The 985,831-nt window shown below is 45.6% G+C and overlaps 8 protein-coding genes and 1 long non-coding RNA gene across 15 annotated transcripts; 6 read left to right on the plus strand and 3 right to left on the minus strand.

Moving 5' to 3' along the window:
- Window positions 1–193,559: 193,559 nt before the first annotated feature.
- PRDM11 (PR/SET domain 11) lies at window positions 193,560–599,225 on the plus strand. Of its 4 annotated transcripts, none has more exons than XR_012646015.1 (8): window positions 193,560–193,754; window positions 216,182–216,300; window positions 216,672–216,775; window positions 217,935–218,197; window positions 219,475–219,542; window positions 224,459–224,871; window positions 226,944–228,486; window positions 599,174–599,225. XR_012646015.1 is itself a non-coding variant. In XM_074997542.1 (8 exons), the coding sequence occupies exons 2-8, from the start codon at window positions 216,185–216,187 to the stop codon at window positions 247,770–247,772; spliced, it is 3,555 nt and encodes a 1,184-aa protein (XP_074853643.1). In that variant the 5' UTR covers window positions 193,560–193,754; window positions 216,182–216,184; the 3' UTR covers window positions 247,773–254,760. The 4 variants fall into 4 exon arrangements, 3 of the variants coding, with proteins under 3 accessions (XP_074853643.1, XP_074853645.1, XP_074853644.1); XM_074997542.1 differs by lacking the exons at window positions 224,459–224,871; window positions 226,944–228,486; window positions 599,174–599,225 and adding exons at window positions 240,535–240,722; window positions 243,792–244,442; window positions 245,608–254,760; XM_074997544.1 differs by lacking the exon at window positions 599,174–599,225 and having other exon boundaries at window positions 226,944–231,443.
- SYT13 (synaptotagmin 13) lies at window positions 267,466–288,770 on the minus strand. 2 transcript variants are annotated; one of them, XM_074998957.1, is made up of 6 exons: window positions 288,573–288,770; window positions 281,743–281,965; window positions 280,478–280,618; window positions 277,526–277,839; window positions 269,038–269,167; window positions 267,466–267,770 (listed from the first exon to the last, which is right to left on the minus strand). In XM_074998957.1, exons 1-6 carry the CDS (start codon window positions 288,753–288,755, stop codon window positions 267,466–267,468), a joined length of 1,296 nt encoding a protein of 431 aa, XP_074855058.1. In that variant the 5' UTR covers window positions 288,756–288,770. The 2 variants fall into 2 exon arrangements, with proteins under 2 accessions (XP_074855058.1, XP_074855059.1); XM_074998958.1 differs by having other exon boundaries at window positions 280,478–280,612; window positions 288,573–288,755.
- LOC142015118 (astacin-like metalloendopeptidase) lies at window positions 324,138–336,481 on the plus strand. The gene is made up of 11 exons (XM_074998536.1): window positions 324,138–324,194; window positions 324,445–324,469; window positions 326,601–326,666; window positions 328,795–328,863; window positions 329,714–329,854; window positions 330,473–330,590; window positions 331,420–331,598; window positions 331,726–331,810; window positions 333,358–333,485; window positions 335,615–335,730; window positions 336,203–336,481. Exons 1-11 carry the CDS (start codon window positions 324,138–324,140, stop codon window positions 336,479–336,481), a joined length of 1,263 nt encoding a protein of 420 aa, XP_074854637.1.
- Window positions 346,792–388,534, minus strand: LOC142015119 (embryonic protein UVS.2-like). The gene is made up of 21 exons (XM_074998537.1): window positions 388,466–388,534; window positions 388,213–388,237; window positions 386,722–386,784; window positions 385,688–385,828; window positions 383,445–383,562; window positions 382,389–382,567; window positions 381,093–381,174; window positions 380,357–380,484; window positions 378,790–378,905; window positions 378,360–378,582; window positions 377,885–378,003; window positions 375,478–375,729; window positions 362,659–362,683; window positions 361,051–361,188; window positions 358,809–358,926; window positions 358,354–358,532; window positions 353,739–353,820; window positions 351,544–351,671; window positions 351,150–351,265; window positions 348,649–348,874; window positions 346,792–346,991 (listed from the first exon to the last, which is right to left on the minus strand). The coding sequence occupies exons 1-21, from the start codon at window positions 388,532–388,534 to the stop codon at window positions 346,792–346,794; spliced, it is 2,727 nt and encodes a 908-aa protein (XP_074854638.1).
- LOC142014649 (transmembrane protein 263-like) lies at window positions 404,070–752,970 on the plus strand. Of its 2 annotated transcripts, XM_074997546.1 has the most exons (4): window positions 404,154–404,164; window positions 435,822–435,912; window positions 499,576–499,631; window positions 752,403–752,970. In XM_074997546.1, exons 3-4 carry the CDS (start codon window positions 499,607–499,609, stop codon window positions 752,687–752,689), a joined length of 312 nt encoding a protein of 103 aa, XP_074853647.1. In that variant the 5' UTR covers window positions 404,154–404,164; window positions 435,822–435,912; window positions 499,576–499,606; the 3' UTR covers window positions 752,690–752,970. The 2 variants fall into 2 exon arrangements, with proteins under 2 accessions (XP_074853646.1, XP_074853647.1); XM_074997545.1 differs by lacking the exon at window positions 499,576–499,631 and having other exon boundaries at window positions 404,070–404,164.
- A 6,198-nt stretch (window positions 752,971–759,168) lies between these two features.
- On the minus strand, window positions 759,169–773,720 carry CHST1 (carbohydrate sulfotransferase 1). The gene is made up of 2 exons (XM_074998959.1): window positions 773,267–773,720; window positions 759,169–761,025 (listed from the first exon to the last, which is right to left on the minus strand). Exon 2 carries the CDS (start codon window positions 760,979–760,981, stop codon window positions 759,722–759,724), a length of 1,260 nt encoding a protein of 419 aa, XP_074855060.1. The 5' UTR covers window positions 760,982–761,025; window positions 773,267–773,720; the 3' UTR covers window positions 759,169–759,721.
- Window positions 773,721–773,936: 216 nt separating this feature from the next.
- On the plus strand, window positions 773,937–881,437 carry LOC142014121 (uncharacterized). Its single transcript, XR_012645871.1, has 4 exons — window positions 773,937–774,013; window positions 781,956–782,101; window positions 878,547–878,638; window positions 881,412–881,437. It is a non-coding gene; the product is annotated as an uncharacterized LOC142014121 (long non-coding RNA).
- An 8,123-nt stretch (window positions 881,438–889,560) lies between these two features.
- On the plus strand, window positions 889,561–933,070 carry SLC35C1 (solute carrier family 35 member C1). 2 transcript variants are annotated; one of them, XM_074998962.1, is made up of 3 exons: window positions 889,561–889,611; window positions 929,140–929,678; window positions 930,394–933,070. In XM_074998962.1, exons 2-3 carry the CDS (start codon window positions 929,171–929,173, stop codon window positions 930,951–930,953), a joined length of 1,068 nt encoding a protein of 355 aa, XP_074855063.1. In that variant the 5' UTR covers window positions 889,561–889,611; window positions 929,140–929,170; the 3' UTR covers window positions 930,954–933,070. The 2 variants fall into 2 exon arrangements, with proteins under 2 accessions (XP_074855063.1, XP_074855062.1); XM_074998961.1 differs by lacking the exon at window positions 889,561–889,611 and adding an exon at window positions 926,940–928,829.
- A 1,601-nt stretch (window positions 933,071–934,671) lies between these two features.
- On the plus strand, window positions 934,672–972,016 carry CRY2 (cryptochrome circadian regulator 2). Its single transcript, XM_074997547.1, has 12 exons — window positions 934,672–935,000; window positions 942,087–942,195; window positions 948,656–948,798; window positions 953,962–954,146; window positions 962,058–962,146; window positions 963,357–963,497; window positions 964,056–964,367; window positions 966,105–966,256; window positions 966,419–966,621; window positions 967,134–967,223; window positions 967,734–967,875; window positions 969,937–972,016. The coding sequence occupies exons 1-11, from the start codon at window positions 934,687–934,689 to the stop codon at window positions 967,871–967,873; spliced, it is 1,878 nt and encodes a 625-aa protein (XP_074853648.1). The 5' UTR covers window positions 934,672–934,686; the 3' UTR covers window positions 967,874–967,875; window positions 969,937–972,016.
- Window positions 972,017–985,831: the final 13,815 nt, after the last annotated feature.

Raw genomic sequence — 985,831 nt, forward strand, 5'->3', positions numbered from 1 at the left:
CTTAAGGCTGTTTTTCTAATGTACCACAATCCTGCACAGCAAAAACCTTGTCACCCTCCACAAGGACCTCATTCCCGGTTTGCAAATCCTCCCGTTATTCCAGTCCTGGTCACCTTCCTACAACTCTCCTGATGAATCTTATTTCTGACTTGTAGCAGTTATTGCTATTCTAGTCTTGAGTGAAGACTGGAAAGTCAAGCAGCTTTTACTGATTTATTAACGCTTGGTAATTATGATAACTATTAGCTCAGTTGAGACTACCAAATTCATTGCATTTGCAGTCCAAACAAGATACAAGTCAAGGGCTCCAGACTAGTAAGTAACCCACTGTTCCCATTTCCTTCACCCATTCATTAATGTACAAGCTATTTGTATGGAAGGTCACACATCATAGATTATTTAATGTTAGATAAACCAAATGAACAAGAAGAACTGCATCAAAGAGGGGAGGGACAAAGAATATGGTATCTAATCAACATGAAAGTAAATAATTTGTTGGGAATAACATAATTTGCCTCTTTGCTCATCCTTTGATCCCGCCTACAAAATCTACCAGTGAGTTAAAGTTGTATTTATGCATTTCTCTACAAAGTCTGTCAGCTTCAAATGTGGACTAAATGAAAATGCCTTTCAGATGGTCTCAGGAATCCACATAATTTAAAAAAACGGGGGGGAAGTTAGCTCCTTTTAGGGGTTGTGATTCTCTCTTTTTTTTACTTTTGAACCCTGTTGTCAAAATTAAACGTTATTAAAAAGAATCCCACACAATTGTTTCAGTGGAATTCAGGCAGGTGAAAATAGCTGGACTGACCACCCCAGAGACTGCAGCCCCACCCCCAGAACAAATGGAGCATGGGCAGTAACTGGGCACACTTTCCCTTTTGAACCACTACCAATAATCCTAAAATCTGTCTGGCTGGAAGACTCCCGTTATCATATCCAGTAATGGGGATGTTTGGGGATCTAGTCCAGTGCTTTTTAATTCCACTGCAATTAGATTAGAGGAGATTGGGGTGGGGGGGACAAAATGGGGAAATGATAAAAGGCATTCAAACATTAGGGGCAGTTACCAGGTCTGCTTAGGGTTCAGCAGAAAACTCAACTTTCTATAGCCAGTTCAGTCATGGAGGTCCCTTCTGAGATTCAAACAAGGGGACGTCATTATTCCAAATGAGCTGGTGGATTTTGTGATTTGTAGATTTGCTCACAGGGAATTGGACTTGAACTCATTTCACATAGGTTAAGGTTAGTTGGAACACGGAATTTGTAGTCTGTGGAAACTAACACTTTGACTTTTTTAAAAAATTCTAAATAGAAACAAAAATCCAAAACTTGCCATGGAAAAAATGCCAGAAAAAGTAAGGTTAGAGCCATCAAAATATTTCATTTCGATGGAGTCAGAACATCAGAGTGTAATACAAAACACTGTCTATCAAATGCTAAAATTAAAATATAGAAGCCAAAACAAAATGAACCATTTTCATCTTATTGGAAGAAAATGTTTTGACATTATCTAGACAAAATAAATTTATATTTTTATCACAAATTTAACTTAAATCCACATTCTGGGAAAGCATTTTGATTGCTCTAGGCTCCTATGGACCTATCTCTCTTTAAAAATGCTATTTAGGTACTTTTGAAAATATTGTTCCTGTAGTGGATCTAATAGGTCAACTCCACTACAGGGTGAGAAAAATCCACACCCTGTGTGACCTAGTTAAGTCAACCCTCAGTGTAGGTAGCATTAAGTTAAAGGAAGAATTCTTCCATCAACTCAACTACCACCTCCTCAAGCAGTGGGTTAACCACAGCACTAGGGTGAACCTCTCATGTTGCTACAGTGAATATCTACACTGAAGCGCTAGAGCAGTGCATCTGCAGTGCTGTGGCTGTAATGCAGAAACATTTCTTGTGAAGACATAGCCAGAGTCAAAAGTCGCCTGCTGTTACTAGTAATCTGAATCATCCAATCCTTCCCTACCTAATTCTGCATGAAACCAAGCTCAGAGGAGAACCACGGATTGCATCAACATGGTTCAATCTTTAAACGTGTCACACACCCAGGCTGAGTTATGCAATGTTTAGTCTCAAAGGTGACATACTCATAGGAGGTTTCTCCTGGCAAAAGTGGCCTTTTGTTGGGAAGAGCCATGGAGCATCTACATGCAAAATGCACTTTGTCAACAGTTCGTTGACAAACCCCAGCACATCTGCCAGCAGCGTTTTACCTCTCCCCGTTCAGGTATAACACCTCTCTTGACAGCGTTCTGTGACAAAACAGCTGTGTAGATGCTCCGGGGTCCTTTTGCCGATAGACAGGGCTTCTGGTTCACTGGGCAGCCCCATTTGCAGAGCTTCTGGTCAGCCATTCTGTCAAGAGAGGGCTGCTCTCTGTCGACAGAGTGGATTGCTCTTTCAATCTGCTTTTATATGTAGATGCAACCTGTTGATAGAAGTTTCGCTGGGAAATCCCTTCCGACAATGACAGAAACTTCTCAGGTAGATGTAGTCAGAGGCATCATCTACACTGAAAAAATGGTGTGTAATTTACATAAAAACTTACCGACCAGAGAATGGCTGATACATTACAAATATCTCCACCAGACATTTCATTTAATGTAACAGCAGCAAAGGGTCTTGTGGTGCCTTATAGACTATCAGAAAAGTTTCGAGCATGAGCTTTTGTGAGCAAAGACTCACTTCATCAGATGCTGTGTTTATCCCTAGGTCCACATATAGCAGCATAGTAAATTGCCTTCAGGAAAATTGTCCTATGATTTCTGTCCTGATACAACTGTGTTATGCAGTAGTTTGTGGAAGTGACCAAATAAGTGTCTACACCATGGATAGTTATGAAACGATCAATGATAAAACTGTGTAAGTTAGTTCACTAGTCTTTTCCATCTGCATAGTAGTGTCATGTTATAAGCCAGTAGTATTTAGACTTGCTCACAGCAAGATTAATTAGTACATGCACCTTTACAACATTTGTATCACATTTGTGTGACTAGGGGCAAACTGTGTGATTTATTATTACTCTCCAGTATAAAAGAGACCATATGCCTTTCTGAGTTATCTGCTCACTGTTCCCCTGGGAATGTCATCAGATTCATTAACTCAGACAAAGGAGATGAAAGAATAAAACAACCTCCGAACTGTGGGCCTGAGTCAAGGAGAGGGTGGAGGTGTTGAAAACAATGATGGAGAAGAAGGAAAGTGGAGAGCACTTGGGAGAGAAGATGTGGATTTTGGGTCTGGCTTATGAGGGGACTTTAGAGAGACAGGCTAGGATCATGGGCTGAATGAAAAGAGGCTGCTGATCAAAGCTGGGGAGGGAGTTGGTGTGATTCCTCGTCACAGAGATGGCAGTTAAAGCCATATAAAAGGGTGAGATTGCCAAGAGGTATAAAATAGTGAAAGACCAGAAAGCCAAAAGAGGTGGCCCTGGTGGACAGCCACACATGGTGGGAAAAGGGAGTACCAGCAAAAGAGACACAGAAAGAACAACCAGAAAGGCAGAGAGTAGAATGTAACTAAAGCCCACAGATAAGATTTCCAGAAGAGAGAGAATGATTAATAGCATGAAACGCAGCAGAAAGGTTTCAACAAATGCCTAGCCCTCCAAGGAGCTACACTGTGCACCTGCCCACTGATGAATCTTTTAATTACCATCACCATCTGGGTCTAAGAGGTTACCCCCTCCCCCCCACAAACCATATGTTCTGCTGGAGTGGTTTCAGAACCGCTACAACAAAGATCTGGCTGAGGAGATTCTAGCACTGGAGAAAGGCAGAATAAACCCAGTTGGAGAAAAAACATATTTCCCTTTTGTTTGTAGAGGCTTTGATCAAGCATATGGCAGATACCTTATTTATACAATTCTTGGGTTACGTGCAAAACTGGCCTGATTTCAGATCACCAGAAAGTATATCTTATTAAACATGTTTCTGAAATGTGTCAAGGAGATTACAGTAAAAGGATCTGTTATGTGTAATATTTAAGATGTAAAAAGGTATGTCCCTAGAGGAGATAGCTAAGGAGCCTAAACATCAGATATTAATCACTTTTAGACCACATATAGAATAAACAACACTGAGGCAGAGCATATAGTACCACCTGATTTTTCAAGAGCTTAAATTATTTCTTTTGATGCATTAGGAATGTTAATTGATTAGAAGCATAAACTATATTCCACTAGGCAGGACTACCTTATGGCTATGGTTACACTAGTGAGTTTTGCGCAGAGCATCTACACAACAAATCCATTTTGTCAACAGAAGCTGTTGACAAAAAAGCTGCACAGACACTCTACAGGGCCCCTTTGTCAACAGAGCAGATCAAAAGCTCTATCCGCTTTTATGTGTAGACACAATCTGTTGACAAAAGTTTTGTCAGAACATCTCTTCCGACAGTAACTTCTGTAGACAGATTGCTGTAGTGTAACCATAGCCTATGTGTTGATATGTACACAGTGGATGTCAGCTGGCCTCTGAGAAAAAGTTCAATATACCAGATGGCTAATACAGTGCTGTAAGGAATCTGTATAATGCCCTAACATGTTGGGCCCCCTGTTCTTGACTTAATTATAACTTATTAGAATTAATAAGAAACCACACCAGACACAAACAGTAAGAGCTCCTACTGAGGAGCGCCAAGATTTCTGGAAAATGAGACAAAAGGAGAAAAACTAATAAACATTGTATAAATCAATCAGTTTTCCCATCAACACCTCCCACATTGCCAGCCAGCCATCTCCCCAGGTCCCTGAGTCCTCAGAATGTAGCCCTGGTGCTCTTTTTAGAGCATACCTACGCAGATAGCAGTTCTGAGGAATCTGCATTGGTCCTAGCCGTTCCAGAGAAATCTGTCTGGAGTGCAGGCAGTAGATGGGGAATGGTCTGAACTCACAGTAAGGATCCAAATATAATGGTAACAGCAAATAGAACCTTTCTTACATAAACACACTGGTATTCTGGTGTTCTGTGCTGGGCATTTGAGCCTACTCGGGCTGTTCTTCCATTCAGGATTCCCTGATTCTGACCGGTTGACTTGTCAACAAGATAGCTGTTGCAGACCCATGACCTCTGATATTCACAGAAGTTGCCATGGTGCAGCTGGATGCCAGTGGGACATCCTGGAATCACGCTCAGCAATCCATAGCAGGAAACTCACCTCAATCCCTGACAGCATTTGAAACAGCATAGGTTGTTTCAAAACTCTTTCCTTCAGTCTCAGTAGAGCTTCCGTGGGCTGTAGCAGAGGTCAGATCAAGGGATAGGTACTTCTTTCTGTGGAAGATGCTCTTTCCCATCACCTCCACTGGCCCCCTGACCAAATCATTCTTTCACCTCTGCTGGCCACCTTTTCGATTCTGAATCCAAAGTGCCCACTTGATTTTCAAAACCCCACAATGGATTCCTCCTTTCTGACTTGACATCCGCCCCTTCCTCTGGCCACTTTCTTCATGCCTCAGACTGGGGCCTCCTTTTATCACACTCTTCGTAGCCAAAGGTCACTAGTTCGCCCCATGCTGTTTGAGCCTTCCTATGTCTTTTTATAACATACTGAATCACTCGCTTTCTAATTCTAGGCCTGTCGCTCCCCATTTCTCCCCTCAGGGAAACATTTTGTGATTATTTTTGTTGGCAGTTTATTTGTCTGTAGTCCCCCAGTTCCCCATTTGGGGGCACAGAGAAGAAACAGATATTTTTGTCTGTGAGAACAAGTGATGACACAGTCTCTCCTCAACAGAGCTGGGATTGGTGGTGATATAACACACCACCCCGCTGAGCCTCTTAGCGCAGTCGCTGTAATTTGAAGGCGAGGCATGTCCCAGTTCCTGTAAGCTTTGTACTACAGTAATGTATCTACATACGACTGCACTGTCCTTGCTTGGCCCAGAGATTCCTAGCTGTTTAGGAGTCAAGGAGTGGCTTTTGGAGCCAGAGGCCCCTGGTTCAGTCCCCACAGGTGAGCCATAATGGAGCATTGTCATAATAACTGACGCCCATACAAGAATTGGTACAGGAGATAACACTCTGCCCTTTTCTTGAACCTTCCATTCTGAGTATCACAAAGTGCTTAATAAATATTACATGATGCTCAGAACCCCACAATGACGCAAGCAAATCTGCATTGTACAAATGGAGAAACTGAGGTACAGGGAAGTGAGGTGATTTGTCTCAGATCACAGCATGCATACGAATGGCACATCTGGGAACAGATCCAGGGGTTGCTAATTCTCTCTCATCTTCCCTAACTGCTTGGCAGCAGCTCCCCTATCTGTGATAGCAGTGTGGTCAGAAGCTGTTCAATATACTGACAAACTCTCCTCCTCACTTTCCTCATCATTCACATTTTAATGGAACGGGCCATTCTGTTAATTACTTAAGAATATGCGTGTTACTGAAAAAAAACTTTTGCAATGCTATTCAAAGGGAAACAGCCGAGCTGTCTTTTATATTCAAATTCGGCACATTAACACGTGGTTTGAACCGGGATAGGAATTTTCTGAGTCACTATAGGGGCTCGCCTGCATACTTGCCTTAATCTAATTCTTGACCTTCCCCCCGACCCCTCCACTCTCTGATTTACTCACCTTGATCATTTTTTTCTGATTTGTCCTCCTTGATTACTGTTTTTGGTTCTCTGTGCCTTAAATATTGAGTCTGTTCTGGTCCGGCTATGGTCTGAAGAAGTGGGTCTGTCCCATGAAAGCTCACCCAATAAATTATTTTGCTAGTATTTAAAGTGCTACTTGACTGCTTTTTATTTTGATAGTATATAGACTAGCACAGCTCCCTCTGTATTCCTTTCATGCAGTAACTGTTCTGAGGAAGTCCATGAATGTTCCAAGTTGGTGGGGCTGCTCCTGCTGCTCTGAGCTCTGGCTCCAGTAGCAGTCAGGCTCTGGTAAATGGTCTTCTCCACATCCTGGAGAAAAGCTTGAAAAGGATACTTAGAGCAGCTGCATGGACAGAGAGCTGGGTGCTCAGCAACCAATGCGCACCCCTGCTAAAAAAACCCAATGAAAACAGATGCTTGCACATGTATTGAGCAACGCCTTCAGAGGAGAGGTCTGTGCCTTTGCAGTATAATTATTCCTAGCTACTTTAAAGAGCAGCAGATATCCTATGATGCCTTTTTGTAACTTGCATAATGACTGTGCTAAGGCACTACATCCGATACTGGTATTATACTCACACCTGGTATTAGTTTTGAATTGTACCTGTGTCAGAGGAGTAGCCCAGTTAGTCTGTATCTTTTAAAACAACAACTAGTCTTGTGGCACCTTACAGACTAACAGATATTTTGGAACATAAGCTTTTGTGGGCAAAGACCCGCTTCATCACTCATGCATCTGACAAAGCGGGTCTTTTCCCATGAAGGCTTATGTTCCAAAATATCTGTTAGTCTGTAAGGTGCCACAGGACTTCTTGTTGTATTATACCTGGAGTGTGATTCTTTGCTGTCCTATATTTATACTTCCCTGTGATTAGACCTGCTCCAGGCAGCCTTGTGTGGAATTTGTAATGGAGTCAGCTCAGGTGATTGTGTAAAGATCTGCATAATTGCTGAATATCAGCTTTGTTCAAGTCCATTTCAGTGCCACTCCAGAGCTACATCTGGCTGGATTTTTGCATTTCCAGTTTGCTCTGTAGCATCTCACAGCATGTGGTTGAGACACACAATAGTCCAAGTCTGGGATTACCTCTGCAGCCATGTGTGAAAGAGTGCAAGAGGGATGGGGGAGGCAAGCACTTCCAAGGAGTCCCCTTCCACAGCTGTGCCTTTGGGGGTTTCTACTGGAGCCCACAGCATTTCATAGGAGTTTTAAGGAAATGCTGTTTTGCAAGTGATTCAGGAAATAAGCTGTCTGGTTTGATTTTCATTTACTGAGAAAGGCGGAGGGGGACAGGAGGGGGATGCACAGATTCCCTTCTCTGATTGCTGTTTGAGTTTCTGCGCACAGCCCTATGATCCATAGGGGGTGGACTCCAGCTTCGAGGGAACTGCGACATGGAGGGGAGGTGCAGTGAAACCTGGGGGAGTTGCTGCCCACATTTCTGAAGTCTCTTCTCTAACCCTGTGCCCTGCAGCACCCTCCCACTGCTTACTGCACCTTCCCCCACGCTGATGGGAACAGTCATTGTGATGGGTGGGGCGGCTTTCCAGAAGGGAGACAGAGAAGTTGTAAGAAACGAGGAAAACGGGAAAATCCCCTGACAGAACCTTCATCAGAGGCAGGTCACAAGCAGGGCTAGAGGTAGGACTTTCCACACACCATAGGGACCATGGGGATAATGCTGAGAACTCCTTGTAAAATCTCCATCATTGGAGATATTTAAGAACAGGTTAGATAAATATCTAAAAGGGATGATATAGATGGAGCTCGGGCCTGCCATGAGTGCAGAGAATTCTACCTGACCTCTTGAGATCCCTTCCAGGTCTAATATTCTATGATTCAAGGACTCTATTCCTTGCCCAGCTGGAAGGGTGTGAATAATACCAAGAAGCCCAAGCAATAGATTTTACTCTAACAAAGCAACAACACAAACAGATAGACCTAACTTCCAATCCACACTCCTCTAATCTGAGTGAGGAAAAAGGCATAAGAACCCTTGCTCTCAGATCCCTTCCTCCACACCCACTGTGCCAGGTGTTTCATCCCAAGGCTGCTATGCATTCCATCCCACGTTGCAGTGGAATTATTACTGATTTGGTGTTTGCCTCCTTGCCTCTGTGTCACATGCAAACGCTGCCTGCTAACATTCAGCTCCAGGGTTGTTTTTTAACATCCATGTGTGGGTCTGAGGTGTGAGTTCAAAGCAGTTGCTTTCGAATCACACATTTAAGAAGCTCCCGCCAACCTGCCACAATCTGATTATGGCCTTGCTGCTGCTAAACTCTTTGGCCTCCCTTCCTGCTTCCCCATCCTTACTCCATTTGGTCTGCTTCAATATCTCCACTCCCTTGGCTACTTTCTTTGCTGCAGGACAAAGATTCCCTAATGTCTGTAAATCCCTTTGAAGAGGGAAGGTGCTCTGTTGACTCCATGCAGAGCAGGAGCTGAAGTGGCTTTTGTACTGGCAGGTACAAGGTCACTTACACATGCCCCTCCTAAGACCCTATTTTCAGTTGCTTCTGTGTTCCTCATCTTTCAGCTTACAGAGTGACATTCCTGGGCCAAATTTCTATTGGAAGATGACGTGATTTCTCTTGGATTGATTCGTTCGCAGAAGGTTCAGTTAAAAGGGTGGATTGTTGGGCCCTTTCATTCCTCCTTTGCTGGATCATGAGCACATCTGTTCTCCTCAAAATTGTGGCTTGGGGTGTGGTATGGTGCTACAGTGCTCTGTTCCATGTGGAGTCTTCCAACTGGCTGTGCTGACATCTCCCTTTTCAAGGTGCCCTTTCAGCATGTCTTTGAAGTACTTTTGCTACCCTCCATCAGTCCTTCTTCCCTGACTTCACTGAGAGAAGAACACTTGTTTTGGAAGCTGAGTCTCAGGCCCACGTACACAGTGGCGAAGCCCAACGGAGTGGATGTTTTGTGACCTGCACTTCTACACTGCTGATAGCTGCAGAGAGAATGCTGATGTTCATGTGTTGGTCTTCACTGCTGATGCCGAGAATCCTCCTGAAGCAGCATGGCTGGAACTCTTTGAGATGTCATCTGTAGGTGACACAGGTCTCACACTCATAGAGAAAGATGAGGATGACAAATGCCTTGTAAACCAAGATCTCGGTTCCTATTTGCAGATCCCTATCACTGAAGACTCATTTGAATAGTCCTCTAAAGGATGTGCTGGCGCAGCGGACCCTGCATGTGATTTCTGTGTCATTGCTGGCTGTTGGGGCTGCCGAGCTAAGGTAAATGGCTCATATTTTCCATGGATTCTCTTCTAAGCGTGGAGCTAAGGAAGGCCATTATGTGCGTAGGTATTCATTCTTGTGGTTCTTGTACTACAATCATATCTGACCACCTTGCAGCAGTGCATTAAGAGACATGACCAACATTTGTCATGTGTGGTTTGCACTCTCTCTCACACACAGTGTACCTACATAAGTGCTGAAAACTTGACAGCAGTTGCCCAGGGAATGAAACAAGCAGAATCCTCGCCTCACTGTGCATCTTGTGATGTGCACAGCAATTAAAGGAATATGGCTGTGAACCTTGTAAGGGGTGAAAAGGAACACATTAGGATTCTGTTGCATTTTGTAATGTGCATAGGCTACAGATGCACTCTGATGCACCTTAAGAGTAGCTTTACAGGTTCACAGGGGTAGGGTTTCTTGCTGCAGACTTCCAAGGGAGAATGAAACAGAGGATTTCATTGGTCTCTAGCTGAATAACGCAGCACTTTGGCTTATGCACGCACTGTTACCAGTGTTTGGCTTACCAGCGCATCTCCAAATTTCTTTTATGTTTTTCATTTTTTCTTTCCTTTTTCCTTTTGAATAAAAAAAAACCTGGAAATTCCATTCAAGAATCTTTAAGAGAATGCCACAAACTCATAGTTAAGTGCTCAGACATCAAGAGATGCAAATACTAAATGTAACGCATAACTCTGTTTCCTTGTGAGAACACTGCATGACAGCCCAGACATGCTATTTCTGAAATACAATACATTATTTATTAATAATGCTTATTACCATAGTGACTAAAGGCCCACCAAGAAAGGGCCCCCACTGTGCTAGAAGTTATACTCAATTTTTTCTGCAACCTTAAATACACTTGAGTAGCATTTGTAGTACTGCATACTAGTCTGTATATGCCTGAGAGAATCTGTGTACGTACTTTATATGAGAAGTATAATCAGTCATAGATAATGTAACAGATTAAGTATAATATGAAAGCGTAATAATGCAAATTGCTTGGCATATATAGGCCACCTAATTTTGCAGCTCAATTATATTTACTGTTAATTGCTTCATCCCATGAATCGCACGTAGGGTCAACTGTGCTGCTGTGCAAAACAAGAAATGCCTAGTACATAGTTGCTCCTGAAGAAGGCCCCGCTGCAAGAATAACAGCAGCTATAGCAGCCCCCTCAGCTCAAGCAGCAATTGTTCGGGTGACTAAAATACAAAGAAGGGAAAGGAGAACTAATTTATCATGCAAGCATTTTGCCCTTCAGGAGATACAAGATTAAAGATAAAATCTGTTTGAAAAGATGGAGGACTAAACGGTGAGTTCTCACAGTGTAAACAATTAAATAGTGGGATCCTCCAGGGATTTCCGATGGGACCAGTGCTTTTCAATGCATTCATACACGGTGTGGAAAAAGGTTGAAGAGCGGGCTGGCAAAGTTTGCAAGTGATACAAAACTACATAAGATAGTTGAGTCCAAAGCAGACTTAAAAGAGTTACGAAAGGGATCTCAATAAACTGGGTGAGTGGGCAAGAAAATGACAGATGAAATTCAGTGTTGATAAATGCAAAGTAATGCACATTGGAAAACACAAACCCGCCCACAGATACAAAACATGGGTCCAAATTAGCTGTTACTGTTCAAAAAAGAGATCTTGGTGTCACCATGAGTAGCTCTCTGAAAACACCTGCTCAATGTGCACTGACAGTCAAAAATACTAATGAAATGTTAGGAACAATTGGGGAAGGGATAGACAAAAAAACAAAAGACACCAAAATACCACTATATTAAATCCACACCTTGAATTCTGTGTGCAGTTCTGGTCACCTGTGTTCCTTGTAAGCTGAGCACCCAGGCAGTCTCCCAGGAGAGATTCAGGTGCCGCCCAGCTAACCAGCAGAGCATGCACAGCCACCCACAATGGGCAGCATCTGTGTCTATTGGTGGTGAACATCCTCACATGCATTGGTGCAGAACAGAATTTATTCCACACATGGATGGAAAAAATTAGAGGAAAGACCACTGGTCACCCCATTTCATAAACAATGTATTAGAACTGGGACAAGTTCAAAGGGCCATAGAACGATTAGTGGTATGGAAGAGCTTTCATATAAGAAGTTGAAAAACTGTGATGGTTCGACTTTAGAAAATAAATGAATAAAGGAGGGATATAATAGAGGTCTACCAAATAATGAACGGTGTGGAGAAAGAGAATAATGAAATGTTATTTCTATCTTCACATAAGAAAAGAACGCGCGGTACACAGTGAAATTATTAAGCAGCGGGTTTAAAGCAAAGTAAGGTGTTTCTCCACAGTATGCACAGACACTCTGGGAAATTTATTGCCAGGGGATGTTGTGAAAGCAAAAATCATAAATGGATTCAAAAAAGAGTTAGATAAACTCATAGTAGATAGGTCCATCGAGCGCTATTAACCAAGATGGTCACAAACCAATGCTCTGGGTGTTGTTAAACATTTGGATCTCAGAACTCGGAGGAGGTTTCAGGGAAAGGTCACCAGCCACTCTTGGAAGGAAAGGTAATGGGATCAGTGGAGCATTGGTCTGAGTGATTTAGCATGGCCAGTCCGATGTTCTTTGGGCTGGAGTTGGGGAATAATGGATTTTCCTGTTCACGAGGAATTCTGGAAAAAAATACTGAGGTCAAACTAAAAACAATTTTTTTCAAAACTTTTGGTGAATTAAAAAGTTAAAAAAGGCTTGGGTCAAATAAAATGTTTTGTTCAGCTTTTCAGCATTTCTAAAGGTCTTTCCATTGTTATTTTTGTAATACAATTAAGGAAATTTTGAAACAAACACAGTTTTCACCCAAAACACCAATATGTTTCTGTTATTTAGGACTTATGAAGGGGCAGGGTTTGGCCAGAACAATTTGGTAAAATCATCTCAAATTTTGAAAAACTAACAATATTACTCCCTCTGCATTTTTCACCGGAAAAAATATTAATAAATAAAAAAAAAAACTTTGGCCAGTACATAGCCCCCTGATCCACTCAGGGCCTGCTGATGACAAGACTGACAATACAGCTTGTGAAGCAAAGAAGCTCCTGGCCCTCAGCCACAGTTCTAGGCAGCTTTCCTGCTGGCCCCAAGGCCTTCCACCTTGTTCAAACATTCACACTCCCACATGAAATCAGGACATGCATGCACCATCCACAGATCGCATCAAGATAATAACATTTTATTTAATAGAAACATAGAATTAAATAATAAGCAATGAACAAAATTGGAGTCACTTAAGCTGCTGCAAAATGGGAAAGGACAAGAATTACTCATTAGGATCAACATTTTTACAGCTGACTAAATAAAAGTGCTATTTAGTGCTCTTCATACTGCTGGGATCCTGCAGGTTCTCCTTCTCTGCTCCTGTCTGAAAACAAAGCTACAGCATGCTGCTTAGAGACAGACTTCTGTACAGTTATTAAAAATATCAACACTGCGTAAAGAAAATATGATTCCAGAAAAGATGTGTCATATTATCAGGAGGTGCTGCATCATTGCCCAGTACTTCCCTTTGCAGCCTGTCTGTGTCCTACTAAGCATTTTGGACACACAGGTGATTGAAGAGATACAGCCCCCACCTCGCTTGTGGGGACCTAGAGCAGGAGAAGTTTTGGGCTTTGGTAGTGTTCTGCTGGAGAAGCAGAATTGTCAGTAAACATTAGAGAGCAGATTCTCTGAGGCGCAGTCCCTTTGCACAGCTGAGAATTCCCTTACCAGGGTAGGTGGAATCTTTCAGCTGTCACGAAGCCAGCAGCTGGTTTCTACGTCAGTCCCATTTCCATACTGTAGGCTGGATACATATGGGCCATGGCCACACTAGCCCCTCCTGTGGTAAGATCTTGGCAGAGAAAGAGGGGACCAGCAGGAAGCCAACTACAGCTCTCTGATGTCTGAACTGTCCCAACGTCAGTTTGATGTACATTAGAGATATGAAGCTGTTCTAACTTATCTGGCTAAATCCCTCTGCCTTGTGGTGGCAATAGACAGAGCACCCCAAACTACTCCATGGCCATGGCCGCACTCGCCCCGCCTTTCGGAAGGGCTATGGTCATGTGGCACTTCGGAATATGCTAATGAGGTGTTGCCATGAATATGCAGCACCTCATGAGCAGGATGGTGGCTGCGCACGCTCCGAAACTGCAGGTTTCGAAATGCACACCGCCCGTGGAGCTGGGGCCCTTTCGAAACAGGCCCCTCATTTTGAAAGCCCCATCTTCCCATCTGTTTTTGGGAAGAAAGGGTTTTCGAAATCAGGGGGTCCTTTTGAAAAGCCCCTGGCTACATGGGCAGTGTGTGTTTCAAAGTGCTCTTGGCCACCATTGCACTAATGAGGCGCTGCATATTCATAGCGGTGCCTCATTAGCATATTCTGAAGTGCCACATTACCATAGCCCTTCCAAAAGGAGGGGCTAGTGTGGCCACAGTCATGGATTAGTGCAGGGTGCTCTGTCAGTTGCAACCACATGGCAACTTAGCCTGCGGTTGACCATGAGCCAGATAGCTTAAGTTAGAACAGCTTCACGTCGCTAATGTACATCAAACTGAGGTTGGGACAGTTTAGACATCAGAGAGCTGTAGTTGGCTTCCTGCTGGTCCCCTCTTTCTCTGCCAAGATCTTACCACAGGACAACATCTGCCCTAGTGCATGTAATCGTAATCCACGGTATTAACAAAGCATACCTTATCCAGAGATTTCAAAGGTGGAGAAATATCATTATCCCAAGATAACCAATGGAGGAAATGGTTGCTTTCTTTGCTACCAGACCTGGGATGTATACTCATCATAGGATTTCCAGCATTAACCCTACCCAAAATTCACACAGCAGGACCTTTACAGCACCCACCTGCCATCTGGGACCTCCACAGCCTTCATCGTCTTCAGCTCTCTGATAATATATTAGTGCATATGCAACATACTTGATTAGAGTATTGTATCCTTGTAACACTCGCAGCATTAACTGCTACTAGCTCATGGAAATAATTCTTTGGTGTAAGTGGTATGTACTTTGCAAAAGGTCCTACAGTGAAATTCTGCTAAGGTTGTATCTTGGGGATCATTACACATAGCAGTATAGAAGATGAAAGCATTCAGCACCTTTCTGAACTGGGCCATAAAGGTATTTCAGTTTGGGATGACTACGTTGACCATAATCTCAGCAGGGTTCAAGTGCTCCTGTTGCCTTTTAGCTTTATAAATACAGTGCTTTTCTGGTACATTTTTGTATGTATATTTTTAAATGGCATGAAATGACTTTGCCAACTCCCATATTTTCCAGCATGTTGAGTTCTGTTCTTGGTGTATTTTGCCAATCTACTAAACATGTTTTCATTCCCACTAGGGTAAATAAAAGACTTTCTGCATCTGGCTTCTTCATGTCTCTGGGTGCTCTGACAGCCACTCTCAGATGAAGTGCATTGCTTATTCCAAGTGAAACTATTCCAATATCCCAGTTTCCTTCATAGGAAGCAAGAAGAAACTATAGTCTCTCTGGTGACAAATGGGAAAGAGATACTTAAAGGGAAAGGAGCCTTTAATTTAGGCTGTAAGTTTAGGTTTATTTTAGGGAAAAAAGGGGTTCGGAAAGGCAAATACAAACATTAATAAAAACAGAAATAGATTCTACAACTTTCCCCTAAGAATTGTCAGCAAAAACAGGGTTTTTTTTTGACTCTTCTTGACTTAAACACCACTTTGCTCTAATGTTGGCAAACCAAAGCAAGTTGAATCAAGACTAAAAAGTGAACAGAATAGTCAATAGAAAGAGAGGTCGATCATTTTAGCTCCAGACTCCAGGCAAAATAAATCCCCTATTGCAGGGGCCAGTTTAAGGCCTAGGCATTAGTGAAGGTTTTAGGACCAAGGTGGGAACTTCAATGGCCCCATAGGGCTTGCACTGACTCTTCGCACAGGAGTGAATTTCAGCCTGAGTAAAAGACAAAAATATACAAATTGCGTAAATAGGAAAACTTGCATATACTTTGTAATAGTCTAATGTGTTATTTGTGACAAGAGACAAGGACATTTTAAGATACAAGACACAAATCCTGAGCTTGTGTAAATGTGCTGATTTACTGCAGCTGAGGAGCTGGCCTCTAGGCTCTCTGTATAGGATACCATGCATGTTATCCAGACAGCATCACTTTATGCTCCTGATGTTGACTACCACAGTCACAATGATTGTCAAGTAGGACTCAGGTTTATAAAGGAGGGTTTTGGGGATTTGCCATTGCCATTGAATTAACTTTTAGGATCAGGTGAGTTTACCCTTTCTGTTCAGATCTCTGCAATCACAAGACCCATTGGGAACACTGGGTCCTTGTTGCTTCCTGTTTTCTTCTACTGTCTCCTTTAGACTGGGCTTGTTTGTTTGCTTTGGTTTGTTTTTTCCTGATAAAACCCCCAAAGTTTTCACACAGCCAAGCAGGCTAATTCCAGATGTAACCCTTCTGTTAACGCCAGATGCCCGCCAGAAGGGCCGGGTTCAACTCTTGTGGGGTTTTCCTGTCAAGGACACAACCAACCGGCTCGAGCCCCCACCCAGTGGCCTGGGACAATTTCACCCCCGTGCTGGGTGCCTGTAAGGCGGTTCTCCGCCCCCTCGTAAGCACAGAGTCTGAGATAGAAATGGCTTGTTTAATGACCATAACCTACCACAAGGTTACAGCAACAGATGCAGTATATCTCAGCACAGAAGAGACAAAACCCCTTTTACCCAGATACCATCCCCATATGCAGTAGAACCCAGTCTCTTGCTGGGGCTCTTGGCCCTTTTCCACACACACACAGTTACAGGGTGTACCCTCTGCGGTGCAGTCCCAAACCCAAAGCCTGCAGATACATCACCAGGGCAATACTGGCTGTCCACTTGTCTGTAGCCTCCCCTTACCGTCACCAGCCGTCTGCCAGTCGCCGTTGTCCGCCGCCGCTCCTACCGGCCGCCCGCCGCCGCTCCTACCAGCCGCCCGCCGTCATCTGCCGCCGCTCCTACTAGCTGCCCACCGGTCGCCATCGTCTACCGCCGCTCCTACCGGCCGCCTGCTGGTCCTGCTGTTGTCCGCCGGTCCTAACCCCACTGCTTGGGACTCCCTTAAGGCAGAACCCAGTGATTTCAGCTCTGTGTGGCCTCAGCTGCGACTCTGTGATTGCAGCTCTTGGTATCTCTAGTGTGGGGTTTCACAAACACCCTAGTATCCAGCTCTATCTTTTAACAGGTGGGGAGGGTTAGTCAAGACAGGCTTATGGCCAAGGCCAAGGCCAAGGCCAAGGCCAAGGCCAAGGCCAAGGCCAAGGCCAAGGCCAAGGCCAAGGCCAAGGCCAAGGCCAAGGCACTCAGCAAGCTGGCTCAACCAGTACCCTCCCCTCTCTCTCACAATGCTTTAAACCAGGGAGCCCTGTGTAATCAATGTCTTACACAGCTAAGGCGACTGCCCTGTCCCCCACAACAACCCAGAGCGTTGGTGAGATCTCACAACTCCCGCATTAAGTGTCAGCTTAAATTGTGATTTTACAACTACATGTTTACAATAGACCAAATCTCATGGCTTACTTGCTACCCATTAGGCTTTGCCTGAAAAGGTATCACACATGCACACCTTTTGCATTCTCATGCAGATGACCTCTGGGAGACTCATTCCTCCCAGCCTTCAGCAGCACTGCATTCCTTCTGCCACATTCCCTACATCCTCCCCGCAGCTGAGAATTTGACGTCCCGGCAAAACACTGTTTTGCTTATAACTTCCACATGAATTCCCCTCTAATGGCCTGAGAAAGCTCACTATGGCTTCTACAAGTCTGTGTACCAGATGTATTACATCCTTCCCAACTACTCCAGGTGCCTCATAAGTTAGTCTGTTTATGCGCTTTATGGCTCTATCTCGCCTATTGAGGATGGGGATAACAGGGGCAGGGTCCTCCTCTGGCAGCAGGGGCAAGGGGCATCCACCCGCGGACTCCCCCTCCACCCGCGTTGGTCCTTGTGTCTCTTGCTCACAGACTGGGATATCCTGGACAAAAATGTCTCCGTCAGCTAATGGGGGTGTATCTGCACATGCCTGGTTCTCCTCCAAACTGTCGGCAGTTGGGGCAGGTTTATCATCCCAGACTAGTCTTGTTGTGAAAGGAGGGTCCCCAGGCCGGGGCCTAAACACTTCTGCTCTGGGATTCAGTGCCAAAGGTGTTGCCCTTTCCCCAGGTTCCTGCAATAGACTCTGGGATCTGGTTCCCACTCTAGGGTGTTCCATGGGAATCTCATTCTCTTCAGAATCACTCTCGAAGGTGCTGTATAAGGGAAGATCATCTTCACTGCACCCACTGCCTGTGTTGGGTAATGGATGTGACCTTGCACCTGGTCGTATATCATAGTCCATCTCTGCAGATGCACCAACCAACTCTCCCACAGGCAGTAGGAGATTCCTATGTACGGTCTTCATTGGCCCTGATCCGCTCTCAGGTTTAATCTTGTAAACAGGTAGGTCCTTAAGTCTTTCCACCACCAGGTAGGGTGTTGCCTTCCATCTATCGGCAATCTTGTGTTTACCAGCAACCCCTAGATTCCGCAGGAGAACTCGGTCCCCAGGTTGGAGCTCCTGAGGGCGCACTCTTGCATCATACCGGTGTTTGTTACGATCTGTGTTCCTGTGGGCAGCTGCCGTAGCCAAACGGTAGGCATCCCGCAGCTTTTCCTTTAGTCGGGAAACATACTGCAAATGTGTCTCATAGCCTTCCCCATCCCCTGACACCCCGAAACACAAGTCTATTGGTAGTCTGGGCTCTCGTCCAAACATTAGCAAATATGGGGTGGTTCCCGTAGCATCATTCTTTGTGGCATTGTAGGCATGCACCAAAAAAGCAACATGTTGACTCCAGGCCGCTTTCTGCTCCGGGCGCAATGTCCCCAGCATATCCAATAAGGTTCGGTTAAACCGTTCTGGCTGAGGGTCCCCTTGCGGGTGGTAAGGGGTTGTCCTGGACTTCTTTATTCCTGCCACTCTTAGCACCTCCTTTAAGAGTTGACTTTCAAAGTCTCGCCCTTGGTCAGAGTGTATCCGAGTTGGGAGTCCAAACACTGAGAAGTACTTTTCCCACAATACTCATGCCACAGTGGTGGCTTTCTGGTCCCGTGTGGGGTAGGCCTGAGCGTATCCGGTAAAGTGATCAGTTACCACTAAGATGTTTCCAATATTCTTCCTATCCAGCTCCAGAGACAAGAAGTCAATGCATACCAGTTCCAAGGGTTTGCTGGTCGTGATGCTCTGCAGATAGGCTGCTTTAGTGGGCAGAGTTTTGCGTTGAACACATCGAGCACACGTCTCACATTTCCTGCGTACATCCTCAGCCATCCGGGGCCAATAGAACCTATTACGGAGAAGCTCAAGTGTTCTTTCCATACCCAAATGTCCGAAATCATCATGCAGAGCCCTCATGGCCAGAACCCTGTACTCGGTCGGTAGTACCAGTTGTGTTTGTCGATTTTGCAATGGATCTACGGTGACCCGGTGCAGCACGCCTTGTATCAGTCTCAGTTTGTTCCACTCCCTTAGTAGTATTTTACTTCCCGGAGTGGAGGGAACAATGGTTCGAGGATCTTGCCCCTCTCTTTTTGCGAGTAGGGTGTCACGGATGTCGGCATCTTGCAACTGGGCTTTTTGCCAGTCCGCTGCATTAAGCTTAGGCAATGGCGATTGATCCAACGCAATATAGTTCACAGAGGCCGACGGCACACTCTCGGGTGGTAAACCTAGAGTTTCAGCAATGCAACTCTCAGGGGCCTGGGGCTTGTGATAACTTCCATTGCAAATGGCTCTTATTCCATCTAGAGGAATCTCAGCAATCTCTAGTGGCTGTGGGCGTCGTGACAATGCATCAGCGTCAATGTTGCTTCTGCCCGATCGGTACTGTAGGCTGAACTCGTAGCTGGCCAAGGCAGCCACCCATCTCTGCCCAGTGGCGTCCAGCTTAGCATTTGTCAATACATATGTCAATGGATTGTTGTCTGTCCATACTTGGAACTTAGCACCATATAGGTAGTCACGAAACTTCTCAGTGACGGCCCACTTCAAGGTCAAGAACTCCAGCTTGTGGATCGGGTAACGGGTCTCACTGTCAGACAATCCTCGGCTAGCGAAGGCCACAGGCCTATGTTTGCCGTCCACGTCTTGGTATAACACCGCCCCTAACCCTTCCAAACTGGCATCCGTATGCAAGATAAAGGGTTTGTTTGGGTCAGCAAACACAAGGACTGAAGCATGAGTTAGGCAGTTAATGATCTCTCGGAAAGCTTTCTCACACCTCTCATCCCATTGTGATCCAAAAGGCTCTAGAGGGCCACGGCACTTCTGCCCTGGCAGTCTTGAGGGCCCCTCCTTACCCTTGGTCTTAGCCTTGCTCTTGTTGAGCGGGTATCCACGAGTGAGATCATTCAAAGGCTTGATAATGGACGCATAATGTTCCACAAATCTACGGTAATATCCACAAAATCCAAGAAAGGTTTTAAGCTCTCGGTAATTGTTGGGACGTGGCCATGTGACCAGTGCCTCTATTTTGTCTGGATCAGTACTCACACCTTCCTGGGACACAATGTGACCCACATACTTCACCAATGCTCTACAAAACTGGCATTTGTCAATAGAAAGTTTCAACCCATAGGCCTCCAACCGGTCGAGGACCTTAAGAAGTCTTTCTTCATGCTCCTCCAATGTTCTTCCGAATACGATCAGGTCATCCAAGTAAACCAAGACTTGCAGTAGGTTCATGTCTCCTACAACTTTCTCCATAAGATGCTGGAATGTGGCTGGTGCCCCAGAAATCCCTTGCGGCATGCGTTCGAACTGGTAGAACCCTAATGGGCAGATGAAGGCTGTCTTCTCTTTATCTTCTTCCCCCAAAGGAATCTGATAGTATCCACTTCGAAGGTCTAAAACTGAGAACCACTGGCTTCCTAGCAGGCAGTCTAAGGCATCTTGGATCCGAGGCATAGTGTACTGGTCAGTCACCGTACGGCTGTTTAGGGTGCGATAATCAATACACATCCGGATTTTTCCACTCTTTTTATGGACCACAACAATGGGTGAAGCATATGGGCTGTGGGACTCTGTAATGATGTCATTCTCTGCCAGCTCTTGAAGATGCTGTCGCACATCTTCCACCTCAGAAAGGGCGATCTTCCTAGATCTCTCCCAGAAGGGTCGAGAATCATGCAGCCTGCTGTTATGTTCAACCCCTTTTGCACATCCCACTCATGCAGTGAGAATACCTTTGTTCTCTTGCAAAGCTTTTCCCTTAACCGCGTCTTCCATTCCTCAGACAGTGGTGAATCTCCAAAGTCGAAATTTTCTGGATCTATCGTTGGGGCCGGAGTACCACACTGGGGCTTTACCACTGCATCCGGCTCAAAAAGGTCTGCTATCTTTTGCCCTTGCTTTACAACAATATCACGACTCGTCTCATTAGCGATTAGTATAGTCACCTCTTCCTGGGCTTCAGCGGGTAAGGCTATAACTCCACTGGGAACCAGCACTCCTTCAGGAAGGCCTCCATCAGCTGGTTGCTCTACCATAGCTAGAGTCCCTCCGCTGCTCTTTAGCCAGGTACTCCTAGTGAGCACCTCTTGCTCTGTCCTTGCAGGCACTACTATGGGAGTTGTGCCCGCATACCTCAGGGTACCCATTGGTAGTTCAGGCAACTCCTGTTTAGAATCCTCAAATTTTTTGTAGGCTTCAGCACAAAGTGCATGAATCATCAGGGTGCTCAGGTATTGGTCCCCGGCCCGTCGTCTGCAATATTCTGCCAGTACTTTAAAGAGACTGGAGTTGGTCCCTATGAGCACCGACACATCAGAGATCCCCTTGGGGTCAGGGCATATTAAGGCAACTGTGTCCACCTCCTCTCTTACCCCCGCCACATCTTCTGGGAACTCTAGGTGCACGATGATATACCCCGCATAGGGGTATTCATTCAGGCTGAGTCCACACAGGCCGAGACCTGTCAATGGCTGGATAGGCAGGTGCCCAAGCCTTTGTTGATAGAATGACTGGAATATGATCGTCACTTGAGACCCTGTATCAAGGACGGCTGTACATTCCACCCCTTCTATTTTCACATTGACTTCTGCTCTAGGTCCTATTAGTCCTCGTGGGAAAGCCGTGGGTCTCTCTTCTCGGGGAGCCCTCACTTCCCGAGGGTGTGGGTGGCTCGTTTCCCAGACCCTGTAGCCATTTCCCGACTTTTCCCAGGTGGCCCTCAGCTTTTGGTACACCAGTGTTGGATTTTCCTTATTTCGACATTTTGCTGCAGTGTGTCCTTCCTGACCACATTTGTAGCAGAAGAAGGATCCTATACTTGGCCGGCCTGCAGAAGTAGCTGTCCTGAGCCCAGTCTTATGGACCGCTGCTGCTAGCTGTTCACCACTCCCTGGTGCCCGGGCTGAACCTACAGCACCCCTCAGTTCGTCCACCTGCACCATCAGGTCTTGCACTCTTTGGGCAAGCTCCTCTCCACGGTTCACCATCAATGTTTTGGGGAGTTGCGAGGTGATGAGCTTTCATGGGACAGACCCACTTCTTCAGATCTGGAGAATAATTCATAACTAAGAGGAAAAGAACTGATAGGAAAAACTGCTGGAAAAAAGAAAAGAGAAAAAAAACCTGATGAATCAGCTGGATGTGGGGAAGGAAGGGGTAGGGGAGAGGAAAAAAATCTTGGGAAGTGCCTATTACGTTACATGGGATGCCTGCCATCACTGTGAATATCAAAGGTGGGGAAATTGTTCTCCTAGTAATGTGTAAGATAATTGATATCTTTGTTGAGTCCTTGGTAATAGGTATCCAATTCAGATGTCTCCCTTTGTAATCTGGTGTTAAATCTGGTGTAATATCTGAGACTATTTAGACATTCAAATGTCAGAATAAGGAATGTTGAAGAAAAAGTTGCAGTGTAGACATAGCCAGAAAGAGTCCAGGGAAGACCAACAGGAAATCAGGATGAGGTATTGTAAGAAGGCAATACACATAGCACTGAGTAAAAGGCATCAGTGGAGGTGAGGTGTGTGGACATGAATAGAGCCATATAAAGTGATAGGAGGAAACAAGAGATCTAGAGTCAGATTATTATTGTTTCTTCTTCTTCTATCCTGTTAAGCTCCAACTAGTCTTATCTGTATAGAAAGGTCCAGGCGGCAGGGACCTGATAATCACACAAAGGTAATTTAGAGGCAAAGAGTTTGCAGCAAAATGGGGAGAGGCATACAGTGAACTTTCTTCCCGATACACTCATCTGATCCCTCTTTTTTCCCCGTTTGGTTCTTGATACCATAGTTAGCAGCCAGCGCCCTCAATGAAAACCTTTGTACAAAAACAGGCCATTAGGACTGCTCCTTTGATAAAAAGGGCCTGCAGAGCGTCTACACATGTTTTCCTTTGACTGAAGCTTTTGAAAGGGGGCGCTCCTCCTGAAATGGGAAAGGAAGAGCAATTTCTGAAGGAGTGCCTCATTCTTTCAATTTAGTTTTGAAAGCCTACTTTTTGTGTGTAGATGCTCCATGGGATATTTTGAAAGAGCTCTCTTCTTCTGAAAAAATCTTCTGAAAGAACTTGCTAGTGTAGACGCAGCCCTTGTTTCATATTTATTAACATATGTCCAATTTTTTCCTCATTATGGACCCAAAGTTCCTGGTCTCAGAGGTGTGGCTGTGTAGTCTGTATCTTTGCAAAACAAAGCAAGCAGTCCTGTAGCACCTTAAAGACTAACTGTTTTCTTTATTAGCTTTCATAGGAAAGACCCATTTCTTCAGATTCTGGAGCAGAACTGAGAGGAAAAAGCTAAGAGAAAATGGAGAAATCAGCTATATATATATAAATATATATATATGATTCCTCAGCTTTCTCTCTGTTTTTTTTCTCACTTCTGTTCCAGAATCTGAAGAAGTGGGTCTTTCCCACAAAGGCTCATTACCAAATAAATAATATTGCTAATCTTTAAGGTGCTTGCTTTGTTTTTCATATTTCCTGGTGCTTTTGAAAAGCCATGACTATGTTTGCAGGTAGCAAACACAAGCCAAGAAAGATTAAACTAAATGATAGGGAAAACATCTGAGTAGTATGTTACAAGAGGCCTGATGTGGAATTTCCAGTTTGACTGCTTTTCCTGGCCAACATTTTCCTGACAATTGAATCCTGTTGCCGTGGTCTGGCCTGAACCTGCAGAAATCCTAAGAAGAGAAGATGAATGCTTGGAAGATTCCACTACTCAGAAGGAACTCTGAATCTCAGCATCACAGCTCAAATTTAATTGGGTCTACCTCTGGCTTTGAATGCCACCTTTTCATTCTATCTGCAGAGGCAAGCTAGAAATAGGTCTCATGTTTGCAGGCTATAGGACTGGAGGGAAATGCCTGCTCCTCATATTTGTCTGGCCTTAGGTCGGTCATAGCACTGTGGTAAACTTGGATCATACAGTTGCATGCAGGCCCAGTGACAGGGAGGTGCAAAGGGGGCAGTTGTCCTGGGGCCATGCCCTTCAGGCCCTCTTTGAAACACCACAATAGCATTGTGCACTGCTCCATGCTCAGCTCTGAGGGAACATCGGGTAGGGCAACGGCTGACTTCCTGAAGCCCCACCCCTTCTGTCCTTGGCCCTGCTTCTTATGGGCTAGGGAGCCCAGACACACTCCCACCTTGCCCCTGGGCCCACAATGGTTGTTGGCCCCTCTGGCTGCATTGGACATTGAGGCAGGTCAGGCAAGGATCCGTGTGTGTAATTTGCATGAAACTAATGCTTAGGCAAAAATTGCCAACAATTTCTTCACATTTTTGCCTTACAGCCTTATCATGTTGCCTGTCAGTCTCGGTGGGAGTAGCTAGAAGTATTTTGAGGTACCCATATGACTCGAGAGTGTCTTCCCTTTTCTTATCTTCAATTCAGATGTCAAACCCTTTGGGAGGCAGATCTGAGTTCACCTTCAGTACACACGCCCTAGTAATATCAGAGTTGTTTCTCCAAACAGCTTTAAGGGTATTTCTCTGGCCCCCAGAGAGGAGGGTGAAACTAGGTAGTCAAGGAGACAACAGACATAACATTAAAAGAGGCATCAGTGAGCTATAAGAACACCTTGGTTGCATTTTAGAGAAATTCAATTAATGTGCTTCAGCTGTAGCTCTGAGGAAAAGACAAACTGCAGAAAATGAGATGGCCATACGTTCTAAAGAGCCTGCTAATTGGGGAGTTCATAAACCAACTGCTATGGCTGGGGATGTAATTACACAGTTTATCACAGGCTTGCAGTGCTGTCCCTTTCAGAAACAAGATCTGGCTTTTATGAGCCTCTAATGCAGACCTTTCTCCATTGACACTGACCCCACAGGCCAAGGCATCTTCTACTCTCGAGGACAGTGATTGCCCTGGGGTCCTCTTCCTCAGTCTAGATTCTGTTTTTCTCTATCTTTTCCTCACAGAGCACACAGCAAAGAGTGATTTCTGCCTTGGGCAGCATTCATTCTTCACAATGTTTCCTATGGATTGACTGTCATCTTCAGGGTTGCGTGGGACAGTGCACAAGCACATGGGTAATATTCACTCTGTGCATATACAATATTTTCAAAACTACCACCTCAGCTATTCCCAGCCACTCTTGAGTAGGACAGGATTGGATGTAATCATACAAGCCATTAATCTGTTTCAGGAATTAACATGAGACTATAGATTCAACAGCAGGAATCCAGGCACGCAAAGTGTTTCATTAACATAGAGGTCACTGCTAAGGGCAGCTCATGCAAAATATTTCTTCTGGAATAGAAAGTCAAGTTCATAGGTGCTGGAAGTAGAGGTGCAGGAGGTGCTCCAGCACCCCTCCCGGCTTGAAGTAGTTTCCATTATATGCAGGGTTTACAGTTTTGTTTAATGGCTTTCAGCACCCCCAGTATAAAAATTGTTCCAGCACCCCTGGCCAAGTTTGATAAAGAGCACAGTTGCCTACAAGATACATGACTGGATGTACATAAATCTCTGAATTCTAAACTTAATTGGATCATTTTGCAGTTTGGTTCTCTCCTGCTGTGTTTCAGCCCATGTTTGTATCACCCACACATATGGTGCTGGTTGAATTTACACCAGAGCTTCTCAAGCTTCCTTGCATGACAACCTGCTTCTGACAACAAGAATGCCTATAAAACCCCGGGAGGGTGAACAGGAGCCCGAGCCCACACAATTTCCGACATCCCAAGGGTTTCAGCCTACGTAACCAGAGTCCCGCTGGGCAGTGGGCTCAGTCTTAGGCTTTGATTCTGGGCCCCAGAAAAGCCTAGGCGATCCCATTAAATGGAAGTCACAACCCACTTTGGGTTCCAGACTTTCAGTTTGAGAAGCACTGATTTACACCAATGAAGTAACCAATGAATAGGATAGTGAGATGTTTCTTTTACTTATTGAACAAAAAAGTCTCAAGAAACTCTTAAAGTTCTTGACTGGGCTCCAACTGGCAGCAACCATCTCTGCCTGAAGACACAGGGTAGCATTGCTAAATACGCCAAAGGTATATTTACGCTAGATAAAAACAATGTCTTTAACATGGGTGAGCTGCTAGCTGTTAAAAGGCCTACTGTGGACATGGCAAGCTGCATGCACATTTCATGTATGTTGGTTGAAGTAAACCAAGTTGTGCCAAATGCATGCACGTTGGAGGTGTGGGCAGGGAGAAGAGAAGAGGAGGACACCTGAGATGGAAAGTCAGGGGAGCAGACAGCTCAGCACACTCCTCCACAGTCAGAAGTCCTGTGATGGGCAGGATATTCCGGCTGAATGGGTCTAAACAGCCAAGCAAGGGAGCCACCACCACAGAGGCACTCTCTTAGATGCTCAGACTGGGCAACTGGGTAAAAACAATCTGAAAAAGGAAGACTTCACAGCAAGACCTGTAACAAAGGCTAGTAAGCAATATGGTAATAGAGTTCAGGCACACCGAGAAGGTGGAGCTTTGGAAAAAGGGGCTTTCCCTGAACATGAGAAGCAAACAAGAAGACACACTCCCTGGAAAGAAAACAAGAGAGAAGGCTGGGTTCCAAGAGCTCCTTGGGTTTCTTAGAGAAGGAATGTTGGGTCTGAGTGTTCCCCTTCTCCCTGATCCGTAACTCGTGAGGCAAGACCAATTCTTTTAGCTTGTCGTGAAACATAAGAGTGGATGAGTAACTGTGCATGTAGACAGAGTGCTGTTTTTGAAAGCTCTTTCTTTAGTGCTGTGTTTCATTTGCTAATAAACAGGCTATATATCTGTTCCCAGACTCCGAAAAGGAACAGCTTACAGATTTCCAATCAGGCCTTCACAGTGATAAGCAGTTGGAATAGACGCCAGTCTAAGAGGGGGAAAATTGAGACATTTCACCCCCAAAGACAGATAAGGGTATGAGGCCTGTCCCCTGCCAGATGCACTCAGAATAGAAAGAATCATTCCAGTAACACAAGAGTTCCTCTCTCAGGCTGACTCCTTACTAGGCTGACCAAACAGCAAATTAAAAAATTAGGATGGGAGGGATGGTAGCCATAGGAGCCTATTTAAAACAAAGCCCTGAATAGCAGGTCTGTCCCTATAAAATCGGAACATCTGGTCACTTTAACCTTTACCAGCTAATGTACGTTAACTTACAGATTGCCTTTTCCATGCAAGGGTTTTAACACATGCCCATTAATGTGTTTGCTGACATGTTAAAATACCTTTTTATCACAGTGCAAACCAGGTCTAATGGACTTTGTACAGCACAAGCTCTATGGAAAGTCAGCTTTTTCCAACAGTAGTGGGATGTGTGCTTCTGAGTCAAGTCAGTGCTCTTGCAAATTCCACCTAGATTTCTCATTATTTAAACAGGAGCAGATCAGTGGATTACTTGGCAGGGCAGTGGTCTGCAGAGCACAGTCTGAGAACCACAAGCCCAGCTTTTTGAAGACAATTGATGAAAGGTCTCTTATTCTGTAAGTTGCCATGAACACATTGGAGTTATTGCTTGGCTATTGATATCATGGAAGATGCAGTACTAGTTCAGCCAGGCAAGATGCCATGTATTTGGGGGCAGTGGGGGGAGGAGGAAGAGGAGCTGAAGAAAGGAAGGGGCAGCCACCCATGCATATATTTTCGCAGCAGTCATCATTAGTACTTTTCCCTCATGGCACATAGGAAGCCTGGTAGAGGCAAACCTGCCCCTAGAGGAACTAGAGAGCTCAGCAGAGCTAGCAACTCCACCCACCAGAGAAAGCGGCATTGGGCAGGTCTTGTGATAGGAGAATTTCCCTCCCATCACTTTGCATCTCATTTATCTCCCTTATATACTGCCACAGAAGCTTTTAGTGAGCAGAACTGAGGCTGGAATGGTATTTTTTGCCATCTGGCCCCCACTTTCGGCTTTCCCTGACATAAAATGGACAAATCCCTTCTGTGTGCTCTCCCCATCCCAGCAGTTCACACAGGCTGACTTGCACAGCTCCAGGGATCTTCCTGGTGATGTCACGGCGACACACACACACACACCCTGTTCACACCATTGACCCTGTTAAGAAAGGTGATGGTTTTGCTTTCTAAGTTTCGGCAAGGATTCCTAATTTTGAATGCTGACCCAGATTACTCCCTCTAACTTCCCATTCACTTCTTAAAACAATAGTTCTCAACCAGGGGTCTCTCTGGGGTAGGGTGAGTGTACGCAGAGGTCTTCCAGGGGATACATCACCTCATCTAGATATTTAGCAATTTGTCAGTACTAGTTTGCTGGGGCACTTTTGTATTTTGATGTCTGATTTTATAAGCAAGGTTTTTTTGGTTTGTTTGTTTTATTTTGTTTTGTTTTGTTTTGTTTTAAATGAGATGAAACCTGGGGGTATGCAAGGCAAATTAGACTCCTGAAAGAGGTGCAGTGTCATCTAGAAAGGTGGCGTACCAGTGCTTTACACTGCCATCTCTAGCAGGTAAACTAGAAAAAAAGAGGATTGGTCTCTTTGTATGGGAGGAGCTGGAGCAGCATATAACCTCAGAGAGCCTCCTCAGCTCTGCATGCTTTAGTCATGTTGGCTGATGGGGTCTCCATCTCTTCACAGTACTTGGTCCATTGCTCCCATGTTCAACTAACAATGCCTTGGAGTTCCTATTCTACATCGGTTTTCACGGAGGAGCATTTATCCTGAAAAGGGTGATGCCAGCCAGGTATCTTTACCATTCAGAGGTCTGACAACAACCTTCTGGTTATAGTCAAGTATTTTAATCCCTCTAGCACATGCATAGGCACGCACACACTTTCTTTCATCCCCCTCCAATGCCCACATCAGAGGTCTGATCTAGGCTAATTTGCACACGTAGGTGTGTTACTGTAGGGCTGCTCTTCACAACAGGGCTGTAATCTGCCATGCTGCTTTGTTATTTTCAAGTTGCTCCTGAGTGCTGGGCAGCACACAACTGTTTGTTATTGCATAGTTTCTCCTTAGCCTTGAGGCTCTGGATGGTGATTTGTGACTGTAAGGTTGTGAGGGAGTCCAGGGCTGAATAGGCTACTTTGTTACTAGAGGGCTGATCAAAGGGGGGGGGGCCCTGTGGGAGCCCTAAGTAGGAATATCTGCCCCCCGGCCCCAAAACTTACTACATAGCACATTAGGGCCCCTTTGAGCTGCTTGGAGCCCTAAACAATTGCTTCGGCTGCTTATGCCTAGCACCGGCTCTGGAATGATCTCAAGAGCTGGGCTCTGACCAGTGGTTCATGTAGAAGGGCTGTTTCTGAGCAGCAGGGCAGCGCCTGGGCAAATATCCACAGCAATAGCAATAAAGTTTTGTATAAAAGAAGCAAATCAATCATATCCTAAAACCTGACTAACGTAATCCTAGCAAACCTATGCCCAGCGGGTAAGCCTGCCACCGAGTGCATTCCGAACACAGCAGTAAATTACTTACTGGTGAATGAATAAAACTAGGAGGAATCACAGGAGATTTTCTATATGCTTTTTGCAATAATAGGCATTACCTTAATCTCAGCCTGGAAAGAAAAACACCCCACTTTGTGGCCATCAAGATTTTTAGCAGCTTCTGTTTGTGACGTGACTAAGGCAAACAGAATGGGGAGCGTATCAGCCATGGTTTGATAGATTCAGGAGTGGCTTCACTCTGCATTCTTTGAAATCATTGGCGGGGCAGAGAGTGATGATCACTGAGCATTTCTGAACTCCCACCGGCCCCCGGCCCACCCTCATTCCCACACTCAACTCTAGTCAACAAAAACAGCTTTTCTTTCGAACCAGTTTTGACAGCCCAGGTAACAGCAATACTTGGGCTTCCACAATTGCATCAGTTGCCTCCCCTTTGAACTGAACTGAATTTCTCCACAGGTTTAGTTTGCGGAAGTGCCGTGTGATAAGCACCTGTCTGTAGACGGATCCGTTTTCTTGTCATGCTCAGCAATATTCAATGGCCCAGGTCAGCATTCCTCACAAAAGTAGAACGAGCTTCTGCCTGTGCTCCAGCCCGCCCTCCCCAGCCACAGCAGGTCAAGCTGTTCCCCCGCCACAGCGTCACTGAGCATCTGCTCCTCTGAGCACCAGGCCTGCTCTAGAGCCTGGCAGAACCAGCAGCCTTCCCAAGCACTATGCCAGCCCCAGGTCCAGGCCAAGCCACTGGGCCCCTGAGCACCAGTGGTCCCAGCCTCCAGCCTTCTTGAGCATCAGCTCCTCCCCCCTGAAAGTCCTGCTCCACCCTGCTGAACTGCTGGCCCCAGCGGTGCTGGGCTGAGCCACCCTTGCCACCTCTCCACACTATGCTTACTCCCCAGGAGGAGGGGCATATTGAGCAGCGGAGGCCTTTTGGGGCTGGGGAATAGAAGGCAGAAGGCCATGAGGTTCTCAGGAAATAGGAGGCACCATTTCCCAGTGTCCAGAGGCAGGCTGGTGGCAGCACAAGGGAAGACATTACCTTCCCTGATCGAAGATACCCACCACTCATGAAGAATACAGTCTTATTTATTGGGTTTGATATTAAACAAACTCCACCCATTTCATGAGGTATTAATTTCCTTCTATTCATTGCGTGGAGTATGAGTCATGGCTTGGGGCACGAGAAGCTGAAGCCTGGCCTCCGCTCCAGAGGTGCCATGGACGTAAGTTACGCAACTTCAGCTATGCGAAAAGCATAACTGAATTCAGTGTGCATAGATCTATTTGCGGTGGTGCCTTCTCTGCATTGCTTTGGCTGGAGATGCTCCCCCATTGATTTCCCCTTGTGCCTCTCATTCTGGTGGAGGAGCAGAGTCAACAGGAGAGCAATCGGCAGTGAATTCATCCCCTCTGTAGTAGAGGTGGCAAAGCAACCCATGCTGGATCCATTGTTTTTGTTGATCCAACCAGCAGTGTAGACATACCCTAGGTCTAGTCAGGAAAATGGTACCAAGGAAAAGTTTATAGCAAGGTGGAGGGAAAGGCCCTGGAAGAAAGAACAGGTGCCAGATAGGAGGCTGATACAGGGAGGCTGGACATCAGACAGATGGGTGAAACAGGGAACAGGGTGACAGCTGGGAGAGTGTTAGTGGCAGGCAGACTGGTCAGGGAATGAAAGTTTCATACTGAAGGAGAGGTACTGGTCAACACCCATGAGGAGGCTGAGCCTTGGTGGTAGTTGTAGGTGATATGCATCAGGCAGTTAGCAGGTACTAGCTGGAATGGAAATGAGGATAAAGGCAGGTGAGAGGCCAGCGCTGAATCATTAGGATAAAATTCTTTGACTGTATTCTAGCTGATTCCCATCTACATCTCTGGAGCTGTGTCTACACGTGCACGCTACTTCGAAGTAGCGGCTCTAACTTCGAAATAGCGCCCGTCGCGGCTACACGCGTCGGGCGCTATTTCGAAGTTAACTTCGACGTTAGGCGGCGAGACGTCGAAGTCACTAACCTCATGAGGGGATCGGAATAGCGCCCTACTTCGACGTTCAACGTCGAAGTAGGGACCGTGTAGACGATCTGCATCCCGCAACGTCGAAATTGCTGGGTCCTCCATGGCGGCCATCAGCTGGGGGGTTGAGAGATGCTCTCTCTCCAGCCCCTGCGGGGCTCTATGGTCACCGTGTGCAGCAGCCCTTAGCCCAGGGCTTCTGGCTGCTTCTGCGGCAGCTGGGGATCCATGCTGCAGGCACAGGGTCTGCAACCAGTTGTCAGCTCTGTGGATCTTGTGTTGTTTAGTGCAACTGTGTCTGGGAGGGGCCCTTTAAGGGAGCGGCTTGCTGTTGAGTCCGCCCTGTGACCCTGTCTGCAGCTGTGCCTGGCACCCTTATTTCGATGTGTGCTACTTTGGCGTGTAGACGTACCCTCGCAGCGCCTATTTCGATGTGGTGCCACGCAACGTCGATGTTGAACATCGACGTTGCCAGCCCTGGAGGACATGTAGACGCTATTCATCGAAATAGCCTATTTCGATGTTGGCTTCACGTGTAGACGTAGCCTGGGAGTCCTTCCACTCACTGCGATGGGAATTGGTCAGGTCTTAGAGTCTTCACTGCATATTGTTAATTTAGTGTGTGCTGGAAGGGGTTATTCTCTAACAATGTTTCCAATTACTGCTAGTGAGAAACAGATTTAAGGCACTTAACTGAAGTCTATTGAGCTGACATGGACCAGCTTCATTAAATGATTTAAATAAATTGCCCCTCAAAGGAGGAAGGGAGACAGGTGGAGGCCAACCTGCCCCCAGAGAAAAAGATCTGGGCAAGAGTCTATGAGAAGCCTGGCTAATGAGTTTGAGCACTGTCTCCAGAAGGTGGACTGAGGGTGTTGTCAAGGGGTCTAGGGTGCTTTTGCTGCATGCTGCACCCAATGGCCTTGTGATATCTTATTCTGCACAGGGAGATTTTTCTCTCTCCATTCTGCCAAGGGATGTGAAAGCAGCTAGTATTTTATCCCACAACCAGAAATGAATACCGCAGCTGCAAGAGCACCACCCACCCCCTTCTGTCTGGAATAAAAGGCTCGATTAAAAGAAGGGAGGCTCCATGAAGCAGACAAATTATATTACAGAGAAAGAGAGATTCAAGCTTCTCATGTTTGGTGCCAGTTCCTTTATGGACTGTTCATTTATTTAATCCTGAAACCTCTGAGGCTGGTTCACTGACTCAGCTGGTGTTAACCCTAGAATCTCTGGTGCTTGTTCACTGAATGAGTCAATGTTAACTCAGTATACTCTCTGGTGCTTCTACTTTGCATAGGTCAGGATTAACTCTACAATGTCTGGTGCTAGCTCAGCAGTAAAGCGGGGTTAACCCTATAGTCTCCATGGCTAGGAAAGTATCAGAGTGGAACCCGTGTTAGTCTGTATCTGCAAAAACAGTGAGATGTCCTGTGGCATATTAAGGTCTAATAGACTTATTTGTGTCATAAGCTTTCATGGGCAAAGACCCACTTCATCAGATGCAGAGAATGCAAATTACATCAGCAGTGCAGTGAAATCAAAAATGAAATGTATTATCACAAATTGGTAAACTCCATCTCTCCCGCTGGATGCTGGATTTGATGTGGCAGTCAAATTATGTGTCCCTCATTTATAGCTACTTGAATCTCTCCTGGAGAAATTACAGGCCAGATGGGATAAAGCAGGAAAAATCAGTCCCAGGCAGAATGATGCAGTAGTAGAGAATGGGAATACCAGTGTTCCCTCTAATTTTTAACATCCATGGGCAGAATAAATTTTGTTATGTGCACCAAGGCATGTGTGGATGTGTTCCACCAATAGAAACACACACTGCCCGCTGTGAGTGGCCGTGGGCACTCTGTTAATCAGCTGGGTGGCACCTGAATTTGTCCTGGTCATCAGCTCAAGAGCTCAGCTTATAGGGAATACTGTGACAAGGCCCCTCTTTCCTTTCCACTGTGACTCAAAATTGGGTTCTTTGGGGATCTGTTTTAAAGACTCTTTGCTTTCTGAGCTTCTTTTGCTGGGAACTGAAAGGAGATAATGTATCACCTGGTTTTTTCAGTTATATCATCACTGCAGAATGGAGTCTCAGACAATGTGTAAAGATTGATTCGATCACTCACTGGACATTGTATTTCTGTAGATGAAAGATGGAAAGGGCTGAAAGGATAAAGGATGGATGTCTGAAAGCCGTATGATGTCCCACGTTTCAGAGTGAGGAATGTATGGGGATATTATTATGCTGAGGAGGTTTAGAAAATGAGCACCCTCCCAACCCAGAAATTACATGACAATAGTTAGAGATTAAAAGGCAAGTAAACTAAAAACAACAGAGGAGTCAAAATGAAAATGAGCAGTCAAATGTGGTTTCTAAGACGCATATATTGACAAATTTTATCAAAAATAAATAGAATGAGGCAAGGCTGAAACATAACTCTGTACTGAAAGTAGGAAAAGTTTCACATTTAAAATTTATAAAAACAACAAGCAAGGATTAAAACCTAGGTAACAATAAAAGTAGGCATTTCCACAGAACAATAACCTCAATAAAAATTAATAGCAATTAACAACAGGCAGGAGATGGCACAAGGTGAGAGACACAGAGAGTAAAAAGGTTCCTAATTCCTTAGTTAAAAAGAACAAGGTGTATGCTTAACGTTCTTCTGGACTAGGCTGTGAAAGCACTGCTCTCTTGTTTTACTCTCTTTGGTGAACAGCTGCTCAAACAAGGAGTCCTACTGAACTCAGTGTATGGGTAACTGCCCAGCAATGTGAAGAAAGGCATCTCAAAGTATCCCTCTGCTTGCATGCTGTGTCTGTTTACTGGCATTCTGCATTGGCATGGGTAGGGAGGGCTGTAGCTGTTATTTTTGTATTGTGAGCTCTCCAGGGCAGAGTTTGTCTCTTCTTACTCCTCTGTGCAACATCTAGTACATTTTGGACACCACTGTACCATAAATTGATGATGAAGATGATTGATGTTGGCCTCTTAATTTGCCCTCTTTTCTGGAATTTGTTATTGTGTATGCTATTAATATAGTTTCATGTTATGTAGTTACGTACCTGTATACAACATGGTCAGATTATGGCTTTATTGAAATGTGTGCAGACCTATAGTAAAAAGATTGAAATCAAAGAAGATACTTGGAGTTATAACCTGTGTACATGAGAGTACAATTCTTAACCCTCAACCCCACCGGGCCTTAGATTTCATGAAGGAGACTACTGAGACAGAAACTAGGCTCTGCATTGTCCTTCTGCGAACTGGCAAGACGGTCTGACACACAAGCATGTATCTATCTAAATATATGACAGCAAATAAAAATAAAATTCAAACAACCTACTCTTTTCCACACACACACACACACACACACACACACACACACACAAAAGTTAGAGGATGTAAACAGGACTGGCTGATCATGGCTGTTTGTGATCTGCATGAATCAATGATGCCTAGGAGTCTGTGATTCATTGGTTTACCATTGCATCTTGCATCACCAGGCAGGAAGGCTGTGACTCATCAGTCTGTTGCCTTGCATTTGACCCGTACACACACAGAAAACCAGTCATTTTGCTTTCTGTCTACATGATTGATAATCCTCCACCTGTTATATGCTGCCTGCACCAGAGATGAAACAAAGCTTAACACAAGTGACCTGGATGTATCCCCAAACTACAATTGGGAGGCAGTGGGAGTGGGACTACTAATAGAAACGAAGTGGGTTCTAAAAGCTGCCTCTTCAGAGCATAGGGCTCCGAAGGCAGAGATCATGTTCTGTTTTGCTTTGTTTTGTTCTTTGCTTTCCTCATCAATGCAGAACATGGGTCATTTGCGGGTTTGAACTAGAGTAAATGGTGGATTCCCTGAGACTTGAAATCTTTAAATGATGATTTGAGGACTTCAGTAACTCAATCAGAGGTTATGGGTGCATTACAAGAGTGAGTGGGTGAGGTCCTATGAACAGAAGATCAGCCTAGGTGATCATGATGGTCTCTTCTGGCCACTAAGCCTAAGAATGGATTTGGGTGATCATATTGTACTCTGTTGTTGCTTCAGCTCAGGTAAACACACTGTACGTGAGATGGAAGAGTTACAGGATTAATACCAGATATGGGTCCAAGCCAAAACCCTGGTTTTGAGCAAATATAAACTTCTAAAATATTTAGCTCTTGAGCCAAACCTTGTTTTGACTCAGCCTGCAGTCCTTGTGGAAATAATGCAAATGTACTGAGCCCTTCCTGGAAGCCTAAAGTCACATACTAGGTAAATCAGTGACTAGGTGAGGGGTAGGAGACATCAGACTCAGATAGTCAGTGGGCACTCAAATTGCAATTATGTTCCTAGCTGGACCATATATTTGCATTTGCACATATGCTGGTATAAGGGATGAACCTATCCAGTAAGAAACTATTTCACATGCTGAATGCAAGACTAGGAAAAAACTTGACTAGGGGATGCAATCTAGTACACTAAGCATGGGAGTCAGGAATTCCTAATTCCACCTCTGAAATTGCATTTCTTTGTGACCTTGCAACAAAGCTAGTTAACACGTCTAAAACATATGGAAGGTAATAACTGAGAAATATTATTACAAATACTATTCAGTAATTTCCTGTTTAATTTTACAAATGTATCCTCAACAGAACTAAGCAACAATGACAATTTCATTTTAATGAATATATTTTGGTATATAATTGCAAATACAGGTTGAATCTCCCTAGTCTCACACTCTCCGAGTCAGCAGTATCCATCGTTTGGCATGATTTAAGTTATCTAGATGTGCTCTTGTCATGGGTGTGGCCAAGTTTCGTGTGGTCTCATAAAGCTTGTTTACAGCCACCAGTCCTAGCTCTCAGTGTTCTGTGCCATTATTTAGCTCCAATCTATCTCTAATTGTCTTCTAAGAGCCCAATAAACAGTGGAAGGCCATGTCTACACTTATTCAAAACTTTGCAATGGCCATGCTAATGGCCAAATCGAAGGATACTAATGAGGCACTGAAATGCATATTCAGCGTCTCATTAGCATGTCGCTGGCTGTGGCACTTCGAAAGGGCTGCAATTCACTCGCCCACGGCTCGTCTACAGGGGGTCCTTTTCGAAAGGACCCTGCAAACATCAAAATCCCCTTATTTCTATCAGCTGATTAAAACCTAGGTAGCAATAAAAGTAGGCATTTCCACAGAGAAATAACCTCAATAAAAATTAATAGGAATTAACAACAGACAGGCATGGCACCAGGTGAGAGACACAGAGAGTAAAAAGGTTCCTAATGCCTTAGTTAAAATGAACAAGGGGTACGCTTAACGTTCTTCTGGACTAGGCTGTGAAAGCACTGTTCTCCATTTTACTCTCTTTGGTGAACAGCTGCTCAAACAAGGAGTCCTACTGAACTCAGTGTATGGGTAACTGCCCACCAATGTGAAGAAAGGCTTCTCAGCATAGCCCTCAGCTTGCATGTTGTGTCTGTTTACTGGCATTCTGCATTGGCATGGGAGGAGGGTTCAGCTGATAGGAATAAAGGGATTTTGATGTTGGCAGGGTCCTTTTGAAAAGGACCCCCAGGTAGACAAGCTGCTGGTGAGCAAACTGCGGCACTATTGAAGTACCGCGGCCGGCGGCACGCTAATAAGGCACTGAATATGCATGTCAGCGCCTCATTAGTATTCTTTGATTTGGCCATTAGCATGGCCATTTCGAAGTTTTGAGAATGTGCAGACTTAGCCGAAGTGTTGGTAATGCTGCTAGACAGCACGGACCTGCCATGGTTTGGCAAATTCTCTGATTCAGCACCAGTCAGGTCCTAAGGGTGCTGGATTTGAGAGGGTCAACCTGTAACTACAATATAATTATGCTTTGCACTTGGAATATTTCAGCTAAGGATCTGAAAGAGCTTTACTAACAAATGCTAATCACTTATACTTCACACACACACCTCTCATAGAGCTGGAAGGGAGTTCAGGAGGTCATTGAGTCCAGTTCCCTGTCCTCTTGGCAGGACCAAGTACCATCCCCTGCATTTTTTTTAAATCTATTTGCTCCTGATCCCTAAATGGCCTACCTCAAGGGCTGAACTCACAACCCTGGGTTTAGCAGGCCTGCGCTCAAACCACTGAGCTTTCCCTCCCTGTGTATGATTACCCCCATTTTACAGATGGGGAAACTGACACAAGACTGGTCACAGGACTTATTCAGGGCTATATAGACAGTCTATGGCTAAGCTGAGCTGAGCTGCTGACTCCTTTTAAGCCTAAAAACTGGGAACAAAACTCTACTGCAAATTCCATCCTGACTGAACACTGATAAGTGACATGGCCCCACTTGGCCAATATGGCCAGAACCTGTAGGATGATCAGTTTCTAGATGTTCGTAATCGCCATTCACATAGTCTTGACAATGCCATTTGCACTGTGGGGTTATTGTTGGTTTGTTTGGGGTTTTTTTGTTTTTGTTTTTATTTTTTTTAATATACCTAGGTTCATGCCATGCTCTCACTGAAGACAATGGAAGTTTTGTCCAGCATCAGGCACTGTTTATCTTCAGATGCTAAAACTGAAAGGAAGCCAAGAGGGAGAAGCCCTTCTTATATGCGGTTATTACCACCTGTTTAAATGATTTAACCTACTGCATACTTAAATAAAGAGAGGTGTAATGTCTGTGATGAACTTTCTAAGCACAGTAAAGAAATTGCACAGTACAAAAGCAGAGCCATTACGGTGCTCACTCAGAGACCTCAATTCCCATTGTCTTCAGCAGGAGCCTGAGATACTCAGCACTCCGAGATGTCCAGAATATCACAGAACTGGGACGAACACTGCTGGCACTGTGCTGCTGTCATATACAGATGGCACTGTACTATGTAACCCTGAACATAGGCATGTTTGGAGCACTGATTGCTCTTATTTCTATCTTTTCAATCTGTTTTACATTAGGATTTTCTATAGCTCCCTGGCACTGTAATAATTGTGTGGTGAACATGTCTCTGAGGACCCTGACAGACTTCATGGAATCTTCTCCTGCCTTAGCAAAGGAGGTTTCACTCTGGATACTTTTCCGTACTCTTTCTGGTTTTGGCGTAACACCTTTTTTAGAGGGACATCTTGCCACATGCGCTGGATTTCTGCATGATGAGAATCATTGTTGGAAGACACCAGGTGGTTTCCAAATGTAAAGGGATTTCAGGAATTTAATAAAGGGATTTATATTGGATATTTTTCTTAACTGCACTGAGGGAATCTCTATGTCGAACTGCTGTAGGAACACACTGTTTTCATAATTTAATATAACCCTGGATCCTGGCACAATGCAGATGGAAAGAAAAATGCTCTGGCTTACACCTCTGCTGCTTGCTTCTGCCTGGAGTTCAGAGACTGATCATTGCTTTGAACTACTAGTCCCACCCTCTATAAGAACTCCTCCCGTCCCAATCACACTGAATGCATTACACATGGAGCAGCTGTGGCACCTCAGGGCTCACGAGGGACTTCTAAAACACCCATCATAATGAGGTGAGCATGTGGCAGAGTTTCAGTAGGCTTTGCAAAAACATCTGATGCCATTTGAAACCCATTCTGTTATGTAGCACACAGCTGGTGCGTGTCTCTTTGCTCTTCCTTTGATACTAGGGAAATTTATTTGACAAATTGGGAAGTGCATTGCTGGGATGCTAGCCCATTCCTCTTGTGCATTCCACCTACCTGATGTCATGACCCTCTATTTGAAACCTCGTAAGTGGTTGCCATGGAAGTGATTACTATGTCACAGGCAGAGGAGTAAGGGACTCGGGATAGGAATAACGAGCAGGAGCAGATAACTGAGCTGAGAAATGTGAATCCTGTTTTCATGAACATGCCTCAGTAATAAAGAGCACTGGGGAGGCACATAGGAAACATACTGAACTGTGACTATATGGAGTGATTTTTGCAAAATCCCATATGGCTTAACAGTCTGATCTCAGTGACAGCCCATCTGGAACCAAGGAAGTCCAATGGCCCAGATTAGAGGAGAATATGTCCCATCACATCCATTGTGAATCTACTCTATCATTAATATTCATTCTTTCCCCATCCTCCTTTGTAAGGTTCTGTGAGCTCTCCAGGGGATCAAGATTCATGCACGAGAAGAAAAGAGGCTTGTCCCAAGGCCGCAGAGGAGGGTGAGGTTTGGAGAAAAACAAACTGTTGAAGTAACAAAGGCTGGTGGGGCTTATGAAAGCTGGACCTGGATATCTTGCTTGGCAAAAATTCAACTGTGCTGTGCCCAAAGGGGTCATCCAGCAGGCCTGCCTGGTCCTCCATGACTCATGAGACATGGGGGTGCTGGAAAGGAAGGATGTAGTTTAATTGCTCTCCCTGGGATGCACTCCAGTCGTTTGAAAATTCTAGTCCAGCTTCTCTTGACTTGGCTTCATGAGCACTGGGGCACTCTGATGCCTAGTTTCAAATGTGCATGAACAATATCAAGTACTGCTATCCCAAACCAGATGCACAGTCCCCTCATCCAACATTGACTGCACTGAGGAACAGATCCATCCCAAACATGGAAAGGAAGTATAATTAGATGGGGCCAAGTAGATTTCTCTTATCTGTGGCTGCCATGATCCTATGAATAACTGATCAGTGTCATACATTGTGGTGGTGGGGAGCTAATGCTTTCCCCAGTCGCTGAACTACACAAAGCATATCCTTTTCTATGGCTGGACTTGTGGTTAAGGAACAGGACTGGGACTCGGGAGACTGGATAAAATTACCAGCTATATCACAAGCTTCCTGTGACGCTTAGGTCAAGTCCCTTCTTGTGACTTACCCTCAAGTTTTCCATGTGTAGAATGAAAATACTAATGAGTACCTACCTACCTTCTAAGATGATCATGACCTAGAGCTGGTTAAATATTTTTTCCTGGAAAATTAAAAAAAAATGTATCCTGCGTGTTTAAAAAAAAATAGTTGTTTTTTTCAGGAACAATCAGAAAATGTCTATCAAAATGCGAAATCCAGAACACTGAGCTCTCTGTAGTATGAGGATAAAACCACTTGTGTTGGTGTGGTACTCAGACACTAGAGTAATGAGGGACATGGGAGTAACTAGAATTCAATGGCAAAAGGTGCTGAGCACATTGGTCCTGGTCTGGTAAAGCACTTACATGTGTACTCAACTTTAAGCATTGACTGAGGGAACAATGGGACTGCCTCTAGGACTGATGTTACAAGGGTTTGAGTGTTCTACCTTCTACGACTGAATCCGTAGGGAATGACAGAGGCCTCCCAGATTTCCCCCATGTCCAACTGCAGCTTCAGAGGGGAGCCAGAGTGGTCCTTTTCAGCACTTAACTTGCTGTGTATTGGGTGCAGAGTGAAGCCTTCTGTACTATGGGCTCCAATCAATCTAACCCAGTTATCTGCAGGAGCAATTAAGCGAGACCTATGGTGCACAGTTAGTGTTTGGTGCCTCCATCCTGACCATTTTCTCTGAGTCTGCAACAGTAAATTATTAGTATATCATTTTTTGCCATTAACGTTGTGGCAAAGCTGCTTTTTTTTTTCCTCTTTAGTTCATTTCCTGTCTTCTTAAAAGGCTTTAGCCTAGCAATTAATGAAATAACAAACAACAGGGGCCTTCACTGCACTCAGCACCCAGCCTATCACCACAGGACACCCATGTTCTGGCATATAAACAGCTGCCAGCTTCCCTTCCCCTGGCAGCAGGAGATCCAGAGGGCTTGGGGGAGGGGGAGAGTCTATATTTTGCTCTCTAGTGTATGCTGGAACATTTCAGAAGCTTTTAATTACCCAGCCAGCAGCTGAAATGAAGAACTTTCTAATGCAGTGGATGGTGCTGTGAAATGTGCAGTATAATGGAATCTGTATAATGGTATCCAGGGGACTCAGACAATCCCTTCTGTTTCTTTCTTACATGCGCATGTTCTTGGGAAGCAAGAGAAAAAAAAAAAACAATAGGTTTTTCAGGCCTTTGAATGACTTGGGTGGACAAGTCCAGCTACATAATTCAGGATAAGCAAGAGGACACTAAGCTTATTCTATTTACTGGTCAGACAAACATGACCTAGCTTAGAGATACTATCCAGGAAGATTAGACCTTGACTACTATTTCACTTACTCTCTGTGGAACCTTGGACAACTCTTGTCACCTCTGTGTGCCCCAGTGTACCCTGTCATTCAGTTGGTATAATACCTTCTTCTCAGGGGGGTTATGAAGCTTAAATTGTGAAAGAACATGGAAGCCTACTTGCAAAGTTTCATTAGTGCTAGGTGCATTAATGTCACTGGATGATGAGGACAATGACTTTTTTATTATTAGCGTTACAAAATCAGTCCAAGCTGTTCATAATTATTGTAGCTAAAGAAGAACAAACAGCATCAATTGGGAGCTTGAGGGGAAACTGAAGAGCAATGAATGAGACTGTTTGCTTTGTAATTTCTGTCTTTGTGACTCCTCAGGAGATCTGGGTACAAGATTTAGTTAGGAGGCTGGACTTGATGACGTCCTGAGGTCCCTTCCAGCCCTAGGATTCTATGAGTGTATGAGCCATATGCATAACATGAGGACAGCTGAGCTCATAGGCAGTGTTACATCTATAGCGACACTCCTGTATCATATGAGGCAAGCCGGTAACTGAATCAAACAGGGATCCTTGGCCATGACCTGGGTTGCTCAGTGAATTTGATGTTTCCTTTTAACTCCCACTTCTTTGCTGTAATTGCTAGTCCTACAGTCTGAGAGGTAATGGTCCCGGAAATGATCTCTGAGCCCATGTTCATCCAGAGGTGCAGGATTCTCTGCTACAGTGAACCTTTCTACATGTTTTCACTAATCAGCCCATTAACGTCTCCAATAACTGAGCCTCCTCTCAAGCATAACGTTTTATGGTCAATGTTACCTCGTATGGGGAATGTTTTCCTGACTGTACCGCCTGTAGGGCCTCTTTTTATTGGACTATTAGATATCAAATGTGTTTTCACTGGGGACCCACAGAGAATCTTAGGCCCATGTCTCCACATCTCCCTCTTTTTCACAAATGGCATCCCACTCTGTCCCTTCTGTGATAAGGTTAGCCTCACTCCTGGGCTCCAGGCCTCTGTTTAGTCCACTAGCCCCACAGCCAGGATGCTGTTGGCCTTCTTGAGATGGGGGCAGGGGAGATGGTGGCCTAGGGGGAACCCAGGCCCCACCCACTCATTCCAGGTTCCAGCCCAGGAACCCTCTGTGGCTGCTAGTGGTGAGGAAAGGCTCCTGTCATCATGAACACCACAGCTCTTTCCTGGGCCACTTCCCCAGATGAGTCCTCCCTGCTGCCCCACACCTCTCCCAGGTAGGGGTAGGGGCAGCAGCAGCAGCAGCAGCATGTTCTCCCTGTGGGTTGGGCTCCTCCTGCATGATCAGCCTGCTGTAGTCCTACACCAAGTCTCAGGGCCTCCTGGGCAGGGGTCTTAGCCCCTTTGGCGTGGCGTGGCGTGGCGTGGCGTTCTCCTCTAGAAAAACCCCTTTTGCTTCTCTCCTCTTGCTTTCTCTCCTCTCCCCCCATCCTACTGGGCAAAAGGTTCTTTTAAAAGCCGGCTTACATGGGACCAGCTGGCCCCAGTTGACCCCGGGCAGCTTCCTCCCCAGCTGCTCACACTCTGCTTGTTTGCCAGACCTGCTTTTCTCTTTTTTACTCACCCCCTCCCAGCCTTACCTTGTCACACTTCATTGAGCCAGCTAAGGCTACCCAGTCACTGCCAAAGCACCATATATGGTGCCCACTTAGCCATGCACCAGGAAGCACAAACCCATAAACCCCACTCCAGCTACTCCATCTTGTCATCTACAGCCCCAGTCTATGTTCATTAGAGAATGACTTGAAGCAAAACCTCAAATGTGCCTGAACCAATTAGTTTTATCTCTCTCCAATAGACTGGCTGAAAATCCTGGCTCTGAATGATATTAAATTTCAGTAATTGAAAGTGGGTTCTATAGATTCAAAATTTCCACAAAATCTAGAGTGGATAGGATCATTGTGTGAATCATCTCATTAAAGAGATAGATTTGAGATGAGAACCTATATCTTTCCGAAGTACTAACCCAATGTTTCTAGTGTTAATGATGCCATCAGAGACTGCAGAAAGTTTTCAGTGGGTGTTATTTTCTTTTAAAGAAATGTGAAGTTATAACCTTTCCCTTTCAATGATGTTCAGGCTTATGAGACCCATTTTGTGTGGTTAACTACATACTAAATAACACTGATTCATCTAGAGGTTATCCTTGATACAAGTCAGTCTCATTCTCTTGTTTTCTGTCATGTTTAACTAATTGGAATTGATGAAAAATAGAAAGCACAAGCTGACGACTGTAAATAAAATGAGGAAGTTGAGTCAGAGCCCCTCTACAAGTCAGTGGAAACAAGCCAGATAAATCCCTGATTATGACAGGCAGGGGAGGTTGATAGGCCCTGGCTGCTTCAGTGTTGGTGATGAGGCCAATGGAGCAGAAGATTGATTTAACAGCGTCCCACTGGGTATCTTCACTAACTTGCCCATGGGCTGAGTGGGGGAATCTCTCAGCCAAGTTCTCTGGTATGATGAAAACAGCAGGTTTGTCCTGCAGTTGAGCTGAGAATGGGTAGATGGATAGAAAGAAGGACAAGAATGGCAATGAAATGGCCTTCATCCTGTAAGGAGCTAATCATTAAAAAATGAACAAAATACTCCTTTCCTCCCCCTACAAAATGACTGGTATGTAACAAGGAGCCATGAATGAATTGGTTTTGTCTCTAGGACAAAGATTTCCTTTGACAGGGCAAATGGCTTCATAAATATTTTGTAAAGCCTACAACTGTGTAACCTGGGCAAGTAGCCCGTCCCTTTTCCTGGTATTCCAGGGTGTATTGCCAGGAGCAGTAGCCACCATGTTTGGCTGGTTCTCCCTTTTAGCTGGGAGATTGTTTAGGGCATTAAAAGGGTATTTCTTCTTCAGAAGAAACCACGTGATGGGGCATTTTTAATCAAGTGGAGGCAACAGCCCACTTGGAACTAAAGCAAAATTCCATCATCATTTTAAACCAAAGAAATGACCAGTGGCCAATTTGGCACAGTCTATACAAACTTTCATGTGTGCAAGGAGGAGGTATTGTTGCCTGGAAACTGGCCAAATCCTGTACAGTCTGTTCACAATAGTGTGAACATCTCTGGCCATTCACAGGCTCATTTCTTTGCTCTGTAATAAAACATGCAAATCTTTTCTCACCCTCAAGATAACTGAATTTCTTTACCACTCTGTTTTTTTTCCTGTTTTCAATGATCTTCGGGGGAGTGGGGGAGAAGTCTTCTGACAGCAGCTGCTATTACTAGCATTAACTTGTAACAAGTGTGTAACCAGTAAATAGATCCAAGCTGGCTAATTGGTGTTATTTCTGTAAGTCTCCACACAAAATGCTTGCCATGATCTTCCTTTTCTGAATGAATACAGCTAGAGACATGTGGGTTTCGGATGAACAACTGCACATTGATTCAAATCCAATTTATATCAAATAGACTTCAGGTTTAGTTGTGTTTTTCCATCTTCTTTCAGATATTGGTATCCAGCCTGGTACTTCAGCATCAACTCATTAAAAGGGTATTCTCTTGGGGATCGGTTTTATTCCTGTTATCCTCTTACTTTTCTCATCCTTGATTGCATCAGGCTAAAGGCTACTGTCAGACATAAAGCGCTAGGCTGCAGGGGTTGGTAGTCTGAATCTATTGAATATGCACAGAAACCAAATATTTCAAACGTAAGGAAATCTGTAAATAACCCAAAATGCCCAGTTCTCCCCTGTCTTTTACGGTAGGTGTGAAATGCTGTTATTGGTTTCATACTATTTTACCCTCACTCTGAATTGATGCGAATGATAATACAAAGTGCAAGGCGCTGTGGAATCAGGACCAAAGACTTCAACTAAGCATAGAGCAGTTCCCAGCTGGCTCCTCTGATGTGTCGGATTAGACAGTTTTAAGACTTATTTGTATCAATAGTTCCCTTGGTCACTTGTTTGAATTCAGATGAGCAGGTTTTCCCTTTAAATCTTCAACCAGTGGCGCTTTGGTCCTTTTGTGTCTATTTTAACTTGCTCAGCTGGATTTCTGTACTCTGCTGGAGCTGCTGATTGCTGAGACCTATATGGAATATGAGCTGCTGCTTGGGATCTTTTGCCTCATATAAAAGTGTAGGTATTCCCGAACGCTGTGATTGCAAACATGCTATTTGCCTTGCAACAACAAGAGTCAGAGGCAAAATAGGATATTATGTATCATTTTGTCTGCCTTTGTGTTCTGAAGAACAGTAACAGAGAGGTAGCTGTGTTAGTCTGTATTCTAACAAAACAAAACAGCTGTCATGAAGCACTTTAGAGATTAACAAAATGATTTATTAGGGCTGTGTCTACACTTGGCGAAAATTTTGAAAGAGCCACGCTAATGGCCAAATCGGGGAACACTAATGAGGCACTGAAATGAATATTCAGTGCCTCATTAGCATGCTGCTGGCCACGGCGCTTTGAAAGTGGCGCATTTCAACCACGTGCAGATTGTCTACACAGGGCCCTTTTGGAAAGGACCCCACAAACGTCGAAATTCCCTTATTCCCAGGACCCCCTAAATGTTGAATTTCCTTTACTCCTATCAGCTGATAGGGCTAAGGGGATTTCAAAGTTTGCAGGGTCCTTTCGAAAAGGGCCCTGTGTAGATAAGCCATGCATGGTTGAAATGCGGCACTGCCAGCGGCATGCTCGTGAGGCACTGAATATTCATTTCAGTGCCTCATTAGTATTCTCCAGTTTGGCCATTAGCATGGCCCTTTCGAAATTCTGGCCAAGTGTAGACGTAGCCTAGATCTGAAGAAGTGGGTCTGTCCCATGAAAGCTCATCACCTAATAAGTCATTTTGTCAGTCTTTAAAGTGCAACATGACTATGGCCTAAAGAGGTTCATTTTGATGAGTACATGGGGCTATCTTGACTATCATTCCCTAATGGTGGGTTTTGTTATTGTTTGCTTTTGTTGCAGAAGGGATTGGGTGGTCAAATTTCAGCACATTATCCCTTTTCAGTTACTGTAGATAAGAAAAGTAGTCTGTTTTTAGCACTCTGGCTGATAGCTGTTCCAGCCTCTGCAGGTAAGAGTCCTGCTTTGGCAAAAAGCTGGATTGAGTGGTCTCACAGTTTTTTCCCCCTTCCTGAACTGTTTGGATTCTTGCATATTGACCTGCTACTGATTCTTTCGGAATTGTTTTTTCATATAGTAGTTGTCTGCATTGGAAGTTGTCTACTTATCTTGTGTGCCTCTTAGCCACGGTTAGATATTTTAAGCCAGGTTTTAATGATCTATCAAATAATTCTTTTGCATTGTTAAATGAACTGCTGCTGTATTTGTCTTCCATACATTCCATAGAGTAAGATGCAAAAATAGAGGTTTATGAAACATATTATATAATCAAGATAGTCCATATTGTAAAGAAAAGAATTTGTTACTAGACTAACAAATCTTGGCTTCAGACAAGACCCAAAGTATTGGATTGGGGTCCGACATGACCCTAGGATGCCAAAACCAGACCCCTGAATCTTTAGCTTTGAAAACATAGACCTCACCTACTTGAGCTAAGTTCTGTCTGCACCAGGTGGAGGCTTCTGCTCCATACTACACATCCAAACCACGCCAATGTCATCCAAAAGATGTGCAGAGCCTGTTGTCACATCGGCTTACAATCTTGCACTGTCTACATTGGAGTCACATATGTGTGTGTATGTGTAAGTGGTTTAACAGAGCTTCATGTCCCTTTTGTAATGGTGTGAACACCCTAGCAAGGAATCCTGGCAACAGTTGGGAAAAGATACAGAAACACTTTAAAAACAAAAGGCAAAGAAGGGCAACAATAAATAAACAAATAGCTTTGGCAAGAAAGAATGACATGAATAGAGACAGGGAAAGCTAGAGTTATACAATCTGCTAAAGAGACGGGTTGGGAGATGTAGAGGGAAACATGATAGAATTCACAATTCTAAGGAAGGGTAGAAGGGAAAACAGTACCATTGAGATAATGGATTTCAGAAAGGCAGATTTTGGTAAACTCAGACAGCTGGTAGGTAAGGTCCCACGGGAAGCTAAACTGAGGGGAAAAACAGCTGAGGAGAGTTGGAAGTTTTTCAAAGGGACATTATTAAGGGCCCAAAAGCAAGCTATCCCGCTGCGTAGGAAAGATAGAAAACATGGCAAAAGACTGCCTTGGCTTAACCAGGAGGTCTTGCATGATCTCAAAATAAAAAAGGAATCGTATAAGAAATGGAAACTAGGACAAATTACAAAGGACGAATATAGGCAAACAACACGAGCATGCAGGAGCAGGATTAGAAAGGCTAAGGCACAAAATGAGCTCAAACTAGCTACAAGCGTAAAGGGAAACAAGAAGGCTTTTTACAAATACATTGGTAACAAGAGGAAGACCAAGGAGAGGGTAGGGCCATTGGTCAGTGAGGAGGGAGAAACAGTAACAGGAAATTTGGAAATGGCAGAGATGTTTAATGATTTCTTTGTTTCGGTCTTCACTGAGAAATCTGAAGGAATGCCTGACATAGAGAATGCTAGTGAAAAAGGGGTAGGTTAGAAGTTGAAATAAGAAAAGAACAAACTAAAATTTACTTAGAAAAATTAGATGTCTGCAAATCACCAGGGCCTGATGACATGCATCCTAGAATCCTCAAGGAGCTGATAGTAGAGGTATCTGAGCCTTTAGCAATCATTTTTGGAAAATCATGGGAGACGGGAGAGATTCCAGAAGACTGGAAAAGGGCAAATATAGTACCCATTTATAAAAAGGGGAACAAGAATAACCCGGGAAGCTACAGGCCAGTCAGCTTAACTTCTGTGCCAGGAAAGATAATGGAGCAGGTAATTAAAGAAATGATCTGCAAGCGATTGGAAGGTGGTAAGGTGATAGGGAACAGCCAGCATGGTTTTGTTAAAAACAGATCATGTCAAACCAATCTAATAGCTTTCTTTGATAGAATAACAAGCCTTGTGGATAAGGGAGAAGCGGTGGATGTGATATGCCTAGACTTCAGTAAAGCATTTGACATGGTCTCACATAATATATTTATCAATAAATTACGCAAATACAACTTAGATGGGGCTACTATAAGGTGGGTGAACAACTGTCTGGATAACCATACCCAGAGAGTAGTTATTAATGGTTTTCAATCCTGCTGGAAAAGTATAACTAGTGGGGTTCCGCAGGGGTCTGTTTTAGGACCGGTTCTGTTCAATATCTTCATTAACGATTTAGATATTGACATAGAAAGTACACTTATTAAGTTTGCAGAGGATACCAAGCTGGGAGGGGTTGCAACTTCTTTGGAGGATAGGGTCATCATTCAAAAGCATCTGGATAAACTGGAGAAATGGGCTGAGGTAAACAGGATGAAGTTTAATAAGGACAAATGCAAAGTGCTCCACTTAGGAAGGAACAATCAGTGTCACACATACAGAATGGGAAAGGACTGCCTAGGAATGAATACAGCAGAAAGGGATCTAGGGGTTATAGTGGACCACAAGCTAAATATGAGTCAACAGTGTGATGCTGTTGCAAAGAAAGCAAACATGATTCTAGGATGCATTAATAGGTGTGTTGTGAAAAAGACACGAGAAGTCATTCTCCCGCTCTACTCTGCGCTGGTTAGGCCTCAGCTGAAGTATTGTGTCCAGTTCTGGGCACCGCAGTTCAGGAAGGATGTGGAGAAATTGGAGATGGTCCAGAGGAGAGCAAAAAGAATGATCTAAGGTCTAGAGAACATGACCTATGAAGGAAGGCTGAGAGAATTGGGCTTGTTTAGTTTGGAAAAGAGAAGATTGAGGGGGGACATGATAGCAGTTTTCAGGTATCTAAAAGGGTGTCATAAGGCAGAGGGAGGGAACTTGTTCTTCCTTGCCTCTGAGGATAGAACAAGAGGCAATGGACTTAAATTGCAGCAGGGGAGGTTCAGGTTGGACATTAGGAAAAAGTTCCTAACTGTCAGGGTGATCGAACACTGGAACGAATTGCCAAGGGAGGTAGTAGAATCTCCATCACTGGAGCTATTTAAGAAGAGGTTAGATAGATGGCTTTCAGGGATGGTCTAGAAAGTGCTTGGTCCTGCCATGAGGGCAGGGGGCTGGACTTGATGGCCTCTCGAGGTCCCTTCCAGTCCTACTCTTCTGTGATTCTATGATCACAGTATATATACAACACAAGAACACTAGAAACGAAAGGAAGGGAGTTAGTGGTAGCTGAAGATGACAGAAGGACGAGGAGACAAGGCCTGCAGCTAATGGGGAGGGAGAAAGAATTTCAGGTAGATGAGAAGAGCAAACTTTTAGCAGTAAAAAAACAGAAAAGCAGTCAAGCAGCACTTTAAAGACTAACAAAATAATTTATTAGGCAAATTATTTTATTAGTCTTTAAAGTGCTACTTGACTGCTTTTTTGTTTTGTTAGCATATAGACTAGCACGGCTTTCTCTCTGTTACTTTTGAGCAGTAAGAATAACTGGGAAGTGGAACAGGCTTCTTGAAGTAGGTAATGAGGACCACAGTATCACAGAGATCTTGTGTGTAAGGAGCACATCTACTTACTGTGCTCATCTCTCTGGTACCTGAGCAATGGAGATTCAGGAACAGATAAGGCATGCATGGCCATTATGTTGAAAGGAGCGCTGCAGATTTCACAGAACGCAACTAGATGAGGCAAATGACCTCTTCTGACTGGACTATCTAGAAGCAAAGCAAGCTGCAATGCCTCTGTCACAGCCACCTGATGGGGAGAAGCAAAGGAGACGGTCTCCTTCTTTACAGCAGCTCAGAACTTGTGACCGTCTTTAACAATAAGAGGAGGAGTAACGATTGCTTGTGTAAGGAATGTGGAAGCAATAATTTGACAAGTGTGTTCTTCACAGATCACTTATGGAAATGGGAAGAGTTTCACCATGTTTATATGTAGATAGTTGCTTTATTTACAAGACCTGCTGAGTAGCAGATGAAGCAGCGGTGTTTTGCCTATTGTAAACAACTTGTCGTAAAGTCACAGTTTATGTTATCACCCAGTGCAGGAATTGTGGAACATAACCAATGCTTGAAATTATTGTGGGAATACAGGGCAGTCACCATCACTGTGTAAGATGTGAATCACACAGCTGAGCACTGTGGAACAGAAGGCACGGAGTGAGGGCAGACGGGGGTATTGGTAAAACTAGCTGGAAGCCTTCTGGCCCTGCAGCCATAAGTCTGGTTTGACTGGTCCTTCCTCTCACTGTCAAAGACAGAACAAAACCTTAGACTGATGGTGGGGTCTGAGAGAATCTGCCCTGGTGGATACTAGTCACAGACAGGTAGCCGTGTTAGTCTGTATCTTCACAAAATGCAAAATTAAATTATTTTGTTAGCCTTTAAAGTGCTATAGGATGGCTTTTTTGTCCTGGTGGATACTGAGATTCTTGTGACTAGGCCCAGATCTGAAGCCACTGAGATCTGAAATCACTGAAAGTTGCAATCACTGGCAGCTGAAGCTACTGAAAGCTGAAATGACAAGGTTTTGCCTAGGGTCAAAGTCAAAGCAGCAAGCAAGTGACCAGCAAGCGGTGGCCAGCGGAGAGCAGCAGGCAAGCGTCTGGCAAGGGGTGGCCAGCAAGTGATTTTGCCCCTGTGTGGCAAGAGTCTCCATGCTGATGTACCTGTGAACTCTGGGTTCATATGGCCCAGACCACACTGCGAGTGGAGAGTTGAGGTGGAGGTACACTCTACGACTGTGCCCAGGCTACAGATCTCTCAGTAGAACATTCTGTCTATATCCCTGTACACCTTTTTCCACGAGGAAGAAGGGATGTCTCAACAGAGGGTTTTTTCCCAACATTTGGCCCCATGTAGATGGGCCAAATGTTAGAAAAGACTCGCCCAACAGAACTGTCAGCCAAATATATGCAAAATCATATGCAGGGACTAGGCTCAGCAGACTCCGGGGTAGTGCCTCGCTTAATGGGGGTTTCCTTTCCTTTGTTTGGGAATACTGCAAGTATCTGATGTAAACTTATGTTAGGCTACTGTTATTAATCAAGCTGTTTCTATCTCAAACTCTGTGCTTGCAAGACAGGAAGAACTCCCTTTACGGGCATCCAGCAGGTAGGATGAGATTGTCTCAAGTTACTGGGTGGGGGCTCGAGCCAGTTTGGTTGCATTATTGATGGAACACCCTAGTAATTGAACCTGGCCCTTTTGGCAGTCACCTGGCCTTAATAGAAGGGTTGCACTTATTTTCCTTGTATTCCCAGAAACAGTCCAAGGCTAACTCCTGACTGCCCCAGACTAGCAGACTAAGCCCATTCTGTGAGGGGGAAGGCCCTAACAATGCCTGAAGTAGTGGAATGCTTGAAGGGATCAGGAGGCAATCAACTGTGCCTGTACACTGGCCAATTCCATTGCACTCACACCAGGTGTTGCCAGGTAGTATATGCTGCAGCTGAGCAGGCCACTCCAATGCCCCTGGTAGCATCCCACTGTTCTAGGCTTCCATAGGCAGAGTGCCACCCAGCTGCAGGGACGGCTTCTCACCTCCAGGGTGCTGCTCTGAAACCTCATTGCAGCCTGGGGTGCACATGAGCTCTGCCAGGCTTCCCTGCGTTTTCTCAGTGGTGACCTTGGCTATACAATCTCATTGATACAGGACATTCATTCTTTCCTTGACAGCATGACAGAGCCCTGCTTACCCGCGTGCCAGCAATGGTTAGTGGGGCCCCAGCATAAACGAAATGCAGCTCTGGGCAGCTCGCTTCACTTTTCATGATTTTGGCAACTTGTGCTCCCCAGTCACTTGCATGGATTAACCAGAGGCACAAGGAACAATCCTCTCTAATTTAATTCTGCCTGGAAAGAGAACCTAGTTTCCCTTGAATAAACCCAAGTGTTACTGTCCATGCAACCTCTTGACATTCTGCCTAGAAAAGGCCAATCTGTCCATCAGCTGTCTGTAGCATCGCTGGGGGACCTTATCATGGTGTGACAGGGCACAGAAGTCACAAAAAACTCATTGTTGTTGGGAACAGGCTGTCTCGTTCACTGCCGCCCCTGGGCAAATGAATGTGCTGCAACATGACTAACCTCAAGCTTCTCTCTCCCTAATAACCACCATGCGGAAGACTGCAGAGCATTTGTAGCTGTAAAACTGCCATTCAGAGCCTGTTCCATTCGTTACAGTGGGACCAAGAGCCTTCCCAGCTGGACAACTTTCAGCCAAATTATGATGATTGTTTATTATTTGTATAATAACCCTGCTCACCTTACTGACACCAATCCTTTGAGGGAGTTGGCCCTAAGAGTATCAACCAGAGTCATTGGCATAAATGCCACATGCTACTAAAAACACTCTCCTGTCTTTTTTAGTGGACTAACTGGATCAATAGTTCTCTAGTTTATATTTTTACTGCGTCTCAATATAGGCTCCTGCAGATACCTGAGCAATTACAGTAGGTACATGTACAAGCACCCAGCACCAGGGTTCATTCGAACTGTTTCCATCCATCGACGGAATAAATTTTGTTATGTGCACCAATGTATTGTGGATGTGCACCACCAACACAAACACCAGCTGCCCACGGTGGGTGGCTGTGGGTGCTCTGATAATCAGCTGGGCAGCACCTGAATCTCTCTTGTGCGTCCGCTCAAGCGTTCAGCTTACAGTGAACACTGCCCAGTTGTGTTTCTTAACGGACCAAAATAAACAGTTCACTTCCAAAATGAAATGAGTGGCATTGCAGTGCATTCCTCCCTTCTCTATTTGGCTCGAGCTAAAGCCCACAGAAATTGGTAGAGGGGCCCCATTCATTTCTGTGGCCTCTGGTCAGGCCCATAGTGTATTGCAGACTTTTTCCTCTCTTATGGACACTAACTTTACCAATCAGCTGTCCATCACGTTCTGTACTAAACAGGGAAAACATTTTCACTGGTGTTTCAGTCAGGCTGCATTATTAATAGACCTTTTTCACAGTGTGAGATATTTTCTGGCAAAGTCTGGCTGCATACCAAGCAGGCCATTTACTTGTGCTCTGCTCTCTGACACCATGGCGGCATCAATCACTGTCATTTTTATACATCTCCTGATCCCTGCAAAAATATCCCTGGAACATGAGTTATTGGGAGCACCAAAGTAATACCTATCCCTGTAGCAAGTCTAGAGAAGTCAAAGAGAAAACTCCACACAGTAATAGCTGGAGAACTTGGCCCTGTAATGCATGCAAAATGGAGTTTGTGGATTTTAATGTTTATCTGGAAGAAAACAATTTACCCACTGTGGCTAATTCTCTGCTTGAGTCACCAACACCAAGTTTTTAAGTTTCATTTTGTTCCAGTGGGGTAAAATCCCACTTTCTCTCATTTTGAGGTTTTTGTTTTTAATTGGGCTCATTTTAGGACGTCTCAATCTAATCTGAAGAAGTGGGATCTTACCCACAAAAGCTTATTACTTAATAAATAGATTTGTTAGTCTTTAAAGTGCTACAGGAATGCTTGTTTTTCCTGACAGCAATGTGAATTTACACAACTTCAAAGCTAGAATTTACATTGCTGGGTAACTTCTCTGTGGCTTTGAGCTGAGGTTTGCAGACACTGAAACTCCTGAGGATTAGGTTCTATTACCACCACCAATGTACACACATCAGGAAATGACACCTTTCACACAGTGCTTTGCTCGGCATCACTGAGCGGAGAATGTGTGCTGAAGCTGCACTTAATGAGCGTGATCTTTGAGTCATCTCACTTGTAAGTTTTCCTATTCTGAGGTGAGAGAGATAATGAACCATTTACAGACCTACTATTAAAAGATGCACTGATTTCCCCTAGTAGACCCAGTCACACTCCTGATTGTGTATTTTGTTCTCCTGAGAATTAAAGTCTGGCCAGCAGCCACATCAATGCAAAATAGACCATGAACAGATAGCTGCTATTTCCCTTTTGTCGAACAGTAACAAAATTAATGGGGAGTTGCAAGAGGCAACAAATTATGCACAATCCTTGGATGAGAATGTTTAGACCTGTCCTCAGAATTATGCTCCCATAGCAATGCTGAGGCTTTAAGAAGGATCCAGCCCTACCTGTAACACACTTTGTTTATTTTCTTCAGCTGCAGGTGAGATAAGTTACATGGCAGGCAGGCCAAGTGGCTAGAATCAGAGGCTTGGGGCGGAGATGAAACAGAAGCCTCCAGAAAGCTGACGGAAGAGATGTACGTGAAGCAGGGCTGGCTACAGCTTTAACAACTACACAGTGCCAGGAAGAATGTCTGTGGAATCCCTCAATGTGGAGGTTATTTGGGGCCTGAGGAGGCACAGGAAACATTATATTTATAAATACTTAATAAATGGGACTCCCAGGACATGGAAGTATTATATTAAGTAATTTAGCCTGTGAACAAGTTATTGGGGTAATAAGAAGAATGGAGGGCTGTGGAGCTGACACACCACACTATGCCAGGGATTGTGCCTTGCTGAGATATACTGTTTGTTTGCAGCTGTATTTTGATATAGAGAAATAACTTCAAAATTCTGCAGCAACTTCCTCTCTTCTAGGATTCCAAAGAGCTTTCCAAATATTAGTGAACTAAAGATTCCAATACTCTTATGAAACTGATTGGTACTATTGTCCTTGTTACCCAGATGGGGCAGGGAGGCTTTCATTACGGCTGGGTCTACACGTGGCCCTTCCTTTCGAAAGGGGCATGTTAATGAGCAGGTTCGAGAGATGCTAATGAGGCTCTGCAATGAATATGCAGTGTCTTATTAACATAATGGCAGCCGCGGTGATTCGAAAGTGCGGCTTTTCGAATCGTGCGCCGCCTGTGGAGACAGGACCTTCTGACAGGAACCCCCAGTTTTCCAAAGCCCCTCTTCCGATCACCAGATAGGACGAAGAGCTTTCGAAAACTGGCGGGAGGTCCTTTCGGAAGGTCCCATCTCCATGGGCGGTGCGCGATTCGAACAGCTGCACTTTCAAATAGCCACGGCCCACATTATGCTAATGAGGGTCTGGATATTCATTGCAGAGCCTTATTAGCATCTTTCGAACCCGCTCATTAACGTGCCCCTTTCGAAAGGAAGGGCCACGTGTAGACACAGGTTACTTGTCCACAGTCACAGAGCAGGTCAGACGAGAACCCAGGAGTCTTCTATGCTCACCACAGACAATACTGTGGCACCTTATAGACTAACAGAAAAGTTTTGAGCATGAGCTTTCGTGAGCACAGACTCACTTCATCAGATGCTGGTCTTGGAAATCTGCAGGGCCAGGTACATAAGGTGCCACAGGACCCTTCGTTGCTGTTACAGATCCAGACTAACACGGCTACCCCTCCGATACTTGACACCATGCAAGGCACTGCATTTAGCCGTATGGAATGGAAATCTATCAACCTCACAGGGAAGCTTGCACAAACTCAGACAGACATCATTTTTCTCTCCAAATGCAAACAAATGGACATCATACCAAACGGACTAAAGGTGAAAAATCCTTTGCAATCTACATACTGCACAGACTACAGTGAGAGATTATGCCATACACTCTCAAAGAAACTGAGGAACCACCTAATCAGCATCCTGTACAACAAACAGGAGAACATCAAAAAAAGAGCTCTCAAATCTGGAGTCTTTCATAAAAAACCAAACTTCAACACAAACTTCCACACCGCTGAACTTTACTAAAATAAGACAGGAGATTTACATTAGACACTTCACTACTCTACAGAGGAAAAAGGACTGCAAGCTGTCTAAACTCCTGCCTGCCACACAGAGCCACAGCAGTGGTACCACTAACTCAGCCAGCAATATCGTCAATCTGTCCAGCACACACTCAGCTCAGCAGAAGAGTCTGCTCTTTCTCGGGGACTCTCTTTTTGCCCCACCACCCGCACAAACATAATACAGTTCTGTGGTGATCTGGAAGCCTACTTTCGCCATCTCAGACTCAAAGAATACTTTCAACACAACACTGACTAGCACACCGTTACACAGACACCCTCCTAGCAGCACAAGAATAACAACTCCATGTGGACTTCTCCTGAAGGTAGAAATAATAGTCTGGACCTATACATAGAATGCTTCCACCGATGCACACAGGCAGAAATTCTGGAGAGACAGCATCGTTTGCCTCACAACCTCAGTCACGCGGAACGCAATGCCATCCACAGCCTCAGAAACAACCCTGACATTATAATCAAAGAGGCAGATAAAGGAGGAGCTACTGTCATCATGAACAGGTCTGACTACCAGAAGGAGGCTTCCAGAGAACTCTCCAATACCAAATTTTACAGGCTACTTTCCTCAGATCCCACCGAGGAATACACCAAGAAACTACACCATCTGCTCAGGACACTCCCTACACAAGCACAAGAACAGATTTATACCAACACACCTCTAGACCCCCGTCCGGGGCTATTCTACCTACTACCCAAGATCCACAAACCTGGAAATCCTGGATGCCCCATCATCTCGGGCATTGGCATTCTCACTGAAGGACTGTCTGGTTATGTGGACTCTCTCCTCAGACCCTATGCCACCAGCACTCCCAGCTATTTCCGAGACATCACTGACTTCCTGAGAAAACTGCGATATATTGATGACCTACCAGAAAACGCTATCTTAGCCACCATGGAGGTAGAGGCTCTCTATACCAACATCCCACACAAAGATGGAATAAATGCTGTCCGGAACAGTATCCCTGATGATGCTACAGCACATCTGATGGCTGAGCTCTGTAGCTTTATCCTCACACACAACTATTTCAGATTTGGTGACGATATATACCTTCAAATCAGCAGCACAGCTATGGGTACCCGCATGGCCCCTCAATATGCCAATATTTTCATGGCTGACCTGGAACAGCGCTTCCTTAGCTCTCGTCCACTAACACCCTGTCTCTGCTTACGCTACATTGATGACATCTTCATCATCTGAACCCATGGGAAGGAGACTCTGGAGGAATTCCACTGGAACTTCAACAACTTTCACCCCAACATCAACCTCAGCCTGGAACAGTCCACACAGGAGATCCACTTCCTGGACACCACGGTGCTAATGCACGATGGCCACATCAATACCACCCTGTACCATAAACCCACTGACCGCTACACCTACCTTCATGCCTCTAGCTTCCATCCCAGACACACCACACGATCCATTGTCTATAGCCAAGCACTAAGATATAACCGCATTTGCTCCAACCCCTCTGACAGAGACAAACACATACAGGATCTCTACCAAGCATTCGTGAAACTGCAATACCCACCTGAGGAAGTGAAAAAACAGATCAACAGAGCCAGATGTGTGCCACGAAGTCTCTTACTACAGGACAAGCCCAAGAGAGAAACCAACAGAACACCACTAGCCATCACCTACAGTCCTCAGCTAAAACTTCTACAGCGCACCATCAGGGATTTACAACCCATCCTGGACAATGATCCCGCACTGTCACAGGCCTTGGGAGGCAGACCAGTCCTTGCCCACAGACAACCTGCCAACCTGAAGCAAATCCTAACTGGCAACTATACACTGCACCTCAGTCACTCTAACTCAGGGACCCATCCATGCAACAAACCTCATTGCCAGCTCTGCCCACATATCTACACCAGAAACACCATTGCAGGACCTCACCAGATCAGCCACACCATCGTGGGTTCAGCCAGCTGCACATCTACCAATATAATTTATGCCATCATGTGCCAGCAATGCCCATCTGCTATATACATCGGACAAACTGGACAGTCTCTATGTAAAAGAATAAACGCACACAAATCAGATATCAGAAATGGCAATATACAAAAACCCGTAGGAGAGCACTTCAATCTCCCAGGCCACACAGTAGCAGACTTAAAAGTAGCTATCCTACAGCAAAGAAATTTCAGGATCAGACTCCAAAGAGAAATTTCTGAGCTACAATTCACCTGCAAATTCAATGCCCTCAGCTCAGGCTTAAACAAAGACTGTGAATGGCTGGCTAAATACAAAAGCAGCTTCCCCTCCCGTGGTGTTCACACCTCCAGATAACTGCTGGTAGTAAGCCTCACCCTTGCTGACTGAGCTAACCTTGTTATCCCCACCCTTGCTCTGGCTTATTTATACCTGGCCCTGCAGATTTCCAAGACCAGCATCTGATGAAGTGAGTCTGTGCTCATGAAAGCTCATGCTCAAAACTTTTCTGTTAGTCTATAAGGTGCCACAGGACCCTTTGTTGCTGTTACAGATCCAGACTAACACAGCTACCCATCTGATACTTTTCACCACAAGTATACAACATAAGATGTAATTGAGCCCAAAGTGATGTGCTCTGCCATTATTATTTTCTGCATGCTTAAAGCCAAAGAACAGCTTAAAGCCTGAACCTGGTCATCACCCTAAAGTTCAGGAGACTTTTAAAAGATCCGTGATACATCACAATGTGCCACAGGGATCATTTCTTCATGCTGAAGAATTCTTACAGGAGTGAATCACTGAGTGAGCTCTTCTCAGCTGCTCCATGAGGCACTAGGGCTCAACGTATTAAGCAGAATGGCTATGTCTACACTAGCCCAAAACTTCGAAATGGCCATGCAAATGGCCATTTCGAAGTTTACTAATGAAGCGCTGAAATACATATTCAGCGCCTCATTAGCATGTGGGCTGCCGTGGCACTTTGAAATTGACGCGGCTCGCTGCCACGTGGCTTGTCCAGACGGGGCTCCTTTTCGAAAGGACCCCCAGCTACTTCGAAGTCCCCTTATTCCCATCTGCTCATAGGAATAAGGGGACTTCGAAGTAGGTGGGGTCCTTTCGAAAAGGAGCCCCGTCCGGATGAGTCGTGCGGTGGTGAGCCACGTCAATTTTGAAGTGCCGCGGCCGTCCGCTTGCTAATGAGGCGCAGAATATGTATTTCAGCGCCTCATTAGGAAACTTCCAAATGGCCATTTGCATAGCCATTTCGAAGTTTTTGGCTAGTGTAGACACAGCCAATATCATGTGAAAAAGCAAATCCCGTGGCAAGAAATAAGGGCACCTGTTATTAGTACCACAGGCATGATGCAGAGCTCTCCTTGAAGGTGAAATTCATTTCTGTGCAGATGATCAGCACGGGCTTCACTTTTGTCCTGTCTGCTTGCCCTTTGCACCAAGTTGAATTTCTGCTCTGAGGCTACAGCTACACTGCAGCCTTATTTCAAGATAAGATACTCGAAACAGCTCTTCCAAAATACTGCATTTTGAAATACCACAACTACATACAAAAATGTAGCAACCAGATTTTCAAACTAGCATTTCTGGGCTGTGTCTACACGAGCCCCAAACTTCGAAATGGCCACGCAAATGGCCATTTCGAAGTTTACTAATGAAGTGCTGAAATGCATATTCCGTGCTTCATTAGCATGCAGGCGGCCGCGGCACTTCGAAATTGACGTGCCTCGCTGCCACGTGTCTCATCCCGACGGGGCTCCTTTTCGAAAGGACCTCGCCTACTTCGAAGTCCCCTTATTCCCATCAGTTCATGGGAATATGCATTTCAGCACTTCATTAGTAAACTTCGAAATGGCCATTTGCATGGCCATTTCGAAGTTTGGGGCTCATGTAGACGTAGCCCTGGATACATAACACTATTTTGAAATAGTGCCATTGGAGCCCATTAGGGCTTATTTCCAAATAGCACAAATCCGTGTCTTATTAGCACCAATTTTGAAACAGCAATTTTAAAATAGGCGTTATTCCTCCTGCATTGAGTGTTGTGTCTACACTGAGGCATAGTGCCAGCAGCTTGATGTAAATGAGTGGCCAAGAAAATGCAAATAGATTGTCATTTGCATATTCATGTGGTAATTTGCATATTTGTGTAAGATTGCCCTGTCGGCAGAGGCTGCTGCTGGCAGAAAACAAGCAGTGTAGACATGGTTCTGCTGGCAAAAGCCCCCTTTGTCGGCAGCCCTTTATGCTTGATTTTTTCAAGGGTTTTTTTGCTAGCAGAACAAAGTCTACATGGCTTGTTGGTGGTCTTGTGCAAATATGCAAATTAGTCATGTAAATATGCAAATGAGCACCCCTTTGAATTTTTGAGACTGCTCATTATTCATCAAGCTGCCAGCACTATGGCTCAGTGCAGACACAACCAAGGGTTACCAATTTTGAAATGGTATGCCCACTATTTTGATTTTATATCAAAATAGCACTTGCATAGTCTAGACACTAGCAAAGTTATTTCAAAATAATGGCTGTTATTTTGAAATAGCTCTGTAGTGTAGCTGTAGCCTGAGAAAATAACCGTCTCTATTGTGTTTTTGCTAACAATGTTTGCATGTCCATTCTGGCCAGAGGCTGCAACTCTGATCTGGCAAAGGGCACAAAGGGTGCGTCTACACTTGCATTCCTCTTTTGAAAGAAGCATGCAAATGAGGTAAATCGAAAATGCAAATGAGGTATAAATTTGCATATCTGCACCTCATTTGCATATTCTAATTTCAAAAGAGCTTCTTTCGGAAGAAGAAAGCCAGTGTAGATGCTGCTCTTTTGAAAGTAAACCCCATCTTCGAAAGAATCCTTCTTCCCTTTATTTAATGGGAAGAAGGCTTCTTTCAAAGATGGTGTTTACTTTCGAAAAAGTAGCGTCTACGCTGGCTTTCTTCTTTCAAAAGAAGCTCTTTTGAAATTAGAACATGCAAATGGTGTGCCAAATATGCAAATATGTGCCTTATTTGCATTTTTGATTTACCTCATTTGCATGCCTCTTTCAAAAGAGGAATGCAAATGTAGACGCACCCAAAATGTGGGACTGAATGTTTAATAGTGGTTTCATGGTTTATTTTATTTAGATCAAATTCCTTTCATGCAAGGACTCAGTGCTCGTGTATTTTCCCCCTTTTGCATGTATCCCTGTGAAGAATGGATTTTCTGAATTATTGCTCTGTTTCCAAAGAGAGATTTTATTTGCCCCTTTGGCCTGTAATCAGATTTTCACTGAATCCATTGTACTTTCCTTCAAGGCCTTGGTTAGGAAGTCCCAGGAGTAATTCGCTATGCTAGTGATACATGCAGGTAAAGCTGAAAAGGTGCCAAGGAACAGTTCAACAAGCACATATTGTCCTCTACCTTTCATTTACCTCTCAATAACTGAGCAACATTTTCTGAAGAAGTATGTATAATATAGACCCAGGGCAGCTGATTTCTGGCAGTATATTTGTCTTTGCAAGTGATGAGAGAAGGGTGAGAATATGATTAATGCCACAGGGGAATGTCCATCATATATTATATGTGTATGAGGTATTCAGAGCTTTGTTTTCCTCCCACTTTTCAGATTGTTCTGAGCAGCAGTTCAGGAGAATGGGAAGTGCCTGGCTGATTTTTGGAGGACTACAATGTATTTGGAATGTGCTGTTAGAGTTATGGTGAATGGGGCTTGTAATGACTGTGTTAAATAATGTGCTAAGGCAATAGGAAAAACTATCATAGCTTGTATAGGGGCAAATCATGTTTTTTTATCTTACTAGAATTCTTTGAAAGCATTTAACTAAGAGACAATAAAGGGGAATTTGTGGGTGTTGTTCTCTTCAACTGAAGCATAGACACTTGGGACATGGGACCCGGGAGGGATCTCCTGGGTAGATCCAGTCCCTTGCTGTCACAGGCAAACCTGTCATTTAATCCTGCTTGTAAAATAATCAAGCTTCATCTTAGAACTAGTGAGGCTATTTCTGCCTGCTACTGCCACTGGAAGGCTCTTACCAGTGCTTTTTTCCCAGAAGAAAAGGTGCCAGAACTCAAGTCTGATTCCTCATAGGGGTTAGGGTGTTCACTGTTAATGAAAATACACGTAAACCCTTGTTTTAATGGACTAATCAGGGGGATGGAGTGTCTGTTAAAGCTGAAAGTCCATTAAATAGAGGGTTTATTGCCCACCCACCCCTGCCAGGTTCCCCCAGCCCAATTCCCGCCCCCCCAAATGCCCATGACTCACCAAAGTAGCCACTACTGCTGGAGAAGCCACCAGAGCCCACTGCCACTGGAGCAGCCACTGGAGCCTGACACTGCATGGCTGGGGGAACTCTGCTGCAGCTGGGACTGCCCCAATATGCCCTTTATATTTTCATACAAAACGCAAAGTTAACCTGTGGAACTACTTGCTGGAGAATGTAGTGAATAAGAAGGCTATAGTACAGTTTAAAAAAGAGCTAGATAAATTGATGGGGGATAGGTCCATCAATGGCTATTAGCCAGGATGGGCATGGCCAGTGTCCCTGGCCTCTGTTTACAAGAGGCTGGAAATGGGTGACAGGGAATTGATCACTTGATGTTTACCTGTTCTGTTCATTCCCCTGGGGTACCTGGCCTCGGCCACTGTCAGATGACAGGATACCGGGCTTGGTGGACCTATGGTCTGACCCAGTATGGCTGTTCTTCTGTTCCTGGCTGGAGCTGCCCTGCTGCATGCAGCTGGAAAAATGGTGCTAGAACTCTGTTCCAGTGCATTCCACCACAAAAAAAGCCCTGGCTGTTACAGGCCCTCATTCCTGTGATGGTCTGAAACCTTCTTCCAATGTCCAGCCTACATTTAATCATTATCAGTTTATACCCATCGGTCCTTATGCCAACATTGTCCTTAAAAAGCTCTTCTCCCACCATGATGTTTACCCCTTGTTGTATTTTATAGGATTTGTACTATTACTCCAGTCTTCTAGAACACATGGTTTTTCCTGTATAATTATCCAGTCCTTCTCTGTATGGATGGTACCTCCTTATTTTGTGTCATTAGCAAATTTCATGAGCACACTCTTGCTTTTTGTGCCAGTCATTACTGCACATGTTAAAAATGACAAGCAGTCCTGTGGCACCTTATAGACTAACAGATATTTTTATCTGTTAGTCTATAAGGTGCCACAGGACTTCTTGTTATTTTTGAAGATACAGACTAACTCGGCTACCTCTCTGATACACATTAAAAATGGTATCTGTCCAGACCAATCCATGAGGACCTCCTCTAGTAACCACTCTCCTGCTTGACTTTTCTCCCTTCATCACAATGTGCTGTTGTCTCCACTACGTAGTTAGTTTCTTACAAATGTTAAGATTTGTGTACCATTTCCTTGGCTTAAAAAATCATGTATTTTATCAAAGAAAGATATGTTAGTCCAACACAATCCAGCTTTGATAAAACCATGTTACATTTCATCCCATTTACTCCATGTCTAATTATTTTTCCTCCATTTTTTTTTCTAACTTTTTGTATACTGTTGAGGTCAGATTAATGGGTCTGTGTTTGCTCAGGTCACATATTTCCCTGTATAGGTACCACATTTGCTCCTCTCCACTCATAGGGAATCCCCTTCTTCACCCCAGTCTCATGAATTTGTTGTTATTGCTACTGGACTTGCAATATTATGAATCAAGTTTTCCAGTGTCCTGGGATGGAGATTATCTGGTCCCCCCAAATTTGACCACCCAAAGAGCTTTGAGTTGTCCTTCTTTCTCAGATGTTAAAACTGTCAGATCCATATACTCATTCCCAGCACCCTCTTGCCTTTGCCCCAGTTTCTACATTACTATCGTTTCTGAAGACTGAGGCAAAGTATTCATACAATTTGTGGACCATCTCTGTCTTACCCATAATCTATTTTCTACCCCCATCTTTGTTGCACAATGGTACCACATCTTCTCTTCTTCTTTATATGGCTAAAACTATGATGATCATAATATAAATAGAGGAGAGGAGCAGAGATTGACCAGTGTGAACCACAACAGTGCAAGGTTCCCTAACTCCACCCTGTCAATATCCCATAGCTCTTGCCTGGATATACTACCACATGCAATGAGATGGCATTTCTGATGAGACTTTCGGATGAGACTGCTAACAAGGAGGCCAATATGTGGACATATGGACACTAAAAACTGGACTGAAATAACACCTATCACTCAGGCTACTGAACAGCTACTGGGATCCAAAAGCATTTGGTAACATTTTACCTATTCTGTTCTATTTTATTCACCTTCTGACACCATACTCATCACTGTGAAATTTGTGAGACACAACCCAGGATGGGCTTGATTCTGTTTTTCCCCTACCTTGATCATGAAATTGCAGTCAACCACCACAGTTCATAAAATGTGGTTATTCTTGTTATGAATAATACATTTATCAGTATATTAAATCCTATGTTCTCTAATAGGGGCATTAAGTGTGTGTGTAAGAGAGAGAGAGAATCTATGTAGCTGGAAGATTTGTCTTTGATATGATGTGCTCAGTTGTACAAAAATAATTTTGTTAGTGCATTAGCCAAACCTGATTCCTAACAGATCAACAGAACCTAGAAGTCCAGAGTACTGGAGCTGCAAAATTACTTAACTATTCTTGTTCAGCACTGTGCTGTGCCATCCTTTGTTCCATTCTGCTGTTCATATTATTTCTTGCCATTCGAAAACATGAAAAGAGAGTGTAAACTCACCTATTTTGGGGATCATGACCGTAACTATAAATATGGGCAATACGAGGAGTGAAATGTTCTGTCTTTCAGCAATTCCCTGTGAGTAGGATTAGACCTGCTATTAGCAGAAGACACCTAACCCCGATTGGTTATGCCATTTCATATGATCATCCAGGCTGTTACTTATATCATATGAAACCAGTGGCCAACAACTGGTTTTTTTGTCATCTGTGGTGGCAAACAGCAGGATTACAATATACCACTGAACTAACTTAACTGAACAGCGTACCCTGCCGACAGCCTATATCAACCTCTAAAGTTCTTAGCCACAAAAATTAAAATACAACGCCATCTCTGGCAGTAGTTAAGGCTAGTAGCAGCCCTTTGAAGATGCAAGATGCTAGACAAGTGCTAAGTATTACTATTAACCTGTAATAGAATTAGTGTATCAAACAGCGTGTGCATCTGTTCTCTGAATTACAATACAAACACTGGACTTCATTCATTCCTGCCATAAGGAGACACTAATGAGAATTGTGCTCACCTTTTGCAAATATGAATTTGGCTCCCATATACATACAAAATATATACAATTAGTGCGCTTATTAAACTTTGGAACAAACTATTAAGAGAAGTGATGGATTCTGCATCTCCTGAATTATTCAAATCTAGCCTGGGTACCTTTCTGGAGGATACACCCTAGGTAAGCATGAATTATTGGACTCATTGCAAGAGTAAATAGATGAAATTATATGACCTGTGTTATGCTGGAAGGCAAACTAGATGATCTAATGATCCCTTCTGGTATTAATGGCAAATTGCATTCAATAATACTATTTGACATGACAAGCTTCTTTGCATTTGACTTCAAGGTATTTTTCACCATATCTATTAAACCTCATGAATTTGGTAAGAGTCTCCCTTTGCTTTGCACAGTCCTCCTTTAACTAGTATGCAAAATGTGACCTCTCCTTGCAGAGCTCTGGGGATGTCCAACTTATTATTTCTTCACTTTTGGATAAGGTTTTTAGCCACCTCTAGTCCAAAAATTAGCATTTGACCAAGCAAAACAAAAAAGCAGTCAAGTAGCACTTTCAAGACTAACAAAATAATTTATTAGGTGAGCTTTCGTGGGACAGACCCACTTCTTCAGACCATAGCCAGACCAGAATAGACTCAATATTTAAGGCATAGAGAACCAAAAACAGTAATCAAGGAGGACAAATCAGAAAAAAATGATCAAGGTGAGCAAATCAGAGAGCAGAGGGGCGGGGTGTGGGCGTGTCAAGAATTAGATTAAGCCAAGTATGCAAAAGAGCCCCTAAAATGTCCCAGAAAATTTGCATCCCGGTTCAAACCACATGTTAATGTGTCGAATTTGAATATGAAAGAGAGTTCAGCAGTTTCTCTTTCCAAAGCAGACCGAAAATTCTTCTTCAATAAAACGCAAACTCTTAAGTCATTTACAGAATGGCTCACTCCATTAAAATATAGACTAACTGGTTTGTGGATCAGAAATGTTTTGATGTCTGTTTTGTGCCGATTAACTCTTTGTCTGAGAGAGTTACTCTCTGTTACTTTTGACCTAGGTGTGATGCTACATGAGAGTGGGTTATGTTTTCTGTTTATTCATTTTTTGATCTTCTCTTATTTTTGCATTTTCTCTTATTTTTGAAGTTTCATGTTCTTCTCTATATTCTGATTACATGGGGAGGAGGGAGGAAGCAAAATTCTGGGTTTTATCAAATTCTGGTTTGAATCCTTCTTATTGTGTCTCTGGATGTTCTCATTCCATATATTAATATTCTCTCCTCATTGGTCTTCTGCTAAGCTCTTGGCTTCCATATCATGTGGCAATGAATGTCACAGGCTAATTGTACATTGCATGAAGGAAACAATTGACTTTTATCCATTTTGCATCTTCTTCCTGTGATCCATTGAATGTCCCCTTGTTCTTGTATTATGAGACATGCGAAGAGAATAATTTACTTTCTCCAGTCCATGCACTATTTCACATAATGCTACCATGTCCCCTTTTATTAATCTTCTCGCTGAGAAGACAGTCAGAGTCTTTTCGATCTCTTTTCTATTCAAGTTTTTTTCATGCTTCTAATCATTCACATTGTGCATCTCTAAACTAGATGTATTCATGCTATGCTGTTTTTCTGATGGCAATCAGAACTGGAGCCAGTATTCCTAGTGGAGGCACACAGTTGATTTATATTATCATGGCATTACATTTTCAGTATCAGTCTCCATCCTATTACCCATCATTCTCCATCCTATTCTTTGCACATGTTGTTTATTTTACTGCTGATGCATGTTGAGCTGAGATCTTTATTGAGCTGTTGCCCACAATGATGGTCAAGAATCTCTTCTGGGTTGTGGCAATTAATTTAGAATCCAGTAGTGAAACTGGGTAGAAAATTTTTCTTTTCAGGGTGCCTTATTTTGCCTTTGTTTGTCACAATAGATGCATTTCCTTGTTAAAAGTGGGCCCCAGACATCAGTCCCCTGCAATAGCATGGGTTCAATTAACCAATTTCCTAATGAATAATTTTGACAGTAATTGTCTGAGCTGGTTATATCAATATTGTAATTTCGTCTAATGCTTTTGTAGCCATTCTAAAATTCCCTGATGCATTTGATATGAGGCCTAGCTATGTATAATTAAGGATGCATTCAATATTTATGACAGTAATAATTTTTTTTTGTTTTGTTTCCAACTTGGTATTTAGGATTTCTGTGTTGCAGAGTGTTTTAGACACAAACATACAAAGAATATATACCGGGTCTATTATATAATCCCTCTGGCTTCCTTACAACCCCTATTTTGAGGCAATGAAAAAAGATATTTTATTGTATCTCTGTGATCATGTCTATAGTGTAGCAAACAGAGTAAGCTCTTGAGCATTTGCTGCTCTGAATAAACTGGGAAATCTTTGTTCTTCCCAATGTGCAGTGGCTTTTGCAACTTTAAGGGCTGATCTCTACTGTTAAGACAAGGCAAAATTGATCTCTCTGGGCTCAGCCATCAACCCCTGTACTCCATGCTATTGCCTGCAGTAAGGGACATCAGCATGAGCCCAGAGGCCCAAACTACACTAGGCCCGGAGCTCTCCTGTGTATAGGAGTTTGTAAAGTGGGAGTGGCTGGTCTATCTGTATAGGGGGCCTCAAAGGCCGTTTCTACACAGGCCACTTTCTTCGAAAGTGGCATGGTAATACATGGCCCGAAATATGCTAATGAGGTGCGGATGCAAATTCCCCATGCCTCATTAGCATATGGTCATGTGATTTGGAGTCCAGAAGACTGTTCTTCTGGACTCCAAAACACCGTGTAGAAGTGTGGCCACAGGGGAGCTTCCCAAAGGAAGTCCTGCTTCTGGAGGCCCCTTATTCCCAAAAATTTTTGGGAAGAAGGGCCTCCGGAAGAAGGACTTCCTTCCGGAAGACCCCCCGGGGGGGCCACGCTTCTAAATGGCATTTTGGAGTCCAGAAGAATGGTCTTCTGGACTCCAAATCACGTGACTGTATGCTAATGAGGTACGGGGAAGTTGCACCCATGCCTCATTTGCATATTTTGGGCCGTGTATTACCATGCCACTTTCGAAGAAAGTGGCCTGTGTAGAAACGGCCAGAGTGAAACCTGGACTGTGGAACTGCTGAGCCCTTCAAACCCACCATCCAGAGCTGCCCCCCTCACCCTGTGATGCTAGGTAACAAAGGTGATTCTGATATGCCGATTTTCTAGCTAATAGCATACCTAGAATTGTGTATCAGAAATCAACTTTCTATACTAGTGTAGATCAAGCCTAAGGATGAATCTACACTTGCTTGATGATTGACCATAGTGCGATCGATCTTCTGGAGTTTGATTTTGCTGCATGTGTTAAGATGTAGCAAAAATCTATCTTTCTGGGCTCAGCCCTCGACTCTGGTATTCCATGCTATTCTGTAGAGTAAGAGATGTTGAAGCAAGCCCAAAAAGTCCCAATCTGCAACAGGTAGGAAAGTTAATTCTGATACATCAATTCTAGCTATGCTAATGGTGTAGCTAGAATTGCATATCTGAAACAGCTTTCTACCCAAGTGTAGATTTAGCCTAAGTGACTGCTGTGTGGTGCAACCAGCAATTCTCACAGGAAGGGGAAAGCCTGGCAATTGACACTGGTAACGCAAAGTGAGGGTAACAGAGAGGTAGCTGTGTTAGTCTGTACTCCAACAAAACAGAACAGCAGAAATGCAGCAATTTAAAGACTAACAAAATGATTTATTTGGTGATGAGCTTTTGTGGGACAGACCCACTTCTTCAGATCAATTGCATTTCCAATATAGACTGACATTTTAAGTACAGAGGACCAAAAAAAAAACTGCAATAAAAACTGACAAGTCAAAAAGGACTGAAGAAGTGGGGGTGAGAAGAGTCGGGATGTTAAGTGTCCTGCTCTGTGATGTCTGATGTCTCCACTGCATATGTGTGCTCTCTGGGACGTCTCTGGAATGACTGTTGGGTTCCCTTTAAAGGGCCATGAGTACAGCTGGCTGTGCCTTTGTTACAGCTGAAAGGTTGGCCACGGGCGTCTCCCAGCCTCACAACATATTTCAGAAATACATACAGTAGTTTCTCATAACTTCACATGCAGTGAGAATACAGGATATTACTGTTCAACAGATCAAGACTTTGTACGAAATATATCACAATTATATGCCAAAATCAAATAAGGCAGTTCCAGGATACTACTTTTAGGCAGGGAATGTTACACTATCTGTTTGCTTTTCCCCGCTAAGGTGAAATGATTCAGGTTGCCCGGGAAGAAGGCAGTCGTGGTGGCACGGGCCAAAGTGAATTCTTTGAAGCTGCACTTTGCTGGAAAATCTCTGTCCCACAGGGAGACTTTTTTTTAACATTACCTGCCATTTGATACCTTTCTAAAGGCCAAAACATGGCTCTTCGAGAGCTTTTGAATGGGCCCAGCAATGGCTCTTCTCAAAGGTGGAAAATCATGTGTTAGTGGGTAAGGCGAGGCAATCAGCAGAACTTCGTTCTGAATCCAGTTCTGCCATTGACCTGATGTGTGAATTTGAGCAAACCACTTCATTTCCAGGCCCATATTTGAAGGCAGGGGGGTGCATTTGTACCCTTCCCAATGGGCTGTGTGCAGGGCTGTCCCAAGGGGGTGGTGGCGCCCCAGCTCCTGACTGCCCCACGTCTGCTCTGCCCCCCACCCTGACTCCTAGCCCCCTCCCAGACCAGCCTGGCCAGGGATTACCTGGGGCAGAAGGTGGGTAGCGGACAGCAGTAGCAGATGTAGGACGTCACCTCTCTACAGCCTCCCTCCCCTCACTCACCATGTGGTGCTCTACTGGACACTCCTGGCTGCTAGGCGCTGCTCCTCCACACATGGTACGTGAGTTGGGGTCTTGCAGGAGGAGGTTCAGGATGAGCTGGGGTGTGGAGTGATGTGGTGTTTGGGCTGAGTGGTGAGAGGGTGTCAGGCTGAGTGGGTAAGGGGGGGCCTTAACACTGAGCAGGGGAGGACTGGGGTGTTCAAGTGGAGTGGAGGGGGATGTTGGGGCCTTTGCGGGGGTGCTCAGGCTGAGTGGAGGGGGTGTTTGGGCCGAGTGGAAGGGGAGAATTGGGGCTTGGGGGGTGTTCAGGCTGAGTTGGGGAAGGGAGGGGTGGTCAGGCTGAGCAGGTCAGTGCTTGGGCTGGCGGAGCTCGCAAACAGGGAGTGGCTGTTTCCCAGAACCAGCAGCCCAGCCCCAGAGGCAGGTAAAATAATTCAGCCCCTGGGTTGCCCCCTCCCACATACACAATGTCCCCTATCTCCCATTCCCAGCCCCCGGCCCATCTCCTGCACCCCCTCCCACCCCAACACCCTGCCCTGAGCCCTTCATGAAGCCTGATGTCTTGCTCTGGGCTCCTCAAATGCCCCAACCCTTACTCCTGAACCTCTGACATCTCCAGCACCCTACCCTAACTTCGCACCCCCAGAAACTGCAACCCCATGCCCAGAGACCCTTGTGCACCCCAACCCTGCCTCCTGCACCCCACATCTCCAGCCCAATCCCCAGAGCCTCTCTCAGGCCATCCCATATTTTTTATGGAATATTTCTAATTGACTTGTAGCTTTGATAGCATCTTAAAGCTGAGCAACGTGTGGAAAATATGCATTCTAGTGTATTCACTACCTTGAGTTAGAAAGAATGATAAGAGAGCAGCGTTCATTTTCTCCTTATTTGATTTCATACTGCATATACATCATAAGCATTGCTACTTGTTAATTCTCTCTCCTCTTAATATATTTTCTTCCAAACCTGTAAACTGTTTACACTACATATTTACATCTGGGTTTTTTATTTGTTCTGGTGGTGAAGATTCACACACTACCTCAGCATTGGTGTTGCACGCAAGACATTTTAACCCACCCAAAAGAAAATTCCATCGATCTAAGGATGGGAAATCTTAGAGGGAACACTGCTGCTCTGCCCTGCGTGCCGTCAGGAGAGCCCCGGAGCATGCATGGGGTTGGGGGCAGCTAAGGCAGCCCCCGGGTGCGTGGCAGCTAGGACCCTGGCATACAGGGCTGGTAGAAGCAGGGATGTGAGCGTGGTAGGGCAGCAGGGCCCCTGGTGCACACAGGCATGGCCACGGGCAGCAGGGATGCTGTGGGAAAGGGGCAGGGCCAGATTAGCTGGTGGGAGAGTGGGGGTGGTGGTTCAGGGACCTCTGGAGAGCCAGGGCCTGTTGTGTGTAAGGGGTGGTCCACATTTACAAAAAAAGTACACACACCTCAAAATTCCTGCCTAAGGGCCCAATCTCCCCCCGCCCTGCCATCTGTCTTATCTATTTACACTGCAAGTTCTTCAGGGTACAGTCCTCTCATACTATGTGTGTGTGCATAGTGCCTAGCACAATGGGAGCCTGGCCTTGTCCTATTGTAATGCAAATAGTTCAGAGAAGGAGTGGATTCTACAGTAGAGCTGGAGGATTCATCCCAACCCAGCCTTTGGTTTGGTACAGAAATTTTTACAAGGGGTCCCTTCTGCCCACTCTGCTTGTCATCCATATGTATACCAGGGATCATTCAGCTCCACGTTAACGTTGCTGCCTTTAATTTCTATAGTTTAGAAATTCTTTTCCCCTTGGGCAACCACTACTTAACCGCCCCCTCACTCCTCCTTCATAAAATTATAACTCCAAAGTTAAGCGGGAGTCTTCTCTTACCCCCAAGGTATAATTAGAATTTTAATTGAATTTCTCAAGATGTATGTACATACAGTAAGCTGCTCACCCTCCCTCCCCCTCTTTAATCCAAATGACAATTATGAAAGCCTCCCCTTCCCCTTTTCCTGCACTTGCTGCTCTTTTAGTTGGGCAAGGACATGCCTTTTCCTTTTCCTCTTATTGTGCTGGAGACTGTAAATGAGTCTGGCTGAGGAGACAGCAATCTGCTTCTAAATCCACTCTCTGGATTTCTGCATCCTGCACAAGCCAAGAGAAGATCCCTCACTACTCAGGGGGGCAGAGGCAATGGAAAAAATCGGTAATAAAGAGTGCAGCAGTCACCATGTCCTTCACACACGTCAGACCCAATAGTAGGCATAATTTTCAGATTTTCCACAGACGACAGAAAGCTCATGCTTGCGATGACTGTAGAGCTTACGTTACAGTGGTGTCTATTTCTTATTAGACACTGACATTTTGAAGCAGGGGGAGGATAATATCCATGTCTCCTGGTTTTGTTTGGATTTTCCTGCCAATGACACCAGTGTCATGAGATTGCTAGTGTAGGACTGGATGGCTCAAGGGATTACCAATGACATATGTTTAGGTTACTGGGATAAAGACTGAAGCCTGTCATCCTTTCTTGGCCCCTTTGAAGTGGTTTACGTGAGTGCACCCCAGTTCCTAATGACAAGAAAAGCACACCCGCAAACCTCCCATCATAAGGGGCACTAAACTGGGCACAGTTTCAACAGGGAAGCCAAGGGCAGAATGGGCATGGGGACTATATTTTACATATCTTCTCTAGCTTTGGTGCCCGCAGGACAGGATTTACTCCTGGAGGAATTCTGTGCCAAAAAAAATAAAAATTCTCCAAACAATATTTTTAAAATTGCAAAATTCTGTGTATTTTATTTTTCCAAATTAAATGATGTAATCATTTCATTTGCTATTATTTTGGTAATTTATTTCAGAAGTTCTGTCATCAACTGTATCTGTAATAGTACAGACAACAAAAAAGATCCAGGCTTTTTTTGATGAATATCCCTTACACAGCATATAAATACATAAGTTTGAGTAATAGTTCATTTTAAGCGCAATACAGAAATGTATTTCCCAAACCCCTCAAAAATAGCACAAAGGCTTGGAGGATTGGGGGTAATAGAAAAGCTGAGGGAGAAAGGAAGTAATTGCTCAGCACCTCAGAATAAAGCAGGAAGCTCCTGTATGCACATCTACCCCGGTGCCCATGTGGCCCTGCACTCCCACTTTGCCTCTGCCCTGGTCTGTCTCTACCCACTAGCTCGTCAGAACTCTAGTCTGTGGTCCACCCCACAAGTACCTCTGTGTGCCTCACACTGTCTGGTCCCCCTCAATGCCTCATGCCTCCTGACCTGGCCTAGGGGGAAGGATGATATGAGGAATGTAACTTCTTCTCTTCCTGATCCTACAGCTGGTGCTGCTCCCACCCAGGAGTGCTGCTCACTGTACTGGTGTCACAACAGCCCCTGGTGGTGAAGTGAACTTTTGCCCTTCTCCAGCAGGGTATATTTTCTGTGGAGAAAATAAAAATTCTGGGGAGGGTATGAATTCTGTGTATGTGCTGTGGCACAGAATTCCCCCAGGAGTAGGGGTTGGGACATGCCTGGAGGGCAGTGGGGGAAGGAAAGGTCGCGTGGGTGCTAGGTTGCAATGCAATTTGCTTGTGGATAACCAGGGGACTTAGGCCTCCAGCTGTACAAATACAGCACCAAGCTAACATGCAGGGCTGGGAGTCGTCCTAGCAGTCTCTAGAAGTTTTGGTGCCCTATGTCAGATGATGAGATCTTATAAAAAATCATTGTTCCATACATAAAAGCAAAGAGAACAAGGAATGTGACAAAGCCCATTGAAATGTAAACCAGCAGAAGAAAATAAACCAGGAGGAAAGGATAACCTGCCAGCAACCCCAAACCTAATGAAAAAGCATCCGAGATGACCTGCTAGGAGAGACCAACACAACTGCACAGCCAGGTCCACACGGTCACCTTCTCAATTTTGGACTGCTCCCCAAACGTAGTGTATGTCCATGTCCCGCAAGCATTGCTTCAGCCCACTGAGGTGGGTGCACCCAGTCCTCAGGCCACTATTCCATTCACATCTGGCAAACATCAGCTTAAAACAGCAGCATAAACATTGCAGATTGAGGAATGTAATGGAAAGTGCAATGAATGGAACGCCCAGCCAGCATGCAACCAATAACAATGAAGGAAAGTGAGTGAGAACCTGGTGTGGCTGAAAGGGTAGCTTTGTTGTCTATTGCCGGAAGAGGCACTCATTCCTCTCAGGCTTCCAGTTTCAGCTAAGTGTGAATTTAGCTGTATCATATGCAAACCTTAGAATGTACCAAAAACTACCCCATTGCACTTGAACTAGAAGCATGGTAAGGAGCAACTGTTAGGAGATCCATACATGTTGTTGTGGTTAGAACCCAGACTCAAACTTTTGAGGGACTATATTGACTTAGTAGCTACCTCCAGGAGTTGACAATCAAGCTGTGTAAAATGGATAAACTGACTTCACCTACTGAGGGAAGGGGAATCTTTCTGGGCTCTCTAAGCAACTGAGCAGGAGGGAAGAAGATTGTAGAAGCTCTTTCTAAGTGTGATCAACCTTTCCTCCTGGAAATTCTTGCCTCAAGGCCATTATTTAACATTCCCTGTTTAAATTCATCTTTGCCTAAAGTTTTACCTTTGGATTAATATGGGCTCTGATGTCATGCACTAAGTTGTTTGTTATAGCTAACTTCCCCAGGGGTTTCTGAGGATTTCCTGTTGGCTTGGATCCTGCCTCACTGTTTTGGTTGTTCTGTATGTTTTTCTTTTACAGCCTGGGCCTACATTGGGTAGAAGAGCCTGTTTGCCCATTCGTAGGAAAGGAAAGTTGTAAGGAGTTAGAGGAGGAAGCCATTACAAACATGATATGCTATTATTTAACGCCTCATGTCTTTAAAAGCACTTCACTGACTCTGTGACTGATCTCCATCTTGTGTTTCTACCCAGCTTTGTATACAACTCATCTTCTCTTTTATTTGGCATTCTGAGCATGTTTCATATACCCCTTACTGTGCCAACTTACATAATTTCTTCATTTATCTCACTGTTTACATCCTCCACATACATTTCTAAGTACCTTGGTGTGGCTTGTGACATTTTCCTTCAGTGATGTCACCTGGATATTGGATCACATTACCTCCTAGACAGGATATAACATTTTCAAGGCCTTACCTCCCATATTGCTACAGGTTCCAGAAAGATTTTGCGGCAAGTTTAAAAATCCTGAAATCTTGGGAAGATTCCAGACTCAGGACTTTTGAACAATGAGAGAAGAGAGAAGCTCTAAGATTCCAATTTCTATTTAAACAAGAGCTAGCAGAAAAACAGCAACTTTCATCCTTTCTTGATCAAAATTTGAATATTTTGGTTCAACCAATTTTACTGCTCTCTAGTTTAAATTGAACCTGGATCAGGCTGGATCAGGCCTTTCGGGGTTTAATGGGTACTATCTGTAGGATATCCATGCAGTGCAGTCATGTGTAATAATACTGTATCCTAACATCAGAATTCTTCTCTTCCAAATCTCTAAAACATCTTAGTTCACACAGCCAGGTCCTTGGTGGTCTCACCAGTTACTAAGGTCAGGTTCACATTATAAATGTACATAGGTAGAAGTACGCTGCCCAGGGATGTGAAAAATCCATAGTCCTAACTGATGTAGCTCTACTGTCCTAACAGTGCTCTGTGTAAATAGTGCTATATAAATGGTCAGGCATAGCTACCATGTCTCACAGAGGTGGGGTACCTATACTGCCAGAGCGGTAATCCCAGCAGCACACATAGTGCCTTCACTGAAGCACTGCAGCAATTTCCTGTGGACCTGCCCTCAGAGTGAGGAAGCCAGGAGATGCTGTAGTTTCATCACTCTTCATGGCCATCGGCCTCCTCCATAATAAAGCACACCACCCCACCACCACCCTGACAGCTTCTTGAGGGATTTAATTATTCTTTCTGTTCTAGTTCCCGTGGAGACATACAGCTTGGTTTACAGGGAACTTGCAATACCATTGATGGGCACAATACAGTTTCTAAATTAACTCTAAGTATAGCCTTTCCCACCTGACTAAACTGAATGGTGTTAGGCTTTGCCTATATTTGCAATATGGAAATGCTGCTGCCCTTTAAGGTAACAGTGTGGTTGCAGTGCCAGCTGGGAGAGAGTCCTCCCAGCACATTAGGAAAACCACCTCCGCTACAGGCACAGATCCCAGCATTAGGAGCCTGTCTACACTGGCAGGGCACTACACTGCAACTTGCTGCACTCACAGGTGTGTGTGTGTTTGTGTATGATTTGTCACATCCCCGAGGGAGAAAGCCTCAGTGCATTTACTTGCCAGTTTATAAAAGCTCTTAGAGAGACAGGCTGCCTGCTAACTAGCTGTGTTCCTCTCCAGCCTCGTTCAGAAAGACTGCTTTCTGTTTACTCAAAGAATCACTTCCCTGTATCTTTCTATTATTGCTAATCAAAACAGTATCCGGCTGTCTGATCCCTAGTCCTTCGCTGATGCATGATGAGTAAGTGGATCTACATCTAAACAACATGTTTTTCTGGCCTGTGGGTTTAATTACATAAAGCCAATAAATGTAAGAACAATGCTGGGAGAGTGTGGAACAGCTTTGCAAGACGTTAATCACTTTTGCTTGTGTATTTAAATATTTGATGTAAGGTGGATTTTATGGCTCGTGAATTGTACCAAATTCACAGCCCAGGAGATTGGCATCCTCTTTTTCAGAGAGCAGTTGCAGGAGAGAACCCGTCCCATTGTTCTCGCAGTGCATCTGGATCCCCTGGAAGGGAAGGACCCTTGAAGGAATGAGGCATTGTCTATGTTTTCATTCATTCATTAGCCCTTGAGCTGAGCATGCCAGCAAGTGGTCTGTGAAGTGACACATGTGCTGGTGGGGTGGGAACTTGTAGCGTGGACCATTGCTCATTACATGCAGATCCACAGGTTCATCACACATCAGCCAGCAAACAGTGATCAGACAGTCTGATACTACTTTGACAATAGCCTTTTTCACTTAAAATTTCCCTCTGTTGCTCTACCACTGGTGCAGCTGCACTTGTGTGTCAGTAGCAGGAATGCTAGTGTTATCAGAATAATGCCCTTTTAATCACAGTGGTATTATCCCACCAGGCCTAGATGATCTGATGGCAGAAACATCAATAGTCATGAACATGGACTCAGGTTTAGGACTGGAGATCTTTATGAACACTTGGTGCCCATGATTCTACTGCCAGCCCAGGATATAAGAGGATGTGCCCACAGTGATGGCAGAGGCTACAGTCAGCAACTTGGCATTGCTGAAGGAAGCTTGTGTGAACCTCTATTTGGCTAGCTCTAATTCATTTCTGTGTCCTTCTCGTCGAAGCTCTAATGCTGTCAGCTTGCTTCAAGCTCAAAGGCATCTCTGTAGTTTTCCTTCCATTAGGAAGCCCTGTCTGGAACGGCTCTGAAACAGACATTAATAATACAAGCCTTTAATGATGCACAGTGGAAGTGGGGCAAGGGAGAGGTGTACACAAAGGAGAGGGAAATGGGGCAGCCCTTGCAGGGTCTGAGATTCAGGAGCAGTTCCTTCTCTCCTGCACAGCTGGGGAGAGATCAGAGCATAAAAGGGGGTGACTGAAGCCTAGCTCAGTGCTCCACAACAACTGGGAAATACACATGCACTCAAGTGGATTTTACCATCAAATTAGATCAGAACACCAGCTTCAGGTCAGAGAGGGAAACCAGGCAAAACAGAAGACATGCACTGAGGCACAATGAAAGCACACTGCATCTCAGTGTGAAACTCATTCATCATGCTCTGTAAAGCTACAAATGTCATCACATTAAGACAGATTTGATTTTTTTTTCCTTTCTCTAATAGTTTGGCTGGGATCATGGACTGCTTGATACACATGTGCCCAAAAGGTTCCTGGAGGAGATTGTTTAATCAGAGAAGCCAAAAGGAGTTTGTTGAGAAGGAAACAAATTAATATCCATTTTCACACAAATGAGCCATGTATGGTGGAAGCTTGCTTTGCAGCTGTCCAGGAGCGAGGCAGGAAAAGGCCACAAACACATAACGTATCAGAAGAAAATTTGGGTGATGATCTGATGTATCAGTGACAGAAGCTGTCATAGCAGGATGATATCTTACCCATGCCTTTGTGCGTTCTTTTAGCCAGAGCAACAAATCAGCCCCAAGAGAGTATCCATCACATTATTACAACAGAATCTTGTCCTTGGTATTGCAGCCCCATTTCACCCTGAAGTGCAAGTTATCCCAGAGGTTCGCTGCTCTCAGGGGAATTCTTGAAGCAGACACGGTGGCTTATCCTCCTCTTACTCCTCCCTTATTTCCATTTCCTGAGGCTAGGATTGTAGTTTTCTGCTCCACTCTCTTGACAGTTGACTCTGAGAACTTCCAGCTTTTTCCTTCTTTCTCCAGGTCTCCAAAAAAAAGGTAGTATTAATTGTGCCTCAGCCAGGTGAGGTGTCAGTGTGCAGAAAAGAGTTACTCTTGCCAAGTATCAAGTCATGAACTCCTGGCAACAGGGACGTTGGGAATCATTTGGCTCGGATATATGCCAGCTACATCATTTGGCTCAGATACATACCACCTTGATCATGCAGAAAGAGATGCCTTTGCAGACTGTGCTGATGTAGCTGCTCATCATGCAGATGGCAAGATGGGCAAACATAGACCCAGAAAGCAGCTCCGAATACTACATGGGTACCACAGAGGGAGCATGTTGCACAAGGTTGAAGGGGTGTGGATTTTAGCTAAGGGGTTCCTCTGGGTATTCTGACAACATGAAACTACTTATGCAAGTTAGTCAGTCTACGAAGTTATTCGTATTGGAGGAATAGGGTCATTTCCCTGACAGGACAGGTGAAAGGTAGCAGAGTCACAGTCCAAGAGGCTATTCATGTGGTACTCAAGCCAAGCTTGAAGCACGAATTGCTGGAAATCTCATGAGATCCCATTTTGACATAGGATTTTCGAAGCGGTCTTTCAAACCCAAGAGACACAGAGAAAATGCGAGAAAATGTATTGCAGGGAGGAGAATACAGCTTTGTCAAGGAGAAAAATTTAATGAAACCTGATATAGTTTCTTCATCTCTAATTTCCATAATTTTGTGATGCTGGAGATGCATTTCTGAACTAAATCCCAAGCTTTTTGTGGCTTTCTCTATCACTAGATGTACTAGTGATAGTGACACATACCATGTTCCATAATTCATAATTGACAAGATGAATTATAGGGGTGTTTATCCTGGTTCTGAAGGAATAGGTATTAGGAAATGCTGGAGGTGAGACAACAGAAGTGACAATCTAATGCATTGGGAGAAGAGACTTGATCCACAAGAGAAAGAACAGACGACTAGATACACCCGTGGATTGATTCAGTACAGCATATGTCTGAATTATGTAACTGCATGGACCAGTAACATGATCTTCTCTTTCAAGCTGTTTTGAGATATAATTAATTCCTGCTTTAAGGAAACGTTTTTACAGTGCGGAGAGAGGAGTAACATGCAACCGAGCTGTGCAGAGTGCTGCATATGTAGCCAAGCACCTTCATTTTTGTCCTTTCCCCTCTGATTTGAGAACAGCCCACAAATGCAAACTTTAATTAAACACCTTTTCCTTTGCTGCAGTTGCCCAAATTTCTGCTGTAATCTACAGGTTGGACCTCTCTAGTTCAGAACTCTCAATCGGCAAACCTTGTAATCTGGAGTGATTTTAGTTAGCCAGTTATCATGGGTGTGGCCAAGATTCCTGTGGTCCCATAAAGTTTATTTACAGCCACCAGTCCTGGCTTTCAGTGTTCTGTGCTCTTATGTAGCTCTAATTTAACCCTAAATGTCTTCTAAGAACCCAGTGAGCAGTGGAAGTGTTGATAATGCTGCTAGAAAATATTGACCTCCCGCCATGTGGAACTGGTCAAGTCTCAGGGGTGCCGGATGACAGAAGTTCAACCTGTAGTAGATGCTGCTGCAGTGAATTAACTGAAACTGTATGCCCCACATATGATTCCTTCCACTATAGTGAAGGACAGTGACGAGTTGTTTAAAATCCATCAGCCACACTATATTTAGCGGTTTTATGATTAAAGATTGTCGTGGAAGAACAAATTGTGTCATTCACCAGAACACCAGAATACTCCCTCCCACAAAAGAAGCATTTCAAACAATGGAGCTATAACAAGCACCATTATTGTATAAACTGCAAACAATCAGATCCCATCCTACCATTAGAAAGAACAATAGTGCTAAATGACATAAAGCTAAGTAACAAGACCATACACTGCATCACCTACTCTAGGAGTCAGCAGCCCCCAGCACAGGTGCCAAGAGTGGCACGGGAGCTGATTTTCATCAGCACTTGAGGCAGGAGCTCAGCCCTGCCCCTCGTCCCCAGTGCAGCCAGGACCTTGTTCAAAGCCATGCTGCCTTCAGAAAAGACCAACTAATGCCACCAACCACCACCTAAAGGGTAAAGCTCTCTGTCTTTATGTATGTATTAATGAAGCTGTTGTAAGCAGGACTATTAGTGACTTTAAAAAGTATCACTCAGAACATACACAGAGGTCAAAGGGTCAAATATCAGCACTCTGTCTTGGAAAGGTTGCTGACCCCTGACCTACTCATTAAGTCACTTCCATGGAGGCTGCATGTCCACCCCTGCTGCCACAAATGACTGCTCTTGAATTACTGCCTGTGGCTCTTCAGAGCATAACTACTAAGGCCCTGTCTGTGTTAGAGAAACTGGTGATTCTAAGGGCTTGTCTACACTTGAAAGACACTGCATTGTAACTTTCCTGCTCGGGGTGTAGACAGCTACACTGTCACATTGGGCAGTGCTTTTGTGTTCTGAGTGTAGACACAGCCTAAGAGACCATTGAGAACACTTGTAAAGTGCCGTATGTGAGACTTTCAAAGCACTCTGCTTTGGGCTCACTGTTGGAATTTATATCAGTGAGGGTGATCCCATCCTTTGTGCTCCAGCTGACATACAATCAAAACAGAGGTGCTTCTTCAACTGGCTCCATATGGAGCCATGGAACTGTTTGTTCCACAGTTTTTTCCATCTAGCTCAAAAAGCATCACTTTGGTTGTTTAGTGTAGAACCAAACCCAGCCTCAGAATCTCCTCCTTTCTGCACACAGTGGATCACTGGTTTTATAACCCCATTGAGGACAATCAATGTAGGGAGTTTCTGGCTTAACAAGTCTGATCTTTATTATTATTTTGTATAGAGGAAGTATGATCCATTGATTCCAACACTAGCTAGAAACATAAGTGTGACAGTACGTGCCCTGATGTGCACCCCTTTTGCAAGACTATGGTAAATTTTGCACAAAGTATGTCTTGTGAGGTATCATTTGGAATCTCATAATTTGCTGGTCATTATTGTCCTGGTACAATATGCATGATGACATTGTGTGCAAAGGCATACGCTTCTGTTCTACAACATTTCTGAGACCTAGTCCAAGTTCAGAAAAGCAGGCACAAACCAGTTCCTCAAAGACAAAAGGCAAGCTGACACCTCAGCTAGGTGTCAATGAGGTCAGAAGGACTACCTCCTGGTTTGCGCAGCCATGCTTTGGCAGGAAAAAGGGTGTGAGCCAGACACTTACATCTTGGCAAAGGCACAGCTGGAAGTTCCTGTTCCCAGGCTTTCTGCTGACAGTGCTCTGGTGGGAGATAATTCTCCAAGAGGAGGAAAAGGATAAAAATGAGGCACAGAGGTCCCAAATCTCTCTCACACCTCATTTCTACTCAAGACAGCAACACCGCTTGAAAAACAAAGGAAGTGTCACTGAAGTGAGGGAGGGGTCCTGGCTGAGAGGAATTCAGCCAGACAGCTGTAAGCATGTGGCAAGAGAAACCTTGTTTGCTTTGAGTTCATTTCACTTAAGTTAGCTATTAATTCATGTTTTATCTTTTTATTTCTTTGTAATTTCACCCGGGTGGGCTTGGGAAGGGATTCTTCCCTCTCTGGATCAGTGGAGCCACTCTGCCTCACTACACAGTCGCGTATGGGGAATCAGTCTTAACCACACTAGTCCCAGGGCTCGGGCCTGTGATTAGTCCAAGCAGACAGACAGGCCCATGCCCCAGCCCTCTCAGGGCAGGGCCACAAACAGTTCCTACAGAGTAGGGAGAGACCCTGGCTTAGGGCAGGGCAGCAAAGGGTTCACAGTAGTCTGGGCCCTGGTGCAGGGCAGAGCAGTAAAGGGCTGGGCCTCCTAGCAGGGCAGAGGGCCAACAAACACAGGTGTGCACCTACAATAGTGAGAGGGAGAGGCTGCTACTCAGAGATTAGCAGGGGAAAGGGGAACAGGCCCACCCACTGCACTGCACCCCAACCCAGAGCCCTATTAGCAGCAGAGCAGTCTGCCAAGGGGGTCAGCCACGACCCAAACCACAACACACTGGCTCAGCTATCACTGGGCCACTTCCAAACTCCTGCTTGGGTCACAGCACACTGGGCACCAGGTTAGGTTCCTCCATGTCTGGGTAGAGTGGAGTGTTGGTCCGAGCTTGTACTGCCTCCTCAGTGAGGTTTCACTGTGGGCCTGGCAGTGTGGGCCAGCATCAACTTCTTGCAGGTGTGTGTCAGCCTCCCAGCCTGGGGACTCAGAACCAGCTCAGGCTCCTCCAATAGGTGGGGCTCAGCTGAGCTCCTGGGCTCAGCCTTTATATTTCCTATCCCACCCCACTCCCTCCCCCGGCTTCCACCCAGGTGATGGGCAGGTGTGGGGTTCTGCCCACCAGGGCTCAGAAAGAGGTTCTTCTCCCTCCGGGGCAGTGAAGGGCCAATCCACCTTACTACAGTAACCCATTCAGACTTTTATGCCTCATTACTTATAATCACTTAAAATTTATATTTCTATAGTTAATAAATGTTTGTTGTTTTATCTAAGCTAGTGTGTTTATACTGACATATTAAGGGAACTCCCTTTGGGATAACAAGTTTTAGGCATATCATTTTCTATTAATGAAATGATGGACCGTATGTGAGCTTGTGTTCTCCGAGAAGGGACTGGGCATTACAAGACACATTTCTGGGGACACATCTGGGCCTGGGAATTTGCTGGTGTTATTCAATATAACTCAGGAGTGTCTGGCTAAGAGCACCCATATAACTCATCTGGAGAGTAATTTGCATGTTGCTTACATGCTATATGTGAGTAGGACAATAGAGGTTACTCTCACAGCAAAGCAATGTAAAAACCACACCAGGTTGGAGAATTGAAGGGACACAGCTGTAAACAATTTAGGACAGGGATCTGCAACCTGTGGCTCCAGAGGCACATGTGGCTCTTTGCAATTATAATGTCAGGAGCCACAAATAAATGCTTAAAGAAAAAAAAACAAAAACAAAATAACACCCTCCTGGTTATTTTTGACAAATGGTAAACATCTAAAAGCCCCCAAAATGAACAACTCATAGCTAAATAGCAAATTATATGTGATCTTGAAATGTAGGATTACTCCCCCTGGCATCCTCCAGAGAGTGAGAAGGTTCAGGAATGAAAATCAGGAAGACAGTGGTACAAACACACATGTAATGTGTGGGGAAATAAAATATGTATGAAGTTTGTGAATGTCTTGCAGTAAGCATATATCACATTACAAATCATTGTGCGTGTACTGTTCTTAAAGTAGGGGTTACAAAGAGTGTGGTTTGATGTTATTTATAAAGGACCATCTTGTATTCACATACATTGCAGCTCTTGAATAACAGAGTTTTTTATCGAATTGGAAAATTTGGCTCTTCTTGCTATTTTGGTTGCTGAACCCTTATCTAGACTATTTTTGGCCCCAGTGGGTTCAAGCTTCTCTGCAGAACTTCCTCTGTGATCTTGGGCAAGTCACTAGCTTCTCTGTGTCTCAGTTTACAATTTGTAAAGTAGCACATTGCTACTTCACAGGCGATCTGTGAGGAGAAACACATTGAATACGGGGAAGCTCTTAGATACTATTATAATGGAGACCATTTAAGTACCTCTGCTAGCTGATTAACTGTGCGGTCGGTTTCGTAAAGAAAACAAAATAAGGAGTAAAAGAGACACAGAGGAGCTAGGGTACACTTATGATCCATACCTGACTTGCCATTTCCCATTTTCTTTTCTCCACGCTCTGGTTTTCCACCTTGTGCTTCAGGTGTCCTTAGGTTATTTTGGAAACAGCTTTTCTCCTATTTGCCATTATGCTGCTAATGTACATTTGCTACATCTTTACATCTCTTACAATTTGTTGTATATTTAAAATTTGTTAATCTTCCGTCAACCGATAAATGTTTATTTTGTCCTTGAAAGTGCTATTTTTGTCTCCTTCTTACCAGTCTGTCTATAAAACTCCTAGGAGCCGGGAAATAACATTTCCTTCCTATCCAATTGCTTTCCAGCTCTATTTGCTTGGCTTGTGTTCTGACCACAACAGAAACCAACTTGGCGGTGTTTGCTTTACTCATTTGTTTGTGAAGTGATACCACAATGGCATGTGGTACCGTGAGGTGGGATCTCTGTTTCCCTGCAGACAGCATTAGTAATCAGCTATTTAGGGAATTATTAAGAAAACTTCTTCTTCCTCCTGGAGATCCCTCTTTCTGAAAGACTCCCATTGATTAGTAATCACACGCATTTTAAAAATCGTAGTTCTTTCAGAGGCTGGGATCAAAGGGCTGTCTAGTGACTGTGAAATCTATTTGCTGCTCTGTATGTTTATACATCATAAAGATCTGCTGCTGCTGCTGCTGCTGCTGCTGCTGCTGCTCGATCTCCTCAATGTGCTTTTAGATTCTTAATATTCTCAACGTGTGAGATGCTTACGCTTTCTTTCATAATTTTTCTTGCCACCCACCAAATAAAACTCAAGAATATGGTGCTCTGAACTTGCTGACTCTTCAGAGCCATCTGAAGACTGTGTGCACACTTTGTTACTGTACATGAAGATAGAAAGGACTAGACATGTGCTCCGAGCACATCTTTCCTTCCACCCCTTCCGCTTTGTCCTCAAGCAATCCTGTCTCTTCCTGAAGAATTGCAATGAAGGGGGAAATAGCAGATTTAGGCAATTTTCATTTTTTAACCCTAATACAAAATTAAGTTCTTCTTTCTAATAACCTATTTCTTTTTATCATTCAGCCCCTGAGATATATTATTCGGCGCCCTGTCTCTCTCCCTAGGAGGGCAGCACTAGATTCGGGAATAGGACAATTATATCAGTGTGATCTAGAGACAGCACTAGACTCCTTTCTTCAGCTTTCTTTCTCCTTCATGCCAGATGATGTCATTTACAGTACAAACATGGTCAGTGTGTTGTCAGCGTCAGTCAAAGTCAACGTGCAGAAGGCAGAGAAGAGCCCATAAATTAGAAGCGGCAAGACAAATTGGCAGATGACATTAAGTTCTGTTCAGGTACTAAGCACCTGAAAGGTATATGCTGGGACAGTGGACAACACACTCAATTTTTTCCTTGGAATATTGTTGATTTTGCCCAGGGCTTTGCCATAACCTGCCGTCTGGCCATGCACGACGAGGAGAAGGTATGTCCTCAGGGACTCACATGATCATCCCCTTGTGACATTGCCTGATGACAGGGTTCTGTTATGGTGCAGTGGTGTGGTGATGATGTGCTGATCTGGGATGATGTTACATCACAAACAGAAATTTATAATGGGTGCTCTTCAATCTAGCAGACAAAGGTATAACGAGATCTAATGGCTGAAAGTTTACACTGAACTCAGTCAGCCTAGAAATAAGGTGCACATGTTACCAGCGAGAGCAATTTATCAGAGGTTGTACAGGATTATCCATTACCAGCAATTATGAAATCAAGGATAGATGCTGATGTAAAAGATTTTCTCTGGTTCAAGACAGGAATTAACTTGGGAAGGTTGGACAAAATGGTCACAATGGTCCCTTTCAGCTTTAGAATGTATAGAAAAATGATGAAAACCCCTAGAGTCTTAAATCCACTCTCTCCCTACAACATGAGCTTAATGTAGCTAATGATCTAGGCACACATTGCAACTATGCCAACTACTGTGCCTCACTCCTGACCTGAAGAAAGCACTGTGGGGAGCGAGAGGATGTTACAATTCAGTCTCCATGACACTCAGCCTCTGACTTCTTGGGCAAAACTGCGCAGAAGTTGCCATGTAGTGCCAGTCGTGAGTATGGTTTTTGTCACAGAGGGACCAGGCCATTAGGAACTGAACTGACAAGCCCCAGCTTACGGTGACATAGGTCACTAAACAGGCACCAGAGGCAATAGTTTTGGTCACTGTCCTGAGCCCTCTGATACAACATTCCAGCTGAGTGCCAAGTAACTTTATTGAACTTTACTGGATCTGAGAACCTTTTGACACTGTGGAAAGGAAAAGCTGAACACTCAATAGGGCTGGCAGTGGGACCAGCAGGTTTCTTGAAAATCTGGGTCTATTTTGTCTGCTGAAGCCATCTGGAAGACTTTTTCAGTCACTATGTTTTTTTCATTCCTTTTTATAGCTCCTGAGAAATGATCTAATCAGGAGTATTGCCCAGCTTTGGGACTTATTTCAGGGCAGCTATCCAGTATGGCATGTCCCTACGCTTTCAAAGAGGAGCTTAGGGAAATTTCCTGCTTCAATAGGCATGCCGAGTGCTTGTTTACTAGGGTGATAATATTCAAAGGCTGTGAGGGTTAATAACGAGACAGAGAGCAGCTTTGGATGGCTCTTACCTCTTCAGCTGACCAGCAGTCCTGTTTATTCCTCCCTTTCTAGATCTTCATTTTGTATTCCTTATCCTTGACATAACCTTTTTCTGCCTTGCCAGTTTGTAATTTGTGGACATTATCTTCATTTCTTTCTCTGAGCAGCCTGTGTCTCTTCTGTTTGCTGCTAGAGAAACCCCTGCAGTCTGGGTTACTTCAGGGACTCTCAAACTCTGGGTTTGGACCCCAAGTCTGTCATAACCCCATTTCAATGGGGTCACCAAGATTAGTGTTAGATTTGCTTGGATGCAGGGCTGAAGCCTGATTCCCACTAGCACAGCCTTCGTCTTCTGCTCTGGGCAGTGGGGCTAAGTTACATGCCCTCTGCCTGGGGCAAAAACTCTCCTGCCCAACAAACACATCCCATGATTGGACGGTTCTGGCTAGTCACCCAGGCCTTGTGTTTCAGGGGACACAGGGCCTGAGTGGTGCAGGGGCCAGCAGCTGTACCACTGGTCCTGCTCTGTTCCACCAGCTCCTGGTGTCACTCTGGAGAGGACGGATGGAGTTTTGGGGGTGGGGTGGAGCAGGACCAGGGAGAGAGAAGCATCAGAGAAGGGGCAGAGTAGGAATGGGGCAGGAAGAGGCAGGGTGGAGAGGGCTCAGCTGCTCACAGCAGAGGGACGTAGGCAGGCTGAAACTTTATTCAGTCTTCCATCCTGGTAGTAATTTTTGTTGTCAGAAAGGGGTCAGTGCAATGGAGTATGGGAAACACCAGGTCACTTCATTTAAGAGAGTCTCCAGGCAGAGGGGAGATTTATTGGCGCTCATTATGTTACAACATCCTCTGCAACTTAACCATCAGAAAACCAAGCAGCACAATGCGAATTGGATTGCAACCACAAAACTGTGTTTGAAAATAGAAACATCTTGGATCACTAACAGATATGGAATTCAAACCAAGGATTCCCCTCCGAAATGATCGCATATTTGTCTGTCTTATAAAACAAAACAAGCAGTCCTGTAGCACCTTAAAGACTAGCAATTTTCTTTATTAGGTAAAGAGCTAATTTATTAAGTAATGAGCTTTCATGGGAAAGACCCACTTCTACAGTTTCTGGAGCGAACTAAGTTAGTTTGTTAGTTTTTAAGGTGCTGTAGGACTGCTTGCTTTGTTTTGCGGAGATACAGACGAACACGGCTACCCCCTGAGACTGCCTTTTTTACAGTCAGCCTTCATTTATGCTCATATCCCTCACAATCCACGGGCTATATTGATTGACATAGTCGTAGAGCAAAAAATTATGTGTAATTGGTTTAGCAATATAATAGTGGCTGTCTAGAGCCTGTTAGAACTTACTGCATGACAATATCAGGTATTAAAAGGGGCTGAGGTTCCTTTAACTGTCTAGCTGACAGATCCACTTATAGATCTTGTGTTTCTGTTTTCTCTCACATGGACGACATTTTGTTGTGTGCAAAGTCAGCTTTCATCTTGTTTAAGATGTCCTTTCCCCACTCCTCATCCCTTCTTTGATGATCTCTTCAACAGCATGCTAAAACTTGCCCTTTCTCTGGATGGCTAGAGTGAAGGATGTTTTTGGAGATTGTTTTAGTGACTAGGTGGCAGGAGTGCCTAGGCTTCTAAATTACAAAGCAAAAAGGGACCATTTTGAGCATCCAGGCTGACTGTTTGCATTGCATAGCATACTACTGCTGGGTTTTGGGGCACATTTTTTGGGTATATTGCTTAAAATCAGGCCACATACAGCCCAGGCTGTGCTCTCGCTGAGGCAAACCAAACCAGCCACAAAAGTACCTCTGCCAGCCCCACTGGCCAGCCAGAAGCCACACAAGCAAAGAAAGGTTCTCCAATTGCTGCTAATGCCCACAGCCAGCAACCCCATACACACAGGTGAGAGGTTATGAAAACCTATTTCATCAAATCCACTCAGATTCTCCAGGGCCCCAAAGGGTCCAGCCACATTCCCAGGTCTCGGACCTTACCCAAAACAGCATGGGTAATCTGTTTTTGGGTGAGATTCTTTCGAAAGAAAAAAAGCAGAGTAGATGGGGCTCTTTCGAAAATAAACCCTGTCTTTTAAAGAACACTTCTTCCTGAAACAAAAGAGATTATGCAAATGAAGCATGAGATATGTAAACCATTGCCTCATCTGCATTTTCAATTTTCCTCATTTGCATTCCTCTTTCGAAAGAGGAATGCAAGTGTAGACACAGCCTTGCTGTTTAGTCCATCATCCTGGCTTGGAAGGTGACCATACCTCCTGTTATATACCCTTAGCTCTAAAACTTTTCTAGTATAGCAATAGAGCCAATATCTATAACTCTACCTACAAACATTGCACAGACATACAGGTAGCATAAACAGATTATGGGCATTACCAGCTTTCATTTGACTCCTCACTTGGCCTACTTGGTCCAAGATTTGGTGCCACTATATACAGTGGTGACAGAAATGGCTTTCGTAAGTAACTTAAAAATCCAGTAACCTCACACATAGGTCATAGGACTATCCTAAGTAAATTCCTGCTTGTACTAGAGTTTTATGCCCACTCTCACCAAACTACAAAGCTCAAACATCTCATCTCCCCCTTGATCCTGGACTTCTCTTGCTGAGTAATAGAGAGTTCTGAAATCACTTCTGTGCCTTATTCTAGATGCTGACCCTGCCCAGCGGACACGTAAATTCCGTTCTGGTCATTCTTCCTCCAAAAACAGAACCAAAGTCCATTTCAGCGGGACAGAGAAATCCAGATCCTCCTCCCCCAGGCACCATGTCTAGACACCATTCTCACATAACACACAAATTTAGATTTGGTTATTACTACAGCTGGTCAAAAAAAGGTAGACAGGTATCAGGAAAGTTCCAAAATTCTCATTTTTTTTAAACAAAATGCCCAAATGTTTCAGTTTTCAGTTTTTGGTTTTCAGTTTTTTTCATATTTGGGGATTTTTTCCTTTTCTTGCACTCCTGAAAGATGAAAGATGGGGATAAAACATGTAATTTTTTAATTTTGAAAAGTGGGAAAAGAGTGAATTTTCAGTTTTCGGAGGGGATTCATCTGAAAATCAGAGAACTGGAAAAAATGAAAAAAATTCAGTCAAAAATTATCTTTTATAAAATGTCTATTCAGGAATGGTTTTGAACTAAAGACTTTGACCAACTCCAGTTATTGCCTTCCATCATACAATGGACATGGAGGACCTAACCAGCCTGAATCTTGGCCTGTCCCCCCTTGGCTCAAGCCTGGTAGACATTTGGTTTTTAGACCAATTTCACTATTTTAATGAGGGACATTGATTTTTAACTGAAATAGTTAAATCAGGAACATCCCATGTATGGAGGCACTTGTACCAACATAAAAGTGCCTTACATTGCTGCTAGATAGAAGCTCACGGTTGTAATAAGTAGAGTGTGAAAAACCCAAATGCCTAGGACATAAAAACTGGACAGTAATAGACAATATGTCCCTATGATAACTGAAGCTGGTGGTACTTTCAGCCATCCTTGTAGCTCTTTCCATTGCTTCACAATGACTCAAGGGAAGTTGCAGGCTTCAAAGTGACAGACAGACAGTGACAAAAGTTCCAGGAATAAATTTCCTCAGCACATATGCGTCAATATGGCTATACTTGCGTCCGTACAGATGGGCATTATTGTCTTATCTGTACTATTGTCATATAGCCAGAGCTGAAGCAGAACAAGCACTGCATGTATATCAGATCTAAACTGGCTCATCTAAGGCAGTCAGAGGGAAAAGAGTCTTGTACTCACATGAGAGGGAGTCTGAATTCGCCTTTGCTTTTAACTATTTTGCTTTTGTGATTGAAATTTCTTTCATTGCACAATTCACACTTCTCTCTGCAGAATGTTCTTTCAGAGAATAAATAGCCTCTCTTCCTTCACTGCGGAGAGCCCTATGCTGTACTTAGTCAACACAGCACTTTGAAAAGGGGGAATTAAATGAATCTTTGTGCATCAGATATCCTGTAGATTATTTTTAATGAAAAGAAATGTGGAGAAAAGCTCGTTCTAAGGTTCCCAATGCCACACAAATTCTCTGCAAAATGGAGTTAGCCATTTGCCTAGCAGCCTCTGAGTGGGGTGTCAGTGCTGTGGGTAGGCACACCAGTATATTGACAAGGTCAAGGCACCATGTGGGCAAATTTGATCAGAGGGTGCTAAAACCAAGACACTGAGAGACAACATTGGATAACTTTGTGGTTGCAGGAAATTACAGGACCAAATGGCTTATTCACAGTTATACAGACTTAGGGCTTTTATGATGAAGGTTAGCATCTGTAGTGAAACTAGTTGGGTATCTTTATTAGAGATCTCAGTCTTCATTCTTCAGACACAAATGGATCTCCACTCTGTATCATGAAAAAACATCCATCTTCCCTTTTAAGATAGTATTCCCCAGTCTTGTTCATTGAGGATGTGGGTTACTTTCTCCTCAAGCAGGATGGCCGAGAGAATTGCCAATCTCCTGGTCAAGTTGAAGTTGGGCCCATCTCAATGTCCCTAGAAAAGCTCAGGTTGAAGTGTCAGGGCTGGTGCTAGCCACCTCCCCAATAGCCCTTCAGGACTGTCCAGAATGTACCACCTGGGACTCTGGCTGCTGCCTCCCCTGGTCCCTCCCCTCAAGCTTCTGATATTGGTCACTGTCATCAGTGGGGTACTGGATTACGAAGGCTGTGGGCTTGTCCTTGAGTGGAAAGGAGGTAGAATAGAGGTAGGGAGGTGATTGGTGGAGTATCAGACACAGAGGTCCAGAAAAAGGAAGGCCAAGGTGTCACAGCCCTCCATCTTTTGAAGTAGGGGATGATTTGGAAATGAGAGCTGTGTGGACAGTTCAGTGAAGCCAGGGACTCTCCACCTGCCCTGGACTCTGCCTTCTAGCTTGGCTGAGGGATGGGCTGGCGCATTGCTCTCCTCTGGTATGGCAGGGTACCAGACTGGATGAATCCTTGATTTGTTTCATTTTGGCATGTCCTTTTTTGCTGTGAAATTCAAACCCATGTAAAATGCCTACAGAGGGTTATAAGTATCAGAGGGGTAGCCAAGTTAGTCTATATCTTCAAAAACAACAAGAAGTCCTGTGGCACCTTGTAGACTAATAGATATTTTAGAGCATAAGCTTTTGTGGAAAAAAGACCTGCTTCATCAGATGCATGAGTGAGGGGTTCAGAGGAGGGTTTAAATATATGGGGTCATAAAAAGTGGGGAGTCTCAGTCAAGGGCAGGGCTAGAGTTGACAAGGTCTGTTCAGTCACAGAGGATGTGGCCCATTATCTGCAGTTAATGTGCAGTTGTGAACATCAAGAGAGGAGAAATGAGGTCAGTTCAGCCAAGGAGGATGTGGCCCATTATTAGTAGCTAATGTGGAGGTGTGAACATCAAGAGCTGAGAAACTGCTTTTGTAATTGGCCAGCCACTCCCATTCTCTGTTCAATCCTTGGTGGATGGTGTCAAATTTGCAAGTGAATTACAGCTTTGCAGTTTCTCTTTAGAGTTTATTTTTGAAGTTGTTGTTGTTGTTGTTGTAGGACTGCTACTTTTAAATCTGTTACTGAGCATCCAGGGAGACTGAAATGTTCTCCTACAAGTTTTTGTATGTTACCATTCCTGATGTTTGATTTGTCTCCATTTATTCTTTTACGCAGAGACTGTTCAATTTGGCCAACGTATATGGAAGTGGGGCATTGCTGGCACATGAGGACATATATTATATTAGTAGACGTGCAGGTGAAAGAGCTCCTGATGGTGTGGTTGATGTGGTTAGGTCATATGATGATATCACGGGAGTAGATATGTGCACAGAGCGGGCACCCAGGTTTGTTGCAGGGATTGCTTCCAGGTTTAGAGTTACTGTGGTGTGATCTATAGTTGTTGGTGAGAATTTGCTTAAGGTTGGCAGGCTGTCTGTAGGCGAGGACTGGCCTGCCTCCCAAGGTCTGTGAGAGTGAAGGATTGTTGTCCAGGCTGGGCTGTAGATCACTGAAGATGTACTGGAGAGGCTTTAGCTTGGGGCTGCAGGTGATGGCCAGTGGTTTCCTTGTTTTGTTGTTTTCCTTGTTGTGCCTGTCTTATAGCAGGTGGCTTCTGGTTACACGTCTGGCTCTGTAAAACTGTTTCTTCACTTCCTTTGGTGGGTATTGTAGTTTCAGGAGAAGTTGGTAGAGGTCTTGTAGATGGTTGTCTCTGTCTGAGGGATTGGAGAAAATGCAGTTGTACCTTAGTGCTTGGCTGTATACAATGGATCATGTAGTGTGCCCTAGATGGAAGCTGGATGCATGTCGGTAAGCATAGTGGTCCACAGGTTTCCTGTATAGGGTGGCGTTTATGGGACCATCACTTATTTGCACAGTAGTGCCCAGGAAGTGGATCTCTTGTGTGGACTGGTCCAGGCTGAGGTTGATGGTGGGGTGGAAACTGTTGAAATCACGGTGGACCTCTTCGAGAACCTCTTTCCCATGGGTCCAGATGATGACGATGGCATCAATGCAGCGCAAGCAGAGGAGGGTGGTAGGGGATGAAAGCTGAGGAAGCATTGTTCCAAGTCAGCCATAAAAATGTTGGCCTACTGTGGGGCCATGCAGGTGCCCATAGCAGTGCCACTGATTTGAAGGTACAAATTGTCCTCTAATCTGAAATAGTCATGGGTGAGGACAAAGTCACAAAGTTCTGCCACCATTTGTGTCTCAGCCTCATCAGGGATAATGTTCCTAACAACTTGAAGTCCATCTTCATGTGGGATATTGGTGTAAAGGGCCTCTACATCCATGGTGGCCAGGGTGGTGTTTTCAGGAAGGTCACCAATGAATTGTAGTTTCCTAAGGAAGTGGGTGGTATCTCAAAGAAAGCTGGGAGCACTGGGAGCATACAGTCTGAGTAGAAAGTCCACATATCCAGGCAATCTTGTATTGAGAGTGCCACTGCCTGAGATGATGGGCCTCTGGGATTCCCAGGTTTATGGATCTTGGGCAGTAGATAGAATAAACTTGGTTGCAGTTCTAGGGGTGTGTCTGTGTAGATTTGTTCCTGTGTTTTTGTAGGGAGAGTCTGGAGCAGATGCTGTAGTTTTTTTGTGTACTCCTCAGTGGGATCATGGGAGAGTGGCTTGTAGAATGTGATATTGGAGAGTTGAATGGCAGCCTCCTTTTGGTAGTCTGTCCTATTCATGATGACAACAGCACCTCCTTTGTCAGCCTCTTGGATGATAATGTCAGAGCTGTTTCTGAGGCTATTGATGGCATTGCATTCTGCATGGCTGAGGTTATGGGGTAAGCGATGCTACTTTTCTACAATTTCTGCCTGTGCACCTTGGTGGAAGCATTCTATGTATAGGTTACAAAGGGTTATTTTCACTCACTGATTGTTACAAGCTATCAAGCGTCTATGTCCAAAGCAGAACACAGGACGAGACATGCTGGGGTTGGCATCAAGGCAGGACATTTCAACACGTCATTGTGGAAATATTCTCTGGACATTCTGATCAGGTTAAAGAACATGGAAGGAGGTGTGGCAGGTTGGCTGGATGCATCAAGAATAGTGTGGGCCTCATGTCAGCAAAGCCAAAGGTTCTGTGTGAGCAGAGCTGGCTGAATTATTCACAGTGAACAATCTGCTCCACAAACACAACCCCCTTTTCTGTTCGCAAGTTAGCCGGGAACAGACTTTGGTTTGTATCTGTTTCATCATCATTTGAAGTTATTCACTGACAAGCTTCAGTACAAATCTTCAGTGATACAACTGTGCCATTGCAGTGCCTCAGAGTGGACAGAAGTGCTGATGGAGCGTGCTCTGGCCCAGCATAAGTAATCCCCATCCGTGAGAGGCAGCAGCTGTGGCTAGTAGCTGCTAGGCTGTAGTGGTGGCTTTTCCATACCTTGAGCGATGTAGATGGGTTGACCTGACTTTTTAGTGTAGATCTGCTCTTGGCGTAAACTTCTCCTTCCTTTTCCCCACACCTGCAGCACGGTCCAGAGCCCAACCTCTTCATTTCAGCTGCCTTTCTCCACTCTTTTCTCTGCCTCTCCAGTGACACTAACCCAGCTGGTTCACAGTCGGTAGCCCCGGCTCACTTGCCCCATCTGTAAAGTCACCAGGTGCTCTGATTTCTCTTGGATGAACCTTCAGTCTTCTAATGTCTCACGAAATGCAACAAATCCCACTTTAAGTGCCATCTGTGACGGTCTCATTCAGGTTCAGCCAAGCCAGGAAGAGTGTGGGAATAGTGATCAGGTTCAGACATTTCAAAGATGGCTTGTTGCTACAGCCAGGAGGTCAACTTCAGTCACACTGGCTGTAGTAAAAAACTGGGGCTGTCAGAACAGGGTAACACATCTTCCACCCCAATCTCCAGACCCTGAATCTCCTTTTTTATTGAGTTTTCCTTGTATACCTGCATGGAAGGACATGAGTTCCCCGCATGAGTGAGAGAAGGGGGAAAAAGAAGTGGTAGATAGACACCTTTGCAAGACCAGTGCACAATCTTAGGCTACGTCTACACGTGAAGCCTACATCGAAGTAGCCTATTTCGATGTGGCGACATTGAAATAGGCTATTTCGATGAATAACGTCTACACGTCCTCCAGGGCTGGCAACGTCGATGTTCAACATCGACGTTGCGCAGCACCACATCGAAATAGAAGCAGCGAGGGAACGTCTACACACCACAGTAGCACACATCGAAATAAGGGTGCCAGGCACAGCTGCAGACAGGGTCACACGGTGGACTCAACAGCCAGCTGCTCCCTTAAAGGGCCCCTCCCAGACACACTTGCACTAAACACCACAAGATCCACAGAGCCGACAACGAGTTGCAGACCCTGTGCATGCAGCATGAATCCCCCGCTGCAGCAGCAGCAGCCAGAAGCCCTGGGCTAAGGGCTGCTGCACACGGTGACCATAGAGCCCCGCACGGGCTGGAGAGACAGCGTCTCTCAACCCCCCAGCTGATGGCTGCCATGGAGGACCCCACAATTTCGACGTTGCGGGACGCGGATCGTCTACACGGTCCCTACTTCGACGTTGAACGTCGAAGTAGGGCGCTATTCCGATCCCCTCATGAGGTTAGCGACTTCGACGTCTCGCCGCCTAACGTCGAAGTTAACTTCGAAATAGCGCCTGACGCGTGTAGCCACGACGGGCGCTATTTCGAAGTTAGTGCCGCTACTTCGAAGTAGCATGCACGTGTAGACACAGCTTTAGTGTGGTTAAAGTTACAGACTTGTAATGTAATAGTTAATAATACTGAAAATTTACACAGGTGACATTAGGCTTCAGAGTTAACTACACATTGAGATCGCATGGGACCACTCTCACTTTTGGGAGCTACTAAACCAAATTCAACCCTGATAGAGCTCCTTGAAATCAGTGAGCTAACAACTACAGGTTGAACCTCTCTAATCCAGCAACCTCAGGACCTGACTGGTGCTGGCTGAGAGAATTTGCTGGGCCAAGGGAGGTCGGTATTGTCTAGCAGCATTACCAACACTTCCATTGCTTACTGAGCACTTAGAAGTCATTTGGAGGTAAATTACAGCTAAATAACACCACAGAACATGGAGAGCCAGGACTGGTGGCTGGAAACAAACTTTCAGGGACCATGGGAAACCTGGACACACCCATGATAAGTGGTCATCTGGCTAACTAAAATCATGCCAGATTATGGATGTTGCTGTCTGAGAGCGTTCCGGATTAGAGAGGTTCACCCTGTACAGCCTAATTTGACCGCTTCCAGTTTCTTCTTTGCAACTATAAAATCTATATAGGTGGATTTGTTTTGCTTTTTCCCCTAAAATGAGAGTTTACACTTTTCAGAAACTGAAGGGACCAGTACAGAAATGCTGTTGTGGTGTCTTAACACATACCTCCTCTTTTCAATTTTTATTTTCATGCACTTGTTTGCTTCCAGATAGATAGGCTTCAGAATGCTTTAACAACTAACAGTGGCCCCTCTGAGGAATCTGTCTCTGGTTGTTTAGAGTAGGTGCCTTGTTGATGGATCTCATTTCCTCTTGAATAACCAGATTGTCGTTGCCATCTGTTGGCTGGCCACTAACAGAGATCTTGAGCAGTGTTCCCTATCTGGCAGAGAGTGGGGTGTGTGTGTGTGTACAAGCATCCTGCATATCCTCAGATTCAAACCAGAGCCCTTGCAGTCTGTAGGCAGAACAGAAGTACTGCTGGGTAAGACTGATGGCAGTCTCTTCCTGGCTCAACAGAATGGCTGTGGCCACACTTGCCCCTCCTATGGTAAAGTGGCACTTCGGAATATGCTAATGAGGCGCTGCTATGACTATGCAATTCCTCATTAGCATAATGGCAGCCACGCATGCTTCGAAGCTGCCAGTTTTGAAACGCATGCCACCCGTCTAGCCAGGGGCCTTTTGAAAGGACCCCCTGATTTCGAAAGCCCCTTCTTCCCAAAACCAGATGGGAAGAAGGGGCTTTCGTAATCAGGGGGTCCTTTCGAAAGGACCCCCAGCTACACAGGCAGCGTGCATTTTGAAGCCAGCAGTTTCAAAGCATGCCCAGCTGCCATTTTGCTAATGAGGAGCTGCATATTCATAGCAGTGTCTCATTAGCATATTCCGAAGTGCTACATTATCATAGCCACTCTGAAAGGAGGGGCTAGTGTGGCCACAGCCAATCAGTGCTGAGTTCATTTGATCTTCATACCACTCTTGCCTCACCTCAAAAGCCCCCTAACCCAAAGTTTATATGCAGAGGGACAATAAGCAATTCCAGAAAGACAAAAAAGGGACACAGAATTAGCCATGTTCCAAGGTCAGGCAGACACTCAGCTTGTCTAGGTGATCACAGTGGCTGATGACAATTCTGGGTAATTGCCCAGTGTCATGGCTTTGTGGGGAGGCAGCCATGTTGTGTATAACAGCAGGCTACATGGTTGCAGGCACCCTAGTGAGCACAGGAAGGGCTGATGTAAACTCCTGCCTATCTGGAAAAAAAAATCATCCCAAATGCAGCAATCCCTAAAACCACTCACTATGCAAAAGCAAATAGTTCCCTTGGCATGTGGTCTTAGCAGCGCATGTTGAGTAACTCCAGAGGTTCTTGCTACATTATTGATCCTCTGTGTAGTGTGGGTTTTGGTAGGGATGGGCCAATCAAGTCTGCTTCAGATTCAAAACAGCCTGACAGTTTTTATTTAGTGTTTGAGCACCTGCTTCAGCCAGAAAGATCTGCAAAAGCCCACCTCAGTTATAGTTCTCTGTATTGCTGGTTAGGGAGCACTAGAGATTTGGGAGAGCTGGGCTTGTTCTCAGGGGATCTCAGTCATCCCATTTTCAAAACCCAGAATATTCTAGGATCATCTTTAATGGAAGCAATGTGACTTCAAGTGCAGGCTCTCTACTTCCAACTTTACTGATTGTGTCCATGCAGCATAAGAAAGCAGACACGGACAGCACAAGAGAAAGAAACAAAATAAATGAGCATGTGGCTTCTGAATTAGGGGATGAGGACTTAGAAATGTCTGGTCAAAGGAGGGGGAATTACTATGTCCCAGGTAATGGGAGATCCTTGAATCAGAGCTGCAAGGGTTGGATTTTTGGGTCCAGTAAGTGTGCTCACATGGTGCAAAGTCAGTTTAAACCATCTGGAGAATTCTGTGAATTTCCCGGTCTGTAGGGAATCTGCACTGGTATAAAACTGGCAGAGGCAGATTTGCCATCTCTGATGGTGTCGTCGCATCATCCCACCCAGTGTAAAGGTGGGAGAGGGCTTAACAAATGGTAGTGTGGTGGAGTAAGGCTCCACACTCCAGATTCGTCATTCTCAGAATGTCACTATGGGATCTTCTGTGGCTGGCTTAAGCTAAAAGTCCCCACCCCACAGCTTTAATTTATGTTGTCGTCAGACAACTGAAAATCGAGGAACTTTGATTGGTTCACTATCAGGTCTCCACTCCCCACTGCACCAGAGTCCCACTCAGGCAGTGGAAAACTGAGAACTGAGACTTCATTTTGAGGGAGATGCAAGTACTATGGTAGTTTCCTGCAATATCTAGACAGATCTCATTGAACTTAAATATCTAAGAAGCTCATTGTACCAACAGTTCAAATGTTTGTGTTATTGTAGGGGTATACGTGACATGACTGAAGTCAAACTTTGGGAAGTACTCTAAGGTTCAAGAGACCCTTTGCACAGTGTGCTGGCCAAAGTTACATGGGATTCAGAGGAAATCTTTGGGAGGAAGAAAAGCCTTTTAAAGCTGTGCCTTAAGTAAAAAGCCCATTACCTGCTGATTACCTCTTACATGAGGGTCAGACCAGAGTCCCAGACTAGAATAAAAGAGTGATTCACGCATGGGGGTCCTTCTTTGGAGCTATGACTGTTGCAAACTTTAAAAATCCCTGAGTGAGGGCTGGACATCTATTCCCTATCCAGAGACCTTGTTAGAGTTGGAATAATCTCTGGGAAGCGGTTCTGTTCTGTTACATTGTGCTTTCTCTGTAATGTTTTTTACCTTAAGAATAAAGGTACTTGCTTAGAAGGAGCTGTGTGGTAACTTTAGGGCAACCATATCTCCCTGTTCCAAATATGGGACAGGGAGATATGCAGTGAGGGGTGTCTCCTCCCAGGTCCGTCAAGCCCTGGAGAGCCAGGAAGGCGGTGGCAGCTGCCAGGGCTCCTCAGGAGCGCAGCAGCTGCCAGATCTCCCTGAGAGCCCTGGAGAAGCAGCAGCTTCTGGTAATCCCCAGGATCCCAGGGAAGTGGAAGCTGCCTGTGCTCCCCCAAGGCTTGGGGAAGTGACTTCCACCAGCAGCAGTGCCTGGGCAGCTGCTGGCAGAAAAAGTTGAGGGGTGGGAGGAGGGTCCAAATACTGGACAATTCGTCCCTTTTAAAAAAATAAGTCAGGACACCTTTTTGGCATCCAAAATATGGGACCATACTGCCCAATTCGGGACAAATGGTCACCCTAGGTATCTTAACCCTGTGTAATTATAGTGTTCACAGTTGATGAAGCAGGTCAGTGTCTGTGTTTTGCTTAAGCAGTCTAGCTTGCTCAGGAATAACACAATATAAGGGGAACCATGCAGTCTGGAAAAAGCCTGCTAAGCAGGGAGAGAGACATGGGACTCCATCCAAGAGTGAGACTAGCTGGGAAGCTGGAAGCCTGAGAGTGGATGTCAAAGGTGGTCTACAGAGGAAGGAACATGGAACTGTGCTGTGTCCTGGACCATGACAGAGGAATCAGTTTAGCTGCTGAAACTGTATGAACATTCACACAGGGCTGTAAACTTTCATGAAGACCTCTCTGAGACCCAGATGAAGCCTGAGATGTATTCTTTAAGAGGAAGGAGAAGCTGTAATTTCTACAGTTGTTCCAAAGTCCTTGTCAGATGGTCTCCTCAGGACATCACACAGAAACGTGCAGACACATCTGAACTAGAGTTTGCTTTTTGCTTCCTTCTGACAACAGGATGAGCTTTTAGGGCCTGAGTAAGGCAGGAAGTTGGACTAAATGAGCATAGTGCTTTTCACTTTTGAATCTCACTTGCACGAGTACTTCTCAGATAGAAATGACACCTCATTCCAGCTGAGGCATACCTTCTTAGCATAGCAGGTGCCTGCATTTCAATGCCTGGCAGCAGGAGGCAGTAGTCCACAGTGCAGAATCATTCGGACTTGGTTTTGACCTTGGAAATCTGTCTGTCTTAATCACCCTCATCCATGCCCTTTACTTTCCTGTGGTTCCTAGAGATGGGGACAGGTACATTTTTAAAAATCTCCTGATATCTTACTTCCCATTTCTGAAAATTACTGTACAGTCTGGGTCAATGTCCCGATATGGAACCTGCCACAAGGCAGTCCTGCCCTCAGTACATTTCACCATCAGACCACAGCACAATAAGCATACCCATTTCCGTTCACTTCACTGAGTCCTCAAAAATAGTCCAAACAGTCATAATGCAAATGGTACTAGAAGGGGCTGGGGTTCATTATTGTAGAAGTCTCACAGGTAAAATTCACTAAACAAGCACAGCCTCTCCTTAGAAGGCCCTTTAATATTTTACTATGGGCTTTGCTTGTTTTATCTTTGGATTCTCTAGCGCTTTACAAAGGAGGTGAAGGATTGTAATTAACCTCAGTTTGCAGTATGGATAAACTGAGGTGCAGGAAGGTTGAAGTGACTTGCACAGTAAGACCATACTGAAGCCAAAAGTTGAACCCAGATTGCCTTAGTCCCATTCCATTCCCTGCCACAAACCCTTCATTATATCCCCTTATTTGAGGCTGAGTCTACCCTAGAAAGATACTTTGAAATAATTATGTGGTGTACTGACCTGGGGCAAACCTTTGCTCTTGGTTCCAAGTTAGAGAATAAACACTTTAGACTGTTGCTTATTATATACCCATCCATCAATCAGCAAAGGAGTCCTGATCTCAGCTTGGCCTTTTAGAGCTAAGCACATATGCTACCTATAACCTCCCATGAACAGAGCTGGAACCACACAGTTATAAGAGGCAGCTGCAGAGGAGACAGGGACCACTTTAAAAAGAGGAGAGAAATGACAGAACAAGCAGGAAACTAGCCATCCCTCCCTGGCCTGGAGCTTTGTGACCGTGCATGGCTCTCTTGTTAGCAGGCACACAGCAGGGCCAAAGCCTCTGCTACTGTACTCAAGTATTAGCTGCCTTGATGCAAGAGTCTGAAGCTGATTTGCCACATAATGTTCCTTTGCAAATTATGCCAACAAAGAAGCAATGCTATACACCCAGATTACAGACTCTAGGTAGGTCTACGCAGCAAAGTTATTTTGAAATAACAGCTGTTGTTTCTAAAGGAATTTGCTGTGTAGACCTACCCTCAGTCTGTCTCACAATGAACGCTTTCCAGAAAGGCCTGATTAGAGTGAACCTTGTTCAATAATTTTTTCATTACCGACCCTGCATAAAAATAACCTTTATTTCTCCAGCCACAGGGCAACAAGAAAGGAAAGGAGAAAAATGAGTTGTTAGTGTTGTGAAAACACCAAGGGTGCATGTATTTATGGGGGGAGGGGTATTGTATGAGAACTTCTTTCCTCAGCAGGGCTATTGAGATATTCTGAAATACACTGATGAAAAGTATTTGAGTAATACAACATAGTTTGTATACGTGATTCCTGTTTCAAGAGACTTCTGTGAAGAAAATAAGAGAAATTGATGCCTCCCAGCCTTTGAGTAATGCAAGCTCTTATAACCCAGAGAAAATGGCTCTGATCCAGTTTACTTGACGAACTAGAAAATTCACAGCTTTTCCTAAAATTAATCACAAGTCATTTGGAATGAAATGACAATCTGCCCCAGATTAATGAGTTCCTGCCAACATGGAGACAGCAATATAAGCACACAAACTCTCACACACATGCACACAGAATAGGAATAGAGGTATAAAGACATGCATCAACTCATGCAGATACCCTCTGTAGCTAAATACAAATACATACTGCAGATGGGTGGATAGGTTCAAATCCTTGTCCCCACAGGATTTCCCCTTGCACAGGGGGATGTTCAGTTTGTATAAAGCTCTTGAAGCTGCATCAACCAGCGGCCCCTTAGCCTCTCATCCCTTACCTCAAGGAGACAGATGCAGAATGACTGGAGCATACTTCATGTCAGCAATCCCCACCAGGAAAAAAACTGTAAGAGGTCGCTACTAGCTGGTGTCATTTGCTTGCTGTCTTTACTCCCACCTGAGCTCAAACCAGTCCCAGACTGATCACAGGGTCAGGATCAGGAGGAGGTAGTGGAAAGCTAATTTCACTCCCTCACGCTCGCTCGCTCTCAGGTCCTGTCCCAAGCCTGGTGTGGTGAATGCAAAGATCTGACTCATCGGCCAGAGATTGAAGGAGGTTATGTTACATCGGTGATTAATTCGTCCCCCTGAAATAAACATTCAGAAATTCAGACAATATTTTTTCAAATTTCACCTTTCTACATGTGCAGGAGTCCATGTGGATCAATCATTTTTAACAGCACTGGCTCTATTTAAAAGAAAGGTAGTAAAATATTACCTTGAAAGATGTTGGATTAGCTATTTGTTCACATTTCTCCTCTTCTGTTTGTCTAGATGCTTTGTGCGGTTCAGCACCAAGACCCCCGGGGCTTGTGCCTGGCTCTGGGTGTGAAGAGTGGGCTAGTGCTTATAGAAGTTCTTTTTTAGGTACGAGGTCTAAATCCTGGCACATTCATTGCAAACAGCAATGTGTCTGAGTGGATGAAATTCAGGTGTGCCATTATAGAGATCTGGTCCCTATTCTCAGCTTCTCCAGCAGCGGCTTCATGAAACCTTTCAGCTACCAGGGTGTGAGGTTTACCCACTTCCACGATTATCTTTGTTTAGGTCGGGTGGCTCACACTTAATTTATCTTAGGGATAGCGGCAATCCTCAAATCCTCTTAGTGGATCAGCAGGAACCACCTTCTGGCAGGGGTCCCGGGGCAGTGGGGAGGGATCTACATGTGCTACCCCGACCCCTGCAACATCTCTGGCCTTTCTACTGCCCATGGGCGATTACAACCCGCCTCCCTCCTTCTTGGAGCCCCATCTGCTACTACCAACAGCATAGCAGACTAGAGCAGCTTCCCCATGATTCCCGTCACCATGGTGAATGCAGAATGGCCTGACCCTTGCTGGTTCCCTGCACCAGGCCCCCTGGTAATCACTGAGGCCACATCCCTGAGGGGATGGAGGAGAGAGGATAGAATAGGGGCTGGGCTTGGGGGAAGGGTACAGACACACACTCACAGGGCCATAGGGATTCGCGTACCAACAGCCATGTGTGGGCCAGCTTATGGAACTGCTCAGGCCATAGATGGCCTGGAGCCACGAGTTTGAGACTCCCGGTCCAGACTAAAGCCTTGCCACAATTTGTGGTCTGCAATGCTGGCTTCAATGACCAGGGGAGCGAGGTGACAGAAAGCGAGGAGACTGATTTGACTACAACTTGAAATGTCCAACAGAAGGAGAGTCACCTGAGAGTGTGAACAAACCCTGTTCCCATAGCAGTACTAACACCTTTGGCCATGCTAGTGCAGGCACAAGGGAAGTATCATAAAAGTGTCACAAAGTCAAAGAAGAAAAGTGGCAGAGGAGGAAGAAAGGCTTTGGTGGTGGAACACTTTGAATAGTGGGGATGCTGAAAGCCAGCTCCCTTACCGCATGCGCCCCAATCCACCCAGAGCAGAGCTGTGTCTCCAGGCTGGGGGAGGCAGGGACTGGGCAAGGGAAAGAGGGCTGAGGCTGGGGCCACAGCTGGTGGTAGGTGCAGGGCCAGCAGCCAGTACCCCACATAAAACTTGGGGGTGCTGCAGTTCCCCCCTGCACCCCAACTCCTATGTTTTCAGGCTTCTGAGAGGGCATTCCAGACTATGGGAAGCTAACAGCAAAATTAGAAAGTATTAAAACAAGGGCTAGAGGGTCCCTTCAAAGTCATATATCTACTTTTAATAAACATATTTCCTCTTTATGACAATGCTGGGTTAGCATGTGAACCTAATTTCATATGTAAGATGGGACCACAAGGAAGCACTTGAAATGCCCAGGGAGTTTCCTGATGATTTGATAGTGAGTGGAAGAGCCTCCCATTAGGATGAATTGTCTATGAACTCTCAATGAAACAGCGAGGCGGGGGGAGGTGCAACTCTCCTCCCTGCCCCCCACTCCCTTTTCTCTCTGTCTTTCTCAAGGGCATTAGAACCATATTTCAGCAAACAATACTTCAGAGACAGTCACACACAGCCCTTGTGCAAAGGCAGAACAACAATGTGTCAGCTGTATGTCTTCCATGTCGTACTGTGGGGCCTCCCATTCAGAACGGTGGGCCAGGGATTTTCCATAAGGGATGTGTGTTTAGTCTCTGGGAGAGCAAAGGCGGAACATAGGCAGTGCCACACCAGCATATATCAACCATCCTTCTGGCTTGGGATCCTGTCATATCAGATGTTTCCAACAATTCTGTAACTGGTGTAATAGTTTGGTGGGGAGAGAGGGAAGGGAAGGGAAGAGGCCCTTTATTTCTCAACACTGGATAATGATAAGCTTATGTTCCCATGCTTTTTGCCTTTCAGTAAATATGACTAATGAGCTACTCGGCACAAATCCAATTTGTCACACTTCACACATCAGAATAATTCACCCAGAAATAGAAAGTGGCTAACCTTTACTAGAGACATTTCCCTACCAGAAGAGGCTTATTTTTTCTATGTAACATACTTCACCTCAATTTATGTACTAAAATCAGAAACAGCTTTGTGTCAAGCCATGATCTACTTCCTTCTCAGAGACCTCAGAACCATCTCTCTTCTGCCAGATCCAGCTGCCAGGCTTCAAACCAGGGACATTACAGATGGAAATGTCATCTTGGCCATTACTACACAGGGTTGTTCCCCTCAGGCAGTGGAGCTCGGGCTCTGTTTTCAGACTCAGATCTTCTTATTAAAAGTTTCTAATTTTGTCTGGCCTTACTGTGTTTGTTTTAATACTTTTAAAGCATGTTCTGAGTGAACACTGTTGGCCTTGGAGACTGAAGTCCCCTAGTGAACTGGCATGGCCTGGGAAGCACCATGGCCTCTCCCTCTTGCCTGGACTATTGAGGCAGTTCAGTATTTGCGGCCCATTCTCAGCTGAGACAGCCAACCAGGGAAATGATTAGTGCCAATAGCAGTGTGGACATTCATACAGAAAAGTATCTGGATTGAGACCACCAGCTCCTTTCCCACAGATCACTGACCGCCATCAAGTGGTAAAGATTTTCCGGTGGAAGCAGCCAGTGAATTGTAAAAGAGAGCCAGTTTTCCCTTCCCCCAATCTCTTGAACAAGAGTTTTAAAGCATATATTCACTACAGTAGTATGCAAGCCCTTTTGCTAGACAAGGCTAAATTTCTCCACATGGGCTACGTCTACACATGAAGCCTACATCGAAATAGGCTATTTCAATGAATAACGTCTACACGTCCTCCAGGGCTGGCAACGTCGATGTTCAACTTCGACGTTGCGCAGCACCACATCGAAATAGGCGCTGCGAGGGAACGTCTACATGCCAAAGTAGCACACATCGAAATAAGGGTGCCAGGCACAGCTGCAGACAGGGTCACAGGGCGGACTCAACAGCAAGCCGCTCCCTTAAAGGGCCCCTCCCAGACACAGTTGCACTAAACAACACAAAATACACAGAGCTGACAACTGGTTGCAGACCCTGTGCCTGCAGCATGGATCCCCAGCTGCCACAGCAGCAGCCAAAAGCCCTGGGCTAAGGGCTGCTGCCCACGGTGACCATAGAGCCCCGCAGGGACTCGAGAGAGAGCGTCTCTCAACCCCTCAGCTGATGGTCGCCATGGCGGACCCCGCTATTTCGAAGTTGCGGGACGCGCAACGACTACACGGTCCCTACTTTGACATTGAATGTCGAAGTAGGGCGCTATTCCTATCCCCTCATGGGGTTAGCAACTTCGACATCTCGCCGCCTAAAGTCGAAGTTAACTTCGAAATAGCGCCCGGCGTGTGTAGCCGTGACGGGCGCTGTTTCGAAGTTAGTGCCACTACTTCAAAGTAGCGTGCACGTGTAGACACGGCTATGGAGTAACTAAATGGTTTTCATATTAATGTAGTTGTTCCACACCTAGAGGCACATGGAAACCTTGCAGTGTTCTGCTATGTTTACTTCAGATGAAAAGCTGCCCATTTTTCAACTGCTGAATAAAGCCCCAGGCTTGATTCTATCCCACTTTGCACCACTGCACAGGAGATGTAAAATGCTATTGTTCTGGTTAGATAGCACGTTATACCCTCTCTGAATAGATGTAAATGATATTGCAAGGTGCAAAGCAGTGAAGAATCTGATACTTTCAGTGCTCACTTTGTAAAGAATTGTATACCATGCTTAGCATTCTACACTGAACTCACGCCTTCTGCCTGCAGGACTTCTGACATCTCTGTCTTTAAATGTCAAATGATGATTTATCTACTGCTTAAACAAAGTTTTAGTTCCAGTGTTTTGTAAAGCACAGTGAGAGATACATGACTAGCACTATAGAAATCGTTATTGCGTTGCACCGCATTGACTTGCATCTTATGTGGGGGGAGTATCTTGTGCTCTGCAGTCTTGAATTGCACTGCGATTTCTTGTAACCAAGTGCATATGAATTACGAATGGAATCCTTTGATGGGAAAAGCATGGTTTTGTATCCATTTAAAGTCTCGCTGAATACTATATCGTAATGTAAGGCTTTTTCCACTTTTTCCACTGATAAGCCACTTTTGCAAATACAAAGAGCAAGTCAAATTGGTTTCCCTTATATCTTCTGATGTTTCTTTTGTTTGTTCCAGTTCTAAACCTGGCTCCAGGTGATTGTGGAGATCACAGTTACAGGGCACTCGTAGCTCCGACATACTGTGGGATATGCTCGCTGTGGACAATACCAACCTTCCAGTGACATGCAGGAGGCACCTTTATGTTCCTCCAACATGCTCCTGAAGCCTTTAAAGACAAACACATACCCAAGAGTGATGCAAACAGAGGCCAGGCCTATTTACTGCACCCAGGACCCTGATAAGGGCTGGGAAATGTTAATTGATTCAATTATCAAGCCAGCCAATATTCCTTTCATAAAAGGGACTGACAGGTGCTGAGTCACTCTCATCTTAGTCAACATCCCCAACCCTGCCCCCTCCAGTCAGGGAGCACTAAATATCAATTCATTAAGGCACTGCATGGACAACACACATGTCACGAACATGTGTATCACAAAGGCCTGCTTCCGCTTGCAGACTGGCACAGACAAGGGAGCCTTCTCCAGGATAGTATCAGATAGGAGAGATGCTTCTCCAGGATAATTACTGCAGTCTGTCCGAGTGCAGAGTTTGCCTATGTCATTATTCAATGCAGGATCAGGTTCACACACAGATCCCCCTGCCCTTTGATTGCCTCTTTGATGGAAACCAGAGTTGCCACATTTCCTACCTGATGCAAAGAGTACAACGGTTAATGGGAAGCCAGTGAGGAACTGGGCAGCAAATAAAATTAGAAGGATGTCTTTGTCTTTTCAAGGGTTACATTTGATTAGTTATTTGCATGCTGCATTTCTCTGTGTCTTTACCAATAATATTGTGACTGCATTAGCAGATCAATCCATTCTTAACTGAACCAAAGCAGCAACCAGTGGGTGTTTCCATCTGTGGGTGTAATAAATTCTGTTTTGTCCCGATGTGCACCACCAATAGAAACCCATGCTGCTGGCTGTGATTGATCTGCTGATCAGCCAGCGGCCGGGGGACCTGACTCTCTCCTGGGCAACCACCCAAGCACTCAGCTTACAGGGAACACTGGTTGCAGGGCCATTGGGGCACCAATCTAGTTTCTGACACAATTCCTGGAAACAAGGCATTCTGGGGAGAGTTTAAGGACAAATTAGTGCACTACGGGTGCGTCTACATTATCTGGCTACTTCGAAGTAGCTGTCACAACGTTGAAATAGCACGCGTCGCATCTACACGTGCTGTGCGCTATTTCGACGTTGAAATCAAGGTTAGGCGGCGAGATGTCGAAATCGCTGTTCCTATCCGAAGATGGGAATAGTGCCCTCCTTCGACGTTCAACATCGAAGTAGGGCGTGTGTAGACGATCTGCATCCTGCTACATCAAAATAGCGGGGTCCTCCATGGTGGGCATCAGCTGAGGGGTTGAGAGACACTCTGTCCAGCCCCTGCAGGGCTCTATGGTTGCCGCGTGCAGCAGCCCTTAGCCCAGGGCTTCTGGCTGCTGCTGCTGCTCCTGCAGCAGCTGGGGGTCCATGCTGTGTGCACGGGGTCTGCAACCGGTCGTCAGCTCTGTGGACCTTGTGCTGTGCAGGCCGAGTGTGTCTGGGAGGGGGCCTTTAAGGGAGTGGCTTGCTCTTGCTCCAGAAGGGCTAGTCCAGCCTTTGACCCTGTCCACAGGCTTTGCTGGCCCCTTATTTCGACGGAGAGTGCTTGTGTGTGTGGACGCTCTGCATTTCCTTACGGGGCAGCTCCTTTCAATGTTCCCCATCGCTACTTCAACATTGAATATCAACGGCACCAGCCCTAGAGGATGTGTAGGCAATACGTGTCGAAGTAGCCTATTTCAATGTTCTCACTTCGAAATAGGCTACTTCGACGTGGTGTGCTAGTGTAGACATAGCCTATAGGACATTAGCAGGAGGACTATTATGCCAACAATGTTCAGTTACATTGGCACTGACTAGCACAGACTCAAGTGCCATTTAGTCCTGATGAAAGTGAGTCTAATTCAAATAGCATTTGGTTTACACAAGTGCGATATGGAATCTGAACACCTTCGTGCACAGACATGAGGAGTTCTACAAGCACGTTAGGAGGAACAAATGGCTCAGAGTGAAAAAGTACTTCAATATAGACAAGACCTCAAAGCAATTGGATACAGTAAGTTTGCCTGGCACAAGGTAATTGGTTACAACAAATGGTGGATGGGAAGGAAAAGCAATTTCTCACATGAGCAATGTCCCTCCATTCTTTTCCCCCCCATATGTAGATTTTTTTTCTCCATGCAGAATAGTTCTTATATGCAACAAGAAGTACAAATGTGCGCTGCCAGCAGAGATAAAAATTTAGCTATGGGCATTCTGCTAATCTGCTGAACAGTGGTTGAATCTCTCTTGAGCAGCCGCATGAGTGCATAGCTTACAGGGAACACGGCCCACTAGGGAAAGAACCATAAAACTCTGTTGCTGTAAAGCAGAGTGAAGGACATTGGCTGGGTGAGATACTGTGAGTTTAAGGTTCAAAAAAGAACTAGATAAATTTATAGAAGATGGGTCCCTCAGTGACTATTATCCAGGATGGGCAGAGATGGTGTCCCTGGCCTCTGCTTACTGTAAGCTGGGAATAGGTGGCCAGGTCTGAATCACTCTATGATTACCTGTTCTGTTCTTTCCCCCTGGGGTATCTAGCATTGGCCTCTGCACTGTCGGAAGACAGGATACCAGGCTAAATGGACCTGACTCAGTATGGGCTTTCTTACAACTCTCCAGATTATTGTTCTTTATTAGTGATTAGGGAAGCTCACAATGCTGAGGCATGTTTCAGAGAGGCACTCAAAAGCATGGATGCTTTTCCAACAATAAGATGAGCCCCAACAAATCAGCACACCTCCAGCTCCCTTTCCCATTAAGGGAGCCAGCATCTCTGAAAGGTGGGTCATTTTTCCTTTGGTGCTTAAAAATTAGGAAACTAACCCAAATTCAAATATCTTGTACATGGTGCCTATGACTATTCACCGATATTTTACATCATGCCTTGGTAATGACACTTCCTGGGATGACTTCACCCCAGGGGAGTGGTTTCTTGTGCTGCAGGTGTCCTTCCTACAACCCTGTCCACAAGGAGCAATATTTCCAGGAATAACCAAATCCCAAGAATATGCTAGAGACTGGGCTTCCAGGCATCTGGTATTTTGGTACCATTTGAGAAGAGAGATAAGGAACCCAGGGCAAGAGCAGAGGGAAATGCCTGTCCTATTAATACTTATAAGCCAAAGTTAATAGTTGTTTTGGAACAATCCATGGAATCTCTTATTCAATTTGTCTTGTCTAATAAAAGGATGGTATGTAAAAGGTAGATAAGGGGGGACTTGTTTACTGCATTGTATCTCATGTTTTTGTGATCCCCACCTCAGAAGCTGATTGCTGCTGATTCAGGGACAGGGATTAGCATTCCACGCTGACAGTATGCGCCAACGTTCAGCAGGAGAAAAGTGACATTTGGATGTGAGATGTTCTATTAACCTATTTCTGATGGTTTTAAAGTCTGTGACATTTCCTGCATCTAAGTCAGCCTTCCCTCACCCCAGTGATTACACAGCAACTAATTGGTCCTAATACAGATTAGCCAGTGGGTAGGTGAGGTGCTGCTGAGGGCTCAGTGGAGGCCCAACTTGAATGTGCCTAGCACCACCCCTTCCATCTTCTGAAAAAATAATGCATCATTATTTAATAATAACAACACTGACAAAGTGTCCATCACCTTGGTCTGGGCATCTTGCATAGCTAATGAACAATGGTTATTAATTGTGTCAGACAAACTCTGTCCTTGGCCTTGCTCACCTTCTGCAAAGATAGAACTTGCCCAGCTAAGCAACCATACAAATGAAAAATGAATTGTTTGTTTCATAGTTACCCCCTCCATGTGGTTAAAAATGAGGTCTGATGGAGGAACTGCTCTTGAGAACCTGAGCATCAGCTGCCATGAGTTCCACACAGGAAATTAACAGGAGAAGCAGCCATCTGTTTGCACATACCCACCAGCTGCTTGATGATCTAAGAAGGGTGACCTTTGAGACAGCAGGGATCTCAAGATCATGGGCAGTGGGTGACTTGGGGGTGGGTAGAGGAAAACCACCAACCCTGCTCCTTCCAGCCAAGGCTCTGCCCCAGCCACCCAAGGCCCCTGTGGGTGCCAGGTTCCCACCACTGTAGGGTCAGGCCATGCCCTCAGTCCCCCAGAGCACAGGAGGGCCCCAGTCTTTTCTGAAGTACAGGAGGCTGGCCAGCACCACCTAGTCCCTGATGATGGGTGGCCTATGGCCCCTCTGCCCTGGAGCATAGGCGACAAATGACCCCAGCCTCCCTGACTCCAGGAGGGTGATTGGCACAGCCCCAGTCTTGGCAGGGCTGAAGCCCAAGCAGCCCCAGTCAGCCATGCTGAATAGGTGGCAGCATGTGGGCAGGGCCAGCAGGGCAGTTTGGGAAAGCATTGCCTTCCCCTGCCTCTTCTACCGGTGCCCATTCTCAAGATCATTCATGTCTTTAATAGTTAATCAGCACCTTGACCTGCACTTAGAAGTAAATTGGTAGTTCAAAGCTTACTGAGGCAATGTGCTTATATCTTCTTGGCCAACTTCCCCTAAAAAGTGGGCAATCCAGTTGTGCATTAGTTGAAACTTCTGGGTGGCCTTCATAGGTAGTTCTAAGTGTGAGAAGTACGGTTCACTGCAGTACTTCCTAACTCACAGCTACCCCATTCACTGGGCACTTCTCTCCATCACTCACATCCTGTCATGGACTGCAAGTTTGCTACACAACATCCAGGTTTGAGATAAGCTTATGCTTAATCCTCCATTTTCCAGGAAAGTTTTGCCTCCTTGACCTCCCACAGCGTGCAGTGTAGGATGAAATAAGAGGGTTTTTTGTTTTCTTTTTTTTTCCAAATCTATCAGAACAGAAAATGCCAATCAAATGAAGTTCAGTTCCAAAGTTCCAAACCCAGGCCCAGCCCGTACCCTGGTGTTTTGGAATCAGCTACACACCTCAGGGCTTTGACATGGCTGGCCTCGAACATGTTTCTCAGCTGTGTCTTTTGCCCAACAATATTTTTAGTTTTTCAGGTGCCCGCTGCATGCTCCGCACCATCTGTCTCAGAAGACTGTGGCTAGGTCAACACTAAGAGGTAAAATCGATTTGAAATGTGCAAATCCAGCTACAAGAATTGCATCGTTGGAATTGACTTATTTAAAATTGATTTTTTGTGCCATCCACACATCCTGAAATCCTGCTGTTTGGACAGTGTCAAAAATCAAAACTATCAAGTTAACTTCCATTACTTCAGGTGTACCAGGGTCGATGTACCAGGTGGCACCACGACAGTTCAATTTAGTGCCTCTCATGGGTGCACTAAATCAAACCATGGAGGATCAGCCGCCAGCAAGGCTATCTTCCCCATGAGACCAAGTATCAAAGGGGTAGCTGTGTTAGTCTGGATCTGTAACAGCAGCAAAGGGTCCTGTGGCACCTTATAGACTAACAGAAAAGTTTTGAGCATGAGCTTTTGTCTATAAGGTGCCACAGGGCCCTTCATTGCTGTTCCCCATGAGAGTAGACGTACCCTCAGATAATCAACTCCTCTACATTCCCAGCTCCACAAAGCACAATGATCCCAGCTGATTTTCCTCCCACTGTGGGTGCAAGTGCTACCCAGAGTGGCCCAACAGCCACAGAGGTATAACTGGTTTGGCAGTGGAAAGGAAGCCACCTACCCCCTTTCTGCCTCAACCCTCTTTCAGCACTCAGGTGATGCGATATTCTATAGGCATACATCACTCCTGCTATCAAAACGAAAAGCAGTCAAGTAGCGCTTTAAAGACTAGCAAAATAATTTATTAGGTGAGCTTTCGTGGGACAGACCCACTTCTTCAGACCATAGCCATACCTGAACAAACTCAATATTTAAGGCACAGAGAACCAAAAACAGTGATCAAGGAGGACAAATCAGAAAAAGATAATCAAGGTGAGCAAATCAGAGAGTGGAGTGGTGCGGGGGGGAAGGTCAATAATTAGATTAAGCCAAGTATGCAGACAAGCCCCTATAGTGACTCAGAAAGTCCCCCTCCCCCGGCACTCTCTGATTTGCTCACCTTCATCATTCTTTTCTGATTTGTCCTCCTTGATCACTGTTTTTGGTTCTCTGTGCCTTAAATGTTGAGTCTGTTCAGGTATGGCTATGGTCTGAAGAAGTGGGTCTGTCCCACAAAAGCTCACCTAATAAATTATTTTGCTAGTCTTTAAAGTGCTACTTGACTGCTTTTTGTTTTGATAGCGTATAGACTAGCACGGCTCCCTCTCTGTTACTTATCACTCCTGCTGAGTGTGTGGTGTTAGATGCAAGAAACCTCTGCCACAGCCATAGTCACAGCCGTAACCTTTTACCATTATTCCCATACTGAGAGTGCCTCAGTGTGGGACTCTTCCTGCTCACTTTCTGCTTCTGGAGCATTTGCCTACACCTGGCACTGCTGAGTTTGAATGCTCCCCCCCTCAAAGTAATATATTTATACAAGTTAATACAGCTACTCTAATAGTTCTGTACCAAGGCATTATATTCCCCATGGGTCCAGCAGGGTATACGCCAATTGAACTAAATACCTTCATAAAAGAAAGGAGTTAAAGAAACGTAAGCCCCAGCAGCTGATCATTGTGAGCAGTTGGAGCATGGCAGCTCTAAAACAGCAGCATTAATCATTAGAGTGCCAGCCAGCTCCATCGAGAAATGGTTTCTGCTGCTGCAGATGAATAACATTAGTAATATATCTAATTTCAAACAAAGCTGTGAAGTCTGGTAGCGACTGAGAAGGAAACACAATTGAAGTCAAGCATCACTTAACACCTCATTTTTTAGCAAGACCACCTCATCTGTTTCTCACTAGCTGGACAGGGAGTGTAGTCCATCTCATTTATCTCTGCAAGATCACATGGACCACTCCATTGACATCAGAGGAGTTGCATTTGCTTAAATCAGGGGTGACTATAATGGGTGCTGGGCTTTCAGCCCAGGTCTCAGCTTTTTATGTTGGTATAAGCTTTTCTTTGGGCTTGTGACTGCAGCAGCCAAGCCTTTCGCATACATTAATGTATGAGGTCTCACAGCCCTCTTGTGATGCATCATCCTTACTGGAAACGAGAAAGAACTGAGAAGTGACTTACCCAAGTCACACAGGAAATTTTACGGCAGATCTGGGAACAGAACCCAGATCTCCTAACTATTGCCATGCTGGCCATCATTCCCTTGCTCTCAACAGGAATGCTGAATAGAAATTACAGAGTGGTGATGATGGTGTTGCTTTGTGGAGCATTTTTAAAGTGAAATAAAGAGAAACCGGCAAGTTAATTTTAAATACATCCATGGGTTATTGTCCTAGACTGGCCCATGGCTGGGATGAATGTGCTCTGATCTTCTCCTAGCTCTTGGATCACTACACCCAAGGTACTATGAAGGAGAGAAGAAGAAACACATTTAGATACTCTGTATAATTCAAACAGAAGTTATGGGTCTGATGCAGAATTTATTGGGGGAGGATCAGTCTGCCATATTAAGCAGGAGGTGATACTAGGGTCTGGTCTAGAGTAACAAGGTAAGTTGATCTGACTTATATTGACCTGGCTTATATCAATCTACAATAGTGTCTACATTTCTCGGGGAGGTGGAGTACAGAAGCTGACAGGAGAGCGCTCTGCCATCAACTCGTGTCTTCCCCAGAACCACTAAATTGATGCCTCTGCATCGATTGGCAATAGTCCCTTCTGTTCTTAAAATGTATGTATATGTAAATAGAGATGATAGAACCATGTATGTATTACTGAAATGCAGAAGCATATGAGAAGGAATTGTTTCAGATCAATCCTTTGCATGTCGCATTTATACAAGTCCAATTGTTTCAAGAAGAGAGAGGCCAGGGGAAAACAATAAAATAGCACAAAGCAATAGTGGCCAACACTATAGGGATCTAGACACAAATGAGTGGTTAAAGAATCAATGGGCCAAAGCCCACTACCATCACTCTGTTCTTACTCTGGCAAAACTGGGATTGAGTTCATGGAGATTTATGCCTGAGGAAGTCGTGTGTAATGACCTCAGAACAAGCTCCCATAGAAATCAGAGAGACAAAACAGTCATGAAGGCCCAGGTTGTCCATCTCCACCAACTATTGCAAAGTTATTTGGTACAGCTGGTGCTCCAGGGTTTTGTTCATGCGTTGGAAGGCAGCTCCACAGCCTGATAGTATTCACTGACAGGAAGTGTTTGTTTCCTGCTATACAGCCTAAATTTGAGTTGGCTTCGTTTCATCCCATTGCTCCAAGTTCTACCCTCACTGGACCCCTTTGAACAGCAGCCTCTCCCTTTTTGGAGCTCACGCACTTTAGATCCCTTTTTGGAGCTCACGCACTTTAGGAGCTTGCATCATGATACTTCTCCCTTAACCACCATAACAACCAAGCTGTGCTTACTTAGCACTTTTAATCTTTCTTGTAAGTCATCCCAACCAGCCTTTAATCATTTCTGTAACTCTGCTTCAACTCAGTGGAGAGCATCTGTTTATAATGTTTTCTAGACCTGATGTGAAATCTCTCTTTGTGCGTATATATGTATCTTAGAAGCTTGTGTCTGCCCATCTGCCTGCCTATGAGTCCATTTATTCAAAAACTCCTAAACAGTAAAAGCTAGGACCACCATGCAGCTTCCTCTTAGCATGACTACAAGCAAAGTCAGGAACTGATTGTGTCAGGTTTGGTTATGCTGAGGGCAACACTGGGTAAGTCTACTAGTGTAATAATAGTTTTTAAAGCAAGTTTTTTAAGTAATTTTCATTAGAAAAATACCTTTACTTAAGACTCTTCAGTAATGTAGGACTGAGCCATCATAATTCTCTCCCTTTTTGTACAAATTACAGTGGTGTCTCAGTTTCATTGGCACCACAAGGAAACATTTGCTAAGCATATTCTGAGATGGATTTTAAACCAATGAGTAAATTCCCTTTCTTTATGTCTTTTAATAACAACTAGACTGGCTTTTCCCTCTGAATTTATGGTACTATGCCCTGGTCTCTGTCCATGAGGAGGCATGGGGTCCTGTGCTGTGGTCTCTTGGAACTGAGGAATAGTAAAACAATGTCCAGGAGAAAAATGACACTACTGCACTCTCGGTATTAGTCCACATGGTGAAATGTATTTCTACTGCAGATATCACTCTATGGCTACGTCTACACGTGCAGCCAACATCGAAATAGCTTATTTCGATGAGTAACGTCTACACGTCCTCCAGGGCCAGCAACGTCGATGTTCAACTTCGACGTTGCTCAGCCCAACATCGAAATAGGCGCAGCGAGGGAACGTCTACACGTCAAAGTAGCACACATCGAAATAGGGATGCCAGGCACAGCTGCAGACAGGGTCACAGGGCGGACTCAACAGCCAGCCGCTCCCTTAAAGGGCCCCTCCCAGACACAGTTGCACTAAACAACACAAGATACACAGAGCTGACAACTGGTTGCAGACCCTGTGCCTGCAGCATAGATCCCCAGCTGCCGCAGAAGCAGCCAGAAGCCCTGGGCTAAGGGCTGCTGCCCACGGTGACCATAGAGCCCCGCAGGGGCTGGAGAGAGAGCATCTCTCAACCCCCCAGCTGATGGCCGCCATGGAGGACCCAGCAATTTCGACGTTGCGGGACGCGGATCGTCTACACGGTCCCTACTTCGACGTTGAACGTCGAAGTAGGGCGCTATTCCTATCTCCTCATGAGGTTAGCGACTTCGACGTCTCGCCGCCTAACGTCGAAGTTAACTTCGAAATAGCGCCCGACGCGTGTAGACACGACGGGCGCTATTTCGAAGTTGGTGCCACTACTTCAAAGTAGCGTGCACGTGTAGACGCAGCTTATGCTGCTCTTCCTTTCTAGAAGAGAGCTGAGTAGGAAGGGGAGAAGGACCTTGCTCTTCTAAATCTCCCTCCAGCCCTCCATGCTAGTGACTTGCTGGATGATTTTTCAAGGATTGCTCTAACTGCTTAGATGACATGCGAAATAGGGGACTGTGGGGAGAGGCAGAGACCACCAACATGCGGGTCTTGCACTATATTTAAGTGTATTCTGGAATCACTTATCTCAGTCTACAGAGTTACCAACAGGCGCTCTGCAGGCTAGGACTGCAGGTCCATGTAGGAAGGGTGGAAGACAGGATAGGAAAACAAAGGAGTGCCAGTCATCATGACAGAAGGACGTCACATCTTATCATCAGTTAATCATCCTCCTTGTCCTCTGTGCACGCGGGTATAAAAAGGTAGCACCTGTCTCTGAGGGCCACAAGAAGACAATGACCTCCAACGGTGCAAAAGCCATAGAAAAAGAAACAAGCCAAGCCAGCTCCTGACACCTCCATCTCCCAGATTCTGCTGGGCCTGATTTGAACACCTCCTTCCATCTCCCTCACCCATCCATTTCATTTTATCTCGGAAAATGCTAAAATAAAGCCAAGCCGGCTGGCTCTGCCAACTCTCTTTGATTAACAATTTGGCTGCTGCATCCATTCTGGCATTAATGAGCCTCTTTTGCGCAAAGCCCAGCTACCCTGTCTTGTAAATTATGCAAACGCCTTGGTTAACTGTCCCTTTTACTTCTGATCATTCGTTATCAGATTAATTTTCCTTCCAGCCACGATTAGGATTTGTAAAACTCCTCTCTTGTGCTGCTGAGGGTGCTCTGGGCCTCTGAGGCAAAGGTAGAAAATGGGTCTTCCCTCAATCTCTCCTTAATTCGGGTGCAGTCGTACAAATGCCTCTGTAGTTATTACTCATTATCAGAGCACCTCTGTGCAAAGGACAGCACCAGCATCGACGGCTAATTAGAACATACTTATCCCTAGAAAGCACGGTGAAGAGGAAGCAGCAGGCCTCATGCATATGCAGCGCTGATCGGTAGAAGAGTGTCCTAGTGGAGCACGAGGCCTGGGGACCCCACCCTCAGTGCCCCAGGCACAAGGTAACTACCACGGCACAGGCCCCACCTTTGTTCCACCCCACCACTGCCTGCCCACTTGCCAGAGCCCCATCCATCAGCAACCTGAGCTGGAGGGGGAGTAACTGGGGGGCCTGGTCAGCTCCCCGCCACACTCAATGCAGCAGTGGGAACCGGCGCACCCGGCAGCCTGCTCCTCTCTGCCCCACCCAGCTGCCCTCTCCCAGCCCATGGAGCCAGGGCGTTCTGCTTCCTGCTGGCATACTGAAGCTAAGTGCCGCTGACTAGGAGAGGACGGGCAGGGGGGCAGAGCAGAGTGGCACAGGCTGCCACGTGCTCCAGCTCTCACTGCCATGGTAGAGGAGGGAGGTGACTGCTGCTGCTACCCAGTGTCAGGCCCCTCCCACAAGATAATCACCCAGGCCACCTTGGGACCCATTCATCAGATGGCTGAGGCAGCCACTGTGGGGCCTCCCAGAGCATGGGGCCCAGGGCCACCACCCTGAACCATCCGCTGGATGGGATGTTGCTGATTATGACAGATATTGCAACCCCAGGCAATATATTTGGACGCCAAACTCTATTAAGTGTCACTGGCTACGTCTACACATGAAGCCAACATCAAAATAGCTTATTTCGATGTGGCGACATCGAAATAGGCTATTTCGATGAATAACGTCTACACGTCCTCCAGGGCTGGCAACGTCGATGTTCAACTTCGACGTTGCGCGGCACCACATCGAAATAGGCGCTGCGAGGGAACGTCTACACGCCACAGTAGCACACATCGAAATAAGGGTGCCAGGCGCAGCTGCAGACAGGGTCACAGGGCGGACTCAACATCCAGCCGCTCCCTTAAAGGGCCCCTCCCAGACACAGTTGCACTAAACAACACAAGATCCACAGAGCCAACAACTGGTTGCAGACCCTGTGCCTGCAGCATAGATCCCCAGCTGCCACAGCAGCAGCCAGAAGCCCTGGGCTAAGGGCTGCTGCCCACGGTGACCATAGAGCCCCGCAGGGGCTCGAGAGAGAGCGTCTCTCAACCCCACAGCTGATGGCCGCCATGGAGGACCCGGCAATTTCGACGTTGCGGGACGCGGATCGTCTACACGGTCCCTACTTCGACGTTGAACGTCGAAGTAGGGCGCTATTCCGATCCCCTCATGGGGTTAGCGACTTCGACGTCTCGCCGCCTAACGTTGAAGTTAACTTCGAAATAGCGCCCGACGCGTGTAGCCGCGACGGGCGCTATTTTGAAGTTAGTGCCCCTACTTCGAAGTAGCGTGCACATGTAGACACAGCTACTGTGAGCCAGGGATCATGTGCAACTTAGACAGGATTCAAAAACAGCAGAAGGTGATTAAAGGCCTCCAAAAAGGTACCACCCCCAGGGGAGACTTGCGTATATTGGTTCAAACTGGGTTTTCCAAAGTCCTACAAACATAGAAAGGGCTTTTGATGTGAGAAGACTGTATCTGAACTGACTCTTGGCCTTTCTGATGCAACACATGGACAGAACTTTCCCTCCTAGGTGTCTCCAACTCTTCTGCAAGGGTTGGAAAGACTTTGGCCTACAAGGGACTCACATGACGTAAGCAACTCCTGGTAGGGTTAGTGTGTGTTTAAATCAGTTGGTTGTTTCATTAGGTTGTCTCTGTAACTTTTTTCAGGTAAGAATAAATGGGATTGTTTAGAAGAAGCTGTGTGGTAGCCTGTAGCTGCTAGGAGGCCCTGACCACTGACTCAGGAGAGAGAGCAAATATGCAGGCGCTGGCCATTACACAGTGTACCGCAGGGAACTGGGCAACTTTAAAACCACAGAAAGAAAGCAGTGGCACGAGGGACCTTCCCAAAGACCAGTGACAGCTGAAGACCTGATTGCACATTCCTGGAGTAGACCATGGCAGGCAGGAGATACAGGTCCAATTACCCTGCAACTGTGATGCTGGGCACCAAAGAGAAAACAGCCTGTTCTAACCATTCACAAATGTCAAAATATAAAAGTTTAAAATGAGTCATAAAAGCCCCATGAAACCACCCAGGCTGCAATATAATGTCTTTTCATCACTAACAGGTTCCTCACGAATGAATGCTTGTAAAACATTCTTGCCCAATGGGGCTTCCTGGATTTGATGGTCTCCTCTGATTGCCTGCTTTGATCTGAGGACTCTTTCCACCTTCCCCTCCTGCCTTAGGTACTCCCACACAAACACGTCTTTTCTCTGTTTCCAGTATTCTGAGGATCTACTCTGGCCTCTTGATATTGCTCCAGCAGCACAGCAGGACGTAAAAGGCTATGGTTAAGCTTGTGGATTTTGCTGGCAAACCCCTGGTTTTGTAGACAAAACTAGTGGAGCGTCCACACACAAAATGGGATTTGTCAACAGTATCTTAGCAAAACCCAGCACATTCACCGATGACCTTCTGCCTCTCCCAGGTGAGGAAGAGTGTCTTTTGTCGACAGGTTCTGTCAACAACAAAGCTGTGTGGATGCTCTCAGCGGCCTTCTCTCAACAGACAGGGCATCCAGAACAATGGGCCACTCTGTCAACAGATCGGGGCACTCTTCCAATTGGCTTTTGGGTGTGGCCACACTCTGACAGAAGTCTTGTTAGGAAATCTCTTCTGAAGGTGACTTGTGTTGTAGTCACTGTAGTGTACCCATAGCCAAAGAGAATTACATGGCCCCCGGAGAAATTCTCCCAGTGCAGGAGTAGTTTAGAGCCACCATATGTGGCCCAGCACATACCACATCCCTCACTGCCCTAGTGCTCCATGGGGAGTGTTGGGAGTGGGATATGCAGTAGCCACAGCACTCTGCTGAGAGGCATAGCAGAGATTCTTTTATGTCCACTCATGTTTTTCTTGGTTGAAAAGGTATTCAGATACCATGCTAATGGGCACAGTACAGTATAGGAACTTGAATTGCATTGAAGAACTCCTTCTGCTACTATGACATAGCCTAGAAAAGTCCATGGAGCGTCTTTCCTAGAGTGTAGGTAACAGCTGCAGTGGAATCAATCACTGGGGCCCCCTTGGTCTGCCACCCAGTGTGCTGATCATGTCACTGTGTCCACATAACTACCCACTGAGGCACCCCATCACCCTGTTCTGCTGGGTCAGAAACTCAGAATCTCCCAGCCAAGGTACTGAGTTCGGGTAACAGCCCCAGGACAGCAACACAAATGCTGAACCAACTAAGCTCTGAAAGGGCTCAGCTATAGGGCCATTGACTGCACCCAAGAACACAGCCCCCAAAAGGACCAAAACCCCAAACAAATCTTACTATGTATAAAAGTTTTACACAGGAAAGTTCACAAGACCATCTCCCTTTATCAATGAAAGAGAGATACTCATAATAGTTGTGCCTGCCTCCCCAGTTACAATTATTTTCATGGGCATTGATAACAAACAGAAGGTTTCTAGTGAGCATAAAAAGGATTTAAGTGATTACAAGTGAAATCAGACAGATCAAAGTAAGTTATTAAGCCAAAATAAACAAAACAAACCAGTGTGACAGGGTAAGGCCGGTAGGGGGCAAGTATAAGATGGAAAAGCAGGGTTGGCAAACAAGCAGAGTGGGAGCAGCTGGAAGGAAGTTGCCCTGGGTCAATTGGGGCCAGCTGGTCCCTCTTAAGACTGCCTTTAAAAATCCCTTTGCCCAGTGAGAGAGGAGGGTAACTGGGGAGAGTATAGGAGGTAAGTGGAGAGAAGGAAGGGGAGTTTTCTGGAAACAGCCAGGGGGGGAGGAGTACTCAGCAGCAAAGGGCTAAAGCTCCTATCCAGGCGGCCCTGAGATGCGGCGTGAGGCTGGAACACACTGATCATACACAGGGAACCATTCCAGTAGCGGGAAATGCGCTGCTGCTTCCGCTGCCGCTGCCACTGCCACCACCTGGAGGAGGTACAGGTGGGGGTGGGGGGAAATAAGCTGGGGAAGTGGCCCAGGGAGAACAGCTGTGGTGTCCGTGGCGAGGGGAGCCCTTCCACACCAGTAGCAGCCATGGGTTCCCTGGGCTGAAACCTGGAACAAGTGGGTGGGGCCTGGCTTCCCCCCAGATCACCATCTCACCCTGCCCACCTGTCTCAAGAATGGCAACGGCTACCTGGCCATGGGGCTAGTGGACTGAACAGAGGCCTGGAGCCCAGGAATGAGGCTAGCCTTACCACACCAGCTAATTCTAATAAAGAGAGAAACTTGTTACATGCAAAGTCTTACCCTAAAATTTGTTCTAATCATCTCTTTCATAAGCTAGGCGGCCTCCTAGCTTGGGCTCAGTCCTTCCCCAGTTCAGTCTTAGATGTTTCCTTTAGTTTCCAGAGTTTCCCTTTTTGGTGGTAAGTGGGAGTATCCTGCAATCTGGTGCTACTGCTGTTGTTTGGTTCCCCCATTTAGGTCCCTGTTGCCTGAGGCAGGAATGCCTTTTGTTCAGTCCCAACTTTTCTCACCTAGAGTAGAAAAGTACCAGATCCAAAATGGGCTACAGCATCAGGTGGCTAAATATCTTTGTAGGACCAACCACACTTTGGGCTTACAAGAAAAACAAACCCAATTACAGATCATTGTCTTGAGCAGTAGGCCATTATGTCTCCAGAGTATTACTAATGACCCTCATTAATACATCTAGAATTATAAACAGGCCCACACTTTATATTTCTATCTTCACATACAAGAAAAATGCATACATATTATGTATAGAATATACACATTCTGCAGATTGTAACTTTAAAAATGGTGTTACATGATGCATTGTATTAAAGTGTCTTCAAGTTATGCATATTCATATGCAAATTTTCATAAAGCATTTGGGGGAATGACACCACCTATTATTCTTGTTACATTTGTATTAATGATAGAATGTACACGGTCCTGAAAATATACCAGGGTAAAACAGCAGACACTATGCCCCAAGGAGCACCTGATGTAATTGAGGCAAATGCAACACACAGGATAAAAAGTGAGACATGAATAATTTTAGCAATTATTTTGGGGAATTTCCACGGCTATAGATGTTGGCAATGGTCCCTTCTGGCCATGGAATCTATTAATCTTCAGTGTTGTAGAAACCTCACTGTGAAGATGAGAATGCTTCATAGAAGAATGGTCCACTGAAGGATTTGAAGGATGGTGTTTGGTGCAGATGGAGTTGGGAGCTGTTGGGGGTGCAGAGCCCCGAGCCTCACGGGCCAGATCAGGCAAGCTAGGGCTGGATCCAGACTGTGGGGTCTGCCGAGCGGGGGCAGGAAGTAAGGGGTGCAGCACCACTGCTACTGTCCCATTCCCCCAGCCGGGGAAATGGAAGGGGGAGCAGTAATGGCCCCAGCAGCACTGCGCAGAGGCTTCATCCCACTGCTCTGATTGGCCAGAATTTTAGCAACTCAGAAGAGGGGAGGGTGGTGCCTGGGAGCAGAGGTGGGGGACTCAGATCTGGGTGCATCAGGGGGTAAGCAGGTTAGCTTCATCCCTCTCCTACACCCCCTTCCTGCTCAGTTCCCCACCTGCAGCCCAGATCACTCACCCTGAGCCCACTCCTGCACCTTCCCTCCTGCCCAGACCCCAGAGCCCTACCCCTCACTACATTTAGGAACCACTTCCCACTTCTGCAGCCCGCAACTGATGTGTCTATGAGTCAGTGGTCCCTAAGCCAAAAAAGGTTCCCCACACCTGCTGTAAAAGGATAGAGGAAGGCAGCACAGAGATTCAGGAGGATGACCAGCATGCCCTGAGAGGGGGAAGGAAGATAACTCAGCCTCCATTAGAAAGCAAATAGTCGCCTCCATAGCTGAGAGAAAGAGAAACTAGATTAAAATCATTACTAATGGAGCAAATTGCTTCTTTATCTTTCAGATCTTCCACCCTTTGCCCCATAAACAAAGAGCAAATGAGCTTGGAGGGTGGCCAAGATGTTTTTCTTTTGTGCTGTTGGCAGAGGGAGAAGTTGCAGAGGGAAGAAATAAGGAAATGAACAAAATGCTAATAGACTCTTTGATGTGAAAGCTGCTTTTGTCTGCCAGCATAATGAATGTGTATGTCCAGCATGGTGCTGCCCTTTGATGGCTAATTACCACAGTGTTTGGACAGCACTTGAAATATTCAGATGCTCCTAAATGTTTTACACTTTGAGCCCAGATCTCTACACTGTTCATCCTTAGAACTTGAAACTGACAGAAAGAAATAACAGAGCTCTTTGAGTTCAGAGCCATGGGACACTGACTGTGCTTGGAGTGAAGGTAGAATTGGGCTGGAGGATGCCGTACTTCAGAACTTGAGGGGCTTCAGCAGGAATTAGGGAGGAGACAGGTTTACAGGTCAGGTCTGAGGTGCACTAGCAGGTGTTATTGAAGTGTGGGTTGCTTATCTCTGGGGAGAGGGCCTGTACAGGCCACATGTGTTGCCATCACCCGTAAGTCAGTCAGTGCTTGTTACATGGATGGTGCGCCCATTGGTGGTAGCTGTTTATCGGAAGTGAAAGCCACACACTTATGGGGACATTTTCACAGCAGGTACAAGCCCCCATGCTGCTGTGCAAAGGCACCCAAGTCATCTCTGTTGTCTTTCCATGGATGTAAAAGACATCCTTGGTCACTTATGCAACAGATCACAGTGCCTGGGGAAACCTGCTATCACCACACTTGCTCAGTGTGCTTTGTTTTTGTTTTCCAGTAATGTGTTTTCCATGTGATTTTGATATATGACCATTAGGAATTGGGAAAGCTTTCTAGAGCCAACAAGTTGCACTCAGGCTGGACAGTGTGCCTGGGACCAACCACAGAGAATTTGCACAAGACTGTCACTGGCTTCTGCTCTGCTGTTAAGTATATATGCCCAGCTGACTCCTTGCATTGCAAGACTGCTGTGCATACTCTGAGTTAATACCACACTGGTATAGTGCTACCCTCAAACTGGCCCCATACCACATGATGCCAGAATACGCTCATGTTGCTAAACTCATACCAATCTGATGTTGCAGTGCCAAATCGCCAGGGCTCTAGAGAGCCATTACCACGATTTATCCAGGCTGCTGTGATTATCTAGAACCAGTGCCATGTTGTGCTGAACTACCAGGCTTAAGCCAAGCTAATACTGTGCTCTGCCAGATTGAGGGGCTTCCTCAGAGTCCAAACCCCTCCAAGACAGGATCCTGGGCAAATTCAGAGGTGAAAGGAGGCTGTATTGAGTTGATGAGTTTTTCCAGAGAAGGAAGTATGATTTGCCAAGTTGCTGGGGTTATGCAGAACCAATACCACATGGCACCAAGATGCTGTTATTCCAGAACCAGCCCTGTGTGTCATAGGGCTGCTCTGTAAATTCAGAGCTGGAATTTCAGGATTCCTAGAGAATTCTTTAATAGGCAATACACAATGGGGAATGCACTGTTGACGTGTGAGACAAACATTCTGAATAATTTCAAATCAAAACTGCTAGCGAATTTGCATCAGGAGGTTCTGTCAGAGTTTATACTTCACTTCCCTGATCGCCTGAACTCTGGCGGTCACAACAGCATCTCATCTCTACCTAGAGAACAGAGTCAATGAGAGGGATTCGAAGCACACAGCCTACATACAAATGAGAAGTTCAGGCAGTTCTCCTGGGGATATAACCCAACAAGCCACATGCATGTCTGCTTATTTGAGAAATGTATTTGGTTCATCCCATTTCAAAGGTATGGAACAGTTTTTCATCTCCAGCTGCTGCAGCCATTAGTATTTTCTTATGTGGGTGGAATGTGTCCCGAAGAAAGGTCAGAGACTCCATTATCAAAGGAGATGGATTATCATATTCCAAAGCTGTCAGGGTCTCCAGTACAGCCCACCCCCTCACAGCTTGTACTGCTGTGTGTGGGTGGAGAAATTCCTTCACTTATTCTTAACTCTCTTATGGCCAAAAGAACAGAGTCAGTCGGAGGGAATCTTGCCTCTGAATGGGTTTATTTGATTGAACAAAGTCTCTCAGAACAGGGTGATGGACAGGAAAGGGCTTTTTTAAGGTGTCTGTAAAATAAGTCATCACAGACCTTCCTGGGCTATCTTAAAGGTTAGTCCCGTTAACTACAGTCTTCTCCCTAGCTCATAGCTATTAGACACAGTCAAGTCCATTCAGTCCACCTCCCAGCCAGGGAAGGATTTGTTTTTCCCCTGTAGTACATTTTCTAATATGTGCTTCAGTAATATTTGACTGTCTCAAGTAGTGAGGATACCACCGCTTCCCAGGGGTGATTATTCCCCAGTCTAACACAGATTTGATTCTACCTATCCTTACAGCCTCCAGTTTTGGAGAGTGGATAGCTTTTCTTTATCAACTGGAGCTGTTCTTGCATGTTCCTCAGGCATTAAGCCCTGTTCATATACTGGTAATAATACTAAGATCCATCATATATTAAGTTTCATTCATACAGACTTAAAGTGCTTCATAGAGCCTACCATGTAAGTGAACTCACACTCTAAAGTAACAAGCATTCTTAGCTCTTATGCAGCATTTTTCATCTGTAGATCTCAAAGCATTTTTCAAAGGAGGACAAGTATTGCTAACCCCATTTAAAGATTTGGGAAACTGAGGCACGGAGAGGTGAAAGGGACTTTCTTAAGGTCACACAGCAGGGTATTGGCAGAGCGAGGAATAGACTGCAGATCTGCTTACTCCCTCTCACCTGCATTGCCACTAAACCATGCTACCCCAAGCAAACCAAAGACGCATTTGGTGGACTGAGATTGCATTTGTTTTTCCTTAGTTCCCTGGGGAGTGGTAGTAACCTGGCTCACTGCCTTTGCCCCAGCTGTGGTTTCCACTATCATCACAAATACCTTCCACCCCTTTCCCTTACACTTCCAAACTCGCTGAACCAGCCAGTATGTCAAGTTCTCTCCTCCAGCTCAAGCTCAGAAGACTCCCAGATCTGTCCAAGAGCTGAGCCCACTGTTTGCACAAGGCTGATCATTAGGGATAAGAAGAGCAGGGAGCAATGAATGTGGCTAATTTCATGTAATTATGGATACTAATCCTCCTCTTATTCTCTGTGTGCGTCTGTTTATAGGGCAATTACACAGTAGATAGGCTGCAATTAGAGTGATTTTCTCTGAGGGGGCTGCACTTCTACCACTGAGAGCTGAACTGGTGGACTCCAAATGGGAACTCCACCTCCTCCTTTCGTTGGTGTTCCCCTGGCACCAAGTTCTGCCTCAGGTGTGACTCTGAGAACTCAAGGGGTTTTTCACAAGCTTGTTCCTTTTGTCACCTTTACTGCTCACCTCTTTCCCTGTAACACGTCCTCTGACACTGTGTTTCCCCCCTTCTCTTTGTGAGTATGCATATCAATTTGCTTTTCAAAAGGTTTTACGTTGTACCCATTCCGTGTAGTACAAGAAATGGAAACAACATGCAATAGAAGCAAATAAAAGTATCTGTCACTAAGGATCTCCAAAGGGTCAAACCTATGTGTCAGTTTTCATAGCTGGTGCATGAAGAGCCAGCGCTAGAGTGGAACGGACACGTTAGAAGATTTTTAATAGGAGAAAGCATTTTTCATCTCTGATTGTGACTCCAGCCCTGGCTGTGAGTAGCTGAGTGTTATTGCTTCCTGTTGGTGGTTGGTGCTAGTTGAAATGAGTTACTGGTCTTGGTCCAATTCCCACTGGAACAAGGGTCCATGGTACAGAGCTGCATCTGTCCTGTAGTCTCAGAGAAGCAGATGACTGAACTACCCTACTAGTCCTGCCCGAGAGAGGAGATCTGCCAGGCAAATAAAACATTTGTACAGCACTTGGCACAACAGATCCCAACTTGGCTGTGGCCTCTAGATGCTGCTGCAGTATATGGAAAATAATAACAAAGTTGGCAAAAGGTGTCAAGGGCGAAGCTGTCTCTAGCTCTGTGTGGCTGTTCCTGCTCAGTGATTAAACTGGCTTTATTCCCCAGGACGGTCAATCCAGCACTTTTCACCACAACCGACTTAATATATAATGAAGTTAAGACAGTAAATAAAAAGTCTCCACTACCGGTCACTGAAGAAATACCACTTTGGGCATTGTTCTAAGCTGCTTGTGGGCTGCCCAACTGCTAGCTGCTGAGGTGGCTGAAACAGCCCCCTTGGTCTGCTCTCAGAATCGACGAGGCCACAAAAACTCAGGCCTGGCTTCTAGTCTGCCTCCAGGAACAAAAACTGCCCGCTATGCTATGACTGTCGAATCTTCACGGCTGCTGCTGAAATGAGAAGCAGAGGAGATAGAGCTGGATTGATTTTCACTGGATAGGTTGAGTTCTGGTTGCAGGAGTTTACAACCTCTTTCCCCAGCTTGTTTCTAACAGAAATGCTAATGGGAAAATGCTGAGAAATGGGAGGGAGACTGAGCTGTGGAGCCTTTCACATCTATGGCACCAGTTTGAAGTTGGCACTACATAGTAGTATCTGAGCACCATTAGAGGCTGGTCTACGAAATGAGTATGGGTGGATTCAGTTGAGCTCTTCAAGGCTCTTCATGACTACCACTGCCAAAACTAGTTAGCCTATTGTAGGCAGATGAAACAGGGAAATCAAAGCTCGAAAGGGCATTTAGACAGATACCTGCACCATCCTTAGAGAAAATTTATGCCCTTAGAGAAAATTTTCAAGGGCAGGGCTGAGCTATACAGGTAGGGAGTGGCATATATGTAGGAAGCTGGCTTTGTATTTCCTTTCTTGGCCCAGCCCTCCAGGCAAACTTTAATATTTAGGCCTGCTGGTTTCACACCTTTCAGCTGTGCACAAACTTTTAATTTATTATAAGTGTGTCTGTCTATTTATTATCAGCCTTTCCTCCTTTCCTCCCCTGACCTGCAGGATTTACTACTAGAGCATTCTCCACAGGCTACAGAGCGGGTGCAGCAACTGTGATTGGAGTAGGACAGTGCTGTTCCCACTCCACAACATGGCACTTCCAGTGACTTCTACTTCTGATACATTCAGGCTGTAGGAAGACACTTGGAAGGCAGAATGCAATTCCTAACAGTATGGTGGCCATTCGTTGGCAACATAAAATGGAGGAAAAAAACAAATCCCTTGCTTAGCAGTACTTCAGGATTTCCCTGTGATTATTGGTGTCCCTGTCCACCGCTGTCACAGACTGCTGAGTTATCACTGTCCCCCATAGGGCCTCAGAACAAGTCCCAGATGAGGCAGCACTCTCCTAGTTTGATCCAAAGGCAGAAATATGTATCTGACATAGTTCACCTGAAACTTTCAGGATATCCTATCCCACCTCTGAAGAAGATCTGGATCGGTGCCCATTAGGAAAAGTTTCTGGACAGGATCATATACTTGTGAGTGAGAGCGATGGACTGGAATCCCAGTGAAAAAGCTCCTTCTGGCTCCACGCTTTAAGATTCCCTCTTTGTTATCCCCAAAGAATTTGGGTAGCCCCAGGCATCTCCGCAGCCCTGCCACTGCATTCAGGGCCAAAGTATTCAATTACGCACTTTGAAGGAATCCAAGCTAACTATAAACGGAAGAACAAGTAAGCGGTGAGCACCACTTTAGTAATTTAAACCACCTTCGTTGTGGAACTAAAACTGTGTGGCTGGTGGGAAAAAAAAACCAGTAAAACTTAACCAAACCAGATGGCATGAGGTGAAATCCTCACACACACACACACATGCGCGCGCGCAGTCAGTGACTATGTCTGCATGTGGCGATAGGTAGGCTGATTCCCAGCTCATGTAGACATAATTGCACTAGCTCCCATAGAACTAGCATGCAAAAAATAACAGTGTGGCTGTGATGGTACGAGCAGCAGAGAGCAGCAGCACAGACTAGCTGCCGTGAGTCCACAGAGTCCAAGCAGGGAGCTTTGCACTTGCTACTGCCACCGTTACTGCCACTACTATTTTAGCAAGGTAGCTCCATGAAAGCTATTGCTAGTATGTCTACATTGGCTGGGAATGACACCCTAGCTCCAGCAATAGACATAGCCATTTACTGCAGTGGAAGCAGAATTTCACCCTGAGAATGCAGCCTTGGAATAGTCTGTAATAGGCTTTGAGTCATTCTCAATGTGAGGTAGTTACCCATGAAGTGGGTCAGTCAGTGAGTACATGGATTGGTAGGAAAATTGAAAAGCCTTGTTCAGTTCCACCTAACCTATGTCACAGCTACTGAGGATTGTTTTCTACACTCTATTTTTCAAGCCTAAAATGTTCAAAAGTGACTGGTGAGTTTAGACACCTTGATTTTTAGATGGGCAACTTGAGAAACTCGAGAGGTGCTGAAAGCCATGCTCTGAAAATCAGATCCCTTCAGGATGCCTGAAGCTGTGCATCCAAACACTGAGTTATCCAAAAATCACTAGTCAATTTAGAAAAGCTTGGCTCAAGTGCTTTGCCAGGCACGGTTTGAAGTATCTCATGTGGATATGGGATGACCCTGCACTTTTGCAGGACACAGTCTGTACAACACTATGGCTTTTTTTGTATTTGTATAAGCTTGTTGTAAACCAGTCTTTGTGGCACGGAAGGTTGCCACCCTAGTGTTTCTTCTTTGGAATTATTCTTTAAAATCTGGTAAGGGGTTTGGTGGCCTCAGCCCAGTCACTGTTAACATCTGTCCACATTGCCCACCTCAGAAGGTTCCACACAGCTGGAAGTTTCCACTCACATTGTTGCTTATATGAAAGGACACGGAATGTGGAGAATGATGCGGAACCATGAAACTGCTTTTGGTGACCACCTTGTTGATTCAGTCCTCTTCCTACATTGCAGCTATGCCTTCATTTCCCAAGGCCAGGTTTATTTACAATACTCAGTAGCTGGTGCTGATCTTTCAAAGCCACGTGCTGCAGAAGCAGAAATATCCTGAAGGCATGTTGTAGCCGAGTTAAAAAAAGACTTTGAAAAGGAAATCACCACAGAATTAAAACTGGGATGCTGTGTGGGATATAGTGATAGAGATGCTTTCCTTTACTTTATTGAGACCCTCCAACTTATTTCACATACAACCCTCAAACAGACATCTGACCAGAGCAACTTTCAGAAGTTTCTCACCTGTAGCAAGAAAGGAACCAGTAGCCTAGAGGTGAAAGACTCTGTGGTTCATGTTTGAAGCTGCTATATTTATTTATTATGTGTATACCAGTACTGGCCAAATGTGCTGGAAGCTATCCAGAAATGCAGCACAGCCTAAAGAGCATACATGCTAAGAAAAAGTACTTCAGAAGCATACCTGTGAGTGTTTATTCTACTAAAGCCAATGACTGCTCTTCAACAGTACCCCAGTCCCTCTTGTCCGCTTCCCACAAATATTTGTACAAGTGTACTTAAGCTCACAAAAATATATTTGGAGACAAAAAATGTTGCATGAGTATTTGTGCTGGAGATAGTTACATTGTCAGCCTGAAATCTTTTTGTTTGTGTGGGAGTCATCCTATCTGGGAAGAAAAGCAATATCAAGTGGCATTGGTAAGCAATCACATAGCACAAATAAAAAAGATTTAAAACAAAAATTGCAGTGAATAGATGAGGTTCATCCCACAGGAAAAATACGTGCATGTAAGCCATTTATCAAATAATTTTTACCGTCACAAACATCTCAGTCATGGGTAATTCACAAATTGAAAAAGAAACTGAATTATCCAATAAACCATTCTTTAGAAGTGGTTCACTCAGCTGCCAATACGCCCGGCCGCCTGAGCCAACTAAGCCAAGATTTCCACTAGTTTGAATGTTGCTGTCAGGATCATAGACTCACAGAACTGGAAGCAACCTCTAAAGATCATCAGATCCAGTCCCTTGCACTCATGGCAGGACCAAGCACCATCTAGACCAGGACCAGAATGATGGCAGTCCACCAACATCCAGGGGAAGTAGTTGAGACCAAAGCCCTGGGTCAGAGCCAGGGATCATTCAGAAGCCAAATGCCAGAGCCAGTGGCTGAGCCAGAGATACGGGTAGGAAGAGGAGGTAGGGGTCAGAGCCTTAGGAGCGAAGGATGGAGATGAGCAGCCACTCAAGTGGATGCAAGAGGCTAGGCAGGCAAAGGAAAGCCTGGGGAGAAGCATAGTACTGGCATACAACATTGACTGCTCTGGGATAAGCTGAAGCTTAGATCTTCTTAGCTGCACCAGTCAGGAAATTCCATCAATCAGATAGGCTACGCCCAGTGTGCTGCTAGAAGTCTGAAGCTGCTCAGCTGGCTCCCTGACTGTCTCCATTTTGGGGTGTGTGACTTAAGACCTCTTAAGTGGAGCTTGATTTTTCAGCAAGCACTGGACACCCACTATCTGAAAATTACCTCCAATGAAGGTCTTTCAGTTGGTTTCACACTTTCCTCTCACGTCTGACCCTAATGAAGGCGAACAACAGCAAGCAGCATCCTGGTTACCAATCTTGGTGTTGGGTAGAGGAATCCCCTCTCCCTAAATGGAGCCCTGAGTGGCAAGATGCTTGGGGCTGGGGCAGTCCTAGACTGGTGAAAGGGTGTATCTCCAGCCAGCCCCATTCACCTACCTGGCAGTTTAGCACAGTAGCCTGAAGGAAACTCCGGGAGCCCAGATGGGAGGACACTACACCACCTCCTGTAGCCAAGTACCCTGGTTAGCTCCTTCTTCGTCGAGTGATTCACTATCTTACTTTTACCCTCGTATATTTATACATGCAGCTTCTATGCCTCCATGTGAAACACAAATAGTTAAGGGGCTAAGTAGCCGCTGTCACACCCTCACAGTATATAGCCACATAAATGCTGACCCAAATGTTTGCATTCTGATTTTGAATTGCTTTTTAAAAATGGGCCTTGGAAGTTTCCTGAAAGAGATTGGACTCTTGGCACCTGGCCGTTCGAGCTATCACTTCCGGACTGGAATGGCTAAGTGATAATTACTAGCAGCAAAAAGAATGGAACAGAGAACACTGGGTTCTGTCCTTTCTATTGTAGGTAATTATTACCCAGTTCATTTCAGGGACTTGTGCTCCCTCCAATTAGCTTTGCCTCTCTAATCTGCTGCTCATGTGGGGATGGAAAGCTTCATATGTAACAACATTTACCTTTTAGCTAAAAAGCCTTCCTTTAAAACTAACACATTTCAGCTGCCTTTAGACATAAGTTTAATAAATATTTAAATTCGGGAAGGACTTTGCACTCCCAGCACTTAGTCTTTTAAAATCATGTTGCTGTCCCGGTGCTCCCCACATGAATAGCTGATGGCAAAATGCCTTGTCTCCTTCACCTGCTTCTCTGATTCCCAGCTGTATTCTGCCTTGTTTTTCACACAGCCTTTCAAAGAGAAATGCAAAAACAACCAGCTGCTAGATATTTATGAAAGATTAGCTTTTCAATTAAAGCAAAAATGAAACTCTGCTTTTGCAATGTAGTTACTGCGTGCTTGGCCTAGTACTGGATTTCTTGGCAGATGAAGCACATTAGGTGTTCCATTAAGACCCATTGGTCTCCTACTAGCTTAATAACTATACATAATAAGCTAAGGAAGTTTAGAACAAGCTGTAGGTTTAGAACTCTCCACTGAGTAGGAGTGAGTCTTTGGGCTTGACTACACTGGGGGTTTTCTTCCATTAAAACCCCTTGCTTCCATAAGAAAACCCCTTGCATCCACACAGCTGAGCCTGTCATTCAGAAATAACAAGGCATTTAACTTGAAGTAATAACTCCACCAAAACAGACAACTTCTGCAGACTCTCTCCCTTTCAGTTCCATGATTGGGTCAGTGTGTACAAAGCAGAGCTAATTCCAACTTAATTGTCCTCCTGGGAGTCATCCCATTCTGTTCAGTATTCACTCTAGGCAACTCTGCTACCTTTTTCCCAAGTGTCCAGAAGTTTCTCTCCCTCTTTGCTCCAGGGCTACCCCCAGAAGCTTGCACAGCAATGAGAGCCCTGCAGCCTGGCCCTGGCTCAGCAGAGCTCCTGGGCTCTGGTCCACCCCTGCCCCGCCTGGTCACCACAGGGTTGTAGTGGGTTCCTCACTGGCCCAGAGCACCTGGGGCTGCAGCGGGGACTCCTAGCTGGCCCTGTACATGGAGCTCCAGCCTTGACTGGGACACTGTGGGGCTGCAGAGGGAGCATCCTTACTGAATAAAGAACAGAATGAAAAGTGGCAGTGGGTGATGTAAAGGTCTTTCGGAGGAGACATTCTAACGTGTCATTCTCATCATGATAACAAGGTGGTTATCTACGCAGGCTTGGTCCTAGGTAGAAGTACCTTGGTGGTTATGTGGCTGTGACTTATTACTGCAAGTTCGCATTTCCCTGCATTCTCTATTTTGTTCAGCACATTTTAGCCTGCGCTTACTCTGGGCATGAGCCTCATTCTCAATGCTCAAAGCACCTTCAAGAATTACCTGCTCACTCATAACCAAGTAAGCCCAAGTAAGAAGAGCAGGAAGGAATGGGATGATGTTCAGAAATGGGAAATTTGACTAGCGCTTCCAGGAAAACTTGCTACTGATGCAATCTCTGAGACCTGGAGAAATTATAAAAGTCCCCCAGGTCTAGCCATTAAAAACAGGACTGGGAAAAGCACTAATAAAAGTACTGTCAGGCCGGGTCCTGGGGCCAATGTAAGAAGGTCTTCCTGTCTATATCTAACATGGTTTTAGGACTATTGCTGTGGGCTTAGGAGAGCACAGATGTCTCTGTCAGGGATAGAAGAGATGGAGTTTTGACAGTGACATATGGTTTCTTGAGTCCCAGTGGAAGAAGGTGGTACTGCTGCCCTGCTTTGCACTCAATCCCCCTTTGCTGAGAGAACCATATCAGGTGTGGGGGGTGCTCAGTGGTTTGAGCATTGGCCTGCTAAACCCAGGGTTGTGAGCTCAAACCTTCAGGAGGCCACTTAGGGATTAGGGCAAATAGATGTCTGGGATGGTGCTTGGTCCTGCCCAGAGGGTAGGGGACTGGACTAGATGACTTTCTGAGGTCCCTTCCAGTTCTAGGAGATATGTATCTCTAATTATTCATTTATTTTATTTCAACCAGAGCTAAGCAGGGAGGGTAACAGATCAACAATTAGGAAGTGTGGTTATGTGAATGTAGTCTATCCTATATCTATAGAAAGTTCTCACATCTCCTTTTCACAGGGGTGTAGGACTGTGTCAGGCAAGAATTCATAGGGATGATTTAAAACCAAGAAGTGACTCCCCTAAATTCTCAATGGAACAAGGGAATGAAGATAAGTCCTCCATAACATATTCTGCCATGTTGCTAGGTGGTAGAAGCTGCTGTGAAACAGGGCATGGGTGGGATAGCAAATAGTTGTTTAATTTTGATTATGCACTTCAACAGCTCCTTTCATCTGAACATTACTGAACACTTCAGAATAATGTGTTAATGAAACCTTGTACATCCCTGTGGCGTGGTGGTTTCTATTATGATTCTTATTTCACAGATGGTGAAACTGCAGCACAGAGGCAAGTCAGAGCTGTTAGAGACAAGGCTGAAAATCAGGAATTTTGGGTTCCATGGCCAGTTCTACCACTGACTTTCTGTATGATCTCTGGGGAAGTCACTGATCCTGACTGACACTACCTCATTATACCCCTCTGTAAAACACCAATCATACCTCCCTACCTATCTCTATGGAGACTGTGAGTTTTCCCTAGCTGATGCTTCTAAAGCATTTTTAGGTATCTTATGAAAAGTGCTGTGTAGCTGAAGATGGGTATTTATGAGGTACATGATGTGCTGGAGCTTATATGTTGTGTCCCTGTGGAGTCAGTGACAGAAGCCAGGAATCTGGATTCCCATGCTCAAACTCCTGTGCTCTTCGAGGCTGTGTTCTCTGTGTCGATTAGGAAACTATTGATGTTTGATTCCAAAAGCATTGCTTGCAGATGTGATTTTAACTAAGAGAACTTCCTTCAGATTTCCTCACGTGCATGTCTCCTTTGTATCTGTGGGTATGTCTACATAGTAATTAGACACCCATGGTTGGCCCATGCCAGCTGACTCAAGCTCATGAGTCTCAGGTTGGCAGGGCTCTTCTATAGTGAATTAGAGGTTTGGGCTCAGGCTGGATCCTGGGCTCTAGGCCCTGTGAACTGGAAAGGTTCCAGCACTCAACCTGAGCTGAAACTTCTACATCGCAGTTACACAGCCCTTGAGTCAAAGCCCCACGAGAGCCAGTCAGCCAGCAGGGGGCAGCCAGAAGTGTCTACTTGCAGTGTAGACATACTCAGAGAGGCCAGGGGACTAACTAGACAGTTCCCTCCTTATGGGTATGTCTGGGTCACACCCACAACACAGTAGCCTCCATCTTCTCCAGTCCAGAAATTCTTCCAGCCCTTTTGTGGCCAACTTATCTTTCAAAGCCAAGAACAGGAACTGAAAAGATTCCTAAGTTAAAAATGGGATGTAGAGTTCAAGTCAAATGCTGCTTTCAGCTACAGCGGCTCAAAAAACCTTTCATTTGCAGAGTTGCCCTTGCCATTGTGGTCCCAGGAGATTAGGGTATGTTTACACACCAAAGGCAGAAGCCTGCAAAGCAATGAAAGAGACCAGCAGCCTTAGCCTGCTAACCTGAATTGGTTGTCACAGGCCAGCTGCAGGTATTTTCTTGCTGTATAGACATTCCCATACAGACAGGGTGCATGAGGGAATTTCTTGTGATGGACCAGCTTCTGTTGGTGGAAGAGACATGCTTTTGAGTTTACACAGAACTCTCCTTCAGGCCTTTGTAAAGTACTCAGAGTATGACAGCTAAATAGAAGATGGAGCAGATTGTACAACATAAGCAGTTACCATAGTGCAAGGGGCCATTCCTGGTGAAGTGGCCCTGCCCAGATAGTTGGAAATCAGGTTCCCTAATCCCTATCAGTTTTGTTTTCAGCTATCCAGGATACACGCTTTTTTTTTAAGTCTAGAAACGGCCTACTTTTATATTCAGAGACCCTGAATTTGAATTCAGAGATGCTTCTTCAGCTGGCAGCCTACAACAGGCACATGCCCAGAACATCATCTTGAAGAGAAGTTTTAGAATGTGGGTCTCAGGGTAGAAATTGTTTGTGCTATTTGGATTCTGTTAGTTTTATTTCAGAGCCATTCTTGCTGCTATTGTGTGTTGTAGACAAGGGTCTCTAATTATATACTAGTACCACAGTTTTATAAATAGCATCAATTGTTCTAGTGGGACACACTAATCTGAATTGGCTCTTGCTCAGTGTATTGAATTGCCTGTCCCCATCCACAGTGTTCCATATACACTGAAGAGATTTTCCAAAAATACAATTCCAGTTGGATGCTTTTTGGTCTACAAAATAGGACATAAGAACATAAGAACATAAGAATGGCCATACTGGGTCAGACCAAAGGTCCATCAAGCCCAGCATCCCATCTGCCGACGGTGGCCAATGCCAGGTGCCCCAGAGAAGGAGAACAGAAGACAAGTGATTTATCTCCTGCCATCCATCTCCTGCCCTTGTTATGAAGGCTAGGGCACCATACTTTATCCCTGGCTAATAGCCATTTATGGACCTGACCTGCAAAAATTTATCAAGCTCTTTTTTAAACCCTAATAGAGTCCTGGCCTTCACAGCCTCCTCGGGCAAGGAGTTCCACAGGTTGACTGTGCGCTGTGTGAAGAAAAATTTCCTTTTATTAGTTTTGAACCTACTACCCATCAATTTCATTTGGTGTCCCCTAGTTCTTGTATTATGGGAAAAGGTAAATAATTTTTCTATATTCACTTTCTCCACACCATTCATGATTTTATATACCTCTATCATATCGCCCCTCAATCGCCTCTTTTCCAAACTGAAAAGTCCCAGTCTCTCTAGCCTCTCCCCATATGGGACACTGAACTCTGCTCATGGCTGTGCCTTTAACCCGCTGTGTGACCTTGCACAAGTTACTTCACATCTCTGTGTCTCTGTGTTCCTCATCCCTGCTCCCACGCCTCCTCCATCCCTTCTCTCCCCAGCCCATATTACTCTTTGTCTGCCTGGCCTATGCAGTTCTTAAGCTCTTTGGGTTTGTGACTGTCTTGTGTATGTACAATGCCCAGCACAATGGGCTCCAATCTTAGATGGAATCTGTACACATTGCTGTAATAAAAATCATGAGGATGATGCTGATTTAAAATAGTCCATGATTTCAAAGAGGAAAACATATACCCAGTTTGTGCATTCCTGGGCCATGTGTCTACACACAAAACAGCGGATCAAAATATCAATCCACTCTTTGGATAGAGTACATCCACACAGCCCCCACTCTTCCAAAAGAACGGGCCAGGGATTGAAAAATCTGGCACCATGGGGACTGCTCTATCGAAAGAAGGGCCCATGGAGCATTTACACGCACTTTTTTTTTCAAAGGAAAGCTTCGAAAGGAGGTGCTCTTCTTGACCCAGGAGCAAAACAGGTCTTCTGGAAGAAAAGCTGCTTCTTGTATGTGAACACTCCATGTGTTCTTTCGAAAAAGGGCCTGTTTTTCTGAAAGACCTTGCTAGTGTAGATGAGGCCTTATTGTATGTATGCAAACAGGGAGCTGTATATGCCATCCCTAATTTCCTTGATAGGTTCAAATGTGAGCCTGAGGTAAGAGCTGGGCAGGTAGGAGACACACCCTCAGCCAGCAGAGGAAAGGGGGAGTCCTTGCACTGCTCAGCAGTAGGCCTGGACAATTGATTAATGGAGCTGGCAGACTGAAAGCAAGTTCTGACAGATTGTTGAGGATGACAGCTGGAAAGCCAGGCTTTGGGGATGGAAGCTGGAATAGGTGAGGCAGGGGAGATCTGGGTGGGGTAGTGAGCAGAGGCCAACCCAAGGGAACAGTTCAAGTCAGAAGACAGCCGTGGTGCCCACACACAAGCTACATTGTTGCTTCACTCTTGTGTTTGGTGGCTTCTATTTGCAACATTTGCATGCTCAAGCATGACACCAGGACCAGGCTTCCAACAGCTCATTAGCAAAGAGTTTAGTGTAGAAACCCTGGCAGATCCCTATGAGCAGCTGGCTATACTGAGAGACCCAGGCTGTACCCTGCTATTACATGGCGAGCAAACATAGTATTACTGAAGAGATAAAGAGCTCCTAGTCCTTGGCACTGAGTGCAGTCAGGTTTCAGAACTGAGATGTTTCATCCATCAAGAGAGCTGTTCTTCTCACCAAGGGACGTGGTGGCATGGGAGACAGAAAGTGGAATAGCAAGGCTCCTGATTGTTTAATTGCTTTGGGTTTCTCTCTAATGCCAATCCCTTTCACAATACTAGATATAGCTTAGAGACAGATAGACGCTCAGGGAGCACAGCTGGCCTGAGGGCTCCAGCGCTAGCAATATTAACCACAGTCTTCTCACTAGTCCCACAGCTGTCTGGGTGGGAGGAACCCACAGTCAGCATTATTTCAAAGCCCCAGAGCTCTGTCCTCTGAATGTACTCTGTGTGTTGACTGAGGGTATGCCCTGCCCCACAAGCCCCTGGAAGGAGATTGTGTAAAAGCCCACGATGCCTCCATAGAGACACAATATGTGCCTCTGGCTGAAAAATACATACCTGTCTGGGTGCTCCCCCATCCCTATAGCTCTATATGGCCCCAACCCTGTAGCATGTAGATGCCAGCATCTGACTGTTCATATAGGCAGGAGTTACCCATGTCTGGGACACTGTGGGCAGCTGGCAGGACATTGCACCGTAGGCCAGGGCTATGTCTCTAAAACTGTGTGCAGGTGGAAGCCATTTGGCTCAAGGGCATATCTCATGCCCCGGTGGGAAGGACATTCTTCCAGAACAGCTCAGCAGAATGACTGAGCTGGCATGAAAGCCAAGAAGGTCTTGGTATAGCAGAAGATACACACATTTTGATGGATGTATTTATATGGCAGCAAGGAAATTGCAGAGATGAAATCTCAGGCTCACTCCATTTCTGAACTAGCACTTTTCAGAATAACTGATTAATGGGCTGCTCGGCTGGTCCATATAACTCCTCCTGGAGTGTATATTTAATTGTTCAATATACTTTAACTCTCACTGGTTCCTGCATTATCCACTAATCCCAGTACTGAAGCTGCCAGCCTTCCAGAGCAGTCATTTCATTAAATGAATTTCTTTTCTCTGATTACCTCTCTATACAATTAGTACTTTTTCTGCAAATCATGGATCCTTCTGCCACCACAATACCTAGAGCAATGAATAAGCTTCGTCTGATAGCAGCGGTGGTAGACCGAGTCTGAAGAAAGGGATATCATTGCTTCACATGCTTCCCCGCTGTCAATGGCCCTTCAGGCTGCAGGTCCCTTTTCCTCTCCTCCCATCACTGCACTGCATCAGTTGCCATCGCTCTCCTTTGCACAAGATTTGGCACACTGTATACCAGATTGGATCAGTTCCTACTGGCCCCACCTCTTCCGGGGAAGGCCAAAGATTTAAATCATAATATCATAAAGATAGAGATGGGAAAGATTTGTTGGATCCATGCGTCCATTCTACAATGAGCACGGGGAGACATTTTGATGAATTTTCCCCCTTCCTCTTTTCTCTCCCCGCAACCCCCACTGAGGTGGAAAAAGGAGAGTGAGACTCAGGCTGCATGGCAGCCCTATCCCTGGCCTGGCAATGGAAGGATAATGCATTCTCATCAGCGTGACAGCTCCGCGTGTGGGAGGGATTCACACCTTCTCAGACATGCTGGGGGTTGTGGGGGAGGGGAGATCCTTTTCTGTTCAACTCTAAAAAAGCCAAACATTTTCATGTCAATTCCTTTAAATGAATAAATACACGTAACCCTTTCTGGCCAGCACAGTTTTGTGCTCGGACTGCCTGGTCTCCACACATACAGCCAATGCCCCAATGTTACTATCAGCAGCACCACCCCATTTTTTTCTCACCACCTGCTACTCTTCATGCTTTCCCCCAGGCTGGCCCCTGCTTGGAAGTGAGCGCTCTGTGCCGGGTGCCAGATCCCCACATGCAGACCTGCTAATCGATGTCAGCCACTTGGCCTCCACTCCCCAACAGGATGGTAATGCGGTATAGAATGTTGGGTCAGTATAATCTAGACAGGCACTCTAATAAGGGTGACATACACATATCCAATGCAAGCCTAGGGCTCTCTTGAAGCTTCCAGGCAGTCTCATCACAGGTGTGTGGCATGTGTTGTAGGCACTGAACATGAGCTACACCTGTGGCTTGGCAGCTTTCAGAGCACGCCAGTTGCACCAGTTCCTGGGGATCATGGGTCCCATCTGCAACTGTTATTCTGAAATCAAAACTTTTGGTTTAGAAGTGATATTTTCAAGTGCTGTCAAATCCACAGGAACCGATTTGAGATTAGAAGTATCGTCAATGAAATTAGCATTAATTAAAACAGAGGGGAGTTTAAAGTGCTTGGCCGTGCTGTGAGGGCAGGGGACTGGACTTGATGACTTCTTGAGGTCCTTTCCACTTTTAGCATTCTATGATTCTAAAAACATTTGTAAGTAATGAGGTTAGCATTATTGTGCTTCTTTACCATTTCCTGAACAGTGGGACTGAATGAGCAATGAAAGGGCTTCAGCTCTCTCTCCCCAAACTTCCCCATGTCCACACCCCTCATTTCTGTCTCTCCATCTAAAAATGTCTGCAGTGTGCAGGGGCTGGGAATTAATATGCCCAGATCTGAGAAGGAGCGGGGAGCTAAAAATAAGCATCTTACTCCTGGCAACAGGAATATATTGCAAAGGCCAGAGTGAGGAGCTGGAAAGAGACACGTTTGGTGCAAGCAATAGAAACCCTGGGATGGGGATTAGAAGGGCCACTCAGGTGAATGGAGCAGCTCACCCCTCAGAGACGCTGTTTCCTGCTGTATTCATCTCCAAGGGTGTTCTTATTCACCAGGGAACATCTCATTTAAATGAACAGGCAAACTTCTTTGAGCCTCCGCTGCTGCAGGAGAATGTTTGGAGCCCCTTTCCTGTGCTCTAAAATGATCTACACCTGAAGCTTAAGTCAACATAGCTACTTTTGGGAGGCTGCGAAATTTTTGCATCCTGGGCATTACGGATAGGCTCAACCCAATCCCTGGTGTATAGGTGGCTAAGTGAAATTGGAACATTCCACTGTCAACCTATCTATCTTCTCTTGGAAAAGTAGAATACCTACATCAATGGAAAAACTAAATCCACCAGCAGAGGAAGCATGTACCCTAGATACTCCAGTGGCAAAGCTGTAGTACAGACATACCCCAAGCCCATACCCTCCTGTCCTTTCCTGCCTGCTGCCTGTATATGTGTGTCTCACAGCACTACCACCTTTCCACTGCCCCACAGGCTCTCCTAGCTGGCCATGGCCATGGCATGGCCAACTGATGGACGCAGTTGGACGGAGGAGGTTTTAAAGCAGCAATGGTATGGCGGGGGTGAGGCTCAGAGACTATCAGGGCTATGGGTGTGTTCAGAGCAATGGGCATGATGGGGAGAAGGTTGAATACGTTACAGCAGTGTCTGAATAGTGGTGGGGAAATCTAAGCTGTGAGGAGAAACATGGAGATGCTGGAACAGAGCAAGGGAAGAGCGGGATGAAGAAGAGGGATGCCAGAGCTGTATAAGGAATGATGACCAGGTGGGGGTGGGCTTCATCTCTGTCTCCAATTTAGGCCCATATGCATGCCTCCCACGTCTGTCCCTCATTTAAAAATGTCCCCACTGAATGCACACGAGTCCCTGCATTCATCATGCATCCCCTCCCCAGCCTGCAGATACCATGCTGATACCTGCTTCTCTGTAGAGTGGTGGGCTGTGGAGGGAGAACCAGGCTGCTTTGGGTAAGAAGAAACATGAGATGAGGTGATGGTGCAGGGGCAGTGAAGGAGCTAATATGCAGCCAGTGCGTTTTGTGGCTGGGATACTCACTGGCTAAGGCCCCAGTGGCAGTGGCAGAGGGAGATTAGTTGAGATACAGGGTAATACCGAGATATTTTTGAACCAAGGAAATTAAATGTGTAAAAACTTGCCTGGTGCTGCCTTGTGCCCATCCATAATGCGGGGAGGGGCTAACCTGAAGCCTCAGAAAACCCGGAATTGTTAAGCAAAGGTACACACCTCCCCTCCAATACAACCTTAACACTGGCCTCTTTGAGTGATGCTCCAGCACATGGGTAACAAACACAGTAGTACTCTGCCCATAAAGGTGCCACTCAATACTCCGAGGCTACGTCTACACTACAGAAAGCTGTCGACAGAAGTCAATCTTGGAAGAGATCTACCAGCAAAACTCTTGCTGACAGATTGCATCTACAAATAAAACCAGATTGAAAGAGCAATCCTCTCTATCGACAGAGAGCAGCCAAACTATCCCGCCCTCTCTCAACGGAACAGCTTCCAGGAAGCTCTGCAAACAAGGCTTCCTGATAAGCCAGCAGCCCTGTCTGTCGACAAAAGGGCCCCCGAGTGTATACATTGCACTTTTGTGGACAGAGCTCTGTCGACACAAGCGTTATTCCTCAATGCAGAGAGCGATAACAGTGTTGGGGAAAGTGCTCTGTTTTGTTGAGATTGTTGACAAAATGCCTTTTGTGTGTAGATGCTCCCTGATTGTGTTGACAAACTCTGTAGCGTAGACAGGGCCTGAGACAGCACAAATGAGCTGTGGAGGACCCAGGCATTCTGCTCAGAGTTCTCTATATTGTGCCTGCTGGTGAGCGCTTCAAGGCAGGCAGACACTTCCTCTTGCGCTGAGCATGCTTTGCCTGCTGTAAAGTGTCAGGGAGAGATACAATGCGGTATCACACTCAGAGCTCAGCCAGCCCATTGTCTTAGCACCAGCTGTGCCCTTTGGCTTCATGTGTTGAGGCAGTCAGCAATGTGTTTCCAACCAGATTTCTGCCCTTATTGTGAGGCATGAGGTTTGCAGTCTTCTCCCACCAGCTGGGATGCCAGGGACGAGCCAGGAGCCTTCCTGTAATGGTCATTCTCCAGGCTTCCTGTTCAACCCTTCTTCCTGTGGTCTGCAATAGTCCATTGATTCAAAGCCCTGCTGAAGTCTCAGTCAATAAACTGTTTGCTGCACGTGCTGCAATTTGTTACTGGTGGTGTTGGGGAAAAAAATGTCATCCTCTGGCAGGCTGCTTGAGGTTTTAAATTGATCACAGATACCCCAGACCATGTGAAGGGATGAACTGCATTGCTCAGTGTGAGTTGCTGATAAGGAGATAATTGAACCTGAGGTTTTTTCTGTTCTTCTGTGGCAGCAAGCAAGGGGAAGACTAGCCTGAGGCTATCTTATGACCAGATTGGAGGGGCTGGCCATACAACTTCCACAGTCCAAGGGGGAATTCTAGCTGAGTTCCTCTGGGACAAGCACATTTTGGAGCTCTGATAATTTTTCCAAGGGCAGCCATGGGGTGGAGATCTAGCAATGGGCTCTAAACTAGTATAATACAGTCCCTGCTTTGCAGGCTGCTAACCAGGTATATAAGGAGTAGGTTCCTTGCACAGGCTTCCTACTTAACCCCTGCACCCAAAGGCCCATTCGTCTTCCGGGCCTGAGTCTGAGTGACGGCGGGAGATGCTAAGGGATGTGCTCTACGTAGGGTTGTTATAGGGATGGATAGAGGAGCTAGTTTGGGGTAGACTAAAGTTCTTTCATCTTTCCTGCTGAACTAAATCAAGCCTACATCTGCAGTCATTGTTGTGGAGGGATAATATGCTCCGTTTTGCTAATGTTTTACCTGTCTCAGAATTTCCAGCCCCTGGCCAGGGCCAGAAGCATGGTTGTTTAGGGAGAGGCTGTTCATGCAGTATTCATCACCCAGCAGGAAGTACCAGAAGAGCCTTTCCTTGGAGAAGCTTCTCGTGAATCCAGTGTTGCAGCCCCACTGGTCTGAGACAGCCCAGTGAAGGTTCTGAGACATCTCCTCTGAACAGCAGTCTGGGTTAGTCCTTGTTCAGCCCTTACCAGTTGTAGGACTGATGCTTCCCCCAGGCACCAACCTGACTGAGAACAGCTGAGTGAGTCTGGTGAGCATGCTTATGTGGCTGTCCTTGCCTCAGCTCATATCCCTGCCCATGGAAGGGAGAACATTGCAGAATTGACAGCAAGATGTCATTCAACCTGCAGTCTCAATACTTGGATGTCATTTTTACACTCACATTTGGAGCAATATGGGCCTGCCCTGAACTGTCTGTGTTGATGGCAGACAAAGCAACATACACAAGCCACTCTGGCTTCCAGGCTTGTGGCTGTGGTTTTTCCTCCCACCTTTCAGAAGTAGTTCCCCTGACCACCTTGTATCTCTTTGTATGGCTTTGCGCTCCCGAGCTGTGTCTACACGTGCACGCTACTTCGAAGTAGCGGCACTAACTTCGAAATAGCGCCCATCGCGGCTACACGCGTCGGGCGCTATTTCGAAGTTAACTTCAACATTAGGCGGCGAGACGTCGAAGTCGCTAACCTCATGAGGGGATCGGAATAGCGCCCTACTTCGACGTTGAACGTCGAAGTAGGGACCGTGTAGACGATCCGCGTCCCGCAACGTCGAAATTGCTGGGTCCTCCATGGCGGCCATCAGCTGGGGGGTTGAGAGATGCTCTCTCTCCAGCCCCTGCGGGGCTCTATGGTCACCGTGTGCAGCAGCCCTTAGCCCAGGGCTTCTGGCAGCTTCTGCGGCAGCTGGGAATCCATGCTGCAGGCACAGGGTCTGCAACCAGTTGTCAGCTCTGTGTATCTTGTGTTGTTTAGTGCAACTGTGTCTGGGAGGGGCCCTTTAAGGGAGCGGCTTGCTGTTGAGTCCTCCCTGTGACCCTGTCTGCAGCTGTGCCTGGCACCCTTATTTCGATGTGTGCTACTTTGGCGTGTAGACGTACCCTCGCAGCGCCTATTTCGATGTGGTGCCACGCAACGTCGAAGTTGAACATCGACGTTGCCAGCCCTGGAGGACGTGTAGACGTTATTCATCGAAATAGCCTATTTCGATGTTGCTACATCGAAGTTGGCTTCAAGTGTAGACGTAGCCCCGATGACTCAAATCTCTTCACTAGTGGAAAGGAGCACCCGTGTTACCAATATTTACCTTCCCTGCTCACCTCCATTTGCCTCCTCTACCCAGAGGTCATCTTCTCACATAAACAGCTCTGCCTCATCTTTCATACTGAACCACGTTTATAGAGCGACAACCCTCAGCTGACTCACAGTGCTACAACCAGCTGCACCATTCAGGCCCTTCACAAAACCAGTCTCTGCCAGGATGCCAAAAAGAAATAACTGAATGAATCAAGGCTCAGCTGAGGAGCAGATTGGATAGCTGGCTCTTTATTGGCTTACAAATTGCAAATGTAACCACGCATATGGATACTGTGAAAATCTTCCTGTCCAGCTGACCTATCTTCTTCTATCCATCTTCCTCTCCAACCCCATTCATGCCTCACCTTAACTTGAAAGTTCTTTAGGGCAGGGATTGTGTCTTTCTCTGTTTGGACAGCAGCCAACACGACAGGTTCTACTGTAAATGGTTAATTGCTTACACCCAGCTGAACAGCTCACTGCATTGCTTGTGATGTCATTTTTCTCCAGAAGGTATTATACCCCAAATTCCCTTTCTCACCTATATATGCAGAAGAAAAAAGTGCAGGGAGCAGAACATACCTCTGTATATTGCCTTCATCGACCTGACCAAGGCATTTGACCTCGTCAGCAGAAAAGGTCTGTTCGCGATTCTGGCTAAGATCAGCTGTCCCCCAACTCTGCTCAGCATTATTAGGGCCTTCCATGAAGGCATGAAGGGGACCGTCATATACGATGGATCCACATCCGAACCCTTTGAGATTCTCAGCGGAGTGAAGCAGGGTTGTGTGCTGGCTCCAACACCGTTTGGCATCGTCTTTGCAGTTTTGCTCAAATACGCCTTCAGAACTGCTACAGAGGGCATCTTTCTCCACACCAGAACGGACGGCAACCTCTTCAAACTGTCGAGGCTTAGAGCAAAGACCAGGGTGCTTACGAAGCATCTAAGGGAGTTCCTTTTTGCTGATGATGCAGCTATTGCTGCTCACACTCAGCAGGAACTGCAGTCACTCATAACTCGCTTTGCAGATGCATGTATGGAATTTGGCCTCACAATCAGCTTAAAGAAGACCCAGGTGATGGGCCAAAACATGGGTAACGAGCCATCTATCAGTGTGTTAGACTACGAACTGGAAGTCGTCCATGAGTTCGTGTACCTAGGCTCAACGATCTCGGACAACTTGTCACTTGATAGCGAGATCAATAAGCGCATTGGAAAAGCTGCCACAACATTCTCCAGGCTGACGAAGAGAGTATGGGCGAACAATAAGCTCACTGTACACACCAAGGTGCAGGTCTATACAGCCTGTGTTTTGAGCACATTGCTGTAAGCCAGTGAAACATGGACTTTGCGCTCAAAACAAGAGCAGCAGCTCAACACATTCCACATGCGCTGCCTTAGGCGCATACTCGGTATCTCATGGCAGGACAAGGTCCCCAATAGCGCAGTGCTTGAGAGGGCAGGCACCGCCTCCATGTTCACCCTTCTCAAAAGGAGGCGTATGGGCTGGCTGGGCCATGTCTCACGCATGACGAATGGCCGCATACCACAGGACCTCCTCTTCGGCGAACTGGCATCTGGAAAGAGGCCGAAAGGGCGACCTAAATTGCGCTACAAGGACACGTGCAAGCGTGACCTCAGTGCTCTCTCTATCAGTGTGAACACCTGGCATTCGCTCACCTCAGACAGGCATGCCTGGAAACAGGGAGTGAAGGAAGCTCTTGATATGTATGAAACTACCTTGGTGAAGGAAGCGGAAGACAGGAGAGCCCTCAGGAAGATCCGTGCCCGTGATACCAGAGCGACATCTGCCTACTGCTGCTCAGAGTGCGGAAAGGACTGCCACTCCCAGACTGGATTGCACAGCCACAGAAGACGCTGCTTGAATCAGTCCAACTGGGGCGCAAACCCATGATCCCTTGGGATTGAAGGATGCCTACTACTACTACTATGCAGAAGAAAACCCCAACATGCCCAGAAGAGGTCTACACAGTGAAGCAGAAAGTTATGCTTTCTAGTAAGTTATCATGAAAAGCATGGATGTTTGGTTTCCAAGGGAAGACAGAGAAAGGTTAACTTCTCTCTGGTGTGCTCCCTCACTTCTGGTGTCAGAACTACATGCAAATCTTCCCCAGCTCACTGCAGCTTTAGTCCATTTAAGCATAACCTGCACTCACATCCCCCCAGTGCCCTGAAATACCTGATAAGTGCATCTTATGGAAGCACAGAGCTGCTTTGCCTACTCTTTCCAAGAACAGACTTTGAGCAACCATGCGTAGCTGTGTTCTGGTTAATCACTTACAATGCCTGCTTTAGAAAGTTATGCAAACACTGGAAAAGCGCTTATCAAATAGCAACTCCCCACCGGTGACTTCTGTAGTTCCACTTTATGTAGACAAAGCCAGATTCCTTCTGCAGTTTGCAACCCAGGAAGCTGGGCTTCCAAAGTACTAGTCTCCCTGGTCAGCTGTATAAAGAAGTATCAAGATTCCTCTCTGTCCATGCTTTAGAGATGGGGTCCCACCCGGACCGGGTCCGCTTTTCTTGTGTAGTTGTTCCATTCCTGACACTCATGTTGCAGCAGAGGTGAGATCTTTGACACAAGGAATCACAATATCTTGATGCGAGGTTAAGTTCATAATTTCACCCAGTCTCTTCCATCAGACATTCACTCACATACCACGCCATTTAAAGGGTCACTAGAGGCACTACCCAATGTCTAGTTTTGAAGGGGGAACATAGCTTATGATACGGATACTGGCCAGAAGTGCTCATTGTTGTTGCGTGCATCATAGGTAATTGTTGCACCTCACAGAAGCCTATTTTTTGCCAATGAATGATCTGCCTAAACCAGAAACCACCCAGAGGGACATCTCACTGCTGCATCCAATAGCTTTTCAGGCACAAGGTTTCTGCCTGTTCCCACCCAGGAAGCCAATAGTCCTCTCTGATAAATTAAAGCAGATTCACAAACTAATTATAAGCAATAGAGACCTTGTTTGCAGAGAATGAAATGGATAAAATGGACATTGTTAAAATGAGATATCCCATTGCTGATAACTCTTCTAATCACATGGTTATCTACTATAACCTCAATGATCCAAACTTATAACACAATGATTACAAAAAGGCAATGAGGCATTTTATAGCAGTGAGCACAAGGTGGGACTGATGTGTGGGATAAGAAACCTTGACAGAGCAGTCAGGAACAGATCTCATTGCTGGGAATGTTACCGTTTTTCATAAGCATTTTGCCGAACAATTTTCAGCCATCATTTCTTGGCAGCCGTTTGCTTTAGCTCTTCGCTGTGATGGTTCATGTATGACCAGCCAGTTAAAATGAAAGGTGGGGTTTCAGCTCCCTGAATGGATCGCTGAACTTTCTAAAACAGGGGTTAAGGCCCCTAGCACAGGTGCCAAGAGTGGCATGTGAGCCAGTTTTCTTCGGCACATGAAGCAGGTACTCAGCCCGGCCCCTCCTCCCCACATGCAGCTGGGAGCTTGCTCAAAGCAGAGCTGCCAATGGACTAACAAAAGACCAGTTAATGCTGCCAACCACCCCCTAAATTGTAAAGCTCTTCATTTTAATTGATTTATTAATGAAGCTGTTGTAAGTAGCACTACTAGCTGTTGTAAATAGCATTACTAATGACGTATCACGGGCACTCATTCTGTACACAGAGTTCAAAAGGTCAAATTTTGGCACTCAGTAATGACTAGCAGCAGAGGTGAATATTCAAGCTCAGATCTGATATACCTTTTCAGACAGGTAATGATTCGTGCTGAGCTGTGTGAAACCTAAAGGAGTTTTTGAACATTTTTTTACCAAACTGAGCTCAAAGGTAAAGCTACTTGCAATGTTTTGGAATTTCCAAATATCAATGCTTTTTGGTGAAAAATGAATAATTTTCAGCAATTTTCAACAAACCTTATTCCAAAGTTTGTTTAACATCACTAGAGGGAAAGTGTTTTCATACTCATCTGTCGCAAAAGCTTCCCCCAATTCCAGTTCTTTCTATATTTGTGGGTGTGTTTCAACATTATGTAGGGGATAGGAAGGCATGAAGGGGGACTCCAACTAGGCAATAAGAGTTTTGGATTCTGTGCAGATTTCCAGTATAACCACATAGGTCAGGACACATTCAGGAGTCAGAGAAACATCTGCTTTTTTTAAGAAGTCACTTGTTCTCATATTATCCTGAAGCCTCACAACATAGTCACGCTGATGCAAGGTGAGTTCTGTAGAGACTGGGGCATGTAATCATATGCACAGATGATGGGAGGCCATTTAGAGGTGACCCTTTTAGAAGCAGATGCCTGGAACAATAGGCAGTTTCCTGTTACAAGGAGCTAGTATGCTCCTAGGATCTAATATGCCTCAGAAGCTTCTCTGGAAGGAAAGACCACCTGAGTTTCCAATGGCAACATATTAACTTTTAATTACATGCAGCAAGAGCACCAGATGCCCTTTCTAACACTAGTGAAAGATCAGGCTGGAGAAAGAGCAACATGTCATCACTCCGTTTCTCCTCTGGCGTTTCTCCGCTTTTACATCACACTTTGGTCTGACTCTGTCTCTGGGGTCAGCTCCTCAGCCCTGCCCTTCTTTCCCTGTGCTAGCAAGGGTTGGGGTTCAGCCAGTTCAGCCAGCTAGAGAAGAATGCAGAGCCTCTCCACACTCATTAGCAGCCCAAGCTGGCATGCCTTAGAGCAGGGGCTCCCAAGCAGTGGTAGATGTATGATACTGCACCCCCATATTTTTATGGAGGGATTATTTTGAATTTGAATATGCATAACTCAAACATCTTTATGCAAAATGGGTAAAGTAACCTATCATGCAAGACTTTATAATCCCCTGAATGTGTGTATATGCTACCTGTTTGCATGTATCCTTCTTTTATGTGAAGCCACAAATATAAAGTGAAAGTCTGTGTATTAATCTAGGTCTTCCAGTGAAAACCATTAGTGGTATTTCAGGAGCTTAATGGCCTGGTGCTCAAGGCAATGAGCTGTGAATAGACTTGTTTCCCCTGTGAGCCTGCATTGCGCATGGTCCTATAAAGACATATGACCATGCCACCTGGTGCTGCAATCCAGCTTGAATTTTGTACTTTCACATGGAGGTGGGGGAAATTAACAAAGACTTCCCACCACAGGAAAATTCTATTTAAGGGATGGGAAGCAAATGATGATGGTCTTCAGCTAGCTTTACAGACTCTCCCCATCATGAGAGGATTCATGAAAGCACCTGGAAATATAAGTACTCTAACAATGGGGATGCTGGACTCAGGTCAGAAGGAGCAGCTCTGTTCTAAATAGACTTCACATGGAATGAGAATTAGGGTGAGAAACTATGATTTGTAACAATTTCTCTTAGGGCTCATCGACACTAACCCCCTCCTTCGAAAGGGGCATGTAAACGAGCCCAATCGGTGAATAGCAATGAGGTGCTGCGCTGCATTTGCAGCACCTCATTAGCATAATTATCACCGCACAAACTTCAGAGTAGCACTTTCCTTACTCCCAGAACAGTGGCTGGCTGCAATCTGAGCCTCTTCCCAGAAGAGTGGAATCCCAGTGCAGTTGATGTAGCATTACAAGCATCCAATGAGCCCTGTTTGGGAGAGGGCTGGAGCTGCTGAGCCGCAAGTGGCTTCCTGAAGCTGAAGCTGTTTGATGCCCAGGGAAAGTCTTCCACTTCCATCCCAGGCACCGGTTCCCACTCCTCTCTGACCCCTTCCCCAGTCCTTACACACAGAGACCTGTCCCAGAGCCCATTGGCACTTGTTGGACCTCCGTCCCTCCAGCCCCATATCCTCTAATCCTCCCTTCCATGCATCTCTGCTGCAGCCAAGCTCCTTCCTAATTTCCCCATTCAGAGCTCCACCAACAATTGCACCATTAGCAAGGCCTGGGTATTCCAGGACATGGTTCAGGCCTTGGCTCCACACAAGGCATTTGTGTGTGCTCAGAAATCCTCAGCCTGCTTCAGCCTGCTCGTCTGGCTACTTTGGTGCCACTTGTTTCAGTTTGCACGATTGCACACGAAGTTGAGTATTTGTGATTCTTACTGTGAATTCAGCTACAGATAAGTGGCTAACGAGGGGTAGCTTCAAAAGAAAAATGAAAAAAAAAAAAAAAAACGCACCAAAGGCCTCTTGATGGAATACGCAGTACAGTGAATCAGACCTACCTGAAAAAAAAAGGAAGCGATTTCAGGCACTGCTGGTCTACTTCTCGCTACAAGAAACAAACAACATAAAATAGTTAGATGGTGTGATCCCAGCTGCGTATCAGAGGGATTTACTTTACATAATGGAAAAAAAGCCAAGCTGTGTTTCAGAGGATTATTTGCTAGGGACTCTTATCCAACCATGCAGTGAGACCTTCCCTGCTTCAGCATCTCCTTAATGCACAGTACATCTCTTTAAGCGCTGAACCACTTGACTTTAAAGAAGAAACCCAAATGAACTGAAAGCCTGAAAAATAAATGAACAAACAAAACAATGCAGCAGCTCTTGCACTAGCCTTAATGTGAAGGCCCTAGAATTGTCACATAACTGGTAAGCCTGATGACTGCTCAGCATGGGAAACCTCAAACAGTTGATGAGGCTCATAGGTTAACCAGAAGCAAAATATATTGTGGTGTTGATTCTTCAATCTAAAGCCGGGAAACTGCTTGATACCATTTTCTTTATCTAACAACAGGGTGTCAAGAAGAATCTGAGACCTGGTTTCGCAAGTAAAAGAGAAGCTCATAGAAAATGCAGAGTAAGCTCTTTCATGAAAGTCCTGACAGCACAAATTTTGCTCAGCTGCTTACAGCTGTAAGGGTTGAATAGGAGCTGACAGTTCAAGACAAGTTCTTGTTTTGGAAGGGTCTATCAAGATGCACAAAGGCAGAGGGAATTTTTGACCAGCTGACTGAGCTTATTGCAGCGAATTGTGTAGAGTTGGACAAAGCTGAGCTGGTGTTTGCTCTGACAGAACACAAGCAATGAGCAGAAAATTTGGAGGGGTTTTGGCAAAAAATTAAGTGGCAGTGGCACCTAATGCTCCATTCTCTTGCTGCAGTATTCGTTTCAAGGCACTAGTTCAAAACAAAAAAGAAGCCTATCAATTTAAAAGGCATTTGGATCAGCCAATAGAGGTGGCCTGTTCTATTAAAGCACACGCATGGAACTCAGGCTTGGTTTCCATTTTGTGGAACGAAACAGGAAATGATCAGTGTTCCCTCTACTCTTTTCCACCATTTGTGGATTTTTGCCGTCCATGTGTAGAATAAATTCTTATATGCATTGAGGCATGTGCGCCACCAATAGAAACACAAAGCCCCCTGTGGGCACTGTGCCATTTGAGTCTCTCCTGAGCACACCACAGACAAGTGCACAGCTTACAGGGAACACTGGAAATGATCACTGAGAATCTCTCCATGTAAAAGTACGATGGTGACCGTGTGGTACAGGAGAACCATTTGTTGTGGGCCAATGGCAGCTCCCCATCCTCAGACTTTGCCCCCACCACTGACTTTTCATAGGTCTGCATGCTCCATTATGTGTCCTAAATTCTCCCTGACTTTGCATGGTGTGATAAAATCACGTATTGCATCCTATGTGCTGACACAGCTTTGCCCCACCCCCGTATTTTGTTGAGTTATGCCCCTGATGTGGGAAGGTGTTGACCTGTGTCTTTGAACAGCTGTTCTGAGGTACAAGTTTTCCTTGGTGATTTTAGTTTTGACAGTGCTGATTGCTTTGCGGATGAGCAATAGTTGTCAAGATTAGCCTGTTTCTCTGATTTGTTCACACTTCTCAGTGAACTGAATGCCAGTTTTCAGCAACTGACAACCAAACCCTTCAATGTTCTTGACAAAACAAGGGCTATAATAAAGAAACGGTAGTTTGTTGCTCAGAAAGAAGAAGAGAGAAATTGCCAATCACTCCCAACCTCAGAAAGCTTTCCTCACAGAAAATGAATTGAAAGTTCATCTTGATCTCATTGCTGACATAAAAGAACATTGCCTGAATTTGATTCCCAGTTTTAATGAACACTTCCCCACCAAATTAGAATTGTCTCAAGGACCTATTTTCAGTAGAAGAAGACACTCTGCCAAATGATGACTTTTCAGCAAAGGGAGGAGGAAGAAATAATTGAACTGTTATTCGAGGGTGAAATGAAGTTTGAACTGGACAAAATGCAGCTCAGTGACTTTTGATTAAGGAAAGAGGAGTTTAGCTTGATACCCGATGGAGCTTTGAAATGTTTTGTGCCCTTCAGCATTACCTATTTCTGCTGATTTTCCTGCCTTGATCATGGTTAAAAACAAATGAAATCACAGAAATATTAAGGGACATGAGGATGTCATCTAGTCTGCCCACCTCTCCTCCTCCGCCCCATATTGAGGAAGAATTAAATATACCTAGATCAGGAGTCAGCAACCTTTCTGAGGCAGAGTGCTGAAATTTGACCTTTTGACTTCTACGCATGGCTGAGTGCCAGTGATACCTTTTTAAAGTCACAAATAGCCCTACTTACAACAGCTTCATTAATACGTAAATTAAGATGCAGAGCTTTACGGTTTAGGTGGTGGCTGGAAGCATTAGCTGGTCTTTTGTTAATCCACAGGCAGCCTGGCTTTGAGCAAGCTCCCAGCTGCATGGGGGAGGATGAGAGGGGACTGAGCTCCTGACTGAGATGCCGATGAAAATCAGCTCACGTGCCACTCTTGGAACCCATGCCAAGGTTGCTGACCCTTGACCTAGATCATATGAGACAGGCGTTTGTCTAATCTGTTCTTAAAAATCTCCAGTGATGGAGATAACCTCTCTAGGTCACCTGTTTCAGGGCTTAAATGTCCTCATAGTTAGAAAGCTTTTTGTTTGTTTGTTTGTTTTTTCTAACAGGTAACATAAATCCCCCTTGATGCAGACTAAGACTATTACTTTTTGCCTTGCCGTGGTGAACATGGAGAACAATTGATCAAGGATAAACCTCAGTGCAGACCTGGACTGGCTCTAGCTCCCCCATAACTCACCTGACCTAAAGCAGCTGTGTTCTGGGGAGCAAACTCACCTTTCTTATTACTGGACTGTTTTAGTTTTCTCTGAGAGCTGTTCAAAATGCTTTGTCTTGCTCTTGATTTCAATTTTGTAAAAAGATAAGCATAGCAAACTTTGCCTCATATCCTACAATAATTAGATAAGAATTAGCAGGATCTTCAAATTTAAATTTGACAAGTTAGAGAAACGAGTGATGTAGTTCAGGACACAGCAAAATATATCAGAACATAATTTAGGACATAGAATTACTTCTTGCAATTTGAGTAACAGGAAAAGCTTTAATAATAATGGTCACTTCATTGTGTTCTTTTTTATTCACGGTTTAAACCCCTGCAGTTTTAAAAACAATGTTATATTCAAACAATTTAGGCATTTATTTTACTTTGGAATTTAGAAATGCCTGTTGAAACCGTCAAGTGTACATGAAAAGGAGAGATTTGAATGGGGCATTTCAAATTTCAATTTCTTATGATGCTGGCACAGGTTAAACCTCTCTAGTCTGGCACCTCAGGACCTGACTGGTGCCAGACAAGAGAATTTGCCAAACCGCAGGAGAGCAATATTGTCTAGCAGCATTACCAACACTTGCACTGATTACTGGGCTCTTAGAAGATCTCCAGGGGTAAATTAGAGCTAAATAGCAGCACAAAACACTGAGAGCCAGGACTGGTGGCTGTAAACAAACTTTATGGCACCACAGGAAACTTGGCCATGCCCAGGGTAAGGGGTCATTTGGCAAACTAAAATCTTGCCAGATGAGAGAGTGCCAGACTAGAGAGGATCAACTTGTGCATGAGGTAATGATTGTGGGTCATGTCTGTCTTAGTGCATATGCTACCATGGGCCTCACAACGTGGAGCATCCCCTGCTCCTCAGTCCATTTTTTTCCTGTATCAGTTTTCTCCAATTGGTTTGCCTCAAACCCTAGGTACAAGATCCGGATATTCAGCCCCACAGTTCTGACAGGGCATCTGGAGATGGTGTTTCCTTTCAATCTCATTTCTAGTTTGCTGGCTGAGTGGGGATCTGTACCTGGGTCCGTTAAACACAGTTCCCTCTAGGTTATTATTCGCTAGACAGGGAGGAGGATGGCCGATTAGCAGCATTCACTTAGCAGAGGGAGAGGAGAGAATTGTGGAAGGGGGCAAAGTGATAAGATTTTAAGGGCAGGTAAAAGTTTTCAATGACTTCATTACTTGAAGCTACTCCTGTGGGAGTGTCACAGCGTGACTGACACCTTTAAGTGAAGGAGCTCCAGCTGGCATTGGTCAGAATAGATGCCCCCAGTAAGGCCAATTAAGAAAATGGGACAGCCAAAGGTGATAAAGGAGGTTTTGGAGGATGGCGGAAAAAGGGCTTGCTGGCTGACCTTCCCAAGCTGCAGGGCTGAAGGCAAGACAACAGTAAAGCAGTCCAGGGAGTTGCCTACTGACTTCCAAGCTGGAGTTGAGGGTGGGCAAGGGCTGAATGATGGGAAGCTGCAGAGGGGAAGTAACTCCGAGGCCTCGATGCTGGTGAGCTGGAGCCAGAGCCCTGGAGAGGTCAAAGGGCCAGGAGAATGGTGAAAGGACCCACTTGCTGACCTGCCTGAGATAAGAGGCTGACAGAACAGGGAGAGTTACAGATACTTCCCTGGTAAGGATGCTCCCACCAAAGGGACTGTGAGGGTTTGTGCTGAGAAGAGTGGGGTTAAATTCCAGCTGGAAGGGCTGGGGGAGGGGGCAAAGTGATAAGATTTTAAGGGCTCTATGCACTGGATGTAATCAATGGGCTATATGTTGGGAATTGTGTTATGCAGTGCACACCCCCTCAAAATATCAGACAATCGAGTACTTCCAGGAATGGTGTAGGCCTATCCCTGCCTGGGTGACCTAGCCAGCATGGCCTGCGGTGGAGCCTGTGTGCGGGGTCATGTTGGCAGAGCAATGCACTCTTTAAAATAGCATCTTCCTTGGGTGCTACTGGGGAAACCCGTGTCTGTTGTTGTCCAGTGCAGGATCGGGACAAACAGCAGAAAAGGAGGGCTATTGGAATTGATACTAGTTATTAGTGAAACGAGGCAGCCCAGTTGGGGCGTTCTCAGGGGCCTGAGAGGAGAACTGGGGTGGCAAGCTTGGCAGTAGGGCACCAGCTCCAAGAGGTGCTCAGGGAAGAGAGAGACTCGCTCACAGGAACACATGAGGAGGTTAAAGCATAGTGTACTGTTGTGGGGCAAGAGGGCAGATTATGGATAGCCTAGTAATGGAGTGGCAGATATTCAGATTAATAGAGAGTATGGAGAGTGAAGCCAGGGCAGTATATAACTCATCCTGTGTCATTTCCTGCTGCCCCCATCCCTCCCACTTCTAATAAACACCTCCTTATTGTTTGATTGAATTGTCTATTTTTCTGCAAATATCAAAAGCCTGGGCTAACCCTCTGACATCCCAACAACAATACAAGTGCCTTTGATCCCATTTCCCTGAGCCATATCAGGAGCACTGACTGTCCGAGCAGCAGTGAGATCTGTCTGCCATTCCTTCCGACTACAGAGGGAAGTTTTATTTCCACTCCACCTAACTGTGCTGGGACTTGCCCAGTGAGCCTGTATCTGTGAGGACAGATGGATGCATGCACACACACACACACACACGCGTTCATCCTCCTTCCACTCTGCTGCTGGAAAACAGCAGACACTATTTCTCAGTGAGTCACTGATGCAGACACTCCATGTGGTAAAGTGGATGCCAGTGCACACAGAAAGGAAAGCCGGCAAGAGCAGAGAATTGCTAGACATGGAGAAGCATCTTGGGATGGTTATTAAATGATACTGGATAGATGTGTAAGCACAGGCTCAGCAGGGTTCTATTTAGCTTGATTAGCAGCCTGATTCTTTTTTTTCCCCAAATATCCTCCTGAAACTGCTAATCAATGCCTGCCCAGCACAGAATGAAATACCGCTGCCACCACTGACAATCATTCAAGTATGCTGAGCACCTACAAAAACACTAGATCAGATATGTTAAGGAACATTCTTCAAAGGCTTATTCCATTAACAACCTCATCCCTCAGCTGGAGAAGGTGCAGCCTTGTCACCTAGTCCAAAAGCCATGTTCCCAGCCAGTGGGAGAGTGTGGGTGGCTCTAAAGCAAAGCATCCATCCTGTGAAAGGTGCAAACACCACTTTCCATACGGGGACCCCGGGGGAACCTCAGCTTTTGATTTCTGAAGGAAAGCTTTTCAGGGAAGTTGGAATGTTATATAGGCTTAACCTCCCTAGTCTGGGACTCTCTGGTCTGGCAACATCCGTGGTCTAGCAGGACTGTGGATGTTGCTGGATCAGGGAGCTCCAGCCGCAGAAGCTACGAGGGGCTGGGGGCTCAGCTAGTCTGGCAGGGAGCCCCACTTGTTGGAAGCAGAAGTGCCACTGGCCCTGGGCAGGAAGCCCCAGCCGTCAGGGGCAAGGAGACCTGGCAGCCTGGAGTGCGGAGCTACGTGTGGCCCTGAGCAGGGAGCCCCAGCAGTTAGGGGCACAGATCCATCACTGGCTGCAGGCAGGGAGTTATTGGGCAGCAAGGAGCCCCGCTGGCTGGAGCAGGTGGCCCAGAGAGGCCTGATGTCCCAGTCCAGCAAACTCCCTCACAGAGGAAGGCTCAGGTCCCGAGGGTGCCAGATCAGGGAAGTGCAACCTGTACTCCTACATAGAATTCTATGAAAGATTGGTTGACATGAGACTGGGCTGGAAATAGCTCATTCAAGCCCCTCCTCAAAAGCAGTCCTGCTGCCATACCATTCTGGTTCCCTCAAACTGCACGCTCAGGCTGCAGCCAGCCCTGGTTGAAAATCACAGATTCTAGCCATGGCAAAACTCTCATAGGTTCCCTTCTGATCCATCTCCCTGGGTCACACTGAGGCAGGGGAGCAGGGGGAGATTGTCTCCTGCTGCATATTTTTCTAGTGCTGTCTCTAGTCTAATTTGCAATAGCAACAGGGCTTCCATCCTTACCCCAAGAGACTATCCTGCAGCCAAGAGGTTTTTCCTAAATGTCCCTCTTCTTAATTTCTATCTATCATCCTTAGCTATAGATCCCCTCTACTCAGCTAAATGCTTGCACTTTCTCCCTGTGTTGTTACATCCCTGCTTAGTCATCACTCAGACAACCCCTTTAGTGCTCTCGCTTTTCATCTCGCCTCTTAAGTCCATCCCTGAAATGTTTTTGTACCTTTTCTCTGAACTCGCTCCAATTTGTCCATATCTTTCCAGTAATGAGGTGCCCAGCACTGAATAAAGTGGATGAGCTTCTCCTTCCATCTACATGAGGGTAGCTCTGTTAACTTCAAGGAGTTACTCCTGATTTGCCCCAGTGCGAGTGAGAGGAGGCTCTGTCCCAGTACTTTGTATGTGATGGCAACAGGGAGATATTGAATCGAGAGGAACTGGTTAATTATCCCAATGTTGGTGGGGATATTTTTGAGCTGCTGACAGCTGCCTGGGTCAATACAGCATGTAACTAACCAACCCTGTGATTAAAAAGATGAAAAGAAAAGGAGTTGATATGGGAAAGAAATCCTTTCTAAAACAGATGCAATTCTGATGTTTATGTGTGATCAGTACAAGAAGCTAGCTGGGGGCTGCGGGGTGGGGTGAGGTGGAGGGAGGGTAGCATATGTTGCATGTGTTCCCTGGAGTGCACACGCATGCACGCGCACACACATACACACACACAGTTGCACCTATGGGCACAAGAAACAAAGGTTTTGGAGGCACAATCAATGTACATGCATGTACATGCTTCCCCCGATGAGCTGCTTGTTAATTACTTCTGTTATTCACTCAAGTGAACCCCACAGCTGGGTAAATTCAGGAGACTGCTCAGGATTCTGGGATGAACAGCCTCAGTGCGTATGTGCTGGGAGATTAATCCAGCTACTGCAAGAAAAAATACAGTTCAGCCTCTAAAGGACAGACAACAGCAATGGGGTAAACCCATAATGAGATGGTAAATATCAATGATGGGCTATCAGAAGAAACAGTAACAGAGACAGCACGTGAGTTAGGAATGAAAAAACACACATGCATGCATTTGGGTACTGGCGTGACAGTGAAAATGAGGCAGTGGGAGCTCAGAGTGCCAGGGAAAGGGAGCTTACAGGCCTAGCGCATAGGGCAGCTGAAAGGCACAGTGGAAGCGGGGCTCTGTGCAGCACAGAGGATTCAGAAATGTGTTGTGAGGGGTCTCCAGTTCCTACAACATTCAGGCACTAGCTTGTTGCTTCTGCCCTGGTGAGTTCCACACCTGAAATGAGTGAATTTTCAATACCACTGGGGGTCCAACCAGTGAGACCGAACCATGAATTGAACCCAAGTGTCAGTGTGCGTGAGGCTAGTATATACTCCCTCTCTTGACCACACATATCAACCTGAAGCATATTATCATTGACACAGGAAGTACACGGTAGCCTCTGTGTAGTGTGTGAGGGACTGAGGCCTCTCTTTGCATTAAGAGGCTTTTCCTGACAGTGGAACCCTGTGTTTCACTCAGCCTCTCCCTAACATTAATGTCTCACGACCACTTACATGTTGGTCGATTAACGTGAGGGGTAACTATGTTCAGTGTTGCCATCTGGATTCATTTCCATTTCAACAGGAGGTAGTTCCTCCCATCTGCCACTCCACTCCGAAACAATGCCCAGGCTGCTGAGAGGATGTGCTGCCAGCTGCCTGCCTGACAAAGGAAAATGACAGGGCCATTTCCATGTGTATGAGAGTCTCAGCCTGTCCCCCGGCTCTCCCCCACACACACACTGGGCAACAGTGCGATGGTTCACTCCACTAACCCTAAAAGAACAAGAGCAAAGGGTTTGAGGGAAGAGTTGGAGGCATTTATAGTTGCAGAGAACGTTCCGCTCTCTCCACCTCTCAGCCTGGTAACGGCTAGGCACAGTTAACCATAAGTATTTGTCACTGAAAACCATGAGCTTTTCCGGTCTCACCAGCTAAGCAGAGGGGGACAGAGACAGCACTGATTATATAATACAGAAATGGCTGTAGGTGTCTGAGCAGGGAACATTCCTTCTACTGGCCCAATGCATGGTGGGGTGATAGTGTGCTGGACGTTTTGTCTTCCTGGTTAACTAGGAAAACTAGAGTTGAGATTTTCACTGGAGTCCAGGAGATTTAGCCACACATCTTGCAGTAGTTTTAATGGAGGATGCTGGGGCACATGCACGTTACACAAAGTGTATACCATTGGCAGGGATGCCAGTTAGGAAGTAAGGTAAGGCTGCCCACAGAGGCAGGCAATCTACTCCGGGCCCCATGTTTGCAAAGGCCAACAAACCAACTGGCACTTGGACCTGGGTCACAGCACCACTCAGGTTTGGCCTGGTGACCTTTGCTGGAGGGGCAGCTGAGCCAAACCAGACCAGCACTGCAATCCCACATACCCATCCAGAATGCCACACACTGAAATTTGGCCTGGCAGATCCCCTGTCACAAGGGAAGAGTCATCACTCTACCCCCAAGTGATGCTGTGAACCCATGTGCCAGGTTGCAATGCCCAGAGCAAGAAGCTGGGCTCAGCCCCACAGAGCCCAGGTGCAGGTACACTTGCTCTTGCAGGGTGAGTGTAGTTCAGTTGCATGTACCATGGGGAAAATGTCTAGAGGTGCCTGTGGGAAGATATCTAACTCCCTGCACTGCTTTGAATGTCTCAAGAAAGGTCTTGACCAATGAGTCATCAAGGAGCTCATGGATTTATTTTTCAAGCATTAGCTTCCTGGCAGGAGTCCAGCTCAAGGAATTGCATTCTGCTGCCATGTATACTTTCAACTGCATACTGGATTTGTACTCACTTTCTGTTCTCAGCTGTAGGTTAATTCTGTTGTGTGCTATTAAATTGTTGCTGCGTGCTAATCCAGGGAGCTTGCATGTTAGTTGCCACTGACAAAATAAATTCCTATAAATCCTTTACCTTCATCTCAGTGGGTTGAGACTTATTTAATTAAGGCTCAATTGTGCAACCCTCATTCATGCTGGTGACCTGTGTTTGCACACATATTCCTGTTGGAGTCAGTGAGACTGCTTTTGAAGGTAAGATTGGCACAGCAGAGCCCGCAGTGAATAAAGCACTCAGAGACCCCTTGGGTTGAAAGGGAAAGGCAAAGCACATGGATAGTATCGCTGCTGCTATTATCTCCATCAGTTGCTGTCTGCCTGCTTCCCAGCATCCCTGCTACTTTCAGCACCACAGACAGCAGTACATCTCTCCTTCCTCCCTCCCCCACCCCCATTCTGAAGCAAGGACCCACCCAGCACATGAATGTCCAAATTATACCAGCACTAAGCCCTCTTACTTCTCATGAGAGCAAGTCAAACCACATATGATCTGTGCGTGCATTCCTGAAATGGGCCCACCTCTGCTGAGACAGCCCATCTCTGCTGTGCTCAGGTGAACTTCCTGGGCAATCTTTTAAGGTTTGCCCAGGTTTAGTTCCCCTCCCCGATGCACAATATGTGGTTACTCTTAGCCTAGGGTATAAGTACAATATGGCTCTTGATCATGGAATGCCAAGCTCTTTTTAAAATCCAGCCACCATGTTCGAGCCGATGACTAGAAGTGTCATTTCAGGAATGAAAATGGGAGCGCAAAGTTGTGTCAACTTGTAGAACATTACATGTGAGTATGTTATCTCCTGCAAAGTTGAGGGAGTACAGGACTTAGACCTGTAAAAAGTTTGGGGGAGAAACTGCCCCTTGGCCTTCAGCAAATGACACCCCTATTATGACCCTCCTGTGAATGGAACTGAACAGTTAGATCACATGAGAAAAGCATTTCTTTGTATTAGTTTCCATTTGAATCAGCTACAAATGTCGATGAATGACTCTTGGGGAGGGAGGAAGAAACTATTCCCTTTTTGTGATCCCCAGTTGCAGTAATGGAGCATGAGGGTACACTACCCCCTTGGTGGGCAGAGCTGAACCTGCCCTGCAAGTGACAGAGGCTATGTCTACACCACAGCATAAATACTATTTTAAGGCACTTAGTTCACTTTTAAATCGTGACTGTTCGCACAGCAAATCCCATTATTTTGATATTAGGGGGTGCTACATCTGATATTCTCACTCTGACAACCCGAGTGGGATTAACAGGAAATTCAAATGAAAGGTTCAGATTAATGGTAACATGGAAACAGCTTCCGTTTCAACCAGTTTTACTGGCCTCCAGAGGAGTCCCACATGTTTCCCACAATACCACTGTGAGATCAATGGGGATAGGTTCCCACAATGCACTGCTGCAACAGTCTATCTTTGGCTGGGAATGAGCAGCACCACATGGAGTTCCTAAAATGGTAAGTGAATCCTGCTTGTGGGGGAGCACACGGGGGGTGGAGGGGTTAAGCCTGGCCATGGCGGGGAAGCACAGGGGGGATGGGGGTTAAGCTTGGGTCTAGGGGGTTCAGGGGGTTAAACCTAGGTGCATGGGTAGGCTGGGGGTTTAAGCCTGGTCATGGGTTGGTGCTGCACAGGGGGTGGGGATCGGGGGTTAAGTCTGGGCATGGGTTGGGGCCATGGGTTAATCCTGGGCACAGGTTGATGCCAGCTGGTGGTGGAGGTGGGGGGTGAAGTCTGGGCATGGGTTGGGGCAGTGGGTTAATCCTAGGCATGGGTTGCGGGGGTGGGGGTTAATCCTGGGTGCATTTTGGGGTTGTTGGAATAAAGTCTGAATACTGTATGTGAAGCAACAAAGGTTTATTACAACCAGCTGGCGGAGCAATTCTGAACTTGGTTGAGTTTCAGAGTGCACTGACAGGCATCAAGTTGTGATTGGTTATATAGAGATCTGATAGGCAGAGGAAAGGATAGGAGCAGACAGTAAGGAAATGAGCATAATCAATGAATAATCCATGTGAATTAACAAACAATCGGGGAGTTACAAAGAGTTTCCGTGTGCAGTTTACAGAACATTTTATCTACAAACAACAAGTCCTTTGAAGAGTGCAGTCCCCAACATCGATGTATAAAGTGATATCTCGTCTGTAATACGCTGATGTGTAGAGCAGTGATGTCTCGTCTGGCATCCTGATGTAATCTTCGCACGGATACGATCATTCGTGTTATTGCTACAGAATCCAAGCAAGTGGGCAATGCACAATCAAAGCAGAAGTTACTGAAAGAATCATGTCAGTCACTCTTTAACTATAGTCCAAGTACCCTCCCCACAGGGTCCCTTCCTGGAATGTGGCTGCTTAGGGACTTATTTACATCAACTGGCATGCCCTCCCCAGGTAACTGGGGCTGGGGGGACTTGCCAGACTCCATTTTGGAACAGTGGTTCTTAGCAAATATCATGGCCTACTTCAGAATTTTACCTTATATGGTTGCGTGGGGTTAATCCTGGGCATGGGTTGGTGCCACATGGGGGTGGGGACAGGGGGTTAAGCTTGGGTGCGGGTTGGGGCTACGCAGGGTTAATCCTGAGTGTGGGTTGGGGCCACGTGGTGTGGGACATGGCGGGGTAAGCCAGGTTCGGGGGGGAGGCTGGTTAAAACTCGGTATGGGTTGGGTGCCGATATGGGGTTAATCCTGGATGCAGGCTGGGGCCATGTGGGGGAAGCGGCGGTTAATTCTGGGCTCAGGTTGGGTCAGGGGGTTAATCCAGGGCACGGAAAGGGGGGCCAGGGGTTACTCCTGGGTGCAGCTTGTGCCGTGCAGGTGGTTAAGCCTGGGTGTGGGGATGGGGTGGGGGTTAAGCCTGTGTGCGAGGAATTCACTCCTCCGTCACCACCACCACAACCACCACCACCCACAACAACTTACTTGCTTTAAAGTGCCAGGAACATCACTGATTAATTGTGAACACTTAAAATCAGTAACATTTTTAACTGGGCCCAATTGCTCCCTTTTCCCTTAATTGTTGTTAGTAAGGCGATGAAATAAAATCCATGAAAACATCAAGGGTTCACAGTTAAAAGAAAATCACAAAAAGGAAAACTAGCAAATGTTAGAGATTAAACAGCAGCATTATTTAAGGCACGTTGTAAACACTGTTGTATTAATATGAAAGGGATTGAAGGGAATTATTACAGTACAAAAATATCTACTTCAATATTTTGGCACAAGTGGTGAGTGAGGGGTGACTGAATCCAGCCTAAGCTCTGCTTTCATTGCGTCTGCTGATTTACACTTTGAATTTCATTTCAGTATTCCATGTTACGGGCTACTGCCTGGAAGAAAAAAGGTTGTGCTGTCGTATTCCTTGCATGCAAATCAGTTACACAGTACAGGTAAAAACAATGCGCACAGCCAGCCTTCTGCTGACCTTAAACCGAGTCCCAAAGACAGGATCTGGTTCCTTCTTAGCATATCCACATTTGTTATTATGGTTCAGCAGGATTGTGATATGTTGCACAAACAGCAACAACATATGTGGTGGCAGGCTAAATACTGGTGCCACAATTCTTGGCATGGTGGAAAGCCTACAAGCAGTTTTTAATATGTAATAATTTTGTGTATTGACTTCATTAAATAACAGCTCTTGAAAAATCCCCAAGCAATTAGTTTCACAGGCTCATCAAGCATTGTGTGAAAAAATACTACCTTTTGCTTGTTTTGAAGCTGCTGCCTGTAAATTACACTGGGGCTACGTCTACACGTGCAGCCAACATCGAAATAGCTTATTTCGATGTTGCGACATCGAAATAGTCTATTTCGATGAATAACATCTACATGTCCTCCAGGGCCGGCAACGTCGATGTTCAACTTCGACGTTGCTCAGCCCAACATCGAAATAGGCGCAGCGAGGGAACGTCTACACGTCAAAGTAGCACACATCGAAATAGGGATGCCAGGCACAGCCGCAGACAGGGTCACAGGGCGGACTCAACAGCAAGCCGCTCCCTTAAAGGGCCCCTCCCAGACACAGTTGCACTAAACAACACAAGATCCACAGAGCTGACAACTGGTTGCAGACCCTGTGCCTGCAGCATAGATCCCCAGCTGCCGCAGAAGCAGCCAGAAGCCCTGGGCTAAGGGCTGCTGCCCACGGTGACCATAGAGCCCCGCAGGGGCTGGAGAGAGAGCATCTCTCAACCCCCCAGCTGATGGCCGCCATGGAGGACCCAGCAATTTCGACGTTGCGGGACGCGGATCGTCTACACGGTCCCTACTTCGACGTTGAACGTCAAAGTAGGGCGCTATTCCTATCTCCTCATGAGGTTAGCGACTTCGACGTCTCGCCGCCTAACGTCGAAGTTAACTTCAAAATAGCGCCCGACGCATGTAGACGTGACGGGCGCTATTTCGAAGTTGGTGCTGCTACTTCGAAGTAGCGTGCACGTGTAGACGCAGCCTGGGTGACCCTTAATTCTTGTGCTATGTGAAGGAGTAAATAAAATGTTCTTATTCATTTTCTCCATTATTTTCCCACCTCTCATGACTTTATAGGCCTGTACCACATCCCTTCTGAGTTGTCTCTTTTCCAGGAGGCAAAGTTCCAATACTTTTAATCTCTTCTCAAATGTAAGCTGTTCCATTTTCTTAACCACTTTTGTTGCCCTTTTCCATACCTTTTCCAGTTATAATAAGCAGGCCACCAGAAATGTGACCTGTTCTATGGTGTGATTCACTTTGCTGGTAGAGTGTCTGTGTTTGGTGAAGGCATTTTTAAATGTGTGAAGATGCATGTTGCAGACTGTCTCTAAAGAGCATATTCACTGATAACTGAAGGCCTGGCTGTGTTCAGCAGATGAGTTGTTGGGCTGGGGTGGTTACAGGGTCTGTGAAGGTCAGTGTGTTGATTCATGAGTTTTTTCTATCTAGTTGTCTGTAGGATCACACTGTTGAAGCTGTTGGTGATGTACAGGAAGTTAATGCTGGCATGGAAGTGTTCTAAAGAGAGTTTGCTGGCTGGCTGGCAGTGGTCCCTCTAATATTTTAAACTGGATGAGGTTTGGGGATGTGTGGGGTGGGTGGCCAGGGGGTTAAGCCTGGGAGTGAGTTGGGGTCATGTGGGCGGGGGGACATGCCTGGGTGTGGGTTGGGGCCATGTGGGGGGTGGTATTTAAGCTGCAGGGGAGGGGGCAGTTTGAGGCTTGAGTTCTGCCACTTTCTTTCCTAGAAAAAAAGCACTGAGGATACTCAAATTCAAATTTATAAAGCCCGGTGTTAAACTGGCATGTATTAAATTCAATTTCTTATCTCATAGTGTAGACGTAGCCAGATTGGGGCAGGAAGTATAAAAGGAAGCCTCTGCAGCTCAGTTAGATTGGAGCCAACAGTGGAGACAGCACCCAGGAGCTGAACCTGTACCTGGCAGTTCCCTCCGCCCTGGAGGAGGCGGACCCAGACGAGGAGTTGCCAGGAATACGGTTGGCTGTATACCCTGAGAAGCCTGAAGACCGTCAGGTGCCAGAGGTACCAAATCCCAGGGAAGTAGGAAGTGGCCTGGAGCAGCTGACTTCTGGCCAGCTATAGGGCTGACGGTGTCTAAGTGGGTATATTGTGGCTGCCTACCCACTGACCCAGTGCCAGACCATGCTGTCACAGCTCTGGGTTGGGACGCAGTGGAGTACAGTGGGCCTGCCTCACGCTGCTACCCCAACCCCAGGGTGACTGACTCCTCCCGCTAGGCCAGGAGGCTTGTGTTCTGTCACAGCAGACTTCCTGATGGATGCTCAAAGCTCGTTGGAGCCCATTACGCTGTGTGGGCACTCACTCCCACCTGCGTGTTGAGACTGTGTCTGTTTGGTGGCTGCCTGAGTCCCAAGCCCAGGCTAAAGCCTGCTCCCTGACTTGCCCCATCCAAAGGGCTAGAGCTTACTGACTCAGAATATCTGATGACTGACAGGGCCAGGATGCTTAGTCTACAGTTGGTTGCTAGTCCCAGCACAGCTGGAGGGTGAAGGGCTCAAGACTGTTGATGGCTGTCAGCCCTAGGGACAACTAGACACCTAGCTAGAGAATCTGTCAGTTGCTTCCCTGCCCAAGGGCTAAGACAAGGACCCCCGGCTACTCTTGTGTGTTTGCCTCTGTCAAACAGGACAAGTTCTAGCCTGCTTGCAGCTCGGTCCCGTTGGTGCAACCCCAGGCCGAGGCCTACACCTCAATACAACAAGGCAGTGCGGCCTCCTTCCTGACTGCAGGGCGAGGGAGTGCTCCAGCTTCCTCTTTTTGAACGATTCAGACTGAACTTTAGAGCTCTGTCTCGTTTTCATGCTAAAGAATCCCACATTTTACAACTGTAACAAATCCAGGGCCACAAAGGACTCCTCTAGGTTCGTTCTGCTTCACAGCAGCAGCAACTCACCTCCTCCTGCTCCAAAAGCACAGGCACCTGCCACTTCATTGAAAGGAAAATATCCTTTAACTGCCATCAGCAGTCTATGACGGGGTGAGTAAAACAGGGCCCGATCCTGCCAAATCCATCCCACCACCATCCCACAGCCCAGCTGGGAGCCTCAGGCAGACCCCCTGCCTGCTACACCTCTGAGCGACGCTCAAAGCAGCCAGTCGTTGGGACCATGTTTGTCCCTGTGTGCTGCATGTTTCTGGGTAGGGGGGTACTTCATACACTGCCATGCCCCGCAGCACAAACTCGCAGCTCCCATTGGCTGGAAACCAGTGTGTGGAGGGCCCCCTGCAAAAGATGAACAGAGCACAGAGAGCACATGGCCCCCACAGCCAGCCACTATGAGCGGTGTGCAAGGGTGCGGCAGGCAGGGAGCCTGCCTGAGTCTCTTGCTGGGCTGCTGGTTTGGAGTAAATAAGCATCTCCCAGACAGATCCTGCACCTGGTACCCCACCTGCTCCCTCACTCCAACACCCTGCCCTAGGCCACAACCCCTCCTGCAACTCTGCCTCAGGTCACAACCCAAACGTCCACTCCCACACCCCCTTCTATATCCCGCACCTCAATCCACTCCCCTCTCAACCCTCTCCTGCCCTAGGTCACAACCCAACCTCCTGCACCTCCTCTATCCTCCTGCCCCTGGGCACAACCCTCTCCCAGGCCCTGCACTCCCTGCTGGCAGGCCCACTGAGGGCAGGGGAGTAATGGGGACAGTTGTCCTAGGACCCAGCAATTCAAAAGGTCCCAGGTCCCCCGCTGCCACTGCTCCAATTGCCACTGGAGCACTGCACACCTTTCTGTGGGTGAATGAGGGCTGGCTGGGGGTGAGGGGAGAAGTGGCTTGGCATTGCGCACAGAGCACTAAGGGTTGCGGGGGCACAGCATGCTTCAGGCAGTGCTGGGAGCTGGCTGCCCCAGCCCCACCTCTTCCACCTGAGGTCCTGCCCCTTTTGGGAGCATGAAGCTGACTCTCCATGCCTTTACCAGGGGTCTGCCAACTCTGTTAGCTCTTACATCCTGTACCCCAAACTCTGCTTCATGTCACAACCACCTCCTTCACCCAAACTCCCTCCCAGACCCCAAACCCTATCTTGCACCCCAGTCTCCTACCCTGAGCTACCTTCTGCACCCAACCTCCATCTCAGACTCTGAACCCCTTTCTGCATGCCAGTCCCCTACCCTGAACTGTCTTCTGCCCCAGCCTCCATCCCAGACCCTGCACCTCCCCCATTAATATCATGGAAGAGTGCAGCCCTTGACCACTTACCAAATTCTTGGAATGCCCCTCCAACATAAAATATTATTGCCCACCCCAGTTTATGGTACATAAAGGCTCCGTTCTGATTCTATTAGGTGTAGTACACATGTGGTCGTGTACATGCATGCATGCAGACACGGCACGTTAGAAAGGATGGTCATGTAGCATGTGACCTATGACTCAGTAAACTGGGAGCAATTAACAGTTTAATCGTTTAATCTTGTTCAGCCTCCGTTCTGCATCTGTACTTCGCAGCTTCACAGGAGGATATATAAATTAATGCATTTAATGTGTGCAAGGAGCTCAGATTCTGGAGAGATGGAGAGCCATAAAAGTAGACAGAAAGATAGCCAGTTCATTGTACAACCTCTCAGCAGCTGAATCTTCTCTTCAGACTCGCAAGTGTCTTCATTGCCATCGCCTGGACATTCATCAGCATTGCTAACCATCTCACAGCTCCCCTTTGAAATCCGCCTATGAGTGATACTGTGCTTGTCTTTGTTCTCCACCCTTTATAAACCAAGCCATGTTCAATGCTACTGCCTCATCTGAATCAAGCAAGGCTGTAACTACACTACATGATGAAGTTGATTTTAAGGCAGTTAGCTCGATTTTACCATGTCACTGTTTTCACTGTGAACACCATTAGGTCAATTTTAGGGACCACTAAGACTGATATATTTACACCCACGAAGCAAGTCAGCATAGTGTCCTGTTCAAATTTAAAAGCTTGGATTAATGCGAGTGTGGAAACAAATGTCAATTATTTACATCGACTTTATTGGCCTCCAGAGGTGTCCCGTATGTATTCCACAAAGCCCCACGGTTGTCCGTTCTGGCCACTTCCATCTCTGCTGCTCTCTGGGTGTGCAGGAAGCCTGGGAAATTGAAGTTTACAAGCATGACCCCCATAGCCTAGCCCCCATGGGCTTCCTGGTGCTGAATTCAAATTCGCATGCTTCCTGTTACCCACTTCCTGCACACCTCGAGAGCAGCAGAGATGAAAGCGGCCAGAGTGGACAACCATGGGGCATTGTGGAATACGTATGGGACACCTCTGGAGGCCAATAAAGCCAGTGTAAATAACTGCTGTTTGTTTCCACACTAGCATTAATCTGACCTTCTAAATTCGAACTTCGGGCTATGCTGACTCACTCTGTACGTGTTATAATACCAATCTTAGCGCTCCCTAAAATCAGCCTAATGGCATTCACAGTGGAGACCGTGACATTGTAAAATTGAGCTAATTGCCTTAAAAACAACTTCAGGATGTAGCCAGAGTGATCTTTGAGATATATTCTCTTAATATACTAAATGAACCATTAAAGCTGGAGCTGCTATCCAGGATCTGAAATTGCATTCTGTATTACCCTAAAGTCACAGAGGCTGCTTCCAATTTCTTTCATATGCAGCAATGTCACAGGACTTCTGGAGTCCCTGATTTAGGACAGTGGCCTCACTAACTCCTGCACTTCTGATTCCTCCACCAAACATACAGAGTGACAGGCTCATTACTTCAATGAATCTCTTCCTGCCTTTTTGAGAGAGAAAAATGTGCTAAAAATGGGAGAAATTCCAAATGATGTTAATGCTCCATGACACTGACAAAGAGAGTGGCAGGTCCTGGAGGCTGGCTAAATTTTTCCCAAGAAAGAGAAAAATTTTAGCTGTCTCATTTTCTCTCTGATAGTGGTTTAATAAGGGACAGGTGTCACAAGAGCTTTTCATTCTTTTTTTATTTTTTGCAGTGAGCTCTGACCTTGGTCTTCTAACTTGAAAATTAATTTTCCACACCAGGGGGTCTATAATGGGATAGGCTCTTCTCAATTCCATCTGCCTATCTCCCCCGCTCCCAGGGACAAATGAATCTCTTTGCTTTGAATCTAGATCATATGTAAGCCAAGACAAAGAGGACATCCATTTGTTTGCTTCATCTGTTTACTCTTTGCCTTATTTGGGCTCAAATGTGTGAGATATTACTGTTGCTGGGAACCAGGAGAGAAGGTGAGTTGATTTGAACTTATCACTGTCAGACCCAGGTGCACGAACCCATCAGAGTTGAGGAAATGGAAATAAAAGTAGTTTTAATATCTCTACCCAGCATGTCCTCATGGCTTGCTCTTGTATCAGGCAGGCGTGTACTGTAATGCTGCTGCCTTTCTTCAGAATCCATGTATAGCTACAGTGCCAAAAACAAGGTAAAAACAAAAACATGGCAGTGAGTTTCAGAGCCTAGGTTTACAGATGTGGGTTCATAGGGGCTGATGCAAAAAATAGTTAGAACCCACATAGAAAACCTACACTACTATTTTTAGCCCCATAGCATGAGCCCAAGTCTGTAGACCATGGCTCTGAGGTTCACTGCCATAGTTGTCTGTTTGTCTGTGTGCTCAGAAGTGAAAAGCTAAAGCTCATGATCCACTGCTCCAACCAGACACTTTATCCTTTCATCGTACCCAATGTGGAGTTCAATACTAGACTTCAGTCTGGAAGATAAAGATGAGTCACTGATATTGAAATGAGGGACTCCCAAGTTACAAATGATGACCTGGTTATATTCATTAGGAGTGAATTCAGCATGAACATAATCAGTGAATATATATACTTGGGGATTTAAAGTAGACAATTTCTCAAAGCTAAAAATAATTATGAGCAACACTGATTGCGAGGAGGAAAAATTGGAAATTATTTAAGAAAATTTTATTAGATGCTCCAAAAGCCATAATTCCTCGCTTATGAAAGATGACATTTAAGAGGGGACAGGAAAGCCATCCTGGTTAAGAAAAGGCAGAAAAACAATTTTAAAATAGAAATATATACAACAAAGGGAGAAAAGGGTGGCTCATGGTGATAAAGAAATGCAGATAACTGGTAAAGGAAGCAAAAGGTATAGAAAGTGAATCTATGGGTCATCAGTGTTCAGGAAAAAAACTGATTTTTTTTTTAAATATATATATCGAAAACAAAAGGAAATATAAACCATGTTATAGGTCCATTGTTAGATGGAGGTGGTATTATCGATAATTCACAATAAGTAGAAGGGTTCAATAAATATTTATGTTCTATACCAATATCATTTGAGGATCAAATACTTTCCATTTAAATATTGATTAAGGAGGATGTAAAGCATCATCTCTGAAAGAGAAATATTTTTAAATCTGCAGGTCCAGGTGATGCTCAAAAAGTTTTAAAGAGTTGGTTGAGGAACTTTTCAGATCATTAATGATAAATTTTACTGAATTTTGGCCAACCTGAGAAGTCCCAGAAGCCTGAAAGAAAGACTATTGTGATAAGCTGCGTCTACACGTGCACGCTACTTCGAAGTAGCAGCACCAACTTCGAAATAGCGCCCGTTGCGTCTACACGCGTCGGGCGCTATTTCGAAGTTAACGTCGACGTTAGGCGGCGAGACGTCGAAGTCGCTAACCTCATGAGGAGATAGGAATAGCGCCCTACTTCGACGTTCAACGTCGAAGTAGGGACCGTGTAGATGATCCGCGTCCCGCAACGTCGAAATTGCTGGGTCCTCCATGGCGGCCATCAGCTGGGGGGTTGAGAGATGCTCTCTCTCCAGCCCCTGCGGGGCTCTATGGTCACCGTGGGCAGCAGCCCTTAGCCCAGGGCTTCTGGCTGCTTCTGCGGCAGCTGGGGATCTATGCTGCAGGCACAGGGTCTGCAACCAGTTGTCAGCTCTGTGGATCTTGTGTTGTGTAGTGCAACTGTGTCTGGGAGGGGCCCTTTAAGGGAGCGGCTTGCTGTTGAGTCCGCCCTGTGACCCTGTCTGCAGCTGTGCCTGGCATCCCTATTTCGATGTGTGCTACTTTGACGTGTAGACGTTCCCTCGCTGCGCCTATTTCGATGTTGGGCTGAGCAACGTCGAAGTTGAACATCAACGTTGCCGGCCCTGGAGGACGTGTAGACGTTATTCATCGAAATAGACTATTTCGATGTCGCAACATCGAAATAAGCTATTTCGATGTTGGCTGCACGTGTAGACGTAGCCATAAAAATATAAACAATGCAACATAGGTAATTATAGGCTCATTACCCTGACATCAGTCCGGAACAAAATAAAGTTACAGCCAATAAGGAACACATAGTTCTTGCCAATCAGCCGGGTTTCACAAGCAGTAAATCTTGTTAACTAAAGCTAATAATATTATTTGATGAGTCTACAGAGTTGTATGACAAAGGTAACTGTTAACAGTTATCGGCTACGTCTACATGTGAAGCCTACATCGAAGTAGTCTATTTCGATGTTGCGACATCGAAATAGGAATAGCGTCTACACGTCCTCCAGGGCCGGCAACGTCGATGTTCAACTTCGACGTTGCGCAGCCCAACATTGAAATAGGCGCAGCGAGGGAACGTCTACACGCCAAAGTAGCACACATCGAAATAGGGATGCCAGGCACAGCTGCAGACAGGGTCACAGGGCGGACTAGCGCTTCCGGGACAACAGCTAGCCGCTCCCTTAAAGGGCCCCTCCCAGACACACTCAGCCTGCACAGCACGCGGTCTGAGGAGCCATAGGCACACAGACCTCGGGCGACGCAGTCATGGACCCCCAGCAGCAGCAGCAGCAGCAGCAGCAGCAGCTAGAGGTCCACCCAGCCCTCCCGGCAGCAGCAGGGCTTGCCCTGACCCATGCCATGTGGGAGGCAGCTGAGCACCTCCTTGCCCCAGGGGAGGAGATGCCCCCAGGGCAGCAGGGCTCAACCCCTACCCCTGCAGCACCCCGCTCCACCCCCCGCTTCACACGCCGGCGGCTGTGGAGCTACCCCACCAGCACTGACTGGTGGGAGCGGCTGGTGCTTGGGGAGTGGGACGACGACCACTGGCTCAGGAACTTCAGGATGACCCGGCAGACATTCCTGGAGCTTTGCCAGTGGCTCACCCCCGCACTCAGGCACCAGGACACTGCCATGCGGCGTGCCCTCACGGTGCAGAAACGGGTCGGCATCGCTGTCTGGAAGCTGGCCACTCCGGACAGCTACCGATCCATGGGCCAGCAGTTTGGTGTCGGAAAGGCCACCGTCAGGGCTGTCTTCATGGAGGTAAGCGAACCCACAGGGGGAGGCCAGGGCAGGGCAGGGGGGCCAGAGCAGGGCAGGGCAGGGCAGGGGGGCCAGAGCAGGGGGGCGAGAGCAGGGCAGGGGGGCCAGAGCAGGGCAGGGCAGGGCAGGGCAGGGGGGCCAGGGCAGGGCAGGGCAGGGCAGGGCAGGGCAGGGCCACGCACACCCTGCTCACCCCTCATTGGTGCTGTCCCATGCGCTTTCTCTGCAGGTTGTGCATGCCATCAACGCCATGCTCCTGCACAGGCTCGTGAAGCTGGGGGACCCAGATGCCACCATCGCCGCCTTTGCCACCCTGGGCTTCCCCAACTGCTTCGGGGCTCTGGATGGGACTCACATCCCCATCCGCGCCCCGCATCACAGTGGCGGACGATACCTCAATCGCAAGGGCTACCATTCTGTCGTCCTGCAGGCCTTGGTGGACAGCCTGGGACGTTTCCAGGACGTTTACGTGGGCTGGCCTGGCAGCACCCACGATGCCCGGGTTTTCCGGAACTCGGGCCTGTGCCGCCGGCTGGAGGCGGGGACCTACATCCCCCAGCGGGAGATCCCTCTGGGGGACACCACCATGCCCTTCTGCGTCATCGCAGATGCGGCCTACCCCCTCCGGCCATGGCTCATGCACCCCTACACGGGCCATCTCTCCGCTAGCCAGGAGCGCTTCAAAGAGCGCCTGAACTGTGCGCGCCAGGTGGTGGAGCGCTCATTTGGCCGCCTGAAGGGACGCTGGAGATGTCTCCTGACCCGCCTGGATGCAGGCCCCAACAACATCCCCCAGATTGTGGGTGCCTGCTGCGCCCTGCACAATTTGGTAGAGAGCAAGGGGGAGACCTTTCTGCAGGGCTCGGCTGCGGAGGCCGGCAGGGCACATGTCCAGCTACCTGCTGCCCCCAGTCGGCAGGTGGACCCCGAGGGGACCCGGGTCCGGGAGGCCCTGCGGGCCCACTTCGATGAACAGGCCGCGGGGTGAACTCTGCCCAGGCCCCCTACTGCCCGCCCCTTCCTCCCCCACACTCCTGCCCCAGCGCCCACACCATAGAGCACCCCCCCCCCCCACTTGTCCTGGACAAATGACAGCACGCACTTGTGGCTGAACGTAAATTTTTTTTTTTCTTGCCGAACCTTTTTTTTTTTGGGTGTAAATAAATATGTGAACCACAAACAGAAAACTAGGTACAAACGTTCAACAAAAGCAATATGTACAAAAATAAAACAATCCAAAGAAACAACTGTGTGCCATAAATAATAAAAAGAAAACCACGGAGGAGAAAGGGGAGAACTATTTACATGGGGGGACGGGGCAAACGGGGGGACCAAAAAAACAGGGTCCAACTATATACAAGGGGGGGGGCCACATCCCGGGCCCCTCACCCCTATAGCCCGGCACTGGGCGTGGCCGGCCGGGAGCCCCACCGCGCTCGCAGCCTGGTCCATGGCTGGGTGGGAGCGGGCTAGACCGGAAGGTATGGGGGCCGGCGAGTGTCAGGTGGCTCCAGGGGTCCCTCGGCGCTCTGGCCCTCGTGGGTGGGTGGCGGGGCGACGGCGGACGGGTCGGCGACGGGCGGAGCAGCTGGTGGTGGGGCTGCAGGAGCGGGCAGAGCGGGCGATGGGTCGGCCGGCGCGGCATGGGGGGCCAGGTAGTCCACCAGGCGGTTAAATGTCTGCATATAGGCCCCCCATGCCTCCTGGCGCCAGGCCAGCGCCCGCTCCTGCAGCTGGAGGTGCTGCTCCGCGACCTCCAGCTGCCCATGGAGGATGGCCAGCAGCTGGGGGTCCGTCGCCGGCGGCAGTTGGAGGCGCGGGGTCCGCCGTCTAGCCCGCCGCGGGGCCGGTCGGTCCTCGGCCGAGGGGCTGCCCTGGAGCGAGGGTCCCAGAGGGCTCTCCGGGACGACTGACGCCTCGCCGGCGCTCTCTTCCGGTCCTTCGGATGGTGCAGGTGCAGGTGCAGGACACAGGAGAGGAGTGGGGGAAGAAGAATGGAGACAGGCGTTAGTGTGGGCCCTGAGCCGTGGCCTTTGTCCCCCCAGCCCTGTGCTGCAGGTTCCCCATCCCCGTCCCCGGGAGATCCTGCTGTGATGGATGGGGTTCAGGGGTCCCCCTGCACTGCACCCCGTCCCATGGTGGGAGCGACTCTCACTTCACCCCGCAGGGTCTGACAGCAGGAGAGGTTTCTTAGGCCACAGATGGCCAGTTTCTGGCAGGAGTGACAGCACCAGCTGTCGGAAGAGACAGTCCTTCCAACCCGTCGTGGGGAGAAGACCCCAAGGGGGGCCCCTCTGGGATGCAGCTTTCCCACTCCTCAGGCTGGCTGCCTACCAGCTCTCCCTTCCCCTAGCCTCTACCTGTGGCCCCCGCCCTCGCCCCCCAATTCCAAGCCAGCTTGGCTCCTCCCTCCTGTTTGTTCAGGGCAGAGGTGTCACCTGCCAGCTGTAGCGCCAGGATCCTCCTTTGGCCCTGGGAGCTCTTCGGCTCTTGTGGCTCATATGTAGCCTGAGTCTCCCTTTGGCACTCCCCCAACTCCATCACATGCTGCTGCTGCGGGGTGTCCCACCCCCTCCTCCCGGGGGCCCCTCAAGGTTCCGCTCCCCCCTGGCCCGGGGATGGGGCATGGCACTGTCATGCGGGGTGGGGGGGGGCAGGGGCTGATGGCTGCAGTGCTGTGAGGGCCATGGCCCTGGTGTCCTTGGGGCCATGGCCATGTGAGCATGTGGGGGGCCCTGGACACATCTCTCTTACCCCCGCCCCTCAAGCCCAGGGGTGTCCACCAGAGAGGGGTACCTACCTGTCGGTCCACTCCCACGGTCCGGAGATCCCCGGGGGTCGGAGGCCCTGCTGCTGCTCCGGGATGGCAGGAGGAGGATCTGCAGGCTGGATTCTGCGGAGGAGGAGCCCCCCTCCTCCTCCTCCTCCTCCTCCTCCTCCTCCTCCTGCCGCGATGTCCCGGGGATGGCCTCCGGGGGGAGCCCCCGGGGTGCGGGGCTTGCCTCCGGGGTGGACTCCGGCTGCAGGGCCTGCTGGGGCTCGTCAGCCGAGGTGTCAAGGGTGGCCGGAGGGGAGGAGGTGTGCCGGGAGCCCAGGATGTCCCTGAGCTCCCTGTAAAAGGGGCAAGTGACGGAGGCGGCCCCAGATCGGCTGGCCGCATCCCGGGCCCGGGCGTAACCCTGCCGCAGCTCCTTCACCTTACTCCTAACGTGCTCAGGAGTGCAGGCAGGGTGACCCCGGGCAGCCAGGCCGTCGGCCAGCCGAGCGAACGCATCCGCGTTCCGCCTCTTGCTCCCCATTACCTGGAGCACCTCCTCCTCGCTCCAGAGCCCCAGCAGGTCCCGCAGCTCGGCCTCCGTCCAGGAGGGGCCCCGCTGCCGCTTCCCAGCCTGGCTGGCCCTCTGGCTGGGCTGGCTGCCCTGGCTCCCCTTGGGGGTGGTCCCCTGGGGGCGCTGGGGGGGCTGCCGGGCAGCCATCGCAACTCTCAGGGGCTGAGGGTGGTGCAGGCTGGCCGCGTGTGCAGGCTGCAGCCTGCACGTTCCCTCAGCTTCCTGCAGAGGCAGGGAGGGGGAGGGGACCTTTAAGGGGCCGCTCCACGCGGCCACCAGTGAGCTGAGGGGCTGGAGAGAGCGTCTCTCAACCCCCCAGCTGATGGCCGCCATGGAGGACCCAGCAATTTCGACGTTGCGGGACGCGGATCGTCTACACTGTCCCTACTTCGACGTTGAACGTCGAAGTAGGGTGCTATTCCTATCCCCTCATGAGGTTAGGGACTTCGACGTCTCACCGCCTAATGTCGAAGTTAACTTCGAAATAGCGCCCGACGCGTGTAGCCGCGACGGGCGCTATTTCAAAGTTAGTGCCGCTACTTCGAAGTAGCGTGCACATGTAGACACAGCTATCCTTTGAATTGTAGGCTTCAAGTTTTCATTATCTGTGACAAAAGCTAAACAGTGCATGTTAAAATTCATCGTCTCTATTGCCTAGAAATGGAATGACCAAAAACCTGTATTCAAATACCCTGGGAGCTGTGAAAAGTTTGGTTACACATCTGCACTTCCAGGTGGGGGCTTATTCTGGGTTCTGAAATCAGCTGGTTCTCAAGGCACGACCTCTTAATATTTGTACCTTTTCCCATCACACTTACTGATCTCTGGTCCTTCACCGACTCCAGTCACTATGTCTAATTTTTTTCCCTTTTCCTCTGGGATCTTTCCCCCTTCTTTCGTTCATGCTACACCTTCTTCTGTCTGGAACACATTCCTGGACCTGATTCGCAACCATCTGTCCCATATCTTCATTCAAGTTCCTTCACAAGGCCCACTTCTGCCTCAAGAGCTGTAACCCATTAGTCAACTAGCCCATCTGTTGAGTTGTGAAAAGGAAAAAAAGCCCTACTTTCATTATTGCATCATGCTGGGAAAAAGCCCTTTCTGAGTATCCACATCAATTTCTTGTGCAGTTGTCACTTGAAAAGGCTGCACGTACTGTAGATGTACAGAAATGTTCTTCTGTGCTTGTATTCTCATCCATGTCAAAAGCGGTGATCTTGACCAGATGACAACATTTTCAGACACCACAGAGGGATGCAGGTTGCGTTGTTCTGGTTGAATCTCTATGAGAAGAGAACCCTTGTGCTCCTTGTTTAGATACTCTGATTCTTGCTCTTTTCACACTTTATATTACCATCCTAACTTTGTCAGAGGACATATCTACACAGCAAAGTTATTTAGAAATGGCAATCATTATTTCGAAATAACTTTGCAAGAGTCGGCACAACACAGCTGCTATTTTGAACTAATTTCAAAATAGCGGTTGGCTTATTTTGAAAGAGGCAAACCTCATTCCATGAGGAATAACACCTATTCAAAATAGCTATTTCAAAAAAGGAGCTATGTAGACAGGAAATAGTGTCTGTTTTGAAATAAGCTAAAAGTCCTGTGGCTCGATTTCAAAATAGGCTCCATTGTGTGCAGACACTCTATTTTGAAATAGCTAAGGGCTATTTCTAAATGCATTCGGTGTGTCGCAGCATTATTCTGAAATAAGCTATTCCAGAAAATCTCTTCCAAAATAACTTATTTTGAAATAAAAACAAAAAAGCAGTCAAGTAGCACTTTAAAGACGAACAAAATAATTTATTAGGTGATGAGCTTTCGTGGGACAGACTCACTTCTTCAGACCATAGCCATAACAGAACAGACTCAATATTTAAGGCACAGAGAACCAAATATAGGAATCAAAGTTGACAAATCAGAAAAAAATTATCAAGGAGAGCAAATCAGAGAGTAGAGGGCCGGGGGAGTGGGGGAGTCAAGAATTAGAGTAAGCCAAGTATGCAAAAGAGCTCCGATAATGACCCAGAAAATTCACATCACGGTTCTAATGCTGCTGTATAGACATACCCAGAAAGAAATCAATGGAAGCATAAAAGTGGTGAGGCAGTTATTTTCAACTAAAGGCCTCCTATGCCCCTTAGTGGAGAAACAGTGCAATGATAATGCTCCAGATGCTACCAGGTCATAACCTTTGGCTCACGACCAAGAGGAAAATAAACCAAGCAAAGTAAATGATGGGTCTGTACTTCCAGTGGATGGGGGCCTTCACTGTGAATGCATCACAAAGGGTCTTATAAAATAGCATGAACAAGGCATTGCCATGCTTTCCCATATGACATACAATATGTATTTTTAGATTTTAAAGCTGGAAGAGATCATTTACGATCTACTCTGACCTTCTGCATAATACAGGTGCCGGAGTTTCACCACACAGTTCTGCATAGAGAATAGAGTAACTTGTAGTTCTGTGAGAGCACATCTTTTAGTAATCCATCCAATCTTGCTTTGTAGGATTTGCATGTCATACATGACAATGTATTATCAAATGATTATAGATGTCGCCAGTTTCAAAGACAGGGTTTCCACAATTGAAGAGAGACATGGGTTCTTGGTTCATGTACTCGTGGGTTATTTAAAGCAGAGTGTCTTAAACTTTTAAAGACCATGGAACACCAAACAATAATATTTTTATGGGGAACACCCATGAAAATTTTCTTCAAAAAAATTGCTGTCAGACCCAAACAAACAAAACAAACAACAATGTACACAGCAAAAACAAAATGAATTAATTCAATCAGGTATTATAGCAATGAAGAAGTAACATTTTTTTGGTTTTAATGACAGAAAGTATATACCATTCATGTATTTTTCCAAGTGTGAGTTGTTCACGGAACACCAGTGTTCTGCACAACATTGTTTAAGAAACACCAATTTAGCGTGTATGTGAGGATATCACTTAGCTCTCAGTGTCATGTGGCTACTCAGATTTTCTTCACCTGGTTCTATGTTCCTTTGGTCCCCAGCAGCACCTAATGCCCTCCTCTTCTCCCTTGACCGCTTCTTTTCATTCTGGCTAAGTCTACACTAGCCCCAGAACTTTGAAAGGGGCATGATAATAAACCTAATCAAAAGATGTTAATGAGGCACTGCCATGAATATGCAGTGCCTCATTAGCATAATGGCAGCCACGGCACTTCGAAAGTGCCGTTTTCGAATGCGAGTGGCACATCTACATTGGGGCCTTTTCAAAAGGACCCCACACACTTCGAAATCCCCTTTTTCCTATAACCAAATAGGGGCTAGTGTAGACATAGCCTCTATGCCCTGTTCCTCCCTCCCACCACTTCTCTCGTGTCTGTAATCTGTCCTAGCCCTTCTACAGTCTCTAAACTTTACTCTCTCTAAACACTCCCGTCCCATCTTCAATTTGATACCTTCCTTGACATACACTAAACTGGATTTGGCCTGTTGAGTAGAGCAGAGGAAGTTCCTTGACTGGTCTGGCCTTTGGGAGGATTTATAATTCATCAGTGACCATATCTGTAAAAAGGAGGGTCTAATCAACTGTGGGAAGAATATACTCTGATACTACAGTGATAGGGGCATCATGTAAGTACTGAGGTGGATAAATCATAGACTCATAGACAAGTAAGGCTGAAAGGGACTTTGACAAGTCATACAGTCCAGACCTCTGTGCTGAAGCAGGACAAGTATATGTTGACTATCCATGACCTGTTGAGAAGGGTTCCACAGTCTACCTTGGAAGCCTAGACCAATGTTCTAACTAACCTTATAGAGAATTTTTTTTTCCTATTATCTAACTTAGAACTCCCTTGCTGCAGATCCAGCCCATTACTCCTTCTCCTACCTTCTGTGGACACGGAGAACAACTGATCACCATCCTCTTTGTAACAGCCCTTAATTACCTGTAGACTGTTTTCATGTCCACCTCAGTCTTCAGTTCTCAGGACTAAACCTGTCAAGTTTTTTTTTTAACCTTTCTTCATAAGTCACGTTTTGTTAACCTTTTTATTTTTTTCTTCACTTTTGTAGCTCTCCTGTGGACTCTTTCCAGTTTCTCCACATCTTTCCTGAAGTGTGGTGCCCAGAACTGGACATGGTATTCCAACAAGAGTCCTCATGAGTCCTGGGCAAAGCAGGGCAGTTACTTCCTGTATCATAAGTACAGCCCTCCAGTTACTAAAACCCAGAATGACATTGTTGATTCATATTCAATTTAAGAACCACTAAACCACCCAGCTGCTTTTCAATAGTACTACTACCTACCTCCATTTGTAATTGTGCACTTGATCTTTCCTTCCTAAGTGTAATATGTTGCACTTATGTCTATTGAATTTCTTCTTGTTCATGGCCATAAACTGATTGCACTAGTGTTTTGAGGCACTTTCTAAAACTTGAATGTAGCATAGTTCTCCTGTCTAGTTGTTTTCCATTTGGTAAACATGATTCTGACTGTTTGTGATTTAATCTATGCTCCTAATGGCACATAACAGGGGTGACCTTTCAAAATTTTACTACCTCCTGGATGCTTTTCTATTTGTAGCGATGGAAACAAAGTAGCACAAAGGGAATTGTTAACAAAGTTCTGTTCCCACTGCAACAGTACAAAACTACTTTCAATCTACATCTTGCCTAAACAGTGGCTAATTAATTGTTTAATGTTGCTTTACTTTTTATTCGTGCTTTTGCAATGTTAAAAGCAGCAGCTTGGTTTTGGTAGTACAAATACATCAAATTTTAAAGACCAAGAACGTTCTACAAATAATCAGTAGATTTTTCACCCTTTTCAGGTCCATACATAAACAAAACATATACCCCAAATTTATATGAACAGGACTAAAGAGGAAGAGAGTACAAGTTGAACCTCTCTAGTTTGGCACCCTCAGGGCCTGACCAGTGCTGAACCAGAAAATTGCTGAACCATGGGAGGTCAATATTGTCTCACAGCATTACCAACACTTTCACTGCTTAGTGGACTCTTAGAAGACATTTAGGGGTATATTAGAGCTAAGTAACAGTATAGAACATTTATATCCAGGACTGGTGGCTGGAAACAAACGTTATAGGACCACAGGAAACTTGGTCATAGCCATGCTAAGAGGACATCTGGCTAATTAAAATCATGCTGGAGTAGAGATGTTGCTGGATCAACCTGAGGTTCAACCTGTACATCTAAATACATCTAAATCTGAATAGGAGGGGAAAGTACATAAAATGTGATGATTCACAACCCTGGCTACAAGCAAACATTAATCCAAAAAGGCAAATATTTAAATTCCTCTTCTAGTAAATGTTTCAAGTCAGCAAATCCTGACAGTCCTCAGCGGGAGGTTGCGTCTGAGGTATTTGGTAATATAGTATGTTCCTTACATATCATAATACATATGTGCTAAAGATAAAACATGTTTTGTAGTACAGAAGAAGAACCAAACACCCCAAACACTACCAGAGATCTAGATTTTTTCTTTCCACTGCTCTGCACAGATACACAAAGGAAAAAGAGAGATTTGTTATACATAGCTTGAAACAAACAAACAAAAATCCACCCTGTTCCTGTAATTTACTTTTGGTCCAACACTGTGCTGAGCATGGGGCAATATGGAAGACTGATGTTTTACAGCAGCTTCTTTGGCACAGTTATCTATGCCAAATGCTTCCAGTTATGAAAGTTTCCTGGATTCCCAGGCACGCTAATGGCATGTTCAGGTGAGATGATTGTCCACTCAACCTATTGGCTCACTAACCAAACAGAAGCATGGAGTGTATTATGAATCATGTCATATAGAAGCTAGAGATGATAAAAACTGTGTTAGACTGTCCTGCCCTCTTCCCATCAGCCAGTATTGTGCTTCCTTCACAAACAGGAAAGCACGCCAAAACCAAACAAGTGAGAGGAGAATATATAAGCCTCAGTGAGTATTAATCCTCATAGTCATAAGAAGATATTCTGGAGATGGGCAAAGGCCCTACAACTGAGACTTTAAAAGGCAACTGTTACTTTTCCAAGGATTTTTTCCTCTTTCTCTCTGGGTATGACTCTACTTATGGCAAGATCAATGAGCTGACGGTCAATCTTCCTGGATTGGATTTAGCACGCCTAGCGGGGATGCATTAAATTGTACTGTCAGGGCACTGCCAGCAACCTCAGTATTCATGACAGTCATGAGGAGTAAGGGAAGTTGATAGGAGAGGTTCTCTTGCTGACCTCCAACTGTGCGGATTGTGGTAAAAATTAATTTAAGTTGGTGCCAGTTATGCAATTCTTGTAGCTGGATTTGCATATCTAGATTCAATTTTTCTGCAGTGTAGACAAGGTCTCTGTCTGTCTGTCTCTCCCTTTCTCTCTCAGACACATGCACACACTCACAACAGGTTCAGCCTCCCTTTGCTTTCCATGTTTTTCTCTAAGCCCTACCCACCATGCTGCGTTCTAGGAACGCTCTTTGCTCGCTATTCCCCTGTTTTGCATGCCTGCACCTTCCCTGTGTGCCATCCATGTACAACTGTAACAACACAAATATCCGTGGGGGCAACTGGGATCATTATATCCCACTAGAGTGCCTGGAATTCTGTGGATGCTCAGTTTGATTCCTGCAAACGTTGAATTTAAGCAAAGATGATCCTTCCCTCAAGACCTCATTTAAAACACACTCCCAGCCCAGCATGGGCACATTTGAAGAAAGCAACAGAGAGATCCTTGGGGAAATGAGACGTGCACAGTGAACCCGTCACACACGGACACACCTGGAGAGGAAGTAGGAGCCTGATAACACAGAAACCAAAATTTTGCTTATTAAAAATCGCAAGATGATCAAATCTGAGGCAGAGATCAAATCAGTCCCCTGGATCCAACTATCCCCCAGCTTTTGGAGTGTTTCACATCAGGTCTGAATGCTGAGGCTTGAGGCCCTCCAGTGAAAATGAAATTAGGCAATCTATACAAAGCATTAAGGAAGAAATCTCTGACCACCAGGGTGTCTTCCTCCTGGCAGAACAGTTGCTCCAGATATCTAGGACATAGCCCTAGATATCTGGAGTGGAGTGAAAAAGGGATTGTTTATGCAAGAATTCACACTCATTAGGCCAGATCCTTACGTTAACGTAGTTCTTGCTAGACCCATTCCTGGCCAATGCAGTAGGCAGGGATAAGCTGTGCTGTAAACCCAGGAGGTCCCAGAGCTGTCTTATGCAAATCACATTTAAACGAAGTTTTCCAAGCCCTACTCCTACAACTGGAAGGCTTTTGTACTTGTGTAACCCACACACCTAGGGGAGTGGTTCACTGTACCATGTAGAGGCACCTAGATCACTTACACAGAGAAAGAATGAGTCTCCTCTACGGCCTTAGTTGAGAGCCAGCTGGCTTTTAGCTCAAACTGTAGAGCAGGGATCAGCAACCTTTTCAAGGTGGAACGATGAAATTTGACCTTTTGACCTCTATGTACGGTCCAAGTGCCAGGGATACTTTTTAAACTCACTAATTGTTCTAATTACAACAGCCTCATTAATACATACATTAAGTTGCAGAGATTTTGTGTTTAGGTGGTGGTTGGGAGCATTAGATGATCTTTCGTTAATCCACAGGTGGCATGGCTTTGAGCAAGCTCCTGGCTTCATGAGGAGGAGGGGCAGGGTTGAGCTCCTGCCTCATATGCCCATGAAAATCAGCTCCCAGGCCACTCTTGGCACATGTCTCATGGGTTGCTGACCCCCTGCTGTAGAGGCTCCTGTATTAAGCTCCAGAGGTCTCAGGTTTGAGACCACCTATGGGTAGTTACACCTGCACAGAAACCAATTGACTTGAATGGAGGTTCACCTATGTGGATCCATTTGCAAGAGAGAGGTCACAGTCTAAAATCTAACACAGATAGGGCCTCTGTAGCCCAACAAAATATGCGGAGTTTAAATGCTAGAGGACAGCATACATTTAAAAGGGCAAAGTCAATTTGAAATTTAATCAGTTTTAAAAAGAGGCCAAAATAGTTGCAGGTCCTGCTCCTGCCACTGACTGTAGTTTTGTGGTCACATTTACTTCTTTGTTGTCACTATGATAAAAGACTGAGATGTACAGTGGGAATTGCCCAACAGACTATATGGAAGAAACAACAAAAACGGGTGTATACAATGTGCTATCAAATGCACAAAGTAAACTGAAAACATTTTGCTTTGATTTTAAGGGATTATTTATTAAAAGTTCGGAAAAAAAGGTTCAGACAAATATAGAATTCGGTCAGTGTTCCCACTTTAAAAAAAAGCACAAAACCCATGCACATATGAGGAGCCTTTACTGAATACACTATGTACTCTAAAGCAGGTGTACCCCTTCTCCATGGAAACAATCTTCAAAAGAAAAACTATTTGTCTCAAGTATGTACAAAATGTTGACTTTTTTCGTGCTGAAGTATTAAAGGTGAACTCTCTTTTTTTTAAAAAAAATGTCATGAATAGTTCAAAAAATGCTATCAACGTGGCTGTTGAAAACATGATCATAATTTTTCGTCGACCAAACACCCTAGTGAGAAAACCCCTCTTTAGAATCTAGGAAGAAAATCTGAAAAATGGGTCTTACCCATGAAAGCTCATTACCCAATAAATATATGTTAGTTTTTAAGTTGCCACCAGACGCTTGTTTTTTGTAAAGCTACAGACTAACACCACTGCCCCTCTGCCTCCAGAGTCTCTCTTGGGAATCGTGAAGCTATGCTGCCCCTGTGTGGAGGAAGTGCATTCACATGGCTTTACAACATAATAGACTTATGATGATAGACCAATCAAATCAACTCTGCATTTGACTCACACCTGCAAGGGCAGGACATTTGAAGCTCACCTAGTTGCAATCTCTCTGGAGTGTACCAGCAGCAAGCAGTTAAGTCAAGGGGTAAGTAAAAAGGTGTTAATGTCTGGAGTGTCCATGACATGTAGTCATTCCAGAACGTCACAATAAAGAATCGTAACACATTTTTGTACATTCCTCAAATGAACCACCAGCTAAAATTTACTCATCGTAAACTCAGCTAAAAAGAAGTGCTAGTATGAGCAGTAATTCAAACAATACAAGTTCCCCAATTTCTGTGAAGGTAGATCTCAGTATTGCTGCCAACAGCTTGCCTATACCAGAAGCTGCAACCACACAGGAGATGGTGGATGGGCCTTTCCAGCTAACAGACTACAGTTCTCGTACAAGGGACTTCAGGATAAAAAAAGTCATGTGATCATGTAAGTTTAGCTGGTTTAAAAAGCGGCTTTGGCTGCACTAGGTAAAGGGATGTGCTGAGCTGGGCAATAATTCAAGCACCATGTCAGCAAGTCCAACTTCCTTCATTCACGTAAGGGTAAATCCCATGATACCCACAACAATTTGCCTCAGTCAGAGACTGCAGCCACACAAGAGCTGCTGGGACAGCCTTTCCAGCTAAAGGACTATCACTTTCCTACCTGGGGCTTTTGTGACAGTAAATTTCACCCAATCATTTCAGCCCACTTGCTTTGAAGAAATGGCCCTGGCCATACTATATAAAGGGAAGTGATCATGATCTTTGCTTTACTTCTTCAAAAGCAACTGAGAATAGACTCATCACTGAGAAGCATGACTTTATTTTTGTTAGGGGTGGCTTTTCAAACTGGTGAAAAGGTTCAGAAAAGTTTAGGGAGATGAAATATCACATTTTCACACAAGAAGCGGTGAAAAAGATTGCCTGGCTCAGTTGTATACCCATTACTGCTCTTCCGTCAGATTGTGTTGCCAAAGAACAAAACACTGCAATAAATGTGTTACAGCTTTTTTTTTTTTGAGTCCATCAGGTTCTTTGGTTGTCAGGGATTGCCTTAAAGAAGCCACAAAAATAGGGATGGAGGCCGATGGCAGCTAATGTTAGAAAAGACACACACTGAACCAACTGCTAGAGACTGGCTACACAGACATGACAACTGGATGTCTGACACAATCCACAATGAGATTACTGAATGTTTTGCTCATGCAATTCAACAGAAAATAGTGTCCAAAATCCTAGAAAGTCCATTTTTGGGCTTACTGCAGATTGAACTATGGATATAAGTACTTGTGAACAGTTTTCATGTAGCCTGCAGTTTACAGATAAAATAGTTTTCTGGGTTTTTACAATGCACCAGATTTCGATTGAATCTTCCTCTGAAACACCTGCAGGGTTATTGTTTTGATGGTGCAAGCAACATGTCTGGTCAGTTCTTGAGTGTGCAAGAACAAATTAAAGAAAATGTCCTGATTCACTGTTTGCTCACTGTAATAAATCATTCACTGGATCTTGTTCTTCAAGAGGTAGAACAGGAAGTATGTCTTGTGGCACATACACTAAACTTTGTTCAGGAAATGTCTGTTCTTATTCACGAATCTGCAAAAAGTAATTACATATATGAGTCTGTAGTTGGCTGTGGTGAAGCAATGTGCAGACAGTATGTTCCTAGAATGGCAATCTCCTGGGTTTGTTCCACTTAAACTGTTCTTCTGGAGACCTTGCTAACCCGTCAGTGTGACTGCAGTGTTAGAAGTGAAATACAAGCAAAGATTAGCTGGGCTTTCCAAACAAGCTAAAAATGCAAGAACATGCTTTGCGTTACCATGCTACAAGGTATCACAGAGGTAGCTGTGTTAGTCTGTATCTTCAAGAACAACAAGAAGTCCCGTGGCACCTTATAGACTAACGGATATTTCGGAGCATAAGCTTTTGTGGGCAAAGACCCACTTCATCAGATGCATGAGACATCTGATGCATGATGCATGTTACAAAGCTGTATTTGGACCCTGTGCTACATTAGCCAAAGGCCTTCAGTGTTAATGCAAGTACACTTGGATATGTAAAATTATTAACAGAACAAACACGTACTAAAACAGGATGCCACGGTTCAAAATGAATTACTGTGTGGCCAAGAATTAGCTAAAGATTCCACAGCCTAAAACTAGGGTCAGCAAAACACCAGCTTGCTACTGACACACTACTGTAACAGAAGGTGTGTCTGAAACAAATGAAATGGTGTGAAGGAAAGAATTTTTGAAGCCCTGGATGTGGTAAAGGCTGAACTACAGCAATGTTTCAACCAGGATGGAAGGAAAACTACAGTATTCAGGGAGAAATTTCTTATTGATACAGCACGGAGAAAGATAAACTTTGCAGATTTCAAGACAAACTCTCAACTTCATCTTCCACCACAATTTCATAATCTAAATTTTACAGTGCTGAGTGATTTCACCGAGAAGTCATTCAACACCGTTCTGGAGATTGCAGCATTTTTTGGAACTCTGCAGCCCCAAACAAGGGAAATCCTTAAAGAAACTGAAAATGTTATTTAACTTGGGCTTTGTTTACCAGTGTCAGTCGCTGGATCAGAGCAATCTTTTTCTACCCTCTGTCGCCTGAAAACTTGGATAGGTAGCACAATGACCCGGAAATGACTGACGTACCTTGCCCTAATGAATGTGCACATTGACATTTTGGATACATTAGATGTCCATTTCCTCATGAAACAATTCATTAGCATGACACCCAAAGCCAAGTCCATCTTTAGTGCATTCTGACGGCCCCCCTACAATGTCCCTCTGTGTCTCGTTCTCTTTTTACACAAAGCCAGTTTTACTTCCAGTGATTTAAATGAGTAATATATGCTGCTTTCCTTCAAACTCATATTAAGCATGTTATAAACAATGTACTTAAAGAATTTAAATATGTAGATGTAAGTGAACTGTGACGTTGGCTTCATATTTTTAACATGCTTCAACATAATGCATTAATTTCCCTCATACATATCCGACAGCAGAGGTGTCCATTCTGTTGAACATTCCCCCCACACAGTTTTTGGGAGAGGCAGGGCATGCATGGCTAGGGCCAGTGGGCCCCCAGCAGCAGGGCAGGGAGAGAGCACTATCCAGATTGGCTCCTTGCCCCAGCCCAGCTGCAGGCCCTGGATTCCAGTCCGAGGGCTCTGCTCCGCCTGGTCCCTCAGGCATGGAAAGCACCAGCTAAAGGACCCTGGCTCAGAGTCAGAGAAGTCAGGGCTCTGGCTCTGCTCCCAGTCCCAGGGTCCCAGCAGCAGCAGGACCTTCCTGGGTTACTGCACCTGCGGCTCCGCACTTGGGCTGGCTGTCATCAGCACTACACCAGCCCCGCTGCTAGGCCCCACTTCCAGCAGCTCAGCAGCTCCTCCTGGCCACATCCATGCCCATGGTCCCTGCTGCCACCAACCTCGTGCTGGGGCGGGGAGCTCTGGTCCTCCTGGCCCTGTGCCAGGCGTCTGAACAGTGGGGTCTGCTCACAGCTCCTTCCTCTGCTCCCCTCACAGCTTCTGGCTGTTATCAGTTCCACATCTGGTAGCTCAGCTCCTCCTGGCCCTGTGCCAGCTGCTGGGGCTCCCATATGCAGAGCCTCAGGGCAGTGTGGGGCCAGGAGGAGGTCAGCTTCCAAGGGCAAAGCCAGGAGCAGAGACCCTGCATGGTGTGGGTCTCGCGGTAGCCAGAAACCCACATGCAGAGCCCCTGTGAGGAGCCACGAGAAGCTGAGCTGTCGAATGCAGGGCCAGGAGCAGAGTCGCTGGGTACAGGCCAAGGAGCAGTGTTCCTGCCTGAGCACGCCAAGCACAGACTCTACTCCTGGCCTTGCACCTGATAGTTCAGCTCCTTCTGGCCCTGCATCCTGTCCCTGGGCTCTCCTCACAGCTCCTTCTCTGAAAGCCTTCTCTGGGGCTTCCAGCTGCGACTGGCCATGTTCCTGGCACCTCTCGGTTCCTCTTGGCCCTGCATCCAGGGCTTCACATTTGCCTCCCCCCACCCAGCCGCAGCCCCACTCCTGACCCCAGCTCAGGGTCAGTGGGGATGGGGTAGAAGAACATTACCTGGATAGGACTGGGGGGAGACAAAAAGTTCCATCAGCACCCCAATGGAAAAAATCTTCCCACACCCCTGCAAACTGCCAAATATTGTGTATGTGCTCGTGCTCTCTCTCTCTCTCGCTCTCTCTCTCTCACACACACACACACACACACAAATTGCAAGCCAGGGGCCATCTACAGTGGGATTTATTTCGGAAGATGTGGACAGTTTGTGGTATTTCTTTCCCAGGATTGTTTATGAAACTGTCCTGAAGTTATTTAATGTTCATCAGAAACTAGTGATGAAACTATACAGGGGAATTGCCCTCCATGCAGCAGCATCTTCCTGAATGGCTAGAAATAGGGAACACAAAGCATACCCACCATTGGGGGACCACAAAGTGATTTACATTTAGACTGCAGTACAGCAATTTGATCTACACGAGCCTTGTTTGTACATTAAGCTTTTTGAAACTCAGTTGATTGGCTGTCTGGCAGTATAATCAGGAGGCAATCTTTTATACCTCACAGCAACATATTGGGGCCTGGTAAATTCCCACTGAAATCGGAGGAGTGCAAAGCATACAGAATTGGGCCTTTAGTTTTGCTAGAATATTATTTCCTTTTCCCACACATTTTGTTTCTCAACTCAGCTCATCCTTTTTTCCAACTCAAATCTGGGGATATTCCATAAAGGAAAAGAATCAGGACAGCAAAAAGGGAGGTGATGCCAGTGTTTATATCGTCGTCATAGTCCTGTTCTCATACAAGCCTGCGGTCAACCCAGGAATTGGAAAACTAATCATCTATCCTTCCCTTCATCCTCAGTGTGTCCAACTTGGCATAGTGTCTAGGCAGTTTGCATTGGTTAGTTTAAAATGTAATGTCTGCAGACAGTTTTAGATGGAATTTTGATTTTGTTGGCAAAATGATGCATCACTTGATTATTAAATATGCTTATTTCTTTCATCATATTCTTAATTTGTATGCACATCTTTGTTATATTTCAAATCCTATCAGCTTTGAACACCCATTATGCAATGCAATTTCACCACAAAGCTCATTTTTCCAAGCTGAAGAATATTCCAAAGATTCGTGAAGGAATATATGTACCTATCCCAGACTTGCTGAGTCTTGCTAGGTGCAGGAAGGTGACTCACTTTTGGATTCATCTTAAAGCCATTTACAAATACTACTTTCTTGCCACAAAGGATTTTCCTGCATGTTTCATTTAAAAATCACCTTTTTTCCAGACAGCTGGCTTAATAGCTACAGGACCAGACAGTATATGCGCCACTTTCAGGAATATTTCCACCCTAAGGGGTAGTTTTCTTTGACCGCCCAAAGTGGCTTTCCACCAACTTGTCTTCCACAGCACTAAACAGGACTCAGAGGCAAATACTTATACGTGTAAATAACTTTGCATGTGTAAGGACCTCCCGTTGTAAAATCAATGGCTTAATGCTCCACGTGCAAAAAGTCCCAGTGACTTTAGTAAGCACTCAGGGCCCCTTTTGTCAAAGGCACCTCTGATAAGCCTCTGCAGGACCAGCACCAAATCCCACCAAGCGTCACGAATGCCGGGAAAACGTCCCCCTTTTCCTGAAACACGTTACTATTTCAAACGGTCACTGATCTAAGACGCCTATCCCCGAGAAAGTCACGTGCGACTGGAAACATTTTTAGAAGGCAAAAGTGGGCTGAGTGTACAAGACAGCAGAGCTCAGGGCAGTAAATGAAACGCGGAGCCAGCAGCGAAGAAAAAGCCGCCAGGGAGCAGGGGAAAAACCCCTCAGTGACTTCGTTTTGCAATGTTGATTCTTTTCCCAGAGTTGCTTTGTTTCGCCCCCACCACTGGGTGCCTTTAACCCTTGTCAAGTCTTCCTCCTTGTTCCAGCTCCGCTGCCAATTCCGGCTGACAGTGCGGGCTCGGGGAGGGGCCGGAGGGGCAATTCGGGCCGGGGATCGGAGGCCGGAGCGAGCACAGAGGCACTGGCAGGTCCCCGCGTCCCGGGCCCGGCCGGCTGCGCCACCCTCCCCCGGTTCGGGGGGTCCCCGGGCTCGGCCCCCGAACGCCCCTCTCTTCCGTTCTCCATGTCATTTCCTGTGCTAATAAGATGGTGGTCACGGCCGGGAGGGAGGGAGCCGCCGCCGAGCCCGGCCCGGCCCCGGGACCCGTCCTCGCCTGGGACTAGCGAGCCGGGCTGGCCGGGCCGGCGGGCAGGGAGGGGGCAGCGAGCCGGGGGCCCCCGGGCGGAGCGGCTCCCCCCACGCCAAGGCGGGGCCCCCGAGCCCGAAGCGCCGAGGTGAGTCAGCCCCTTTGGTAGCCAAGGTGGCCACGAAAATGGCTGCGGAGCGCGGGGGCGGAGGGGGCGGGCAGCGGGCCGGGTCCGCGCGGAGCCGGGGCTCCTTGCGGCGGGGCGCTGGGGGAAGGAGTCCGCCCCCACCCACCAGCCCGCCCGGGGTCCGCGGGCACCCAGGTAGGGGGCCTCGCCTCCCCCGCCCCTTCCCTTCCCTGGGCGCTGGGCTAGGCCCCCTCCTCTCCCGCCCGCTTCGCTGTTGCCTTTTTTCTTCCCCGCCCCTTCCTCCCCAAGTTGTACATTGTATCCGGTGAGTGACGCGGCAGCGGGCCAATGGGCAGGGGGGGGAGGGCTGCGAGCTCTCGAGATTGGAACGCGGGGGCGGGGCCGTGGGGCCGCTAAAGGAGACGTGGGGGAGTGGGAAGGAGCCAGGGAATGCGCGGTGGTGGTGGGTGTGGGTGACGGTAACTGTAACTGTGTTGCGGGTGTAATTGATGGGGGGAGAATGCTGGCTGGGAGGGGCGTATGTTGGACGAGGGGTGTATTAAACTCTTCAACTGCTGTAGTGAGTAGCCGAACTGCTCTAGTTAATTTCCGTTCAGGTTCTCTTACTCTGCCTCTCTAGTATATTCCCCTAGTTGTAACTCAGAATGCTACTGCTGGGTTATCTGTGCACGGTACTGGCTTGATCAGGACTTCTCTGTGCCCAACCTGACTACTCCCGAGATTCTGAGTAGTTCCGCACGTTGCCAGCATTTCTCAGCTGGACTCCTCAGCTTCTGCAGAGTGGAAGATTTCATTGGAAAAAGTACAACTAGCACTGTGGAAGGAAACCTCTGAACGTCAGCAAGGGCTAGCCTAGCACTAGAAAGTGCAGCTATCTTGACGTAGCAAATTCTGAGAGGCTTGCAGTTTTTCCATTTGAGTAAAAAGTGGCTGATTCTGAAACCTAAAGATGTCAGCAGTAATGGCACCATTAGCAAAAGCTTTGTTTTAACAAAAGCTTAAAGCTGGTTTGGAATTATAAAGGAGGAGTGTATAGTATACCGACCATCATGTCTTTGTCCCCAAAATGACTCCTGTTGCAAGAAGGTAACACAGAGAAAATCTCAAATAACTCCAGTTTTTGTGGAGTTATATGTATTGTTCCCTAAGCATTCAAACAACCACTGCAAATCTCAGATATTTTACATATGACGATTCATCCAGCAACTGGCCATACTACTTACTATTGATCTTTTTTTATACTTCTGCATAAACTATTTGCCACTTACAAAACAGACATGTGGCTTGTGTGATTAACTGCACATCATGCATAGACCAAATTAGCTGTTCACAAATACCCTATAGTCTGAAACTTGTTCTCATAAATGACTGGTCAGATACATCCAGATAACATATTGGTAGAAATCAGAGTTTCATTAAGAATTATTTGAGGCCAGAAAAAGTGTGAAATCTTCAGCAATAAAGTAGTTGCAGTGAATGATTTAAGAAGACCTGGCTAGCTAGCTACAACCTTTTATACTGCCTGTTAGTGGGATGCCTAGATTTAACACTTGCAAGTAATTTATATTTTTAAAACATTTCAGGAAGTAAGCCTCACTACCCCACATGATCAGTAGTTAATTAAGTACTGTCCTCCTATAGGTGGAACAGTTTCAGAGTGAAGTCACTAATTCAAGATGTTGCAGCAAATCAGCAGCAGAACCAGAACTAGAATTTGTCAGATCCTGACTCCAAGTTCAGTCTGTTGCATTCTGTTTTATCCATATATGTATATTTAAAAAATTGAAGTTATTTAAACAATGGTGGTGAGCCAAAACACAGGGTAAAAATTTTTGAATATTGCATGCAGGAAGAGCGTCTTGAAGTCAGAATTGAAAGGTTTGCAATATTGGTTAGGAGTAAAAGGTTTTTTGGGGTGTTGAAAGTGGATGAGAGCAAACAGAGCAGCTGCATTTATACTAGCAAGTTCTTTTGAAAGATTTTTCGAAAGAAGGGGGCTCTTTCGAAAGAGCCCATAGAACATCAACACGCAAAAAGTGTTCTTTTGAAAGTGTAGCGAAAGATTGCAGTGCTCCTTTCAAAATCACTCTTCCTTTCCCATTTCAGGAAGAGCTCCCTCTTTCGAAAGAAAACGTGTAGATGCTCCGCAGGCTCTTGTTTCGAAAGAGCAGTCCTCATGGTGCCTGATTTTTTTGATCCCTGGCCCGTTCTTTCAGAAGAGCAGAGGCTATGTGGACACTGTCTACAGAAAGAGCAGATCACTCTTTTGATCCACATTTTTGTGTGTGGGTGCACTCTTTCGAAAGAAGCTCTTTCGGAAGAGATCTTCCAGGAGAACTTATTTTGAAAGATCTCTGTGGTGTAGACATGGCCAGCAACGTACAGTTGAACCTTTCTAGTCCAGAACTCCCTCATCCAGCAACATCCATAAACCAGCATGATTTTAGTTAGCTAGATGGCCACTTATCATGGGTGTGGCCAAGTTTCCTGTGGGCCCAGAAAATTTGTTTACAGCCACCAGTCCTGGCTCTCAGTGTTCTGCGTTGGTATTTAGCACTAATTTATGCCTACATGTCTTCTAAGAGCCCAGTAAGCAGTAGAAGAGTTGATAATGCTTCTAGACGATATTGACCTTCAGTGGTTCAGCAAATTCTCTTGTATGGTACCAATCAGGTCCTGGTCTGGAGTGGTGCAACCTGTAGTACAATGTAACATGGTTTTATATAACAGCTGTATTTTGAAATGATTTAAACACCATCCATAATAAGTGAACAATTAACTGACTCTTGCTATGAGATTTCAGAGTTATGCTGTTTTCTGGACAGATGAAACATCAACTTTTGTTAATATCATCATCGTCAATAACCGTGGGCTCAGCGCCTGTTGGTATCTGATGCCTCTTTCACTATTTCCGTCCATCTTTCCCTATCCAGTGTGGAGTGGCTTAGTTTCTGTAGACGAGCTCCACACCAATCTACTACATCATCTATCCATTCTCTGTGGGGTCTGCCTCTGGTATTCGAACCATCCATTATGCCGAATACTAGGGTCTTGATTTTTCGTTCGTCATTCTTTCTGCAAATATGTCCAAATAGTTGTAGCTTCCGTATTATAACCTTCTGCAGCAGGGTCTCTTTCGGCTGTATCTTCCTAAATAATTCCTCGTTGGTGACCTTCTGCATCCATCCTATTCTCAGAATCTTTCTGTAACAACTTTAGAACGCCAATATTCTTCTTTTCAGATCTTTTATCACCCATGTCTCACATCTGTACAACATGCTGCTGAGTACATGTTTTTAAGACACTCAGATTCATTCTTAAGCTAATTGCTTTGCTTTTCCAGATCTTATCCATCACCTTCAAACTCGCTCTTGGTTTCGCTATTCTAGTCACTATTTCCTCCTTGCAGTCCAGATCATACGTTATGTTGCTCCCCAGATATGTGAACTTCTCTACATTTTATAGTTCAATACCATCGACTCTGATCTTCCTTCCTATTTCCTTATCTCCAAATACCATTGTTTTTGTTTTATCGATATAGGTTTGCTAAAACCTAACTCTATGCAGAGTACATTTCATTGAGAGGAACTGAAACTTCCAGGGATCTACTTAGGTAAAAAACAACAAGATCTGCATTTTCCCTGAGTCTCTGCATATTCATTCAACTTGCATTAACATTAGTAAGATTCATATTGTCTGGTTTTAAAATTAAAACTGAGAAACACTCTTCTCTGCTCCAGGTCTCACACAGAGTGGAAATGGAAAAGTTGTCTCAGTGCTTTGCTGAAGTAGTTACTTACCATGTGGAAAACTTTCACCTTCTTTGTTTGAACTGAATTCATATTGTTTGATATGAGCAATGAAATTGCTTTTTATTTTTGTTATTGAATCGTTGGGGCTTCGGGAAACCCTCAAAGAGGGAGGAACATGGCATTTCAGGTTGGGAGGAAATCCTTTTCCAGGTATTCCAGATGGGGATGGGAGATAAGTGTGTCAAACTGTGGTAGAACTCTGGCATGTTGAATTAGGAAAGTTGTAGTTCAGCCTATACGCAAAACTGTCAAGCCCTGCATTCCCTTCTCTTTTCAATGACTAGAAATTTATATAAATTGAAGAGACTGAAAAAAATGACTTTTAAAAAACAACCCCCAAAACCTGATTAAAGCACACTGTTGTTCTTCTGGCACGATGAGTTCATATAATGTTTTATATTAGGTGTAGAATGCATAAAATATTGGGCCCTGCTTCAAACAGCGTATAATTTAAGTATGCAATCGTGCAAAGCAGCTTATGAGAAATAAAGAACAATTGCACCTACTACTAGAATTGCTAGAAGTTAAGAGCACTTGACTTCTGATTGGCAGAATTGGATCCTAAATATAATTTTGGTGTTTAGTGAAATGTTACAAGGCAATGAGAGCAGGGAGGGAAGTGGCTCTATTTTTAAGCTCTCTAATGATATCAAATTATATATAATTTTTTAATTGAAGATAATGATTTGAAACAAAAGATAAGCTGTATGTTTATTTTCAGGCAAAGAACATGTCTACCTAACTCACTCTACTGTCCTACAAACAACAGCCCTGAAATATTGTTCACACATACGTATACCAAGCACAATATTGGCTTGACATTTTATGGGTTGCTCTTCATCTTTCTGGTTCAGAGTAACATTAAGCTGCCCTAAGACTGACAACAATCGCATGCTTTTTGGATAGTTCAGTGAGGTGGATTTTGATGACAGTAACTTTTGTACTGAAAACTAGTTTTAAGAAAACTTGTTCTCCTGCAGTTAATTACTTTATATTGCTTGCCATTTAAAGTAGTTATGGAAGATTTTCTTGTTAAGGTTTTTACTTTTATCCCCAGCAATAAAATGATGGAACTCCCTAAAATCTTCTCCAAAAGATTTGCCTGAAGAAACTAAATATAGCCCCAAATGCACCAAGTGAGGGGGTGCCTTTACTGAACACACTGGAAAAATTATTACATTCACAAGAGAAGCCAAAATAAGCCCAAAGGCATTTCGCTGAATTTGTTGTGCAGCTCTTTGAAATCTCAAGGAGTTGGTAGTCCTTTACGTTTGTTTGCCAGTTGTCTAGATATAATGCTTTCCCAGTGCAAAGCTGTAATTTTCTTGTCTCAGATACTTGTCCTTTGTTTAACATAAAGCACGGTGAGTAAGGTTCTTCTGATACTAGACACAGTGTCTGTTGTAAATGTAGTGGTTGCATTCAGCAAATGCCATTATCAGGCAAACCACAGAAACTTGACTGAACAGTAATATTTAGTACACTAGTGCCCCTTCATTTCACTAAGCTCTTTTCAGATACAAAATCAGGAAATATGTCTGACCCAAAGTGCTCACTAGCTGAATCAACCTGACGGACAAGGGTTTGGTGGAGAAATGGAGTTATAGCTACAGTAAATTGCCTAACCTGTGTTAGATCTGGTATGGAACACAAGTCATCTGACTCCCAGTCCAGTGCCCCATCTACTAGACTGTGCTGCCTTTGGTTAGGCTATTTAGCTTTCATGCATCAAATCCGTATCTTCCCTCCTCATTGTATTTATGTTTGCATCACATTCCACCAAAAGGGGCGCTAACTAGTTTTTACTTGAAAAATGAGGGGGTTACCTCGCTGCACTGGCTTTTGGAACGAGAAGCATAAGATTTCATGGACCAAGGCCTTCTGCACAGGAGGTTGCAGTATCCACCTTACCACTGATCTTTTTCCTAGTGATAGGGCAAGTGGGTGCACATTCCACAGGCTTTGGCTCTCTTCCCCGTTTTCTCTCTGCTTTTGAAGGCTTCCCTTTTCCCCCAAGTGGAAAGGTTCCTTCTGTATTGGTGGTCCTTTTAAAACTGCCAAGTACAGTACAGCGTTGTGTTTTTAGGAGTCCCTCTTGGTTGCGTTCATGGAGGGAAGGTTTGGGGCTGGTCACTTGATTCCACTGCCTAGATTAGAAAGAAGGGCAGAGAGGAGAACACACTGGGAGAATCTTCAGAATAGGAGAACCCCCAGAGAGTAACCACACTGCAGACTGCAAAGGCCAAATAACATAGAAAAGCATTGCGTGTGGCCGCTGGTGGGAAAGGCTAAGAACAGAGGTGGATGAAATAATAACAGGAAGAAAGAAGTTCTCCAAGGCAGGGAGCAATATGTTTTATTTGTTCTGCAGATTACCTGTTTCATGTTGAGAACTGTATTAATCATAAGAAAGATTGGGAAGATGAGTGTGGGAAAAGAAAAGGTAGTAATTCTGGGGTGCTGCATGTGCAAATATCTGTCATTTGGAAATGCTTTGTATATAATGTGGATTAACGAAAATGGATCTCTGAACAGGTCTCACACTTCAGACTGCTCATTAAGTGATTTGGGCTACAGCCAGAGGCAGTTTGGGTGAAAGAAGGTACTGGAGCTTCTTCCAAAATCCAAAGTTCTTTTGGCCAAAACAGTGAGGCTGTGCAGAATGTACATGCTTAAACTTTTGCCATGAGGCTTCAAAGTCAACACTTCTTTGAGAGGAATGAGGCCCATAGATACTAAGGCCAAAAGGAACCATCATGATCTTCTAGTCTGACTCCTGCACACTGCAAGCCACAGAACCTCACTTACCCTCTCCCATAATATGCCCATAGCCTCTGGTTGAGTAAGAACAGAAATCATGATTTAAAGACGTCAAGTTACAGAGAATCCAGCTCTTACAGTACTTCAAACCAGCAACTCCTGCTGCAGAGGAAGGCAAAAATCCTAAGGGCTCTGACAGTCCGACTCGTCAGACTTCTCGGAAATAAAGCTTAGAAGCTTTGCTTCCAAAAGTCAACATTCCAACTGTTTCACATTCAAAATATTTGCTTTGTATTCAAAATGTGACAAAATTTTTTTGAATGAAAGCTAAAATCTTTAAAAATGTATAGTCTCCAAAGAAATGTCAATAGAGTGCTCCACAAGCTCTCACTGCAGTGCCACCTGTAAGTCACAAATTACCTGTTGTTTTTATAATGTGCTCATTTCAAGGATATCTAGGGGCACACATCACATTTAAGCATACGTCTCACAAAAGGCGTGCTTACGCCAGAGCTGGGGGAGGTGCAATTCACATTTCAGTTTAGATCTAAGGCTAGCTCTGCTTAAGCTACTCTGTTAAAAATAGGTTAGCTGCCTCAGCAAAATCCACCTGATCACTTGGATGCCGATGTGGGCAGTCTCCACTTCTGTTCCTGTGTTCACACCACTATTTTTCATGCACTAGCTTGAGCTGAACTAGAATGTATGGGGCCATGTGAGCTGGGAATGATACTTCCTTGCATACCCAAAACGACTAATTTCTCCACTCCTCTCTCATTGTGCTGCTCTTTCTTAGATGGCAATTTTACTTTAATTGTCTGCTTGCATCAGCAATACAGTCCTGTCATTCTACAGCTGCTGTTAGGCAAACCGCAACATGACCCTTATGATGATTCTTATTTATAAAGTCAGTTTATACAGTGTGCCTGACAAAAAATGTTGTAGGCGTTTATCTTCTTCATAAAAACAGATCAGTACAGAAATTAAAGTTGGTGCAATGTTAACCTACAGAACCAAGATCTTCCCTGCCTCGTTAAAATCGTTGGTTAAAAGACAACAGAGGCCTGGAAATGGATTGCCTTGAAGGCCAGTGGATTGAAGTTGTGCTGGACCAAGATGGGAAGCAAACTTGATAACAAGAGTCCTCTAATAAGTGTATACTGTCCATTTCCCCTCCCTTCTCTAGTACCTGGGTGTGATTGTATAACATGGAGAGAGAAACAGGTCTCTTGAGGTATGTTTCTATAGCAAAGAAAAACCTTCAGGTGGCCTGTGTCAGTTGGCTCAGACTCATAGCTGCAAAGCCATTTTGCTGATGTGTAGACTCCAGACTCAGTCTGGAGCCAAAATTCTGGGACCATCCATCACTCAGGGTCCTTGTTCCCAGGCACCAGCCCAAGCCTAGTTGCCTACACAGCAGCAAACCAGCCTCACAAGCCCGAGTCAGCTCGTATGGATGTCTAGTTGCTGTCATCCCTTATGATACACAGGACGCAAATTATCAGAGGCATTATCAATTAAACCAGTAGTTTGAATTACACCTCACATTTAACAGAAAGTCAATGTAGTTCACAGAGCATATAGCAGTCCCCTGGGTAATATACCCACCTGACAAAGTGGAGAACTGTATTCTACATTAGCTGAAGCTCTACAGTCTTGATAATTGGAGTAGTTGTTGTAGCCACTACGTTTTGACCACTTAGGTGCTAAATAATGTGCCAGATATATCGCGTATGAAGTGCTGATGCCCCAGATGGATTGGAAATCAGGACTGAAATAGAAAGCCATGCTGTCATTACTCAGGGGCAGTGCCAGAAGCATGGAAAGGGAGCCCAACATGGGTACAGCAGGAGATACTGTGGGTCAAAAATAATCTGCACTGGCAAAGATGAGTGCCTGTTGTTTTGTGAAGCCTGATTCTGGGTAAGCCCTATGAGTGGCTGAGCTTCAAAATTAAGTGCCAAGGTCGATGAAGACTCTTATGTATGTAACTAAGGGTGATGCATGAGCTGGTGATAATATATGAGCTAATGGTGTAAAACACCATCATACTTAGATGTTTTTCTAAATTCCCACTGAAAACCACAGATATTGCTAGTGCAATACATCTATTATGTATTTGAGAGAATGCATCCATCTGTCTGTCTGTTCAAGAACTCCTCTTACATAGTCAGAGCTAGGATCACCAAATTTGGTATACAGTTTCCTCTCATCAAAACTTAAAGCTAGGTAAGGATTTGGTTGCTTCCCATAAAACCATACAGAAAAGAGGCAGAGTTAGTAAACAGGTGAAAGATGCTGGCTGGGTCATCTGCCCAGCCCCCCACCTCCTTGGTCCCCCGGTCTCAGACAGCTCCATCCTTGAGCCTCCCACTGCCCAAGTGCCTTTAAGAGAGGGTAGTGGGAGGGCCGCAGTTCCCACCACCAAAATCATCTGCAGACATTTGCTGACTGTTCCCCTTCATCAGAAAGCAAGTGGAAAGTGCACAATTTAATTCATGCCTCGCTCTGACTGGGGAGCACAGGGTGCATATGAACCTGGCCCTGCCCAGCCGGAAGACATGCATCTCTCCCCGGTCTGTGCCTGTTGGAGCTGGAGAGACCATAGACAGGTGCTTCTCACCTGGTCTCAAGCTGCTGTAGTGAGAGAGGGCTCTGGTAGTCATCTCCCCAGAGCTGCCTGCACATTGAACCTTTTATCGCCAGCTGTACCCCAGAGCAATGATTTAAGTGAACCATGTGTATTTTCATTTTATTTTCCAAAAAACCAAAAATGAATCAAGTTAAAGACGTGAGCAACATTGGGTAAATCTTTTAGTACAAAGTAAAGGAGAGTGAACTATTTGTTACCACTCCTATATGAATTCATAAGCCAGGTCACAGAAGTGTGTTTAGGACGCTGCACTCGTGAATAATAAACAGGAGTGTTACAGACCTGAAACTTTACAAGTTCATGATGAGTCCTATTTCTGTGATCACTCACTCAAGGTCAGTAATTGAAGTGATTGTTGCTAAGGTTCATCAAATGTTCCCATGCTGACAATTTAAGCCAACAGCTGAAACAATGTATAGCAAACATTCTCTTTCAGTACAATGGGACTTTATTTTCATCCTCTTTCATACGAGCTGCATCTTAAACATTAAATACAATTGCAGAATTAAATAATACGTAATAAGACAGGAATTGAGAGGAATGTGCAAGGAAAAAAATGTTCTCAGTTGCAATTATTTTAAAGATGAAACATCTAAAATTCTTTGTACTTTTCACTCTGGGTACCCAAAATGCTTGTTTGATTGCTGATTTCTCTTTTGCACCCTGTCTGTGCAGCCTAGCTCCTTATTGTAACCTGTAATTTTGAATCTACTTAGGTACTTTGTGCTCCTTATTGTAGCCTGCTCTTTTATTTGAAGGAGGCAATATATTGCCTATTAGGTACTGGGATAGATGTTAGACATATCTGAAGTTAGTGGTTGGACTTTTAACCCATCACAAGAAACAGTGAGTGAATTCTGTCCGTACACATACAAACTTGGCCTCAGCAGAGATCAATATTGGTGATTGCTTCTACTCACTCATCATAATACATTATCATTACATGTGCACACACACACATTAGAGACTGCAAATATACTTGTCTCATCAGAGCTTGAAAAATCCACATGCCTAGGCAAGTAAGAAGCTTCCCTCAACAGGTACCATTACCTTCTGCAGGATGTAAGCTTTCAGTTCTAAAACTATTTTTTATCACTTAAAGTTATAAAGAAAATCTTTAAATGCAAACAGCATGGAACCCAGTGCACTGATATCTGCCTGTATTTTGATGGAGCCCAGGCTTCTGCTGCTTGTAAATTGGAAGAGAAGAAGGTGTGGCTGTACGAAAGTAGCTTTCATAATCCTGGCTCATAGGCAAAGTTCTTGGAGGAGTGGGAACTTCATGAATTCTTCAAGCTCTGGGTAATGCTTAGCCCTCCAGAGCCATCATTCCGATATGTTTCAGTAGCCTTACATGTGTGGCATTCTGCCTTATTTCATGAGAAATCTATTCTGGTCTGAATAGTTGGTCTGAGGAGAAACTTATAGGATTCCAGTGCTGTAGAGTCTGCCCAATATGGTGTAGTTGCAGGGGCTGTGCTCCCTCTATTCTGTATACCCCGAGGCTGTAACTATTTGTTGGGTGACTTTCTCTGTTAGCACCAGTGCTTTTTTTGTGCCAGTACGTGCTGCTACTGAGTACGGGGACCTCGGCAGCCCCAGGGGATTAGCTTGGAGGGTTGGGGCAGGGAGCTGGCTGAATATTGGCTCTTCTTTTCTCCTACAAAAAAGGCACCAGTTAGCACCAAGTAAATCAATGCTGGTATTTACTGGTGTTTCTGTGGACTTTGCTGATGGTTGTGGAGGAGGATTATTCTGTAGCCATGGGTCTGAAAGTCTTTTCTGAGAGTTACTGGATATGCCGATCTATCTTGTGCTTTTCTGTGGTCAGTGGGGTGGTCTATGTTTCTAAAGAATTGGAAGGTTTTTCATTAACTGGTATGAATTGATGAAGTCCATTGAGTCTTTTCTTGTTTGAACTTGTGTATTTTCTTAAGATTTGTCCATGTTGTAAAGGACCTGCATAAACTGCTTGCTTTGGGGATGGGCTGCAGCCTCAGAAGTGTGCTATAAGGCAGGGGTGCACGGAGTGTGGGGTGGGACCCCTTAAGGGGGCATGAAATTAAGTAAGGGGGCACAGCATGACCAGCTGCTGGGTCTCAGTCTCATCCAGCTCATTAAACATCTTGAAATATGTTGCTGTTTTTATGTGTGTGTATTCACATTTCTATACCAATTAATGAAGCTTTTACATTCTACAGACTGTACTTATGTTCTTACACATGCTAAAAGGGTTTTTTTTTTTTTTTTCATATGAACATAACCACAATTTCCACTGATTTGGGTTAGACACGTTGGGGCTTGAGGGGGGAGGACAGGTTTTGCTAATTGCAGGGAGAAAAAGTAGGGTCCGATATAAAAAGTTTGCTCACCCCTGTTATAAAAGACTATAACTTCTCTGCAGGAGACTCTGCAATGAAAGTAACTGAGTTAGGGAATGCGGTACTCAAACTTCTCCTTTCTCTATATAGAAGGGCATGTGCACATAGAATTATTACATTGATGAATTCAGCACACGGATATCTGATTTCTTGGCAGATTAGATCTCAGGAGTAGCTGGACTGCAGCCTACGCTGAGGAAAAGGCGGTCAAAATGACCTACTCTCAGGCAACATTGGTGCAAGCTGTGTAACATGAACCCCTTAACCAGCAGGCATATTTAGCAGCTCTGAATAATGTCTTGTTGTACTGTGAGATCTTATCTTCCTAATGGCCTGCAAGGAGGTACAAATAAGGAAGAATAAATATGATTCTTGCTTTGGTTTCCATTGCATTTTATAGAACAGTTTATTTGCTCTTGTTATGAACTGGTGCTATTGTTATGCTTTTAAAGAGTTGAGTCAGTTTGTTAGAACATGAGAAATTCATGGCAAATACGTCTGGCATTTCAGTTTTGCTCCCCAGTTCTAAAATTGCACCTCCTCCACTCATAAGGAGAGCCAAGCTAGAGTCTCATCTACGCTGTGAAATTGGGTTGTTTTAACTACATAGGCTGGGGTGAGAAAATCCATCCCTGAGTGGAGTAGTAAAGCTGACCTATGTCTCCATATATAACAGCTAGTTTGACAGAAAAATTCTTCTATCGATCTAGCTACCCTCTCTCTAGAAAATGGATTATGTATGCCAACACAAGAATCCCTCCCATTAACATAGGTAATGTCTACACTGAAGAACTACAGCTGTGGTTTTGTAGCATTTTAAGTGTAGACAGGCCCTGATTGTCTGGAAACGAGGCAGCTGCATGATATTTAACATTCAGTAATACAGTGGGTATTAATGTAAAGAGCCCATCCAGTGTCATCATCCTAGAAGTCGTATATAAAAAAGTTCTGTTCGGTCCTACCCAGTCAATATCGCTGGTGCCAGGAGTGTTACTCAATATTTGTGTTAGAGTAGCAACCAGAAGACTGAATTGGATTGGGAACCTGCTGTATGAGGAACTGTATGAACAAAAGTAGAAATGAACAAATGACTGCAATCTGTTCCAAGTGACTGGAGGATAGCTAATGTGATACCAGTTTTTAAAAATGCCCTTGAGGTGATCCCAGCAATTACAGGCTGGTAAGCTTGACTTCGATACTGGGCAAACGGGCTGAAACCACAGCAAAGAATAATAAAATAAACTTTCCTGTCTGGCATTCCATCATCTGGATCTCTCAAATAACAAGCATTTTAACCATAAGTAAATTTTAGTTTGTTTTCTGTAAGTACAGTATAGTGAAAGTAAATACAGTATGTTTACAGTGTACAATACTAGTGTTGGTATATAAACTACTGTGCATTCATTTTTGCTTGTTTGTTAATATCTAATCTTGTTTTTCTTTAGTGTTATGCATTGCTAGGTATACCTCTCTGTTATCCAGAAAATTTGAATATCCAGCAATCTCCCAGTGCTGGGGCTACCGGGTATAAAGGAGTTTACTGTATTATCAGACATATGGATGAATGTAATATGTTAAGGAAGAGTCAACATGTTTTTTTGTAAAGAGAAATTATGCCTCACCAATCTACTAGACTTCTTTAAAGGGCAGGTGAGGTGGGGTAAACAAGCATGTGGACAGAGGCAATCCAGTGGATATAGTGTACTTACATTTCCAGAAAGCTTTTCATGAGTGACCTCATCAAGGGCTCTTAATCAAAGTAAGCTGCCAGGGGATAAGAGGGAGGGTCCTCTTATGGACTGGTTACTAGTTAAAAGGTAGGAAGCAACGGGTGGGTATAAATGGTCAGGTTTCAGAATTGAGAGAGGTAAATAGTGGTAACCACCAATGGTCTGTTCTGGGACCAGATCTGTTCAACTTATTCATAATGATCTAGAAAAAAGGTTAAATGGTGAGGTGGCAAAATTTGCAGATGATACATAATTACTCAAGATAATGTGCCCACATTTTGAATACAGCATGTAGATGTAGTCTCCTCATCGCAATATATATGTACATATTACATAATGTGGGCATATTACCTTCACAGACAAGGTCAGCTCTCAGACTGATGCACTGGGTAGCAGATTACGACAAGGAGACGATCAGTGAAAATAATGGGTTACGTGAAAAGAATGGGTTAAGTTAGAATGGCTGGACATGCACATGGGGTCAGTTCAAATGTAGCTGAGGGTGCACAGAGAGTTAGCTGATGTGATTGTAGAGTCATTGGCCATTATCACTGAAAACTTGGGGCAAGGGGGAGACGGTCATGGAGAAAAGGAATATGACCTCTATGAAATGAGATAATATGCCCACAATATGCCCATATAGGTATATATATATTGTGATGAGGAGACTACATCTACATGCTGTATTCAAAATGTGGGCACATTATCTAATTTCATAGAGGTCATGTTCCTTTTCTCCATGACCTTCCCCCCCCTTGCCCCAAGTTTTCAGTGATAATGGCCAATGACTCTACAATCACATCAGCTAACTCTCTGTGCACCCTCAGCTGCATTTGAACTGACCCCATCTGCATGTCCAGCCATTCGGACTTAACCCATTCTTTTCACTAATCATCTCCTTGTCGTAATCTGCTACCCAGTGCATCAGTCTGAGAGCTGACTTTGTCTGTGAAGACACAGGCAAAAAAAGCATTGAGTGCTTCGAGTTTTTCCAGATCATCTGTCACTAGGCTGTCTTCCCCATTCTCTAAGCATCCCACTTTCCCTGACCTTCTTGTTAATATACCTGCACAAACCCTTCTTGTTATCCTTCATATTCCTTGGTAGCTGCAACTAGTCCTGGATAGTGGGCTAAGCAGACCTTTGATCTAACCCATTGTGGTTGTTCGTATGTTCTTAAGTAGAAATGGTTTCTGCTGCAAACAGCTTAAAATCTGAGAATTGTTTCCTACTGTATACTTTTGTGTGTTTGAGAATGGGCCTTCTCTGTATCTCTGTGTCTAGTGATATAAGTAACTTCACAGCTGTAGATGGTTATGTAAATAGCATGAGATCTTTCCCTGCCCTCTACCTTTTAATATGAAATGCTTGAGGTTGTCATAGATAAATAATATAGCCTACCTCAGGGGTCAGCAACCAAAATAGCAAGAAGAGCCATTTTTTCCCAATTCAGCAAAAAACTCAATAATTCAAGAACCACAATGCATGTGAATACAAGACGGTCCTCAATAAATAACATCAAACCACACTTTTGCAACCCCTATTTTAAGCACAGTGCACACACAATGCTTTGTAATGTGATACATGTTTATTGCAGGATGTTCACAAACTTTTTACATATTCTATTTCCTCACACTTAGCATGTGTTTATACCGCTATCTTCCTGACTTTCACTCCCGAACCTTCTCTCTCTCTCTCTCTCTCTCTCTCTCTCTCTGGAGGGTGCTAGGGGGAGTTATCCAATATTGTGAGATCACATATTGTTTGCTATTTAGATATGAGTTGTTCATTTTTGGGCTTTGCAATGTTCACTGCTTATCAAAAATAATCAGGAGTGCTTTCTATTTTTTTTAACTTTGCAATTATATCATCAGGAGCTACAAAGAAGTCTTTAAAGAATGGCATGTGGGTCTGGAGTTGCAGTTTGCAGACCCCTGGTATACCCATAGAGACGTGATTTCGCATCTGATTTAGATCATGAATGGAAGCTAGTTTTGTGGTCTCTACTTAGTCAGACATGGTCTTCTCTCTAAGGCAGCTGCAGGAGAAGTGCAGGGAGCAGAGGAAGCCACTCTACACAGCCTTCATCGACCTGACCAAGGCCTTTGACTTGGTCAGCAGGGATGGTCTGTTCAAACTGCTCCACAAGATAGGCTGTCCTCCTTGGTTACTCAAGATGATCCACTCGTTCCACGAAGACATGAGAGGAACCATCCAATATGACGGTGCATTATTGGATGCTTTCAGAATCAGGAGCGGTGTCAAACAAGGATGCGTGCTTGCTCTGACATTGTTCGGGATCTTCTTCTCACTCCTCCTGAAGCATGCCTTTGGATCTTCAGCAGAGGGTATCTTGCTGCACACAAGATTTGATGGGAAACTGTTTAATCTTGCAGGGCTGAAAGCTAAGTCTAAGGTGCGGGAAGTCCTCATCAGAGACATGCTGTTCGCAGACGATGCTGCTGTAGTGTCTCACACAGAAGACCAGCTTCAAAAACTGCTGGATCAGTTCTCCAAAGCGTGCAAGGACTTTGGGCTTACCATCAGCCTAAAGAAGACAAACGTACTCTGTCAGGATGTTGCTGAATCCCCATCAATCAGCATTGACAACTATATGTTAGAGGTCGTCCACGAGTTCGTTTACCTCGGGTCCACCATCACTGACACCCTGTCGTTGGACACTGAGTGAAATAGGAGGATCGGAAAAGCGGCCACAACTCTGTCCAGACTCAGCAAGAGAGTGTGGAATAACAACAAGCTGTACACTCACACCAAAATGCAAGTCTACAGAGCCTGCATCCTCAGCACCCTCCTTTATGGTAGCGAGACTTGGACCCCGTATGCCCGCCAGGAAAAGAGGCTGAACGTCTTCCACTTGCGCTGCCTCAGGCACATCCTTGGAATATCATGGAAGGACAGAGTGACCAGCACCGCTGTCCTCGAGCAAGCTGGAATCCCAACCATGCACACCCTCCTCAGGCAGCGTCGGCTCCGCTGGCTTGGCCACGTCCACAAGATGAATGATGGAAGGATTCCAAAAGACATCCTGTATGGTGAGCTAGCCTCTGGCTAAAGACCTCCCGGATGCCCCCAGTTGCGCTACAAAGATGTCTGCAAGAGAGACATCCGAGAGGTAGACATCGAGCTGGACAACTGGGAAGAACTAGCAGATGACCGCAGCAGATGGAGGCAGGGGTTACACAAGGGCCTTCAGAAGGGAGAGATGAGGATCAGACAGCTAGCAGAGGAGAAGCGAGCGCACAGAAAGCACACTAAGGACTTGCCAGACACCCACCACATCTGCAAGAGATGCAGCAAGGACTGTCACTCTCGTGTGGGTCTTAATGGTCACAGTAGACGCTGTAAATGAAGTCCTCAATGGAAACTATAAAGGGTACGATCCATAGTCTGTGCAGACTGAAGGATGCCTACTTAGTCCCTGGGGGACATTTGCCCATGTGGCAAACCTCCAGACAGTACGACAAGATTATCAATCTACTTAAGAAAAAACTAAGACTAAAGAAATAGGGCAGGTCAGGGTAATGTATATTCTTAGAATTGTGTGAGATCCCAGGAGGGATATAGATGGGGAGGCTGCACTGAATTGCATTGTTAGAGCTGTAAGATGCAGAAAGGTGAAGTGATTAAGCTCCCTCTGTGGGAAGTTTGCACAGAGCCTACCAGTGCTTCACCTGTCTGTCACCCATTCTCTGTCCATCCATCAGCACTCAATGTCCACCTAAGTAAGGGAAAAGAAAATATTACAGGGAAAGTAAGGAATGGCTTGTAGTTCTAGAAACACCAAGAGTGAAAGGCCAGCTTGTTATGAGACTGATATACTCTTCAGGGGGACTAATACACATGGAACTGTGATCACTGACTGGCTGTTCTTCTGATGGGCATGGAGGTTGAGATGCCAGGTGGTGCTCGTAGTGCTGCCAGTTCTGCCCATGACGGTTGAGCAATATGAATTATCTCTGTGCCTTCTAGCTAATTCTTTCCTGTTTGATTTTTCATGAATCACTTCCCATCTCTGTGGGTCAGAAATTAAAATGGCACCTCACCAGCTGGGATAGCCACATCTGCTATTCAAAATGCCATCTCTGGGGTCTGCTTCCTGCCCACATTCTTTCTTTTTGGGTAGATGTTGAAATACATCAACAACGGGTGTCAGGATAGCCTGCAGAAGCGTACACTGAGTGAATGTTTAGAACCTACATGAAAATGGTTTGAAATGCATTAGAGATTTCTTCTGGGGAGGCAGAAAGTAGTCTGGTCCAGGTCTATACCAGATTGGGTGTCATATGACAGGGTCCCAGATTCACAGCTAGTTTGGCAAAACCTGATGGAACCTTGAGGACTTGATAGTACACTGTAAAGTATTGAGGTGTTCACCCTTTCACCATAACACCAGTGTAAGAGTCAAAATCAGAGAAATCCATTACTCTAGCCCAAAGTACCTGTTCCATGCAGTCGTGATTCTGGCCTCTGCCTCTCCTGTCCTGCCTTTCCAAAAAAACATACACACAAACCCCATAGGTGAGAACACTGTTGATGCTCAGGAACTTCGAGCCTTGGCCATGATTCATCACTGTTCTGGGGGTCAGGGGAGATGTCAGGAGAAAACTTTTAGTTACTACCAAAATGTGAAACCCATTCTGAAGACCTTAAGTTCTATGAGTGAGAACAGCTTGGATTTACCAGGATTAAAATTAGCAAGTGTTACAGGAGGAATGTGGAACAGTTGGCATCATTATTGAAAGGACATTGTAAACACTGGTAGGGCCAGATTTTCAAGTGAGCTCAGCCCATTGGATGTCAGTTCTTCAGAAAATCTGGCCCCTTACAGACACCAAACATAAGTTTCCTTTGGCTATTTATGTATATATTGCCATCTCCAAGGGCTGCAATATACATATAATTAGGTAGCAGGAACAAAAGAGGGATATGTTATTTTTTAGGAATTTGTAAAACTAGAAATGACATTTCATAGTACAGATTGAACCTCTCTTGTCTGGCATCCTCCAGACCTGATAGATGACAAAAAGAGAATTTGCTGGACCACAGAAGTCAATATTGTCTAACACATTACCAACACGTCCACTGCTTATTGGGCTCTTGGAAGACATTTAGGGGTAAATTACAGATAAATAACAGCACCGGACACTGAGAGCCAGGGCTGGTGGCTGTAAACAAACTTCATGGGACTACAGGAAACTTGGTCGTCCAGCTTCTCAAGAGCACCAGGAGCTCCCTTGAATTGTGGCCGGAGGGCGGGCGGTGGCAGCACCAGCACCCAAACTCTGGCCCTACTGTGCCTTTTCTGCTTCGGTGTCACTCTCACTCCACCACCCCTGAAGCTTACCCCTGCTCTCTCCTCTTCACCTCTCCATTGGTGCTTGCCTTTCAGGCAGGTAAAGAGTGGGGAGGGCATAGCCCTTCCCACTTTGAAAGGGGATGGGGCCATGGTTCCACTGTTCCAGCACCCCTGCTGAGCCAGGGTGTGGTCAAGCTATCTCAGGACAATGTGAGCTCTTTTGAGGAAAGGTTATTCATACCTTAATAAATGCATGAGAGGAGATTAGTGTGTATGGGGGAGGGTGTCATGCACAGAGTACTAATGCTTGTGGTTGGGGTTTTAATTTAATACTAGAAGGACAAAAATTGTAAACCTCACTTCTGTCACCTGTAACAAGTGGCCCTCTTCTATCTAAAGAACATACTAGGGATGTTTGCCTGGAATTCTGTGGTCTACATCCCCCGAGTGCACTTTCAATCACTGACTTCTCTAGAGGGCCTGCATTAACTGTGTGCCTAACTGATGAAAAGTAAGTAAATGTCCATAAAATGTCACAATAACCTGTTATTTAAAATTGATTTTAAAAATTCCAAAGAGGAGACAAGAAACTAAACTGACTGAAACAAAGGATTTTCTGATATTTTCCAAAGACTGTATTAAATTCATAATTGGTAAAAAAGCACAGTACAAGCTTTGTTATCCGGCATGTGTGGGGAATGGGCAGAGACCCAAGAACAGGTGTTTGAAAGGGATAAATAAAATCCTAAGCAAAGCATTAGTTCTAAAGTGCCACAGTCCTACAGCGCAACAAGAACTACAGAGAGAAGCTTCAGAAAGAGGCGGAGGAGCAGCCTGGATGCAAAGCAAGCAGTCCACAACATTGGCTATTAGAGCCCTGCCAGACGCAGAGAGGGTCTATGCTCAGGCAGAGAAGGAGACACTGGCGGTGCTCTTTGGAAAAGAACAATTTTGCCATTTGGACAAAGTGGCTGTGCAGTCTGATCACAACCCATTGGGAAGCAGCATGCAGAAAGTAAGATGCTGCTGCGTGCACCCAAGTGACTGCAGCATGTTACCGAGGGCTGGTGTACAGCATGAAATAGAAAGCTGGCTTTCCTCTGTTTTCATGTCACACGTTCATTATTGTCCTGGATCTGAGAATTCCTCATGGAAGGAGGTCCCTTCCAGCCCTATGATTCTATGAAAAAGAGACTGTTCCTGCAGCCAAATGTCTGCTCCATGCATCAGGCAGTCTGAAATTCCCACCTACCCCCCGCGCCCCCCCCCCCCCCAAAAAAAAAAAAAAGAGCTTTGGAGTTGTAGGTATTAAAACTGAAAGCCCTGCTCTCAGGGCTTCCTCTTGAATACAATCGGTGAAAAGACAAGTTGGATGTCTGCCCCAGTGCCAACATCAGCACATGCCTCCCCTAAGGGAGGCTTTGTAGGAAAGAGTTTCCCTGCTTCCTCCCCTTGAGTTCAGCTTTTTTCTTTTTTCTCTGATGCACTTTTAAAGCAAGGTCTCTGGGGAATATCTCTTTTCTTTCTCTGTTGAAAGCCTCTCTCTGCTGCCCAAGTACCTACGGCTGGTGGTTAGAATTCTTTCCCCCTCTTGTGGATGTGCAGACAAGAGTCATGAGGCCCAAGAGGTACCCAGGCCCCTTGAAGGCAGTCATTTGCAACATCTTGCTTTTCCTGGAATTAGCTCACAGGTCTTGAAAGAATTTCTGTGTTTTGTTGGCTAGGGATTGGTAATGTTTTATAAAGAAACAGACATGTCAGTGCCCAGTGATGCATGTGTGCATTATAATAACACTTACATAGCAGCTTCACCTTCAAAGTCCATTGAGTATTGACTGGTGAAGTCTCAGTACTAATCAATGATTCCTCCAGTTTAGACTGACAGGTAGGAAACTGAAGCTGAGAAATGATGGCTTCCTCAAAGTCACAAAGAATGCCTGCTAAAGCAAAGAATACTCTTCTGTGTTTGTAATGCAGCACCGCTCACGGACCCCAATCCTAATGCAGAATCCCCCTGTCCTGTGTTATGGACAAGGGTTTACTATCTAAGAATCCAGAACTTAATTTAGAATATGACCCAGGAGTTTTGTTTCCAATTCTGTGCTGAAACCACTGGTCCTAGGTGGGCCCTTCTGAAAGAAGGGTTCTGATGGACAACTGAGTGTTCTGTGTGCAGATATCCGATGTAATGGAGCCCTGTTCTGTGCTACGGTTAGGTCAACAGGAGGCATCTTAGACTGATCTAAGTATGTCAGTCTACACTCTCCAGCCTTGTCCTGTGCATGTTAAGTGCCCCACTACGCTGACATTATCTTCACCTTGAGAGGCGTTGGGCTTACGTTGGTGTACTTAGGGTGACACAGCGGCTATGTACACACTGTTACTTACATCGGCTGTTGGATGACCTATCAGTTTTATGGCTGTGCTGGAGCCTGTCTCCCCAGCAGAGCTGCCGCGTCTCCTCTCATACCGGGCCTGCTACCAAACTCCAAACTTGTGCTGCCCCCTGGCGTCCCAGCTCCCCCAAGCTCAGACTTTTCCTCCCTCCTTCTCCCACAGACTCCCAGCTGCCTGCAGGGAGCATGGTAGCCAACTAGAGGCTGGGTGTGAATCTGCCCTCTGGAGGTGAGAAGTCAAAGGAGCTGCCATTTAAGATTGTAGTGTAGGCATGCCCTGTGTGTGGCATGAGTGTGATATCAATAAGTGACCTAAAAGAATCGCTCTGTTGGATCACAACTGAGTTCTGTCTAGTCCAGCCTCCTTTCTCTGATGGTCATCGGCACGAGATGTGTGAGAGGAAGCTGTAAGAACCTTGCAGTACCCATATGTGAGGTAATATCCCTAACCCCAAGCTAGGCAGTGTCCTGATCCCTAATAGTTACGAACGGGCAGAAGCCCTGGAGCCTGAAGTTTAACATCCCTTCTAAAATTTCGTTAACCTCTATACTATTATAAAAGGAGAGCTGTCTGTCTGCTGTCCGTCCTGCTAGTTAATTATAATAACTGAATAGTCTTGAGCTTGATATGTATGTTCTGCATCTTTCAAAATCTTCCTCAGTGGGATCCTATGACAACAGGATGTGTGAAAAAAGCATTTGAATTAGCCACCTCTTGACTAGTCCTTTTATTCTTGTGCTGAGACAGGGGAGCAGCATTTTAATTCAACCAGCCTAGTTCCAGGAAAGATAGTGATTGATCACAAAGGGCAGAGAGATAAGTGACTGCTAGGCATGCTGTTCTCGTGGATTCTTACATGCCTTTGGGCACTGAGAACTTATGACTTTGTGTCATAATGCCCAATGAACATGAGGATTTCAGTGAGGCCATATCCTCACTCCACCCTCTGTGTCACACTGGGATATGGTATAGTCATGCACCTAGACAAGTCATGGCTCATTGCTGACCTATAGATGTCTGTTTCTAAGAATTATTTAAAGACAAGTCTTTGGTTATATAATCATACTCTCTACTCCTGTCTTCTATTCCATGATCTCAAAGCATGTAACCCTGTATTAGCTTTCTTTTTCTGCATATTTGGCTGTGTATAATTCTCCTGCCTTGCATTCTTATTTCCAGTGCCTCATGTTACTCCCTATGTCTTGTACCTAGGTCTCACCTGCAAAGGAATTGCTATTGCCTTTTGGTCTGAGAGGGGATTTTTGTTTTGTGCCGCAGATAGGTGTTTCTAGTGGCTGGATATTTAAATCAGGGGGAATATGGTGACTTCTCCACCATTCATTTCTCTCTCTGTCCCTTCTTTTCATTCTCTTGCAGAACATGAGTGAAAACCTGAAGGACTGTTTGATCCAGACCCACGCTTCTTTAGGGGAGATGGTGACAATAAAGACTGAGGCCTGCTCTCCATGCCGAGACCAAGAGTATGGACAACCTTGGTAAGATATGATCTCTGCCTAATGTGTTCCCTCATCCCCTCTTCATCTTAGCCAGAGGTTTATGATGAGTTTGATTGATGGTGCTCCCCTTGAGTGTGCCTGACCCATGGCAGGACTGGAGTGAGGGAGCTTTGTGATCTGTGGCAGAAATGGTTGTTTTCTGCCAGAAGTTCCCAGGTGATATAAGCATTAGACATATGAGGTCATCAGAGTGCCCTGACACCAGGTATCAGCGGTTTATATAGCAAAATCAAGCTTGACGCTTTTCGCTTGGGAAACAAGGTGTGGCTGTTCACATGCCTTTTGTCTCATGGTCTGTTCTCCAACATATCATACTCTTAGTTTTTTATTCTCTTGCTGTCTCTCCCCAGCTCTGGGAGGGGTGACTCTCAGTCCATGGAAGTGGAGCCTAAGAAACTGAAAGGGAAACGGGATTTGATCGTGACCAAGAGCTTTCAGCAAGTTGATTTCTGGTGTAAGTGTCTTATCAGAGGGAATAGACACCTCCACCTCGCTAGATGTTTCTGCATTTCCCAATCCCCCTGCTTCTCCCTGGATAGAAAAGGAGTGCCTGGGACATAGGTGTCCTGCAAATCCTTCACTTTAGTTAAACTCCTGAGAACACTGAAATAGTTGTTGGTGAAACTGTCAGGAAGGGATTTGTGACAGTCAGTCTCCAAAGTTCTGTGTATGTAGTGAGCTGAGTGGAGGAACGAATGTGAAACGTTCTAGGGGTTCTGACACACAAGGATTGGATAACCATGGAGTTGACACGGCAACTCAACAGATATTTAGGGGGCTAGATTTAGGAGTTTTGGGACCATTGTTCACAAGCAAGTGAGCATCTCATGGGTCACTCCTCTGTTCTTTCTCCGTCTCCTGGGAGGCAAAAGTGGCATGGCACGTACTAGCACTTCCTGGGTATGGTTGGCCTCTTGAGGAAGCCACAGTCCCTTCCTGCCATGGGACAAGTATATGATGCTGTCTGTCACTGAGGCATACAAGAAAGGCAGTGGGATTATGTTAGCAAGGGTATTTATTGGATACATACAGTGGGTCAGATACCCAATGAGCCAATGGGTGCTGCCGCTGAGAGCTGGTAGTTTAAAGAAGTGAGACAGCACAAAACCTGTAGGATACTGGCCTGTATGTTGACATGAGGGTAAAATGCTTGGCAAGCTGCTTGGCAGGAAGGCCGTGACATGGGAGGAGCCCCAAAAAGAGCCATTGGCAGAGAGCTTAGGGAGAGAAGGTGTGTGGGAAGATACCTTGGTGGGAGTAAAATTGTGTAAATCCTGAACTAGATGGAGGATTAACACGAAGCAGAAAGTGAGCGGAACCTAGTGAAGGGCTTGAGGTGGTAGGGAGACATGGCTAGAGCAGGAGGAGAAGAAAGAGTGCGTGTGAACCCATTTCTGCCCCCTGCTGAATGGAGGCAGAACAACCACTGTGTTGTGGGCCCTGTATTGCTGTAAGATCATTGTTTTCCTCAGTGGTCAGGTTCTTTGCTTTTGGAATAGGAGAATCTGAGTTCTGTCCATGGTGTGGGTTGTCTACGTTAATAATTGCATTCAGATGTTGGCATTTTTGGAAGTGTAAGTTTCAGTTCACAAGCAAATTCCTGTTTCTTCCAGTTTGTGAGTCCTGCCAGGAGTATTTTGTGGATGAATGCCCAAACCATGGTCCCCCCGTGTTTGTATCAGACACTCCGGTACCCGTTGGGATCCCTGACCGGGCAGCACTGACCATCCCGCCTGGCATGGAGGTGGTAAAAGAACCCAGTGGGGAGAATGATGTACGCTGTGTGAATGAAGTTATCCCCAAAGGCCATATATTTGGTCCATATGAGGGGCAGATCTCCAGCCAGGACAAATCAGCAGGATTCTTCTCATGGCTGGTGAGTGTCATCACTGCTTCCCAATTGTGATGATCCAAGCGCACAGACTCGAGCTATGAATTATAGAATGGTGCTACTAGCTCTGCTAGTAGAGTGGCTACCCTCCGTAGATCCAGATCCACTTACTCCATTATTTTGGGGGGAGATACAGATTAGAGAAGGGAGCTAGGAGTCAGAATTCCTGGATTGTATTCTCAGATCAAGGAGGCAGCATGATATGGTGCAGGACTTCTCAACTGATGGGTCAAAACCCATAAGTGGGCCGCAAAAGGGTGCCCATCGATTGAGAAAGCATCAAAGTTCCATAGTCACTGGAACTTGGAAGGCAGGCAGGCAGGACGGACAGACAGATGGACTAGCTTACTCCCTCTCCCCTGCCTCTTGCTGGTCTCTCCTCAGTGTATCTTCCTCTACCATCAGGGTTGTGAAGGATCACTTCTGGAGATTAGAGAGTAGTGTCCATGGCCTCTTGAAGCAACACTTCCCCCTCTCCTGAAGCAGAGCATTGTGAAGTGATAAGGAGGGAGAAACCCACCAATCAGGCTTCAGCAGTCCCCACGTCCACTAAATGTGGCATCCACCAAGAACAGCTCCACTATCACATACAGTCTTCAGCATTAAATGCCATCTTGCTATTCTCCTCCCCACCACCAACCCCTGCCTCCGGCCCAGCCCCTTTCAGACATAAAGAAGCCACAGGGTGAATTTGGAGTTGTGAATGTGAAATGTTTGAGAACTGCTCATGCATGGTTAAAGCATAGAACTGGGAACCAGGACACCCAGGTTCTGCTCACAGCGCTGCTACTGATAAGCTTTCTGACCTTGACCAAGACCCTTAGTGACTATGACCCAAAGCCCTTATCTGTGTGCCTCAGTCTAGCTATCTATAAAGTGGGGATACAGCTCCATTCTGAGAGAGAAGGGGAAGAAAAAAAAGGGGGATTCAGTCCCTGGTATCTTAGCTGAGACTGTCAAAAATTGCACAAAATAGTCCCAACTGCAGTGACAGTTCTGTGATATGAATATATGTACATTGTGCAATGGACTGATATGATCAAACTCACTTCAGAGCAGGCCCTGCAGACGGGTACCTTGTAGGAGCAAGTTAGACCCCCTACTAGTCCAGGGTAATTTTGAAGCCAGGACCTAGAAGGGAAACCCTTTATATCCCAGCATCTCCTGCCCTGGAAATATGCCCGAGAGGTGAAAGGTTCTGTGTGCCCCGATTACCTCTGAGCCAGCTAGTCTTCCTGTTACTTTTATTTTTTATTTTACAGATCGTCGATAAGAACAACCGCTACAAGTCGATAGATGGGACAGATGAAACCAAAGCAAATTGGATGAGGTGAGTCCAGCTCTCTTCTGACTTCACTGGAAGGGGTTTCTGATCCTGAAAAAAGGCAGGATATGCTTCTGATCCCTCTTATAAAAGAGGCCCTTTTTTAAAAGGTTTAACTCTCTGGTTCTTCTATGATCAACTCTGGTGAGAGTCCTCTGCTGCCAAATTGCATGATCGGATATAACAGAGGGAGGTGTGTACGGGGAATGGCTCTTCCTTGTGATAAGCAACCACAGTCAAAATAGTGAACAGATATATGCTTCCCCCTTTTTTCAAACATTAACAAATTTCACTTGAGTTTTCTTTGATTTTTTCCCCCTGCCAGTTTACTTTCCAGTGTTTGCAGATAATCTTCAATTAAATATTTTGTATTGATTTTTCTCCTTTCCAATTTTCCAAGCCTTTAGAGACACACTCATTTTCCTTATGTTTCTAATGGAGAAAAATCTGCTATGACACTCTTCTGTTTGCCTTCTTGTTTGTGTCACTAGTAGGACTGATTATATAGGTACCAGATTTATTATTGAACTCGATTGGCTGGGTGGTTACATAGCATCAGAACACAGAGCAGTGTAGGTTTTTCAGAGTTCTTTACACCAGTATTGATGTACTGTTTGCAGCCCCCTGTGACATTGTAAACAGATAGCAAGTATGTTGTACCCACTTTGAAACAATTCCATAGAAGTGAAGTGACTTGCTCAAGGCCACAGAGGTATCAGTGGCAGAGCTGACAGGTGGTCTGAGAACTAGTGAGTTTTTTGCTACTTTTGTGATCTTATAAATCAGTCACACTGCCTTCCATAGTGGATTTCTGAAGAGCTAAATAGTTCGTGTCAGGAAGACACTTCATACAAGATCAAAACAGCTTTGGGGTTAATTGGATTGTTGGCCTAAATGAACAGGTCCCTTATTAGCTTCACCAAGGAAAAAAGTACACTGAAATGCGTGAGATGACACTACAAAGGCAGCCAATCCAGCCTATACTCTGGTACTGCTCTTCCTTTTTGGCTGCTTGCATGAATGGAGGGTGTCTTGACACTTGTATCCAGGAGGGATGTTCAGCCAATGAGATAAGAAAGGCTGGAATTCTTAAAAATGCCATGTGGTCTTTCATGTGTGAGAAACTTTTACTCCAATAGGGCTGCTGTCTAGCCTGTAGATATGTAATTCATGGTAAAGAGACGGGGTAGGAGGAAGAATGGAGGGCTATTTGGATGTAGGTCTTACAGTAGAGATTTCCAGGGTCAGAAACTGTAGAGAGATTTTTCCTGTATTTGTTACCTCTTCTTGTAACCCAATCAGGGACAAAAGTGAGAGTAGAGAAACTTTGATCCTATGAAATGAGGTCCTGTTGTGATAACTTCCTCCTAGATTTGACTTGCATGGCCCTATCACTACAGATTTCATATTGGTCCTGTCCAGGAGCAGTTACCAACATAGTGTCATAGAACAGAATGACCTCACATATAAACCTTTTCATATACCAGTATTTGCCTTGGTTATGTCCTGAGGGAATGGCCAAACCATTCTGTTCAGCCTAGTAGAGAGAATAGATTATAAAAGATTGGATGGACAGAATAGGAAACAACTATGGAGACAAAGTGCAAGAGGGTCACCAGCCTCCATTTGGGGTTGTTTAATGGGTACCCAAGGCGGGTCACACAGGAAGTCTGACTGAACTCCACAGGTGAAATCTCTTCTTTCTAAATATGGCTTGTAAAAAGTGCTTCCCATAAGAGTAATATGGGGACTATGACTGTGTTCATACTAACAAATATTGGGTTATTAGAAAGGTATGACAGGGCAAGATTTTGTGTGTTCAGAAATTTTCAGGTAGGCAGGAGACTGAATGCCTAACTTTAGCATCTTACACTTCATGGATATCATCTCTCCCCAAAGCTACACTTCTTGGAATGCTGTAGCAGTACTTGAAAAAATAAGTGGCTGTGTGCTTGCCATTGCAAAACATTCCCTCTGAGAACAAAGTGTATCTGCTCACTGGGACGGGATTGTATGTGCACCAAAGATTGAGCAGATTCACCATTGTGTTGTGTTATGTGTCATTGTATGTGTGTTTGACCCTTCAAATCTGACCATCTTTATACTCCTAATGATGGAATTTGGCACCTTCCAGTGCTTACTCTTTGGGGAATCCAGATCCTCTTTAACTAAGGCTGTGGATAAGCAGAAAGGAAGACCACAAGACAAGGTGATGAAGAGCTGTCTGTTGCATTTTTCCTGTAATTCATGCTTCTTCTCTGAGAAGCTCTTGGAGCTGGGCTGCATGTTGAGATGAGCACTGATCCAAGTCACTGTGACAGACTCCTCTTCACATAAAGGGGTTGTTGTCCCTAATACTGTGACAAACTTAGTGGTTTTGTTTGCTGGGATTTGAGTGAATCATGGTCTCAGTCTCACTTCACATAGGGACTGGGTTGGAACAAATGGCCTGACTCAAATCAAACCTCAGTCAAAATCACTATGTCACCTCTGGCTTTAGTGACAAAACCCATAAATCTACCCTAAACCTGCATCTTGCAAGAGCTCGCTTAAAACCCAGAACTAGTCCCATGGTACTGAATTACTTTTGGGATGTGGAGGAGACATTTCATACCTTTCAGTGTCCCTTTGTCATAAGGGATGAGGCAGGGGATATGTATGGAAAATGGAACTGCTTTTGAAATAGCGCAGGGAGCCTTTAACTCACCATTTTCCTTACTGGTAGTTGATGAAAGAAAGCATCTAGAGTTGTAACAGTGTCTAAGGGGTTTATCACCAGGTCTTATATGTAAGTTTCCTGGAATTCCTGTGGCAGATCACAATTTCCAAGTTGTTGCTAGTAAAGGGCACTCGAATTCTGCAAAATGTATTCCCTGGTCCAAATCCTTACCCTTGGAATAGAGCATCTCGTTTTTCTCACCACATGGGCACATGTGCATGGAGAGGTCTTTGTGTTTGCTTTTAGTTTTGCATTGTTGGTGCAACTCCTTGGGAACATTTTCCTCCCAGGCTTCTGATGAAGCTGGGAGGGGTTTGAGATAGTGCTATCTTCTTGTCTTCTGCCCTTTAGGCATGGCCAGGGACGAACAGCTGGTTTCAGTGCCCCTGCTCATTTAATTTAATTTGGGATGCATACTCTCATTTCAGTTTGCTCTCAGTGTGTGGGGCCTGAGAGTTCTTATGGGTCCCTCTGTTTCAGCGGATTGCTGCAATGGAGCCACAAGCTCCCTGAAAGCCACACTCCAAGGCCATTGTACATTTGCCCCCCAGAAGCTGTGCAGAGCATGGGTGGCTTTGTGTGTAGAAGAGTGCTGTATATGGCACATTTTAGCAACTCTCAAATACGCCTTTGCAACTGAAAGTGAAGGTCATATGGCTTTAAGCTGTCTCTGGGGCCTTGCTCCTTCTGAGATGAGGAGTGAATTCAAAACTATGGATGGGCTGTTATGTCTCTTGTGGGAAGGGCATGGCAACACCTTACACTTCATTCTGCATGGGCCAAAACACTTGAAAGTCAAAGCCTTCTCCTTCCAATCACACAGTGGCCGTGTCTACACGTGCCCCAAACTTCGAAATGGCCATGCAAATGGCCATTTCGAAGTTTACTAATGAAGCGCTGAAATGCATATTCAGTGCTTCATTAGCATGCGGGCGGCAGCGGCGCTTCGAAATTGACGCGGGTTGCCGCCGCGCGGCGCGTCCAGACGGGGCTCCTTTTCGAAAGGACGCCACCTACTTCGAAGTCCCCTTATTCCCATGAGCTCATGGGAATAAGGGGACTTCGAAGTAGGCGGGGCCCTTTCGAAAAGGAGCCCCATCTGGACGCGCCGCACGGCGGCAACCCGCCTCAATTTCGAAGCGCCGCTGCCGCCCGCATGCTAATGAAGCGCTGAATATGCATTTCAGCGCTTCATTAGTAAACTTCGAAATGGCCATTTGCATGGCCATTTCGAAGTTTGGGGCACGTGTAGACGTAGAGTAAGTGGCAAAACTAGGGGCCTGAAGGATTTCCAACAGGCAAAACACAGGTTTTAATACCAACTCAAAACTCAGCTACCAAGAACCTGGGATATCACTATGCTGTACAAGCCTTTCCCAAGCCCAGGCAAACCAGGGCTGCTGGAAACCTGACACTTGTTGGCTTCACAAGGTTTTCTCTTAAAACAAGGCCAGACTCACCAGTTTGGGTATGGCTTTGGTTTTTGGTGTTTAGGTACTCCTGAACTGTAAAATGAAAGGAGAACTACTCAGGAAGTGTACTGAGTAGCTCTTTGTTGTAGTTCTCTGAAATACAGTATTCCTTAACCACAATGAAGAAAAAACTTTCATTTAAAGTTAAAAAAAATTGCCATTATTTAGTTCTTAAATTTAAAAAGAGTATTTATATGGTAACCTGTGGATAAGATTTCAGTGAATTTTAATAGTTAACGGAAATTGAGTCTGCATTGTGAATCATTTAGAACACACAATAAGATCTGACATAGGTTATTAAGGTTTTCGTAATGGTTCCATTTTTAAGTTAACATTATTTCACAAGATGGCTAATGGACTTCTGAAAATTCTCTCAAAACACAAGATACTATAATTTGGGCAAGGATATGATGAAATGTTCAGCCATAAGAACAGTTTTGAATCCTTGCTTTCAACTCAACCTTAATTGTGGAGCTCAAACTAGCACCTCGATAATCCCAGTTTCAAATTTGAAAGGTATCTTTTTAGAACAAAATGGTCACCATTTTCTGTCTCAGCTGAGGAATACCTGAAGCTTGTTTTGGGTGTGGGCGGAATTGGTCCCCACCAGCTCCTCTTGCTGGAGATCAGCCCCAGTGCAGCACTGGCCATGTGGTTGGATCTGGGGTGGGTTGGTACTTGGCACTGATTTCTTTTTACCCAATTATGCTTTGTGGGATGTTCAACCCAAGGAATATGACTGAACGAAAGAGGAAGCCCAAGTTTTCCAAGGAAGAGCTGGACATTCTGGTCACTGAGGTGACCCGGAACGAAGCCATGCTGTTTGGGAGGGAGACAATGCGTCTATCCCATGCTGACAGGGACAAGATCTGGGAAGGCATAGCCAGGAAAATCACATCAGTCAGCCAGGTGCCCAGGTCTGTAAAAGACATTAAACACAGATGGGACGACATGAAGAGAAGGACCAAGGACAAACTGGCATTCATGCAGAGGTCCCTCTCCAGCCCTGGCAGCACGGGGCGGCCCTCGGCCATCGTCCTGACCGCCCACGAGAGAGCCATCGAGTCGACGCTACATTCGTCACACCAGATGCACGGCTTCCGGAGAGCGGCTCTGGACGTGGTTGACAGCCCATCAACAAGCTGTAAGTATCTCTGCATTAACCTGTCTGTTTTATGTTCACATATCTCAGTTTGGACCCCATGATGTCATTTGTATATGATACATCATGTTGTATTGCCTTCGTGCTCACCATAGTGTTGGTAGCTACTAGGTCTATGTTGATCATGGTGAAGTGTGATGGAAGGAAGCTTCCCATATCCCAAATTAATATTGTCTTCTGCATCCCCTTCTCCCAGTCTTTTGGCCTGTTGTCTCTCCCCTTCCTATGACTGGACAGTGATAGGGTTCTGCGGTTTTAAGGGGTGGACAGCAGCTATCAAAGCCTTATCCAAACCACAGATATTGGAAGCTAGATGCAATTACTTCCAGTCAATGGAAAGGCAGTTTGAAGGATTCAGTCAGGTTACCAAATATGCATCCCAGTAGGGAGGAGACTTGGAGAAGCTTTGCACCAGTTCCCATTACTAATGTATCCGCTGCACTGTAACCAGCTTCCATGAGGTCCTCTTTTTGTGGTGACCACTGGTGCCTGTGCTCAGGCTATTGCAGGCTTCTTAGCAGGTGGTTGGAATGTTCAGTGCAAGTCATAGCAATAGGAAGGGAAGGGCGAAGAGTTTTTTCTTTCCTGATACAGAAGAGGGATTCTGGGTTTTTTTGGTTACTTTTCTTGTAGTGGAACTCACTAACTCCCTCCATTGCTGTAGATCTAAGATCCTTTCCACTCTGTGTTGGTTTGGTTGGATTTGTTTTTTTGCCTTTACTTATGAATTTTCCTGTTTGGATGTAGAACTTGCTTTGCTCTATGCCTTTGGACGTCAGCAATAGGGAAGGAAAGGGCATCAGTTATTCTGGAAATTGGACTAAGTATATTTCTACTTCTGGAGTTCTCTCCCCTATGTTGTGTCTCTTAGTTAGTACTCTACCAGTTAATGTTAATAGAAATGCAAGGACAGACTTCCACTAACACTGGCAAAGTGCCACTCAGTGAGGGTACGTCTACACTTCAAAGAAAAATGCATAATGCCAAGTTGCAGAGCCTGGGTTTAGTGACTTGGGGCCAAAAGTAGCAGTGTAGATATTCCCACTTGAGCTGGAGTCTGGGATCTGAAACATTGTGATGTGACATAAACTCTCTTTTTTTTCCTTTGCAAGGTAGACATACCCTTTGACAGCTCCCTGCTCCTACCTTTGAAAATCAGTAATCTGTCTTTCAGAATCAGGAGGGAACTGTGCGCATTTGTGTGGGGCTTGTAGAATTTATCATCCAGAGAGTCACTTCTGAATGTGTGAAGTGTTTTTCAAAATAGTCAACATATCTTTGTGAGGATGTCAGTAGCTAGCTAGATATAAGGCATTATCCTTTATATTTGACATATGTATGCCCATGAACAGGGTTGTCACTAGATTTTTATTGCAATCAGTGTTATTACATTAAGTGGGGTTTTCTTTGTGTGGCTTTTTCCTCCCTACATCAGTCTAAAAAACCTACTTAATCTGGAGTCCTGGTGTTTTAAAGCAGCATTACCAAACTACATCCCTTGGCACCAAACCAAAAATATTGCAGTGCAGTTCAGATTTGGTAAGGACTAGGTGCCATGATATAGCTGTCTGTAGAAAACATAATGTAAACTATAGTACATGACCAGATGTTTGTCATCAGATATCTGTACATCTCTGGTGAGTTTTGAGACACTAGCCTGAAGGCCCGGTGCTATAATATACCCAGAACATACACATTTCTTACTTAGCCAGGCTTTTGGAGAAGGTAGGTCATCACAGTTATTTAAAATTATTTTAATTTCTGGTAACAAATCCTGACCCCTGTGGATATACTGGTATGTTCTCAAGTTGGATCCCTCCTCAGTTCCTTCACCCTCAATGCCTGAATCACAACATTTGTTGCTCAGGTGCTAATATTTGCCTTACATGAGCAGACATGTTTAAATTATGCAATGAAAGTCATATCTAGAGGCTTGTCTCTCTCATGCTGGGACAGTGAAGAGAGAGCTTTTCAGTTGTTTTAAGATCTGCTAAAATAAGTAATTGGAGAGAAAGTTTTGCCATAATAATTTGCACTTCTTGTTCTGTTTAAAGCTGATGAAGATGAGGAGATGCCAGGCCCCTCACGGGAGCACCACTTCTCATCGCTGCAGAGGGATGGTAAAGAAGCCAGCCAGCTCTCTGGGCCTCCTCTCCTCTGCACTTCTTCTTCATCTGATCAGTCCGAAGCTACCAACCAAAGGCAGGAAATGCAGCACTTATCCCCACATATCCAGCCAACCTACAAACCCCCTCGCCCACGCACCAGGAGCCCACCCATTTCTAGCTTCGATCAGCAGCTACTCCATTCCCACACCCAGCAGACAGACCTGTTCAGGCAGTTCTGCCAGGAGCTGGTGGCTATCCACAGAGACATGGCGGACAGCATGCACGTAATTGGTCAGAGGATGGCTGACCTGACTGGGCAAGTCAGCCAGATGTGCCAGACCCTGACAGAAATCCATGATGGGATCCAGGCTTTTCATAGGGTGCAAGACCCTAATGCCACCCTAAGGACTGTCCTGCAGGCACCTTACTCAAGGAGCACATCTGAGCCCCATGCAGAGTCCAACCAAAGCCCCCCAAAGCAAACTGCTCCTGCGCGGACTACCAGGTCACAAAAGAGAAAACATCATTTTTAATCTGCTTCATGTTAATAAAAGAAGGGGGGCCCATCCTGAGCTGTCTCAAATTCACAGGGCGTCCACCCAAGGATCAATATGACATGGGAAAGAGCAGCAGCAGAACCCCAGCCCCTTGCCTACAAAGCAGTATAAGTTATGGCAGCTGAGGAGTAGGCCAGGCCTTATGGACTGACAAACAGGTGTCTGAAACCTTTCAGAACCTGGAATGCAGGGCAGTTAAATCTCAACTCTTTTTGTCTTGTAGCTATTTCAAACCATCAGGGCCCTCTGTGCTTAAGTGCTCTAGCAGCTGGGAGATGCCATTATACTGATTTCTCTTATCTCCGGATGCCTGTGAAGCATTGATGGGGCAGCGTATTTACAAAGCTTCTTTAAAATCCAAACCACAAAATACCCCAGCCTCTGTCCTCCCACCATTATCCTGCAAATTGGCGTATGTACTTTGCAGATTCTTAAGTAAGTGATGTATAAATTATTGCTTTAAAGAGTGTAGTTGCTCATTAGTTTATCTTTGCGCTCCACAATAATGGGAGACCAGGTCTTATTGTAAGCCTCATAGGCAGTTTTGGGAATGGGGATATAAAAGGGCAAATACTCAGATGGGGAGAAGGTAGCGGCAGATACAATCTCCCCCACCCGACACACACACACACACACACACACACACACACACACACACACACACACACACACACACACACACACACACACACTGCAGCTTGGATGCAAGCACTGTTTGGTACAGTATCGGAGGGGTAGCCGTGTTAGTCTGGATCTGTAACAGCAACGAAGGGTCCTGTGCTAGACCAGCGTCAGGTGCTAGACCAGCATCTGATGAAGTGAGCCTGTGCTCACGAAAGCTCATGCTCAAAACTTTTCTGTTAGTCTATAAGGTGCCACAGGACCCTTCGTTGCTGTTTGGTACAGGGCAGGGTTCTTCCTGCCGACTGAGAGTAGGAAAAGAAGTAATCAGCTTAATTTGCAGCAAAGACCATTTAGCTTAGATGTTAGGGAAAACTTGTTAACTAAGGATAATTAGGGACCTGCACAGGAGTCCAAGGAGGTTGCAGAATCTCCATCACTGGAGGTTTTTAAGAAAAGGTTGGCTGAACACCTGTCCAGAGTGGCCTAGGTATACTTAATCCTTCCTTAGCATGGAAAGGTGACAAGATGACCCTCCCTTCCAGCCTACATTTCTGTGATTCTATAATACCCTCAATGAGTGGTGTTGCACTTACCCATAACGCTCTAATCTTTTCCATGCATGTATGGAATATTTGTAAGCATACCAAAACATGTGCACCACCAATAGAAAGAAAAAACCTAGCTGTGGGCACACAGCTAATTAGCTGGGCAGTATTAGAATCACTTCTGAGTGGCCATAAAAGCGCACCGCTTGTAGAGAACATTGCCCAGAACCATGCAATATTTCACATACTTGGCAAGGTTTAATACATCTATGTTCTTGAGTGTATCTAATACCCTGTCTCCACTTCCCAGTCATGGTTAAACATGACTAGTTTTCTGTAATATCATTGTAGCCAAACAGGGTTGCACCATGTTCTTTTTTGGCATGTTCTAATCTCTGTTCATTTTGTACACCCAAAAATCTGCTAGTTCTCTACAGAAACGAGAATAGAAGTAGTGCCTGATCTTGATCTCATGTACGCTATTTTTATATCGGTGTAATTCTGTTGACTTCAGTGGCATTATTCACACTCTGTATGCTGGGCATAATGTGTGGCAAGGTCTCTGCTCTGAAGAACTTACAAACTAAATTTCCTGAGACATATCTAAGCTAAAGCTTAAAACACTCCGTTGCTGTCCAGACAAGAGACCACCATGTTTCGGCATATTAAACTTCATTGTTGCCATAGGCTCCATCTGCCTTTACATGTACAATTCTGGTTTTGAAACTAGCTTTTAATAGCCTCGTCTGACCTGGCTACAACACACATTGTTGAATTGAGTCTGTACAGTATCTTTTTTTAGAACACAACTGTCTGTTGTCCAGGTTTATGCAACCTTAATTGTCACACCACCTCTTCTAACACTAGAAAAATCTGGGCAGTTCTCCCTGTGTGCCAAGAGGGCCTTCATGCAGAGCAGTACCAGCAGCTTGTGAGCCCTTGCTCTCTGGGATGTTTTGCTGATCATAGAGCAGGGTAACAGAAGAATTACCAAACGGGAGCCCAAACACAGTTGGCCTGGGGGTGGGGGGTGGAGAGGAGGTCCACATCTACATACAAGTGTTGTTACCTGATTGCACAGCGTTCTCATCCTAGATCTCAGGAAATAGTGACACGGATTTAGCTGCCATATTTAGTAATCAAGCACTAACCATGTTGTGTATGTGACCACATATCTGGTTCATAGACAGACCCTTGTCACAAGCTAATTGCAAATTCAGCTAAAAATGGTATAGGCAGAGCCTTAGTGGACTCAGACAGCACAGTATGTGACATCTTAGGGAGTGTTTTCTTCTTTCAACTGTTTTCCATTTGCCTTCTAAAATATACTGTGATAATTTCCTAAACTACTTTACTTCAGTGTTACTGCAGTGGTTGAGCCATTCCTGCTGTGTATATTTTTTATGTGACTGCCCTAATACAACTAGGTTAAATTTTAACAATTGGAGAAAGGGTTCTCTCTAGTTCAAGAAACCCCAAGTCTGATAAGGAGAAACCCCACTTTCTCCCAGGGATTAAACAGCTGTGGATTCTCATAGAGGAGTTTTCTCAGAACAGGGCAATGCTCTCTTTCCTTCCTAGTAGTTTGCATTTTGCTTCCATCGCAATATTTGTACTCTGTAAAAGAATCTTCATTTTTTTTTCTTTGTTTGTTGTTTGTTTTGGTTTTTTTGTGGGGAAGAGGGATGTCTTTGATCTTGGTAGAGGTTGGAGAAACTTGTCCAATGTGGCTGGCTCATGGAGAAACTGAGTAATAGCAAGTGTTTTAAAGCTTATATAAGTAAATATGGTGCTATTGCTGAATATTATTAGTAATGTTCTTATTTTATATTTATTATGATATTTGGTCCATGCTGCTGTCTTGTTGATATATCTTCAAGATTAGTCCCCCTTTATTATATTGTCCTTGGGGAGCTGTCATGGGAACTCTCAGACTAGACAATGGAGGCCTTAATCTTTGCATCTGACAAGCATCCACAGTTCCCAGTGACTCTTATGGTAGTTATGGGTATTCAGAACCTCTTAGGATTAAACCCTTAATATACAGAAGCACTTCAAGAGTGTTGGCCAGCAGAGCTGGTCCTCTGAAGGTCCTGAGTAAGAATGTTTTTAGGGGCTCTCCTTCACCCGCTCCCTAAAAGTACTAACTGCATTATTTCTGCAAACCAAAAAATATGCCAATACAATACATACTAACATGCTACTTAAAATCACCACATTAAATAACATGTATTTTGGGGTAAAACAAAATGGGGGGGTGGGTCTTGAATTTCTTGGGGGTCCTAAGAATTTGCTTAGTCTGTTTATGACTGGTGCCACCACTGAAGATCCTGTTGTCTAGTCTACTAATGGGACAACATTAGGGTGTTGAGGATTGGTGACAAGAAAGGACCACATATTATAAAATTCAGTTATGAGATTATGCTGTATCCCTGAATTTCCTCTGTGGGGTATTACAGAAGGGGCCCCATTCTTTGTGATAATTGCTTACCCTCTGTAGACCTGCAGTGGTGGAATGGTTGTTTTATACTGTCTTGCAAAGGGCGCTTCCTCCTGTGCACGTCACACTGACTGGTGATTGGCGCCTGACAAATGAAGTGCCCATGTCGAAGCATATTGCTGTGCTTATGCCAGAATTTCCATTTCTTGTATATGCTGGAAAAATATTTCTTTAAAAGTATTTTTGTTAAGATTGCAATAAATATATAACACTTTTAACACACGTGCGTGTTGGGTCATTTGTTCTTCCCAATCCATCTCTGCCGCCACATCCATGTGCTATCTGACATTCCCAGACATCCCAGGGCTGCCAAGTGTCACAAACCCAGGTCGACCCAGACCTTTTGGGAGCCCTGTTGCTTATGGCTGGACTTCAGGCAGGTATTTCCTGTGATCAGCTAGAATGGGGGCAGCAAGCTGCTGTTCTTCCTCCTGAGTGCTGGCTCTGCTGTGGCACTTGGCTTCTGGCAGACAAGTGACTTCTCTCTTCCCTCCCCTCAGCTCCTACTGGCACCAGACCAGCCTGGAGCCCCCAGGAAGGAGACAGTGCAGGTAAAAGGGTGGAGTCAAAAATTAGAATTAGGGAGGCTGACATTTGGAGAGGCAGAATGACTGAGGCTCCATCTGAACAAGCTTCTTACTGGGCTTCCCAGCTGTCCCCCAGTGCACAAACCCTGCCAGCATGTGGCTTGTTGCTCTCTCCAGTACTTGACTCTCCACCGGGTCCCCCTTGTTCTCCCCAAATCCCCCTTGCTTTTGAAGTGTGAGAGAAATAGCTACACCAAGCAACCCTTACCAGGGAGGCCCTTACAGAAAATTGACAGCTCGGAGTCCCAAGTCAGTTTTGAGAGAGAAGCAAGTTAAGGGGCATACAGAACAGTGGTCATCTATTAAATGGAAAGCACATACCGCAAGGCTAGCCTCTACACAGCTAGTGTCACTGCTGCTGCCTGGTTTCCTCTCTGACAGCTCTAAGGGATCCAGGCAATACGCACCAACAAGAGTGAAAGGCTTCCCCGTGTCTCTGAGCAGTGTAATATCGGAACAGTGCAAGGACCTGGCATTGCACAGCATCTGACTAGACTGGGCAAAGTCCTTGGCAGCATTTGAAGAGGGGTTTGCTGTGACTTTATACTTTAGCCTGTCTGTCCCAGACAATGGAGCATCTGAGAGACTTTATCACCAATGGGAGAGATATAATTCATTATTTTCACTTCACTTGGTAATCTGCATGTACTTCTTCAAAAGCCAAAACCATTATAGATTAATGGGTTTGACTGAATTGTTTGTCCACAGTCATCAGAATCTCTCTGAGAAACAAAACCCTAAGGTCTTGTCTAAATATAGAAGTTATACCATTGTAACTAAGGCTATGTCTTGACTAGAATTACCACAGTGCCACACTGCACCCAACAGTGTCAACACTTACTACGGTGACAAGAGTTTTCCCATAACTGGAGCTAATCCACCTCTTTAAGAGGTAGTATCTAGGTCAACAGTGGGGGTTAGGTTGGCTCAGCTGTCACGTGGGGGGAGGAGTATTTGGGGGGGAGAGTGGATTTTCACATCCCTAAGCAATGGAGCTGGGTCAACCTAACTTTTCAGTGGAGACCTGATACAGTTAAATTGCTGCAACCCCCTCACGTAGACAGTCTTAAATTGGCTTGAGCATCTTAGGCAGTCTACGCCTAAAACATTCATTGATCTAATTACATCAGCACAGAGATGTGAAAAAATAACACCCAAAAGAATTGTAGTTAAGCTAACTTAAGCCTTGCTGGAGGCATCACTAAACAGATGGAAGAGTTCTGCCAACCTAGCTACTGCCTCGCTACAGCAATGGAAAAGCCCCTGCCTCTGCTCTCGCAGATGTCTACATTGTGCTGCTAAAGCAGCAAAACTGCAGCATCATAGCTGTGCTACTGCAATGTAAAGGTAGCCTTATACTGGTTTTAAGAAGATTCAATGCTGTTAAAAGAAAATCTTGAACAAATCCAGAAATTCCTGCACAAGGAAGTTGTACTGATCCTAACTACACCAGTTCCCAAACAGGTTGAATTACAGCAGTGTAATTTGTACATGTAGATCAGACCTGAGACACTGGCTAATGCTAAGCGTTTAACAGCTAGGAACTAGCCATTTTCCAGAGCTGGCAAGGGCAACTGTCTGATAGGAACAGGGAAGCTTTTGGCTGCTGGAAAATTGGCTTGGGTGAGGTCTTCTGAGAAAATGTAGCCAGGAATTCTCTGGTGATAGAAATGTTGGAATGGAAGAGCGTGCAAAAGATTATCTAGTTTAGTCCCACGCACTGAGGAAGAACTGAGTATTATCTAGACCATCCCTAAAAGGTTTTTGTCTAACTTTTTCTCCAAAACCTCCAATGATGGAGGTTTCATAACCTCCCTCGGCAATTTGTTCCAAGGCTTGGCCGTGTCTACACTTAGAGGAATCTTCAAAATAGCCATGCTAATGGCCAGTTTGAAGAATACTAATGAGACACTGAATGCACATTCAGTGCCTCATTAGCATGCCACCGGCGGGAGCGAAAAGCGGCAATTTTGAAGTGCCATGGCCGTCGGCATGCTGATGAGGTGCTGAATTTGCATTTCAGTGCCTCATTAGTATTCTTTGAAATGGCCATTATCATGGCTATTTCGAAGATTTCTCTTAAGCGTAGACATAGCCTTTATCTGCCGTGATAGCTGGGAAGTTTTTCCTAATATATAATCTAAATCTCTGGTTCTGGTCCAGTTCTCAGTTGATGAGAAGACAATTTATCAACTTCCTCTTTATAGTAGCCTTCTATATACTTGATTGTTAACATGCCTCTTCTCCTGACAAAACAAACCCGATTTATTATTCTTTCCTCATAGATCATATTTTCTCGACATGTAATCTTTTTTGTTGCACTCTGCTGGACTTTTTCTAATTTGTCCACATTTTTCCCAAAGTGTGGTACCCAGAACTCCAGTTGAGGCTTTATCAGTACAGGAGCAGAGTGGTAGTATTACTTCTCATATCTTTCATTCAGCACGCTCCTGATGCTTTCCAGAATGATGTTTGGTTGTTGTTTTTGCAACAATATTCCACTGTTGAGTCTCATTTAGTTTGTATCCACTATAAGCCTCAGACCGTTTTCTGATGTACTCCTTCCTGGGCAGTCATTTCACATTTTGTATTTATGCAATTGATTATACCAGTCTAAGTATAATGCTTTGCATGTGTTCTTATTGAACTTCATCCTATTTATTTAAGACTGTTTCTCCATCATTTTGAATTCTAATTTTGTCCTCCAAAATGCTTCTAAGCTCTTCCAGCTTGATACCATCTGCAAACTTTGTAACAGTACTCTCTATGCCATTATCCAAACCATTGATGATAATATTGAATAGAATCAAACCCAGGACAGATCCCTGCAGGACCTCACTGGATATGTCCTTCCAGCTTAACTGTGAGCCATTGATAAATGCTGAGGATGGTTTTCCAAATAACTGCACCCAACTTGTAGTAGATTCTGTAAGGCTACATTTCCATAGTTTGCTTATGAAGAAGATCGTATGAGAGACTATCAAATGCCTTACCAAAGTCAGGATGTAGCTCATCTTCTGCTTTCCCCCTATCCACAAGGCTTGTTATTCTGTCAAAGAAGGGTATTACAGGTTGAACCTCTCTAGTCCGGTACCCTCGGGACCTTACCAAGGTTGAATGAGAGAGTTTGCCAAACCACTGGAGGTCAGTATTGTCTAGCAGCATTCCCAACACTTCTACTCTTCACTGGGCTCTTAGAAGATATTTAGAGGTAAATTAAAGCTAAATAACAGCATAGAACACTGAGGCTGTGTCTACAGTAGCCCAAAACTTCGAAATGGCCATGCAAATGGCCATTTCGAAGTTTACTAGTGAAGCTCTGAAATACATATTCAGCGCCTCATTAGAATGCTGGCAGCCGCGGCACTTCGAAATTGTCGCGGCTTACTGCTGCACAGGTCGTCCAGACGGGGCTCCTTTTTGAAAGGATCCCGGCAACTTCGAAATCCCCTTATTCCTATCTGCCAAAGTTACTGGGGTCCTTTTGAAACGGAGCCCCATCTGGACGAGCCATGCAGCGCTGAGCCGTGTCAATATCTAAGTTCCGCGGCTGCCACCATTCGAATGAGGCACTGAATATGTATTTCAGTGCTTCATTAGTAAACTTCGAAATGGCCATTTGCATGGTCTTTTCGAAGTTTTGGGCTAGTGTAGACACAGCCTGAAGGTGCGTCTACGCTTGCATTCCTCTTTCGAAAAAGGTATGCAAATGAGGCAAATTGAAAATACAAATGAGATACAAATTTGCGTATTTGGCACCTCATTTGCATATTCTAATTTTGAAAGAGCTTCTTTCAAAAGAGGAAAGCCAGTGTAGATGCTGCTCTTTCAAAAGTAAACACATCTTCAAAAGAATCCTTCTTCCCTTTATTTAATGGAAAGAAGGATTCTTTCAAAGATGGGATTTACTTTCAAAAGTGCAGCGTCCACACTGGCTTTGTTCTTTCAAAAGAAGCTCCTTTGAAATTAGAATATGGAAATGAGGTGCAGAATATGCAAATTTGTGTGTCATTTGCATTTTCAATTTACCTCATTTGCATACCTCTTTCAAAAGAGGAATTCAAGTGTAGACACACCCTGATAGCCACAAATGGTGGCTATAAACAAGCTTTATGGAACCACAGAAAATTTCAACCACATCCATGATAAATGGACATCCAGCTAACTAAAATCATGCCAGACCACAGATGTTGCTGGACAAGAGAGTACCAAACTAAAGAGGCTCAACCTGTAGGTTGGTTTGACATGATGTACTCTTGACAAACTCATGTTGACTGTGACTTGCTAATTGTTTGATTATTTGCTCTTTTATTTTTCTGGAAATCTGCCTTGCCAGTTAAACATGCTGCCAGTTCCAGTGACTTTCTTTTCTCCCCTATTGCAAGCATAATTCCCACTTCAAGCATTCAAGGGGTCATTCAGTGACAGTGTAATGTTAAATTGGGAAAAGAAAATACTTCTTTGCATAATACATAATAAATCTATGGCACTAACTGCCACAGGATAATTGGCTAAACGTTCAGTTATAAGGATGAGAACATCCGCATTTAAATGACATTGGACAAATATAAGGGATACAAAGCCTCCTGCTGTAGGGTAGAAACCAGCCACTAACTGCTGGGGTTGGGAAGGAGTTTACCTATGGGCAGATTATCCCAGAACTGTCCATTATGGGGTTTCTTGCTCCTTCCTCTGCAGAATCAAGTACTGGCCACTGTCAGACAAACGGAGATAGATCCGCCACTGGTTAGATCCACAATAGCGTTTTCTGTATTTCTCCGTAATTTGTGTATTTTTCTGTAATTTATGCACACACGCATGCACACACACACTGATAGTTCCCTATGTGTTGAAAGGTTAGGAAATGACAGGCAGAATATGTTGTATTGGAAGCTGTGGCTGGGAAGAAACAGTGTGCAGCCAGCACTGTACCTAGCTGGGGAAGCCAGGCTGGCAAAATTCAAATGGATGGGAATCATAACATGGGAATTGAGGGTCTTCCATTTTATCTTAGGATCAAGCATAGTAAGTAGCATCACAAGAAAACATGGCTTGTTCTTGTGTAAGCTGAGAGAAGATGTTAACAGTTCTGTCACACACAAAGCTGAACCTGACTGAATTCTCAAAATCTCACATAACAAATCTAATTATTGGGCACATCCCAGATTATCCTGCTCTATGAGGTATTATAAATATATCCTATACATATGTCCTTTAAATATATCGGTGCTACTGGGTTTAACTGTGCACATTCTGTAAAGTATGAATGCCTTAGTGGACCATGTTAAGTTACGAGAAGTGATCATGTGTAGAGGAGGAGGCTGATCTCAAGGTTTCTGCTGAAAGAGGACACTGGGGATAAAGAGTAGCTGGAGAATCAGGCCTTAACTGGCACTGGAAGGTATCCTGTGACTTTGCTTGTGCTGGGGCAAACATTCCCAGCACTTACTTATGCATCTTAGGTTGCGGGCCTGGCAAGAGTGGGGATTGCGCAGGACCCAGAGCTCTGGCCACTGTTGCAGCCGAAGTAGCAGCAGCTGGAGTTCTGCGCCCCTTTGAAATGCTACGGAGCATTGTGCTGCCTCTCCACATGTGGCTCAGAAGGAGCGTGGAGTGGGTCAAAGCTGACTGTCCACAGCCCCACCCCTTCCACCTTTGGCCCCATCCTCCCACAAGGGGCAGGGAGCCAGGGCCTCCTCCCATCTTGCCCCTCGGCCAACAGCAGTTGTCAGAAGTGCCGTTCGGTGGACTAACCACTGAACAGGTCATAGCAAAGTAGCATGTCTCCTGGTTGCTCTAGGTATTGCTTTTTGAATGCCTGAATAGGTCAACACAAAAGCGACAGCCGATGTACAAACACAATCTTCCAGTGGCTACATTGCTATGAACGAGGGCTCACTTTTTCTGACATTTTTATAGGGGGTAGTTTAAAAAAAAATCTCATAAGCTATTTGCGGTATTTTACAGGTGGGAATGATAAAGTTGGCTGTATGCATAATTAGTGATGGCTATAGACCATTCTGGGTAATGTGTGTTGCATGATAGTACATAAGTCATGGCTGATTATAGTCAAATGAGCAGTTAACACTAAAACCAGAGCTAATTGAAGCTCATGCTGCCTGATGCTTTGCAAACCTGTTTCATGTATTTGCAAAACTTAATTGAGTATATGAACTTCCTTTTCCTTACAATTTTGTGTGTGGAAGAGAAAGAGAGAGTGTGTATTCAAGGAAAAAGAGGCTCATTTTCCTATCCAGAGATGCATACAAAGCACAACAGTAGGAGACTATAGGAGGCATATCCTGCTCTCCCATGCTGACATTGGGGGCATTGTGACATGGAGCCTTTGATGCTGAAGAGGAGTAAAAAAGGTCTTTAGAGGATTGGGTTGTAATTCAAATAATCTGGACAAACTGGAGAAAATGCCTGAGGTAAACAGGATGAAATTCAATGAGGACAAATGCAGAATGCTCCACTTCGGGAGGAGCAATCAGTTTCACACATACAAAATGGGAAGTGACTGTCTAACAAGGAGTACTACAGAAAGGGATCTAGGGATCATAGTGGACCACAAGCTAAATATGAGTTAATAGTGTGACACTGTTGCAGAAAAAACAAGCATGATTCTGGGATGCATTAACAGGAGTGTCGTAAGCACATGAGAAGTCATTCTTCCGCTCTTATCTGCGCTGATTAGGTCTCAGCTGGAATATTGTGTCCAATTCTAAGCAGCATATTTCACGAAAGATGTGGAGAAATTGGAGAAAGTCTAGAGAAGAGCAACAAAAATTATTGAAAGTCTAGAAAACATGGCCTTTGAGGGAAGAGTGGAATAAGTGGATTTGTTTAGTTTGGAAAAGAGAAGACTGAGAGGAGACATGACAACAGCTTTCAAGTACCTAAAAGAGCATTATGAAGAGGAGGGAGAAGAATTGTTCTCCTTAACCTCTGATGATAGGACAAGAAGCAATGGGCTTAACTGGCAGCAGGGGAGGTTTAGGTTGGACATCAGGTAAAACTTTTTAAACTGTCAGGATGGTTAAGCACTGGAATAAATTTCCTCAGAAGGATGTAGAATCTCACTCATACAGAATATTTAAGACCAGGCTAGATAAACATTGTCAGAGGCGATCTAGTACCACGGTGTCCAACCAATTGCAGTGGCTATTGCTATAGTGAACTAGTCACATTATTTTGAAAATATATTTATTGTTCAAGCCAACTAGCCACAGTCAACCAGCCAAATAATCACGTGGCTAGTGGCTAGCATGTTGGACACCACAGATCTAGACAGCACTTGGTCCTGCCATGAGGGCAGGGGACTGGACTAGATGACCTCTTGAGGTCCCTTGCAGTTTTAGTGTTCTATGATTCTATGAAAAAGGGGAGAAGATGTTTAAATTTATGTCATCATAAGAGAGCAGGATATGTCTCATATGTGTGTGTGGTTTTTTTTCAAATAGCCTTAACCAGCTTTATATGCGTAATATTAGGTTCTGCTTCCAGTCAAAATGACTATGAAAAGGTGGTTAAGCATCAAAGCATAGAATCCTTATGGCTGAGGATGTCTTTCTTCCCTCTTCCTTCTAGACGAAGAGGAGGCAATCAGCTTCAACGTTACATTTCTGCCTCTAAATCTGTATATTATCAGGAAGCGTGTAGAGGATTGTGCTGACAGACTTGCTGGGTCTCTGGGCCCTGGGAGAGCGACAGCTCAGCACTACTGGAAGGGGCAGGGCTTCAGGCGTGGTGTGGTAGGCTGGGGCCAACCTTCCCCACCAGCCTTTTAGCACCACTCAGCACTCTAGCAGCTATTTAAAGAGCCCAGAGGCACCTCAGTGGGCCTAACATTGGCTGAGTCCAAGTCAGTGGGCCTAAGATTGGCTGAGTAACAAGATTAATTTCCATGTTCCCACTGAGCTGAAATTTGGCTTCTCAAGAACAAGGAAAAAACTCATTACTGAACTTTTTTTTTTTTCCATCGGGAGCCATTAGCATTAGTTAGTGTGTTATTTTAATTCAAGCATTTAGAGATCATCTAGACTGTATTTTTTGTACTGGTTAGCACAACTGCAAAAGCCACCAATGAAGGTGACCTCTCAGTTCCAAATGTTTGGCTTGTGCGCTCATTATAAGCCAACGGGATCCTTTCCCCTTTGAGTACCTGGGTACTGCTTAACCAGCAAGGGAGAGGCTAAGAAATATGGCTTATATTGAAGGGTCAAATGATGTTTGAGAAGTTGTCAGATGGATTGGTGGGAGGCCAAACGGTTCTGTCACTTCCAGGAATGAGAGGGATTCCTGAGCTGAAGCAGGGTGTAGTAGAGTCCAAGAGGTCAGCAAGTCTGTTTTACACACTTTAGGCAAGACAAATGTCAAAGGAGAGTGTGTGCATCATAAGTTCTGGCACTGATAGTCCTTCAGATGGAATATATATTGTTACAGCAGTAGAAGTAGTAGCCTTTCTTCCCAGGCAGAAACAGCTATCATGGACCCAACAAACTATATAATAATCCTTTGGTGTCACTGTTCATGCCTTAGTGTCTATAAATTTGCATATAATTTTTCTTGATTCCATGCTATCCAATCTTGCTGTTTTTGTGGCTGTCTTGAAGGTCATTCTGACAGGACTGTGGCTATGTCTCAGTTGACTTTGGTAATAAAAGTAGGAGGCACGCTTCCACTGAAGTTTGTGATTCAAGTCTCCCTTACCCTCACCCTCAGGTATGTGGTCATATCTCGAGAAGAGAGGGAGCAGAACCTGATGGCCTTTCAGCACAGTGAGAGGATTTACTTCCGAGCCTGTCGGGACATTCGACCTGGGGAGAAGTTGAGAGTCTGGTACAGCGAGGACTATATGAAGCGTCTGCATAGTATGTCTCAGGAGACCATCAACAGAAACCTCACACGAGGTGAGTTTCTTCTTTCCTATCATTTTTTTTTTCTTTCTGTGATCAAACTTTGTGCACCAGATGGATCTGATCAAAGGTACCGTATGAATTAATAACACTCAAACTGTATGCAGCATTTTGAAGTTTTGTAACAAAAGCGCACTGAGTGCAGAGTCCCTCTTGCCTGGTTCCATGGGATAGATACATGAGTTTTTAAAAGCCCCACATGTTGTGGAGGAAAGAATCATGGAGGGGAATTTTCAGTTTGTGTACTGTAAGAAGCTGAAACAAAATACTGGGACCTTAGAGCTTGCCCTCTACACGACTCTCCGTTCTGTAGGCTGCCGAGTTGGTAGCTCCACTGAAGACCCTACATTCCAAAATTAGAAGGAGCCATTGTGACCTGGGTGGTTCAGTGCATATGTGAAAGGGATGTTTGCTTGGTGCGGTTTCTATGTGGTGGATTTCCTAACATAATTTTGCTCTTTCTTCAGTGATTTAATTTGGGAATATCACAGCGTTGCTTAAAGACTCCTCAGACACTCAGCTCTACGTGCCTTGTAATGCATATGGCAGGCTTTGTATTTAGCAGTGGAATCAGGTTGTTTTTTCCTTGGATTACTATTGTTGTCTTATTGCAGGAATAATCATACTGGAACAAATCCATTGGTCCTTTGGGCCAGCATTCAGTTGCTAATAAGGGAGATTTAGAGGACGACAAAACAAAAATCCCCCACAAATATCTTATGTACCTGATTGTCTGCAGATTGGTATGACACAAAAAGGATCACAAGAACTTCATTGCAAGCCCAGCCACCAAACATCAGGGCCTCTGAGAGGCAGCCAACCAAAATACAATTTTATAATTAAACATATTATTGCACAGCTGCTGCCTTGACTTGGTAAAAGGTGTCTTCTGTTAAAACATGCGTAGAACAGGACCTCCTGGAATATCTGTTTAATCTGTCACCCTGGTTTTTTGCATTGTCACTGATATATCATATTTCCAACATTTGGTGCACTTATTCCATGAACAATTATATAAATCATTGTGTTGTAAACAGGTTTAAGGGGAGTTGCTTTATACCACATGTGCACCAGTTGCTCAGATATTCTGAAATTTTCAGAAGATACTAAATGGAAAAAATACGTCCTTGGTATCTTGCATGTCAGCTGAAAGTTAAGTGGTATGCCCCAATTCTGGTCTGTGCCTGGAGGCCCATGACACAGGTTCTGGAAATCAATAAGCTTGCCCCACAAACATCACACTTGCATTTAAACCTCGGATTCGTATGAATTCAGGGATTAAATCACCATGCACATTAGGCCAGAGAAAAGCTATGAGTTCAGTTAAGAACTAAGTCTGCATTTCACCAGGACCAACAATGTCCTGCTGCATGATCTTGTTATAGAAGAAACTGAGATGGTTAAGAAGTCCTACCTGCAGGTATTTCTGGGAGCCAGTTGCCCTCTGAAGTAGGCTCAGTATTGCAGAATAGAAGTGGAACATACTGAGCATGACTTGCAGGTTTCCTTTTTGAATTCCCAGATTTAACAGCATCTGCTCTGAAGGCGGCTCTGGAAGGTGCTTCACCTTGCTGATCTGTAGAAAACAGAAGTGTGTTAAATGATATTCTGTTTAGAAGCATAGCGTAAGCATACAGACACCTCTACATACAGCCTGCTAAGTAAAAAGATGGACATTGTTAAGTCCCAAAAAGTAACAGAGCCGCTATTAGTTTCCATTTTGTTTTAACCAAGTTTTAGCCATCATTTTGAATTTCCTGGCTTTAAGCCCTATTACATAAGAGGGTTTTTTTCATGTGATTTAATATCTTGACATGAGGCTGAACCATTTATTTAATTTTAAAAACGTAAGATCAGTCTTAAGTCACTTCCTTTCCTTGTGGTTGCAGTTCTCCATGAAAGGGAAAAAATAATATAAAAAATTCAAGCACTTAGCCACTGCCTGGTGAAATGTGCTGAAACACAGGCTTTTGTTTTGGTTCATACAAGATGGCAACTGGGGATAGAACCCTGACCTAACAACTCAACATGAAATTGGTTGTCCAGTTCAGCCCTCCACATAGTGCAATGGCCAGAGAGTTTAGAGTCTTGCATCTTTTCTGTGTTCTTAGCACTGCTGTCCTCAGACCTTAGTAAGTCCTACACTCTTACTTATGAAAGCATGATGAACATGTTTTAAAAAACAAAAAATCGGCATACATAAAGCAACATCTTGTCTGAGAAGCCACCAATGCTTGAAGTTATTTACAAGATAGAAGACAGATGGAAATTGAACCAAACCTGTCATCCTTTGAATATCCAGGTAAGGAAAACTGGCTATTCACTTTATTTTAAGCAATTAATCATTTGTATAAAGTTGATTTTATCTTTTAATTTTGAATAGTAGCCACATTGTTAGAATCCATTGGGACAAGATAGCTGCTCCAAGCTTGGAAAGCATTCACCAGTCCTAGCTGAGTTGGCAACATGTACCAGGGGGATTAAGACTGCAACTCTTTGATCCCTTTATGCTCTTTTCTGGAGGAGCCTCCAAACTGAAACAGAACGAAGTGGCTTCCAAGCTTTTTGTTATGAAATGGGCAGACTCAATGGATCCAATGAAACTCTGAATCTCAAGTTTTGTGTGTTGTTTATCTGATACCTTTTACCAAGTCAAAGTAGTTACTGTACTTCCAGAAGGGCAATAGATATTTGGGCACAGGGTCCTGGGTTCCACTGTAATCAGTAAATCACTGTGCAGTCTCATTCCAGCACAGGTCAGTTATATCTGTTACATTCATCTGCCTGCCTACAGTTTTTCTTCTCTTAAAAAATATATGGGTCCTATTTCTGCATATCTATCTAGATACTGTCTCTCCATTTTTAAGGCTTGCCCAGTAATAGAGTTCCTCTTCTACTGAATCTCGGTTTCCACTGAATTCTACTAGTATCCTTATTTGTAATAAAATATACAAATATGCAGGGATTCAGCCTACTTTTTTTTTCTTTTCAGTTTTAATTTTGGCTTGAGGAAAGTTGCATACTTCTCTTTGATGATCCCCACCCCCTCACTTCCCTTTCTAGGCGATAAAAAATTACAGAGGGAAAAGTCAGAAAGGAATGTGGAAAACCAAGAAGATATGAGAGGCCCCCTCCAGCTCACCACTTTAAAGCCAGGCAAGAGCCCCTACAAGCGTAGCTGTGACGAGGGGGATTCCCACACCCAGATGAAGAAAAAGAAGATAGATCTCATATTCAAAGATGTCCTGGAAGCTTCCCTAGAGTCAGCAAAGCGTCAAGAGCACCAGCTAACTACAAGCACACAGCATTCCATCAGAAAACCATCCAAACACAAGACCGAAGATGTTTATGAAAGATGTGGAGCCGCTATTCGGCATAGCTCACCAAATTTCAGAAGAAACCAAAATGAAGGTGAATGGAAGGTCCCCCATGGTTCCTCTTATGGTGCAGCCAAAGAGATGGGCCTTCTGGAAGATGAAGATGAAGAGCCTCTGTCGTTCAAGGCAGACAGCCCAACTGAACTATCACTAGCATCATCTCAAGGCAACTCACATGAAATCCCTACAACTTCCTTCTGTCCCAACTGCATTAGGTTGAAGAAGAAGATCCGTGAGCTGCAGGCTGAACTAGACATGTTGAGGTCTGGCAAGTTACCTGAGCCACCTCTGGTACCACCTCAGGTACCCGAGCTCCAAGAGTTGTCTGACCCCACAGGTAAGCCATGCAGAATTAGAATGTTCTTCAAACCCCACTTAAGGAGAGTACTGGAGTTACTGTCTGCTATGTATGTCTAAAATGTTTTACCCTGAATGTTCTGAGGAAGGCCTTGTTTCGTGGATGCCTGCTGACTAGGTTTTGCTGGGGGCATAAGCAGATGCTGTGAGTAGACTAGGAAAACATGGTTTGGGGAAGATGGCTTAATGATGACATGCACTATTTGTTTTGATTGTAATCAATACACTGTCAATAAAAAAAAAAGGAATTACATTGCAGCTGGTTTGTTTGCTGTATTCTTGACATATTCTTTTTTTTCAGCAGAAGCACCGAGAAGCTCTGCCTGAAAGTCTGAATGACTTGAAATGCTGAGTCTCAAATATACCAGCTCACTGCATGTGTCTAAAGTGTAATGAGTTCTTGGCCTCCTTTGGAAGCACTCATTGTTCACTCTGTTGCCTCAGTGCAAGCATGTGTTTCTTTCTGAAGATATGTTAAATTTTCCTCCAGGAACTTAATGACTTTCTCTCCCAAAGCAGTATGTGGTATACATTATGCATTGTGCTAGTGGTCAAAATTTCATACCTGTTTTGTTTTTTTTGTCCAAAGTGGGCTGATGTGTAAAATTTAGATGAGATTTGTGTTGATTTTTCTTTCAAAAATTATATTCAGTGGAACAAACTCCCTGACTGGAATGCAACCAATGAAGTGTAGAATTTGAGCCAAATGAAATTAATGGGTAGTGGGTTCAAAACTAATAAAAGAAAATTTTTCTTCACACAGCGCACAGTCAACCTGTAGAACTCCTTGCCAGAGGAGGCTGTGAAGGCCAGCACTCTAACAGAGTTAAAAAAGAGCTTGATAAATTTTTGGAGGTTAGGTCCATAAATGGCTATTAGCCAAGGGTAAAGTATGGTGCCCCTAGCCTTTAGTCAAAGGCTGGAGACAGATGGCAGGAGACAAATCGCTTGATCATTGTCTTCGGTTCACCTCCTCTGGGGCATCTGGCACTGGCCGTTGTCGGCAGACAGGATGCTGGGCTGGATGGGCCTTTGGTCTGACCCAGTATGGCCATTCTTATGTTCTTATGTTCTTAATATTCTGTTATCTTTTGAATGTTTGCCGCATCTGTGAACTTGTAAATATCTTTTCTTTTTCTTTTAAGCTTCTGAAAGCATCATCTCTGTTCCCACACTCATGGAGGATGATGACCAGGAGGTGGACTCTGCAGATGAATCCGTTTCCAATGACATGATAGCTGCTACAGACGAGCCTTCAAAGATGTCTTCTGCAACTGGCAGGAGGATTCGACGCTTCAAGCAAGAGTGGCTTAAAAAGTTCTGGTTTCTGCGATACTCCCCTACGTTGAATGAAATGTGGTGCCACGTGTGCAGGCAGTACACGGTGCAATCCTCTCGGACTTCAGCCTTCATCATTGGCTCTAAGCAGTTCAAGATACACACTATAAAACTTCATAGCCAGAGCAACCTCCACAAGAAGTGCCTGCAGCTCTACAAGCTCAGGATGCATCCAGAGAAGACAGAAGAGATGTGCCGAAATATGACCCTGCTCTTCAACACAGCCTATCACTTGGCTCTGGAGGGCAGGCCCTACTTTGACTTTAGGCCTCTTGCAGAACTACTGAGAAAGTGTGAACTCAAAGTGGTGGATCAGTACATGAATGAGGGAGACTGCCAAATCCTAATCCACCATATCGCCCGGGCTCTGCGAGAGGATCTGGTAGAACGAATCAGGCAGTCTCCCTTTCTCAGCATCATTCTGGATGGGCAGAGTGATGATTTGCTTGCCGACACAGTAGCGGTTTACGTTCAATACACGAGCAGCGATGGACCTCCAGCAACTGAATTCCTGTCTCTTCAAGAGCTGGGCTTTTGTACCACAGATAGTTACCTCCAAGCATTAGACAGGGCTTTCTCCAGTTTGGGGATAAGATTGCAGGATGAGAAACCAACTATTGGCTTGGGAGTAGATGGTGCTAACATCACTGCCAGCCTGCGAGCCAACTTGTTCATGACAATCAGAAAGACTCTGCCTTGGTTGCTTTGCTTGCCCTTTATGGTACACAGGCCCCATTTGGAAATTCTGGATGCAATCAGTGGGAAAGAGCTTCCATGTCTGGAGGAGCTAGAAAACAACTTGAAGCAGTTGCTTAGCTTTTATCGTTACTCTCCCAGGCTGATGTGTGAGCTGAGAGTCACTGCTGCCACTCTTTGCGAAGAGACAGAGTTCTTGGGAGACATCCGAGCAGTGAAGTGGATCATAGGGGAGCAAAATGTCCTCAATGCACTGATCAAGGATTACCTGGAAGTTGTGGCCCATCTCAAAGATGTCAGTGGTCAGACCCAAAGGGCAGATGCTTCCGCCATTGCCTTGGCTCTCTTGCAGTTCCTTATGGACTATCAGTCAATTAAACTGATCTACTTCTTGCTGGATGTGATTGCTGTGCTTTCGCGCCTCGCTTACATCTTCCAAGGCGAATACCTCCTTGTGTCACAAGTAGATGACAAAATCGAGGAGGCTATCCAGGAGATAAGCAGGCTGGCAGACTCGCCTGGAGAGTACTTGCAGGAATTTGAGGAGAACTTCCGGGAAAGCTTTAATGGTGTTGCTGTGAAAAACCTACGTGTGGCTGAAGCCAAATTCCAGTCAATCAGAGAAAAGATATGCCAGAAGACCCAGGTAATCCTGGCTCAAAGGTTTGATTCCCGTAGCCGGACATTTGTGAAAGCATGTCAGGTGTTTGATCTTGCAACTTGGCCCAGGAACACTGAGGAGCTCATGAACTATGGAAAAGAGGATATGGTACAAATATTTGAGCACCTGGAAGCTGTTCCATCATTTTCAAGAGAAGTTTGCCGAGAAGGTATGGACACCAGAGGGAGTTTGCTGATGGAATGGAGAGAACTCAAGGTGGATTATTATACCAAAAATGGTTTTAAAGACTTAATCAGTCACATTTGTAAATACAAACAAAGATTCCCACTTTTAAATAAAATAGTTCAGATCCTCAAAGTCCTTCCCACCTCAACAGCCTGCTGTGAGAAGGGGCGCAACGCCCTGCAGAGAGTGCGCAAAAACAATCGCTCTCGGCTCACTCTGGAACAGCTCAGTGATCTTTTGACAATTGCTGTTAATGGGCCACCCATTGCCAACTTTGATGCCAAGAGGGCACTAGATAGTTGGTTTGAGGAGAAGTCAGGCAATAGTTTTGCACTGTCAGCAGAAATGCTGAGCAGGATGTCCTCCCTTGATCAGAAGCCGATGCTGCAGAGCATGGACCACAGCTCTGAGTTTTACCCTGATATTTAGGAAGGAATGCTTCAAATTCCAAAAGCTGTTGAATGATTTTTTTTAGTCTATACTTTAAACTTTGATATATTATATAAAATATATATATATTATATATATATAAAAAAACTCACACTGAAAATTAAAACTTAAGGCAATGTGCGTCTGATAGGAGCTAAGTGGAATTTTAAGAAAGAGACGATATTTGCAATTTACTGATGTCTCCAAACATGGCAGCTGCAGCGTAGGTGGCAACATTTCATTTGTCAGAGGCATGTGCTGGGGCCATACTCTACATGTTCAAACCTAACAGTCAATCTATAAGCTACGTGACAGGTCTCTGTCAACCTCCTCCTCACAGTTGTTTCCTTTGTGTGTCTCTGTGTGTCAGGGATGGGGGGGAGGGAGTGCCCCCTGCCTGTTTTGTTGTTGTTTAGTCTAGTTATTGAGCCATTTGAGCCCTTTATTAATGACTGTCTGATTTCCAATAGAGCGATTTGTGCATGTTTTTTGGGAATCCCTCCCCAGCTCCCCAACTTCACTTTGATTTCTTGTTTGGAAGTAGAAGCATTACTCACTTATTCAGTGTTGGCATTCCCCCTCCCACTCACTATCCCCCTCCCACTCACTATCCCCCATCTTAAAAATAAATGTGTCAGCTAAACTGTGATGCCCCGGCCTGAGTCCTCCCCACTGGTGGGCTGTGGAGTAAGGCAAAACATTCAGCTCCCCTTGTGATAACCTCATTACTGATCGGACATATTATAACATTATGTGTGGACTATAATTTTTTGCATTTATATTTTTATATTGTAGGAGATTAAAAAAACTATACAATTGTTCATTCAAAACCAGGGCTGCTGTGGAAGTGAGACACCCAATGAGTGAAGACCCATCGGAGGGTGGAGCTTTTAGGGGCTTAAAAATTATATTCTAATTTACATTATTTATAGTCTGTCTTTATAATCATAGATCGTTGTGGGTTTGGTTTTATTTTATAGAATGAATGAAAAACACCTGCTTTAATTCCATGGCAGGGAATATCAATGCAAGATGTCTATCTTAGGTTATCATCGTGTGATGATGTCTTTTTAAAAGGTTCACATAGTCTCCTGTGATCAAGGTGACAAGTTTCACATCATGGCAGAATGGTGACAAAAGGAAGAAGAATTCGGTACTTCTTCATGGGAAATATTTTGCCCTTCCATGAAAGGGTGTGAATTCCAGCAGCAACCTGGAAGTAGCACTTTCACCTTGAATCACAAATGAGAGATTTTTTTAACAGACTCACACATTCACACAATACCGCTTCAGGTCAGAAAAGAAAAAAAAAAGGGTGCAAAAACTCCCCAGATGCTAGTGCCTCACCTTGCTGATGTGACCTGGGCAGCGCCAGTCTGACCAGAGCATCGCGGGAGTTGAGACTGTGTTGTCCAGAAGAACCAGGCTGGCGTGTTTCCAGTTCCCAGAGTGACACATCTTGTGCCACACTGCGTTGTTTGGAAACATGATGGTGGTGTCAGCAACACTGAACCTTTCCTTTTCACTGCTACCCTACACCCTTGGTCTTGGTGCTAAGATATCTCTAGAACCGTTGCTGCTAGTTGATAGTTTCATTTATATATAAATATATATAAATATATATATATAAAAATTATTTTATTTTTAAAACTTTTTTTGTTTTCAATGGTGATGTAGCATGTTTTAAACTGATCTCTCTTGGAGTCACTTCTACTGCCAGGGTTTGCTCACTGTCTTCCCCAACCAAACATGCACCTCTGCCTGAATCCCACCGTGCTCTCCAAACTAATCTGCGCTGAACAGCAGCACACAGGTTCAAGTGGAGACGTGGCTGAGCCACGGCATTCCAGCTCAGCTCTGAAGCCCCAGGGAAATGGCAGAACTTGTCTGTCTGGTAGGTTTGAAAGTGTATCCCATCAACCCATAGGTTACCCTTTGTGGGGTGCACAGAGGAGAGGAGTTGGATACTTTGTGAAGCACTAATTGTGATGACTCACCATATTCCTTGCTTTTATGCTGCCACACATGCTATATAGCAAGCATGTTTAGCTGGTGACTTTTGAAAGGGTTAAAATAGACACCCCCACCCAGCCTCTGAATTCAAATAATGGTAAGTGGGAGGGAAGCAATACAGTCTGCAGCACTTAACCCCTTCTTTCCTGCCCCTGCCATTCTCCATACTGTATTGGAATGAGTGTGCTTGTGCAGATGTGCCAGAGCAAACTTCTTAGGTAATGTTCATGCAGTGTAAATCCAAATCCCCAATAAGAACCAGGAACTGGAATGTTTCCCCCTCGAAATCAGCAAGTGAGTCAGGTTTTGACCTTATTCCATATCAGCACTGGGGAAGGCAATATACTACCTGGCAAGTAAACAGTAGTAATAAACTGCTGAGATCCCTTTCCGTCCCGACAAAGCCTTACCTCAGGATGACCCATCTTCCCAAATGAGCAAAGCTCTAGACCAGAGGCCCAGTGGAATTGTGCAGACTCAAAGAGCTCATTGCTTGGGCCTCAGAGCAGAAGCTCTTGCTAGCGATCCAAGGTGTTCCAGCCCCTGCTGGTCTGGGAATTCAAAAAAGAAAAAACTTGCTCGTTGCACAGTCACAATACCATCATGTCCATTTCCTCCTGACAGCTGTTCTGCCACCTTTCTGAATTAAAATTTGAACAGATAAAAATTGAAGTCCCCAAAGGAATCACTGTGCCACTCCTGAACTCTGAGGTAGAGCTAGACAATGTGAACCAGGATGCTACTACAGCAGGGCCCTGGGCATGCAGCAGGGGATTTCTCTTTCTTACGACACACAGATATCCAGGAAATCTGCAGCGAAGTGAACAGTCACAGTAGAAGCTGTGCTCGATACAGACTGTTCTGAGCGTGTGAGAGACTTGAAAGACCACTTCCCCTCTCCCCAATTTGTGCTCACAGTAGGAACTTGGAAAAATCTGTGTAGTCTGTTTGCAATAGAATTAAGTTAACTGATGGCCCTGTTACAAACTGGAGTGGCAAATTCCATGGCAGTCTTTCTGGAAAGTGGTGCTCGTAATCCATCCCCAAAAGAGTTTTCAAATAGTAGCACTTACCTGCTTCTTGTTCAAGCCAATGTGCAAGCCCCAGAAAGCCAGTTTACAACCTCAATCCTGAGTGTCCTTACTTTCCAACACTACAAAAACGTAGCAAGATAAGTGCCACCAGAGACTGGCTCAAAAATGACTCTGGTGACTAACACCTTTTTGTTTTCAAATTCAGTTGGTCATCAATGACACTCTCATGACAAGTGGTCAATGGCAGAATGAAATATGCATAGGGTTGTTTTCTCTTCAGGCTGTCTGCAAAGCTGGAGGACTTATCTTGCAAAAAATGTCCCTCTTGGGTGTCAGTGAGATGAGCGATCCTCCCAGTGACTGGATCTACTGTTTTTTGTTAACTGGAAAAGCAAGAGATGCCTAGTAGTTAGCTGTGGCAAGCAACGAGCATTGAGTCAATAACCAGCAGAACCGCACTTTCCGAGATTTTTCATTGGCATCTTTTTAAAACAGACAGTTTCTCAAAGAGACTGAATGTGGTGGATTGTAGTGGTGACTGAGGGACAGCAGAGGGGGCCAGTTCACAACATTGGTTGGGAACGGTGTAGCCATAGCTGCATCCCATCCCATACTGCCGTTCATGTATCTGATAGGGTAGATGTAGACATCTTGGACAGATTCCTCCAGAGGCAGGGAAATTCATGGGATCAGGTTTAAATTATTTCCCTCCCATTACATTTTAACCAAGAGACAATTGTTTTGAATGAGTTGCTCGTGGAATCCTAAACATTTTTTTAAGAACAAAGAACGTAGAGGTTTGTTAATCCTCAAATAAATTTTGCCTTTTTTTCATTTCCATCTTCTTTAAGGCAGCTGATCATGAATAACATGCACTTCTCCAGACCCTGGGTTTTATAGACCTTTGGTTTTTTGGTTGCCAAAATCCTACCCTCTTTTTTTTCTCAGGCTCATCTATTCCTTTACCCTGCGTGTTGGCAGGCATCCACTAAGCGCGTGGATTTTTTTTCTACAGACCTTGCCAGGGGCTGCCTGAAATCTAGGCCTCCTGGCGGCTAAGCTGAATGGAACAGGGACAAGCCTAAAGGCCCAGAAAACCAAAGCTCTTCCTGTTCTAGCAAAAGTGCAAGGATTACATATGTATTCTACCAGGATCACACACCAAATATGCAAGAACGTCCTTAAGATGGCATTGTCCTGTAACGTTCTTTGCATTGAACCCTGGCATGCAGGTGTATTCCTTGCATGTTTGGTGGTGTGGGTTCTCAGATGCTTTTCAGTTTCTAAATAGTTTTCTATCACTCGATGCAAACTCAGCCAGTTCATCACTGGGGTTCTTGGAAGTTACATTTCTTGTTTAACTTGTTGTTATTTGCTTGGCCAATGGACGGTTTGCTTGGCAAACATGCAGTAACATCTGCTGTATCCAGGTTCCTCTCTCAGCCACATAAGAAGAGGTCATAAAAGTAAAGAAATGGTACGTTGATTCCCCAACCATTGTACTGTCAATCCAGTAATGCCTATGCAATTCCTGTCTCCCCTGGAGACATGTATAATGTGTGTGCATGTAAGCTAGTGTATGTATACGGTTCCTATGCATACAGTCTATATATTGTATATACGCACATCCCAGTACATTTTCACACAGCGTAAGAAATAAAAATCACATGCCTATATATCTATAAATAAAATCCTATATATTTATATATTTCTATGTTTTCAATAGATATAAACATATAATATAGATATAGAGTCAGTTGCCCTTGTAGAAACTTGGCCCTACTTTCTAATGAGAGATACGTAACACAGAAGACTGAGGACTTCAGTACAGCTTTAACCTTATACTGAGGGGGTGTATATTGTACGTGTAGGGACTTTGCTGTGGTTAGAACAGGGTTTCTTCCTGGTATGTTAAATAAGGTTCTCAATAATGCCTGTGGAGTTGTACTATTGGGACTGTGTCTTGGTGATGGAGAAAGGTAAATGCCCTTGTCTTCTTTTGGATAAGCATACCGTATCTTCTCCTGTGTGGTCACATTTGGGCTGATACATGTCTCACTCCTTTATGCACTTTTCTCTGTCTTCATGGACAGGTTTGATGACTAAGGGTCTGAATGCAGTGAAGATGTGGCTTTCTGCATCAGCTGGTTGGCCTTCTTTGGTGGCTACTGACATGCAGTGAGTGGGAACTAGTCCAGCACAGTACAGTAGAATTGATTTACAGGTAGTGTATTTCACACACAACATCAATCAATGTTTTAGAGACGGGATTGGGATAAAACGAGTGAGAGTGAACATAGAGTGGGTGCAATTCTTGTGTAGCCATAGATGGAAGGAGTGATGTGTAGAGAAGGAGCACAACAAAATAAAATAGACCATGAGTTAGGGGTGGTAAAGATGTGTGTGTTCATACTGAACTGGGAATCACACCTGCAGTCCTACAAAATGGAGCCATTAGGTCACTTCCCTTACAGTGGACCCAATGAAAGCAACTGCAGTGATGTTTCTTGGTGACTCCTTGGTTTCAGCAAGAGCAGCTACTTCTCTGTGGTTAACTAGCCTGACCAATGACCTAGATGATTCTCGGAGGAGAAGGGAATGAGTTGGCTAAATGACGGACACTGTAAATGCCACATGGTGGACACTTACGCCAACAAACACGGCATGTTGACATTACTGAGTTAAGCTATTCATGGGGCTCAGCCCCTCCCCCCTTCCCTTGACATGAAAACTAAGATAAATATTTTTATATGAATGGCAGTTCCAGCTTGAGGACTTCTTGGTGGGTCCAGACCACAGCATCCATGGATTGACATTTGTGAAGTGTGTACTGATGTCTGCACCTTTTGCCCCTCTTCCTCTCTCCACGCAACATCCCAGGTGTGGACAGAGCTGTGTGCATTACACCAACCAGAGCAGCTTTCGTTTTGGATGGTAGAGGTTCATGGCTGCTCCTCCCCAAAGGGACCTGTTGTAACTTCAGAGGAGGGAAATGGAGATTTGGCTTTCCAGCTGCAGAATCAGCCTAGTAACCACTTAACTTTTTATCTTTGTTTTAATTTTGTAGGGAGGAGGGAGAGTTCAGTGCATTTTAGTCCTCACTATTGAGTGATGAGTTACACTGGTACTGCATTAGCAGATGCTGTGCAGACTTCACCCCATGCAACCTCAACCCCCTGCTCTTCTGGGCCTCTGTCTTCACACAACTCTGCTAATATGCCTCAGTCGCAAACCTGCCTTTCCTGGGTCTCCCTGAACTATGACTGCCAGTTGTGACCCAGTAACCACATACAGCAGAGAGAAGCTATATCAGTTCGACATGAACCTCATGGATAGTTTTCCCACTCCCTGCCCTCTGAAAAAGGCAGACATTACATTCAGTTAGCAAACCAACCCACAGTCAACATGCTTCCAATAGAATATTTCCTCCTGGCATTGAATCCTTTATACACTGCACCTCATGTACAGAATGCTTACTGGGCTGTGTGGGGTACCATGTTCCATGTGTTGTACTGAATTGTGATTGGAGGGCTATTATGCTTCCTTCCATTCAGGCAACTTCAGAGGCTCATCAGCCATTTTACACAGTACATTTTTGTTTAACTTTTTACAGAAAACAAAGTCTCTACCTTCACACACACACACACACCCCTCACCCCTCAAAGCACAACCCTGCTGAACTGTTTGTTTCAACCACATACACACATGCAAAATAAGAGAAAAAATATCTAGAAGTCTATTATTACATATGTATTAATATGTTAATATCACACTTTCAGAGAACATTAAAATGTTATTACTTTGCAGACTATGCTTTATAGTACCTGTGTGAGAGGACCTAGGACACTGGATACGAATAGAGCTATGTTGATATACCATGATATGTACACGACAACTTTCCTTTTGTCATATTATCCTTGTAATGTAAGATGATTGTTAATAAAAACATTTAAATTTATCAGGTTGGGTTAGTTTCTCTTTCTTTTTATTAAAGCCTAGATCTTAGCCAAAGACTTTAAAGAATCTAATTTCTTAAAGAGAGGGACAACCAAATTGCCCCTAAAAAGGCCTGTTTTGGCAGCTTGCTAGGAAAGCACCAATAATTTGCATCCAGTTAGTTGCTTCTAGAGGATGGTCAGCAAAGATGCTCCTCTTATGCCCCTGCATCACTTCAGCTATTACACAGTCTCTCATTATATCGAGTGTTCCTGCCTTCCAACCTGTCTGCTACAGTTGTCTAAATTGTGAGGCTTTTGCATCAGTCACTGTGGTTCTTTTTCTGCAAGTTATAGTACCCAGCTCAGCTGTCTCCATACACACAAAATGATGGCTGGATTTGGCTCGCAAAACAGAATCCCATTTTGGACTCTCCATGCTTCCAAAGTAGGGGAGACGAAACTTACCCACCCTCAAACAAAGTTTTGTTTTATTTCAGGATTCTCCTTTTAAGTTGGTGTGTATTTTTGGCGTGAAGTTTTTGTTAAGCCTAGTGTACACACAAAGCTGTAGGGAGTGAACTAAAGTTATGATTATAAACCAGTTAAACGGAGCGACTTGGTGTGTGGACATTCATATAGTTTAAAATAAAATAACCAGGCACATTTTTAAATCAAGACAGGTGTTTCCACCCAGATGTTTGTAATGGGTTAACTTAAATCACTTTTAAAAGTAAGTACAAAGTAACGCACATTGAAGGAAATGGTTGCTAGTACTCTTGCATGTTTCTGGTACTGAATAGCTGTAACACAAGGCAAGTCTACAATACAAAATTAAGTTGACCTACATTTCACCAATGTACAGTCATGCTGTAACTGGATTTACACTTACACATCCACAATGTGCTTCTTTTGTTGGTGGTGCACCTCCTCTCCTGAAGCACTAGCACTGACTTAACTGGGCATTGTGTGACAATTTCTGAAAGTCAGCCACTGTTGTTGTAAGCACAGCAATGTGTACACTGACATTGCATTGATGTAACTATATTGACATCAGTACTACACCCTACGAAGAGGTGACATTCTTAGGTCAGTGTAGTGGGCAGGTTATATCGGAGGGAGCTATGTTTGCATGTAGATGCTTACAGAATTAGGCTGAATTAAGCTGCCTCTTATTGACCTAACTCTATAAGAGAGGACCAGGGCCAAGTAAAAGCCCTAGGTATCATTCATAGAATCATAGAATAGTAGGACTGGAAGGGACCTCGAGAGGCCATCGAGTCCAGCCCCCTGCCCCCACGGCAGGACCAAGCACTTTCTAGACCATCCCTGAAAGCCATCTGTCTAACCTCTTCTTAAATATCTCCAGTGATGGAGATTCTACCACCTCCCTTGGCAATTCGTTCCAGTGTTTGATCACCCTGACAGTTAGGAACTTTTTCCTAATGTCCAACCTGAACCTCCCCTGCTGCAAATTAAGTCCATTGCCTCTTGTTCTATCCTCAGAGGCAAGGAAGAACAAGTTCCCTCCCTCTGCCTTATGACACCCTTTTAGATACCTGAAAACTGCTATCATGTCCCCCCTCAGTCCTCTCTTTTCCAAACTAAACAAGCCCAATTCTCTCAGTCTTCCTTCATAGGTCATGTTCTCTAGACTTTTGATCATTCTCGTTGCTCTCCTCTGGACCCTCTCCAATTTCTCCACATCCTTCCTGAACTGCGGTGCCCAGAACGAGACACAATACTCCAGCTGAGGCCTAACCAGAGCAGAGTAGAGCGGGAGAATGACTTCTCGTGTTTTGTTCACAACACACCTGTTTATGCATCCTAGAATCATGTTTGCTTTTTTTGCAACAGCATCACACTGTTGACTCATATTTAGCTTGTGGTCCACTGTAACCCCTAGATCCCTTTCTGCTGTACTCATTCCTAGGCAGTCCTTTACCATTCTGTACGTGTGACACTGATTGTTCCTTCCTAAGTGGAGCACTTTGTATTTGTCCTTATTAAACTTCATCCTGTTTACCTCAGCCCATTTCTCCAGTTTATCCAGATCCTTTTGAATTATGACCCTATCCTCCAAAGAAGTTGCAGCCCCTCCCGGCTTGATATCATCTGCAAACTTAATAAGTGTACTTTCTACGTCATTGTGAAGAGTTTAACAAAACAGACAGCAAAAAGGTCCATGAAGATCAGTCTGAAAATTATAACGCCACTATATAAATCAATGATACATCCTCACCCATGTTGCATTCTGTTCTGATCACCCTGTCTCACGATATCTTTGAAAAAGTCGACAGATGGACAGTGTCCGTGGTCTGCTCAGATTTCTTTACAAGGAGAGGTTGAAAAGATTGGAACTATTTATTTTTGTGAGTGAACAAATAATGATTGTATAAAAAGTAATTACATGGAGCAGGTAATTCGTGCATGTGTATTTACCCTTCTACTCTAAGAAAAAAATGGTGCTCAAAAAACAGCTGCTAGGTCCTAGATTAGATGAACTGCTGCCCTGATTACTTTGGACCTGTTTTCTTTCTGAATATTTGTCTAAGGCTCTGTCTACGCTCCAGAGCCTATATTGGCATTGCTATTTTGGTGTAGTTTTGCTGACATAACCTCTTAGCATAGCTGCAGCTTACATCATCAGAATGAGTATTTCCACCCATGTAGGAACACCACCACCCTGAACAAAGTTAGCTGGATGGAAGATAGACACGTTCTTCTGTTGACATAGTTATGCCCGCAAAGTTGAGGTTGGCATAGCTGTGTTAGCCAGAGGGTAGTTTTTAACTACTTCTGACTGTGACATAGTTGTGCTGACTTCAATTTTAAGCATAGAACAGGACCAGCTTCTTACTCCCTGTGACTCAGCATCCCAGTGGATAGTATTGCTAGAGAAAGGGCACCTACATGTCTGTAACACTGCCTCCATGAGGATACCTTTCCAAATGGACACCCAGCTCCCTTTAGAGTTTGGGGATTATCTTTTAAAGCATATCTGTGCTTGCACCTTGCTCTTTTTAGGGGGCAGAGGGTCGGGTTTTATTTCTTCTTTTAGTCCGAATGAATCATTTTGAATTATCCTGTCATCCTCCTGAGAGCTTCACGTCCTGCTCAGCACGGAACTGACTACAAAGTCTGATATGCAGCATATGTGCCCAGAGTGAGCCTGGCTCACACTGTGCCCCCACAACAGCTGCCATCAGAGGGTCAACGTTCTTTGAGAGGAATTTCTCTTGAAGGAGCAAGAACAGGGATACTCTTTCCCTGCTGATAGCACTCTATCAGCTCAAAAGCTTCCCCACAGTACTTATATAGTACTTGGTATTTGCAAAGCTCTACCTATGTGGCAGGGCCAGGGTGGAGGGCCCCCTCAGAGGGAGCCCAAACAAGCAGAAGGGCCTGCAGTACAATCACAGGCAGCTGGGCAGGAGATGGCTCAGCCTAACTGGGGCCAGCTGACTCCATGACTGGGCTAATAAGAGGCCTTTATAAACCCTTTACAGGAGGAAGTGGGGGAGAATGTAAGAGGCGAGTGGAGAGAGGCGAGCAGACCAGAGTAGTGAGAGAAAGCAGGCTGGAGAGGAGCAGAAGAAAGGAACAGGAACAGGAACACCAGAAATTGCAAAGGGAGAGTGAAGAGTTGCAGCAGATTGAGAGAGGAACTCGTTACAGCTGCAGCCTGGAGAAGGTACCAGGGGGAATTATCTGGGGGAAGTGGCCCGGGGGAACAGCTGCTGCACCAAGGGCGAAGGGAGTCAGTCCTTCCCACTAGCAGTCACATAGTGGCCCTGGGCTGGAACCCAGCATGAGTGAGCGGGGGCTGGGTTCCTCCCAGACCACCCCTCACCCCAGTGAGGGCAACTGGGCCCTTAAGTGGGTTCTGTGGACTGACTAGAGGCCAGAGGCCCAGGAATAAGATGGACTTTGTCACACTACCTAATTAAATAAATGCCAACATCCTGAAAAGTGGCTGCTAGTTTTGAGTGCCTCAGTTTTAGGCTGTTGCAAGAGACATTTTGGAGCCTGATTTTCAGAGGTGAGTATTGCCCCTCCTCAGTGCTAATTCAAGCCAATGGGAGTTGCAGCTGCTGAACACCTGTGAGAATCAGGGTCAACAATGTCTCCAGCTTGACAATCAGAATCAGAAACATCCAATATCAGTGGCTACTTTAGAATAATTTGGCAGAGACTTGTTCAAGGCCACCTACCATCCACGCTGGTTTTACATTAATTTGACCTTCTCTGGACGCTTTTGTCCTAGGCAGCTCAAAGGCTTTCTGTAAACATTAATTGAGCCACTCCAACACCTCTTTGAGGTAGGTGTTTACCACTATGTTACAAATGGGAAAACAAAGACATGGAGAGATTTGACCAAGGTCATATGAGAGGTCAGTGGCAGGGGAAGCATGAAACCTGGTCTACACTGTGTTATTTTCTTAATGTGAAAGTAGTGGCATCCAAACTAGCACTACGCTCCACCTCAACCCAAGCTGATTAAACCAAGGTGTGAATACAAGTACAGCCTCTGAAATAAATTAGTGCGTTGTTGTTCCCAGCAGCCAGCTGTCTGCGGCACACTAAATCACTGTCACAGCAAGCTGTAATAAGGTTCCATCTTGAGAGCTCAGGCCGATTACCGAGTAGGCCGTTGAGGCAGAGTACAGGAGATGAGACAACATGAAGGGAAATTTGGTGGTTACCTGCTCTGTGAATAAAGAGAATTGTCAGCCTCAAGTGATGCTGATTTTAATGCTTTTAAATTAATGCTTTTAATAAGCACCAAACTTCCACAGAAAGAGGAAAAACAAACACAATTGGTTGTAATAGTTCCATTAGCATTGAAGACACTTGCACGCTCTCTCCTGTCTCGGCTGGTGTCATTATCACTCTCCATCAAGAGGGCTGCAGCTTGTGGGAGGCTCTGAAATGTTGGTATTTAGCACTGAAAACTTAACCCAGAAAAGCAAACACTCAGCTTCTCCCTGGTGAGGAATATTAGACATGCCCACAAGGCCTGCTGCACTGCCATACTGAGGGAGAGAGGTCAGCTGACCAGTTACCCCAGGGTGGCTGTCAGCACTTAACTTCCTCTTTTAATGTAGTAGGCAAAATGACTGGAATAGTGTGTGCCTACGGGTTAACGCTTTTCTTTCAGCTCTTCTTTCTTTCGTTTAATAGCCCTAGATTTCCCCAGACACCCCACTTGTTAATTGCCTTTTGATGTGACTATACATTGCCTTAAATTCAGCAGGGCACCTCAGGACAGGCTCGGTACGGTCTGCATTGATGTGTCTGATTCAATGTTAGCGGCTGAGGCAGAGAAGGAAGGAGCTGTGGTGTGACTTTCCTATTAATGAAGCAGATTGGTTTCTATGGAGATGCCTTGCTCTCTTATCAGTTGCCATCTTCCCTCCGCACCCCCCTCCCCTTCACCCAGGTGTCTCAGGCAAGCAGTGGCTGTAGCAAAGATTTTGCCAGCTGCCACACTCCAACCCCAACATACAACTGTATGCAGTGACCCAGCCTCAGGGAGCTCAATAAACAGGTCCCTCACCAAGGGTGTTAAATTGCAAGAGCACCACAGCCTTCATGAGCTCTGCCATGTGCTGGTCTCCTTATGGAATACAGAGCCGTGGGCGAGCGGTGGGAGCAGCAGATGCCAGTTTTTTGCAGACAGAAAAGTTGCCACCTGAATTGTGCTGCAATCCAGTTATGGGAAGCAGGGAGTGTCTAAAAATAGCAAAGATCTGACAGAAAATCAAAGGCAACAGGCTGCTGTCGAACAGAATGTGGTGACTCACTAGACTTACTTTTCATCCCTTTGAATCCCTGGGCTGTAAGCCCATTTTAGTCCAAATGAGAGAGGGGGAAAAAAAAAGTTTGCTGGCCTCAGATGGATGGTTGTCCATATGCCTTTCAGTTGCCTCATACATCTGAGTGATTGGGACGCTCAGCAGACAGGTGGCCTTCACAAAAGCGGTGAGAGAGGGATATAGCAGATTGGGACTGAAGTGATTCTGGACATGGCATCCTGTGGAGTGCTGCAAGACAGGGTTGAGGGGCAAGCTGGGAACAGAGGTGTGTGCATGAGGGGTGTGATATTGCCGGGGATGGTACAGGTCCTGGGATGGGCAGAGGTGCATTGACAGAGCCGTGGAAGATGCCAAAAGACTGAAATGGCAGTGATTGCTTCAGAGACAGGATAAGGTGAGCCAGTACAGCTGCACCAGAAATCCTGAGATTGGCATATCTGACAGGCTGCAGCCAGGTCTGGGTTGTAGTGTACTAGTAGATCCAAATACACTATGCTATTTCCCATGGTTCAAAACTATCTTAATCAGAATTAGGTTTCTACTGTTTTTCAAGCTGCACAGCCTCTCCCACTGTCTCTCACAAAGCTATTTCCTTGGCTCTCTGGCTTTTCTTCGCCTGTGACAACTCATGCTAGTTTCAGCCTTGAACACTCATCCTACGGGGCTGAGTCAGAATTAAAGCTGTGTCTGTCTCTCGTCCTTTTGTCTCTCGTCTCTCTTGTCTCTGCTCTCCCCTTCTGAGGCACAAAGGACCCCTCTTGTGTGCTGAAGAACTTTGGTATTTCTCTGACATGCTAATGTTTCTGAAGCAGCCAGCACAGAAGGGATTAGAAATGGAAACAGGCCCATACCTGAATTTGAAAGAGAAGATTTTTCATGAGAAAAGCAATGCCCCTAAGCCCATATACCTTAGGGCATTCCAACTGGAATCCCCAGATCCAAATTCACCTTTATAGTTTTGATTCAGAGTCAGATCCAAATACCACGGTCTAATTTCCAAATTCCATCCATTCATCCCTTCCAACATTATTCCAACTTCACATACAAAATTATGAGATCTAAATTAGCTGTTACCATGCATGAAAGAGATCTTGGAGTCGTCATGGATAGTTTTCTGAAAATGACCATCAAAAAACTAACAAAATGTTAGGAACTACTAGGAAAGAGGGAGACAATAAGATAGAAAATATCAAAATGTACCTATATAAATCCAAGGCATGCCCATGGCTCGAATACTGCATGCAGGGCTGTTCATCCCACCTCAAAAAAGATCTATTATATGTGGAAAAGGTACAGAGGTGGATGACAAATGATGAAGGGTCTGGAACAGCTGCCATATGAGGAGAAACTAAGAAGCCCAGGACTGTCCATCAGCTTTAAAAAGAGCTGACTGAGGTGAGGGAAAGGAAGACATGACAGATGCCCATACTATAATGAATAGTCTAGCAAACATGAATAGAAAAAATTTCTTTACCCCTTCACGTAACACAAGAATGAGGGGTTACCCAATGGAACTAACTCTCAGCAGTACTTCAGAAAGTACTTCACACAGCACGCAGGGCACCAGTAGAATTCATTGCCAGGGGATACTGTGAAGGCCAAAAGCATACCTGAGTTAAAAAAAGAGTTAGGCCCATCAATACTTAATAGGTAAGATGTCAGGGATGTAAATCCAGGAGCTGAGTGTACTTAAACCTCTGACTCCCAGAAGTTGGGACTGGATGCTTCACACAGTAATTCCCTATTCTGCCCACTGGAACATTTGGCCCTGGCCACTTGTGGAAAAAGAGAAGACTGGGCTAGAAGACCACGGGAGTGATCCAAAATGGCTGTTCTTACCACTACAGCTTCAAGAAAGTCTCTCCAGGCCCTGCTTTTACATATTCTAGAACAAAAACAAGGCAGGAACCTTCCTGTGCTTGGCAAAATGGTGACACTGAACTCTGCCTCATCCCACAGCATAACCTTATCCCAGCTACGTACTCCATGGTACAGCTCAAGATGTTTTCACTGGCTCCCCACAAAAATCTTATGTTTGATTTGCAAGTTTGTAGCACAAGGGACTTATCCAGCCAAAATAAGAAGTCACAGTGTGGCATTATTTATTTACTATCAAAGATTTACATTTGTGTTGTAACATCAGACACATCATTGGCAGGCCTCATGCTTTCTTTTTGTGCTTTGAACTGTGAGTACCATGTAGACAACCAATCAGTGACACGGGTTGAGAACCAGGAAAGATTGGTCATTCATGTTGGAAAGTCACCTATCACCATTTGTCTTTGCTGTTTGCTATTCTTTACTTTTGAGACTTTCCAATTAAAAGAGCAATGTAAGTGCTAAGTTTTATTTTCTATTGCTCATCGCTCATTTCTTCTTTTTTTTAAGAGACCCAAATTCATTCCTGATTGAGCTAAGCTTCACATGTAACATGTTCCATCCCAGCTCTCTAATTAGATCTAAACAAACTTAAACTGACCTTCACAAAAGTGCAAGGAATGAGTCGAAGGCCAGATCAGTTCAGGGCCCTTGATAAATTTGTCGCAGTTCTCATAAAAATCACTGTGAACTCTGGCCTCCCTTACTGATGTGGACTACCCTATTTTTCAGCTCATTATTGAATCACATAGGAATCATGCATTCACTGGTGAAAAATAATGGACAACTTGTACTACGCAGTACACACTGGCAAAATAATGATTATTCACATTATGAAGTGGAGGTGAGTCCAGTATGCAGTGCAGCCGGACTTTATAGGAATCAAGTAATGCTGGCTGCAACTGTGAGAACTGACTTTTCTGTGTATTATTTAATTATAAATGAGGAGCTTGGTCTGGAATCTCAGATCTGAAGCCCAGGCAAACACTGGGAACACTTGACTTCAGGCCTTTCAGGTCTTGGGATTATCTCTCCAATGGAGACAATCTGCAACTTTTTCCATTTTGGGAGAAGAAATTTTGTATCTGGTTCCTGGTGATGGGTTATAATATACACATCTCTAGCTACTTTTATCTGAGTCTTTCCAAACACTGATCCGGATTCTTCGCTCGTTCACATTGGTACAAGTCTATTGACTTTAATGGAGCTCCTCTGCAATGAGTGAAAACATAGCTGAATCCATCAATTTACAGAGCCTCATGCTGACTCTGGTGAGGATATACAGCGATCACTTCATTCTTTACAGAAATTCAGCCCCCTTGCCCAGGAAACACAGTAAGCAACCTACTTTAGGACAGGAAGTAAGGAAAAAGTATATTCCCTATTGAAATTGCAGGGGCAGTTTCGGGAGGTCTGGCTAAAACTGCCACATCATTAGAAATGGGCTAGGAGACCAAATATAACACTGACTCTTACAATACATAGCACAGAAACATCAATAGCCAACAATGTTGTATAACTGTCCTCTCTTATTACCTGACTAGTACATTGATTCGGTGCTAACTCAGAGAAAGTGGCTATCCACACAGCTGGGACACAGACCTCTACACCTACAGTACATATTGCAATGGAAAAACTATCTTTTTACATACCAGTCTCAAGTCAGATACTGTAGTCCCAAAACCCTATTCATGGGAAACATACATGACAAATGGAATTAGGAAGAAGTTGCCCTTCCAGTGAAGTTGCCTCTCCTCCATGTTGCCCCACCATGTCCACAGCTTGACTTCTCTCTTCATTATAACACACACTAGCAATTAGTTTAATTCACGTTCTTGAATTGTGATCAGTAACTTGACGATCTGGCATTCTAGCCACAGAAGCCTCTGGCTGTTTGGGATCACCAGTGCCAGCCAACTATCATAACACCATGAAGAAATAACACATCATAAAAATAAGACAGATTAAAAGCATTCAGAAAAGACTCAATAGTAAAATGAGTTTGCACAGTTAAAAAAAAAAACCCTAACAAGATGTTCCATATCTAAAGTAAGTCTAAAGCCAACTTTAGCTTTATCATTACTATAAGTTAACATTTTTTATAGTTAGTTAATTCTATATATATAGATAGAGATATTATATTATAATTAAAAACAGTGTAAAATAGAGATGCTCAATGTATGGAGTAAGATTCACCCACAGGCAGTCTCTTATTTCAATCAAGTCCATACTTATTATTTTGATTAATAAATATTCACTCTTACCATACAGCTAGTTGCACATGACTAAAATTTATTTAGGGTTGCTAAAAGCCACTGAAAACATGAAAGCATCTAGATCCCTTATTGGAATGCCATTATGGATTGCACCATATAAATTGGAATGACCAACAGTGTGGCTAATACAATATTTAGCTATGGTTTATCTTTTATCATCTCCATGAGTCACAATTATGTTTTTCATCTATCTTGTTCAGAATTGAGGCGCTTGTTTATTAGATAAGCAACAATCTTCCATAGTCAAGGGAATGAACTGTGAGTAATACGAGTTTAATGTGATTAAATCTTATCAAATGTAGTCGAAATTAGGTAATTGCTAATTAATACACATGCTTTGGCTTTCGTAGTTTTACTCAAATTAAAGATGGATCAGTTTGATCCTTGGTAGAGTTAAAGGGAAAGCACTGTAATTTTTAGTCTCATGCGTCCTACTCTTTCACAATGCAGAACTATTGGTAGGTTGATTGTAACGTTAGCCCCTTGAATGCTTTGTTCCCATGCATGTCTCTTTTTGCATTGGGGGTGGCTGCTCTTAGGGGCATGGCAACATCTGTCAATGAAACCTCTTCTGTATCTCAAGACAGGGAAAGGGGAGTAAAGAATTACACTTAAGCATTATCAAAGCTCAACAGGACAAGAGAAAGTAATAGATGATGGTGAGTTAGTGGGGTAGTGAAGAGAAAGTTACCCAGTCTTAGGCTGCTCATCTAAGTAATAAGGTAAATAATATTTCAATAGAGCACCTCAGCATCGAACCTAAACTGGTGGTGAAACATTCCCATGTAATTTACTCAGTCTCACCTGCTTCCTGGAACATAATCAGAATATCCCATACCTGCCTACCTCAGAAAATTAGACTATTTCTAAGTAAGTAGAGGGATTTGTAGCAAGTCCCTGGCACTAACCAGATGGCGCACTGTCCGTCATTTGCTGCCCTGTGTCAATGACTTGCACGTGAGAGACTGGGATGAGGGCTCCCCCGTCACTTTTCACATACAGATTTCCGGTAAGGGATCTAGATGCTTTCATGTTTTCAATGGCTTTTAGCAACCCTAAATCCAAACTATCAAAGACTCCAGCAACAAAAGAACAGGAAGGAATCCAGACACAGGGGGGTTGGCAGTGCTTACTTCAAAGAGGCTGGATATGTACAGAAAATTCTTAGTAGAATAACTCGGCTTCTCTCTCTCTCCATTTTTCTCTCTGTTCTTTGTGTCCCTCTACTCTCTTTTTCTGCTTCTGTCTCATTATATCTTCACCAAACTCCTCTCTCTTTCATATTTCCTCTTAATCTGTTGCAGGAGTTGGTTTGTTTTTGAACTCTGTGTTCCTTACAACCACATAAAGCAATATGGAATATGTTAAGTGGTGAAATGGACACAGCCAGTTTGCTGTTTTAGCAACCACCCCAATTTTTGTTGTCATATCAGAAGCAGCTGCTTCAGCACGCAGGTGAAATCAACTGCAATCAAGGAATAAAAGCCAACTGATCTCAAGGCCAGGATGGTGGCAGGGTTTTTAAAAGCCATCTCAGTCAGGGAAGGAGAGGGGAGAGTAAGAGAGAAGGTGGATGAGATAAAAAAAAATAGTGTATGTTTTAGAACCTCTAATGCTATGAGGTCAAACCACACAGCTAGCTCAGTTGCCGCCACTCAAGAAGCTTGGCTCTCCCATTCTGAGATGGGAGAAGGGAATGTAGATACCAGGCTCAAAACTCAGGCTAAGAGGTGTTCAAAAAATCTCATGTTTTTTAAAAAAAGACCTACAGAGGAAGTGGGGGGTTATGCCCCTTTTCCCCACTTTATATTAATAGAAAAATGCTTCTTTTTCATAGCTCCCTCCTTTTCATCTATCTCAAGGGTTGATTTATTTTGGAACTTAATCTTAGAAATGTCAAGCTGTGCTCCCGTTTTGTTGATGGTCTTTGTTGCAGAGCTAGAAACAGATTTTTCCACCATTACTTGAAGAGCAGGAGGTGTGACATATTTACCAAAGAGAGCTTTTCTTCTAAACTGTCTCAGAAAGGTACCTGTGTTAGTCTGTAGCTTCTAAAGAAACTTCTAAATAGGTCGTCAAGGGCTTGATTTTTAACCAATAAATAAAAAGAAAGTAGATTTTTACACTATGAATAAAACTCACATCCCCTCTGAGTTAATCAGGTTTGCACTTTAAGATATGCTGCTCCCCCTTCTAGCTCTCCACTCATCCAAAAAGTCTTCCAGGGAAAGCAGGGGAGGTAATACCTGAACACATAAAATGAAAAGTAAGCATAAAACTAGCTAAATAAATAAAAATGAAGCCTTCTTTCTCCATCATAAAGCTGTAAATAAGAGTGCACACCTGTTTTTTTCCCTTTTCAGTTCAACTTTGAATATAACACTTACAAGGGCCTATCTGACAATCCCCTTTTATTTTCACCAGGGGCTTTTCCGTGTCAGAGGCTTGTCCTTGTAGAAATTAGAAGCCTGTTGGGGTTATGCTTTCCATCCCTAGGAGAGAATTTAGGAATTCTCCCCTACAATCTATGTTCCAGGTCTTTGCCTGGTTTAGCTGCAGAGCGCTCCTGTGGCAGGAAACTTGAAAAAGACGGTCTGTAACAGCGTGTTGTGATTGATTGTTTTGTGAATGGATGCGGTTCACATTCCTGTAAGGTGAAATAATTGGCCTTACTCCTCCTGCCTCAGAGACATCCCATTATGAAACGCAGATGACTGGTCGTGGCAGCAACTGCATGGCTACATATGAAGTTGGTGCCACATGGCTATCTGCCTCCTGGGGTTCCTCAGCATCTCTTCCCAGTGGCTCTTCTCTGTGCCTGTGGCATGCAGGCCCAGGCTGCACTTGCCCAGTGATTGGCTTTGCCCAAAGCCATCTTGGCTTAGCATTTCTAGTTCCACGCTGGACACACGAAGCAGCTCATGGGGCACTTCAAACATGATCATCTCATTCCAGACAGGGTTGATCTTGTGTTTTGCACGCTTGGTCTGCTTCTTCTTCAGTTTCCGAGCCTGGTGCTTCAGGGTCACCTTGACAGAGACATCTGCATGGGCAAGAAAAGAAAGACACCAAAGTGATGAGCACAGGTCAGGCATATTGTCACCAAAAAAGAATCAGAACTAATGACAGTGGACCAAAGGAAAAGCATATGAGAAATTTGTACTTGTTTTTTCTCCTCTTAAAAATTGTTCATTTTTCTTATTCTGGTTTTCTCTTTAACCCCATTTTTCAGTCTAAGCTGCCCAGGCAGTTGTTATAAAATAGCAACAACATGTCAGCCTGAGATTGGCATCTGGTTCTAGAACACTCCCTTGAAGCTCAGGGAAGTTTGAATCCAAAGATTTTGTGTACCCTGAGATAAATGTTTAAGCAAGAGAGAGAGTTTGGGACCCTGATCTGGGACTGGATTCTGAACACCTCCAATATTTGGGCTTTCCATCCAGTACTCCAGCTACAAAAGCAATGGGTTCCATTTCCCTACATAGAAATAACTTGTAAATGGAAGAGGAAACTGCTGAATTCTCCAGTGAATTATTTTGCCAGAGTGGACACAGCCGTCACATGCCGGAAGAATGCTGTGGATTCCTCCATCAACCTATGCATCCCAAGAGGCAAGAAGAATTCACAGCTCTGGCCTTTGCCTCCCTTCTACCACCTGGCTGTAGAGGACTTACAGGTGCATACTTCCAGAGACTCTCCCGTGCTCTCCAGAAGGGGATGTTGTGGGAAGTTCTGCAGTATGGAGGCTGAAGCAGGGTGAGTTAACACAACCTCAGGTGTGCAGGTTAGAGGGAAGTCTTGGAAGACCATAGCTAGCTCCCTTTCCCTGCCCTGCTCCTTGAAGGTCTTCAGATGGGTCAGGGTAAGACAGAATCATCATGCACAAGCAGAATTCCCCCTTTCACAGGAAAGTGTGGCTAAGCAGTCTGAAAGCTTAGCGCAGTACTTAGAAATAGAGTGCTAGGGCTGCTGGCTCTTGCTGAACTTTCCTCTGCTTCACCCTGGCCTGGCCTGGCCTGAATCCACCCCACAAAATGCATTCTTTGCCACCATTGGTTTCCAGCTGTCAGTAGACCATTAACAGTCATAGAATGATACAATCAGAATGAGTAAGTGAATATATGACCATGTGCTGTGTACCTAGGATGATAAATATGATAACCTTAATTATGTAAAAGTTGTCTAGATATGGGAACAAGGCAAATAAGATTAGATTGTGACTATCTTGACACACAGTAAATCAGATCACCCTGGTTCCATTGTATCCCACAGAAAATAGCACAATTCCCCTATTGCTGTTCCTCACTCACCTTTTCCTAGGAGGTCTTTCAGCTGCTTGGAATGGAGGTTCTTGGCTTTTATGAGCACCACGAGCAGGCGGTTTGCTGCTGGCAGGTAGCTGATGGAGAGGAGTATCTCCCCATAACCTGCATCTGGCTCCTAGAAATCAAGAAGAAAAGCAGAAAAGAAAAGAAAAACTTGAAATCCTCTCCAACACCACTGAGCAAGGTGGGGACAAAGATCAGTGATAAGCTCTTAAACAAAACAAGTCACATTGTCTCTGGCTCCCAGCCCTATTACAGGAGGATCCCCAGTTAGACTAGTTGGGGTCTGCTGCAACCAGGCAGAGAGTAGATTCTTGGACTGAACTCAGCTGAAAGGAAGTTCATAGTAGCGCTCTCTTCTCTGTGTGGGTTAACTCTCATTGCTTCTGGGAAAAAAACAAACAACTGTTTCTAACAGCAGCTTTCCATGGGGCATTTACTCCAGAGAATGGCACATCGGGATGTAACTTATCTATCATGCAGGGCAAATACCAGGAAGATTTAAATAGAGAAATTTAGCTGTCTCCTTCACCTGTATCATCCTGCAGCTGCCCCCTCAGCTGTCTCTTACTTTGATTATTTCCTTTGGCCATTTATTCCTTATATCAGCTACTCTTTGGCTACATCTACACGAGAGAGTTTTTTGCTGACAAAACTGGTGTTTTGTTAACAAAACTCGCAGACCATCCGCACTAAAATGCATTCTGTCATCATACTGTTGATAGAAAGTAGCACTTTTATGGACAGCCTTCTGCCTTCCCCCATGAAGCAGAACACCTTTCTTGGCAGAATCTGTCCACAAAATAGCCATGTGGATGCTCTGGGGCCCCTCTGTCAACAGATAGGGCTTCAAGGTCACTGGGCAGCCCTGTCTGCCATGCTTCCAGTTGGCCATTTTGTCAAGAGAGTGGCCGGGCAGTCCAGCTGCTCTCTGTCAATGGAGCAGGCTGAAAGAGTGATCCGCTTTTGTGTGGTGGCTGCAGTCTGTTGACAAGTTTTGTTGGAGGAGATCTTCTGACAGTAACTTCTGTTGACAGATCGCTGTAGTGTAGACATAGCCTTGGTACAAGAAAATTCTGTTTAAATTTAAGTCCTGGCTCTATATGCAATCCAGATGTTTTATTCCCAAGAAAAAAGAAGTAAATGTTTACAACACTAATATACACTCATGTGGAATGAACCAGAGCTAGTCACCTGATCTTCACAGTAAAAATAAATAAATATCCCCAAATCTGTGAGTGAGTCCCTCTGTTTTCACAATTTCCAGTTCCTTTGAGGCAGCTTCTCCGAATGATCAGACTTTCACTTTACAAAGTCACCGTTCTCTTCTGTATTCCTTTTTTGCCTTGAGTGATTTGCTTCTTAGCCCCCCCTGACTGGACCTGCCCTTGTAGCCAGAACCAAGAGAAAAATAATCACACTAGTGACAACTGCCCTTTCCTTTGGCGGGCACTAAGAAACAGAGAATGTGTGTGCACACAGAGCTATGAGAGAAGCAAAGGGGAAGTAATGATTCACTTAAGTCAGTAGCACCAGCATGTGATAGAAACCTCCCATTTAATGTGAGCTAAACTGGCCAGAAAGGTCATTAAAAGCTAGCATTCAACTGAGTGAATTCCCCCGAGAGTCTTTAAGAGCGAGCTCCCTTATCCAGGATATCTTTGAGCCTTCCTTTCTCAATTCTAAGTAAGCTATTAATATTTCAGATGAAGTCTTCTGCTTGCTAGCTGCTCTGGATGTGAACAGACATTCATTAACAGATTAACTCTCAAGAAAAGGTTTCTATCATAACTATCTGATTGGAATGATTCATGCAGAAGCAAGCCAAGAAATCATTACCAGTGAAACTCCAAACTCAGAATAAGCATAGTTAGCTTTTGTAAATTTTTTTCATGAACTCTGATAAGGTACATCGGCAGCACTAAATACCTTGTACTTGACCATTGTCAAAAAAAACAAACAAACAAAAAAAACACCCTGGCCCATATCTAAACTAATTTAAAGAGAGGCCGTTACAGATCGCATCCTGAGATCTATCAATGGTTAACTATTTGAGGCTACATCTACACTATGAAATAAAGTCAAATTTATTAAAGTTGATTTTGTAACACTAGATTTTACAAAGTCAAAGTTGAGTGTCTGCAACCACTCACACAGTCGACTTTGTATGTCCCCACTAAATTGCCATGCAGTGCATTGTGGGCACCTATTCCAAAGTTCCTTCAGTCCCATTGCATTCTGGGCTTTTTTGCAGATGAATTATGGGAGAACAATGATCTGCAAGTGTGTGTTGGCGTGTGGTGTCATCTTCCCAAACTGCATCTGAGAAGAAGACATCACCCTCCTTCCCCTCCCATTGAATTCAAACGGCCATTTTTCAGAAGGAAAAGTAGGAAATCCCAGGTGAAAGAAAACCAAATGGGTGGACTTCAGAAGGGCCGTGTCTACACGAGCCCCAAACTTCGAAATGGCCATGCAAATGGCCATTTTGAAGTTTACTAATGAAGTGCTGAAATGCATATTCAGCGCTTCATTAGCATGCGGGCAGCAGTGGCACTTCGAAATTGATGCTCCTCGCCGCTGCACGTCTCGTCCCGACAGGGCTCCTTTTCGAAAGGACCCCGCCTACTTCGAAGTCCCCTTATTCCCATGAGCTCAAAAAGGAGCCCCGTTGGGACGAGCCGCGCAGCGGCAAGCCGCATCAATTTCGAAGTGCCGTGGCCGCCCGCATGCTAATGAAGCGCTGAATATGCATTTCAGCGCTTCATTAGTAAACTTCAAAATGGCCATTTGCATGGCCATTTCGAAGTTTGGCGCTCATGTAGACGTAGCCAAGGTGAAGCACCCTTAGCAAATGTGCTCTGGGAGCACCCAGCTGACTGAACCATAACAAGCACCCAGCGGTCGATCGCTGTTTACTGTGTCAACTGGTTGCTCAACTCCTCTCCCATGATGCCCATCCAACTTGGGAAGGAAGGAAAAGTAGGGAGGGAATCACAAGATGAAACACCCAAATGACCAGGGGCAGCACCCAGCTGACTGTCCCATGTACCAAGGTGGAACAAACTAGCTCCATGAGACTAGGAAAAGAGCTGTGGGAGTACTCAGCTGACTGCCATGTAATTCTCAAGCAAAGCAGGAAAGAAGGACAAGTAGGGAAACCCAGCAGAAAGAAAAACAGTGACCCTTAAAAATAAGGGAGCTGACTGTGCCATGTCAACAAGTCACTCAGCAGCTCCCCACCCCGCAGTGAAAATACAGCAAACAGGCCACTGCTGAGACTGTCTCTCCCGAACCACACACTTTAGGAGGGAGAGTACTGGAGAAGGAGTCGGCCCCACAAAAATCTCAGCTGGCAGGGGCCTAAGTGGGAAGCCAGCTCCAAAAAGGCATGCTGGCCTCTGTGGGGCTAGCCCTGCCCCCCGTCCCCAGTAACCTGTTGACATTTTTCACTCAGTTTTGTGCTTAGGTGGGCAGAGCCAGCCCTGAAAATAGTTGCCACCTGGAGTCGGCTCCCACAACGAAACCCAGCTGACAAGGGTCAGCTGAGGGAACAGCTGACATGGTTCATCTATAGATGCCTAGACAGGGGATGAGCCCCTGAAATATTTGCCACTGAGGGAGCCACCCCCACCCCAGTGCATGTTGCGTCTCAGGGGCCAGCCAGCCCCTGAAAATATCTGCCACTGGGGAAGCCCGACCCCCGGTACTTGGTGAAGTCTGGAGAATGTGAAGTGCACAAGCCTTCACCCTACACAGGTCAGGACATGCTGCTGTCTTGAAACATGGTCTGCACTGCCCACTGACACATGGTGTGGTGTGGGGGGGGGGCTAGCCACGTGGTATGGTGGGGTGGGGGCTAGCCCACCAGCCCCATGGCAACTGTGGGGGAAGGGGAGGGCTTCCCTTTACAAATGCAAAGTGCGGAAAAGAAGTTTATCAGCCTCTCCTGCTGTATCCTGTGCAGGGAAGAAACCTTCCCCCTTTGCAAGGCAGCACATGCGGCTGCCTGATGTGCGGCTGCCTGGTCCCAACAGCCAAGTTGCCAAATGAAGTGGTGGGACAGGTGCTACCCCACCAGCCAACATGAGATCCTGGCTCTCTGATGGCTCCACACTGGGGCTCTCTTTCATGGTTAGATGTGATCACCACACTGATCAGAAAGAAATGAATTCAAATTGCCAGGCTTCTTGTTTCCTACTTCTGGCACACCTGGAAAGCAGGGGAGGTGAAAGTGGACAGAATGTAGACATTCTGGGCATTGTGGGATGCCTCTGGAGGCTAATAAAATCTATTTAAAGTGACGGCATTTCCACACTAGCATTAATTCAATTGCTTAAATTTAAACTTCGTGTTAGGCCAAGTCGGAGGGTCAAGGCAAGATAGTCAGACTTAGCAACCATTAAAATCGACCTAATGGTATTTGCAGTGAACACAGTCTCATTGCAGAATCGAGCAAAGTGTCTTAAAATCAACTTTATGCTGGAGTGTAGACATAGCGTTATTGTAACATACACCAACATTTTTTTTCTTCCCAGTGTGATCAAAAGTAGCCAACATGGATTCACAAGTGGCAAGTCCTGACTGACCAATCTGATTAGCTTCTATGACAAGGTAACAGGCTCTGTGGACATGGGGAAGTCAGTGGATTTGATACATCTAGACCTCAGCAAAGCTTTTGATACGGTCTCCCACAACATTCTTGTCCATTAGTTAAGGAAATATTGATTGGATCCTTGGACTATAAGATGGATAGAAAGCTGGCTTGATGGTTGGGCCCAATGGGTAGTGGCCAATTTCAAGTGGAGTGATGCAAGGCTTGATTCTGTGGTCGGTGTTGTTCAACATCTTTATTAATGACCTGGAGGAGGGACTGGATTGCACCTTCAGCCAGTCTGCAGATGACACAAAACTAGGGGGGGAGAGAGAATCCAGAGTGACTTGGATAAATTGGAGGACTGGGCCAAAAGAAATTTGATGTGGTTCAACAAGAAGTGTAGAGTCCTGCACCTGGGGCGGAAGAATCCCAAGCATTGCTATAGGCTAGGGACCAACTGGCTCATCAGCAGTACGATGGAAAGGGACCTAGGGTTTATGGTGCATGAAAGGCTGGATTTGAGTAAACAGTGTGCCCTTGTAGCCAAGAAGGCTAACAGCATACTAGGGTGCATTAGGAGGGGCATTTCAAGCAGATCTAGAGAAGTAGTTGTTCCCCTCTATTCAGCACTGGTGAGGCCACATCTGGAATATTGTGTCCAGTTGTGGGGCCCCCAGTATAAAAAGGATGTGGATGTGCTGGAGCAGGTTCAGTGGAGGGCAACAAAAATGATTAAGGGGCTGGAGCACAAGACCTATGAGGATAGGCTGAGGGATTTGGGCTTGTTTAGCTTACAGAAAAGAAGACTGAGGCGTGATTTAATAGCAGCCTTCAACTTCCTGAAGGGGAGCTCTAAAGAGGAGGGTGAGAAACTGTTCTCAGTAGTGTCAGATGGCAGAACAAGGCGTAATGGTCTGAAGTTGACGAAGGAGAGGTGTACATTAGATATTAGGAAAAACTACTTCACCAGGAGGGTGGTGAAGCATTGGAATGCGTTGCCTAGAGAGGTGGTGGATTCTCCATCCCTCAAGGTTTTTAAGTCCCAGCTTGACAAAGTCCTGGCTGGGATGACTTAGTGGGGGTTGATCCTGCTTGAAGAAGGGGACTGGACTAGATGACCTCCTGAGGTCCCTTCCAGCCCTTTGATTCTGTATATGCAGTCAATGACTTGCTCTGAAGCCTTGAGGACTGACTATTTGGTTATCCAAGTATTTTATACAAAGTAGAATAATTTCAGCAGAAGAGACTGAGAAAGTACTATCCCAGAATACCCTACAGCCCTATGATTAGGACATTCTCTCCAAATGAGTGAGACTCGTTTTCAAATCTCTGCGCTAATGACACCCCAACGTTTTCTGAATCTAGTTCTTCATTTCATTTGGCTTTTTTTTTTTATGTTACCAGGTACTGGAAAATGAAATGAAATAATTTTTGAGGTTAAATGAAATATTTTGTTCAATAGGAAAGGAAACTTTGGTTGACTTTTTGGATTCATCAAAATTCTTCTGAATGTTTGGATTTGGTTCAGGCAGAGCCATTTATTTTTAATTTTTCACAACTGACAGCAAACAAAAAAAGCCCAGTTATTTCCTGGACACTAATAACCACCCACCCCATCATATTGTGAGGTTTAGTCCGTTAATAAAACATGTGAAAGGAGTTATGGAAGTAGAGCATATTACACTACTGCGAGTGGGAGGAGGACGCAACTAGCAGTGCCAGCGTTTGCAGCTTTCACATATTGCTCTGAGCCCACAGAAGTACTTCCCACATTTCCGAAGAGCAGTGACACTACCTGGGCAGTTGTGAGCTCCCCTTTCCATGCTCATATTTGTGCAAGAGAATTCCAGAGAGAGTGGGTTTGACATGTTTGCAGCTCATGACTTTTCAAGGAAATTTCAAACGTTAAGCAAAGCCCAGCAACATTGTTCTTAGCCGTTTGCCGACAAAAATAGCTCCTGTTGCTCTTTGATCAGCTCTTTCTTGCTCCCTCCTGCCCTGCTTCTCAATTAATGATTCATGAGTTGTGTTTAAGCTGGCTATGTACTGATTGGCTTGCCCAGGTCCCCGCTGACGCACATACTGCTTTCACTGCACATCTTTCAACTCAAACTAGGACAGTGTTCGTAGCTACTGTTAATGTTAACCTACTCCTCTCAGGTTAGAAAAGGAATCAGTTTTGCCTTGTCAAGTGAATGGCTATAAAAGAAGAACATGGCAAAGGGAACAATATGTCTAGGGCTCTGCCATCCTGAAGATGTATTGGTGTCTCCCAACTGCCATATAGAGGGAATGTCTTGGTACCAACAGCTGTTGGAGCAAATTTTGGCCTTGTCTACATGGAAAAATGCTTTTTCAGTATGGCCTAAAATGTGAATTTATACCAATGGAGTTATATTGATCTATTCTGCTGTGTAAACCTTTTTAGTTCAGATAGAGGTGTGTCCTTTGGAGGGGTGGAGGTTAGCTTATGTTCCTGGAGGGAGGATTAAGTTAAACTAAAAAATTCACTCTTATACTGGAACAAATGTGTCCAGGGGAAGGTTGGGGGAGGGGCATCAATACCAATATAAACTTTCCCTGTAGCCAGTCCATTAAATTGGTCCAACCCATACCTTTATTCCTATGGTGCACCTGTATATCTCAATGTTTTCCATAGGGTTTGACACTGTAGTACCTGAGTGATGCCCAGGTAGGTTAGCACAGTTGGAAATTGGTGATCTGGGGATGCAGATTCCAAGTTCTGACTCCAGAAATGTCAGCGTGTAGCCCCCGGGTAGCACAAGGCCAAATGATTCTTTACTCAGTGTTCAACAACACTCTCAACAATGCCTGTCTCTTGCTGTATTGTTTGCTCTGTCCACTACCCTGGCTCTGACTACCTGATGGACTTTCACCACCCTGTCTCTGTTTGATGCTGGTCCTCTGTAGTTACTGTTAAAAAATTGATTAGGGCTAAAAATTAATTCGTTCCTCACAAACACTAAGGCTTTGTCTACACTGGGCAAAGTAAGTTGACTGCAGATATGTAATTCTAGCTATGGCAGTTGCACAGCTAGAATCGATGTATCTGCGCTCGGCTTACTTGGCTGTCCCTACTGAAGAAGATCTCCCATCAACCTCCCTTACTGCTCACATCTCACGAGGAGTACCGGGGCCGACTGCATCTGCAGACACATGTCCTTACCAGACACATAAAATCAAATCCCAGGAGATCTACCCTGAGCTGGTTGATCTTCCAGGCTAGTGTAGACGTAGCCTGAGACATAACAGTTCTGCCTAGATTAATGCAAGGGAGAGGCAGATGTATATGTTTCCAGTGTTTAGCTCTCCATTGATGCATTTCAGTTCTGACTTACAGCACTCTCCATATTCCATTCCTCACCTCACCCTCACCACAGCTCTGCAATGCTTCTCCAGCTGGATGTCTGTAGGATATCTTTGTAATTCAGCCAGTATGCAGTAGGTCACTCATGACCTACCCCACTCCTAGCTATTCCAGTTCAGAACTCCCACACAGCACAGCCAGTGAATCATCTCTGCAACAGCCTCAAGACATTGATGCTGACTGTTGGAGGTCAGTAATTATCATGTAATGCAAGGAGCAAGAGAGGTTATGTTGATGCTGTAAGCTATAGAGTTAGGAACAGAGTTGGGGCACTTTGATTATTTGCTGAAACTGTCAGATCTTGCACAGTCCTGATTATCTCTTATTGTCTCCGTTGAGGAGGCCCAACACCCACTCAGAATCTGGCCTGGTGTAAGTGTAGATCTGGTTATTACATGCTCATTGAAATACAGTCCTATTGAAATAAGTTGCTCTAACTTCAGAAACTATCATATTGCCTGAGCTGCTGCTAGGAATTGACACAATACCTTCTTAGGGGTCTTCATTTTCTCCCACTGGACCATTCTGCAGGGTTCCCCCACATTAGCCAGGCTCAGTTTAATTTCCCCAACAATGCTGTGCCTCGAGAACTTGTCACAATTCCTCAAGGTAAGAATCAGCATCCCTTCAAGCATCTCCTCCTCGACTAACGGGAACAGCAGAGCTTCTTCCCAGATAACATGGTGCACTTTCTTCTTCAGCACCGTCTGGGCCTCTGTGGTGCCAGACTTGCTCACCAAAGTGCCCAGGATGTAGCAATCACAGCCAACATCTTGGTCCCCTACCATGCTTCCATGCATAGCTGTAGGACAAGGAAAGGGAAGGTTGCATTAAAAGAAACATCCTATCACAAGAGTTAGGTATGCATAAGCAGAAGGCTATGGGGTCTTTTCCTATGTCACAGTAGTCATAAAATGAAATGGACTGCAACAGCCATCCAATATGGTGCTGAAACCTGCTCTTCGTTCTAACTAGCACTGGAGAAACCAAAATCGTGGGCCCAGTATTTATTTTCCTTCAACGTGTCCAAGAATATTTTTGTCCTTGTCCTTCAGCAACTGCACAAATGTATTTTTATTGTCTGACAGACTTTGCATCGCATCTAAGTAAACATGCATCATTCAAGGGCACTGACCTAATAGCCCAAGAAGACACAACATGTGATATTTGGAGGGGGTGGGATTTTAATTTTCCATCAGAAAAAGAGCCTCATAAAAATTGCATTAAAGGTGTTTGGTCCATCACAGAAAGTAGATATGCATGAGGCCACAACACACCTGGTCCATCCCCCAGGACCAGTACACTATGTCCCTAATGTTCATTCCCAGAGTTTTGGTCCTGCCTTCTTCAAATGGCTTCTTTGGGAGATCATTTCACAGTCTAATTCAGTGGTGGGCAACCTGTGGCCCACTGGGACTCCACCCGCAGCTCACAGACCCCCTAGCTTCTCCCGTCCCCCACGTGCCTCTCCTGCACCAGAGCCCCACACTTACCAGCTCCTCTCCCACCCTCTCAGCACTTTCAGAGTGCTACAAAATGCCTGATTCATGCTCTGACCCCCACTCCTCCCTTGTCCTCCCAGAGCTGGAGGCTCAGGTGATTCACGCACTCTGAAATTGCTAGGAGGGAGATGGAGGAGCTGGTGAGTATGGGGCTCTGGAGCCTTGGTGCAGGAGAGGCACGTGGGGGAGGGGAGAAGCTAGGGGGTCTGTGGGCTGCAGGTGGAGGAGAGGCATATGGAAACGGACAGAGGGCACACAGACAACAGGTGGAACCCCAGCGGGTGCTTCTGTGGCCCACTGAAGTGAAGAAGGGCCACTCACACAGACCACCTGCTATTCATGGGTTGCCCATCCCTTGTATAACAGCTCTCAGTGTTAAGGTTTCCCTCCTAATACTTAGCCCTGCATTTTCCTATTCTTTCTTTTACCCCAAGGCTGAAAGAGTGAAAATGAAAATATGTCCAAAACCAATAACATTGTATATAATCAATGAACACTAACAAACGAACCTACCACCCCTCCAGACCGAGGGCTGCAACTTCGCCCCTCAGCTGGGTAATATAACAACAAGCCTTTGTGTGATGGCAAAAGTCAGTCGGCATGTCTGACGGTGGAGAGATGCTATTCTGCCCTCTGGCTCAGCGGCCATGAACAAGCAAGTCTTTCATACCCTGGAGGCCCCTCTGTCTCATTAGGAGAGAAGAGGGCCTGCTGAGCTGACAAGGAGAGGACAACATGTGGGCTTGCTTGGGTAGGTGATGGCTGGGTGGATTTGGGGTGAACTCAAACTATCTGTAAATTATTCATTCATCTCTGCTTTTCACTCCCTGGAGGAATGTGACCGGCAAGGAGAGAGTTAACAGTGTCCTGGCTCTGACTAAGGAGGCTCCCTGCTCCCACAACTGCCTGGCCTTAGTGAGATTGCCAGAGAGCCCTGCCACAGGGCTAGGCTCAGCTGGAGGGAGTTACCTTAAGAGGTATGTAAGAGGAATGTGATTTGAACATCTCTGCCTCCATCTTTGCCTGAGTCAGCGTTTGTTATGTGTCATGTCAGACTGACACTGCTTCTGATAGTCTAGCAGTGGGAAGCTTTGTTGATTTTCCTCTCACTCGAACCATAAATCCGTGAGCTGGTTGGTCCTTCATCTGGATTTGCTTTTCAGGGCCAAACAGAAGGGCTAACACCCTCCACCCCCAAAATTATTTTGTTGGAGGAGGAAGGGGATGTGGAGCCTGTCATCTCATTGGAAACATCTCCTTAGAAGAAGAGTGAGGATCTTCATTCTCATCCTTATCCACCCACCACTAATACAGATAGATTAGAACAAACTCTTTCAGATTCCCTCAGATTGCCTTTGAGCCACACACACTGCTGCTCCAATGGCTAAGCCGTGTCTTTTCAAACAGTGAAATCTCTTGGCTATTCTAGTTTGAAAGCCTCCTAGCCAATAAAATGTCGCTCCGTTCTGTGGGGTCATGTCGATGACTATGTGGGAGAGGAAATACTCTTAGGGCTTGTCTACACTGCCACCTTCCTTCGAAGGAAGGGCGGTAATTCAGGTGTTGCGTGTCGGTGCATATGCAGCACTTCATTAAGCAAATTCCTCCCTGAGGCAACTTCGAAGTTTTAAAAATTTTGAGGAGTAAAGGGACTTGGAAGTTGCCCAGGCACTTGGAAGTACCGGCGGGTGAGCCACGGCTAGACGCGTGCCAGTACTTCGAAGTTTAAAACTTCGAAGCTGCCGCGGGGGGGAGTTTGCTTAATGAAGTGCTGTGTATTCACCCCAGCACTTCATTAGTAAACTCCCAACGCCCTAATCACCATCCTTCCTTTGAGCAAAGGTGGTAGTGTAGACAAGCCCTTACAGTAGAAGGCATTTTGTGTCTTTCAAATAAAGTGTTGTTGATATAAAGTAGGCAGGGTGGGGAGCCACTTACCTTCAAGAAAGGCCACACATAGCTCAGCTTTCTGTCGATCATAGCCAAGGGAATAGCGGAGTTCAGGGACCTGGTTGCAGCTGGCTGCTTTCTCAGGGTTCAGGTGCTCTGTGACACACACATCCTTTACTGCACCTGGAACTGAAGTACTGTTAACTTAATTCCCACAGTGCCTGACTAGGTAGAAAGGGATGAGACTGGAAGGTTGTGAGACTGTTTCTGTTGGCCCAGTTTTGGAAGGGGGTGTGTATCAGATTATTGCCTCGAGAAAAGCAACAAGCAGACTGAGAAGGAAGCCACCATATTTCATTGTCAGACACTTGCATCTGCAGTATCAGTTTGGCTCAAGTCCCAGAAGGGCAGAAAAGGTAAGGAGTTGGGAGTTAGTCCCCCAAGCAAATGCCAGTTAGAATCAAAATCAGTGTGACATGGAGGAAGTGCACAGTTCTCATTTTATTTTAATAATGCTCAGCTTATGAGATCAGGCACAGCAGGGAAGCCAGAGCCCTTGCGGAGGAGGTAATGCACAGAGGTTACAACACTGATCCACGCATCTCTGCTGCCAACCTGTGTGCAGCTGCCTGGCTTTAGCAGTACACTCCTATTGCCTTTCCTTTGATGCTTTAGGGTGGAATTTAACTGCTCACTGCCTCCTCCTTTTCAGTTGAGGAGGTTTTGGGATAGCAGCCCTCTGCCCAGAACGAGAGAGAGAAATGGTCAACCACTGCCAAATTAAAAATGAATCATTATATAAACCATGCACTAAGTGCATTTTGCCCACTGGAAAATCCCCAGGAAGAATGTATTAATGTAACAGCCGCCAGGATCAATTGCACTGTTACAAAGGCAGCTCAGGAGGTAAAATCAATATAGGCACAGACCCATCACAAGCATGAAATGATGTCAGATGAAAGCAGTCAATATTAGACTCTCTCTAAGGTCAGAGGAGTCTGGATTTCAAACTATTCAGGGCTCCTGCTCCATCTCTCCTATATCTTGACCAACCACATTTAAAATGATGGTGGCCCAAACAAGCCTCAGGTGGCTTGTAAACTGAGCACATTTCTGCTGGAATCATTGAGAGAGAGGAACTATGGAGCCGCCCCCCCACAACCTCCAGTCATTTTTACACCTATCATTCTGATTATAACTGCATTTTCATCCTGTGTACTAGTTCTATGTTGCTTATCAAACACCTGGGAACTGGAAGAATGGTCACTGATGTGGAGAGGAAAAGGCTCCATTGGACGTGGAATTTCTCTTACCGTTCTGTGGGAGAACGAATAACTCCTCATTGACTTGGATCTTCATTCTGTTCTGATCCAGAAATTCATGTTTTCCTCCAGCTGGCTCATCAGTTGTCTTCAAGGCATAACCCACAAAGTTAACAATTTCTGGGACAGTCACAGCTGGCTTTGGACCATAGATGTTGGGAAACTTCAGGAGAGTCCGAGGCTGGATGGGTTCAGTAGTCTTCTTAACGCTGAACTAAAATAAAAATCTCTTTTGTTACTCTTTATTTGTTAGACCAGTGGTAGTCAGCTGTGGATCATGACCCCTTTTAATGAGGTTTTCATTTCAGCTGGGTCCCAGGGCCAAAGTGAAGCCTGAGGGCTTCAGCTCTGAATGGCAAGGCTCAGGTTATACGCCTTCTGCACGGAGTTGAAGCCCTTCAGCTTTGCACCCTCACCCAGGCGGCGGGGCTCAGGTTTTGGTTTTGCCCCCGGTCCTGCAGGCTCAGGCTCCTGTACCTGTACATCTACTAATTTATGCCATCACATACCAGCAATACTCCTCTGCCATGTACATTGGACAAAATGGACTGTCTCTACACAAAAGAATAAATGGATACAAATTCCATAAAAAAACAGCAGGGGAGCACTTTAACTTCCCTGAACTCAGAGTTACAGACTTGCAATTTGCCATTCTGAGGCAAAAATTCTTCAAAAACAGACAAACATGAAACCACTTAGTTGGAATTCATATGCAAATGTGACACCTTCAGAATGGGTCTGAATAGCTCCCTCAATACAATAATTTCCCTTTCAGACACTCTCACCTCATCACTGTGAGCCACAACCATCCTGATTTCATTAGCACTGAGGTTACACTCCCACTCATTAGCACTGAGGAGACACTCTGTATCCCTGCCTTTCTTTCACTTCAAGCATCAGAGGAAGTGGGCTGTATCCCCCAAAAGCTTACACCCTAGTAAATTTGTTCGTCTTTAAGGTTGCCACCAGACTCCTTGTTGTTTTTCTGGTAACAGACAAACACGACTGCCTCTCTGAAACCTTTCCCATTTGTTGTTTATTCTCCCTTCATGGTAGCAAAAAGGTCCCTACTTTATATGTCTAACAGTAAAAATTCCTTGATTATATGGACTGACATTTTTGTCTGATAGATCAGAGTTTGTTTTACAGTTTCAGAACCATGCTGGTTGAAAAGAAACAACATGGGGTAGAAGAATAATGCAACAAGCACAACAATGAACTCAGAGCTTTGGGGCTGCTGCTTTTGTTTACCTCACATAGGAACCCTTCCCTGAGCATGAGAGGCAGGTGAAAAATCTATCAGTGGACATTGAATTCCACCCCCACCTCCACTGAAAATATAAAGACCAGCTATGTGGAATTTTAATCACTCTGTGTGAAGATATTTGGCTTTGTCCCTGGGGAAAACAGACTGGGTAGGAGCTAGCCCAACTCTCATCAATGTGCATTAGTGTTTGGAAAGCATTTTAAAGCACCGTGTGTGAAAGGTGCTGGAGAAATAGAAAATACGGTTGTCATCATGCTGTGGTGGAAGGATCTCATCTCCCATTAATTGCCAAGCTGTTTCATTTCACATTTAGATTGTGAGTGGGAGCAAGACGATAGCCTTAATTCTAATTAATGTTTTTCCATTTGTTGGATTCATATTAATAATGAATGTGGGCTGTGCCATGGGGAGAAGCAGTCTCCTGACTTAGGGCCTGTCACTCCCAGATTTCATGCCCTTAGGGAATATTCTGCTTCCTCAAAGACCAGCACAGTGGAACAAAAAGAACAGTATTGTATTTTGGTTTTTAACCACATTCAGCATGCAGTGGCCACAGGATGACAGTGTTAAAGCCATTAGCAAAGGAAGAGACCTAATGGGTGGGTGATTCTATCTCCCCAGGTAGCCAGAGCAAGATTGTTCACTATACTATTATCATTGCTTTCTCCACTCTAGTTTTATGATCTCTGGTGTATAATCTTGGAAAGAAATTCATCCCTATGCTGAGGACCCAGCCATGGCAGGGATTTACACAGAGTAAGGCCAAAAGGAGGGAGGGGGATTTCACCCTTAAAGATAGAAACAGCACTTTGACATACTCAAACTTGAAATAGCAAGTTCAAATCCCAGCATGGTCCGTTCAGACTTTCTTCTTTCTAAAGCAAATGAACTGTGTTTGGTGCAGTAGGCAGAAGTCTTTGGGCAATATCTGGAAAAACAAGGTCCTAGTTGCTCTGCACAGACATGAAACATGCCATGCCCTGGAAGTTATGGCTGCTGTCTCATCCTCCTTCACTGTTATACAAAGGGGATATTGCAATAACTACCCCCCGGGTGCTGCCCTCCTCACCAGAGTTGGCTGAGTTTCCGTGGTCTGGTACATCTGTACCACATGAAGTAGTTGAGGCCCTTTTGAGGTAAAAGATGCTATACAAATATGAAGTATTGTTATTACCATTGCTTTCCTTGCTTGCTAAAGCCAGGCACATAGGCAAGCCTTCAGCAGATAACTGTCAGCTCCCCTGGGTTTACATAATATGTTCATCTGTCTGCTCCACAGCACTAGAGATGGGACATATGCAAACCAGGGGGGACCAGTCCAACCCCTCCTCCAACTGCAGCTGCGTCTGTTTGTTGTTCATGCTGTCAGTTCTGTTGCCGGAGTGCTGGCAGCTGATACTCTTACTGAGCATTTCCCGTGGCAAGTCCCTTTTCCAGATCAAACTACAGCAGCTAAATTTTAGATAAAACAAAGAGCGAGAGTGTTCAATCAGTCCTGTAGAAAATGTATGAAATGAGAAAGACCAAGTTAGCCAGGGCGCTGCTCTTGACCCTTGGGTGTCCCTTCTTGCCATTCTGAAAGTACTCGATTATTTTCTTGGCTGATCTTGTATCTGACTCATAAGCAACACAAGTTTGTGGTTGTAACTGTGGCTCATGCTCTGAGACTTTTTTAAAGTGACAATATAAAATCCACGTAGTTTTACTTGTTCTGTCATTATAGCTTCACGTTTGGACAAGGCCAAATTTTATTTCCAGGTGCCTTTCAGAATCTGTGGTGTTTTCTGTATAGTAAACATAGGTCTTGTCTACACAGCACTGACAAAGTGACTGGAGGGGTGTGATTTGTAGACTGCTGTAATGTGTTGTGCTCTGTCTCACGCAGACCCTGCAGGTATGGCCAGGAAGTATCCAATCTGGAGTATTGTGTCCAGTTCTGGACCCCCTCTGGGATAGAAAGGATGTGGGTGCATTGGAGAGAGTCCAGAGGAGGGCAACAAAAATGATTGGGGGATGGAGCACATGACCTATGAGGAGAGGCTGAAGGATTTGGGATTATTTAGTTTGCCAAAGAGAAGAGTGAGGGGTAGATTTGACAGCACCCTCCAGCTTCCTGACGCGGGGTTCTAAAGAGGATGGATAGAGGCTGTTCTCAGTAATGACAGATGGCAGAACAAGGAGCAATGGTCTGAGGTTACAGTGGGGGAAGTCTAGGTTGGATATTAGGAAAAACCATTTCACCAGAAGGATGGTGAAGCACTGAAATAGGTTACCTAGAGAGGTGGTGGAATCTCCATCCCTAGAGGTTTATAAATTCCAGCATGCCAAAGTCCTGAATGGAGTGATTTAGTTGGGAGTGGTCCCACTTTGAGCAGGGGGCTGGACTAGATGACCTCCTGAGGTCTCTTCCAGTCCTAGGATTCTATGATTCTGTGTTGATGTAGTCCCATTGTAAACAACATGAGATCTATGTTACAGCAAACATCACAACGTGGGGACACTATAGTCTAGCTTCTTCTCACTTTGTCATCTCTGTGTCTCAGAATCTCCTCATATTGACAAGCCTCAATAATTAAGTGTTCCAAGCACTGACTAGGACATATAGGCTGTGTCTACACTACCACCTTCCTTCAAAGGAAGGATGGTAATGAGGCTGTTCAGAGTTTACTAATGAAGTGCTGCCGTGCACAGGCAGCACTTCATTAAGCAAATCCCGCCCCACCCCCACCGTGGCAACTCTGAAGTTTTAAACTTCGAAGTACCGGCATGCGTCTAGCCACGGCTCACCTGCCGGTAATTCGAAGTGCCGGGGCATCTTCAAAGTCCCCTTACTCCCCAGAGATGCCCCGGCACTTTGAAGTACCAGAGGGTGCGCCATGTCTAGACTTGTGCCAGTACTTTGAAGTTTAAAACTTCGGAGTTGCCATGGGGAGCACGGCAGCACTTCATAAGTAAACTCAGAACAGCCTCATTACCATCCTTCCAGCTTTCTGTTAGTGGATTCCCCCCCCCTCACTAACCCACTCAAAAGAGAAAGAACTGTTGATAATAACAGACACAGATCATGTACAGCAGTTCACAGACATAAAACTAGATTTGTGATTCATCTTTGAAACAAATATGCAGCACTTTTAAATCCAGGACATAGTAAGGAATTCATGTTCCTGGAAATAGGTTCCTTTTAGTTTGGAAAGAACCGGCAAACATATGGAATATGGAAACTAGGGACATTTTGCTCCTTCAGAGACCGAATGCTCTGTTCATCTTGCAGACACCATCTTTCTGGAATTCTTGCAAAATACATGTGCGATTTCAAAGGCAGCAGGTCTAAAATATTAACCATGATAACTTAACATGATGAAAACACTGTTATCCTGAAGCACTAGAAGGAGACAAATTGTACTAAGAGCTGGATGAATAATTGAACAAGATAGTGGTCACATGCTATATTAAAATATTGCATGCTTTGTTAAATGAATAAATAGTATAGGATCCTGAACCTATGAGGTCTAAGCACCCTAAGTACAGTGTGACTTTAGAGAGAGAGCAGAATGCTTAGCAATTTGCAAGATGGGGCCATGAGGGAGAAACTGCTGAAATGTATTAACATTTTCCAAAGGCTTTTCATAAAGTCTTTCTCACAGCACTATTCAACACAGTTGGTAACTGCAAGGGTGAAATCATAGGAAGGATTAAAAATTGATTCAGAGCTAAAAAAGAAAAAGTAGTTAGAAAAGAAATTGTTCCTGTGGGAAGAAGTTGCTCATGGAGCGTTCTGTGGATCATGCTGCTCAATATATTGACGCCTGGGAAACAGCTGAAAGTTGATGCGCAATAAAGGTCTGGAATGAAATCTTTCAAAATGGCCTTGCAGTGTGGACACCCAACTCCCATTCATTTTCTCAGTCTTGTTGAATAGTATTGTCTCATAAACTAGCAAAATCAATTGTCAATATTCTATTAGGTTAACCCAAGTTAGTGAGAAATCTAAGACCTAAGCTCAGCATGGGCATCAACTCAACACCCAGTGGCAGCTCAAAAGGATCAAACATATTATTGAAACTCTTCTGATACCACTATATGTGTACAGCACAAATGTTATAGTCAGCTCTGAGACACAAGGTGGGTGAGGTAGCCTCTTCCAATTGATTGCCTGTTGTTTGTCAAAGAGACAAGCTTTCAAGCTACCCGGAGCCCAGATGACTTACGAAGAGCTCTGTGTAGTTTGAAAGCTTGTTTCTTTCACCAAAAGAAGTCAGTCTCTCTAACATCCTGGGGCTAACATGGCTACAGCGCTGTGAATAATCAGCTTTGGCCATCTTGTCTCAAAACAACTGCAGCTGAAATATGATGGGACCGGGACTACCTACTTTGGGAAGAAAAAGAGCATCCATTATAGAGGGACTGAGTATGCACTACTGAATGGCACAGAGAAAGTCAATTTGGGCTCCTGGGGGAGTTTTCAACAATGCAAAAATAATAGGGCAGTGCATGTAATTTAACGGCAAATGAATAAAGACTTTGTTATACAGTGTATCATCTGCCTTTGTAGCTAGTTGATGTAGCATATGTTTAGGGCAAATGAAGGCTTAGTAAGAATAAAACAACAACATTAGACCTGTGTAAATGAAAATAGCACCTACAGCAAGATGAGCTAGGGTAAAACTTTCAGTGACCATCAGGCTTCGTGTTTTAGACCTGAGGTCATAATCAGCCAAGGAAAAAAGTTTTAAAAAGCAATTCCTCTCAAGGTACAGCACTGAGTATTCCATTAACAGATACAGTACCAGCCACTGACAGAACACAGGAGTAAATGGACCACCAGTCTGTTCCAACCCACCATTCCTTCCTGCTCTGACTGAATCCTTTGAGCAATTAAGGCAGATCACCGGGGCTGTCTAGGATTTGCAGGACTTCAAAACCTCGGTTATAGTAAGTGTAAAGGAAAAGAAAAAGCACATCAAAGTAGGTGTGATGAGAGGGTAGCCTCTCCACAGTAAAGGTTGTTACTAGATTTATATTGTAAGACTGATTTTTATCACGTCTTAAGTGTCCTAAAACTTAATCTTTTCACATGTAGAGGAAGACTGTTTGTGTAATACACCAGCTGTTTCCATAGAAGCCTGTCCACTATACTGCAGTAGCCATAGATGGATGTGTGTGCCCAGAGAGAGAGAGAGTGTTTGTAAAAAATTCCAATACTATTGATATTCTGCTCCAACTCTGCACACAGCTATTTTTTTACTGCACCTTAATAGTGTCCGGATTTCTGTTCTAGCCAAGTGATTTCCCTTGTGACCTAGCCTGACAATTCACGTAGAATTTCAAATCTTCTCTTCTGTGTTATCTCTTTAAAATGACTGCTGACTGTGGTGCTTTTTAGCATTTTGCAGGTCTCCTGAGTTTCCCCTCCCCCACTGAAAGCTTGCTATATCCTGAATCCTGCAAACAACTAGGATGTCATAAATCACCCACACAGTCTGGCATGGAATTGGCATTCCTGCCAGCTACACTTACAGAGAAGTGGCTGAGTAAATTAGAGAAGGTGGTTTACCTGCTGGACTGGCTGAAGCATACTGGACTTAGCATTTTCAGTGTCCAGGTCTTGGTCCGTTTCTGAGAGTCCTTTCCTAGGTGTCCTGCATTTACACAAGCAGGTAAGACCGAAGAGGGCAAGGATGCTAGTTGCAGTCCCCAAGGTAGCACCCAGAGCTATAACTGGGACAGACAACACCATTGTCTCAAGCTGCACAGATGTTCCCCAAGAATCGTGTGAGTCTTCCTCTCAAGCCGTATGTATCTCATTCATTCCCTTTCAGAGTTTAGCCTATTTTCATTCTCTTTGAATGAATCTCTACGATAGCGGGGAAAGGAAGTGACTCTGAAAAGAGAACTAAATTATCCCCGATTTGCCAGGCAATGAGGCACACTCTCCACCCGGCTGATGGAGTTTGTGGTTTTAAGCTCCTGGCCAGGCAGAGAAAAGCAGAAGTAGTAGTGGCTGTGGTGCCTGCAGTCCCTTTAAAACCACAAGCAGGCAGTTTTCATTGAAGCTTGTTCTCCAGCTCCACAGGGAAAAGTGTGATGTGTGATACAGGGAAGACGTCAGCAGAAGGGGCTGGGCCCTGCAGGCCAACCCCCAGAGTGTACTCCAAGTGTTGGATCGGCTCTTTAGCAGGGCTGGGGGCTGGGCTTTTAGTTCGCTAGAGGGGGGTGGGATTGGGGTTATTTACTTACTGTATGGGCTGATAAAAGGTGCCAGCCTGACAGCCCTAGAGAGTGGCACAAGAATACTCTATAGTAAGGGCAAAGGTGCTTTGTGCAGGAGACAGAATGTTCTGCGGTGCCAGGACCCAAGGGCCATCGCAAACCTCAGCACCTTCCTCTCCAAGTGCAAGCGCGTTTGTCTGAGCTGCTGTCTGGAACATAAACATACCCATCCTGTTCATATGCTGTGTAAAAAACAAAACAAAACCCTTCACTGCACACACTTCCCCCTCTGAGAGGAGGAGGAGGAGGAGGGAACAAACAAAACGTGACAGCTGTGTGGTCACATTGCTTAATGCCCTACTGGAAGGCTCTCAGGTGTGCAGTGACACACATGTGTGACACAGGAAGCCAAACAGGCCAGAAAATAATAGACTAGAATGTGGCTAGCGGTGGCAGTAGCATAAGCTAATGCTTCCTCTACTGCCTTGGCAGCATCCCTCATCCCTCCTTTGTGGGATGAAAGGGCAATTAATTTTCAATGGCCTGCTCAGTCCATGCTCCCTCTCTGCAAAGATTGCCATAAAGAGGGAAAATTAATGCCCTCCCTGAGGGTGTTTTGGATACAGTGGACATCTGTCCCTGCAGGGACTGGACTCAGATCAAACTTGGCCCTGTACAAATTGATAAAACTTTAACAATGTTGAAATCCCAGAATTCTGTGCAAAGGAGAATTTAAGCTATTCTTCAAATCCACCAGCAGAGTAATTCTGCGGGATGCCAGCAAGGACAATCAAGAAAAAGCAACTTGAAATAGAAACTTAGTAATCCCCATTAGGCTTTTAAAGTTTTTTTTTTAAACACCTTTCATACAAGCACCACCGACAACCTGATAAAACTTTTAACAATCCACCAAAGAAGCAAGGCTGGGGAAAAACAGAGCAGTTTTCCAAATGGTATTTTGATAATATACTTTTCTGTGATATTTGCTGTAAGTTCTTGTGGGGAGAACAAAAGACCCTTGACTCTCCCCATAATACCATGAAAGGTACATGATCACATTTTTAATTGAAATTGTCTTTCAGCAGCCCTCTGCTGGGAAAAAAATAATGCAAAAAGCTGGACCCCTACAGTACATAAAGCCATATAAGGAATTGTGTTCAGAGGTTTCAGAATTGCACATGTGCACATGTGTACATAATGCTGCAGATGCATAATTTCATTGCGGCCTCTGCACAAGAAGCATTTGTTTCCTTTGACATCAAATGGGAAAATTAGTTGTTAAACGACATCAGAACAGGATTGCAACTGGCTTATTGTCCTGACAATGGGCACCCTGTTATCCTTCAGCAAGGTGGCTGCCTTTGGAAAGAGGATCAAGTGACATAGAAAATGTTTCAGCAGAATTTCTGCACTTTAAATCAAGATTTTCCAAGCAGCCTCGGGCCCTAAGACACATCTCCCAGCTGTTCTGCTTGTAAACCCTCTGGAGCCAGTGTCACACAATTTTGGACTGTAACAGGTTCCTTAGGTCCTCCTAGGAGATACCATGAGATGGCAATTTATGGCAGATTTCTATTGTTTCAGCTTCTTCTCCTGAGTAAAATTTCTTGTACCAGTAGGCCCTCCAGAAAGCAAAGATCAGCACACGCTCTGGGCAGTGATTTGTATCCCTTTATCTGACAGCGTAGAACAGAGACGTTCTTAAAAACGCAGATTAACAACCTCTGAATATCAGAGAAGAAATTTTATAAATGACATCACTCCATAATTATACACAGTGGCTGTGGCTACACTAGCCCCCGCCTTTCGAAAGGGGTATGCTAATAAGCCACTTCAGCAGATGCTAATGAGGCAATGCCATGAATATGCAGCATCTCATTAGCATAATGGCGGCAGCGTGTGTTTTGAAAATGTTCCTTTCAAAATGCAAGCCACCCATGTAGATGAGGGCCTTTCGAAAGGACCCTCCAGATTTCAAAATCCCCTTCTTCCCAAAACTAAATGGGAAGAAGGAGCTTTCGAAGTCCAGGGGTCCTTTCAAAAGGCTCCTGTCTACACAAGCAGCATGTGTTTCGAAAGCGTCACTTTTGAAAAGTGCGCGGCTACCATTATGCTAATGAGGTGCTGCATCTGCTGAAGAAGTGACTCTAGTGTAGCCACAGCCAATATGGCTCAGTCCTCTGTCCTGGAAGCTAATGCAGGCTCACAAGCTCACTGGCCCCTTTACATGAAGCAGATTCAGCTCTGCTGTGCTAATACAAATGTCACCAGTTTTGACAGTAAAGAGGGTGGGACATCACCTGGGCTTTACAGGATCCAGGAAGATTAGAGAAAGATGAGACTGTCCCTGAAGGAAGCCAAGTGAGGTTTCTGGTAAAAGGCTAAAAAGGGCTGAGGACAGCAAAGGGAGTTGCTAGGTGATTTCCAATTTGATGAGCCAGAGCTGAGGGCTGAACAGAAGGTAGCAGGGCTTCACTGCTGATGTTTCCATGCTGGAAGGCTCAGGGCCAGGGGAACAGTGAAAGGCTCCAGCTGATGATCTATCAAAGTCAATAAGTTAATATAACAGAGGTGGGAAGAAATGTGATAGATGCACACTTTAGGCTGCATCCACACCAGCAAGTTCTTTTGGAAAATCAGGCTCTTTTTCGAAAGAACAGATAGAGCATCTACACACAAAATGCGCTCTTTTTGTATGAAATTGAAAGAATGCGGCTCTTCTTCCAGAAGCCCTTTTCTGCTCCTGGATCAGGAAGAATGTCTCCTTTTAAAAGCTTCTTTTGAAAAAAAGCACGTGAATGCTCCGCGGGCCCTTTTTTGAAAAAAGCAAGCCTCGTGGCACCAGATTTTTCAATCCCTGCCCTGTTCTTTCAAAAGAGCAGATCGCTCTTTTGATCCGCCTTTTTTGTGTGTGTGGATGCACTCTTTCAAAAGAAGGTCTTCCAGAAGATCATCTTCTGAAAGACCGCTGTAGTATAGACACAGTCTTAGTGAAGCTGAACTTCCAGTAGAGGGACTGAGGGTGTGTGTGCTTGCTGGGAAAAGCTGGGTTATAAAGCAGCTCCAGGAACTGGGGTGGCCATCCTGGCAGAAAGACAAGAGAAGAGCAGACAAGAGCCCACATATAGTGGACGATGCTGGAGTGCAGTATGCACTATATTGACAGATGAGATATCATCTGATTTCAAGACCATTTGTGCAGCGAGTGACAAAAAGACCATGCATTGGAACTTTGGCTATGGATTATTTGCTCAATGTTTTTGTTATAACTCAGCCATAAGGAGGCAAAAGAGCATGTGTTATAGTCCTTAGGAGCCTGAGAAAGGAAGTGAGATAGGAAGGCTCGTGTTTGGATACCCAGCCACAAGACAGCGCAAGGAGAGAGGAGGGATAGCTCACCAGGATGCAAAATTGTGATTGATTGCCTTAGCTGATTTTTTTTTCTCAGTGACTGAGGATAGGGATGAGAGACCAGATGGCTGTGAACTACCACATTTCAATTCCAATCAACGCTCTGAAAACAATGACTCATTGCTATAGTTGATAAGAACATAAGAATGGCCATACTGGGTCAGACCAAAGGTCCATCCAGCCCAGTATCCTGTCTGCCGACAGTGGCCAATGCCAGGTGCCCCAGAGAAGGAGAACAGAAGACAATGATCAAGTGATTTATCTCCTGCCATCCATCTCCTGCCCTTGTACTGAAGGCTAGGGCACCATACTTTACCCCTGGCTAATAGCCATTTATGGACCTAACCTGCAAAACTTTATCGAGCTCTTTTTTAAACCCTAATAGAGTCCTGGCCTTCACAGCCTCCTCCGGCAAGGAGTTCCACAGGTTAACTGTGCGCTGTGTGAAGAAAAATTTCCTTTTTTTAGTTTTGAACCTACTACCCATCAATTTCATTTGGTGTCCCCTAGTTCTTGTATTATGGGAAAAGGTAAATAATTTTTCTATATTCACTTTCTCCACACCATTCATGATTTTATATACCTCTATCATATCGCCCCTCAATCTCCTCTTTTCCAGACTGAAAAGTCCCAGTCTCTCTAGCCTCTCCTCATATGGGACCCGTTCCAAACCGCTAATCATCTTAGTTGCCCTTTTCTGAACCTTTTCTAATGCCAATATATCTTTTTTGAGGTGAGGAGACCACATCTGCACACAGTACTCAAGATGTGGGTGTACCATAGTTTTATATAGGGGAAGTATGATATCTTTTGTCTTATTATCTATCCCTTTTTTAATAATTCCTAACATCCTATTTGCTTTACTAACTGCCACTGCACACTGCGTGGATGTCTTCAGAGAACTATCCACTATAACTCCAAGATCCCTTTCCTGATCTGTCGTAGCTAAATTTGACCCCATCATGTTGTACGTGTAATTTGGGTTATTTTTTCCAACGTGCATTACCTGACACTTACCCACATTAAATTTCATTTGCCATTTTGCTGCCCAATCACTCAGTTTGCTGAGATCTTTTTGTAGTTCTTCACAATCCCTTTTGGTTTTGACTGTCCTGAACAACTTGGTGTCATCTGCAAACTTTACCACCTCACTGCTTACCTCATTTTCGAGATCATTGATGAACAAGTTGAACAGGATCGGTCCCAGGACTGACCCCTGGGGAACACCACTAGTTACCCCCCTCCATTGTGAAAATTTACCATTTATTCCAACCCTTTGCCTTCTGTCTTTTAACCAATTCCCGATCCATGAAAGGATCTTTCCTCCTATCCCATGACTGCCTAATTTACATAAAAGCCTTTGGTGTGGGACCGTGTCAAAGGCTTTCTGGAAATCTAGGTATATTATGTCCACTGGGTGCCCCTTGTCCGCATGTTTATTAACCCCTTCAAAGAATTCTAATAGATTAGTTAGACATGACTTCCCTCTGCAGAAACCATGCTGACTTTTGCCCAACAATTCGTGCTCTTCTACGTCCCTTGCAATTTTATTCTTTACTATTGTTTCTACTAATTTGCCTGGTACTGATGTTAAACTTATTAGTCTATAATTGCCAGGGTCTCCTCTAGAGACTTTTTTAAATATTGGTGTTATATTGGCCGTCTTCCAGCCATTGGGTACCGAAGCGGATTTAAAGGATAGGTTACAAACCACTGTTGTTAACTCCGCAATTTCACATTTGAGTTCTTTCAGAACCCTTGGGTGAATACCATCTGGTCCTGGAGACTTGTTACTATTCAGCTTATCAATTAACTCCAAAACCTCCTCTAATGTCACTTCAATCTGGGAGAGTTCCTCAGATTTGTCACCTAAAAAGGCTGGCTCAGATTTAGGAACCTCTGTAACATCCTCAGCCGTGAAGACTGAAGCAAAGAAATCATTTAATTGCTCCGCAATGGCACTGTCTTCCTTGATCGCTCCTTTTATATCTTTATCGTCCAAGGGCCCCACTGCTTTTTTAGCAGGCTTCCAGCTTCTAATGTATTTAAAAAACATTTTACTATCATTTTTTGAATTTTTGGCTAGCTGTTCCTCAAAATCTTTTTTGGCTTTTCTTACTACATTATGACACTTAATTTGGGAGTGTTTATGTTCCTTTCTATTTTCCTCACTAGGATTTGACTTCCACTTTTTAAAAGCTGCCCTTTTCTCTCTCATTGCCTTTTTAACATGGCTGTTAAGCCATGGTGGTTCTTTGTTAGGTCTCTTACTGTGTTTTTTTATTTGGGGTATACATTTAAGTTGGGCATCTAGTATAGTGTCTTTAAACAGTTTCCATGCAGCTTCCAGGGATTTTAGTTTAGTTACTCTACCTTTTAGTTTCTGTTTAACTAGCTTCCTCATTTTAGTGTAATTCCCCTTTTTGAAATTAAATGCCAGAGTGTTTGACCGCTGCGGTGTTCTTCCCAACACAGGAATATTAAAAGTTGTTATATTGTGGTCACTATTTCCAAGCGGTCCAATAACAGTTACCTCTTGGACCAGATCCTGCGTTCCAGTCAGGACTAGATCGAGAATTGACTCTCCCCTTGTGGGTTCCTGTACTAGCTGCTCCAAGAAGCAGTCATTTAAGGCATCAAGAAATTTAATCTCTGAATCCCGTCCTGAGGTGACATGCACCCAATCAATATGGGGATAATTGAAATCTCCTATTATTACTGTGTTTTTTATTGTGATAGCCTTTCTAATCTCCCTTAACATTTCAGCATCACTGTCACTGTCCTGGTTAGGTGGTTGGTAATATATTCCTAATGCCATATTCATATTAGAGGAATGAATTGTTATCCATAATGATTCTATAGAACATTTTGATTCCTTTAGGATTTTTGTTTCATTTGATTCTATATTATCCTTCACATATAGTACCACTCCACCACCCACACGACCTGTTCTGTCTTTCCAATATAATTTATATCCCGGTATGATAGTCTCCCACTGGTTGTCCTCATTCCACCATGTTTCTGTGATGCCTATTATGTCAACTTCCTCCTTTGATATGAGGTACTCCAGTTCACCCATCTTATTAGACAGACTCCTAGCATTTGTGTAAAAGCACGTTAAAAAACTACCACTATTTATATGTCCGCCTTTCACAGACGCGTTGGATTTTTTTATATGTGATTGTTTCACGTCTGATCTTGCCCATATATTATTTCCCACGTTCCCTATCTGACTAACTTCTAGGGAATCCCTATCTATGGAGCCTTGTGTAAGAGAAGTCTCCGTCCGATCCAGGTGCTCCCCCGCACCAATCGGCTTTCCCCCACCTCTTAGTTTAAAAACTGCTCTACGACCTTTTTAATGTTTAATGCCAGCAGTCTGGATCCACCTTGATTTAGGTGGAGCCCATCATTCCTGTATAGGCTCCCCCTACCCCAAAAGTGTCCCCAGTTCCTAATAAATCTAAACCCCTCTTCCCTGCACCATCATCTCATCCACGCATTGAGACTCTGAAGTTCTGCCTGTCTATCTGGCCCTGCGCATGGAACTGGAAGCATTTCAGAGAATGCCACCATAGATGTTCTGGATTTCAGTCTCTTTCCTAGTAACCTAAATTTGGCCTCCAGAACATCTCTTCTACCCTTCCCCATGTCATTGGTACTGACATGTACCACGACCACTGGCTCCTCCCCAGCACTGCCCATAAGTCTGTCTACATACCTTGAGAGATCCGCAACCTTTGCACCAGGCAGGCAAGTCACCATATGGTTCTCCTGGTCATCACAAACCCAACTATCTATATTTCTAATGATCGAATCCCCCACTACTAAAACCTGCTTCTTCCTAACAGCTGGTGCTCCCTCCCCCGGAGAAGTATCCTCGGCGCGAGAGGATACCATAGCACCCTCTGGAAGGAGGGTCCCAACTATGGGATGGTTTCCCTCTGCTCCCATTGACTGCTCTCCTTCCCTGAGCCTTTCATCCTCCGTAACAGCATCAGGACTGTCAGATTGGAGGTGGGATAGCCCTACTATGTCCCGGAAAGTCTCATCAACAAACACCTCTGCCTTCCTTAGCTCCTCCAGTTCAGCCACCCTGGCCTCCAAAGCACGCACTCGGTCCCTGAGGGCCAGGAGCTCCTTGCATCGAGCGCATACATATGCCACCCACCCACAGGGTAGGTAGTCATACATATTGCACTCGACACAATAAACAGGATAGCCCCCACTCTGCTGCTGGGCTTCTGCCTCCATTTCCTACTCTAATTATATATGAGGGTTTAATTAAATGTTTCAGATAGAGGTTGTTATAAAGGATTTAAGTTTAAGGGCAATAGAAGTCACTGGCTCCCTCCAAGCTCCCCCTCTAAACTCTCCTCTCAAAACTCCCTCCTGTTAGCACTCGCCCCGTTCGCAAGCACCCGGTCCACCATCAGCTGTTGAAATCAAAGGGAAGCCACAAGAAGGAAGAATGTAAAAGCAAAAGGCATTTGAAAGGTCATAAGGAGCAATCAACAGAAGTTCCATCAGCTCTGCATTAATTTTCAGATGTTACTGATTCCATCAGTCTTGAAATCCAGATAGAGCCAAACAAGGAGAAGAGATTCCACCAGAACAGAAGTAAATCCAAGTCTGGTCAGCATGAAAAAAATGCCCTGAACTACAAAAGAACTGCCACAAGCCAGTTTAAAGAGATTGAAAAGAACAGGGCCACCAGTAAGAGCCAGGCAACCCCCAGAAAACAGCTGTTAGTGCATAACGTAAGTTTTCTGTTATGAACGGGCATAGACAAACACAGCATAGATAAAGAGAAGCTTCATTTTGACTAGACCATTCATACTCCATCTACTAGCTTCCTCATTCTCCTAAGAGATTGATCACAGACAGTGGAAGTTTTAAGAGTTATCTGTATAGGTGCAAGATGAAAAAGGATAAGCAAGGCAGAGAAAGTAAGGGACTACTACTACTACTACTAATTAACCCTTGTACTCTATGTGGAGCATAGATCATCTACAAGTCTCCTCCACTTCACTCTGTCTTGAGACAAAACTTCTAGTTGACTCCAGGAGTACCCCAGCTGTTGTCCTTCAATCTCAGTAGACCTTCTCCACTTTGTTTGAGGTCTTCCCCTTTTGTGTTTTCCTTGCAGGTTCCATATGAGAACTTGACAGGCTATGCTGGATGATGGTTTTCTGAGCACGTGGCCTAGCCATCCCCACTTTCTCCTGATTTCAATGTCAATTGGCTTTTGTCCTGCTTTGTTCCAAAGCTCCTCATTTGTGATGAAGTCTTGTCATTTGATGTGAAGGATGTACCTCAGGCATCTGTTTATGCTGTAGCTTGTGATTTGAAGACTTTTTAGTGCTCCAGTTCTCACATCCATACAAGAGCACATGTTTCACGTTTGTGTAGAAGATCAGCAGTTTGGTCCCCACAGATATTATTTATGAACGCTGTGTGGGTCGGAGGGTCTTGAATGCAGCTATTGCTTTCCCTATCCTCGCACTGATAGCCTGTCTGTTCCCTCTGCCCATAATACTCCCCAAGTAGGTGCACTGCCCCACATCTTCCAGGTTATCCGCGTCAAACCAGTGTGATGGCAGTGTTGTTGGACTGGTTGATCCTCATTGTCTTGCTCTTTCCCTTGTTAATGCTTAGTCCAGTCATTAAGACAGTTTTGTCTAGTGCTGTGACCTTTTCTTCCGTGCTTTCATGTTGGTGTGAAAGGAGGGTGACATCATCAGCAAAGTCAATGTCCCCTAGCTTTTTGAAAAGTGTCCACTGAATACTTCGTTGATGTGCATCTATTGTCTTGTTCATAATCCAGTCCACTGTGATCAAGAGCAGGAAAGGTGACAATAGGCACCCTTGTTGCATTCCAGACAGAATGCTGAAGGCAAGGGTAGCCTCTGTGGATAGCACATGATAAAAGACAAAACATAGACGCTGGACAACAATTGCTGCCACAGAATTCCAGTTTGCTCTTTCAAGCTTTTCCAGTGATGCTTTGAGACATCCTGCCCAGCAAGCAGTGTCTCTTCTAGAAGAACCTTCTCTGAATGAAAGGAACTAGCTGCTTGCTAGTGCAACAGAGGCAAAGCATTAGAGTGCTTTCATATACTCTAATAGCTGCGTTGTATTGGTGATATTTTGTTCCCTCTCATAAATGCCACCTACTCTGTTCATTGGAAGCAATCTGCTCAGGATCTTGACAGCATTAACTGTGCACTAGTAACCACAATATATGAGTTCCCTAAATCCCTCAGTAACAGAAAGAGATTACACCTATGCCCATGTGAAACAGCACAGGAAGTCACTTCTGTTGGCCCACCCTATTAGCAGGGGTTGGAATACTGTAGGGGAGATGCTGAGCCATTGTGGCAGGTGGACTTGGGACTGGCTCCTCAAACAGAAGGAACTAAGGGCTGGAGGATGATCCCAGGAAACCTCTTGAAACAGTCAACTTGGGGAGAATACTTAAGCTAAGGTGTGTATTTTAGTTGCCTTGCTATTGAATTAACAATGCAGCTGAATCCCACAGAGGGGATAAGGCTGAAAAGGAACATAGCATACAGGTGAAATGGAAAGTGTCTGAATAATTACTCATCAAAATGTCAGTTTAAGACACATATTCACACTGCTCCCATTAATTGCACAGGGGATATTACTTAAAGAGGAATTCCCAGGAAATTGTGTCTGTTATACTGTTATCCATGTCAAGGAGTAGAATTACAGAAATGTAGCCCTGGTCAGGACTTCAGGATGCAAAAAGCCCAGTCTCCTGCACTAAGCCAGAATGATGTAGCCTAAGCCATGCCTGGCAGTATTTGTCCAGCCAGTTCTAAAACACCTCCACTGACAGGGATTCCACACTTTCCCATGAAAGCCTAGTGCAGAACTTAATTACCCCTATAGTTGGAATGTTTTTCCTCATATCTAACTTACATCTGCCTTTCAGTACTTTAAATCCATTAGTTCTTGTCCTAACCTCAGAGGACATGGAAAACAACTGGTCAGTGTCCTCTTTATAATATCCCTTAGTATATTTAAAGACTGTTATTAGGTCTCCCCTATCATTTCTTTTCTAAAAAGTAAACATTTCCAATTTTTTTATGTGATTCAAGGCTTTAGTATTCTAGGAGGAATTCCGTGACTGACTAAACTAAAATGTGGTGTTGTGAGCATCTTTCAGTTTTGGCATTACAAGGTTCTGCTTCTTCATAATGCAATGCCTTTGTGTCTTAAGCTTTCCCTCTTGCAACTCTCAGCTAGTAATTCTTTATGTGTATGGGGTTTTTGGATTGAATGTGAATGTATTATTATTGTTACCTGTTAAAGGACAGAAATTGGCTGTCAGTCCCAAGCTAGAAGAAAAGTATCCGAGGAGTGTTGTTTTTGACAGGCTAGTAAGTCACAAATTCTGACCTGCAAATATTGGCTGCCCTAACAAACTATTACTTTTTCATGGGTCCTACAAGAAATTGTCTGGCTGATAAGAGAGAAGTTAAAGGTATAGCTTAACACATTTCTTCAATACCAAACAAAATCTCAAAATGCATAACAGGTTTGTGTTTATGGTGAGCCTTCTGCCTAGGCCTTTATACATCGATTATCTTCTGAGACGGAAGGCTCTTTGGGACAGGGATGGGTGTAAACAGGGCCCAATGCATTGTGAGCACCGCTAGACTACTAGAGATCGTTGAAATATTGAAATGGTTTTGGACTATTTAGACGTAAGAGCCAATCCTGCAGTCTCTGCACACTGCCATAGAGCCAAAAGGAGAAGTAGGAGTGAAGGGAAGATGACTTCTGCTCCCTAATCTTTGTCAGAATCACTGAGATATAACAGCGTAAAATGAATAGATTTAAGACAGAAGCAAAGAGGGAGCTTCAAAAATTAAGCACAGCTGCAGAGATCAGTTCCAAGAAAAAGGCTTCAGGCCTGGTAGGTCCTTGAGGCCAATTCTGCTGATAGAAAATGGTCCAACACAATTAAATCCCATGGAGTTGCACTGATCTGCACCAGCAGAGTATGCAGCTCTTTCATTTGTATATGGAATGGCAAGGGATGAATAAGATTTAGTGCGTGAATGTAAATGTAAACAATGTATGGCTTATTTTATCTAAATAAAACTTAAATTAGCCTTTCCTCAGACAAGGAAGTCCTCAGTTTGGGACTCTAAGATTAAAATTCATAGGATGTGACTGTTTCTGGGAGAGACTATATGACTCATTAGCTCCTGCATAGACTTAGGGAACACCTGAAATTTCCTGGTTAGAGGCAGTTTCTTCATTCCCTTCCTCTCTCCCCCTCTCCAGTGGTCTCACTGATTTCATGTCAGCCACCTGAATCTCATATTTAAAACAAAGTAAACAGCCTGGCTGCTTTGCTGCTGCTGCTTCCACCTGTCACGGCACTGTTCATCCCCGAAAACCACTTGAAGCAAAGTGACCAGATGTCCTGATTTTATAGGGACAGTCCCAGTATTTGGAGCTTTTTTTTTATTTAGGTGCCTGTGATGTTAGTGGATTTTTACAATCATTACACAACCATTTTTGTGACCCCTGTGTTAAGCTTGCACTAAATCTTGTGCCAAGTGGGCCAAGTGAGGTGTCTACTGAAAGCTGGTAATTCACTGAATCTGTTTGTGCTACTTGTATATCTATACTATCTTTGTATGTAGAGTATAGATATTGGCTTTATATCTGTATTAGAAAGGTCTTAGTTAAGGATCACAACGGCAGGCATGGTCTCCTCCAGCCGGGATGAGGGACTAAAACTAAGACCCAGATGTCAAATCCACATTTCAGGAATTTGGGGTTTGTGATCTGGGATGCAGCCAATGGCTGAGTGTCACAACAGGCCACCTGGTCAGGTGCTCCTCCATTGCCTACGTGTTCATCCATTGCCTACATGGAGAAGAAGAAGGGGTTTTCCCCTTCACAGGGAAAATCTACAAAGATGTCCCTGGCAGTGACCATCTTATTCTTCAGTCCTCATGAATTAAGCATGCGTGGACTGGGGAGGTGGGGTGGACATCCCTCAGAAGGATGTATTTTCAGAGACCCTCAAGAATAGCAGCCTGTGTCAATAGCTTTAATTGATGTATGTAATGTACCACTTTAACAATTTTTCTCTCTCATCCTGTACTTTCTTTCTTTCTTACTAAACCTTTAGATTTTAGATTCTAAAGGATTGGCTCAGAGTTCTGTTTGGGGTAAGATCTAAGTAGATAATGACCTGGGAATGTGGCTAGACCCTTTCGGACCTGGAAGAATCTGTGTGGATTTGGTGAAATAGGTTTTCTTAACCTCCCACCTGAGTGAGGAGCGTTTCTGGTTTGGGCATTAGGAACAGCTGGAGAATCTGTGGATTTGTTTGTGTGGCTTCTGGCTGGCCAGTGGGGCAGGCAGAAATATTTTTCTGGCTGGCTTGGTTTGTCTTATTGAGAAGGAAATCCCAGCCTGAGCCATAAGTGGCCTGATTGTAAGCCATTTGCCCAGGGCAGGTTCTCTCAACTTGGCCCAGAACCCCTTTTAATATTACAATGCCTGTTACCCCTCACCCTGCACATTTGCTGTCTGGTCACCCTACTGCTAAGTACCTGCTAAGATCTCAAATGTTCCCCAGAGACAATGGATCTGTAAGAAGTGGGCTTAGAGCCATTCCATTTTTGAGCTGATCAAGTGAGTATAAACTAGGAATGATGTGATTTGTGTGCCAGGTATGGAGGCTGATGCTTTAGCAGTGACTGTAGCCATCGGAGTTGACATGAATTGTTTTTTAAATGACCAAAATATTTCCATATCAACAGAGAGTTTCTGACACCAAGCCGGTGTATGATAAAGTCAGCTGTTTATTGTTTCTGTATAACAGCATTAATACAAAAGGCAAATTAAAAAAAAATCACCGTTCTACTGAAAGCAACAAAAAAGGCATTTGTGTTTGCACAGGAGTCAGCCAAGCCTTAAAAGATTTCTTTATAGCATAAAGGTAGAGCAGGAAAGTAACTCCCACGCTTGACTGAACTGCTTCATGAGGCAATCTCAGCCCAGCAGAGGCACAAATTCCCAAAAGACAAGTCACCCAGGGCTCGGAGAAGAGCTGAGTGAAAGTCGAGAAAACATACTTGTTGCAAAAGCTTCTCATGGCCCCATTTCAAGAAAGCAATTAAGCAGGTGTTTAACCCCATCCCAATTTATCGTGACAATTAAAGTTAAACACATACTTGAAGTAGTTTCCTGAATTGGAGTTCATTTCAGTGTGCATACTTGGGCACAGAGGGGATTTGTTTTTCCACCAAATTTTACTAAATTGGTGTTTAGGCTTTGGAAGCCTGGGAACAGCCACATGTTTGAATGTTGTTGCTGTTGTTTTTCTCCAAAGCTACCAATATCTTTACTCAAAAAACAACTCAGTTGTACTGCCAAATATCCCCATTTCACTTGAGAATCAGCCTTTATTGCCTAGGTTTTTAAAAATGTCTTTTTAGTAAAAAGGTCCTCTTATCAAGTGGAAAAAAAATTAAATGAATTTTTCCTGCATATTTTTGATCATTGTCTTTTCTAATAAAAATGAAGTCAATTTCATTATGAATGTTTTGCATGCCCAGATCACAGAGGGTACTTAAAAATAACAAGACTGTTAATTTTGAACCTGATCACTTCCAATAGAGTAAAAGGCATTTTTGTTATTAGCAAAATATGATTAACAGATATAATTTATTTCCCCAACTAGAAGTATGCGCAGGAAGACAAAGCATTTTTGATCAAATTCACACAAACACCTCCTTTTTTTGATCAAACTGAACATAAACAGCTGTGTCTACACTTGCATTCCTCTTTTTGGAAGAGATTCTTTCATGAGAAAAAAAGCAGTGTAGATGGGTCTCTTTCGAAAATAAACCCCATCCTCGAAAATAGGAAGAAGGGTTCTTTCGAAGATGGGGTTTATGTAAACCAGTGCCTAATCTGCATTTTCAATTTCCCTCATTTGCATTCCTCATTTGAAAGAGGTATGCAAGTGTAGACATAGCCAAAGTTTTTTGTGCATATAAATCCTAATAGTCATATAAAGAACTGAGTGTACAAAATAACATATGCAGATGGTTTTCACACTCAGAACAGGAATGGGGGAGATTGAAGCTTCTTGGAAAATATGTCCCAGATAGTAACAAGCGTTAAGACAACAAGAGGTCCTGTGGCACCTTATAGACTAACAGATTTTTTGGAGCATAAGCTTTCTTGGGCAAAGACCTGCCCCTGAAAGTTTATGCTCCAAAATATCTGTTAGTCTATCAGGTTCCACAGGACTTGTTGTTTTTGAAGATACAGACTAAGTTACCCTTTGAAGCTTTAAAACAGATTGTTTCTTTTCTCCTTTACCTTCTTAAATCACACTATTTTCAAAACCTGAAAAGGTGTGGAAATTATACTGTTACTCTTCTAGGGTATATCAGCTATAAGATATTGCCACCCAGAGGTGATAAGCAGTATTTTTCTTACAGTTTACGCTGATAGTTAAACACACACCTCACAGAACAGGAAGGGACCTTGGGAGGTCACTGAGTCCAGTCCCCTGCCCTCATGACAGGACCAAGCACCATCCATCTTTTTTTTTTTAAATCTATTTGTCCCAGATCCCTAAATGGCCCCCTCAGGAGTTGAACTCACAGCTGAATATTGATTAATATTATTATGCATACAAAGCTATAGATGTACATGTTTCTGTACAAATACCTAAGAACATGAGAAAGCTAGATACACTTTTGTAAAATTGCATCTAAAAAGATATTAAAAGAATGTTAAGGTTTGAAAAACAAAATCACACATTCCAGAGTTATCATGCTCCTGAATTTAAGATTGCCTGAGAAATCTTAATTCAGCCCCCTTGTGACTATGTATTTGATGCAGGCTTTAATTACATGTTCACGTACAATATGTTCTACAGGCACCCTGCGTTATTTGGTGCACAGGATGGACCTGCTCTAGGGATGTATCTGTGTTTTGCAGTAAAGAAGCCTGTTGACAGTAGTTACAGCTGGCATTTTTATAGAAGTTAGAAGGTGTGAAGTCAATGAGGGAGGCAACATTGGGAAGGGAAAGGCTGTTTTCCTGCCTAAGGAGGCTCAATTCTGCTTTGGATAACTGGATTATTCCCCTAACTCTACTGTACAGTCCCTGTGTGACGTTAGACAAATCACAGATGGCTACTGAGGCACCCAAAAAATTAGGTCCAATCTTGAGGCCTGGAGCTTGATTTTCAGAAAGACTGAGCACTCATACCTGTAACCAAAGTCGATGGGGAGCTGTATTTTGAACATATAGGCCATGTCTACACTAGCGCAAAACTTCAAAATGGCCATGCACATGGCCATTTCAAAGTTAACTAATGAAGCGCTGAAATACATATTCAGCGCTTCATTAGCATGTGGGAGGCCGCAGCACTTCGAAATTGACGCAGCTCTCCGCCGCACAGCTCGTCCCGACGGGGCTCCTTTTCGAAAGGACCCCGCCTACTTCGAAGTCCATTTATTCCTATGAGCAGATGGGAATAAGGGGACTTCGAAGTAGGCGGGGTGCTTTCGAAAATGAACCCCGTCGGGACGAGCCACACGGCGGCAAGGAGCGTCAATTTTGAAGTGTCGCGGCCACCCGCATGCTAATGAAGCGCTGAATATGTATTTCAGCGCTTCATTAGTAAACTTCGAAATGGCCATTTGCGTGGCCATTTCGAAGTTTGGGGCTAGTGTAGACGTAGCCCTTATCTCGCAGGGCTGTTCTAAAAATAAATTCATTATTGTTTGTGAATCATCACACACAGTGCTTTTTTTTATGCTGATACTTGCTGGTACAGCAGCCCCAGCCACAGGAGTGGCTGGGGAGTGGGGGCGGGGTGCTAGTTGAGCATCAGCTTCTCTTTTTCTTTCTTTTTTTCTCTCCCAAAAGAGCACTGACCACAGAAAACTCCATGGAGAAATTAATAATTCTGTATTCAGAGCATAGTGGAATCCTGGGGCAGCATCCCTTCCTGGCCTCCTCATCCCAATCTCCTCCCTCAGACACACACTCCCAGCTCCATATCCCAGGCTTCTTACCCAGCCAATTCCAGTTTCACCACTCCCAGCTCCCTGTCCTCCTGCCCTCCCTCCACTATTCATTCCTACTATTGTTTCCTCAGTCCCCCAAACCCCACCCTGCTTCTAGCCCAATCTATGATTTTTGTCCCTGCTCTCTACGCCACCCTCAGGTACAGATTGGGCACTCTTTACATTTTGGTTTTCCAGCTTCCCCTCCTTGTTCTGCCTGCATGTCAGCAGGGAGAACATGGGGAGCAGAGGACAGACCATCTTCCTGCGCTCAGTTTCCAGGTCACTGCACCAGCAGCCCCCCTGCAGCCAGGAGGAGCGATTTCTGAGAAAGGCCTCATACTCTTTGCATGCGCTGCCCTGAAGGGAATATGCTTAGTGCAGAGAGAACCTTTGGAGAATTTAGCAGTCAGACCATAACAAACCTCTACTGAGCATGTGCAAAAGGGGATTTTTTTTTCAAAGGTTTCATAAGCTGACCAGTTTCACCAGGATAGCAAAATGCACACCCTTGGCACCAATGCAATCCCTCCATTTCACCCTACTCCACTCCACTCTCACCCTACTGCACGCCAAACATGAAGTCTTTGCTCCAAAACACAGAAGGGCTGGAGTTTCCCAGCTGATTATATGCTTGTAAAATAGGCAACGTATCCTTCCCTAACCTTATTCCCAGAAATGACTGAACATTTTTTCATGATTTTTAACACAAATAAAATCAGCCAGAGGCAGACACCCATCAGGAAAAAAAAAACAACAATCCAAATAGTTATAGATAGCAAAGTTATAAACAAATGAAAATAGACTCTTATAAAGGCAAGTGTTGGGTCAACTTAACAATAGGGAGCACTGCCAGCTCCACCAATAATATTTCCAAATACAACCCCGTAATGGAATTCTACTTCTCATGAGTGTTACTGATCAACATTGCACCAATGTTTTTAGGGGGAGCACCCCCACCCCAGTACAACGGTGTTATCTGTCTTGCCTAGGCTAAGCCACAGCCAGCTAGTTCTCATCCAAATCTCAAGTTCATCAGGCCAGTGGTTCTCAAACTTTTTGGGCTCCTGATTCATTTAAAACCTGCATGGGCTGTCGTGACCCAGTAAATATCATTATTGCAATAAACATCTGGGTTACTCAAACTTGTTATGGCATGCAGGGTGTATTTAGTACTTACTGCATAATGTGTATAACACCATGTATGTTATACACATTATGCAGTAAGTACTAAATACTCCATGCATATCATAGCAGCACCTCCAGTCCGGGAGAACTGGCTGGGCTCAGCTTCCTGCTCCAATCAGGGTGACCACCCAGATTACAGAGCTGCTCAGACGTGGCCAGGCCAACTTTGTTGGGAGCAGCACCATGGCACGCTCTGGCAACGCATTTTTGGGTGGTTCTCCCTTGGTTGAGATTTAGGCAGTGTGGGATTTATTCTGCTGCTTTGGCTGCTAGTTGATATGGAGATGCAGAGCTGGCTCCATCTCAGCCCATGCCTCCTCACTAGCCCTCCCTGCAGCTGCACTTTGGGCAGGCAGCATTGCCCTCTACGGGGCTGCCTTCATCATTTCCCTCTCTCCTCGGAAGCACGGCCTCTCAGAGGTGCTTCAGGAAGGCAGACTGCTCTCTCTCAGAAGGGGAGCAAGGTTTTGGGATGGGGAGAGGGACAGGAAGAATGATCAGTCTCTACCTTTTTCACCAAAGGGGAGGAGGAAGTAGAAAGCGCCCGGCATCTCAAGGAAGCTCTGCTCCCTCCTCTTCCCTCCTTTCTTCTAGAAGTGTCAGTCTGATGCCCCTGTCCCCCACTCCCCTCAATCTTCTCCCCTGGCCTTAGACTACAACACCAGATATGGAAAGGAGGTGAATGGCACACTGCTGGGACTGCCCCCCCACACTCCTCCCACCACATCTGGGAGGGAGTGAAGCTCCTTCATAGGAGGAACAGAAGTGTGCTGGGGCAGGTTGCATTATTGCTGGGTGGATGAAACTGGTGTGGGCAGATGTGGGGCTGTGGGGACAAAAAAGGAATTGATTTGGATCTGGGAGGGTAAAGTTTGCTCTCGGAGCTGGGGTGCAGCTTTCAGCGATGCAGTGGTGCGGTGACCAATGCCATACTGTTCACTGTAAACTGTAAACACCAATTCTCATGCATGGGGGAGGGGAAGGACAGTAGATGATCAAAAAAACAAGACACCTCTGACAATATTATTTAGTCTTGAGTTTAAAGTCACTGAAGCGCTCTCCATATTCATTCTTGTCACCCAGTCTTCTTTTCCCATGGTCTGTTCTCTGCCTGTATTTATGCTTCCAATTTTCGCATTGAAGTCACCCACCAAAATCAAGATCCAAGTTGTTCACAATGGTGTCTTGACAGAGTCCTTCAGCATACTCTCAGGAGTGCAACAAGAGTGCCTGTTGTCACATTTCCCATTCTTGGTCACAATGGACTGGATTATGAGTAGGACAACAGATGGCCATCAACAGGGCATTCAATGGGCACTTTTCAAACAGCTAGGGGACATTGATTTTGCTGACAATGTCATCCTCCTTTCACACCAGCATAAAAGCATGAAAGAAAAGGTCTCAACACTAGGCAGAACTGTCTCAGGGACTGGACTGATCATTAACAAGACCAAGACACTAAGGATCAACCAGTCCAACAACACCACCATAACACTGGGAGGGGATGACCTAGGAGATGTGAGGCAGTTCACCTAGTTGGGGAGTATTATGGGAAGAGACAGAGGAACAGACAAGGATAGGGAAAGCAACAGCTGCATTCAAGACTCTCCATCTCATATGGAGCTCACAAATAATAGCTGCAAAGATTAAATGTGAAGTGTGTGCTCTTGTACAGATGTGAGACCTGGCATACTAAAAAGTCTTCAAATCATAAGCTACAGTCATTCATAAACAGATTATGATATGGTCAGTCTTGTTGCTGAGCCACAGGCCCTCTATTCAGTCTACTGGCCCCGCCATAGGAACCTCTTTACCCTTGCTGGGGCAGAGGGGTGGTTTGTGGGGAACCCAGTCCCCATCCACTTGTTCCAAGTTCTGGCCCAGGGACCCTGTGTATGGCTGCTACCAGAGAGTACTGACTCCTTTCACCCTTGCCCCTGATGCTCTTCTCCCTGGGCTACTTCCCCAGACAACCCCACCAGTATCTCCTTCAGGTAGTGGCGGCAGCAGCAGGTCCCCTTCCTTGATTGGCTCCACCAGCTGATCAGTTCTCCTCAGTACCTAGTTGGGTCTCAGGGTTCCCCGGACTGTTGCTGAGGCTCTTCTCCTCCTCTACTGTCTGCTGTTCCTGTGAATCTCCTTCCCTCACCTCACTCTCCTCCTACACTCCCCTCAATCACTTCTCACACTTTCCTGTCTGCCCTGTGTGGGAAGGAGTTTATAAAGGTAGCCCTGAGTGGGATCAGCTGGCCCTAATTGATTTAGGACAGCCTACTCCTCAGCTGCTCCCTCTCTGATTGTCAGCTCCAACTCTGCCCTGTTTTGACTCTTGTATTTCCCCATTGGTCTCCCCCTGCCACAAGATGCTTGAGGTACGTACTTTGCATCAAACGGCAAGACTTTGTCACAAATGAGGAGCTTTGGAACACAGCTGGACAAGAACTGCTTGATGTTCAAATCAAGGGAAGAAAGTGGGGGTGGCTAGGTCACACACTCAGAAAACCGTCATCCAGCATAGTCCAGCAAGCTCTCACGTGGAACCTGCAAGGCAAATGCAAAAAAAGCAAGACCTTGGACGATGTGGAGAAGATCTACTGTGAATGAAGGACAACAACTGGTGTACTCCTGGAGTCCGCTAGAAGTTTCTTCTCAAGACAGCACGAAGTGGAGGAGACTTGTAGATGACCTATGCTCCACTTGGAGTATAAGGGTTTAAGTCAAGTAAGTCAAATTTGCGTATATAAAAAGGAAATGTGTATGGGTTGACTACGCTCTGTAATGTTCCTTGGCTCCTTCTCTTTCTTTCCTTGCTTCCTCTAAGTCTTGGTCACACTGTCACATTGATACAAGACCTCTGTGACTTGGGAAAGAGCTGGCAGGAAATTGCTCAGGTGAAATTTATATCTGGCCTATGTATTTATAGTGCATCAGTCATCAGATTATTAATTCCCCACTTGCCTGAGCCCAGGGCTTTGTTCCAGAGGATCTGAGAGAAAGATGAGAGAAAATATGAATGGGATAAGAAGAAGGAGGTAGGACACAAGGCTGAAGAAAGAGGACCCAGAACTTTCTAATGTATTGTGAGGTCAGAAATGTCCTTGCTACTTTTGTGTCTTGGAAACAATTTCTGTCTGACCTGTAAGGCTGCTTCTGCTACTGGAATGTTTGCAATGTTCTGTACAGCCCAGCTCCTGCACACACATTCCAATAAAACCAGCTCATACACAGGATCATGTATGCAGACATTCCAGACAAAAGGCAATATAAGCACTATTCCACAAAAATAGTCTCCTCAGGAATCAGCCCACCTGCAACAGGCTCTTCTCCACGTTCCGGTCCATGGATGCATGGAGGTAGAGATGGCATGCGAATGAGGACCACAAAGGGTCCACTATTTGTCCTGTCTCCCTTGTGACTCTAATGTAACTGACAGAGTTCTGCTGGAATACTCCAGACCAGGACTTTGTTGTATTAACTGCTGAAATAAACACACACTATCTTTAACCTTTCACATCTAGGTCACAGTTCAGATCTGTTCCAAGCCAACACATACTTGTTTCAGTGAGATGGTTGTTTGATGACCTGTGTGAAATGTGCTAGTGCATTGCAGGTAGTTCCTGAGTTGACACGTGTCCATATAATAAAACACTTAAGTACATGCTGTGACCCATACTGGCAGCCTCAGCAAAGAAGCCTACGACTGAGCCCTTGTCTACACTATAGGGTTGGGCTGATGCAAGGCAGCTTACATCGACCTAACTCCATGAGCATCTAAACTAAAATTTTGCCCCCATTGACATAAAATCACCCGTTACACCACTTTAATAAAATCCACCTTTATGAGAGGCGTAATGGCAATATCAATGTTCTTAGGTCTATGCGGTGTCAGTGTGGACACTATATTGCTTCCTTCCTCTGGTACTGGCTTTAAGAAACTGTCCCACAAAGTCACATGCTGACAGTTCAATTGGTGCAAGCACTACTGGTGAGGATACACTGGGATCAAAGAACAGACACAGTCAAGGAATGTAATTACTGCAGCACCTTTATGTCAATGTAACTTAGGTTGACTCAATTTTGCATGGTAAATAGTCTCAAAGGGGTAGCCGTGTTAGTCTGTAACTTCACAAACAACAAGCAGTCCTGTAGCACCTTAAACACGAACACATTTGTTAGGCAATGAGCTAATTATGTCATAATTTTTTTAGTCTTTTGGGTGCTACAGACTGCTTGCTAATTTTGTTGTGTAGATGTGCCCTGCATGGTCCTAGAAGTCCCCTCAGCACCATGGCAAGGCATTTTGGTGGGATCTAGGTGTCTATGAGGAGCTTGTCCTACATTGCCACTGTTCAGTAGAGAAACAGATTTTATTCTATAGTCCAGTCTACGTACATGTTTAGATCACACTCCTCACTTCACATTTGAGTGCCTTACAGTAGTACACTAAGCAATGTGACTTCACATTCCAGCTACATCTGCACTACAGCAATCTTTCAAAAGAAGCTCTTCCGGAATATCTCTTCCAGAAGAGCTCATTTCAAAAAAGTGCATCCACACACAAAAAAGTGGATCAAAAGAGTGATCTGCTCTTTTGAAAGAAAGCACCTACACAGCCCCCCACTCTGTCAAAAGAACCGACCAGGGATGGAAAAGTCAGGTGCCATGAGGACTGCTCTTTCGAAAGAAGGGCCCTGCAGAGCATCCACATGAGGGTTTTTTTTTTTTTCGAAAGAAGCTTTTGAAAGAAGGCACTGCTCCTGAAATGGGAAAGGAAGAGCAATTTAGAAAGAAGCACCATGTTCTTTCAATTTAATTTCAAAAGAACACTTTTTGTGTGTAGATGTTCTGTGGGATCTTTCGAAACGGGCCCTTCTTTTGAAAAATCTTTCAGAAGAACTTGCTAGCATAGATGCAGCCTCCATATGTTGTTTGTTCTCATGTCCTCTCCCTAAAGGAAGAAGCATGAGGAGTGAAGTTCTTATTTTGGTAGGATCGTGGGTTGTTTTTTTTGTTTTGGTTTAGGTTATTTTTCTTTTTGTTAAATATACCTGTGATGTGTTCATATTAGGGAAGGCAAAGGCAAAGAAACATGACTTGCACAAACAGTAGAAAGTGGTGAGATTTCTGTTTGTCCATCATGCCCATGGACTATTGTCCACACTTTCAGATTCCTCTGTCTCCCACACAGATGAGCTTTACTTTTATTGTTGAGAGTTTCATTGTGTCAGAGGCACAAAGCTGTAGACCATGGTTTTGTCATGAAGCTTTAGATGGTCTTTTATCTTCCCAGGATATCTTTGAAAGTAAGAGTAAGACCGTGAAATTGATTCCAACTTCTCTGACATGCTGGTGTAGACAGAAGAGGACAGACATGGGGTTTACTGTGTTGCTGAGGAGACACTTGGCAGCATTGTTCATTACTAGGAATTTTCTAAGTGCTTCAGGTTTTGTGATCAAGTATATCACATTGATATAGTCCAGCTGAGAGCTAACAAAGGCATGAATAATTGAGGCCAAGTCTTCATCTGCGAGGATGGGAAGGAGTCAATCAGAGATAGTAGAACACATTATTAAGGACCTTTGCAATGTGAGATCTCAGTGTCAGCAAGCAATCCAAGAGTAACCCTACACTATGGACCAGTTGCAGGTATGAACTTTCAATCAAAGTTTGATAGTTTGATTGATTGTGGTGTGGTCAGATGTAATGAAAGATGGGTAGAGCAGAGTATTATCTGTATATTGATGGCACTTTAGTCATTGTCATCAAACTAGTTCCCCTATTGGCTTCATATAGCTGTTGAAAAAGACCAACGAACTGGTCCTTCTGCAAATCTGCTAGGGAGGGCTCTAGTTGTGGAGGTCCTGCTTGCCATTACCACTCTTTGGGCGTATGCCTCCAAGAAGGACTCAGAGCATTTTAGCACATTATCCTGGACCACTTCTACCTCTTTCAGGTTAGACAGCAGTGTCTCATTGTCAACAGTGTTGAACACCACAGAGCAGTCCAAGAAGATAAAGACTGTCCTCTCAAGAGGAATGACTGTCCTCTGAGGAGGAGATCCTTCATCAGTGCCATTAATGCAATTTCAGTTCCGTGTCCTGGCCTAAATCCAAATTGTGCCAGACCTAGCATCATGGCTTTAGTTAGATGATCTTGTAGTCAGTCTTCGGCTGGCTTTTCTATGATCTTGGTTGGTTTGCTGACAGTTTGGCTAAGACTAAAATATCCAGGATTTCTTCAGTCTCCAAGGCACTTCAATGTTCAGTTCTGCCAATGCAAGACTATTCCTTAACATGAAATTCACTTAGATATGCACAATTTAAAAGAGGTACTCCAAAATGTATCCCTCCTGTTAGCATTGGTGATCAAAGTCAAAACAAATTCAGCTGTAGATATTACCCATGTAATTCTGTGAGGAACAGTTTCCAACACCTCTCAAAGTTGAATCCACACCTTGACTCACACTCCATGTTTGAACTAGAATTAAAAAAAATAAAAATAAAAAAATAAAACCCTCCTTTACTCCAGTGTGCTCTCTTCTGCCCCCTGTGGTCTTGTCACCTGTGAAGGTCTTAGACTATGTCTAAACTACAGGCTGTACAGTAGTACTACAGAAATGCTATAGCTATGTTGCACTGTAGTAGCAACAATGGAGTATTCAAGGGTTTTTTTTTCCATCTATGTAGGTAATTCACCTCCTCACATTCTAATAGGGCACTCAAGCCCATACAGCCTCATCTTTGACCCATCCATCTCTCTACACTACGGCTGTGGCCACACTTGGCCAAAACTCCAAAATGGCCATTAGCCTCATTAGCATTATTCTTCTCAGGGATTTCAAAAAGTCCGGGGTCCTTTTGAAAATGACCCCAGGATAGCCTCGCCGAGCTGCGCACCTTTGAGAGCTATCCTAATGCTATTGAAGCGCTGAATATTCAATTCAATATTAGTAATTTGCATGGCCATTTCAAAGTTTTGGCCAAGTGTGGCCACAGCCTACATGTCTAGGCCAGGTATAAAAATTCCACTGCTTTTTGTACCATAACATTTCCAGATTCCGATCTTTTCTTGCTGCCCAAACTGCCAAACTCCAGGGAAGGGCTCATTCTGCTTATCACACAGGAACTTGTGAGGAAGATCAGGAGGCCTGTACACAAAAACTGAACTCTAAATTTGTGTCTTTAGAAGGGAAAGGTCCTTTGCTCTTTCAGAGTTAGAATTAAAGTCTAACCTTTCACCCAAATTGGGTCAGAGTCTGTGAATTGTGTGTTAAAATGCTGTTCAAAGTTGAGGCATGGAGCAGAAAAATACAAAAGGGAAAGTTCACCACTTGTCTGTGGAACAGGAACAGTTGTGTAACCTTAAAGGAAAGGTACTTGACTCTGTGGATGACTGGGTGAATGTGAGTGATTGTTGCCTAGAATTTCACTTCCACCTCTTTTGCTAGTTTTGCACAGAAGTGGGCATAGAATCAAATGAGACACAAATGCCATTATATGGTTAAAAGCAGAGGCTGTAACTTTATTGAAAGCTATTTCTTAGCTGGGATAACCATGCCATACTTTCTAGCAAGGTTGTTCCAGTGCAGGTCTCAAAAGGCTCCAGTGGCCCCAGTGCATTGTAAACTTGAGGTGCCCATACTATACTCGGGGCTGGAACCCTGACTGGAAGCCTGAATCCTCTCTCTCTCTCTCTCCCCACTAGCTTTATCCATGTTGCAGGCAGGAGACATGAGATGAGGGTAGCTAAAAGCTGCATGAGACATGGAGACAAACCTATTACCATACTACACCCAGGGTCAGTGCCCAAGCAAGCTAATGGGCTCCTGAGACTTCAGTGGGAGCAACCCACCAAGCACACTGGAACCTACCAGAGTAGTGACAATGGTAACCTAATCCTTCCCAAACTAGACCTCCTAGATGCCAGGTGGAAGGTGAAAAGCGCCACATGACAGCCATTTTCACCATGTGGGAAAAGCTCCTTCTGATCCCAAAATTGGTGATCAGCCAAGACCTCCAGCATTGCAACTACATTAAAGAAGGGAAGGGTGAGGCTGAAAGTGGGGAGCCCAACATGGCTAGCCTGCCCAGGCAATAAATCATAACACTGCTCATGCTACACCTTCAGCTGTAAGTCAACCAGCCACACTACCAGCAGCAGTGGGCCCAGATGTAGCATGTGATCCCCTTCCTTCCCTTCCCCACACCCCATGCCACAAGGGAGGAAGGAGGAGAGCACATGCCATATACTGTAAGTAAGGGAGAAGAGTGGAAAGGAAAGGAAAGGGGGCATATGGAACATTCTCTTTGCTGTTCCCACTTGAGACCCCCCAAGTGGCCTTGCAGGGAAGGTGTGGAAGCACTTATGAGTAGAGTTCTCAACTGCTCTCAGACTCATCACTGCTGACTAGCAGGGAGAGCACTACTGTGGCGTTTTGGGGGCTCAAAAGACATCCTGTGCAAATATTGACCTCTGGGGGCTTTGCATGCTTGGATTTCTCTTTTCCTTTTTTTTTTTTTTTTTTTTTTTTTTTTTTTAATACAGGGACACCCTTACTTCAGCCTTGTGACAATTGTCTCCTAACTTCTGCAGGTGACTGGTAGTGAGTACGTGCAGGAAGGTGTGTGGAATTTACCTGGAAATGAGGCCCAATTAACAGTTTCTAAAAACAACCTGAGACACACTTCCTGTGTGACCTTGGCCAAATCACCCAGTTTTTCTTTGCTTGGCCTCCCTGCTGTAAGAGGAAGATAAGCAAGCATACTTTTCTGCCAAAGGGTGTGTGTGAGAGGCCAAAAGCTTAAATGTTTCTGAGGCTTACAGAAACTGTGAGAGCAAAGCCATACAACTGTAAAGACTGTAACAACAAGAGGCTTCCTTTTTTTATTTATTGAAGAGTCATTGGTTCTAAGTGAGTAAAGGGTAAAGGAGAATTTCATATAAAATATTTTAAAAATTAATTAGGGAATACAGGTGTGGATTTTTGGGATTATTTATAGCTGGTTTTGTTACTGTTGTTGTATAAATTGTCCTTTAACAACGAGGGGCTGATAACATTGGACATCCAGACCAAACACACAGATCTATCGCAGGTGTGCTCTGTGTAGGCAGGTAAATTTTTGAACTGAGCTCTTTTGTAGACACAGAAAATATCTAATTTGAATCTACTCAAAATAAGCTACGCAATTTGCAAAGCACAAATTGCATAGCTTATTTCAAGCTTACTGCATTGTCTAGATGTAGCCTAGCTGTCCAGTGAACATCAGAGAGGATGTAAAGTTCAACTTCGGAGCAGAGCCTGATCTGAACTTCCACAAGGTTTGCCGCATGTTTTTGTCATGGACCTTTTTTACCATCTACCACTGCATTTAATACATGATACACCACTTTGCCTATGTGTGACAAAGGTGAGAAGGAACTATTGTGATATAAACCCTGCTCAGTAAAACAGAAGAGATTATTCTGGGGACTCAAACAAGGTCAGGAGCAAGGAGGAGAGCTGTCCAAGCTGCTTTCCCTGAAGGCATAAAGGAAATTGCAAATTGACTTCTGAGTATAGAAAGCAGAACAGGGTGCTAACATAATACAGTGATATAAATCACCATGATGCTCACATCGATGGCATAAAATGCCAGCAGTGAAATATAACAAAAGTAAAAACTGCTTGTCAGTGGGAGGTTCCCACTGAGATATTGCAAAATCTTACAAAGAGTAGCAGGCCAGGGCAGCATAATTAGGAGAACTCCAGACAAGAACATCACAGCAGGTCTACCACAAAGAAATGTCAGGAACGTGGCAAAGAGGCCCAACATGAAATCTGTCATTAGAGGTGTCTAGACACCAACCAAAATGAACTTACCTGCCGAAGGGCAAAACCCAAACATAACCCAGTATGACTCTCAGAACTTATTGCAAACAGTGCTGAATATCCAAGGTGAATGGTATGATCTGTAAGGCAATTAACTTTTGATAGAGGACTGCAAGGTACAAATGCATTGAGAAAGCTAGCTGCCTTGAGGAGGCTACATTCCAGGAAATATGTGACCATAGCTGACATGATGGACAGCAGTCTGAGAATCATATGGGAAGTCCAAGATAGAAGATTAGAATAGCTTGAAAGTAGAGTAAGCTGCCATCTCAGGAAGACAGGCTACCAACAAAACTCAAGGCCAGGCTCAAAAGTCTGGCTCAAAATCAGGGGTGTCTGAATTCCAAGATTGCATATGCACCTTCCCAAGTCTACTGCTAAGAGTACTGATGTCCCACAAAACATGTTAGGGAAGTAGAAATAGGATTCCTCTGAAAGGGATAACTGTGTGCTCTTGGACAGGGAGAAGTACAGTTGTCCTGGAACTTAATAAAGATTAAGACTGATAAGAAGTGGTGCTAAAAAGGCTTAGTTGACAGAATCTGGGAAACCAGGAGGATAGAGATGTTAAAAGAATCCTGGGAATGGCCACATTGATCCAGGTACATATATAGCATTCTGAACTCATTTCAGGGAAACAAGGGTCCTCCCATTTGCATAGGACTGTATTCCAGAAAAATCACATCAAATTAGGGCTCAAAAACAAGGTAACTTAACACTGGAAATCACAGATGCCATCATTCTAGATTTGGATATGCAGTGCACGGCCAAATTCTGTTCACTTTATATGTGTGAATTGTCTCAGGAACTATTACTGTTGTCATGATGTATGATATACATCATGCAAAAATATGAACAACTTATTTATTTTATATCTCATGACAACAGTGTGCCTTCTGACATTGGATGTTCTTAGAGACTCTAAGAGGTTATATAAATTCATTAAAATTAAGGGAAAGATGAAAGAAAATTTAAGTATGTTACTTAATATGAAAGGAGAGCAAATAACATATGATACAAAGAAATCTGAGGTATTTAATGCCTTTTTTTGCTGTAGTCTTCACTGAAAAGGTTAATTGTGACCAGATGTTTAACATAATACAAACAACAAGGCTGGGGGGGTGGGGCGGAAAACACAGGCCAGACCAGCGAAAGAACAGATCAAAGCCTATTTAGGTTAGTTTCATATATTTGAGCCAGCAGGACTTGATTAAATTCACCCTGGAATACTCATGGAAATAGCAAAAGCAATCTTGGAACCATTCTTCATTTTATTGCAGAATTCATGGAGGATGGGTGAGGTCCCAGAGAACTGGAGAAGAGCAAACATAATCCTAGTCTTTAAAAAACGGAAGTAAGGATGACCCAGGGAATTACAGACTCGTCCTTCTAACTATGGAACCTGGAAAGATATAGGAACAAATTATTAAACTATCAGTTTGCAAGCACGTAGAAGATAATAAAGTGTTAAGTACTAGCCAACATGGATTTGTCAAGAAGAAAACATGTCAAATCAATGTTACTTCTCTTTTGACAGGGTAAACAGGCTAGCAGATTTGGGGACACAATAGATATGACATAACTTTAACAATGCTTTTGATACACTCCCACATGACAATGACATAAGCAAACTAGGGAAATATGAAATTACTAGAAGATGAGTGCACAGCTTGTTGAAAAGCTGTATTTAAGAGTAATTATCAATGGTTCATTTCAGAGCGGAAGGACTTAGCAAGTGAGAGTGCCACAAAATCTTTCCTGGGTCTGGTGCTATTCAGTATTTCCATTAATGATATGAATGACAGAGTGCAGCGCACACACGAGAAAAAGCCAGATATTACTCGAGGAGGTATTAGTAAGAGGGTTGCACATACGGCATGGAAAGTAATTGTTTAACTCTATTCAGCATTTAGTAAGGACTCAGCATGTGTCCAGTTTGGGACCCCAGACTTTAAAGAAAGATGTTGACAAACTGGAAAGAATTCAGAGGGCATCAACAAAAATGATGGAAGGTGTAGAAAACCTGGCCTATGAGGAAAGGTTGAAAGAATTTATACGAATCTTCTAATATGTGAAATGTTCTAAAGAAGAGCTGCATCATTTTTTTTCTATGCCTGCTCAGAATAGGACAAGAAGTAAATAGGTTAGGTTGCATCAAGGAAAATTTAGATTAGACGTTAGGAGGTATAAGGGTAAGTATAGATGAGCACTTGAATAGGTTACCAGTGGAGGATATATAATCTGCTTCATTGGAGATCTGCAAGAACAGGTTAGACAAATACATGTCAGGAATTGTCTAAGTATACTGAATCCTGCCTTAGCATGTACAGTGGAAGGTTTTGCCTCATAGATTACACAGCAATATATGGCTGGAAGAGACCTCAAGGGTTCACTGAGACAGTTTCCCCCACCCCATCTGCCATGCTAAGGGAAAAGAGTTCCACAGTGGCAGGCCCTCAACCAAGAAAGCACTCCTTGGCCTGACTGGAGCTGGGCCTTAAGTCCTACTTTCTTTCATGTACCCAGGACCTAGGCTGTGAGGTCTTTGTATGCTAATGTTGGTAACAAGCGGAGTTAACTCAGGACACAGGCTCTGATGCTCATGCCCCGTAAAGCAAGCACACACCCATCTTTCAGCCCCCAAACTGAAAAAATCAAAAGAACTGTCAGTGTGGTTAATATCTCTGGCACAATCAGAAAATACCAGCCAGGGCAGAATAACCCCTGTTCCAAGAAGAGGAGAACACGCAGGAGAACTGGGTGACACTGAATGAAATGTCAGAAGCAAGGTGGAGATGAGAGAGTTCCCTGTTATTATACATGTGGTAGCACTACAAGCATGATATAATGACAGGCCTCCATTAGGAGGGCAGGACGCTAAACACAGCTTCAGGCACCTGCTCTCAGTTTAGCCTGTCACACAGATTCTTTTGCAGACAGCTAAACTCAGAATTGACTTGAGGGCCAAATACATTGCTTAAAACCTGTGTTGGTCTTTTTTCGCCTAAAGGCTACAGACACATCAGATAACTTCTGCTGATATCGGTGAGGAATCTGTCCTTTCATTCAGGAAAAGATTGTGAGAATTAGAAGTTCATTACCTCCTCATGTCTCCTTGGCAGGACTTAGAACTATAGCTGGTTTGGGGAATTTTTCATCAACTTTTTTTTATGTTGGTACAATCAAAACAGTTCACGGGATAGGGTCAGTGTCAATGTAAATGTTTGGGAATGTTTCTTGGATCCAGGATGTAGTTCTGCTCAAAAAGTGAGAGACCCCAGAATAGTCCAGTGGATAAAGGAAACCTAGGTTTAGACCTGTGCTCTGAACCAAGCAGAGCAGGTACGGAAACCTGCCTCTCCAGCCTGCTAAGTCAGTATCCTGTCAACCATAAACCCACTCTTTCTGGCCCAATAAATAGTTGATTGTGTATATAGTTAAACAGCTCCAAGAGGCATGACTGGGAGAGCCCTGTCAAGAAATAAGCAATAGCTTCATAATGCAGGCAGTCAGGTCTGATATGGGAGACCCAGGTGAGTGACCTAACCATTGGGCTTTCTCTCTCTCCCTGGTTTCTGTACAGTCTTTTGAATGATCTTGCCTTTGTCCCGTGCAGACCAGGACATTTTTTTGAGAATTTTAATTTTTTTTCACATAACAGGAAAGCCATTTCCCACCCAGCTTGCGTTAGCACCAAGCTACATGGTTTAGTTCCTTACTGCTGTCATATTGGTGGAAAACTGGCTAAGACACTGTACATGAAAGATCACAATAAAGGGCAGATGCCAAGTATTGGGAGGTGTCCCACTGAAGCCAGAGAGCTGGGTTATGGCTGGTCATTAATGTTATGGGCATGAGAATAAATGAAGTATACAGGTGATTCTAAACAGGGAACAGCTGTGAACACAAGAGAGGAGAGGAAGAGACTCCAAGGAAGCCTAAAAATATTGGCCACGTAGGTAGGAAATAAAATAAGACGCAGTCTGGAGAAATGAAGATAGCGTGCCTGCAGAAAAGCAAGTCTAAACCCGTGTTCCCTCTTATCTTTTCCACCCCATGTGCAGAATATTTTTCTACCTGCACCAAGGCATGTGCAAATGTACACCACCAACAGAAACACAAACCTAACTGTGGGTGTTCTGCTAATCCCCTAGGTGGCATTTGAACCTCTCCTGAGTGGCCACACAAGTGCACAGCTCACAGGCAACACTGGCCTAAACCACAAGTCTCAGTGGGAGAAAGGCACCCAAAGAGACAGAACTGCTGGCAGGGAGGGTAGGCAGCAAATTAGTGTTGAGTTGGCAATGCTATATGGCTGTGAAAAGGCCAGTTCAATCTGAGTTCTGCATAAGCAGATGTCTCTGAGCTGGGACAGGAATAATCATCCCTCTCTGTATAACTTTGGTACAACCATATGTGAACTATCATTCCATTAGCAACTGCTGCTTTTCAGCCAGGCATGCTGAACCCCAAGTTGATTCGTGCAAAGTGATGCCTCCACTGCAGCCCTTCATCAGGGACACTGGTGCGGGAGGGCAGCAGGAAGGCATGCCAGAGACTGTACACGAACCCTGCTGGTGGAGACTGCACAGTAATTTGCTGCATCCGGATGTCATGACACTTTGGGAGTCATTGTGAGAAAAGCAACAAAATGAGCCAAGAGCCAGTGAATTGTGGTGAGCCCTCCAGAGCTAGGTATGTCTAGGCTGGCTCAGAAATGAGCGGGCAGGACAGGGCACTGAACCTGGGGTCGATGTCATTCGGTGTGATACCCTCTGTTCTGTTCCCTGCACAAAAGCTGGAATTAGTGGGATGAAACTAAGAAATGGAGAGAGAGCTTCAGGACAAACTCGCTGATACCAGCATATATCTCCCCCCTCCCACCCCCAAATAGTTTCCCCACTTGCACAAGGTAGAACCCCCAACACTTTGGACATTTAAAACCAGGCATCAAACACTTGAAAATGCACTCCACAGAACAAAAGTGAACAGCCCATTAGAGGTAGTCTGCAAGATCTTCTAGGCCTTCCTTGCTAGCTCTAATTTCTGCGAGTCTCCGATTTTAGTTAAACTTCTCTGATACCTTTGTTCAGTCAAGCTGAAGTGAACTTTACCCATGTCTTATGCACACTGATAATTTGCTTTTACATTTTAAAGTAGGGACTGTCATACTGAAGGGTGCTTACCCTGTTCCCTGTTCTTTACAATGTGGCATTAGGCCTATCCAATTTACAATCCAGTGTCTGGTATATCCCTCTTGCTAAAATGCTGGAACAGGATGTAGCCTAACCAATGATTTCATAGGCTTTGTCTACACTACAGCAGCCCTTCAAAAGAAGTTCTTTTGGAAGATCTCTCCTGGAAAAACTTCTTTTGAAAGATCACAACCACACGCAAAAAAAGTGGTTTGAAAAATTGATCTGCCCTTTCAATAGAGAGCGGCCACACCCTGGCCGCTCTTTGAAAAGAATGGGCAAGGAAACACCACAGATAAAAAAATCCAGTGCCATGGAGGACTTTTCTTTTGAAAAAGGGCCCCCCAGGGCATCTACACATGTTTTTTCTGAAAAGATCTTTCAGAAGAAGGCACTCTTCCTCATCTGGGAACAGAAGAGGGCTGCCAGAAAAAGTGTCGTGTTCTTCTAATTTAATCTCAAAAGAGTGTGTTTTATGTGTAAACACTCTGTGGGACTTTTTGAAAGAGCTCTGGCTTTTTTGAAAAAAACTCGCTTGTGCAGATGTAGCCATAGGGTTCATACTTCTATGCAACTGCACCAGCAGAAGCAGTTAGCTTCCCCTATACCGCCCCCTCCAGGACTGAGGCAAAAGAATTTAGTACCCAAGGCCCTTTCAGTCCATGGTTTCACTTTGCAATAGGCAGGACATTTCTCCAGTAAGCACAAGACAACTAACACTATCACTTCATTTCCTGTAGCATTTCACTGCCACAACGCACCTATTCTGAGCTGAACTGGTAACCTGCAGATAAAAAGCTGTATGGGCCACTACTGCTCCCCTGAGCAATCCAACTCATTAGAATGGAATTGCTTCTAATGTCAAGATTATTGTAAGGCCCTTTTAGATTCCTTGACATGATAAGGTATGAACAAAAATATAAGTTGCTGTGTTTTGGGTTTTAAATTTACCCTGAGGTCCTCCAACCATTTGTCACAATCTAAAGAGAATGTATGTTATGTCTCTCTGTGTTTTCTCTCTTTTGATGTATCTTTGTTTTCCTTCTCTGTGGTCACGGTGATATGCTTGGAAAATGGATTCTTGAAAGCACAAAACAGCCATAGATCATAGACTGCAGAGTTCCCCAGCACCTCAGTCACTGGGTAATGATTGGTTAGATGAACAGGTTCCAGTTCTCTTGCTGAGATGTTTCTTTCCAGCCACAGCTGTTTCTCCTCCTTTACCACCAGCAACTCTTACCATCTCTGCACTCCAGTCCTCTGATATCCACCTCTTTATACCTGCCAACAGTAAGATCAGTCCCTACTAGTTGCACTGGGAACAACCCCTAAAGTAAGCGTTGTTCTTTCTATCTCCTCTCTGACTCCTGGCCACAGAATCTCCTGGGGAACATAACAACTGGAAGGCTAGCAACTAAGTGTGCCCATCAGGAAGCTGTGGAGATCCAGAAAAGACAGAAAACCCTGAGGTGGTAAGAAACAAGATATTCTGTGTATAGGTTAGTAAGCAGGGGGTGTAAAGGATTTGTTTAGAAGAATAAACCACTAGGAAAGGAGTAGATATAGACATCCTCACTAGGCAGTGATTGCTGCATGCTCCAAAATGACTATACAGGGAGGATCATGACAACACATGATGCTTCACTTAACACAAAGGAAAACAGAATCCCTACTCCTAACAACTTACCATCTAAACTCCAAGAAATACACTGCATGGGTCAGCTGTTCAGGTGTGGAGACATTACTGGTGGCATCAGCATAGGAGGCTTCAGAGAAGGAGTGAGATTTGAGGAAGGATTTGATAAAAGCAGAGAGAAGGCACATGGCACTGAAAGAGTGGTCTGCTCCAAGCATAGAGAACAGCATGAATGAGGGGAGCAAGAGGGGAGGTCTGGAGGCATACAGGAAGTGAGAGACAGTGATGACTGCGACAGGCAGCCAATAAGATAGCATCAGAACTTGACTGGAGTGAGTTGACTTCTCTGACTACCAAAAAAAAAATGGTTTGCTTGCTATCTTTTGAGTTTCTCATTGGCTGGTTAGTTTTGCAGTCCTGGCAGAGCAGGCTCTGCTAGTATATCTAGCAGCGGTGCTCCCGATCTGCGACAGATAGTGAGCATCATAGATAAGCTGTCAGAACTTGAGACCGGACCTGAAGATGCTCCTACTCTTTATTGCACCTCTCCTTTATTCAACTCTAGGCTTCCCTATTCAGGTGAGACCCATTCCACTAAACCCTTCTATTTACTGTATCTGATCTCTGCTTCTTTGACTGATGGATGAGCTCTCTCTTTCAATACATCCCAACTGTGTTTCTAAAAGAAACATACTTATTTCTGATGTTATTTTATATCAGTGTTTGAAATTACATCTTCCATTTGCTCTTATTTTGCTGTTGTTGCTGGATTTGATTTTTTGAGTTAACATGCAAAAAAAAAGAAAACTAAAGTATATTGGTTTTACAGGAGCAGAATGGACATGATGATGCAAGTAAGTAGGATTTATACAATAATTTAAACATAAAAACTTTCCAGAAATTGCTCACCACTTACTGAAATAAGGGTATATAAAACAAGAATCTTGTAGCCAGATCCTCAGGTGGAGTCATTTGGTATAGCCCCACCAAAGTCAACAGAATTACACCCATTTACACCAGCTGAGGCTCCTAGTCTTGGTAAGATATTTATCCATGAATAAATGTCCCATTAAATTATACTTATCTGGTTTTCCAGGAAGAGTTTGGCTTTCTTCTCAATTTCCCATCTAACTCATAGGGGCACCAGTGAACCGCCAGAGAACAATAAAACTTTATATTGTAGAGAATTAACCCTATAAACACTGTACTGAGCTAAATAATAAATAAACAGCAGCAGAAAGAGAAATTAAGAGGTGCAGGACAAAGGAGGAAAGAAGTGTTCAGATGAAATCTGAGAAGAGATGAAGGCACAAATGCAAAGACATACAGCAGCACTGTTCAGGTGACTGGAGTGGCATTGAAGAATTCACGTGGCCCCACTGTAGTGAAAAATGAGGAAAATTTTAAGAAGGTCAGTGCTGCATGTATAGCGGGAAGTGAGTGGAAGAGAAATGGAGAGATTGTGTCAACTAGAGAAAGCTTAAGGGTTTATACACAGAGAGAGCAATTTTGCATTAGATCCTGGAATGGATAGGGAGCCACAAGAGTTATTTGGGGGTGGTGTGTGCCTATGTCTCTATATCCATGTGACTGTACACGGCTGCAGACATGTACCCATACATTGTACATGTGGATGAATGAAGATTTGGGAGATAGAGAGGCCATAGAGAAATGAATTGCAAAAGGCCCCAGGAAGAGGAAATGAAGGCAAAGCTTTCTGTAGGGGTACAGTGGAGGCATTTGCAAATGGATAACATTGTACAGCTTGTATGTACATACAGAGAGAGAGCACACTTTTCAGCAGTAGATTTCAGAGTGCTTCACAATCTTTTTTCAAAATTTACTCATTCTCACAACAGCCCTGGGAGGAAGGCGAGTGCTGGCATCCCCCTTTTTATAGATAGAGAAATAAGCCACAGAGAGCCTAAGGGACTTGCCCAAGGTCACATTTGGTAGAGTGTGGTTCAGAAGGGAATTGAACCCAAGTCTCACAAGTCCTAGGCTGTAGCCACAGGACCATACAATTATAGGAAACAAACAGTGGTAAAGACTCATTCAGGGCACCAGAAGAAACAGAGGGAATCTAGTGAAAAGCTCTTAGGAAAGATCCATGGAAACAGATGGAACTCAAAGTAGGACTTACGTGCAAAGAGAAACTGCAACGCCTGTGATGAGTGATCCCAAAGGAAGAAGTGCTAAAAAGGATTTGTGTGAGATATTCAGAACTGTTATATGGCTAACGAAAAGTGACTAGTCCCTCCTTTGTTCTGTGTTTCATAGTGTGAGAACAAAGAGACACTTTGCAAAATTAGAGGTCAGTAAACTTGGAGTCAACTGAGGGACACAATCCATTGAGTATTCAGCTGTTGCAGCTCACATCTGTATTGGGTCCTTGATGGAAATATTATGGGGCTACTGAATTTCAAAAAGCATGTTAAGTTTTAATTAACCTTTCTTACAGTTAAGGTGTTACAAAGGAAACTTTGGACTGCATCATTCTATTCCATGCCATCCCTGCTGATACCCAAAGCCCACACTGTTAGGCATGATGTAGCAGATGCATTCTGAGGCTTCTACCTGCAGACAACCTAATACCTGGAGTCCAAATGATTGTAGCATAGAAAGGAGAAAGCAGTTAAAAGGAATCTTTCCTTCTACATGCACACAGGGGGCAAGTGTTATCTGTCTGATAGTCCTTGAGAGTTTGTGCTCAAGCCTGCTGTGAGAACAGTCCCAGAGAGGAGCAAAGCATGTCTGGGAGGGATGGGACTTCCTGGTGAACCCCAAAGAGGCACCAGTCAAGGTCTTAGGCTTTTCCTTTCTCCCTCAAGAGACGCACTGACATTCTGATGTATGGAGCATGAGAACAGACAGATAAGCATGTGGAGAGTGTGCCCCTTAGCATGGGTTGAGCTAAGGGGTGAAGTTACCAAGGCTGGGTAGTTTACCTTACTAAGGTCTTAACATCCATGTTTCCTCTTGTAGATTTTACTGCTTATCCTACAATGACTGATGTGACCCCTTCTAGTGACATTTTACAGTTCACTCAAGGTAAACAATGTAAAAATAGGAGCCCAGTAACTTCCAGTCCTCTCAAAGTTACTATGTCTAGCTCTTCTAAATCCAGTCATGCTAAAATATATGTCTAAGATAAAGCAATGCAAATCCAGTGTCTTGTTTACTCTGACTGTAAATCACAAGCATTTTACTGTGAGATTTAGAGCACTGCTCTGCTTTGTCTCTATATTTGCTTGTTTACTAGAGTGCCCTATTGCAGGCATGTTTCCCAGCATGCAAAGTTAATGTGCTCTGCATGGGTTAAGCTTGAGTGTGGCTGTTCTTATGCAGATGCAAAAGAAAACATTTATCTTTTGGGATCTGGGCTATTGTGTTTCTTATTCTTCCCTAAAATTTGTCCTGAACTCCCTGAAGTGAACCAGGAGAGGGCTGCCCATGCATCCTACTTTTTCACAGAGAGTGATGGAGCTGGCCACCCTTATGAACTTGTTGGTGTTGTAATCTGAAATTGCAGTGCATCAGCCTTGAAAGCACAATATGTACTAGCGCTCTGTTTGTAACGGATGCTTCTAGCATTTTAAAGAATTCTTGTGGAGATCCTCAAAATCACCCAGAGAACCTTTACAACAAGGAAAAAAATGTAACAACTTGGAAGTGATTTGGAACTAAATACTCTGTTATAGCCCCCTATTCTCCAGAACCCTGTGTAAAATTTCAGCAAGATTTAATAGCATTGTCTCTTTCCACAGACTACAGCTTCACTGGAGAGACAGAAAGAAAAGGGTTTGGTTTTACAAGGATTTTACAAGCCAACCAATGAGAAAAATTTTAAAATGCAACAATACGATAAGATCTAGTTTTTCATCTGTGTATCCCACACTCAGTTAGGCTAAGGAAAAAGGGAACCACAAATGCCATACAAAAACTGTGTCCTTTCTATTCTGATTTTCAAGCCAGATCATCTAAATAGGGCTTCAGGCTCATTCAGATACTAAATTCAGCATGTAGGCACTTAATATTGGCAGTAACATGCCAGCACAGGTGCACAAACAAAAAATGTGGTCCTCTTGTTTAGATGTCCAGGCTTCAAATTTCAGTCTGCTACCTTTAAACAACAGACGTCGATAAACCAGATTACATATTAGGGTAAAATCTTGGCCACTCTCCCTTTCATTCTAACAGTTCCCATTGTGTTCCTCACCTCAGCAGGCATTCAGTGTACAAAAGGCAGTGGAAGCATGACAACTCACTCTGTAAGGGAGACAAGTAGTTAAAAATCTCGGCAGAGGGGGGCTGCACCCTTTGAATGCCCCAGACCTGCTCTGCCAGAGCTCTGTCTGTGATGGGGCTGAAGGAAGCAATCTAGCCCTTGGCAAGGAGTTCAAGATGTAGGGCCAGATAACAAATGTTTTTAGGTGTCTAAAGCTGCAAACTGATGCCTAGGTCGATTTTTAAAGCACCTAAAGGAATTAGACACTTGACTGATTAATAGATTCCTCCCATGTTTAATGATATTTCATATGTTGCTGAATCAGTTCAAGCCATCTCCAAAATTTGCTGCCCTTGAAAAAATTTTCAGGTTGCACTGAACTTTTAGGCCCAAAGGATCAGAAGTAACTGAAGTTTGCTACAGATAAATCTGATTTCAGAGGAGTTACATTCATATAAAACTGGTATAAGAAAGGGTAAAATCAGATCCAAAGGCTCTATGGAATTTGTTCCCTGTGAAAGGAATTTTTACTGTAGTTTTAACAATTCATTACATAAGAGGACAGAGACATCTATTCCATTGTCCCTATGTTTGTGTAACAATACTCATGTCAATCCATTTGGCATGAGTTGTTCAATCCTGATTCAGTGGAGCCAAAGATCTGTTCCTTCAAGGATGGTGGTTAAAAATAGACTGATTTTTAAAATTGTGTTAAATAATAAGTAATCAAAGCACTTCTGGGGGTTGGGGTCCACAAGATTTTGTTCTTCTGAACAGAATAAGTCCATGGCTTTTGTGCCACGCCACCTCATAAATTTCTTTTGGGCCTGATTCTGATTTCAAACACATTTCATACATCAAATGAAATAAACAGAGTAACTTCAATGTTAAAAGCAGGACTCCATATATGTGTTGGGAAGGCCAAACTGATATCCTTGCATTTCCGTGCAGAAGCCGAGCTGGTTACACTGAGGGACTCGCAGGAAGATGTTTTTAACCGAATTTTGAAAGCTAATGCAGGTAATGACTTCAAAGTTATATAAGTATCTTGGATGTCCTTTTTCTGCTGTCTTTTACAGCAATTGCAAATAACAAACATTTCTCTGGTCTTATGAATGTGAAGAGCTCAGACAAACTTAGAGACAAGGCACATACTCTTCACTTATCAGTTGTTAAATCTGCAAAGGCACGTCAGTCTGTCCAGTTGTGCCCGGCACGTCTGGTGTTGAAAGCTATATGTATTCTGGAGACATGTGATCTACGGAGACAGATTAATAATGGCTTCAGCCACAATTTTGAATGTCTTTGTACTCCTTGGATTTAGAAAAATATCTTTGAATATTTAACTCATTGGTTAATTGTCTTGAACGCCAACATCTTGTAAATAGCCATGGGTCTTTGAGCATGATAAGATGTCAGAATGTGTGCTCACAGATGGGATATTTGGTGGCTGATCAGACCTACTCGTCCCCATTTCAACCTCTTTTTTGGGTCTTCTGAGTGCTTTTGGATCGTTCTGTTAGTTTTCTTCTCATATTCTCTGCTCCTCCCTTTTTTCCCCTTCCAGCGGTCCTTTGGAAATGACTTTACTCCAGCACATAGAAAATGTCTCTCAGTGTCTTTGCTATCTCTCTCTCCATACATTCTTCACTCTGTCCATTCCTGAATCCTCCTTTCCTACCCGCTTTTTGCTCTCTCTTTGGAATTTTGAATGTTGAAATGTTGGCATTCTGAAGGTAGCACAAACCTCTCTCTGTCAATTCTCATCATCCCTCCCTAACTAAACTATAACCAACAGAGCCAGAACTTCCCATCAGTGCAAACAACCCTCACAGCTTTTCATATCACATTCCTCTTTGCCTCTGCACAGACAGCACCGAGCGCTTGCGTGAAGGTGACCTGGTTATGAAAAGGAGCCGAAGTGCTATTGGCTGTTCAGATCGGTCATGCTTTTGGACCCAGTCCAGTGATGGACTTATTCGTATCCCGTATGCCATCTCCCCTGACTACGGTGATTTGCATTTCTATGTTTTTTATTACTTGTGGTTGAAATTTTACTTACATTTCCAGTGCAAACTTAGCCATAGGGATAGTGCAAATATTTGATGCAACATGGGCCTAGTTCACTTATGACACACGTACATCGACAAGCCATACATTACTGTGAGACTAGTGGGGGAAGAGGGCAAATTGTCTCAAGGTGATTGCACCTATCCAGCTGACTATTCTGTAGAGAGCCATGAGCTATTATTATTATATGCACGTTATAAGAGATGTGTCTATTGCATCACCCTGTGGAAGCATTCATTATATTTTGGAATCGTACATGGCAAAGAGTTTCCCATAATATCAGACAGTAGCTGCACCATCCCCATATTTACCAACAGCCGCATCCTTAATCTAAGACAAGAAACTCACAAACTAGCCTGCTGTCCACACTCATTTCAGGACAAGTCCTGAATACAAAAAAGAGCCTTGCGCTATGCCATTAAAGCTGATAGGATGAAATTCAGCACAAGATCAATGTGCCACTTAAATCTCTCATACATGTCATTTTTAGCGTACGTTGACTTCTGTGCTTCAAATAATTGGTTTTGTGTGACAAGTAATTTAACTCTTCCTTCCCCAGATGAGAAACAAAGAGAGAGGATTAGCGAAGCCATGGCAGAGTTTGAAACTCTAACTTGTATCGATTTTGTGAATCGCACCACTGAATTGGACTATCTATATATTAAGTCAGGGAAAGGGTAAGTCCCTCTGACACTGACTCTTATTAAAAATGTTATGTTCTATCCCAGTTTTCATATCTTTGCATCTTAAATCTCAAGAGGATGTAGAGGGGAAAGTGAAACAGATTTATCTGAGAAACTCCACACCATTTGAACATGCAAAGTATCATGATCAGTGTAATGCAATGAGAAGCAACCTCATGAACTGACCAAATGCAGACTAAACACAACTCACAAACCCAGCAAAAGCAGCACTGAGATAGAAATTGCAATCCCACCTTCTGCTGCTGTGTCTGGGCATTGTAACACACACTTGAGCACAATACACAGCAAGTTGCTATGATCATTGATTTGCATCCATTCTAATATAGTAAGAAAGACTTAGTAGTCTAAGCCAGGGCATAGTAGGCTGTTAAGGCCAAAAATCCGGCCTAGGGAAGTGTACTGTGCAGTATCCCTGTGATACAAAATGCCTTCAAGTTTGCTCATCCTCTAACAGAAGCTTTACAGTAGATGAACTTTACAGTAGTTTTAGAAAATTCATGTTTCTAAAGAATTGTGGGTGAAATTCACCCTGTGCAGGAGGTCCACACACTGCATGTTGAGGTCTCTGCACCACTTAAGGGTTTATGTGGAACTTAAGTGTCGCCTAGGTCTGGCACTGTCCTTCAGCATTGGGGTGAGTCTCGCCTAGCATATGCCTCTGCTATCACAAGAGACGAAAGAGAATGGTCTTTCAGTCCTTCAACAAACTGTGTTTTGAAATTCTCTGTACAGCCCCCAAAGCTGTTTGAAAGCAAACTTTATATGGGTCTTCTTCTCTTTTGGTGTTTAATGTCATTCTCAGCTGCTGGTCCCACTATGGAAAGATTGGAGGTGGCCAGATTGTGTCTGTGATGAAGCAAGGCTGTCTGTGGAAAGGAGTGATTCAGCATGAGCTGAACCATGCACTGGGCTTTCTACATGAACAGGCTCGAAGTGACAGAGACAATTACATAAAGATCATGTGGGAGAACATCAGAGCTGGTAGGTACACTGCAAATTCTTTTAGTGCAGAGACTGGATTAATTAATGTCTTATAGTTCCTATCTAGTCCTAGTTCCTGGAAAAGAGGGGAAAATTGGTACATCTAAGTGTGATGTGTTTATAACAGGTAATGAAGACAACTTTAAGAAAGACGAGAACTCCAACAACCTGGGCCTTCAATATGATTATTTCTCAGTGATGCACTATAGCTCGTAAGTTGGAATGTGGGATTTCTTTTCTTGAAAACAAATAAACATCAAATCTCTTCTTGAAACTTAGGAGACGCAATTATCCTTTAAAATGATCAACTTTAAATTTTTTCTGAGGAAAATAGGAATGGTTGTGATTCAGTTCAGACAGACCCTTTCTGCAAGATAAGTTCATTATCCTTTATCTCCCCATTAATTTTTTTTGAAAGTGAGGTAAGGGCTCTTTCATTCTTACTCTCCTTACATGACATTTGGATCAAATTTATACAAAATATGTTTTGACAGTGCTGTTGTTTGCTCTTGTATCTGAAAGTCTCAAGGTAGAAGCTTCAGAGCTGAACGCCCAACTTGGCATGGCTGAGGTCATTGATTATTAGGCCTCAACCATGAATAGGTGCATGTATTATCTGTTGGTAAGAGTAATGTGTTATGGAAATCGATGCACACAAATAGGCTTGCGGTACTGTTATGAGCAGTACTACATACTTCTCTGCTTTCCAATACCATGTTGTATAGACTATCTCCATAGGTACCCATGTAGACCTCATCCCCATACTATCTGAACACTACCAAGTTACATATGACAGCTCTTTCTATTGCTTCGTTCTCAGCCACCAAGAAGCAGACTTAGAGAACTTTGTCATGGTGGGTGCAAGTGGTTGGTATGGCTTTGGGGAACTGTTTTGTTTTAGCGAATCCCAAGAGCAGTGGAAAGCTTGAACGAAGGGTTGAGTAAACATTTAGCTCTCAGTGTGGTGATGTTAGTGGTCATTCTAATACTATGTGGTCATGAGGTTTGTAGACTTAAGGCTGGCTCCTGGGAAACTTCTCTCTTTCATCACTCCTTTTAGTTTTGGTGCCCCCATGGAATACGGATCTTGCAGGAAATCATAATCTTGGTGGGATGTGCAGCTTCCAAGATGTGTAGGACCAGTTCCATTCAAGGCTTTGAAAATCAGCACCTTGACCCTGAATTGGTCTCTGTGTTAAGTCCTCGGTAGTACAGGGGTTCTCCGAGTCCAGTCTGATGGCCTTAAAGGGACACATCATTTCTCAGGTCTTATAGGCTGCTGCCAACTCAAGTTTGGCCTCAAATTTAGATTTTTGAAAAAATTTTCTTTACAACTAAGAAAAGTGAGTCATGATTCCCCTCCTCCATTCTGACACACAGCACAAACTATTTTCCTTCAACAGAAACTATGTATCGCTTAAGCTAATGTGCACTTTAAAGTATAATTATTGGGCCAAACTCATCCCAAGGGTAATTCCTAAATTCCTAAGTATGCTTTAAATGGTGGCTAGGCAAAACTTGTGCTGGGGCTCTACATAACGATGAATGTCAGCCTAACAGAGAATTGGAAGAATACCATGGTCTTATTATGCATTGCTGCTCCAGATGGAGTGGCTGGTCAGAAGAATTACACAATTGTAATGTGGGACAGGAGTACGTTAGGTACAAGTATTATTACTGGTGTAAGGCATATGGGTTGTAAAATTAAATACTTTAAAAAATCACTAGATTTCAAACACGAGTCTTCATGTTTCTGCAGAAATGCTTTCTCTAACACACCTGGGAAAGCAACGATTGTACCAATTCCTGATGCCTCTGTACCTGTTGGGCAGAGACATGGACTGAGCAACCTGGATGTGGCCAAAATCAACAAGCTGTATAACTGCAGTAAGTGCATTGCATCCATCCACTCATCTTCTGTGCACAGCCCTCACGGAGACGGTAGGGTAGCCCTGCAAAGAGATGCTGCATCTGGAACATGTGAAATTGCTATATGAAATGGGTGGTTGTGTGCATTGAGAACACGTGGCATTCAGAGACTTAATCTGGAAACCAAAGATGAAGACTGGGACACATCTTGATTACACAATACATGATTTGTTCCCAAATTCAGCCATGGTGTAAGTGGGTGTCGTTCCAGGGAAGTGCTCTGAATTTGGCCCACACATCCTTTCTGTTGTGTGCTTCTTTTCAGTCATTCGACTTCTGTGGAGCTCAAAAACACTGATAAGAATAGGGTGATTATCCATCCCATATTAGTCGGAATGGTCCAGTATTTGGGATGTCAAAAAGGCATCCCTACTTATTTCTTAAAAGAGACTCATCGTCCCATATTTGGGCTCTCCCCTTGCTGACCTTTTCTGCCAGCAGCCGTGCAGGTGAAGCTGCTGGTGGGAATCACTCCCCTGAGCCTCTGGGATGTTGGGGGAGGGTGGGCAGCTGCTGGCAGCTGCTGTTTCCCCAGGGCTTGGGGAGCACTGGGGGCTGCAGATTCCCCAGGGCTCGGGGTGTGCCAGCAGCTGCCACTTCCCCGGGGCTCCAAGGGAGCACTGGGGGCTGCTACTGCTCTGGGGCTCCAGGGGACCACTGGGGGCTGCTGCTTCTCTGGGGCTCCCTGTGAGTACAGCGGCTGCTGCTTCCCTAAGGAGTACTGGGGGCTGCCACTTCCCCGGGGCTCAGGGAGGGCTGGTGACTGCTGCCTCCTTCCTAGCTCCCCAGAACTTGGTGGAGCCAGGAGGAGCTGTCCCTCCACCTCCCATGTCTCCCTGTCCCATATTTGGGACAGGGAGATGTGGTCGCCCTATATAAGAACTTCAAAGAATCTGTTACCACACTAGTCTCTGACCTCAGCCTCTCTGATCTGGAACAGTTAGTGAGAGCTTATCCATCATGAAAACACATATTTTTAAACACTTAGGCTACAGTTACACTACAGCACTCTGTTGACGGAATTCACTGTCGGAAGAGATTTTACGACAAAACTTCTGTTGACAGAGTGTGGCCACACACAAAAGCCAACTGGAAAAGCACTCCGTTCTGTCGACCGAGTGGCCAAACTGCCCGGCTGCTCTCTTAACAAAACAGGCACCCGGAAGCACAGCAGACAGGGTTGCCCATTGTTCTGTATGCCCTGTCCACAGAAGGCCCTCCAGAGCATCCACACAGCCTTTTTGTTGACAGAACCTGTTGACAGCAGTGTTATGCCTCATGGTTGAGAGGCAGAATGCTGCCGGTGAAAGTGCTGGGCTTTGTCAACAAACTGTTGACAAAAGCCTTTTATGTCTGCACCTACCACCAGTTTTGTTGGCAAAACCGGGAGTTTGTCAGCAAAACTCGATAGTGTAACCGTAGCCCTAGAGTTTAATTAACTGTTTTTTAAAAATAATACTTGACTCTTTAATTTTAATTACCAGAGAAGAAAAAATCCCTCCAATGCAAAATACAAAAACAAATTCTAAGTCTCAAAGGAAAGCTGAAAGAATAGGAAATTTCCTTTTGAGAGGAAAACACTCTGCTGATTCCTCCTAAGCACAAAAGCTAACTAATAACCCTTTAACTTAAATACCATAGTGTCATCTCATTTTTCTTTAAATATACTAATATGGCTTGACTTTCCCCATCACCAGCGTAAACCCATTCAGCCCATTTGCTATTCCCTCTATAAAATTACACCTTCTCTCATTCATCTTATATGTTTAAAAACAACAACAACTTCAACTTACGTCCCTTTGCTCTGTTCTGGACTTATAAAAAGCTGATGCTTTCCCCTTGTGCTATGTACTTGCCATTTCAATATAGATACTTATGAATGATCTGAAAATTAGAATTACCCATCTCTTCATTTAGTAGACTGAGTTTTAATTGCCACATATGTGCTGAGACTTTGACATCAGTGTTGACAGATGACAATGTGGAGAACATTTGATTCTAGCCAGAGCACATTTATACCTGATTTGAATGTAGAAGGGTCTGTAATCTGATTCTGGTGCAATCTGATTCTGTTTTTTTTCTGTCAGATCGCTGCAGCATCATCCTCGATAGCCCATCTGGGTCCCTGAGCTCTGAAAGCTTTCCATCAAATTACTCAGGCAGTGCTACCTGTTTCTCTCTCATTCGGATCCCATCCAAACAGGTAATTACAGGGACCTGATAGCTTTTACATGGAAGTGAATTGATGTCTGTCTGATTATGCATTTTGCTTTGCTTGCTACAGTCCATTTGCCAGATAAAAGCATGGTATAAATTTCAAATTAAGTTCCTTTCTTGGAATATGCAGCTGATATAACAGGGATTTTCTATCTCTAATTTATAATATTCAACTTCAGATTCTAAAACTAGGACTGGGAAAAGACAGGAGTAGTTCTGATGTTGGAAAACTTCGTTGGTTGAACCTTAATTCTGCAAAAACGGTGGAATGCCAATTCCCATGTACAGCCTATTTTATCTGAACCCTGAAAGTTCAAGGCCTGGGAGGGAGGAGATGCTGGATAACCAGTTCCAATTCTAGTCCATGTCTGGTTTGATTTACTCTGTTCTAAAGGAATCTCCCTGGAATGAACCAGGCTGGTGGGTAGTAAAAGCCTTGTTTTCCTCTTCTTTTTCAGGTTTCTCTACAGTTTGATGCCTTTAGTCTGCAGTCCTCCCCAGACTGCAAAACTGACTATGTTAAAATATATGACGGGGTAAGCCAGTCTTCTATGGTTCTATTGGACAAGACCTGTGGGACACAGAGTATCCCAACAGTAACAGCTTCCGGCAAAACTATGCTTGTGGAGTTTGTCAGTAGTGGCACTGATGCAGCCATGGGCTTCAAGGCCTCCTACACCTCTGTTAGGTCCAAGTACAGGAAGAATGACAGCGAATCAGATGCAAACAATGCGTAATCAAAAGTCTTTTAGGTTTAGCATCATCCCCATCTTGCTTTGCTGACACAACAGATCTGGCTTGTTATGATTCTGTAATGAATTTCAATAGAGGGAGCACAGTCACTAATGCTAGCAAGGTCATCAGTGTGATGTGGTTCCCAGACTGTACAGTTGGAATCATCTCTCTAAGATTTATGACACAGCAAATTTCTTTTTGTGAGTTGAATAAAGCATGTGTCCGCTGGAGTACGATCAGATGAGTTTTACCACAACAGATCACAGTTGAACATTAAGTAAAATGTGGATCAGGTTTGCGTAAAAGATTGCTCAGGGCAGGATTTTCGAAAACACTCTGCTGCCCTACCTCTGCTCCCATTGATTCAGCGGGTAAAACTCACTTCATTGACTTCAGTGGGCGCCAAGGACAATGAAGAGTGTTTTAAGATTTGCACCCTCCTAATTAAAACTGTATTATATTCGTTAGCCCAGTGAAGAGGATCAAAAATGTGTTAAATAAAGGCACAATAATACAGTTTGTCTTATATATTATATTAAAACACAAGATATATCATTATTATGTATAAAAACACAGCTCTTCTGTAACAGATTTGACTCACAAGCCTACAATTCAGAGGGATCTCTGGAAGAGAGGCAGATTACTAGGGTTGGATTCTGCTGCTCCTGTGTCAATGATGTTTCTGGACATGTATGGACAGGAAAGTATGCCAGATTCATGTGTCCTTTTAAGGGATTACTTATAAACTACTCTGTAAAACAGAGCACAGTCAGGCACTCCAGTTCTCACATAGCTCACAGAAACCAATGGTCACACTGAAAGCATTGCAAACTAAATACTCTCTCCTTTATTAAACAGTAAAGACACCACTGTCACCTGGGAAGATCAGCATAGCCTCAGAAAGGGATTCATTTTGTGAACATCTAAATTATGCTTTTCCTATTTTGCTTCCTTTTCTCGATACAATCAAAAGGAAATTTTAATTCTGTTATGAATCAATCTCTAGTTTCTATAGCAAGGGTGCTCCCTGATTCAAGTATATATGGGAATTCTCTGTACCCTATATCACCCCCTCATGCATCACATAATATCAGCCCTCAACATGGGCATATAAAGTGATTGTTAGCACAGTTAAGTTATTATCTCTCTTTATTTAACTAATCATAAAATCTTCATTTAAAAAACCCTCTCTCTTTCTCATACTCTTTGTTTTGGGCACCGTGACAGGGTGAGGCCAGGGGAGCAACTTACAAGGGGAAAAACCACTCCAAAAAGCAGAAACAGCCCTGGCGATCAGGCAGAGTGGGAGCAGCAGGGGAAGAAGGCTATAAATCAGTTAGGGCCAGCTGGTCTCACCTGAAGCTGCCATGGGATTTTTAAACCCCTCCTTCCTTCCTACTGCTGCCACTGCCCACTGGGGGTGGGGAGAGAGTGTAAGGAGGAGGCTGGAGAGAAGGTTGAAACAGGCAAGGAGACCATGGTAAGGGTAAATAACAGCAGCAGCAGAAACAGCAGAGAAGGTGAACAGCTGTCCCAGGGAGTGTTTGTAGCTTCCTGCTCCTGGTGACCTCAGGGCTCAGCTGAAGGCTGAGGAGACTGAATACTCAGCTTGATTAAACCAGGGGATTCTGACCCACTGGCCTTTGAGTCTAGGGACTGAAGCCAGAACCCTGGCAAGGGCACCTGGGCCCCATGCTGTGGGACTGTGGGCTGAGCAGAGGCCTGGCAGCAACACTGACCCTGCCACAGCACACATTACATTAATCTGTAGTTTGGGTTCTGTGGTGTTCTAATAAACCTCTTTTCATCTCTGTGCTTTGGATAACTATTGGGGTTTTTACAATAGAGAAGGTGTCTGTAAATCCAGAGTTAAGAGGTTGGGGCTCATTATATGCCTGATTTGAATCTCTCTACCTTCAACATTTAATAGGAACTATCTCTTCCTATTACCGTTTTTGTGCTCCTTACAGAGTGTACGCAGCACTTCAGCCTCATGCTCACATCCTGTGAAACAGTGTAGAAAGGACACTTTTATGTGTAGAACAGCCCCAGAATGTATTATTCCTATCCTCTCTTGGATGGAATCAGAACTGCTCTATGGGGGTTGTCCTAGTTTTGGGGTAACTGCACTTGCATTGCCCACTCCCTGGTCTCTTCAAGTTGTTCCTAGTCAGGTCTTTGGTTCTCGCAACCATATGTCTGTGGGCAGAGACCCTTATTATTTTCCCTTCTGCCCCGGGGTTTTAAGGCTGCCAGCTCCCTGTCATACAGCGTGATATCCCCAGCAAGGCAGCCTGTCTAATGGCCAGCATCTGTGTGTTGTTGTCTCTCCCCAAGGCAGTGCTAAGGTTGCCAGTTTTCTGGATCAGACACCATTTGCAGCAATGGCATCCAGTCCAGCCAGCTGGGAAAGTTTGTGACCCAAGGCAGTGAGGAGGGCATCACAGCAGCTACAGACTCCTTCTCAGTAAGCCTATTTATTCCTGTGCTGAATGTATTACAGAGAAAACATAATAGATGCACCACATGGCTTTACACACATACTAACCATTCCAGGAGTCACCCACCAGTTGCAGGGGGCCAAAGTCTTTCCAACACTTCCACAAATGTTGGGGACCCAGGGACAGAAAGGCTTGTCCTCCTGCTGAATCAGAAGACTCTTGGTTTAAATGAAATAGTTTTATACCAAAACCCCTTTCTTTGTCTGTTGGTCTCTTAATAAATCTAGTTTGAACTTGTACGTGCAAACCATCCCAGCAGGTGGTATCTTTTTGGAGGTGTTTGCAAACATAAGTAATACACCTTAGCCACCCCTTCACTGTTTTTAGTTCCTGGAGGAGTTGTGAAAAAATTGCATACAATCTCCGGTCCACAGTGATACACAAACTAAATACAACAGGATCTCAAAAGATATTTCATAGGGTTGTGTGATAAACCCCAACACTGCTATACCTACAGAAAATCCTAATACAAAAGTACAAGCTACTCAAGTATGATGCTTCACAGCAATCAGCAGACAATCTTAGCCAGGATTTGTAGTTTTCAGGTGAAAAACAGAACAAGAATGCCCTTTAACCAGAAAAGTCAAGACAAGATATTGTTTGTGGTGCTGCAAGCAATTTCCAGTTTGTCCATAGATGAACAAACCAAAACATGCACACCCAACCTCACAAATTCTTTTCTATTTTCTTGTTAAACTACCCCACAGTCACCTCACAAGGGTGCTGGAGAACATTTACTGTATCATGAGATTTGCGAATGACATGTTATGAAAAATGTCTGGTTAGCCCCAGGGCCTCATACTCTTGGAAAAACTGAGACCTTGATTTGTTGCTGCTTTGCACCTTGGGGGAGTCCTCATCTGTTTTACACTCAATTTGCACAAATGTAAATAATAAAACAAAGCCATTTCTGAATGTTAAGTCAGACTCTGAGTAGACATACTGGTTGACCCTGACTGTAATGTTTAATAAGAACTTAGTAGCTTGTTAGGAGAGAAGGCCCTGAACTTGTTTATTGACAGGTCACACACTCATCTCAGTCTGAGTCTGCTCAAGCCTGTGGAAACATATAGACCCAGGTTCTGAGGACTGTCTGTGACACTTAGGGGATTCTGTATGTGCAATCTGTTAATTCTGTTTGATACTGGGAGCTTGTGATGAGGTGTGTCTCCCACACAGGCTCTGAAGGAGTTAACTGGCATTGGAGAGCTAACTTAGGGCACCTGCTTCCACCTGGAGGGTGGGCCAGCTCCAATTTAAGATGCATCCCAACTGAGTAGCTTGGAGGAAAGAAATCTGAAACAGAAAGGAGGCACTCAGGGAGAAGAGCTTTGCAATAGAGCCAGGAGAAATGTACAGTGGGGAAGGGGAAAATTGTTCTTGGGCAGAGAACTCACGTAAGAGATCAGGAAAGACAGACCATCAGACCAGGTGTTCATGGTGTGGCACAGACTCCAGAGGTGAGCCCTAGCACCAGGAACTGTGGTGGTAAAATGTAGGAAGCAGTCAACCGAGGCATAGAGCCCTGGGGAAATTTAAGAAGGATGAAAGCTCCTGCTTCAGGAGCTCATAAGTTGTTTAATTTCATGTTTTCACTTGTTATTGTTGCAAGACTCTAAAGTGGAGAGATTGGCAGGCATCTGGAGAGCCTGTGGAGCCAGGAAAGTTAGATTATGAAGCTCTGGAACAAGGTGTGTACGAAGAAACCTTGGACTCAGAGTCAGGATGAGGGAGCTGAATAGGGGAGGTCTGTCACTGATGTGGCCAGAGGCCTGTTAACGATTTGGTGACCATCTGTCCCATTTTTGGTGGGAAGGTCCTGACTTGTTTTATAAAAGGGACTAATTGTGCCATATTTGCTGCACAGGCGCAGCTGCCTGACGGACAGCATATACTGTATGGCAGTACATGCTCTCCAACAGAGGAGCCAGCAGGTTAGCTACTTTCCCCTTCCCTGAGGCTTGGAGGAGGGGGAGTGCCCAGCTCTGTCTCTGCTGCTTCCCTGAGGCTCGGGGGAAGGTGGAGGGAGTGCCTGGGATGCTCCATCCAGGTCGCTTCCATGACGATCGGAGAAGGGGGAGGGGGAGCGTCCCCCCATCCCGTATGTGGCCATGGGAGATATGATCATCCTAGTTAAGGGAGGCTATTGGCTAGAGGTGCTAAATGAGGATGTCCTGCCCAAGAAGAAGGGCTAGGCCAGTGGTGAGGTCACTCTCTTACAGAAGAGTAAACTGAGATACCTGATTTTGATAGTAATTCTAATACATCTTGGAATGCTCGGGGGAAAAAGATGGCCAAAACTATGCTAATTTCTAATACTAGTATTACTAATATTCAAAAACAGCAAGTGACTTTACCAGAGTAACTACAGGCTGATTACCCAAACATCAGTCCTGAACAAAATAATGGAAATGCTGGTTAGGATTTCTGTTAATAAAGAAATGAGTTTAATTATAATCCTGTCAATAATGGCTTGATGGAAAATAGGTCTTGTCAAACTAAAGCAACTTTTGCTTTTGGTGAGATTACAAGTGTGGTTGTAGATGTAATATACGTAGAATTTTGTAGGCCATTGCATTTAATACTGAATGACATTCTGCCTCAAAGCTTAGCCCTCAATAATATCAACAGATCACAAGTGAAATAGCTCAGGAATTGGCTAACAGGTCTCAAAGTAGTTGTCAATGGGAAATCATCATTGAAAAGAGGTGGTCCTAGTGTTGTGCTGCAGGGATTGAGAGTAGCCTGACATCACTTTACATTTACTACAATGACCTGGAAGTAAATATAAAATTACTGCTGGTAAAATATGCCGTCAACTCAAATTGACTAAATGCTAAATAATGATGGGGAGAGGCCAGTCACGCAGAGGAAGCTAGACCTGTTGGCAATTTGAGTCCAAGAGCCGTCCCATGCATGGGATGGGTTGAAGTGGCCACCTCAGGACCCAAGCAACTGCCTTAACCATCCTGTGGGTAGGACCCAGGGGCTTACATGGGGGTCTGATGCAGCACAGGTTGAATCTTCCACACTTACAACCATCCCCAGGCAGCCCATTCCAGTGCTTTAATTTATGTGCATTAACTTCATACCTTTAGCCAATTTGCCTTAACTTTCTGGTCTGCCCTCGTGTAGGCTGTAAGTCAAAACTGGCTTCTCTCTCTCTCTTTTTAATTATTGGGAGGAGCATTGTGCCTTGGGAAAAACAAATACTTGTGGACTATCTGGTGATAAAACACAGGCACTTTGGTTTACCTCACAGTAAAACCAGGCAAGGTCAGTGCTATGCTCAGGGTTTGACGTCACCTAGTTTGCCTTGTGGTAAAACTTAGGGGCTTTTGCCTTTACTACACTTTTACTTAGATAGCTCATATACCTTAGTTAACCTGAGGTGAAAAATACAAGCTTTCAGGAATAAAGACAAGGCCAAAAGGAGACCACAGCATGGATAAGTAGAATTTTGTTACATTCTCTGTTCAAGGTGCAATCCAAGGAAGCAGTCATGCAATATGGGGAGAATTTACAGCTCCTAGAAAGTCAGCTCTGATAAGAGCTGAGCATGTATGGTATCTACATAGTATTCCTAAGATCCACTTCTCTGTACCTCCTCTCCTCAGGGAAATGTCAGTTCCACATGTCTGAAAAAATATGTTGCAGGCAAATGGTAATGAGCCAGATGAATTTGACTCCTTCTAGACACTCGTTTCTTCTTGGCATGGGCGAAGATGATTTTCCTTGAGTTCTCTTCATGTTGGCATAACTGCAATTACAGAACATTTGCTGCTGTAGCATCTGTCAACATGAGGGCCCAGTGGGGCCAACAGGTGCCATGGGCCCTGGGGTGAGGTGGAAGTGGGGTCTGGCTCCGTGCCCGCCGAGGAGAGAAGGGGTAGGGCCCAGAACAGTCAGGTGTCAGTGGTACTGGGCTGTGGTACTTTCCACCACCCACCCACCCTCTACCGCACAGCCCAGTGCAGCCAAAGTAGCAGTGACAGTGGCCAGAGTGCCAGGTCCCTTTATAACTCCAGGTCTGGGGGCAACTACCCACACCCTGTCAGCTGGCCTGCAAGGACCTGTATATACAGAGTTGAGGTACAGAATGTTGGTGCTATATGCTATGCTACAGAAGTCCAAGTTCAAGGTCTGGTTCATTTCCTTAATCCTATGCCAGCAGATCCTGAAAGCACTATAGACACAATGTACTTACATGCGCCTCCTCAAAGATAATAAAATACTTAACCCATTGGAATGAATGGGAATTAGGCAGCTAAAAGTGTTTGAGAATCTGAGCTGTAATAGGCTTTGGATCACGCACTGAACTCGCTGGGCTCCCTTTGACTTTGAACAGGTTTTAGATTAGGATTTAGTTATTAGAAGTTGGAACCTATAAATCACCCTGTGAGGTCTCTCTTGCTAGGTGCAAAAGGGCTCCCTGAAAGCCCAGTCAGAGTGTACCATGTGCATCTATAATGTTTAGAAACTATGTTAGAGTAAAACACATCTGCAAATAAGGGCTGCGTCTACACGTGCACGCTACTTCGAAGTAGCGGCAGTAACTTCGAAATAGCGCCCGTCACGTCTACACGTGTTGGGCGCTATTTCGAAGTTGAAATCGACGTTAGGCGGCGAGACGTCGAAGTCGCTAACCCCATGAGGGGATGGGAATAGCGCCCTACTTCGATGTTCAACATCGAAGTAGGGACGTGTAGACGATCCGCGTCCCGCAACATCGAAATAGCGGGGTCCTCCATGGCGGCCATCAGCTGGGGGGTTGAGAGATACTCTCTCTCCAGCCCTTGCGGGGCTCTGTGGTCACCGTGGGCAGCAGCCCTTAGCCCAGGGCTTCTGGCTGCTACTGCTGCTGCAGCTGGGGGTCCGTGCTGCATATACAGGGTCTGCAACTAGTTGTTGGCTCTGTGTATCTTGCACTGTTTAATGAAAGTGTGTCTGGGAGGGGCCCTTTAAGGGAGCGACTTGCTGTTGAGTCCGCCCCGTGACCCTGTCTGCAGCTGTGCCTGGCTCCCTTATTTCGATGTGTGCTACTTTGGCGTGTAGACGTTCCCTCGCTGTGCCTATTTCGATGTTGGGCTGAGCAACGTCGAAGTTGAACATCGACGTTGCCAGCCCTGGAGGACGTGTAGACGTTATTCATCGAAATAGCCTATTTCGATGTCGCAACATCGAAATAAGCTATTTCGAAGTTGGGTGCACGTGTAGACGTAGCCAAGGTGTGTTTTAGACGTATGCAAACAGTCAAAAGAGCTGTGGGACTTTAAAGACCTTGGATCAGCCATAATCTAACGCTGTAGTCCTTAATCTCACATCCTTCTCACCCATAATGTTTGTCATCATCCTTCTGATATTTCATCTCCAGGGATAGCTTTTCAGCAGAACTTGGTTTCCATGTAAACACCTATATAATGGCCCTAGTTTCATAAGTTTTCCATGCAGAGAAATGCCCACTGAGACACTTAGGATCAGATTTTCAATAGACCCCAGTACCTATCATGCTAAATTCTGGAAAATGTTGTCATTTATTTTTTGAAACCAAATTAGAACTGCTCTCTTTTGAAAATATGTCCCATACGTTTAAGTTATACCCTTTTTTAATCCCAGTGGCAATGGTCAGTTTGTAATTACAGCTATGTCTACACTAGAACAATCTGTTGACAGAAGTTACTGTTGGAAGATATCTTCCAACAAAACATCTCTTGACAGATTGCAACCAGATGGCAAAGCTTATCAAAAAAAAAAAAAGCAATCCATTCTGTCAACAGAGAGTGGCCAGGCTGCCTGGCCACTCTCTTGATAGAACAGCTAACTGGAAGCACAGCAAACAAGACTGCCCGGAGAGCCGGAAGCCCTGTCTGTTGACAGAGGGCCCCCCGGAGCGTCCACACGTTTTTTTGTTGACAGATTCTGTCGAGAAAAGCTTTCTACCTTGTAGGGCAGAGGCAGAAGTCTGTCAACAAAAGTGCTGCGTTCTGTCAATTTATTGTTGACAGAATGCATTTTTAGTGCGGACACGCCTTGAGTTTTGTTGACAAAATGCTCTAGTGTAGCTGTAGCTTACATGATTATTTCCGAGAACCTTTAAATCCTTGGCCTCAGGTCCTCAAAAATATTTAGCCATGTGCCTAACTACCTTTTGATGACCTGGGACTAAGATCAGGGATGTTGTCCTTGTTTGTCTGTGAATCTCATCGCATGCTTACACAGCAGTATATTAATAACTTAGACTAGAACAAACTGGTCTCACATTTCTATCAACATAAAATCTCACCAACCCTCCCTAAATTTTTGCAATTAGACTTACCAAAGGTGTAGTTCAGCATGAATCCTGGAAACACCCAAGCAATGTCGCTGTGAAATTCTACCAGCACAAAGTTCTCAGAGGAAGTAAAGTCTGCTATCTGCATTGTCCCACAGTATGGGCCAACAGCTGGAGATGTGGGTCGGCTCCCATCATGAATAAGCAGGTAGTCATACTTACATTCATCAGCATCTTCCAGCTCAAAGGAGACCATTGTCAGAGAGATCTATAGAAAATACATACACACACTTACACACACACACACACACAAACTGGTGGCATGTTATACCCCTTTGCTTACTGTTCATCTTGTCTAGTTAGATAGGAAATTTTTCAGGGCATAGATCATCTGCTACCATTTGTATGGTGCCCCTGATGGATAAGGCCTTGATCTTGGCTGGCCCTTAAGTGTTACTGTCATGTAAATTATTATTATAAAGTTGTTTTAACACAAAAAGCATTTGGTTGGGAGGGTGGCAGACACTAGTGAGTCATCTGGATAGTTTCCTATCTTGAGGAAGGATTAAATTTGACTCTTTTTGGCAGTAAGGCACCATACAGTTTTGAATATCTCTTGGAGCAAATATTCAAAATACCAATATAGCATTTCAGCTGCTAGGCTCCCACTGATTTTGGTGGGCATTTTATCACCCAAGCTATACCTACAGTTCAAGCTGGGAGTGTGATTCTTCTTCTCCCACCCCCATATTTGCACTAGCAGTAGTAGAGGAAAAGTGTAGCTGTTCCTAACATACACCCACCCCGTAACCAGCACATATGTACTCAACACAGTTAAGACATTATCTAGGCTACTGCAGTGATGTTGTTCTTCATGCTCACACTACCTCAATGAGAGCTATTGCAAATCTGTGCATGGGAGCAGGGGGAATGACATCCATAATTCATAATGTAGACATAGCCCCAGAGATAGATTCAGCTCAAAATAATCACCTATGAGACGATGTCCCCATCATTTAGTTTAGATTCAAGGCTAACATCTTTTTTTAAAACTATCACACAATGTCCTATGGCACCTCCTGAAATCTTTATTGTAAGGGCTTAGGTTGGATTTACCTGGTGCATAGCAGGTAATTTCATTCTTTGAGTAGCTGATGTTGCTTCTCAGAATATGCTAGAACAGTTGGTATTTTGTACTGTAAAGGGAAGCAGTCAGAAGGCTTTGCGGGAACCCGCATAATAACCCTTCTGCACCTCACCTTGCAATCTGCAGGAGCAGTGATGATCCAGAAGCAGTCCTGATTTTTGGGGTATTTGTTGGGGTAGTTTGGGGAGGTGATCACCCCACTTGCGTCTGTCAAAGTGCTTCCACATTTCACTGAGAGGAACAGAAACCACAAAGATAGTGTTGATGCACAGGTTGTGAACAGGAAGAAAGGTGCATATGGATGTCCTTTTGTATTCTATTTTCAAGCCAAGCAAAAATGCATTTATTTAAAGTCTCCTACTCATTTTATTTCTATAGCCAGCGTCTGTGCTTCTAATTGTACTGACAGCGCTTGGAGTATGTTGCTGGACTTAGAGGAGAGGGGGAAACTGCAGTTGAAGGCTGCATAAAGATCTGAATGTTAAGAAACTTGGGTGAAGAAACAAGAAGGTCGTCTCCACCCCGATCTCCCCTGACACATTCCCAAGCCCATCCCCACATTTTTCCATTGTGTTTTGCACTTCTGCTCTCTGCTGTTTGAAGAAACAAATAAGACACATTTCTACTTATAAAGCCCCCTCCCCATTCAATCCCTGGCTGAATTCCTGATGGATCTGAGACCAGGCTGGTGGTCGTCAGACATCAATAGTAATTTAGTCCCAGAAATGTGGCTGAAATAATTTATTATATATTTGTATAGACAGTAAAAAGAAATGAGCTTTCAGGAACACTTATTTGAGGTAGAGTTGTTAATAATTTTGTGTGAAGTGGCAGTGCAGATTTAGCCGCAAGAAGGTAGCTAAGGTGTTAGATGCCGGGTAAAATTTACTTTTGAAAATTGTACATTGTATCATAGCCCTAGAGCAAGTAAGTGACAAAAATAGGAGGGAACAAACTGTTGATTACAGCAGTGACTATACTAAGGGGGAGGAGTGTTTGTGAAAAGTCGGACATTGAGAAGTCCTCCATTACTTTCCCCATAAAAAGCAAAGTTAGCTTTTGGAGTTGAAGTAATAATAGTAATTGTCTTACGTGTATTTAGGGCCTTTCATTCCAAAGCACTTTCTAATGACAAAGAAACGAATGCTACCAAGTAGTTTATTCTCCCACTGTTTTCTCCTGCCCCAAATGCAATAACCTCTCGAGTGAAGCTGTGAGGGTCCTACCCACATAGCAATAGTAGACAAGCTTTGCAGTCAGGAAGTAAAAAATTATCTGAGACAATGGAAGGTACAGGAAAAGTTTAAGGAGACAGCTTGCAATTACTTCCTCTGAACCGTGCCAAGGTGCTGGGCTTAGGATCCTCTTTTAGGTAAAGAGCCACGGGACCTTCAAAAACCACACATGGCCAGGACCTTGGTTTTACATCTGATGGGAAAGATCTCTCCTCTACAGCACAGTGCCTTCTATCCTCACACTGGATTTCTGGTTCAGCACTGACATGGGGTCAGATAGCCACTTGCTGAAGCACCTAAACCATGTTCCGCTGCACCTGGATCTTTCTTAGGGGGTCTTTCCCATCCAACTACTGAAGGACTCTATCCTGCTTAGTTTGTGTGGTCAGCCCATGCCTCCCATGGGAGTAAGTGCAGATAAGTTAACTTTCACCAACATAGTTAATGATAGGCCTGAAACCTGTAGACACAAGTAATCCTCTTTTCTCCTTGTCTGCCCCCCATATTATTTAAAATACGCCCCCCCATAGGCCCTCTACTTTCTACCTTGTCATCTGTGAGATGTAACATTGCACAGATGTCCAGATGCTAGCAGAGTGGTCTCTGGCTACTTTTCACTCTGTGGCTAGCAGCTCCTACTGCTCATTTAGCTTTATTTTAAAAAGTAGCTGTAAAGGCCTCACTAGCCCGACAAGGCTTATCTGGCCTCCAAAAGAATGAGGAGGGTCTAAGAGCTCTTGGTGTGAATACCATCCTGCTCCTGGCCTACAAGGTTCCTAGTTTTCATTTTTTTAACTCTTTCCTAGCTTCACAAGCTGCTGGCTTTGAATAGTTTGTATGAACGGTGAGGGAGAAAACACAGGGGGTGGGGAAAAGGTTTCACCACCAAAAATTCCAGCTGGGGAAAGCAGGGAGAACACATTTTGCAAAAGTCCACACAAAATGTTCAGTTCTGCATACGCTAAGCAAAAATTAGAAATTTCACCAAGTTCTGTAAAGGAAGTGCGATTCATACCTTGATTGTAGGAGGCTTGGAAACCTTGTGCTGAAGTAGCCTCATCGCTCACAAATTCTACAAGCATCGCATTTCTAGAAGCCACCAATGAGGGTACTGGCCCCATGCCACACATCTTGTCCAGTAAGGTGCCAGAATTCTTGCTGCTTCCATCATAAATTTTGATGTAGTCAGAGGTACAGGCAGGGGAAGACTGAAGATCAAAAGTGTGAAACTGCAGGAAAACCTGAAGAAGGACCAAAACATAAAACCCTTTAAATCTACCCAGGTTCCGACTCTTTTTCATTCTTACTTGACCCTAAGCTACATGTCCTATCTGTTTGTGGATTTCAGTGGGAATCTGTTTTTCAAAGAGGATCTTGGCTGTATTCCTGGACTCCTTATTCTGGTCTTCCTCAGGAGAGCTCCCCTTTTCCTCTTCTTTCCTGTCAGCAGGAAACCTGCCTCCATCTCCCCTCCTTACACTTTCTTCACCGTTCCCTCTCTTCAGTGGTGCCTCTTCCAGCTCTCTAGTTCCCCCTACCGATCTTCAGTGATGACATCACCATAAATACCATCCTGCTCCTCGCCTACCTTTCATTAGTTGCCAGCCAGCTCTGCCCAGCTCTTCACCTTGCCCGTGCTGCTTCATTGCCTACTCACTTGTCCCCAGTTATCCCTCTACATGCTACATGCACTTGAAGCTTCCTGACTTCACAAGAACAGCAGGACCTAGCATAGAAAACCAGGCAATGAGGGACTGAACTCACATGAGAATCCCATCCAGCTTTCACCCCGTCTCCTAGCCACCAGAGATCGTCTCCTCTTCCTTCAGTGGCCATAGGAAAATCCTGGTAAATCCTGGGGGTTTTCGTGCTGGTACTTGCTGGTACTGAGTACCAGCACCTCGGCAGCCCCAGCCATGGGATTGGCTGGGAGCCAGTGGGGAGAAGCTGAGCTCTTTTCTTTTAACAAAGAAGGCACTGAGTAAGTCTTTGCACCTAGTACCTGATTCAGAGCTCCTTTACACTGGTGCAAATCAGAGTAATTCCATTGACATCAATGGAGTTGCAAATATAAAACTGACCTATATGAGAGCAGTCTATGGCTACGTCTACACGTGAAGCCTACATCGAAGTAGCCTATTTCGATGTCGCCACATCGAAATAGGCTATTTCGATGAATAACGTCTACACGTCCTCCAGGGCTGGCAACGTCGATGTTCAACATCGACGTTGCGCAGCACCACATCGAAATAGGCGCAGCGAGGGAACGTCTACACGCCACAGTAGCACACATCGAAATAAGGGTGCCAGGCACAGCTGCAGACAGGGTCACACGGCGGACTCAACAGCCAGCTGCTCCCTTAAAGGGCCCCTCCCAGACACACTTGCACTAAACACCACAAGATCCACAGAGCCGACAACGAGTTGCAGACCCTGTGCATGCAGCATGAATCCCCCGCTGCAGCAGCAGCAGCCAGAAGCCCTGGGCTAAGGGCTGCTGCACACAGTGACCATAGAGCCCCGCACGGGCTGGAGAGACAGCGTCTCTCAACCCCCCAGCTGATGGCTGCCATGGAGGACCCCGCAATTTCGACGTTGCGGGACGCGGATTGTCTACACGGTCCCTACTTCGACGTTGAACGTCGAAGTAGGGCGCTATTCCGATCCCCTCATGAGGTTAGCGACTTCGACGTCTCGCCGCCTAACGTCGAAGTTAACTTCGAAATAGCGCCCGACGCATGTAGCCACGACGGGCGCTATTTCGAAGTTAGTGCCGCTACTTCAAAGTAGTGTGCACGTGTAGACACAGCTTATGACTCCAAAAGGGTTATGTTGTAAACCAGTACATTGGAAAGTGACATATTATCTCATAGATGTTAAGGTCCAAAGGAATCATTAGACCATCTAGTCTGACCACAAGTATAATAAAGGCCATTAAATATCATCCAGTTACTCAGGCAGTGAGCTATGGCATATCTTCTGGAAAGATATCCAGTCTTGCTAGAAAAACTTCAAGAGATGGAGAATCCATCGCTTCCCTTGTAGTCTGTTCTGGTAGTTAATCACTACTCACACAGTTAAATAAATAATACACGTGTCGAACCTCTCTAATCTGGAGCTCTCTCATCTGGCAACATCTGTAATCTGGCATGATTTTTAGTTAGCTGGATGAACACTTATCATGGGTGTGGCCAAGTGTCCCGTGGCCTTTAAAGTTTGTTTACTGCCACCAGTCCTGGCTCTCAGTATTCTGTGCGGTTATTTACCTGTAATTTTCCCCTACATGTCTTCTAAAAGCCCAATAAACAGAAGAAGTGCTGGTAATATGACAGATAATACTAACCTCTTGGGGTGCGGCAAGCTCTCTTGTTTGGCACCAGTCAGGTCCTGAGGGTGCTAGACAAGAGAGGTTCAACCTGTATAATATTCTTAAAATGAACATATACAATAGCAGTCTGATAAACAATGCCATGTATTAACACCTCTGCAAACCTCCTTTTCCCCAACAAAAATCACCTTATGCTGTGGGACACGAATGAGCCACAGACAGTTGCTGTTGTCTGGGTATGAGGATGGGTAATTGGCAGACGAGAAGGTGCCATTAGGTTTATGCAGCACGGTGCTACAGCAATCTGAAGAACAAAAGAAAACAGCTGTAAAGAAAAGGAAAGGTGCAGAGAAATCCTGTTCAAGGGAAAAGCCAGCCACAGCAATCTCCAGCCACTAATGGCTGTCAAATTGACAAAGGAGAAATTAATTGTCGTGTTCACAAATGTGTCACTGCTCTTCTAAAAGCATTACATAACGGTAAGCAAAACAATGGAGCTAGTAGAATAACCTAGAAGGAAGTTAACAGCTATCATAAAGTTTGTTAGTTAAGATTACAGTACGTGGGGTTTGGAGCACTTACTGCAGCTATAGAGCTTGTTGATTTTAGCCACATCAAGGTTACTCAGTCCTTCTCTCTGGCCAATGACTACAGAGGGGTTGGGAATTGGTATAATTGTTGCTTTTCCAGAGGTGTTAGTGAAGTCATGGCTGTAAAAGCAGAAGAAACCATATCTCAGTCAAATCCCCCTTTAAGTGCTGCATTTGTTTGATTGCAGAAAACATTCTAACATCTGCCAACTATTTTCAAGAGATGAAATAACGAGGTAAGGGTAAGCAAAGAGCATTCACGGGTATCTCAGGAGGGATGCTGAGACAGCAGCTTTGTGTCCTGCAACAGTAGAAGAGGAGCATGTGATGTTTGAAGGATGACTCCTCCAAGCCTTTCATTACACGATGAACTCTGTGTCTCAACCAGAGTGCTCTGAAGAGCAAGGTTACTGTGAAAGCTCCTGATTCCTTGAATATTTGAAACTGCTACTTGCTGTCTCCTGCCTCCAGCTCAACAAGATTTCTTTATTTTAATTACTGGTTTGCTTTGGGAAAATGCTCAGAAATTTGCTGCCTGTTAGTGGAAATGGGGCAAGGTGCCTGCCACAAGCTGTAGAATTAAGCCATGAACCAAGACAACAGGCAATTTTCTCAAAGTCATACACAATGTCCTCAGGATGTATCAGGAGAATTCCTTGTCTTACTGCTGCATAAGTGAATTAATGATCTCATTAATAGCCCAGGCCCAAGAATGCTGGAGACACTGGCTTAGAGAGGAAAGACTTGGAAGTGCCAGACCTGAAGTTATGGCCATATAAAGCCTCTACTGTGAGATATCACAGTTCAGGCCACAAGCACTGGTATTCCCCCACATCGGTCCACCAAGGGCACCCACTCTGCTCCCCAGCTGTCGCCTTCCCTTATATCAGTCTTCTAAGCAGGCTGCACATTTCCCTGTCCTATGTACTTCCCAGAGCAGACAGGCTGCCTAATGAAACCTGCTTGTTTTGTGTTCAGAGACAGATGAGAGATAACAATTGCTACTGTTATAAGGTACCCCACAGCACTTCCCATGCAAGACTGCTTTATTCTTAAGGCATTACAGAGAAAACACTAAAAAACAAAATAAAAAAATCCAATAAGCATGGCAATAAGTTTACCAGAGTTCAACCTAATATGGATTCTAGCAGAAGTAGTCCTTCATCCTCCATCTCAAAGGCTCCTGTGGTTACCTGTGCACCACAGCTCCAGCTCAGAACAAGCACACACAGTCATACATGGCCAGAGGAAGCCCAGTCCTTCGAACCCTACTCTGGGGCCCTCTCTGCACCAGGTTGGTTGGGTGGATCATGAAGAAGATTGAGTCAGTCCAAACCCAGGTTATTCATCCCAAAGTCCCTTCTTTGTCTGTTGGAGACTGAAGAATCCAGTTTGACGTGACCTATGCAAATATGTCCAGAAAGTAGCTTCAAAGATTGACTTTGGAGGGTGAAAATCAGTGCTCCCGGCACCCTGTTACTTCCTAGAAAATCCACTTCACATGGTTTATGCCAAAACAGCCTTTTGAAATTCCACATAATCCCACCATTAATTCACGGAAATCCAAAGTAAAACCAAAGCTGTAAAACTTGATCCAATAAGATTTAAGTTAATTCAACAAACTTAATTTGGTTCATTACCTGACATTATCAATCTGCCATATAAGGCATGAATGTAGTGGGAAGAAAAGGTACTCCACCATCTTTCTCTTTGAGCCTTTTTCCCTTTGCCAGGACTGAATCAGAAAGCAGGTACAGATTCTCTTCGTCCTGAGTGCTCTCTCATTGCTAAGATGGAGGTACACGTTTCAGCTTGGGGAGCTGTACTCTGCATGATAAAACTAGTGTGCTAAACTTAGTGTAGTTGCAGCAATGGGAGTGGGGCAGGGGAGTCTAGCCACTCCAAGAGAGTGCCTGGACTCACAGGCAGGCACTCGCTCAGGGCAGCTAGCCTTCTAGTAGCACTCACTGCTATAGCTATACTTCTCTTTTACTGCGCTAGCTTGATCAACGGCATCACAGGTATGTCCTCCGGAACTAGAATTTACACCTTCAGCTCACAGAACATATACCTTAAATGCAGAGCAAGAACCATTCCTTGTGAAGAGCAATTCTATCACCCTGCGTTCAAACAGGAGATCCGAGTTCTGTCTGAGTCTAAGAAAGGAAGTTCTGGATTCCAACTTACGTGCCATAGTGCATCACTGAGGAATAGTCGTAGGGAAGGCCCAGGTTATTGGAATTTATTTTCCCAAAGTTCCCTTGTTCACCTACAAAGTACGAGAGCAGCATCTCAGCCACCAAAATCAGGACCAGAAAAAATTATTAAAATGATACGGCATTTCTCACAGACCTGTTTGAACACTTTAACTTTAGCTACTCCCATTGGATATTACCCTGAGCGTGGGCCTGACGCAAAACCCACCGAAGCCTGCTTGAGTCTTTGTCAACTTCAGTGGGTTTTGACTCCATTCCTAAAAGCCATGTAAGGACTTTAACATTTGATCTACTTGAAGCGTGGACCCAGTTTCACCCTGTGATTTGCATGCATTTGTCTGTCTGTCTTAACTGTTTTGTAGGGTATATTTCACTAGAATCTGAATGTCAATGACTTCACTGAGACCTGCATCTCTGCTTCCAACAACAGTGTTAGACCAGGTCCACATTAGACATTAAAGTCAATCGTAGATACACAAGTCTAGCTATGGAAATTGTGTAACAAGAATCCATTCATCTACAATCAACTTACGTGGTTGTCCTCACAGACGGAGGTTCATGGCAGAAACTGTCCCATCAACCTCCCTTAGTCCTTGCACTATTGAGAAGTACACAGATTGACTGGCGACCCTGATAGTTTGATTTTGTGTGTCCCTACCAGTTGCTAAATCGAACCCCTGAAGATCGACACTTACTGCGTCGATCTTCCAGTTAGTGAAGACATACCCTTAGTTTCCATAATTGTATCTACTGCCTGTGAGGGAAATGTGGCTGACTAACGAGGCTGAGCGCTGGGCAGCTGTGTGTAAGGAGGGCTATGGTACTGTTCTGTGCAATTTTGGCCTTCCCCTTTGTGCAGCAGCAGTAATGCCTTAGCTATTGCCAAAGAAGCCTTCGAACTGCAGCAGGGAGATAGTTTGCCCTGGAGTTGTGCAACACAGAGAGACCCTGGTCATCGGCAAATGGGATTGAACTTGAGATCTCTGGAGCTTAGTTAATGAGCCTTTGTTGAAAGTGATGTAACCCTTAGCTAAGCCTGTAGAGCAACTCAGTAGCTCTAACAGGTCTTGGTGCCTCTAAATGAGATGGAGCACTGCACCCAGGAGGTGTATGAGTTATACACTTCTCCTAGCTGAGGAAACAGATCCCAAGTGTCAGAGGCTTCCCAGTTGGTATCACAGATGAGCCCTTTTTGTAACGCCTACAGACCCTGGTCTTCTGCAGGAGGGATTGAACCTGGGACACCTGGAGATTAGTGTATGAGCCTCTAGGGCATAAGCTAACAGCATCATGACTCTTAGTGAAGATTGGAAAGCACAGTGGCTACACTACCACCAGAGGGTACAGAACTCTGACCATACCGAGGAGGTGTGTGAGTTACAGCTGCACTAAAGAATACCTTAAAAGCCAGAGGCTGAAATCTTTATTCAGGTTCTGTTCAGCCCTTACTCAGGTGCGTTTTCATTGACTTCACTCCCAAACTGCACACACTCAATAGCTGACGTAAAAGCACAGGATAAGATTGTAGTGAAAATGTTCCTTCTAGCTATCTAAGGTAATTATATCCTGCCCTCCTTACTGTAATATCTGAGACCATCACAATCTGTAATGTATTTATCCTGACCGCGCCTTTGAGAGATAGGAAAGGACTCTTGCTCACATTTTACTTGCGAGGAATTAAGGCAAAAAAAGATGAAGTGACCTGACAAGCACACAGGAAGTCTGAGGCAGAGCAGGGAGATCTCCTAAATCCTTGATTTAATGTCCGAACCACTGGGCCAGCCTTCCTTTCTTCTTCACCCTTTGACATGACTCTCTCTGTTAATGTTACTAATGGCTGGCAAAGCAGGAACCATTTGGACAAGTCCCTCAGATTGGATAAAATCATAGAACACTAGAACAGGAAGGGACTTTGAGAGATCATTGAATCCAGATGCCTGTACTTGCAGCAGGACCAAGCCCTGTCTATCATCCCTGATAAGTGTCTGTCTAACCTGCTTTTAAATATCTCCAGTGATGGAGATTCCACAACCTCCCTAGGCAATTTATTCCAATGTTTAACTATCATGACAGGATGTTTTTCCTAATGTCCCATCTAATCCTGCCTTGTGCAGTTTAAGCTCATTGCTTCTTGTCCTATCCTCAGAAGAACAAATTTTCTTCCTCCTCCTTGTAACACTCTTTTAGGTACTTGTAAACTGCTATCATGTCCCATCTTAGTCTTCACTTTTCTAAACTAATCAAGCTCAATTCGTTCAGTCTTCCCCCATAGCTCATGTTCTCTAGACCTTTAATCATTCTTGTTGCTCTTCTCTGGACCTTCTCCAATCTCTCCACGTTTCTTGAAATGTGGTGTCCAAAACTGGACACAATTCTCCAGATGTTTATCATAAATTCACTTCTAGGTATCTGAATCTCTTGAGTCTCAGTGTGCAAAACTGGGCCAGAGCAATTGTAGGAAAAGCCAGTCTATTAACTTAGCATTTTTGCTCCCAGTCCACTCCAGAACTATGGAACACAGGGAGAGATCCAATAATGAACAATAGATGGGATGAGGGAGGGAAAAAAAAAAACAAAGTATTTTTTTCATAGCTCAAAAAATTTATTTGGGGTTTGGGGAAAGGGTGACATTCGTTCTTATCACCAGGCCCATGTATTGTTTCATAATAATTTCCCTCTGCCCCAGAAGCCAGGAGGAGGGAAGGGAAAATTGATTGTAGTTTACTATGATTTTTTTTCCCCTCGCTGAAGTCCTCTTTTATTAACCAGCAGATACGAAAGGGCTTGAGCATCAATGGTTTATATCAATGTTTCCCAAATGGTGTTCCGCAGAACCCTGGTGTACCATAAAGTGAAAATAAGGGTTCTGCAAGAAAATTCCATTACAATAATTGACTCCTCTGGGGCTCTCTGTCCTGCCACCACCGATACAGTAGAATTAATATAATTGGTTTGATGGCCAGCAGGATTACAGGAGAGATTCAGCTGTTAAACCAACTGAATTTAGTTCCATTATTTCAGCGGTGGCAGGACAGGGAGCTGCAGAGAGCCCCTCGCTCGCATTGCTACCCAGTGGGCATGGCTCGGCTCAGCCCTAACAACAGAACATCGCCATGCCATCCTTTCTTCCCCTGGGCATATGTGGCCACCCAGCGTAGGCTCCCCAGCCAACACCACGGATGAATTAATTCCAGGGACCAGTTTGGGGCTGAGACGGGTTAATTATTGGGAATTTGGGGGGTGGGTTTGGGACTCAGAGGGGTTAAGCCTGGGGATGGCGGGGGCAGGTTTGCAGGATGGGGCGTAAAGCTTGGGATCTGTGTTCAGCAATGCGTTTAAGCATGTGATTAAAGTTAAGTACACGCTAGCTGAAGTACTTGGCTGAACTGGAGCCCAGAATCTAAACATATAAGCAAAAAGAGCTAAAATAGGAGTTCAGGCCTAAAAAGCAGAACAGAACTTTATACTGAAAAAGGACTTAGAAAAATAAACCAAGTTTGAAGCATCTAAGTGGACAGCAACAAAACAGCAGGCAATATGTTGTCAAAACAAAGAATTGGGATGACTTCCAAGGTGAACTGTAGGGTTAAATAAGCAGTATTGAAATACTGGTTAAAAATAGGATGTGGGAGAGCTGAGAAATTGCAAAAAGATCTCAGGCATGATCCTGTGCAATTGAAGTCAATGGGAATTTTGCTTTAGACATCCATTGGAAATGGGTAGCCCCTTTTTCCTGAGTTCGTCTTTAGGTCTGGGAAGGGTATGGGCCTCGAAAGCTTGTCTCTCATACCAACAGAAGTTGGCCCAATAAAATATATTACTTCCCCTTGTCTCTCTAATACCACAGGATTGCCTTTGACACTGCATATTAACTCCTTCTTTATCATTTTTACGGCACAAAGAAGAATTTTAAAATAACTAACTAACTATAAAGACCAGTGAAGCCAGCTGCTTTTATTTCTCACTGTCTCTGGGGAAACTCCAGGGTTAAATCCTTTTTGCTGGCCTTGTCCTCTTCACAGTGTGCAGGTTAGTTGGCCTTTCATTGAGCCTCATTTCTGATCTCATCTGTGTTGGTGTAAATTAGAAATAAATGCATTTAAGTCAATGGGGTCACACCAGAGTGAAATGGGTGTAAATTAGATCAGAGCGATGTCCACTGTCTTTGGTAAAACTTCAGATTTTTATTTTCGTCTCTGGGTTACCTTCTCTTTATATTTCACAGTAAAGGACCACAGAAACTTCTGCCATTATGCAAATAGCAAATAATTATAATGTATTATGAGAGACATCTGAGATCTAAGCACAAAACTATGCAATTGAAATTTACTCAGGTTTATGTGGGAATGGCTGAAAAATTGAGGTTCAAACTGTTTTAGGGTATGGGGAAGCAAATGTGATCATGTCCTACTCAGAAGGAAAGGAACAGATATTTCAACATGTGTGTAAGAAGGAAGAATCAAATCACACATTTGCTGAAGTTACTTGTCAGTATTAGGGATTCTGTTCTGCAGAAAAATTTTGACAACTAAAAGAATTATTACTATCACCATCACCAGCATCACACACCACACCCTCAGTCCTACCTGCCTGAATGTATTCCCACTGGATCTTAACATGGTCATCCCGATCACTTCGGGCTTGTTCATGTAAAAAGCCCAGTGCATGGTTCAATTCATGCTGAATAGCTCCTTTACTCATGCAGCCAGTTTTCATCAGGGTCACCTGCTGCATACCTCCAATCTTTCCAAAGTGAGACCAACAGCTGAAAGGAACATGCAGCCAATAACCAAAGATGTCACATATGACAAGCTAAAGCCCCACAACTGAAAAGTAATATAATCAACTAACAGTGTAAACAAAAAAAGAGAAAAAGGAAAAATTGTATAAGGGCTGGCAACTCATTCTCTTAATCTCAGCCTCATGGAGTTTACCAGCCAGGATTATTTAAATCCCGGTCAAGCAGAAAAGAAAGAAAACAAAAGAATATGTTGGGAAATTATCCATGCTTCCAGTCACAGTAAGGACTGATTAAACTGACCTCTCCCCAGGTACAACGCTTATGTAGTTGGTTTCTGTTGTGCGATTTATAAACTGGACACAAGTTAGGGTAGTGAACTCCTGCATGGCTTCAGCAATCCAAGTCCTCTCTTCCACAGCTAGGAAGAAAAGGAGAAATACACAAAAATGGTATTTTGTTCATTACATGGCATGTGACAAATGAGTCCATTCCACTAAATTGCTGTGCCAAATTGTTATTTTTCTCTCAAAGAAATCAAAATGGATAGGAGTGCAGAAGGTTAAGAGATCTTCAAATTGATCAGCCTTCCAAGGTTAGCAATAATAAATATACTTAGTCTTTATGTATTTTACCATGCATGATGAAAGTACTATCCAGGCAATGAAGGTAGGTAGGCTGGTGTTATCTCCATTAGTCAGAGAGAGAAAGTAAAACAGAGAGATTAAGGCTAAAATAGTCAGTCTTGGGTGTATAAAGTTAGACAGCTGACTCTATATTTAGGCACCTAAATAAAAGCAGATTGTTTATTACAGATATTGAACACCTCCAGCGCCATTAAAATCACATGGAACAGGAGGTGTTGAGTAATTCGGAAAATCAAAGCACAATTACTCAGTGCCTAAATATATCTTTAAGTGCTTGACTATACTGGAAAGTTGGCTTTTAGTTGACCCCCTCAATTACAGCCCATTTTTCATAATTTTTCCCACAATACTGTGCCTCAGGTTCTCTGTCTTGAACATTACAGTAAATAACCCTTACCTATCCACAGGGATGTTGTAAAACTGAATTAATTACTGGGCACAGCCATGCCTCTGCCCCTTGGCTCAAGAGTTGGTTCTGCAAGTCCAGGGATATGCAAGTAGGAAAGGGATAAGGAAGGAACAGGACAGTTGTAGGAATAAGTTCATGTATTTTGTCCATATTCCCTCCCTCCCCCAATGGTACCACAATGATTCCCAGAAAAAGATAACCCGGACCATGCCTCTTCCCATGATATTGAGAGTAACTATTTCAGAGGGGTTCCCTGAGGAAGTCACTGGTGCTTCCAGCCCAGGCAGTGCAGCTACAGAGGAATCAATCTGCACAGGAGCAGGGTGGTATAAGACAGAGCTTCTGTAAATATCTTCCAGATTAAGACACCAATTCTGCAACCTGCTCCACAGGGCCAGTGATTGATCCCCCGATCCAAGCAAAACAAGCAGGAAGAGATCTCTCCAGGGAAAATCTCACAGAGGTTTCCTTGGTCTTTTCCTCTTTTGCACCATTTTCATTGGGAGAGAACAAACATGTTTTATTGTTAGCATGGCTGTTTTTGAGACCCTTCCATGAAAACAAGTATGTGAGTAGAAAATATTTATTACTAAAGATAATAATATAGGAATACAAATAGATTCACTGAAGTAACAGATGAGATGCATTATTTGTTCCATAGCTGTTAAATGTCAGTAAATATAGACTGTCACATAAATACCAATGGATTCATATGTAATTAAATGCTGCCAATACTGTTAACCACACCTTTAAATAGCCACTTTACTAATAGTGTTTTAGCCAAACTGTTCTGGGAAGGCTAATAATCATTAAGGCTGCCTTGGGTTAAAACCACTCATCACGTTATACAGGGATTTCATGAAATAATCTTCTTGATTTGACATTAAGATGCCTACTACAGTAAACTCTTGTTCATCCAGTATTTGATCCGCTGGAACTCTCAGATAACTGGCATAATGCCGGCAAACCCTGAGCCATTACATGGTTTCCCCACCCTTTTTTTTCCAGACAGTCCAGGGTGGTGCGGAAGCCCCCTCAGGCTGAGCGGGTTTGTTGGTAGCTCTCCACTCGAAGCTGCCAGGCAAGTCCCACTGCACTCTGGCTGCTCCTTCCAGCACCAGCTGGGCAGCTCACAGGTCCCTGGTGTCTAGGTTGGCTGCATGGTTGCAGTCAGAGGCTCCTTGCGCTGCACAGCAATGTGCGAGCCCCACTAGCAGCTCCTCATGCCACACTGCAACCTCTGAGCCCTGCCAGTGTCTCCCGCCATCGCCACCAAAAGGTAAACGGGGCAACTGTTGGGGAGAACCAGCACTGGGGGATGGGAGGAGTGGAACTTTCTTATGGGAGGACACTGACCCCTCCCTGCTCCTCACCACAGCTACTCTTGATTAAGTGGGATATTTGCATATCTGGCTACCTCCTGGTCTTGGGGTTTCTGGATATGAAAGAGTTTGCTGCAGTTTCCCAGGTACCTTTATCAGTGACTTACAAAACTCTGTAGAAACATTAATCGGGATGTTAACAAGCCCATCGTGGGACTTGGGCCAGAAGCAGCTGTTGTCACAGTTCATGGCACTACGTTTTCTTCGCAGGAGAATGTCACCCTCATACAGAGTTGTATCAGACTCTGGGTAGATGAAGAAAAAAAAAAAACATGATTTTTCAAAGGCACAAATGGGTATTTGGCAGCCTACTCCCAATGAGTTTCAGCGTGTGTTAGGCACCTGCATGCTAGAAAATATCCCCTGAGGGAGAGGCATTTTCTAATAATGTGCAAAAGGATTAGTAAATGTATTTTAGTGGAAAATAAACCATGATGTGCTGGGACAGGTCAGGGCTTCCTGAGTCCCAGTGAAGAAAATATAGTAGCTTGCAGGCCACTGAACTCTTTTAATCAATGACATTCTGTCATCTGACTGACAGCTTATACGGGTCCTTCAGGATGGAAGTAGCTTTACAAATGTACGGTATTGCTCTCCTCCATGGGTACTTGCAGAGTGACAGAAAAGTCATAACTGACATCCAGAAATTTTGTTAGCCTGTCTGAAACGCATGTCTGTCTCTAAGGGGATTATTCAGTGTGTGCCCCTAATTAGTGTCCAGGTTAACTTATGAAGTATCATATGATATCATAGTTTGCTCTCCAGTTCTGTCTTCCAGATCTCTCCTGCCCTTCCTATCACGTGTATCTCATGGACAATAACTATTGGTTATTGTGCCATACATGTGCAGTTTTGTGCATGCAGACAATGTCATGCAGGAAAGAAGTGACAGCCAACAGGAAACAGCACAGGTGAATGAGGGACCCCCAACTGTGGGGAGTGGGTGGAGAAGAAGGAAGGCACAAGCAACTAAATTCAGCTCTGGCATAAGCAGGCATATCTCCAACCTCTGAGGAAGGGAGCTGAGCTTGCTTACGTTAAGACAGAATCTAGCCCATTGCTAGAGAGACAGGAAGGGGATCACTTATGTAAAAGGGATGAAGAAATTCTGTCCTCTTCTTATACTGTTGTATTTATTAGCAAAATAGCATACCTTGTGGTAATTACTCAGTAATGAATGACTTCTTTATCACACCAACATAAATTATCATGTTCATGCGAGTGTCAAAGAGACGACTGGATTTGTTTTCAGGGCCCACCAGTAGTGTTGGCACAGAAGATTACTTTTGAAGAGAGAAAAATAAAATCATGGCCAAATTTTTCAAGACTGAGTTCATAAAACTGGACTGAAATTGTACTATTGGCCTAGCCTGCAGAGGTCTTGGGTAACCACATCTCCTATTGAAGTCAATGGGATCTGCAGGTATGATGAAACAGCTTAGAAATTCTCCACAATTGCTTTTTTTTAGAAACCTAAGTATGGATTAGAAGGCATCCATGCCTGAAAATTTCAGTCTGTGCACTCTCTTCTCCTCCCACGTACAGCACTGTAAAGCAGAGAGAGCTCTTTTGAAGTGATAGAAGTTATGCTAGTATAAAACTTGTGTAACCAAGTGAAAAATCAGGCCTGAAGTACTTAAGTGTATGAAATAAAGAGGAGAACCTTATCCCTAAGAACCCCAACGATTCTGCAGAATAGTTACAATCAAACTCACCTTTGTCATTATTTCTTGTGGCTACCTGCAAAAGGAAAGGAAATCTTTTAGTATGTACACATGTCACCAAAAGAAAACGGTTATCAGGTAGAATCACAATCAACTGTGCTCTGCTGAGATATTCTAACATCTTCAGACAGACAGGTTGATTAGCGTAAATGCAATGTCTAAACCGCTGTGGCAGTATTGAACATACCTGGACAGGTTTACCTAGTGCAAAGCTAAAGAAAAACACGAGAAGGGCTGACAGTGGAATACGGTTCATCTTCAAATTTCTGAGCAAGTCCTCTATGTTCAGGAGCTCTGGTTCCCAAGCCCCTCTCCAGTTTTCTTGAAAGATGTTTTTATAAGAAAGCTGCTGTTTTGAATAAGTGGACCCAAGTTAGAAAACATGATTTATTTTTACAAAATAAACAAGCTGCATAAATTCCCAATAGAGTTGTATGGTTTCAGTTCATACTTATTTATCTTTAGGAAATAGAGGAAGTGGTGCAATAAGAAAGAAAATAAAATAAGCTTTAGATGACTTAAGTTTAACTCTGTAAGGATCCCATGAGCTGCTGTGGTATTCTGGCATCCCCTGTGCAGGGTCTGGGAGTCTCCACAGTGAGTACAGCAGGGAAGATGGGCATTTCTACCTCCCCAGGAAAACTCAATTGGAGCCACACAGTCAGGGAGAGGACCGAACCATGGGAGTCCAGAGTCTCTGTATGAATAGCCCAAAACTCCAGAAAATGCTCAAGGTCTTTTAGTTTTAAGCATCATATGCATGATTTCTTCTGCACTGGGCCCATTTCCACCTCTGACTTGCCCTTCTGAGAAGAATTGCAAAGAAGCACTTTGAGGGGAATCTCATATTGGTTTCCTTTCTCTTAGCAGCTTATTTCCAGGCAGGCGAATGATCTGGCCCTGCCAGGCAAACTCCCACTGAAGTGAGGACAAATCTAGATACTTTACTGTTTGTGAATTTTCTGAAGCTGTTTGACATCATCCTTTTAAACTGATTAAAATATCATTAACCCTGTCTGAACATTTCTGTGATCTGTAAGGTTATCTTTGCTAAGGTTAAAGTGCAACACTGAGGGGATGACACAAAGAAGCCACAGTTGAAGACACCTACCCAGATGTAAGCACTCCTCAGTTTGCTGGTGAACCTCCCAAGAGGATATAAAGCCCAGTGTCACCCTTCACATGGTCTGTTGCAGATCAAACTCAGAAACCACATTTCCACAGCTGCACATCATAAAATGACTTCAGGACCCAGTGGCAAAAGTTACTAAATTCTGAAAACATGGGAAACAAAAGACCGCCATGTGGAGTGTGAATGTGGGTCGCTCATCTCTATATGCATCAAAGAGACCCGGAGGGGACCTTTGAAGTTCTGCCATGGAATTTTCCATCATCATTCTGTGGAATGCAGTTCATAACCCTTTATTGGCTACAGTTGCAGACCATGGGTCTGATTCATCCCTGAAGTCAAGGAAGTCACATCATGAATTAATTTGATTGGTTCATGGCTACAAAGTATCAGACATATCTTCAGGCTAATCAGTGACCCGAAGTCTTATGTCACCTGCTCCTCTAGAACAGCACAGATAAGCATCTCTCAGAAGTGAATTTCTTTCTGGTACCATCTGTTTGTCTGCAGCAATCTGCTTTAATATTCTGGCTTAATGATTTTAAGGCCTGGGTTTCATTACAGACCCAGGCAATACGGCTGCACAACTGTAGGTTAGCTTACAACCTCTTTCCTTCCTTATATCGGAAAGACAGAACAGGTCGTGCGGGTGGCGGAGTGGTACTATATGTGAAGGATAATATAGAATCAAATGAAGTAAAAATCCTAAAGGAATCAAAATGTTCCATAGAATCATTATGGATAACAATTCATTTCTCTAATATGAATATGGCATTAGGAATATATTACCGACCACCTAACCAGGACAGTGATAGTGATGCTGAAATGTTAAGGGAGATTAGAGAGGCTATCAAAATAAAAAACACAGTAATAATAGGAGATTTCAATTATCCCCATATTGATTGGGTGCATGTCACCTCAGGACGGGATTCAGAGATTAAATTTCTTGATGCCTTAAATGACTGCTTCTTGGAGCAGCTAGTACAGGAACCCACAAGGGGAGAGTCGGTTCTCGATCTAGTCTTAACTGGAACGCAGGATCTGGTCCAAGAGGTAACTGTTACTGGACCGCTTGGAAATAGTGACCACAATATAATAACTTTTAATATTCCTGTGTTGGGAAGAACACCGCAGCGGTCAAACACTCTGGCATTTAATTTCAAAAAGGGGAATTACACTAAAATGAGGAAGCTAGTTAAACAGAAACTAAAAGGTAGAGTAATTAAACTAAAATCCCTGGAAGCTGCATGGAAACTGTTTAAAGACACCATACTAGAGGCCCAACTTAAATGTATACCCCAAATAAAAAAACACAGTAAGAGACCTAACAAAGAACCACCATGGCTAAACAGCCATGTTAAAAAGGCAGTGAGAGAGAAAAGGGCAGCTTTTAAAAAGTGGAAGTCAAATCCTAGTGAGGAAAATAGAAAGGAACATAAACACTCCCAAATTAACTGTCATAATGTAGTAAGAAAAGCCAAAAAAGAGTTTGAGGAACAGCTAGCCAAAAATTCAAAAAACAATAGTAAAATGTTTTTTAAATACATTAGAAGCAGGAAGCCTGCTAAAAAAGCAGTGGGGCCCTTGGATGATAAAGATATAAAAGGAGCGATCAAGGAAGACAGTGCCATTGCGGAGCGATTAAATGATTTCTTTGCTTCAGTCTTCACGGCTGAAGATGTTACAGAGGTTCCTAAATCTGAGCCAGCCTTTTTAGGCGACAAATCTGAGGAACTCACTCAGATTGAAGTGACATTAGAGGAGGTTTTGGAATTAATTGATAAGCTGAATAGTAACAAGTCTCCAGGACCAGACGGTATTCACCCAAGGGTTCTGAAAGAACTCAAATGTGAAATTGCGGAGTTATTAACAGTGGTTTGTAACCTATCCTTTAAATCCACTTTGGTACCAAATGACTGGAAGACGGCCAATATAACACCAATATTTAAAAAAGGCTCTAGAGGAGATCCTGGCAATTATAGACCGATAAGTTTAACATCAGTACCAGGTAAATTAGTAGAAACACTAGTAAAGAGTAAAATTGCAAGGCACATAGAAGAGCACGAATTGTTGGGCAAAAGTCAGCATGGTTTCTGCAGAGGGAAGTCGTGTCTGTCTAATCTATTAGAATTCTTTGAAGGGGTTAATAAACATGCGGACAAGGGGCACCCAGTGGACATAATATACCTAGATTTCCAGAAAGCCTTTGACACGGTCCCACACCAAAGGCTTTTATGTAAATTAGGTGGTCATGGGATAGGAGGAAAGGTCCTTTCATGGATCGGAAATTGGTTAAAAGACAGAAAACAAAGGGTTGGAATAAATGGTAAATTTTCACAATGGAAGGGGGTAACTAGTGGTGTTCCCCAGGGCTCAGTCCTGGGACCGATCCTGTTCAACTTGTTCATCAATGATCTAGAAAATGAGGTAAGCAGTGAGGTGGCAAAGTTTGCAGATGACACCAAGTTGTTCAGGACAGTCAAAAGCAAAAGGGATTGTGAAGAACTACAAGGAGATCTCAGCAAACTGAGTGATTGGGCAGCAAAATGGCAAATGAAATTTAATGTGGGTAAGTGTAAGGTAATGCATGTTGGAAAAAATAACCCAAATTACACGTACTACATGATGGGGTCAAATTTAGCTACGACAGATCAGGAAAGGGATCTTGGAGTTATAGTGGATAGTTCTCTGAAGACATCCACGCAGTGTGCAGCGGCAGTTAGTAAGGCAAATAGGATGTTAGGAATTATTAAAAAAGGGATCGATAATAAGACAAAAGATATCATACTTCCCCTATATAAAACTATGGTACGCCCACATCTCGAGTACTGCGTGCAGATGTGGTCTCCTCACCTCAAAAAAGATATATTGGCATTAGAAAAGGTTCAGAAAAGGGCGACTAAGATGATTAGGGGCTTGGAAAGGGTCCCATATGGGGAGAGGCTAGAGAGACTGGGACTTTTCAGTTTGGAAAAGAGGCGATTGAGGGGCGATATGATAGAGGTATATAAAATCATGAATGGTGTGGAGAAAGTGAATATAGAAAAATTATTTACCTTTTCCCATAATACAAGAACTAGGGGACACCAAATGAAATTGATGGGTAGTAGGTTCAAAACTAATAAAAGGAAATTTTTCTTCACACAGCGCACAGTCAACCTGTGGAACTCCTTGCCCGAGGAGGCTGTGAAGGCCAGGACTCTATTAGGGTTTAAAAAAGAGCTTGATAAATTTTTGCAGGTCAGGTCCATAAATGGCTATTAGCCAGGGATAAAGTATGGTGCCCTAGCCTTCATAACAAGGGCAGGAGATGGATGGCAGGAGATAAATCACTTGTCTTCTGTTCTCCTTCTCTGGGGCACCTGGCATTGGCCACCGTCGGCAGATGGGATGCTGGGCTTGATGGACCTTTGGTCTGACCCAGTATGGCCATTCTTATGTTCTTATGTTCTTATGTTCTTATGTTCCCTCCCTCTCTTTTCTCTCATCTCTACTGCTCAATGACTTTTTTTAAGCCATCTAGTCCTTCGTCTGATGTATTATCATTGTTCCTTCTTTGTAACTCTGATGTGATATTAGAGTTAGACTTGCTATATTATGTAAAATATTGGATTTTTATTTGTCCTTATAAAACTGGAATCACTTTATTTCCTCTCCCATTTAGACTTGTTCAGCTGTGAGCAGGGGTCTGTAGGACTTCAGCGCACATTTTGGAAGGAGAAAGTCAGAGCCTACACGTGTTCATAGATCTGAGACAAAGATCTGAACGCTTAGGCTTTGTCTACACAAAAGATTTCCAGATTGGCTCCTGATAGGAAATGAGTGAAGACCCACCACTTTCTTAGAGTTGCGCCAACTTTACCAACTGGACAAAACAGATGCCATTTGTGACAATGGCACCTGTTCTGTTCTGTTCTGTTCTGTTCTGTCATGAAACTGCCTCTTTTCAGCCTCCCTTCTTCCACCCACAGCACCTTGAGGTTTGAACAAGTTATTGCAGGCAACCAACATGGGGTTAGCTCAGCTAGGAGCTCTGCTAGTGGCAATAGTTGCACCAGGAATTTGGGTTTTAAGTTCCTGGAATAATCATTAGGGAAGTTCTCCAGTGAAACATCAAAATAAACAACTGCAAAACAAATATCAACCAGTAGCTTGTGTGAGATCCCAGTCCACACCCTTAAACAGTTTTCATTTCTTCCTTCTCATGTCAAGCCAGATCCCAAAATTCTTATTTCTCCAAGTCTGAAGCAGAAACATAGGGTGCCTGTATTGGTCCAACTTTAAAAAAGGCAGATGCTGCCGGTGCCCTCTTTGGATAAGTGTCTTACAATTCCCATTGGCTTCCATGAAAATTGTGCATGTATATTTTGCCCCCAGTTTTCCAAATTAATGATTTGTGTACCATGTAAGCATATACCATTTGTGAAATGGCCACAAAAACACTTCGCCAAATATCAGGTTCATCTGCCTCTGAAATTCCTGGTGACACCTAGATGCTTCCCTGGGAAATAGTCAATATTATGATACAGAAACAAAGACTAGGGGCTCATCTACACTAGCCCCTTCCTTTGAAGGGGGCATGTCATTCTTCCACTCTACTCTGCGTTGGTTAGGCGTCAGCTGGAGTATTGTGTCCAGTTCTGGGCACTGCAGTTCAAGAAAGACATGGAGAAATTAGAGATGGTCCAGAAAAGAGCGACAAGAATGATTAAAGGGCTAGAGAACGTGACCTATGAAGAAAGTCTGAAAGAATTGGGCTTGTTTAGTTTGGAAAAGAGAAGATTGAGGGGGGACATGATAGCAATTTTCAGGTATCTAAAAGGGTGTCATAAGGAGGAAGGAGAAAACTTGTTCTTTTTGGCCTCTGAGGATAGAACAAGAGGCAATGGACTTCAACTGCAGCAAGGGAGGTTTAGGTTGGACATTAGGAAAAAGTTCCTAACTGTCAGGGTGGTCAAACACTGGAATAAATTGCAAAGGGAGGTGGTAGAATCTCCATCACTGGAGATATTTAAGAACAGGTTAGATAGATGTCTATCAGGGATGGTTTAGACAGTACTTGGTCCTGCCATGAGGGCAGGGGTCTGGACTCAATGGCCTCTCGAGGTCCCTTCCAGTCCTAGTATTCTATGTAAACAAGCCAGATCGATGAATAGCAATGATGCGTTGTGCTGCATATGCAGTACCTCTTTAGCCTAATTCTCACCGTGAGAACATCAAAGTTGGTAACATCGAAGCACCGGCAAGCTGTGTAGCAGTGAGCACTTTGAAGTTCCCTTACTCCCAAAAAGTTTTGGGAGTAGACGTAGCATGTGGGAACCAACCTGCTCTTGCCTGATCTTGGGTATTACCTTTCAGAGCTACAGTCCCACATGGGTCTCTTCTTGACCTGCATGTGGCTGAGGGTGATGGATGTGCCCTGATTAAGGTGCTACGTGTGTACCTACCCTCCCATGACTTCTCCATTTACAGTGTGTTTAACTTCCACTTTCCAATCCACACAGCCCCAGGTAACCTCACCAAGGGCAGTGGGGAAGAGGGAGCAACTGGCTGAAGCTTGGCAATGGCAAGTAAAAGCTCACTCTAATCAGCAGAAAGGGATGGCAGCATTTGCCATAGTGGGGCCCCTCACATATGTGATGAGTTGTATGTGCCTCCCCTGGAGGAGCAAGGCTACCACTCCCCACCAGACATTCCCTTGGCTTGGCAAGCCCTGCTTGGCATACCAGGGCAGCTGACTAGGCTCCATCCTGGCCAGCCTGGGGTGGGACTCCCAGCAGACTAGGAGGCATACCCAATATGCCTCCTCAGCTGCCCTCCTCTCCCATCACCTGTTTGCAAAAGGCTCTTGGAGACACTGTGGCTTCATAGCCCAGCACCAATGGTGCCGCAGAATACATGCACTTCCTCTCCGCTCCAAGGGCAGCCTAGAGCACGTCTGGCAGAGCACAGTACTCCCAGCCAGGTCACACGCACTCCCAGCACAGCAGGGCAAGTTATACCACACTTTGGAAAACTACAGAGTGGAGCAAACTTGGCACGTAGAGCTGACCCCTGCTTGCACCCATGGGCCACTCTCCCCCTGCATCTCCTGAGCCAGCCAGCAGCTTCCCTCCCAGCTCCTCCAGGGATTCCCTGCTCCCAGCACAGCCCCACTCTGCCCCAAGAGCCTGGTCAGGGCAGCACAGCCTCTTGCTCTCCCTGCCATGGGGAGGCAGTCTGACAATGCCCCAGATTTTTAGGCACCCCACACAGCCACGTATGCGGCACATATCTAAGGATGGCCCTGCTCCAGAACTAAAAATGAAATTCAGAGAGAAACCACCAACCACAGCAGATTCCACAGGCTGTGTCACAAAACTAACTAAACTCCTCTGTGGCCTTCTCAGAACATGCTATTCTTCTTTCTTATCTCCAGCCATCTTATCCTGCCGGTGGTTGCCCTAGCTGGCTCTTCATCAGACAGCTGGCAGGCCACCTCTAACTTAACTCCGCTCTGCAGCATCTCCTGGGGGAGGAAGCAGACACTCACCATACCTTCCTGTAGCAGCGACACCAGAAAATCCCTCCACAGATCCCTCTCTACTCCCATTCCTTAAATGCTGTGCTAAGTGTCTCTCTGGAGCTCATGGGGATGTAGGGAAAACCACAAAGGGCAGCCCGCAGCTCTTTGCAAATGGTGCAGGAGGGATTTTGGCGATGCCCCAATGATTGGCCTTTCTTCCCAAGTTGGCAAAAACACGGTGGGCTAACAGACTGCCCAGGGAATTCCAAAATGAGGGCGTGAGGACTTTGCATGGCAGATGACTCGTGGTAATGGGAGTGCCAGAGACTTGTTAGAGGTGATTGTGGGAAGGAAGTTCATGCCGTAAATCAGCTGGTTTCGAAAGATCTCCCCAGTCAGGTGAAACATACCTGCCTTTATTTCTCTGCTGTAACTGGAAATTTCCAGAGGCTCACTGAGCCTTGCACTTCTCCAACAGGAATGTTCCTCATGGAAAATTGAGGCAGGTGATTTTTACCTTGTTTGTAGTACTGTTATCAGTAACATGCACATCTCTAGGTTAAAGTTGTTTTATTATTTTTAATAGCCTGCTGCAAACTCTTAATGCTTTGTGATGGGGGAAGTTTTTAGCAGCTGGCGGCACATGGAGAATTTTTCTGAAGGCATGTCTTGGTGGCTTCTGCACATTGGCCTCCATGGGATGGATCAGGTGGGACTCATCTGCCTTTATGTCCTCTGATTCTGTCCTTCTACAATATTCAGGTTCCAAACGATAGGTTCAAACTCCACGTCACCGTGTTTCTTAGTTGTATTAACATATACTCTTCATGCACATTGCAGCTGAAAACATGATCTGCAGGTGCACTCTAGTGGCTCCCTGTGTGATCTGTTACTAGTGTTTGCAGGAAAATGTAAGGGACCTCCCACAATTCGAGGGTGATGTTTCCCACCCATGTGATCCAGTGCCGCCTGTTATGAGGAAGTACAGTATCTGCTTCATACAGAAAGACCTCTGCATTGAGAACAATTTGAACCCTGTGCAGAACCAGGATGCATTGTGTAATGTCTGTGTCTCAGATCCATCGCAGATTCCTCCTTCCTCCTCTTTCACCAGAAACTTCAGGCCAGGCAACCTTCTAATTCCCTTTACAAACTCATTTACCCAATGGACACATTCCCTGTTCTGCTTGTGTCCACAGCCCCTCAACTCCCACACTCCTCCGTCCAGCTGATATAAGACTTTGCTTCAGTCACAGTTTGAATCTCGAGCCTTTCAGCTACCAGGAAGGGGGCCGATTTGCTTGAGCAGGAGCAGTACTGGGGAGGCTCAGCCAGGGGAGCAGAGAGAGTTCCACAGGGCTTCACCTGCCACATACTGGAGAGCTGTTTTGGGAGAATGGATTGGGTGAACATCGGGGGGGAAGGGAACTTGAGAGTGAACCTGTGACTCAGCCTTTCTCAAGATTGGGAAGGGAAGCAGCTTACTGCACCCTAGATGGTTGCACTCTGTTGCCCTGTTCCTGGGGAGGGAGTATTCCCTTCCACAAGCCCCATTGTATGCTGTGGGGTACAGGCCTGCATGGGCAAACCACCAGGGGTTATTTGACTTTCTGTACAGACGTAAGAGTGACTAGCATAAATGAGTTACTGTAAAATTCACTTTTATTCAGCCAGCCAAGAGCCATATGATCCTCCAGCTAAACTTTAGGGGTCTGCACCTACCCCTGCTTCCATTGAAGTTTGTGGGAATTTTGCCATTGACTCCCACCTGAGCAAGATCAGACTTTTGGGCAAGAGGTTTTCATGAGATGTAGCTCAGCAGATGGTGGAATGTGTAATAAAAAACAGGCAACGACACTTTCTTCAATGGAACCAAATATTTCTGAGGTTTCCAACTCGGTTCTGGGGCACTTTTCTGGTGCCAAGTGTATGCATTTCCTGTCAAGATAGGGAGCCCTTCTGTCCTGTCAGAACTGAACACTCTTGTCTTCCCACCAAGGACTCGTGGGAAACAAAGGTGACATTATTGTGATCAGAGTAGCTGCAGAGGTGGAGCGGGGCTGGTGGAGACAGATGTGGGTGGGAGGCCCCTGCAGTGGAAAGAGGAACAGGCCTGGAGCAAGCTCAGGTGTGTCTACTTGTGTTGCAGGCACACTTCCTGACTGCTGTGTAGACATACCCTCAGTCAGTCTCGGTCCTGGCATGTAAATTGCAATCTCTTTAGTTATTCTGTTTTCTAACTGAGGGGCATGAGGAGCTCTCTGGCACTCGCACACCAGGACTCTCTTAAATCCACCCATAAAATGAACTGAACTGCAGTCTAGTGAAGTGACACAAGCTGTCAGTACCCAAGCTGATCACCAGCTAAGATCAGGAAGGAATGCCTCCCCCTGGTACACAGAGCTGTACAATTAGATGGACAAGGGAGCTTTTATGTCTTCTGAAACCCAAAACCCTGGCCGCTAGAGTAGCACGTACTACCCGACTAAACAGATCACTGCTTCGGCTCAGTGTGGCATGACCTTTGTTCCACTCTTTATTCATATTTAAAACAATAGAGCTACTAATAAAAGAAAGCTTATTCCAGGCTCTAGCAGTCCTGACATCAGTAAGAGCATAATAAAATCCCAGCAGTGTTCAGCTGTCCTTGCAATGGGAATGCCTTTTCAGGCCTTCCTAGTAGAAAGAATGCCTTCAGCCTTCTCTCAAACCCTGCTCAAAAAGATGGCTTTTGTAGCATGCCCTGAAGGTCACCAAGTGTGGGCTATTTTGGAGCAAGCGAGTAAACAATTTCCAGAGACTTGGAGCCTTCACAGAGAAGGAGGGAGGGAGAGAGATCTAGCTCAGGCTCCACTTCTGAGCCCAGCTGTGACAGGGTAGCTCAGGGAAAGAGATGATCCCTTAAGCAAGCTGCTTCCAGACTATACAGGGCTTTACAAGGCGTAATCAACACCTTGAACCCTATGCAAAGACTAATGGGCAATCAGTGCAGAATCCAGAGTCCTGCTTTCGTGTGATCGCAGCAGTGTCCTGCTCAATAAGCGAACCCCTCTGGTTTCCACTAGCTGGATGTTAGGCGCGTTGCGTTAGCTGAAGCTGGCTAGCAAGAAAAGTTGAAAGAAAACCTGACACTCTATAGATCCCAGTACTCTATTACAAATGCATATTGCTATATGGCCCAGAAATGGGTGTTGCACATATTTTTCCAAGTACAAATGTTACAAACCGCAAATATATAAATGACAGTTTCCACTTTGAGATGGAGCCACACGAGACATCTGCCTACGTCATCAGAATGTACAGCTGGAGCAGGCATCTCTCAAGATGAAACTGCAGAAATAAAAGGAACATGCATCATTTCTATTTGTACGCAGGGATGTCATATACTTATGTAAGGTGACCATATTTCTAATGCCAAATACTGGACACCAGGCAGAGATAGTCATATTTTAGCAAGTTCACTGATAATCAATCAAAACTATGCAGAATAAAGGTTCAAATTTACTTCAAGCTGACGGAGCCCCTCTTAAAATTACTGCATGGTATTTTTACTGCATTTTTTTATTTACCTTCTTATCTTTAAGGCTTCAGTGTTCACACAGGGAGAGGTGACGTGCACACTCCCATACACCTTTCTCACATGGGTGGTGGTGATGAACAGACTCGAACCTCCTTGCCTGTGCTTTCCACCATCCATGCCAGGTGGGGTCCCCAGGACGGAGCCACCTCTCCTAGTATCTGGCACTGCCTCTTCCTGAGACAACGTGTGTGGTGGGGGTAGGTTAGGGGGATATGCAGGTCACATGTCCTCCTCCCCAGATTTATGCCGGGGTTCAGGCCAGAATGTGGCCAGAGCAGCTTCTCTGCATTATGTGGGCAGGAAGACAGAAGAGCAGCTTTCAGCCCTGAGGGGTTGGGATGAAGGGGAGAGTTGGCCCAAGTCTTTGCAGAGCTCATCTCATCTCCCATCCCAACACACACCACTCCACTGTGGTTGGAAGCAGCTTGTCCCTTCCTGCCTACGCAGTACCAAAGGCAGCTTATGCCCTCAGGCTGGTGCTGGCCATTGACATACCAGCTGGCTATTGGCTTCCGCATGGGCAGAAAGCAGTGAAGTCATGTGGATGCATTGTCCACCAGGGCCCAGGGAACCGGACTGCAAGGACTTGTGTGAAACCAGCTGGAGAGGTGGCTCAGCAGAGGAGGATCTTTGGGGTATGAAGCAATCCTCTGCTCCCTGGGGGCAGGACGCAGCTTGGGGGAAGGATGGGTGAAGAGGATGCTAAGCTCCTGCCGAAAGGGCTGCTGTGGAGCCTGCCCAGTCAGGGCATGAACAGGGCTCGAAATGGCTCCAGTGCTTAGCTGAGGGGCAGCAAGTCTTCCCCATGCCAGGGCTGGCACATGCAGGGCTTGGTTCCTGGCCAGTGCCCCAGGCCAGAGGGTCTTGGGCTATCCTGAAGCACCGGCCCAGCCAGAGGCAGTGGGGGAAGGAAAGAGCCTGCTGACTAGGCTGTCAGTTAGCTGACCACTCCAACCAGGGGCTGGCTCTCCGCAACACTGGGAGTGGAACATATCCTGCTGGGGGCATAGGTTGAAGTAGTGGGAGGGAGAGGAGGGAAGGGGGCAGCAGAGGAGATATGTAACCAGATGCCACGTGGTGCTCGCCCACACTCACCAGCCACAACAGGTTGCAGTGAGTGCCAGCCAGAAATGAGATGAGGGGGAAGGCCCTGCTGGACGAGAACTGGCACACAGCGGGGGCTGCACTGACAGACCAGCGGTAGAAGCAGCCAGACCCATGTATTGCAGCTTTGCCCTGTCACCAGCCTTGCACACCCTCCCCAGTGTCAGTGACTAGATTCCCTCACTCGCCTCTGGTGGGCAGGCAGCTGGCAAGCAGGCAGCTGGCCAGCAGCAGAAACCATCAGTACCAATGGGGAGGAGACAGAAAATACAGGACAATTTGCCTTTTTTTAGGAAAAAGTTGGGACACCTAAAGGAAGACCTAAATATGGGACATCTGGTCATCCTATAAACACCTCCTGCTCCCACTGAAGCAGGGGAAGCCTCACGTTAGGCTCTCGACTTTGAAAACTTTGTGTTATTTAACACAGTGAGTCAGCTGCAGAGTGGGACTCTGCTGGCCCCTGGATTCAGGCTCAGATTACTAAATTACGCCACATTCCTTACTGTCTCCATACTTACTGAATGAGTATTCAGTCTGGAACCCAGAGTACTGCCGGATGGAGTCACTGTGGAACTCAACAAGCAGTGAGTTCCCAGAGGAGATGAACCCTGGAACTAGGTCATTCGCACAGTATTTACCCTTCAAAGGGGCTGCGGTTGTGCCTCCATCATAAATAACCAGGTAGTCATGTTGGCATTGGAAAGAATCCTCCAGATGGAAGGACTGTATCTTCAGTGATATCTGCCAGGGGGAGACAAGCAAAGCAGACATCTCCACTACTTTGTCAGTGCATCATTTCTGTGAATCATGCCATCATTAATGACAGGCTGTTGGGATTTTATGGGATGGGTTAGTGTGCCAGAAATCATTCAATAAATATATGAGGCAAACTGTCTGCAGGAGTCAGGTGGTGAGTTATCCAATAAAATGCTGTTTAGGCAGGACCTTAACACTTGTACAGCGCCTGGCACAATGTGGGCACTATTGGAAATAACATCAACACTGCTTTGATAGTCCCTTTCATCTGAAACTATACAAAAGGGATCCCTCACACTCATCATTAATGGTGCACCACAGCAACTGCTTTCCACTACGCAGCCAATAGGAAAGGAGGGCAAATCCCTATGCAATGGGGAAGATAGGTGAGTAAAATGTAATTACTCAGGTGGAAATGTGGATAGGTCACCAGCACTCTCCTGATGTGCACTGGCTAAAACCTGTGGGGTTTTTAACTCCACAGGACCATCCACTTTCTAGGAATTTGGGTGGCAGCTAGGGGGTGCTGTGTTAGTGTGGCGGAATGAGGTGCCACAGAAGCATGAGAAGGTTCATTCAGCAGTGGGGGTGAATGAGCCGAGTGAAAGAGATCCAGGAGCTAGTTTCACATGGTTGTCATAGAGTCATAGGATACTAGAACTGGAAGGGACCTCAAGAGGTCATCAGGTCCAGTCCCCTGCCCTCACAGAAGGCCCAAGCACCATCTAAATCATCCCTGTTAGTTATGTTTCTAACCTGTTCTGAAATATCTCCAATGATGTAGCTTCTACAGCAACTGTAGGCAATGTCTTCCAGTTCTCAACCACCCTGACAGTTAGGAAATGTTTTCTAATGTCCAAAATAAACCTCCTGGACTGTGATTTAAGCCCACTTAAGCCCATTTCTTGGCTTAGAGCTCTCCAGAGGCATATGCTTGTTTTCAAGGTTCTAAGGCCTAGCAGTCCAAATATTATAAAATGTGCCATGGGGGTCTATAGTGCTCACAGGAGGTCTGGGCCTCAATGTTAAATCTCTCTGAAAGGTGGTATCCTCAGCCACAAAGCACTGCAAACACCATGCTGCGGCAAGGGGTCAGCTCTGATTCAGAGGAGAGAGCTCCATATTGAATCACCAGCACCACTTCCTGCATTTTCCTGAGTTTTCCTTGTAGGTTTCCTGTTCAAGTATTGTTGAGGCTCAGCATTCACTTGATGGGCTCACAGTGAACAGCGGTAAGGCTGGATGTTAATGTATCCCCTTATGAGAACATAAGAACAATCTTGCTAGGTCAATCAAAGGTCTATCTAGCCCAGTAGCCTGTCTTCTGACAGTTGCCAGTCCCAGATGTTTCAGAGGGCATGAACAGAACAGGGCAATTTACCAAGTGACCCATCACCTGTCATACATTCCCAGCTTGTGGTAAACAGAGGCCGGAGACACCATCCCTGATGATCCTCACCCATAGCCATCAATGGACCTATCCTCCGTGAACTTGCCTAATTTCCTTTTTGAACCCTGTTACAGTCCTGTGGACTGAGCCATGTTTGTTTCACTATCTGGAAGATTCCAGAAATGTTGTACTATATCTTCATTAAACTGCTATTAACTCAAGTCACTCATAATCCCCTACCCTCAAAGGAGGTGCAGTTCCCCACAGCCTCGTTCATTTCCTTTGAAAAAGACAAGATTCTCAGTTCTCTGCTCGCTGAAACCAACCCTCTTCCACGGATATTTGAAATCCAGACATGTTGTGTAAAAAATTAAATGAGCTGGAGAAATGATCTAAAGAATTCCGCCTGTGTACAAGATAGGGTAGAAAAAGAGAGGGCAAGTCAGCAGTGGGGAGAGTGTGACAAAAGGAGGATCTGCTACGCTTTATTCTTCACTGGTGGAAGGCAATCTCTGAGCAATATAACTCAAAGGCACCTGCTCTACAGCCTTACCTTGTGTCTGGGATGGGCAGAGAAGAGCTCAGGGGCAGCCCTGAGGTTCTCCATAGGCCCAGTGGAGAAGCCTGCCCTTCCAATTTGATCATTTTACATTGGAAACAGGTACTGGATTTTCCACAGGGACCGTCATCCATTTGATTTGTCATTGTTTGTATCGCCAGGCTACCCAACAGGAAAAAACTTCAGCTCACCTTGAATCCTTCTGGTGCCATCATTATCCAGGCACAGTCTGTTAGTGGAGGGTAGCGAGAAGGATACAGAGGAGACTCAAATTTCCCATTCATGGCAGTAAAAGTGTTGCCACATTGCACTGGGGACAGAGAGGGGTTAACTGTACATGTAGGCCCCTTTGTGCACCAACATACACAGATTCCCAGACAGAGTCTCCCCAGCACGTACACCTGTGCACACGTTGACATGGATTCTGTCTTACACAGAAGCCTTTTGTGCCATTCTAGCAGCATAAAAAGTGATCAGTACAAAACACACCTATTGAAGGTTTTATTCCAACTACTGTAATGGCTTCCCGTTGCACCATTATCGCTTGAACATTTTAAATTTCATTTGTCTTGCATTTGAGTTAACACAATCATCCACAGCTTTGAGGCAGCAATGAAAGTTGTCAGATAGGCCCTCAGGCCTTACTGGGGGAGAATGGAGACTTACCAGAACTGTAAGAAGCCTTAAACGTGGGCACCGTGGTGCCATCACTGACCAGCTCCACAAGCATCATGTTCCCAGAAGACACCACTGAGGGGAGCTGCTTTGGTCGACACAGTTTGTTTAGCAAGACAATGTCACTCCTGCTGCCTCCATCGTAAACGAGAACATGATTGGAAGCACAGTCTGAGGAGGGCTGGATGTATAAGGAATTGAACTGCAGGAAAATCTAAAGAAAATATCATGAAAGGATTCACTACCACAACTCCCTTAGCAGCTGGTTTGACTTTATTATTATTTTCATTTCTAAGAAAAAATAATCTATAATGTTAGTCTAATAAGTTCAGCTGTCGTTTACAAGAACCCCTGGAAATCAATTGCACACTGCGCCCTCAAGAGTCAACAAAGAGCATTTCTCTCCAGAACCACTTCTTACCTTATTTGCTGGGATACGAATCAGCCATACAGGATTGGCATTATTTGGAGATGATGATTGATAGATGGTAGAAGAAAAACTGCCAGTCAAATTAGAGAGCAAAGTGCTATGGACCACTGGGGAAGAGAATGAAAAGGTCTTAAAGATATTGAATGCACAGAAATACAACAAACAGAATTAAGCGCTCACTATGATATACATACTCTTAATTTCTAGACAGAGTGCTGAGTCTGATAGTGAAACACACCTAAGGGAAAACAATTTAGTTCCGCTTCTCTTACAAAGGGTTGGGATAAAAAAAGGAAGGTCTGGTCCTGATAATAACCACTAGGGGGAGATTGACCGAACTTGCAGCAAGGTGGCAGAACTGATATCTCCATAGCCTGGTCCCTGTTCCATTGTGAGGATTCACCATGAGGCCAGTACTGAAGCTGCAATACTTTTTCAGGGTTGTCCTCTTAAGGAGGACAGCTTTAGTTGATGGCTGAGGCTACAACAGTTAATGGATATTCTGAGGTACAAAGAAGCTCCATTGATGAAGGCTACTGAAACAAAACCTGGATGTTGCACATTCTCAGCCTGGAAGAATCCCCAGCTGATGTCTGCTGTTGCAGTCTCCTCATAACTCTCTTTTAGTTGTCAAGGTCTTTACCTGTACAAGCTGTAATGGGCCCTTTGGTGGATCTGGCCCTAAACATGTACTTTCCAGGGTGAAATTCACCACTGTGCCTGGGGCCAGCACAAGGGCAGAGATGCATCAGCTAAACCTCTCTTAAGCCCTACGTGCAGAGGTTTGTGAACCTACATCAGTGTGAATTTCAACTCTATATGTCATCCTCTAGATATGCTTAAACTAAACAATATTGAGAAGAGGCCTTTGATTTCTCCTTTGTCTGGTTATTGCAGAGGATCTTTCTTTCCCTCTTGCTCCCTGTGGAACATTTTCCAGAGGAACTAATTCTTGTCATTCCAGCAATGTCAATCATGTCCACAAATAACTTGTGTACACTGCCCTGGAGCACAGCCATGGGTAAAGGATTGGTGACGGGGGCGGGGGGGAGGTTAGCTGAGAGAGGCATGTCTGCACAACCTCTTTACTGCCAGCAGCCCCCTCTGCCAAGAGCGAAATCTCATGCAGCTATGCTAATTAGATGCATGAGTATGCAAATGATATGCAATTTCTAGAAACCTCATAAGCATAGCGCTGCCACCAGCAGCGCTATGCTGCAGGGCCATGTAGACATGGCCATAGTGTGTATTATTGCACTGATATGTGTGAATGCCTCATTGCCTCACAGCATCTTCGTAACTACCCATCTGGTTTTCAAAAACTAATATGATAAGCAGTTGCTTTTGTAAAATCCTGTTTTGTTTCACATTTCAGTCATTTTTATCAACGCTTGTAGGCCTCTTACAGGGAGCATCTACCAGTTGTTCCACAGACCTGCTGTGTATTGATTGTTTTACTCCATTGAGAGGCTGTATAAAATGTATTTATTTTTAAAGCATGAGACCGTAGCACAAGAGTGGATTAAAATGAATAAGGAATCACATTGCACTCACTTACCACACCCATATAACTTATTGATTTTGGCCACATCTAGGTTACTCAGTCCATGCCGCTGTCCGATTGGCACTGTGCCATCAGGGACTGGTGTAATGGTTGCCTTTCCAGATGTATTGGAAAAAGCATATCTGTAGTGATAGAAGGAATAACACCAGAGCTCACTGAGTTGGTCCACTTCTTCATTGTTTTATCTTCAAAACTCTGCGGTGTTATTTAACGTGGACTGTTGTTGAGAGTAAATTAATTACTGCTTTTTATAGCTACAGTTCAGAAGCTGCCAACCAATCAGTGTTTGAGAACATACCCCAGAGGCACTTACTCCATGGGTGCTCCAGGGCTGATGCACCCAGGGAGAAAAATGAACTGGCAGCACTAGCTCCCAAGTGCCTTTCTTTGTCCCCCTTCCCTCCGTGGCCCTTCTGACCAACTCCTCCCTTGGTCTCCAGCACTTCCAGAGTGCTGCAAACAGCTGATTCACAGCATTCAGGAAGTTACAAGAGGGGGCAGAGTGGGAATGGGGCATGCTCAGGGGAGGAAACAGGGCAGGGGCGTGGTGGAAGGAATAGAATGGGGGTGGGGGAGGAGTGGGGTTTGCAGAAAGGGGTGAAACTGGGCAGGACCGGGAGTGGGGCCTAGGACAGGGCCTGGGGTCAGGAGTGAGGGGGATCAAACGCCCCCTATTTAGAGGAAAAGTCAATGCCTATGATGCAACATCAAACTAACCTCACTCTCTTACCTGTGATAGTGCATCACGGAGGCATAGTCATACTCGAGGCCCAGGGTGCTAGCTTCGGTTGGCTTAAAGTGAGAAAAATCACCTGTCAGTTACAATATATCATGTTTTAAAAGGTGAATCACAGTCCAGTAACAAACTAAATAAGCACAGCAATAATTCCTATTTCTACATCGAATTAACAGAGCATCCTTCCCACGCTGTATGGCAGTAAATGTCAATCACATACAAAAGTGAGAAGATAATATGCTTAAGATCTATGGTTCTTGTCATTTACATTTGTGTATCTGGCAATGTAAGTGCAACACAATGGTCAGTGTGTGTTCTGCATCTACCTCTGTGCCCAAATTGTCTATGAATTAGGCACAGATGGGGTATGTGAAACACTCCAGTGTGGGATTACCTAAACCATATGCATGTGCGTGCTGGATGGGAAAGGATGGCCTTTGGGGTAAGGAACAGGACTGGGCTCAAAATATAGGGGAGCAATTCCTAGTTCTGCCACAGAATTCCTGTATGCCATTTAACTACCCCGTACAGCAGTTCCTCATCTGTAAAATGGGAATAATAGCACTTCACTGCCTCACAGAGATGTTCTGAGGCTAATAATATTTCCTTGCCTCTCATGATGTTAATGATGGGATGATACAGTGGTGGTCATATAAATAAATAGAATAAAGAATGCAAGAAAATATAGTGCTTCTAGTTTAAAGCACTGCATTGGAGAGGTAGTTTAATCCATATTCAAATGATCATCGGGATGTAACAGTTACAAGATGGATTTTTTTCCTTTTCCTGGTATTTAATAGGGAGGCCAGTTTTCCACTCTTGCACAGACAGACCCTAAGAGAGGGGAATTTACTCTGAGGAAATGTTGCAAGTTCAGAACATAATACAGGTTGAACCCCTCTAGTTTGGCACTTTCAGGACATGACTGGTGCCAAACGAGAGAATTTGCTGGACTATGGAGGTCAACATTGTCCAGCAGGATTACTGACACTTCCACTGCTTACTGTGCTCTTAGAAGACATTTATGGGATAATTACCGCTAAATAACAGAACACAGAGAACCAGGATTGGAGTCTGCAAACAAACTTTATGGGATTGTGGGAAGCATGGCCACACCCATGATAAGTGGTCACCCAACTAACTAAAATCATTCTGGATTATGGATGTTGCTGGGTGAGAGAGTTACGGATTAGAGACATTCAGCCTGTCCTTTAAGCCTCTAAATAGTTGAATTACTACCATTCTCTCTCTCTTGGTCAAATGCGTTTAAGTATATAACATGGTACATACCTGGACTAATGTACTGCCATGCAATCACTACATATTTGTCCCTGTCGCTCCTGTTCTGTTCATGCAGCATCCCCAGGGCATGGTTTATTTCATGCTGGATTATTCCTTTTCTCATGCAACCCCCTTTATGCACCGAAACCGCCTGGGAGCCCCCAACCTTGCCAAAGTAAGACCAGCAGCTAGACAATGAGAGAAGAGCATTCAGAATTCACCAATGAAACCCAAAGGTTGGTGCTAACCCTTATTGCTGACTAGTTCGAGGGCTGCCACTGGAGAAATGATCACTGGAGTTGACTAGCAAAATCTTACTGTTGCAGAGGGAGTTTGTTTCACTTTCTAAAAAAATTCTTGACCAGTGACTGGACTTTTCAGTCCACATTATTGTGCCCTTTGAGCTGTGATTTTAGCTATAATTTCACTCTTGAACACAATCTATGGAGGAAAGAAACTGTTAAAAGCTTTTCAATATGTGTGAGCTGTTAAACAGCACGTCGCAACTGCAATACCTGTCATAGCTACTTGGAACGCTGACAAAATGAGCTGAGATAATAAGATTTCACCTCCAGAGAGATGAAGAAAAATCCCACTTTCAATCACAAGTGAAAACAAGTCTGTTAAAGTTTCTACCTGCTTCACTAAACCATTCAGCTGCACTAACTGTCTCTACTCAGGAAGGGCCAGGGCTACTATTACATTGAGTCAGGAACAGTGACTTGATCCAAAGTCCATTGAAGTTAATGGGAGTCTGTAGGAGAAAGGTTCTGTTATAACACATGGGGCACTGCTGATAAAAATTCTTTGTTTGTGTTGGGGAGGAAAAATGAAAGGAATAGCAGGAGGTACCATTACGTCGAAATATATGGTCTATGGGCAAAATTGTTGCAGATGTGCTGCAGATCAAGGCTGAGATGCATCAACAAGGACAAGGAGGTCTGATTGCTTAGTGCCTATTTTATCTGCTCTGGAACAAGCCCGTGAGTGGTGCCTGATGTCTAAGGGTACTAATTTTACTCATAATTAGTTTTATAAATCAAGACTCAGAGCACCAGAACCTACCCATCCTTCGGAGAAATATGTATATAGTCAGTTTCCGTTGTGCGAGCTACAAAGTGAATACACGTCAAGATTTCATACTCTTGGATGGCCCCAACAATCAGAGCTTTCTCCTCAGGAGCTGGGGGAGGAACAGACAAATATAACATTTAGTACACACTGGAGACATTAGTACACCTCTCTGTGTATTCACAAAATAAAAAATAAGTCCTGTAGCACTTTAAATACTAACAAAATAATGTATTAGGTGATGAGCTTTCATGGGACAGACCCACTTCTTCAGATCTGGGAAATTCTGCCCCATGAAAGCTCATCACCCAATACATTATTTTGTTAATCTTTAAAGTGCTATCGGACTGCATTTTTGTTTTGTGAAGATACAGATTCACACAGCTCCTTCTCTGTGACTATTCCTGCTGCGTGTGTGTGTTTCTGTGCACGCACATGCATGCACACATGTGTGACTTAGACGCTCTAGTTCTGTGACACTAACAAATGGCCAGAAGCCAGAGGACTGCACCTAATTAACAAGTATATTTATATAAATGAAAGAACATTCTAGCCACAGTGGTAAAACAGGGGACTGATCCTGAAAGCGCTCTGCAGGTAAGACTCCTATTGACTTCAGTGGGACTCCTTATGCACAGCACTGGCAACACCAGGCTCTAAGGCAGGGGTCAGCGACCTTCCTGAGGCAGAGTACCAATATTTGACCTTTTAACCTCTGTGTATGGTCTGAGTGCCAGTGACACTTTTTTAAAGTTGCTAACACTTCTACATACAACACCTTCATTAATAAATAAATTAAGATGGAGCTTTACTGTTTAGGTGTTGGCTGGTAGCTTTTGATGATCTTTTGTTCATCCACAGATGGCATGGCTTTGGGCAAGCTCCTGGATGCCTGTGGGAGGCAGGGTGGGGCTGAGCTCCCACCTCACATGCTGATGAAAACTGCTTGTGTGCCACTCTTGGCTCCCACAGTGGGAGTTGATAACCCCTGCTGTAAGGCAATATCTTCAGGGCATCATAGCTCAGACCCTGAATTAAGACAGACTGGAGATTTGAGGCTACAGAGTCCTGGGAGGCAAAGTTCTATCATTCCTGGTGTGGGAGAACAAGGATCTATCTACCATATCTCCAACTGACCTGTTCCTCACTCGACTCCTAGTGCCTAACAGCAAATACAGGAAGCAGGAAACAAGGCTGCAGCCACCTTACTCAACACAAAGATCCAGTAGTGTTGGTGTATTCAATGCCTGTGTGGGAAGTTGGAGAAAGGAACTAGGAAACTTCCTTCTCCATGTGATCAAATGGGGTGGGGGAAAAGGAATTGCTGAGACCCAGCTCTAATATATAGTGTGAGAGAAGCCCTCAAAAGGAGGAAAAATAGGAAGAGCTGGAGGGAAAGTTGTGTCCCATTGTTGGCCTTCTGGTAATCAGGGAATTTAAAACCTTAGGAAGGTAACAGTGAGACAGTTGTATGTAAGGTCCACATAACCTAGTGTATATGTTATTTTAGCAAGCCAGCTTCAAGGCTCAAAGGCTACATGTGGCATCAGGAGTGATCTACAGAAAATACAATTTTGTGGAAAGGAGTCAGGATGAATAAGAAAATCTATGCACCATACACTCAGCACTGTTGTATCTGCTCATCAGCAAGAGACAGGGAGAAAGTCCTCTGCAGACTTTTGATGAACATGTAAAGGTGGTGGGGTGGTAAAAGTCTGGCTGACCCATACGAAGGGCATCTACTGTTTCTCTCTTCTACTCTGTGCCCGCAAGAGCTAGCCTGGTAGCTGGAAAGAAGACGACTTTCACAAGCCTATTGCTCCTCTTCTCCACTCCTTCACCTCTCCCTCTTTGCCTCTTGGCTGTTAGAAGGGAGAGATATTTGCTTTTTCTCTCTGATACTGTGCATGTGCATGTGCATGTGTTCTGGAAATAAGGTGGAGTTGGAGGAGGGGAGGAATCATTCTAATGACTCATTCTTTTCAATGGGGCTTTAGGGGAAGAGAGAGGTGGTGTCTCCTTTCCCCTTTTCAGTCCAGCTTCTCCACAGCTATTTGACAAAACCAGCAGAAGGTTAATTAGTGCAACACTTAATGCAGCCTCAACACTGTGCTGAACATTCCATGTTAAAATGCAATCCCAGGCTCTCAATAGTTCTTCATGGGCAGAAAAAGCCGGCCTGGGAGGCTGCTAGTTGGCTATTCACCCACATGAGCAGTGTTAGAATGAAATCTTACTGTAGGAAGAAGAGATGACAAAGGGGATGATCACGAGTCCATTAGATGATTTTGGCCAAAAGCACCAGTTAAACGGACAGACCATGACATTGCGATGTCTTTTGGGGGTAATATCACCTTCGTATAAACGGGTCTTGCTGCCTGGGTAGATGAAAAAAGTAACTATTAATCTTGGCTAAAAATATTTAAAAGATAGAAAGATGTGCACCTTGCCATTTAGATACAGAGTGAAATTCCATCAAAGGCCTTCTTATGTTAATGTGAGAACAGACAATGGGTGATTCCAAATGTTAGAAGAACCCACGAACAGGGGCTTCAGACTTGCAGCCTGCACAGTGCAAGTGTATTTTCATAGGATTAGAAGTTGGAATAGGCCTGAACCTATACCCCAATTCCAAACACCTCAGAAGTCTGGGAAGTCCATGGTGAATTCAGGCATACTGAATTCATTCCTAGCTTCATGTTTTAGGATGATTTCAAATTATAATATTCTGAAGCTTAAATCAAAATTTACATTGACTTCAGGTCTCATAACTTTTGAGACCCCAGTGACTATGGATGACTTCAAAATTCAAGCAAAAAACACTTAGATTAAACTTTTCATGAAAAATATTGAATGCCATAGATTTTGCCTCATTTTATAGCCAAACAGAGCATCACTTGAGTTCATATGAAATGGAGGCCCTTATTTGCTTGCAAGATTTGTGAATCCAAGCAAACATTTCAGTTAATCTGGTCTGAGTATCCATGTTGCAATAAAACCTAGGAGTAGGTTACTTTCTCATGATCTGAGAAGTTTGCAGACATTTCACATAACTCTGCTTACTGCACTGGGAGCAAAGTGGGCACACCCAAAGATAAATCTGAGAACAAAGAGTCCTGCATAATACAATGTGATTTAAACAAACTGAGCCACACATTCAGTTCAAGGTTCTGTCAATTTTTTCTTGGGATTTTTCTCAGGCCAGTTAAAGGGTAAGTCATGTAAAGAATCACATGCAAAAAATCATTGGATTGTATTTTAAATTGATTACCTTCATTGGATTTTAAAATTAAACTATAAATAGTTTCTTCTTCACTCTCAGGGAAAGCCTCTCCTGCAAGAGATATCAAGGATGTGAATCTTTGTATTCTTGAACATCTGGATTATAAAATACTGTACCTGATTACCCGCCATATTTTTATCAAACTTCGGAGAAATTCTGACTCTGTTGAAGTCCCTAGGAATTTAGCCCTTAACCTAAATGGGACCAGGATGTTATCCTTTGTGTGATGCTACATCAGTATAAAATGTGAATCAATTGTAACTACATGGTCTTTCCTATGGCAGTCATCCTTGTCCTCCTGCCCATGGTCTTTCCAGTTGTTAGTTACACTCACACGTTTTTCATCCGGCATTGGAAACCGTCTGTAAACTCTCAAACAATGCATTAGTACAGACCCCAGAACAAAGGGACCCTGAACCTGACTCAAGCCTAAAGGCTTTAAGTACTACTACAATATAAATAATATGTCAAAAAGCAATTTACAATTATGGAAGGTGCTATATATAGTTAAAGGTTACAATTTTTGTTACATTTGCACAGCACTTGGCCCATGAGTTTTGATTCATCTGTGTATGTATGCAAAGTATTGAGGCCTTGGTTCTCTGCTGCCTTGAACTTTTATGTAAAACGCTCCCAAATCAGAATTTTCCACTTACACTAGTGGTAGCATTTTTTCACTCATTTTGTACTTAATTTGCAGAAGTGTAAATGATGCAATATGACTAGAGTGAAAAATCAGGTCCTAAGAACACTTGTTAGGCAATCATTTGCCCTTTCTTAAAACCCGTTTATAAAATCTCTCTTAAAAATGGCCTCGTGTAAACAAACACCTTAACCATATAATATAGACATCTGTAACTTCTATGTGCAATAATGTAATATCAAAGCATTCTTTCAATGCTCTGAGGACATGAGGTTCTAACTTACAGTTCAGGATGTCCTTATAGACTCCTTGAGGCAAATTAAATAATATTATAATAAATTATGTAATATTGCATGTTTGTGGTTTATACAGTAGTTTCCCACATGCACATCCCAACTTGCTTCCATTAAAGCTCTTCTTTTTAAAACAGTTAAGAAACTCAATAAAGATTTTAAAAGGTAATCACACAAGAAGTAAAGCTGTTATTTGACTGTCATGATAGAGCACAACACTTTCCATCTGAAGAAGAGGGGAAAGATGACAAGAGCAGCTGTAGAAACTAATGGCAATGTGCTATAATTTCATACCAAGGGATCTCTAACAATAGAGAGTTAATAATGGCCATTAGGAGAGAATATTTCCTATTTAAGAATTAAAAATAGCAGACTGAAACACAAATACCATTTAGGAATATTTGTAAAGTGAAGCTGTAAGATATGCCAAGCTCTTTCATTTACATACTTGATGTTTAAATGATTTCCTCTCTGTATGAGGGCTGATACATTCCTGACTTTTTAAATACAGTAATTTTCCAGCATTGTATAAATCACACTCACCTTCATTGCTTTGTTCAGTGCTCACCTGCAAGAAAAACATATTTTTCACATGCCAGTTCTGTCAGAAATGTAATATACCTGGAAACAGGGGAACTGAAAAAACATGAAAATATTCAGATGAATTTAAAATAGTTTTCCAATTTATTTCCCAACACGTTAAAAACGGGGGGAAGGTATCCCAGTTGTCAGGTAAAGAGCTAAAAAGCAGATACAAGAAATAAATCTGTGAATGGTTCTGCTGCTTTCCTCTCACCTGGATAGGAAAGCCAATACTGAAATAAAGGTGAGATGCAAAAAAGAGTAGTCGAATCTTCAAGTCCATCCTCCACCTCTGAATACTTATCTGTAACAATACCTCTAACATGCAGTTTGAAGATACCAGTTTAAATTCTTTGGTAACTTGCTGTGCTTCTACCAGATTCTGAATATTCATGCAAGAAGAAGGAGTGGCTACCATTCGGGAACAGAGAATTAGAAAAAAAATGGACTTTAAAATAAACATAGCAGATGGCTAGACAAACGTATTCAGAGCCATGTCACAAATGGGAATGGACACAGTCAGATGAAAAGTGACACCATTTTTAAAAGCCATTAGAATACCTTCGATTAGTAAAATAATTTAGTAACTATAATTCAGGCTGTGTCTACGCTACAAAAAATAACTTTGAAGTTGTTTACTTCGAAGTTGAGAGTCTTCACACACCCTACTTCCAAGTTAAACTTTGAAGTAGGGCACTACTCCATTCCTGGGAGTGGAGTAAGGACTTTGAAGTTGGGCTCCCTACTTTGAAGGTAACTCCCTACTTCGAAGCAGCAGTTAATTTGGAAGTAAGGGAAAATGTGTGTAGACTCTCTGGTAGTTACTTCAAAGTTAGTTCCTAGTGTAGAAACACCCAATTTTCTCCATTTCTGCTCCTCGCTTATAGTTACATTTCACTCAGCTCAGGCAGTGAAAACTGACTAATCAGTTTCATCCTTGTTTCTACTTATTTCCTATTCCAGTATACATGCACTATCACAAAGCTTCACTGTCTGAGTTAGTGAAAAACATTTTTGTTTGGAATTCAGCATTTCCCTGTGATATTCCTAACAGAAAATATTTGTAACACTTCCATTAATATAAAATGTTGTAACTTGCTTACCAAACCCATAAACTTTGGATTTAAAATTACTGATTCTGATAGTTTCCCTTTCAAAAATGATGCTGATTTTAGTCTCATCACTGGAGGATTCTGACAAGTGGAAAACATACTTCCAAAAATAGTCCAGTTAATAATCACTTTGTTGACTGCCTTTTTAATTGCTGTAAACTATACATTAAATGTTTGATATTTCAACAATGGTTCATTGGCTGCAAGGTACTCTGATTTAATGACCATGCAAAGTGCATTCCCACATTAGAGCCTTGGCAGGCTTAGATTAATGGTAGCTTCAGAATGTGAGCATATGACTATCCCTCTTTCTTGAATAACTCCCAGTCAGGACAAAGCAAATATTAAGGGTGTATTCTGTGCTGCTACCATGCTCAACTGACTTGTGTGCCAGTATAGCTGCACAGGGAAATCGGTCTTTTCACAGCATTTTACTGGATAGATTTATTCTCCACTACTGGTAGTGCACAGAACCTGGTACAAAACTGCTTTACAAGCATCTATCATGTACTTCCAGATTCAGCTCCATGTGCTTTAACTTGTATATCAGAACCTCTACAAACCATCCATTTTGTTTATCATCTACTGTCACCAACTCTCTTTTAGAAAAGTATAAAATGCTTAATTTAGGGTTTTGAAATACCTCTGCCTCTTGCATTCCTTCCATGACATCCAAAGGTCATGATCATGATCCAACAACCATGCTATGGCTTGCCATCTGGAGCTATCCGAAACTTGATAGCCATTAATGGCATAAGTGTCTGATGGTTTATGTCCATTGACTAGTCAACCAAAAATTCATGCTGGTCTTTTACCTGAGACTTCACCAAATTTTGACACCTCTTATGCCCTGCTAAAAATACTTTTCTGTCTACTTAGAGGAAGTTTACATATCTTTCCTTCACATACACTGAGCTCCACTTCTAACACTTGAGCAAACTTTTTCCTTCCAAAGCACATTGTTGACCTCCTCCTACAGCATGACCTTCCTTGCATGAGAATATCCAGTTCTCACAAAGCAATTTGATGTGATCATAGGCTGCTATCAGGCACTTGATGATCTGTCTAAAGACCATCGTAGGCAGAGGCAAACAGACCTGGAACGCTGAAGATACCTGTCTGGTGCTGTAACTCAATGGCTTCCCTCCATACAGGTGACTATTTTGGTAGCTGAAAACAAAGGATGCCTAGCAGATAATTGAATTTTGTTATTGTTATGATTTACTGGATGTGTTAAACTCAGTAGTAATCAGATTGTATGGAGCAAGAATGTATAGCAGCAAGAGTATTAGGCTGTGAACTGGGAGATGTAGAGTCAATTCCTTTCTCTGCTACATACTTCATACGTGGCCTTGAGCATGTCACGTCATCTGTCTGGATAGGCTCCATGAAGGGATTTAGGGATTGTCATACTGAATATAGTATTGCTCAGTAAATCAGAGGAATATGTTGTGATACACAAAGCTGAGTTAGGTGCCTGGACTCCCTATACATGGAATGGAAAGCAATAAGCACCTAAGAATGTATGTCACAAAAGCCAGCAAAGTATATGCAGGGCCAATGGGAGGTTCTGACAACAGAGATGTGTGCTAAGCTCCACCTCTCTTTTGGGCATGGATATGTAATCTAAGTCTCTATGTCATGACCCACAAACTGAAACCAGCCACCTGGAGTCAATCAGCTTCACCACCTTTCGTCTGTCCCACGAAAGCTCACCGCCTAATAAATTATTTTGTTAGTCTTTAAACTGATACTGGACTGCTTTTTTGTTTTGATAGTATATAGACTAGCACGGCTTTCTCTCTGTTACTTGTTTGGGATGTGGGACATTCTGGCTCAATTCCCCACTCACATAAAGGGAAGAAATTATTTGAAACCAGAAGTGACTACCCTAACCACTGAGCAATGCAATATTCTGAGCTGGGGTTTCTGCTGTCTCTCTCACTGGACAGCAGCGTTTTCTTTCTCATATGCTGGACAAATGACTATTTAAGTAGTTACCCAGAGTGGAGCATTCAGTGGGCCAGAGGCAGAGAGCGTGAGAAAGATCTTGTAGGCTAGAGGTTCTTGGGGCTCCCATTCCTCATGTGCAATGTGGGAATCATAGCACTTCTTCACAGAGGTGTAGTGAGGTGACGTTAAAAAAGTTTGTGAGTTGCTCAGACATCTACAATATTGGGGGATATATAGATTTTAGTACCTGTATCTCAAGTGGGACTGTAGACAGACATAGAAGTTTATTTCCAAAACAAAGGGGCAGGACGAGGAGAGATTTTTAGTCCTTTTATCCTCATAGTTCTCCATTTACTTTTTCTTGTTCTTTTTAGAGGGGAGTCTAGGTCTTTCTGGAAGGTTCTAGACTTTGTTTCTTTCAAGGCAAGGGATGGATTCCTGTGTGTAGGTCTTTATTTGCTTGGGCAAGTTGTGAATATTGGTTATTAAGCACTGAGAGCTAAAGGTTAAGTTATTTATCAGAAAATAATGCCAGTAGTACCAATGCTCCTTTAGCGTATGGCTAACTGGCTTCCACCAGGCCATGACCACCTGTCAAAATGATTTACTACTATTTATTCTTTCTCCATTATGTAGCATACGATTTTCACTTGTTTTTCTGCAGCATTTCTCATTTTAATGACAGACAATGGAAATGCCACGCAGTACAGTACATGGCATTAAGTAACTGGTGGTCAAGGCTGTGTGTAAGTAAACAGGTCCAACAATGTAGGTCAACTGTGCTTTACAATACAGGTCACCTGCACTCAGGTGGCTATCTTGGAAAGGTAACATATGACCTCCAGGTCTGAGTCTAAGCACAGTATCAACAATAACCTATTATTTTCATATCCCCATTTAATTAGGCTGTTTTATAATCTACATCCATTGCCTGATAGTTGAAAGCACTGTATTTTGCGGTGCTGAAGTTTGGGATTTCATTCTTTGTTCAGACTCGCATCTCTGACAACTATGGTCCCCAACTTCGACAAAAAATGTTGAGAATAGATCTGCTCAGATCTTTTCTCCAAAATATGCTCTTCTCCACTACAATAAAGACATTCGTCATTCACAATTCTCCCTGCCCCATAGGCTGCTAAGCTTGGTTTCTCCTAACAGGGGAACTGTCAGTTGTTAAAATAAAAACCAGCCTCTATTAAATATCTTCTGAAAAAATTCTTACTGAAATACTTCTGTTGGGTCCAAATTGTGTAAATATTTAGGACCAGATTGAGCATTTACTGACTATTCTGAGAATGGAGTGGTGCACAGCTGCACACCTAGAAAAAGTCCTGGAAAGGAAGTGCCTCCCTCCAGGGTGATCGGGTATAATTACTTCTTGCTTTTCTATTGCTCCTGAGAGAAATCTTGTTGCACAGCGGTCAGTAACCCTCAGCAGGGCTGCCAAGAATGGCTCACAAGACAATTTTCATTGGCACATGAGGCAGAAGCTCAGCCCGGTCCCTCCACTCCACATGAAGTCGGGAGCTTGCTCAAAGCCATGCTGCCTGTGGATTAACAAAAAACAAAACAAAAAACAAAAACAAAAACAAAAACCAACACAGCTAATGCTACCAACCACCACCAAAACGATAAAGCTCTGCATCTTTATTTGTTAATGAAGCTCTTGTAAGTGGGACTATTGGTGACTTTAAAAGGTACCACCAGTGCTCAGACTGTACACAGAGGTCAAAAGGTCAAATTTCAGCACTCTGCCTTGGAAAGGTTGCTGACCCCTGGTGTAACATATACTAAATACTTTAGATCTCACTACCTGATAAGTGCTTATTCAAATAATTTTTTTGCCCCAGTATGACAGAGACGTACATATGTATTAGTAATGTTTATAAAAAACTATGTCTCTCTTTTAAATGTTCTGTGACTGAGTCTGGAGAAGGTGTAACCCACACCTAGGTGTGGAAATGTAGCACTTTAAAGACTAACAAAATGATTTATTCGGTGATGAGCTTTCATGGGACAGACCCACTTCTTCACATAAACTGAATCTTCCACGAAAGCTCATCACCCAAAAAATCATTTTGTTAGTCTTTTAAGTGCTACATTTCCGCTGCTTTGTTTTGCTGGAGTACAGACTAACACAGCTACCTCTCTGTTACTATTTAACACATAGGTGTGGTTAACTGTCCCATATAGTGGTACGTAGACCACTTCAGAAAGAAAGAGTAAGTGTCACCTACAGCCTAAGTTGAGAGCTGGCTGGCCTTTAGCTCAAGCTGTAGAGTCACCTGCACTAAGCTCCAGAAATCCTATCTTTGAGCCTACTTGATGGCAGTTACAAAGGCATCTATGCTTCTAATTGATCTCCTCAGTTTCTTTTGAATCTGTTTGAATTTATGTTTCTTAACAATACTTTTTAAAAATAATTTAGGATGTTCAAGATCCTCAACCATTATTAATATATACATAGGCACATAAAAATTTTAAACAGTAATTTTATTTTGAGGGTGGGGGGTGGTTCTAAAGGGCTCAGGACATCACCGGCCATGAACAAATAAGAAAGTAGGCTTTAAAAATAGAAGTAACAATGTTCATAAGAAAACATCTGAACATTATTTCCTTTAGAGCTTTCCTTCTGGGACCTGAATTTCAATTCAAATGATTCTATTGATTACATCACAGTACCTAATGAAAGTCAGAATGTCCATCATTAATGGTTTTGTTGACAGCATCACTTTTGCAGCAAAAAGAATCCTGAGCTCAAATGCTGGCAGATAAAATTCTTTTGGTTAACAATGCATTTTATTTATAATGTCAACTATGGGTTTAATAAAGGAAGATCCTATGCATTTAAAAGTGTGCTTATATGCACATTTCAGTTCAATTGTTTAGTCTTTCTGGTGTACATAAAATGTCTTTGTGTTGGGGCAGAGGGATGGGCAAATACATGCCTCTATCTGAAAACTGACTGCGAACCTACATCTTTTGAAGACCTCTTATTCTGGCATGTAACTGAATCTGTCGCTTTGATTTTTGTGTTAGGGAAAAGACGGGCAATAAACAGCCTGGAGGCAGCAGGGCTGACAGCCACCTTGGGCCATGGGGCAAGGTGGGGGGGCTGCTCTGCACCCTGGAAGTGGCATTGGCCTGCGCCTCACCTTACAGCCTTGCAGAGCATTTCAAAGGGGCCAGAGCCCTGGCCACTCCCACTGCTGCTGAAATGCTAGACCCCAGGGCAACTGCCCCCTTTACCCACTTACCCTATTGCCCTGCATTTTATTTACCTGAGTGTCTGCAGGTATGGCCACTCGCAGCTCCTGTTGGGCATCAATTGCTGTTCCCAACCGATGAGAGCTGCAGGAAGTGGTCTCCTGGTCCATGCTGCGTCCTGCCTCTCCATTGGATGAGAATGGCAAACAATGGCCAACAGGAGCTGTGAATGATGGACACACAGGTAAATAAAGCATCTGGTGGCCTCCCAGGAGCTAACCCAGGCAAACCATGTCCTGCTCTTGGGTCACTAATTTCCCATCCCACGTTAGGGAATATTGTTGAATTGCTCAATACAGCAATATAAAGAACAAACTCAAACAGCTTTCTTTGAAACGGAAGAACAATCCCTTGGGCCCGTCTACACTTGGAATGCTACTGCAGCACAGCTTCAGTGTTGCTACTGTGCCACGTTAGTGTAGACACTACCTATGCCAAGAGGAAAGTTTTTCCAGTGCTAGTTTAGGTCAGCTGAACTACCTTGCTCAGGGGTGTGGATTTTTAGCAGCCCTGAGTGACAGCTGACTCAACCTAGCTTCTTAGTAGACACCAGACCTTAACCTTAAAGGACAAGGAACTCTCCTTTGCATGTATGACTTAGAAAGTGTGAGTGTTTTCTCTTCTGTCGCTTTTTGGTCTTGGCAGCTTTGCATTTTTTTTTTTTTTTTTTGCAATTTATTTGGGGAATTTTGTCGGCATTCTTGTAGTATGGTCAATAGTTTTCATGGCCAAGACATGCAGATGTAAATTTGTCTAAAAGGTCATTCATGCCTATATTTTATAGGTGGGAAGCACGTATTTCAATCTTGAGAAATTATGCTAGTCTTACCTAAATTTTTCATTTGAGTTTTAAATATAGGAAGCTGTGTTGTCCTGAACCTCATTGGAATGTCTCATTTAAAGCTAAGTTCTAAGCACTGCACAGCTATAAACCACAATTTATCAGCTGTATTGTATACCAGTGAAATATGGATACTGAGAATGGTTGAAGAGCTCTGATGAGACAGGCTGTATAAACTCTAAATGGTTTAAGGAGAAGTTATTAGGAGCCTGAGTCCAATTAGGCCACTGGATGGCACCAATTAAAAATGAATCCCAGCTGGGAGAACAGCTGGCCACTTACTAGAAGGCAGGAAGTCTGGAGCTGGAAGGAGTTACGTACAAGGCAGTCATACACTCATGAACCACGTCTGCTAGGCCACAAAGCTGATGAAGAAGCAGAAGGAAGAGGAGAAAGAGAAGGAGAAGGAGGAGGAGGAGGTAAAAGGGGATTCATGCAAAAATTCTTCAGTTATTCCCAGAGGCTGGAGGGTGGAAAGACTGGGGGAGTCAAGGAATCAGGCCAATGGGCAAGATTAGGTCTGCTGACAGCAATACCAGGCCCCAAAGCAGAATCCCACATGTGCACAAGCTGTGTCCACAGGATGTGATATGCCTGAGATCTGGGCAATGCTGCGGCTCCACTTCCAGCATGGCCAGGGCTTCCATATGCTCACCCAGCTGCCTTTCCTGCTGCCAGTAACAGCTTGCATGCACCTAGGAGCCCTGTGGCTTACAGAGGTGATTTAAGAGGTTTGGGACTCCCAGTCCCTGCCTCTGCCATTGTAACACTAGGCAACCAAGACGGTGGCCAAACTGAGCGACGCATGGCAACTATCATCCACGAGTTACAATGATTCAACGTCGATATAGCTGCCTTAGCAGAAACATGTCAACAAGAGGAGAAGGACAGCTAAGAGAAGAAGGAGGAGGGTACACATTTTTCTGGAAATGAATCCCAAAGGAAGAAAAAACAAATTAATGGAGTAGGATTTTCCATCAAAAAAGAACTGACAAAGTTCCCATCAGAAATCCCTGTTGGCATAAATGGGCATCTCATAACTCTCCACTGGAAGCTTGCCAAAAACCAACAGGCAACCGTTATTAGTGCTTATGCACCCAACTCTAGATGCTGAAGATAACATGAAGGAGAAGTTCTACACCCAGTTGGACACAATCTTGAAAGACATCCCCAAAGAAGACAAGGATATTCTCTTGGGGGATTTCAATGCCAGGGTCAGAAGAGACACAGACCTCTGGCAGACTACCATTGGGAAAGAAAGAGTCAGCAACAGCAACTCCAGTGGAGTCCTTCTTCTTACAAAATGTATGGAACATGAGCTCACCATCGCGAACACCCTGTTCTGCCAGGAAAACAAATTTAAGACCTCATGGCAACATCCTCAACCAAAGCACTGGCACCTCATAGACTATGTTATTGTCCACACTCAGGATTGGCATGATGTCCTTCTCACATGTGCAAAGACTAGTGCTGATGACTGCTGGACTGATCACTGCCTTATTCAATCTTCGATGGCCAATGGGACTGTCACCAAACAGCGAAATCAGAGGAAACAGATCTGATGAATGATCAACGTACAAGGTTTGAAGGACTCCATCAGATGAAGTGACTTCCACATAGTGCTCCAAAGGAAGCTGCCGACTCTCAAGGTGTGGCAGAACACTGGTGTCAATTGAAAAACACCATGCTTGTGGAGAAAACACTGCCTACCAGACCATGAAGCATCAGGAATGATTTGATGAGAACAATGTGGAAACTGAATGCTTGAGTGAGGCAAGAAAGGAAAGCTTCTAGGGTCCGGCAAAGCAACATCAACTGCACAACAAAGAGAGAAGTGCATGCCAAGGCCAAGGCAGAAGTCCAACATGAAACAAGGAATCTGAAAAACCAATGGTGGGCTGAGAAGGCACAAGAACTCCAGCATCTTGCAGACATCAATGATACCAGAGGTGTCTTCAATGCTATCAAAGCTATTTATAGACCAAGAAACCATGGAATCAACCCCCTGAAAACAAACGATGGCATCCAACACTTGAAAGACAACAAAGACATGGCTTCTGGCTGGAGGGAGCACTATAATGAGATCTTGGACCGCCCTTCCACCATGATCCTAGTTCCTTGAACAAATCCCTCAGCAACCTCCCAGGGATGATCTTGCAACACTTCCTATCCTGAGTGAGGTCCAAGCTGCCATCAAAGCAATGAAGTGCAATAGGGCAATTGGACTAGATGGAATCCCTGCCAAAGTCTTCAAAGAAGGCAGGCCAGAGCTCCACAAACAACTCCACCTTCTGATTTTCAAGATCTGGGATAGGTAGCAGACGCCTTGAGAGTTCAGAGACACACTGATCGTCAGCCTCTTCAAGAAGGGCCATGAGTCGGAAACTATTGTGGCATCTTCATCTTGCCAACAGCAGGGAAAATCTTAGCTTGAATCTTTGTAAACCAGCTCCTGCCACTCTCAGAAGAAATTCTCCCAGAATCCCAGTGTGGATTTCAACCATTCTGAGAAACAACAGGCGTGATCTTCACCACTCGGCAACTTCAAGAAAAATCTCATGAACAAAACCAAGCCTTACACATGAGTTTCACTGACCTGACCAAAGTGTTTGATTCAACCAATCATAGTGCCATCCTCTCAAAGATGGCTGCCCCAAAAAATTCATTAGCATCTTGAGACTGCTTCGCTACAAATGATTGCCACAGTATTGAGCATCAGCATATCCCAAAGCAACCCCTTTCAGATCAAAACGAGAGTCAAACAAGGCTGTGTCATTGCCCCATCACTGTTTTGAAGCTTCATCATCACAACCCTTCACTTCATTGATGGTAAGCTTCCAGATGGCATGAAGATTGGCAATAGAATGAATAGGAAATTTTTCTATCTCAGGAAACTGAAGGCTCAAAGCAAGACCTCCACATCAATCATGGAACTCCAGTATGCAGATGACAACATGGTTGCTGCTCTTTCTCCTGCAGCCCTTTAGACCTTCTTAATTGCCTTCACTGAAACATACGAGAATCTTAGCCTCACGCCAAACATCAAAAAGATTAAGGTGCTCCATCAACCCTTGCTGATAGGACAATCTCATGTACCTTCTATTGAAATCAACGGATAACTGCGGAAAAATGTGGAGCATTTCCCATATCTTGGAAGTCATCTTTCCACTAAAGTCAACATTGATGCGGAAATCCAGAATCATCTGAGCTGTGCAAGCTGTGCTTTTACCCACCTGAGACAAAGGGTCTTCAAGAACTGGGACATCTAGGACAAGACAAAGCTTCTTGTATACCATGCAGTGGTTGTTCCAACACTACTGTACGCACCTGAAACCTGGACAATGTATAAGTGACATTTGAAGGCACTTGAACAATATCATCAGTGCTGCCTCAGGAAAATCCTATATGCCCCTTGGGAGGATAAGCGCATGAACAGTAGCGGCCTGGAAGAGTCAAATATTATCAGCATTGAAGCCATTATCATTCATCAACAATTTAATTGGACTGGTCACATGGTTTGGATATCTGATCAGCACCTCCCAAAACAGATTCTGTTTATGGAGTTGGAGGAAGGAAAGAGGAGTGCTGGGGCCAGAGGAAGCAATATAAGGACATGCTGAAGGCACACTTTAAAAACTGCAGCATGGGTGTCACCACTGGGTGAACCTTGCCCAGGACCATCCCTTGCGGTGAGTGGTAATCCTGGAGGGGGTGGCACAATTTGAGAGGTCCCACCACACTGCAAACGAGGAGATGCTGAAAAGAAGAAAAGAGTGGCAAAAACTGCCCCACACCCCTCCAACAGCTACTAACACCTCATTATTGAGTGACCACCAAGAGGAAGTGGCAGTGACCAGGAGCCCTGGGCCCTTTTAAATCCTCAAGCACCCTGGGCAATTGACCCCTTTGGGGCCTTGGAGAGATCACTCTGAGATCCTCTCCTAAAAAGAGAAGTCTGGCAGGAGGCCAGGGGAGATGCCAAGCAATCACTGTGCCAGGTGAGCCATGACCAAACTCATTTTATTTTATTTGGTTTATTTTGAGGGGTGTTTATGCTCTTTGTTTAGTTATTAAAATGCAGACCATTCAAAATATGTGTTGTTTGTTATTCCTTTCTAGGCAGTGGACAAAAACTATGAGGACTCTTGGGTAGGTGACAGAGACAACTCTGTTAAAGTCACCAGAATTATTCACATTGTTAAAGATGCTCATATGCATGCATGTTTGCAGAACCCAGGCCATTAATATAGGAACTAGTAAAGGGTTAAAGAGTCAAGACTCAGCAGGGGATTTAAGGGAAGGATGTATCCTCATTCCAGTGTCAGAAAGAGACAAGGGAAAAGTCCTCATGGAATGCAGGCCCTGTGAAATTGCTTTGTTTTGGTGATTACCAGCGTTTTCTGTAAATCAATACATTGTTCTCTGAGGTTTGAACATGGCACTGGTTGTGTCTTGGGCTGGTGAGACAGCCCATCAGCACAGAGCTATGCTTTTGTACAGTGCCCATCAAAATTGAACCCAGATCCTGATCAGGGTCTCTGGGGAATACTATCAAAGAATGAATAAAAATAAGTAATAATTCCATACATAGAATGGCAGACAAACCTGCTCTTGATTTGAAAATCTACTTTAACTAGTTCTAATTTGCATACATATCTTCTTTATTACTCCAAATGATGATGCTAGGCAGAAGATTCTAATGCCTAAGCGACCTCAGGAAAACAAAACCAGCAGCATCAAGCTACCGAGTTTACTGAATCTATTTTATTTGGCTTCCTGGGCATAGAAGGCTACATCTACTGTAGAGAGTTATTTCAAGATAACAGCTATTATTTCAAAATAACTTTGCTAGCACCTACAGTATGCATGCACTATTTCATAACAATTTTGAAATAGCAGGAGCATTATTTCAAAATTGGTAACTTTCAATGCAGGAGGAATAACTCCTTTTTCTAAATAAATATTTTGAAATAGGCAGTATTGAGACCTGGAATAGCGCTATTCCAAAATAAGCTCTAATGTTGCCTAATGGCACTATTTCAAAATAGCGCAATGTGTCCAGAAATGCTATTTCGAAATAGCTTGGTGCTAATTCAAAATGCATTTTGTGTGTAGCTGTCTTATTGCAAAATAAGATATTTCGAAATACTTCTCTAATGTAGCTGAAGGGTGTCATCTGATTTGAGCCAGCCCCTTTCTTATCACTTAGTGGTTTCTTGAAAAATAGGGCTTACAGCACCAAAAAAACTTTTCAGAAAACTGCCCAGTCAGGGGTGGCCCTTTCGGAGCAGGAAAAGTAAGAAGCTCTGGAAAAAAGGTCTTCTACAGAGAGAACAGAAGGAATCTTTCTTTTATTGGATCAAACTGCTGGTCAATTTGTAACAAAGTTCACTTCGTAACAAGTTTATTCCATATGCAACCCATGGAACAGTATTGGATCAGAAGATATGGAATTCCAAGAAGCTCTGTTCACTTCTTTCATCTTCCTATGTGCCCTAACTCCAAGAATCAGTTCTATAGAGCTTCCTTTTGTTGTTTTATTAAGAAGGCATCAAACATTTCAGAATTCTGTTGAAGTGTACAGCCATGCCCCGAATTACTTTATTACATTGTACAAGAAAGACAGAATTAGTTAAACTCTAACAACTCTCTTGACAGATTCCCTCTCATCTTCATCTTTAAACAATTCAAGGTGAAATAAGGATGACAGTCTAATGAAGTAGCAGCAGTATTCATTAAATCAGAATAAATCTAGGATGTAAAGGATGGTTTGATAGGTAATATTTCATACTGGCAATCAGGAGAAGAGAGTGTTATTTTTGGCTCTACCAAAAACTTCCTATTTGGCTCTGGACAGGCCATGTAACTTCTACAGGCTTTGTTTTTGCCATCTTTAATATGGGAGTAGTTATTTACTTCAAGGGACGCTGTGAGATTTAATTCATTTGTGTTTGTAAAGTGATAAAAGTGCAAAGAATTATTACAATGCTAATGGAAAGTGGGCATGGCCTGCTGGACTTCTCACCATTTACTGAGGGTAACAAGATGTAATGGCTTTATTGGAATTTCACAACTTTAAGGCTGGTGTCTTCATAAACTATATTGAAACTTGGCAACTGTCTTCCCTTTCAGTAGACTATTATGCCAGTACAAATCACTGACTACTGCATCCAGTTGGGATAACACCATCTGCCCTGGAGCCTGGTAGACCCCTTACTATTCAATGTTTCTGTGATTAACAACCCAAAGTCATCTGACAAAATGAATGGGCAGGGGGCTTAAAACAAACAGGAGGACATCCTTCTTCACACATGCACAATGAAACTGTAAAACTCATTGCTAGAGATGCTGTAAAGGCCAAAAGTACAACTGGATTAAAACAATAGTCCAGAGAGGACAGATTCAGCAATGGCTATTAACCAACATCAGGGGTCAGCAATCAAAATCGCAAGAAGAGCCATTTTTTTTCAGTTTGGGAAAAACTAAGTTCAAGAGAAGCAGTGCATGTGAATACAAGATGGTGCTCAATAAATAACATCAAACCATCCTTTCTGTAACCCCTATTTTAAGAAGAGTACACACACAATGATTTGTAATGTGATGCATGTTTACTGCAAGACATTCACAAACTTTTTACATATAATATTTCCTCACATTTTACATGTGTATGTTTGTACCACTTATCATCCTGACTTTCACTCCTGAACCTTCTCTCTCTCTCTCTCTCTCTCTCTCTCTGGAGGGTGCTGGATTCTGAACAATTTCATTTTTGTTTTTGAAATCACTGTATAGCTGCTCTGATATTTGATAAAGCACTCTTTTATATAGCCACCTTCCGTGAATGACTTTCCTTCTTTCATGATCTCGAGTTGCCACAAAACTAGCCACAGTTATGATATTTGGTAATGTCACTCGTTTAATGAACAAGTTTCTACTTTGCTCTGCTTTGTATAGCAGCTCCTCCCCAGCTTTTTTTTTTTTTTGGCATCTCCAGTTGGATACTGTTTGGCAAAAGTAGTGTGTTTTTTGAGAAAATACCTCTCAAGATAGCATTTTTTGTTGTCAATTTCTCATTGCCCATAAAACATAAAAGGAGCCCTGCTGAACTCAATGGAAATGTGGGTCCATTCAGTTTGAAATTCTCTGTTCTCCTCTTTGATTTCTTTTTCTTTTTGAAGCCATTCCAACCCCACTTTAATTATGTCAATTTTACTTCACATTTAATTTCAGTTTTCTTTCTTAAAATGTGTGTTGCCCTTCTAGGTAGGAATGCCGCAAGCTTCCTTTTCCTTTTCAAAATCAAGACTGTAGTAAGAATATGATCAGAACACAGATATAGTATTGTATCGCACAGTGCACTGCACATATTAAAAAGGGAGTCATCCAACATTTAGAAATCATATATCATTTGCTATTTAGACATGAATTGTTCATTATTGGGCTTTTAGATGTTCACCGTTTACTGAAAATAATCAGGAGTGGGTTTTTTTTGTTTGTTTGCTTGTTTTTTCTTTTACCTTTGCAATTATAGCATCAGCAGCCACAAAGAAATTTTTAAAGAGCTACATGCGGCTTTAGAGCCACAGGTTGCAGACCCCTTGCCAAGGTGGTCAGTGATACAACCCTATCCTCTGGGTGTCCCTACAATTCTGTCAGATTTTGGGATGGGATGGATCACTCGATAATTGCTCTGTTCTGTTTATTCCCTCTGAAGGATCAGGCATTAGCTGCTGTCAGAAGACAGGATACCTGGCTAGATGGCCCATTGGTCTGATGCAGTTTGGCTATTTGTGTGCTCCTAAAGTTTGTGAAATTCTTGGAAAAAAAGGGAAGGGCCTGTGTAAGGGTCAATTATAGCTAAAGGTAAAATGCAGTTTAGCATGCTCCCACTGCTGTGGGATGGCACATCTCCAAAGCCCATTGGCCCTGAAAGCACGTAACCAATAAATGGAGAAACAACAAGAAGTCCTGTAGTACCTTATAGATGAACAGATATTTTGGAGCATAAGCTTTTATGGACAAAGACCTGCTCAGTCAGATGCATTGGACGAGTGGGTCTTTGCCCGCAAAAGCTTATGCTCTAAAATATTTGTTAGTCTATAACATGCACCAGGACTTCCTGTTTTTGCAGGCAGACTAACACACCTACCCCTCTGAAATTAAATGGAGCGGCCTCCACTGGGACTCAGGAAGATCCTACATCCATGGGAATACTGTTTATTGCCAAGTAAGAGAGGGGCCCTAGGCAGGAAGGTGGATGGCCAGGGAAGGTTGTGAGGTTATAAAGCTAGTGTCAGTTACCACCAACGCTCTTAGTGCAGATGCTTGTGCACCAGCTCCCAGCAGGCAGCCTCCCCAGGAAGGGGGAAACTGACGTGCTCAAGACCAGAAGGGGCAAGGGAAGGTGGTGGCAGAAGGGTGAGTAGCCCCAAAAGATCAAAGAGGGCGGGGATGCCGTGAGCAGGCTGGTCCCTCCCAGCAGAGCTGGGACCCGCGCGCTGGGACACGAAGGCCCAAGACTGGTGGTGGTCAAGGAACCGATGTTAGAGGCACAACACAACGTCTACTGCCCCCCTCCAAAATGGCGGCCCTGGGCAACCCGCCCGGACCCAGCATTTCCGCTTCCGGCCGGGGTTGCCATGGCACCCCGTTCCGCCCCGCAGCTCCGTGTTTACATCGGGCGGCGGGCGCCGGTGACCCCAGAGTCGTCGCGTCCCACTCCGTCCGCGCCGGCATGAAGGTGAGGGGCAGGGCAGCCGTGGGTGTTGCCGCCTTGGCTGGGGGCCCGCCGGTTCGTTCCCTGCCGGCTGAGGGCGGTGAGGGGCACCCCCGGAGGGGCTCCGCAGGCAGCCGGGCGCCTCTAGGCAGGGGCGGTAGGTCGGCGCTTGCTTGTGCCAGTTTCCCCTGGGGGAGGTGGGGGGCTGGTGTGAGCGATGGGCAGGGCGCTGACAGCTGGGAGACTGTAATCAACGTGTTTAATTGCCGCGCCTCAGTCTGGGGCGCGTCGGAGCGGAGTGGGATGAAAAGTGTCAGTTGTGCGCGGAGCTCTTTTGTGGAAAACCGCCGGTGCCGCTCCTGCAAAATGCAGGTGAACGAATCTGACGCGCTCTGGATGGTCGCCATAAGATTCTCCTGGCCTTTAATTCATCTGCTGTTTCCCACCGCCTTCTCGTTAGGGATTGTCCTGGCGTGACGTTTTAATGATTGGGAGAGCTCAGCAGACTTTTTTTCAAACCTAGCGGTACTTGGGCCGTATCCCGTGCTATGGGAGTGTGAGTGAGCGCCTCTTGGGTGGGACACGGTATCTCTTCGACTGCTCACAGCGGTGCTACCCAACAGCTAAGGACGGGAAAGAAAGAATTCCATGCACATTCAGTTGACATTGCAGGGAAATGAAAAGAAGGCACAATTTAACCCAAAATAACGTAGGACTAAGATCCCAATGTTGATAACCCTGTGCTTGAAAAGTGGGCTCTTCAACAAGTGATCACATTTTCATCTCTATGATGTGTCTTTATCTGTTCCCTTAAAATAGTCCTGGTCGCTTCAGTTCCTCTAACACCTGCTAGATCAGTACTTATTTCAGGAGGCTAAATTACTACTGCAATTTTTTGTAGCATGCTTGATTTTTTTATTTCATGGTCAGTAATCAGTCAGAGCAACTGGCCAGACTTGGTAATGTGTAGCTTATGACTTCCAAGGAGATCATTCTAAGGTGATAGGGCAGCAACTGGCTAAGAAACACGCAAGTATCCATTGTCTTGTTTCTTCCTGGTTGTCAGTTACTATTTTATCTGCGAGTTCTGCTTGGGCATGTGGAAGAGCAGCAGTACTTCTGTTTGATGTTGTAGATATGCTGTAGTTTTTAGAACTCTCTCTAGTTTGGTATGGTTTGTTCTGTTGTTTTGTATAACATTGCTTCTTGAACAAGGTTACTGTCTTGTCCATAAGAAAGGAAGACTGATTTATTTTACTGCCCTTCACTGAAAATAAGATGAGTTAGAAGGTGAAATAAAATGTATCTTTTGCTTCTTTATGCCTTTCCTAGTTCTTCTGTCTCTGGAGGTACTGTTCTGGTTTTTTTTCTTAGCACCTCCTGCAAAAAGTTGTTTGGGCAATCTTCACATCTGTCATAGGTTCTTTCAAAGTCCTCCATCTTTAGGGATAGCTCCTGCGTCTCCATCTGTTGTTACTTCTAGCCCAGGGGTCTTCCATGTGGCTCTTTTAAAGATTACTTTGTGGCTCCGGATGCTATAGTTGAGGGGGGGGAGACCTCGTGATTATTTTCAATAAACAGTGAACATCCTGCAGCAAACATGTGTCACCTTACAAATCATTGTGTGTACACTGTTCTTTAAATAGGAGTTACAAAAAGTATGGTTTAATGTAATTTAGTAAGGACCACCTTATATTCACATACGTTGCAGTTTTTGAGTTATTGAGTTTATTACTGAATTTAAAAAAAAATGTTGTTTTGGATGCTTACTCCTATTCCAGCTTTTCCAAGTGACTGGAATGAAATTGGCAATGTTCTTGCCAGTTTCGTGTCTGTCCTAAGGCTCTCAGTAGTAATGAGCTAACCAGAGTTAGGCCAAGTTCACATTCTGGGCACTTGCAGTGGCCAAAGCTGGCACTAGACTTGCCTGGGTTGTAAAAACAGCGTTACATCAATTCTGATTTGGAAATGTTTTCTTCTCAGTACTGTGAAAAGTGATTAAAAATGGCATTGTGGGTTTCATGTTCATTATCTCCTGATGACAATGGCCACATCTACATGAGAAGCCTCTTTCGTCACAAGTTACTTTCAGAAGAGATTTCCTGGAAAAACTTCTTTTGACAGATCACATCTACACATGAAAGCAGATCAAAAGAGCAATCCTCTCTGTCGACAGACTGTCTGGCCCTCTCTTGACAGAATGGCTAACCAGAACACCTGCAAACAGGGCGGCTCGGTGAACCGGAAGCCCTGTCTGTCGACAGAAGGGCCCTGGTGCGACTACACGGCTGTTTTGTCGACAGGAAACTGTCGAGAGAGGTGTTATGCCTGAATGGGGAGAGGTATAATGCTGCTGGCAGAAGTGCTGGGTTTTGTCGACAAACTGTCGACAAAGCGCATTTGCTTTGCAGATGCTCTGTGTTTTTTTTTTTTTTCTCCAGCAAAAGCCCATTTTTTCTGGGAAAAGCTGCTTAGGTACATGTGGCCCTTGTGTCAGATATTCTCTGTTTACAAGCACTACTAACTTTCCTATCATCTTTGCAATTCAATTAGACATCAAGCAGAATTCTCACCTCTTCATGCGTCTTTCTCAGCAATAAAAGTCTTGTTGGCCAAATTAGGCTGTAAACTTTTGGAGAAGGGACTGTGCATTTCTGTGTTTATACAAAACCTATGACAAAGGGGAAGTAGCCACTCCACCAATATAAGTAACTTTTGAGATCTTGTACTTCCACCCATGTATCCAGTGGACCCCATTTTCCCCTGTGTGCCCCCTTAGGGACACTTGTACCATTAGTGGCTGTGCTCAGGTGTCACTGACTGGAACATTATTAACAGTTAACCTGATGCACAAGCTTAGTCCTGCAGAACCAATACAGCTAACAGAAGTTAAAAAGAAAACAAACACTGAAGGCTTATTTTAGTTCCTAAAGTCAGAAGATATGACTGATACACATAGTAAGCATTTGCCATGTTTGTTGTAATCAGAGGTTGAATGCAATTTGTTAAATTATGTAGAAATTGATATTTTAGCCAAATTCTTCATACCATATATACAATGTTACAAAGAAATATTACTCTTTGCCAATTTGTGGGCGTGTTGGTCTTTCCTCCCCACCTGACATTAAGGGATTCTTCTGTTTCTGAATGCTTCGTAATTTAGGTGAAGAAGAATCTTATGGCTGCTTGAGGCAACCAACAATCCACTGCAAGCAAATGTTATTAAATTGCTTAATGCATCTGAACAAGTTGCTGAGCTGTCTTTAAAAACAAAACAAAAAATCCATTGAAGTCCTTGTTAAATAACACATTCATCTCAGGCTGAAAAGGAAGGGATTTCCTGCAGACACTGTTTCTGTCAACACAGAAGAAATGGATAATTTTCCTGCTGTGCCCATTACTTTTTCTGAATTCTTCCTGTCTCTACTTAAGTTGAGCACTTGGCTGCATTTTAGTGGGAATGCTAATGGCTATCGTATGTGGGCTTAGCCTAAGGGCCTGTCTGAGGGTAGGTGTACACTGGACATTGAAGTCGATTGTATATATGCAATTCTAGCTACAGCAGTTGAGTAGCTAGAATCAACTTATCTAACGACAGCTTACCTGGCTGTCCCCAAGAGCAAGATCAATGGGAGAAACTCTCCCATTGACCTCCCTTACTCCTCGCGTGTCCCTGCTAGGTGTGTGAAATCGAACCCCAGAAGATCGACCTAACCGGGGTCAATCTCGGGCATAGTGAAGACATACCCGGAAATGGTGTTGCATTTACAAGTACACTCATGTTGGGGGCAGGTCTCTTTTGTAACCTGATTAATTATTATGTATGTCTATATTAGAATTATTAATATGAGTTCACAGAAGTTTCTCATTGATCGGGAGATTGGTCTGTATTGAATATTCCATCAATAAATGCTTCTATTACCAACCATGTCAATCCACTCATAAAATAACCTGACATAAAGCAATGGACCAGTAGAAAGACTGTAGCATAAATAACTTACTCTCATATCCTTCAACCTTATGGATGGCCAATATATATATAGAATTTTGTCAATGGAGCACAGCTGAGCAAGACTCAAATTGATTGGCACTTTTTCAAAAACCACATGCACCCGAATTTTAGAGCATTTTGTTATGTCTTTTGTATCACCTTCTTTGTTTAACTACTCATATGAATATGGTTGATAACCATAATAAGGTAAGTGCCTGCCCATTTTTTAGGTGATGCATTCCAGGTGTTCATAATTTTGCTTCTTACCTAAGCATTTATGTCAGTCAATTTTTAATAAATCATGTTTGTCAATGTGCTCTAACTGCTTGCAATATTGCAAAATCCCCCAAACTGTCCCCTTACTTCAAACTAATTTTCATGTGCTTGCATTGTGCCTGCCCTTCTGCATTCACTTGTTGAGCAGAATGAGATGGCATAATTCCTGACCTTGGGTCCACCTGAATTCAATCCTATCACACTATGTCTCACATTAATGAAGCAGCTCTGTATATCCCAAAGCCTAACAACACAATTATATGTGTCCACTACCTTGCCTTTAGTGTGTTTCAACCTTCTAGAAATTCAAACCAATCAGTGTTATATGCCTATAATGCTATTTCACATGTATAGGTCAACATCATTTTCACGCTTACATGTGAAGAATTGATCAGTCAATCTACCTGGGATTTTTATCTGCACAACAGATAAGCAGTTTGTGGGTTGGATCTTTAGTATACACACCTGTACAGCATATTTCACCTTTTGGTGTGGCTGCTGCCTCAGTTTCTCTCGTTTCTGGGACAGTCACATGTTGGTAATTTTTTTCTGAGACTTCTTTCCACTTGTTTTTCTAAGAGGTCAGTTTGATTTCAGCCTTTGTGACGTAAGTCTTTTATTTGGCGTACATCAGTACTGTGCTCAGGTGCTTAGACTCAAACTAGTAGTAGTATTGGATCCAGGGCACATCGCATCTTCGAAGTCAGATAGAAACTCAGTCTCTTGATATACATTGTATATCTTATTGCCTTCACTACACAGTAAGCTCTTTCATAACCAGCATTATATTATCTGGAACTCTCAAATAACCAGCATTTTAACCATAAGTAAATTTTAATTATGTCTTCTGTAAGTACAGTATAGTGAAAGTAAATACTAATAAATACAGTGTAAGTTTACAGTGTACCATACTACTGGTTTTGGTAAGTGAAGTACTCTCTACACATTTTTGATGAGTAACAGAGAGAGAGCCCTGCTAGTCTATATGCTATCAAAACAAAAAAGCAGTAAAGTAGCATTTTAAAGACTAACAAAATAATTTATTAGGTGAGCTTTTGTGGGACAGACCCACTTCTTCAGAACATAGCCATACCAGAACAGACTCAATATTTAAGGCACAGAGAACCAAAAATAGTAATCAAGGTTGACGTATATTCATGTATACATTTTTGTTTTTCTTAATATCTAATCTTGTTTTTCTTTAGTGCTATGCATTGGTAGGTATACCTGTCTGTTGTCGAGAATATTTGAATGTCAGGCAACCTCCTGGTCCTGGGGTTGCTGAATATGAAAGAGCTTACTGTGAACTAATCACCCAGTATGCGCAGTTTCGATTTGCACTTAACTCACATTAACGCAAGTTAAGTGCAAACTGAAAGCACTCCAGTACCCCAGCTGGGGGAAGCAGGGGAGAAGCTCCCCAGCTGAGGGAGTCCAGCGAGCAGACAGCTGCTGCGGCAGGGCTTCTCCCCTGCTTCCTTCAGTTGGAAAAGCTGCGCTGCCTGCCAGGCTGCCCCAGTTGGGGGAGCATGGCGGGCAGAGAGCTGCTGCGACACTACAGCAGCTCTCTGCTTGCTGGGCTCCCCCAGCTGGGATGCTGGGGTCGGGGGAGGCAGACAGCCATGGTGGTGCAGCTTCTCCCCAGCTTCCCCAAGCTAGGGGAGCAGGGGAGAAGCTGTGCTTGGCTCCTACCACTGGCAGGGAGCTGAGAGCTAGGCTGCCAGTTGGTTCCCAGCTCCTCTCTAGCTTGCAGGACCCAGGAAACTGACCAGCACATGGCTGGTCAGTTTCCCAGGTCCTGCGAGCCACTGGGAGATGGGAACCAGGCAGCAGCCTGGTTCCTGACTCCCCTGTGCTGGTGGGACACAGGGAAAATACTTACGCAAAATTTGAGTTATGCGGGGATTGCAAGGAATGCAAGCCCTGCATAATTTAGGGGGGTCTAATTGTATATTCAATAACTCATGTTTTTGAATTGGCTTGGATTCTTTGCTGGAACACACGCTGTCCATGGTTCAACTTCCTCCAGAGACAGAAAAATCCCTTAATGTCAGGTGGTGGGGGAAAGACCAACACGCCCACAAATTGGCAAATAGCAACATTTCTTTGTAGCATTGTGTATATGGTATGAAGAATTTGGCTAAAATATCAATTTCTACATAATTTAACAAATTGCATTCAACCTCTGATTACAACAAACGTGGCATATGCTTACTATGTGTATCAGTCATATCTTCTGACTTTAGGAACTAAAATAAGCCTTCAGTGTTTGTTTTCTTTTTAACTTCTGTTAGCTGTACTGGTTCTGCAGGATTAAGCTTGTGCATCAGGTTAATTGTTAATAACATTCCAGTCAGTGACACCTGAGCACAGCCACAAATGGTACAAGTATCCCTAAGGGCACACACAGAGGAAAATGGGATAGACAGGGTACATGGGTTAAAGTACAAGATCTCTTCACCTCATCTCTACATTCCTAGCTTACTTTTCCTCTTATTGTCCAGGTCAATGTCTCTGAAGCTTTTTGAGACCACAGAACACCAAGCAATAATATATATCTATTTTTATGTGGAACACTTAATAAAATATTCTTCAGAAAATTTTCAGACTCAATAAACAGACAGCAACATATACAACAAAAACAAAATAAAATAATTCAATCGATATCATAGCAGTGAAGAAGTAACATTGTATTTGGTTTTAATAACAGAAAATATATACCATCAGTGTCTTTTTCCAAGTGCTCATGGCACACCTGCAAGGTGTTCATGGGACACCAGTGTTTGTGGAACATAGTTTCAGAAACACTGGTGTAGTTCATAGCAAATACTTCTCTGCATGTTCTCCCTCTTATCTGAACTGGCTCAAGCATTTTGATTTTTTTTTAAGCATACTGACCTATTTACTTTTGTTACTTAGCACATGTGTTTTCAGCATGATGACTCATTTACCCTCCTAATCATATCTTCCAAAGAGTGAGCCCCACCTCCATGTATTAGTGGAACATGCCAGGTCAGACCTCAACTACATGATGCGAGATTAAAGTTCTAAAAACAATATCGTTCCCTCCTAGTTTATTAACACACCAAACATATCAGAAACACTTGTATCGGAACATCTTTCCCACAATGCTGTTTCTTTAGGTTTTCCCATTCTTCACTATTAGCGCTTGCAAATGGCCTTTCTTGCCTCATACCAGCATCTCACAAATTATAGCTATGGGTTGAACCTCTTGAGTCTGGGATTCTTACATCTGGCAACATCTGTGGTCCAGCATGATTTTAGTTGGCTGGAGGTCCACTTACCATGGATGTGGCCAAGTTTCCATGGTCCCATAAAGTTTGTTTATAGCCTGGTCCTGGCTCTCAGTGTTCTGTGCTGTTATTTAGCTGTAATTTACCTTTAAATATCTTCTAAGAGCCCAGTAAACAGTGGAAATGTTGGTAATGCTGCTAGACAGTATTAACCTCCCATGGTTCAATAAATTCTCTTGTTTGGCACCAGTCAGGTCCTAAGGGTGCCAGACTAGAGAAGTTCAGCTGTATTAGATATGGATAGTAGGGAGTTCCAGGAGACGATTATGACTCTGGAGGTACCTAGCCATACTTCAGCTTACCACCTTTCCCTTACCTGTGGTCGGAAGGAGACTGCAATCGTCAGGTCTCTTCGTGTAGAGGCTTTGATGTTGTTGCACTCGTTTCTGGCTTACTCTTCTCATGGAACCTGAGCATAGTGGGGAACCTGGGCTGTGAATCACTCTATATGGTTCATGTTACATAGTGGTATACATGTGTTATGGGGTAATAAAAATAACTAATTTTGTCTTAAAAATTGGGAAGACATTAATTTCCTGACCAACAAGAGAAGACAGATCCATGTGTTCTTTGAACAAGTAATGTTGCCTCCTCTTTTCAAATTTTCAATGTCTATTTTTAAATGTTTTCTTCAAGTTTTCTGCATCACTCTTTCATTTGGTAGATTATTCTCTGTACGTGGGAGGTTTCTGTGATTCACCCTGCCAAAATATTGTACATGTAGTAAGTTTTTCCCCTTCCCCAAGTGGCATCTATATCATTAATCTTGCATAGCAGGCTTGCCCTTCTAAGTGAAAGTTCCTTAGTCAAAGATCAACTGTTCTGTAAGTCTCTACAGAAGAGATTAACTTGCATTCAACAGAAGCTTGTTTACAAACATTAGATTTTTCTTTCCTTATCATTCAAGCTGAACTCCAGCATGCAGGAAATGTATTCACTCATAACTCTTTTTAAGGCTGTATGTGGAGGTGCAGTAAACTCTTTCATGCCCAGCAGCCCTGGGAACAGGAGGTTGCCAGATATTCAAATATTCTGGATAATAGAGAGGCATACCTAGCAATGCGTAATGCCAAAGAAAAACAAGATTAACTACTAAGAAATAAGCAAAAATATATGCAGAGAACTTTATTTACCAGCAACAGTAGTACTGTACATTATAAACTTATACTGTATTTGCTGTATATATTTGTATTTACTTTCACTATACTGTACTTACAGAAAACATAACTAAAATTTACTTATGGTTAACATGCTGGTTATTTGAGAGGTCTGGATGGTAGAAAGCTGAATATGAAAGAGTTTACTGTAATACTCTTTAAAGCAAGTGAGCTCAAAATGCTTCATTGTTACCTGGTTGTGTTCATAAATAGTACTGTGGGAAAGGTGGAATTAGCTTTGTTCTGCCAACATACCATGAAAGATGTGCAAGACTTTTCTTAACTCTGCTCCACTAATCAAGAAGAATAAGGGTTTACTTCATCTGAGACTGTGTGTCCAAAACAAATGACTTCAAACTTACTTTATTTCCAGTGATGAATTATATGTTGTTTTAACATCTTAAAAACAAAAATGCCTTGGTACAACATGAATATACTGAGAACTACTAAAGCACTAATGCAATATACCAATCTAATAAACATTGTTTCTTCGATTTTTGCAGGGTGGCCTATCTGTGTAGTAAGTTTGTGTAAATACCATATTCTGTCTAAGTATAAAAAATGCCTTTTACAATTTATTGTTTAGCTTCACTTGTTCAAATGGCGAGTCTGTGAAATTCACAATACGTACCTCACTGAAAACCTGAGCAACTGCCAAAATGAAGCAGTCTAACTCTGGGGTTGGCAAACTGTGGCTCCCGATCTGCATGTGGCTCTTTAGGGAGTCACTTGTGGCTCCAGATGCTGCCACTGCTCACTCCTCTTGCAGCTCCCTGCTCTGCCACCACTGAAATAATGGAACTAAATTTAATTGGTTCAGTGGCTTGCAGGGTGGTGGGAGACATCCAGCCAGTAAACCAATTAAATGTAGTGCCATTATTTCAACACTGCAGGGAAGGGAGCTGCCCACACTGCAGCTGGGGGAAGTGAGCAGGAGAACTTTGAGGAAGGGTGGCCTAGTCTAGCTCTGCTGGAGCTGTGCAGGTCTTCTGAGAAGGAGGAAGAGGCTGGGGGAGGCCTCCTGGGAGCTGAGTGAAGCTTCCCTCCCCACAGGGCTGTCACCTCCTCCCAGACAGTGCACTGTACACCAGCTTTTCCTCACTCCATAGCCGTGGTCCCTCCCCCTGTTTCCACTGGCAGGTGCCAGAGCCTGGAGCTGTCTCCCATGGTGCAATATGAGTTCCCCCAGGACCCGGCCCAGCTCCCCACCCAGCCCCAGGAACTGGTGAGTCCGGTGTTGCTAGATGGAGAGTGGCTGGGAAAGTTGCAGGCACTTTCTAGCCTGAGATGTTGCGAGGTTGGGGAGACCCAGAGAACATGGAGGGGGAGAGCAGTGGGTGGACAAGTAAGATCTGGGTTCAGTGGGCAGGGGCAGGGCATGCAGCTGGAGGAGCTCATCGGCTGAGGTGGGTTAAGCCTGGGGATGTGGGGGCGGGGGGGGCAGGTTTGAGGCTGAGAGGACTTAAGCCTGGGAACGGGATTGGGTTTGGGGGCTAGGGCATGTAATTAGCTGTGCTCCACACATACTTCCCCAAAATTAACATTTAACTGACCTTCCAAAATACACATTAAGGCACCAAATTAAGAAAGTGCTTAAAACACATGCCTAACTGTAAGCATGTGAGTAGTCCTATCAATGACTGGAATCATCTCATAGGAGTTAGCTTCAAACAAGTCGTTTGTGTTTCTGGCTCTTCTTCCAAACACCGACAAAGCTGTGTTGTAAACTGTATCCCTCAGATGTTGCCATTTGGATGTCACATTGGCACCGCCAAGGCCACTGCGCAGATTTTCCTGGAGGGTCTCTCTGAACTTTTCAGCTTTCTCTGAGTTTGCCGTCTTTCTGGCATCAATGCGGGGCATTTCAGCAGGTTTAGAGTGGTACAGCTTCTTGGGTCTCAGCTTGAGCTTGGAGCAAACTAGCGAGTGATCTGTATCACAGTCAGCACTATGATAGGTGCGTGTCAGAAGGACGTTTTTGAGGTTATTACGCCTAGTGATGATCACGTCTAGTTGATGCCAGTGCTTCGAGTGTGGGTGTCTCCACGACACTCTGTGCTGTGGCTTCGTTTGGAAGAATGTGTTTGTGATGCACAGATTGTGGTATGTGCACAGTTCAAGGAGACGCTGTCCATTGTCATTCATTTTTCCCACACCAAAGTGTCCTAAGCAGGAAGGCCATGAGGCCTAATCAGCTCCAACTCTTGCATTGAAGTCACCCAAGATGTACAGTTGTTCACGAGCAGGTATTTGCGCTACAGCAGCACTAAGCACATCATAGAACTTGTCTTTTACTTCTGGTGTGATGTACAGGGTTGGGGCATAAGCACTGATCAGGTGGACGGGACTGGCACAAGTTTGAAGCGTGATCCGAAGAAGTCTTTCTGATCCACCCATGACTAATTTCACCATTTGTAGAAGGGTGTTTCTGACAGCAAAGCCAACACCATGCTCTCTGGGTTCTTCTTGAGCTTTACCCTGCCAGAAAAAGGTGTAGTCCTTTTCCTTTAGAGATCCTGAATCTGCGAGTCGCGTCTCTTGCAGTGCAGCGATATCAACTCGGAGCCTCTTCAGTTCCTCGTTGATGGCAGCGGTCTTTTGGGTGTCACTGATGGCCTGAAGATCTTCAGTCAAGCCGGTCAGCATGGTCCGCACATTCCAGCAAGCAAGCTTAAATTGTTGATGTTTCTCATTTCTTGTTGATTTTCTTATTGGTTTGCCTGGTGCCCAAATTTCAGTCACTTGTCAGGTTCAGGAACCTTAAGCCTCACGCACCCAGCGAGGCAGGTGAACTGTGGCGGGACAGTACCCTATTAGCTGGGGGCTGCCCAGCTTGAGGCGGGCGGTGACTGTCCAATGAGATGCGAGGATCTCTCCCACCATCAAAGGCAACCCCTGGCACTCGTTCTCTATGCCAGTCATTGAAAAGAAGCGCGCTGCACTCCTGGAGTACAAACGCTCACTGAGCCAGAGTACCCAGCAAGCACTTAGAGTGGCCAGAAGAACAGTACAGCAGACAGCCAGGTGCTGTGCCAACAACCACTGACTCCAGCTATGCAGCAGCATCCAGACCTGTGCTGACTTTGGTAATCTCAGAGGAATGTACGAGGGTATGAAGAAGGCATTAGGACCCACCCAGAACAAGATGGCACCTCTGAAATCCAAATCTAGTGAAGGCATCGCTGACAAAGCCAAACAGATGGAGCGCTGGGTTGAGCACTACTCCGAGCTGTACTCACGCGAGAACGTTGTGGTTGACGCAGCCCTTGATGCCGTCGAGCTCCTACCAGTAATGGACAAACTGGATCAGGAACCCACTGTGGATGAACTGAAGAGAGCCATCGACAGCATTGCAGCAGGAAAGGCCCCTGGCCAGGATGGTATACCACCAGAGGTAATCAAGTGTGCCGCGGACACACTCCTGGAACCCCTACATGAGCTACTCTGCCTGTGCTGGAAAGAGGATGAGGTTCCACAGGATATGCGTGATGCTAACATTGTAACATTGTATAAGAACAAAGGAAACAGAAGTGACTGCAACAACTACCGTGGAATCTGCCTCCTAAGCGTCACTGGTAAACTGTTCGCTTGTGTCATCCTGGGCAGACTCCAGAAGATTGCTGAGAGGGTGTACCCCAAATCACAGTGCGGATTCCGTGCAGAGAGGTCTACTGTTGACATGGTCTTCTCTCTAAGGCAGCTGCAGGAGAAGTGCAGGGAGCAGAGGAAGCCACTCTACGTAGCCGTCATCGACCTGACCAAAGCCTTTGACTTGGTCAGCAGGGATGGTCTGTTCAAACTGCTCCACAAGATAGGCTGTCCTCCACAGTTACTCAAGATGATCCAGTCGTTCCACGAAGACACGAGAGGAACCATCCAATATGATGGCGCATTATCGGATACTTTCAGAATCAGGAGCGGCGTCAAACAAGGATGCGTGCTTGCTCTGACATTGTTCGGGATCTTCTTCGCACTCCTCCTGAAGCATGCCTTTGGATCTTCAACAGAGGGCATCTTGCTGCACACAAGATCTGATGGGAAACTCTTTAATCTTGCAAGGCTGAAAGCTAAGTCTAAGGTGTGGAAAGTCCTCATCAGAGACATGCTGTTCGCAGACGATGCTGCTGTAGTGTCTCACACAGAAGACCAGCTTCAAAAACTGCTGGATCAGTTCTCCAACACGTGCAAGGACTTTGGGCTTACCATCAGCCTAAAGAAGACAAATATACTCGGTCAGGATGTTGCTGAATCCCCATCAATCAGCATTGACAACTATACGTTAGAGGTCGTCCACGAGTTCATTTACCTTGGGTCCACCATCACTGACACCCTGTCGTTGGACACTGAGCTAAATAGGAGGATCGGAAAAGCGGCCACAACTCTGTCCAGACTCAGCAAGAGAGTGTGGAATAACAACAAGCTGTACGCTCACACCAAAATGCAAGTCTACAGAGCCTGCATCCTCAGCACCCTCCTTAATGGCAGCGAGACTTGGACCCTGTATGCCCGCCAGGAAAAGAGGCTGAACGTCTTCCACTTGCGCTGCCTCAGGCGCATCCTTGGAATATCATGGAAGGACAGAGCGACCAACACTGCCGTCCTTGAGCAAGCTGGAATCCCAACCATGCACACCCTCCTCAGGCAGCGTCGGCTCCGCTGGCTTGGCCACATCCAGAGGATGAATGATGGAAGGATTCCAAAAGACATCCTGTATGGTGAGCTAGCCTCTGGCTAAAGACCTCCTGGACGCCCCCAGTTGCGCTACAAAGATGTCTGCAAGAGAGACCTCAGAGAGGTAGACATCGAGCTGGACAACTGGGAAGAACTAGCAGACAACCGCAGCAGATGGAGGCAGGGGTTACACAAGGGCCTTCAGAAGGGCGAGATGAGGATCGGACAGCTAGCAGAGGAGAAGCAAGCGCACAGAAAGCACACTAAGGACTTGCCAGACACCCACCACATCTGCAAGAGATGCAGCAAGGACTGTTACTCTCGTGTGGGTCTTCATAGTCACAGTAGGTGCTGTAAATGAAGTCCTCAATTGAAACTATAAAGGGTGCGATCCATAGTCTATGCAGACTGAAGGATGCCTGCTACTACTAGTCTTATCAAAGTCACCCCCCCCTGAAATGGGGCTCATTAGCACCACAGACAACAGTATGGACTGCTTTATTTGTCACACAAAAAGCACTGCGGTTTCTCATGGCTGGATGCTTATTCCTAAAGGCATCAAAATTAAGCAAAGACTTTTGCAAAGACATTACCTGGGAGTTTGGACTCCAAATCTGAACTCTTAATTTGGTAGGTTGCTTTTTAAGTGGATTTATTCCATCCAAGTGGCAGTACAGTGGGGCTCTTGACCATTATGCATCTCCCTGTCGCTGGGAGCCACAGCTAATGAGAAATACAGGGAAGGCACCTGCTGATAGGGCAGTGTATGCAGCCGCATGTCCACAGCTTCCCATAGGAGCCAAAGGGGGAACATGCTGCTGCTTTCAGGAGCTACTTGAGGTAAGCAATGCCTAGAGCCTACATGCTTGAGCCCCTGCCCTGCACCCAACCCCCCAGGCCTGATCCATCTCCAAACCCTTTGATCCCAGACTGGATCGCCCTCTTACACCCCAAATCCCTCATTCTCCAGCCCCATTCCAAAGCTCTCACCACCTTTTCTGGAGCCATCACATTCCATTTAGAACCTGCATCCCAACCCTGATTCCCCTCCTGCCCTATGAGCCCCTCAATTCCAGCCTGGAACGCACTCTCACACCCCAAATCACTCATCCCCAGCCAGAGCCCTCACCCCCTCTAAAACCCCTGAACCACTCCAGTGAAAATGGATGAGGGTGAGCAGAACAAGTGATAGAGGAAGGGGCAGGCCTGCTGACAGATGGAGGCAAAAGGGACAGTTGCCCAAGAGACTGGAGCTCTGGCCACCACCGCTGCTACTCTGGCAGCTGCGCAACTGGAGCTCCAGGTTCCTCTGCCGGGCTGCTCCACGTGGCTGACAGGGAGGACGGGTGCCAGCACTATGGTCTGGGCCAAGGTCCTGCAACCAAAATAGCATGAAAAGCCAGTTTTTCAAATTCAGTTAAAAATCAATACTTCAAGAGCTGCAATGCATGTGAATACAAGGCAGACCTTAATAAATAATGTCAAACCGTACCTTTTGTAACCCATTTTTAAGAACAAAGTACACACACAATGATTTGTTCCAGTTAGGAAGTTTAAGTTACTTTCACTGCTGAACTGGAGACCTAATAAAGACAAGACTGTAGAATTGCATTTGTGATCCTCCTTCCCTCCCCAAATGAATATTTACATATTTCACAGAAAGTGGAACAGATTGAACAGGAAATGCTGAAAAAGTTCCGCCCAGAATACCCTAAAGGCTATGGTTATGCTGACCCAAGCAGTATGCAAATGGACAGTCATTTGCATATTAGCTCACTGGCAGAAGCTGCTGCCGGCACAAAAAACGCTGTGTAAATGTGGTTCTGCCGGCAAAACCCTCTCTTTGTCAGCAGCCTCTTATGCCTGGAAAAAATCAGCCATAAGAGGCTGCCAACAAAGGGAGCATTTTGCTGGCAGAATCATGTTTACACAGCTTTTTTTTGTGCTGGCAGTAGTGTCTGCCAGGGATTGAAGATGCAAATGAGCAGCCATTTGCATTTTTGAGACCATCCATTTGCATACTGCTATTGGTGGTTTGGGTCAGTGTAACCATAGCCTAAAAGCTTGGTGGGTAGGATGTTCAAGTGAAAGGGCAGAGACCCTAAGTTAAAGTTCAGTTGTCCAAGTCGGGAATTTGTATTTGGGTCTCCAATACTCCTGTTGCTCTAAAAGTTATAAAGGTAGCAACACTAGCAATTGTGCTGTAGAAGTTGTTCTGGGGAAGTTCTATGGCCTGTGTTATACCAAATTGATGGTCACTTTTGGTCAATTTCATGGTCATAGGATCTGAAAAATAGTCAATTTCATGGTGCAGATATTTACATCTGCAACCTTTGCTGTCTCAAAGAGGATCCAGAGGGGTTGTACAGTTGTATGGTGGGCTTGCCAGGTGTTCAGTTTTTGACCAGAACACCAAGTTGAAAAGGGACCCTGGTGGCTTTGGTCAGGGACGGTAGCCAGGCTGTTGAAAGTCTGGTCAGCAGTGTAGCAGAGCTAAGGCAGGCTCTTTACCTGCTGCTGTTCTGTGTGATTCCCAGAAGCAGCTACATGTTCCTTCTCTGGCTCCTACACATAGGGGCAGCAAGGGGTGGGAGGGTGTCTGCATGCTGCCCTCATTAGAAATGCTGGCTCTGCACCTCCCATTCTCCGGGAACCACAGCCAATGGGGGTGTGTAGAGCTGCCTGGTCATATCTCCATGCAGGAGCTGGACTGGAGAGATGCAGCTGCTTCCATGAACTGCTTGAAATAAATGCCATCTGGACACTGCACCTCTGCACTCCCAACCCCCTGCCCCACCTTGGTTACATCAGTCTTGCAGGCCACTGAGATGGAGAGCCATTACTGTGGCCTACTCAATAGTCTAGGTTGCCCATCCCTGACCTACAATATTATTCCTATATATTTTGTACCTTGGCATTACCATGTTCCTTTACCATCATTCCACCAATTTTCTGTGCTATCTATTTATAACCATAGTCTTATTTAATACCAAGCATTGAAGTTCATCCATCTTAGTATTTTGATTTCTTGCATTCTTATACAAACATTTCTCAAATTTGTCACTAGTTGCCTGCCTTTGTGTGTCTTTTTCAATGATTGTTTCTCTCCGCTTCCTGCCATGGACAACCTGGACTTTAATCTCTTACCTTGCAGTCCTGAATTTGGCCTTTAGGAATTCTCTCCTACCTTTCCCTGTGTCACTGGCCTTGTCTAAACTAGCAAGTCCTTTTGGAAAATCAGGCCCTCTTCTGAAAGAACAAGCAGAGCATCCACACACAAAATATGATCTTTGAATTTCTTTTGAAAGAATGTGGTGCTTGTTCTGGAGGCCCTTTTCCTCTCCCAAATGAGGAAGAGCACATTTTTCTGAAAGACTCTTTTTGGGGGAAAAAAAGCATGCGTAGATGCTCCGGGGGCCTTTTTGTGAAAAAGCAGTCCTTACGGTGCTGGATTTTTCAATCCCTGGCCTGTTCTTTCGCAAGTGTGGGGGCTGTGTGGGCACTCTCTTTCGAAAGAGCAGATTGCTCTTTTGATCTGGTGGTTTGTTTTTTTTTTTTTTGGTAAGTGGACATGCTCATTTGAAAGAAGATGTTCCAGAAGAGATCTTTTGAAAGATCACTGTCATGTAGATGTAGCCACCGGTTCCTGTTCCTGGAGCTTTTCAGTAAAAATGGTTGTAAGGCATATATATAGGCAAATCATTGAGCCCAATTCTTACTCAAGGAAAGGATGAATCATTTTTGCTGATTTACCTACCCGCCCCGCCCCAAAAAAAGTCCATTTGAGACAGATATCTAGCATGGGAAATTTCAGTTAGTTTTCCAAAGTAACTGAAAACAAGTCCTTGTGATAGTGTTGGGCAAACTTGATCATAGGCATCACTAGTTGCACTGTCATAATACCAAGGTTGAATCATTTGGTTTCAATTATAACTCAGTCTCCAGAGATGTTTCTTCCTTCTCCCACTCATTGGCTCAGCCAGTGAACCACATTTTATAAAAATAAGCTGAAAATAACACAGAGAACCTGTGCTAAATTGCATTCAGTGGTGCATTCAGTGGCTCAGGAGAAAACATATTGTGTAATCAGAGCCAGTTGTATATTTATGCAGCAATCAGTAGTTGGCCTCTTGTTTCGTTTTACTCTTGGCTTCTCTTGAGAATGTCAACAGATTGTATACCCTGAAACACAAAAGGGTGCCAGGCCAGCTGAGATCTGTGAGGAGGATGCTTCACTGCGAAGGCAGCTGTGAGCTGCCAATTTATTATTCAGAGACCAGCAGTCCTCAAGTCAGAGCTGCTCTTTGAAGTCAATGGATGTGCAGTGCACTCAGGATACAGAGCAATAGGCTCCTGCAGCAACTTCTAGTGAGACTCCCCATTGGGTTTGTGATTAACTGTTCGAGTTGTTTTCTCAAGTGCTCTCCATCCTATTTCTAATTCCGCTAAAATAGTGTGGAAAACCAAATACCAGAGCTTTTGCTCCTAATTACTTGGGACTATGCCTTATGCATTATATGGAAATAACCTACACGTTTGCATGCAACACTTCACATCAAAAGAACCATATTATGCTTATAGAGCAGGTGTGTAGCCTTTAATATGGGACATGTGTGATGCTGACTTAACTGCTGCAGTGCTTTTCTGCTATGAGGAAGGACTTTTACTTCTGCAGTTGGCTAAAAATTCCCTGGGATGGGCAGTTCTGCCACAGAATCTGCACCTGCAGCCTTTTATTTTGGGGTTATCTTTAGCTGCATTGACTCAAATTTAGTTGTCTGGAAATGTGACTTGCAACGTGTTAGTTGCTAATCAAATTATTGATATCTTCCAGTACCAGGTGGTAGTGTCAGTTCTGTCCCAATGATGTCTTTCCCTGAGAACAAGTATTACTACAGTTCTGTACATCCATGTCATTCTAGGATGCAGTCCAGATCAGTGAGGGGCTGGGTCACCAACTGCCCTGCATCATGGTGTAACTCACAATGTGGGTGTCGCTTTGGCTCCCAATGTGGGCTCCTCACAAACAGCATGCAGGTCACATCCTGAGTATAGGTGTGAAGCCACAGCCCTGGTCCGGCAATTCTGACCTCAGCAGCCTGTTAGCAAACATCAGCCACGTTCACGTTTCTAGCTGCTCTGGTGCTTACACTATAAGTGAACCAACACACTCTAAATCCTGGATTTTTTCCCCAAAAACATTATTTCTGCACTGTCTAGTCCCTGTCTAAACAATCCTGACACATTTGAAGTCTGTTGCTCCCTCTAAAACAGCACTTGTTAACTTAATTATGATTGTGTGCTGCACATGCAGCTCTCTGTGTAGTTGGTGGCCACATCCATGCAATATATACTGCTTGACTGACCCTCAGGATGTCACATGGGTTGCTCACATGTGCTGATTCGGCCACAAGTGGCTTGCAGGCTGAGATCAGTGCTTAAAGGGGCTCAAGATACAACAGCCTGCCACTTTAAATGGAATTACCCACACAATTCACAACACTAGTTTAGTTTTGATTAAAGAATAAAATAAGTTTATCTAAGTACAAAGAGATGTGATTTTAATTGAGCACAAGTTTTAAGGCAATGAAAATCAGAAATAATTATACGAAAAATAACAAAAAAAAAGCTTCCAAGAAGCTAGTTCTGGTTTAAGATAAAATTTTTACTACAGGTTTTGAGTACAGGTTGAACCTCTCTAATCTGGCATTCTCAGGAGCTCACTGGTTCTGAACGAGAGAATTTGCTGAACCACACTCCTGTCAATATTGTCTAGCAGCATTAACACTTCCACTGCTTACTGGGCTCTTAGAAGACAGTTGGGGTAAATTAGAGCTAAATAACAGCACAGAACACTGGGAGCCAGGACTGGTGGCTATAAACAAGCTTTATGGGAAACTTGGTAGCACCCATGACAAGTGGTCATCTGGCTAACTAAAATCACACCCGATTATGGATGTTGCCTGGTGACAGATTGCCAGACTAGAGAGGTTCAACCTGTATATTGCTGATCAAATACTCAGGCCAGAATCTGTTCCCAATATCCAACAATTGTTTCTTTTGTCTTAGGGGGAAAGAGAGAGATGTGTAGGAAGAGAGAACTTGGGGTGTTTTAGCACCTCAATTTTATTGTTCAGTCGCTCGTAGGAAAGAATTTTCCTGCATTAAAAGTCACTTCAGTTTGGGAGCAAGAAGGCTTCATGCTGTTACTTTTCACATGCGTGTTCCAGAAATCAAACTTTTTTTTCTTTTTTTTCTCCCTCTTGATGTCTGAGAATACTGTTTACAGCTTATTTGCAAACTGAGATAAACACACATCCCTTTCACGTTGAATAGTAATAGAGAGGAAGCCGTGCTAGTCTATATAATATCAAAACAAAAAGCAGTCAAGTAGCACTTTAAATACTCTTTTGCTAGTCTTTAAAGTGCTACTTGACTGCTTTTTGTTTTGACACATCCCTTTGTTTAAGACAGGCTTGCTTAATCAGTATTACCTAATAAGGGCTACGTGAGGTTGAACATGTGCCTTTAACACACAGATTTACACCTAGAGTTCATGTATACATTTCACCATAATATTAGATCAATGACCAGTAAGTTACCAGTTTTCACCTAATACTTCACATGGCATGTTTTGTACAAAGATTATTACAATAGAATGTGAGGTGGAAATATAAGGGTGCATTTGATCACAACATCCTCTTGCTAGTGTTAATGTTGTGTATAAATATTATAAAATAAGTACACATAATTTCTTCCTTTGTTTTGCATCTCGTGGAAAGCAAAGCAATATTTATTTATTACACACTTTTATGTAATGCACATTATCAAAATATCTGGGTGCATAATTTAGTTTTAGACAAGTATGGGGCCTAACAACCTTCAATTTTGACAGTAACTCTTTGGGTGTCTACACTAGCCCCCCCCTTTTGAAAGGAGGATGCTAATGAGACACTTTAGGATATGCTAATGAGGCACTGCAATGAATATGCACCACCTCATTAGCATAATGGCAGATGTGGCACTTCGAAAGTGCCGCTTTCAATCTCACGCAGCTTGTCTAAATGAGGTCTTTTTCAAAAGGACCCTGTACACTTCGAAATCCCTATTCCTATTTGGTTATAGGAAAAAGGGGATTTCAAAGTATACGGGGTCCTTTCAAAAAGGACTCCGTGTAGATGAGCCACACGCGATCGAAGTGGCACTTTCGAAGTGCCCCGGCCACCATTATGCAAATGGTGCCCTGCATATTCATTGCAGCACCTCATTGGCATATCCCAATGTGTCTCATTAGCATCCCCTTTTCAAAAGGGGGTGCTAGTGTAAACATGGCCTTTACATTCCAGGTTGATTACTAGCATATTGATAATCTATCTGGGTAGGTGTAATATGAGCATCACATAAAACGTGGGCGCAAATCAATCATTCCACTTCTTAAAATAATCAATAATTATGCACTTTAGCTCTGGTCTACACTATGAACTTGTCGATATAACTATGTTGCTCGAGCGTGGAAAATTCATACCCATGAGCAACAGTTATATCAACCAAACTGTGTGTGCAGACAATACTATGTCTGTGGGAGGCCTTCTCCCTTTGACATAGCTGCCACTTCTTGGGAAGTTGGAGTACCTTCATGAGGGGATAACCTCTCTCATCAACATAAGTACCATCTTCATTAAGTGCTACAGTGGCACAAGTATCAGAGGGGTAGCCGTGTTAGTCTGTATCCACAAAAACAACGAGAACTGCTGTGGTGTCTTACAGGCTAACAGATGTTTCGGAGCATAAGCTTTTGTGGGCAAAGACCCACTTCCTCAGGTGCAATGTAGTAGCGGTGATTCCAGAGGCAGGTCTAATTATACAGGCTCATGAAAAGTAGGGAGTCCCAATCAAGAAGAAGGCTGGAGCTGACAAGGTCAATTCAGTCAGGGAGGATGTGGCTCACTTCCAGCAGCTGGTGTGGAGGTGTGAACACCAAGAGAGGAGTTACACACCATCAACTATAGACCACGCAACACTAACTCAGGAACCAATCCCTACAACAAACCTCAGTGCCAACTTTGCTCACATATCTACACCAGTGACACCATCACAGCACCTAACCATGTCAACCACACCATCAGATCTGCACACGTACTAATGTAATATATGCCCACATGTGCCAGCAGTGCCCCTTTGCCATGTGCATTGGCCTAACTGGACAGTCTCTACGTAAAAGAGACAAATCAGATATCAGGAATGGTAACGTACAAAGATCTGTAGGGGAAAACTTCAGTCTCCCTGGAAAACTCAGTAACAGATTTAAAAGTAGCCATCCTGCAACAAAATCTTCAAAAACAGATTCCAAAGAAAAACTTCAGAGCTTCAATTAATTTGCAAATTTGATACCATCAACGAAGGATCAAACAGAGATCGAGAATGGCTGGACAACTACAGAAGCAGTTTCTCCTCTCTTGGTGTTCAGACCTCTACATTGGCTGGTGAAAGAGGGACACATCCTCCCTGACTGAACTGACCTTGTCAAATCTGGACTTCCTCTTGATTAGGATGCCCTACTTTTCATGAGCCTGTATAGTTAGACCTGCCTCTGTAATCTCCACTACATTGCACCTGATGAAGTGGGTCTTTGTCTGCGAAATCTTATGCTCCAAAATGTCTGTTAAAGGTGCCACAGGACTTCTCATTGTTTTTACAGTGGCACAGTAAATTTAGACAAGCCCTTAGAATAAAGGCATGTGAAACAATGGGAACAGAGTCTTAACTAGAGCTGCACTGTTGCCCTTACAAATTGTATTGAAAAAACTAACGGTAGTTGCATAGATTCCGTTGCTCCTACTAAAGTGTGTTTTAAATGTTACCTGTAGAAGTGGAGGTATAGATGCTTTTTCCTCAGAGCCCAGCAGTTTCTCTTCCAAAGCAGATTAGTTGGATGTCTGTAGATGGTGTTGCATGATCAGGCAGAGGGGGTGATTCAGGGCAACTAGCAAGGGCTGCATTTGCAATACTTCTAGAGCTAAGCAAGAGCGATTGGACCCAGCAGTCTTGTGTGGTGTTTCAGATCTGTACCCACATGATTTAGGTCACTGCACATTACGGTGACCAGATCTCCTGATTTTTATAGGGACAGTCCTGATATTTGAGGCTGTGTCTTTACGTAAGTATTTATTACCTCCCACCCCACTCTCTGGCCAATTTTTTTTTGACTCTTGCTGTCTGGCCACCCTATTACACACAGCTATGAAGGTGGTGCTGCTCTAATTTACCTGAGAAGAGGTAGAAGCTCAAACCTAGTTAAAGTCTGTCCTGGCTATTCATTCAAGAATGAGAAAAAGATCAACAACCATAATCCAAATAAAACTTAATTTAAAGTTTAATTGTAAAACAGTTGCTTCAAGACAGCTGCAACAATCAAAGAAAACGCCTGTGGATTATGGAATTGCGGGACACGTGGGGTCAACTTGTTATTAGATGCTGACAGATACATTACCAAGCCAGAAGCAGTAGAGCTTTACAGTGAATCCAGCAAATGACTTCCAAAAGTGATGTGCATGTTAACCTAGAAAGGCAAAGAAATGTTGTATAATCTTATTAAACAATAATTCTTATAACAATTTTGAGAACGTTAAATGTGCTTTTTAACTATTAATCTCTCAATAGCAAGTAGTTGTCAGAGTTTTAATGATTTAATCCCAATTCAGCTTTAACAGTCTACATTCTTTTTTCATACGTGACATTAATCATTGTCAGTCTTGACTGAGGAGTCAAATATAGATGCATAACAAATCACTGATATTTGCCCTGGCTATTTTTTATCAGTCTGGCTTGGAGATCAGCTAACGAGTAGGCAGGGGGTTGATATTTGAGCAGGATGTGACCTAGATTTCTTGGTTTAATTCAAAAGGTCTTGATTCTTTTTAAAAGCTCTTCCGTTTGAAACGTGATAAAAACAAATATTTCAAAATGCCTGTCAATTGAAATTCCAGCAAAAATGTTTGAGTTGATTGCAACATTTCTTCTTTAACAAAAAATATTTTGTTCCAGTTTTAGACTTTTTATTGGATATTACGTAATAGGACATTGAAACAAGTTGTCGTTTCAAAATTGAAAATACAAAGCATTCTGTTCCAAGAAGGTTAAACAAAACCATTGAGCCCTTTAAAATACTGCTTTTCAATTTTCCTTTTGGTGGAAAAAATTACTTCTAAATGTCTTCCAAGAGCCCAGTAAGCAGTGGAAGTGTTAGTAATGTGCTAGAAAATATTGACCTCCTGTCATCCAGCAATTACTCTCATCCTGCACCAGTCAGGTCCTGAGGGTGCTGGATGAGAGAGATTCAACCTGTATAGTGTTTTGAATTGAAGATGAAAGGTGCTGCCTAACTGCTGTTACTAATTATAACACATTGGGCTGGTGAATGCATTAATACCGCAAGCAAAAAAATCATGCAGCTCATAAAATGCAAAAGTCAAGGTTGTAAACATAATGTTAATATGACAGAGTGGCCCATTTTGCCTGTTTTTAAAACAGATTAGTTGTGATGTAATAAAGTGCAATTTTCTTTTCCTTTCTGTCTTATTAAAGCAATGGCTAAGCAGCTGAGTATTTAAGCTACCTGTTCAACAAGAAGAATTGCAGTCTGTTGTGAATTGTGAGTGGGAGTATATAGAATGCATAACACTGCAGGATTAGTTTTAGAACCAGTAAACTGGAACATGGAAAAGATCATGCAACAGCATTGGGTATTTATACATTCTAGCATTTAACTTTTTAATTGAGGGGAAAAAAATTCACTACCATAGGGTATAAGCTTACTGGACATGACTAGTGGTAAGCCTGTTACCTGCGTGCCTCGTTTAAGTGAGCCACTGTAAATTTGCAGCTGCGTATATTCAGAACATAATTTTTCATGAATGAAATGTTTAAATCCAACCTGTTTTATTTTCAAAGTAAACAAGATCCCAGTTCCCTTGTCCACACTGCACTTTACATTTCACTAATTTTTACTGTAGAGGTGTGCCAAAAATAAAAGAAAATATTGTAGTTATTTTTAATTTAAATTTTAATTCTGATAATACAAATTGGACAATGAGGGTCTTTGTTTCTTTGACCTTCACTAAAAAAGCATTCAGGCATGCACAGATCATGGGAAATCTCACATCTAAAACTGATTTTTTTACAGTTGTGTGTGTGAACAGTGAGTGGTGTTATGGAAACTGTTCTGTGTATTTAATATAAATGATTGCCACCTGGGTACATGCTAAGTCTGGCAGCCCATGGCATAGTGATGTGAGGTTATTAACATGCTAATCATAGGTAAGACCCCACCAAGCAAAATATGTCAGAAATCATGAAACCTAGTGTCCTTCCATGAAATCTGGACTATTACATGCTTTTACCTTATACCGTAAAGATTTCATGGGGGAGACCAAGTTCTCAAACTGGAGGTCCTGACCCAAAAGGGAGTTGCAATGGGATCATAAGCTTGTTATGGGAGTATCACACTATTGCCTCCCTTATTTTTGCATTGCTGCCTTCAGAGATGGGCAACTGGAAATTGGTGGTTGTAATGTTGTGCAGGTGCCTTGCTCTGAAGGCAGCACTCACCAGCAGCACTGCAAAAGTAAGGGTGGTAATCCTGTACCTATGTTGCCCTTACTTCTGTATTGCTGCTTTCAGTGCTGGGCATGCAGAGAGTGGTGGCTGCTGACTTAGGGCCCAGCTCTGCAGGCAGCAGCACAAAAGTAAGGGTGACAACACCATACCATACTATCCTTACTTATGTGCTGTTGCCAATGGTCGTTCTATCTTCAGAGCTGGGCTTCTGGCCAGTAGCCACCATTCTCCTGATGCCCATTTCTGAAGGCAATGCTTATGCCAGCAGCTGTGCAGAAGTAAGTGTAGTGATACCACTATCCCAATACAATAACTTTGCAACTGCCACACATCTCCTATTGGGGTCCGGACCTCTACAATTACAACAGTGAAATTTCAGATTTAAATATCTGAAATAACTTTACTCTTTTTAAAGTCATATGACTGTGAAATTGACCAAAATAAACTGTGAATTTCCTAAGGCCCTAATCATAGGTGTTAAAGGCCCCTGGACTGCTTACATTGCACTGAGTTATGTGGAAAGGAATCTGGTAAAATGCTGATCTCCTTGAGAATTTGCTATGTATTCTGTGTACCTGGATAGGTTAGTAATCAGAATTAGTTTTTGATAGTTCATTGAGCTATTAAACTTCAAGCTAGCTCATGCAGCCTTTCCTTGAAAACATTTCATGCCCTTTGGCCTCCTTCTTGCATTTTTCATTTATAGATTATAAAACCAGATAGGGCCATGGCAATAATCTAGTCTTAGTTACAAAAGAGAATTCCTTCCCAGCTATCTGCCTGATGCATCTTGCCCACATGTTCAGGGTCCGACTGATTTTGCCATATTTGGGGTCAGGAAGGAATTTTTTCCTGGGTCAGATTGACAGAGACTCTGTTTTCTTTTCTCTGTAGTATCGGGTACTGGTGTAAATGGAGAATTCTCTGTAATGAAAAAATCTTTATACCGTGATGTAAAGACTTCAGTAACTCAGAATTTAGGGTCTCTAACAGGAGTGGGTATGTTTCTGTGGCTTGCATGATGAAGAAGGTCAGACTAGATGACCACAATGGCCCCTTCCGACCTTAAATTCTAGGGCTATGTATGCACTCCAGCGATCTGTCAACAGAATTTGCTGTCAGAAGATATCTTTTGACAAAACTTCTGTTGACAGATTACGGTAACACAAAAACGGATCACTGTTAATCCACTCTTTTGACAGAGAGTGCCCAGACTGCCCAGCCATTTTCTCAGCAGAATGGCCAACCAGAAACACAGCAGACAGGGCTGCCTGGTATCCCAGAAGCCCTGTCTGTTGACAGAGGGGCCCCCACTGGAGCGTCCACACTGGCTTTCTGTTGACAGATTCTGTCAAGAAAGACATTCTGACTCCTGGGGAAATGGCAAAATGCTGCCGACAGAAGTACCATATTCTGTTGATTTTACTGTTGACAGAGTTCATTTGTGATATGGATGCTTCTTGAGTTTTGGCGACAAAACTCTCTACTGCAGATGTCACCTATGAGACCTCCTGTATAAAAGGCCATAGGCCTTCAGTAATTTTTCTTTGAACGAGAGCATATCATTTAGAAAACGTTCAATCTTGATTTTAAAAATTTCTGGTGATGGTGAACCTACTTCAGTTCTTGGTAAATTGTTCCAATGGCTAATTGCCCTCCTTTTAAAAAATCTGTACCTTTCCCCTAGTCTAAGTGTCATAGCCTCAGCTTCCAGTGGTTTCATCTTGGGATAAGCTTGTGTGCTATGCTGAAAAGCACTTTGTCAATTTTTTGCCATATAATATTTCCAGATAGGTTTGCAAACTTTGCAGTTCCAGAAAACCGAACACTTTTATCTAGACCACTGCTGCATACCTTTCCTAAAGTCCTGCCCTACCCTACCCTTGCTCACTCCATCTTCCCTCTCTCCAAAACTTGCTCATGTGCTCATTTTCACTGTCAGGCTCAGACAGGCATATTCATTGGCCAGATGTGTTATGCTAAGTTCAAGTTTTATTTGTTACAGGCTGCTTCTTCTTCTTCTTGGTGGTGGTCACTCAATAATGAGTGGGACACCTTCATGCACCCTGTTATTTGTGAGTCTGTTGATGGCCGATCAGGGTAATTCTGGAGCTGCAGATCATATCACAGAAGAGGCCGGTGTTAGAAGCTGTTGGAGGATTGTGGGGCAGTTTTTTATGCTCTTTTCTTCTTCTGTGCCTGTCCTCATTTGCACTGCAGTGGAACCTCTCAAATTGTGCCACTCCCACATGGGTTAGTGTTCTCTGCTGGGGATGGTCTTGGGCAAGGTTTTCCCAGTTGTCGACATTGATGCTGCACTTTCGCATGTGTGCCTTCAGCATGTCCTTATATTGCTTCCATTGGCCCCCCAATGCTCCTTCTGTCCTTCCTTCAATTCAGAAAACAGAATCTATTTTGGGAGGTGCTGATCAGACATTTGAACCACGTGACCAATCCAGCAAAGTTGTTGTTGAATGATAATGGCTCTAATGCTGGTCATGTTTGACTCTTTCAAGACGCTAGTGTTCATGCACCTATCCTCCCAAGAGATATTTAGGATTCTGCTGAGGCAGTGTTGATGTTATTGTTCAAGTGCTTTCAAATGCCGATTGTATGTTGTCCAGGTTTCACATGCATATAATAGCGTTGGAACAACCACTGCACAGTATACAAGGAGCTTTGTCTTGGGATAGATGTCCCAGTTCTTGAAGACCCTTTCTCTCAGGTGGGTGAAAGAAGAGCTTGCATGGCTCAGATGGTACTGGATTTCCGCATCAATGTCAACTTTAGTGGAAAGATGACGTCCAAGGTGTGAGATGTGCTCCACATTTTCCAGCAGTTCTCCATTGCCTTCAATAGAAGGTGCATGAGATTGTCCCATCAGTGAAGGATGGTGAAGCACCTTGGTCTTTTTGATATTTGTTTTGAGGCTGAGATTTTTGTGTGCTTCAGCAATGGCACTTAAGATGGTCTGAAGGGCTGTGGGAGAAGGAGCAACAACCATATTGTCATCCACGTACTGGAGCTCAATGTTCAAGGTTGTGGAGGTCTTGCTTTTAGCCTTCAGTCTCCTGAGACTGAAAAGCTTCCTGCTGATTCTATAGACAATCTTCACGCCATCTGGAAGCTTGCCATCAATGAGGTATAGTGTCATGGTGATGGTGATACAGAACAGTGATGGGGCAATGAAGCAGCTATGCTTGACTCCTGTTTTGACCTTAAAGATGTCACTTTGGGATCCATTGTTGCTCATATTGTGGCGGTCATGTTGTCATGAAGCAGCCTCGATGCTAATGAATTTTTTGGGGCAGACAATCTTTGAGAGGATAGTCCATAGGGCACTATGATTGACTAAGTTGAATGCTTTGGTCATGTCAGTGAAACTCATATATAAGGCTAGGCTGTGTTCACGACATTTTTCTTTCAGTTGCTAGGCAGTGGAGATCATGTCCGCTGTTCCTCAGAATGGTCAGAAGCCATGCTGGGATTCTGGGAGAATTTCTTCTGAAAGTGGCAGGCGTTGGTTTTCGAGGATTCGAGCTAAGATTTTCCCTGTTGTTACCAGAAGGGAGATGCCGTGGCAGTTTCTGCAGTCCGACTTGTTGCTCTTCTTGAAAAGACTGACAATCAGTGTGTCTCTGAAATCTTGTGGCATCTGCTCCCTATCCCAGATCTTGAGAATCAGGAGGTGGAGCTGTTTGTGGAGATCTGGCCCACCTTTGAAGACTTCATTATGGATTCCATCTAGTCCAGTTGCACTTAATCACTTTGATGGCAGCTTGTACCTCACTCAGGGTCAGAAGTGTTGCAGGATCATCTCCAGGTGGTTGCTGAGGGATTTTGTCAAGGGATTCTATGACCACGGTGTAGGGGCAGTTCAAGAGCTCATTATAGTGCTCTCTCTAGCGAGAAGCAATGGCTTCTTTGTCTTTCAAGAGCTGGGTACCATCCTTTGATCTCAGGGGATTGATTCCATTGTTTCTTGGTCCATAAACAGCAGCTGGAGTTCTCTCCCCTTCTCAGTCCACCACTGGTTTTTCAGAATGCTTGTTTTACTTTGCACTTCTGCCTTGGTCTTGGCATGCACCTCTCTCTTTCTCATGCAAATGGCGTCACTTTGCCAGGCCCTTAAGGCTTTCCTTTTTGCCTCAATCAAGCGTTCAATTTCCATGTTGTTCTCATCAAACCATTCCTGATGCTTCCTGGTCTGGTAGCCAGTGGTTTCTCCACAAGCTCCAGTGATGGTATTTTTCAATTGACACAAATGTTCTTCCACTTCTGCAGGCTGTACTGTTGGCAGCTTCCTTTGGAGCGCTATCTGGAAGTCACTTTTTCTGATGGGGTCCTTTAAGCCTTGTATATTTATCGTTTGTCGGATCTGTTTCCTCTGATTTCTCTGTTTGGTGAAAATCCTAATTGCCATTGTTCTGCCATCGAGGGCTTTTAAGATTGTTCTTAGTCTTGACCTTGTCCCTTTGTCTTGCTACCATGGGTGACCCTGCTGGGAGCACGAGACTCTTTGTGGCATCGTTCTCAGGTTCAGTGGAACACACAAGCCCACTCGCGATGACAAGGTGGCAATCCAGAGAGAGGGGTGTTACAGGATGTTTCTTTTTTAAATTATTCTTTTTGACTATTATGCTGCCAACTCTACTGTCGTCATTACAGGACACTAGAGTTGGCAGCGCAATAGTCGAAAAGGATAATTAAAAATGAAGTTTCACAAAAGGTTCATGATTCTTTCTTTCCTCTCTTCTCAGTTTTCATAACCAGCTCCATGTTTTTTGTTTACTAACGTTATTGTAATATTATATGTGGAATTAGGGCCACACATTATCACAGCTGCAATGAGTTCATTAAAGGCCCAGTCCCAAAGCCTATTGTGGTTATAATGTTTTTAAATGATACCAAGTTGGGAAGGTTGCAAGTGTTTTGAGGGATAGAATTTTAATTCAAAATGTTTTAGACAAACTGGGAAAAGGTTATAAGGTAAATAGAATGACATTTAATAAGGGCAAATACAAAGTACTCCACTGCACTGAGGAAGGAACAATCAGTTGCACATATATAAAATAGGAAATGACTACATAGGAGGGAGTACTGCGGACAGGGGATTTAGGGGTCATAGAGACACTGAAGCATACCCAGTGCTACGCAGAAAGTCTTTCAAGGAGTCAGGCATCAAACCAATATCTCCCAAGTGCTAGGCTAATTGCCTAAGTAGTGTGCCATCCTTCAGGGCTGCCGAGACGAAGTTCCTTGTATATGATACAGTGGTTATTCCAATGCTACTGTATACATGTGAAACCTGGACAACATACAAGTGTCACTTGAAGGCGCTTGAACAATATCACCTATGTTGCCTCAGGAGAATCCTAAATATGTCATGGGAGGATAGGTGCATGAACACTCGTGTCCTGGAAGAGTTGAACATGACCAGCATTGAAGCAATTATTCACCAACAACATCACTGGTCTGGTCATGTTGTTCAGAGGCGTGATCAAGGTCTCCCAAAACAGATTCTGTTTTCTGAGTTGAAGGAAGGACAGAGGAGCACTGGGGGCTAGAGGAAGTGATATAAGGGCATGCTGAAGGCACACATGAGAAAGTGTAGCATCAGTACCAACAGTTAGGAGAACGTTGCCCAAGACTGTCCCTAGTGGAGATCAGTAATCCAGGAGGGGGTGGCACAGTTTGAGAGATCCCACTGCATTGCAGATGAGGAGAGGCCATGAACAAGAAAAAAGCATCAAAAACTGCCCTGTGCCCCTCCAACACCTACTAGCAGCTGCCTCTTCTGTGATAAGATCTGCGACTCCAGAATTGGGCTGGTCAGCCAACAGACTCATAAACAGAAGGCTGACACAAATACATCCTACTCATTATCTAATGACTGCCAAGAGACAAGAGAAAGAGGGGTCATAGTGGACCACAAGCTAAATATGGCTTAACAGTGTGACACTGTTGCACAAAAAGCAAATAATAAAAATTCTGGGGTGTATTAACAGGAGGGTTGTAAGCAAGATATCTGCATCCCTTCAGTCTTCCTGTTCCAGACTCCCCCTGCCCCTCACAGCACCCTGCATCCATATTTCTCTTCTGTGCCCCCTCTCCCTGTCCCATCTTCGCCCGTCCCACACTCCAGTTGTACTCAGACCTAGTTCCTGTGTAACTGTTCACTTTGTCTGGCCAAAATTACATGGCAGTGCATTGTGTGGCGACTGGGATCACAGCCTTGGTGGGGTCTCCAGGAAGGAGGATAGGAAAAGGGAGCTGGGGCCAGCACACAGTGCTGGAGGCCGGAGCTTCCTCTGCTCTCAGGCTGTCTCAGCCCTGCTCCTGGGACTGAGAGTCAGGGCACCGGGCACAGAAACTGCAGCCCCTCCAGCCAGGAATATCCAAAGCCTGCTCATCGATGCTGACCAGAGCTGCCAAGATCTCTGTGTGATGGGAAGTTCCTGTCCAATACTGGGCACCTGGCCATCCTACTTCTAGTGAGCCTCTTTCTTTGCTGAACTTCTTTGGGGTGAACAAAACTTTACTTCTCTCCTTTCTCTTTATTAAACTAAATAGCTATAAAGCATATTTTCCAATCCTTAATCCTCCTTATGCTGGTTCTTTAAAAATTAAGTTCCCCTTCCTGTTCTTTCCTACAGGGACCAAGCTCAGAAACACACATGGTGGAAGATGAAGCTGAGACAATTGGTGATGAACTGCCCCCTCATCTGCAGGAGGAGCCTCCTGAAGGTAGTACAAACAGCCAGAATGAGCTCCTTGTTACCCATTAGAAGACTGTTCGTCATTGGCTAGTGCTGTTTCCTGACCATAAGAGCTTTGTCTTGAAAGGATGGGGTCAAGAATACTGACAGCTGAGTTTGACCTCTCAGCAGGAGTTTCTAGTCAAAGAAAGTTGCACATGTTGAAGTGTATATCCTTTCCTCAAGTAGAAAGGACATGTCTGCATTGGAGCTGGAAGGTGTAATGTCTGGTTTTTGAGCTAGTATGTCAAAAATAGAAGCAAAGTCATAGTAGTGCAAGCAGTGAGAAGTGCTGGTGGCCCTCAGGGTATACCAATTGTTTCAGCCTTCCTGTCACTCATGGTGCTGCAAATATCAGTACACCTTCTGCTGCTTGCACTATTGTGGTTACACTTCTATCGCTCAGTCAGGCCTAGCATGGGCATATTTGTTCAGTGTTGAAATTACAACTTGTCTGCATTGGAGCTAAATATTCTGACATTAAGTCTTCTGATTTAAAATTGTTCTGTCTGAACATCCTGGTCGTGGACTGAAGAAAGCTAGTTTCTATCCTGTCTTACTTGTGGGTGATTGACTGTGATCATGGGAAAAGGGAAAGCCTCCTTAACAGATTGTCTGTCTGTTCTCTCTCCTTGCCTCTCTCTCTCTCCAGTACCCTGTTACATGAGCCATGCCCAGTACAGACTAATCAATTCCAAGTTTTATATGTTTTTGCCAGATTTTTTTTCTTTTTGCCATTTCTTGGAAACTGGTTTAGCAATCTGAAGAAGAGGCTGTTAGTCAACAGGAGGATCAGAAATGCCAATTTTAATTAGAAACCTTATTTCCAATTATGCGGCTTGAATTATACACAGAACATATCTCTTCTCACGGTGTGAATGTTCCCAGTGCTGTGCTGAGTAAAATCAGTGCTGCTTTCCTTTGAATAGATGCTGCGAACACTGCAGCACGTATGATTCATCTCTAGCTTTTACTTGTCTCCAATTCAGTGAATTTTTAAAATGCAATTATTCATGATCACTGTGCAAGGCTTAGCCCATAAAACTCTGAGCATTTTATTAACAACTTGCTATTAAAATGGGGAACTCTGGCTTGTCAGATGTCACTGGGATTATCAACCCTTTTACTTTGTGCTCTTAATTACTTCAAGGGAAGAGCCAATCTTTTGTGTAGGTGGCACAGTGAAAGTCTCAGAGGGAATATGTATTGGGTAGTATAGCTCTGTCACCTCTGGCTCAGCAGTCTGCTGTTGCTTCCTTGTTGGGTGCTGAGTTTTGATTCTCTGGTTCTTCTCTAGCAGTAGATTGTAATATGGAAATAGGTGCAACAAAGACTCTCCAGGTCCTCTTCCTATTGCTACCTTAAACTTTCAAGATACAGGGTCCAGGTGGTAAGACTGAATTCTCATTCTGTGTTTAAAATGACTAAATGGATCTCTAACTAGATAACATATAAGGATTGCTGTCCCTATTACTCTGTGGAAACCTATGGAGATCCTGGTGTTTTGTTGGCTGTGAGGTTGCCATCAAACTATCAGAAATGGTGGTGTTTCTGAGAAATAGATATCCAGTCAATAATTTCTTGTGATAGGTGTGACAGCTGACTCCCAAAAGGTGCATGTATACTTGTTTTGTTCAAATACCTTTTGTCTCAAAACTACAAGCTCTCTGGAATGTTAAAATTATAGGTGGATTAACTGAGAGCTATCTGGCCTTTTAGTATTCAGGACAATGTTTTGAGCCCAAGTGAGGGAATTTGAAGGGTCTCATCTCCGTCTATAACGACTGTTAAGCAACTGCACAACCGCTATGTCATGGGGGTAAGGATCTCGAAACTTCCCTGAGTGAAGCATAGGATATAATCTTTTCATATCAAGGTTACAAATACATTTTGCAGCTTTCAGCATACCTGGCCTTTGACTCGTGGCTTCTGTCTCCTGACACAATTAATATATGGCTTGTGATAAATATAACCTAATATAGTCCTGGTTAAATGTTTGGCCAGGGAACTTGCAAGAGAAGCCTTTTGCATTTGCCTATCATCCAAGCTAGGCTGAAGGATGATGGAAACTATGCAATGTCTGCAGCTATATTTCCTTTTGAGTGCACTGCTGAGCACTCTACGATAAGCATGTGCTCTTCTACAGTGCCCATCTACAAAAAGGGGAACAAGAACAACCCAGGAAATTACAGGCCAGTCAGCTTAACTTCTGTGCCAGGAAAGGTAATGGAGCAGGTAGTTAAGGAAGTCGTCTGCAAGCACTTGGAAGGTAGTAAAGTGATAGGGAACAGCCAGCATGGTTTTGTAAAAAACAAATCATGTCAGACCAACCTGATAGCTTTTTTTGACATGATAACGAGACTCGTAGATAAGGGAGAAGCAGTGGATGTGGTATACCAAGACTTTAATAAAGCATTTGATACGGTCTCGCATAATATTCTTATCGACAAACTAGGCAAGTCCAACTTAAATGGGGCTGCAATAAGGTGGATGCATAACTGGCTGGCTAATCGTACCCAGAGAGTAGTTGTTAATGGTGCTCAATCCCGCTGGAAAAGCATAACAAGTGGGGTTCCGCAGGGGTCTGTTTTGGGACTAGTTCTGTTCAATATCTTCATTAATTGTTTGGATATTGGCATAGAAAGTATGCTTATTAAGTTTGCAGATGATACCAAGCTGGGAGGGGTTGCAACTACCTTGGAGGATAGGGTCATAATTCAGAATGATCTAGATAAATTGGAGAAATGGTCTGAAGTAAACAGGGTGAAGTTTAATAAAGATAAATGTAAAGTGCTGCACTTAGGAATGAATAATCTGTTTCACACATACAGAATGGGAAAAGACTGTCTAGGAAGGAGTACAGCAGAAAGGGATCTAGGGGTTCTAGTAGATCACAAGTTAAATATGAGTCAACAGTGTGATGCTGTTGCAAAAAAAGCAAACATGATTCTGGGATGCATTAGCAGGTATGTTGTGAACAAGACACGAGAAATCATTCTTCCGCTCTACTCTGCGCTGGTTAGGCCTCAGCTGGAATATTGTGTCCAGTTCTGGGCACCCCAATTCAAGAAAGATGTGGAGAAATTAGAGAAGGTCCAGATAAGAGCAACTAGAATGATAAAAGGTCTGGAGAACATGACTTATGAAGAAAGGCTGAAAGAATTGGGCTTGTTTAGCTTGGAAAAGAGAAGATTGAGGGGGGGACATGATAGCGGTTTTCAGATATCTTAAAGGGTGTCATAAGGAGGAGGGAGAAAACTTGTTCTTCTTGGCCTCTGAGGAGAGAACAAGAGGCAATGGACTTAAGCTGCAGCAAGGGAAGTTTAGGTTGGACATTAGGAAAAAGTTCCTAACTGTCAGGGTGGTCAAGTACTGGAATAAGTTGCCAAGGGAAGTTGTGGAATCTCCCTCGCTGGAGATATTTAAGAACAGATTAGATAGATGTCCATCAGGGATGGTGTAGATAGTGGTCGGTCCTGCCGTCGGGGCAGGGGACTGGACTCGATGGCCTCTCGAGGCCCCTTCCGGTCCTAGTGTTCTATGATTGTATGATTCTATGATTCAGCTTTTTCTATAGTTGCTGATAGTAGGACAGAAACTATTGGAAATGGTGTGGCAGTTGGGCTACTCAGCAGGTAACAGGGCAATGCAGTAAACAGTCATGTCAGTAGATGTACCCTTTGCCTTAAATATTGAACTCCATGCCTACCTTAGATTTGTAAAGTGTGATTAAATGTAGCAAAATGAGAAGGATGGGTTCCCGGGAAGCTGAATATCTACCCTCTTCAGCACTGTCCTCTGGGACGCAAAGGAGAGGAGGAAAAACGGCCATAAAAGAAACCTTACGATAGTGCTGGGGTTATGGGTGGTCTGTATGCCAGTGGCTTTAAGGAAGCTTTTAGTTCAAAAGCTGCAGTTCTAACATTGCATACCAAGCGTACTTCTTACAGAGTTTCTTGGAGATGGCAAAGGAGCGTAGCTACAAGAGTCGTGGCAAAAAGGATGTACAATAAGACTAGGCCTTTGAAGTTCTTTTAGTAGAAGGTGCAGTTAATCAGTATCTTCTTGCTTTTGTGCTTTTACTGTTGCCCTTCCTCTTGATAACTTTTTTTCCCAGTTAAATCAAATGCTTTGCAAAAAATCCAGTAAATCATGTTGTTGTAACTGTGCTCATGTTTCCTGTCATCTATGAATTGGAGGAGGCATCTGCTTATCTTCTTGTATAGAGATCACAAGGCATGGCAAGCTTTCCAGGGTGTCTGCTCTTTTGGCTGTTCAGTGTTTCACCAAATTGCATCATAGTGACTTCTGTTTCCAGACCATGAAGTGATTTTAATCCCATCCTTCAGGGAGGGAAGTTGGATGGTACTGCTCTCTCTATATAAAGATACAGTTAAATTCAAAGCTGATCCTATAGGGATTGTGTTGTGTTTCTGAATAGCAGTGTAGCACACTCCTGTGTGAATGCAGGACTTTAACTCATTTGGTTTTACTTTCCAGAGCTGCCTAGTCACAAAGCACCTTTTCTCACGCAGGATCATTAGTTTAACCAGTGCAACATGAGTAGGGAAAAGCTTAATTTCAAATGATGACATTAAAACTATTTTTTGTCTTGGATAAGCTTCCGTAAGTGTGATGAGTGTGTAATACAGTGCTGCTTTCTGATGTCCCTCTGTCAGCCTGATAACATTTGAGACATTATAATTTCCTATCATGTATAATTGCAAATAAATTATGGAAGGAAGACATTTGGAAAATGCCAGCTAAGGTAACTGTGTAGGGGTATATCTATACTTACTACTTCACATGCTGTGAGGAAAGCTACTCCCGTTGCTATAAGTAATCCACTCCGCCAAAAGGCGGTAGCAAGGTTGACAGAAATATTCTTATATTTATCTAGCATTGTCTATATTGGTGATTAGGTCATAGCTGCATCTTTCAGGGCTGTGGATTTTTCTGCACCCAAGAGAGATGTAGCTATACCAATATAAGTTCCTTTGGTAGAATGGGTCTAGGTTAGAAATTGGTGAAGGGGTTTTCTATCCTTAACCAGGCTTTCAGTATGTAGTGGTAATAATTCATACTTTTGATAAGGCTTTCGTTAACTTCTCTTTTTACTTGTGCTGTCTGCTCTGAATCCAACTGTGGTCATTGACTATATATATTTTAGCTTGTGATGAAAGGTGATCATGCTACTGACTGTATTGACACATCCTTTTGTTCCTGAGTTCAAATAGAGAATGAAGGAAGAGTATCCTTAACAAGACAGCAAAGGACTTGACAACAAAGAAGATCTGACCCCATAGTATGATATCAAATTTTGTTACTTCTGTGAAATAAAACATGTTGACCAGGCAGAGATTATATGTTCTCACCAGAAACCAATTTAGGGTTTTTTTGTTGTGAATTCCTGTGCAGACACATGAGGGCGTTGCAGTCTTAATAACCAAGCATTTGTCAAATAAAGTATCCAGTTCTGTTTCTCTCTGGGGCTGCTTTAGAGAAAATGTTTCATAGATTCAGGTGCAGGGAATCTGTGGTATGTCAGAGGTTTCAGATATTGTGCTTCCTTGGATGTGGGTAGTTAGTCCTACAAAATCCCTTGTGATATCGCATGAGTGGCTTTGTCAACACTGTCAATTTTAAGGGATTGGTGCTAGTATGCCAAGTGCTCTTTTGATGTCATGCCACCTCCTTTTTTCATCTCCTTACTGTTTGATCTGACCTATTGCCTATGTAATAAAAACAGGCTTTTAGCAAAGGATTACTGATGGTAACTTGTATTGTATGGCGTTCATCTCCCCCTGATGGTGTGCTGAACACTTCACAGCATTCAGAGGTACAGCTTTCAGAAGTGTTGATAGCACCTAGCGGTGAAGATCAGCACATTCTGGAGGGCAACAAATTAATTTTAAACGTAGCCCCCATTTTTGCTCTGGTGACCTGTTGTACTTCTGGGCTATCTGTTGAGAAGTGTTAAACTGTAAATCACTAATGTCATATGTTAGATATAACAAGTTTTAAACTTGGTACTGGTGGGTCCCATCTGAATGCAAGGCTGTATTGTAGGTTATGACAGCGGTAGGCGGATTCACCTCCCTCTTTGGAGGTTTATGGACAAGTTGGTCTCCTCTAGTGGAGATTTGAGATCTTTATAAGTAGTAAACATTAAAGTTCTTATTACCAAACTGGTTACGGGGGATGGCCCTAACGTGTGAGTCTAGTATCTGAATCATATGTGTCTCACTGCACCATAAGTTCTATTCCAGGCAAACGCCTTCGTCTCTTCTGAGGCAGACACACTCAGTTCTATTTAGTCCTTTTTAGAAAGGTTTATGTTTTTTGATTTTTTTGAGTGAGAACTTCTAATAACTAGGTCCTGTTATCTCTGTGTGGTTATCATAGATTTTGAGGGGAGGGGAGCAAACTGTGGCTTGTGAGCTGTAAGCAACTCTTTTACAGGTCCGCTACACATCCTCCCATTGTCCTCCTAGTCTGGGTGCGGGGAGCTTGGGACTTCTGGCATGGGGTTGAGTGGTGGGACTCAAGGCTTCTGACCTGGGGAGGAGTGGTAGGGCTAGGAGCTTCTGCACTTCAGGAAGGACATTTTAAAGGCTTTAGCCACATGGAGAGGTGTTGGGGAAGAAGACCACTCTCCAGCAGACTCCACTCCATGGGGCACATTAGGCATTTCTTGTGGCTCTTGAACTTACGAACATTATTGTATGTGGCTTGTAGGGTCAATAGTTGTGGCCACTCCCATCACAGATCCTGGAAGACTTACTGTAAGAACAAAGTGTTACCATGGGTTCTTTCTCAAAACTTACCCTCATCTGCTGTGCACTGTTTGCTTGCTGCCACAACATTAAGGCCGTGTCTACACGAGCCCCAAACTTCGAAATGGCCACGCAAATGGTTTACTAACGAAGTTTACTAACGAAGCGCAGCATATTCAGCATATTCTGCACTTCATTAGCATGCGGGCGGCAGCGGCACTTCGAAATTGATGTGCCACGCGTCTCGTGCAGACGGGGCTCCTTTTCGAAAGGCCCCGCCTACTTCGAAGTCCCCTTAGGGACACGAGACGCACGGCGGCAAGCCACGTCAATTTTGAAGTGCCGCTGCCACCCGCATGCTAATGAAGCGCTGAATATGCATTTCAGTGCTTCGTTAGTAAACTTCGAAATGGCCATTTGCGTGGCCATTTCGAAGTTTGGGGCTCGTGTAGACGTAGCCTAAAAGTGGCTTCATTTCACATACTTCCATGTGTATGCCAGCACCAAAATACATTTGAGCCTCCTACAGGGGCACATGGTATAGTACATGAGGGATCTTTCAGGAGGAAGGTTTTTATAGTAGTGAATATTTCAAAGTCTTTCCCCCAAGGCTTGACCTTCCCGCCACTGCCCCATCTTCCCACCCTACCCCCCATCTCACCCTGTCCCCTAAGGAACGTGACTTCAGGAATTACTTGAGGGTTGAGGAACCTGGTGCAGAGTGGCAGCGCACCACTCCGCTTTCCTGACTCAGTTGCACCAGGCCCTTTCAATAATCCCTGAGGCCATGTCCCTTGAGGACAGGTTGAATGGGGGAGAGAAGGCAGGGCTTGCAGGATAGGTATGCACACCCTCTCTTCACACGCACACCCTCTTTCACCCTTCTACTAAACTGCTGGAACTCCTGGTCCAGATTGTGAAAATGCTCCCACCATAGATGGCCCATGGGCCATGAGTTTGAGACTCCTGCGATACAGCCTAATATCAGTCATCACCTAGTCCATAGATGCATGTCTGACAACTGCTGACTTTAGTGTAGATTAAAGATATGGGGGTTAAAATGTGATATTTTCATTCCTCTTGTAGTAGCTAAGACGTGGTAGCCAAGTGTATCAAAGCATCAGGATTTTTCCGATGCCCTTGCAGCAGGACTGAATTCTCTTTCTGTTTGGTATATGGATCACCAGGGACACTCTCACAGCTGAGTTCTTACAGTTGGTACTAGGTTTGCTGACAGATTACTGTCCTTGGGTATACATTTTGAGGAACTAGGACATGTTTTGCTGGGAGCAGAGTACTCTGGGTATTACCTTGAGGATCAGAGAGGTTTCAAGTGACCAGCTGTATGTACAATTTCAACTTTAGACTAAACATTTTAGCTATGTTTGTAACCTCTGTTAAGCTTTGACCGTGGCTTTGTGCATTTCAATCAAGGGACTGTTGTGCATGTACGGTGTTGCTGGAGCCACTCTCTTGCTTTGCAGTCACTGAGACAAATGAAATTGTATGAACATTTCTCCTCTGCTTGCCCTCAGCAATGTAGTGTCTGCACTAGTGATCAACCTTCATCAACAGACTAAATGTTCACAGCAAGTTTTGTCTCATTTCTTAAGCATGGTGAGTAGTCGCGGAGAGGTAGCTGTACTGGTCTGTATCTTCACAAAACAGAAAAGCAGTCCTGTAGCACTTTATTTTGTTAAAGTGCTACAGGACTGATATATTTTTTTCTTAAGCATGGTATAAAAAGGCCCTAAGGTGACCTGTGTGGTATCCAAATTATAACAATGTAATTCCCCCTAAAGAAGTTCCTGTTTGTACCAGCTCCCTGTTGCCCTTCAGGTCATCCATATTAAGCCTTGTGACCAAAATTGTTGTTTAGCTAATGTAAAGAATTAAACCTTATTAAAATGTCTTGTGAGACTGATTGTTTCATCCACTGCAGTCACTTAGTCTGCCACATAACTGTTTTCAGTCACGCTGTAGCAAGTCAGTTAAGCAAAACCACATCTTTTATAAAACCCTACTGGGCTGTTATCAGTCAATTACGCTTTCCAGTGTGCTTTCCAACTAAATCTCTGTCAGTGGCATCTTTTTTTACATTCTGGATCTTAAACTGTCTGCTTAGCTTTTGGCTACTGCTTCTGCTTTGTAGTTATGGATATTGGGAAACCTTTTGCTCCAGGTTACATCCATGAAGCTCTAAAGGGAGGAAGAAAGAGTGATCTTGTGGTTAAGATAAAGGGCTGAAAATTGGAAGACCTGTAATCCATTCCTGGTTATACCACTGACTTACTATGTGGTCTTTAAACAAGTCATTTCCCCTTTCTGAAAATCAATTTCCGCCAACCTATAAAATATAAATAACAATTTCTACATATTTTATCCTGCCTACTTCTTCCCCCTTCTCTCCTCCCGCAACATTCTCTGCTGATTTGTGTATGTCTGCATAGAGAACTGATCTAGAGCATCAAGTCCACCCACCATGTTGGGTCCATCTGAACATTTTTTTCCCAATCTTAAAAAACATCTTAACATCAGTCTGTCCCATCCCCCTCTTATTCTGCTCCTTTTTATTTTAAAGGCAGCTGAGATTCTTCTTTCTATTTCTAGGTTCCTCAGCGGTCAGATGTACTTTCACATGCTTTATTTGTCTACAGTTGTTCAGGAGCTGTTTTTGGTATTTTTAATTTCAGATTGCTTTTGCATTCATGATGTAGCATCCACTCCATGTTATTGCAGTAACATACTTATCATTAGCAGCATGAACTTCCACTTCATCAGCCATATTATACTCTGTCCTAGAAATGGCATGAGTGTTGTTTAAAGTCTTATCTTCATTTGCTCCCTCGGTCCTACTCTTGATTCTAGCTCTTCCAGTCTCATCTGGTATAATGAGATGTTATTTTGACAGCTCAGCATCCCTGTCTCCAGCCCATACCATGTCCCACAAATCATCGTCTCAGTAGCTCTTATAGATGTGCACAACATAGTCTTTTAATGACAGTGTAAAAAGACTTTGGATGCTTGGCCTATTCCAGGGAAGATGTTTGTGTAACTTGGACAAATGGGGACAGCCTCTTATCAATGGCTTTTGTCAGTACAATAAGCTTATATCCATATCCATCCGTAAGTATGTAATTTCCCCTGAAGGTGTTCATATTCTGCCCATCCTATAAGTATTCTCATTTTTCACTTTTGTACGTTATTTATGGGAAGACATTTCAAGGGGAAGGGCTTGGAGAAGCTTCTGTCAAGGGTTCTCTTTAAACAGAAAATAAATCTTTCTGGTTATTGGTAAATGATTCTTGGAATGAGTCTATTACAAAAATAACCTTGATCATGTCTGTTTCATATGGCATAGGATTATATCTGATTCCATAATTAATGTGACAGTCTATATTTTGTACTTTAAAATGTGTAAAATCTGAACACGTGGATGGGTTGTATATCAATAATAAGATATATTTGCATGTGCACGCACAATTTGAAAATTTTTACACCTGAAGTTAAGCAACAAAAGAAATATAACTATTTCTCACATGTTAAGTGCTCACAATCCTGCTGTAGTTAACAGGAGTTGCAGATGCTTGGTATCCAAAAATCAAGCTAAGTACCTATTGCTCCCACTGACTTCAGTGCAATTTATGGAAACTTATCTATCTGTGAAAAATCAAATGGCTTTTATTCAGATGCCCAACTGTGGATTTAATTGCCTAATTTTAGATATCTAACTATGAATGGTGCAGGGAAGGCAGTAGGTGTTGTTTTTTTTTTTGTTTTTTTTTTGCAAATGAAAATGCACAAGATTCATTTCATCCATCTCTGCAACTGCAGTCATATCTAATATGAATGAACACAACTGTTTTAACAGCTGCAGCAATTACATTCCTCAACAGTTTTTAGTTTTAGGGAAGCAGAATTTAATAATTTGATCTAGTACTTATCTTAGACATAAGGATGAATATTACGCTTGGTTTTTATGTGCTTGTTTAATGCCAAAAAATGTTAATAAGTGGCTAAAGCCTCTTGACTTTCCCTTCCCTACACTAGTATATTATCTAAAAAAAGACACCTGTGCCACTTCTGTGTTACTTCACACCCGTATGTAGTGTAGGCATGGTATAAAAGGGATGTACATCAATTTGCTGTGGTCTGCACGAGGAGCCAGTTTTCAAAATAAGACCCCCTGTTTTGAAATAAAAAGTAGATCACTCATATTATCATGCCCTTTAGTTCAAAATAAAGGGATGCTTGTTTCAAAACTGGTACTCCTGCTCAGTGTCCCCTGTAAGATGAGTGCTTGGGCAGCCATCTAGGAGAGGTTCAGGTACTTCTCGGCTGACTAGTAGGGCACCCACAGCCACCCATAGTGAGCACCATATGTTTCTATAATGGTGCAGGTCTGCCCATGTCTTGCTGCACATAATAAAATGTATGCCACTCATGCATGAAAAAAATTAGAGGGGCCACTGCTCCTGCTTTCCATGAGGAGTAACGCATATTTCAGAATAGTTATTTTGAAATAGTGGTATTGTGGACATGTGGTGCTGTCATTTTGAAATAATTGACCTCTGGATGCCTCTCACAGCTGCAGCCTTTTCTGCTCTGGCCACACCAGGCATCTGTATGCAATATGTATGACTACCTACCCTGTGGGCGGGTGGTGTATGTGTGCGCTCGATGCAAGGAGCTACTGGCCCTCAGAGGCCGAGTGCATGCTTTGGAGGCCAGGGTGGCTGACCTGGAGCAGCTAAGGAAGGCAGAGGTGTTTGTTGATGAGACTTTCCGGGACATAGTAGGGCTGTCCCACCTCCAATCTGATAGTCCTGATGCTGTTACGGAGGATGAAAGGCTCAGGGAAGGAGAGCAGTCAATGGGAGCAGAGGGAAACCATCTCATAGTTGGGACCCTCCTTCCAGAGGGTGCTATGGTATCCTCTCGTGCCGAGGATACTTCTCCGGGGGAGGGAGCACCAGCTGTTAGGAAGAAGCAGGTTTTAGTAGTGGGGGATTCGATCATTAGAAATATAGATAGTTGGGTTTGTGATGACCAGGAGAACTGTATGGTGATTTGCCTGCCTGGTGCGAAGGTTGCGGATCTCTCGAGGCATCTAGACAGACTTATGGGCAGTGCTGGGGAGGAGCCGGTGGTCGTGGTACATGTCGGTACCAATGACATAGGGAAGGGTAGAAGAGATGTTCTGGAGGCCAAATTTAGGTTGCTAGGAAAGAGACTGAAATCCAGAACATCTATGGTGGCATTCTCTGAAATGCTTCCAGTTCCACGCGCAGGGCCAGATAGACAGGCAGAACTTCAGAGTCTCAATGCGTGGATGAGACAATGGTGTAGGGAAGAGGGGTTTAGATTTATTAGGAACTGGGGACACTTTTGGGGTAGGGAGAGCCTATACAGCAATGATGGGCTCCACCTAAATCAAGGTGGATCCAGACTGCTGGCATTAAACATTAAAAAGGTCGTAGAGCAGTTTTTAAACTAAGAGGTGGGGGAAAGCCGATTGGTGCGGGGGAGCACGTGGATCGGACGGAGACTTCTCTTACACGAGGCTCCATAGATAGGGATGCCCTAGAAGTTAGTCAGATAGGGAACGTGGGAAATAATATATGGGCAAGATCAGATGTGAAACAATCGCATATAAAAAAATCCAATGCTTCTGTGAAAGGCGGACATATAAATAGTGGTAGTTTTTTAAAGTGCTTTTACACAAATGCTAGGAGTCTGTCTAATAAGATGGGTGAACTGGAGTACCTCATGTCAAAGGAGGAAGTTGACATAATAGGCATCACAGAAACATGGTGGAATGAGTACAATCAGTGGGACACTATCATACTGGGATATAAATTATATCGGAAAGACAGAACAGGTCGTGCGGGTGGTGGAGTGGTACTATATGTGAAGGATAATATAGAATCAAATGAAACAAAAATCCTAAAGGAATCAAAATGTTCCATAGAATCATTATGGATAACAATTCATTCCTCTAATATGAATATGGCATTAGGCATATATTACCGACCACCTAACCAGGACAGTGATAGTGATGCTGAAATGTTAAGGGAGATTAAAAAGGCTATCACAATAAAAAACACGGTAATAATAGGAGATTTCAATTATCCCCATATTGATTGGGTACATGTCACCTCAGGACGGGATTCAGAGGTTAAATTTCTTGATGCCTTAAATGACTACTTCTTGGAGCAGCTAGTACAGGAACCCACAAGGGGAGAGTCAATTCTCGATCTAGTCCTGACTGGAACGCAGGATCTGGTCCAAGAGGTAACTGTTACTGGACCGCTTGGAAATAGTGACCACAATATAATAACTTTTAATATTCCTGTGTTGGGAAGAGCACCGCAACGGTCAAACACTCTGGCATTTAATTTCAAAAAGGGGAATTACACTAAAATGAGGAAGCTAGTTAAACAGAAACTAAAAGGTAGAGTAACTAAACTAGAATCCCTGGAAGCTGCATGGAAACTGTTTAAAGACACCATACTAGAGGCCCAACTTAAATGTGTACCCCAAATTAAAAAACACAGTAAGAAACCTAACAAAGAACCACCATGGCTTAACAGCCATGTTAAAAAGGCAGTGAGAGAGAAAAGGGCAGCTTTTAAAAAGTGGAAGTCAAATCCTAGTGAGGAAAATAGAAAGGAATATAAACACTCCCAAATGAAGTGTCGTAATGTAGTAAGAAAAGCCAAAAAAGATTTTGAGGAACAGCTAGCCAAAAATTCAAAAAATGATAGTAAAATGTTTTTTAAATACATTAGAAGCAGGAAGCCCGCTAAAAAAGCAGTGGGGCCCTTGGACGATAAAGATATAAAAGGAGCGATCAAGGAAGACAGTGCCATTGCGGAGCGATTAAATGATTTCTTTGCTTCAGTCTTCATGCCTGAGGATGTTACAGAGGTTCCTAAATCTGAGCCAGCCTTTTTAGGTGACAAATCTGAGGAACTCTCCCAGATTGAAGTGACATTAGAGGAGGTTTTGGAGTTAATTGATAAGCTGAATAGTAACAAGTCTCCAGGACCAGACGGTATTCACCCAAGGGTTCTGAAAGAACTCAAATGTGAAATTGCGGAGTTATTAACAGTGGTTTGTAACCTATCCTTTAAATCTGCTTCGGTACCCAATGACTGGAAGACGGCCAATATAACGCCAATATTTAAAAAAGACTCCAGAAGAGACCCTGGCAATTATAGACCGATCAGTCTAACATCAGTACCAGGCAAATTAGTAGAAACAATAGTAAAGAATAAAATTGCAAGGGACGTAGAAGAGCACGAATTGTTGGCCAAAAGTCAGCATGGTTTCTGCAGAGGGAAGTCATGTCTAACTAATCTATTAGAATTCTTTGAAGGGGTTAATAAACATGCGGACAAGGGGCACCCAGTGGACATAATATACCTAGATTTCCAGAAAGCCTTTGACACGGTCCCACACCAAAGGCTTTTATGTAAATTAGGCGGTCATGGGATAGGAGGAAAGATCCTTTCATGGATCGGGAATTGGTTAAAAGACAGAAAATAAAGGGTTGGAATAAATGGTAAATTTTCACAATGGAGGGGGGTAACTAGTGGTGTTCCCCAGGGGTCAGTCCTGGGACCGATCCTGTTCAACTTGTTCATCAATGATCTAGAAAATGAGGTAAGGAGTGAGGTGGCAAAGTTTGCAGATGACACCAAGTTGTTTAGGACAGTCAAAACCAAAAGGGATTGTGAAGAACTACAAAAAGATCTCAGCAAACTGAGTGATTGGGCAGCAAAATGGCAAATGAAATTTAATGTGGGTAAGTGTCAGGTAATGCACATTGGAAAAAATAACCCAAATTACACGTACAACATGATGGGGTCAAATTTAGCTACGACAGATCAGGAAAGGGATCTTGGAGTTATAGTGGATAGTTCTCTGAAGACATCCGCGCAGTGTGCAGTGGCAGTTAGTAAAGCAAATAGGATGTTAGCTATTATTAAAAAAGGGATAGATAATAAGACAAAAGATATCATACTTCCCCTATATAAAAACTATGGTACGCCCACATCTTGCGTAGTGTGTGCAGATGTGGTCTCCTCACCTCAAAAAAGATATATTGGCATTAGAAAAGGTACAGAAAAGGGCGACTAAGATGATTAGGGGTTTGGAACGGGTCCCATATGGGGAGAGGCTAGAGAGACTGGGACTTTTCAGTCCGGAAAAGAGGCGATTGAGGGGTGATATGATAGAGGTATATAAAATCATGAATGGTGTGGAGAAAGTGAACATAGAAAAATCATTTACCTTTTCCCATAATACAAGAACTAGGGGACACCAAATGAAATTGATGGGTAGTAGGTTCAAAACTAATAAAAGGAAATTTTTCTTCACACAACGCACAGTCAACCTGTGGAACTCCTTGCCGGAGGAGGCTGTGAAGGCCAGGACTCCATTAGGGTTTAAAAAAGAGCTCGATAAATTTTTGCAGGTTAGGTCCCTAAATGGCTATTAGCCAGGGGTAAAGTATGGTGCCCTAGCCTTCAGTACAAGGGCAGGAGATGGATGGCAGGAGATAAATCACTTGATCATTGTCTTCTGTTCTCCTTCTCTGGGGCACCTGGCATTGGCCACTGTCGGCAGACAGGATACTGGGCTGGATGGACCTTTGGTCTGACCCAGTATGGCCATTCTTATGTTCTTATCTCCGCTGCTCCTCTCTTCCTGTAGTGCTCAAAAATGCCCACAAGGGGAGAAAGGCTTGTCACACATGGACAGCCATGATGGCCCTGTGCAAGACACTGCCACCCTGGGTCCAGCATGACTGACCCCCCGTGCACTGTCCCATAGGAAGCCATGGAGTAGTCTGAGATCATGGAACCACACAGCAGTGCCACTTGTGGCCCAGGGTCATGCCTGAACTCAGGCAGCATTTGTTCCCAGTCAAGCATGGTAATGTAGAAGGAACTGATCTCTTGTGTGGGAACCTACAAGGAGGAGGGGTAGAGGAGAGAAACCTGTTAGCCCTCTCTCTGGCAAGTGGCATCCACCATTCCCCTTCTTCCCAGCAAGCAGGGATGGATGTTCTCTCCCTTCGGGATACAGAAGGACGAGGAGCCACCCTGCTTCCTACCCCACCACCATGCAGGCTTCCAGCCTGGCTAGCACCTTCCCATTTCTGCCTGTCCCCAGTATATGGGGATTGTGATGCTCCCCTGGGACATCTGTGACCCTGCTGGCAACTGGCTGTTGTTGAGGGAACATATGACCTTGCTCGAAGCACATCACCATCATCTGAAGTGAGGCCTTTGGTGTCAGCTCAGAGGTCAGGACTAGGCTTCAGACACAGTGTCTCCTGTGATGACTACCATCAAAACCTTTCTTTACAGCTGGGCCAACTGCAAAGTTGGCAAGTCCCAGAGCTCCCATGCCATCTACCTGACTGTGAGGGATCTGCAGGCAGAAATGCACATGGGATGACCTCAAGAGGGAGCAGATGGCCTGACTGTGGTCCGTCATATAGGGATTCAAGGAGGAGCACCAGGAGTGGGCAGTTGACCAGGAGCAGAGGGCACCACCTGGAATGATCTGGCACACCAACATGTTCTCCACTCTAACCTTGGTAATGGAGTACATGGCATTGTGCATAGAATGAGCCACAGGCCACCTCCCCACCCATGGCTTCCCCTTCTAGGTTCCCCAGGGGTGGCCAGGCCCTGGAGCACAGGGTGATGAGACTCCTAGGGCAGCTGAAGCCTCCCAACAACCTGAAGGCAGACATCACTCTCAGCCCTATCCCTGAGACATTCCCCCATCTCTCCTCCTCCATTCCAAGTTCTGGTCCCATTCCTTACCCTGGTGATTGTTCCTCCAATAAAGAATCCTGTTGTTATACACATGATGGCTTTGTTTGCTCTGCAGGGGAGGGGAGAAGGGTGAGAGGGGTGCAGAATGACAGGCATATGCAGGGAATGAAGGGGCCCCTTGTAAAGAGACACAAAACTGGCCTTGCACGAAAACCTCCCTCAAAGCCTCTCTAAGGAGTACAGCCCCTTGGTGTGCTCTGAGGATGGCACTGGTGTTCATCTAGTCATACTCCCTGGCCAGACTTTCAGCCTCAGCCCCCCACCCTGGCCAGACATCTCCCCCTTGCTGTCACATATGTTGTGGAGCACACAATACACTGCCACCACTAAGGGGACATTGTGTTTGCTAGGATCCAGGCAGGTTAGCAAACTCTTGACCTCCCATTCACATGGCCCAATGCACATACCACCACCATGTGGCACCTGCTCAGTCTCGTGTTGAACTGCTCCGTGCTGGGGTCCAGGCTGCCCGTGTAGGGCTTCAAGAGTCAAGGGAGCAGGGGGTAGGCTGTGTCACCCAGGATGACAATTGGTGTGTCCACCTCCCTGACTCTTTATTGTGTGGTCAGGGGAAAAAAATGCTGGTGTGCACCTTCTGGAAGAGGCAAGAGTTCTGAGAGATGCAGGCACTGATGTTGATATCAGTCCCCTTGTAATCAATGAAGGCCTGCAGCACCTTGGAGAAGTCCCCCTTCCTATTGATATAGTCTGTAGCCTGGGAGTTGGGGGACAGGATGGAAATACCATCTATGTCCTCCCCATTTTAGCTGGGGAAGCTCTTGGAGGTGAAGCTGTTTACAATGGTGTCACATTTCCCAGAGTGACAGCTCTTGATAACAGCACGTGATTGATGGCCTTGGCTACCTGCAAGAGCACAACCCAGATTGTGAATTTCCCCGGTTCTTGTTTAAGTGGTAGCTGTGCAGTGTGGCATCCTTCCACAGTGCAATGGCCACATGCTTCTGCACGGGGATGGCAGGTCCCATGCGAGTGTTCTGTCACCTAAGGGTAGGGGTAAGCCATTCACAGATGTCCAAGGAAGTTCTCTTTTATATCTCAAAGTTGTGCAACCACTGTTGATTGTTCCATTCCTGCAGAATGATGTAGTCTCAGCAGCCCGAGCTTGTCTCACACTGCCAGAAGCACTGTTTCATGGTGTCCAGAGGACTGAGAGTCATGTTCAGCATCAGGAGTGCCAGGACCTGGGTGAGCAGTGCCTGCAGACCACACTGGTTTTCGACCTGATGGAGCCTGGAAGTACTGCACCATGAGACACAGCACGTGTCCCATGAGCTGACACTGCTTTACAGCAGCTCTGGCTCGATGTTGTGCATACTGTGGCATCCACAAAGGCAGCCAGAGCACAAGAAAGCACATGTCTACTGCATCTCTTTTATGTCTTATGGGGGGGAGGCAGTGGTAGAGTGGCTTGTGAGATGCTGCCTTAGACAGGAGCTTCTGGAAGCATGTGCCACAGCTTGCTTGTCCCAGCAGCCACAGGAACTATCTACTCTCCTGGTGCCCTCCCCAGAGTGCTTCTGGTGTCTCTAAATCTGAGGCAGGCTTCACTCAGTGTGGATATGTTATTTCAGCTTAATTATTTTGGGAGTTAACAACACAATTCTGTTATTTCAAAATAGTGTCCTGGTGTAGAAATGGCTTTTCTGATCCATCTGCACCACTTATTGGATTTTTATTGGAAGTCTCCAGTACTGACCTGACCTCTGCTTACCTTGTGGAATGCTAACAAAATCATGTCCAGGGTAATACAGCAGCAGACCAAAAGAACACTGAGAAGAATGGTAATTAGAAGTAATTTAGTTTTTATATTGTCAAATATGCTTACAAACAATAGAATTTTTGTAAAAAGCCTTTAAAAAGGTAGCTAAATACTTGATCTTACCCTCATAGCTTAACATTTCATTATTTGTGGAATAGTCTCTCCAAAAAAGAGAGAGAAGCAACATTACTTGAGACATTTAAAAACAAACTCTTCAGTGCATTAGAAATTTAATGTAGGGGGCAACCTTGCGATAGCAAGTAGATGGCGATGTAATAAAGCTTTTATCCATCTCTGCTTTCTCTGAATCTCTTACTACTACTGATGTTTTCCTAATGATGTGTGGAGGATGCCCTAAAGGCATGTTAGTGGACTTGTCTGACCTAATGTTTTAGAATTGTTCTCTCTTATCTACTCCATTTCCCACACCTTGTCTGCCTGTCTCTCTTTGCCAAGAGACATGTTAGCAAATACTGAGTTTTTAAAATTCCCCTCTATGTACTTGGGTGTGTACTCTGACTATCACTAACTTACTTAAAATTGCAGTCATCATTGCCTGAAATTTGAGACTCAACACAGGGATTATCCATCTTCTGTTAAAAAAAATATTTTGTATCTTTATATTTTTATGTTTTGCTTTGTGCTGAATTAATGTCTCTGTACTCCACAGAGCATCCCTAATGTAAACAAGGGGAGAACCATTTTCTTGCCCTCTATAAAGTGACTTTAGTTTGAAATTTAAAGATTAAAATTTTCACATCTGACACTTCTGGCCTGTAACAAGGGCCAGGATCTGAGATTCTAAAATCAATATTGCAGCAGGCTGGAAATTATCTTGTAAGTAGAAGAAGAACTTGATCATTTAGAATTGTCATTACATTTCAGCACCTGTGTGTGACCTGCAGTTTGAGAGGTAATCCATGTAAGTGTGGCCTCTCCAAAGGATAGGCAACTGATGGGCAGTTTGTAATGACTGTGTAAACCTGTCACTGAAATAGCTATTTAGTATGTCGGGAATCTACAAGAGAGAAACAAGTGCTCGTGCTGAATTCTACTGGTTTCATTTTTCTGACAATTGAACGTTATCATAAGAATGCAGTTGACCCATGTTATGGTTCAATGCCACTGTTGCTATTTGTACTCTATATATTTTGGCTATTTTCTTGTTTCATCCTGATATGCCTTTATCTTCCAGAGTTCATACATTTCTTGGCTCCAAATTCACCCTTATTATGTCTTATTGTCTAAAATAATTATATTATTTTCATGCCATTATTATGTAGTGGATTATTGGACTACAGTTGAATAAAAATGTGTAAGTAACAACCTACTTAATTGTATTAAATGCCAAAAAAATTCCACTCTGTACTGACTCAATGTTACCATCACACTGTTAAAATCAGGACAGTGGGAACTGTAAAGCAGGGATCCAATTTAACACCATCATTGGCTGTGCTGTTTGTCCTGTGAATTTTATAGCCTGATACTATGTTACAATATTGCTGTTTTTGCATTTAACACCTTGGAAGGTGTTTTACTTTAAATAATAAATAAGACAAAAATCTAGAGCAATTTGCCTATGAAGCTTGTAAGTGTCTTATTTCAGAGCTATCGAGATGTGCTTTTACAGTGGAGCTGATAATATTTTTTCAGATTTGAAAAACAGATGGATCTTACATTTTCCATGGAGAAGAATTTATTGAGGAGCGTACATAGGGTATGGTGGCATGCAATTATGGGGAGGGAAATGGCTATGTGATGAATGGCTATTTCAATGAATGTGTCTTGCCTCTAGTCTTTTCCATCCATGTGTGGAATGAACTTTTTGTGTGCCCCACAGCTTGTGCAGATGTACACCACCAGTAGAAACAAAAACCAAGCTCTGGGTATGCTGCTAATCAGCTGGACAGCATTTGAATGAATCTCTCCTGAATGGCTACATAAGCACACAGCTTACAGGGAACACCATCTGTGACAGGGGTCTGCAACCTGCGGCACTGGAGCTGTGTGGGGCTCTTCTTTGTGGCTCCTGACACTGTAATTTCAAAGTTTAAAAAAAAATGCCCTCCTGATTGTTTTCAATAAACAATGAATGTCTAAAAGCCCAACAATGAATGCCTTTCTAAACAGAAAAACGATATGTGCTTTCTAAGTGTTGGATAACTCCCCCTTTAATGTATGCGGTGCATTTTGGGATATGATACTGTATCTGTTTTGACTATGTTGCTAATAAAGTCTTGATTTTGAAAAAGGATAAGAAGCTTGCAGCATTCTTGCTGTGAAAGGCAACATGCAGTTTAAGAAAGAAAACTGAAATGTGAAGTAAAATTGGTGTAATTTAAGTGGGTTTGGGAGTGAAAGTCAAGAAGCTGGTGGTACAAACACACGCATTTAAAGTGTGAGGAAATAGAATATGTAAAAAGTTTGAGAATGTCCTGCGGTAAACATGTATCACATTACAAATCATTACGAGTGTGCTGTTCTTAAAATAAGGGTTACAAAAAGTATGGTTTGACGTTATTTATTAGGGACTGTCTCATATTCACATGCATTGTGGCTCTTGAATTACTGAGTTTATACTACATTTTTAAAAAAATGGGTCGTCTTGTTCTTTTGGTTGCTGACTCCTGGCCTGTGCTGCAGAGGCTGAAGAAACCTAAAAGCAGACATCAAGGAGTGCATTATTGTCTCAGCATTTCAAAACCTGTTCAGGACATCTTCAGACAGAAAAGTGTCTTGTGGAATCTCTGAGCCAAAAACAAAACTTCAGTTGGTTGTGAGGGGAACACTTCATTTCCCAGAAGGTCCATGGACGCAATTGAGTTAATCACACTGAAAAGAGTGAACAAACGATGTACAATTGCTTTTTGTTTTAAAAATTGCAGAGCACCTGTGACGAGTGAGGACGTCAGAGGAGTGCCTTACTACCTCAGCTGTCTCTGTCCTTTCAGACGTTCCATGCTCTGGAGGATATAACAGTTAAGGGCAGGGTCCTGAAACCAAAGAGCTGTTTTATTTCAACCTGCTGATGGGAAGTCAGCTATGTATGCCACGGAGGCTGGGTCTACACTAGCTCCCAACTTCAAACAGGGCATGTTAATCAGGGTGATGGGAGATTACTAATGAAGTGCTGCGGTGAATACTCAACACTTCATTAGGCTAATGCTCCCCCCGTGGCAACTTTGAAGCGTGAAACTTTGAAGTGCTGGCGTGCATGTAGCCGCAGGCACTTTGAAGTGCCCACACTACTTTAAAGTGCTTTTACTCCTCAAAATTTTGTAGTAGTGCAGGAAGTTCAAAGTGCCTTTGGCTATATACATGCTGGCACGTCAAAGTTTGGCACTTTTTGAAGTTGCTGGGGGGCAGAATTAGCCTAATGAAGTGCTGTGTATTCACCGCAGCACTTCCTTAGTAATCTCCCATCGCCCTGATTAACATGCCCCCTTCAAAGTTGGGGACAAGTGTACACAAGCCCAGAGGGTTTCAAATGTTCTGGTGTCTGAGCAGCACATGTATATGTGAAGCAGGCTAGTGACTTACAAAGGTGGCCCAGAAAATGGTCTTCCCTGAAATTTGACTGCCTTTCTGTAGTTTCTAGTGTGGAAACGGTTTGTGGCGATCAGTTCTTGCAATTAGATTAAGATTCATTGGGGGAATCAATAGGCTGTTGTGTTAGCATTCACATGGATTACTACAATACACACACACCTGTGGTATTTATGCATAGTCATGCCTACTCTCAGTTCCCAGCAAACTTGTGCACTAAATACGGCCAACTCTCCAGCTGTACTTTGGACATGGATTTCAACACCCACGTGTTTTATGTAACCTCCCCTAGTGCCCCATAAAGTTTACTGTTTCCGTGTAGCTCATTATGCTGTGGCATGGCTGATTTGTATGGCCTGGTTTATTTAAAGGGAAGGCAATATAAACACTCTAGCACATCTTGAAGAATTTTAAGGATTTTGAAGTTTCTAGTAAAATTTTAATTTTCAATGCTTGTTTCATTTTGAATTCCATGTGGTGGAGGTGACATGAAGACACTGGCATGCAATCCACTATTACATAATACACTTTCCTGCTTGCAAAACAAAAAGAAGTCAAGTAGCACTTTAAAGACTAGCAAAATAGTTTATTAGGTGAGCTTTCGTGGGACAGACCCACTTCTTCAGACCATAGGCAGACCAGAACAGACTCAATATTTAAGACACAGAGAACCAAAAACAGTAAGCAAGGAGGACAAATCAGAAAAAGATAATCAAGGTGAGCAATCTAATTCTTTATCTTTCCCCCCCACCCCTCCACTCTCTGATTTGCTCACCTTGATTATCTTTTTTCTGATTTGTCCTCCTTGCTTACTGTTTTTGGTTCTCTGTGTCTTAAATATTGAGTCTGTTCTGGTCTGGCTATGGTCTGAAGAAGTGGGTCTGTCCCACGAAAGCTCACCTAATAAACTATTTTGCTAGTCTTTAAAGTGCTACTTGACTGCTTTTTGTTTTGATAGTGTGTAGACTAGCACAGCTTACTCTCTGTTACTTTCCTGCTTGCAGTTTGTAATGGATTTTACATTGGGTTATGAACCAGAAACCCCTCCCGTGCCTAGATTAACAAACATGGAGCCAAAAATTTAGTTGTCTTAGGTGCTACTTCTGCCTCATGTCTCCGTTTCCAGTTTTGTGGTAGGGTGCTCCTCCAACAGGGCAGCAAAAACCTTTTCTGAGTGGAACCCAGGTTGCACTATAGTTGCTCCCATGGCAAAGCCTCCTTGGGGACCAGTGTGAACACAAGTCACTTTACCACCTTTAATCTGAAGCTTGCTGGCTTCCCTCTGATCCTTCTGACCCATAATCCAATGCAAGTTACCATTGTGGTTGACCAAGCTACTGTGAAACACTGGTAGCTCAATGCTCAGTACAGTACCCAGCACCTGGTTAAACTGCTTGTAAAAAAGGACAGGAGGACAGGGAGTTCCCAGAGATGTGGTTCTCAGTCTTGGCTTTCTTTCAAATGCTTAATCCAGTCCTTGGGTCTCTGGATCATCAAACCTGTGAATCCCCAACACTTCCAGCTTCTTTGCTATTTCTTGGTAGGCATGGTCACTCATGGAACTCTTGTTGAAGGTGATCTTTTTCCTTACCTCAGCAATTAACCAACATCTGGGCTCCTGTGACCTATTATCAGCATTCTTGAAAAAGGACTTGCTGTCAGTGGCCATCACAAATGCATGAGGAAGTTCAGTCTGCTTGCATTTCAGCAGAACAAGTAAAATGGAAGGGGTAAATCTTGAACAGCTGTACTTGCCCTAGGCAGGGGAGGGTTAGCTTCCATTTCCTGAGAGACTGGAGATAGAAAAGAAAAGGAATACTGGCTCACAGGTAGGGCCCTATTAAATTCATGGTCCATTATGGACAATTTCCTGGCCATAGGATTTGAATGTTGGTAAATTTTCAGCTGATCACAAGGCTGAAATTTCAGGTTTAACCATGGGGTCCTGAGCCAAAAGAAGATTGTGGGAGTTGCAAACGTATTTTAGGGGAGTCGTAGGATTGCCACCCTAACTTCTGTGCTACATTTAGAGCTTCTTCCTGCAAAAGGTTCCAAAAGGTAGAGGTGGGTCTGATCTTTCATATGCCACTGAGAGTGCCCCAGCCAGGGGCTGCTAGTTGCTAGTCCTGGACAGCTTGGGAGAGACAATACTCGCTCTTCCTCTGCATGGCTGCTCTTGGGTACCTCTCCCAGCTGCAAAAAGCTCTGCACCTCCTGCCCTGTATTTGTTTCTTGTCCCCATTGCTCAGTAGCTGCACAGGAAGGGGTCAGTGTACATAATATGCCACCTTCCAGATGCAATTATTAACTTGCTTAAGATAAAGAAAGTCATACGAACCTTCACAGGATTTACTGAGTGACACTTCACAGCAGCAAATAGCTGGGTGCTCCAAGCAGCCCAGGAAAGATCTGATCCAACTGTCTCCTCCAGCTGCAGGAACCTCAGGCTGATGCTCAGTCCAAGGGAGCTTCCTGCAGCACAGGGCAGCACCCAGAGGTGCAGAGCCATCCCTTCCATAGGGGCAAGGTGGGGTGGCTGCCCCAGGCACTGCACTTTTGGGGGCTCTGCAGCAGCTGTTCCATCTGCCCTGTGGATGGGCCAGAGGGGTTACTGTGGGTGGGCAGGTGGCAACAGCAGCAGACCTCCCTGCCACAGGCCTCTCTTTCCCACTCGCCATGTGGTGTGAATGGTAGTCTACTCTGCTTCATTGCAGCCTCCCAGCCCAATGAGCCCTGCTTCTCCACAGCAGGAGGAAGCGGCCTCCACTCAGAGCTATCCATGGAGAAGTGGACCTCAGCAGGCCAGGAGGGCACGGTGGAGTAGAGCAGACTGCCACTTTTACTGCATAGTGAGTCGGTGGGGGGAGAGAGAGGTCCAAGGGAGGGGACCCCTGCTGCTGCTGCTGCTGCTGCCACTCTTTCACCCAGGTAACCCCTGGCCAGGGTGGTTGGGGAGGGAGTCAGAGGACAAGAAGGGGTGTAGTGGGGAAGGGACAGGGTGCGTGGTGCATGGGGGGTGGCTGGGCCTGATGCCTAGGACGTAGGAGGAGGGGTTGCCCCAGGCCCTGCCCCCAGCATGGCCCTGCATAGGTGGATCTCGTCTCTTCCCCCATCCCCATCCTTCCAACCCGAAACCAGCGTGCAAGGAAGGGACAAACTCAATCCCTTGCCGGCCCAGTCAGAGCTAGTAACCCCCTTTTCTGGGGAACTCCTAGGAGCAAGAAGACATCAGATTTCATGGGGAAGGGCTTATTTCACAGTCTGCATTTTCACAGTCGTGAAATTGATAGCACCTTACCAAGACTTTCAGAACTTGACTGGCAGATCCAGATGCAAACTGTTTCAACACTGCAAAAGAATGTAGTTTGCACCTAAGTCCCTGTGGGAGTTGGGCTTGCAATTCTTACCCCCTTTCCCCATGGGGTCTTGGGCCTGAAGGCCTTGCTGGCCAGAGTCTAACAGAATTGGGTGTATATGGGCTTGCCTGAATGTGAGGCCATGCTTATATGTCAGGCTCGACCTGGCCTTTGTAACGAGGAACAAGGTTGAGATGTCCGTGCTCATTTTTAATGGCTTTACTGCACCCACAGTAGTTCAAATCAACTGAGAAATGCTTCCTGTCACAGCCTAAGTTGGTATACAGGTTGCACCTCCCAAAACTAGGATTCTCTGGTCTGACAGGACCGTGGATGTTACTGGACCAGACAGCCTATGCCTGGAGGCTATTAGGAGGAGGGTCATCAGCTGGAAGCCTTGAAGGGCTGGAGGTCCTGTGCAGAGCTGCCTGGTGGGACTTGTGTTCCCAGGGCTGGTGCATGTTGGGCCAGGTCCATGTTGGCAGCCCAAGAGCAGCTGGAGCTGGCATTGCCAAGCCTGGGGGCCAAATCGTATCTCATTTGTAGCCAGTGCTGCCAGGGCCGTGTCCAGCAGTCTGGCTGTGGCTGGAGCTGATGCCCTGGGGTAAGGCTGCCGGAGCCTGATCCAACAGCCTTGACTACGGCTGGAGCCAGCCTCCTTGCGGTTGGCAGCTGGGACCATGTCTGGCAGCCTGGCTGAGTCCAGGGTCGGGGATGGAGTCTGGGGCCAGGCTAGAGGTAAGGGATCTGCTGGGGCTGGAGGGCAGGAGGAGGCTAGAGGCAGAGGCCCCAGCAGGGAGGCAGCAGAGCCAGTGGCAGGGAGGGAAGCAGACTGGAGACAGGGGACCTCCCTTTGTCTGGCAAATTGTCCTCATTTGGGACTGGTCCAGTCCGAAGGTTGCCAGATGAGGGAGGTGCAATCTGTATTTCTTATCTGATGTCAAAGCTTTCTCGGGTGATTGACCTTGGCTTTGTAATTTGTTCCTGTTGGACCACATCCAGCCAACTTCCGTGTGATTACTAGACATTTCCCAGCCTGGTCATATGCGCTATAAAGCTAATATTTAAATCTAGATTGGGAAAAAACATTAAGAAAATGTGCTCGCTTTGGTGGGGGAAACAGTCTGAACAACCAAGACTCAAAATGTTTTCTTGTTTGTCCTGTTTCCATAGACAACATCTGTAACTTTGCAGTTCACTGGTCATGTTATGGACATGTCTGTAATTACCAGGAAATCTTCCAGGGTTCGACTTTGTGTGCCTAGTGGGGAAATGTGAAATTGAACTATCGGGCTCAACAGTCGACCCTGGTACTACTCATTATTGCAAGGAGTAAGGGAGGTTGATAGGAGAGTTTCTCCTGTTGTCCTGCCTCTGTGAGGACGGCCAGATATGTCCACCACAGGCAATTGCATATCTAGGATTGCCTTTCAGGTCTCGTGTACATCTGGCTGAAGAAATTATAGCCGGGAACATTTGCCTTACACGTTCCAGGTAGACAAAATGCTCCTGACAAAATTGGGTGCTGCAAAAGGCAGGTTGTGACTGACTTGTCCATGTAGAACAGAACCAGTGTGAAGTATTTGGTGCTCTGTGTGTTTGTTCTCTAAAGAGGAGGTATAGACGTTGCCTGTGAGTGCAGTGCTCATGGGGAGCTCTGTGATGGGAAAGCTATCCAGTGATGGGAATTTTCCATTCTTCTACCTCTTCTTAATTTTCTTGTGCTATGCTTTTGCTGCAGACAGCCCTGCAGAGGGCTGCAGAGGACCTAAGTAGACATTAATCAGAGTCTTAAAGCTGTGCTTTAACCTGTGATGACAGTTATGATTAGAATAATAGATTGGCAATTTTTTTTATATCATTGAGCGTACAGTTGCTACTTTCCTGAATTTAAATTCCAAGACATTTGGAACGGTTTATTTTCCATGTCACAATTAATTAATTTCAAAGATAAAACTTGAAAAGGTGGTAAAGGGAATTTTCCCCCCTGGTTCTCCTGCCTTTCTTAATTGCACTTTCTGCTCTCCTTTCTCCCACCCCCTCAAACTCCTGCTTTCTTGTTCTGGTCTACAGCTGATTCCAACATTATCACCCATATGTGGGACATGATTAAATGGGGTATATGTGGGAAGCGAGTGGGAGTCGTGTGTTTAAGATGTCTGAGGATGAGGGACTTTGAACACACGATAGCAATTCATTGGTGTAGAAACAGCTGTGGCCTTAAATTACATGTTCACTTCACCCACTCTAATTAGGTCCCATATTCATCACAAAACAACACTGAACCAGTTCAGTGGGCTCCTACAGAGCAAAATAACCCTCTGGCCAATATTCAAACACTGTGTACAGTTTCAACCTCTTAAGTACAGAATTCTTTCGTCTGGCGTCGTGCGGCATGACTGTGGGAGTTTCAGGACCAGAGAGTCCTAGGAATAAGGCAGGATCTACATCAGTGGAGCAGGGGCAGGGGCTGGGTGCCTGGCCTGGGCTAGAGCTGGAGCTCCTGCAGCCCTGCTGCAGCACAGGGGAGTGAGGGGATACAGCCCCCACTGGACGGTGGGCCTGGGGTCAGAGCCCCTGCTTGAGCCCCTACTGAGCTCTTACCAGTAGGCCCAATGGCTGGAGAACCAGTGGTGAGCACCAGGACCCTAGTGGTTGGAGAACTGGTCAGGGAGCAGAGGGGCTGGGAAGCTGGAGAGCTAGCAGGAAGCTGTCTGGGGAACTCCGGACTGGGAGCCAGCTGGGGAGCTGCAGTCCTGGGGAGCTGTGGGGCCAGGAGTGGCCAGGGAACTGCAGAGTGAAGGGGAAGCCAGCTGGAGAACTTCAGGCCCGGGAGCCACTGGGGAGCTGTGGGGCAGGAGCGGCCAGGGAACCGTGGAGCCAGTGGAAAGTCTGAAAAGGGGCTACAGGTCATGGAGGGAGCCCCAAGGGCATTAACCATCCCTCATCTGGCAAAATCTCTCATCTGGAACCGCTCAGGTCCTGATGGTGCTGGATGAGGGAGGTGCAGCCTGTACTGGGCTTAAAATACACAAATAATGTTGTCCACAGTTGTGAATTGTCCAAGATCTGATCTCGCAAGGAGCTGAGTGCCCTCAACTGTTCGGTCTCGGATGGGAGCTGAAGATACTTGATGTCTCCTAATGAGATAGAGCATTGCTGCCACTATCTGTCCTCCCCCACCATCATTCTGAAAGGCTGTGGAAGCAGGCAGCTCTGGTGGATGGGCTCCTAAGGCTGTAATGGGGCTTCCTTGGTTTTGACAGCTCTGTAATAGTGTGAGCTGAATGGTCTCTGAGCTTGCCCAGCAAGCTGATCTCAGGCAACAAGGTCAACACTTCTGACAGCTGCAAGTGGGAGAATAATCTGTTAAAGAGCTGCTGACACCTCATGGAAGAATGAAGAAAGGGCCTCTTTGAAAGCAGTTCAACTTACATTGCATACAACATATTTTCTTATCCCTCCCTTATCCTCAAAACTGTTCTCCTCCTCTTTTCCAAAGTGAAATCCTACTCTCTCTCTGACAAGTTGTGCTCTTGAGTGGGGTGGAGCAAAAGCAGCTTGAGAAAATGAAATGTTGAGAGAAACCCCATTCTCCTGTTGATGTCATTGCAAGTTATGTCCAGAGAGGTGAAATACAGAAGATTCATAATATACAACACAAGTGGAAGTGATTTGCAGTAGTCCAAGTCTTTCCTGACATGTCAGCAGCTCCTTAAGAGTAGCAGTGAAGTCCCAGAGCATTTTAAACTTTATTAGTGCTGAATAACCAATTTTTTTTGCCAGACTCTACATTTTTCTACTCTGGGATGCTACCGTTGTTAAAATCATATGTGGCTGGGAGTCCCAGAGGAAGAACTTGCTGATTTCCACTACCAGAAGAAAGCTGTCAGCAATGCTCTTGTAAGCTGAGCTCTTGGGCAGCCACCCACAAGAGATTCAGGTGCCGCCCCATTCATTAGCAGAGCACCCACATACAGCAGCATGTCTCCACTGATCGTGCACATTCCCATCTATCTTGGTGCACATAACAAAATTTATTCCATCCATGGGTGGAAAATCTTAGAGGGAACTCCGGCTATGAGGCTTCCTGTGAGACTATCAGTTAGTTTGGAGAATAAGCCCTGTGCCCATCAACTCCCTCCCCGTCCGTGCTGAGCAAAGCCCTCAATTTAAAAATCTGACCCCTGAAATGTTATCTTGTCTCAGGCACACTGGAAACAGAAATGGTGAGTAAAAGGTGTTTGTAGGAAAATAGTCTTCAGCCTCTCCTGGAATACCTAGCATATGTTTGCCCAATTGGAACAGACAAGTAGTGAAAGGGTCAGTCATTCAATTGCAGAGCAACTCCAGCTATGGGCACCACTGCTGTTTCTAAAAATTATTGTCTGGTACATCCTGTCAGTTTTTCATTCCTGCAGACACAACCATCAATAGAGTCCCTTGCTGGGCTTCTCACAGGCTACACAGGTTGGACACTCATGGGTTTCACACTCCTTTTAAAACAGGATTTCCATGTAGAATGCTAAAATTTGTTTGTTTGTAACAGGTGCTACTCTTCTTTTGAACTTAAGACTTCACTTCCCCTTAAGTTACCCCACCCCAAAGAAAAAGAAAAACAGCTGTCAAAAAGTAAAGTTATAAATCTCTGTAAAGCTGAATGGCTGGTGACAGTAGGGGGTGGGGAGGATGCACAAAAGGGGAGGAAGGGAAAGATAAACTGACCCTGACCGTGATTTCAGCAGGAATATGATAACATTAAATGAAGTTGTGTCCCAGCAGACACTGAAGACATCCTGACCTTAATTACCTCTGATTTATTCATCATGGAAATGGGTTTCATCTCTCTTCCATTCTTTGACTGACAGGCAGGAGTAATTTCTCTGGCAGTACAGATGAATATGCTGTGGTAGACTCCATTTGCCACACTGACAGGAGCAGAGAGCCATCAGCCACAGAGTTAGTCAGAAAAATATTTTCCTTTTCATTCTTGCACTCTAAGGCCGTGTCTACACTAGCCCCAAACTTCAAAATGGCCATGCAAATGGCCATATCGAAGTTTACTAATGAAGCACTGAAATACATATTCAGCGCTTCATTAGCATGCGGGCGGCCGCAGCACTTCAAAGTAGGCGGGGTCCTCTCGAAAAGGAGCCCCGTCGGGACAAGCCGCACGGCGGCAAGGCGCATCAATTTCGAAGTCCCCTTATTCCTATGAGCAGATGGGAATAAGGGGACTTTGAAGTAGGCGGGTTCCTTTCGAAAAGGAGCCCCGTAGGCACGAGCCGCGCGGTGGCGAGGCACATCAATTTCGAAGTGCTGCGGCCGCCCGCATGCTAATGAAGCGCTGAATATGTATTTCAGTGCTTCATTAGTAAACTTCGAAATGGCCATTTGCATGGCCATTTCGAAGTTTTGGGCTAGTGTAGACACGGCCTAACAGGAACATGATGTACATGTACCAGTGGGGCAGGGAGGAAGGTCACTTACTTTGGTTTATTCTTTCTCAAATGTACAAAGATATAGGGAAAAAAATAAAACTGCTGTTTGACTTTATTAGATATTGCTTATCCATATTTTGTTTTAAAAGTCAATGAAAAGCAGCTTCTGCACGCTCGTGCGCGCGCGCACACACACGCACACACACACGAACAGTCATATTTGGTGAGACCAAAGGTCCATCTATCCCAGTATCCTCTTTTCCAGCAGCGACCCATACCACATGCCCCAGAGAGAATGACTAGAACAGGTAATTATCAGGCCATCCCTCCCTGTCACCCATTTCCAGCCTCTGACAAACAGAGGCTAGGGATACATCTCCTAACGATCCTGGCTAATGCGTATTGATGGACCTATGCTCCATGAATTTATCTAGATCTTTTTGAACCCTGTTAAAATCCTGGTCTTCACAACATCCTCTGGCAAGAAGTTCCACAGGTTGGCCATGCGCTGTGTGAAGAAAAACTTCCTTCTGTTTGTTTTAAAATTGTAACTCATTAATTTCATTTAGTGGCCCCTAGTTCTTTTATTATAATAACAAGTAAATAGCTTCTCCTTATTTGCTTTCTCCATAGCTGTCATGATTTTATAGAGTTCTGTCATATCCCCTACTTGGTCACCTCCTTTCTAAGCTCCCAGTCTTTTTAATCACTCTTCATACAGCACCATTTCAACCCCCTGATAATTTTTGTTGCCCTTTTTTGAACCTTTTCCAATACTAAGATATCTTTTTTTGAAATGAGGCAACCACATCTGGTTTAAAGATTTCAAGGTGTGGGCTTACCATGGATTTATATAGAGGCAGTAAAATATTCTCTATCCTCTTTGTAATGATTTCCAATATTCTGTTTGCTTTTTTGACTGCTGCTGTACATTGAGTGGATGTTTTCAAAGAACTATCCACAGCTACTCCAAGATCTCTCTTTAGTGGTAATAGCTAAGTTAATCCCCTTCACTTTGTATGTATGGTTGGGAGTACTTTTTCCAATGTGCATTACTTTGCAAGCTGCAACTCTGTTCATACAATGCCTAGCCCAGTGGGGCCCCATTCTTGATTGATCTTTAGGAACTTCCATAATAAACATGATTCTCCCATTTCAGGCTCGCCCAGAATTATCTGGTATGAGGACTGTTTCATCTTGTGTGAGAGCTGGACTAAACGTTGTTTCTAGCTCTCATGATTGCAAAGAAAACCTTGAAAATGTGAATGGTCTGCTGATGCAGTGGCATCTATTCAAGTCTCCAGACAGCCTGAAAACAGTAGCTCTGATCTGTTCAGATCAGTGGGGTGATGACTCTGGACCCTAATGATAGTCATTTAAAATGTCGCCGTTACTATATTACTGCTGATCATTTTAGTAGAAACCTCTTGTGTGCGTGTGTATCTGACAAAGACAAAACTAACTCTGCTGTCTGCATGAGTGTCAAAAGTCCCAGCAACCCTTCTGCTCAACTGCCAAAGACTCTAGCTTTCCCCCAAAAGATTTCTGCAGTGCAGTTATGCACTGTCAGTAGAAAAATCTCAGGCACAAAGAAAACTAAATGTGTGGACATGATAGAATAGGTTGAACATATTATAAGATGAGGCATCTGCTTTGCTTATATTATTCATGTTCATGTTTTAATTAAGTAAAGGTCTACATTCATTATTTTAGATGAGGCTGGCACTTCATTTCTACCTAAGCTCTACAGAATTCAGGACTCCTGCTGCAAAATTTAGATTTAGCTTGATATGGAGTATGTGGGATCATGGATATTTATCGATAATTTCTTCATAAAAAATCAGCATATATAGAGGGGGAGCCAGTGTGCTAGTCAGTGAGATGACTTCATTCCTTTACATAGTTTCATTTGTCACTCATGGATTTCTAACAATATTTTTAATGGTCTGTTCCTTCCTTCACCTCAAAAACCACAGTTTGCCACTGATCCTTTGCTTTTACAACCATGGGCACTTGACCTCCCGCAAGTCCAGCATATGCTACTGCGTTACAGGATTTGTAAAGTTGTTAACTAACTAGGAAACCATAAAAACCAGATGAATTCCGTGGATTGTGCCACAGCCAAAAAAAAGAAAATCCTTAAGTATCAAAAGGATAGCTATCACAGAAAGTTTATCACTCCTTCCTGCCAGGCAATTGCCTTTATAATGAAAATTCCTTGTAATGCCCACTAAAGTTTTTTCTTTTCTTTGTCTTCCTCTGATGATGGCTGCTGTAAATCATGCACCAGAATAAGAGCTAGACTCACCACCCTTCTCACCAGCTTCAGTCCCTTGTTACTAGACCAGAACTGATCCAGTTTGCATTGATTTTTCTCTCCCATCTATAGGGAGTTCACTGTACAGATGAAAGATGTAATATCAGGTACTATAGTGATTCTCTTGGCTTTAATATGTTTAATTCATTGGGATATTTAATTTCAAGCTTCGCACTAGATTTAATAAGTTCAATAATTCTTTTTTAAAAGGCCTTAATGAAATAGTTTCATGCTGCTATTCAAACATAGCTCTTGAGCCTCTGTTTGAGACACTGCTGTACTGTTGCTTAGCTTGTGCATTAAAACAGTAATAGCCAGGGTGACAGTGTCCACCACACTATGATGCTCCCACTGCTTAAAATTCAGAGTTCTGTTTCAAGGGTGAAATTCAATTTGTAAACAAATGAGTGACTCTGATATTAATGAAACACCAAGCTCTGTAGTGTTTTTCCTGTGACATGGGTAATGAACATATTGTTAATGGTATGTTAACACCCCTCCTATCTGATTACTTCTCAAAAACCCTAAATAATCTTTTCAAATCACCTTAGGAATTTTAAATTCTCCCTAAACACAATATTCTTCTTCTCATGTCCATTCCAGGATGTGTGCGCGCTGGTGCACATACAGTCGCCGGAAGCATTTGGCCTAGCCAGTAGCCATAGGGTTGATGCGGCACCCGCTGGAGTGGCACCGATATGGCGACCAACGTATGCACCACCCAACCCTGCCCACTCCCGTTCAGTTCTTCCTCACCTCGCTGCCATGCATTGGAGCTCTTGCTTTCTCTGTTCAAATCATTAGTTAGTAGTCTGTTGTAGTGTAAATAGTTCCTGAAGAAGTGTAAATAGTTTTAGTATTTGATAGTGTTTTTAACTAATAGACGAGGTGGGGCTTTCCATCCCCCTCAGCGCTGGGGATTGCCTGGCTCTCCAGGCTTCAAGCCTTGTTCAAAATGTAGCAAATGTATGCCCCAAAGTGATTGCCATTCAGCCTATTTGATTTGCTTGGGGAAAGGACACTTATGTGATTGCTGTTGAATTTGTAAGGCCTTTAAGCCCAGAACTTTGGAAGATAGGGCCCAATGTCTTAAAGATCTCTTAATGGAGGCAGCTCTTAAGCCTTAAGAATCTCCAGCAGGAGCAGGGAGTGGAGTCTCCTTGGTGCAAAGTGCACTGGTGTCATCAACCACGGTGCCTCCTAAGGACTCTCGGCACTGGGAGCAGGAACAGGCACTGTCGCCTTCTCCGGTGCCAAAACAGAAGAGGAGGCCCGAGAGGCATCGCTTGCCAAAGTCAAATTGGGTTGGCATCAAGTCCAAGGCTCCAGCACACACTGTTGAAGGGCAGGAGGTGCATATGTCAAAGCTGGTGCGAAGCAAGAGCCTGCAGGCGCTGGACTTGCCCTCAATGATGGAGGCATTTTGAGCAGCACAAGGACTGCTTCAGATGATGGTGCCAGGTCCTTCTCCGTCTAAAGAGGACAGGCGCTGCAGCACTGAAACGGAACGATCAGGGCTCATGGATATGACACCAGCGCCAACCCCTGCACTCACATCAACTCCAGCACTGACACTATTGGGTGCTGAGTGCTCCGGTGCTGACCTAGCAGACTGTGGGCCGATTTTAGGTGCCCTATGCTCTGCATCTGCACTAGCCTCAGTGCACACATTGGTGCTGACTCTAGTGGCCCCGCAATGGTGATCTGCCTCTGAATCAGGGTCATAGCTGGACTCCTTCTACTCGAGTTCTGGATGGAGTGGGAGCTTGAGAAGGTAGCACCATAGCCATCGCAGGCACTGTAATCATCGCTCAGACGATACAGGTTGGCTGCCAGCTTCTCAGGCAATTCAGCAGTGGCCCCTCTGGACTCCACGGGCAGTTCACAAGGTGCAGAGTCAGGCTATTGAAGTGCCTGTAACAGTGTCGGGGGCCCTCCTGGTCCCATGCTCGGCACTGTCGACATCGCTGCCCCCCCCCGCCACTGGAACAAAGATAAGGCATTGACTATATTATAAGCATACCTGCTACCCAGAGCCTGCTGTTTAGCAATTCTTAATTGCAGCGCTCCCATTGCTTATAATACAGCCAACACCCTGTCTAGGTTCTCTGAGATGGTGCCACCCGAATCCAAGTGGTGGAGGAGAACTGATTTCAAGGGCGGCCCTGCAGGCAGCATTGGATGCTGCAGAAGCTGCCATGAGGGTTATGGCCTCCAGAGTTGCAATGTGCATGGGGGCCTGGTTGCAGGTTTCTGGCCTGCCACATGAGGTCCAGCAGATGAGCCAGGTCCTCCCCTTTGATGGCCCTACCCTATTTTCAGATAAGGCAGATAAAAGACTGCTTAGCCTGAAAGACTCTAGGGCTACCCTACACTCCTTGGGCCTGCATACGCCTGCCAATCAATGCAGGCATTTTAACCCTTGTCCTCATGAAAGACACCTTCCACAGCTGCAAAGGGATGGCGATACAAAGTGGGACAGGATGGGCAGGTGCCGTTCAGGAGAGCCACCTCAAGGCCATCAGAAGAGCTCACAGGGGCCCAAGTCTCAGTTTTGATGTCACGGTTGAGAGCGTCAAGCCTATCTCACCCGCTCTGGCAGCCCTGCTTTTTTTTTCCGCCTATCCCCCTTTTACCATACATGATGCAGCATCACCGCAGATGGGTGGGTCCGACGTACGGTAGAGAGGGGATACGCCATTCAGTGCTCTTTGTACCCCCCTTCCCAGTCCCCTTCCCTGTCCCTCTTCAGGGACCTCTCTCGTGAGATCCTGTTACTGCAGGAATTGCAATCCCTCCTGGGTTCTAGGACCATAGAAGAAGTTCCTCCCAGGTTCAGGAGACAGGGGTTTTATTCACAGTATTTCCTAATTCCAAAACTAAAGGGGGGCTTGAGACCTATTCTGGACCTAAGAGGTCTAAATGAGTTTGTAAAAAAGATAAAGTTTCGTATCATATCCTGGGTCTCATAGTAAGCCTCAATCTCTTGATCAACAAGGCAAAGTCAGTGTTGGTCCCATCTCAGTCAATAGAATTCGTAGGAGCATGACTGGATGCCAGGTGTGCCAGGGTGTTCCTGCTGGACAACAGGTTCAGATCTATTGGGTCCATCATCCAAGACATCCTGGTAGTTCCCACCATGACGGTCAGGTACTGCCTGCGTTTGCTGGATCATGTGGCAGCGTGCACCTTCATGGTTCAGCGCGCCAGGCTGAGGATGCACCCTCTACAGCTATGTCTGTCATCGGTGTATCGCCCTGTAAGAGACAGTTTAGACTTGGTGATTACAGTGCCAACACAGATTTTGTTGACCCTGTACTGGTGGTTGGGCAATGGGGTCATCCTCACAGGGGTCCCCTTTACCCATCAGCAACCTTCACTTTCCCTAGTAGTGGACACTTCAGATCGGGTGTGGGGAGCGCACCTGGGTCAGCTATGAACCCAGGCTCTTTTGAGTGTTTTAGAGCTTCACTCCGCACAAATGTGAGGGAGCTCAGGGCCATCAGACTAGCCTATTTGACTTCCAAGGCCAATTTGGCCGGACATTGCATGTCAGTCAGTACAGACAACATGACAGCAATGTACCGTATTAACAAACGGGGTGTGTGTGTGTGTGCAGACTCCTCACCTCTGTGTCACAAGGCCATGATGTTCTGGAATTTCTGCATACAGTACAGCTTCATGCTTCAGGCCCTTTACCTGCCAGGTGTGCAGAATTCACTGATGGACCAACTCAGCAGGTCCCTTATGGATCATGAGAGGTCTCTCCATCCAGAGGTCGTTCATTCTATTTTCCAGAAGTGGGGGTATCCCCAGGTGGACCTGTCCACCTCGTATCTCAGCGCACAATGCAGGACGTTTTGCTCCTTCCACAATCAGAGCCCAGGGTCCTTGGCAGATGCCTTCAGTGTCCCCTGGTCAGGCAGGCTGATGTAGGCATTCCCTGCAGTTCCGCTAGTTCACGGGGTCCTCCTCAAGATTCGCTCAGAAGGGGTGCTGATCATCTTGGTGGCACAGGCATGGACCCGTCAGGACAGGTATTCGACCCTCCTGCACCTTTCAATCCACAAGCCAATGACATTGCTGATCCGGCTGGACCTGCTGATGCAACAAGAGGGGAGACTGCAACATCCCAGTCTCCAGCTGCTGCACCTTATAACATGGATGCTCCATGGCTGAGGGACCAGGAGCTGGCCTGTTCAGATCCCATAAAGGAAGTATGGCTAAATAGTAGAAAGCCCTCCGCAAGGGTTACTTATTTGGCTAAGTGGAAGAGGTGTGGGTGTCTCACAGAGGGCTATCTCCCTCACAAGCCCCCATCCTGTTGATTTTAGATTACCTAAGGGCTCTGGTACAGGAGGGCTTGTCCCTCTCCTCAGTTAGGGTGCACTTAGCTGCTATCTCAGCCTTTCACCTGGGTCATGGAACGTCTTCTGTGTTCTCAGACCCCGTAGTCAAAAGATTTCTGAAAGATTTAGAAGGAATCATTCTCCAGGTTCGGGCACCACTGCCCCCATGGCATCTCAATTTGGTGTTAGCCAAGCTTACGGGGGCCTCCTTTTAGCCCCTGGCTATCTGCTCCCTGCTGTTTCTGAGATACAAAACTGTTTTTGGTGGCAATCACCTTAACCAGGAGGGTATCTAAGTTTAGGGCACTTTCAGTGGAGCCCTTGTACACAGTATTTCATAAGGATAAGGCTAGGCTGAGACTTCTCCCCACATTTTTGCCTAGGGTGGTCTCTGCGTTTCATTCTAACCAAGACATTTCCCTACCAGTGTTTTACCCAAAGCCCCATGCCTCCCCAAGGGAGCAATGTTTACATACCTTGGATGTTAGAAGGGTGCTGGCCTTTTATATAGCTAGGACTAGGCCCTTTAGAAGAACACAGCAACTCTTTATGGCAGTTGCTGATAGGATGAAGGGCCTTCCAGTCCTCCCAGTGGATTTCCTACTGGATAGTGGCATGCATCAAGGAGTGTTACAAGCTCACAGAGGTTCCTCCACCGCCCATTAGGGCACAATCCATGACAGCGCATGCATCATCTGTGATGTATTTGGTGCAGGTGCCTATCCAGGACATCTGTAGGGTGGCTTCCTGGTCCTCAACTCATACGTTTGCAGCATATTACGCTTTGATGCAGCACGCATGGGAAGACGCTGCAGTGGGCAGGGCTGTCCTGTAGTCCGTTTGGGGCTCCGACCCCACCTCCTATGCATTGGCTTGTATTTATCCAACTTGAAATGGACATGAGCAATCACTTGAGGAAGAAAAGACAACTGGTGTTTTTCGAGAGGTGGTGTTCATGTCCATTCCAAAACCTTCCCGCCTTCCCCACTGTTGTAATAGCCAGCGAGAAGAAACTCAGTGGGATGAGGGGTGGGGGTCAGGCGATGCATATATTGGTCGCCATACTGGCGCCACTCCAGGACGCACCACACCAACCTATGGCTACTGGCTAGGGCAAAAAGCTTCCAGCAACTGGGCATGCGCCCATGCACGTGCAACTTGGAATGGACATGAGCAACACATCTCGAAGAACACCAGTTAACAGACCAGGTAACTGTCTTTGTTTTCCTCAGTTTGTTTGGGTGCGGGGGTGGGTTGCACACATTTCTTGGGTATTTCTGCTTTATCAGGTATCAGGGCATCTGGAGTATCTGCTGGCTCTTTTGAGCCTGTAAGTAATAACATGATGCTATTTTTCATTAATAGGAAAATCTGTTTGATTTCCTAAAGCTAAACACAGCAGTAAAACCCAAGTGTTCACTCGGGGCTCAAGCTGCAAAGATTATTTTTTAAAGTGAGCATATCAGAGCACCCCCCCACACACACATCTTGTTTTAAATAGCCTAAAAATGTTGGGATCTTTTCTGACATGTTGGCTACATATCCATAGGGCACCAGTACTCAACGTTGTTGTGAAGGTTCGATATATCCAAACTCCTCCTTACTTTACCTCACCTATGTATTTCATGGGATTGCTGGAAATTGACATCCAAGTCAGTGAAATTTGGTCTCCATTTTTCAGTTCTCCATGCAGAAATTTCAGGGTGATGGGCTGGGTCACAGCTGTATTTTTATGTGTCCTTGTACTGTCCAGGCAATTTTTCCATCAGACATCTCTGCATTGGCTTTTTCTTTAAATAAGGCCACTGTAGCGTTTAGCTTTCAATTAGATATACTAACTCTTTCCCTAGATTTGTATTCAGATATTCTAATGGAATCTGAATCAAGATCTGCTTTCATCTGTTTTCTGAAACAAATATATCTTCAGTGGACCTGACTGGTGCCAGACAAGAGAATTTGCTGAACCATGGAAGGTCAATATTGCCTACCACATTACCTACACTTTCACTGCTTTCTGGGCTCTTACAAAACATTTAGTGGTAAACTGCAGCTAAATAACAGCACAGAACACTGAGAGCCAGGACTGGTGGCTGGAAACAAACTTTGTGGGACTATGGGAAACTTGGCCACAACCATAAGTGGTCATTCAGCTCGCTAACTAAAATCATGCCAGATTATGGATGTTGCCAGATCAGAGAGTTCTGTGTTAGGGGTTCAACCAGTACTTATTTTTGTTGGCCAGCATAGCATTCCAACTACAGTATGATTCTCAGTGCTGGAACAATTGACAATGCTGCATAAAATAGAATGGCATGCACGTGTACTGTGGAGATGGGTGTAATATAAGGCCCTGATTCAAATAGTTTTGAAAGCCTTAGCGGCTGTTGTAAAAGGTAACTCATATCACGTAAATCATTTTGACCCATTGATTTGTGGAAATCTAAGGTTGTACCAAATTCATGGTCCAATGTGGACAACTGCACAGTCGTACACTTCAAAAATCAAATTTTATGATTTAAGATATTGAAATTTGAAATGTCATGGAGTTGTAACTGTGGGTTCCTGACTCAGAAGAGGTAGAGGGGAAGGAAGGGGGTTGCAAGATTATTGTAGGAGGGTTGTGATGCTGCCACCCTTACTTCTCTGTTGCCTTCAGAGCTGGGTAGACAGACTGTGACAGCAGGTAGCCAGGAGCCCCAGATTAGAAGTTCAATCTGTACATGCAAAATAGAAGCTGCCTTGTTTTGCTTGTATCTAAGTGTGATATTTGCTTCCATACAGTGTCTTTGTTTCAGTAGGTTTGATCTGCTTTGCCTGTAATTTGCTGTTTGTTCTGCTGTGTTCTGGGATCATCCTTTTTACAGAAACCCAACTCTAAAGTCTCAAACAGAATGGACTTCAGTTTAGGGATAAAATGTAGGAGCTGATTAACCCTCAAATACAGACCTGCCTTCAGTGAGAGTAAGGGAAAATAACTACTGAATAGTTATATTGTCTTCGGTTAAATTAGTACTTAGAATTTAAGCGAAATACTATTCAAAACTGTGGAAACTTATTTCTCCAGACCTTGATTAAGGAGTAAATGTGCTATGTTATTAGCAGTTTGTGGGGACAAAATAATTTAAATTGTTATACTGTGGGCTTGTCTACACTTGTCCCCAGCTTCAAAGGGGGCACGTTAATCGGGGCGACGGGAGACTACTAATGAAGTAGTGCGGTGAATACACAGCACTTCATTAGGCTAATTCTCCCTCCCAGCAACTTCAGAGCTTCAAACTTCGAAGTGTCTGCATGCATGTAGCCGCAGGCACTTCAAAGTGCCTGTGCTACTTTGAAGTCCCTTTACTCCTCAAAATTTTGAGGAGTTAAGGGACTTCAAAGTAACGCGGGCACTTCAGAGTTGCCAAGGGGGAGAATTAGCCTAATGAAGTGCTGCATATTCACACAGCACTTCATTAGTAATCTTCCATTGCCCTGACTAACATGGCCCCTTTGATGTTTGGGGCAAGTGTAGACCCAGCCTGTGTCCCTTACTATCTCTTGGACTGTCTTTAAAAAAATAAAAGCCCCGTCTACACTAGCCCCTTCCTTTCAGAAGAGGCATAGTAATGAGCGAGGTCGGAGGATGCTAATGGGGCACTGCCATAAATATGCAGTGCCTCATTAGCATAATGGTGGCCATGGTGATTTGAAAGTGGCACTTTTGAATTGCGTGCCCCCCCTGTGTAGACGGGGGGCCTTTGAAAAGGAAAGGAGCTTTCGAAGACCAGGGAGGCGGGTGTCCTTTCAAAAGGCCTCCATCTACACAGGCGGCCCGTGATTCGACAGCAGCACTTTGAATCACTCTGGCCACCATTATGCTAATGAGGCACTGCATATTCATGGCAGTGCTTCATTAATATCTTCTGACCTCGCTCATTACCATACCCCTTCCTTTTGAAAGGGGCTAGTGTAAACATGGTCAAAGTAAAACAAAAGTCTGGTAAGGTAAAATTATTTTTCCCTTCCAAAAATCTCTTCTGAATCTGATTTATCTTAACTTAACTGAGGAGGCTCAGAATCAAGGCAGGAAATGTGGATAAAGGAAGCTCATTTTCTTTCAGCCGATTATTCTACCAGATGAGAGGCAACCTCATGGGACAAAGCTGGAATTCACTTCTTGCAGTGTCTTTTGAGTTCTGTTCAGGTCCTTATCTCTCACCCATCACCGTGGTGGTGGAGTGCCTTGAAGGCCTTTACTGGGACCAGTTTTACAACAGTTTCATTTGGCAGCCCCACATCAATCCTTACTCGTATTGTCCACGCTTCATTTTCCATCTTTTTTCCTTGATGAGCTTGAAGGGAACAAATCCAAGGGAATGGAATGAAGTATTACTGTGAAAAAAATTTTCCTTTCTTGAGCATAAGGCTGCTAACCTACGCATATCCCCTTCTTCTTTCTTGATTATTTAATTCTTGAGTTTTAGATTAAATGTCTTGATTTTTAACTTTGCAATGTGTTGGAATAACAAGGGGAAGCTGATTGCAAACCAGGATTTTCTCAATTTAAAATTTTCAGGAGGGCTACATCCTAGCTTGGAAAAGAGGAATTCTTACCTGATGAGCTTCCTGGGTTTCAATGCAGAACCCGAGAGAAGATGTGAATTCTGTGGTCTGTTTCATATGCTATTACTGAATGTGGAGGATTGCAAATGTTTCATTATTAAGATGCATTTAACAGTTGTGTCTGACCCTAAAGTTGATCCCATGGTGTCAATCTGTGTTTTACTATTCTATGCATGTGTCTGTAGTATTTGCAACTTTTGATTCAACAAACATTGACTTGTGCATATAGAAACCAAAATAATTGTGCTGCTGCCAATGTTACATTTTAATTGGACTATTGTATAGCTTAGAGGACGAGCCACAAGGGAGCAGCCAATTACTCTGTGTATCTGTCTGAAAGCCTTTCCATTATAGAATGCTGATTGAGATTATATAGCTCTAGATTGTTCCATGTTATTGATTTCTGCCACCCTTAGTCGATGGTCTCATTAATTGACAATTACCTTTTTCCCTGTGTTTGAGAAAATTGACATGAGCAACCTGAGATGTTAAGTTTAATTTGAACTAGGTAACACTGTGCCTGATTAATCTTTAACAAGACCCATTAGGCTTCCTGCTTTTAATTTCACAAGGGCCATAAAGTATCACCACAGGAAAGCTGTGACCCCTTCAGTATAAGGAGAATGGGCAAATCTGTGCAGAAATAAATTGGGAATATTGGGCTTTTTTGTTTGTCTACTCTGGCAAGCAGGAAGAAATGGATAGTTTACCCATTTTGTTTGTTGCAATAGAGTTAGAGATCACTGGATTGTACCAGTTTATGAAATTTGTAGTTTTAAATTGCTTCACTGGATGCTGCTTGTCAGAGCTGCTCGGTAAGATGGTGTTTTGAATAGTTTTCTGAGGGATTTTGCAAGAATCTTACATCACTGGGGTTTTTGAATGTAGAGAAAGAAGCTGATTCTTTTGGAAACCAGAATTTTGTGGATGATTAAAAAATGAAGCTGGATTGTTTTCTTGTGGATAACCATTTTCATCCATGACATCAGGTTTTAAGAATATATGCATGTTGCTCACACTTTGATACATATGATGATAAATCTCCCTCAGTCAAGGGTTTCTATTTATAAATTCCTCTAATTCTTCTGGTAAATTTCTCCACCCCATCAGTTTTATTTCTTCTCTCATTTGCACCTGATTGCAGCCAGACAGTTCTAAATGTGGTAATTTGTTCTCTACTCTAGCCAGTCAGATGTAGAGCTGGGTGACATCATCATGCTGACTTCATCACAGCCCGTCATATCTCCTTATCACCCTTCCCTACAATCTCTTACGCACATTGATCAAGAGAGGTCAGTGTATAGCTAGCTGTGCATCCTGCAGGGGAAAACTTTCATGACAAAGAAACGACTGCCAACAACAATGCTTTAGGTTCAGTCAGAAAGATACAAATAATTCCATCGTTCATTGATAAGGTCCCCAAGTAAGTCAATGGGATTTCATAATCAATTGAATTAAAGGCTCTTCTCCATTTATGCTGTGTCCATGAAGAGCTCAAAAAGTAAAGAAACCAGAAGAGTCAGTTTTAACATTAATTGTCATGTAACAGTTGTTTTTAAATCATAAAAACCCTTTTAGCTTGTTGAACCAATTTCCAGAAACATATGGTGTTGGTGAGTGTTTTTTTTTTCTTTTTTTTAATAAATCTAGTTACTTCCAGGAAGTGTGGAACTGGAAGAAGAAACTGTTGTTGAGAGAATCTTCCAAGATGTTGAAATTAACTTCAAAGTAGCTTTAGGCAGAAATCTCGCGCTCATTTGTCTAGATTGCAGTAGCATTGAAAATGTCGTAAGCATATTTCAAATGAACACAAAATCACAGTTGCAGTCCCTGTCCCAAATAGTGAAGAGCTATGTCAAACTCTGGTGGTGTGTAAATTAATAACGACTTTTACAAAATGTTCCAATGTACCCGAAGATTTTGAATTAGATCCCCTTTTCCGTAATTCTTGTTACCAATTTAATTAAAACAATTTTTTAAAGTTTGGAGTTTGTGTTCATATCCACTAAGCAGAGCATGGCTAAATGTTAGTCAGAATTAGCTTTAGTTGTTTAAACACACACAAAAAGTTGGTTTTCAGTTCCTTTACAAATATTTCCATCTTTTAGTGTGTTCAAATAGAACAGAAGGTAACATTATGTAAGCCAGATTTTGTTTCTACCATTTTATAAAATATTAACAGGTATGTTGATAAATTTAAAATCGGTTTCTCATCTTTAGATGAAATCCTAACACCATGAAAGGTGACGGCAAAACTTTCATTGGCTTTAATAGGGCCAGAATGTCATCCTTCATTTCTTCTCTCCGTCTACACCCAGGATCAGTTTTCATTATTTTTGACTGTTACAGTATGGCAGAATCTCACAGTTATGAACACTTCTGGACTGTAGATTGCTCATAACTCTGAACAAAATGTTATGGTTCCTCTTTCAAGAGTTTTCAGCTGAACATAGACTGAGTACAGCTTTGAACTTTTATGCCAAAAAATGCTGCTTCTAATCATCTTAATTTAAATGACACAAGTGCAGAAACAGTTTCCTTACCTTGTAAATCATGTTTTAATTTTTTCCCTTAGTTAATAGTTTACATTGAACACAGTTCTGTAATTTGGTTTTTGGTAGTTTGTTATTTATTGTGTTTGCCTTTTTTTTTTTCCCTCTGTTACTACTCACTTGCCTAGGGAGGATGTGGAATCTCCATCACTGGAAATGTTTAAGTGCAGATCGCTGGGATGGTCTAGATGGCACTTTGACCTGCTGCGAGGGCAGGGGACTGGTCTTGATGACCTCTCAAGGTCCCTTCCAGTTCTAGTGTTCTATGATTCTATGCTTAATTGTACACTTCCAGTTCCCAATGAGATGTGTAGTTAACATGTCAGTTCATACCTCTGGTATTTATCACTTTGGCTACATCTACACTATCCCAAAACTTTGAAATGGCCATGCAAATGGCCATTTTGAAGTTTACTAATGAAGTGCTGAAATACATATTCAGTGAGTCATTAGAATGCCGGCGGTCGCGGCACTTCAACATTGCAGTGGCTCACCTCCGCGAGGCTCATCCAGACGGGGGTCCGTTTCAAAAGGACCCCCGCAAATTCGAAATCCCCATATTCCTATCAGCAGAGACCGTACAGAAGAGACTCAAGGTGCACCCACACTTGCATTCCTCTTTTGAAAGAGATATGCAAATGAGGCAAATAAAAACACAAATAAGGTATAAATTTGCATATTTGACACCTAATTTGCATATCCTGATTTCAAAAGAGCTTCTTTTGAAAGAAGAAAGCCAGTGTAGATGCTGCTCTTTTGCAAATAAGCCCCATCTTCGAAAGACTCTATCTTCCCATTAAATAAAGGGCTGATAGGAATAAGGGGATTTTGAAGTTGGTGGGGTCCTTTTGAAAAGGACCCCCGTCTGAATGAGCCACACAGTGGCAAGTTGCGGCAATTTCAAAGTGCTGTGGCCACTGGCATTCTAATGAAGCGCTGAATATGTATTTCAGCGGTTCATTAGTAAACTTTGAAATGGCCATTTGTATGGCCATTTTGAAGTTTTGGGATAGTGTACATATGGCCCTTGAGGGTGCGTCTACACTTGCATTCTTCTTTCAAAAGAGGTATGCAAATGAAGTGAATCAATAATGCAAATGGAGTATAAATTTGCATATTTGACATCTCATTTACATATTCTAATTTCAGAAGAGCCTCTTTCACAAGAAGAAAGCCAGTGTAGAGGCTGCTCTTTCAAAAGTAAACCCATCTCCGAAAGAATCCTTCTTCTCTTTATTGAAACTAGAATATGCAAATTAGGTGCCAAATATGCAAATTTATACCTCATTTGTGTTTTCGATTTCTCATTTGCATACCTCTTTCGAAAGAGGAATGCAAGTATAGACACACCTTGAGTCTCTTCTGTTACCTGTGCTTTTGAAAGAAACTTTTGTTCATATGATGTGGTTGATGTAAATGGTCGTCAGAGTCTACCTGTTTTTGTTTTGGGTTTTTTTTCCTACCCTTTTTATCTTCATTCTGATGTGGTTTGGGTCACCAGTCTCTCTTTTTTGTGATTCATTTCATGTAGAGATATTATGGGGACAGGGTGGAAGGACTGTTTCTTTTTAATGGAAAAATTTTATTTCTTCTCTATCTCTCTCCATTTTACATTGTTCCACTTTTTTCACTGGGGTTTGAATGATAAAAGGTATAATAAACTTTGTAAACTCTGTGGAGTTCCCACTGATGAAATTTAAAGCTAGACAGGTCTGTCATTTTTCGCCATTGACACAGGCTGAATTGATGTGCAGCATCAGGTCTTCCATTGCCAGATTTGCCTGGAATATGAAGAGTCTCATTATTGCAGAGTGCACTTGGAGCTCAGTATGTAAAGGTTATGATGACTATTTTGATGGTTAAATCCTGGATCCTATGAATCAGTATCACTGCATTTAATGTCTAGGTTTGTGCCAAGACTCCCATTCATGTGCCTGAGTGATGGCAGAGTATAATGACTCATACCTTGTTTGCTGATATCTTATCACATTTTCTCTGGTTCCACGGACCTTTCATTGAGTAACAAGGAGCTATTAATGGAGGAAAATGAAGAAGTCTGTGTGTGAAGAGCAGTCAGAGAATCTGGAGAGTCTCTGACCATTATCTTTCCTCTGGAAAGAAACAAGCTGTTTCTCTCTTCACCCTTTTCTAAAATATTGTATCTGAAACTCTCTGGTTTCGTTAAGATAGCTTAAGTTCTTGCATTCAAACAGCAAAGCTCTGGAAATCCATGAATGAATACTATGAAACATCTGTACCTTAAGCTGTAATAGAATAAGCTGTGTGCCTGTTCTTCCAGTCCTTGAGTGACTATTGAAGGAAGAGTAGCTCCTGCAGTAATGTTTAGCTGTACAGTAAATAACTTGGTCTAAGGGATGACAGCTACTACCTTTCTCATAAGAATCTAGTATTGCAATAGTGAAGGAAGGGGGAAATCTCACCATTCATTATTATCTGAATCCAGGAAACATGTGTCTTGTAGATAAGAGAATTACTAGTCAGATGTTCCACTATCAGGCCACGTCTACACTAGCACGTTCTTTCAGAAAATCAGGCCCTTTTTCGAAAAAACATATGGAGCATCCACACACAAAGGCTGTGTCTACACTAGCAAGTTCTTTTGAAAGAGTTTTTGAAAGAAGGGGGCTCTTTTGGAAGATCCCACAGAGCATTTACACACAAAAAATGTTCTATTGGAAGTAAATTGAAAAAACACGGTGCTCCTTTCAGAAGCACTCTTCCACTCCCGTTTCATGAAGAACAGCAAAACGTGTTTATAAGCTCCTCAAGGCCCTTCTTTTGAAAGAGCAGTCCTCGTGACACCTGATTTTTTGATCGCTGGCCCATTCTTTTGAAAGGGCAGGGCTGTGTGGATGCTTTCTTTCAAAAGAGCAGATCCCTCTTTTGATCCACTTTTTTGTGTAGACACACTCCTTTGAAAGAGGTTCTTTAGAAAAGAACTTCCAGAAGGGCTTCTTTCAAAAGATCTCTATTGTGTAGACATAGCCAAAATATGCTCTTTTGATCCGCAATCAAAAGAATGTGGTTCTTCTTCCAGAAGCCTTCTTCTGCTCCTGGATCAGGAAGAGCACCTCCTTTCATAAGCTTATTTTGAAAAAAAAAAACAGGTGTAGATGCTCTGTGGGCCCTTTTTTCAAAAGGGCAGTCTTCATTGTGATGGATTTTTCGATCCCTGGCTCATTCTTTGGAAAGAGTGGGGGCTGTGTGGATACTCCCTGTTGAAAGAGCAGATCAGTCTTTTGATCCACATTTTTGTGTGTGGACTTGCTCTTTTGAAAGATGATCTTCTGGAAGATCATCTTTCAAAACATTGCTGTAGTGTAGACAGCCTCAGAGTGCCAAATGCTGGTTAATGGAACAAGGAGTGTGTGTGTGTGTGTGTTTCTCTCTGCCTGACAAACAGATGGTTTCAGGATGATTGTGTTTGTGGTTTGAAGATAGAGAAATCATCATCTGGTTAGATTATTGTCTGGTGCTAATAGTATTACAGTAACATCAGCTGTATAAGGGAATAAGTATTAGGAAAGCATGGTTGGGTAAGTCCAGAGTTCAGCATGATGTAGTAATTCTGAAAACGTCCTGTTATCTGGGATCATCAAGTGTTTACAAGCATTAATTCATTAAGATTCACAACACATTTCTGAGGAAGTATCAGATGGTTAAATAGAGGAGGGAGACTAAGCGACTCGATCAAGGATACACTGTGAATTAGTAGTAAGAGTAGGATCAATGACAAAAGAAAAATTCAAGAACAAGGATTTGTTCAATGAAATTGTGCATGATTAACTTATAGAGATAGACTTGATATTATCAAGCTAAGAGCTTCATTATGTTGAATAGGAAATATGGTATTTAAAACCTCTGGCTTAAGGCACAAACCAAATGCTAATTGTTTAGGGTTAGGGAGAAGTTATTTCATAATTTTCCAGAAATGTGTTCCTTGAGTTTTTTCTGTGAATAATTTGGTACTGACTACTGTCAGAGACAGAATACTGTCCTATGTGGACCTCAGGTCTTATCCAAGATGGCAATTCCTGTGTTTTTTCAATTCTCCAATTCTATACTCCTAAGCAGTAGATTGATGTTGTATGGCAGTTTGTATTGTATACAAAATTGCATACTAAAGCTTCTTGGTAGGAGATCAATTGAGCTGAAGCATGTAGAGAGGCTGCCCTCCCCGCCCCCCAGCTTTAAGATGCCTCTGGCAAAGTGAAGTATTAGTGAGAGAATGGAGGAAAAAGAGTGTGCAACAGCTGGATGAGGTAGCTTGTGGAAAGGCTGTTTTTAGCTAATTCTGTAAGGATCACCTCTGTGTGTAAGTCTGAATCCACTTGCCTCAACCAATAACACAATATTTTAAGTCTGAGGGGTAGGTGTGTTAGTCTCTATCTGCAAAAACAATGAGGAGTCCAGTGATGCCTTGAAGATTTAACAGTTGAACGTCGAAGTAGGGCGCTATTCCGATCCCCTCATGAGGTTAGCGACTTCGACGTCTCGCTGCCTAACGTGTAGCCGGGACGGGCGCTATTTCGAAGTTAGTGCTGCTACTTCGAAGTAGCGTGCACGTGTAGACACAGCTTAGGAGAGCTTAGGAGAGCACTTTAACATCTCTGGACACTCAGTGATGGGTTTAAAAGTAGTCATCCTTCTACAAAACATTCAAAACCAGACTACAGAGAGCAACAGAAGAGATGAAATTCATTTGCAAATTTAACACAGTTATATTAGGACTGAATAAAAATCTGATTATCGCACTACAAAGGCAATTTTCATTCTCTTGGTATTCGCCCCTCCTCAACAGTAATCCACACTCACCCTGAGAAAACTGGCCTCTTCAATACCGGTCCTCCATTTGATAGGTATCTCCCTTCTTTTGTGTGTGTGTGTTCATCCATTGCATCTGATGAAGTGGGTTTTACTCATGAAAATTTATTCCAAATAAATCTGTTAGGCTATGTCTAGATAAGTGATCTGTTAACAGAAGTTTTAGTCAGAAGATCCCCTCTGTTGACAGAGTGGCCAGACTGCCCTGCCACTCTGTTGACAAAACAGCCACATGGAATCACAGCAAACGAGGTCGCAGGGCCATTTCCTTCCAGGAGCCCCAACGAGATGCATCCTTAAAGGGACCCCCCCCAGAAGTCCCTGCTCGTCCATGCTCTCCACGAGGGAGACCACAGCTGCTAGAGCATCACTTCGACTCTTCCTGGGAGACACAGCTCTTTCTAGTAAGCCATGGTGCCAGAGCAACCTCCAGGTTTGCACGGGCTCCACACAGAGGTGCTTCAGAACCTGCTGCACTTCCTAACGGCCCCCCTCCTCTTCCTCACTGAGGGTGAGTCTGACACCACCTTCAAGTAGCTCACCATTGCTGTGGGATGGTCACATTTGCACCTGCCTCCCTGGGTGCACAGGTGGATCTGGAAGCACTGCACCAGTTCCAGCTGGTGGGACCAACTAGTCATGGGACAGTAGGACTACCAGCAGTGGCTTCAGAACTTTCAAATGACAAAGGCCACATTCCTGGAGTTCTGTGCCTGGCTCGCCCCTGCCCTGTGGAAGTTTGCCACCCCAACAGCTACTGCTCAGTGGGAAACCAATTTGGTGTGGGGAAGTCCACCCTTGGGGCCCTTCTCATGGAGTCAAGGCATTCGTGTGCTGCAGTCCTTGCAAAGTGGGGGGTGTTCCACTAAAGGGCCCCATTGGGAAGTCAGGTTGGGGGTGTGAGGGATGGAGTTGGGGTGAGGGAGGAGCCCTGTCCCTGCGGGACTGTGCCATCCCACCCTTGCACAGCCCTGCTGCCAAGGGGGCAGCTTCATGGGGCGGGGGGCTCCTGGAGAGCTTGAGGTGGGAATGGAGGGATCCGTGCTGCCCCTCAGGGCCCAGGGACAGACTCCCTCAATCCCCAATGTGTGTGTTCGGTCCCCTCCCTTTGCAAGTCATGACAACCATCAACAACATCCTGCTGAGGAGGGTCATCTATATGGGAGATCCCAAACTGCCTCGGGGCTGTGATGGGACCCACCTCCCAATCCTGCTCCAGAGCATAGTGCATCAATTATGTAGATCAAAAGGGATACTTCTTCATGGTGCTGCAGGCCCTGGTTGACCACTGTGACCCATTCACAGAAATTTACATTGGGTGGTTGGGCCAGGCACACAATGCCTAGGTGTTCTGCAACTCTGGCCTGTGCCAGAGGATGGAGGTGGGCACATTTGTCCCCTGCCATGAGTTGGTGGTCAGGGACATTCATATGACCTGTGCATCGTGGCAGAAGTGGCATACACCTTCATGTTGTGTCTCGTGAAGGTTCACTGGCCAGCTGGACCCCAGACAGGAACTCTTCAATGCCCACCTCAACCAGGCCGGGATGGCAGACCAAGTGCACCTTCAGCCTCCTCAAGGCATGCTTCAGGTGCCTGCTCACCCACCCAGATGTGGGGGAGCACAAAGTCCCCCAAGTTCTGGCCATGTATTGTATCTTGCACAACATAGTGGAGGGCAAGGGGGAGGCCTTCCTCCTGGAATTGGGGCCAGATGCTAGCTGTGAATATGAGCAGCTGAGCTCAGTTCCGATCCGCCTGGCCCGTTGAGATGAGGTGCAGATCCAGGAGTCCCTGAGGGAGAGCTTCTCCCACAGCCCTCAGTAAGTCTCCCCAGGGCATCTCCAGTGGGGGCCTCAAGTCCACAGCTCTACCCCATCCCCATCACAACCCTCCCTTTGCCTCCTCACCCCTTTCCAACCCTGCCCAACAGAGTGGTACATGGGTGTGGTGCTGAAATAACTGTTTTACTGAACCAAAGAAAAACCAGTGCAAAAGAAATTGCATAGTAAAGAACTTTGTATTTACAAACAGTGCAGTGAACTATTTACAGTGGTGGTGGTGGGCCTTGGGGCAAAGGTAGGGGGGCCTCAAAACATGGGGGGTTGGGGGGGCTGTGAACCTGAGAGGGAGTAGGGCTCTGAGTGCAGTTGGCCTCTGGATCCCCTCCCACTGCAGCTTTGGGGACCCTATTGGAGCTGGGTTAGAGCTGAGAGCAGGTGTAGGTATAAAGGCAGTGGAGCTGCAGTGGGGTCTGGGTGGACCTGGGAATTAGGGGGACCTGGAGAGCTGAGGGGCTGGGCATAGCCACTGCAGGAGGTGCAGAATGCCCTCAGGAATGGCAGGCAGCTGAGCCATCATGTCCCACCAGATACCAGTGGTGGCATCAAAGCAGAAAGTGAGTTGATCCCAGGCCTGTGACTGCCACTTTCTGTTGTCCCACAACTGCCGCTCCACGATCTTGGTCATTCTCCAGAAGGCAGCATTATGGTCCATCTAGAAATCCTCCTGGACACGCCAATGGCCCCTCTGGCTGCAGGCCTGCCCTGGTGCTTAGTTGGGGCTGGCTTGCCATGGTGGTAAGGTGGGATTGGCCTGGCCCTCAGTTGGGATAGGTGCAGCTATAGGGAAGACAAGGAGAGGAGAGACAGCAAGTTATTCATGCAGTGCCGCCCTTGAGGCCCTGCCCCCACCGTGGGCAGCAACCAACAACCCCTGAGTCAAGGGATGGGAATGCCCTGGTAGCACAGCCATGTGTGGCCTGCATAATGGACCCTGCTGCACTGGGACTCTGCATTGCCTCTCAGACCGGGCTTCCTACAGCACACCCCCTCCCCACTCAAAGGGCTAGCAGCCCAGGGGGCTGTCTGGCCACAGAGGGGGTCCCCTCATGGATGGTGGGGGAGTTGGGAGCAGCTTGGCCTTCACTGGTGCCTCCCACAAAACCTGCAGCTTACAGAACTGTCTGCAGCAGTAGATGGTGCTTCTCACTTGTGGGCATGCCTGCATGCCAGGTGCCATACTCCTCGTCAGGCTGTTGCCCTTGCGGCTAGTCTACTTCCAGCTGTGGCAGGTGCTGTCAGGGCCCTGCCTTAACAGGGCCTGGAGCTTGACCTACCTCCTGTGAGGTTGGCAGCAGGCTTTGCCCATGCCCAAGGGCTGTCTGCTGGGTCCAGGTGGTGTACACTAGCTTGCACATGGCTCCATAAGCCAGGACCACAGCACAAGGTCCCACTTGAGCCAGCCACGTGAAGTTCACAGCACGCCCCATCTGTGCCCACCTCCCATGCTCTGGTGACACACGGGGTACACACCAGAGGGACCCTTGCCCAGCTCCAAAGCTGCCTGGCATCCTTTTCTGTCAAGCCCCCTGGAATGTCCAGACTCTCCTTTTTTTAACAGATCTCTGTCTACGGAGGCGTTATTCCTCGTGAGGAGCAGGGTACAGCTGTCATCAAAAGTGCTATGTTCTGTTGACTTTCTGTCAAGAGAACATGCTTGGTAATCTGGATGCTTCCTGGGTTTAGTCGACAAAACCCTCTAATGTAGACATAGCCTCAGTCATTAAGTGCCACAGTATTTTAAGGCATAACCCACTGAAGTTTTGAGAAGAGCTTGCATCTTCAGCACTGATTGGAGCAGAGATTTTTTTTCCAACTTCAGACATTTTATGAGCAACTTAGCAGATGTGACGTTTCCTATTTGACATTTGGCCAATAAACAAATAAATAGGTAAAATAAAGTGACAGTTGCCCCGTTCTGAAAGCATCCAGAAGCTTCAAGAGCTTGTTGACCATTGATAACGTTTTCCAAGTAGCACACACATTTCCAATGTTGTCTACAGATCTGTTTTTCGGTTGGTTTTAAACTGAATCCAGAGATACCTAGAACTGATTGTGTGCCTCTTCCAAAGTGGATGTGCCAAGACCAGAGTGGTGGGGGAATTAAAATACTGCTTAAATATTTCACAAAGTACAACTGTAACATAAATAATCCAGAATAAAAAAATAGAACCACATTACAATATTTAAGTTTAAAGTGTCATATAAACAAATGGGGAAATGATAACTTTAGTTCTAAATATTAGGACAGCGTTTTAGTTTTGCACTTAATGTATTTTTCTTCACTTGCATTTATCATTTTGCTGCATATATTACACTATTAATACTTCACTGATTGTTATTAAACTGTAACTTGCAATTCTGTAACATTGCCATTGAATCATCCCTGCTTTTATATAATGCATATTTTAACAATTGTAACTAAATTGTAAATATCCTTCCAAAGGCACCTGCAAAATAAATAAATAATAATAAAAACTTTGACATGAGGTAAACATTTACCTATATATGAGCTACAATAGAAAAATCATTTTATAATGTTTTATTAAAATATATTTTTAAAAAACCTAACAAACACCAGGCTGTAGCAGCCAGAAATAATATGATACCTATTAATCAAAAGTGCATTACATTTACATTTTTTTGCTTATATGGTTATGTAGGATTGTAGTGGATATCTACGAATGTATTCAGTCACATAGTCCATCTTGGCCTGCAGCAGTATGAGCATGTTTTTTACATATGTTTCTCCTGTCAAAAAGTGGGTGAGGGGACCATGCTCCTCCCAGTTTCTGTGTCGGTGATTGAGTTACTGTATACAAAACCATGCTCTTAAAACAATCTTGTTGAACTTCTTTCGTTGACTGATGCTTGCATGATGCAAACAATTACATCAATATTCACTCACTTCCCCTTCTCTAAAATAAAATGTAACCTACTTGTCTTTAATTTCAAGGCCCACCTTACCTATCTATCATGCTATCAGAAAGTAAACTCCTGCTTCGTTTGGCCGTGAGATCACCCACTTATTAAATTTTCAAATGGGCACCTTTGAGTCTTGCCCAGGAAGCCACTCATGCCTGGAACAAGTTCCCTGTAAGCAGTCACGTAACTAACTCATCATCCTTCTCAAGACTCTCCTTGATGTATGACTGCTCAAGCAGTTAGGCTGCTGGAGTGCTGAGAGCACAGCTTACCATACTTACTATGTTGTCTCATTGTTTCCTGGTACTCAGTATGTCGTTCTGGCAGTCTGTTGTATCATGTTGATTGTAAGCTTTTTGGGGGCAGGGACCATCTTTTTGTTCTGCATTTATGCAATGCCAAGCACAGTGGAGTCCTGGTCTATGACTGGAGCTCCTTGGTGTCACAATAATACAAATACTTATGGCATGCTTTTATCAGTAGATCTCAGTGCTTTACAAACAAGATCACTATCATCATCCCTCTCTTATAGGAACCCTCAGAGTCACAAAGAGAAGACATGACTTGCCCAGGGTCACCTAGGAGCTCAACAACAGACATGGAATTAGAACCCAAGTTTCCTGGAACCCAGTCCAGTGCTCTGTCCCTTAGGCCATGCTGCCTCACACAAATAAGAGGACTGCTATTTATGGAAACTTTTTTGGAAGTTTTTCTTTGTAAACAGAACTTTGTGAGGGAAAAGTAATCAAAGTACTGCCATTGCCTAATAGCGTTGGAACCTCACTGTATTACACATCACCTCCACGATAAAACTAGACAGCCAAGAAGCAGGTTTTAGAGACACATTGTCATTCCTCTTCCTGCAACGCTCAAAACATATTTTGTCCATCTACTGTGTTATAATATGTTGTGCACGTTTGCCACAGTCTGTGATTGTCTCCTATTAAAATTATATGTAAATATACGTGTAAATTAAGTGTGCTTCCTGCCTCAGGCACATTGCCAGTGTGGCCTTTGGTGCTGCTGAAGATGTGTGATATTGGGCCATCTGCATCTTTTCAGTTGTTGATAACCTTCAGCAAACTGGGTGCTGAGCTTTGTTCAGAAGTAGAAAATGTTGCCTTGCAGCATATTGCTGATCTTAAATCATGTGAGGGAGATAACTTATTGAATCTGCAGCTACAGATTTGAATCTTCCTGGGGAGAAAAAAACAGTACTGTAATACAAAATCACTGCCATGTGGAAGATGGACAGGGACAGGGCGGGGAGGAGATGATTTGCTGTAGATATTTAATAAAAACTGGAGAAATAAAACAACGAATGCCCTAACTGGATGTGGGCTCTTGCAGATAGTGTAGCAGAAGTCCCATGCTCTTCTGTATTCAGGTTGGTTATCTGCGCTGTTGACTTAACCTGAATTGCATACAAAGTGCTTATGTGCCTACCACACATGCAGATACATCAGGCTCTTCTGGAGTAGGAGGCATTGTTTCCAATTGCAAGTGTTGCCTTTGGAATTGAGATTGGCTCTTTTTTCTCTCTTGCCTTGCCTTATTTTTTTATCCCTTTGGGACATCAGTCTTTCTATTAGTGGGTTTGAAAAAATTAAAGGCTTTTGAAAGCTTTAATACAGATTGCACCTCAAATGAGCTTGTTAGGCATTAACAGTCTAGCCAAAAGAGCGCTTTGTGTAGAGAGCTGCTGGGGTGGACAGAGAGGCTATGTCTCCACTGCAGGCTTCTGTCAACAAAACTTCTGCTGGTTGGGAGCGTTCTGTTGAATCCCTGCAGACATCATTCCACAAGGAGGAAGGGATATCTTGACAGAGGGGGTTATTTCTGGTATTTGGCCCTGTGTGGATGGGACAAATGTCAGAAAAGCCTCTCCCAACAGAACAATCGGCAAAAGATACACAAATGCATTGCTCTGTTCGCGTATCTGTCACTGACGGTTCTTGGCAATCTAGACACAGCCAGAGTGTTTGGAGTCTTTTTCTTGAAATATCACTATGCTGTGTAATGAAGCAGAAACTTACACTGCCATGAACTAATTTGCTGTGACTTCTCATGAGGCTGGCAGTCCAACTGGAGAGAGACTACAGTGTTGAAATTTAAAAAAATTAAGTGCCCTTATTTAAAACTTCAGATTTTAAATGTCATCTTTGTTGAAGAATCATTGGGCTTTAAATCAGTTATCTGATCTGTATAATTGTCAGTGCCTTCCTCTTTCATTTTTATGTTTTGTTTTTAGCATATTGAGCACAGACAAGAAGAAAGTGACTAAATTTCAGCCAGTATTGGTTTTCACACACACTAGCTGCCTGCTACCAGCTGTACTGGCAGGTTGCTGTGCCTCAGATCTATGTAAATGAGAAATGTGTTTATCACAAGGGTGTTGAGCTGTGCTTCTGTCTTGATTCCTTAATTTTTAATGCATAATGATTCTGTTGAAAGCACTTCTCTTTCCGTTTTTCGTAAGACTTTGCAGCGTTCATTAATAAGGACGCAAATTTAAGGCAAGATACAATTTGAAAACTGCATTAAAATGTGAAGTTATGTTTTCCAGGAATAAAATGAAGAAAATGTCACTTAATTTACTTTCTTATATTACAATGCAAGATCAAGTACCAATGGGATATTTTTTGCTGACACTGTATAAATAAGTAGTGTTATTTAGAAACATTAGGAATTGCATTAAGCTTATCATGTATGTTTCACCTCTGATTTCCCTGCTCGTTATGGCTTTCATGTGAGACCCTCCACATTATTTTGATGATTGGAGTTTTTTTCCTCTATGGCCCTGATGTCTTTCCCCCTCTTTTTGAAACGTTATGCTTCTCATTCGAGTAACCAGCAATATGTAAGGTAATACACACATGTGTCTTCTCCATGGGGGCTTATTTTGTCAGACCTCAAGGGTAAGTCTATCATTTGGTCATGGCAGTCATGGAATGCTTGATTTCAGCATACCTTTGTGATTTCTCGGGTTTCAGGGGTCAGGATTGTACACCCCCCACCCTGCAATTAGGGTTGGCTGAAACCAGGATCCTGCGGCTCCAGCCCCACGGCTTCTGTCAGGTGGTGCCGATGGGTGTGTATATTCCCTAGCCCTATTATGTCCCTAGCTTGGGGTTGTAGCCAGAACCAGTGCCCCCATGCCATGGTATCCTGGGCTTGGTGGAGGCTGTAGCCAGGGTTGTATGCTGCAGCCCCATGGCTTTGGCCAGGGGTTGCAGTGGGGTGTGCACCCCTGCCTGGTGGCTGCAGCAGAAGCTGTATGCCCTCCTTGTGGCTTCCCAGGGACATTTGTCCTACCCTGGCTTTATCTGGGGCTTGCTGAGGGCTGATGCTAAAGTCACATACACCTATCCTGCAGCAGTGACCGGTTCCACAGTTGCAGCTGTGTGCCCTCTGTGGCCATGCCCCATGCTGCAACTGCTGGAGCTGGGACTGTGCCCATCACCATGGCAGGGAGTCAGTCCCCCATACCTCAAAGGGTCTTTATTCCTCCCTCCTTTCTAGCCCTGATTCCTGGTTATTTTTAATGAAGTCATAAACAGGTCATAGTCATAGAAGATTAGGGTTGGAAGAGATCAGGAGGTCATTTAGTCCAAAACCCTGCTCAAAGCAGGACCATTGCCAACTAAATCAACCCAGCAAGGGCTTTGTCAAGCCTGGCTTTAAGAACTGCTGAGGATGGAGAGTCTGCCATCTCCACAGGCAACCCATTCCAGGGCTTCATCACCCACCTAGTGAAATAGTTTTTCCTAATAGCCAACCTAGGCTTTCCTCACTGCACCTTGAGACCATTGTTTCTTGTTCTATCATCCATCATCACTGAGAACAGCCTAACTCTACCCTCTTTGGACCCCCAATCAGATAGTTGAACGATGCTATCAAACCCCTCATGCTCCTCTCTGGTGAAGACTATATAAGTCCAGTTCCCTCAGACTTTCTTCATAAGTCATGTGCCCCAGCCCCCTCATCATTATTATCACCTTCACTAGTCTCGCTCCAATTTGTCCATATCCTCGCCATAGTGTCAGAGGCTCTCTGAACTTTTGTTGAATGCCCAGGACCTGTCCATGACTTTTCCTAAAAATAACTAAAATAAAATCCTAGCTTTACTTATGAGTAAATCAAGTTCATACCTGATGAGTACTCAGATGGGAGATCTCCAGAAAAAACACAGGTGGTAATAGAAGAAATTTTGATTTAGCAGTGGCACCATCTCTGAGTCTGCACTTAACACCTTGGTAAAGTCTGATGCATTGGTAAAGGAGCACCTGTACTGCAGGTGCTATCTTCCAGATGAATCTTAAAAGCTAAGGTCTTGATTGTTTATAACTAAGTACCATGAGATCTTTTCATAACTTGGAGTTTTTAATCCCTATATACACGGTTTGGGGGAATGTTCACTTGTCCTTCTAACTAATTGTTCGTAGTGCAGAAAGGTTTTCTTGTTCTGTCGAAGAAAGAACTGCATTCAGTGGTGGATGACTAATCCTTATATGTACTGTGCACTTCAGTGTGCTTTTGGATCCCTCGTGATAAAATGCTGTGTAAACAGAGCTTGATATTATTCTAGTAAGGTGTCAGATATTCAGATTAACATGATATCTCTCAGTAGAGATAGCAAAGAATGTTAGATCACAGCGAAAATGATCATGTATTAAAAGTGATTTATTATGTGTGTAGTATGTGTGGATCTGTACAAGGAACAAAGTGTGATTGTGTCTGTCTCTTTTTGGGTGACTCTGAGGGGCCAGACATGATGTCAGATGTTGATGGAGTCCCTCTAAAATCTTCTCCAAGAGACATTGTCATCTTCAATGCTGTATGCTTCACTTTGACAACAGTGGCCATTCATTCAGAGTCAGGGCCATTTCTGTCTAGAATCTGTTTACCTTAATTTTGGTTGACAACCCCAACTGATGCCAATCACAGTTAACTTGCTTGATGAACTCAAATTAATTGTGATTAAAAATTAATTGCACAGTTAGGTTTCAGATGGTATTTTATAGTTTATTACACATTTTGGATGCTTTTTCTACCTTTTCAATTATATTGATTTCAGTTATGACACAGAATACAAAGTATACAATGCTCACTATGTTATTTTTCATTACAAATATTTGCAAGGTTAAAAACAACCCAAAAGATATAGCATTTTTCAGTTTGCCTCATACAAGTACTGTAGTGCAATCTCTTTATTGTGTAAGTGTAACATACAAATGTAGATTTTTTTAATTACAAAACCTCACTCATAAACAAAACAATGTAAAACTTTACAACCTGTAAGTTCCCTCAGACCTGCTTCTTGTTCAGCTAATGTGTAAGACAACCCCATTAGTTTACCTTTATGGGAGATAATGCTGTCTGCTTCTTATTTACAGTATCTCCTGAAAGTGAGGACAGGTGTTTGCATGACACTTTTTAGCCAGCGTCGAAAGGTATTTATATACCAGAGATGCTAATCGTTTGTATGCCCCTTCATGCTTTGACCACCATTCCAGAGGCCATGCTTCCTTGCTGAACATGATCATTAAAACATAATGCATTAATTAAATTTGTAATTGAGCTCCTGGGGAGAAAATTATATGTCTCCTGATTGGTTTTACCCACATTGTGCCATATATTTCATGTTATAGCAGTTTTGGATGACAACCCAGCACATGTTCAGTTTAAAAAAGATTTTCACAGCACATTTGACAAAACGCAGAGAAGGTACCAATGTGAGATTTCTCAAAATAACTACCAGACTCAGCCCAAAGTTTAAGAATCTGATGTGCCATCCAAAATCTGAGAGGGATGAGGTCAGGAGTATGCTTACAGAAGTCTTTAAAAGAGCAACAGTCTGATGTGGAAACTACAGAAACTGACTCACCCAAAAAGAAAATCAACCTTCTGCTGATGGCATCTAACTCCAAAAGTGAAAATGAGCTTGCATCTTTTTGCTCTGCTTTAGATGATTGTTGAGTGGAACCTGTCATCAGCCTGGTTGCATGTCCTCTGGAATGATGGTGGAAACATAAAGGGACGCACGAATCTGTAGTGCATCTGGCACATAAATATCGTGCAACGCCAGCTACAACAGTGTCTTATGAACACCTGCTCTCATGGTCAGGTGACGTTATAAACAAGAAGCAGCAACAGCATGATCTGTAATTAGTAACCAAACTTGTTTGTTTTAGTGATTGGCTGAACAAGAAGCAGGACTCCAATTATTTGTAGGCTCCAAAGCTCTACAATGTTTTATTTTTGAATGAAATTATTTTTATACATAATTCTACATTTGTAAGTTCAACTTTATTGATAAAGAGATTGTGCTACCATACTGGTATTAAGTGAACTGGGAAAAAAAAGTATTTATTTTGTTGTTTACGGTGCAAGTGTTTGTAATCAGAGACAAAGTAAGAACTCAACTCTTTGCATTTTTGTTGTAATTCAAATCAATATATTCTAAAATGTAGAAAACATCCAAAAGTATTTAAATAAATGATATTCTGTTACTGTTTATCAATGTGAACAATTAATTGCGATAATTTTTAATCACTAGACAACCCTACTAACACTCACTGAATGTGCCTTTGATTTAGGATGACCACATTGCCCCGTGGCAAACACGGGACACTGGCTTCTGGAGATGGGGAGGAGTTGTACCATGTAAGTGATTCTGTGACATGGGGGCTACTGCGGGTATGGAAGCTACCGAGGCACCGGTGATGGGGGCTCTGCGGCCTCCCAACAAGGAGAAGGAGCAGAGGGAACAGAGGACTGAGGATCTGCAACCTCCTGACAGGGGCACTGCTGAAAATAGGGGTTCCACAGCCTCCCAGTGAGGGGCAGGACATGGGGAAGTTGCCTGCGGAGGAACTCCCTGGCAGCAGAGGCTGCCGCTCTGATTCACTGCATGCTGGGGAATGGGAGCCCTGAAAAATACAGGACAATTTGCCTACTTTCTTAAAAAAAACTGTGATATAGCTTAAATAAGGGACTGTCCCAGTAAAAACAGGACAGATAGTCACCTTGCTTTGATTCCCAGCTGCATATCAATTTAGTTGTTACAAACAATCCTAGAAAGTGACTGCATGCATCCATGGGCTGTTGAGTCAGAAGATTTTCTGGCAATAATCTGGAACTAGCCAGAACTTCCAAAATACTCCTAGTCAGACCATATGCTCTTGCCGTGTCTACACAACAGTTTTGTTAACAAAGCTGTGGTTTTGTCGACAAACTCATGGACCATCCACACTACAAATGATGTCTGTCAAGAAACTGTCAACCAAATGCAGCAGTTTTCTCAGGAGAGTTAAGGCGTTCCCATATGAGGCATAATGCCTCTGTCAACCAATCTGTTGACAAAAAATAGATGCTCCCGGGGGCCCTCTGTCAACAGAGAGGGCTTCTGGTTCACTGGGCAGCCCTGTTTGCAGAGCTTCCAGTTGGCTGTTCTGTCGACAGAGGGCTGGGCAGTCTGGCCACTCTCTGTTGACAGAGGGCATGGACGGGGGAGCCTCTGTTAGGTGTGGACATGTTCTGTAGACAGAGGTTCTGTCAGAAAATATGTCCTGACATTAACTTCTGTCGGCAAAACTTTTACTGTAGACCCAGCCTAAAACCAAAGAGTTTACAATTCAGGGACTGAAACACAGATGAAGAGTACAGTTTTGACAAACTGAGGTTACACCTTGGTTAACTAGAATGTTATCTGTCAAATGGCAAATACAGGGGATATGAGCCCATACTTCCAATGGACTGTGGGACTTTGGGTCAGGACAAATGCAGCTGTGTTTTGGGTCCCAGGTGGAAAAAAAATTGAGATTCACTGCTCTTCTGTCTGAGTGGTATACTAACATTGAAGGTGCTCATATCTACAGGGGAATCCCATCTAATGTGTGCTTTCTCATAAATGTTGTGGGAAGCTTTATTTAGGTCTACTGTGTTGATTTTATATTTTGAAGGATAGCTTAAGGTTTGAAGAAGAAAATCAAGGTTTTATTGGAATCTCTCCCTAAACTTAAAGCTGCCTCCTAGCCAGTAAGGCTTAGTTGTATGTCTGTAGTTGTTTGTGGTGGCATATTTTGGATTTGTTTTAAACACAAAGGAAATGGATGGGGGGAAGAAGAGGAGACAAATAAGCTTTCTTCAGTTTTTAAGAACTGAAATGATCTCCCAAGCAAATAAAAAGATTGGTGAATAATAACAAAAGGAAAGGGTAATGACTCTCATACAAGGCAACCAGAAATGATCCATTTCATCATCTAATACTATAATGTATGTAGAGTAACACAAGAATTTTTCCTTTCTGATGAATTAGACTCCAGAATCGTGGTTCTGTAGTATGATTAACAGGCTAGATACTGGGCTAGATCTGATGTCAGGTTCCCAAAGGAATCCACATGACACCAAGTCTATAGATATGGCCCCTCTTTGTGCCGTCTTCTAAATGAAATTTTGTCCATGAGGACTGTGTTTAAGGGCTCCCTCAGTCATTCTGTATAACAAGGCAAGGATTCATTTTGCCAGCATCTGGTGGGTATTAGCTTACAGTTTTGATTTCAAGATCGTAAAGCAAAAAGCCACCATGAAAAGGTGGGCATTTCTAGGCCATTGATACACAACTCGTGTGTGTTACAACTCACTTTCTCTTTAATTTGACAGTGAAACTTCCCAGAGGTCCAGGTGTGTTGGAGGCCAGCCTAGGTGAAGGAGGCATCAATGGATTCCTTTAGAAGTGCTTCTTGGCTAATACTGCCTTGCATGTATAAAGTACTATACAAACGTTAATTAACTTGCTAGCAGCTGTACTTCAAAGTCTGACACATCCCCAGCCATGTCTCAGGAGTGGCTGCGCTACTGAAATTATGAAGCAGTTTTAAAAATCTGACTAGGTATCTAACTCAGTGCTTCCATTTCAACTGTGTAAATAAAAGTAACATTATGAAGATGTCCTTTTGCTGCAGAGTAACAGCTGACCTGGAATAGGAGAAGATTCATAGATTATAAAGCCATACAGACCATTGGCATCATCTAGTCCTGAGACCGTTGTAATCATTTAGTCTGTTCTCCTGCATAATGTAGGCCCTGGAACCTTATTTAATATATTCTGTTTGAACAGGAACATAGTTCTTAGAAAAACATCCAACCTTTATTTTGAAATTGCCACTAATGGAGAACCCACCACAGTTGTTGGTAAATCACACCAATAGCTAATTACCTTCACTGTTCAAAAATTGCAACCATATTTCCCATCTAATGAATCATAGAATAGAATAGAATGATGGATATTGTATGTAGGAAGAGGTTGAATTAACAGGACTTTGTAGCTTTCAAGGTAAAGGTGTTTGTGGTTAATTAAGATGCAGTAAACAGCCTTCCCTGTCCCCACCAACTCCCTATGTCATTCAATGATCACTTAAAAATGTGCATAACAGTTTTGTTTTTCTCTGCATGTTACAGCTGAATATCTCCCAATCCTTTTCAAACACTGATGATCCTGCCTGCTTATGAGGAAGGTAGGGGAAAAAATTGGTGATGTGATAAAGCCCCACTATATTTTTGACTGGAGATTAAAAGGGTCTGACATCAGTCCCACCACTTAGTTGCAGAGTGGCTTTGGACAGTGGTGTGCAAACACCTGTCCCAGTAGCCAGGATGATGACTGTTAGGATCCTGATAAGAGAAGCAGTTTTCTCAAAGCCATGTAATTTAAGGGACATGGTAATCTCACTTTTCTCAGCTGTTTTATTTAGTTTTGTTAACACACATTGCAGCCTAGAACTGAAATCTGCTCAGGTGGAGTTGCTCTTTCTCTGGTGTTGGCATGTGTTCTATGCAGATTGTCAGGCTCGCTGACTTTTTGGCCCCAACAAGCTGACACACTCATTTGTGGACTGTTTGGGTTTTCATTCTTAAAAGAACAATTTGATATGTAAGTGGCACTGCACTCTTTAATATCACAGTGTCAATTTTTAACATGGGACTTCCAAAGGAGATAAAGGTGTCTGACACATGATTCTCTTTAGGCCTCTTTGAATAACCAGGCTCATTTTGGTTGAACCGAAGTGGATTAGGAGTTGGTTTGAGCTAAACCAAAAGATGCTACTCTTAAACCAAAATGAGCTGCTACACAGAGTTTGTGCTGGTTTAGCAAAGTATTTGTAAAAAGTGATGTAAGTGCAGCTGCACAGCGGAAGTAGGCTCCTACCACCTATGTGAGACCCAAACAGGCTACAAGTTGTTACAATCAGCACAAGTCCTTCACCATGCAGGTTACCATTTCTGTAAACCACCATGATTTCTGGTGAGACTGCTCCACCCTTCTGCCCCTGCTGTCTCCTTCCCTTCCGACCCCAGTAACTCATGCCTTTAGGCAGCCCAAGGTAAAGACTACACAAAGAAAACGTGTAATACAACTGGAACATATTTCAGTTACACATATATGGTAAGATAAGAAAGTAGAAAATGTAACGCAGCCTAAAAGTGAGACGTACACAATGATGGGAGAAGTTGCAGAGTATAGTATAACTTGATCAGTAAAATGGAAGCTGAGTGCACTTAGCATAAATATCTGAATGAGATTCAAGGTAGGACAGAACAACATCAGGAGGATCGTAGTGTGGCACTTATATGCCTGGGATTAAATGCTGAAATCAGTGGAATTTTGCCATTCATTTAAACAGGTTCAGGATTTCACCCATAGTGTGTGAGTGCTTTGTTAACTTGGCATTTTGGTCTATGCATAGTCACCTAAGGATTTCATGTTAAACACTTAGAAGTTACTGCACTAGTTGCAATCAAATCATTTCACGCTTTCAGGTCTTGAACATGTAAACTTTGAAAAAAAAAGCAAAATAACCAAAAGGTAGCGAGGGTAGCTTCACTACACGCTAGTATCAGAGGAATAGTAACAGAGAGATAACCATGTTAGTCTATATCGTATCAAAACAAAAAAGCAGTCCAGTAGCACTTTAAACACTAACAAAATCATTTATTAGGTGATGAGCTTTCATGGGATCTTCTTCAGATCATAGCTATACCAGTATCAGAGGGGTAGCCGAGTTAGTCTGTATCTTCAAAAACAACAAGTCCAATGGCACCTTGTAGACTAACAGATATTTTGGAGCATAAGCTTTCGTGGGCAAAGACCCACTTCATCAAATGCATGAGTGGGTCCACTGGAGGGTCTAAATATATAGGCTCGTGAAAAGGAGGAATATCCAGTCAAAAGGAGGGCCAGAGCTGACAAAGTTAGTTCAGTCACAGAGGATGTGGCCCATTATCAGCAGCTAATGTGGAGTTGTGAACATCAAGAAAGGAGAAACCAGGTCAATTCAGTCACGGAAGATAATGGGCCACATCCTCCCTGACTGAATTGACCTGGTTTCTCCTCTCTTGATGTTCACAACTCCACATCAGCTGGTGATAATGGGCCACATCCTCCGTGACTGAATTGATCTTGTCAACACAGGCCCACCTCTTGACTGAAACTTCTTTAAACCCTCCTCTGAAACCCCCGACTCATGCATCTGATGAAGCAGGTTTTTGCCCACGAAAGCTTATGCTCCAATATATTTGTTAGTCTGTAAGGTGCCACAGGACTTCTTGTTCTACACACTAGGTAAAACAGGAAATGTCATGAGGCTTTTTTCTGAGTTATTCATGCTAATGAGCAACAGTATCCACTACGTATTTCTGTTTAGTTCTGTGGTTTTATGAATGAATTTTGCTCTTTAAAGTGGGAAAAGTAAAACTGAGTCACTAAGAATGCCTATACAGTGAAGAAGAATTATCTTGTAACTAGCATGTTGCATTAACACTTACCAAGCTTGACATGGCACTGTTTCTGGATTTCAGTGTGTAGTTATTAATATGAGTGATTTAAACTATTCGTGGAAATGAGGAACCTCCAGAAGAAGATGCAGAGAAGGTTATATCTTTCATTAACACTTTATAAAATTGGTTATAGAGTCCTTATACCTCACTCCTTGATACTCTTAGAATCATTGAGCATTAATGAATGAAAAGAACTACAGATCATGACTTCTATCCCTTAGCCTACATGTGGGTCATGCAGCAACAGACCCTTGTGTCATTCATGATGCTCAGCACAAGATTGTCTAGGTTAGGGGTCTGCAAGTGAAATAGTGAGAAGATCCATTTTTTTCAAATTTAGTTACAAAATTGATACTTCAAGAGCTGCAATGCAAATGAATATGAGACAGTCCTTAATAAATAAGTCAATTCCTCCTTTTTTTTATCCCTAATTTAAGAACAGTGCACACACAACGATTTGTGTCAGTTCGAAAGTTGTTATCCCTATCTCCAGGCTTTACCCTCATCCTTCAAACCCACCTCCCCAAGCCAGGGTTTAACCCATTCAGCCCCAATCCACCCCCGAATCCCAAGTTTAACCCCTTCATCCCTAAACTGTCTCCCCATCTCTAGGATTTACCTGTGTCAGCTGATGAGCTCTGCATGCTGCTACTGCCCCCCCACTCCTGTGGCCTCCTTCTCCACACAGCGGTGCAGCTCCAGCAGAGGCCAGCTCGGCTGCCTCTTCCCCAGGTCTCCTTCAGGCTGGCTTCCTCTTCCATGGCTCCTTGCCCTGCCAGCTTCCCTCCAGCCACAGGTGGCTGCCCAGCCACCAAAGCCTCATGTGGAGTCAGCGGCCACAGCATTCAGAGCCACAAATGGCTCCTTAAAGAGATGCATGTGGCTCTGGAACCGCAGGTTGCCAACCCCTAGTCTTGGTTGTTTTGTTCACCCACATTTCCATCATTTTGGCATAGAAGTTGTATCTGATATGACTATTATTTGTTCTAGCTCATATTGTTAATGGTTTCACCTGCCATCAAGGGAACAAAATGGGTCCATTTTTCCCTGGCAAACTCCATTTACAGACTTTGTTGCAGAGCTCAAGTATATTCCTGATGCTTTGTGGCAGTGGGCAATCACAGTTCTGCATGTGGGCCACGAGATACTTTGTGATGCTCAGGTTTACAAGATTCTGCTGGTTTCTGCCCACATACGTTTTTTCCCCCCCACTGGAATTACTAAAGTGACCTGCATGTGAAGTGAGGGATGTACTGATGGTACAAAACCTTGAGTGCAAGAGCTGTGTGCTCCCTCTGCATCCAGTTAAAGTGCTGCTGCAGTTCACTTGGCGTACCCCACAAATTCTTGGTGTGCAAGCACAGTTAGCAATGTTACCCTTTCCTGGGAGACTGTCTTGGATACAATACTCTTGAGGCCTACTGAGTGACAGAGGGCTGCTCATGGAGTTCACTTGCTAGCCTACATTGCCCATCACTGCTTTATGGCATCAAAGGAAGGGAGGTGGGACCTAAGATTCGTAGCTATGGGCTGAAACATTACTCTAATCTCTTCTGTGTAGTAAGAAGAGTTTTTAGGGGAGGGAAGGAAAGATAGAGATAGTACAATTCACAGACTTTGTGCAAGAAAATATAGTAAATCCAGGAGTCAAAGAGAACTTTCTATGGGGCTGCATCCTCTCAGATGGGAGTAGTACATACGGATCCACTTAAAATGATTTGATCTGTTCTATTTCATAATGTACTGCATTCAGATATTGCAGTGCATCTGTTACAGTAGCTATAATGAATTCATGCTGCCATAATAATCCTTATTAATTTGAATTAATTAGGCTCAATTAGAAACTGATTCATTTTTAAAATCTTCCCAATTTTTTTCCAGAATTCAATTTCTCATTCAATTAAATCCTCCTACTGTTTTGTGCTCTAGTTTTTGCTCAGCGGCTATATGATCTTATTGGTAGTGTTTCTGTTCTTTCACCTGCTTCTTTCTTACTGCCCCTTCATTTTGTCATCTGTGGCTTTCTATGTTGGGCGCTGCTTAGAATTTTGAGTGGTGTTTCAGAGAGAGGGGAAAAAAACAAATGTGCCTACCAATTAGCAGATTTATCATCTCCTCCCTTAATTTTCAGCCCTGGCTGCAATTATGGTCAGGGATGGAGGGGTTGGGGTTTTTTGTTCTGCTGTAGACCTTGTTAGTGTGAAATCTTGGCTAAATTAGCATTTGTAGCAGGCTGCAATATCCCATCTGGGTTTTTTTTTTGTTTGTTTGTTTGATTTCTCTCTTCACTATTAATTAGTTAGTGTGCTAATGAAAAATCATATCTGCTTGTTAATCACTGTCTTCAATGCTGAGTTGTGATAGTGAAGTGTATGCTGTGTCATTATCCCATGCACCTACTTTTTGTGCCTTTTGTAAAAAAAAAAAAAAGGAGCAACTTATGTAATTATGTTGCTTTCAGAAAGAAGCTGAATTGACAGAACAAGTACAACAGAGATGGTACAAATTTCTCCAGTATGCCCTACATATATCTTTTAACTCTGAGCTGGAGGGACCTATGCTAACGAATGAGGGAATATAATTTTCATATCCCTTCAAGTTCTGGCCTTTCAGCCAAACTGACAATTGTGGATTGGACTCTTCTTCAGTTGAAAGTGGACTGAATAAGCTAATTAGTTTCACAAAACTGACTTGGTCCCCAGTCTTATGAACCCAAGCTGTAGCCCGGACTGCACCATCCATGCTGTTTCCAGTATGTTAACTTGAGCCCTACTAGTGTGAGTCTGTCTACTTGGGATGAGAGTCGTGCTCCTGACTGTAGGGCCCCAGCTAATGTTGTCAAAGAGTACTAGGGAATTTGATCACTTGATTCACATTGAAATTGCAGAAGCTGCATTACCAAATTCCTTAGACATCTTTGAACAACTCACTCTCCCGTCCAGACTGAAAACAGCTCTCACTGTACTAGAAGCTTAGTAATTAAGGGTTGGCCTTTCCCCTTTCCTTGTTTCTCATCCTCTAATGTTTATATATGGGAGACTTTTCCTGGATGATATATAAGATGAGGTACATATACCTCTTGCTCTTACAGGAGACAACTGATCTGTCAGAAGGATTGACTAGGAAGGCTAATGAGAAATGTGTAAAGCTATTATAATAGGGGGAAGATTTGCAAATCTATTCTGAAATGAGGAGGGATGTCAGAGCTGTGCTGGATTTACCAATTTCCTGGGCATTAAGATGATAGGAGTCACACATGTCAGGAACTTTGGTCATTCACTGTATGCAATAGCAACTGTGTTATTGCTCTTGTGCAAAGGATTTACTTTATAGATACAAATGGACATGAAAGTTCTAATCCAGCACTTTTACAGAATGTTATAGGTATGGTCTTGTTGTCCGTTAACAGGTGCAATTGTGTTTGATGTTAAAGCTACTTCATCTGTTACTAGGGTTAGTGGCCCACTTTCCTTAGCATGGTAAATAACTGTTATTTCTGTGGTATCCATCTGTCATGGGCCTAGGTTTCCCCTCTCCTCTTTTCCATCTCTGTGAAAGATAACTAGATTTTTCTCTCATGAATAAGCCTGGTAAATTGTTGCGACAAAAGAGAGAGAGATGAACTTTCTGTGCGTGAAGAAAACTTATATTGTAAAATCCTTTCCTTGGATGCAATTAAGCCCATTGCTTGAGTGACTTAATCTCTTTACTAAATAGGTGAATCTTCCTCACAGCCCATTTTTCATCTCCTTATTGATACAGAATTAATGTTTGGCATGTCAGTCACTCCCAGGCCAACAGATTGTGGTGTTGTCGTAGGTTTATGTTGGGTTGGTCATTTTGTCATCTTTTTCTTAAGTAACACTTAGAGAGTATTTCCAGAATTAATATGTTTACACGAGTGAGTAGCATATATGGAGAACACGCTGAGCTGCATGGACAAAAGCTCTTCAGAACACAGAGCTCTGCAGTAATAGCGAGCAAAATAGAGAAAATTACTCTTTGTATAACTGTAGTCCTTTCTTCATAAGGCTTTTTGAAATGTCCTCTTTAACTCATTTTTTTGGGCTGAGCATTTCAAAAGTAACAGAGCTGGAGCATCGGTGGTGTAGAGATGGACGTGTATTGTTGACTCATCAGCTTCTGTGTTTCTGCTGCGATCAGCATGACGGTACTGCAAGTTGGTAAATTAACAGACCGTAGTGGGACTCTCAGGCTGGGTCTACATAGCATGGCTTTCCCAGCAGGTCCATGCTAATGAGCAACCTCGAAATTGCATGGTCCCACACCTCATTAGCATAGCTGTGCAAGAGCTCGGTCTCGGCAGAGGGGGGTGCTGGCAGTAAAGAGGCCATGTGGACGTGCCCCTGCTGGCAAAAAGCCCCTCTGTAGCCAGGCCAATATGCTGGCAGGGGCACATCCACACAGCCTCCTTACTGCCAGCACCCCACTCTGCCAAGACCGAGCTCTCTATACTAATAAGCTATGGGACCGTGCTAATGAGCAGCCATTTGCAATTTCAAGGCTGCTCATTAGCATGGACCTGCTGGGATAGCCATGCCGTGTAGACCCAGCCTCAGGGCTGTATTATGGGGAAGCCTTGAAGGTCCGTATTGTGGCAGTAGTTTGTGTATCTGGATTATCAATTGTTCATTTTCATAAACTTTCAGTTCACAGACTTTAAAAGAAAAAAATCTCCCTGATTAAATTTTCCCAATGAAAAATTATTCTGAACGGTGTTGGCCAGACTTTTCCAGTGACAATTCTGATATTGTAATTTTGCATATGTTATTACTACCACCATGAGAATACCACCTTATCTGCTGTAAACATCACGTTATGGTCACTAATAGGCCAGGAGAAAGGTAGGGGTGTGATTGTGCACAGCTCAGTGACACAGTATATTAAGTTTTTAGACTAAGAGTATACATTTGCCATGGTGGAATATGATTGAATGACTTTCTTACTTTCCACACCAGGTCATTGGGATGGCTTCTGTTGAGCATACAAAATACTTTACATTTCTGTGAGTTCCTGTCTATATATTAATTAATTATCATGACCTGTGAGAAACAGGAAAATACTATCCCCATTTTATTGATGAGGGAACTGAGAAATGGAGAAGTTAAATTATTTGTCCAACGTTGCAAAGTAAGTAAGTAGCAAAGCTAGGACTAGAGTCCAGAAATACCAGTATTCTGTCCCCTGATCTGACTGTTAAATCATACCGTCTCCTGTGAAGATTAGTCGTCGTGCCAGACCAAAGTTACCATATTCCAGGTGATGGGAGCCTCCTCTCTGCACGAAGTATATCTTTATCCATCACCCTTATAAGAAAGACACGCTGGAATTTAACAAAATTTCTTGTCAGTTGTTACACTGTGCAATGGAAACTGTACAGCAAACTCTGAACCCTGTTTAACTTGCAGGCTGAATGACACGAGTCAGTGTCCTATCAAGAGCAGTTTTTATATAGCTATAAATGTTAGAAGCAGAAGGCTCGGGCCAGGAAGGTAAATCACCACTTTGAAGGGAGCACATGGTAAGTCATGGTGAAATTTGTGCTTTCAGGTTTATCGTAGCTATTTTAAATTGCATTTCCCCAGTACTATGCACGATAAACAGGAACTCTGAATTGCTGTTGTAAATAGGTTTCATTCTTGGAATCAGTACTCATGGAATCACTTATTTAATGTTAGCAATATATTTTTCCTCATTCCCTCAAGTGTAGGGGAGCCCTTCTGTGTAATAAGAGAGAACTTTTATAAAGTGGTTCATTAATGCAGGGTATTTAAAACTATCAAGTGACTATAGCTACAGTGAAAGTGCTTTTCTCTCTTGGGGCCCTGCTGTTGACCAAGAATTTCTCTTAGAACTTCAACGGTGATGCTTGCAGATAATATGATCTTTCCATGTATTGCTTGAGAGGGAAAGTTCAGCCTTGAGTGGTTACAGGTATTCACCCTGAATGCTGCTTATTGTTTTTGCTCTTAAGATCCCTCTCAGAGAATTTTCTGTGGATTGTAGTGGCTCCCAACAGGATTGCTATACCGTATTTGCAGCTCTGCCTTTCCATTTTAAATTTTCCCTTTGAGTGGTTTATCCTTTAGTTCAGATCTTTGAACTGCTTTTGGATAGAACCTGAATGTACAGATTCCAAGCCTAGAAGCAACCCCCCCCAACCTGAAACTTTCTTAAAAGCGGGTTAACTGAACGAAGTATAATGTAATCCTCTCCCTTTCTTTCTTCTGCCTTCCTCTCAAATGCTTTCTAAACATTGAAATAATTTCTCATGACACGTGTCAAGTTGGTGCCTAGATGTTTGTTTAGATTTTTAGATAGATTGATAATTTATTATCTTACTTTTACACATATAGAAACCTGAGACTTACCCAAGGTCCTAGTCAGTGGGAAAACTGGAAATAGAACACAGGTACCTAGACTTGCCTCCTGGTCTAACCACTAGGTTTAGCTAGCTGACCAGCTATTCCTCTTCTGCCTGTTTTGTGTATTTCTTCCATCGGTTGTATCTTGTTATTCTCAAGTGGGTTTGCTGGTGCAGGTGCTCTCTTACTTCTGTGTATCTACAGCAGAGATGGGCAACCAAGGCTAGTGACTGGGCCACAAGAGTGGCCTCCTTAGTCTAAGTGGGCTGCAAGATTGAAATCAGTCATGTGCATTAACTGTGACTCCAAGAATGAGATTAAATGCATTAATGCATGGCACGCTGAATATTTCAAAACAAGTAGAAATGTTTTAATTATTCGTATATTATTAGAACTGTCATCAGCTTCAAATTAAATAAAGAAACGTTTACACTTCACAGTATCAAATCCCTGCTGAGCCTCTTCCCCACCTCCTCTCCCAAGCATACCCCATCCCTGCTCTTCTCCCTCTCTCCTTCCCAGCATTTCTGGATCCCCATGTATGTAAACAAAAAAGCAGCCAGTAGCACTTTAACGACTGACAAAATACTTTATTAGGTGATGAGCTTTCGTGGGACTGACGCACTTCTTCAGACCATAGCCATACCAGAACAGACTCAATATTTAAGGCACAGAGAACCAAAAATAGTAATCAAGGTTTACAAATCAGAAAAATATTATCAAGGTGAGCAAATCAGAGAGTAGAGGGGCAGAAGGTGGGGGAGGGGAGTCAAGCATTAGATTAAGCCAAGTATGCAAAAGAGCCCCAATAATGACTTAAAAAATTCCCATCCCAGTTCAAAACATGTGTTAATGTGTCGAATTTGAATATAAAAGAGACTTCAGCAGCCTCTCTTTCCAATCTGTTGTGAAAATTCCTTTTCAGTAACATGCAAACCTTCAGGTCATTAACAGAATGGCCCACCCATGTATGTACTGATTCATGCCCCATCACCACTCCTTCCCTCCCTCTCAGAATTTAATGCCATGAATTCAGCCATTCCAGCCATCCTAAGTTTCTTGGGGCTCACAAGGATGCCTCACACTTAGTGTTTATCAGCACCCTTTTTGTAAAGACTTAGCTTAGTCAGTAGTTAGTGAGCACAAATGCTAGTTTAACCCCTAACCCTAGGTTCCTTTGTTCTCCATCTTTGTCAGGAGCAACCCTTCCCTTTATCCTTGGGGCAGTACTCTGGTACCATGTTGTTTTGGGGAGGGGTGGGGGATGAGCAGGGAGTTCAGGATGCCAAACCACAGATTGTCAGCTTTTAGAAACTTTCCAGTATGTGAGGCATTGATGCCTGCAAATGATGGGCACACAAGGCCTCTCATCTGTTACCGGAAGGATATATTCTGTAAAGGGGTGTAGGGAGTGTCCAGGGAGGGGTAACACCTCTGGCATGGGGACTTGTCATGTCTCTTCGGGGCAGTTTGTGCACCTTCGGTCCCCACCTGGCTGGCACCCAGCTCTCACCTGTGGCTCCAAGAAGCTGTAGCATGCAGTGGCCACACCCTGATAACGCTTCAACAGGTGGGCTAAACCAGGTGAGGGTAGCTGGCAGGTCTGAAACCTGCGGTGAGTTTGGGAATTGCCTATCCAAGCATGCAAAGTCAGCCCCAGCTGACTGGGCGGATGAGATCAACAGCAAGAGCCAACAACCAGGAAGGCGGTTCTGCAACGTTCTGTGGAGAGCAAAGGGCATGACAAGCCACCAAAGACAGCATGGCCATCCACTGCAGCCTAGAAGTCCCAGCCGTGATGACTTTTCATACCACTGGAACCAGGCTTCTGAGGTTGAGAGAGTGGAACTGCTCCTGTGCTATGGCTTTTCCACTTTAAACATTCTCTTTCACAGGTTCTTTGCACATTCTCATCACTTTTGTCTACCTCGAAGTCCTACGGCAATGGTGGAGGGGCAAAGCGACAGGTGGAGGTGACCACTGGGAGCCGTAGCTCCAAACCTGCACATAGACAGCCTGTGGACTTTGGTCACTCGACTCTGACCCTGGGACAACAGAGGAGTTTGGCAGCATCCCAGGCGACTAAGCAGGCCTTTTTAGGAACAGCACTGCTCACCCTCAGAATGAGGGAGGGGACTAGAAAAGGTGTCCCAAAAATTGCTTGTCCCAACCAAAATGGCCACCATGCTGCAGCTTGCAGTTTTGTCCTCACAGCAGTCGAAAAACAGTGAAAAGGAAGATGATATTTGCACCATGGAACATTCATATTTTTTTATATTTTAAAATGATGTCATTGTTGGACACAAGGGACGACCTATATATATATATATATAAAATAGTAAAGGTGCAGCATATTCAGTTCCTTCTCTAGATGGACACAAAAATGGAGGGAATCCAGACTCTAGATGTACTTCATAGAGAGGTTCATGCACTCAGCCTTTGATCCTAGTTGTCCTGACAATGAGCACGTGGGCTGTGCCTTGCCAGAAGTGTTTCTGTGGCTCCTGTGTTTTCAACAGCTGCTCTAGCATTAAAAGACATTGTTTGTGAAAGGGGGCTGAAGCCCCAGTAAAACATGGAAAGCATCTCAGGTCTCCATCTCTAGAGCCCTCATCCAAGGCCCTCAATACTTCTGGATACTAGCTCAAGATTCAAAAAAAAAAAAAAAAAAGGCAGGCACCTATGTCACCATCATCTTTAGTTAAGAGTTTATTTCACCAGTTGTCTGTCATCTATCCAGCTACACAAGGAGCCAGAATTACTCTAACACCATCTCCAGGGGTTCACCTTGCATGAGATCCTTGTACTGGTAGCTTCAGTACCAACAAAATTGAAAGGTGACGACTCTGTCAGCCCCACTGGAAGCAATATGAGTTCTCTGATTTTCAAAACCCTCTTGGTCCAACCTCCAGTGATGTCACGATTCCTCCAGGATGTATCTCTGCCATGGCCATAGGCCACACTCCGATTCTCATAGTTTCCATCCTGTGGTATGGGTGTTGAATGGACAACTGTATCAGAGAGTCTGAAAGCTTCCAAAACATTCTGCTTAGCCATAGGAAAGGCTTGAATAGATCTAGCTATTTGGCTAAGTGGATTTTTCTGTTTGGGCCCAGCATCATTTGCACTCTAGGCAAAGGTGAAGCCTACTTAGTAATACTTACTGGAGTTTAAAAAAAAAAATAGGCCCTCAATGAGCTCATTAAAAGTTCACCCCAGCCGTTTCTGCTGTTCATACAGCTCTGTGGGGACAGTCTGTGTCTTTTCATCCTATGGTAGGGAGATCAATGAAAGATATAACAAGGTCCCAAGGAGGAAATGGTTCTGCTAGCTTCGTTTTGTCAAGACTCAGGAGACCACCTTCTGAGCCGTTAGCCTCTTACTTTCTCTTTTGTCTTGTAAACTAAGACAGTCTTTCTAGTTGCAATAACATGCTAGAGAGTAGGAAAGTTACAAGCTTTGGTGGTAGGACACACATGATTTTCTATGAAAATAAGTTTTCTTTAAGGCCTCAAGTGAAATGTCTATCGAAAGTGGTGTAGGAATTCCATCTAAATCAAATAATACATCTACCAGTTTCTGACATCACATCTTCACAGGCATGAAGACAGGTTATACACTCTGGATGTGAGCAGAGTGATCTAACATTCATACCGACACAGAAAAGCAATTTAGAGCCTTTTAGAATTTTTAGGGCTTTTACTGAAAGGATAAGAGTGCAGGCTATTTCAGTATCAAAAAATGCTAATTAGAGCTCCTCGTGTATCAGGACTTGATATGATTTAACAAATGTGATACCTCCAGAAAAAATTGTCTCACATTTCACTAGGGCTCAGACTACTTTAATGTTTTTCCCAAGATGTATTTATAGGGTCTAGTGAACACCCCCAAATCAACAGCTGATTTTTTGGATGTTACTCTGGTACTCCACCAGAAGATGAGCTAGGTCTACACGAGCCCCTTCCTTTTGGAAGGGGCATGTTAATGAGCAGGTTCGAAAGATGCTAATGAGGCACTGCAATGAATATGCAGTGCCTGATTAGCATAATGGCAGCTGCAGTGATTCGAAAGTGTGGCTTTTCGAATCGCGCACCGCCCGTGGAGATGGGACCTTCCGAAAGGACCCCACCAGTTTTTGAAAGCCCTTCTTCCTATCTGGTGTTAGGAAGAAGGGCTTTCAAAAACTGGGGGCGTCCTTTTGGAATGTCCCATCTCCACAGGCGGCGCATGATTCGAAAAACCGCACTTTCGAATTGCCGCGGCCGCCATTATGCTAATCAGGAGCTGCATATTCATTGCAGCACCTCATTAGCATCTTTTGAACCCTCTCATTAACATGCCCCTTTGTACACACAGGGATGGTAAATAAGGGCAGTTGATGGAAGAGATTTTCTCTTGTTAATGCAATGCAGTGTGGACCCTAAGGTAAATAGATCTAAGCTACATTCACTTGAGTTAAACTACTAACAACTCAAACTGTGTAGCTTAGATTGAGTTTCCTCTGGAGTGTAGGCCTTGGTCTATTTTCCACCACCAAAGGAATATTGCTTAGAAATCTTCAACAGTGGAACATATATGAATGTATGCACTCAGAACATTGGTTACTTACTTTTGCAGCAACTGCTTTTTCAAGAAGTTTTCTTTCCACAGATGTTCCACAACCCACCCTCTATCCCTGCTATTATGAAGTCTGTTATCCTCATGTTTCTGATAGCAAAGGCACTGAAAGGCAGTTGACATGACCATGCCATTTATACTCTTAATTATTTGATGCATAAAACTACTTGGAACAGTTGCTGTCCCAATGACTACAGATAATTCAAAATCTCCAGCTTGAGTGCACTGAGCATGCATGCATCTACATTATATTTACAGCACTTCTTGAAGAACAACAGTTACTGTATAGGGCCGTGTCTACACGAGCCCCAAACTTCAAAATGGCCACACAAATGGCCATTTCGAAGTTTACTAATGAAGCGCTGAAATGCATATTCAGCGCTTCATTAGCATACAGGCAGCAGCTGCACTTTGAAATTGACGCGCCTCACCGCCGTGCGTCTCGTCCCGATGGGGCTCCTTTTCGAAAGGACCCCACCTACTTCGAAGTCCCCGTATTCCCATCAGCTCACGGGAATAAGGGGACTTCGAAGTAGGTGGGGTCCTTTCGAAAAGGAGCCCCGTCGGGACGAGACGTGCGGCGGCGAGGCGCGTCAATTTCGAAGTGCGGCTGCCGCCCATATGCTAATGAAGCGCTGAATATGCATTTCAGCGCTTCATTAGTAAACTTCGAAATGGCCATTTGCGTGGCCATTTCGAAGTTTGGGGCACGTGTAGACGTAGCCTAGGTGAGTTATTGTTACTTCTGATTTAGACCTTAAAGAAGTGATGAATGAACTGGTCTTCATCTGTGTCATGTAAGTTTCCCCTCCACCCCTCCATCCCAGTCCCCACAATACATCCCAGCCTCCATAATTTTCTGCCTCGTCACTTGCCTACTCACTGATGGGGCACCCTTCCCTGATTTTACTGACTCTCAGCTATTTCCTCCTTTGGGCTCTTGGCCACCGTGCCTGTCCCCAGTTGATTGAAAGTCCTTTATCTGGTTGGGAACCAGCAATTGGGGAAGTAAATTGTGTACAAGTCTGGGGAACTGATAGGCTGTGTCTACACTTGCATTCCTCTTTTGAAAGAGGTATGCAAATGAGGTAAATCTGAAAAGCAAATGAGGTGTGAATTTGCATATCCAACACCTCATTTGCATAATCTTATTTTGAAATAGCTTCTTTCACAAGAAGAAAACCAGTGTAGACACTGCTCTGTGGAAAGTAAACCCCATCTTCGGAAGAACCCTTTTTACCAACAACAACAAAAAATAGGGGGAAGAAGGATTCTTTCGAAGATGGGGTTTACTTTTGAAATATCAGTGTCTACACTGGTTTTCTTCTTTCAAAAGATGCTATTTTGAAATAAGAATATGCAAATGAGGTGTTGGATTTGCAAATTTGTACCTCATTTGCATTTTCAATTTACCTCATTTGCATGCCCTTTTGAAAGAGGAATGCCAGTGTAGACACAGCCATAGAGGTTTCCAGCAGCAGAGGGTAGGCAGACACTTGAGGTAACTGTCCCACTGCTCTCAGAAAATCTTTCCAACATTTCAGTATCTCTGATGAGGCTCCTGGAGAAATACAGGAAACCAAAAGATATTCCACCAAGAAACAGGCTAGTTTCCTAATGGTTTAAACTGATTAAAAAGAAGAAAATGGAGAAATAAGACTCCTGTTGCATCCTTCAGTCAGTCCCTTGTGTCTTCTAGTTGCTAAAACACCCATCACTTTCTAGCATTCAGACAACTACATTTTAATGCTATTATGACCAATGGCAATGTTTACATATTTGTATTTAATAATACAAGGTTGAGTGCAGCTCTGTAGAGCTTTCAGCTGCAGTCTCTGCAGAGAAGTAAAGTCTTCGCAAATGAGTCAAGAATTTGAAGATGAATTCACAAAGTTAGTCAAATATGTCTCTGTTCCCCATTGCATGTTAATAAGAAAATGAACGGGGGAAGCGACATAGTGTGTATGGAAATAGAGATTCCATTAACCTGGGGTCTCGCAACTTGTGATGCATGAGTACCACTTAGGATGCATCATCTTTATTGCGAGTGAGATTCAGTTACAAACTAACTAGGGGAGAGAGGGAGAATATTTCAAGAAGCAATAGAGAGGGCGAACGTAGGGAATCTGAAGAAGACAGCTGAGTGACAGGCAGTAGTGATGAGAACTAAAGAAGTGTGGTGGTGGAGAGAGAATTCCCCATGGCCAAGAACAGCAGTTCCAAGTTTGAAGATGCTAAAATTGTATTAGGGAGATGTGGTCAGGGCTTCCTTTCTCTAACTGAACATTTCAAAGTGATCATCCTGTTAGGAATATTTCTATTTCAAGGTAATGTTTAATTTCTTCCCCTCTTTCATAAACAAGGTGAGCTAATCTTTAATTTAGGAAAGTTTACAATCCCCATTCCCTCTCTCTTAGTTTTCTTCTCCCTTTTCTGTTCTTCACAAAATGGAGTCATCCACTGCCTCCCAAAGCTGCTCATCCAAAAAGACTGGAGAGTGCAACTGGCAGTCTGGGCTGAAACACATTCAGGGTGATGGATAGATACAGCTGACATACTGGACTTAACGATAAATGCTCAAGCAGATCGCATTAACAGGAAGACCAAACATTCTGCCTCTTCCACAAAAGTAATGTTTTCAGTGGTGACTGATAACTGGAGAGAACCAAATGCTGTTCCTCTCTTAAAGCTTGTGACCAATGATTATCAGCTATTATTGTCATGGACTTGGAGTTTTGATGCTTGTGCTCAGCAACCCTGTTAGCCTTACAAGAGTCTTTTGCTCAAGCGAGGGGTTACAAATTGATTGGCTGTAAAGGGGAGATGGGTCTGGCACAAACTGTAACACAACTTGCTCACCTCTCCAGCTGGAATAAAAAAGCAGAATTATATGAGCAGGTCATGTGGCTGAATCAGGCCTCTGGGTGGAGAGTGGTAAATAACACGGTCTCCCAAGGCTCTGCACTCGGACCTATGGCCTTCAACTTACTGATAAGTGATCTGGAAAGGGGGATGGAAAGTGAAGTGGCAAAATTGGCAGATCATACAAAATTCCTCAAGACCCTTAAGTCCAAAGTTCATTGTAAAGAGTTACAAAGAGATCTTATTAAACAAGGAAGACAAAATAGCTGATGAAATTCAATGTTGATAAATGCAAAGAGGTGCACTTTAGAAAGCATAATCACAATGGTACATACCAAATGAGGGGGTCTAAATTAGATGTTATCATTTATGAAAAAACTCTTGGAGTCATTGCAGTTAGTTCTTTAAAAACATACACTCAATGTGCAACAGCTGTAGAAAAGGCTACAAGTGTTTGGAACCCTCAAAAAGATGAGGGTTGGAAGAGACCCAGAAAGTCATCTAGTTCAACTCTGTGCTCAAAGCAGGAGCAACCCCAACTAAATCATTCCAGCCAGGCTTTGTCAAGCTTGGCCTTATAAACTCTCCAGATGGAGATACCACTACCTTCCTAGGTAACCATTCCAAAGCTTCACCACCGTCCTAGTGAAATATTCTATTTCCTAATATCCAACATAGATCTCCCCCACTACAACTTGAGACCTTTCATATGCCTTAGTCCCCAGTCACTCGTTACCTTCTCCTGAACGCTCTCTAATTTGTCCACATCCTTTCTGTAGTATGGACACTCAAAACTGGGTGCAGTAATCCAGATGTGACCATCCCAAATCAAAATACAAGAGAATCATCACTCTGCACTTGTTCTTTTTAAATCTCCTCAGCTTTCTTTTGGTCCAAATGCCCAAATTGTCTAGGTCACTCTGGACCCTATCCCTACCCTCCAACTTATCTACCTCTCCGTCCAATTTAGTGCGATCACAAACTCCCTGAAGGTGCACTCCATCCCATCCTCCAGATCATTAATGAAGGTGTTGAACTAAACCAGACCCGGGTTTACAATACTCCACTTGATACCGAATGCCAGCTAGACGATGAGCTGTTGATTACTGTGTCTTGAACCTGACAAGCTAGCCAGATTCCTATCCTCCTTATAGTCCAGCCACCCACGGTGCTTAACTTGAGGCAAGAATACTATAGGAGAGCCTATCAGAAGCACAGCTAAAGTCAAGTTAAGGCTTCCACCATACCCACGCAGTCAATTAGCTCATCATAGATGGCAGTTAGGTTGGTCAGGCATGACATACCCTTAATGAATCCATGTGGACTGTTTCTGATCAGCTTCTTCTCTTCCAAGTGTTTAAAAATTGATTCCTTGAGAACTCCATGATTTTTTCAAGGGACTGAGGTAAGGCTGATCGGTCTTTAAGTCCTTTGATTCTTCAACTTCCCTTTTTAAATTAGAGGAACTACATTTGCATTTTTCTAGTCATCTGTGGCTCCCTTCAGTGCCATGAGTATTCAAAGGTAATGGCCAATGGCTCTGCAGTCACATCAGTAAGCTGTTTCCGAACCATCAGATGCATTTGATTGGTGCCGTGAATTTATGCATGTCCAGCTTTTCTAAGTAATTCTTAATCTGAGCTTCTTACCTCTTTCCCATTCTGTGCTGCCCAGTGCAGCAGTCTGAGAGCTGACCTAGTCTGTGAAGACCAAAGCAAAAAAAAAAAAGTTCAGCTTTTTCCACATCTGTCACTGGATTGCCCTCCACATTTAGTAAGGGTTCCACACTTTCCCTGACCATCTTCTTGTTGCTAACAAACCTGTAGAAAACCTTCTCGTTATCTTTCATATCCCTTGCTATCTGCAACACCATTTGTGCTTTGGCCTTCCTGATTACACCTCTGCATACTCAAGCAATATTCTTATATTCCTCCCTAGTTATCTTTCCAAGTTTCCACTTCTCCTAAGCTTTCTTTTTATGTTTAAGCTCACTGAAGATTTCTTTCTGCACATTGGGGTGGTTTGTTCCTGTATCATCAATATGGCTTCTTTGAAATAAAATATCACAAAGCTTCTATATAAATCCATGACATATGAACACCTTGAATTCTGTTTGTAGTTCTGTTGACTGCACATTTTTAAAACTATATATGAATTTGTAAGAGGTGCAGAGAAGGAAAATAAAAATAATTAGTGGTATTGAACAGGTTCCATAAGAGATTAAAAGGACAGAGACTATTGATTTTACAAAAGAAACAACTGAGGTAGAATATGATAGAGGTCTCCAAAATCCTGAATGGTGTGGAGCAAATGAATAGGGAGGTTTTATTTGTCCCTTCAGATAGCACAAGAACTCAGGATCACCCAGTGAAATTAATGGGCAGCTCATTTAAAACAAATAGAAGAAAGTACTATTTACATAACAAGCAGTCAACTTGTGGGATTCATTGTCATGGGATGTTCTGAAGGCCAGAAGTGTAAATAGGTTCAATACAGTATTAGATAAGTTCATGGAAGATAGATTCATCAGTGACTGCTAGGCAAGCTAGTCAGGAACATAACCCCCTGCTCCAGTTGTCTCTAAACTGCCAACAGCAAGAAGCATCTAATGTTGGCCACTATCAGAGACAGGCTTCAGGTCCATTGGTCTCACCCAGTATGTTCTTAAGCCTGTGGATCACTAGATGGAGAGAAAAGAGGCATTAGGCAGAAAGCTGTGGAAGTTGTTACTGGTTAGACACAGAGAGAGGCTCAGAATGGGAGGAAGAGAGAAGGCAATCCTCAGGGAAGGGGGCTAAGCCTAGTCTGAGATTAGGTATAAGGCTTGTGTTTGTATTGGGCTTAGATATTCTGGCCTTTTTTAAAATGCCTTAGACAGATTAGTCCCTGCAACAAGCCATCATAGCAACCAAACCAGTTTGGAAGGTTTGGACATCCAAGCAGTGGTCACCTTGAACGCACATTGGGTAGGCAGTACTGCTGCATTTGGAGCAGAGCTGTGATTCAGTGACCAGTGCACATTAAGCATATTTAAATAACCCATATCCCTATTTAAAACCTGTTTTTTTTCCACCATTCTGTGTGGAGAAGTGAGCTGCATAAGAGAACCTCCCATGACCTGAAATTTTGCAGACTGAATTTCTGTGCTTCAGCCTCTGCAGGAGACTATGTATAGGCACCTGTCTGGGATCCATGATATACTCTGCGTAATGCCATTTGGGATTATTTATGAGTGTGTGCACGCATATATACTTACATTATGCTGCAGCTGTTTTGGAGTTTTTCGCAGCAGTAGGTAGCACTGGCTTTGGTATTTTACATAGGCTGCAAATCTGCTTTAACCACATTTTTGGAGCTCAGCACCTGAAGGTTCACAGTCACATTTCTTCTATGTATGATGCATGCTTGTTCCTTGCTTATGTTGACTCTTTCTTTTCCTTGGTAATATTTGTGATGTTTAGAAGTACTCTCACCCTGTGCAGTGTCTTTTCCTGCAGCATCCTACCATGAAGTTATAATCTTCTGATCTTGAAAATGCTTGTAGCATCTCAAAATAAGCAGCATGACATCAAGAGCAACTGGGCTTGGGGAGCTCATGCTAACATTTAATCACAATGACTGTAAAACTGGGATTTTGTAAGCATGGGGAGAAAAACTGTCTTATAAATGGGTTTAATATACCTGTTATGATTTGTGAGTAAAATACAATAAACTCTTTCTTATCTGGCATTCTGTTATCCCAAACTCTCAAATAACCAGCATTTTAACTATAAATAAATTTTAGTTATGTTTTCCACAAGAACTGTATAGTGAAAGTAAATACCAATAAATGCAGCAAATACTGTAAAAGTTTACAGTGTACAATACTACTGCTGTTGATAAATAAAGTATTCTGCATACCTTTTTGTTTGTTTCTTAATATCTAATCGTGTTTTTCTTTAGTGTTATACATTGCTGGGTATAACTTTCTAGTATCCAGAATATTTGAATATCCAGCTACCTCCCAGTCCTGGGGCTGCCAGCTATGAAAGAGTTTACTGTAATTCCTTGTTATCCCTGTTATTCCTTGTTACCAGTCCAAATCTAACGTGTCTATTCACATATGGTAATATATAATATCAGTTCTCATGCTCTTCCAAATGCTTTATGGTGGGTGACCTAATGCCAGGAGACACCCGGAAGGAATAGGATTCTCACAGTCAAATGAAAAATACCTTTAAGTTAGCTGGGTCTTGCCATACCCTTCAGAGAAGATGCATTGGCTACTATGGCAGATCATAATCAAAAAGTCAGTGCCGATCTGCTACTAGCAAATTGGTGACCCTGAAACACAATCAGATGTACACTACCTTTCCTCAGCAACTAGAAGCTCCCATCCATAATGTAATGGCATAGTGATATGTCTGCCCAAACATAAAAATACCATTTCTGCCAGTGAAACTTTGTGTTTAGAGGCACACATCTCTGAAGGGATGAACATGGTGGTGTTTAGTTGACATAAGGTGTTACTCTAGAAGTGGCAGCTGCATTCTACGTCTACTGAATAGTCACGAGAACAAGATTTAAAATTAACCCACAGGAGTGGGTGATACATTGGCACTACATATTTTTCACTTTGTCAATCTATTGTGGATTTTTGAGTGAAAAGAAGATTGTGTCAATTTCTCCAGCTGCTTTCTGGACCCATGACTGGCCTGAGTTCATACAAAAGAAAAACAAAACTCTGCTTTTTCTTCATTATCATAATACCGACAATGATGTACCAAACAGCTAATTAGAAAAGTCCTTGCTCTGTTGAGCTTTCAGTCTAAATTGGTAGCTACAGGACTGAACAATTTAAAGGACAAGGGTAAGAACAAGCTAGCCAAGTTTTATTCAGTCAGCTATGGGGAAGCTAGGTAGAAAGTGGGATTTAAGAAGAGGCAGGGTACTTGCCATGTAGGAGGAGGTAGATTGTTCTCAGCTGTTCAGCTTGTGAAGATAGGTTTTGAACACAGTATTAGAAAGGTCTCTGCAAGAATTTACATAAATACAGAAATCATTAATTGTAGAGATTTAGAAAGCAATCACAGGTAGGATGCCCAGAAGGAAGGCTGCCACTCTTGTTTCTAGCTTTTTCTGCCTCAGTTCTGCCCAGGTCTTAGAGATGTTATATGGAGCCTGGCAATCTGGGTGTTAAGTGTCTTGCTGATCCTAATAAAAAGGGGTTGATTTGTTAATCTCTTGGAATACAGAGTACATAATAGCAGCTCTTCCTTCAAAACAATGGTCCTACTGAGCACTACTTTGTAATAGTTTTGATACAAGTCATTAGTGGATTTGGTAATGTCACCACTTTGAGGTTCCTGTGATGCTACAAGATTTATCAATATACAAGCAGGTATCTTAATGCAACTTCCCTATCCTTTTGTTTTTTGTCATACCCCTTCTTTGATTTTTTGTGTCTCTTTTCCTTCTTGCCTCTTTTGTATCTTTCTGGCCAGTTATCTGTCTAAATCAAATCAAACTTGAGGCTGGCTCCTTGTCTGTAAAGCACTGTGGCACACCAAAGGCAGTAAATTAATAGCAACATAAATTAGATTTGAGTGTGCAGAAGACCTAATAACCCAATTTAAAGTGAAAACAATATTGAGTGGGGTGGGGAGAGTATTTTCTTTTCGGTTCCCAAGGTTCCTGCAACAGGGAACATCCAGTGACCCATCAGACCCTTCCTTGTTGATGCTGTCTTTATAATGTAAGTCAGCGCAAAGTAAGATTGTGATTATATTGTCAGTTCATGGGTAGGCTATAAATAGTTTTAACAGATTCCTATTGCTTGCAGAGCTCCTGCTGTTCAGCAGTGGTGGTTGTGATGTCTGGAAATGTTCATTAAACTGACTTGAAGTGTTGTTTCAACCCAGTGTCTTGCACAGTCAGCCAAATTTGCTGCTGTTTTCTATTCCCTGGATCAATCAGGACTTTGAGGTTCTACATTTTAATTTTTTTCCTTCAGAAATGACTTTGCAGGCTTGTTTGTGCACCTTGGTTGCATAAATTGCCTTCTTGGCTGTCAAAGGCAAGGCATCCATGCTGCTGAACTGTGGAAGAGGACTGCTACTTCAAGCTTTTCTAAAGTCCCGAATCTGGGTTCAAAACGTATGAAACAGATTTTGTTACTTCAAAGTTTGGCTTTGTTACTCAGACCTAAGCCACTTAGGCATTCCCTATACTAGCAATTAAACAACAAATCTTTTATCATTCACAGGTACGTTAAACCCTCCTTCCTACCTCCACCACCATCCTGCCCCCAAAAAAGTTCTGCTGCGGCTATGTCAGTATAAACAACACATTGTCAGCAGCAGCATTCTCCTGTCAATGATACAAACCCTGCTTGTGGTAGATGTATTTTGTTGGCTCGTAGGTGGTGGATGTATTTTGTTGGCCAAAGTACCGACAAACCATGTTCTCACTGTCCAACTTTTAGGGACAGGGACATGTTGCTAAAAGCTATGTAATGAGGACAAAGGCAGCTTCCTAGTCTGAGGGTATTTTTTTGTCTGTTTGAATAGCAAGAGGTGAAAGTTCAGCAGTAGGATTTAATAATTCATGAATTGCTGGGGTTTGAGCGAATAAGTAACTGGAAGGCAGATGTAAGAATTGTAGGGTCCCCCAATCAGGTTTCCCTTTAAGGTGTGCAGCCATGCAGCTGCCTAGTAAGCCCCCTGCAGGGGCTCAAGGCTTCTGCATATGGAGCTGCTATAACCAGGAGGAGAAAGACCTGCTGTGGTAGCTCCCTGATGGGGTGGGAGGAGTGTTCCTTATCCCTGGCCACAAGCTACTGTTTCCGAAGGAGCGTGTCTCTCCCATGGCTGTGGCAGCTACTTTATGTTGCCCAAGGAGCGCATCTCTCCCTTGGCTACAGCAGCTCTTCCAGCCCCAGCAGCCCATAAAGCCCATGTTCTGGGCCAGCCCTTTCTGGCAGAGAGAGGGAGGTGGCTCTGTGCATAGCCATTCCTTTCCCCTTCCTGTCTGCAGCCATGTCACCACAAGTACTGCGAAGTTCTGATCCTGCAGCTCCCATTGCTTGGGAATCATGGTCAATGAGAGCTACAGGGCGATGCCCGCAGGGGAGCATCAGCTGCATGGAGCCATGCACCTCTACTCACCAAATTGGAGCTGCCCCATGTAAATACCCCACACACCAATCCTCTGCCCAATCCCAAGCCCTCTTCATCACCCTAACCCCTTCCTACACCCCAGCCGTGAAACCCCTCCTGCACCCTAACTCCACCCACCACCACCCCAACACCCTATCCTGAACCCATTCCCATACTCCAAACCCTTTATCCCCTGCCTGGAGCCCCATCCTGCACCCAAAAGCCCTCAGCCCTCCAACCCTGAAACCTATCCCACTCTCTGAACCCATTGGCCACACCCCCCACCACAGTTCGTCCATGTGGGGAATGAATTTTGTTGTGCACACCAATCTGGAGGCAATGTGTCACACACCATCTCCACATTTGCGCACATGGACATATAAAATTAGAGGGAACACTGGCCCTGATAAGTTATAAGGTGATAGACTGTTCACAGGTATTTTTATCTCAAGAGACCGAGGCTTCAAAGGTTGAAAGGGAGCTGTCTCTTCAAAAGCAAGGCTTTCTTTCACCTTTCAAATACATTTTCTCTTCACGTTGGTATCGTCTTCTCACCATCATTTCTGAGAAGGGTTGCACTGGTTTAGGGTGGCAAAAGACTATAATTTTCATTCCGTCTGCTGTTGGATTGAAACTGAAGTATCTGCATCTCTCTCCTAGTCAACTGCATTTATAAAGCTGAGAAATCAAATTGATCAGATAATTAAAACCTTCACTTATATAATCACTAGCACCCACAGAAGAGTTTTACTGGCTTCAGTCACCTAATTCTAAGAAGAGGCTGGTGGGACATAATAATAGTTAGGCTCCTTAGGTTCTCTGACCATGAATTGATTAGTCACAAATTGCAGCTCTCAGGCTGAAATGTGGGCTAGCCCTTTGAAAATTAGTCCAATCATTGGTGTACGTGCCTAAAATTAAAACATGGTATGTTGTTTTGCACATGTCCACATGTTTTGCAGCGGAAAACTAAATCAGCCATGCCTAGGTGATTCAGTTCACAATCAGATCCTATTGTCTATTTCTCCTCTAATGATTGCCCCCTGACACTTGGAATTTGTTAGGGTTTGTGTTTTCAGTCTTAAGATTTATTTTTTCTTATTGAAAACTATGTTCTTCCATTTCACTGTCCCCGCTTTCTTAAAAGATGAGCTGTGTGAATAATCCTTTTGGGACTATCAGTTCTGGTTACATCTGCTGTCAAAATGAGGCTGCAGTACACCTGGCAGGGCTAGGATTTGAATTTCCAATGAGACTCCAATCTACAGGGTCAATGCATTGATACACCAGAGCATTCACAGCATCTTTAACAGACTCAAGAAACTCTTTTCTTACAGTGGCTCAGAACATGAAGCTGAACTCAAGATAGGACAATACCAGGGTATGGAGTTTCAGATTGGTGAGAAAGATAAAGCTACACTGTAACCTGAAATCTGTTTGTGGGACAAAACCTTTGTCTTTGGGGAACATTAAACAAAAAGAACAGAGGAGAATAGAGGAGGAGGCACTCCACATAACTGGAAAAATGTGTCTGTCTCAGACTCTGACCAAGGCTAGAGACAGTGTTTTCTGGCTTTATGATCCAAATTTGGGCCTTCTGTGAAAGCAGGTGGAATAGTTTCCCTGTGGTAAAATTTTGGATCAGTTTTCATTTAGTGTTGAAATAGCAATAAAGTAAGTGTGAATTAAGTCGCTCTGCAAGATCTGTTGAGTTGACCAAGGGAATATTGGAGAGGAGCAAGAATATTATGGATAGCAAAAGAAACATGTTTCTAAAATGTCCTTGTGGTACCCCAAAATGCCCTCATTGGGTCCAATAATCTTGGTTATCTGTCCAGATAGACTAGAACGCTCTTCGGCTAGAAAACACGATTATGACAACACAATTTAAGAGGTTACGCTCCAGTCTTATTACTGCAAGGAAGCAATACAACTGCAAGTACTAAACTTACACTGTGTCCAGTTGAAACATGCTTAAAAACTGTCACCTCTTAATGTCTATTTTTAATTATGTATTTGTATACAGTAATTTACATTTAAAAACACAAAAGCACTTACCTCCACAGTCTGACTTTATTTCTCAGCGCTTGTCTACACTTAGAAGGCTGAAGTGGTGCCAATGTAGCTATGCTGCTGTAACACTTTTGTGTAGATCCTGTTTATGCCATTCAAAGTGCTTCTCCCATTGATGTAAGTAGTGCACGTCCCTGAGAGGCAGTAGCTATTTCAACAGGAGAAGTCCTCCCTTCAACATAGCCCCGTCTACACCAGGTCCGCGTCTACACTGAGAGAAAACTTTGAAATACTCATGCTAAAGGCCATTTTGAAGAATACTAATGAGGCACTGAAGTGTATGTTCAGTGCCTCGTTAGCATGACGCTGACTGCGGCACTTCAGGATTGCCACTTTTCACTGCCACGTGGCTCGTCCAGACGGGAGTCCTTTTCTAAAGGACCCCAACAACTTCAAAATCCCCTTATTCCTACTCTTGGGCCGTGTCTACACATCTGGGCCATGTCTACACTTGGGCCGTGGCTATTGGGCCACGTCTACTCATCTGCGCTGTGTCTACACTTAGAGAAAACTTTGAAATAGTCATGCTTATAGCCAGAGGGGGTCCTTTTCAATGATCCTGTTTATGCCATTCGTACAATAAGGGGATTTCGAAGTTGGCAGGGTCCTTTTGAAAAGGACCCCCATCTGGACAAGCCGCGCGGGAGTGAAAAGTGTCAATTTAGAAGTGCTGTAGCCAGCAGCATGCTAAGGAGGCTCTGAATATACATTTCAGCACCTCATTAGTATTCTTCAAAATGGCCATTACCATAACTATTGCGAAGTTTTCTCTAAGTGTAGACACGGCCTAGATGTTTAGACTGGTATAATTGTGTTGCACACAAATTTTCCACACCCCTAAGCAATGTAGTTATACTCAGTTGGGCAATAAGTGGCCCGCATGCCAGATGCAGTTCTCTGGGGTTACCTCCTGGAAGGCCACCAGCCCCTGTATTTGCACATCCACATGTACAGCCACTCACAGCTCCAGCTGGCTGCAGATTACTATTTCCGGCCAATGGAAGCTGAGGGAAGTGGTGATATAGCCCACACCACTTCCTGTGGCCATTGGTGTGGAATGGTGAACTTCAGCTAACAGGAGCTGCAATAGCCAGACCTGTGGACATGCAGGTAAATACAGTGTCTGGCAGCACCTGTGCAGCTAATCCTGGCGAACTGCATCTGGCCTGCAGGTCACTTGTTGCCCACCCAAGTTATACCAATATAAGTTACTAGTGTAGACCAAGCTTAAAGAAAAATTAGTTGGGTAATCTTAGCCTAGCTCTTGATAGCTTTTGAGCAACACCCTTTATGCACTGCATAGTTCAGCACTACGGTCAGCTTGCTGAGAAAACTTTCAGGATAGGAATAATGGGAGTGGGAGAGGTTACAAATCACATACAAGGTCCTGCTTCAGTTATCCCTTTCAGCTTTCTGACCAAACAAAATAATCACTCATGCCCCAGTCCCTCTCCAAGACCTCACACTGTTCACTCCATTCCCCCTTCCTCTGTTGTTTGCTCTCCCCACCCTCTTTCATTTGCTCGTCTTCATCGAACTGAGGAGGGTCCCTTTTCAATGAGGTGTTTGGTTGAAAACCAGACCCAAGCATAAGAGTTGGAGAGTGTTGGCACAGGGGCTAGAACCGGAAGAGCAGAGGCTGCTGTAGGCAAGGAGAGAGGTAAACTGGCAGAACTTCTGGGGCTCAGGACTAGAATAATCAGAATGAGCCACAGGTCATGAGTGAAGTGCGTTGTCGGAGTTCTGTGTGGGGTGGTTTACAGAGTACCTGCTTGCACTGTAAAACTGTCTCTGCCTAGTGCATTAATTGAGTAAAGCAATATATTTTATTGGACCACCTTCATAAAAGAGAGGGACTTTTGAGCTACACGGTGATTTAAAATATAGCTCTGTCTGGCTTGAAAGCTTGTCACTTTCACCTACAGAAGGTGCACTAATAAAAAAAAAATACCTAACCTTCCTTGTCTCCCTAATATCCTGTGACCAACACAGTCGTAATGCCGTATTAACTTGCTTTCATGAGCACTAAAATATACCCAAATAAAATTATACAGCTCACAATACACTTAGGGACTGTCTGTGGATTGTCAAGGTGGCAAGCGACAATGTAGAATACTTGTGCCCTGGTTTCTATGAATAGGGATAGATAAGTAAGCTCTGTCAGGTTTGCTGACTTCTTGAAAGGGCACGCCCTAAAGACAAAGTAAAGAGTGTGGCACTGAGGAGAGAAAATATAGAGAGTGCACATATTGGACAGATCAATTGTTAACAGCTCTCATTTTGTTCCTAACAATCTCTCTCACTAGGAGAAAAACTTCTAATGTACAACCTTGAATTATTTTACATCTATCATGTTTTGAAATCCTGGCACCATCTCTGATACGGATTTTTTTCATACTCTCCTTCATCTCCCAGGTAAATTAAATCCTATTGAAACAGCTGTCTGTTGCCACAGAGGGCATTGCTCCTGTGTGAAAGACGGCAGCTTTTCATAGGGCGGAAATTAGATAGGCTTCTCATGGGAGAAATATTCATAAGTCAGAATATCAGCCAGTTGAATGCAGCACCCTGACTTGTATGTGTTTTTCCAAGGTGGTCTTCACTATTTTTACTGAAAGAGTACATACTGAGTTTAAGTGAACACCAGTGAATGAAAGTTGTCCCAAAGGTTTGTGGTTCAACAAGCACCATGGATTTGATTCTTTAGGAATGTCAAGCATATTTGACTTAACTTTTCAATAAATATTTAATCTACTGCAAGTATCAGAGAGGTGGCCATGTTAGTCTGTATCTTAGAGAACAACAAGAAGTCCTGTGGCACCTTATAGACTAACAGATATTTTGGAGCATAAGCTATCCTGGGCAAAGACCCGCTTCATCAGGTGCATGACTCATGCATCTGATGAAGTGGGTCTTTGTCCACAAAAGCTTGTGCTCCAAAATATGTGTTAGTCTAAAAGGTGCCACAGGAGTTCTTGTTGTTAATCTACTCCAGTGTTTCTCAATTTTATTTGGCCATGGAACCCTTTTAAACTCAAAAGAATTTTGTGGAACCCCATTCTCAGGCTCTACCCCCTTTCAGCCTTCAAATCTGCACCCCATCCTGAAGGTTAACTCCCCCATCCCACAAACATGCCCCCCCATCTCCGGGCTTAACCCCTCTCAGGTTCAAACCTCTCCCACATCCCCAGGATTAACCAACATCAGCTCCAAACTGGCCCCCTGGGACTAACCTATCCGTTGCACTGGTTGGGGAGCTTACACTGGGCAGCCACAGAAGCCGGGTGGAAGGAAGGCTAGTGTGGAGGTGTTCTGCTGATAGAGGGTGAGTTGCACCATACCCACCAGAGAGTGTGGCTGCTCAGGTAGCAAGGTGAGTGAGGGGCTCTCTGTGGCTCTCTGCCCTGCCACCACTGAAATAATGGAACTAAATTCAGTTGGTTTAATGGCCACATCCCTCCCTCCACCCTGCTGGCTGTTAAACCAATTAAATTTAGTTCTGCTGTTTCAGTGGTGGCAGGGCAGGGAGCTGCAGAAGAATTTTCTTGTGGAACCCTTATTTTCACTTTGTGGACTCCTGGGATTCCTCAGAACACCATTTGTGAAACAATGATGTACTGTATTCCCTTTAGCCACCAGATCTATAAAAAGCAACTGAAATCTTCCTGGTTCTAATATTTGCTCTGATATTCCCCTACTGAAGTAGAAGTACAAGAAAGTAACTCAGCCAGAAATTATGGGTCTATTACAGGACTAAATGGGTGAGATTCTGTGGTCTGCAATGTGCAGGAAGTCAGACTAGATCAGCAGTTCTCAAACCATACCCCTGGATGATCAGCACATAGCTGTAGTCCAGCTGTGTGCTAAAGAAACCTCATAATTTGCTACTCTGGTCTGATGGGCTGGGACTGGATGTGCAGAAGATAGCATCTAGCAGCCTACAGAAGTGCTCCTGACAGTAGGGGGTTGCTGAGTGCTACAGGGGTTAGAAGAGTGGGTCTCTGGGTGGGTTGGGAAGAGGAGGTAGGTTGCTGAAAATCAGGGTGTTTAGCAGGGTGCCAGGTTTTAGGTGGGACTCCAAGCCTCGGGTCGTGGCTGCCAGCCTACACTCGGCACTCCACTTTTGGCCCAGCCCCCTCAAGGTAGGACCCAGGATGCCTGGCTTTGCACCATGGGGCCCAAGGCCTGGCTGTCGGCTGCCTGGCCCCCTCAGCAGGGTTCAGCTGCCCAGCTCTGGGCCCAGGGCTCCCTTCTTAGCATCACTTCTCTGGAGCCATCTGTACATGGGTGGGGAGTTGGAGCATAGGGTCCTAAAGTGGGTTTTGGAAAAAGCACTGTGCTTTTCAGCCTGCGTCCCACAATGATAAACGTGCAGAACCACTGGACTAGATCACCATAGCTGAGTGCATTAAGTAACTGAAAGAGTTATTTTTCTTTCTGAAATTCAGTGCCACGTTCTCTCTCCCTGTAATTTTTGTTTTCATACAGTTCTTTCTGGTTTTTCAAACACAATTCAGTTTAAGTATATTTATAATAATTAAGCATATAAATATTTTAGCATTGCAAGATGCTTATTTCCTGAGCCTACTATATTTCTAGTATTTATAAATTCAAAAATCAATTAAAATTCCATTATTAAGCTTTCAAACTCTAGCACTAGGAAATGCTAGGAGTAAAGTTGCCTGTGCAACCTTAATCTGGTCTCTGTATGATACATTCTAGCTACATGATCACATATTGTATTCTTTTTTCCACAGGGGCTTGGCCTCAGTGCATAGGATGATGTGCTCACTTAGAGACCAGTTATTCAATATTTGTTTTCTCTTCAGACATCAGCGTGTGGTCCACACCACCTTTACTGCATGCTGTTCTAACCCTCTCCTGAAGACCAAATTATTAATTTTCTTATGTCCTTTTTCCTGGCTATTATAACTGGGGTATCTGAGAGCTTCAGCGTGCCTGTCGGAGAGGAGACTATTATTCCCATTTTGCAGATGGTGTATGGAGGAGGCACAGAGAGATTAAGGTCAAAGGGATCCACTAATTTTGAGTGCCCTATATGAGACACCTGGGCTTTTGATTTTACAGCATACTTAGCATCTTATAGCACTTTATATATTCCCAGCACATTTCCCATTGACTTCAATGACAGCTGTAGGCATTCAGCACTTCTGCAAATCAGACCCCAGAGTCTTCAATCAAGCACCCAGAAAATGAGGAACACATATTTGTGGCCACCTGTTTGAAAGTTTGTTTTGCATGGTGCATAGCATCACACAGGAAGTCTGTGGCAGAGGCAGGGAATTCAGTTCTCCAGGGAAGAATTAAATTGACTCAACCATGAAATTAGGGATCAGCAAATAATGGCTAATTTTCTTTTCTTTTCTTTTCTTTAGCTGAAAAAATTTGATTCGTACCGATAAGTGATTTTTTTGCTCCTCACCAAAACACAACAATAATTTTCTGCAGGTCAGTTCTTATTGATGCTTCCTAACTCTCTGGATCTGTCACAAATGCTTGGCCCCTTTTCAAGGGGTCAGGGCCATGTTCCCTGTGACCAGAAGCCTGTCATGAGTAGGTTGTGTCTAGTGAGAGACACCTCTGACTAGTTAGGTAATTACTAGTTCTAGCTGGGATAGACTAGAGAGGGGAGGTCTGCAAGCCCTGTGTCTGAGGCTAGGTCTACATTACAAGATAAATTCAAATTTAAGGCGGTTAGCTCGGTTGTACCAAATGATTGTGTTCATTGTTAATACCATTAGCTCGATTTAGGGAGCATTAATATTGATAGCATAATATCATTGGAATTGTGTGGGTGTAGCATCAAGTCTGAATTTAACAGTTAGAATGAAGGCTAGTGTGGAAGCGCCTTGTCTTTTAATCGAATTACTTAGCCTCCAGAGGCTGATTGGTGCTGCTACACCTGGCTCCCAGCTCCCTGCCACTCCACAGGAGCCAGGAAACTGATCAGCACAGCAGCTGGCTCCTTGCTGCACCTAGCTCCCAGCTTTGGCAAGTCAGGTTCAGCAGCACTAGTCAGTTTCCCACCTCCCCCAAACTACAGGGACCCAGGAACCAGGCAGGAGAGTGAGTGCTGCCAGTGGGGAGGGTGCAGCAGGGCCTGGAGGGAAAGGCTCAGAATTCAGGGCTGAGGGAGCTGTGGGATAGGTTCCCACAATGCACTACTGTAACAGTCAACATTTGGCCACTCTAATGTGGCAGCACTAACTTGACTTTATGTGGACTTTGTGGGAAATGAGAATATTCAAAATTGAATTTATAAAACCCAGCATCATAAAATCAAATTTAGCTGGTAGTGTCGACATAGCCTGAGAGCAGAAGGGACAGGAGGCAACGCGAAGGGGAGTGTGAGAACTAGATCTATCTGAAAAGGGTTCCAAAGAGTGGGTTACCTAAACAGGGTACCAGAACAACAAAGTAGTCTGGAGAAGACTCTGGAGAATGTGCCTCTAGGTGACAGGAGAATGGCAGCATGGCATCTGAGAGAAGGAGGCAGCTGGAACTGCACTGCACATGAGACTGGTTTTCCTTTCTGCATTAAGACCTCTCAGTTGGACTGTGTTTCCAGGCCTGGATGATGTAGGTTATCCAATAAAAAGAAGACTGGGGCAAATATTTGAGTTAAGGAGTCCTGTGTGAGCATTTATGGGAGCAACTGGGTACCACTGAGAAAACCCCACCACTTTCATTCAGAAAACGTTGAACCATTTTGGCTTCCTATGTTTTTCTTCATTTCTTTATTCAAACAGAAGTATTCGCTAAATTTGACCCGGAGGCTGAGCTGGGCCTGGCAAAGTCAGTGTCAGGTTAGCAGCAAGACTGGCCTTCAAGGCATGGGGCAGCTGGGCACAAATCCTGGGGGTGTACAGCAGGTCCCCCCACACACTCCTGCTTTTGACACCTATCTAGGGGTCATCAGCAGGACTGAAACCTTTCCGGATGACCTCTCTCACTTGTGTTTATGGAGTAACTGAAATCAGGAGAACATTGTTGGGAGATGCGATTTTTGCCTCAGTTGATTTCACAGTGGAGAAATAGTGAGAATTGGAAATCTTGGGTTCCCATTTTAGACTCTGAAGGGAAGCATGCTATTCTGGCATAGACATTTCCACCCATTACCCACAAACTTGTTCCTTTCTGCTTCATCTCCTCAAACCTGTCCCAGTCCTGTCTCATCCCCACCCTGGCTCCTTATCCCAGTCCCACTGTCTTGACCTAGAAGTCCCAGTCTCCACTTCTCAGTCTTCTCATATCAGTCCCTGTCTTTCTAGTCAGCTCCTCATCCAATCTCCTATCAAACTCCCAGTTCCACTCTTTGGCCAGCTTGTCAAATCTCCACCATCTGCTCCCCATCTGTTTTTTCTGACTCCTTGGTCCCTGGTCTCTTTGTCCATCCAGTCCCAATTCCTCCATCTTGCCTGACTCCTTGTCAGATCTGTCTCTGATCCACACCACCCCATTCCTGATGTTTCTTAGTCCCACATGGGCTTATTTAGTCTTGGGCTCTCCTCACAACTTTTCCTTGGCTTACTGTCTTGGTCTGTTGGCCAAGTCAGTATCAGTTCTCCCTCCACACTCTGGTTTCTCTTCAGATACATCTCTTCTCTTGGCTCCTGGTCCCTGTCTCCCTGACCCCCTAACTTCAAGATTTCTTGTCCTGTTCTGTTCCACTAGTCCAGTTCTTGGCCCTTCTATCTTCAAATTGGGTAGTTTCATCCTCCTGCGTGGCACCAGCAGAAATGTTGTCTTGACCAGATCGGGGGAGATACCAGATGACTGGAAGAAGGCAAACGTAGTGCCCATCTTTAAAAAAGGAAAGAAGGACAATCCAGGGAACTATAGACCCGTCAGCCTTACCTTAATCCCTGGGAAAATAATGGAGGGAATCCTCAAGGAATCCATTTTGAAGCACTTGGAAGAGGGGAAAGTGATCAAAAGTAGCCAACATGGATTCACCAGGGGCAAATCCTGCCTCAACAATCTGATCAGTTTCTATGAAGAGGTAACAAGCTCTGTGGACATGAGGAAGTCAGTGGATGTGATATACCTTGACTTCAGCAAGGCTTTTGATACGGTCTCCCACAACATTCTTGTCCATAAGTTAAGGAAATATGGATTGGATCCTTGGACTATAAGATGGATAGAAAGCTGGCTTGATGATCGGGCCCAACAGGTAGTGGTCAATGGCTCAATATCTGGATGGCGGTCTGTTTCAAGCAGAGTGCTGCAAGGCTCAGTTCTGGGGCCGGTGTTATTCAACATCTTTATTAATGACCTGGATGAAGGACTGGGTTGCACCCTCAGCAAGTTTGTAGATGACACAAAACTAGGGGGAGAGGTAGATACGTTGGAGGGTAGAGAGAGAACCCAGAGGGACCTGGATAAATTGGAGGACTGGGCCAAAAGAAATCTGATGCAGTTCAATAAGGAGAAGTGTAGAGTCCTGCACCTGGGGCGGAAGAATCCCAAACATTGTTACAGGCTGGGGACCGACTGGCTCAGCAGCAGTACGATGGAAAGGGACCTAGGGGTTATGGTGGATGAAAGGCTGGATATGAGTAAACAGTGTGCCCTTGTAGCCAAGAAAGCCAACGGCATACTAAGGTGCATTAGGAGGAGCATTTCGAGCAGATCTGGAGAAGTAGTTATTCCTCTTTATTTGGCACTGGTGAGACCACATCTGGAATATTGTGTCTAGTTTTGGGCCCCCCGGTATAAAAAGGATGTGGATTTGCTAGAGCAGGTTCAGCGAAGGGCAACAAAAATAATTAAGGATCTGGAGCACAAGACCTATGAGGATAGGCTGAGGGATTTGGGCTTGTTTAGTTTACAGAAGAGAAGACTTAGAGGTGATTTAATAGCAGCCTTCAAATTCCTGAAGGGGAGCTCTAAAGAGGAGGGTGAGAAACTGTTCTCAATGGAGTCGGATGGCAGAACGAGGAGTAATGGTCAGAAGTTGAAGAGGGAAAGGTGTAGGTTAGATATCAGGAAAAACTTCTTCACCAGGCGGGTGGTGAAGCATTGGAATGCGTTGCCTAGAGAGGTGGTGGTTCTCCATCCCTTGAGGTTTTTAAGTCCCGGCTGGACAAGGTCCTGGCTGGGATGACTTAGTAGGGGTTGGTCCTGCTTGAAGCAGGGAGCTGGAGTAGATGACCTCCTGAGGTCCCTTCCAGCCCTGTGATTCTGTGACCAAGGCCTGGTATGATCCACAGCAGCCCATAGATATGCTTGTAGAAAAAGTCCTTATCTGCACCGGGTGGGAGCATGCCCAATACAAAAGAAACTCTGGAGACTTAAGATGCACAGCTCTAGCAAGTCTCAACTAAGGATGTGCAAACTGTAATTTTTCAAAGGCTTACAACTTCCAAATTTGGGCAGATTTGCAGAGGGCTGACAAGATAAATCCCTGACACAAAGGTGACAAATTTCAACTCCTGCCCTCATAAGCATGAGGATGATAGTTCTTCTTAGTTAAATAAGAGATTAATATAACATTGGGAAAACAATATATGTTTCCCTAGCCTTTTTTGCATAAATGGCTAAGCCATTTTGGTTGAATTTTTCCAAATCCTCCTCTCGCTCCACTTCAACTTTAAGACAGACATCCAGCGTGGAAAATTTCAGCCCACATGGTTCAGTTAGTACAGTTATATGAAAGTCAAAATAAGTCATATAATGGGAAATGCCAGATAATATTAAAGTAGGTAGTGCTAGCAACCCTTTCTATGTTTTTCACCTTCCCCCCGTATGTCAATCTTAGATAATGCTATACTGATTCAGTTCACCTTATTTAGTATTCTGTGTCCAATAGCATCAGTGCCAGATGCTTCAGAGGAAATGACAAAGTTCCCTTGGGACACAGTTTTCCAAGAATTTTGTCTTTTGGAGAGGTTTTTTTCATAATTCTAGGGAACAGTTGATTGCATTAAGTTTCAAAATTTGTGTATGAGAATTTATACATTTTACATTTTATCTCCGCTTCTGTAACTAAAGGTGGTAGTATTCATATGAATGTCTCCTGTTCTGTTGAATCCTAAAGGCTAATTCCACATTGCATGTGTGTTTGTATTAAAATTGCCTTTTACTAGTTCAGGTGTCGGCAACCTGCAGCTCTGGAGCCACTGCTGGCACTGACTCCTTTTGCAGCTCCAGAAGCTGCCACCACTTAAACAAAAAAATTAAACTCGGTTGCCCACCATTAAACCAACTGAATTTAGGGATTTTTTTTTTGTTTAAGTGGCAGCAGCCTCTGGAGCTGCTGAGCAGTCAGCTGTGGCAAGGAGCCCTGGAGAAGAAAGCCACAGCATGGCAGGGAGCCCCAGAAAAGAAAGCCAGCCACCTGCATTGCATGTGGGGGAAGTGCTAAGCCTGCAGGAGAGCTGTGGGGTGGGGCGGCTGAGCCTACCCCTGCCAGAGCTGCACAATTCTGCTGAGGAGGAGGCAGGGAGGAGCAGTGGGGGAAGATGGTGGCCGCGGTGGTTGGGGCTGAAGTAAGTTAAACCTGGGTTTGTGGGGGGGTAGTTTGGGGCTGAAAAGGGTTAAACCTGGGGATGGGGGTGCAGTTTGAGGCTGAGAGGGATTAAATTTGGGAATGAGAGGTGGGTTTGTTGGATAGAGGCAGAAAGCTTAGGGATAGGAGGGTGGATTTAGGGGCTGAAATGGGTTAAGCCTGGCTTTCTAACTGGTACAAATCAATGGCGTGCGCTGTTCTTAAAATAGGAGTCATAAAAGTACAGTTTGACATTATTTATTAAGGAATGACTCATATTCACATCCTTTGTGGGTCTTGATGTATTGATTTGCTAACTGAATTTGAAAAAATGCCTCTTCTCACTATTTCAGTTGCAGACCCCTTTACTAGTTAGTTATCAATTTACTGGCTGGCTTACAAGAAGGAGTAAATATGAGCTTTCATTTAATATACTCTCAGTCATTTATTGTTCTTTGTACCTATATGCATATATATGTCTTTAATGTTTCCAACAATACTTTCTCAGGTCCTCTTCTGCTTGTACTTTACCATTTTTGAGTTGGGTGGCCATAAGTGAACATAGAACCCAAGATGAGACTGCATCATCATTTTGTAGAATTTTACATGTTCTTCTAATAGCTTCAGTATTTTTTATCTCCCTTTAGTTAATATGGACTAATGTCTTATTGCATCTTTGAACTTTCCCACAGTTTGCCCAGAGATTTTCATGGTGTTCTCTCCACATATGTTCATATCTCTTTCTTGAGTTTCTAATTAGCTTAGAATCCAGTAATGTATGAAGTCTGATTTCTGTCCAGCAATGTTGCTTACTCACATATTCTTGTACTGAGTATCTTCCACTATTGTGTTTTCCAAATACCCAGATTTGGTAGCTCCTCCTGAAATTCCTCAGACTTGATTCCTCCAGACTTGATTAACCTACATAGTTGTGTCGTCCACAAATTTAGCTTCATTGCTGTTCTTCCCTTGTTCCAGATCATTTAATAAATACATTAAACAAAACCAATCCTAGGATGGCTTCTTGAGCAATCTCTATTGTATTTTCCTTTATTCAATATTCACGTAGACACACAGCATTTTTAAAACATCCCCAGAGCATATATTTGTAAACTGCATCATTACACCTCAAGATGTTTCTGACTTAAACATTTGACATAATCAGTTATAAATTTCATGCTGTAGACTTTATTGAAGTAATTTCTATTTTGCATTTCTATTGTTTCTGTCAAAATGAATCCATGCAGACCTGAGGTATATTTTACATTATCTCTTAACCAGTGAAGTCACACTGCAGTTTATGGAATATGGTGCATAGATGTTTTAAGGAAAATTAGATTGACCAAAGGGAACTCTTTTAGGTCAGGCTAAAATTTTTTTGTAAGTAAGCACTATGATTCTGAGGACATTTTTGATTTGCTCAATCTATTTTGATTTTATATGTTCAAGTGATGTAAAACACATATATCCACTTGTCCCAATCGTACCCTTTTGGAGTTTACATGTGAAGAAATCTTCCAAATGTAGGTCTCCCTTCCTTCACATGCTGGTAGGGAGGGAGAGAGTTAATGTACTTCCACAGCATTTTCCTCCCAAACTCAGCAAAAAAACTTTTCACCTGTGATTGATGTGGAGTTGGGAAGTAAGAGGCACTGCTGGCAGGATATTGTGTATCTCTCTTGGAGGCAGGAAGTCTCTGGGAGTGTTGCTACAGCAGCAGAATAGCAGTAGGGAGAGCAGGCCTCTGGGTAGTTAGCCTAAGTCCCCGACAAGTGTTGTCCCTCCGCCAGGCTTTTTGTGGCTTCCGTGAGGTAACAAGAAATTTCCCATTTAGAAAATTAAGAAGAAATCCACGCTGAGATTTCCTTATAAAAGTTCTCCTCCAATGGCAAGACTCATGGAAGAAACAGTTATCTCCCACCATTTGCAAGTCTTTCTTTTTTAATCTCTATTGATCAATATAGTAGGAAAATGGGACAAGGTGTCCCCATATATATGTCATCCCCTTTCAGTTTAATCTTTTTGTCAATTTGAATAGCTGAAGACTATTCTGGTCCAGATAGTCTGGTTATTGCTCCTAGATCTTTGATGAAGCAGGATAAGGAGCAGCCATCCTGATGGAAGTTTGAAATGCTTTTGTTAAGTTCTTGTTCAGGATGGATTTTTTGTTTAGAAAGTCTTGAAATAATTAATCTGAAACTATTGAAGTGCAGTTAGTTTATTTTGTTTGTTTGTTTTTTGGGTTTTTTTTTTTAAACCTTGACATTATAGACCACCTTTTCTATGGAATGACTTTCAAATCTCATAATGCACTTGTAAAAATCATCTCTTTCTCCTGTTAACTAGTGGGGTATCATAATGCCTGTGACTTTGCTACAGTTATCTTTCCTTAGACACTTTCATTAACTCTTGTCTTTGATAGGTTTGTTTGTTTCCATCCTCTCTTCTCCATTTCTAATACACAGTCATTTTGTCTTCAAATGAGTCACTCGGAAAGACATGTTTATTTCAAAATGAGACTACGTTCTACAGACAAAAATGTAGTGAAGTGAGAGTAAAGTTGTCTGGGATCTAGGAATGTTTTGGCTGTGACGGAGAGTTTGTGATGCAGTTTTTCTGACTGAAGTCCCAAGAGAAGCCAGTTTCATACAGTCTCTTTCCAAGAGATTTAAATATCAGCTCTGCAGTTCTCTCATGTTGAGAAACAAGCCAATGAACTCTCTCTGCTTGCCTTTATGGTTCTTGCTGTGCTCTCGTTAGAGATGAGAAGTGATTACTCTTGGAAGATCCAACCAAGGAACCAAGACTGAACAGGAAAACTTATCAAAATAAGTGAAAGAGCCCTGTACTGAGGTGAGCTTTTTCTTGAGCAAGACATCACTCTGCAGCACCCTGCCTCTGTTTCCCTTCATAGAAATTACATATCTCCAGACCAACAGTAGTTCAAATATTTCCCTCTCTGGGTCCAGTTTATTTAGCTATTGCACAGTCTGGCATTCCAGTCACCAACTGTTCTGTGTATCTGTCTCTCTCTCGCTCTATTCCTTTCTGCCTGCACATAGGGAGTCTCCAGCACTCCTTCCCAAAGCAGGGTCCCAGTTCAGTCACCACTGCCTGACTTTCCTGTCTGGAGCTCAGCTTGCCGTCTCTGACTTCCAAACTCCCCTGGTGTGCAGGTCATTGTCCTCATGTTTGAGCAGGCTACTCCCAGTCATCTCAACTAGTTGGAGCCTACTCCCCTGATTTCAGGGTTTTTCTAGCAGGAGCATTTCCTCAGTTTCTGGTATAATTCCTAGGTTTCTGTCTTTCTGCAACTTCCTGCTGCTCTTCTAATGGAAGGCATCTGATTCTTCTCAGAAGTGACTCCTTATTAATCAGGATTGTCTGGCTCCAGGCCTTAGAGTCCTTGGGGACAAGCCACCTTGCTGAAAATGCCATTTATAAAGTGGTTTCATTTGGTACTGTTGTGTCTCCAGGGCAGATGCAATATAACTTTGCTAACTGGATTAAAAACCTTTCTTCAGTCTAGGTTACTAGCTTGTTTTAAAACTCATCTTAGCAAAACTATATTTTCTCTACACAGACATTACAGCTTTGCCATTTGAAAAGCGGTTTCATACAGCAGTTTCAGTGGTGTAGACCCAGGGTGAACAAACATTTCACTCCAGGCCCCGCTTTTCATCCCTGCAATTAGCAGGGTCCCCTCAGACTGTCGAATGTAACCCAAACCGATGGAAATTTCAATTATGTTCATATGAAAAAAAAGCCCTTATGGCGCGTGCAAGAAATGAAGTATGTAGAATGTGAAAACTTCACTAATCGGTACATGAATGTGAATATGCATACATAAAAACTGTAACATTTCAACATTTTAATTAGAGGGATGAGCCTGGGACCCAGCAGCTAATTGTGCTGTGCTCCTGCTTAGGAAACTTTAATTCCCCCCTGCCCCGCACCCGAGAGGGCCCATCCCCCACTTTGCACACACCTGGCATAGACAGAGTATGTCATTTCTAAAGCACACTTTTGTCTACTTAAAGATATTCTAGATTTCCAGTAAACAAGGGCACTTCCTTTACTTGGCTTCTTTCCAGTTTGCTGGAGTAGTTCTCAGTTTCTCATAGAATGTCAATCTTCAGTGAAAATAGATGAAAACCTTCAAAGTGGTGGTCAGACTTTGGATTACAACAGAACCTCAGAGTTTTGAACACCTTTGGAACAGAGCTGTTTATAACTTTTGAAATAACAGCCATCATATTTAGTTTAAAGTTTACAACTGAACATGGAGTTAATACAGGTTTGAAACTTTACTAAGTGGGAGAAAAATGCTGTATTTGCTTTGCAGGTAGCGTGTTATCTGCTGCTGCCTGATTGCATACTTCCACTTCCGAATGAGGTATGTAATTGACTGGTCAATTTGTAATGCTGAAGTTCTACTGTATGTGAGCATTCACTAAGGGAAATCAGATGTCAAATTAGTAAGTAGTAGAGTGAAAGTAAAGAAATTAAAACAGGCTAGCCTGTAACCTGAGGATAAAGTTTAGGTTATCTGACTCCATAAGCTGAGTTACAAGGATTATTTAGTGATTGTAGCAAAGTGGAAAATGTAAGAAGTCAGTACAAACAGCTCAAGTGGGCTATGGATCATAGAATCATCAGTCTGGAAAGGATCTCAGAAGATCATCTAGTCCAGCCCCCTGCTTCAAGCAGGATCAGCCCCAACTGAGTCATCCCAGCCAGGACCTTGTCAAGTCAGGACTTAAAAACTTCTAGGGATGGAGAATCCACCACCTCTCTAAGCAACGCATACCAGTGCTTCATCACCCTCCTGGTGAAGTCGTTTTTCCTAATATCCAACCTACACTTCTCCCTCTGTCCTTGTTCTGCTATCTGACACCACTAAGAACAGTTTCTCACCATCCTCTGTAGAGTTCCCCTTCAGGAAGTTGAAGGCTGCTACTAAATCACCCCTCAGTCTTCTCTTCTGTAAGCTAAACAAGCCCAAATCCATCAGCCTTTCCTCGTAGATCATGTGCTCCAGCCCCTTAATCATTTTTGTTGCCCTCTGCTGAACCTACTCCAGAACATCCACATCCTTTTTATACTGGGGGGCCCAAAACTGGACACAATATTCCAGAGGTGGTCTCACCAGTGCCAAACAGAGGGGAACAACCACTTCTCTAGCTGTGCTCGAAATGCTCCTCCTCATGCACCCCAATATGCCGTCAGCCTTCTTGGCTACGAGGGCACACTGTTACTCATATCCAGCCTTTCATCCACCATAACCCTTAGGTCCCTTTCCACTGTACTGCTGCTTAGCCAGTTGGTCCCCAGCCTGTAACAATGGTTAGGATTCTTCTGTCCCAACTGTAGGACTCTACACTTCTCCTTCTCCTTCTTGAACTGCGTCAGATTTCTTTTGGCCCAATTCTCCAGTTTATCCAGGTCACTCTGGATCCTATCTCTACCCTCCAACATATCTACCTCTCCCCCTAGCTTTGTGTCATCTGCAAACTTGCTGAGGGTGCAACCCAGTCCCTCATCCAGGTCATTAATAAAGATGTTGAACAACACCAGCTGCAGAACCGAGCCTTGCGGCACTCCGCTTGAAACCAACCACCATGCAGATATTGAGCCATTGACCACTACCCATTGGGCCTGACCATCAAGCCAGCTTTCTATCCATTTTATAGTCCATGGATCCAATCCATACTTCCTTAATTTATGGGCAAGGATTTTGTGGGAGACTGTATCAAAAGCTTTGCTGAAGTCAAGGTACATCACATCCACTGACTTCCCCATGTCCCCAGAGCCTGGTACCTTGTCATAGAAGCTAATCAGATTGGTCAGATAGTTATATGTACCTTATTATTGTGCTAAGTGAGTACAGCCTTTAATTCATTCATCCTCACAAAATCACTGTGAGAAGTGCTGTTGTTCCTGTTTTACAGATGGGCAGCTAAGGCATGGAGAGACCAGGTGATGTGTCCAAGGTCACACCAGAAGTGTTCAGTGTGAACCTAGGTCTTCCATATCCTAAGCAAGCACCCAAACCACTAGACAGTCTTCTCTTTGAGCCACTAACTGCCTATTGCCAGAATCATACAGCATTAATTCCCAGTGTTTGCAGAGGCTCTAGAGACTAAAAAAATGAGTAAGAGAATAAACTGATCTCTTGCTTTGAGACATACCCCTGCTAGTTTAGCACAGAGGTACGTTAGCAAGGGAATGGGCAGAACGTGAGGGAAGTCTTTCTCAGTGATTGCTCATGTTGTGTAGATAAGCCAAGGACTTCAGCTTCTAGTGCCAGTAATTCATGAAAAATGCACTTAAAAGAAGAGAATAATCTGTTCCCTTATTGTCCTTTTATGTCTAACGCATAACAGATATATATGTATTTAAACTCCATTTAGACTTTTTAAAGTTTTTCAGACTACTATGATCCTGGATACCATCTTCCCTGTCCAGTTCCCTCAGCCACTGTAGTGTCCCTACTGACACTTAGAAGTATTTTATCTAACTTACTTTTGAATATTTCAGGGATGATGCTTCTATTGCTGCCCTAGAGAGCATTCTGCATCCTCACTTCTCTAACTGCAAAAAAATTTTCCTGATACGTTGTCAAAATTCTCCCTTGAACAATTTCATACTGTTACCTCTCTCCTTGACACCTTAAACAACACACTTTACCCTCCTTTCCCTGGACACCCTGGAGGTATATGTAGACTGTTATCTTGTCATTTCTGAGTCTCCTTTTCACTCCAAACTGTATAAATTTAATTTTTATTCTGTCTTCCAATGCCAGTTCTTCCGTGGCCTTTCTGTTAGTTGAGGCTGCCTCCCTTCCCCTTTTCTGCATTTATTTGTGCACCTTTCTTCTAAAGTCACCCCAGAGTGTTCATGATGGTATTAGAATTGATGCAAACTGAGCCAGCACGTGAACCAGTGGAACATTTTAGAAACCTACCTGCCTAATTTTTTTTCCCTCTAAGGGGACTAACCAAGTAAAATGATTGAGAGCTGTATAGGTTCCAGGGTACTCTTTTTCATACGCTGATTTCATCTATACATGTTCCGTTAGAAGCTGCTTACAGAAAACATAACAAAAAAAATTACCCTGGTAACTTAGCACAATCATGCAGATGACTGGAATGGAAACCCAATTCTGTTCCTTGGGTCTGTATGGCATGGGAACACTAGAGGGAGAATTTTCTGCACTAGAAGTGACTCTGTGGAGGCAGTCCTGGTCTTTGTGCCAAACTGAGATCCAGCCCTCGCTATTTTAATCCCATTTCTGAGGATGACTCCCTCTTTGGTTTCAAAGTATTCTACCGTCTATTTAGGCTCATTTTAGTATATTTCTTTGTACCTTTCTCCATGCACTCAAAGGGAGGCAGGAGAAACTGCATAAAGAATAGTTCTGCTGGAGCAATGGACCTGGGTCCTGTCAGGCAGAAGTACTCCCTATTGGAGTAGAAAGAGAGGTGGGGTGGTGACGATCAGCCTCTCTCAAAGGCTCATCGCCTAGCCAACTTTCTTGAGTGATTCATGGGAAGCTAGCTGGCAATGCTCAGTTGTACTGAAGACTGATGAGAGGAGTGCCTGGGAAATAAACATAATCCCATGTCTATTTGCTATTTAACATAATTCTCAGATGCCTGCTTTAGAAGCATTACAGTTTAAATCGCTGTGGGTATCCAGTTTCCATTTGTATAATCCCAGGGGGATTGCCAGATTTCATCTGCTAATTGGAGCACCAGTGTGCATTGCAAGCTCTCCTTGTGGTACACCTAGAACTGCTGGAAGATCACACTGATAGCTACAGCTTATGTAAACTTAAAATAATCAAGTGTGTTATGAGTGACACTTTCCTGGAGTCATGTCCATCATGTCCACTAATGTTGAACATTTGAGCACCTCTTGATTGCATCTCTGTACTTGCAATTCTTTATTAAGATGAAGGGAGGCCTAGGTGGGGTTGAATACTGCTTATATAGAAGGATAAGTTTTAAAAGGCACTTCTAAAACAATCTAGTGTAAAATATGCTGGTAACAAGAAGTCTTTGAACTCTAGTTGTGCATCTAGAAAACTAATGTTCAGTGCTTGTTTTTCTCTTATTAAACATAGAGTGACACTTAAAAGTGCTTCTCTTTAGCACCTCAACACATTGCATGTTGTAGAAGGAGGAGAGGACCTTCATACAGGCTTTCCTATAGCTAGGAACAAGGCTACATGAGATCACACAGCACTACAAATATTAGTGTGTATTATTAAGCAGTAGTAAGCAACCTCATCTTCTTGAAGTAGTCACCTTGAGGTGGGAATTAGAACATCTAAGCCAACAATTCTGCTTGGGGACCTGCCCAAGCACTCCTTCCACTGGGTGCATTTCTGTTATTAATCAGGACAGTTTTACTAGATTCTGGAAGCTCAGATCTTAGCTTCCCCAGGTCAAAAAACAAAAGGAAGCCAGGCTAGGGATTAAAATTTCATTTTATTCACAATAGATGTGCATTGGAACAGAGTGTAGTTACAAAATTAACAAGTACTGACACTGAACTCCTCAACCATAGACGTGACCAGTTTTGTGAGATTTTGTTCATTAGTTCTCCCACTCCCATTCAACCTCTTAAATCCTGGAAGGTCCCACTCGCTTGGCAGGTGTTTCAGGTTAGGCTTTTGTAAATGAAGTGCTTGTGCCCTCCTCTACTACCCTTGCCTCTCCACCCTGGAAAAAATGTTCTATAAAAAGCCTTCTTCAGAATGGGAGCAATGGCAAAAAGTGATCTAGCTTCTTGTCTACTGATCACTCATGGAAGGAATTCAAGGAAGGCTGTGAGGAGCAAGAAGTCTGTGATGGGGCTGGAATACTTGATGGTTGATTTCCATTTTGATGATCCAGTACGAATCTGGAGAAGCTTTATTGAGCCCAGGTTTTATGGTGTTACCAATGTCAAGATTAGCAGAAGTATTTAGGTACCTGAAGCTGCAGATAGCTATTGAATGGGATTTACAAAAGGGTGCCTAATTCCAAAGTGAAAATCAATGCCTAATTTGTTTAGGTACTTTTGTAAATCCCTTTCAGCACCTATCTACATCTTGAAGTGTCTACATACCTTTGTAAATCTAGCTCATAACTCATTTCAGAGTAAAGTTGTAGTAAGAGCTTCTTTTCCTATGATGTTCCTTATTTCAGTGTTCACCCCACAGATGTTGATATATGTTTTTTAAATTTTGGTTTATTTCTCCTTTTGAATATGCCCTGTGCTGAGATTTATCACCAAATGGATGCAATGGTGATAGGACATTTTCTTTCTCTTTGCTGTGAAACTGTTACAGGTAAGGGCTTTCAACCTGTACCCACACAACACTCACAGGTAATTTATGACATTTCATTAATTGTGTTTGCCTGCACTCTCATCCTGGTAAGGAGAGGGAAGAGAAAGCACGAGAACAAGGTGGTTGCTTTTAAAGATGAGTGTGAGACAAAAGGACTATGGAAACTTCATAATTGGTTAGAAAAATGACACATTGCAGAATTCAAAGCAAAAGGTTTGTAGCACGGCTTAGTTACAGAGAACTTAGAAGAGGGTGTGAAACTTTCTGAAGAGGAGTGTCTGCATGGGTTCTGACTGAGCTCTGGTGGAAGGAAGGCTGACTGGGAGGCATGTCACGCTGGCAGATCTCAGTAAGGAGACAGCAGGTTGGACCAGGTCTAAACTATAAACTTCTGCTGGTGTAACTGTCGCTGTCAAAAAATGTGTGATGGAGTGTGATTTGCCACTGACATAGCTGTGCCAGAAAGGACCTCTACTGTACACTTAGTTATACAGGAAAAAATGTGATTTTGTTGGTATATGGTATTTTGTTCTGAGGTCGAACCAGCAAAAGTACATTTTTGCCATAAGCTGTGTCCACATTAAGAGCAGTGTGGATCTGGCTTAGATCTGAACCTCTTTGCTCAAGTCAGGCATGCTGTAACAACTTTCAGAGTCTGGCAATGACTAGTCATTCTTTAGAGAAGGATTACATTCAGATAGCAGGTTCTTAATGAAATATATTACTCACGTCTCTTATAGTGAGGAAGACATTTGCAATGGGTTTCAAAGTAATTGTAGTTCTTGTGGCCTGCTCGGTGATGGCTGTGGTGACAGCCATATTGGCTCTCTGTAATGGTGTAGGATATATATAGGAATACGGCATCTCATACTCTCCATCACCCGGTTTTCTTGGCTTCCCATGCAGCCAAAATTAAAACAAATGGTTGCCTCTCTTGCTGCTTACCCATGCTGCTTCCAGACTCTGGAATTTAAGTGAAACTAATGGCAAAGCCAAAGCCTGTCAGAGGAACTAAACAATGAGTGATATAAAATGTTTCAAAAGAAAATAAAGACAAAAAAGAATTAGCCTTATATGCAACTCAGGTTTTGGAAGTTTGAGAGAAAACCTGAAAGAACTACAGGTGGGATGGGGTGGAGGTTGTTATGGTTTTAAATTAAAGAGGCGAAAGCATAAAAAAGACTGTAGAGTTTAGTTATATTGCATCTGAGGAGGAAGAGCAACATGACAATAAAGTGATTTATTAACTAGTTGCACAAATGTGTACACATGGCGCGTGTGTGCCTCCAAAAATATTACTTCAAATAAGTTCAAATAACTGAGGGCTTTTTCAGTGTAACTAACAGGCCCTGGAGAAATGGACCTAACTCATATTTGATTAATCCCAGATTTTACTGTATGAATAAAGCTGTTCTTTTTAAGTTTTTTATCTCAACTGTGAAGTCATTCCTAAGATGATTTTTAGGCCCCAATTTAGAAAATCATCTGTAGACAGGAGAGCATTTATGGCTCTGCTTAAGTCCCATTCAAGTTGATGAATTTTAAGACATGCTTAGCTTGAGACATATAGTTAGGGGTGGAATTAATTGGGCTACCTAGGAAGATTGTGGAATCCCAGTTATTGGGTGTTCTTTAAGAATAGAAAAGACAAACACCTGATGGAGTCAAGCCTGTTGACAAGGGGGACAAAGAGGGCAATTGCCCCCAGGCCTGGTATTTCAAAGGGGCCCAGAGCTCCAGCTTCTGCTATTTCTTCAGCAGCAGTGGCTGGAACTCCGGGCCCCTTTGAATTAGCACAGCTGTGACAGAATTGGGGAGGAGGGGAACCAGTACCGCAGTCTGGGAGGCACTGCGAGGTGAATGCCTTAGGGCCTGCCCCTTCTACCCTTGGTCCTGCCCCTTCCAGGAGTGGAGCCAAGCCCCTGCTCCCACCTTGCCCGGGCACTGCTGGGGTTGGAGTGGCCATGCCTCGATAAAGCAGGATGGAGTAGGTGACCTCTTGAGGTCCTTTCAAGCCCTAAGCTTTTTATATGCTTTTCTGAATTGGGCCTTAAGTTAAGGAATAGCTGAAGGCAACATTTTTTACTTCTGCTGAACTTCCTCAAAGAAAAAAAGGGGAGGGAAGAAGAGGGGAGAGCATAGGAAACAATGAGCTTATTTTGGTCGAACAAAATTAAAAGCATTATATACTGAACTCATGAGGAAACCAGATACCTTCTCCCAACCCTCATTCTTCAGATGTGGGGAGAAAAAAACCACTTCCTCATGGGTGGATTTATAGCTTTAATAATGCATCGTTTCCCAACTGTGCCATCATTGTTCTCCTGACTAGGGATGTTGTTTTGCACCCTTTGAAGACGCTTTTGAAATTAAATCATAAATTGTATTTTTAGTAGATTTGGTAATCTTAAACTGTAGCTCAACAATTTTCATAGAACCTGTAGTCCAGTATGAATTTCCAACAGAAAAATTTACTTGGAACATTACATCTTATGAGTGTTTTTTTCACTATACCAGACACTATTGCAACAATTTGGAGAGATTTTGAGCTGGGGGGGAACTTTAATTTTTTGCTTATTTATTTGTTTCCCTCAAATACAAACAACGAGAGAGAGAATCAGTGGTGTGATCAGAATAACTTTTTCCATCCCCCCATCTCCCCAGCCCAGGTGTCCCAGTTGTCAGTTTTCTGTCTGTGGTCTGTTTGACAAGCATTGAAACATACATCTCTAGATTTTAAACTAACTATTCTCAGCTATAGAATGGTGCACTGAGATATTAAAGAGGAACTTGCATAGTGCTTAGGAATAGTGCGAAATGAAATATTTATAAAACAGTAAAGTTGTCTGCTCTCTATATATCCCTATTACTTTGCTTCTAAGTTCAAATGGGAAAGTCTAAAATAGCTCCAATGAAGCCGTTGATGCATGCACATACCTTGATTATCTAATGCCACTGTATCAGATACATCCAAATAGAACACACTTGATGTGCTACTGGATACAACTACTGTAAAGCATTAATTGAGCATAACAGCATGATGGAGGCCTAACAACAAAAGGGGTTAAATAACGTCAGCTTTTAATGTTTTGTAAGCCAACCTTCTGTATGTGCATTAGTCAAGAAACAATTTAGAAGTGGTTCATTATAAACAGCCATTGTGAATAATAAATGATTTTTATGGTTTCATCCAGTTAAGCATTTTCATCGCGAATAACAAGCATTTTAGGACCATCAAATTCTGGAGGTCATGTTCCTAAAGTTTGAATCTGTGAAAGCTGGGACCTCTGAATATGAAATCCTCTCTAGGATGAAGAGCCATTGTGTGCTCCAGTAAATCGATTCTTGTTGCAGCAGTTCCCATTGTACTGTATGAGGTACCTGGATTTAGTGCCAAGGTCCTGGGGGTTCTCGCAGTACGTAAATTTGCAGATTTATTCAATGAAGCAAAAGATCTCTTTGATTAAATTCTTTTCAGAGAAATTTCTGTATGTAGCTATTCTCCAATTTTTCTTTTGATTTAGAATCAGTATGGCTACATCTGCACAAAAGGCTTTTCCTGGCAAAACTGGGCTTTTGTCAGGAAAAACCGCAGGGTGTCTAACCATGCTTCAGGGCCTTTTTTGTCAACAGACAAGGCTTCTGATCCACTGGGTAGCCCTGTTTGCAGAGCTTCCAGTCAGCCATTCTGTCGAGAGAGGGCCAAGCAGTCTGGCTGCTCTCTGTCGACACAGTGGATTGCTCTTTAGATCTGCTTTTATGTATAGACTCAGCCTGTTAACAGAAGATTTATTGGGAAATCTGACAATGACTGCTGTTGACAGAGGCTTTTCATGTAGACGTAGCCTATGAGTTTATGATCCTAAGCTACTTTTGTAAAAGAGGTTTATTAGTGGTCAGCTACTGAGAGAGGAATCGATCACATAAAGTTAGATTTCTATAGTAAGAATAGTAGGTGGTTCTCCTGGTGTCCGTATTCCTGTTATATCTTTGTATGCATTTTCTCTTTTTCTACTCCTTGGATCCTATCATGTTTCTCTTAATTAGAGAAAGAAATGAGCCAGATGACTCCAATGTCAAACCGATCAGAAAAAACAAGACATCCTGTAGCATCTTAAAAGGTAGTAGACTTATTTATTAGGTAAAGAGCCTTTGTGCATAAATGTTACTTCAGGTGTATGTATTTAAAAGAGCTAGTGAAATAGTTTATAATTTCAGAAAAGAAAACTCCCCTCCATTCCTTCCACAGCTTATAACAGAGAGGCCCATTGCTTTAAAATAGTGAATAGAAATTGGGATTTCTTTGTTCTATTTCTGGTTCTGCCATGGGCTTTCTGTGTGATCTTGGCCAAGTTATTAAATTTACATTCTTCCTATATAAACCTCCTTTACAAACATGTTGTCAAGATTGATTAGAGTCAGATTTTATTTGAGGTAACGTACTTTTTACACAGTCTAGGAAAGAAGTTGGAACTTTTCTTCCAAGCATTTCGGCTGCATCTCCGCATGTCCTTTTGTCTGGAAGGGGCATGGTAATGAGCAGCCTGGAAGATGCTCATGAGGCATGAAGCTCTTCCAGACTCCAAAAGAGATGTGTAGATGCATGGCCTGCAGGGAAGAGTGAGCTTCTGGAAGGAAGATTTCCTTCTAGAAGATCCCCGCAGGCCGCGTGTCTACACATTTATTTTGGAGTTTGGAAGAGCTTCTTCTGGTCTCCGAATCATGTGGCCATATGCTAATGAGGGTGCAGGAAATTTACATCCGTGCCTCCGTAGCATCTTCCGGGCTGCTCATTACTATGCTCCTTCCGGAAGAAGGGGCATGTGGAGACACAGCCTTCTAGTGTAAAAATAGTACAGTGAAAGACACTCGAGAAATAAGAATCAGATGATGATGTCTTACCATTTGGCTTTTCCTTAAGATGAAGTTTGTCAAATACAGTTATATCTATTAATATCAAAGAACATCTCTATTCTTTTGAGGCACACAAACACAAAGCTTGTCATTCTCTGAATAACAATCTGAAAGATTATAAAAGGGAAAGAGGTGAGTGAGTATCTTGATACACATATAATCAGTACTATTTCTGCATGTGTATCTACGGGTACCTCTCTTTGAAGATTACTAAGAAGTAGAGGCTTTCAGCTTTGGTCTGAAAAAATATTTCAAGCACTACTTGTATTTTTTCAACCCTGTTTTCTCCTCAATTTATCCACTTAGCATGTATTGGGAAATATATATGTATCATTGGCTGGTTATATATGACTTCATAATGATATCATTTCTATAATTCCTTTGTTACTTATGTTGTATGACTCCTGTGGGGTTGTGTTTTTAAATGTACATTGAGGGTGCACAGAGCTTTGTATGGGCATTCTTTGCAATAGCATTATTTGCATTAAAATGTAAAAGCCAGTTATTTACCTGTATACTACTCTGAATGGTAAGAGAGAGGGAGCCATGCTAGTCTATATACTATCAAAACAAAAAAAGCAGTCAAGTAGCACTTTAAAGACTAACAAAATAATTTTATTAATAATAACCGAGGAACCACTTGATCAAAGACCTTTACAACAAACAAAAGATTATCAAAATTGAACTCTCTGAACTTGAAATTATCATCAACAAGCAGGCATCCACGCAAGACCCCACAGTACGAGGCTTTACCTGTACTAGACAAGAAATTTATAAAACCTTCCACTTTCTACAAAAAAGAAAAGAGAATACATTTTCTACATTACTTCATACCTCAGGATACTTCAACCATAATAACGACAGCTCAACTAACAACATTGTTAACCTTTCCAGCTACCAACTCAGCCCAGCAGAAGAGTCTCTCTTATCCTGGGGTCTTTCCTTCTGTCCTGCTTCCTCCACGAACTTAATACAATTCTGTGATGACCTTGAAGCCTTCTTTCGCCACCTCTGTCTAAAGGAATTTTTCCAGCACACCTATGAACAACAGTCTGACTCCCTCGACCTCCGCCTACCAACAACAAAAGAAGAAGAACTCTGTGTGGACTCCCCCGAGGCTCATAGTGAAAGTCTGGATTTCTACATACAATGCTTCTGCAACAGTGCTCTGGCTGACATTATACACAAACAATGCTAAATGAGACACAATCTCAACTATGCTGAACGCTATGCTGACCACAGTCTCAAAAATAACGCAGACATTATAATCAAACCAGCTGACAAAGGGGGTGCTGTTGTCGTCATAAATAAGTCAGACTATGAACAGGAGGCAGCCAGACAACTGTCCAACAGCAGATTTTACAGATCTGTCTCCACTGATCCCACTTTGGAATTCCAAAGGAAATTACAACAGCTGCTTAAGGAACGCCCTGCTGCTACTCTGGACCTTATTCACTCAGACACACCATCTGAGCCCCAGCCTGGATTATGCTATTTACTTCCCAAAAATCCACAAACCTGGAAACCCTGGACGCCCTATCATTTTGGGTATTGGCACCCTTACCCCTGGACTATCCAGTTACGTGGACTTCCTCCTCAAACCCTATGCCACCAACACTCCCAGCTATCTCAAAGATACCACCGACTTCCTGAGGAAGTTACGAAACATTGGAAAGGTTCCTGATAACGCCATCCTTGCCACGATGGATGTAGAGGCTCTGTACACTAATATTCCACATAAAGACGAATTACAAGCGATCAGGAATACCATCCCTGATGTCACCACAGCCAATCCGGTGTCTGACCTCTGTAACTTTGTTCTCACCCACAGTTATTTGCAATTTGGGGACAGTTTCTATCTTCAGATTAGTGGAACTGCTATGGGCACCCGCATGGCCCCACAATATTCTAATATATTTATGGCTGACCTGGAACAACGATTCCTCAGCTCTCGTCCCCTATTACCCCTCCTCTACTTAAGATACATTGATGACATCTTTATGATTTGGACCCATGGTATTGAGACTCTAGAAGAATTCCACAGAGACTTTAACAATCTGCACCCCACCATCAACTTACGCCTCGATTACTCCACGCAAGAGATACATTTCCTGGACACTACAGTACAAATCAAGGATGACCTGATCAGTACCACACTGTACTGGAAACCCACTGATCACTATACTTACTTACACCCTTCTAGCTTCCGTCCTGTACACATAACTAGATCCATTGTTTACAGTCAAGCCCTTAGGTACAATCGCATTTGTTCTGATCCAACTGACAGAGACCAAAAACTACAAGATCTTTACCAAATATTCATAAACCTAAATTACCCACCAGGAGAAATAAAAAAACAAATTGACAGGGCCAGACGAATACCCAGAGACCAGCTACTCCAAGATAGGCCCAAAAAAGCCAAGAACAGAACACCACTGGTCATCACCTACAGCCCCCAACACAAACCACTGCAACAAATTATTAAAGACCTACAACCTATCCTTAATCAGGATGCCACACTCCAGAAGGCCCTAGGTGACATGCCTGTTGTCTCCTACAGACAACTTCCCAACCTTATGAGGATCCTCGCCAACAGCCACAGTCTATACCCCGGGAATACCAGTACTGGAAGCTTTCCTTGCAACAAAGCCCGCTGCCAGCTTTGTCCACATATTTTTTCTAGAAATACCATCACTGGACCTAACCAGGTTATTCACAGAATCATGGGCACATTCTCATGTTCCTCCACTAACATCATATATGCCATCATGTGCCGACAACGCCCAGATGCTTTGTACCTTGGACAGACTTCTAACTCCCTTAGACAAAGAGTTAATGGGCACAAAACAGACATAAAAACACTCCAGATCCACAAACCGGTTAGTCAACATTTTAATGGAGTGGGCCATTCTGTTAATGACTTAAGAGTTTGCATGTTACTGAAGAAAAATTTTCGCACCACTGTTGAAAGGGAGACAGCCAGGCTGTCTTTTATATTCATATTCGGCACATTAACACGTGGTTTGAACCGGGATGGGAATTTTCTGAGTCACTATAGGGGCTCGTTTGCATACTTGGCTTAATCTAATTCTTGACCTTTCCCGCACTCCCCTTCTACTCTACTCTCTGATTTGCTCACCTTGATCATTTTTTTCTGATTTGTCCTCCTTGATTACTGTTTTTGGTTCTCTGTGCCTTAAATATTGAGTCTGTTCTGGTATGGCTATGGTCTGAAGAAGTGGGTCTGTCCCACGAAAGCTCACCTTATAAATTATTTTGTTAGTCTTTAAAGTGCTACTTGACTGCTTTTTCGTTTTGATACTACTCTGAATGGGGTTTAAAACCTAGATAGATGCATCATAGGGGAATGAGCTGGTCAGAATTTGATATTTCAATTCTGTGGGAAATGTTAGCATATCAAAAAGGGCTTAGTGCCAGTTAGTAGAAGAAAATAAATATTTTTTGGAATTTTCCACAAAAAGAAAACTACAATGTTTTGTTTGGGTTTTTCATTGTTTTGGGTTTGGGTTTCGTTTGTGTGTTTGAAAAGTTTAAGGGTTCCTCTATAAAAAAAAGGAAGCTGTCTGCTCTGTCTGTGGGGGGACCCTCACTCTGCCCTTGGAGTCCTCTGCCTTAGACTGGAGAGCCTAGATTTCTGAGCAGGTGTTCTCAGGGCTTCCAAATTCATGGCTCCATGGCAGGGAGCAGCAAGTCCTTGGGGTCTCCAAGTCAAGTCCTGAGGTGATCTGGACAAAGAAGTACCCTGAAGCCACTGACCATGGAAGGCCAGGCTCCCCAGCAGCCAGCCAAGTGAGCTGGCAGAAAACCCAGACAAGTTTCCTACAGAATTCTAAGTTGGATATGTTTTTCCGTTAAACAGTTGGGTTGCATCAAACTGGCATTTTCTGATTAAACCAACATATATGAGGAAAAAAGTAATGGGGAGCTATATGAGGAACAAACCAATAATCTTGGGTTAGGGATGTTTATCTTTTGGAAGAAGGAAAACTGATGCACAGTAAATTGAGTTCAATAAGCATTATGCTCTCCAGGATGAACTCCTCTTGCATTCAGCACACTGGGATTGCAAATCTGTTTTTATTACTTGTAATTAGGGCCTTATCAAATTCACAGATTTGCAAGATACTTCATTGCCCATGAGATCTGGTGACCTCCTGTGAAATCTGGCCTTTTGTGTGCTTTTACTTGAGATTTCTGTTGGGAGAGCAGCACTTCTCAAACTGAAGCTCCTGACCCAAAAAGGAGTGGCAGGGTGTGACATTACAGTAAACCCTCTATTTAATGGACCAGCTGCGGGGAGAGGGTTGTCTGTTGCTCCCAAAGGTCCATTAAATGCAAGGGTTTACTGTCTCCCACAGGCTTCCCCATGTACAGTCATACCCCCCCACCCACACAAAAAAACAAACAAACGTGACTTACCAGAGCTGCAGCTGGAGGAGCTGCTGGACCCACAAGTGGCTGGAAGCGGAGTGCCCCTAGCTGCATGCAACGGGGCTGCTCTAGCCAAACAGTGGAGTTCTACTAGCTGCAGGCAGTGAGGTGCTTCCAGCATCCTGGAGGAGCCACTGCCAGAGCTGCCACATGCTCCTTCCACCAGGGGTGGGGGTGCAAGTGCTGTCTGCCTGCGTATGCCGCCCCCCCACCCCCGGTGGGAGGACTGCATGCAGCAGTGGACAGGCAGCACCTCCAGGTCACTGCAGAGGTAAGTCCCTTTACTTCCCTTTTTTTTTTTTTGCACGGGGTGGGGGAAGAGACAGAGGGGTTTAGGATTTTACTGACTGCAGTGGACTTTGGGAACAATGAGGGGAGTCCGTTGTTCCCGAAGTCTTGGGGTCCATAAAATAAGGGTTTTCTTTATCTGATTTCAAATTTTAGTTATCTGAATAAAACGTGGTACATGGCCCAACAGTGTTAACCAGTTCATAGGCTGAATGATCCAGGGTCGACCTTCAAAGACTTGTTGGGAAGATGCGTGAATGGGAGGTGGGCTACTTCCTTAGGGTAGTATAGAACGTTTGGAATACAAGCTTGCACCGTTAGAGCAGTAGAATGGTAGGTGTTTGCTCAGGTCTTGTAATGCAAACAAACAATACTTGTCAGTTACCATAACTTTGATTCTAGATCAAAAGAGAATATTAACATTTATGATGAAACTTGATTGAAAAAATATTGTCTCTTTGAAGGTTGGGTAAACTGTTTGTGGACTGTTTTAAAGGATAAATTATGTTGTGCTAATTGCTGTGATGTTTGAGGATAGAAGGCTTTGTTAAAACCCCATTGTGCTCTCCCAGGCAAAGAGACTGCTGCAAAGGTATAAAGTACTTTTTTTGTCTTGTATCTGCTTGGATGTATAGAGGAAAAGCTGCCAGCCATAAGAATTGAGATCCCAGCATATCCTGGTGCCACTTTGTAGTTAACATTGAATTGGGGTCTCAGATCTGCTTGAGGTTTCATACAGGGAAACCTAAACTACAAGGAATGAGATCCCAGTCATTGGCTGGAATCACTCTAGATATGGATTTTGGACTTGTAACAGTGGACTAAATTGTAAAATAACTTTTTGCAACTACAAGATCACCATCTCCGTTATGTAACTGAATCTGAAGAATTGAACTCGTGTCTCTATGTATGCTGATCTTTTAATCAATAAACTTTTTGTTCTTAATAAATTTTAGTTTAGTTAATAAGAACTGGCTATCAGCATGGATTTTGGGATAAGGTCTGAAATACATATTTACCTGGAAGGTAATGTTTCCGGTCCTTTGGGACTGGTAGAACCTTATTTGCCTGTGGGATCTGGGTGGTGCCTAAGGCTGGATACTTTAAGGAAACTGCATTGTTTGGAATTCTGACTAATCCATGAGGTAATACAGAAGTGATTTGGTGCTGTCTTGGTAAACATAAAAATTGGAATAACTACCAGCTTCAAGGATTGGCTGCCCTATTTCCTGTTGTGCATCCTAATGGAGTGACCTCATCTGGCTTCCCGGGGACCCCATATATCACACAGAGGGATCACAAGGTTATTTTAGGGGGGTCACTGTATCACTATCCGTACTTCTGCGGTGTCATCAGAGTGGGGCAATTGGAGAGTGCTGGTTGTAATTTTGACCAGGTGCCCAGTTGTGAACGGGCATCACCCTGCCCACTGCAGAGCAGAAACAAGGGTGATAATACCATGCCCATGTCACCCTTACTTCTGCAGTGCTGCTTTCAGAGATGGGGTGGAGGCAGAGAGTAGCAGCTTCTAATTAAAGACCAGTCTCTGCAGGCAGCAGCACAGCAGTATGGCTGGCTACAACATACCATACCATTCTTGCTGCTGCTGGAGGTAACTCTGCATTCAGAACTCAGTTCCTGGCCAGCAGCTGCCGTTCTCCAGCTACCCAGCTCTGAAGGCAATGCTGTACACACCCTTTACAATAACCTTGCCACTCCCCCACAGTTCCTTTTTGGGTCAGGATCCCTGCAATTACAACACCATGAACATTCAAATTTAAATATCTGAGATGTTATTTGCCATTTTGAAAATCCTATGACTGTGAAATTAAAAAAACAGATTGTAAATTTAGTAGGGCCCTACTTATAATGTTATGAATAGTGTATACAGTATATGCCCCTTAAGGCATATTCACTGACTGTCTTATGCAAGATGTTCTAGATTTGCTGGTCAGATCCTATGCAAGGTACAGTACTCAAAAAGAGGATTTACTTAAAATACTCACTTTTAGAGTTTATGAGATTCAGGTAGTTTCCTATTTGCAGATGGGGCTTTTAGTTCAAAGTTATAGCTAAGATTCCTACTGAAAACTGCAAACAGACTTCATGAGAACTAAATTATTTTATTTTTTCCTTATTTTATCAAAAACTGACAAAATACAAATATACTTCAAATTTTTCATGGCTTTCATTTTTAATTTGATCTATTAAATGGGTTTTAAATCTTAACTAGTTTCTTGCTCTTGTGTAAGACCTTTTTACTGTTTGAATATCTTAACACATTTAACGAAAGCGGAAAATAGTATAGACATTACTTTAACATCTATTCTCTATTACCTTTTACAGCCAATCTCATCATTCAAATACACACAGTACATATTCATCTGGTATAACTTAATTATATTCAATTTGTGTAACTCAGTTATTAAAGATCAGTTTTTTTAAAGAGTTCATTTGTGTGCCCTGTCTAGTTCTGCTCTTGGCTTAAAGGAACAATTATGTGAAAAACACATTTTTTAAGAAGGTATATTTTAAAAAATTACTTCTGGTATCTCTTTCTGCCCTCCCTGCTTTTCCTGGGATCTTTGTCCTAACTGTTAGCTGGTTTGATGTAATGTCTCTGGAGGTTCATCTTTTCCTTCATTGTCCCTTCTGCTTGTCTGCATCATCACATGGAGTGCTAAATGCAGTTATGCAGATGTGCATGCTCTTAAACTCTACACTGCAAAGAAAAGCTTAAAGTTGGCCAGTGCCAGATGATTAAGGGTATGGAGTTGTTTAATTGCAGTGTAGATATTTGAGCTGGGGCCTGGGCTCTGGAGCCCTGTGAGATGAGAGAGTCCCTGAGCTTTAGCCAAAATGCCTACACCACAGTTAAACAGTTCTTGAAGGTATGTCTACACTATGCCAGGGATCAGCCTGGAAGAGACTGATCCACTGGGTCTCTGTTTATTGAATCATTGAAGAGACAGTAAGTCAGGCTCTGAACACGCTCTCTTCAACACTGGAAGTACTGCAAAACTAGAAGAGTAGCCAGTCTTGAAAGGAGAACAGCCCCTGCTGAGCTTACCACCTGGAAGACACCATGGTAGATATTGCAGTGTTAGCTATCCACTTTGCATAGATGACATAAACCAGTGGTAAAGGTAAGTATGAACAAGACCTTACACAGAGCCTCATAAACCTGACCTCAGCTAACACAAACCAGCCACAAGTGTCTAATTGCAGTGTAGCTATGTCCCTCAATCTCCACATCTCTCCATTGTAAGAGTGAGAGTGGAAATTAAGGCTGTGTACACACTACAGCTTAGGTTGGTATAAGCTATGTCACTCCATGGGGGGATTAAGCTCTGTACAGAGCTTCTCCCTCTGACATAGGCACTGCTACTCTCAGGGGTAGTAATTAAATTGAAAGGAGAGCTCCCTCCCATCAGCTGAGCACATTTGTACTGGCAGTGGTATAGGGACACCATTGCGCTGCTGTCAGCTCTGTTACACAAGCATAGCCTAAAGAACAGCATAGAGATAAGAAACAGAAATTGAAAGCCAGAGGCCAAAATTAGTGCTGTATTCTATAACATTGTACATTGAAATCAGGTAACAAAGGCAGATCCAGCCTCTGCCAATAGAGATTAGAAACTATGAAAGTGAGATAAGATCTTGTCAGGTTGAGGAGGAAGGGAACAGTAAAAAAGTGGTGTTAGTATTAACTGCTAAATCCCACAGTGCCACTTCAGTCCCAGAAATCAGTTTTCACACACACTTAGGCTTTGTCTACATATGATAAATTCACTGTGCTGTGAACATGTGGTCCCTTTAGCACATTTTTAAAAGGTATCATCCCTGTCCAACCTCTTAAAATATTCCAAATGTGTATAGATGCATGTTCAGTACTGTTTGGATTTGTCTTGCCTTCAGGTGTAAGTGTTGGTTAGTCAGTGCAAATTGAAATGATTGACAGTTCTCTCATTATTGTCCCAATGTGTCCTGGTGACCTTTCAAAAATCTCCAGAATGCTCAGCTTCTGGAATCTGTGCTGGGAACAGAGAACAGGCTTTACAGCAGAAAGTTTTCATTAGCACAAGCTTGAATTTGGAGCAAATCTCAATAATGAGTGGGGCTGGTGTGAATGCAATGAACCATATGTGCCAAAAATGGTGCAGTCACATGGGTGCAGCTAGGAACATTTAAACTACATATATCAGAGAGGTAGCCGTGTGAGTCTGTAGCTTTGAGAACAACAAGAAGTCTTGTGGCACCTTATCTGTTAGTTTATAAGGTTCCACAAGAAAGTTTTTGTTCTTTAAACTACAGAGTACAGACGTATCCTTCTGAGCCCTACTTTACAGTCCCCAGCGGGGCAAAGCTCCTAGCTGAGCCTGCAGTTTTTGTTTTTGTTTTTAATTCATCCAGTTCAATACCTTTAATGAACTACAATAGTGACAAAACCAATCTGAAATGAAAATTGTTGCTGTTACTCCCACTGTTGATGTTTCCAGAATATTACTTTACATAATGATATTCTTGAAATTGGATAGTTTGTTTTATAGAAAAGGGGGAGGAAAATACTTAGCCCCACTTAGCATTAACATCAGGGATCTTTCATGGTCTGATTACAATGAATTTGTTGATTTGGATCTGATCTTGAACCCCACGGCCAAGTACACTAGCCCCGTTGGGGAGAAGATGTCAATAATTCAGATCACATTATTCTGCACAATGCTGACAATTTAATCAGGAACACAGTTGTCTACGTTTCAGAAACATTTAAAATTCCTAGTTATGTAGGAAGTTAATTTGAAAAAGCAGCTGAATGCCTTCTGGAAAATGTTGAAGTGTTTCTATTTAGCACCCATTCTGCTTGCTTGCTTTATCATATATTTTCTGTATTTCTCTAACCTTGTTCTTGATGACAAAAGACATTTGCGTGAGAACAGAATCTTTGTTTCTTAAGTGCTCATCTGTTCCTGCTGTTTATTTCCAACGTAAAGTCATAATCCTCTGCTTGTGGCATCACAATTGGTTGCAGTGGAAACGATTATCTTGTCAGCAGCAGAGGACTATGACTTCAGGTGGGGGAATAAGCAGCGGGAACAGATGAACTCTTTAAAAACAAAAATGCTGCTTCATGTAAATGTCCCTGATAATGAATAAGGGGCGGGGAAATAAGATGGGAGAGAAACAGAAAATCAGTATCAGCAGACTTCTGAAAAGTGGAGCTCATGGTTTTCTTTGAGGCAGGAGCAGCTATTTTAAGTCTACACTGAACAATTTATTTTTAAATCCCCCTTTTTTTTTCTTTTTACTAAAACCCAATTAAATATTCTCACTCAAATGTGGGAGACGCTGCATGTTCAGTTTTTGTAATCCTTATGTCAAGCTTTTTTTAAAAAATCTTGTGCAAATACATTTTGTTCTAATGAATTGTTACAGTTGTGAAAGTATCCTCTTCAGAATGCTGATAAATTTGAGTCTGCCTTCCACCATTTGGCAGTGGAACATTTGCATGGTGTAAAGATAGAAGGACCACTGAGCTGACCTGCCAAATGTCCTCTTCCCACAGGCTGCTCTCATTTAAAACCATAAGCAGCAAGCTGACATTTCTCTTCAGAGCACTCCATGTTTGGATATTGAAATACCCAGTAGAAATCTCAGCTTGTACCTTGTTTTGGTTTTATCTGTGACTATTTTTTCCCATGCTGCTGCTGCTGCTGTTTTGTCCTTTGTCAATGGCAGGCTTCAACAATCTGTGAAAACTGAAAGGTTACAAAAGCAGCAGAAACTGGGGAGCAGAATGGGAATGGCAATGGAAGAGAGATTAGTAGCAAAACCTATTGTGTTCCTTCTATGGGAGCTGCCAATTGGTTTGCTTTCATTAAAATTCTCCTTGTTAGCTTGGGTGATGCGTTGGGGTGAAGGGCTATTTGATGTTTGAGAAGTAGTGAGAAGTTAGCTTTCTAATGATGGACTAATTAGAAAGCCCAGCATAGCAGGATCCATGGAAATTGATTTGTGCACTGCCATTTTTGCTAATGAGAGCCATGAATACATGTTTGCAGCCCTTTACTTACTTTTCCTCCCCACTGCTACCGAAGGAAACGTAATCATTAACAGCTCAGTTATAATTTATCCAGTGCTTTTGTAGGAATAGACAGACTTTAGGAACTCCAATTTTAAGTAATGCATTTTGTAGAGCAATGAGCTTTACTGGTTTTACTGCTGTAAAATAAGCACATTTTCTACTGCTGGATCTTCCATCTCTACAGGGAGATAGTGCACAGAAAAATGCTATCAATAGAGTACCTGCGATGAAGTTTATTGCAGTGTGAGGCCAACTTTTAGTCTAAACAAATTTCTAATTCAAATGAAAAATCAAATGGCCAGTTTTTCATCTGTGGATATAAATATCCCACAAATATGTCCATTCATATGTTTTTTTACTCAAAACCCTGATAAAGGTAATAGTGCTTGATAATAGTTAATAACTATAACAATGCAAATATAATTTTCTTAGATTTCTATATGATGTGTGAGTAGGTACAGCCTGACATTTTATTAAGAAACTAGAATAGTACAAAACTGGCACAACATGAAATGAATGTAAGAAATGGCTAACTAATGCATCTCAAAATGTAATTGTAATTGGGGAATCTTCAGTGAACAAGAGTGTTTCTAGTGCAGTGGACATTGGCAAGCAACAGACTGTTGGGCTTCTGTGTGTGGCCTGTGAGACAGTTTATTTACTCTTGCACAGGTAGGGTTGCCAGATTCCACTGATTTCTATTCACATAGGTTTTTTGCTTTTTGTTGCTTTTTTTTAATTTCCCTCTCCCCCCCATTCAGGATTAAAGTGACATGCCTGTAAAGCAAGCTCACGTGATGTGAGGTACGTACTAGTTGCACACAACATTAACTGTGAAAGTCGTGCACTCTCGCTGCATCTGATCAAAGCACTGCTGCAGTTCAGTCAACACACCTGGCAAATTCTGGGTATGCTAGAACAGTTAGCAAACTACGCTAACGTCGGAGATTTTCTTGGTTATGACAATCTTGTGGCTAACTGAAAGGAAAGAGGGCCACTCATGTGACCTACTCGCTAGCTTCAGTCATCTATTGCTGTTCTATGGAACTCCAGAGGGACTTTTTTCTTGGTCCAATTTCATTTAATATTTTTATCAATGACTTTGAAGAAAATATAAAATCATCATTGATCCTTCGCAGATTGTACAAAAGTGTTGAGAGTGATACTTAACAAAAGAGGAGAAGTCACTGATATAGAGCAATCTGGATTGCTTGGTAAGCTTAATGCAAAAAACCATGTACCTTTTATAATGGCTTAATCTAAGTCTGCAAGTACCAACTGAAATTGTAGGGCATACATACAATGCGAGGCACAGTATCCTAGGAAGCAGTTGTTCAGAAAGATTTGGCACTCTTGGTGGATGTTAAGCTGAACACGAGTTCACAGTGAGACACTGGTTGAAAAGGCTAAAATGTTACTATTGGATGAATAAACAGGGAAATCTCAAGTAGAGATAGAGAAGTTATTTTACTTTTGTATTTGGCACTGGTACAACTGCTGCTGGAATGGTGCATGTACATTTGGTGTCAAGAACAATGTGGATAAATTGTAGAGGGTTCAGAGAAGAACCCAAGAAAGATTAGGCATTTGAAAAACATGTCTTAGAGACCGAAGAAGTTCAATGAAGAGAAGATGAAGGGGAGACTTGATAAAACTGTGGGGAATGAATATTTGATAATGAGCTCTTCAGTCTAGCAGACATTGTTTCAACAAGAGTCAATGGCTGGAAGCTGAAACTCGAGTAATTCAGACTGGAAATAAGGTCTACTTTTTTTTATGAGGGTAGTTAACTACCAGGATAATTTAACAAGAGTCGTGGTGGATTCTCTATTCCTGGAAAATCTGAAATCAAGATTGCTTGGCTGCTTTGAAGGAGAAGGAGGAGGAGTTCCAAATCAATTATTTTGGGACATTTCTACAGCTTGTGTTACACAAGAGGTTAGACAAGATGATCACAGTGTTCCCCACTGGCCTTTGAATATATGATATTTGTGTATTCAAAACAACTTTGCATTTTGGGGAATAGCTCATCCAGTGACAGCAAAGTATATGCTATATACTTACTGAGTTCATTTGTGCAAATGCTTGTAACTTACCCAGAGGATGCACACGTGATTGAAAACTGAAGCCTTTGTGTATAGAGAGAAATACCCAGAAAAGCAGAATTTTTCTGAGCTAGGAAATCTTTCTGAATCAAGTGTATCCTGGTGTATGGAATGTGGCTGCCTAAAACCAGGTCCTAAGCTATCTCCAAAACGCATCTTCATAATTTATCTTCCCAATAGCCAGTGTTGGTATCAAACATGGTCTAAAATACACAAGTCTTCCCAAACCAGTGTTCTCAGTTGTACCATATTTCTTTCTCTTGCATCCCTAATCACTTGAGTAAAAAAAAATAATAAACTGACTTTATTCCATTCAGAGTTCCCTTCAATTATTTTGCCTTTTTTTTAAAGTGCATTATTTTCTGTGAAAATGAATTGATATGGATGCAGCTGTAGACTTTGGGAGTTGGCCATGAAGAGTTTTTTAGATACTTAATGAGAACACTTTCAGTGGAAGGCACAGAAGGGAATTAAGTGACGCTAAGGAATATTGGCAAATTGTTTGTTCAAGGAGCTCAGAGATAAAGGTATTGGGGCAATCAAGAGCTTTCTTCTGAGGATGAAGGATGCAAGAGAGTGCTCTTTCACAGAGAGGGGGAGATTGAGACTGCAGAATTGGATCTAGAATCAATAGAAGTCAATACTAGAATTGATGTCAACCCCACTTGAAGGAGTTGGAAGCAGACTAAGTGAGAAACCTTAGAGTCAATACCTAGGAGAAAGAATGAGAATTGGAGGAGGAGCATGATCATGTCAGAACTTTTTAGTCTCCTCCTGAACGTCAGCAAGATCCCAGGTGAAAAGACTGAGGTGGGAGAGGGTGGGGAGAGGAAGGACACAAGGAGCTAAAGCTAACAAATAGGCATTGAAGTTCTGATAGGGTCTTTCACAGTGATTCCAGAGACAGAGTTTGGTGCCCCAGGACTGGAAGTCATTCAGTGCATAGCTGTGAGAATGGCAGCAGGACAAAGGTGAGGGGGGTATAAAAAAGGGAATGTCAAGTGTGCAAGGTCTTGTTTCAATAGCAAAACAAGGTGATTTTTTTAAAATCTCAGAATAAGAAATGGATATGCTCTGACAACCAGGCACTTTGGTTTGACCAGGAGAAAAAGAAGGCAAGATCAGCACTATAACTCTGCTTGGGGTTGACAAGATATAGGTGATGTCATAGTGAAACCAAAGTGACTTATCTTCAGTGTTCTTTTGCTTGGGTTAGCTTACATGCATTCATTACCCCAAGGTAAAAAATGCCTTGTTTAGCAGTGAAAGCAAAGCTTGAGGATATATCTACACAGCATAAATAAAATAAATAAATAAATAAATAAACAAGAACAATGCATGGGCACACATGGTCAATTGACTCAGGCTCCTGAAAAGGGGCTAAAAATAGCAGCATAGATGTTTGGACTGGAGTCCAGGCACAGAGGCCCTCCCTCCTCATTAGGTTACAGAGCCAAGGCTCCAGGCCAAGCCCAAATAACTACACTACTAACCCACAGCATGAACTTTGCAGGCCTGACTCAGTTGAGTCAGGCTCTGAGGCTTGCTGCCTTGGGTCTTTTTGGTCTTGTTGTTGTTGTTGTGCAGATCGATGTGCCCTAAGTGTGCGCATCTAAAACTGCATTTTTTCTGAAAGCTTTACATTGTCCTGTTATCAAACCCTTTCCTACACCCTTCCAAAATACCTTCTCCCAAAACAACCCTTCTTCATCTTGCTGAATATGACCAATAAAAGGAATTCAATTCAAATTTAAAACTCAGCTCAGTCTGTAACTCCTCTTCTGTAATGTAGAATATGTGCAACATAACCTCCATCACAGACCTGAAGCTGGTAGAGCTCAGTCACAATGGGGCCAGTTTTGAATTCTTTCACATCTTAGTGCATTCCAACCTCAGTGAAGTTTTTATTTTTTGTCTGTTTGCTTTGCTTTTTGTGGGGGTTGGTTTTTCTTCAGTGGAAATATTGTAAGACATATAAAGACTCACCAAACCTTTGGGTATTTACTGTGCTGTTCCTAAGGCAGCCACTGTATGCAGAATCCTGCAAGATTTACCACATAGCATCTAAATCTCTTGACCATACTCTGAAACTTTACATGCGTCTCTTCATTTACACTGGCTCTTTGAGCATGGGCAACATCCAAAGGTGCAATTAAAAACTAAAATAAATCTGCAAAAAGCAACTGTGCAGAGTCTCAGTTCAGGAGACAATCCAAAATGGCAACTGGGGAAGATGCTGCCAGGGATCAGCCTGGGAGTTCATCATAGCCCATTCTGGAGCTTCCAACATTTATATTCCTCCTAAATACGTTCTTTGAATGATGAAAGCAAAGGGTGTGTGGAGATGGGGCCAAGGATCTTAATGTGTCCTGTAATGTGTATTCTTGTGGGTTTGCTACACATTTCATATGATGCTACTGCATCAAGGTTGATAAATAGATCATATTTTCACTCTTGCTTTAAAGTGTATATTGTCTAGCTATGTTTTAAGAATGTACTATAGTGTACATTCAAGGTACCTCTTTTTTCAAGGTATCTGTTGGTTATATCAGCAAGACGATGTCCTGCCTTGCTCATCAGTAGTCTGCCCATCATTCTTGCATGATTCAGATAGATGTATGATTTAACTACAGCATACTGTATAAATTATATATAAAAACATATTGTAGAGTACCCTCTCGATGAAGGGATTTTGCCAGGTAACCATTATAGCTAATGGAGGTCATGCAGCTAAATCCCCACTCACTGCACTAAAAATCTGCCTTGCTTTGTATGTACAGCAGGAGAAAAATAGCCATACCTCAGAAAAGCAAGCAGATCCAAAGGGATTCAGCAGCTGTTTAAAAAAGACATAATAGGAAGGTGGAAGGCACTGGACAGAGATAATAATTCTAATAATAATAATAACTCTAATAATTACAGAGCACTCTGTGAACAAACCTCTTAACCTATCAGTATTCAGGTCAGAGACATGGCCTTCCAGAGGCAGAGAATTACTTCACTGAGATTAACTGACATAATAACAAAAAGGCTGCTTTAATGAAAATGTAATGAGTGATGTTAGAAACCTCAGAAATGCAGCATAGTAGTGCCTCTCAACCTCTTTACCATTATGGGCTATGACCAATACTACCTGTATGACCCTGAGGATGTCAGCTGAGCCACAGCTGCGAGTTAATCAGGCTGCAGGTTGCGAACCGCTGCTGTATAGGAATAAAACAATAGATAACCTCGTTCATATCCTACTTCCTGCCATGCTAGAAGAAACCAGTTATCCATCTACTGAGTTTTGTGCTCACGTAAGACTATCCCTTGTTTCAACTTACTCTCCTCCCTACTCTGTTCATCCTTCCCATTTCTCTTGCCCTATTGTTCATGCCTGCACCTCTTTCTCTTACTTGTGACTCTTTTTTGCAGACTTCCGAATCCACTGCAGAAAACAGATTCTTCCCTCCTCCTTTTTCCTCAAAATTCATATTTAAGTTAACATTCCACTAAAAGTTTCCCTAAAAAGTCATCTGCCAGTCTCCCTGCTTCTGTTCCTAACTGTACCCCAAAATTCAAGGTAAGATATAAATGCCTCCCTTCTTTCCCCATCTCTGGTTTTGCTTGTCATCACCTGTTGTATTTTGTCTTACTTTTATTTGATCTCATTATGGTCATTACAATATCTTTTTTTTATATATCTGCAAATAAACCTGCTGCTCTATAGGAACACACTAATACAGGTTGAATCTCTGTGATCCAGACCTCTCTCATCCAGCAGACTCCATTATCCAGCATGATTTTAGTTAGCTGGATGACCACTTATCATGAGTGTGGCCAAGCTTCCCGTGGTCCCATGAAGTTTGTTTGCAACTGCCTGTCCTGGCTCTTAGTGTTCTGTGCTGCTGCTTGGCTATAATTTACCCCTAAATGTCTTCTAAGAATCCAGTAAGCAGTGAAAGTGTTAGTAATGTGCTAGAAAATATTGGCTTCGCATTGACCGGCAAATTCTCTCATCCAGCACCAATCAGGTCCCAAGGATGCCAGATAAGAGATTCAACCTGTAGTTTGTTTAGTGCACAGGCCTATCTAGCCTATACTGTAAGGTTTAAACATCCCATAGTGCACCTGGTTAATTGTGCAATTCTGTTAACATGATGGAGGATTTTGTCTTGATCACAATTACTCATGCCCTGAAGCATAAAGATTTACCTTGTCTTTAACTTCTATTCATACTAACTGGTGATAGCTGCTGGGGACCTGCTGACTTGCCCCAACTCATCGTGCTTTCCATATTGTAGTTCAGATACCTAAGTTTACTTCATTCTGTTAGGGCTTGCCTAGACAGGAAATTTAATATAGATTAAGACTGGGAGTGAATTTAAAGCAAATTAACTATTCCTGATTAACTTCTTGTATGAATATTCTTATTCAGGAATAGGGTACTGCTACTCCTGAATAAGAACATCCAGACGTGACGTTAGTCAGGAATAGTTGTTCTGGAATAACTCCCTATATATGTTCTGGACCTAGAGCCATTTAGGCTATATCTAGACTGGAGGGTTTTGTCAACAAAATGGCTATTTTGTTGACAAACCCCACAGAGCATCCAGATTCCCAAGGCTGCTATGTCGACAGTAGGTCGACAGAACACAACACTTTTCTCAACACCTGTACCCTGCACACCATGAGGAAGAACGCCTCTGTTTGCAAAGGTCGGTTGACAAAAAAGCTGGTCTGGGTGTTCCCAGGGCGCCTGCTCTCAATGGAAAGGGCTTCCAGGACACCGGGCAACCTACCTTCTGGTTGTCTGTTTTGCTGATAGAGTGGCCATGCAGTCCAGCCACTGTCTTAGGGCTTATACATCATACCCCACTCCTCTCATTCACCTGCTGCTTTCTGGCCCTGCGTATCACAATTCTCAGTGAGAGATTGTTTTGGGCATCATTCAATCAGGGAACAGAAAAAATACCTGGTAATGATCTTTTTAAGTAACTAGTCACATTGAATAGCAAATTATTACTAACTTAATAAAATAATTTTTGAACAATGCATGGACTGAAATATGTTTACATCAACCAAAGTCAGATAACAAATGCATTTTTTAAAACTGACACTAGTAGAAAATTTGGGAACAGAAAGAGGGGTTAAATTAGATGAAATAATCATTTTTCCCAGGGTAGTGATTATACTGTGACCCAAAATAGGTAGCTAAATAGGAGTGAAATGTTATTGCATTACCCGTTTGCCAACTATGTGCAAAATTTCAGCATTTCTTATTCTGTCATTTCATAGTTGTGTGTGTATATTGCTAGGGAGTTAGAGCACTTGGTTAAATTCCCCCTTCATGCCCCCCATCATAGATCTTGTGACTCACCTAGTACTATGTAGCCTCCCTAGGCTGCTCTCCCTGCATAATGTGTCATGGCAAAACTAAAATCCAGCATGCCTTGTGCTTCAATTTTTTTTCACCTTTGTGCCCTTGGCTGAGTAAAATCTATTGCCTCTGGGGTTTAATGAATCAGATGAAGTAGAGAAGAGGACCCCACAGAGTTTTCTTGCTCACCAAGTGAGGGACCAGCTGGTACCTGCATACATGCTTCCCCAGGCTGTGATATGGTATTGCTTCTTTATTTCCTTCACAGTTGGTAGCATCACTTAAAAAAATAAAAGTGGGTACTCGGCAGCAAAGAACAGAATATGTAGCCTTATTCAAAGCCCAGAAACAGAATAAACAGACCTCTTAGTATTGTCTCTACTGACATTTCTTTCAATCATGTCTTAGAGGGAATAAAGAAGAAAACTCAAGATTACCCTGACGCCTATCAGAAAACCACATTTTATCAGATGGAAAAAAAAATTGGATGCACTTCTTTACTGTCTGCATCCTGCAATGATGGCCCAGAACCTCAGAGCTTCCATCAAGTTTTGTTCCCATTCCATAGAACACTATACTATTTGTTTTATTAAAAACAAAGCCCTCTTTCCCTTGCGTCATTAAACTGTGGACTTTGAATATCCAAGCACTAGCTTGTTCAATGAATGAATGAAATTCAAATAAGAAATGTAGGAATAAGGTGCTTTGTGTTTTCACATACGTTTCCCCATGGGAAACTGTTCTCAGGGTCTTGCTAAGCTTGTCTAATGTAATATGTAGGCCAAAGAACTAGAATTTCTGAACTGCAGCTCAGATATAAAACCTCTTTTAACTCTAAGCAGCAGTGGTGGTTGGTTCCGCGCTTAACAGGTGTTGCATGAACAACCATGATGAGTATAGCCTCCAAGATGCAGATCCTAAAAAGCTGGACACAAGCTCATCTAATTCAATAGACACATTTTAGTCTGAACCCAGTTCCATATATACACCTTGTAATATAAAAGGAGTTTTTATTTTTGAATGTCTGAGCCCTGCTTGAGATATTTTAACTGGTCTTTCTGTCAAAAGCTTCAGCTCTCCGTGGTTCTAATACGTATCTTCCAGTGCACATGCATGGGAGACACAGCAGCAGAGTAGCTAGAGTTTACTTTTCAGAATAACTATTGCAAATGCAAACATCAGCTATATTGAGCCACTAAATAAATGCCCAGGCAAGTTTCTCAAAGCTGTAACTTTAGTGAAAATATTTACAATTTGCCCATGCTGTTTCTGCAGCACTTTTTAAATTGTATATTTCTTTGTTTCAGCAAAGTTGACATTAAAACCATAGATGAAATCCTGGCCCATCTGAAGTCATTAGCGAAGCTTCCAAATTGTTAAGAACCACGGGCACATTCTTAAGGCAGTAAACGTTACCCACAAATGGAGTATATATATTATGCAGTTGCATCTTCCTCTGAACCAGAACGTTGGGTGTTACTTAGAAATAAGGCAGGCGTGTCCAACCCACGGCCCACAGGCCACATGCGGCCCTGGACAGCTAGTAATGCGGCCCCACAAGATCGTAAACTTTTACCATTATTATGTGATTTATATACATTAACTATATTTTATATGCGGCCCAAGACAGTTCCTCTTCCTTCAATGCGGCCCAGGCAAGCCAAAAGGTTGGACACCCATGAAATAAGGTATCAGATCTGATAGAACAATTGATCGCCTAAATCAATTTTAAGTATGGAAATATAATATGCACAAAGGAAGTTGCAGAAGTGATGGGGAGAGTGTGTGTGCATCTAATTTTAGTGTATTTTATATATACATATATATATATAAGATTTTTAACAAAAATGCTAATTCTAGGCACTTGACAAAAAAGTAAGAAAAAAATCTAACTCAAGTCAAACTAACATTGATCAATTTATTTTTATTTTCACTAGAAGGCAGTTCAACCATATATTATTTATCCCCACCCCCCATTGCCTAAAGGGTGGCTTTTCAATGAATTACCCATACAGGTCTCTTTCTAGACTGAGAATATATGCTCATTCTTGGAAGAGGGTGGGGACTGCTTCATGTGGCTGCATAATTAAAGACGTGCCTTTCCTCTGGAAGGTTGTTGCTAACGTAAAAAACAACAGGTGAAAAGTAATGAGTCACTACTTTTAGGGAAGTTCTTGCAGCAAGAGCTCAGATGTGGCCATAATCCTCACGTCAACAGAAAAATTCTCTCAAATTATTTTAGTTTTTTATTTTAAGGCCAATTCTATAGAGAAAAAAAGAAGATGGGATGATATGGGGAGAGCTGTTAAAGGGGAGCAGACGGATGGAACATTGTATGTAGACACAGAATATCTATTTTCTACAATCCAGAGCTATACTGTACAGTACTGCCTTTGTCCATCTGCACTGTAATCAAGGAGGCTTAGTGTGAATGAACCAAGGATGTTATGTGAAATATTGATTTGTCAAACTCTCGTCAAAAGTTCAGACCTGTAAGATACTAGAAGGAGGCATATTTCCTGAAGTGTGACCCCCTGAGGAGCAGCATCTTGAGATCTGATGAGAAGGGGAGGGGGATTAAGACTAATTTTTAGATTTTAGATTTGCTTGTAACTTTGTAGTTAGGTTTATGTGTCAGAAGATTCTGGATGATTGGCAAGTCTGTTGTCTGGAAGGAAGTTACAGGAATTAACTTAGTTAACCAGCTATGCAGCAATATTGTTAGGAATTTTAGGAAAGGAGATGTCATGCTTAATTTTGCAGGCCCAGAGATTTGCAAACTCTTTTTAGATAAACATCAAAAGTTTGTCGGGGGCTTAATTGAACTGAACCTCCAGATATATGGTGGTTCATCACAGCCAGAAATTAGATTGAGAGAAGAAAAAATATTGGTTGCTGGAAACTTTCATGCCTGAATGGTCTTGAATGAGAATATGGTGGTGTGAATTAAGGCAGCAGGAGAAGTGTCTGCTAATTTTGGGATTAAAGTGAGGAATAGTTAACTTGAATTTCAGGAAAGTTTTCCTAACAGTGAGATGTTGTGGACCAGTCTCTTGTTGGAAGTGTGGGGCACTCCCATCTTTTTGGAAACCCTTAACACTGGATAGACTAACTAGTCAACCCCCATATAAATAACTGAGGTGAAATTAAAGTTGCAAATGCATAACAGAAAGAGAACCAACTGACAGATCCCCAGTGTAGGACCCAAGTGGCTTTGGAAACTTGAAAATAGCAGTGATGCTTGCAGACACATCTGTCCCTCACTTATCTTCTCTTCCCAGTTCAAAGGTATAAATAAGTCACCCCTACCAACAGTTTCTTGGTCTGATATGTCCAAAAGCTTTATTTATGATTGAGCTATGAAACAAGCAAACAGGTTAGTGTTACTTTGTGAAGGCAAGTCAAAGATCAGTATCACGGAAGGTCAGTAGTCCATTTTTTCCCCTCATGAATCTCCATGACAAGAGACAAGTAATCAGTGACATACCTGATGAAGTGGGCTGGGGTACTAACCAAACAAACATCATTTATGAATGTTAGAGCTGAGCTCCATATGCTAGCTCTGTCGATTCTTCTTTGAGTAGCGTCCCTGTGGGTGCCAGGCCCACTAACAGGGGAGGATGTAACCGGCATTTGCCCAGGGGCCTGGTGATTCAAAAGGACCTTGGGGCTCCCAGATGCTGTGGCGCTACAGAGCTGATGGCCAGAGTCCCAGGCCCTTTAAATAGGCACCAGAGCCCCATGCAGCACACTCTGGACAGTGCTGAAGGGCTGGCAGGGGGAGACTAGCCCCAGCACCGGCCCTTCTGCACAAGGCCCTGTGCCTTGCGGGAGCGTGGAACCACATCTGCCTGTCCCCCTCCCCACACATGCACACTTGCTCATGGGCCCAGCCATTCTGTCACCCACCCTCATGGGTGCTCTACGAGGATACGTCTGCGTCCCTGTGCTGCCAATCAGAGAACTTTGTTAGCAGTCTGTCCCATTCACACATTCACCATTCCCTGCCTGCCATGCAGCTGGCCATCGTGTCTGTGCAATGCCTTCTCAGTTCCTTCTCTTCCATCAAGTCAACTACTCAAACTCTGATGGAGAGGGGAGAGGGGCGAGGCTTGGAGCCACCTCTGGGGAGACACATCCCAAAACAATCCTTGTTGCATGTGGTGAATAACTTCTTCCTATCAAGGGTTCATTATGAATACATGCCATAGAAACAGTTACCATAAATTAGTGAGCTGTACAGTGCCCTAGCTGTGAGAGAGACTCACAAATGCTGGTTCATAGCAAAGCTGGATACACAGCCTCATCTGTATAAACGGTTTGTGAACTGAGATGACATTACCTTTGGATTTGCCTGCAAATTAGCCTGTTTGATTTCCTGAACTGCTTAGTTTCGCCTAATTAGTAATTAACCGCCCTTGACATCCAGGGTGCCCACTCTCCCTTCATAGGATGCCTGTGGGGCTTTGGAAGAATACTGGCAGAGAAATGGATTGATTTAAAAGGAAGTTGACAATCTTGTCAACAAATTTGGGTGAATCCTCAGAACTATCATGATTTTGTATGTATCTTGAATATGATATAAGTTGTGATGGATATTAATGCCTGAAACTCTAAGGCTGTGTCTACAGTACATTTCCCTTTCGGAGGAGGAATGCAAATGAGGGAGATTGAAAATGCAAATGAAGCACTGCTTTATAAATCCTATGCATCATTTGCATAATCTCATGCAATCGCATTTCCAGAAGAGACTTTTCTGAAAACAAAAACATCAGTGTAGATTGAGTTACTTCGAAAAAAATCCCTGTTTTCAAAAGAGCCCTTCGTCCTATTTTGTTTCAGGAAGAAGGGCTCTTTCAAAACGTTTTTGCCGCCTGAAGGAACCCTATCTACCCCGCTGTATTTGTTTTCAGAAAACTCTCTTCCAGAAATGTAATCACCTGAGATTATGCAAATGAAGAACAAGATTTGTAAATCAGTGCTTCATTTGCATTTTCAATGTCCCTTATTCGCATACCTCCTCCGAAAGGGGAACATAAGTGTAGATGCGGCCTAGAAGTCTGCTGAGTGAGTTGATGACCAACAAAATCATGCTATGTAGAGCAGGGGAGGGGGTGCAAACTGGGGAACATGCCCCCTTGGAGGGGTGCAAAATTTCAAAAGGGGGAGCAGCAGTATCCGCTCCCCCCACAGGGGCCCTCTGTTGCTTCCCTGTACCCTCTCTTGACTGAGCTACCCACCTCCCTTCCCCCCTGCAGTCTCTGCCATTGTTTCTAGTCCCCACTTCATGTTTTACAGAGGCAGCTGAATGGAGTAAGAGATGTGTGCTTTTACTGGCACAGCCCCTTGTTTCAGCTTCCCGAGATTGACCAAGCTTTTCTTTTTTTGAGTGCAATTATGTTGATCTTTTGTTTAGTTCTTTTGTTTACTATAAAAGACTGCTGTGGAGGGCTGGAAGAAGGGAGAGAGGAGACTCTTTAAACATCAGGGAGCTGCTGTTGGTATTTTTTTCTCATAAGCTGTGTTGGGCTCTTGAAACAGCAACATGAACTCTGGGACCGCTAGAGTTGTGGGGGCTCTTTAAACAGAGTGGACTTCTTCATAGCTACCAGGTTGGGCTTGGGAAGGTGGCTCTTCAAACATGCTTTGCCTCCATCTGTATGGTGAGTATCCACTCTCCCATTGTGTGCCTTATCCTTCCACCATTGCAGTTTATGTTGCTGCCTCACGTAGACTGTCACATGCTGAAAGGGTTTTTGTTTTTTGGGGGTTTTTTTTCATTTGAACATAACGGAAATTTCCACTGGTTTGAATTTTATTAGACAGGTTGGGGGGACGGCTAATTGCAGGGACAAAAAGGGGGGTCCAGTGTAAAACGTTTGCTCACCCCTGCTTTAGAGGGAGGCAGGGAACCAGATCTCAAGAGTGCTATATATTCCTCTTCATAAGTTTGGTACAATCATGCAAGTCAAAGGGCTCTGTGCTTGTACGCATTGAAAGGCTTCACATCATTAAAAGGAACACTGAGACCTGACCATTTTTTATCCTGTCTAGTTGTAAGAACTGTTGAGGCTTATGCTTCTGGACACAAGAAGAAAAGTTAGGAAGCAAATTCTGTTGAAAGCACCTAAATTCCAGTAGGCATTCTTTGGCACCATCCCCTGAAGCATCTGGTACTACCTACTGTTGGAGATAGGCTTTTGAACAGGTGACCGTTGGATCAGATTCTGTCTGTCTGTTCCAGTGTGCTGATGCTGGAGGAAATGTTCCAACATACTAAAGTTCCTTTTTTAATACCCAACACTTCCATAGTTATGGTAGCTTTATTTTAGTACAGCTGTGGTGGGTAATGGAGTCATTAGAAGGATACTGTGAACTTTAAAATCATACCAGTGGTTTGACATTATGGTAATGTGCTCATTAGAAATACTTTAGACACTTTTCAAATCATTTTTACTTTGTTACTAATTACACCTTATCGCATAGAACTGAAATCCAAAGATGTGAATGTTAACAGCATAATGTATTTGTTACTTAATGTACTACCAAGCCCCAGTTTGTTCCCTTTGTGCTAGTCAGAAAGGTATGAAAGGAGCAGAAAGTGGCTGCAACTTCCCAGCTAAGGGTTTATCTCTGGGTAGTCTTTGGGTCTCACATATGAGGAGGTAGCAGAGTGACGGTCTAGACGTAGGCACTACCTCCTTGTAGCCCTCTGGCTGTACTGCATTTTGGAGATCCCATGATGGTCCTGTGGGAAGCAGAACCAGGATGTAGCTAGGAATGAGGCATTCCCTCAGCCTGTTGGATTGAGGATAATATGCCAAGACCCAGGTGTTCCTTACCCCCACATCTCCTACAAGCACTGGAGCAGGGCTGACATGAAATTAGGTCCCTGGTCTGTAAGGACCTTCTGGGGGAATCCCCCTCTGCTACAGATGGTCAGTGGGAGGACCATAACTCAACACATCCACCACAGTGTGTCTCAATTTAGGACAGAGCCACTGCATCATAGTAATAGGTACCAAAATCAACCCCCACCAGAATGTATTCCTTTACTGAATGGTTCACCTTGCTGAGAGGCCCCACTATATCCATAGCCATCTTTGGAAAAAGCTTCTCCATGACAGGCAGGGATCTCAATGCTGCTTACACTTGTTCTGGCCCTTCCTCTCCCTCTGGCAGGGGTTGCAGGACCTGCAATATTTCTGGACTGCATCAACAACTCCAGCCTACTAAAAGTTCTGTAACAGCCTCTGCCTGGTGTCCCAAAAGCCTGATGTTATAGGCCAGGTGCAGCAGCCTGTCATGGTACTTCCAGAGGACCTCCATCTGTCTCCTGATCCCCCATGGTTCCATTTTTCTTTGGGGAAGCCCAGTCCCGGTACAGGAATCCTTTCTCTCACAGGCATCTTTCCCTGCAGCCTTTCCCTGCAGCTGTCTCTCTTGTCTTCCCTGTCTCTCATCTCTATGTCTACACAGCAAAGTTATTTTGAAATAATGAACATTTACACATTGCATCAGCTATTTCTAAAATAATAAATTTAAAAATATAAATAATTTTGAACTAGTGGTTGGCATATTTCAAAACTAGTAAACCTCATTGCACAAGAAATTGTATCTGTTCCAAAATAGGTAGTTTGAAATAGGGGCTGTGTAGAAAGGAAATAGGGGCTATTTTAAATAAGCTGTTCTGTAATATTTGATTTTGAAATAAAGCTGCTGTGTAAACATAGTATTTTGGAACCCAAAGTAGGCTCTATTATGTTTAGCACACTATTTCAGAAGAAGTTTTGCTTATTTTGGGGCTTCCCTGTAGTGTAGATGCATTATTCCGGAATAGCTTATTTTGGAATAACAACTCCAGGATATATTATTCTGGAATAACTCTGTAGTGTAGACATACCCTTATAGTCCTCTGACTCCTTGATCTTAGCTCCAACTCTATCTGTCTCAGATCCATCAACAGGGAACCCAGAGAAGACCCTCTTCTGGTTGGAGGCCTTGGAGACACCAGACTGATCATCAGCCTCTCTGACAACCACAGCTGGGTCTTGGTGAGCTTTCCCAGGCACATCTTTCTTTTCACAGCTCTTTGATGTCCCACTTAAGCAGGTGGTTATAGGTGTAAATAGGGTCTGCATGAATGCTTCCCTGACTGTTGTCTGGGAGGGGGGAGAGCCTTTGGGTGTTTATGTAATATTGTCTGCTTCTGCTCTACTTAGAGCAGTGTCAAAGTAATCAACTTTGGCTAGTGTTAGATTACAAATAGGGAAAGTGAGGCATAAACAGCATTCATGCAAAGTGGTAAGACTCATGGAAGATCACATGGAACACGACAAAGGAAAATTCCCACTTTGTCACATGTCTGCACTTCAGATATGTTTCAGCCTAGTCAGGAGACTAGCTAGAGATCTCTTACTGTAATTCTCGTGTGCTAATCCCTGCTCCTATTGAATCAAATGTCCAACTCCCTGGAACTGACTTGTATCTGCCTTTTCTGCATACATGGGCACAAAAATGAAGAATTAGTGAGGGAGACAGAATTAGTGACATACGGAGTGTGGAGCAAATGTTTGGTAGCTTCAGGTCTGTGAAAAGCAAGGCATGCAGATGTCAGCTCATGATACTGACATGAATGCTAGCCTCTTAAAACAGGCCTTGAGATGTCCTGAGCCATGTGGCTATCCTGTAACAATACCTGGCTTTTCATACCTTCTTGATTAGCACCGTAATTAATTGGCTATACTGGAAAAAGTTTTGTCTGAATATTTGTTTTCTTTCCTTAACTCTTTCTATTAAATATTCTGGTTTCTATTGCTATTATTTAGATCAGGCCAGGACAGTGTGCTTCTCCTCCTAGTAGTTCACCCCTTAGTAACTGGTAATTATGACATATCTTCTTGTGTTTTCATGAAGAATTTGCTGACTTTCAGCATAACTTATCTAAGAAGTCAGTCTATATTATTTAAATATATACAAAAGTAGTTGATGCAAAACAATAAATACATACATTTCTGAGGTTAAAGGGTGCAGTAAATGTTCTGTATTTCTTAAGGCTTGTCTTCCAGCTATCTAGCATTTTATACTGACATTTATTATTGCAGGAGCAGGAACACTAGTCTGTTTTAGGGAAGAGTGAAATGAGTTTGTGGAATATCAGCCTGATCTGTAATATACCTGTACACATCATAAAAACATGACACTTTTTTTAGTAAAGAAGGGATAGGTTTGACAAGTATCTAGGGTAGCAAAGGTCATAGCTCTGTTACCTTTCTTCTCAGGACTGGAGGAGCAGGTGGTGGTGCAGATCAGTGCTGATACACGTTGCAGGAGCTGCAAATGTCCAGGCCTTAGAAGATCAAGAGGGGGCAGATAAACTGGGATCGAGGTCCACTGGCAGAGTTGCTGGGGTTGGAGAGGGTCTTGGGTCAGCATCATTAGACTCTAATTTTCATAAGAAAATCTCCTGTGAGTTTAGATTATAATAAAGGCTGCTATCTTACTTGTTGTGAGATTGTATTTTTCCATCACAAACTAGAAAAGAGGCATAGTATAAGCAAAAGCTGTTCTGAGCCATCAGCTGAGCTAGAATACGGTCTGTGCAGCTCTCAGTGCAGGGCGCACCTGGAGCCCTTACTACAGAATAAGAGAAGGGAGGTATTGTTGATTCCTGATGCACCATCTTCTTTCAAACCTTAAAAAAAGGGGGGATGACTTTTTTACTGTTTATAAAAGCAATTTTAACATATTCCAGTTATTAATCCCACTGAGCAAGAAGTCAACGAGGAACACTGTTCATAACTAGATCCACCCTTCCCTCAACTCTTCATGCTGTGCTGGGGCTGTGGCAGAAAAATCTCCCATCCCTTCTTTGTTCCCATTTCCCTGAAACAGTAACCTAACAAACTCCTGTTTGGTACTGATCCTGGCTGCAGGCTTGAGTCAGCATTGATAATTAGACTTTGAGATAAGCCATCTGCTTGCAGGCTTCTGGTGGTCTGTGGACTTACAGAACTGCAGAGGCCAGTCACAGGTCTGTAGCAGGAGAAACCTGTCAGTGACACAGCATCTGCTCACTGAGCTACTGAGCCACTCTTGCAATTGAACACCTACGTGCCGAGGGTTTAAAAATGTCCCCACCCAGGAGGAGAAAACAACAGCTCTAGAACAGCATTTGCTCTCTCTCTAACGGCTGTTGGGGGTATGGGGCTAATGAGGGCAAGCTGAGGAGAGACGAGGAGCTGAATTCAATAATGAATTAAAGATTTCTTCACACATTGAGCATCTGAGCATGAATGGAAATCCTGCCCAAGTTAACGCTGGCTGTCTGAAAGAAAAAAAAATACCTCTGCTGCTGAGATGCAGTTTGTTCTGTGCTTTTTGGCACTCTTGCCCCCATAATACTTGAAACTGCATTTGAAAGAAGACCCAGAATTAAGAGGTCATTTGAAGGTATAAAAGCTCACAAATGCACCCTTACCATGCCATCGCATTCCATTGAGATCTGCAAAAGAGTCTTCCTACCTGCAGAATCATCCCTGTGTCTGCCTATGGTTTTATTCCCTATAATTTAACCAAACGGCCTGCTTATTTTGGATTACTCTGTGCCATGGATCTAAGACTGCATTTCAGGATACATCTGATTAGTGAGCTCCTAGCTATTCCTTTGTGCTATCATAAACAAGTATCACCGTAAACCCATTTTTCTTATTTTTTTCCAACTTTTACAGATTAGTCATCTGAACTGAAAGGGAAAAATTGCTGGGCTTCCTTTCTTTCCAATCACAAATGGCAACTTAGATCAAATTAGCCTCTCTTTCTGGTTAGACGAGCAGCAGGTCACTAGAAGACTTTCATTTTGTTAGGCAGGAGACTGTAAGAATAACCTCTGTATTATAGCTTCTTGAATCAGCCTGGTCCTCAGTGCATATCAGAAGGGTCTAATGGCCTTATCAACAATACCATTTGAAGTCAGTAGGAGTCCTTCAGTGAATTGAGCCCCAATATTTTGGAAGTTTGCTGTTTCTCTGCTAGGGAGCCTCCTGCTGCTCTAGTCATGAAGTAGCATTGGTAGTAATCTCAGAAGAGGTTCCAGGTCTCCGCTCTCTTACTACACAGGTAGGAATGACCGAATTTCTTTATTTTGTAATTGTTTGTTGTCTCTATTTATATGGGAGGTGTTCAGATTCTGTGGGGATAAGGGTCATCAAAGTACCTAGATCGGAAAGCTGATGCAGCAGAGGGATGGGGGAGAATGCCAACCCATAGAATTACAGATGTGGGTTGGTATTCCAGGAAGCAACTTGCCCCTTCTGGCCATCCTGGCCAGAAGAGGTGAGGGTAATCAGAAAGAAGGGAGGAGGGTCTTAGGGTTGGCAATAAGCAAATGAAAACTGTAGGGGCAGGGATGAAAAGCCATCTATGAAAACCACCTAAGACAAGCAAAATTTAATTACATTAATTTTAATCCGTAACATTTATCTAAAAGGTGATGGGGGAAGGTTTATTAGGATTCTGTGTCCCTAGAGCCCTAGAGCTTTCAAAGAAGGCTACACACTGTGATAGCTTGCGTGTCTAATTAGAAGGTTTTCCTCTCTTGATCACCTAAAGTCAAATTCATTTACTCTGTTTGAAGCAAGGATTTTTTTTTTTGTGGCATCAAAAGATCTCTCTCAGACTTGGTGTAGAACCACAGCCTGCTAATCAAGAGAGGGCCCATTACCAACACTGCTTTATGAATATTTACATCAGAGGGCAGCACCAACCTCATTAGGAAGGGTGTTGCAATCATTATTAAGCTGTTGGAGCCCATTATGATTCACAGTGCTCTAATGATGACTGATACCCGCTGAGGACAGCTGAGAAGAATCCTGGAAAATAATGACCTCACTTTTTCTTCATAAGGTTCCAGAGCTTACGGCTTATATCATTTGTGTCCTTTTCATCCATTGTGTGAAAGTAGTCTTAAGATCCCTGATTCTTCTACAGAAGTGATGGGAAGAAAAACATCAGAGCAATTAGGGAACCCAAGTACATTACATTTAGGTGCTGCTGTAAAATCACTAATATCATTAATTCTTTCAGATATAGTGATTCCATTAATGAGCTTTTTTTTTCTTGTCAGTTACTCTAAAAGCTTTAAGCTGTAAAAAGTCATTCCTATTTCTTGCTTGTAAGATGAAAAAGACAATGCTATTGTTAAACCTCAGTTTTATCACTCGAGCAACAGCATTTCTCTGGTTAATGGGTCTTCAGCACTGTCAGCATTCACCCTTTCCATTACTTTCATGCATTGGTGGTAGAATGTACTTGAAACTAACTGTTAATGCAAACAGTAACCCAGGAGGTAGATCATTTTTCTGTACTGAAATTCTTGCTCTATTCAAGCACAACAATGGCTTGGTTTAATTTACTTAAAATAATGTTCTTTCTCCAAATTAGCGTATTTAAGGTATGGTGTGATTTTTAGCATTTTGAAGACTCAAGAGAATGTTTGTAGCCATTAGTGCATCTCCTGGACAAAGGCAGAGAGAGGTTTCCAATCACAAGCTTTAAATATGGGTGACAAAATTATATCAAACCAGAGGAATACGTGAGACACTGTCAGTCTTCAGGGTGATTGTAGGAAATGTGCAAGGCACAGTAGCTGAGGGAGATCAAAACAGCTTTTTGGAGGTATTCAAGACAAGTCCCTTTTTTTTTTTTTAGTGGCTCACACCATGGTGTCCGTCCTTCAAACAAGAAAGGCTAGATGAAATTCCCTTGGGAATCCATCAACACTTCTCCTAGCACAGCCACACAGTGTGCAGCAAAGAGGCTCTGTCCATCAGGATGCACCTGCTGTCTCTGCTATCCCAGACTTAGGATTGGGACCCAACTGTCTTGCACGGCAGTAAAGATGAAGTACATCAGTTTTAATGTGGTTTTAATTGATGTTTCTTGCTACAACGGTCTTTCTATAAACTTGCGAGAGGCTGTTTCTGCAACTAACTAAGCTGATTGTAAATTATTTGATGATAAGATGCTTTAAAAGGGGGGCATTATGGGAAACTATCTGTAAATTTCAAGTGGGACAGATATGTGCCAACTAAAAATGTCTCTTTTGTGGGTACCTCTATAAATTTGTTTCCCCACTAACTTTGGTGAGAAACCTCTCTAACTCTAGTGATTTCCATTCTCTGGATACCATCTCGGGAAATGTGAGAGAATGTGCTCTAGTTGCTTGAAGCATAATTGTTACAGATGATCACAGCAAAAGTAATTTTTATAAGATAGAAAAGGAGAGCATTCAACCAACCAGCTGGAGTGTCAATTAAATCTAGTGAGGGAGGTGAAGGTGTAAAGGGGTCTTGTAATAAGTGGGGCTGTGTACACCTTTTTTGATTAATGATATTGCTGAATTGATTAATTAGGAGACCAGATCAGACACTACTTAGAGAGACCTGCTGAGCTGACAAGGATGTCTAATGTTTCATCAAGGGAAAACTGGAATAGCTTTCTTTGTGAAGACTGGGATATTTCTCCTTTCCAGTGACTTGGCAGAAATATTAAGCTGAGAAGCAGATGGCTTCTGGCAGTAAGAATCTCTAATTAGGCTATTTACACGGCACATATTGACAGCAGAACATTTTTTATAGATGATCTGTGGGGATGTACCCACAAGCAAACCTTTCCAAGATGCATGTCCAGATTGAAAACTGTTAGATTAGGGTGAAGCTAACTCCTCAAGCTCAGTAATAGCCCTCATTCCTCAGGTTCTGTCACTGACAGTACTCTTTCTCCCTGAAATAGTATTTATTTTCAGATGAGACCAGCTCACTTCTAGGTTTAGTGACTATCACATGGGAGCAAGTATCAGAGAGGTAGCCGTGTTAGTCCTGTGGCACCTTATAGACTAACAGATATTTTGGAGCATAAGCTTTCGTGGGCAAAGACCCGCTTCATCAGATGCATGGGAGTTGGGTTGAGAGGAGTATTTAAAGAGTGGGGTCCCAATAAAAGGGAGGGCCAGAGCTGACAAGGTCTATTCAGTCAGGGTGGAAATGGCCCATTATCAGAGTCTACATCAAGAGAGGAGAAAAAACAAGTCAGCTCAGTCAAGGGGGATGTGGCCTGTTGTCAGACTCTAATGTGAAGGTATGAACTTCCATCACAGAGAAACTGCTTTTGTAAGGGGCCATGAGGCTGATGGATTTCCACTCAGTACGGCTAAATGCAGTGCCTTTTATAGTGACAAGTATCACAGAGGTAGCCATGTTAGTCTGTATCTTTGAGAACAACAAAAAGTCCTGTGGCACCTTATAGCCTACGAAAACTTATGCTCCAAAATATCTGTTAGTTTATAAGGTGCCACAGGACTTCTTGTTGTTATCACATGGGAGACAGTCTTTAGACAAACCACTGTTGAATGGCAGAGAACTGTCACCACCTCATACATGCTGAACATCATACATTACGACCTGTGGTCAGACTGCCTCATCTGAGCTGCTATTAACTTAATTAAATACTTTCATCAAGAAACAAGGGGGAAAAGCTGAAACTTGGAAACCATTGCAGGACAGTCAAAGGAAATGTAGGTTTGTGAACCTTTCACTTTCTTTTTCATTATTTTTGTACTAAACCTTTCACTCCACTGACCTCCAACATGTGGATCTCTTAAACTAGCAAAGAGAGTTCATCAGGGCTTGTTTTGTGCACAGGAGTTCACATTTCTGTGTGCCAGACAGGGAGTTTCCCTTACATTGGACCAAGGACTATATTTTATTGTTGTTTTTAACACACAGATATCAAGCAAATGTAAACTGATCTCACAAGAGCCCCTGCATTGGTTCTTATTGCCCTCTGTCACCCCTACAGGACTACCTCTTCCTTATTAATGCATTTTCCCACTGATAACTTTGAATGCAATAGAACCTCAAAGATACCAATGTCAGTTACAGAATGACCAGTATACCCAGCACCCAGTGAAACCAGAAGTCACCAGTTTGATGGGGCTCGGGGTTCCCCAAGCTCTGCACCCCATCTGCAGGCAGGAGTGACTCTCACTCAGCAGGAGAACAGCGGGTTTGTTAGCCGACAGGACACAGCATTGTACAGAGGAGTCAGTACAGCAGGCAGAGACAGCCAGTCTAATCCATGCTGGGGAGAGGAGGCCTCAAGGGCCCCCCCCAGAGCCAGGGCCTTGCCCCCTCCTTGGTCTCACTCTCTCTCAGCCCAGACTAACTGCTTCCCAACTCCCAGTTCCAATTCAAACCCCTCAGGCTCCACCTCCTCCTTTGTCTCCAGTACAAAGGTGTTACCTGGTCATCAAGGTTACCGTCAGCAGGAGACCCGCACCCTGTGTGAGCCACTCACATACACACAGGTATCCCCCACTCCATCACAACCAGTCAGGCGGCAGCAGAGACTTCACCCTCTAAAAAACAAATGCTGTTACTGTACTGTGCTTGTATTCCATCTTAAAGGCAGAGACATCTGGGCTGTCCATCCCCAACCTACTTCTAGGGTAGCTACTTACTGCAAGATACTGGGTCAGAGCAGGGGCAGTGCTGGGATCTGCATCACTTCCACCTCACCCCTCCTGCAGTGGATGGACACTGTTTTTACCACTGTCCAGGACTGGAAGGCAGTGATTTTTCCACAACTCTCCTAGAGAAGGGGGCACACACAGGACACTCCCTCTCTTCCAGGATGAGGAACAAGCCAACTGAGTGGTGCCCAGCTAGGGTTCAGTAGGGAACAGCTCGGCTGCTGCTAAAACCTGGCCTGTCATGTCAGGTGCTGGATCTGGAGTCCAAACTATACTTTTTTCAGTGTTGCGGACATTTCAAAGTTATCAACAGCCCTCTGTTCCCAAGGTTACTCTGAGTTCTGCTTTGTGTACCAATGTCTTGGGGTATCACTTCCATTAATGCATACCAGACCCAAGAGTCCCAATTATTTACTAATGAATTAGTAAGAGTCCCTGTTTCCTAATAATTTTGCTAGCTTTCCACCACACCAATAATATGGGACAGACCCATAGGCAGGGGAGGTGTGGAGGGTGCGAACACTCCCCACCTCCATATCTGGTTTCTCTCACTTCCTCATTGTTGCACTGTGCAGGGGGACCCTGCAGGGTGTGATGGGGGAATCTAATGCACTCTGCGAGCTGTAGTTCCTTGGCCAGCTCCCTGTCTAGCGAGCTGGCCCTGGAGCAGGGAAGGGACTACATTTAACAGCATGCTCTTGGCTGCTAGCAACAGGAATGGAAGGGGCATGAGGAAGTATTGTTTTTCACGTCAATATTACAGTAAGATCACGGAAGGTAATTCCTATAAAACCATTATTATGGTATAATTTTTAGTATAACACAGACATTTTACCAATCACTGTTTCCACTCAAATTTTTCATTAACCTCTCTTATGCACACTTATTGCATGCCTGTTTTGACCTTGTTTAGAATGAAAAAAAAATTTACAGTCTCCATTTACCAAAAAAAAACAAACGTACACATACCCACACACACAAATTCCTGCATACAGGCCTATACAATGAGGTATTGGGATCAGACCATAGGCCAATATTCTAAATGTTGTTCAATATTTACATAGTGTTTTAAAATAAAACAGATGCTGCTTTTCTACCTCCTGTACCTGGGCTTGAATTTTCAAAGGAACCTAAGGGAGCTAGGACTTCAACTCACATGTGCTTTCAATGGATTTTGTCACCTAACCTGTGTAGACTGCTTTGAAAATACCAGCTCTGGTGAACTGTGCAAAACTGTGGTAGACCCTGTACAGACAACAGGCTGAGGAGAGTAAGTGGAAAGAAGCAAGTAACTAAATGGACGGCAAATAAATATTGTAAAAAGCATCACATTTTTAGATGGGATATTTGATAGGAAACTCACTTGAAGGAATCAAATTGAAAATATTAGAGAAATGTAAAGGCAGAATCAGTGTACTTAGAAGTATTTTTAGAACTTCCTGGAGTGTGGATGAGAAGGCAGTTGTAATGCTGTACAGAATGCTATTAAGATCAGTTAATGAGGTGCCAGGCCTTCAGTTGCTCATCCGAAATGAATTTGAGGAAGCTTGACTCAGTCCAGCCTCAGGTGTTGCAAATGGCATGTGGAGCCTTCTCCACAATGCTGCTGTGTTACTGAAAATAGCTGAGGATGATATTCCATTTCCTTTAAGAATGAAACTTTTGGGTTACAGTCACTGGAAACACTAAGCTAGTGGATGATGAAAGCTGGGAATTAAGTGGACAACGTATGGAGCAAAGGCTCAGAATGCCTCAAGTAACTAGGTTCAAGGCATGGACAAAGGATTTTGGTGAAAAGGAAGACCTAAAAGGTTAGCTTGTAGCTTTCAGACAATGCATTATAACTGGGAAAATGTACCTTCTAAGACAGATAGAGATATATAGGGAAATTAAAAGGGGAAAAGAAGTGTTAAAGATGCAAGAATACAGCAAATCATTGTTTCTGGTGAGTGAAGACAGTAATGCCAACTGTATACTGATGCATCAAAAGTGTAAGAATAGGAAGAGTGGGAAGAATATTCTGCATTCCTTCACATGGAATCAAGAAACCTGTGTGACTGTCAAATTTTAGAGCAGTTTTGATGACTGAACAAGCAGGGATGTTGCTGACATTAAACAGGGCTATAGATGTATGCCCAGCTGGTGTAGCCAGGATCAGTAGAGATCAGAAATGGCACTTCTGATAGCAGAAATCATCATCTTAATGTAATATTATTGCTGACAACAGAATTTACACTTGTGTGTGATGGTAATAGCATGGATCCCACTGTGTATAGAGGTGGCAAAGTGGCAAAAATGCTGTCAAACGTAATCAATTTGAACAAACTTTAAATAAACTGGAGTTTAAAAATCTAATTAAAATGAGTTAATAGAGGTATGGCAAGAAATATGGGCCAAGGAAACAAAAGGAAAAAGTTTCCATGACACCTGCTCCAGGGTCAAAATTGCTGATATACTCCCAAGCCCAGAGAGCGAGAGTTAAGTGGCTTCATTTAGAATTTAACGGCCATTGTGGCTTAAATAATATGTTTTTAATAAAGATTGATTATGGGGGATGAGCAAGGTCCAGGAAACAGTTAATCATCTGTGGGAGACCCAAGAGTGCACCTTTAAAATTGGGTATTTACTTGAAAAATGTAATCTTAAATTATTAACATTTTCACTGCAACACGTAGTAAGAGCATCAAGATAATGGGAACCTGTGAAAAAATGCTATTACAATTTTTAAAGAATACTGGCAAAGGCGAAGGACTTTAATTTTTGAATTATCCATCATGGTAGTCATAGTCAGGTGCAGCTACTAAGTCTGCTTTGTCATGAAATATGAAGAAGGAGCAGAAGAGGAGGAGAAGGATTCTGGGATAACAGACTGTCAATGGCCCTACACCAGGCCATCTTGAGTGAACAGATAGGGAGGCAAAGGAGGACTGCAGGCCCAGAAGCTTAAGGTGTATTCATTTTCCATCAGACTTCTAGACTGGGGTAATTTGTGTTGAATGAAAAGTTGGGACACCAAAAAGGGGACTGTACAAAGAACAGTTGACAGACTCATGTAAAACCACCCCGGTTGGGTATGGTAGTACAGACAACCCTAAGCAGATTTTGGTACCCCATGTTTTTCTACACAGCACACTGATAGAAAGTTTCCCTCCTAAGCAGATAGATTTAAACCACTTATGCAGGAAACATCCCTACTGTAACAGCCTCATTAACATCCCTGCAGAATCCTTCATTATCAGTCCTTCCCCAGCTACTCCTGCTTGTCCAGCCACTTCTCTATGCTAGGCAGTGGAGGATGACTAATGTGCTACTACAAAAAAGGAGGAACCTTTAACTGGCATGAGCATTGTTATGCAGCAATAAGGCTATTTTTGAGTGATAATGTGCATTTATTTTGATAATGTGCATTTATTTTACATATCTAGCCGTGCTCTTGTTTCACTTTCCCCTTTTGATTATTGTCTTTCTTGATCGATGAAATCTGATTAAAATATACAATGGCCTGGCTCTCCATTTTGTTATACCAGTTTTGTGCCAGTATTTCTTCACTGCTATTTAAGTGGCCTGGTTTTTTTGTTTGTTTGTTTTTTGCCCCCCGCCATCCAAGATGCTGAGCATCTGCAGTTCCCACTGGCATCAGTGGGATTTTTGAGTGATTAGTGCTTCCAAAAATTGTTGCTTACATTTACGTGACTGAAGGTAAATTTAGGAGCCTCTTCGAAGGCACCTAGCTTTAAAACTTGTGGCCTAGTTCTACTCACAATAACGTAAAGCAATTGCTACTAATATGAACAAGAGGCTACCTGGGCAGGAGTTTCAGAGCTGTGGCTATATTAACAAACAAAAGACACTTCTGACTGATGAATCTGACCTACCTCTTTCAACCTGTCACAGATTATATGAAATCTGGATTGCCAGGGCATTTATGCTTCTGACATACTTGGTGTGTATTTCCTGTTCGTAACTCAGCCTGTATATCCTGTTCGTAGATGTACACAAGTGAATCTTGTTAATATTGCTGACAAGTTTTGAGATCCTCAGCTAGCAGATTACAGAAGTTTGCATCATTATTCAATGTGTTTCCATGAACCAACCACGCCATTTAAACACCCTTTTGAACCTTGATGACTTGGGAGTGTCTTTGTGGTATTCATTTATGTTTACAGTCTCCAAGTTCTTATCAATGGAAAAATACTTTCCCAAGGTATTGACGTTTTGTGTTGCTTTGGACTGATACATGGGGGAAAGGGGGTTGCACGTGCAACATCAGTGTAGCCATTTGAAAATCTACCTTTCTGTCATGTTCTTTTTGATAAACCCATTTATTAGTCATTGTCTTGGGGGACAGGGTGCATTCCCACATATAATTACCCTGTCTTAGTTCAGACTTCAGTGGAAAACGAAATGAGTGCTTTTCAGTCATCTTGAAGCAGTCCTCCTTCTTCCAACCTACACTCTAATTTCACATGTCAGGATTCCTCTGTGAAGCCAGAGTTCTTTCTTCAAAGAACATGAGGGAATCACATAATGAATTAGGAATAAGCTCATAATATCAATGTTGTATGTTTAAGTGCATAGTTCATTGTTCAGTTTTAGCATTTGTGTTTGTATATTACACTTACCTATACGTATAATGACCTGTGCATTCACATGTGGGTTGTCAACAAGGTTCGACCCCTTTACACCAAAGCCTTATCCTCTACTGCGTAAGCCAGATCCACTCCTTTAACTGTCAGTAAACAGAAACAAAAGGGAGTTGTGACACTTGTTTTGTCTCTGTGTCACACGTACCCTACCTTTTTATAATCCATATGTATATGTGTACACACGTTTTAGCAGAAGTAAGAGAGCCATTCTTTGGAATTGGTGCCAGCTAGCCTGACAGAGCACAAGAAGCTGCAGTTCAATGGAGACTCATAGAAAGTGGTCAGACTTTGCAAATGGGTTAGGTCTTTTGATAAACAATCTTCCTTGGCTTTACTAACTCTTCTTCATAAGACCTCATGATTACAACTCTGAGGCCTGAAATCATGCAGGCTTGATATCTGCCTAAAGGTGAATATTTTAGGAGCTTCTAGTAAGAACAGCTCAGGTACTTTTAAATATAAATGGAGTGAATAAAATACTTAGAAAATGCCTGTAACTTTATCTTTTACTGCCATGGTACCAAAAAACTAGAAAGATGGAGTATGTCATGGAGATGGCCCGTGTTGAGAGTGCTGTATTTTTTTCCCATTGAAAATCCTCAGGTACTTTTCCTTCCCCTACAGAAGAGTCTCTTGTACAATCATAGAATCCTAGAACTGGAAAGGACCTCAAGAGGTCATAAGAGTCCAGTTCCCTGACTTCATGGCAGGACCAATAAGAGATGCCCAATTCCTAAAGTCTGCAGCAGAGGGATTGTTAACTGCTGACTTTGTAGTGCACAGACCTGAGAGCATCAAGCTGAATAGTTCCTTATTTATGAAATTTCTTCTATTTTTTTTATTTCAGCAGTTCCAGGAAATTCTATGTACATAAATAATAAATCTTGAGATTATGTAGGCATGGTTACGTATACATGCTCAAAAGTCAGGGAATATCACTAAGGCTGTTTGCAAAATTTGATTCCTTCCTTTTGTGTATGTGTATTACAGTACACTCTTTAATTACAAGATCAGATACTGTTCCTCAAATGTAAATATGTTTTTGTCCAACCTTAAATACAGTGCATAGCATCTTCTACCTTTTTTTATTCTTCAATACATACACTGCTTTCATTGTCATAATGACTTAGGATGCTTTTAGACTTTTATACATATTCCCTTTTTGCAAGTCTCATTGAAGTCACTGCATCTCAGTATAGACACAAGGATTTGGGCCATGTGTAAGTTAGATTTTAAGGTGCTCAGCACCTGTGGATCTGCGAACTGTGCTAGAAGAGTGAAAGTCTTAATGGAGCCCACATAATATTTTTAGGTATCTAGATTTGAAGACTATTTGAAGAAGAGGCCAGTAAATTTCCATGATGGTGGTATGTGAGCTAAGGTAATGCTTTTGTTGGTGGCTTGGCACCTATATGGAGGACTGTGACCTGACAAGCCCTTGCATGTTATCAGTATTCTGAAGGGACCTATACTTTGTAGCAGCTAAACTCTATGATATGTTCAACATAGTATAAATTCTGATTTTGGGCTCGTGTATTTTGTTTGCAAAGGTTGGAAAATATGTAACTATGGTTACTTAGGAGATTGGATTCCAAAATCAAATACAACCTAAACTTCATATTTTTAAAATATAATATTATATCATTTTGTAATGTGACAGTTCAATTTCCTTTTCATAACTTTAATTGGCAATCTGAAAAAAATGTGATATGTGCTAATAGGAGATGACAATTTGTAACTCAGTAGTTGGCATATACTAATAAGATGAGTTGCATTATGTGAGGAATCAGGCTGCCAAAGAATGCATGCTTGCTGTCTTGTGGAAGTGAATGAAGGCATACACTCAGGTATAAGATTAAGTTTTTTTTATTAGTCCTCTAATACCTTAAAGTCTAATAAATTTATTAGGTTATGAGCTTTTGTAGGTAAGACCTACTTCTTCAGATTATTGGACATGGGTCTTAAGGAAGCTCACAACTTAATAAATTTCTTAGTCTCTAAAGTGCTACATGACCACTTGTTGTTTGTGACGCTACAGACTAACACAGCTACCCTTTTATTAATAGAGCTCCAGAGTCGTTTCTGCACGCCACATCCTCATTCACTGGACCAACTACCAGTAGTGTAGAACATAGTTGCCTTGAAAGGACTAATCATTACACATTTATATAATTAAAGAGTGTTTCCTTATTTATAGAGTACCTCAGCCTAGTCACACAGCGCATAGCTATGCCCTGTATTCTACACAATTTGAGGTTAGAAATGGATTCACAAGACTTTTAAGCATGTATCTGTTTTCCTTCATCAAAGCATTTCATGGAAGGCTTAGACAAGTGGAGAGGGGCTGGTAGGCTTGACCCTGGATGGGAGATAGTGATAAAGTGATAGTGATAGCCAAAACTGATAAATGCACTAACTGCAGGAGCAAAGGAATTGTGAGGAAAAGTCTTATTTATTGTGCATGTGACCTTATGGGGAAAGAAGTTGAAAGGCAGCTTTGTTCTCAGTTATCTTGAATTTCCAGTGCTTCAGTCTGGTATAAAGGACTGTATTAGTAACCATTGTTACCAGTATGCTTGCTAATAAAATATTATATAAGAAGGTGACAACTGGCATACTATCCAAGAATAATCATATTTTACAGAAATGGGAATAAAATACAGTAACTTTAAATATTATTAGAAAGACAAGCATTATATTTGGAATGCACTTGAAACAGATACAGGGTAAGCCGAATAGGCATTCAGAAGGGCCATAGACTGGGAGAAGTAGGATGGGGAAAGTGGTGCTCCAAAGAAGTATCCCCAAAAGTTGTATATCTACCCAGCACCTTCCTGGGACCCAAGGATTCCTTTTAGAAAAACTGTGTTATATCTCAGTACCTTTCTCAGACCTGAAGAGCTCTGTGTAAGCTTGAAAACTAGTTTTTCTCACCAACAGAAGTTGTTCCAATAAAGGAAATTACCTCACCTGCCTTGTTTCTCAGTTATATCAAAGAAATTGATGGGGTGGCAGAGAGAGTTAGTGTGTCTAGAAATGTTTTTTTTAATAGCCCCTAACCCAGTGGACCACAGTGCCAGAGAGAAAACAACCAAATGTGCTTATGCAAAGGTGTTGAAATAAGGATAATATTGTCTGTTTGCTAACACACAAGATGACTAGAATGATGATAAAGGTTCACACTGTTTACTCCAGTCTGTCGGGAGTATAAACCAGGAAAGAGCTACCGTGGTAAGGGAAGCCTCTCTGATGACTAGTGGAGTGGGCACCTTACGGTCTGGCAGCAGACACAGGAAATGCAGACAGCCTCTGATGATGTCTTACAGTTTATTTTAACAAAAAGAGTAACTGCAAGTTTTTACCCTTTCTAAGCTGGCTGTTAGCCAGCCCTAGACTAAAATAATGTAAATAAAGACCAGAAATAAATAGACATTGCCCTCTCAGGCCTTCGCCCAGGAAAAAAAAGTAGAGAGCTTTGTATCAAGTGCCATGCAACCTCTTGTCCATCCCTTGAGAGGTCTTGCAGAACTGTCGCCACCAAACATGTTCTGTATTGACACGGTGGAGTCTAGTAAGTCTGGACACCAAGAGCAATTTAAATATCAGCATGCCGGGGGAGCATTTTTCCCTCAGCTATGTCTACACTAGCCCCAAACTTTGAAATGGCCATGTAAATGGCCATTTCGAAGTTCACTAATGAAGCACTGAAATACATAGTCAGCGCCTCATTAGCATGCAGGCGGCCGTGGCGCTTCGAAATTGACGCAGCTCGCCGCTGCATGGCTCGTCCCGACGGGGCTCCTTTTCTAAAGGACCCCACCTACTTCGAAGTCCCCTTATTCCCATCTGCTCATAGGAGTAAGGGGACTTCGAAGTAGGCGGGATCCTTTTGAAAAGGAGCCCCGTCGGGACGAGCTGCGCGGCGGCGAGTCACGTCAATTTCGAAGCGCCGCGGCTGCCCGCATGCTAATGAGGTGCTGAATATGTATTTCAGCGCTTCATTAGTAAACTTCGAAATGGCCATTTGCATGGCCATTTCGAAGTTTGGGGCTAGTGTAGACATGGACGCGGCCCTCATGTTGTGCCCTACCTAATTTTCCTAGGCCATCTTTACCTCCCCTAAACTCCATTCTGAAAGCTTCTTGACAACTTTGCATGCCATTCCATGCTGCTTGTCTGACTAGCAGTCTTAATTAAAGTAAATGAAAACCTCTAGCCACTTATCAAATTCAGTCTCAGCCAACTTCAGATGAATCTTTTAAAAAAATTGGAAAAGTATGGTTGACCTGTGCCCTTGGGCAGCTTGGGCCTGGTAGTAAACTCTCCTCATCACTGTAGGCTCGGTGAGCCTCAACACTATGAAGGGCTGGTGGTCTGGATCAGCAACAGAAAGCAGGTGATATAAGAGCTTAATGCTCCCCCTTACCCTTTGTTCTTCCTGCAGAAGGCGATTTTCTTTGAAGATCTATCCCAGCCAATGTGAAGGTCTACCCCAATTTATTATGGGTGAGGTAAGAGTGCAGGTTGATTTGAAACCAAAGGGCAAGCAAGATTCCCTTTCAAAATACCTCAGAACTGCACTGCTTCTTCTTTTGTTTGTTTGTTTGGTTTGGTTTTTGTTTTGTTTTGTTTTCCAAAGAATGAATGGCAAAGATGTTAAGACACAAGCAGGACCGACAATCACTGTTAGACTTTCAAAATCAATAGTCAGTGAGGAATACTATTGTAAAGGTTCTTCCAAATGTCAGAAACTATAGAAAAGAAGGCTCTTACACCAATTGTGGCAATGATCTGAGCAGAGTCTAATGAGCAGAAGAGGGGAACAAAGCAAGAGATGAAAGATCTAAGAGGTGGATTAGCTGAGTTCTTGAAGACCTTTAAAACCAAGGTGAACAAAGATTAATTGGATCCTGAATTAACATGAAGCTCTTTGGGACTCAGGGCATGTAACGACTTTTGAGCACAAGAGGCCAGTAGTTGGATTATTAGTATTCTGATCCCCAGTGTACCCTGAAGGATCCTAAATAAATGAGTGTTCACACTGCCTTAGAGATGGCAAATGTTTGTTTCTTGACATAATAGTCTTCTTTCACTCTTAGACATCACCTTTCATGGTAAGAGGATACTGACTACTGAAATTTACCATCCACAACCAATACAGAACACCTAGTAGGGAGTGTAGTTGTGGAAAGGAGCAAGGAAACCAGAGATCTTGCTGTCGTGTGTGTCTCTCTCTTGGTCACTCGATAACGAGTAAGATGTGTTGACATCACCCACCTATTTGTGGGTCCATTGATGGCTGAAGAGGCCAGTTCTGGCTGCAGGTCTTATCGCAGAAGGGTCATGTGCTGGTAGCTGTTGGAGGGGTGCAGGGAAGTTTTTGTCACTCTTTTCTCTTCTCCACTTATCCTTGTCTGCACTGCAACAGGACCTTTCTAATTGGCCACCCCTTCATGGATTACCGCTCTCAGATTTACTAGACTCGGAAAGAAACTTAAAGAATTTGGTTATAAGAAAATTCCAGCTTTACTCAGCTCATCAGTGTGAATATTGGAAAAATAAGCATTTCTGCATTTACAGAAAATATTGTACATCTGAACATTAAGTTGTCTGTTTCTGTTTTGTTTGTGTAACTCCTCTAGTAGCATCCACCTTACAACAAAGGTGAGCTCATTTGTCACACTAGATGAACGGGAGAAACTTCTAACTCCCTTAGACAAAGGGTTAATGGGCACAAAGCAGACATCAAAACACTCCAGACCCACAAACCAGTTAGTCAGCATTTTAATGAAATGAGGTATTCTATTAATGACTTAAAGGTATGTGTGTTACTGAAAAAGAACTTTCGCACCATTCTTCAAAGAGAAACAGCTCAGCTGGCTTTTATATTCAAATTCAGCACATTAACACATGGTTTAAACCAGGACAGGAACTTTCTGAGTCACTATAGGGGCTCATCTGCATACTTGGCTTAATCTAATTTTTGACCTCCCCCCCACCCCTCCACTCTCTGATTTGCTCACCTTGATTATCTTTTTCTGATTTGTCCTCCTTGCTTACGGTTTTTGGTTCTCTGTGCCTTAAATATTGAGTCTGTTCTGGTTTGGCTATGGTCTGAAGAAGTGGGTCTGTCCCACAAAACCTCACCTAATAAACTATTTTGCTAGTCTTTAAAGTGCTACTTGACTGCTTTTTGTTTTGATTGTGTCAAAGGCCATAACCTAGCTGCTGTCCAGCTGCAGGTGGCACAATCACTAAAAAGATCTCTGACATTTAACATTTAAACAAAGCACTTAATTTTTAAACATTGTTTTCAGTATAGTGTAACAAAGCTAAAATAATTGCAATAGAATTGCAAGCAGGCAAAACTATATTCTTTGTTTCAATAAGATGGCTGAAGCAAGAAACCAAAATCAGAACTGATAAGAGATTTCACATGTAGCTGAAGTTTTGGCTTATGTCTTAAAATTATAGAATGACTGACTGCTTTTTGTTTTGAGAATGAATGTCCGTTTACTTTTTGCACTTGCAGACCCCTTGGCAAAGGCTTTCTCTGCTGATTGTTTTTCAGTTTAGGGAGTTTGCACACAGAGAGAGTTGGGTTTTGTTTGTTTGTTTTGCTCCTTTTCTTAAAATGAGATAAATGTTTCATAGTATTTTAAAAGATTGAAAATAAAACTTCTCTTCCCTATTTTATTTGATCCATGGAAAGGGTGGAGGGTGTTAGTGTGGCAAGTGGTACCGGGTACTTTTTTCATTTACTTCTCTTTTCTTATAATTTGCTATTCTTTTTATCATGTCACTCTCTGCTGAAGCCATAGCAATATATTCTATTCCAAACTAATAGTACACAGCTCCAAGCCATCATCTGTGTTAATCTTGGACTTCTAGCTTTTATTTTGCCATACCATTCTGCTGTGTATTTTTCAATGATTTAATAAAAACTCAGATGCTGTGATTTAATAAAAACTCAGAATATCAAATAACAAAGCCCAGACACAAAAGACTTAAATTATAGGTTTATTATTTTATCCCATATCCTAACACCCAGTGCTGATGATGGGTGTTGTGAAATAGTCATGCAGCTGCTGAACAATTCTCTCTACTCTGCTGACACATGCAAGTCTATTGGATCTACATTAGCATTTTTACATGTGATGTTTATGTGCTGTTCCACCTGTTACCCTGTTGCAAGATGGAGGAAGAATTAATCTTCTGTTTCTGGTCAAGAGAGTCATGTGGCATGAGGAAAGGAAGACAGAAGTGAAGCCTTGAGGCCAGAGGTGTCAAATTCTTCAGTAAAAGAAACGACTTGTTGGAAATGCATATTTGCATTTGAGGCTGTCCCTCACTAATGTTTTAGGGTTCTGTCCCTCAAAAAGAGTGAGAGTTGTCAACTCCAGACATCTTAGATTTTTTTTTAAAATTATCCTTCTAATTTTTGATTCTTTAAAAGTCTCATTTTCAGTCTTTTCTCTACATCTTACTTTTTATTTAACTGAAAGCTAAAATTCCCATTTATTAACATGATTCCAGAAGTTGGGGCTGTAAAATATACTAGGTATTGGAAGACTTGTTACACAATCCAAAGAGTTTGTCAGATTGTGATGAGTAGAAGATTAAATTACTTCAGATTGTACACATGATAAATTCACAATGTTGGTTTTTCATATGATCGTTCTATTTGTTGTTCTGAGGTTTTCTGGGGATAGAAGGGAATGAACTGAGAGCAATAAGCATGGGGGATGGAGAAAGAAGCAGTACCTGCCATTTTATTTATCAATAATTACAATGTGAGAACCATAACACTAAATGGCAAACTCATTATTAATTTCAAAGTTCAAAATGTTCTTTAAGCTTCTCCTTATTCCTCTCACTCATAAACAGCATAGGTCTCACTGTACCTTTTTATGGTTCTTTCCATTGCTATAAAGTTGTCCTTGGCAGACGTGAAAATCCATCTCATTAGAGGACCTGTGATTCAAGAGGTCAGAGCAGTGTCTGTCTCTACAAACAAGATCCACAAAATACTGCTTAACAAAGGGGTCTGCTTGCAATGTGAAAAGTTGATAGATATCTGGTAAGTGCCTGGATGTCAGACCTGAAGGAGATGAAAGTAAAGTAAATAAATGCACTAGATTATTGAACATTTGACAAAATCATAAGGGAAAGGGAGAAAACTGCAGAGAGAACAGCTGTTTCTGCTTTTGGAGGAGGTTTCTTCACCATTTTTTTTTATTTTTATGCATTTACTCGTAGTAATTTCACTAACTTAATAATTGAGCAGCGAAAATGTTTGGGGTTCATACTTTCTTTCCTGTTGGTTTTAAATCCCTTTAATCTTAACAGGATATGTGTGTCTCGCAACCACAATTCCCACCAAGACAGCTAGTTTTTAAATTGAATAGGTCAGTCTGAAAGGCTAGATCTTTGGGTGAGCTTTGTGCTTGTGGAAGGGTTTGTATTAATTGCCTTCAAGTCTGAAGTACCATACTTCTTCTCAAGACAGATGAAAGTATAGCAGAGACAGGGCACGCTTCCTTTTATGAGCCACTTCTGTATGTGCCTCAAACCTAACCTGGAAAGATGAGAGGGATATAGATTCTCCAGAACTCATTCAGTTCTTAGCCTTCTAAGAGTGTATTCTCAAAAGGCCAGCTCTGACGATAGCTTTTGTGGTGCTGTCTCTGGGAGCTGTCCTGAGCTCCCTGAATTATTGCATGTAGGTCACAGAAAAGCTGTATTACAGTAAGAACTTTCACTCAGCGCTGATCTGGAGCATTTGCAAATTGGTAAACTAGCAGCGCTAAGTTCCATATCCCATTGCTAATTTCCTGAGCCTGTCGGTCCCCTGCGGTATTTCAGATACAGTATGCTGACCCATTTGCTAAATCTACCTCATACTTTTATTCAGTGCTCAGTAATATTTTTCAGTAATCCCCTTTGTAGAATCCAGCAGAGCTGTGTGATGTCAGTCTTCCAACACTCTTTCCTGTGCTCTCCCCATGACCCCACACATATCTATCTGCTTAACTATCATGCCAAAAAAAGTTAAACATACTCTGACAGTTTACCAGGTCTGTTTTCACCTTGGCAGGTGCATGAAATCTCCCCAGCACTAATAAGAATTGCACCTGTAGTCCAGTACTGGGAGCAGGAAAACCATTAGTATATAAGCAACTCACGTGAATTTCCTGTCACACTTTTTACCTCAGGGCTGGCCATAGTAGAACAGATCATTAGTTCACCATGACTGGTATGCTGTGCCCAGACACGGTCAATACAAGATGTTTCTGTTTCTAGAGTATTATATGATGCCTATCGCCGTGCTCTTTGAAGGCATAGGAATGTCATGCATTCCCAATTACTGGAAGTGGGATATTAGTCATGTGGTGTACCATGACTTGGCTCAGTATCCAGAGTCCTGAGTATCTTGATTGCCATAGGAAGTTGTCTAAACTGTTTGCCCATGGCAGCTACAGTTTGCCTTTTAGAACCCTTACAAATATCATACATATAATTACAGATACAGGAAAGTAAAATCCTGCTCCCCATGATGCACCTTCAGCAGGACGCTGTGTACTCCCTGACATAGTGTCACTATAAAAGTTGATCCCAACCCTTAAATTTTATAGCACTGTTAATGTATTGTGTCTTCATGAAATACAGCGTGCCTTCCTCCCACTCTCTCAAGCATACATAACTGTAATGGTCAGTTTATGCCTGGGTGTATGAGAGCTATCTACGTGCATGCAGTTGGCCACAGTAAGGAATAAGAATGCTGTGTTGAGGTGATGCACATTCCAAGCTGCCAATTTAACTCCACGGTTGCTGCCTTTTGCAGTTGGTAAGTTTGCCCAGAATCATGAAGCTAAATCTCACCTACTTGTTTACAGCTATCTGAAGAGACCAGATGGAGCCCTATGAAACGGGACTTTTGTGAAGCAAGCCCATGAGATGTGTTGTTTCTTAACATTATGATGGTCTCCAGTGCAGTAACCTAATTCCAACATTTTATCCCTATTCTCTTCATATGTTGTATTCCTTATTTGTGTCAGTTCTCTTCTGACACAATAATATAATAATTATGTCTCTTTACTGAAGTTACGATCAAAATGTTAGTTGCTGCCAACACTAGCTCTGCATTTACATAAGATTTATTTTTCAAAAGGAACTTTTTGAGAATGAAGGGCTCAGGCTTTCTTACAGCTGTAAAATTTAATCCTACTCCGAAGCGTGGCTTTTTACTTGGAAGAGAAAGCTGTATTTAGGAATCCTTTTGCTGGCAGTAAATAAATTCTATGATGCTTATATTTGCCTGGATTTCAGGAAAGTCACCTAGGTTTAGTCTAGTCAGTGGCCATGTTCGTACCTGGTGGGAAACTTGCAGGCCACAGCTATTTCATTTACTTTGCCTAAAATGAAGCAGATTTTAATACATACTGATTTTAATAGAGACTGACTGATCACATAAAGCAGGATTCTCAGCCTTTTTTCTTTCTGAGGCCCCTCCTGCCCCACAAAACATGCTACAAAAACTCCATGGCCCTCCTGTGCCATAACACCTGTTTTTTCTGCATATAAAACCAGGCCCAGTGTTTGGAGGTAGGAAGCAGGATGGGTACCTGGAGGTTCATGCTCCAGGAGACCCCAGGAAGCTACATTGCTCAGGCTTCAGCTTCTGCATTGCAGGGTTCAGGGCTAGCCTTCAGGCCCATGTAGCAGGACTTCAGCTTCCTACTCTGGCACCTACTGAGTGTAATTCTGGCCCTGCTTGGTGGCTCTCTTAAAAACTGCTGGAAGCACCACTGAGGGCCTCAAACCCCTGTTTGAGAACCACTGTTATAGTGTTCCTAGCCTGCAGTACTCTCTCTTGTCAACAGGGGTTGCTTTACCATGTTGCATAATGGAACATGTAAGCTGCGTCTACACGTGCACGCTACTTCGAAGTAGCGGCACTAACTTCGAAATAGCGCCCGTCACGTCTACACGCGTCGGGCGCTATTTCGAAGTTAACTTCAACGTTAGGCGGCGAGACGTCGAAGTCGCTAACCTCATGAGGAGATAGGAATAGCGCCCTACTTCGACGTTCAACGTCGAAGTAGGGACAGTGTAGACGAGCCGTGTCCAGCAACGTCGAAATTGACGGGTCCTCCATGGCGGCCATCAGCTGGGGGGTTGAGAGACGCTCTCTCCAGCCCCTCAGCTCACTGGTGGCCGCGTGGAGCGGCCCCTTAAAGGTCCCCTCCCCCGCCCTGACTGCAGGAGGCTGAGGCAACGTGCAGGCTCCTGCCTGCACACGCGGCGGCGAGCCTGCACAGCCCTCAGCCCCTGTCAGCAGCCATGGCTGCCCAGCAGCCCCCCCAGCGCCCCCAGGGGACCCCCCCCCAAGGGGAGCCAGGGCAGCCAGGGCAGCCAGAGGACCAAGCAGTCTGGGAAGCGGCAGCGGGGCCCCTCTTGGACGGAGGCCAAGCTGTGGGACCTGCTGGGGCTCTGGAGCGAGGAGGAGGTGCTCCAGGTAATGGGGAGCAAGAGGCGGAACGCGGATGCGTTCGCTCGGCTGGCCGACGGCCTGGCTGCCCGGGGTCACCCTGCCCGCACTCCGGACCATGTCCGGAGTAAGGTGAAGGAGCTGCGGCAGGGTTACGCCCGGGCCCGGGATGCGGACAGCCGATCTGGGGCCGCCCCCGTCACTTGCCCCTTTTACAGGGAGCTCAGGGACATCCTGGGCTCCCGGCACACCTCCTCCCCTCCGGCCACCCTAGACACCTCGGCTGACGAGCCCCAGCAGGCCCTGCAGACGGACTCCGCCCCGGAGGTAAGCCCCGCACCCCGGGGGACCCCCCCGGAGGCCATCCCCGGGACATCGCAGCAGGAGGAGGAGGAGGAGGAGGAGGGGGGCTCCTCCTCCACCGATTCCAGCCTGCAGATCCTCCTCCTGCCATCCCGGAGCAGCAGCAGGGCCTCCGACCCCCGGGGATCTCCGGACCGTGGGAGCGGACCCACAGGTAGGTACCCCTCTCTGGTGGACACCCCGGGGCTTGAGGGGCGGGGGGAACAGAGATGTGTCCAGGGCCCCCCACATGCTCACATGGCCATGGCCCCAAGGACACCAGGGCCATGGCCCTCACAGCACTGCAGCCATCAGCCCCTGCCCCCTGCCACCCTGCATGACAGTGCCATGCCCCATCCCCGGGCCAGGGGGGAGCGGAACCTCGAGGGGCCCCCGGGAGGAGGGGGTGGGACACCCCGCAGCAGCAGCATGCGATGGAGTGGGGGGAGTGCCAAAGGGAGACTCAGCCTACATATGAGCCACCCGAGTCGAGGAGATCCCAGGGCCAAAGGAGGATCCTGGCGCTACAGCTGGCAGGTGACACCTCTGCCCTGAACAAACAGGAGGGAGGAGCCGAGCTGGCTTGGAATTGGGGGGCGAGGGCGGGGGCCACAGGTAGAGGCTAGGGGAAGGGAGAGCTGGTAGGCAGCCAGCCAGAGGAGAGGGAAAGCTGCATCCCAGAGGGGCCCCCCTTGGGGTCTTCTCCCCAGGACGGGTTGGAAGGACTGTCTCTTCCGACAGCTGGTGCTGTCACTCCTGCCAGAAACTGGCCATCTGTGGCCTAAGAAACCTCTCCTGCTCTCAGACCCTGCGGGGTGAAGTGAGAGTCGCTCCCACCAGGGGACGGGGTGCAGGGCAGGGGGACCCCTGAACCCCATCCATCACAGCAGCATCTCCCGGGGACGGGGATGGGGAACCTGCAGCACAGGGTGGGGGGGACAAAGGCCACGGCTCGGGGCCCACACTAACGCCTGTCTCCATTCTTCTTTCCCCCCTCCTCTCCTGTGTCCTGCACCTGCACATGCACCATCCGAAGGACCGGAAGAGAGCGCCGGCGAGGCCTCGGTTGTCCCGGAGAGCCCTCCGGGACCCTCGCTCCAGGGCAGCCCCTCGGCAGAGGAACGACCGTTCCCGCGGAGGGCCAGACGGCGGACCCCGCGCCTGCTACCGGCAGCGGCAACGGACCCCCAGCTGCTGGCCATCCTCCGCCGGCAGCTGGAGGTGTCGGAGCAGCACCTCCGGCTGCAGGAGCAGGCGCTGGCCTGGCGCAGAGAGGCATGGGGGGCCTATATGGAGACCATCAACCGGCTGGTTGATTACCTGGCCCCCCATGCCGCGCCGGCCGCGCCACCGCCCGCCATGCCCGCTTCTGCAGCCCCACCACCAGCTGCTCCAGCCGTCGCCGGGCCGTCCGCCGTCGCCCCACCACCTCCCCGCGAGGGCCACGGCGCCGAGGGACCCCTGGAGCCACCCGAGACTCGCTGGCGCCGCTACCTTCCAGTGGAGCCCGCTCCCACCCAGCCGCGCACCAGACTGCAGGCCCGCCGGAGCTCCCGGCCGGGCACGCCCACTGCTGGGCTGTAGGGGCGAGGGGCCCGGGATGTGGCCCCCCCTGTGTTGGACAGACTTTGGGGACTGGGTGGGTGGTGTGGGTGTTGCCCCTGTTTGCCCCGTCCCCCCCGGTAAATAGTTCTCCCCGTTCTCCTCCCTGCTTTGTGTTTTTCTTGCTTGATGGCTCACAGTTCTTTGATTTGTTGTTGTAGATTGTTTTATTTGTGCCCATCTTGGTTTTGTTGAATGTTTGTCCCTCCTTTTTGGTTTCTGTTTCACATATATATATTTTTTTATTTAAAAAAAAAAAAAAAAAAGCCTTTAAGACAAAAAAAACATTTACGTTCACCCACAAGTTTGTGCTGTCATTTCTCCTGGAAAAGTGGGGGGGGGCGGTGGGGTGCTCCATGGTGTGGGCGTTGGGGCAGGAGTGTGGGGGAGGAAGGGGCGGGCAGTAGGGGGCCTGGGCAGAGTTCACCCCGCGGCCTGTTGCTCGAAGTGGGCCCGCAGGGCCTCCCGGACCCAGGTCCCCTCTGGGTCCACCTGCCGACTGGGGGCAGCAGGTGGCTGCACGTGTGCCCTGCCGGCCTCGGCGGCCCAGCCCTGAAGAAAGCTCTCCCCCTTGCTCTCCACGAGGTTGTGCAGGGCGCAGCAGGCACCCACAATCTGGGGGATGTTGTTGGGGCTGGCATCCAGGCGGGTGAGGAGACATCTCCAGCGTCCCTTCAGGCGGCCAAATGAGCGCTCCACCACCTGGCGCGCACGGTTCAGGCGCTCGTTGAAGCGCTCCTGGCTGGCGGAGAGGTGGCCCGTGTAGGGGCGCATGAGCCACGGCCAGAGGGGGTAGGCCGCATCCGCGATGATGCAGGAGGGCATGGTGGTGTCCCCCACAGGGATCTCCCGCTGGGGGATGTAGGTCCCCGCCTCCAGCCGGCGGCACAGGCCCGAGTTCCGGAAAACCCGGGCGTCGTGGGTGCTGCCAGGCCAGCCCACGTAAATGTCCTGGAACCGTCCCCAGCTGTCCACCAAGGCCTGCAGGACGACTGAATGGTAGCCCTTCCGATTGAGGTATCGGCCTCCACTGTGGTGCGGGGCGCGGATGGGGATGTGAGTCCCATCCAGAGCCCCGAAGCAGTTGGGGAAGCCCAGGGTGGCAAAGGCGGCGACAGTGGCACGTCGGTCCCCCAGCCTCACGAGCCTCTGCAGGAGCATGGCGTTGATGGCACGCACGACCTGCAGAGAAAGCACATGGGACAGCCCCAATGAGGGGTGAGCAGGGTGTGCATGGCCCTGCCCTGCCCTGCCCTGCCCTGCCCTGCCCTGCCCTGGCCTCCCCCTGTGTGGGTTCTCTTACCTCCATGAAGACAGCCCCGACGGTGGCCTTTCCGACACCAAACTGCTGCCCCACGGATCGGTAGCTGTCCGGAGTGGCCAGCTTCCAGACAGCGATGCCGACCCGTTTCTCTACAGGGAGGGCACGCCGCATGGCAGTGTCCCGGTGCCTGAGTGTGGGGGTGAGCCACTGGCACAGCTCCAGGAATGTCTGGCGGGTCATCCTGAAGTTCCTGAGCCACTGGTCGTCGTCCCACTCCCCAAGCACCAGCCGCTCCCACCAGTCGGTGCTGGTGGGGTAGCTCCACAGCCGCCGGCGTGTGAGGCGGGGGGTGGAGCGGGGTGCTGCAGGGGTAGGGGCTGAGCCCTGCTGCCCTGGGGGCATTTCCTCCCCTGGGGCAAGAAGGTGCTCAGCTGCCCCCAACATGGCATGAGCCAGGGCAAGCCCTGCTACTGCCGGGAGGGCTGGGTGGACCTCTAGCTGCTGCTGCTGCTGCTGCTGGGGGTCCATGACTGCGGCGCTCGGGGTCTGTGTGCCTATATGGCTCCTCAGACCGCGTGCTGTGCAGGCTGAGTGTATGTGGGAGGGGCCCTTTAAGGGAGCGGCTAGCTGTTGCCCCGGAAGCGCTAGTCCGCCCGTTGACCCTGTGTGCAGCTGTGCCTGGCATCCCTATTTCGATGTGTGCTACTTTGACGTGTAGACGTTCCCTCGCTGCACCTATTTTGATGTCGGGCTGAGCAACGTCGAAGTTGAACATCGACGTTGCCGGCCCTGGAGGACGTGTAGACGTTATTCATCGAAATAGCCTATTTCGATGTTGGGTGCACGTGTAGACGTAGCCGTAGTGTCCATAAGGTACATATTCTTATGTTAAAAATGAAGGCAGATGTGACGCAGACTTCAGGATTCCAGGCAACGGGATTTGTCCTGTGAGCAGAACTAGGACCATGCCAGTATAGGCCTATGAATGGGTTTGAATGTGATTTTAGTATTATGAGAAAACAGTTCTTACTGAGTTAAGCTTAGAGATGGGAGCAACAAAGATGATGTTAGTGGTCGTGTCTGCAAAAGACCACTATATCAGCTGGATGAGGTAAACCAGGCTTTCTTCAGACAACTAAGAGAAGCTTCCAGCTCACAAACCCTGGTTGTCATGGGGAACTTTAATCACCCTGATATCTATGGGAGACCAATACAGCAATACACAGACAATCCACGAAGCTTTTGGAGAATGTTGGAGATAACTTCTTGGTACAAGTGCTGAAGGAATCAACCAAGGGCCATGAGCTGCTTGACATGCTCACAAAGAAGGAGGAATTAGTAGGGGAGGTAGATGTGGGTGGCAGCCTGGGAAGCAGTGATCACAGCATGATTGATTTCACGATCCTGAAGAAAGGAGAGTAGCAAAATATAAACCCCAGCAGACTTTGACTGCCTCAGAGAATTGATGGGTAGGATCCTCTGAGATGCTATCATGAAGGGGAAAGGAGTCCAGGAGAGCCGGCAGTATTTTAAAGAAGCCTTATTGAAGGCACGGAAACAAACCATACCAATATGCAGTAAGAAAAGCAAATATGGTAGGCGACCAGCTTGGCTTACCAGGTAAATCACTGGAGAGCTTAAACACAAAAGGAAACTTACAAGAAGTGAAAACTTGGACAGTTGACTATTAGGGAGTATAAATATATTGCTCAAGAATGCTGGGATATAATCAGGAAGACCAAAGCACAATTGGAATTGCAGCTACAAGAGATGTGAAGGGTAACAAGAATGGTTTCTACAGGCAAGTTAGCAATAATAGGGTGCTCAGAGAGGGTGTGGGACCTTTAGGGATATAACCAAGTTACAGATGATGTGAGAAAAGCTGAAATACTAATTTTTTTTTGCCTCTGTCTATACAGACAAGGTCAGCTCCCAAACTACTGCACTTGGCAACACAGTATGGGAAAGAGGTGGGCAGCTATCAGTGGAGAAAACAGGTTAAGAACTATTTAGAAAAGCTGGACATACACAAATCCATGGGGCCAGAGTGAATGCGTCCGAGGGTGCTGAGGGAGTTGACAGTTGTCACTGCAGAGCCTTAGGCTATTATCTTCAAAAATTTGTGGAGATCGGGGCGGGTTCCAGGTGATAGTAAAAAAGCAAATGTAGTGCCCATCTTTAAAAAAGGGAAGCAGGACAGTCCAGGGAATTACAGACCAGTCAGCCTCACCTCAGTCCCCAGAAAATCATGGAGGGGATCCTCAAGGAATCTATTTTGAAGCACTTGGAAGAAAGGAAGGTGATCAGGAGTAAACAACATGGATTCACTCAGAGCACGTCACATCTGACCAACCTGATTGCCTTCTTTGACGAGGTAACTGGCTCTGTGAACATGAGGAAGTCAGTGGATGTGATATACCTTGACATTAGCAAACCTTTTGATATAGTCTCACACACAATTCTTGGCAACAAGTTAAGGGAGTATGGATTGGATAAATGAACTGTAAGGTATAAAGAAAGTTGGCTAGATTGTCGGGCTTAATGGGTAGTGATTGACTGCTTATGGTCTGGTTGGTGGTCAGTTTCAAGTGGCGTGCCACAAAGATTGGTTCTTGGGTTGGTTTTGATCAACATCTTTATTGATGAGGAGATGGATTGCACCCTCAGCAAGTCTGCAGATGACGCTAAGCTAGGGAGAAAAGTAGATATATTGGAGGGTATGGAAAGGGTTCAGAGTGACCTAGACAAATTGGAGGATTGTGCCAAAATAAATCTGATGAGGTCTGAGAAGGACTAATGCAGAGTCCTGCACTTGGGATGGAAGAATCCCAAGCATTGTTACAGGCTGGGGACAGACTGGCTAAGCAGCGGTTCTGCAGTAAAAAACCTGGGGATTACAGTGGATGAGAAGCTGTATATGAGTCAGCAGTGTGCCCTTGTAGCCAAGAATGCTAAAGACATATTAGGATACATCAAGGGGAGCATTTGCAGTAGATCTAGGGAAGTGATTATTCCCCTTTATTCTGCGCTGGTGAGACTACATCAGAAGTATTTTGTCCAGTTTTAGGGCCCTCACTACACAAAGGATGTGGAGGCATTGGAGAAGATCCAGCGAAGGCAACGAAAATTATTAGGGGGGGCTGGAGCACATGATCCACGAGGAGAGACTGAGAGATTTGGGCTTCTTGAGTGATTTGATGTCAACCTTTCCCTAAAGGGAGGTTCCAAAGGGGATGAAAAGAGGTTGTTCTCAATAGTGACAGACGGGTGAATGAGGAGCAGTGGTCTCAAATGGCAGTGAGAGAGGACTAGGATGGATATCAGGAAAAATTATTTCACTAGGAGGGTTGTGAAGCACTGGAATGGGTTACCTATTGAAGTGATAGAATCTCCTTCCACAGAGGTTTTTGAATCCTGGTTTATCAAGTCCTGGCTTGGATGATTTAGTTAGGGTTCGTCCTGCTTTTGGTAGAGGGCTGGACTTGATGACCTCCTGGCCTCTTCCAGCCCTAGGATATTATAATACAGCTCACTTCTTAGTTTAGCAATATAAGTTTCTCTTTCTGGAGTGATGGGTGCAGTTTAAGAGTAACAGATTATGACTGTGGCATTACTTTTATGAGGCAGAAAGACTTTTGGGAGGGAGAGTGGTAGTCCTGTTCTTTGAGATCAAACTTTGCAGATCAATGTGGGCTTTTGCATAGTGTGGTAGTCCAGATCCCAGGGATTGATTCCCATTGGATAACACACAGGTCGGATTCACTTCACATTCAGACCTTTCAACTGCCCTATGCAGTTGCCTTTTAACTTTCTGCTGCTGCCTCAGCCTAGAGCAGCTCATCCAGTGGCCTCATCACACCTATGTAAGACCCAACCCCAACTCAGCTTTGGGGTGTGGGCCAGAAAAGAAGGATATTTAGGAGTTCCACTTAGTGAAGCTCTTGAGTTTCCAGGGTACCTGGGGCATCAGGTGAGTGGAAGGGTGACCGCGAGCCATATTGTGGTTGTTGATTGCTATAAAAATGGCAGTTGGGTGCCGAGGATAAATTTGATGTGCTTTGACAGAGGAAGTACCCTTTCCCAAAGTACTATTTTTTTTTCCATTTGTTGAGAGAGAGACACAATGGGGCTGTAAAATTGCAGTGTCCTTCTCACCCAGTTCTCAGTGTGGTGTGACACCCTATTGAGATGTGAGGTAGTTTTCTGCTTGTAAAAGGTCTTTTGTTAGGCTATGAAATGGCTGTTTAGTGAACAGAAGGGAGTTATAAATCTTCCCAAGAAACCTACTTTGCTTGTATTATTAAATAAAAAATCCCCTTTGATCATAAATCTTACAGTGTTCTTGCATTTTATTTCAGCTTAGCTAATTGAAATAACTGCTCACAGTTCAGAAATGCCTCCCTTTCACAGATGCATCTTAGTGTTAACTGTCCAGAGCACAGGCTCCTCTTTACACGCTGGTACACACCTTGAGGGCCATAAAAGGTATTCCTCCTTCAATTAACCATGACGGTTTTCTAAATAAAAGCAGGAGTGTCACTTCAAAGCATTGTGCAGCTTTTCCATAGCACTTACAGAGAAGTGCAGATCCAGAGGTCCAAAGTGGCCATCCACCATCATTGCACAGATGGCTGGAGTGTTCAGTGCAGTCAGGTCCTGTGCACTCTGGAAAGTAGTAGAAGGCTACCTAATTCCAACTCAGGATGACTACGCATGATGTGCTAATTTGATTCTGACAACACTTGGCCACAATGACGAGTGTGGAAGGAACATGGGCACAACTGGGAAATGCCTGAAGATGACAACAGTTGCTGGCTGTAGCCAGAATTATTCCTCCTGCTAGGTCAGTATGGGGTGAGAAAATGTGTAGAACTGGAATTCCAGTGCATCCGGGGCGCTTCCAAGAGAGAATCGCACAGAGTAGTAGTTCATAGAGATTCAAGGGCTATCGCTGCCTGCACTTACTCTTTTTATTAGTAGGAGTAGTTCTGAAAATCTTTCACTCATAGGGGAATACCCCCCCCTGGCACACACATGCATACGTACACCAGCTAGGAAGAGTAAGTCTGAATGATGACTTATCCTGTAGGGTTGCTTAACAGAATGTATACCTTTATTAATCAAATTACAAATGTAATTAATTCTGTTGAAGTACTTAATTGGAATGAAGACAGGCATGTGGGGAAAATACCTGGAACTAATGAGCCTGAATTCTTTTAGCATCTGGATTTGAAGTAATCTTTAGTCAATGTAGAGAGCAAAATAGAATTTGAGTACAGTTAATTACTCATCTCCCATGTTGCATCTTTAATATCTTTTAGCAGCAACCAAAACAGAAAAAGACTATGTTGCCATCATCCTTCTTTTGTATTTAGCTCTTCCTTGCCTGAGTTTGAAGGTGTGCACAGAGACCTCGTGGCAGAATGCTAGTGTATTCCTCCCCTTGCCTCTGGGTCCTCAAACTCAAATGCTATTTGCAGTCCTATCTGTCCAAGTGCCTTCTCTATATACTTTGTATCTCATAGGTTTTCTGCATCTTGGGGCATTCTGGGCCTCTCCTTTGCCATTCTACTGATTCCTTTGTTCTAATTTCAAGAGAGTTCTTTAACTCAGTCTGACTGGGATCACAAAGCATTGGCTGCTGTCAACGTGTTTGCTTTGGCTCTGGGGCAATCTGACTGCCCCTTGTTGCATAGGCTGTAGCCTCACCTTGTCTTTGATGAAGTTCTACTGAATTGAAAGAAAAGGAATATATATCCTACTGCTGTTTCACCAAGTGGAGGCTCCAGGCCCCTGCTTTTGTAGTTTATCAGCATAGGCTTTACCTCTGTTTTACAACAGCTGGATAACTCCATTTTTCTTTTTGTGATCTAGCCGATTAACAAATGCTGTGTGGCTAAGTTTACTTGTTTCTCATTTGGGGACAATTGAGTTTAGTTTACTCCCTTTTTTATAGTTCCTACGCCACTGGTCACACACCCCCTCTTAAATTTTGTTCTTTCTCCCAGCTCTGTGTATTCAGTGGGGAGAAGGATTAAAATGTATAACGGAACCTGCTTGGGCACTTAGATGCTACCCTGATAAGGAGGAATGTGGGTATCTAGGTAGCAAAGCTGTTTTTAAACTTAAACTGCTGTACTCTTCATGTGGGGGTCAGCAGCCTGCAGCTCTGGAGCCGCTTGCAGCTCCAAGCGCTGCTGCTGCTGCTGCTGACTCCGTTTGCAGCTCCGGAGGCAGCCGTCACTTAAACAATGTCTGCAGTTAAAACAGAATTTAGTTATTTTGTTTGGGGATGGGGGTCAGGTTTGCAGGATGGAGGGGGTAAAGCTTGGGGGTAGGGAGGCGGATTTGGGTGTTGAGGTGGGTGAAGCCTGGAGATGGAGGTAACTTAACTTTCTAACTGATACAGACAGTGAGTGTGCACTGTTCTTAAATGAGGGATGACAAAAAGTAGTTTGACTATTTATTAAGGACTATCTCGGATTCACGGGCACTGCAGCTCTTGACATACTGATTTTTAAACCAAATTTGAAAAAAATGGCTCTTTTCGCTATTTTGGTTGCAGACCCATTTTAGTGGATTTTTGCTATAACCCCAAAATCTACATTTTTTGTGGATTTGAGCCTTTTTTCTCTTTCCCCTGCCTTTGTCACTCCTGGCCTCTATCCTGTTTTGTCTTTCTTCTGCTGAGCTGTATCTAGATAGAAGGCTTCTGTTGGGAGATGGGGGCTACGTCTACACGTGAAGCCTACATCTAAGTAGCCTATTTCGATGTGGCGACATAAGTAGCCTATTTCGATGTGGCGACATCGAAATAGGCTATTTCGATGAATAACGTCTACACGTCTTCCAGGGCTGGCAACGTCGATGTTCAACATCGACGTTGCGCAGCACGACATCGAAATAGGCGCTGCGAGGGAACGTCTACACGCCAAAGTAGCACACATCGAAATAAGGGTGCCAGGCACAGCTGCAGACAGGGTCACAGGGCGGACTCAACAGCAAGCCGCTCCCTTAAAGGGCCCCTCCCAGACACAGTTGCACTAAACAACACAAGATCCACAGAGCCGACAACTGGTTGCAGACCCTGTGCATGCAGCATGGATCCCCAGCTGCCGCAGCAGCAGCCAGAAGCCCTGGGCTAAGGGCTGCTGCACACGGTGACCATAGAGCCCCGCAGGGGCTGGAGAGAGAGCGTCTCTCAACCCCTCAGCTGATGGCCGCCATGGCGGACCCCGCTATTTCGATGTTGCAGGACGCGCAACGACTACATGGTCCCTACTTCGACGTTCAACTTCGAAGTAGGGCGCTATTCCCATCCCCTCATGGGGTTAGCGGCTTCGACGTCTCGCCGCCTAACGTCGATGTTAACATCGAAATAGCGCCCAATACGTGTAGCCATGACGGGCGCTATTTCGAAGTTAGTGCCACTACTTTGAAGTAGCGTGCACGTGTAGACACGGCTGGGATGTCTTCTGACAGAAGTTTGCCACTCTGGCAGACATCCTGGTCATCCTGTTTCCATGAGGAGAAAGGCAGGTGTTGGCAGAGGCGGTTTTCCAGACATTTGGCCCCATGTGGATGGGCCAAATGTCGGGAAAGCCTCTCCTGACAGAACAGCCTTCTGGAGATACATAAATGCATTACACAATTTGCTTAACTTTTGCTGACAGAGCTCTTCAATCTAGAAGCTTGTGCTCTGGATAGTCCTGGTAATCAAAGAAGGAGCTGTAATTGTGAAGTCCTTTGGATGCTGCAGTCCAAAGGGAGTGGAAATAAATGTCACTAATAGAGTTAATGTCATAGTAACTGCATTGATGCAATTCAGGACTTAATTGTACTTCATTCTGTGTGGTATTGACTTATAAAATGGTGTTATTGAATTGAAAAGCATCAGGAGTGTAAACTTAACAGCGATAGCCATTCTCTTCTCCCTTTAAAATGTGACCCTCCCCCAAAGGAAAGAAAGATGGGGAAAGAACCATTCTAGCCATGGGGCACTGATGTCATTTTGATTCTATGGCTATGTCTACACTAGCCAAAAACTTCAAAATGGCCATGCAAATTGCCATTTCGAAGTTTACTAATGAAGCGCTGAAATACATATTCGGCGCCTCATTAGCATGCGGGTGGCTGGGGCACTTAGAAATTGACGCGGCTCGTCCAGACGGGGCTCCTTTTCAAAAGGATCCCGGCAACTTCAAAATCCCCTTATTCCCATCTGCTCATAGGAATAAGGGGACTTCAACGTAGCCGGGGTCCTTTTGAAAAGGAGCCCCGTCTGGATGAGCCGCGCGGCAGCGAGTCGCATCAATTTCGAAGTGCTGCGGCCTCCCACATGCTAATGAGGCGCTGAATATGTATTTCAGCGCTTCATTAGTAAACTTCGAAATGGCCATTTGCATGGCCATTTCGACGTTTTTGGCTAGTGTAGACACAGCCTATATGTTTTGGGGAAAGGAGCTTTATGGACAGTGCTAGTGCTGGAGACTGGAATCTGTTCCAGTTCCCAGTCCAGGTTCATCTTCCCCAGGTCTTTCAACGTGCCTCAGACTGACATGGAGAGAAAAGAAAATTGCTGTCTCTTGCCTATTCATGCTTTGGCCTCTCTGTTATGAATTGTTACCAGGAGTCATCTGTGCTGCTTCTTGTTGCTCCCATGGATTTTAAACCAGGAGAGATCATTGTGACCTTCTATATAACAAACTAAAAGAACTCTTTTCTCCTGCTTAACACCTTGTACTGTTTTTATTTCTATTTTGCCAGCTCCTGTTTTGCCTCAGCCTTTTTCTCCCGTCTGACCCTGGTTGTGTCTCTTTAATACAATTTTCAGTCCCTAATACCTAGTCTAGGGCTGGAAAAGGAAAACCAGTAGAGTTCCTATAGAGCAAAATGCAAACCTTCATGCCGGCAGTGCCAAGGAGAATGGCTGAGGGTGGGAAAGAAGCCCTCCCCGACACCACTGGCTCCACGTGGTATGCTACTTCTAAACCTGCTCCTCGAGTAGGACTGCTGCAGCAATAATGACATTGCATGACCTTTTCAGTGCGACATGGAAGCAAAGGCAAGTCTAGCGAGAGAAGCAATTTGGCTGTCGGTATGTTTCCTCTTTGTTTGGAACCAGCCCACGTGGAGCATCCTACTTTAAAAACCAGCACCACTTGTGGTTCTTCCGTGAATTTGTCGGATGGTTGTGCAGCTATTGAGCCATGCTGATGCAATTCTAGTACGAAATGTGGGTTTGAAGTGCGAGGCAAATCTTTGTATGAAACTTCAAAGACACTGGGCTTTTTGGAGTTCTCTCTCCTTGTCAGCATATTGCCAATTTGTTTCCTCATGGTGCCAGTTCCTGTGTTTTCTTAAACTCATGATAGCAGCATTCCTTTGTCTTCTTATTGAAGAACTGAAATCACCAGTGGGAGCTGGGAAGGTTAGCACCATAGAGTGTGGAGAAATGGCAAATTGTGTTTTCAGGAGAGATTTTGAAAGGCCAACATGTTAGAGATGCAACTGTCATTTGTGCCTTTGAAAACTCTCCCTTCACCTGTTTCACTCTTGCCTGTAGTTGCACATTTTGATGGTAGCTTTTTATAGAATGTCTGCTGAGATGAATGGAAGATCAGAGACTAATCGAGCATATTGTTTCTTAGAAGCACGAAGCCTACTGATGTGGTAAAGAGAAGATGACATTTGGGTTAAAAGACCTCTCTGCTTGCTTAATAGGAAATAGTTTAAGCGATGGAACTGACCAGCCCTTCTGCAAACTCTTTGTCTTTTCTGTTAAGTGTTCGATCGAATCTACCAAGAGAGGTCAGATCACAGAGAATTATGTGGATCCTAAATGTATCAGATATGTCATGTGAGCTAGGTGTTGAGGGGAAGCAGTGTGTCATCTGAAAGATAGCAAAAAAGATAGAAAAAATAGGTTAGCAATAAAGACAGTTAGTTGTACAGTGACTAGATTTGGTTGGAAATCTTCCAATGAAGCTTAATTTCATTGAAAAATGCCAGTACAGCACACTTAAACATCACCAAATCTATTACCAATTTGACTGCACTTTAGTCAAAATACACAGGTTTCCTAAGCGACCTCTTAGCTTGCACAGCACTGGGGCATTCTGCCTCCCACTGAAGCTTTGAGGGACAAGCCGACAAGTACCTCTCTGGCTTCCCAAGCTGGAGGGTTGATGGGGAGACAGAGCAGGTGGGCTCTCTGCCTCTTTGGCTGCAGGTCCTGTTAGTTTCAAGAGCCTTCTCCAAGGACAGCTGAGAAGCACCCCCAAAAAAATTGTCCCAAAATGGAATTTGTTTTGAAATCTCTTTTCACTATTTTTTTTTTCATTTTTGGGGCTTCATCTTTCTTTGAAATTATATTTTTCAGAAATATGAAAATTTTCCCAGAAAAGGATTCCCATTTTTGTTTTGCCTGCTTTAATAGTGACTCCAGTTTCTCATCGTTGTAAAGAATACCATACGGGCATCATAGAGCGAAACACATATAATTTTTGTTGCAGAGGTTTGCTCAGTTTTAATGCATTTATAATTAATTCATGTAGCATATTAAGTTCCCAAACTGGAGGGCGTGCCCCCTTGGAGGGGCGTGAAGAAATTCCTGGGGGGGCATGAGGTGACTCAACTCCCCTACCCCGTCAGTTCTCTCCACCCCAAGAAAGAGCCTACTCTAGCATTACCTCCTGCAAAAATGGAGGTAATGGAGGTAGTGCCCGCTTCCTGCAGTGCAGGGGGATGGGGAGGCAAATCCCGCAGGTACACTCCAGAGCTGGCACCTCAAGAAGTGTGTGCACTGCTTCCCCTACCCAAACAGCTGGCGCATTTCCTGAAAAACCAGGTCTGTTGCCTGCTGGCAACTTCCTTCTGCCTGCTGCCTTCCTGCGTTGGGGGCGGGGGCAGGAGGAGCCCTGGGTCTGCACCAACTGCTCCTCACTTTCCATGGCATCCACATGCTGCCTGAGCAGTTGGAGCTGGCACGGATCTGGGATTCCCACTTTCCCTAGCCCCCTGTATAGGAAGGCAGCAGGCAACAGACCCGGCTTTTCAGGAAACACACTGGCTGTTTGGGGAGGAGAAGCAGCGCATGTGCTTCCTGAGACCACAGACCTGGCACGCACCTGGGAGACCCCAGGTACCAGCCAAGCTGTCCCCTCCCATCTCCCAGACCCCCATGAGTACCCTGCCCAGGGACCCACCCGCCCTCTGCTCCGGGCCCCACCAGCACCCTGTCCCCTGCCCTGGGTCCCAACAGCACCCTGCTCCTGCCTACTAACTCCTGGCCAGACACCAACCCCCCACTTACTCCTGTCCCCGATTTTCCACCCAGATTCTGCACCCCATCCCTATCCCACTCACTGGCAGCCCTGTCCCACACACTGGATTCCTCATTTTGGCCCCATCTCAGAGTGTAGAGGGGCCCACAAATTCCACTAACCATGGCACCCCAGAAGAATTAATCTGGCCTGAGGCCTTGAACCTCAGTCCTACAATACCTCCCCCTCTGGGGCTGGGGTGCCAGGGGAGGGAGGTGTCTCAGCTGGGGACCCATCAGTGGGGTTTGGTGGGGCTTGGAGGGTTTTCTCCTTGTCTCACTTCTGTGGTCGCTCACTTATTTTTCTGTGGGTCAGTGACCCCTGACCCAAAACAGGCTCCCCGCCCCTCCCATAAATACAGACAATGCTGAAAGGTTTGTGTTGGACATGTTTTATTTAAAAATGAAGCCTGGCCAACAAGCCCCAATCGGCCACAGCACTATAACAGCTCTGCATCCCCCCATCCTCCTGCACACCTCAATCCTGAGCCTATCATACAGCAGAACCCCCTGCCCTGATCAGTCTTCTGCCACATTACTGCACAATCCACACACTGCAAATCTGTGTCCCGAGCCCATCACACTCCCAACCCCCCTGCCCTGAGCCCCTCATACACCCCAATCTGAACTCCTGCACCCTCACATACACAGACCTGTGGTTTGCTCAGCACCCCAACTCTCTACCTGACCCCCAAAACTCTCCCACCTGGAGCCCCCTCCCTGAGCCAACAGCACCTTCTCCACCTCTTCCTACACCCAAATTCCCTCCCAGAGATTGCACCTTTTACCCCTTCCCACACCCAAATCCCTCATTCCCACTCCAGAGCCCATACCTCCTGTCTCACCCCAGTGAGAGTGAGTAAGGTCTGGGGACAGCAAATGACAGAGAGGAGGGGAATGGAGAGGGCAGGGCCTCAGGAAAGGGATGGGGTATTGGAGCTTTCCCTGGCATGTAAAAAGTGATCTTGGCTGTAAAAAGATTGGAGACCACTGCTGTAAAAAAAATTTAAATTTCAAATTTCATACCATAAAATGTGATTTTTTTCCTTTTGACATATTTTGTGTTAAAAAGGGAGTATGATGAATGTAAAGAAGAGGTTGGGGGGCGTGAGGGTTTCTCAGAAATCAAAAGGGGGTTGTGATGCTGAAAAGTTTTTGGACCGTTAAAGTAGCACATCTAAAATATACATGCCATAATGTTTTACAATGACTGGCTCGCTCAACGCTGGGTCCTCTGGAGCTTAATGCATCAGCATCTTCTACAGTCCAAGGTAAAATCCAGCTGCCTCTCAGCTAATGCAGCAGAGAAGACTCATTCTTTCTTTCCGTAAGTGGTGTAGATGCCACTATGTGAAAGAGTGAACCACACCCAGTTAGGTGTGGCTTACATTAAACCAGGTATACTTACATTTCCTCTTTTAAAAGGTTTTTGCCCAATTAGTAGTCACAGTGGTAATTTGCCAGGAGCCTCAGGGTTTCCCTTGATTTTCTCACTTTGGAAATAGTTGCAGTACTCTGATTTGTAATGAAGACAACATCCTGGCGTGTACCATTCTGTCTTTATTGGAATCTGCTTGCATTGCATGCTGGGACCTGTAGGGTCCATATGTCACATCTTAACGTTAAAAATGTAGACAAGCCAAGAAGTAAGATGGAAGCATAGCCAGTAAAATAGCACAGGACTGGAAATCAGGAGGACTTGATTCTCTTTCTAAATCTGTCAGTGACTCCCAGTTTGACCTTGAGCAGGTTACTTAATTCTTCTGTGCCTCTGTATCCTCATTCTTAAATTTCACCTACTTAGAACTTGGAGGCCTTCAAATGAAAAATGCTAAATATTAATTGGTGCAGTTAGCTTTGTGCTGGTTTTTGGATAGCTTGGTTCTAAATGGCTACGTCTACACGTGAAGCCGACATCGAAATAGCTTATTTCGATGTAGCAACATCGAAATCGGCTATTTCGATGAATAACATCTACACGTCCTCCAGGGCTGGCAAGGTCGATGTTCAACTTCGACGTTGCACGGCACCACATCGAAATAGGCGCTGCGAGGGTACGTCTACACGCCAAAGTAGCACACATCGAAATAAGGGTGCCAGGCACAGCTGCAGACAGGGTCACAGGGCAGACTCAACAGCAAACCGCTCCCTTAAAGGGCCCCTCCCAGACACAGTTGCACTAAACAACACAAGATCCACAGAGCCGACAACTGGTTGCAGACCCTGTGCATGCAGCATGGATCCCCAGCTGCCGCAGCAGCAGCCAGAAGCCCTGGGCTAAGGGCTGCTGCCCACGGTGACCATAGAACCCCGCAGGGGCTGGAGAGAGAGCGTCTCTCAACCCCTCAGCTGATGGCCACCATGGAGGACCCAGCAATTTCGACGTTGCGGGACGCGGATCGTCTACACGGTCCCTACTTCGACGTTGAACGTCGAAGTAGGGCGCTATTCCCATCCCCTCATGAGGTTAGCGACTTCGACGTCTCGCCGCCTAACGTCGAAGTTAACTTCGAAATAGCGCCCGACGTGTGTAGCCGCGACGGGTGCTATTTCGAAGCTAGTGCCGCTACTTCGAAGTAGCGTGCACGTGTAGACACAGCTAATGTGTGTAAATAGCTGCATTAGCAGAAACGAAAAACTGCTCTGTAAGAGATCTCCTCCCTTGTCTCTCGACTGTTGTGTATGTCTTTTTATTTTAACAGCAGAGGAGTTTTAGAAGTTCTCTGTCCTTATTGTGATCTGGTCCTTCTGACTGTTTGAACTTCTCTTGCACTTAGCGTCTGTATTCCTGGTAGCTGGCGATGGGATCAAGGCATTGGAGAGCCTCCCATCCATGCCCTTCAATTCTCATTAAATGCAGTTTATTTCTCTGATGTAAAATAGCCTGTTGTTTTACTTTACGGTTTTAAATTATTGCTGTCTGGGTTTTCCATTTTTGAAAACAATTTTTCAAGGCCTGTGTGTGGTGTGTGTGTGTGTAAAATCAATGAGCAAGAACAATGCATAGTTATTTACACAGCAGCTCCTGCAGCTCTAATGTAATATTATCATTTAAATGCTTGCTGAGTATTCAGACATTCAAGGTCTGTACAGCATGCTCTGCAATGCTGGAGCCCTAGGGTAATGTTTTTCATAGCTGTTTATTCCTAAATACTCTTGATGGAAATACAAATGCCACCAAAGCACCCAATATGATTTCAAGTATTGGAAAGGGGTGGAAGGGAAATAAAGGGCCTTGTATTGTTTCAAAGATGTCACTGAGCACTAAAAATGTGTCTGAAAAAGAGATGGAGAAGTGATAGGTGCTGATTGAGAGAAACAGCGCAATAAAACCATGTAGAAAATTGATCTGCAAAGCTTGCAAGTTTATTTGTAAAACTCTTCCAGTGAAAGTTTAAACACTAAATGAGAATGTATTGCCAATATTATAGTTAACCCTTTCTAGCCCCGGGTGTATTTTTATTATTGGTCCTTTCCTAGGAGGACCTTCCTACTAAGTTCTTGTTTGGTGGATTTCTTTGGTGGAATAATGAGAGAGGCCATCTCAATGGTGCCATTTAGAGATCGATCCAAAATGAAACTTTGGGAGTTGATATAAAAGGAAGCGCCACATCTGCAGATTTAAAGGCACTTTGTTGTAGTGGGCCTGGATAATGCATGTTTGTCTTTCATGTTCATTGTGTTGGCAGGGATCAGAGTCTGTGTTGGATCAGTTTCATTTTTGCCAGGTGGTAGGAATAGCCACAGGAATTTGGGATTACAAATTTTCATTTAGCCAAAAAGAAATAAATTCAGTTTACAAGAACATTGTTAAATTCCATAGCAGAAGCCTTGATTTTTGCTTTCCTGAAGATAAGAAGATTTCAAAAGGTGGTGGGTTTTTTTGTTCTTTTTTTTAATTTGTTTGGTTTTTAAGTGTTAGGATCCATTTGTTTTCCCTTTGATAAATGTGCCCTTGTTCTGAACAGTGTTTGGCCAAAGAGCTTTTCACCATCACAGTGGTCTGGTCACTTATAATCACACCTAGCTCTTATGTACAAGGTGCTTGTGTTGTCATTTTTAAATTCAGTATTGCCAAGGATGAGTCTATAGCAATACAGGCCTCAGTTTAGCAGAGCACTTGAGCACTTGCTTAAATGCATTATTTTCATTGAGATTTGAGGATGCTTTGTGGTTGGACCACAATCTCTGTGTGCAGGAAAGAGACTATGTATGTGTGTGCATTCATATACATGCACACGTGGAAAAAAAGGCAGGAGTCAAGTCCAAAATTGAATTGATCCTAAAATCTTGAGGTTCAAATGGGGTCTGTTTGCAGGGTGCTGTCTCCTAAGAGATGTGACATAAAGCCATTCAGCCTCTGCCCACTGGCTTGTTACCCGAAAGACTTTCTTTTTTGCCTAAAACTGTTTCTACAACAGATGTTTGTTTCACCAGATTCCATTGTTTTAATGAAACTTCCACTAGCCTGATAAAATAGGAGTCCCCTATTCCATTCCTTCTTCAGCTCTGATCCCTTAAAGATCTTCTCCAGTCTATTTTACTTTACCTTCCGAGACTTCTAGAAAGAAGTTAAGCCTTTTTTGCCATGTCTTTCCGGCTTACACAGATGAGCTCCATGAAAACTCTGTGAAGAGTTGACTTGGTGGAAGCATTTCCTAGCCCAGTCCCGTACCTCATTTTCCCCATCGCCACGTATAACATATTTGGCTTATGGAGATTTTATTATCTGGTTCCACTTTCGAGACTGTGTACGGCTCTCAAGCTTTCAACTTGAATTCCAATTACCTGCAGTTTTGTTTATACCCAACCAAAGGCAAATTGCTGACGTTATTCACAACAGACTGCGCTACCAGAGGTGTGCAGATTAAATCTAGGGTGTTAAATTCAGATTCCACATACCATGCTTCTCTTCCCACTCCCCCCATTTCACTGGTGACAGAGAACTGTTACCATAGCAATAACATTTAAAGTTTTCCACGAGTGCTACAGGAATCATTTTCTCTCTCCTCCCCCTTGACAATTCAGGAAAATGGAGCTTATTACAGATAAAATTCTTTCCCTCCATGACTCGATAGGAGACGAGCAGGGGCACTCAGCAATCCGAGGAAAAGCTGCTTGTAGCTAAGAACTGCTACTCTGAAATGAGAAGCCCAGCTAGGCTGCCCACTGCTGCAATTTGCTTGACCTGAAATAGTTTCTCTCTCTTTCTCAATATAAACTTAGATGGTAAAGGTTTGTGCTGCCTACACAATGTAAAGGGGAAAAGAGAGCAAGACAAGTCATAAAAAGAAACAAAAATGCAGGAAATGGATAAAAGCCTTGAGATAATCTTAAACCTTGAAAAGAACAAGAGTAATAATACTATAAGCTGCCCTTCTTACCTCTTCCAGCAAACTACATGGGCTACTGCACCACAGCAGTTCAAACTGCAACACAGTAAAATATAGGAAAACAAAAATCCCAGGAAAGAGAGAGCAACCAACAGCCCGCTGAAAACTGAAGAAAGTCTGCTGGAGACGGGGAGGATGTTCATAGGGAGTCAACAATGATCATGCTAAAAAAAGTGGTGGTTTGAAAGTTGGGGCGTATGGGCTGGAATCAGTGTTTGCTCTAAGCTGAGCACTTGGCGGCTGCCCAGGAGAGAATCAGGTGCTGCCCAGGTGATCAGCAGAATGCCTATAGCCACGCGCAGTGGGCAGCATGCATTTCTATTGGTGGCGTATATGTGCACATGTCTTGGTACACATAAAATTTATTCCACCCATGAATGGAAAAAGTTAGAGGGAACACTGACTGGAATAGATGTGATGAGGCTGCAAATCCCTACGGTCCACCATCCTAGACAAAGGTGTTTAGTCCTTAAAAAGCATGATTATACTTTTGTTTTGCTATCAGCCATTTTGTTTCTATTGTCTCTGCTTAGTATCACTTAAATGTCTGTTCTTTATTAATTAGCTTATTGTTGCTTTACTATGATTTTTGTACTGAAGAGCAGCCTGCACCCTCAGCGGAGCCAACGGGTTGGTGTGTGTTTGTTTTCTATGGAGACAGCAGATTGATATAGCTATGGGAATCTACTGACAGGGCCGGACGCAGCTGGGAGATGCTTCAGGAGAGTTGGAGAACTGAAGCACACAAGGGTTAACCAGCCACACGAAGTCAGGCCTGGCAGCATCCTAAGAAGTTTGTTTGGCTGGCTAACCAATGGAGGTGGAAGGGAGCTGCCTGCTGCAGGGTCAGACCAAGAAATCCCTCTTTTAGTAGGGCAGCAGGGTGACTGACAGAGGGAGGTGGTGCTAGCCCATTGAAGTGCTAAAAGGAATATTTTGGGGGGACCCCCCAAAACATAATAAAAAGCAAATAGATCCTTTATGTGGCTTGAGGCCCTAAGCAATTGCTTAGTCTGCTTATCCCTAGTGCTGGTTCTCTTATAGGTCCTTTCACCCCTGGAAAACATGGTGCCATAGCACAAAGTATACACCGTGTGAGATGGCCTCTTCCTCTGCACTCAGAAACAGATGTACCTTGGGCTGCTGCCAAGCTCCACCGGGCTCTGGCAATCGGAAGGGCAGTGGGGATGGATGGACAGAAGAGAGCGGGTTAGGGCAGCCAGCCCTCAGTGCTCCCTGGACTATGCCCACCTCCCCTCAGCCAGCCATCAGTGCTGCCCAGACCACATTGCATGGGGTTCAGCAGTGATTTTAAAGTCCTAGGACTTGAGCCCCTGCTGCTGCCATGGTAGCTGTGCTGGCAGCCCTGGGTCCCAGGGCAACTGCCTCTTTGTTCCCCTGCTCCTGCATCAGAGGCCCAGGAAGTGTCCTAGCACAGCAGCCAAAGGTGAGAAGGATCATAAGGCTCACTGTGGTTTCCCTATTAGTTTTCATCCCAGGCTTAAATAAACATGACAGGCCTCTTGTTAGGTAGGTGGGTGATAGTTTCCATTGTTTTCAGCCCAAAAGCATCATTTTTCAGTGTTTATAGATATCTGTTGTCATTCTCCAGTTAATCAAAGTGTAAGTGTTTTCTCCCAACCATCAGTTGTCCAGAGGTTTTGATTATTTAGAAACCCTTTTTGACTTCAAACCCAGCATGTGCTAGCTACAGCCCTTCATGAGGAGTGTGCTCTTCAATAGTCGAAAAGATTAGATGAAAAATAAGTCACAACCAACTGGGGGAAGACATGGTTCCCTATAGACTAAAGTGTATTGTCAAGTGTGATTGGTCAGATGTACAGATGTTATGGCTCCCAGAGCAACTGCACTGTAACCGGGTTACACCACACACACGTTTTAAATGAACAGTCACCTACATATACAATAAATCCAAATGTGACATTGGCGCGAGGAGCTGAGTTGCAGTTGCTGTGGGAAGAAGGAAGTTGAATTTGCTAGTTCTTGTACAGTAAATAGGAGGAAGGTGGGACTCCAGAGTGCTACCCATTCCACTGTCCTGTCATTACTTTTATAGTTGCCTGAAGTCTTGATTTGTCTTAGAAGCCCCATTTGTTGCTCTCCCTTAGACTTTTTTAATCATAGCGACAACCTAACCTAACAAAACGACAACATCAGCGCGTCTCTGTTGGACAGTGTCATAGCCACATAGGTAGAGGGATTGGGTTTTAATTATAGCTACACACCTCTAGCTGTAATGAAAGGTCTGCCAGCATACACCCTCTGTCCATGTGTATATGCAGAGGATGAAAACGCATTGGTGCACATTTATGCTGGAATGAAATAAGGTGAGCAAATTCTCAGCCTGGGCATAATTAATGACTTTCAACTCAACATGGTGACAGATCATTGCAGCTGTCTAAATTGCAGATGTGTAAAGAGAGGCAGGATTGTGCTTTTGTGTACTTTCGATTTTCATTTTTATAAATAAGAAACTGCCTCTATTTCAAACATGAAGTGTCTTTGCCTTCAGCTAATACAGAGCAGCTGACACCTCCATGAAAACTTTGAAATGTTCCTGTGAGAACAAACAATGAGAGAGCGTCCATCTCAATCTGGTATTGGTCAGATCACATGCATGGGAGTCAAGAGTTCCTGAGTTGTGGAGCACCCCAGGTTACTGAAAGCTGAGACAAATACTCAAACACCTGATACTGAAGCATCTGTCGGTCTTACTAAGCATGACTGCTTGGCATGGATATTTACTAAAATCTAATTGAACAGGTGAGTCCTGCTCCCTGGAAGTTGACAGGGATTCTGTTATTGATTTCATTAAGCACAATATTGGGTCCTAAAGTAGTAGAATCCTCTCCTTGCATAAATAAACCCTGAGGTAGCTTTTGGGAGTGGTCTTTCTCTAATTATTCAAAAGACCTGGTTTTGGAAGATTTACGCCCACTGTGACATGGACTCCTAAGGAATAAGCTGTTTTTTTCAGGTATTCCTAAAGCAGCTTGTGTTGTAGTATCTATGCCCTAGCTCAGCCTCAGCTTCCATTTCTGTAATATTGAGTAATACCTACCTACCCACCTACCTCCTCAAACAAATCTCAGCAACCATTATAACCTCCTGCCACACTTCAGCACTCAATATATTTTTACGGCACATCCAATATATATGACCCAATCCCCACCCCCAGAGCCAGGCATCCCCAGCCCCCTCCCAACTCAATGCCCTTCCCCCAGAGCCAGGCACCCCCAGCCCCCTGCTCTAACCCAATCCCCCTGCCCTCCTCCACAACCAGGCAACCCCAGTTCCCCACTATAACCCAATCGCCCACCTCTCCCCCAGCACTAACTCAATGGCGGCAACTCACCAGAGCCACTGCTGCCCCCATGTGCTTGTCCCACCAAGCAGTGGGACGCAGAGTGGCAGACGGCACTCCCAGTCAGCACACTAAGCACCACTTTGCAGCACACCATTTGCAAAGCACTACACTAGTGCCAGACTGGGGATGAGGGGTGATAGAACTCAAGAGTGCTGGCTCCCAGCCCCCTCACTACTAAACTAGACTCTGAGGCATGCTAATTACTGCTTCACAGCACACCAGTTGCAGAACATTGTCCTAGAGAGATGTGAGGGTTAAGGGCCTGTCTTCTTCTCTTACACAGAAGTCAACACTCCCAAGATCAATCTCCCAGGGTTCAATTTAATTGGCCTAGTAAGGACCCACTAAGTTGACTGCTGATGGCACCCTCTAGACCCCAGTACTCCACCAGGTTGTGAGGAGTAAGGGAAGTCAATGGGAGAGTTTCTCCATTTGACCTCCCACAGAAGAGATGCCTCAGAAATTCAGCCTAAAGTATGTTGACTCCAACTATGCTATTGTTGTAGCTAGAGTTGCATATCTTATGCTGACTTTCTCCTGTAATATAAACCAGGCCTAGGTCATTAATTTTTATAACTAATGTTTCAGCCTTTTGTGCCCATTCCCCTTTGCATGAAACAATCTCAGTGCACCAGGTCCCGAGTCACTCCTTTCTCAGTTCTCTTTTAAAGACACCTGACCCAAAATAGAACTTGTGAGATGAAGAAGGAATAAAGTAGCTTCTCCCTCTGGTTCTCCCAACTTGTCCTGCCTTTCTGGATCTGTCTTCAAGATGGTAAACTCTTCAGGGTCAGGATCTCTCTTGACATTTGAGTCTTGTATGGCACCTTACTAACAATCATTTTAACGTGCTTTGAAGAAGAGGGAGTGTTATTACTCCAAGCAAGATTATCTAGATCAGCAGTTCCTAACCTTTTCCTACTGGGGATCCATTTTGACGATTTAGGAAGACTTGGTGACCCAAGGCAATTCAAAATGGGGGAGGGAGGCAATGCCATAACTAGCCAATTTTGCACCTGAGACAAGATTATAAAACTGTGCCCCATCATGTAATATATTAAGTTATTCCATAAAAAGGGAAAATACATAAATAAAATAATAGCACTGTTTAGCTGCGTCTACACGTGCACGCTACTTCGAAGTAGCGGCACCAACTTCGACGTTAGGCGGCGAGACGTCGAAGTCGCTAACCTCATGAGGAGATAGGAATAGCGCCCTACTTCGACGTTCAACGTCGAAGTAGGGACCGTGTAGACGATCCGCGTCCCGCAACGTCGAAATTGCTGGGTCCTCCATGGCGGCCATCAGCTGGGGGGTTGAGAGATGCTCTCTCTCCAGCCCCTGCGGGGCTCTATGGTCACCGTGGGCAGCAGCCCTTAGCCCAGGGCTTCTGGCTGCTTCTGCGGCAGCTGGGGATCTATGCTGCAGGCACAGGGTCTGCAACCAGTTGTCAGCTCTGTGTATCTTGTGTTGTTTAGTGCAACTGTGTCTGGGAGGGGCCCTTTAAGGGAGCGGCTTGCTGTTGAGTCCGCCCTGTGACCCTGTCTGCAGCTGTGCCTGGCATCCCTATTTCGATGTGTGCTACTTTGACGTGTAGACGTTCCCTCGCTGCGCCTATTTCGATGTTGGGCTGAGCAACGTCGAAGTTGAACATCGACGTTGCTGGCCCTGGAGGATGTGTAGACGTTATTCATCGAAATAGACTATTTCGATGTTGGCTGCACGTGTAGACGTAGCCTTTATGTATTACAGTTTAATATTTTATTATAGTTAATCTGAGTAGCAATAGGGGAAAGACTCATCTTCCGACTGCTACCCCCTACCCCTGGCTTAAACCCCACACTCAGAGGCTGAAGGGGCTGGAGGCCAGTCACAAACAAAAAAATGAAAACTGAGAAATCAGCTACACAGAAGAGAAGGGAGGGGCGCAAAAGGAGGGGCGGGGAGGAGGGGGGCAAAATTACTGCCAGAGACTATTAAGTGGCTTGCCTGGGATCACTACGAATATGAAAGACACGGAAGCTGTCTTTGTAATGCGTAAGGCTGAGGTGTCCAACTTTTTTTTTCACGGGAGGCCATAAGGCAATTATTTAAATGTTCCAGGGGCTGAACACAAAATAACCCCATGCCACCATCACCACCCCACCCCACCCCCAGTCCCCAGCCTTAGACTCCTCCAGCAGCCCCAAACCAACCCCAGCCTTAGGCCCCCCTCTGAAGCCCCAATCTTCCCCCAGTCTTAGACACACACACACACACTCACACTCTCTCTCTCTCCCCCCCCCCCCAGGCAGCCTCTTCACTGGAGCTGCTAGGCTGGGCGGCTCCCCCAGCCCTCCTTCTCTCGGTAGGTAACAGTCGTTAAAACCAATTAACTCAAGCGTTAGGCTTTCAGCACTTAGGCATAAGGTAATTGCTATCTCTAGTGATAGAGATAGCTGCCATCTCCAGCAGCTGTCTCTAGTGATAGATATCTGCCTGAGGCAGCAGTGGTAAGAAACTGCAAATGGCTTATTTAACAGCCACATGCATCTGGGAACTGCCCTGAAACTAATGGTGACCCATGTTTGGTCCCAAACCATAGGTTGGGAATCCCTGATCTAGATCTTTTTTTCTCCATTATTCCTTCTCTTGGGCTTCTCTTTCTCCTTTTACCTTATTCTTTATTTCTAAATAAATTTGAAAATAGTAAAGGAGCTGGGCAGAGTAATGCAGACAACATGGATGCTACCATCTTAGCAGAACTGTGTTATTTTTCACAAAGTTTTGGCACTTCTTCATGTGTTTGACCTGTTCTAGCTTTGGATCTAGGATTTCCTTTGCACATCTAAACATGCTTATTTTTGATTGGTCTCCAATTTCACCTTGCAAACTATCATGGGTGTTTGTTCACATATCATACCACAGACTACTGGAGAGGCTCAGCTCTTTGTAATATATATTATTATAAACAAATTCCAGCTGTTAAGTAGGTATATTGTGAATTAATTTTCATGGCCTGTGCATATCAGTTTATAAGATATGAGGCTGGGGATTACATCAGTTGATTTCATAGTATGGAGTGGTCAAGAAAACATGATTAGTATTAGGTGGAGTTTGACAGCAGAAGCTTGGAAGTGGAAGCTACATGCAAGTGTGTGTGTTTTGTGTTAACTACAAGCTGCCCATGCACAGTCCCCTCTTTCAGGCAGACGAAGGGACAGTCCTAGGGCCTGGACTGAGGTATCCTGGAATCACAATACAGCAAAAAGTGTCAAGCAAGCAGGATTTGCAAGTTCAAGCGTTTGACTGCACTTGAATTCTCTCCCCTCAGGGGAGAAGAAAAAGCTTTAATTTACGAAGTGTCACAACCCATTACAGCACATCCCATCTCAATACACCGCTGCATGGGGCTGACATTTGTTTGCTTTAATTTATCAAAATAGCTTTTATTTAGAGCAAATGTTCTCGGTTTAATTCAAACAGTTCTTTTTCTTCCCTACTCCATACTTGCCAGTTCCCATGGGGACAGTCACTCCTGCAGTGCTTTGCCCAGTGTCGGTGAACTGTCAACCCCTGTGAGAGGCTTTAAATTATTTTTTCTTGTTAGTAATAGAGAACTTCTTTGCTGCTTCCAAACTGAAACACTCACTAGATCCGGGGTGGGCAATAATTTTTAGGGGAGGGGGCATGCCAAGAATTTGGTAAGTGGTCAAAGGCCACATTCTTCCATTATATTAATGGATGAGTGCAGTGTCTGGGATGGAGGCCGGGTGCAGAAGAGAGCTTGGGGCTGGAGTGCAGGAGGGTGTGTGGGATCTAGGAATGAATTTATTGGAAGGAGGGGGTTGTGACCTGTTGCAGGGGTCTGAGATGCAGCAAATGGTGCAGGGGCTGAGAGGAGAGGATTTTGGCCTGGAGGAGTTATGTAGGAGGGGGTGTAAGGTCTGGGAGGGGGTTGTCACCTGAGGCATGGATGCAGCAGGAAGAGCAGAGGATTGCAGGGAAGCAGGGTCTGGGGTGCCAGAGGCAGGTTCTGACCAGGAGAAACTAACCTGGGTGGCTCCCTGCCAGCAGCCATCAACTCTCAAGCAGACTCCCTGCCTACCCTGCCCCTGCACGTTGCTCAAAACAGCTGTCTGCGGGGGCCATGTGCTTCTCTGAATGATGCTGTGAGCCTGCAGGGAGGCTTTGCACACTGCCTTGCACCCAGCAGAATCTTGCAGGTCCCATTGTCTGGAAACAGGTCAGTGGGAGCTGTGAGATTATGCTGGGGGCAGGGGCAACACGCAAAGCTTCTCCATCTACTCTCCAAGATTCTCCCAGACTCAAAACATACGGCCCCACAGCCTGGAATTTATTAGCAGGAGTGTAGTAGATAAGATACAAGTAGTAATGCTTCTGCTTTACTCTGCTCTGATTAGGCCTCTGCTGGAGTATTGTGCCTGGTTCTGGGAACCACATTTCAAAAGTTGTGGACAAGTCTAGAGAAGAGCAACAAAAATTATTAAAGGTCTAGAAAATATGACCTATGAGGGAATACTGGAAAAGAAAATGGTTTGTTTAGTCTGGAGAAAAGAGGAATGAGGGAAATTTTAAATATGTGAAAGGTTGTTAGAAGAAAGAAGGAGAAAAAAATTCTCCTTCACCTCTAAGAATAAGATAAGAAGTAATCAGCTTAAATTGTAGCAAGGGACATTTAGGTTGCACATTAGGTAAAACTTCCAAACTCTGAGGGTGGCTAAGCACTGGAAGAAATTGCCTAGGGAGGTTGTGGAATCTCTATCGCTGGAGATTTTCAAGAGCAGGTTAGGCACACACCTGTCAGGGATACTCTGCTTGTCCTGCCATGAGTGCAGGTAACTGAAGTAGATTTCCTTTTAAGGTTCTTTCCAATCCTATGATTCAATGGCCCCATTTTGGGTAAGCGGAGGCCTCTCAGACCATTGCCTCATCCTAGCAGAGGGAGGACATGGCTTCCATACTTCAGTGCAGAGACACTGTGAATGAACTCCTGCCAGCACGTTGGCAGGACCCTGATGGGTTGTAGCTCGACAACTTCCCAGTGCAGTGGTGTCTGTGGACACTACCCTTCATGAAGCCATGAGTTTCAGTGTTAACTCCCTATATAAATGAGTGGGATGGTTTGTACCTCTCCGAGCTGTAACTTTGCGTGCTCTAGCAACTCAGGTAACCATTGTTGCATCAGTTGCACTTGGTTTACTTTCAGTTTTTTCTACGCACCATTTGATAGTCTATGTTAGTGCCCAACGACCTCAGTCAGAGCTGCATTCAGTTGTGTTGGATGCTACAAACACAGGAGCGACAATGTGTGAATAAAGCTATACATTAATCTGTAATCAGATGTGTGCTTAGTAAGAGAAATAGTCACCTATTACACTGCCCTTTTGTGGTTTTTGACTGTAGCCCTGTGATTATTGTTTCTTTGGTCTGTGGTCAAAACCAACATAGTAAGCATTGCGTTTCTTGTGAATGACTAATACAGATAATCATGGGCAGCAGGTAATATAGGCAAGGGAAGGCCAAAAAGATTGGGAATGGGGATGGGGATGGGGTGGGAGGAAGCTAGGGCTGCCCAGCACTCTGGGATCTAAGAAGGATTGCGATCTGGGGCTGCACAGCTGCCTAGTGCTGGGACGGGGGTGTGATAGCCTCGCGTGGGGGTGGGGCAGCGTGGTAGGGGAAGCACCATAATGTAGGGGACTGGAGGTGCAAGGACCAGGGGCCACAAAAGGGGCTGGGCTCTGGTGGGCACAGAGGGGGCAGAGCTTGCCTACCCAAGCCTAGCCTTCACCCCCACCCATACAGATATGAGAGAATGGTGGAGGAACCTGGTTACACTGCTGGCTTCAGTTTGGGAAATGCTATTACTTCAGGAATGGGAGTGATCCAATTTACAAATTTTCTTGCTAGGTGTCAGTGAAGTCACACACTTCTGTCTAGTTTGCATTCAAGGCTCTGCCTCCTGAATGGGCAAACTCCATGCTTGTTTAGAGCACTATATCTCCAAATCTGTGTGACACACCAGGGGAATCCATGTCAGGGATTCTAGAATACTAATAGCTCCACTACTAATGGAATTCAGTATGCAAACAACTTCAAAATATAGGAGCAAATACTATGTCTAATTGCATGCTGGAGCCAGACTGGTGAGGGTTTCTCTGTCTAAGGTATGGCCATATATGTAGGCCTGAATGAATTTGATTTTTACTGGTAAATGTCGGTAAACATTGATTTTGCTGTACAGTTATCAGTGATAACTGAAATTTACAAAGCAGGAAAAATGCTGCTTGAGAACCAAGTACAGTTTGATTTAAGAATATTTACTCCTATATTTTTTGACATATTGGCCGTGTCTCCACTTAAAAGAGAACTTCAAAATGGCCATGATAATGGCCAAATCGAAGAATACTAATGAGGCACTGAAATGCATATTCAGCGCCTCATTAGCAGGCTGCCACCCGCTGCACTTCAAAAGGCACTTCAGCTGATAGGAATAAGGGGATTTCTGTGTTTGCAGGGTCTTTTCAATAAGGACCCCCGTGTGGACAAGCCGCGCACCAGTGAAACGCAGCACTTTCAAAGTGCCGTGGTGGCCAGCATGCTAATGAAGTGCTGAATATTCATTTCAGCGCCTTATTAGTATTCTTCTATTTGGCCATTAGCATGGCCATTTTCAAGTTTTTTCCAAGTGTAGATGTAGCCATTATGTTGGCAATCTGTGTTTTAACAGTTACAAAGCTTAAACTTCGTAAATCTCAGAATCTACTTCCATTAAATAATTGTGGCCTGCCACCTTAATTTCGCACAACTGTGAAAATTTAAATTGATAAAAATAAAAAAAATCTTAATATGCAGGATTGTGTGCAACTGTGAAAATTTGTGTAGGAAAAATGCTTAAAAATAGACATCAATATTGTCTGTCAAAATTATGTGAAATTGAATTCTGTGATTTCACAATTCTGTGATACTGAGCTCTACATGTACGATATGACGTTAGTGCTCCTCTAGGTCTGCACATGGTTATTTCCTTATGGCCAAATGGATATCCAGTGTCATTTAACCAGTAGGTAATTAATTCATGAGGCAGCTACTTCTTGTTTTGTTAAACAGCTGTAACGTTATTGCTGGGAGTGTAACTGGAAGCAGATCATTAGGACAGACTGTGTAGCACACCTCCCTGTTCTAGAAGTTTGTATAAGCAACTCCAAACACGCAGGTGAGAGAATAATGATCCCTGCCAGTGCTCCAGGAATAATGCGTGGTTGAAAGAAGTGACAGGAGTAAGGTTGCTAGGCATCTGGTTTTCGACCGGAACTCCCACTTGAAAAGGGAACCTAGCGGCTCCAATCAGCACCACTGTCTGGAACATTAGAAGTCTCATCAGCAATATTAAGGCAGGCCCTTCTGCCTGCCCTGAATCTGCACGGCTCTCAAAAGTTGCTGAAATGTCCCTGTGGTCTCAAGGCACAGGAGCAGCCAGGGACGTTCACATGCTGCCCCCACTCCAAGCTCTGGACACTGGGAGCTGTGGGGGTGGTACCTGTGAATAAGAGCAGCATGCAGAGCCCCCTGGTTGCCCAGCACCTAGGGACTGCAGGGATATAACAGCCCCTTCCAGGAGTCACTTGAGGTGGGTGCCACCTGGAACCTATACTTCAAATCCCTTCTCACACCCTAACCCCTACCCCAGCCTGGAACTCTCTCCTACATTCAAACTTCCTCCCAGAGACCACACCCTCCTCCTCACTGCCTCCCACTCTGTGAACCCCTGAGCCCCAGCCCTGATCCACCTCCTGCAGTACAAACCCCTCACCCCCAGCCCAAGCCAAAAGCCCTCAGCCCCCTGCCAGAGTTCTCACCGCCCTTTCCCCCAGCCAAACTCCCTGTTCCAATCCAGAGCTCCCCCCTGCACACTGAGCCCTTTATTTCTGACACTACCCCCAGCTGGAGCCTTCACCTCCCCTTTGCACCCCAACCTTCTGCCCCATCCTGCAACCCCCCGATTCACCATGAACTCCTCACTCCTCATTTCTGGCACCTCATCCCCAGTTGGAGCCCCCACCTCTTCCCTCACACCACCTTCTTACCCCAGCTTGGAGCCCCTTTGCACAAGCCAAACCCCTCAGCTCCACCCCTTACCCTGGATCCCCTTCCAGTACCCTGAACCCCTCCCTTCTGGCTCTTCACTGAAGCCTGCACCCCAGGCCAGGAGCCCTGACTGCCTCCCTTCCTCCAATCCCTGAACCAGCTGGTGAGCAAGGGCAGGAGACATAAAGGCATGTGGGCATAGAATGAGCTGAAGTGGGGCCTTAGGGAAGGGATGGGGCAAGAACATTTGGTTTTCTGCAGTTAGAATCTTTGGCAACCATAGAAATTAAAGTGCTGGAGGGTTCAGAACAGCATTTGGTCGATCAGGAGCCACTGGAAAATACCCCTGGAAGTTTACTGGTGTGGTTTGTTCTTTATCAGTATTACTTGTCACCATGTCTCCATAAGGGCCCTCTTCTTCTCCCTCCCTGCTGTGTGGCGAGGACAGGACAGCCAGTCAGAAAGCACAAGATGAAGAAAGAAGTGAGAGAGTGTTAAATAAGCACCTGTAACCTCTGAAACTGCCAATCCCTCATGCACCACATGGGCCTCTGGCAATCTGCTGCTGCCTTGTTTGGATCCATTTTGACCTCCTGCTGTGTGAGACAAATGAAGGAATTTCAGAAGGGCCAGCAATCTTGTGAGGGTTAACTATAAAGTCCGGAGGACTCTGCCCGATGAGATTGCGTCTCTGGAGCCCTTTAGATTACTTTGCCCTGTACTTTAGGAATCACAGCTTAATCAACCTTTCTGCAAACAATGCATTCAGATACCTTCCCTGCCTTCAGCACAGAACGTCCTGGAGTGCTTACCCTGCACCCTCAGAGATGGTGCTTGGCTGGGCTAGAGCGGAAAGCAGGGGCACAAGATTTGGTAGCCGAATGGTTGGCCTTGTGTGTTGTATTCCATATTCAATCTTGTACCCCAGGGTTGCCAAATTCAGTTTACCTTAGCGTTAGTGCCAGTCCTCAAATCCTCTTAATGGGATAGTGGGCATCCCACTCTGGCAGGGCTCCAGGGGATGGTCTCCACATGTTCCTGCCCCACACACACATCTGCTGGCCTGTGCACTACCCCCATTCCAAACCCATGCGCCGCCAGCCCTTCCTGCCACACACACACACGGATCCCTGGCATCACCACCAGTAGCACAGTGGGACTAAAGGGGCTTCCAGCTGCTAGCTCTGTGCCACTGCCATCCCATCCCCGTGGCCCAGAGCCATCCCATCCATAGGATAGTTCGGCACAGCAGCCACCCCACCTGTCCTAGGGACTGGATAGTTCCCCTAATGCAAGTTAGCCTGTGGGGCCCTGAGTGGGCTGCGGGGCTGGCAGTAGGGGTTGCCCCTCATCCCACTGCACTCAGGGCGACAGCAGGAGCGGCAGGGAAGCAAAGCTAGGCATCATCCTTCTCCACTCCACTGCTATTGCCTCAGCCAACCCATGCTGGTGCTGAGGCACTCTTCGTTCCACCACAGGTGAAGTGGAGCAACCAGGCTGGTGGTGGGGCAGGACAGAGGCTTCTGCATTGTTCCACTTCCCTGCAACACCCACTGTCACAGGCCATCCCTTAATCCCAGAGGCCACATCCCTCCAGGGAGGGATCTTGAAGGAAGGGATGCAATGGGGAGGTGAGGGCAGAGCAGGGGCTTGCCTTAGGGGAAGGGTACAGACCCTCCACCTCAAGGATCACAGGGACTCACGTGTCAAAAGACTAGAACTATCTGGGCTTCAAATGGCTCCCAGGCTGTGAGTTTGAGATCCCTGCTTTACCCTTTCAGCTTTAGTAACTGAATGAATAAGGGAGGAGCGAGAAAGGCAGGCTCGGAGTGAGCAGCTGGAGAGAGGCAGCAAGTTGGTCTGTCAATCTGGGAGTCTCAGTGCAATCAATGGCAATGTTAGTGTAATTTAATGGCAGTGGTTGCCTTTTGCTTTCCTTTTTTTCCAGCCTGTTTTTTTTTTATTTCCCCTGTGCAATGCAGCCTTCATCCTTTTAGTCCTATCTGCAGCCAGGCCCTTCTCTGCCTGAGGGGTCACAGCACATGCCACAAGGGCCATCAGTTCAATGCTCACACAAAGAATGGGTCTGCAGGGAGTTTCTAGATCTTGCCTCTGGTGTTACACAAGTAACGAGTGGAAAGCAAACTGGAACTGTTGGTTCCTCAGTACAATTAAAACTGCTGCAAATGTTCACGGTGAGTTGGAGGCGTGGTTGCGCCAAACCTCTGCCTCCCAAAGGGTATCGCTATTATGGTGCACAACATTGAAGAAAGGATTATTAAAGGATTGTACAACTACAGAGAGAAAACCTTTGTAAAGGTTAGGTTTTTTGTCCTCTTAGCTTGGGCCCCTTTGAGAAGGCAGTATTCATCTACCCTGCCAGTCACGCAGATCCTGTCTAAGCATCACCTCCTTTCCGTCACAGCAGCTATTCTGTGCCTAATTCCATTGGCCCCACTACTCCCAGTGCCTTGTCCCAGCATGAAGACAGGTACATAATGCCTTGCTCAAGGAAAAGTCGATCTGGGCTCCCCTGTGCTTTCTGCTCTACTCTTCACCTGTTCTTTGGAACCATAACTTCTAAGTTAACATCCAGGTAGAGCAGGGCTGCGTTCAGTTCCATGGGTGGTAGCTTTTGCCACTTGAGGCATGCTCCAAACATTGAAGGTTCATGTAAACAAGTCAAAATGACAATTCTCATTGAACACAAAGACTTGTATATACACATCATAAACAATTAAGATCTTGTTGGTACCAGAAGAGTTTCTTAAGTTCAGCCTTCCCAATCAGAAAATTGTGGGGCAAAGATCAAGCAGGTTTTGCAGTGTATCTAAATGAATTAAAATTGTGAAACCTTATTGCACCACTCAAAGGATGGTTTGAGAGTCGTTCGCTGTCAGGCAACAAGAGATGTTTGTGGATGATGTGTATTGGGTTCCTGATGTTGGCTTTGACCTTTAAAGCATTAAATAGGCTGAACCTTAGTTACTACCTCTTTCTTGTGTGGTATAGCAGCATTTGGGCTCAACAGATGCACTTAAGATAACAGCCGGCTGGTTTAATCAGGAGAGATTAGATACAGAGCAATTTCAATATGAGGCCCTGAGATCTGGAATTCTTTTTACAATCTGGCTCGCCAGAGCCCAGATTTGCTAAGCTTCAGGATACACTACAAAATGAGTTCTCCTGGGGTTTTGGTGAGGGGGAGGGATTCAGAGGGGTCTGTGCATGTGTACACAATGTGATCTTGAGTCCTATTTGTATGTTGCATTTTTATGATATCTGTGTATGAAATGGGCAAATTTGTAAAAAGTTCTAATGAGTTTACTCCAATTAATCGCAGAAAGGAATCTGCATTAGAGACCTACCTCCAAATCACTCAGATAACTAAGAGAAAATTTCCCCCAGGGATCTCAATTCACTTTTCTGCATCACTATAAATAGCTAAAAATCGCTTAAAGAAAAGAAAACACTTGGATAAAAGAGAGGAGGTGATGATAAAAGGTGAGGACAGAATCAGAACGTATATTACCAAGGAAGGGGGGAGCCAAGCCTGCCCTTCCCACCTTAATGTTAGAGGTTGTGTTACTATAAGTGAGGAGATTCTTTTGTGGTTGCAAAATAATGAAAAAGCCTAAATAGTACAGGCACTCTGAAGCATCACTCCAACCCCAGATGACGGCTCTCACTTCCAAGGAGCGTCATCAAGTCAGGAACTAGAAGGCTGGTAGGGGCAACAGGAAAACAAGCTTGATAGTGTTTAAAGACACAGGCATTAATTTCATCAAATGCAATGTACTGAGATCCAAACAAACACGGGTAACAGCTTGTAGGGGAGGGAAGCTAAAGTTATTTAAAGAGCCTGGGAGAAGGGACCCTGACCTCATAACATGGCTTCCTGTAGCCCAGAATTCGGTTTAAAGCTTCCACCAGTGAAGGACTACCTCTGTTAGCAACAGTGGGGTAGCAAGTGTAAAGAGCTCTGCAGTTCCCAGCACCAAGCTGGACATAGTGTGTGTAGATTTTAGGATTGTATTTTCAGAAGTGTGGCTTCGGGTGCCTCAGATTTTGGGTGCTCTATTGTAGGCACATGTAGTATGTGACTTCAGAGGTGCTGAATGCATACAGCTTCAACAGAAGACCACCTCTAGATATCAAACATTGGCAGTTCCCCAGCTTCAGATATTACCCTAATACCTATGGTTGATATTGCATGTTCCTTAATTATTAAAATGCTTTGAAGGTATAAAGTTTTGTGCTGTTTTTATTATCGAATGGCAAGAAATCCTGCCTCAGGAAAAGTGGGATCTGGAGAGGTTGTAGGATCTTGTAGATGTGATCAGACATGAAAAGTCTGCACTTAGCTAGGGTGTCATGCAGCACAGGCAGAGCAGAATTCTGCCTCCTTGTTTATTCTGTTTAGCCGTCTGCTCAACAGTTCTTAAAGACCTCCTGTAAAATTCTCTACACAGTTAAGAAAAATACAGTAAAAGCAGAGTATTGGCTGTCTGGCCTACTCCTCCAACTCTCTCTCACACTCCAGTCCCCTATGCACTGCACACAGGGTCCAGCAGGGGATTGCGTGGAAATCACTGGGATTATCTCCCAACTTTTTTTGCTCAGCTAATTCAGTTGAGGGGGTATACAGAGCTGAATGATTTGGAGATCTGGAATAAGTAAGCTGTCATTGGGCACACATAGGCTCCTATCTGGACAGAGCAATTTGAGATTTAATTTATGTGCTGCTAATTGGCTAAAAATCCATCTTTCATTCTTTCCCTTCAAAGTTGCATTCAAGGCTCTGCCAAGGAAGGATGACCTGGGTGTCCCAGATCACCAAGGTGCCCTAAGAAATGCTGTTCTGACTTGTGATTTATCCTCTGGGTATCAGCCTGCTGGTATTTAGGTCTGCTCAGCTGGCTGCACTGAGTCCTGGTCACAGCTCTCCTCACCAGACTCTTGGTCCTTCTAGTGAACAACAGAATTTGCTGAACCCTAGCTGTTTCCTGCAGTTGAACCCATCCCAGGTGCTGGAGCGCTCCAGCTTGAGTAGCACATCTTCCTGCAGGTGTGGGCAAGATACAGCCTGCAGGCTGCCAGGTGCGGCCCGCAGGCCGCCTCAAGCACAGATCTGCCAGCTACTGCATTAAGTGGCTTCCTGCTCCTTGTAGCTCTCTCATTCGGACGATGGGGAAAGGGGAAGGCTTCACATGCTGCTCCTGCCCCCTTGCAAAATCTCTCAGCGCTCATTGGCCAGTTTCCAGTTTCCATCCAATAGGAGCTGAGAGACTTTGTTTGTGGTGGGAGGGACAGTGCCTCCCCCCTCTGCATCTGGAGCAGAGAGCCACATGCAGCAGCCAGCAGTTCTCAACTATCTGGGGCTGCAGCAGGTAGAGAGCCTGCCTCAGGATCCTACAGAGCTGCTGACTGAGAGTCACCCAGATAAGTCTCCTGGCTAGCGGCAGCCTCTACTCCCCTTCCTCTCAATCTGCTGCCCCCCAACCCTACATCACCCTGGCCCACTGCCCCTCTTCTGCACCCATACCTCACATAATCCAAACCCTCTGCCCGTTCTCCTGCACACATACCCCTCCCAGACCCTGCTCCAGGTCACAACCTCTGGGTCTGGAGGTTGTTGAAAAAGAGGCTTCACAGTCAACATGTGACTAGGGAAGCTGGAGCAGGGTGGGAAATATCTGTTGCATGGAAACCCCCCACTTCCCACCCACCAGGTGACAGAAGCTCCCGCCTCAGGCTTGTCCCACATCCCTTCCAGTAACTCGACCCCTCAGCTGACAAAATCTTTCCTTCTCCAGGATTATTAACAAATAAATCGAAGTGAGATGAACTCTCTTAGCTGTTACAGTATTTACAGGATAAATAGTTTCCATTTCACAGCCATCAATACCTCAGCATTTTAAGTCCATTAAACTCCTAGCTTTTATACACTTCAGTAATGGACTGGCTGATTTAAGGTTAAGAAAACCTCTGTTTTAAAGGCTGCATTAGTAGCCATAAATTTTGAAATCCAACCATGCCATTTGGCATAGGGTCTGTAATATGTCCTTCTTTCCTCCGATTGGAAATCAGCAGGAGGGTCAGATGTGGGCAATGTTAGCTTTGCCATGATTACTCAGGGTCATTACATCTGACACCCAGAGAACTTCTAAAAGGCCGTGGACTGAAAGGTAGTATTGCTTTGAACCTGTGTGTTTGCAGAAATTCATAACAGCCAGCAAGGGGATTATCAGTGAGAACTGACCCTGAAAGATGCCTTGGTTAATGTGTGCTCACTGCTGGTCCTTCTCAGAAGAGGCAAATCTGTTCTATTGCAGTTCTTGTATTGTGCCTCTTGTAGAAGTCATCTAGTCCAGCCCCCTGCACTGAGGCCAAACCAACCAAACCTAAACCATCCCTGGCAGGTGTTTGTCCAGCCTGTTCTTAAACATTTCTAATGATGGAGATTGCTCAGCCTTCTTTGGAAGTCTGTTCCACTGCTTCACTGCTCTTAGGCTATGTCTACATTTGTCCCCAACTTCAAAGGGGGCATGGTAATCAGCGGGATAGGAGATTACTAATGAGATGCTGCAATGAATATGAAGCACTTTATCAGGCAAATTCTCCCCTGCGTCAACTTCAAAGTATAAAAGTTCAAAGTGCCAGCCTGCTGCGTAGCCCTGGGCAGTTCTTGAGGGGTAAGGGCACTTTGAAGTAGTGTGAGCACTTCGAAGTGCCTGTAGCTACATGGCATGCTGACACTTTGAAGTTTGACACTTTGAAGTTGCGGTGGGGGAGAATTTACCTAATGAGTTGCTGCATATTCATTGCAGCACTTCATTCGTAATCTCCCATCATCCCAATTACCATGCCCCCTTCGAAGTTGGGAGCAAGTGTAGACATAGCCTTACAGTTTGAAAGATTTTCCTAATATCAGCCAAATCTCCCTTGCTGTAATTTATACCCATTTATGCCCTTTGCTTCTTATCCTAACTTGAGTAACCATAGAGAGCAATTGACTGCTGTCTTCTTTATAACACCCCTTAACATATTTGAAGACTGTTACCACGACCACCCTCGGCCACTTTTTGTCAAGATTAAACATGCCCAGATTTTTAACCTTTCCTCATAAACAGGGCCCACCAGATTTCCAGTCCATTTTGGTCAGTTTCACAGCTACAGGTTTTGTTTGTTTTTTTTAATAGTCAGTTTCACAATTTCAGATGTTTAGAACTGAGATTTCATGGTGGTATAACCATGGGGGTCCCAACCCTAAAGAGGCTCAAAGGGATGGTGTCCCTAAGCTGGTATAGGTGGATTGCGGGATTCCATACTCCTGTGTTGCTTTAAAACAGCTGGACTCTGAAGGCAGCAGCAGAGTTTCCTGCAGCTAGAGGGGGATCCCAGAGGTAGAGATCAGTCTGAGCTCCCCAATACTGCTGGGAGCGCCAAGGGCTCCTAACTGCTAACCATGGCCACTGGTGGATTAATGCATGGGGCCCATGCCCAGGGGACCAGGCCCATTTGAAAAATGGATGCCCTGAGCCCTTGCAGGAGCCGCAAGGTGAAGGCCCTAATTCAGGTGGCCCTGAACCTAGGCAGGAGCCATGGGTGATATGGGGAGTAATTGCAGCCCTATGGCCAAGAGATATGTGGGGGAGATCTGTGAGTCCTGTTGGGAGCTGCAGGGGGCAGCAGACCCCAGCTTGGGTGAGCCTAGCCCCAACCTGAGCTTCAGGGCAGCATAGCTCTGGGGCTGCTGAAGCACAGGAGTGACTTAGCATATTTGAAGGCGATCAGATTTCACAGGGAAGGGCTTCTTTCATGGTCCATGACACCATTTTTTTACAACTGTGGAAATGGTAGGGCCCTACCCCCTGAGTCAGATTTTCTAAATTTTTTATCATTTCTGTTGCTGTCTAGAAAAGATTGGAGAGACTGTAAAGTCTGGCACCCAGAGCTGGAAACAATACTCCAGCTGAGGCCTTGCCTGTGACAAGCAGAAGAGACAATTACAGGGCACATCTTCTGTACAAAACTGTTAATACACCCCAGAATACTAGCCTTTTTTGCTAGGGTATCACATTATTGACTTACATTCAATCAGTAATCCCTACAACCCTCGATCCTTTTCCACATTCTACCATCTAGCTAGTTCATCCTCATTTTGTAGTTGGTCTTTTGGTTTTTCCTTCCTAAATGAAGTACTTTGCACTTCTCATTTTGACATCTTGTTGAGTTCAAGCTGTTTCTCTAATTCATCAAGTTCATTTTCAATTCTAATCCTGTCCATCAAAGTGCTTGCTACCCCTCACAGACAGGTGTCATCTGCAAATTTTGTAAATGTATTCTCCATGCCATTACCTGATCCAGGATAGATTTCTAACTACACTATCCCAGCTTGTCAACAAACTGCCTATTATTACCCTTTGAATATTGCCTTTCAAACAGTTGTGAATCGGCCTTATAGTGATTTCATCTAGAACACGCTTCCTAAGTTTTCTTGCATGAATGCCATGTGGGAATGTGGGACAGTGTCAAAAGCCTTACTAAAATCAAGATAGGTCACACCTACTGCTTTCCTATCTCCATCCACTAGGCCAGTAGACCTGACAAAGAGAGGAATTAGTCTGATTCTTGACAGTATCTGGTCACTATTAATCTTGCTTTTTTTTTTTTTGATGAAACAGAAGCCAATAGGTATTAAGCACCTCAGCCTACTTGATGGCATGTTTTCAGCTCTCCTTCCACACTAGGTAGAGGACCTATACTTCTTTCTTTTGCTCCTATGGATTTAAAAACCTTTTCTTTTTGCCTTTTATGTCCCTTGCAAGGTGTAACTTATTTTCTATCTTAGCTTTTATACCTGCATGCTTGTGTTATTTGTTTGTGCTCTTCTTTAGCAATTTGTCATTGTTTCTGCTTTTTGTAGAATTTTTTTTAATTTATTTTACAGATCACTAAAGATTTTCTCCTGGAGCCATATTGGTCTCTTACTATTCTTCCTAGCCTTCCTTTGAATCAAGATAGTTTGCAGTTGTGCCTTTTAATATCATATCCTTGAAAAATATCCAGTGCTTGTGTTTATTCCTTTATTCCTATGTTCTTTCCATGGAAGCTTACATGTCAGTTCTTTGAGTTTGCTAAACCCTGCCTTTTTTGAAGTCCATTAATCTTATTCTACTACTCTCACTCCTTCCTTTTCCTGAAATCATGAAATCTATCATTTCATGATCTCTGTCACCCAAATTGCCTTTCCCTTTTAGTTTTGAGAGCAGTTCTCGCTGCTGGAGACCTCATAGTGGTATCTAAAATCATAAAAATTTGCAGCTCATCAATGACTGTTTCTTTACCCCTCTGCTGGGTAGTTTATGAGAATTCTGTCTTGCTCGGAAAGAACTGACAGAGACTTTATCTGTGGCTGGAAATGAGTCCCTTGCAGCCTCCGATTTGAATTCTCAGTGTGACTGACAGAAAGGTCGAGGATTCCGAATGGAAGCTCTGCAGCCCTTCGCCTGCAAGGCCATTATCTGTGCTGACTTGGAAACATTTCTTCTGATGTATTTGCTGTGGATTAGAGCGCTGGCAGACTGAGAGGCTGAGAGCTTTTTGCTTGAATGTCATACTCTCCCACCCCACCTGAACTTGGGGGATTTGTGTAACCTGGAGCCTGAATTCAAACCACACATGTGCATTTTTTAAAATTGTGTAGCTCCCAGATTGGCCCCCTTTTCCAATCTCTGCTATAGTTTCTTTTGTATTTTTTTCCCTTAGGTGCACAGGATGTATTTTGTACACATTAATCAGGACCTTCCTTGCCAGCTTGGACACATATTATATGGCAGAGGATATGCAAGTGTCATTCCTGCTGGTGGTCAGGACAGTGTTGCAGTGTCATTTCTATACACTATTGTTAGTTGAAAAACATGCAGCATTTTCTAGAGCAGGGATTATGGCTCATACCATAAACCTGGGCAGTGATTTTGAGCTGTGAACAAATGACTCCCAGGAGCTAGTATAAGGCCCAGCAAACCACTTAGACCCTGACCCCATCCCACCCCTGTCAGATCCCCACCCGCAGCCTGCTCCTGTACCCCACTACCACCTAGATTGCCCATCCCCAGCTGGCTCCTGTACCCTCCCCGCCACCCAGACCCCATACCCCAAGCCCGTTTCTTGGCAGCCCTCTCCCACAATGAATCCCTCATTTTTGGCCCCACCCCAGAGCTTAAAGGGACCCATAAACTGTACTAGCTCTTGTCCCTCTTGTTTGTGGGGCTGGTGTGCAAGGCAAAGGTGGGGAGTGTCTCCTCTTTAGTTGTGTTTCAGTCAGGGACCATTCAGTGAGTGGGCGGGTATGTTTTGGAGTGGGGTTTTTTTGTGGTGCTGATGGTAATGGTTTTTTGGTTTTTGCTTCTCACTTGTGTGGCTCCCATCTGTTTCCAAGATGTGAAAACCAAAGACTGATAGCTCCATGGTTTTTAGCAAAGCTCACTTGAGTAGTCTATGGACACTTAGAGAGGTCAAGGATGGGAGCTGCCAGCGGGGTTATGACAAGTTATGCTGAGCTTCTGTTCCATTATGAAATCATTATCATTAGCTAATTTCTCAATATGGAGTGCCCTACTCAGTGTGAGAGTGAGAGTGGAGGGAGGCATGCTTCCTTTTATTTTGAACATAACTGTAAGAGATCTCATTTTCTTTGGATGTGATTAGCCTATTTGATGGTGTTAGCTGAAAAACAGTGATGTCATTAAAGGGGCAAAGGTGCCCTCTGGAGTCACATCCTGTTGATAAATGGCCTGATTGCCACCAACAAGATTATTCCATAAAAAGATGTTTTGTAAGAATATTATAATAGCATTCATGCAGCATTTTCCATCTTGAAAGCAGTGAGCAAATATTGGCTAATCCTCCCAGTAGGCCCTGAGAATGGAATGGTAAATCTAAGATTCCATTTCAATTTATACTTTAAATTTATTTCAATTTCAACTTTATACACCATTAAAATTATTATAAAATGTTTTTTATATATATGAGCACTCACCTCCTAACAATTTTGGCCATGCTTTTAGGTATTCAAGTGTTGAGCTGTGCTTTCCGGTCGCTCTAACTGTAGGATATCAGGTGACTGGAACAATGCATAGAATCATAAACAAAATGGCAATTTTTTATCCTTATATGATAATTATTATTAAATACTAAATATTCTTGTTCAGTAAATATTTAATGAGCTAACTGAAGCTGTGTAAAATCTATTGCTTTCAATAAATGTGCCAAGCAATATATTACTATTATTATCACTATAACATGAAATATTTGATATGCCAGCATAAAATAATGTACAGCACGGAATCACAGCTGTTCTGTTCCTGCAGTTTGATTGATAGTATGTTTGCCTGTTTAGTGGGACAAGAGCTTAGAGTTATAATGTTTCAGCCCAATCTAGCCTCACATTAAGGCAAAAATAAGCAAGCCATTGATTTTTGTGCTTCTGTTTTTGGGTGCTCAAATGGATGTACTTTGAACTTGATTGTTAAGAGATTGGGCATGAAGAGCTCCCAGTGAAGTCCAGTTGAGCTGTGGGTGCTCAGCCATTCTGAAAATCCTACTATCCTCCAACCTCATGAGATATTAAATGGAGTGTTTACAGTTACGATCCACTCTTGAAAATTTGAACACGTATGTTCTTGCACTTTCCCCTCACCCTAGAGCAAATAGTTCCTATTCATTGCATTAGTGTTAGTCTCTTTGTATGCCAAGGAGGAACAGCTGTGGCATTTGTTTTGTGTAACTTTGTGGGTATGGACCAGGGTACTGGCAATTTTGGTCCTTTTTTTTTTTTTTTTTTGCCATGGTTGGGGGTTTATTCTCATGAATACAGCAAACATTGAGTAGTCCAGTTTCTTGTAGAAGGCGTCTGAGCATGTTTAATAACTACATGAGAATCAGCTAAGGAGCTCAGGGCCCCAGTACACACTGGATAAGCTCACAAGAACTTACATGTATATTAATATTTATGTTATATCATCTTACTGGAATTGTCACCTAGTACCACGCCATGAAGCCTTACTCTGTCTATTGATTACATTATCTTTCAATGAGTTCTGTGCGTTATTTTGCTATTTAAGGTTTGCAAGTGTGACTCAATATTTAGGCATTTTTCAGACGTACGTGTTTAATATCTGCATGTTTTGTGACCCTCTCTTGCTCGTGTATGCTGAGCCAAATGGCAGCTGTTTATCATCAGTCATTTGGCAGACTCTCAATGCACGCACACAGCTTGCACTAACTTTAAGGGAAGCTGCGCACACACTGTAGCAAGTATACAGTCAGGCTATTGGATAGGGAAAACCTTGTTACAGCAGCTAAGATAGCCTGTAACTATACAGAAATTCAGTCTATCAGTCCTTATTGCTTAAGTCACTTCTAGACACTAAACATTCTTCCTCCCGTCTGACAAGTGCAATGTATAATATCATATGAGAGATACGACTTGAATGAGCAATAACAATCATGTAGGCAAGAGTAGGATACAAAAGTTTACTCAGTCCTGCTTCCGATAGGCCTTAGAAATTGTTGGCTTAGGTGGTAGGGTTAAAGGAAGAGCTCTGGAAGGTCAGGATGGGTTTGGCTGATTTTTCAGAAAGATCCTGATTCCACCCTTGCTTTCTATGCCTCCTCCCCCCTGCTCCTCAGTCTGCAGCCTTGTCTGCGGGTGATAACAGGAACAGTGGGTACCCAATTCAGAGACGTTAACTAGAAACAAGGGTGAATAAGTACCTGGTTCCTCTCCAGCTACATTCGGCCCTCATGAGCTCCCTCCTGCATTTCTCACTGTTCTCCTTCTTGGAATTATATTTTAAATCTCTTACAGTGTCATTGATCTCTGAGTATTCATATGTGCTTTCTTCACGATCTCACAATTACAGTAGACCCTGAATTACGCAAGGGCTCAGTTCCATGCACCTTCACGTAACCCAAATTTTGCATAAGTGGGGGTCTGGCTTTTTCCCCAGCAGAACACACATTCTGCAGCCAGGGAAGCAGCAGAAAGGTAAGTCCGGGGTGCAGGGGCAGATGGGGAGGGTTAAGCCTGGCAGTGGGAAGTAGGCAGAGGGGGGCTCAGCCTGGGGTGAGTTAGGGCTGCAGGGGGGCAACGGGTGGAGTTGAGCCGGAGGTGTGCATGGGGGTGGTGAGCAAGGCTGCGGGGGGGTTGAACCAGTACTGCATGTGGGGGGGTTTGAACCAGAACACAGGAGGGAGGGGGTTGAACTGGTGCAGAGGGGGGTGAGCTGGAGCCAGAGCCAGGCGTGGGGGTTTGGGGGTGAGCCAGAGCCATGAGTGGGTGGTGAGCTGGCAGGGGGGTTGAACCAGGGCTGGGGAGGTTAGCCAGAGTTGCTCCTGAGGGGTGGTGAGCTAGAGCCAGAGGTGGGGATGGGGGGTGAGCAGAGCTGATGGGGCAGGCTGAGTCAGGGCTGTATGGAGTTGGGGGGTTGATCCAGGGCCGGGGAGGAGTGAGTTAAGCACAACTAGAAATCATGCATTTCCAGGGTTTACTGTAGGAATCGGGGTCAGTCACTAAGAGCGGGGTCACGTGCTCTGGGTTCACGTACTCTCAGACCTTACTGTAGTTATCAAAGAGATTAGACTGGATTGAAATCCTGGCGCAGGCCCTTGGAAAGTGGAGTCTGCTTTCCTTGCCTAATCAGCCTCTTCCATCCACATTTCAAATATTTCCCCCTTCCCCAACCCACTTATCACACACAGATTTTTTTTTCTTCAGTAAGGGGTTGTCGCTTATCAGTTACCGCCTTTCCCCCAGGATTTCGGGCTACACAGGCTGGGACTGCTGTGGGAGTAGATTTAAGGGTTTTTCTATGTTTGCTTTCTTTAGTGGTGCTGATTGAGTCTCTCAGCCAAGATTCTGGGCATATTCGTATTATCCCGCCTGATTTCCTTTCCTGTCTCTGACAGAGATTCTGCTCTATTGTGACTGAATAGCTCAGGACTTGCCTCTTCTGCAGCCAAAGGTATTTCCTTGGCTCATCTGTAAAGACCAACTGATGGTTTTCAGGGAGTAGACAGTCAATTTTGTTGAGCATACCCTATGCAGACAGGCTAGATTGATTATATTTCCGGATGCTGAAAAGCAGACACCTGGTAAAATTATTCATATTCAAGTGAGATCAATGACAATCAATTGGAACTATGCAGTAAAAACATTCATATTAAAATCTAAACTCCTATTAAAAAGAAATACTGTGTAGTTGGATTCTTTTTATCCTGAAGGCTTTAAGGTTCACATGGGGAGAGGTGGCGCGCGCGTGCGCGCACACACACACACACGCATATTCTCTCTCTCTCTCTCTCTCTCTCTAGCTGCGTCTACACGTGCACGCTACTTCGAAGTAGCGGCACCAACTTCGACGTTAGGCGGCGAGACGTCGAAGTCGCTAACCTCATGAGGAGATAGGAATAGCGCCCTACTTCGACGTTCAACGTCGAAGTAGGGACCGTGTAGACGATCCGCGTCCCGCAACGTCGAAATTGCTGGGTCCTCCATGGCGGCCATCAGCTGGGGGGTTGAGAGATGCTCTCTCTCCAGCCCCTGCGGGGCTCTATGGTCACCGTGGGCAGCAGCCCTTAGCCCAGGGCTTCTGGCTGCTTCTGCGGCAGCTGGGGATCTATGCTGCAGGCACAGGGTCTGCAACCAGTTGTCAGCTCTGTGTATCTTGTGTTGTTTAGTGCAACTGTGTCTGGGAGGGGCCCTTTAAGGGAGCGGTTTGCTGTTGAGTCCGCCCTGTGACCCTGTCTGCAGCTGTGCCTGGCATCCCTATTTCGATGTGTGCAACTTTGACGTGTAGACGTTCCCTCGCTGCGCCTATTTCGATGTTGGGCTGAGCAACGTCGAAGTTGAACATCGACGTTGCCGGCCCTGGAGGACGTGTAGACGTTATTCATCGAAATAGACTATTTCGATGTTGGCTGCACGTGTAGACGTAGCCTCTGTGTCACACACAGAGGTGGAGGGGGGCAATGTTCGACCAACCTAACCCTGCTTGCCTGTTCTGTCCGCCTTCCATGTCTGGCTAGGTACCAGGATGAACCCACCTCTTGTGGTGTCTGACACGGCCTCTTCCCAAAGCAACATTTGGGGGGTGTGCAGCTCACATGCACCCCTCTCCATAGCTCACACCAGAATGTGTCCAGGAGCAGCCTCTCTACATTGGCTCTGTCTACACTCTCAAGTTCTTTTGAAAGATGTTTCGAAAGATGGGGGCGCCTTTGGAAGATTCCATGGAGCAGCTAGACACAAGTGTTCTTTCAAAAGGAAATTCAAAGAATGTGATGCTCCCTTCGAAATCGCTCTTCCTTTCCCATTTTAGGATGAACACCCCCTTTTGAAAGCTGCTTTTGAAAGAAAATGTGTAGGCACTCCACAGGGTCCTTCTTTCGAAAGAGCAGTCCTCATATTTGGTCCCTGGCCCATTCACTCAAAAGAGCGGGGGCTGTGTGGACGCTCTCTTTTGAAAGAGCAGCTCGCTCCTTTGATCTGCTTTTCCTGTGTGTGGACTCACTCTTTCGAGAGCCGTTCTTTCAGAACAGAGCTTCTGGAAGGCCTTTTTTCAGAAGATCTCTGTAGTGCAGATGTAGCCATTGTGTGAGAGGAAAGGGAGAGCAAATGCTTCCAGCTGTGAGTGAGGTGGGGGCAAAGGGATGACCTGGCCCATGTCTTTGTAGAGCTCATCACTCCTTCCACTATATCCCTGTGGTTGGAAGGAGCTTGTCTCTTTCTGCCTACAAAGTCAAAAGGCAGCTAATGCCCCCAGGCTGATGCTGGACACCAATGTAACCCAGCCACGTGTTGTCCCCTGGCTGTAGTAGGGGCAAGAAGGGGTTAAGTCCTAAGGATGCATGCTTTAGAGCTCAGGGAACCTGACTGCCAGGGCTTCCAGGAAGGCAGCTTCAGAGGTGGCTTAGCAGGGGAGAATGCCTAGGAGATGGAACAGCCCTGCACTCCATGGGGCAGGACCCAGGGTAGGGTGGATAAAGAGGATGGTAAGCCCCTGGCGGAGGGGCTGCTGTGGAGCATGCAGACTCAGGGCATGAAACAGGGCTGGAAATTGTTCCCCCCATCCTGCCACTTCAGAGCTTTTTGAGGGGCACTGAGGCTTTCCCATGCTAGCCATAACTCCTAGCTACTGTTCCAGGCCCAGAGGGTGTTGGGCGTTGCTGGAGCATCTGCTCAGCCAGAGGCAGTAAGGCGAGAAAGGACCCTGCTGACCAGGCTAGGGTTGAGCTGAGGACTCCGACCAGGGGCTGGCTCTTCACACAGCACTGGGAGTGGATTGTGCCCCACTGGGAGGCGGGATATGGAGGAACATCAGGGCTGGGAGGGGAAGGGGGCAAAGGAGGGAGAGGACAGTGAGAGAAAAGGGCCAGTGGGAGGGCAGCAGAGGTGATGTATGACTGGCAGCTGCCCAACACCCACTTACACTCACCAGCCGCCACAGCTCAGTGAGTGCTGGCTGGAAATGGGTTGGAAAGAGGGGGTTCGAGGCACTGCTGGCACACAGTGGGGGCTAAACTGATGAACCAGCAGGGGGGCAGTTGGTCCTGCGTGCTACAGCTTTGCCTTCCAGCAGTCTTGCACACCCACCCCCACTGTCAGTCACTGGATTCCCCCAACTCACTGCTGATGGGAGGGCAGCTGGAGGCCAGGGATCCAGCCAGCAGCTCAACCCACCAGTACTGGTGGGAAGAAGGCAGAAAATATGGACAATATGCCTATTTCTAAGAAGTTAGGACATCTGCAGGAGGACATAAACATGGGACAATCCCTTTCAAAACATGACATTTGGTTACACTAAGAAAGTCTGATAGCTTGAGGACTGTATTCTCAGCAGGGTTGCTGAGACCACTCGGTATGGATCAGCCAACTGGCCTAGGGCAGCATCATAATCACTATCGTCTTTTTCTGGTTTAAACCTCAGTTCTTCATTTGTAGCATTATTTTACAAAAACTCTTATGAGCTGCTTTGATAGTAGGAAGAGTCTGTGCATGTGTGTGTGGGAGAGAGAAAACGGGGACTACATTTTCTCACCTTAAGTCCTCCATGAGCCAGTTGTACAGCTGCCTGCTCCCTGTTTGCCGATTTCTGATTAACCTGTGCCTGGTGGTAGTGCTGCCAATTGTCTATAGGTGGCAGCAGCTTTCTAACACTGTTAATGCATGTGAATATTGTAGTTTCTCAAGCCCCATTCAGAGCCCAAGCTTTCTCTCTTGTAAAGCTGGCATACTTAGAGGCAAAAGCATCTCCCACCATGGACAAGTAACTTTTCACCCACAGAACAAGATGCTCTTGAATTGCCACACTGTCTACTGTATCCTCCTCACTGGTCCCTTGGACCTGTTTATATTACCCCAATAGAATGTGTTTAAAATTCCGTCCTCTCTTTAACTTGTTCCTCTCAGCTGAGCTCCTGTCTGCAAACAAATATGCAGCCTGAGAGGATTGACTTCTGGCTCAGGAAAACCTCACTGCTGTATATTTGCCTTCGTAGTTTTTGTAGAATTCATGAGAGATTCATGGTTTCCAAATCAACATCACATGGTTGTATATATGATTAGTGTGGAGGAAACCACACTCTTTAACTGCCATCTATTCTACTGTATATACTACAGAACTATCCCATGTACTAGAGGGTACTTTCATACGTTAGCCAGTATTTGAATTCAATAGAAAGGGATGTTTGGGAATTGAAAACACAAGCATCCCTCTAATGCCATGTTAGTCTGTAGCTTTGAGAACAACAATAAGTCTTGCGACACTTTATAGAAAATACCTGTTAGTCTATAAGGTGCCACAAGACTTCTTGTTGTTCTCATATGCCTTCTAGTTCTTTATTGGGCTTAGAGCTTTGAGCGGCTAGGGAAACTCATATTTTGCTGCACCCATAGAACTAGAAGGCATATGAGAACAACAAGAAGTCTTGTGGCACCTTATAGACTAACAGGTATTTTCTATAAGGTGCCACAAGACTTATTGTTGTTCTCAAAGCTACAGACTAACATGGCTACCTCTCTGATGGAAGGCATATGTCACTCTCATTGTCTGAATAGTATGGAATTTCTTTTTTTCCCTTAAATCAGAATACTTTGCAGTTAAACTGATCAGTGTCCTTCTGAGCTTGTCCTCATACCTTTCCATTCTCTTCCACACACTGCTGGATTGCTGATTAGTCTGGTGATGTTTCATGGAAGAGCCTATCATATGGTCATTGCAATCAATGAAATAGCTGCTGTAGCAGAAGGTTTTCAAGAGTCTTTCAACCCTGCTTATCTGGACTATTGCTGCTTGTGCTGAGCTTTGTGCATTTCTTCCTATAGGATCCTGGTAAGCAGGAGTCTTACAAAGGGTTGCAATGCACTCAGGCTTCCTCGGCACCACTCACATTTGCAGAATCCAGGAGAGTGCCATGGTATCTCCATCAATGGAGCAGGTCCCTTCAAGCACAGGTCACAGAGCCCCAAAGATCCTGCATCATCCCCTCACTTTTCCCCGCACTTTTCTAGCCCTCTTTAACTGGTCAGGGTAACTGTACTTGTATGCCCCTTCAGTGGCCTAGCAAAGGCACCAACACTGAGGCACACTGCTCAGTTGTTGCCTCTCTCAGGTGCAGACCTGGTTCTCATTTCCTTCTGACCGTGATACGTCCAGGCTGAGCAGTCCCCAGCCTTCACTGTTGCTCCTAATAATGGCAGTCTGACTGAACAGATCTGCTTGCTTTCTCTTCAGAAACGGACTGCTTGTTACAGATATGTTACCACACAGTTCTTCCTAAACATGCCTACCTTATTGTTAAGGTAAAAGGCATTTCAGAGAAAAACACTTTGGAAAACAATAAAAGAACATACATACATCCTAATTAGCTTATCAGAGTTCATCCCAATTCTGACATGAGCTCCGCCAAGAGCAATCTTTCAACACCCCACCCTAGGGATTTCCTGGTGGTTCTGTGCACCTCACAGCTTCAGAACAAGCACACGCCTGATAAATTCAATCCACCCCTTTAAACAAATCAGGGTTCTTTGATGAGGTCATTCCAGAAGCAGGTAATTAGTATATAGGATGTCTCTCTCCTTCAGGTGTATCTTCAAAAGGTAGGCTTTGGAGGGGAGAATTTTCATGTCCCTCCAATTCTCCCTTCACCCAAAGGCTTGCTAAAAAAGCAGTGTTCTGCCTCCTAGGAGTTGGGTGTGTTCGTGCTGCAGGCTTATAGCCTAGAGTCTGTGTATGAATCAAGGCAGTGGGTGGCATAAGTTTCTCCCTTGCCTGGGGGATACCTACACTTGCCACAGCATTCGCAGCTTCTTGGGGCATAGGACAACAGAAACGGCAGTTCTGATCCAGGATAGTTCTACTGTAATAACTGCTGGTTTTGTTGTTATCTAATGAGATGTTCATAGCTAGCAGGTGGTGTTTTGTGCCCTATTCCAGACACCAGGCTTCAGTTTGGAGGAGTGGATTTGGATAAGCCATAGTTCACAAACCAATATGCTTTGGCTACTGACAGAGAGAAGTGAAGAGCCTCAAAACTCATCATTCTCTGTCCGCAGTGATTGTTTTCTCATTTTTCTTTATTGTTTGCTATACAACTTTGAGTGAGAAATATGGTGGGACAGTAGATGGAACCATTAAATTTCACTAGGGATGATAAAATGAAAGTGTATTTTATATTCATACCTGATACATAATTCTGCTGCCTCTACCTTCCAGCTCATCACATCCCAGTCTATTTCAGAGATTTAGATGCATTTAAGTCAGATCTCCTATCCCAGGATACAATCTACATCCAATTATCAACCCTTAGGGATACATTAGCTGTAACTGTTATATCTCCTTCTGTCAATAAAATTATAATCATGCAATGCACAAATGTCCTACTTGGGTTTCTAAAAGCAGCATTCTTAAGGAAGAGACAGAATGAAAGGATAGTTATACTACATTTTACACATACTGTATGCTGAAGACTGCCAAAACTGTGGCACACTATCTCAGGCTGAGATATGTATCTTCTGTCTCTCTACTGCTAACAAAAGCAGCTCTGAAAAAGAAAGTATCTGCACTAGATCTGACAAGATTAGATACAAAGAGGAGTGAGTTTGTTCATTTGTTCATGTGCCACGTCCAGCAGACCCACACCAGCCTGGCTCACATCTAGTATTCAGCTCTGTCTCGTATGGGTATCTAAGGCTATATCTACCCAAGGATGCTGAGGAAGGTGCATCTGAATTATCTAAACATGTGACTTTGAAGTGCATTAACACATTAAACGCACCTGTGTGGATAATCCTACTCAGATGTAAAGTGACCATAATTTAATTTTCGTTCACGTCAAAGCCTACAGGCTAGCAGTCACTCTTAGTTAAAAGTCCCTGTTTCCCCTGCAAGAAGGCACTGTCAGCTGCAAGTACTCCGGAGACAATCAGCTCTGGACTGTCCATAATGGATGAGTTTCATTTCCTCCCTAGGACTACTAATTGTCTGAAATAAGAAAGAAAACCTTCTCCCGTGAGCAAATAATTCTATAATTGCCTACTACCTTTTTTGAAGCATATGATGCTGACCACAGTCTTAGAACATACCACTAGATGATTCATCAGTCTCTGACAGACTGTGATCACTCCTGTGTTCCCAAAAGTAGTCTGCTATGTTAGAGCTACAAGCTATGCTGGTGACATTGCTTCAGGCACCTCCCTTAGCCAGGACATAAAACAGAATTTCATTTTCCAATATGTCCAACCCAAATCTTTCTGCAACCACAGATATTGATTTGATATACTTGTACCTAGCAGTTTTTTCATTGTAATCCTCTGGTTTTATAAAATGAAGATCGTAACTCCACACAGTTTGAAGAAGTGAAAATGTCTTAAACTGATATAACTCAAAGAAAGATAACAATAACTTGCTTAAGGATCTGATTGAACTAAGCAACCGCAGAAAAATGTCTGGGCCCTCTTGGAATGAAGGGTATGTCTGCGTGGCCTTGTTACAAGTCGCATAGTATAAATACTCAGGACTAGCAGTCCTGGAACCTTTGCTTGCAACAAAGCCCGCTGCCAGCTTTGTCCACATATCTCCTCTGGAAATACCATCACTGGACCTAACCAGGTTACTCACAGAATCACAGGCACTTTCTCATGCTCCTCTTCTAACATCATATATGCCATCATGTGCCAACAATGCCCAGATGCTTTGTATATTGGACAGACTTCTAACTCCCTTAGACAAAGGGTTAATGGGCACAAAACAGACATCAAAACACTCCAGATCCACAAACCAGTTAGTCAACATTTTAATGGAATGGGGCATTCTGTCAATGACTTAAGAGTATGCGTGTTGCTGAAAAAAAATTTTCGCACCGCTATTTAAAAAGAAACTGGCCAAGCTGTCTTTTATATTGAAATCGGCACATTAACACGTGATTTGAACCGGGATGGGAATTTTCTGAGTCACTATAGGGGCTCGTCTGCATACTTGGCTTAATCTAATTCTTGACCTTCCGCCCCCCACCCCTCCACTCTCTGATTTACTCACCTTGATCATTTTCTTCTGATCTGTCCTCCTTGATTACTGATTTTGGTTCTCTGTGCCTTAAATATTGAGTCTGTTCTGGTCTGGCTATGGTCTGAAGAAGTGGGTCTGTCCCAGGAAAGCTCACCTAATAAACTATTTTGCTAAAGTGCTGCTTGACTGCTTTTTGTTTTGATAGTATAAATAAACACCATTTGCCTGTACTTTTGCTGACAAAGTCTACCCATTACAGGACATTTGCTTTGTCTCTTCTGCAGACAAAACGTTGTTTACACTAGTACTTGTTGTGGCAAAGCTTTTAAGGTTGGGAGGAGAGGAGGTTTAAGCTCCTGTGAATGACAAAAGCTTTGTTGCTCAATTTTGAGTGTAGATAAGGCCCAACTCTTTCCCTTGAAAGCAATCAGGGTTTGGCATTCCCTGACAGAGAATGAGTTCAGCCTTTACATATAAAAATTAAAAAACATCATACACATTACTGCAATAAATAGGAGCAATAATAGAATAACTTTCTCTGCTGTAGTATTCAAGAGAGAAGGTGGACACTTATCTAGATTCCAGGAGTATAGTAGGATACAAATGGGATTATCATCCTTGAGATGAGAGTACATGACACTTTATAGTGGTTATAATGCATATAATACCATCCTTGCTCTCAAGGGCATGCAATTACAGAAAGTGCAAGCAGTAGACAGCGGAGTTGTATGGTCATTGGTGCAAATAGGCTATATGGAAGGGACAAGACTTTAGCAGGAATTAGAACTGGCTGTATAAATGCAGCAGTTTTTGTTTAGGAATACAAGATTAAACTGGTGACCAATGGGCTAAGGAAAAATTTTCCACAGGGCCATCTTGGTAAGAAATGTTGCTGGAGCTTTAAGTGGGAGACATCTGTAAGGATCAAGCATGTAGATCTCGCAGCTTCCCGACATGTTTGGACTTTGGTTTTGACTAACACACATTACAGGTGAGAATTTGGTATATGAGGTTTAAAATAGGTTTACTTCCATTTTATGTCAAGCTGCTGTTTCACTGTGTTGTCATCACAGCACAGTGAGCTGTGTCATCAAAGCAGACTCTGTGCATGGACCCTCCTTCCAGCTGCCAGTTAACCTTGCTCAGTTGTTATTTTGTTCTTGGACTTGATGCCACTGACTTACATAGTCGCACCTTCCGGGAAGTAATAGCCACAGTGTCTGCAACATGGAGATTGGCTGTAGCATGTGAACCACGTGAAGTCAGTTAAAACTTGCTAGTAGCAATTAAACTTTGTGTGTGTGTGTGTGTACGTAAAAATAACTAACCACTTTGGAAGGTTTCTCTTTTTGCCCTTTTCCTGGCTGTGGCTGTAATTCACAGCGCCCTGAGGGTTGTTTCTACTCGACTGAATGGTTCTAATATAATTTCAGGAAGAAAATAAATGAGGCTTATAAGCAGCAAAACGGGTCCAGTTGCAGGGGGATGGGAGACAAAGGAAATGCGCTGAGAAAATTCTCTCCTACTTTGTCTTTGTAGGGCTGTATAATTTATAACCATTCTCTGAACAGCATCAGAGGCAGGGCCAGGCTGTGGAGAGTTAAATTAACCCCTGTGGCATGTAGTTATTGGCAGAGGCCAGACCTCTGGATCGATCCCTTGGTGCAGAAAGTCGCCATATCAGCTGGGGAAAGTGAATCTGTAAGCTCCTTATTTCCCCATTCTTTTAATCTCAGGACTGTGTCTGGCAGTGATGAAGATGGAGCAGACGCAAGTGTCTGATGCTTGAAGCGTTTTGATTTCTGAGTTGATGGGGTGAAGCCAATGAAAAGCAGTGAGAGACTCCAAGAGCTGATAGAGTATATTGCCTTTTTCCAGGCCCCCTAATTTCCCTTTCTCTCCTCCCTCCCCTGAGCTCTGGTCACCAGTCAGTTGCTGCAAGGTCTGTGCTTTGCTTGACCGACACAGATAATTTCTAGCATCACTAGTTAAGCCTATTTTTTTATTATTAATAATAATAAAGGCTGTTTTAGTCTCACTTAAATGGATTAGCCTTGCTCTTGCCTGCTTTCTGATTGTTTCTGCTGCTGGAGGTTTGCTCTTCCAAAGAGAGTTCTCGCAGATGGAATTATTGCCGAGCTGGTCTGCCGCTGAGGCATACCTAATACGGATCAGAATGGAGGACGGTGTAATTGGGTTTTCAGAGAACTACAGCACATGGCTTACTCCCAGAATAAGAATTATTTTTGTAACTACAGATGAGGCAGAGATTTCACTTGCAGTAACGTTCTCCCTCCCCCATTAACATGCCTACAAAAATAGTGTGTGTACCTGGCAGGTACGAGTAAAATCCTGACAGGATCATGGAATCCAGCAGAAAACTTGTCGGCATGTGTCTTCTTTCAAGTCTGTCTCCTGCCCACCCACCTACCCCTTGCCCCTTCTTCCTCTGTAGACTACTGTCTTCCACTTTTCAAGTTTATGAGACCTGGTCAGAACTTATTGCTGCTCTAATCAGCTAGCTGGGGAGCCACCATTGAATAAAAGCCAGGCAGTCTCTCCCTATCCTCTTCCCCTTGAACGACTGAGAGTGTTGCCTCTCCTTCTCACAGCTTTAGGGGGAAAGAGCCCTGATAAGAAATTGAAGCAATGTCTCTTCTGTGGCGAAATTGAGGGTATGTCTTCACTACGCTGAAGATCAACCTGGTCAGGGTCAGTCTTCTGGGATTTGAGTTTACATGCCTAGTGCAGGTGCATGAAATCGAACTATCTGGGGATGGCAATCAACCCTTGTACTCCTCAATATTGTGAAGAGTAATGGAGGTCAATGGGAGAGTTTCTCCCCTTGACCTCTCTCTGTGAGGATGGCCAGATGAGTCGATCATAGATAAGCTGATTTTAGCTTTTGGCCATAGCTAGAAGTGTGTATCTACAATTGACTTTAAGTGTACACTTGGGCTTAGTGTTACCACTCAGCAGCCCCCTCGAAGAGTGCATGTTCTTTTTTCTCTTTGAGAACAATGTTAGGTTTTTCTTGTGCCCACTTCGGAGCTTTCTTTGATGCCCTCCCTGCTCTGCCCTGCGTCACCATCTCCCAACCAAGGAAAATTTGTGACTTTTTAAAGAAGACAATGCAGCGCAGCGTGAGGTGCTCTGAAAGTAAATAAGCTGAGACCATTATCTCCAAACTCAAGCCTTCCACCATCCGTGGTAGCAAGTTGCTTTCCTGCAAAACTGCCCTCCCAGCCCTTCATATTTTTCATGCACATTTCTCCCCCTCTAACAAGTAGACGTTTTTCTCATGAGCTTTTGAAACTTGAAGTGTTCCTATACTGTCATAAGGTGCCATTCTTAGGCTATGTGATTTGGGGCTGCTCCAGGTGCACATTAATGGGTTTTGATTAAAAGACATTCAGTTCTTGCATACCCACCAAGGGGCTCACCAGAGGGGACTCCTGTCAGAACAATCTCTTATGTTGTATGAACATCTTAGATATTTCTGACTCTATAAAGTGTTTTGAGAGAGGTTTTACAAAATATTATTGTGTATGTATACATAGCTCCTTTCATCCCAAGGAATTCCACAAGATCTTAGGTGACCTACAGAAGAGTTCTTCCAATTCCCAAGCTTGTCTCTCACCAATGGAAGTTGACCCAAGGAAAGAGATTCCCTCACCCACCTTGTCTCTCTAAGATCCTAGAGACAACATGGCAATAGCAATGTTGCACACATGCTTAAATTGGTATATAAGCCACACATGGGGATACCTTTTCCCACCACAGACGTGCAGATTCCTCCAAAGTGGAACATCAGAGCTGTTACACAACACACAGCAACACTGCACAACAATTTAGGACAGAAAGTGAAGTATCTCATATCCAGCTGAAACCACAGGAGGAATTTGAGTAATGAGGTGTAGTAAGAATTGGAATTTGGCTGTGATGCCAGTGCTAACCCTGACTGCCGTGCATAAAGTACCAGGGCTCTCAAAGACCACAAGTGACTGACCCTTATATTGTTTTAAAGGCTGCACCTTCCACAGCTGAGAATCCCTAGGATTGTGCTGGAGCAGTGAGACCAGTACTGTCTGGGCTACTAGAGTTCCAGCAGCCAACACCACCTCCTGCGGCAGTCTGGGGTTTCTTTAGAGGGCTCCCTCTAAGTACTGATCCAGCCTGATGCAACGTATCTTGTTTGTACTGTTTTGTCTAAATCAAGATATTGGGAGATGGGGAGGTATGAGTTTGCTTTGACAATGTTTTTGTCAAACACCAAGACACTCTCACACTATAATCTGCTGGTCAGGGCACTGTCCAGGGACATAGAGGATCCAGGTTCAAGGTCTGGCTCTACTGATGTAGATCTGATTCATCTGCTGATCCGGGAAGAAGATGTTTGCTTTGAATCATGCAGAACAGATATGTGGGCATGGGTCTCCCACATCCATGACCACACACAATCAGACAGCCTTTCTATCTGTGCCATTCTGCTTTCATGAGAGTGTTCGAAAGGTTTCAGCTTTGTTCCAGTGCAGAATGAAAACGAATTGTGAAAACTTGAAAGTCACTTGAAAGCCACAAAGCACAAAATTTTCATCCTCCATTCAACTCTGTGTGTATAGTCTGAGAAGCTCACAACAATGGCTACAAGCCAGAGGATTGGAGCTTCTTTTCTCCTGAAGATGTAGCAATTTTGTTCTTTGCTTTTTGTGAAGAGTTGGTGTTTGCACTTCTCTGATCCCTTCCATTGGAGCATCTCAAAATGCAATAAACACTATTAGTGAAGGGTAAGTCTCTCAAAACATGTTGAATAATGAGTCACTAGTGTGTCCATTTCACGGTTAAAGAAACCAAGTGATGTTGTAGTCTGTACTGCCCTGAAAGTACAAAAGATAGACCTGAAACCAGTTTAGTTGTTTTGACGCAGGTCTATGCGTGGACACACTCATTTGAGAATAGAAATAAGAAGAGCAGATGGAGCTAAAGTCCATTTTGTTAATGATTGTATTGCTTGTCTATGCAAAGCATTGAAACAGATGGGAATTTAAACAGATGTTTATGTACATAATTTTTACTTTTTATTTTGGTTTTATTTCAGTTTAGCTTAAATTGATTAGGAATAGATTTAAGAAACTGAAATAAACTCCCTGTGAACCAAAATTAGAGTGTTCACACAGGGATGCGCAGCAGATTAACTAAACCAGTGCAAACTTTTGTGTAGACAAGGCGCTAGACAACATCACTTCTAACTGCTTTTATCACAAAATAATATGTCCACAAACTAAACTTTGTTGATTGGTGCAAGTTTGCCTGTGTGCCAGAAAGCACAGAGAGAGACTCTGAGAAATGCCCAAGCTCTCATTATAGATTTGTGGTCCTGTGCAGTGCCTCCTAGACCATGCTTCCTCACTAGCCTGACTAGTGACTATGGTGATTGCAACATCTGTCCTGGAGTTGAGGGCTTGCAATGTGAACAGATTTCAGAAGCTTTTACTGGCTCACCAGTGCTTGAGGAAGGTTTCCAAGGCAGCTAGCATGGAGCAGCCAGCACACAAACAGGTAAAGAATTGTTGATAGGGTCTGGGTGTGGCTGTCAGGAGGTTAGTGGCACTTCCTTCTTTCTAATTTGACCCTCATTCTTTTGGGCAAGAGCACAAAGCCTCTTTGCAGAGGGATGGGACTCAAGATGAAAAGGCATTGATATATGACAAGCAGTCCTGTAGCATCTTGAAGACTAACAAATTTATTCATTAGATAATGAACTTTTGGGGCTAAGACCCACTTCAGATTTTCTGAAAATCTGAATAAGTGGGTCTTACCCACGAAAGTTCATAAATTTGTTAACCTTCAAGGTGCTATAGGACTGCTTGTTTTTGTGAAGTTACAGACTAACATGGCTACCCCTCTGAGATTGATATATGAAAATAACAAGAACTAGAATCAGGTGATTCAGCATGTGTCTGGGTCTGGAGGGGTGTCAGAAGAGCAATGTGTGAATGAATTTTCCAGGGTCTGATTCCAAGTGGCTGGGTAAGGTTGCTATGCTTTAGAAATGTTTGGGGTAGAGTTTTAAACAAATCACATCAGTGCAAACAGGAATAAAGCAAAACTGAATAGTCTTGGTTATACAGTGGCCCGTTTGTTCAGCCGGCTCTGCTTACTGTTCATCGTGATGTGATTTGGGCTGTTAACTTGGAGATTTGCAATCTTTGGTGGTGATCTACTCCTGTCTGGAGTCTGTCTGACTTTGTGTTGCAGATATTGTCTTCTTTGCTCTTTCTGAATTGAATATATTTTTTCAGCCATTGTAATGGAAGTGCTAAGCCTGTTAAGCCTGCCAGGTCTAAGGATGAGAGTAAATGCCTAGGAGTCCAGAAAGATCCTTAATTATAATTGTGATTGTGTTACTGTGTGACCCCATGCAAGTGACCTGAAGAAGCCCCAGTTAGATGCTCTAGAACTAGGTGAAAAGCAGGAATTTCCCTGAAAATCAAATGATGGCTGTAATTATGGAGACAAAAAAGCAGTTCAGTAGCACTTTTAAGACTAACAAAATAATTGATTAGGTGAGCTTTCGTGGGACAGACCCACTTCTTCAGACCATAGCCATACCAGAACAGACTCAATACTAAAGGCACAGAGAACCAAAAATAGTTATCAAGGTTGACATCAGAAAAATTGTAATCAAGGTGGGCAAATCAGAGAGCAGAGGGACAGTAGGAAGGGGCGAAGTCAAGAGTTAGGTAAAGCAGATTATGGAGATGTGTGTTAGGAATTCCATAATTAAGGTTGTGTTCTACCACAGGCTTAAAACTGAGCATCAGTTCTTGATTTTCTTGTTAAAAGTATGCGGCCTATCAGTTTGACATTTCATGGGTGAGCACTAAACTATTTTCAGATGTTACACTTTTCTGTCAGATTTTATACTACAATAAAAAAAAGGAAAAGATTCTCCATCATCAAACGTCATTTTACTTCCCTAGAGGTCTGATTGCCCTCTTCCAAGTTCACCACTTGAACATTAAAACAAACAAACAAACAAAAAAAACCTAGGAAGGCTAATGCACAATGGTTTGGTTGTGAGGCAGTTAGAGTTTGTACACAAACAACATACCTGATACAAACCCACGAAAGCAAGGATAGATAAAGTTAAATCATGTAATGGTAGGTATCCTCTAGTCTAACACACACTTAGTGTCTTTTATGTGTTGTCGGGTATTGGGGAAAGAAGGGTCAGAAGCTCAGCTGCTGCAAAATACTTTTTCTTTAAATTAATAAAATTGTGTCTTCGATATATAGACTCTCTCATCTCACTGGACACAAAAGAGCTGTACAAGTTAGGAGTGACCAGAATTTTGCTCCTTTTCTCTTTACCCCATCTCATGTGTGCAAAAGCCAGGCATCATTCAGACCTATTGTACCATGAAGTGCTGGGGTTGCTCTGTGACACTCAGGTGATCTGCTTATGGTAGGCACCAATTCTGCAGGTGCTCCAGGGCTGGAACTAGTAGGGAGAAAAATTAGTGGATGCTTAGCATCTGCTGGCAGTCAGCCTCCCTTCTCCCTCCACTCTCACCTGCTGACAGCCCCTGCAGATCAGCTCCTCCCTGTCCCTCCCAGGGCCTCCTGCACGTTGGAAAACAACACGAGAAGGGGGATGGGGCACACTTGGGAGAGGAGGATAGAAAGAGGTGGGGAAGAGGCAGAGCAACTTAGAGCCTTTGAGGAAAGGGTGGGCTGGGAACAAGGTGAGGGTAGGATAGGAGTTGATCACCCTTCAGGAAAATTAGAAGCAGGTGCCTGTGCTGCTTAAGGAAAGTTAAAGGTATGGCTTTTACTCACACACACGCACCCTGCATGCTTGTTTGTGTCTGGCAGTAGGCTCCAGGGGAGCGCATGTTGACCTTTCTGCTGTAAATGTGAAGAACGCTAAGTAGCAAATTTCTTGCTCCAGCTGATATTTCCCTATGCCCAGGCATTCACTACAGCAAGGCCACAATTGGGCCCTGTACGTAGGCAGTTGTTTTTACCACCACTGAAGTGTAGCCACCTTTGAGTACAGCCATTTAACAGCAGTTCTACTGGCCAGAACTGCCTTTTATTAGCAGTGACATTTTTCAATGCACCACTAGTATTAGTACTTCTGCCATCCCAAACATGTAACATGAGTGTTAGACATGTACATCTTCTGTGTGCTGTTCAGAGAAGAGTTTGTGTGAGCCAGCCGATGGACCTTGAAGTGCAGGTGGCTTGGAGGTTGTGCAGCTCAAAATGAGCATTTTGTGCTGGAATCTGTAGCATCTGTGGGTGCCTGCTTGGTTCTCTGGATGGAAGGTGCAGTTATGGGAAACACTCTAAAATGCCATAGCCTGTAGTGTTTTCCGTGTGTCTCGGTTGTGTAATAAGAGAGTACTTTAAGCAAATGCAGCCATTGTCAGTGTTAGAGAGAAGCTTGAGTCTTGACGGATAACCACCTGTGTATGTTGCATCTGCGTCAGCTTGTGGCTTTTGAAACAATATATTAATCAGCTTTCTGGCCAGTGTTGCTCTGTGGCTCAATATTTTGCGATGGCTTGTACGCAGCATTTTGTTGGCAGCCTGCATGAGGCAGCTTGTCGGGAAGTGGCTGCTCTCCCTCCTCCTTTCCCAACACTCTTGCCTGTCAACTAACAGTGAGCTCTTGGCTTATCAATACTCACAGAGAACAGAGCTGTCTTACTTTTGGTGTGAGCCCTGTGTCTGCAGAAGTTTGAAGATGTTTACAGCCCTTTTGTCCTTGAGTAATGGTTTTAGTTTTTCCCGGTGGTACATGTGAGCATCAGTTTGTTTCTTCAGGTTTTCTGTTTCTTATGTGGCCATCCCTCTTGGATACTAAGAGGCAGAGCTTTCAGAAAAGACCAGATGACTGCAATGCCATGTGCCTGGATTTTTATCATTCTCTTCTGTTTGTGTATCCATTTCTCACATTCTCTTGAGGACTGAACTTCTAAAGCGCTTGGTTATGTTGTTCCCAGTGCCGTTCCCGCCCCCCCCCCCCCGCCCTTTTGTGTCCTGTGGACATGAGTCCATCACAATAACACTTGTAAGGAAGTAGCATAGGTAAATTCTTGGATTCCATTATGACAACTTCCATGAAAGAACCTGGATGTATGATGGAGGTCCCAATATTCATGACTCCTGAGTCTACATGAGATGCGTTACTTATGGAATAATGGATCTTTTCCTCAAGAGGATAGGCCTGTATGTGTGTGCATTACACAGAGAGAAACCCTGAAACGGAACAAGCACGATTACCAGGCTCTGTATGAGCTCAGGCTTGTTGGAAGGCAGAATCAAGCTGCACTGACTGAGTTATATTAAGTCATCCAAGGGTTCTTTGCTACTTAAAATGTCGCTGGGAGTTTTGTAGATTTAGGACTGCTTAACTCTGACAAAAGTGAGGGACTTGTAGCTTGAGCTACAGCCAAACGTAGAATAGGCAGGGGTATGCAAGCCTTCACCCTTCCTCTCTGTCACCACTTTAATCCTTGAGTGCAGAACTCCCTGCTCTTCCAGTTCTGGGACTCTCTTGAACAGACTAGAGCCAATTAATTAGTTACGCTTGCGGAGAGCTTAGAGCAGTACCGAGTGCTAAGTATTATTATGGTATTGATTTGCATGGTGCTGCCTGGTGATGCTGAGATATTAATATATAAAGATTCAAATTGATACATTGATACTCCTTGTCCCTAGTAGGGATGTTGATGGTTAACCAGTAAACCTCATCCTAAACAGAGGAGGCTTTGGATGAGGGTTACGGTTAACCAGCAGGGGCTGGAGCAGCCCACTGCAGGCAGGGGATTGTTCCAGAGCTGCAGGACAGCTGCAGGCAGAGGCACTCCAGCCTAGCTGGAGCAGTCCCGATCTGCAGCAGCTGGGGGAGAGGGGATGGGTAGCTGAACAGGCTGCCTCAGTCCAGCTGGGCTGGAGCAGCACCCCTGCCTGTGGTGCACCAGGGACCAGGGTTTCCCTGCCTCAGCTGGAACATCCCTCTCTGTGGCATCCTGGGAACCAGGGCTGCTCCAGCCATGCTAGATCACTCCCCTGTTCACAGCAGCACCAGTGGCAGGGACGCTCCAGGTGGGCTGGAGAAGTCCTGGTTCCTGGTGCACCATGGGCGGTTGCACTCCAGCCCAGCTGAAGCAACCCCAGTTTTGGGCATGCCACAGGCTGAGGTGATGGGGTAGATGTGACCTCCATGGTCACCCTCCCTTTTAATTGGTTAACCAGTTAAGTGGGTTTTTACATCTCTAGTCAACCTGATTCCAGAAATGCTGCTTACTAAATTTCCCCTTCCCATTCTCCAGGAAATGGTTTCCAAAATATTCAAAGCTAGTCCCAAACCTATGTTTGTATCTACGGTAACTTTCCTCTCTACACTCTCCCACTGTAATTAATGCCAGTGCTGCTGCACAGTGGTAGCAATTGTTGGAACTCTTAATTTTAAAAATGCCCCAGGTCATCTCTGGTATTTCCACCATGTCGGCCCGAGCAAATCTGGATAACTTGAAGACAAGAATACCAGCAGCCATCAGTGCCTTGTCTACCCTAGAACTTCTGCTGCTGCTGTCTCTGGTAGAGTAACAATGGAAATTTTAGGGAAAATAAGCCGATGGAGGCACATCTTCATATGGATGTTGGGATGTGTATAAATCAGTCAGTATTAAAAGGAGTCCTTTGCTTTCCCTGTGCACACCCAGCTCCCCCCTGCCTTGTGATATGTGAGAGCTGGGGTTTATTTTTCATATGACATCACCTCCGTGTGAGGTTGAAAGAAGCTCCAGAATTACTTGTATTATTTGATTTATATCACTTAAAAGAAACTATACTTATAACTGTTGCTGTTGATAGCAATGATAAAGATCATGCAGGGACTGCAAATTTGGTTAATGTATTTATATGGGGGATTGCAAGATCTCTGGGTTAGTGGAGAGGCTGACCAAGCTGTGGGTGTGGAGCTGAGGAACATGGCATTCAGCCAGAGCTTGTGTCTAGAGCGCTGGATTTGGACTTTACAACATCTTCTTGACTTGAGGTTCAGCTTATGTAAGCAGTTACCGTTTCAGCAGAGAAATTTCCAAGTAATCTCATTCTTGAATTGCAGGGTAGATGCACTGAGTCAGCTCAGTCCAGTTCCCACCGTGCGGAGGCTGCAACCAGTCTCACTCCATCACTTTTAATGAAACTGAGTCTCTGTGGTTTTCACTAATTTACTCATATGCAGGAGAAATGAGGAAGTATTTTCCTGTCTCTCACTGATAATGAATGAGATATGAAAGAGCTTCATGGCCAGTAAGCGCCCTTCAGGGACTTTAGTTTGTCAAAATGTGTGCGGCATCTTCATCAATGTAAGAAAATGATTTTCTTTCCTTTTATTCCATGAAGTGAAAATTCACCCACCACCAGGCAGAAACATGCCCAGTTATTCTTAGACAGTGGAATTGACTTTGAAAGACTGACCGTGCTATAAAACTGATATATGAAAACCAATACATCCCAGAGAGGAATGTTTCATAATAACAAAGGGGTGCCAAAGAGGCTACAGTATGGGAGTTTTGATGCAATCAGGTAGGGTGTCCACAGCACAAGGCCTCCCATTGTAATTTGTCATTCCCAAAGAATGTCACAAAGTGTAATCACATTTCCTTCAGATGTGTCCACTTCTGGTTTCCAAGCATTCCCAGTTCTGTTTGCTGTAATTGTCAAATGTACTTAATATACGTCAAATGGAGAGAGAGAAGAGTTTACAGAAGATTAAACAGGCACAAGCATATTACAAGAGATAGTAAAGGGTGCAAATTGTTTTTAAAAATTAGTCAATTTTAGATGTTTTGAGGGATTTTAGGTATCTAAACTTAATAATATTAACCAGCTATTAATGTGTGGATCATGGTTAGTTCTGCCATCAGAAACAATCAATAGCAAAATAAGCCATATATGGTACGGGTTTAGTGACCAAATTACGAGACCTACTCAGTAATGGATGACAGCTCCTCTGGAATATTGCCTGCAGTGCAATTTAGCAGGGTAATTTTTATCAGTCGTGTTTTCTGCATTAGTACTCCTCCACCTTTATTAAAAATTGTTCCCATCTGAAGTAAGATTAAAGCAGTCATAATTTCTTATATAACAAGCAGTTCTCTGGCATCTTAGAGACTAACAAATTTATTATGTCATGAGCTTGCATGGGTAAAACCCACTTACTGGATGACTCATTTCTTATGTTATTCCAGCTCTGAATAATGAAACCTAAAGGAAGGTGGGACTTTAAAAATTATCTCAACACCTAATACCCCAATAGCACTGTCAGCCAGCCAAGAGATTAAATGCCCGGGTTGCTCTGATCCCTCAGAACTACACTGCTTGCAATTTAAAGGAATAAAGGTTGTACGCTGCATTTCATTTTACCACGTGATCAGTCATTAATTGAATGTTACTTAATTAATAGTACCTATTTTCAGTGACTAATGGATCAGTTTTATACAACCTGGGTTTCACCTCATATATCACTGTCGGTCAACCGTCAATAGACGCACAAATAGCAGGGTGACATGAAGACGTCCTACTCGTTATCGAGTGGCCATCAAGAGATATTTATCACTTCCCTTTGATTCCCAGTGTTTTTTCTGGACTTGTAAACCAACATAACATCCTGGTCCCAGTGGATTCCATAGTTATTCAGTCTCCCAATGGCATGTGCTTGGGAGAGTGGCAATATCCTTGGCAGAAGCTTCCGTGTGGTTTATATGAGGGCTAGATGCCAATTGGTTGTAGCATTATTCCAGATTTGTCCCATTTTTATGTTATATCCTGTATTAAATAGAACCCAGAAGCACTAGTAAAATCAGGCACCTTAGGGCTATTTGCTGCACAAACATATAGCAAGGACCCGTTCCTGCTTTAGAGAGCTCACAGTCTGAGACAACACCCCACAAGTGGGTATAACAGAGGAAGTGGGGCCACATAAAAACAAAGATTACAGTGAAGGAAGCACATATACACAGAGAGAGTGTGTGTTTTATGAATCATTTTTAACAATCTGTTAAGTCTATTAGTCCCTGATATCAAGGAGGATTGAGAGTCTCTTGTTCCTTATATATGAAACAGTGTCACGGCATTTAGTGTCCTGCAATTGGCGGGTTTTCTGTCTTGAAAGCAGCACATAGCATAGGCTTTCCAAATAGGAGCTATGTAAATGTGAGGATGCATGCAGAAAGCTGTGTTGCTGCAGCAATTTATTAGTGTTCATATTAGCAGAGCTTCATCTAAAAATGCAGGGCTGAGCAAGCGACTCCTTCGAGACCTTCTTGCCTTTTGCATGCTGAGTTGTGATGTTGTCAGCACATCTCTGAGCTGACACATCTCTCCCCCCTCCCAGTGCCTTTACGAGGGGTGGTTGAACAACAGCAAGATTTATTAGTACGAGCTCCTGTCAGCGCAGAACAATCCTTGCTGCTGACAGTGGTGTTAGAAGAGAGTCCATGCCTCAGCACTGCATTACACAGTCAGGGGGGTTCCTCTACTTCATTGTCCATCTCCTCCACTTTTCCAAAGCACTAAAAGGGCCTTCCATGCTCAGCAGGCTGTTCGAAATGATAATTGTAAAATTAAGTGAGGGCTCATAGCCCACAGCTCTGAGAGAAGATGTGGCCTGGTGAGTGTGTGACCTTCCTGTGGAAGTAACACTGCATGGGGGAGGAATTCAGTCAGATGGAGATGCCTGCGCTGGCAGACCGACTCCCACTGGACAGCTGCATTCTATCAATACGCATCAGCAGATGGAACAGATTCACAGCTGGTGACCTTTCAGAAATGATCTCTAAGGTGGTATTTCCCTCAGGTGGCTCTACATTCTGACATTCTGCTCTTGAGCAATAGACCGTTCACCGCTGGTGTCGTGTGAGAGTCTATGGGAAAGAGAAGTGAGTTTTTTACACTGGCACTCAGTCTGCAGAATGATAGAGAGGATTCCACACTCCAAAACTACCTCCCCTAATTTGGGACAGCTCTGCACAATCTCCTTGACGAGTGCTGTGTTAATTGAGGGACTGAACTCTATTTCCCCCACGCAGTGAGAAATCTCTCTAAGTCAGTGCTGAAGTCGTGAGGGAGCAGAGCATGGGAAGAAAGCTCAACACTCTCAGGGTATATCTGTGTTGCAGTTAGCTACCTGCAGCAGGTCTGTGCCAGCTTACTCCAGTATGCAGGGCTCAGGCTGTAGGGCAGCTTAATTGCAGTGTAGGCTTCTTGGCTTGGGCTGGAGGCTCTGAGGGCTCTGGGGTGGAGCATGCTGCAGTCTGGGCAGTGCTAAGAGCTGCTGCCCTTGGCTCCGCCTCTTCAGCCTAAGGTGCCACCCCTTCCAGGGACATGGAGCTAGTCCCCTCCCCCATATCTTGTCAGTCCTGCTGGCTGTCATGGGCTAGCTGTGAGTTTTTCATTGTAATACAGCCATATCTTCACCGTCCAAAGTGAGCTCTGATTTTTCTTGCTGTTGCTACTTCACCGTTAAAATTATTCATTCTAAAAATCTATTTAAAATTAACAAAGAGAACCTTTAGTAAAGTAAGTAGAAAAATGCACCTTCCAGATGGGGAACCACCTCATTTAGCATAACAAGTGAGCACATCCACTGGTCCTGAGGACTAGAGGACTTAAATAAAATAGATTCAGCAATGAGCTGCATAGTGATGGGACTCATGTGGATCCCAGCGGGGCAAAATGCCTGTCAGTCCATCAGTGTTGGTAGAGTGCTGTGGCAAATGTAAAGGCCTGTATAGATATTATTTGTCACTGTAAATGCACGTGACACTTACAAACAGGATGAGTTTTACAAAGCAGAGGAGTTCACAGTTTAAAGGCCTGATCCTATGAAATGCCAAGTGTCTTCAACTCCAATGGGCTTCAAGGGGCTGTGGATGTCCAAACTTGCAGAAGGTGCTTCACACCATATTGAATCAGGCACTAAGGCAGACCAGTCCCATGAAAACATTAGAAGTGATTGAAAGAGGAAAGAAGGGTGAAATAGAAAAGGAGATTTCCGAGGGCATGAAAGATTTGAGCAAGTTTGGTTAATGAGCAGACAGGCTGCTCCAGATGTAGAGGGTGGCATGTGAGAATGTGCAAAGCTGAGAGTGGGAGTGGATGACAGAGGGAGATGTTACACTATTGTCTGACTCACTTGACTTAAACTCTTGTCCTCCAGGCAGAGAAGAGGTCATCTACAAGTCTCCTCCACTTCAGTCTGTCTTGGGACAAAACTTCTAGCTGACCCCAGGTCTACTCCAGTTGTTGTCCTTAAATCTCAGTAGGTCTTCTCCACATTGTCCAGGGTCTTCCTCTTTTGCATTTCCCTTGCGGGTTCCATGTGAGATCTTGGTGGACCATCCTGGATGTTGGTTTTCTGAGGGTGCGGCCTAGCCATCCCCTCTTTCTTCTCTTGATTTGAATGTCAAGTGGTACTTATCCTGCTGTGTTCCAAAGCTCCTCATTTGTGACCAAAGTCTTGCCATTTGATGTGAAGGATGTACCTCAGGCATCTGTTTATGAATATCTGTAGCTTGTGATTTGAACACTTTTTAGTATGCCAGGTCTCACACCCATACAAGAGCACACTCTTCACGTTTGCGTTGAAGATTTGCGGTTTCATCTTTGCAGAAGTTGGTTGTGAACTCCATATGGGACAGAGTGTCTTCAATGACGTGGTTGCTTTCCCTATTCTGTCACTGATACCCATGTCCGTTCCTCCATCTCTGCCCTTAATACTCCTCAAAATCCAAAAAAGAATTTGTTTTACTAAATGCTATATGTATATAGAGTGAGAGACAATCTCTGCTTCAAAGAGATTACAATCTAAATCAGTGGTACCAAAACTTTTCAGCATCATGCCCCCATTTTGATTTTTGAAAAACCCACTTGCCTCCTACCTCTGCTTTACCATCATCCAACCCCCCTTTTAACAATAAAATCAATTTCTACCCCTACACATCATATGAAATTTTGAAAATTACTATTTTTTACAGCAGGGTTCTCCAATCTTTTTACACCCAAGATCACTTTTTAAATGCCAGGGCAAGCCCCAATATTCCACTCCTTTCTGGAGGCCCTGCCTTCTCCATTCCCTTCTTCTCCATCATTTGCTGTCCCCAGACCTTACTCAGTCTCACTGGGTAGAGACAGGAGGTACAGGCTCTGAGGTAGGGATGATGAATTTGGGAATGGGAAGGGGTGAAAGGTGCAAGCTCTGGGAGGGAATTTGGGTGCAGGAAGAGGTGGAGAAGGTGCTGCTGGCTCAGGTAGGGGGCTCCAGGCTGAAGAGTATTGGGATCAGGTGGGAGTTTGGGGTGCTGAGCAAACCATAGGCCTGTGGATGTGATGGTGCAGGAGTTCAGGTTGGTGTGTATGAAGGGCTCAGGGCAGGGAGTTGGAAGTGTAATGGGCTCAGGACACAGATTTGCAATGTGTGGATTGTGCAGTAATGTCGTGGCAGAAGACTGGGGATGTGAGAGACTCAGGACAGGGGGTTCAAGTGTGTGCTAGGCTCAGGATTGAGGTGTGGCGGGGGGATGCAGAGCTCTTACGATACCGTGGCCAGATGGGGGCTTGGCCCTGATTGGGGCTTGTTGGCCAGGCTTCATTTTTAAATAAAATATGTCCAACACAAACCTTTCAGCATTGTCTGTATGTATGAGAGGAGCGGGGAACCTGTTTTGAGTCAGGGGTCGCTGACCCACAGAAAAATAAGTGAGGGGCCACACAAGTGAGATGCAAAGAAAACAAAAATAATTTTCCAAACCCCCTCAAGCCCCACTGATACGGCCACAATTGAGACACCTATCTCCCCTGGCACCCCAGCCCCATGAGGGGTGGTTACGTAGGACTGAGGTTCAAGGCCTCAAGCCGGATTAATTCTTCTGGGGTTTCAGGGTTAGTGGAATTTGTGGGCCCCTCTACACTCTGAGGTGGAGCCAAAATGAGGGATCCAGTGTGTGGGACAGGGTTGCCAGTGAATGGGATAGGGATGGGGTGCAGAAAATAAGGTACAGGAGCAAGCTGGGGGTAGGTGTCTGACCAAGAGTTAGGGGGCAGGATCAGGGTGCTGGTGTGGACCTGAGTAGGACACCCATGGGGGTGTGGGAGAGAGGAGGGGACAGCTCATCTGGTACCTGGGGTCTCAGCCATGCATCTGGTCTGGAGTCTCAGGAAACACATGCGCCACTTCCCCTCCCAGACAGCCAGCACATTTCCTGAAAAGCCATGTCTGTTGCCTGCCACAACTTCCTTCTGCCTGCTGCCTTCCTGCGCGGCAGGGGGCTGTGGGGAGTGAGAGTCCTGGGTCCGCACCAGCTCCAACTGCTCAGGAAGCATGCAGATGTCATGGGGAGCAAGGAGCAGTTGGTGCAAACCCAGGGTTCTTCCTGCTCCAGCCCCCTGCGCAGGAAGGCAGCAGGTGGAAGGAAGGTGTCCACAGGCAACAGACTCGGCTTTTCAGGAAACGTGCCCGCTGTTTGGGGAGGGAAAGCAGTGCACACGCTTCCTGAGAGACCAGCTCTGGCTTGCAGCTGCAGGACTCCCCCTCCACCCCCACCCCAAAAGAAAGAAGAAGAAAAGAGACTGTATTTGTGATAGAAAAGGAAGAAGACAACAAGACTCGGCAAGAGTGTAGTATGGAGTGGAGGGAGAAGAGACAAAAGTGAAGGACGACAAACTTTGGAAAGAGGCGGGATAAGGGAGCAAGGTGTGTGAAGACCAAGAAGAAAAGGGGAAGGAGTCAGAGAGGGAGGTCAAAGAGTTGGAGGTGGCAGCAGGATTCCAGAGAAGAAGCTAATTGAATGAGACATAGTGATAGGGGATTAACTGGAGGATGGAGAGTTAGATTTGGCAATCTGCGTAGACGTGACAGAAGAGAGGAGATAATCCAGCAAGGGGATCCAGATGGAGTGACCCTTGTGAGGTAACTGAGCCCCACCTCATTCACTTGCCACCCACACTTCATTTTAAAAAAAATATGTATGTATTCATGTATGTCAAAAGACAGAACCGAAAGCAGCAAAACCCGACAAGGTACAGCAGCAAACAGGCTTTCGGCATGCACCTCACCTTACCACCATGTGTTTCATGTGTGCCTATTTCATCCTTGGTCCCACTGCTGACTTAGGTACAAGAGGAACTTGTATGACCATTTGCAACAGTCTGTACACACCTATCTGCTGGAAGCGACTTAGTCCCCCAGACTTCATTTCACGTTGGTCACTAAGCAGTAACAGTATGGTAACAACATTGAGCCACTGCTGATCTGAGATTGGAACCCATGACCCTTTGGTGAAAGGGTCTGTCCACTATTTCTACTCCCATTTTAGATTCCTCTCCCCTTGTGCGTTCCTGTAGCTCTTCTGCCTAGTCCAGGTATATTGAATCAGTGAGTGAATGTGCTAGATTCTTCTATGTCAGGCCTTGGAACATCAGAGATTCTTCAAACATACTTAGAAAATATTCTCCAAACTACATGCTGAAATGCTCAATTTGTGAGGTACCTGGTGAGAGCTGTGAGTTCAGTCTAAATCCTTTCTCATGTCACACTACTGCAGTTAGGGGCTGTAGTACAAGTCATTGAAAACTCAGAGCAGCACCTTGCAGAGGATCAGCCCCAGTCCGCTCTGGCTAAGCCTTCAGGGAAAGCACAGGAGAACTGCAGCAACCCTCTGCCAGTTCACTCAAACTTTTTGGTCCCTGGCGGAATGGAGCTGTGCACTTTCTGTTCTGCATGCAGCCCTGCTTCTGCATGATCCTTCATCCATTCCCTTTCATCCATCATTGTGCATGGGAAGCAAAGAGAATCTTTGCTCCGCCATCTGAGGCTTCTGTCATCTTTTCATTATAGCACACTGTCAAAATGTTGTTCCTCTCCCCCCACCTGCTTCTGCTGGCCTCCCTTTGGAATTCTGGCTGCAAGATGAAAGCAGAGACCTCTGTCTTTCTCTGCCATTGAGGAGGCAGGAGATTCACCCTGACACATGCATGGCCTGTGGGGAGATGAAGATGACTTTGGGGAAGAGGGGAGCTTCTGGATGGAGGCAGGACATCTGCCAATCTGAGAGATAGCCCCATCTTTTCATATGGCTTGGGTGGGACTTGCTGAGGTTTGACAGTTGGGGAGGGGTCCTTTGCAATCTGTCCTTCTCAGCCCCCACCCCACCCCGAACGAATGCATCAGTGTTTCTCACTCCAGCGCACTACAGATCAGCAGAACATCAACTTCATTTTGCGGATTAAAAACACACACACATATTCCATTTTCCTGTGACTCTCCACTGATGTCAAGGCAGTCCTGCCCCTGGCTAATACCTTTCCCAGGAAGGCAGGCACACACTCTCCAGCATGTGACCCTCTGTTTGCACTGCGTGCCATGTATAGCCAGCCAGCCTTTCCAAAGTCTCTTGTTTCCAAGGCAGAGGCTCCTTCAGAGCAACTTGAAGGGCAGGAGCGTGGAGAGGAAGGCCGATGGCTGATAGAGGGAGAAATCCCGATGTTTGTATTCAGTGCGAGGGCCCCTGGAAGGTGCACTAGACTATTTAACTCTCTGATAGTAATTCTGTGAGCTGCAAGGGAAGCTACTGCTTCCCAGAGCATCAATCACCCCGGCAGCTTCATAAATTAACAAGATTTGAGTGAGGCGTTGCCGCCAATTCTGAACCAAAATGAGACTTCTGTGTGTGTCTCCTCTACCTGTCACATGCCCCAGCTCTGCTGTCAGGAAGAGAAGATGTGTTGGGAGAAGTACCAGTAGTGACATTAATCTCCAAACCACCCTTTGAAACCTGACCTTGCTCATTTCCCATTTTTTGGCTCCTTCTGCCTTGTTTGTGTTTTTCAGCAACTGTTTGGAAACTTGCACTGCTCCATGTTTTAATAGAATATCAATGCGTTGCCATGGAGAGGACAGGAATGCCATTAATGGTGCAGTCATGTTGCCAAGCACCTGAACATATTTAATATAGTCTTGGCTTTGCATCATCCTTCCACACCAACTCTTTCAGTACAGGAGAGGGAAAGAGATCTGGTGGCTTCATAGACTGTCATGACAGTGCCATTGCCCTCAGGTGTACCCGCCTTTCCCTACCCTCACATGGTATCTCAAGTCAGATTTGAAATAGAGGTCCTGACACATTCTGGCCACTAAAGATCCCCTGGCATGTCTCTCAAAACCTGAGACATTTAACCCCCAGCCTCTGGCCAGATTCCAGCTTGGGTAATTGAATTGGATTATATTCCTCATTCTTTGTCATCTACTCCTGTGTGGTGTTGCTGTCCTGTTCCTACTGTGTTTAACTGGTCCACTGGTGGGACATTGTGGAGACCAGGGTTTCTGAACTGCCTTCTTTTAAATGCTTCTTTTCATTCAGCGATTGCATTCAGAACAGCTCTAGGAGTGCTCCCCTTCTTGGTATGTTTTTAGAAAGACAACTATATTTATTATGGGCATTTCTTAGACACTCCAATACTAAGGTGATGAGTGCCAGTGACTGCTGATCTTTGTACCTCAGCATAAGGACAACAGCACAAAATCTTTCTTCTGTGCTGTCCCATCATAATTCTGTCACCACTAATTTAAAACAGGTATCTGGTCAGAGGAGGCAAAATGCTACAACACCAGTATGTTGTCCTATGATTCAGCCGAGACTGTTAGCTTAGGCATGTCTGTTAGCAACAGTGTAGTGGCAGACAATCCCAAGAGAATAAAGAGACACGTCCAGGGCTGATGATGGGTTTAAAAGGAGTAAGACGATTAGTCTCTTTAAGTTTGGGACCGATATAAGTCAAATGGGCAGGTTCCAATATGTATATTTCTGATACTCATTTTCTGAGCTAATAGCATCCTTTGAAGCTGGGGGCAAAGGGCAACAGCTTTTCCTGGCATGTGACTTCTTTGCTTCAGTTGTTCTGCCTTTGTTGGCCTGCTTTCTGTTCAAAGAGAGTTGGGCATTCTTAGATCTTTGCTGTTTGGGGAATCAGTGGCTCATCGCCGTCCTTGGAAATAAGAATTAACATGGTTGCTTTTACAGTGGCGATTAAACCCTCTGTTAACTCTGGGAGCCAGCTGGAGATGAATGCGACTGTGATATTAGATTTACATCTCATAATTATGTTACTGCATCTATCTCAGTTGCTGTGGGTGTTTGTGCCTCCCACTCCCATGCTTCTTTCAGTCCAGACCAGGTGTTACTTTTTGAAGACATTAGTAATCCGTGGTTTCCAGCTACCACAGTAGGTCCTTCAGGTTCACCATCTACCTTAATGGAAAGGGTCAGCCTCACTGGGCTGGTTTCTTCTTAATCTTGCACACCATGGAACACAGGCCACTCCAGCCAAGATACTGGGGCAGGGGAGGGGGAGCGTTAGAGCAGTCCAAGTCCCGTGGCATGTTGAGAGCAGCTCAGCTAAATAGGGAATAGAGACGACTGCTCTCTGTTCAGGGAGTGACTCCGCTTAGTGAAATTCTCTGAGTGGACATGCAGCCATTGAGGAAGGCAATCTTCCTTGGTCTAAGCATTTTGAAGTAGTCTGAATGGTGCTCTTTAATGAGTCTCTTTCAGCTCTTTGCAGCACATGGTATTACAACATTTTGTGATTTAATTATTGACCAGTCAGGATGCTTTTACTATATTACTAAACAATTGCAGTTGATAAAATAACAACACTTGGTGAGTCTTTTGCTGTGAGAATAATATATGAATGGAAGGACCGAAAGCTAGATAGGTACAGGAAATATCGTGCTGTTTAAATATGAATATACTGTATGATAGTACATGAAATAAAGAATTCACACTACTGCGGCTCTTGGATAATGTTGATTACTGATTTGGCTCTTGAATCAGTGAATAGACTAATATGCTGCTATCTTCCTGGTACCTGCACTTGGCTGGTGATCTTTACATTGTGGCAGTTTTAGGGGATGGTAGTGCAGAGAGTTTTTGGTTTCTGACATCACTTCAAATGTTTTCTTGTTCCTAATGCTGTGGCTCCAACAACTTTCTGGGTCACCAGCACAGCAGAAGACAAAACTAAACAAGCTGAGGGAAATACCTGGTTCAGTTTTTCAGGCAGAATCTGCTAGCACCAAATATTGAACATTTTAGATGACCAACTGCACAGCCAAAAAGTTAGGTTTTCTTCTGCTACCTGGTTGGATTTCAAAATTTATGAAGAATCCTCTCTCACCAGGTGCTGAAAAGCCTAGCAATTCTGGCTGTCCATAACTGCATTCAGCAGACTGTAGTGCCCATTGGTTACTGATATGAAATGATTTTCATACAGTTGCTAGCTCTCCTTTACTCAGTTAACAGGTGATCCAGGTCTGTTTAGGGTTAATCAGGATTCTGCAATAACTTTCTTAGAGTCCACCTGGTATTTCAGAATGAAATCTGCTACCCTTTGTTTAATGCTTATATACATGCACAGAAATACGCTACAGGAGGAAATATATAGACTAATCTCAGGATATTCTTTGGCAGACACTTTAATCATACCAGCCCATGTTGTCAACACACATTAGATGTCAGGGAGAAGTTAGCCCTCTGTAATCGCTTTACTTGTGTTCAGGTTTCCACTTTTCACTTAGATTTGACTTATTGGAGTGGTTGCTGTCAACAGCCTGGCTGACTTGTCATGTTATATGCTGTGTCACTTTGACCATTGTGTCTCCCTTATATGAATAACAGCCATTTAATTAGGATATTGTAAAGGGCTGGATCTGCTGCGGATCTCTGCTGGACGTGTCACCAGCTATTCTGGAGATGTTGTTTCCCAGCAGTTCTCTGCAATAGGAGCTAACTTTTCAAATGAGATGCTTTTTTTTTTAAGAAAACAATTTTGTTTTGTTTTTCTCTTTCTTCCCCTCCCCACAAGAGAGACGTGGTATTGAAATATTTACCATTCTGTCTAATTTCTTAACATGCAGTTTGTCATGAAGTGAGTTTCCATTAAATCCTTGATAATTATCATATTTGGCTTTTGATAGACATTTTTATTTTCTTTTTCAATTTTTCTCAAGTTCATATTATTTGTATGCAAGATAAGTCAGCTAGATTTCTGCCTATCAAGCCTATGTTTACGTTGGCACCTTGTTTATATTTCTGTGGGTTTCAGGTGCTGCACTAGATCTGAGTTATTTCACTAGATCTGAGTTCAAATTCTGAGTGTGTCACAAGTAAAATGAGTGCGGGGCCTCAGCCTAGAAATTACTGACAGCTCTGCATCATCATCAGGATTGGGGCACTCTAGAAGGACGGTATAGAGAGCCCAAGACTGGTACACCAGGTTATGGAGTGGGACATGACTGGTAGGTTCTGAGCTTGCAATGTATCTTCCCCCATTATAGAATCATAGAAGAGTAGGACTGGAAGGGACCTCAAGAGGCCATCAAGTCCAGCCCCCTGCCCTTATGGCAGGACCAAGCACTTTCTAGACCATCCCTGAAAGCCATCTATCTAACCTCTTCTTAAATATCTCCAGTGATGGAGATTCTACCACTTCCCTTGGCAATTCGTTCCAGTGTTTGATCACCCTGACAGGAATTTTTCCTAATGTCCAACCTGAACCTCCCCTGCTGCAATTTAAGTCCATTGCCTCTTGTTCTATCCTCAGAGGCAAGGAAGAACAAGTTCCCTCCCTCTGCCTTATGACACCCTTTTAGATACCTGAAAACTGCTATCATGTCCCCGCTCAATCTTCTCTTTTCCAAACTAAACAAGCGCAATTCTTTCAGCCTTTCTTCATAGGTCATGTTCTCTAGACCTTTGATCATTCTCGTTGCTCTCCTCTGGACCCTCTCCAATTTCACCACATTCTTCCTGAACTGCGGTGCCCAGAACTGGACACAATACTTCAGCTGAGGCCTAACCAGTGCAGAGTAGAGCGGGAGAATGACTTCTCGTGTCTTGTTCACAACATACCTGTTAATGCATCCTAGAATCATGTTTGCTTTTTTTGCAACAGCATCACACTGTTGACCCATATTTAACTTGTGGTCCACTATAACCCCTAGATCCCTTTCTTCTGTACTCATTCCTAGGCAGTCCTTTCCCATTCTGTATTTGTGACACTGATTGTTCCTTCCTAAGTGGAGCACTTTGCATTTGTCCTTATTAAACTTCATCCTGTTTACCTCAGCCCATTTCTCCAGTTTATCCAGATCCTTTTGAATTATGACCCTATCCTCCAAAGAAGTTGCGACCCCTCCCAGCTTGGTATCATCTGCAAACTTAATAAGTGTACTTTCTATGTCAATATCTAAATCGTTAATGAAGATATTGAACAGAACCGGTCCTAAAACAGACCCCTGCGGAACCCCACTAGTTATACTTTTCCAACAGGATTGAAAACCATTAATAACTACTCTCTGGGTACGGTTATCCAGCCAGTTGTTCACCCACCTTATAGTAGCCCCATCTAAGTTGTATTTGCGTAGTTTATTGATAAGTATATTATGTGAGACTGTGTCAAATGCTTTACTGAAGTCTAGGTATACCACATCCACCGCTTCTCCCTTATCCACAAGGCTCGTTATTCTATCAAAGAAAGCTATTAGATTGGTTTGACATGATCTGTTTTTAACAAAACCATGCTGGCTGTTCCCTATCACCTTACCACCTTCCAATTGCTTGCAGATGATTTCTTTAATGACCTGCTCCATTATCTTTCCTGGCACAGAAGTTAAGCTGACTGGCCTGTAGTTTCCCGGGTTATTCTTGTTCCCCTTTTTATAAATGAGTACTATATTTGCCCTTTTCCAGTCTTCTGGAGTCTCTCCCGTCTCCCATGATTTTCCAAAAATGATTGCTAAAGGCTCAGATACCTCTTCTATCAGCTCCTTGAGGATTCTAGGATGCGTTTCATCAGGCCCTGGTGATTTGCAGACATCTAATTTTTCTAAGTAAATTTTAATTTGCTCTTTTCTTATTTCAATTTCTAAACCTACCCCTTTTTCACTAGCATTCTCTATGTCAGGCATTCCTTCAGATTTCTCAGTGAAGACCGAAACAAAGAAATCATTAAACATCTCTGCCATTTCCAAATTCCCTGTTACTGTTTCTTCCTCCTCACTGACCAATGGCCCTACCCTCTCCTTGGTCTTCCTCTTGTTACCAATGTATTTGTAAAAAGCCTTCTTGTTTCCCTTTACGCTTGTAGCTAGTTTGAGCTCATTTTGTGCCTTAGCCTTTCTAATCTTGCTCCTGCATGCTCGTGTTGTTTGCCTATATTCGTCCTTTGTAATTTGTCCTAGTTTCCATTTCTTATACGATTCCTTTTTTATTTTGAGATCATGCAAGACCTCCTGGTTAAGCCAAGGCAGTCTTTTGCCATGTTTTCTATCTTTCCTATGCAGCGGGATAGCTTGCTTTTGGGCCCTTAAAAATGTCCCTTTGAAAAACTGCCAACTCTCCTTAGCTGTTTTTCCCCTCAGTTTAGCTTCCTATGGGACCTTACCTACCAGCTTATACCTGACCTTAGGCAAATCTACTCAGTGCCTCACTGTAAGAAGCCCTAAATTCAGCTAATTCTTTTTTTATTCTTTCCAACATAGCATTTGAATAAATGGCTCTTTCCAGAGGTGTAGCAGCTACTCCCTCAAAACAGCTGGTAGAAAGCATACAGCCTCTTTTGCTCAACATACTGCCAAAGAAGTTAACACACTGTGGTTGTACTGACTAATGCAGAGAGCTCTCCTTGTTTAGTTGCTGACTCACCGACCTTTTTCTCCAGGCTTGGCTCCTGGTCATATTGTGAGAAAGCTTTCAAAAATGGAAACGTTGCTTCAAGCTCTCAAATAGTTCTGCCCTACAGCTTGTCAAGATGCCAGCAGGAAAGAAAAGTAATGCGCAAGACCACACCGTTGCCCAAGACAGAGTGCGAGATAGTGTACAGCACGCTTTGGCCAAAAGGTAATGCCAAAATAAAGACCACTGTGTATTAAATGTTTAAAAAAATTAAGCAGGCAAAATAAAAAGAAGACATGCTAATGCTACTGGGCTCAGAGCCAGCGAAAGCTAACCACAGTGAGTAAAGTATGGTTTTATAAAGAATCCTCTCTCGCCATATGCTGAAAACAACTGGTTGTGATGGGCGTCCAGTCCCATTACTTTCAAAGGAGTTCTTAGTAGTTTGGGGTTTTCTCAAGCATATTGATACCCCGCTGGAATAGGAGAAGAAGGGAAGGATACCCCAGTGGTGGCAGGATGGGTTTCCCAGTGTGACAGTGAAAGAAGATTAAGCGTGATGTGAAGCTTGTCATGGTGCTGAATCTATACATGCATCAGAGGGGAAATCAAAGGTCATTCCTACAGCACAGCAGCTTCTGAAGCCTGGACAGTAAATGCAATGAAAAAGTCTTCCAATATTTAGTTTCTAGGCCTGCGCGTGTGTGTGCTTTAGTCACAGTGCCTAACCACAAACATAGTTTCCAGTCCCCCAAACCAGGGAAAAGAGAAACAAATTGCATATGGAATGTGTGCTGCTCTCTGCATGGCCCCTTTTGTATGTCTTCAATCTGGAGTACAGATGGCGGAGTAAGCTAGCTTTTTGGACTTTCCTGGCCCCAAGCACTATGTCTGTTGATGGGCCTCAAGTCCCCTAGTTGCAACTGATTTGAAACTCATGAACTACAAAAGTTCTGCCTGTGCAAAATAATCCCTTGCTGTGCATTGGTCCATCTCTGCTGGCCGTCTGCCTTTAAATAATAGGTAGAGGAAACTTTAAACTTGACACTAGTGAAGTCTGGTTCCTTCTCCCGCTCTCCCCCGTACCAAGTTTTGCTCATAACACTTCCCAGTTAGTGACTGAACCGAATGTTAAGACAACACATGGAGAATGAAAGTCAACCAAGAAGTTTCATAATCATCATCAATAACCGTGGACTCAGCACCCATTGGAGTCTGATGCCTCCCTCACTATTTCCTTCTATCTTTCCCTGTCCAGTGTGGAGTGGCTTACTTTCTGTAACCAAGAAGTTTGGTGTAAAGAAAAAGAGGTATTTGTGTCAGGGGAGGTTGCCCTCTGAAATTGCCTCTCCTCTCTCTGGGGAGTATATTCCTCTCAACACACTAGCTTGGAGAAATACGGAAGTGGGAAGCATGTTAGCAGGGTCTGAGTGTGTGTCATTGACTCATTTCCCATTCAGTGCTGTGCAGTTTAATAGAAAAGGGTGTCCAATATTTCCGGCTCAGTAGGATGAATCAATTAAGAATTGCAGCACTAAAACGAAAGTCAAGGGCAGAAGCAAGCTGATCACACTGTTTTGGTGGCTTGAAGCCACTGTCCGTGGACACAGCATTCTTGGGAATCTTAAGCATGCTGTCAAGGAGAGACGTCTCATAGATGTCAGCTAATCAGGATCTGTACATTTCCCTTCTCTCCTTCGAAAGGAGAACCTGTCCTGATTTCTAAGGCATTACTAGCTGAGTGGTTGCTTTTAATAGAGTGTGCACTGAGAATGGTTCTAGGCAATTGAATTAGGATTGTGTTATTAGTCCATCTGTGCAATATGCTCTGCTTATTGACAATCTGGTTAGGGAGGCTGGAGGTTGTTAAAGGGAAAGCGTTTCTGACTGTTACATTTTGGGATTTGTCCATCTGCTAATAGAAGGTGCAACAAGAGAGGAGTCTCATTAGGCTGGAAACATGCTTGAGGTGAACTTTCTCCACTCTGAGAGGCAGAATCAGATGTTCATCCTGTGTGTTTCGAGGGGAGGTGTATGTTAAGGGACCATCGTTTGATACAGTATCAGTTCTCTCCTCCCTAGATTGTTGTGAGCTGTGCACACGTCCTTATCACCTGCCTTCACTGGAGACACCTGTTAGGATGTGGAATTGTATTCAGTACGCGAGGGAGAAGCGTCTTTTGTTTGTTTTTCCAAAGGTTGCCTTGTAAGATCTGTTCTGCAGCAACCATCAGCCAAAGTCATTCTCTGAATGTCATGCTTTCAGTGAAGTCTCTTTGAATGAAAAGCACATGCAACAGTGGAAAGGACTGTGCGGTGGTGGTTCAGGAGGGGTGGGTTATGACCTTCTGCAGCTGGCTTTATGTGTCTGATGTAGACAGCCCTATTGTTCCTGTTAGAGCAGCCATCTTCTTGTGGTATTTGAGGTGGAAAGGTTATTGTTAAAGATAAAAGCAATGAGTGTGGTTGTGGAGGGTGGGAGGTGTTACATAGACTGTCCATACACAAATAGCAAACTTTTTTTTTAAGACAGTAGGTACAAACCATTGCCTGGGAGATAGAAAGTGGGCTAAGATAAAATATACTACCAAATCCTTGTGGATTTCAACCTCACCAGTACCCCCAGGGTGCTCAGTGCATTCCCGTACAACTCTCAAGCATATGGAATGTTTGTTATATGTCAGGAGACTGCAGTAGCAATTTAGTGGTATGGGTTGGAAATAGGCATGGCACATTGTTTTCCGGCTTTCCATTACAGTAGAGAACTCATGTCACCCACATTGTGAGAAAAAATAAAGTGTAGTATTTGTCTTTGGTGCCTGTTTCTTTGTTCATAGCTAACACTGAAACCCCATGCTGAGAGAAATTAGTAAAAAGCTGGCGAGATTGAGTTATGAGCACAGACTTTAACCAACTAAATATGCCTACCATGAATGACTAAAAGGCAATTACAGAACACACTGTAACTATATCTGGAAGCTGGAAACGTCACAATGGGAGAGGAAATAGCTAGGGTGGTCCAAGCATTGTAATTAAGGGCTTGTCTCTATGGACCTTTAGGTTGCATGGCAGTGGGAGGGGTGAGACCTGTGCAGGCCCACTGACGGGGCAGCAAAAGGGTCAATTGCACTGGGTCCTGGAGATTCAAAGGGGCCCAAACCTCCCAACCTCTGCTACAGCCAGAGTCCCAGACCTCATAGAATTGCCGCCAAAGCAGCACTCTGTGCGGCTCTGAGGGCATGGGGGAGGGGGCCCGAGGCCGCAGCCTGGGTGGTGCTGAGGTCTGACTGCCCTGGGCCCTGCCCCTTCTACCCTCAGCCCCATCCCTTCCGGGTCATGGAGCCACACCCCCCCCTCCACCCACACGCCTTACCCTGGGGACCACAGTGGCTGTCAGCCCTGCTGGACCTGTAGCACATAACTCTTGTGCTGAGCTGTAACTTCCCTGTTTGGATGTTGGAGGTGCAAATTAATAGGTACCTGTTCACATTAACAAACTTTAGTGTGACCTAGAGACATTTTAATTTGCACCTACAGCATCCACATGGGGGAGTTACAGCTCAGCATACTAGTGCCCATTGCAGGTGATTCCTCCTCATAAAGTGTGGTCCAGTGGACAGGGACAGTCCTGATGTTTGGGATATTGTCATATGTAGTTGTTTATTACCCTACCTCTCTCTTGATTTTTCACACTTTCTATAGTCACCCTACTAACATCTACCATGCTACTGGTGTGAAGCCTATCCTCCAGATGTGGCTCATGCTTCCTTCTGGTACTTGCTACTTGGAGTGACTTCTCCCCTTGCCTCACATGCATTGGACCTCCAAACACGGCAGTTCCCTATTATGCCCAAGATACAAGGCATGATCTCCCTAGGGGGAAATGAACAATGCTACTAATGGACAAGGAGTATCAAAAGACACAGAGGTACACAAGAAACAATAAAGACATCAAAACAAATCACAGCAAGGAAATGACTCATCCCAAAGTAACAGTATAACAAAGGGGAACTTTACAGGAAGTAGAAAATGCAATGAAATGAAGATTAATGAATCCATACTAACAAATCAACACATTTCCCAACCATCAGTATTCCCATCTCCCTTGCTGGTATCTTCCAAAGTAGATGGCATGTTGAGATTGTGTCCTGAGATGAGTGCTGCAACACTGTGAACATTGGCTAGGATAAGCAGAATGAGTCCCTTTATTGTGTCGTTACCCAAGAGGAGGTCACCATCTTCACTGGTTCTTACCAAGCTTGCTGGCTCTCACATCTCCTGTGGAAGTCTCAGCTGGCTTTCAGTAGTCAGCACTTGGTCAGATACCTGCTACTCTGGACATTGGTATCCACAGACTTCAAGCCTCCTGATCTGTGCAACCTTCAGCAGATCAAACTCCCTTTCTGGGAGTTAATCAGAAGCTCCATGAGTGTTCTGCTTCTTTCTCTCATTGCTCCAAAACTCAAAACTGAAATAAAACTGTGGTTTTGTTTCTGAGGCAGGCTGTCCTTTTGCATTGAGCGCACTTCTGCACTGCAGCAGGGAGGTCTGATTCCCAGTGCTGGTTCCCAGTCTTGCCTCCACGCCTGCTGATTGGGGCCAGGGGAGCAAATGGGGCAGCTACCCCAGGTCCTGGTGATTCTAATGGACCTGAGGTTCCCAGGCACTGTTGCTGCTACCACAGTAGCAGCTGGAGTGCTGGACCCTTTAAATCGCTGCCAGAGCCCTGTGCAGCGTGCTCTAGGTAGCACTTTTGACTGAGGCTACAGCCCATCCAGGAGCTCAGACCCATCCACCCACCTTGCTCGGCATCCACATAGTCTGTCAGTTCCCCTGTTTGCAGCACTACATCAGCTCAAACAATCACATTAAAACTAGCAGTAGGAGATTGCAACATGGGCAGCAGTTTGAGCTAGCCACCCAAACGTAGACTTGGTGGCTAGCTCAACCTGTTGTCCATGCTGCAACATCCACATTACCATTGTTAGCTCACTAGGTAAAGCTGAGCTAGCACAGATCTGTCTACCTATGCTTGGAATCACACTCCCCAGCTGCGGTGTAGTCATACCCTGTGGGACAGAGCAGCCTTGTCTCATCATTGGCCCAGTAAACTGATAATCCATATCACTCCATTCAAAAACTCCCAACTGGCCACTGCATGAGTTTTCAGGATATTTTGTCCCCACCCGGCCTCCAAGCACTCTTGGAAATGATGACAGAGGGCTTTCATAGTCATAACAGTTATTGTCCTGTGGGTAGTACTCCTGAGAGACTGAGTCTGGCTCTCCAGGAGCTGGCATACTCCGCATATTCGGTAACAGGTCTATTTGCTGTTGGCTGTGTCTACACCACAAAAATAACTTCAAAGTTGCTGACTTCAAAGTTATACTTCGAAGTACGCAACTTTGAAGTAGAGCATCTACACATACCCTACTTCAAATTTAAACTTTGAAGTAGGGCACTACTCCATTATTAGGAATGGAGTAAGGACTTCGAAGCTGGGCTCCCTACTTGGAAGTTAACTTTGCAGTAATGGAAAATGTGTGTAGACTCTCTTCTGGTTACTTTGATGTAGTGCCTAACTTTGAAGTTAACTTGGAAGTTAGTCCCTAGTGTAGACGCACCCATTGTGGCTCAGAGTTAATTTTCAAGCCATGGAACTTTAAAGGTCATCTCAGGAGCATGACGCAAGTTACACCATTGTCTCAAAGGAAGCCAAAGCCCAACTTCCACTGCAATTTAACGAGCACCGTGGGCTTCTTTGAAATCTTGTCCTTAAACACAATGGCTTGTGCTAACCTACCGGTGCATAAGATGGACCCAGTGGTAAGCTGAACCGTGGAGCCCTGGCATCTTCAGTCCCCAGACAGAAGCTAGGAGAATCAGAGAGATAAGCAAGATGGGATGTGAAGAGGAAAATCTGAAAAGAGCATTGTCATGAGACCATACACTTTGCCAGTCCTGCAGAATAGCCCTGTTCATGAGGGCTATAAAATTCAATCCATATAAAAACAAACAAGATAGTCTGGAAACAGCCAGCATTTCTAGAGGTCAAATCTCAGGTAACCTTGCAGGATCACGTGAAGTCTCTATATTACGCATCCATCCATTTCATCTGGAGAAAGGGGAAAAGGTTTAATAAGTGAAAGCTAGATTCGGGAGTCCAATCTGTCTAGTTACTCCAGAGCAAATACTCTGGCATATCAATGCACTTTGAAATCTGTAGCATCGTAGACCCTGGTGTATGTGTGATGACTTGCAAGTAACCTGACAGTGCATGAAATAATTGTCTATGTAGATCTGAAACAACATTGACGTCCACTTTGAAATTTAAATGAAAGAAACACAGTGGAGTTCTTTTAAGTGCATAACCTTGGTGCACTGATTTATTTTTTCTTTCTAATAAGTTAATTACTTGAACAGGTATTAGTTTAAGAGTGTTCCATTCTATTGTACAGCAATAAACTATACTTAAAGTTGTGCATTGCCAGGCAATTATAACACACTGCCTCGGGTGGAATTATGTAACACAAGGCCAAAGACAAAGTGATTTTAATCACCTGGGTAAAATACGGATATCCTAGAAATGTACTTCGTGAAGTGTTCTGGTTCTGCCATGCATAGAAATTACAAAGCAGATAAAATAGCAATAAGGAGACGTCTCACTTGATTACTGTGCATCATGTCAGTGAAGCAAGTAGCCAGTTGGAAAACTCCATTTTTGTCCATTGTCCTAATTCTATTTCCTAAGAATAAATGGTTGAGTTTGAGGAGAGGCCAAGGGCTTTGACTGACTATGTTTGTCATTTTCAGCATCTCAGTTTTGCTATTGTGGGCTCCCAGAGATAAGCAAGGGAATTTATTCAATGTTAATAAGTTTACTTTTTATCAGGTAAAGTATTTGTTGAAGAGGTTTCCCCAGTATGTGATAAAATCTTTATTCTGAGCTATGAAAGGGTAATGGAATGTGGTGATCTTTGTAATGCGCTCACTGGGAAACCACTTAAAATTTTCAACAAAGAACTTTGCACCCCTAATTATGAACTGTTTGTCTTTAAATAGCAGAATTTAATCTTTTCTAATCATTGTATCAATACTTGCATTATGAGACCCTGTCAGTTTGCCCTCATTTTGTGGGGAGTTCAATTTCATGCCATTTTAAGCAATTTCACCAGTGAAGCACAGAAATTCGCAATATATTTAAATGAAAATTCTCAGTAAAAACTTGCTCAAATCTTATTTGAGTTCCAGATAAAATAAAGCTCATTGTGTTGTGAGAAGGGAAGTATTGTGAGCATGGATGTCCTATACATATATAAAACCTCTAGCCCCACTTTTTTTTTTTTGGTAGCATCTCTTACCCCTCTCATCTGAGTTGCTCTTTATGCTGAGAGTTTCAATCACAGCTCTGTTTTCTGAGTGAGATTTAATAACATGCCCTATTGTTCTTTAATAACATGTACCAAATGCATAGAATTACAAATGTTGAAGTGAGCCCTATTGGCAGGTGAGCGCTAATCTGTAACTAGTGCCAATGAAAAATTACCTAGATTGTGTACACATAACATTTTTAATTTCTCCAGAAATCTAACATGACAGCGTCATCTCTGGTGGAAGGAAGGTGCTGGTTAGATGTTTATGACTGTGTTCACATTAGGATGTTCAAAGACTCCAAGCGCCTTTTGGATATGCCTTAAGTCCCTAAAGCATTTGTTTTGTGTTTTCATTGAAAGAAGCGGATGGTTCCTGGCACAGAATAGAGAGTACACCTGGAAAAATTCGATTTTCGTTCAACATCTGGCAGTGTACATGAGAAAAGTCCCTGACCCCGAAGCAAAAGCCCAGTGCTTATGCATCACCACAGTACCACAGTCTGGGTGCATAATGCTGTCGTGCTTATATTCCTCCCACTCTTACAAATACCACAAGTGAGTTGGGGATTAATATTTCTGCATGGTGGTTTCTTTCTCCCCCTCTCCAGCCTGTTGTGCCACCAAACAGATCCAAATAAGTGGAGTGGTATTCTTTAGGCTTACTGTTAATCCCTTCAGTGCTTGATAGCTCTATGGTGTGTGTTTAAAGTGGTCCTCTGGTTGCAAATGAGGTTGTAATTCATGCTTCCAGTTTCCATTCAAGATGTCTCAACCCTGGCCTGCTCACACACAAGATTACTGCTGCTGCTGTTGATAACTGTTCTTTTCCCAGTTCAGCTGGGACACTACATGTCGTCCCAAGCAGAATTCAACACACGGTTGGGGTGTTTGAATTCAAAACATTGGGGTTTTTTTCACCCAAGTAGACACTTTTTTGCAAGATATTTCAAAAGCGCTCAGCATCCAACAACTTCTACAAAAGCACTTTTGAAAATCGGGCCACTTCGTACATAATAGGAAATGGATTCTTTTGAAAATGTGGCCCTCTTTCTAGGCGATGAGCAGTTTTGAAAATCTGGCATTTTATGCTGAAATCTGTCTGACAGAACATATTTGAGATGTTGCAGGTCAGATGGCTCCCTGCTTACGCGTTTGCAGTATTTCTCTGCGAATATGCTAGGGGACTCCAGTGACTCACTTTGCAATCTGCTGGGAACCTGTGCAGATCAGCCACTTCTTTTTAGCTCTTCAGACTTTGGCAATAGCAACATCTGAATTTGCTAACACTTAACAGCTATGCTTGGTTTTACTGCAAACCCTTATGTAAAAGAGCTCAGGAAAATGCAAGACTCAGCTATGACCAAAGCAAAAGGGAAAGGTGCTGGGCAAGATTTCTTCAATTGCTCTGCCAAAGCACTTCATTCCTGAGCTGTAGCAAGCCCAGATAGTCTGGCCTTGGGCTCTTTGGTCACAGCTGTGCCAATGTAGCTGTGTGCTGAGTTACCTAACCCTATTCCAGTCTTTTTTCTGCATCCTTTCTTTCTCCAACTCTGCTAATGAGATTGGTCCTTGTCAGCAGCATTTCCTATCTGTCCCAATTCTGGTTACTTCTGATCAGATGCTGCCAGTTGTGGCATGTTGCCATACTGTGTGATTTCTGTGATGTGGACATGCAGAGCTATATCACTCCCAACAAATTTATTTCATTGGTGATCTCACCAGGTTCTCCAGAGGTTGAAAGTTAGTGCATTAATTTACTGTGCCAATTTATCTTCTGCAATGCTTTTGAGAGGATGGCTTGAATTCAATACCTTTAAATCACTTTTATATGATTCCATGTTCTATAAGGTAAATTTGCTGCCAATATAAAATGTCTTCAAGTATCTCAGGAAGAAAGGTTTGCTTTAGCTGGTGTTCATTAAAGAAAGATTAATGGGGCCACTGATCCCATTAATTTGTTATTGACCCTTAGCTTAATACAGCAGGTCAAACATCCCTACTTCTAGTTTCAGGACAGGTTTACTCAGTGCATAGATTCCCTTCTTGCTGTATAATATCTTTCCCCAGGAAAGTTCCAGTCTTCTACAGCATCTGGTTTTAATGAAATTCCTACTTTATACCCAGTTCTACAGGTGGCTAATGTGAATTGTACAAGGATGCTGTGACTTAACCAGTTTTCCATATGAATCCTGGTTAGGCTCACAGAGAACTGGAATAAGTCCCTAGTCCACGGTTTATAACTCTAACCACAAAATATTTTTTTAAACTTGACAGCAAAAATAAGGGTAATTTTCAATGGGAATTTGACCTACAGCTGCCAGAGAGCAAAATTATTCTAGCGTGTGTGCATGTGCGTGCACACAGATTGTATTTTCCATGATGCATTCCAAAAATGCATCTGTCCTGCCTTTGCTAAGAAGAAGGAACTCTCTCCCACAAGTACCAACAAGATTCTAGACCCAGACACTTTCTTTCTTCTCTGTAACATAATACTAGTTCCAGGGTCCCCTAATTGGGGGTATTTTATATTTCAATATAATGGTTGTTGTTTGAGTAAAACCATACTGTGAGATTTAATAATGCATTTCTTCACCTTTCTGATTCCCCTTGCCTTCCCTGATCAGCATAGCTTGAACATCTTCTTCCATAATAGAAGCTCTTGAAGCAGCAGACATGTCTACTAGCCTCCTTGTAAAGTTCTAGTGGTACCATATAATGTCTCTTCAGTTACAAACCATTGTTATCAGCTTTTGGAAACCTTCCATCATTCCATCTAAAAAAAATTTCTAATCTGCTAGAAACTGGAGTTCGTAAGAGAAGGGATATCCTCTTCCATTCTAGGCAATGATGTTCACAACCAGGACTGTATGTTCTTCCCTCTGTCATCACCAAGAGGCCAGCTGGAGGAGAAGTGGACAAATGACTAAGGAAATGAAATAAAATTTTCATTTTTAAACCTCTGTGACAAGTCATCTTTAATCTTCAGACCAATTGTGCCTTTCACTGATGATTTGTTAGTTCCATGAGCTTCTAGGTATTGAGTGATGAGCCTGATTTCAGTCCATAAACACCCACAGACAACTGCCATACTTTCGTCACACTATGAAAGTCTGAAGAGCACCTATCTGTCCCCTCTAAAGGTGCAAAGGCTTTCCTGCATCATCTTGTCCAAGTTCCCAGCCAAAGGGCACTTTCTTAGCTCTGCGGGTTTTCTCATTCATACAGTAAAAAGTTCCTTCACATCACATTTTCCCTTTCTTTCTGTAAACTCTCCACAAGCGTCTGTGTGCTCCTGCCACACATTCAGCCAAATCACTGTGCCCTCCATCTCTTCTGGCTAAGCACTCATTTTGTCTTCCTTGTCCTAATGCATGTAATACCATAGTCTGCTCAACAGTTTAAGTTATCTTCCATGTTCTGCAGTTTGTTAAACCACTGCTGGCCAGATCACATTGGAGGCCTTCTATCTTTACTTGTCAGAGCTAACCATCCACCATTCAGGAAACACTGCTGACCCCATTTGGACTGTTTCTCATAACTCCCTGAAATTCCAAGTGTCCAGAACCCTTCTTAGCTCCCTATGGCTGTGTCTAGACTAGCCCCCATCTTCGAAGGGTGCATGGTAGTTAGGGTGTTGGGAGATTACTAATGAAGTTCTGTGGTGCATATACAGCACTTCATTAGTCTAAATCTCCCCCGCGGCAACTTCAAAGTGTGAAACTACTGCGAATTTTGAGGAGTAAATAGACTTCGAAGGAGCGTGAGCACTTCGAAGTACCGGTGGCTGACCCGCGGCTACCCGCAAGCCGGTACTTCAAAGTGTGAAACTAGACACAGCCTATAACTTCTTTCTAGTTGTCTCTCAAATTTATTGGCTTACTGAGTCTTTTTTCCTTGTGAAACACTGTTGTGTCTTTTGCATAAAGAAAGCTTAAAACCCTCTCCAAAACTGCTGAAAGCATGATGAATATAGCTTAAAAGGTCTGTGTCTTTTATTAGAGCTCCTAGTTTATTCTACATATGCTTATTGTCCTTGGTGTACTGCATGGAACTGTTTCTTCTGATGCTCTGTGACCTCTGGTTTGTGAAATACTAATGCATTTGATTCCCTGGTATTCAGGTTCTCCTGTGTGTCTCTCCTGTATGTCTTCATTTTGAAGACTTCCATTTAGCAGCTTCTGTGAACTCTCATTCAGCAAGACTGTACCTGGCTTTCTAAAGCTTCATGTCAGCTCTTAAAGCTGAGCGTTTCTAGTGCTGGCTGCTGCAAGGATCACGCTTAGCGCTTGATCCAGGGAAATTAGTCATGCCTAAGCCTGCTTTTTCTTACAGTTCTTCAAATGAGACACGTCGTCAAGGTTTCCAGTTCTACATAAGTTGCTTTTTATTCGCCTTTTCAGGACTTTCCTAGTCATACTAGACCACTCTGGATCTATATAAAAGTTGTCTAAGGAAATGGTCCCCACTGCAGCTCTTTGGGATTAGAAGGAGCAATGCATACTATGATCCCAGTTGGATATCGGTATCCCAAGTTGTCTGCCTCTCTTCTTTCCACTATCTGGAGATTCCTTCTTCCAGGGGTGGAGTTACAGGACCAAGTTCTTCTATTTGAAGAACCTTTATTCTTAAGACCTTGACACTCCTACACACTTTCAGCCCTGGTCTTCTAGTTCTCTACCACGATCACACATTTCAGAAGTAAGATAGACTCTTCCTTAATCAATTTCAAGCAAAGGAGATACTTGTCTCAGAAATTCCACAGATTTTGTTTCCTCCTCCTGTGCCAGTGTCCCTGTCTGAGCCATCGGCACTGCTTTCTCTGAGTTATTCTAGTAGCTCCATTCTCCCTCATCTGTGGCACAATTTGCACTGCCTTTTTTCAAATGCCACCCAGTTACAGTTCAACAAAGATCTGGTTTGGGCTATGCCTCTTTATTAATTGCTGTATTCCAATTGCATCTTGATACCCCACTCAGGATCAAAATCCAGCTCTGCTGCTAATGTATTTAGATCAGTTCTGAGTCCTTTGCTGCCCCTCCACCTTCCTCCTCTTCACTGTCATCTTCATATGTCAGATACCCAGAATAAAATCATCTTGATTCTTGGTGGGCAAGTTAATAGCTGTGCCCACAGTACATGGGCATCTTCACACAGATGTTTTCTGCTTGTCTCTTCTCTGAAGTGTAACACTTGAGCTTTCCAAAAAGCATGGGACAGTGAGGTCAGTCTTCAGATTTCCACTGTAAACTCTTGCCTCCAGTGAGCTATGGAGGATTTTTCTCACATCACTGTTGAGTAGAAAGGTTTTAGTCAGGCAGCTGCAGGTAAGCAGGTGATTTTTTTTCATTGCTTGCCTTGAGTGTTGCAAATTACCTTTCAGCCCAAACTACATAGCTTCAAGTGCTCTAGACATTTCACACACATACAGGAACCTTAATATCTCAAACAATTTTTACATTAATCTCCCTTTAATCCAGGCAGCACTGTACGGACTAAAGATCCTTTACATTACATACAGATAGGGTTATGGCTCATCCATTAGGGAGAGGGAAAGATTGATTTTTCTTCTTTGCGTCCTTGATAACTTTCCCTTTGCTGAAATCTTTGCAGACGCTTCTCCCAGCTCAGCCTGTCTCCACAGGAGGTGAAGATGTAACCCTCAGTATGAAAGGTAAATGCCACAGCTCCCATCGAAAGCAGGAAAAGAGCAGTCCTGCTTCTCTGACAGAAAAGTTGTATTGTGAATTAAGCCCTGCAAGATGATCTGCCCTTAAAACCTTCTCTCATGTGTTAAAGACTATATTGGCCTCTTGCATTTTCTCTGTTTATTTGTTGATTTACCGTGGAATGAGGAAACTTGCAGATCCAAAGACAGATGCTTGTCAATAAATATCCCCCTTTAGGATTTCTTTAAATGCAAAGTTCAGATGTCACTGCAAATCTGTCATATGTGAAGCAGCAAATTACTGTAAGATAAAACCTAAAGATTCCTCAGCCTAAAGTGCCAAAAACGGCTCTGTATATCAACAGGGTCACTGCCAGATACACTCTGCATAGTGTCCCCAGATGACTGGAAATGGAGCTTCGATGACAAGCCATTGACCAGTTTGTGTATTTATTTTAAGCAAGTGGGGTAGAATGCATTTTATGTAACATAGCAAAACTATCTAGCGGAAGTACTGAAGGCAATTCTAAAATAACAGCCTTGTTTTTAACCTTCTTACCCTTTTTATTCTCAGCTAGATATAAATATTAATGCTGTGCTGGAATTTAGAACCTTGCTTTTACTCACATTCTGGCTGTCTTGTAGTGCTCATTACCCCAGAGGGCCTAGAGAAAAAGATTTGTCTAAGGCTACATTTACACTACTGCAGGGATCCACACTCTGAAATCATTGCACCAGCAGTCGATATGGTGGGTCTAATGAAGACCTGACAGATTGACCAGGGATCACGGCAGTCGACCCTGTTACTCTACCCCAGATGAGAAGAATAAGGGATGTCAACAGAAGAGTTTCTCCTGTCAACTCCCTGCAGTTTTGACCCCACAGTCAGCTCCAGCTGTTATTCAGGTGGCTGGAGCTGCATATCTAAAGTTGGCTTTCTGCAGTCGTGTAGATGTAACCTAGATATGCAAAGATAGTTGCTGAACATCAGGTGGGGAAAATACGGCCTGGGGTCTGGGTCCAGCCCGTGGCTTGCCTGGATCCAAAATCCGAGGCTCAACTGGCCTGTGGGAGATGTGGAGCCCCAGGCATTGTTGACTGAAGTCATGCAAGCTGGGGCCAGATCCAGCCCAAAGGCTCTGCCAGAGATTGGGGCAGGAAGCAGCTCCAGGTGGCGCCACTGCTGCTCACTGCCATTCCCCCAGCTAAGGAAGGAGGAGGGGGAGCTGCAGCTGTAGCATCTTGGAGGCTTTATCCCGCTGCTCTGATTGTTCAGAATTCCAGCCAATCAGAGCAGCAGAGGGCAGTCCCTGGGAGTGAGCTGGGGCTGCAGCACCATGTGCATCCTTGGGGTGCTGCACAGGTGCATGCCCCTCCTCCCATTGCCCAGACCCCATGCCCCCAAACAGCTCTGCACGCCCATCTGCCCAGATCTCCCTCTCCCACTCTGTACTCTCACACTCAAATTCCCCACACCCACCAGGCTCCTTCCCCCTCCTTCCCAGACCCCTCCCTTCCAGACCCCGCACTCCAACACACCTGCACCCCTGTCCTGCACTCTCTCCTGGTCAGAACCCCAGCCCACGCCTGCACCCACTCCTACCCAGACTGCCCATCCCCAAGTCCCCTCCTGCACCCTCCCTTGCACCCAGACCCCACACCCCAAGCCCCATTCCTGGAGGCCTCCTCCCAAGATGAAACCCTCATTTATGACTTCACCCTGGATCCTAGAGGGGCACACAAAATGTAGTAGCCCTGGCCCCTGTAGGATCTGGGCTAGTGTGCAAAGTAGATGAGGGGATCAGCTCCTCTTCATTTTTTTTTTAATCAAGGGCAACATCTTAGAATCATTGAATCATAGAATGCTAGGACTGGAAGGGACCTTGAGAGGCAATCGAGTCGAGCCCCCTGCCCTCATGGCAGGACCAAGTACTGTCTAGACCATCCCTGATAGACATTTATCTAACCTGTTCTTAAATATCTCCAGAGATGGAGATTTTGCACCCTCTTGGCAATTTATTCCAGTGTTTGACCACCCTGACAGTTAGGAACTTTTTCCTAATGTCCAACCTAAACCTTCCTTGCTGCAGTTTAAGTCCATTGCCTCTTGTTCTATCCTCAGAGGCCAAGAAGAACAAGTTTTCTCCCTCCTCCTTATGACACCCTTTTACATACCTGAAAACCGGTATCATGTCCCCCCCCAATCTTCTTTTTTCCAAACTAAACAAGACCAGTTCTTTCAGCCTTTCTTTATAGGTCATGTTCTCTAGACCTTTGATCATTCTTGTTGCTCTGTTCTGGACCCTTTCCAATTTCTCCACATCTTTCTTGAAGTATGGTGTCCAGAACTGGACACAATACTCCAACTGAAGCCTAACCCGCGCAGAGTAGAGCGGAAGAATGACTTCTTGTGTCTTGTTCACAACACACCTGTTAATGAGTGTATCAGTGAGGGTTGGTTGGTTTGTTTTGGCTTCTCACTTGTATGACCCTTGACTGATTTTTCTGTGGGTTAATGGCCCCCACCCCTGCTTTACACAGACATCGCACTTTGTCTAAAGCTGCCTTCTGCATATTACAGAAGCCATTAGGACTAAGAGAATTCGGTTTCCAGTCACAGCCTACAAATCCCATTTTGTGGTATATTGCCTCAGAGAGATGATAGAGAACAAGTCCAAGGAAAGTTTTTAAGAAACTGCCAAAATTTCTTGGAGGGCAGTTTTGAATTTGACTCCAAAATAGATGGGATAACAATGTAGGATGGGGACAGAGATGCTTCTGCTTCCTGTAGACAAAGAGAAAGAACAGTCTGGCTGCAGCATTCAAGAACTCCAGAACTTAGAAATTGAGGGGTTAGGAAAACTATAAAAGTGAGAATTGAGAAAGAAAACCTGCAAGAAATTGAAGTTTTACTTAGGGAACCTGATAGAGTGAGAAACATTTGATAAGGATTCTGTCTCGAAATAGCACTTCAGTCTTGAGGGCCTTCATTTAGTTGGTTACAGAAGTTTTATGCTGTAAGCAGAATTAAGATGGGATACTGAGGATGGCCACAAATATCTTGACCATTTTGAAACTTGCTTCCACAAAGTACCTGAATTCAGAAAGGATACCCATCTACATGGCCGTCAGTTGCTGGTTCTGCCCAATCTGTTCAGCACATCTCAGGTAATAAGACTACATTTTCAGCCAAACCCTGTCAGCACACTCACAAAACCTCAGGTCACATCCATCTGAGTTTGTACAACCTCCACATTTGCAAAGGTGTATTGTGCAGTTAAGGGTGCAATGACCCTTCATGAAAATGTGGGGAGGTTGCAGATTTATTTAATGGACATGGGATGGAATTTTCTTCCCTGCTCTCCAACAAACTAATTGTGGCCCCGTGTGAGGTTAGCTTTTGGTCCAGCATCAAGATTAGACCCCCAAATGTACCTCAACCCTAAAGATCTTTGTGCTACTCTGTGATTTAACATAGTTTTTACATTGGCAACTGTCCCGTAGACTGAAATTCTCTGTTTATGCTCAAAGCAAATCAGGCAGGGACAGGACAAACTTTCCCCACTAACATGCATTTATTTTTGTTCTGGTGAACCACAAGATGATAGTTCAGTGCTCTATGACCACTCTCATGAAACTGCCAAAGAAACCATGCCAATGAGTGCCTAAGCAGTTAAAATTTTTATTAGGTGAACACTGGTCTGAGTGGGAACTGGCCTGAGACTTACCAACTCATTTCATGCCCTGGCTGCCCTTTTGCTCTAGAGCTGAAAAGGTTCCCTGGCTGTGCATTGCCTGCTTTTCAAGTGAAGATGCTATTAAGCTCAGAATAGTAAAAAATAAGCCAGGGAGCCATGTGATAGGCTTGGGGAGATGGGCTGCTGTGCCGTTTAAAACAAGAAAAAAAATGAGTGGTTTTTTTTTAAAAAAGTCTTCTCTTGTAGGCTGCCACCTTCTGTCCCCCGTGTACAGTATTTGCCATCTGTGTGAGTGTAATTTAGTGCCAATTAAGGAGAGAGAGGGAGCTATAAAGTCATTTCATTTAGAACCTGGAAATGGACTCCTGGGAACCCAGAGAGAGAACTGAGTGCCTTCTCTCCACAAAAGCTGCTCCACCCCAGTGCTGTAATTCTAACCACCCCATTCCAAATCTCAAAATTCAACACTGGCTCGGATTTACGGAGCATTCAGTGACTGAATTAAAACCTCACTGTTCACTCAGAGTCAGCCTGAGTGAGTAAAGGATTTCATGGGCTGGTTTACTCTGCAAGGCCATAATTTATAGCATTATGCTGAAGCTGCTCCTCTGAGTTTTATTTTGACTTGCTGCAATTTCTTTTTATTAAAGCCTCGATAGTACTTGTTGGTTTTCTGTCTGCTTTGATGTGGGAGTTTTGGATTAAGTTTAAATAAATAAGCAAGGTTTAAAATTAAATTAGGTTTCATTTGCATGAGTCTTGGAGTGAAGTGCACCTTCCTTTTACCATATAACACCTAACAGACACATTACCGCTCATACAGTCCTCAGTTCCTCATGAGAAAAATGACATTTCCCTCTGCATAAGAAATACTTTAAAGTCCCAGGAATAGATTTATAGGAATATTTTAACCTTTCCTTTGATCCTTGAAATGTCATTGTTCTGTAGGCTACATTGCAAAATGTGACCTTTTCTAGGAACCATGGGATGGATTTGCTCTTTGGAAGATGTTTTACAGATAACATACTATTGGGTGCTGGGAGCATTCGTTCCCAAAAGGATTGGAGCTGCTTTTTGTCTGCATGTGGTGAGTGAATATTTGTGACCGATGTGTATATTAGATGCATATGTATCTGGAGAGGATGCTCTGTAAATAGAGAGCAGGGAGCTATTAAGAGAATGTCATAACTTTTTAGTATAATGAGCTACAACTTCCTTTCCTTTAACTCAAATAGGATATGTTAATGTAGCAATAATGGGGCCTGGGGGAAACTTTTGTGTATAAAGATGCTTGAAATGCAAGCTGTTTCCAGAAGTGCAAACTATGTTTGCTTTCCAGGTGAAATTCACCTAGGGTATGTCTACACTACAGAGTTACTCTGGAATAGCTTATTCTGAAGTTATTATTCCAAAATAAGCTATTCTGAAATAACATGTCTACACTACGGCTACAACTACACTAGCCCTTTCCTTTCGGAAGGGGCATGGTAATGAGCGAGTTGGGAAGATGCTAATGAGGAGCTGCAGCTAATGAGGTGCTTCCATGAATATGCAGCATCTCATTAGTATAATGGCAGCTGTACATGATTTGCAAGCGCCGCTTTTGAATCCCACACTCACTGTCCGTGTAGGCAGGGACCTTTCAAAGGGACCCCCTGCACTTCGAAAGCTCCTTTTTCCCATTTGGTTTTAGGACGAAGGGGCTTTCCAAATTCCAGGGGTCCTTTCAAATGGCCCCCATCTGCACAGGTGGCACACAATTCAAAAGTAGCAATTTGAATCATGTGCGCCTGGCATTATGCTAATGAGGTGCTGCATATTCACGGCAGCACCTCATTAGCATTTTTTCAACTCACTCATTACCACACCTGTTCCAAAAGGAAGGGGAAAGTGTAGACATAGCCTGCAGGAAGGCCCCAAAATAAGCAAAACTTATCCTGAAATACTGTGTTCACACACAAAAGAGCCTATTTCAGATTAGAGCCCCTGGAAGCACTGTTTGTGGGGGCTCTGATCCAAAATACTATGTCTATACAACAGCTTTCTTTCAAAATAAGCCATTCCAAATTGCTAATTTCGAAAAAGCCCCTACTCCCTGTCTGCACAGCCCCTGTTTCAAAATAGCTGTTTTGCAGTAGGTGCTGTTCCTCGTGGAATTAGGTTTATCAATTTTCAAATAAGCCGACCGCTGTTTCAAAATTATTTCAAAATAGAGATTGCGTTGTGTAGACACTCACAAAGTTATTTCAGAATAGCTGCTGTTATTTCAAAATAACTTTGCTGTGTAGAGTCCCTGGCTGGCAAAATACAAAACTGGGCATTTTAAGAAGGAATACGAAAGCTCTAAAGAGTAGTGTCTAAACTGGCTTTATTCTTTCGAAAGAAGCTCTTTCAAAATTAGAATATGCAAATGGATGCTGAATATGCAAATGTATGTCTCATTTGCATTTTTCGATTTGCCTCATTTGCATGCCTCTTTTGAAAGAGGAATGCAAGTGTAGACACACCCCTAATCTTTAAGCAGTTTTCAACAAGAGCGGAGAAGAGCCAGTGAAATTTCCTGCTTTTCCTGGTGATAGTATTCCAAGCTAGATTTCCAACAATGTCAGTGCACCAACAACGTGGGTTGTGTTGGAACTATTGCCGCAGCCCTTGCACGCCCAAAACTCTCACTGGACATAAGTATTTTTGATGTAGTATTCTAGATGCCCCCAAAATAGTTTGCTGTGTAAGACATGACTTTATCAGTGGGGACCCAGAAGAAATGGTAGCGGATGGAAGATTATTATATTGCTGCTTCTTGGCTACACATATGATGGCAGAAGAATATTTGTCCTATTTCCATATTCAAGAGGTTTCTGGGGCTGGCCCTTCAGGCTTCTGGGCTGGTTCTCTGAGCTCCCTACTTTAATGCTCTGAATCTGCTGGGGTCCCACTGTCCACTGGAGTTTGGGGTGCAGGTGTGAAATGGAGAAGCAACTGTTTAGAGCATCCAAATACTTCAGCGAGCTAGCGTGCACAGTACTGAGCAAGAAGCAGCCAGTCTCCTGCCTGTGGAGCCGTGCTCGGTATTGTTGGCTGACTTTATCTGTGCGCTCTGTATGTCATTACTCACATTACTGTTGAAGATATGGAACAGAACTGGAAGCAGGCCTGCTCCCTGAGGGACCCCACGTGATATGCCCTTCCAGTTTTCCCTCAGCATTTGGGCAGTTTACTTTTACTAGCACCAGTGATCACCAAAGGCACCGTTCAGCTCAGCTATTCTCATAAGACAAATTCTGAAATATGTACTGGCTTTCGAGGGTGCCAGTTCATAACTTGTACAATGAGGGCTAATTATGTGAGTAAATATGTCTGTGGTTTTTACAGTTTGGGCTATAATCTGCAGACCAGGTCTTGAAGAAGTTCATAAATACTTTCAAATAGACTTGAGATTTTGCAGTTCATACATGGCGAGAAGAGGGAAGTTGAAACTTGTCAAAAAAGTTATGAGTTGCTTGGATCCGTGTGAGTTACTACCACTCAGTACAAGGGATAGCATATAACTGTAGAATCATAGGGTTGGAAGAGACCTCAGGAGGTCATAGAATGCAACCCCATGCTGAAAGCAGGACCAATCCCAACTAAATCACTCCAGCCAGGGCTTTCTCACATCAGGACTTAAAGACCTCTAGGGAAGGAGACACTACAACCTCCCTAGGTCACCCATTCCAGAACTTCACCACTCTCCTAGTGAATAAAACACCTAGCCCAGGGAAGGCTGCAACAGGGCTGAAAGACCTTTTCAATCCCTAGTGGTCTCATGTCTAGACTGCTGGAAGAAAAAGAGGATTGCCAGGTCTGGAAACACCTGTAAACCATCACCCGCTTCACTTTGCTTATACAGGTTAAAACTCTCGTCCGGCAACATCCATGGTCTGGTATGGAGCCCCAGTGGCAGCCTGGTCTGGGGACCCCCAAAGGCAGCTGGATCGGGGAGGCCCCCTGTGGGGAGCCCGGTCAGGTCGGGGAGACCCACTGCGTACCCTGCCACAGGAGCCAGGCCAGGGCACAGAGCCCCACAGCGGAAAGCTGGGTCAGGTACCCTGGTCGGGGTATGGAACCTGCTGGCAGCCTCACTGCGGGGAGCCCTGAGGGGATCAGGGAGTCACACTGGGTGCCCTGCTGGCAGCCACATGGCAGGGAGCCAGGCCAAGGAGCCCTGCCGGAGCAGGGAGCCCTGCCAGCACCCATACCATAGTGGGAAACCCGGACGGGGAGGAGGAGCCCCATGACAGGGAGCCTGGCTGGGGCACAGAGCCCTGCCAGGAGCCTCACGGTAGTTGGGAGCCTGGCTACGGCATGGGAACACCACAGCTGTGTGTGTTTGGAAAGTGTTCTGCACAGAGGAGTTTTGATCCTGATTGTAGTCTTTGGGTGCTTCTGCAGTACCAGATACAGCATAGCCCAGGCCATGGCCCGTAACAGACAACAACACTCTTGTATATCCCAAAGGCCCACTAAGGCTACGTCTACACGTGAAGCCTACATCGAAATAGCTTATTTCGATGAATAACGTCTACACGTCCTCCAGGGCTGGCAACGTCGATGTTCAACTTCGACGTTGCGCGGCACCACATCGAAATAGGCGCAGCGAGGGAATGTCTACACGCCAAAGTAGCACACATCAAAATAGGGATGCCAGGCACAGCTGCAGACAGGGTCACAGAGCAGACTAGCGCTTCCGGGGCAACAGCTAGCTGCTCCCTTAAAGGGCCCCTCCCAGACACACTCAGCCTGCACGGCATGCGGTCTGAGGAGCCATAGGCACACAGACCCCGGACGACACAGGCATGGACCCCCAGCAGCAGCAGCAGCAGCAGCCAGAGGTCCACCCAGCCCTCCCGGCAGGAGCAGGGCTTGCCCTGTTCCATGCCATGCGGGAGGCAGCTGAGCACCTCCTTGCTACACCGGAGGAGGAGCTGCCCCCAGGGCAGCAGGGCTCAACCCCCAACCCTGCAGCACCCTGCCCCCACCCCAGCCTCACACGCCGGCGGCTGTGGAGCTACCCCACCAGCACCGACTGGTGGGAGCGGCTGGTGCTTGGGGAGTGGGATGACGACCGCTGGCTCAGGAACTTCAGGATGAGCCGGCAGACATTTATGGAGCTGTGCCAGTGGCTCACCCCCTCACTCAGGCAACAGGACACCGCCATGCGGCGTGCCATCCCTGTGGAGACACGGGTTGGCATCGCTGTCTGGAAGCTGGCCACTCCCGACAGCTACCGATCCGTGGGACAGCAGTTTGGTGTCGGCAAGGCCACCGTCGGGGCTGTCCTCATGGAGGTAAGAGAACCCACGGGAGGAGGGCAGGGCAGGGGAGGAGAGGGGAGGGCGGGGCAGGGGAGGGTAGGGGAGGGGAGGGCGGGGGAGAGGGGCCCGGGCAGAGGAGGGCAGGGCAGGGCAGAGGAGGGGAGGGGAGGGCAGAGCAGGGCCACGCACACCCTGCTCACCCCTCATTGGTGCTGTCCCATGTGCTTTCCCTGCAGGTTGTGCGTGCCATCAATGCCATGCTCCTGCACAGGCTTGTGAGGCTGGGGGACCCAGATGCCACCATCGCGGCCTTTGCCACCCTGGGCTTCCCCAGTTGCTTCGGGGCTCTGGGTGGGACTCACATCCCCATCCGCGCCCCGCATCACAGTGGAGGACGCTACATCAATCGCAAGGGCTACCATTCTGTGGTCCTCCAGGCCTTGGTGGACAGCCGGGGCCGTTTCCAGGACATTTATATGGGCTGGCCTGGCAGCACCCACAACGCCCGGGTTTTCCGGAACTCGGGCCTGTGCCGCCGGCTGGAGGCGAGGACCTACATCCCCCAGCGGGAGATCCCTGTGGGGGACACCACCATGCCCTTCTGCGTCATCGCAGATGCGGCCTACCCCCTCCGGCCGTGGCTCATGCACCCGTACACGGGCCATCTCTCCGCTAGCCAGGAGCGCTTCAACCAGCGCCTGAACCACGCGCGCCAGGTGGTGGAGCGCTCATTTGGCCGCCTGAAGGGATGCTGGAGATGTCTCCTGACCTGCCTGGATGCAGGCCCCAACAACATCCCCCAGATTGTGGGTGCCTGCTGCGCCCTGCACAATTTGGTGGAGAGCAAGGGGGAGGCCTTTTTCCAGGGCTGGGCTGTGGAGGCAGGCAGGGCCGACGTGCAGCCACCCGCTGCCCCCAGTCGGCAGGTGGACCCCGAAGGGACCCGGGTCCGGGAGGCCCTGCGGGCCCACTTCAATGATGAGGCCGCGGGGTGAACTCTGCCAGGCCCCCCACTGCCCACCCCTTCCTCCACCAAACTCCCTGCCCCAACGCCCACACCATGGAGCACCCAACCGCACCCCTCTCCCACTTTTCCTGGACAAATGACAGCACGCACTTGTGGCTGAACTTAAACTGCTTTTTGTTTTAGAACTTTTTTTTTTAACTATAAATAAAACAAGAACAAACTATATACAACATGTGTGGAACCAAAGTAATATATACAAATAAAACAATAGTAATAAAAAAGTTTGTTCAGTAATAAAAAGAAAACCAGGGATGATAAAGGGGAGAACTATTTACATGGGGCGGACGGGGCAAACGGGGGGCACAAATTAATAAGTCCCAACTATATACAAGGGGGGGGGCCACGTCCCGGGCCCCTCGCCGCTAAAGTCCGGCACTGGGCGTGGGCGACCGGGAGCCCCACCACAGTCACAGCTCTGTCCGGGGCTGGCTGGGGGCGGGGCGGACCGGAAAATATGCCCGGCGAGTCTCAGCTGGCTCCAGGGGTCCCTCGGCGCTCTGGCCCTCGGCGGTGGGTGGTGGGGCAACGGCAGATGGGACGGCGACGTGCGGAGCAGCTGGTGGTGCGGCGGGTGGAGCAGGCAGGGCGGACGCTGCGGCGGCCGGCACAGCATGGGGGACCAGGTAGTCCACCAGGTGGTTGAAAGTCTCCATGTAGGCCCCCCATGCCTCTTGGCGCCAGGCCAGTGCCCGCTCCTGCAGGTGCAGGTGCTGCTCTGCGACCTCCAGCTGCCGATGGTGGATGGCCAGCCGCTGGGGGTCCATCGCCGTCGGCTGGTGGTGGCTCGGGGTCCGCCGTCTAGCCCGCCGTGGGGCTGGTCAGTCCTCGGCCGAGGGGCTTGCCTGGAGCGATGGCCCTGGAGGGGTCTCCGGGACCACTGATGTCTCGCCGGCGCTCTCTTCCAGTCCTTCCGATGGTGCAGCTGCGGGACACAGGAGAGGAGGGGGGGAAGAGGAATGGAGACAGGCGTTAGTGTGGGCCCCGAGCCGTGGCCTTTGTCCCCCCAGCCCTGTGCTGCAGGTTCCCCATCCCCGTCCCCGGGAGATGCTGCTGTGATGGATGGGGTTCAGGGGTCCCCCTGCCCTGCACCCCGTCCCCTGGTGGGAGCGACTCTCACTTCACCCCGCAGGGTCTGAGAGCAGGAGAGGTTTCTTAGGCCACAGATGGCCAGTTTCTGGCAGGAGTGACAGCACCAGCTGTCGGAAGAGACAGTCCTTCCAACCCGTCGTGGGGAGAAGACCCCAAGGGGGGCCCCTCTGGGATGCAGCTTTCCCCCTCCTCTGGCTGGCTGCCTACCAGCTCTCCCTTCCCCTAGCCTCTACCTGTGGCCCCCGCCCTCGCCCCCCAATTCCAAGCCAGCTCGGCTCCTCCCTCCTGTTTGTTCAGGGCAGAGGTGTCACCTGCCAGCTGTAGCGCCAGGATCCTCCTTTGGCCCTGGGAGCTATTCGGCTCTTGTTGCTCATATGTAGCCTGAGTCTCCCTTTTGCACTCCCCCCACTCCATCACATGCTGCTGCTGCTGCTGCGGCTGCGGGGTGTCCCACCCCCTCCTCCCGGGGGCCCCTCGAGGTTCCGCTCCCCCCTGCCCCGGGGATGGGGCATGGCACTGTCGTGGTGGGGGGCAGGGGCTGATGCACTGCTGTGAGGGACATGGCCCTGCTGTCCTTGGGGCCATGGCCATGTGAGCATGTGGGGGGCCCTGGACACATATCTATTACCCCCCGCCCCTCAAGCCCAGGGGTGTACACCAGAGGGGGGTACATACCTGTCGGTCCACTCCCACGGTCCGGAGATCCCCGGGGGGCGGAGGCCCGGCTGCTGCTCCAGGATGGCAGGAGGAGGATCTGCAGCCCGGATTCTGCGGAGGAGGAGCCCCCCTCCTCCTCCTCCTCCTCCTCCTGCCGCAATGTCCCAGGGGTGGGCTCCGGGGGGGGCCCCCGGGGTGCGGGGCTTGCCTCCGGGGCGGACTCCGGCTGAAGGGCCTGCTGGGGCTCGTCGGCCAAAGTATCAAGGGTGGCCGGAGGGGAGGAGGTGTGCCGGGGGCCCAGGATGTCCCTGAGCTCCCTGTAAAAGGGGCAAGTGACAGGGGCGGCCCCAGATCGGCTGGCCGCATCCCAGGCCCGGGAGTAACCCTGCCGCAGCTTCTTCACCTTACTCCTGACGTGATCAGGAGTGCGGACAGGGTGACCCCAGGCAGCCAGGCCGTCGGCCAGCCGAGCGAACGCATCCGCGTTCCGCCTCTTGCTCCCCATTACCTGGAGCACCTCCTCCTTGCTCCAGAGCCCCAGCAGGTCCCGCAGCTCGGCCTCCATCCAGGAGGGGCCCCGCTGCCACTTGCCAGCCTGGCTGCCCACCTGGCTGGGCTGGCTGCCCTGGCTCCCCTTGGGGGTGGGTCCCCTGGGGGCACTGGGGGGGCTGCTGGGCGGCCATTGAGGGTCCTGTGGCTGCTGAGGGACGTGCAGGCTGGCCGCGTGTCTGGGCTGCTGCCTGCACGCGCTCTCAGCTTCCTGCACAGGAAGGAAGGGGGAGGGGACCTTTAAGGGGCTGCTCCACGCGGCCACCATTGAGCTGAGGGGCTGCAGAGAGCGTCTCTCAACCCCTCAGCTGATGGCCGCCATGGAGGACCCCGCAATTTCGACATTGCGGGACGCACAACGACTACACGGTCCCTACTTCGACGTTGAACGTCGAAGTAGGGCGCTATTCCTATCCCCTCATGGGGTTAGCGACTTCGCCGCCTCGCCGCCTAAGTTAACTTCAAAATAGCGCCCAACGCATGTAGCCGTGACGGGCGCTATTTCGAAGTTAGTGCCGCTACTTCGAAGTCGCGTGCACGTGTAGACACGGCTTAAATGTGTCGCCCATTCCAGAGTGAAGAGACTGCAATGGCCACTGCATTAGTGCATCTAAAGCTGTTGCAAGGGACTCATTAGCATGGTGGGATTCAATTGTACCTGTAACGTTGTCTGCTCTTTGATTATGGGAACATGGTAATGTGGAACTGATGTGCTCTGAGTGCTGGTCACAGGTGCTGTCTGATTCTTTTAGCATATGGGCTCTCATAGCTCTTATGCTTCATGGAGTTAGCCCCACCGTGCAAGTTTCCCTCCCAGACTGCCATTGATCTGAGGGGAGATGTTTACTTGGGAAAGAAGTTTCCTCTGTCTGTATCTCACCTCTGCATTCAAGCACTCAAAACTCACCCACCCATCTGCGCACACGCTTCCCTCCCCCACAACCCCCTTCGCCCTTTCTTGCAGATATGCATGAAGCCGAATGTAGTGGTGTTACAGAAGCCTGTATTATGACAAACCAGACAAGTCTGATGCAGCTCCCAAAGAAATGTGTGCCAAGAAAGCATGACACAAGAGCTTTGCTGGTCTTTTTTCAAGAAGACCATCAGCCAGGCTTCCCTAGCCGTGGCCCCACAATGTACAGCAATGAGAACAAGCTTTAAGCCAGCAGGAGGAGGTGGCTGATGTAGGTGCTGATGAAGAGTAAGGAGTAGGTAGTCCTGGAAACTAGGCTTCTCAGCTTAGTGTGGGTCAGGGTTGTCAAAGTGTCGATCTGCAGCATGATTCACTCCTGCGATGCTAATTCTGTGTCTGGCTCCGGGGCTAGCAATGCATTAAGCTCCATTCTTACCATGGCGACAAACTACTTTCCCTACCAGTTGCTACTTATAAAAGGCACCACACATGTCAAACTGTGGAAGAAAACAGTCTATTTCAGACCAGAGAGTAGCTTTAAAAAAATTGGTGCCTAAGAAAAGCCTATTGGAAATTTCCATCTGGCATTTGGTTGGTTGGTTTTGTTTTGTTTTGAACCAAGACTGTTCCTCCCAGGGTGAATTCATTTAAGTGAAGGCAATTTCAACAATTGATTTAAATCACTGCTTAAATCAGTGCTCCACAACTGGTGTCCAGTGCCGCACCAGTGTCGCACAGAGTGGCACTTAATGTGCCTTAGAGCTATGCGCTGGGGGTGCCGTTTGCTGCTCTGCTCACACGCCTCACCTCTTGGTGGGAGAAGCGGCTCTGAGGTGGCAGCAGCAGGAGCAACGGCTGTGGTGAGTCGCAGGCATCAAGTTAGAGTGGGGTGGGACTGGGGGTGCCTTGCTTTGGGGGAAGGGTGGGAGACTGGGTTATAGTGGGGAGCTGGGGGTGCCTGGTTCTGGAGGAGGGGAGGGGGATTGGGTTTGAGTCGGGGGCCTGGGAGCCAGGACTCCTGTGTTTCATCCCCTGCCCCTGGGAGCAGGGTGGGAGTCTAGTCTAGGGTTAGCCAGGACTGTTGGGTTCTATTTCCCGCCTGAGAGAGAGAGAGGGTGTGTGTGTGTGTGTGGCGTAGTGGTTAGCACAGGGGGCTGGGACCCAGGACCCCTAGGTTCAAATTCAGCAGGAGGAGTAGAGTGGGCTCTACTGGTTAGAGTGGAGGGAGATTGGGAGCCAGCACTCCTGGCTTCTGTCCCTGCCCGGGGGTGGGAGTCTAATCTATTGATCAGACCTGGGAGCCAGGAGTCCCAGGTGCTACCCCTTCCCCACAGCAGGGGTGGAAGTCTAGTGGATGGAGACTGGAAGCCAGGATCTGGAATTGTGTCACATACATGCACACCCTAGGGAGGAGGGTGTCTATCCTAGTGGTTAGAGCATGGGGGCTTGGAGCCAGCAGTCCTAGGTTCTGTTCCAGCCCTGCGGGGTGGGTGGAAATCTAGTCTAGTGGTCAGAGCAGGGGACTGGAAGCCAAGAATCTAGTGGGAGTCTAATGAAGGGAGGCTGGGAGCCAAGACTCATGGGTTGTGTCACTCCCCACTGGTCTGGACCTAGTACAGTGCTCCACAGCTGGTGTGCCATGAAGGAGTGCTCAGTGGGCCTCAGAGCCGCATGGCGGGAGTGCTGTTTGGTGGGAGAAGCACGTGTTGGCGGCAGCAGCAGTGGTTCGGGGACAGTGGCAGCAGTTCTGGTGAGTCACAGCCATCGAGTTAGGGTGGAGGGGGAGGACTGGGGGTGTCTGGTTCTAGAGGAGAGGGGAGGACATTGAGGTATATATATTGGGTGTGTTGTAAAATTGGAACAAGTGCCAAGAGGTGATAAAGTTTGCTGAGCACAGATTTAAATTACCAAAAAATCACTGATTTAAATCAGTGAAACAGAGAATTTCAGTTCAGATTTAAACCAAATGAAACAGAGAATAGACTTATAGCACTACCATTGTGGTCTGTGACCAGGATGTCCCAAGATAAGGGGCATGTATTATGTCAAGTAAAATAAGGAAATGACACTCTGTGGTGACTGGCATCTCCAGATATCTCTTACTGCAGCTCTCTGTATTGTACACTTGAGTGATAGGTTTTTTTTTACTTTTTAAAAGTCACTGATTTTTATCCACCCTGGTTGCTTGAGGCTAATGTGCAGATCTTGTACATAGAATAAGAGCCAGCCCTTGCACTGAAGAGTCTAACAAAACAGTGATGGACAACCTGCGGCCTGAGGGCCATCGGTGTCCCATTGGGGTACTATGTGTGGCTCATGAGACATTTTGTATACCATTGCCCATGGCCAGCAAGTAATGTAGGCAAGGAAAGGCATCGCCTTCCCAAAAATGCCTAAGTTCTCCAGCTGCATGGGCATGGTTGGGACTGGAGCCGGGGCCGGGGCCGGGGCCAAGGCTGTGGCGCAGCTGCCCAGCCTCACTGCGTGAGACGGGATCCTACAATCAAAGGGAACAATGTGATGGTCTGCAAATCTCTTTTTAGCTCCACATTCTTGCATCTGATTTGCTTTCATATTTTGGAAGGGGTTTAGATGTTACGGCATCAGCTAAGAGACACAAAGGGCTGTCCATGAAATATATAACAAATTAGGAAGTTGGTGAGTCTTTCTGTTAAATGTTTGTTTCAGTGCTTGAGGGTTATGGGTGTAGGCCAGGGATCTGCACCCTGCAGCTCCAGAGTCACATGCAGCTCTTTAAGGACTTCTTTGTGGCTCCCAACACTATAAACAGTGCATGTCAAAAAGCCCAACAACAAACAACTCATATCTAGATAGCAAACAATATGTGATCTCAAAATGTTGGATAATTCCCCCTAGTCTGCTCCAGAGAGAGAACGTTTGGGAGTGAAAGTCAGGCTATTGATACAAACACACACGTAAAGTGTGAGGAAGTAGTGTATGTAAAAAGTTTGTGAACATCCTGCACTACACATGTGTAACATTACAAATCACTGTGTGTGCACTGTTCTTAAAATAGGGGTTACAAAGAGTATGGTTTGACATTATTTATTAAGGACTAGTCTAGTATTCACATGCATGTGGCTCTTGAATTATCGAGATTTTTATCAAATTGGAAAAAAATGGTTCTTCTTGCTATTTTGGTTGCCCGCCACTGGTATAGGGGCTTGAAAAATCACCAAAAAAAGTTACACGATTTATGGATAGCCCCGCCCCCAAAGGAAGGGAGAAAGGACACAAAAGGGAGTAAAGAGTTTCTGGCTGAGAGGCTGGAGGGAGACAGAAGAAGCAGCCAGTCAGCAGGGACGAGAAGATTGTTTAGCATAGACACTGCAAGGAACAGACAGCCAACGTGACACCATTAATCCCAGACATCCCTGCTGCACTGGTTCTGTGCCCTCTCCAGCCACGGAGTCCCTGATGGCTCCTTACAGCATTTTCTCTTTCAGAACTCACGTGGCTTGTGCGCGGAGTGATGTGAGACTTGGGCTCCATGGACGGTGTGTCTATGAGGGCAGCTCCCAGGCCCAGTTTTGGCTCAGGGTGGGGGTGAGTGCTGAGTGAAGTGTAACCAGGGTCTTGGTTCCCCACAAACCCCAGATGAGACTTTGGCTTTTTCCTTCCAGGGGTTTAGCTTGGGAAACAGGCAAAGTGGCTGGTGAGAGGGGTAGAGCCTGCCTGCAGTACTCCTTCAATGTCTCCATTTTCATCAAAAGTCATGTATTTCTCCCTCACCTTCTGTGTCTCTCTCTAATTTCTCTCTCCTTTTTGCTGCTGCTAGGAAAGCCTCCTGTGCAAGTTTGTATGACGTTCACTGAGTATGTTCTAGTACCCTGTTTATGGCACCCTGCTCCTTGAAGACCAACTTTCGCAGTTAGTCGTGCCTCATTCCCTTCACAGTTGTCCATAGAATAGAACCAAATGGCTAGTCACACATATGAGATTTCTCAAAGCTTGACAGTACCACAGCCTGCTGCAGCAGCATCAGTATCAGTTTAACATCATGTCTGGGCAGTACTACTAGGATAGGCAATTAAATTGCAACACCAGTGACCTCTGCAGTGCAGGGCCTTGGTGTACAGTAAATTTTTTTCCTGTTAAAGGTTTATGTTGCTTCCTCAGGAACTAGTTTTGGAGAATTTTTCACATTACGGGCTGGATATAATTGGTGCGCACTGCAGATTTATTTCTCCAAGAGGTCAACTAACCAGTGTATTTCACTGTTAGGCTGACGGCAGCTTTTACTCTCTCCAATTATATTTCTATCAAATATTCATTTGTCTGTTTTATGGGCCACAGCAGATTTGTACTGCCTGGTGTTGGCAGCAAGTGAAGTCTCAAGTCGGGTGCATTCCTCCTCCAGTTTCTCATTTAGAGACAGCTCTGCCAGCGGGTGAATGAGTGTAGCGTGGCTCCCAGTCTTTCATTCACCTACTTGTGGCGCTTTGTGTTTCCCGAGCTGAAAATCTACAAGGAAACAGCTCTTTGTGGGTAGCTTATTGGCTCACGCTAAAGCTGCTGCAGTTTGGAGCCAAACAATGATTTCTTTGCAGGCCCTGTTTTCATAGGCTACGTCTACATGTGAAGCCTACATCGAAGTAGTCTATTTCAATGTTCAATTTCAATGTCTATTTCAATGAAATAGGCTATTTCGATGAATAGCGTCTACACGTCCTCCAGGGCCGGCAACGTCGATGTTCAACTTCGACGTTGCGCAGCCCAACATCGAAATAGGCGCAGCGAGGGAACGTCTACACGCCAAAGTAGCACACATCGAAATAGGGCTGCCAGGCACAGCTGCACACAGGGTCACAGGGAAGACTAGCGCTTCCGGGGCAACAGCTAGCCGCTCCCTTAAAGGGCCCCTCCCAGACACACACAGCCTGCACAGCACGCGGTCTGAGGAGCCATAGGCACACAGACCCCGGGCGCCGCAGTCATGGACCCCCAGCAGCAGCAGCAGCAGCAGCAGCAGCAGCAGCTAGAGGTCCACCCAGCCCTCCCGGCAGGAGCAGGGCTTGCCCAGACCCATGCCATGTGGGAGGCAGCTGAGCACCTCCTTGCCCCAGGGGAGGAGATGCCCCCAGGGCAGCAGGGCTCAACCCCTACCCCTGCAGCACCCCGCTCCACCCCCCGCCTCACACGCCGGCGGCTGTGGAGCTACCCCACCAGCACCGACTGGTGGGAGCGGCTGGTGCTTGGGGAGTAGGACGACGACCACTGGCTCAGGAACTTCAGGATGACCCAGCAGATATTCCTGGAGCTGTGCCAGTGGCTCACCCCCACACTCAGGCACCAGGACACTGCCATGCGGCGTGCCCTCACAGTGCAGAAACGGGTCGGCATCGCTGTCTGGAAGCTGGCCACTCCGGACAGCTACCGATCCATGGGACAGCAGTTTGGTGTCGGAAAGGCCACCGTCGGGGCTGTCTTCATGGAGGTAAGCGAACCCACGGGGGGAGGGCAGGGCAGGGCAGGGGGGCCAGAGCAGGACAGGGCAGGGCAGGGGGGCCAGAGCAGGGGGGCCAGAGCAGGGCAGGGGGGCCAGGGCAGGGGGGCCAGAGCAGGGCAGGGCAGGGCAGGGGGGCTAGAGCAGGACAGTGCAGGGCAGGGGGGCCAGGGCAGGGGGGCCCAAGCAGGGCAGGGGGGCCAGAGCAGGGCAGGGCAGGGCAGGGCAGGGCAGGGGGGCCAGAGCAGGGCAGGGGGGCCAGAGCAGGGCAGGGCAGGGCCACGCACACCCTGCTCACCCCTCATTGGGGCTGTCCCATGTGCTTTCTCTGCAGGTTGTGCGTGCCATCAACACCATGCTCCTGTACAGGCTCGTGAGGCTGGGGGACCCAGATGCCACCATCGCCGCCTTTGCCACCCTGGGCTTCCCCAACTGCTTCGGGGCTCTGGATGGGACTCACATCCCCATCCGCGCCCCGCATCACAGTGGCGGACGATACCTCAATCGCAAGGGCTACCATTCTGTTGTCCTGCAGGCCTTGGTGGACAGCCAGGGACGTTTCCAGGACATTTACGTGGGCTGGCCTGGCAGCACCCACGATGCCCGGGTTTTCCGGAACTCGGGCCTGTGCCGCCGGCTGGAGGTGGGGACCTACATCCCCCAGCGGGAGATCCCTGTGGGGGACACCACCATGCCCTTCTGCATCATCGCAGATGCGGCCTACCCCCTCCAGCCATGGCTCATGCACCCCTACACGGGCCATCTCTCCGCTAGCCAGGAGCGCTTCAACCAGCGCCTGAACCGTGCGCGCCAGGTGGTGGAGCGCCCATTTGGCCACCTGAAGGGACGCTGGAGATGTCTCCTGACCCACCTGGATGCAGGCCCCAACAACATCCCCCAGATTGTGGGTGCCTGCTGCGCCCTGCACAATTTGGTCGAGAGCAAGGGGGAGACCTTTCTGCAGGGCTGGGCTGCGGAGGCCGGCAGGGCACACGTCCAGCCACCTGCTGCCCCCAGTCGGCAGGTGGAACCCAAAAGGACCCGGGTCTGGGAGGCCCTGCGGGCCCACTTCGACGAACAGGCCGCGGGGTGAACTCTGCCCAGGCCCCCTACTGCCCGCCCCTTCCTCCCCCACACTCCTGCCCCAGCGCCCACACCATGGAGCACCCCACCGCCCCCCCCCCCCCCGACTTGTCCTGGACAAATGACAGCATGCACTTGTCGCTGAACGTAAATTTTTTTTTTTCTTTCCGAACCTTTTTTTTTTTTGGATGTAAATAAATATGTGAACCACAAACAGAAAACTAGGTACAAACGTTCAACAAAAGCAATATGTACAAAAATAAAACAATCCAAAGAAACAACTGTGTGCCATAAATAATAAAAAGAAAACCAGGGAGGAGAAAGGGGAGAACTATTTACATGGGGGGGACGGGGCAAACGGGGGGACCAAAAAAACAGGGTCCAACTATATACAAGGGGGGGGGCCACGTCCCGGGCCCCTCGCCCCTATAGCCCGGCACTGGGCGTGGCCGGCCGGGAGCCCCGCCGTGCTCGCAGCCTGGTCTGTGGCTGGGTGGGAGCGGGCTGGACCGGAAGGTATGGGGGCCGGCGAGAGTCAGGTGGCTCCAGGGGTCCCTCGGCGCTCTGGCCCTCACACGTGGGTGGCGGGGCGACGGCGGACGGGTCGGCGATGGGCGGAGCAGCTGGTGGTGGGGCTGCAGGAGCGGGCAGGGCGGGCGATGGGTCGGCCGGCGCGCCATGGGGGGCCAGGTAGTCCACCAGGCGGTTAAATGTCTGCATATAGGCCCCCCATGCCTCCTGGCGCCAGGCCAGCGCCCGCTCCTGCAGCTGGAGGTGCTGCTCCGCGACCTCCAGCTGCCAACGGAGGATGGCCAGCAGCTGGGGGTCCGTCGCCGGCGGTGGTTGGAGGCACGGGGTCCGCCGTCTAGCGCGCCGCGGGGCCGGTCGGTCCTCGGCCGAGGGGCTGCCCTGGAGCGATGGTCCCGGAGGGCTCTCCGGGACGACTGACACCTCGCCGGCGCTCTCTTCCGGTCCTTCCGATGGTGCAGGTGCAGGACACAGGAGAGGAGGGGGGGAAGAAGAATGGAGACAGGCGTTAGTGTGGGCCCCGAGCCGTGGCCTTTGTCCCCCCAGCCCTGTGCTGCAGGTTCCCCATCCCCGTCCCCGGGAGATGCTGCTGTGATGGATGGGGTTCAGGGGTCCCCCTGCCCTGCACCCCGTCCCCTGGTGGGAGCGACTCTCACTTCACCCCGCAGGGTCTGAGAGCAGGAGAGGTTTCTTAGGCCACAGATGGCCAGTTTCTGGCAGGAGTGACAGCACCAGCTGTCGGAAGAGACAGTCCTTCCAACCCGTCGTGGGGAGAAGACCCCAAGGGGGGCCCCTCTGGGATGCAGCTTTCCCCCTCCTCAGGCTGGCTGCCTACCAGCTCTCCCTTCCCCTAGCCTCTACCTGTGGCCCCCGCCCTCGCCCCCCAATTCCAAGCCAGCTCGGCTCCTCCCTCCTGTTTGTTCAGGGCAGAGGTGTCACCTGCCAGCTGTAGCGCCAGGATCCTCCTTTGGCCCTGGGAGCTCCTCGGCTCCTGTGGCTCATATGTAGCCTGAGTCTCCCTTTGGCACTCCCCCCACTCCATCATATGCTGCTGCTGCGGGGTGTCCCACCCCCTCCTCCCGGGGGCCCCTCGAGGTTCCGCTCCCCCCTGCCCCGGGGATGGGGCATGGCACTGTCATGCGGGGTGGGGGGGGGCACGGGCTGATGGCTGCAGTGCTGTGAGGGCCATGGCCCTGGTGTCCTTGGGGCCATGGCCATGTGAGCATGTGGGGGGCCCTGGACACATATCTCTTACCCCCGCCCCTCAAGCCCAGGGGTGTCCACCAGAGAGGGGTACCTACCTGTCGGTCCGCTCCCACGGTCCGGAGATCCCCAGGGGTCGGAGGCCCTGCTGCTGCTCCGGGATGGCAGGAGGAGGATCTGCAGGCTGGATTCTGCGGAGGAGGAGCCCCCCTCCTCCTCCTCCTCCTCCTCCTCCTCCTGCTGTGATGTCCCGGGGATGGCCTCCGGGGGGAGCCCCCGGGGTGCGGGGCTTGCCTCCGGGGCGGACTCCGGCTGCAGGGCCTGCTGGGGCTCGTCAGCCGAGGTGTCAAGGGTGGCCGGAGGGGAGGAGGTGTGCCGGGAGCCCAGGATGTCCCTGAGCTCCCTGTAAAAGGGGCAAGTGACGGGGGCGGCCCCAGATCGGCTGGCCGCATCCCGGGCCCGGGCGTAACCCTGCCGCAGCTCCTTCACCTTACTCCTAACGTGCTCAGGAGTGCAGGCAGGGTGACCCCAGGCAGCCAGGCCGTCGGCCAGCCGAGCGAACGCATCCGCGTTCCGCCTCTTGCTCCCCATTACCTGGAGCACCTCCTCCTCGCTCCAGAGCCCCAGCAGGTCCCGCAGCTCGGCCTCTGTCCAGGAGGGGCCCCGCTGCCACTTCCCAGCCTGGCTGGCCCTCTGGCTGGGCTGGCTCCCCTTGGGGGGGGGGTCCCCTGGGGGCGCTGGGGGGGCTGCCGGGCAGCCATCGCAGCTCTCAGTGGCTGAGGGTGGTGCAGGCTGGCCGCGTGTGCAGGCTGCAGCCTGCACATTGCCTCAGCTTCCTGCAGAGGCAGGGAGGGGGAGGGGACCTTTAAGGGGCCGCTCCACGCGGCCACCAGTGAGCTGAGGGGCTGGAGAGAGCGTCTCTCAACCCCCCAGCTGATGGCCGCCATGGAGGACCCGGCAATTTCGACGTTGCGGGACGCGGATCGTCTACACTGTCCCTACTTCGACGTTGAACGTCGAAGTAGGGCGCTATTCCTATGCCCTCATGGGGTTAGCGACTTCGACGTCTCACCGCCTAACGTCGAAGTTAACTTCGAAATAGCGTGCACGTGTAGACACAGCTATAGAGTTGCAGATCCCTATCATGGACAGTTTATGCTGGGTTGAAATTTGTTCGAGAGCGTCTCACAACAGACTGAAAGACTGTGCAGGTTTATGTATATTCTATCAAAAACCAGCATTGAGAGAACGTTAAAGTTGTAAGGGGAAGCCTGAAAAAAATCAGGAAATGCCTGCATTCAGCTTTGGCATATCTCTGCCTTTTTATGTGTGTGACAGAGCTGTTGTTAATCACATGACATACTATTTCTCAAATACTATAACATACTAGCATATGATATCTTTCTGCAGCATCACAACCACTTGTGCAGCACCTTGTGATGTTGTTTCACTCAGATATGCTTAAGATGATTTAACTATTAGAGCGTCTTTGATTTAAACTTTTATAGCTGTCCCCAGTAAGATATTTATTTCAATAATTTTGCAGGTGCCCATATCTTTAGAGCCCTGTGTAGATTTTGTATCCTCATCCACAAAAATGACCTTCAGACATATGCATCCACTTATGTGGGTGCTGATACCCATGAATATAAAATGGATATCCACAGATTTGCAGGATTCTAGATACAAAACTGGTATCCACATCTGTATTTGAAAAATGATCCATAGCCATCCAGATACACAGATGTGACTACCTGCTGATATACAGCTGGTGTCTGTGGATGTGCAGAGCTCCATATATATTTCCTTTTTTGAGCCAAGAATGCTAGCTATGAATGCTGTAATTTAGGAGATTATCTCCTGTAATTTAGGAGATTATCTGCTAATTTCAGTGATTTATGTGATTTATGTATGGGGAAAAACCCAAAATAGGTTGCCACACCCCTACTAAAAGTAATCTGCACTAAATTATGTATGAACTGTTACGTAAACTGTGTAATTTCAATTTAAGTGGTTGCATAGACTACAAGGTGCTTCACAAGTGTATCTAATTGTTGAAAAGGTAATATATTCTGTTTGAGAAGTAGTCTGACAACTGTTATTTAAAGAGTGTATCATAATGCATGTGCCCCGAGGGGAGAATTATGCTTACACATCCGGCCTTAATTTTGGTAGTTCATGACCTAAAGGTTATGGTAATGTAATTGTTTTCATTTAACTTCCTAGGCTGAGCCAAAAATAAGAGGGGATGGGTAGTGAGGGGAGGAAAAAACTCAAAATAGGTATTTTTGGTCTCTGGGTTTTCAATACGCTTCTGGTTTGCAAAAATATTTGCAAACAGAACATAAGGGTTCTACAGTATAGAACTGTTTGGCAAGAGCACAGCACAATGCTACCATCTTTGCCCAAGGCTTCTGGAGACTATGGAGAGGGCTGGGCCAAATTCTGGGTTTCTTGAAACATCTGGAAAGGGGTAGCTGAGCCTGTTCAGTGTACATAAGGGGACACGAGACTTTAATGTGAGGGTAACAGCTGATGCATATGCACGCTCAGGGCTTGATCCTTCAAAGCACTGAGTGTTCTTCTCTGACCCAGCAAAGCGCTTAAAACATGTGTTTAAGTTCGAAGAATGTGAGTCATAGCCCATTAATTTACATGGGACTGTTTGTATGCTTAAAGTATTTGCATCCTTAAGTGTGTTGTTGGACCAAGGCTAGGGTACTCAGCAAATGATAGGATTGCGCCCCTATTGAGCTTAACAGAAAACTCTCCTGTGCATGCTCAGTACTGTATACATTTTCAAACACAATTTGGTCAAATGAAAACTAATTTCCATTGGAATCAGGCCATGCCCAGGGAGTTCTTCAGGGATTAATTTTCAAAGTCTTTTAGGGAGAACTTGTTCCATAACAACTTCAACTTTCAAATCTTTTGACAAATTGATTGATTGATTGATTGATTGATGGGGGAAAATAAATCTCCCATCTTACGAAAAGTTGCCTTCTTTTAGTTATCAATACATTCAAAAATGGCTGAAGCCTTTTAAATCCAACTCCAGAAAATATATCTTTGATCAGAGACCAAGTCTGTAAAATCGAAGATCAAAGGTTAATATTTTGCAAAATTATGGGGAGTTCGAGCACAGGGCTTCATAATTTAAATCAATTTTCATCTTTATCTTCAGCTTTTTTATCTAGTATATAGGTGTCAGTTTTTATAAATGCAGAGTTCACACTGAATCTTTTATTACCACATTATACCTAGGTACTGTAGCTTCTGTTTTACAAGTGCATGCAATTTTTTTCTCCCTTGACATACAAAGTATATCTGCAATAATACCTAAGGAAAAACAAGATGAATTAACTCCCTGGAGGTTTTGTTTAAAATTGTGAAAATACAGCAAATTCCAAGTTAAGGACAGACTTCCATTGTGTTTTAGCTGAGATTTGTCTGTCGTCTTTTAAAACATGAATATGTTTCAAAGGTATTCACATAGGATAAATCTGCAATTACTGACCTAATTTCCCTCTCAAAAAAGCCTTGATTTTTTTTAAATCAGTCATGTATAATAGTAGATGATGCTTCCTCGTTAAGGTTTGCATCATTCTCACCCAGTGATGGAACTTGCAGATCCATGTGTGTGCGTGGTTGGTATATCCATTATATCAGTGTGATCTTAGACAAAAGAGAGCATCACCAAGTCCATTTTGTTTGTTAGCACACACTTGCTCCCAGTAAGTCCTATCTGAGAATGTTTACTTCTGCTAGAGCTCACCGAAAATCAGTTGAGAAAGCTCTTATGAGCCGTACACTAAACCAGTCAGCCTTAGAAATCATTAGCTTGCTTAATAAATCACAAGAGAAGATTACTGATCTTGATAGTGTGCTTTAGAGACCCAGATGTGTCATTCTATTTTGTTTTATGCATTTCGCTTTCATGTGTCAACCTTTTGATGATGGCAACATGCCTGTTAATAACAGAAAGGCTGGAGCTGAGAGTCCACAGATACTGACAAATCAATCCAGGTGACTCTCTGGTTTCCAAAAGCAGAACTTAACCTGACACCTTTAGTTACAGAAAGCCAAAGGCCAATGTGCTACTTGATACTGTCCATACTTGGTGATGATTCTGCTTCATGAATGGCCGGGATGCTTATACCAGGGGACAAAAGTATTAGCCCTTAATTATGTGGATCCTTTAATTTGTAGTCTCTTCTGAGTGAATTTGTCTGGTCATCTCTGGTGGTGATGGGCAAAGGATTTGTTATTCTGCGCACTGTTGTGAAGACTGAAACCTAATCTGTTGAAGCAAAAAGACTGAATTATTACTTCCCCTAAAGGAAGACAGGCTTTCTCCAGATTAGGATTACTAAGCAACATAATAAGGTTTAGGCTGTTAATAGAATCCTAAACTGTACTTTCAGTGGTGTGTACACACATACAGTTGTGTACAGTAGAAGAGTATTAAATGCCAATACACTGACAAGGGGGTGGATTTAATCTAATCTCTCAGAGTTCCAAACTCTTTGCCTTCCATTGTGCACATATAATCTGCAAATGTCTGCCTCTCTTTTTTCAAATAACTCTACTAACCCAGGATTCTTAACGCCCAGCTTGGAATACTGAAGTATTAATATATTAAGTACATTAATAGAGCTATTAAGTAATATTAGGTATTCCTTTGTTGGGGGGAGTGCACACATGCAAAGGAAGATCTCATTGCTCTTTTAAGAAAAAGGTAGTGCACATAATGGGGGTGGGAAGGTTCCCATTTTTTTACTGCAAAGTCTGGTGAAAAACGGGCTATTTGACAGTAGTATCGCCAGGCGTCTGGTTTAAGACTGGAATGTCTTGTCAGAAAGCACTGCTGACTGGGCCATTAAAAGTCTGGTTGGTCACCCACAATGGGGCTAAGGCAGGCTCCCTGCCTGCCCTGGCTCTGTACAGCTCCTGGAAGAAGCGCCATGACCAGCTCTTAGGCACGGGGTGACAGTGGGCTCCACATGTTGCCCTGCCCCCAGGCACCAGCTGTGCAGGTGATATTGGCTGCGAATTGCAGTCAATGGAAACTGCAGTGGTGATGCCTAGAGGTATGGGAAGCTCTCGCCACACAAAGCCCCCTTGTCACGCCTACACCTAGGAGCAAGACACACTTTTGGGAGCTGCCTGAGGAAAACGCTACCTGGAGCCCACACGCCATTCCCCAGCCCTGAGCTTCCTCCCACACCTAAATTATTTCTTGCACACCTTCCCACACCCCAACCTCGTTCCCCAGCTCAGACTCCACCTCGTATAACAGCAGAAGACAACCATAATGGATCAGACCAAAGGTCTATGCAGCCCGGTATCCTCTCTTGTGATAGTTGCCAATACCAGAGCTGGAGAAGAAATGCAGAGGTAATCAACCAGTGATATATTCCCTATCACCCATTCCCAGTTTCTGGCAAACCCTGGCTAAGGACACCATCCTAACCAATAGTTATTGATGGACCTATCCTCCATGAACTTATATAGTTCTTCTTTGAATCCCGTTATAGTCTTGGCCTTCACAACATCCTCTGACAAGCAGTTCCACAGGTTGGGTGTTGCATGAAAAAGTACTTGCTTTTGTTTGCTTTAAACGTGCTACCTATTAATTTAATTTGGTGACTTATCATTCTTGGGTTATAAGAGGGAGCAAGTAATCCTTTCTCCACACCAGTCATTATCTGGTAAATCTCTGTTCTGTGCCCTCATCAGTTGTCTCTTTTCCAAGCAGAAAAGTCACAGTTTTGTTAATTTCTCCTTATACAGAGAATATTCCATACCCCTAGTAACTTTTGTTGACTTTTTCTGTACCTTTTCCAATGCCAAGATACCTTTTTGGAGATGCGGTGGTCACATCTTTGCACAATACTCAACATGCGAGCATAGCAAGGATTTCTAGAGGCAATAAGATATTTCCTGTCTTACTCTGTACCCCCTTTCTTAATGTTTAGGTTTTTTTGCCTGAAGATGCACACAGAGGGGATGTTTTCAGAGCGCTATCCACAATGACTGCAAGATCTCTTTCTTGAGTTGTAACCCCTCATTTCTGGCCCTACTCTGGAGCCTGCACTCCCAACTCAGAGTCCATACCTTCTCCCACACCCCAAAACCCGCATCAGGCTCTGAGCACCTCAGCTCACAGCCCCCTCCTGAAGCCTAACTCCCTCATCCCTGGCCCCACCCCAGAGCCCCCATCCCCAACCAGAGTGCTCCCTCCCTCCCACACCCCAACATCCTGCCCCAGTTTGGTGAAAATGAGCAAGTGAACAGAGATGGGGGAGAGCAAGTGATGGAGGGAGGGGAATGGAGTAAAAAGGGGTGGGGTCTTGAGAAAGGGGCAGGGCCTCGAGGATGGTGTGGGGCAAGGATGTTAAATTACCTGCTAATAGAAAATTGGCAACCCTGCCAGGGCCATCCCTAGCAATGCTAGTGCCCTACACAGCCAAGCACTTACACCCCGCCTGCAGGGGGCGAGGGTGTAGAGGGGGCTCCACAATGAGAAAGCTGAAAGGGCAGAAGCTGTGGGCAGGAAGGTTCACCTGTAACCTCAGGGGAGCAGCAGGTGGCACAAACCGCTTCAAGCAGCATGAGCCTGCAAGAAAACACCACTTCTTTCCAGCTGGTGGCACAGCTGTCTGCTGCTCCTCCTGAGTTCTCCGGCCCGCAGGCTCACACCACTCGTGTGAGTGGTGCCTGGGCATAGCCCGCAGGGGGGCCAGCTGGAGGAGTTGGATCACTAGAGCTGATATGCAGCTGTTATAGCACCACAAAATTTTGGGCAATTGGGTGCTCAAAATTTTGTGGAACCCTATGCAGCTGCATAGTTTGCATATGGGTGGGGACAGCCCTGATCCCACCTGACTGTGTCTAGTCAGAACTAGTGACTGGTCACCCCAAGTCTGGTTACTGCAGGCAGGAAGGTGCCAGATCATGTCCTGCATCTAGAGTTGTCAACTTCATCATATTTAAAAACCAGATGCTCTAGCAGGTTCTAGCACTTCTAGAACCTCCCATGCCTTGCCTGTTCTCCATGAGGCTTCTGCCTCTCACCCCGCCCCCATCAATTCCTCTTCCCCCAATCTCTCACTGCTTTCTCCTCTTCCACCTACTCACCCAGATCAGGAAGGACCAGCCTGTGGAGCCAGGACTGAGAGCTGCAGTCACCGAAAACAGGCAGGAGGTGATTCCTGCTGAGTAGGGACTGGCACTCCCACTTCCCGTACCCACACTTATTGGAGCAGTAAGTGTCCAGTCAGTAGATCTAACTGGACACTGTCAGGTCCCCTTTTCAACCAGATTTCTGGTCAAAAAGTGGGCATCTGGCCACCCTGTCCATGCCAGCCCCTAGTTAGGAGGAGCTGGGGCCTCCTAACTGCTTCTGGTGGCTGCAGCTCCCAGTTCTATTGGTGAGCTCCTTCCAACTTGGGCTAGATGGAGGGAGAAGAGCGGAAAAGCAGCAAGTAAGGGGGAGGAGGGGGAAAAGGAGCAAACTGGTGGGCGGGGCCTTGGGGGAAGAGGTAGGGCACGGCCTGGAGGGAAATGGTGGGGCAAGAGCAAGGCCTCATGCAAAGGGGTCTGGGGAGGAAGAAGTGAGGCACGAGAGGTCCCAGCATTCCCATTGGAGTGTCTGATTTTTAAATACTACAAAGTTGGGAAACCTATCCTAGAGTTGGGGGAGGGGTTGGTCAAAATTAAGGAAAAAAACAATAATTTGGGGCTGAATTCTTCCTTTCAGTGCACATGCATACAGATCCCCTGGATGTCAAACAGAGCCCCCCAGCCACGCATGTCCAGCTACAGAATTTGCAGCATAACATTTAGACACACTGTTGGGAAGTGGACAATTGTGGGGCTGTTGCTCATTGGGTCCAGATATTTGAGCGAATTTACAGACAAGACAGAAGCTCAGGGCAGCTTAGCTGAGCTGAGGCCTACTATATGCTGTGTCTTTGAAAGTTCCCAGAGCTTAACAAATCTGTTCAGTTCTTATGAATTAATGCAGCCATGGTAGCCAATTACTACAGTTTTACGCAAAGCTGAACAAACTGTTCATTCAGTGGAGAACTGCTGGATTTGGTTTTTTTGTTTGTTTGTTTTTGTTTTAGTAATTTCACTATGCTGGTTTCCTACAGGAGACCAGCAAAGGATTTTATTTAACTCTAGAAGGCCTCGGTTTAGATGCTTTAAAAGGTCAGCCCCACAGTCCGTTTAAATTTGTTTGATGCCGTGAATAAGACTTTCCCAGACAACTAGAAACATCTATGTATTATCTTTTCTCTGCTTGTTATCCAGTGCAGCTAAACCCAAAGTCAGCTCCCAGAGATTTGTATGTAGCTGGTGCAGCATTCATAGAGTTCATCAGAACAAACCAAAATTGACGACATGTTTAGGGAGGGAGAAAAAAAGAAAAAAGAAAATCAATTGGTCCTCGTGTCAGAGCTGATCAAATGTATTAAAAAAGAAAAGGTTGCTAGACAGTATCTGGGGCTGGAATAATTCTTATCAAAATCAAACAGCTTCTGCGCGAAGAAAATAATTTTCTCCCATTTAAGAGAACCATAAGTGAGTACCTTGATTTTTACATCCTCTCAGAAACTTGAAAATAACACTTCACTCCTTACAAATGTTGGTTTTTTCCACTGGACAAACATTGATTTTTCTCCCTGTCTAACTGTGCTTTCTAATGGAGCTTGAAATTAACATGATTTTGTTGTCGGTTGTTTACTTCCTTATTCGTGCGCCAGCCTTCTCAATGATGTCATCACAGCTTTGGTAATAAGGTTTCTTAAAGTTCTATTTAAATACTGCAGAGGAAGCACAAAGCAGCTTTTTTGTCCGGACACTACACAAACAATGACTGCTGTATGAAGATAAGGGGTGGTTCCATTTATCAGTGACAGTGATAGGAGAGCTTGGGGGAATTTTGCATTTATTTATTTTAAGATGTTTAGAATCCAGAGGGCGTTCTTGATCAAACTCCAGTGGGCTAACATTTTAGCATGCCCATACGTATAACCTTGAGCTGGCAGCGGCTGCAGCTTCCTGTAATTCTACTCCTGGGTTATTTGTGGTGCTTAATCTTTTGAGGTCTGTAAATGAAACAAATCTGGAATTCCAGCAAAGGTATTTCAATTCTAAGAGGATAACCAACTTCCCTGAGAAAGGTAGGGAGCTCAGAAAGCTATTTTGCAAGTGAAAATCTCCTCACCTGTGTAGCCTCAGGAGTGGAGGTGCTGTGCTGCAACTTTGCTCAGATCCTAGAAGGAATGGTACCAGCTCTTCCTAAATCCCTAGTGGATGCAGTCATTCTCTTGGAGTACTAGAAGGGCCAACCCTGCACACTGTTTTTTTATCCTAGTTTCAGTCTGGGAATTGTATAGTAGATTTATTGACCAAATGTGTGAGTACACATTTGAAAGTAAAAAGTATCCCTTGGTCGTCTTGCACATTCTGTTCTATAGGATCACCAGGCCAGTTCCCCTTAATCTCTTCAGTGCTTGCTGAAAGAATCCTTCTAGTTGTAGAAAGTGGAAGAGGCTTGTGAGGTGACTGAACTTCTGGAGCACATGTATAAGTAATAACAGCACCAGGTTCCTTCTTTCCTTGACTTTCACCGTACACCTGTTACCTATTATTTGATCCTATCTTTGTCCTCAGCAATTTGGAATCTGATAGGCCTAGTCACATGTCTTAACTCTGTCAGAATAAGAGATGATCTTGGGCAAGAGTTCATGCTCCTGCATATCCACAGCAGAAGTACACCAAAGTGTAAATTAGGTGGTCATGGGATAGGAGGAAAGGTCCTTTCGTGGATCAGGAATTGGTTAAAAGACAGAAAACAAAGGGTTGGAATAAATGGTAAATTTTCACAATGGAGGGGGGTAACTAGTGGTGTTCCCCAGGGCTCAGTCCTGGGACCGATCCTGTTCAACTTGTTCATCAATGATCTAGAAAATGAGGTAAGCAGTGAGGTGGCAAAGTTTGCAGATGACACCAAGTTGTTCAGGACAGTCAAAAGCAAAAGGGATTGTGAAGAACTACAAAAAGATCTCAGCAAACTGAGTGATTGGGCAGCAAAATGGCAAATGAAATTTAATGTGGGTAAGTGTAAGGTAATGCATGTTGGAAAAAATAACCCAAATTACACGTACTACATGATGGGGTCAAATTTAGCTACGACAGATCAGAAAAGGGATCTTGGAGTTATAGTGGATAGTTCTCTGAAGACATCCACGCAGTGTGCAGCGGCAGTTAGTAAGGCAAATAGGATGTTAGGAATTATTAAAAAAGGGATCGATAATAAGACAAAAGATATCATACTTCCCCTATATAAAACTATGGTACGCCCACATCTTGAGTACTGCGTGCAGATGTGGTCTCCTCACCTCAAAAAAGATATATTGGCATTAGAAAAGGTTCAGAAAAGGGCGACTAAGATGATTAGGGGCTTGGAAAGGGTCCCATATGGGGAGAGGCTAGAGAGACTGGGACTTTTCAGTTTGGAAAAAAGGCGATTGAGGGGCGATATGATAGAGGTATATAAAATCATGAATGGTGTGGAGAAAGTGAATATAGACAAATTATTTACCTTTTCCCATAATACAAGAACTAGGGGACACCAAATGAAATTGATGGGTAGTAGGTTCAAAACTAATAAAAGGAAATTTTTCTTCACACAGCGCACAGTCAACCTGTGGAACTCCTTGCCCGAGGAGGCTGTGAAGGCCAGGACTCTATTAGGGTTTAAAAAAGAGCTTGATAAATTTTTGCAGGTTAGGTCCATAAATGGCTATTAGCCAGGGATAAAGTATGGTGCCCTAGCCTTCATAACAAGGGCAGGAGATGGATGGCAGGAGATAAATCACTTGATCATTGTCTTCTGTTCTCCTTCTCTGGGGCACCTGGCATTGGCCACCGTCGGCAGATGGGATGCTGGGCTTGATGGACCTTTGGTCTGACCCAGTATGGCCATTCTTGTGTTCTTATGTTCTTAAAGTGCAACTCTGTCAAATTCAGCTGCAGAAGTAGCCAGAACATTGGGTCAGCAGTTTTCCATGAGATTACTCTCTGTTTGTTGTTGATACAGAGTGAAGGTCATTAATTAAGTAGAAAGGACTGGGTTAGTTCAGGGCCAAGGCTTAAACAGTTCTTAGACAATGGGTGAGAGGCTGCTATCAAGACCCGCGTTAGTTATTACTGATATGAAATCTTTTTAAATTACTGTATTAATGGACTGTTCTAATTGGAGAGTGTGTCACTGAATGGAGAATGTGACATTGTTATCTTGGGAATTTATTCTCACTCATTTGACTTCCAGACCAAATCTGTTCATCTACTCAAAACATGATTTTTCTTCCTGCCTCTGCCACAGATTCCACTGGGGAACTGAAAATCAACATGCAGAGATTTTACCTCCAGTGATGATGTATGAGACAGAAGACAAGGCAGGATTTAGAGCAGGTGTTCTTGGAGCGCAACGCATCCTTGTTGATGATGCTTGAGGCACAGTGGAATCATTTCACTCTTTCCTCATGGCTCTGTGGACCGACAGGAGTCACAATTTGTGTATCCGAATTTTCTGACTTGAGAAGAGACAGGGAGCACAGTACGAACATAACCACTTTGCAGCAATGTGCTTTCCTGCTAGTTCCTCTGAATTCCATCTGCCCATAGGGGAATGAATCCGTACTGGTTCTCAGGGGCAAAGCTGTGCGTAGGGACACTACAGCTACTAGACTGGGGAGGGCCAAGAATTCGTCCTTTATGAAGGACAGTCTGAAAGGGAATAGTTTAGGGTAAAGTCAGCAGGCTTTTATCAATGAGATAAGGAGTGCTAATGAGCCAGTACCATTGTTCTCTCCGATTTATTGGAATTCAGCATTAGAAATGTTCTTTCAAGGTCTTTTCCCCATCTTGTGGCTGTGATTCAGTGGCACTTTAATCAAAAGCTTTATAGGACAGCAAGAGCTCTGCTAGAGTTAAAACCAAGTTTCTGTTTAAAGCCCAACTCTTCTAAATGCTCTGCAATTTGCACAATTGTTCAGACTGCATTGAAACTTGGTGTCCTCCTGGAGGCATGGGGTTCTTTGGGGTCATTTCACTAAAGGGTTCCTCCGATACAGCCCCTGAAAAAACAGCTTTTTTTATGACTGAGAGGTTCTGGCAACTTATTTTTGCTCTCAGATGAGATCAAACCTGGGCTCAAATCATCACATTGTGGTCTCAAATGCTCTAGGATTACCTTAGGACAGCGCATGGCACCCACCAGGCCTTTGGAGAAAATCCAGTTAAGAGGTTGTTTGAAAAACATTGCTTCTCTACAGCTAGGCATGCCGAGGCGCTCATGCCAATTCTCATGCCTCATAGATTACAATGACTATACATGGACAGGGGAGCTAACAGTATTGTTCGCCTTCTGATATTCACTCTAGCTGGATAGCTCAAGGGGATAAGCAGCAGTCTTTGAACTTCACCCACTCAGCCAGTTTCAGGCCAGGTCGCACCCTGGGCAGAACTTTATAACAGGTTGGGTGACATATTGCTAAAATCTGTCTCTGTTCAAGGGGAGGCATTGGGGGCATGGGATTTCTCAGCGTTTATTTTTATACAAAGAAATGCAAAAGTGTGCTTGCAGAGGAACATCTTGGCAGTAAAGTGTCGGGTTGAGGAGTTGCGGCGGCATCAGGAGAAGGGAGATTAAGGAGAATGGTTAGTAGGGGAGGTGGAATGTGTCAGAGAGCTCACAGAAGTGGAAAGGTGAGGAGGGGCCCTGGGAAGGGGACATAGTGTCAGTGGCATGGGGAAGAATAGGGTCACAGGCACCTGGCAGTCCCACATTTTCCCCTTTCGTGACAAGATCTGGGGGTCTGAGCCCTTCAGTCCAGTCCATGTGAGCTGGGATCTGGGAGATCCTGCCCCCAAAGTGTCTGAGCCCCATTTCCTATGTACCAGGACCTGGAGGACAGACCCATGCCCATTTATGTGGCAGATCACTCCACCTTTCCATACCTTAGTTTCCCATCTTCACACTGGGGGTAGTGGTGTGAAGTTCTTTGAGGTATGCTGGTGAACAGTAATCTGTACAAAAGCTAGATCTTTTTACTGCTACATAGCCATACATGAGCTGAAACCCTAAGTCACAAATACAGCTATCAAAAAGTATGTCTACCCAGCGAAGTTATTTTGAAATAACAGCCGTTATTTCGAAATAACTATCCTAGCGTCTACACAAGGCAATCGCTATTTCAAAATAATTTGGAGGGAGCACTATAATGAGCCCTGCAGCCCCCATAAACTAACACACTCCCTTTTCACTATAGTGGAAAGGCACTAACTGTATTTCCTCTGGATTCCAACACTAAGCCTGCTCCTTTGACAGAATACCACATAGCAGTCACTCCATAACCTTTGACAACTTCTTCACACCTAAACCTGTGCTTTCCCCTGCCTATCAGTAAAGCCACAGGTTTCTGCCGCATCCTGTCTCACTGCTGACAATACCCATGGCAGGAAGACCCCTACTGGTAACACGTCTTACCCAGTTCTGTGTTGAAATTATACACCTTAAGGTACACGTATACCTCTTCCCTTTGGTAACACACACAAAGATCTCACTGTTTCACAATCACAGCTCTTCCACGGTGATCCGCTTTATTTCTCTGCCATTCAATGCAGTCACACTTAACACAGTAAATGCAGCTGGAGCATATTCAGATTATTCCCAGTGGCTATTCCCAGCTCCAAGGGAGCAGTGATAAGATTGTGAGGGCATTTATTTTCCCTCTTTAACTTCGGAAAATCAGAAGATAGCGTTCTGCTGACCTTGATGTTCTGGAAGAACTCAAGCTATTCTTGGCAAGCTTAACTCTTAGTTAATGATATTTTTCGCCATTTAATTCAAGAGTTTTCTCTGCTAAATAGTTTACTTCTATTTGTTTCTGCAATTCAGATTGAAAAGTCATATTAGATTAAGGCATCTACAAATAGTGTAGTGAAAAATTCCCATGACATTTTAGCACAGATGGAGTCTGAGATACCCCAGGCCAATGTTCCTCAACCTTTTTTAATAAAGTACCCCTTTTTTTAAAAAAAAGAAATCTGAGTATCCCCAATACCTAAAATTTTCAGGCATACAAAACTTTTTTCTACCATTGCAACACATTTGTTTAAACAGCTTAATTGTAGCTGGTTAGTTGTAAGAAATTGCCGATAGGCAATAAACTTGCCATTGTACTTATGATTGTGCAAAAAGAATAAATAAAAAAATTAGATGAAGGTAAAATAAGTGCAGTTTTTAATTCATGAAGAAAGATTGAGATATGCTGCATTAATATACCTCCTAGAACTGCTGTGAGTAACCCCAGGGGTACACGTACCCCGGCTGAGAACCAGTGCCCTATGCTGATGGCATCTGATGGGAGACTTGCTCATAAGATCTGATTTCATGAGCTTTGCATCCTATTAGCACAAGTGGGGATCAGGGCTGTGTACCAGATAGAAAACTCCAAACCATTGAAAGTAATTTATGAATAGTAATACGATGTGACATAATGTTAAGGCAAAATTGTTGATGAGACTGGAAAAATAAGGTAGGGAAGGAAAGTGACTGTTGCACAATGTACCATGACCTTTGCTTCCTACATTGTCACTCAGAAACCCTGGTAAATTCAAAGATGCTGCTCTTCAGTCTGATAGTTTTCCAGAACCAATCTCAGATCCACAGCCTGCTGCTTGTGTGTGGTGTGATATAATTGAAGCATCTGATCCATGAGAGAAGCCCCATCTGCCAGCCCTCACTCTTCCCCAGCATCCTTGCCCAGGCACAAACTGACTATTCAGAGACTTGTTTTTGAAAGTAGCCTGGTTTATCTCTAATAACCTCCCTTCATGGGTGAGAGATCATCCGTGTCAATTATCTGTATGCATCTGTAACCTCGATATACCACATCAGCCAGTAATTCTCCTCTCCCCTTGTCCACTCCCATGGTCCTGCGGTTTTGTGATTGGCTCAGAGCCGCTGCCTGCCACACTCCTCTTCCTCATGGATCAGTTCTTCTGGCATAGCACAGGAAATAGCGGATGGTGTTTTGCAAGATCTGTTCTGTGATGTACAGCTGGAGGCAGCTTGGGCGCTTCTCAGAAATACCTGCAAGTGAGATTTACTTCTGTCCAAGAGGGGCCAATCTGTTCACAACAAGCCAGCCCAGTGTGATACCAAATGGCAGATTTTGGTGGTTTGCAACGTACTCCCTTATCTGTCTAACGGATCATTTTAATTCTTTTAGCTTTTTCTCTTTAGACAACCATTAACCATTAAGTCTCTCAGCCTCCCACAGAATAAGTAAATATCATTATTCTTATTTTACAGAATTAAACATGCAAATAGAAACAGAACTGGCCAACATCCCTAATGCCAGTCAATGGCAGTGCTGGGACTAAAGCTTCTAGCCCTGTCTTCAAACCAACAGCCCCCAGCTCCATACCCCAGCCTCCCTCTCCCTCTGCTCCTTGGCCTCTGAGGATAGGACAAGAAGCAACAGGCTTAAACTGCAGCAAGGGAGCTTCAGGTTGAACATTAGGAAAAAATTCCTAACTGTCAGGGAGGTTAAGCACTGGAATAAATTGCCTAGGGAGGTTGTAGAGCCTCCATCATTGAAGATTTTTAAGAGCCATTTAGATAGACATTTATCGGGGATGAGATAGATGGTATTTGGTCCTGTCATGAGGGCAGGGGACTGGACTCGATGACCTCTCAAGGTCCCTTCCAGTTCTAGTGTTCTCTGATTCAGAAGAGTAACTTTTTGTGTTGTTAATATGGCAAATTAAAGTTGCATTAGATCTTTGGATTATAGAAATTCATAACGGCTGCGTCTACATGTGCACGCTACTTCGAAGTAGCGGCACCAACTTCGAAATAGCGCCCGTCATGTCTACACGCGTCGGGCGCTATTTCGAAGTTGAAATCGACGTTAGGCGGCGAGACGTCGAAGTCACTAACCCCATGAGGGGATGGGAATAGCGCCCTACTTCGACGTTCAACATCGAAGTAGGGACGTGTAGACGATCCGTGTCCCGCAACATCGAAATAGCGGAGTCCTCCATGGCGGCCATCAGCTGGGGGGTTGAGAGATACTCTCTCTCCAGCCCTTGCGGGGCTCTGTGGTCACCGTGTGCAGCAGCCCTTAGCCCAGGGCTTCTGGCTGCTGCTGCTGCAGCTGGGGGTCCGTGCTGCATATACAGGGTCTGCAACTAGTTGTTGGCTCTGTGTATCTTGCACTGTTTAATGAAAGTGTGTCTGGGAGGGGCCCTTTAAGGGAGCGACTTGCTGTTGAGTCCGCCCCGTGACCCTGTCTGCAGCTGTGCCTGGCTCCCTTATTTCGATGTGTGCTACTTTGGCGTGTAGACGTTCCCTCGCTGCGCCTATTTCGATGTTGGGCTGAGCAACGTTGAAGTTGAACATCGACGTTGCCGGCCCTGGAGGACGTGTAGACGTTATTCATCGAAATAGCCTATTTCGATGTTGCTACTTCGAAATTAGCTATTTCGATGTAGCGTGCACGTGTAGACGTAGCTAACATGTTCTGTGCTCCCAATTTGTTCACAATTTGTTTCTTACAGTGTCAGTCCTGTGTGTCTGAAAATTCCTGGGACGTTCATCAGCTTTCTTCACTCATGTTACTTTAACGAGCACTTTATTTAATAAAAGGACATGGTCACATTTTATTTATAGAATTTGAGGTGTATTATTAGCCTTTCTTCCTGTTCCTTGCTCTTTTGAAGAGAATAACATTTCCTTCTCTACCTAGTTTGATATTGCATCCCTACATCTCAAAGCATTTTACAAATGCAGTATTTCCATGTTACAGATGGGAAAATTGAGGCACGGAGCATGTGGGAGACTTGCCACCATGTATACAGTAGGCCAGTGGCAAAGCCAGGAACAGCACTTAAGTATCCTGTCTCGTAGTCCAGCGCCTTTTCCACCAGACTACACTGAAGTAGGGCCCCACTACACTTAAAATAGCCAGCAAGCTGCCCATAACCTTAATGCTGTGCTTTTATGTAGGTCCCACTTAAAATGTGTGGTTATAATTTTCATTAATGGATTTGTGACCAGGCTTCATTTCCGTGCTGTACAGCAGACTTCCTGTATGACTTCGGCAATTCACTTAGTTGCTCTGTGCCTCAGTTTCTCATCTGTAAAATGGAGATAACAGCACTACCTCATGGAACTGCTTTGAGGCTAAATACATCAAAGGTGGTCAGATACTCAGAACTCTCAGTCATGGGGCCCAGGAAAGTGGCTAAAATAGAATTAGCCATTTGCTATTTGGAGACTTGAGATTAGTTTATATAAAGACACCAAAGGATGTTCTTTTGTCAAAATAAGGCCTAAGCAAACTAACACCAGTTAAATGAGTGAATAACAGGAGCAAGTCATCCTAACAAATCTGCCCTTCTTTTTAGTTGCCTATTCCTTGAGTTCTTTGCAGCCAGTTGAAACTGAGGGTATGTCTATATTTACCATGTGTTCCATGTACCACAATCGATCCTGTGGAGTTCGATTTTGTCACATCTGGGAAGACGTGGCAAAATCGAGCTCTGTGGTCTCTACCACCAACCCTGGTGCTCCACACTATCACGTGGAGTAAGGGTTGTCAGCCCAAGCCCGAAGAGCCCTGATCTACCCCTGAGAACAAAGTTGATCCTGATATGTCAGTTCTAGCTATACTAATGGCATAGCTAGAATTGTGTATCTGGGATTGACTTTGTTGCATGGTGTAGACCGGGCTTCTGGTACACCAGATCAGTCTCCCATCCTGTCATCTCTGGGTCCCAATTGGTCAGAGGGACTTTTTGTGTTTGGCCTCTGCTGGGAGACATTGCATGTTTGCATTGTATTTGTGGTATAATTACAAAAAGCACAGATCATTTTTATTAGCCAAGCTGTCTACATTAAAATGATAGATTTTTTTGTATTATTAAGAACATCCCAGAGAACTTCTGTAGTGACAGGAAAAGATAATTTTCCATTTAACTTCAGAGCAGATGGTTACCGAAGCAGTCTACGTAAATAAATTAAGAAGAAGCCACCCTCTGTAATAGTTGAGTAAACAGGACTGGAAATGGCCCGCACAAGGCCAGGCTTTTCCCTTCCTTTCTTTGGAGCTCCTCTGTTCTGCACAACAGCCTCCAGCCCTGAGTGGATGGTATTTTAATTAATCAATATGCTTTTTGCCCAAAGGCAAATGGAAAATTTCTGACTCCCACTAAACCAAGATCCCTAGCCAGAGTTGGCTCCTGTGAGCACTGAAGAACACCTGCCTAGGTAGTATACACAGCAAGGTTATGTCAATGCTGTTTATCAACATTTGAAAGTACCCAAAGTATCTAGGCAGCAAGTTCTCTCTCTGAGAGGAATGTTAGTATAACTGCATATTCATATTTGTATTGTGGTCGTGCTTGCGAAGTATGCAAAATTAAAGCCCTCAATCCAAAGAATGTACACCCTTCCAAGACAAGTCACTTACAGTAAAGAAAGAGAAATGCAATCAGATGAGGTGTATGTCTTTCAGATGGAATTTGGTTGACAGGTTGAACACTCTGATCAGTAACTCTCTCGTCCAGCAACATCCATAATCTGACATGATTTTAGTGAGCTGGATGACCACTTATCGTGGCTGTGGCCAAGTTTCCCACAGTCCCATAAAGTTTGTTTACAGCCACCAGACCTGGCTCTCAGTGTTCTGTGCTGTTGTTTAGCTGTAATTTGCCCTAAATGTCTTCTAAGAACCCAGTAAGCAGTGGGAATGTTCTCAGTGTGCTAGAGAATATTGACCTCCCAACATCTGGCAAATTCTCTCATCCAGGATTAGTCAGGTCCCAAGGGTGCCGGATGAGAGAGGATCAACCTATAAGATCTGTTAGCACCCAACAGTGATGTACAGAGGAAGAAACAGTGGCTCTCATGCTATTATTCAAAGCCACATAGTCTGATATTGAGACAATGGGTGAAGGGATATAGCCCATAAGAAGGGTTTTTTGTTTTGTTTGGGTTTTTTGGTTTGTTTGTTACTACAAAAGGGTTATAAGTACACAGTTGAGAAGAACTCCCTGGAAAAAATTAAGTTATGCTCTGTGTTGGGGATTAGACCTCCTCTGCTGCTTTCAGTAATTGGAACAGGAAGATTTGCTCAGGCAGGGAGCTGTTTCAGCTGCTGCACAGTATTGGTTAGAGGCCAGGTATCTCCGCTGTCCTTGGTGTAGCACCTCCTAAAACACCTTATGGAGCCAGGGGTTTTCTGCCAAGCTTTCCAGCGAAACAGGCAGGAGACCACCATACTGTGTACAGCTTGTAGCCTTCACCAGGGCTTCTGTCAGTGTCATTCTTAAATATTCTAAAAATCTGAGGGAAATGCTAACACCCATAATAAGCTCATTAATATCGGTCCTCTACCAAAATGGCCTAGCCTGTGAAGGAGCACTGTAGTTTCCTCAAACAAACACAAATGTTTAAAAATATGAAAATATTTAAATGCAGAGGCACTGTAAACCTTCGAAATTTGAAATACGTGAGATGTGCTCAGTGAAAACCATGCAACCAACCTTAACTCCTGTCACCCTGTCACCACCCAACACCAGGTGACAATTCTATCCTCAAGCAACATATATCTTCACTGCATCAGTGACTCTGTAAATTGAGTAATGCTCTGTCTGGCCTTCCTAGCTTTTAGTTGATAGACTGATTTTTCTCAAGTGCAGCCTTTAAACCAAAGTGTGTGTGTCTCAGCATTAAAGCAGCAATACTCTTACTTACAAAATCATAAGCCGGCGCTGGACAGAAGTCAGCTTTCTGTTTGTTCATCAAAAGTAATCAGGACCTGGCGTCTTCAGGACAACTCTCCCACAGCATAATAAGGTTTCTGATGTATAGAATACACTTCCATTCCCATCAGAGAAACTGACTGGGAGGAACAGGACTGGAGGCAGCTCTAGAACATTTTCAGAATGAGAGTTCCTTGACTACACAGTCAAATTGCTTGAAGCAGACTTAAGATTTCCACAACCACAAGTGGCTAACTCCTCAAAGTTCTCGTCTAAACCCACTTCAGCAATTCCGGATCAAAGCATCTTCCTAGAGGCAAGGCATGTACATAGGTTGTAACAGCATGAGGCAGAGTTAAGGTTGTCCCAGTCCCTTAAAACAGTTCCTACCTTCTGAGCCACTGACTGACAAGGGAAACTTAAGTTCTCTTCATCCATTTTCACAAGGTAGCACCTCTCTGTAGCAGGCAAATATCCTGGCAGTAGTGATGCCAGGAACAGCGACCACTCCTGCTGCCAGTCTTTCTCTGTATCCATCCCCTTTCTCTACTTTTCCCCAACCTTCTGCCTGTCTGTTGGCTCTTATACATACACTAAGAAGCATATGAGAGAATTCACCATGTCCTGCACTGTGGGCTTACACTCTTCCTGAGTCTAACAAATCTGTTTTTATTACGCAGTCAAAACTGAACTTTTACAGAGTGAGAGCTGGCTAGCCAGCACTACCCTTTTTGGTTGTGCCCATGTTGAATTTTGCATGCTGGGAAGGTCTGATCTGATCAGTACCTGTGTAGGTGCTCCAGGAAATGGTGTAGTGGTGTCTCCTCCATGAGGTGGATTGACTCTGCAGTGATCAATCAACCAGCAGTCGATTTAGCAAGCCTAATAAAGACCCACTGAATCAACCGCTGATCACTCTCCTGTCACTCTGGTATTACAGAGGAATCAGATAAATAAGAGGAGTTGACAGGAGAGTTTTTCAGTCAACTTCCTGCAGTGTGGCTCCCACAGTAAGTAGATCTAGGCTACGTTGATTTGAGTTACGCTACTAAGATAATTCAAATATCATAACTTAGATCAACCTGTCTTTGCAGTGTAGACTTGCCATGTGCTTCATTATGCTTCATTATGGTGCTAAGGGACACTTCTGCTGGAGATTACTTTTATTAATTAAACCTGAAACTGATCGCCTGACCATTTATAGTCAGAAAAGTTCATGCCTTGCGTTGGAATGGCAGAATCCAATGCACAAAGTCAGGCTTCTACATTTCCTTTATTTCAGGCAATGTTGACATACAATATCCATCTCCATGGCTGTTGCTCAGAGAGCACTGAATGCTTTGAACCTCAGGGCACTTTATATGAGAAAAGGCACAAGCTTCCTGGCCGAATTGCAGTGCTTTCAGAACTGAACAATTCCTCCTGTTGCTGTGTTTTCTTCTGGGTATGAATGGAAAGCTTGATGCTCCTGTGATCTGAATCCAGAGTCTTTCATCAGAATGAAATTCGCTTCCATAGAGCTTCTGTTGCTGGGGTGGGCAGGACACATCTCGATAGGAAAATTGTATGGCAAGCCATGAATGCTACCAAAACTGAGAGGAGGCTGTGGGAGGGGGTGAAGGGTTTGGCTGGTGAGTGCAGGCTCTGGAGTTGGGGCAGAAGTGAGGTGTTCAGAATGCAGGAGGGGACCCCAGGGTTGTTGCAGAGGGGTAGGATGTGGGCAGGACAAGGGCTTCTTATGAGGATGCAGGCTGTAGGGGTGAGGAGTTTATAGTATGGGAGGGTGCTCCAGGCTGGGCTCTTGGAGGTTGGAGGACAAGAGTGGGATCACAGCTAATGAGGGTGTTGGAATGCAGGAAGAGGTCAGGGTGCAAGCTTCAGGTGGCACTTACTTCCAAATGCTTCTGGAAGCAGTGGCACATCCTCCCTCTGCCTGCTAGGCAGAGGCACGCCCAAGCACTTCTGTGCATTGCCCTGGCTCCAGGCTTGAGATAGATCAGTATGCAGAGCCCCCTGGCTATCCCTCTGCATAGCAGCCCAAAGGGAGATGCGCATAGCAGAGCAGGGCTAGCTCCCAAGTCTGCTCTCCTGGTGGAGTGTTGGAGTAAGGCAAACTTCCAACCCCGCTCTGGGCGGGAGCTCAAGAACTGGATTAAAATGTATGATGAGCTGAACGCCGCCCACGGGCTGTAGTTTGCCACTCCTGCTCTATTGCAACCAGCCTCATTCCTTAGTAATAATGGATTTGTAGGGGAGATCAGTCATGACAGAAGCAAGACGGCGCAGTGCTGCTCACATGGAAATACACCAAGATTCAGCTGCTTTCAGAATTCCCTCCTAGAACCCATCGCTCCTGCACTGCATTCGCTCCTGGGAAGCTTTGGTGTGTAAGCCCCAGCAGAGATCCAGGCCAGCCATGAGGCTAAATATGCAAGCAGACCTTTTTGGCTCTTGCTGTAGCACTCGTTCAAAAGAGCCCTTCTGTCTCTCACTGCCTTTTCAGAGACATGACCAATGTTTTCCACAAATGGAGAAGTTTACAGTTCTCCACATGGTGTTCTCCACTTCTGTCCAAATTTTTTTTTTATTGTTGCCACAGCAACAACCTAGAGAAAGACTAATTGAACAGCTCTACTGCTGGTCATGCTTGTGCCCTGTTCATTGTGTCTGTGCATTTCCCAAGCAGCACATGAGGCCACAGAGGTAGTGATTGAAAGCTTTAATAACCACCAGTAATGGAGCCAATTATGGCAGCTAATGTTTCTGTTAAGAATACATGAATAAATAAACCAGTGTGTACATGAGAGGGAAACAGCGGGAAGGAGACTTCTTGAATTGTGTGCTAAGCTTCTTGGGTAGTCCCTAAGCATAGCCAGCCCATGTTCCTCTTCCCTGCGTTGCAGGAGGATGACAACCTGGGATCCATCAACAGTTCATCTCCCTGTTAGATAGTTCAGGCAGGCAGGCTCCCCATCAGCTGTTATGCAGTCAGCTAACTGTTGTCGGGAGCCATTCCTGTTGACTTGTGAATGTGGCCCTGCACCACAAACACGTTTTTGTGCGTGTTGTAATTATAGAGCAGTCATCTTTGTGGGAAAGTTGGGCTGTGGGGCTTCCGGTGAAGGGTGCTTCTATGGTAAGCAGCTACAAACACATGATAAATGGAGCTGTGCTTCCGTGGAAACTGCCACCAGTTTCCCAAAGTTAGGAGGGAAGCAGCCAGGAAGATGCTGAGCAGGACAGAACCAATGGAGATGCGCTAGCAGAGCTTTAACAGAAATGTTCCACCACAATCAGGTATACAAAATAGCAGTCATGTAGCACTTTAAAGACTAACAAAATGATTTATTAGGTGATGAGCTTTTGTGGGACAGACCCACTTCTTCAGATCTATAGCCTTACCAGAAGAGACTCAATATATAAAGCACAGAGGTCCAAATATTGTTATCAAAGTTGACTAGATTGACAATATAACAACGTTTGGACCTCTGTGCTTTATATATTGAGTCTGTTCTGGTAAGGCTACAGATCTGAAGAAGTGGGTCTGTCCCACAAAAGGTCATCACCTAATTAGTCATTTTGTTAGTCTTTAAAGTGCTACGTGACTGCTGTTTTGTTTTGATAGAATACAAACTAACATGGCTTTCTCTCTGTTACTAGTCAGGGATACATGTGACATCCCCTTGGTAAAATATTTCTCCCATCCCCTGTCTGAAAAACCTTATTGCTTCCATTCTCTTGCCTCGTGCCTCACCTCATTCAGCCCAGAACCTCTGTACACACTTATGCACTTCCCTCACAGTAGCAGTGCTGTGAGCAGGCCAGCGTCCTGAAGCTTCTGCTGGGGTGGTAGCCATGCCATCTTGTGACCTCTGGGATTAGGGTTGAGAAATGAGCAGTTGTCTGGGTAATGGAGCGGGTATCCTTCTTGTTCTTGAGGGTCTCCCCAATTTGTTTATTCTTTCCTAGCTGAAGTATGGAGGTGTGGGGAGCAGTTGCTCTCAGGCAGTTCAGAAAGGGGTTAGAGCATGGGTGTCCAACCTTTTGGCTTGCCTGGGCCGCATTGAGTGAAGAGGAATTGTCTTGGGCCGCATATAAAATATAATATAGTTAATGTATATAAATCACATAATAATGTTAAAAGTTTACGATCTTGTGGGGCCGCATTACTAGCTGTCCAGGGCCGCATGCAGCCCCGGGTTGGACACGCCTGGGTTAGAAGAAGGGAATAGGGACTTATATTTCTCCCAATGATGGCTACTCATACTCCGAGCTGAAACAGACAAGACAGGCACCAGACTGGGGAGAGGCAGGCTGCAGGTTTCACATGCAGTGCAGCAGCTTGGCCTCCTCTCTCCCTTCCCAGGTACCAGGAGCATCACAATGGGAAGGCTGACAATGTTACGAGATGCAGTTCCCTATGTGCACCTAGAGACACTGATGAGAGATGAATAAGGGAGCTCACCTAACAGCCACTGCTGAGAGCATGCAATATTGTGCACCTCCAGAGGCCTTGCTGTACTGGGTGCTATACAACAGAAGCCATGGTCCCTACGCTGAAGAGCTTGACCAGTGACATTTGGACGATAGCATGTGAGAGAGCTCATCAGAGATTTGCTTATACATTTATTTTGTTGTATGCTTATAAACAGATCTAGCAGAAACACCATGTAACTCTATTTGCCCACCGTGCCACCACTGGCTGTTTTTTATAGCTCTCATGGCAGAAGTGGGTCCTGAAGGATGTGAAGAAAGAGGACAGTGAGCTCATGCACCCGTTATATACTGGCAGCACTCCACTGAAGCCACACAGTGGAACCCAGGAATCCTGACACCTGCTCTAACCACTCTTCCTTCTGTCCTTACCTTTACCACCCTGTATCTCAACCCCCAATGTTTTTAGGGTGACACTGGGGACCCTTCTGTAAGTGTCGGAGTCCTTCTGTATAGATTTGGCCTGTGCAAACTTTCAAAGGTTCATATTTAGGATAAGTCCTCAGAATAGAAATTACCCCAAACTTTGGGCTCCATACAGCTGAGCTGGATAAATCTCTCTGGAAGATGCTTATTTGTGAGATTTCCAGTGTTTTCTGCATCCACTAAACTGATAATCCCATAAGAGCAGCCTCCCTCTGGATGTCCCAGCACCTCTATCTCAGAAAATAGTATGAGCAGTGGAGAAAGAACCAGAAAATGGAAGCAACCCGGCTATCTTCTGCCTGGAAAAATACTCATTTCTGTCACCCGGTTTCTTGTTCACCATGTCGCAGGTGTGCTTGGAATTTCACAAAGCATGGTTTGAGTGTAGGGTCCTTCTAGTGAGAGAAGTCGGTGACTTGATTCCACAGGAGCCAGAACACCCATTATGGCCTAGGACCTGTTTCTACTCTGAACCCTGGTTCCTTACTCTCTCCCCCAGAATCTTTTTTACACACACACACACACACAGCTCAAGCTCTTTATCTTATGGAAAGGCCAATCCCCCTAATTTAGAGCTTAGGGCTGAGAAAGGCAGTGGAGTTACGTGTGCAGAACAAGCATATATTGCATATGCATCTGCACATAAGGTCTGGGTGCATCTCTTGTCAAGCAAAGGCCTTAAAGTCTGCAAAATAAGATGTTTCCGTGTCATTGTCCCAGACACCAGCGAATGCTGAGCAGTGAGTTAATGGCAGGCTTCGCCCATAGCTACTTCTATCTGATGCCTCCAAGTAAAACAAGTGACTCTTTTTCCCTTCACCTGGCTGCACCCAGCTGTGTCACATGAAAATCTATTCCTGTTATAAATCATTCAGCTGAGTTTCTAATGTAGCAGCAAAAGGCCCCCCTGAAATTGATCAATAGAAAGGTTAACAGCCAGTTTGTTAGAACCCTAATAACTGATCATTTACCCCGGGCTATTAACTGCTGCCAGGACCAGGTTCTGGGGAATAATTGGCAACATAAACAATGGCCACATAATAGAGAATGAACCCCAGGGAAGAGACTAAACATATTTAGCTTGAAAACAGGTGCTAGCTTTGAATAGCATCCTGGGGCTGCCATCCGCCAGCTAGAAATTGGTTAGCTGCTGTGCAGGAAAAGAGGTCTGAGAGTTGAATACATCAGTCTGAGTTCAGTGGCCTCTACTCAGAAGGTGCTTGAATGCCATGTGAGGGGCTCAGTGTAAATTCCTAGGCAGCTAGCTAGAGAGTTCAAATTGGGATCTAGGCCAGACTTTCCTGGTTCAGCCAGTTACAGAAACAGCAATCAACCATGATGGTGAACCAGACAGTAACTTTTGCAAAGTTTGGGGATCTGAGGACTGGGGAGTCAGTGGTCTCTCTTCTCTCTGGTCATAACTGGGGTCTCCTGGCTAAATGCATCTTGTTCTATATGTTCAGAAATCGGCACAGGCACTGAATAGGTGTGCATGAGCGCAAATGAGTTGTTTCAGGAGCTTTCATGGGGGCAGATGAATGCAAGTGCCTAGCAGTCTTGTGGTAGGTGCAGGAGCTCTTTTCAACCATTGGGGGTTTTTTGGGGTGGTGTTTCATAATCAAAAGAGTTTCTTGCCTAAGAAGGCCCTGTGTCTGTTTGTGAGTAAGAGGTGAGTGCAGAAAAGGCCCACTGAGGGCTGTTTAAATGGAAGAAGCTTGTTCTTGCTTTCTAAAATAAAAATAATCGTCTAGGCATTGATCCCATTTGAAATTCTTGCTGGGATGAGGACGTGTGTTGACTGTTCTCTAGCAAGATCACCGCCTTTACATCAGGTCTCTTGGGCACCTCAGTAACCTAAACACATGAAGAGGCCTATTTGGGCTGGACAGACGGCTTGGTGGGATTCCTGTTTCAGTGATGGATTCTGCTTAGATCATTACCAGTCTGGCTGTTCCCCAGGTAAGTATGTTATGAAAGAAGCTGAAGAAAGTAAAAGGTCCATATGAGCTCTAATGGCTGTTTTGCTCTAGATCAGTGGTTCCCAACCTGGGGTCTGTGGACCCTTGGGGTCCATGAGGGTGTTTCAGGGGGCCTTTGAAAAAAAAAGATAAATAAAAAATGATCATAGAAAATAAGGTTTTAGTAAATTGCAGTTACAATCAATTATTATTTTTAAATTTAAAATTTTCCAATAATGTTATTAATTGCTGTCCGAAGTGTATATGGCCCAATGCAGTGTATATGGTGGCTAGAATTGGCTTTCCTGGGAGTCCATGGATGGTTTGGGGGTGATTGGTGGTCCATGCTAGTCAAAAGGTTGGGAACCCCTCCTCTACATAGAGCAGTGTATGCTGGGACCTATAGTGTTTGGAGGCTGCACATTGCCCTGGGAGTACAGGCAGCATCAGGCTACATTTAGCCTGCAGGCTGTGGTTAGACACTCACCCTGATGTGAAGCTAAAGAAGTGGCTGGCAGGTAGATCTTGCAGCTTAATGTAGTGACACCTGGAAGTACCCCTGTGCAGCATCTCTGAAGAAACCAACCATCCTGCCCTCGTAGTTGCAATGTTTGAAGTGCTGTGGGTCATGGAAGGGATATATGAGTAAACACTGCATGGAAGGCTGGATGAACAGATGGATTTTGGATAAGGCCGCCCTGGTCCCGCGTGCATCCCAGAGGTGGGTATGTTGCAGCCCATCCTGGAGAGGGCATTTCAATGGGAAATTGAGGTCAGCTAAGTTATTTGTAACAGCCTTCAGCACCTATTCCTGCATCACCCTGAGCGAAAATCCATGGCACGTGTGTAATGGCAGTGGGGTGCTCAGTATTTCCCCTCTTTTTACAGCCGCAAAAACAGATCAGTGTGGCAAGGTTGAGTTCCCTCAGGACATTGAGGCTAATAAATTTCTTCTTAGGTTGCAGCTCTAAAGGCTGGAGTAGTCATAGAATCATCGAATAGTAGGACTGGAAGGGACCTCGAGAGGCTATCGAGTCCAGCCCCCTGCCCCCACGGCAGGACCAAGCACTTTCTAGACCATCCCTGAAAGCCATCTATCTAACCTCTTCTTAAATATCCCCAGTGATGGAGATTCTACCACCTCCCTTGGCAATTCGTTCCAGTGTTTGATCACCCTGACAGTTAAAAACTTTTTCCTAATGTCCAGCCTGAACCTCCCCTGCTGCAATTTAAGTCCATTGCCTCTTGTTCTATCCTCAGAGGCAAGGGAGAACAAGTTCCCTCCCTCTGCCTTATGACACCCTTTTAGATACCTGAAAACTGCTATCATGTCCCCCCTCAATCTTCTCTTTTCCAAACTAAACAAGCCCAATTCTCTCAGCCTTTCTTCATAGGTCACGTTCTCTAGACCTTTGATCATTCTCGTTGCTCTCCTCTGGACCCTCTCCAATTTCTCCACATCCTTCCTGAACTGCGGTGCCCAGAACTGGACACAATACTCCAGCTGAGGCCTAACCAGCGCAGAGTAGAGCAGGAGAATGACTTCTCGTGTCTTGTTCACAACACACCTGTTAATGCATCCTCGAATCATGTTTGCTTTTTTTGCAACAGCATCACACTGTTGACCCATATTTAACTTGTGGTCCACTATAACCCCTAGATCCCTTTCTTCTGTACTCATTCCTAGGCAGTCCTTTCCCAGTCTGTATGTGTGACACTGATTGTTCCTTCCTAAGTGGAGCACTTTACATTTGTCCTTATTAAACTTCATCCTGTTTACCTCAGCCCATTTCTCCAGTTTATCCAGATCCTTTTGAATGATGACCCTATCCTCCAAAGAAGTTGCAACCCCTCCCAGCTTGGTATCATCTGCAAACTTAATAAGTGTACTTTCTATGTCAATATCTAAATCGTTAATGAAGATATTGAACAGAACCGGTCCTAAAACAGACCCCTGCAGAACCCCACTAGTTATACTTTTCCAGCAGGATTGAAAGCCATTAATAACTACTCTCTGGGTACGGTTATCCAGCCAGTTGTTCACCCATCTTATAGTAGCCCCATCTAAGTTGTATTTGAGTAGTTTATTGATAAGTATATTATGTGAGACCGTGTCAAATGCTTTACTGAAGTCTAGGTATATCACATCCACCGCTTCTCCCTTATCCACAAGGCTCATTGGATTGTTTTCCCTTTAGTCTATCAGGAATATCTGTTGATATTTTGGCTTTGCCACCAGATCAGCTTGGTAACGAAGAAGGATATAGCCCCTGTCACAAGTGTCTGGGATTGTCTTGAAATAAGTGCTGCTGGAGAAGGTGACTTGATGGTTTCCCCACATAAATGTGTCACTCGCCAAAGCTCCCACTGAGGAAGTGTCGCGCCTTCCCTGCTGCATCCATGCTGGAATGCAGGAAGACAGCACCAACAGGGAAACACTTTGCATACATGCTGAGGACAATAGAATTCCTGAAACCCTCATATGTCATCTTCCACTGACATACCTGTCTGTCCCAGAACACATCCACCAGCAGCTGTATGAAGAAAAAGTGTGCCTGTGGCTGGAGTTCCCCAACAGGTCAAGCGAACGCCCCCGTTACGCCCCTTCGGCACACAGTGGGCTCTTCCCAAAGCTATAGGCAAACTCCTGGCTTTGGCTCTGGGAAGGGTTTCTAATCGTTCTTTGCTTAACCCAAGCATGAAGAGAAGATGCCCACTGTCAGAATTTCAAGAGAAGGGACAGATTTTCAGAAGTTCTAAGCTGATGATCCAGGTCAAGGCCATCATTATGCAAATGAGGTACTGAATATCACTGATCGGGATAAGGGGATTTCGAAAGGTGCGGGGTCCTTTCAAAAAGGACCCCCATGTAGCTGCTCTGAGCCGCGGTGCTTTCAAAGCGCTGCGGCCAGAAGCGTCCTAATGCTAATGAGGCACTGAATATTCAGTTCAGCACCTCATTAGTAATCTTCGAAATATGGCTGTTTCGAAGCTATGTGCCCGTGTGGACACAGCCGAAATGACCTGTTACAGTGTCAAGACCGATTCAGGAATCAACCAGCCAAGAGAGGTCTGGGGCTTCACTACTCCTTAGTCTCCTCATTGCTTGCTTGTCGGGGTAGGGAAAGAGCAAAATCTCCAGAGTGGAGGAGAGCATCTGTCTTCAGGGGGAAGAGGAGGAGGAGGAGGGAAGTTTAATATTGTCGTCTCTCAAATATTCTGGATGTTTCATCCACTATGGGGGAGAATTTCCTGAAAGACACGAACATCCAGCCAGCTCGGAGAGCAAAACCAGACCCCATCTCCACTGAAGAGCTGCCTCGTATATCACAGCAGCGATGGTGCCAAAGCATGTGCACCCTTAGTTGCAGAAGGATCCACTGATGAAGTACCATCTAAACCCTGCCCTGACTGCTTTGGGAGCAGGGGATTGGCTGTTTCAGTCGCTACATGGAAGCTGAAGAATTGAGTCCCTGTTGTGATATTGGAATCTCCTTTGGCCTAAAGGGCCAGATGATTCGAAAGAGCTTGCATGCAAGATACAGGCCAGCAGCTCCAGGCCCCTTTGCAATGAATATCAGGCTCCTTATGGAGTTGCCCCCTTTACCTCCTCCCTCCCATCGACAGGCCTGACCTCTGACATAAAAGCTTGAGCCTCTGCCAGACGCATGAGGAAAATTTACTTCTTTTTGCGCAAGCAGTAGCAGAATGATTAACCTCTAAAGTGGGTTGAGCTGTTACACACAGAACACACTGTGTTAACGTGTGGGTTATAGAATCGTCCAATTTGCCATGTTTCTTCCGAAAGACTCTAGGAAAATGGATGAGCCTTGAATCCATTCTAATTGACTGGTGGGTTCTCATGTTCAGCCTGCCTGAAGTGTCCTTGTGCAAGCTCTCAGATGTCTTAGCAGTGAATGATGGGTACCTCTTCAAAGATAGCAGTTTGAAACCTTATTTAATAATCAGGGTTGTGAAAGGGGCAGACATAGTAACAGCAGTCAATGGAAGACCTCGTGCTAGAGCTCAGAAACTGTGGTCTTTCATGTCAGTCCTCCTGCCCTGTCAGGTAAATTCTCTCTCTCTCTCATATCCTTGCAGCGGGGAGTGAAATCATGAAATCCCCCAGGTGGCAATGCTATGGTGGGAAGGACTCATAGAGCAGGAAAGAGAAGGCTGGAGCCTGCAGGGAGCTATGAGTCTGCCATAGCATAGCACCCATCAGGGAGTGCCAGACCTGGAAAATGGAGCCATTTCTTATAGCAGGTTGGAGAATGTTGTTTACTCCCATTGCTTGTCAGGCTCTCAGAGAAGCATGACAATGACCTTTATTTCTCTACAGATTTTGTCCTTTTCCATTTCGAATTTTAATGATTTTTCTCCTGTGTTTTTATATGTGCTGGGGTAAAAGGGATGTTTTTAACTGAAGAATCTAGCTTATTTGGGGGCTTTTCATGCCAGATACCATAACTACCTGCTAAAATCAGCTCAGAGAATAGAACATAACTACGACTGCCAAACATCAATGGTCATCAATGGCCTATGCTCCAAGATGTAGGAGTGGAAGAGGCTTACTACTACTACTCCTAGTGCCAAACGAGGGGGGACAAGGCAGGGACACCAAAAAAAATGGAGTTTGTGTTGGTATTACTAAAAGAAAGGTTAAAAAAAATCTCTTCAGCTGAGTAGCAGGTGATTTTTAAAGAAAATAACATCTACATTCTGAAAGCTTTAATTCCGTCGGATTGTGAAAGTTTCATCCTCTGAGATTCTGTTGGGCCCTGGGACTTCTTTGTGAGTGTGTTTGGTGGCTTAGACATAGAAAATAATAATGTTTACCAAAGTCGTACCGAAGCCCCTCAACTTGAGGTCAGGGCTTCATTGTCCTCAGCACATGCACAAGTAAGAGATTGTCTTTGTCCAAAAGAGTGTACAATGCTAAATCTCCTAGTAACCACCTGACCTCAGCAGGAGGATAAATATCATGGTTTTCTGATGCTGGTTTAGATCTCTGGTCTTACTATGCTTTAAACCAAAGGCTTTGTCTGATGAAAAAGCTCAGAGACTGAGTACGGAAGAGAAGCTGATGGCAGACTGGGACAACTGAAAAAAATTTGGTTCAGCTAGGCTATGTATAAGGCAATTTTTAGCGCTTACAGTAAGAGAGGGAGGGACACTACCTATGGTAAAGTCCAGTTAATAGATGCCACTCGTTGCTCTGATATGCTTTAGTTATAGGTTAATATGGCTCGCTCTTGCAGTTGAGATTGTGGGTGGAAGAGTGAGCATTGATGTGACTGGGTGCCCCTCCGAATTTTTCAAAAGAAAATTAAAGTGAATCCTTTTACATATCTCCTTCCACAGTTTCACCAGTCTTTTGACAAACTGTACGTACCTGAATGACCTGCCCAGCCACCCACACAAGCTCTGGCCTTCTGCATCCATTGTACACTGAGGAAAGGAGGAAATGTTCTGAGCTGCAGGCCCTCATAGGAAACGGCTTGTTGGGATTTCCTTCCTTCTAATGCTAAGTCTTGTGTTGGAGGAAGCTTATCAGATATCTATATTATAATCTCTACCATGTGGTAGGAGATGTTGCTTATTTGTATTATAATGTGTATAGATGCCACAACAGAGATTGGTCAGGGCTCCAGTAAGCCAGGCACTGTACAAACTCAAAAGGAGGGAGAGTTGCTACCATCAAGTTTTCAAGTGACATCTATGGGACAGACGAACAGTAGAAGAGGAAACTCAGGCCCAGTGAGGAAAAGCGTCTTGCCCAAGGTCACAAACAGGCCAGTGTTAGAACTGAAAATGGAACCCTGCTTTCCAGAGCCCCAGTCCTGTGTCCTAGCCCTAGACAATGTTGCTTCTACTTGGCTGTTTCTGAACACACTTACATTTTGTATTGCAGATGGAATGTTACCTGTGCTGAAGAGCTGACCTATCCCTACTTCAATGCTATAGTTGATGTCCCCTCTGGGATAGCCATTTGTTAAGCTTTTACCCTGACAGTCCTGTTTTTGGCTTCTGTGTTCAGGTGCCCAGTTTTCAACGAAGTCCAGTGAAAAAGGAGACCTGGCAACTCTAGATGGCACCCACATGTTAAGTCTGATTATGGTGAGGCAGAGGAATTAATCCACACTGTCCCTTTCTCAGATGGGGCCTCTTCCCTGCAGACAGCCGCTTTGGGACAATCCAGTGATGAGGGGAGAGGAGCAAGTGATGGGGAGGACTTTGGGGAGAAGAGATGGAGAAGAGATGGGGCCTTTGTGGGAGAGATGAGGCATGGAGCAGAGCCTCGAGGGCTCATTTATCAGCAGTTAGAAAGATGAGAACCCTTGTCACATCTAGCCTACCAAAGTAATGTAGCCAGGTGCTTTGCAGGTGGGACTTCAGCAGTAAAGGTGGGGAGCTGGAATTGAAATAGTGTATCAGGAATCAAAAAGGAACAAAACACCTTCCAAAATGTATCAGAACCACCCATTCATCCCCTGGTTGAAGGCTACCATGACAGTTCCTTATGCACAGCAAAGACTAAATGCAACACAGAGCCCCACACTTCCAAAGCAGTTTATGCTGCGTCACCCACAAGGCTCAGCAGAGGAAAGCAAGCCCTTGCACATCACTGTAGATTTACCCCTCCTGATCTCTGGCTTTGAGTGCTTCAGGGTAGACACTACAGCATCTAATAATGCTCACAAGGCATGTGCAGGGAACAATTAAAGCTCATTGTGCCAGTGACAAGCCCTCTGGTATGCCAGGATTGGGAGACAGCTGTCCCCATTCTGCTGAGAGCAGCAGCCTCCCAAGCCGCCAGTGGCAGGGAGTGGCAAGAATGTCTCGCTGATTGCACACCCTGTGAATTAACATGTAAAAATCAATGGGAAAACTCAAGCTGGCATTTCTGGGACTCTTGCTGGTGGCAACCAGCTTGGTGGAAAGCAGCAACATTCATCGCTGGATACCAGTGGCCTATGAAGAGCCAAGCAGCTGAGGCTGCAAGCCAGCTTCCATTCAGCTGCATCATGGGATTGTGGACAGGATCGTAACGTAACTGTTCAAACAGAGAGCTAGTTCTTAAATAGCAAACCCTTGTACTCAGCACTGGGATATCTCAAACCCCAACAGCACAGTGGGGAGGGAGAAATGAACTGTAGTTTTTCTGGGGGCCGCAAGGTGGTGCTATGGCTCGTTACAGAAGCCACCAGAATGGGCCAAGCAGGACTCTGGGAGCTGCACCAAAGAAACGTAAAGCTAGGCTGTGTCCCAGGCACAGGAGCTTTTCACAGGTCCGAAGCCCTGAGCTGTGGTCTTATTTGTAAGACACAACTACCCCTGTGCCCACACATCAGACTCTGCTTCATCTGCCTGCTCTGGAGGCTGTTTCGTATAAGAGTGCATCGTCAGACTGAAAAATCTTGAAGACAGAAACTCTGTTTATCCCTAGAACAGACACAACACAGAAAGCAGCAGGGCAAGTTTCTGCCTTGTCGTCGTGCCTGATCTCTAACTGGAAACATCCTTGTGATAAATGGAGAGTTCAGTCTTCGGCATCTCTGCCAAGACTAGAAATGTGATCCAATCAGCACCAGCTGTGAGGACGCACGCAGAACACTTCTATATTCAAAACACTGTGCCAGTATGAACTATTTAGCTCTCTCAATATCCCTGTGAGTTGTGGGTAAGTATCAGGTCCAGTCCCTGCATCTTAGATGGGGAAACAGATGCAGTATTGCCAAACACTTGAAATCAATCACAGGTCGGCCCAAAATCATGAGATTTTGCACAAAACATATTATTTTGGATTATTTTATTTGCAGTCTGCTTTTGGAGCCTTTGTTCAGGCTATTCTACACAGCAATGAACTCTAGAAATGTATTCTTTTAAAAGTTTCATGCATACTCACATGAGCCCAGAAGCAGGGCCTTTAAGAAAAACGCAAATAATCATCGGCCTCCTGATCAATCTTAAGAGTTGGCCACATTGCGGAAGCACAGAAGGAGGAAGCGGCTTGTCCAAAATGGCCTAGCGAATCGGCACTGGGGCTGAAATTACAATGTGTAACCAGCTGACTCCCTGCCCTATTTATTCCTACAGACCTGCTACCTAACAGTGATTGGTTGTCCCTCTAGCCCAGTACTGGGTTAAAATCAATGTCCTAAAAATGAAAGTCCTGGTATCTCATTCCTAATCATGCTTCATCCCTGCCCCTGCTCTCTTGTCACAGGTAAGCAGCAAGTACAACTTGCACAAATCCTGCTAAGGAGCAAGAGTTTCTTTGTCCATCATCTCACCTGTCAAGAGAAGGGGTAGCCCGGAGTCCTGCTGCACTCAGCACCAACATGGCGTACAGTTTTGTCATTTCATGTATAATAAATGAATGCCAAACCCCAGGCATTTGCTGTGAAAATTGTGTGTTTGTCAATTCTGATATGCACATCACCATTCTAACACTCCTCATATGCGCTTTACAGTTCATGTTTCCATTATCGGGTCAGAAACTGTGGCTTTGTCTCCAGACCCAGCAGGATGGATTCCCTACTCTCTGCAGGCAGCAATCAGGATTGTGAAAGGTCCTGGCTGAGAGTCTGTTGTATGTGGAGCTGACCTCAAAGTAGAGAATCATCATACATGCAGGGTGCATTTTTGCCTGTCTTTTTCCTTCTCTCCTAAATTGGGTTGAGGTCAGGTGAAGCTGAAGGAATCCTTGGAAAGGCCAGGTCATTGATTGAAAGGAAATGGCTTGACAGATGGTGAAGAACTTTCATCTGCAGGATAGGCTTCAGCAAGCTCCAGGGAACAGAATTCTGCCCATGCTTTGGCCGTGTCTCTGTCTCACTGATTAGCTGATGTATTTTCAACTCTGCTGTCTGTCTCTCTCTTAATCTGGACTCATCTGTGCCACCAAGATGCGTAGCTCACTCCATTGTCTGAGAAACTAATTTGCACTGTAAATCTGATGCTTATCTTACATGACAGCTTACTATGGGCTTACTGCAGTCCTGAAGACAAGCTACCCAGAGACAGCCAGTGAGCTTTAAACAGGTTGACTGGGGTGAAGGGTGTGCTTGCTCCCAGCCTGGCATAGTCTCATCTGCTCCAGCTCACTGGGCAGAGCTGGGCTTTGTCCCTTGCATTTTGCTCTAACCCTGTTTTCAGAGAGAGTCAAAAAATTAATCTGTTCTTAGTTGAAGTTTGTATCACAGCACTGGTTCCTCAGTGACTTGGGGGTAGGAAGTAAGAACACTGACTCTTGGAGCAGTTGTCAATTTACTGAGGGTCAGGGTCCCACCATCACTTCCTGCTGCATATGAAAGTAAAGCAACACATGAAGAAGGTAGAAACCAAGTGCTGTCAGCTACTTAAGCCTTGGTGCTCTGCAAGTCTGGGATTCCTAGAGCTGGCTGCAGCATTGTTGACTCTGTGCCTAGCACAGTTAAAAGCATGCTTTGGTGTTACCTTTCTGACACTTTTGCCATCATTTTTGAGTTCTCTGCAGGCCGTGTGGCATCTCAACGCTCATATGCAGGTGCGTCCTTCTCACCGATCCCCAGGCCATTTACCTGGAGGGTTTCATATCTCACCTGACAGATTTGACTCTAGCGTTAATTGGAAATAGCAACAGGACGTGAAAGCCCCAGCTCCATAGCTAAATCATTGTTGTGCAGACCTACTAGAGGGCTTAGTGTCCTGAGCTTCTGCACTGTGATGGGATGAGTGGGCCCGTTGATGTTCATGTCTAGAGAAGGTGGCACAGGTAGTGCACTCCTGTGGAATGAATATAAGCCTCTGGTGACCCCCATCCCATCACAGAAGGGTTAATACTCGTGAGTATAAAATGGAAACAGAAACAGTTTCCACCTCTCCCTCAGAATGGACCTGCTCTAAGGTGTGGCTAACTTTCTGTTAATTTTCTTTTCTTTTCTTAATTTCCTTTTTTCCCCACACATCTCTGCTTTTCCGAGTCCATGTGAAAAGGCAAAGCATCAAAACTGCCCCACCAGACAGGCAGTTATTGTGGAGGGAAGTGGATTCAAACTAAATCAAAAACGGAGTCTTGAAATCTGTAGCTGCTCCTGACGCAAGGAAAAGAGTGTCTTGCTTTCAAAACCTCAGTGTTGTCCTATGGCAATGACCCACTGGCCAGGGACTGTCCCCTAGAACAACAGGAATTTTAACGACTTGAGACTGTACCAGAGATCATGCACAGAACTTATTCTAACCCAGTTTTTTAGACTGGTTAGGTCAGATAAGGATCCAAATACCTTTTGATACCAACGACTCTTCCTGGCAAGCACGCTGCCTCAGGACTCAGCCGCAGGCCTCTGATGGCACCTCCCAAGCAACGTCCCTAAAGCAATCAGAACACCCAAAACTGCCTACTCAAGAAGGCTCCAGCATATGCCAAGTAAGAGACCTGGTGAAGTGCGGGGACGAGCCCAGTTCTAAAAACACCTTAAGGTTATTTTTTGTGAAAGCATCAGAACCACTTCCCTCCTCAAGGAGAGACCATGCTGCAGCCTGTCAGTCATTGGCCTAGTGGGCTGACCTTCAGTCTGCAGGTCTGCTTGAAGTATGTGGAACACACAGGAATCTCCATGGTTAGAGCCAGATCCTTGCTTCAGCTGTGCATGTAGAGAATTCTGGACAGGGCAGTTCTCCCATGGCCTAAATCTGTCCCTGACTGTCGCTGCAGTTTGTTGGCATATTGTTTTTTCAGGTTTTTTTCAACAATATGATTTACCAGCAGCACTTAGGAGCCTCTTTGTGCTCGGTGGTATTACAAAGAATCCCAAGACAACCTGTTCCAAATAGCTCACAGTCTAAGTGAATGGCAAAATGGACCAAGTGGACAAAACAAACATGTATGGCAGTGGAAGGTGTAATGTGAAAGTACCAGGGAGTGGAGTGGGTTTTGCTTAGTCGGTGTAGCTCTCATGTCTCCTTCCTCTGTGGCGTGCAGAATCCAAAGGCTATATCCATACTATTAGCTGTTCAGTTTCTGCTTTCTGGAGTTCCCAAGCCCTACACTTGCTGGCAAAGGAAATGCACTGAGTGCATCAATATTGGCTGCAATCAGTGGAAATGAAAGTGGGTGGCAACATCAAAGGGACGTTTCCAGGTAGAATTTTCTGTTGCCTGAAATATTACAGTATTAGCATTCCAAGTGGAACACCCTTGAGTAGTTGAGCAGAGTAAATAGATCAGGGGCTCCCTCTTAAAGGAGCAGCAATCATTAGAGTGTGGTGTGTTTCTGTAAGCACAACTAATGCGTGAGTCATGAAAATCCCTCTGAAGATCCAAGGAGACAGACCACAGCAAACCAGCAGCTGTCAATTAGCTACAGTAACCTGGTCTTCCTTTGTTCTGCCACTTAGGTCAGTGCGGGTGAATTGCCTGTGCCATTTTGGAATCAGTAACGCATCTACCGCTCTCACGCTGGGGAAGTGGCTAGGAACAGATAGCAGCCATGTGGTGGGGATTCCCCTGCTGAACAGCTCTTAATGCGCTCAGCCTTTTGTTTGTGGCGCTGTCTCCAAGGCGGTTACTTTGCATGTCCCATGAGCTGTAGAGCAGTAGTGATCTCTCTGCTGAGCTCCTCACGGTGCTATAAAGTCTCTGTGTTTCTCCTTGCCAAGTGACTGATGAGTTCTGACAGGAGTCCTGGCGTGGGCTGTGAGCAGACACATCATTGTTATGCAGGCTTTCAGCAGCCTGCCATTCCCCACTTCCCAAAACATGAGGAATGCATCCCAATAAAAGTCCTTGTGCTGCATGGTTGTGCTGTATCAAAATGAGTCCATGTTTGTTAGCTGTCAACCCTCTGAGCGGGCATTGGGTTAGACAGGGCTTTACAGTGCCAGTGTTTTGAGGCAGAGCTTTGCCTTCTACCTTGCAAGATTGTGTTTTTGTTTTCTTCTGGTAGTTTGCAACAGGTCTCGTGGACAGAGCTGTCTGCCAATGAGAAATCATGGCACCTAACCCAGCCCACCTCTCTGCAAACAAGCAGTTACCTCAGGGTAGGTTGTGTCCCGGACTGGCAGTGGACACACGCTGAGAGGGGTGGCTAGAAGACAACTTCAGAGGGGAAAGGTTAGAACCCCACGAGCTTGGACCTAACCAGTATCACACAACACATTCCACTGAGAGAGAGAACTTGTCTGTGCCCAGCAGACAGATGGCGTTTCAGCCACGACAGCTCGGCAGTTCTGGCCTCTCACTCCAGCAAGCCCTTTGCTTTGCCTGCAGCTGCCGGTGTAGAGGGGAGAGGAATTATGTCCGTGTTCATTGGGTTCACCTTAAATGCAGACATCAAGATTCGACGGTTACGTAACTGGGCTTTATTGAGTCTTTCCCCACAGAATGGGCATTCACATAGCACTCTCCAAAGTCTTCTCCAAAGCCTGGATGCAACTGTGTAAATCCTGATTCTCTAGCACCCTCGTCTTTGTTTGCCCTAGTGTCCTGGACATTGCTGGGAGGGGCAGAGGTATTCCTGGGGAAGACTCTAGGTACGGGGGGATGTCTGCCTCTTCCTATTGTGCTGCAGTGGTAAAGAGCCCTGCAAAGTTAGAATTGACCAAAGCTGCCTGGGAGAAGAGTTTTAGGAGACAATGCTTCTAATTGCTTCCATCATTGTCTTTCTCCTTGCAGACTCTAGCAAGGATCATCCACAACAGCAGGCAGGAGTGATCTGGAGAGTGACAGGAGGCCTGTTCAGCATCACCCGGGGAGCTGTGGGCGCAACACTGGGAGGAGTTGCCTGGGTTGGCAGCAAGAGCCTGGAACTCACCAAAACAGCGGTGACCAGCGTCCCTGCTGCCAGCGTTGGACTGGTAAAGGGCGGCGTCTCGGTTGTGACCAGCGGCGTGGGAGCTGTGGGCAGTGCCGTCGCCAACAAAGTCCCTTTCACCGCAAAGAAGAAGGACAAGGCTGACTAACCCCAACTGCAGCTTCCTTACGAAAGATCAGGCCCATACGCTCCCTCTCCACAGCACCTTCTCAGACCGCAAACAGCTGCCTCAGGGAGGAGGCAGGACACCGGTGCAGGCTCTAGCTGCGGCCCACTCAGCACCACCTACCTGGCTCAGCGCTCACAGAGTCACTGAAAATACCTTTCACTCCTACCACTGCTGGGGCGAGGGCTTTACGGCACAGCTGTCTCTGCCCTGCAGTTTCAGTCCTCTTTCTTGCTCTCCCAAGCGCAGACAAGTGGGAGTGGGCGCTGGGAGGTGGCAGGGGGTGGGTGGGAAGAACAGTGCTCCAGTATGAAGCCCACATACGCTCCTGATGTTCATTTTATTTCATTAGGGTTCAGCTCCAGGGCCCAGGAGGATGTTCTTTTTACATTTGCTGGGGTGGGGGAAAAGAGGGGAATTGTTATAAGAAAGTCCCATTAACATAAAGAAGAGAGACTATGGCTCAGGAAGACTTGTTCTGTCCCCTGCCCCTGCCCCCCACCCTGCCAAAATCCCCTGAGAAATCAAAGGGAGTACCCATATCCCTTTGTCTATAGGTCTCACTCCCCAAGCTGGCTCCTGGCTCTGCCCTCAGGCTAGGTGCATGCTCTGAGGAGAGAACCCTCGCCCCTAGCAGAGCAGCTCCCAGGGTGATGTCACAAGAGTGTAGTGTACGGTTCAGGCTATGAAAGTGAAGCCAATTTCCCAGTTTAGGGCTGGATGGAGAAGGAATTCTGTCTGTAGCCTGGCAGGAGGCAGTACCAAGTCAACATGGCACCAGAGTCAGATGCAACTTGGCAGTGGCACAGCAGGGAGGCCAGGCCCTTGTAATATTTTAGTAGAAGGCACCACTGCTGCCATAATATTTTGGGAATAGTTAGCCAGTGCTGCTTCAGCAGTAAGGGGCAGCGATGCTTCTGTCACAGGTGATGCAAACTTGGCCTTAATGTGAGCTGGTGCAGCCTGCTGAGGACACTGGCATTTGTCCCATGCACAGCAGAGTCTGTGTGACTCCATGTCTTGCTCAGGGTACTGCTCCTCAGCCATGTTAAAAGAGAGATGTTTGGGGGGGAGAGGTAGTTTGCTTTTCAGGGTGTGATTTTAAACCCTGGAAAAGCAAGGTCCTGCACCTCATTTCAGTCCTGAAGTAGGGGTTGGTCTACAGCACCATTCTTATAATGGGCTGGCACCTCAAATAACAGCTCCCTGTGGCATGGTGGCATCCTGGTGAGCATACAAGCCTGCTGTAGTGAGCGGTTTCCCAGTTCGGTGAGGGTATACTCCAAAAGCAGGTGAGCTTAGAGCTGGCGTGCACAGTGCATCAGCAATTCATACACCACACTCTACTCATGGGGTTCTAGCCTGCCTCAGTAGACTGCGCATGTGGTACTAAATAGTTCCCCTGTGTTCTTTAGCTCAGCAAAAGCCCAGAAGCAAAGTCTGCTGCTGCCTCTCTATCCTAATCCACCTCATCATGTCCCAGCTGTCATATGATTCTCTCTCTGTGAGTCCTCTGCAGTCCCCGGGATTAATGGGATAAGGAATGCCCCAGGTTCCATCCTTAATTCTGCCTCTCCTGGCTTTTGTCAGGTTTTCTGCCTAGATTGTTAGGTTTTTGGGGTACATAGAAAAGTGACATGGTGTTTGCAATGTGTTTTATAAATATGCACCTATAGTAGCATGGGTGTATGTCATCTGCAGGCATGTTTTCAACCAGGTAAACCAAACTGTGTCACTGCTGCAGACCTGTTTACATATGCATCTTTGACAGTTCCGGCATATAGTTTTTATATAGGGACGCTGTCTGAATAAAAATCATGTTTTAGAAGATGTTTCTTTTTCCCCTGTGTTGCCAAATAGTTTATTAAACCAGAAGAATGTTAAAAACTCACCTTTACTTTCTCTGCCTAGTGCTGTTTGTTTACTTTTTGCCCTTTGCTCCTTTTGGAAGTTCCTGGTCCTAGTCAGTTTCTTTGCCTGGTTCTTGTGCTGTGACAGTGACTCTATGCGTATTTCTGATACCAAGGAATAATTAAGTACAAGGACACCCCCTTTTTCACTTAATTGTTTTGCACCGGTGAATGTCTTTGGAGCTTGTCCTTTATGAAATACACAGACAAAAACTGATTTGACTGGACTGTGTCTCTTCACTAGAAAAACTGCATTTCAGGAGATCTCTGCCTTGCTAATGCTGTGCACTGACCCTGCTATTGGTGGTACTAACAACTAATTGAGCTCCACTGTACGTTGCTCTTGGTAGAAAGAAAGTGACTTAACCTGCTTCTTTGTTTTTAGAGGGAAACTGCTTTGTTGGTGGTATTTCCTGAAGACCTTACTGACACAGATGTGCTGGGTTTGACTGTGAAGACAGCAACTTCAATGAGACACCACCATGGTGTGTGCATGCATGCACTGCCTATACTTTGCTGAAATATTCTTCAGCAGTTAGACAGGCCCTGGGAAAGGCTCTTAGCTCTTCCCATTGACTTAGTACTCAGTGAAGCATGGTGTCAGCTTGCTTTGTATGTCCACCTGTTCCCTCACTCTCCCCCAGGTGCACCCAATTCTTCTCATTTGATTTCACAGTGGGTCCAAATCCTGTTCTGACCGCTCAGCTAATAAATGTCCTTAACTAAGCTATCAGCAGGACTGTGCCAGCTGATCCATTTGCTAAGCAAGGAGAACAGAAGGCCATACTCCTCCTCAGCTCCCAGCACAGCAGGTCTTATTTAGTGCATGGATAACAGGACCTTTTCCTTCCCAGGCTTCCCTGTAGGGCAGGGGTGGGGCACCTGCAACCCATGGGCCAGATCCCGACCACGGCTTCATTTCATCCAGCCTTCAGCAAGTCTCCACACCATGTGTCAGAAGCCCCACCGTGTCTCTCTCTTTGTTCTCTTTTCCTTCTTCATTCCCCATTTCTGCCTTTGCTTGTCGTTTCTTCCTGGGGCCGGACACCACCTGAGTGGGAGCCGCTTTTGAAAACACCACCATGTGACCCTGAAATGAGTGGGGAGTTACGAGAAGCTCCTCTTGCTCAGACAGCTTCTCTGGATGGGAAAAACAAGGCAGTGCATGTCCAGGCATTCTGCGCGTGGAAAAGTCTCCGTGTCACTTCCGAGTCTGCACCTCCTGGGAGTGTGTCTTGTCTATATTTGCATCATCCTGACATAACTTGTATAAAGTACAGGCTATGTGTAAATATAGAGACAGAAGTGGGAAGAGGAGCTGCCAGGGATAGGATGTTGCTGACCACCTCTGGATCCAGATGTTTCCCTTCCACGTATCTGTCTGAGACACCCTCACCCCTTGGAGTAAGCCAACTCTACTGAAACACCCGCACACTAAGCAACGCCTCCAGCCTGACCGCCCTGCCCACCCCGCATCATTCCAGAGGCAATGCCCAAGGCTCAAGGGGATATTTTTCTTCTCTATAATTGAAATCCCTGTAATTTATTTCTTGGTTTGGGATTTTTGTTGGGGTTTATTTGGTTGGTTGGTTTTTGGTAGTGTTTCTGGGAATATTCTGCATCTCTACATGTCAATTACAGTAAAATTTGAGGCTAAATACTCTTTTGGGGTCAGTCCTTGGCTACAGGGGGAGGAAATGAACAAAAATAATACTGTTAAGAAAAGACATTAGAAGTTCAATAGAAATCAGAGATCAAGCCCAGGGCCCATGTGTCACAAACTGAGAATTATCTGTTCTGTTTATCCCTTCTGAAGCATCTGGCACTGGCCCCTGGTGAAAGACAACCCATTAAGGCTGTTCTTGTGTCAGGGAACCAAATAATATTGAATCTCTCTCCCCACTCACACTAGCACAGAGGTCAGTGACCAAAACAGCAAGAAGAGCCATTTTGTCCAATTTGGTAAAAAATTCAATAATTCAAGAGCTGCAGTGCATGAGACCGTCCTCAATAAATACCATCAAACCATACTTTCTGTAACCCCTATTTTAAGACCAGTTCGCATACAGTACTTCATAATGTGATACATGTTTAGTGCAGGATGTTCACAAACTTTTTACATATCTATTTCCTCACACTTTACGTGTCTTTGTACCACTGTCTTCCTGACTTTCACTCCTGAACCTTCTCTCTCACTGGAGGACAGTAGGGGAAAGTTATCCAACGTTTCAAGATTATGTGTCGTTTGCTATTTAAATATGAGTTGTTCATTTTAGGGCTCTTAGACGTTCATGATTTAGCAAAAAGTACAGCAGTGGGAGCCACAAAGAAGTTCTTAGAGAGTTACATGTGGCCCCAGAGGCACAGGTTGCAGACCCCTGCACTAGAATGTGGTTTTCAAAAGTGATTCCAAAGCCACTTTGTCTCAGCCACACTCATTTGGTCAAACTGTTAGAAACCAGTTCAGAGGACATATTTAAACCTGATTCCTACCATGGGTTTAAAATCCCAGGTAGTCAAGTTTTGTTCAGAGCCAGGAGAAGTCACATGACTAGACTCCAAAGGCCGATGTGTCAGGCTATAGCAACTGGAGAAAGTGTGTGTCCTGATGGCTGTCTGGTTCTTATCAAGATTTACTCCAATGCCCCTCTTCCCAGCTAGGCCTTTGAACAAGGAGGAGAAGGCAAAGCCCTTGTCTCTACAGCAGTGTGCCCAGGACTGCTTGTTTTCTCTGTGTGGATGTGTGGGTCACGGGGGTCCTGATGATCTCAGCCCGATGGCATCTCTGCAGCCACACAGCCCACTCCCGCCAAGGAGGGTGTGACCCACAGGCAGCTCCTGGGACCTGTAGCTCCCCTCATCTCTGGTGTAGCCATTCAGAGACGGCACATCCCAGGATTAGCTGAGGGTGAGGCACCACAGCCTGGGAACTGACCGGTGTCTGCAAGGCTGCGTTAGGTGAAGGCAGTTGCAGGCATTGAGTGCTCTGCAGTTGCTATGTGCAGCCCATGAATAACATCAGTAGTGCGCTAGGGCAAGCTGCAGGAGTGATTGGTGTAGGTCTCTTTCCAGCCCCTCTCACTGAGTCAAGGCTGCCAGTCCCGCTCTTGCACCAGCTCAGATGATTTATAAGTTGCTGCTTGCCTCCCTGCAAACCGTGATGGGAGGCCACCAAACTCATTTTTCTGCTGACCTTTTACTGGCATTCCCAGTTAAAATGAGTTTTCATCTTCCAGGTCAGGCCAGTTTGCATTGCAAAAGGCAGCCAGCGAGATGAGCTGCGGCAGACTGTCCTGCCCGTCTATGGGCTTGTAAAGGAGCATTTCATAGAAAATTCTTGAAGCCTTCGGCCCCTTCCCACTGCCTCTTCCCTCGGCATTTAGGTGAGCAGAAAGCAGGCAGCTTTGCTGGAGTGTTGTCTTTGTGCATGGTAACTGCAACTTTCCAGCTCAGCTTCACTGCCTGGTAAGCGCGCACTCACACAGCCAGGAGAAAGTGTCCCTCAGGGTGAACCCCCATCATCTGGTGGCGCTCTCCTCCAGGTGTGGCTGCTCCCAGGACAACTGGATAAGGCACTGGACTTGGGACCCAGGAAACCTACCTTCTTGCTCTTCCACTGCCTGGTTGTGTGAGCTTGGGCGAGGCATTTTGGTTTTCTGTGACTTTTTGCCCTCCCACCCTTAAGCTCTCTGCTTTATTTAGGCTCTAGGCCCTCCAGGGCAACATCCATCTCTTGCCAGGGGTTTGTACAGGCTCTGACCCAACGAAGCCTTGATCTAGTTGGGACACCTCGGCCGACTGTGACACAAATCATAAGGCTGAAAAAAAATGTCAATTTTTTCTTTCAATTTACAAACTGATCTTCAGCATTTTGCCTGGGCCTCCAAGGCAGGGTACCCTAACCATCAGCCACAAGGGATTCAGACACTGGATTTGGGCTATGCCAGGCTTAATGTCTTGGCCAGAGGCCATACCGATTGGATCCGTACCTAGGCACATGATTTCTCGCAGTATAGTTCCCAGGCTGCCGGGCATTTTGCGTCCTGACAGCATGAGTGCCAAAAGCCCTCCCCTCCCCAAGCAGACCCCAGGCCAGAAGACCCTTTCAAATGATTACTGGTTTATGGACCGAGCTGCATTTTTTACACACTTTTACATAAGCATGCACACATAACAGCATGAGGGACTTGCAGCCAGGGGCAAATCCTAAAACCCCATTCCTTCCCCCAGTGATAAATGAGCCTCCAGGGTAAGCCCAGCCCACTTTTGGCTTGCATCTCTCTGCACCCTGTCTCCTCCCACTTCATCTCCCCATGCTATTCCTGTGCTCTTACATGGTCAGCCCTATTGCTGCAAGGGAAGTCACGTCCTACTGTTTCTGCATTGACTGAGCTCCTTCCATTTGAATTTCACCCCCCCCCCCACTCCCCAACCCCAGGAACAGTCAGTTTCATTGAACTCCTTTATTTACAGAAAACACAGAGATAAAGCATTAATTTTGTTTGTTTTTTAGCAAACCGCCCAATCAATTAATTTTTTTTTTTTTGGCACAAAGAAATGTCACAGGTGTTACCGAACAATCATGGATCAGCAACCAACCGATGCCCAGCCCTATAACACGAGTTAAACGAACAGACAAATGGAAACAAGATTGAAAAACAGGGAAGTTATTTCACATTCAGCTAACAGCATAACCTGCTCAGACCTGGGAGGCAAAGGGGAATTATTCTCAAGGGGACACCACCATTCATAAATTAGATAGATAGATAGATAGATAGATTTATCTTTCTTACATTGTAAAAGTAAACAGTGCAAAAGTACAGTACCCCAGGTACCCTTCGGTTTGGAAAGCTTGAAGTTTGTTTTATACATTGTGTGTGTATTTTGTAAACATTGTTACCCAGCCACAGTTCTAGCTCTTGCTTTGAGACACCCCACACCCTTGTGTCCGACGAATATTGTGAGAGGCAGCGGCCTCCTCGCCTTAACGCTGTTGAGATTCCCGTTTGAGATTTAGTGCAAATTTGGAGAGAGAGGGAAATAAAATAAAATAAGGCAACAGTTAGAAACAGTCTGTATCAAAAAAGAGAGCACAATGCCTGTGTTATGAGAAAGGTGGAAAGTCCTTCTCTTCCACCATGCTGATGGAGAGGTTCTTCAGCTCTTCTTCCGAGCTCGCCACTCTGTAGCCCAGCTGTGCCAGCACCTGCTGGCAGGCATTCTGGGTAAACTCCACTATCTCATACGAGAGGCGGAACCGCCATTTCTCTGCTGTTGCGGCTGAGTTCCGGACAGTCCCGTACTTGTGTTTGGCTGAGGACCTGTCCCCTCTCGTGTTGTTTTGTATCCATCGCTCCACGTTGTTGTCCATGGGGATGCCCAGGAAAGTGTATATCTCCTCTGTCTTTTTCAGGGGATTTCTGGCCAGGTCTTCGTACCTGACCAGCATGTATTTACCCTTAAGCCAAAGTGGTCGGTTTAGTCCGGTGGATACAGAGTTCAAGAAGTCCTCACAGACTGTGGTGAGCTGGGTCACATCCAGATTATAGGGCTTCCGACCGGTACCATCCCAGATCCTCCAAAGCCTGTAGGTGTCTCGGAAAGTCTCACTCCTGGAAGCCAAGATACCTCTGGGATCCCTCACCAGCTGTATAACCTTCAGATTTAGCCTGGGATCCTCCACCAAGGCTCTGAGGTCACTGACCTCTGGCACCCGCACTGTTTTGATGGCCACGTGGCCATGCTCTTTGCAGGACTCAGTAGCCAATGTCAGGTTCAAGGTGCCACACTTCTTCACACAGTCCCCTTCTTCCAGGTGGATATCAATGGGCCCCAGTGCTTCGCAAACCGGCGGCGAGCACAGGGCCTTGCTGGCCCCCCTGCGGAACAGCCGGTCAGTTGTGTGATTCACTGGCTGGGGCTTGATGTAGTTCTCGAGAAAGTAGAGATCGCAGTCATAAAGGCTCCTCAGTAAGTCTCGGCTGGCTCCCAGCATGACCCGCCTGTCAGTGGTACTCTTGCTCTGGGTCAGCTTTGGGATCAGAGTGTACTGAACATGGTAGAGGGGCTCAAATAAATAGAAGACATCAAAGTGCTGGTTAAACAACTGTCCAACAAAAGAGGAGCCACTCCTGGTGGTGGCCAGGATCAGGATGTGCGTCTTTCTGGAAAGGTTGTAAGCAAAGGTTGGGCTCTCCTCACATAGCCTGTCAGTCGACTCAGTCTCCTGGCTCAGGCTGCAGTTCACAGGACTGGGGATGGGGCAAGTGTGGAAGGACTTGGCTGTGAAGGTTCGGATCGCTGTGTACTGGATTGCGATGGATGCCAAGGCTAGTAGGAGGACAGCCTTCCAGGAACATTGCATGGCTGGTCACCTTCATGGAGCTTCCGTACAGGTCGTCTTAGTGTCTGCAACACAGATAGAGGTCACAAGTTTAGCAGGGAATATTGCATAGGTTCTGAGTATCCCTTGCACTGAATCAAGGCCAGATGGAAATGACAAAGGAGGCCACTAAGAACCCTAGCAAGAGGGATACCAGCCATAACCATATGCCTTGCACCTCCCAGCTCTGTCCCAACAAGAATAATGAACATTAACGCACACCCTCTTCGCCTCGCAAGCCATAGCCACAGGCAGCTTTGACCCAGAAAACAGGGCCCTCCTTCATGAAGGGTATCTAGGAAACATCTGGTTCTGTGCTTCCTCTGTGCCTTGCACCCCAGACTGTGGGGAAAGGGGGCAGGCGATGGGCCTGGCCGCACTATGGACATACATTCTATCTGGTCAGTCCAGGGAAGTTCCTGGTAGCTGCACAAACACAGAGACTCCAAAAACCACAGGCCAGATGCTGGGTTGTGTGTGTAAGTCAGCAGTCAACCCACTGAAGTCACGAACACCCAGTCCTGGGAGAAGTGACAAGAGAGGGGCTGGGACCTAGAAACAGCGTGAGTCCATCTTCCTGTGTAGAGTGACCAGTCTGTGCCAGCCAGTGCCTGCTCAGAGTGAGGGAAATGGCAGCACCTTTGCTGGTCTCTCCTAAAGCTGCGGAAGTTCACCCTGGCTGAGGTAACGTGGTAAACCAGGGTAACAGTGCACAGGCCAGATTCAAGGGATCTCAGGAAGCTGGCTGGACCTGAGATAGCACTGTGGCTTCAATGTTCATCTCAGCTCCAGCCTGCTTTGCTAGCTGCCAGCACTAGCCTGATTCTCAGCTCCCAGGCTGATTCTTGTCTTGTCCTCCAGGCAACGTGGTTCTGCCATCTGTGCAAATGTTAACACCAGCAGGCCTCAGTCATCTGCAGGCAGAATCAAACTTGGGGCCTCTGGACCTTAGTGCAGGAGCCGCAAGTCAGCTGGCTGTTCACTAAGGCTGTACAGCAGACTCATTATTCTCTCTCTAAGTGGTTTTGGGGTGACTCGATGGGCCAATACACCACACCCAGAAGGAGTGTGGGTTACATGATCCCACCATTTTCAGCATCTGTTCTCCATTATAGCTGGGAATCCCCATGGACCAATCCTGTGGCTAGATAATGTGGTAATGGGAAGCTTAGAAATAACACTCACACAGCACACGTTTTCTCCCCCTACGGGCTATCTGCAAAGACGGCACCACAGCCTGAACGAAAGGCACTTGGCTGACACGTGGCAGAATTCCTGGCACTGGGCACATTCCAATTGCTGCCAATGGGTGCAAGCCCCCAGAGTGAGCTGCTGCTAGAATCCACTAAAAAATGGCTTGTGGCTGGCGTGGGGGGTGCATCAACACAGATGGGACATGAGGCCAAGAGCGAGGGTGGTTGATTGAGGCAGTGGAAGGAGGTTGTTTTCCTGCTTCTGCGAACTGCAGCAAATAAAACTGCTGAAAGCCGGTTTCTGCAGGAGTCAATCATTTACCTGCCTACACCGTGCCCTCAACACTGCCACTTCCAACCCATCAAGCCTTCAGAGCAAGACCTGGGAAGACTCAGCAACTGGTGCTACAGCCCTCAGCACCAGAGGGAGGCTTTTGCTGAAAGTATGTTCGCAACAGTAGCTTTCCGAAAGGGCTGTGACTCCTTTGCCCCTCTGAGTTGCTTTTTGGTGGAAGCAGAGTGCGGCAGGAGATCAGCCTGGGGATGAGGAGGACACAAGGGCAGCAGCACTGTTTGAAAGTGTGCAGAAGCAGGAGATGGTCGACGTCTCAGCCGGAGACAATTGTTCATAGAACCAAACTACTGGAAAACAGTACAGGAACCAGCCTTACAAAGTCCCTGCTGCTTCCTGCACTCAAATGGAAGAGGCCCCCCCCGACCCGCCATACATCATCCTTCTGGCACAACACCAGCTCGCTCCCTAGTACCTTATTATTTTATTCTGCTCTGTGCTTTGTTCAGTGATTTCTTCCTTTTTTGGCCTTGAGGCAAGGATGAGACACTCCACCATACTGCTGTAATAACTACAAGCTCTTCTGCCTGTAAACCTGAAAGACTTTCTCAGGGTGCTCAGTATGGTTAGTTTGCAAATGGGGAAACTGAGGCATGAGGCAATTTGTGCTAGGTCACTCAGAGGCCAGAGCCAGGATGAGAAGACACATCTCCCAAGACCCACTCGAGTGCATTCTCCCTTAGGGGACACAGTCTCCCTTACAACAGATGACGATGACGAAGACACCTCCTTAGAAGTTGCCTGTGTTTTCAGCAGCTTGTGGCAGACGTGATAAGAAATAGCCAGGACAAGAGGCCAAGTCATCCCAGGAGAGAAGCAAAAGGAAACCTAGAAAGTCTGGCAAAAAGGGCTCAGTGGCAGAAGCCCCTGGTGCCCGGTTCTGAAGATGGAATGGGGTGTGCCCATGGCAGGGGCAGGGAGAGTGCAACACAGGTGCAAGAGGAGCGAAAGCTGAAGCGGCTGAAGAATAGCTCTAGCCAGCAGCTGCCATGGCTTGCCTGCCTGCTGCTGTCTCTCAGAGCCTTAGCTGCAGCCTGCCACAAAAGGTCAGGCCAGCCCATTGCTGTCCCGCTGCCTGCAGGCTACGTCGCTCATCTGCTCGCCAACCGAGCAGGTAAATTGGAAGCAGCTGTGATGCAATTGAGCCTGTTCTTCTCTCCCATGAGTAGCTGTGAACTAGGCACCAGGCATCTGCTCTCAGTGGAAGGCTGGGAGGGGGCGAGGAAGTGTATCCCTGTGTGCAAGGGCCTTTGCGTTCCTGCATGTACAAGAAGGGTATATGCATACCCAGCTACGTGGTTACAAAGCCAGATTCTCCTCCAGCATTTTGGGAGGCCAGCGCAATCCCACCCTCTCTGAGCCCAGCCTGCTTCCCTCAAGCGGTTGAAATCAAACTCAGATGGCTAATGCTAGCAGCAGTGACCAAGGCAATCTGCCCCAGAGAGCAGCAATGGGGTTTAGATGCTCCCCAGCTTCAACCTTCCCTCCACAGGCATAGAATCACAGACTCCTAGGGCTGGAAGGGACCTCAGGAGGTCACTGAGACCAGCCCCCTGCCCAAAGCAGGATCAACCCCAACTAAATCATCCCAACCAGGACTATGTCAAGCCAGGACTTGAAACCTCTAGGGATGGAGATTCCACCACCTCTTTAGGCTTCCTCTGGGGCCCTTTTTTAATTCCTCCTCCTTTAGGGCCTTACACATGCCTCTCCCAGAATGTGGTTTCCTGCTTGTCCTGCTATGTATCTGTCGCTGCAGCACTGGGCACAACTCCAGCTCTGTCTGTCTGTGTGAGTGCACAGGCATGTCTCTGTATGACAATCTGTATGCCTTTAGCCAGGGCAGGCTCTGCACAGGTTTGTGTCTGTATGTAGTGCCTCGCCCCCCCCGCCCCCCACCTCCAAGCCCCCATGTGCTTGTGGAACCTGCCCGCACATTAACAAGTTTGCATTGACACAGGCTAATGGAGAACCACAGGCCAATGGGGCTTTGCTCGCACCAGTATTTGTGTGTATGGTGCGTGTGCCTGTCTGTTGCTGCCTTTGTATCAGGGGCTACGTCTACACGTGAAGCCAACATCGAAATAGCTTATTTCGATGTAGCAACATTGAAATAGGCTATTTCGATGAATAACGTCTACACGTCCTCCAGGGCTGGCAACGTCGATGTTCAACTTCGACGTTGCGCGGCACCACATCGAAATAGGTGCTGCGAGGGTACGTCTACACGCCAAAGTAGCACACATCGAAATAGGCGCAGTGAGGGAACGTCTACATGCCAAAGTAGCACACATCGAAATAAGGGTGCCAGGCACAGCTGCAGACAGGGTCACAGGGCGGACTCAACAGCAAGCCACTCCCTTAAAGGGCCCCTCCCAGACACAGTTGCACTAAACAACACAAGATACACAGAGCTGACAACTGGTTGCAGACCCTGTGCCTGCAGCATGTATCCCCAGCTGCCGCAGCAGCAGCCAGAAGCCCTGGGCTAAGGGCTGCTGCCCACGGTGACCATAGAGCCCCGCAGGGGCTGGAGAGAGAGCATCTCTCAACCCCCCAGCTGATGGCCGCCATGGAGGACCCGGCAATTTCGACGTTGCGAGACGTGGATCGTCTACACGGTCCCTACTTCGACGTTGAACGTCGAAGTAGGGCGCTATTCCGATCCCCTCATGAGGTTAGCGACTTCGACGTCTCGCCGCCTAACGTCGAAGTTAACTTCGAAATAGCGCACGATGCGTGTAGCCACGACGGGCGCTATTTCGAAGTTAGTGCCGCTACTTCGAAGTAGCGTGCACGTGTAGACACAGCTCATGTGTCCACACACATGTCAATGAGATGCCATAGGACTTAGAAGTTCTAATCTAAGTGCTGGCCAGTCACATCAGGCAAACCAATTACATGGGCCCAGATTATTTTTAGATCACCCTGTGATTTGCATGGCTCTGGGAGGCTCGCCTCTCAGCATATTCCCCCTCCTCTTTCCTGACCGTTACACGTACTTATTCTATGATCCCCAGTAACAGCTCTGAGATGTCCCAGAATTAATCCATTGCTCCTGTACATCTAACAGAGCAGGGAGTTACCCCTCCACTGCCCGCGTCCTCACTCGCTCTCACTCGCTCTCTCTCTCTCTCACACACACACACACACACACGTGTACATGGCACTAAGTCCCAAGGCCATTTGCTTCTCTAGGGGAAATGAGAGTAGCAGCTAAGGGACAATGCGAGAAGGGAATGGCTGCGGTCTCTCAGGGAGCCGCACTGGCCAGGCCGGCTTTAGTATGCAGGGCCTGTTCAGCAACAGAGCTTCTGTGGCTTTAGCATATTAAAATTCCTGACAGGCCCGGAAAAGCACAAAGTTCCTGGTGCTTTTTCCCTCCAGAGAGATTTCTGCTGTTGGCGGTATGTGGTACACCCATCACTCTGACATGCCCCCTTCTCGGGAGAGGCTGGGAGTGTCGTGCACTCTGAAACACATGGGTGGGGGCTGCTTTGCAAAGCCTGGAGCCCAGCTTAAACCCCTGGTGGTTCTACTCTTGATTTTGTTTCGTTACTGAGCCCAGGGAACATAAGCCTACGTGAGGCTCAGGCTCATGGTTTTCCAGAAGTGGGATGACTTGGAACATTGGGAATGGGGCAAGGAGCCTTTCACCCGCATGTCAAATCCAGCCCAGCTTAGAACAAGTTTTAATGTGGGGTGTGACAAGGTCAGCCCAGAGGAGGGAAAAGGCAGCCCAAAAAGGGGGAAAGGCCTGCTAATCAGAGGTGGAGGGCTGCAGGACAGTGAGGAGCAGGAGGCAAGGAGCTGGCTCAGGCAGATTGGGGCCAGCTGACTCCACTTCAGGCCTTCTGGGAGCCTTTAAAAGCCTTCCTGTTGGGGGGAGGGAAGAGATGGAGAGGTGGAAGCATGAGATCTTTCAACAGTACCAAAAGTTATAGAGCTAGAGACAGCAGGGGATGGAGTGTCTGTGCTCCCTACCCCGGAAACCTGCTGCAAGCCCAAAGCCCTCCCATGAGGGGAGGCTGCCAGCCCAAACACTGACCAGGGAAAAATGGGCCCTTGCCACAGACATTGCTGAAAACTATGATCCCCTATTGGGTTATTAGCAGCTGCACCCTAATTCTCCTACTTCCAGCATCTTTGCATCCCAGGCTGACCACGACCACAAGTGCTTCTTCTCTGATGGCTGTTTGGTGGCCCCTGAGAGGAAGAGAGACATTGGTGGTTTTCAATTCAACCCCCATTGGGCAGGTGTCCTCAATCCAAACTGCCAACGTCATCACCTGATGGGGCAGGGAGAAATGTGCCCTGCCTTTATCCTTACAAAAATCTGTTCTGGGCCTAAATAGGAGGATGTGGTCTGGACCCAGTACTTTTATTCCATCTTAAATATACACTCACACTCTGTTTTCATACGGTTTATGAGGCAGCTGTCTGCCAGTGCCATGCTGTGTCTGGGGGGCAGGGAGCTGCAAGGTATATCGAGGGGGGAGCCTACTATAAACTAGCCTTGATATATCAGTACTCACTGTACAGAGGGAAGCTGCCTCCTAGGGACCCAGGTGCCTCTGCCTCCATACAGGAAACTTCACATCTCCCCTGGTGTCCTGTCAGACCCGCCCCCAACCTCCACCCAGAGCAAATTCTGTGGAACCCAACTACATCTTATCACCTCTTTTCTTGCTTCCTCCAATGCCTCCCATCACAGCCTCTTCCTCAGCATAGTCTTCTAGAGCATCCCCAGCCACACACCCATCACACTGCTCCAATTGTTAAGGCTCCATGTTCACAATTAGAAGAGATGAAGGACAAGCCCCTGTTTGCTCTCTGCCCCTGCAGAAAGGGAGGCTCACAAGCACACGACTCTCAGGCAAAGCAGCAGCTTTGCCTAAGCTTGTCCATTTTCTCCCATGTGCGATCCAAACAGAGAACTCTCCATTCCCCTCTGGTGGCCACCAGTTCTACTGCAGCCTCCTGCCAGGTTCCAAATGCTCTTTCCTTTCACCCAGTACGTACTGGGGTGGCTGTGGCTGCTGAGCATGGAAAGCAAGGGCGAGGCAGTGCTGGCCACAGCTACACTGAGCAAGGCCAGGTGTTGGGTAAGTGTCATAAGCCGAGGCTCTGCCACTAAACCTGTTAGCTGGCCTGCAGCCTGGCTGCTGCATGATACACACATTCGCTCCTGAGTGCTGCCCCCCTTACTATCTCAGCGGGAGAACTCTATGTGGACACACCCAAACGAAAACAAGGCTGAAGCCCAGCCGGGGCAGCCGACTGGGCCACAGTGCTGGACTGCAGGTGAGTGACCCTCCTAAACTGTATCTTCTGAATTGTCCTGTCATTGCCCCCTGAATAGGAGTCACCATCCGCTGGTGCTCGTGGCCTGCTGCAGGCACTGGGCAGCTGGTGGGGTCAAGCCATCCAGGATGCCTGAGTCACGCTCTGAAAGAATGCGTGACTAGCCTTCCCTCCTTTTTTTGGCAGCAATCCCCTGATTTTCTGGGTTGACCCCTGATTTTCGACCCTTAGGAGTTGGCATTCCTTTTCACTTGACCCCTGAATGCTATCCAGGATCACGTTGGGCCCATGCTGTCATGCACCGACCAGTAGAATAGCACTCATAGCAGGATGTGCCCAGCCACTCTTGGCACTGGGATATGGACAGTGTCGATATTAAAAGCAAAATTCCAGAAGGGTTGCTCCACAATCCCCCTCCTCAGATTCCCTCTGCCTCATAGGAGGCAGTGAAGAACCTAAGAAAGGCAGAAGAGGGGGCGCAAACACCTGCAACCACCTCCCCTGGCTGGCACAGCTGCTGTGCTGACAGAGTGCAGGCAGAAAGCCAGTCTGTTCAAGGAAGAGCATCCGAGATCAGTGCAGCGTATCAACCTGCATGGTATCAATGAATTACTCTCAAACAGAGCAACAAGCATGGCTGCATACAGCAAAGCCTCTGGGACAGAGTCCCTGCACTAGAGAGTCTCTTAACAGGTTTGCTGCCATTGGCTTGCTTTTATAGCTCCGTAATGGGAGTGCACAGCTGCATTCTCTGATTAGGGCTGGTCTCACAAACTAAGCAGTGTTGCATCTGGTCAGTAGATAACACAAGCTGCTGCAGTGATTGGCATCAGGTATGTTCCATTCTCTGAATCTGTGCTGGGCCCACCATTTCAGCCTGGTGCCAAGGAGCGCTGTGCAATTGGAGATGCTGTCAGATCACTCAAGAGCTCGTGCTGCTTCTTTTAAGCTGGGATGCATCTCCTGCACAAGGCCAAGTCTCCATGCAGGTTAGTCCATTCTGCCACCTAACTTCTGTCTGTAGGTTTGACTGAACACAGAATTAGTTCTTAAAAAATTGTGCTATATCGCTGTGCAGCTGCCTGGCTTCCTCCTCCTCCTCCTCCCCCCTCCCCAGAGGTGGCTGCATCCAGTAGAAGTATAATAATTCCTTTGGCCTGTAAAGTGCTCTGTAACGTTCTGGGGTGGCATATGCTTTACAATGGTAGGTGTTGATAATACTTGGGTTATCAGCGTTGCTGTTAAGGGAAGCGCCTGAGGGTTATGCTTTTGTGGTTGCTCCCTCCACTTTTGGTGTGTTTCTGAGGCTGCTCGCCTCCTCTCGCTGAGCAGTGTGCGCTTGTGCTCTTCTTGCTAGCCAGATTTGTGTGCATCAGTCTCCTTCAGCAGCCCCTCCCTCCCCACCTCTGCAACCCCTATGAAATGGAGGGCTGTAGAGTGGCCAGCTCACGGCGAGAGGGGACAAAGGAGAAGATTCAGACAGCCACCAGGGTGGAAGTGGGACCATGTGGTTAGGCCAAAGGGCTGGAAGCCAGAGGAACCTGGAGACAGCAGAGGTACCACATCGCACCCTGTGCAGCTGTGCTGAGACCCACAGTTAAAGCTCCACCACCTTGTTAACAGCTTGTTGCTCTGGCTAAGGCAAGGTGCAGGAGCCCTTCAGACCTACCCACCGGAACCCTGTGCCTCTCCTGTCACAGTGGGTCTGGCAGGGGCTGACCTCTCACTGCAGCTGTGCGGTGTTGCCACCAAACACAGCATCTACCCCCAAACTGATCACAATGAACGAGTCTGTTTCCATGGAAACCATACAGTGACTCAGGACTTCGGGCCCAGCTAGGATGATTGTGAATATCAACTGCTCGGAGAGATTTAGGGCCCTGGTGCCTGAGAATGAAAGGGGCAGCAGCTGCGGATGGACGGTGGTACTGAGGCACCCCTCCCGCCCCCCGTGCACCTGGCAGGCAGGTACACATGTACACACACTTACACAGAGCAGTGCGTGCACGCACACACACACACACACACACACACCCATATACAAGCCACTCTACCAGTCTACAGCCACCAGCAAGCTCCGTCCACCGACACTAGTGTTAATGCAGCATCTGGGAGCCAGCACTGCGGTATGCATCCCTGGGGGCACACCCTAACGCCTTGCCGCACTTATGCACAGGTGCCACGCCCACCCCCATACCAACCAGTACACAACAGTTGCACTTTCCTTTTGCACGCTTGGCCCAGCTGCCCCGCCCCTCACCCTGTAACTGTGAATAATTCAGTAACGCAGTCTCATCACAGCACCCTCCTTTCCTGGAGCCCAGGGTGAAATGTTAGCATCCGTCTTCTGCCCGGAAGGAAGCAGAGGCAGGAGAGGCCAGCAGTGCCTCTTCCTAGGGCTGATCAGCCAGGTTCTCCCTGTGCAGGACGGTTTCTGTAGTCACTCACCACTCAGCCCCAGGCACAGGGCTGCAAAACCAAAGCCCAGGAGGGACCTGGCAGGCTGTGGATCTGCTGCTTCTTGGCAAACCCGAATGAATGACTTAGTCTTAAAACAAACTGTGGAGGCCATTCAGGCAGGGGAGGCAGGGCCTTGACTGAGGTTTAATGCCAAGCACTGGGCTCAGCTACCATGACTTAGTCATTGGAGAGTCTCTGGAAAAATGTAGGGCCTTTGGGGTAAGAAACAGCCATCTGGGACGGCTCTGCTGCAGCTGTCTGTATCTCCAGCCACAAGCTGTGCCCACGAGCATGGGGGACTGGCACTGGGCAAGGCAGGCACTGTGTGGAGTGATAGCTAGACGTATTTAAAGTAACAGGAAGTGTCCAAGTCCTACCCTTCCATTACTGAAGGCAGACACCCGCGCCTAGCCACTGCGGGGGCCCCAGTCATGTGCAGTAGCTGTCCTGGCACCTAGGCACAGGTAGGTCAGTGAAGATGCGGGGGTGAGGAGGGGGTCCAGTCTTGTCATGGCATAGCCTTTCCTCTTCTTTAGTCCTGTGGGAAACATAGCTGCTCTCTAAACGCTGGCAAGGCAGCACACTCTTCACTTTCCTGAGGTGCTAAAGTAAGCACCATGCAATCCCCTGGGCATAGGCCTTGTGTATTCTGCACGAAAAGCCCCAGGGACCCTTATTAAGGGTGGGGTGTCTTTAAGCTAAACCTTTCTTGCTCTTAATGCTGTGTCACTCATCCACCAAGCTGCCTCCTCCACCCCAGAGGTGGCTGCAGGATGAATGGCACCATCAGAATGTGCAGTAGGACAATGTACCTTTCCCCCTACTCATTGACTTGGTGGTTTTTGGTGCTGGGGTGGATTGTTTTGCTTTCTTTTGGTTTTAAAGAGAGACACATTTTTCCAGGCACAGGCATTTTGAGCTAATTATTCTTTGGCAAAACACTCCAGTCCCATCCAACCCACCTGCTTTCCTATCGCAGCAATCACCCTGAATCCAGCTATCACTCCACACATCTGCCTTTCAGTCTGTAACTGTCTGGCTATGCCAGGTACAGCTTCTCCAGAGTTCCATCTTCACTGAAGTGTGTTCCAGCCTGTTCTTGGTGTGAGTCTACAGAGCTTCTCAGGCTAGAGCCTTCTAGCCAGCACTTGCCAATTTGAAAGCTCATTATAGACCCTTAGAGCAAACACCACTTTCTGTCTCAGGGCCAACTTGTTCCTAGGGGGCATACATTTCTGCTATTTTGGTGGATGGTTCTTTTGTCTCAGTAGTTCTCATCTCCTTCTGGAGACCCCCACATGATGTAGGGAAACATTATTATCCCCATTTTACAGATGGGAAACTGAGACATGGAGAAGTTAAGTGGTTTGCCTAAGCGCACACAGGCAGTCTAGGGCAAAGCAGGGACTAAAATCTGGATTTCTCATAGGACAGGACAGGCCCATGTTCCATTCCTCCTCCCCCTGCTTTTCTTTTCATCAGATATTTGGTTCCTTCAAAGGCCCAACCCCTTAATTACTCAGTGTTTCTGTGTGGACTTTCTATTCTACAAATTCCCTCAGTTTATATGCAGCTTGGTATGGGTGTGAGCTCTTCCCTCAGCCTCTCTTGGCCCTCAGCTGTTTCAGACAGTTCAGACCAGTTTGGGACTAAAAGATGCTCCACCATCCAGTTATATAAGCCCCTAAAGTCCTTCCAAGAGCTACAGCTGCCCAAAGGAACAGGGGCTCTGGACGCGTTCTGGCATTAGGGAAATTATTCAATTAGTCCAAACAATGTTGATTGTTAGGAAGACGAGGAAGTTTCACCCAGGCTCATATCTACTGCCAGGTTTTGATTAAAAGGTTGCTCAAACCCGCTTGCAATTTCATCCCCATGTACTCCGGAGGGCACTCCTAGGGGTCAGTACCCCAGGATTGGTGCCATAGTGGAACTGTGGATAGAAGACAATCCCAACCTAGCAGGAGAGAGGCCACGCTGGTTGGTGCAGAGAGAGCAAAGGCCTAAGCCATCGGAATGGCTGGGGCAATGACGCCGCCTAGGCCCTCCAAGTGACTTTTCGTTCCCTGCACAGCTGTGGAAGATAAAACTAAGGGTTGCCAGGGCAGGGGAGTGAGTAAGTAGCTGACTCTGGGGCAGGTGGGAAGAAGGGGCTAGCCAGTGGGCATTCCCATGGAGCCCTGCCCAGTGCTTGGCATGGCTAGGGAACAGAAGGCCTTCCCGCCTTCCCGCCCCATGCCTCTCCTCTTGGGAAGAAGCAGCTCCCGTCAGGTGCCCAGTATTTGTTCTGAGGAGAAATTAACTCCATTGGAATGTGAAGCCTTCTGCCCTGTGCGCTCTTAGTGCAGCCCCCTGGCCCCACAGTTGTGGTACTGGCGCTGGCGTGATTGGGTGGTAAACCACGCTGGCCCTCTCCTCCCCCTGCCCTGAGTGGGAATCAGCCATCACATGGTGATGCCACCCTCCTGAGCAGGTATCAGCCCCATTCCTCTCCCCGCAGTGGGAATCAGTTCCCCGGCCCTTGGCCACCAGATTTCTTCCTCCCGGCCATGGCTTGTGACGGGATCCTGGCTGGACCAACACCCTGGGCTGCGCCAGCGAAGCAATTCCCATGTTCAAGTGCAGTTCCCTCTGGCAAAAATGGGGCTCAGCTCTCGCCTTCAGGCTGTGCCCCCCCCAATGGGGCTGACCCCTCACCTCCTATACACAGCACCTCCCCCAGTGGGGCTGCGCCCTCCCCCCACACGCTGCACCCCCCAAGGGGGGCTCACCCCTCCCCCACACGCTGCACCCCCCACGCGGGGCTCACCCCTCCACCCCACACTGCCCCCCGTGGGGCTGCGCCCTCCCGCCGCGCCCTGCTCTCAGCGCCGGGGACCACCCTCGCCCCACGCGCTGCCCCTTCCCGGGGCGCCCCCGCCCTGCAGGAGCCAGACCCGCCTGGCCCCCCGCGCCTACCTGGCGATGAAGCGCGGAGCCGCTCCGGGCACCGCGGCAGGAGCTCCCCGCAGCTCATCGAGCCGGGGCGGCTGCCGGCCCCGTCCTCCCGCCGCAGCTCAGGCGCCCTCCGTCCCGGCCGGCGGCAGCAGCATCCCTTCCGGCAGGCTGAGCCCGCGCTGGCCCCGCCGCATGGCCCGGGGCAGCCGGCGAGCCGCCCAGCTCGGCTCGGGGGTCCCTGGCTGCGCCCCCTGCTGCGGCCGCTTCCCCCCAGCCACAGCCAAGTCGCGCCCCTGCCCTGGGAGCCGTGCGGGGATCCGGCACGGCGGGGCCTCCTGCCAGTCACAAGCAAGGTAGATCCAGCTGCTGCCTGCGCCGAGCCCCCAGGGGAAGCAGCAGACAGGGCAGGGGGCGCAGATCCCGGATCCCTGCAGCCCCCGAGCCCCTCTTCCAGCAGGCAGGGTCCAGGGTGTGAGAGCGGAGCTGCTCCCTCCTCCCTCTCCCCGCACCGCTTCTCTCAGCCTGGCAGCTGTGCTGGGCTGGAGCTACAACTGCACAACAAGCAGCCTGCTCAGGAGAGCCAAATATGCAGCCAGCCCCCCTCTCCGGCTCTGTCATCATCCCCACCCCGCTCTAGGGCGAGTGCACAGCCCATGCTCTGCGCGGCCTCAGCGGGTGAAGCATCCCCCTTTCCAGATCTCTGGTCTGGCTTCTTTTCTTCACTTTCGGGGCAGATTGGCAGCTGGAGAGCCAGTGGTTCTGCTTAGGGTAAGTCAGTGGCACCAGACCTCAGCATTAGCTGCTTTGTTCTGCCCAACCAGCAGAGAACTTTTATGCTTCCAGATAAGTCTTCTCTCCATCTTAAAGGGGCCAACACCCTAAGGATCTCTCACGCTCCGCTTTTGTAAAAATCACTTGCTGCTCTGACTGGACAGGAGCGAAATAAAGGAGGAACGCCCCTGCTAGGTGGGGGGCATGGAAGAACAGTAACCTGGCCCTGCTGCAAGGAGCTGTGGCCAGCAAGCCAGACTGGATTGTGTTTGTGATGTGAACCAACATCTATTAGGGGTTAAGCTAAGACTCACTCAGGTCTCCAACTGTGAATTGACAGAGCATCATTTCTCCACTCCACTGGCTTCCCTCAGGCCAATTGCTAGGTTCTGAATGGTTGATGAGGCCTGGCTTGAATTTTTTAAGATTTTATTTTGTAGCTATTATCTGTGTTAGGAATGCCTCTGGGACAGGTTCCGTGACTCCTGGGTTTTCAGCCACTCTGATGAAGCCAGGCATCAGTATTCAGAGAGGAGCCTTATATAGTAAACTCCTTCATATCCAGCAGCCCTGGGACTGGGAGGTTGCCAGGTATTCAAATATTCTGGATAATACAGAAGTATAGCCAGTAATGCATAACACTAGAGAAAAACAAGATTAGATATTAAGAAACAAACAATAATGTATGCAGAGTACTTTATTTATGAATAGCAGTAGTATTGTGCACTGTGAACTTATACTGTATTTGCATTTACTTTCACTAAACTGTACTTACGGAAAATGTAACTAAAATTTACTTATGGTTAAAATGCTGGTTATTTGAGAGTTCTGGATAATAGAATGTGGATAAGAGTTTACTGTAGTTTCATTTACAATGAAAAACAATTAAAAATCGGACAGAAAGATACTATCACAACAGGAAAGGGGACCCAGAGAGAGGATCAGAAAATGTAGCACCCCTTTGAATTCAGGGAAGAGTAGTGCATTTTAAGCTGCTCTAAGACCTGCTGTGGTTGTTACAATGTTTTCAGTTTATTTCAAAGTGACCCAACTAAATTTCCTAAAATAAGCTAAAATAGACGTTTCCTTCCAGCAATTTTGAATGTTTCCTTTTTGTCAGCATTCAAATGCTGAGCTGCAGTTTCTGTGCCCTAACCTACATCGTCATCCTAGGCTTCTTTTTAAATGGCCATTTCTAATTTTTGGGGGGACAGTACAGTATAGACAGTACATTCATTTTGTATGTATCTCATCTTATTTAATATTTGTTTAGTGGACAGTTTGAGCCATTCTAAAAAATCACAGCAGTTTTCCATTAGCATTAATGTTAGAAATACTCAACCCCTAATGAAATACTGAGGTTTTCTGGAAGCTGCCACTCCAGTTCAGAGAGTGGTACATTTCCACCTTACATTCTAGATTTCACAAAAGACAACTAAGGATTCATGTTAGTCTATAAGGTGCCTTGTTGTTTTTAAGGATTCATGGTATATGACTGTCAGTCAGAAGCTCAGAAACACCCTGTTCCCTCTAGCAGCCTGTGGAGTGGAAACCAGGGTAGAAGGAACAGTGAATTCTAAATCCATTCTTAGGAGCTGTGTCAATAAAAAGAAACATAAGGATTTTTGGAACCCTACCCACAGTCTCAGACATTCTGAGGGTGCACTACAGAATTCAGGGTTATTAGTCTCTTAATTCAAATCTTATGAACCGTAATTTGGGACTATCAGAATCCTCACCTGGCGTTTCACGATCTAATTGCTAATTTCAGAAATATCTGGGTCTTAAAGTTAGCCTCCAAAGTTCTCTAATCTTTTGTTCCTAATTTTTTAATAATGTCAATACTAAAGACCTTCATGGAATTGCAGAAAACTTGGAAGGGGACAATGTCCTCATTCTCGCAGTAGCTAGACATCCAATGGCCACGTCATTGGACTCATCTGTTTGTTTATTGTGCAAATACTGCTCTTTAATAACACTCCTCTTTCCAGCTATGGTCTGAAGAAGTGGATCTGTCCCACAAAAGCTCACCTAATAAACCATTTTGCTAGTCTTTAAAGTGCTACTTGACTGCTTTTTCTCTTTCCAGCTAGTGTTGTTCACATCATTCAATGTTAGATTGATGGCCTCGTGTTTGATTTAAGGTCTCACCACCTCCCTCTCTCATTTACCTGAAGCTCAGTGAGGACATTTACTAAATAACACCAGTAGCCTTGTTCAAAACTCCTGTGTTCCCTAAACTTCCCCCCCAGTCCCTAGAAAAATCATGCTTCAGGAAACAAGAAAACGATATTGCCGCAATAGCCCTTGGCACATCATTGTCTCAGATAAAAATACTCTGACTGGGTAGAAGGAGATCTGGATGCTCCCTAAGGATTCTGCAGCACTATTAAGCATTTCAGACTCAGAACCCAGTTATTAAAGCTTTCCTGTTAGACATACACACTATGCAAGAGAGAATCAGCCCTACCCGGAATCCTAACTGAGTCAGTGCAGTTACCTGATACCTATGCTTGTGCTGTAGAAAGACACAAATCTCTCCATAGTTAAAGTTGGAACAAATCTGTTGCTGTGAACCCAGTTTTGACATACCACCTCTTCTGAACCAAAGGGAAATCAAGCCACTTAACACTGCACAAGTTCCTTTGTAAGACAGGGCAGAATAGTTCTGAAAGCCTGAGGCAAATTGGTATTTGAGAGAGGGTGAAATGATCTTGTTTCTTGGACTTTTTTTCTGTTTTTAATGTTCCTTTAAACACCATTACTTGGCCCAGAAGCTCCACATTTGGTTAGTCAGTTGGTCTCAGCAAGGACTGGTGGCTTTTGCTAATTTGGGAGTTTTGTGGAGAAAAGTTACTAAAGAAATTGCTGCGCGATGAGCCTTGCTATGTTTATGAATGTCACATCATATTTTTTTAAGGAGCAAGCAGCCCACCATGGTCACGTCTGTTTAGATATATTGGTCATGTTTAATCCCCATTGGTCCCTTTAACTTAACATGCCCTGTGTCTGAAAACAGTGCCTGGGTGGTAGTGTGATCAGGCTACACATTGTGTCAGCTGCTCCAGGGCTGAGGCTCAGTTGTGTCAGCTCAGTTGCACGGAGGGCCATGTGAATGGCAATTATAGCAAATAACGTGGCATAGTCCTTCACAGACTTTCATGGTATTTTTCACACTGCAAAAATGCCCTCACTGTGGATCTCCTTGGCCTGCTCTGCACAGGGATCAATCCAGCCAGACAACTGTATACACTCCCAGCACAACCATATGGGCCCCTGCTGTGAGCTGCTTCCTGGACAACTATTTTCTTTCAATGACTGCTCAGTAAACCTGCTCCTGATCCATCTGAGCCACATTTGGTCCATCTGTAGCACATATAGCACAACTATGGTACCAACCTATAGCTGTTATTCACTACAAACAGCTGTGCAGACCAGAAGTATTTCACAGAGATATATACATTAGTGATATATTACAGATATATGTAAGCATATATTTTAGATCTGCAGTGGCTAATGGAGAAGACATGAGCAAGCTTCCAGCTGGCCTGTGGCCACATTAGGTCTCTGATTGTCTTTTGGGCCAAGACAGTGGAAGTGCGGAAACCTAAAATCTATGGCAGCATTTCAAGACATCTCGCCAAGCTGGGCATTAACTAGACCAGGAACCAGTGCCAGGAGAAAATCTAGGGTCTACAGGCAGCCATTGATGATAATAGCAGTCTGGGATAGCACCTGTATATTACCCATTCTTTGATGACACAGCACCAATACCCGAATTAGAGATTGCCCAAGTCTGAGTGCAGACGACTCAATCGGCACCTCAACAGCAATGCGGAGAGGCTGAACAATAACTGTGAACCTGGTGAGTCTGAGACCATCCCTTCCCAGCCTCAGTGAGTTCTAGTCTTCTGAGACCCTGTGAGTTGAAGAACTTGAGTCTCAGGATCTGTTTAGGGGCTTCCAATCTCTGGAAAGTGTAAAGAATTAAGATAAACTTTCCAGGAAGCAGCTCAGCTCTCTTGTTGGAGAAGTGTGGAATACAATATTGGAATATGAAAGTGTAAATCGAAGTATCTGATTTCCCTTTCCTGGGTAGAAAATAGCTTGGATAATGTTTCCACGTAACAGGACACTTTGTCTTTTCCTTTTGCATCCAGTGCTGGTTCTTGCCTCCCTCTAAAAGAGCCAGACAGCCACTGGCCAATTTATCAACCTTCAGTATGGGCGATAAAGACCGGTCAAAGAGAACATGCTTCTGGCACTTTGGGGGACATCAGCCAGACATATGACTGACTGTTACCATCAGCTGGGGTTGAAAACAATGAGGCTGGAGCCTGAACCCCTGATAGAAAAACAGAGGAGTCATGGGTGTGTGCATGCAGCCTGACAGGAACATGCTAAAGGAAGAAAGGGAACTCCAGAGCAACAAAAATTATTAGGGGGCTGGAGCACATGACATATGAGGATAGGCTGAAGGATTTTGGTTTATTTAGTCTACAGAAGAAAAAAAGTGAGGGTGAATTTGATAGCAGCCTTTAACCTGAAGGGGAATTACAAAGAGGATGGAGAGAGGCTGTTCTCAGTGGTGACAGATGACAAACCAAGGAGCACTGGTGTCAAGTTGCAGTGGGAGAGGTCTAGGTTGAATATAAGGAAAACATATTTCACCAGGAGGGTGGTGAAGCACTGGAATAGGTTACTTGGAGAGGTGATGGAATCTCCATCCCTAAAGGTTTTTAAGTCCTGGCTTCACAAAGCCCTTACTAGGATGATTATGTTGAGATTGGCCCTGCTTTGAGCCAGGGGTTGGACTTGATGACCTTCTGAGGTCTCTTCCAACCCTATGAGTCTATGAAGGCTATGAGAATTAATATTTCACTTGTGTCATTCAGCATTTACACAAAGTTGATACTGTGCTGTGATGTCATAAAAGCATAGAGGCCTGCTGTTTGTTTACAGAGTTGAGAGAGACAGAGTGTGTTCTACTGGTTGACTCCAGGAATTGCATACCCATACTTGTCTTGTAAACTATATGTGCCATATTGCTCTGATGCCTCGGCAGCTGGTCTGCAGTGTGGTGTCTTTTTGCAATATAGTTGTACTTTGCACTCGTAGCAAGTGTTCACTTCAACGAATGTTGTCACAGCCCGGAGCAAGAGCAGGGTAAGTAATCAGTCAGTCTGTAATAAGACAACAAAGCACTGCACTTTCGAAATCCAAAATATCAACTGGTAGGTAGTCTCCAGCTGTGAGCAGGTTCCCTGGCAGCCAACTCCTGTTGGCTGACGGGGTGTGGGTCTCTCCTCCTGACATGGATTCCTATTACAGAGCACAGGGAGCAAACAACTACTGCCCTCTCACAAGCCTGCCCACATGTGAATGCCTCCTCTCGTGGCCTAAGGGGAGGAGCTACCAAAAGCGAGGCTTGGGTAATTCTGGGGGGACAAGTAATGAGAAAGAAGAGACAGGAGTAAGGGTGTCAGGCTCAAAATCAGGGATCCAGAAGGGGCCATCAAGCAGAGAGCCCCACACAGCACCATTACCTCTGAAAGGTGTCTAGGGAGCCAGGGGAGGTGGCCCAGAGAAACTCTGCCTAGGTGAGTGTAAACAGGCCTCACAGTCACAGAGTACTTCCCCATGAAGCATCCTCCTGGGGTAATAGGTGAGCAGAGTGCAAAGGGGTGATCCTGCTCTCTGGTCTCTTAGGCTGTGCCTACACCTGCAGATGGCCCAAGCCTGTTGACTCAGGCTTGTAGAGCGCAGGCTAAGGGTCTGTTTAATTGCGGTGTAGATATTTGGGCTAGTGCTGCAGCTGGAGCTCTGGGACCCTCCTGTCTCACAGGGTCCTAGAGCTCAGGCTCCAAACCACATCCCAATGCCCGCACTGGAGTCCTGTGAGCCTGGCTCAGCTGGCATGAGCCAGTTCTGGGTGTTTAATTACAGATCAGACACCTATTTAAAGGGCTCAGTGGGGCCTGGAGCCTGGCATCCCCATCCCCCAACCCTCAGGGCCCCCTGGAGGGCGTCGCCAGGTGCTCCAGCAGCAATTTAAACAGCACGTGGCTCCAGCTGCTGCTACTGCAGCTGGAGTACCAGGCCCCTTTGACTTGCCAGGCCTCAGGGCAACTGCCCCCCTTTGCCCGTCTCCCTCCCCCCGTAACCGTCGGCAGGTCTGAGGCTCGCAGATTCATTGGGATAAGGAGCCAAGGAGCCCATCAGCCCAAATCTGATAAAGAAGCATGGGAAGGAAGTGCCAGGGACAGAGAAAACAGGACTTGGGGAGCCCAGTCACACAGAGGCAGGGATAGGAGACCTCTGTTCCTCTCAGGTCCTGAGGAGAGGGCTAAAAGTGCAGAAGCTATTGTATGTAGATGGTTGGGTGGGGGCTGAAGCAGCGCTGGTGGAGGGATGGCACAATAAATGGCATGGGAATGCACAGCTAATGGCGTGTGAGTGCACAGTCTCTGTACGGTGAGTTCCATCATTATGTCATGTGTGTGCAGTTTCTGCAATCCGAGAAATCAGGAGCAAAGCTGAGCCCTATGTCACAAGGGGGCGAGTCTGGGGATGTGATTTCCTCCTTCTGTGTTGACAGAGGACTGGATAGGGGAAGATGGTGTCAGGCGTTGGCATTTGGGCAATGAAGCAGGCTCTACCATGGTTGATGGAGCAACAAAAAGAGAAGCAGAAGGCCATGCATTCATTCCAGGAATCAAACTGGCTGGAAAGACAGACCCTTCTCACTTGGCATTCTGAGCGAGTGAGGAGCTTGCGACTGCTCGTAAAGGGAGAGGCACAGATTCGGCAGCAACTGGTATGGATCTGGTGAGTCCCGCAGGAGGATGTAGGAACAGGACCTGTAAGATGGGCCTAGAGGGTGGCACTGCTGTGCCTTTCCTAATTTTAGAGGGTGGCAAAGGCAGCCACATTGAAGAAGGGATCATGGACTTCCCAGTGGCATCTCATTTGTCAGGAGAAGCCCAGGTGGCCTACAAGACCCTGAGTGAAGAACAGGCCCAGGACTCTGAGGGGTAAAGACAACCATTCGGGACAAGGTTAGATTTGTAAGTTCAACTTTCCTGGGAGAGATTACATTACAGTAGTTGTATAAGCTAAACTGAAAAATACTATTTGGTTTGTTTTCACAGCACAAACATTTGTAATAAAAACAAATATAAAGAGAACTTTGTGCGTTGTAATTGAAATCAATATATTTGGAAATGTAAAAAAAACATCCAAAATATTTAAATACAGGTTGAACCTTCCTAGTCAAGACAGGTCTGGACCAGACAGCCACAGTGACAGAGGATGCCGGCAGCCGGAAGTGGACCAGTCAGGGGGGCTAGCAGCCCGGCAGGCTGCTGGGCTGGGGCAGTAGAGCCTGTGGGGCAACAGGCAGGGACAGCGGAGCCCACAGGACAGGCAGTAGTAGGGGCAGCAGGGCCAGCAACGGTGGAGACAGCAGAGCCTTTGGGGCTGGGGAGAGAAGCCCAGAGGGGAGACTGATGCCCCCCACCCAGACTGAAGGCCTGACCTCCCCTGGTCTGGAAAATTCCCTTGTTTGGGACTGGTCAGGTCCTGAGGGTGCTGGATCGGAGATGTACAACCTGTAAACAGTACTCTGTTATTGTTTAACGGTGTGATGGAACAGGATTAGTTTTTAATTGTTTGACAGCCCTGGCTCTGAGTTATCCCATCTGAGTGCAGAAAGACAGTGGCGGCTGCTCAGTACTGGCTCCAAAGAACCTGGGAGGAGGAGGCTTTGGCAGGAAGTTGGGACCCACAAGCACAAGTTCAGAGAATGGTAGCTCTAGCAAACACAGATGGGCCCCATACCTCCGGAGGCAATCCCACCACACCATCCGCTCAATTAACTTTCCCATAATTTCCCCAAGGTCCTGGAAACCACCTAATAATTTGATTTTTCCCAATGCAGGCTCCAGTTGTGAGCGGCTGCCAATTTGTTTTGGCTAACTGGTTCCTGGCCTCCTCTTCTGGCATGGATTCCTCACGACATCTTCTCCACCCAGAATTGGATTGGTCTTCACCAGTCAACTTTGGTCCCCATCCAGTCTACGTGTGGTGAGTTCCATCTGTGTGTCATGTGTGTTTAACGACTGGCATGAACAAACCCAGGTGTGTTTGGACTCTCTGTCTCCAACCTGAGTCTTGTGTCATTTATTCCGGTGCAACACGGGGACAAAATGCTTCCAAATAGGATCCCTCACATGCTGGACCAAGTAATAGTATTTTTGCACCCACTTTGCATAGAGTCGATAGCAGCAAGATGCAGGGCATGAGCGACCTTGGAGCCTGGTGTCTATTTCAGATTAGAAACTCCTTGAGGCAGGGAGCTCATTTCCAGCTGGGGTGTACAGGAATGCACACGGCCACCATCAGACTAGGAATGCAACCTAAAGAGAGTACTCGCCTGGCTGAGCTGGTTAAAGCCACATTGAGTTGGTCTCTGGAGGAGACATTTTTACAGAGCTGATGGTGCTATGAGACATTGTTTAACTGCTCCAAATACATGTATACACCTATAGATTCAGAAGAGAGTGGAGCTGGATAGTTATACAAAGCCAACGGTGGATTGATGCTGCTGGCAAAATGAGGAATAGAAGCCAAGAATCTAGACTTTCTGCACTTGGCTCTAACCATTAGACACTGGTGCTGCACACAGTGTCATACAGAGCAGGGGTTCTCAACCATTTTTTTTTGTGAGGCCCCCTAATGTTCTACAGAAACTCCAAGCCTCACCTGTGCCACAGCTGTCTTTCTGCATATAAAAGCTACAGCTGGCATTAAGGGACAGGAAGCAGGGCAACTTCCTGGGGAGCTAAGCCTCTTAGGCTTTACCCTGAGACCTGGCTGGTTGGGCTTGTGGCTACAAGACTTTGGTTTTCTGCCCTGGACCCCAACTGAGTCTAATGCCAGTCCTGCCTGTTGGACCCCCTGAAACCTCCCTGCAGCCCCCCTCAGGACCCTGGTTGAGAAGTGTTGCCTGGCCAGTGAGGCTGAGGGCTGTTTTATAAATGTGGCGCTGCTGGAAGGTATGGTATTCAGACCCTGGACGCCCTCACAATACACAGCAGCAGCCCATCCCAAATGGCGCGCCAGGGCCCCTGCAAGGAGTGGCCAGGTGACTCCAGGCTCAGGTTTACTGTGCAGCAGGGAGAGAAAGAAGCTCTTTATGGAGTAATCCTGACAGGAATCTGAGGCCTCTTAAAACCAGGCAGCAGACAGTCCCAACCTACTTTATAATGGCACTGTCAGGAACGAACTCAGCAAAGAGCAGCTGCCTCCCAGGGCAAGAGCATCGCAGCTGTTTTCAGTAGTAAAGACAGTGTGGAAGCAACCAAGAGGACGGTGCGGGTGGGACACAGAAATCCAAAGGGGACATCTGTGTACCTAGCTCCCAGAGAAAAAGGCTCAAGCCCTTTGGGCCACGGCTGGCAGCATCTCAGTCTCGCTTTCCTTCTGCTGTTTTACATACTTGTACCCTACGTGCAGGAGGTCCCATGATACTAGCAAACAAATTAAGGTCTTGGGTTTGTCTCGCTCCAGCCCCTCTCTGAGGCCCATCCTGTCTGAGCCTCCCCACGTTCCTGCCCTGGTCCCTATCCTTCACTACAAACACCTATCTGTCTGCCCAGCTGTGGGTTTTGTTTCTGGTTTCAAACCTGTCTGTTTGTTCGAGGAGAAATAACTTTGTAGCCAGCCCGAGCACTGTGACCTCGGGGAGAGCGCTGCCAGTCTTCATACCACAGGTCTCTCCTCTTCATTGTGTCAGCCCCAGGGTGTACGTGGGGCAGTGTCAGGGTCTCACCCTTTATGCCTCATGCTGGTCACTAATGACATTGTATGCAAGACAGCGATATGGCTGTGGAACTGGATTCCACCACCGGCACAAGCAGGCTGGGTTTTTTTGGAGCTTTTACAAATAGTGTAATGAAACTCTGGGTTCAGTACCAGGCCCTGACTTAACCCCCACGTCAGCATCTGGCCCGGAATGGCACTGTAATCCCAGGGTATGGAGTGCAGTTTCAGGGCAGAGGTCACCAGATCAGGCAGAGATGAAACCTGCAGAGGCTGGGAACTGGCTGCTGATAGACTAGGCAGTGACACACCCTGGTGCCAGCAGCGGCAGCATTAGACGAGGTTGGAGGGTACGAGGTGGCTGCTTGCATGCAGAGATCCGCCCCTCTAGCTATATTCCCACGTGCTGAACTGCCCCTAGGGGCTAGGCTGGGAACTGCTGGGTTAATCTTTTTTTGATGTCCTCAGACCTTGCAGCTGGGGAGAGGGAGGGGCAAAGGGGGCAGATGCCCTAGGGCCCAGTGGTTTAAAAGGGACCCGCGCTCCCAGCTGCTGCTAGGGCAGCAATAGCAGGCACCGGAGCCCCAGGCCCTTTCAATCACTTTGAATTACAAGGCCCACAGATCCCAGGACTGAGCTGCACATTGAGTCGGGGGAGGGGCTGCCTTTTCTCACACACACACACACACACACACACACACACACACACACACACACACACACGTGTATGCGCACACACCCCTGAGGCGCCAGCCCAAAGATTTTGTTCTGCACTCGATAAACAGAGACTGGAAAAGTGCAAAGAACCAAGCGCCACAGCAGCAGCCCTGAGAGGGATGTGGGATGGAAGGGCAGTTGGCAGGGCTGCTTGCTGCCTGGCCGGTGCTTGCTAGATTCCCGTGGCTGGGTGGGAGAATGACAGGGCTCTGATGTGAGGAGCTGCACTTTAAAGGTCCCTGGTGTTTATAACGGGAGAGGAAGAAGTGGGACGGGGAGGTAGAGTGAGGATCAAATGCACAGGCTACTCTCTTCCAGACAGCCTAGTGCTGGGCACACTCGAAACATGTCTCAGCTCTTCTCCTGCCGAGTCGTCCTCTTGAGCCGGCCACAGCCCCAGCCACAGAGTGTTACAAACCGGCCTTTTCATCCGAAGGTGCAGCGGCCACAGCTGCCAATGCCCCAGCACCACGCAGGGCGGTTCTGTACTGTCTGCTGCGGCGCTTCATCTGTACATCCCCTCCTTCCACCTAGCCACAGGGAGTGAGTGGCAGAGCCCAGCATCAATGCTGCTCTGTGTCCAAGCCTCCGCACCCGCTCTCTTTGGGTGAACAATGAGCCTATTCAGGAAACCCTGGAGCCAACACAATGACACTCTTGGTCTGTCTGCCTAGCCTGCCAGGGGCCGTGCGTGCGCAACCAGGCAGCATAAGGTAAACAGGCCCTGGGAGTGGCCACCAGCCGCGCAGCACACAGGGCTGGAAAGCTGCCTGCCCCCAGCCATGCTGGACCCGATCCTGAAAATGCCATGGGAGTTAAAGCTGCTGTGTGCTTGCAGGATCTGGCCTCGCATGCGGATTGGGGCACAATGCCACACAGTAGCACACTAGCTTCTAGGGTGAGTGCTGTGCCTGCGCAGCCCAGGGCTGGGAGAGCCGGCAGTGCTGTGGGTCGGGAGTGAGGCACACCGGCTGCGTTACACGGGAAGGTTTTCCCAGCTCCTTAGCTATAGCCAGTGCTGTCAACTCCCAGCCTTGCTGCGTGGTAAAATCCCCCGAACTACGCCAAGGACAGAGAAGAATTTCAGAGCTGCTTTCTGAGCAGGAGGGTGAGCTGGATCTCAGCTCTCCTTCTGGCTCTTTCCTGCTCTCTCACTGCCCGGCCCTCTATCTCCCTCTCCTGGGTGGCAGCTCCAGCCTGTCGTACTGCTTCAATGGTTCCTTTGGACGGCTGCCTCTCAGGTGGGGCCAGGGAGGCAGCTTTCTCCTCAAGTGCCTCCAGCCCCCAGCTCTGATGAGTCAGCACTTCCTCTAGGCACAACAAGGCAGAGAGTGAGGGCTGAGAGGACTTGACAGACCTCCTGGCAGGAAGAAGACAAGGTGATGTTGTGGCCAGGAGTCTCCCTGAGGCACGAAGAAGTCCCCCGTAGGGGCCTCCAGAGCTTTAGTGCCTGCTTCCCACATACCCGCTTCTTTGGTTCACCTCACAGGTTCTGTCAGTAATATTCTTGGGTCGCAAAACAAGACCTGTCCCGTAGCATCAGATCGATTTGGTTACGTGTTCTTTCCGCTGCGCCCAAGACAGTGGAGTGGGCAGCCAGCAGTCCAGCCAGAAGGCACAGTCCTTGTCCCAAGGAGGTTACACGCATGGTCAGACATGATACAGCGATGGGGGAAGGAAGGGGTGGTTACAGAGAGTGGATGGGGCAGGCCTGATAAAAGTACTGCTGTGATTCCCTGAAGCATGAAAAGGCCAATCTCTGTCCGTATGCGTGAGATAAGTGGAGAGAAAGGATTAGCCAAACTGGGGTAGTTGCTTCTTGTGTGCCTCATGGCATCAGGGGTCTTAAGGTGGGGGCTCTTACCAACTAGCTCAGGGAATATTTTCCGGGAGGAAGAAGGATAGGTGTAGTTCTTCACAGTTATCTTCTTCTTACAGGCAGGTGTGATTGGTACCTGTCAGAGGTGGGGGAGGAGGGGGAGGGCAGGGAGGGCCACACAGAGAGGTGGGGGGCATAAGGAGAGCACCACGTTTAGCAGTTAAAATGTGGGCAGGGACTTTGAGGGCAGTGCTCTGTTTACAGGTCTGAAAACAAGTCACAGAGAGGGGCAAAGGCCTTTCCCAACGTTACACAGTGAGTCTGTGGCAGAGACAAGAATGGACCCAGCAGTCCCAATTCCTGGTCCTGTTCCTTAAATCCAGCACCACCAGCCTTTGCCCTTCTTGTGGTTACAGAGCTGATGTTGCTATGGCGAGCAGATCAGCCCAGAGCACAGAGCCACACAGAGTGCAGGCAGCCGTTCAATCTTCCAGGGCAGAAACTGGGCAACATCTCTGTTTTGTTCTTGGGTCTATTTTTGCAGTAGCTAAGCATAGTATGGGTGCCCAGGCTGTGCATTTTCTGGTTGCGAAGGCTGGGGTGAAGGGCTCAAACCCTCCAGCCAGCTGGGCACTAAATGCCCACAAATGCACTCCCCTTCTGTCACTACAATATATTCTCTCTGCTCATGACAATCTAAACCAGAGGCGCCATCCTACCTGTCAAAATGGCGGAGGGAGGAGGGGGTCCTCTGCTAGATCCCAGATACATGGGAGGAGGGTATGGATTTTTGGGGTACCCCTCAATATGTCATTGTAGATCCTCACGAGAGATGTTACTCCTTGACCTCCGCCCTGGCCTTATACATATATGGCCCCACCAAATTCACAGTCCATTTTGGTCAGTGTCACACTCACAGGAATTTTAAGATCATAAATTTCACAGTTTTCATGGTGGTGTAACTGTAGGGGTCCTGACCCAGAAAGAAAGTTATGGGGGGTCACAAGGTTATTGGACGGGGGTGGGGGATTATGGTACTGCTACCCTTACTTCCGTGTCGCTGCAGGTGACAGCGCTGCCTTGAGAGTTCAGCAGCTGGAGAGCAGCAGCTGCTGGCCAGGAGCCCAGCTCTGAAGGCAGAGCACCCATCAGCAGCGATGCAGAAAAAAGGATGGCATGGTATGGTGTGGCCAGCCTTTCACTGCTCTTGCCTGTCGATCTGGGCCCAGCCTCAGCAGCTGCCACGCTCTGGCTGTCCATCTCTGAAGGCAGCAGCACAGAGGAAAGGATGGACTGATATGGTATGGATGCCCTTACTTCTGTGATGTTGCTTTCAGGCCACTGTCTTCAGTACTGGGCACCTGGCCAACAGCCACCACTTTCTGGCTACCCAGTTCTGAAGATAATTTTGCAGCCTGCAGTGGCACAGAAGTAAACATAACAATATCGCAACCATCCCTAAAATAACCTTGTGACCTCCTGCAACTCCCTTGTGGGTCAAGTCCACCCGTTTGAGAATTCTGTACAGTATAAGGTAAAAGCACAAAAAAGACCCCATTTCATGGGGGGGGAGACCAGATTTCATGGTCCATGACACATTTTTCATGGCCGTGAATTTGATAGGACCCTACCTATGCAACTTCCTGAGTTTCCTGTGCTGTGGTTCTAGGGGAAATAGACACGCTTTTATTGGGTGGCTTTCCCCTGCCATCCCAAGTAGCTGTCAGATCCCCATTAGCCCTCCCTAGCCCCTTGTTAGCAGGGGGTTGATTTCTGCTTGTTCCTTTGTTGTGTCTGTTTTAGAACTCTATTGATTTCCTTCCTTATGTGACTTTTACAAATGCTGCTGCTTGCTATAAAACATGGATGTTGTCTTTCGCCGACACAGGAACCCATCACTTAGTTTCTTTTGAAGACACTTGCCGTGCTAATAGTTACAAGCTGCTAGGTGAGGCGTCCACTTGGCAGTCTGAATGGACGTGCTCTGGGCTGGGAAATGCCTTCCGGGAAAAACAAGAGCAGAATTGAATAGCAAACACCGGTCTGAGGTGAATAACAAAACACCACTTCTCTGGGCCTCTGCATCCTTGAGGATCCTTCCCCCTCCAGCCTCAATATCTCCCATATCTGACCTCTCCCCTTGACTAGTAGACAGTTTGCAGTGCTCCAGCCAATTTCACATTGAAATTGCTGATAATCTGACGGTCCAAGGATTGTGAAAGTTTAAGGGGAGAAGGTGCATTAGCAAAGCTGGGAGGAGCCTCTGGACTGAGACAGCATGGGGGCTACAGGTCAGGAGTGAAGTGCATCAGCAGCAGCGCTTCATGACAGGCCCAAGGCTGATTAACGAGAGATGCTGTGTGTCAGGATAGAGGCCCATTGGCAGAGGTGTGCGTGGGCCACCAGACAGTAACAGCAGGGAGGGTTTCTAGTTTGAACCACTGTGTGGAACTGTCCCACACCTGCCCTACTGTCTACGTTTTAGCAGCATGGGCTGGCGTTTGCTTTCAAGGGCGCTAAACTGACCATAAAATTAAGAAATCTCTAGAAGGGTTGATGAATCGTGGTAAATGGGTGATGATATGTGGTAGAGGCCTCTATAAAGATGGGGGGAGGGTACAGAGCTACTGCCTGGAAGAGTGAGTGAGCCCAGATCAGCAGATCCCTTTAATAAAGGGCTTCTTTGCCTGTCTGCAGAGCTTCAGGGGTCAGAGACAAAGTCAAAATCTTCTCATTAGATGTCTCTGTTGTAGACACCAAGGAAATACCACACTCCGCATGTAGGGAGCCCAGTGGCCAAGGAGGCATTGTGCTCTTCCTCTTCTGCTCCCTTCACACTCAGTACTCCCTGGAGACCTGGGAAGAGAGTGTGCTGATTTCTCCAGCCTCAGCTGGTGTCTGGGAGCCCCTTTGAGTTAGTTCAGGGTCAACCAAGACCAGCCATTTCCCCTGTCTACTTCTGGACATTAGGGTCTCCTAGTCCCCCAGAGCCAGGCTGTTAGCCCCACTGTCAGAGCTCTAGTGCAGCTTGACTCAGAAGATTGCCTCTGTGTTTATTCAACTGGGGTTGCCTCCCTATTTTGAGGGAGGCCATGATCGCCCCCACTAAAATGCATGGACCATTTTTATCCCCCCTGATTCGGCTCTCTACTGTCTGACCTTCTCTCAGGTGGACATTAGAGATCAGTGGGACTCATTGTAAGCTTACTAGTTGTGTAGCTTCTGCTCTGCCCAGACCTTGGCAGCCATTCACCTATGCCTGGTGGTGTCCCATTCTGCCTAAAGCCTATGGGGAGCTGTGTACCACAGATAGGAGAAAGGGACCTTGGGATGCAGGCATGAGATCCATACATCCCTGGCCTCCAACCATGAGAAAGATGAAGGGAGTCTTGTGAAAGGTGTATTCTGGACCGATATAACCTAGAGGGAGGATACAAAAGTAGTATCTCATCACTGTTGTGCCACCCAGACTCTGGCACTCAGTATATGGCTGAAACTGTCCCCACTCCACTCCATGTAAATTACAGCAGCTATTCCTAATCTGCAGGCCAGAAACCTTGCAGCTGGAGTGGGTCAGAAACCAGAATTCCCATTCGTCAGGAAATTTCGATGCTTCCAAAAAACGTTTGCTCCAAATCGGAATAAAAAAGTGAAATGTTGAAATTTTTCCTGTAAAATAAAAATTTAGGAAAACCCCAGGTTGGGTCTGTTGAAACATCTCATTTAGATGATGACAAATTGTGTTATTTAGAGGCTCTTTTGAGGCTCCACATGAGCCTCCCTGGCCCTGGAGCATGGGACGGAGCAGGCTTGCCCAGGCTCCTGCCATGGAGCAAAGGCAGTATGCGCTGCCCCAGCATCCCCAGACTCAGTGCAGAGTGTGGGCAGGGCCAGACTGGCAGTTTGGGAAGGCGCTGCCTTCCCCTGCCTCTTATACCTGCTGCCCATGCACACGCCTCAGCCCCTCTTCCCTCTGGGTGAAGAAACAATCATCTGTGACTGTTTCACAGGAGAAGAAACAGCACAAGGTTTTAGCATTATGGAGGAAAGACTCTGCCTGCAGGAGTGTCTCATGAAAAGTGAATCCCAGCTCTCTGGACTGGATAAGCACCATTGGGTGAAAACAAACAAGTGTTGGACAGGAAACTATCCTGTTAATATGCATAGACCATAAATCACGTCATGGGTTTTTACCTGTAACTTTATATTTCCAAATCCTTTTCTTACCTTTATTTGAGTGCATATCTCAAGAACCATTACATTAGGTTTTGTTTTGCTGTAAACCTATCTCAGTGCCTGGTGCATCAGATAGTGCTGAACTGAGGTCAAACCAAGGAAGGAGGCTGTTCTGTTTCAATGGAGGCCGCAGGTCCGTGTGCAGGACTAGTGTTCTCAAGATAGGGGCTTTGGCACTCAAGTTTAACAAAGTGTGTATTGGGGCTCACCATATAAAAAAGAGGACATCCCTGAGAGGGAGCGTATCTGTAGCAGTATCTACCAACTTACATTGTATTAATGTGTTATAGTGTATATGTAGTCCGTTAATACAACATGAGTTGGTAGATACAATCCCTCGCAGGGGTGTCCTCTTCTTTGAAAGGTCAAATTTGGTATCCCTTGTAAATTCCTGTGCTGCTGAGGGAAACAGCTGGACTCACAGAGCCCCAAGTAGAGTACATGTGTGGCCAGCAGCTGGTGGCTAAGGAAAGTGTTGACATGGACAGGGCTCCATCCTGCTGTAAGCAGGTGGTAGTAATTTACCCAGACACCTCAGGTAACCCCCAAAGATGTAACACAGGACCTGTGTGCTATTCAGGTGCCAGGAAAATGCTCACCAGCCTCTTGCAGCTTATTTTGTGGCCCTATGTGTTACCATAAAGACTTTTAGGCTCCAGAGCAGGGAGCCATCACAGTGTGTCTGACCACACTTATGTCAAGTGTTCATTGCAGTACTGGTGGGGGCAGCTCCTAGGTGAAATTCAATGAACTGCAGCAGGCATTTGAACTGATCTCAGGTGGCCCATGTGGCTGGTGAAAGGGTGGGGGTTGCCCTTGAGGGCTGTATGTGGGCCCCCTGGAGCATGAATCCTACCCCATGCGCTGAAGTTCTCTTGACCCTTTTGGATGTGCACCAGAGAAGCCTAACTGCTTTGTCACCTTTGCTGGAGAAGCTCTGTCTGACTGAGCAGTGGGGCTGCATCCAAACATTCACACATGCCATCTGCTCCAAAGAGATACAGACAGTCTCTGCCACCCCTTCCCTCCCTGACTCCCTCCTGCTCTCTTTCCCTCTCCCAGCACTGCTGCCTGCTTGAGTGATTCTCTGAGAAGAGCGAACAAGCCAGGCACATTAAAAACTTAATGCAAAACTAATTTGTCAGCCGTAAACAAGTGGCAAAGGCTTTAGTGCATTTTCTGCCCATTTTATTCCATTCACCAGGCAGAGGACGAGTGCCTCCCAGGCAGCCCAGCGTAATGAGATCTGACTGGTTGGCATGGTGATGGGAGCACAGTTTAACAATGGAGCCCACGCCAGGCAGGCATGCGAGAGAGGGCTGCTCCTGCCGGAGAATGGCAAGAAGAAAACTGAGGGTGCAATGCAGGGGCGGAGTGATAACAAGAAGGCCAGTTGCTGCTGTTTCAAGCTGGGGTTCAGGGGTTGTGATGGGCATGTCACTGAAGACGCAGGTCAGGAGCAAAGCTGAGGCAGGTTGCGGGCAAAAGAATCAGAGGTCATTGCAGAGACGCAGCCCTGCATCTGGAGGTGGATTCAGACTAGCCACAGCTCCCTGCCTTGCAAACATAGGTGGGAAAATTGGTCTCACTGGGGAGACCCAGAGCTGCTTCCCTGGGGGACCCAATGTGTCCCTCTGCTGGCAGACTGAACATACCACACCAGCGCCCCCTGGGGAGACATGCGTAATGCCTCTCCCTACCCACTGCTAGAGGCCATGCACGTCCAGTACAGCTTCACAGGGGCTACCTAATGCTAGGAGGTCAGGCATGCCCAGAACAGCCTCTCTCGTGCTACTGGTAGCACTTCCTGTCTTGTTTGGAAACAGGAAATAAGGAAGCAGCCATGAATGTAGATTATGGGCATTCTTCAGCCCTCAGAAAAGGATTAATTGAAGCCCTATGCAAAAACAAAGCATGGTCCATACTCCATACATACTAGAGTCTGGGGGCCCGAGAAGAAACAGAGTCCCCATCCAACTTCTTGGGGGATGAATGGGAAGGGAGGGCAGCATGGCATGTCTGTTAGCAAACCAAGGTCCTTACAGCTTTGCTCTGAATTATCTCTGTGCCAGAGGTTTACAAGGCTGTAACCAAGAGAAGGATCTGGATCTGTGTGGGTACATTGTTGGTCTATTGGAGCTCGTAAGTGAGCAAACTGCACATCTGGCTAGCAGGACCCTGATCATCCTGCATGTTGCTCACACCTGGTACATGTCCTTCAGTTATGGATGCGTCATCAGTAAGGAGACAACAACAGAGCGAAAGGAGTTCATCACTGACAGCAGACATTATTAGGGGGCTGGAAGAATTGATTTATGAAAAGAGCTTAATGTTGGCTAGGTGAAAACCTGATAGCAGACTGCAGATAATGGAAAAGTGTAAATACCAAGGAAGGAGAGAAATCATCTAGGCTGGTAGATAAACTAGAGGGAATGGAATTAAATGAAGAGAGGAAATATGTAAGCTGAATCTCAGGCAAGGCTTGCTGACAGTGTGGTTGGTGAGCCTGTAGAATGGGGTGGGGGTGTTTAAATATTACAACTGGACAAAGCATCAGCAAATGTACTACAGGGAAAGCTTTGGCCCCAGGGAGATGAGCTGGAATGGGCCTGTTAGGGCTTTTCCATCTCTAACCTCTCTGCGCATTAGTCAAATGCCAGTGAGCAGCCAGCTCTGTAGGGAGTTTCACCATGAAGCTGCTCATGGTTCACTGCGGGCAGGGGCCTGAGCTTGAATTTCAAACCGACTCTTGGAAAATTGTCTCCAGCTGTCTCTTTCTGTCAATTTCAATAGTTTTATTGGCATGTCTAGTTAGGCAGGTTGCCAAAGTTAATATATCAGCTATCTATAGGGTAAACTTCAGAGTACTAATGGGGGTTTTAACAATGTGGCTATTATTATCTATCTACTGCATTCTCCCCCCTGTATTTATAGGGAGCCAAGAATACATTCTCCAGAAAAACCAGGGATATCCCTGAAATGGGCTCTTCCGTGCTTGCAGCAAGTTCAACCAATTACACTGGACTTTCTATCCTTCTTCCTTCTCTCTCTATTCTTGTTTGTCAATGGCTGCAAAAGGGTGGCTCTACAATGGCCAGACTAAGGTACATGCTGCTGCCCTCTCTCAAAGGGTGATCCTCACTATAAAAGCTAGCACTGAAGCTGTCGAGTACCCTGGGCTCTCTTAAGTGTCTGCATGCCCAGTGAACTCCGCTGTCTTGATCAGACTGTCCCAAAGGTGACCTGTTTCCACACCAATGAGAGTTGAAAACAATAGCCCAGTCATTATCTTGAAGTGGACTCAGTACCAGATGAGAAGCCAATGGAGGGTGGGAGCCCTGGGGTGAGCATCTGTTGGCAGCTAACCCTGCTCAAGAGCCAGAACAACCTGTGTCAACCAGCCATGCAGCATGTTTCTGTGGCTCATACCCTTTGTCTGGTGATAAAAAAGGAAGGTGGAGAACTGACCTAAGCTCCATGTTCCCCAAACAATACGTAGGGGTATGTATTCCATTTAGACTTGACTACATTCATCTATACACCCCAAACATCACAGACCCACTTAATCTGAAAAGACATATGAGTTCCCCATTCTTCTTCTGTGGAAATGGAGACCAGTCACTGCTCCTTTTAACCCTAGTGTCATAGCAGGGGCTGGCCTCTTTAAGAGCAGATGAGCAAAGCCCAAGCTGTCACACAGCTCACTCTCCTCCTCAGTGGGAGAGAATGAGGATGGTCAGGTGACCCAGGCAGGCCTGCAGTAGATGAGAAAGAGGCTGGAGAGACAAGGCCCTGCACATGGATGTTGGCAGCAGAAGACTCTTGCATTCTCCTGTGACAGTGAATGAATGGCTGGAAGCAGCAGGGAAGGCCATAGAGAAGACCATATGCCAGGCAGGTGAGGAAGGGCTGTGCCCAGCTTTTGACTAGAGCAGAAGAGTGGCTGAGCCCCAAAGGGAAGGCAGACCTCAGGGAAGAGGGGCAGTACCCAGTGTGGGACTGGGTGAAAGAAAAGAACTTCAAGAAGAATAGATTCTCGGGCCCGAGGGTTTGGGTCCCGCTTGAAAGTGGAGTGAAGACTGTGGGCTTGAGGTCTAGTTTGGAAAACTGTCCAGAACTTCATAAATGGATGCCGGAATGGGAATGTGGTGAATAGCTGCACTGTGGGGCACTGAGCAGAGGGGAAACTGAGGTAGAATCTTGCAGAGCTACCCAATGCTATAAGGATGTGCTCAAGAGGCAGCTGATGCTGTGGTGCTTAACAAACAGTTTACAGCCTCCTAGGCTGGTTAATAACGTGAAAGCTCCTCACAGAGTACAAGGCTAGACTCTTTTATCCAAACAAAAGCTGCAACTCTTCTGCCATTTTAGTTCCCTGAAATAATGACTCTCCTAGCTGAGAGTCTTGCAGGGCCTGACTGGTGCCTTTCACCTCTTGGCTGTTTGGCTGCATCCCACCTTAAAGTAGATTTGATGTGCAGAACATGATGCTTAGACTCAGCCTGTGGGTCAAATCCTGAACCAGTGTAAAACGGGACAGCTTTGTTGAGCAGCTGAAGGTTTGGCCCTGTATCTTTTATGGGATGTCAGATTAGGCCTGGTGGACAGTTCAAACCTAAAGTGGAAGGGATGGCTGCTAGTGTCCTATGTAACCCTACGTGACGGGCGTGCCATCTCATCCTTGACATCAGCAGCCCTGCCACTGTGCTGTTATAGATGCTGTTATTGTGGCAACCCAGGAGGTGGGACTATCAGTTTTTATCACAGTTTTCTCCTGCTGGGCTCTTTCTGTTGAATGGATTAGAGCAAACACAGTTGTAATTATTTCTTTATCAGGCTAAGACAGTAGAATAACATGTTCCTGTTTGCCCTCCTCCCATCAGGATGTGCTTTCCTAATGCACAGCTGTCGAAATCAGATGTAGGCAGGTCCAATTCATTTCCACTTCCTTTCGCCATAGGCTCTGTACTGCTTCCAGCTAACTGAGGCCTTCTTTAAGGACATGTGTTTGAGAACCAGGTGGTTTGTTTGGTTTTTTTATTTTCAGGCAAGTCCATCTGATTCTTTCTGCAGTGTTGCTGTGAAGTTCTGTATGGCTGTGGTGTGCAATACACAGACACGTGGAGAGTCCTCATTACAGACAGGGCTGGTAGTACGGCTTATTAGTCAAATTGTTTGGCATGTCTCATTCCCATTTCCAGTAACATTACCTAACTGTATCTATTTGTGCTGAAATTGTCCATGCCTCAGGTTGATTTTTTTTTTTTTAACTAGAAAATTTCAGCCAAAACCGTTCACTCACTTCCAAGAATGAGTCAGGGGGAAAATAGTTGTTTGGCCCATGATGATACAATTTCTGGTGAGCTTTTCTTTAAAAAGATCAAGTGTCCATATGCTTTGAAATAAGGAGCTGGAATTTGGCAGGAAAGTGGCCTTTGTCTGGAATGAGCCTTTTACCATCTTGAAAATCTGCCTAAACATGGCCAACTGTAAGCTTTGGAAAAATGACAGTTTGCACAGGTTCAAAAGAAACCAGCTAGGTGACAGTTAAGTGCTCTAATGAGCTGCATCCCATGCCCTTAAGCACAAGACCCCCTTTTTAATGGCTGCAATCTCCTGCCTCATTCACTGCCCACCTTCCAACTTTTGCAACAAAAGAAGGAGGGATCCAACACAACAGGCCACTGCTTTCTTTGGGATGCAACCCTGATTCATCCCCAGGCAGGTCCAGTCTGTGCACTGAATGGGGCCAGGGTGGCCAGGCTGCTGGTCTTTGATCAGAATTCCTGGTCAAAAAGGGATCCTGGTGACTCCAATCAGCACTGCCAACTGGGCTGTTCAGTCTGATCACCAGCACACAAGGGCTAAGGCAGGCTCCCTATCTGCCCTGGAAAGCAGTCGGCAGGTCCCTAGAACCCCTAGGACAGGGATCTGCAACCAAAACAGCGAGAAGAGCCCTTTTTTTCAAATTCAGTTACCAAATCAGTCCTTCAAGAGCTGCACTGCATATGAATATGAGATAGTCCTTAATAAATAATGTCAAACTGTACTTTTGGTAACCCCTGTTTTAAGAACAGTGTGCACACAATGGTTTGTACCAATTAGAAAATTTGCTACTTTAACCCCTGGATTGGTGAGCAAATGATGACAAGGAAAACACTGCACCTGGGAATGGGCTCTTAACCAGGAAGGAGCAATGTTCACATCCACCTTCCACACCAGTGTTTCTCAACCATTATTTTATAAAGTACCCCTTTTAAAAAAATTATAACTATCCCCGCCCGCCCCTCCCCCTGACTTTAACCCAATCCCCCCTCCCAATCCTCCCCCCAGGCACCCCCAGCCGCCTCCTCCCCACTGTAATCTAATGGCGGCGACTCACTGGAGCTGCCATTGCCACCGTTGCCCCTGCTAGGGGGCACGCGTGCACACAGCAACGCACAGCGCTTCCGTGGCTTCAAGCATTTTATTGCTCAAAGAGCCATGTGTGGCTCAGACACGTGTACCCTGCAGACTTCTCTCATGGCCCGGGGTCAGCAACCTGCCAGAGAAGCAAGGAGCCTGCCTAAGGCAAGCTCTGCAGCCAGGCCTTGTCTTGCGGGGGGCTCTTCTAAGGGGGGTGTTGTAGACAGCTGCAGAGAAGTCAGCAGCAGCAGCATCCGGCACTGCAAATGACTCCTTAAAGAGCTGCATGTGGCTCCAGAGCCACAAGTTGCCAACCCCTGTGAACTAGGCATACAGGGGAGTGGGGAGGGGAGGCTCTGCACATTGCTAGTGCTAGAGGGGATTGTTGTTTGTCTGGCCTGGGCATGTAGAATCCAGCCTGCCCCCTCTGCTCTCTCCATGTTGAGGAGCATGGGTCTAAAAGTAGGATGGATTTTCAGCTTGTGTGAATTGTCAGATCTCCACCAGCTGAGGACCTGCTCCGTGGTCTGGAAGTAGAGAGTGCAGTCTTACAGGCTCCCTAATGTGAAGTTTCATTAGTTAAATTTCAGCTCACTCATTTTTTGATTGGGGTTTACGGTTCAATGCCCTAAATCTCTCATATGTCAGCCCCTTGTTAAACATGGAATCACAGGGCTGGAAGAGACCTCAGGAGGTCCTCGATTCTAGCCCCCCGTCCAGGAGTCCAGCCCCTTGTCCAACGTACAGTAGGGTCGCAACATTCACAAGGGTTCCGTGTTCAGAACCCTTGTGAATATTGATTTTTGTGAATATGGGGGGCCATGGAGCCCCAGAGAAGCAGCAGCTGCCAGTGCTCTGGCCCCAGAGCCCTGGGGAAGCAGAGGCTGCCAGCACTCCCCCTCAGTTCCAGGGAAGTAGCATTCGCAAATAATTGAATTCGCAAACATTGCACTTGCAAATGTTGAGACCTTGCTGTATAATCATTGTGCAGCACTGAGGAGACCTCAGGCAGAGCAGGATAGACTACAGAATATTAATTCACTAGGTCTTGGAGCACGGGGGAAGTTCCAGACGACTGGAAGAGAGCTAATGTTGTTCCACTTCTTAAAAGGGGTAAATGGGAAGACCTGGGTAATTACAGACCTGTCAGCCTGACATCGATCCCAGGCATGATAATGGAGCAGCTGATACAGAACTCAATTAATAAAAACCTACAGAAGGGTAATGTAATTAATGCAAATTAACATGAGTTTGTGGAAAATAGATCCTGTCAAACTAATTTGGTATCTCTTTTTTGATGTGATTACAAGTTTGGCTGATAAAGGTAATGGTGTTGACATAACATACATAGACTTCTGTTAGGCATTTGATATAGGTCTACATGACCTTTTAAATAAAAAAAATAGAATGGTAGAAAAATCACCATGGTACAGAGTAAATGGATTAAAAATTGTCTAACTGATAGGTCTCGCAATGTCACTGTAAATGAGGAATTGTCATTGAGTCGGTCTCTTTATAACAAGGCCCCACAGAGACCAGTTCTGGGCTCTACACAACTTAATGCTTTTATCAATGAGCTGGAAAAACACAAAATCATCACTAGCAAAGTTTTCAGATGACCCATAAATTGGGGGAGTGGTAAATAACGAAGAGCACAAGTCACTGATTCAGAGCACTCTGGATCACAAGTAAAAAATATGCCTTTGTAGTACAGCTAAATATAGGTGTATCTCTCTAGGAACAAGAACGTAGGTTGTATTTACAGAATGAGGTACTTTGTAAAAGATCTGGGGATTATGGTGTCTAATCAGTTGACTATGAACTTCCAGTTGATACTGTGGCCAAATGAGCTAATGTTGTCATGGTATGAATAAACACGGGAATCTCGAGTAGGAGTGCAGAGGGTATTTTACTTCAGTATTTGGCACTGGTGTGACCACTGCACTGCAGGAGTAGTGCCCAGTTCTGGTGCCCACAATTCATGAAGGAGTTGATAAATTGGAGGGGATCCACAGAAGAACCACAAAAATTATTTAAAAGCTGAGAAAAGATGCTTTACAATTTGTTCTGGTGTGGGCTAAGCCCCGTTGCCCCAACAGGAGGCCAGAGGCCTTGCCATACCCCACCCCAGCTAGAGGAGCAGAAAACAGGTCCTCCAGTCAGGATAGAGAGTCTGTCTCTGCTGCAGCCAATCAGGGCCCAGCAGGCCGATATAAAAGACACTGCTGGGCTAGGGCCTGGCATTTCCTCCCAGGAGCTTGACCTAGGCAGATTTCTTTACTGTATAGGAGACCAGCAGCACTTTGGACAGCTCTGAGTGCAAGCTGAACTTAAACCTGGACAAGGCCCAGGCCTAATGGCCAAAGACTGGCCGCAAGCTTAACCTAAGAACTCAAAGCACCCTGGACAGGGCTAGTCATATCTAGCATCAGAGCCTTGGAGATGATCAAGCAAAGACCTTACATGGCATCACTTTGCCACAGAGGGGCACTCACAAGCTGGTGACCCTGTCACACAGTTAAATACCCAAGGAGCTCAATCTATTTAATTAAACCAAGAGAAAGCTAAAGGGTGACAAGATTACAGTTCATAAGCACCTACAGAGGGAACAAATATTTGATAATGGGCTCTTCGGTCTAGCAGAGAAAGGTACAACACCATATAATTGCTAAAATTTGAAGCTGGACAAGCTCAGAATGGAAATAAGGATTACGTTTTTAACAGTGAGAGTAATTTACCCAGTGGAACGATTTACCCAGAGTGGTAGTGATCGATTCTCCATCACTGACAATGTTCAGATCAAAGACTGGATGTTTTTCTAAAAGCTCTGAGCTGCGTCTACACGTGCACGCTACTTCGAAGTAGCGGCACCAACTTCGAAATAGCGCCCGTCGCGTCTACACGCGTCGGGCGCTATTTCGAAGTTAACTTCGACGTTAGGCAGCGAGACGTCGAAGTCGCTAACCTCGTGAGGAGATAGGAATAGCGCCCTACTTCGACGTTCAACGTCGAAGTAGGGACCGTGTAGACGATCCGCGTCCCGCAACGTCGAAATTGCCGGGTCCTCCATGGCGGCCATCAGCTGGGGGGTTGAGAGATGCTCTCTCTCCAGCCCCTGCAGGGCTCTATGGTCACCGTGGGCAGCAGCCCTTAGCCCAGGGCTTCTGGCTGCTGCTGCTGCAGCTGGGGATCCATGCTGCAGGCACAGGGTCTGCAACCAGTTGTTGGCTCTGTGTATCTTGTGTTGTTTAGTGCAACTGTGTCTGGGAGGGGCCCTTTAAGGGAGCGGCTTGCTGTTGAGTCCGCCCTGTGACCCTGTCTGCAGCTGTGCCTGGCACCCTTATTTCGATGTGTGCTACTGTGGCGTGTAGACGTATCCTCGCAGCGCCTATTTCGATGTGGTGCCGCGCAACGTCGAAGTTGAACGTCGACGTTGCCAGCCCTGGAGGACGTGTAGACGTTATTCATCGAAATAGCCTATTTCGATGTTGGCTTCACGTGTAGACGTAGCCCCTGTGGCCTGTCTTACACAGGAGGTCAGACGGGATGATCACGGTGGTCCCTTCTGCTCTTAGAGTCGATAGAACTGCAAAGTGAAGCTGACTGGCCTGGTGCCACTGTCCAAGAATGTGTGAAAGGCAGTAAAGAGATGCTGGTGAACGGTGACTATTGCTAGCAGGGTTTAACCCATGGCATAGGTGGGACCTAGAGCTGGCCAGGAGCCGAGGGAGTGCATTTCCTATCAGGTGAGGAGTGCTGGCTGTGCTCTGCTTTCTTTGGAAATCCTTTCCTGGTCCCAGCAGGCAGACATGCTTGTTTTCTTTCAAGCTTAGCAGTTTGATGAGCAGCAGGTTCTCATGGGGGCTGTGCAGTTCCAGGGAGACTGGTGCTTTCATGGTTTGAATTGACCCCTCTCTTGATGGGGCTGTTGAAGATCATTCCTGCCCTTTGAGGAGCAGACATCACTGCCTCTGTGGGTGGGAATGGCTCTTGCAATCAGTTGAAGAGGGGCAGCACAGTCTGTCAAATGGGACATATCAGATAGACTCGCAGGCTGGGCCAGGCCTTGGGAAGCAGAGAAGCAGGACACCATGAGGGTTCCAGGGTCTCTGCAGCAAGAAATCAAAGGAATATTGATGGCTTAACAAGCAGGAGCTTTCCCAAGGTCCCACACTGTCCCAGCTGTGCCCTGTGCCCAGGAGCAAAATTTGAGGGGGGCTACCTGTCCCTATCCTGGCTAGTGTGTTGCATCCTATTCACTTGGGCTCTGACTTCTGTGCTTGAGCCACCTTTTGTTCCTCCCATCTTATTCCTGATGTCTTTCAGCCAAATCTCTAAACTTCCTCCCTCAGCAAACTGCAGCACCGTTTCTACAGCTGTCTTCCCCTGGGAAGAGCCAGCCCCCTGGTATCTTGCCCCACTGAGCCACTACGTTTCGCTACTGCTCCCTGCCTCCCAGTTGAGCTGTTTACTGCCCAAGGGCCAAGCATGTCAGAGCTCATGGGTAAACCATTGGCTGCTGCCTGGAATTCAGGGGCCCTGAGGGGGTCTGTTCCCCGTTCTGTCACTGACTCCCTCACAGAGTTGAGGAAGTCATGTCCCTTCTCTCCCCTGGGGACTGAGAGGCTGAGCAGTGAGGGGTTAATCCGTTGCTTTCTGGGAAGTGTTTTGATCCTCGGAAGGGAGGTGCTGCAGAATGGCAGAGGATTATCGTTAATCGACTGCACGGTTCTCGCTCTGCTGTACTCTGACCCCCTCACTCAGGCTGCGCTGCGGGACCGTATCAAATGGCGGCCTGTAATGCGGATCAGTGCTGTCTGTTTGCTCTAATCCCACCGTGCAGTAATGTAATCTGGGATGCCAGCACATTCCTTAGCTGCCAGACTCATCCTGCCTTAATGAATCCTCTGTGGCCACTGGACCCTATATTGCCGGCTCCATGGAGAGCTGTTTCAGTCCCCGGACCCTTCCCCACCACGCTAGTGCCTGGCCAGCCAGCTCTAGGCAAAGACCATGTTATCAGGGCTCTGCAAATCCTTGGGTAAGGCTGTTTCTATTCCCACTGCCTGCGGAACGGGAGATGACACTTCTTGGGCCTGGCCCCTTTAAATGTGCAGCTGCCAATGGGGCGGCAGGGGCTCAGACACCGTGGTAATGAGCCCAGTGTGACACCCCTTGGTAAATGACTCAGCGCAGCGCACCAACCCCAGCACTTGAAGCAGGCAGCAGCTTGCCCTCCCCAGTGCCTCTGAACATGGCACTAGGCTCTCCAGGCCGGAGGAGAGTTGGCTCTCTGCCATTGAGTAATTGCATCACAGCAGCACTGGGAGGCCACAGCCAGGGTGAGGGCCCTGCTGTGCTAGGTGCTGTACAAACCCTTCATAAGAGTCTCTGCCCCAGGCACCTCACAATCTAAGTGGACAAAGCAGACAAAGGGGAGGCCAAAGAGACACAGAGAGGAAGCTGACTTCCCCAAAGCCACATGGTCAGCAGAGCTAGCAATCAATCCGAGGTCCCTTGACTCCAAGATCAGTCCCCTGGGTGCTAGCCAATGCTGCCTTGCCAAGAACTGGCAGGGACTTGATTTGAATTTCAGAGGGGGAGTCCATTGAGAGCCTGGGGACATTAGGCTACAAAACTGCTGTAGTGCATGTTATTCAAAGCGCAGCGGGAGCTGTGCTGGGCAGCCCCAGAGAGATTGCCTCATAGCCTGCACCCCAAAGGGGTCCCTGATAACAACACAGACTGAGGTCTCCCCTAGCACTGCACAAGAAGTGCCTGATGGCAGCCTTCATGCCACTTCCTCGAGTTGCCATGGTGGAGCCAGAAGGGGTGGGCCAGGATCACCCTATGGCCAGTGAGCTGGCAAATCCTGCTCTCCCAGGCTACGTCTACACGTGAAGCCTACATCGAGGTAGCCTATTTCGATGTGGCGACATCGAAATAGGCTATTTCGATGAATAACGTCTACACGTCCTCCAGGGCTGGCAACGTCGATGTTGAACATCGACGTTGCGCAGCACCACATCGAAATAGGCACAGCGAGGGAACGTCTACACGCCACAGTAGCACACATTGAAATAAGGGTGCCAGGCACAGCTGCAGACAGGGTCACAGGGCGGACTCAACAGCAAGCCGCTCCCTTAAAGGGCCCCTCCCAGACACACTTGCACTAAACACCACAAGATCCACAGAGCCGACAACGAGTTGCAGACCCTGTGCATGCAGCATGAATCTCCCGCTGCAGCAGCAGCAGCCAGAAGCCCTGGGCTAAGGGCTGCTGCCCACGGTGACCATAGAGCCCCGCACGGGCTGGAGAGACAGCGTCTCTCAACCCCCCAGCTGATGGCTGCCATGGAGGACCCCACAATTTCGACGTTGCGGGACGCGGATCGTCTACACGGTCCCTACTTCGACGTTGAACGTCGAAGTAGGGCGCTATTCCGATCCCCTCATGAGGTTAGCGACTTCGACGTCTCACCGCCTAACGTCGAAGTTAACTTCGAAATAGCGCCCGACGCGTGTAGCCACGACGGGCGCTATTTCGAAGTTAGTGCCGCTACTTCGAAGTAGCATGCACGTGTAGACACAGCTCCAAAGGCTGATTCTCTGCTGACCATTGCTGCTTTCTTTGTCCTTATAAATCACGCAGTGTCTTGGGCACTAATCCTCCTCCGTCTGCCAGCTCCTGTGTTTGCCTGCATCCCGGCAAGGCTGTGCCTGGACCCTGGATTCTGAGGTACTCCTTAGCCTCCCTCTCCACCCTCTGGCAGATGGTGAACACTGGCACTTTGCAGCTCTCTCTATCACCTCCTTCCAGCAAAGAAGTTCAAAGCACCTGGCAAACATAGATTGTTACAACCCCAGGGGCAGCCACTAAGGGTCATTGTCGCCAATCTGAGTAAAAAGCCAGGAGCCCAGATTTCCTTTAGTTGTTTGTGGTCAGACCTACAGTGGGGTTGGGTGTGTGGTTGCAGCTTGTGTATGCTGCAGCAGACACACAGGCATGGCAATTGACTGCTAACAGCACTGCCCATCTACTAAGAAACTCAGGCGACTGTCAGTTGGCAAAAGAAAAGAGAGGTGAAAACAGCTCTCAAGGAATCCTGTGCACAAAGTGCCCCTTGTTTCTGCTAACCCTTCCCAAGAGTGGAGATGGCGGCTGCCCCTCCGCTTCTGTAGCAGAAAAAGCAGCTGGTACTGACAGCATCTTTGCAGATTTTATTAAATATCTCAAGCTGAGAGGGCACGTCAGGCGGGAGCACTGTTTGCAGAAGTCATTACCACAAGCAAACTCCCAACACTGAGCAGATGATCAAAGGTCATTGCCATTTTAAAACCTGGAAAGTCACCAGCTGACCCTAGAAGCTATCACCATATATCTTTCCTCTGTACAATACACAAACTACTGCAGACCACAATGCTTTCCAACCAGACCAGCTTCATGGCGGGCAAAAGCTGGTGTGACTACATGCTGAAACTGACCAAACATAGTGAAGTTGGCTTCCGGTGGAAATGGCCCCATTTTTGTCTTGTCCTCAGCCGGCAATATCAGCTGGCATAAGGACCTACTGCTGAAGTTACTCATCCAGCTCCCGTGCACCTGGAGATTGTAACTCACTCAGTCAATGGTCTTGTACAGACCATTCCATGTCCATCTCAGAAGTCAGGTTACCCAAAAGTGAAGTTACTATAACGGTGTCTCAGGGGGCTCAGAAATAGCCCCCAACCGTTCTAACTTAGAGCTAAGTGATGTGCCCAAAATGATAGGCTGCAAGTTCATTTATCCTGATGACCTGGAATTAATGAAACAGGCCACAAAGTTCAAGGAAGTGCAAGATGGCTACAACGCATGTGCACAAGACCTCTTGCTAACCACAAGTTCCCACTCCTTGATAAGCTTCACTCACCTCACGCTCACCTGAAGTTCTTTTCTCATCCAGCTTTGACCAGAAGACGCCTAATGGATTCAGTGGGCCAACCTTGATGTAAACAACAAGGAGCGCCTCTATGATCTCAGTGCCGAACCAACTGGTTTCCTGCTCTGCCAAAGAGAGTGGATGATCATTAACAGTCACAGGACATCACATGGATGATATGTGTGCCCAGTGCATAAATGGAAAATTAAGGATTCACCGCTGTGTAAATGCAGAGCCCTCCAAATCACAGAATCACAGAATACTAGAACTGGAGGGGACCTTGAGAGGTCATTGTCCAGCTCCCTGTCCTCATGCCAGGACCGAGCACCATCTAGGTCATCCCTGACAAATGTTTGTCTAATCTGCTTTTAAATATCTAAAACTATGGAGATTCTACAACATCCCTAGACAATTTAGCCTAGTACTTAACCACTCTGACAGTTAGGGAACTTTTCCTCATGTCCAACCAAACTTCCCTTGCTGCAGTTAAAGCCCATTGCTTCTTGTCCTATCCTCAGCTATTAAGAAGAATAATTTTCTCCCTCCTCTTTGTAACAACCTTTTGAGTATTTGAACAAACTTTTAGGTACTAGAGTCCATTGCATACAAATATGCCATTTAGGTACAAAATATATTGCATACAAATGCCCCATTTTTTTCATTTCTAGGTGGTAAACCAAAAGTGCACTCTGCATCTCTAGAAATCCTCAAATGGATTCCAAACCTTTCTATTCATTTGTAAATGTTGCCACTTCCACAGGAAAGAAGCAGCAGCATATGTATGCTTACCTTTGCTTGCTTTAATCTAGCTTAGCATGGTTTAAAACAGCAGGGATGACATCACAGCACAGATCCTGGCATGGGGCTATATAACCTAAATACGTAGCCAGAGTTCTGGGTGGGATTATGCAGACCGTGCTGAAAGATACGCCACTGCATCTTCTCTGCACTATATTAAAAATAGTACAGTAGGGTCTCAACATTCGCAAACCTAAAGTTCATGAATTCAAGTATTTATGAGCAGCCATGAGTGGCCGCTTCCCCGGGGCTCTGGGGCATGGAGCGCTGGCAGCCATGGCTTCCCCAGGGCTCCAGGCAGGAGTGTCGGCAGCCACAGCTTCTCCCGGGCCCGGGGAGGAGCCCCGGCAGCTGCAGCTTCTCCGGGGCCCCAACCCCCTGTATTCATGAATTTCAACATTCGTGAGTGTTCTCAATACAGAACCCTCGGGAATGTTGAGACCCTACTGTATCGTGCCGCCGATTGCAATGTAGACATACCCGGTGATCCAGGAACTAGGGGGCAGTGGAATAAGCAGAATGTTCATATCTTTGGCAGCTTTCCTCCTGAGAGAACTCAAACCTTACAAACTAGGCCAGATCCTCAACTGGTGGGGATCAGTGTGACTCCATTGACTTCAGAGGGGTAGCGCTGATTCACGTGATCTGAGGGTACAGCTCTGTGACTATAGTGAGGTCGTTGTGAACACCACAGAAATATACAGCTGTCTATATGGTGGAATACAGTCACTTTTCGCTGCCAGCCATGTTACTTAACTGCACTGAAGAGAGAAAGTGAAGTATAAAGTGATCAGTCACTACAGGGGCGGGAGGCAGTCTCAGACCCTAGTGAGGAAGGAGAGAGGATATTCTGTCCAGTGGCAGATGCAGGAAGAGCATTGCATGAACTGGGGCAATAGGTAACCCCTGGCATTGTGTAGGACTGAGGACAAGCTTTCCACAAAAAGTAGGAGCTGATGCTTGATCCAGGCTTGGTGCTGAAGCAAAATATAGAGGGTGTGAGGTTGTGTTGGTCATAGGGAGTGGAGGGCTCAGAAGCAAGCTGGGGGTGAGATGGAGAAGCAGAAAGGTTGCTTGCATTATGTCTGTTAGCTCCTTCAATAACTTCTGTGCTGAAAGGGAGGAGATGGTGTTAAAAAAGACCCGGCCTAGACTCATGGGCCTTGCAGCTGTGACCCATTGCTAATAGTGAGCTCCTTCCCCTTCCTGTGCCTTAATGTCCCTATCTGTGCAATGGGGTTTTAGAAGCTTTAGTCAGTTAATGTTTGGAAAAGGCTAATCCCTTCTGACAGCTGAGTTCGGAATTCTTGGCTCCAGTGTAACTAAGTCAATGGCTCTGCGCTGTGACAGCAGCCACTGTTCTCTGGCTGTATGGAGACTGAGTCTAAAAACATCTGGGGCAGGGGCCCAAAGGGTTGGGAAATAGCATTGTACAATGGAGACAGCAAATGCCTGTGGAGAAGCCATGGCTTGTTTGTCTTTCTGCGCAAACCTAACTGAGCGAAGTCAACATCTCAGAGATTAGAGAAGATGGTGTGTAGGTACTATGGTAATCGGAAGCATTAGAAAAGAGCGGAGGATAGAGGCAGAAGATGCCACATAGCATTTGGATTGATGGGTCCTAGTGCCTTTGAATGGCAACGTCTCTGCACACGCGTAGTTTAGACACTAGAATGCTGGCACCTGGGCCTACTGCCAAGAGACACTCAGTCCTGCAGCTAGTAGAGTACCGGGAGAAATGGGCTGGGACAAGTCTCTCCAGCTAAAGGGAGACTAGACCTTCTAGGTAGGGTGACCAGATGTCCCAATATTTGGAGCATTTGCTCACTTAGACACCTGTTCCCTTCCACGTCCTGTCCTGATTTTTCACAGTTGCTATCTAGTTATCCTACTTCTAGAGGATACGAGCAACCTTAAGCTAGTGAGAATGGCGAGGAGCTGGGGAGAGAGAAAGGATGTGGAGATCACAAGGCACAATCTGTAGATCCTCCACATAAACAAACCCAAAAGTGAACACCATTTGCTACAATTAACCCCTACATCCCTCTGTTTCTGTGTAAGGCCTCGGGTAAATGCTGTGTTTCAGGGTTTATTTATAGAGAATGACAAGAAAAATGCCCTACATTATAAGAAGCAGATGCCCTCTGAGCTCTGAGTCTCTCCAGCTTGCAAATGCTCCCCTGTGGCAGCTGAGGGTCATAAATGAGACCCTCCTTTGCTGCTTTCCAGGGGATAGAAGAGGCGGTTCTGCCTGCTGCTGTCTTCAGGCAGGAAAGCTGTTCGCATCATTTCTAACTAGCTCCACATCGCTCTAGTTCTTGCAATAATCCATGTTTTCCAACAGCAGAGACAAAGGTGAACACTGTCTTCAAAGCTGCGTGGAAGACAGACAAACCATGCCTTGCCTTCTTCTCACTGAGAGTGCCACCTTCTTGAGATGGCATCCCTTAGAAGCAGTGACATAGCCCTAGAGTCACACGGGGAACCCCAAATAAGCCTCACCTAAGGCTGCATTGACCACCCACCAGAGAGCTCTGTGTAGCTGGTTTCAGAGGCAGTAGCCTGCAGGCCCCACTCTCAGTTTCAAAAGGGAGGACAGTTCCCTCCTCTGACTCAAGAAGGACCACTGCATGGTGGGCCTGTACTTTCTGGGGGCGTTAGTCACGTGTATTAAAGATGCATTGTAGAACACCTGAGTGTGAGAAATGGCAGGGCTGAGAGAAAATGGCCAGTGGAAGGTACTCAACATGAAACTTAGGGTCTTGAGTTAAGCAGAAATAAACATAAAAGTGGATCAGAGAGGTGTCCTTCAGTTCACTAATTGGTTAATCTGATCCTCCAGTTAATTTGATCATAATCTCAGGCACCGCATTACCTCAACTCCCATCCTTTCCTTTGATCAGTAATGGTTGCTCCAGGCACACGTTATTGGTGGAGTTAATAGCTAGTTCTAGAGATCTCCCAGATATTTAGTTAGGATAAAATCCCACAACAGGGAGAGCCCATGGTAATAAAAGACAGCTTCAGTTAAAGGGTGTTTTATTCCATAGCACCTGTGTGTGCTGAGCCCTGGTCGCCATGTGGGGAAAGGAGATCAACCACTTACTTCTATCACAGGGAGAGAGGGGAGGCCTTGAAAGCAAAGATGCCATCCTGGGGAGGGAATGCCTCCTCCAGGGCAGCCTTTGCATTTCTTGTTTGAGAGAAGCTTTGATACTTAGCAGAGAGCACAAGTTGTCTCCAACAAGCAACGCCAGGAGGACATAGGCTGTGGGACCCTCTCTCTGCCCTAAGGAGGTGAGAAGGGAGGGGCAGAACTACAGCTCAAGGTGGGAGGGAGCAGGCTCAGCACAGTCCCAACACTGGCAAAGAAATCAATTTCAGTGGCTTTGAGATATAAATAACAAAACTGAATGCAATTGAATACAGTGCCTGGTGACCATCACACGATGGCTCCGGTGCCTCCTGCAGCACCTCTGGGCCAGCCTGTGGGCCTATGTGCGTCCTCATGGCTCAGGGTGACCAGTTTCATTTGCATGGTAGTAACATCCCTGGAGCCACGTGAAGCAATTCCACGTGGAGTCCCTGTGCGTGATCATCTGAGCTGAGCACCCAATTTGCCTGGCTTGGCCTAGGGCAGGGGAAATCAGTTCTATGGGAATCATGTTCTTGCTGAACCTCTGAGACAGGCCCAGGGCTGGGCCTAACATTGGGCTTGTCTACACTACCACCCTCCTTTGGAGGAAGGATGGTAATGAGGGTGTTGGGAGTTTACTAAGGAAGTGTTGCGCTGCATACGCAGCACTTTGTTAAGCAAATTTTCCCCCGCGGCAATTTCAGAGTTTTAAACTTCGAAGTACCGGCGCACATCTAGCCACGGCTCACCCGCCGGTACTTCGAAGTGCCGGGGCAAATTCCAAGTCCCCTTACTCCTCAAAATTTTGAATCTCCTCAAAACTTCGAAGTACCGGCGGGTGAGCCGCAGCTCGATGTGAGCTGGTACTTTGACGTTTAAAACTTTGGAGTTGCTGCGGGGGGCAATTTGGTTAATGAAGTGCTGCCTATGCACGGCAGCACTTTGCTAGTAAACTCCCAACACCCTCATTCCCATCCTTCCTTCAAAGGAGGGTGCTAGCGTAGATGAGCCCATTGATAAATAAAACCATACATGGGGGTTTGGAGCCGTTTGTGTACTGCGGCGGCTGAGAGCCATTGAACCAAAGTGTAAATCCTGTATATGATGGAACCCACGTCAAGCCCAGGAGTGCATCCTCACCGTCAATACCCCTAGTTCCAATGCCTGTAGTTCTGCAGCCAAGGCCAGAACTCCCTGCCCTGTGCTGTGCTGTTTTACCTGCTTTCTGGACCCACCAGAGCTGGCCCACAGACTTAGGGACCTGTCCCATGCTTGCTTGTGTCCAGGCTGGCAGAGACTGCACAGGAGTGAGCAAACCACTGGGGGACTAGCCCAGCTCTCTGCCCTGTCATTCAGGCCCAGTTTTGTTGAGTATCCCATGCAGCAGAAGCAGCACAGACAGGCCAGCACAGCTGAGGTTCTGGAGCTTGGTAAGGGGTCTAGAATGGGAGCGGGGGAGGCATGATGCATGGGAGGCATGAGGTAGCGTGGCTATAGAGGCGAATCTGAGAGCCTGGCTACAAAAGAGTGAGGGAGATGTTTGTGCGGAGCTGAGGGGGGAGAGGAAAGGAGTGTAGCTCCGTGGTGAGGTAGATGAGGAATTGCTTATGCAAGAAAGCATCTTCTCACATGCCCTGTTCCCCATCTGCTTGCCCCCTCCTTTCCCCAAAAGGCCTGTCAAGACTGAAATAGTGCTTTCGTTTCTGCCACATCAGCCCAATTAACCTTGCCTCAGGGCTGCAGGTGAGCTCTGCAGTGGGAACTCTCCAGGGCTCACTGTCAAGGGCACACCAGCTTCCCGTGGCTTCCCTGCAAAGAGATAAAGAGGAGCCAGGCTTTCTTCTCCCCCGGAGAAGCAGAGACACCATGAAGGTTTGTTTTGAAATAATCCATTCTTTTGCTTACCAGCTCCTGGAAGCGGAGGGAGGAGGAAGGTCTGTCCCAGATGCCAAACTGCCCAAACTAGGTTCTTCCAGTGCATCTGGGTATTGATCACTAGGAAAGCCTGGGGCGGGCATGGGAAACCACTTAAGTTGTCTGGAGACGTGGCACTGTGGGATAAGATGCTACAAGATGGAGCTGGGGACAAAAGCAGTGGTTCATCACTGCTTCCTTTTCAACCTGGGAACTGTGCACTTCCCCATCTGCTCTGGCAACCGTCTCATAGCAGGTGGACCTCGTAGACCGATAGGCTAGTTTGCCTTTATCATAGTCACTGCTACTTCAGCCCAGGGGGCTATTTTGCCTGTATTATATTCACTACTTTGCATTATATTTTTGCATTATGTTCAGCAGTAATGCAAGAAACCTACAGGCCTGTATCTTGTAAGACATTAGCTTCAGCAAGTTAGCATAAAGCCGGAGGCCTGAAAACTTTGTACAAATAAATGGCCCGTTGGGAAACCCCAGATATGTGGGTTCCTGGAAATAGAGTTTAAGAGAAAGTTGTGGCCACAGCTACATTATTCAGCCACAGAAATGTCCTGGCAATAAATTGATGTATAGAACAGGTACATGAGAAACATCTAAGGCTAGCCTGCTTGCTTGCTTATGTCTTTTCTTATAACACTTCTCATGTATTTGATTACTTGTTTCATTGTAATAGATATCTTTTGTATTTTTGTTGCATTAGAGGGAACCTACAGGCCAGACCCTGTAAATTAAGCTTAGCTAGGACAAGTTAGTGTATATACGTTTGGGACTTTCACTTAGAAGATGGTGAGCTAACGCCTCATAGCCATGTACGTGACAGCAGTCTGGCACGGGGGCTTTCCAAAGTTCATACCCTTTTAAATCACAACTTGGAAAGAACCACAATGACCAGTGAGGACAGGAGTAACAAATGTGACACCTAATGACAACATATATGACATATGTGGTAATAAGCTGTGATCAATGATATACTGACCAAGAGGAAAAAAGCACTTCACCGTAAGCACAAAGGGAAACATCTCCTATTGAATACGCAGCAAACATAACAGCACCAGTGTAACACATTATAAAAGTGGCCTCCCAGCCCAGGGTCAGGAGAAGGAGATGTTTTCACTGAAGTGCCAAAATGACAGCTACTGGTGATAATAAGGAAGGTGATGGTGAGGAGAAGGTAGACGGTGGCTAACGCCTCAGGTTGTCCTACAGGTGGGGTGACCATCTGTCCCATATTGGGCGGGACGGCTGTATTTGGGATGCCAAAAGGGCATCCCGACTTATTTTTGAAAAGGGGTGAATTTTCCTATATTCAGGCCATCCCCCTGCTGCCCTTTTCCACCAGCAGCTGCACAGGTGCAGCTGCTGGTGGGAGTCACTTCCCCAAGCCTCAGGGAAGCAGAGGGAGTGTAGGTGGTGACTGTGTCCCTGCCACTTCCCCAGGGCTTGGGGAGTGCTGGGGGCTGCCACTTCCCCACGCTCCCAGGAAGCACTGGGAGCTGCCACTTCTCTGGGGCTCCCAGGGAGCGCTGGCAGCTGCAGCTTCCCCAGGGCTCCTGGGGCTCGTGGACAGCTGCTGCCTCCTTCCTGGCTCCCCTGGGCTTGGTGCAGCCAGGAGGAACTGCCCCTCCCCACCATATCACCCTATCCTATATTTGGGACAGGGAGATATGGTCGCCCTACCTACAGGAGATGGTGTGAGTACTGAGATGTGCAGTTGTATGTTTTGTAGCACCTCAATCTTCCTTGCTGAGTTGGGGTGTTTGTGACTGTGCTTAACGTGCTACTAAACTCTATTTGCAAGTAGAAAAGTGTGTGTTTTACAGCTGTGCACATCAGGGTTCCCAACTGTATAATCATTTGAATAATACTGGGCCTGATCTTGGGACTAGAACTTGCCAACCTCCAAAGTGATAACTGGGGATTCTTAAGTAATCAATATAATTAAAACATAATCTAAATCTCAGACAACAACCCTGCAGGCTGGCGAGCACAGCTACCTTCCCAGTGCCTCACAGCCCCATCCATTAGTTACATAGCATCCTGGTACTGATCACTCCTGTGTCCCTCTCTGTGTGGAATCCCCATGATGACCCGCCAGCTGTTCCAGCCCACTGGGTGTTTCCAAGCTAGTCTGGGCCTGTCCGGCTGACACAGTTCAGAGGGCCTTTCTCCAGAAAGGGGGTTCAGCTGCCCAGACGCTGTTGGTTTATTTTGCAGGAGACAATGATAATTTTCTGCCTGCTGCACACACTTTAATTAACAGCTCAGAGAATGTGGGGTGAGAGGTGTAATGAGCACTCCCTTTGCATATCAAAAAGCAGCTTCATTTAATATCCCTCCTCGCACTGGAGTGCTCAGAATGAAGAAGGGTCACAAACAAAACGCCCGTGGCTCAGACGAACAGCTCTGACCCATGCCTACAGCATAGGTAGCCTCTGTGTGCGGGAAAGAGCAGGCAGGGGTCTGCAGTGTCGGTGTCTGGGTTGCAGTGAGTGTGCGCGGGCACTCGTGTGTTTGTGAGCCATGCGGGTGGATGGATTTGTGCATTTGCAAGCATGTCTGTTTGTGGCTATGCTTGGCTGCTCCACTGCAGGTTGGACACCTTAGCGCCTCTGTAGGTTTGACACACTGCACACACCCAGGGTTCCTTTTACCTGTTCGTTCCCTCCCAGGAGCACCCTGTGTGCCACTCTTTCCTCCCGCTCCCTCTATTTCAGGGGCTCCATGGAGCTTCCCCCATCTCCCACCTTATACCTGGGGCTCTGTGTATCTCCTGCGTTTCCCCTCTCCACCCATCCCAGGAGCTCCACCCATTCTCTCCCTCATATGTCAGGGCCTTTTTTCAAGCCCCCATTAGCCCTCTCAGCCTCCAGTTTTTCTTCTTTCCAAGGGTGTCGCCGTGTTAAACACTGTCAGTAGAGGGGGCAGAGATGAGATGGAGTACGGTTCTGAGGGAATGGGTGCCATCCATCAGTTGTTTGATCTCCAGACAATTGCGGAGTTGCCTGAAGCTGTGCCTGTGCTGGGAAAGCGGCTCTGTATATCCTCCATTTGTCCCCTTCTGGTTTTCCAAGTGGTGCCAAATAGATAGGGGTTTTGCCCACTGGTGCTTAGAACAATCCCTGAGATTTTAGAGATGATCATGAGCAGCAGCATTCAGAAGTTACCACCTGTGCTACATACAGCCCCAGAAATGCCATCGAGTAACATATATCGCCTGTCACCCTCTGCCAATTAGATGCATACAGCGCACCTGCACACACAGAACTAATCATGCCAGACCAACCTGATGGCTTTCTTTGAGAGGATTACAAGTCTTTTGGCTAAGGGAGAAGCAATGGATGTGGTATACCTAGCATTTATTAAAGCATTTGATATGGTCTCACATGATCTTCTGATCAACAAACTAGGCAAATACAACTTAGATGGGGCTACTATAAGGTGGGTGCTTAATTGGCTGGATAATCATTTTCAGAGAGTAGTTATTAATGGTTCACAGTCATGCTGGAAGGGCATAACAAGTGGGGTTCCACAGGGGTCTGTTTTTCCATTCAATATCTTCATCAACAATTTAGCTATTGGCACAGAGAGTACACTTTTTAAGTCTGCAGATAATACCAAGCTGGGAGGGGTTGAAACTGCTTTGGAGGATAGAGTCAAAATTCAAAATGATCTGGACAAACTGGAGAAGTGGTTTGAGGTAAACAGGATGAAGTTTAATAAAGACAAATGCAAAGTACTCCACTTAGGAAGGAACAATCAGCTTCATACATATAGAATGGGAAGCAATTGTTTAGGAAGCAGTACTGTGGAAAGGGATTTAGGGGTCATATTGGACCACAAGCTGAACATGAGTCAACAGGGTGATGCTGTTGCCAAAAAAGCAAATGTGATTCTCGAATGCATTAACTGGAGTGTTGAGAACAGGACATGAGAAGTCATTATTCCACCCTACGCAGCGCTCATTAGGCATCATTTGGAGTATTGTGGCCAGTTCTGGGCACCACATTTCAAGAAAGATTTGGAGAAGGTCCAGAGAAGAGCAACAAGAATGATTAAAGGTCTAGAGAACATGTGCTCTGAAGGAAGACTGAAAGAACAGGGCTCGTTTAGTTTAGAAAAGAGAAGACTTATAGGGGACGTGATAGCAGTTTTCAAGTACCTCAAGGAGTGTTACAGTGAGGAGGGAGAACAATTGTTCTCCTTGGCCTCTGAGGATAGGGTAAGGAGCAATGGGCTTAAACTGCAGCAAGGGAGGTTTAGGTTGGACATTAGGAAAAAGTTCTTAATTATCAGGGTGGTCAAACATGGGAATAAACTACCCAGGGAGGCTGTGGAATCTCCATCACTGGAGATATTTAAGAGCAGGTTAGATAGACACCTATCAGGGATGATCTAGGTGGTGCATGGTCCTGCCGTGAGGGCAGGGGACTGAACTCAATGACCTCTCAAGGTCCCTTCCAGTCCTAGTGTTCTATGAGTCTATGATTCTAGGGACACCATACAAAGGGAGCTCAGAGTCAGCTCCCTCCCCCTGCTCCCCAGCAATGTGGCTGGCAATTATACTGATTCCCCAGCAATGACAGCCTGGGGCTGGCATGAGGCCTACGTTGGGCCGGGGGGGTGTTCAGAGGGGCTGGGAGCAGAGCAGGGAGAGAAGCTCACTGCAGGAGGACAAGGACAGGCAACTGGCTGATGTGCCATGGCACCTCCCCTTGGTGTGAATGGTGACAAAGGAAAATGCAGTACCACAGCAGCAGTGCCAGACATGGTGTTGCTCTCCTTTGCCTTTTGGTGGGTTAGCCTCTGAAGCCCCATTTCCTTTGATATGTTCTCAGAGACCTTTTTTATGGCTGCAGGAATTCCACAGCTGTGTCTGCCCAGTCCCTTCTCCTCATGGGCTGAGCAAATCCAGCACTTTCTTCCTGGACCAGCCCGTAGCATGTGCTTTGCCTGAGATTTCTTTAGCTGCACCTTTCCCTGGAGCCGTACTTGTATGCTTGCAAAGATGGGCTAGCCAGAAGACAGGCTCCCAAAACAAGTGGGAGCTTTGGAAGTGAGGGTGAGCTTATATTTAGTTTCAGAGGGGTAGCCGAGTTAGTCTGTATCTTCAAAAACAAGAAGTCCTGTGGCACCTTATAGAATAACAGATAATTTCGGAGCATAATCTTCTTTGGGCAAAGACCCACTTTGTCAGATGCATGAGTTGTGTACTTAGTTGTAACCCCTGGGCAACAGATGCCAAAATTCAGCCAGAGAAGTCACCAGTGCAAGGGCAGCAGCATTGTAGGATTGTTGTTGGAGGTCCGTTTGCACAGTATGGGTAAGGAAGCATCCCCAGTGGCATTGTCCCTTGGAACTGGGCTGGTAGTAGATCTCACACCACTGGAGTATCTCACACTGCTTCTTCAGCAAACGTTCAGGATTTTGTTGGGAGAACTCAGTATGAGCCTGGCCGCCTACAAGGCTGGGCTGCCAAAAGACAAGTTACCTTGGTAAAATTGTAGTGTAAGCCAGGCCTAGTGCTCTGGAGGATCTGACAGAGTCCACCCAGCGTGGCTGCCCAGTGCCTCTCTCCCAAGGAAGGCCCCCCATGAAGTAGCTGGTTGTTTGGGTGACCCTTAATCTGTTACTGATACTGTACATTACTGTAACACGTTTCCACTATACTGTCCCTGCAGCTCAGAGGTTTGGCTGGGGATCACTCTGGGTGATTCAAAGTACTTTTGGGGGTCTGTTTCAGCTACCCAGGGATGACTCACTCCCACACAAGCACAATATTTTCCCCCAGCTGCTAAGTACATGTGAATTGTACTTGGAGGGAAAAATCTGCCGGAGTCCCCAGCTCTTACCAGCACATCTGGCAGCGTCATAGTCCCCTGGCTGCAGCCTAAGCACTTAATACCAGCCAGCGAGTACAACTGCCCACGTTGGAGTCTGACCCAGGCCAGAAGACAGGGCCAAATTACCTAGAGATTTTCAACACTCCTCAGGAACAACAGCTTTGGTGCATCTTAGTCAGCTGATTGGGCTTCACCTGCAGCCTGATTCTTGCCTCACTACTCGAGGGAGGTTTGGGGGCCCTAGGAACACATTCCTGTAATCATTTTCCTGCTGCTGTTGGCATGTCCTTGGCTGTCTTCTCACAGTGATGGTCAGCAGAGCAACATTATCCCCCAGCTGCAGGGACCAGAGCACAGGAGTCAGCAATAGAGGAGAGAAGCAAGAACAAGGGGAAAATTTTCCTAGCAACCTAGATGTATGCCCAGAACATGCAAACTACAGCACACTCCCAGCAGCTGGGTCCCTTCCCAGGCCTGCGGCCTTAGTAACAAGTACACATGCTCAAGTCTGTATCACGAGTGTCACTGGGGCTAATTCCAGTGAGGCCAGTGCCATCACTCCAGATTTAAACTGGTGTCTCGCATTAACAACCTATGAACTTAGAAGCTCCTGCTTCATGTAGGACCAGTTTTGTGCTAGGAGGGGTTTGTAGCGATGGAAGAGCGAACTGCCTGCATAGAGCACTGAGAAGGAGAAAGCCCCGTTTCCTAGCTGGCTAACTGTTATGGTGCTACCTGAGATTCTGCAAAGGAGCGAACTGAACCCGCACCGGTCTGAGGAGCTCCAAGAAGTTCCTTCAGGGCGAGGTGGCCTGTTTGGATGGAGATTTAGTTTTCACCCTCCCTGCAGAATGATCTGTTGGCAAATATAATTACAGCACAGACCCGGTCCCTCTACTTCTTCTTTCACCTCCAGCCCTGCACAAAGCCTCACAGAACAGCAGAGGCTAATGACTGTTGCATCTGAGACCATACCATCACTGAGGGTTACATAAAGATCTTGGCCCTGCTTTAGTGACAGGGTCCTAGAGTGTGGCAATAACCAATGTTTCCTGACCAGAGAAAAACTCTAGTCTGTACTACCATGTGACCAATTAACACGGAAATTGGACATGTCCAGCATGACGGCCTCAGGTAGCACCATTCTATAGTCAAGGTGATTCAGTAAGTCCTTGTATGCGTGGAGCAAAGTCTGTGCTATGTGCTCCAGGAGCTACTGACCAAACGCTCCTCATGGAAATAGTGATGCAAGCTATAAATTCTAACACCCGGCACTTGATAAGCCAGCTGAGTGGGAAGGAGGACTGAGGCTTCCCTGGACACTGTCAGGCTGACTCGGGAGGGAGTGAGCAGACAAGGGCTTCATTTCTAGAGCTGGAAGGATTTCTTTTCTCCATAACTAGGTTAAGTGGGACTTTTGCAAAGTACTCATATGAGATATGTTACGCACTGTGTTTCTTTTGAACCACTGCCACTCTTTCAATTATATCTTGCTGTTGTCTGGGTAACTTCACTCTCCAGGCCCCAGTGAAACAGGAGTCCTTGCTCCCCAGAGAGAGGTGCTGGAGAAGAGTGAGGGGAGCTGAAGCGTAAGATGTCTCCCCCACCCCATCCCACCCTGCTCCACGCCACCCGTGGTCTCAGTCACACAGGGTATTAAAAGAGGTTTACCCTCCCACTAAGGTGTCCGGCAAAGGGTGATGGCCAGGCAATCTAGGGGGCAATCTCCAAGGCCAAGGGGGAGATGTGAGGTGGTAGAACCATGGGTGACAAGTAGGTCCCATGCTCACTGGCCAGCTGGCAGGCTGTGTTCTGAACTGCTTTAAGCCGTAGGCCTGTCTGAAGTGGGTTTCACCAGCTGATTCTGTCGCAAGGACAGGACCTCACTGCCCTGACCACAAGCCAAGACGAGCCCTCAGACTGCAGGGCAGGCCGCTGCTGCAGCAGCCTTTCCACGTTTGGCTGAGCAACTCCATAGTTTAACGAAAAATGGGCCTGATTCTCTGCCCCCATGGGCCAACTTTATACCTGTGTAAGTAAATCAGTTCATTTCAATGCAGCTACTTGTAATTGGCAGTGGTGGAATTCCAGGTAAACACCACCACAGTCCATTAGTGGTGCTTGAACTAAAGTTGCTGGATGGAGGGTGGTGAAGGAGCTGGCATTAAGTGCTTTCCTTTGTATTCGGGGTTTAAGGCTTGTTTCAGTGGCATTCAGCTTCTGCCCCCCTTTATAAAAATTGCGCCAGTGCTCCTGCTGCAGTGCCCCCGTCATCTGTTCAGTCAATGCACCCTGCTAACTGTCAAACCCTCACTGAATTGCACCTGTAGCCCAGGCAGCAGCTGCTCATTAGCAGCTCTGGAAAACGTTTCTAGGGTGGTGTGTTGAGCCCAAGCCTGCGCTGGAATCTAGGACTAACCGAGATAGGTGGAAGCTGGCAGAAGGGTCAATTTTACCAGGACACTTATTCTGTCAAATTGCTGTTGGAAGGACATATGGAATGGAGCAAGCGGTGTCTGTCTGAACTAGCAGGGAGGGGGATCAGAGGTGTTGAAGGCTGCTGGTGGAGTTACAGATGCATAAAGGTGATAGGAATGTTGCGTATGGGAGGCCACTTGTTTGGATTGATCAATCTCTATATGGGACATATTTGCCCCTTGACAACTCTCTTTAGCCTCTGTTTTTCAAGCTGAACAAAACCCTAACTCTGCCTGGGATCCCTTCTTCTGGGTGTCTCTGCTCCTCTCAGAGGGGCTGCAGAAAAGTCCAGATGTACAACTTGCCTTCCCTTCCTAAAGGTCTCACTTCTTCTCAGTAGGGCTTTTTCTCCTGCCTTCTAGCTCCTACTCCTGAAAACGGAACCTGGCAGCAGCACCTCTCTCCTCCCAGGCTCTCTTGGTTAGTCAGAAAGGGAGCTGTTTGGTTACCCTGCCCATTTCCCAAATGCCTTGCCATGGCAGCCTGTGACTCCCAGCTGTCTCCCTTAGACTGCAGTTCTTGCAACTGAGCAGAAGCTCGGCCCATGGTAACGGTGGACTCAGAAAGTTCCCTCTTACTTACTTAGCAGGGCTGTGTTCCAACATCCTTTTAGGAGGGTGGACTTGGCTTGTGGCTTATGCACAGCAGGGAGCATTAACCAGTATAATCTCTACTGATGCCACACTCAGGGAGACCTGGAGAGCATGCCTATGGGCCCTTTAAATCTTGAAGGTTGTTCAGACCTAATGAGGGGAGATAACCAGAGGAAACCACTATTTCCATCGCTGCATCCTGGGCAGATCCTGAGACGTGAACCCAGAGTCGTTACTGCTGCCTCCAACTCTGTCTAGTTTAATTTTTCTCCCCTGGCTCCTTTTCCTTCTATTGCTTTCTTCGCCCTCTGGTAATGGGCATCTGACTCAGCCAGCCAGCCCACTACCCTGGGACCAGTTAGGCAAGCTAGCCTGGTCAAGCTGGGAGGTGTGCATACATCAGCACTTTGGTGAGCACACTCCTGTGTGTGGAAGAGCACATGCTTATGCAATGGTTATCCATAAGAATTCCTATCACTAACCAGATGCCATTCACCAGACTGGTCACACCAGTTCAAACCCCAACATTGTTGAGAAAGAAATTACGACATTTCTTATTGTTATGAAAGAAGAGTTTAATTGAATCTCCTCAGGGAGAAGCGTTCCTATCAAATTTAGCTCATACTTAACCCCAAACACCCCAAAGAGGCTCTGCAACCGCCCCTAAATTAGATGTGGAAAAGCAGTATTTCTCTAGGAATCACAGCCAAATGGTTCCTGCTCTGATGCTCATGGTTACTAATGATGATGGATATGGAGTACAGAAGTTGGAGGGGAAGGAGTGTCTTCAGTCATCAAAATAAATAGAGATGGATTTCCAGCCTGTCACATAGGTAGAGTGTTAACAGGGTCTTTCTTCCTTTGATTAGAAAGAGAGGCAAAGGGTTCATCGTCAGTACAAAGGTGGAAGGACACCAGATAGATATGCCAAAAAGAGGCCAAAACTCATGAAAAAGATTGAAACCAGCCCCAGAAGAAAGTGGGTCACCAGCACACCCAGGCTGGGACGGGGATGGGAGAGAGGGCACTAGGGTGGGGGTGAGGAGATGTAAAGAGGGAAGTTTCCCCACAGGACTCCCTTGTTTCCTGGAGAAGGGAGTCAGGTTTGTGGTAGGCACTTGGTTGGCTACACTGGTTCCCAGATGATAAATGGTTCAGTTTATTGATTATGTGTCTCTTCAGAATTCTGCTCCTGGCCTCTCCCTGCCCTCCTGCCCCTCTGCTCCCAAGACATGCATCTGGCCCCGAGTGTGTATTTTTGGAAACTGCTTTGCAGGCAGCACTCAAAGCCTTGTCTCACACAGCCCAGCTGGCTCTCACCTTCCACACAGCTCTTTGTTTCTCTGTTAAATTTATACATTAAAAAGCAGATGGATAATGGGAAGATATCAGTTCTTAGGGGGAGGCTGGCAACCAAGCAGGGATGTAATATTCCCAATGTAATAACCCGAGTCTTATCTTGTGGTTAGTGAGATGAACCATGGGACTAGGTCAAGACCAGAGTCACCAGGTTTTTGTGTAAGAGAAAAGTGGAATCTGCTCACTATAATGAGAAATCATTTTGTATCCAATAGGAGCGAGAGAAATGCCAGATGCCTTTCAGATTTCCTTTCCCCAGAGGACGGCAAAAGGGAAAGGGGAGGAGTGTCAATGTACTCACCTTTCACCCCTACAGATCTGCCTGCAAACTAGGATTTCATCACAAACTAAAGGGATTTTAGGCCTCGCTCATTTTACAATAGTCTCTAGTAGAGGGTATCACAAATCGCCATTCAATGGGGCACACACTGCAGCCACATCGTATGAGAGGCTGAGGAATGAAGCAGCAGCGGGGCTGCAGATGTTTTATAAGATTTTGAAATTTGGACTTCACCTCCATATAGCCAGGATTTGGTCTCAGCCCCTGTAGCTCTCACACCTTCAGCTTTTCAGGGGATGTCTATACTGCACTTAAACACCCCTGTCAGCTAACTCAGGCTAACGAGCTATTTAAACTGCAATGTAGACATTCAGGCTTTGGGGTGGAGAGAAACCTTCCCCCTTTCCAGAGTGCACCTACACTGCAGTGAAATAGCTCATGAGCCTGAGTCAGATGGCACGGGCCAGCTGCAGGTTTTTAATTACCACGTAGATGCACTTTCTCAAACCAGACCCACGCTCCTGCTTTTCACCTGGTGAGATTTCTTTTTGTGATAGGGAGGGAAGAGTATTCTGGCAGTGTGAAATTCTCCCTGGGCTCAGCAAGTCTCTCACTCTTTGACCAACATTCTGTTTTTAATCACTTTATTTCTTTTCTATGCACATACCTGATCAAGTGTACGCTCAGGAACAGTACACAGGTTGGGCTGCAGGACACTCAGGTAGTTACACACAGCATCAAAGATTTTCTATTTTTTGTGTGGGTTGCAGAAAAACCCCATAAACACTTACTTCCTGTACCTACATGCCTATTTATGGCATTTCAGCAAAGTCTGCTCTGAGAACAAAGGTAATGCCTTTTTGTTTAAGCCAATCAACATCTGACCCTCATGGCTGCCTCTCACTTCCAGTTCCTTCTCTCGGACAGGCAGGATCTTCGAGGTTCTTTTCTTGTGAAATTTTAACACTTGAATTCACAAAGCAAAATGAACCCAACAATTTCCTAGCATCCTCCTGATAGCACCCAACATTAGCTGCTCTAAAGGCTGGTATAAAACTTCACAGTAGGCAGAGGAGGGAATGATCTACCAACCCCACACCAATAGCTCTTCTCCTGATGGCTGCTATTACAAGCCAACAGAACCTGATCACCAACTGTAACTGCGGATAGTCTAGTTACCCATATAAATGTCTGTCACAGCCTGACTGCCCTCGATAAGATGTATTTCACCTGTGACTCATTAGTGGCCTCCTGATGGGGTCTGATAAAGGTCACCTGGCCCCTATAAAGATCCAGAGAGGGCCACCAGGCTGTTGATTAGAGTTGCATGCTATGTGAAACTGAGAGAAAAGGAGTTAGGAAAGGCTGATAATAAGAGCTGGTACAGAAGAGTGACTGGGACTAAGGAGCCCTGTGCTGTACTGCAGGTTTCCACAGAGGCCCTATGTAAAAGGACAAAGCCAGCTCAGACAGGATAGACCAAGCCTGGGAAAGGAGGATTAGTTCAAGAGAGAGATTATCATGTACAGGGGCTCAGCAGAGGTGGGATTTTCAAGCAAAAGAGTCAGGAGGCCTGGGGAGTTGAGTGTTCAGGGGAGTTCTCTCGCTCATATGATCTGAGCTAATGGCTGCAGGTGAAGAGTTCTAAGAAACACTGAGACTTGCATGAGGTGTGGGGTACAGGGACTGAAGAAGAGGGGTTGCTGACTCAGGTAGAAGTCCTGGATTGTAGGTCTCTGCCACAGGGCAGAATGGAGGGGTGGCTGACTGGTGAGTAGATGAGCTGGAGATGGTGACTTGTTTTACTCCATGGTTAGAGGGTTGCCATAATCTGAGAGCGCCGTTGATGGTTTCCTTAACAAATTATGCAGGGGACAAGTTTGAATGAGCCTCTAAGAGGGACAGCATTCCTTTCCTGACTTATAGTGGAAAAGGTGGGCATTTTTAGGCCCAGGGAGTGTAGAGGAAACTGACTTGCCTGTTTGGCTGCAAGAAGATGCCCTAGTGGGATTAAGCACAATTGTGGTGTCAAGCTGATTTTTTGAACCTGGTCAAATTCTTGGCCTTGTTGCATTCCTATGGGAATGAAGTAAAAGGCTCCACTGTCTAATTCCACCTGGTGCTAAACAATATCTTCTTTTCAATATGTTTTGAACTGCACTGAAGACTCTCCTTGGTTTTGTTATGAAACAGGGAAGAGCACAAGTTCCCAACCTACCTTCTCTTGCTATTTGTTATTGTATATGCTTTTATTGTGTCTACTGTTATGTGTCCCCTTTGTAAGGAAAAAGGCTCTCTTCATATGACCTTTTTTCCAGATCCTTGATCAGACTTATTGCTCTTCCCTGAACCACTCTACATGTGTAAACCCTCTTCTGCACCTGAGGTGACTTGTACTGTATGTGGTGTTCCAGGTGAGGCAATGCTGCTGATTTCTATAAAGGCACTATAATGTTAGTTACCTCCTCAGTCCTTAAACATCCTTGCATTTTATTTGCTTTCCTGACATTGAGCTGTCCACAACGTCTACATCCTTTTTTAAAGTAATGCATTTAAGTTAGAATCCCATCAAGTATATAAGTATCTTAAACCTTTCCTTTAATCTGGATTATTTTGCATTTATGGACCCTGAATTTCACTTAGTGTTGCCTATTCAGACCTTGTCTAGTGCTCTGAAGTTCCTCACGCATCTTTCTGGTCCTGACTATTTGCTACCTTACCACTTTCCCCCTCCCACCTCCCTAATAAATATTAAATAACACAAGACCTAGTACAGAACCCAAGGCCTGCCACTAAGTTTTTCTATAATAAGAAGTTGTCCATTTATTCCTGCTCTTTGTATTCTTGAGCCAGTTTTTGATCCATGATGCTACTTTGCCTGTGACTACTTAATTTCTTAAGGAGCCTCTTATGCAAGACTTTGTCAAAGGAACTGTAAATAAACTACATCCGCTATTCTTTTATCCACTACTTTACTGACCTGTTTCAAAGACTTCTAAGATTATTAGTGAGAAATGATTTTTCCTTTGCAGAATCCCAACTGACTGGCCCCATTATATCCTGAGGTTTTTTGCTCTGGGGGTGTGGTGGTTTTTTGTTTGTTTTTTTTTTGCAGGGGGGCATGGGTAAGCATCATTTAAGCCAATCCACTAGTTACAGATGGAGGATGTATTGGTCTATAGCTCACCAGCTCATTCCTAGAGCCTTTGATTCTTAGTATAAGGAAAAACGTTTGCAATCTGCTGAAACAGTGACTGGTTTTCAATGAGTGCATATTCTTGTTAGCTCTCAGCTGCCTTATATTTCAGCTCCAGCAGAGTTCTTGTGTGTAAACAAGTTGAGCTGGGTGTCTCTCTTTAAATCATGTTTGCTCCAGCAGCAATTTCAACACCTCATTCTGAGTCCACCTCACTTTTATGAACAGAAAAGAGAGGGTGAGATCCCAACATCCTCGCTGGTGATCACTAGTCCAAATAAATCATTTAGTTGCTCAGCAATGTCCTTAATTGTTCTCTTTAGCACTGTTGATCCAACAGATCCACCAGTTTGTTCCCAGGGTTCCTGCTTTTGCTATACTTAAGGAATCACTTTGGTTTTTAAGATATTGGCTAATTGCTCACCAAAGCTGTTCTAATTTCCCTTTTTGGGACAGCTATAATTTATGCTCCCGTTCTATTGGCGTCACTACTTCAGAAGTCCAAATTTTGAAGGATTTATGTTTGGTTCAAAATGGTTGCAAGTGTGTGTAGTGGGTTAGAAGAGGAGCTAGGAGTGAGGAAGTTCCTTACCCTGCCACTGACATACATTTTTGCTAATCTGTGCCTCAGTTTTCCCTTCTTTAAGACAGGGATAATGATCTGACCCTCTCCCAGGAGGGATATAATGGTTACTTCTTTGCTGTTTATAACCCATTATGGAGGGTGTTTGAGAAAGTGGATCTAACCTCCAACTTTTATGGTGACACATGATGGCTCTTTCCAGAGCAGAACTGCCTTAAGCATGGCCAGTCAGGGCTAGTGACCTTCCAGAAGTTGGAGATTATGAGATTAGCAAGGTAGACATACTTTCTGTGTGGGCCCCAGTGAGCATGTCTGCAGCTGACAGTTGAAAAGGGACCAAAAACATAAAGCAGGCCAGCTATATGCAAATGAAACAGATTCTTAGAAATTAGCTCAGGGGGAGTTGGCAGGTTGGCACAGGCAGATTGCTAACTGGCTATAGGGCCTTTAATTTCTGTTGGTTGCCCCAGTCCAGCCTTAGCTGGCCAGTCCCACATGGTGAGCATTGAGACGGTCCTGTGAGAAATGACAACGAGAAGTGGGAGATGAGTTGGTGAGTCTCAGTTCGAGTGACTGTCACCTGGTGTTTTTGGCAGTGAGACAAGCCTAATGGACAGTACTACTGAAGCTCTCGGGGGTCAACTCAGGAACACAGTCACCAACAGATGGGTGCCTTGGGTGCTGCTACTTGAAGAAGAACAATGAGTTTGACTCAAAGGAGAGGTGATGGATGAATCAGGGCCTTTAGATGGGCATGTGGGATGGAGACGTGGGGGTCCTGAGGTTGGCCTCACTAGGTCTATAAAAGCCCTGTCGGCAACTGGAAATTCCCGCATGAGACCCCGTGCCTAGTTACACCAGTAGTCCCGTAGAATGCAGGCCACGCAGCTATACGTGTCCTCCCTGGCAAACAGCTGCCTGCTGCAAGCACACTGTGTGTCCTTCCTGGGCTCGGTTGCAGATATTTCACTCATCGCCTCGGCGAGTGGTGGGCAGGGCTATGCAGCAGTGGTGTCCCTGGCTAAAGTTCCAATTTCACTGTGGCAGCCCTGCCATTCTATTGTGTGGCAGCATTCTCCCCACCCTCTGCCATCCCTTTGGGGAGGCCAGTCCTGTCATCAGTGCTTACCTAGCACAGAGCACATACCCTCCCCTCCAATAGTGGGGACTGGCTGTGAGGGCCGTCTGGGCAAAGTCGTGCTGGGTGTTCCTCACCATTCTTGCATGCTGACACCAGGCCGTGCACAGCCAGGGTGTGGTGCATTTGTTAAATAGGAAGTAAGGGAAACCCACATGAAAAATAAAAGACAACACTTTGAGGGAAATGCCTCTTTTTTTTTAGTGTATAACATGTTTCTCTCACGTGTGCATTTCTGTGGTCCTTAAGTGTGCGGCTATTATAAAGGTCCATTTGAAGTTTAAAGGGGTACTCATCAGTTGTAATACAAAAGGGACAAGTGGTACTCTGCCCCTTTTGTTATAAGAGGGGAGGGAAGGGAGGGGAAGCAGATCAGCCAACTAGAGCTAAGCAGAGGGGCATAATTTTCTCTCAGGAACTAAAAGAACGAAGCTGAGACAGTCAATAGAATGGGAGGAGCTGTGCCCAGATATCCAGGCCTGTCCCTTTGCTGGAGCTCGGTCATATGAAATTGCCTAGTCCTAGACAGGGGATCTCATCTCATGCCATGGATCCCTGCCCCCCCACCCCCCACACTACTCTAGAATCCCAGATCTGAGGGACACATGGGCACAAAGGCTGCACTCTCCCCCTGCCACTTCCGCCACCCTGTCTAACCCACTCTTCCCTCTCTGCAGTGGTGGGGCTTCCCCTGCCTTTCCAGGATGTTTCCTCTGTACCCATTACTCAGTGTAGGGCAAACACTGAGGAGGGACTTGCTGGCACTGCTCAGAATTTCTCCTGACATCAAGACAAACCTTTGGTGTTCATTCACATCCATTTCTCCTTGTCCTGCTGCCATCTGAGCCTGTGACTAATGCCCCTCCCTTAGCTCAGACTGTTCCCCTGATGGTATTTATAGTTTGCTATCCCATCCCTAAGTCTCTGTCTTGCTAGAGGGTATAAATTTAGCTCCCTTGTTCTCTCCTCATTCATCTCATCCTCTCAAGGGAGGATTATTTTTGTTCTCCTTCCTTGTACAGCCTCCTATTCCCTCTCCCCAAGCAAGTCTGTCATCATCTGGCATGGGGAGGAGCCCACAGCAAGGGAAAGGCCTCACTACTCTGTTGTGACACCTGCTTTCCCTTAGCTCTTCTCCCCATGAAAAGTGTCAGTGTGTGCTCCTGTATTCTCTGCCTTCATTCTCCATGGTCCTCTCCCCGCACACCACCTCCCAAGTTGGGTCTGTCTTCCTGCTGTCTTTCAGCCCCTTCTGTTACCTCATGATGTGCTGTGCCCCGACACTCATGGCTCCACAGTGCTGGGGGTGGCTCAACATGGCTCAAAGGCTTCCAGGAACGTTTGTCATCTGACGCTGCAGAGATCTGCTGGGATTTGAGATCCATCTTGCTCACATTCCTCTCAAGTCTCCAGTGGTGCAAAAGCAAGAGATGTTTTCTTAATAAGAAGCAAGGAGCCAGATTCTGGCCCCAGACGTGGCTTCTTTGTGCACCTCCTGCAGAGCAAAGGACTAGAAAACTGCCTAGTGGAGTCCCTGAGTGGCATAATATTCTCACAGCTAGCTACGCCCTACCCTTGCCTGGTCCTGCCTTTGCCACCTAGCATTGTAGGTAGGAGGTACTGCTGCACTCAGTGATCTGCGGGATGCTTGCTCTCACACACACACCCCAGTCTTGAGAAAGCCAGGAGAGACCTGGGTTCAGTTCCTTCTGGACCACAAACATCTGTGTCATCTTAGGCAAGTCTGGCCTTCCCCCAAAGTGCCATTTCCCCCAAACCACCTGCAAGCTGGGGCCTGCCTACAGATCACTGCCCCCTCCCCCAGAAAGCGCCCCCTTGAGCAGCTGCAGGCCAGGGGGCTGCCCCCAGAGCACTGCCCACCTCCACGTAGGCTGAAGGCCAGGGCCAGCCTACAGAGTCCTAGCACCCCCACCCCCCTGGCCCCAACAAGCATGCAGCCCCGGATCCCTCCCTCCCAGAAGAAGCCACTAGCCAGGGAGAGCAGCCCCAGCCCCCTCAGAGGAGCCTCTGGCTGGGGAGTGCTACCCTGGCCCCCTGGGAGGAGCTGCTGCTAGAGCAGTGCCACTCTTGCCACCACAGGTGGCTGTTGTAGTCCGTCCCCCCCATCACCCTGCCATAACTTCTGCACCTCCCACCTACCTTGACTTCTGCTCCCCATCCCTGCCTTGAGCTCTCCCACACCTCCCAACCCCTCACCCTAAGCTGCTCAGCCCCTGCCCCTCCTCACTCTAACCCTCACTCCAGCCTTCCTTTTGCTTCATTTTTGGGAAAGCCTGTCGTCGGGAAAAGCACGGACCTTTTTCGTTTATTTTTTTAAAATTACTTCAGTTAAAGGCCCGAGCAATGCTCAGTACATCTGCTAGGAGGCTGTAGAAGCAGGGAAGGCAGATCCAAGGGGCCTGTGTAATTTAAACGGCCCTCAGGCTTAATTTAGGCCAGAGTGTGACCTGGCCCTATTGTACTAATTCAACACGAGTGCACAACTGGGGTAAATTTGCAGGCCTAATTATTTCTCTGCCCCCCCTACAAGCTTACCTCCCCTCCTCCCTCACTGAGCTTGCCTCCACTCCTCCCTCACTGAGCTTGCATGGAGCACTGCTTGGGAAGACCCAGTGACTGAGCACAACCCTGTTGGCTGGACAGTGTGTTGTGCTGGGCCTCATTTCTGACACTGAGCATTCTCTGTAGGAGTCTGGGTGAGTTTGGACTGTTTCCCCATCTGTAAAGGGGGCAGTGCTCCTTGCATGAGACCCCTGACTTTCGCCAGTGGCTGAATTCTGTACGGCCATGCATCATCCCCTGGTTAAGTGGGGAGGGGAAACACACGAAGGCTATAGCTACACTGGCCAAAAACTTCAAAATGGCCATGAACAGATGGGAATTCCTATGAGCAGATGGGAATAAGGGGACTTCGAAGTAGGCGGGGTCCTTTCGAAAAGGAGCCCCGTCGGGATGAGCCGCGCGGCGGCGAGCCACGTCAATTTCGAAGTGCCGCCCGCATGTTAATGAGGTGCTGAATATGTATTTCAGCGCTGCATTAGTAAACTTCGAAATGGCCATTTGCATAGCCATTTCGAAGTTTTTGGCTAGTGTAGACACAGCCCAAACGACTGACTGACTGCATCAATCCATTTGGATTGGCTGCTGCTATAAATTATACCCTGTTACTAATATGCACAGTGCTGAGCATTGGTGTCGCAGACTGAACTGAGTGAAGCCCAGAGTTCAGCTTTGATGATGGTTTGGAGGGCAGGAGACAGTGTCCGTTAGGTTCATGGGACAGAAATAGACGAGTTCGGTAAAAACACAAACAACTCGTGCTGGAAGGTTGCAATAGGCCACTACTTTTATCTCTCACAGTTCAGGATGATAGCAACCAGGAACCCAACGCAGAAAGAGGCAAAGCATGCCTCTCACTAAAACAAAGGAACAGCTTCTTGCATCCCTCAGAGACACTCCCTCTGGTCCCCATCTTTAGGAAGGGATGCTGGGCCCTCAAAGCTCTCCAGTGGCTGGTGCATTTAACAGGTCATGTGACTTAGTCCTGACTGACAGATGCTGGGCTAGAGATTATCTCCACTTAATTCTGCTCTGAGTAATCCAATCTGTGCCACAGGCCCATGCTCCCTGAGCCTCTGATCCTATTTGCTGTGGAGTCTATTTAATAAGGAAGCCAGCGAGGGCTTCTGTGAAACTGCCCCAGACCTCCTGTCCAGCCCTCAACTATTTGTTTTGTCATTCTAGCCTTTTCCCATCCCTCCCCTGCACCCGTCAGTCCAACAACCCACCTTCCTGCTTCTGAAGCCCGTCTGACGTTCACAGAGCCCTTCGTTTCTTTTGCTAAACCGTAATTTCATGAGATCTAAATTAGGAAAGTGGCGCAGTCCCGCCTCATGAAGGAGACATCAAAGTCAGGGGGAATCCAGCAAATCAGCTGATTGTCCTGAAGCCAAAACAATTGGTTTCAGGATAATCAGCTACAAATGTGCCACATTTCTTGAAAACTAGTTCATCAGGTCACCTATCTCTAAGCCCACTACGCTAGGTGCAGCCCTGTGGGAGGCAGCCACTGATCTATTCATGGGTGGCAGGTATTGTACATAGGTCATGGCCCCACCCGTTCTCTGCCCAAGTCCCTGACCTCATTCTTCCTCCCCCTCAAAAGCCAGTAGGGGCTCAACTCAGGCAGGCAGTCTGGAGCTCATGACGGCCTGGGGCCAACCAGCAGCCCAGCGGAAGAGGTAGTTCTTCTCATGCGCCAGTGGCTACAATGTCTGGGTCAGAAGGATCAAGGTGGCAACAGGCTCTCGGGTGGAAGGGGTGAGCCTAGGGAACAAGCCTCCCCGCGGGGTGGAGTTCATGGTTTGCCCGTGGCTCTATGGAAGATCAGAACTTAAGGAAACGCCACAGACCCTCCCATAGGTTAAAGAGGCAGTACAGCTACAGGTACAGATTTGGCCTTTGTACCAAATGCTTCTCAGGGCCCCTGAGTTCCTCGTGTGGCTGTTGTGCTCAGAAATGGGAGTTCTGGCTGAGATGAGCTCCCGACCCAACATAGTTCCCATATAAAATAGGCACCTCCATGTCACCTACAGCGAACCTGTGGGCTGCTCTCTTCTAGCTCAGATGCCAGTCTCTGAGGGCCTTAGGATGAGAGCTGGCAGTGGTACTCCTCCTCAGCCCAGGTCTCCAAATGTCCCACTTCCACCTCCTGAGCTCTCCCTTTGAATGGAAATCCACGTCTGAGGATGTGCTGTTCAACCTGTCCCTCAGTGTGGTGAGCCAATGGAGTGTGGAATGGTGCTTGGGCAACCCAGGGCTTCTATGGAATGAGCTTGTGGCATCTCTCCTCACTTCTGCGGCTGGCTGTGCCCTGCTGTCAGAATGGAAGAGACATGAGGCCCTGCCTCAGCATACAACCCGACAGTCTGTGCTGCTCCCACCACATGTTCTGTCACCTCTTGTGTGTCTCAGAGACAAGCTGCCTCAGAAATGAGCCAGAGCAGCTAACATACAGGGAGCTTGCTGCCAGTGTGTTAAAATGCAACAGACAGAGTTTGCCAGGGAGAGAGACAACAATGAGGGCAGGGAGATATGGGCAGGCCAGTCTCAAATAGTGAAAAGTCAGGTATCACTGAACGGTAGCTGTGCCCACACAGAAATACCTCAGCTTCTATTTACTCTCTTTGGTGGTGGGTAATGGAGGCCAGGTGTGGCTAAGCTGACCCAGAACTTCCCTATTGCTCTCCACTGCAGCCCCAGGACTGGGCAGGAGTGGGGCCCAGAGCCCCTCTAGGCGACCGGAGCTCAGGGCTTGGCTCTAGCCAGGCAGGTCTCAGGACTCTTCTGGACTACTCCAGGGTCCAGGGAGCCAGCTAACTATTGAGGCTGTTCCAAGTGCTGGTGGCCTGGCCCAGGCTCAGCGCTGCTCTGGGCACTGGCTGGGGTTGGAGGCTGTGCTCGTGGGCTGGGCAGTGAAAGGGATAGAGTTGGTCAGGAGAGACAGGGGAATGAGATTCGTGCACAGGCCTGTGCTTACATGCTACAGTAAAGAGTTTGGTCTCGCTCTGCCATTGGCTAGTTCTATGGCCTTTGCCATAGAGCACACTGACCTTTAACATTACAGACACCGTGAGCAGCCAGTGAAGATGGCTCTGGATCCATAATACGCTCACCCAACAGTCAGCCACGAGCTTATACTGTATATCTAAGAACAAAGGATGTAGGTCACTCTCACAGGAGTGGGGACTGTGTTTTTGTAATCTGACAGAGACTTGACCATTATGATAGATGCCAAATGAATGGGCTGTCCCAGAGCAATGTGGTGGCTAAAAATTAATTAAGATCCTGGGCTGCATATTCAGGGGAATATTGAACAGAATTACGGAGGTGTTACCACCATTGGACCAGTATTAATAAAATTACGATTGAATCCTGTGTCTAACTGAGGAGTTCACACTTTAACAAAGATATTGCCAAACAGGAAAGGATTCAGAAAAGAGTTCCAAGAATGTGTCAAGATCTGGAAAATCTGTCTTGCAGAGAAAGACTAAAGATGCTCAATCTATTTAATTTAGCAAAGAGAAGGTTAAGTGTATTTTCATAGGGAGACAGTTTCTCATAGAAGAGGGGCCTTGAATCTAAGAGACAAAGGTAGAATAAAATCCAGTTATCAGAGGCTGAAATGTAGATAATTTTATACTGGAAAGAAGGTACGTACTTTTTACTGTGAATGTCTGTAACCATTGGAACAACTTACCTGGGAAGGTGGTGGATTCTTCTTCGCTCGAGAGCTTTAAATCAAAAGTGGATGTCACTTCATCGAAGATCCGATCCAGAAGTTTTGGGAATGATGCAGGGATCACTTGTACTGTGGCTTCTGTTATGGGCCATTATCCTCAGGCAGATGCTCATAATAGTTCCTGGTGGCCTTAAAATATATTAATTTATTGTGAGTGAGGCGTGCCTAGTGTATGTGTAGTGTAGTGCCTTGATCCCTTAGCGTGAGAGCCATATAGAACTAATTACGCTTGTGGTTCATAGACAGCACCAGCCTACTGTTCACTTCCTGTGGCTGTTCATCGTGTTGGTTTTAATATACAAAGACGTATGGGGTCTGGATTCTGGCTGTCCTTCAGAAATGTCTCACTAATATGCACTCTCTACTGCACCAATCACACACAGTGAAAGTTGACCTGAGATCTGCTGGGACCTTCTAACATTCCTCCAACATCAACGTCAGAACACTTTCAGGCAGTGGGCCCTCTCCTGCAATGTCAGATACCACTGAAGTGTGGGCTTCCAGGGCGATCTAAAGGCCCGTGGTGCCAAGCCCATGTTATTCACTCAGAGGTCTGTGAGTCTAATTACACTATGAAAATGACTTGCTTTTGTCTCCCTGCCCCACATTCTGCTGGATTGGTGTTGAGAATAGATTAGCTACTACTAGAGTAGGTGGGACTAAATCACTTTCACCCCCATTACAAGAAGTGTGCAAGTTTGTGCCTGTCACACATGCTTCCTGGAATGAGTGTCCTCTCTTCCATTAGCAGTCGAAAGCTATGTTCCACCCCAGTTGGTTGTGCTCATGTAGGAAACGCCAGGGGACTCAGCAATGGGTCCTGGTTGGTCTTTGAACTTCTCCCAAAATCTCTTGTTTCTCTGTCTCCTTTATGCTTTTTCTGAAATGACTTTAGCTGACACTGCAGCAGTGACATGAGAAATGCCTGGGGGTGCAGACACGGTTTGATTCCTACAAATTTGGCTGATGAGATCATCTTTAGAACTTGGACGAGGAGTTTATCAGGGAAGCATTTCAGCTGTGTGTGTCTGTCTCACACATGCATATTCAACTCTCCCCTAAGGTGAAATGCAGGGATATTAATTTTCTGAAGTTCTCAATAAGCTATTGAAAATTAATTTTAAAAAAAGCTGGGGGATATGATGGATTAGAGCCCAAGCCTGCTTAAATATGCTATATTAAACATTGATCACTGTCTCTCCTTGTCATACACTTTGCCCCTGGTGACTGGGGCAATCCCACAGCAGGATGAGAAGGTTGGAAAGCACTCAGGAGCACCCATGCCCTACTAAGAAGGGATTTTAAGAACACACATTGCCATTATTTCTAAATTGGTTTTATTAGTCAGCAAACAAAAGAGAAACTGTCGTGTAAACTAACAGCTCTGGTCATAGAAGTACTCATTGTTCCTCAGGACTGGGACACTAACATAGGAGGCTTCCCTGCCCCACCGTACCCCCACATAGAGCTCCCCAGCATCAGTATGCCTCACCCTCTCTGTGGAGGTGAGCTCTCCAGTGAGTGGTGAGTTCAGTCTCCCTGGCCTATGTAGTCCTTGGCTTCTCTGCTAAGGTTCTGTAAGGTCCATTAGTGACTATTGTGTGTTTTTGGCATTGTGAATATTTGCACACTCAGAACTAGACTGAAACCCAGAACCTTTTTCACTCATGCCACCAAACAGCCCCAGCTACTAATAACTTTTGGCCATTACCTACCTAGGCCCTACTCACGGTCCCGTTGAAATCAATAAAAGTTGCCACTGGTGTCAGTGGGAACAAGGCTGATCGCCTAATGGGATTCAGATAGTGTTCTAGGCTAGAGCGACACTCTACCAGTCCCCTGTTCTACCCCTCATAAACTTTTCTCTCTTGAGCTCAGTCTGTCTAATAACCTCATTGCAGCAGTATGCAAAGTCACCCTACAGCAACTCCCAGCCCTACCTCTGGCTTCCAGTGTATGTACCTGGCTGGGTGTCTCAGAGATCTCAGCGGTGAGACATGGGGACCTGCCAAAGCACAAGCTGTTAGGAGACGGAGGGGGTCAGCTTCTCCCTTAGTGGGAGTTTTCTCATAGTATGAAGGCAAAGGGATCCCAGTTATCCAAGGCAAGTGCTTGAGTTCCTCCCCCCGTGTGGTTAACTTGAGAGGATAATAGGTCTGGCCAAGGCCTTACGGGCATCACCTTCTCTTCTAAACAGTCACACTTTCTCCATACAAACAGGACTACCTCCAACTAGGAGCTGCATCCAGCTTTGTTGGTGGGAGGGGAAGAAGGTAAAGCATGACTCCAACAGACAGATTCTGGTATGGGAAAGGGCTTCCAAGCTGTGCTGGCCCTTCTCCTGCCCCTGCTCCTTCTCCCTCCCAGCCTGACCTTCTGCCAGTCCATCCTCCTGTTTCACAGAGTGACACCTGTCTAGCAAGTTCTGGAAGCTCCTCTTCTGGAGGTGGCTGGTGGCTTTCCAATCATCAGAGCCAGGCTTTTGGGACGGAAGTCCCCAAAACCAGAGCCAAAAGGGTAGGTCGACAATTCAGAGTTGGGGAAGGGAGCCTCAGTTTGAAGGTCACCACCACAAGTAACACCTAGTCTGTTTCTCATGAAGTTGATCTGGGAGGGAAGGGATAGAATCAGTGAAATGTGAGGTAGGTAGAAACCTTGAGAAGTCATCAAGTCCAGCTCCCTGTGCTGTGGCAGTGACAAGTAAATCTAGGCAATGCCAGACATGTCTGTTTAATCTGTTCTTAAACGCCTCCAGTGAGGGGGACTCCACAACCTCCCTTGGAAGTCTTGTCCAGAACTTAGCTACCCTTACAGTTAGAAACTTTTTCCTAATACTGGTTGAACCTTTCTCATCCAGAACCCTCTCTTCCAGCAACATCTGTTATCCAGCATGATTTTAGTTAGGCAGATGACCACTTATCATGGGTGTGGCCAAGTTTACCATGGTCCGATGAAGTTTGTTTACAGCCACCAGTCCTGGCTCTCAGTGTTCTGTGCTGTTATTTAGCTGCAATTTACCCCTAAATGACCTCTAAGAATCTAGTAGGCAATGTAGGTGTTGGTAATGTGCTAGATAATGTTGACTGCCCATGGCCCAGCCTGTTCACTTCCCACGGCCCAGCAAATTCTATTTTCCAGCACCAGTCAGGTCCTGAGGGTGCTGGACAAGAGAAGTTCAACCTGTACCTAACCTAAATCTCCCTCACAGCAGATTCAATTCAAAATTTCTTGTCCTACCTTCAGTGGACATGGAGATCAACTGATCACAGTCCTCTTTATAACAGCACTTAACATACTGTTGTTAGCCCTCCCCACTCCAGCTCTTCTTTTCACACGACAAAACATTCCCAGGGTTTAACACCTTTCCTCAGAGGTCTGCATTTCAAACCATTTGTCATTTTTTGTTGATTTGTGGACTCTCTCCAAATTGTCCTCATATTTCCTAAAATGAGATTTGGATGCAATACTCCATCTGAGGCCTCACCAGTGCTGACTAGAGGGGACAGTTACCTCTTGGGAGTTACATACAACACTCCTGTTCATACATCCAGACTGATTTTACCCTTTTTTGCAATTGCATTGTTACTCCTATTTAATTTGTGATCTACTGTAATGCTCAGTTCCTTTTCAGCACTACTTCCACCTAACCCTGCTTTGCCTTTGTGCGTGAAGTACTTTGCACTTGTCTGTATTGAATTTTATCTTATTGATTTCAGTTCAGTTCTTCAATTTGTCAAGGTCATTTTGAATTCTAATCCTGCTCCCCAAAGTGCTTCCAACCCTCCCAGCTTGGTGTCATACAAATGTTACAAGTATATTTTCTACTTCATTACATTCATTATCTAATGGTAATTATCATTAATGAAAACATTGAATAGTAGGGGAGCCAGGACTGATGACTGTGGGACTCCACTTTGTACATCCTCCCAATTTGAAAGGGAACTGCTGGTAACTGGTTTTTTAATATAGCCTTTCAACTACATGTGCACCTATTTTGCAGTAATTTCATCTAGACTACATTTCTTTAGTTTGCTTACGAGAAAGTCATGCAGAACTGTGTTAAAAGCCTTATTAAAATCAAAATATATCACACCTTCTGCTTTCCCCATGTACTAAAGCCAGTAACCCTGCCAAAGAAGAAAATTAAGTTGGATAGGGAAGATTTGTTCCTGACAAATCCACAATAGCTATTTCTTATAGCCATAAATCCTATGGATGTTTACAAATTGTTTGTTTAATAATTTGTTCAAGTATTTTTCCGGGTACAAATGTTGGCCTTATTAATTTATAATACCACAAGTTCTCTTTGTTCCCCTTTTTAAAGATAGGTCCTATGTTTGGTCTTAGCTAGGACCTAAACTATTCTCCATGAGTTCTCAAAGACAATTTCTTACAGTTCCAAGAATGCTTTAGCAACTACCTCACATACCCTAGGATGAATTTCATCAGCTCCTGCTGACTTGCTTATAGTTCACTTATCTAAATAATTCTTCAAATTGTTCTTCCATATATTGGGTTGAGTTCCTTCTTTCACATCTCTGAAGATGTGGGTCTGGCCCACAAAAACTCATCACTAATAAACTATTTTGTTAGTATTTAAATTGCTGCATGACTGCTTGTTTTGTTAGAATACAGACTAACACAGCTACCTCTCCATTACTACTCTTCCATATTGTTAATATTAATTGTGTTGAATATCTGATCACCATTAATCTTTTCAGTACAGACTGAAGCAAAATAGGCATTAAGCACCTCAGCTTTATTGATGTATTCAGTTATTAGCTCTCCTTCCCAGTAAGTAGAGGACTTAGACTTTCCTTCATCTTTCTCTTGCTCTGTTGTATCTAAAGAATCTCTTATTACTGTCCTCCTTATAGGGCTGGAGAGCCCTTAGCGTAAACTTGCTGAAGGTTCACAAAGCTCTAAAAGTCCATGTTCAGAAGGCGAGGTAGGCGAGGTAGGTCTGCCATTTCCATTACTCTCTTTTACTTCAGGAGACTCTGTCTGACTCGTGTGGCATTTCCATTGGTCTGCGTGCTATCCGGAATGTTAACAAGATGGGTGCAGTACCTGCAGGTTGGCTTTTCTATGTTGGTTTTTGATTGGTCCCTTGGGAAGAACTTAGCTCCAGTGCTCCAGAGCTTCTCAGGAAAGTGAACTCAAACCTGCATGTTGCCCTGAATTATGATATCTCTTGTTCAGTGCAACCTCTCTTGCAAGGCATGGTCACTGGCTAATGCCCTGGGTCAGAGGCACGTCCTTCACCTAGACCTCTCTCTCCCCACATAGAATCATGCTAGGTAGTCAATGCTGTCAAAAAGTAAGAACAGCAATACTAGCCTACAACAATGATCAGTATAGCCCACTATCCTGTCTTCTCAAGCTGGCCAATGAAAATTAGCAAATAATCCATCCCCATCTCTGTCAGCTAGAGGTTTGGGGACACCCAGAGCATGGGGTTCTATCCCTGACCTTCTTAGCTAACAGCCACTGATGGACCTATCCTTCATGCACTTATCTAGTTCTTCTTTGAACCCATTTATAATTTTGGCCTTCACAACATCCCCTGGCAATGAGTTCCAGAGGTTGGCTGTGTGTTGTGTGAAGAAATACTTCCTTTTGCTTGTTTTAAACCTGCTGCCTGTTAATTTAATTGGATGACCCCTGGTTCTTGTGTTCTGTGAAGGGGTAAATAACACTTCCTTATTCGTTTTCTCCACTCAAGTCATGATTTTTATCCACCTACGTAATATCCCTCCTTAGTAATTTATTTTTCAGGCTGAAAAGACCTAACCTTTTTTAATCTCTCCTCATATCAAAACCGCTCCATGCCCCTAATCATTATTGTACTTTCTTCGTACCTTTTCCAATTCTGCTATATCTATTTTGAGGTGGAATAACTAGACCTGCACACAGTTTTCAAGAAGTGGCAATATCACAGATTTATGTAAAGGCATTATGATATTTTCTGTCTTATTAGCAATAGCATTCTTAATGGTTATCAACATTCTGTAGGATTTTTGACTGCCACTTCACACCGAACAGATGTTGTCAGAGAACTATCCACAGTGATGCCAGGATCTCTTTTTTTTTTTTGAGTATTAACAGCTAATTTAGGCCCAATCATTTTGTAGGTATAGTTGTGATTATGTTTTTGCAATGTGCATTACTTTGCATTTATCAGCATTGACTTTCATCTGCCATTTTGTTGCCCAGTCACATAAAACTCTGTGCAGTCTGATTTGGATTAAGTGTTTTGAATAATTCTGTAGCCCCTTCAGATTTTGCCACCTCACTGTGTAGCTGGTTCCCACAATATTTATGAATGTTTTGAAAGGTACTGGTCCCTGTACAGACCCCAGGAGGGCACCACTATGTACCTGTCTCCTTTGTGAAAACTGTCCACCTAGTCCTACAGTTTGTTTCCTTCTGCTTAACTATTTACAGATCCAAGCGAGGCCCTTCCCTCGTACCTCACAGCTGCTTGTTTTGCTTAAGACTCCTGTTTGGAGTGGGTCTTTCTGAAAGTACAATATGATATATCCACAGGATCACTCTGATCCACATATTTGGTTACCCCCTAAAAGAATTCCAATTGATTGGTGAGGCCTGGTTGACCCTTTACAAAAACGAGTTCATTGTGCTAGCTTCTTTTGTTGCATAATTATCAATGATGGTGGACAGAGCAGAACACCAGATCAGTGCGACAATGCCCCCTACCCCCTGACACCCTACTGAAATCTCTCTTGACTCTGCAGGTCAGACTACATCACACAGCTCTTCCCATGTCCTGCTGACTCATAAGACCAGATAAAGCCAGCCCCAGGCTCCCAGACCCAAGCTAAGGCAATTGGCATAGCATGAGGACCGAGTGAGCCTATTTGAGGATAGGCGTGATTATGGGGACAAGAAGAGCCAGGGCTACCAGCCACAAATGTTCTGTTATGTGTTTGTACCCTGGTATATTAAACATTTCTGCCTTGTGAAACAGAAATGATCTCGCTCCCCTCCCTCCCTCGTGCTACTCTCCCCGACTGCTCTACTGCCTTTGGATGGAGGGTGGTGCTCCAAAGCATTACTTCTTGTCTCCATTTGTCCATCTCTGTAAGTGAACTTAAACCTTCCCAGATCAGTTCTGTCCCTTTTCCTCTTTCCCATTAGCTCCTTTCCCCTGCTGCTCTGGGGCAAGCTCTGAAGCGGGTACAATGACTGGCAGTGGGCCTGCTAGGATCCCTACGGGAGATCAGAGTGGAAAGCACTGACACCTGACACCACGAAGCAAAGTTCCCAGCATGACTTTATACATCCATTTAGTAGGTTCCCCCTTGGTTCAGCACCTCTGTGAACTCTGTGTTATGCTGCCCTAGTGCCACGCTAACAAGTGTCATAAACCCAGGGTGATAACATCCTGGGCCATATACTTTTTATCACACCTAATCAAATCACTTGCCGAGTCTCCTCTTGGGCTCTCGTTCACTTTATATGACAGTTAATGTGTGAAAGTGTTTCACACTGGGGCATCCTTCTGAGGCAGCTCAGTGCTCTGAGGCTGCCAGGATCAGGCTTGCCTCTAACCTCGGATGCCCCTTTTGCTGGAAGCCCAGCCTGGGACTTTGCTGAATGAATTTATGTTCTAGGCAGGATCTTCTCTCAGAGGTCCCTCATTTGGCAGAGAAGATACAGCTCTGGCAAGGCCCTGAGGAGAAAGCTGGTATCATTATACTCCACGTGGCTCCCTAAGAGGCTGCACATCAGCAGAGGCCCTTGTCCCCTCCTGTGAGATATGCCTTGTACTTGGAATTAAAATGTCTCATTCAGAGGACTATTTCTGACTCTCCTGCTGACTCATAGCGTGATCCTGCTCCATTAACGTCAGCGGGAGTTTTGCCACTGACATCTATGGAAGAAGGACAAAGCCTTTAATGAGGGCTGTAGTGCTGATCAGTAATATTCATGACGTCAACACTGTGGGCATGCCTCAGAGTGAGAGGTTGTTAACCATTGGGTGGGGTTAGCCAATCAGAAGGGCATTAGGTATTGAGAGACTGTTCCAACTAGAGAGAAACCTTTTTGCACAGCGTGGTCCTGCCAGCTGCTAGCAGGTTGTGATGGCCACAGCAGAGATTGTTTCACGTGCAGAAGGGAAATGGCACATTGTGGTTCTTTACCTGCTTTCCTGGGAGGTGGGCTAGTCCTTTTGTCTCCACGCAGCTTCGTGAGCAGCAGCTACAAAACGCCTCGGCTGGAAGGAATCAGTGAACCTGTGCAAAGGCAGGCACAATCTGGAGCTGCTATAACATTGGGGCAGTCTCACAGGAGCTTCTGAGACTGGCTGAAAAACAAATAATCCTGCTGCAAACAAGGTCAAAAGTCAGTGGGAACATAAATGTCTATCTCCCAATGGGGGTTAATCAGAAGGGGAGGAATTCTGCATCACTATTGCACGTCCCAGGAGCTAACCAAGAGAACTCCAGGTTACTGCCTTCTCCTCCAGGCATGAATCCTTTAGTGTCAGCAAGTTGCCATTGTTTCCAGGAGATGGTGACTGTGCTAGCATGGACTGCTGAAAATCCTGCCATACCAATGGCTATTACTGAGGCAAAGGGCCTCTTGCAGTACATGCAGGTTGGGCAGGAGGGAACAAAATATACCATTCAAATTGGCTGCAAGACTGTGCTGCTTTGTTGCACTTTCTGTAAGGTAATCAGAAGCTCAGTATAACGATTCTGTTGGGTATCCCTAGGGAGATTTGATTCAATGGAGAGGACATACCCTTGACTACCAACCTTCAGCTTGCCGACACGATGATTGAACTGCAGCTGAATTGGAGGAGAATGTCTGATGGAACCCGACTGTGAGCCATGTGACTTGCTCACCATCACCCGCACCTGTTGGGGTTAGCACAATGAATCACACTTGCATTCAGACGAGCAGGGGGTGCGAGGCCAGGACCGAGCTGAATGCACAGAGCAGACTGGTGAGCACTAGCATAATAAGAGCTGATGCTGAGGTCAGGACAGAGGAGCAATGGCAAAGCTGCGTGTCAGAGGTCTGAACAGCCCTTCTCCAATCTGTACCTGAATCACACCCTGAGCTTCACGCAAACAGCACACTGACCCCAAAGGTTTATACCAATGCAGCTTGGAGGAGAAACTGGAGGCAACATCTACAATCCCCATTGTCGTGTTAGGTCCCATGTGTGAATGTGGATTCCGTACATGGAAGCGTTTTATCATTAGAATTTAAAAAGGGTTGTTTGTGCAAGTGAATGAAGCACCAGAGAGTAGGGGATCAGATGGGCTGGCATTGCCCTGAAGAGGCAGAAGCTATGATGGGGCCGGGCCCCAGAGACTAGGTCTGTCAATGTCCTGCATTACCTTTGCAACTGGCCTGGTTCTGTCACTGGGGATGCTCTCCGTCTTCTCCCCATGATGGATGCATCACTCTTGGGCTCCTTCCTGGCAGCTTCTGGGAACAATCTCTTCCGCCAGGTGGCTACCCTGGGGTGAATTCACTCCAAGATTTCCTTTGAGCATCTCTTTAAATCTGAGACTTTTCCAAAGCCGGTAGTACAGTCCTAATGAACAGGAAGATAGATGAGCTGCCTGTTACATCTGCCAACCCACCCCCTCTGAAGAAACTGGGGCTTCTCTGAGTGTGGAGCTATTGCCATTCTTTTGATTACACTCTCTTCTTATGACCTGCAGAGATGCTGTGGAGCTTGAAGTGTCGAAAAGGGAAAGACCAATAACAAACAATGACTACAAAACAGTGAGTCTCCACACAAAAAACAGTGGTGGGCAGAAGCAAAGTGAAAAAACGTGCATGGCTGTGACTGCTGTGCCTGAATGTGCTGCCCTGAAAGCAGCTTCTGCACAAAGCAAATGCTGACGGTGTGTAAAGAATTGCATTTGGAAATCAGGTAGGAGTTCTTTAGGAATTGCATGGTGACAGCTTCAAACTTGTTGATCACTGCTGCTGGTTATGCAGGAACAGTGGGAGATGCTTATGTATCACCTGTGGAACTGTGTTGGCCTTTGCAACTTCATTGTGGGTTAATTCTTTCTCCAAGCAACTAGAGTTTCTGTCAAAGGTGTGTTTAGCTGTCCCAGAAAATGCTTTGCTGCAGCGTTTGAGCTCCTTGTAACACTTCCATAGTGAGCTGGGTTGGCCTTGAATCTGATTAGCACGCAGCACACCTGATTAGCAAGTACCTTGACTGTGAGCGCAGATCACAGACTTTCACAGTGCCTTTACAAGCACAGCCATGTGAATCGCAATGGTGCCATTCTCTAGTATAGACAAAGGGGAGAGAGAGAGGGATGGAGTGGGCGGGTGACATTTTGTCCCTCCAAATGCAGCTTATTTCTGCTTTAAAGATTTATGGAGCCCTTTATCCAATATTTATAAGGAGCTGATGGCCTTGATCATAAATTACTAAGGAACAAAACAGAGCAGCCCTTCCCCCTCAAGAGGAAGAGCCTGAGTAACACTGGGAGCTCCCTCTGGAGTGACTCTGCCCAGCACAGTGACTGGCCAAGTCCATGGATTCTGCGCTGGACCTGGAGTGTCAACAGCAGATGAGAGCTGGAGAAGAAGTTTCCCCACTAACCCACTGGGGTGAGAGGTTTGAGACCTAAGCTCCACTTGATGGCAGGCTGTGCTTCTCCCCAAGCAGTCACAGCACCACAGGCTGTGGGGGGAACCCTCTGCTGGCCCAAAAGCCTCTTCCCACCCCTGCATAAGATTGTGGGGATGTTTGTGGGGATTGTTTGTGGGGATGGGTGAGGTTGAGAGAGTGCCCTCCCCACCATTCAGGGTCCCAGTGGGATGAGGGGAGCTGCTGGTGGGTTCTCTCTCAGGCTCTCGTTGACTACGTGGAAGAAGTCAGCCTTCTTCTAGTTCTTGGGAGAGCTGCTGGCCTTGTGGGGTCCCGCATGTCTTTTCCCTACAGTCCCTTCTGATTGCTGGTTGGGTTGCCCTTCAGTCCCACTCTCCCCAGGGGCAGTATCCCCTCAGGAGGGGGCAGCTGTGGATGGGTTTGCTCTTTGCATGGCAAGCTCTTGGGTCTGCCACAAGGCTGCAGTTTTTCTATGCCCCCTCCCCTGGTCAGGGTGTTGCTGGTGCTGGCAGCAGGACAGCCAAGGGCGAGGTGCATGGAGTGGGCATGAACCAAGTCCTTGAAACGCTTCATCTGAAATGCCTGGCTTTCCTGGCTGTGCTGATGGTCCAGGCCCTTGTCAGCCAGACAAGCTGCCTCCCAGGCTCTGGTGACTCTGTTTACAGCTGAAAGGCAACCTCCGGCTTGGTGAGGCATTCCATTACTTGGAGCCACAGTTCACTGATGAGAGACACTGCTAAGGCTACTTGGCAGGCCTAGCCTTAGGGCAAAGCGAGCAAGGTGGTTGCCTTAGGCCTCACACCTTCAAAATCCCATGCTCCAGTTGACTATAGCATCCTCCGCCCACTAGCCAAGCCCCACTGTCAGTGTGCCGCCTTGGTCTCTGCTGGACCAGCTCTGCTACTTGCAATCCACCAGGTCCAAAAGAAATCCCATCTTTCCACTACAAGGTGCCTCCGTGCCATCCACAGAAAGGGCAGTGTCCATCAGTGTCCTGATTGCTATCTTGCAGTGCCCTGCACTGAAGAGGCTACAGCTGACCAGTCGCTGGGCTCTGCCTCACACCAGACCACAATGGGGTACTGGGGAACATTGGTATTCCACCAGCATGGAGCGTTAGTGTGTGGAGGCTGAGAGGAGCCCTTGTGAGCAGGGCTGGCAAGCGGCTGAGGAGGCTGTCGCAGAGAGACTCTCAAGGTGACCTAAGTGCGGTTTGGACAGGTAGCTGGATCGATGGAATTGATCCTGCTAGTTGTTTTGCTCTCAGCAGACAGCAGAACCTGTGAACTCACAAGTGGGACAGTTGGCCCAAAACCAGTGAGTAGGAGGGAAACCCGGTGCTTCATTTGTGCCAGGTCTGCATCCAAGCACCTCTAGGCTTGACAGGTCATAACACCGCACCTCTGGCCTTGCCCTGTCATTTATGAACATTAAAAAATTGCTGGAGCCTTGGCACCTCTTTCGTTAGCTATTAGGCACTGGGATAGACATGGAGAGATGGAACCGCAGGGATTGCTGTGTCTGAGAGAGGGGAGGAGCGGTGCTTCTGACAGAGAAATTAGTCAGATCACCTAGCACATCTCCAGGCTTCTGTCCCTGCTTCTACTCCACAGTCGGTGTATGAAGGCTTGTCCATTGCACCGCAACACAGCATAAAGCGGCATAAGGTGTCTCCTCTGATGGCACAGAGTGACTGGAAGGGCCCCCTGTGCTAGATCCTGGTGTATGGAGCATGTTGGGAACAAGCGTGGAATGGGAAGTTGTTCTGAGTGCTGCTGTGCTCTGGCTGTCCTTAGACCTCTAGGAAAAGCAGGACATCCATCAAAGTAGCCTTGGAGCTGTTGTCCAGTTGGGCAGGAGCACTACGCACCACGCCAAAGCCCTAGTCTCCCCAGCACTCCCTGCCTTGCACTGAGCAAGCCTAGGTTATTGTGGTGGTGCACCTCACTGCCTCCAGCATAGCTGTTCTTCCTCAGAAACCACTGGCCCCAAGCCCAGTAGGGCTGCCAGACCCAGAGAGGTAATTCTCTCAGGTAAGCAAACAGCAGAAGGCCTCCTGGCGAGAGACTCTGAAGCTTCTGGATGGATCAGAGCCAGACCCTAATTAGCAGAATGTTCCCACTGGCGAGAAACTTAATTCTGCCTCTCGGATCTCTCCCCTTTCCTTGCTGTCCCAGCCAGAGCACTGGGCAAGAAAAGGCCTGGAGGAATATTTTCCCCAAACCCTTCATTCATCCCTCCAGGCCTCAGCCCAAAGAGACCTCGGGAGTATTCGTGCAAAGCCAGTGCAAAGCCAGGGCAGCTACATGTTCCAGCCAGGCCCATTGCTGCCATCTCCCTTCCCTTCTGAAACAGAGAGTGAATCTGATGGAGCTGGACAGAGCCAAGAGTAGTGAAGGTGGGCTCTGTGCAAGCTTCCCCTATGGAGCCGTTCTGATGTACCTCAGCCATCACCTGCAGCTCTCCTGTTACTCCAGCACTCCTCCCCACACACTTCTGTCAGGGATCCTCACTCCTGATCCACATATTCCCTTGCTTTTTACCTGTCCTGCGCCCTGAGATCAGGCTGTCATTGATTCCAAGACCAGAAAGGACCATTGTGATCACCTCATCCGACTTCCAGTGTAAGACAGGATACAGAACTTTCCCTAGGATAATTCCTGGAGCAGAGCTTTTAGAAAGGCATCCAGTCTTGATTTAAGTATTGTCAGTGATGAAAATCTACCACAACTCTTGGTAAATTGTTCAAGTGGTTAATTATTCTGAATATTAAAAATGTACCCCATATTTCTAGTGTAAATTTGTTTTGCTTCAGCTTCCAGCCATTGCCTCATGATATACTTTTATCTACTGGCTTGGAGAGCCTATTATCAAATATTCGCTCCCTACAATAGATATGGGTAGACTGTAATCAAGTAACCCCATGACCTTCCCTTTGTTAAGTTAAACCAGTGGAGCTCATGGAGTCTGTAACTTTGAGGCAGATTTTTCCAGTCCTTCAATCATTCTTGTAGCTCTCCTCTGTACTCACTCCAAGTTATCAACATCCTTCACACACAATTTCCAAGTACATGTATTAAACTATGTGTTGGAAGTCTGCATGACACCCCCTGCATGCACAACAGCTGGCTTTAGCCAGTGCCGTCAGACCCATAGATCTTGTAGACAGCGGACATTCACCTCTAAAATTTCCCATTATTGCTACCACAGTTTCAGATCTGTCCATAGGAGCAACAGTGGGAGCACCCGTATAGACATGACCCTGGTAGCCATCAGCATTTTAGTCACTTCATCATCTAAATCAGCTCTGCGCAGGGTTAAACAACATTCCACTAGAGCATTTCAGGATCATTTGTTCCCTTAGTCAAGCTCCCTAATCAGACCTGGGGAGTCAGCAAGGGAACCAACTGACTGGCCAAAAGCAATTTCAGCCTTTTGAAGGGAACAACTGGCATGTAACAGAGGCAGGAAAATGTGCAATTAGCACAAGAGGGCAATGTCAACAAGCTCTTAATGCCTGTTGTTATGGCAACACTGGAGAAAGCAGTGTCAGAGCTGGAAAACGAGAGAGAAACAACAACAAGCACCGCCACCAACTAGAGGGCTACAGATGCCTGCAGTGATGCCTCTCTCCAGCAGATCCTTCACTGCAGCGAGCCTCCAAGGTCCCTTCCAGCTCTATGAGATGCACAACCTGTGCAAGCCCAGGCTGACTTCGACCACTTCCGAGCCAGTGATCCTCAAACCAGAAGCGGAAACAGCATCAAAAAGTCAGTTGAAACCCAGCAAGGAATGACTGTGACGCAGCGTAACAGAGACAGACAGACCAGGGGGCTCCTTTGTGCTCCAAGACCCGCACACAAGGGACTCCAAAGGAAAATCCCCAGATGATCAGGGACCGGAAAAGAAAAACAGAGAACCAGAGCTATCTACCACTGGGCATAAACTCCCAAAAAGGCCTAGGCCCCGCCCTACCCCACACCAGCTTTGGATAGAGAGATGCTGGTTTCGGCTGCCCTACCATTTGGCAGCACCTGCATAACACATCAGACCAATCGAGCTTCACTGAGTTGACAGGTGTGAGCATGGAAGCGTTTGTCTCTGCATGCAAAATAATGATGGCATGGGTGGGTCTGGTGGAGCTGTGCAAGTCCTGAGTAAACCTACGGGCCAGGCATGTTTGCAAGTGTGTCCTGGGTAGGTGACCAGGCAGCTGGCTCCTTAGCATGCCAGCCTGGTAGAGCCAGGCCCTCAGAACCACCCTCACCATGTCTTCCTTCCCAGCTGGTGGGGGAGACGTGTTGTCTGGGGACCATCCAGGCGGAGAAACAAGGGGTACAGAAGTGCTAGAAATGATTCCATAGAAGTTAAGGGGGTAAAACTGGACCTGGGGGAAACGCCGATAGAGCATAGCCAGAACATGGGGGAAACAGGTAAGACTTATTCCGTTTTTCATGACGGGGCCCATCCATTCACAGTACAAACACAGGCAGGATGATGAAGCAGGCCTAGCCTGAGACCGTGTCTACATGTGCACGCTACTTCGAAGTAGCGGCACTAACTTCGAAATAGCGCCCGTCACGGCTACACGTGTTGGGCGCTATTTCGATGTTAACATCGACGTTAAGCGGCGAGACATCGAAGCCGCTAACCCCATGATGGGATGGGAATAGCGCCCTACTTCGACGTTCAACGTCGAAGTAGGGACCGTGTAGTCGTTGCGCGTCCCACAACATTGAAATAGCGGGGTCCTCCATGGTGGCCATCAGCTGAGGGGTTGAGAGATGCTCTCTCTCCAGCTCCTGCGGGGCTCTATGGTCACCGTGTGCAGCAGCCCTTAGCCCAGGGCTTCTGGCTGCTGCTGCTGCAGCTGGGGATCTGTGCTGCATGCACAGGGTCTGCAACCAGTTGTCGGCTCTGTAGATCTTGTGTTGTTTAGTGCAACTGTGTCTGGGAGGGGCCCTTTAAGGGAGCAGCTTGCCGTTGAGTCTGCCCTGTAACCCTGTCTGCAGCTGTGCCTGGCACCCTTATTTTGATGTGTGCTACTTTGGCGTGTAGACGTTCCCTCGCAGCGCCTATTTCGATGTGGTGCTGCGCAACGTCGATGTTGAACGTCGATGTTGCCAGCCCTGGATGACATGTAGACGTTACATCGAAATAATCTATTTCGATGTAGCGTTCACGTGTAGACGTAGCCTGAGTGTGTGCAGCAGGGCAAGAGCCTCTCTGGCACTGCGGTGGGGCTGGGAGTAGCTGAGATGAATGCATGATGATAGGCAGTGCAGAGAGGCCTTCACACTGCAGAGGGGATGGCGGCAGCTGGGACAGATGCTCTTTCGGGGGAGGACCATCATTTACTGTGCATTTGTACAGCTCTCAACATGAGGCAGCCTGAACTGATTGCTCTCTAAGCACTGTGGTAAAATATATGTTTAATAATAAAAGGATTAGCCCAGAGGAGGGCTTTGCTCAGCAGTGGGGTTGTGAGCAGCTGAGATGGATGCATGATAGAAGCCGTGTTTACACGTGCACGCTACTTTGAAGTAGCGGCACTAACTTTGAAATAGCGCCCGTCACGGCTACACGCGTCGGGCGCTATTTCGAAGTTAACTTCGACGTTAGGCGGCGAGACGTCGAAGTCGCTAACCCCATGAGGGGATAGGAATAGCGCCCTACTTCGACGTTCAACGTCGAAGTAGGGACCGTGTAGTCGTTGCGCGTCCCGCAACGTCGAAATTGCCGGGTCCTCCATGGCGGCCATCAGCTGAGGGGTTGAGAGACGCTCTCTCCAGCCCCTCAGCTCAATGGTGGCCGCATGGAGTGGCCCCTTAAAGGTCCCCTCCCCGTCCTTTCTTGTGCAGGAAGCTGAGGGAACGTGCAGGCGGCAGCCCAGACACGCAGCCAGCCAGCACGTTCCTCAGCCACCCACCCAGCTGCGATGGCTGCCCGGCAGCCCCCCCAGCGCCTCCAGGGGACCCCCCCCAAGGGGAGGCAGGGCAGCCAGCCCAGCCAGAAGGGCAGCCAGGCTGGCAAGCGGCAGCGGGGCCCCTCCTGGACGGAGGCCGAGCTGCGGGACCTGCTGGGTCTCTGGAGCGAGGAGGAGGTGCTCCAGGTAATGGGGAGCAAGAGGCAGAACGCAGAAGCGTTCGCTCAGCTGGCCGATGGCCTGGCTGCCCGGGGTCACCCTGCCCGCACTCCTGACCACGTCAGGAGTAAGGTCAAGGAGCTGCGGCAGGGTTACGCCCGGGCCCGGGATGCGGCCAGCCGATCTGGGGCCGCCCCCGTCACTTGCCCCTTTTACAGGGAGCTCAGGGACATCCTGGGCCCCCGGCACACCTCCTCCCCTCTGGCCACCCTTGATACTTTGGCCGACGAGCCCCAGCAGGCCCTGCAACTGGAGTCCGCCCCTGAGGTAAGCCCCGCACCCCGGGGGCCCCCCCCGGAGCCCACCCCTGGGACATCGCAGCAGGAGGAGGAGGAGGAGGAGGAGGGGGGCTCCTCCTCCGCAGAATCTGGGCTGCTGATCCTCCTCCTGCCATCCCGGAGCAGCAGCCGGGCCTCCGCCCCACCGGGATCTCCAGACCATGGGAGTGGACCGACAGGTATGTACCCCCCTCTGGTGTACACCCCTGGGCTTGAGGGGCGGGGGGTAATAGATATGTGTCCAGGGCCCCTCACATGCTCAAATGGCCATGGCCCCAAGGACAGCAGGGCCGTGTCCCTCACAGCAGTGCATCAGCCCCTGCCCCCTGCCCCACGACAGTGCCATGCCCCATCCCCGGGTCAGGGGGGAGCGGAACCTCGAGGGGCCCCCGGGAGGAGGGGGTGGGACACCCCGCAGCAGCAGCAGCAGCAGCAACAGCAGCAGCAGCAGCATGTGATGGAGTGGGGGAAGTGCAAAAGGGAGACTCAGGCTAGATATGAGCACCAAGAGGCGAATAGCTCCCAGGGGCAAAGGAGGATCCTGGGGCTACAGCTGGCAGGTGACACCTCTGCCCTGAACAAAGAGGAGGGAGGAGCCGAGCTGGCTTGGAATTGGGGGGCGAGGGCGGGGGCCACAGGTAGAGGCTAGGGGAAGGGAGAGCTGGAAGGCAGCCAGCCTGAGGAGGGGGAAAGCTGCATCCCAGAGGGGCACCCCTTGGGGTCTTCTCCCCAGGACGGGTTGGAAGGACTGTCTCTTCCAACAGCTGGTGCTGTCACTCCTGGGAGAAACTGGGCATCTGTGGCCTAAGAAACCTCTCCTGCTGTCAGACCCTGCGGAGTGAAGTGAGAGTCGCTCCCACCAGGGGACGGGGTGCAGGGCAGGGGGACCCCTGAACCCCATCCATCACAGCAGCATCTCCCGGGGACGGGGATGGGGAACCTGCAGCACAGGGCGGGGGGGACAAAGGCCACGGCTCGGGGCCCACACTAACGCCTGTCTCCATTCTTCTTCCCCCCCTCCTCTCCTGTGTCCTGCACCTGCACCATCAGAAGGACCGGAAGAGAGCGCCGGTGAGGCATCAGTGGTCCCGGAGAGCCCTCCGGGACCATCGCTCCAGGCCAGCCCCTCGGCCGAGGACCGACCGGCCCCACGGCGGGCTAGACAGCGGACCCTGCGCCACCACCAGCCGAAGGCGACGGACCCCCAGCTGCTGGCCATCCATCGTCGGCAGCTGGAGGTCACGGAGCAGCACCTGCAGCTGCAGGAGCGGGCGCTGGCCTGGCACCAACAGGCATGGGGGGCCTACATGGACACTTTCAACCGCCTGGTGGACTACCTGGCCCCCCATGCCGCGCCGGCCGCCGCAGCGCCCACCCTGCCTGCTCCACCAGCCGCACCACCAGCTGCTCCACCCATCGCCGTCCCGTCCACCGTCGCCCCGCCACCCACCACCGAGGGCCGGAGCGCCGAGGGACCCCTGGAGCCACCTGAGACTCGCCGGGCATATCTTCCGGTCCGGCCCACCCCCAGCCAGCCCCGGACAGGGCTGCGACCGCAGCGGGGCTCCCGGCCGGCCACGCCCAGTGCCGGACTGTAGGGGCGAGGGGCCCGGGACGTGCCCCCCCCCTTGTATATAGTTTGAACCTCTTATTTGGTGCCCCCCGTTTGCCCCGTCCCCCCCATGTAAATAGTTCTCCCCTTTATCCTCCCTGGTTTTCTTTTTATTAATGAGGACACTTGTTTGTTAGTATTGTTTTATTTGTACATATTAGTTTGTTTCCACATGTTGTATATAGTTTGTTCTTGTTTTATATATTTACAGTTAAAAAAAAAAGTTCTAAAAGAAAAACCAGTTTAAGTTCAGCCACAAGTGCGTGCTGTCATTTGTCCAGGAAAAGTGGGAGGGGAGTGCGGTGGGGTGCTCCATGGTGTGGGCGTTGGGGCAGGAGTGTGGTGGAGGAAGGGGCGGGCAGTGGGGGGCCTGGGCAGAGTTCACCCCGCGGCCTCATCATTGAAGTGGGCCCGCAGGGCCTCCCGGACCCGGGTCCCTTCGGGGTCCACCTGCCGACTGGGGGCAGCAGGTGGCTGGACGTCTGCCCTGCCGTCCTCCGCAGCCCAGCCCTGGAAAAAGGTCTCCCCCTTGCTCTCCACCAAATTGTGCAGGGCGCAGCAGGCACCCACAATCTGGGGGATGTTGTTGGGGCCTGCATCCAGGCGGGTCAGGAGACATCTCCAGCGTCCCTTCAGGCGGCCAAATGAGCCCTCCACCACCTGGCGCGCGTGGTTCAGGCGCTCGTTGAAGCACTCCTGGCTAGCGGAGAGATGGCCCGTGTATGGGTGCATGAGCCACGGGCGGAGGGGGTATGCCGCATCTGCAATGACGCAGAAGGGCATAGTGGTGTCCCCCAGAGGGATCTCCCGCTGGGGGATGTAGGTCCCCGCCTCCAGCCGGCGCCACAGGCCCGAGTTCCGGAAAACCCGGGCGTTGTGGGTGCTGCCAGGCCAGCCCACGTAAACGTCCTGGAAACGTCCCCGGCTGTCCACCAAGGCCTGGAGGATGACAGAATAGTAGCCCTTGCGATTCAGGTATCGTCCTCCACTGCGATGCGGGGCGCGGATGGGGATGTGAGTCCCATCCAGAGCCCCGAAGCAGTTGGGGAAGCCCAGGGTGGCAAAGGCCGCGATGGTGGCATCTGGGTCCCCCAGCCTCATGAGCCTGTGCAGGAGCATGGCATTGATGGCACGCACAACCTGCAGAGAAAGCACATGGTTCAGCACCAATGAGGGGTGAGCAGGGTGTGCGTGGCCCTGCCCTGCCCTGCCCTCCTCTGCCCGGGCCCCCCGCCCCTGCCCTGCCCTCCTCTGCCCTCCCCCGCCCTGGCCTCCCCTCCCCTGCCCTGGCCTCCCCCCACCTCCCCTGCCCTGCCCTCCCCCCGTGGGTTCTCTTACCTCCATGAGGACAGCCCTGACGGTGGCCTTGCCGACACCAAACTGCTGTCCCACGGATCGGTAGCTGTTGGGAGTGGCCAGCTTCCAGACAGCGATGCTGACCCGTTTCTGCACTGTGAGGGCACGCCGCATGGCGGTGTCCTGGTGCCTGAGTGTGGGGGTGAGCCACTGGCACAGCTCCATAAATGTCTGCCGGCTCATCCTGAAGTTCCTGAGCCAGCGGTCGTCGTCCCACTCCCCAAGCACCAGCCGCTCCCACCAGTCGGTGCTGGTGGGGTAGCTCCACAGCCGCCGGCGTGTGAGGCGGGGCGGGGCGGGGTGCTGCAGGGTTAGGGGTTGAGCCCTGCTGCCCTGGGGGCAGCTCCTCCTCCGGGGTAGCAAGGAGGTGCTCAGCTGCCTCCCGCATGGCATGGAGCAGGGCAAGCCCTGCTCCTGCTGGGAGGCCTGGGTGGACCTCTGGCTGCTGCTGCTGCTGCTGCTGCTGCTGCTGCTGGTGCTGCTGCTGCTGCTGCTGGGGATCCATGACTGCGGCGCCCGGGGTCTGTGTGCCTATGGCTCCTCAGACCGCGTGCTGTGCAGGCTGAGTGTGTCTGGGAGGGGCCCTTTAAGGGAGCGGCTAGCTGTTGCCCCGGAAGCGCTAGTCCGCCCTGTGACCCTGTCTGCAGCTGTGCCTGGCATCCCTATTTCGATGTGTGCTACTTTGGCATGTAGACGTTCCCTCGCTGCGCCTATTTCGATGTTGGGCTGCGCAACATCGAAGTTGAACATCAACGTTGCCAGCCCTGGAGGACGTGTAGACGTTATTCATCGAAATAGCCTATTTCGATGTCGCTACATCGAAATAAGCTATTTCGATGTAGCGTGCACGTGTAGACGTAGCCAGAGTGAGTGAGAAACCTCTGAAGTTTTCAGCCTGCTAATGCTTTCCTCTGCTGTACTGGTCTGTAGAGGTGGCACGTATGGGTGCCCACGGAAGGAGAGGTACTTAAAAAAAAAAAGAAAAGAAAAAAAAGCCTAACAAATAAATATGAGGCCTGATTCATCGTGTTAGTCCAGTTTTACAGCCTGCTAAACAAAAGGATGATAATGCTAAAAACTAATGTCTTCTGGTGAATCAGCACCAGGAATCCATGTATACACCCACCTAGGTATTAGAGGTGTAGGTGTTGCCATGTGTGGGCACACACACAAGTGCCGTGGTTCGGTGTCTTTCTAAAAGTGTCCTGTTGTTAAGTGGAGAAGCCAGCGCTGCCGGAAGTTAGTCCCCCAGCTCCTTGGGATAGGCTGGTACAGGCTGCTGGCACCTCACCCCCAGCAGGGAGCCCACTCCACACCAGAGCTGGTCAAGAAATGGGAATATTTTCACAAAAAACAGTGTCTCCTTTTTTCTGTCAAAACATTTCACAACTCAGACCTTTTGACCAGCTCTAGCTGGTGCCCATGTGGCTGCTGGCCTCGAGGGACTCCCTCGGGACACTATATCAGTCCAAGCATTGCTGAGCACTGGGACGTTCAAAAAGAATATTGTTTGTTCTGTGATTCAACTATTTTGTTCTACGTGCTCCCTGCAGACAGAAGCCTTCTCGGGGAACGTCTACACTGCCGCGTAAGCCTGTGCTTGAGCCTGGGCCCAAGGCTAACCCCTTTGCGTCTACACTGCAGTTGTGCTAACCGGTGTCTCAGAACCCCGCAAAGCTGAAAGGTCTGAGCTTGATTCAAGCTGGGACCCAGGGTCTAAGCCCTATTGCTTTGCAGCATAGCTGCCACCCTGTTTGCCTCAGGTTATGGAAGTCATCCAGAAGTATCCCATAATTCCCTGGAGGTAAATTTTTAGGCCTCTCTATCCCAGCAATCTGAAGCCCACTCTGTTGAAAGGGAAGTGACTAACCTGCCCCTCCCCACACACATACACTAGGCAAACAGCAGCAGCTGATCACTGATCTGCAACTGGTTTATTCCACAGCCTGCTGCGGTCACAGTGGAGAGCAAGCCAACAAAGCCTTTTGCAAAGAAAGCTACTTCCTGCTAATGTGCAGGGTGGGCAGTAAAGTTTTCCCACCATGCATCATGGGCTACAACATGACCAAATGTGACTGCTAGGGACTCTGGGAGATGGCTACTGACTCAGATCTGCGCAGTCTACTCTGCAGTGTACACACCAGAGCCCTGGGTTCAGCAGGGCTAGATAACTCTTAACCTAGGGTTAGGACACCGGGTAGCTGCTCAAGCCCATAGTTCCCTAGGATAGATCATCTGACTCTAGTCCCAGTAACCCTGAGCTTACATTACTGTGTGGGCATGTGTCATTATTGGATCCTGGTGTGAATACACAAATCATCGTTGCAATCACTGTTATATGTTGCACCAAGTCGTATACAAAGTGGTGGACCATGTGAGGTACCTATTGAAAGCTGGTGATTCACTGATTCTGATTATGATGCTCATGTGAATGCATCATTTTTTGTATTTGAAGTTATGACTATTATTTATGTGCTTCTATTTCAAATGGTTGCTTTGGGGAGATTTCAACAGGGGGTTTGGCCAGCCTGTTGTGAAAGGGGGGCTAGTCACATGAATCAGATTACTCAGCTAACAATGGACCTTAAGTATAGCCAATCTGCACCTGAGGAACTTTAGTGGTGCCGAGAACGTACGGAGCAGCATGTAAGCCATGCCTGCGGCCTGAAGAGAGCTGAGTTATGCATGGACAGAGTATTGTTTTTGTAGCAGTATTTTGTGTTCATGTGCTTTAGGATGTATGTAAGTGAGTTTGTAATTCAAGAAGGAGCTTGGCTGCTAAATTTAAGAGCCTTGTCACACTTCCACAGGACCAGCACGACACAGTCTACCCCTCAGCTTTCTCATTCTGAGTAGTCGCTTGTTCTGGACGAAGCTCACTGATTTCACTGGGACAACATGCAGAGTAAACTTAGTGACTAGAATGGGGGCGGGATGGGACAATCAAGCCGATAGTGAGCATAGTCTTTGAATGTATAGACTGACTAACAAGCGTACCTGATCAGGTAACAGCCTGGTCAGTGGACCTCATAACGACATGCACTTGTATGGCTGTGCACTTGCAGATCACCTACAATAATGTCATTTCTGAATGTCAGTAATGTTAATTAACCCTAGCAGCTAAAGATGGGATAGACCAGTTTGGGCTTCATCTATTCCATGCCTGGAGAGCCAGAGCATGACTGATTCATACTGTCTGGCCCAAGTCTACTTTATAAAAGACCCATAAATGGCTTGAGGCCAGGAGCAGATGGAAAGGCAGGAGTCTATTTGTGGACCCCTCTGTGCAACTGGCATCTGTGTTTCAGAACAAAGGGAACATTCCAGCAAGTAACAGGCAGCTTTGATCAACTGAGCTGACAATACAGCACAGCTGCTAGGAAACATTTGGAGGACTGTGGAATGGCGTCTCGCTCCTCCCAGCTCAGCTGCTTGGAGCCTTACTAGAAACCAGTATGAACTACACTGGTTGGTCACAGTGTTCTCCTGGTCCCAAGCTGACCTTCTGCCTGGGATCAGGAAGGTTCCCTTAGGACAGGTGCAGCCCCATCTCTCACATACTCAGTGTCTGAGATGAAGGCATTTAGCCTGTGCATAATGTACCCAGCAGCACAGCATTAAAGTACTAACAGTCATTCAGTCAAAGAGGCTGCAAATCCAACCTGTCTTCCCATGGACCATCAGAGTGCTAGCCTGTGTGATCTTGTTCTTACTTGATCCCTCTTCCTTCTCTTCTTTTCATCAATTTATCCACCCCTGCCACCACCACCACCCCAGGCTATTCCTGGAGGTGTTTGTGAGGCAAGAGATTAATAACTAGCCTGATGTGGTGGGAAGGACGTTCCACGGCGATCCTGGGTCTCCAGCAGCGTTCCCTGTGTGATGAGCATGTGGATGTCCACCCAGGAGAGATTCAGGTGCCACCCAGCTGATTTGCAGAGCGCCCACAGCCACCAGCATGCGTTTCCACTGGTGATGCATGTCTGCATGTGCCTTGGTGCACATAAGAAAATTTGTTCCACCCAGGGATGGAATAATGAGAGAGAAAACTGGTCTCCAGCCCACATGTTCCCACTATTATCATTCTTGATGCTACTAACTCCATTGTTTTCCTCCAGGGCCAGGTGTCACAGCCAGGGGAAGTGGTTTCCAAAATAGCCATGGCCCCATTCATTGAGGGCTTTGAAGATCAGGGTCTCACACTAGATCTGGGAGTAAACAGGGAGCTGTTAACTGACCAGCATGGTGAATATGTGAATCGCTGTAAAAAGCATGGCTGATGACAGATGCAATCTGGGTACCCAGGGAATGCTGCTGAGAATGGAAGGTCCTCATTAACTTAATACGCAGCACATTGACAGTCCCATCACCTGCCTGTATTGGGCTAGCTCTGTCCTCCCCTCTTGAAGTCACTGGGACCCCAGGAGATGAGATTAACAGGAACTTGGGGGATATGAGTTTATTAGTTACAGGACATGACAGACGCAGAATATTCGTCTACAAATCCCACATTGAGCTGCCATCCTCAGCCAGGAGCATCCAGGCTCAGTGGGTTGGAGAAGGGCACAGCTAACACCTACGTTTTCAGAATTCACTTTAGGCCCATGGAAGATGTGAAAAGGAGAAGATCCTGGCTTCCAGCTGGCCTGGAGTTTTCTGTTTCAAACCAATTGTCCTGGGAAGGCTGCAGATGAGCTTTCCCTAGATTTGCTCATGCACCACACCCTGTATCTGGCGTTGAGATCTCAGGGGCAGGCTTTGGGCTCAAAAGGGAAAATGGAAGCAAGTGGGGGAGGGTTATGATCTCCACAGATGAGCTTCAGCAACAACACAAAAGTCCCTGAGCCTGGGGAAGGCAATGGAGCTGGTCTCTCCCACATGATACCATGATCCTTGCCCAAAATGTTCAGGGCACAGAAACACACATTTTGCCCGGGAATGTCCTTCCAGAGTCACTGGCTCCTTAAAGAGCAGGAGACCTGATCAAAATACAGACACCCACAAATGCACTGCTACTCCACCCCCCAGCCATTAAACATCCTTCTTTGGCCGCGTCTACACGTGCACGCTACTTCGAAGTAGCGGCGCCAACTTCGAAATAGCGCCCGTCACGGCTACACATATTGGGCGCTGTTTCGAAGTTGAAATTGATGTTAGGCGGTGAGACGTCGAAGTCGCTAACCCCATAAGGGGATGGGAATAGCGCCCTACTTCGAAGTTCAACGTCAAAGTAGGGCACGTGTAGACGATCCGCGTCCCGCAACATCGAAATAGCGGGGTCCGCCATGGCGGCCATCAGCTGAGGGGTTGAGAGATGCTCTCTCTCCAGCCCCTGCGGGGCTCTATGGTCACCGTGGGCAGCAGCCCTTAGCCCAGGGCTTCTGGCTGCTGCTGCTGCAGCTGGGGATCCATGCTGCAGGCACAGGGTCTGCAACCAGTTGTCGGCTCTGTGGATCTTGTGTTGTTTACTGCAACTGTGTCTGGGAGGGGCCCTTTAAGGGAGTGGCTTGCTGTTGAGTCCACCCTGTGACCCTGTCTGCAGCTGTTCCTGGCACCCTTATTTCGATGTGTGCTACTTTGGCGTGTAGATGTTCCCTCGCAGCGCCTATTTCGATGTGGTGCTGCCCAATGTCAAAGTTGAACGTCGACGTTGCCAGCCCTGGAGGACATGTAGACGTTATTCATCGAAATAAGCTATTTCGATGTAGCGTTCATGTGTAGACGTAGCCTTTGAGTCAAAAAGCGTAGAGCCTTGTACCCCATAGAACTAACCTGCTGGTGTGCTGTATTATACTCTGCCTTTACCTATTGGTTTGCTGTTTGCCGTATGTTTGGCTTGTACTTTGCATTGGATTACTTTCTCATATTTGGCTGTCATGCAAGGAACCTAAAGGCCTGTATCCTGTATAGTCACCTTAAGCACATTTTTGGGTAAATATGCTTGTGACATTTTAAATGGCCTAACAATTACCCTTTGAGATTTGGGGAAACCAGATTTGTTTACCTATGAAAGTTGGGACTTAACACAGGAGCAGGAGACGCTTCCTAAAAAGTGGGGGCACCCAGCAGGCATCTATTCTTCCTGAGCCCCACATTGCCCCTTCCCCTGAGGTCCCTCACCCATGCTGCTTCTCCTCCACAAGACTCTGCTCTCTGTTCCCTCACCATCACTCACCCTTATGGCCAGTAATAAATGGAGGGGCTCTGGCCCCATGGCCTGTCGCTGGTCCAGCACCCCTGCCTTAAGTGACCACAGACCTCCCTGCAAGAATGTGGAAGTAATGACCAGACCCCGGTTCAGGCAAGAAATAATGGGGTTGGAGACTATGCTAATTGTCACTAATCGGCATGAATATGCTAGCCTGTAGAGTAAGTCCCCCTCCCCACACTATTATGCGGGTGAAGAAATTAAATTTGGGCGTGGAACATTGGGCACTGACTTGAGTATTCAGGAATATGCTCAGATCCGGTAAGGGGCCAAATCACATGTGGGAGTGGCTTTGAGCTTTTTGGGTGAGGGGGCCATCTGCTTTAGCGTTTTAGTTTTAAGTCTCTAACTATTCAACCATAACCTCTCAGCTTGCTTATTTCCCAATCAGTGTTGAGCCCTGAGGAATCTGACCCACTGGGTATATCAGGGATGCAGTTAGTCCTTTGTGACTTACCACCATGTTCCCAAGGAAGGATGTGAGTAGACCAATTGAGGAAACTTTTGTTACAGATGATACCACAGGCAGTTGTGTGGTTTGGAGCTTTGATAACTTTTTAACTTTATTTTAATAAAAGTCCCTTATGCTTCACCTTGTCCTGAGCATGTGTATTCTTCCCACGCATCCCAAGGGTTCTTACAAGATGTTGAACTCACTACAGGTTGAACCTCTCAAATCCAGAACTCTCTCATCCAGCAAACTCCAGGATCCAGAATGATTTTAGTTAGCTGGGCGACCACTTACCATGGGTGTGGCCAAATTTCCCATGGGGCCATAAAGATTGTTTACAGCCGCCAGTCCCAGGTCTCAGCATTCTGTGCTGTTATTTAGTTGTGATTTATCCCTAAATGTCTTGTAAGAGCCCAGTATGTAGTGGAAGTATCGGTGATGTGCTAGACACTATTGACCTCCTGTCGCCCAGCAAATTCTCTCATCCGGCACCAGTCAGGTCCTGATGGTGCTGGACAAGAGAGGTTCAGCCTGTACATTTAACTCTACGTAGCCTGATTCTGGGACAAGACCCCTATTATCTTCTTATCAGATCCAGTGGAAAGCCTATAACAGTGTTGCTAAACGAGGGACATGTATACCCTTGGGGGTACACCTAGGTCTGCCAGTGAGTACATCAACTGATCTAGATATCTGCCTAGTTTTACAACAGGCTACATAAAAACACTAGTAAAGTCAGCACAGTCTAAAAGTTCATTCAGCCAATGACTCGTTTCTACTGCTTCATATGCCTTACGCTGAAATGTAAGTACAATAGTTCTATTCCACTTTATTTATGTGATAATAAGGTGGTAGAAAGTCAGCAAGTTTTCAGTAATAGTCATCTGTGACATTTTTGCATGTTTTTGTGAGTAGTTTTTAAATGAGGTGTATCTTGGTGGGATGAAAAAACAAATCTCACTCCTTCAAAGGGTACAGTAATGTGGAAAGGTTGAATGGCATTTGTTTCAAGACGTCAGATTGCCTTAGAACCAAGTTTCTCAACAGGTGGTATGTGTACCCTTAGGGGTACAGGAGAGAAGTCTGGGGGTACTTATAGATACATTAACCCCTAAAAATCCGAGAACAGCCAGGAAAGGCTACTGGAGTCCTTGAGCCTGACTTCCTATGGCAACATATTCCAATCACCTATTCCTAGACCTCTGGAGCTTCCACCCCACCTGTCCTCTCCCCAGCACTCGCACCCCCACCTTGTATCTTGTGTTGCTTTTGATGCCATTTGTTCTCACAGTTGAGGGCCATTTCCCAACAACAGGAATAAATTTTCCTTCTCTCAAGTTTCAAGGCCACTTCTGCTTGTCCTTCCGTCTTGCCAGACTGTGACTAATCCCCCATCCTTCCTTTATATTGTTACTTTGATAGTATTTATAGACTGTGATCATGTCCTCTCTTCTGCCCCCTCCCCTCATCAAATCTTCTGTCTTCCCGGATGTATAAATTTAGCTCTCTCAGCCTCTCTTCATGCATCTTATTGCTCCCCAGCCATACTGACACTATACAGCTTCCATGCAGGCTCCTTTGATTTCAACAGGGAAAACCTTTGCCAACAGTGGATGCGTATGATTCTCCCACTCAGTAGTGGCAGTTTAAAGTGCCAGAGATCTCTGGAGAATAGCTGAGCCTTCAAGCAGAGAGAAGAGATGAGTCCCAGTCTCCCGGGACAAATCTCAGGTGGTAGCTTTTGATACAATGCTACCAAGTCATGTCTATGTATTTTCTTTCACAAATCAATAAGAGGAAGCCTGCCTCCCTCCTGCTGCCATCTGGGGTATTGGGGCTGGGAGGGAGGTGTTTTCATTCTCCCCTTGAGTCAAAGAATAAGAGGGAAGGGGAGGGGAGAGAAGTCTCAGAGAAAAAGATAAGGCAGAGAATCTGCCTCCAGCTCTTCCATATGGCTGGCCCATTCCTTGCAGGGGGAGGAGGCTATCACAGGGCCCCTGCCTGACAAAGGAACCAATGCTGGAACACAAAGGCTGAGCTATTGAAGGTGAACAAAAGCAAACAGGACAAACCTGCGGGCTGCGGAGCTGCAGGTGGTGCTGAGAGATAGGGGAACCCAGCGGATGCCTTTTCAGAGGCATTAGTTAGGGCATGCTGGGCTTGGAGCCGTGGCATTCAGCTTGCAGGCTGGCAGCAGCAGAAAGCAGCACAGGACTTCAGCAGGATGGGGCCTAAGAAGCCAGCTGGCTTTGCTGGGCCGGACTGAAATGTGATTTCTTGACCTTTCAGTCAAAAATTAGTGTGGCATGAGACGGATTTTCCTCCCCCTCTGCGAGCAGAACAAATTTTAGTGACAGGCTGACGCGCCAGCTAGAACGAGGTCTAGTGCACGCAGGCATCATGTAGGGTTCATACACACAGGTTGCCCTCTGTGCCTGCTACAACCCTACAACACCCCTGCCAGCCCAATCTCAACACGGACTTGCACAAAGCAACGGTAAGTGGCTGGTGCCTGCAGGAGTGGGAGTGCAGGGCGGGCCACCCAGAGAGCGGACATGCAGGGGCACTCCATTTAGCAATTAAAATTTTGTGGGGGGGCACAAGGCTGGTGCACCTCCTGCGTGCCACTGCAAGTCACCTATGTCCTGACCTACAGCTCCGCTCTGCTCTTGCTGTTTTAGGCCCCCGCTCAGCATTCCACCCATGCACTTAACCCACCTCCACTATCCCACTCCATCCACACTGCCAACTCCCCTCAGTCCTGACTCGCTTCACCTGCTGCTCTTCCAGTCCCAGATCTTCAACAGACTGCCAAATGTGATAGACTTTTCTGACCTTTGTGGTGCTTTCGTGTTATGAACCTACATACACAGAGCTCTCAGACCCACCAGCCGCTTACGTCTGGAACAGAATCTGACCCCTGATCTATATAGGTTAAAAGACCACATGCTAGTCCCAGCTCCTGTTCAGCTCCCCAGTATGGGTTTCTGCTTTGATCCTTAGTGTGGAAGCATTGTCTCAGCACCTGACGTTTTCCGCAGGCTGATCCTTCTCCTCCTCCTTGTTGCCCTTACTAGGAATTGCATTTGCAACCTGCTCCTGAAACAGGTTTTGCCTCAATTCTCTTTTCAATAACTATTTACTTGAATTTAATCCCTGCCCCGGAATCTGCGTGCTTGTTTTGCAGATGTGCCAAACACGTGCCATTCTGCCACATACGTGAAATGTGCGTCACATGGATGTGCAGTTCCTGTTCCACTAGGTGGTGCTGTCATATATGCCAGGGGCCTGGGCTCCTAAGGACAGTCCCATTCCTGCTTGTGTGTGTCTCTCTGCTCGCTGGCAGCTGGACCTGATGTGATTAATCACTGCCCACGGTGGGGCAGAGGGGAGGGTTGGGCTAGCAGGATGCCTGCTGTTTTTGAGGACCCAGTGAAGTAATGGGGGACACTTGAATCGGGAAGCAGTGGGTGCTGCATCTTACAATTAGATAGAGGTATTACCCTGTTGCAACCTAGGCTTCCCTGTGATGCTTTCATCTTTGTTGTCCTGCCTCCTATTCCACCCAGAACATGCGTTGCCTAGCTCCTCTCATTCCCCCTTTGCTCCCCTGTGTTCATGCCCTGCCTTGAGTTATCTTCCCCCTTGCACATGCGCTCCAGTTTTGCCAGCCCCAATGCCCTTTCAAACAAAACCATGATCACCTTCCCCCATCCATAGGCCGGACACTCCTGTGTCAGGCGTGTACTTCAAGCTGATTGAGGGGCTGCCAGCAGATGAATGATGGTGCCTTTTCCAGTATCCGTTTCCATCCAGGCTGGTAGGGATGGCTTTTCCCCTGGTCCTCCTTTCAGAGGCCTGAGGATGCTTCCTTAGCCCCCTCTCCATCAATTCGTAGCGCCATTTAACAGGAAGCGGAGCGAGGGCTGCAAGGAGCGGGTGGGTCATTAACTCAGCTGGAACAATGAGCTAATGAGGGGAACTTTCGGAGTGCCTCTCCCCCTTCCCCATTGCTTGGTGCATATTAATTTCTTTGGGTGCATGTGCCAGCGGCAAAGCATGCTGCTGCTGCTTTGCTTTATGGGCCACTGTGGTTCCCTGTGTCCGAGATCCCTGCTCAGTTAATTAGTCCTTCCTGGTGAATTTGTTCTGAGCCATATGATTCAGTTGCACCCACGGGGTCATAGAGATGGCTCTGGGAAGCCAGGCGGCTGCTGGAGTCCTCTGCTGGCGCTCACTTGCTGTACCGTGGGGATCCGCAGCTCACTAAAACCAGGGGAGGAAGACGAGCAAGCAGGCGCTGAATGAGCCAAATGCTCCTTTGGAGGTGCCCTAGCAGAAGCTCACCTTGGTGGGGACCCCAGAGTGAAGAGAGCAAGGAGCTTCACAGGTGCAGATCTGGCCTGCTCTGGTGGTGATCTGCGGCAGGATACTGGTGCAAGAGCTCTTACCTCCTCTGCTCCGATCAAGAGGAATAGATTGAAGCTGGTGAGAAGATTGGGGCTGGTGAAAAAGCCTGATGCCTGCCTGAAGATTGGCAACACCTGCTGGCCTGAGGATCTAGAGGCTGAGGGAGGGAGGGGCAACCAGGGTGAAGTCAGTCAGTCAGTCACTCAGTCAATCAGGGGTGCTGGGAGTGGAGAAAACTCCTGTATATAGCTGGGTGCTGGTGGTGGGGAGACGACAGAAGAATATAGGACCAGGGTGTGGCACTGTGCTGAAGACTTCCTCACCTTATGCGGAAGGTCAAGCAGGAAGAGGGGTCTGGTCATCCACTCCGTCACATGGTCACTGGGACAGAGGTGGAGCTGCTATGTAATAATCTGCCATAATGTTAGGAATACTGAGATGCAACAATTTTCTGACTCCTGAACGTGACCTGAGCAGCGAGTGGGCATTGTGTATTGTTGTTAAGACATGCCTGTGTGAATGCACTGATCTAGTGCAGTGGGAGGCTGGGGGAAGAAAACACAGGGAAGCAACACAATAGCTTCCCAGGTAAGAACGTGTAGGCACATACTTGAAAGACTTTGGAACAGGCTGTAAACTTCAGAAATCCTGTCTCCTGTTGCAAACCTTGTTTTGTCAGAGCTGGGAGTCGCCAGCCAAAGAGCTACAATATTTAAAGAATGTCTTTATTCCCGTGAAGGGGGCTGAGTTGCCAAGGGCTGTCTAGGGTGCTGCCAATGAGCTTGGACAGAGAGACCAAGAGAGGCTTTCTGGGAGAGTTCTGGGGAGCTTGCCCTTCTCGGGTCCCTGTATCAAAGAAGGTTAAAGCAGACAGGCATGCAGTGTGTGGTTCATGCATTTTATTATGTGCTTTCTCTGAACTGCTTCTGTTCTAAGTAAATAACATTTTTGCTTTAAACAGACTGTTTGGTCACTGGCTACCACTGTCCTGGTCCCAGAGAAGGGAGAAGAATTGCAGAATCTGAACATAAGTCAGACCTTCTGAGGTAATCACAACGAGTACCATGGGACAGCAACCCACGGCCTGGGCTGAGAGGGAGAGAATTGTGAGATGCCACACCGAACTCAGATGATGGCTCAAAGCCTGAGACCTGGAGGGGATGCCCTTGGAGAGACCAGGAGAAGACAGTGCAGTGTGCCTAGTAAGCATGAGTCCTGCCATTTTTTAATCCTGCAGCCAAATCCAATTCAGTCTCTTTAGTTGATACAGGAGCAGGTTAAGAGGTGGTTTGATGATCTAACAGTGCCCACTGGGAAAGAGATTTCTGATAGTGCATGGCTCTTTAATCTAGCTGCATGAGGTACAGGTATAAAGAGATCCAGTGGCTGGAAGCTAAAACAAATTCAGTCTGGAAATAAGGGGGTTGTTTTTGTTTTGTTTTGCTTTGTTTTTTAAATCTCTGGCACAATTTACCTAGGGATGTGGTGGATTCTTCACTCTGGTGGTCTTTATATTAAGATTGGGTGTCTGTCTCAACGATCCGTTCCTACTCAGCTTGACGCAGGAATCTCTGAGCAAAAGTCAATGGCCTGCATTATGCAGGTCAGCCTAGATTAGCATAATTGTCTCTACCGGCCTTAAAACCTACGTATGAATCCAAAGGAGTTGCCCGCATCATTCCCCAGAAGCAACTGGGGAAGGCATACACTTAACCTTTCAACTGCCAGCTATCCATCTATATACCAGCTCAGCAGAGACAGTGTGAAGAGATGCAACAGCCATTACAATCAGAGGTCTAATAAATCACCCGCTGTAATAGAGGTGTAATGTAGAGGAGTGCTGAGAAGAGACAGATTGATTGATTGGTTGGCCCCAGATCCCTCATTCCATTGGGTAGTTTTCCTCATCACTTGTCTCTCCAATACTGCAGCCAAGAGATGGTGTTGTCACTTGTCTTGAAGAGTCCTTGGGAGTACAGGCTTGATGGGGGAATGACACCTGAAGAATAGCTCTGTGGCTCAAAAACTTTTCTCTCTCACCAACAGAAGTCGGTCCAAACGTATTCCCTCACCCATCTTGTGTCTCTTGATATTCCAGGTTCTCCAGCATTTCCTGCCATCTTGTCACTCTGTAGCCTTCCACAATGACATGTTGAGGTAAGAGATTTTCAGAGGAAAATCTCTTGGTGGACTTCAGTCTCTTGGATGGTAGAATGTGTCCCTGCAGTGGATGTCATTCTTGGATCACACACCTAGTTTTCTCCCCTTTTCACGGAGGGCATCCTGCCTCACTGATGGTGATGCAGTCCTTGAAGGGCAACATGGGGACAGGGAGGAAATCCATTTCAAAGTCCCTGCGGTGATCCTACCACATCAATTGAGTTCAGTATCAATTGTGTGTGCATTGCTCAAGAGGGACCCTACGGGGACGCAGCACTCCACAGCCCAGCAATAAAGAGATCCTCTGCAAAGCTTGGAGTAACTACTGTTTTGCATGATGTTCAGTAAATTCATTGTGCTCTTCAGCCAATGTCTGAGGACTCAGTACCTCATAATCTGCATACTAGAGCCCTGTGTAGGACCAACAATCAGCACATATCAGTTGCCAGCCCAACCCTCTGCACAGAGGAACTTTTTTACCCAAATCCTCCTCCATTATTCCTGCGCTCAGTAGACCTGCCACTGGCAAACCTCACTTTGTAGTTGCAAATTCATGAGCTGCATGTGCAGAGGGAAGAAATGAAATGGGAAAGGAGAGCATTGCTCTGGCACTTGATTCTGTCCCTGTCATTCCCATGGTGTTCTGGGCCCATGCAACCCTGGGCTGTGATTCTCTCCAATGCTACAAGCTAAGCAAGGTCTGTCTGATCAGTGCATAAATGAGAAAACTCTAAAGAAAAATTAGAAGCTACAGATGGCGGTGTTGGTGATCCAGGAAGAGTTATTCTGCTCTCTCAGGACTGAAGCAACGCCCCAGTGGGTCACCACACAGCACAGAAGAACTGGAAGATAGCAAACCGAGAGCCTGATTATATATGGTTATCAAAGATCCACTGATGTAATGTGACTCACTACTCTCTACCTCTTTAATTTCATCTCCAGTTAAGTGCCATTTCTCTTCACCTCCTCTCTTAAATGTTCAATTAGCATTCGTTGTCAGTTGTTACATAGTCATCATGCCTCACCCCAGAAATAGCTGCATTTCAGGAATGGGTGAGGAGATTATCTGGTGTAATCTGCAAAGTTTATTAGGAGGAAGAACTCTGTGGAAACATGGGGTATTTCCTATCAGGAGTCATAGCTGATATTTTTATAGTTTTATGCTTGAAGGTGTTAATAGCATCATCAGTCACAGACCTGGGTCAAGCTGATGGCTGTTTACCTGAGGAGATATACCTGGAAGAGACCTTGAGAGGTCATCAAGTCCAGTCCCCTACACTCACAGCAGGACTTATCACCATTCCTGACAGATTTTTTTTTCAATCTCTTAGTCCCAGATCCCTAAATGGCCCCCTCAAGGGCTGAGCTCACAACCCTGAGTTTAGCCGGCCATTACTCAGACCTTTGAGCTATCCCTGCCTCTGCATTCAAATGGAATGAACAAAACAATTAGTTGACTAATTGTGTTGTAATAGCTGAAAAAATCAAACCCAAGGCCAGGGCAGTATGGCAAGACATGAGCAAGAAATAAGCTATGTAGATTGAGAGGCTTCTCCAAGGACTGACCATAAAGACAGGGGCTGAGTGATCAGTTGGTTGCACTTGTGGGTATATCTACACAGCAGCTCAACCCGTGTGGCTAGCTCATGCCAGCTGATGTGGGCTTATGGATCTCAGACTATGGGAAGGTTTAATTGTTATGGAGATTTCCAGGCTGTAGCCCGAGGTCTGGGACAATCCAACTTTACAGGGTCATAGAACCAGGAGCTTCAGCCCAAGCCCAGAAATCTATACAGCAATGAAACAGACCTGCAGCCCAACCGTGAGTCAGCTGGCCTGGGCCTGCCACTGGCGTCCACTTACATAGCCTGTGTGTAGGTGAGAGAGAGGCAGAAAGCAACCAGAGAGCCAGGAGAACCCGCAAACCAAGAAAGAAGCGGTGGAGAGTGAAACCTTGCAAGGGAACAGAGATAGAGCTTCATGGGGCACAGGACTGGTTGGAAAACTGGCATGCAAGTAGTAAGCAGGGAAACTACCTGCTGGCAGGCCCACCCAGGGAGCAGCAGGCAAAGGGGAGCAGCTGCCACGGCCCTTTAAATCGCTGCCAGAGTGCCCCTCCACATGGGTCTACGGGCTGGGAGGAGAGGAAGCACAGCTCACTCTGGGCAGCACAGGGAGCTTCCACAGCCCCACCCCTTCTGCCTAAGGCCATGTCCCTGCTGGGAGAGCGGAGCCACCACCAACCCCTTTGTCCAGGGGCCCGTGGAGGCTGTCAGCTCCCTTGCCTGCTGTTGCTTTTTCCTGCTGTGTTCAGGGAAGCAGGACTTTGTGTATGGTCTTTGTAAATAAGCATGGTTGAACCACAGAAGTACCTGATCCATAGCCTCTGTTTCTTCCTCAGACAGAAACAGCGTAGGAAAGCCCTGCATCCTGGCTCACCACTTGGGCCCAAAAGCGTGTCAGCTGTTGCCTGGGCAATGACATCTGGTTCTGCTTATACACTTTCCAGAAACAATGAGGAGTCCTGTGGCACCTAATACGTGTGTTTGGGCTGAAGCCCACTTCAGCAGAAGCCTCGTATTCCAGCCCATGAAAGTTTATGCCCAATAAATTTGTTAGTCTTTAAGGTGCAACAAGGCTCCTCCTTGTTTTCGCTAAAGGAAACTAACCTGGCTACTGCTCTGCAACAAGCCCCAGAGTTATTTCTGAACATCCGAAAGTTCCAAAGTCGTTCAGAGGTCACAGGCCATTTTCTAAATTCTCTGGTGTAACGCATTGCTCACTGGTGAGGGCTAATCCTTCCCTGGCCAGGGGCAACCAGGCTGAAGGAGTCTGAGGTGCCTATGCTCTGCCTATTCCTCCAGCGACAGCAGAAATAATGAAAGCGTAACTGCTGCTGCCTTTGTCCATAGTTTGTACCCAGAGTCATCCTGGACTTACAGCACTTTTACCAGTGGAGATGCTGACCCAAGGCACAATGGGAAGGGAAGGGAATGGAAGGCAGAGACTCCTCACTACTGCATTGTGTGATATAGTGTCACTCCTGCAGCTAAAGGGACATCAGGAGAACAGGTCACAGGCTCTGGCTGTAGAGTGGGTAACACAGGAAGCTGGGGAGAGGTGGGGTTGTGCACCATATCCAAGCTGAGAGTGAATTTGGTGAGCTTGGCTTGTGATGGCCGAAGCCAGCTCTTCGGGACGCTGCAGGCACTTCAATCCTGCCCTGCAGCACTCCATGCAACACCTAGCCTGGCTTCCCACTGAGTTTTGCCAGTGCACCTCCATTCGTCTTTGGAGCGCTCCCTGATGGTCCTGGGCTTCCCCAGTACATCTCAGTCCTGACCCGCTATCCCCAGACTATTCTAATCCTGCCCCACGCACCTTTTCCAGAAGCCACTGGCATCTCCTGCACAGCCAGTCAGTCACTCCTGCCTCCCACCCAGCCATTAGTGGCACCCCCTTTACTCTGCGTGGCATCTGCCCTACATGCCGTCGAGGAGATGGCAATGATCGTGTTAGCATGTGTCTCTTCCGCTGCGATCTTTAAGCCCCAAAGTAAGTCCCTGCCTCTGAAACCGCTGAGGCAGCAGTTCCCAAGAGCAGGTGCCGGAGACTTACCCGTTTCACTGCCCTACTCCTCTGAGGCCCATAGAACAGCTGCCTACACAGCCAGTGCTTGCGGCTACCTTGCCAGGTCAAGGCACAAGACACAGCGCCCCTGGAAGGGTCAGAAAGACACGAGTTGGCGTGACAGAGACATATCCCCAGTGCCTGGGCATGGCTGCCATGCCAGATGCCTGGCACGTTGGTTGCTTAGCAAAAAGTAGCTTTAACGTGTTGATTAATGCCCTGACTCTGGGCGAGTAATTAGAATTAATGTAGGATATCAAATCAGGAAATCAGGCATTATTAGGAGGAATTAGTGATTTATTTTCATTTTCTGCCTGTCTCACCCCAGTCCCAAACACAGACAGGGGACTTGGCATGAGACAAAGCTTTTCTCAGACAGCTCAGAACCAGAAAGAAAATGGAAAACTGGAGCTCTGTGAATACAGCTAATTTGTGATTAATCACAAGGTAACGTCACGCCCTGGAACCCCATCGGGTAGAGTGATGACCCAGAAGCCCTGTGGCAGCTCAGTCCTGGGAGATAGATCTCCCCTAAGGACAGAAATATCGAGACATTGCTGTGCCGGGGAGCTGGGATACCTCAACCAGAGCTGTGGGAATTGTGAGAGGAGTATCCACCAACCATTGTTCTAATGCAGCCCTCAGGTTCGCCTTGGTGCAGTCCCCAGGGTTTTGCTGCCCAGGCTGGGTCATGTTTGTAAAGAATGCTTGTGAAAAGAACACGTCGCAAGCCTGGGCGCATGTCATGCACGACTTATCGAAGCCCTCATCCTGGTTCTCAGCCTTTCAGTCATCCAGTCCTCTGTCTCCAGCGTGGAGGAGGAGTCAGGGAGCAGAGTTAATGGGGCCATGCGATTTGAAAGGCCATTCACACATTGCAACCTGTAAATGCTCCACAGCGCTAGTTGCAGCAAATTGTTCCCAACAGCCAAAAAAGCTTTATGCAGCCCCTTTTCCCCCCTCCAACAAACGCGTGTCCAAAACCCCAGTCCAGCGCTGGAGAGTTTGCACCAGGAACATAGATAAGTTACTTGCTGTGGATGGTGTCTTTGGGGGCTTGGAATACAGTGCAGGAAAGCAAAATGATGTAAAGCTCTGCAGAAAATAAACCTCCCTACCTAGCTGATCAGTGCATAAGAAATACAAGGGACAGGGGAATGGGCCCACAGGATACAGATGACTTCAGTGCACTCCTTGCTCCTGTGAAAAGGAAGAACTGCATCCGAAGCAGAGCGGCAGAGGGATGAGGGCATATGCGCAGCTCTGAGGCAAGCCCACCAGAGCCCAGGCCAAGGTGCCTAATAGAAAAGATGGTGCGATGCCAATTAAGGGTGCTCAAAGGGGCCTCTGAGATGAATGAACTCGACGCAAGTCCTCCGGAGGGAATTGGCTCTTCAATCATACAAATAAAAACATGGTCGTTCTTTTTGGCTCATTGATCGCAGCTGAGAATGAATCTTAATTATGTGGCATGGGCTCCATAAATCATAGGGGCAATTAAAAGTCCCATTTACAGTGACTAATTGCTCCAGAACCTGGTATGCGGTAAGATTTTAATCTGCTTAGCACAGACCCAGAGCAGGGGTGCTGGGAGCCGGGGGGATGCTGGGAGTCGTAGAGCAGGGTGGGAGAGGCCATCCCTGCCCCTAGCCTGCATCACAAAGCTGACTCAGACATTTGATATGTAGTAATTAAAAGTCAGAGGAGTTAGGTGCATGTGGCAGTTGCTGAGCAAGGTCTTCTAAAGCAGGGAGGGAGCTGGCGAAGGGGACATTGATCAAGGGAGGGAAGGGAGACGCATCTGCTCTAAGTACACCAGACACAAATGTGTTGTGCTGATGTGTGTTGGACACGTATCCTCACCCGCCTCTGGCCCACAGCTGTGCTGTATGCACAGCTCAGAGACCATCTTGTGCACATTGTTCTCCTCCCCGAGCCCGGAGCCAGTCCTCCTGTTCTCTGTCCTGCTGCAGTGACGCACAGACATCGCCACCACCGCCACCCCTCGCCTATCCTCCCAGGTGCATGCATCTTACTCGGGAGCTGGCCCCTTTTTCTTCTCCCATTCGGTGTCCCCGGGAAAGTTCGGCGGCACTCGTCAGCCAGGCCTGAGGAAGCCGGAGTGCGGCGATGAGGTAGCACAGAGCTGGACAGCAGTGATAGATTGCCAGAGGCAGAGAGGAGGAGGGCAAAGACGGTAACTGGCTAGATGAGTAATGCCCAGCCCGGCAGAGCTGAGACGTTATGGGGATGATGGAGAGGTTGGTCTCAAATAATTAGGTAAATGAGCTTCATTAAGTCCACTCTCTGCTGAGTGTTCAGAAACAGGCACGTGGAGGCTAAGTCCTTGCTGGTTGCTGCCTTGCATGCCCTGCTCCCAAACGGCTCCCCACGGCCCTGATGTAGTATCAGAAACACACAGCTGCTCTGGGCTTCCGCCACATAGGTACTTGCCCTCAGAAGCACGGGCCTCAGGTTTCAGAAAATATACAAATGATCGCTCTGTAGTACTATTATTGTGAATAATTTCAGGCCTCTGGGCATGTAGCCGCTAGCAGGTGAGCATGGCATTCAGTGGGTGACAAAGAGGGGAGGTCTGGTCCCTCACATGGGGTTGTGCAGGGCTACGTCTACACGTGAAGCCTACATCGAAGTAGCCTATTTTGATGTGGCGACATCGAAATAGGCTATTTCGATGAATAACGTCTACACGTCCTCCAGGGCTGCCAACGTCGATGTTCAACATCGACGTTGTGCAGCACCACATCGAAATAGGCGCAGTGAGGGAACGTCTACACGCCACAGTAGCACACATCGAAATAAGGGTGCCAGGCACAGCTGCAGACAGGGTCACAGGGCGGACTCAACAGCCAGCCGCTCCCTTAAAGGGCCCCTCCCAGACACACTTGCACTAAACAGCACAAGATACACAGAGCCGACAACGAGTTGCAGACCCTGTGCCTGCAGCATGAATCCCCCGCTGCAGCAGCAGCAGCCAGAAGCCCTGGGCTAAGGGCTGCTGCACACGGTGACCATAGAGCCCCACATGGGCTGGAGAGACAGCGTCTCTCAACCCCCCAGCTGATGGCTGCCATGGAGGACCCCACAATTTCGACGTTGCGGGACGCGGATCGACGATCCGATCGTTGAACGTCGAAGTAGGGCGCTATTCCGATCCCCTCATGAGGTTAGCGACTTCGACGTCTCGCTGCCTAACGTCGAAGTTAACTTCGAAATAGCACCTGACGCGTGTAGCCGCGACGGGCGCTATTTCGAAGTTAGTGCCGCTACTTCGAAGTAGCGTGCACGTGTAGACAAAGGTCAGGGTTGCTGCTTTCTAATCCCTTTGCCCTGCGGTCAGTGCTTTGAGAGGGGATGGAGGGACTTGTTGTTACCCCGCAAAGGGCTGCAAGATGGAAGATCTCGCTGAACAGGGATCCTCTGTCCTAAGGGAAGGCTGATACTGTCAGGCACTCTGGGAGACCAGCCTTTGCCATCGGGATTTCAGAATAATGCAGCCTCTCCAGCTTAACACTTGTACAGAGACTTGCCCAACCTTATTACCTCGTGTTGTGCTTCATTTAACTGAGGTTAGAACTCAGATTCTTCTGCTTCAGAAGCAGAGGTGCCTTCAATGTGAGCTAAAGGAGATTCTCCTTTACATGACAGCAGCGTGGGGCTTAAGACACAAGGTTGAACAGTTCCATCCAGAAGTCAGCAGTGGGGCACATGCTGTTTTGTTACAGTATTCATAATTACAGAATCACAGAACTGGAAGGAACCTCGAGATGTCATCAAATCCAGTCCCCTGCACTCATGACAAAACCAAGCACCATCTAGACCTGTGCTGTCCAACTACTTCTGAAGCAGTAGCCACCATAGTAGCTACTGCTATAGAGAACTAGCCACATTTTTCTGAAAATATATTAACTATTCATGCCAACTAGCCACACTCTACCGGCCAAAAAGCCATATGCAGACAGTGGTTATTGTGTTAGACCATCGACTAGACCAGCATCTCCCAAAGTGTGGTACCCGGCGCAGTACCAGTCATTGGGAAAAAATACTGGTCATTAGAAAAATATACAGATTATTGCTATGTACTATTATTATTGTGAATAAATAATAAACAGTGAAAATTGATTCATTTTTCATTTTTTTAATACGTGTTTATATTTTTGGGCCGCAAAAAAAGGCACTGAAAAAAACCAGATCCCAACTAGATAAAGGTTGGGAAACCCTGGACTAAACCATAAGGGGAAGAGTGGGGGCAGAGCTGAGGGTTCAGCGGCAAGCACTCTTAGCACATGGGAAAGTTGGCACCGGTAGCTCCAACCCCAAAGTTGACACCGATGCAAGGAGCCACATATTAACTTCTGAAAAGCCACATGGAGCTCCAGAGCCACAGGTTGGCCGCCCTGCCTTAGCTGTTACCTGTACAGGCCTTATAACACAGTCAGACTGTTCAGACTGATCAATTCCTTAGAACGTCACCATTGCTCTATTGGTATCCTTGTAGTCCACTGCCAACACGAGAGTCTGTTCTGGTATGGCTATGGTCTGAAGAAGTGGGTCTGTCTCACAACACCTCACCACCTAATAAATTACTTTGCTAGTCTTTAAAGTGCTACTGGACTGCCTTTTTGTTTTGCTAACACGAGAGCAATTCTTAAATCTCGTCTCCCCCTACACCATAAAGCTGGAAAATAGACGCTGTGGAAGAGAGAATGTTGAGTTACAGTCTAAGCCATCTAGCTTCTCTCCTGCAATCTGCCTTCTCCCAGCCCACAGCAAAGGCTGTGAGCTACAGGAACTAGACTATCTGTATGTGCCTCCGAGGGATAGCGGTGTTAGTCTGTAGCGTCACAAATAACAGGCAGTCCTGTAGCACTTTAAAAACTAGACCATTGATTGTAGACAAGCACTGACCAGGGGGGAAGAAACTCTTCTGGGAAATCCCCCCATCCACTAATCTTAAAGTCCTGCTTTTCTCCCACCAGCACGTTTTCCAGAGACCTCTATTCCCTGTAGCTGAGCACAGATGGTTGTGCCATCCAAGCCCCAGTGGCAGTCTCCTCCTGCCCCAGGTGAGATTGCTGGGGGTAGTAATCAGAGGGTGCAGCTGTGACGATCAGACGCCATCCTAAGACCAACAGAGGAACAGGAAGGGGGAAGAGCCTGCAGAGTGGAGATGGGGAGCCAGTTAGATGTCCTTTTGGAGAGCAGGGGCCTTTTCATAGGCAAGTGCTCCCCTTGGAAGCTGGCCCTCCCAGAGAGGGATGAAAAACAATGGCAGTATGAATCAGGCAAGGCAGCAAATGATAACACAGCACTGGGCCTGCACCAGGCTGACAAGTATGAAATGTGAGTGGAATATTCATGAGCTGATTTAAACACTAATGCGCCCTAAGGCAGAGGGGGAGCAGAACAAGAGCTGTGAAGTCCTGGCCCAGCACCGTGGAAATCCAGGATATTCTCAGCTAGTCCCTGTGCCATGTGATGCCTCAGTACCTCCTCGTGTGCGTTTCTCACTGGGACCTCAGCATGCTACTACAATAGAAACATTACCCAATACTATTAACCTATGTCCTGGCACCCTGGATAAAGTCCTTGAATAAGGGGCACAAAAAGCCCACGGTGCCATGGTACAGAAATGGGCCCCTACTTCATACCTAAACTAGTATCCTGGGGAAGGAGTGGGGTGATGGACAGGCAGCCACAGGATATAGGAGGATCACCTCCCCTCTGGGCCAAAGCAACTGAAACCTGTGACTAGCCCAGCCTCATGTGAGCAGGATCAGGACTGGGTAAGTCCCCTGTATGCAGGGAATCCTTAGGAATGGAAAAACCCCACAAGTGTTGTAGTTCATTCCTTTTCGATGCCAGAGCAAGCGGGATGGATGTCTTCAGTCTGTGCTTCAGGGCTCTGGGTCCCTTCAGTCTATGTTCCCAACTCAGCCCAGTCAATGCGAAATGGTCAAAATGATGAGGCTCCCACTGCATACTCTGGAAGATGAGCCCACAGCATGCTGGATTTTCCCCTTCTTAATCCATTCCATTTCTCCGAGTTATCCTCCTGGGACCGCTCTCAACATCTCTCCACTTCCGAGGTGTCTCTTCAGATTCTCGTTAGACTGTTCTTGGCCTTCCGCCCCCTTACTGGCTGCTTAGCCAAGCTGGATAGATTTAGTTCTCTTCGTCTCTGATTACTCAAGCCTGCCAGGCATGTGGGAGTTATTTGTTTGTTTATTTTACTCTTCTCTGAGGTGTCTCCTCCAGTTTGTCTGCATCCTCTGTTGCCAGGTGCCCAATGAAGGCAGTGTAGCCTGGTAGGGCCTGACCAACCCCACAAAGGAAGGAATCAGCCCGTCCCTGCTCTGGCACGGCCTGCACCTCTGGCCCCTGGAGACTGTCTTTGCATTTCAGGGGCTGCACCAGTGAGAAACATGGGGAAAAAAAACACACTGATGTGGCCCTGACTGAATGGGGGCTGTGAGGTCTGGGCAGGAGGGAGGTGCAGGAGTGGGCTGTGGGGGGGAATCTGGGTGGGAGAAGCCGGGGGCTGGGTGCAGGCTGGGGGTGTGGGTCTAGGTGGGAGGAAGGGTGCAGCAGGGTTTGGAGTCTGGAAGAGAGAGGTCAGGATAGCAGTGGGAGTGAGGGGTCTGGGAGGAAGGGGACAGGAGCAGGGTGGGAGGGGGGTGCAGGAGAGAGGTGCGGGGTCTGGGAGGGAGGGTCCAGGAGGGGGCAAGGGGTCTGGGAGGGAGGGGACAGGAGCAGGGTGGAGGTGGGGAGCTGGGGTGGGAGCGGGGGGGTCTGGACAGAAGGGGCACAGGACAGGTCAAGGGGTGGGGGTCTGGGCCATGGGGGTGCAGTTACCTGCTTACCTCCAGGTGCACACGGCTCTGCTCCCCTTTCCTCTGCTCCCAGGCGCCACCCTCCGCTGCTCTGAATGGCTGGAATTCTGGCCAATCAGAGCAGCCATGTGAAGCTTCCTGGCAGCCCAGAGGTGCTTCCTGCTCCCCAGCCACCCACCAACTCCACCGTGGGCCAGATGCTGTGGGGGGGGAGCCTCAGGGTCTGGATCCAAGCAGAACCATGGATGGGGACTCACCACACCTGCTCTAGCCAATGCTTTGGGCTAATGTCAGCATTATTGGATCCCTCTGGCCTGACAGTGGTGCTGCTGGAGTGCAGAGCAGTGATACTTTTCCTGGAAGGGCTACCCCAATGAAGCAGCCTCAGAGAACCTTATACCCTCCACTCTGGATGCTGAGCCACCTCTACTGCAACTCACCTGTTCTCTGGGCTGTGTAAGTACGAGGCATAGTAAATGCAATACTGATCTCTGCTGCAGCTTCGCCAGAAACAAGTAGGAACCCAGTGTTTATCTCCAAGACCTTGGAACCAAGATCTTGACCAAATGTAAAAGTCCACATGGACGTCTCCATGCGCAGAGCTTCATTTGATCCTAATTCCAGATGTGGATTTCTGTGTCTCGGCAGGATGAGGACTACTGGGATTTCAGTGAAAAGCATCTAGGGAACAAAGTCACATGAGGCGGGGGACTGCAGTCGGAAATGCAAACCTGAGAGACCCCCATTTTGCTAGTAGAGCGCAGCTGTGGAGGAGGTTGAGGACAGAGTATAGTAACAGGTCAGAGCTGAAAGTCTCTTAAGTGGTCCTGGAAACACCTCTCTTTGGTTTCAGCGGTGGGGAATAGAAGCAGCGGGATCAACAGCCACCCCAGGCTCCCCCCCCGGAAAAGTGGAAGGAGGGCCCAGCTCTGTACTGCCATAAGGGGCAGGGCCACAGGTGGACTGGGTGGGGCCTCGTGCAGTTAGCCCTTAGCACCACTCAAGCTATGGCACTGCCTCCGCCCCTCTCTCAGAGCCGCGCAGAGCAGTGCTGCTGTGGTATTTCAAAGGGGCCAGAATTCTGGACCCCCTTGAAATGCTGGGCCCCAGTGCAACAGCCTCCCCTTATTCCCGCCCCCCCACCACCACTGGTGGGCCTGAATAGAACGAAAGAACCAATGCAGCCTAATGGACAGAGCACCAGACTGTGACTCAGGAGATCTAGGTTGTTTTCACTTGGTTCTGCCACGAACTGCTAGGTGACATTGGTCAAGTCACATCCCATCTGTGTGCCTCAGTTTTCCCCTCTGCAATATGGGAGTGATGATATCAACCCTCCTCTGCAAAGTATTTTGAGATCTACTGATAACCAGAGGTAGGTGTTATCATAGTTGCTATTAATCATTCAAGAGAGAGAGATAAGGACAGTCAAGCAAAATGCTAGGACCATATATGTCAGATGACACAAGGTCAGTCTATGCATTTCAGCACAACCTGGATACCCTGAAAAGTCCCTTGGGAACTCTGGAGGGCCCAGATTTGGGCCTTGTCTCTCCTCTAGCTAATACTGTACTTTAAATCTTGTACCAATCGGATTATGGGATGCAAAGATGTGACACAAGAGGTTCCTGACCCCTGATATTACACAATGCAAATACCAAGACTTGATAACAAGACTCAGCCTATCTATCCAGCAGCAGCACACCACTTACTAGCCTGGTATATGGGACTTTGGGCCCTCTCTCTGCCAGGACCTCCTAGGGAAGTCAGGGAGGGAGCTCTGCATGTGGAGGAATGGCAGGATTGGTCACTAAGCCAACAACAGAGGGTTAAACCCAAGCAGAGATAGGCTGGAGATCTCAATCACCATTAAAGCTTATTGACCCAAGAGGACAATATTTAGCCAGAAGGCCCAATAAATTGTACAGCTGACTGGTAACACACGTCCTGCTGTGACTCGTCACATAAATCTCATTGCAGATATTCATTAGAAATGAGATTTATTTGTTTAATTAGAGCAATCATTGCATGGATTGGAATAAAGTTGCACTGGGGAGCCAGAGACCTAGAAAATCAGCAGCAGTTAGCAGTGCCGGGTACAGGCTCCAAATCTGATTCCAAGAAGCAGTATTCAAAGAGAACTATAAAGGAAGAAAGTGATTCATTTGTCCACCTTCACTGCTCTGTGTACAGGCAACTAAAAGACATTTACCAGTTTGCTTTTGATTTCAGAAATACCAGAAGAATCAAGTCTTGGCTTTCTGAAGGACCCTCTGGCCTGGAAGATGAATGACCTGAACCCTGAGCTGCAGCTCATCAGAAAGGTAGAGGGGAACCTGACTCTTTCCTCCTGAGCCTTCCTCCCAGCTGTTCATCAGAAGTCTGAGAAGGGCCCTCACTTGACAGGGGCTAAGGGAGGGCAGCAGCCCTCCCCCACTCAATACCCCTGGCTCCTGCCTCCAGTCTACCCAGGCATGCGAGGAATGGAGGACATTTCTTTATTTGTGCATCTCCGGCTCTGCTATTTCTCTGAGTCGCCCCTCCCCACCCACCAGCTACACTGATTGAAAAACTAGTTCCCTCCACTCTCCCCCAGGCTAGCTATCCTTTGCTCTATCACCTAGAAATGCTCACTCCAAGAGCAGCAAAGCTAAAGAATGACCACCTGGTCAGATCTTTCCTTGTGTCAAGAAACAAACCTGCTGTCACACCACAAACATTGCATAAATAACATTTGAAACTTAGAAAAGTTTTCCAACTCTCCAGTTTTGGCAGGAATGACAGTACGCCAGGGTGAGGGATCTATTCTTTCATTTAGTTCCACTTCACACTTGTCTGAGAGACTCTTACAAAGGGTTGGGTCCGATTACCAGGCCGGGCCCAGACTGTTACACACAAATGTTGATTCCCCAGCAGGATAGCAAAGGCACTTTTGAATTCTCAGGACCTTTTTCCAGAACACCTTTGCTACTGGTTACTGTGCAGAAACAGCATATCTTTGTCCTAAGCAGCCAGCCATTTTCTAGCTGCGTCTCTCCTGTACTATCCTTCTCTTCCAACTGATAAGTAATCTCAGCTCCTGTTTGCTTTGCACTACTTCTGAGGGGAGCTGAGTCTCTCACGCTGGAGTGCCTTCAGTGTCTGTTATAGAGGTGATGTTTATACTCTCAAATCCTTAGAAAAACACTAGGACTGAGACCACCTTCCAATTCTTTGTATAGATTCACAGCCGGGGTGAAAGTAACACATTTCTGACAGGTAGTGTGCTAGCACAACCTGCTCTCCCCACTGGGGGGAGGGGCACGGCAGCACTGTGCAAAAATTGTGCCTGCAAGAAATTTAAGTATTAGCTGGAGTGCGGGGGGTCCGGACAGAGGGATGGGTGGGGTGAGTTTTGCCTTATGCACCAATACTGAGGTCACATGTGCTTGTTCAGATGTGTGTCACCATGGGAGCGCACCCATCAGTTACTAATGGAGGCATTTTTGTAGCAGGCATGTGTGCACGTGCGCGTGCACGCACACACACACACACACACACACACACACACCAGAAGGAAGTGGGAAGACAAGCCCCACACGCGCACACGCGCACACACACAGGGAAGGGGGGAACCAAGCCATACACATAAGCACACTCTAGAGAATTGGGGAGCTCAGCCAAACACACACACGTGCACCCTGGAGGGGAGGTGGGAGCCCAGACACACACATACATATCAAGAGGGAAATGGGGAGCCCAGACACACACACACACCAGCAGGGGTTAAAAGGGGAAATTGCCCCCGGGCCAGCCAGGATCTCCTGGCCCCTTGGAACTGCCGTGCGGAGCAGTTCAGAGGAGCTAGAGCAGCATTGTACCTCTCTGCCGCTCCACTAGCTTGGGAGGGGGCCTGAGAGCTGAGTGCCCTCAGCCGCACCCCTTCTGGGGGCACGGAGCCAGGCCTGCTCCCACCTTGCCCTGTGGTCAGGCACGGCTGTCACTGCCTCTCCCGACCATAGCCTGAAATGACACCCCCGAGTCTCCGGTAAAAGTTTTCTTTTGTTTTAAATTTACGTGACTAAAAAAATCCCTTCTTGTGTGAGCTGAGGGCTAAAATCTGCACCTCTGTGTGTTGTGATACCCCTCTCTCGTTCTAGTCCTCCAGGAAAAAGCACTTGGTCAAAGGCTGGTTTTTCTGACGTCAGTGTGTCGGTCTCCATCTTTTGTCCAATACGCCAGGCACTGAACCACTACCTCAGGCTGTTGCTGGTGCTGTAACAGAGGGGGACCTGTAACATACACTCATCGAAACATCTGCACCAGAGACAAATAGCAAAGGGCACAAATACCATTCGTCCCTCTTTGTAGCTCATCTGTAAAGTATGTGGCATTTCTCGGTTGCAGAAGACGGTAGGGTCCCAAGCTGTCAGTGCTGGTGGAGTATATGATACCGAGGACCAGGCCAAGGCACAATGATGAGGAGAAGAGGAGTCAAAGAGGGAAACATCTGAGGCTAGTCCAAGCATAGTGGGAGCCCAGAAAAAACGTTCACAGTCGCGCTGGAGACCAAGAGTGCAGGCAGGAGGAAGCGGAAGGCAGGGACTGAAATGGAGGCGAACAGGAAGCTGTAAGAGTAGAGATGGAGCTTCCAGTTAGCGGCAGACCTATGCCTGTGTCATTGGGGAATATTAGGGCTGTGCACCCAGGTCCTAGGTACAGGACTAACGGCCGGTCTAGCTTGGCACATGCACTAAATAGCATCGTTTGCATTTGCAAATGGAAACTGAGGCTGTGGCTGCACTACAGCAGCACAGCTGGGACACTGCAGCACCACCATCGTCTAGAGCAGTGCTCTACAACCAGAGTCCTGTGGCACACTGGTATTCGACACAGTGGTGCTTAGTGTGCCTCAGAATCTAGTCTAGTGGTTGGGGCTGGGAGCCAGGAGTCCTGAGTTCTGCCCCCCAGGAGGAGGGTGGGAGTCTTCTGGCTAGAGTGGAGAGAGGCTGGGAGCTTGCATTCCTGGGTTCTATCCTGGGCTGGGCGTCTAGCCTGATAATCAGAACCAGGGGGCTGGGACACAGGAATCTTGGGTTCTGTTTTCTCCACCCACAGGCTAGAGCTGGTGCAGTGCTCCACAAGGGATGTGCGGCAAAGCAGTGCTTAGTGTGCCTCAGACCAGGGCACCAGGAGTGCTGTCCGCCACTCTGCGCATCCGCCCCACTGCTCGGTGGGAGACGCACAAGGCCGCAGTGGCGGAGTCTCTGGTGAGTCGCAGACATTGAGTTAGAGTAGGGGCTGGGGGTACCTGGTTCTGGGAGGCAGAAGGCATTGGGTTATATCCATTGGGTGTGCCGTGAAATGATAAGTGCTGAAGGGTGCCTGAAGGGGTGATACTGGTTGCTGAGCACTGGTCTAGAGGCTGCCTGCCCTCAAAGAGCTGCATTTACTAAGCCAACAGAAAAATCCCTTCCATCACTATAGGTGTCGTCCAGGCTGAAAGAACTAAAATGAGCAGTAGCTGGGGTGATGGAAGAACTCTTCTACCAACCTAGTGGTGTCTAGGGATTGGGGTTATTAGGTCAACCTTAACAGTTGCACAGGACATGAGGTTTTTCTCAGCCCTTGGTGACATAGTTAGATCAATCTAATTTTAAGATGTCGACCAGGCCTGGGACCCAGAGAGGGGAAAATACTTCCCTAAACCACGCAGGGAGCCAGATGTTCATCCAGGATCAGAGCCCAGGAGTATTTGTGTTTGGTATTCATGGGCTTTTTATTACCTCAGGGAGCCAATAGCCAGATCATACATCAGGTCTGGTCTCCTCAGGGGCTGGAAATACTGCAAAGAAACCAGAGCTCCCATTAGAACTTTCACTCCTGCTAAAGTGCTGAAAAACCCTGTGAAAAATGTGACTACAAGTCCTGATGTTCTGGCTCCACCTTTCAAAGTCCCTGTACGAGAGCTGATTGCTATTGCTGGGCAATCGAGACAAATTATCATTATTGCTGGGCACTTACAAATGCAGGAATCCGCCCATTTGCTCCAGAGGGCTGGTGGCATGCTGGGACTGCAGAGCCCTTGCAGAGTGCAGACATTGCTTAAAGAAGCCCTTGAAGGGGTCTGTCATCCTAGACTGATGGGGAGGAGGAGCAGGAGAATGGGCTGGAGCACTAGAGATGCATCAGTTCTCTTGCCTTCTGAATGACTGAATGGGAGGCGTGGGGTTCTGCTCCTGCCTAGATCACAGCTAGAGGCCCGATGCTGCTCTTGCAGGAGACAAGTGACTTCCCTTGACTTGGGAGGAATGGGAAATCTTGAGGGTAGGTGGGGGAAGAGATAACTCATGTCTCAAGCTACTGCTATTCCAGGAGAAGTAGGAAGTGCAGCCTTCTTCACTCAGCTGCATCCCTGGTCACACAGGGTTTTCTGTGCAAGCAATAATACTGCTCAGCATTTCCCAGCCCATCTTCTCTTCAGAAGGCCCTACATATTCCCTGCCCTCCCACCTCATGCCCAGCAGCTGTGCGGGACCTAGGTGGCCGCAGAGCTTTTATCTTCACTCCAATCCCTCACACAAGCTCCTCGCCTCCCTCTGTCTAGCAAACCCCAGAGTAGCAGGCACCAGCTGTTGCCCCTGCAGCATCACCTCCTAGGGTCCCATCACATACTTTCAGGCAGCGAGTTGCCAAACCTCCGGTCCTGGAGCAGCAGGGGTGAGGCAGGTCTCCAGCTCTTCACGTCCAAAGCCAATTCATTCCTAATCTTGCTTTTTATACAGACAACATGGGCTGAGGACAGTAAAGCCCCCTCGCCTCTCTCATGGCTCTCAGCCTACAGGAGGATGGGGTGCAGCCTCTTTCCCCAGCCCCCTGCTGTGCCTCCTGCAGCAGAGAGATCAGTCCTATGGCTGCTTCAGTGTCTCCTGTGAAGCTTAATTCATGTGCTGGGTCCCCCTCATCCCAGTCCCCAAGCACAGCACCGGCTAAGGGAGAATATTTACTGCATTTGGATGCCCCCTGCTGTCAGTTTACCTGTAAACTGCCCAGAGCAAGAACTTGAGATGGGATGGACAGCGGTTGTATGTACTCCCCAAGGAATGGCTGCCAAATCGTGCAGGGCAAATTGAGTACAGGCCAGAGAGTTGGCAGGGGCAGAATTAAGGTACCATCCAAAAGCCACTCCAGATTATGAATCTATAGACCTTGCACTGGAATTGCCAATGTGTCTGGTAGAGAACAGCTGTGCCAGTCACCTGGCGCCATGCCCCTGCTGGCGCTAGGTCTCTGCTCTCTCCAATTCATGAGTGTAATGGATTTGCCTGCCGCCCAACACCATGCTCCTGCTCCCCAGTCTGTGCATGGCAATGGATTTCCTCACTGACTGATACTGTCCCCCTGTTCTCTTTGGTTCATTGGATTTACCAGGTCCTGCTCAAGTCACTTGACTTTCAAGGCACAGGCTGGACACCCAGTCGCCCTTTGGCATCCCCAGGTGGGAGCCCTTTACCTCAGGCAAACCCACAATGAAGGAAGCAGTGAAACTGGCTGTGGTAGAGCAGGCGGGAACTTGCTGTGGGCATGGAGGCTGCTGGGGATGGCAGCTCTGCTTTTTCTGCCAGAGAATGGGGAAAAAAGCAGCACCTCCAAATGAGTGTCCTATTGTTATTCATTGCTCTCCTCGCCACTGTGGAGGCCTGGTGTTAAGCACAGCACCTTTTATTTCTGTCTCTGCACAATGGCTCGTACTTATAACCTACTGATGCTGTTCCTTGCCCTCATGCTGTGCCCTGCTGTCCCTACCCCAAGTGTGCAACGCACAGAGACATGGCCTAGCCTTGTATGGTGGGTGGGTGTGGAGGGGTATCGTACAGAGAGGAATTATGGAAAAACTCCAAGCAGCTTCATTCAGTGAATGAAGCAGAGATCTGGGGGATTACTGAGCAGGCCAGGCCTGAGCAGATCTGTTTTCACAGGATCCCACCTGCTCCATCTGCTTTTCTTCTCTAAAATTTCTTCACCATGTCTGGCACAGTCCTGCCTGTGACACGGAGTCGTTCCCTCCCTGAATGCAAAGGCAGGGAAAGAGCAGCCGGGCTCCATGATAATGGAGACATCATTGCCTCCTTCAGAGCTGACTCTCAGCCACCCTGAACCAATGTAATAGAAGAAACCTAGATTTGACACCGTCAGTCTCGTCCACTGCCCTCTTTCTAGCCTCTCCTTTGTAGGCCTGATCAGTGGGGACATGGGGGGTAGCCACACTCCCTGGAGACCTTTCTGATTCCCCTGTCATGGATTTCTCACATTCAGGTTTCAGACCAGGATATGACAGTGACTACTGGAGCCAATGGACAGGCAGCATATCCATGCTGGGGCTGCTTGGCTCATCAGTGGCTTTTTGCTCTCTCAAACATATGAGCCCTTGAAAAATGACTTGCACTCCCCACACAAGCTCTGCTCAGTCATGTCAGACAAAACCAAAAGGATGGTAGAGGGCTCCCCTCTGCCCCCCCACTGACCCCAGAGGCTTGTCTGTCAGTGCCTGAGCCCAAATCTGCTCTGATGCTGGGCGCAGCCCTGAAAGTTTGACATCCCCTAAACACCAGTGCAGAACCAGGAAAGAGGTTGTGCTTTTGCTAGAGCCAACATGAGGGGCAATAGAGCAGCTGCACGGGCCTGACATGGAGCTGAGGATGGCGGTGGAAGCCAACTGTAGCAAAACACCTCGGCAGACAGAGCTGAGCATCACCACAGTAGATTGATATGTGTCTGGAGGAAAACGTCCTGCTGATAGCTGAGAACAATACGTAGACAGGGAGAAATGACAGCTGTTCCTGTAGCTCTTCCATCATCTCTGCCAATAGCAGCCGCCGTGCCTGCAACTTGCGATTGATATGCCTCTGAGGACTCTCAGCTTGTGGATGCCACTATCAGAAAGGATAAAAGAATTGCTACTTGGAACCCAAAGGAGAGTTCAAATCCTTATCAGGAACAAAAAGGACATCAATCTGGTGCCAGCGCAGGCCTGTCAGACACAACCTGCACACTCAGTCAGCCCAGTGGGCAGGGCCAGGGATATTTCTATCACCACAAAGGAGCTGCACCCCTCTTCCTGCAGCCGCGCTATTCCATCCACCCCTGAAGCGTGCCGGTGCACCTCAGGCCTGTCCTACAGCATCGCCCTCTGTTCCACATGGCCATTACCGAGCTCTCTGATCCACCCTCCCAGCCCATGATCCTGACAGCTAAGGACAAGAGGGATTTGAACAGCCCTGCAGAGGTGAGATGGCCTTGCAACCTAGGCTAGCAGGATGGCTTAGGATTGAGATACATTGGTAGAGCTGGGGGCGGTCAGGAGCAGATGGGGGCAGTTGCCTATCAGCTGGCTCCCAGGAACATTTTGTGACTGCAGCTGGATGCAGGCTACTGGATGCATTAGAAACAGGACTGAGGGGCACTTAGGAAGTTTTGTTGCTGCCAGTGTATGTGAGCTAACTAAATGCCCCCAAACACCCTCTGGAGACTTGGAATATGTCTACACAGCAAATGTTCTGCATGTGGTAGCCTGCCCACACCAGCTTATATCCAGCTAGGGCAGGTAACCGTAGCAGTGAAGACAATAGCAGGTCATACAAGCCCAACACTCTGAGACTGCTAGTTTAAGCTAGCCTGCTTCCCTAGCTGGAATCAAGGTAACTCCAGTAGATTGCCTGTCCACAGCTTTTGCTGCATGGATATACCCTAGGTCTATTAAGGGCTCCAGCCAAACACTGGCCAGTGCCCTTCCTGCTTCTCAGGAACATCCCAGACACTTCAGAGGGGATCATGGTAGAAGCCACACCCAGGACTGAAGATCTGCCTGCTGCCCAGTCAGCGTGAGGAAGTTGCCAGCCAGAGTCACCAGGAAAGAAATGGAGCAAACAAGCGTGCAGCTTGTTAATTTGTCTCTAACAATGTGTTAATGAGAATAACCTCTGTCTGCCTCTCCCTGCGCTGCTCTGCTTATCCACATCCCACTAAACACTATGCGCTATCACAGCAGGCCGGTGTGGCTCCCAGCAAGGACCTATGCTAGTCACAATCAAAGGGCACTGACCTGGACTGTAGGGTCCCCATCACTACACTGAGTGAAAGGGCTCTGGGCTTACACTGTGCAGCTCAGCTGCTTCTGGCTACACTAACACTTCATGGAATTTTGTAGCCACCTGCAGATGAAAAAGGGCATCAGAGTGTGGTGTTTTAACAAATGCAAACAGCAATATCCTGAATGCACTGCCATTTACTGCTGGTGCCTGAGCTCAGAGGGGGAGAGAAGGCTCCCCAAACAGGAGCACAGCAGGCTACACGGCCAAAGGATCTCACCACCCCACTTTTCTAGAGCTCCATGTCACCATTCACAAACATCATTTGCCTGTTTATGTGTGGACTGTATACAGGGAATCACTTCGCCTGCCATGGAAGTGTAGCTACCTCTGGGGTGGAACTTGGCAGGCATTTAATAACTGTCCAACATTATTATACAATAGTCCAAAAAGGAAGCAAAATAATAGTATATCCAATTAGGGATACCATAGTTGATCTTTCAACAAAGGACACCTCTGAGAGGGAGTGTATCTGTGCCAGTATGTACCAACTCACCTTGTACTAATGTACTATATATACTATAACACATTAATACAAGGTGAGTTGGTAGATGCTGATATGGATATGCTCCTTCTCAGGGGTGACCTCTTTTTTATGGTAACCCTAATCTAACGGACATTCCTCAGGGGAGTTAGGGAGGCAGGATAGCATTGCCTGAGGTACCTTTTGGCCAGAACATAGAGTTAATTAACACTGATTCTTACAAAAAGAGCCAGGGGATGTTTAGCAAGCAGGAGTTAATTTAAATCTTGTTGAAAAAAAAAAAAACAACCACCTGACCCTCTAGGGCACTAGGCTTAGTGCTGCCCCAGAAGAGACAGTATTCCCTGCTGAATTCCCAGGCCCACTTCCTACAGCATCTTCACATTCTTCATAAATCTCTCACTCCCATACCCGGCCTGATGCTACTCTGCTTGTGATCAGACAAGATCACAGACTGAGGTGATACAGCTGGTTGCAAGATCTGATTGACCAACCTCAGCCCCAGATGCTTCTCATCACTGTTCTTACCCAGTCACCAAATGGAAAGAAACAAAGGTTGCTTCTTGTTGGTAGCCAGAGCTTGATGATATGCAGACAGGGGTTTGTACGAGATATGCTCAGCAAATTCAGATAAGGTCTCTGTCCTGAAGAGAGAACAGAGGTGGTACTTCAATGGAAATGTAGGTTATTTTTAAAAGTATTAACTCCATAAGTAGGTGGGTAAAATACCTGAGTACTAAACTGCTAACGTTCTAAATCTGACCCTCTATTTCTAGGTGACCACAAAGTGTTCTGCTGCAGGAGTTTGAGCCCAGAGACCTGTGAATGTGCAACTGTTCTAGTTAATCTTCCCTTGTTGGGATGATTGGTAGAGATATTGTGAAGTCTAAACAGCAATTCTAAACAATGGCTTTAGAAAAGTGAGGGGTTGGTCTCGGCAAAAAAGCTATAGCACAGAATTTTACAAAGGCAAACATTCTGACTGAATTTCGTGCTCTGAAAAAAATTAAGCAAATTCCAGTGCTATGGAAACAATTGTAACTTGTCTAAAACTGATGTCCAGTAACAGTTTTAGATAAAATCTTAAGGAAATTGCATTATGATCACTTAAACCAATGTCAAAATCACTGCAGCTGGTACATGCAGTAACTGGAGATGTTTTATGCATCACCTGTGGAGTAGCGTTTGCCTTTGAAGTATTAGCCCACAATATAAAGTTACAACTGATTTACTAAATGCTGTAATTACGTTTAGCTGTCTAGGGCAGTGTTTCGCTGCAGGGTTTCAACTCCCCTATATATATTGATTCTGTAGTGAGCTGGGTTGACTTTGAATCTACAGATGTACTGACAGAAATTACCAGCTCAGACAAGGCCTGCTCTGCAAGTGCAACACAGACAATACTTGAAAAGGGGCTAGCTAGAAGAGTGTGGGGGCAAAGCAGAAATAATGGGAAGGGATCTAGGGTGTAAGGATATGTAGGATTCAGGACACAGAGCATGAGGTTTTCTGTCAATTATTATATGCTGTGGAAATGCAGGCACCAGTATTGTCAATTCTTGCAATATTGGAGGCTTTTCAGAACGCCCGGCTGCAGTGGCTATGTTCATGTGAGAATCTTCTTTTTTTTTTTCCCCCCCCCATATGTTTTTCTTAAACTGTGTTTCTAAGACTCATGGTTGTGGTTGCCCAGAAAGGCTTGAAAACGTGACTTGAGTGCACCCTGGAGGCTCAGAAACCAGAAGGTAAATCATAAAATCTCAACTCTTTGATCGTTAGTTTTAAGCCAAAGTCAGGGAGCCTCGGACCCACCTATTTATTACTTAGTATTGGCCACACTGGAGATCTGGGAGCTGTCTGCAAAGATTCTGAGCAGTGCATCCAACCATGATTTCCTGTTTGAAGAGCCATACATAGAATCCCCAGGAAGTGTCGTGTTCTCATGCAGAGAGTATGTCGTTTAGTTGTACAAATATTTTGCTGGTATCATCACTTGTTCGAGAAGTACTCGGCACTGGCAGGTGGCAGTAATAGTCTTTCCTGGATGTACTTAAAAAGTTGCACAAAAAGTGTATCTGACATAACCACAGAACCAGTCCTGATAGCAACAGCTATCCTAGCCTTCTGGTGTTCCCCATACTTTACCCACAGGGCCAGGCCCACCCACTCCATCTGGATCCAACAATTCTGTGAGTGGAGGGATTGAAACCATTTCCCATTCAGAGGGAGGGGTGTATCTTTCCCGTTTCAGGAACCTACCCAGTATGAGAACACTGCTAAGAGGAAAAGCTTATTCCCACCATCCCCTATTGCTTTCTCCTCCATAACACACACCTCCATGCATAGCATGGACCCCAAGTCAAAAGGGAGAGCTGGATTTGCTAGAGAGGGTGCCCTCCCTACTTGCACTTCAGCTTGCCTGTTCTAAACCCTGACAGCTGATCTCCATCTGTAAGCGGGCTAAGAGCCACCAGCGAGTAATTGCTAAAGCAAGCAGGACATTAATTGGAGTAGCTGCCGCCAAGGATGTGCTCCGTTAGTCTTGCCGCTGCAGCAGTCTGTGTGGAAGGAGCTAACCTACAGGGGTCAGAATCCAATTTTCCACTGTTCTTTCTCTGCTTACCCTAGAAAACCCAGCCGAGACCTTATGTTTCCTGAGAAGAGGAAGAGACTTGGGAGACTAGTGGTAATGAATTTCTATTTTATCCATGTTGTCCTGCAAACAAATCTTCTTTAGTGCAGCGTTTCTTAAATTTTTTGAGACCAGGGAACACCAAACAATATATTTTTAATGTGGAACACCTATGAAAATTTTCTTCAAAAGAAAATTCGGCCCAAAAAAAACCCCAAGAAAGCAACACATACAGCACAAACGAATGAAGATGTTTAATCAGGTATCATAGCAATGAAGAAGTAACATTGTATCTCATTTTAACAACAGTAAATATATACCGTCACTGTATTTTTCCAGATGGTTGTGGCACTCCTGCAAGTTGTTCACAGAACACTGTTGTTGCGCGGAACATAGCTTAAGAAACGCTGGTCTAGAGCATTCATGGGAGAAATGAGTTTACTGGTTCTCAGTCTGGTTTCTAGCATAACCGTGTGCATCGCAGGTTGATTCACTTGAAAGTCCTTGTTCAGGCAACATCCACAAATGGAGTAAGAGCAGGGTTCTGACTCGGGCTTGAGAAGCTTTAGCAGAGTTGGATGGGGAGTCCAGGACTAGAACAGACAGGGGAAGGGATATTGATAAAGCTGTGGAGGGAAGCCCAGGACCAAAAAGCAACATGTGTGTTGTGGGTCAGGATTGAGTAATGTTGGGATAGCTTGGTGAGAGATTTGGGCTCCAGGTGTTGTGTACCTCATGCCTTCTGTTTTATGACCACATATTCCCACCACTCGCCATACAACAAACCAGCAAGCTGTTGGAAGGGGGATAAGGTCAGTTGCTTTGCTCCCTGACCTCTGTCATTTTGTTAATCCCAAATTTCCCATCCCAGATGGCAGCACCTGTTATACAGGATTCAAAGCACTTGCAAAGTCACGCGGCTGCTGGGGAGGAACCTGGAGCTGCGTCCACAGCAGCCTATTGGCTGCAAATCAAATCATAAGGAAATGTGTTATTTGCTTTAGCCTGTCTGGAATAGAAACTAGGTTAGTGGCTGTGCTGCTGCTGTGAGACAGTCTGTTTAGACAATCAGTGTATGGCCAGCAGCAGGCAACATGCCTGGACCAAACCTCTCCTCCCAGACGAGAGCCAATGAGGCAGAAAGGTCCTCTCCTAAAGAGACTGAGTCCTCATGCCTCTTTTCCTGCCTTGCACCCTACAGACATTCTGGGCTCAGGGCTACAGCAAAGGCAAGAGACCCTGCCATCTGTGGCCTCTTGCAGAAAAGAGCCAAGGCTGGCAATGCCCGGAGCTCCATGGAGATTAAAGTTACATTCAAGGCAGATATTCCTTTGAGTTCTACCTGGGACCTGCTTAATAATCTGTGGGGGAATTGTTTAATCAAGGCCCTTATAATAAATTATGTAGAAAAGCCTCTAATATTGCCAATACCTGGCTTGAAATAGAGACATAACCTCCCGGGGGAGCAAGTCTCTGACTCAAACTGTTGTTAGGACACCGATGGAACAGGTTGGTTGGGTCTCAGCCTAATCGCTACCATATATTTGCCCACACTCCAGATCCAATATGAAATTTAATGCAGCTGGCATTTACCCAGAAGAAGCCCCTGACTGGCCTAGCAGAGGGTCTTGCAGGTCAGGACAGAGCTTCCTCAGAAAAGCTTCATGTGGCAACCCACTACTGGAGCAACAAGGTGTGCTCTGGATCAGGCGTGGGGGCCCTCAGCTGGGTGATGTAGGAAATACCCCCTTGGAACAGCAAGCAGGGACTTCAGTACAGCTCGAGGCTGGAATAGTTGAATCTCAGTTGCAGGTCTGGATTGGAGTGCATTGGTGGCAGAGTCGTTCTTGGAAAGTTCATGCTGAGCCTGTCTGCATGCTGCCAGGCTCCTGCTCGCGCACGAGAGTCTCACTCTCACAACTTGCGCATCCTCAAAACGAACTTTAAAAGACCTGCTTAAGCAGCAGATGGAAGCAATTTTCCTTCAGCATAAAAGAGAGACGTGAACGTGTCAGTGGCTGGCTGTGCATGAGCACAAGGTAGCCATGTAAGCAAGGGGAAGTGTGTGTGTGTGTATAGGACATAGGGCTAGGCCTTCCCAGGCCTGTCTGAACTGCAAATCATGCTCCTTTTCATTTCCATCCTCCCCCTCAGACCCACACCAATCTGTATGCATGCAGGCAATCGCCTCCCTTTAGGGCAGTGCTCCGCAACCAGTGTGCTGTGGCATACTAGCATGCCATGAAGTGGAGCTCAGTGTGTCCCAGAGATTTGTCTCGTGGTTAGGAGCCAGGACTCTTGGGTTCTAGCTCCCCTCCCCTGGGCTGGGATGAATGCAATGCTCCACAACGGGGGTGTGTCTCAGAGCCACGTGTGGGGATTGCCATCCACCACACTGCACACGCGCCACGCTGCTAGGTGGGAGAAGCACGTGATGGCAGTGATGGCTCTGGGGCAGCAGCAGTGGTAGAGTTAGAGGGAGGGGGTTGGTGCCTGGTTCTGGAAGAGGGGTGGCATATTGGGTTAGAGCAGGGGGCTGGGGGTACCTGGCTCTGGGGGAGGGACTGGGTTCACTGTACTCTTTTCTTCTGCTCATGGGTTTCCTTTTAATGCTCAGTCAGGCCTCACCTCTTTGTGCACAGACACCTGTGTTGCTCTCTCTACAGACTGGGTCGTATTTGCCTGCAGTTCATTCTGGCCGGCCCAGCAGCTCTGACCTTACTCCGGCACCTGCGCTTTGCTCTCTCATAAGGGATGATGTGATGATTAGCAGCAAAGGCTTATGCTGAATGTGGTGAATGGAGGGGATGCTCTAGCATGGGCAGTGCAGGGAAGCTGCTAAGTGTTGGGGTGGGGGAGGGAAGGCTGGAGCCAGGCTGGGACGGGATGTCCCTGTGGTTTGCATCTTTTTCATTGGTGGCTCCCAGTAAAATCTCCTTGATTCATATGTGCTTCCCTACCTGATCCCAGGCATCACATCACCACCTCTGGGTCCCATTCTCGGTTCCCTTCTGTCTCCACATCTCCACCAATATACGCAGACAGTTTACAGGGAACAATGTTCCATTGCAGAGGGATGGAAACATAGACCAGTCCTGCAATGTTTCTGTTGCAGGGGGACTATCCCCACAGTGCCTCTGCAGCTCCATCACCCTCATTACCAGTTTCCAGCCAGCTTTCCGCACAAGACAAAAGTGTTGCAGAGACGTCCTCCTCCTGCAGCGAAGAAGCATATCTTATAGCCACTGCTCTTCCACAGGGAAACCCTGGCAGATTCCTGTCAACCCCTTCTGGCAGGGTAATACCCTCCTGGTTATCATCTCATGTTAGCTTTTGGATCAAAATGAGGGACTCCTGAGCCAGTTCAGACTGACCTCCTGAACTCCCCACCCCATTCCCAGCAGGCAGCAAAAAGAGGTTTCTACATCCCAGTTGTCCATCCGTACTGCTGTTAAGGTTTCTGTGAAGTCTGTGTCTCTAGTGCTCCAGTAATTCTTGCAGAAGCTAATTCAGTTCTCATGTGGAGAATGCAGCAACCAACATGGGGGACAAAGGGCTAGGATGTTACTGTCTTGTGGGCCTATATTTCTGTGAGGCACTGCCAAAACAATCACCCAACAGTATATCCTTCTTGTGTGTGCCACTGTTAAGGTACTAGAGGGCATCACACACCAGTTTAAATCTAGTATGCTCACTGACACAACCAAATGAGGATTGGGGCACGTGGGGATAACACATATAAACTGCGTCTACACGTGCACGCTACTTCGAAGTAGCGGCACCAACTTCGAAATAGCGCCCGTCGCGTCTACACGCATCGGGCGCTATTTCGAAGCTAACTTCGGCGTTAGGCGGCGAGACGTCGAAGTCGCTAACCTCATGAGGAGATAGGAATAGCGCCCTACTTCGACGTTCAACGTCGAAGTAGGGACCGTGTAGACGATCCACGTCCCGCAACGTTGAAATTGCTGGGTCCTCCATGGTGGCCATCAGCTGGGGGGGTTGAGAGATGCTCTCTCTCCAGCCCCTGCGGGGCTCTATGGTCACCGTGGGCAGCAGCCCTTAGCCCAGGGCTTCTGGCTGCTTCTGCGGCAGCTGGGGATCTATGCTGCAGGCACAGGGTCTGCAACCAGTTGTCAGCTCTGTGGATCTTGTGTTGTTTAGTGCAACTGTGTCTGGGAGGGGCCCTTTAAGGGAGCGGCTTGCTGTTGAGTCCGCCCTGTGACCCTGTCTGCAGCTGTGCCTGGCATCCCTATTTCGATGTGTGCTACTTTGACGTGTAGACGTTCCCTCGCTGCGCCTATTTCGATGTTGGGCTGAGCAACGTCGAAGTTGAACATCGACGTTGCTGGCCCTGGAGGACGTGTAGACGTTATTCATCGAAATAGACTATTTCGATGTTGGCTGCACGTGTAGACGTAGCCATAGACTTTATATATCTCTTCTCACCAGTGACTCTCAAGGCATAGAGTCATAGCACACTAAAACTGGAAGGGACCTCAAGAAGTCATGAAGTCCAGTTTCCTGCTCTCTTGGCTGGACCAAACATCATCTAGATCATCCCTGACAGCCGTCTGTCTAACCTGCTCTTAAATATCTCCAGTGATGAAGATTCCACAACCTCCCTAGGTAACTTATTCCAGTGTTTAACCACCCTAACAGTTAGGAAGTTTTTCCTAATGTCTAATCTAAATCTCCCTTGCTGCACTTTAAGCCCATTGCTCCTTGTCCGATCCTCAGAGGCCAAGGAGAATAATTTTTCTCCCTCTTCCTTGTAACCCTGTTTGAGGTACTTGAAAACTATCATGTCCCCTCTAAATATTCTCTTTTCTAAGCTAAACAAGACCAGTTCTTTCAGTCTTCCCTCAGAGCTCACGTTCTCTAGACCTTTAATCATTCTTGTTGCTCTTCTCTGGACCTTCTCCAATTTCTCCACATCTTTCTTGAAATGCGGTGCCCAGAACTGGCCATAATACTCCAATTGAGGCCTAATGAGCACTGAGTAGAGTGGAAGAATGACTTCTCGTGTCTTGCTCACAACACTCCTGTTAAGGCATCCCAGAATCACGTTTGCTTTTTTGCAACAGCATCACACTGTTGACTCATATTTAGCTTGTTGTCCACTATGTCTCTTTCCGCAGTACGCCTACCTAGACAATTGCTTCCCATTCTATATGTATGAAGCTGATTGGTTCTTCTGAAGTGGAGCACTTTGCATTTGTCCTTATTAAACTTCATCCTGTTTACCTCAGACCATTTCTCCAGTTTATCCAGATCATTCTGAATTATGAGCCTATCCTCCAAAGCAGTTGCAACCCCTCCCAGCTTGGTGTCAACTGCAAACTTAGTAAGCGTACTCTCTATGACAATATTTAAAATGTTGATGAAGATATTGAATAGAACCGGTCCTAAAACAGATCCCTGCAGAACCCCACTTATTATGCCCTTCCAGAGTGACTGTGAACCATTAATAACTACTCTCTGAGAACAGTTATCCAGCCAGTTATGCACCCACATCATAGTGGCCCCATCTAAATTGTATTTGCTTACTTTATAGATCAGAAGATCCTGTCAAATGCCCTACTAAAGTCTGGGTATACCACATCCACCACCTCTCCCTTATCCATAAGACTTGTTATCCTGTCAAAAAAAAAAAAAAAAGCTGTCAGATTGGTCTGGCATGATTTTGTTTTTTACAACTCTGTGCTGGCTGTTGTCTATCACCTTATTTTCATCCAGATGTTTGCAGATGAATTCCTTAATTTTTTTGCTCCATTATCTTTCCTGGCACAGAAGTTAAACTGACTGGTCTGTAGTTTCCTGGGTTGTTCTTTTTTTCCCTTTTTATAGATGGGCACTATGTTACCAAGGTGATCAATATCATTAGTTCTCTTTTACGTATGGGGAAACTGAGGCACAGAAAGGTGCTGTGGCTTGCCCAAGCAGAGTGGAGACTAGAACTCAGGTCTCCTACGTCTACGCTACTGAGTTATTTTGCAAAAACAGCTCTTATTTCAAAATAATTTTGCTAGCATCTATACTCACCACGTGCTAGTGTGGAACAAATTTGAAATAGCAGGTGTGTGATTTCAGAATCGGCAAGCCTCATTGCAGGAAGAATAATGTCTATTTCAAAATAGCTACTTTGAAATAAGTGCTATGAAGACACGGAATAGCAGTATTATGAAATAAGCCATAATAAGCCTCCAATGGCACTATTTCAAAATAGGCGTTATGCGTCTGGAAATGGTATGTCGAAATAGCTGTTTCAAAATATCTTATTTCAAAATACCTTGTCAGTGTAGCTGTAGCCCTAACACTCTGTTTAATCCTCTGGCCACTAGACAAGCCTCTATGCTGATTAGCTGGCTCCCTGCAAAGATGCTGCTGCAGTCCTGATGAGAAGAAAAATAAATGAGGATGTAAGAGAGAAGTGACGCTGGGAACAAGCTGTCCCAGGGACAGCAGAGATCCAAGCCCCTTCTGTGTCAATCCAGTGCCCAGCACAATTAGTCAGTGATCCTTATGCGGGGGTGGGAAGTGGGGCTTGTATCTGAGATGGGAACACACCACCTAACCCCATCAGGTGAGATTCTACAGGTGCTAGAGAAGCCCCCCCACAGGCTCTAACAACAACGATGGCAGCTATCCCTGCACTTAGGTGTTCTCTAATGACCGAGAAAGTGGGGGGGATACTGTCCCTAAGGGGACATTCACTTCCTTTCACAGGTCATGGTCACCAGCAACACAGTTGGTTTCACCCCCTTTTTGTTGTTTTCCTCAACAAATGGTGAAGACCTGCTTTGGGGCTCAAAATCCAACACGGAGGCTGAGCTAAAGAGGGGCAGGGCCCAGTTGCTATGGTAACAAGCTCTCAAGATCAAGCAAAGGGAAAAAAGCACTCTTTAAAGCATGTTTCCATGGCAACTAGCATCTTCAAAGTTCTTTTATCTTTTTAAAGGGATGTTCTGAGAGTTGGGTGAAACTGTCCATGCTGCTGTGAGGTCTATCTGTGCCAGCCCTATCAGGAACATGGCTCTGCAGCCCCTAGGGCAGCAGTGGGATCTGTGTGCTGGAAAAGCAGGGCTCGGTCCCTTAAAGCAGAGGGGAGCAGCTCGTTACTTGAACTGATAGTAGTGCTAGGTGACCAGAGCGCTCTGGCTAAGTCTACACTAGACCTTAAACTTGATTGTAGATATGTAATTCCAGTTACGGCAATTGCGTAGCTGGAATAGACGTATCTACAACTGACTTATCTGGCCATCCTCACTGAGGGAGGTTGATGGGAGAAACTCTCCCATTGATGTCCAATTCTCCTTGTGAGATTAAAGAGTACAGGCGTCAACTGTCAACCCCAAATAGATTGACCTGGTCAGGGTGATCTCCCGGGGTTCGATTTTACACATCAGTGGAGATGCACTAAATCAAACTATCAGGTAGTGTAGATGTACCCTCTGATTATTGGGACTGTATTCATCCTTCCTCTCCCCCAGTATTTTGCTGCCAGGTAAGCACCATTAGTCCATTTTATATTCACCCTGTAGGAGTCAGTCTGCACGCCAAGAGGTTAAACTAACCCATCTCATCTGCCTCCAGTCTGGACACTTTCCAAGTTTTGGGTGAGGACCAGCAAACTCATTTCACTTATGGCCAAGCAAATGATGGAGGGGGCAGGGCGTGGGGGGGGGGGAGAGACAGGTGTGCAGTGGAGGAACCACCTTCTCTTGTCCCCTTGATTTTCCAGAGGACTCTACTACGTCCTCACGGTTTGTTCCACTTGTGGCTGAAGTGCCTCATTTTCCCTTCCACCCCGCACCAAGCTCTGAGGAGAAGCTGTCAGTGTTCACAGAACATTATGCAGTCTTGATGTTGGAATATGAATTGGACAAGAGATGCAGCCAAATCCTGGAATTAGGGGAAGAGAAAAAAAAAACAGGATGGGATCCAAGAGGCAAATGAAACACCTGTGCTATATTAGAGCTGCTCTGGCACCCCTGCCCCTCCATCAAGGAGAGGGAAGGCTCATGAAATCTCAGCCCTGAAGACTGCTGTCCCCACAGGCCTCCAGTTAGCTGAAACCAGCCACTCAGCAGCTCGACCTGTTAAGGTGACTAGCAAATGTACATGGTGTTGCTTCAGTCCTTAGCTCATTTTTTAAATGTACATTCTTTATTTAAATGATTTTATTCATCACAAATACAGCATTACTTTTTAAGAATTTAAGTTTTATTTTGGATTTCTTTACAATGGGATTTGTTAAAATTTTGTCCATTTTTTGGGGGGGGTAATTTGTTTTTTAAAATTGGAATTCCATCAGATGTATTTTTTTTCCTTCATCCCTATAAACTCTTAACATTTACTGTATTTTAACAAAAAAGGGCTATAATCAGTTTGGTTTCCAATAACACTTTCTTCTAGTTTTTCAAACACTAAGCATTGATTTAGCTGCACCAAAGCTGAGAACTACTCTGAATTTCTCCATTTTTATTTCTTTTCTGTAAGGTTTGTTGAGAAGCAATCCTGTTCCAGGTTGATCTTATTTTTCTGGCTCATCTTGGTTTAGTGTCTTCAGCATTTCCTCAGTTATGTCAGTTTTGATGCCTGTACTGATTTGGGGACTGTCTCTTCTCTGTCTGATTTTATGAGAAGCACTCCCATTCCATGCACATCCCATTTTCCTGGCACGACCAAGCGTTTCCGAGGGATGGGCGTTTTTGTTTCTCACTTGCATTTGGCCCCTGACTGATTTTTTTCTGTGAGTGATAGGCCTTGACCCAAAAGAAGGTTCTCCACCCCTGGCTTAGCAGGAGTTCTTGATCAAACAGACAAACTCTACATAGTAGATGAGGGGTTGCAAAAGTAGATGTCTTTCCCCCAGGAAAACCTAACTATTGCCAAGGCCTTGTACTCTGAACATTTTATAAATGCCACACTATACCAAAACATACAATTCATTCTTTTGTCAGAGGCTGGGTTGAGGTAGGCATGGAAATGGAATGAGAAACCTAACGGCACCCACTGGAATCAGGGGATATTGACCCTCTGCTGTAGGTCAGAAGGGGATATGATCTTTTGAAATCTTGAGCCAAGTTATTGGCCTGGAAGTGAAGATCCATCTCTTCCAGCACTCGTGCATATTGGTCCTTAACACAGGATAGGGCATTTAAACAGAGGTTTTGGCTGCAGTAGGAAAAACCATTCAGTGTAATACCAATTCATGGAGTTAACATGTTCATTTAAATTTTGACGGTGCCTACACAAAAGGTACCGTAAGATCTTTCTCTCTCTCTCTCTATGTCTCTGGCATTAGCTCACTGGTGCCCTGTATGTAGGGTGGTCAGTGTTTTTCTTCTCTGTGGTGGGATTCCTCCTTTGGATCCTAGGGAACTCTGGGGAGACTGTTTGTTGTATTAGTGGTAAAATGCATCCATGTGCTTTAATCTATTGAGCTAAAATGCTTAACTCCCTTGTACTGATTGATGGGGCAATGAAAAATCCATTGTAGACAATTTGTGTATGGCTCTGAGGGTGCTTTCAACTGATAGAAGGCTAATTCAATCTCTCTCCCTCTAGTCTAGGCAAGGCCTATTTTTTTATTTGACATGCTATGGAGTAAATGAAGCCTCCTGACCTGCAGTCTGAAAGAGAAATTGATTCACCTTTTACTCGAGGCTCTGGTGTGCAACTGGGGTCCAATGCTTGACTCTGCCACTGGTGTATTGCATGGCCTTCAGCAAGTCACATAAACTCTCTAGTCTTCATTCTCCATCTGTACAACAGAGGTAATAATAACCCTTCCTTTCTCCCACCCTTTGTTGATCTGGGGTATTTAAGTTGTAAACTGCTTGGGAGCATGTCTTACTCTGAGTATGCCTACACTGCAACCCATTGTGAGTTCCACACCAAACCCAAACATCTACATGTTCTAAAATGATGGGCTCCAAATTAGCTGTTACTGCTCGAAAAGGAGATCTTGCCGTCATTGTGCATAGTTCTCTGAAAACAACCACTCGGCGTGCAGCAGCATTGACATGACATTGTTAGGAACAGGATATATAATAAGAGAAAATATCATAATGCAGCTACATAAATCTATGGAATGCCCACATCTTGAATACTGTCTGCATCTCTGCTAACCCCGTCACAAAAAAAAATACATTTGAAATCGAAAAGGTGAAGAGAAGGGTAACAAGAAAATGAGCTGGGGGTTGGAACAGCTTTCTCATGAAGAGTGATTAAGGAGACTGGGACTTTTCATCTTATAAAATTGAGTGGATATGATAGAGGTCTGCAAAATTATGACTGATGTGCAGAAAGTGAATAAGAGTTATTTACTCCTTCTCATAACGCAAGGAGTCACCCAATTAATTGGCAGCACATTTATGATAAACAAAAGGAAGTACTTCTTCACACAATGCACAGTCAATCTGAGGAGCTCATTGCCAGGGCATGTTGGTAAGGCCAAAAGTATAACTGGGTTCAGAAAAAAAATAGAGTAAACTTTCATATCCAGCAGCCTCAGGACCAGGACGTTTCCAGGTATTCAAATATGCTGGACAGTGGAGAGGTATATCTAGCAATGCATAACACTAAAGTAAAACAGGATTAGATATTAAGACACAAACAAAAATGTATGCAGAGTATTCTATTTACCAGCAACAGTAGTATTGTATGGTGTATTTATTTGTATTTGCTTTCACTATACTGTACTTATTGAAAATGTAACTAAAACTTACTTAGGGTTAAAATGCTGGTTATTTGAGAGTTCCGGATAATAGAATGCTGGATATGAAAGAGTTTACTGTAGATGAGTTCATGGAGAACAGGTCCATCAATGGCTGTTAGCCTGAATGGGCAGGGTCGCAACCCCAAGTTCTGAGTGACGATAGCTGGAACAGGATTACAGGGGATGGATGATGTAATGATGGACTGTTCTGTTCATTCCCTTTTATCTATCTGGCACTAGCCACTGCTGGAAGACAGGATATTGGGCTAGATGGACCTCTGGTATTTTTGTGCATAGGAACATAAGAATGCCAATACTGGGTCAGACCAAATATTTGTCACTAGTGCAAATGAGAGAAAAGTTTAGATGCCCAACAGAAAGTGGCTGGTAGTTTGCCATAATTGTAAGAGCTAAGAGATTTGACCTTGTCTGCTCTTTAAGTTAGTCCTCCAGGAGGAACAGAAGATAGTGGACAAGCCAAAGGGAACACTGGATGTCCATTTCTCAAAGACATTGAGTCCTAAGGAGAGATGCGACTTAAACCCATCCAGTCACTGATGGTGGAAAAACATTGTCTCTTTGTGGTAGAACCACCTTGGCATCTGAACAGCCCACTGCCAAAAGAACCACCTTGTGAAAAAGAAGTGGCTGTGCTGTCGGGAGCCACTGGAGTTATTGACAGATGTCCAGTAAGAGACCTTCCATCTACCAGAGGTTCGGGTGACCTACCTTGACCTTCAGTGTAGATGTCTTTTTAAGGTTTCTTAAGTTGAGTGCATTAGGTTAATTGATATAATTTGCATTTGACTTTTTACAATGAGGGACAGGAAAGAGTATAGAGGCAGTGGCCGCTGCACCTTGCTTTGTTATCATGGTATTGTTCTATCATCTTGACCCACGTAAGGCGACGAGAGCCAAGAAATAAAAATCGGTATCTTCTCAACACTTGTGTGTGTCACATCTTTCTCCCCTGGCTTGCTATAATAACCATGCTCACAGATTATCTTCCTTCACCCATGAGTCTGTCGCGCACAGAGAAGTGTGTTTCTACTCCTCTATCCAAAGGCTCCAGGTGAGTTTGATGATTAGGAAATACAGCTGTTTCTGGGACCTCACAGGGAAATGGAAATACTAGAAATGCACCTGCAAGAAGATTCTTTGCTGGGCTGTAGGTTACAAATGCACTGGAATATCCATGGTTTGGAGCCTGGCCAGGAAAGGAGGAAAAAGCTCTGCATGCTGCTGCTTCCCTTCCCCTCTCCCTCCCTGCCCCCCAGCTGGGGGGACAGCAGGGCAGCAAGCACTGTTCTGGGGGCTTTTCTCCTGCTGCTCCCACAGCAGCGGGGAGTGGTGCCTGGGAGTGGAAGGGGGCACAGAACCATATCTGTCCCCAGGATTGGAGCACCAGATAAGTGACCCACTCCCAGACCCCACTTCCCACCCCACATGCTCCTGCAGCCTCTCTCCCAGACCCTGCCCCCCTCACCCTCAGCACCCTTTGTTCTGCTGGACAGCCATGGTCTGGAAGATTCCATAACCCAGCATAACCTATTTCCCAAGGTTGGCAGATTTAAAGAGATTCAAGTGCTGTATAATGTTGGTGGGTTCGGTATGATGATACTTAAGAGTCCAGAGAGGAGTAATTGAGGCAGCTTAATTCAACTGCATCTACAAGGGAGAGAGTCTACACAATCCATAAGGCACCAGTTAAAAGTTCTACCTCAGCAGAACAGCCTTTGCTGGCTACACAAGGATCCCCAGGGCTGGGTGCTTCCTCCACCATTTCCAGCCAACTCCTCTGAGGGGCCAAGGCACCCACGTTTGCAAAGTTGCAGTGAACCAGCTCTCAGGCGGTAGCCCCATGAAACGAGAAGGCAAAGGCGTGCAGACGCCTCGGGCACAGATGCAGCCTACCCACCCAATACAGAGGCAGAGCTTAGATTCAGGCTGTGGTGAAGAAGGGAACCAGAGCAGCAGAGAGAGCAGCTGCAGAGCTACAGCAAGAACAGGAGGAATTAAAACAGCACTTTAGTTCCCATTAACTCCCTTAAATGGCTCTATGTAATAACACCGGGTAATCCATAAGATTCAATTACATTTATCAGGCAATTAGGCTCACACCAGCCTAGGTAAGACAGAATTAACGCTTGTCACTAACATGCCCAGGGACACAGAGTTCAGGTCTGGGGGAGGCTGTGGTTACTGGAGAGTCTAGATAGTAAAGCCAGGGTAAGCCACGGTGATGCCAGTTGCCTGCCTCTGCTTTCAGAGAACCTTTGCCAAGCTAGAAAGAGGAGCATTTTTGCAGCATGGCTTTCACCCAAATGACAGAACAATCCCTCCTCTGTGCCCTAGGGTGCCGCATGTCACCTCCCCCCTTCCCCCACAAAAACTGAGGGGTCAGGAGCAGAGTTCTCTGCACTGGATGGAATGGCAGCTGGTTTCATTTCCTTCTCACGCAGAGCTCTAGACTGCTTCCACCCCGTCTTGGTTTCAGCTGCTGCCAGGCGTTACATGCCCCGGTGGCTTTGTTTCCCTTAGGCTTTTACTACCTCTCCTCATCTCTGCATGACGATCACCTGGATGGGTCCCAACCAGGGTTCCCGCTAAGTTTTGTCATTCCTGTGCAGACCAAATTTTATGTGCACCAAGGCATGTGCACATGTGCCCCTAATGCCCTTCGCCCCTCCCCCCACTACCCCACCCCAGGCGCTGGCAGTGGGTATAAGAGGCAGTGGGAGATAGTGCCTCCCCTGGGTCCTAGAGTGGAACGCCTCCTGTCTTCCTGTGCTTATTCTGGCCATTCCTGAAGGCTCACACAGCAGCACCTTTCAGACTCATGACTCTTCCCCTGAAAGTGGTTCTGTTAACTTAGAAGTGAAAACCCTTCCAGCTTGTCAGACCTGTTAGCACAACACAGAACCTGTGAAAGAGACATTAAGTGGTAATTAAAAGCATTTGACAGGCATGTGCCAACTGTGAATTTCCTGACAAAAACGGTTGTGTATTAAGTCCACAGACCCTCAGTTTAAAATTTGCTTTAAATATTTCCTTAGTTTGTGGCTGGAGCTGCTAAAAATCCTTCCTTAGATATTTAGGGGCACAATCTGAGTATTCAGTTCTAGCCTTAAATGCTTGGATCTTCTGACAGTTGTTGGGTTTTTTAATAAATCCTTCAAAAGACTACCCAGATCTAAAATCAGAAGCCAGATATGATAACCTGGCCCCAGGGTCGGCTCCCCCCACACACACGGTACCGTAACCTCCACTCCTGTCCCCCCTGCCCTGCTGTCTGCCCCCCCAACCTCAACAGCCTGCCCTGAGCCCCTCAAGAACCCTGATGCCTTGTTCTGGGCCCCTCACATGCCCCAGCCCTTAATCCTGAACCCCTGCTATCCCGAGGACCCTAACCTAACTTTTGCACCCCCACACATGCAGCTTCTTGCCCTGAGTTCCTCATGCACCCCAACCCTGGTTCATGTACCTCCACATCCCCAGCATCCTGCACTTAGCCTTCCACGCCACAGCCATTATTTATTGGAGTATTTTTCATTGACTCAGATTTGTTTAGCAGCTCAAAGCTGAGCTATGGGCGGATAATACGCACTTTGGTGTGTTCACTAGCTTGATTTGTGAGAAAGGATGATAAGAGCAGTGCTCTTTTTTTTAATCTGATTTCGTATTAAATGAACATCATAAGCATTGCTCCTTGTTAATTATCCCTTATTTTAATATATTGCCTTCCACAGCTGGGGACTGTTTACAACATATAAATGTGTATTTCTGGTTTTTTGTTCGTACTGTTGGTGCACGTCCAGCAGTACCTCAGCATTGGTGTTGCACATAAATTTGAACCCACCCAAATGAAAATTCAACCCATCCAAGGATGGAAAATCTCAGAGGAAATACTGCTCCCCTGCCCGGAATGCTGTCAGGCAAACCCCAGTACAGAGTCAGGGCTGGGGGCAGCTGGAGAGTCCTGGGTACGTGGCAGCTAGGACCCTGGCCTGCAGGGCAGGTAGAAGGAGGTGGGAGGAGAGAAGTGCAGGGCCAGAGTGGCTAGAGAGGAAGCAGGGGGGTAGGGCCAGATGGAGAGCCAGGGGTGGGGGAGAAGGGCAGGTCCTGCAGTGTGGGAGGAGTGTGCTTCACATTTACAAATTAAGCACCCAGTCCCAGAAATTCCTGCGTACAGGCCTGCGATGTTACATGGTCTCTCCTTGCAGATGTAAACTCATTTGAGCATTTGTTTTTTCACTCTGTTACTAAATATATTGCTCAAAGGAGCCTTTTTTCCCTGTGGAGACTGAATGGAAATCAGGGGAAGGTGTTTAAGTGAGGAACAGAGAAATGAATCTAACACTGTTTTTAGATATTAAACATTTATACAGAAAGCTGCATGGCCTAGTAAGTTCAGCACCAAACTCCTGGGCAAAACAAAACAACAGTCATGTAGCACTTTAAAGACTAACAAAATAATTTATTAGGTGATGAGCTTTCGTGGGAAAGATCGCTTCTTCAGAGCTGTAACAGCAACAAAGGGTCCTGTGGCACCTTATAGACTGACAGAAAAGTTTTGAGCATGAGCTTTCGTGAGCACAGACTCACTTCATCAGAGCTATAGCCTTACCAGAACAGACTCAATATATAAATCATAGAGGTCCAAAAAAATTGTTATCAAGGTTGACAAATGAGAAAAAAATGTAATCAAGGTTGGAAAATCTGACCTTTTTTTTTTTTGTTTTGGTAGACTACAGACTAACACGGCCATCTCTCTGTCACTATTCAAACTCCTGAGCATTATTTCTAGCTCTGCCACAGAGTTGTCGTGGGGAGGGGCGGTCACCTGTGCCTCTGTTTCCCTGTCTGTGACATGAGTATAATGATCTTCACTCGCCTCCCAAGACCGTGAGCAATAATTAACATTTCTGTAGTGCTAATAATTGGGGCATGAGAGATTTAATGGATGAAGCTAAACTGCCGTTCAGGGAGGGAGCAATTGGACTGCCCACAAACACCCAATGGCCTGCCTGTTCCCTTCCAGGAAATCTTGGGACCACTGGGATTGCCATATGCAAATAATTAGAGACTAACATCGTGTTTGGTTGAGTAACCCACTGATGTCACAGCCTCCAACACCAGCACAAGTGCTTTGGGTCAAAAAATCTTGACAACCTACCAAGAAGACTGGCAGTTTGCTCCTGTACTAGAATTCACCCAAACCAAACAACACCTTGGGGATCAGCCCCTCCCAGTTCCTGAGCAGGGTTTCTGGTAAACTAAGGAAGTGTAAAGCTAGCACTGACTGGCACAAGACTTGAAGTTTAGCTAGTACTGCAGGCACCTCATATCGTGTAGGCACGGTCAGGCTACTGCACCTTGCTGTTAAGTTTCAGAAACTCCCCACAACCGAGGACTGGTGAGGAAGGAAACAGAATGAGCAGCTCAGACCCGATTCTTCATGCCAAGCTGCCCCTTTGCTTCACCATCATGTGACTGTAAGTGGAGATACTGATAACACTTAGGCTGATGGTGCTAGGGCTACTTCCTTGGTCATGTACTGCACTGCCTGGCAGGATGGGGGGAAGGGGATACTTCAGTTAGGTTCCAGAGGTAGTGTAGGTGGGAGGGAAAGGTGGAAGACAGCTAACGCAGGCTGGGAGTCGAGAGAGGGTGGTGGAAATGTCCGATGTAGGGGGTGTCTGCTGCCTGGTAGTTTAATCGGGTGAGCCCTGATTCTTGTGTTCCTCATTCCCTGTTCCATACCAGTCACGATTTCATAATCTGCCATCCCTCTTAGTCACTTCCTTCTGAGTTGAACAGTCCGAATCTTTCTAATCGCTCCTCATAGAAAAGCTGTTCCATGTTCCTAATCACTTTTTTTCTATTTCTGCGTACCTTTTTCCAATTCTAATCTAGCTTTTTTGATATGAGAGCGACTGGAACTGCATGCAGTACTCAAGGTCTGGCTGCGCCCTGGATGCGTTTTGTAGCATGATGATGATGATGTCTGGTTTATTATCTATCCCTTTCTCAATAATTCTCAGCATTCCATTAGTGTGTTTAGCTGCTGCTGTGATTTCAACAGATGTTTTTAGGGAAATACAGTGACTCCAAAATCTCTTTCTTCAGCGGATTTAAACCCCTTTATTTTGCATGCAAACAATGTATTGATATTGCCCGTGTTCAAAAAACAAGTGTGAATGAGTCTTTCTCTGGTACTGCCACTGTGTACTCTGAGCTCTCCACTGCCACCTCTCTCCTGTACACACTTCCTATGACAGAGCAATTAGTCCAGCCCTAGTCGCCTCCTATGCTTGGCCTGCTGAGCCATCCCAGCAGTGAGGAGGCAGATGACTCCTGTTCTGAGTCAAAGTGTTAATGCTTCCCCTGCCAAACAATGGATCGGGTCTTCACAGTTCAGCCCAAAGATGACCAAGTAGAGCTGGCTGATCAGGTTGCAGGCTTGCTGTCTCATTGGGCTCATTACCCACCTTCCTTTGTCTCTTTCCCAGGTGCCTAGCTCCCCTGGTACCCTGCAATGCAATCGTTAATATTCTGGGTGTGTGACTGCTCAGCATCACTCCCACTAGAGCCAGAGATTAAAAAGTACAAATATAATTATGGTGATAATGCGCCTGTGCAGCCAGCTGGAATGACAGGGGAGGGGAGGGGAGACAAAGGAGAGGGTGGTGTTTATTGGCATTCTCCCAGAAGCATCTCCCTTGCCTGCCTTAGCTCTGCCCTGCATTTCCTAGATACCTTTGAAAAAGTAAATTTCCTCCTTCAGCTGTTTGTGAGTGGAGCACCCTTCCCTGCCCCACGAGGGACCTTGATCCCAGGGGAAGGTGTCCGAATGCTGTCCTCTTGCTCTCCCCTCATTGGTCCTGAGACACAGTGGTTCTTGGTTCTCCCCTCTCCCGCGTTCTTCGGTCCCTTGATCTAAAGAGCTCATCTTGCACCAGTCCCGTAAGGTTGCCTCAGTGCTTATCACATGCTTTTAATAATAACCAAGGCCCCATGCGTTCCTTGGCAAGCTTGACCTGAATTCTGCAGAAAGACTCCCCTTTATTCTGTGGCATGCAGTCCAACTGACGGTACATTCAGTAGCAGCTTCAGAAAACCCCCCAAAATGAAGGGTTTTATTGAATTCAACCAGAACTGAATCCCCCACCTGTGTTTTTCAATTTGAAATTTAATTCAGTGTATTCTCTGCTGCCCTCAAATTTTTAATGCTCAGTGAGCTGCAGAATTTTGGCCTCTAACTGCATTGCTGTGCATTAGAAGCTTTGGTAGTTGGGAAGGGACGGTTGAGTCTTCTGGTATCTGAGATGAGGTAGGAGATAGTTCTAATGATGTGCACATTACTCAAGTGTTAAAATGGCCATCCCAATAGTTAACAATGGACACTGTGTTATTAAGCCTCAGGATTTTCACGTGATAGAAAAAAGTTTACATGTATCTGCAAATCATTGTTTCAGGCTGTCGTCAGGCTCAGGCAGGCTTTATGGCACCTGTTCCACATTGGTCACATTTGGAACATTTTAGGGGCTTCTTTGCTTTAGTGAAAATTTGAGGGGAAAGGCATGGATTCTCTTACAAATTTCATAGCAAACTGAATCACAAAATACCCTGGACCCTGATCATACTGGGACTCAGTTGTGTGCATGGGTAGGGTTGCAGCAGGGCTGTGCTTCATCCAGGGTGCTCAGTAAGGTTCCTGCTAATGTTTTCTGTCCATGTCTGGAATAAATTTTGTTGTGTGCACCAAGGCATGTGCAAATGTGCACCACCATTAGAAATACACAGTCAGCAGTGGGCAGCTGGGGGCACTCTGCCAATCAGGTGGGTAGCACCTGAATCTATCCTGGGTGGCCACCAGTGTTTCCCGTAAGCTGTTTCCTGAGACGGTGCTAGGTCTCAGGTCTGTACTTAGGGGAAGCTCTGCTACAGACCTAGGTCTCCAAATGGGTGTCTTGTCACAGTCACCTTCATGCAGAGCCATCCCATCCATAGGACGAGATGGGGTGGCCACCCTAGACCCCATGATTTTGGGGGCTCCTTGGCAGCTCTCCCAGCTGCCCTATGGATGGGAGGGGGGACGATTACCTGGGGCAGGGTGCAGGCAGCAGGGGCAAGTGACAGCAGCTGCAGGGAGTCACCTTCCCTTGGCCTCCCTGTCAGCCCCACCCCACACTCAACCCATGGAGCAAGCAACAGCCTTCTCTGCTGTGCCACAGCCTCCTGGCCCGTTGAGCCCCACATCTCCCTGTGGGGCTGGGAGGCCTCTGCTCCCAGCTGCCCATGAAGAAGCAGGGCTCAGCAGGCTGGCAGGGCATGGTGGAGCACCACGTGGTAAGTGGCTGGGGGAGGCAGCGGGGAGGTGAAACCCTGAGGCTGCTGTTGCTGTCCGAGACATGCCCCCTGCCCCAGGCAATCCCCAGCGCTGGTGGACTTGCATGGAGACCCATGCCTGGGGCACTGGTGGGGGGATGCTCTGGGAATGCTTGGGACGTTCCTGCCTTCGTGATCCTGTTCTCCCTGCCAGGCCCTTTGGCAAATGCTTCATGAAGCCCTTCCCTTCACCCGAGTGGGATACTGCCTGCTTCACCACTCCTGCTTCTTGAGTCCGCAGCTTTAGCTGGCAGCTGCTACTGCACACTGTTGGCTTAGGAAACACAAAGTCATCAATCCCCGTTAGGCAGCTATGAGCCCTGTCTCCCAGCTCACAGCACAAGCCGAATGCTAAGAAGCTGAGACCCACTGTGCGTTGAGCTCCCAATAATAGCATTCTCGGGCTGCCCAGACATCCGCTTAGTTTTGCAGCACCTGCTCCATTGGCCGCTCTGTGTTAGTTTCCCTGGAGAATAGAACACATGATAGCAGGGTGCATGTCCATACCAACCCCATCACCTCCCAAGTGTAAGGATAAGGCCTTTTTCTATTACCATATAGTAAGGCCGAAAGCCTACAGCCTTCATCTGCAGCCTTACTGAAAGAGCAGCAGCCATTAGCTGAGATGCAGGAAGTCACATCTTCACGTTCCACCTAAATTACATTAAGATAGTGTCACATCAGCCTGTTAAGAAGGCGACCCTGTCCTAATGGCACCTGAGACATGGTATGGAGTCTGGGGAACACGTGGGGATATTATGAGTATCAGTGTTGTTGAGCGGCACTGAGTTATGGCAGATATGCCATGTAAGACATCTACAAGATAAGAAATCTACAAAAGCCTAGTTTTGCTGGGAAAAGCCACTCAAAGAGACATATCCTAAAGGAATGGCTGGCAGCGTGATAGTCTGGGGAAAATCCAAACCTACAGTGACGTAGTAATATGGCTGTCCCTCTGGGGCCAGAAGAATATTTTATACACGTGAGCAGAGTTTTAAAATAACTTCTCATTGTACTGGGCCTAGATGCTAACTGGGAGCCAGAGAACTGGAATGCAATAAAGGAGGCTGTGTGATTTTTTTTTCCTTGAGAATCAGCATGGGGATCAGAAACACAGTTTGTGACTGGCTGGGAAGATTAACTTCAGCATTACCTACAGGTGCTGTGAGTATCTTCTCTTCCTTTTGCAGTCTGCCATGACTTTGGCATTTCCAGTAAAAGCTTCTCCACGCACTCTTAGCCACAGCACCTACTATCACTAGATAAGGAAACAGACCATAAGATGATTACATAAATGTAGTTTGATAGCATTCTGTCTGTCAAAAAACTATGTATCAATAGTCACAGTTGTGAAATCCTCATTTCCTTATTGTTCTATAATTTTGGTCCCCACTTCCCAATTTGTTTGTATATTATCTGACTGTTTAATTGTTTTTCTCTGCTCTCTAATTAATTTTGCTAGGTGTAAATCAAATAAGGAAGTGAATATAATTGGTTAGAGAATTACATTACAGTATGTGAGGCTTGGTTAGCAAAATGATTGTTTATGGTACAGTTAAGCAGGAGTCGAGTTTCATTATATAAACTGGGGTCCAAAAGGAACCAGCTCTAGGACATAGCTCCAAAATCAGAGCTGCCAGACCTCAAAGTTCTGCCAATGACACTGTGCAGAAACTGGAGTCCCCCAGATGGACCTGGTTCTTGTCGGGCCTAAAACATCTCTGTGGACATAATTGCCCCTGTGAGTCAGGGACAGTATGCTTTGGGTGGGAAAGATCTCTGTGAGGAAAAATCTCCTCAAGCACATGAAGTTTCAAATTGTCATAGCCTGCCAGCTCGCAGTGTTCCAACGGTCACTTTTTGACCGTTAGCTCCCCTGGCAACTGGAAATAATACATATTCATGAATCATGATTTGCATGCGGTGCCCTGATTGGCTGACTCTGGAGACTTTCCAGAACCTTCTGTGAAAGTGAGGACCTAATAGAGAACTGTGCCTGTATGCTAATTCCATCATAAATATGCATGAGAACATTCTATATAAGCGGGGCTCGCAGCTCACTCCGCGGCCCTTGACGGGGAGGCGTGGCTCGGATGAGCGTCCACCAGTCCCCCAGGCTAGCCTGAAAAGGCGAAGAACATCTGAAGCACAAGATTGCCCATCATCTGCACCCCAGGAGAAGCACAAGATTTCCCATTGTTTGCGCTCCTGGCAAGCGGCAAGCGGGGTCTCTGGAGATAAGCTGCCAGCTGTCGAACTGGCCTGCCTTTAGCAGGTACTGCACGGTTGGCAGTGACTCCCAGAGCCCACCATCTTACCGGACGTGACCAGTTCTTCGGCCATGACCTTTTCAACCGGACGTGACACACTTATCAGGACAAATATCTCCATTCACAGGCCTGTACTTGCCACAGGGCCACACCTATCACACCTCATGCCAGTCAGTGGCATCGGGACCCTCCTTGAGGAAGTGAGGCTGATCCCATCGCTGTGTCCCTGCTTAGTTAGGTAGGGGCGGTACCCAGGGGCCTGACCCCAAGGCCGGGTCTTACAGGCCTCTGGCTGGACCTTGATCCAGAAACAGGACATTTATAAGCTTGTCTAATTTGCAATAGTCATTGTTATTCTATTTAGTTATTAGTTATAGAGACACTTAGGAGATATTCTTAAACAGGGTATTTTAATGTCATTTAATTAAGTTAACTTATTAGAACTGTTGGTATTATTAGAATTGCTATTGTTAGTTGTTAATGATATTTGCCCACAAAGGCTACGTCTACACGTGAAGCCTACATCGAAGTAGCATATTTCGATGTGGCGACATCGAAATAGGCTATTTCGATGAATAACGTCTACACGTCCTCCAGGGCTGGCAATGTCGATGTTCAACATCGACGTTGCGCAGCACCACATCGAAATAGGCGCAGTGAGGGAACGTCTACACGCCACAGTAGCACACATCGAAATAAGGGTGCCAGGCACAGCTGCAGACAAGGTCACAGGGCGGACTCAACAGCCAGCCGCTCCCTTAAAGGGCCCCTCCCAGACACACTTGCACTAAACAGCACAAGATACACAGAGCCGACAACGAGTTGCAGACCCTGTGCATGCAGCATGAATCCCCCGCTGCAGCAGCAGCAGCCAGAAGCCCTGGGCTAAGGGCTGCTGCACACGGTGACCATAGAGCCCCGCACAGGCTGGAGAGGCAGCATCTCTCAACCCCCCAGCTGATGGCTGCCATGGAGGACCCCACAATTTCGACGTTGCGGGACGCGGATCGTCTACACGGTCCCTACTTCGATGTTGAACGTCGAAGTAGGGCGCTATTCCGATCCCCTCATGAGGTTAGCGACTTCGACGTCTCGCTGCCTAACGTCGAAGTTAACTTCGAAATAGCACCCGACGCGTGTAGCCGCGACGGGCACTATTTCGAAGTTGGTGCCGCTACTTCGAAGTAGTGTGCACGTGTAGACACAGCTAAAGAGATTAGTAGCCATTTACCAGCCACATATATCTATATGCACTAAAGTGAAGGCGTGGCCTCCCTTTTCCTTATTATACTTTTGGGCCCGATAGAGAGGAAAATCCTCCGTCAGGACCATAACCAATATACGGACCAGGCTAGCAACCTGATCCCGGCAGGGGTGAGAGGGATAGCATCCGCCCCCCCTCCTCCTCAAGAGTACACACATATTTATATTTACATATTTATCTACTTGTTATATTTCTTCGACTTCCTTCAACTATCACGCCACTTTAGTGTCACCATGAATACCGTGGCTGCCATCCAAGTAAGTGGGTACTGTTGTTGAGTAAACCCGTGCAATACTGTTCTTTTCGTCTTTTAACAACCAATAAATTTATTGTGAGTGTTTTCACAGAAAAAGTCTGCTCGTCTGTCTCGTTGTTCCTCCTAACTCCCGCTTGTCCGGGGGGGTTTGGTGGGGCAGTGTCAACCGAGTGTGCACCCCGTCATAGGTCCGCGGGGGTGGGTCTTGGGACCTTCGGTGAGGAAGGCCTAGCACTGCAGTAACAGTTGCGGTCTTGCTCGTGTACCTCCCTCTGCATTCCATCAGTTCTGAATGGCCATCTAATCAAGTTGATCTGTCCTATGTGGCGTGGTGAGTATTGTATGCTTAGTGTGTGCATTCTGTTTGGGTGATTGTTAATAGAGGTTAACTAGGATGTTACTGTGTAAGGCTCTTTCACTAATAAAAGACCCAGCAAACCCTCAGAGTGAGACGGTTACATCTGAGCCCTAGGAATGGGCAAGGGTGGGTGCCCCTAGTTTGTGCGTGACAAAGTGTGGATAACACAAGAACCATTTCACGTCCCTTCTGACATCATATGTAAGCAAGGGGACACAATGATCCAAGGATATAGGGCAGAGTTTGTCGAATGGCAGGCCAGGCAGTGAATAGAGCCTTGGCTTTGATGGAATGCAGAGGGAGGTACACTAGCAAGACCACACCTGTTACTGCAGTGCTAGGCCTTCCTCACCGAAGGTCCCAAGACCCACCCCTGCGGACCTATGACGGGGTGCACACTCGGTTGACACTGCCCCACCAAACCCCCCCGGACAAGCGGGAGTTAGGAGGAACAACGAGACAGACGAGCAGACTTTTTCTGTGAAAACACTCACAATAAATTTATTGGTTGTTAAAAGACGAAAAGAACAGTATTGCACGGGTTTACTCAACAACAGTACCCACTTACTTGGATGGCAGCCACGGTATTCATGGTGACACTAAAGTGGCGTGATAGTTGAAGGAAGTCGAAGAAATATAACAAGTAGATAAATATGTAAATATAAATATGTGTGTACTCTTGAGGAGGAGGGGGGGCGGATGCTATCCCTCTCACCCCTGCCGGGATCAGGTTGCTAGCCTGGTCCGTATATTGGTTATGGTCCTGACGGAGGATTTTCCTCTCTATCGGGCCCAAAAGTATAATAAGGAAAAGGGAGGCCACGCCTTCACCTTAGTGCATATCGATATTTGTGGCTGGTAAATGGCTACTAATCTCTTTGTGGGCAAATATCATTAACAACTAACAATAGCAATTCTAATAATACCAACAGTTCTAATAAGTTAACTTAATTAAATGACATTAAAATACCCTGTTTAAGAATATCTCCTAAGTGTCTCTATAACTAATAACTAAATAGAATAACAATGACTATTGCAAATTAGACAAGCTTATAAATGTCCTGTTTCTGGATCAAGGTCCAGCCAGAGGCCTGTAAGGCCCGGCCTTGGGGTCAGGCCCCCAGGTACCGCCCCTACCCTACCAAGCAGGGACATAGCGATGGGATCAGCCTCACTTCCTCAAGGAGGGTCCCGATGCCACTGACTGGCGTGAGGTGTGATAGGTGTGGCTCTGTGGCAAGTACAGGCCTGTGAATGGAGATACTTGTCCTGATAAGTGTGTCACATCCGGTTGAAAAGGTCACGTCCGATGAACTGGTCACGTCCGGTAAGATGGCGGGCTCTGGGAGTCACTGCCAACCGCGCAGTACCTGCTAAAGGCAGGCCAGTTCAACAGCTGGCAGCTTATCTCCAGAGACCCCGCTCGCCGCTTGCCAGGAGCGTGAACGATGGGAAATCTTGCACTTCTCCTGGGGTGCAGATGATGGGCAATCTTGCGCTTCAGATGTTCTTCGCCTTTTCAGGCTAGCCTGGGGGACTGGTGGACGCTCATCCGAGCCACGCCTCCCCGTCGAGGGCCGCGGAGTGAGCTGCGAGCCCCGCTTATATAGAATGTTCTCATGCATATTTATGAGGGATTTAGCATACAGGCACAGTTCTCTATTAGGTTCTCACTTTCGCAGAAGGTTCTGGAAAGTCTCCAGAGCCAGCCAATCAGGGCACCGCATGCAAATCATGATTCATGAATATGTATGATTTCCAGTTGCCAGGGGAGCTAACGGTCAAAAAGTGACCGTTGGAACACTGCGAGCTGGCAGGCTATGACAATTTGAAACTTCATGTGCCTGAGGAGATTTTTCCTCACGGAGATCTTTCCCGCCAAAAGCATACTGTCCCTGACTCACGGGGGCAATTATGTCCACAGAGATGTTTTAGGCACGACAGGCTTGGTGAATGATTAGGAAGCTAAGAGTTGGATCTGATGAAGAAATTCTAGGCTGTGCCTGGCCTCTATTCCGAGCTGGTAGCCCTAAACTTCTGAGTTGAGGAGAACCTTCAGTACCACTCCACAAGTAGAGAGGAAAACGAGACACTCATCTCTTCCCACGTGATGGGAAAGCCTGACTCACCTGCTCTCAGAATTGTGACTGGTGCCCTCAGCGCAGAGAGAACTTCAGTCCAAAGCAGGTAACCTATTCGCTCACTTCCTGCAGGGCTCTGCTCATCTGAGTGGCTTGTGGAGAAACCAGGCCTGAAATGAAACCTGAGCCCAACTTCTTCACTAGAAGGAAGCCAGAGGTGTCCAGGAGCACATGCACCTGCCATAGCACCACAGCTGACCACATGCAGAAGCTTTGCTCCTGGCAGTGAAGCCAGGGAGCAGCTCTTTAAATAATAGGCACACTTGCCTGAAAGTAAATAAGCAGCAGAACAGCCAACCAAGTAGATCCATCAGCTACTGGAGAAGCGACACCCTGAAAAAAGGATCCTGACCTATGATTGACCCATTCTCCAGCCTCTCCTACAGGGACAGGGACAGGGAAGGGCTCTCCCTGCCCAACACAGAAAACGCCTTGGGCTGCAAAGAAACCGTGTGCCACCTAGAGGAGAAAAGGGGGAATTGCTCATGAGTGGGCGCTAGCTACATCTCCACAGCATGAAAGCAGGTGCTGTGTTTCAGGATTGTTCCTTTCTGAGTATCCTGCCCGTCAGCGTGAACCAAGGCAGTTGTTATCCTCCCTGGGGGCCAGATCCTCCCTGAAGTTCTAAAGGGCTGCAAGATGCTTACTAAGCATCTTACAGGCAGCTGGAGGGCTCTGCCACGCAGGAGGTCTGATGCTGGCTGCCCTTGTCCAGTGTGCTGGGAGAGCAGCCACTGCAGTAGGGAGCTGAGCTGGGAACTGGAGCTTGTCGTTAACTGACAAGATGGGCTAACAACTGAGCCCTGTGCAAATATGAAATTTGTCTCTGCATCTGATCCATGCATATAAAGGAGATATCAGGGCTGTAGCTGCATGGAAGGTGCCATGACCCAGAACCCAGGTCTGCAGACCCAAGAGTGGGCAATATTCCTATATTGACATGGAAAAGCTCTGCAGAGGTGCCTTGGGGGAGCAGCAAAGGCCCAGAAGGATACCACCTTGCAACTCAGGTGACCATATATCCCACTTAGGCTGGAACAGCCCCTTTTTAAGCCCTGTCCCAGATGGTCTGACTTTTTTTGGAAAATGGTGCATTTGTCCCATTTAGTCTTGACAAATCTGCAAATGAGACAAATGCCCAGCATTCCCAAAAAGGGGCACACATCAGGTAGGGAGTTTGTGGAGGAACATTTGGGTGGAGCTGAGTCCTGTCAGGCAAACCCCACATAGTGACCTGTTTTTGTTTTGGGAAATATGGTCACCCTACCTGCAGCCCTCTGGCCAACTGCCCCATCTTAACCCCAGGGTTTGGCCCAGGAACTTTTCTGGGCAAGCTCTCCGACCTTGGCCTGTTACTATGCTGGGCTTTCCTTGGCTGCTGATCTCTGACTCCACCTGACTTGGACCCTGACTCCTGCCTCACAATCCTAACCTGCTAGAATAAGAGAATCATAGGGCTGGAAGAGACCTCAGGAAGTCACAGAGCCCAACCCCCTGCTGAAAGCAGGACCGATCTCAACTAAATCATTCCAGCCAGGGCTTTGCCAAGCCAGAACTTGAAGGCCTCTAGGGAAGAAAATTTTACCACCTCCCTAGGTAACCCATTCCAGAGTTTCACCGCTCTCCTAGTGAAACCAGTTTTTCCTAACATCCAACCTGGACCTCCCCCATTGTAGATTGAGACCCTTGCTCCTCATTCGATCACCTGTCACCACTGAACAGCCTCTGTGGAAGGAACCCCACTGCGGGTAGCTGAAGGCTGATATCACATCCACCTTCACTCTTCTCTTCTGTAGACTAAATAAGCCCAAATCCCTCAGCCTCTCCTCAGGTCATGTGCTCCAGCCCCCTAACCATTTTTGTCACCTACCACTGGGCTCTCTCCAGTGCATCCACTTCCTTTCTGTAATGGGGAGCCCCAGAACTGGATTCAATACTTCAGATGTGGCATCACCAGTGCTGAATGAAGGGGGAATAATCACTTCCCTAGATCTGCTGGCAGTGTTCCTACTAATGCACCCCAGTATGCCATTAGCCTTCTTGGCTACAAGGACACGCTATTGGCTCATACCCAGCTTCTCATCTGCTCTGGGAGATGAGATTGTCTGTGAAGACTGAGGCAAAAAAAGCATTGAGTACTTCAGCTTTTTCACACTATGTGTCACTAGGTTACCACTGTCATTCAGTAAGGGTCCCACATCTTCCCTGAACACACTTTTGTTGCTAACATACCTGTAGAAACCTTTCTTGTTCCCTTTCACATCCCTTGCTAGCTGTAACTCCAATTGCACTTTGACCTTCCTGATTACACCCCCTGCCTGCTCCAGCAATATATTTATATTCTCCCCTAGTCATCTGTCCAAGTTTCCACTTCTTGTAAACTTCTTTTTAGCATTTAAGCTCATCAGAGATTTCTCTGTCAAGTCAGGCTGGTCACCTACTATGTCTGCTTTTTTTACTCTACATGGGGATGGTGCATTCTTGTGCCTTTAGTAAAGTTTCTTTAAAATACAGCCAACTCTCCTGTTCTCCTTTCCCCCTCATGTTAGCCTCACAGGGAACCCTGCCCATCAGTTCCCTGCAGTTCAGTTCCCCGTGATCTCAACTGAGCACCCCAAAATGGAGGCAGTCCCCACTTCTGAAGTTCAGGGTCTGTATTCTCCTGCTCTCCTTTCTTCTGTTGATCAGGATCCTGAGGCTCTGTCTCCAAGCTCCAATTCCAGTTTGACCTTGTTTATTAAACTTGTCCTTGTGCATCCTCTAACTCCAGCCAGCCAACTTCTGGCTCTGGAGCGCAGACCTCAACCCAGCTCTGATTGCTCACCAGTTGTGCTCTAGTCTCTTTCACAAGAGCACCTGGGGTCACAGAGAAAGGAGGAGTTGAGCCGGCTCGAAGCTCTTCTCAGACAAGTGAGTGTTTGAGATCTTGGGGGAAATTACACAACTAGGGAGCTATGTCTGAGGTGACTTTTGTGGCACTTGAAATCCTGTATTTGGGGAAGCTTTATTAGCATTACCCTGACTTCTTCCAAACGCTCCTGCCCCAAACCCTGCCTCCAGAGCAGGAGGCTAACTACAATTTCAACAGAGAGAACAAAGCCAAGACAAAGAAACAGACAAGTCACCTCTTCTTTGCCCCAGCTCCACCCTGCCTTAAAAACTACTTTTTGAAGTTAGCATTAGGGAAGTGAGATATCGTTTATCAGGAGTGGCAGATCTAATCTATAAATTTACATGCACAGCTCAGGACTTGGGAGAAAGAGAGATCTATCAGTTTCTCCCTGGCAGGCTGCCACTAGCACACAAATTTGAACAATTCAGAAGAGATGTGTCTAGTCACCAACAGGTATGAGAAGCTGGACCCATTCCGAGGCCTGAGCAAGTGATGAGGAAATTAGATGGGAGAACCTTGGAAGGAAAAGGACTTCCTAATTCCGCTCCTTCCTCCACCCTGCCTTGCACACGCTGCGCTGGGCAGTTCTGAGCAGGAAGAAGAAGAGTTCGACACAGCCCAGAGTGCAAAAGAGTTCACTTACGGGTCCACATGCATATTATACCTTTATACTTACTAGCAAGGTGAGGAGCAACAAGTGAGGGTACTAAAAATCATTTCATGGCCCACACTGTGGCCACTATAGAGGTACGTTTTCAAATTAGTAGTGATAGTCCTTTTATGCAGGGCCTTCATAAATAATATACTTTGTGGGCTCCTTGCTAGCTCCACAACAAAAAAGTCTGAGATCTCTGGCTAGCTAGGCTCTAAGTCTGCGTGTGCCTTCGGGTGACATTTGGCAGCTATACAGTAGTGGCTGGCAAATCTCTACCATGTTCACAACACCCCTGTGAGGTAGGTGAATCATTATCCCCACTTTACAGCTGTAAACCAAGTGAGAGGATTTAGTGCAAGCTGTCAGAAGCAGGTGATTTGTGATGCCTCCATTTTTGGGTGCATGAGAGCCTTCATGCCTGACTTTTCAGAGCTGCTAAGCATCTGCAGTTCAATTCCCCCAGGTCTTTAGCTGAGCACCCCAAAATGGAGGCCACTTTTGAAAATGTGCCATGGAGGGACTTCCCCAAACCAACGGCAGAAGGCGCTATGGAGCAGCACTTCTCAACTGGGAGTATGTTCTCAGAGGGGTAGCTGTGTCAGTCTGAGGCTTCACAGATAAGAAGCCATCCTATAGCACACTGAAGACTAACAGATGTATTAGGCCATGAGCTTTTGAGGGTAAGACCCACTAAAGAATCTGAGGAAATATGGTCTTACCCTCGAAAGTTCATGACCTAATGCATTTGTTAGTCTTTAAGGAGCTACAAGACTGCTTGTGATTTAATCAGGAGTACATGTGCCCTCAGGGTAAGCACAGATCTTGCAGGGTGTACATCAGCTCCTCGAGCTCTCTGCTTGGTTTCTAACAGGCCACATGAAACATGCTAGCAGAGTCAGTACAAATTACAATTTCTCACAGACAGTGACTTTTTATACTGCCGTACAGTATACCAGGAGTCTCATACTGAACTCCCTGCCCACAGACCATCTACCGGCTGGAACATATTTACAAATTGGACCAGAAGACTCAGCAACTGGGGGGAGAGGGTGTGTCCAAAGCCATGCCCTCTCCTGCCACTACCCTGCCCTCTATCCCCCATGGCACCCCGTCCCCTAGAGGGATGCAGCCCTGTGGGTGGCTGGGGGGCTCTCACAGGGGGAGCATAGCAGCAGTGAGGCATCCCCACACTCCCATCAGCTTTTGCCACCCCAGGGAAGTGCAGCCCACTCAGCAGCTGCATTCACTCCAATACCCCCCTGGCTCCTACTGCTCCTGGGAGTGCAGAGGTGCCTGACTGCTGCTGCCCATTGCCAAGCTCGCCTCGTAATCCCTCAAGCTGCATCCCTTGGTGGGGGATGGGGTCCCATGGTGCAAGAGGGGAAGGGGGCAAGGCTTGGGAATGAGTTTAGATGCTCCCCCCAGACTGACAGTCCCCCCCCCAGGCCAGATTGAAAATATGCTCTGGCCCATAGAGGGCTCACGGGCCAGGTGTTTGAGGCCGCCAAATTATACGTGGAAATGTAAATACAATATTTATATTCCAGTGGATGTATTTTAGAATTATATGGTCAAATAAGCAGTGTGCGGTGATTCTTATGTCTGCTTATGTAAGCAAGGAGTTTTCTCCAGGGCGGTGAAACCTGGGGACATGCAGCACGAGGGGAACAGCAGTCTGGAAAGGAGAGTCACTGCAATGGAGGATAGCACAAATACCCTGGGTGTGAGAACTCCCAGAAATTTCACTCCCGGCTTCTCCCAGCAGGTGGAGCTGTAGGCCAAGGAAGCAGCACCACCTCTGAAAACTCCACCAGCACCTATGAGCCCTGCCCACAGTAATCCTACCCCTGCCATGTGTGCTGCCCCTGCGTGAGGCTTCCTACCGGGGTTTGCCTCTGCATATTACTTTCTGCCAGTGGAATAGAAGCTGATGGGATTGTTTCATCCAGAGGCCCCAAATGAAATCAGCAGGGGGCTCAGCCAGTGCAGCCAGGTTGCCTGTTAAAGGCCTCATAAATAAGAGCCAATGGAGGCTGCAGGCACTGCAGGGCTTTATAGGCCCATAAAACACCTCCCGCTGCTACTGAGGCTGGAGGGGATAGGTGGGAAATCTAATTTCACAGGATTTAAAGCAGGTGTGAGAGATATAGATGTATGTTTTTAATAGTAATTAATGCCAGCATTTGGGAGCACTTAGGCCCTGGGCTTGGACTCGCTTCCAGGGGCCTGCCTAATAAATCGCCAGGTGCTGCCAGCCTGCTGCACAGTCTGGGAGAGGCACTGACAAGGGAATAAGGTTGGGAGTGGGAGAGAACAAAGTGACAAAGCCCCAGCTCCTGCCCCCGCCTCCTTCCTGAGACCCTGCTCCTGGCCCCATGGCCACTGTGGAAGCCAAGCTTCCCTTCCCCCACCTCAGATGTGGGCAGGCCTGCCTGAGGCTGGACTCCAGCTGGGTACTGTGGGGCAGGGGAAAGGTGTCAGGGTCTTCCTAGGAGGTGGATGGGGACTTCCGTCCCCATCTGTCTGTCAGGGGTGGACAATAATGTTCACAGAGTGGCCACGCCATGAATTTTGATCCTGGTTATGCTCCAGCTCTGGGACCCTTGGAAGGGGCGGGGCCTTGGGCAGAAGGGTTGGGGCTGGGACCTATAGAGAGAGAAAAACAAAGAGAGTGTGTGAATGTGAAAGAAAAAAAATTGTGTGTGGAAGACAGACTTTGTGACACTGTGTGTGTGCGCAGCGTATATGTGACAGTGACTGTGTGTGGCACAGACTGGGGATGTGTGACAGGGACACAGTGTGTGTGCTGGCTGCTGCTGGGTAAATTTCAGAGGGAAGCCTCCATCTGTTTCTTTATGGGAAATCTGTCCAGCTCTGCACGCCTGAGTCACTTACTATCCAAGTTTCAGACTGGCGCCATTCTTTGTGTGGCTTCTGATCCCTCCTTTGCAGAGATGGGGTACTGGGGCAGGGGAACGCCCTGACTTCAGCACCACCTTCTGCCCTCTCTAGACAGTTAGCAGAAAAATCCTAGCAGCAGATTGGCTGCAGACAGAACAAGGTGGAGGCATGCTGTACACTCTGCTGATCAGCTGGATGGGCCAGAGAGAAATGTTTGGCAGGCCAAATCTGGTCTCCGGGCTGGTTTTGCCCACCCCTGTTCTGTGTTATTTCTACAGAAGGAATGCAAATGGGCACTACCACATTGATATTAGGATACTCTGGTGAGAGGTGCCCTGGATTTAACAGGAAAGCTGTTTGCCACCGAAAGTAGGGAATGTGTCACAGTTGTAGCAGGGCTGGGAAGAAGCTGCTCCTAAGCAATAACAAGAGATTTTCCCAATAAACTCCCCACCATGAGTGGGCCTAAAAGTGCTTTTTTGCTACGGGGAGGAGCCATGTATGCACCAGTTTATTACATTCGAATTAACACCGTGAGGGAAATTTTTTTTGAAACATTCCAAAAGAATTTGAGACAATGATTCTGAATCCTGTGCGTGCCAATGGAGCGGTACACAGGCTGCAACGAACACTACTTCATAATTTTAATATAGCCCTTAATTGATAACGTGTCTATCCACAAAACCTCCTGATGCTCATTGGTTAGCAATGGCCATGTGGCACACAGCTAGCATAGACTGCATTGTTGCCAACTCTCGTGGTTTTAGGGTAAGTCTCACAGCATTTTATGCACCATTTAGTGCCCTGGTTTCAACAGAGGAGCAGTTAAGTGCAAATCTGAGATTTTAGTTTTAAATATTAAGTTCCTAGCTCTCCTGATTGCAGAAAAAAGCTTGCATATGTAAATGGAGGGCACCTGTGCGCTCAGAAGGCAAGTAACAAACTCCAACAGTCATGAGACTTTAAAAATACATTTATTTTTAAACCAAATCCCATGATTTTGGGGCCTATCTCATGTTTTTTTTAACATATCAGGCTGACAACACTGCAGATATTGCAGATGCTGATACCCAACTCCTTTCGTCTGTGTGAAGCTGCACAGACCAGGGGCTCTCATCTGGATGTGTCCTAGGACTCACCATCCCCAGGCCACACAGTAGAGGAATCACAGAGCTTCCAGCCCTTACTAAATGGAGCTTGTCTATTCCTGCTTTTCACCTGTGGAAAAGGTGGGTAAATCCCATCCTAGAGTCCTGAAGGCAACACAGGAATGGATATTAGCTATTGACTTGCTCCCAAACCTAGGGTGGGATATTTGGTTTCTGTGTGTATGTGGTGCCCTCTAGTGTTACTATGTTATTACTACACCTAGTGTGTTTTAACAAAGCACATTGCTCTACAGAGGTCTGCATACAGGCATTTGCGCAAGGATGGCCAGCTTTCCAATAGCACAAAACTGAGCGCCCTTCTCTGAGGTCCTGTCCCCAGCGCATTCCAGTCCCACTCCCTCAGTTGCTCCTGCACCCTCGCCCTCACTCACTTTCACTGGGCTGAGGCAGGGGGCTGGGATGTGGAAGGGGTTGAGGGCTCTGGCTCCAGAGTGTATCCAGAAATGAGGGGTTGAGGGTGTAAAAAGGGGGATACAAACTGGGAAAGATGGCTGAGGTGAGGAACAAGGTGCAGGAATGGGTTCTGGGGTTTGAGGATGCAGGAGGGGCCTATGGCCAAGGGGTTTGGAGTGTGGAGCAGACCCAGGGCCGAGGCAGGGACTTAAGCTATGAGGATGAGGGCTTTCATGTTGTGCCAAGGATGATGACTTTGGGGTGCAGGTGGGGGATCAGAGCTGGAGCAGAGAGATGGGTGTGGGTTGTGTGTGGTGCAGGGTCCAGGAAGGAGTTTGGTGGTGGGTGGGACTCCAGGCTGGGGGAGGCTGTATGGGTGCCAGTGGAGCTTACTGCAGCTCCCAGAAGTGGTCACCAGGTCTCTATGGCCCATAGGTACAAGGTGGTGGAGCCTTTGGCTAGAACCAAAGGCATATGGGAAAGTTCATCATCTTCCTGGCATTGGACGTTACCATGCAGGAGGTGGTGGAGAGGCCCCATCCCATAGGGAAATTATCCTTTCCTCTGTAAAAAGTGTTTTTTTTTTAAAAGAAAAAAGTACCTAAAGTGTTGTTAGAGCAAACACCAGCTTTGCTATAGTTAAGGCAGAGAACTGTTCTCTTTCCACTTAAACGTTGACTCCTCTAAGCGCTCCAGCTCGGTTGGCATTCCAAAGTGTCAACGCTGGTCACTGTAGTTTCCCTAGTCAGGAAGAAGAATTGAAGAGACTAAAATCCTTGCAGGGATTTGTCAGGTCTAAAAAGCAGCAGAGAGGTCTCTGTGAGTATAAAAGATGGTCCATACAACTCATTTGGTCTGGAATAGTGACGATATAAGTGCCTTCCATGTGCTGCTGGAGTGGGGGCCTGAAGGGGACTGCATCAGCTCTGAGAGTCCAAAAGGATATCCAGTAAATGAGAATGCTGAGCAGCTGCTAGGACTGCCACTGGCAGTGTACCCCAGGGCAGACAGAAGACTCCATCAGACACAGGTACACAGTGAGGGGGTCACAGAGTTACCACATTTGACCTTTAAAAAAAGAGGACACCTCTGAGAGGACGTGCCTCGGTACCAATATCTCCCAACTCATGTTGTATTAATGTGTTATAGTATCTATAGTACACTAATACAACATGAGTTGGTAGATACTGGTACAGATACACTCCCTTGCAGAGGCATCCTCTTTTTTGAAAGTTCAAATTATGGTAACCCTAGTCATAGGAAGCAGCCCAGGGAAACCAGACTGTAATCAAATTGTGTGGCCTGAATCCTAATCATTGCATGTCAGTAAAATCCCCCCTGACCCTCTGCTACCATTAGGGTCCAGGTTTGGGACTTAGTTGAGTAGGGTCAGCCTAGTTCTACTCTCCCACAAACACACACTGCCAACCAGCCACCTTAGGCCAAGAGTCCTGTGTGTCTTTGCCATCTGCCCAAATCTGAACATCAAGTAAAAGAGTGTTTGGTGCTGTGCCTCACCTGGAGGATGGGTGACTGAGGCCCCTAGATTGTTTGGTGTTTTGTCCCACCTGGCCTGAGCCCTGGACAACTTGATGTTTGGCCCTGCTTGGAGGGCCAGGACCTCAGAGGCTGCTACATCCCAAGTAGACGTTACCTTGACAAAGGTCCAGCAGCCAGGTGGTGCTGCCTCTCTCCAAGATTGATGAGGGACAGCCATAACCTCTTATTAGGCCTATAATATAAAAGCATCAAACCATCAGCCTACTTGCTACGTCTCTGTGATCCACATGATTCTAATATCTTATTTTAAAAGTACATGTCCAGTCTTGATGAGTGCAAAGAGAAGCTTCCAAATGTGAAGCAAGTATACATTGATGCCACACTGTCTTTCTGAGTCAGCAGTAACTATCTCATTGGTGAGCATTTTAGCAAATGAAATAGATGGGAATGAGGCACATAAGGAGTGAAAACTGGGAGTTGTTGCGAGGAAGAAAATGCTGAAAGAAGAAAGGGAAAGAGCAAAAAGGTAGAGAAGTGGAAAAGAAATGGATTCATAGCTATTAAATCCAAAAGAAGTCACCATAATCATCTCATCTTTAACTTTCTACATTATATGAGCCATAGAATACCACCAGTAATTCCTGCATCTAGACAAAAATTTCTGCTTGAATAAGAGCCTGTTCTTTTAGGAACACATCACACCTCAATTTAAAGACATTCAATGATGAATAATACATCATCTCTTTTAAATCTTTCACATACTTAATTATCCTCGCTGTTAGAAATTGACAACTTACTTCTGAATTTGTCTAGCTGCAGTATTCTATCACTGAGTCTTTGTCCTTTTTTTCTGCCAGATTAAAGAGCTGTCCATTATCAGACATGTTTCTCCCAGGGAGATACTGAAGCATTGTGATCAAGTCACCTCGTAAGCATCTCTTGAATAGAGGGAGAGGCGTCTCAAGTGTGGGGCTCCAGTCCCCCATTGCAGAAGAGGCACGTGGGGGAGAAGGATAGCCAGAGGGTCCATGGGTCGCAGGTGGAGCTCCAGTGGGCCGCATGCAGCCCCTAGGCTGCAGGTTGCCAACCACTGCTCTGTAGAGAAACCTGATTATTTTTTTCAGTTGCAGTAGTGCCAAAGAATGATGGGTACATTCCCTAAAGTGTATCCCTGTGGAGAGACTGTGTTTTTCTGGTTGATTCTCTAGCATCAGGTGGCAGGCCTGGTGGAATCCTCCCCAGTGTCCCAGGTGTTGGTCCAGGCAGAAGTCACCAGGATTGGAGACCTCATGGACTACAATAGGAAGACTGGATGGATCTCCCCAGTGCTCGCTAAGCACATGGGGATCTCCAACCTCCGTACTCCCTGGTGCGTACTTCAGGAGGTGAGGGCCATTTAACTGCCGACTGCTTGAGTTTACTTCGACTGAGTCTTGTAAGGCGGTGCACCCTGCCTCTGCCCCCCCTTGGCCCTCCAGATCTCTCCATAGGCCCCCAGCTCCACGTGCCTTCCCAACCACCTCCCACTCATCACCCCAGGTGGCTCCACACACTGCAGCCAGTCTCCTTTTCAAACTGTGCCAAGACACCATCTGTACACACGTTTCACATGCTCCACTTCCCTACCTCCTGTCCCACCTGGACACCAAGTGGCAGGACCTCTTGCCGGTGGAAGAGGGTGGGAAGCCCTGGTCGTCCAGTCTGTATTCCACCTTGGTCCTGAGGCCCACTGGGGTACCTCCACAGCACTGTGAGCATGGGGGCGTACTTGGCATGGTTCACTCGTCCCCAGCATTTGTTCCTTTTGTGGTACAAGGGAGACCCTGGTGCATATTTATCTTGAATGCACAGCCCCTCTTCCGGCTTCTCCAGAACCTCCTGTTGATGTTCTGGCTGCACCTCTTCCCCTACTTATTGATCCTCTCACACCCAATTTGTGGCTCCACAAAGTTGTCAGACCTCTTCCTGGCTGTGGCCAAGATGGCCATTTTTAAGACCAGGGAGGGGAGGTTGGCTGAGGGGGAGGCTATGATTGTGGATCTTACTTTTGCTCTTCTACCTGTTCAAGCATCTGGTCAGAGTTCCTCTGAGAGGCACCCTCTAGTTACCTCACCAGCTTTGGGGAGCAGTGAGCACAGTCCTTGACTCTCTGCTCTGTGTCCCCTTCTGGCTCTCTCATTTTAACCCTCTGACCTCCGTGCCCATCCCATTTGCTTTTCAGTTGTCCCCCATAATTACTTGGGTTCCGGAGCCCAGTGGATTCCCCCATGTAGGCTTGTGCTCACCCACTGCTTGGATCCCAGCAGGATTAGGTGGCAGGCCTGACTCATCAAAGCAAGGCAGGAGAAAGCCCATTTTAGTTTAGATTTGGTGCCAGTCAGAGCAGAGTTGCTGCTCTGTCAGTGGAACCAGGCTGCAAAATGGGACACTATTCCCACGGGATGTTAAAAATGTACAGAAGCCACTCTTCCTTACTTTGATTCCTAGGCAAAGCAAATGTAGCAGGAATTGTAATAAGGTTTATTATAGCTGTGAGGAGCTCAATTTCTACCCTTTATGGCACTGTAATCAGATCCTCCTGTGTGACCCTTGTCTGTGTAGTTCCAGTTGCAGGATCCTTGCTGATTACCATGGCAGGCAGCCAATAGCTGTAAAAGGCTATCCATTGTACTGTCATAGTGTAGGAGTGGGGAGTGCCCTGCAACTAGTGTGCTGTGGCCATGTTTAGCGTGCCTCAGAGTCTAGCGTAGTGGCCTGGAAGCCAGGAGTCTTGGGTACTATTCTCCTGCGCCCTGCCCCCCCCCCCCAGGGGGGAGCCTATCCTAGTGCTTAGTGCAGGGGCCTGGGAGCTAGAAGTTCCAGGTTCTATTCCTGGCCCCTGTGCGTGGGTGGGAGTGAGTCTAGTGATTAGAGTGGAGGGAGACTCAGGGCCAGGATTCTTGACTTCTATTGCCCCACGAGAGCCACTGCTGTCACCATGCACTTTTCCCACCAAACAGTAGGGCATATGCCTTTGAGAGTCATGGACAGCACTCCTGGTGCACAGCTCTGAAGTAAACTGGGGTGTGTGTGATAGAGCCCTGGCTCCCAGTCTTGCTGCACTAGACTTCTGGGGGGAGGGGTTAGATACCACACAGATAGACTCCCACCCACTTCCCTAGGCTGGGACATAACCCAGTAGATCCCACGCCCCTTCTGGTACTGGACTAGACATCCACCCCCTCCTGGGGGAGGAAGCGGGGTGGGTGGAACTCAGAAGTCCTGGCTCCAAGGTTCACTGCTCAACTCCAGCCCCAGAATGGTTGAGACCTTGGGCAGAAGGAATGGGGCTAAGGATCGCCAGCCCTCCATGCCATCCTGATCATTCTGGGCTCTAGCAGTGACTTAAGAGAGCCCAGGAGCTCTTAAATCACCAGGCCCAGAGGCAACTTCCTCCTTTCCCCTCCTGTCGGCAGTCCTGGCTACCTCCTGTCTGAGCTGGGGCCAGCAGAACTGGTCATAAGCCTGGTCTACAATAGGAGGAAGAATCGATTGGAAACGTAAACCCAACTACAAGCAATGCACAGCTGGAGTCAACTTATCTAAAATCAGTTTTTGCCACCGTCCACATAACAGGAGGTTGATAGAAGAAACTTTCCTGTGGACTTCCCTGGCTCCTCTTGACAGCCAGGAGTACCCGGATCGACGGCAGGTGCCTTGGCAGTTTGACTTTGAGCATCCCCACTAGGCACGCTAAATCAAACCTGGGAAGAGCAGAAGCCAGTGCTCCAATCCACCCATAAGTGCAGATGCATCCATGGTGTTCAAAGCGTGGTTGTAGCCCCACAGATTTGTGTAGTGCGATTGTGATATTTTCGTTCTTACTTTTTATCCCCTTCCTAACAGTTCCTAAACATTGGCCAGACTGTGCTAAGAGCCGATCATTGGCGTGGCAGTGTTCTGGCGTGGGTTTCCAAGTCACGCTCCCGGGGGCTCGGAACGAAGGGGGAGTGGGCAAGAGCTTCAGCGAGGCAAGAACGATCGCAGACAATTTGACTTGGGGGGAAAAAATGGCTGGCACCGGCTTTCCGTGCCGCCGTCTACGTACGCGCGACCCACGCGTTACCGTGGCCTTGGTTGGGCAGGTGCCGGGCAGCCGGGCGGAGCTGCGCTGTCGCAGGTGCCCCTACGTGGCATGGGGGGAGGCGGGCAGCAGCGAGGAGCGAGACGAACGACAGCGTGACAGCTAATCTCCGGGGGCGGAATGAAGGGCCCCAACAGGCGGGGCTGCGGGTGCAACAGGATCAGGAAGCGATGGCGCTGCGGGACGCCAGCGGCAGCCGCGGGGAGAGGGGAGCGTCCGGTGCAGGAGGACGGTGAGCGACAGCTCGGGGCAGGGGGAGCTCGGGACGGGCGGTGGGCGCCCAAGAGAGGGCCCTGGCTCCGGGAGGACACGGCCCCTTTAAGCTATTACCAAGGCGCTGCGGCTGCGTGGGCGGAGCCGAGCGCTGGGGCGGGAGAGGAAGTGAGCGCTGCGGCTCCAGCCAGTTCTACGGCTCCGGCTGTGGGAGCCCGCGCTACATGAGGGGGTGTCCCGGCTGCGCTGTCCGAATCGCGCCGGGGTCCTGCGCTGTGTGACTGACCTTAGCTCGGGCCTTCCCGGCTTCCTTCCTGTGTCATGAACAGGACGCAGCTGAAGCGCTCTGGGATCCTCAGGATGGCTCTGAGCGGCTCTTCAGACCCACTGCTTCAGGAGGAGGAAGGTGGCAGCAGCAAGGAGACCCCCTTCCTGTGTAAGGCTGTCCAGATCGCCTTAGTGGTCTCTCTCTACTGGTTCGTCTCCATCACCATGGTCTTCCTCAACAAGTACCTGCTGGACAGCCCCTCACTGCGCCTCGATGCCCCACTCTTTGTCACCTTCTATCAGTGTGCTGTCACTGTCATCTTCTGCAAAAGCCTGAGCCTGATGGCCTCCTGCTGCCCACCAGGCTACCTGGACTTCCCTTCCCTCCGCATGGACCTCAAGGTGTCCCGCAGCATCTTGCCCCTCTCTGTGATCTTCATCAGCATGATCACCTTCAACAATCTGTGTCTCAAATACGTTGGTGTGGCCTTCTACAACGTGGGGCGCTCCCTCACCACTGTCTTCAACGTCCTTCTCTCCTACCTGCTCCTCAAGCAAACCACCTCCCTTTATGCCCTGCTAGCTTGTGGGGTTATTATAGGTGAGCAGAGCTGGTGGAGTCTGGTTATACCTGTGTGTTCAGTTTAATGTCTTTCATCAACTCAAAACTGGATGAATTTCTAAGGTGACCTTCAAAGGAAAAATAGTTCAGCTTATACCTTTCCTTCTGCTCTCTTCTCCCCTCTTCTCCAGTTCATGGTGGAGAAAAAGAAACTGGGAAGTTTTTTGAGGTGTTTGTTTTTTGTTTGTCTTGTAAATTGCCCCCCCCCCTTTATTTAGATTTAGAAATTTGATTCCTCTGTAGGCTGGAAGAGTCTCTGGTGACTGGAAAAGTAGAGAAATAATAATAACCCTGGAGCCAAGAGAATGAAAGATGAGTGCCTGATGGTATCTTTCATTAGCTTTATTTCTTACTGAGTTTTCAGTTCTTAGAAGTTTTTAATGCTTATCTTATTCCAAAGACTGACTAAACATTTTTGAGCTCTCATAGTACACATCCTCAAACAAAAACAGGGAAGACAAGGTTTTACTTTCCTGAGATTGTAAAGATTCTAAACAAAAAGCAAAAATAAAGAGGGTATGGAAGAGAACCTGAACTTTGGTGCTACATTCAGGTCATCTTCCTTCATTTAAGGTGGGGGAAGTAACAAATCCATTTAAAAACCAACCGGCAATGGATTATTTTTAAGGGACTATGTGCAGTATGTGGCTCTCTAGTTTCCTTTCAGTATGTCACTAATACTGTCTGATTGCAGGTGGATTCTGGCTGGGCGTTGACCAGGAGGGAGCCGAGGGTACTCTGTCATGGGCTGGCATACTCTTCGGGATCCTGGCAAGTCTTTGTGTCTCACTCAATGCGATCTACACCAAGAAAGTGCTGCCTGCTGTGGATGGCAGCATCTGGCGCCTAACCTTCTACAATAACATGAATGCCTGTGTCCTATTCTTGCCCTTCATGTTGCTGTTGGGTGAGTTTCGCACTCTCTATCTCTTTGAAAAACTGGGGAACCCTGGTTTCTGGGGCATGATGACCCTAGGTGGAGTGTTTGGCTTTGCGATCGGTTATGTGACGGGACTCCAAATTAAGTTCACCAGCCCACTCACCCACAATGTGTCTGGAACTGCCAAGGCCTGTGCCCAGACAGTGCTGGCTGTCGTCTACTATGAAGAGACCAAAAGCTTCCTGTGGTGGACAAGCAACATGATGGTTCTGGGAGGATCCTTTGCCTACACATGGGTGAAAGGCCTAGAGATGAAGAAGGCACAAGAGGAATCCATTCCAAAAACTGTTGAGAAAAATGAGATTGGTGTCTAGACCAGCTCCAGTCTGCACTTCTGCTGCTGTGTCACTGAAGTGTAACTTCAGTGAGAAAAGAGGAACTTTCAGCTCAAGGAAGCACTAAACTATGCAGTGCACAGTTAGGGGTACTGGGAGTGAAGCCAAAAGCATTCCATATCTAGTTTAGTAACAGGGAAAGCCGTGCTAGTCTATATACTATCAAAACAAAAAAGCAGTAAAGTAGCACTTTAAAGCACTTTAATTATTTTGTTAGTCTTTAAAGTGCTACTTTACTGCTTTTTTGTTTTGATCATACCTAGTTTGTTTACTAAAATTGTTATGGAGAGGAGGAGAGTGCTATTTCCACTATTTTCCACTGGATTTCACTGTTTCTTGAGTAGGAGGGGGCTTTTGTTGCAGGGATGTGGGTGTAGTAGGGGACCCTTCTGTCACTACTGGAGCTTTTTTTTAAATTCCTGCTACTACCATTTACCATATGGACACCCAACTGCTTCCCTGGCGATGGAGGGAAAAGGGCATGAGGTGTGCATGTCTGGAGACCAATGCTGGCTATTTCTAAATTAGCCACTACTTTAGCCTTAAATGCAGGGATGGGCAGGTAGCCAGCTTTCCAAGCTACTCCTGCCTCCTATTATAGGCAAGATTTTTGTCACAGTTATCTTTAATGAAAGCCACAGAGCAGTCATGGACAATAAACAAAAACTTATGGAAACCATGATCTGTCTGTGACTTCTATTAAAAAAAAAATGTAGGAGGGCTGACTGACGGGATAACTGAAGTCTGGGGGGAATGAGAGCCTAAGCACTGTTGTGAGGAAGAGAGGGCAGTAACCCTTGTCTAAGAGCCATGAAGCCCCCCATGCTGTAGGTAAGGGCTGCAGGAGAGGAAGGGCACAGTAGCTGATCGCTCTGTCACTGCTACCCCAGGCTGAGGGAGAAAATGTCATAGAGGTATCTGGAAGTCATGAAGTCTGTGACTTCCATGAACTCTTTGATGTAATGTTAGCCTTAATTGTAAAAGGATGTCCTTCCTGTTCCTACTCCTTTGCAATATACACTTGGAAATCTCCTTACCAAGAGTTCTAGTATGTCTACATTCACTGTAAAAGGAGTCAGTATTTCTTGATGGGGGTCCTTCAAGGTTGTATGTTAACTTTTTTCCCCACACCCAAGAGATTTGCTTGTCCAATAAATTACTAAAAGGATGGGACAGACTTATTGCCCCACTTCAGAAACCTAGCAACATTCCTTGTGTTAGGCAGGGGGATGGTGCTAACCCTTTCACATGATATTGCTAGGTCCTACCTTTACTTGACACCCCAGGTCTCTGCCTTTTTTAAAGAGTAGCTGACTCATGGGTTCTGAACCATTTGCTGTTCTGGCATGAGTACTCCATAAAAATGAACTGGGGAGTTCATGGCATTTCTCACTTCCCTTCTGTATTAGGAGCAGAGTTGCCTTTCTTGCAACAATGCCCTTGTAATTAGGCCAGCTTCAGGGTCTGTTGCTGTCTGGCCCCAATGGTTGCCTTACTTGGTGATCCTCACTCGAAGGGGTGCCCACTGCATGAAATTATGGAAAAATGCCATAATTCAGCTGCACCATGAACTTACTGGAAAGTTGTAACTCTTACCTCTGTGCCCTATCCTGTCTCATTCAAGTGCCAGTTGTGGCTACGAACTACCCTTTTCTCATCTTGATTCACAGATGTTGATTTTTTTTCCTCCCTCGCAAATATTGTTTTAGCTGTATCTTAACCTCTGAATCTCTTCACCTGCCAAGAATTATTAAAATAGAGTATGGCAGGAGCAGGTGTAATCTACCCCAGTGTGCTAACAAGTCCTAAAGAGTACCAGGCTATTCACATGAAAACAATAGGGCTTCCCCCCGCCATCCCCCGACCCCACTGGCTCTTTCCTCCACTTTCCTACTGGTTGGATGCATTGTTCCTAATTCCATGAGCTTAAATCTCATTGGAGTTCTTAATCACATTTGCCTCATTGAAGGCCACTTTTTGGTAGTGGGGACAGATTTTTTGGCATGGATCTCTGTTAATTTTTCTACTGGGGTAAATTTGTTTGCAAATACTGACCTGTGATTGCCAAACTTGTTTAATAAAACTGTGGATTGGAATCTTGGGGACCGTTTTTGTCTGCAGAACTGACAGTGTGCAAGATGACTAGTGATTTCTGCAGGGCCCTTAGCACACAGGGAGACCCTACATTCCTAATAATTGCTTCAGTGTGGCACGAAGTCCTGCACTTTCACTATCGCCTTTCACTAACCTGACATGGAACTGTCATCATGGACTCTCCCCTCAGACTTGTTGGTTTACAATCACTTTCCGAGAGCCATAGTTTCACCTGTTAAAGTGTTGTGGTCTCATCAGTGGCCTCTAGAATTGCTGAGATTTTTCAGCACTGAGCTCAGATGTGGCTGCATGAAGGACATTACTCTTCTCCATGCATATTCACTGGTGCTTTGGATGGATAGGACTCACTCCCATGTTCTGCTGAACTGAAGGAATTGGTCTGGTAGTTTATAATCTCAGGCAACCAGTACTGGATCATCATACAGATTCCAGAATGCCTCAGGGAAATGTGCTTGTGTTGTCACTGAGCAGATATTCTGTGGTCCCTAAGAGTGCTGTGTTGGGAATCCCCCCATCATCAGTATTCCCCATTTGCCTTCCATGCATCCAATTACTTGTTTGATGTTAGGGCTCTGTGCCGCCTTCTTTCAACTGAGCCCACTAAGATTGGTCTCTGTGCCAGTGCATGCCTGCACAGCACCGACCAGATGAATTTCCCTGGGATTCAAAGGTAATCTGGCACAGTGGTTTTCACCTGTGGTCTGCTTACCCTAGAGGGTCCACAGACTATGCCTAGTGTTTTCAAAGAAGCCTACATCTGCTTCTGACATTTTTAGAGGTCTGCAAAGAAAAGAGGGTTGAAAATCACTGACTTAGGAGAACAATTTCTCAGGCTGCATAACTCTTGGCTCTACTCAAGTGTGTGTCTCACCTGGATTTCCTATAGGTTGTGGATGCAGCTACACATTGTAAGCAGCGCTCACAGAGGTCATTGAGGAGGTAGGTAGGGAGGGAGGCAAATTAGATGGAACACGGAGTTAAATGTAGTGGTGGTGTGGCCAGTTCAGACTCACAGGGCTATCTCTCTGTGACTGTTGGCCAGTTCTTCTGATTTTAATATCAGACTTGTGGGAAGTAGGTCATGTTAAAACCCTAGATCCTGACGTCATGTGAAGAGGGTTGAATCGGACCTTAAAGATATTCGGTCCCTGACCTTAGCTTGCAAACTTCAACCCTGAAGGTGTGTGGCTCTGTGTGAATCTCCTGTTGGGGCCTAAGGTGAGAAGCTCGTGGGGGGCGCGGAGGGAACAAGGCCACTCTCGCTGAGCCGCAGCTTGGGTCCCAGCCAGGAGTGCTGCCCACCTCACCCCGCCGGGGTGCAGGAGCTGGCCATGTAACTAGCCAAGCGGAGGGGCTGGTGCAGCCGGGCCAGGGCATCACTCGGAGGTGTCACGGCTCGCAGGCAGTTATGGCCGCTGCAACGACAGCCGCCAGCGACTCTGTCGCTGTAACAGAGAGCGGCCCTGCGCGATGGGCAGACTGTGCCAGCGGCTAGCGGAGCCCGGCCTGCCCCCCGTCTGGGTCTCGTCCTTCGGACCGACTCCCCGCCCCCTCGGCACGCGCACGCGGCGGGAACGTGTGGCCGAGGCTTTGCCCAATGGAGGCTCTAGCCAATGACGGCAGACGGCAGCCAATGGGGTGCGGTGGGCGGCGCGACGGAGCGGGCGGAGGGTGGTTGCTTTCGGGGCGCGCGGGTGGGGCGGTTGTGGTGGCAGAAGCGGCGGCGATGGCGGCTGTGGGCTGGAATCCAGCCGGCCTAGGCCGCTCCATCCATTGGTTCCGGAAAGGGCTCCGGCTCCACGACAACCCGGCGCTACAAGCCGCGCTGCGGGACGCCAGCTCCGTCCGCTGCATTTATATCCTGGACCCCTGGTTCGCCGCCTCCTCTACCGTGGGCATCAACCGCTGGCGGTAAGGGGGCGCCACGCGGGGCTCTTCGGGACTGGGGGGCGCCGGCTCCTTTCTCTGGTGAGGGCGAGTTGGAGGCGGAGGCTCCTAGGGCGGCGGCCTCAGGGGACGGGGAGTCCGGTACGGTGGAGGCGCTGCTGGTGGTGTCCCCAGGAGCCCCTCTTCTGCGGCCGGTCTCCTGCCCGCGCCCTCTCGCCCGACAGCAGGAAGGCGGAGGGATGTCCCCGTTCCCTTCCCGGCTGTGCTGAGTCCGCGCTGCTGCTGCTGCTGCCGCTGCCGCCTGTGCTAGGCTGCAGGGCCCTGGGCAGGTCGTGCCCTTGCTTGGCTTCCAGTGTATGGGCGTTAACTAAGAGGCCCGGCTGCGTGTTCATTTCGTCGCCTCTTTTCCCTGCCTGGTTGCAGGTCCCTGGTCCGTCCGGGTGCCAGACACCAGCGAGGAGGCACATCTCGGCCCCAGTGCGTAGATGGTTGGGTCTTCCCGGGATCAGAAACCGTGAAAACAGCAACGGTTTCCTTTTCACGTCGTAACATGTCAGCAGCGTGATCTGCTTCGGGAGTATGTCCCCGTACTGGGACTAGTTGTGCAATGTGTTATTTAACAGATGGGCTGAGAGTGTTTTGTTATGGCTGTATTCCATTGCTGTAGAGACCAAGCTGTGCTTGCCTTTCACGTCATTCTACCACTGCATACTTCGGAAGGGGTAGTCTCTTCCCAAACACTCACTGAGCCAGTGAAGAAGTGAATCTTAGCAGTCTGCCACCAGTGTCAGTAAGGAGATGAGATAAGGAGTGGAGAAGTACATCACCTCATGTCTTCCATTTCCATGGTTATATGTTCTTCCTAGGGCTTATTAGAACAAGTATTATTGTACTTGCAATACCAGAGGGCCTTTGTCTGCTCTGAGTTGTGATGTGCTCAGACAGAAATGAAGAGAGGAATTCTTCAGGCAGATGAAGTGTTCCACTTCAAAACTCCACATGCAAAACACACAAGAGGCACCTAAGTCATTAGCTATTATGTGTGGACCAGTTTGGTGATCCTCTTTGAAATGAGGGCAAAATATGAATGCCTACTTTTTCACATGATTTAAGGGCTCCAGAGGTCGAACTATACAAATTACAGACTGGTCTCAAAAGAATGTTTACAGTCTGAAAGAACTGGAAGAGATTGGAATGTGCCAGGAAGTCCAGGGAGGGAGTAATCTTGTTGACATCTGGCTCAGGTTTTGAAAGGTGTTGATACGTAATGCCAGTATTGCTTCTCTTTTAGTTAGTAGCCCTTTTTGGTTCCAGTGGCCTGGAAATGCTTCAAATTTGTAGCTGGTCTTGAGTTAGCATATAGAATCCTGCATGTTAGAGATGGGGAAGACCTGTTATGTCACAGCTAGTTAATTATCCAGTGCAGGATTGTTCTAATGCTTAATCTGTGAGAATCCTGATTCCCTCAAACATCACTATGTTAAAAAAGCAGCTGGTAAAGGACAGAGATCTTGGCCGTGAAAAAAATGTGTTCCAATATTCTGTGATCCAGTGGAGAGTGATGGTACAAGTGCCACCCCCAAATTATTTCACTCTTCCACTGAGAGTAACATTTGTCATATAATTGAAAGATACTGTGGTCTAAGAATGGGAGATAGGAGAGAATTTCTCCCAAATGTTGGAATATTTTATTTGTGTTTGGTCTACTTGATCTTGCTGAAGTCTTTCTGCACAGTAAAAAATCTGTTTACTGCCATGAGCTTGGGCCTTCAATTCTACTGTTTTTGTTTTTTTTTTTTTCCTCAAAACCAGAGTAATGCAGAAGTTACCTTTGTCACATTATCACTCCATTGCAACCTTTGGAGTCTCTGCCCATATGAGAAGATGCAATTGGCTTTAGAAAAATCTCGTAGCATACACAATGCTAGATTATGTAAAGCAGCTCTGCCTGGTGCCTATTTTACTTTGGAAAACTACTTCTTCCCCAGTTACTCTGTACAAGTCCCTGAAACCTCAGAGTTCTGCAACAAGAATAAGCTATGGCCTGTTTCTGGTTTTCAGCCATTTGTGTGTACTCACATACAAGCCCTTGTCTTCTGGCTCAGAATTCTTAGGGAAATGTTCTTCGGCTGGTTCTGTGAGGACAGGGACACGGGGTGTACAGATTGTTTGGGTTTTTTCCCTCAGGTATGGGCCTGAAGGAATGTGCTGGATTCCTGTGCAGGGAGCAGGATTTTTACTGGTTAGGCATTCAAGTTGTGTTCTCCTAACATTTTATAAAGCTGATGGTAGTTTTGGCTGCCTGTATATTTGGACAGCTAAGTTTTCACCTTAATCTTGCAGCTGTGCACATAAGCAGGAGTTTTATGTCAAAGCAAGAGCAGGCCTCTCCTGATTTTTTTTTTTTTTTTTTTCACTTATATCTAGTTGCAGGATTTTAATGGAAGAACAGACACTTGGTTAAAAATTATCTAAAGGCTCTTTAGAATGTGAAAAGGAATTTCTGAAGGAGACTTGGTGATTTTTTCTTTTTGGTAGAGCTAACACACCAGTCATCTTTTAGTGTCAGTGTTGCTAAATTATGGCTTCTTATGGTTTTTAAAAGCATTACAAAGGTCTCCTCTAAAGTTCTATAAGTACCAAAAGTTATTAGAAATACAGAAAATTAAGTATGCAGAATTTTTTCTATATATTTTGTTATGGCTTGACTTCAGTTTTGAGAGCTGAAGTCCAGCCACAAAACAGGTGCTGCCTGGGTACCTGAAGTGCAGATTACACTGCTTCACCAGTGGCTCCCTCCTGGTCTGGAGGTGCGGGAGACACACACCACAGCTCTGTGTGAACTGGGTTACTCTCCGACTAGTTCCATCATTGGTTTTCCACTGACACAGTGAATCCAGAGAAACTGAGGTTCTTCTGATTGTACTGCTGACATGTCCATAGGGCCTGAGCTAGGCACTATTCTTAGTGATGTGGGCAATTGTTAACTACAAAATAAATAGGCTTCTTGTGGCCCTTTTCACATGTGCCATCAAACAACTGTTAGCGTGTAAGACTCTGACTTCCCCTTTAAACTGCAGTAGAAAGACTCACTGTCCCATTAATGTCCCTCATTCCAACCTGTCCAGTCCACTGTGTCTGGAGTTCCCATACTTTTCGCTGAGACTTATCAGTACGGCTGTGGTAGGTACTGACCCATTATTAACTCTTCATGAGGAAAAGTATTTTACTTAATACATTCATAAAAACTGTGACACTGTAAATAAACAAAATACAGACTTCATTTTCATTTTAGTGGAAATTATTATAATGCTGGGAATCCCTAGCAATGTGCTCTCAAAAGAAATGCTTCAGGGTCTTTGAAACCAATTAGTTTTAGGAAAACTGTAGTTTAAATAAAATGTAGAAAGCAAGATATGGAGTTCAAACAGGAGAAATGCTTATTGTTCTGTTTTACATGAATCTGGAACACAATAAAATTGCTTTAAAAGGTATTTGTTTTTAAAACAAAATAATTGTCCAACTTCAAACACTATTTTCAAATTAAGGGTAAAATGAGTTTTTGTGCTCTGTAAACACAGAACGATATTACTCTCTATTTAGAAAATAATTAAATATTGTAAATAAAAATATAAAATAAGTTATAATCCACTAAGACAACAGATACTCATCCTATTCAGTAAAGAAGAATCAAAGCTTTGTGTGTTTTTTCCATACTCTTTTTGTGGCCAGTTTATTTTGTGTATTTGTAGGTGGTCTGGCACTTTTTTTCTTTTCTAGTACACTCATTTGGAGGGAAAAATAGAGCGATCCATGTAAGATTGCAATACTGCTTTTCAGTTTTAAATGACTGAGTGCTTGTATGCTGCCAGGTTACCTTGTAGTTAAATGTAGTATTGTATTCATGAAAATTGAACTTAATCTTTTTAATTTTTTATCTAGACTCTGTCCAACATATGCAGCTCAAAACATTACGTTTGCATAGATTTTACTTAGATTACACAAGTCACATGGACTTAAAGAATGTGATTGTGCTGGCAAACCACATGGGGCCTGTGTAATGGTCCACCTCTGGGCACCACAGCCCTGGATAACCTATTATGAGAATACATTTGGAATTACATAGGAGTTCCGTGTTCTCCCTAAAGTTACATCCCCATAGCCACATTGATTCTCATTGGCAATGTATGCAGTTATTACATCTTTTTGTTAGAAGTAAAGGTGCTAGGTAAATACATCATGCTAACTGGGATTCGTTTTGTCTCTTGTACAAGAGGTTGTATATTGCTGTTCTGCCACTTGTGTTCAAGTGACGACCTACATTAGCAATAGGATGAGAGAGCTGCATCATGAGGTATTTTTCAGCTTCTTTAGACATGTTGACCTTGATTTCTTGTGGAAGTGACTCTACCAGTTTCTTTGTTTGGACAAGTTTCAGTCCCTGCACACAGTTCTTAGCTCCCTTGATCAGTTTTACTTATTCCACAACCTTTACCTCAGTCAGCTTGACAGTGAAATGAAATTTCTCTGGCTTCTTGGGGAACGTCATCTTCTGCTACCTGAGTAGCTGACTGCACTACAGTGTTAAACTGGTTTACTTAACTGTAAAATGGATCATATATTGAAAACTGCGTATTGTCTTAGTGCCTGTGTATTTAAGTATCGGAGGGGTAGCCTTGTTAGTCTGGATCTGTAACAGCAACGAAGGGTCCTGTGGCACCTTACAGACTAACAGAAAAGTTTTGAGCATGAGCTTTCGTGAGCACAGACTCACTTCATCACATGAAGTGAGTCTGTGCTCACGAAAGCTCATGCTCAAAACTTTTCTGTTAGTCTGTAAGGTGCCACAGGACCCTTCGTTGCTGTTCCATGTATTCGTTGTGAATTTAACAGCAGCATTTATTATTAATCCCCTCAATACCTTGTGAGGTAGGTGGGGTAAGTATTATTTCCGTTTTACAGATGGGAAGCAAAGAAAGAGAGCAACTGAGGTGCTCAAGGTGTCACAGTGAGTAAACAGCAGAGCCGGGTGTGGAACCCTGGAACTCCTGTTCCTAAAACTAGTGCTCCTTCCTTTAAACACTGTCTTCCTGCTTCACAGGAAATGTATAGACAAGTCCCTACCCCCAAATAGTTTGCAGTTTAAATTATGTACCTGATAGAGAAGTGAGTATCTAACAGATCCCAGCAGATCAGAGATGGAGTGAGGAAGCTCCTGATTTATGAGAGAGAATTTTTGTTAGCCATACACCACTGTCAGGCCTGGTGCAATGAAGGCTTCTTAAATGATCACAGGCACTAGAGTGAAGATGCCAGTGGAAAAAATGAAAAGGGTTTTGGTTTTTTTTTTTTATTTTATTTTTTTAAATGGTGGAAGCAACACACAGCCCACTGACTACAGAAAAGCAGATAATGTTTGAGATGAAGATGGTGACTTATGTTTTTTAAGGCCATGAAAACAATGCCAAGAAACTTGAATTTGGTACTCATCACAGAGAGGAGCAGTGAAATAGTGGCTTGATTTAAATCCATGGTTTAATTGAGGAATCAGGAAACCTTAATTTAAGTCATTTTAATCTTGTTTGACACTTTTTCTTTGAAACAGTGATTCTCATTGTCTATGGACTTTAAAACATGTTGATTGCCTGCTACATATACTCTAAATTAGGTACTATTTGCTAAGCAGGAGGTACACTTTCCATTCCTATTTGTAAGGAATGGTTGCTTATACATTTATTCATATTCATATTTTTTGTTAAAAAATGAATGAGGATTTCTGATTTACATGATTAATTTGCTTGTGATTTTTGTATCAACCTGGAAATTTAGAATTCAGTTTAAAATGCACAAAAACAGCATTTTAAAATTATTCTGTTAGTTAAATAAAACTACCTTAACTGTGCAGGATACACAAGAATGAAGAGTGTAGCCACTCATATTTTATATTTAAAACTGGCCTATTGAATGAATGAAGTATTAGTGAACTGTAATCAATATTCAGCACCTCATTGGCATGCTGCCAGACGTGCTGCATTTTGCTCACGCGTGGCTCATCTATGTGGGGGTCCTTTTTGAAAGGACACTGCAAATGTCAAAATCCCCTTGTTCCTATCAGGTGATAGATATAAGGGGATTTTGACATTTGCAGTGTCCTTTCAAAAAGGACCCCCATGTAGACGAGCTGCGCATGAATGAAACATGGCGCTTTCGAAGTGCCATGGCTGGCAATGTGCTAATGAGGCGCTGAATATGCATTTCAGTGCCTTATAAGTATTCTCTGATTTGGCCATTAGCATGGCCATTTCAAAGTTTTCCCCAGTGTAGATGTAGACTTTGTGAGAGACTATTTTTGACACCAGCTTTTTGAGCTATGTCCAGGGAAAAAGATATCACAGGTGTGAAAGGAGATGATGTGTGGACAAATGGCCTAGTTATGAAGGTCATTGTGGAATACAAATTTGTAGCACAGTTGCAACTGGCCTGGATACTGATGCTGCCTCTTTGAAGTTTTGTTTGTACATTTGGCCTCTGTTACTGAAGGGGTGTAAATGTTTGTGCAATTTTGTATTGTGGCATAGCCTATACTTATCAAATACTGTCACCCTTGAGGTAATCCATGGCTTTTCAAAGAACACTGCTTTGAAGTGGGCATCTAGAGGAGAAAGGCCATGTTTATTTCAAATCTAAAATCCCTCCAACAGAGGATTATTCTCTACAATATATTTGGCCAGATGCTATATTGTCTGAAATTCTTCACATAAATATTACCATGTCTGGGAATTCTCAGTTGGAAGGATGCTCTAATTGCCAGATGGGCACTAAAAGTCCTTAGGGCAACATAAGTAGACAGGATTACAAGTGCACGAAGGCCATGGAGAGCTCTTGCACATCTTACATTTGTCCCGTCAGTGTCTGGGACGATATTGACTGGCGCAAGCCTCCCTGTTCTGTGTCTGCCAGTTGTTGAGCTGAGAAGAGTTTTTGGGAATCATATTTCCTGGTTTAACATTTAGCTCAGAGAGCTGGATTGAATCTTAAGCTTACTGGGCATATGATGTTAAGATACACTTAGACTAACTGCTGCTAACTAGGTTTGTTTCCTTGCCACAGGTTTCTGCTCCAGTCCCTGGAAGACTTGGACAACAGTTTAAGAAAACTTGGCTCCTGCTTGTTTGTGGTACGGGGGCAGCCAACTGATGTCTTCCCAAGACTTTTCCAAGTAAGAGGCTAAACTTATCTTCTATAAGTTGGACAGGAAGACATAAGATCTTACTTTGGGATCTTCATTTTACTTATGTCACTGTTCACTAGTCAGTGATGGTCTATAGGTTGCTCTCCACCTGTTCGATTTAAATCAGTGTGCATGATCCCTTGATGAAGTAATTGATTCCAATCTTGTGCTACATTCATTAGTCCTTTTTCCTAAAAAGAGTCATTCTTTTTTGCTGATATAACTGTTAAAATATATTGACTTGCAAACAAATGGAGCCTTTACATGAAATTAGTTATTTTTGCCAACCAGAAAGATAATGATACACATTTAAGCAATAGTGTGGCTTAACATAGGTTTATTCAGATTGGTTTGCTTTTTTATTGCGTTAGAAATGGTAAATGGTTCATACTTACTAGATAATCTTTAATGTGGGACTTGAATCTAGCTCCATTCGGATGGATATTGAAAATGTACAAAAATGGCATTTTAATACTTTTACGTAATTTAGATTTACTGTGCTGAATTATTTTCTTTTCAGTTTATTGAAACGATATATATGAAAGCTGGTTTATTAAAATAGAGGAAATGTTAAACTGCTCTGGTCTCTGAGTTAGCCTTTCGGAGGTTATTTAGGCATCTACAATTGCAGATATGTAGCTGGTGGGATTTATAACGCTGTTTAAGCAGGTTAGGTGCCTGACTCCCATTGAAATGAAGAGGAGTGAGGTGCCTTACATTTTGAGGTGCTTTATAAATCACATTAGACACCTACCTACCTTTTAAAAATGTGGCTCCTTGTCTTTTTTTATATAATTGGAGTTCATCCTCTCTTGCTTGCTTTATCTTTTTTTGCCTGGAAAAAGAAAACAAGCATTCCTGTTTGCTCAGCTCTGAATCAATATCTCAAACACTGAATGAACTAGTAAAAATGAGAAAATAGTTTCTCTGCACCTCCCAGCTAAATTGAAAACAAAAGGCATTAAGGTAAAAGCTATTCTGCATAACAGAAACCAAAACTATTTGTTTGGAAAAGTATTTAGAGCAACCTTAGTTCCATTTTGAAGACCATAAATAATGTAGACTAGAGGCCCTGTTGCAGCTCTGCTTGCAAGGGGTAGCTGAGCTGTAAGAAATTTCTAGACAGATATTTGTTATAAGGGCTCAACACTGGCTGGGGAAGGAGCTATGTTGGGGACTGGGCTGGTTCTGGCACTGGTGGGGGGAGGGGCTGGGGCTGGCATGGTGCAGGGGACGGGGGAGGCTTTGTTGGAGGGGCAGGGCCAGGCCCCAGGTTGGCCAGGGTAGAGGCTCCATTGGGGGTCGGGCTGGGCCTGGCTCCACCCTGGCCAGGAGAGTGGGTGGGGGAGGCTCTAGTAGGAGGGCTGGGCCAGGCTCCACATTGACTGGTGCTGGCACAGTGCAAGTGGGAGAGAACATGGTAGAACCTAGCCCACGCAGAACAACGGGGACAGCAAAATGATTGATATATATGATAGCAAATGTAATAAATTATTGTGATGTGTCTATATATCCTCATTCAACCCCAAAAGTTAGACGCGCCTCATGATTTTATATATATAATTTAAAAAGCAGCATCGTTTATTTCATTAAAGTTTGGGAACCTTTTGAGTTACAATCTTTATACAGTTTTAATAGATCACAGTAAATTTGGGTCTTGACACAGGTTATTGTAATTTCATGGTTTAAACAGGCTCACTTTCTGTAAATATCTGATTTTCAGTTAAAAACCCTGTTTTTTTTTTTTGTTTGTTTGTTTTTTTTAAATATCAGCCTGTGTCTCAAAGCCTGCAATAGAGGAGGCACCTGATGAGGATAGGGGAAGCACATGCATATTTAGTGAATCTGAATGCTTTATCTGAGCACAGGAGGCTGTGGTAGCTATTCACTTGAGCGGAGAGGCAGGATGGGGGCAGGGAGGGAGAGGAAAGGAGAGAGTCAGATTACTAGGGTGAGATGGTATGTTGCTATTCTTTCTTGAACTGTGTGTTAACACATGACAAAAATATCCTTTCTGCACTGCTTTTAGCCTTCCAGAATCCAGGTTATTTTTATCTAATAGGCTGCAAATAAGTGCTAGCTATTTGTAGTCCATGTGCTCTCCTTATTTTAGTTAGACTAAATATAATCCCTGGATTATTAAAAATAAAGGAAACCTGTTAATTTGTTCCATGGAACTCAGAGCTGTTTTATATTCTAGATTTAAAGAACAGTTGTAATGGACTTCACCAGTGAAGGGTCAGCCTAAACTTCATGGTACCCCATGGTTCCCAAGTAATTGGATAGACACTGTCAGCTATTTTAGCCATAAAATATTTCATATGAATAGAAGTGTTCACAAAGCTTTTTAAACTTGATCTTAAGGAGTTTTGTTGTGGTTTAGATCTTTTTCTTTAGAGCTAGTGTCCCAAGCATTGAGTGACCATAAAATAGAGGGAATATGATTACATGTGTCTTCTTTAGAGCATGGTCTTAGAGCTAGAGATTGTCTAGTGACATATTTCATAAGGGTAAGCAGAGCATGGAAGTGAATGCCTGTCACTATATAGAGTACAAAATGACAACACTGGGGTGGAAGGCAGGATAAAATGGATTTAGAAAGAGGAAAGCTGATGCTTGCAAGCACATACCCTTGGGCCTCATGTGCAGTAGCAGCTTTCATAGTTATTTCAAGCATGAAGTTCCAACAATGGTAGCAACCAAGGAGGCAGCATAAACGGGTCAGGTGTTCATGCCATGTTGTGTGATGGTACTCAGTATAGGGCAAGGTGGCACATTAGTAATGCAACAGCAGTGTCTACGTTACAGCTTCAGCTATCTCTCATGCTGATAGACATGCACTTTGTGGAGATTTAGGCTAAAAAAAAATTGCTTCAATAGGAGATGGCATATGCAGTTTGCTCTGCTGTTTTGTCGCTACCACAAGGTATCTTTTGTTGTTTTTTTAACCTCCTTGTAACCAGTGAGCTGGAATTTGACCTTCTGCACAAAATCGATCCTGCTGGTCGCTGCCATCCTGTGATACGTTCATTAAGAGCCCCAGTATGTGTCTCTGCTGTAGAAAGTTACAGTCTCTAGTTTACTTTTGTTATATTCAGCCTCTGCAATATTCAGATAACAAAGACACTGGGTGATTGCTTGTATTTAAATTGTCTTCCAGAATTCAGTATTTTGGGGGAAATGGCACATCTAGGCATTCAAGGCAGCAAAACGGCTTGTGGTGACCTTTTTATAGAAATACTATACTGTAGTCCCTCGAGTTAAGCGAGGGTTGTATTCCCATGTACCCTCACATAACTCAAATTTCATGTAAGGGGGTGGGGGGCAGCTTTTTTTCCCCAGCAGAACGCACGTTCTGCAGCTGGGGAGCAGCAGGAGCACATGGAGCTCCTTTTGAAAGGTAAGTTTTGGCATTGGGGGTGGAGGTGGGTTGGGGCTGTGGGAGGAGGCAGGGGGGAATTAAGCTTGGGGTGGGTAAAGGCTGGGGGCGGGGGGAGTAGTTGAGGCAGAGTTTGAACTGGAGCTGGGGCATTGAGCCTGGGCTGGGGATCAGGATTTTGAGTTGCAACTGGAAATCACACCTGTCAAGGATTTACTGTATGATGTAAAATCTTAAATGTTTCTTTCCGCTACTAATGTGGAGGATGAAAACAGCATTTGACATTTCTAACTTGTTCTTTTTATATTTTGATTTGTATTGTAACATAAACTACTAGAAACCAAGAAAACTGTTGCCTTTATATCAGACCAGTGCTAGTGTTTTCAGCTTTCACACAACTAAAAATCTCTCAACATTCAGATTTTTTTAAACTCCTTTGTCATAATAAAATGGTTTTCCTCCTTCCCTTTGCATACATGTTCTTTTAACCCAAACCTGTATATTCTGTGACCCAGTGGCATTGCCCCTCGTTAGTTGATCTACTAGTTAAAACTAATATGACAAGTCAAGTTCCAATATGGGGTGAGGGCTAGCTTTGAAATGCTTCTGAATCCTGGAGTAGGATGTTTTGTTAAGTCTGTACTTAGTAGTTTGGAGAAAGGCAAATGATACCCAGGCAGTGTAGAGAGGGAAAGGGCTGGATATTGACTTTGAAATACCCTGCCCCATTGCATTTCTGATATTTTTTTTTTTTTTAAATTGAATGTGATTCCTGCAGGTTAGTTTTATCTTCTTTTTGAGAAGAAGGACTTGAGAATTGTTTCCAGGGGGAGCAGGAAATATGAAACAAGTGGGGAGTTGTTTCCTTCAAAGAAGTTTTTCAATACTGCCTCCAATCCCAGCATCATATTGTCTCTGTAGTTAGTATAAAAATGCGTAATTCTTACAGTTGCATTGTGCTTGTGTTGCTGGCTGCACTAAACCCTCAACTCCTGTTCAGGAAAAGACAAAACCTCCTGAACAACTAATCAGAATAGGCTGGGCATCTGGGATAGTCGCAGGGAGGGTGTCCCAAGCTGTTTCATTTGGAAAATATAACTACGTGTTAATTGTGTAGCCTCTTATTTGTGACTTTGTGCTCTGATAGGGTTCAGCAGATTGTTTGCTGTATCCTACACATGTGGGTCATGTTTGACAGTGACTTAAGTAGTGTCACTGTGGAAACCATTGACTCCCTTCTGATAGCATTGATTTGCTGAAAAAAATAGGCTATGGATTTGAAGAGCAAATTATGCTCTACAAAGGGCTGAAAGAGGCAGTGTGATTGCCCAGCTCTTCTTCTCAGGCCTGTGTGTTTGAGTCAAATTTATGCAGTGTGAAGTTTTCTAGAGGTGTATTTTATGATATCTTGGAAGGTTGACAACTTGACTTAGTGCTTTGGGGTCATGAGATCACTCAAATTTGACCTGGCTCCACCTGTCATGCTGACAGAGTAGGAGCCAAGCCCAATCAAGTGACGTTACTGTCTGAGAGGCAACTGGGCCAAATTTGAATGGCATTGCAACCAGGAATATGGCATCACAATGCCACTCAAATTTGGGTCAGCTGCCTTTCAATCTCTAGAACATCACAGAAAGTTGCCTCTTGGATTGAAATCTGAAATGGCACCCCTGCTGATTGGAGCAAACCCTCCTTGAGACAGTGGTTTCCTCCACTCCACAACCCTTCTTTCTGGCCTCCCCTGGGGTGTCACAGCACTGCAGCTGGCAGAGATCAGCATATTCACTTCCAACTTATCTCCCAGTGCCTGAACAGGAGTTGCTTCCCTGCCTAGCACCTGTGGCTCTCGGAGCTTGAGAATCCATCTAGGAAGGGTCAGAGAGACTTGTCCCCAGAGAGGTTATCTGAGGTCTAGCCTGTATTTTTGAAATAGAGTTGACAGCCCTACTCCCATTCTCCCTCGTAATCTCTTATTATGGTTTTCTTTCTTCCTCCTTTCTGGCTTCCAGGGTTGGACAGAATTTCTCTTGTGTGGGGGCTTTAAAGGAATGTTGAAAAATATTACTTTAGAACTTACATTTTCAGCTTAAAGTTATTGACAGTTTTTCATTATAAATAAATAAGTTTTAAGCGGATTGTGTTGAAAGTTTCCCCTGCACTTTACAGCCCTAAAATTTCAGCATTGGAGTGGTGTCAAGCTGAGAGCAGTGCAAATAAAATGAGAATACGTATGGGGGAGGAGAAAGAAATGAGGTTCTTAAAGTTCTGTAGTCCTGGAGTTGAATAACATGGATGAGAGTTAGTATAATGCTCAAATTCTTATCCTGACCTTTCATAGAGGTGACAGAACATGCCTCTGATTCTCTATTCCATGTTTATTGTTGCCACATCTGTCCCCATGGCTCCCTTCGTGGTTCCTATGATCATGTCCTTGCTTTCTGTAAAGCAGAAATGTCAAATTCAGTCTGCTGAGATCCACACAAATGAAAACTGATTGCTTTCAGGGCCACCAAAGGAAATGTACTTCTACTGAAAAGTCATATCTATTTATGTTTATAGATTATTTTAGGTTTGTTTTATATTTTTCCAGGTTTTGTTTGGCTGTAATACAATAATTTTAATTGAAAATTTAATACTTTATGAATTGTATTGTTTTATGATTTTTATTAATTGTTCATAAAATTTGGTGTGTGAAATTATTTGCTCGTATGTAATAATTTTTAGTTTAGAGGTACTCAGCACCCCAGCCAGCTCTCAGCCCTGGGGCTGCCCGGGTTGCCCTAGCCCTGTCCAGTTCCCCAGGGGTGGAGCTGCCAGCGGGGTTCCCAGCTCCCTCTATGACCTTGGGGACAGAAATGCCAGCAGGGTTCCATGCCCCGGCTGGCTCCCAGCCCCGGGACTCCAAAAAAATTCCATCAGGCCACATGTTTTACATACTTGATGTAAAGCAAAAGACCCTAGAGTTTCATTGTCATGACCTTTAAGACACCTTTTGTCATTTTCTTCATTGACCATCCTGTGTGCTGGGAGGAGGTCTGGTATTTGTAATGACAACTTTGTTCTTCACAGGAATGGCGGGTGACCCGTCTCACCTTTGAATATGATTCTGAACCATTTGGGAAGGAGAGAGATGCAGCTATCATCAAACTGGCCAAGGAAGCTGGTGTGGAGGTGGTGATAGAGAACTCTCACACTCTTTATGACCTGGATAGGTAAGAGGCAGATTTAGCTATTGATAAAAAATCTGTGAAGTGATCTGTCAGGGAGCATTATGATTTTGTTTGATCTCTCTATTATAGCATAGGGTATAAAATGTAACCTAGCTGATCCTACATCAAGCAAGTAAGTTGCAGAACCAGATGTCTTTTTTTTTTTTAAAGGTACAGTATTGATTTCAGGACATCAAGTGGTGGAAGATTTTACATGCTTGGGCACCATTATAACCCTCAATGTCAAAATTGCATTTTATTCCAATTTGATTTTTTTCTGATTTGAGCTGTTAGTTTTTGGAGCTTGTTTAGCCTGGCTTCTTGATTAAAGCCCTCTAGTATCAGATATCTTCTCCATATGTGTTTACTGATAGGTTGATCAGGGCATCTCAACCTTTGGTATTCTAATGTAATATTTGCCTTGTTGCTATCTGGAGAAGTCCGTCCTATCTTCACTCTGTAGTTTGCAGTTACTTTCCAGTTTCCTCTGAACCTCAAGAAATCAAGTTAGGGTCTCATCATACTAGGCATTTGCTGTACGTAAAAATAGTGCGTGGTCCCCACCAGGCAGAGCTCATTCCGTGTGTGTAACACAGTAGTTGAATAAACTGACAAAGGGAGACTGAACAGTAGCCGAGTTCATTTGCTCTAGATAGCCACCACAGTTGTCCAAGTAGTCACGATGCATTGCTAACCTGTCCAAACCTGTGTTACCAGTTGAGCAGCATTATCCTCAAGTGCAGAGGACTTCCTCGCATACAGGAAATGGGTGAACATGTTTTTTTCCCTCCTTCATAAGAAATGTTCCTGTGTGCAAGCCAGCTAGTGGAATGATGCCACTGAAGAATAAGCTGTGGTGAATGGCTTTTGCTGATGTTTAACTTCCAAGGCAGTCTAAGGGGCTATAGTCCTCAAATCTGCTGCTGTAAAAATTGATTTGGGAGTAAAAAAGCCCTTGGTTGGGCTACCACAAACTACTTACGGTAATCTACTCAGTGAACTATCATCGATGTGCTTGTTCAAACCTGGATTTCACGCCTCCCTGAGGCAAAGCAGTACTGTGGACAGGGATTGTGTCATCAGAAAATCTTGATGGCCTCTTGAGGCCCAAATTATTGTTTTAAGCGCTGTAAAAATACATAAACATGACATCTATTTTTATATATATAACTGGGTAGTGTGTCAGGGTACAGCTAAGATACTGTGAGGAAGAAAGGAGGGAACTTGCACAACAGATAAAGTAAACTCTTTAATATCCAGCAGCCCTGGGACCAGGAGGTTGCCAGATATTCTGGATAATAGAGAAGTATACGTGGCAATGCATGACATGAAAGAAAAACAAGATTAGATATCAAGAAACAAAAATGTTTGCAGAATACTGTATTTACTGACAACAGTAGAATTATACACCGTAAACTTATTTGCTGTATTTGTTTGTATTTACTTTGACTATACTGTACTTATGGAGAACGTAACTAAAATTTACTTATGCTTAAAATGACAGTTTATTTGAGAGTTCTGGATGATAAAATGCCAGATATAAAAAAAAGCTTACTGTAGTACTTCTGAGTGTGACAGAACTACACTTTGGCACAAACCTGCTAGCAGTTGCTATGCTTCTTAAGGCCGTATGCTCCCAATACATCAGTGATGTAGCTGTATCTGGAAGTGTCTTACAATGTATTGGAGGAACAGGTATGAAGGCCTTAGGTTTCTTTCTCTCTTGCTTCATTCCAGCTTGGCGTTCCACAGGGCATACTGCAAAAAAGTGGGAAAGACTAGGGGATGAGGGTATATTTATAAAGATGGAAATTTCTGAATTATTTTTTGAAGGAAGCAAACATCTTCATTCCAGCTTCATGGGGCTTGTTGTGCGTGACTGCTACATACTACCAAATGCTTCCTTCTTTTCCACATTTCCTATGTTATGGGTGTGTTTACACTGCCCCTTTCAGCTCTAAAGTGTTACATTTGGGCTGTGAAATGTATCTCCCAAGTAGCAAAAGTTTTAGTGCTGAAAGTGCCAGCTCCCGCCTCTCATTTGGGGTGTTTTTTGTAATTGCCAGGAAGGTTGGTCCCCCCCCCCCCCCCAAAATAATCAAGTGTGATCTGCTGCCTGTGTCATAGCACTGCCGGACAGTGTAGACATACCTGACACCACTACCTCTTTTTTTTTTAGCTACACAAAGAAATAAGTAGGATAGGGGGAATCTCTGTTTTAAATATTTCTTTAAACCTCTGCCTTTAAAAGGCTCTCTAGTTCGTTTATGACCTACATCTCAGTAGCAGCTGAGAGATTTATTAGGCAGCAGCCTCCTGCCTTCTGGGTGCTGTAGAGTTGGGAAGATGAGTCACACAGTATCACATGTGACCAGCTGGTCTCTGAAGGCCCCAGGCTAGCATGGAGCTCCTCCCCTGTACACGTGCAGCTGATGGCAGAGGAGGGGGAAGGGAGGCACGTGGCATCTCCTGAAACAATAAGCTGGGAGCTCAGCTCCTTGCATAAGTTGTTGACTGTTTGGGGTGGGGAGAGATGCAGCTGCTGTAAGGCTCCTGTAGGAGTTCTAGCTTGGCTGTTTCAGCTTTATATAAACCTGGTAGCCTGAACATTCTCTACTTTCCTTTTAACTCTTCTGCTCCTGGCACTTTCTTAGGGATGGTGCTGAGGAAAAGTGCTCTTGTTTCTACTCTGAAATTCTGCCACATGGTCTTCTCCAAATTTTTTTAGCTCTGTTCCCTAGGGGTGGAAGAAAGTTGCTGTGGGAAATATCTCATTTTATTCTCCAGGAGAGACTTGTGCAGGTTGTGGGAGCTTAGGAAGGTAGAAGGAAGCCGTGGCTATTGCAGCCTGTGCTTGAGATTTGAGCGGAGATAGGCTAGAACACTAAAAAAATAAATAGCATACCAAGTATGTGGCAGAATTGCTTTTGATCGTAGGGGAAGGGGAAAGGGGTGGCATACACTGGTGTATCTCGGCTCTGAGGGGCCAGAGGAGGGAAGAATGACAGATGGACTAGGAATTTTGTAGTATGAAGGAAACGACCAAGCACAGACTGGGATTTCACTGGTACGGGGAGGGGACTAGATATGGGCTGGGATTTCTCAAAGATGGGTGGAGAGCATTTGAAATAATAGTAGCTTAGATTTTACTGATCTAGAGAAGTGGTTCTCAACCAGTGTGCTTCTGCACTCTGGAGTGCTGTGAGAACTGTCCAAGCGTACCCTGAAATTTCATGAATTTCCCCTCACTGTTGACCTTCACTGAGCCACCATGGGTAAGAGGAAAGTAGACGGACTAACAACCTTCTGCCAGCTGGGGCTCAAGCAGCAAGGATGCCTGATTCCCAGCTGGTGTGGGGTTTGTCAGTTTCTCCACTCTCCTTCCCCTGCAGTGTCTCTGCAGAACCACTGTGTGAGGAAATGTTGACCCCACAGGACGCCATTCACGCCTGAAGGCAGCTGAGGTGCTGCTTCCCTGCAGGAACATGCTGGAAGGGAGCCATCCCCACTCCATGCTGTGGCAAGGGAGAGGGAGAGGGAGGGCAGGCAGGAGCCTGTTGGAGCTAGGATGCAGTTTAAATGCCTGCTGCTGGCTCCAGCGGGCTGGTGGGGAGGGGAGCCTGCATTCAGTGGTTACTCATTTATTCAACATCCCTGGCATGGGGTTGAACAGATTTTGAAAAAATTTGTCTGTAATTGCTGTCTAAGATGGTGTATTCTGTGGTGGATTTGAAACATTAATGCATTTGATGTTTATTTAGCTTGTAGTATGCACTACTATGTTGCAAAAGTCTAGTAATATTGTAAAACAAAAAAAAGCAGTCAGGTAGCACTACCAGACTAACAACATTTATTAGGTGATGAGCTTTAGTGAGGCAGACCCACTTCAGATCTGAAAATAGTGCTACATATGAACTGGCGTGACAAATATGTAAGAGAGACAGCATGCCTCAGGGTCTAGTCTAGTGGTTAGAGGGGCTGGGAGCCAGGAGTCTTGGATTCTATTTTGGCTCTGCGAGGGTGATGGGAATCTACCCTAGTGGTTAGAACACAGGTCTGTGAGCCAGGAGTCCCAGGTTCTAGTCCCACCACCCCTTACCCCCAAAGGAGGTGGGAGTCTAGTCTAGTGGTTACAGCAGGAAGCCTGGGAGCCAGGACTGTACTAAGAATAGGACTTCTGGGTTCCATCCCACTCAGGGAGCCCAGAAGGGGGTGGATGTCTATCCTAGCACCAGGAGGGGAGTGAGGTCTACTGATTAGAGTGTAGGGAGGCTGGGAGCCAGCACTCCTGGGTTTTGTTCCAGTTGGGGGAGGCTAGTCTAGTGGGTGGGGGGCTGGGAGCCAGGACCCTTGGGTTCTATTCTCCACCACCACGTCCTGGGCTGGGACTAGTACAGTGCTCCATAACTGGTGTGCCATGTGGCTGGCTGCTTGGTGGGAGAAGCATGTGGCAGTGGCAGTGGTGATGGCGGCTCTGGTGGGATGCAGGCATTGGAGAGGCGAGGACTGGAAATGTCTGGTGTTGGGGGAGGGAGCAGGGATTGGGTTATGTATATACATATAACATAGGGTGTGTTGTGAAATTGTAACGAGTTCTGAAGTGTGCCGAGAGGTGGTAAAGATTGCTGAGCACTGATGTAGAGAGTGAGTGATGGGAACAAACAGAGTAGTATTTGTCATCGGAGGAAGCAATAAAAAAAAAAAGCAGGTGGCTGGGCTTCTCACTTTGGGTAGGGGCATTAGTTTTCTTGGGCTGGATTCACAGGCAACTGGTGGCAGGTGGTGTAAGGAGGGCCACCCAGAAGAACAAGGAGAAAGCATGAGGGGGCACCCCATTTAGCAATTAACATTTTCTCAGGGGTGTAGGAGAGCAGTGTATCTTCTGAGTGCTACCACGAGTCACATATGCTTGGTTTTTTCTGGTATCAGGTCATGGCACAGGGACAGGTGCAGGCTGGCATGTCTTTCCTGAAATGGGGTAGCATGGAGTTTCTTTAATACCTAGCTGAGGAGACAGATCCAAGTGGATGAGGGTGAGTCTGTCTGGGATTTCTTATATCCAGAGGAAAGAGTGCCCCTGAGTTCAAGGAGGCTAGTGTTTGAGGGTTCTTCACCACTCCTAGGGAGAATAAAGCTGTTTTCTGTTTCCTGGGTTTGTATGTCTAGAATAATCGAGCTGAATGGCCACAAACCACCTCTCACCTACAAGCGTTTCCAGACCATCATTAGCCGCATGGAGCTTCCCAAGAAGCCAGTGAGCAGTATAACGAGCCAGGAGATGGAGAAATGCAAGTTTGAGATCCAGGAGAATCATGATGACACATATGGAGTCCCATCTCTGGAGGAGCTGGGTATGTGCCCAGGGCTGAAGGGGCTTGATTACCAACCAGATAAGTTATATTAGAATGTTTCTGCTAGCTGGAATGCTTCCAAAATGGTTTTGCTGTTTTTGTCTTCACCTGGGAAGGCTGCAGCTTTAGCTGCTGCATTTACACTCAGTCATGCATTTTGGGGAAAAAATGAGCCACTGTCCATCTGTCTGCGGTGTGCTTGATTCTAGTGCAAATTCCCCTCCTTCCTTCCCATAGCTTTGTTGGTACTTCTCACATGTGATCTGCCATCCTTTGCTTGCTTTTTAAGCCTTGGGACCCTCCTATAGTAGTGCTCAGTCCTGATCAGCGTTCTCTGTAGGCTGAGCACTTGAGCAGTTGCCCAGAGAGACTGAGGTGCCACTTAACTAATTAGCAAAGCACCCACAGCCAGCAACATATATTTCTGTTAGTGGTGCACATCCTCATATGTCTTGGTGCAAATAACATAATTTATTCTGCCCATGGATGGAAGAAAGTAAAGGGACCACTAGTCCTGACGCACTGCATCTTCTGCTATCCTGGTCTTTCACAGGCTACTTGGACAGGGACAGGATTTGGCAAACTGCATCTCCAGAGCTGCATGTGGCTCTTTAAGGAGCCACTTGCAGCTCTGAGTGCTGCTGCCACTGATTCCACGTGCAGCTCTGGAGGCTGCCGCTCTGGAGGCTGCCACCACTTAAAGCCCACAGTTAAAACTGGATTTAGGGTTTTTGTTTTTGTTTTTGTTTGTTTGTTTAAGCAATGGCAGCATCCACAGGCACAAGTGGAGTCAGAGGCAGCAGGAAGCCCCAGAAGAGGCAGCCATAGGGCAGGGAGGCACCTGTGCCCTGGATGTGGGGGAACTCTTTAAGGCTGCAAGAGGGGAGGGGCAGCTGGGCCAGCCCTGCTGGAGCTGCTGTGACAAGAAGGCAGCAGCCATGGAGAAGCAGAGGCAGCACACAGAGCTCCTTGTCTCAGGCAGGTTAAGCCGAGGGATACTCTGGGGAGGTTGGGGCTCATTAGGGTTAAGCCAGTGGAGAGGGTGGCTGTGGGGGAGGAGCTGATAGGGGTTAAGCCCAGGGATGGGGGTAATTTAGCTTTCTAACTGGTACAAATCATTGTGTGCATGTTTCTTAAAATAGGGGTGACAAAAAGCACAGTTTGACATTATTTATTAAAGACTGTCTCATATTCACATGCATTGTGGCTCTTGAAGTATTGGTTTTGTAATTGAATTTGAAAAAAACTGCTCTTCTCATTGTTGCAGTTGAGGACCCCAGTCCTAGTAGTGGTAGAGTCGTTGGCCCTCACACGTATTGATTGTCAATGCAAAAGAGGTTCCTGCTGTAGTCTCCCAGAGGGAGCTCAGTTTTCCTTTTCCAGGCATCCCCTTTTCACACTGTGATTGATTCTGTCTATACCTACATTCTTTGGATGCCCATAGAAGTGTCCACCCTCCTTTCTCCTACTGGTCTGTGTCCTCTATAAACTTAAGGAACCCCAATTTTCTGTAGGCTGGGTAAGTTCCCTTTATTCTCATTAGCACCAATGCACAACCTGCATCTTGTGATTAAGATGATGTTTGAGACAAATACACCTCTGCACTATTTTAAGGTCTAATATTAATCTGCACAATTTGCACAGTATTTTCACTTGGTACCTCTTTTCACATAATCATAGGCCATCAGGTTATTTCCTGGGCGCGTATGTTGTCATTTCTTGTCTTCAGGGCCTAAAATAATTTAAATAAAGTCTTGTAGGATCTAAACTACAGGCTCCTGGGTTTGTTTGTTTTTTACTCGTGTAGTATAGGTCAGCATTTAGAGGAACTATTTTATACTTCTTCTATAATTCTACAAATTAACTCTAATAGTTATACAAATTTCACCAACCAAGCACCAAATGTGATCTTCAAGCTTAACCCTTATGGTAGCTTAACCCTGAAGTCAGACAGTCCCCTTGGGTACTTGGTACATCTTTCCACTCAAGCAAACTTGCTTTTGTGGTAGATAACCCTTTACACCAAAATCAAAACAATATTCAGGGCTCCCAGGCTCTACAGCCAAGTCACTTATCCAAGAGCAATTTCATCTTAGGACTCACAGCAAGGACAAGACTTGTAGCCAATCCTTTAATGTATTGACTAAGAAAAAAATGTTATTTACCTAGGTATAGAAGTTACAGCAGAGGTCCGTAATCCCTGGAAATGCATGATTTCGAGTTGTGCTAACTTTGCGTTGATGCAAGTTAAGTGCAACTCAAAATCCCACTCCCGCGCAACCCCAATTTGCGCGCATGCACACGCAGCTCTAGTTCAAATACACCTTGTCCCAGTTCACCCCACCCTGTGTAGCTGTGGCTCACCACCCCCTTACAGACGCCTGGTTCTGGATCACACCTCCTGCACCCGGCCCCAGTTCACCCTGGCCCTGTGTGGCTCTGGCTCAATCCCCCAAAGGGCTGCATGGCCCCAGCTTACCCCCACATCCTGCCAGCAGCCTTAACCCATCCCAGTCTTAACCCCCTTCCCACAGCCCCAACCCCCCCCCCAAAACTTACTTTTCAAAAGTAGCTCCAGGTGTTCCTGCTGCTTCCCCGGCTGCAGAATGTGCATTCTGCTAGGGAAAACAGTCCCCCTCCCCGTCCCCCCATCCCTCCCCTGACTTATGTCAAATTTGAGTTATGCAAGAGTGCTTGGGAGTGCAACCCTCGCATAGGTTGAGGGACTACTATACTGAAGCTTAGGAGCCACAAGTGACTCTTTAATGTCTCCTAAAGCTATTAACCATTCAGAAAGTTTTTATTATGTTAAACCAGTTGTAGCTGATAAAGTAATTCTTGGCCAGTCATTTTGCTATGAAAATTGTATAGTAATTTATGGTAATGTTGATTGCTAATTTGGGTCCTGTATCACTGAGATCAGAGTATCTGTCATTGGGTGGCTGTCTTCTGTTCGAAAAGGTGATAGAAACTGCTGTGATGTACAAGCTTGCTGTCCTCTAAAGCTAACCCAAGCCTAGCAGCTTGGGGACTCCTTGCTTATGCTTAGAAATGTTGCCATCTCCAAATTCCAAGCTGCACAGTGAGCTGCTTCCTTCTGGTTTGGGATCTGTACTTTTTTTCCTCCCTCCTCAAAACCCAAACTGATGAAATTGTTTTGTACCTGTCTATTTGTAGTTTTGGGCAGTGGTCAGAATCAACAAAATCTTTGTTCCTGTATGTTTCAGAATGGCTCATTTGGTTTCACTGGGCCTTCTTGCATGCCCCCACTCTGACTCGACGCCTGAAACTCACCACTGCCACCATGCGCTTCTCCCATAAGCAGTGGGGCATGTGCACAGAGCCACGGATGGCATTCCCAGCGCATGGCTCTGTGGCATACTAAGTGCCACTTTGTGGCATCCTTGTTGAAGGTACCGCACTGCTCACAGCCCAGGATGAGGGAGAGAACCCAGGATTCCTGTCGCTCATCCTCCTGCTCTCACCGCTATGCTAGATACCTAGTCCCCTCACAGAGTGCGGTGGGGTAGGTGGGCAAAGGGTCCTGGTTCCCAGCCCCCTAACTGCTAGACTAGACTCTAAGGCATTGTAAGCGCCGCTTCATGGCACACCAGTTGCGGAGCACTGTATTAAAATCATGCGGGAATTCCGTTCTCTTGAGGATAGTTTCAGATTAAAAAGAATGTATCCGCATTCCCCATCTGTCTTTGTGGGAGGCTCTATATGCATTGTACTACTTCTGGGGTTAGTACGATGTAAGTGCTTAGTGCTGTTAGACCAGTATTTTCACCAGTTCCAGATTCAGAGAGTAGGAGCCTTCCTTGGTTTGCAGACTACGTAGTGAAATAGTTCTGAGTTGGGCGTGGGAATATTTCATAGCTGGGAAAATCTGATAGGGCAGAGGTGCCTCTCATGACCATTGAGCTTCCATATTTATCCTAATTGTAAACTCAAGGATAAAAAGCGTGAGTGTAAGTTAAGTTGTCATTTTAACATATAACAACAAATGTTGGTCAGAAAAGGTGCAAAAATGAGACAGACTGAATTAGTCCAAACAAAAACGTCTACGTATGTAACGCAAGGACTGTGCAGTGCCCATGCTGGCTATACAAGAAGAGCATGGAACCTGAAAACTAATAATCCAAAATTGGTATATTGACTATTAGGCCTAATCAACAGACTAAACAACAAAGGGATGAGCTGTTTTCCCATTGCTCTTGTGAGGCTCCTAACGAATGAGACTTAAGGAAGGAAAATTGGCTGATGGAGCATGCTTCATCACGGCTGCTGCTTCCATCTGTGACCTGGATCGTCATGATCCTGAGAGATGTCCTGATATGGGAGGGACCCAGATGACACAGCCACTTCTTTTGGGTCCAGCTGAATCCCAAACATCAGCTGGGATGTGAGATTTTTTTTTTTTTGTCTGCATTCCCTCCCTCCCCATGTGTCCTTTTCCTTTCCTACGTTTTCTTTCCTTTCTAATCGCTATCCTTCTTCCTTCTGTCTTATAAGAGTTTGGCTTAGCCAACAGAGAGTGTGCATTTTGCATTGCTCTGTAAGCCTGTGACAAGAACAAATGCAATGTCTTGAATAGTCTAGTGCTGGTACAGTACAACTTTGCCAGGACTATGAATGGCTGATAAGAGACTCTGTGCCATGTCTGTTTCTTTCCAGCAGTAAATGTGCACATGAGAATCAGTATCTTAAGAGAAGCTGTATTTTCTGTCCTTGCTGTTCCTTTCTCTCCCATTTTGAGTAAGCTTGTGTTTCATCTTCTAGAAAATGGGATCTGACTTAGCAACAGCTCTGGTCCATCTCCCCCAAAAGACAGTTAACATCCTTAGTATCACCCAAATTATTTGTCAAACAAGGGGAGCTTTTAGAAGGAAAATTCCCCAGCTTAAGAGAGCAAGGAATGTTAAAGTGAAAGCCTTAATACTTACATTTCAAACACTTGAACTTTTTCCCCCCATGTATATTTAATAAAAAGTTAGAGGGATTTCTAATGGTGGTTGACATTGTTCTAAGCTTGGTGAGGTTTTTGTAGGGCTGGAAGGGATTTCAAAGTCAAGTCAGCCCTTGTGCTGTGGTAGGGCCAAGCAAGGCTAGACTGGTGGTTCTCAAAAATTCATTGCACAACAATTTTCTTTGGACAGCAAAAATTACCACATGGCCCTGGCGTGGGGGGAACTGAAGCCTGAGCCTCTTAAATCCCCATTGCCCTGAGGGCAGGGCAAGGAGGGAGAGGTAACCTGAAGCCTATGTTCTGGAAGCAGAAGGGGTCAAAACCCAAGCCCAAGGGCTTCAACCCCACCCTTGTAACTTGAGCATTGCTGCCCAGAGGTTTTGGGCTTGAATTTCAGCCCTAACCCTGAGTGCAGCAAGTCTAAGCCAGCCCTCGGGATTTCCATTTTAATGGGGTTGTGAGCCATTTTGGGGTCTCAACCAGTATTCCCTCTAATTTTTTCCATCCATGTGTGGAATTAATTTTGTTATATGAACAGAGGCATGTGTGGATGGGCACCACCAGTAGAAACCCATTCTGCTGGCTGTGGTTGCTCTGCTAATCAGCTAGCCAGTGCCTGAATCTCTGCTGGGTGGCCACCCAACCACTCAGCTTACAGGAATCACTGGTCCCAGCCAGAGTTCGAGAACTGCTGAGCTTAAACCATACCTGACAAGTGTTTTCCAACTTCCTGAAAACTTCCAATGATAAGGATTCCACAGCCTCCCTTAGAAGCCTAGTCCAGAGCTTAATTAACATTATATTAACATTTGTTTTCTAATATGTAACCTAAAATCTCTGTTGGTGCAGGTTAAGCACATTTAGTACTTGATCTTCCACCAGTGGACATCGAGAAAAATTGATCATGATACTCTGTTTTTGTAACAGCACTTAAAATATAAGAAGACTGAAAGGGGACGAAATAATAGTCTTCCTTTAACAAGTCTAAAAGGGCCCAATTTTTTAACCTTTCCTCAAAGTCAGGTTTTCTAAATCTTTTTTTGTTGCTCTCTTCTGGAGTCTTTCCATTCTGAGCACATCTTTCCTAAACTATAGTGCCCAGAATTGGACACAGTGCTCCAGCTGAGGCCTCACCTATACGTACTAAAGTAGGGTAGTTACTTCCCATGTCTACACCTATCTCGTTAGCCTTTTTCACAGCAACATCACATTAACTCATAATCAGTTTGTGGTCAACTTTAATTCGAGGTCTTTCAGCAGTACCAACACCTACCCAGTTGTTTTTCGTTTTATAGTTGTGCATTTGATTTTTTTTTTCCTGTGCACTTTTATGTGGAATGCCATTTTGTTGATTTCGGGACAATTCTCGAATTTTCAAGGTCGCTGTGAATTCTTATACTATCCTCCAAAGTACTTGTAGTCCTTCCTAGCTTGGTGTTGTCTGCAAATTTTATAAGCATGCTTGCCACTCTGTTATCCAAGTCATTAATGAAAATATATGAATGTAAGATCCTTCAATCAGCTGTGAACCACCTTACAATGGTTTTGTCTAAACTTTAATTTCATAAAGGAAGTAAGGAAATAATCATGTGGGACTGTGTCAAAAGTCTTACGTAATTTAAGATGTCTCTTAGCAACAGATTCTCTGCTATCCACTATGCAATAACCCAGTCTAAGAAGGAAAGTAGGTTAGTTTGGCATGGTTCGTTCTTGACAAATTCATGCTGCCTGTTTGTTATAATGGTGTTATCCTCCAGGTGCTTACAAATTGATTGTTTAATAATTTGTTCCAATATTGTTCCACATAAAGTTAGACTGACTGGTTTGTAATTCCCCAGGTCCTCATTGATAATTTTTTTTAAAGACAGGTAGCCATGTTTACCCTTATCCAATCTACTGAGACCTCCTCCATCCTGCAGGAGTTGTCAGAGATAATTGCTAATGTTCTGAGACTACTTCAGCTAGTTCTTTTAAAGCACCTAGGTTAAATTTCATCAAGTCCTGCCAACTTGAATACATTTAACTTCTCTGTGTTCTTTAACCTGTTTTTCCTTATTCTGGTTTGTGTTTTTTTTCTCTTAATTTGTGGTATTGTCTGGTCACTGCTAATCTTCAGTGAATTCTGAATCTTTCTTGATGTCATCTGCTGTGTGCTCTCCTTTCCTTGGTGTGTCTCTTGTTCTTATGGTATTTAAATAACTACTTATTGTTTCTCTTTATGTCCTTACCTAAATTTTATGCCTTAGTGTTTTAAATTATGATTGTCAACACCTTCAGCTGTTTTGGCACATGTAAACCATCTGAATTAATACAGCATGCCCCCTGCTGGCTGTTCTGTTTATCAGGGAGTAGAGGGGCAGAATTCTTGTCACCCTCCTCTCCCCCGCCTCTGCCCCTCTACTCTCTCATTTGCTCACCTGGATAATATTTTTCTGTTTTGTCAACCTTGATTACTATTTTTGGTTCTCTGTGCCTTAACTATTGAGTCTGCTCTGGTATGGCTATGGTCTGAAGAAGTGGGTCTGTCCCACGAAAGCTCCTCACCTTATAAATTATTTTGTTAGTCTTTAAAGTGCTACTGGACTACTTTTTTGTTTTGATAGTATGTAGACTAGCATGACTCTCTCTCTGTTATTGGTAATGAGCCTGATAGGGGATGTAGAAGATGACCACTCTTCATTGGTAGTGTTTGTGTGTGAATAAAGGTGGTGTGCACTGCGAATGCTGGCTGACTAACTTAATTTGAGGGCAGGCTTCTGTGCTGGGGTGTCGCAGTAGTCATGTTTGCTTTGCTGTAGAAGGATCAGACCAGCAGCAATAAAACAAATATTCAGAGAACTTGGGAGCCATCTTTTTGAAGTTTAATTCTTTTGCTGCTGGAGCCCTGCTGGGCCCTTTGCATAGAGCTGTCTTCCAGCCTTACCACTCTTTGTTCCTCTTAGGTTTCCCCACAAATGGTCTTCCCCCAGCAGTTTGGAAAGGAGGAGAGACAGAAGCCTTAGCGCGGCTGGATAAGCATTTGGAAAGAAAGGTAAACAACCTCCTTTCACTCAAAAATGGTGCTTTTTCTGCATGCTAAGGCCTCTGGCTAAGAAAAACTAACACTGGTTGTCATCCTCATTTCTGCTGTTTGTAGCAGCAGATATAGCTGTGTGTTGATGGGGATGTTTCTGTAGGACCCAGCTGGCTGGCACACACAGGGAATGTGCCCTCCCTACTTCTAGCCTTCAGAGAACTCAGAGGTGGAAATCAACTGACATGCATATCCTTGGGGTAGAATTCAGTCACTAAGTGATGCTGGCATTGCAGCTCCCTCAGAGCAAGAGGGTGTTGAGCTCTACTGAGGCTGGGATAGCATGGGTGACTAGCACCTTCCACCATGGTACAGTGCTGGCTACAGGCTGCCTGCCATCTTCTTTTTAGTCTTCACCTGGAGGCATTTGTGCAGATGCACCAACAGGGCAACTGCAAATAAATGGACATTTTTCCAGGCAGAGCACATGAGAATTTTTAGTTCAGCATATGCCACATTATACCTTGAGCCATTCGTTGTAATAACTAGGCACGTCTATTGACCATGTTCTCTTTGTTGCTCTGCACAAAGTAAATATGTTTAAATAATAAAAATTGTACTGTTAGGTGTTACTAGTTACAGTACAGTACAGTCAGAAATGACTAAGTTCTTTCTCTAGTGTTAGCCATTCTTGATGGTAGTTGTACAGTTTACAGTATGGCAGGATGCAAGTTGTTTTTCGGGGGAGTAAAACTTCAGTGTAATACCTTGCAGGCAGTGCCAAATCTGAGCTTTATTTAATTGCAGCTGCCATGTTTGGGTGGTAGTCTTCCCTCTTGAAGTCACTTACTGCATACATCAGGCAGTGAAGAATTCTGCTCATGCAGCTCTGAGATGGATGTGCCTGAGGTACTATGATGTATGTTTGGTTGGACCTAGGCTGAGACCCATGTGGCAGACGAACTAATAGCCCCCTCTCAGAGCAACATGACTAGACCAAATTCCTTTTGAATGGGAAGTGAGTTGTGTGTCTCTCACTATTTTAGGAGTGCAAGAATTTCTAGCTTGAGACAGCTCCAACAAATGGGTAAAGTGAGTTCAGTAGGGACACTACCAGAGAGATGACAGGCTTTAATGAACCTTCAGGAAATATTTATGTTCCTGTCCAGCAGCGAGTCCTTGGAATGCTGTATTTCTAAAACCCATTCTCTTTCCCAAATGCCCCTAGGCTTGGGTTGCAAACTACGAAAGGCCAAGGATGAATGCTAACTCCCTGTTGGCGAGCCCCACGGGGCTCAGTCCCTACCTGCGTTTCGGCTGCTTGTCCTGCCGCTTGTTCTACTACCGCCTCTGGGAGCTGTATAAAAAGGTGAGAAAATGGGAAGGTGGGTGAATCAGGCTGGTTCCGAGCACAAGGTTAGTGTTTGTTCCCTTGCATTTCTGCCATAGTCTGTTGTTTCTGACTCTAGAAGCTGCAGGCTGACATTCCCTCTTTCCCACCTCTAACACTGCTGGCTATAAAGCAGTGTTCAGCTCTTAAAATAGTTACCCCTATTTACGGCAAACTTACAAAAATGGTGATACTCTTGTAGACATAATTAGTAGATTTTTTAAAAGTAGCTATTTGGATTCTCAAGCTTGAGCCTGCACAATCATTAGCTCTAGGTGGGATCTAGGACTTGGCCTTTTGTTCTAGGCAGATCAGTTCTTTCAATATATCTTACTAGTTTAAAAATAGGTGCTTTCTTTCCCAGTGAGTTGGGTTTCTGGTGAAGGGCAGTTCAGAGGATAGTTCTACGACATCAAATGTTGCTAGAAGTCTTGGTCCCTGAGTGGAGATTGCCTGTAGTGATGGGGGTGGGGGTGCTCAGCTAAGCTGAGAGAGGCTAATCTTACCTATTTGCCCCCTGCTTCTCCTTTTCTATAGGTGAAGCGAAACAACACACCACCACTATCGCTATATGGGCAGCTTCTCTGGCGAGAATTTTTCTACACTGCAGCCACCAACAATCCCAAATTTGACCGTATGGAAGGGAATCCAATCTGTATCCAGATCCCCTGGGACAGGAATCCTGAAGCTTTGGCAAAATGGGCAGAAGGCAAGACAGGCTTCCCGTGGATTGATGCTATCATGACTCAGCTAAAACAGGAAGGCTGGATCCACCACCTGGCCAGGCATGCTGTGGCCTGCTTCCTTACCAGGGGTGATCTCTGGATCAGCTGGGAATCTGGAGTCAGGGTAAGTCTGGTATTTCCTGAATTAAGCAGCAGAGCACATAGAGGGCAGATTCCTGTTGGCATATTCTACATAGATGGCAGTACTGTCAGAATACCCATTTGGCATGTAGGGTTGTGTGGAAGAGAGGGTGATCTAGCTGGCTTTGCTTCATTTTTCTGCCTAGTTTGAGTCCTGAAAGTGTTGATGAGCTGGTCTGCACTTACCCTAAATAAATTTAAATGGGACCTGTTGACTGGGGGCTGTTGTTAAAACGTGCTCGCAGCCCATGTGTGATCTGTCAGTTCGATTGTTATGTGTGTATGTGTATCTGTCTGAGCCTCTTGCTCAAGAACTCCTAAACAGTAAGAGCTAGGACCACCAAATTTGGTATGCAGCTTCCTCTAATCATAGCGTAATGCAAGGTCAGAGTTTGGTTGTGCCAAGACGATGGGATGTTCCTGGAATATGATTATTTCTCAAACAGAAAGGGAGGGTTCTGTTAGCAGATCATCATGCTCCAAAATCACAAGGGGCATATAAAACAGAGGGGGCATGTCTACTGCAGAGTGACTTACCCTTGGCTTGTGGCCAGCAACATGCAGAACCCTGCCCCAAGCCAGCTGCTGTCTTACAGGTGCACGCCTTCATGACAGTGGGGGGGTGGGGCTCTACATGTTTCCACCTAAAGGAAGTTGGACCCATGCACCACAGCTCCCAACCCTTGTTCCCATTGCTGGACACCAAGAGAACCCAGCCAGTCAGTGCAGCTCTGCCATCCATGCTGGCTCCAGGGGACAGCCCCACACTTCCTAGTCCCCTGCCCTGATTCTTGCACAACCCCACTAACCCTCAGCTCCTGCTCAGGTTCCTACACATCCTGCTCTGAACCCCTTCCCTGATTCAGGCACCCTCCACTCTCTGCTCTGAGTCCCTAGCCTCTTCCATTACTCTTGCACCCCCTACACTCCCAAGCCTCTGTCATGAAGGACCCAAGCAATGTCAGGTAAATCTTCCAATATTTTGATATAACTGGGCCACCTTCCTTGTTGCTGTTCAGAGAAAGCTCCCTAATATGAAATGTGAGCTTAGAGTCGTCCAAGGAAGGAGGTGAAAGGCCCACCTCTTTGACAACTTTGGGAAGAAAAAAAGGTTGGGGAGGAAGGGAAGCCTTGAATCTACCTGGTATGTTTGTTGCCGAAAGTGCAAATAGAAGCACCCCGACCCCAAGATGTTGAAAACTCATAATAGACAGGTGAAATTGGAATACACAACTCCAGTGAACCAAAACAAGCAGGAATTCAGTTGCGTATTACTAAATCCCTACTTTAGCTCAAAGTGGAGGATGGATAATTGGAGATTTAGAATGAAGAGCCCTTATTCACTTTGGGTCTGCACAAAACTTCTCTGCTCCTTCAGGATTTATTCAAGTATACTTTCATTATACTTCCAAGTTTAGCCTCTGTTCAAATCTTGCAGTAAAACTGTACAGTCCAGAATCCAAAGCAGCAGGAGCTAACACACAACAGTGTTTGCAAAACATGTCTGGGCAGTGCTTCTCATTGGGAATGTGTTTGAGATGTAAGGAAGCATAGTAGATTACCTGAACAGAAATGCAGACATCTGATCCTGTTCCAGCTACCAAGATCTGTTGCCTGACAACCTGATACTTAGTATCTGAGGTAATCTGCTTGTGTTCCCTCCTGCTGAGTCTTTCCCTTAGAGGCTGGTTCCCTCATCAGTTTTCTCTGATTGCTGCAGGTATTCGATGAATTGCTACTGGATGCAGATTTCAGTGTGAATGCCGGCAGCTGGATGTGGCTTTCGTGCAGTGCTTTTTTCCAACAGTTTTTCCACTGCTACTGCCCTGTGGGTTTTGGACGCCGCACGGACCCCAGTGGTGACTACGTTAGGTGAGAACGTGTGGGTGGTTGCTTTCCACATACATCCTAGCCATGCTAGTGACAGAGCTGCACAATCTGCCTCTTGGCTGACTTGTTGCTTATACCATATGTATGTACTCTCTGTGACAGTACTCTGAATAAGGTATCAGTGTATCTCTATTTGTGCTTCAGGCGGTATTTGCCCAAGTTAAAGGGCTTCCCCTCACGGTACATCTATGAGCCTTGGAATGCCCCTGAGTCAGTGCAAAAAGCAGCAAAGTGCATCATTGGGGTGGACTACCCCAAACCCATGGTGAACCACGCAGAGACCAGTCGGTTAAACATTGAACGTATGAAGCAGATCTACCAGCAGCTGTCACGCTACAGGGGTCTCTGTAAGTACCAGGAGCTGTGAGGCACTTGCTGTATTGTGCATTTTAGCTGTGTATCAATTTAAAGGAGGTAAAATGACTGGGATAGGGATACCCAATTCAGCAAGTGGCAGCTGTATACCGAACTAACCCTTTGCAGGAGGAAGTGGCTTCTGCTGAAAGTTTCTCTAAGGGCACTTGTTTCCCCTGGAAATGCAGACAAAACTGAGCACTTCATTGTGTCAAGTTTTGAAGATTGGGAACTGAAATTGGGCAGGACCCTCCTGGGATCAGAAACCTTGTACTTCAATCCTAAAACCCATGAAGATGGTCCCAGTGAAAATACTAATAGATCCTGGGGGATCAGGACCTGGGTCCCCAGCAAGCACTGTGTCAACTGAGCTTTGAACCCAGAGTTGTCTTTAGTCAAAATAGGTGTACTACTGAGTGCTTGTACCTGCAGTTTTCTGAGCTCCCTTTGAAAAACAAGAGCCTGTCCCTCCATGGATGTCTCAGTGATCATTCTTTTCCACCAGGTTTATTAGCCTCAGTCCCTTCCTGTGTAGAAGATCTCAGCAGTCCAGTCACAGACACTACTGCAGGCCAAGGCAGCAGCGCCAATACAGGTGAGGAGTAGCTGTTGGTAAAGTACCTAGACAAGTTAATGGATACTTGTTGCCCATAACTGACTACAAGGGATGGATAGAAACGTGTGGCTAGAATGATATGGATCTTACTCACTTTCATTTAAACTTGCTCGGAATTTCCAAAAGAGCTCTTCCTAAAAGGCCCACCGAACTCTAGTCTGTGATTGTTTCTGGCACTGTGTACCACAGTTCCACAAAGCCTGTATAGACACACAGGGCACAGAGAGGGGAAAGGCACATGATTTTGCATAAAACTAGACCTTGACTGGAGCAGAAAGACTCCGGTATTAGTCTTGGGCTGGGGTTGGTGAGATTCAGTGTTCTCTCTGCAATAACGTGTGTCAAAGAAAAGTGCGGGGAAGTTGTGGCTGCACTTTTTCTGTTGCTTTGGCATTGCAGGCTCTCATTACACATGCGCCCAAAGCGGTAAATGTGAGATGCCCCAGGCCCAGAGAAAATGTTGCAATGACTCTCCTCTCCGTCTTGCAGCGCAGCGGCTGTTGCATTGTGGCCAGACATCTCCAAAGCGTAAACATGGAGGTGCTGAGGAGCTGTGCACTGAAGAGCTGTACAAACGAGCCAAAGTGACAGGTCTGCATGTTTCAGAGATCCCCAGCAAGAACTTATGAACGTGAGTAGCTCTGTGATGACTGCAGGCTGTGATTCTCCTCAGTCTCGTTTCTTTTGGGGCCCAACTTTAAGTGTCATCAGGAGTTTTAAAAATCTAAAACTGTTGCTGTAGTTTGGAACCTGATATTCTACCAACTAGCCTGTAGTGCATAGGTTCCCAAACTGGGGGCTGTGAATAAAGTCCTCGTGGCGGGGCAACCCAGCCACCCTAAGAAAGAGCCCGTGCTGGCATTACCTCCTGCAAAAATGGAGGTAGCGCTGGATTCCTGCAGTGAAGGGGGGAAATCCTGCAGCTGCGCGCCAGAGCCAGTGTCTCAGGAAGTGTGTGCGCTGCTTCCTCTCCCCAAACAGCTGGCACATTTCCTGAAAAGCCAGTTCTGTTGTCTGCCAGCAAATTCCTTCTACCTGCTGCCTTCCTGAGTGGGGTGGGGGCAGGCAGGCACGGGGGCTGGATGAGCCTCAGGTCTGCGCCAACAGCTCTTCACTCCCCACAGCAGTTGTGAGCTGCCTGAGCAGTTGGAGCTAGTGCCAACTCACTGGCAGCCCTGTCCCACACACTGGATTCCTCATTTTGGTCCTGTCTCAGAGGGTACAGGGGCCCATAAAGTCCACTAACCCTTGCACCCCAGAAGAATAAATCTGGCCTGAGGCCTTAAACCTCAGTCCTGCGTAACCTTCCCCCCATGGGGCCCCATTAGTGGGGTTTGGGGGGGGGCAGGAGCTTGGAAGGTTTTCTCCTTGTCTCACTTGTGTAGTCCTTCACTTATTTTTCTGTGGGTCAGTGACCTCTAACGCAAAACAGGTTCCCCGCCCCTCCCGTAAATTCAGACAATGCTGAAAGGTTTGTGTTGGACATGTTTTATTTAAAAATGAAGCTGGGCCAGCAAACCCCCAGTCAGGGCCAAGCCCCCATCTGGCCATAGCATCATAACATCCCATATCCCCCCACACACCTGAATCCTGAGCCTATCGTACACTTGAACCCCCGGTGCTGAGTCTCTCATATCGCCAGTCTTCTGCCACAACATTACTGCACAATCCACACACTGCAAATCTGTGTCCTGAGCCCCTCATACTCCCAACCCCACTGCCCTGAGCCCCTCATACACACCAACCTGAACTCCTGCACCCTCACATCCACAGGCCTGTGGTTTGCTCAGCACCCCAACTCTCTACCTGACCCCCAACACTCTCCCACCTGGAGCCCCCTCCCTGAGCCAGCAGCACCTTCTCCACCTCTTCCTGCACCCAAATTCCTTCCCAGAGCTTGCATCTTTCACCCCTTTCTTGTCTCAAATCCCTCATTTCCCATCCCAGAGCCCGTACCTCTTGTCTCACCCGCCTCCGAGAGTGAGTAAGGTCTGGGGACAGCAAATGGAGAGGAGGGGAAGGGAGAGGGCAGTGCCTCAAGAAAAGGGTGGAGTCTTGGGGCTTGCCGTGGCATATAAAAAGTGATCTTGTGTGTAAAAAGATTGGAGACCACTGCCATAAAAATTTTTTAAATTTCAAATTTTATACCATAATTAGATATTTTATTTTCTTGGCTTTTCGATGTGTAGGGGTAGAAATTGAATCTTTTGTTAAAAGGGGGGTTGTATGATGGTAAAGAAGAGGTAGGGGGCATGAGGGTTTCTCAAAATTCAAAAAGGGTCATGATGCGGAGAAGTTTGGGAACCACTGCTCTAGTGGGTCTCATATTCATGTCACTACGTTATTTGGCAAGGTTTTAATTTAGCTCGCCAGCAGAGGGCAGCAGCATTGTTAATTTAGCAAGCATAGACTGCTCTTAACCTATGGACCTACACTATAGGATGATGATCCTCCTTTCTCACAGGAATCAGCTGTCCTCCAGAATCACACTTCACTGCTTGGTCCCAATCTGCTTCAAATGTTGCAAGTTGGGAGGGAGAGCAGCACACCTTTGGGGGCAAGATGCTGTTCCTCGTAGTCACCTTGAAATGACCCTAACACTTCTGCTAGAGAAAGGTGCTGCTGCTGTTACTCTAGTTCTGCAAAAAATACCAATTCCTAAATGCCCTTTTCTCTTTTTTTTTTCCTGCAGCCAGAGATGGGAGACTCACAAGGGAAGAGTTGGGGTCCTGGACTGTTCGCCACAGCAGTGGTGTGGTGCTGCTTCCAAGGATCAGCGCTTTTGAGCAGCAGCTGAAAATGGGGGGCATCTGTATAATTGATGCCGCTGCACAGGAATATTGCATCACTTGTGTTTTGGGTACATTTCACTCAGTGGCATATGGAAGCCCTGAGACCTAACCCTTTCTCTTCTCAGCCAAGCCTGAAATCTACCCACCTTGGAGAGGGGAAAAGTTTTTTGATTCACTCCCAAGTGTATCTTTTTCCTTTCCATTTGTCTCCTGCTTGGGTCCATTTGCTGCCTATTTACAGGAAGCAGCATCTGAGTGTCTCAGAAGAAATCTTCACCCATCTTGCCTGTTAAATGTCAGGCAGTGAGATGCCTGTCACCCATAGATAGGTCAGTTCTCCTGTCTGTGTAGCATTAGAGCGCTCCCCACAGTGTCTGTCTGAACAGCTCCAGCCCTATAGTATGCTGAAATGTCTGCTTGTACGAGCTGGTTAGCAAAGTAGGGGGATTGGGAAAAGAATGGAGCTGTAGAATTAAACATTTCTACAGTTACCGTGACCACCCTTTATAGACCAATGAGCACTTACTTGCTCACTGACTCTCAAACATTCATCCTGGTGCATGACTGTGACCCTAGCCATTCTGGAAATGGGGCAGATGACTAGCATAGGCAGTTAAAAATTACCTTTTGCATCTAGGGGTTCTCTTGGAAGTTTTCAGAGAAGGGTGGCTCATCTGAGAATAAGCCTGTGACCATAGGTGAAGTTTTCTTCCCAATATTTGCTCCTCTGAATACCAGACAAAGATACATCTGGTAAGGAAAACTATTCTGGCGTTACTGGGCTTTGGAATCTACCCTTCCTGCACTTTTTCTGTCCCTAAGAAGCCCTTTCAAATGAAGAGTGAGCAATGTCTATTGTGGAGCCGATTAAGTATCTGATGTGAAATGAATGTGCCACTAGAATGAGACTGGGCTTTTGGGCAGCTCCTATACGTGAGTCTTCCTTGGGCTCTATAGCCCATTCTTTGTGGATGTCAACTGCCCATCCAGAAGCTTGCAGTGTATTTGTATCTGGTCTTTTTTTGGTTTCTCCATAGTGTAACCCTCTGACCATTTACCCTGCACAGCATTCTCATCTTTTTCCCCAACCCCCACAGTATTCAGTGGTTTCTAGTGAAACCTGACAGGCTGTTAACTATACATCCCCTGGTCTTGTTCAGCCTTTCATGCAGGTTCTCACAGGCCCTGAGGCTGCCTCCTCAGATGATGGGTGCAATAGAATAGAGGCGCCTCTGTTTCTTCAGCCTTCACAGGAAGTTCTCAAGTATCTGTCTTTGGCACAACATATTTATTCACCATCTGAATAAATGGTCCGTGTGGTACAGACATAGCCCTTAGCCAAAAACAGCTGATTAGGTCCACATATAGCCTCACCTACTAATAACCTACTCCTTAACATGACAGAAGAAGAACATAGTTTCCCATCTTGATTCAGTTTTGAGACCCAGACTTTGAAGTTATAAATGATGCTGGGGTTACAATTAGCAACTGATTCAAAGGCACCTGAAAGGTTTACAATATTAGGCGGTGGGGCGGTTGTGTGAGAACCAAGAGTTATGTTATTTTGCTGCTGTTTAATAAACTTTCTCTCCTACTAATAACACTAGGGCATTGGCCCCACATTTCCTTTTCCAGTGGAATCTATTGACCAGACTTTCCAAGCAGTGAGTCACCCCTCCTGATCTTGTTTTGGTGTGTGTTTTTCCAGACTCATATCCTCTGGAGAGGATTTAGAAGTAATCCAGTAATCCAGCCTAGCTGGGGTTTGTCTCCAAAAGTGGGAGGGGGCCTCTCTAGTCTAGTAGCAGTAGAGTTTAGTTGCACAAGAGCCCCCCTGTCTTCTGGTGCAGAGAGAAGGGGAAAGAAATGCACTTTGTACACTTAGAATTCAGAAAATGTGACTTCGGTCATATGGAAAGTTTCATGCTTATACAATCGTTTATTTGTAAATATTGTTTTATAAATGTCTTTAATGCTCTGCTTGCTGTGTTTTCACTTATTTCAACTGAGTTGGGTGTACATTGGAGGAACTTTTGTGCTGAAGCAGAAAGTCTTCAGGTGAACTGTTGCAAAGTTTTGTGGATGTGTGGGGAGGGATATTTATATAGTTCTCCTCTCCATGATCCCCAGTATGTGTATTCTGGCACCCACAGCACCTATAGTTTTCTAGGTGCATTCCATGCAAGAAACATCCAGCTTTGAAGCGCTTTTGATCTGAGAAGAAATAAGTGTGACGTGAGGAGAGGGGGAAAATACATGGTTTATTTTAGGTCTTGAGGAGAGAGTAGTGACTTTTCAGACAGTCTTAAAGGGTGTTTCCACATGAAATGCAAGAGCAGAGTGGAAGAGCGACACTAATGGCTACAGCTCTGTCCATGCACTATCTCCATTGTGCTGAACGTTGTGTGTGAATTCCAGACTTACCTCCCAAAACATGCTGTTTACTCTCACCTTGTGTGAGAAATCCTGTTAGTCAGAGAACACTCTACAAAGATGTACTGAGAGTGTATCTCAAGAAAACTGATGTAGCTATAGCTTGCTTCTTGCAGCTTGCGGTCAGCTGACCTCAGTGGCACTCCATCCTCCATTAGGCAGTGAGTGGCCTGCTTTAAGGGGAAGCACCTGGCCCCTGAAGCTGAAAAAAAGGCGGGGGGGGGGGGGGAAAACTTTTCTTCCAGGAGGTAGCTGACACTCCAGGCAATGTTTGTATCTCTTGTAGTTCCATGTGCAGACTCCTGAGTTATCTCATGAGCCATATGTAAATCTGGTAGAAATCATCCTTCAGTCAAGGGACTGCCGGTATGATGATGACAGTGACAAGTCTGCCTATATTTTTAGTTAGGGTGGGAGATGAGGTTCTTGTTGAATTTCATTTGTATGGGTGGAGAAATGGTTAAATCCGAGATGTTCTTTTCTTGAGAAATGTCCCTCTGGGAGCTCCACTCTAGGTCCCTTGGTACCCTGCGCTTTTAGTTGGAGACTTGTGATAGCATTGCTCCAGTTGGTTGTGCATACACGGCAGTCATCTTGTACCACTCTGAGTGTTTTTGCCATGCAGGCAGCTACCATTATCCAGTTCCCTCGCTTCCACCTTTTGTTTGCATTCATAAGGACAGCAGGGGCCTTCTCAGCTTTCACATGTCTCTAATCTGCTGCTCCTTTTCTCAATTATTTCCCTTGTTAATTTCTCCTTTCATTTTCATTGTTTCCCATTTCAAAAAAAGTCCACTTTTTTTTTTCCTCCCCGCCTTAGGCAGGCAATTGTTCTAGAGTGGTTACACAGGGACTAGTCCCATTTTTGCATTCAACTTAGCGTCTTTGGGCATGCATTGCTTTCCAAGTTTTAAGCACTGTATATCCTTCAGTTTTTCAATACCAATGACAGTTGTCCATGCACAGCGTGCCTTCTGATTGCTGGGAGGAGACATTACCCAAAGGTGTCTCCATTGCAAGAAATTCACTGTGGGAGGACAAGCAAGGCTTAGGACCACTAATTAAAAATGAAATGGTGGAACAATCCTTCCAACGCTGACGGCAGGATACCTCCTCCCCTGTCCTCACTTTTGCAGCTGCCTCACATATGGGGTCCTCTACAAAAATGGCTACTAAGGACCCTTGTCCTACAAAAACGTAATTGTTTTCTTTGCCATATCATGTTTCATTATAAAACTGCCCCGATACTGAAGCACCCAGAGCATTGTACCATAAGGTACTGGGACCATTCAGTACCGAGCTGCCTGGAGAAGTACAAGATCTGGAATGGTCTAGTGAACTCAGCAGCAAAACTAAGCTTTCCTGCTCAGCACTGAGGGAACAGAGGAAACCACAGGCACAGAGCACCACTATGGTGCCACCTGCTGTACTAATACAATATTGCAAGTCTGCAGTGCCTACACTTTGTCTGGTTCCCAGCCTAAGCTTGCCTGCATCACTGGCACTGAGTTTGAAGTGGTCCCCCTTACTAAACATCACTTCCATCCTGGGAACTCCACGCTTTGGCACGGACAGTACACCAGTCAGGTCAGGGTCAAGCTGCTGGTTTAGCTTCTCTCTCCTGTGATGACGTGGAGGCAGGAATTCTTCACTATTCTTCTTCCAAACCCTCACAGGATGTGGGTTGGCAATCCTTGCAATGGGTTCCTGCCATGGCCTCTCCACAGTGGGTCTAGCGGGGTCCCTGGGCACTATACAGAGCCCAGAACATCCAGCCATCCAATCCAAACCAGTCTAGGACGCAGCAATTGTTGCACTCATCTGCTCCAGCTTCCCTAGAACATCTTGAGAGGGAAGCTGAAGAATTTGCAGACAGGCCAGAGGGTGATACCCTCTCACCTACCCACGTCTCAATTTTGTCAGTAGACAAAACAATGCTGCTTCCCCTGCCCCCCCACCTACCCACGCACATTTGTTTGAGAGTCATTAGGTACCGTTGTCTACGTTACCAGAGACCCAACAAAGTGACAAATATTACAAGCTTCTCTGTCAGCCAAGATAGCATTACTCATAAATGGGGCCGTTACGGACCCTGCAAAAACTCTGGCAGACATTAGTCATAGCTCCACCTTCTTTGTAAGTGAGCTGACAAGAAGTGCTATGTGCTTCCTAAAGGAGCTGATTTTTTTTTTTCTTTACTGACCTTGCTCCAAATTTATTGGTGGTAGAGTTAATCAAAGGGGGAAGTAATATCAAACCAAAACCACACCCTATGATAAAGACTGGAAATCCTAGACCTCTTCAACAGAAGGTCTATTCATCAGCACACCTCTGGTATTGTATAGCACAGGGGTGAGCAAACTTTTTAGGTTGGGTCCCCACTTTTCATCCCTGCAATTAGCGGGGCCCACAACCTGTCTAATATAATCCAAACAAATGGAATTTTCAATTTGGTTAAAAGAGGGGGAAAAAAAACCTTTCGGCGTCTGTAGGAAAATAAGGTAGCATGTGAAAACTTTACTAATTGGTATATAAATGTGAACATACATACATAAACACAGTTACATATTTCAGCATTTTCAGTGAGATGGATGAGCTTGAGACCCAGCAGCCGCTTGAGCTGCATGCCTCCCACCCTTAGGAAATTCCATGCCTGCCCCCAACTTTGCACACCACTGGTACAGCAAACTATTGTGTTACTAGCCAAGTACATGCACGTTTTTTGTCTCTTCAAAACACCTGCCATCACTTTCTTCCCCCAGTCAGCAACACAACTGTCCAAATTCTTATGGAAAACATGGCAACTACATTTTATATAACTTGCCACGGGGGCCCAATCTTACTTGCTCTGGGCAGAAGCAGTTCATCTCTGGCAATGGCATCTCTAACCACATAGACCTCACAGCATTGGTGCCTAGGGTTCCAGGGGAGACAACTGAGGCTACTTAGGGCCAAATTGCAAAGCATAAGGGAACAACTCTTCAAAGCTGGTGATTATTCCGATACTTAAAGTAACCCAGGATTAGACCTCTCACCAGACAGCCAAATCAAAGTTCTATAACTCTCAAACCCAAGCATCACCTGATGATTAGTTACACAGATTAGCATAAGACAATTATCTATCATTCATCTATGACCTGTTGTACTGTTCAAAGAAAGATAAATACTGTATAGAAAGGAACCATTTGGTTACATTGTTAACCTCTCAAATATATGTAATCACACAGAAGCATAAACATATACCAGTATGTTGCTAATGCTTGATTTTGAATCATTTATCCTGCAGGATGTTTAATCCTTTGTGCCTAACTGTCTGGAAGCCAGAATGCCACAACTGACCACCTCAGCAGGATTTTCTCATGGATGCACATGTGGGAATTAGACCCACAAACTCTGCAAACTATGTTCAGAAAAGGGATTCCCCTCAATAGACCTTTTTGTCATGACCCACTCTGCCAAATGCCTGTGATACTGCTTCCAAGATGGACTGTGGACATAAATTTCTGGGAGATGTCTCCCTTATTAAATCAGAGGCCTTACTCCTAGATCCCCGGCACCCTCACCAATCTTCCTATTGAGCTGAGTCCTACACAAGATCAGGCAAGACAAATCCAGAGTCCTCTTGATTGCACTAATGGGGGCCAGACAAACATAGTTTCCCATATCTGGACAAGATGGCTGTGACGACATCTCCCTGAACCCTTTCCCTCCTGCCTAATCTGCTGATGCAGGGTGGTTCTGTCACCCCAAAATCACAACAAATCATATCAAGGTCTGTCAGTCGTGGATCAACCAGACCTTGAAATGCACCCTACGAAGGAAGTTTTACGACTTTCCATTTAACAGCCAACATGTCTCCACATGCAAAACATGCACACCAGGGGAAGAGATTCTCCATCACCACCCAGGAGAAGAGGCTAGTCAGGCATCCTCAGTGCAGACAGGGGTAAGTAATCATTTTTGGGTTCCTTGCACAAGTACTACAGTGGAGAAAGCTTTGGAAAAGACTCTTGGGGGAAGGAGTCAGGAGAGAGCATCAACCAGAAGGCATGGAATGCATTGCCCTATAGCTGGGGCTTCCCCAACCACCACTCCCAAGAGGAGGAGATGGGTGGCCGTGGCCCAGGACTCCCACCTAAAGGGACAGAGACATCCATCTGCTGTCCAAACTGGGAAACTTGAGAAGTGCGCTGCTAGCCTGAAGCTAGAATTCAGGATGTCACTGAGAGTCTTCTGAGACTGATCAGGTCCTCAGACTGCTACCCCTTCCTACTTTTCTACATGAGCACCAATGATACTACCAAGAATGACCTGGAGCAGTTCACTGGAGATCATGTCACTGGGAATAAGGATCAACGAGCTTGGAGGCATAAGTTGTGTTATCATCCATCCTGTCCATTGAAGGAAAAGGCTCAGGTAGTGATCGTCAAACTTTGTAAGTAAATGCATGGTTGCACAAGTGGTGTCAGAGACAGGACTTTGGATTCTTTGACCATGGGATGGTATTCCAGAGAGAAGGATTGCTAGGAAGGGATGGCATTCACCTAACCAGGAGAGGAAAAACATCTTTTTGACAGGTTTGCAAACCTAGTTTGGAAGGCTTTAAACTAGGTTTGTTGAGAGATGGTGACCTAAGTCCTGAGGTGAGTGGAGAGTGGGATGCCAGGGGAAAAAACACAAAAAATGTGCAACAGAGGAGGACCCTGATCCGTGCTGTTTGAAATTAGGGCAATCACCTAGTTTTCTTAGGTGTATATACACAAATGTAAGAAGCCTGGGAAATAAGCAGGAATTGGAAGTCCTGGCACAGTCAAGGAACTATGATGTGATTGGAATAATGGAGGTGTGAGGTGTATCACATGATTGGATCACTGTCACGGAAGGGTATAAATTGTTCAGGAAGGGCAGGCTGGGGAGAAAAGGTGGTGAAGTTGCGCTGTATGTAAGAGAGCAGTATGGTTGCTCACTGATCCAGTATGAAATGGGAGAAGAGCACATTTGTGGGTTAAATTTAGATGCAAGAGCAACAAGAGTGATATGCTGGGGAGGTCTGCTATAGACCACCAGATCAGGTGGATAGGGTTTATATGGCTTTCATCACACAACTAACACAAGCTTCCAGATCACATGCCCTGGTTCTCATAGGGGACTTCAGTCAGCCTGACGTCTGCTCGGAGACCAATATGGCAGTACACAGCCAATCCAGGAAGTTTTTGGAGAAGACTAGGGACAACTTCTGGTGCAAGCCCTGAAGGAACCAACCAGGGACCATGCTCAGTTTGACCTGTTGCTCACAATGGGGGAGGAATTGGTAAGGGAAGTAGATATGGGTGGCAACCTGGGCAACAGTGATCATGAGATGGTCGAGTTCAGGATCCTGACCAAAGGAAGATAGGAGAAAGCAGCAAAATACAGATCCTGGACTTCAGAAAAGTGGACTTTGACTCACTTAAGGAGCTGATGGGCAGGGTCCCCTAGGATGCTAAAATGAGAGGGAAAGGAGGTTAGAAGAGTTGACTGTATTTTAAAGAAACTTTACTAAAGGCACAGGGACACACCACCCCAAAGTGCAGCATAAAAGCAAGTATGGTAGGTGACCACTCTGGCTTAACAGAGACGTCCTCATGTTTCTTTCAACTGTGACTGTATCTGGTGTCAAGTAAACCAATCACTCCATAATCAGTCCTGTTGCCCTTATCCTGGATTACACCTTGACATTTTAAAAAAAAGTCGTGCCTCTCAGTTCCCTCAGAGTACCTTTTTCTGCCATCACCACCTTTCACAACAAGGTGGACAGATACTCTTGTTTTTATCCTCCCCTGACTAAATGCTTTCTCACGGGTGAAAAAAACACTTACCCTACATTAAGGGACCTGTCCCTTATGTGGCATCTCAGCCTTGCTGTCATGGACAAACCCGTCGAACCCCTACCAACTTCTTCATTCCTACATTTACCCATGAAGTTGACTTTCTAGTAGCTATCACATCAGCATGAATGGTGGGAGAGTTGAGTGCGATAATGGAACATCCACCTTATACCACATGCCTCAAGGAAAACATGGTCTTATGTTCATACCCTAATTTCATTCCCAAGATCTCCTCCCTCTTCCATCTCAACAGACCCATTTATCTGTCTTCTTTCACAAGCTGCACCATGATACCATGGAGGCATTCCTTCCTACACTAGACATTCCTAGAGCACTAGCATTCTGTTTAGATAGAACAAAATATCTCAGAAAACTGTGTAGACTATATCCACAACAGAATGAGCAAGAGGCTAAAACACTCAGATTTTCTACCTGGAGCTCCATTTAGATCCAATTATGTTATCAATATTACACCCTGCAACTCACTTTGGGAGTTTGCACACACGCTACTAGAGCCATATCCACATTGATAGCCTTTCTCAAAGATCAGTAACACTTGTTAAGCAAATACCTGTGCATCAGCCCCCCGCCACTTTCACCAAACATTTTGCCCTAGAATGCTGCTGATTCTCTCTTTGGCCTCTCAGTGCTCTCCACTGTATATACATAAATTCCAAAGTCTCTTCACTGAGGAGCACCGTTCTTCAGTTACCTAAAGTGTCACTCACCAGGAGACTCCTCAAAGAAGACAAGATTTCCCATCTTGTACAGTAAGTGAGGTTGCTCAAGATGGTTCTTGAGGGTGTTCTGCTTCCCACCACTCATCCTCCTCTCTGCTTCGGAGTTTCCTCTCTATTCTCTGGGGATTGAAAAGGAACCGGGTAATGGTTGGCTCTGCACATGGGATAATGGGTTGAGCATTGTGACCTGGTTGTTGTGCGTGTGTAGCCAGCTGGGGCACCTGCTACCACAAATCTCCGACTAAAAGCGCAGGGTGCCAATACATCTACAATGGAGCACCCACAAGGGCAACCACTTCAAAGAACTATATTTACTACACAAGGAGAGTAACTTCTTTTGAGGAAGTGGTGGAATTTGGTCACTTACTGGATGGGAGAAATAAAGGAATGGGCACTGGAGTTCCGAAGAGAGCTAGACTGAGGCTGAGATCTGGAAAATGGGTAGTGCCAGTGACAGAACCATCCTTCTAATTAACTCAGCCAAACCATGAACTGATTGTATGCATACATGAAAGTGATAAGCTTAACTGGAGATTAATAGATGGAAGACTAAGCCCAGGCAATGTAAAATATAGATAGGGGTTAGGAAGAGACAAATGTTAGTGAGTACCTTGAGTTCTGTATTTTGCCTTTCACTTCAGCGGCTTCTCAGGTGCATTTGGGCAGCCTTGGAGCCAAGATGGCTAGCTTCTTGGTTGTATTTGTGTACCACAAGAAATAAGGAAAACTGCAGATGTTTTCAATGGCAAAAAAAAAAAGTCCTATGCTAAGTCAGAGTGCACCACATTGAGTAAAACTCAGGAAATTCTAAAACATGGCAATGCAGAATTAAGGTGGTCCATGCAACTTTACCTCTGTCCTCCGTCAGCAGTGCCCCAGTACACCTTTACTCTGCCACTTCCACAGTTGACGGAAATGTACAAAATTGTTGCTTCCTTTCTACCCATTCACTCTCACCCAGAGGATCCCAGCGAGAGTTATTAAAGGACAAAGGGGGCAGTGAATGAGGAAAAATTGCCCATACCACCTCCCTGCTGCCTTCTTTCACACAGGGTGCACACAGCACATTGGCCTTTGGCATTGTAAGATTCAAGAGGTTCTAGGTCCTGGCATACACTCCCACACTCTGCCAACTCCCCACAAGGAATTAACCTGTGTACAGTTCAAAAAGTCAATCTTTTATAACACTATTAACACTTAGGCTAGGTCTACACAGCAGGCAGTATTTTGGGATATGAAGGTATCTCAAAATAGTTTCCCCCATCTAAGCAATATGCCAGTCTTGAAACAGTTTTCGAGATAACAGGTCTGCTATTCCAGCATCCCTGTACACCTCAATGCATGAAGAGTACAGGGTGGCCTCGAAGTGGGGCTTTATTTTGGCATGTGGTGCCGATTAGACAGTACCACATGCTAAAATAACTATTTTGAGCTCACAGCGCTGTGTAGACAAAGCCTTTTAGGATACAATCTCACTTTCTTATCATTAAAATGTTAGAATCCTTTCGTTCCAGCTCACTGCTGACAATATCTTGTTAATCTAACCTACACAACTTGGCATAGAAATGATGCATACTGTGTCCTGAAGGCACAGAGATATCCTCTTCTTTTTGCTTATATACATTGAAGGGTGCAGGCAATAGATTTCACGTTATAATCACACACTTCAAAGTAATCTACATGTCCTCATATCTCAAGCACATCTTTACCAAGCAGGACAAACTACTGCTTCCAGCATTTAGGGTAGAGTAAAACTGATTATGCTGGACTGAAGCCAAATAATTCCCACTGGTTACTGCCACATCCAGGAGAACAGAAGGAAGGTGGTATGAGCAACCTCCTTTGTTTTAACTGTGTTAGCTGGAAGCCTGCGGAGGATAGTGCATAGGTTGTGAAAAAAGAAGAGGAAGCAACTGTGGGAATGGCCGAGTAAAGCGTATGCTGATGGGCAAATTGGAGCATTACTAGAAGAGTTATGTTTTTATGGTCAACCTTAATTGCATTTCCTGGTTTTTCAAACTCTTCAGTTTTGACAGCTTGGCATTGTGAAAGGGGACAGTATGCCATCAACCAGCCTAACCCTGTGTTAATGTAATTGCTTAGCTTTTTGAACAGGAAAAGATGTTAGGCAGTTGTATGTATGTCATGTAACGAGCGTACTGAGCTAGTTGCATCTCTCTCCCAGCACACATGCACCTGTTGCCTGGACTGGGTTGCCACCTTTCTGTAACTAGACCCCCAAGATCCCACGTTTTCCTTCGGTCTCTCTACTACTTGCTCACTAGATCATCTCCGTTTCCACCCCACACACCCCCAAGCTCCTTCTGTGCCAGGACTGGAATGGGAGCTCCTGCAGCCTGATAAGGAGCCTGCCTGCAAGTTGGAGGTGGTCCTCACTGAGTAAGGGCTGGCCCACATTAATGATCACATCCCCTTTTTCACCTGGACTTTCCAGTTAGAAACCACACACCTGGCAGTGGCAACCCTAAATATCACCCCAACACAGAAGCCAGAATCTGGTGAGTCCAGATAAAACACAGATGGGTGGAAACCCTAACCCCACCAATCCTGCTTCAGCGTGGCTCAGCCATGCTCTCCTCCATTCGATGCCTTCTCTCCTGCAGCATGGCCAGCTCTCCGCTTCTGCACCCCAACTGCAAGCAGGGAACACACCTGTCTAAAGTCTTAACTCTCTGATACACTGTTGCCAACACTGTGTGATGGTACACTCGACAGGGCATGAGGCACAGTCAGGCTGGAAGGGTAAGGATAGTCGGCATGTATTGGCAAAGCTGGGACTGCAGACTTATTGGGGTGTGCCTGGAAAGGGGTGCACTGGCAGAGCTGTGAGGCACATGGGATTTGAGGTGCCATGGCAAAGCTAGCAGTATGATGCTTCCCTCATTTGAGCCTCCAAACCCAGTCAGGAAGCACTTGTAGGCCTATTCCCTCACCCAGCTTGAGTTACATTCTCCCCCCAGTAAAACTGCCACCCATGACTCACAAATCAGAGCAAGATCCAGCTACTCAGTTCAAAATTCTTTTTGCCATAGGTGGAGGCTTGCAACTAATGTATCCTTAGTTATATTAATTAAAGGGTGAATTTACTGCCATCAAGAGGCCTATTGTGATTCACCCAGTCATTAGTATCTCTCAGGATATGCCTATACTACCAAATTTTGTCCAGGAAGCTCATGTTGTTGTCACCAGAAGTCACCAAAAAGAATTTACCAAAGTGTATTTACACTTTCTCCCTCTGTGGACAGACTGTGTCCACATATTTGGCTTCCCTGTTGACAGTGGAAGCAATGCACTGTGGGTATATATTGGTCTGTGAACAGAGCATGGGGCATCTTGGGAATCTGCAAAACATCCCTTCAGGCAGTGCTTTGTTCAGGGGCTTCTGCCAGCCTTCCATGCTCTGTTTCCACTGCCATTATTCGCTTTGCACGCCAGCATCTATGGCTGGAAAGAATGGATCCCACACTTCTCTCAAATGCTTAACTGTCCTGAGGCCCTTGCATGTGGCAGTAGAGATCATTTTGAAATTGTTGACAGAGGAAGAAGACTCAGAGGAGACTGACAGTGTGCTTGATATGTACAGAGCAGCAACCCACCACTGCATTTGGCAGTCACAGAGCAGTTGTACAGGTTGATTGGCCCTTTTGGACTAGAGAAACCAACACTGGTGGGATCACATCATTATGAAGATGTGGGATTAAAAAAAACCAGTGGATGTGGGATGAAAACTAGAACTTTAGGATTTGTAAAGCAACCTTCCGAGACCTGTGCGCTGAGTTGGCCCTCCTCTGCATCACAAGGTCACCAGAACGAGATCTGCCCTCGTGTTTTGAGAAGCATTTGGCAATTGTTTTGTGGTAGCTGGGAACTCCTGATTGCCACCAGTCAGTTGCAGATCAGCTGGGAGTGAGGAAGTCTACTGTTCATGCTGTCCAGCTGCCAGTGTACAGGGCAATAAATCACATTCTGCTACAGAGGACCTTGACTGAGGGAAATGTGCATGGCACAGTGGCTGGCTTTGGGAACATGGGATCTCCCAAATGTTGGGGGGCAGTAGCTGGCACATACATTCTGATTTTAGTACCAGCCCACCTTACCACTACATCAAGAAGTTGGGGGCTGCAGGCGGCACTTATGGATGACCGTGGGCAGTTCACAGACATAATCATGAGGTGGTACGGAAAGGTGCATGACACATCTGGACAAATTGGGGAAATGGTCTGAAGTAAACAGGATGAAGTTTATGAAAGACAAATGCAAAGTTCTCCACTTAGGAAGGAACAATCAATTTCACACATACAGAATGGGAAGCAGCTGTCTAGGAAGGAGTATGGCAGAAAGGGATCTAGGGGTTATAGTGGACCGCAAGTTAAATATGAGTCAACAGGGTGATGCTGTTGCAAAAAAAGCAAACATCAGTCTGGGATTCATTAACACGTGTGTTGTGAACAAGACACGAGAAGTCATTCTCCCGCTCTGCTCTGCACTGGTTCTGCCCCAGTTGGAGTATTGTGTCCAGTTCTTGGCGCTGCATTTCAAGAAAGATGTGGAGAAATTGGAAAGAGTCCAGAAAAGAGCAACAAGAATGATCAAAGGTCTAGAGAACATGACTTATGAAGGAAGCCTGAAAGAACTGGGCTTGTTTAGTTTGGAAAAAAAGAAGATTAAGTGGGGACATGACAGTCGTGTTCAGGTATCTAAAAGGATGTCATAAGGAGGAGGGAGAAAACTTGTTCTTCTTGGCCTCTGACGATAGAACAAGAAGCAATGGGCTTAAACTGCAGCAAGGGAGGTTTAGGTTGGACATTAGGAAAAAGTTCCTAACTGTCAGGGTGGTCAAACACTGGAATAAATTGCCAAGGGAAGTTGTGGAATCTCCATCGCTGGAAATATTTAAGAACAGGTTAGATAAGTGTCTCTCTGGGATGGTCTAGATAGTACTTGGTCCTGCCATAAGGGCAGGGGGCTGGACACAATGACCTCTCAACTTCCCTTCCAGTCCTAGAATTCTATGATTCAGGAACACTGGCCTGCACAAAAAGTTGCAGGCAGGAACTTTCTTTCCAGACCACAAGACTACGGTGGGTTTCGTGGAAATGCCCCTTGTGATCCTGGGAGAAAGACTTGCCCCTTGCAGCCCTGGTTTATGGACCCATACAAGGGGCACTTACCTTCTGGCACAGTCTTTGGTCTTATCTTCCCAAACAGTAACCCATTATGCAGTGAGCAACTGCCTTGGGTCTTGCTAATGTCAGGTAATCTTGCTACTCTTATTGCCAGATTTTTGGAAACCTTATGCAGGACAGGCAGCCCTAGCCATGGGATCCCCAGCACTGCTACTCTGTCCCACATAAGATTTCCAAAAACATGGAGGAACAGGGGCGGCTCCAAAGCCCAGCTGCAGGATACCTGGCTGGGTGGGTGTACAAACCTTGGATCCCCATGGGTTCCCCAGCCAGGAGCTAGAAACCTGGGTGTGGGGGGACCTTGCTTGGAAGGGAGGGATCCTGGAGCTGGGAGCCAGCTGGGGTGTGGAGCCCTACCTCATGCCTGAGCCCCTGCCGGCAGCCTGAGCTGCAGGATGAAATTTCCCCAACAAGTCCTGCATCCCCCAGTTACGCAAAAATGTCCCTGTACGTAAATCTGGGATGCAGGACTTGTTGGGGAAATTTGGGACTGTTATGCTCATTGCTGTACGTCTGGCAACCCTGAAGGCCCCAAAATGACCAAGATGCAGTAAGAGTTGCCTTAACTGTGGCTTCCCAAGAGGCAGGCTTCAAGATGTGAAGGTAGCAAATCTGCATTGGGTGTGAAAAAGGGGGAGAGAAGCAGACAAAAGCTGTTAAGATAGGCCAGGGCGACAGTTGCAGTGGGTTGTGTGAGCGTGGTGAGTGAAAATTTACCAGAAACAACTGACTGCTTATCTGTAAATTAACTGTAGCTTTCTCGTCAAGGGGTTCAGGTTAAAATTGGGTGACCGTGTTTTGGGTCTGTCCTTTTCTGTGAATTATGAAGTCAGGTTGACCTATGACTTTTGTCTAAAATAGTCATCAACACCCAGATGATGGACAGGCCTATGCTCCCTTGGTTTTAGAGATTTTTCTAGAGGGTTTAATTAGAACAAATATACTGACTAAGAAGCAATAGTATCTAATCTGTTGCTTACGTACACAGTTAGTTTTCCTTTCTTGGGCAGTGGCTGAAACTGTCAAGTGTGAGAGTAAAACTCCTGAAATAACATGTACCACAACAAATTAATGTAAAAACTAAATAGTGTGTAGGGACAAATTATACATGGAAAAGAGGGTGTGACGAAGGTGATCTGAGCATAAGAGTGGGAACAGGTTTTGTTTAAACTTGTATTTAGTCTACTACCTGAAGAAGCTGCCTCGGCACTGGGAAACATTGGAACAGTGACCATTGTTAATTTTGCAGCAAGAAACATTGTCAATTTTAATTCTGTTCTAGTCACCCATATATAAAAATAAACTTAAAAAGCTGATAGGATGAGTCCAGTGATCAGGAAAACTGTAGAACCATAGAATAGTAAATGGGAAGGAATCTCGAGAGGTCCTCAATCCAGTCCCCTGCGCACATGGCAGGACCAAGTACCCTCTAAACCATCACTGACTGATGATTACCTAAGCTGCTCTTAAATACCTCCAAAGATGGAGATTACACAAACTTCCTGGACAGTTTATTCCACTGCTTAACCACCTTAACAGCTGGAAAGC

The sequence above is a fragment of the Carettochelys insculpta genome, chromosome 6 (genome assembly GCF_033958435.1).
Source record: "Carettochelys insculpta isolate YL-2023 chromosome 6, ASM3395843v1, whole genome shotgun sequence".
Classification (NCBI taxonomy): domain Eukaryota; kingdom Metazoa; phylum Chordata; order Testudines; family Carettochelyidae; genus Carettochelys; species Carettochelys insculpta.

Bases quoted from the DNA above. Each gene is read 5' to 3' on its own strand.
- PRDM11 (XM_074997542.1), top strand. From the start codon at position 216,185: ATGAGTGAAAACCTGAAGGACTGTTTGATCCAGACCCACGCTTCTTTA. The intron at 216,776-217,934 runs GTAAGTGTCTTA...TGTTTCTTCCAG, and splicing joins TCAGCAAGTTGATTTCTGGT to TTTGTGAGTCCTGCCAGGAG. The intron at 218,198-219,474 runs GTGAGTGTCATC...TTTATTTTACAG, and splicing joins CAGGATTCTTCTCATGGCTG to ATCGTCGATAAGAACAACCG.
- SYT13 (XM_074998957.1), bottom strand. From the start codon at position 288,755: ATGGTGTTGTCTGTCCCAGTTATAGCTCTGGGTGCTACCTTGGGGACT. The intron at 277,840-280,477 runs GTAAGTGGCTCC...CTTGTCCTACAG, and splicing joins ATGTGTGGCCTTTCTTGAAG to CTATGCATGGAAGCATGGTA. The intron at 269,168-277,525 runs GTATTGTGTCAA...CTTGATTTCTAG, and splicing joins AAATGAAGACCCCTAAGAAG to GAGCCAGATGCAGGTTATGG.
- LOC142015118 (XM_074998536.1), top strand. From the start codon at position 324,138: ATGCTCCTACTCTTTATTGCACCTCTCCTTTATTCAACTCTAGGCTTC. The intron at 328,864-329,713 runs GTAATGACTTCA...GCCTCTGCACAG, and splicing joins AATTTTGAAAGCTAATGCAG to ACAGCACCGAGCGCTTGCGT. The intron at 329,855-330,472 runs GTGATTTGCATT...TTCCTTCCCCAG, and splicing joins TGCCATCTCCCCTGACTACG to ATGAGAAACAAAGAGAGAGG.
- LOC142015119 (XM_074998537.1), bottom strand. From the start codon at position 388,534: ATGGACTTGAAGATTCGACTACTCTTTTTTGCATCTCACCTTTATTTC. The intron at 385,829-386,721 runs GTAATCAATTTA...TCATCTACCCAG, and splicing joins AATTTTAAAATCCAATGAAG to GCAGCAAGACCCGTTTATAC. The intron at 358,533-358,808 runs GTCAGTTTAATC...TGTTCCTTTCAG, and splicing joins AGCGTTGTACCTGGGGAGAG to CTGTTGGTCTCACTTTGGAA.
- LOC142014649 (XM_074997545.1), top strand. The intron at 435,913-752,402 runs GTAGTACAAACA...TTCTCCTTGCAG, and splicing joins GCAGGAGGAGCCTCCTGAAG to ACTCTAGCAAGGATCATCCA.
- CHST1 (XM_074998959.1), bottom strand. From the start codon at position 760,981: ATGCAATGTTCCTGGAAGGCTGTCCTCCTACTAGCCTTGGCATCCATC.
- SLC35C1 (XM_074998961.1), top strand. From the start codon at position 928,768: ATGGCGCTGCGGGACGCCAGCGGCAGCCGCGGGGAGAGGGGAGCGTCC. The intron at 928,830-929,139 runs GTGAGCGACAGC...TGTCATGAACAG, and splicing joins GCGTCCGGTGCAGGAGGACG to GACGCAGCTGAAGCGCTCTG. The intron at 929,679-930,393 runs GTGAGCAGAGCT...GTCTGATTGCAG, and splicing joins AGCTTGTGGGGTTATTATAG to GTGGATTCTGGCTGGGCGTT.
- CRY2 (XM_074997547.1), top strand. From the start codon at position 934,687: ATGGAGGCTCTAGCCAATGACGGCAGACGGCAGCCAATGGGGTGCGGT. The intron at 942,196-948,655 runs GTAAGAGGCTAA...TGTTCTTCACAG, and splicing joins TCTTCCCAAGACTTTTCCAA to GAATGGCGGGTGACCCGTCT. The intron at 963,498-964,055 runs GTGAGAAAATGG...CCTTTTCTATAG, and splicing joins TCTGGGAGCTGTATAAAAAG to GTGAAGCGAAACAACACACC.